Source organism: Argiope bruennichi, chromosome 5 (genome assembly GCF_947563725.1).
Source record: "Argiope bruennichi chromosome 5, qqArgBrue1.1, whole genome shotgun sequence".
Classification (NCBI taxonomy): domain Eukaryota; kingdom Metazoa; phylum Arthropoda; class Arachnida; order Araneae; family Araneidae; genus Argiope; species Argiope bruennichi.
Window position 1 is genome coordinate 24,698,416 of NC_079155.1, and position 1,049,544 is coordinate 25,747,959.

Consider the following 1,049,544-nt stretch of genomic DNA (forward strand, 5'->3'; position numbering starts at 1 on the left):
TCAATCTTAATTAGCTAAAATTATTTTTTCAGCAATCTTCTTCAAATGCCAATAATTCCAAACTTAATTAGTAATTTAAAGAATAATGCATTGGATAAATAATTATTCTTCGTAAAAAAATCGAAAAGTAATGACAAAATTCAAGCAATAATATTCTAACAGTTTAATTTATGATAACACGAGAAACAAATAGTACTTGGAAAATTACACTTTTTGATCTTTAATCGAGAATTCAAGATTATTCATGGAGGAAACAATATAGTAAACTCAAAGCTTCATCGTATTCATTGAAGTTAATCATTCAAACAAACCTTAACTAATTATGAAATATGAAAACCATCGAAAATTGGCGTGGCGTGGAATAAAAGGCCGCATATTCAAATCCTTTATATTTCCATCAATCAGTCCATGTCATTCGAAATGAGCGCTGTTAGTCCATGAATATAAAACACCGGTAGATGATAGGGAAAGGTTTTTCGTCTACTTCAGCTAGAAATTCACACAAATCATCAGATTTTCCTGATATTTGTCACAAGTATCTTTAAAATGGTCTTGATTTCCTTCTGGAGTTCCAGATGCATTCACCATTGAAAAGCTACTTTTAAAATTTAGGCTATAAGAAATTAGCACCTTTTTAATTAATTATTTATTTTTTCACTGGCACTATTAACTCTACTAATAATAAAAGTGTGAATATGTGATTTAACAAATTGCAAAAAAAAAAAAAAAAAAAAAAAAAAAATGACTTACAGCTATCAAATTTGCATTTAATTATATACCGGAAGAGATACATATGTGCCAAATGTGCACCTCGGAGCGATTCCTTTTTTTAAATTTAATTATTAAAAATTAAAATGGATTCTCACATTTTTCCGCGATAATTTCGAAAAACTGCAAAAAGAAGCATCTTTCATAAAAATTTTAAAAATTGTTTTTTTAATCATGCCAATTTAATAGTCGCGAAAATTAAATTGGTATGATTAAAATTACAGCAATTTTTAAAAAATGTTTTTGCATCATTTCCAACAATAGATTATATTGTTTTCCTGAAATTTAAATCGTTTTTCATTGCTTCATTAAATATTTAACCACGTGATCTTCTTTCATTGCTGAAAGCTAAGAAAGAAGAATTTTATTTAATAACTACGTAAGTGAAGTGAAGTTCCACTGTCATGAAAGTTAGAAGATAAATGAATCGGTCTATTACGTTTTAATAATGCTATGATGTCATGAGACTTGGTTTTATTAGAATGATTCATATGTACAATAAATAAAACATGCGTAAAGCTATTAAACTAACATGGCTTTACAAATTTGGTGAACAAAAGATTTTCTTGAGGGAATCATAAACATTAAGTTATACATAAGAAATTTAATTTAAAGTAAACACAACAAATATTCCCGGCGAACCAGCTTATAGTCAAATGTTGCTAATAACTCCATAAAATAACAAATATCATTTTTACTGTTTATGTCTAAAATGTTGTGTCAGTAACATTACTGAACGAGTCAACAAAAAGAAAAAAAAAATTATTAAATGATTATTCTTAGAACTATAATTTATAATGTATAATTTCATGAATTTCTCATTGTCTTTTCTATGAGATTTGTTTCACGTTTTCTCTCTAACTATTTCTAAACTATTTAGCATTTTTGTGAATTATTTACTCAGAGTTATAAATTTTTTTATGCATTTGTATTAAAATATAAATATGCCAAATTTTTTTTTAAAAAAAACTTTTTGAAACAAAATGCTATTTTTTTAAAATTAAACGATGTATAATTTTTGAAATTTCAAAATAATCTAGGCGACTTAATTTTAATTTATATTTGAGAATATAAATTTATTTGGAAAATAGTTGTGTATGATTTTGTAATTCCAATTAAATCCTAAATTTTTAGAAATATTTTTATCCACACTTTACAGAATTTTCATAAGAATTTTATGTTTTTCGCAAATATCTAAAAAAACTCGAAATATAAAATGCATACCCTATTTTCTTTTAATGTTTAACAGAAATCTTTATTATAAATTTTATCTAATGTCTTCAAAAATTAAGACACCTGGTACATTTCAAAGATATTTAAATCTAATTACAATATCATTTTGTGGAAAGTAATTAAAATGTGCTTTTTTATTCAAGGCCTTTGAAATATTTATTTTATTGAACAATATATCTTATAACACTATTTTAGTTGAATATAAGAATATATTTTGGTGAGGAAACGATAAAAATAAGATTTTATGTTTCTGTCCATTTTTTGCTTATTTCACAGTCCACTGTCCCCTTAAAGCCAATTAAAACATTTTGAAATAAAACACTCATTACGACTATTTTCTTTCAAAGAAAAAAAAAACTACAAAATGTAACAGATGTATTAATTCAATATCCATCAAATGAAAATTCACCTAAATTGCCCTATATTCTGGAAAATTTGATTGAATGATAAGCATTCATCATCATTTCCGCTTGAACTTCAAAAAAAAATTATGCCTCTATTTCATGGAAAACTAACTGCTGTACTGGCGCCTCCTCCTGCTTTTATTTGTTGAGGATCATGTAATAAAAAAAAATGCGAGGCGCCGCTCCGATCTGGCGACTCCTCTGAGAACACGCGGAGGAAATTCGTCGCCAAGGGGGAAAATGGGGCGATAGACAAAAAAGCAAATGGTTGGATAGAGAGGAGCCATGAAGCGAGGAAAATACTGTTTTGGTGTTATTCATGTATGCTCTATTGTGTTGTGATCCATTAACTAAATAATTCAATAAATAATCTTGGAACTAATATCATCCTTCTCCCAGCCACCAATTGCCAGAAGATTCTTTTATTTATCATATTTCTTTAATAAATGTATGAACTGTGATCGTTGAGAAGTAAGGCTGATATTAGTCCCAAAACTATTTATTTACACATACAGTAAATGGGGCACAATGCATTACTACACATAAGCATACAAATAACATTATAGCATCTTTTTCCGCTCCTTGCAGCTGCCTTCTCTTTGATCGACCACTCCCTTTTTTTTTTCACCTGCTCTCCTCTCTTGGCGAGTAATTTTCTCGCCAAGCTCTTAGAAGGATCACCAGATCACAGCAGCGCCTTACAATTTTGAGTCCCATGAATAGAAAAAAAAAAAAAAAAGATGTCGACGATAACGCCTTTTGAGTATGGAGGTCTGACAAAATCACCGAAGAATGTGGCTGAAAAGATGAATAAAAAAAACAACATCCAACAAGAAAATATTCCGGCACAAATAATATCCGATTCCAGAAGACGCAACTGCAAGGGACCGTGACCTTCGGAAGGGCAACCTGATGCACCGAACAACTCAAAATAAGACTTGCCCGTGCTATTTGAAGAGGTCTTCCGAAAAATGTTGACTTTAGTTCGAACACCCGGGGTGGGGGAAGTACTTAATACTGTATCATCCGAACTTGTTTAGAAAAATACTCTTCGAGTTTAAATTTTCTCTGTTTGCACAGAAGTAGCCATAACAAATCGTATGGAATTCTGCACAAATGTTAGGTTTCTTAGAATATAGAACTTATAACTATGATTATTAAATTATTGAATCACTTTTTTTAGATATTTAATTGTTTTTTATAATTCTGTTAATTAATATAACCCTATAATTTAGGAGTAAGTGAATAATTCAATGTTTATAGCTTTTAGTTTAACACAACTTTAATTAATTTACAACAATAATTGCTTTTATTAATTTTTCAATCAACGTAGACTGGAAAAAGTACACATGTCTATGAAACTGTAAAATGTCCGTTTCGTTCCCTAAGAATGGGTTCAATCCTTGAATTGAACCCATTTTGAAATGAAAAGATAACTATGATTATTCTGAAAATGATGTTGGAATGAATTCTGTTCCTCAGCTTTTCTAACACGGAATATAGCCAGCTGAATATGATAAAATGCATAAATGTGTCGGAAGAAAAAAAAATTATGAATTAAATTGTTAAATATATACATTCTTTTAATGTCTTCTTGGTTTTTGAAATTTTTAAATCGCTAGTTAAATTATGGATTCTAAATTTATTTTGGTTTTATTTATTTATTGGATTTTACCAATATTACTATCATTTGCTTAGACAGGATTTCGTACTGCACATCAGACTTCTGGAATAACCTAGACTGAAAATTCATCTCGGATTTGTAGTGATTTTTACTTAAATATAAAAAACAGTATTAAAATAATAAAAGGATTTATTAGATTTTTTTAAAGATAGTTTCTAAAAAATTCATTTTTCATATGTATAATATGGTCATTTATATTTAATAAAAAATAAGAATAAGCTGGCTGCAAACTTTTCTCTCTCTAACATTCAGAATAAGTCAGGGCAGTCCTGCATTTCTGAAGACTTATCACCTATTTTTATTTATGTATGTAGCAAAAAAAATTTTAAAAAAAGTCTACTGAATTTTAATTAAATAATTTTAAAAGAATGTTGCTTTAAAGAAAAATAGAGATTATGACTACCTCTATATAATCATGAATTGGAAGAAAAATAGTAATAAAACCGCATCTGCTTTCAAAGAAGCATACGTAATAATAATACAATATTGGTAAAAGCAGGTAAGAAAAATATATGCGGTTAAAAGGTGATGATGAAAATAGCCATTTATGCTTTATTCATTGCCTATGTGATTTCGAGCTTCAAATATTCATTGCCTACACGATTTCGAGGCTCAAAACCTAACCAAAACAACATCATGTTCTCACATGATAAATATTACACAGATGCTGACAGACACTTATAAAAAGATTCGAGATATCTTTGCCACAGACGGACTGACAGACTTGACTCCAAAAATGTGTTTTTGAAACTCAAGGAGGTCTTAAATGTGGAGATTCATAAAAATCTCGAGTTCAAATGTTTTTACAATACTTTCTCTACACTCGATATATGAGTAAGTAATAATATTCATATACTGAAAGATATAGAAATACCGACAGTTATATAAGCCTATTTACAAGATCATAAAAACACAATAACATATAAACAAAGTATTCTCAAAAAAAAAAAAAAAAAAACGCAAACAAAATAAAATGATATACTGAGCCTAAATATATATATATATATATATAAAAAAAAAAAAAGGAAGAAGACAGTATGGTGTTTGAAGTCTTTTAAAATAGAGAATGAATTTTACATTAATTATTTCTATTCAGATAGATTCGTAGATTGATTCTATCATACGTGTGATTATTTCAAAATGCTTGTGAAGATTATTTCATGCAATTAGTCAGTAACAATGAATACTACAAAAGAAATATCACGTTGAATAATTCACAGAAATTAAATGGAGTATTGAGATTCAGCATTTCTAAAAGGTATAGGAATTATCACTGTACAAGTCTCAAGACGAATGTAATTGCTGCATTTGACAAAATTGAGCGAAAAACTTGATACCTAAAATGTTATTCAGATCTAGAAATTTATTTAAAATCGAATTGCAAAAGAAAAATGTTTAATAACCGGCGGGAGCGGTTTCTCCAAACCTTTCTCACATAATCTCTAATAAACAGCATTACATGGTAATGGCGTACAATAGTTAAGAAAAATTAACTTTTGGCTTGAATTTAGCAATGTTACTGAATCCATTGTGTGATTCTTGGCGAGTTATTTGGCAATTAATCCCTGGCATGTGGTTAATAATATCCAAAAATCGAATTTGTGTTTTAGACACGTTTTTCTAAACAGATTGAAACAAAAATTTGTCACAAAATTGTACTTGTAGTCCCAAAATTCTTTACCAAATTTGGAAAATTTATGTCACTGCGTTTCTGAATAACCATGCATACATGTTTCTGAAAATACAGACAAACAAGCATCAACCCGTCCTTGAATTTGGCTCAAAATTTGACACAATAGATGATAAATCTGTGTACCGAATTTTATCTATCTAGTTCTCTTCATTTTGAAGTTATCGTGTTAATTTGCATTGGAACAGCAAGACTGAAGAACTTCCTCCGAACAAATTTTTATCCAAAATTTGATAGAAATCAGCAAATTTGGTTTGAAGTCCATATACCAAATTTTAACCGTCTAGCTCAAAGAATTTTTTAGTTATCTTTGTCACAGACAGTCAGACGGACATTTTCCAAAAATGTATTTTTCGAACTCAGGATAGTCTAAAGCGTGGAGATTTGTCAAAATCTCGAATTCGAATTTTTTGACGATTACTATATTACGTATACGTAAAAATGAAAAAGTTTTAATAAAAAAGAAAAAAAACATGAAAAACGTGAAGTGATAGAATGAATAACCATTTTTCATTTCTGTTTTCCCTGAAGCAGCTAATGCTAAGAACACAAATTTAAATGGAGAGAAATGAGAATAATTAATTGTTCGCCCTCGTTTTATATTTCAGTAGTTTCAGTGGAGCAACAGGCTATGCTGTTCCTGAGAAGATTCCGGTCGATCAAATACAACACGAATTCATCCCAGCGGCCGAAAAATACGTCAAAGATATCGATCGGATGACTCGCAAGGAAAGATGTCTGCTCTTGGAAATCAAAGAATTCCTTCAACGAGAAGTAACTATCGATCTTCCTTCAGTTCGTTTAGTACAGAATCGTTCTTTAAACAAATTTTATTCAGACAGATTTATGCCAATTAAACGTAAAATATATCGTTTGCTTCTCAACAAAGCTATTCTTTAAAATAAATAAATAAAATATTTTGTAGTCAGATCACTATAAATAATTGTCTTTTTGGATTTAGCAATAATGTTAATTTATGATGCGGAGACATGCATTCTTAAGGTATCCGACTAAGTTCGAAGGGTTAAAAAGAACAAATATTTTAATGTTTATATGATGATTTTTATTAATAAAAGATGAATAAAATTGAAATTGTTTAAATATATCTGTGTAGCTTTTGAAGAAAAGGCATATTTTGATGTAAATTCTAGCATTTATTTACAAAAGCTAGAATTGTTTTAGAGAAAAAAATTGATGCAGTCTTTCATTTTTCATTGTAAAATTACATGTACATGTCTTAGAGTGTAAAAAACTATTATCTAAGAATTATATTCAAAAATAAAATTTTTGTGTGTAATATATGAAATTATCCATGAAATTTTGGAAATTTTTTCAACAATATTTATATTAATCATAAATCCAATTCTAAAGCATTCAACATCAAATCTATAATTCCTTACATTCTGTATAATTTAACGAGCACTAATTATAAAGTTCATTAAGATATCTTGATTATTTTTTAAGATATGACGATACTCAAACAGTAATAAAAAAAACTCGTCGCATTAAAATGCATTCAAAGTTTTTAAATGCTTACAAATAAAAATGATTTACCAGTTTTCTGTAACTTGGCTTTTAATTGATTTAAAGACAAAATAAAGATATCACTAGAAACAGAAAACTTACCTATTTTTTGAAACTGCAAAATAAATTAAAAAAATAAAAAATGCGAATTTTCATCCAAATTCGTGTTTCCAACTTGTCGGATACCTTAACAAAACAAAGCATTAAAAACTTATGAAATGTGTTCAAATATTTATAAACTATAAAATATTTAAGTTGAAATTACACAAACTGTTATAATCTAGTCGAAATTCCACGAAAAGTATCAAATAGGTAAATAATTAAATTACAGAAATTTTATTTATTTAAATTTTTGAGTTGGTTATGCAAAACAGACATTCAAGATGGTACCTGGATATGTAACTAAATAAGAAGTGTTGTGTGGGGGGGGAGGGGGGTTAGTTGGGGTCGGAAGTTAAAGCTCTGGTTTTTCATGTTTAAAAATCAATCAAGGAAAAAAGTAATCTAAAAAAAAAGTTGTAGGTATTAAAATGCTTTCGCCTTTTAATACCTATAACTTTTGCAATTGAATGAAAATGACTTGCCGAATAAAATGACAAGTCACTTGAAATAAAATGACTTGTCAAATATGATAATAGTTTTATTAGGTAAAAAATAAATTTTTTAAAAGTGCAGGTGGAAAAAAGGATTTCTTTTGCAATTTGAACGAAATTTTTGGAATGTCACGAAAATAGACATTATATAAAAGAAATAACTAGTAAAAATTTCAGATCGATGTCTGATTTTTTTATTTATTTATTTGAAAAATCGACTTCGTTTAAAAGAGAGAGAGAGGGATGGTCATCAAAAAATGCTCAGTCACTATTCTAGGTAAATACATTTAATTTTTTTAGAACTAATATTCTCAAAAAAATATTACTCCCAAAATGTTATCCACGATTTCAAATGGTATCATAATGGTAAAAATTAAATTTGAAAAAAAAAAAAAAAAAAAGAGTTGCTTTGCATCGACTGATTCTCGAAAAACATTAAATAGCAGTATTGAAGACCGTAAAGATAATCGGGAATTGCATTCAGTTTAAGTAATTGAGACAAAATAACTTCAAATTTGATTTTCACTTCTTTTTTCTGAAAGTCATTATAATATCATCTGAATTATAGAGAAACATGTTTAGAATAGGAACTTTTTTTCTGTCCGCGAATTCTGATTGATAGAAAAGTACTTACAAGCATTTTATGAAACCGTCGTTTTATTTATTTTTTAATAAACTCGAATTTTTTAGAAAGTTATAAAGTTAATTATTACTTTTAATTATATACTTTCAATTATTTTCTTCTATAGAACAGTGCTTATGCATAACTCTAAAATTTTTGCTCAAATTTAAAAAAAAATTCAAAATATTTTTCTAATCTTCAATATCTTTGAAGTTTAATTAATTAATTTTTTAATTCAAACTTTTGTTCTTGGATTAATGACTTTTTATTCAAACAGGGAAAAAAAAAAAAAAAAGACAGTGTCTCAACTTCCACCTTACTCTCCGCTCCTTATCCGGTAACATATCTGGAACAAAACTTAGAACCCTGTTTTGCAGAGCCAATTCATCAACTGCTTTGGATTTTTTTCAAGTCAAATTATAATTCGATTGAATTGTTTCCTTGGATTATATTAAAGGATAATTTCTAAGGATAACTTTTTATAATTCTATTGAACTGTTGTCTTAGATTTATCAAGGGATAACTTCTAAGAAATACTTTTTATAATTCGATTGAATTGTTTTCTTAGCTTATATCAGAGGATAACTTCTAACGAATACTTTTTATAATTCGATTGAACTGTTTTCTTAGATTTATCAAGGGATAACTTCTAAAGATAACTTTTTATAATTCGATATAACTGTTTTCTTAGATTATATCAAAGGATAACTTTTTATAATTCGATTTACTTTTTCTATTTAACAAATTTGCACGAAAAGAATAGTTTTTAGTATTTTTTTTTTCATTTCTACTAATTACTTTTTATAATTAAAAATCTTGCACCAAAAGAATATTTTTTAATATTGCTTTTTTTTATTTCTATTAATTTCTATTTATATTTAAATATCTTGCACTAAAAGAATATTTTTATAAAGTTTTTTTTTTACATTTCTATTAATTACATTTCATAATTAAAAATTTTACACTAAAAGAATATTTTTAATATTTTTTTTCATTTCTATTAATTTTTATATTTAAAAAATTTTGCACTAAAGAATATTTTTTAATATTGTTCTTTTTTTTTTTCATTTCTGTTAATTACTTTTTATATTTAAAAAATATTGAACTAAAAGAATATTTTTAAAATATTTTTTTTCAAATAAAAATATTGAAAATTCTTTTTGTGTATCGTTGTAAACAATTCACTGAAAAATTTAATGACGAATTTTTTTAAAATTAAAATTTCTAATCATAATTTTTTCTGTCAAATAGAAATGATATTTCATATTTGTCTCCCTTTTTCTACTCGTAAAAGAAATTGTTTCTGCTATATAGCGCACAAATAGTCAAAACGATGACTCAATACATCTCAAAGAGCAAATTTTAATAAAGACAAATTTATATTAAATATTTTTTATTGATTTCGGTGAATTTTCGCTTGTATTTACCCGCACTGTTATTTTTAAACATCGTCGAAAACAAAATCACAACATCATTAGATGGAATAAACAATAGCCTTTCTAATGAAATTTATTTTGAATATCTAGCATCATTTACTGAATGCTGAGAAATTTTTAAAATCATAATCAGATTTCCAAAAAAAAACAACAAAAAAAATTAACGAAATACTGCATCCAACACTTTAATATCATTATATTTTCTTTTTTTTAGGTAATAACTTTTAAAGCGCCTTTTTTTAACTGTTATTATACAACGAATTCAAAACATTTTTTCGCAAATCTTTGGGATACATTTATTTTCGTTTTTAACAGACACTTCGATTTTAGAATTTGGAAAAGGAAATTTAATTTTTAAGTTTCATAAGTGAAATAAGTTTTTGATGTGTTTAAGTTATATTGATTAATAATTAAAACTATTTTGATAAATAAATTAAAAAATGTTTTGGAGAGAATAATGGCGGAAATTCTTCCTTCTTCCCAAGACCAACTCTCCTTCTCCGATTTGATGTGTCACGTGTCTTTTCAATCTTGGCAAAATGCCAAAAACTATAACTATTTTGTGCAATTCAAATTTAAAGATGGCTGCTGCAAATTTTCTCATTACATCTCCCTAAGGAAATTTAATTTTATGTTTCATAAGTGAAAAATATTTTTGATCAATTCGATTTGATGAGCTTAAGTTATTTTCATTAATAATTAAAACTTTTTTGATAAATAAATAAAACCATATTCGAGGGAATATGGCGGTAAATTTTCCTTCTCCCCAAGACCGGCTCTCATCCCGACTTAACATGTCACGTGTCTTTTCAATCTTGGCAAAATGCCAATAATTCTAACCATTTCATGTGATTTAAATTTTAAGATGGCTGCAGCAAACTTTCTACTTGCATTTCCCAATGTAACATTTTCTCACTTTTCCTTACACTATTATTTTTTTTTCCTTCTTTTTTTTTTTTTTTTTTTCCTTCCCTTCTTTTTTTTTTTCTTTTTTTTTTCCTTCCCTTCTTTTTTTTTTTTTTTTTTTTTGCTTTCTTTTATTCTTTTTCTCTCATTCTTTCATTTTCTTTGTGTCGATTTTTATCGTCTGTAGTTTCTCACATAATATCATAGTAAAGGAGAAAAAAAAAAAAAAAAAAACATGCAAATCAATATTATTTTTTTATATTGTTTGCGCAACTTCATTTTAATTCTGGCTTTTGATTTCGGTGACATTCAACGTCACAGACAACCATGTGATTATTTAAATATATACGTATGTGTGTTGTGTGTGTGTGCTATGGCGCTCTACAGATCAGACCGTTTGAGCTACAGCTACCAAATTTGGCACATATGTACACTGGAGAATGGGAATATGCACCTCTGAGTGATCTGTTTTAAAATGTTAATTAATCAAAACCAAATTTTAATGTTTTTTCCGATAATTTCAGAAAACATTATACCACAAAAATAATTTTTACGTCATCTTAAAATTCAAAAAATAAATGTATATCCTTTCAATGATGGCTATTATTTATCTATCGTATAAATTTATATGTTAGAAAATTTATCTATCGTATAAATTTTCAAGTTTTGATCAGTTTTTTTAAAAAATATTTTAAGAATATTTCTGACAATTTATTTCACTCAAAATAAAAATGAAATTGAACCTACACTTATATATTACACTTGCATAGAAAAGAAACCCTACTTTTATCAATGCATTACCATAAAGCTGATAAAAACTCAGATTGAAAGTTAACTTAGATTAGCAAACTAAACCTAGAAAAATGCAATTTTTAACGCAAGTCTGCATGAAATATGAAACTTGATATTTTCTAGAAATATAATTACAAAAAAAAAAAAGATTTCTGTGATTTTTTAATAGTAATTCCAAAGTTAAGCCGAAATAGCAATCTTGCAAAAGCCTGTGAAAGTATAGGAATAAAATGGATGCTTAGCATCCTGGAAAACAGGGGGTAAAAAGGTGTGTGTGTGTGTGTGTGTGTGTGTGCGTGCGTGTGTGTGTATGTTAGCGCTCTACAGGCCAGATCGTTCGACCTACAGCTACCAAATTTGGCACATGCATACCTTAGAGACGGGAATGTGCACCTGGGGTCCTTTTTTGAATTTTTAATTAGAATTTTAATTATTAATTAAAAACTAACTTTCCCGCCAAAAATCTTTTTATTTCCTCACCGGCAAATGAGTAAGACTTCAATTTTTTTCCCACGCTAACGAGGATAGGCTTAACATATTTTTGGCTGTTTATTTCAAACGATTCTGTTCATTTTCTTAATGTTTGAGGCATTTAAAACTAAGCATTGTTAATTAATCGATCTTTTCATTCTGAAGTACTTTTGAATTAAAATAAAACAGAATAAAGGAAATTAAAAATTTCTAATCTGCGTAGCGTTACCCCAACTGGCGTAGAAAATTCACGCATTTGCGTTACCATAATTGGCGTTGAAAATTCATGCATGCGCATTGTGTTCTGATTGTTGACAACTGTATTTTCAACGGATACGGACTTGGTTTTGAAAGCTTAACATGTTTCCGACCGATTATTTCAAACGATTCTGTTTATTTTCTTAGAGTTTCATGCATTTAAAACTAAACATTGTTAATTAATTGATCTGTTTATGATGAATCTGAGAAAATTTTGTGGAAAACTTCTTGAGATATTACATAAATTATGAAAGATATTTAGTGCCCATAAGGTTTAAATAATCAGCTCATATTTAAAAAAATGCTTCTTTTCAGTAAAAAATATTCTTATATTAATTACAATTTAACCATTTCTCCACTTTAATTTAAAGCATAAATTCTACGGGAGCTAACAGAAAATTAGAGAGATACATAATACGTTATGGCTGAGGGTCTTTATAATATGAATGAATTATATGATTATCAAAATTTGAAGCTTTAAAATATTTTGATGAAGAAGGTATTAAAATAGGTGTTACATAAAATATTTAATTATTAAAATTTTAACGACCATTGAGATTGGTGAACCGGTTGATCGCCAAAGGCGGCTAGTGTTATAATAAAATATCCAATTTTTAATCTTAATTGGGACGCTCTGACCCAGTGGCAAGGTATTGACCTCGGAGCTGGATGGCTCCAGGTTTGAAATACAATTCATATGCGGGCTTTTTGCATGCCAAATTTGACCAAACGTTTTCTCATTAGTGTGATATGGAAGTTTCGAAAAGGGGTGCCAATTCAGGTGTCGTCCTCGCCATCTAACGGGATTCAAACTTAGGCGGCCTGTCACAAAATATCCCTACTGTTGCTTTAAGTTTAGATCTGACGCATGAATAGTCACATTCTAGTTTATGTAGTTTTTAAGAATTAACAATTTTTTTACGGCTTATTCACACAATTACCGAACAATATTTACAATATTACAATTATTTGAACAATATTACATGCACGATATTTATCCATTTAATACGCGGAATTACTTGCCATTGAGGGCAATATCTTGCAATTAAACTTTTAGAAAATTAATTAGTTTTTAAAAAATTAGTGTGAGAAAAAAGGATTTACTCACTTCATCCTGACTCACTTCATCCTTAATAAATATTAAAAGTCGGCTAGTAGAAGTTAATAATTTGTTGCACAGTTATTACTGCAAATCTTCTAGTGAATTTTCATTATTCGATTCTTGCGTGGGTACAAATATGTTCTAAAACACATATTTTATTCATTTCCTGGTTTATACTCAATTTACTTTTAAATTATATATAATAATAAACAATGTATAAAGTAGTATAAAAGTTATAATTTTCTTTTTTTTCTCTTTTTTTTTGTGAATATTTTTTTTTATAAATTCAGATGCTGTTCTAATATTTTAAATAAATTTTATTTTTGTAAAAAAAATAAAAGCTGTCATTTTTATAACTAAAACAAATGTATAAGGAATTATGCTATATAAGCTTCTTTTCTATAATCTTAATAATTCAATCTTCCTCTTATTTTATATTTTTTTATAAGCAAAAGACGTCTTTTTCAATAATTTTATTTTCTACTATTTCGGGAGTTTTCAGATTTTGATGAAACGTTTTTCAAATAATGATCGTAAATTGCCCTCCATTTGATCAGTGAATTTTTATTCGTCAGATAGTAGTAGAATTTTCAAAACAAACATATCAAATTGAAAAGATATATTTCGTAATAATTTTTTTAAAAAAACAATTGAGATATTTTTTTTTTGAAAAAAAATTAGTATCATGGTTAGAAATATTTCCTTTATAGTCTATACTTTTGTAGATATAACCTTGTATTTGAAAAAATAATAAAATAAAAAAATCTTATTTTTTCCGATATACAAGTATGAAAAATTTTCTATTTTTAAAAATAACGAGTTTTAAAAATAACGACCTCCAGGTTATGCATGTGCCAAATAAAAGTTAAAAATATCTGTATACTTATTTTTGAAAAAAAAAATTCATCGCTGCTTTATATATTCTTTAAGAATAAAATTCAAAATGTTCGTATCATTGTATTTCTATTATATTACTAGAAAAAAGAAGAAAAAAAAGATAATTCCTTTGAAAAGAAAATTTTCATCCCTGTGTTACATATTTTTCAATAATAAAATTCAAAATGTTCAAATGATTGTGCTTTTATCATACAACTCGAAAAAAAAAAAAAAAAGATAGTACTTTTATTAGGAAAAAAATGGAGAGGAAATTCATTAGCAAAAATTTATTTTATGGAAGCGATCCATATTTGCAATACAAACATTTTTGTCTTTTTAAAAAATTTTTGAAATAATTTAATAATTAATTACAAAAATTATTTATTAACTACAACTTTTGGTATAGTTTATAAAAAAGTAGTTGATTGTATAGTTTTTAAAGAATTTTTAATTTATCAATATTTTCATTAGTTAAAAATCATTTAAATAATTAAGTTTAATATTAAATTTTTCACTGATATTTCCTGCATTCTTAAAACTTATTTATGAAGATTCACAGAATTTTTGTTGTAAAATTAAGAATTGGGCAATGCAGGTTTAAAAAATTGTTTGTATCCATTTTAATTATACTTTAGTCTCAAGTTGCTAGAAGAAGCATTAATTCTTTGTATTAAAAAAAAAACGAATAGGCGCATCATTATTAACGTAATATGTACCTCTTTCTCATGTTTTAACGGAAAATGAATCAAAAATGAACTCTTTCTTACAAAAAGCACTGCAAAAGAAATTGAAAATAGAGCCAATTATAGAAGAGACGATTTCTGAATTTAATGTGAAGAGACAAAGTGGCGAAAGATTATTTTCGGAATTTTCAGAAAGTATTAATCAGTATGTATACTATAAACTTTTATAAAATACTTACTTTTAATTTAATTGCTTAAAAATTATAATATAAAAGAAAGTATTTGAGATTAGGGAAAACAATAATAATATCAATGAATTGTTTTGACAACCTGTATGATATTCCTATCTAAACTGTTTCACAACCTATATAATGTTTTTAAAGCCAATAAACTCTTTAGCCATAATCTTTCTGGACATTTTTCTTTCTCTAGGTTCAGTGGTCAGAGCAAATAATTGACCGTTGTTTGCAGAAATCTGATATACAACGTAAGAAACTTCCAGATGCAAAAATGTCAGAACTTAAAACTGTAAGCTAAAGAAATTTGCTTAAATAAGATGCTCTTAATAAAGCACTTCTTTACCTTTGATGTCTTTTTTTCAATACAAAAGTAAGAATTTATATATTTTTAATCTTAGCTAATTTCCCTTTATTTTTTCAATGAAAATTCTAGCAAAAACTTATACATATTTTGATCCAAGAACAGTGTCCAGATTTTTCTATTTGTTGTAATTGGCTAATACAATATGTATCTAACATTTTCTAAATCCACAAATTATTTACAAAATAATATTTTTATTTCTATAAATATTTCCCATGCCTCTTTGATAAAATGTTAAAAACTAAATTAATACACCTGAGATATTTAATAAAAAAAAAGGATGCTTGCCAATATGTAGTCTTTATTCCGTATGGGTATATTTTTCAGAAGATCACTTTCAATACAAATAAAATGTTAAATGAAAAAACGTACTTTTTTCTGTGAATTATTCTATCAATTGTGTCTTAATTATATTTCGAAAATACTATTAATTTGAATAAATGGAATTGATAAGACACAACTGATAAGCATTTTCAGCTTTGAGGTTTTTTGATTCATATTATTCCAACTATTTTAACACAATAGACACAAATAAATTTGTATAATATGTACCATCAGATTTGTTAAAGCAAATCCGAACTATATCTAGAAACGTACAATCATCACATATTCTAAAATGGAAGATAATTGCATTTCTTGGCAGAAGAGACTGACCTTAAACTTCAAGCAGACAAGTGCATTTGCTGAGAGGCAGTAAGTACAGATCAGACCACAGGACAGGAAAAAAAATAATAGATTATTCAGATTTTTTCGCCATTTAGCAAATAGATGCTTAAAGCTAACCCAGTTAATTACTAAAGGGGATTTATGTGCGTCGTTTATTTGTAATATCTTGATTAAAATAGTATTCTCTGTTTACACTTAGTTATATACAGCAAGGATATTAAATAAACTATCATTATAGTTCTCGATAATCTTCTTCAGTAGCGTCCAGAGGTCTGCCATCTTCCTTTACTCCCATTTCCTTTCGTCCAATCCGCACACCCCATGTTCCTCTACCCCATGTTTTTCACTAAAAAGTCTCACACTGGGGGGGGGGAGAGAAAGTTCTTTGAACTCTGCTGCTGTCTGGGAACGTTACAAGGTCAAATAGCCTACGGGTGAAAGCAGGGGGATTCAGTAGACTTGTATACTACATACGCTTTGAGATATCAATACAAAACAACGTAATTTTTCACACTCGAAATGTTTTTCAACGAATCGACCTAAAAGTAAATTACAGCAATTTTATTAATATTTGAATCTGGGTAATGTTTTAAAAATTTAGAAACAGCTCATTTAAAAATTGATGTTTTTTTTTCTCTTCCAGTCGTGAGTTATTGAACATTTGAAACTTTCCTTATAAATGTAACCGGAAACTGTACCCCATCAAGACATTTAGCAAAGGTTGGTTCAGTGGTCTTGTTTTCGGATTCGGAATATCATAAGAATATCAACGGGTAGATCGCGAGGGAGAATATTCATTTCTATGAATGAAACCTAGCATACATAAAAGTAGTATAACTGTCAGCAAATAACTCACATGACAAAACAAAAGTAGGGGCTGCGCCAGAGGTTTGCCAACGAGAAGGCAAGTCAAATCCGACAAGGGGAGGGGCAAGTACAATTTCTCTAATCCAGCTTCAAAATAACTCATAATAATTAATTTTTACATTTAATTAAAAGAAATTAAGTATTATTTAGCTTCTTTTTTTTTTAATTCAGATATTGACCCTTTCTCTCATTGTTAAAATTTACAAAGATATTTATAAAAAATGAATGTTCTCAGTTTTTTTATAGACCATCAAAAGATTGTCAATATTTGAGTCTATTTTTTTATGAGATTTTTATGATTTACTTGATCTGAGATCTAATTTTGGAAAAAATGTATTTATATTTCATTCTAGATTGTAGTATGTAGATAGAAACACAGATGAAACCAGAATGACCTGCCATGCTAAACGGACAAATGCATACTCTGATCATAGAAGCTATATAAAATGAATGTAGAAATTAAATTCAAAAAGTTTTATAAAAGAATATTTTTAGAAATCCAAAATAATAAATTAAATACTATAACTATAATTAATCAACATGACTCTTAAAATTCACTGGATCAATTTGAAGAATCTCCCGTGGGTCATTTGGAGAAAGAGAAGTCAAATTATATTTTCCATACTTCACAGTCTGCAGTTTCAACTCAACAAGTCTTAACAGTCTGCAGTTTCAACTCAAATCCCAAATACCCTTTTGTCGGTGGAATTAAATTTAAATTTTCCTTTCCTCTATCAAATTATATATATATATATGTAATGATATTGTAACTCTAATTTCAATTTAATTAATTTTCATAGTAACTTCATCTTAATTTAGCCCATAGTAACTTCACTCTAAAATATTCTCTTATTTCGTGATCCAATTCCACTGTCTCAACTTAATTAATTCAAGAGAAGCTTTGTTAAATTGTTGAATCAGCTAAAATCTAACTTTCCCACACTAAGCGTGAAGAGATAACATACCGCTGATCAAGAAAATTCTTTTTTAAAATCTCCCTGTGTTTCCCCTACCTTGTCCACCCGTGTAATGAAAATCCCTATCGAAATCTCATAATATATTAGCACTGTAAAGAAATATTTTCCCTATCAAAATCATAGGTTATAAAAGACCAGGGATAAAATGTCAAAGAGCTTTTTCCTCATTCCTTTCTGTGTCGTTCTGTGTGCTCGTCGCTTGTACATATGCTTGCTTCTTCAAAATGAAATAAAACGACGTCACAAAATTAAAAGTATCTTCATGGTCTTCAAACGGGTGGACAAGGTAGGGGAAACACAGGGAGATTTTAAAAAAGAATTTGCTTGATCAGCGGTATGTTATCTCTTCACGCGTAGTGTGGGAAAGTTAGATTTTAGCTGATTCAACAATTTAACAAAGCTTCTCTTGAATTAATTAAGTAGAGACAGTGGAATTGGATCACGAAATAAGAGAATATTTTAGAATGAAGTTACTATGGGCTAAATTAAGATGAAGTTACTTTGAAAATTAATTAAATTGAAATTAGAGTTAAAATATCATTATATATATATATATATATATATATATATATATATATATATATATATATATATATAAATCTAATTTAAATCCTAATTAATTTCCTAATTTTTGTCTCAATTTAACCCCATTCTAAAATGGTCTCTTATTTCCTGATCCAATTCCACTTTTTATTGTATTACTTTTAAACGCACTATATGAAACTGCTCACTGCAGCATTTCCTCAAGCTTCGTGTGAAGGGATAAAATTCCATTAAGCCTCGCTCCGACGGCCTGTTGTCTTTACAGACATGGTTGTAAATCTACCAACTGACCCATTGTAGAACCTCCCCCCCCCGCCTATGGACGTCAGTTGAGAGCTTCCCTCAAATTATCTGTAAAAGGAACAGACATCAAAGAACCCCGGAAAATCACAGGAGGGGGGAGTAACGATAAATTGTGCCTGTCTGAAGATGTGCATAGGCCGTCGGAATTGGGTTTAATGCTTATCACATTATTTTAAAGATACTTAAATTTCCCTTTCCTAAAACAACAGGTATCAAATCAATTATTCTTATGAAAATCTCATTATAAAATCACTGAGGGAAAATTTTTTGTCTTTTTTTTGCTCTTCTTCACTTGTACCGCGATGTAAACGGACGTCAGTTTTATCATCGCTTCTTGTACATAAATTATGCCTTCCGTGCTAAAATAAATCGAGTATAAAATTCTTCTATTCGGGATGCTACTGCTAAAATATGGTTACACACACACGCATATACACATAGCCGGCAGCAAAAATCACGATTATTGAATTGTAGATATTCAACTGATATAAAAGATTTTACAGATTCGGAATTAAGATATGAAATAAAAATAAAGTAAAAAGGGTTAGAGTATAAAAAACATTTTATTGTCGTCATTATAGTTAAGTTCTTTCTAAGAGAGCCGTCTTCTCTTCGTCGTTCGTCGTCTTATATGGAGTCAGTATGGCATTCAACCCATAAATTCTGCTCGAATCCGTTAGTGACGCTGGTGAGCAAACTGTTCCAATCAGGGATGTTAGCCTGCCACCACAACTCGGCCTCCTCGTCTAGTCCTCCAGACGATATTACAAATATACAAAACAGCAAAAAAAAAAAAAAAAAAAAAAAAAATCGAAAAATTGCAGTTCTGAAAATGAAGTGTTAATGATATTAGAGCTTCGACGTCATGTTTCAGGTTTTCAGATGCTCAGCATATGTCGCCGTGAGAAGGGATCATTCGTGGCCTTCTTCTTTGATAAGGTCGTAGGTATTTCCACCTTTTACTCTAGAGATCCTGTAGGGTCCGAGATACCTAGGCTTTAGTTTTAAGTACGGTCCAAACTGGGGTGCTTTTAATGGCGACAAGATCTCCAACTTTAGAAGATTTTGGTTCCCGTCTTCTTAAGTTGTATGTCTTCGGTTTTCGTCTTGAATCTTGAAGATCTGTTGTTTCGCATGTTTTCTCAGTTTATCTCTTTGAACAAAATTAGCTTGAAATTCAGCTTCGACTATTTCTTTGAGCTTATTCAGGTTTCTAATATTCATCTTCGTACCAAAACGAAATTTGAAAAGTGTGGTGTCTATGCTTCGTTGACAGGTGGAAATTATTGTTTGCTGTAGTTCATTTGTGAATTTATACCATTTGCTTGGATTTTCCAATGATAATTTTGAAAGAATTAATATGATAATTTAGCTGATACGTTCAATTTGTCCATTAGCTCTTAGCAGGCCAGTAGTAATTAAATGATGTTTTGGCGCAATAATAGGCAAAGTCGCTAGAGGTAAAAGCCGTACCTTTGACGAAGATTATTTGGGAAAAGCTTCCAAACACAGTCTTTTGGATTTCCAACTTTGTAATTACTTCAATAGATGTTGTGCTTTTCGTAGGATAAATCCATACAAGCTTAAAAAAAGTGTCAATGATTGCTAAAACATGCTACAATTTTATGACTCTCCAAAGGTCCGCGATGATGTATGTGATATGTGTGTCTGTCTCCCTTATGTAACGAGTGCAACAGGCTTTCCTTCTTTCCTTTTCTATTATTTACGAGAACACAATGCACACAGTTTGATATGATATTCTTTACCTTCTGTCTAAGTTTAGGAATGAAATAATAGTTCTTGAAGGTGCAGTTATTTACTCCCAATACGCGTTTTCTCATGTGTATTTCTTATAATTTCGTTTTGAATACTGTCAGGAACAATTTCAAACTCTTGACGATCTCTATTGACGATAATTTTGCATAAAATTATCGTCAATAAATATATGCAAAATTCCATTTCGATTGCAACAGTTTTCAAAATTCGAAATTCTTACTAATTCCTTAATTGCTGTTATTTCATCATCATTATCTTGGGCTGATTTTAATCTTGGTAAGATGTTATGGAATGAGATACAAAATAATCAATGGGAGATCTACTTAAGGCGTCAACATGAACCATTCGTGTACCGGAACGATGCCCAATGACGTAATCGAATTCTTGTAGCAATAGAGCCCAACGTGCAATGTGAATTGACTACTACCTTTTCCCCATAGTTTTTCCGAGCGCGGCACAGCCTGTAACAATTTTGAATGGGATTCCTAATAAAGTATATACGGAATTTCTTTACATTTTCTATAATTAAATTCTTCATGAAGAGCTTCAAATTCATAACTAGAATACTTTTTTTAGGCACCTGTTGTTCTCGTACTCACAGAATAGGCAGGGTGAAAGTTTTGGCCATTAGACGATTTCTGCATTAAATAAATAGCTCTATATCCCTCTAAACAAGCGTTGGAAAGCACTTCAGTTTCATAACTAGGATTGTAAATTCTTATTACAGATTTTTCTGCTAACAGTGACTTCATTTGAATAAAAGAGTGTATTTCCTCTGCACCAAATTTATACTTTCGGTCTTTTTTCAAGAGGTTATTCAGTAGTAAAGCAATAATGGAGTATTTTGGATAAACCTTTGGAAGTATCTAGTTGGTCCTAAGAAACTGTTGTTTTAAATTAGTTGGTTTCGGAAAATTAAGGACAGCTTTAGTTTTTAGAGTAGATGGGAAGATTTTATCATCTTCTGTAACATGGCCTGAAAATTCGATTTCTTAAAGTTGATCTCTAGTTTGCGTTCGTTTATGAACTCGTTCAATTCCATCTTCAAACGAGGAAAACCAAATTTTAATATCGTCCATATAGGACAAAACAACACCATCATTAATCAAAGGTCGCAAAATAGAGTTTATGTACCTCTGAAACATGGCTGGAGACTTACACAGTCCAAAAGGAACTTTGAGAAATTGGTGCTGACCTTCATAGGTGATGAACGAGGTATATTTTTTACTACCTTTGTTTACATCAATATGGAAGAATACATTTTTGAGATCAATAATACTAAAGAAGAGCGATTCCTGCAAATATCTGTCTACTATATCCACGATTAGTGGAAGGGGAAATCTATCGTTTACAATGACTTCGTTTAGTCTCCGATAATCGATGCAAACACGAGGGATTTCATCTGTCTTTCTCATGATTACAACTGTGCAACAGTATTCTGAAGAATTGGTTCTACAATCCCTTGTTCTAACCATTTAGCTACTTGAGCTTCGACAGTTTCTGTTTCCGAAAATGGTAGTCTACGAGGCTGATGAAGTAATAATTCGTTACTTTTTACAAAAATGTTTAATTCAACACTTGTTGTTTTAGTTTTGTACGGTGGGTAACTTGAAATTGATTGTTGTACCTTAACTTTAAAAGTATTCGGAACATCATGTTCTATGTTAAGTTCATCTTCGTTAGGTAGGTGGATAATGTCTGAATTTCGATATCTGAATAATTTATTCCAATATTATGAATAACAAGGCTTCTATTAAGATTACTTCAATAATCATTGTCACATTGCACATCATAAATCTTATTCATAATCATATTACACAGCATGGAGAAAACATCTGTTTACACTTTCACATTGCATGGAAGAATAATTTTTGTTTTTCTTTCCTTTTTCAAAATCATGTTTAGTTGCCGAATTTTATTCCCTGCTGTCCGATTCAAACGCAACACCTGCACCAGAATTTTCAGCCAGCTGTTCAAGGTCGTAGAATAGAAACAGAATTCTGTATGCTACATCCGGTTTCGCGCCGTCAAAAAGGATATTTAGTATATTGCATATACAGTAATAAGTCCGTTGAACGAAAATGAATCATTAAGGTTTTTTAATTTCTTTTCAAATTCATGGCTTTCGGTTAGAAAACCAAGGACAGAAAAATTTCTTATTCGCTTTCAATTTGAGCGATCTTCATCAGAATTAAAAATAAAGTTATACATTATTCTTATTATTTCTACTCTACAATTTTCCAGTGCAATGTTAATGCGTTTTTACCATTTTGAGATGAACTACAAATCCAAACTGAACAAGAATTATTGAAAACTGTTCATTCTAATTTAATAGCAGATACAATATTTGTATAATAACGGACACAGATGCCAAGATAATCAATTTTAATGGCGTCAAAGTCACTGTTTTAAGCAAGTGCATCATCGTCATTAAAATTTTTTAAAAGCAACCAAGGAAGAACATATATATATATTAATAAGGGATAAAGCTTTTTTTTCACTATAAAAATCAATAATTTAGAGAAAAAATTTAACTCGGAAATTAGTTTAAGCTGTATTTAATTCTTTCTAAATTATCAAAGATAAATTAATGGTTTGGATCTAAAAAACATAAAACGAAACAACTACAATTTTCAGGATTTCAAATTCACTATAGGAAATTTTTCGTTAAGAGTATCTGATTTGTAATTTAAAATCAAATTAAAACTTTCTCGTTGAGTATATAGGTAATTCGTAATTCTATAATTATTTTTGGAAAATTGTGTGCTTGCTTTTGTCTAAACTTTCTGAAGTTAGTTCTCAATCACATAACTGTGCCTATCTTTCCTGCCATCTCGGAAAGATGAATGAACGTATTCACGAAAATCATCGGGCGTACTTACATAAAATGGCATCCAAGAAAAAATGCAAAGCTAAGTTTTACCATTTCCCCCTTACTCCGCTTAAAAATACACCAAGCATTTTTTTCCTGAAATCTTAAGCCGTGAGTCTGAATGTGTTTTGTATATTTATATTTCTTTATGTTAAACGCTATTATTTCTTATTGGTTTTCACTAAATTTTATATTTCTTATTATCATTAATATCTTAATTGGCAGCAAATTTCGCGTTCATTTTGTTTTACTATTAATGTTAATGACAATAGTATTGTTTTTCTATTTAAAAAAATAATTGGCCACAGAAAACTGGAGGCTTATGTTTATTCATAAAATAATTTATTTTTGCCAAAATAAAATTATATTTTTGTATAAATTGTTGTCTTTTAGTCCAAGTGGAATACGGTGGAATTCAAAAATTTAAACTGCAATTAAATTCAAATAATAATTTATACTATTTTCCAACTATTAAGAATTATATATTATAAATAATTTTTAAATGTTGTTGTTACACATCCTCCTGGAGAAGGAAAGCCTAGACCAGGCCCAGGAGGCCCCGTCGCGTCAGTTCCTCATAAATCTGCAGAAAGTCCCGTTCAACCAGCAGCTGCTTATAAGAAGCGCCAAAACAAATAGATATTTTATTATCTAGTTTAAAAATAGATATTTTATATGAGCAGCTTCTTCATTTAACCAGTGGGAGTAGTCTTTCCAAAACTTTCTTGCATATTTTCCAAGAAAGATGTTATCCAAGAGAACGACTTCCATGGTACTGGCGTACAATAGAGAATATTCACCTTTGGCGTGAATTCAGCATTTTTGCTGAATCTATCGTGTAATCATTGGCGAGTTTTTTGGCGATTAATTCCATGGAATACGGTCAATAGTAACTAAAAATTGAAATTGTTATTTAGATGCATTTTTTTCAAACGATCGGAAAGAAAGTTTGACATAAAATTATAATTATAGCCACAAAATCCCATACCAAATTTGATCTATATAAGTCATTGCTTTTTTCAGTAATAATGGTTGCATGTTTCTGAAAATACAGATCGACAGACGGTGAGCCTTTTATTCGGTTTGGTTCAAGATTTGATAAGTATCTATATGACAGATGTTAAATCTCTGAACCGAATTTTATTATTAATTTTATCTCTCTTTGTTTTGCAGTTGTCGTCTTAATTTATATTCGAACAGTCCGGCATACATCCTTTGAACGGATTTTGCACAAATTTGACAGTAATCTACAAATCCGGTGTAAAGACTGAACACTAAATTTCATCCATCTAGCAAAAAGCGTTTTTGAGTTAATTTTGTTACAGACGGACGGATGGACATTTCTCAAAATCATATTTCGAACTCAGAGAGGTTTAAAACGTGGAGGTGTGTCAAAATCTCAAGTTCGAATTTTTTGACAATCACAATATTTTCTCTATACTTCGTATAAGAGAAAGTAAAAAGTATCAAAAAGGATTTTATAAAAAATTTATGATGTCGTTTCGAAAGTTTTTAATGAAATTTTGTTACACCTGCACGGAAGTATTGAAACATTTCAACTTTAGCCACAAAAATAAATAAAGATATTCGAAACAGATATTTGTGAGTGAAAATTTTAATACATTAGAAAAATACGAAACTGTGATTAATCCAATTTATCTTATACGCAAAAAAAGTTGCAATAAAATATTTACAAATCACTTAAAATATCGAGGGAAAAGTCCAGAAAGAATAATAATAATCAGAAAATTATATACATTAGTGTTAATTAGGGTAATTGGAATGAAATTTATAGAATTTGTCTTTTTTTTATTTAAAATAAAGGTCCTAGGTGGCCTGGTGGTAAGATCTCAGCTTCGGAAACGTAAGGTTATGGGCTCGAGATCCAATTCCACCGAAGAACCGTCGTGCAAGAGGGTCTGGTGCACGTCAAATAGGTCGGGGCCAAACGCCCTCCTGTTGGTGGAGAGATGCGACAGTTTGGAGAGGAGGTGCCAACTCAGGTGCTGTCCAAGTTATCTGACCGCAATTCAGAATTACGAGGTTCGTCCCAAAACAGCTCTAGCGTTGCTTTAAAACGAGACGTTAATATAACTGATTTGAAATGAACTTATGAGATGGAAAAAGTGCTATAATTCATTGAGTACACAATTATGTTCTGGTTCATATTAAATAACAATTTTTTTTCTGAAATTAGTTAATTAATTAAATTACCCCAGTATGTTCTCAATTACCCCAAAGGTTATAGAGTAATTGAGAATACCTGTTTTCGCTAACAAACTGATAAAAAAGTATCATAAAAATAAACTGATCTGAAGAGCATATAATTCAAATAATAAGAAATTACTGCCTATTTGCCTAAGAATTTTATTTAACACCGGTTCCTAAATATTTAAAAATACTGCTTTTTTTATTGTCTTGTTAATAAATACATATTTTATTTCTTGAAATGCTGTAATCAAACAATCATGACTATTTAATACCTGAAATTTGGAGAAGTTTAATAATGTTTATTTCCCAATTTTAACGCAAAAATCCGGAAAACGAACCTTTATAAAAACAGAAATAATTGCATCTAAGATTTAAAAATGCGCTTTAACCCTTTATTTACCGAATTATTTTATCATCAATTTTTTCAAATTTATTTTTGAACCATTAATTAAATTTTGGTATAAAATAAACCCAGGAAGAAGAAAATAACTTTTTTAATCAATTAAAATAATTTAATTAATTAAATTAATAATAAAAGATTTTTAATGTTATTTTTAGTTGATATCTTCTGCTTTCTATTAGAAATACGATCTTCATGTTCTTTCAAATACAGTTAAAAAAATAGTCATATTGTAAAGATATGACCTGGATTTAAATGATACTTTAAAGTTCCATTAGTAAATCAAAGATTAAAACAAATAAAGACTAGCACTCAAATTCAGTAGCGGAAAGTACAGTTTTCTCTTCAAGTAGAGCGTCCCATCTCCTATTCAACTCATTTTTCTATGGTATGTACACTAATTGAAAAAGAATACTTGAGCTTTAAGATTTGACTCTCGGAAGTTACAAAATTATAATTAACCACCACTACCACGACACAGACAAAAAAAAAAAAAAAAAATATTTAGTTAAATTTGTGCTCTTCAAACCTATCACATTCAATGGAATGCCATCAACTTCATCCATCTCTTAGATTTACGAATAATACGTCTGCAGCGGCCAAACAGGCGATAAATGACTGTTTGTTTCGCCAGTTGGCGATAAGCGTCAATCATACCTTTGGAGATGAACTTTGCTCTCCAACGGATACGGAGTGACTCACTTCCTGCCTTCACCAGATGGCTTAGAACTTCTGCCTCGTGCTGGTAGATGGAATTACGGCCAATGTATCATGATATATATTTGTTAATTTAATTTCTAATTAAAATTTATTTTTGTTATTTAAATGGCTGGCAGTTTTTATTAAGTAAAAATGTTTAATACTTTAATTTAAAGTAAATTTGGCAATGCGTGTTAAACCACGCACCAAACGTCTTTATGTTGGTGCTTTCAACAAAAATGATATCTATATTTGTTGAAAAGTCAACCATGGATGATTAGAAATAAATTGTTTCTTCTATTTGCACAAATTCCATTTCTTATTTAAATGAGCCAAAACCATCAACAAATTATTTGTTTTTCACTTTGTTTCCTTTCATATTTGATGTTAAATAACTTCAAATCGATATTCCTTCATGAAAGATAACATGTACGAATAAAAAATGCAAAACATAATTAATATTTTTTTAATATGCAGATTACATGGTAGATTCTTTAAAAATGACAGATGTTAATTTATCATAAAATAATAAACATTACTGACGGATAGGGACGCTATCGTGTGATTATCATTTTCCATATCATAACACATTATTCCAAATAATAAAAAATACAGCATTTTATAACTAAAAATGTTTATTCCTAATTATTCCGAGATAAAAATTATCTTGAATAACTGAAAACATTATCCTATTGAAGAAGTCATTAAGGTGAAGTCACACAAAATATTTAACTGAAACTTTTATCAATTATTAATTCTGACAAACCAAAGATGGCTAAATATTTTAATGATTTGCTACTGCACAATCGTAAACAAAAACGGAAAAAAAAAAAAAGGAAAAGAAACACCTTTGTAACATCGTTATTTCGCATTTTCGCGAAATGGCTTGAAGGGTTAGGTTTCCCAATGGAAAATTTTTGGGATACTAATTAATTAACTATGTTAATTAATTCGGTTAATCATCTAATTTCAATAATTCGATCCATCATTCTTCTTTATGTATGAATATCAAATTTCGTTCCGAAATTCGTAATAGTTCTGCAGATATATTTAATTTTGTTTCCTGAAAATTTCGCCCCCCCCCCCCAAAAAAAAACAACGGAGACCATATATTAAACGAGACTCAGATTGTTGAAAGGGGGGGGGGGAGTTTTTATTTACAGGAATTTCGGAAGAATGAATGACATGATTCAAAATTTGTCCTTAGTATGAGTATGGTTTTTCAAGTTATAATTTTTTTTTTGGTTTTATTTAAATATTGAAGCATTTCCATTGCTTTTAAATCAATTCATCATTCAATCTTTTTAACTGATCCCGCCCTAAATAATTAACAGCTGTTTTAATTTTCATAACGAAGGAAATACGTTGTTTATTTTCACAGCAAATAAAATACGTTCTTTAACTATTTTTTCAAAATAGCTGATTGGTGAGATGCCTTTACCGTAAAGACGTTTCAAATCAATGAAATCATCAGTGTTTATTAAAAGGAGGTAATTTTATTTTCAGTGGAAAACGATTATTAATCAGATAGGAGTTTTATTAAGTTTCATAGGATTATTTTATTATTATAAGAATATTATGCATTTAGTTTTTACACAGAATTCAACAATATTTTAATTATTTCAATAATCTAAATCTAAAAATTTAAAGATTTATCAAACTACACTGTAATCACAAGACTTGTATTTCTATGTCAAATTTTGAAATTCAAGTTCTAGTAGAAGATCGTGCCTCTTCATCTGTTTTTTCCTAGGTATTGAAATGCGATTATTCATAAATAAAATATGTCAGAAACTTGAAATTCAGTTCGCAGTTTTGGCAACTCAACTGTACTTGATCGAATTTTAGATTCGAGTAGAACAGATGAGATTAAAAAAAGCATACGTGGAGTTTAGAATCGTGAGTAGGCTGAAAATTTTTGATAGACTACATAATACTTTAGTCCTTTTTTTTTTCTTTTTTTTTTTTTTTTGAACAATATTTGAAGCCTGAATGTGCTATCTATAAACAGCGTGATGAAGTGTCGAAGACCACTCATTGAAACAAAAGGGGAAATATTTGTACTGTAAAGAGCGCCGTAATAATGACAGAGTGATGGTCATTCTTTATGTTACGCAACGGCTGATGTAATCAAGACGAACAAATACAAACGAATAAAGACTGGCAACTATTTTTTGAACTAAGAGTTTAAAATTGTACTTTCAGTTGAGAAGAAGAGAATGCTTTATGATTCTGAGGGAATCATTTTAAGAATATTTAAAAATATCCTCAATCTAGTTAAAGAAATCTCTAATCGAAGAAATGAGTATTCAACATCAAGCCATTGAATGTATAATTAATTAATTTCATCATTTTAACGTTAATTAACTTACTGAATGATAAGAAATGGTGCGGATTCCTTTAGTTTTCTATTTCATTTACTTGAAAACGATAATTGCGGTAGAGATTAAAAATTGATTATACTTTCCTACAGTCAAATTTTAAATCGTTGAGCGTGAAAAAAAAAAATTAAAAGAAAGTAAAATTCATGTTAAATTAAAATAATCTTCCAATCTGAAAAAAAAAAATATTTTGCCAAAGCGATATTATAATGGTTGTTGAAGATCGTGTTTCACAATGCGTAGATTTATAAATTTCCTCAAAAAGTGGACGTTACAAATCGACTGTGGGAATTTAATATTTTTGCGAATATTTCGAAAACTATTTGAAGTATACTTACAATTTTTAGAATTCCTACATTTTAGTATGTCATCTTTTCTCCTGGGCTATAATTTTACTATGCACATATTTCCAACATTAAAAATTTATAAAATATTAAATTTGCATTATTTATGAATTTATAATTTTTTTTTAGATTTTAAGAAATAAAAGTTTTTTTTTTGTGAGTGATTTTTTTTTAATAATATATTATTGTTTCCGATATATCGCCGAAAGACTAATTTACATATAGTTACATATTTTGAAAGCTTCATTTTTCAAAGTCTCTCAAAATGATCATCAGATTTTTATAAAATTTTTTTAGGAGCTTCTTTTTTGAAAACAAATATATTCAAAAATAAACAAACAAACAAACAAAAAAAAAAAAAAAACCGCTAGCTGTAATGGAAGAATTTGGAGATAATAGTTAATTAACTATGTTTATGTTAATTAATTTGGTTAATGAGTTTATTGATTGGAACACGTTTCTCTTGAATTCATTTCCATCGACACCAATTTTGTGAAGATGCAATAATAAATAGAGACGTTAAGAAGTGTTTCTTTCTTTTTTGTTGTTGTTGTTGACGACTGTACTGTAATGCATTTTTTGCAATAAAATTTATTGATGACAATATTCTATGAAACTAAATGTGGAACATTAGTTCATGCATTATAACTTTTTTTTGCTAATAGCAATGCCAACTTACCATCATAAATTTTACTTACATATTTGCATTACCTTCTGAGAACTATTCTCTTACGCTGAATTTTTTTATAACGTGTTTGGTAGAATAACGATTTTTATTTTTTAAAAAATGAAACAAACGATTGTCGTATTTTTAGCATAAAAGTTAAGTTGATTTTATTGCTACAGTAGGACAATTACAAAACGAATATGAAGAAAGTTCATTCGAATATTTAATGACGATCAAATAAAAAAGAAAACTATTTTTCTTGTATTCTTCAAATAGGTTGTGTTTCTATAAGAAATCTATCAAGAAACAAGAACTAACAAATATTTGCCAAAAAGAATATATAAAAAAACTTTTCAATCAAGCAAGCAATTTTCTCTGCTTAAAATATTTGAGGAAAAATGGCGGAAAAAGCTTGAGCAATATCAATATATTCCGAAAATATCGAAACAGCGTAATTATTTAAAATTCATTATTAAAATAACAGTAAAAAAAAAAAATTCGAATCTACTTATTTGATGACTGATGTTAAAAAAAGTTTAAATAAATCAACTGTTTAGAATTCAACGCATCTTATTCAGAATTTAACCTTACAGTATTGATTTTTCTCAGTGAATTTTGTTCCTAAATAAAAATGCATTTGAAATAAAAGATATACATTAAAAAATATATGCTAACTTTTTTTCGTATTCTATCCGAAAGATTCAAATTCTAAATAAACATGGTATTATGAATCCAATTTTAGCGAATAATGCAATCAATAAATAATTATTATTAAACAACTGTTTTCGATAAAATTGTTTGCTTAACTATTTCAGAATAAATTAATTTTTGTTTTTGAGTCCTTTTTTTGAATTTCGCGTAATCGAGACGGCGTGGTTTATATGATCTCTATTTGAACCAGAAGCTACTCCTTGTACTATGGAAGTATCGATTGGCGCCATGAAGACGCCATCTTGATATCGATCGTTTTACTGCATGATGCCTCTCTCTCTCTCACTCCATGAAAATGCCCGTATTAAATATTGCGCAGTAAAGAGAAAATTAGAATTTACGTACTACTTTGGTAAATACTGAGAAGTTCGAAATTGTTTTTAAAAAAATTAAAAGTTTGTTATTTATTAATAAATGAAATAGAAATTTTAAAAAATTATTAATGAAAAATTTAAAATGTACTTATTGAACACAATTTATTAATTATTCATATATGATAAAAAGGATATCAGAGAAGTTAGATATAATTTGAAGAAAATAAATATGTAATGACATTTTCGAATGACATAAATTTCTAATTTTTAGCAAATTTCAAATAAATATAAAATTTTAAGGAGTAATAAAAACATTGCAAAACAATTTTGAAAAGATTTATCAAAGGTCAGTTAATATTTTTGATGGATATTAACTTTACAAATATTGATTGATAAGAAATTTTATAATTTTAATATTTTTATCTGGAAACATTTTTCATTCTTTTTTATCAAATTAAATTTAACATTTTAGAATATGTATAGAATAATAAATTTTTTTTGGCACACAAAATTATCCATGAATAATACTAATTTAACATTTTTAAGTGCATGGAAGACTCATAAAATTTCAATTTCAGGAAAATTAAAAAAGGAATTTGATACCTTTTGAAAGTTATAGATACTCTGATAAAATGTTTTGCTATAATTGCCTATTTAGAGCAAAGAATTGTAGAATATATTCAGAACATTGTATGCAAGTTAACCTTTTCTAACTTGAATGTATATTTACTTCATTGCATTGGTAATATTATTCTTTTAAACACCTATTTTAAATAGGGTTATAGTTAATAAGATTTAAGTAGGGTTAAAACACCTATTTAAAATGTCCTAATTTCATAAAATAAAATCTTATTTCTGAAATCATATAAGATTTGTTTGATATTAATATATACTTTAATACAAAAAAATATAATTTTTTTGAGTTAGTATAATATTTTATGCTCATAAGGATAATTCTTTATAAATACTTAGACAAGAGTTTTCCTATTGATTACTTGAATGCAATTTTATATCACTCTGGAATGCAATAACATACATAAGCATTATTTACTTAATAAACAGAAAATTATTGAACATATCTAGAAAATAAATAGCTAACAATTTTCTCCCCTTGGTACTAATCACTAATGGTTATATTCACTGCATTTGAACTCAACTACATTAATTACTAAATATTTTTAATATTCAATAAAAGTACTTGCATTAATAGTTTTGTATTAAATTAGTGAGAAGGGGAATTCATTTTTGTTTCCACAAAAAAACCAGATGAAAATAATAATTTAAATAAATATACATAAAAACCATATCTTGCATCTTTTATCATACTAATGGAAGTATAATTGCTTTCATAGAAAACACATATAAAGACAAAATTCAGTCACTAAAAAGCAGCTCCAGTTTGCATTAATATTTGGTGTTATAAGTTTTGTTTATTACTTAATTCTGAAGAGCTTGAAAATTTACATAATCTACTTTTTAACAGCTTATTTTTCAAAATTATGTGATTTAAAATATTGATCCACAAGCACATACTTCAATCTTTTGTGATAATCTTTGTACCAGCAATCTGTATATACTGAATCATAATACAAATTTTAATGTTATATACATTCTAATGCTAATATTTGCCAAATTAATTTCTTTTTTTTGATATTATATATACATTTAAATCAGTAAGGATGAAGTAATCACATGCCAAATATAAATTTATAAAAGGTTATTTAAATAATGAAATTTATATTTTTATTATACTTAAACTCTTCTAAAATAGTATAACCTGTTGACATTTCTAATCTGAATATATCTTATTCAGTATGTTTTTAAAAATGTGACCAACCATATTCATAAAATAAAAAAAGTATGTATCAAATTGTTCTTACAAGTTAATATTTTCCCACAGAATTCAAATGACAATATTAAAAATATATATATGAAATTGTGACTTATATTTGCTTTATTTTATGAAGTCAAAGAAACAAACATTACTAAAATTCTCAGAATAGAATGAAAGAGTTGAGAATGCAACTTCATTTTACACTTATTACTCAAAAGAAACAAACAACAACAACAAAATATATATATATATATCTTCAAATAATAAAATAATGAATGACAATTTTTCTTCATTATTTATTAAAATACTATTATTGTTAAAATAGTAATTTATCAAAAATACTCTTGAAGCAAACATGATCACTTTTAATGATTAGAAGTGCTAATAATAATTTCCCTCAACTATTTTATAGGTGAAAAACAAAATGAATGTAACTAAATAAAATGAATAAACAGCTATTTGATCAAAATAAATGTACTGACTGTTAAAATAAAAATAAAAATTACAAGATAAAATTAAAATATTCAGAAAGAGAAGTGGTAAACACAGATTTCATATATGGATGGAAAAATCATTTTTTCTAAAAAAGGTTAGTATTTAAAACATGAAAATGATTGATTACAAGTAATGCACATAACATATTGAATTCATTGACATAAAGCTTATTAATGTTGATATTCATTAGAAAAGAGTATATTTGTTTAGACATGAATAAGATTATATCCTTGCAATATGATAAGAATTAGATAATGATTTTTTTCAGATAACAATTATTTTTTAGGCATAAAAAAATCTGCAGTTGTTGCTATATTATTATCACTAAAACAAGCACATTTCTCTAAATAGTTGCCATTTAAATTATGAAGTATATCAAACATTACTTTATCATTTTTGTATTTGTAAAATAATAAACGCAAAAAATTTAATTCTGAGTAGACATATCTTAGAAACTAAAAATTCCTAAAACTAAGATGATATTAATGCATTGTTATTATAACGAATTTTTCTGAATGAGAAAAGTTTCCTCTTATTTAAGTATCGTTTATAAAAGACATCGATTTAATTAAAATTGAAAGATAAAGACTATTTATTCCACAATATTATGATAAAAATTTTAGCAACTAAGAGAAAAATAGAAAACAAAATTTTAACGGATCGATTCGAATAAAAATGTAACCGTTATGGATGATTTGGCGAATTATCGCCAAAAGTGGTCAAAACTGAAAATAATGAGTTTTTATAATTTCCTGATAATCTTCATCAAGGTATAGTATTTATTTTTTGATTTTATTGTTATCTTTATAATATCCTTTGCTGAAAAGAATATTTACATGAATAATTCTTAAAATGGCTTTTAGGTTTATTGAAACAAAGGAAAAGAGATACCATTTCACGCCACAATATGGTATGGTTATAACGTATAAAATATGATTCATTTGAACTGAGTGCATTTAGTTTTCAGAAATTAAAACTCAATATTTTTATGGAAAAAAATCTTTCCTTTTCCATTAGGAAATATATTTTTTTAATAAAAAGGCATTTATGGCAACCCAATTGATTGGAATCATTGTTTTCTTTGCTTCACTTCCTATCACATGAATGACGTCATCATTTTAAAAATGAGGTGAGAGGGAAACTTTTGAATCCAAAAATACAAAATAAGAATTAAAAAACTGCAGTATAAAAGATGAAAGTAAGTAAATTGAGTATAATAAGCACTAGTATACTTCATATGTTTTAAAAACTGAAATTTTAGACGGTTTGAACATCGCATAAGCTTTTGTGTAAGCCTCAAAACTCCGAAATTGCTTGCTTTGTATCTGGCAAGGAAAATACTGACTATAAATACAAATTTTTGGCGTCTCTGCGCCATTTCCCATTCAGACTCCGGCAGTCGCTCATTGATGTATATATTCGCTTATCGCTGTCGATAAAGGGCATCTCTTATCGTTTTTTTGTGTAAGTTTTAAATAATAGTAATTGCTAATTTTATTCTTAATTGTTATTTTGAAACTGATTATTGATTTATTATATTTGTTTTTTTCGTAATATTATTGATGGATTTAGATTGCTTTTGGAAATAGTAACTTATTCTATACTGTCACTATTGGAACTAATGTAGTTAACTATATTGAAATTTTTTCGAATCGTTAAATATGTCAGCTATTATTAAATCATTGGTAGTACTTTTTGTCGGAGGAGTTAAAAAAGATCAATTATTAATGGGTTTAGATTGCCTTTGGAAATTGTAATTTTTTTCAATATTCTCGCTTTCGAAACTGCTAATTGTAACTTTTTTAATGTTCTCGATTTCGGAACTGCTGTAGTATGACATTGAAAATTTTAGAATTGTCGATTTTGTCGTATTATCAAGTAAATAAATTTTGTCGTAAGGATAGAAAATTCTTATTTCAAGTACGTACTAGGTGTAGATATCTTGGGTACTGTTTGAAATGTTCTTTCCTTTCTTTCGGTTAACGTTTCATTCATCTTTAATAGCTGTAATTTAAATAACGCAGTTAAATTGAATACTGTAAAATGGAGAACTGAAAAGGTAAATGTTCGTACGACTGTTGCGGTCTTTCTTGCTAAACCGAAATCAAGATGGCGGCGTATGTAGATGTAGTTCGCAAAATGGCGCATTGCGTCTAATGCGGAGGATCGATTTGACATTTCCAGTAATCGTTGGTAGTCGTAGATGACTTGCTTTAAGCCATAGGTTACGAGTGTATTTACTTTTCAGGCATTTTTGGTATGTAGTAAAATTTAATGAGCGGACTTAAAAATTTTTCGCCGATTAAACTGTACGATAACATATGTTAGAAAATGGGGGGGGGCTACGAGGGAAGAATGTAATTTATTTTTGTTACATAGCTTTTTTATTATTTCAGGTTGCTAGTCATCTTCATCTGTGCTACCATGTCTCAACAATTTTGTCTAAAATGGAACAACCACATGAACAACATGATGGATGTGTTCAAGAATCTTTTATCTACAGAGTCAATGGTTGACGTGACACTTGCCTGTGATGGGCTGAGCTTAAAAGCGCACAAAATGGTTCTCTCTGCATGTAGTCCTTTCTTCCAGTCTTTGTTTCTAGAGAATCCATGCAAGCACCCTATTGTGATACTTAAAGACATGAAATATACAGAACTCAAGGCTATTATTGAGTTTATGTATCATGGTGAAGTGAATGTTGCTCAGGAGCAACTATCGGCCCTTATGAAAACAGCAGAGACGTTAAGAGTCAAAGGGCTAGCTGAAATGCCAAATGAAAAGAACTCATCTTCTAGTGCTCAGGATGAACCAAGTCACCGATCTGTACCTCGAACAGAAACACCGCCGCCAAGCAAACGTAGGAGAGGTAGAGTTAGAAAACGGTCTTTAAGCGACTCGAATCGCAGTGACGATTCGAATGATCACAAAATTAAACAACCTCATTCTCCAGATATTGAGGAGTTATCGGGTGATGTTACAATGGACAATACTAGTGGACAGTTTTCAAACTTACAATCTCAGGTGCCTATGCAATCGCTGCCATCCCATAGTAACTCTTACCAAAAAGCTACATCTGTGGTGTCTCAAGATCCTCAAATAGAGGAGCCTGCATCAGCAGATGAAAGTGAGTTTGGGGTGGAGCCTGCAAAATTACTAGAACAAACCTTAACAACAGACGATGTAAGTAAATGCATTATTTTATTTGTTGTATTTATTGCAAGTGAAGTTGTGCAATTGTCTTATAAAATGTGACGGTTCTAATATATATTAATATTTGTAGCTCCAAAATCGGAGAAGTAGAGCAGCAATGTCCTCTAGTATGGAAATGCAGAGGAGGCCTAGGAGTAGCACAGATCATTCCTCAAATTTAGTCCCTACATCAATGTCATCAGACACTTCTATGAGTGCGAATCAACAACCAGAAAGTCCACCAGGTGCGTTTCATTACCAATATTTTGGTGCTATTGAAAAATAAAATTTATAATTTACTTTTTAATTTGTAATACAATTTATAGATTAATTTTTTAATTTGTAGGCAATATCGGATTGTACATTGGTTTTGCATTGCTCTTTAATAGTAAATTCTGTACGAATCAATTGTGTGGTCAATTCTAAGTTGACCTGAAACTTTACTCGTTTAATCATAATTAAGCTCTAGCGATCAAGTTCTATTATTGAAAATCATAGATGTACTGCAATTAATTAAATCTTATGAATCGATCCTAATTTTAAATTTTTTTTGTTTAATTCTAGATATCAAACCTGAACTATTAGAATTAGACCCACCTATGTCACCAGTTGCGGGCCCATCTCATAGTACTGATAATTCTATGATGATGTATATGGACCAATCTAGTGTTTCTTCACATCCAGGTACTAGTTTCCAAGACAATTCTGCTCTTGTTCCACAGGATTCTCAACCTCAAGGTAAATATAATGTCGAGTTGGATTGTAATGTCTTTTTAAGAAAAAGCTACACCAATTTAATATTAATTGAAAATTGATAAAACAATTTGGTCGGAGACGACCCATGATTAGTTCAATTTTGCATATGTAAGTAATTTCTGCAAGTATTTAGCATTATGCTGGATTTCCTTAAAAATTAAATTAGTGTAGCTTTGATTAATCACTTAATGAGTCTAGGCAGTTTCATTACCTGGATTCATAGTATTGATTGTCTAAGCATTAAGTAATATTTACTTAATGGCTAGATGACTTAATAAATTTGTTGTAAAATATCACTAGCTTGAAGACTTCTAACTACACCAGCTGCTGAAATATAGACAATTTTAAATTTGACATTTTATTTTAATCTTAAATATTTTAAGCTAGTGGTATTTTAGTGTAAGTATATTGATATTAATTGTAGTTAAGTATATTGGTATTGGAAGTTTATTTCTTTTGTATAATTGCTATGATTAATTGTTTGCTCGCCGCCTGAGATTTTCAGTATTGCGTTTCGCGTTCCCGCTTTCGTTTCTGATGTGTTAATATTACCGCTCCTGCCGTTCTAAGAAGACATCTATGAAGAGGACCTCTATACTTAAATTTACGGTGAGTTAACTTTCATTCCTTCTATTTATATTGTATAGTTAAGTGTTTCTATATGTGTAGTCATTGGTAAGGTGACTAAAATGTGAAGGGTATACAAGGTTTCTCTTTCAGGTTCTATAGAATTGTATTTATTTGTAAATGTTGTAACTAATGTATGAATGTATGTACTCTTGGTGGTATTAAATCTCCATGAAGTGTTTGTACAGCATTTTATGCTCCTGGAGATTCGTCTGTAAAAACGATTGTAAATCTTATTCTCATTATTGTTAATAAACATTTTTTTGTGTATTAAGTCCTTGACCTTCTTTTAAAATAATTATATTCATTGCAAATCTTATGACACCTACCTTACTAAGGTTTTGGATAAAGCCTCTTGAATGAATTGTTTCATTTTGAGAATTTATAAGCTCCATTGTATAATGCTTAAATTCAGCTAGATGAATGGTAAATCGCAGCATTCAACTTCAAATGTTACTACGAATTGATTTTTTCAAAAAGTATTTTTTAAAAATTAACTGAATTAGAGATAAGTTATGAAACTAGAGGCAATTAAATGTAAATAAAAAGAAACTGGATTTCATTAAGTTTTACATATTTTAATATTGTAATTAAAACGTTATTTATACAATATAATTTAAAAAATGTTTTATATTAGCAAGGTTGCAATGTAGTCTTTAAATTGCTATAGCCTTTATACCTTCATAGGCAGCTTGAAATTTTAAGTTAAACTTATGAAATAATAAATGATGGGTAGATGAATAATTTTGGAACTGATTGTAAGTATTGGGATCAGAATATGCAATTTAGTTAACATTATATATATACACACAAAAGTATTAGAATCAAGTTAATAGGAAAAACAATATATATATATAGGCATGTTTTTAAAGGGAACTTAACGACTTGAACCATTTCCAAAAACTGAGCAATTGCATCCGATTTTTATTTGAATACAGCATTTTAAAGTGCTAACTAAACAGTGCTTTGGCAATTCAGAAATATGGACACTTCAGTATAGAATCAAAATAAAATTGAACCATTTTTAGTCTGCATGTGAATCGTGATTTTGGTTTAGTATAGTAAAAAAAAAAACTGCAATTAGCAGGAATTGGAAAAAAAAAATACGAGTTTTGTTGGCAGATGTTACAGAAATCTAGTATGCATTCGCATATGTCCTGCACAATCAAACCAGGGAAAATGGGACAGAAGATAACCAATCTTACATGACTTTGCACTTTCATTCAGACTTATCTACTGATAACTACTCTTGTAATAAAGTATATTGTAAATTATATAGTTTTCAAAATATTCTGACGTGAGATTTTGACATCGATAAAATTTGACCGAAACGGCTACCAACGCAATGCTATGGGACAATTGTAATTTTCTTTATACTTTTTATGCATAACATAGTTACCTTAAAATGAACTAAAGTCCTAAATATATAGATTGAAATGTAAAATTATATCAAAATAAAACATACATTCTACTTATTTTCTAATTATAAACCCTACAAATAAAGTATGTATATCAAATTCTTTAGTTCAATTTATGAAAGTAATGTACAAAACATTCCCTGAAAATTTTAATTATTGTTAGAGATATGTTAATAGTTGATAATTCATTATAAAATTAATATAGATTCTGTAAAAAAAAAAAGTATTTCCTCTTTAAAAAATGCAAATTCTGCACCCATGTTAAACCTTCTCTTTCTTGTATTGAACTTTGCTCGTATTTTATTTTTTAGGTGGTAATGAATATCTTTTTGAACTGCAAATACATTCTTAAACAAAATACTTTGGATCTCTAGGCAACTGTTTATTACACTCAACATAGTCCCACTGTTATTAAATTGAAAAATAGTACAACAAATTGTTTTGGATCTATTTCAGAGCAAAAAACGATTTTTTTTATTTATTTTCAAAAGAATATTGACATGAAGTCTAAATGAAAAATACGATGTGAACAAATATTTGGAAGAGTGAAGATATTGCCAATAAGAAATTAAGAAAATAGGTTCAAAAAGTTATGGGTGTGCATTAACAAAATTATAAAAATATTTGTGAATTAAAATTAAAAAAAAATGCTAACAAATAAGGTTCGTTGCATTGTACTGTTGTAGACTGAGAAGTGAACTTAATAGTAAGCAACAATTTTTTAATGAGATGTATCTCAGCTTTTAGATGAAATAAAATGAAAAGAAAGATTTTTTAAGATTTGGGCAGAAATTTTTTTTGCCTTACATAGTTAAAAAATGTTATCTTCAATGGTAGTCAGTCACCTTAAGTCAGTGAAATTCAGTATATTGTCTACAACTGTTTATGATAAATTTTCATTTTAAGTAATTTGGAGAAATTTTGAAAATACATACTCTTATAATAGATTCAGTAAAGATGGTATTTCTCCTCTATTGCTAATGGAAGATATGTTTGTAGCTATCCATATTAGGTAGGTTCCTTTTTAAAACATAATTTTTACAAAATTTGTCAAATATCTATATTAGGTAACGATTATTTCCCAATGCCAGGCAAAGGCATTCATGGTTTTACCCAAAGTCTGCAATTTTACTAGGTTTTATCTGCCATTCCATGTAAGTGGGAAATAAAGGGAGCTAGGGAGAGATCACTCTAATAGATTAAAAAAAAAAATTATATGCAATTCTTCAATATTGAATAAAGTTCATCTGGAGTATCTGATTTAAATTGTATCTTGTGATGCAGATGCTACATATAAAGAAAACTGTATGTTATGACTTAGTAAAAAACATTACTATCTATACATCTAACTTTAACTCCAATTATGTTATTCAGGGATGAAAAGAAATTCGAACCTTTAGTTTGAAATGATTTAGCATATGAATTTACAACTACTTTTGTTGGCCCAATATATTGAATGGTATTGATTTTTTGGTTATGAGCCATTCTGCCTAAAAGTGAGATGTTGTAGTACTTTTTACCTTTGGGAATAAACTTGCTCAGTAATACTTTTAAAATAGATTTCAGCTTTTAAAAGAAGTATACAAACACAAATCAGTCCAGACTATATTTTGAAGAATAATCTTTAAAAAAAAATTCTTTTATATTATAAAAATTATCTGGTCTTCAAAGAAATGATTAATATGTTCTAAGGATATATAAAGTATGCTTATAAGCTTTTTGATTAAGTGCTCATTTGTTTTTTCTCGAAGTATTCAAAACAGTAAGCATCTATATTAATTGCCTGTATTGAAAACCCAATAAAATAAAAACATAGCCATCATAAATTTTCATTTGCAAGTGTTTCTGATACTAAATACAGTGGTTTGAATGAAACTAAATCAACCATTGCAAATTTTTTTGAACCATTTAAGGTAATCCTAAGAAATTCAATTTTAAAAAACAATGATTAAATGAGATTATTTCTGTGTGTATTAATTTATCTATGATTTTACGTCTATCACAATGTAAAATCTGCTTTGCAATTTATATTTGAAGAAGCAATTTTTTAACATTGGAAAATGTGATAAAAAGATAATGCTACATGATAAATTATAATTATTTTATTATAGTAAAGAAAAATATGCTGTATGTTTAAATATGTAATCAAAATAGATTTTAACAATTTAAAATTGAGAAGAAAAAATCACATAACAAATACTCTGAATATTTTTTGTTTTTTAAAGTAATTTAAACATTATTTTTGTGTCACAATATTTAATGCCAAGAAATAGCCAACATGGTTACTTTCTAATTAATTAAAAAATTTACAGAAATTTCTTAAAGTCCCCTCTAAAGTATGTATGCCTGGAATTTAGTAGCTACAAGTCTAATGATATATCTGTAAAACACTACCTGATATACATATTAGTGTTTATTGTAAATTTTTGAACAAGTCTAACATAGTTAGAGTGTTAGAAATAATAAAAAAGAATTTAATAACCATGATATATAATTCATATAAAGAAAATGGGATAAAATTCTAAATAGTAATATTTTAATATTACGTGAAATTTGAGTACATCTTTTCTTAGAAGCAGTTTTTTGTTTACATAACCATAATGTTTTAATATATTTAATTTAATTCTTATTTTTTTTAGATTGCTTATGTAATAGAATATTTATCAAGATAATAAAATTAAATGAAATGTGATTGATTGACAAGTCACAAAAAATATGCGATTTATGTAAAATGCTTCAGAATCATCCTATATGCTGAAAAATATAAGCATACTAAAAGTAAATTATTTCCAATTTAAAATATTAACATTTATGGTTAACAAAACTGGTTATCTTTGATAACTAGTTGATTCATTTAGGATAGTGATTATCTTCAATTTCAGTGAAAAACCAGTGGGAGTGGTCTTCCCGGAATTTTTTTATCATACTCTAATAAATTTGTCATGCCTTACATGGAAAGAAAATGTCTTGCATATCACTGGCATACAATAGTTATGAAATATTAACTTATGGCATTAAATTAAGCATTCTTACCGAGTCTACTATTATGTGATGTTTGGCGATTAATCCTTGGCATGCGGTTAATAATATCCAAAAATCGAGTTAGTGTTTTAGACATGTTTTTTTTCAATTGATTGAAACAAAGATGTGACACAAAACTGCACTTGTAGCCACAAAGTCACATACCAAATTTCATATATTTGTGTTTTTGATGATCACATTTACTTATTTCTGACTGACAGAATCAACCCATAGTTAGATTTGGCTCAAAATTTAAAAGGTGTCTAATCCATGGATGTTAAATCTGTATGCTGAATCTTATTTTTCTAGCTCTCTTTGTTTTGTAGTTATGTTAACTTATATTCAAACAGTTGGACTTCCTCTGAACAGATTTTATTCAAAATTTGATAGAAATCTGCATATTTGGTGTGAAGACCGTCTAGCTCAAATTGTTTTTTAGTTATCTTTGTTACAGATGGATATTTTTTAAAAATGTTTTAACTCAGGAAGGTCTAAAATGTGGCGATTTGCCAAAATTTTGAGTTTGAATTTTTTGATGATTACTAAACTTTCTCTTTATTATGTATATGTGAAAGTAAATAAATATAACTTCATATCCATAACACCTTTAATATTACTAGACATTAAAGATGATAACTTTAATTGTCTAGCACATTGTGTTTGTAAAGCTTTCTAATGGAGACCAGCAGCATAATATCATAGCCTCATTAAATATATATATAAGGTTCATCTATCCTATAAATTTTGCAATATTGTGACGTCAGTTTATCTATCTGGTATACTATACACATATTAAACAAAATCCTTCCTTAAATTTCAACAATGGAAGAAAATGATCATGGATGATAGAAACAATGAAAATGTTTTATATGTCAAGGCAACAATGTAATCTTTTCTTGAAAATTAAGCAAATATATATATATATATATTCAAAAAAACTTTTTTTGCCAAATTAGTATCATCAAAAAGGCAATTTTTTAAATTTTAAAATCATGTAAAATGAAATTTTGTGCAATATTTTAACACATTATCATGGGAAAAATGCTGAAAGTCAGTTTAATTAAGATTAACTAATTAGAAATTAAACTATTTCTAATTAGTTAAAATTCTTAACTTGAACTTTTTCAAAAATCTTATTCCTATGTACACATTCTTACCTACCAAGGTATATACGTGCCAAAATTAGTAGCTGGAGATCAAGCATGTAGAGTTCCAATACATCTCTGCTAATAATAAAAATAAATATGTAAGTGCAGAATAATTTTAGATCTACATCTTGTAAATGAATATTTTCCCACTTTTAATGTTAATTATTATTACATATAATTATTACTATATAAGGATGTCTACCTATTAAGAGTTACTCAATGAGCAAAGGGATATTTAAGCTTTGTTCCTTGTATGATAGAGAACTATTTGACTTAAAGAAGCATATGAAGAGTTTTTAAGTTTAGATTAGAGCTTGATTGGTTAATTTTTTGATAGAAAATTGTAACTACATTTCAAAATTTTTGATAAACTTCCATGAAACAAAAATTTGACATTTCAAGTAATGCAAATATTAACATGGTAAGCATATACACCATAACATTATTTTCAAACCATTTCAGCAAAAAAGTTAATAAAATTAAGCACCAGCAGATTTTCTGAGATTATTGTTTGATGAAAATTTCATATTAAAACTTTTGTCTCACTAGATCCTCAATAAAGTATATCAAATTTTGAGAGGTACTTAACAACTAATATAACTTTAAAAATTGACTTTTTAAAAAAATTTTTTATCATCTCCCTTGAAGTAGCTAAATTTAAATTTGGAACCGAAAGAAATGAAATTAAACTAATCAAATAATTTGTTTCTTGAATTTGAATATTTTAATGCGAAGGATAGTAAATAGTATCATTTTCAGAATCAGCTTAAAATGTATTGAATATGTTTTGAAATTTTCATAATAGTTCAGTGGATTGTTGTTTATCAATTAAAAAAAAAAAAGCAGCACAATACGCAAACAAAATTTCAAGTGACAAGAAAGATTTATTTAAACATCTAATTACATTACAAGAAAGAACAGGAATGATTAAAAATGTACAAATAATAATAATAATAAAAAAAAACATCATTCCTTACTTCTAAAGTTACACGATATCTACAAAATTTTAAAGCACACATTTTTTATCAAAAGCATGTTTTTAAAAGAAACTTATATGGTAAAAGTAAGATATATCTTCATATCTTACATGAGTAATGGGAGAAAAACACCAGGATGAAATAATTTTAATAAGGAAAACAAATTAATTTCATTACAATAATAAAAAGTATTGTTATTAAATAAATTTACAAATATTTATTATTTTGAGAACAAATATGGCAATTGAATTAATGTTGCAGAAGTTACAGGTGAAAGTTTAATTTTTTTCAGATATAAATATATTTGTGCAATAATAATATTATATTATTGTGCTTATTTTTTTTAATTAAAAAAAGTTCTGAATTTCACTTTTTCAGTATATTTGGTATTCTAGTAAAGTATATTTGGTATTCTAGATCTAACAAATATTCTAAATCTAACAAGAAATACAGATAATATATACTATTTCTAAAGACAGAAATTACACATCATTTATTATCATCAAGTTATTTACCTTTCAATTATTGGGTTGGCAACTAAGTGATTGTGGCTTTGATCAATAGTTGGTCTTAGTAAATTTTTTTATTTTGTAAATCTGTTGAAAACACATAACCTATATTGTTTTGTTATTTGAACTTCCATTTTTTTTAATTTAGTAAAAAAATTATATCAGTTGCTTATTTTGTTTCAATTTTATCCTAATTTAAAAATGAAAGAACAAGACAGACATCTGAAGCATATTTTATTATATTATTTCCAAAAAGGTAGGATGCATTGTAAGCACACAAGAAGCTATGGAAACATGGGAATACAAGAAGGAAGGTAGTGTTAAAATTGGTGTGCCAAATTTCATTCTAGTGATTTTTTTTTACTGAAAAATTCACAACGATCTGGCCGTTCATTTGAAGTTGATGAAATCCATATCAAGGCCATTATCAATTTAGATCGTCATAGCACAATAAGTGAGATTGTAAAGAAACTCAACAAATCACATACCCGCATTCAAAAAAATTTAAACAGCTTGGATTTATGGATACCTCATCAGCTATTCGCTTCTGAAACGCAACAAAATTGATTCATTTCTAAAATGACTGATTACTAGTGACGAAAAGAGGATAGTTTATAATAACATTAATTGGAAAGGATCGTGAATGATGAACCAGCCCAGATGACACCAAAAGCTAAGATTTATCAAAAATGATTATGCTGTCAGTTTGGTGGGATTATAAAGGAATTCTGCTTTTTGAACTTTTACCAAATGATTAATTTAAACATGTATGTTCAGCCATTCACCAAACTGAGAGATGCAGTTCAAGAAAAGCGGCCAGAATTGGCAAATCGTATGGGTGTTGTTTTCCAGCATAACAATGCAAAGACCCACACATCTTTGGTCAGTTGCCAAAAATTATTGGAAGTAGGTTGGAATATATTGTCACATCCACCACATTTTTAATTCAGTTTATTGTTGACAAAAAGCAGAAGTTTTATGAACATGGAATTATGACACTGCTGAAAGACAGAAAAAGTCATTGACAAAAACAAACAATACTTAACTGATTAAAGTTATATTTTTAAGCAAAAATTTTTAATCTTCCTTCTCATTTAAAATCCACAGTTGCCAACCCAATAGTTTTTTTTTTTTTTTTTTTTAAATGATGACAAATAAACTTAAATGTAGAAAATAACTTCATTCTAGTTATTCAAAAATGATATTACAATCTTGAATATACATATTACATTAATAGGCATTGAAGATAAAGGAATTGACAATAGGGAAAAATTATTTATAGAACATAAAAAAAAGTTTGGTTAATTGTTCAGATCTCTGATAATAAGCCATTCAAGTATGAGATCAGATCTTGAAACATGGACTTTAAAAAGCTTTAAAAGTAAATAACAGCTAGCAGAAAAGAGAAAGGGATGTAAATAGTAGCAGATTCAGACATTTCGCATAATGGAGTTTTGGGATAGTGCATGCATAGGATTCTTCTTTCAATAAACTAATCTATCTAATTTCACATTATTAACTTAAAAATCATGCTAATAATTTGATTTGAGCCATTTTTTAAACCATTTTTATAAAGAAGAATATATTTTTATTTATTTTTTAAGATCCATCATTGTGTAGCATCCATAATATGCACTGTTATTTTAGAAGATATTTGTAGCTTATAAAACTGTCATAATAAAACATAATTAAATAGATAGAAACCTGACCAATTATACTATAAAAAAGATTAATATCCTAATATTTTATAGTTCATAAAAAATTTATTTGGCAACTAGAACTATTGCATCTGTTTTAATAAACTTACCCACACCTCTTTAGACCTCAGTGGCTCTATGAAGTAGCTTATTTAGAAATCTGTCAATGGATATAAAGAAAATTTGGTTAGCCATTTGATTTTTCAAAAATTTCACCTCAGAATCTTCCAACTGGAATTTTCTGTCCTAAAAATTTTACATGAGAACAAGCAATGAGGAATTTTATTTCAGGCTGGAATTAAATGTTTTAAATGTGTGTAATATCAGTTTTGATATATTTCTTCAGAAACAAAATTTAAAGATGAAGTGAGTAGCATTTCACAAATTCTTAAGTTTCAGAATCGAAAAGTAAAAACATTTGGTTCTATTTGAACCAGACATTCTATTCTAGTAAAGAAGAATGTCAATTACAGAAGTGATTCAAGGTAAACAATCTAAATATTCTTTTCAACTAAAATTTATACATAAGCCAGGATTACATTAAGTCAATTGAAGTTTCAAACAGTAATTTTACTGCTGAAAATAATTTGAATAATAACATATTAGGATTTTAGATATGATGTCAATTACTGGCATGCTAAATATTTTTAAATTTAAATATATGTATTACAGAAAAAGTTTTTATGGCACAGACTTTTACCACAAATTTGTTGGCCTTGGTACTAATAAAATATAGTTTATAAAGAAAAATTATAAATTTAAACAATGTAACTAACAAAATATACTTATTAATTTTCCTTATTTTTTCTCTCTCACTGAGAAAAGTTGAATGATATCTCAACATATTGAAAATATAAAAATGCAATAAAAAATGTCCTGAATTAAACACCAGAAATAAATCAATATTTAACAATGAATTCATTGATAATAAAAGAAAACAAAAAGAATCCTCTAAATTAAATACAAGAAAACATCCTCTTTTTAATTACATAATATTAGATAAAGTTGTGGTTTAATTTACAGATGAAAAAGAAAACATACGTGAAGTTTAACACTTGTGGTATTTAATTCATCATGGATCTGTCTCAGGCATAAAATCTGGATCATCATCATTTTCCTGTTGTCTCTCCGAATCAGAATTATTTTTTGACTTATTGAAATGTAGCCGAATGTGTCTAATCTGGTTACTCTTGTAACTGAAACACTTGTAGCATACTTTACAAGCATACGGCTTTTCTTTAGAGTGAACTCGCAGATGAGTTTTTAAGTCATACTGTCTTTTGTAACTCTTTTGGCATATGACACAAACATGACAATTTTCTATTGAATGCTGATTAATCAAATGGCCATTCAGTAGTTCTTTACTGTCAAATTGTTCATTACATACTTTACAAACCTGAACTATTCTTTCAGCAGAAGGATGACGTCTTTTATAATGTCGTCGATAATTACTTGAATTATTAAATTTCATTCCACAAATAGGACAAACATATGGTTTGATTCCTGAATGTGTTCGCATGTGTAATTGTAAATCATGCTGTCTTACGGCTGTTTTGCCACAAATGTGACAACTAAATGGCCTTTCTCCAGTGTGTGTACGCATATGAATGTCTAAATGGCCTCTTGATGCTACTAATAAGTTACATCTGTAGCACCTGTATTTCCATTTCTTCCTTGTTATGGGAACTCCACCATTTTTAGCTTCTTCATTGTCTGGCACAGTTTTTGAAAAACATATTGTCCTTATAACTGAAGTATTTCCTACAATGGCAGAAAACAAAATATATAGATATAATTGCTTCATAAATCTAAATAAATTAAACTTTGACACAATTTTTTCCTCATTAAAAACATAATTTTAGTTTATTAAATTTGGAAATGAATCATAATAACAGTATAATATATTACAAAACAACAAATTCAAAACAATTTTTTTAAAGAAACTGCATCAAAACTTGTGCAAGATCTTGGAAATTGATTACCATCAATACAGACATATAGTTAATGCTTTGTAACTCAATATATATTAGGTAAAGTGCTATTTATCAATAAAAATTTTGTGAGCTAGAGTTACAAAAATAAAAATTACATATTTTCTGATAATAGACTGCACATGGATTGATTTATAAGTGCGATATGGCAATAATTATTTGAATGTTAATTTTAAACTTATTATCTTGATAATGAAATAATATAATTTACATTTTAATTAATTATAGCACTAAAATTATTCTTTAGTTAACAAATATACTAATCTTATCTTTCTTTGGTGCTTAACTATCTATAGTCTATATTTTCTGTAGGTGGTTCAAGGTCACATTTTCTACCTCGTTATAGTTTGTCTGGTAAACGTAAAATGGTAGAAAATGTGACCTTGAACTGCCTACAGAAAATACACTGACTATAGTATAAAAAAAAACATTGGTTCAATTTTCTTAAGTACTCATTTGTTTTTCTCATTATTAAAAACAGTGTATTAAGCTTCTGCTTATTGCTCATTATGTTTATATATCGATTATTAATATGGGCCTTAAATGATCATAATTATATTTAAAATAATTATAAGGTACACAATACACAAACTAAATACTTTTATGAAATGACATATATAAGAAAGGTAATAATTTACAAATAATCACAGTGACATTGTGACTGTTTAAAAATCTTATTTCTTTTGCAGAAAATAAATTTACTATTTACAGATGGAGTGAGTTGTACTTTCATCCATTTTGCTTAATTAGATTTCAAAAGTCACTGTATTTTCAAAATAATGCAGTAAATCAACTACAGAGCAGCTGCCTCCCCCCCCCTCCAATTCCAAGATAGACAGGACTTTGCAGCAAGTATCATTTTTACAGATATAACGTTAAAATGCAAGTATGTTTGGATAGCTACTACTGGATACTAATTTTATTCAAACTACTATTGGGTGCTCACTTCACAAGCATATCTATAATCTCAAGGCAAAATAAAATTGCAAATTTTTTTCCTTCTCTTCCATAAGTAATGGATGTATATTTCAACAATTTTTTCAAAATTCTAAGGAAAATATATGCTCTTTTGAAGTTCAGAGTACAGCAAAATAAAAATTAAGAAATTTTCTAGTGGGAAGCTGGTTTTGAGGAACAAGTAAAATAATACTAATTAAAAAAAAATCCATACAGTTAAAATCTGCAATAATTTTCTTTAAGTACAATTTTAAGAACCAAGAGAAGTTTTTTAAACAATTATAAATGTTGAGAGTGCAAAGAGAACATAGATTGTGGCAAATTAAAATAGTATTAAGGTATCTTTATGTACCTGTCTTTTACTAATAAAAATAATGACAAAGAATTTATTACTAATTGAATTTGAATGATAATAATAAAACTCATCTAAATGTCATGTAACATTTGCTATTTAAAATTAACTATTGCTATAAATTGCTATTTAAATCTACATAAAGAGGATATTTATAATCATTCTGCTTATACATTAAATCCATCCTTAGTATACTATCAATCACAATAAAAAATTTTAATTAAAAGCATCATAAGTTCAGAAATTAAATATTTTTACATTATAGAATTAAAGCAAATAAAAAACAATAAAAAATCCTAAAAGTACATTCACTGATTTTTATTAATTCCACAGTTTCAATGAAAATATAACAAATTATTATACTTTTGTAAGCAATAGCTAAACATTTTCAAATGATATTAATAAAATTACCATTAGAGTATCTGAATATCTTTTCTTGTTGATAATTTATAAATTATTTGATTAGATGACAATTGTAAGCAACAAGTTATAACTACAATGGTTTGCACACAAATTTAATATGCATCATTTTAAAGAATAGCAATATTAAATTTTACTTATATAATGCAAATTTATATAACATTTTCAATGTACAGATAAATAAATATTATGCTTATAAATAAATATATATAATGCTTTTATTCAACTTAAGAGGTAACAAGCCAAGTTTCATTCACTTGGCCCACTGAAATTAAGTCATTGTACTAGCATACAGTATAGTAATATATTTCTAGATAACATTCTAGAAATGCATTTTTGGTACTTGGACAGTCTAAAGCAATAAAATTTAACAAAATCATGAAGTTGAATTTTTTATGACATAGTGTTTTCTCAGTGCATACTTTGTATATGAAAAACAAAGCAATAATACATGAAAGAAAGATTCTCTAAAAACAGCACTTCCTTCAAATGTTCGAAGAATTTTATTTTCTAAGTTTTCCCAAAAGAAAGCAAATACATACATCCAAAAGCACTGTTGTAGTATTTATAAGTATGTTCATTATTTGGAGATAGATTAATTTTAAATATTATTCTGAAATTTAATAGATGGGGACAGAAAAAATTACCATAAAACACATATTATTTTAAATTTAGTACATATTTAATATATATTATAGCTTTTGATAGACTATAAAACAGAAATCATTAATTAAAGATATTTGGTAAAAATTAAAAGGCTCATCTAGTAAAATTATACACATTTATATTCTATTACTTAATAAAATAGCAAATTCAAATATAGCACAAAATATTAATGAAAAAGATTGCAAAGAAACAGACCAGTAAGGAATTAAAAAAATTACTAAAAAGTTGAAAAAAAAAAAAAAATACAAATATTTATCTAGTATTATTTATAATTAATTTTTAATATCCTACACCAACCAAAACAGCGACTTTTATAAAAGCCTTAAATTTAATTATGAAACTACAGATAAAATTTAAGAAGGATACATAATAGATGTGATTGACATATAGGATCACATTCGTTTCTCTCAATTGGATATGGGGAGATAATAAGGAAGAGATGAGTGTCACTTTAGACACGGCAAATTAAGCAGAAGGAAGGAAGCCAATGGAAGACTGCCAACTTTTCAACCGATTTGTGAATAGGGTTCATTTATTTTAGCATATATTAATACTTTACGTGTACAGTGAACTTTTAAAGCTCTGGCAGCAGTTTTGCAAGCTGTCTGATAATTAAAGTTTCATAAATATTTGAATTTATGGTATAGATCTGAGAGTACTACAGAGTCATTTTTAAGTATATTTAATATTATTATTGATTTTATTTTAATTAAAAAAATTTTGATATCAGTTCAATAATGGTTGAAATTTGAAAAATAGGAAGTATTGGCACTATAAAATAGTACATGCTGCAATATTCATGATATCACAAAACTTGCAAAGGTAAGTTCTTGAAATACTCATAATATAAGTTAAAAAATCTCATAGAAATGATAGCCACTGTTGTATTTTAAAGAAAATTGCACATGCTAATTGAGAAAAATAAATAAAAATCTAACTTAATCAAAGTAGTGATTTGTTTTAATGTTCTGTTCATAAAATAAATATCTTTTTTTCTAATAATTAAATAAAATTACATATATAGCAGCAAAACGAACTTCATTACTTAAGTTTAAAAATATATTTTCTCTGATTTAGAAGTATTTATTAAATAAAGCATTAATAATATATATGAAAATAATACGTAAGTTAAAGCAACTTTAAGCTATAAAACTTCTGATTAATTACCTTGTGGCTGATAATCTATTGGTGCAAAGCTTGCATTGCTTTCCTCATATAGATCTGCATGAGAAGATATACTAGATTGGTCCATCATCATAGGATCTTCAATATCATGTGAGGGACCAGGAATTGGTGATATAGATGGATCTGATTCAATAAGTTCAGACTTAATATCTAAAAGTATTAAAAAAAAAAAATAATTTGAAATTATTATTTATGTAGCAAAAATTTCCAGTCTTAAAATTAATTAATTTTCATGAGCTTTTCCAAAAAGTTGTTTGCTCCAGCTGTAATAAACATAAAACAAGATTTGAATGCAATACAAAATAATGACAATATATTTGCTGAGAAAAAACATTTCATCATTTTTTAATTTCATCTATTTTTAACACATGACCTTCTGACTTATGGGTTCAATACCATCTAAGATTCCAAAAGTCTTAAATGCACAGTCTATATGGCACATTCTTCAAAATTATATAATTTTATGCCAGAATCATTTGTAAAATAATTTCATTCAAATTTCCAAATGCATATATTTAATTAAATTTTTATAAATGTATAACTAAATTATTATTTTATTTCATTTTCCTAGTTATATGCAAACTTGGAGTGTCAGAAACATAGATTGCAGAAATTGAAAAAAATCACAAAATGTTTCGTAGATAAATTACAGCTCAAGTATAACAAAATGTAATAAAAATCTACATAAAGAGGATATTTATAATCATTCTGCTTATACACTAAATCCACCCTTAGGTATACTATCAATCACAATAAGAAATTTTAATTAAAAGCATCCTAAGTTCAGATATTTGCACATAATTTTATTCTATTTTATATGAAAAAAAAAAAAAAAACCTGTACTTTTATTGTTCAAAAAATTTAAATCAAATTATTTAAAAAAAATTTTAATGTGGTTTTCGCTTCCCCCCCCCTTAATAAACTATTGCCTGTGGAAAGTTTACATTAAAAAATACATTCAGGTTCAAGGAATAATTTTAAATCAAAGTTTCTATTCCAGCTTATTTGGAACTCTTAACAATTCATTGGCAGATGCCTGTTGCAACACATTTCTTTGCAAAATTTTAAAGATGCATTCAAGAGCATCTTTTTTTTTACAATAAATTTAAATGTTTTAGCATGTAGATAGATTTTATGCTTAACAAATTCCATACATTCAAAAATATGAATATATAATTGTTTTAAGATGGGGAAAAAAACCAAGAAAGATGATTATAAATCAAATGCAAAAATCTATTTCCATATCTTTATAATAATTAGATAAATTAATAGTTAAAAAACTTATTGATACAAATGAAATTTTTTAAATTCAATTACACAATAAATGCAAAACTTTATAAAATAATGAAGGGGCTTTTTTCTGTTTCTTTTGTTATGTTAAATTAACATGAAGGAATTTGAAGCCACTTAGGATATTTGCAACAGATCTTTAAATTTTACACTATTGGCACTTTATTTAAAGACGGTACTTTATCTGGATCTCATCCTTTTGCAAACATCCACCCATTCCCATTTAGAAAGCATTTAATTCAAATAGATTTTTTTTATGGAACATGTATAAGACAAATATTTAGTCTAGTCGTGAATCTATGATGACACTAGTTCAAAGCGTCAAACCCCAATTATGAAAGGTCGAAATTTTTAAATAAATTAAAAAGACTAAGATATTTAGTAACTTTTTATAATTGCAAGCATCAATTTAACTTTATATTGGATCTTATAAATTAATATACAGCTATAATTGTACAGTCATGAAAGAAATGCTAAAAAAATACACATGGATTTAATGAGCTTCATTTTAGTCAATTTTAGGATATGTTTGTGAAGTATATTAAAAAGATTTCTTGTTGTTGCATAGTTTTTATAAAGGAAATTATACATAATAATAGACAGATAATATTAAAAAAAATTAATAAGCAAATTTTATATCCTTTAAGTCTCCAATAGAACTCTGATAAAATAACCGTAACCTCTAAGAAATAATCATTGAAGTCGGATAAGCACTTTTGACTAGAAATGGCATCATATTCAAGATTTTATTATGCATTTTTTAAAGAAAACATTATGAATGGAAAAACTGGTTTGGCTGTTTGGAAGTATAAATGGATAAATAAAGGGGGGGGGGGAGAAAGGGAAGGGACATATGTCAATTTACAAACAATTTATTAATGTGTTTTTTTAAAGTTACAAATGATGAATATATATATATATATATATATATATATATATATATATATATATATATACGACAAATTACAACTATATTTGGTATATTTTAAATATTGCATGAACAATTGAATAAAAGTTTTTCTTAGTTAACAAATGTTTCTAACAAGAAATCTGTAGCTTTCTGTACGAAATATAATCTCCAACAGAAGACTCGTGTATTATAAGCAACTTCCAACAGATATATTTAATGATAGGTTTGATAATATATAGTCGCAATAAAGAATAATTTCAAATGACATGGAGCATCACTGCTAGCAAAAAGTATTTTACAAAAATTTAAAACATTAAAAAAATAATTAAAATAGCATTATTTAATTAAAAGAATTATAAATGTAATTATTTCATAAACCATTAATTTTAATTTATATTTTGCTTTGAAATTAAAAAATGTTATGACTTTTCCCGTTTTCAATTCAAACACTAGCTTAGATTTAAATTTTTTTTCTAAATTATGAAATTATTATTAATTATGAAAGTGAAAAACAGTTTTAAAAATTTATATCTAAAATTGAAATAGACATAAGTAATAACCTTCTAGAGTTTCTGGTTGATCACTTGAGTCTATAGTTTCAAAAGGCATTGACATTTGACTTGCATCTGAAAAACAGTCAATGTTGCTTTCAGGATTCTTCTCTTGAGATTGTAGAGTAGTCAAATCGTTTGCAACATCTGAGAACTGTAAAAATTAAATATTGGTGTAATGAGTTTAAAAAGTAATACAACTACTTTCAAAGTAGATGACAAAATTCTTAATTCTTCTCCTACTTACATGATTAGGCATGGTGATTTGTTCTAGAGATTTTGATGATTCAATCTGAAAATGATCTATATCAGCTGATTCAGGTAGTACAGAATTCTGGAAAGAATCATTACTTTGGGACGCCTCATAATGGTTATTTGCATTTATTAAAATGTTGTTTGTTAATTCTTCAATATCTGATGACTGAGCTTTAGCTTTTTCTTCTTTGGAATTATCATTATAGTTAAAGCTACTCAGACACTGTTCAGGTACATTATCTCCTGGATATTCATTAGAAGATGAAACTTCCCCAGGTGGATTAAATGCAAGATCTGCTGCACCAGGTGATTCATTAATGAAAGTCTTTCCAAAGGATATTTCAGCAAGCCCTTTAATTCTTAATTGCTGTGCATGTTTTGTAAGAGTAGCTAATTGGTCACGAGTCACACTTACTTCACCTTCATACATAAATTCTACAAGTGGTTTCAGCTCACTATATTTCATATGAGGTATGATTATTATGGGATGTTTGCAGGGATTCTCTGAAAGCAATGTCTGGAAGAATGGACTACAAGCAGAAAGTATTACTTTGTGTGCTTTTATACTCATTCCATCACAGGCAAGGGTAACATCAACCAATGTTTCAGTTGAAAAAAGTTCCTTGACCATATCTACTACATTACTCATGTGATTACTCCATTTCAAACGGTATTGTTGAGCCATAGTAATGCAAATGATGGATAATCTTTACCTAAATAAAGAAGAGTATTATCATAAAACTATTTTTATGTTTTCAGAAGTAATACATTTCTTTAAAATTAACAAACTAATGTAGAAATTTCAAATGGTTAAATAATTTTTCAATAACATAAACAAGTATAGGTCCAGGATTTTAACCCTTTCTGCCACGGGCCAGTAAATTTTTTGAAATAAAATGAAAAAACACATGATCAATAAGTTGAATACACATGAATTTTGCTACTAAATTAAAAAACAAACAAACAACTTATCTCCTACTGCACGGATAGGAAATAAGTTGATGGGTGGTGCCCACAAACATGGACACCACCCATCTAGAGCAAGCTCTGCATAATCAGTGTGTTTCTCATAGTGAACTTGTGAAACACACTGCCATGTTTGCAGTCATATATCAAAATATTATTATAAATTTCAACTTAGTATAATAAATATTGAAATGTAACTATTAATTTTAAAATGTTTTAATATTACATGAATTTACTGAAAATGTAATTTTAATTAGCAGTCAAATCTTTAATAACTGTAAATATTAATAATATGACAGGTATAACTCTGAGAAAATAAAAATTATATAACACTGTTAATGAAATTTGTAGATTTTGGACTTCATTTGTACGTGCAATCGGAATTTAATTTTTTTTAATTTTGCATTAACCTCTGATAAAATAGTTTTATTAGAAAGTTTCAAATTGCTTTTCAAACAAGATGCTAAGTTCGAAACATATTTTAAGTTCTAAATGTATGTTCTGTATTATCATTGATTTAGATTTCTGTTATACCAGAATTAAAAACAATCACAAGATCTTTCTAAAATATATTTTATAAAATGCCTGTCTTCACGTTTTTTTTTTTATTATGTGCGTCAACTGAGAGATGCATAAAATTAAATGGAGGGCTGCATGCATCTTCTGCTCGCATAGACAGATTGTTTATACCTGTCTTTTAAAGTTATAGTAAAGTTTTTTTTTTTTTTTTTTTTTAACAAATGCTATTACATTAGTGATCTAGAAATTTCTAATATCAATTTGGCCCCTATTTTTTTTTAATGGAAGAAGTAAGAAATTTTTTTTTAAAGTGATGCAAAAAAAGGCATTCTGCTTGTTTGAGGTTTGAACTCATAACGTTAGGGTTCATAGACGAGCAACATAACCACTAGACAAAAGTGATCACTCGTGTCCGGAGGCTGTTATTTGTTTATCAAGTTACCACCACAATACTCCCCCATCAGTGAGTCGGTGGAGAAACAAACAATTTTATTGCACCAAGTACTATGACTAGCGGCGAAGGTTTTCGTCGAGTCGAGCGTGTGTGAGTGGTTGCTATTGCATCAAGTGAATCTGACAACTTTTTGCTGTGGATAAATGGCACCATGACAGCTGCACAGAGATTGCATTTGGTAGTTCAGAACCCGGGTCACCAATGTGCTTGTTTGAGGATCAAATTCGCAACGTTAGTTTTTTGTAGCCGCGTAATATAACCACTAGACAAAAGGGATAACTCGTGTCTGGAGGTTGTTACTGTTTATGAGGTTACCACCACAGCATAATTCAATAACTTTTTTCTGTATCATAATTCAATTGGTTTTAAAGATACAGTTATGAAGTTTTTCTAATGATATTGATGGACGGATAAGATAAACTTTCTAATTGACTGAATTTGTCTACAAGGGATGCATGAAAATTTAAAATGCATAACTTTTCAAAAATTAATAGGAAAATTTTTCATTCACGTGGTCTTATTTTGAAATAGTTTGCCAATTCATATTGTCTACTCATCTCTAATAGGTAAAGAATTAAACAGCATTTCAATCTTTTCGGACCTGTATATACAAGATATCTCTGAATTCATGGACCAAACTTCATGCATAAGTACACATAAAGAAACCCTTTTTTATATGGCATTGTTATTATTTTAAGGAAATCAAAAATATATGCTGAGAAATCGAGAAATGGTGAGGGTCCAGTGGCGGCCCATGTCCAGATATATGAAATGAACCACTCTCACAAAGTTAGCATGTAAAAGCAGAAATTTTTTTAAATCCTATTTTGTTCTCTTGGGAAAGTATTCATTGTACAACCTTAACACTTCTCTTTTGTTATAATTTGTAGCCAAGTACATAAGATGCATGTCTGTTATCTCAAAGAGTGGAAATTGCTGCATCTTGCACAAAATGTTCCCCCAAAACAAAGAATCATAATGACATATGAATGCAATAAAATTGTTTTACAGACCATTTAATAATGTAAACTAAATAAACCTCCAAAACTTCTCAATATTTTTCTGGAGAGTTTCATTTTTATTTATATATGTCACTAAACTTGTATATTGTTTGCTCTAAAAATATTATGTAAATAAAAAAACTGTTCCTGTTCCTTGGCATTTTTTTTGTTTTTTTCTGCTTACACTTTCACCTCCGACCCCATATTACTATAAAAAAATGCATCTTTGAATGCATTTTACTATCCTTAAAATTTGGCTCATGACACCTTGTATAGATATTTTATAATACAGTTGCCAAATTCATTAATTCATCATTATACATGGTTGATAAAGATGACTACATGCTAATGGTAAAGAATTCAATAAGTTATTCAGATTTTTAGATGTTATTTTATATACTAGTTTTTGAAGTTTTAACAATTTTCATGAATTTAGAACGAATTTACAGATGAAATATATTCATATTATATAGATAATTCATTGCAGTATAAAGCATTTTTAAATCTTGGCATTGGCAGATACCATGATATTAGTTCATAAAAACATGCTGTAACTAGTTTGAGAATAAAAAGTACACATTTTTTTGGTTATTAAAGATTCAACTAAACATAAAAAAAATGATTCTAAGTAGTGCTCATTTATGAGGCCATTTTTTAAAAAGTAATTTTGTGAAAATGCATATGCTTTACTATTGCTCATCTTCATAAATATATATTTATTTTTATATAAACATTTGGCATTTCTAACAAATTGTAAACAATAATAACAAATTGTATGTTATGAAACAGATAGGAACTTGACAATTACAATTGCCAGCGTAAATATTATCTTAATATTTAACAAAGTATAAATTTTTAAAATGCTTACAGAAAATGGCTCCAAATTCAAACAACGAAACTGCTCCTCTTAGATGTGCTTTCACTTTCTAAAAAAGTTTATGCCAGAAAGCTACAAATATATAAATTGGATTTCAATAATACAAGTTTTTTGCATTTTTGAAAAATTACAAAATAAATCAAAAGAATATTAAAGACATGCAAATACATCATTTTTACTAAAAGGAAATACCCTTAAATATTTTTAGAGACTGGCATAAAAACTAATAAGAAAAAAGTGGAAAATAGTTAAACAAAATATGTATTCAATGAAATATATTAAAAGAATACATAAATCAGAACAATATAATTTGTTAAACGACTATACTACAGTTTATATTTCAGCTATGAATTCCTAAAAGATGTGTAAAGAATACACATGTAATAATTTTCAGCTACTTATGATTTTTTTGATGAACTTAATCATTTAATCTTTTATTATTTTTTTACTATAATAGTTTATCACTGCTTACATCAGATATTTTAACTTTCTAAGTAATTTCTCTAAAACAAATGGTTATCGCTTAAGTTTGTCAGACGGATCCCTTTCGTTAAATTTTGAAAGTATTTTTTATTTCAGTTATAAAAATTTAAGAAGTAATGATGAAGTTGATTTATCAGTAACATTGCATTTCAAAACATTTTATTTAATCTGAATTATTTCATTCATTTTTCTAATGTAAGAAAATAAGCAAATGAACAGCAAAAAAAATATATATAAGCAAGATCTATATATCTTTTGTCTATACATATTATGTTGTGGTAATGCACTACATAATAACGTATACTTACAATCACATAAATACGCACGATATTCATAATTATTTCCCATCGCAGAATATAATCAACCACAATAGCAAAGAGGTAAGCATTTACGATTAAATCGAGAAAATTATCGACGCCATTATGCAGTTAATTTTTACAGTTAGGGAGCTGTTAAAGAGGACTTTAAAAACAAAAGATGAACAAAATAAAATTTTTTCCGAAAATTCCAGTTAAAAGAAGGGATTCCATTAAAAATTGAAATAAGATTATCTTACTGAAATATTAATTTACAATACACTCAGTTACCTTATTGCGTTGTTAAATAGTTAAAGAGAAAAGAGAAACCTTCAGCATATAATCAACTCAACCATTGAAAGTCGTCTGCTCTTTACTTGTTTGATTGCACGCTTACAACACAGCTCAAGTTAAAAACTTAGCAACAAAGTAGATTGTGTTAGTAATTCTTTTAATTGGAAATAAATGAATGAATAATTTCACTAAATTTTTTTATACAACAACTGGCTATACTTTTAATTGCAATTTTACTTCTAAATAAAATTAATTTGTCAACCGCTGCCGAATCATGAATTTTTAATAATTAAACAGTTACATTTAATTCTGTTATTTTTGTTGTAGTCTTCAGAGATATTTCGGAAAGTAAAAGAGGTTTGTTATGTATATATATGTATTTTCTTTTTCCATTTTCTCTATATTTTTAATAATTGGAATGAAGAATATAGTAAGGTAAAGCATGTTTAAGCAGCTAAAAAGATTCTACTCTTTTTGCTATAATACATACATTTAAATTGCCACAAATATGCTCTATGATTAATAAATTAAAAAAAAAATTATATGTTCTCTAATTTTTTTTATAATATCATTCTTATTGTTATATCGCTTATTTTTAATGTCTGGAGAAAAACGAAACTACAGTATTTGATGTAATATAGATAACAAAACTAGAGTAATATGTTTATGCTTATAATGTTTTTTTTTGCTTACTTTTTTTCTTATATTCATTTTTTTCTCCAGTAAAAGAAACTAAATTATATCGCATCCATTCTATCATTTTGTTTATTTTTTGAATTCTTTGTGAATGTTTTGATTTTTAAACTAAGATGTTGGATTAAAATTATAAATTATATAATTAATCTTATTTTTTATTTTGTAGTTATTTTATAATTAATTTTTGAATAATTCTTCAATATTTTTAATTTACTTTAACACATTTTAAAAATTTTTTTGCTTAAAAATTTGTCTTAAGTGTTTAAATAATTTAGGTTTTGTTTGAATTAAACAAGATATAGTAAAAATGCTACTCTAACATATGGACTGTTCATATTCTAGGGTAGTGTATGATAATTTCACTCATTTACATATGGTCTGATATAACTATAATTCCTCTACCTCAGCAGAATTTTCTCGGCCAGAAGAAATATCTGTATATCAAATTGTTAGAATTTTTCATTTTCACCTCATGTTTATAGGATAGAATTATGGATAATAGATTTTTCATATGAATGCTTAAATCATAATACTAATATTTTAATTTTGATTTATTTTGTTTTTGCAGGATCTAAATCATAAAATTAATGGATTCTTTAATGAAATGTCCCCAAAACTCTATCAACAGAATATTAAAAAAATATATTCCTATTTTGTCATGGCTTCCTGACTATAATTTAGAAGATTTCAAAGGAGATTTCATTGCTGGATTTACTGTAGGTTTAACGGTAGTGCCTCAAGGATTAGCTTTAGCTCAATTGGCTAATTTACCACCTCAGGTAAATAAAGTATCAGTATGTTTTTAAGGTTTCTCGATATTAATTAATGGTAAATGTTTTCTAGATACTTATTAATTAATGGTGATGTTTCCTAGGTACTTATTAATTAACAGTGAAAGAGCGAAAACTTACCAAATGTAGTACAAAAAACAAATTGGCATTGCAATCCTATGAGTGTGCTTCTAATTTATGAGATGAAAACAAGCATTTGTTCATGTTGTTTATATTAAAAGATGTCAAAATTATTGATGTTAAAGATTTAAAAAAATAAAGATGTCAAAATTATTGATGTTAAAGATTTAAAAAAATGAAGATGTCAAAATTATCGCCAATCCTTAGCTATTAAAGTTTAAGTACAGTTTGCTGACAAATTTTTTCTCTTCAGTGCAACTGCATCATTATATCAACCCAAATAAAGAAATTAAATAGGTTGGCGATGTAATCTTTTGCCTTGATTGTTGAGATGGCTACTAATAATTTTCTTTTTAATAGCAACATTTTTAAGTTCATGCATCTGAGTTAATAAATCTGTAGAATAACTTTAAAATTACAGAATGTACCTATAATTATTTAAGATTTAAACCAACTTGGCAGTTCTAGAAATGATACTAAAGATTGATCTAATGTATATTTTCATTAAAATTTTTGCTTAGCAAACAAAGCATGCAATCTTATGAATTTCATTAAAATGAATTTTTTCATATTAATAATATTTTTTATATTTTTTCATATCTATTTCATTCTTTATATTATTAATCATATTTTTGTGAAAAAAAATGCATTATTTGAATTTCAATCATTAATCTGAGTGCTAATTAAATTAATATTTTTAAATTCATAAATCTCTTTTTGTTTAAGATATTTTCTATTTGTAAAAATTTGATTTAATATTAAAGTACCTGCAAATTCTGATGAATGTGCCTATATATATATATATATATATATATATATATATATATATATATATATATATATTTTTTACAATTTTGGGACTATAACCTGTCTAAAAAAATACTAGAATTATTTATTTATTATTATTATTTTAATTCTGTAACTACCAGAGATTATACTTGAAAATATTTCATCTGTATATAAAATTTTATTTTTAAAAGAATGTTTTTTATTATGAAATATGTATTAATTATCAAAATTAAAAAGAACAGAAAATTATTTATTTTATAATAGTGACTAATAAAAAATATCTGATAATTATTCCTTAGAAATTTTTGTTACCTATTTTTATATAGTCTGTTTTTTAAAATTATATATTGATTTATTTATATGAAAAAATGTATTACTTAAAAAAAAGCAGATTAGGTGTATTTTTTCACATTTCATGACTAGAAAACGTTGATTTAAAAAATGATTTTAAGAAACTTTAAAATCCTTAAGTAATTAATTCTATGGAATGGAAAGTGAAGAATTTAATCAAGTTATTAATTTATAATTGAGCTATTATGCAAAATGAAGAGCTGCATATATCATTGAACTAGCTCGTATTATTTAGATTCATACTTATATTATATATAGACCATATCGAAAGATTATCTTATAATTTTTTTTCAGTATGGCTTATATACTGCATTTATGGGAAGTTTTATGTATGCAATTTTTGGAACTTGTAAAGATTTAGTGATAGGTCCAACATCTGTAATGGCTTTAATGACTGCTCAGTATGCTCAGATTGGAGGACCAGCTTATGCTGCTCTTTTAGCTTTTCTTAGTGGATGTTTTCAATTATTGCTTGGAATTTTTAATTTAGGTATGCCACTTTCATAGCTATCTTGCATTATTTTCTATTATGAGACATTTTGCCATTTAAACCTGCCCTTATGCTGTTATGTGTTTAATATTTATTTTTTAATGGCATATTGTTTAAATATAAATATCTGACATATATTTCTGAATAATTCTTTCCCTCAATTCTAATCTATGTTAATTCTTTTTTTTTAAAATCTCTGTATTTTATTTTAATATGGCTTATATGGAGGATGCATGTAGAGAATAAAGATAATTTTTCTATTTGCAGTTTTCTAAACCTTACAAACAGGATATTTGCTTATATTTTCATTTCTTAACAGTTTAAAGGATATAACATGAACTTTAGAAATATTTTAGTTAACTTGCTATCTCAAAATAAAAAAAAAAAGTTACTCTCTAAGTTAAAACAATTAATTAATTAAGATTGAAGTACTATTTAAAAACCTATAAATATAATAAATTGAGTAAAGATTTAAAATTTTTTTAAACATTAATATGTAAAAATAATCTTAGTTTCAAGAAAATAAATATTCTCTTGATCCTTTTAAAATATGCTTGAAAGAAAGCTTACAAAAAATTAGTCACAATTCTGTTTACAATATCTAACTAATTAGTATTGCTTCTCATCCGTTACAAAAAATACTGTCAGTTTTAATAATAAACAAAAATGGAAGCAGTATTTTATCTTTAAAAAAGAATTATTATAATTTTGACCAAATGTGCATTATTACTTCCACATAAACAAGAAAATGGCGATATAAGTTAGGCTACTTTATTTTACACACATTAAGATTTTGGTCATTTATATTGCTTTGATACAAGGAAAATATTCAGTTTAAGTTGATTTGCTATGCTTAACTTCTGTTATTTAGTTATACCTTAATATCATAATTCTTTCCATGGTTGTGATGTTGATTAACATCTCTGAAGAAACTTAAAATTGTTGTTCTCTGATTTCTTTTTTCGGTTTGTTCAAATGAGGTGTTGATGGTAACATGATTATTTAGATTTATATGATGAATACTCATAATTAAATAAGTTATTTATAACAAATGAAGATTTTTAAATATAAAAAATATCATTTTTATATTTTTGTTTTTTTATGAAGAAAAATGTGAATTACAAAGAATTCAAATAGAAACAAAAAGAAAAATTCCATCAATTCAAGCCTAAACTATTGAAAGATTTTGCTGTGCTGATATATTATTGAAGTATTAATCATTGTTCTTGTATCCATGAAAGAATTTAGACAACAAATGTCGATTTTATTAATATTTCAAAAAACAAAGAGCAAGTTGGTAAACTGAAATCCGCTGAAACCAAATGAAAAGATGCATGTGTAGTGAAGGTCACGAAACATGAAGCCTAGGGTTAATCCATTCGATTTAGTTGAAAATAGATTAAGAGTGACCGAAAGTCCATCTTTAGCGGTTTAACAGACCGCACTTCCCAGTTAAGGATTAGGTGATGGCTATTACAGTTTATGAGCATTCAGTTTTAAACAAAAGGAACTCTAATTTAGGAAGAAATTTTTTCGTATATACATACATATGACTCTCGTGAAAGCAATTATTTGAATATTTTTGAAAGTTGTACTAATGCTATTATGACATAAGAGAAACAAATTTGAAAACGTTTATCATAAAAATGATGCAAAATTTTTCAGAGTTCACTTTGTTCTGTAATGGAAGACAAAAATACTTGTTCATATTCTTTATCATCAAATTCATTGTATGCAAGAAGAAAAAAAAAATTAATCCCCTGTTCATATTATTCTCTCCTTTAATAGGAACTGAAAAAAATGTTCTAGGCCAACTATTGATGAATGTTAGGGATGGGAATCATAACATATAACTCAAGGCTCTGCATATGTACAAACTGCATATCAGCAAAATAATATAAACATTGGTTTCAAATGAATTGAGTATTTGATAAATTGATTTATATAAATGAGAAATTTATGAGTAGTTGCATTAACATAGTTTTTTCAACAAGTTTTCATTGTTTTTACCAGCGTTACTTCTCTGCTATATGAAGTTTCCATGCTTTGAATTTTCATCTTTTTATTAAATAATTAATAGTAGAAATGTTATCAAAATCAATTTGCAGTTACAGCCCTATTAGCATAAGATACTTTAAAATGTTAAATATTCTGAATACCAGACAATATGAGGTTATCATGACTATTTTGTTCAGCATTTTGTGCTAATAATGAGTGTAATCAGTTAATTTTTATTAGATACTCAGAAATTTTAGAAGTGAAACTGCTATTTTTTCTTATTGTTCAATTTTAATTTTAGGTATTTTGATGGATTTTATATCAGCACCTGTTCTAAGTGGTTTTACTTCTGCTGCAGCTATAATTACTGCAACTATGCAACTAAAAGTAAGATTCTATGATGAAATATTTTCTATAAAATATGTTGCTTTAGATTGCACAGTAAGTGTTCTTAAAATAAGATCAAGTTAAATAAAAAAAAATTTGATTTTTTAAAAAAATTGAAATTTTAATATTATTGCTTCTTTTTTAAAATAAAGTATTTAAAAAAATTTCTTTCAGTTTCAAAAAAAAAAACATATTAAGAATTTTAATTTTTTATTGTTTATCATTTTGTAACTTTGAAAGAAATCTTTTATAGCAAAGGTAAGCATTTTAAAGAAGAGTAAAAGTACTTTTCTCATAATATGTCTAAAGTTTGTGTCTTGCCTATTGTAGAATTTGAATTTAAGAAGGATTAATTTAAATTATCTTTTGTGATTTGATTATAATATTTCATAATAACCTTATAATATTTTGTTAATTAGTTACGCATTTGTATTTCTTTGTTCTTTTTTTTTATAGGGTATATTTGGGCTTAAATATGAATCAAGAGGTTTTATGAATACAGTTTATTACTTCTTTCAGAATATTCCTCGCACAAAGTAAGACATGCTATTTTTTTACTTCATTTTAAAATAGTTTTTAAAAATTCACAATGGGAAAAAATAATTCCACATGAAAAAAAAAAAATTTAAATTCAGACACATTTATTTTTATTATTTTAATAGTGAAATCAGTTCTATAAATTTAAGCAAATAGCAAACAGTTAATTCAGTTTTGTTTTTAAAATATGTTTTGTATTAAAAAATTATTATAAATGTAACTGTTTGCATTTCCCCCCTTCAGTTCATATTTTATAGACTATTCCCATTTCTAATGATTTTTATCTGGTCAGTCATAGGTTTAAAAAAAATTAGTTAAGTGTTTACTTTATAAAATAATGCTCAGGTAAATTTATACAGATATGTTAATATCTACATACATTTTTCATCTGGCTTTAAACTTGTGATTCAAAAAAATTTAAAAAAAAAATATGGCTTTAAATATTCTATTCTGCTATATGTAAGTTTCTGTGAATTATATGTAAAGCAATTGTTTTACTGCTTTTTAAAAAATTTCAAATATTCCACCTCAATTTTAAAATTGTCTTATGTAAAAGAATAGTTATCTCACATTAACTCTAAGATCTAAGCCTTTTAGCAGCTCTGTTAAAGAAAGTTGAATTCTTTGCACTAAGAGAATAATTCTAAAAATGGTTTATAATTTTTTTAAAGTTTTGTTTTATAACTTTTCATTAGGGCTTCTGACACTTTCCTTTTTCATCAATTGTTTGGCATTCTTATTATAATTTTAAATAGTTCATCATATTTTTATGTTTTGATTTTTGTTTTGTATTTTATTTTATGAGACTTTAAATTCTAACCAAAATCGAATATTCTTTTTAGCTTATACGATATGTGTATGGGGATTACATCTATTATTTTTCTCTTACTGCTAAGGGTAAGTTGTTTTCTTTAAGCATTTAACATTAGTCATTACCTTTTAACATCTTATTTTTAAAACAGACTTAAATTATTTTTAACTATATATGTAATAAATTGTTCATATTAACATTTTTTTTGTAGTACTAAATATTTAAATTCAAACATGAAACTTTTATTTTGAAGTCAGACCTGTGCAGCTTGTTTTTGTTTGTTCGTTTTCATGATGTTTAGTGACTGTTGAGATTTTGTTAATTATATTTTAACACCATTTAGTGAATCGGTATTAGTGAGTTATTGATATATTTTTACTTTAAAAATTTTTGTGCAAGACCATAGAACTTTTTAAAGATTATACTGGAAAATATTGAATTCACTGTGGACTTTCAAGCATGAGTATACTGAAGGATTCAAGGCTTCCAAACATAAAAGTGAAGCAAAATATTTGATGCTAGAAAGTTACTTGAAAATAATTTGTTATTCTTGCCAAAACATACTAAATCTAAATAAATGCTTAATTTTTTTTTAGTTTCTCGTATACGAATTGTTTAAAGAAAAAGAACTGTAATCACTAAAAAATCCTAGTTCAGGCTTTTGCCCACTCATTGTGTTTTAAACCTCTGGAAAACAAGTCTTTGGATTGTGTGTGAACTGAATAACTCAAAAAGCTTTGAGCTAGAATTTCTTAAAATTTAATTTCCAGATTTCTATCAAAGCTTGAACAAAATCAAAAATTTCTTTTTGTTTATTGCCTCAGTGCAAATGAATACGGTAATATCAAAACACAAAGAGTTACAATAGTAAAATTTTGCACACAGTTTTAGCACCTAAAGTATAGATCCATATCAGATTTTGAAGCAGATCCATCAACAAATTGACAACTACCAATTTGTATGTTCATGTTCAATATACATGTAAACACTTAATGCATAGGTTCCCAAAGTGGTCCAGGTGGACCCCCAGGGGTCCATAGGAGACCACACAGGGGTCCACGTAGATGTGAAAAGAAAACAGGGGTTCACAAGTTGTAAGTGGGGGTTCACGTAGACGTGAAAAGAAAACAGGGGTTCACAAGTTGTAAGTGGGGGTTCACGTAGACGTGAAAAGAAAACAGGGGTTCACAAGTTGTAAGTGGGGGTCCACGAAAAATTTTCTGGTTTTCATAATAAAGAACAAAAATTTTGGCTTGGATTTACCTATCAACGTAATTCAATGACGTTAACTTGCAGTTACAAGGAAACAGCCTTAATTTAATAAAAACAAAGGGTGTAATTTTGGCTTTTCTTGGTAAATTGAAATTAATGAAGCAATATATTAGTCAGGCATAAATTCTCCCAGTTTCCGCACTTGTCACAGATAGAATGCCTTGATGAGGATATTCAGACATACGCTCAACATTTAAATACCCTGCATGATGACTTCAAAAACAGATTTGAAGATATTTTGACGATGGAAATACCACCATGGATTATAACCCCATTTGATGAAACGGAAGAGGAGAATGTGGCATTACAAGAGGAGCTACTTGAGCTCAGCACCAATGAGGAACTGAAGGTGAAATTTAAAAAAGACTATCAAACATTTTGGCTGCAGGCAGAAATCTCCGAAAATTATCCTGGGCTGTGGGAAATTGCGAGAAAATTTTTGATAGCGTTTCCCTCGTCATATCTTGTCGAAAGAAGTTTTAGTGCCGTTACCAACCTGTTAACAAAAAAAAAGGAACAGATTGAACATCACAGAACGGGGAGATTTGAGATTACTTCTTACAAAACTGAAGCCAAATATTGATAATTTGCTGTCAATTCACCAAATACATCCGTCTCATTAAAAGTATGGCTATTTTTTTATTGTTGATTTACATTTCAGAGTTCATTGTTGGTTTTTTGTCAATTGTTGATTGTTTGTAATAATAAATGTTTATAATTTTGTATAACCACAAGTATTATTTTAATAAATAGGACAACAAGAAAATGTGCTACTTTTTTTTTTCTTTTTAACACCCCCAATTTAGGGAGATATTTTTTAGGAGTTTTGGGAATACAGTAGAAATGTAACAGCAGGGGTCTACCGAAAATAGTAAAACTTTGAAAGTGGTCCACGAGAAAAAAAAGTTTGGGAACCTCTGCTCTAATGGAAGGGGAAAAAAAACAACAACCAATAATAAATATTGCAATAACTTGTGTAAATGAAATTTGACAAAATATCTTTTTTCTAAAATTGTAAATCACAAATTTTGGATTCAATTGGTTGACTACAAAGCTTCCAAAATATTTTTTTTTATGATGTGGCAATGTACAAAATTCTTGTGTGGGATTAAAAAAACAGAAAAAGAGTACTCTTGGTTTTTACAGTCTTGTCTATGACACCTAATTTTTACCTGCTACTAATTCAACCTACCACCATGAACAAGAAATTTCTTTTCAAAAAATGAATTTCTGACATTGAATATGAAGCCGATTCACTTGTTCAACAAGTCAAAAACTTTTTGCCATCAACAACTATTAATTAAAAATTTGAATAAAATGAAAGAGTGCTGAAAAATCTTTAAAAAAGAACAAATTGTTATTTACACATTTAATAAAATGAGCATGATTTTTTTATATTCTAGTTTTTGTTTACTTATGTTCTTAATTTTTTTGCGAAATTAGAATGTCAATAAAATAACTGTAAAATTTTTTCCCTTCTCAATATTATTTCCTGTAGTGTAATTTTTTTGCAATGAAAGTTTATTAAGTTTTTTCAAAAGAAACTTCTGAAAAATGTATTTGGCATAACTTAGTCGCAATGTTGTGAAAAATATTCAACAATTTTTGTATTTTATGTTTGTATTTGTATAAAATAATAGATACTTAGTTAATGCTTAAAATAATTTATTTCAACGAATTTGAAGTTCTATAATGAAAAATATTACTGTAAAATTGGTTCTTAATTTTTCTCTAAAGATGCTTCAAAAGTATTTATTTTTTAAGATAAAATATGTATGCACCCTGAAGATGTATTTATATACGATTTGCTTTAAATGCTGAACAAAGCTTAGTTAAAATTGTGTTTTGTATATTTTAGTAATAAAAATGTTAATATCAAACAATAAACTCTTTATATTCTGCTTTTCAGAAATTCAAAGACCAAAAATGTACTTGCTGCACATATATGAAAGGGTGCAATACATTACATGGTCTCTGGTGGTCCTTAGCTACAGGTAAGGTATTTTTAGATAATATTTTTTATTTAATTGTTCATTTTATAAAATGAAATATGTAACCAATTGATTTTTATTTCAGCCCGCAATGCTTTGTTGGTGATCATTTGTTCTGGTTTTGCTTCTGCATGTTTGGCCTTTGAAAAGGATTTCTTTTCTCTCACTCAGCGTGTAGATGCTGGTATCCCACCATTTCAGATTCCACAATTTTCTTTTGAGCATTTTGATCCAGAATCTAATTCAACTGTTTATAAGAATTGTGGGGAAGTTTTGAAGGTACTTTTTGTTTATGGTTTCTTTAATGTCATAAAGATTTTAGTATCTTTTTAACTTCTTTTCAATCTCTAAGGCTGGTTTTTATTTTCATTATTTATTTATACTGTTTTTAGTGAAAACTTAAATATGCAGAAAATGCTCTTCATTTTTTCATAGCACTGCTTCATTTTTTAAAAAGTGTAACTGGTTGCTTTGGTATTTAAAATTCAGGACATGCAAGTGAATTTTCAGTTTTATTGTTAGAAAAAAATTCATAGGTATGAAATATTTCTTTCACTTGCATGATGTTTATCCTTATAAATTGAACATAAAAATCCAAGTTGTTTTGATAATTGAGAGAAATTTTATTTATAGTTATTTAGTCAAAATTTTATCATCAATTTTCTAAGTTGAAAAAATGTTCATAAAAGAGCTAAAATTTTATTGGTAGAGAAGGCTGAATTGATAAAAGATGTAAAATATGTTTATCAGTTGAAAAATTTTCTCTTCTAAGTTAAAGAGGGAAAATATTGCTAGTTTCTATATAGTTAAACATAAAAAAGTTCCTGACCTTTGGAAAAGTTGTAATTTTTATTTTGTCATGTTGTTATAAAGAATACAGTAGATAAAAACATGAATAATGTTTCTTTTGAAGCGTAATTCATAACCAATAAATTTTCAAAATGTTAAATTGCATATTTTTCTTTAAAGTTTAATATTTTTCTATTATTTAATTATCTATAAATGCCAACTTGAAATGTTAGTGCCTAGCTGAAAATTTTGTGTTCAACTACTTTTATTTTAGCAAACTTATTAAATTGTTAATAATATATCAAATCATAATCCAAGTTGCCTTAAAAATAGTGATAGTAACCTTTAAAAATATCCTTATAAAGGCCTTAAATTTTTATGCTGGAAAATAGTGGGAACCCTGATATAGAATAAAATGAAAACTTTCCCTGTAACATAAGGAGGGGGAAAAAATCAAAGCAATTTTTAAATAAATTTTAACCTTGAATTGAATTGAACTGAAGTTGAAGTTAGAGTACCTATTAAAAATACAGTTTTTAAATGTAAATAATATATTATTCAGCTAAAGTTTAAAAATAAAATTGATTTATGAAATTTATTTCTCCAAGAAAAAAAAGTATTGTTAATTTGTATTTTTATTCAAATAAAATTTGGGGACAGCTGTTCTATTGTCATCAAATTTGCATTTTATCATAAAGGATTTTTTTTTTTGCTAAAATTGCAGCAAAATAAATGGTTTAACAAAGTAAACTTGCAAATGCTAGTTTCTATCAATAAAAAGATAAATTTTTGAATTTTGTATGGTATAGCAATTATTAATTTTCCTATTTTCTTTTTGTCGAAAAAAAATCTGGAATTTTAAAATTTAAATTAAAAAAATTATAAGTATTGACTAAGATTGCTGCATTATCCATTCTAATATGAAATCTTTGGTTGCAATAGTCTTTGTGAATGATTCAAGCTTGCAACCAACATACATATGATTTCTTCTGAATGTGCTTATTATGCTTTCTATTATTTTAAAGGCTTGCAAAATTTCTCCACCATTCTGTATTTTCATGAAAACTCTTTTTGATTCATTTTATGGAGAAATTCATTATCTTATTTGAAAATTCTTTCCTTGTCTTTTTTTTCTCTTTCTAGATTTATAAATGAATTTGAGTTATTGCTTTTTTTTATATGAGTATGTTATTAATTGGAAATATATGCTTTAGGCAAATTAAAAAAATATTGCTTATTATCAAGAGCAGTATCATTTTGCTAAATCTTTCAAGTTTAGAGCCTAATTTATTGAAAAACTAAAAAAATTCTTTGTAAAAGAATGAAATTTTTGAAATTATACTACAATGCAAGCATAATCCATGAATATCTTCAGAAATATGCAACATAATTAATTATAAGGAAACTACATTATGAATAATGTACAGTATCATTTGAATACAATGGCTGATGCATATTTGATTTTTATAACTTTTATTAATTTATAGATTCTTAGAATTTTTATACTTTTATGATCTGCATAATGCATGTATTTAAACGAACAAATAAATTAAAATTTATTTTGTTCATAGTATCTGAATTTTAGAAAATAAATTGTTTCCTTGCCTTTTTGAATTCAGATTTTTACGTTTCGGATACATTAATAGAAAAAAAAAAAGTGACTTGCATAAAATTTAAAAAATTTATTTTGTTTGCTGTTAAAATTTTTTTTGTTTTTCACTATATTACTCTTTAATATTTTTCAATTTTAATTATCTTTTGAAACTTCTTTTTAAAAATTTCTGTAAGAGATGTTCAATTTTAATTGCTTGATAGAATTCATCAAAACTTATAATTTGAATATGATAATTTTCTTACATATGAAATGGTGTTGTTTTGTATACGGGTTTATTTAGAGATCCTTTTAAATTTTTCTAATTTTTTTTATACAGGATCTTGGTTCTGGAATTATTGTGATTCCATTTTTATCACTTTTAGAAGCTGTAGCAATTGCGAAAACATTCAGTAAGTGCTTTTAATTTCTAATAAAATAGTCTATTATTGCTAACCTGTTTTATGAGTTGATCTAACATTTTATGAAAACAGTTTCAGCTGCATGTGATTTGTTTTCTACATAATTTTGATAATCTATTAATTAAATTATTTCTAATTTGAACAAAGATTTTTAAGTGTAGCTCATGTATGTATATGAGTTGTTGATTATTTAACTTTTCATTGTGAATACTCTACCTATATTTTTGAAGTATTCTTATTTTTTACTTTTTTTAAAGTAATTTAAGCATTTTTTTATGTGACTGTTGAATACTTTGTCTCCTCATAAAGAATTATAATATATTTTTTGTCATTGCTATTTCCAGCCAAGGGAGAAAAGTTGCATGCTACTAGAGAAATGATTGCTTTAGGTAATAAAGTCCTTCATTTTTTTAAATTTTCCATTTACTTGTTTATGATTTTGAATATGTTACTCTTTATTATTTAAATAATGTAAAAAGTTAACTTTATTTCTGTACTGATAATTTTCAAATGTAAGATGCTGATTTCAAGTAAGACTTTTATTGATTTTAAAAAGACTTCTGTGTAAAAAAACAATTAAGGTTTCATCAAAAATTTTACATAAAAATATTTGTATTTGATTTTAATTTTTCAATTTTTTTATTGCAGAAATTTTGCTAAAATATAAAATTTAAAGTTGCAAGTATGTTTCTACTTGTGAAGTGAGCAAAATGTTTTAAGTATTGAATTGTTACCTTCCAGGAATGGGAAATTTGATGGGATCCTTTGTGTCTTCCTATCCTGTTACTGGAAGTTTTTCTAGGTATAAAATTTGAAATAATCTACTACAAAGTGTCTTATTTTTTGAGAAAATTAAAACAGCAATCGCATGCAAAGAAATTTAGTTCTCTGTTACTTTTGTGTGATGAATAAAAATTGTGCATCCTAAAATATTATTTCTTGCAGATCTGTGATAAATAATACTAGTGGGGTAAGAACTCCTTTAGGTGGAGTAGTCTCAGGTATTTATAATTTTTATTGCATATATATGTGTAAATTTGAACAATATTTAGAGCAAATATTGAAAATTTTGTTTCAATTTCCATTTATTTTATAGGGAGTTTTGTGTTACTTGCATTATGTGTGATTGCTCCTTTGTTCCATTACATTCCAAAATCTTGCCTCTCTGCGATAATTTTTTCTGCTGTGATATTTATGATCCATTTCGAAGATATACCTGAAATGTGGAAAACAAATAGTAAGGAAGCATTTTTTTCCTTTATTGCTATATTATTATGAAAGTCTGTTTTCCAAGGTGTTCCCCCCAAAAAATCTTAATACATTTTGAAGCGTTATCATGGGATAAATTTCTATCATATATCAAAATGTTACTTAACGGAATAATTGTCGATTTAGATTTAAATCAGTTATTAGAAATACTCATAATTGTGTTCTTTTATTATCCAGGGCATTGATTATAATGCTTATTATAGCAATTGTAATATTGCTGAACATATGACATTATTTTGCACATTTTCCTTCAATGAAAACCTAACATTTGTTGATTGCATTTGGTCTAGAGATAAAATCTGTTTGCTTTCATTTGAAAAGAAATCCACTGTGAGCAAATCAAGAGATTATATCCATTGTTCCTTTTTGGTTCCAACCAATATAATCTATCTTGATGCATTTTATAGAATTCCATCAAGATAGACTTGCAGCTAAAAATTGATGCATTTATTTGTTAGTGCTTAATATATGACTTTTTTACATTTTGTGAAACAATTTTAGATTATCTTCAGTAGTGTTATTAAGGTACATCAAACAGGGCAACTGCCCTGGGTGACATTAGCAAGAGAGACAAAATTGAAAAATTACTTCGTTGCATTTAAAAAGAAAAAACATTTAAAAGAAATGTTTTTTAGAAATTCAAATTCTTTAAAAACAGTGCTATCATGTGTTTGAAATCATATAGAATATGGTATTTTATATATGTGGAGCCTTCTTAAGTTAAACTTTCCAAAACAAACTAGCATGTAAGTTTCATGCTACAGAGATCTGATAATTAAAGCTTCATTAGTGAAAGTGAAAGTTCATTTAAATCTTTTTATTAAAGATTTTTATCTCAATGCGAAGGGAAAGGAATTGTGTTGAATTATACATATCTTTTTTTTTTTGAAGTGGAGATATTATATAAATTAACGACTCAGTGCTTCTTATGGTGCACCCAGAGATAAAATAATTCTATATTCATGCTGATTAAATATTGGTTTTATTTGATTCAGTGAAAGGTAATAAAAATAAAGTATTATTCATATTTTCAAAATGCATAGAGGAAAACACAAAATTAAAAAAAAAAGCTTTTTGATAGCTTAATAATGTGTAAAGATAGCACATGGTAAATTATCAATATTTAGAATTCGATAAATAAAAAAATTAATGTATATATATTTTTTCTGTTATTCTTATTTATATATTTTTTGTGGGTTATGTGATTTTTACTTCTTAAACTTTTAAAATATAATACTAATGAAATCTATATTTGTATTATATTTTTCTGATGAATCAAATTTCTATACAATAAGTGTCCAAATTTATTATTTTAGGCCTTTTTGAAATAAATGACATCAAATTTCTTAAGAAAGTAAATTTAAAAAAAAAAATTATTTTGTGTATTAACTGCATGTCATTGGTAAACTTTGGCTTAACCACATGTTCATAGTGAATATTATCAAATTTTTAGACATGAAAATAACATGACATCTTTGGTGAGTAATTGCTGCAATAAACAGGATGTCTTTGGCAAATTTGTTTTGACAATTTATTATTGGCATTGAAAAAGTTCACTGGATTACCGATATTCAAATTATTTTTTTATCACAGATGACATTTTTAACCAGTAATTTTAATTATTTTTTAATCAGCACCTTTATTTTTAAGCTATGACAAGTTAGTAAGTTTATCTTATGAATATTAGTTTCCCCCCGCCCTTTTCTGTAAGGTATTAAGCGTATAGCAATTGTTATTTAAGAATTAAATTTCTTACAAGATATTTATTAAATGTGTATGGGTTATTTTGGAGATTTTTATAATTTTTAAAGCTGTAAATATTTTTTAATTGTGCACCTGATATCATTTGAAAACAGCAATGCTCTTTATTTCAAGAGTTAAAGTAGTTAGTTAAGAGTTAAAGTTTGTAGCTATTAATTTACTATTCATTTATACAATATAACTAAGTTAAATATGACATTTCTATTTACTTGGTAAATTCAAGTATATTAAAAACCATTAGAATTATATACGAGTTTAATGGTCAAAGTGTCCACTCTAATCAAGTTGGAATAGCTTATTTCTACTTTTTGGTAATAGGCATTTACTTTCAGTTGTATAGAATGATCCTAGGAAATATATTTTATGTTGTTTGAATCAATAAATGTATTGTAAAAAATTATGAAGTGTAAGTTTTTATATAACTCGATTTTTTAGTCATATGTAGCAAAACATTCTTAGTGCACTAACATTTTAAACGAAAAGGAATCTACTTTTGTGACCAAAATTTTGACAGGTTGAAGAAATTTTGAATTTCATCATTTTAGGTCAATTCTGATCACCTCGAGGAAATTGAGTGCATTGATTGGTGATTCTTCTTTGTGTAAAAAGTTAAAATTACAAAATAGTTTACAATTATTGAAAGGAATTGTATTTAAAACTCCATAAATTAGTTTTAATTGCAGAAATTGGGAACTTTTTTGTTTTAAAGATTAACACATCAGAAATATTTTACTAAACTTAACTAATAAAACCAAAGGAATGTAAAAATTTTTAAGCATTGCAATTTTTGCAAATGTGCTTTTACACAAAGATGTAAAATGCCTTTAACCATTTAGAGGTGTATTTGTAATTGCAAACATATATCTTTTTCTACAAATTCCAAAATTAGTAGCAGTGGTCACTATAAGCTCACAAAGGCCTACTATATCATTATATAATGCAAAAAAGAAATAAGCGTCATTCTTTTTAATTAACAGGTTTTATTTATAATTAATCTGATAAAAAAATTTATAAATTAATGGCCTTAATCATGTGTTGTTTTTTTTTTACCTGACAGTTGTGTGGGAGTGATTATTATTATAACAATATAATAAAAAGAGCAAATAAGAAACTGTTTTTTTTTTTTTAAATTTTAATTATATTAATTTTTAGTGAGCGTTTTAAATTCCTGATTGATACCATATTTTCATGCCCTATATTGATATCTCTTCATTCCTCGGTAATGATTAAAATAGCATCTTATACAATAAGTGATATCATTTGAGGTAGCATTTTCATATATTATAGTAATTAAAATTTTTTTGTTTACAAAAGATTTCCTACAGTTTTTATTCAATAAGTGTTACATTTTCAATATTGAGATTTCTCAAAACAAGTAAATATATTGAAAATGTATAAAATTTATTTTAGGAATTTCTACCTGTTATAAATGTTTAAATAGTATATCTTATTATCATTGTGAAAATTCTTTTTTACTGTATTAATTTCTTTTGATATTTGATTATATTTTTAATTATCAATTAAATTTATTTTTCTTTGTTTGTTAGAGGTGGAGTTGATTCCATTTTTCACAACCTTTTTATTGTCTTTTATATTTGGATTGGAGGTAAATTAATGGCACTTTTGTAATTTTCTTTGAATTATTTGTGGAATATTAAATTTTGTAGTATGGTAAATATGTTTGAATACTAAGTTTTTCCTCCTTTTTCAGTATGGTCTTTTATTTGGTATTGCAGCTGCTTTAGGAATTTTACTGAAAAAGCAAAATGAAGTTGATATATCTGTGGCAACTAAAACGGTATAAATTATGTTTTCATATGCATGATCAGTTTTCAGCTAATTTAGAAGCAGTTTTCTTCATTTATGTAGCTTTAATAACTTCAGTAAATAAATTGACATTGAAGAAATTTAATAATTCACTTATTAAATTTTTTATCTGTATTATCTGAAAATATTTGTCTCAGGGAAAAAAAAAAATCAAAATTAATACAAAATTTTAATTCCAAAATATTATGTCTTTTAAATTCTTTATGCGAGAACTACTGTGTATGCATTTTTTATTTTTATTTCTTACAGAGTTTGGTTTGGTTGTTGTCAGTTTTAGGTTCAATAAGTTAAAAATTTTCTTAGTTGACAATTCATTAATTTTTAATAGCAGTATTTATCCTATTTGTTTGTTCTTTCTTTTTCTGCTTTATCTGTTGATTTATGTTTTTTAAATGTTCATTAATCTTTTATATTATTTAAATTTTGGATTAAATATCTATTATTGTATTGATTACTTTTGGTAGCCATTTGGTTTACTGAGATTAATAATTGCTGAAAATTTCAATAGCTATCTCAGCAAAACAATTTTAAATTTCAAATTTTGATAAACATGCAACTTGCAGATTGTTTCAAAAGCATTGAATTCTGTTCATTCATTCAATTTCCTAATTTTCTGTCTATGTTTTTATACAATCAGTCATATCCTAGAAAAGAGCAATAGTGTTTAAAAATAGTCATATTAAAAAAAAAAAAAAAAAACTTAATTTTAAGTGCAATAGATATCAAATCTTCACTGACAATGATTAATGTGTGTGTGTGTGTATGTATGCATGCATGTGTGTGTGTATGTATGCATGCGTGTGTGTGTGTATGTATGTATGTATGCATGCGTGTGTGTGTGTATGTATGCATGCGTGTGTGTGTGTATGTATGCATGCATGTGTGTGTGTGTATGTATGCATGCATGTGTGTGTATGCATATATGTATGTATGTGTGTATGCATGCATATATGTATGTGTGTGTGCACGCATGCATGTGTGTATGCACGCATGCATGTGTGTGTGTGTATCCATGTATGTATGTATGTATGTATGCAGGCATGTGTGCGTGCATCCATATATGTGTGGGCGTATGCATACATGTGAGTATGCATCCATCCATGCATGTATGTGTGTATGTATGCATGCATTTGTGTGTGTGTATGTATTTGTGTATATATGCATGCATGCTGGTGCTCTACAGGCTAAGCAATCTAAATTGTAACTACCAAATTTAGCACATGTATATTTTGGAGGATGGGAATGGGCACCTCCAAACAATTTGTTTTGTAATTTGAACAAATTAAAAATTAAGCTGAATTGTGACGTTTTTCTTGTGATAACTTCCAAAAATATTATTGCTCAAAAATAACTTCTGAAAATATTTTTGCACCAATATGATGTAATTTTGCTAATTCAAAATTTTAAAAATTGTCTTTTTAATAATACCAATTTAATAGGTGTTTGAATTTTTCTTAAATTTTAGCAATTTTTTTTTTTTTTTTGTCTAATTTTTACCAATATATTATATTTCTCACCTTGAAATTCAAACGTTCTCGCTTCATCCAGTATTTAATTGCATGACATTCTTCCATTGTTCAAAGTTAAAGTAGAAAGATTCCACTTATTATTTGTGTAGTTTGCAAGACAAATATAAAAAGTGATGTTACAATAACACAAAATTCAAAAGAGCAATGAACTGGACATTTACATTTTTCATAACACTGTGATAGTATGGGACTGGTCTCTGTTAGAAAAGTTCATGTACATAACGAACAGAAATGAAATGACAATTAAAATAGTTTGGCTTTAATGCCTGGCAATTTACAGAATCATGTATGTGAAGTTATATCTAAACAGTTTAAGTAACATTAAATATAACCAATATCACCGGTGAACCAATTGTTCGCCATCGATGACTAATAATTTAACAAAAGCAAGCTTTATATTGAAACTTACTTAGAAAAAAAAATAAGCTGGTATTACTAAAAATAATACTGGAAAAAATAAGTTGAATCTTCCAAAAAATACAAAAGCCAGTATTAAATATTAGTAGCAACAATGATAAGTTGATTGAGCTTCACATCAACAATGAAATATATTATTGTAAAATACAATGAAAATATTTTATTAAAATTAATCAAAAATATAAATGAGAATTAGATGTCAAAAGATTTGGCATCATAGAAAAGATAAATAAAATTTTATGATGCTGTAAAAATAATTTTTCTAGTATAATATTTTTTTGAAGTTGTTGCCGTAAAACACTAAAATTTTGCTTAATTTTTAATTAATTAAATTTCAGAGTTATAGTTCTGATGTGCATGTTCTCATTTTTCAAAATTTATATGTTTGGTAATTGTAAGTCACATGGCCTGGCCTGTAGAACATCTAAATGCACACACATTCATCTTTTTAACTTACAGTTTTTCCCTGGGAGATTTAATTTTATTCTATATTCTTTATTTTTCTCTCTGTTTTTAAAAAAAATATTAATCAGATATACTAGCATTCAAGCCTACTGAACTGTATTTTTATTGGAATTATTGATAAAAAGTATTTCAGTTTTGTAATTATTATGTATGATTACTTGTAATAAAAGTCAATATGTTATATTTTAGTTCCTTTTTTTCATAAGAATGCTACAAAGAAATAGGACATTTTACAACTATAATAAAATACACAATTTTTTTAAAAAGAAAATTACTGAAATATAATAATTAAACTATGCAAATGCCAAAATTAGTTTCTTTATCTTTGGGGAAGCTGCTTTTCATTATTTAAAATACTAGATGGCTAATTGAAGTTGATAGTTAACAGATGCTATAACCAAAATTGTGGCAAGTTATTTTTAAAGTTATTTGTATAAGTTTTAATTTTAAAATAATACTTACTAGACATATATATGTGTTTGTGCAGGTACATATTTTTTTGAGTGAAATTAACTGTTGTGGATTTTCCTATTTTAAACCAGTGTAATTTAATAAATTTGTTTTTTTTTATTGTTATTCAAATAATATTTTCAGAATCAAAATTACTTGTGTATGTAAATGTTTGATTCTGAACACTTTCAAAATGTATTCAAAATTTTGAAGAGCGAGAATTATTACTATTATGATTTAATGAATTTGAGAATCAAGACTTAATTATTATTATTGTGATTTAATGAATTTTTATTTTTGTAATATCTAAAGGGAATGTGCCCTTATGTTATATTAATTTTCTTTTATTGTTATTTAAAGACAGGAAATACCTGTGTTTAAAGAATAATGTGTATGCTGAAATTAATTTATTTATTTTACCATATTTTTATCCTTGTTATTTTTTAACTTTTTATAGACTGAAAAGTTTTTGAAAATATTTTCTAAAATATTATTATTTCAAACAGGATGAAAATGGGCTCACATATATCCATATTACACCTGAAAGCAGTATATATTTTCCATCTGCTGACAAGTTTAAAGGAGTTGTTTCAAAAGCCTTATACAGTAAGGAAAATGAATACTTTAAAAAAATTCTCAATGATTTTATTTACTATTCTTTAAACTATAAATTTTTTTAGGCCAATCTAACATTCCTAGCTGCACTGTGGTAATTCATGGGGACAATATGAAGGAAATTGATTACACTACAGCAATGGTAAGAATTTTATGTTTGCATTTATTATAATATACGCACACACACATAGGGCTGTTTCTGGGTTGTTCAGAGGTTTTCAATGCTATCAAATAAAAAGATGTATAAAAGTTATTAACACTATGTTCAAATTATATAAATTAAATTTAATATATCTTAAAAATTAAGGTATGTATCAATAACATACATATGTTAATTTTTCTTAAGAACGTAGAATTTTCCTTAACTATTAATTTAGTATTCTATATTTGGTATAAGTTTTTATGCCTATTAAATATTTTTTTTCATAAATTGCAGATGTGATTATTATTGGCACAAGTAATAATTATGCTAATAATAAATATGAATTCGCTTTGGAAAAACTAAGTTCTAAAGAGAATGAATATTATTAGAAAAATAATAGATACTAGAATGAGTGAAAATTAATAATTTGCTTTTTATTGATAGTTGTAAAGGAAGGAAATACTTTTTAATAATCATAATTTTACATATAATTGATGGCAAATGGCTTTCTAAGTTGAAAAAGAGACTTTTTGAATTACTACCTTAGATTGTAAATTCATTATTATTTATTTGATTGTTTTTAAGTGAATTGATATATTTTATTTTTGGTTTAGGGTGTCAAAAACATGGTCAAAGGGATACGAAAAGATAATGCTCAAGTTCTTTTCCAAGTAACAGAGGTAATACTTTTATTGTTTCTGAAGAATATATATATATATGCACACTAATTAAAATATTTTAACATTTCTTTTGAAACTTTTAGCCCTCAGCTGTAAAGGCACTGAACTGTCTAGAAGATTCTGTGCGATTATGTGCACAAGAAGATGAAATAAAACATTCTCTTCTTAATTCAGCTAGTAATACATGTAAGTATATGCAAGACAAACATGCATTTGAAATGGTGGATGTTACTGGAATTTCTGTATAATAGGTAAATAAAAAAACTCACATTTGTCAATACATATATTTATTTTAGTAATATTTTAGATTATAGTCTTATTAACAAAGAAATATGCACAAAATAAGATGTCATTATTTTTTATAATTTTCTATTGATAGAGTTTGATTTTCCTTTAACTATTAAACACTAATATAAAATAATTTATTGAATGTGTCTTTTCAGCAATTGAATCCTTCATATCCCCACATTTTATTTAGATTTTGATCATTTTTGTTATGCATAATATATTATGAATCCATTGCAAGCAATAATGAGATTGAAAAGTTTGAAATGAAACAGGCAATCATTACTTCTAATGGTAAAATGGTGTATATTTATATATATAAAAAGCAAAACATTTATAGAGTGCAATTGTTTGATTTTATATTAAAAATCAATAATTGCTTAGAAAAGTTTAGAAATTCTATATACATGCATATATATCATAATTAAAAGGCTTCTTTATTAAAAAATGTTCTTTTTAATTCCACCCTCTCTAAATTAATAATATTGATACTGCTGTGATGAATAAATGAAGGAATGATGGAGATGTCAATATTTCTTTTCATTATTCATATCTTACTATATACCATTTAAGAAAGAGAACATGCATGTCGTTTGATTTCTGGAAACTAATGAAAACATTTGATAAAATTTTTATATGAATACCTATCTGTATAAGAGAAAATAAATATATTCTATAATAGTTATGGTATTTATTTATGGTTGTTGTATCTTAGCATTGTTATTGTAGCTAGCTTAGGAATGTCAAAACTCATTCTACAAGGTATAAGATTAGGGTGCATCTACAAGATGTAAGACTGGGCATATTTTTTTATACTAGACTCATGTTGTCTAGTTATTTAAAAAGTAGATGTTGTCAAATTTCCAATCAAATCTATAAAAACCCTATGAGCATTTTCAAAGGGCATTTACAGCCTACCATTCTTCTTGAAATCTGAAAACTACATTGTGCAGAAGTGAAACTGATTGCCACAAGGAACACTCATCCATTGCCTCATTTTCAATGTTTAGAAGGGTTTCAAGATGCATATTAGAATAATTGTACGTTCATTTTCACTATGTGGCATTTGAATTTCTCATTTCTAAAAAAGCCGTCATTGCTGACAAGCTTGAATTGTCTAAATTTCATTAAAATTTATCCATTAATTAAAAAAAAAATGAGACATTTATGATAGGCTGACATAGTGCAAAGAAAATACATTATGTTTAAAGGAAAGAAATCTCAAACTGGCTTGCTCATGAGAGGGAAAAAGTGATAAAAATTGGAATTCTGCTGTAAAAATAGTATTGTTAAATTTTTTCAATGTACAGATAAAAATATAAAATTATATTGTTTTGTATGATGTTTCACTATTTTATGAAAATTAGTTATAAGATCTCAAATCTAAAATTAAGTTTTTAAATTTCTTTTTAGTTAATTAATTATAATTTTGGTAAGTATATTGCTGCACTATTTTTGAATCTTAATTTTGATAGCTATTATATTGTTAATTTTTTTAAAAAAATAATCCTTTTTTTATTTGGAGTTGTTGTAATACTCTGTCACAATTGTAATTTATCAGAAATTTATTTACAATGAATATTCAATTAAAGTTTTTATTATATAAAAAATTAGATTTTGTTTCAAATGTTATAATCTTTAATTTCATCGTACCAAAATCTAGAACTGAGAATTATTCTTATTGAGCAAATGATAAATCTAGTTTACTGATTATTTTGGAACTTGTTTACTGATTGGGATGATTCAGTATAAATATTCTTGCATAGTGTTTTTTTTTTTCTGAAAATATTTGTATATTACAAATATTTTCAGAGATTATGTTTGATTATACATAGTAACTTGTTTTATTACTGATGATAATATATATTCATTTAAAAAAAATGTAACATTTAGGAATTTACCGTCAGTTTTAATTCTTATCATAAACTTCATCAATTAGTTCTCTAAATTTCAATCAGATTTATAATTTAAGCATCACTTTTTAAAAATTTATTCCACAGATAAATTTTGCTTTGTCAGTTCGTTTCTTTTGCCCATATAGAATATTTTTGTGCATATGCTTAATTTGATTCAAAATCAACTTCTTTTCTACACATATTTGTAAAAAAAATAAATTCACTATTATGAATGATGAAAGTGGCTTTGAATCTTTGAGGGGTAGATATAAAATACACATTTCTGTGATCTTGCACGTATTTTGGATAAATGTATCTTTAATAATGTTGTTTTGAAATATGCTGGAATCAACTTCATCATTACATAAGTATAAATAACTGAATAATATATATTTCTATCATTGGCAATTATATAAAGTAAGTGCCACAGAAAGTGTCATACCTTGATGATAAATAAAGATTTCATTACTTTGTTTTCTTAATCAAATGTAAATTGTGTTTATTGTTTTTTTATTTAATGTTTAAAATTTTTTTTATTTCTGAAATTTGTTAAGTTTATTGTAGTATCAAAGATTTATTTTTTAATGAATTTTATTTTTTTAGGTACAGAAATTTTTTCTGATGGGAATGAAGTTCTAGAATGTGTTGATCCTCTATTAAATAAATATAATATGGATAAAGTAGTAGAACATTTAAATACCAAAGACAATCACACTCAAAAAGAATAATGCCTTAAATTTTTTTGATAAACTTGCACTTCTGTTCATTATTTGTGTTCAATGTTGTATTTTGTTTGGGTTTTGAACCTGTTTGTTATGAATTACTAATATTTTTTAAAAGAGTTAATTTCTGTAAAAATTAGCAAATTATGTATAAAATATTTATGGTGTTTTGTTAAGTTTAAATCAGTTGTATGTGATCTAGTAATATTTGTTCAAGTATCAAATTTTATTTGCAGTATTATTTATATCTTTGTGATCTGTTATATACTCTATGAGATATTTACATTTTCTTTATTTCATGCAAATGCACTCTGTTGGTGAAATATATTTTTTATTGCATTTATATTTTATATACATGAATTTTTATTGAATATAAATAAATTTTCCATTTTAAATATTCTGTGGCTTGTTATTTAGAAATTATTTTATAGTTTTACTTTCATAAAGTTACCATCATAAATACTGATTTCCTTAAAATTCTTTTCTTTATTATGAGTTATTTTTAGTTTTCTAAATTGATTTTCAATATATATAATTCATTTTAATATAAATGACCACTGATGTTTCCCTTTAAATTTACTCCCTGCTTTGGAGACCAAATTGTTTTTCTGGAATATTAGCATTTCTATGCAGTATACTATTAAAAATTCCACACTTATTGTTTAAGAAGATTAAAATATATAAATTTATTAAAAGTTGAAATTTTTTTCTAAGCCCCCCATTCCTTGTTTTTCACTACTAAAAGTTGGAGAAAGTTTGTTTATCAGATCTGCTGTTGAGGGAACATCACACGGGTGCAAAATAATTCAAGGAAGTAACTAGATTTCTTTTAAAAAGTATAAAAAAATATTTAAAAAGAGTTATCTATCAAAATTTTCCAAATCAATTTTTTGAAGAGTTAAAATTTTTCACTTGGTTTAAAAGAAAAGGAACCTGCATTATAATGAATGTCATGTTAAAAAGCAATTGTATCGATTTGTAGTATTGCAAGAAAATATTATACAACAAAACTGGAAATATGATTTTATTTCATTTGATACCAGCATAAATTAAGAAAGGTATTTAAAAAAAATATGGCATTATTTTTACCATGTAACTTTGTACTAGTAAATTTTTGTGTCAAAAAAAAAAAAATCTTTGTTGACCATAACTATAAAAATGGAATGTGTAACTTTTCATTGTTGTAAAAAATTAGCAGAAAACTTTACAACAATTGAATTATAAAATGACATGAGAATATAACAAAAATATGCTTGATTTATTTTTTTGTATTGAAAAGTGCATATGGTAAATTTCATCAAAATTGGACAAAAACTATAGATTTGCAATGTATTTTCTAATATTTGATCATAATGAAACATTCCTACCTACTTTTCTTCAAGAAAACCCCCATAATGAAATATTATTTATGCAAAAGTAGTGGATAATATAATTGTACATATAAAAAGAATCGAGAATTTTCTTATTTACTGAAGTTTAATATTTAGAAATCAGATAACAAATGCTGAAAATAAAATGAGCTTTTAATTCCAAGAAAAAATATACAAATAATTTACAAGTGTCCCATATACAATTTTACAAAAAAATTATTTTAAATTAGTTGCTCTTAATTGATCTCCAGGTCTTTAGGAAAACATTTTCACAACTAGCAATAGTTGATGACTTCATCAAAAAGTCTTCTAATTTTTCTTGATACAAACATTTTAGAGCTGGTAAAAACAGAGGCAATACAGGAAGATCATGCAATCGAACCTATTAAGAGAACAAATTTTACTACTTTAGATATATTCATTTAAAGTTAACTCAAATCTGTTAGTGAGATTTGATTAATATGATATCATCAAATAAGAATAAATTAAATTAGGATTACCTTCATAAAATCAAACGCACACCCTACATTCCTATGTTCACATTCTTTAAACATTGGTACTTCTAAATATCGTTTACTGAAGTGAGTCATTATTGTATTTTCAGCGTTCATCTTTTCTGCAATATCTATCACTTGAGATGGTGTGCTAAATAGTAATAATAAAAGAGATATGTAATTAGCATTAAAAAATTAGCACATTTTACAGAACTATTTAATTTTTCCATATATATATATATATATATATGATTAAGGCATTTATGAACCCATTATAGACAAAATTTCAAATTCCATTTGAATAATTATAAACAATAAAATATGAATTTTTTCTGATTAATTTGGAAAATGTTAATTTTTTCTTACCAAGAACAAATATTAAGGTAAAGAATGTTTAAAAATAATAAGAGAGCTTGGAAGACAGGCAAAAGAGCTTCCATGAAGTGATGTGTTAAAGAACTAATAAAAAATAATAAATTCAGATTTTATGAATTTTATGTTCTGGATAAATAGAACTTTACGATTAAATATTTGCCACAATAGCTCTAAGCAAAATTTTATATGTACTTATAGATAAATTTAAAAGATCTATCTCTACAATTATAGATATTAATTATATCCTAAACTTAAAATTTTTCTCATCCAGAATTAAATTCATTAAAGTTCTTTAGATGAAGTTAAGAAACAAAATTCTCTCAAATTTAATATATACTAAAAAAAATAAAAATAGATGTAAATAAAAAAGATAAAAAAAATTCCAAATTATTTACCTGTGCTTTTTCAGTATAGCTTCGCTTATAAGATTATCTTCAACAGATGCTTCATGAATTAGTAAAGTGCAATTTTTACCTGTAAAATTATCTTTTTAAAAAAAAATAAAACTCTAATTTATTAATTTTTCTTAAAAAAATTAAGTTAATAGTTTATATCTTTTTTTAAGCTACATAATTTTTTTTAAAAACTTTTCAATGCACAGTGAGTGATGATTGAGTCACCACTGGTTACGATTAAGATTTAATACAATTAGAACCACAATTTTTTAAAGTTGCAGTGATATGAAAATTTCAGGAATGGAATACTAATTCAGGCATTAATCACATCACAGTTCAGAATTATGAAGTTTATCTAAAAAAAGCTTTTGAAGAAAAATAGCTCATTAAGAATATACATCCAATAAATTAAATCTTAGATAATTTCTAAGGACGTTTATCAGAAAAATAAGAATTGAATCATATTGTTTGCAAGTAATGAATTATATTGTTTCAATCATAAAAAAAGTCTTTATATCAATTATATAAAAATACTCGGTAATAACAGTTTGTTAATTGAAAACTGAGCATAATCAATTAACTAATTGAGCATAACAACTAGTAGACATAGAAATATCTTCTCAAAAGTTACTAAGCAATCACATTATATATTTCTCAGTAATGCATATCTGATACCACTAAATTGTACAACATTGTTATTAGGCTTCGCTATATGTTAGTGTTCTTTCTGTTACTTCTGAAAGTTTGTAACGAAGTTTTGAGATATAAAGTATATGAGATAAATTTTGACAGCAGTTCCAAACGTTTTACAAAACAAAAACATATTTTTAAAAAATTACTGAAAAAACTTAGACAATTTTTATTTTACTTTTTTCAGATGCAGATTAAGTGTACTGAAATCCTATTCAGTTTTAAAACATATCAAATTTTAGAAAACATTGAAATTAATCTAGTTTCTTCATAATCTTAATTATCCACACTCTTAAGGTTTACATTTGATACTAAAACTGAAAGAAATTCTATAGTTATGTACCAGCTTCAACTAGTTTTTGACAGGGAAGAGTATCACCAGAATAAACAATCTTCCATTCAGAGCCCTGCTGGAGAACAATTCCATATGCATCATTGCAATGCTGAACAGGAACTGTTAAAAGCTAAAAAAGGGGAAAAATACCTTTATAGTAAAAATGTCCTTTCAACAAATAAAAATGATAATTTATTTGAAAATGCTTAGATAATTTTTAATGATCAAATGTCCAAATAAAAGTAAGGTGAATTTCTAAATTTTCGTTTAGAAAAAAATATTATGAATATCATATTAGAGTAAAAAATACACAAAACATTATAAACTAATAAAAAAATTCCCTATTTAAGAAAAAGAAGAGAGAAAAAAAAAAGCATTTTTTTCTATTAAACTTATTATGATACCAAGCTGAAAATAAAAAGTGCATCACACTTGATACAAAATGAAAAGACTACGTAATAATGACCATCATGTGAAATAGTTAATATTTATACTGTAAACTTTTCATGCTATAATTAAATATGCCATATACAACTGCATAAAAAAGCTCCAAACACTGATAAATAATATAGATGATAGTCAATATTATAAAGAAAATATAATGGCCAAGAAAAGATAATAGTCACCATAGACAATAAAAAAAACTATAAAGTTAAAATTTTTCTAAGAGAAAAAAAAAACATGATGAGATGATATATACCTTAACGTCTTTCAAAAACGTAGACAACTGTAGGTGATCGTCATTTTCCGAAACCAAATTTTTACAGGAAAATATTCTAACAGAAAAAAAAAAAAAAAAAAAGGATAACTTACAAATGTTAATTAGCAAACATTAAATTAATTTTTTAATACTTGCATTAACTGATTAGCATTACAGAAAGCAATTTTTCATATGACATTTTTAATTACCTGACTTTTGAACTAAGTGGCTCATACATTTCACAGAATCTGTTTAACATCACTCGTACTTTAGAAGGCAGAATTAAAGCCATGCGTTGATATGGAATACCAGAATTTTCAAATGCTTCTATTCTTGATTTAATTATTTCAAAGAGACCCTAAAAACAGGCAGTTTTCAAAAGTTAGTAACCAATATATCACTATACAGTAAAAAAATACTTTTATATAGTAAAAGTGTTTACCATGTAATGGTCTGTATGTTTATGCGTAATAAATATACAAGATATTTTTTGAAGCACTCTATTAACATCACATTTTCCAAAATATCGAACGAGTTGCCTGAATGTACCTTCGCCACAGTCCAATAAAATACTGTTACTGGAACTGAAAATAGAAAAAATCATGAATATTAAAATTTTATAACATTTTAAAATGTTGCAATAATTTTTATACAATTTACTTCTACAAATTTTAATGTGAATTAATAAATAAGAGAGAACTACCAGATTTGAAGCAGTATTACAATTTTATTTCTTTAAGTATAGAACAATTACAATTATAACTTTTTTCTCTTATGCTTCAAAATATTTTTTTTGGTATAATATAAGGTTTCATATAAGGTTGAATAACAGTGAAAAATCTAATTTAAGTAGCTTTTTAAAAATTCAAAATATATTATTACCCTATTTTTTTAGTGTAAAATGGAATAATATATATAAAATTTTAATTTTATATTATTTACCTAAGCTTTACTAGGATAGCAGAAACATTTCGACAGGCAGTTGAAGTTGCTGAACTTGTTCCAAGAAATATAACCTCGGGATATTCACTACCTAAAACGATAATTTTTATAGCAAATATTTTTAACTCAAAACAGAATTTTATCCAGAAAATTAGATTAAAAGTATCAGAAAAATTAATATATGTCCTTCACAATCTCTTTTGAAAGATATTTATTGTAGAATTCTTAGCAAATGAAAATCAATTCAATAACAATGTAAACTTTAGAACTGAGGGGGAGAAAAAAAATCATTAACTGATTCAATTAACATTTCTAAAGTATTAGCTGAAGCAACTTTCTATATAATAATAATTGTTTTGAAATATATAAAAATCACTTCAGAAAAAAGAAAAGGAATTTTTTTTTCAACCTTTGACAAGCTTTTTCATAGAAATAAGAGATTTTAGCTTCGATAATTCGTTATTGAAGTCAGGTAAATCTGTAAGTGCCTTAAGACTTTCTTCGGAGTCATTCTTTACAACATTATCCCTGAAATGAAGTATTGCAGAGGAAAAATATAATTATTGTTCATATACAGAATAGTAAATTAATAATGCATTTTTCAAATAATTAACGAACAAATTAGTTAACAACATTTTATTGGAAATACAAGATTTAGTAATTTTCAAAAATTTTACAGTCAATATGGCAAACTATATTATTTTTAGTATTTGATAAATCAAACAAATAAATGTAAGTAATAAACAATATTTGATAAATTTTTATATTGGTTAAAATGCTCCAATTGTTATTCATATAGAAATAATGATTAACAGTCTCACTTTATAAGTTAAAAGCTACATTATTATGGAAGAAAATTAATTTACAATGATTCAAAATTTTATTGATTATGCAGGTTTAATCAAATGACAATTTTATCACTATACACATCACTACACTGGCATATTGTGATCACAATTCTTTTTACAGAAGGTATATATGTGTATGCATTTTATAAACTTAAATATTCATGGAACCGTTCCATTGTTAATTATAATTTATAAAATTATGATTAGATAATTCTAAAAAAAGTAGTTTGGATAAAGTAATCATGCACTTTCAGAAAAACTCACAACATATATCTACACTAAATAATCTAATATAATCTGCAAGAAGGCAAAAGCGAATATTGAGTTCAAAAATTTATATATATATATGTAAAAAAAGTAAAGTAAAAAAGTAAAAAAAAAAAAAAAAGTAAGTAAAAAAAAGTAAAAGTGAAAAGTAATAAAAAAAAAAGTAAAAGTAATGCAAGTATATTTTGAATGTGATAAAAGAAAAATGTTAAATTTAAGCATATGTCATGGAATTCCAACATTTTAATTATAGATTTTGAAATCACAAAGGACATTTAAAACAAAAATAAAAGTACTCAGATTATAGCAAATAACCATGCAAACCGATATCAAGATTTCCTATAGTTCAGGAATTTAGAATGATATCACAGAAAAAAAATACACCTAAAAAATTTATAAATATATTTTAACTATCCTATATAATCACATTTTAAAATCTTCTCGAATACAAACAACTATCACAATTATTTTTATGTTCCATATAATGAAAAAAAAAAAAAGTTTTGACAAGTTAATGATAATATTACCAATAGTAAAAAAAAAAAAAAAAAAAAAAAAGTTGAAATATAACATTTTTCAATTCATACACCCATTTCCTTGTCCATATTCTATGCTGTATCATAAACTAAAGAATTTTATGAAGGAAAGAGGCAATAAAATTCTTTAAAAACATTCTTACCAACTCAATTTTCTTTCAGGTCGAAGATATATTTGTAACATAAGAGGAGGATATATAAGTTCTGAAGAAACTTCTGAAGGCAATGGCTTTATCTGAAATGTTATAGAATTACAAAAAGGAATTAATTTTATGAAAGTAGAAATTAATAAAGGAATTAATTTTATGAAAGTAGAAATTAATAAAGGAATTAATTTTATGAAAGTAGAAATTAATAAAGGAAATACAAATATATTCAAAAAGACATTTATATTAAACTAGTGAAATATAAAAAATTAAGCTGTTTAATATATTTATGCAGCTGGATCCACACCTATCTTATAATAAAATCAAATGAAGCATATTAAATATCTAAGACAATTTATTAAATCAACAGACATCTTGAAAAAAAAAAGGAATACAGTTAAGGTTAAAAAATTACAAATTTACAATTTTTTTACACACCACAATTTATAATTGTTGATTAATATCAGATATATCTTAAATTTTTTTCATGCAGAACAAAATATATTTTAGACTTATTTTCAGAAAGCAATAATAATATTTACCTTTTCTTCGGGCAATAATTTAAAAATTTCAGGATGAAAGAGATGTAACAAATTCTGAGTTTGATGAATAGCTTCACTGCTTGCTGAAGGGTTAGATGAATTTAAAATATAATGCTGTACATTTTTATGAAACCTTTAGTTTAAGAAAAAGGGAGAGAAAAAATATTATTACAGATACTTATTTTGCATAGTTAATAAAATCACAAGGCTTTTAATATTATTCAGATGATTAATAAAAAGCAAGAAAAATTATATTAAAAATAAAGTCAAATTTATATGAAGATAGATTATACTTTGAAACTATTTCAGTACTGGAAAAACCAGTAAATTTTTCCAAAAATCGTTGAAACTCCTTATTTTTGATTAATACTAATGAAAGATGAGGATCGATACAAATAGACATAATAGATTTAATGACAATAATAAACTATTTTTAAAATAAGCTTTTAACTTCTTTAACATTCAATAAAAATAATTGATGCAGAAGGTTAAAAACTAAATGGAAAATTTTAAATTCTGTAAGTATACAAATTTAGTACAACTGTTTATTTAACAAAATCATCATTCATTAAATTTTTTATGCCTTTTCCAGATAAAACATTATAAACATAAAGAATCTTTGAAAATTCATACTTCTGAATCCATGCTTGGTATTTTTTCGATCTGATAATATGAGGAGGTGAAAAATGGAAGACATAAGTGATTTCATCAGCAACATTTGATTGATGTAATCTAAACTGTTTTTCATTCACAAATGAATCCAAAAAATCTTCTGATGGGCAATCCACAACTAACAAATAAAAACCAAGTAATTTACTAATTAAATACAATATATATATATATATATATATATCTTGTTTTATAATACATATAGCTATTACAAACAAATAATGTGGATTCATCATATTTTAAATATAAACTTTTAATACTGATTACAGCAGATGGCTCTAAAATTTTGAGAGTTTTATTGAAGAAATGCTAGTGGGGGAAGACAACAATATTATATTCATATATAATCTTCATATAACAAAAGTACTTTCAAAGAAATTTACTGTGGAAGTAATCTCAATTTACAGTAAGGTGGTCTTATAAAATCTCTCATACGGATGAATCATAAATATCATGGATGTTTTGTATATACCTCTGTATCCAAAATCTGCATATTAATAACATGAAACGCATGAAGGAGTATGATATTTTAATATGAATGCATATTAATTAATAATATTCCATCATGATATTTGGAAAGCACAAAATATAAAGAAAGAAATGAAATAATGTTCATAAATAATTTCATGTCAATAACTACAATAATGTGAACTGAAATGCCCACAATTGATAGCAATATTAGCTCTTATTATAGAAAGAACACTTTTAAAATTGGAAAAGCATGTCCAAAATTGTTTAGTTATGTACAAAATAGGATATATAACACATACTGAATTCAGAAACATATATGAATCTTTAGACAGAACTTTAGTCATACGGTAATGTAAAAAAAATAAAAAAAGAAAGAAAAAAGAAGATACTATCTTACTTTTGATTAAAAATTATGAAGGAAATAAGTTTAATATTTAAAAATTTTCCATCAAGCCTAACTACATAATTTTATTTTATAATATTCAGTCAATCTATAATCTAATTTTATAGGCTTACTTATGAGTTTTATTTAAAAGGGTACCTCATATATATATGAATATATGAATTATGAAACAATTATATATTATCATATTAATGAATTATGAAACAATTTGAACAAAAGTACATAAAGGATGCAAGATTTGTAGAGATGGAAATTAATGGATATTATAACAATATCAAACAAGTATAAAAATGCAGCAACACATCTTTATAACTGAATAACAATGATTTTTAAATTGTATTGCTCAATACTAAGTCCCTTATGTTGATTAAAAAATCCCTAGTATTTTATGATTTCTGTAGCAAACTAACATAAAATTCTAATTAAATTCTTCATTTTTTTCATCATTTTATTACATATTTATTGTAACTTCCCACTTGAAATGCATTTAGATCTAAATAACTGACAATCATCAATAATGAAATTGCAACAAAATAGTCCTTTTACAGAGGATTTTTTTTTCCTATCAGCAATACATAATTGTAAATTTGGGATTAAAATTATTATAAAGAAGGAATTCATTCATCTTATTTGATAAAAATAATTTACTTTGCAATTAATTTGATTATTTAATAAATAACAAATCAATTCATTATAGTTTGAAATAAGAAATTAAGTCATTTACGCTCTGGTTTCAGATAAAAATTTGGAAAGAATTTATGATTGTTGTTTTTTCAGCACTAAAAATTGATACATTATTATTTTAAAATAACACTAATAAACTGATTATGAATTTGAATTTTATTTTACAGATCTATATCATGTGATTAAAATAGTTATACAATTTTTCCCCTCTTGAAAATGTATAAGTTTATATATTATAATTCATAACTGTAAGGCATACATGATTGTATGCACCACTATTTAAACACATGCTCAGTGTTTACAAATGCTATAGTGAACACAATGAAAATATAGGAATTTGATCAATTATACTTAACAACATATTAAAATGTTACAATTCATTGAGTTTGCACAAATTTATTTACTTGGAACTAGACTGATAACATTTTTTTTTTAATCAACCAATCTGTAGCTACTCTCAAACCAGTGGCCTTCAGTGGAAATGTTTCACTAAACAAAGGTGTAAAATAACTTACTACACATTGATCTTAGACAAAAGGCCAAAAAGCGATGATAAAATAGTTTATTGTGGATATTTTAAAAATGATTATTTTGAGGGTAAGTATGATTTTCACAGCCAGAGAAAAGATAATACAATAAAGAATCAGCAAGATATTCAACATAAACAAACTAGTGTAGTTGTATGCAAGTCAACAAACTACATTGTTTTGGTCTACAATTGCTCACTCAACTAAGTTGAAATGAAATTTAAAGAACTGAAAGAGACAAACCTAAGCCATCTTTCTGAAATATTTTATATGCTATCAGTTTCAGGACATGAAGAGTCGAATAAGTTATTTTGCTTGTCTTGGTATTTTATTTTACTGAGACAATAGAACATGTAAAAATAAATTAATAAAATGTGTGTTTGAATGTGTGAGAGGATTTTGATTTGCTTAAAAAACAAATACTTCAAATACATATGATTATATATTATTTTGCAATGAAAAGATTAATATAATGAATATTTTTTAAACACATTAAAATATTACATATTATATTTGAATGATGATTAATTAAATACATGATGATTAATTCTCATAGAATTGCAGTTGCATTTTATTTTTTAGGATAAATATTTAAATTAAAAAAAAATTTCTGCACTTTAAAATCACAATGAATTAAAAAAAACACTTACTTAAAACTGTCATGGCAGGACAAGAGGCATCAAGAACATCTGCAGAACGAATCTATAAAATGTACAGATGAAGACATTTATTAAAATTTGAAATTTACAAGTATTGATAATTTTATCCTCACAAACATATTTATAAATGTTAGTAGCATAAATCTCCCTAATTAATATTTATGTATATCACACATGTATTATTCTATACTTCAAAGACAAAATTTTAATTTACTTTAAACAAATTATAAGTAAAAAGGCATAATAAATATAATAAATAAGGCAGTCAAAATAGCATTAATTTTTTATGATAATTTGCTCTTAATTTACACATTAAAGAACTTTTTGTTCAATATCTAAGAACACTTTTAAATTTTAACACTTATTCTTTAAAAAAATGTACATACAACAGTAATCTGTATATAAAATTTTCTAGGAATAATCATAAAATAATAATAATCTCTACAACTAATAAAAGTGAATGCATGCATGTGGGCATTTTACAGGTTAGACTGTTTGACTTACAGCTACCAAATTTGGCACCTACATACTTACAGAATGGGAATGTGCATAGCAGATTGCTCTTTGTGTAATTTTAATTAGTTAAAACTTAAGCTTAAATTTGGTTCTTTTCAGCAATAGTTTACAAAAATAAATTTGACACCATTTCAAAAAAATTATCTTTTCAAGTATACTCATTTAATAGTTACACAAATTTTTTCCAAAATTTAACAATCTTTCAAAAATATTTTTTGATTAACTGTACATTGCAGATCATTCATTGGAATCTGATTTGTCATTCATTTTTGGATAAGAATTGATTGGGCAAAGATGGAAGTGTGAGGTAGGGAAAGCTCTGGCATTTTTATCTGCTTAAACATCAGTTCAACACTCAATATTTAATAAAACTACATTGAACTTATATCATTAGTTATTTATATGTGTTAAATATGCAATAAACTTTGTTAAAACAATATAGACTACTTGGAGATAAAGTAGCCTTTAAAAAAATTACAATTTCTTTATAAATATTTTCTGCAGCAATGTTGATTTCTGAGTTAATAAAAATCTACTGATTTTGAATTAGTTTCATTCTCATTTCTAAAGGTAAAAAATGAAAGAAAGTCATATAATTGTAAAATATCAAAATACTTTGCAAATAAAACTTGAATATTGTCAACAACAACAACAACAATGATGATGATGAACTTACTATAATAATAATAACAATGAACTTACCATTCTGCCTGATGGCAAAACAACATCCTCACCATTTTTTAACTGTAAAAGATGAGGACCACTGAAAAGAAAACAATTATGGTTGTAATATAAGTTATTAGGAATGTAAAATTTAAAAAATAAAACATATATTCTATAGCAAAAAGACTTACATAGGAACACCAAGTTCAACACATTTTTCTATATTGAGATCACCAACCTTTTCAAATATCTAAAATTATAAGATTGAGTTAAATACGAATTTAAAAGAAAAAAAAATACATAATTATAATTAAAAAAAAAGAGATAACAAAGTTAACTATTTCAATAAAAAATGTACTGAATAGGAAATTCACATAGTTTTAGAGATTTTTTTTTTTTTACTTTTATAGCACTGATAATTCTTTACACTCCTACAATATTACAAACATGATTTAAATTTCTCTCCCCAATTAAAGTTTTATTAAATAAGAATTTTATTATTCATTCCTATTTTACTTTAAAAATCCGCTACTATTTCAAAAGTTATGAAACTTAGCTGCCAAATTTGTATTATTAATTTAAATATCCCAATAATTTTTAATTTAAAAATTTACAATCAATAATTACAATGGGTGAACAAATATTCAAAAATTCAGCTTTCAAAGCATAAAATTGAAATACTCCAATGAGATGACTAAGATACACAAACTTAATAGCACCAAGTCTTCATGCAATAAATTAATTTCTACAATTTAATCTGTACTAATTAAATGCATCATTTTTGAATCATCAATTATTTTTGATGATTCAATTTAGTTAGTTTATCAGATGTAGACTCAATTAACATTTAATGGTTTTTACTTATCTTCAAAAATAAACAAGATTTTATGAAAATAATAATTTAAAATTTCCCAGAAAATCTAATTTTGATGGCAATTATATATCAGAAAAATATAAGAGAAAAACCCAGAGTATTCCAAAAATTGAATTTTTTTGGAATAGCTTACTTCAAACATTGAGAAAAAAATCATTAGCTTTTAAAGCAGAAGAGTTGTATAAAAAATTACATGCAAATTTAATTTCAAAATTTGATACTTACTTTGCATACATAAGAATAACAAATATCAGGATTACCTAAATAAAAAAAATAGAAAAAAATCATTTTGAATAAAATTATTAACCTAGTAAAATGAAAGAACAATAATATCAGTTATAATAGAAAACAAATAAGAAGTGATCTCCTTAATACTTTCTTGCACTCCCTCTAATAAAGATCATATTGGATCTTGGGTAAGGTTGTTAATGTTGTGCATGGTATTGATGAACAATAGTTATGAAATACAGGTCTTTGGCATGAATCTAACATTTTAATTCGATCTATTATGCCTTTTTTCTGATCAATGAAATCAAAGTCTGACATGGAACTACAGTTGTACAGTTGTGAAATCTGGTATGAGATAACATACCAGATTTCACTGATTAAAGCATTGTTTTAACGAATTATTTCATTTACATGCATGTAAAAGTGCAAAGTAATAGTACAAAGTACATGTAAAAGTACAAAGTGCATGCATGTAAAAAGTACAAAGATGGAAAACTTTCAAATAGATTTGGTTTGCAATTTGATAAGAAACTACAATTTAGATGCAAACTTGTATAGCTTGTATAGCAAGTTTTATCTACTTAGCTTTTTATGTTTTGTAGTCATCAAGTTTATTTGTAATCAGATAGTTAGACAGACAGACTTCCTCTGAATGGATTTTGTCCAAAATTTGATGAAAATTGCAAATTTAGTTTAATGTCCAAATACTACATTTCTTCCATTTGGCTCAAAGCGTTTTTGACTTAGCATGTTCACAGATAGATGGCCAGATCATAATGCCATTAAATTTTTTTTTTTTTTTAAATTCAGGGAGGTCTGAAATGTGGAGATTGACAAAATCTTGAGTTTAATTTTTTTGACACTTGCAAAACTTTCCTTATATTTCATATATCAAAAAGCAAAAAGAGTTTTAAAATGCATGTTAGTTTAAAAAGTAAATAAATTCCTATCTTCTTTTAAAACACAATATTTCAATTGATTTAAAATTTATATATCAAAATAATTTACCACTAGGTTTTATTGAATCTGATCAATTAAATTTGTAAAGATTATTTTATAGCCACAGTTTAACTTTATTTCAAGTTAAATATTTAAATTGAAGAATATGGTAGATACTCGGCATATTTTGAAATAGAAATATTTTTTTTTCTTTAATATACAAAGATAAATTGATATTTATAATTAGCATTTAAAAGTTATTAACATTATAATTACTTATTTGATGAATAAGGAAATGTCTAAAGATATATTTATTGTAAATCTAAAAAGCTATAAATAAAAATTTCAGAACATACCTTTAAAACGTGAATTCAAAATTTTAATTGGAATGGCTCTAATTTCCATGTTTTCATCAACATATTGTGATTTTTTACCTAAAATGTAATAAAATTTATTAGTAGCAATAAGATTCCAGCTATTCCCTATAAGCTAAAAAATTAATAATACTTACGTAATAAAGTTCTTTTATATGAAGTAATGACATCAATAAAGTATTCCTACATGAAAATGAAATACACAAATTTTGAAAGAGGAAATGACAAATGTGCAATAAAACAATCCTAAAAATGTCTATGCATTTGTATTAAACAAAAAATTATGTTTTAACATTTAAAATATGATTTGATAAAATTTTTAAAATACCATTTTAAAACAGAGATTCTAATAGATAAATAGAGAGTGCTTTTAACTTTCCAAATTACTAAAGTTTAAGGACTGAAATTTATTTTTGAACACCTATGAAGCTACCAATTCTAATCTCACATTGCCAATAATCCCAAATATAATATGAAGAAAATAAAAGTTTAGTTTAACCCTTATTGTGGCAAGATTGCTTTTTTGAAGAAAAGCAATTTTTATTTTTTAAATTATATTATATTATAATATTATATTTATTTTATATTATAGTATATTTTTATAAAGTTGTATGTATGGTATACTATACAAAATGAACATAAGAATTAATTCTTGTATAGAAATTAAAAAAAAAAAAAAGAAGCTAAGCTCCATGACCCACTAGTCACAATAAATGAGCAAAAATTAGCAACATGGCAATTGCAGAAAAAATCAGATTTGTTCCTTATTATAAGTGAAGTTTTCATAGTTTTATGGTATCAATATCAACTTGTTTTACAGATGGAAAAACTCAGCCAATATAGTAACTACATTGTTAAATGTGTCATTTTCTTTACTTTTCTCACTCTCTATCTCTTTATCTTCTCTTTCTTAAAGTGGGTAGGAGAACTGCATTTGTCAATTTTTAAATAATGATCGAGTGATTCAGAATTTTGCAAAATATTGATGATAAGTCATTTATTTAGCATAAAATTTGAGATATTATCAAGATATATTTTTGATTACAGATAATAAAAAAAAATGTTTTCTCTATTATCTATTTGTAGTTTCATAAATGTTGCTCTACCAGATTAAGATTATAAGTTTTAATAATTTAATACAAATACACCCAGATTGAAAGAAAAAATAATGGATCACTTAGCATAGTTGCAAAATGGTTTTATACTTACAACACCAGGAGGTCCATAAATTGTCATTTTAGGAACACCAAATGTATCATTTCCAAGATAAATATCTAAATAAAATTTTAAAAATTGCTAGTAAAAAATTCAATATTATAAGAAATTTAATACTGTAATAATAATATATAAGTACATAGTATTTATAAAAGTACACCTCAGAGTTTGTGATTTAACAACTATTTGAAAAAATGAAAACATGGCACTGAATAAAATAAATAATACTGAATAAAATAAAGCATTATGATTTCACTTCATAGATGAAGCAAAGGTGAGTTTGCAGGAGGGGGAAAAAAAAAATCACTTCAGTGAGTTTTTTCTTGAATTTTATATGATACCATTAAATTTACATATTTTTGAATTTCATTAAAAGTCTACAATTAAAAGTTAAGCATGAAATTTTAAAGTTGTTTTCTCTTTTCTGTTTTTATTGATGTATTATATATTAACAATAACATATAAACATATCATATTAAGTATAATTTATTCATTACTTTAAATTTTCCCCTATTATTTTACTATAGTTACAGCAGCTGTGATCACCATCCTACATTATTAATTTTCTAGTATATGAATAATTGCTTTCGTATATAAATATCCTATTTAGAAGCTATATGATGAAGTTTTGACATAGATATCAATATTTTAAGATATAGAAATCAATATCATCAGATTACAAGAATGGCACATGAGCCAAAATATTAATTTCCAGCCTTTTACTCAAAATTAATGTAAGATTGCAGGATAGATTTATGGTGGTTTTAAATTTACAATCCTCCTATCATGAAGTAAAAACTTTACCAACAGACCACTGTTGGCTTATTACAAGACTTACTTTAGTCTTTTTAATTACTTTAGTAAACAGAATGTAAATAATTTAGATCTAAATGAATTTTTATTATTTAAAAAGTAATAAATAATGTTCATGTAAACTAAAAGTAGTATCAATTGGATTTTGAAAAAAAAAAAAAAAAAAAACCTTTTATATAGCTTTACTTTTAAACAAAATAAAATAATTATCAATTCATATAGAAACTTACCAGGTAATCCACTTACGTTTCTCCAAATATTTTGAGTAATAAAAACATGTCTTATTTGTAGAGTGTTTACTCTAAAGAAAAAAAAAACTATAAATATGATAATAACCAACAGGAAAAAAACCCAGGTAGCAAAAAATTTTTTTTTTTTTTAAAAAAAAGCCTTTAAATTTTAAGAGACTTGTATAAAATGTATTTAAAAAGTTAAATAAAAGAATAGTATAATAATTCTGAATATTACTTCATAGTACAGAAATATAAAAAGGTATATCTCTGAACACAGGATACAGGATGATATTACAGGATAATGAAAAGCAATATACTTAAAATAATAATTAAATGCTATAGAATGAATAAAATTATGAAAAATTTACTTACTCATATTCTTGGCAGATCCTTCCAACACCTTCTCCACAATTAAATAGAAAACTAAAAAAATCATAGAGTAAAAAGAGATTATTTAACAATTTTATATGGAAGAGAATTAATTACACTGAATAAGGATTTTTATAAATTAAAACTCAAGAGATATTTATCACATTAATTAAGTTTTGAGTGGGAAAAAAGTTTTTCCTTAAACAGATAGGTATTTTTTTCTGATTACATTTTCTACGAAATATTTATTTCATTTAAAGATTTTATCAATAGTTCCTTTTTGCCCCAAAGCAATTTTATTTATGAAAAAAAAATCACTTCTTAAAAATAATGATTAAAAGATCATTACAAAAAAAACTTATGACTAGCAAGCAAAATAAAACCTTTTTAAAAACTCTTTAAAACTTTACTATCTTGGATGGCTTCAAAAAATGGGAACAAATGGTTTTTAGAATTGCAATAAAAAAATTGATAAAGGTATATTTGGCAGAAAAAAAAAGCCACAAAAATTGAACATTGTTTTTAAGTCAGGCCAAAAATAGTTCTTAATTGCATTATTTATTAGTTTATTAAAATACAAATATTTTCCCCACAGTTTTTTTTAGCCTATAATTTATAGAGTATTAGTGTGCTAACTACATTCCAGCAATTTATAGTAAAAAAAAAATGTTGATGATGTCATGTTTATCACAACAAGCAATTAATTGCCGAATATGTTAGTCTGTAAACCATATTTACAGTTCACCAATTTTACATCAACGCAGTGAAGTCAAAAACTGGTAATTGTATGCAGTTAATACATATTACCATTTATAATAATAAATAATATATAATTCAATCATCAAATTTTTCTCAAATTCAAACTATTTGCATGGAGTTAAAATTTCTTTAAATTAACTACTAAATTGAGTTTAGAAAATATTAAAGCAAGGCATTGCCATCGAGGAAATATAGGTGCATACAAAATTTTAGAACACTAGCCCATCATGAAGTAAGACTAAAACCGATAACAAAAGTTTATATTTATAAACATGGAATTAAGTCAAGTTAAGGAGAAATGTGTTGAAAGAAGAAAAAAGGGAAAAATATGATACTGACAAAGAATGATAAATTTTAATTTGTTTATTTGCGTATGATTAAAGCAGTATATTACAGTGTTCTATGCATTGCAAATTAGCATTCTTAGTACAGAAATATTTAATAGTAAATTAATTCATCAAGAAATAATCGTGGCGAAAATTACCCTTTAAATTCCGTAAATATTCCTATGCATTTGGGCTGACCAAATGCTCCATTTCCTAATATAGTGATGCATATTCGACTAGCAATTTTGGAATCATTTTCTAATTCATTTTTAAAGTATGATTTCTTTTTGAAAGGATTAAATTCCTTTTTATCATCACAGCGTACAACATCACTAATATATCTTATGTGGAATCGTGAATAACAGTATCTTAAGTTTTTATTTAAGAACGCTGCTTTCAAAACAGATGACATAGTTTTCGACATTTTATTATTTTTTTTCGTTTATGGAGAAGAGAACGTAAAATTCGAAACTTCAACACATGACTTTCACTCAATATTCGCGCTATGTTTGTAAACAAAGTAATATGTAACGTACTAGAAGTTGAAGTTTATAGTCTTGTGAGCAACTTCTATAGTTGCATCTCTAGCAATTGAAATCTTGAATATATTAAAAAAAAAAAATCTTTAGAATGCTTAAGAAAAATTGATGCCTTTTCTTTATTCAAAAAAATTCAAATATCGCTCTTTTATCATAATGAATTGTCTCATTCTGCATTTCATATGTAAAAAAAAAAAAAAAATGTAATGGTTGCTGCATTTTTGATTTAGAAGCCAGGGAACAACACATCACTATATTTTGATTTTACGGCACGCACGTGTTTAAATTTATTCCAAATCAAATTGAATAATGTGCTCTTTCTAAAAAATAAAATTGAAATAGTTTTGTTTTTAAATATCATACTTACATTTTAAATGAATGTAATTTTTATACTTTAATTAAACTTGTTTTCAACTTTTCATTTAAAGGTAAATGCTTATTATTTGTGATTGTTTATATTTGAATGTTAAATTATTTATATTTTCAAGAACGGACAGAAGTTTTACTTACCAAATAAATATATTTTTCTTTTACTAAAGTATAAATTTTTTTAATGTGAAAAATTAACGCCATTTTTTATGAATTTATTTAAGTAATTTTTAAAATTATAATTTAAACTATTAAAGAATATTGGGTCTTTTATATCCTAAAATCCAAGGCTCAAAAGCCTTGAGCAATTTTTTTATAAAATAATATTCCTGTATTTAGTTTAAAATTTTTTCTACAGTTGCATTTTACTCACTAAAAAAAAAATCTATTTATAAATTTTATTTTGTTGAAATAATTATATCCCAGAATTACAATTCATATCAGGATCAATAGGTTCAATTCAACCCACACACATACACATCAAATGCACCTAACCCTTTCAATTTTGAAATCAATTGCACATCAAACAAAAGAAAGGACATTACAAAATAATGCACAATTATTTGTGTGCAACTTCGGATGAAATCACTCTATTTGATAATATGGGGAAGTTGGTTATAGGAATTTTTATTTGGCAATTGTATCTAAATCTGCAATAATTTGTCAGTGTGGTGAAAAAAATAATAAGATTTTGAGTTATTAGTATTCCTTTTTGATAAAGTCTATTGCCTATGTGACATATTGAGATATTTAAAAATTAATCTAGCTTTTAATCTTCTCTCTACTAATCAAGTCATTCAACTTCTATACTAATTAGGCATTTTGAGACTTTTTTTTCCTTTTCTTTAAAGATGAAGAATTAAAAATGTAAAGCAAAGGCATCCTCTGTGATAATTTGCTTTAAATCCTGTGACCCTTGTTTTAAACAGAAATTGGTTCCAAAATGTATGTAAATATAGAACTTTCATGGCCAAGTTTGACCAGCTTAGTAATGAAAAGGTCTATATAATTATATTTGTGTAATATTTAATGTGCAGTCATCCTTGCTCATAAAATTATTTCATATAATTTAGACTACATTACTTCTTCTTTTGTTTAAAATGTTTTGAGTCGAGAGTGATCAAAAATATTATCTCTTAGATTCTAAGGTAAAAATTAAGATTATATGCTTGGATCTTTTTTAATTATATTGTCTGTGCTTGGCATGTATTATAAAAAAAATCAATTTAATTCTTGAATGGCATATTGAGATATATAAATCGATTTAAAATGCATGTCTTTTAATTTTATTTTCAGTTTAATTTTAAAATGTAAATAAATTTTGTTAAATATCTAAGACTGATTTTAAAAAAATATATAAATTTTCAATTTACTGTTTAATTTGTGATATTATTAAATTTAATAAAAGCCTTAGTTTTTTTCACATATTTGTTATTAAATGCTTAAATTGCTAAAATATTTAATTTCTACAATTTTTTTTTTTTTTTTTTTTTTAGCCTTTGCATTATGTCTGAATCCATAGTGAAAATGACATCTAATAAACTTGCTAATGATGAGAACAGAACCAAATTAATGAAAAAAGTTAAGGACATTTCAAATTTATTGGCTTATATGGATGATGATTCAAAGGTAATCTTTTTATCTATTGTATTGTGATTTTTAGTTTTTAATGTCAGTTTTTCCTCAAAGTTGTAATTATCAATTATAATTTTTATTGACTCTATCATTGTGTTTGTTTTTGGTATTGTCACCAGTCCTGCGCTTATTAACTTTTTTCTCAATTATTACTAACTTTCAATAATCCTACAAATCATTAACAGCTATAATCAGATGGCATAAAAATTTTACCATCGAATTATGTTACTTTTAATAATATTTCACATTGCATAGCCTATAATTACCCACAGTTTTGCTGAATCTGAAAATAGCTGCAAAAATAGTTTCTAAATGAAATAAAATTTTATAAATTATTCTTTGAAGTTTAAATATTTAATAAAATAGTTTATAAAATGACTAGGATTTGAAAAAAGAAGCGGAATCATGTGATTTTTTTCAAAGTGATGGAGACTTTCCTTCTTGTCAGTACACTGATGAATCAGGGATGTAGTTTTGATAATCAGTTTAGTATGACAATCTCATCTTTCTGACGCAATCAGTTTACTTTTTTTTTTGTAATTTTTAGGTATCATTATTGCTGGCATTTTTTAAAGTGCTTTAACATAAATTTCTGAGTGCTAATTTGTATTAATTGTTTTTTCTAATTATTAATTTTAATCATTTTTATCATTTAAATATGAGCAAGATTTTTTAGAATATGTTAATTTTTGTTATGATGCGATACATACTAATTATTTTTTTTCTTTCATAATTGCAGATACCTTTTATATCCAATTCTTTAACAGAAATAGCTACATTAGTTTATTTAGCTTCAAGTGATAAAGATTGCTCTGAACTAAGTGAAAAACTAATCATGCAAATTTGCTCCATAGTGTTCAAGTAAGATACTTTATTTTCTTATTTTTTTAGTATTAAGGTATTTATTTTTCCATTCAGATAATAAATCGCCTAAAGAATTATATTGGATTTCTTTCAGTATTATATATTTTTTTAATTCTATGATGAAAATCATTTTAATCATTAAAAAATTCAAATTTATGCTCTCTAATGATTTATTTAGATTACTTTGAATTTTGTGTATTTACATATTAACCATAAGCCTGAGATTAATTGCAAAAAAATGTATACTGATTAGTTCCTTTGTAATTAAAATTTGATTGTATTTATCAATAGCAAGCAGTTAATGTGCAAATGTTAGAATTTTGATCTGTATCCCGGTATCTAAAAACTTTCAACAATAACTGCAAAATAAACAATATTGTATAATTAATTTAAATAATATTTTTAATTAAAAAACTTGTCGTGTTTTTTAAATGCAAAAAAGATAGCTAGTTGTAAATTGATGACTGCACATGTAAATAAAGGTTGAAAGTGATTTGAATTGTTAGCCTGTTGATATTGCTCTGTGCATCAGAGAATTGACTTCTTCAAATGCAAACTTTAAATTAATGTATCAATTCCATTTAGAAATGAGATCATCTTTTGTAAATTAAAAATTTATATGCTTCACAAATTATGAAAGTGGATACCTTGTTTGAGATCAGATTCAATTTGCATAGTTCTGTATAAAAGTTCTTTTCTTTCTTTTTTATTCTTCACTGATTTCACTCATGTATTGTGAATATAAAATCAGTGAAGGTGATTTCCCCCCACTTTCTCATATGGTGCATTTTCTATTTCTTTATTCAGTAAAGAAAAGTAAATATGTATTTTGGATGTCTTTCTATTTATTGATTGGGTCTAAAATTGATATAAAATTTAGACATTAAAATTTTATTTAACATGCTGGATTTTTTATTACATTATTTGCAAATAAAAATAAACTAATAGATAATCAAACTGTTGATAGATTTTGTTCAAAATTTGATATTAATATAAAATTATAATGATAAAACTATTTACTCAATTTCATAAGGGAGGGATGATAGATGGGCTTGCAGATTTCATTCAAAATTTGATTGAAATCTGCAAGAATAAAAGCCACATACATGTTTGAATAGAAAAGCCACATACATGTTTGAATATAAAAGCCACATACATGTTTTATTAATCTAGGCTGTTTAGTTATTGAATTATTATCTTCATCGATTGATAACAAAAATACTTAAAAATTTTTTTTTGTCAGACTCGGGTGTATGTAAAATCCCAATTTTTTTTATTAATTCAATGTGCCCCTTCATATAGGAAAAGTAATTGTTAAAAGAGAATATGCATTTTGTTGAACAGAAAACAATCCCCATTAGTCTTGAGGGATTCATTTCTAAATTGCCATATATTCCCCAAAGCTCATTAAAGTTTGTTTCTGATTACTGAAATGGGACATTTTACTCAAACATTTTTTATTTCTGCAAACTGAAATGTATATGTATTTATACAAAAAATAATTTGATTATGTTTAATAGTTATTTTTTAATGTAGCTTTTTCCTTTCTCTTATTACAGTTTCAAAACAAAACCATATGATTCATTTCTGACTGTGAATGATGATGCTGAAAATTCTGAATTTCCTAATTGGGCATTGTTGGAATTTTTTCAAAAAATGCATGCACTTCTACAAACCTCAGTATGTACTTCAAGAAATTATGTGATCATCTCTCTGAGAACAGTTTTCCTATTAAAATCTTCTATGAATAAATTTTCTAAAAATAACATTTTCATCATTTCATAATTAAATCTTGTAATTAATTAACAAATTAATATTTACTTTAAACTAAATATTTACATTAGCTGGAAACATTTTTACACTTAGAAAATCTAATTTAAATTGTCAGAAATCAAAAATCCTTTTAGTGTACAATTGCTATCCATTCTTTTTATATTAAAAATAGCTCTTATCAGTCATACTTTTTTTTTATGAAATTGGTAATATATATTTATTTAATATTTTTCATATATGCAGGGTGTGTCCCCGAATTCATGGGTCAAACCTTAAAGGTTGGAAATGAAAAGTTTTGGTGGGAAAAAACAAAAAAGCTGAAGAAATGAAAAGAAATCTTTTTACTTACTTAATATGAAAGTAGGTGCATAAATGTGTCATCACCAATATCAATGCAGTCTTGGTAGTGTCTAACGTGATTGGTGTATTCTTGTGAAGATGCTTGGTGTTTTGTAAATAGTTGCAGCAGTAACTGAAATTTTACAATGAGATCCTCATCAGAGTCAATTGGAATCTGATAAATACTGCATATTTCTGTTTTCCTTGTACTTACACTTACTTGTTCTGCTTACACTTTTCATTTCCAACTCCATATGGCTATACATATATATACACATCTGTTTTATCTTTCCTGAAAGTTTGACCCATTTATTCTGGGACACCTTGTATATTTAATAATTATTTTCAATTTTAAATTAAAATTAATTTATTTATAAATAAAGTTTTAATACTTTTTAAATTGCCTTTTTAAAATTAAACTCTGGTTGGCTAACTATTGAATAGTTAAAAGAGATTTAATGTGTCCCTTTATATGTTTCCTGTGATGAGGTTTAAGTTGTTTGATGTATAGTAATAGTAACCATACTTATATGTAATTTGCAATAAGATTTAAACAGTCAGGATCTTTCTGAGTTGATGTTCTCATTTAGCTTATGATTTTAAATCCTCTTTTAATGATACTTCATAGATTTTAAGGCAGTTTTCACATTAGAATTACAATTGCAATATGCAATTTTTAAATGTTTTTATCTGTACTTGTTGATCTTGAACAGATAGGAAGGAAAAGTTAACAGTTTTGTGAAAATATACATATAAATTAAAATTCATGGTAATTAGGGGACACTGTAGCTTTGCAGACTCAGTGGACATGATGTCACTTTTGAGCTGCATTATTTTGGGCTTTTATAAAGTTCACACTGTAAGAAAAATGAAATTTTAAAATTTTGACTGATTAAAATAAATATCTAATAAGACTAAGTCATTTTCATTCCTAATAATCTCTTAATGATGATAAAGATATTATGCTTTGGCCTTCAAAATACTTGCCAAATATTCTTAATTTTCCAATTTAAATATCTGCAAGAAAACTGTATTAAATTGTCTTTATTCAAAGCATGTGGGGGTTATAGCAGGAGAAGGTCATAGTTTCATTAAATATATTTAGCATCAAATATACATTGAATCTTTATGAGATTTTTTATTCTTTTTATTAAAGATATCATTGTATAAGTAACTGAATGAAATTGTCTTATTTTAAAGCAAGTTGTATTTGTTAAATTATTCTAAAACTATTGTATTGGTCATATAAAGCTTTCTTTGATGTAGTAATGAATATAACTATTTCCTTTTTTATCAAGAAATTACAATTTTCTTATTTCTTGCATAGGATTATGTATTTGGAACTGTTCCAGGAACAAAAGCATGTGCTGCATTCATGAAAAGAATAATGTTTGAAATTTTTAAAGAAAAACGGTTTGTATGATATTTGTTTGTATATGACAGTGTTATGTTTATTTATATAATAAATGCTTTTTCAGTTAATCACTAATGACAGTTGATTATATTTTTGTAAATGCTAAAAAAAAGAAGAAGAAAAAACACCACTCATTGCTACTAATTTTGTTTACTTTATATTATATACTGCAACTAAAGTGTTGGTTTTGCAAGTAGTAAAGAAATAAAGCTGTTAGATTGGTTAGTGAACAGGAAATTTTATATTGACATTTACTTTAATATTCTTCTTCTCCTCTTTATATAATATGAATTAAATTTTGCATGAATATACAGTTTTGTGTAATCCTTTACTGAGAACAATTATTAAAAGTTTATGCATAATGTTTCATTTGATTTTCCTTTATCGTTTCTGCCCAATTTCAACACCTTGATTACCATCAGGGTCATCAGTAACCAGCAGGCCATACATTGTAAGAAATTCAGTGAGGCAATCGATGGATTAAACAAAGCGTCTGTGAATTAGCTCTTAGGTTAAAAATATCCTTCACCACACTTAGACAGTTTTTAGTTGTTAGATTATGAAATAATACAATAGAATTGAGTCCTCGCATCTTTCACATTTTGATGTGTTAAGTACTCCTTAAGACTCTTAGTTTTCTGCTTAGAAATCATTTGATGGCACCAGCTATCTACAAAATACTTCATCAGAAATTTTGTTAAGAATAAAAACTCCTCTTTTCTATTTTTATTTAGTAAAGCAGAAATAAACCCCCCCTCCCCCAAGCATGGATTAAGAAAGAAGATATAAACATATATCTTATTTAAGAAAATCTTTGAATTCTAAGTGATTTGCGTTAATAAAAAGATTGACTAAATTTTTAATTTCTCCCTCCATTTAATCATCACATGTACATATTCTAAACTAAAGAGGGTTCCAAAAAATTAGTTGAGGAAATGATGTATGTAATTTTTTTTATTAGAGCTTAAATTGTATAATTTCTCTATTAGCACTAAAATTTAGTGTTTTTAAATTCTCTTTCAAATATGTATATGAATATAATATACAGAAAGATTCAAAAGGGTTCCAACAAGCTTTAAAATTAGGTGAATCATATCAAAACAAAATTATGTGGAAGTATATAGGTGGAAATATTTTGTACATATCAATGAAAATAGAAATGTAATAGTGTAATTATATCTTGAACTATTTTTAACATGTGCTGCATCATACAGTATTGGCATTTGAATAATTAATGATAATCTTGAACATTGAGTGTAAAATGAAACTCTTTTCATTAATTTTCATGGTTTTATTTTACAAAACCAACACAAATGTTTAAGCAATTCATGATGACTCATTCATATGGCAATCTTTCCCTAGGTTTCTGTTAGTTTGTTTATATTAATTGTCCTATTCACTAGACTTATATCTGTTTTCAAAAGCAAAACTGTTTGACAGAACTATGAAAGCTTGAATTGCTTATTCACACTTTAAACCAAGCAAGAACCTCCATATCTGTTGTATATTTGTGTATAAAATGTGTTTATTTTTCTATTGCTGATATTTCCTTAAAATGTGTCTTTTGAACTCTTTTATATTATTTCTTATTGAAAACTGAAAATAATGAATTTAATCTCATTTTATATTTTATTGAAAAACATTTAGATTTTAATGATTTTTTATATTTTTTCACAGATCAGATATGGAACCTTTAAAAATTTTAAGTCTTTTTTGTGCTATGTCTGGTGTGGATATTCCTCTTTTGGTGACTGCAAATTCCTGCTGTGATAAAATCTTCAAGGTATTTTAAATTGATTTCCAGGATGTTGAAACATTCTATTATCAACTACAAATTTTTATAAAAGGAATAGACTTATTTCATTTATATGATACTCCAAAATGATTTTATGAGTTACAATTGTCTCTGATAAGATTTTATATTACTTATTTACTAACACATCAGAACATTTTTTGTTTAATGGCTTTTATGATATGTATCCTTCAATATTTGTGGTAGAGTGAAAGAAGAGTGAAGGAATCTGAGAGTTGATTGCACTTCATATGATGCTTGTTGTAACCTCATGCGAAATGCAATCATACTCATCTATGATCCATATCTTAATTAAGGGTTGATTGTTGCAATGCTTATTTCTTTTTTAGAAAAATAGAACTTTTATTTATTTATTTTTGTAATTTGTTTTTCCTTTTATTATATCCCTGATTTTATAATTCAACTTTTTTCCTCTGTTATGCATTTATTTTTTCAGTTATATGATTTTTGTCATATGTCGATTTAAATTATTTCAGTTTCATGTATATAAGTCCTGTATAATTGATCTTTTCTTCAAATTTTGTTAATTTTTTTACTTCTTATGATTGATTGTATTATGATAAATACTTGCTGATATACTGAAATATATAATTAATCTAAAAGTGTACTTTTTAATTAAATCATTATTTATCTGTGATGTTTGGAAGAAAATATATGTTTTTGTTCAGATAAACATCTGAAATTTCAATATTTGTGTTTCAAATAAAGGAAGCATTCATATAGATTTAACTTAGACAATAACTAAGATATTGATATACATAAATTTTATATTATGTAAACATTTTTTCTACAAATAGTAAGATGTTTTTAAAGAATGAAATTATGATTATAATTTGTAAGTAATTGAAATTCCTTGGAATTTATAAGGATTAAAGTTTTGATCAATGAATAAACCAGACAATTCTGTTTTCATATTTCTGATATTTACTAAAAACTTGATTAGTTAAATTTCAGTTTACTGGGATTCAAAAAAGAGTTGCTGCATTTAAAAAGTGTAACATTAATTTTAATTATTATTAAATTTGGAATTCATATTGTGTTTCTTGAATGATGTATGAAATTTTACAAACAACTTCATTAGTCATATAACAATGAATTATTACAACAAATTATATTACTTTTCTTTATAGGATGCTGGGAAAAAGCCAGACATTAACATTATGTCTTTGAATTACATTCTTGAAGGTTGTTGTGGTTGTTCACACTATTTTAATTTAACTACAGTGCCTGATGGACTTTTAGCACCAAGTGATTGGCTGGAAGGCTTGATGTTTGTATTGCTTGATGTGCATCATGAGAAAAATCAGAGTACATGGTTGAAATGTTTTCGTTCACTTTTAAAAATGTCTCTATCAGTGGTTGAAAAACATTTAACTACTATTATCAAGTCAACTCTGTTAAAAATTAATATGGTAAGTTAGCCATAACAAAAGAAATGTCTGAATTGTTTTATGGCCTTAAATTTTTACATTTGGTTTAGTTTACATAATTATTTAAATTTTTGAAACATTCCCACTTTAAAAAAAAATTTCATGTTGATGTAATTTGTTACAGCTTAGCATGAAAAATTGTTTTGTATTACAAATGTTTTGAACAAAAGCTAAGCAATGATTTTTTATTAAACTATCCCTTTTGTGATTAACTGGTTGACTAAGAATATTAATTATATTAATTAAATTGTATCAAATTGTGTTAGGCATAAAGGACTTACTATTTTAATAATTTGTATTTATTCTGTTTGTTATGTACATGAAGGGTAAAAATTATTTGTATTCTAATCTTTAAATTCAAAAACAACTGTTATCCATGATTCAAGTTTAAATTATGAAAACAGAATTTACATTTCTTTATGAATTCTAGAAGTAAATTGCATTGGAAAGCTGTCAAAACATGGTCATTCAAACATGCTTTACAACCGAAATAAATAATTTTAGAAAAATCAGTCTCTATTATATTTGCACAGAAATAGTGGTATTTACATCATTTTAAAAATAAAATTGAGAATATAAGAATACAAATTTTATTTTAGATCTTCATTAATGCCGAAATTAAAAATGATTTGAATTTGTCCTTTTTGCTTTTTATAAGTTGAAGCAATAAATTTGTCAGCCCAATGCTTTGATTAGTTACTTTGAGATTTTAATAATAGAGTTATCTGTTTCATAATTGCTGTGGTAGTGGATCTATAATCCCATTGTCTGCGATTCTACAAAGATTCACAAGTAAAAAATTCTTAATAAAGGGAAAATGTGGTGTGCAGTAGTGATCTTGGTACCAATTACAAAGGAAAAAGCACTAACCTAATTAAAGAAAGTTGTTGAACGACTTAGTTGAAAATTGTACTTGATTTTAAAAAAAATTGAAAACTTTCATAAGATTAAACATAACTCTTAATAATCAGACTCTTTTCTTAACCTTGATAGAATTTCTAACTGTTTAATATTTTGTATTTAACAGAATATATTGGCTAAAAAAATGTAGATCATGCTATTTGATTTTAAGCTAATAAATTATTCTGAAATTTCAAGGGGAAAACATAGATAGTAAAGACCATTTTCTAATTAATTATATATATATATATTAATAATTAATACAGACAAAAGTATAAGTTCTAAACGTCTTGATTATCTCAAATTTATTCTATAATATGATTTCAAAAGATAAAATGTTTTTGTTTCAACGAAATAATCAAATTTTGACAAGAATTGTAATTTATATAATCATAATTTTCATGAGTATATAAATGTCAATGAATTTTTTTTAACTGTTCTTATTTGTCCAGTTACAATTCCTTTATATACAATTATCAAAATGAGTTACACTAATAGAGAATCCTTTCCATTTTTACAAAACAGAAATGCTGTTAAATGCATTAATAAGTGTGATTTTGACATTCTGAGTTGAATATATTATAAAATAATTTCTTTTCATAGTATGGAAAGATAAAAATAATTATCAATATTATTGTTATGAATTTGTTGCAAGATCATTATCAAATTTGGTTTAATGTGTTTTGTTAGTGCATTTTATTATTTTGACATTTTTCATATTCTAGTTGTTTATTATTCAATCCAATTTTGAAATTGATAAAAATTGCATGCAAAATTTTTTATTTCAAAGTACATGTTTTCCAAATTCTTAATAATATCACTCATAAAATTTTTTTATAATGATTGTATATTATTTATTGTAGGATGATGCTGATTCCAAGAAAGATTACTGTGATCTCTTTATAGATTTGATATCTTTGTATTCTCGATTACACCAGCTGCCAAAATTTTTTGTGAAATTACTCTTGGCACTAACAGAATGCATTCAAGAAGGATCATTGGGGGAATACATTTGTAAAGGACAAATATTTCCTGTAGTTTTAAACTCAGTTGCCTTGCATTCCCAAGAACTGCCATTTGGACAGATTATGGAACAATGGAAAATATTTTCTGAAACTTATACAACTTTTGGAAACATGACTCAGGTGTTCACAAAAGGGAAAGGTAAGCCAAATTGTTTTTTTAATAAAGAAAAAAAAATCGTAGGAAGTAATCTTTATTTCACTCTTTTAATTACAATAAAAGTTCATGTTTTATATTCTAAAAGATGGCTTTCTCTTTAAATGGATGGTTTTTTTTCTTTTTCAGGTGCAGTCTTTTTTGTTTCTCAGCTTTTTGCTACATTTTTGATGCACTGCAAGTTATTTGATTTTACAGTTCCAGATGCTATCTATGAGAAATTTGGGGATTTAATTCTCCACACTAGAAAAGAATTAAAGAAAAATATTTCCATTTTATCTGATAGAAGCAAAGAGGTACTTTTTTTTCTTCTATGAGTTATTTGCTGAACTAATTATTAGTATACTTTCATAGAATATATGATCAATACTCTATGTAAAATAATGATGAAATTTGTTAAAAAAATATTTCAAAAATAATGCAAATCATAGGCAAATGGCAACTTAAACTTAAAGATTATAGTGCTGCTAGTAAATGAATCACTGGTGAATGATTTAATTATGCTTTCGCTTCCCTTGAGACTTTAAAAAAGTTCCGTGAAATCTTTCAATTTATGCTTCTAATATAGAATCTTATTGCACAATTATTGGTTTTCTGGTGTTAAATACTCAATGCTGTTGATGTGTATCAATTATTTTTAGATACAAAAAAGTAAAATTCAGGACTACTTCACAGGGATATTAATAAGCTTTGTTGTAATTTTCATGTTATGTACTTGAGTTGCTGCTGAATAATAATAACTTATTAGATGTACATGAAATATATTGTGATTTTATAATGTAATTAATACCAAAATAATTAGAATGAATGAAACAGATTAACAGATATAAGACAATTATTAATAGCTTCATTAAATCTGACGAGTTGATTATGCAGATTCAAAAGGTTTTTTATGTTTATATTTACTATTTAATAAAATCAAAATTGAACCTAGATAAACAAATTAGATTTGAAACCTTTTTTTGCTATTGACATATCTCACTACAGAAAATAGCTTAAATATATGATTAAAATAAAAAAGTTTGATTCATGCACGCACACGCACACACACACCTCCATTTACTAGCCTTCTTTCTCCCTGGCAGTTTAGATTTGTCAAATATTGAAGGCTACCCCTGCTTGTAAAATTTAATCTTCCTCTGACCAAAATTAACTTTATTTGATAATAACTTGATGCTTTAAATACATTTTAAATGATTTTATTTCATACTTTATAGCATATACTTTTATAGTCTACTTTTTTTAGTTTTTATTTATATAAAAGATTGTTATAAAATAACTTTCCCTTTGAACAAACTTCTAGCTGTCGAACAAATGTAAAATGAAATTTTAAAAATTGTATATTTTTAAATACATGCTGAAAAGTGAGAGGGAAAAATAGAGTTCAGTTATGATTACATTACAAAATTTCAGATATTCAAATAGCGCATCCTTTTCTTAAGGATTTTTAATTGATTGATATAATAAAAAAAATAACAAATAGTGTCAAAATGCTATGCTGTATGAGAATTGTAGGGGCAAGACATAGACAAAAAATATCAATTAGGACAGTTATTGAAATAAAGGTAAAACATTTAAACTATTTTTGTTAATCTTATACATACCAGCTTTCATACATGATGAACATTTTGCATGCTGGAGATGGTCAGTGGCAAAGAAGTACAGATTCTTGGATAGAAATCCAAGAATCTGTACTGCCAACTGTATCTGTTTTTAAAGATATCAGATTAGGGCTCAACATATTTTTCTAGCTGTGGTTCATTTCTTATTGTTCTTCCGTTATCTGCTGTGTATAAAAGTATTATTATGATTAAAAGCAGGCAGGTGAAATTAATTAAATTTACCACTTTTATTATATTTTGCTGTCATTATTTCCATATTCTTTTTTTTATCTACTTTAAAATTAATTTTCATGCTACAGAATTTGTTCTAATGGCCGCTATAATTATGTTGATAGGAGCCTGGATTACTTCTTACCTCTCTTAATCACATATTCTAAATTTCTGTATCTCAAATTTCATAAACAATTATTGTAGGGACTTGATATATCAGCAAAACCATTTTATGAATACTATATATTTTTTTGTTTATTTTTCATTAAGATATTTTCATTATTTATGAAATGAATAAAAAAATAAAATTCAGTTTTGTTTTAAAAAGGATATAAAAATATTAAATATAAAATTAATAAAAATCTTTAAAATCAATTGAAGATTGACTGACTTTATAATATGAAATATACTGTTCACAGGCTTGAATTTTTAATTTTATTACTAATCAAATAAATGTTGACATATTTGCATCTTTATAGATATTGTGTCATGTATATATAAATTGATGTGGATAAATGTTTCTGATTTTTTTTATGATGTGAAAATAACAATAGATGAAAACAATTAAATGATCATTTTAGGTGTTGCCTCTTCAACGCTCCTTGCTGCTTTTGTGTTTTGCTCTTGGAGAAGTGAAACTGACTTACAATGATTGCCATGAAGAACCGTTAAATGATGACTTAATTTTGAGATTTTCTGATCATGCTTGTGATTGCACTTTATTTTTGAAATTTCTAAGTGAAGAACACTGTGAAATTTTTGATTCATGGTTGAAAGGAGAAGATAAAGTTCTTAGTTTCCTTGTTGTAAGTCTCTTGTTAGATTTATTTTTTTTAATCGGTATATTTAAAAAAAATAAATTATTATGCACATATTTTGGAAAAAATCCTTCATTTTATTCATAAGTAGAAATTGTATTGTATAATATTTGTTCAGCAAGTTGAAGCATTTTTTAATATACCAAAAATTTAATTTTCAGATTAACTATCTAAAATCCTTTAAATATATTTCTTGATGCAAAAGTGCGATGTAAATTATTAATATAATTTGTGAATTACAAGGCTAGGGGCATTTCTAATGCTAAAGTCTTTATCTGTTATTTTATTAAGATATATTTATTTTTAATATGAGTTTATATTCTGCAATTAAAATATTCCTGGATAAATATCATAATATTTTATAATTTGTTTAATATTTTATAAATATGCTTATAATTTGATTTTATAAATAGTTTAATGTGTAATTAATTATTTGGGCCAACATATCCGTATCTGTCTCTATTGCAATAAAACCATAATACCTAGTTTTTCAATATTAAATTAAAATAAAGATAAAATTAACAACAATTTATTAACTAAACCTTATATTAATATGGTCAAAAAATGTGAGTTCTTTTTTTTATAATTTTTGCACTACTATAATTTTTTTAAAAAAAATTCTGAATGAAAAACTAATTTATTCTTATTCTTTTTATTGTTTCATTGAAATTTATATCAGATATTGGTATTATGGAATAAATATGCTGTTAATTACAATTAATTATAATTATTTAGTATGTTTTTTTTTCTCTATAAAAAACAGTATTATTTGCCTTTAGCTTTGCTGTTCTTATTTATTTTAGTTTACTGAGACAGACAAACAGATGATACTTTCAAAAATAGTATTTATATATCTTTGACTGCATCTAAAACCTTAACCTAAGTTATTATTGCAATGTAGCATAATCTTTATTATAATCTTGTAAAGACCACTGCCTTTAAAGCCATTTAAAAGAAAAATATCATAAGCTTACCTTACATAATTGTGCTGTAGAACACATTCTTAACAATTTTTTTTAAAAAATCCATTAAAATATATATTTATGATAAGCTTTTTTTTTTTTTTTTTGATATAATTTGTGTGTCTGCTTGGAGTGGTTGGAATCTTGGAAATAAAATACACTTTTGCCCCCATTTGTTCATATGGATATGAAACCGTATATTACCATGCTGATTTTCAAAAAAAGTTGTTAATATAATATGTTAAAAACCGATTATTTAACTTTTAATACATAAAGATGTATACATACTGTGGAGTTATGACATGAAGAATCATAAAGTTCCATCAGTTTCATTACTTTTATTAGTAAATATAAATGTAGAATCCTATCAGTTATCAGAAGTGGTGGAAGAAGACCCATTATTGCCATCAAGTGAATTACAAATATCAGTAACTCAATCAATCTTTGTTTGGGCACACTCTCTTTTTGTGATTTTAAATTGCATATTGATGAAGGGGAGGAGGCTCAATATTCCTCATTAGTACTAACTAGTTTTTATCAGAATTCAATAAAGGTAGGCTTGCATTTGAATCGTAGTACAAATACTTTAATTTACTTTACACTTTACTTTCAATACTTTAATTTTGAAGATAATTAATGTATTTATGACTTTGTGCTATTAAACTTTTATAATATTGTTTATGTAATAAATATATTAAAAATGCACATGTATATTTTTAGAAGCATATATAAGATAAGATATTTTTCTAATTATACTTTTCTTATAAATAGTTTCAATTATTGGTTCAAAAAGTTAGAGGATTATTACACAAGAAGGAATTATCCAATGAAGAAAATGCTCATTTGCATAAGACTTTGTCCTTCATCCTGGAACATGCAAAGGAAAATATTATTTATGGCGATACCTGGGATACTGATGTAAGTGAATTATATATGCTTTATGTGTGTAAATTTTTAATATGTATTTGTCTTTCCCATGTAATCATTTTTCTTCCTTTATCTAGTTGGGCACTTTGTATACTAATAATTATGGATGTGCCATATGGAGAATTCTTCTTAAATATTTTCCTTTGATTGTAAATTCTGTGGATATCAAAGAACTAATCAACATTTGTGGTTGTTTTCGTGATGTTATTTTGCAACAGCAATCTAGGTAAGTGGATGCTTATTCCTTTTTAAATAAACTGTGATTTAGTTTTAAATTGTGAATAGAAATCCCGAGTGTGCAAAAATATATGATCTCATGGAAAGATAATGTTATGAAGCTCTAATTTATTTTAAAAATTTAATTTCATTTCTATTTGATCAATTGTAACAATGTAATAATGGTAAATTTATTTTATATATTGAGCTTCGTGGATAGCCATTCTAACTAATAAAATTGCTGCAATATGAGATAAAATTGTTTTATTTAATGTATTTAATACATCTTCTCATGTATTAAGGTGAACTTTGCTTTCTTGTGTGTCAAGAAATCTTCATAAAACTTTTCCAAAACATGAATAAGATTCTTAGTGGAGTAAGATTAAACATATTGCTGTCAAATCAAAATGTTGTTTTTTGGAAATTACACTTAGTAATGTATGCAAAATTTAGAATGAAGCAGCCAGATCTTCTAGTGAGATATAATATTTTGTTACAATATACAATAATCCCATATCAAATACAACCATTTGAGAGTAGCTGTAGTTAACAAATGCAGTTACTTTACATCAATGAAATATTTTGGCAGATTTGAATTATGACATTTTGATATAAACAGTGACAATATTTAATCTTTCTTGGTTATGAGGTATTAAAATCTTATTTCTATTGTACTGGAAAATTGTGCAGACTCATTGCATTTACTTTTGAAATCTAAATTGCTTTTTGGAAAATCAAAAATGAAGATTCTATAGAATATTTTTTTGTTAGTTAAAAGTGCGAAGGGGATGTTTTTTTTATTATCATTCTTTCTATTATATGTGAAACTTTGTAAATTATAAATTCTTGCGTTGCATGAAAGTTTGTCTAATTTTATATATTAAATTAAATTTTGATATTTCTTTTTTATCTTCATAATTCCTTTTAATGTAAATAAGGTAACTGATAAGCACAGGCTTTCCCAAACATGTCCTATATAAGGCTATTATGATACTAACAATGTTCATGGAATTTATAAAAAAAATGTGTACTAAGAGATTTAAAGTTCAGATTTAAAGGATCCATTTCTTTTAATAATAGCATCAATGTAAAGTGAAAATGAATGCATTTATTTTTAACTTTTAAAATTTCTTGTAGTTCCTCTTCTTTATGCGAGATGGATCTGAAAGCAGTTATTTTATCTGAAGTGCAAAGTGTTTATTTTCAAGAGTCAAAGAATTTTCAAGCAGCTGTACTTGCATCTGTGTGGAAATTAGATGGTACATTTCTTCAGAAAAAAAGGTAATTTTTTTAATAAAATAATATTCTTTTTCTGTATATTGGTACATTTAAAATAAGTACCATTCAATGGATCTGCATAAGTTTACCCCATTCTGCTGCAGAATCATAAATATTGATTTAAAAATAGAAGTTAAATGAGTAGTGACAGTCGGAGCTTTTCTCTGTCACCATTATTTTTGTTATTTGGCTGAGCGAGCTGGATGTGAATTCATACTTTAGAGAGGTTAGTGAAAAAAATTATCCAAATGCTAAAATCATAAAAAAAGGAGATGTATTTTAGTAAATGGGTATTTGATTATTTTCAGATTGATTTTCTTTTTTAAGTGATTTTTCATGATCTGCTGAGAGTAAGCCTTCCAGTTACAAATAGACAGTATATTTTAATCCTTTTTCTCTGTAACTTATGCCATGTATAATCCTATTTCCATTTTTTTGCACATTTGGACAAAATAGTTTTTTTTTTTTTTTTTTCTGTTGGGATTATTGTTGCTCCGTGAAATTAAATAAGAAAAATAAATTATTTGATGTAGAATTATATATATATATAATAATTATTACAATCTAGAATATTTTACCTGCAGATTTTTTAAAATTCTACTACAAATGTGTTATTTTCTTTGTATTTGAAGATGGGGAAAAACAATAAATAAAATTGTTCTGATGCTTCAAGAATTAACCACATATAGTAATTGGTAATAATTAAAAACTGCTAATATGTATATAAAAACATTTATTATTTAATATTTTTTGCATGCATTTTACTTGTTAGAATTTGTTTTATATAAAAATTTTCATTCAAAATATTCAATTTTAGTTAGGTCATTTGATACAATATTGATTTGTAGTTTTAAGAAGCATTTATATTTTTGAAATGCAATGATTAAATATCACATACATTTTGCTATTGTATGGCTATGATGAAATACGTCATATTTATTGGTTATTTACTTCTGTTTCTTCTAAATCTATACTTTTAGGCAAAGTATTAGCTTAATTTTTAGTTTCTATTATTAGTTTCTATTTTTGAATATGTTTATTCTGATTAGCTCTGATGATTAAAAATAAATTCTTTATTAGAAATTTATATGTAAGCATTATTTTATGTGAAGCATAATGTAGTTTGGAAGACAGTGAAGAAACGTTCAATTTTGTGATGCCGTTTTATTTCATTTTGAAGAAGCAGGCATATGTACAAGCGATGAGCACACAGAAAGGAATGAGGAAAAAGCTCTTGAACATTTTATCCCTGGTCTTATATAATCAGAGAAATTGATAGGGAAAATATTTCTTCATTGTGCTAATATATTAAGATTTTGATAGGGATTTTCGCTACATGCGTTGATGAGGTATGGGAAACACAGGGAGGTTTTAAAAAAGAATTTATCTCGTCAGCGGTATTTTGTCCCTTCATGCGGAATGTGGGAAAGTTGAGCTTTTAGCCTATTCAGCAATTTTACAAAGCTACTCTTGAATTAATTAAGTAGAGAAAGTGTAATTGGATCACAAAATAAGAGAATATTTTGGAATGAAGTTACTATGGGTTGAATTAAGATAAAATCTTGGAAATTAATTAAATTGAAATTAAAGTTTAAAATATCATTACATATATATATGTATATATATTAAAAACATTAATGCATAATACCTTTTTTATATAACTAAATGAGTAGCCTAAAATCCTTAATATTCAACAATTTTAAATATTTTAAAGGTAAGTTAAAATATTTATTGGCTCTTTTTGCCCTAAAAATTATACATGAAGCTTTGAATTCTAACTGGAAAAAAAACACAAACATTTTTTCTAAAATCTTGCTTTTTTTTAGAATGTGAACAAAAGGTATATACAAATAAAATTTTCCTGTGTGAAATAAATATAACTTTTTATTTTCTGTCTTTACCATAGATCCCATGATGAAATTGATTCAGATGATAATCTTCTCAACATTCTATCACAATTGAATATTTTCCGAAATAAATGGACAAAATATGCTGAATCTAACCCTAAGAGTAATCAAGATGAAACTCTTAATTCTTTGTGGCATAACGTGAAAGATACTTGTACCCTTTTGAATCAAATATTACAATCGGAGTCAATAATAAAACCAAAGATGAAGGCTGAAGTTTATAATATATTGCAGGTAATCAGCATTTTTGTATTCTATTTTCATTAATGTTGCTTTGTTTATAATTACCCTTTATGACAAAATTAAATTTTATGAGTTACAACAGTAAAAGCATGAAACATGTCTTATGCATTTAATTTATATATTTAAGAAGATTTATATTATAATAATATTTTATATATAATATCTTCGAATTAACATATAAACTCAAAGTATTAGATAAACTGTTGTTAAAACTACCTATTAAATTTTATATATTGATTAAAAGATTTACTTCAAGGGAAAGACGTAAAACAATAAATAAATGAAAAGCTATATATTAGAAATTCTAATAAATGATTTTGATTGTCACAAATTTAAGGTTACAAGTACAAACTCATTTAAAATTAATATTTTTGAAGTTAACGCTTGCATATTACTAAATAATATTAAAAACATTAAGTTGTAAAATTAAATATTTATCATAAAGTGTGAAAAATCATATTTTTGTTGCCTATCTTGAATATAATTATATATTTTCTATATTTATGTACAAGAAGATGTTTAATAAGTAAATAAATCTTTTATCTTTTGATATGCTGATTGCCTTGCGTATTAAAGACAGCAATATGAATCAAATTAACTTCAATGAATGATTTTAACTAATGTTTTGATAAGTAAAATTAAGTTTGAAGCATTTTTAAATGTACTATAATATGTTCTTTAGAAGAAAATATAATAATTTTCTTATAATTGCTTAAATTGCCACAAGATAACTTGTCTACTATTAGTCCATCACTTGTGAATAATTTTGAAGTCATGATATTGGCATATACATCTGAGGTACATATATATCTTCACACATATATGTTTCTTTTTCTCAAAAGTGATATTCATATCATATATATTTCTCAAAAGTGATCTCAGCTCTTAGACATTTCAGCCTTCTTTCTCCATAATCACAGTTTCATCATCTCTTTCATTGATATGCATTTCAACAGTGATGTTTAGGTATATGTGTTGTTATCCAGAAAGTTTTTCTATCTTAACAGAGATATAAAAGTTTTGATTAGGACAGAAAGTGTTAGAATTTTAGAAAGAGGTAAAAGGGTATATAAAGTTTTGTATTGTATAACTGAGTATTTGATTATTATGATGATTGCAAAGAGTTGAAGTCCGTGATGAAATGACATACAAATGTGTAACCAGTGCTGTGCTCTATTTACATTTAACATATTCGCTGCTACTGACGCGCTGGCACGTCAGCATGGCGCTACCTCCCATGCTTGCGACGCTCTGGGACGATGATCGAGTATGATAAGTAAACTGCTTTATTTTTAGTTCGGATTTGTAGGTTGAAGGATGAGGTTTTTGAGGCACATTAGTGAAGCATTATTTTTATATTTTCAGTGCTTGGTTTTTAAATTTTGTGTTTAAATTTTTTTATGTGCATTTTTAAAAATATCGGACCTTACAAGTATTGCAGGACCTTCACAGCCTAAGAAAAGGAAAGTAAATAAAAAACTGACTGATACCAAAATATTAGAATTACTAGAAAAGAGTGATCTTTCTGATTATGCCAGCGTAGACGATGAAGATTACAGTTGGGATTCTACGAGCGAATCGGAAGGAGATAGTGATGTCGCTGTGGATAACTTAGAAATGTCGGCTTCTGAGGATGGATATATAAATTTTGGTGGCAGCGAATGTGTTGATTTTAATGTGTGATTTATATAAGGTTTTAGCTGTCTTAGATCTGCAGCATAATTTATTTGAACTAATTCAAAGAAGTACTGAGAAACAACATGGATTAAAAATATATTATCATATGTATATTCCTCACTTCTGTAAAACAAAAAATGAAATTTGATGAATAAATCATTGATATAAGGCTTAAAAAATGATTCATTGATTTTAAAGTTTGGCTTAAGAAATGAATGAGAAAAAAGATCCCCCCCCCTTCTTTTCTTCAAACTTCTGATACATTTAGTATATTATTAAATTGTCTGTGCTGAGAAAATTATTGATTTATACTTTCATATATCAGAACTGTTTTGACTAAACTGTTTTGACTAAACTGTTTTGACTACAGTTCCTTACTTTGAATTATTTTCCTATTAAGTGACATTCTATCACTTTTAATAAATTTCAAGTCTTTTAACATTGTAATGATACTCCTTGATACCCTATAATGTTAATAAAATATTTATTCAATTTTTAAAATTATAAAATTTTAAATAAAAATTTTAAACTATAGGCAAATGTTCTCCTGTTAAAACTATAAGAATTTTTTAAAAATTTTTTTAGAAATAAATGATGAATAATTGTTGATAATTATTGATGATTTTTTACTTTTCAAGGATGTTATAAATATGGTATTATATTAATTTGATAAGAATTAATTATGTTTATTTGTCAAAACCATTTTAAATTCAAACTTTAGTTTTATTTCTCTGCTGTTATTTAAGAAAGCATCCTTATTTTTACAGTATATGCATATATCTCCAGCTAACAGTATATACATATATCTCTTGAAATTGATTAATTTTATCTTAGGAATTAAGTCCTTGTTACAGATGCTTTTTCTCAGTTATCATCTGACATTATGTTAAAAATAAGAGATTCTACTAATGGTTAAATTACATTATAATTAAGTGATTAAATATGCTCTTAATGCACTTTTCCATTTGTTAAAATCAATTACAATAAATTTATATCGATTTGGCATTGTCTTTGATATTTACAATAAATTTATAATTAATTATGATTTTTTATACCATTATTTATTTATTTTTTATTTTTTCAGTTGATTGAATGTTTGCCTCTTGAATATCTGTTACCTGGAAATCAAGTAAAATGCATTGTTGGACTTTCAGTATTGTTTTTTCTTACTCCAGAAAGTTGTAACTCGCATGAAGCTCGTAATGTAGCAGAAAAAATTGCTAAACTTTTGATAGCCATTTTTGATGCAGTCAGGAGTATCTGGTTTTTTGATTTTGTTAATAGTGGCTTTTATTTGAGGGAAGTTGTGAATACTTTAGAAAGACTTATGACCATGGTATGTTAATTATTTGATCAATTTTATTCAGTTTAAAAATTCTGTATAGTGATTGTTTATTTATCAATTCATATTAAATGTTAAATCTTGTATTAAAAGTGTAATGAACTGAATTTATTCATCACTAAACATATTATTTTCTACAGAAAGCAATTGATGAGACTTCAGAGTGGCCAAAATTACTACTTCATAGTTTGGTACGGCTTATTTTAAAACGTAGAGAATCATTGATTGCTATGGAAAATTTCTTTTCAGAAGTAAGGAATATTATGCTAAATTTTTTAATTAAACAAAAATGGGGAAAAAAAAGGTCTTAATTATGTTGTTACGAATATGCTGTGCAAATATAAAAATATGTATCTGCTCCTGATAATTTAAGTTGATTGTGGATGGATTAAAATTAATATTGAGCTATGAAATTTCAAAAAATATTTGTAATTTTTAGTAGTTAATGTTTGTTCAGTGGTTGATAAGTGAATTCACGAGTTTTCAGAAGAGTGAACCTTAACTATGTATATATATATATAATATAAACATCTTAAGATGCTTTTTGATTTAGAAAAATTTTTAGTAATCACTTTACTAATATCAATATAAATTAAAAGTGGTTTAAATTTACAGCAGGTTGCTAACTTGCAAAATTTTTCTTCATTATTTGTAACACCTAGATATGAAACTATGACTATTTTTATGAGAAAACTATTCTTAGTATATTCTTTGATCAACTGATAATTTGCTTAGAGCCGTAAGTTCTACAATGCCATTAAATCTTTATCCTAAATCTGTATTTTATTTTCAAATGAATTGATACTTTTTTCATTTATTTAATCAATACCAAATATTTATTGGTATCCGTAAAAAATGATGTGCAGTTTGACAAAGAAAATAAGCATGGCCTTATTTTCATTCTTAAGCTGCACATCATTTTTTGCCACATTGCTCACATGTATGTGTGGTTTCCACAGATCTAAAATAATAAAATATGTGAACACAGCATTGCTCAAATGTAATATAAAATACTGATAGAACTAAAATAATTTATCCAAATCAAAGTCACATAACATATTTGATGACAAATGAATGCAAATTACGAAAAATATGCTTTGGCCCTCGGGAAAATATTAACCACTTGACTGTAGCATATAATGTGTTAAAAAAATGAAAATATGTGTATTGCATGACTTCTGACTGAGCTGTTTTTTAAAATTGGTTTTTTTATAACAATTTTGATTAATACTCCTGATCTTAGATTAATTGAACTAATTGGAATGAAAGACTATCTATTGTGAATTGAGTTATGAATGTTTTGTATGTCATTATTTTAATTTTCAGTATGTATTAGAAAACATTGCACTTGAAATTTTGTTGTATTATGCAAATGTACATATTAGTAGTAAAAAAAAAGACCAAAAGGGGGGATTGGAGGAAAGACCCTTCTTACAATTGCATAATATCAGTATGGGGGAAAAACTTCTAATTATTTTCTTATCCTTTCTCTTTGAATGCTTCAAATTCTGCCCATTAAATTTAAAATCCATTGATGCAAGGACAAATAAAATGAAAATTTTCATGTATTTATTCATTTCATGCAAATTGTTTGATGAAAATCTTAGCTGTCAATATTTATAACAAGATTTTATTTCTTGCTTCTTCATGGTATTTTATATTTTTTTTCTTAGCTTAATGTCGTTGAAGAAACTGCTGAATTCTCATGTTTGGTACTTCTTCTGACTTTAGAACAAGTTTCTCAGGTAATTACATTATTTTTGCTTAATAGTTGCTCTTTATTTGTATCCTCTATTTTTTAAGTAATTGTTCCCCTTTTTTCTTATCTAGATATTCAAAAAGGTACATTTACCTGATGACTATAAAGAATCTTGTGAGAATTTAGCATCTTCTCTGTGTTCTTCTTGCGTGAAGGCTGTTAAAAAAACTGAGGAAGGATATTCTGTTTCTGTGTACTGTACTTTGATTGAATGTTATGCTGAAGTTATAAAAATTCTTACTTCAACATCCTGCAATATTGATCAAAAGAAGAAAGAGAGATATTTAAAACCTTTACCTAAAATAATAACAATTGCCAAGGAAAATATATCCAATCCAAAGGTAATCAAATATTAAAAACATTTAAACTTGGTTTGTCATATAAAAAGTAAATGTATTATTTTTTGTTGTTCATCAATGACCCGGAACATTTCTTTATGGAAATTAAAAGCAATCAATTTTTAAGTTGAATATGACAGTTTTACAATAATTTAAAGCATTTTTTAAAAAGTTAAATAAGAAATATGGTGATTGCAACTAAATAAAAAAAAGCATTTATGCATAATTTTCGTAATTATAAATTGTAATAGTAAATTTAATGTATAAATATTTTTATTCATTTGCTTTGCTTTTCTTTTTTTCAGAATAACGCTTATTTTAAATTTTTTGCAAGTATCTGTGAACACAGTAAAGACATAGAAAGCTTTATACCTGATGATTTCCATCTTATTATATGGAGTAATGTACATATTCTTTTTCAACAACAATGCTTGAATCCAACTGCTTTGCAGCAAAGTCAAAACATCCTGCATCCTGTGACTTTACAAAATAATGAAATCAAATTATTAAATTCTTTATTTACTTTGATGTCTAAAGAAGATACAGATAAAATCCTTGAAGAACTTCTCAAACAAATGGTAAAGTTCTAGATAATTGTTTAAACATTTTGTATACTTATATGTTTTTATGTATTCCTCATCAAATATCATTTGTTTTTAAACAACATTAATTGAATAATTTTTTTCTTGTTTTGGTTCTTGTTTTCTGTAATTTAGAATAAAGTATTTATATATTGCACTCTTGGTAAATATCATCCTAAATCATAGAATTTGTATTAAAAAGTAAAGCTTTCATATCCATTTTTCAATTTTGATATATAAATTATTATTTTTACATGCTAGAATATTTAAGCTTTCTGCAGATCATATTTTTTATAAAAGCTAAATTATTTCTAAAATGAAAAATCTAATATCTGAGAGATTTTTTATTTAAAAAAAATCTCTCAGATTTTCTGAGTAGGACACATTTTTAAATTTGAAAAACTAATTTGGAGATTATTTTTAGAAACATATAACAATTACAACATTATTTATTCTTTTGAATATTTTTTAAAAATATTTTTCTTAATGTATGTTTTTGTAAAAAATAAAAATCAATTACGATTTTTTTTGCAATTGCCTTTTATCTTTCTCAATATTTCTGATGGATGATTTGTTTTATTCATTGATATTATTATTATTATTATTTTGCTATCTTTTGTATTATCTAGAAAATATTTTTATTATTTATGCATATTTGTATATTTGGTTTATTTTACTTATTAAATTTAATTATAGTAAATTTAATAAATTTACATTCAGTATTGTTAGTAACTTTTGTTAAGTATGCTATCATTGCTGTTACAATAATAAATGCATTTCATGTTACATTTCTTGAATTTTTAAAAATAGGTAATAAATATCATTAGTATATCATTTCTAATTATAGAATTTCGAAAATGTATCTGCTGGATTATACAATGTCAAATATGTTTTTTTAAAGTAATTTGTTTGGATTTAAAAGCAAGGATTGTAAAATTTGTATTTTTCCCCCTTTAATTGATTTTGATTTTCTTATGTTCTTTAGGAAAATATTGATCTTGTTTTCCTGAATGCATTTACTTTACAAATGAATCTAAATATCATTAAGCAAATCATTGATTCTGATTCAAAAAGGCCAGAATCTTCTCTGCCAACAACAATTCTTGTAAATGTAAGTAAATATGCTTATCTAAATAGTATAAGATGTCAGATAGTAAAATATATTCTTCTTTATATAACCTTTTTTTGATGTTTCTTTCAGATTTTATCTCAACTTTGCCGTATTTCTCTAAATAAATCAAGTGATACAGATTTTCATATACATATGATAAAAATTCCTATTTTACAATTTATCAATTTCTTATTAAAATTGAAAAAGGTATGTGTTATTATTTCTTTTATATTAGTTATCTTTTGTTTATATTAGTTTTTTTTCTTTTATATTAATTTTAGTCTGAATATAAGTTCTTATTATAATTTCATTTATAAGCTTTGGATTTCGAAAGCCTTTATTGTAAAAACTACTTGCATAATTTTTTAATCTTATATTATATTTTAAAGATCTATGTTTTTCTAAACTTTCCAGGTTTCTTAGAAAGAAATTATTCCATAGTAATATTACTAATGAATTATCCCTTTATTTTTATAGCTTCTCCTTTTGAAATAAAAACTACATAAAACATTTGTACATTTTTTGGTACTTAATTAAATTAATTAAAAGGAGTCAATAAACATGTATTGAAAGGTTATAACAGAACAAGTCTTCTTAAACATTCTCACATTCTCTATTCACAACCCTTAATTCAAATTAAAGCGCTGAAAATGTTTTTTTTTTAAATCTCCATAAAAAAAATTGTTATAAAATTAGGAGTATAAACATAAGTTGTCATTCTGCCCTGTTCAAATGAATTTTGATGAATCAAAACACTACAACTGCATATGTGGGAACTGTGGTTGAATCTTAAGACCATAATCGGCCACTATGCAACTCATCTCGTATGAAGAATGTCCTATGAGATGAAATGGGGGGATCCTATAGATGAATGTCTTGTCATCGTTAGAGTTCAAACAATTTCACACCATTTTTGCACCCAGCAGGGCAACAAGACCCAACCATTATATTAGAAGCTTGTCATTCTCATATCTTAAGTACCCTCGGAGGGTTAAGTTGGGAAAATAATTTAGAAAATAAAGTTTTAGATAATGGTAGTTGCATGGAAATTGAATTAAAATATAACTATTTAAATAACTTTAATGAAATACTTTTTTTCTTTACTAGCATATCTTGAAATATATGAAAGTTTTTCACAATTCTATTCAGGTTCAAAATTCACAATTTAAGAAGATTCTAATATAATTGTATAATATCATGTAATATGATTTATATGTAATTTTTATAACTGTCTAATTTATTTTAGCCTTTTTCCTTTATTTATCCATTTGAAATTTATATCAGCCAAATGCATTAAAAGATTTGTATTTTGTTGACTATCATTGTTTTAGACTTTATTGATTCTCCTGATTAATATTCAATTTCTCCCTAATTGATGAATTTTTTTTTCTAGAGCTGCATACCAAGACAGCATTTAGTACAGAGTTTAAGTGCCTGCAGAGTTTCAAAATTTCCAAAAGACTCAAATAGTTTTTCATTGTTTTTAAATGAATTTGATGCTGTATTTGATGTCTGTTATAGTTTATTAGTATATCATTCAGAAGTAGTGTTCAATGCAACATTCTCATTCCTGCAGACTGTTATATATATCCTTTTTAAGTTATGTTTTTATTTGCTATATTACATGTGAAATACTTTATTTGTATTTTAGTTTTTCAAAATTGCTATTTTCAGTGCATTTTTTAAAATATACAGCTAATAAAAAGTGGAGTGTCAGAAGAGTTTTATTTATAAAAGGAATTCTGGTTTGTTATTCATAAATATTTTTTTTACTGAATTTTAAGTAGGAATTTAATATAATTCTTAATTTAATGATATTTAATTTAAGTAATTAAGTATTTTATATTTTCCCATTAAGTGTAAGAAGCTTAAACAATGTTTAAGGCACTGACACTGCCATATCTATACTTTTATAAGACGTAGTTCATAAAGACTTTTTACTTAATAAAATAATATGATTTATATTATTTTATTCCTAAATTTTTTTTGCATTTATTTGTTTAATTTATAGGTATTATATAAACCTATTTCACCCATTTCTTGTAGAGAAAAATATTTTATTCTGTTCATATTAAAATATAGAAAGAAAAAATAAAAAGAGGAGGAGACATAAATGCTTTTTAAAAATTATCTGACTGCTTTGTAAATGTTATAAAACTTAACTGCTAATCACTGTTATTAAGATCTTTAATAGCTGCTGGATCTCAAGATCATATTGCCAAACAAGAAAAAACTGTCCATTTACAAATCATTCAGGCTGCTCAGAACATGGATAGGTAAGTGTTATCTTGATATATTTATACTAGTTTTTAATAAATTTTTTCTTTTAAATTATAAGTAAATGGAAAATTGAAAAGTTTACCTTATGCAATTTATATTTTCAGAATTCTTTTTTGTTCATACTTGGGCAATTATGAAAGAGTCTTTGTTCCTTTTCATTCCAATTTTATATAAGCAGTGTGTTACAAAATAAATATAGGAATTTCAATAGCATTTTTTTTTTCAAAATAAAATTTGGTGCTATATAGCTTTTTGTTTTCAGGGGGGGGGGATACAATTGAAAAAGTTTATGACTGGCTGGTATTTTAAATAATCATAAAATTTGCTAGTTTGTTCTATTTCCTTATTATTAGCAATGACCAAAAGAAATAGTTGTGCATTAATTTTTGAATAGAATACCTTACCATACTTGTATGAAACTAGCTTTTCTATCAGCTTAATTTGGATTTCTTTTCCTGTTGTGTTTGACAACTTTTGAGCTGTAAATTTTATGATTTGAGGCTCCCAGCTTAAAGGATATCAAAGTGCTTTCCAAAATAATATCCTCCACTCCATACCCACACCTTCCACACACCCTTTTATTTTCTACTTTCTAATATTGTTATAAAAAAAAAACATTCTTTTAATTTTTATTTTCAGAATAGTTTCGTGATGATTTTTATAGTGTTATTAATTTTTAATAAATTATTTAAAATTTAAAAGTTGTAATTTTAAAACACATTTATAATTTTTTTATCAATCAAAATATTAAATTTTATAAGCAGATGAATCCATTATATTGATTCAGTTTTTCTATAAACAGATATTTACTATATGTCATTGTCAAATATATCTTTCCTGGTTTTGGAAAATCATATCAATTCTGATAAAGCATATTTTGTGGAGGTTACTTTTCTAATGAACTTATGGGTATCAATTTCTTTAATATTGACTACTTGTAAAATATATTTTTGAGAATTAAATTTAAGAAATCTATCTTAAAAGTTTTGATAAGTTTACTCAGGAGATTTCTGTAAGTACCAGTACTGTTAAATTTGCCATAAGCTATTACATAATTTATATATTATTCCAGGATCATGGTGAAAATATTTTGTATTTGAGATCATCAAGTACAAACATGATTCCAACAAAGATATGCTTTGTATCTGAGTCTGGATCTCATCAATTCCCATTTTGAGGGTCAAATGCACCCTTAATGAAGTGGCCTAGAAGTTTGATAAATGAAATGTTAGCATTATTTAAAAATAATCCTTGTTTCATCAAAACAATATTAATATAGCTAAATTTCTTGTTGATCTTAACATTATGCTTGTTATTTTTTACTCATCAATATATATGTCATAATTTCTATTTGTGTATTCTTTCTGCATCCAGTTAACTCAAACAGTTATGATGTATTATGTATACCCTTTTAATTATTTCAATAGCTGTAATATTTTTGAATAACAGAGTAGATTTTGTATTGAAAAACTGAATTTCTTAACAAGTATTTAAGCTAGCTAAATCTTAGAGTCTTGATACCTATCATTATAATTCCTTTATTTTTAAATTTCCTAAATGAAAATTGAAGGTGCTAACAAATACATTTGTTTTAGTTTAACAATCAATATATTATAATTATCGTATTTACAGATGTTTAAGTCAAATTCAGGGTAAGTCAGTATAAATCGGAATTTCATTTTCATTCATTAGGAAATATAATTTTTACTTCATAATTATACTATTTCTTATCCAGCCAGCACTTTTCTTTTCAATACTAACTTCTATTTTAATTATGCTATTTTCTCCTTTTGTTTTTTATTTAAATATGAGATTGGAGAAGTGGGGAGAGGAGAGCCAAGTCTTTTTTTAACCTTGCATTCTAATTCCATTAATAATTTTTAGAAATATAGTTTTATTAAGAACTTTAAAGAAAAAGATTTTTTTGAAATTTGAATTATATCTGATTTTATTATCTATAATTCATTATTATAAATATTATGGAATTTAGTTACAAGTTTAAAAAAATTTACTACCTGGTGGCACTACTAGTATAAAATAAAATTAATTAATTTATTGATAAGTTCTAAAAATATTAAAATTGATAAGTTCTAAAAATATTAATTAAATATATTATCATTGAGTACACATGCATCACTGCTTCAGGAAGGGGGGGGAGAGAGAATTGATTTCAGAATCCTGTTTTCAAAAGCATGAAATAAGTGTAGTGAAATATTTAATGAAATACATGCAATTTTATGTTGATATTTTCTTTGTCTTCAAAATTCTTTTTTAATTTAGAAATTTTTTTCTAAGCCTAATACAGAACTTTTTTTGTGGAGAATTTATATTGTTATTTCTAATAAATATAATTTATTTTAGATTATTTACTGTAATGAGCAGACATAAAACAAACTTTGCAAAACTGGCGTCATATCTTATTGCCGAATATGTTGACTGTGTTCAGCATATTACATTAGATGGGAATGTTAAAGTAAGTAAATAAGCATCCATAAATAATGTTTCTTTAATTATAATACCTGAAGGAATTTACTATTTAATATTCACCTTTTTTTCTAGGACCACTTGTTGTTAGGCATGTATAGGTTACTTGATTTATGCAGTGAAGATACCCTGAAATCAGTTTCAGTTAATATTAATCACAGCTGTAGAGATATATTTATTAATGTGATGAAAAATTACAAACAGCTGAAATATCGTGGTGATGTGTAGATTGTTATTACATATTTGTATGTAAATATCTGTATCATATGTAATAAATTACATATTTATTTATATATATATTTTAGTTCCTTTGTTGGAGTTAATGTCTTTTTGCCTTGGAAGTGTTTTATAATGAGATATTAAGACAAAATGTTATGAAAATAATCATTAGTGAGGGTATTTCAACAAAGTGAATTGATTAAAACAATTTAAATACTTATTTTATTTACTAAAACTTTTTGTTTGATGTTTTAATAATGCTATTTAATACACAACGCCATTAGATTAGATGCTAATGACAACACTCTTTTATTTAGCTCTTAATCTAAAAAAATAATAATGAAAAATTTAGAATTGTACATTAACACTTTTATTGATTAAATATAGCACATTTGCAATATAAGATGCAGTATACATTATAATAGTGTTCTAAATAAATGCAGGAAACCCTTTAACTCAAATTGATAATTATAGTGTTATAAACTTTTTCTCAATATTAGATAGTTTATTACAATTTGTTCAAAATGCTGAGATTTCAGAAATATTCAAATTATGTTAAATGTAACAAATTCAAACAAAAAAAGCACAAAAATGATTTTGAAGGCGCTAAAGTAACATATTAACTTCTATTTCATTAACTGTAGTGTCAAATTGTAATTTAATGGATAAGTCAGCTTATACAGTCACAATTTTTTTTTTAATAGAAGAATTTCAGTTTCTACTTTTGGTAGTTTTTTTTTTTTTTTTTTTTTTTTTTTTGCTAAATTTGCTAGTTTCCAATGATAATTCAGATAACTTGCCATGAGGTTTGGCATACAAAATAATCTGATTTTAATAGCAATCTCGTAAAAAAAAAGCTTTTATAAGATTTAAATTCTTAAAATTGATTATTAATATATTTTCTAGGTGGAGTTTTTGAAACATTTCAAATAATGAAACTTTAAATAAGGTTAATTAATGTCTATGAATATACTTGAAGTACTAATTAAATTAATCAAAAATGTTAAGATAAATTAGTTCAGTTTAATTCTAACAGTTGGCAGCATTTCCAGAAATAACTGTTTTCATATTGGAAATTTCAAGCTAATTTAACATTCCAATATTAATTGAATGTCAATAATCATCATTGGGAAAGGCATTTCTTATTGAATGAGAAAGATGTTTAATGCATAGATTCAACAAGTAAATATCTTACATCTTTGAGTGTTTGCTTCAAAATATAAAATGATTTTGTTTGTGACTAATACACCTGATTTAAAGTGGTTTAATTATAAAATACAATAAGTTTGAATAATTAAGTATATAAGGTTTATTTTAAATTTTCTCAGACTGAACATGAAAAATTTTGAATGCAAGTTTCCATTTAATAATGTAATATATTATTGATGAAATTTTATTTTATATTAAAATAAATAACAAAATTATTGTAAATGTGAAATCGATGCTTTTCTAATCCCTACAGTAACTTTTTCTGCATAAAAGTTCCAAATTTTTCATGCAATTCATAACATAAAAGCTGGTTCCATATGAGAATATTTTTAAAACCTTGCTATTTAAATTTAAAATTGCATAAATTGAGATGAACTGCTTTATTTTAGTTTTTATTTAGTCATAAACAATAACATTCCATTATTCTAATTTTATATTCTGATGAAATTTTTGATTAATGTTGATAAGTCAAATTCTATTTATTAGTTCTTTATACTGTACACACCTTTTTCATTTCAAATTATTTATATTTACAGAAATAGAAACTTGTATGATACGTGTATAAATCAGTAACTTTTTCAGGTCCCTTTTTTTACTTGCTTAGAGTAATTCTTGTACTGCATGTTTAATTAACACACACACACAACAGGGCCCATTTGTAAATTGAAATGAACTTCTTAGGGGAGCTGTTATAAACTTTTTTGTCTTTTTAAAATCTATAGGCTTTTATTCCTTAATTTGAACCCACTATAATGGCTTCGTTATGACTTTTTGTAATTTATCACCATTTTACCAATGGTTATTTTTGTATCACTTTTATAGAAGCTATTTTTATTAAACTTTGAATTAGAAATAAACTTGTTTGGTGCAGTATAACCTTTATACTGGTTCTTGTGCCATAAAATCCAAAACCAACCAATCAGTGGTAATTTATGAAAATTTTTTGAAGATATTAACTTTCGTAAATTTGATGCTTAAAGTAATGCACTAATAAAATATTAGTAGTAATCAACATTACAAATTGTCTTCAATAATTGGCATTTATACAATGTTATCTAAACATACATTTCAGTTAATTATTGTTGATGTTCATGAAAAACAAATGAGTCTCTCATTAGCATTGTAAAATGATATAAAAATTTAATCTGAATATAAATTGGTTATAGACAAATAATCAGTATGTTTTCACATCAGTGATTGCTTGTATACTTTCCATTTGAATGTAATAATTTATCAACATTTTAAAATCAAATTTCAAAGCTGGAATACAATTCCCCATGTTTTGGTTATATGAGCAGATGAAGGAGAGAGAAGTTCAGTAGTCTATATTATTAAAATTCTGTTTCAAATTTTGAAGACAATTGGGGGGGGGGGGACATAAGATTATTATTTGCCAAAAATGAGTTTGGAATATTATAAACCATATTTTATTTATAGTTTGTTAAAACAGAGACAAAGGGATATTTGCAAATACCGGACTTTATTTGATAAAAGGGTTAAAACAATGTTGTAAGTAAATCATTGTTCCAAATTATATTTGTTTATAAGCCACTTCATTGATTCGCCCATGCATCATATAAATACATATTGTTAATTTTTTTAAAAACATAAAATAAAGTAAAATTTCAGATGAATACTTTTAACAATAAATGGCACATCAAAATGTTTAAATTTACATGCGCAACAATACAAAAAATTATCAGTTTTTAAAAAGTAAATCAGTAGGACTTAGTTTTTGATAAATTTTATTTACAAAATAATCATAAAATCTTCACAATAATGATTTTACATTAGAGTATTTGATATCAATACATAGATTTTCTGAGTATAAATATATTTTTATGTACATTATTCAAAAAGAATAAATTATCATGAATCATAAAACACTCTGGAGAGACCATATCTGATGCAAAATGCAACACAACTACAAAGGGCCTGGATTAAGGAAAAAAAAAAAGTATATCAGTATTGCAATTCGAAAACTAAATGGGAAAAATTTGCATCTATAAAAATACAATAATTTAATTGCTTTTTTATTAATATAATTCCCTCTATTCTATTCTTCTTATTAGTCACCTTTAGAGATCTGATGGTTCGCAGGGATATTGATCACATTTAATTTCAATTAAATTGTTCATAAATAATTTAAGGATTTCTCAAACTATCAGATATTAAAGTCATGTTTTGTTCATTTTAAACATGAACTTTTCTTTTTGAGAATAATCCCATAGCATCAAGCACTATTAAAATCATAAATGTATGGTTCATTTATTTTCTAAATTTCACATTATTGTAATTTCACTTTTTCATTTGTAAATTATACAGATATTAAATAGAATCTTTCAACAATGGAGGAAAATCATGTGGTTAAATATTTGATAAAACAATGAAAATGCTTTGAATTTCAGGGCAGCAATATAATGTATTGTTAAAAATTTGCACAGATATTAAATTGGTATCCTTAAAATTCTTTTTTTTTTTTTTTTTTTGCAAATTATCAAGAAAAACTGCTAACACAAAGCTTAAGGTTTAGTTTTCACAAATAAGAAAAAAAAGCTTTATAATGCACATTTTGACCTCCAAGGTATATATGTACTATAATTGGTTACTGTTGAATCTGTAGAAAGCCAAAATACATACATTCATCTATCTGATAGATATTGATTGATTTATTAATTTTTCTCAACTGCCTTGATGTTTTAAACAGTTTAATCAATTTTTAGAAGTTATTTTTCAGTTTTAAAAGAAAAAAAAAAGTGATAAATAATCAAAATCAGACATTACAGAGAAAAATGTGAATGTCTTATCAAGCAACAAGAATTCAATATACTAATTCATTTATTTTTTTCTTAAATGAAGTATCTGTATCTAAACAGTAAAAGAAAAAAAAAATCTAAATATCTATAAAAACAAAACAAAAGAATAGTTTTAATATCTGAAACATTGCAACTAGCCAATTATTAATCTTCAATTATCGGCAAAGTTTTACCAGTTAATAGTATTGGTAAACTGCATTCATTTTGATAAAAAATTTTTTATGTTACTTACACAGTAAAAATTATTTCATGTTAAATAATTTTATTCCAGCATTAATACACCTAATTTTTTTAAAGATTTTTTACAATTGCATAAATCCTTATAATTAAATAAAAACAATGTCTTTCCAACAACTATTAATGGAAGAAAATATACCTCAGATATGCATGTTTCAAAATAATATATTTTTATAATATAATTAATGGATATTTAGTATTTCTTTTGATAGCACTAATTATTAACATTTTTTTTCTTAAAATGTTAGTAATTAGTGCTTTCTTTGTTTGTAAAAAATGATTTTAAAATATATTGGATTGCAGAAAAGGAGGGTGGAGGGAACAAGAAAAAACATAGAAGACACTTTCAGGGATTTTTCTTAATGGTTGAGACAAAGACAACAATAAATTTTAATATAAAAATGTTAGTTACATTGGAACAATATGCAAATGTCTAAAGTTAATCATGAACACTTACCTGCATAGTCAATAAATAAATAGTAAGTGTTCTCTCATGAGTTGGACCCAAAACCTTCAACATGAAATTAATAAGTGTGAAATTTGTGCATTCAGAATACACTTCACCATCTCTAACATCTTCTTTAATATGAACAAGTCGAAATGTTCTTGCAACAAATAATGATAAACGACCAAGAGGAGATAAAGAAGCTTCCCTAAATATCACAGTGCTAGGCTCCAAGACATTTTGTGCCCTATTAAACCTGAAAAAGGAAAATTTTTACTTATAATTTTGTTAAATTAATAATTAAATACTGCTATATATATATATATATATATAGCAGTAAATATAGCATATAAATATATATATATATAGCAATATATATATATATATATATATATATATATATATATATATATATTAGTTTTTTTAAAGGCATCATACAATTACATGAAACAGTAGTACCTGCTGATATTTGTGCAAATAATAATTAAATGAAATAATGTGCAAATATTTTAGAAGGCCTCCAAAACATAAATGTATTTAAAATAAGCTTTATTTGAATTTTTAATCTAAAGCAATAATAAATTTATAAATCTGATGTATCATAATGTTATAAAATTATTGTAATTAATTTTTTTCAGTAACATAATTGTTTTAAGTTATCTCTCATGTAGGACTATATATCATGAATAATATGAAAAAAAAAATTAAATTTTTACATTAAATCTACTATTTTAAAATACCCCCCAAACTTGAATGTTCTTTAAATGCAAAGAAGTTTTCAAACAAAGGCTCAATAGGCCTCTAAGTTTAAATAGGCATATATACTGAAAGAATATTTTAAACTTTTGCAGATATTTCTCACTTAAATTTTTTTATAAATAAAACAAATTTGTTTTACTACATGCTAGTTAATTGACAAGAGAAAAACAATTTTTTCATCTATTACAATAGAAATCATTAAGTGGTAGTATAATGTATGTAATGTTTAAATTTTTTTTCAAATACCATAAAAGCTTTAAATGTCAAAAATTTGGGGCTACTATATGTTAATCTTTTAAATTTAAGAAAAATAAATGAAAGCTGCAGCCACATGCATTCTATGATTTCTTATGTGAATCTTAAAATGCAAAAAGATTTCACATGCTCCTAACTGTAGAGGAAGTTTAATTTGGGGAAGATAAAATTTGAAATACCATAACTTCTTTACGGTTCTGAAGCAGAAATTCATTATAGCATTATAGAAAAGAGGGAGATTTTAAATATTGAATAATAATATATTAATAATTTCTGCAACATTAAATCCATTTTCATTTTTACATTATATGCCTTACAAATTATTTAACTAAATCTGTCATAAAAAAATAGCAGAAATATACTTGTAGATTTAAATTTTGAAAATGAGAGAGAATTTTTTTACAAAAGAAACTTACCTTGGAAGTCGATGCCGTGGACAAGGTATGAAATGAAAAAGTTGTGGACAAGAAAACAGAAAATTTATAACTTGTGGCAAGAAAAATAACAACATTGTTTTGCTGAAATGGCCTAAAATACCAACCACAGCAAATGTCATTCCAGCAAAATAACAGAAAGTGTCTCCAACAAAAACAGCTGCTGGATACCTAAAAAAAATAAGCAAATATAATTAAATGTGCTTTCCTTCAGAAACCAACTTATTATTTCTTTGATATATTTAAGAAATTAAACTCTGCCGTACTTTTGAAATAAAATAATTTTTTTATACAATAAAAAGATTATGATTTACTATTTTCTATTTTAATACAAGGATAATAATATTGATGAATAGTCTTTTGTCTTCAAATTACTTTCTAATTTTGATTTCATGTTTTAACATCTCTTGTGATTTAAGAATAATAATTTTTTTTTAATATTCTGATCAATGAATATCAAAAATAGGTTTCATAATTCAGAGCACTATCCATTATAATTTGACTGTTAGCTTTAATAATTTTCCATATATTGAAAACATGTTCACAGGTTGAGTTATTCTTACATGAGTTAAAGTAAGTCACAAGTACTCAAGTTATTCTTAAAGGAAATGATTAAGAGAGCTTTGGATTATTTTATGATAATATAAATGCATTATACTTAAATTAATCAAATATTGAGCATATATATATGAACCTCAAATGGTCAAATGCACTTTCTATTTTTCAGATTCATATTAATTTATAGATTATTTTAAAACATTCACAGATTAAAGAAATATTAAAATAAGATTCAGTTGAGTGGCAAAAAGTCTGACTTATCCATTTTTTGCAAACTACTAAATGTTAATGGATCAAAATGATCATTGGAAAGTTAAAATGAGTGAGTTGAAGAAAGAGAAAATTGACATTGGTACATATTCATTTTTAAGATCTAAAATTTTCATAAGAAAAACAATTATAAATTCATGGTCATAAATAGGTAATAATTTCTAATAATTACATCCAGTTGTGCAACTAGCACAATCATAAAAAAATACTTCAGTAAAACTACATAGATATGATTAATGTGTCTAGATTCAATAAATATTTACAATTTTGTTTTCAATATCAGTAAAATCAAGTGTAGAGTTAACAGAAGATGATTTAAGAAAAACAGCACAGATAAAAATAAGGATTTAGATATAAGAATCTTTCAATGTTTGATTTTTAATAAAACTCAAGAGAATACTAATATCTACTGTTTAGAAAAATCATCATTATCATAAAAAAATTTAAGCAATAAAAACTCACAAATTTAATAAAAGTTTTTACTTTCTTTTTTCATGCTAAGCCCATTAAAACTGATTTTCAGCCCTAAGAATAAAATTAATAATTTTTAAATTGCAACAATATTTGAATTCTTTTTCTAATAGTTGTACAATCATTCTTCATTTTTTTTCCTGAATCAAATTTATAGTTATCTTATTTTTAATAACAGTAATTTCTAACTGAAATTAATGACACTTTAAAGTCTGGCTTATAGGTGGTACATACCAAATGAAATATGTTTAGTAGTTTGGGATTATGTATCGACTTCTTAAATAAAGCAAAAAAAAAGGGGGGGCAGAATGCATTTGATTCAGCAAAATGCATCCTGTAAATTTGATCTTTTGAATTCAAGGAAGCTTTTAAATAGAACACTAGCTGATAATAGGTTAAATAAGCAGCCAATTAAATATAAAGAATCAGGTAAATAAAACACTTTAAACTTTTTTCAAAATTAAATTTTATATCTATTATAAAAATATTTAAAATGCAGTAAAAATTAGTAATTATTATCATACCAATTGTAATAAAGTAAAGCAACAGTTGTGGAAAGAAATGGAGGCATAAAGTATAATGAGAAAAGATGAGCATTCCAACATTCTCCTAAAAATAAATTAACAATAGTTTAGATTAAAGTCTCACAATAAAGTGCCATATTATAATAAAATTTAAATAAAAAAATCATAGTACCAAAAAGCTCAATAATGTTGAAAATCACAATTGATGCACCAATTACAGCGGCTTGTCCAACTTCCAAACCATTTATGCCAGAATAAATGTTGATTGCATTAGTGCAAAAAACAGCCAACATGCCCATATACACATAATACAATGGACCTAGAAGAGAATTACAAAAAATGTTTCAAAATATTGCATATAAAAAATAGTATTTAAAGATAACTCTTATGTTAACTTATAAATAATAATAATTGTTTTTTAAAATTTAAAATATTGATAGCAAGTAAGAAAATAAATTACAATAGCTAATATGAGAGAATGTTTGATTAAATATATGTTTCATTTTGAAGTTATGCTAATGCTTTGATGATGAACTTTGTAATTTTGAACATAATAATATGATTAGGGCAACAATTCGTTTTTGCACCATACTAATGGGAAGCTGGTTGATTTTAGGCAGGTTTAATGCATATCAAGTCCACACATAATGCAGACCTTTAATGATATAATGTCTCAGATTTTTGACCCTCCAGTATTGAAGTCGAGATTTTACTAATAACCTATTATGGTTCTCTATCTGAGCCAACAACAACCAAGATAAAAAATAGAATTTGATAAATATTTGTATTCATGACAAGAAAAAAAATATCAAAGGACATGATTTCAATCAAATTTTTTTTAATGAGTTTAAATTAAATTTCCAGCACAAAAAGATAAATAAGAAGAGCATATGTTTATGCTTTTCTTCAGCAATATAAAAAAATGAATAAAAGCCTCAAGTACAAAATAATGATTAATGATGAAATTAATAATAATCATTGAGAGGAAAAGGTGAACACATAGGCTCAGAAACTCTGCTCAATAAAGTACAGTATACGTTTTTCTAAAACAAATGCAGAGCTCTTGCCTAATCTTGATAGAATTTGGCACATGTCTATCTGTCTACACTATCAACTTTTTAAAGTCCAAAAGTTAATTAAAATATCAGGTGATAAAAATTAAGAAATTTTTTAGCATGAGTGGCTCATAGTGATGAAATTTTCTATCCAAAACAAAATACTTTCTCCCAATCTTTTCTTCCTCCCTGTTTGGTACATTATGTCACATTCATCATAGCTTAGACAAAGAATCATGATAATAGACAAAAATTGGATCATTTCTTTAAAATTATGAAGAATAAAAATTGTTAAACAACTTCCATCTTGTTTCTTCAAATAATGCTTTATATATATATTCAAAAACTGAAGTTAATACAGAGTGATTTATTCAATTCATCTGCAATAATGATCTGAAAAATTTAGATTCGACAGATAAGATTTAGAACCATTTTCTACTTGGTCATACTTATTCCATTAATTTTCAACAGATGAAAAGAGCAGTTCCAAATTTTCATGTTTTATAGTTAAACTGTTATTTTAATCCATATGTATTATCTTTATACTGATATTAATTTACAAGAAACATTTGCTAAGAAAACTATAACTCATTTTAGTAGAGAAAAGATTTATCTTACTATTTATGTGGATAGGAAAGAAGGGGATAAAGATAAAAAAAAAAAAAATACCAATACAGAAGTATTTTTATAAATCCATAATTTAATAGTAGTCTGACATTTTTCAAAGGATAAGGGGGGGGAGAGGAAGACAAGTGAAAGTCGAAATGAATCCTTGTATGTGCATATTGAGATAACTCGGTAGAAAAAAAAGAAAAAAAAAAATAACAATTCAGATTCTACTAGCATTTTTTTTTTTTTTTTTGAGACCAGTCAATTTTTAGAGAAATTATCGCATGAAAAATATTTTAATGATATGATTTATTTGTAATTAGATCTTAATGGTTTCACCAGTGAATATGTTTTTAAATTTCAAAGCTTGATGAACGTCAACTTATACTACAAAAAACTTGCATTTATCCATCATTACTCAAAAAATTTCATTTTTTTAAAACTGGAAATGGGAAAAACTAATCCAGTAACTTATTTTTTAAATCAAAATTTGCTCATAAAATATAAAAGGTTAATTAATAAAATCATTCAGAAATGGACTTAATGTAATATGAAAGTACTTCTTAATTTTTTGCAACATCTTAAAGGAATACCTATTTGCAGATGGAAAACAGAATTAGAAAATACGAAAGTAACTACTATTTTCTTTAAAGAACAATAATATTTTTTTACATTCAATTACATTACAGAAAAGATCAGAAATGTTTAGAATTAAAGCAAATAAATAAATTTTTTTTATTATTGCGTGTTTTTGAAGTTAATCCTTATCTGTATTTACTATAAAACTGAAAGCAAATTAAAATTTGTATTAAAACCATGCTATAAGGAGAAAACAGCTCAATATGTGTGTGGGGGGGATGTGAGCCAAATCCTTACATCTTATTTATGCAATAATGGATAAAAATAAAATTTCAGAAAATTGGTATAAAATATTCACAGTGATAATAGAAATGATTTCAGTTTCATTATAACACTGAAAAATACTATTGTAAAATGCATAATCATTAATTAGAATTAAAGAAAAAATTGAAAGGCAACTGAATTGATATCATTAAAAATATAATTTTGTGAATTTTCAGACAGTGCAAAAATAAAAAATATATTAAAACACAAATAAATATTTGTGCTTTAATATCTTTGGAAGGCTAAATGTCACGGAAAAATATCAAAATTTAGACTCATTTATAATTAATTAAAATTTTTAAAAATGCATCTAAAGAGCACATTCCTAAACTTTAAAAATATTTACATAGAATACCACACTTCCAAGTCCTATGGTCTAACCTACAAAACATTAATATGTGTTATTAATAGAGATACATAGCATGATTTTCAGCATATTCTTTTGCAATAAATAAATTGCATTATTAAAATGCAGTTTAAATGAACCTTCATTAATCTGGCCCATTGTTAATATAGCAGATCCATGGTTTAATAGCTGAAGGAATATTGAAAAATTACTACATATCATACATAGCACAATTAAATTTATATCCTTTTTAAAAGAAAGTGAAAAGGAAGATCTTACCTAACCATACATCATTGCCTAGAAAGTATCTGAATGGCTTAGGTATTATAACAGTGGTTCCATTATATGTAACATAATACACCATAAGAAGTGGCAAAGAAGCCATTGTTGGAAGTAATAGTTTGTGACGCCATTTCAAATCTAAAACATCATCAGCAAACCCCAAGAACAACATGCAGCAGATGGATAACAATGCAGCAACTAATTCAACAAACTGAAAAACAAAAATTCTTTTTAATATGCTGTGCTAGATGTTTTAATAAATCATATTAAACATAAAAGCAAAAATTAGATTATCAAAATTGGCAATATATGATTAAATGGCATTAGTTTAACCCTTTCCACATAACATATGTATCTCCCACATAAAACATTAAAAGTGAGAAAACACAGTTTACATTAAAAATTAAGCATTTGATATGCATCAACCATAAACATGAATTGAATAACTGAATGTCTTTATTTGTAATTAAATTAATTCTACAAATTTAATGAATAGAGATTTCAATAAGTTAAAAAAAACATTCATAATGCACATGAATAAATAACAAGAATGTAATAAACATAATGAGTAAAATTTGTAAATATTCTTTGCAATAAAATTGCAAATTTGCTTCACATTTCGGGTTAAATATATCAACATAAAGAATGCTTGTTTATTAGTGTGAAAAAGAAGTATAGTGTGGCTCTGCTACGTTAGTAGTTGATCTTCAACCTCTAACAGATGAGTGCATTTGAGGGGAGAGAAAGTACAAATGGAAAACAAATTATTGAGGAGTAATAAGGTTGTAATAAATACAAATTTTTTGAACTCAACAAATTTTTTGTCCTACCTCTTATTGTTGCTATACCCCCATCATATTTGTTTGATGAATCTGATGTTATGAAGAAATGTTTGACAAATTGTAATATACACACTTCTTCTTTTATCAAAATATTCATACATTTTATGTGAACCCATCAACTCAGCACAATCAGGCTATAATAAGTTATGCAGATGAAAATTAACGAGTTGTCACTTTATTAAAATTGTAAATATAAATTAATATCATGGATCAAATTCATCAAATGGAAAAGAGATGTTCGAAATGGAATAATCCATTGTTATAATTATATCACATTCCTTTGTTACATAAACAAGTACTACTACATAAGAGCAATTGCAATTTCTAAAGCTTACACTAAAAATCATACAAGCATGGTAAGTTTTTCATTAATCTGAAATAGATATATTATTCAAGATGTATATTTATATAATGTTTAATGATATAATTGTTTATTTAGGAAAAAAATTATAAAAGAAACAGGAAATATATATATATATATAATGACCTGATGATGTGGGAAAGGTGCTCCAGAATTTGTTGTCCAATACTGAATAAAAGGAACTGGAATGAATAGGAACATTATAATCAAAAATACAGATCCACAAACAACTCCCATTGCTTCAGGTCTGTAAAAAATTATTTCAAATAAAAATCGCAGTTTAATACACAAAATAATCATGTGGTTAAAGAACAGATATTTTGTAAGAAAAATATAAAATTTAATTGCAGTCAACTAAAACTAATTTCTAAATATATAATTTTTTTTATTGTATATATAACAGAATAAAATACAAAAACAAAATTCAAAGAGAAACAAAAATGAATGCAAACTTTCTTTTATATAAAAGCAAAAATATATTTAAAAAAAAATTAAATTTTACAAAGATTTTGAAAATCTTATAAACAAAATTATGCTAAAAATACTTTACATTTAGCAGATAGATAATTTATCCTTCCTATTCCAACTAATAAATAAGAATTGAATTCTGAGTCAAAATACCAAATTTAATTTAAAAAAAAATTATTACAAATTATTACTTTGAATTATGATATAACTGTACTTATTTTTAGATAGGTAGAATCAGACAACATTTTGACCATTTTAAAAAATTGTTTCAATTGGAAGTTCTTTTAAATTCGGTGTCCATTTTCATAATTTACCAACAGGGTCAGTTTAATCCCTCTAAAGCCTTTAGCCAAAGCAAGAGTGACCCCTATTCCTCTCTCTAACTTCTACAATCAGAAATGTATTAATTGATTTTTAATTTCTGTATAAGCAGCTTTAATTAGCAAAATTTGACAAACTGAAATGATAAAACATTTAATTACAACTTCATTTTTAAAAGAATTAGCTTTAGTTCCTAACCTATAAAAAAATTCAGAATTTAAATGCCATTTTAAACAAAACAGTAAAAATAAATAAATGAAAATATCATTTTAACACAATTCAAATACTATTTAATAATAAGAACATGATTTTTTTAAATTTATAGCTACAAATCCATTAAAATTATAAAATATAAAACTAAGTTTGTAAAAGGCAATTTATTAGGAATGTTATTAAAACAATATTGCAAAATTAAAAACATATTTAAATATATATTGAACAAATGCATGAATCAAGTAAATTAAATGAAAGTACAAAATTATATCACTCTGAAAACACGCACACACACAAAAAAAATGTTGAGGTCTAGTGGTCTCTCTAGTGTTGCAAGACTCATAGGCAATTGTCTATTTATCAATACAGCATTGTTTACTGAAGAAAAGTGCCTTATTCATCTTGTTTTTGCTCTGCATAAAAAAACTTATTTAATAGCTCAAGGTATGAACATTTTTATTTTGAATTAATAATTTTGTATTTGTAAGTATCAAAAAATTAATTTCATTATACAAATTATATAGCAATTCTAACAATATCTTATTTATCTATCTTATATAATATATCAACAATATCTATCTTATATAAAATTTAATTATTTTATAAGTGTGTACTTAAAAAAAATACTGATATAGACAAAGCTGAAGTGTTGACTACTATTATGCTTAAATAAATAAAATTTTTCACATTATAACAATTTCTTACTAATCTAAATAATGTTTTTAAAACTTTAAAAACTAGTGTAATTTAAGATAATTTTAATCTACCATGCCTTGCAGTCTACTAAATAATACTGTGGGAATGATAAAACAATTTATCACTTATTAAAGTAACTCATTAATAATTATTAAAGTAGTTTATGAGTACTTTAATATGTAAATCCTACTTATTAAAGTAACTCATATAATAAAGAGTCTGAAAATTCTCATTAAAACCAAAATATTTTTTGTTTCAAAGCAAATATTTTTGATGATAATTTCATCATAATTATAAATTTTCAGCATTTAAGAATAATAATATATTGTTATATTTGATGATGACACGATGTATGCTATGCTCAATGTAATAGATTTAGGACATTAAAGATAGGTATGTATGAGAGTGAAAACATTTACATGAGTTAGATGGCCTCATAGAAATGAGTAAGCCACTATTTAAAAAATTCTGGGAATAAACATAGTGTAAAATTCTGACATAATTTTGAAAAGTTAAAACGTTCATGCATAGATACGAAATAAAACATCAGGATTTTTATTAATTTATTGAGAAAAAAGTCACTGAACTGAATCTGATATAATCTAATAGTTTCACATTTTAAAAATTTTACAATATATTCATTCCAATATAAAACTTGAGAAAAATAATAAATTTCTGAAAAAAAAATCTGAAAATTTTTAATTAAATGTAGTAAAAAAAAATCTAAAATTTCGGATAAAAGTCATTTTTGATCACAATTATTTAATTACTAATAGCATTTAGGTGAAAGCAGAGGGTTCGATGTCGATAGCAGTTTTTCAAGAAATATTTAGTTTCGAAGACCAGTTTTTAGTTGAACTATCATATTTTTTTAAAAATGCTATGATATTAATAGTTCTCATTATCTTTATAAAAATAAAAATGCTTGTTGATTTTCTTCAGTGATCTGATTCTCAGCTAATGTTAGTTTATATATATATATACACTGAGATGTTCTAATTAATAATAAAAAATTTACTGTTTGATTTCTAGTTTTTATTTATCGTTTAATGAATTTAAATTTATAATTTAAAATATTTTCAAACAATTTCACAATCAAATTTTAAAAAGAAAGCCTAAAAAATTCAGAGAAATTTTTTTTCCATAGTTTCAAGCATTTATTAGTGAGAGGAATTATTTTAAATTTTGTGAAAAGATAGAAATTTTAGTATGATTTTGAATTATATTAATTATTTTAGATCAATTAATAAATAATTTTTGCCAATAAGAATTTCTTCCAGGTTAACTTGCCATAAAAGAAGATATTAATGCATTAAAAAGAAAATATTTATTGTATTATTTTAATACTATCATATTTTAAAACTCTTCCCAATATAAATTTTCCTTTTTTTATAATTTATTTAAAACCCCCATCAAGTTAAAACTCCTTTTTTATACCACTTCTAGCCTTTGTGTTTGATACATCTGATTTAGAATATGATGATAAATCATGTTTAAATGCAACTACAACTATATAGCTTTTATCATAAGAAAATATATATGCTCTTAACTTAAATTAATATGCCGTATTACTAAATAAAGTCATAGTCAGAAAAACTCATGAATTGTTTGTTTCAAATGAGAACTGCAGCGACTTAAATATTAATTAACTAAAACTTATGAACACCAAAATTATAAAAATAAATCATTTTATAAAACTTCGTATAATTATAATTAAAAAAAACAATGAAGAGTGTATGAGTTGCATTATATTTGGGACAGTATATATCAAATAAACTTTATTAGTATCTCGAATACTTTTAATATACATCAAATAGACTCACATTTTAATACTATTCCTTTTCCCCATATCAATTCCGTAAAGATTAGCTTTCAAAAACATGTCTTTAAACCGGGGGATGACGCGGAAAGTTATCATACATCCTAATATGGACAACAAAACATTAACAATCAAAGTTAATTTGACATCCATTCTAAAGCTGTACTGTTTCAAGAAAACAGAAATATTCTGTTCTTTTGAAATGGACATCGATTATAGTTTTATGGTGCCAAATCACATTTTAACACGACTGTGTGTACAGATTTCAAAAGGGCCAAGTCCAAACGTAAACAATCGTAAAAGCGGTAATGCCATTCATTTTCAACTAAAATGTCAATAAATATAATTCTGTGGCTTTGTTTCCAGAACAAATCGAAACGCATGTCATGAACCACCGACAACTTTCAATAACCTGCTTCCCATTCGAAGTAAATGACAAAACTTTTTATTCCAAAAATATATAAAACAGAAGTATTTAAATCATTTTTACTTAAAATGAAATAATTTTATTGACGATAGCTAGCATAAAGGGAAAAGAAATAGTTGAAAGCAGCTCTATTGCAAAGAATGAGTACACTTTTAATAGATTAATATTCTCTTTCGAATAACTATTTTGGGATGAACCTTTTATTTTTAAGTCAGATGACGAGGATGACACCTGAATCGTCATCTCCTTATCCTCTCTTTCACATCAATGAAAGATACCAGCGAAGGATCTTTGATTCTGATAGATTTGGCATGCTGATCTTTTTGAGCTTATCACCAGGACCTCTTGTAAAAAAGTATTGCTCGTCCTTACTGATCGTCATTCTTACTGTTACGGACATTAAGTAATATATTTAAAATATGAAGTTGCATGAATCATTTTCTGTTTTCCACGTCAGTATGAATTGATTACCTTAGTATAATAATCCTATTTTTATTATGTTTATTAGAATCTGCGCAATAATTATCATCATACAATTGATTCTTCATAAAATTATCAAATAGGAGAAAGATTTAATTGAAAATATTCATACCAAAAGAAACCAAAGAAACATAAAAAACTAGCCTTATCAATATACCAAGTAAAAATCTTCTAGTATCACCAAATCATTGGCGTTGATATAATATAAATTCAATGATATAATTATTGCCATCAAGTCAGTATGTCTGTAAGTCTTCTTAGACGAAGCAATTTTACTCCCCTTTCTTACCCAACTTTCAAAGCCAGATATTTTCCATTGATTTTAATTTAATCTGTATTTTAGAAGCTTTTCAAAGACACCTCTTATGACCAATTGAACATTAGAAAACATTTGATTGCACGTCACCTTCATGCGATTGATTTTACTATTTCAAATATTAAAGAAAGCTTAAAATAATTTTGAGCAAGATGGTAAAAATTCTACAAGACTTTATTATTTTTTAACATAATCAAAAATTTTTAATGCAGTATTTGCCCTCTCCCTCCCCTAAAAAAAAGTAGTAGAATTCTAAAACTGATTTTTAGGAATTGAAAAATGTTTCAATTGGAGAAATTCATTTAAACTTCAAGATTGATTTATTTTTCATTTATTTATCTATTTGAAATTACAAAACCTAGTCCTCGCATGTATCTTATTCGAGAAAGACAGAATTCGTTATATTTTAAGATACAGATTTCATTATACTCATTATATAGCAATATTATAATTTTAAAAAAAATTAAAACCTTACTTTATAAGTATACTGATTTTTTGAACAATTATTTCCAAATTTTCAACTTATAATTCATTACTCTAAATATTCTGAAATTTTGATAAAATTTATTCTCAAATTGCTATCAGATGGTGTCACGTATTAAAATTTAATTAAATTAATCGATTAACTGATAATTAAGTTCTAGATATATTAAAATAGTACATTGCTACCGAAAACATATTAATATAAAAAAATTCAAAACACTTGCATATAAGGAAAGGAATGAAAAATCCATTAAAAATTTTATTTTTTCAAACATCAAATAAATTAAGCTAAATAAAAGTTTGCTCAAAATAGTTTTTGGAACATTATTTTGGAACTAATTTTTTTCTTTTAAGAAATTAACGTCCCTGAAAAATTATAAATTATTAAAAAGGGCAGAGATAGTGCATTGAAATGCAATTTTTTAAAAGAAAAAGACGAAAAACAGTAAATTCTGCTTCGATCTAATTGGTATGAATAAGTGCTTAAAAATTAATTAAATAAAAGAGTACAAAAGAAATTTTACGGATTCGGGAGCTCTAAAACATATAGATTAATTAGAAATTCAAGGTCAAGTTTTATTATTATTATTGGCAAATTTTTCTTTGTGTACTAACCTTGTCTTCGAATGCAAGAAAATAAAAGCAGTTTTATGTGCAAGGCTCGCTTTCTTGAAAGGAAAGTCTCATTACAATACTGCAGTTATCAACGGTTGTTAAATTAAGAACATCACGAAAGTAGGAACGTGATGAAGAGGATCACTTAACAGCCCCCCCCCCACTCCCTGCCTCTCTTCACAGAGTTTTCCCTTAGTCATCACTTTTATCATTTTTCGGCAAAATTTGAAGCAGCAATAAGACGTAATATTTTATTCTTTTTTTTTTCTTCTGCTGGCGTTTGGATTGATATGATTTCGAAGTAACTTATTTTTCGATAATGTATTTTGCGAATATTTACTTAAAGTATATAAAATAATTTATTAATCGAAAGAAAAATGTTGTTTGATTAAGCGAAATTGATGAAACTACGCAATTTCATGTAAATGCAATATTCGTATGCTTCGAAGTCGATTATTTACTAAGAGAATTAAAAAAAGGTCGCTGTTGAAATGTACATGACAAGTCGATATTAACATATATCAATGCGATTATTTGGCAAACGGTAATAATGCAAAGGGGGGAAAAATGTGAATAAATAAATTGCATGAAAATTCATAATCGTAATTAGAAAATATATGCAGTCTAAAAAAATACAGATGAGAAAGTTCTTTAAAAATATTACACATAACTTTGAATAAAGCAATTCAAATTTTTTTATCTACTGATTTTTATAATTTTTCGAATTATCTACGTATATTAAGCATGATACATTAAAATAAGAAATGCCCGGCGAATTTTCAGTTAACTTTATTGCGAAAATAACGGAAATAACTAAGCTTCTTAGAATTCAGCCGAGTTATAGTTACAATGAAGATGTTCATTTAGAACTAATTGAGAAATTTTGGGAAGAACACATTTTTTAAAAACCAGTTTAAGAAGGGAAATCAACGGGTAAAGGATTACTAATTACTTGAAGTCGCCAAGAAGAGAAAAGTTTATTTAATATCAGGCTGTATTGATTTACCGATTTAAAAAGCTACCGATTTTAAATCGATTTAAAATTGCTAGTCTACTGGTATATTCATTTATCGATTTAAAATTGCCATTGATAAATTAATGTATCGATTTAAAATTGCTATCGATATCATCTTTCAGTTAAAAATTATGCAGGTATTTTACAATATCATGAAATATCACCGAAATTAAAAACCAAAATAAAGCTGTGAAAGAAGTGAAACAATAATAATGATGTTAATCGTTTATTTTTCATGATAATGCCAACATTTAGGGAAATGCAAACAATAGAAATCGAAATAAAAAAAAATTGAAAATGAAGACGTTAAAAACAGAGAGATACACAGTGGTATTAGAAAGATTGCGGCAAATGAAATTATTAAAATTTAAAATATATAAAAACATTCTTCGCTGCTCTTGATTTTCAATTTGGTTCACTGAAAAATCTGAGAATAAGTAAAATTATTCCCACGGATCTGTGTTTCTACTTCAGATCAGGGTAGAGCATAATTGAAATCACGAGGAAAACAATTAATTAGAAATCAATGAAGAAAAGGTATGTTGAAGGTATGTATCATTCTATTTTTTTTAATTAGAGTGAAATATTTGATTAATTACTTTCGTCTAATTGGAAAAAGATTGTAGATTTAGAATGTTGCATGCAGTAAGTCTAGTTTTAATTTCTAAATTTTTTGAGAAAATCCTGAAATTACAGATTAATTAGAGTTGAAATACAAATTTTTTTAAGACGATAATTGTTTATTTTCTTTATCTGGTACTTATATTTGTTTCTTATACGGGTTAGATCGGTAATTAATTTTATAATCACAGCACAGCTCAATTAAACTATAATTTGGAAACAAAATATTTACACCAAACATTTTGAATTAAATTTTTTTACTATTATATTGGCTTTCTTATTGCACAAGGGCAGTAGTTTTCCTAATTTTTATTAATTTTCTTCTATAAAAATTACTTTTGATAGTTATCTTATTAATAAGACAATAGTGGAAGTTCGCATGTTAATCCATGAAATTTATCTTTAACTAGATGATATTAAGGGAAGATGATCAAAATAGCGATAGAATAATTAGAATACTTATTATTATTCGATTAAATTTATTATAGATTCAGAATGTTTACAGACGGTCATCCATCCGAAAGATTTAGTTTAGAAATTGAAAGATATTTACATCTTAAATGTTAAAACTGTATACCAAAATTTATTCAAAGTTGTTGCGGTTTTGACATTGCATTTGCGTGTAAGTGAAAAAACCGACCATCGGATGGGCAACCCTTTGATAAATTTCGTTTAAAATTTAGTAGCAACCTACTCTGTAGATGCTATGATTGCACCTCAAATTTAATTTAACTAAATCCATTTATGAGTTATTGCTTTTACATGGATGCGAAAGGGCAAAATGACAGTCTGTCAACTCATTAATGGATTTTGAAAATTTGATAAAGAATCTACATTTTTGATGCTACATCTGTGTACCAAATTTTATCTGTCTAGCTCTTTTTATTCATACTTGTACTCGAAAAGAAAGGCGTGGATTTCGTTCAAAATTTGCTTAAAATCTACAAATTTGATCTTAAGTTCATATACCAAATTTCATCATCCCAAAAAGTTTTTAAATTATCCTGTAATAGTTAGAGTATCTTCTCAAATTAAATCTTTTCTCCATGATCTACAATTTTTATATCTTTATTCTCATATATGAAGTATGCAAAGAGAAAAAATTGTAATCCTTAAAAAATTCGAGATTTTGATTTGTAAGACCCCTAGTCTGTATAATACATTTCTGAAAATTGTCTGTTAACGGGATAAATCAAAAATTCTTTGAGCTATATGGATGGAATTTGGTGTGCGGTCTTAACATTAAATTTAGACTGCTAAAAAAATTTGAACGAAATCTATTGAAAGGAAGTCGGTTTCTCCGGCTGCCCCAGTATAAATGAACATGGTAACTACAAAATGTAAAGAGATAAACATAAAAATTTTGCTCGCAGGTAAATTTGTATCAAATTCAGAACCAAATCTGTCGACCTTCTGTGAGTCTGTTTTTTTGCATGCAAATAAACGTGATATAAGAAAAAAACAACGCAATTACTTAAATACATTAAATTTGGTTTGTGATCTTGTGACCACAATTGTTTAGATAAAATGTTGGTTTCAGTTGGTTGGATAATAGGTGCCCAAAATACATATTCGATTCTCTGATACTTGTGCATTAAGATAGTGCCTATTTAAAAAAAATTCAAAAATCCAATTTTTAAAAATTATTAATAATGTTAGAGCAGTTTTCTTCATAAAATCATTTGAATTTTTTTCTATGATTATTTTTTGGGACTTATACTGATTTTTATAAATTTAGTATTAGTTTCTAAATATGTTCTGCAGCTCCTGAAGTAGAAAATAAGCAATTTATTCATTCAGAAATATTTTATAGTTGTTTTAATTCTTCACGATGTAAAAAATTGAAAATTTTGTGTTATTTATCAATCGAACTCCAACATTTAAAGAATGGATAGAAATACAACTTATTTTTTAGCTTAGGAATTAGATAAATATATTTCTTACGCTATCTGCAAAATTTCAGATAATAATTTGATAAATTTCAGAATTAAATATTTTTTGCTTTATTCCTCTTTTTAGTCAAAAAAGTCAATTTTTTTCAATTTTTAAAAAACTCTTACCATTTAACTGGTATATTTTGGTTTCATAAATATTTAATCAATCTTTTTATGCAAAAATTCAAAAAAAAAATAATTAAAGTTTTTTTTAAAAAAAATTAATAACGAATATAGTTACATATCTGAACCGTATACCAGCAATCAATTGCATAATAATAATAATAATAACTTTAAAGAATGCACGTTAGATTAAATACAAACAATAGATTAACACCAAAGTTCGACCTTTTATAATTAATGCTCACCAGTAACACATACTTACAATTCAAATACATATTTTCTTTATTAGACAGCGAATCACAAACTCGCATGTATGACACTATGAAAATAAAAAAGGGTAAGCACACGTGGTGTTCACAAGCTTGCTCAAGGCTTACAATTTTATCTGGAGGAGAAGGAAATGTTATCTTTAAAAGGGAACATATTCCCGAGGGTCTAAATATGTTGTTACTTGGAAATTGCACAGGTCAATAAAAGCGGATGCCATACAAAAAAGAATTGAGTATTTTTATATCAGAAGAAGAATTTAATTTAAGCTCTTTTGAGAATAATTCTTATAACTAGATTACTTATTGCAATGGCTAATATCACACGACTTTGGGAACACATGGCAGCAGTTGACGACACATTGTAAATAGATCGTAGTAATTTCGCAGGATTTTTAGATTAGTTATAAGAGTTTTGGAAGCAAAATTAAGTAGTTGTGTTTTTCCAGTGAGAATGCTTGAATAATCTTTCAAAATGATGCGGTAGCTGTATCCGTACTCCAAATCGGAAATAAGTGGAACTTGTGTTTTTTTTCACAGAAATATCCAGAAAATCCTCCTGAAATAGTTACTGTTTATACCATAAACATATTGTTACAAACTTGTAATTTTGGCTCCCAGCACGAATAGTGTAATCGTGGGAAAAACCGTTGTACGATCTGTTCTGTGCGTGCTGAGCGGATGCCGTATTAGTGACCTCAGAGCTTGGCAACCATTTGGCGACTTGGTGATGAATTTGGCGACTTTGGAGAGAAAATGCACAATACTGGAAAGTTCAAGAATTTTCACGATCCATCCAGTAGGAACCGAGATACACCCAGATACGCCCTGATTAGTCTGAAAGATTCTAGCGCCGCCTCCCGAAACTATAAAAGACAGGCACTCTCAAGCTGCAGTGAAGTCGTGTGTTGAGTAGTCGGAGTCACCGACAAGTAACAAATCTTGGAGAGGATAGCGAAGCAACGGCGGATTGCCAGCGTTGTGTGGGGCGAGTATTGAAGTGCTGTGTGCCAAATCCTGTCGTCTTCTGTGTTCGTCTCTGCTATACATATTTGTCGTCTGTGTGCTGTCCTGTCTTCGTGTAAATAAACGTGTCTATGTTTTTCTACTGCCGCCTGCTGATTGAGCGTTCTCCACACCATATCACTACCACTATCCAAACGAACCCGGAAATCCGTAACAATATGGCATACATGCAATACCGCAATCATAACCTATAATATCAAACTTGTGTGGCTAATTTGAAAATGGTTGCATGGATATCATTGATGATGATCGTTCAAAACGACTTGCGAATTCCATAAGTGCAGAAAATGTTGCCGTTGTGGAGCAAAATATTCGGAAACGTTGGCACATAAAACTTTAAGAACGCTCGCATATGCTGGACATTTCATATGAAAATGTGCATTCCATTATTTATAAACAGTTGCAATAAAAAAAAATCTATGTGTAAGATAAGTGCTTCGACTTCCGACTGTCACATTTAAGGAACAACGTCAGTGATCGTATTTCAATCTTCTGCAACGGTTCAATGCTGTTTAACGAATCAAACTCCTACGCCACATAATCATTTGGGGTGAACCATGATTTTACCACTTCTCCTCGACTACGAAGTGAATGGCTATACAAGACCTTTCCCACAAGAAAAAGCATAATTTCCAACCGGAAAAGTCATGGCTACTGTTATATTTTACACACTGATTCATGGCTAAAGAAACACCAAAAGCGGCCTTTCATATTATAAAACGTTACAGAATTTAAGAATGGTCTTTGAAGACCGTTGATGTAGCAAATTAAGTAATGACATCATACTGCTGCAAAATATTCGCAAACACTACACAAAACACAAGCTTTGTTAAAGAAATTTAATTGAGAAATTCGCCTACCCACTATACAGTCCGGACATTTAAAGTCGTGCGATTTTCATTTGTTTGGACAAATTGAAAACGATTTCTCCGGCCAACATTTTCGAACCAGTCGTGGAGTTAAATTGCACGATACCCTGCATTGAATTGGATGGAAAACGTTGAAGGACTATTCCATTTTTTAAAGTAGGAAATTTTAATGCATGGTACGATAAATGATGCAATTCATTTGAAGAATACATCGGACAATCACATATGCTGTTAAAAAATATTTATATATTTATCTTTTTTTTGGTATCCTCTTTACTCTAGTACGACTTACTTTTCGATCCATCTAGATTTTAACGAACATGGAATATGGTATAAGGAGTGTGAGTTCGTTAATGGATCATCAAGCTAAAAAAAGATTGAAATCTTGGGGTATTGGAATTTTTAGTTTCCCATAAGTTCTTTATGATTGAAAAGAAAAAAAATCAAATCTGACGAATTAGTGTCTTATTAAAATGAGAAAATGGTGATATTAAAAGTTTTTCGATAACTGCAATTTCTTTGAAATTAGGTGCTGAACGAAGTACTGATAAAATATTGAAATCGTCAAAAAAATTCAAACTCGAGATTTTGACGAATCTCTCCTTTAAAAGCCTTCCTGAGTTCGAAAAACACATTAAAAAATGTCCTCTCTGTCTGTCTATCTGTGACAAACTTAATTCAAAAATACTTTGGTAAAATGGATGAAATTTGGTATACAGTCTTTATACCAACTGTGCAGATTTCTATCAAATTTTGAGCAAAACCCTCTTAAAGAAAGTCTTTCCGTCCAACTGTTCGAATATCTGTAGTTATCTTTACGATAACTACAAAACGAAGAGAGCAAGAATGATAAAATTCGAGTCATCTATAGCGTACACACTTACAAAGTTCGATAAAATTCAACAGCGGTTGCTGTCTGTCGGTTTGTGCTTTCAGAAACAGATAGACGCGATAAATCAAAAACGCAATAACTTAAATATATTAAATTTGATATGAGATTTTATAACTACAAATGTCGTTTTGTGTCTCATTTTTGTTTCAATCTATCGAGAACAATGCTTTTAAAACCCAAATCCGATTTTAACCGCATGTCAGAGATTAATCGCTAAAAAAATTCGGCAAGGATCTCACGACACATTAAATAAAAATATTAAATTCACGACAAAGGTTAATATTTTGTGAATATTGTATTTGGAACGAACCTGGCAGCCTTGAATCATAGCCAGACGATGAGAGCGACATCTGAGCCAGAATCTCCCTTTCGAATTTACTCATTAACCTAGTGATATCTTTCCTTGTAAAATAATCTACAACAATGACCAATCTCGTACTGACAATTTCAAAAAAAGTTTCATTTAAATAAACTAAATCTTCCCGACGCCTGTTTCGGAATGTTTTGCCGATAACCGAATCGAAACAATTCTTCTAAAAATATTTCCGAATAAAATTATTTTTTTCTCCAAAGAATATGACACAAATTCTGGACTATTTATGAGGAGATGATTAGTACCTTCGAGTATGAAATTTTGTAATTTGGGGAAGCAAAATGAGACAAAAATCATCAAGTGCGAACGTGTTAGACCGTTCACGCTAGGAGAAATTTCTCTGACTGAAGAAAAATAATGGACCCCCCCCCCCACTTCTTGAAAACAGAAGTATTATTTCCGTCGAAAAATTTAATAATAATAACGCCACGGTATACAGAAACACGTATAAAGAAAATAGTCTTACACGAGTTACAAAAGGAAACACCAAACGAGGCTCGTTTTCCTTCGGTCTAGTCTGAAGAACTTTCTCTCCTTTCGATTAGACACTTTCTTCCCTCCTCCCAAATATTTTCCTCTCACTCTCTCTCTTTTTTTTTATTATTAGGTTGTAAGGGGCGGACACTCGAGACGCAGGTAAAAAGACGCAAAAGGCGAAGAAAAATTCATAAAGTGGCGTCCGAGGCGAAGCAAAATGATGACGTACGACGCCTTAAAACCCATTGTTCCATTACGGCCGCCACGTGCCCGCTACCGGACCCCATCATTCTTCATGACCCCCGTGGCAACTTTATTGCAAAACGCTGTTCGTCCACTGATAGGCACGTACCCGTCCCCCCGCGCATTTATCCTCCTTTGGAAAGTCCGGCCATCGATCTTGCGTAACTTCTCTTTTTGCCAGCTTTTTCCCGGGCAAAAATTTATTCCTTTTGCCTCCTTCGCGCCTCTTCGGTTTTGCATCTCTTTTTATGGGTGTCGATAAGAGCCAGAAAATCTGCCTATTACGACGATGTTATTCTTTTTATACTCCCGGCTCCGGCGTGAAAATGGCAATTATTTGCCAGCTTTTCCGGTCACTCCTCGGTCCGGGGAAAAGAAAATACCCTGGAAATGGGACTTCTGCCCGCGCTATCGGTGGGGCCCGATCCCCCCAGAAACAAATTCCGTCTTCGGGAATCGGGTCCTCCCTCTATCTATCTGGTTCCGAGTTGTTTCTGACTTATGGACTTAGATTTAATCCTGCTCGATAGAAGTTCTCTCGGCCTTTCGACTGAGGTGCCTTTCGAACGGAATAGAAAAGGAGCTTTGCAGATTCCAAAGGGCTGTGCAGAGAAAATAGAGGCACCTTTCGTGAACCGAGACGGTACTCGGAAGATGAATCTCTGGAGTTTCACAAACTTACATCAATGGAAATATAAAATTTGTTTGATCGATGGACCATTTCTTTAGATAGCCTAAATAAATGAAACTACTTTATTTGGATATTTAACTCATACATCGCAAGATAAACAGGTTAACATCTAAATGCTCGAATTTTCTATGCTCTCTTATAAAGTATTTTCTATTTAGGAATTGCTTTATTTAACTCAGTTAAGAGCTTCTAAAATAGTAAAGTAATTTTCTTTAGAGGTGTCTTTTTGCTTACTGCACAAGTTAATGAGAATGGTTCATTAACTTTTCCAATGATATCATTTGGTGCTCACATTATTTCATACAGCCGTGGTGGCCTGGTGAAAGAACCATGACCTTGGATAGTTGAAGTGAGGGGTTTCCGAAACAACCGAGATATACAATGATCTGGAGCACTTTAAATTCAAAGATTTCTTCCTACTAATGTGGAGTAAAAGTTTGAAACGATTCATGTCGGATCATATGCTGTCGTCTGGCCGTAGTATAAATTTGGAAGTCAGTCTCAAAATATGCCTCGTTTAGCTTCAAAATAAGACATTAATCTAAACTAAATTTTTAAAAAAACATTCACATATAATATGCCAAATGTGTCATTCCAATTTAATATCGGAATTAACTATCATATTTTACAAAAAGAAAATCTGTGATGTCATGGTAGTATTAGATAACTGGCGATTAAATACCTAATGGCATGTCCATTTGCTTTTGACAAGTATTTGTAACGTCATGTTCTATCTTGAATTATCTTCCTTTTCAAATTTGAAGCAAATGTGTAGTTTAAAAGATGTAGTTTAAATGGTATAACATAATAATATGCCAAACTTGTTTAATAAGGTGTTGAAAATGAAATTTTGGTTTCGCTGAAATAAATTGTGATTATTCAATATAAGCTTGCATACCCTCAACTAAAGATATTACCGCAGAGAACCCCTTACATGACACTGGCGTATAATAGTTACGGAATATTAACAGGTGTAAATTTCGTATTTTTACTGGAAGTATCATGTGATCCTTGGCGAGTGTTTTGGCGATTAAACCCTGCATGCGGTTAATAGCATCCGAAAATCGAATTTGTATTTTAGACGCGTTCTTCCCAACCAAATGAAGGCCGCGGTGGCCTGGTAGTAAGGTCTCGGCTTTGGAATCGGAGGGTTTCAGGTTCGTGACCCGATTCCGCCGAAGAACCGTCGTGTTTAAACTTACAAGTTTAAACCGGCATGACCAAACGTCCTCCCGCTGGTGTTGTGTGGAGAGGGGGGTGCCAGCTCAGATGTCGTCCTCGTCATCTGACCGCGGTTCAAAATGACGAGGTCCGTCCCAAAATAGCCCTAGTGTTGCTTCAAACGGGACGTTAATATAACCAAGCCAAATGAAATAAAAATTTCAAGCAAAAATACACTTGTAAGTACAAAATCCTATTTCAAATTTTATATATTTAAGTCATTGCGTTTTTGAGCTATTGAGTTTACATGTTTCTGAAAGTACAGACCGACAGACGGTCACCCCCTCATCCCTTGTTGAATTTGATTCAAGATTCGATAGGTATCTAAATTATGGATGGTAAATATATGCTTGGAATTATATCTATCTATCTCTCATCGGTTTGTAATTGTTATCGTGTTAATTTATATTCCAACAGCCGGACAGACGGGCCTCCTCTGAGTGGATTTTGTTAAAAATTTATAGAAATATACAAATTTAGTGCAAAGACAGTATATCCGATTTCATCTATCTAGCTCAAAGCCTTCTTGAGTTATCATTTTCACCGGTATATATTTTCCAAAAATGTGTTTTTTGAGTCCAGGGAAGTCTGAAATATTTATATTCGTCAAAATCTAGAGTTCGAATTTTTTGACGATTACTATACTTTATACTATGTAAACGAGAAAGTAAAAAAACACAAATACTACAGATTGTGTCGAAATTTCATCCATAAACTTGACATCATTACTACATGGAATTTCGAACATTTTTAAACATTCTTTTTGCATCTTTGACTGCCTTTGATTATGGAAAAGATCTTCAACCAATTCTACTGGTGTTTTATATTCTCTTCAACCAGATGGTTCGGCGATTGTGGAAAATTATGCCCTGCATCACGGTACTGCAACCTGTTCTTTCCATGTGTAACGTTTTGGTGTTGCCGGACTTCATTGGTGAAAGAACAGAGAGTTTCATTATGCTCGAACTATGTTAAGCTAGGCAGAGAAGGAAGAACACATTTTGCTACTGAAATTTTTGGCAAGATTTGCTTTAGAAAGATCTAATTTTCGATATCTACTGAACAAGAGGGTATGAAGTGACATTAAATAATGTCTATACCAACATTTATAGAATAAAGATTTAAAGCTGTAAGTAACTCAATACTCATATAATGTTCTCTACGACAAGAAAAAAGCATTTTATGCCCCGTAATGCCCTAAGTAGCGGATTTAAGCCTTCTACGGTGCCAGGCAATGAATTATGTTGGTTAATTTAATTTGATAGTTTTACACATTTTAAACTTAATTAACGTGCTAATGACTTATTTTAGTTAATTTTTCTATTCAATAACTTCGTGAAAATATATATGTTTTTTTAAAAATTATTTTTATATTATTTATTAAAAAATAAAATAATAAAAATTTCGAAAATTAATCACAAGTATTATTTTATGATTTCATTACTTTAAAAACATTTTATTATTACGAAAAATAAATAAACAATAAATCTAAAAAATGTAGCATTAAAAGTGATTATTTTACATAGCCTTCCAAGCGAAATATAATAAAACCAGCAAAGAATTAATATTCCAATATATATTTAAAAATATTTATCTATATATTGTTTAGTAATGATTTGAATAATTCAATGCAAATATACATTATAATCCTAATATTTTATAATTCATATGAAGTGGTTCCATATCTCTACTACTTTTTCTTTTGATACAACAGATGGCGTTACCTTATTAACATCAAGGTATACTTCCCATTATCCTTTTGGGGGGTTATTATTAGATTGTATTTTAGATAAGTGTCATGTTTTTTTTCGTGTTCGTGTTTGTTTTGTCTTCTAAAATGTGGAACTTAGAAAATAATTAAATAACTGCTCCCGAAACTCGTCTATTATTTTCATCTACCTCAAAATGAAGTTATAAAGAGTCTCGCCCCTCTGCGCATAGAATTTGTATTTTCTTTACAAATTTACATATATGGTAATTAGATTTTTTTTAAAAACATGTAATTGTCTTATCTGCGGAGGTTCCTTTGAGTTTAGTGCTCCTATGCAGCTGCTGCATAGACGGAAATCCCCCGAGGAAGGCCATACTATTCTAAATTATCTTTCTACTTTTTCTCTTAAATTTGCGTCACTGTTGCTAAATCATTTTGCATTCAAAGTTATTGAAATAAAGAAAGGTCACGACATTTTAATTTCTCATAATACTGTGTATGTGGAGAGAGGGACATTGTTCCTAAAGCTAATTTTTTTCAGTTTTCAGAAAAATATTATATTAATATTTCTTTATATTGATTTTTTTATTATGAATGTCGTGACCTTGATAGAAGATAGTAAATAATTCCAAAATTTTACCGGAGCGAATAATAGTTTCAGTTTAAATTTTATGGAGGCCTTTTTTTGAATACTGTTACACAGAATGAATAATCGAAATCAGTTTTAAAAGATCTGAAAGGCAAAAATATTCACAAATCAACAACTTATGTTCTTCAGTGCTAAGTGGTGAAAAAGAGATCGAAATTATGAGGCTATTTTCATAATATTGATGTTCAAAATTAAGAAAATCTTTAGAAAACCGTTATAAAATTAAAAAAATATATATATGGATATGTTTTAGTAAAATTTGATTCAGATATCAATTTATACATGAGAAAAGAATTAATCCGTTCAATAGTTAATGTAAATATATATCATTAGAAGAATATCCAAATTAAAGCAGGTGTATACAAAATACCTCTATAAATTTTCCGAACGTAAAATAATTTTATATTTTGGTATGGTTTCTCTTAGATTCATGTGATTCTCACAGTCCAACTTCATATTAGTTTCAGATTTTCACCTTTAAGAGGAATTACATGATCTTCTGTTACTCATCCAACAATAGTGACGGATTTCCAATTAGATAGACTAAGCGGTTGTCTAGAGTCGCTGGACTAAAACGCACTGTAGACAGGTTGATCAAAGAGAAGTTATAAGCCTGATTTATAAATAAATAAATTTGTAAAAACATACAAATTTTATAAATCTTAAATTGTTGTGATTATTTGAAAACTTTGTCAAGAAGAAAGGGATAGGTTTCTATTTGTTTCATTACTCTCATTTATATTATTTATAAATATTGGGTATCTGCTTAATAAATAATTATGCACAAACATGGATGCCGCAGTCATTAATCACAATAAATAAAACATGCATTTTCACAAAGGTACTAAAATAAGAGAGAAAATTATTAAGATATTGTTAATGCTACAGTAAGTTAAAAAGATGTTAAATGTAAAATTAAATTGATAAATTTATTAAAGAAAGGCTTCATAGTGTGCACTGCTTAGGACCGTAAAATGTCTAAATTCGCTCCTACCCAAGAAATTTATACTTTTAATACTGTTTAAGTAAAGATATCTATAGTTAGATTTAGGTATGGCCAATCTATCCTATGAATAACCTCACTTTACCGAAATTATCTGCCAGTTGGAGTCTTTATAAAGAAAAGGCATTGCTGTGCGAAAAAAAAACCCAAATAAACAAACAAACAAAATCAGAAATATGTCTAAGATTCAAAAGGTCGAACGTGGATTAGTGAGATTTCATACCTATATTTCTGAGCAATCAGGAAGCTTCCATGAATTATATGAAGGCATTTTAACATGGTTCAGACACCTTCAGCCTTCGACCAGACATCACTTCCATAGGCAAGCCGTATTCCAGTTTATACTCGAGGCACCTTCACTTGGAAAAAAACTAGGTACCTTCTATCTTTCTTGTACTGTTTGAGAAAAGAATCTGCATGGTAGAGGAATTATTATGGGCAAGGATCATATTCAACAGTCGCATATCCCTTCATATGTTTAAAACAGAGGCTCTTTGACTTTTTAGAATTATTGGGAAGAGATCTTGAAGTCCTAAATTCTATTTTTCAAAGCTTCAAGTGACTCTAAATTTATTTTTATTGAAGATGACATACGTCTACAGTAGATTCATGTGGTTTATGAGTCTCTTGAAAGTGACGATAAGTGTGAATGGACAGGTTAGATCTACAAACCTAAATTTTATTTAATTTAGCTCTGTTGTGTTGGAAGAGTAGATGCAGATTCTCATCCAGAATCTGAAAAATAGTTAGACTATGAATAGGACTGCTTGTTACAGATTTCGATCGATTCTCGAATTTCTAGTAAGGCGTTCAACTATGAAAGAAAACAATATTCTACATTCAACTATTTCATATTGCATTTGACAGCATAGGTTTTAAGAATTTCTGCTAGATGAATTTTATTGATCATTATTCTCTCTAAATAAAGATACCTGCAATGTGGATGCTTCTAAGTTTACAATGAAATTCTTAAATATGGAACGCCAAAATAATTGTTATTGTACCAGAATGACATGAGTACCGGTTAGCAACATTGGTTCATGTGTTTTGTTGTATAGAGAATCAGAGCTACTGATGTGTCACTCCAAAAACTCAAGTTGGGTAATAGTCTATGTATTTTTTTTTTACCAACTGCAAATGAAATTTTAATAACATAATTTTTTACTTGTAATAAAGATGAATGTATGTGTGTTCTGAGTCTTGGTGCACAACAGGCTAGGCCATTTGACCTACAGTTTCCAAATTTGTTCTTTTACTTTCAATAAATATTAATGTGTATTTGTCCGTGCGCTTATGTGAATCTATTTACTGGCGCTCAACAGGGCAGACTGATTGACCTGAATCTATTAAACTTGGTACATATATACTTTGAAAGTATAGGAATGTGTACCTTGGAACGTTTTTATTTTTGAAATTTTAATTAAAAATTAAGCAAAATATTGACGTTTTTTCCGCTATAACTTCAGAAACATTATGATTCAAAAAGAAAGTTTACTTCCTCTTAAAATTCAAAAAAAAAAAAAAAAAAAATCTTTTCAGTGATTCCAATTTTTTTGCAGTATAAATATTTTTTTTAGATTTTAAGCTTATTTTTCAGTAAGAATATAAAGATACGTACTAATTTTGAACAGATACTAAACTATCACGATCACAATACAAAAACGTAAGAATTCTGAAAAAACAAAAGTTATTGATGAAAATCGCTTTTAAAATTGCGGATACTTTTTCGTTTTTATTTCATAAATCGAATCACTTTTGATCGTAATATTTAAAAAAAAATCCATGCAAAATGGTGAAATTAGGCTTTTGACAACACAAACCATTATTAGCAAAGTAAATTTTAGAAAGGCAAGAGATATATTTGCAAAATTTAAAAAAAAATCTGTAAGAGATATAAATTTATATTTAAAATATTATTGACATGAAGCAAAATGCTGCATTTTATCATCGTTTTATTTAGGTTAGACTTTAGGTTTCATTGTTAAAAGGCTTTAAATAACGTGTATACCCATTTTTATAACGAATTTTAGAGGAGCAGACGGGAAATAAGAGAAACCCATAGCAAAATGAATAGAATGGCTGGAATCGAAGGGAAGCTTAAAGATATCTCGTTATATAAATATTGAAAGTTAAAAATATTTTACTGAAGAAACCATTAAGAAGCCATTTAATTATCACTACTTGCAGCGAACCAGCTGGTGCCGAAAAGAGGCAAGTCATAGATTAAACTGTAATCAAAGTAAGAGCCACTAAAAGTAATTTAAATTATTTTCAGTAATTTCCAACTTAAATTAGTTAGTAACCTAGCATAATGGGTATTCCGTAAAAGAAGATTTTGGTTCAAATTTTAATTACGAACTATTTACCATATTAGTAGGCATTCGTAGATTAATTTTTCTTAAAACTACAGAAATAAATAAATGAATAATATAATAATAACATGAAAAAAATAATGACGACCATTACGCCAATGATGAAAATCAATGTATTAAGGTTAAATAATTAATCTTTGGCGGCTTAGAAACCATTTTTATACTCAACCAAAGAAAGGAGAAAATATAATTTAAGCCTGTTTGTGACACATTTCTGTACTTACTTGAGTCATGCAAGACTTAAATGGAAGATATTGTAATCCAAGAAAATATTACATCAAGTATATTGCAAAAACAATCTTTCCATAAAATTATTTAACTGCATGAATTTACTCTTCTTGGAATAGCAGTTCTAAGTTTTAAAATAAGTGAAAAAAATGGGATTCGATTATTGACTAAAGTAGGTTGTCGGAATTTTTTTTTTTTATCACCGTTAATAAATTGGTAAAACGCTGCATTTTATTGCTACAGATTCATCGTTAAGAAGTAATAATGCATATAAAATTAACTTTTAGAAAAGGCAAGTGTGTGTTCAAATGCTACAGAAATGCGAATTCGTGGCAGAAATGCTTGGACGATTTCTGAAAGAATTTCACACTGATCCACCAGAAGTTACCATAAGATGAAATAGAGATAATTTTGGAACTGTTTATAATATTTAGAGATATCGTTCTGGAAAAAGAAAATCATCTAGTGATACAGAAAAAAGGATAATATAAATATTTGGTCTATGTCCAAGAACACAGGGTGATGTTGGATATTGAATTGATTTTGAAGGATAGTGACCGTCATTTGTTGGATATTTTGTGGAAACGTTGCAAATCGTTGTTAGCAAACGTTCTCGATGAAGATTTGAGTTTTGTGATTGGTATGTGACAAAATGTTAAGAAAAAGGGATTCAAAGGCGATTATATTGGAGCCATGAGGCTGACGTCACCGGCCTTTTATTATAGACTTTTCTTAAGAATAAATTTTATAGCACAAAATCTGCAACTACTGAATAAATTGAAAGTTACCTAAAAATTTCGAATAATGTATTTTTATATAACTCCGTGATGTCAGCGCTATATAGATTGGAAGTTTATCAGTTTGTGAAGGCAAAAAGTAGATTAAAGTAGTTTGTAATACTGAAAGTAAATTGTATCATTACTTATAAACGCTTTATAACACAAAAAGTTTTAAAAGTAAATTTTTTTTTTGCGATTTCCTGAAGTTAAAAAGAACCGAGACGTTATTATATTGGATAAATCGTTATTATATTGGAATAAATCAGAGCTACGACATTGAACTTTTATTTTTATTCTTAAAAAAATAAAAGCCATTTTCTGTAGTCAAATTGTCAGGTGATACTTACTTTTGAAACGGATTAATACTTTCACGGCACTGTGTCCGTTCAAGATTTCTTGCTAGATATCATTTGTCAAAACTCCTTAAGCATCTAAACTCGCTTAAATAAAATTGGTAAGGTAAACAAGATTTAACTCTTTAAGAAAGTTCGCCTGAAATTACAAATTGTTAAAATGCTTGGCATATTTGACTTACTACATTTGGTTATAACAGTGAGAAAAGGCTGTAAAATATATCACACAGAACAAATGGCACGCCACTCTTATGGTTAATCAGAGAGTTAAAAATTCGCACCATTCACACTACTCGCTTGTTGCTTAGGCTCAGAAATGAAGACTTTTCTTTACTTCAGATGCATGTTTCTGTGTTTTCTTTACTTCAGATGCATGTTTCTTCCTATCGTAAGACTTACCGGCAATTTCACATGCGCAGACTTTTCTAACTTATCCCGACCACACGGATCGTCGTTTGTCTTGAAATCGTTAACTGAAACATTTAAAGCATTTTCACTGCCGTGGTGAAGCGCTTGCAACAAAAGGCGTTTTACAGAAATTTTTCATCTTAGTATATGTAATGCAGTCCTTCCTATCGTAAGACTTACGGGCAATCAAGCATGCGCAGACTTTTCTAACTTATCACTATCATTAAACCACTCGGATTGTCGTTCGTGTTGAAACCGTTAACTAAAACCTTTAAAATATTTTCACTGCCGAGGTGAAGCGCTTGCAACAAAAGGTGTTTTACAGAAATTTTTCATCTTAGTATATGTAATGCAGTCCTTCCTATCGAAAGACTTACGGGCAATCAAGCATGCGCAGACTTTTCTAACTTATCCCTATCATTAAACCACTCGGATTGTCGTTCGTGTTGAAACCGTTAACTAAAACCTTTAAAATATTTTCACTGCCGAGGTGAAGCGCTTGCAACAAAAGGCGTTTTACAGAAATTTTTCATCTTAGTATATGTAATGCAGTTCTTCCTATCGTAAGACTTATGGGCAATCTAGCATACGCAGACTTTTCTAAAATTCTAAACTAAAACCTTTAAAGCATTTTCAATGCGGAGGTGAAGCATTTGCAACAGAGGTGTTTTACATAAATTTTTCACCTTTGTATATGTAATGCAGTCCTTCCTATCGCAAGACTTACCGGCAATCTAACATGCGCAGACTTTTCTAACTTATGCCGACCACACGGATCGTCATTATTCTGAAAATCGTTAACTAAAACCTTTAAAGTATTTTCACTGCCAAGGTGAAGCATTTGCAACAAAATCCGTTTTACAGAAATTTTTCATATTATATGTAATGCAGTCCTTCCTATCGAAAGACTTACGGGCAATCAAGCATGCGCAGACTTTTCTAACTTATCCCTATCATTAAACCACTCGGATCGTCCTTAGTCTGAAAATTGTTAACAAAAATCTTTAAAATATTTTCACTGTCGAAGTGAAGCGCTTGCAACAAAAGGCATTTTACAGAAATTTTTCTTCTTATTATATGTAATGCAGTCCTTCCTATCGTATGACTTACGGGCTATTTAGCATACGCAGACTTTTCTAACTTATCCCGATCATTAAACCACTCGGATCATCGTTTGTCTTGAAACCGCAAACTAAAATCTTTAAAATATTTTCACTGCTGAGGTGAAGCGCTTGCAATAAAAGGCATTTTACAGAAATTTTTCATCTTAGTATATGTAATGCAGTCCTTCCTATCGAAAGACTTACGGACAATCTCGCATAAGCAGACTTTTCTAACTTATTCCGACCACTCGGATCGTCGTTTGTCTTGAAATCGTTAACTAAAACCTTTAAAGCATTTTCAATGCGGAGGTGAAGCATTTGCAACAGAAGGCGTTTGACAGAAATTTTTCATCTTAGTATATGTAATGCAGTCCTTCCTATCGTAAGACTTACGGGCAATCTAGCATGCGCAGACTTTTCTAACTTATCCCGATCATTAAACCACTCGGATTGTCGTTTGTCTTGAAACCGTCAATTAAAATTTTAAAAATATTTTCACTGCCGTGGTGAAGCGCTTGCAGCAAAAGGCATTTTACAAAATTTTTCATCTTAACCTTTTCGTTGAAAATAACGCGTCTAGCGCGTTCAAGTGAAACTTCTGCAGGGCAGCCTTGACGCACTTTAGGCGTTCTTCTACATTTTAAAACTTTTAAATGTTTAAGACGCTTCGTAAATGTTTACTTGTTTGAGTTTTAATTTTTTATTCTAATGCGGCAAAAAATAGAGGGAAGACAGAAATTTTCGCTGAAAGCAGAGGACGGCGAAAGGGTTAATACACGTAATTCAGTCCCACCTATTCAAAGCCTTACGGTAATCTAGCATACACAGACTTTTGAAACTTATCCTAATTATTAATATACTCGGATCGTCGTTTGTCTTAAAGCAAATTTTCCTCAAGAACTCTCTTTGCGTTCTCCTGTAATTTCTTGCAACAAAGAATGTGGCTGTGTGCGTATCAGTGGCATACAGGGTAGATTGTTTGATCGAGAGTTACAAAATTTTGGAGAGAGATATTTTGGATTATAAAGATATGGATTTCAAAGCGATTTCTTTGAAATATTGATAGATTATAAAAGATTTTAGCAGTTTTCCCTGATTACACGCAAAAATATATTCGGACAAAACGATTTTTACATCAATTTAAAATTTAAAAATAATATTCTTAAAGTCATCAATTTAGTTTCCGTGCGATTTTTTTGCCTGAGTTTTTGAGTCTTTATTTATTTTTCTTAATTTTCCACAATAGTTTTCACTGCTACAATGAGATTCAAACCATTTTAATTGAACTTTGTTTAACAGATATTTGTCTTTGTTTATTATAATTCCAATCTGATTGGCATTCACATTTGTATGCAAATTTTTGAAGCGGAAGTTAAGTGTTTACAAATATTCCACTAATAAATGATAAAATATTTTTCTAATATTTTACCGTTTATCGAATTTAGATTTTTTATAAACTTATTTATTTGGCATTCAGAAAAGACTTTTACTGCCTTGCTTTCAAATTTCTCTCAGTGTAATGAGTACACAGCCGCATCATTTGCCTCATTCGCCACCATGGGTAAGTCATTGTTTCACTGTTTTCCAAATTTAATATATTATTAAAGGTATTATATTATTCAGAAACAAAAAAATTTGTAATATTATCTTTTATAATATCGAGAGACAGACGGACATTTTCCAAAAATTTGTTTTTCGAACTCAAGTGATCTAATCCGTGGAGATTCGTAAAAATCTAGAGTTCGAATTTTTTAACGATTACTATACTTTCTCTATATTATACGAGAAAGTTAAAAAAATGTATTAAAGGTATATTTTTTATTTTTCCCTACTAGAAGCTTTCACTTTTAAAAATAAATAATTTCATGTTGCACAAAGCCATTTTTTTTGTGTAATATTTATCTCACTTTTTAAAGTAAAAGTATGACAAATCTTAGTTTGACCTTTTAACTATTTTTGAGTTATGTATTTATATGACATAATGGTTATGTGCTATACAGGGTGATTCAAAACTTATCGTTCAAATTTCGTGGGGAGGTAGGGAATACATCAGGAAACCGATTTCACATAGGAAAGTATGCCCGCAAACTTCATCTGCATGGACAAAATGGGCAAGTGAAGTGAACACAAGGAAACAATACAGTTAAATGGTAAGGAATGTCACTTTAATTCCTATAAGATAAAGGATAGGATCACAGTAATTGCTCGAAATTACTACCATTAACATGACACACAGAATTACCAGCACCGTTGTATTGGCCTCCGGATATTTTCAAAAACGAATAGTATTCTTGCAAAAAAGTCCATTTCACTGCCGATGGGGTTGTCGTAAACATGGTTTTTCATGGCCCCCCAAAAAAATAAATCCATGGTTGATAAATCAGATGACCTGGGTGGTAAAGCGATCAATCCATTTCTGCCGATCCATGGAGCTCCAAATGCTCGGTTCAGGTAATCAAGCGCAACAATTGTGCTACGTGCTAGAGCCTCGTCATGTTTATACCAAAGAGCAGAAACTGCGCCCAGAAAAAAAGAAATTAGGCATTTCCGGTCGTCCAATCAAGGTGGTAGCAAGTAAGGTCCCAATAATCAGTCACCAATGATTCCAACCCACACATTTACGGTGAAACAATGTTGCCCTGCGTGACTTCTCTTGCCATGAGGGCTGTCGTAAGCCCACACATGTAAATTGTGAATATTGAACACAACTTCACAACTGAATGAAGCTTCATCTGTAAAAAGGACAGAAGCTGAAAAATTGAGATCCGCGGCACTTTTCTGCTTGAACCATTGTGCTAATTCCATTCGCTTCGGATAACCGTTAGGATGCAGTAACTGCACTTTTTGATGGTAAGGATGTACATGGTGCAGTATCTGCTATAATGCTCACTGAGAGACTCCAAGCTGCTCAGCCATAGCTCGTGTGCTGCTACTCAGATCATCTTCGATGAACTGTTGGATTTATCCTACGACGTTGATAGTTCGCTTCAGTCTCTTCTCCCCGTATCCTGCGAGTTGTTGCGCAGCGAACCACGTTTTCACAGATTGCGATGCACACTTGCAAACATTTACTGTTGCGGTACTCTTATGTTGGTGTATCGGTCTTCGTGAACTAGCGTAGTTCGGAAGCCACTTTCCCAGGTGTCCCATATAAGAGATGCATATCCGCTTGCTCTTGGTGCGTAAAACGATTCATCTTATCATTAATAAATTAATACATTGATGACAGCGGGAGTGATCGGGCAAGCTGTACGCTGTTTGGGTACACACAGAGCCCTCTACATACGCATACGTACATTTGATGATATACTTTCCTATGTGAAATCGGTTTCTTGATGTATTCCCTACCTTCCTACGAAATTTGAACGATAAGTTTTGAATCACCCTGCATTACTAATTTCATTACGAATCCAGTTAATTTTTGTATCAAACTTTGAATGATTTAATTTTTTCAGCTTTAAAATTTGAGAACCGATAGTTGGATGCCCGTGTGTTGTACGAGTATGACAAAGGGTTACATTCTAAGCATCAAAGAAATGGATGTAAAATTTTGATTATTTATTTTTTCAGAAACGAGATAGATGCATTTAATACTACATTTTGATTGACATTTTTTTGTATCATTTTGCTTTTTTAAATTACATTAACATTAATATACTACCATTTTGATTACAAGTACGAAATCAAAAGCTCAGAATTTACTTTTTAAAGTTAAATTTTTCTATTAAAAATTTTATAAAGAACGATAAAATAATCGTATTCTGTTCCGAAAATAATGGATTGTAATTTTTATTATGAAAAAAAATTAATGTTTCAGCCAAATTAAAAAAATGACTTTAATCGTATTAAAACTGTAGTAAGAAATAAATTCTAAAACGTAAAACATTTGTTTTAATTTCAAGATGGAAACCACATTCATCAATATATAATGAACTCGTCAATGAATTGTTTCGTGCCATTGAGTTAAAAACAATATGAATACTTAGAAAATTTACTTTATATTTCCTTAATGAAACAAATTATTAAAATATATAATATTTTTTTTAAATGTGAGTTTTACACATTTTTTGCTTTGAGTTCAGTGAAAGCAAAATTTCTTAAAACGTCTGATATTTCAATTGTTTATTTCCTTTTGAACTAAAGGAAAGAATATATTTGTAACTTATATTTGCATTTAAATGAACGTCATATGTCTCATAAAAAAAGCAAATTTTTAGTAACAAATTTCAGTTTTTTTGTCCCCTAATGTTGAGTCAAGTTTATTGTATGCCTAATACTGTAGTTTGAGAAAGATATTGATACTTCTCAAAGCCTTTAATATCTATCAATAATTCATGATAATTATGTTTCAGTCAATAAAAAAATAACTAAATTTTAAAATGAGTTATTTTATGAGTATTAGTTATTTTAGGATTGATCTCACTTTTAAATGAAAGCATTTTGTTATCATATATACAGCTCAGATATGTTGATGAAGTTGCGCATGATTTCAGTAAGTCAGATTTTTTGATTTCGGAAAGATTTCTAAAGAAAAAAATATATCAGCAAAATATTTGAGTTGAGAAAGCTCAGAGAAATCAAAATAACTGCTTTTAGAGAGGGGCAGTCAAAATAAGAGTTCCATCAAAATATTCTTGAAAAGTTAAGGATATCAGAATTGACAAAAGCCATGGCAGTGTAGATTCTACAATCCAGTCGAATCAAAAGCAGATTAAATCCCTATTTTGCAATCACCCAAGGCTGATTGTAGATAGACCTCATACATTTTAATTGCAATCAGATGTTTATGAAAATGTCCGAGGCGGTACACATTCTACAAATTTCCACGACATGCCATCGAGATGAAGTCTGATTAACGATATCAGATTTAATGTGAATCAGTTTCACAGACGAAGCTGGTGCTACACGATTTGTATTTAAACGTTGTATTCAATGTTTGAGTCAAAGGATTTATCAGTTGCAGAGTAAAGTACACGGAGTGGCGAATGTTTGATCCAATTAAACTTGAGTAAACGTTTTACCGTTTGAATGGATTAATGGCGGAAGGGAAAGTTTGCAGTTGCTTAGAAGTGGCATTGTTTAATTCCTATTCATTAACTCAACCAGAGAGAGTTGTTTTCCAAAAATTTTCTCTGTAATAAATGTCATGTCAGAGAATATATTACATCGCATTGGCTTACAATAGTTACGAAATATTAACTTTTGGCGTGAATTTAGCATTTTTATTAAATCTATCGTGCCATCCTTGGCGAGTTATGTGGTGATGAATCCCTGGTATGTTGATTATAGTATACAAAAAAAAAAAAAAAAAAAAAAAATTAAAAAAAAAATCCAATTTGTGTTTTAGACACGTTTTTCCCAAACGATTGAGACAAAAATTTGACACAAAACTACACTTGTAGTCAAAAAATTCCATACTAAATTTGATGTATTAAGTCATTGTGTTTTTGAATTATCGCATTAACATATTTCTGAAAGTACAGACTAATAGTCGGTAATACAGTATATAGTAAATAGTCGGTAATATAGTATCAATAGTCGGTAAACCTCTGGTTGGATTTGCCTCAAAATTTGCTAGATGTTTGTTATTTGATAGGTGTTTTGTATCGAATTTTATATATCTAGCTTTCTTCATTTGTAATCATCGTGTTAACTTATATTCGGGCAGCCGGACAGATGGACTTCCTCTGAACAGATTTTATTCAAAATTTGGCAGAAGTCTGCAAATGTGGTGTTAAGTCCGTGAACTAAATTTCAACAGTCTAGCTCAGAGCGATTTTGAGTTATCTTTGTAACAGACAGACAAACGTACATTTTACAAAAATGTTTTTCCCTGGGAAGTCTAAAACATGGAGATTCGTCAGAATCTTGAGTTCGAATTTTGTTACGATTGCTATATTTTCTCTATATTAAGTATATAAGAAAAAAAATGAGAATTAAAAACTAATATTATTTACCAGTTGCCGCACAAACATATGGCTTTTTCCGAATGTCCGAGAATTCTTTTGATCTTAGTATAAACAACAAACAACATCTTTCTATGTCCCCATGACATTGGAAGCTCGTACGTCACAGTTTCACCATATGATAAACAAACCATCGAACATCCAAATTTGAAATTGTTCTTAGCTGGGATTTGAACCCTATCCTTTGATCTCAAAGTGGAACTTCCTTTTTTGATCACTCAGTCTGTATGGCTATAAACAACGACAATATGCAAGATGGATAATTCTTTGCATTTGTATATAAGGTTTTCACTCATAGGGCTCTTATCTCTTGCATTTTTATTAAAGCAGCAATTTTAAAATCAATTATATAAATGTATTGTATTATAATAAAGAGTTTGATTTAAGATCGAAACAACAAAATGATCAAACGATAGACCTTTGTTTCAAGCTACAAATCGATAAAAGAGGATTCTAGGACCATGAGATTTCATTATTCTGTATTAGTTTGGTCATAAAATGGCAGTAAGAAAAATTCATATTTTTTGAGGGGATGGTAAAACACGGGCCCGTAGACAATGCATTCAAATTCAGACGAAAGCATTCGTTTGGTCTTTAATTCAAAAGTTAATTGTTAGGCTTCTATCAGGAATTTAATGTTTAATCTCTGAGCAAATATTCCGTCTTGAAGTTGAATGTGCTCGACTTAAATTGATTATATTAATAAACATATTAAAGGTTTGGTTTTATGTTCTTATTTTAATAAAGACTGAAGAATGTTATAGGACATGCATGTTCCTTAAATGTCATCTTCATAATGAAAGATTGGGACATATTTTTCAATTATTATAAATACTAGCAATTAAATATGAGATTTATATATCTAGTTATGCATTATCTAATGAAAACTTTGAGTAATTCTAATAGATAAAGAATTTATATCCCATATCTTTATAAAGACAAAAAATAATTAGCTGCTATGCATTCTTTGCGGATATTTTGGAGGTTTCACTCACTTTCATTAAACTTGATTCATTTTATGTTTTGATTAATGGAATTTTGCACTCAATATTTTTCTCACTTCCTCTGATAGACTAGGGTATTGAAATTCTGTGGATTTGTGCATTCTCGATCATGATATTCTATTTTAATATATTTTGAATTGAAGTATCAATTAATCAATTAAATGTTGATTCATTACAAGTGTCGCCACCTAGATATGATTTAAGAAACATTTAATTTTATGTTTACATGGTATTTTACAATAATGGATTATAAATAAAAACATTAAAAAGTGGAAATAATATTAATCAAAAACTATTTTTAACACATTTATAAATGAGTTTAAAAAAACTTGTTCTCATTTTTTTTTACTAAGAGATTTAAAAATAATCTCACTAGAGTAATTCTGCATATATGCAATTAGTTGTTTCATTTAGTTGAGAATTATTGTTATTTAATTTAGTTGAGAAAGTCATTTAAGTTCAATAAAACATCAAAATTTTGCAATGCAAAAAAAAAAAAAAAAAGGTTAAATAACATTCTTTTGCAAATAATCAGAGACTTGTCATTGTTTCGTACATATTTCAGCAAGTTATGTCATATTATTGTTAATATTCAGTGTTCTTTCGAAGATACGATTCGCTGTAAGATCATATATAAGCGTTTTTAATAAACTGTACTATTTATAAACAAAGACAAAAAAAAGAAAATATTAAAACTGTATAATTTTTGAACAAATACTTATCTCAACTTTCCAGATCTATCAGGTAGTAAATTATATATTTTCGACACTAAAAAGTAATAAATAAAAAAATTAATATCAATTAAAATTTATTTTTAAAAATTAACCTGTTGATCATAAAAAAAAAGAAAGATTCTTTCTTCTTTGTTTTATACTAGCATTCAGCTGCGGAATTTTAAAAACACTAGGTTAATAATCCTTAGATATCAGAATAATTATTTATGGCATAGCGGGACAACTGAGTGAAACTGAAACTGGCAGGTAGTAAAAAAAAAAAAAAAAAAAAAAAAAAAACATGCTTCGTAAATTATAGACGTGAAATTAGAAAAATCCACACAATAAGAATAAGTGGTGAGGATTTTGTGAAATTTCTGGATTTAAGTAGCGATGCTGCAGATTTCTAGAATTTTGCCGAATATGTCTGTCGAAAAAAAAAAGCAAATGAAATATACAATACTTATAATAAGCATAGGAGAATCTAGTTGTTGATATGACGGTAAAAATACGAAAGTGAGTTTTATCTAAATAACAAGTTGCGCATCTTATTATGCAGAAGTGTAAGAAATATTTTAAATAAGAAGGCATGAAGATTAAAAGATTAATGTTTTACGTTCCATGAGAGATAGAGCTCTTTTATATGACTGACAAGATATCACATTTCTTTAAACTTGTAACAGAATTAATCCTCCAGCTGTCCATCCCGTAGATTGGCGATCAGTCCATTTTCTATTGCATCCCGCGTTTTTCGCAGTTTAGTGTGTTTAATTTTGTGATTACAGATTTTTATTGTATCATATTATTATCGTGTGCCATATAGTATCAGTTCACTTTGTTTGAAAAATATTTGAACCTATTTTGCAAACATCACATCTCAATAGTGATTTTTTTTAAAAAATTACGCAGTCAGAGGGTTAATCCACTTTATAGTTTTCTTAATTATACAATTCTAAACGTGTTCAGAATATAAAATATTGCTAAAATAAAGAAAATTTAATTCTTTTGTGTTAAAGAAATTGATAAAACAATTGTTTTCTGGTTCACGTACAGAAGTACAGTGCAAGTACAGAAGTGCTAGTAGAGAAAAGAACAAACACCAACTTCTGACTTTTTGATTAACAAAAAGGAAGTGTTACTAAATTAATATTTCAAGAATTTTTTTTCAATGATTATTTGTACACTTTAGATTCGATACCAATATGTTCTGAATAGCTAAATTGTATATTCAAATACGAATAATTAAATTCGAATTGTTAATTAGATATTTTCATTTTCAATTAGCAATTTATTCTATGTTTTTTGTAATATATATATATATATGAAGTTCGATTTTTATCACACAGGCCCTAATCCTTGGCTATACTAGAATTAGGGCCCCGACTTTTTGTTTTACGAAATAAAAAAAATAAAATAAATTCAGAGTTTTTCTAGTATTTAAAATAAGTTTTGAGTAAATGTATCTTTTTTTTTTCATTGTATTAATAATGTCTGTTCATCTCAAAATAAATAAATATTTGAGCAAATCCGATATAATTCTTTTTGTTCTCTAAAATGTGTATCGAGTCAAGACACATGAAATATTAACAAAAGTTTTCTTTGAGAGTAGCTGAATATCGTTTTCTTTTTAAAGGTCAAATGATTTAATTTCAAGGCACAAACTGAATTTACTACCAGTAAAACTAAAATAAAGAAATCTGTTACAATGTTCACCACAAGATACTTGCTTTTTCGCATAATGTCTACATCATTTAAATTCTTAGAATGACTTGAATATTGTTAAATATGCTGCAAGGGTTTTTGAAGTCTTGAAGACAAGAGTTAATTTTAATAAAATAATTCCTAGTTAAACTGTTGCAGATAAACTAAATTAAAGTGCATCCAAGCCTAAACCAAATGCTGCAATTTCTTTCGTAAATTTAAAAGTGAAAATTATTTTACAAAAGTACTTAGTTGTGTATCGATTTTATTTGAATTATGGAATTGTTTTTAGTTGGAATATGTTATACACTTTATTTGCTTTGGCATAATGTTATATGAAAGTACAAAATTTAAAATCCTGTGAACCCATATTCATTTAATAGTTGCAATAATTAGTGATAAAAACTTTTTAGACCACTAGAATAGGCCAGCCTTCAACTATACTGCATCATTTTAACTAGAAAAATGTATATTTGAGATTCGCGCTTGCATTTTTATTTAAAACATTGCTGGCAAGGTAACTGCTGTTTACTTTTATGCTATTATACAAATTAACATTTAATTTTTGTAATGATTTGAGGCGGATTTCTGTTTCCTTTTACAGATTAGAGAATCTATAAATTTTATCTTGAATCCTGTAATTGATTTCAGAAAATGTATTAAGATTACAAATTTATTTTTTTAAATTAACGTTTTAATATCCTTTTCTAAACAGATTTCATTTGTCGTAACAACCCAGTACCCTCCCCCACTTTTTTTAAGCAACAATCAATATTAAATAAAAGCCTTTTTTAATGTTCTGTTTTTTTGTGTTGATCATATTATAATTTTACAAAGGTAAGACTGATTTTTTTAAGTACGCTTTTAACATTTCACAGTCAAGCTAGTGCAAATATTTATGCGAGTCAGTCTAATCATATATCTTTACCAAATATTATTAAAATTGTAATTCACATAATATGTTGATAACAAGATACGTAGGAAGTGTCTTAAATTTAAAGTTCTTTGGATTTCTTATATCCTTCAGCTACTAAGAATACAATAACATGTGTTGCTTTTTTTATCAATTGAGATGCTTTATTTCGTTTCATCCTTCAGTAACAATTAACCAATACAAAATTTTATTTCAACTAATCAAAGGCTTTTTATGCTTATATTTATGCTCGTATGTAAAATAATTTCATTTCTCATGTATGCATAAAATTTTTTTAACAATCTCAATGTTTGCACAAAGAAAAAAAATTTGGCTAATAAATAAATTAATGATAAATGAAGGATTTAAGAAAAAGTGTTTATTTTTAAAATTTTATTAAAATACTTCACATTATGATGTTTTCTCAGTTTTTTTTTATATCAAAGAATCTGATAGAAGCACCCATTTGCAAGATTACACAGGACTGTGCCCCAAATTTTTAGAAATCCTGACTAAGCTAATGAGATAATTCATAACAATTCCATGCAGAACTATCATTTTCAATGTAGCTATTTAGGTGGCATTTGGATTTTTTTGAACAATCAGTGGCAAAACAGAAGTTGAGATTTTATTATTCTTACACTAAAATATGTAACTATTTAAAGAATTAAAGTTACGAGTGTAATAGCTAAAAATCTGAAGCTTTTGATTAAACTTCACGTGTAAATTTTTCACAAATGCACAAATAAGATTTATTTATTTAAAGTTACATTTAGAATTTTTTTTAACAAACAGTGGAAAAACAAGAATTGAGCTTTTATTCGTGTTAAATTAATATATATATATATATATGTGTGTGTGTGTGTGTGTGTGTGTAACCTTAAAGAATTAAAATTACTAATGTAATGGATAAAAATGGAAAGTTTGATCCAATCTCATGTGTAAACTTTGTCATAAATGCACCAATGAGATTTATTTATTTAAAGTGTCATTTAGAATTTTTTTTAAACAATCAGTGGGAAAACACAAGTTGAGCTTTCAGTTATCATAAACTAAAATATGCAACTTTAAAGAATTAAAGTTACATATTAATTACTAACAAATTATTCCCTATTTCAATTAAATTATTAATATAATGGGTAAAAATGAGAAGCATCATGAAATCTCACGTGTAAATTGCAGATTTATTTATTTAAAGTTGAATTTAGGATTATTTTTTTTATATGAGTTGAGTTTGCTTTGTCTTAGACTAAGTAATTATTTAAGGAATTAAAGTTACTAATGTAATGAGTAAAAATGGAAAGGTTTCCATCAGATCTCACATGTAAATTGTTCCTAAATGCACAGATGAGACAGTGCAATTCCAGACTGATATTCTCTGTCACCTAAATGGAGTGTTGTTGGTGTTGAGTGCAAACGATGCAAGTGTGAGGAAAGAAACAGACAGCATACACATCGAACAGGAATCTGTGTCAATTTATTGCCCTCCTACTGACCTGCTCCCTGGTAACAAATCAGAAACCAACCAAACACAACACTCTGACAACCGAATGGGCTGACTAAGGGGGAGACCAGGGGGCGCATCCATCGCAGTGAAGGACCCAAGCTCCCCCCCGAAGAAGACTTAATTTTTTTAAAGGATGGGATGGGGGTGGGAAGGGAAGAGTGAGGACGATGGCAAAAATGTCCAAAAAAGTAGCCGTGCCTCACCAATAAAACTTATGTACAGGGTTAAAAACTATTCCGCTTTTTTTGTTTTTCTTTTTCATTAAAAATATGCACTATATGTCAAAAAACACAAATCAGTTGTTGTTCAGACATTAAATGGCAAGCATAAACACATGAGGTATATCAGTTCTGTTAACACTAAAATACAAAACACAAACTGCGTACAGGAATCTTTTTTTCTTTATAATTACAAGTAACATTTCATATTCTCAAATTCACTTTTAGCTTTAAACAACAAGAATACATAACTGCGAAAACAAAAACACGGTTATTTTATTTTGTTTTTTGTCCTATTTCTTAAGGGAAATATACTTTAATAACAAACGACAAAAAACATACATATAAAAAGGGAAGGAAAAAATAGAAACATGCACAATACTTGTATTTTTCTTTTAAAACATTACATTAATGAATTAACTTTAATTAACAATCTAAACGAGATCTATTGCTTCAAGAAAACTGCTTTGATTTGCAGGTACATTAAAAAATGAACAAAATATGTATATAAAATACTTAAAGCTTGCAAACAATTCATTACACACAGTCATAAGAGCATTGCATCAAACCACAGACTTTTGTTTCAGAAGTCTTGGGGTATACAAACATAACTTTTTAAAATTTTCCAGTAATAGCACAATAAGGAAAACATTTTACATCGAATTTTTTTTTTATCCCTCATTAATATATATATGGCGCCTACATTTAAATAAAAAATTGAGGCTAACTAACCTTTTGAAAGCAAAAAAAAAAAAAAAACTGCCCGGAATGGATTTAAATTGAAATTAAACAAAAAAAAAAATCGTGTAAAATATAATAATATAATAAACTAGCACCATAATATCGAAAAACGAAGCAAAGGACAGTGACTGACTAGGGACAGGAGCAGCATTACAAGTGGTATTTTAAATATTCAATAAAATTCCCATTTCAGTATTCGTCTTTGAGGTAGTGAGTATAAGCAAAAATGGATGATCAACGTAAAAAGCGAAATTCCTCCAATGATAGCCGACCATTGCTTTGTGCTTTTTTTGTTAGCTTTGCTGTTGAATATATGGCGTAAACCTTTGACAATGAAACGGTCCTCAAAATAGTCACTGATGATTACGGTACAATAGATATAATAATGGGAATGGAAAAACGTCCCTGATGTTAGCACAGTGCGGAGGGGTTCGCGATCTTCGTCTGGTGCCCGGGAACCGAGAGTATAAATATATTACACACCTACCCGCATGACCGCTCGGCCGGGCATCAGCCTCAAAACCACCGCGAACCCCCGCACCAAGACACAGAACGGAGAAAAATACACGAAACACAATTTTTTTTTCTTCTATGGCCTTATATAGTACGCTATACATGGATCTTGATTCTCATTTCTTAAATGCATGATATGAAAAATATATGGAGTTTGAAGTGACCCCCTAAGGGGGCGAAAGGAGTTTGCATCTAAGCAACGTTTCGGACCAGAGTTCACGAGAAAGGGGAGGGGGGGGGGCGGTGGATGCCGGGACCCTAGGGCAGGGGGACCTGGCACTTCAGTAAGGGTGTAGCTTGTTGTGGGCCCCTGCCCTGGGTCTCAGCTTTTTACAATGCTTTCTTTGTTTTAGATGGCGGAAGCGGGGGAAAAAGGAAGGGGACGTCATTGTAATACTTGGAAAGGATCCCTTTGGTCAGGTTGAAGAAGATAAATACATTCAAAGTAATCTCTAAAAGAAATTCATAAAAACGAGGTAGTTTAACACACAAATATCTAATACAAGCGTATTAAAATATAAAATATATACATAACTTACACATGATGTTAATTCATGAGCACTGCGTTTAGTTAACATAATGATGACTTTTTTTTTCATTTTTTTTTTCCTTCGAGAGATTGATTAAACATGAAATCTGGTTCGTCAGAAACCAGTCACTTGCATTGATCGATTGTTACAAAAAAAAAATATCTTTGGACTTTAACATCAATCGTCTAATTGAGAGGTGATACAATTCTTTGAATACTTACACGAGATCAAAATTATTAGGAAAGTGAGTAACAAATTGAGCAAAACAGAATTAAAAATAAAAATTGAATCAACTCATTATTATCTTAATAATAGCAACTCTCGAATGAAACAAAACAACTCATTTTTCTAAAGGCACTAAGAAAAGTATATAATCGAAAACTTATCTTTCAATTTTGGATAACAAATAATTTACAGAGATTTGTTTACATATAACAAAATCTACAAAACAATAACTTATTGCACTAAACCTTTTTTTTAATTAGCACAATAATTTTCTTAATGCACCTTCTCATAACACACCACTAAATATCAGAAAGTTTTAATCAATCTTTGAAAACTAAACCTGATCAAAGGGTTGGGTTTTCTTTTTTTTGATACACAATTATTTAACAAATGCATTAAATTTACTCAAAAGAAAAACAATAAAGATCAAATTCACAGTGCACTCCGATATACAATGTCGCAAACATATATACATATATATGAGGTCAGTTAAATACATTCATTCACCTACTGACCCAAACTTACTCTTATAACAATACAAAAATGTAACACTGACAGTAATAGTTTCTTTTGAGTGTATAAATACAATAGACGATAATAATTTTATTTATAGTCCACGAAGCAATTCAAGATAACAACACCGCATTTAAAATGGGCACTCTTTTTTTTTTTTTTTTTTTAAATTTAAGCTACAAAAAAAATTTAGATATATCGAATAGGATCGATATGAGTCATCCAAACCTAATAATATGTTACTATTTTGCGTCACAATTTAATTTTATGCAAAGAAGTCTTCTTTGATACTAAAATGTAAAATGGATTTAGAGCTAAAAATGCTATAAAAATGAACATACAGAACATGAGTGCCTATTTTAAATGTCTTTCACAAACCAAAAGTGCATTTTTAACAGAAGTTTAATAGAGTACTAAGCATTCAGTTTTAAAATATACATAAATAAAATAATGTAATGCTTAGCATCAACAGTAATATTTCGAGTACACCAAAGAAACGTAAATATTCAAATCAAGCTGAAAATGAAAACAAAACAGAGCTAATAAAAGTACAAAATAAGTCGATGATCAAACTGAGTCGAAAAATGTGCAGCAACAGTCAGATTTCTGCACTGAACTTAGCATTTCGGTAAATGAGTCTTCAAACAAATAGTTTACACATATCGATGCGTTAATTGGTATTCACCACACAACTGACAATATTTTTCATTGGTCTGGCTGCAATGCACAGCTGAATTGCGATATTTATCTTTGATTTTTCTTTTAGGTGGCCATTTTACACACACGATACGATAAAGGGAAAAAAATAAAACGACCGATCAAATAAAACGACCATGTGATCAAAACACCCAACTACAAAAATTTACTATTCATTTGAAACTGCTTATCATAATCAAGGAAACATTAGTCTTTCAGCTAACACAACAACATACATAAATAAATATTACTGTAGAATTCGCGCCATAATTTGCACGAAATTGAAAAATTAGTCCATTTCTCATTTATTAGAACATAATTAATAACAATAAAAAAGAATTCAAATTTTCCTTCATGTGCACATTAAATCGAATGAATCAAAATTTCTAAGCAGGGTGTTTTTTTTATTGTTTTTTAAATTTTTCCACATGATACATCGGACTCGTAGACAGCGGCAACAAGATTCTTATTACAACTACTTTATTATTTAGTATAGAAAGTCCCTGAAGTTTTATAAGCTGTATCAGCCCCTTTTTTTTTCTCGTAAGAAAAACTGCAGAAGCCAGAAAATGGTAGCGTTTCACTTATTTTTTTTCCCCCAGGAGTCTACATTTATCTCAAACAGGATATACTTGTATAATGCAGGGCTGTAGCAGGCACCTAGCATCGAGCCTTGCGGAGTGCACCACTATCTCCAAAATAGTATATAATCCTGTGGTTGCATTCGGGATAGACTCGAGGACAGGAGCCGCTACTGAATAGGAACCTTCACCAAAAGCACCAAATGGAAGGCTTCGAGCAGATTGCCTTTCTCTACATGTCAACAGAAAACAAGAATGCCCGTGAGTCGGCCGCAACCTTCTCACTAGAATCGGTTCACCTCCGCGACCGGAAGAACTCGTTCTCAGAGACAGGAGACAGTGGTTCAGGAACAAGCCAACCAGCATTCAGTTGACTACAGCATTTCGAGAATGCTTAATTTGTACAGCTGGAATTCGTTCACCTCAAATGCAGTTTATAGGAACTTATATACCAATCGGGTGAATGCAAGAAGAGTACATTCCAAAATACAAAATTTAAAGGATATAAAAAAATAGGAAGGATTATATCAGTTGGACGTATGCAGCTACTAAAGTTCTTTTGAGGAGTTAAATATATATATATATATATAATGGTACATAAAATTTTAAATGGTACATTGAGATCAAAAGCAATGAAAATATGTGGGGAAAAAAAAACTTCTTTTATTAATCTTTTTTCTTTTTTTTTTTTTTTTTTTAAGTTTTTGGATTTGTTCTTAAACTCACGGATTCAAATAGACGTTGGGTTTCTGTAACTAAAAGCATTAAAAAATCATTTTGAAAAAGCAGTGGTAATTAATAAAAAAAAAGTTCATTACTTAAAATATGAGCAAATTTCACATTAACTGATCTTTTAAAAATTCGGAAAACATTTAATTAAAATAGACTTGGACAAAGAAAGATTCAATATCAAACACAAAATTGCGACAATGATCAAATTAATATAAACACTGCGGGTTTGTAAGAATTATAGCAAATGCGTATATATCTTTTTCTTTTTTTTTTTTTGCTTTTACAAATAAGAGATACGTTAATGGTGCAACATAGTCTAAACTATAATTTTAAAAATTAAATTTATGAATTATAACCCAGCAAAAGAATTTAATTCTGAATATTTTTGATAAAGCAGTCTAGCATTACATAAACTGGATCGTATTTACCATAGTATAATACAAATGGTAATAAAATTAAATTTTTCATTACTCTTGTATAAGAAATTGACAGAAAATGAAGCCTAGAAAGATTTGCAAAAAAGAAATTGATAAATCTAAAAATATTGAAAGGATATGTGAAAATATAGATTTATAATTTTTTAAAATTAATTCTGATGAAAGAGATGAGATTTCTCCCATAAAATTGTTTATTTTATTAACAATCCAGACGAATTTTTCAGCTTAATTTTTTTTATGGCAGTCATGATTTGCAATATTCTGAATAGTGAACTGCCCTTTAATTACAATAAATCCAATCATTTACACTAATTAAATAATTCAACAGTAAAGTGATGAAATCATATCATTATATAAATATATATATATAATTTTAAAAAGAAATTTTAGCAAGTAATTTAGAACCACATCTTTTTTTAACTAACAATTTAATACAAAGCACAGTTAAATGAGATGGTGAATATTACGGAGAATGGAATGATTTTAAAGTGCTTTTCCATCTTACCATAAACCACTGTCTCCTCTCTAAATAAAATTATTACTTTTTTTTCGATAGATTTACATGATGCAAGTAAATATTACATCTTGAGGAACTTTTAACCTGCTGGGCGGACCGCAAGGAACTATCGTTGGTAGAATGTTTTCATGTGTATAATGTATTCTTAGACACAACAGAGCTAGTAATTAGTAAGTGAAATACCATTCACAATGAAAAAAGTCTTGGATTTTACTGTCATTAAAAAAAAAAAGCAACGAACTTTCTTTTCGCTTGGCCACTGGTCTGAAAATTATTGAAGTAATTAGCAGTACAAGGGAATAACTAAAATCTAATTAGAATGGGGGAAAAAAGGAAACATAATAAAAACAGAAAAGGGAGATGTTTAAAACGCAGACTTGAGCCTTTCCAGATCCACAACTACATTATGTTACAAGTTTGCCATTTCTCCACCGGGCTGAATTGATTTGGTATGTCAGATCCAGGTGCCAGCCAAACGAATAAGAAGAAGACCGATTTTTTTGGAAGCTCTATACGCAGTTTGATTAATTCCTTACTAATTTCAGAGAACTTAGCCGAGGGAGTAAATAAGTGTTAAATGCGGTGCGGGAATGAGGTAGGGAAGTCAGTGAACTTGGTCGATGCTGCTTAGTGCCTTTGTTCATAGTACTTCAAATAGTAACCACTAAGCCATACTAATTTTTGTTACACAATCCACCTGAGTGCATAACATTGCCTGAGCTGCTTTTTGATTTCGATTGCTTGCAATGATGAGAGAATGAGTGACGATGAGGTGAAGGACGCGTCGGGCCCGGGACCGGCTGCGAAAAGAAAAAGGACAGCCATGACGAGGGTGCGGCCGGCCCACAAGCAGCCCTCTAGGTGCACATCAAAAACGAGTGTTGGGAGAAAACGCTACAGTAGAAGAGACTATTATAATTCCTAAGCTAATAATGAGGTATATCTTTTTTTGGGGAAATGGGGACCTCGGCTGTAAAGCCCTGGTGAGAGAGGAGAGAGAGCGTGCAATAGTTGGTGTTCCATCTCTGTGTGGCGCTTACCTCATTGGATTCGAAACGCACACAGAATGCAGCTCTTTCTGATTCAGAAGCCCAGGACTTTACAAGTCTCAAGACTACTCGGTGCGCTTCAATTCTGAGTCGTCTCAACGAGTGCCAGAGCAGCATTGTTTAAGATGATTCCAGAAAAGAAGGCGATGAAGTCCCCACCTCCCACAAAGCTTCTGGCTTGCTTACCCTGAGATAGTAGAGCCCCATACGACGTTACAGGATTCGACATTGCAAGCGACGCGGTTGGTACTCTTTCCCTACATAAAAACTGCCACTTTTGTTCCATCTTTGGCGGCACATATCTGAAGGTCGGCACTGCACTGAGGGTACAATTCGTCCTCGTCCCACCAGATATGTGGCCGCCCTTTTAAAACGGGCTGCTTTTAAAGATGTTGGTATAAAAACACCAGACACTACAGACTACATTTCCCTGCTAATAAACAGAGCAGCAGTTTATTTACAGTACAACAACTGACAAAAATGAACTAATAAGAGCCATCTGGGAAGCGGCAAATAAGTTACTAGCGTTCTCTTGCCAAACACTGACTGGCGCTTGGATTTTAACTCTGGAATAATCACCATAGAACGCGCAGAACTGTAGCGGCTTCGGAACAAAAAAAGGATTGAAATGGCTAGGAAAATATTGCAGGAATACAGCGGGTGAAAAAAAAGTTTCCGTACGATTGGCGACGCCCTGTTAAATTTAACACATTTTGTCGCTAAATATGAATAAGAGAAAAAAAAAATAACGTTTTCAGGATACATTAATAAGACTGAAACTCAACAATATCATTTTTTTGGACCGAAATGATAATCAATTTGCCAAGCAAATAAATATGCACAAATTCGACAATACTCCGATGATGAACAGTAAAAGTTTAGATTCGCTTTTTGGCCTTTTAAAACTGATACGATAAAATATATAAAATTGGGCAATTTTTATCAAAAACATAGTTTCGTACAGAGGATACATAATTTTCGAAAGAGAGGATCCACGCTATAGTACAGAAACTTTTTTTAATCCACTATATAAATTCTTTGAATGTCTTTTTTTTTATTTTGATTTTTTTTAAATCATCTATATTTTAAAAAACTTTTCATTACTTATCACACGGAGTTAAGTAAAAACTACTAAATGAGTTTGGTTTCTTCGAGACGTCCGAGAGCTTTCAAAATTTATTTTACACAACGTTAAAAACATTATATGCTTTCATAAAGTTACAAATATACATTTTGTTTAGAAAGGTGACAAGTCATTAGAAACATGCTGCCTAAAAAAGAAGCGGCGTGTTCTACGGCGATTTACATGAGCAAACTGGATATCGCAAATGTGGTTCAATTTTGCCGACTTTTTCTCGCCACCAAGCGCCATTGATTATTTTTTGTTTGTTTTTCTTGCCAACGGCAATGAGAAATGGCCAACATGATGATTAACTCTAGACCTAAAAGGTGATACAAGGACACCGGAGCTCAGGCCACCGGACCTGCTGGATGAACACAGGGGACCAGTGGCCTGAGCGGGAAGAAGGAGAAGGAAAGATAAACAATACGAAAAAATGATGAGTTCCCTGAGACACTGCAGACGTAGAGAGTGTTGGTAGTAACACTGTACATCATAATCCCTGCCCTAGAAATATGGCCCATGTGCCATGCATGTTCAAAATATAAAGTTCCAATGAGGTATTATCATCTGCTTTGAAATCGCAGCCACAGTCGTAGTTAATTGTTCTTTCACTAGCGTTCATATAGAATATAAATCATCCTTGACACGGCGGTGTCGATGGGGAAGTCTATTTAGTAATCTTCATCTTTGTTTGAGAAACAGTTAACAGTGATATGAATTTCTTTGTGTTTTTATAGGAACTGTTGCAGTGTAGGAAGAACGGATTACTCGTTCTTGATCGTCGGCGAGACAATGGCAGAGGCTCTCGATACATTGGTCGTCACTGAGGTAGCTTGTTGAGCGGTGCCGGTGGGCAGCATGGATGTGATGGAGAGGTCTGTGGCGGTGACGGGCACACCGGGAGAGCGAGGAGGTGGTGGCGTGCCGACACCGAGAGAGGTAGCTGTTGTGGCTAGCGCTGACATGGACATCACCATGGCGGGTGGCGTGACTGGAGACACCAGCGATGGAGGACAGGACATGGAACAGCTGGTCGGAGGGTTGATCCGCTTCTCCTTCTGCCGCCGGTTGCAGAACCAGACCCTCACCACCTCCTTCTCCATGGTCAGCGATTCGGCCAGCATGGAGATCTCTTCGGAGGTTGGTTTTGGATTCTGAAGGAAGGACTTCTCCAGGGCTAACCGGACCGTCGTTTCGATGCTGGTGCGCTTTTTTCGCCTTCGCCCTATAGACTCTGGGGAGGTGTGCACGTTTGCGAGGGCAGCCGGGTTGTTCATGGAGGCATCGGTATCCTCCAGCCACCGCTGCAGCATCGGCTTTAGTTTGCACATGTTTTTGAAGCTGAGGTTGAGGGCCTCGAACCTGGAGATCGTGGTCTGGCTGAAGTCATTGTTGTACAGTTTACCCATCGCCAAACCCACATCTCCTTGGGTGAAGCCTGAAGAAAAAGACAATTAGTTTTACATACAAAATGCAAAGGACATGGCGTAATATGAACGGCTTTAGATTAAAAAAAATATATATAATTTCATGCTTCATGTCTGAATATGAGTTGTGAAGATTTAAATATAAAATAGTGAAAATTCAAACAAATCACTTGGTTTTCAAACAAAAAAAAATTTTATTGTAAGAATGCTTTTCTTAAAATTTTGGTGATGAAAAAACAAAAGATTTACAAAAAAAAAAAAAAAAAAAAAAAATCACAGTTTTTATTTATTATTATTAGAAATGATAAGATTTTTATATTATTTAAAAAATTGAACTTAATGTGGAATTAAAAAGGTCTTTTCATGGTAAATAAAGTTTCGACAAAAAATTTTCAACTTAAAGAAAATTTTAATGGTTCTTATCAGTGGCCATTCAGCATGTAGTTCAATCGATGTTTCGAAACTAACTAAAAAATGAGATTATCTAAATAAGTAAATGAAACACATATTGATAAAAATACTAACTTGCAGAAGGAGAAGAAAATAATTTTTAAAAATCACTTAATGAATAATGTTGAAGGACAAATGACCAAATTTGGAACATTTAAAAATAAGCCATGGGCAGAATGATATACAATCATTTCTTTGCTTTTTAATAATTAAATTAATAAATAAATGTCATTATAAATTTTAAAATTAAAAAAAAGATAAAACAGGTATTTCAAGTATTTAAACAAACCTCCCCCCCCCCCCAACTGTTTAAGTCAAGAGTTAAATTAAACGATAATAAAATTCGCTTATGTGATTCAAAAGTTTCTCTTCGAACATTTATATTCTTATACAAGCTAGAAAAAAATAATGAAGAAATTACAGTATCACAATATATGTGAACAAGTAAGTAAAAGCTTGTACAAATTAAAGAAACCGTCCAGTCTAATAATATTATAAGTTTTCTAAAATAATATTGCCGAAATAACAATAATAATATTGAATTTATACAAACAATGTATAAACAGCAAATAATTCATTTCAGTAACTTTTATTAGTTGTTAATTGGAAAATATTCAGATGAAATTCGACAATGGATTTTAACACAAATGAATATGATTATTCGTATTTGCTAGCGAAATAACAATTAATAATATTTAATTCATACAAATAATTTGAAAATATGTTTAAAAAAATTTCTATGCATTGTTGAATCTACTCTTAACATGCATTGTTTAAGAGAAGCAAATTGTTTTAGTGTATTTTTGCAGGATTTCATTATTTAAATTTAAAAGCCCCTTATTCGAGATTAAAAGTTTTGAATTCCATACAGAATATAAGATTTTTAATTCATGTATAGTTGGAGAAAACGATAGATAAGGCACCAAAGCTTTATTTTAAGAATCTATTAAATTTTTTTCTTTTTCTAGAAACTTATTCCAATAAAAAGGAATAATTAACAATATTTTATTAAATTTATTTTCAAACTGTTTATTATCCAAAGAGATATCTTGCTCAGGTTGTAAATAATCTTTTTATGAGGGGAAAAAATAAATAAACACTATAAAAAATAACCCCTAGAAAATAGGAGAAAAAATATAAAAACAGTTGGTTGACTCGTTAGCAGTTACTCATATATTGTTCTGATGATATTTATATAATAATACCATAAAATTATGCTAAGATAATTGTTTACAATTAAGTCATAATACGTCATTAACATTAACGGCAATACATAATAACATTAACACTGTTACTAATTTCAATGGTCTTTTACCTTTACATATATTTAATAACAGTGCATGGAAAATAATTTTTTTAAAAGATGGAGCTAAATGAAAAATATTCTTCATCAATACAAGTATGCTTTATTTAAAATAATATATATATATGTTTTCTTTTGTAACACATCAAATTAAAGAAAAAATATATAATTCAGAAATGAAATTTATATGTTTTTTTTAAATAACTTAATATATTAAAATATACTTAAGCAAATTATTTACGAATGAATTGAGCAAATTAATTATAAATTATTTTTAAGATTCCTTTGATTTCTTAAGGAAAAAAAAAAAGAAATAGAAATAACATATTCTGTTAATGAAAACTAAAAATATTTTTCAATTTTCTTTTTCTTTAAAAGTTTTATTACTAACGGTTTTGAACTATGCTAATTATAAAAACTGTCTGCAAAGATATTTCAAAAATTTTATTATGCATAAATTTTAAATTAATCCATTAAAATATGTGCTTCTATGTCAATGCGAAATTGCTTACAGAAAAAACTTTGCTACCGTATAAAATTTCATTCCTGATACTGACAAATTAAAAGAAAAAAAAATGTTTCTAATCATTTTTTAGAAGAGTTAAAAAAAATCTATTTCATTTAAAAAATAAAATTATATTTGAAAATATCTCAAAGCCATTTCAATCAAGTATATTGACATTTTCAATTTATGACAAAGAATAAAATATGATTATTCGTACAGCATCTAGAAACTCATTTGCATGAACAGAAAGAGAGAAGTTGTTACCTAGTTTGATTCTTTTTTGTTTGAAAGTTTTAGCAAATTGTTCAAGCTCCTCCAAATCCGTCATTTCTTCCGGACTTGGTTCAGTGGGTCGTGGTTTTGATTGGTGGACTGGACTCTGGGAGAAAGACATCTGAAGTTTAAAATTTAGCACATCAATACACAACAAGGAAAGAATCGTCTACTGCACATGAAAAGCAATTTCTGATCATTTATTAAAATAAAATACATTTCTAAACAAAACAAAATCGTATATTGGCGTTTTTATTACACTTTCATTACATGTTTCATTTTGAAAACTATAGAATAAATTTCAAAAATGTGTACTAGAACATTTATTTCGCCAAAAATGTATAAAGGAAAAAAATTAAGTATTTTTTAATTATTATTTCCTAGATATTTTTGGTTTATACAGTGAAGGAAATAAAAAATAATATATATATTTTTTTTCTTTCTTGAATAAACTAAAGATTGCAAGAGTGAAAAACTGATATTTCAAAATTCTAAAATCTCCTTATTTTAACTTTCCATTAAATTTTAAAATAATGTTTCGTATAAATATATAGAATTAGATATTTTATATACGAACAAACGGCCATTAAAATAATTTTTATTTCAAAACAAAATGAGCAAACTTCTGCTTATTTGAACAGTGATAGAATTCAATCCTTTCTGGAGTTACACCAAACATATTATTTTCTTACGCTTCTCTTTATTTCTATAAAGAACTGAAAGTTGAAATTTATAGTTGAGAAAGACTATAATAGGCCCAGGTGTTATAATTTAAAATAAATAATAATTTAAAAATATTTTCAAAACTCGTGAAATTTAAGAATTTAAAAGCGATTTCAACATTTCACTTTAGACGAGGAATCATTTGTTAATTTGAGTAAAAAGTAAACGTTTAAAAACGCTGTCAAATTAAAGAGAAAATGCTGAAAAATGACAAATATGCAGTTTTATTGCGAAACCAATGAACACTAAACGGTTCACTTATCATTAGTTTTGTTTAAAAGAATGATTGAAAGTTGTAATGGTAATACAAAATATTTTTGATAAGTTCTAATTTACAATAAATCTGCAGAATTATTATACCTAGGATAAATAATCTGACGTAATTATTATTTTAGAAGTACAAATATTCATTAAATTAATTCTTACAATAAATATTAAATAGAGTATAATGAAAAAAAAGAAGATAAATAAATGCTTTAAATAACTAAAATGAGACAAATTTCCTTCATACAGTTTCTATTTGCTAAAAAATTACAAATGGAAAATAATGGTACACAATGAGATTTCAGAGAATATTTTAAATTTTGCGAAAAACAGGTTTTTATTGCATTGAATTGTGAATAGTTCAATTTAATAAATTGACAATAATTAAAAAATGATAAGGAGAAAATGCTTTTTAAAATGTAATAAACTTAATATTTTTACCAATTAATAATATTGAAAAAACAGTGAAAAAATTGCCATTAAATATATAAATTATAATTTAGGATTTACAGTAAATATTATGAAAATATAGTATATGGAAAGTAGTAATAGTAAATGGAAAGAAAGAAAAAAAATTATGTTGATAGTTTGAATAAATATTACAAATAAAATTTATATTTGAAATTTCAACGATGATGATTTTATTTTTAATATGTATTTCACTGAGAACTAACTGAATTTAGGAATAATCCATTCATGCCTCTTTTAAACAGAATTACTACTTCTTTTTTTTTTTTTGATAGGAGAAAAACTTTTATTTTAAATCAAAAATCTGAAGAAAAAAACAACACCAATTCTTGAGATATTCTTATTTTAAAACTATATGATCAAAATTGAAATCAAAAATTTTAAATACTGCTGCAATATAAAGATATACCTTTGACAATTAAAATTGTCATTGCTTTTGTTATTTTGTATTTATTTAAGAAATTTTTTCATAATGAATGCTATTTAACAGAAACTGCTTACATTAATTTTTTTCCCCGTTTACCGTTAATCTCAAATTATTAAATAAAAAAAATGAGTTTTTTTTTTTTCATTTAAAGTGATCATTTTTAATAGAATGTACATCACTGTCCGTCATTAACAAACCCTTAAGTAATTTATTCAAGTACACATTATTTTACCTTTAAAAAAATTAAGAATATTATCAATAATTAATAATAATGAAAAATATATCATAGAAATTAAATTTACACGGTAGATTTTCAAAATAAATATTTTTATATATTTTTTTCCCTTAAAATTGTCTAGGTCGATATTTCTTTTAAACCATTAAAAAGATCTATCCTAAAATTATTGTTCTATTTAAAAATCGTTAAATTTTCCCCCCTGCCTTTGAGCAGTGATGGGTGGTACACAGAAAATGCCACCTTACCTTCTGTGCTGGTGGCATTTGTGCCTGATTAATGATGACCGGTTGTGATTGTTGTAGGGAAGAAGGAGGTAGAGGAGGCGGTGGCGGTTGTGGAGGCGCTTGCGGTCTCGGCTGCTGCTGCTGAGACTGTGTTTGTTGCTGGTGGTGCTGCTGCGATTGCTGCTGCATCTGCTGCTGGAATTGCTGTTGGGCTGCCGCAGCAGCAGCCACAGTTGCAGCTGCCTGAGAAGACAGCACTCCCTGAGGTAGAGAAACGGCCCCTTGATTGGCTTGCAGCTGAAGATTCTGCAGACTCTGCTGCATAAGACCTTGCTGAAGAAGTCCCTGCAAAAGGAAAGGGATATAAATGTAAGGAATACAGAATGCGTGAAAAGGCTCATATCGTAGACAGATATCAGCAGGCAGTTACCTGATTTTGTAGGAAAAGCTGGGCCTGCATGTTTGCAGATAACTGGCCAGGTTGCAGAAACACAAAAGGTTGCATACTCTGCAAACTGTGCTGCTGCAGTTGTTGCTGCAACTGCTGAAGGTCCTGAGGATTCAACTGCAAGCCAGCTAAAGCTGAATTTACAGGCAACTGGAAAAGGGATAAGCAGTATTAATGAGAAGTTTAAGAAATTTAATAAACAGATGGCTTTTTTTAAAAGTAGCTTTAAAATTTTCTAAGTACATACAATTTCTATCCATTCTATTTTCGAAATCCCATTCTATTGCACTTCTAAGAATAATTGAATTAAAGAAGACAAGCATTAAAAGTTCAAAAACTGCCGCATTCATTAATTCATTATATGCCAAGTTAGAAAACAGGATCTTCTAAGAATTCATTACTTTTATTTCATACTAAAAAAAAACAGCAACTTTTGCGTTGTCTGGAGAGGTTCATATATCTTTTCAACTGGATAGATTAACTTCTTCAGACATGTACATTTATTCAGAGACAAGTCTTGAATTTTTAAAAAATATAATTAGTTATGAGGAAACTTCTAAGAGACAACTAAAAAGTCTTCAACAGTGTATAAGTAGTTAAATTATTTTAATAGGCTATAGCTCACACAAGAATAAAGCATTTCCAAAAAAACAAAATGTGGATTAATTATGTTTAATGAGATTTATCTTATTCATATATCATCATTTTCTTCAGTTAAAAATGCATATAAAAATATTTTAAACAGAAATACGATATGAATAATAAGTTTGTCTGAGGTTTTGTCTAGACAGGTGCAGCAGAATGGAAAAAAAAAAAAAAAAAAAAAAAAAAAAAAAGAATGAGAGAAAAATTTTTTTTGTCAATCATTAAGTAACAGATAAGTCAATTCAAATTTAACATTAAAAAAAAGAAAGATAAACAATACAAAATTTATGAAGATGCAATCTTATTACCATCGTCAATTATGCAGAAATAAAAACAAAAGTCATTTATTATAAAGACTAACAGATACTCATTTGAAAAATAATGCTATTATCATCGAGACACAAATATTGTCTGCATACAAATAATGTGACATCATTAATAGAATAGCAAAAATGCATGTAAGAATAATCCTCACCTTGCCAACTTGCTGAAGTTGCTGAGCAAGTCCAGCTTGCATGAGCATCTGTTGCTGCCCTTGAGCTCCTGCTGCTAACAGCTAGGGAGAAACAAAATGCTCTTGATTAAAAAAATAAGCAAACTAGCTTCGTTTCCATTCATTTATAAGTTATATTTTTATGTTGCAAATTAGAATGATTTGAATTTAAGTTTTTTTCTATGCTTTTCGAGAAACATATGTAATTTTTTTCTATTCCAGAAAAGGAAAATTATTTTATTATTCTGATGTCACATTTAGTTTCTTTTCTTTCTTTTTTTTTTTTTCAACTTAAAAACTGAGCTAATTATTATTCTCGATCATTAAAATAAATAATAAAAAAAGACTGAAAAGTATTGAGTAATATCACGTTCAATAAAATTCACGAATAACTTAGGCAAAGTTCCAGTTTGAAATTATTTTTCGAGAAATAATAGCAAAGAATATGAATAATGACAAATGCGAATAAACTAATACGAAGAATGACAAATGACTTTAGGAAACACAAATCTATTTCAAGGTACCTGTAAACACGTCAATAAGTGAATAAAAGTACCCTTTTAAAATTTATTTCGATTCATTAAAAATCTTTTAGTCTTATTTCAGGCCACATTTAAAGTAAAACCGCCAATATAAGTCCAGTTTGAAGAGAAAGGATCATTTTAGTAAATAATATACATTTATCGTGGTTCCTTCCTATCGGAACAATTATGGACATGTGTAACTATAAAATAATAAAATTAAAGAATTACTACTTCATTAAGAAACATTAAATGATTATAACGTCTTTTTAAATTTGAATAGTTACGACTTAAAACTCAAGAATCCTAGTCCATGATTATTCATTCTGAGGTACAATTTCAACCTCAAAGTTTAAAAGTGATATATAGTAATCTGCTATTACTCATTACTCATTTCATATGAGAAAAACACAGTTAATAAGACTTTATACAAAAGAAATGAAATGAAAAGTAATTTTTTTATTATCATTTAAAATAACAGGAAAGTGAGTGAAGTTATAAAGTTACCTTTTATGAAAATACAGAAAAATTCAAATAAAAAAAAATGTTATTGCAACATATTTAAGTGAAATACATTATTGATTCAAGAATCCGATTTTTAGGGCGGCAATGAAAATATAATTCTTGAAAACTAAACATTTCATATAGCCTTATATTTGAAAATTAATGAACATTTCTTTTTTTTTTATTGCTTGTTCTAATGAAAAATGATTTTTTTTATTGTAATATAATTTTATTTCATCAGCAACAGAAGTTCGATAATTCTTGACTTGTCATTCAGCTAAGCAACAATAAAGAGTCCGTCATCTCAGGGAGAAAGTAATTAAGACCCGGGGCGAGAGAGGGCGGACCACGTGACAAATGAAGATCTCTAATTACTTGATTGAGTGAGAGCTGACCAGCCGCCGCGGCCGCAGCGAGCGCTGCCGCCGTGTTGTTGACCATGGCCGATGGCGAGGCAATGGAGCTGGTGGAGCTCGGATGGCAGTTGTTGTGCGAGGGTTGTCCGGAGGACCGGGGCACGGACTGACCGTTGGTGGTGGCCCGACTCGCCGCAGAGGGCATCGTGGCGTCGATGGGCTCATCATTGTCCTCGTCGTCCTCCTCATCCATTGCCTGCGGTTAAAAAAAATACACTTGATGCAACATAAGACCAAAAGTGAAATTTTTTCAAATAGAGAAAACATTAACATTTTTCTTATCCTACGATTAGTCATATCCTTTCATATTTTCTAAAAAAAAAAATTAGTAAATCACGTTGTAACAACTGAAACTGTTTCTCCTTCTGAATTCATCTGAATTGTCTCTCCAATGTAATGTGCAATCTATTTATTGGACATTACATTGGAAAATAATTATTGTATCATCTTTCTCTGCATTTGCTTACATTTCGTAACAAGCGGAAAATCGTGAAGTGCAAGCATTACCATTATAGTAAAATCAAGTGAAATTTAAGCAATAAAAATGTCCGGCATATGTCTTAGAAACCGTAAAATATAATCGTGCAATTGGCAATCAGGATTTTACAGCAGCACTTCTAAAACCTATTCACTTTCGAATTCACAATAAGCAAAGCAAAGTTTATGCAATCACCAAATTATTAAATGGGAAAATAGATCACAATTATCATTAAAGAAATTCTGACGAAATATTTTTTAAACAAGATTATTTTCCTTCTTCTTAGAAACGATTCCAGTTTTTAAAATTGAAAACGCCGAGGAAATATCCACAGTCCCAATTGTTCCCGCGATAGGCGATTACGAAGTTCCATGTGTTAGAGAACGCCATGATTGAACTTTTCAAACAGTAGATCGGCAAAATGACAATATCGCTGGATTAAGAGAATTCGAATGCGATGCTACACTAGCGAATGATTCAAGAAAACATTTTTCAAAGATAAAATGAATCATTGTACGGGGGGGGGATAGAATAGAATAATAAAGGAATGATAGTTTTCCCTCCTTCCAAAATAATGTAGAAGCGAATAATTATTTTTTAAAGTATATGAAATTCAAATTTTTTTTTGACACATTTCAACACAAATGATATCAATACGAAAATAAAGAATATTAGTCAGTGTCTAGTAAGATCATTAAGATGGAAGCAAAAGGTTTTATGATTTAATATTACTAATGTATTTTCCTATATATCATTGCTTTAATTGCCGAAAAGAGAATTACAACGTCATATCTAATTCAGTGATTATTTTGCTAATGTGTTTCTTACTAGGTGGTCAAATTTAATTACACTTAACATAAGAATTATATAGAAATAATCATACGGTTAGTTGAAAATAAATTAATGAGAAATAATTTCAAATGAATAAAAATAAAAAATAGATATATATTTCTTGTGATGAAATGAATAGTCTGTTTCCCCTTAAAACAAACGATGCAATTTAGAAATTACTTCCTGAGCTGATAATAGGCCTTCACATACATATTTTTTAGATGAAAATTAAATCTCAAATGTTAATTAATAAAAAAGAATGTTTTGGAAAATACGATTATAATATTTTAATTCTTTTGTAAACATGTCATCTGTCCCAAAGTAATATCTATTCCATCAGAATAATTGCAATCATTGCTTGTCAACCTAATTCTTTATGCACATCTCTAGATGCAAAATTATATCCAAAAACGTATTGAGCATAATATTAGTTCAGTTAATTACATTATAAACTTTACACTAGACCACACACACAAGGTACACAATAATCTCTTTATTCAGGCATTTTTCTTCCTCCCTTAGATAAAAGTACGTCGGACGCCAGCAGCCGTTGTCAAATCGAGGTGATAAAACCGAGTCGTCCGAACATCCCAATGACCCCTTCTTAATCCTCCCAGCGGAAATCCATATGCAGGGAAAAGAGAATGCACGGCGGGGAGGAAAGAGAAAGGCGTAAAAAGAGACCGGGATCTCAAAAGCCAATTTAACTGCCTGCTTGCTATCGATATCTTTTTTTTTTTCTTTTTCTTTCTTTCTTCTTTTGCTTCCCTGTATTGGGGGTGTAAGTAGAGCCTCGTCGCCCTCGGCATATCATCTCGCTCCGTAAGCACGCCGCCATCAAAATAGGGTTACTTCGATGTCCACTCTCGCGTCTATCGCCAACATCTCTCAAGGAGAATCTGTGGTCATCTTGGAGAGGGCTGGAGGTCAGTAAACGACGAGGGATGCAATGGACGATAGTACCTATTTCAAGAAGGTTTAGACTGAAACCTGATGAACTGGTTTTTAATTATTTTACAATTCAAATGGATGATGTTTCGATGTTATCCGAGTAGAATTTATTAACAGAAATAGAAAGAGAATTCAAATATACAGTTGGGAAAGCCATCAAACGATGTCTTTCCTAATTGACTAAATGTTTGAAATAATTTGGGATATTTTAGTAGGTTCTTTCTCTTTCCTGGATGACCCTGAACAAGATAAAATTCAAGAAAATTTTAAGTTTATTTTACTTAAAAAAATTTTCCTATATTAATTATACAAGCAAATTAAGAAAAGAAAAAAAAAGACATAGGCTTTATTCAAAAAATCTACCATCATTTGCAACCAAAATTGATAAAAATTATTATATTTTATATTAGAATTTCAGTACTCTTAGATTTACTTGCTTTAGAATTTTTATATGCGAGACCCTCAAGTAGAATGTTTCATGTGTATATTTATCTGATAATGCAAAGATAAATAATAACAAAAATAGAAAGTGGATGCATATGGACAATTTGTCTATAGTTCATTATATATAACAATTAAAATTCTTTAAAAGGAATAAGATATATTTGGGACAATCAGACACTCTGACAGAAATTTTATGAAATTATTATTTTTTTCAACTACTTACATTAATTTGTAACCATAAGAGCCATTAAAAATCCTCAATAATTTTTACAGAGGACATACATAATTTTTTTCTTTATGCACGAAATGATAATTTAAATGATTTAAAATAGACCACTCGCTTTTTAAAAGAGGAGAATTTGAAAAGATGAAATCAATATTAAATTCACATTTTAAATTGGTTAAGTCAAACATTTTATTTCTAATTTTATAAGAAATATCCATATTTACATATAGTACAACAGAAAATAACTGAAAGATTGGACAACTTTTTTTTAAAAAAAGTAAAATTCACGCAAGCAAACAACTTAATGGTTCTTTCAATATTGGTAATTACCACTTTGTTATAATATTTGTGTTCATTATATTATACTGATTTTTTTTATATTCTTGTGTTTTTCAGTGTCATTTAATGTTAGAATCCCCATTTCTGAACAAGGAAGTAGATATTTTTTCTTATTAATTTTAAATCTATTTAAATTTGTATTTTTTCTATATTATTAATTTAAATCTATATTTTTTTCAATCTGATCAAGGAAGTAGATATTTATCCTATTAATTCAACTTTTCTTTTTATTCTCTGACTGATGAATTACCATTTCTAATTGAGGAATAATAATGTCACCTAATCTCTAGTTTCTAAAATATCTAAATATTCAGAATTCATCATCTAAACATCAGCATTTTATTTATCAGTTCATGTACTTTACCTTGAGGCCTTAAAGCAGGAAATAACCACTAATATGTAGATTTGTACTCTCAAAAAAAAAAAAAAAAAAGAGAGAGAGAGAGAGAGAGAGAGACATTCACATGTAACCTAATTCGTTATATGCTGTCTGTATCCGAGGTTGACTACGTGATTTTCTTCACATCTGTGTAATATAATTGAAGCATGCTAAATTTAGGCAGGTGAACAAAACTTCAATAAAACTATTTTCAAGACATTATCTTAAAGATTGCAACTAAAAAAACCACTTCAAAGGAAATACTTTCAGATAAAAAAAAATCTTCAGAAAAGTGATAACAAGGAGATATTATAAAGATTCAATAACAAAATGTGATTTTATTTCTGATAATAGATACTTGCGATATGCTTTAACAATTCTTCGACAGTTTTGCAGTGATATATCAGCTGTAGGTATTGTTTTTGATTGCTATTAATTCTTTTTTATATTGCGAAAGAATTTTCATGTTATATCATTAAATTGTGAATGACGGTCAGGGAACTGAGATAGATACGAGAGGAATTTAGTAAGTTACGATTTTATTTATTTGTCGTGTGGAAATACAAATTTCTATATATACAAATTTCTTATAAGTAATTAAAATGAAATACTTTAACGCATCTAGTTTTTAAATTTAACAACGACACTAACTCAATACATTATTTTGAGTTTATAACTAACACACTGCATCTCTTTCTTCTATTCCTCTGACCACCATACTTAAGGCTGAAGGAAGAAGAAGAAGCGATCACGGCCAAACCGTGGCAACCTCCGAGCGGTCATTCTGCATACGCTGCGCCTCCGATGCAAATCGCCAGGGTGACGTTAGTCATCCGATGCCCCCCTAAATCCCCTCCCTCTCATTGGCCAACGTCGACCACGTGAGCAGTAAAAATGGCCCCTCAGGCATTTTCCCCCTCTACTGACCAGCCGATCTATTTTCGGAAATCAAGACGAAAAGCCTCTTTTGGTACGTAAATTCACCTCCCTTGCTTTGAATAAGAAAAGTAAGCAGACAGAAAAATAGATCCACTTGGTGTTATTTGCATAGCCGAGAAAATGGACCCCTTTCCACCACAAGATAAAAGACATTGCCAAACTGATGGAAGACCCTGGGTGCAACATCCCTTCGGCGTACACTCCAAATTTTTTTTCGGAAGACAGATTATTCAAGGAGAATCAATCTCTTTGTAAGAAGAGCTTGAATTCTAAAAGATGGATCATGGAAAATAGTATCATATTAAAGGGGAAAAATAAGAGAGAAATTAACTAATAATTAGAAAATGCATACCACAGTTTTATCATTAGGAGAATCTAAGGGATCACCTATGGACACAACAATAATGGGGCATTTGTGAATGTAACTGGACTTCCCCTCCACAAAATAATCACTGAAATTCAATATATTTTATACTAAAACTATAAATGTATTATTAAGTATTTTAATGAATTATTGATTTACAAAATACGAATCAATGAAGATTAATGCAATTTAGCTTTTCTCTTAACGTAATTTAAATAATTTTTTTAAAAACTGCATCAGATTTCTTTGATTATTTTAAATTTCGCTATGCATATGGATATGCAAGTACGAATTAGAAAGGAATGTATAAAATTTTCATAGATGAGGACGCAATCATTTCTTTTCCCCTAGAGTCGTTAGGCATGCTTGCACAGGCTCGGATAGCAATAAAACGATACACTTTTGAACTATGAGGAAGGTACAATGGCAAATGGAAACTAAATTCGCATCTGACAAAACAGAAAGATAGGGAAAGCTCCAAGACACTATAAAATTATTAGAACGTATTAACTACGAAATAACATTTAAATTATACGAAATACACTATACATAAATAAAGAAAAAGAAATAAAAAATCATGGATTAGGGAAAAATAGCGAGATGTATCAAATCGTATGATCCATATGATTTTCATACTTAGTACGGCAGAACACGTTAAAATGAAATTGAAAATATTTATTCTGATATTTTTTATGAGTAGATTAGTCGCTAATGTTTTATAAAAGAACAATTTTATATTTTTCTGTATGTATCAGTCAATATAGCAACTAGATCAAATGTGATTAATTAATTAAATCTAATTGTGTCATAATTATAGAAAAAATCTTAGCAATCATAAAAATAACAATTATACTTTACAATAACACTAAAATTAGCACACATTGGTAGAATGACTAGCACAAAAAATTAAAAAAAAAATATTTAAGACATACAGTGTAAAATATAATATTGGAAAAATATTAATTAAATTCAAACAATATTATATAATATTTATATAATTAGAATTAAATTAAAACTTGGTAATAACTGGTGGATTTAAAAATTAAAAAAAAAAACATATATCGCAAACGAAAATTATAAAACAAAACAGTGAAACATGGACGAAAGAATAAATGCATGAAAATGAGATAATCGAATATTTTTAATGTGATATAGACTCATATGCTCAGACAGAAATATTTTTAAAACTAAAAAAAAAAAAAAAAAAAAAAAAAAAAAAAAAAAAACTCAATTTCTGGATACTTAATAATAAAGAAAATAAAAGTGTGAATGAATTCATGACTCAGCGTTTATCCAGTCAGAACGTGACAAGAAAAGTTTCCTCCCATGGGCGTTGAACACGTTTGACAAGTTCGCATCACCGTGCAACCTCCCCATCCCCCCCCCAAAAAAACAATATTTTAGCTCAGAAGGAGATTAATTATTAAGAAATAAATTCTAACAAATTTTATAGAAAAGTGTAATATTTCCAATATCACAGACTGATAAATTGGATATGTGTCTAAATAATAGAAGTTAAAGATAAATAGGAACATAAGTTTTTATTAAATTAAAATTACTAACATCTTTATAAATTACAGCTCTGCCGATTAACTGATATCTATCAATAAAGTATTGAATCTTCATGCGCAAATTTAGAAATGAATATCTAAATGAATGTATACTTCCAAATGTGTAATAAATAGCTTCACCTTCGATGAATATCTTAGACAGTAAAAGCACATTTACAGGGTCTAAAGCATACAAAGGAGATAGTATCTAACGTGCAAAGCGCTTTTGCCTTCATGTTACACTCATGCAGTGAAATTCACATTTAAATGTGTTTCAGAAAATATAAAGAAACAAATTTTTTACAATGTCATAAATTTTTTTAAGGATATAAAATTTCCGCAGAAAAGAAATATAACATAGTTAAAAAAAAAATCGAAAAGGAAATCTCTATAGAGAGATCTCAGACAGATTTTATGCTGGGACAAAATTTAAAGAACCAATAGAAAACGGCCCAAAAATGAGTGAAAAAAAATAAATATTGAATTTAAATTATTTTTACACTGAAGCCGTTTCCAAATGGTATCCTTTAAGGAATAAAAATTTGTTTAAATTATAACGTACAATACAAACATAATTTTCAGATGTTTTACAAAAATTTACACATTATATATATAAAGAGCAAATGAAATCTAATTTTAGGGAGGGAAAAAAACCTGTTATTGAATGAAGGACAGATATTAACGTCAAACGTTGACTTTTTCGCAAATGAAAACTTCTTTTTTATCGTTAAAAAAATTATAATAATAGATTTTAAGATGGTGGCGGGCTATTGAAAGTATCAAAAAAAGGTTTATTGAATAGAATAGAAACAGCTATTAAGTTGTAAAATTTTGATTCAATTTAAGATTTTAAAGATACTTCACAGGCTAAATAAGAAAATTTTAGAAAACATTTTATTCTTTTCTGCAATCTCAAAGTTCACAATTCAAAGAATTCAATAATCGGTATTAGAAGATGATTTTAAATGAATATGTCTGTGATTTTAAAATGAATATGTCTGTGATTTTAAAATGAATAGCAAACAATTATTAAAAGTTCTCCAATGTAATTACCATGGAATATGTGAAATTATATTTAAAAAAGCTTTGAAATGGATGCAAACTGGTAGATGTAATTGAAATAAAATTAGCGTTAAATTTTTCATTAAATGCCTGATATTTATTCTAGTAAATTTCTTAAATGAATAAACATTGGTTTCCAGAAACCAACAGGCGTTGTCTTCCAGAAACTTTTCTGCATTCCCTTTAAAAAGGTATAATACATCTGAATAAAATTTTGAACTTTTTGAAAAAAGAGTGTTTACATTTTCATTTCCAATTTCATATGTAAGTGTTCTGTGTTTTGAATAAAACCAAGAATGTATTTTGGTCAGCATTTTTTCCCCATCGAACGGAAACAAAATTTGAAACTTAATTACATGTTAAAAAAATCACATAACAAATTTCATTAATCAAAGTCGTGTTTTCATGTTAATCGCATTTATATGGATGCAAAAGTATAGGCTGACAGATGATCCCCCCCCCTGTCGAATTTGGTTCAAAATTGACACGAGTCTATATTTTAGATGCAAACTGCACATACCAAATTTTGTTTAGTAGCTTTTTATGCTTTGTATTTATCATATTCACCTGTATTTGGACAAATAAATAACCTGAAAATAGATATCTTTCAAATTTTCATAGAAATCTACAAATTTGGAATTTAAAACCATATACAAAATTTCACTCGTCTAGCTGAAAAAGCTTTTAAGTTATCGTATCTACAAACACATATATATTATCTTGAAAATTTATTTCGCAGAGTCGGGAAGGTGCGGCTTAGACAAAATGTCAAGTTCAAATTTTTTGGCGTTTATAATACTTTCTCTTAGTATACTTCGCTTAAGAGAAAGTAAAAATCACTAACTTGAGTTGAATTTCAAATTAAAACATATAAAGACCACACTATTAATAAGTTTACTGCAAATGGCTCAAGATTAAAATTAGGTTTAAGAATTCTTATCCGTCGTAGAATAAGACTTCGATAAATTAATGATAGAGGTGTGGGTTTCTTCTGGTAGGGGAAAAACTTACGAGGTTGAGTGCTTTCTCGGAATCGACGCTGTCTTCATCATGTCTGAGGTCCGCCGTGTCATGACTAGTGCTGCTGTCTTGGGTGTCGTTCGAGAGATCGCCATTCATCCCGGAATCTGAAACGAAGAAGGGAAAATATTTAATAAGAATCACACATGAAAAGGTACAGTACAAAATGTAAGCCTATATAATTTCATAATGTTGGTTAAGTTTCAAACTAATGTTTCTTTAGTGAATTTGTTCCTTCCAGGAACATTTGTTCATTTTTTTATTTCATAGTTAACCTATAATTCAAACTATTTATGATAAAAATTATGCAAGAAGAAATTCCAAAAATTAAGCAATTTTATACTGCTTTTAAATAAATAATTTAAAAAGAAATCGCAGATTAAATTCTGATATATTGGTATTCTAGAGCAAACAAACTGATGTTTTAAATGCTTACATATGATAAAATATTCTTTCGCAATAAATAGCATTTGCTAATGCATAGTAAAATTTAGCATTGTAATATAGCAATTGTGTAAGATCATACATTATAAAAATAAACATTAGAAATGTTTACAAAAATGATATAGTTTCAAAGAATATGAGTATGAAGTAAATCAATGGGGTAATCTACTTTTCATAAGATTTCGATGTACATTATTTAAATAAAATCTTATATTTTTCAAATGTTGGAAAAAGCTTTGTTGATATTTATTGAAAGCGCATGTTTTATTAATGCTTTATTTTATTGATGCTTTATCATCCTTACAGGAACAGCAAAGAATATAACTTTCGCTAGGTTCATACAAAAATAACGAGAAACACTGTAATGAAATCTACGATTGAAAAAACTCCACAAGACTTATCCGGAAATTTTCAACATAAAAGAAATTGTTATACATCCCTAAGCAGAACGAGATGCCGTCCGCCACTGGACGACAGTTTCTTGCATCCTGTGCCCATGTCCAACCCGGAAGCCTGTCCCAATCCCACTTGGGAGTGGTCACTAAACGCGTTACTTTGAATGCCAGGGACAAACAGATTTCAAATAAAACAAAAACACACACACCAAGACAGAGACAACAAGAGAAACGCAAAGTTGCTGTGCTGAAAAAAAATATACGAAAAAAAAATCCTTCTCCTCCGCGTAGCGTTCTCATTGCCAATCTCGTTTGTGATTGCGCTGACCATTTCGAACTGGACAGGGAGAAAGAGAGGGAGAGAGAGAAAAAAAAGAGGTGTATCCCAAAATCTAATCGCGAGGCACGGAGAGGCTCTGGACGTGTTCTGGCGGAATATGAGATCAAAAGTTTCGCTCTCGCTTCATCATTTCAAAGAGGAGATTCGGATAGACAGGGCCGCCTCCAAATCTATCGATACAGGGCGAGAAATCTGCACATTGCAGTAAGCCCCCTGCCTCCTTCGCCTCCGGATTCACTTCTTCGCTCCTCCGCGGCACCTGAGACCGCTTTTCATAAATGTGTTGGAGGAGAAACAAAAATCCATCCGGGGAGACGTGTCACAAGTGAAGAAAGCGGTAAGGATCGGACGCGACGGAATATTCCGACTCAATTTTCTGCAGTGGACACCGAGATTCGATTTGCTTGCCCAATCCCTAAAAACTTGGACAAACTAGACGCGCTGAAATATTAAGCAATCCAAAGGACAAGCTGGCTCTTTTTTTTCTTCTTCCTTATCGATGAAAGAGCTTGCAGGAAAAGTGACAATACGATAAAACTTTTCCCACTTTGACGGCACGTTTAGACAAACTTCCAAGTAATGAATCAAAAGTATTCTATAGAAAGTATGAAGGGAAAAAAAAAGCTAAAAATGTATAAAAAATGATTTTTTATTATTTTTCCCAATTGTTTTCTATTTGGATAGAGTTTTTTAAAATAATATTATAAATATTATGACATGCACGAAAAAGATAAAAGAAGAGAAAATTCTACATATTTTGAGGTAGTAGCAAATTTATGACGATAAAAATGACATCAAAGAAAATAAGTGAAATGGCTGATTTAATAATAAAAAAATATATCAAAGTAGCATGTACAAAATGCAATATAAGTATACATTATAAGAGGAGGAAAAATAAAACAGAAATAATTAACGCAAATACTTAAAGTCTTTATATATGAAGATTCTTCATCTAATATTCTAAGCACGCTATGCTTAACATTCTAAGCATTAATAGCATGCTAAACCAGCATAATTTAAAAATATTGTGAGAATTCTCATTTGGAATAGAAATGTCTCTAATGTAGACAACACAAGGTTATATTAATATTTATTTAATTCAGGAATTTTATTATTTTTTTCTCAAATAAATGCGCAAAGTACAAACGAATCAAATATACTCACTAGCTGGATAACTGAATTTGAAACGGCACACTCGCATAACAGTAGAAAACATAAACATTCTTTTAACAATGGGCACATAGTTGTCTTTTCTCCTATTTCCATCGGCGACACCAAACTATCAGTATCAAAGAATCACGCTATTTTTACCACCTCCCAATAATTACTTTAAAATCTTTTCAGCGTAAAATTTAAAAATGCGACTCGGAAAACACCTTAATGTCCACATTGTCCCCCCTTTTCCACTGATTTCCGAACTAAGGACTCCGTAGCATCTGTGCCTGCAAAAGAAGATCTTATCCGAAGTGAGGGGGGGGGTAGAGGGAGAGAGAGAGGAAAGTACCTTTCACTCCATTAGACGTCAACCTAACAACGGAAGACTTAACCCCCGCACACACAACAACAACAACGGCACCCACACCCCCGATTGTCCGCTCTCGGCAAGTTATGACTAATGGACCAAGAAACTCGAACAACTTCTGACGTAGGTGGCCAGTCATCCCCCTCCCCTTCCTTCCGCCAACTCACAAATAGTGTATATATATATATCTACAAATGTGTACGTGTGCATGTATGTGTGTTGTTCGACAATTCTTAACTTCACTGGAGAAAAACGACTTGAGTCAAGAACTGGTGTCAAAGTGTCATAATGAGAGCCGTTTCGAGTAATTACTATGTTATGTCTTTATTTTTCCAGCAATTTTCCAGAGGGGTGGGGGAGTGAGGGATCGGAAGAAGAGCACAATGTGATGGGTAATTGTCAACTCTAGTTTCATTATCTTTTTTGAAAACGTTCGCTTTATTTTCTATTGTATTTTAAAGAAAAGAATGTGAAAAGAGGAGGAAGGATAGGGACGTGAAAAAGAAGTTTGCTGTTCACTGATAAGAACATCAGCTTTATTCTAGAATTTAAAAAGAAAAATGCAACAATGAATATTATATGATGCTATCTGAATAAACTTAAGAATGAATTTTGAGATAAATTGGATTTCACAGTATACGCGATAAAATACTTTTAAATTAATAGTTCTAAAAATGGATTTAAAACCTAAGATTTTTTATTTGATGTAAACAAAATATCAGAATTAATTAAATAAAGAACGAAATTTAATTTTTGTTGTTGTTTTAAATAAATTTGCTGGATTCGCCAATCTATAATACTCTGCAACTCAACAAGGAAGTGATGGAACATTATGGTCTTGCCCTCAATACAGAAATTTTATGTTTTTATGAAATTAATTTTATCATTTTGAAAACTCTACTCTCAAAATGAGACAGTGAACATTAGTATTATACGCTCACATTTCGGTCATCTGCACCAATATTCAAAATACAATTCGTTTATAAAATTTGCAAAATTATTTACAAATCGTTTATTACTTATTAATGATAGTCATAGATCAGTGAAATACAAACACTTTTTTGACTATTTTTTCAAGATGGCTAAACTCCCACAGTTGCTTAACAAAGAAATCAGCAAAACTTGCTAAAAAGACTTGAGATTCTCGTTAGATACCCACGACAGTATTGATAAAAAAAAAAATCCTCCCTGGGCGCAAATGCGTCGGCTAATTAGTCCAGCAATGACCAAAGCGAAGTCCAAGCTCATTCTCCCCAGGCTAAATAAGCAGACTCGTACCACTGTCGCTCGGCAGCGGCGGCGGAGGCGTAGGTTTATATACTCTCCCATCTCGATCTCCAAATCAGTCCAACAGATGTTCCTGATGGAGGGGAAATGTATTCCTGGTTCCCATTGTTGGTTCGTCCGGCAGCAACGAGTGACCTCTGTCCAGTGTTCCTCCCGACTGGACAAAAGCGCGGGCGGTCCAGGTGACCACACTCCTTTGTCCACGGCGCCGATTACGATGCTTCTCCATCCCTGGCAATGCACTTAAAGCTGTCCTAATATATAACGTCCTCGGGAGAGAGAAAAAACCCGGCTGGGTGTTTTTTTTTCTTTCCTTCCTTTGCCGGAGCACAGATACGCACACAAAAAGAGATTTATATGCGCTTTGGTCATTTTCCCACCATTATGCCGAGAAATATTTGCTTCTCGTTGTGTGGATGATCTGCAGCCGTTACGAATAATGCGCCTGGTCAGCTACTTATTGGACTCACTGACTGCATTATTAATCGATACTTTTTACACACTCCTGGTTCGGATGACAGTGCTTTTTTCTTCTTCTTCGTATTAATGAAGAGGTCAATAGTAATAAAGAGCGAGGTTCATGACTTCTGCAGAATATATTTTACTATAAATATATTTTTCTATAATTTATTTAAGTTTCTCTTAAGCTAATAAAAATGTTCCGCGTCCTTATTTGGCAAATATGCTATCCTTGTATTATTATCATTTTAAAAAGAATAAATAATATCCCAAGGAGAAAGCTGAATATTTAAAACAAAGAAGTTTCTTTTTGAAATATGAATGTGAACGGTAATATGTCAGCTGAGCGATCCCAATTAGTGGATTCCTAGTAAGATAGCTTTTGCAGGATAATTTATTTAAAGAATTTTTGGGCAAAGATCGAGCTTCGGAGCAGGATGGATAAATTTACCAGGAAGATGATCGAAGGATAATGAGCACAAAATCAGTCAGCGTTAATTATATATCAATGAACATTAGTCAGAAAATAGCGGGAATAGGAATTTGCTTAGACTTTATATAACTTCATATAAAACATTCATTTCATTCTTATGAATGGTTATATATGAGAGTGTTTTTCTCTTTTTAAAGATTAGGAAGATCAGATTTATGAATGGTCAACGTCCTGTTTTCTTATAATGGGGATAAACATAACCATCAAATAAGGTGTAATATAATAAAATAATTGGCGGCAAATATAACCAACCACAATATAATCAAAGAACAAAGATAATGATTTAGGAGACGAAGCACAATCGGAACTGTTAAATAATACAGCGTCTGTAGCAGTTCGTACAGGAAAAAAGAGAAGATAGTTGTTGCATTCTTAATGAAATGGCAACATAAGTTGTACGGAAACAACTTCATGTTGCTTAAAAACAGGAAAATGGAAGATGGGAAGCCAGTTGATACATCTCCCTTAGCTATATGAGAAAGTTACGACATTGATTTTCTATATTCAGTAAGGTAACTCAAATATGAGATGTGCTAATTCTATTAATTTAAAATCAATGATGTAAAAGTAGAAATATTTAGCAAATATTATTTGCAATTTTCTACCCTTTTGTATTCAAATGGGTAGAATAAAAAAAAAGAAAAAAAGAAAGGATCCTCATTTCATAATACATTTTTTGGCTCTTATTATTTAAATTATGGCGCCTTTTCATGGTATTAAAGAGATAATTCAGATTTTCTTTCAATAGTCCTACACCCAATCCCTATTGAGATAAATATAGGGTAAAGCCATTCGATATGACCGATGGAATGCCGCGATTTATTCACAAGAGATGCCAGCCCTAAAGTAGCCCCCCTCCCCTTCTCATTGTTAAACCGACCCTCCTCGAGCTGTCTGTGCAAGGAAAATCGAATCCTCCGTTGGTCAAACACGGCGGTGGTTCTCATTTCCATGTCCCTCCGAAATGAATTCGAATGGTCCAGTTCTGGTGTGAAATGGCAATAAAGTATGAGGGCAAACAAAAGTAATCTTTTATTTCTTTCCCCTCGGCAGTGCGGGAGACGAGGGAATGGAATGAATCCTCGTGGGTGGATGGGAGAGGAGGGAAGCTCCCCTATTCTGTTACTCTCCCCCTATTTCCATTTCCACTCGGTTCTTAATAAGAATGCACAGTAGCCAAGTCTTGCGGGAGAAGTGCAGCTTAATCATTTCCCTTTCGGACTGGGAGGGCGGAAAAGATTGCTAAGACAGTGTTACGCGCTGATCTAAATTATTCATTCGCCACAAACAGAGGAGCGAAGACATCTGCACAACAAGGAAGAGGATTCCGGATTCATGGTAGAGCTTCGAGCATCGTAATGGTGAATTAAAAAGAACCATGATTTTTGAAGAAAACTTTGTAAGAAAAAAAAAGTAGGCTACAGTTAAAAAAAGAAAAAAACTGCAGCTAAACAGAAATTCCCTTTTCCATTTGCTCACAATATTAAAGACATACAAACTAGTTCAGATCGCAAACACGAATCGAAAATCTTGAAATTAGAAGTCTGCGGAAATTATTTTTCAATAAGCTTTAAGAAATAAAGAGACATGAAAAGATTCGTTATAAGACATTCCATTTAGGTTGCAATGATCCATATCATGATGGTGACGTCAATTTCAATCTTTCAAGCTGAAATTTGCTATTACGATACTTATTGATAAATATGGGTATATTTTGCCTCATATTATAAAAATTGACTGATTATGGGTTTAAATCAAATGATTTTTCCAACTATATCAATAATATTCGATAAAATCCAGTTCTTTAAAAAAATGAATCAGGTAAGATAATGAAATAAGCACTTTATTCTTACCTAACATAAACAAGGCAGACGTTTAACATTTGCTAACAACGTGATTAATTTGTTCATTTCATATTTCTGATTATTCCCATTATATGCTTTGAATTATTTAAGTTAATATTTAGACAAATAGAGTAAAATGTGTACGCCAAATATCCAACCAAAAGGCATGAAGGATTGTTCTTTAAGCTAATTTATTCATATTTTTGTTAAGTTTCTTTTAGGAATAAAATTTCACTTAAAAACCTTAATTCATATTAAAGTAAATGCATTTAAATAAACAAAACTGCACCGTATTTCAATTCGATTGATTTTATTCTATTTTTACCATTAATATATATATATATAATATTTAATACTTTAAAAGAGTCAATAATTCTTGTGTATGTTGTTACTCAATGAATATCAATGATTAAAATATATATAAACTAAAGCCTTTTTAACACAACAATTACATTATCCTAGGTACTTCAAATTATTCTCAGTCTTTTAAATATTAGAAAATAATTCTTTTTCGGGGGGGGGGGTAGGGAGGAGAATTATTAAGATTATTCTCCCACGCAATATTTCCAACAGTCACTACATTTAGGCGACCCGGTTAAATCCAAAAAGTTAATTTCATGCACAACGGGAGCGATCGGGACAAAAACAAGGCAGACACGTGCAGAGAGAGAGAGAGAGCAAGAGTGCTAAATATGGAACTGGATCTCTATCATTTTCTTCTCCTGGCTCCGCGGGGGGGGGGAGAGGAGGGATGGTCGGGAGGCAGAGGCCACTTCTAATGCACGCCGCAGCGTCCGGCAGCAAATTAAATTTGGACATCCAGAGCGGGCTTGAATGGCCCCCTGGCCGGCGATGTCTTGTCCATGTCAGATCAATCATAGAGAATGAAAGTGCAAAACGCACTCTGGCCGAAATTGATTTTTAGATTTCTTGTGTCGACGGTGGGCCCCTCGGGGCCATTTGCTCCGCTCTGGCCAGATAGACAGAACGAACGAGGGGGAGGGGTGATTCGAAAGGGGGAGGGGGAAGAAGGACAGAAAAAAACTAAAACAAAATAAATAAATAAAAAAAAAGATGGAATCAGACAAGGGAAAGGGGGAAACGGAGGGAAAAAATACACTATAAGGAAACATTGTGTCAGGTAGGGTAGTTATAGAAACGCATTTCGAGTTCACATTAAACAGCGGTACTGGAAGAAGTTTATTTTTTGGCAGCACGGAGGGTGGAGGTGGGGAAGGAATTTTAGGCACTCCATGCCATAGCATAGACTGACCCATACTCAATGAGCAAGCAGCACAGGGAAAAGAGGAACGCGGAGATTTCTTTTTATCTCAGTGCAGGTTGATTGCGAGGGGGGAAAGGCAGCCCGAGATCACCGATGGGAGCCATTATATATCCAAGGGTGATTTGGAAGAAGAGAGGCCGGCGGCGTGGGAGTGGAGGCAATCGCACATTTTGGGTGCAAGTGCACATAAGACGGGAACGAGAGTTGATCAGGATGCACAGTTATAGCTTCCTGGGAGGGAAAGGCGATATCTGTCACGGGCCTAGAAGATTGCGCCGGCAGGAAAACAATAGAATACATTCCGCTTCGCCCGTGTACTAGTGACGCGACTATTCAAACAAGCAAACTGATCTACACTTTTAGAGGTGGCCCTTCGCGCATGCAGTTCCTTTTTTTTTTTTCCCCGTGGGGGGGGGGGGTCGTTGGAGAAGAACTTACGGCTATGGCATGGATGACCTTAAGGAAGAACAGATTGTTTGTGGGAAGTTTCGATAGCACTTCGGGGTGTATCGCATAAATCTGGGCTAGTTATTTTTACATGCAGGTACAAAGAACTTTCTTTGGAGAAGCCATAAAACTCGAGCTTTTACATGCCAATCTGGTGCTTCGGGATGCAAAAATTCGACCATGAAACTCGGAAATGCATTGAAGCATTGTTATCAAACAAATATAGACTCAAGTTTACATTGGAGTAAAACTTCTTAGAAGTAAGAATTCGGAAATTTCTAAAAGCCAAATGTGAATTATTATACGAAAGTTATTGAATTATTAATTTTCCCCCCCACAAATTCGATTTTATCTTACCAAAAAAAAAAAAAAAAAAAAAAAAACCTATAATTTTTAAACAGTTTTGAACAAATTTTTCTAACAATTAGTATACAATAAAAAAAAAGCTGTTTTATTGAGGATACCCCGATCCTGTTATTTAAAAATTCCAAAATAAATAAATAAATAAAAATAAAAAAATAATATAGGTACATAAAACAGAAGAGGATAATAAAACCCCTTTAATATTAAAAGCATATAAAATAATAACTAATCATACGATAACACTATTCAGCAAATAAGGTGATGTAACAATGAAAAAGAAATCGTTTTAAGTGATTTTAATTTTGTAATCATAAAGATATTGCACAAATATTCTGTTCAAACCTGTCATGAATTAATATTTTTATAAAAGATACATTTTATTTGTTTCACGATATCGTTTTTAAAACAACTGAATATTTAAAAGATGAATAAGGAGAATAATGGAAGCACAGGAGCTGTGAATAACAAGAACGATGTCTAGAATCTTCACGCTCACCTTACCTAACATTTAAGGAGATCTCGAAACTATAGAAATAGACAAAAAGTTTGATTTGCGGAATGACATGTCGATTTCAACTTCATTTAAGATTTACTTAAAACCAGAAAAAAATTATCTGGATGAAAAATAATGCATTCAAGAAGAAAAAAAAATATTGCAATGAAATCAAATTGAGAAATTAAGATGCATTAAAAAAAAATAGGCTTTTGAAGTTTACAGAAAATTATTCCAAAACAAATTCACTCTAAATACTTAAATGAGTATTCTTGATTGGCTCAATGCATATGAACCATAACGACGAACGATTGAACAACAGAGAACTGAAGTCACATAATCTACTATAGTACAACTCTTTGTCATTTCTATATCGAAGCAGGGGAGGGTGCAGGTAGGAAACGAAAAACTTTCACTTCACCACAAGAGGGAGAGGGTGTGATGCTTTTTATTCCCGGGGGGAGTAGGTCATACGCAAGAGGTGAGAGCAGAGAGAGGAGGCGGGAGAAGACACATGACGGATTATGATGCATCTCTCAGTCTGGGAAGAAGACTCAATCGGTTGACAACAAAGAACTCCGGTGAGGAGGAAGAGCACCGGACATGTCTTCACAGAAACGATTAGAAATTCACAGTAAAACTGAATCCTTTGATAATAGCAATGGAAATTTAATTTAGGCGTATAAGTTTATTATCTATTTGTTTTTAAATGCCGTTTCATGAACTAGAGGTAGATATCGAATGTCACTATAAATAGTAGTATATATGTTAGATCGATATCTAAGTATAAAATATCAATATTTCATCAATTCCTTTTTTGAAAAAAACATAGGATCAATAGCTTTAGTTTTAAGAAAATAATTTTATGCTTTAAACCAGTGAATAAAATTTTTGTATTATACTTTGACAAGTTAAAAAAGAAAAAAGAGAGAAGGGGGGGGATTAATATACACATTTTTAAAAATATTTTTTTCTGTTACAGTTTCTTATTGTTCGCCATAAAAAACAAGAAAACAAATGCATTTGCAGCTAAAATAAAGCAAAAAGGAATTAGTATGCAAATAAGGTTTCATAAATTTTCATATTATAACTTCTTATTTTTATGCGTAAGATGATTGGGAAATATAAAAAAAAAAATTCTCAGTTATATTAACAGACAATTAAACCATTATGTTTTTCAGTAAACTAAAGGTAAATTAAATTATGTAGAATACACGTTAACTAAATTCGGCAAGGGCACTTTGCTCTGAATACTTCATACAAACTTTAAAAAAAAAATATTTTGATTTTAATTTTTATCTACCTTACACAAAGTGGAATTAAAAACAAATTCAAAAGACAAAAAAAAAAAAAAAAAATCCGACCAAGCATTTAATAACAGAAAAATTCTGAAAAATTAGTCCACAATAAAAAAAATCTTTCTTTTAAATATAAACTAATTCAGAGATATATGCATTTAATAGAAAAAGAATAATTTTAATGCTATTATGAAACTTTTTATCAGAAAAAAATAAAAAATTCCTCTTGGCAAGCGCTGGAAGGCACCAGAGTTACAATTGGCAACATAAATTATTGATGTTAGAAACAGTCAAATTTAAGGCTTGAAAAACATTTTTGAGTCCCTAACTTCTAAGATATTGCAGGTATTGAAAAGCTTTAAATATAAAAGTTCGTCTTAATGAGGCACTAATTTGGTTAATTGCTTTTATATTTTTCTATCTTCAATATTAAGAAAGTTACAGCGAAATGAAAATTTCAAATCTCCGCCATTTCCACCTCCTTTGAGTTAATTGATTACATTTACGAACTAATTCGAGATTTTTACATTTCTAACAACATATTCCAAGCCAATTAAAATCCAAATAAAATTACTGTAGTTATCCAGTTTACGAGATAATACGAATAGAACGTTATACGCATATTATATATAACTTTTGAACGAAGAGTGGTTTTGGGTTCTAGGATCCATGATCGGTAAAGAACTGAAGAAATGTTCTCGAAATCTTTATCATGAGAACCATTGCAATACGCAGTCTTCCTATAGGAATCTGCCTTAGAGTGAGAACGTTCATCCGAATATGAAAAATACCATTTTAGTAAGATGAAAAATCTTTAGAAATCTAATTTTTATAAATAAGCAACGCACGAATCTCATAGCACAAACCAGAATTCAATAAAAGTTGAAAATTTTTTTCTTACTCCCACGCCTGATTGACACTGAAATAACACTGATGTGTTTTTCTAAGATAACAGTGCAAAAAATTAGAGAAAAAAATGAACTCAGAAAAAAAAAAAAATCGCGTAGAAACTTTTTTGCTGTTCTCCCACTCTTGTACATCAATTCTAGGAAATTGCACCGTAAGAACTAGAATGTAACCTTCAGATGAAAATTCTATTCCTAAAGCATGATATCCACAGCAATTTACAGACAAATTGTAATACCGAAGTAAGACATTTACATAAAAAAATTATGTAGACATGATCCGAGCATATATTACTAAATATCTTACAAAAACAGAGCTGTAACAGCTGTTCTTGAGAAAACTGAACATATATTCAAAACTGAGGAATAAAGAAAAAGAATAAAGAAATATATGGGTATGATGTAATATAAGTGGAAGAGTAGGAAAAGAAAAAAAAAAAAGGGGGGGGGGATTTATTCAGGTGGAAAGCAAACTTTTTCCGAAGTAAAATTTTAAGACACAATTAGTATAAGTATTGCTAAGATGAAAAAAAAAAAAAGAAAAAAAAAACAATTTATAAGAAATAGAAATGCAAGATTTAATTAATCAATTTTTGTTAAAGATGCAATGTGGATTATTGATATTAATCATAATTAAATCCATAATAATAAACAGCAAACATAGCAGAAAAATCGCTCATTATGTAATTTTAAATTAATTTGAATTAATTAAGCACATAGTTAAATATAAAATAATAGATAAAATTTTGAAGGAAAGATAAAGAGAAAAAAAAAAATCTAAAAAAACTGAAGTATTTTAAATTCAAAAATAGCGGCTAACTTTTGAAATGAACTTTTTTCCTCTCAATCATATATTTCCTGATATGATAATTCTAACAAAAACATCAAATGTAAACTAATTTTGATTTAAATGATATATTCTAAATATGAATAACAGATAATATTTTCTTTGGAATTTGAAAACATGTTTACAAAAGATTAAATTATCGCTCTAATTGAAATCAATAACTTTGTTTCACATTCTCAATCATAGATGGCACCACATACCCGTTAGTTTACTCACAAAAGATAAAATGTTCTTTATTTATCAGATAAAAGAAACTATGAATTTTGGGGGAAGAGGAAACCACATTTCCATTAAGAAATTTCGCAATGATTCCAGATTTATTTTTTTGAAAATGAAGAATGCAGAATGAATGTCGCGGAATTTAATTACATATATCAAAATGTTTGTTTATTGTTGAGTTGAAAAAATAAGTGCATATCATGTATGTGAACTCGTTTATGAAAGCAAAATTCATCATTAAATAGGAATTTATCATTAAGAGGCAATAAATATAGACATTTAAACAATTTTTACCGTTCCTTTTAACAAAATTCTAAGTTTTTTTCCTTCTTTTTTTAGGGCGAAATCACGATTCACTTGAAAATTATATGAATTAAAACAAATTGAGAACCAGACACTACTGCTAAAAAAAATATCGGAATAAATATGAGGATTCAAATCAAGAATAAAATAGTATGCATGCAATGGCGATTTTAATTAAAATGAATGAAAATATATCAGATATTGATTTTTAATTATCACATAAATAATAATAATACTTTCAAAAAGTCAGTTCATTTCGCCAGTAAGGGCATTACTTTTTAAAACTTTTTCCCACAGATTTCAAAAAATAAAAAACGACGCTGAGTCAGTTAGGGTAATTGGAAATTAATTTTGTATAAGTTGCCATTTCCTTAGATTTCAGAAGTTCTTATGAGAAGGAAAATCGGTGTATTATTTGCATGAATGCATAATCATGTTCTGGAGGTTCATTAAAGAATGCCTTTTCTCCAAAATTGATTTATTAATTAATCAGTCTTAGTTAAAGTAATCCTTAACCCAGAATTTTCCCAATTACACCAGAAGGTATAAGGTATAAGGTAATTGAAAGCATGTATTTTGACATCTAGCCATAGTAACAAACTGATCTGAAGATAATAAGGTACCATAACTTATAACTTCAGAATTTATTTTGCTGCCAGTTCTCAAGTACCCCAAAGCACCTTTTTTTTTTTTTTTTTTTTTTTTACTGTTTGTCGAAAGAATATATTCTGTTTCAAGGGATATCGCATAGAAACTATTATAACTATTGAATATCTTCAACTATCTGCCATTTCGTCAGGAAATAAGTTTTTATAAGAATAAAAATGCCTGAATATTTTGAGAAACAAGAAGAAAAATATATAAAATTCAGAAACTTGTAAGGACTATTAAAATTCAGAAACTTGTAAAATAAATAAGGACTATTAGTTCAAACTAATAGTAAAAAACTAGAGCAACTCATTGCAAGAGGAATGCTCAGTTTCATTTTAACTATTTTTTTCTGACATTTACGCTGCCTAAATAAATAAATAAAAAAAAATCGACTCTGTAACAATATATGATCTTTTATCTAACTATAGGCAATCAAACTATCATTAAGCACCAAAATAATTTTTGATTTAGTCAAACAAGTGACCTTCAAATCTGTCATATTCATCCGACCAGCATCAACTCCATCAATCCCTCACATGAACGAATAATAGCCATTCATTTTCTGGTATCTTCAAGTTATCTAATCAAAACTCAAATATGTGTTAAAAAATTCGACCATGGATTATTTGAGATCTCCACAATCTCCATTTCTAACGGAAACGAGTCAAAATGACCATTTTCGGATTTCTTACACTATATAAATTTTTTTCTTTTTCTGTGTTAGTTTTCTTGTTTACTTCTATATTTAACGTTATTAAATTTTTATTAATAAAGGTCTTTCATTCATGAAATAGATCACATGGTAAATTCTTTAAAAATGGCAGTTGTTCATTTAACATAAAATAATGAATATTATTGGCCAGATGGAACACTGCCACTTCCCTAGAGCTCATATCACTTTCCATCATAACACATATTATTCAAAATGCATGAAAAATATGGATTTTTTGTAACTGGAAATGGCATCTCCTAACCATCCCACGTTTAAAATTGCTAGGGGTAACAGAGAACACTATCCCGTTTCTCAAAAGTCAAAAAATAAAAAAAAACTGAACCTTACTCATAATTATTCTAATCTGCAAAAAATACATAGCTTTGCAACTCCCTTGAAAGTGATCAGCAATTAATTATTTGTCCTTTCAGTTTAATAAAAATATAATATTTGTTATTTACATAATATTATAATATTTTATCTGCTTAAATAAAAATTCAATTAAAAACAATAAAGAAAAGTTGATTTTGCAAGTAGGGGAGGATTGGAATTGAGACCTAAACTAACATGGCCTACAGGCCCCTGAAGAATTTAATCCAATACAATATAAATCCAGACTGTATTATATATTCATATTATATCAGTAGCGTTGACAGAGTATATTATATCCAAGCATAGTATGTATTTGTTGCCATCTGTCATCTCATTAGTCGACTAATGTCTTTGATGACGTATAATCTAAATGGAAGTTGTGTATTCTCAGCGAACTAGACCCCACAGCCTCGTCACATATCTAAATAGTACATATTAATGCTACATATAAGCCATTCACAAGCCAAATACAATTTTTGAAATTTTTTTTGTATTTTAGTGCCAAAGCATTTGAGATGCAGCAGTGTGTGTATGTGTGTGCATGTGAACATTGACAAGTATTTTGTAGATATGGTAAACATTTCAGTGTTATGTCACTACAACAAAAAATTAAACAACTTAGAAATGAGTCAACGCAGAAGTAAATACACTAATCGAATAATTATTTTCAGTTTAAAAATTGGGAAAAGTTATAAAAAGGAAGTAATTGCTTTTAGAAAAAAAAAAAAAAAAACCCATAAAGTTATTTATATGATAGGCTTATTGAAATGCATTCATCCTTTTAAACATGATTATCATAAAAATTTAAGATCAAATCGATATAATGGCACTTCAAACACAATTGCCGAAGGAAACATAATTTATGCTATGAATGATCAATTTAAACAAATTAATAATTATTCTAGTAAAAATCGTTAGTAAAAAGATAAATTGATTATTAATAGTAAATAAATTTCTCATCAGTAAACCAGCAGGAGTGATCATCGCGAAATTTCTCGCATCTCTTTAAAAAAGATGTCATATCCCCCTTTTCCCTAGCAAAAAAATTTGTGCCAAGATTGTGGCTCAGTATTTTACTTTTAGAGTTCGCACATGAGCCTTTTGTGTTTTATTGCACAGAAAAGAAAATCGAATTTAAGACACTTTTTTCAACCTATTAAAATCAAAATTTCATTTATTTTGGCCGTTGAGTTTCTGCGTTATTGCGTTTACACGCACGCGGAAGTACAGACCGACAGACGGTAAATCCTTTGAGGAATTTAAATCAAAATTTGATATGATTTACACTTTAAATGCTGAAAGTGTGCATTAAATTTCATGTATCTACATTGTTGTATTTTTGAATTATGTTTAATTGTATGTGAAAGTACAGCCAGGCAGTTTAACGACTTTCAGACAGATCGACAAACAGACAACTACTTGACGCATTTGGTTCGAAATTTGATGTTAATATGATGATGTCTTTAGAAGTTAATATGAATATGGAAAATCAGTAAAAATGAAAATAAATAAATAAATAAACGGTGGAAGGTTGAATTTGATATTACTTTTTTCTCTAGCCAAATCCATTAACTCCCTTAATCAAGCAAACATTTTAACAATAATTACTATAATTCTAAGGATAGTCCACGTTATATATTTTACAATCCATTAAGTAAAACTAATGCAATTCTGCAATGTTTATTTGAATCTATATTTTTAACTGGAATATCAAATATATATATATATATATATATATATATATATATATATATATTATTATCGCTTTTCTCCACTTTTTGTTTTAAGGAATTAATCTATTTGGCAAGTGAACAGCATACATATAGTGTGGGAATAAAAATTAAAGAGGCTCCCTCCCTTTTTTTTAACTAAGAAGAATACCCTTTTTTGATGTTTTTAAAAATGAATCCATCTTTATTAGATACTAATTTTTATTTCCTTACTGCAAAACAACATGCGACTTCAAATTTAACAATCCACTAAATAAAGGGAAGCCATCATTTGAATCAAAGAAATGTAATATAATTAAAAATATATCACTTAAATAGAGAGAAAAAGTTCCGATTTCGGGCAAGCAGCAAGTACAAAACCCATTAGAGAAAGAGCGGAGGCTCCTTCCCAAACAGATGCAGACGAGAAGACTGCTAATTCTTGTCCAGATCCGCATTATGATTTCCACACACGCCGCTATCTAATGTAGCAGAAAAAAATATATAAGGGGTGGTCCATCCCCCGAAACTAATCGCCGGACCTACCGCACATCCCCTTGTATTGCTTTTGGTTGCGACCCACTAGCTGATCGGCGGCCATCTTGAAGTCTAAGGCTTCAAAATGGTTTCATTACCATTTAAAAATGCAATTTTTAACAACCAATAGAAGAGGAGTAATTTAAAACTTTCACTGGAAATGGAATAATTTGGAAACTTGTGGAAACAGCGTTTTAGTATTCGCATACAAAGCGATTTAAATTTCAGAAAGAAACTGAACAATATTGAGAGAAATTTTATGAAAGAACAATAAATACATCAAATTATAAATACAGATTACCGACGATTTTTCATTCCAATTCAACTGATACGAATTTCTGCACACTAAACGAAACAATTTATTCTTATTACAAAACGAATTTTATAGTTGAGACTTCACTATTTTGTACAAGATGCAACGATTAAGAATCACAATAGCATATATTATATATATACATATAATGGTATCTCTAAATCTAATTTAAATCTTAATTTCTTAACTTTTAATCTTAGTCAAACATATATTAAAATGCTTTCTTATTTCCTGATTTCTTACTTCCACCTTTTTTATTTAATTAATGCTACACGAGCTCTGTAAAACTGCTTTAGTCAGCATTTTTACACACTCCAAGTGAAGAGATAAAAATCTGTCATCCTAAGCAAATTCTTTTAAATGATGCAGATATTTCCCTTTCCCAAGTCTACACGTGTAAAAGAATCTGTATCAGAATCTAAATAGAATAAAATCCTTCAGGAAAAAAATGTAGATCTCTTCGCGCTCTTTCGTCTTGCATTTGTATCAAGATATGAGCGGAAATTAGTTTCATCGTCGCTTCTTGCTTGTACATAAATTATGCCTTCCGGGATGGAATAAAAGCGAAGTTATAAACATTCAAAAGTGTATCTCTCTTATGCCACGAAACTGCTTAAAAATATGTGTTTACATTATATAAATAAATATTGTACATTATATGATATTAAACAATATCCTCATTATTATATAATATTGAATATTATAATATCACACAATATTGTGCAAACGGGTGAGCTACCAATTCAGTATATATTTCATATACATTTTAAGTATATATTTCATATTCATTTTAACTCTCCAAATGCAAAGTTTTAAGAATTCAGATCTAAGTGAAACTCAATAAAAATCGAGGAAATCTCTTTAAAAATATTTAAATTAATTTAATTAATATTTGTACAGCAACAACAACAAGAAAAGGAATGGGAATAGGAGCTGCGACGGTCATTTCTAAAGGGCAGGCAAGAGACTATCTCTTACCACAGGCAGGAAAAATCCTCTTAGGAAACTAGCAAACAACGGGAATGGTCTAAAATTTCTAAAGACGCTTCCTGGATATGAGGAAAGGAAACAAGGAAGAGGGGGATATACTATTATATATATAAAATCCTCTCCGGTTTTTTCGAGAGAGCATCTGTAGTTGACTATCCTGCCCCTGGGGTCAGGGAGTAGAGGCTCCGGCAAGGCGGCCAAAGACTGATGCCGGACACTGAGTTCCAGTGACAGAGATGAAACGTCCGTCACAACTGGCACCTCGGGGCGTTCCCATCTTACACCCCCCTACCGCGACTACCTCTCTCTCCTCGAGAGAGAGAGAAAGAGAGAGGGAGAAAGATACCAATTCTCCCAAAAAATGTGGCACAGTTCAACGATTTCGGTCGATGAACGGTCGGCTCTCTGTGCTGCCCAACATCTTCTCTCCTGTCACGATGAGAACTCCTCATCATTCGTATTGAAACTCTACATATTTTCTACTTTTTGGGGTATGAAGGACAAGCTCTTCTCTGCAATCGTGGTCCTCCCGCTCAGAAATTTTATCCATGGGGGGAAAAAAGGACGGGGGGGGCTAATATTGAAGTAAAGACATATCTGACTATGAATGATTCATCACTTCCAAACAGAAATAGTTTTAAAAACTTTATTAATATTCTTATTATTAGTCAAAAAAGCAGAGCAATTATTTTCAAGATGTGGGCTTGCAAATATCCAATCTAGTTTGGAGAAATTTCGGGCCTAAACCTGATCCTACTTCACTCAAGCTAATAGCTCGGGCTTCTAACAGAGAAGAGAACGCTAGCGAATATGAAAAGGAATAATGCCAGGAGTTAGATTTGAGGCATTATAGCTTTGTTCAGAGAAGTTAGATGAATGTCCCGCTTTCAATCGACAATAATAGGCAGATCTTATGATTTTGTAGTCAGATACGGAGCCTTCTCTCTCGCAAAAATTTAGATTTAAATTATATGGCTGTCTGGCACAATAGAGAGATAGGTAAAAGATAGTCACTATGATAACACAAAAGGGAGAGATATATAAAATTTTAGTCTGAAAAACATCGCAGCATGAAAATCTTTTAAACTTGATTCGTCTATTTTTTATTTTAAAAATTCGCTTTTCATTGTATAGCAGCCATAACTCGCACACACGTAACATATATATAAGGCGTGCGAGTTAAAATTCTAAAATATAATTTAAATATGCATTTTTTTAGATTATTAAAATAGAGAAAAATATTATTTAAAATGGAGAAAAACAATTGTAGGGAGATGAATTGTCACTGAAAATCGGTTTGTTTTTTCATTTTAAAATGCTGTAAAAACATTTTTTTCCCACAATGGTATGCTACAGAGTTATTGAGGAAAACCATTGAAAATTTGATGAATTTCAAATTAAAATCCAAATAAAGGAAAATTCTTCAAAATGAGAGAAGATATCTATTTGACTCTAGGGCATTTAAAATAAATCAGGACAACTTGACCAAATATAAGACAGCAATATATTGCACTTGAATATTAATTATTTGTTGTTTATATAAAGAATAGTTTACTAAAAACAAATTAACAAAATAACTGTTACAAAAAGAATAGAAAATATTTACAATAACGAATAAAAAGAATATGTTATGAATTTTTCGAACATAACTTGTTCGAATTGCAAATCATTAAAAAAAGAGAAAAAACATGGTTCAAATATGAACAGCTTGTAAATAATTTCATTATTATTAACCGCAATCATCTCATGTTCAAAACTAAATGAATAAATGCCAAAAATAAAATGTGTTCCTTACTATGTAGATTTTCTCTTCTTCCTCGGCAAAAAATAAATGAACACTCCAAATAACCAGGCACAAGTAACTGATAAGACTCATTTCCAGAGAATATTCAATTTGATATGAATTGGTCCAGAAAAGAAAATGAGATAAAAGTGATAAAACAAATAGAGAAACAGAAAACAACAAAATCATTTTAATGTCCAGAGGTCAGCCGTTATTAAGTCACAATAAGACATTGAGCTTCCGAGGTAGATTCTAATACAGGAATTTAAAAAAAATACTAGTTTTAATATAAATTTAAATGACATTTGTGCTACGATTAGGTAACTTTTATTTCTTATAAAAGTACAAAAATTCAAGATTAAAAAAAAAAAATGCGATGAACTTTAAATATTGTTGGGTGATTTTTAAAATAAAAGCGGTAATACGATTCATGCAAAAAATGCATTTAATTAGTTTATATCAAAGTTTTAAAAGTTTAAATAACGAAAATGTTAAAAACCGAATGCATGGATAAATGTAACTTGGATAAAAATTCCATACAAAGGAAAACAATGATTTTTTGAAATTATTAATCACTTGAAATGTTCTCTTAAAAAAAAAAAATTTAAGTAGAAATTCTTATTATATATATTTCAGAAATGAATATCCTGAAATATATATGATATTTGGTTTTAGGAAATCATGAGAAAAAATTGTCAAACTTCAAATTTTCAACAAAATGGTCTGACCAAAAATATATTTTGATTTACAAATGATTGGCAAATCTGATATACAACAAACCCGACCCAAATTACCTTTTTTTTTTTTTGGGGGGGGGGCAGGAAGGGTTTTTTTTTTTTTTTTTTTTTTTTAATGTTAAACATATGTTTGCTAACTCTTATGTAAAAGGTTACCGGAATAATTACTTAACACAACGATTTTCCTTTGATTCCTTAACCCTTTCACCGTCCTCTCCTGTCTGCGAAATTTTATGTTTTTTCTGTTTTTCGCCGCATTAGAACAAACAAAAATAAAAATTCAAACAAGTAAGCATTGGCAAAGTGTTTTAAACGTTTTAAAAATATAGAAGAACGTTTGAAGCGCGTTACGACCGCCCTGCAGAAGTTTCACTTGAACGCGTTAGACGCGTTAAGGATGACGAAGAGGTTAAAAGAGTAAATTTAAATAATTTTAAAGGATAAATTACACATTTTGAGTAATAAAGAATTTTCAATTATTTTGATGACTTAACAATATTTTTTACATTTTTACTATACTTTTATTATTTATATTATATTATTATTATTTATATTATTATGTGATATTCCTACTGGTTTTGATGATAAATAAGTCAAATATATATATATATATATATATATAATATAACGAACTCAATAAGTACTGATGTATTTTTCCTTTCAAGTAGACACTAGGAGAAAAGGGGGTGTCCAATAATATAAGAACGCTTTTAATTATTGCGTCTACATAGAAAGGTTTTGATATACCTTTTAAGTCGTCAGAATATCATGCAGATTACAAACATGAAATACATATTATATATATGTGTGGATGTGACTGGTATTTCCTTCAAAGAATTCTAATTCTTTTAATTCATCAAAAGATCATAAAAAAAATGCGAATGCTTAAACTTAATTGGCATATATATATAGATAGATAGACATGGGAACCATAATATATAGTCGGTATTGAAAGCATCACACAAATCAGCATTAAAAAAAAGTCACTCGCACAGCGTGGAGTCGGGGAAGGGGACCGATTGAAGGAAACGAGCGTTTCATCTGCAAGTAACAAGCAGAAATGTGAATACACAATGGGGCGCATCCCTGCTTCTCCGATAGTCGATAACCCTGGAACAGATTCGATCGATCCGTCCAAAGGGGTCACTCATCGAGGGGACACAAGGAATAAACTCGGACTCCGGTCGAGTGGAACGCAGAACGGTTGGTCACGGAAAAATGGACACAAGCAAAATGGTCGTTCGTCAAAAGAATTAAATTGGATGGAAAAAAATACGGGCAGTGGAGAGACGGAGAATTTTTATGCTCGTTCTAGCTCCCCCCCCCCTTCTCCAAACACAAAAATAAAGCGCCGTAAAGAAGTATAAAAAAAAAGCGGTTAAAATTCCTAATCGCTTCTGGCTTATTACTCGCGCCGTAATGATCCAGATGGATTAAAATGGAAATTCTCATTTCTCTTCCTCTAACAACGTGTCGCGGGTGGAAGTGGTGGTGGGGGGGACGACAATTACCTTAATAAGTTAACCGAAGAAATATTTTAGGATTATTTCTTATTTAGAGCCGTCCCAGACTTGAATCGGATGATTGATGACTTTCCAGTCAGAGTGATGGAACTTTTTTTTTCCTTCATCGGAATAGAACAGATGGCGCGCGAAGACGGGTTCTCGGGTTTGGACTAACAGGCTATTTCTGGAGAGCTCTTTAAAAAACGACTAATCTCTTTTTAAACGTCTTGAAAAAACGCCGAGGGAGATAATTGTTAGTCTGATTCTGATAGTTGAGAGCTACCAAAACTTCACAAAGAAGACGATAAAAATCTTACTAAGAATTTGAAAAGAATTTTCTTTCTTAATCTAACGGTTTTTTTAATATCTTTTAGTCAATTCATTAGTTCCAATTCATTTTATATATAGAGGAATAGGATTAAAAATAGAAAAAAAACCCCATGATAAACGCGGTCTGGTCATTTATCATTTATTGATAAAAATTAATGAAATGACTCAGGAAAAATGCTTCATGCAGGCATTTTATCTATTCAAAAAGCATTTAACCTACACGTCTGTAAATAAAATAATGAGTAAACAGTTTTACAGCAAATAAAAAAATAACAGAAATATAAAATGATTTTATTATCATCAATCGAACCTAATGAAATAGAATACAACAATTATTCACGAGCAGTTTAATATATTTTAAATATTTGCAGCACCCATAATAAAGGAGAGAACTCACCAAGTAAAACACGCCCGTTTAGTCCAAAACCATCACTTATTATCCCCTTCTTGCTCAATGCAACAATTTTTACGAGTTTTTTTCAGTTTGTTTTGTGGGATTAAATTCAAAACGTCATACAGACTTCCCATACTAAAACAGTTACAAAGTATTCAATAGTATTTAGGTGACCTATCTCGATAAATAATGTTTTTAAGTTTATCAATAACATGCGTGTGAGTTTACACACATGGTGTCGAGAATCTTAATAAGTCATAAATGTAAGTAAATATTTTTAATCCACGCTGTTTTTATGTTGCACTATTCTAGCAGTTCTTGCTTGAAATCGATTTAGACATATTTATTCAGTTATGTAAAGAAAAAATAAAAAGCAAATTGCAAGAAATATCTGTATTAACAGCTCTAGGTACTGTGGAATTCTTAATGGATCTTGGGAATAATTGGATTGAATCGTAATAGCCAAGAGTGACTGTATTGAAAACGGAAGCTAAATGTGGTTGGCCCGTGCTTCTCAAGTTGTAGCAGTATGAGATGATGCTATTTGAAGCAACATGAGAACGTAAAAGTAGCGCAACCCATCCCTTTATTTCTCACACCTACAATAATTTTAGGCAGCTTCCTATAGGAAGACTACTTATTGCAATGGTTCTCATAACTAGACTTCGGGAAAATTTCTTCAGTTCTTCACCAATCATGATTCCTAGAACTATAAACTACCCTTCGTTCAAAAGTTCATATTATATATGTACATATGCGTATAATGCGTTGCCCATGTTATCTCATTAAACAGGATAATTAGAGTAATTTTGTTTGGATCTTTAACTGGCTTGGAATGTGTTGTTAGAAATGTAAATATCTCCAACGAGTTCGTAAATGGCCCATTTAGCCCAAAGGGGTAGAAATGATGGGGGAGTTGGAAATTTTCATTTTGCTATAACTTTCTTAATATTAAAGATAGAAAAGTAAAACCAATTAGCCAATTTAGCGCCTCATTAAAACGAACAACTTATATATTTAAAGTTTTTCGATAAATGCAATATCTTAGAAGTAAAAGCCCTCATTCTGATTGTTTCTAACATCAAGAATTTATTTTGCCAGATAGTAATTTAGATACAAGACAATCAACTTTCCAGCTTGCCGAGAGGAGCTTTTTTTTTCATATAGAAGATTTGAACATCGAAATTTGCATTTTTATTAGGCAAGAGGTAAATAAAATGGGGAATGTTGCAGTAAACAATATTCAATTATATCAATTATTGTACTATTCAACACAAGAGATATTCTTCGATGGCAACTGCTCAACAGGACGAGCTGTTTCTTCTGACGCGCAATTTAAATGAGTAAATAAATAAATAAGCAAACGCGGAGCAATCTTCACCGAAAATAACACCGGAGCTTCCGAGTAAAAACAAGTACCTCTCGTGGATTCTAAAAATAACTCCCAAGTTTTGCATCCGAGGAATGAATGGGTGGAGGAACTCTAAGCAATAACCCGAACGAATCCATCCATACAAGTCCAATAATAAAAGCGGAGGCTCCCCTGGGAGTCCTGGCTATCCGAAGGAGCGATGTCCAGATTCAGCACCGCAGATAAATTCATTAAGTGACCGGGCATACCCGCCCGCTAACGCACACACAATCTCGGTAATTAACGCGGATCCCGAGAGGAACGACGTCAGCGATTATCGTGTGTACCTTCCAGCGCACTGTTCTGGATGCCACACAACAATAACACGAATTACAAATTAATTCTTCATAAGGGGTTGAGTCATCTCCAATAACATCCGTCTTCGGTTCTTGACACGAACGAGGTCGTAAGGCTTGTTTAGTACGATGCAATTCGAAGCTGGAAATTTGTAATTATCAGTGCCTGATATTTGCTGAACATATAAAATGGAAGCAGTTGTAACAATTCCAATTTCCGTTTATAACAGAAAAAAGTGAGGTGTAGGTCAAATTCAATAAATAAGGAATTAACTGCCAATAGAATGGGCGAACAACGACGGAAGATTTTTACTAGACGTAACGGTGGCTATTTGTTTTTGTTTAAAAAATGCATTCAATCCCTGTACCAATCAAATGTACCAATCAATTTCATATGCACACTGTGAAAGATGTTAGGAATCGAACCTCCCTTCAAATATATAAATATATATATCGAAAGTCGACATGCAATATTTGGAATAGACGGAAGATCAATACATTAAAAACTTTCCATGTGGGTCAAGAGTTCTAATGCTAATAAAATTATATAATAATATTTTTAGTGATTTTCACATTGCAAGTCATTCCTTTCTGCATGTGGCGTTTTTTTCACTTGAGCATGAATAAAATTTTGCATAATTCATTTTTTATTGAGTTCATGAAAATTATTTATTTTCCGACTTGAGAGAAAGTTCACGTAGTATTTAAAAATAAAGTTTTTCACCTATGGATATTGCAGTTGGATAGGGTAAGAACATGGCAATGAAATGATGTAATAAATAGTTGTGCATCAAGAGAATATTTGTAGTTTTAACTGTGCAAGTAATTATAATTTATTTAATAGGCAAGAAAAAAAATTGTAGTTATTGATGAGTTTTCGATGAACTGAGCCAAAATCTGTTCTATTGGCGATTTTAACTACTTTTTATTTACTAATTGTAGAATTTATCTCCCTCTAACTTTCACAATGTGCATATAAAATCTAATTTCATTATGTCTATTAGTTTTATTTGAAAGTGAATTAAAACAGGGAAAGTTATTTTATTATTCTAAAGTCGTATTAATTCTGAGAAGAGAATTAAAAACCTAAGTATGCATACTCTGATCTTGGACGAGTTTCCTTAAACAAATTACAAGGCTTAAAGTAAAAGTGAGAATAGACAGTTTCATTTCAGCTTCTTTAATTCTAATATGAAATTTCTTTTTTCGAAGCAAACTTTGTAAAATTAAACCAATCATTCAGTAAGCGCGCGATCTGGGACTTCATCTTTTAGCATTTAATATAACATAAAAATTTTGCAAAATGTGAATAAATATGAATTCTACATAAGCATTACAAACAGAAAACATTTGTAATATATATATATATATATATATATATATATATATATATATATATATATATATATATATTTTAAAGCATCATATTTTGTTAAAAATGTTCTTATTAACGATTTAATCGTAGAACAGCAAACTGAAGTGATTCTCTAATGAATGCAATGTAAACGAGAAAGAAATTTATTTTGATAGGCATTTTGATTTTCGCCTTTTTTAAAAAATTAACAATCCTTATAATGAATTTATTTTTAAATATTGCATTTAAATTACATCTATACTTACTTATTATATATTAAATAATGTATTTACTGACGGATATTTTGTAAGTTTAACGTCGCGAAATTAATATATTTTGTAGATGAAAAAAATATATTTGAAAAGCTTAAAGCAAAAAGCTTACTGAAAGAAGTTCACGCAATAAATCAATAAATCCAATTCAAAAAGTTTAACTTCCATAAGTAAAAGAAAAATAAGTTACGTAACAAATTTTCTAGCGTACAAAAAAGAAAAAGCTACAAAAAAAATCTTTAAAAAAGATCGTCTTGTCGGGAAAAGGATTCATTTTAATAGAAGATAGAAGGGCAAAGTTATTAGGAAACAGGTGGGTTTGACTTATACAGAAATTTGCAGGGGATTAGGTAATTTTTCGAAATTAGATCGCCATTTGACATTTTAAGACCTTTCCGCCATCTGAAAAGATTTCATTATTCTTTTTTTATTCTCGTAAAAGCATTACTACTCAGAAACAGAGCACATCAAGAATTATAAATAAGTATACAACGATTATTTTACTTATATTTGTGCCGATATCATACTTGCAAACGTTTTTCAAACAAAACATAAAAATATGAAAAGATTAACTAAAAATATGATTATTGACAAATAAATTCGTTCGAATTTTTATAAATTAGAGGAAACAAAATCATTTCTGTGATCATTTCTTTAAAATGTTTTCCCTTGTTTATGTGTTTTGTGTTCAAAACTTCTTTCTAAACTTTGTAAATTTAAAGTCTTTATCAATAAATATCAGCAGAAATAATTATGCATAAAATGTATCAGCAGATGTCTAAATTTGTGATTTTTAAAATCATTATTATGCAAATATTCATAGCAAAAAAAGTTAATAAAGATGGACAATAAATTTCGATACTAATAATTGCACTCAAAGATCAAACGAATTATACTATCGAAAATCACGAATAGTATGCATACATATTTTATATTCATTTATAATTGCTCAGAAATTAATAAAAAAAAACGAAAAATAAATAGAAAATTAAATTTCCATTTGAATTTTTAGAGGAAATAATTTCGATTAATTTATTCATAATCATAAATTAGCGAAATAATGGTTCTGTTTAAATAAAATTTTATGAATAAACTATTTATTATACTTTTAATAGGAGTTTAAAATAATTATTTAAAACTTTACTGATTATATAAGAAATTAATCCTGTTACTTCATTAAGCTTTGAATTGTATTAACAACTTTCTTCATAAAATGAACAATTTTTTTAAAGTAATCATGCGATCAACAAAGATTATTTTTTAAGTGTAAACTAAAAATGGAATTAAAAAAAACAGTTAACAGAACTATTCATAAACAAATATGTTACTGCAGAATTAGGCATTTTAAACGTGGCAACAAATACAGATTTAATAATTAAAAGTGAGATGAAATGTGTGAAGATATTGCTACTTTGAAAAGAAATTAAAAATTAAATGATTGAAGTGAAATTTAAATTATTATTTTTCCACCGAAACTTGAAAAATGAAATTTTCCATCATCTCTGACCAAAGGTTAAATTACTTTATTTACAGAGCATAAATAAGGGCTATTATAAAATGCAGAATTGGGATAACTTAAATAATTATGTTAAAGATTGATCAGCAAAATTACGCTAAAGCTACCCAGAATAAAATGTAATTTTGCCATTATAATGACTTGACGCGTAGCCCTTACTAACGTGGCAAAACAAAGAAAGGTCATATCTCGATTTCTGCACCTGGATCAGCTTAAATTGTGTACTATTATCAAGTGATTCAACAGTCATTTTGATGAATATACAAAAAAAACGTAACGCTTTTTTTTTTTTTTTTTTTTTTTTTTGCGAAGATAACAGTTTTATGTGCCTTGATAATAAGAGGGGCGATTTTTCCAGCAGTTTAACGGAATATAGTTTTTAAAATGTTAAAAGCAAATTGAATATCGTTAAATGAAAAACACTTGAAACTATAAAGCATAAAATATAACAATAAAAATTTTATAAAAATAAACTAGAATCAAATAAAACTGAAAATGTTTTTTTTGAAAAAAAAAAATAATAAAGAACAATTATTATCCTTATTATTAAAAGCATTTAATAAAATTTCAAGTACATAATAATTCAAAGTGCAAACTAATTTATTCAATATTTTCTACTATATTTCTAATTATCCAAGGAAATTAAATAAGAAATATGAATATTAATATTATTTCACAAATAATAAATTCAGTTTCAAAAATAATTATATCGGACGCATTTAAACAATAAATATAAGCAAGCAGACAGAAAATAATTAAACGAAAAGTTATCTTAAAATATTTCAAAAAAATTTTAAAAACAAATTAATCACCAGTAATAATCAGTCTTTTAAACTATCAGAAAAGAGGAAATGTTTGTTTTAAACATTATATTGTTTCTCCCAAATTAACTGCTACCAAATATATGTATACGTGCTAGGGTAAGAAAATAAAGAAAAAATAAAGAAGCTATCAGCCTTATGAAAAAGCAAAGAAATAAATAAAAATTCATAATAAAGAAATTGAAGTCAATCAAAATGATCATTTGAAAGGAGTATCATGAGGAAAGAATCCTTCACATTTTCGACATTTTTCTGAAAAAATTGTATTTATAATTTGTTATAAATAACAAAATTGAAATTATTTTGTACATTTAAGACAATAATTTAGAAACGAAATTCAATTAGAGTTACTCTGAATGCTCAACTAACATATTTTTTTTTATGTTTCATGATGTTTTGCAAACGGTGTTTAGATTTATAAAATGCAAATCATTTAGGGTTAGTAAATTCTTATAAAAATTTTTTTTAAAAAAATGAGGATTTCTTACACATAACTTTTTTTGACTTATGTTTAAATTTTATATTATTTTTAAATATTTTACTTATATAATAATGTAACATGTAATTATGTAATAATGTAAAATTATTATGTATATGTACTTATGTGAAACTTATTTTGCATTATATTTTACTCTGCACTTACTTTAAAAATGTGCTTTTTTCTATAATTTCTCTTTAATTAATTTTTCTTAGCACATTTAAATAATTTCAGCATTATGAATAAAATCAATTAAAAATTTCTAATGAAAAATTCTGAATATATATATGTATGAATAAAATTATGAGATTTTATAAAATTGGGAGAGGTACCAAAACCCCTCAACACAACCAAACATTCGGTTAAAATAGTTGAGACCTGAAAGTGTGAAAAAAATATTAAAAAATACAGTGAAGCTCCTTATGATACTGAAACTGAAGGTTTATCTACTGCAAGAATAAATATGGAAAAAGTATAAATTAAATGAAAAATTCATTTCATTCAAAACATAATGAAGACAAGAATTTAAAGAAATATTTGACATACGATGTCCTTCAATGTGCTTTTCACTTCGTTTCCAGCAAATAAAACAGAAGCAGGTATGTTTATCTGCTACCGAGTCATAAAATTTCCCGCGAAAGAAAGTAAAATCCTTGAATGGATTCATCATTCGGCGCTTGGTTCGTGCTTGGATTACAAGATCAGGGCAACAAGCAAAATAAATGAAGTGAGATAACCTTGTATAATGAGTGTTAGATTCATCCGCATTGATAGATACAGCAGTTCGCGAGTAGGAGGAAGTGAATCTCGTAAAATAACCCATTCCGACTTAAGAAGAATAAACAATTTTCATTTTTGTGCCTTTTTTTTTTCCTTCTGGGATGCATCGACACGTGTATCATCCAAGTGTACGCTAACCCTGACCTATATTCGCGAACGATAAGCATATCTGTTGATTTTTTAGGCTCAAAAAAACAAGTGGGAAATATGGCATTTTTTGCGAAAAGTCGAAATTAAATGTTTGTATTTATCAACAAACACTTTTGATATCGCTAGCGTTCTTTGCCACCAAACTCCAAGGACATCATCCCGTATCGATACGTGATGATTACTGCAAAAATTGAAGTCCATATATTGTTGCCAAGAGGTCACTCCACCGAAAAACAGCAACGGTAACATGATGCTTATCGAAACAATGACAGTGCAAAATGAAACATAAATATAAAAGGTTTTAATATACTTTATTAAATCAATTTCTTAACAAAATGGTAAATTAAAATTGCAAAATTTTTAAATTTCGACAAGAAAAAAATATTACTCGCGAATGAATATGACTTGCACAAATGATACATTTTTTTGTTATCTAAATTTCAAATGAAAACGTATAAAATCGAATAATTCGTTAAACCAATTTTAAAAAAATGAATTAGAAAAATCGTGCAATTAAAATATATGTGTATGAATGAAATAGATAAAGATCTATTTGAGAGATAAAAGTTTCGAAAGCAAGCAAAAATGGGATAGAATCTCACATTTCCTTTTCAAATACTATAGAATTAAATTTAAATTTTGAAAAATTTAATTATTTATTATAAACAAGAAAGAATAATGATCACGAAATGGAGATTCTCGTCAAATGTTGAAATCAAAGAATTAGAATGCTTTTTTAACTATTATAAAATCAAGTAAGTTTTAAAACTAACTTCAAATCAGTAAAGTGTGAATTAAGTTTTGATCAATGTTATAAACTGATGTTCTTTCTAACAGTTTTAATACTGATGCAGAAATACGTCTTAAAAAAAAAGCGTAAACAGAAAAAACTTATTATGCTTGCAAAGAGTGAGTAAACGGAATGAAAATAAGAGAATTTTTACAGTTTTTCAAAACTTTCAAATGCTAGTAATTTTCAATCAAAATATTTCAAAAAAATTATTAATTATTAAACGAAGACAGATATAGAAAAATAAAACACATTTTTCCCGAATATTTACGAGTCAAGACATCGAAACTACTGAATTTGATTGATATGCTCAAGCAGTCACACTTTAATACAATATGGAAGTGCACAAAAATCAAAACAGATATTATTTCTGTATTTATTAAAACTATATATTAAAAGCACGTTTCATTTCTTTTTTCTAAGTTATAACCTTTTGGCTATTAATTTACTTATCCGGATATTGGATTATTAGGATCGGATCTGGTGCCAATTAATTCGGATAGCTAAAATTCTGTTATATTATAAATATATTAAGAAAATAAGATACAAAGAATTGCATTGACTTTATAATAAATTCATAAGAAAATAGTTATATTTTATACATAACTACGAAAAAAATCCAAATAAGATAAAATGTTAATCAAAACAGTCAGCTCTCTAAACATCATCTAGCAATTTTTGTTTCCCTCCTTTTTTTTTCTTTTTTTTTTCCCTTCATTCGAAAAAGATTTTTCTTAGGAAAGAAAAACACAAGATAACCAAAATTAAAACAAACAGTCTTACATTTACATTTTCATAGAAATATCTAAAATATATTTCTATATTTAAAAAACAATTCAAAAAATGTGAGTGGTCTTAATACAATCTGAAACAGCGAAAGCGTGCTCACTGCACTAAAAATCGCGACTTAAGTATGTATTTATCTTATATCACAGTAGTTTGCGATTATAATGAATTATTTTACAATAGATAATAAATACCGCCTTTCAGCAATAGATAAAAAAAATTGCTTCCATAAAGGCTTTTCTTCTATCTTGAAAAACTTGAATCATCAAAAACTGCTGCTAAACTTATATTTTTTAACAGGATGCAAATAAGTCTCAAGTACTAGGACTCTTTATCTCATAAAAAACAATCATATGAAAAGATAAAATTTGGTAAAAATTGCTGAGGCATTAAAAAGCAATAATCAAATTGCAGTTATTATGTAAATATGTTACGATATCAGCAATCAAATTATGATTTGAAAAAAAGTTTTCCAAGAAATATCTTTTCCACAGATATCCCCCTATCTTTTTTTTTCTAGAAAGTTTTAATAAAGAAAAGATTCGAGCAATCTTCTGATCAAAACTTACACTTTTTTTTTCTTTTCTTTTTTCGTTCCTGACTACTGAAAAGAAGGTTTTTTTTTAAACTTTTTAAATTTTACTAATTTAATTTGAAACATAACATAAAATTGTAGATATAATTTTGTTTTAAAAACAAGGAGAGGAAAAGATATTGATTGATGGAAAAGAAGTTCCAAAGGTTGTTACATTATCATATAAAATAATAATATTTTGAATGAAATATTATAAAAATATTATACTGAAAATGAGACAAGATAACAAAAACACAGTAATCTATTAAAATAAATAATCGAACAACAACAAATTGAGTATGCATATAACTGCTAAGAATTTAATTTTCATTTGATAAAAAATTTCATGAACTTTAAATGAAATGAAACACACAAATTAAAAAAAAATTAAAATAAGTGCAACGTTGTTATTATTCTTTTAATACGCGTCATCATATAAAGCATAAAAAAAAAAAAAGAGTTTTAAAAATGGTAAAAATTAGAGTTTTTTTTTTTTTTTTTTTTTTAGTATGAGAATTTTTATTCAGAACAAAAGCCCAACAAAACTTACACACATAACAAATTAAAATGAAGAATATAATTGAAACATAACGCTGATAATAAGGCAAAAATCAAATTTTAAAAAGTAAAAAGAATCGTCCCATTTGAATCTATAAAATTGCTACAAACGGGTCAAACTTATTTATAATTCAAAATAAATAAAAGAATAAAGGATTAAAGTTTTTATTAACAAAACGACATTTTGACAATGTAAGAGGAATGTGCGATAAGATATTCATTTTGTTAAGAGCAAATTTTAAAAAAAATTAAAAAATTTTTTATTTTATGATAATTATTTAATATTTTATATATTTTAAATTTATTATTATTCTAACTTATAAAACAAATTATATCGAATGTATTTCAATAATCTCACCAAGTTTGGAAGATTTTACTTATGCAAACGAGGTTCCATAGTATTTGCTTTTTAAATGATTCATGATGTACCAGCTACAGAAATATCGTTTGAATAGATGCTTTTCTCATATTCGTCAGTAGGAAATTTCGATTATTATCTATTTAAAATTCATAGAAGAAATATTAAAAAGACGGTTAAAGAATTGCACAGTTAGATTAGCGTCAAACAGTTGAAAAATTCATTAAAATGCAATTTGTTGTTTTCTTTTGATGTTTGACGATTAAAGTTATAATTAATATTTGACAATAACACAGAATATTGTGTTATATTTTAAAATTAAGAAGACTACAATGGAAAGCAGATGCATTTTGAAATCAGCCTTTTTTTTTTAATTGCAACAAATGCGGAATTTTTTTTTTTTTTTTTACGGGTATAATTTTGATTCCTAATCCAGTTCATTTCAGTCTTTACAATAATGCTAAGTAAGCGTCTTTGTATCTATCGAACAGAACCAACGCCAATAAGATTTAAATTTGACTGTAGTAAAATATCATGTAGTTTCCTGTTGTTTTAATATGACTGAACTGAAATTCGCAACTGAAATTGAATGGGTAAAGAAAGCTAAAAGAACATTCGGAGATGAATTCTACATCAGGCATTCATTCAGTGAAATTTATGAATTCTACATTCAGTGAAATTTATGCTTGAATAAAACACTTCTAAATAGGAAAAACATTTTACCATGCAATAGAATATAATAATTGCATAGCTATTATTTCATGTCGTAAATATAGAAATTTAAGTAATAAGTCTAACGAATAAAATAAACACACATTTCAAACAGATCTGCATCTTAAGCTTTTTAAAATCTTAATGTATTATATATTAGGTGCTTGCAGTATTTTAATCATCGACATCTATTGATAAATATGGGAAGTATCTATATAAACGACAATCGTTTTGGGTTTTACCAATTTACTAATACTTTACTGTTATCATTTTGAAAGTTTTCCATTTAGTATTATTGAGTTATTCAGTGTATAAAGACCCCAGGCATGGAACGCTCCAAATTGCATTTTTGACATTCATTGCTCTTTTTTTGTTCCACTTGAAGAACTCTGCAGCCGAAGCCCATTAAACACTTTATTTTGATGCTGATCCCTCATATCCCAATTGTTGGTTTTGGTTTCAACGATTTAAAAGTGGTGATTTCGATGCCAATAGCAAAGAACGGCCTGGAGGACCAAAAAAATTCACCTGGTGATTAAGGGCCTAATATTTACCTAATATTAGATAGCCAATCATAGACCACATAAAAATTAGGTAGTTATTAATCAAATTCAATAAGTAACATTTATACATAATGTAAGGTTGCGAAGAATGATGGCAATAAACCTTCATGGAATGATGGCTTCAATCTACTTACTCAGTGTGAACGCACAACAAAATCAACCCAGAAAACTAAAAAAAAACGGGCATTACTTAAATGGAAATTGAAGCGAGGGATTATTTGAATCATCTTTCAGCCGCGCAGGAAGGAAGCTTAAGAGTCTCAAGTAGCTTAAAACGTGTAAACGAAACTGAACTCTGTTTGCAGCTAAAAGGGTGAGAAGCGATTTCTTCCGCTGTGTCACTGAATCTCATGCATTGGTAATGCAATTACTCGCCTCTGAAGACGAGAAACGTGATAACTTCAGTATATACAATTCCGGAGTTGATCTTACACGTAGTACAAAGCGAAGCTTGAAATGTTAATTAATTCAGCTCTCCAAACAACACTTCTTTGGGGATCTCTGGAGTATTAGTTAAAGTAAAGATTGCAGTGTACATGACTTCTTTTTGGGTGAGAGGGCAGACACATCGTGTAAGATACACAGAAGCTGTACAGAAGAACACGTTTTTTTTACTTCGTATGTATATAAATAAATAAAATATATCAATATTATTCAAAATAGCAGCCTAATTTCTTTTTAATACAACCCCTCAACTCTCCGACAATCTGCACTCAAGGACACAAAAACAAATGTCAAATTCCAAATTAAAACACAATTTGACACTATATTTTTGTATGCAGAGCGCAGAATATACGTAAATATAGCGTGCATTTTTCACATTATGTACAATAATTGAACATAGATTGAATTTTTATAACTCATTTGAATGAATAATAAAAATATAAACGACTTATCTCTCGAAATTCGATAAGACAAAGAAGATTTGTAACCAAAAAATTCGAAGTTTGTGAACATACCTACAGATATATAATGCTTTGAAATTAAGATTGACAAACTATGGACTATTTAGAGGTCCAGTTCACCACAGATTTTAAATAAATTAGTATAACAATTGCTAGTATAATTACTAGTATAACAATTTAAAAAATTACTCTAATCAGCGCATTTTGGTTCGAAATAGATTTTAATGAATTTTTAGAAATACAGTCGCAGCTTTATTCATCCCATTAGTATTAAAATATTGCTGATTTCTTACTGAGTTAAGTGACAAATTACGTTGGCTATTTAACTTTTTTTCTGACATTATTTTCCTTTTCAGGACTATTTTAAAAATGTTTTTGGAAATATTAAAATTTTTAGTAATAACTCAACAGCAAAGTATATATTTATCGCATTGTACATGAAAACCATTCGTTCGCAGATGGATAATTACAGTAAATAGATAAAATTTTTAGAATTAACTACTAAAATTCAAACCATATAAAATATATAGAAAAAAGAATGATAAAATAATTCTGTTTTTACATGGCACGAATCAATCATAACTTATACAATATTAGATGCTTTCTAACTATATTTTGATCTTTACAAACGAATCAGAAAACATAACTATTTCCGAAACAGAATTTCACTGTAAAACATAAACAACGAGTAGGCAAATCCATGATAATAAGCGATTAAAAAAATAATATATTTAATGGAGAATATCCGATATATATTACTATTATAGGTTTTACACTTGAGAATAAATGATTACATTTTTTTTAATAAAATTGCACATTACATTACTGAAAGCAATTAGAAAACGTGGGCGACTATATTAAAGTGGAAATAGTACACGGTATTTTACTACTTACAATGATCAAATATATCATTTACCAAAAATATTATCCTAAGAGTCACTGTTTCAAAAATTCTATCGAGACGCGACAAAACAATGCTATTTTATGACTGAAAATATAAAATATAATAAAACTAACATTTAAAAAATATCTAAAATCAGAATATTTTACAGATTTCTTAAATGTTTGTTTTTATTGAATGAAAACTTAGTTCTAAGAAAGGAAATAAAAGAGTTTCGATTGTAGAAAATCGCATTTCTTTAAGAAAATTATAGTTCAATAAGAACGGGAAACTCACAGTATGTTATATATATATATATATATATATATATATATATATATTGAAAAGGTGCTAAACAAAGCATAGAAGAACAGCGTAGAAATTATAGAAGTAAATTTTTTAGATCTATTATCAGCAAACCCTGAATTTAGTGATAGAAATAGTTTGAAATATTATTAAATAAAAAATATGGAATCTGACAACATAATCATAAAGCTAACCATTAGTTAAAAAATTACTCGTTTATCCATCCAAATACATACTTTATAATTCAATGTAATAACACATAAAAAATGTATGAGATGAACATTTATATCCAATGTATTGTACTATAAGGCTTAGTTTCATACTTTACAATTAAAAATTGAGTTAACTCAGCAAAAAAATAAATTTTTTTATCACTAAACATATTTTATGAAATGCAATATGCATCAGTATTTGACTCATCTATCGATTCAAAGGCGTGTAACAGAGCGAAACTCAGATAGAGAAAGATGGAAAAGAACTAGAATTTTATTTCAACTGCAAATTCAATGATTTCCCTTTCGAAGGAGTCAAAAGGTGCACATAAAACTGAATGGAAAAATTGAAACGCACATTATCCCTGGAGGGGTAAAAATTCCTGTTTAAAAATTTCCACCAAAATTATACAGGAGAGCTTCTCCCTCCCACAGAATATAATCTTCCTCCCTCATTTGAATTTCCATCATAAATACGGGTGGGGTCGATGCTCTGGAGAGAAGGGGAGAGGGCGATTTTTTTAATACAAAAGGGGGGGGGGTTCGAATATGAAAACAGGTACAAGTGGGGGAAGTAACAGTAGTGGGTGGAGCTTCCGGAGTAAAATATTCTACAGTCAGAATTCCACCCCCACATTGAACACATCCCTCCGCCACACGACGGGATTGGAGAGAGTCCCTCGCATCACTTCACAAAACCATTACCCCCCCCCCTTCAAAGAAAGAGAAGAGAATATTCAACAAAAGGACCGTTGAGCAGAAAGGTGCATACTATGGGTGCATGCAGGTTTATTAATTTTTTTTAAATATATTTTTAATATTCTTTTTTTTTAATTAAAAAAGTTTATATGCTGTGATCTTTCGTCAGTGGGTATTACAGTCCAAAAGAATAAAGTAATTTTTTGATAATATGAGAAAGATGCAATAGTCTTTGTGCTATGTTGGAATACTGAGAAAAATTCCAGTTTATAAAAGAAGAAAAAAATAAAAATGGTAAGCTGTAAATTTAAACGTTCATGAAAGTGCCATTCATTTTCGAATCAACTATTATATTATAAGATTCGAAAATAAATGGTACTCTCAAAAATTTATAACTAACAAAAAAGTTGAAAACAATCCATAATGGAATAGTATCGTAAAAATTAAAAACGATTTTAAAAATAAAAAGACCATGAAAGAGAAATAAAATTGTTGTTAAAAGAAAAAGTCATATTTTTAACTGAAATGACATTAGAAAATATTTTCAGGAATAAAATACTTAAAATAACAAAGATTGAAAAAAATAAGAAATTAATTGCCTCCAAAATACTATGAAGATGTGCATTTTCAGATATTCTTTAGTTCTAGAATATATATTCATTAGAAAATTAAAACATATTTTGTTGCATATTAAGGAATGTGTATTTGTACATTTAGCACCAAATTTAAACAAATATTGAACAAATTTTTTTTTGTTGTATTTTTACAAATGAATCTAACACAAATATATATCCAATATAAATATTGCAAAAGAAATACTTTTCCCGCATCAACACAGCGAGAAAAAAAAAAATTCATTTCTGAAAACTGTAATTAAATGAAATAATTCAAATCTGCTGAACAAAGTGTATAACGTTTACAATATGATTTCTAAACATATAACAGGCAAAAAGAATTTAAAAATAAACATATTTAGAGAATTAAAATCAATAAGAGAAAGAAATGAGATTCTATTCTGAATGTTTTCGAAGATTTTATTATCATATTATAAGATACAGTTACGGCTAAAGTTAAACAGATGAGCAATAAAAGAAACCTATTAATATACTTGTTTCTTGCAAGCAGTGGTTCCGGTGCACGTTTTTAGTGCTTTGATATTTGACACAGCTGAACGTTATTCTAGAAAACAATTTCTCTTTGCGTTTTACTTTAAAAAATTACAGTCGTAATCGTTTTATGCAATTCCAGAAGATTTTCAATTTAGCTGCGCTATGGGCGAGGAAATGACAAAGGAGCGTATTTATTATTGACAATTATATAAGTAGAAATGGTTATTCATGTATTTCGCCATCTGCCACCGAAGCTGGGCAGGTGTGTAAACCGATTTACGACTCGGCTAACAGCATCCGAACAGTGTTTACCAGGTCGTAAATCGATTTTAATTTGACTTCAGAGGAACAGAATTGCAATCAGACAACAGTTGTCTCTTTCTGTTAATCCAACCAGTCAAAAAAAAAAAAAAAAGTTGATCAGATGGGCTACCAGAAAATACATCTGAAAACCAATCGTTTCAAATTAAACCTAAATGACTCAAAACCCAGGGTAGTCTAAAAGTAATGCTCTCTTTTAAAGTATGCGACTACATTCGGGATAAATTTTTTAAAAACATTCGAAAATATTTATATTTTTCAATATTTGCATAAAAAAAGATTTAAAAAAAATAGCCTGATTTTGGCTAAAATGAGAGATAAAACAAACAACTTCTAGTTTAGAGGTTTATGAAATGATTTGCTTAAATTTTTGCAGATAACTTACGAAATTTCCTGAACTAAAAAAAATTGACTGTAATTATATCCATTCTTTAAATACTAAGATAAATAACATAAAATTTTTAATTTTCTTCATTTGTGAAACACTAAATCAATTATAAAATATTTCTAAATGAAAATTCCCTATATCTAAATGAATTTCTCTTCTAATTCTCCATTTAGGAGCTGCAGAACATACTGCGAAATTATTATACAAGACTTGAACAAAATATATGCATTAGGATTTTATTTAAAAGGTTTCTAGCAAGAAAATTCTATGAAAGATTAGAATTTGGGAAAACAGCATCTAGAGATATATAACAGCATTATAGCGCATATAAATGCAAATATAAAAATCAGTTTAACTTCCCAAAAAATAGACTTAGAAATAAAATTCTAATGATTTATTAACAAACCTGTTCAAACATTAAGAATTCCAAATTAAAAAAAATTCATAATTTCATAAAAAAAATCGACTTTCCAACGTAATCACCTACCTTAATAATCAAATTTGGGAGTAGAATATTTCAAGAAATGAAGAAGTAGAATAGATCACCAAAGGAATAAGGACATTTCATTCATATTATATAATTGGAATTCACTCTCTTATCTTCCAAAAAAGTATGAGTAAAGACGACGAAAGTATATAAAGAAAATCGATCGTTTTCTCTAAATTTTTTTTTCTACTACAACGATCAAAATGCGGTCAAACTATCCTAACTAATTACATTCAATACATCTGGTATTGGACATAAAAGTTCTATCTGCGCCAATTAGTTTTAAAGTGTTTAGTCTGAAAAAAAGATAGCTAAAATCTAATCAAACATTTAAAAGGATTACTTTTTACAAATAAAAAGCATATTAAGGGGAATAAAAGCCGTAATTTTAACTATTCCATCGAAAGTGGGTTTATTCCTTCATGAATTCTTTGTCATGCTACCATTTAGCTAACCTCTATTAATTCTTTTTTAATTTTAAATTTTGGAATAAAGTATAATTTTACAGATGGCTGAACTAAGATCAAATATTTAATTTTAGTTAATTATTTAAGTAATTAAATGCTATTCAATTTGATGTTGCAAAGTATAAAATATAATGATATTACATCTAAAATTCCTCTCTAATAATTCGATTGAAAATGTAAGTGATATTTTCAAAAACAAAGTTTCATTTTGTTAGATATAAATCGAAAGATTACACCATAAAAATCCCAGATTGATCTTTAAAAAAATTTTATTCGTTTATTTCTTCAAAGTATCTACTATTTTTTTTTTATAGCAGAGAAATCGTAGAAGCTATATACAACAAAATGCTATATATATATGTGTATATTCATAGTTGTAAATTCACATCTGAGACACAAATGTTTGTTTTTCCCTAATGCAATAAATTTTTGAAGAAAAAACAAAGAAATGAGGCACGTGTAGCTATTATACTTTTGTATATTTTTGTAATCTTACGGCTGCAGCTGCAACTTCAAAATATAAATACAATATACCAACATTTCACAATAAAGTGCCTAAAAAGCCTTTATAAGTCGAAAGGAACATTTCCCATTTATTTGATTTTTCTTTTGTCTTGAAAATTCAGATTTTAAAAAGTTCATTATATCAATAATATTTAATAAGAGAACAAAAATATACAAAAGAAAATTACAATTCTGAAATTCCATTTTAAATTCAAAAACTGCAAAGAACTTTTAATTCTTCGAAATATGCAAACTTTAGTCTTATATTTAAAGGTAGGTTAGTCTCACTCACAACATTCTCCAGAAGATACTGTATTTCAAAACATTAAATGCAGAATTTTTTTTTTTTTTTAACTTTCTCGTACACGAAATATGCAAAGTATAGAAATCATAAAAAAAATTCGAATACGAGATTTTAACGAATTTCCAGTCTTTGGATTTTCCTAAACCTGAAAAACACATTTTTATAATTATATATATCCGTCTGTCTCTGAACACGATAATTAAACAACGCTTTGATCTAGACGGATAAAATTTTGTACTTGATCTTTAAACCGAATTTGTGGATATCTATCTAATTTTGTATGAAATTCTCTTTGTCTGATTATAATATTACAAATGAACAAAACAGCTGCAAGATGTATCGGTAAAATTTTGTACAACTGATTTAACATCTAAAAGAAACTCATTACCATAATTCGAATCAAATGTGTCAGGGGGTTGGTTGATCCTTTATTATTCTGAATTTTCACTTGCATGTAAACCTGATAGCTCAAAAATGCAAAAAACTTTTGACAAATGAAATTTAGTATACAGTTTTAGTGTCTGAAGTGTCGACCATTATGAAATTTTGAATCAAATCTGCCAAAGGGTTGATTGTTTGTTGATATGTATTTTAACAAGCATGTAAACATAATACGTCAAAATGACTTAAAGAATGAAATTTGATACATGATCTCTATGTATATATAGCATGTAAACTACAATTGTGTGTCAAATATTGGTCCCAATCAGTCGAAAAAAGAAAGTCCAAAATGAAAATTTGGTTATATTTACTATACCAGGAAGTACAAAATATCCATGACAAATATAAAGGATGCACAGGACATTCGAACACTTGTGACATTCCGGCATTTACAAAATTCACAATCTTATAAGGGGGGGGGGGAGGTTAAGGGAATAACATCTTTCTTAGAGAATAAGTGAGAAAATGATGGGAAGATCCCTCCCATCGATTCTTAAAATGTTTTATACTGTCTTCAAGGAATAAAGTAAATTCGATTCACAAATCCTGCTGTTTCATTTAATATACTTAAAACCTTCATTTTCAACTTTCACAGCATTTGTCCATTTTAATAGACAGAATAATTAGGTTTTAGGTAAATTCTTTCATAATAGGAAGAATATTTATTGTAGTAGTTTTCATGACACGACTTCGGGAAAATTTCTACTTGTTTTAAAATATTTGAATGGTGGAAGAATATATAAGGAAGATGAACATCTCGGCCAATTTCATAGACGAATAGTGGTGTAGCAACCGAGGAGGGCTATGTATGCTCAACGTGCCAATCTTAGGGGCCGCCAAGAGGACGAATCATTAAACTCGCGATACCACTATAGATAAGTCACCCAATTCAAAAATGATAGAAATAATAGAATTTATATTCAAAATTTTATCATAACTTCTATGATTGAAATTAAAAATATAATTCATATCAAATGAATTATAGCTCATGATTAATATAAAACGAGGTTAAAATTCGCTTCATTTTATTTTTAAAATATTTTAGTAGTTCCAATTTCTTAGTGATTATGGATTGAAAAGTGATTTTCAATTCCTAACTTCAATAGTTTTCTAATTTAAGCAACACGATTGGAAGGTTGTCATCAGTTGCATTCTCATTTAGCCTCGTAAATCTTCACAATTCCAACTTTTATGGGTCACCCACTTTTCTTACTTTTACGATATTAGAAATGGAAAGGAGGAATTGACGTTTTCTTTTCTTTCTATATTCGGACAAAAGTGAGTTTACCTTCATCTTCAGTTTGGTCGGCAGGAATTTTTTTCTTAAATGTGAGAGTCAGATTCGATTACCCTGCATTATATTTTTTAAGAATTGCTCTCCTTGCAGCAGGTTTTCTGGTAAGATGATAGTTTTAGAGATATTCGAGTTAATAATATTCTGCTCTGGAGACAGATTTGATTATTTTTACAACAAAAATAAAGGACCTAGAATGTTCAAGAATTTTGGAAATAGCCCCATTAGGACATGAAGTTCGACGTTTGTTCTAGAGCATTCGATGAACTTATAAAAACAGAATCATTTGTTTGGAGATAGTAATCAATTGACTTGAACTCAAGGAAGTAGTCGGCAGCAGTTATCGAATGTAGTAACTGCTTGATGATGTTGTAATTGTTTATTTGTGATCTGCTGCTTGTGTCCTATTTTTATTGCAAGCCCTTCTGACATCTTCGGTTGTATTTTGCTACAGTGTATTTGAGCAATAAAGCGTCTGTATTTGTTTTTGAGCCAGATTGATTTTTCACAGTACATTCACCAGTCAAATTTTTAAATGTAAGTAGAAAGAACAGTAACATGCAAAAAGAAAGGAATATGATACTAATGAACTAATTAACTTATGATTATACACTTTTCAAAAAAAATATTAAAAGCTATTTTCCAAAAAAAAAAAAAAAAAGAAAGAAAGAAAAAAAACCCAGTGAGAGTCTTAAAAAAAAACTTGCTTTTAAAAGAATTGACATTATAAAACTTTCTCTACAAAAATAATAATAGATCTGATTGTATTTTAAAATCCACCTTTAGCGCCTACATGGTTTGAGACCATTTACAATATAATAACACCATATAACATATATATTATTAAATAATATTTGTGAAAAAAAAATAAGGCTGAAAAATTTCGTGACGATTTGTATTGTATTCATATGTTATTGTGGTAGAAAAGGATCAATGGAAGAATTTCTTAAAATTCTAGCCAGTATTTCACAGAGATTCTTCATATTGAGTGACCAAAGCAATTACTGATATTGAAATCGGAAGAATTATAATCGAATGGAACCTGCAGGGCAGAATTAAATGTGATGTAAACACCGAAAAGTGGCACAAATCTACAATTTAGATGCTAAATCAGCATACCATCTAGCCCTTTTTATTTAGTAGCTATCGTATTCATTTGCATTTAGACAGCCGAATAGATAATACTTCCTGCGAATAGATTTCATTCAAAATGCGATAACTATCTCAAAATTTAGTGTAAATACTATATAACAAATTTCTTCCGTCTACCTCAAAGCATTTTTTTCCAATTGACAGATATAATTCAAAAGATGCGATTTTTGGAAACAGGAATTTTTGAAACGTGGATTCGTCAAAATATCAAAAATCAAAAATTTGTGACGACGATTACAACAAATTATCGCATACTTCGCAAAAATCACGTACAAAAAATTTAATTTTTGGAAATTTTCAATTTTTATTTTTATTTTCTTGCATACAACATATACAAAGTCTTAAAAATCCTCAAAAAAAAAAAAAAATGAAAACGAGATTTTGGCGAATTTCCATGTTCCATACCTCTCTGAATCCGAAAAACCATATTTTGGGAATTACTTCTGTGAACACGATAACTCAAAAACCCTTTGATCTAGATGGAGGAAATTTAATATAAGGTTTTTACACCCATTATTCGTAATTTTTTTTATCAAATTTTAAAGGAAATTCATTCAGAGGAAGTCTGTTTGTTCGGCAGTTCATATACAAGTTAATACAATAACTACAAAATGAAGAGAGGTAGACGGATAAAAAGTGATATATAGTTTTACCATCTAATGTGTAGATCTTTATAAAATTTTGTGCCACATCTGCCAAAGGGTTGACAGTCTGTCAGTCTATATAAACTTGATAAAATAAACTCGGGCTTTTTCGTAAGCAGTGGCATGTGGTTAAGAATGCATGAGTATTTTTATCAGGTACTAGGAGAGAAAGTTTCGGGAGAACCAACTTCCATTGGTTTCACAAATGAATAAATCATTATAGTACGTAAATCGTATAGTAATAAGTTATTCATATATATTTTTATAAAATAAAATGATCACTATATTATAATCTGTTTTAGGAAAATTAAAACAATAGAGTATTCTTAAATCAGTCAACGTTTAAAAAAAAAATGCTCAAGTACCTAATAAAGACAAGTATCCGCTATTCCCATAACTTATTTCAGATTAGTTTTTGACTGAAGAAACAGAAATATTCGGATCTATCTTGTATTTATAAGAAAACTATGCTTATAATATTTTTTTGTAATTTTCATGTGCGCTTCCTCCTAGTTCAGCGGCCTTACCCAACTGCTTATTTGGAAACCTGCCCACGCTCTGGATAGAAAGTCGAGAAATATGACCATTTCAAATTATTGGATATTTCAATCCTCTTTACAGAAATATATACAAAAATTTCAATAATATATATAAGACTAAATTATAGTATGAAATGAGTTGATGATGAACTTGAGAAGAGTTCTCTACTGAGGAACTAATGAGCAGAAAATTACAAACATTTCCAAAGGCCTTGTTTTTTTTTTAAATTAAAAAAACATCTAAGCTCATCAACAAAATCCTCGTTTTCTTCGATACTAATATCTCTAAGATAATTGATAAATGTCTAAATTTAAAATTTTAATTTTAAAAAAATGAACAACGGAAAATTTTAAAAGGGACAGAATTTTTAAAACCTTATTATGAATGAATGTATCAGTTCTGATAAAACAAATACCCCTCCCCTTCAACTTGCTTCCACCTGCCCTTGATCCCGCAATTTTCAGAATCGTTTCGCTGATTTCTTTCTCGGGCATCAAAAATAGAACAGATTTACACACGGTAGCGTCTTCAGCCCCGGCTCTTTAGAGAAACGCCCCGAGCCCTCACAGAGCAAGAGAGCGGCGGCAAAGTGTAGCGGATCATAGATTTCGACGTTGAGACATAAATCTTTTAGCCTTTGCCCTCACGTGACCGGAATCCGGAGTCCCCCGAAACATTGTATTTCGTTCGCGCCGTTTCTCCATCTATATTTCTCTCTCAGGCAAGGAGGCGAAGGAGGAAAAAAATTATAGTGTCTTGTGTGAGAGAGAAATAAAGCGACACAACAGAAAATGTCCCACGCCGCTGGCTCCTGAGGGGCATGAAAAAGGAGGCGGATTTTTGCTCTTTCGTCCAGAACAGATGCCTGCAATCATTTCGAGACGGCCACTTCGATGGCCAGGGTCCTTGAATGCGTATAAGCTATTCATAAAATAAGTTGCTAAGCGAAGAATTAACATAATATAATGTGTCTAATAAAATCTCACAAGGATGATTGTTTTAATCTGAATAATGTCTAGCAAAATAAGTCAGTTCCGGAAGACTAGAAACTGAAACAAAACTACACACACACACACACACGAAAAAAAAAAAAAATTAAATGTGAAATTGATATATTTTACAAAGCAAGCTTTGTAGCTTAAAAATGTACGTTGTTCCGCCAAGGAATTTAATTTGAAACATTTCTTTTGTATATAAAGAAAACTGAATTGGAACGATAATGAAACTTCAAATTAAATAATTTAAAGAGTATGAAGGTTTTACTATTTAACAGTTTACCATCAGTGAATATCTGTTTAAAAGTATTCCATATAAATAACGAACACGAGAATGAAAAAAAAAAAAAAAAGTTAACGCATTTTTCTGGTGTTTAGTGAATTTTATACAAGAAATGCATTTGAGGACAAAGGAATTCCGCATTCGATTGTATGATACGAAAGAATAAGTAAAGAAAAAAATTGCAATTTCAGCATGATTTATTTTATCAAATGGAATATATTTTTTTCTACTTGTTACCATAGTTTTAAAATGTTATGAAATTTCTATCATTTTTAAAAAATGTAAGCATACTGGTCAATATTTACAGCAATAAATAAGAAATCGAATAATTTATGATATAACATATTATAAAATGAAAGTCTTTAATCGGAAACGCCGTTTATTATTGAAAAATCAAGCACAATTCTATCTGAATTTCAAAATTTACTATACTTTCTGTTAAAGAAGGAAAACAATTACTTTAAAATTTTATAAAAACACATTTATTTTTAGTTTTTTTAAAATTTGGCTAAATGGTGTAAAGCCAGAAAGACATTTTAGCATTTTAGCCAACATTTAGCCAGAATTTTAGCCAAAAATTAATAATTCCGATCTGTAAAAGTTAAATGGGTATCGACATTATATTCTTAATAATTTTTTAAATGATTAACTAATAAATTTTCATTTCAGTTAAACTGATCAAATTATCCAAATTTTCAAAATATCTTTCAAAAGTTTTACTTTTAATCCTTCAAAAATTTTAATAATGAAAGGAATGGATGTTATTAAGTCCCCAATATAAGCTACGATAATTACTACAAAAAATATTAGATTATGAGACTTAATAACGGAATTAAAAGTATGACTGGAAAGAATAACAAGTAATTACTCCCACGGATTACGACAGTCAGCGATATTTCAAAGTTTTTTATACAAGAAAATGAAATTACAGATCTCGTACATTTGAGGCAGTTTCTTTTCTGGATATAACAGAATCATCCAAAGTTTTTACTCAGGAAATTCAGAAGATAAAAAAACTAGGATTTCATCTATCAAGATGAAACTTGTGAAAACGCAATTAGAAGAAACTGAAAGATACAGAATAAAAGGGTACTTGTAATTACCGAAAGAAGTAACAAAACGCCCCCTTCAACAGAAAAAAAAGTGAAACTAAGCAGTCAAAGGAAAATAAATTCTCCACAGTTTTTCAGAGTTTATTGTTTGTGGATATCAGCTTTCGACAAGTCGAATCAGTACAAGAGGTGAAAATGAACCATCAAAGAAAATCTATCTATATATATCGGCTTGTAATTAGTTTTGAAGTGAAGAAAAGTTGAATTAAATTTCAGCTAAGAGTTGCAGACAACATTTTAACAAGTTTCAGCATTAAATTGATTAAAAATATGATCCCCAGAAATTCGATAGTTCGAACCAGTACCAATATTAATATAAGTCAGCTTTTCAATTTTGTTTATTCTTCTCATGTTTAATAAAAATTTTAACGTTTTTTTAAACTACTTAACAAAATGTAAAATTAATTGCAATACTAGAAAAGTACAGATAAAGAATATTAAGAAACATAGCCACAGAAAAATTTTAAAATGGACAATGATTCGAAATTCACTAAGAACAAGCTTTAATTTTATTAATCTAATTCTTAGTTTTATTTGTTTTTCTCCATGTGTAGTAAGAGTATACAGGAACCCATGAAACAAAATGCATCATAACATTTGAAAAGAGAAGTAATAGCCGTAACATAAATTACCAAACATACAACAATAAAATTCTCCTACGAAATCAAAAGTAAATAAAATAACGCCAACGGATTTACAAACCTACAGAGCAATTGTTGAGGATTTCATATGCAGGTACTTTTCTATATGATTGAAAAAAGTTAAATTCACAAATCCATATTAATATTTGCAATCTAATAATTGTATTTAAAAATAAAGCAATTTTATTTTAAATTTCAATGATATTTTGTGAAATCACGTTAAACGAGAAACTTTTTTTCCTGGGACATTCAATAATAAAAAGAATACTAACAAGGTTCTTAAAACTTTCAAGTGTTATATCACATACAAAATATATAAATAAATAAAACATTAATATGCAATTTAGATAGATAGTTTTAATAAAAAAATTTCTAACAATTATAATATTTTAAAGGTTATAAAAATAATAAAATATATCTACTCAGTTATTATCTTCAAAATATATCTATCATTATTATTTATTATGTAAATAAATAAAATTATAAGCAAATACGCATTAGAAGTTTGATTATTCATTTTAATCTTATAAAATTGTGGGAACAAAAAATGTTAATAGAATAAACATTTTCCGCTCCAATTTGGGCAGATATAAGATATGCAAATAAAAAAAGTATAGGATTAACAAATTGGATGACTTATTTATTGATGATACAATTTTTTTTACAGAAGTAGATTATTTAGTAAAACTTTATTCATTACTATTATGATTATTTGGAAGGTGAATACATTTCTTTTAAAATGGATTCAACATAAGTCATGATTATATTGTAATGTTAAAAAAAAATAGCAACGAATTTGATTTTTCTTCGCTCGTTAAGTCTTCTAATAAATCTTTAATAGCTAGCAGTGGGTTACTAGTCCATACTGACTTTTTTCTTTCGATAATCTGCTCTGAAATTATAGAGGAAAATTGTTAAGATTTTTGTTAATTTTTAATTTAAAAAAATCAGCTCTTTGCAAACTTTTTTAATTGAGGTAATCTACTGCCAAGAAATAACTACACTCTTGGTTCGAGCTCTAATAATTAGCAAGGTATACCGCTTTTATGACTTTTCATCCTGCACGTCATAAATTACAGATAGCATAAAAATGATCATATTAAAAGTTAGTTGTAACGAAAAGATTCCATAAGAGGCCATAAAGCAATAAAATAGATAAATCAACACACAACCTGCTTTATATAACATATAATTAAGCAAACTATTTCATTCTCTTTTACTAATTCGATGCATGACGGAAGTTTTGCAAAGTACAAAAAAATGAATGAACGCGGAAAAAAAAAATCACCTGGGATTGTCAACGTGCAATCCAAACATTTATCCTGCTTATGGTTCTAAGATATTCATCGATGCACAAGGAAAAGTTTATACCCCTAATGAGAAAGTAACGATTATCACATCAAGTTTGTTCATTAAGGCTAATTAAGAATCTGCGTCATGTTTATCCAATCAATTATGCAAGTAATGTGCACGAGGTTGAATAGTCGGAAACTCCCAATATATTTAAAAAGCATTGTAAAACTGGGCCCAATCTTTTTATCTAGGGGCAAATTTATGATAATATTTATATTAGTAACCAGAATATGAAAAATTGTTTTTAATATCAAATTTCAGCTATTCTTCGAAAACAAATTTTGGACTATTCGATGAAGAAAAATTAAATGGTAAAAACTGTATTTAAAGAAATTATCAAAAGAAAACCATTGGGAAATTTCAACTCTTAAAAATAATTAAAATATATTAAAAAAGTATTCAAATGAATTATAAAATCTCTGTTTTAGTAATTTTAACAAAATAAGATGAAAATTCTTTATCTTCAAATGAAACAATATAAATGATATAAAAACTACAAATTTTTTTTTAATAATTTCAGATGAAAAAATGGCTAAAATGAATGTCATTTACTGAAAACATCAAAAGTTTAAAGTCCTCTCTTGAGATACGAGTAAGAAAGAAACATCTTTTAAACAATTCATTAAAAAACAAAACAAATAATAAAACTTCTTGGTCAAAAATGATCGAAAGAAACTTGATTTAATAAAAGTGCAAGTTTTTTATTTTATAAGGACAGATTGCGTCCTTATATCTCGAGGGAATTAGAAAAAATAAATTACAAAGAGACATTTTATTTACTGAGTATATGTGCCAGCTAAATAAGTAAATATAATTTATAATCAACTCAATATATGATTTGATTTGTTTGCTGAACTATTGGTCACTATTTAATAACTTCATAAAAAATTTTGAAATAGGATTTCATGCTAGATAAAAGAATGAATTTAAAAGTTTTTGTACAAAATAACTTAAGAGATAAGTAGAAATATTCGTAAAATAAATAAAAGAAAATACTAGCAACTCATAAAAAAATTTTAAATAAAAAATATAATCAAAACATTAAAACTGTTTAGAATATGTCTTGCCTCATCATTTAAATACATCTATTTCTTAATGCCGATAAAGGATATTTTTATTTAACTAGATAAATAAACATAAACAACTTGAATATAAACTATTTTGGAATCGTTGTATTCGATAATTAAAAATACAAAGCACGCTTACTGGAATATATTGACAAATATTAGTATTAATACTAACGCAGAAATTGTAATTAATGAACTATTTCTGAATTTATTTCACAATAATGTATCTCCGATTTTTAGAGTTTGTAAAAAGACGCACTTCTTCATAAAAAGGTTCATCAATAAAAATGTGTCAAATGAAAGGGATATTCAAATTTCCTCTAAGTCAGGAATGATGACAGGATAAGGATTTTTGGTACTAACCACCGCTTGTAACTTATAACATTACTGCTCTTAAATTGTTTTAAGGACAAGACATTAATTTAAAACAAACCAGATTTACAATAAAATCAAAAAACATAATTTTGCAACAAGCATATTATTCTGATTAAAATCTACTTCAAACGCATCCAAAATAAAGCAGTCGATGGACGGCCGTCAAAATAACAGAATGGTCTTACCATTTCCATGCGACAGCATTAGAAAGCAACGAGCATAAAAGGGATTGCAGTTACAATAAATAAATAAAACAACCAAAACAAAGAATGATAGAAAGAAGGAAAAAAAAAAAAAAAAAAAGATATATCTAGAGGGAAGCTCGCCCTTCTACGAATGATTTTTTTTTTTTCTTTTTCCTTCCTCCACCCTGTTTCTCCGGTGAAGTTGGAATCTCTAATCCGGCGGCGACTTTTGCTTTGGAAAAGCAACGCTGCTTCGGCCGTTGTTTCAAATAAAAATAATAATAAAAAATAAATAAAAGAAAAAAGAAAAAAAAATAATACCACCCGTACACGAGGCTGGAGAAGAGCAAACCCCTGCACGGCCGTATTAGTGGCGACTGTCCATTAGAGGGCGGCCCGCGGGTCTAATGCCTCCTGCACAGCACCACCTAATCGAATTCATGATCTGCTTACAAAAAGAGACAGGAACGGAAGAAACAGACAGTCTCTCTCCTTCTTCTTCTTCTTCTGTTTTCTTCCCGCCTTTTTTTTTTTTTTTTCTAAAAGAAAAGGTATATAAGCTCGAGCACGAGGGGATGGAGGAGTTGCAGGGAGTAGGTGTGGGAGGGAAAGCATGTGTCCAAAATGATTCTGTCCAGAACGCCAGTAGGTGACCCTATAAAGATGTCCGGAATAAAAATGGAAGAAAGAAAGAAAAAAAAAAATACCAGGAAGACGGTAAGAGGAGTGCAAAAGGAAGAATAGATATCAAGAAAACACACAGCTGGCCGGCATGAATATATTTCCTGCTGGTCAACCAAATCATATGTAGGTTCCGATATAGATCAGATGCACATTCGCCGTCCCCATGTTCCCGAAATGATATTCAGCTGTTCCAATACGAAAGCAAAAATTGGATTTTATTTACCAGCCTGGACACGACATTAGCGAAAACAAAACAGAAGGCGAGTGAAGGGGAAAAAAAATCGACACCACGACCTTTTTTCGAGATTTGTTATGCATCTTGAAAACACTGTCCATGGATAAAAATAAAATCGAAGGACAAGAAGACGGGGAGAGAGATAGAGAAAAAAAGGAGGGAATAATAACAACCGCACACGAATACATTGGTAAAAAGGAAAAAAGAGAATCCTATTTTGTATTGAAAACACGTGGACATGTATATACATATGCTCCTATACATATGCGATGGTCATCACGGCCGAAGAGTCTTCTGAATTGCAAATACGACCAACGGAGGATGGAAAACTACAAGGAAAGCGAAACAGGGGAAGAAAAGAAGAAAAATCTAAGTCCCCCATTTTGTATTTTCTCATATTTGCTTTCCCCTCTTTCCTTCCTCCATATCATGTTAGTCAGAGTGCGGAAACGATATTATGCAAACCGACATACGCCGAGTGCTGATGGACAGTGTCAACAGGACAGAACGTCCGAGAAATTCAAACGGCAAGCACGCCTGCTTGACCTGATGGGATAGAATGGGTGTGTGGATGTATGCATAGGAAGATATATATATGCACTGAATTGGACATTGAGAATATTTTCAGCGTCGATATAAAAAAGTAAAAGGAAAAAGGCTAAGGAAAATATTTTCGGATCGCAGCTGGGAGCGTTTATTTTTGAATCATACACATTTGAAGACGAGGCTTTTATTTTCAGGAGATCCTATGAGCATTCGTTGAATAAATTGCATTTAATTGCTATTATAATTTAGCTATTTTTTCACCTATCATTCATAGAAATTTTAACTTTTAAAGAAATAATTCTAGTAAAAATTAAATTATTTTCATTAACATGTCTGGGGTAAATAAAAAATAAACATTATTTAGGTAGTTGTGAATCAGTAGTCAAAAGTTTAAACAAATCAGTATTAAAAGTTTATAACAATTAAATAAGAAGACAATTAAAATTATTTATACTAAAATTGTCTTCATATCTCACAATGATGAAAATTATATATACTTAATGCTCTAATTATCAATTATTCTTTATCGCAATTCATACTCAACTCTCGTAAACAGCCATACCTCTTTGTGAAGAAGCTTTTGTTATTTATATGCAATGGGACAATAGTGCAATAGATTTAAAATTTATTAGTACTATGGCATTTAAAAATATATTAAGACTATATTCAATCCGGATTATTATCCGAAAGCAAAAGTATTAAATGTTTAAAAAAATTAGAAATGCTTCATATTTAAATTTGTTCATTTTATCCGGATTTATTTATTATCTATTCGTTATTTATTTGTATCTAGATCCTCTAGAAATATTAAGAGCAATAACTGTCTAAATGATACGACATAAATGGCATCTGTTCATTATTAATAAAAACAAATAACTCCGATGATGCAAAGTGACAACACCGAGACGAAAAATGTTAAATTAATTTATAAAGCGTCGCAAGTGAGCTTACGTAAAGAATTTCGCGTAAAGAATATGTAAGAAAATAAATACATATAAGTAATAAATATATTACGTAAAGAATATTATATATATCATAACATATAGAATTTCTATAACAATCTATCAGGGGAAGTTTTACTTAATCATCAATGGTATTAGAGATTATTACATAGTAGCTATATAATTTCATATTATATAGCCATTTATGAAAGTGAACATACACTTTATACTTACGCATTAGTTTCTCTTTAAGTTGATGCAATGATCAACAAATGTTATCATTGTAAGTTATTCGCAATACGAATGACTTAATAATTATTCTTAATTTTGATTACAGTGATATTTAAAGCTATTAACTCATAAATATAAAATTTTACATAAATTAGATCATCAAAGCAATATCTGTAGAATATATATATATGGTTTTAATAAATCTGTGCGAGAAAACAAAATAAGAATAAAACAACTGCATGGGGAATGAAACAAAACTAATCAAAAATTTTTTAAAAACTTTTAGTGTTTTATAAAGTAGAATTTTTTAATTGTTCGTTTCTCTTTTTAATTTTTAATCCATTATTATAATTAAAAAGTAAACATTATTAATTAATTAATCCATTATTATAATTAAAAGTTGTTAATTAATTAATCCATTATTATAATTTTTCTCTTTTTAATTTTTAATCCATTATTATAAATAGTATGGAAGCTCACAAACTCACCGTTCGGTGGCGTTATTTATATGTAATCAAAATTTAATCAAATTTTGTTTAACTAAATTGAACATTAAATTTTGAAAAATGTAAAAAAGTGAGTTGTTATCGAGAAAAAAAAAATGTGCAGAAATTATTATGGAACTCTAGCATATCAATGAGTAAAACACTGATTATAAAATTCTGTCTTTGCAAACGTGCCATATTCATTAAACATTTATAAACATAAACATTGTATCATTTTTTTTTAATTCAAAGAAACGGTTAAATCTCCTTATCATTTCAAGACAAATTTAGAAGCTATGTCATAGTAAACATAATAAGATATTAAATTTCAGCAATGATATTGTATCATTACAGGGGGAAATATGATTTCCCACAATTACTTTTAATTTCAGCCATTAGAAGAATTTTTCAATGAGTCAGCAACGTAGTACTGACAACAGAAAAAAATCAGAAATAATCGCAAGTAAGGGATGCTTTTTATTTTCTAAGCTTTCCATGACTATGCGTTAAAATACCAATCCTGCTGAATGTTTATCAGAAACTATTTTTTTCCGTATCACTTTGATAAAGAATGGGGGGAAGTCATTAACAATAGTGAACAGTATATAATTCTTGAAGCGCAACTTTTACTACAACTCTCATTTTGCTACATACCTCATATAATAATGTATGAGGAAAATCATCTAAAAATACTGTGAAATGAAAACAGGAAGTTATATTTAATATATGTTGTACTGATAACAATACCAAAACAGAATCAGCAACTAATTTCTTCGGAAAGCAAATAAAGTAACGAAAAAGATTTCTAAAACTGATATTTGCTTATATTCGAAAGTTATCAGATAATCAACCTTCAGATTTCCAAGAATTCTTTAAAATAATAGTAGTTATGCAAAGAAATGGAAAGAAAATAATAGTAAAAGCATTTGTGATCAGAAAATTTTTTTTAAAGAAATATCATGAAATTCAATAAAAGAAAAAGAAATATCTAAAACAATTTACAGAAAATACGCATCTCAAGAAAACAAATGTTATCATTAATTCAATTTATTAAAATACGAAAGAAAACTTCCAAATTCGAAATGCTAGTTACACCATAACATGGTGTGCACACAGGTGGAAAATACAGCTTCAGAGTCAATGTCCGGAACAAAAAGTACGAAAGCAAAGCAATATGAAAAAAATAAGGCAACTGAAGAGAGTAATAGTTTTTATATACATAAATGGGTGGGGATAATAATCGGGCGTTAATAAAAAGTGGGGATGAGGGGAGGAAAAAAAAATCAGATACGCACACAAAAGGAAGGAATCCAGGAAGAGTTCGTGAGAACGCGTATGGCACGCGTTGAACGTCAGGTAAGAAGCACTTCCCGTGGGGTGCCTGCAACTTTTTTTTAATCCACACACCGGGCTATAAATAAGCCTAACTGTAGATTCACAATAGGAATGGTATAGGAAGAAGGGGCCTATAGTCAGCACGAGCCCGCACGTGGCAACAGTACGACAACCCCGTGCCCAGGTGCTGGCTTTCAGAAGCACTTTTTTTTATATATATATGTATGAATAAATCGAACTTTTTTAGTTTTGAACACAGGGGGTGAGGGGACCAGATGGCCCGGGGCCAACGCCCGCCGTCTCTGTCCTTCCGCATACACGGGGAGTGCGCTTCCGGGTTAGAGTGCATAAGGGGCGAAAAGTCATGATTTTCATCTTTAAATCCGACCTTGAACTTAAACTTTTAAGACTTCCCCCTAGGTAATAAAGAAAGGAAAAATAATCTTGGTACATAATGTTCCGAGTTTATAGACCAGGGGAGAGAACGGATATTTTAAAAAGCTGCTTTAGACAGATGTCGTCTGTGCATTTTACAGTTTTTAGCAAGAAAACTTATGCATTTTATTCCTTTTATTTCCCCCTCTTGCATATAAATTGATACAGAAAACAAAAATTTCATAAAAAATCGAATAAATTTTTTTATAAATCTAAGTTAAATCAAGAATTTTAAAACAGGGATATTAATGGCAAAATTAAAAGGCAATATAAAACAATTTTTATTATAATCATTAGATTAGCTTGCATTTCTGAAGTATCTTAATCTGAGATTCAGTTTATTTTCTCAAAACAATGCAACAAATAAAGAGTTTACCAAATAAAAAAATATTTTTTTTTTTTTGTTTTTTTTGTGCAATGTTAGAAAAGCTACGGATACAAGCAAACATCGGTGTACGTTGAATAAATGAATGAATACCGAAATTTACTAAATTTAAATTTCACAAATTAATTAAACACCACAAAACATAGAATTTTGTGATATATGACGTATTTCTACTCAAATGTATTTATAAAAGTAAGACATTTTACAATTATTTATTCTGAACGACTTTCATTATCTTTCCACATAAAGTAAATCATATTCGTGGACATAATTAATAACGGAAAAATATTATTAAAAAAAACAGAGAACGCTATTCCAAGCTGTACACGAATATGAATATTCATAATTTACATTTTAAAGAAATACTAAAATAAATAAATCAATCTGTAATCAAATTTTTTTTTTTTTTCGTCTTTTTCAATGTACGCGTTGAAGAAGCTCCCGCGACGCGCACAAACACTTTTGCAACAGAATAGCGCTTCGCACTCAATTGAAAGTAATTGCAACCTATTACTGGCTTCCGTTAACGCCGATTTTATTTTATTTCGATGTTTTTTCCTCCACTCATCTCTTGTAGTCGAGGGGAAAACCGGTTCACCCTCCCTCCTTTTCACAGCAAAGATGATGATCAAAGTGATTTTTTTTTTACCATTTTTTTTCCCCCGAGACCGATGCGAGTCCCCAACTTGCTACTTTCTCCTTCTTCCGGAAGAATCTTCTACTACTTCATTCCCCTTTCCTCTCAAGACTAGTGGAAAAAAAAATCTGAAAGAAAAATTTTCTTTTGAGTTTATTAGGACAAAACGAGGTGGACTAAAGGGTAAAAGGCAAGCGAAAAAACGAAAGAACAAAAAAACCACCGCAGAGGATTAAGAAAGGATTTCGGGAAGATTGACACAGCCGAAGTCCATGGAAAAACAAAGAGAATGAAACCTACAACGAGAAGTGATTGTTGAGAGCGTTGTCAGCCTCAGAGAAAAAAAATAAAAATAAACTAAAAAGGGAGTGTGAGTTAGGTGTTTTAACAGCCCCACGTCCGTCCGTATGGGGGTCAGTACGTGCGGTACGCCCTCGTTTACCGTCCATCAGGACGGTATTTAATGCCGGACGCAGCCGTAAACACAGCCACCTTTTATCAGGCTGAGTTCCGAAAAAACACGAGGGGGTCGTATAAATGTGGATCCGCCTGGATTTTCCACACGGAAAGGGGGCGCGAGAGAAAAGGCCAGGATCGAAAACCATAAAGTTTAATGATCCGGAGAAAAGAAGACTAAAAAGAAGAGCCAGAGGAGTGTAAACGGGGGAGGAAAAGATGAAGTATCCGTGTCGAAAAGATCAGAGCATGCAAAAAGTGCCGCCGCGCCGCTTTGTTTTCTCTTCTTCACACCGTCAGGCGAGAAAAGGATCGAGGGCAACAGTTGCTTGGACGTACAGAATACTTCCCAATCGATGCTGGAAGGAAAGATGCGTATGCCAATAGTTTGCAGACTCTTAAAATGTTTTCAAGATAGGTAAATGCTGAAACAGGAGTATGAAGGATGGCAGCTAGAAAAGCTTAGATGTACTTTACAGTTGGACAAATGACAGAAAGAGAGGAAGCAGAAAATTCCAGTGTAAAATGTCATAACTTGAGCCAGAATAAAGGACAAAGCTTAGTTCAGAATAAAATTTTTATTTAAAAAAAAATAGGTGACATTATGAAATTCAAGCACCGCATTTTCTACATATATATATATATATATTTTAAATGCAGGAATAATAATATTTAGAAAAATTTTCTGGAACTCATTTTTCAAACTTTAGCAAAAATTCACTTTTAAATTTAAATTATAATTTTAAAAAAAATATTTTTATTAGAAGTTGTTGAAAGCTAACAATTTCACAAGGGACTTATCAAAGAATATGAGTACACTGGAAAAAATAAAACAAATAAAAACTTTAAAAATATTTAAGCATTGCAAGAAGTTACTTTTAATGGTAAAATAATCAATAAAAGTGTAGATTTTAAAAAAAGTTTTAAAAAATTCCATAGTTTTGTAGAAAGATGCAAAAAATAAACAGTCCCAAGGGATAATTAACTTAGAACTAAAAGGAGGATTTGTTTTATAAACTAATGCAAAGTTAACAAATTTACAAATATTTTATACAATAATAACTAGAGACACATCAACATCCAGAGAAAAAAAAAGACGTATCACTTCTCATGACAACGTAAAAATAATATAAACCTTTTTTCCATATAACGGCATGCCTCCCTTCCTCCCCCCCAAAAAAAACAATGAACCTGGCATATTATATATATATATATATATATATATATACTTTGACAAACCTGAATTTGAGAAACTTTATACATATCATGTTAATCCAAAAATTCAAGAAAGTTTTCGCATCTAGCATAGTTCCCAATCTTTTCCTTTGCCCCTCTACAAAATTTTCATTCTAGGGACACAAGTATATGGGAAGGGGGAGGCTCTCAAGACCCAGATAAAAAAAAATCCGCAATGGCAGCGCTGCTCAGAAAACGTAAACAGGGCCTGAGAGAGAGAGAGAGAGAGGTAAGGAAAATTAGAAACCCCGAAGAGAAGCGCCTCTTCGTTATTTCCTTCACGAATTCCCTGAAATGGATTGGTGAAGGAAAATGTTATTCTGATTCGAGTCAATCGATCCATCATCACGGGTCCGTCAGAACAGATTTAACGTAATCGCGAAATTGGCCCAGGAAATGAGTTTGGAACCTTCATTCGCAATTCCCTCTCTAACTCCTTCGCCCGCCGTCTTTCCTCGGCGGGAGAAAAGGAGCGATTTAATCATAAGCTAATCCTCATATAAATTATTGGGGCTTTCCCATTTCCCATACTTTGCCTTGTTACGGCAGCGACGTTGCATTATTTATTAAAGGGGAAAGAGAGAAATAAAAGCGGGCCACAGAAGGCCGAATTCGGTCAGAAGCCTTTAACTAGATGGTTTCGGGATGATTTTTCACCGATTCATCAGCACAAGTTAAATATTGAAGAGCTGGCCGTCACACCGAGACGCATGTTCGCACAAATGTGACATCATGGCAATACGTCAGTGGAAGTGAATGTAAATCAAATGAACGGCAAAATGGGGGAATCTGAATATTTAAAAAGCAATGAATATCCTGATCTTAATCGTGCTCTTATGGTCTCATTTAGTTCTTGGCTTCATAAACACATATGAAACCAATATAAATTTATAAGAAAGAATTGAAAATTCCGAAATTATAAATAGAGTAGAAAATATAATGAAACAAAGAGTTTTATATGGCAATATTCTTATTATAGATATATTTTTATAACATTTGGGAAGTTTCCCATCAAATGTGAATCCATTTTACAACTTGGAAGTTTTAAAAATATATATGTATAGTTTTTTTTTTTAATTAAGAACTTCAATAAACTTATGAAGAACGCGTTTCAGAAAACAATGGATATTTTTACTTTTGATTAAAAGTTCCTTATTTTGTATCGTTTATATACTGATAATAAAAAAATAACAATAGATGAGCATTTAAAAATTTTGATACTCACAAATCTCGAAAAGTAGAAATTACAAGAAATAAATTTCATAGCTCGATTATGAGTGAAAATGACAACTTTCCCCTCATAACCGAACAGTCGGAAAGTCATACTTTGAACATTTAGATCTTTACGGGGATGCATTAAATAGTAACAAACAAAATCACATAATTTTAAATTAGTTTTTACCGTGAAAAAAATCTTTCAGAATAATATGCTATTCGTGCGAAATCACTCATATACTCAATCTTGAGAGTTCTTGCTGATTAATATAATAAGATTTTTGCTATCTTCCTTGTTTTGCAAAAGAACAATGCATACTTGAAAATGTATGTTACATCTAAACGTGATGAAAAAAGAAATTTGAAACAGAAACAAAAATTTAATTTGAACTTGAACAAAAGAAATATATTGCATCAAATAAATTACAAATATTTCTCGAATAGTGAAATTTATTAAACAGCTGAAAATTATTTTGTTATATTAATAAAATATTACAAATTATTTATTACTTTTGCTGCATTTTAAATAATTTAAAGAGTCATTTCGCATTACATTTTGAACACAATAATTAAATAATAATTAACTTTTTTTTTTCAAAATCATCTTCAAATTTTCTACTTTTGCTTTAAAGCTCGCTATAATAAATAAATAAAAATCTTCAGTGGCAGATTCGGTTAGATTAGTGGCCCTGGACAGTGCATGTTATGAATTGCTTTTATTAAGAAAAAAATGGACTATTCCGATTCAAGACTATCAATGGACTATTGCAATTCAAGATTGGATGCCGATTCAAGACTATCCGGCATCCAGGTTTATTCACAATATAACTGAAGCAGGCTTAGAGTATTTATAAACATTCTAATAACTAAGTGACCCTAAATCTGATTAACTATATATTTGATAAAATGCTAACATTATTCCAATATTTTATAAATTGTTAGTTTGCATTTTTTACAAACTTATTTAATCAACAACTAGAAAAATAAAATTTATTAAATGGTCATCTATGGCCCTTCTCAATTTATCAATCTTAGACAGTTGCTTAGCTTAAAATTTACCACTGAGAATCATGCGTAGTTCAATGCACCAAAAGTTGTTTGAAAATGCCAATTTATTCTTTACACTAAAGCTTCACATATTACACTAACAATCAAATATTCAACCGCCACTGCTTATCTGGAAGAGGAGGGATATCTTTATTTAATATTGTTACCAAGTTATTTTTCAAATAGTTTACCAAGTTATTTTCTAAATAGTTGGAAAGAGGTAAAAGATAGCACCATTTCAGATGTTTCACTGGTCATGACATCCAAATACGGCAACACTTGCAATTCTAATGTTTTTTTAAGGTACTCTCATTCGTTTTAAAATAAGAAGAAATAAAAGTACTAAAAGTAAAAGCACTCATTTCATACGTGCTGATAAGGCTTCAACCTTTACTAAAATTTTCAATACAAATGAAGAGAAGAAAAAAAAAAAAAAAAAACCTATCAGTGCCGTTTATACCATAGGAATGCTGCGTCATGCATACATGAATGCCAACAGAAGTCATCAGCAGATTTAAGCATTCATAAATGCAAGATGATTGCTCATGAATAAAATTCGAATACGTTATTTTTGGATGACTCTGCATCGAAGTATAATGGCATACTATTATAGGCTTAATAAATAGAAAATTTCTTAAATATCCAACGGAAAATGTCGCTTCCTTTTCTTTCTTCATTCCCATTTTCTTCTTTTTTACAAAATAAACCGTATTGATATATATATATATAAATTGATGGCTATCGATTTCAAACCCTACGCAAAAACGAATTGGTTGAGATAATATATGAAATAATCACGCAGGAACTATCTAAAATCTTTACTTATAACTACTCTTTAGAATCAACTATTCATTTTGAAATTACATGTGATATTTTGGAACTTGTCATTTCGAGGTGTGATCAGTATGATGATGAGGACACTTATAGCGTTCATTAATTTTCATAATTACGTACCGGTATAAAGTAAAAAATTTAGGATTTTTTGACTATATTTAAATGTATTGCAGGGGATCTGAATCTTTAAAATGGATCTTCAGCCGGATTTTCAGATTTCGAATTCATATTCGGCGATCCAGAAGTGGATGCTAGCGAACCTTTGGCCTCTCAGTTTATGACAAAAATCAAGTATAATAAGGTTCGATAAGTCGTTCTTTTTCAAATCACCTCATATTAGGTGTACAATATTTCGATGAAAATAAAATATTTAATTAAAATTTAGTTATGACCTGACTAAAGTGGGTCACTGATAACAGTGCAGACTTGCATGAAAAGACGTGTTTGGACATCATATATGACATAACTAAAGTGAGTCATTGATAAAAGTGTAGACTTGCAAGTGTAGGCATGTTTGGACATCTTATATGACAAGTGAATCATTGATAAAAGTGTAGATTTGAAAGAAAAGACGTGTTTGGACATCATGTATGATTTAATTGAAGTGAGTCATTGATAAAAGTGTAGACTTGCAAGTGTAGGCATGTTTGGACATCTTATATGACAAGTGAATCATTGATAAAAGTGTAGATTTGAAAGAAAAGACGTGTTTGGACATCATGTATGATTTAATTGAAGTGAGTCATTGATAAAAGTGTAGGCTTGCAAGGAAAGACGTGTTTGGACATCTTATATGACAAGTGAATCATTGATAAAAGTGTAGATTTGAAAGAAAAGACGTGTTTGGACATCATGTATGATTTAATTGAAGTGAGTCATTGATAAAAGTGTAGGCTTGCAAGAAAAGACGTGTTTGGACATCATACATGACATCACTAAAGTGGGTCACTGATAACAGTGCAGACTTGCATGAAAAGACGTGTTTGGACACCATATATGACATCACTAAAGTGAGTCATTGATAAAAGTGTAGACTTGCAAGGAAAGACGTGTTTGGACACCATATATGACATCACTAAAATGAGTCATTGATAAAAGTGTAGGCTTGCAAGAAAAGACGTGTTTGGACACCATATATGACCTAATTAAAATGAATCATTGATAACAGTGCAGAGTTGCAAGAAAAGACGTGTTTTTACACCCTATTCATAAAATTTGCATTAACATAACATAGTTTATCAAATTTGAGTTAACTGTCTATAACCATAACTGTCGACTGATGCGTTCTGAAGACGAAAGGAAAAGGAGGCTGAAGAGGAAAGGCCAGGTCGGATTAGAAGGTAGAGGGATGAATACTAGTAGGGGATAAGAGGTGGTACGAGCTACACGTGTAAGGGGGAGGGTACTTTCCCTGACGAAGGGAGAGAAAAGTCGTATTAAATGAGTCATGCGGCCTTTCACCGCTCGATCCCCCACTACCACCGCCTAGGGCTACGAGAATAGAAGACTGGGGTAAATTTCCTACGGATCGAATGCCAATTATTGGAGAGAAACTGAATATTAACAAAACTGTGACCCCCGATTCTAATTATTTCTGCAACTGCGAAATAGCCTATAGAGACAAAGAAGTTAGATTTGTTCTGTATTCCTAGTACATATATGCGATATCGTCGTATGATATGGAATACTCGAAAAACCAGCAGGAATCAATTATCAAAGAAACCTAAGGAAATAATTTGAAGCCAATTAAATAATTATTCTCCAGAATAAATATTGTACAAGGTACAATATTAAAAGTATTTCATTCATTTAGAATCGGCGATAAAGTAAATGTAAAGTATTAAAAGGTTCTTCATACTAAATTCATAATATAAATATATATGAGACTCCATATTTCCAATTCAATCGTTCTATCTATTTTACGTTACAATCAACTGCCATTGACTTTTCCATCACAACATGATAATGATTTATTTTCAAATAATTCTGTTTAAACTTTCATTTTGTTAAAAACACGCAATGTACTCAGCAGAAAAAAAAAATAAAAGTACTTTCAATCGAATGTAAGAAATGGATGTCAGCTGTGAATTCATCTTCAAATAGAAATGACAAAATTTAATGCAACGCTATTATTAGTTATAAACAGCATTTCTGTATATAAAAATCAAATGTTAAATCTTACACATTGTAGGCGTCAGATTTTCAAACTGAAAGGAAGCTAAAATTCGAAGTCAACTCCCACTTTTTAAAATTTTATTTTCAGGTGAATATTTTGCTAACATTTTTCGGGAATCTCAAAAAAATTGAAAGCAAAAAGTGACATCAGTCAGTAGGCGTTCCTCGTGGACCGAAAGAAAGCGGCAGGATAAAAGAGCTTTTGTGGCGTGCCATGCCTCCGCCTCCCTCCATCTATGCAAATGACATGGATGCAGTGGAGGGGAGGCGACAGAGCAGATCCTTCCAAAAGGGGTGAACAACAGGAAGAGACCCCCCACCCGATCAGAGCTCAAAGAGTTGCTTCGGCGATGGCTATTGGTCGAAGAGGGCGAGATCCCCTTTTGCATTATTCCGGGAGCAGAAGGGGTGGATGCTAAGAGGAGGACGGATGCATCAAATGGTGATGAAGCATTTTTAATGTGAGGAAAGTAGGGGGTGTCTTGTGCATGCGAAAGTGGAAACTCTTGCTGTTTCCTTCCTCGTGATTAGCGATTCCCTCCGGAATGCCAGGGGCAGAAAAGAAAAATGGGAGGCAGGAAAAGAGGGGTTGCTTTTCCTATCGACCGCCTCTCCTTTCTTTGACTTGTGGTTCCTTCTGGTCCAAACTCGCTCCTCAGAGCTCGCATCAAGAATATTAAAAGCTTCAAAGAGTACATTTCTCGTCTGCTTTATAGCATAGGCCAAAGAAATAATTAGTGTTTATCTTTTTCTAATCAGATTCTTTCTATCAAACACGCTGAGGAACATTTGATTATTAAAAGAATGTCATTATATCAATACTGCACAATAAAATAGTTTATCGTACTATAGTTTATCTAGTTGAGGAAAGTATTTAAACTTTATAAGAATCATTTAAAGCAGTTGAAATTTTAAACGTTTCGCAAAGAAAATGTTAGAAATTTATTGGCCTGTTACTTTATAAAAGATTTTTTTTTTTTTTACAAAATTGTATTTTATTGTTATATAATTTTGAATTTGAAAATGTAAAAGATATTTAGATATATTAATCATTTAAATACCTAATTGTTCACATTTAATTCATCCTTATTCCCAATACATGACTATATTTATCTATGATAAAATGTTTTAATTGTATCAATACTTATATATCACAAAGTGCAACAAAAAATTTATTTTTGAACATTTTTTAAATGAAAAAAGTATTATGAAATATAGTAAACTTAAAAAAAAGAAAGAAATATGTCTAAAGTTGACAATGACATTTTTTTTTTTTTTTTTTTGGCAAGAAACTGTTTGAAGTTAAAATATTTAAAATATATTTCAAATCAGCCATTCCGCCATAAATTACTTTAAGAATGATAGATTTGTAAGCAGAACATTATTAAGTATTCAAAAACCATCAACAGAAATCTTGCTTTATCTGTGCGGTAGTTTCACCGAGGAAGTTCTCATTGAGGTTCAATACTTATCGAGCAGATTTTGGAAAATGAAATTCGGAAATGGGGGTAAAGAAATATCGACCAAAATGATGAAGCAGGAAGTCAGCATAAAGTGAAACAGAAGGACAGACAAAAAAAAAAATCATCTGATAAAAAAAAGTGAGAATGCAATACTGAGAGAATCTTAAAAGAGAAAGAGATGCTGCAAAAAAAAGTAAAGAAGCAAAAGGGGGGAAAAACAGCCGAATCCTCAGGAAACGTCTTAATTGGGCCAACCACTTTGCGGCCAACGCGGGCTCTAACTGGAGACGAGTCCTCCGATGGCAAAATGTGCGGAAATTGATGGCAGAGCTTTTAATCCTCTTAAAGAGACGTTGAGAGAAGAGAAACATAAGACAAAATAGAAGGGGGGCTTTCTTTTTCTTGCAGAGCCCCTTTTTCTTCGGAGACGCGTGCGCCATGACTTACCCTGACATTCCCCGCCCTTCTGTCGAGTGAAGACAATGCGTTTTTTTTTATATTTTTATTCTTTTCTTCTAAGTTTTCAAAAATCTCGGCCATTGTTGATGTCATGTTAAAATCGACATCCACCACCAGCAGTTAGAAATACCCTCGTCTATTATTACGTCCCATGCATTCTGTTTCCAGATTTCGAGGGGAGGGGAGGAGGAGGTTGGACAAATAGAAATTGGAGGTGGAGGTGAAATTGGATGCATAAAAGCATTTTATACTTTTTTCCTCGCTGTGACAAGCTCGAGGAGAGGCAATGCAATATTGTTTTTTTTTTTTTTTCGTGAAAAGAGCTTAGATTGTTTTCGACTACGGAATAGAAAAAATTGAGAGGGGAAGGGGGAGGATCCAATGATAACGGAAAACATAAGTAATTGATTCATTCAAAGACTTATGACGATATAAACAAATTTATCATTACTTTGTAACAAGATATAAAGGAATGAATTCTTCTTGGAGTTTTTACAAAGTTTTACTTTAAAAGAAAGTCAAAATAATAAACGAAGGAGAAAATCAGAGAACAGATAAGCATTTCAATGTAATGAATAAATTTTTAAAAAAATCATTAAATGCTCACAGTTTCAAGGCTTTTTAAATTACACCATACAATAAATTCGTTATTTTCTTTTATAGTAATATTTAAAAACATTCATTGCCAATCAATAAGACTTTATTAAAAATTACAATAGAAATTTTTCGTTAAATACGTGCACAAAAGATAACAAAAATACACTTTCATTTCTGATCAGATTAAATTTATTCTTGATATAATTTCGTCTGATAGATTTCGCAACTTTAAACTGCTTCCCCCCCCCCCCCACAAAACCCATGTATCACAGTGAAAGAAATTTTAAGAAAGTTCACTATCATATCAGTGGCAGGTTGTTTTTTCCACAAATAGTGTGCGCATGCAGAGAAAAGAGTTTTAAGAGAGTAATTTAGATTGGGGAAAAAACCCATATATAACAATACTAATTTTGGAAAGCTCAAATTAAAGATAAGAAATAAGTTTATATATATGAGAATGAAACATTTGATTTTAGATCCATCTCCGAAATACTTTAATAAATTTGTTCATAAACTATATATCCTAAAATTAAATACTGTGGTTTTTTTTTTTTTAACTGAATTCATAAAATAAAAAGTAATATAAAGCAAATTAAATAATTGAGAAGATTCTAAATCTATTAGAAATTTTTAGTACATTATCTATTACATTAAACAGTTATTAAAATAAAATTTTACATTAAATAAACAGAAATTAAACATAAAATAAACTTTTTTATAAATAAAACCAGCAAATGATTTAGTATTTCCAATCAATCGAATAAAATCTTAAAAATAATACATTTTCAACAACGTTTCAACAAACTATTAATTCATTTAACCGGTGTAACATTATTCCATATATCGGAAATGAAATCAAAATTCAGAATGAACCGGGCTTGAGTAGCAGCAACTCATTAACTCAGTGACCAACGGGAGGAAGCAAAACTCAAGTGACCACCTCAAACGTTTTCGGGACAGTGAGTCGTCTCGCCCAATACTTAAATAGCTCCCCGTGCCATCAGCGATTCCGCTGTAAAAATAATAAGAGCCGGGGCTACTCAGAAGCTCGTAACGTTTCGTCATTATGAATATGAAAAATGATTTAAAGTAAGTAAATCGGCAGTCAGTAGTTTGCAAATGACCGGTTAGGGCACTAGTAATATTCAGAGAGGGGGGCACAGAGGTACTTGTAGAAATGCATTTATAAAGAGAGCGAAGAAGAAGAAAGGGAGCGGCGGGTGCTCCCACCATTGCATTTGTTTCAAGTTGATTAATGGGCCACTGGCATCAGTCCCAGCACAGCTATGTATCGATCGTTACGAAATACGCGGGATCAATTACACTAAGTGGTCCCGACTCGAATCTGTAATAACAATGTAACGCAATTGCAACGCTGAAGGCTATTTGTTTCCGGCGTCAAAAAGCTACTTATAGGGCTCGTGCCACCTTGAGAGGAAAAGCGCGCCCTTTTATTTCGCTCGCCGGGCAGGCTTTTTTTAAAGAAGGGAAGGAAACATTTCATTTGCCAATGGATGCGGGAAAGGGAATAAACAAATAAATAAATAAATAAAAACGAGAAAAAGAAGGATGTACAAAGATAATGGATGATTTTGAAGAGAGATGCACAAAATAAAATGAAATGAAAATTTGGTTTCTGAAAATTTTTATTTTTAGAAAATAACAAACGGATTCTGTTGACACAATAGCATCATTTATTTTATTAACATAACTGAAATATTACTTTATTTTTTTTGTCCAGCAAATGTACATTGAAGCTAATTTAGTATTATTAAACCTTTGCACTAGAATGGCGCCTGAGACACACTATTCAAGACGGTACATTATTTTTTAGCTTTATTTATTTTTCAATTTTGTTTGTTAAAAATAATATAAAGAATACCTACAGAATGGTAAAAAGGGATAGATTAATTTTTTTGGAAAATTCAAGTTAAAACTATTATATATACTTATTTTTGGAGCAATAAACAAACCCCTGTATTAAGTGAATAATTAGGCATCGGATTACTTTCTGAGAGCAAAGGTTTAGCGACTTCTTTTTGTCTTCTTTCCTTTCTTATTGAATATAAAGCAATATTTTGAAATTCCATTACTTTATTTAAGAGTACGGCTTAAGAGTTTTTCAAAAGATAGTCAGCCATGACCATCTTCTAAACTACAATTACATCACATTAAGAATTCATACACGTATATTACATAAAACTAACTTTTTCATGCAAGTTTCTACAATGTTATTGCATATAGGAAAATCATACTTAGAACTGTACAAGTAATTTAAAAAAGCGAGACAGAGAATAGAAAACTGATGAATTTACCTAAATGATTTACACCAATTTTTGTCTTGATTTTAACAATTTTATCAATTTGAAGTTTGATTAAACCACGATTATCACAACACTATTTTTGAAAATTTTTGCAATTAAGCAAAGGAATAATTCATCAAAACATTTCTATTTCCTTTATTTTATGCTGTTTTTTTTTTACCAAATAGGGAAAATACAATATATGCATTTCCCTTTAAATGTTAATATTTTATGAACTGCATAAATGGAAGAATTCGACGAGATAAAAACTCAAGTATTCCTTATTTAAACCAACCAAAAGTAGTAAAGGCTTTGATTCAACAAACAAGACGATATGAGATGAAGAATGTACGGAAATGTAGCAAAAGAGAGAAAAAAAAAATCATCGCCATTCACAAAAGAAGAATGATATTTAAATTTAAAAAGGGTCTCTCGCAAAGGAACGCAGGAGAGGAGTGCTTCTGCAAGTGACAAGGAACCAACCTCTGCGAACAGCTGTTCCGAGCCACTGGAAAGTGACCAATAGTGAAACCGAGCCACGTGAGAGCGGGGAGGACGGTTCTTAACGTGAGCGGAGCATTTAAGACATTTCCATTCTAAAATATATCCCGAGTCAGGCTGTTCCTCACTCTTTTTTAGCAGAGAGGAGCGAAGCACTCTCGTTTCCACCTTCGGAAGAGAGAGGGAGAAGAAACAAGTAACAGATGGAAAGAGAAACGCAGCTGGAGGCAACAACAACGGGCCGAAATATAAACGCGGTAAGGCGTTTTTCTAATCCCGAATTACTCATACTTTACTTACCACTCGACTCCCTGGCAGGGGAGAAAGAAGAGGGGAGGGGGGAGCTTAAAAAATGAAAGAGAGCGCTATTCTCTTTCCTTATATATATTTCTTTATTTTTAATATATTAAGCAGCCATCCTTGCTGCTTCGTTGATCAGGAGACAGCGTAAAATGAGTGAAACACTTTCGCGAAGGGGAGGGGAAAAAAAGAAGTCCCTCACCATTATTCCTATTCTCTTTACCAGGAGAGAAACATTTATACTTTTATTTTTTGACAAAACGTTAAAGAGAACTGCTGACGGCGAAATCGAATAAACGATGAAGAGGGTGAATCAGAATGGATGATGCATCTCTCACGAAACGACGTTCCGAGTGTGCAGAGAGGGAGGATGGAATGTACGAATACAAACGATTTGGATGCAAGAATATTCGACGGCTAACACCTCACATTCTCTTTTCGGGCGTCAACTGAAAAGGGACAGATAAACCACGAAGAATGAATAAATGTATCGAGATTAGTTTTGCGTGAAAGAGAGTAGACATCGTATTTAAATAAAAATATATCCATTTTTTGCTTTAACTTCTTCACGAACGCTGAATAAAGTGATTTATTTTTTAACTTTTTACTGAATAAAAGAATAAGTTGTGGCAGAGATGTATATATTTTTAATCTTTTCCTCAAATGCTCAAGAAAAGGTTTGAAATCAAGACAAAAATATCCATCTTTAAGAATACTTTAAACATACAAAATGACTTCAACTTATAAGGTTGCATCAGAATCGGTATAAATTATTTTCTTGTTACTTTTATACATCTATTAATAGTTTTGAGGTACATTTTGAATGAATTTTGCTTGCGTTACGGCATAAGAATCAAATTTAAAAAGCAATTTACAAAATATTTTGAAATATATCATATATGCAAATTTAAACATTTAAATTAATTCCTTAAAAATAATTATAGGAATTTCATTTTTGAAGATATTAAAATCGAACCGAAAAGGGGAATTAAAACTCGAAATGAATAATTATGTTTTCAATAAGATTCATTTAAAGAAAAAAAATCATAAAAATCTTTGATAGAATAACTGAAAATATACGAAGGATCATTTTTAAATAAAAATTATTTTTGTAATATAAAAAAGAGTAAAAAATACGAACAAATTCTTAAAAGTGGTAATGAAATTTTAAAATCTGATTAATTAGATGGTCTGATAAATTATAGTTTTCACTACACATATTAATATTTCTTGATCAAATTAGGTAAATTAAGTTAAAAACAAGCAAAACAAAACAATATTGGACTTGTACAAACACAAGATATAAAATGAAATAAAATAAAAACTAAAGATTTGAAATAGTTTTTATACTTCTGAAAATAGGCAAAACTTCAATAAATCTAGACACAAAAATTTAAATGATAAAAATTTTATCCTAATTTCCATTATTTTTTGAAGTTGATATTCATATGATTCATGCCAAATTGAAATGTCTTTTCTTTATCTTTTAATTTTAACCCTCATCCTCTATACCCCCCCCCCCAAAAAAAAAAGAAAAGACTAAGGCATTTTTTTAGACAGCACGAATTTTTCTGCCATTTTTTTTCCCTTATTTTGTCCTTTAAAAAACTGCCGGAAATAGTACTTCAGATATATTTACTGTCAGACTCAAGAAAAAAAAAATAATCCACCACTCTGTACTATATAAAAAAGAAAATATACGCACAAGTAATGCATACACACATCAAGCATCAACATCGCCAAATTTGTCAAACAAGCTGCAAAATATAAAACAAAAAACAAAATCGCAAAGGATTTCCATTTTCTCCAAGAAGTCCAGTTCCGAAAAAAATTCAAATCTATGACAAAAATAGCGGGGCTTAAAACATGTACCCATTTCTTTTCGCGGGAAGCAGGACATAGTGTTGTTTGTTTTTCCCTCCCTGTTTTGCTTTATGCCAAATAGTTTGAACATGCACAGAAAAGAATTTTACAAGAAAAAGGCATAAACTGTATTTTGCTTCCGCTCTGAAAGTTGCTGCAGTTCCACAAAAACAGAACTTCTACTTAGTGAAAGAAAATCACATTTTCGCAAACCGGAAGCTGATAGAAGGCACAAGTAGTAAAGAAAAAAAAAAGGCAACATCATAGTAAAATTTCCTGTTTCTTTTTTCGACATAGGGAAATTTTTGGAAAAGTAAGAGAATTTCCCCAGAGACTAACCCAACAAGAAACTCCAGAGAGTTCGTAGGGAAGGGAGGAATGAATGCGAGATCGGAAATAGAGATAGCTGGAAATATCCATTGTGGTCTCACCGAACAAATATTCTAAGCAGTGCTCGAGATGCCATAATACATTAAGAAGAAGCTGTTTTTCTAGGAATCAATATTTAATGCAACTGGCAGATCGAAATTGAATAGTTTATGTTAAAGACAAGGAAGAAGATACTAAATGATTGAAGCAAAATAAATTTCCGAGGTAAAAATATTTCCATAGTCATCTACATACAGTCATGATTCAATTGTCATTTTATTTTAAATTTAAGGTTTGGTTTGATGGAATTTATTAGTGCAAGAACCATTTATGATTAAACTGCGGCAAACATATGGTGAGAGTTAATTTTATTTTAAAATCTTGTTTCTAATTTACGCCATTTTCCAGGACCTGTCAACCTATAAAATCTGCTAAAAGTAGTTGCATGGTAAAATACAATCTAAAAGTTACTTAAGAGTGAAATTAAAAAGTAAAAGTCAATCATTTTTAAAAAGATAAAAAGATGCGGATGGGGAACTTTATGAAGAATGCCTTTTAATTTGATGAGGAAAGAATGAAAGCAGTTGATGCGTTGATTATTAAATTGAGAATATTCTACTAAAACTGTGTTGAACCATCATAAGACATTGACATAGCGTATATCGGGGTTCCTCCAGAAGCAAATGTTTATGTGTGAGCCGTTTATGACCAATTCTTAATCTGGTAAGAATTGCATCAAGTTTTCTATTAGGCAAACAAGGTCAACAGTCGATTATGTGTTTAATTATTTTAAGTTAACTTGTCTCTTTAAGGTTCCACTGGGTTTGCCATTTTTATATACAGACTGGATTTAACATGGTTTTTTTATATCGTTTAATGGAATAAGAGAATTTAATACAGTGGAAGCAAATTTCGCTAGATTGCCCACTCATTCATTTCCTGATATACCAGTGAGTAAGGGAACCCAACCCTGAATTAAGAATGAAACAAATTAAATATAACCCACTCATGACACAGCAAAAAATCAAATTTTAGTAGAGTTTAAAGAAGGAAATTTATCAATTTATGATCCTCGAATAACAAAATCATTAAGTCAATAATTAACTCAAAATCTAGAATACAAAATCAAACTTTTAATATGTCTTCAAAATTAATACAGCAGTATGAAATAAGCAGATAAAAACATTAGACACCAGATTATATTCAGATTAGACATCTGAATTATTTTCAAAGAATAATGAAAAGAGAGAAAGACATATTAATGATTATTGAGGTTGGAAGAAAAATTTGATAAGTGGTTATAGTAAATAAATATAATTATTTACAACAAAAGTTAAAACTAATTTAGTTGTACATCATACCTATTTTTGAATGCAGAATTATCAGACTAAATGAATATATATAAAAGAACAATGAAATTGGGAAAATAAAATTATTCTTTTAGCCCAAAAATATTTCCACTTTCTTTATACTTCTTATTATATATCATAATGTTAATATAATATCTATAAAATAATGGTTAGCAAGTAACTCTTGGAATTCCTATTTAAATATCAGAATGTCAAAAAAAATAATAATAGTGAAAGAAAATTTTGATATAGTATATAGCTATAGTAAAACAATTACTTACGACAAATATTAAATCTAATTTAATTGTAAATCATATCTATCTATGCGTAAAAAATTCTTAGAATAAAAGAAAAAATATAATAAAATATAAAACAGCGAAATCGGAAAAAGAAAATTATTCTTTTAGAACCAAAAATATTTCCGCTTTCTTTATACTTCTTATTATATATCACAAAGTTAATATAATATCTATATAATAATGGCAAATGAGTTAATCATGGAATTCATGTTTAAATATCAGAACTTCAAAAAAAAAAAATAATAATGGCGCATTCATTGATAAATCCAGCGTCCCCCGGCGATTCATTTGCCGGCAGTAATTAAACAGAAGGAGTATTTCTGACTTTTCCAGCCGAGCCAATGCGGCCCGGAATAAAAGTCCAGAAATAGGGTGATAAGTATAGCAGCAAAGCAAACACACAAAGCCGCGTAAAAGAAAAAGACGGACGATAAAAGGAAGCAGGGAGAAGCGAAAGAGAAGAAAAAGAAGAAGAAAAAAGAGCACCTTGTAAGGGCAAACGATCCGTTAATGGGCGAGCATGATGTCGGCATATAGCTCATCGCCCCAAACCATCGGCCACATTTTCCACGCGAGACATTTGCTCACAGCGACAATTTCCTGGTCGTTTGGTTTGATTTCCGGTACGCGATTTCGCCCGACCACCGCGCATTCAAATGATGGGAAATTTGAATGCTAAACCGGTCACAAGGACGATGCTAATCGCGAAAGACGTCATCCATTGTACTGAATGAAAAAATATCAAAACACGGCTTGTTACGGAATCGGGAACAAGCAGAAATAAAAACATTTATTCTTTCTTCGAAGAATTAGGGTAATCTCTTTGATCATGACAGATTGTTATCTATACAAATGCACCCGTTTTTTTCTTTCCTTTTTTTAAGCATTCTGTTAAACATGCGAGGTTTTTGGCGTTGAAAAAATGTCTGGTTGCCTAGTTGTTTTTTTTAAACAAAGTTTTTGTATTGCAATCTTAATATTACAAAAAAAATTATAACCGCACGTAGTCAATATTTATTTATCGTTATTAAATATGGGAAGTATGCATATATCAATATTTCGCATTAAAAATACTTCCAAGAGAAATATGAAGTCAGATAAGACACATTCATTATGACTTTAAAAAGAAAATAGCATCTTACTAAAAAAGAAAAATCTGCAGACACTAAATGGATGCATGGGATGAAAATACGTTTTGCATTTTTTTGTCCACAATTTAAATGTCATAGCATCCAGAATTTTCACGAGAAATGATTACTAAAAAAATACATAGGTACTTTTTATTAGATTTGAAAAACAGAAATATATTCTTGCATTATATCAGATGATACATTATCCGATATAATAATAATAAAACCTGCAGTCATTTAAATATCTAGCATCTAGAATTTTAAGGCATTATGGTACTTCATTTAGAAGCTATTTATATGTGACTTTATATCCAATACTTTCTTTTCCGGAAAGTTTCGGATCCGATACATTTTATTTCAAAACTCATAATAAAGAGAAGAAAAATATGTTCGTAAACGAAATGAACAAAAACTAATGCAAGATAAATTCTACATTTTTGAGTAAGAATAATCAAATGAAGTATGTAAACTACTTGTTCCATAAAACAAAACTGATTTTACTCATTTAAATTTTGATAATATACAACAATAAGAAAATAATTACAGAATTTGCAGATAAATGACAGCAAAACGGCAAACTTTAATATAATTTAAAGAATATATATATATCAACTTCGAGATAGATGCTAAAATTTACTGAAAAAAAAATACTAATCGATTGAAAATTTCTGACAAGTAGCTTTCTAAGCGAACCACTGAAAATAACTAGCGTAAAAAGGAATAGCTGCAGAACGATTGTGCAAATGTTTAAAAATGCAAATAATGGTTCGGAGCCCCACCGCTCGACGCGTTTCATTGCTGCGATATCTGATAGGACATTAGCAGTGGCTTTGCATGAGTCAGAGACCCACTCGCATCAATAGCTGATCAGGCGTGTAGAATAGTGCTCTCCTGAAATACGGGCACGGCATTGGTCGGGATTTTAGACCCCCGAAAGGATGTGGAGCTAATGGGATTTTCAAGAGCAGGTGCTTTCGGACATTTTAGGTGACTCGAAGGGAATAGTTCTATTTTTAGAGATACACGAATGATGATAAGAGGCAAAAAATTTGTACACATATTTCAAGATTGAAAATCAATAACTGTGCATAATTTTGGATTATAAATTGTACTTTAAAATGACGCGGAAATTATTTTGTGAGAAACTTCATACTGCTTAGTTGTGGTCAGATAAAGATGACGACGAAGTAATTACTCACTCTCCGAATTCCCATGCCACGCCAGCTTGATGCGTGATTTTGAAACTTGTAGTAATATAATTTAAATTTCTTAAGTTGTATTGTCTTCTGTGGAAAAGTATTTGTATAAAAGTTATAAAAATGTTTAAGAGTTTGCTACAAGAAAATGAATGCACAAATATAATTAATGTAAAAAAAATAAATTTCTAGTTTATTATTAATATTATTATTTTTAAAACTAGAACATAACAGAAGATGATTCAATTTTCGATAAAAATTTCTCATTAATCAATAGTAACTGTACTTTAAAAAATTACTTTAACATGAAATGAAACACTTCTTTTTAATATAATTGTTCCATTTTCATTTAATTGCTGAATGTTTTTTGTATCTATTTATAAGAAGAATATAAATCTTCAATTTTTTTTTTTCTCAAATCCAATAAATACGCAAAGTAATAAATTGTTTTCATGTACTTTATTATCCCCATTTAATTATCTCATAGGAAAATAACTTCCGATTTCAATGATTATGTACGAATGTGGAAATAGACCAGTAAATGTTTCAAATCTCTTAAAAGAAAAGAAGAACGATGTACAAATATAGAAGGCTTATACCTATATAAGAATGGAACAGACTGGAATGTATAATTTTATTATACATTTTTTAAAAACTCTGTAATGATTTAGAATTTTACCAGGTGTGATTGAAAACTAAACTTGATGTAAAAAGTATACTTCAATTGAATTGACTAGTTCGGAGTTAACACATAATGCTAAATAAAACATTTTTTATGGATAAATCTTTAAACAAGTTTCTGAAAATTATTTAGATTAGCTCAATTTATTTAATATACTACGAACGAAATACTTTTTAAACAGAGAAATTTATTTTATCCTTTAAAATTTACTCATCTAATTTATATAATATCATCTTTTAATCGTAAGTTTTATTCTTTATACAATACTTGAAAAGAAAACAAGTCAATTTTCTCTTCATAATATAGCAATCAAAAACCTTCAAAATTCATGCAAATACCGGCAGCGTGCGTTCCCGCTCTGGTACAAAAATCAATTTAATAACACTACAATACAGTTGGAAGATAAAAGAGACTCATTCATTTTTAAACGTAGACGAAAAGATTATTTTCCAGATTACGTAGGAATACAAAACAGCCATAGGCATTAACTCGTTTCCTCGGAATTATTTCAAAGAGCCCTGCTCATTATCGTAATTATATTCATAATGCCGGAAAAATATTCGATATATAAATAAGACTTTGCAAAGTAGCATTTCTCAATCACGAATTGGGCTCTCTAAGTGTTCCAATGCAAGAGCGGCGCAGGTGTGGGAAAAAAGAAAGGCGTTAGCGGTAGACGCATGCGCAGGAGGGGATTGGGCGAATTTCATTCAAATCCGATCATTAAAGGTCGAAGCGTGAAGAAACGAGACACCCAATCAAAATGCGTCAGCCTTTCGACTAATGACGGTTCGGTATGCATAGATGCTGGGAATAATGACTCGAATGAAACGGACACTGCTTTGGCAGAGGGTACTCATGTGAGCACAGAAAAAAAAAAATCCGAGGAGTAATCAGCCACACTGTTCTTATTTTGTACAACCTGTAGTTTTGAGTGCTCTAATGACCTCCAGCAGAGGAGAACATCATTTGGGGATCCACATCTCACGACTCGAAGAAAAAAAGACATTGGCAGAAGGATATTCGGAGAACAAAGTATTATAAATTGGAATGATCTGGCGACCTACCTGTCGATGGCTATCGAGTAACAAAGAAAGCATCTTCTGCTGAATGAATACCCGAAGAGGATAATAAATTTCATATTGCTAAGTATTCATCAATATGCTTGACTGCATCTCCGGAATCAAATGTTTCTAAGCGATAAGTGATAATGAAAGATAAAAATATAAGCAGTACCTTTAATGAAAACAGAATACTAGGAATATTTTATTGATAGAAAAAACTTTTCCTGATAGAATAATCATTTGTTTTTAACAACACGAGGGTTATTAGTGTGAACTCTGTAATTTTGAACCATAGTCAGATGATGAGGAGGCATGTGGGATGTGACCCAAACTTTCATGTTGAATGAGAAGAAAGAAGTTTCACGTCTTACAGATTTTAAGTGAATCAGGATTTCGCAAAAGGCAAATCCTAGGCTGAATGGTGTTCCGAATCTGAAATTTTGCAGTCTGCCGCAGTTCATTGACATAGCAGAAAGATTTTTGTCGGCAAATCACAAAAATATATTTATGCAGATTGAATGTGTTGTATTATTTTTAAAAACTATGGTTAATCTAAACCAAAATAAATAAATAAAATAGAAAAAGACAAATATGTTTCAGAAATTCGTGGCATCATTTTTCCTCTTAATATATATCAATACATATTGCACTTTTATTACAAAATGTAATATTTCTAAGACATAAGCTTCTCTTTCATAGATATAAATCATCTGATTAATTAGTACATAAGTGGTTGTATATGCCAATATATATAATTATATATACTATATGTAAATAATAATTAAGATAATTTATTTTTAATTTCCTGGGAGATGAAAATAGTTTTATTGGTGTTGTGAGTTTTGAATATTTAATTATCATAAACTCCATAGCGATTCTTCAAAAATATAAGAAATGTTACTGTATTATAATAATAAAATTTTTATTCAATACCTCAAATGAGGTTAATAAACTTTTTTCAACATAAGCAGTTTGCATCCTATATCTGAACTGAAAGATATAATTTATAGATTTGCCAATTATTCAGCCTAGAACATTAGATTTAGAATAAGAAACAATATCAAAACAAATGAAGCAAAAAAAAAAATCAACTTTCTGCAGTTTAATGTTTTATGCAGAAATAGAACTACATCAGCGAATCAAAATAGCCAAATTATTCCTGTGTTCTTTGCCAGCACGCGGTTCCCCAAAAAGCGGCAAAGATGCACTCTCTAGAATGGACAGAAAGATGAAATAAAAGACCACTGAATGGGACAGAAGATGGAAGAAGGGGGGTGGGGTGATGGCCAGAGAAAATACGAAGTGTTAGAAAGAGCAGATCGCGATGCCGAAAGTGTGATTACTTGGGTATGCAGAAGCGAGCGAAGGCGGCGGTCGAATGTATTATCTGAGAGCAGCATGAAAGGAAGAGATAGCCATAGAGTCTCCGGTGCTGTGATGTATAGATAGAGAGTGTGTTGGTCAGCTTTACATAAAAGACGTGTAAAGATCGATCCGCGCTTAATCCTCCTTGTCCTCCTCCTCTCTTATTCAGTGAGTCCCCTCCCTCCGATCGATGGAAGCGGCCTCTGCTGGAGACGCCTCTAAACAGCCCTTATAGAATCCCTCTCTATCGATGATAATAATATGCGTGCCCAGAATTTTTAAACGCCCAAGATACACTCGCCAGAATGGAAAATCCATCACCACTCGAGGAAGGTATGACAGTGTCTCTGGATACGGTAAAGAGTATTTTTTAATGAATGAAACAATAAGATTGTTTCGTTTATTTGTTAGACATTTTATTCTGACATTACAATTTTGACAATTAGATTATGTTTGCCATTAATGATTTTATAAAAGACTTAGTTTATATATTCGACATTGCCAGGGGTTATCATTTTTTTCATAGCCCATACATTTTATTAATAAAAATTTTTTCACTATTTCTTTAAGAAACACAGTTATTTATTTCTTGTTTTTTGGAATTGATCTTATGAAGAAAGCTTATTTATTACCTTATAATAATATGATTTTAATGAAAAAATGCAAAGAGTTATAAAAACCATGTTCTAACAAAAAAATAAAATCAAATGAAAACACACACACACACATATTGGATTTAGTAAATTCGAACTGTAGATATTTTCAACAGAAAGAACTGAACGAAAGCAATAAAATTCGTTTGAATTTTGAACATTGATGAATGTTAAATGTTGGATGCCAAACATTAAATTGGGATCACTGAAAAAAAGGTGTTTTTAGGGGGAGGGATTTTAAGATGATATCGAAATTTTTTGAACAATAATTTTTCCTGAATTTGATTTCATTTCTAATAAACTTTAAACTTTTGTAGAATTGGCAGCAATATTTCTTTTGCTGTGCCTAATAAGTATCCAAAATTCATTAAAATCAATACAGTTGTTTAAGAAGAGCAAACGTACATACTGAAACTCTTAATTATATTAAGGAAAAGAAATAAAAGAATATATTTTGAAGAAAAGAAAGAAATGAAAGAGAAAGTATATTTTGATTTATCCTATTATACACGCATTACTAATAACATTTTATTTAATCATTTAAAATCAGCTTTTTTTATTTCTTTATATTCTCTTAGGCATGAAATGAGTCGAATCAGGTTAACAAGTAACCGTCTTGTTGTTTGAATATAAGGATAAAATAATCCATTTAGTTCATTTGAGTTTTAGTATATCAATCATAGTATCAGAATACTATTTGAAAACAGAAACATATGCGCAATGAATGGAATAACTTCTAAAAATTAAAGCTATCGAATGCCTTCAATGCCTAAAATATTCACTCAACACTGTTTTAAAATTTTGTAGTTGGTCATCTATCATTAAATCCAGCAAAAGAAACATTTAATTTGAACAGTATAAATTTATGGATGAGAGTTCTGGAAAAGTACTGAAAACTTTTCATATAGCAAGTAAAAATTTCGTTTAATGGTCTAAAATGATTCATTTTGAATAATTACGTATGCAATAATTTTCACCACAATTTTTTTTAAATAAATTTCTCAGGCTGATATGATAAGGATACAAGTCAGAATTATTTTTAAGAGTATTATCTAAATTAAAATATAACAAAAAAAAATCATAAATAATAATATTTAAGCCTGATATTTTAAGAAAGAAAATTGTTATTCATTTCAAAAATTGCAATTTGCATGAAATATCGATAAGCTTTATTACATATTTCAATTCGCTATTGAATACTTGCACGGTAAACGGATAACTGAATATCGAGAGTAACATGAACTATTCATTACTCCAACGCTTTTTGGAAGAAAAAAAAATGAAAATATACCTGACTGTATAAAAAAAGAGAATTGTCATTCTATGCTAAATCGTATGACGCCAAAAAGTATATAAGAAATTAAATTTAAAAAATAAAACAATTTTTTTTTAATTTAAGAAAACAAAGATTAAAGCTTATAAGTAAGAAGCCGTAATAAAATCGCAATATTTATCTTATATAAAATACTAAAATAATTGAATTCCTAAAGGAAACTAATTGATTATATAATCTATTAATAAATCATTTGATTTAAAGCACGGAATTGAGAAATTGAGAAATTATATTCCAATGAAATAAAACGCATGATTATGGATTCAAATAGTGTAGAAACCAATACAGGTGAGAGACAATACGTTTTTTACACTTTTTATCAATCTAATCAGAGCATTCACGGAACAACCAGCTATAAATTAAACTTTTTTAACAGTTTGGATAAATGTAAATAACGGAACTATGTTTATATTTAGAATATATTAAGTCTTCCTTGTGTTATGTAAGAGAGTATGCTAAAATGGCGGAATCATGATAATGGCATAACAGACCCAAAAAAAGCCACTCAATGAAGTTCATTATACTCGCATACGAACTCCGTTCCGGAGGTTGAGTAAGACAGGAAGAGGCGGGAATGGCAACCACAATTCTTATTTCCTATTTAGCAGGCAAAGCAGGAAATTTTGAGTGATTAACCAGATCTTCAGTTCTAAAAGCAGAGAAGTCAACCACCACAAGATAAACAAAGTCTCATTCAAATTGAACTTCAATGCAACAAGCGGAAGGTAAGAACCCTCAAGAGATATCTCAATATTTCTACAAATACACGAACATAGTATTATTTCTATCGAAAAAAAGAATTGTACACGGAAAATAAAAACATGAAATATACAGACTTTTCTAGAGAAATTGAAAGAAAAAAAAAATGTTTCACAGGTATATATCAATGAAAATAATGATAGCAGATAGTTACAAAAACATCTGCTTTAGAATATCTTTGAAAAAAGGACAAGAAATTAAAAAAAAATTAACAATGATGCAATCAATCTATTTTCGAATAAAAGTCTTTGAAAAGACTAATAATATGTAGCTAACAATTTTCAAATAACTATTATGGTTACATTGCCAAAAATTTAATTTTAAGAAAGTTAGTATATTTATATAATTGAGAGAATTAAAAAACATAGACCAATGACAGTATAGATATCATCTTTTAAATCGTTAGTGAAAATATAATAGAATGACAGCTGATTAAAACGAAACCAACTAATTAATTTGCTGTTTTTCTAGTAAAATAGGATTTAATACATATATTTTGCCATTTAACAAGATCAAGTTTGATATTCTTCAATCGATGCTCTTTGAAAAAGTTCAAACTTTTTTTTTTTTGAAATACAATATTATAATTATTATTCGCGTCCTCACTAATAAATCAAAATAAGTTAAATTTAAATTGAATTTGAATTCTATATGAATATATTCTAATATAAGTATATTCGAATAAAATTTTTATAAGTAGTTTGAATTTGATATTCAGATTATTTAAACCATTTAGCTCTTTATTCCACAGCAATATTATTCAAAACAAACGATAATGTAGACAGAAACAATGAAGTTCTTAAAAGACAATATTTAATGCATGTTTTTGAAAAAAAAATGCTCATGAAATCTTTTGTTTTAAAATATAGAATAATTAGCAATATAATGTTACCATGCAATAATTCAACACATGAATCAACCGATTTGGATTTAATTCCTTATTCTTAAGTTACTACTAAGCTTCATGATTTCAAAGATGATTTTAAAGAATAACATTAAAATCTCAGCTAAGAGAAACTTGTTGAAAATTGTAACAAATGTTTTATCGGGGGGGGGGATATACAGTTTTAATTTTAGTTTTACCATTAAAAAAATTTAAAATAAATATAAAAATCAAATTTAATAGTATAAAGATAAATATTAATGTTAAAAAATCTAAGAAATGTCGCCATTTTTATATCCATTTTTCCTGCATATAAAAACCAATTGTATATTTTAATTATCCTTCCTCTTTTACACCGTATCAATAACTATGCATATTCCTACAAATCACACCCATAAAAAAAGAATGTTACTTTTTTACTTAAAAATACCAAAAAAATTAATATTTCATTTAACAATCGATAATATTTAACGCCGCATTGAGGATTTCAGACATTTAAGCAATGGGAATAATAAACAAACAGCACAATTTTTTTAAAGATTGAAGTTGTTGTTTTTTTTCAGTTAAACTTTTAAAGATTTATGGGATTATATGTACAAGTAAAAAAGAAATTAATTTGGAATAAAAGTTGAAAGTGCTAAACCCTTTCAATGCAATACACATTAAATAAATAAAGTAATAATCAAATATCGATTTGTTCATAATTTGTTTATGAAAACAAATAATGAATAAAACTAAATATAACACAAAATTTTATTGTTTTTACTTTTGGAAAAAAAAAGAAAAGAAAACGGCAACAATAACAATAATCATAACAACAAACCCATGTGATGTACCAAAGTATTATTTCAAAGCATATAAGCATTCAAGTTGAGAATACTCATTTTAAGTACTAACTTTCCTACACATTCCAGCAGAAAATTCTACTCATTTAATCATAACTATTAAAAAAATTTGTATATTAAAAATTATTAGACGAACCCATCATAAATCCTTTAATATACATTAATGAATCTGCATTTGCAATTTAATAATTCTATATATACTCCCAAAAAAATCATTCCATTTATTATAAATTTTTTGTCTGCTCACAAGACCCGAAATCTAAACTCATCCTCAACTCTCCTTCAAAGAAAAATGTGGACTGCCCAGTGGATAGACAACCATAAAATAAGAGAAGTCGGATATTGTAATTTCGACATGGCACGCGTATTCACATAAACGGCCGAAAAATAAACGAGCCCTTCGAATCGGGTTCAAACACCTGATGCAGACTGATGACAAATCGAATCGACATTAGCAGAGGAACAGGAGGAGTCCAAACAAATGGAACCCTTCGATACATTTGGCACCGGGGAAGATAAATTCTTCAGTTTCATCGCATTTTCAATCATAAGAATAGAACGGAAAGAGAAAATGGCGAGCAATGTTAAGGTCTTATTACTTTCATATATCTTATTTAAGGAATCCGCGCTCTTCCCGCCGCTTCGGGAGATAACTTAGGAAATGGAATTTCGAAAGGTTACCGAGTATGAATGATCCGTTCGAACGAAACTTGTCGCGCTGCACGAACACAGAGAAAAGAACCGCGTGCATTTCGAAGAAATATGCAAGGATTGTAGGAAGTTTTCTTTGATGTTTAGTAAATTAGTATTTCTGTCCCCTGTATTTTTCTCTAAGAAAAAAAATAATAATCCTAAAGTAACTGTGTACTCATATCAAGTTATTATAATGATCTTTATTTTTTTTTTATTTTTTATATATAGTTTCTGCCCTAGTTTTAAAGCTCTTTGAATGCTGATGATTTTTCAAGAAAGAAGTAAATATATCACAAATTTTCCATTCCTCAAAAGGAAATATAAAAATATATAGAGTTTGTTAAGATATGAAATAACAATCCAAAGACAAAATATATCAATTCAGACAAAAATATGTCAAATTCAAAATATCCAAAATTATCGTCCAATTTATATCTATATATAGAACATAAATTATCAGTTTTTTTTTTAAATATATGAAATAATTCAAAAATTCTGGAATAAAGATTTTAATTCAAAGAATTAGAAAAAAAAAACTTTCTCATTTATCATAATTCTGCTATATGAGGAATTTTGTTTCACGAATGTCAAAATTAAACTTAAAAAAATTTCTACAATTTTGGTACATTTAATACTTTTTCGCAAATAAAGAATGTCTTGTGCAATTAATAATCTTGATGATCTACACGTGGACATCTGACATGATATGACGAATGTATTTTTCTTCACTATATTTAAAATAGATGGTGAATAGAATCTATTTAATAACCCAGAATTTATATTTATTTAATTACGATACGAAAACAGAAACATTTATTTTGTATTAATGCATTACAACTAAAAGGATTGTAAAATTTCAATTATTTCACATCATTTCCAATTTAATTTAAATTAGAAACTTTACGGAAGCTGATAGAAAATTAGAGAGATACATAGTGCATTATGGCTTAAGGCCTTTATAACAGAATGAGTGAATAATATGACTATCAACATTTTAAGCTTATAAATATTTTGATGAAGAAGCTATTAAAAGACGTTACATAAAATATTTAATTGAAAATTTTCACGAGCATTACGGTTGGCGAACCGGCTGGTCGCCAAAGGCGGCTAGTTTAAAATAAAAGGAAAGACAAATCTGATACAATGAAATTTTCTATTAAAAAACTCGAATTAAAATTAGTTGTAGAATGAAATAATTAAAAATATTTTATTCAGTACTTTTTAATTATCCAGTCTTAATGCCCTGAAGTACAAGGGGAAAAAAATAACAATACACGGAAATATACTTTTCACAGATAACAACAAACAATCCGCGTGAGACGCTCTTCTAAACGGATTCCTATTAAAAGCGGCCGAATCGAGCGCAGCCATCACCTTCGTCCATTTAGGCCAACAATAGGCAAATAACAATAACCGTATAAAAACCATAAACTGCCAGATAGTCCGGAATAGCGGCGGAGGGGGTGAGGCGGCCAGAGAGATAAACAGCCAGCAAATGACGACGAGGGACCAGTGGCCGAAATGCGAGGCGACAAACTCAATCAGGGCCGCAAAAAATAATATATAACAAGTGCGGGCGCGGAAGAAGGAGACGGAGGGAACCGATTATTCACAAAAGAGACGAAGAAGAGTCGCGAATGAAAGAGGTCATCGCGGTGACGTCACAACGGGCCAATTAATGGAACTTGGCCGGTGATTGATAAGAGGGAGCGTTTCCTCAGGCCGACGTCATCAAAGTCCCCGGGCCGTGACGTCGGAAATGGCCGTTCCCCATATCGATCCGGTTCGGCCAGAGTGGTCAGCTGCTAACCAGTTCGGACCCTCTGGACGGATGGTGGACCACACGACAAATCCATCTAAGAGAAGCACCCCCCCCCCCGTTTCCCCACTTCCTCTTCATTCCATCCCGTTCCTCTCGCTCTCTACAGATGAATATATACAGAGAAAAGACCAATCCAATAAATGTCGTTCTTGGTATAGGGAACGGAATATTCGGACAGTGATGGTAAATATTCCCATTATCGGGATATTTCGCGAAAATAGGAGATAAATGCCTCAGATTAATTTATATTACGGAAGAAGACAAAACTTGACAAATCCTCAGAATCATAACGCATGCGAAACCGTATTTTATAACAGTAAACATAATTATTACAAATCTGACAAAATGCTTTTACAGAATATTTTAATTATATATACATTCCCAAAATAAGAAAAAAAAAAGTTTAATTTAGTTACATTAACATATCATTTTAAAGCATCACAAGAGCTTATTCTAAAATTGACTCATAAATTTGAACAGAGATCAGATGACGAGGACGTTAACTGAACAGACATTCCACTCACAGGTTTCCAAGCAACACCGATAGGAAGACGCCTTGATATATAAAGGAAGATTGAACATGTATCAAAGATTTATTTACGAAGAAAATCTCCGACGAAATCTGATTTGGAACCGGAAATCCTCTGGTGTACCAAAACCAAGATCTTACCACCAAGTCAAAGAACGTGCACAATAAACGAGTAATTTCAAAATGGCAATAAATGGAAATAAAATTCATTTTCCAATCATTAATCACAATATGTATTAAAATAGTGACTAGATATGATATTATATGCTTTGAACAAATGAAAAATAATTTGCAATAATTTTAAATTTCATTGATTATACATTTAATGTATAATTTATACAAGTTCTGAAAATCGTCAAAAAGTATTCGATAAAAGCTATTTTGATCATAAAATTCATAAAACTACGGTTTCCAATGCTTAAATACTTCATTTCGTATCGTATCAATGTATACTAAATAGTTTCATCATACGCTTATAATCAATTAAGAAGTTCATTGATATCTCAGAATTCTTTAGAAGAATGGAAAAATCAAAATTACATGCATAAAAATTATTAGTTCATTCATTTTATTCTTGATTCTCAAACGTTTCTGTAGTTTTCATAAAAGAAACTTCGTCTTTCAAAGATGGGCATTTTAATAAGTGACTTATTATCCAAGATAAAGAAATTTGATTAGTTTTAAGCGGATGAGTGGGATGTAAGTGACTTAGTATATGCGAACCACACATTTTCTGTGAAAGGAAATTGGATTTTGAAGAGGAAATAACAAAGAAATCATAAACAAAATATTGCCGTTTGCAATGCACATTTGCTGGTCCAAACTTTTAAAAGAACAAAATTATTTTATATCAAGAAGAAATAATAAAACCCTCCCATTCTTCAAACCTTTACAGCTAAATATCCATAAATTAAAACTTTGATATTGGCAAATACTTGTAAAAACACATTCATAACAGAGGAAGATCAGGTGAGGAAATATTTTCAGTTACATGCCATTTCATCAAATCAGTTCCACGAATTATTATTTCATGTTTGCTTCTTAAAAACATGAAATAATAATTCGATGATTCCATTAATTAAATGATTCCATTGAATAATTTAACAAATCTTCAAAATTTAAAAAAAAATCAAAATAATAAGATTGGTACAGTAACAGGTATATCATCTACCATTTCTGTCTTTGCAAAATTAAAGAGAAAAGAAGAACAAAAGTTAATTAATTTTATTTTCTACTTTGCATTTTCTTTAGAAATAAATAACAAAAATTATTTTCAACTTAGCACATTTATATTGTAAAAAAAGATTGCATTTTAAGATATACACGAACATTGTTCCTAAATATCCACAGTATATTTAAGAAGCTACGGAACAAGAAATTAAGAAATCCTCTGAATAACAGAAAAACATGGCAGATTAAAAACTTTATCAAGAATGAATGTCGACGAATCTAATATTAAGAGACAGGACCAGCTAGGTAAATATTTTTGGTAATAAAATTTCAGAAAAATAGATATTGTTTCTCAAAGCACATTTCATTTCTATAAGAATAATAGGTTCTTTTTCAATCAACTTCATTAGCCGAATCTAATTAAATCAGAAGGGAAAATATAAAATGTAAAAGCAATTTATATGCAGAATAAAAAGATATATGCACACTGACTCATTTAAATTTCTAAAATATTACAGGTTTTTAAAAAATTATTGAGCAACTTTTGACGTTATGGAATGAATTCACATGATGACAATGCAAGGAATCAAATTGTACATTTTCTTAAGGTAGAAAAAGTCTACTTTTTTTCAGTATTTTAGTTAAAATTTTAACTTTTTCCCTTAATAATTTCGATGTATATTATAGAACAAAATACCGCATTTGCTCCATTTTTTAGAATTCAAAAAATAAGCGCTTTTGTGATACTAGTTTTATTTTTGCTTCTAATTTTAATAAATTTTCATACATATTTTAATTATAATTTAGAACAACACATTTCATTGCTTTAGTACTGTGTTTATCTACAAGCGCATTTCAACGATTTTAAATACAATTTTTTATGCCCACCTTTACCGTAACTACATAATTAAAAGTAAATTTTAAAAATGCAGATAAAATAATAATCCAAAAATATTATCATGGTACGATGTCTCGGTATAGAGGTCCGAATATCCTTACACTTCTCCCCCCCCCCTCTTCAGGAAATATTCCAAATTCCAAACTTAACTGGACGCAGCGTCTTTGGCGCGTATCATGCAATCATAAAGAATTTTATTATAGTATTCTTTAAAAATACTTGATTTTTCTCAAAATAAGATATCGATATCATTATTAGCTTATTAAGTTTTTATTTTGAAATTAAGGAAAGTTAAATTCAGATCATGTTGCTCTAGTAACAAAAATCAAAATGGTGAAATTTTGTCAGAAAATCAGGCACATTATATTAATTTTAAAACAGGATTCTTTGCTAGTTGTCTGAACAACAAGTTTGAAAAACAAACAAAAGTGCCTTTTATAAATATACTAACGTTTGATTTTAGATTAGTTTGAGATCAGAAGCCCTTTAAGAAGCGATAAACCACAGCGTTATTCAATTACAAATAGAAATTAAGTTTTAATGATTTTTAACCAACGAAAAGTTACTCTTACAGAAAATTTACTATATTAGTAAGTCATCATTAGATTTTTTTTTTTTTTTGTTGCAGCACAAATATAAAGACACAATAACAATGTTTAAATAATGAAAGTATTTTGTTGGATAAATTTTTAAAACAGCGACAAATATAAAATATATGACTTAAACAGGGCCATACTGTTCAGAAACAATATTCATTACATAAAAAAAGTTCTTAGAAGGTTAGAGTTAATTCTGAAAAGTTTTTCGTTGACATCGCCGAACTGGGAAAAAAAATCCAATTTATTCTAAAATCATACAGATTTTAGAATAAATTGGATCGGTTGTTATTTAAAACTTTTGCAACTAATTAGTTCTAATCAAAACATGTGTGTTTACATTTTATGGCTGACATTTTTAAAGTCGACCTAGATATTCGGACATCATACACAGGTTGACTGCCGATGAACTGTTATCAAATCGAAGAACTTAACAAAGTACGGGTAAAGTTTGTTCAGATCGCTATTACTTTAATTTTTTATTAACCAATAAAACTATGCTATGTTTTTCATAACAAGTTGCGAGAACGATTCCTTCGCAAAACGCAGTTCATTCTTTCCTTTCGACATTCTGCTTCAACGAAGCAACATTTTTTGAATGGAGAGAACCTCGCATTGTTACGCAGCCACGTTATGGTTCATGGGTCAAATTGTTACCTTAAAGAATACCTTCCAACAATGGAAGAAGGGTAATGATAATTATTGTCTTATTTGGTGGGCAATTTTGTATCACGCTTTTCGGTTGAAAAGTTTAATGGCACTTGCTTTAAAAATATGATTAATCTGACACACATGCTGAAGGTGTCTGTGAATTGAAAAAGAGTAAATGTTTCATCCATAAGGAGAAGAATGCGGCTATCTAGTTTATGCACAACTTAAAAATGAAAGCGATTAAGTAAAAGGACTCGAAATTTTATTTTTCTATATCAATCTTTTATTTTCTTTAAAAGATTTGTATTAAAAGCAATAGAAATGGCAGAAAGTTTTTAAAAAAATGAAAACTGTCACTGTAATGAGATACAGTAAAAATAAAATTTAAGATGAATACTAAACGAAGACAGTCACTACAATAAGAAAATGCTGGATTTTGCATTTTGTAAAATATAAAAGATGTTAATATGAATTGAATCGTAAATAAATTTCACCTTTTATCAAAGAATATAATTTTATTTATTTGAAATTCTTTATTTAATCAATCGAAATATTTGAGTACTTTTCAGAATTAAGAATTTCAATGCAAAAACAATTCTATTTTGTAAATTTTGTTTCAAAACAATCTTCAAATCGACCGTTCATTTATGTAATTGTTTCACGAATAATTACATATTAACCGATTATCTAAACAGCTAAAGCTATTAAGTTAAACAGTAAAAACAAAATGCTACGCACTGACACAATATTAAATAACTTTTTCTCCAATTTATTTAACCAAGAAATTTATATCTTTCGTGATACAGAAGAGAATTTCTAACTTTTAAATGTGTAAAATTTTTTATTTTCAGCTTAAAATTGAATTGAAAGAAATTAAGAATTTGTAGTTTTGAATAAAATACTGAAAACTAATTTTGAAAAAGATGATTCTGATTTTAAGATACGATTTTCTTAAAGCAACAACTTTTATTTTCATTCTGTTCCAATTCAATGTCATAAAGCATTTCTTTCATATGGTTAATTTTTCTTTGCAGTTTTTAACTCAAAAGAGAGAAATTTTACAAATGAAAAATTCCATGGTTAATTTTAAATAAATTGTAGTTAAAAAATAATAGATACTTCTTATTTAACTTTAATTTTATAACTTCACATTTTTCCAACAAGATTATTTTATATTAAATTTTAAAAATCAAGTTTACATCGGGAGATAATTGACCTAATATAAATACATCAAATCATTACTATCATTACTAACCAAAAAAAATTACTCAATTTATGCAAAAATTTATTATTAATCTCTTTGTAATTTGCAACTATAAAACTTGACGAAATGAAAGCATCTTCTGAGAAGAAAAAAAGTTGAGAGAAAAAATGAAAGAAAAAAAAAATTCTTTATTATTATTATTATTAAATCTGAATTAAAGAGCAGCTGAATTTGATGTAAAAATGTGGAGAAAAACTAAAACCAAAAGAAAAAATAAGTAATATTTTACACAGTGTTAAAAAAAAAAAAGTTATAACAGATAAATAAGCTTTTTATAAAAAAAATAAAGAAATATTACCTTCCATCATCATTTTGAAAAACATTTGCAGACTTATAAATTATTAATTCATTTACAAATCAAAAATTATTTTATAAGTAATTAACCACCGTTGTAGCCAAATACAAATAAGCATTCCATTCGCAATTGTATCTCATACTAAATCTGCATTTAAACTAGATGCATAGTTGTCTTCCTTCACACCAAATGCTGTTGCATACACTCACACAAAGAATGATGAAAAATTCGTGCGAAATGACACATTTATAGAAAATATTATGATACACCAACGCAGAAAAATAAACATTCTGCAAATTGGATGTATATTCAGAGAAAAACTGTTATTTGATTTTGAAATGGAATTCCATCTCAGAATTCGAAAACAATATTTGCTGTTTCTTCACGTCACAAGACAACCGTTAAGTCGTTAAATGCAGAATAGCAATATCAGTGCCCTCAAGGATATTTGCTTGCATTTTATTATACCACATTCAAATGGTTTTATTCTTACTTTTCTGTTTAGTCAAAGCAATTAAGAAGGGCAGTATAAACATGATTACACAAATGTCTCAAGGAAATTGCATCCATTTCCTTCCAGAGGATTGAAATTGGAATTGAAAGCTAACTAAAAAAGGATATAAGTTATTCGATTCGTTTAACTATTTTGAAAGGCACAATAATATCAGCCACGTGAGCAAATATTATGGGTATTGGTTTTATGGTTATTTCGACATTTCGACGCAACTTGCATGAATGAAGAATTCATCATCATATATTCAAGATCGGAACGCAGATGCCAATCTTACAGTATGTTACATATTTGATCAAAATAAATGAAAACTACGAATTGAAGAAATTTAGATTCCAATTTTTCTCATCATATCTTTTTTTAATCACTACTCTCATAAATTAAAATCATTCATTTCCGTAAAAATTAAAAGTTTACGAAGGATTTCAAATTACTTATGAGAATGAGAATTAAAAGAGATTTCAATTGCCGATTTAGGTTCAAGTTTCAGAAAGTGTTTAAACACCAAAAATGATGAAAGACATGTTAATAAAAAAAATCAGATTAAAGTGTTGCAACTTAGAAGAATTCCAATTTCTTAAGAATGAAAACTGCTTTGTCAAGAACACGTTTGGATTGAGTAATAGTAAACGATGTGTTTGAAGTGGGTAATAACCTCACAGACCATTACGAAATGAAGGTCGAACAGCTTCTTCATCAAATAAATAAAAAAGCGATGTTCATAACGTCTCCTCGCTTCGGTCTTCTGGTAAAGTTTCCTTGTATATTCGCATTTAGAGATTGCATGTAAAAGTGAATGAAAAAGGTTTAAAAAAACTCACTTTACAGCTATTGATTGTAGTCAAAGTGATAAATTAAAGGCAAGAAAAAACTTTCGATGGATAAAAGTGAAATTTTTAAACAAACAGCAATTTTGTGTATTCAAAAATTTGATATTTTCGATAAAATTTGAAATTATTAAGTCGCTGATATTAAAGCTCATAAAAAAAATTGGAAATATTTATTACATTTAATTTTTAAAATCATTGCTTATTTCGTTAGTGCATTATTAGTGGAATTATTATTAGACAAAATATTGCTTTCTTTTTAAAAGAATCATATTCTCACAATTCCTCGAAACTGGTAGAATATATCGTAGGGTTTTTCAGTAAGTAGACTTCTGAAATAAGTACTTTATAAATAAAATGGTCTTCAAATGAAAGTCATGTACTGTAAGTAGTTTTCATCAAAAACTTCCAAATTCTAAATGTTATGTGGACAAAATGAATTTGAAACCATTGTGTTTGCACATTATTACTGTAACATAATTAGACTATGGGAGAAATCGTTAAACAAGAAATTTTCAGGGAATCATTTTATATTGATTCTCACAGGCTTCTTTATAAAATGTATAATAATCCGCCGACTCTCGCATTACACTTTATTCTTATATCTGTTCACTAAGTAAAGAGTTTGATAGTATGAGATATTGTTTTACCAAACATTTAACAATCTGTTAAAGCTGAAATTAACTTCAAAATCGAGTATGTATTCCATAATTTTAAGTTTGTTAGTAGTATTCTAATCATTTTTTTATAATTTAGTTTTTGTTTAAATTTTTTCCTTATGACTTCAGTTAAGTGTGAAACAGAATTCAGAGTAAGTCAAGAATTAAATTTTTTAATAATTAAAAAAATGGCTACAATTCGAAGTTATCTGCACGTAAGTCAAATTTCATGTTAGTAAATTATCTCAAGAAGAGCCACGAGGAAGGTTTGTCGCATTAATCGGTTACACCTCTTTGAATAACCTTGAGGAATGGGAATGAAATAAACGTGTTATGATAATTGAAGACGGGATTATACAAATATTATGGGTAGCCAATCAAAAATGGATTCATGCCATGCTCAAAAATGCAAAATGTTTAGAGATATTTGATTGAAGATAATAAGTTAAAGGAGTATAATATCAAACTGCAAACCGTTTGAAATGCAGAAGGTGATAAATATTGAGAGTTTTTAAAATAATAACAATAAAATAACAAAGCTGAAAGTTCACGGTTCTTAAGTTACAGATTAAGTGTATTCGTATTGTCTCATTTTCGTTGTTTGAAGAGAAACACAAAATGCTTTTTCAACCATTTTTTCTCGTCTTTTTTTCTTTCATTTAGAACTTGAATGATTTAATTTCAGTATATTAATCATTACGTAAAGAAATTCGCGGTTTCAAATCTTTATTTTACTGAAAATTCGCAGTGTATTAGATGATGATCAATACGATAAGATGCCACATGTTAAGAATTTCCCAGTTAAGCTACCGTTCTTGTCAAGTGACCACAATTCTGATTTAGAGACTTAATTTCAATAGATTTATTTCAAAATGGTTCGGTAATAAGACAAAAACATAAAGCGGAATACAGTCTAACTTCAATGGGGTTTAAATTTATCAAATAAAAAAATAAAATTGGTCATGCTTTTGAAATTTTAATCTACAATCTAAATTTTATTTTCTGGTATCGTTACTGAATTGAAAATAAGATCTAAAAAATTATTTATATAATATTTGAAAGTATTATTTTTTGTTGTTGTCGTCCTCTGATTTATAATTAATAGTTACAAAAGAAGTATTTTATAAAAAAAAGTTTATATTATGGAGATATATTATTGATTTATATATCTAAAGCAAAACTGCAACATCTAAAGATTTTTGCAAATCTTCTCTTCTCAATCTTGCGCTGTATACCTTGTTGTTCAATTTTTTTCACTTAGCTGTTTAAAGCATTTATTTCATTTTTAGATCGGAATTTGAATAACTTTCAGATATTTCATTTGTACTTTATTATTCAAATAAATAAAAGGTTTCAAAGTTGATTTTTAAAAAACTCAATTTTGTCAAATGGTAATATGCGCTACTGCTACAACATCTGCAATTTAATTTTGTAATTGTTTGATTCAGATAAACAGAGATTCATTTCTGAATCGAAAGTTTTATAATAGATCCATTTCACTTCTGATTTATTACTCGTAAATTCAGTATCATGAGTACGCATGCTATTATGATTTAAGTAGCTCATTTCATTCATGCTTATATTTTGCTTAAAAATTAATTACATATCCATGCAATGCGGGGTACGTTTACTTCATTTCAACTTCTAGTTTATTTAATGTCAGGTTTAATTTTGAATTCAGTGAGTCACTAAAAAGTTGTTATAATTTATATTGGAACTAAATTGAATAATTTTATTCAAAATTTATCTTAATTTTTTTAATATGAATTCATATGAGCATGTGAGTAAAAAAAAATACTAGTATTAGTTAGCATTTAATTATTATTTGAGATAGTTAATATTAATCCATAAAAAATACTGCGAACTAATAAGAGAAACCCATGATCCCTTACTCTATTTTCTTCAATGCCTAAGTGTGTCAGTAAATTAACAGCTTAAATATTTTGAATCATTGTTAAATATTTTTTTGTCATAACTGAAATGACACAAATAAAACATACATTTAATGAATCATTTTCGATTAATATACAAAAATAAGAAGCATATTTTGAAAGTGCTAATAATTATGATTTTATACTTTTAGTCATATGATAACCTAAACGAAGTTAACTCACCTTTATGTTAAACAATTATCAAATAAAATAGTATTAAATTTCAGCAGTGACACCTTATAAGAGTCGTTTATTTAATAGATAAATATCAACTCATTGCTTTTATTTCTTTTATCTTGCAAACTAGTTATATTAGACTTAGTTTTAGATATGAAATGAATCATGTAATGAGTTGCATCATTTACTCGGATTTTAATTAGAAGATAATTTATTATTAATTTCTATAGAGCATTTGCAAGTGAATCATTTCAAGAATGCTTTTATTTAGCGCAGCACACTGTTTACCATCACAGACAGTTTAAAATAATCAAAGATATTTAGAATCTTAGAGTGATAGCAGGTGTAAATAGTAAAGAAATTACGAAGGAGCAGTAATTGTGTATTCACTGATTTGAACAGCACACGAGGCCACTCGTTATTTTTATCCGACAAGTTGCTAACACAATCAACAGCTAGAGGCGGGATAAACAAAAGAGGGGAGGGTCACTCACCTGTGTGGTCGTGTTTTTCATCGCTGCTTGCCGTTCCGTTGGCGCCCCTGTTGCCGACCGGCCAGGGCAGTCGTGGTCCGAACTTGCTTGCCCACAGGAGCGGGAAAAAAGGGTGCACATTGACGGCATCCATCTCGGTTTGACCGCCGCCGTTCTTCAGTCAGCCGTGCGGCACTTCAGCGGCCGGCCAGCAATTGCCTAGCGGCATGGCAAGAAAAACAACGCACCGGAGGTAGAGAAAAAAAAATGATAGTCCGTCCAAGAAGAAAAAAGCAGTCCCGGAGGGGGAGTTGAAAAGTTCCTTTGCAAAACCGATGGAGCGAGGGAAAAACAATACCGAGGCAGAAAAATTCAGCCAGTCGTCAAAAAGCGCTTACTCTCTCTTTTCTTTTATTTCTGGCGACGTATGTTTAAGGCAACCGTTACTGAGGTAGGTTCGGAGGAGCGAAGTGGTTTTAAAAATAAAGTCCGCGTCAGTCTCACATCTCACCGCGTCATACACTGTTGTGGTGCCGGCGGTGGCATGACGTCGGTACGCGTGCGAACCGATTGAGCGCCACACGGCTTCTAGCTCGTGCCGCCACCCTCCTCTGGCAGTGGTGCCGACTGCAGCGCCCTCCGACCACTTGGGCAAGAAAACATTCCTTTTTTCCCACTCTTTTCTTTCCTTCCTTCCTTCTCCTCCTCCTCTCTCGCGGTGCGTCTCCATACATAAATAGATTCTCTCTCGCTCCATCCTGCCTTCAATCAATCAATCAGACACACAAAGCGAAAGATGCCTTCATTTTCTTGCCACCAGGAATACACGCTGCTTCGTTGAGGAGGGATTTGTATCAGAGGTGTGAACCGCTTTTTAACTTCAAATTTTATTAAACGCTTCATTAATTTTTTTTATCATAATAAAAAGCTGCAACCCAAAAGTAAACTGCACGCATTTTACGAATAAAATTATTTTACATCAGTCAATAATTTTTTTGTCGATACATGTATTTCAGTATGATTGGCAATGCATTTTTTCTCAAGCAGAATTTTTTTTTTAATTCTAAAAAAAGTTAAAATCCATTTTTATATATCAGCTCTCTTTCAGAAATAAATATCTAAACACTCTCTATTTCAATGTATTATAATTTTTTAATATCCAAAACATTTGTAACTGAAATTTATTCTTCTTTAAAGTATTTAATAAATGCTTTATAATGCACAAAATAGTTCATTTAAAAATATATCAATAACATAAAAATAGAAATTTGAGAACTACTTAATACGCCAATTTAAATGCTTAAGGAAAATTAAATCCAAAAAGGAAAAAAAAATTTTTAGTAGCATCAAAGATCACTTAACACAAGATGAATTAAAAAAAAAAAAATCTAGACCGCTGTAAACTTCGATAAAAGCGGAAGAAATTAGAATAAAATAAGAATTTCGCAGAGTCTATTCATTATATAAAAAAAAAGCAATAGCTTAAAAAAAATGTGCTTGCACCTTGAAACTACAAATTCATTTCTTAACCTTTATCAATATATATATTATATAAATAAATAAAACGAAATGTTTACCAGCAATGAAACGGAGACATTGTTAAAATTCAACATAAACATATTTTTTTAAAAAAATATTTTAAATCTATAAAATCTAAAGATTAAATATTTAATAAACTTTTATTCATCAAAAACGGTTAAACAAATAAATTTGCCAATTTTTGTCTAAATGAAAAAAAAAAATAATAATAATAATAATTAAATTTTTGCAACAATGAAATTACAGAAATTAAAACTTATGCTTATTGATTAATGTTCATATGTCAGCGTTTAATTACATTACATTCTGCTTACTCTATATGGTTACTCTACAGTAGCAAATTCTGTACGGCGCAAATCGATAGTGAAATATAAACGCTCGAAACGCCGTTACTTTGTTACAGGGCAGAGTTGTAGAGCAAGAACACAAATTAGGGTGCGTTTTGCGATCACCAGGGGACGCTGACTTCGCTACGAGGACAAGAAGGATGAAACCGGAGGGGAGGAAAAAAATACGCTAAAAGAATCGATCGCCGATCTGGTCAGTTCGGGATGAGAAGGGGGGGGGGGTAACAGAGGACGCAGGAAAAGCCTGTCGATATTCGTGAAATTTAAAGCTCGCCCATTCCGTGACTACAGTTACGGATGACAGCCACTGGTCTGTCTCTTTTTCTTTCGTCTCTTCTCTCCATCCTCCGGACACAAGAGATATTCTGTTACTCTTCACACCATCCCCTGGATGATGGAGGAGGAGGGATGGGGGGGGGAGGTCACAGAAACGCTCCCTGGGACCTTCGACAAGTGAAAGAGAGAGAAAAGAAACAATTTTAAGAAGAAAAAATGTAATAATAATAATAAAAAGAAATGGCATCAAAAAGAGAGGAATAAAAGATTTTCAGAAGGCGTATTTTACATCCATTGAGAATTCCAGTAAAAGAAAAATACATGCATATGAATACGCTGTATGGACTGAGACATACCAAGTTTTTGATTTTGAATGACAAATGGTGTTTTATTTTTTATTTAAAAAAATTTAAGCATGGAAGCAAAGGAAATGCATAATGAGATTTCACCGCCTTTTATTTTCACTTAGCATTTTATTTCTTCTGAATAATATTTTTAACAAATAAAAGGTTTCTCAAGAATTGGTATAAAAGTTGGTAAAAATGAGCGTCCATCACAAAAATTTTTTAAAATTATTAAATTAGCAATTTACAAAAAATTGTACGTTCATATTATGTTTCAAAAGACGTGCGATATTTTGAATTTCGTGAATAGAGAGAACAATTATATGCAGGATTGATGGGAAATTAATGAAAAAAATAGTTAATTGATAGAAAGTTTTGACAAACAAATGATACTACACATGCGCCAGAGGAATTCAGATATTTTGAAAAAATGCTTAGAATTGTTATAAATAGCGTAAAATAAAATGCTGGCAAATAATGAAATCAAATAGATATACAAACGAAAATAATGGTCAAGACTTGAATAATAGAAATTTTTTTTTAATAATTTAACAAAAGGTCGCAAATTATGAATCACTTTAATTTTATAACCCATCGGATATTTCAAAATTAGAAGATCATACATAAATTTTCAAACCGTTTCACAAGACAATTTATTGACATACTCATATATGAAACTCACTATTAAGCGAGTATGCAATTTCTCTTTAAAATTAAGTAAATATGTTATGATGCAACTTACAAAAAACACATTTAATATAAAATTACTTATTAATGAAAAGTTTTTTTCAATTAATGCACTTATATTAATTTTTTTTTTCAACTTCAATAGTATAAAGCTTTGTAAACAAGACAAATGAGTATGGGAAAAAATTTAGGAACTAATTTTGAAATTAAAAGAATAAAAATATAATTATTTAATTGGAATTTCTTCATTAAAACTTCCCTACAAATTACGAAAGCTTAAATATAATAAATAACTTTTCATTTATTAATTATTTAATTATTAAAAATGAGTTTTATAAAGTAAAAAAAAAAAAAAAAGATACAAAGTAAGCATCATTGTATCGATGTGGGAAAGGTTAATATGAAAAATAAATTATTTTAGTCAAACCCAACCCAAACTCTTGGAGTATCTGAAATGCATTTCTTAAACATATCCACTCATGAAGATATTCAGTTTAATTTATTTTATTGCATGGATAAAATAGAGACCATGGTGTTGTCACAGAAAAAAAAAAGCAATATCGTGTAGAAATAAAATTAGTTTAAAAAAACACTCATAGAAACACACAATCTTCATAACTATATTTTAATTTTTAACATGTTTTTTTTCTTTTAATATTAATTAATTTATATTCATAAAAAAAGGATAAGCACTTTCAAATTTATTTTAATTATAAAACAGTGAACATTTTAAACAGAAGTATATTTCGTACATTTTGTAAACTAACAATATCAATAAAGTCACAAACTTCCTTTTCCTCCACACCACCTCATTCTACAGAGTAAAGATAAAAACAAAGCTAAGCTAAGCCCAACAACTTAGTCTATTGCAACACTTCTTTCGATACTTCTACCTACGCATTTAAATTGCTTAAAGCAGATATAAGGATTGGGACTGAAGGCAAGAACACACTTTTCAGTTCAAGATCAGGGTCCACTGGATGACCAGAGATGGGGGAGCGAGGATAGCACCAGGGGAGGGATGGAAAGGAGAGAATTGCGAGAGAGAAACGGATGTAGCAATGACCTAGATTGAGGTTACAAAGAGGGTCAACGACACAGAAACACAAGCGGCCATCGTGGTGATGATGATGAGCGCGAGGGGCCCAGCAAACGATCACGGGTAGCTTCACAGCATAAATGGCGCTCGAGTCCACTGTATAGTAACGAACCTCCACCTCCCTGTGTGTGGGTCAGTTCCCTCGCCGGCATTCGCACATTTTTCTCAACGTCTCGTTAATTCCGAGTATTTGTTTCCTTTTGTTCAGATGTGTTGCAATCCAAGCGGCCATGTCCAAGTGAAGCGAAACGTCCCGTTTCTGTGTGCGCGTTCGCGTGCAAACTCAGATAAAGAGAGGGAGAAAAAGGGGCAGATGACAATTTCACACTCGATTCTCTTTAAGTGCTCACATTGGAAGATGTGATTTGAGAAAGTGTTAGTTTTCCCATACACACAGAGAGACTAGATACCCAAGTGCGTTTACCTTTTCAATCCCGATAAGAATCACCTGATGAGAACGCATTGTGCGACCAAGTTTAATTTCAATTCAATAACAAGAATAAACGAATTCCACACAATATCACATAAATCGATGGATAATTCGCGTGAAATCAAAATGACAAACTTGCACGAGCATGACCATCCGAAAGTTCAGGAAGGGCTGCGTTTCATGAGGATAAACAGGCAATTTTATATATCATCACTGTTATATCAAAAACTCAATCAGCAAAACAACAAAATTTTGAATGTAACAGCTACAAACAGTATTGACATACGGCCTTTTGGTGACAACATACAACAATCACCTTTATCATATAACAATTTGAGAACAGTAGCAATTAATCTATACGAGCATTTTGCATCAACCCAATGTTTTGGCAAATTTGACAAACAATATTCTCATACAATAATAAAGATATTTTAGGCCTAAAACATTAACAAAAATGAAATAGTTTCCCATAAAATAAAATTTTGCAATCTGAAATCAAACTGTTTGCATAGGCTCATGAATGAATTTCTCATTTACTCTAAAAACAAAGTAACTGAAGATAACCACTACTGATAGCATTTAATTTAAAATTAGAATGTTTAAACTGCTTACACAAAAATGGTACGATTTGATTCTTTTGTCAAAATGTGTAAACATACATTAATTCGAAACTCGTATCTTTATTGGATAAGAAAAGCCTCAAGAAACAAAAAAGGAAACGTATTCGACGATAAATGAATATAATTATTATCTGCTGTTAATATTAACAAAAGTATATTACTGTTTGTAAAGCAATTCCAATAGAAAAGTAAGATTAATTATATTTCTTTCATTTCAATGTATCATACAACGAATAATCATATTTGATATCAGAATAGAAAAAGAAATTGATAAAGTATCGCCTAATGTGGGAAAAGAGTTAGAATAATGAAAGATTATTTTATTGTAACGGACTCTAGTGAGGAATGTACAACTCAGTAATTACGATTACATTTTAGGTATCGGTCTTATCGTGTCATAAGCTTCTTGAACCTAGAGATTCCATGAAGTAAATAAGTACTCGTAGCTCCTGAATCGTCATCAAATCAGAAAACTCAGAGCGCGTCGAGTGTGCCGGTAAATTCAAAATTTTTCCAAAAAAACTATATTAAAAGGCGCAGTTTTATTTTGACGGTATTCGCTTTCTTCAACAAACTTTTAAACACTTTGACAATCATTTAAAATACTTGCAGCAAAAAAATTAAGCACAGTGTTCACACAGAAAAAATCATATCTACTACACTAAAACTGTTACTCCAAATCCTACATTTAAACTATTGATTTAGTTTTTATACCAGAAGAACAGTATGAGTCTGTTCAAGGAACCTCCATGCTAGTTCGAAGGACTAGATTTTTTTTAAAGGAGAAAAAAGTGTGACACATGGATCCCATGGAAGGTTGATTACAGGAGGGGCACGTAGCAGAAGAAAGAAGAAACAAAACTGGGAGATACATATATATATATAAGTAGGTAGAACAGTGACAGTCTCGGGTAAGGGGCAAAAGACAAAGCAGGGCCATTTGAGACATGTATTGGTCGAACAGGGGTATAAAAGGGGGGCTACGAGGACGCACGGTTGAAGGGGTGGGATACTCAAACCATATATCAAAATCCGGTCGTATTCGTTCCGGGCCAGAATGCTCGAAACCGGTAATTTGCGCCCGGATTACGATTAGTAAATGTCGGGACTCGAAAACCGATTTGCGCCGTCAAATATTTGTCATTCACGGCGAGACGACCCGTCGACGGCAGGGTTAAAAATACAGAGGAATGGACGGAGGGAGAGAGAGAGGAACGGATGGTCAAGCAGACAGGACATGGGAAAGGATATTTCGTCTGATTTGTGGCTGCAGAGGGTATAAATATTGCCTTCTTTCATTATTATCGCTCTAGATGGCGATGTACATATGCACTACGATTGGAAGTGAAAAAAAATTATCGATTTAGATTGCCATCTTTTGTCCAAGAACAAGAATGAGATGATTTGGCAGAACTAAATGAATAAAGAGAGAAAGAGAGCGAGGAATTTAATATTTTTAATTTTTCACAGAAAGTATTCATTTTTTTTTTTTTAATTTTAGGAATGTTCGAAACCATTCATGCTGTACTACGATAAGCTATTGAATTTCTGACTCAGATATGCAGTCTAATAAACTACAAAATGCAAACAAAATAAATAAATAAATAAAATACAATAAAAACTATCTAATGTAAATTTAAATATTATTTTAATACAACTCTCTGTAATTGACGGAAAAAATCTCAACGATCATTTTCATTTGCTAGGGAATGGAAAAAAAAAAAAAAAAAAAAAAAAAAGGGCATAAATTCTAGCTAGCGAATCACAAAAATTTTTTCGCAAAAATTAAAGTCGCTTAAAACATGCAAGATATATTTTTGTATAGAAATTAATAGAAGCAATTATTTTTTCGTATTTAAAAGATGATTGCTTTTAACAGCAAGTTCAAATAAATTTAAGTAATTCAAAGAAAAATTCGCATTCTGTGTCCTAAAATTTCTTTTAAAATATGATTCACAAATCAAAAACAGTTGAAAATTGAAATCATTATGCATGACAATGATACTTTTATGTTTTTCATTTTGTTCTCGTAAACGGCTTGCTTTTATCATCACCTGGATAATAAGGTATGCATGCTAATTTACGGCAGTTAACTGAGTTACCAGAGACGAGCAGGCTTAGAAGAAACAAGGGACAAGACAGAGGCAAAATCATGAAAATTTGAACAAATTCCGAAGCCTCCGGAGAAAATTGCAAAGCCAACAAACACCCAGCTCCGACGAATCGCTGATGAGGTCCTCCAGATTAAGACACGATGTCATTAAGTTGGATCTGACCCGACTGCTCTCTGTTCCAGTGGCCGAAGAAACTTCTCTTTTCCCCCGATAGCATTGCCCGAGTTGATTGAGTTACGATCCTCCTCTCTCGCCAGAAAACATGATCTGTTAATTAACTGGCATTGTTGAAACACAAATAACCCTTTTCTCTTTTCCTAACCCTGCCATCGCTTACGGTAGCGTCCGCCCAAGTGTACAAAATTAGTATTAAATCCCCCGAAAATGTACTAAAGGGGACATACTCAGTTTTTGGAAATATTTTTACATATTTCCCAGTAAACGGTTTTCGTGTTTATTTTTATATCTTCATTTTGAAAAGTATTATTAATCTTACAAAATTCTTAGTTTTATTTACACATATTTAATTCCGAAATTTTCGATTCAATTGGAATGATGTATTTTTATATTGAGAAAAAATTAAAAAACTTTAAAAATTTAATTCTTTTCTCGACTTTTCTTATATGGAGCTTTTTTTTTTTTTTTGTGATCAGATTTTTTTTATTTGAATCAGTAATGCAGATATAAATAGTAAACAAAAAAAGTGTCACAAAAATCCACATTTTCTCTCCTGACATTAAAGAAACTGTCTGATGTTCCAGAAAAAGTAAAGAAATATAATCACTTCAGCGATTTAGCTGATTATGGAAATAATCCAAAATTCACTCACTAACAAACAACAATCAGAATTGAACAATCTTAATGAACAAATATTCTAAGTACAAAATAATTAAAATAAGTTTTTAGAGTAGCAATTATGAATAAATTTTAATTTTCCTTTTACTCTAATTGCAACTAACTAACTATTAATGAAACTGAACAAAAAGCATTAGGAAATTACAAGTCTAATATAGAATTTTAAAGAAGATATCGGATAATCAAATGGATGAAATGTCAGTTTTGGATTTTTTTTTTTTAAATAGAAAGTCTGAAAACAAAGGAAACATGTTGAAAAGGAAATATAAATTAATTTTAGAGCAAAAATGCGAAAAAGGATTAATGAGAAAATAGAGAAGGAAATAAGCCATAAGTATGAATATAAAGCCAAATTTGCATTTGTATTCATTTAGTATTTGCAAATCATACTTTTTGAAATATCAAATTGACAGCAGATCATTTAAAATTCAGGAAAGACCATATTCTAAAAAATATTAGTAAAAACAAAAAATAGTCAGAATAATAAACCTCGCTTTTAACTATTAATATATTTGCTTTTTTTACATTAACGATTATTTTATTAAACGATTAACATTATGAATTTACAGCAAAAGAGGTTTCTTTACAGCAAAATCTGCAGTTCCCTTAGATTTAGAAACCACTGTAAGAAAAATAATAACAGAAATCAATATGTTTATGGATAGCACTAAATTTCCCTTTACTTCTTATTCTTTAAAATTTAGTTTGATTGAAAATTTTTTTAATGAATCTCAGCATTTAAAAATAGGTCTCAATATTTTTAAAAAGAAGATATTCAAATTTGAATTACTAAGGATATTTTACATGGAAATACAACAGCAAATGAAATTAATAATACGTTGAAAATTTAACAGAATATAAACAATTTAAGCTTTTGTCTAAAAATATAAATTTAAAAAAATACTTATTATATGAAGTAAAAATATAGTGAATTGGCATGTCTTATGAAATTAATTAAATTCAAATAAAAAATCAACTAAACAACGTAATAAAAATAAAGGATAATTCATAAGTTACATTTTGCATAGAAATTATTTTATACCATAAATACTACGTAGCATTAAAATATCGAGAAAACATATTCATAACGAAAACGCATACAAATCGATTTACAATTGCTACACTCTCAGATGGGCAGTTGCTTTCAACGTCAGCATAAAGGCCTAAAAACAATGCAAACCCAGAGGCCATCCATTCCATTCCTTCAGCTTTAACAAAGTCTCCTTTCAAATTCCGAGAAAGTTATAAAACTAGACAGTAGCGATGCTATTAAACATTCACACCGCATGAGCATAAGAAGAAAACCAAGAAAAAGAGCGAGGCAAAATGTATATTCTATTTGCGACCCAATCCCTGGCTGCCCATTTTGAAAGTAGCCATCCATCTTTGCCAAAACTCACGCGCCACCACTGTGGAAGCTCATGAACTCTTAAGCGCCATTTCACTGCAGATGTAAACCCGTTTTCAACAGAGTTCGTTATAAACTCCACATATTCCATCACTTTTTCCGGCCCTCGACAGGTTCAACGGAGCACGCCTGGCCAACCTGAATTTTATTCCGGGCCTTAAGAGGGTGCCATATTCTGGATGTTTTTACTTTTGACTTCCACACCCCACTCTCTTTCGAAAATCATTGGTCAGTCACTTTTTATGCACTCCACTCCCAACGCGTTTCTGAATTCTTTCCATAGAAATAAGCACCAATACTTCTCTATACTTCGGTTTTCTGTTGAAGTTTGCATCATTTTTTACATATTAATAAATAATAGATGCCACGCAAGAAGATCTGATGAAAAATTTTACATATCTCGAAGAAATCCTCACAAAATGTTACTAACGTTAAATAAACTCATTCGGTTCAATTAAAAGTAATTAAGATTTTGCTCGGCATTAAATATAGCAAGAAATGTCTTAGCAAATATATACAATACACAAATTAAGTTTTATTGTAATGCAATAAATGTCAGTTGTCTTGATGGATTAGGTAAGAGAAGATAAAATTATAGTAATTAAGCAATATTAGAGCAGAAGCATGTGTCTTGCTATGCTTCATTCATTTTGAAATTTCCAAATTAGATTTGCAAAATGAATGCGATTCACAGTCATGTTTTTCCATATAGCTAAATTTTTACTAATTGTTTGAAATAATTGTTAAATAGCATTTTTAATATAATATAAATGTATAATCTCCATATGATAATTTTATTTCAGCTGAATTATGAGCAAGTACATAATTTTTTTTTTTTTTTTTTTTTTTTTACTAATTCCACTTACTGAATAAAAAGTAAAAGAATATTTTTGTACTAAAAAACTGGAATCCTTTAAAATATAATTTGAATAATTTTCAATGATAAAAATCACATGAACTTTATTTTTAATGATCCCAATCACTGAAGCGTATAACGAGAATTGTGACTTCACAGAGAAATTACCTCCAACAAACCATTACAGTTGTTATACAGTATAGTTTTCAAATAAGAAATGTTAATATGATTTAGAAATGTTTCTTGCGGTAAAAATTATGTTCATTATTTTTATTGGATAAGTCTTTTATTTTCAAATATATATGAAAAATATCAGTATAATATCAGTATTAAAATAATCAGTAGATAATAGCAGTAGAAAAATATCAGTATTAATCAGTATTTAGTATTCAAATTTAAGAGCAAATCTTATCAATTTTAATCAAAAAACACGCAAAAATATTGCATTTCACTTAGTATCTGACAAAGTATCAATCATATTTCCACAATATAAAAAATACGTTGAATGAAGACACGATCATATCCAACAAATATCAATTTAAAACGTAAAATAATGGAAGCCAAATAAACTTGTAACTGTGACTAATTTTTTAAAGGATCTGCATTTTAAGTACATATCTCTCTTTTTTATAGATTATCTGAAATAGTTTTTAATTAAAAAAATATCAAAGCCTAATGCCCATTGAAAAATGCATTACCCCAGCTGAAAAATTTCCAGCCCCGACTAATCCCCATTGGTCAAACGCAAAATGTTATCGGCAGACGCAGAGGTCAATTCCTCATTTTGTCCCAATCCATATATACAGGGAAATAAATAACCCAACAGTTCGGAAATCTATTTTCTTGAAACTACTGCGCTCGATTGAAAAATGGAAGTCCCGTTACCACGTGAATTCGGGTGATACAAAGTTTCGAATAGTAAACACCATAAATTATGAACTTAGACCTCCAGTTTATATTTCAGATACCTTTACCTCGATATATATATCGGGATGTATATAAATATATTGCAGTGCGGCAGCAGCACATGCATTCAATCAATGGAAATGAAAGGCACGCTGACGTTGCAAATTCCTCTCCTCCGCAGAATTAATAGTGGACGAAGAATGACAAGGTTTATAAAATGGGACGAACGGGGAACAAATAGGAGGAAAAAATAGGGAGAGAAATAACCGAAATATTTTATTTATAAAAGAAAAAGGGGCTGAAATATTTTCGGTCCATACATATCCGAGTCTGCAGCCATTCTACCTGTTGGATAGAAATAAAATAATGTGTGAATGTCGCTGCTCCAGCTTACTTGAAGAAATAAATTGTAGAGAATGCGTGAGAGATAGGGTCCGATGATATTCTGTTTGTAATTTATTGGAGTAACTGAGTGAGCTTCCTAAATCCATTTTAATCATATGAATACACAGCTTGAAAATGAAATTACATCTGCAGCATAAATGAAATATTTTAAGTAAATATTGATTTCAGTGAATATTGCGCTCTATACAATTAATCTCTTAATAACAAAGAATGTATTTCATTTCACTTTATTTCTATTAACAGTAATGAAAAATCTGTGTCTATTGGCGCTCTGAAGACTAGACTGTTTCACCAGAGATACAAAATTCAATACAAATGTATTTTCGAGGGAGGGAATATACGCTTAGGAATGAAGCTTTCTGAAATTAGAATTTGTTAATAAAAAATGAAGGGAAATTTTAGCGCTTTTCGCGATAATTTCCAAAAAAATTTTACATGCTGTCATTTAAAGTTTTTTTAAAAGTATATCAATTTAATTGACGCACAATAAATTACGGCAATTTTTTAAAAATATTTTTGTCTAAATTTCAACAATACATTTCATTGTTTCAATGAAATTCAAAATTTTTCTCATTATTTCGACATATATTTACTCTTGTGCTTTTGTTCCATAGTTGCAAACTTAAAAGATTTTATTTATTATCTGAGTAGTTTATATGAAAAATCAGAAAGTGAAGTTATACCGCGCAATAAGAAGGTAAATTTCAAAGGCAGTCACGTGTTTAAGAGCATTGTGAAGCTATGGGATTTGACTCATTTGTATGGTTCAAGTATCAATAAGCACAACTGCAAGGCTATAAAATAAAACAACTTAAATGTTCATCACAATTTGATGCTTAAAAATACTTTGTTTAAAGAATCAGGAAAACGGAGTTATGCTTAAAAGATGCAAATATAATTAAACACAATCAATATTTTGTAAATATAATTAACATAATCGATGAACTACTGGCATATATATTTAATTTTGCATTCGAAATTTTAAAATTTAAATTTTTTTTTTTAAAAGCATGCGTTTGGTAAGAGAGGAGGAAAATTTACCCATATATTAGCATGAATAAAGAATTTTCTTTCTTTCACACTTCGAAAAGACACATATTTAAACAAAAAGAAACATCAAGGAATTTGACAAGTAGGCTGCACAGTTACAAAACACTTCTTCTTATCAAATATCAAAGAAAGTTTAACGGCAATCTGCGGTGTTTGTAAAAACATAAAATGAAAGTTTGTAAAAAAAATTTCGAAACATTGAAACAAATATATATGATAAAATTGCCCTTTTCAAAATATGATATTTAAATATCGCATAACTTAAAAAAAAAAATCCTAAACTAAAAACGTTTAAAATTGCTTTATTAAGAAGTCTAAATAAAATTCAATCTCATTAATTTAATTTTTTTTTCGGGATTAAATTTCATATATCGAAAACATTCACTTCTCTATTAGAAGAATTCAGAAAACTTTTAAAATAGAGACACACCATACTTTCAATGATTATTAAGATAAAGCTTTTATTTAAATAAATACAGAGTCTTAAAGAATTTTTCGCAAACAGACTCTTCATTTGGACCATGGCGCAACTATTAAAATGTAAAGTTTCTGGAAAATGCTGTTTGAAATAAACAGATTAACAAACTGGGATCACTTCAAATAAAAATAAAACCAGATAAAAATACAATGAACAAAACAGGGATAATTGCATCAGAATAAATAAATCTGCAATATTAACATTATTTTAATATTTAATTAAACGAGAAACAATAACATGACAGCAATTTGATTAAAATATACTTATTCAAGTTCTAAAGATACTTTTGTATTTGAATTATTTTCATTTATTTGAACATCTCTATAATAATAAGTACTTTGACATTTAAAAAAGGATAAGATCTGATAATTAAATAATCAGTATTGGAAAATTAATTTGGCACAACTATAAAAAGATACAAACATTTTTTTCAAATGAACGTGAGAACTATTTCATACCACAAATTTTTCTAAACCGAATACTAATATGAGAAACTACTATTAAGGTAAGTGACTACTTTGAAAAGTCGATTTTTTTCTTCTTTTTTTGCGAAATTATGAATCTTTTTATTTAATATTCTTAACGTTTGAATAGGATTCTTTATAAAACCGCTAGAATTTAGTTTCCCAGTCTATTTTTTGGGAAGCTACACTGATTTTTATACTTGCATCTACATGCGATTTAATTCTATTTTACATTTTTAGATGCTGTTTTCTCAAATATAGAATATGATAGAATGTTCTTACAAAAAACATCAGAAATTAAAATGTAATGCATTTTTTTTGTTCAAATTTTATACAATAATTTCTCAATATGTTATGCAGTTCCTGAACTAGAGAATAAGTAATCTATTCATTTAAAAATATTCCATAGTTGTTTTAGTGCTTCACAATGGGATTTTTTTTTAATTTCATGTTAATTGTCAGTCGAGCCCCAATATTTAAAGAATGGATAGAAATACAGTTTATTTTTTTAGTTCAGAAACGAGATAATATATTTCTTAAGATATCTGCAAAAATTTTAGCAAATCATTTGATAAACCTCTATATTAGAAGAATTTTGCTTTAAACTCATTTTGGCTATAAAAAGGGCCCTTTTCCAAATTTTTTAAAAATTTCTGTCATTTAAATGGTATATTTTAATTTCATACATGTTTTTTCAATCTTTTTATGCAAATAATAATAATAATAGAAAAAAAACTAATTTCGAACGTTTTTCAAAAAATTCCTCCCGAACGTAATTACATACATACTTTAATATATCACGTTATTATTTCATAAATTTAAAAGAATTCAGGTTTTTCTATTCAAATTTTATAAACAAATGAAATCTGCTTTTAGGCAACTGGTGTGAGTATCAGCAAAATAAATAAATAAATATATAAAAAAAAGGACGAGTTCAAAACGGTTGACAAACCGTGGCGGCACAGCTTTCAAAAAATACTTAAGTTAGCCCGATTGACGATAATAACCCGAATCTCTGCTGTCCCCTACAACTATTTTATTTTGTAGCGAGTGCCCCCACCGCCTCGGAAGACGGCTCTAAGTTTTACAACGGACAAACTTCACACGAAAACAAGATTTTTCGAAAACGTGCCTTTAATTTCAAAGTGTCGAGAGGGAGAGAGAGTGAACTCTCGTGGAGTCGAGTGATCGATAAAAGAGTTCATTCCCGAGGTACAAACGCGGTGACTCTCTCTCTCTCTTTCCGACCAATAAATCGTTTTAGAGCAACAAGAACTTACATTTTTAAAACAACGGAAACTTTCGCACCATGACTAAGCCGTGGCAGATCAAAAGAAACCCTCCGGGCTAAGGTTTTGATCGTCTTTTAAAAAGACCACAACCAGCGAATCCCAAAGTTTCGATTGCGGCCGCAAAAGCGAGAGAGAGAGGGAGAGAGACAGCAAAGAAAAGAATGAAAACACGCAGACGAGAAAGACGGAGGACTCCCTCGGGAAATAAAGGAGATGTCATCGAAAAGGATTTGTGGACAGCGATGATGTAATTCACTGGCGGATTCATTTGCATGCAATGGTTGCCTACAAGGACATTCCTCCACATGCTAATCAGAAGTCCAGACGTTCATTATGCCCGCGTCCAACATTTTCTTGTTTTTTTTTTATGAATACACGAAACGTGTCTGGGAATAGAGTGAGTTCAAATTAAGATTCGATATTTCAACCATGAATAAAGTGCTGCGCAAAAGGAAACGTATCGATGCGAAAAACAAAAAAGAAAGCAAGAAGAAGTCTAGACATTAATTGTCGTGTAGGCTCTACACTACAGTTATAATCTCTAGACATCTCAAGTTTTTTTTTTTTATTACTTGAGGAGGAAATTATGCATGCATTAAATATTTAGATTTTTACATCAGAGATGCAAATTACTTCACTGCAATAACAGGATTTTTCCAACTCGTGACTTTCTTTTCAGGGGGAATTTAAATTAACTCTTACATTCTTGATATTTTTGTTCATGATTATGCATTTCCATCAGGAGCCTGTAAAGTTTTGAGTATAATTAGATCTTGGAATAAATTGTTTTTAAAATAAAAATTTTTCATTAAATTTAATGAATTTCGTTTCAATTGCAAATTTTATGCGCATGTCTAGAATTTCTGTATGTATTATCCACCTTATCACACACACAAAAAAAATCCTTAAGAGTACAATAATTACAGTATTGTATAGTTCAGTAAAAGTTAATTACAGTAAAAATTCCCATGGAATAAATTGGCGTGCATTCTAAGCCTTTCAGTTGATTTGATGTATATAAAAGTTTCCTCTACAGTGCATATATACAGAAAATAAGCATATGACTTTAAATTTTTAATTGTAGTTTATTTCAATTTCTTACAGATATTTCAAGATCCATTCCCTTTTTTTTTTCTTTCTTCATTTTATGGGGATAAAATATGACATACAAACATAATTAATTGTTTGTCAACAAGCTGTCACAAAATCCATAGAATAATTAAAACTTAAATAATATTAGTCTGTACATGCAAAAATACTCGAGACATTTGCTTGCAATTCAGAAAGCTTCGCGCAATCTCCCATTTCTCAGAATATTTATTTCTTTATCGCTTTATAGATGTATTATACCTCTAAACATCCTTTTTAACATGAATGCAAGTCAATAGCAAATATGGCAGCAAAATTAATAGAATTATTTTTCAAAAATTACTTTTTGCATTTGATAAAAGGGGAAAAAATGGAGAACAAAATATTAAATAAATTTCAACATAACAAAGTGAAACACAGAGATACACTTTATTTCTCCATTCACACTTTATTTGATCAATCGACTCAGTACAAGCAACTCATGAATCAAAAGACGAACTGGAAAAGGAGAATTTGATTTATTAGGTATCTGCTTAAACACAGCGGCCAAAACAAATGCAACCTATCGATTCTACGTTCAGATTTCTTTAATCAGGAGTTTATCGCCATCCTAGCGTAAACTGCATACGGAGTGTCATTATTGGAAAGCAATCGTGCTGCGTCCGGTCGCATTGATGTCCATACGTTCTCGTTTATCACATTCCCCTCCACACCACAGCGGAACTTTAAACAACCAGGTATAAAGTCCGAAGAAGATACAGGGTGTGAGGAAAGAAATTTTTTTTTCTTTCTCTCTCTCTCTTCCTCTTCTCGCTTCTTCCAACCACCAGCATTGGCCACTTGTCCCGTGACATATGATAAGAGTGTCGCTGTCATTTCTTCGCGACGTAATGCCACCCAATACTGGCCTCGTCCGTCACCATCCTTGTCAACAGCGTCCAGATTTTCTGATGGATTTAATGTTCGATTGCTACCAGAGAGAGAGAGAGAAAAGGGAGAAAGAGAGAGGAACTAGTGTCCCCTTATCGACAACGATGGCTATCGAGCAGGGGGGCCCAGTGGGCCCTGCTAGAAATCCTAGCCATCAATCTACGCCTATTAACCCTGACAGGCTCCTGCCTCCTCACCTTTTGGCCCCGACTCCTTGGGCGAGAGGCAAAAGGTGTTATCGTCGGAGCAATGCCATCAATCAGGCCGACGACGGCCGCTCATTGGCCACGAGGGCGCGTGCCCCTAACTTTTTTTACTTCTCTTTCTCTCTCTCTCTTTCGCAGTCTCTGCTCCTGTCTCTCGCTTTCTCTTTAAGCTACCCCCCAAAGGCCGTGGCTCCGTCTTTTCCGCTCCCAGAGGTCCTCAAATTCCCGGCTCAGGAAAAGAAAACTGTAGAAGAGTCAAACACAACGCATGCGCCTCATTCTCTCTTGTGTTGGTCTGATGGATATTTATTTTATTTTCCAGAGTTCCTTCGATGCATTAAATAACGAAATGGCGATACGATGTGGGACTATCAAAGACTATGCGACTCTGAATTTTTCATTTTCAATACTTCGTTGAACCGGCGAGATCGAATGCAGAGATTAAATTCTGAACATTTAAGAAAGACTGAAATTGCAACCAATCTTAAATGTTTCATAATCACAAAAAGTAATTTTCACGTGCATATATTCCCATTTCAATTGTTTAAATTCAAAATATTAGGATCAATTAAAAAATGAAATTCAATCATAAAATTATAACGACATTTTCTTTAATTTAATAATCAATTAAAAGACGAGAAATATTCAAATAAGATAAAATTACATTACACGTAATATTATTAAAACGTAACGATATGTTATCAAGCAGTCGAAAAATTATAAAAGACACTAAATTAATTAATAATAAATTATTATTTTACACACATTTTTCTTCTTCATTCTCTGAGTTGCTCTTATATTGAAAAGAGGAGGGGGAGATACTTCCACGGTGAGACTTTAAAGTTTATAATCTTATAAAACCTTTTTAAATAATTTGAATAAAAAGAAAAAAGAAAATTGCCAATTATTTAAATGATTTTGAAAGTAATAAATAATATTTAGGTGAATTTAAAAGTTTTCACAATTTAAGGTTTTGCAAACTTTTCTAATGCTTCATTTCTTTTTTTAATATATAAAATTAACGATATTTCATTACCAAATTTTTATTCAGAATTCTAAAATATTGATCCTATAATATTAATCTCAAGAAGTTAGATTCCTAAGTCTTTTTCAAAGTTCTTCTTCCAAGACTTCTCTTCCATATTTACAATTCAGCTAGCTCCTTTCTGATAGTTACAATGAATTCTTATCTTATTTTTCAAACACAGCAGGACATCTGAGGTTTTGTGCACATGCTTATTATATAAAAAAAATTAAAAAGAGCAGATAATTTAAATAGCCATAAAATAATAATGCAATTTAGGTAAAATGTTGAAACGAATATAAATGAAATTTCAATAAAATCAAACAGAAAATAAAGTGTGTTCGAAAGTTTCCTCGATAAATTCTCCTTCAATGTCGAGCATTACATTTTTATTAATCTTAATTTCAAAAATGACAAATGATATTCAAAATTCAGTTTCGAAGATTGATTGAGCAAGCGTAAACAAATTAATAAAAAGTACAAAAGTGCATATAAATAAAAGTGCAATGGAAGTATAATTTATTCGATTCGGTCCAAAGATATTCCAGGTTTGAAATATTGATAAAATGACTGATAAATGAGATAAATTAAACAATTGACGAATAAATGAGAAAGATCAACAAAAATCCTTGCTAAAGGAAATGCATAATAATAAATAGTTCCTTTAACTTTAAAAAAGAAAGTATCATAACATAAGCATTTTTGTTCTTGTTTTTGAAGAAATGCACATGACAAGACGATATTATTGATCTGTCTCGAACCAATTGGAAGTCGAGTGAAAAATCATATCGTTTCAGAAACTTTGCAAAGACATCTTTGGTTGCAAAATCGCTGCAAGGGAAACGACTCAAAAATAAATAAAAATAACAAAAAATTAAATAAAAAAAGAAAGTAAAGAAGTGATTCCAGTGTTCTACAACCGCCTTCTTTTCTGACATTTTTGTACTTTTATATAGATTTCTTTCTCCTACCTTCTCCGGGAGCTTAATGGGCGCTGCTCTGGTTACTGCCATTAAGGGAACCTTTTTTTTTTCTTTCTCTTTTCTTACTTTCCACGGTTTTTCCTTTTATTATTTTTTATACTTCCATTTTTTCCCCCTTTCTTGCACATTATTTTTATTTCGCCTTTCGCTTCTCACTAACTAAAAATCTCCGATCCAAAAAAAAAAAAAAAAAAAAAAATGTGGGAATAAAAAGAAGCATTATGGTAAGGTAAAGGTAGAAAGAGAATTCATTCCAAGTTAAACGAATTTCATCAGCTGAACTTCAACCGTGATATACTCAGTATCAGGAACTACAACCTAAGGCGATTCATCTATTATACAATCAGTAATATCAATGCACCTCACCATCGTCCTTAGCGTTAAGCAAAGCATTGCCAAAAGAAACTGGAAAAGGTAGGGTGAGGAGATTTCTGAGCATTCATCCAGCCTCACATATAAGGAACCTACATACCAAGAACCGGGAAACGATTGCCCAGGGGCAGAGAGAAGAAAATCATGAGACTCTGATTAATTTGAAGTAGTATTATTTTAAAGGAACATTATCTGTAGGGCACTATTACATTTCCTCGGACTACTGTAATGAGCAGTGAAACTTAGGATTTAAGAGGTTCCTCTACAAATTCCGTATAAGTTATAAAGATTACGACCCGCCGTAGTATCAAATGAATAATGTATATTTTAGGTTGAGGGACATTGTCTCTTGAAGTGTTCAGAATTTGACGGAAAGAAGGTTAAAAAAGGACTAAATATCTCTACTATATTTGCACTCTGTAAATCAAATTAATTAAATTGGCAGGAATTACACAAAGGAATTATGAACGAACAGAAATAAAAGTTTCTTTTCAATACAACTTAACAGTATCAGAGAATAATTATATTGGATGATTTGATATTTCTTCCTGTATTTGAAATTAGTTTCCACTAAAATCACAGAAGCTTAATACGCATCTCAATAAGGTCTATGAATATCAACAAAAATTATGCTATAAAAAGAGCAAAATATCTCAGTGTGTCTTATTATAGTTTTTTTTTTTTTAATACCGCTTAAATACACATAGCATGCCTTTAGTTCAAATGACCTGATTAACTAAAATAAAAACATTTAAAAGACTTGAACAAAGAATTTCACAGTTATAGTCTACACATATACTTAAAATGCTAATTACATAAAAATAAAATATTTTGGAACATTTCCTGGATAGTTTTTTTTTTTTTAAATTTAAAACTTACTTTAGTTTTACGGTACATAAAGAATTTTTGCGATTCTTTAATTCCTTCAATACAAATTTTTTAAAACCCTCTGATAAGATGCCACATTTCATTTCTTTATAGCTACTTCCATCCATATAAGAAAGTAAAGAAACTCTGATACACTTAAACATGGCTTTCTTCCTTATAAATTAATTATTTAACTTCTGTTCAGATATAAATATCGAAAATTCTGTCATTAGATGCCGAAATTTGGCTGCTATTTCAATATAAGTGTTAAAAAGTCCTTCAACAAATTGCCAATCCTTGGTCCATACATTAGACAAATACACTAAAGTGAATGCAAATTTTAAAAAAAAAAAAATCTTATTTTAAACAATAAAAACTAAAACAATAGTGAATATCTAATTGATTTTAGAACTATAATAATTCTAAGAGTGAGAATAATAGATTGCATTTCCCTTCAAATATTATAATTCTGATATTAGTTAGACGCACGTGAAAAAAAGCAAATAAAAATATATTGAGAATTTAATGCCATTTTTTTTTATTTTATTTCGTATCTTTAGAGTAGAAAGTTAATTGCGACACTAAAAGAGAAAATTATCGTAAAGCCATAATAATTTGTCTCTGCTTTTAAAATATTTTACTTCATAAATGATATATGTGAGGAAAAGTACAGTGCAGAGAGAATGAATTTAAAGGTTTGTTACGAAATTCAAATAAGTCATTTGAATACAGATATTAAATTAAAACTGTCGGAAAATTAAGTTCAATATCATATTTCATATAAAAATAGTGGCATTATTTTTTAGCGAAAGCTGATGTTCTGCATAGAAATTCATTAATGGAAATCTTTGGGGAAAAAAGTTTTAGAAAGAGCATTTGGTGAATGTATTTTTATGGTAATAGTTACTGACACATAAGAATAAAACTTAATAGAAAAATAAGAAATCAACTAATTTATATAGCAATTTACTTTTTAATTAAACTCATCGTACCTCTTTCAATAAAAACTTCAAATCTTATAAACCAGTGTATTTTTTTTATCTAAAGAGAGGCGGGGGGGGGCAGACATTTAGAAGTGTTCAATGAGATATAAAATTTTCCATATCTTTATTTTCATTTTAATTAGCATTTAAATATATCTACTTCATTATAAAAGATGGCTATATTTTTTCCATATTTCTCTTTTTATGAATATTTTTTATGGCAGAAATATTTACTTAGCTATTTGAGATTGTAAAAGAAGCCTTTCAAATCACAAAAAAAATCATTATTTGCATTTTATGAAATTTCATATTTAATTTTTTTAATTCAAAAATTATTGTAAATTTCCCGCAAATAAAGATTGAAAGTAATGAAATATAAATATCAGAAATTTTCAACATTCAAACTATAGGAGGAAAAAAAAATCTCTTCTAAAAGAGGTAAGGAGAAAATAATCAAAAACTTAAAAATTGAAGCGAAAGATTTAAAAACATCGCTCAAAATATCCTCTTTCAAAATGCAAGCAAACTATCCGACGGGGGGGGGATAGAAAACATCGAATTCTCACATTTGACAATGAAATCGGCAGTGCATAGGAGAGGTGAAGAAAATAATAACAATAATAAATAGGTATAAAAAAAGAAAGAGACACCGGGAGAAATTCTTCATCGGGACCAAACAATTGGGCGCTCGGCGACCTGTCCACTAGATTTCTATAATAAAGAAGCAGCTTTATCCTTTGGTCTTCATTATATGAGGCTCTTTCGCAAAGCGTATACTTATCGAGTAGCCAATAACGGTCTGCCAAGTGCCGGAGCACCGTAGAAAAAGGTGTTACGGCTCCGGGACTCCCGAGCAAAAATAGAGAACCGAAAGGGGAGAAATAAAAGAAAAACACAGAAGGTGTAGGAGCGAAAAAGCAGTAAACCTTTAAAGACTGACCGGGCGACTCCAATCCCATTATCTGAGGATGGTGGATGGTGGGTCGGCCCTGGAGTCCAGCTGCTGCGACTGCCGAAATGAAATTTCTGGATGGACCAGCTCGGGGAAGTCCATACGCGGGATCATAATACGAAAATATAAAAATAAAAGGAACGGAGTGGCGAGCAGTAGTTATAGGGTGCCCAAATGCACCAAAAGAGGCAACAATGGCTTTTCCAGTGAGTGACTCGCGCGGACAATCACGTCTACGGGCGCGAGGAGACACGTGAAAAATATGGCTTTCATATCCGCCGACATAAGGGCCATAAATCTCGCGGGGATTTTTTCGGGAATGGACATCGAGGGACCGGTCCGATATTGCCCGGGACTCACCGACTGGACGTTGTAAATTAACGTTCCCCGCGCCCGCCCTGACAGCAAACGGATGGGCTTTGCCGAAGAATATTTATCGGCCTGTTCGCACCAAAGTCCGTGTCTTCGCGCGACCAGGAATGGGGCCGATTTAAGAGTCAGTCCCTAGCCGCCTCAGTCGTAAATTATAATGTACTATTCATTGGCTACCAGGCGCATATTTGATGTGCCGCGCTTCATTGAAGAAGAAAACTACTGAAGCCATAAAAGCAATCTTATTAAAAGAGTTTTATCGACACAGCACCGGACAAGTTTCTTTTGTTTCATTCTCAGACGGAAGGAACGAAACGCTGCAAATGAGTGCGTGGTAGGCCGTTTTCAGTGGACAGCAATCCATACCATTCATCTCAGGCATAAGTGTTTCTCAAAGAAGAAATATTATCATTTTACTGAAGAAAAAAATATTTGGTATTGCTTCAAAGCCCAACGAAAGAAATCAGATGTGAAGAATGCTTGTTTTCCTGAACGATTTTCAGGAAAGGTTTCTAACAATTAAGAAAATTATTAATGACGAAATGTGTCAAAGTTTTTATTTGAAGCAACTTCAAATATCCGTAATAACACACACCAGCCCTAAATTTGAATTTAAGTATGTACTTTATTTAGCAAATGACATTTTACTTAAAACATTTGATGACATATCATTGATAAGACATTTTGTTTAAGTATCCATTATAATATTTAAAATTGTTGAAAAGTAGTTATTATTTAGTTTGTTTATAAAAATGAAACAGCTTCCGGGATGATATTTTATTCTTTTCGGTCATATGACCTATTCTTTCAATATTCGTATGTTTTATCTCTTTTAATAAGATTTTTTTTGACGCATGTAAATAAAAAAAAAATCATTCTTACAAACTCAGGATTGCTAAAAGATAAGGGCAAAATTAAAAGCTAAAGAGAGGAATCAAATAAAAAAAAAATGTTCAAAGCTGAAAATAATTTAAGACTTACCCACGATGCAGAGTCGAAGCTCGTCATCAAATTCCCCTTCAGTACTACTTCCTCTACGAACCCTTTTTTCCCTGTGACCTGCAAGAAGAAAAAACACAAGTGTTAAAGTGACAAGATTACACACGATGCTCACGAGATTTTCCCATTTTACAAATAAAAAGGAACACATTAAAAGATTGAATATTTAAAATTCTCAATATGATCAATAAGGATAATGACTAATAAATACCCAATTACTTGATGATTATAATACTTTTTGGGCAATAATGGATATTCCTCAACTTTAAATGAAAAGGCGTGGTTCTAGCGACTTCAAAAAGACGATTATAAAACCCCATATATCCTCATTCATAGAAATAGAGGGCAGAGCAATAGTTGAGTCGAACACACACGCAACAGTAAAACAATAAGATCCGGATCCATGTTTGCTTTACAGGTCTCGTCGGACGAGCGCGATATCACGGGAGATGTCCGCTTCAAAGAGGAGAACGTTGGCAGTCAAATATTTGCCTTGAAGTGGCCTATCATTTCTATATTATTACATGTTCCTATCTAAATAGTCATTTTTCCAGATAACGACAAAGCGAGTCGGACAAATAAGATCCGAGGCGGATTTCTATCGCAGTCGGACACGGAGAACAACCTATGACCAATGATGATCGGCCTATCATTCTGTTCGGCCGTGGACAGCAAGCACATCATGAAGTTAATACGAGATAAGGATGCACGCGATTTGTATTTACGATCACATTTCCCAGTAAATCATTCACTTGCTTCCGTATTTTTTTCTTTTTTACTATAAGGGGGCCCGAAGCTAGAGACAGAAAACAGGGTAATGAAAGACTTATTCCCCTCATCCCCGTCTTTCATCTTAAGGACTCTCTCTCGCTTTCGTTTCTCCTTTCATATTCGTGATCGGGTCCATGATGGACTGCGACAAGACTTTCATTGTGTTTTCTTTGTGGGCGTCACAAAGGATAGTCCGATGATCGCCATTCCGAGTTATGAGAGGAGTAACAAATGAATGAATATGAGGACAAGGAGAAGCAAATTGCAATGATGGATGAAAGCAGCGAGACTGCCAAGCAACGCTTCGCAATTGGCTTGTTACTTACGCTCGACAGATATTAAGAGCCTCGTGAATAACAAATTGTGTGACATGCCAGAGATAACATCATTTAAATTATTATTATTTACTGTTCCGTTTAAGACTATTAAGTTCCTTCATTAAATAACTATTCATAGAATTTACGAAATAGAACATTCGAAATATAATATTTCCTTGTAGAAAAATTTTAAACGAATAATTATAATTTGGAAAAATCTAAATATTTTTCTTAACTAATATAAATCTCTAATGTTTTGAAATAACGTCATTAATTCAAATTCATCATCATATATCATCACCGTTGGAGGCATCTCAAATATGGGGATGAGAAGTTTTTGGTTTTGGTTAGTTCTCTTTTCCATAATGGGCATAAAAAAACGGTGTGGGAAGGAGTTATCTCCCATCGATGAGGGGATGAACTCTCTACGGATAGGATTGTACTGACACTAGTGATGGCCAATAGGATTCAATTATAGAATCTGCCTCACTACTATGGCGAGGTCCAGATCACTAAATTAAATCAATATCTTCAGGTAGGGTAGATGCGTTTTTAATGTGACTAAATAAACAATTATATTTTACTTTTTGGTACAGATATGAATAAGAAAAAAGACTATTTCAACCAACGAAATTTTAATTTGAATGAACTTGTGACTCATCTTGTAAAAACTTTTATCAATTTTTTAACATTCGAATATTTTTAATAATCGGTCGTCTTTGGCGATCAGCTAATTAACTGTGAATAAATATATTGGATGTTTTTACTTTCAATCAAATTTCTTATATATTACTTAATATTCATGATTTTAAGAATAAAATATTTATAAACGTTGAAATATCTTAACACTAGTTCTATCCATTAAGTATATGAACCAACCTAACAGTCAAGTTGAATCTAGAATTTTAAATCTCGAATTGGAAAATGAAAATCTGGAATTTTAAACATGCAAATTTTATGACAAAGAGAAGAAGAAGAAAAAAAAAAAAATACACACATATACATAACTTGCAGCTTAATGGGAAAATTAAAATAAATCTGATTTCTGACAAATAATTTAAAATAATATTTTCTCTCTCTTTATAAAACAGAGACTACGGTTCTCTTTTTTATAATTTTATAGGTAAGCTCCACTCAAAATTATTTTAACAAAGCAAATAAATCTTTCTTTAGAAGGCTTGTAAGACATTAATGTTTTCAAATAACTCAAATGATTAATTAAAAAATATACTTTGACCACCGCACCAAAATACCATTATACAGAGATGTTTGCAAATTCATTCGAATTTATTTTATTAATATGCAACTGATAACCTTAAACTTATTTAAATTAACTGTGAACTTGGACTGAGAAAGTTTTATAGGCGCACTATTTCATTTAGTCAATGCAATTAACGAAGAACAGTATTTGCTTTCAATAAATTCTCAGTTCCTGAAGAAGGTCGATATAAAATTTGATGTGGGAAACATCTAATAAATACAGTCGGATTTATTCGAAATTACTGTTGACATATAAGTTAAATTTATATTCTGGCTGTGATTGTCTAAAAAAAATAATCCTACATTCTGCTGCTTGCATGTCAGTCTTAAATTTTGCCTAGTGTTCGTATTTCTTACTAGTTTAGAAATTGAAAATGTGATTCAGATATCAAAAACTGTGCATAAAAAACTGTTTTGTGATTGATTACAGAGATGTCTACAATTATTAGCATTCAGTGTGATTATATGCTTAACAAGTTGCATAATTTCCATATAATAAGTATCTTTCAATAAGATACTAGAACGAAAACCCTATAGAATAGGCAGGGGACTACAAAATGAATCGGAATCACATAATGTTGTAAGGTCAAAAGTGCTTTTATTTTTGAGCTAATATAAATTAAAAAGTAAAAAAGCAAACAAAATGCATGCGTGAAACAGTGTTTTAATCACGACATCTCCATTCGTACATACGATGTTTTAAATTTCTACCAAATGCTCTATCATATACTTAATATCAAAACTGTAAAATACCTTTAACATATTACGAAAGATTCTCTCTACTCTTCGGACCTCCCTGATTTCTTCTAATTTACAAAGCGATATATTAAAAAATTGAATAAAATAAATGGAGGTTATTATTTGAAAATCGTAGGAAACAAGTGAGGTTTTCTATAAGCGATTGTCGTTTAGCGTGTTTCATCACATAATCAATTAACAATTTTGAATTTTTGGAACTACAGTAAGAGTTATGTGCATTATAAAAGCTATAAAATTGACACAGAAAATAAAGATATCTAACGCATACACATAAGCATTAAATTAAGGCCAATAAAATGTATTTCAAAGTAATGTGACTGAAGCTTATATTCTGGATAGATATATAAATGAATATATGTCTGTTTGCTTGAGCCTTATGTAACTCAACACTCCTTGAAGAAATTCGGTGCATATATTTTCTAGCAATCTGAAACATTTAACCCGTTTTTTAAAAGTTGCTACCCGTTCCAAAAAGGATGAATTGGAGGGCTAATACGTTTTTCAAATTTTTAAGTAATAACTTTGGATTATATCATCACGAGGAAATTATTTTTATACCAACTTAAAATTCAAAACACAAGTATTATTTTATGGACACCAATCTCATCTTTCTACAATTATTTCTCTACTTTTTTTAATCAATTTTTCGAAGTAAATTTAATCATAATTTCTAACAGTTCTTTTTCTTTTGAGGGGAGGAGGTCAATTTTTTTTAAAACTGATTTCACCATTTAATAATACCTGTCACTCGCATGGTTTTGTTCAAGTATAAATTACATTGCTTTCTCAGACATTTTCGACTGAACTTTCAGTGTGCAATATAAGTAGCTTTCAATATACTAGTGCAGTAATTTACATTTAAACCTTGTTTTTTTTTTTTTTTTTTTTTTTTTTTCACATTGCTCCAATTTCTCTTGTTGCTTGACTTATTTTTGTCTAATATTTCAGCTTTTTTGAATTTTTAAAGGGCTCAGTGACATACCATATACGTTTTTTTATTGTTTGCTTTCAGCTTCCATTCTTAGCAGAAGTGTAATATTCAGCATTCATTGTAAGTAGCATTTAATATTTTAATTTAATTATTCGATTTTGCAACATGCCTGTAAACAAATTATGGAATTTTATCTTACTATTTAGGTAATTATAACTTGTTTTGCTTAAAATATGAAAATAAATTGATATATAAAATATTTATTAAAATATATTAAAGATAATTTGTGCTATAAACAATTTTTGTTGCTTATAAAGAAGTAAATGATATGAGACAAAATAAAACGACATTAAGTTTATTTAATAAGATTTTATTTGCAGGTTTGTCAGTTTTTATTAGATTGTTATATATATTATCACACCGGCTAAAGTTAATTTTGAACACGTTAACGGAGAACTATCAAGCTTTTACGTAACAGATTTTTTGAATTGTTTGAATCCATTTGGAATGACACCACATAAATTAAATAAAACTTTCTTCGCTCATCTTATTATTCAGAAATTTAGATCCTGCAAATATTATAATGAAGCAAGACTAAACTTAGCAAGTTTATGTACAACCTAATTATTCAAACTTAGTTTAGTTTAGTTATATTAACGTTCCGTTTGAAGCAACACTAGGGCTATTTTGGGACGGACCTCGTAATTTTGAACCGTAGTCAGCTGACGAGGACGACACCTGAGCTGACACCCCCCTCTCCACACCACACCACACCAGAAGGAGGACGTTTGGTCATGACGGATTTAACGTGCAACAGACCCCCTTACACGACGGTTCTTCGGTGGAATCGGGTCACGAACCTGAAACCCTCCGATTCCGAAGCCGAGATCTTACCACCAGGCCACCGCAGCCCCCTTAATTATTCAAGCAAGTTATACTAAAATAGAAAGCATTCAAATCTTCTAAGGGAAATTTTTTACTATAAGTGATTCCTTATTCGACTACAAATGCCGACAGTATCCAGTACGTTTTGCTTTCATAATAACGATATTTAAAGGACATATACTTTGCATATATTTTAAAGAAAAATCCAAGCATTTTTTTATATTTATGGACCCGAACCATGAAATTTAAAAATTTCGTTTATCCTAATGTAATAGAATGATAATCGATTAGGTATTATTAATTGGAATAGATGGTTCTAAAGTCTTAAACTGAAAATTAGAATTCGAAAACTTTACTATATGTTTGTATGTTCTCCTTTCTTTCACACACAAAGAATTAATAAATGCAGACGAAGCAGAAGTTACAACAGCTAATAAAAATTAAGTTTGGAAAAAAATATTTTGGAAGCTTTTAAATTTAAAATATGAGTATAGTCAATATTATTTAAAAAAATACGGTCTTTAAAATGCTTTAAAATCTCTCATTATGTAATTCTCACAATCAACTTAGAAATGCATTGCTCACAGTAATAATATAAAAGTGAAATAAATTCATAAAATGAATATTATTTCATTACAAATCTTCAATAACACGTAGCATTGTGGAAAAGAATGATAAGATTTGTTATTACCCACATTTATAAAGGCATGTTTTAACACCACCGATTCAGGCATGAACAGTTTTTCTGATACGGATGACGCATGTTATTATTTTAAAAGGTATTACAAGAAAATTAACTAACATATATGAATCAAAACTACTCCAAAGTTTCATCCTTATCTCCAGGTAGAGAAAAATATTTATCCCAAGCAGATCATTTGTCTACTTTTCACCGAAAAGTATCCTCCTGTCAGAAGAAGAGAGAGAGAGAGAAACAGAAACGATCTCTCCTGGAGCAGCGGACACATCGCGTATGATGACACAAAAAGTGACCGTTTGCGATGACCCAGAGCTTCATCCTTCACACTCGTAAGGGTTTTCATTGCAGTCCATCCCTAAAGTGCGATCCGTCAGAACAATCATTTTGCTCGGGAGGGTGGAAGGGCAATTACCAACAGCCGCCGCGCAGCAACCATTACTTGGAAAGCACACCAGGCGGCAGAGATGTCTTTAGAGTTTTGTCACGGTTTCCCAGGCGGCCGATGGAGGTTTTTTACGACCAATAACATTTTATACAAGGATTTTTTGCTCGGACCCTCTTTTAAACCAGTGACCGAGAAAGAAAGGACCTAATAAAAATCGCATTCATGAGCAACGGCTGGCTACGGGATGGGGACGACAATTTTCCCGCCAGGTTCGCCCTCCTGCAGCGCCGATTGTCCAAAGGATATTGCCAACTTTATCGCGTCCGCCACGAACAAGTCGGCAGTTTGCAGGAAACAGGGAGGAAAGTTCACTCGAAAATCTTGTCAATGACTTATTCAATTTAAGAAATCTTGTTTTTAAATTTTTTAAAAAAAAACCCTAAAAATATACCAGCAATCATGAATATTCCGATATCTTTAGAAAATATTCAGAAAGATCATTTTAAAATTCATTGAAAAAAAACTCTGCAATGAGATATTTTTTAAAAAATGAAAAATTAATACAGAATATAAATCCCTACTGTCATTAAAGCTTCATTGGAATCAATACCAATATCCTAAGATATTTTAAAAAGTTCTATTTAAAATAATCCAAGCAAACTAAAATTTCCAATTACAAAATTTCCTAAACCCTGTTCAATTAACCAAAAGAGCAGGAAAAAAATGGATTTAGCAAATAAGGTGTAAACACTGGCAACAAGGCCATAAATTTGAATGCGAATCAGTAATAGATTTGACCTAACTTCTCAATTATGCATTGAAGAAATAAGGGCAGGCTCAGAGAAATGTGTGTTTCAGTGTTATGTTATGTTGAAAAATATAAATCTTCAGAGGTAAAAAAAAAGGCTGTTTCTATCTTAATCATCATAATTCCATAAAACTTTTATAATAAGATATAAGCCTGCAAGCGCAGCAGCCATTACACGCAATGAAGGTCGTCTCCGTTATTAGTCCTCCCACTAAAATGAGAAGTGGCCTGCATCGGTTGGAGACAAGAACTGTTGCGCCCGCCGTTAAGTTTTGATGCATGGAATGGGTTTCCTCTATAAGGGGTTATTTCCCTTCCAAGAGGAAAGTGTAAGTTAGAATAGAGAGAGGGAGCTCCTTCGCTGGGAGAGAATCCGATGAATAGTTAACGACTCAATCTTGCTTAATGAGGCCTGTGACTGACTCCCGAGCGCAGCAAATGGGCCTCACGTGCTCTGCGGCATAGATACTTAATACTATTAGCTCATCTGGCCCAAACTCCCTTAATTTATAAGGGCGCGTATGAAGCGGCTCCTTCACCTTCGAGCTCGTTTCCCAGATTCAGCAGGCAAGACAGTTACCGATGCAGGCCCTTTCTCGCTAATGGACACTCTCGCTCCTCTGATGGCCACATTAAGCAGAGGAGCCATACATTTTAATGCCCCCCGTGGTATAAATGAATTTTGAGAGAAGTTGCCAGGCCGTCGATACATGAAAAATGATCGCCATAAGCACACTTTTATGCCGACCCGACCGTTTAAGACCTCGCGCTGTGGTAAAAATGGCATGCTTTTACATGCCATAAATAAAGTTATTGTGAATAAAGATCCCAAGGACTCACAGTAGGCAATATTTCAAACTTGGGGATCGAAACAGCACAGCTACCTCTTTTCGTAAATCGTTCACGTTTCTAAATGCATAATCAATGCATCTAAAAATATAAATGATTAGTCGTTGAATAAATTTCAAATTTAGGTTGGTCATTTATATGTAGTATTTTAACTATAGCTTTGTTTCTTCTTTCATGCCTTTCTCCGTTCTTATATATGATAAATATTCAAACTAATATGGAAGTTATTTTAATTGTCTTACATAAGTCCTGTTCATTGTGCATATGAACTTTTCCAATGGAGGCCAGTACCATGACATGACAGCGCTATTAAAAACATAAATGCATACTTCATCTTCTACTGAATCTGTTCGCAGAATTATAACTTGACCTTTTTTTTCTCACTTTTTCATAGATATGTAACTATCTGCTAACTACACAGATATTAAATAAAAATATTAATCTTTGGCTTTTAACAATGGAAGAAAATCATGTGATAAAACGATTAAAGTAGTTGAAATTTAGACCAAAAATGTAATTATTTTTGGAAATTACACTGCATATAAACTGTCAAATTTCAGGAAAAATTTCCACACTATTAAACTGGCTTTACTAAGATGACAATTTTTTTAAACAAAATTTTAAAATGCTGTAAAATTTATTTTTGTGCAATAATGTTTTTGAAAGTATCGCAGAAAAATACTACAGTTGATTAAATTTCAACAAATTAAAATTGTCAAAAAAAAAAATCGCTTCGAGGCACACATTTTCAACATCCAAGGTATGTATGTGCCAAATTTGGTAATTTTAAGTCAAACGATCTGGTTGTAGAGGGCCAACACACACATCTATACGATGAAAGGATGTGTATTTCACAGGCCAAACCATTTGACCATCAGCTACCAAATTTGGCATATGCTCATTTTAAATGACGGGAATGCAAATCTCCGAACTATTTTTAAAAAGTTTTAATTAGAATTTTAATCAATTAAAAATTAAGCTGAATTTCGTTGTTTACCGCGATAACTTCCGAAAATATTACTGCAAAAAAAAAAAAAAACAATTACAGCGTTTCAAAATTTGAAAAATTGTTTTTTTAAGGATACCAGTTTTAAAATCGCAGGAATTTTTAAATGTTGTTCTTTTATCTAATTTCTAACAATAGATTGCATTGTTGTCCCGAAATTCAAATTGTCTTTATTGTTTCATTAGATACAAATCATGTTTGTATCTATTTGTTTACATGCTTTTATTATTATTATAATTATTATTATTGTTGTTGTTGAAAGCTAAAGAAAAAGTTTGTGTTTAATATCTGAATTTGAAAAGTGAAATGATATTATTGTGAAATTTAGAAAGTAGATGGACTGGGTATTTAAGCTCTCAACAAAATAATTATGACATGGGGCTGTCACCAATAGAAAAGTTCATGTAAACAGCAAATACAACTAAAATAAGGACACAAAAATAACACGGTTTCAAGATCAATCAATTAAGAGGAATCCTGGACATGAAGTTATATTCAAAAGATTTATCTGAAAACAAATATAACCAATATTCCTCGCAAATTAGTTGGTCGCCTGAAGCGACTAGTCTTCATTATAAGTAGAGATAATCACTGCACTTAGTATTAATAACAGTTAATTATACATACTAATCGGACTTTTAAATTGGTTACTATGAATAATTACTGAGATTCATATAATTATTAATTATTATTTATGAATTACAACTAGTTTCAGAATATTAATCAGTAATTATTCATACGAATTGAATTTATTTCTTTAATTGTATCATATACGCTACAGGGTGCAATTATATATATATATATATATATATATATATATATATATATAGAGAGAGAGAGAGAGAGAGATAAACTAAACAACAATTCTAACTATAATTATAAATGAAAAATATTATATTTATAATTAAAGTTATATAATTAATTAAATAGTTTCAAATCAAGTATAAGCCCAAAAATAATTCATAATATTCTAAACAATAAAAAAAAACATTTATTTCGTGGATAGAAGTACAGTGTGTGTGTGTGTGTGTGTGTGTGTGTGTGTGTGTGTGTGTGTGTGTGTGTGCGTGTGCCATGGATTTCTGCTTCGAAGAAAAACGATAAAAGAACTTAAAAGTATCTCCAAATTATGAAGCCTCAAAATAAGAAACATGTTATATTATATATATAAATATATATATATTGCATTCTTCTAAATTTTTTTTAATGTTCAACAGTTTTATGAAATAAAGTGTGTCCATCTTTAAAAATGTTGTGTTTTTCTTTAAACAGTATGCGCTATCGTTACTTTTGCACAGCAGATGCAATGTCTATATTCCACAGCAAGAAATTTCAAAAGAGCACTTCGGTCAATATCCTAATCTCATAGGATTCCGAACACATACTTTAATCGAAGGAATTAAATATTTTCTTTTCTATTCTATAACAAATAAGGAGAAAAAAAATGAACATTTGCAAAATTTTCGTGTAATCTCACCGCACAGATACATATATCATGGCAGTTTCCGTTCCTTGTAAATTTTCAATAATTTTTTCAATGAAATATAAATAATTCTTCACAAGAGTTAAATTCTCTGGATGATTTATGTGTCCGCGGCAAAAAAATACGAACTGGAAAGGTTGAAATTTTGATTTCAGAAAATACAAGTCACTAGATCAAGGCTATCATGTGGATTTACGTTAACTAATTCGTGAATTAATCATTCACCGTTTATTTTAAATCAAAATATCATAAAAAAGTCACTTCAGTATTTCAAGATTTTCAATTCTGATGTAAAAGACAGCACAATTAATTTGTATGAAATAGTTATTTTCACTTACTATAAAGAAGTCTTTCTCAATAAAAGTCATGCAAATTAGGATTAAAACATAGATCATAATAGCGCTGCTCATTATTGAGAGAGACAAATGAATGATTGAACTTCATTATAATGATACTATTTAGGGCTTATGTACTCGGGATTACTAACAAGAAAATGTTTATGGTACACTATGTATACCACACTTTACTGTACACTATTTATGAACTGCTTAATTCAAAGGATACTTTAGAAAAAAATGTGAAAAAAAAAAACTAGTTCTATAAAAAGTTGCTGTAAAACGCAGTTAGTCATACATACATATAATGTCAAAATACATCCACAGCACTTACAGCCTTTCGAGTTATCCATCAAACCAACTGAATGGGATATAAGGTTGGACAGACAAACATTTTTTTTTTGGTAAATTGGATAATGTAAAAATCATTATGCACAGTCTTTATGATTGAGAAATGGTTGATGCCGGAAAGCCTAAATCATTATCATGTTACGGTGTTTCCGACTAGAAGGTCAAAATTGTTTGCTGAAGAATTACATTAAACACAAAAAAAGAACCCAAGAATTTTTTTCCAGGGAAGAGAACTGCCTTTAATGCTAAGCCGAAGTAGACGATCTAATCGTTGATCCCTATCAGATTAATCACTTAGGCGACCCATTCATTAAGCGACTGATATGCTCGGAATTACAGTACAACACTTAGCAACCTGAAGCAAGGATTGAAGAAAAAAAAAAACAAGATTGTCCTTGGATTCCACTTCCTGTTTACATAATTGTCGCGTATGGCCAAATCGTAAAATATGTAGAAATAAAGACAATTTCACAAACTCGGTTTTTTTTTGGCGCAAGAGCTATTTTTGGTCATACTACGCCAAGTATACGGTTTCATCTCTGGCCAGATTAAAAGAAATCAATTAACAAATATATGGAAATATAAAATAAAGAAACATCGAAGACGTCGATGAATCAATAAATGTATTAAATTTTAAAATGTCAAGATTAAAAAATGAACAACGATTTTAAAACAGAAATCAGTTGATAGCATACAAAAAGTAAAAAGTGCAATAACAACAACAAATAAAGTATTAAATGCATGCAAAATACCTAACAGTTTTTAAAGAAATTAAAAATATTTGGCTGGTAATTCTCACCCATAAGTCCTCTAAAAGTAACTGAAAACAAGTTAAAACATGGGCATTCCATTACAGTATGTTTGACAGTAACATTAACATGAAACGTTGGGCACATTGGCTGTTTTTCTTCAAAAATGAAATATCTATAAGGTTTCGGGTCATTTTAATATCATTCTCTCGTATGAAGATAATAAGCTACATACAGATGTTAGGCTTCACAGAATGTAATTTTTAATTGATCTATTTTTGTAAATGTGACTACTGAAATACTTCTTGATATGACAATCCACGTATCTACCTTCCAAGAGCTAAGAAAGAAAATAGAAAGTAAAAAAAGGGAAGATAGTAGAAAAATCAGAAACAAGACCTGATCACTAAATGTCTTTGAATCAAGATGCCTCATATGAAACTATGAAAACACGAGTTTCCCACAGCTTGAAATCAAGTAGATAGATAATACAGATGTTAATGTAAAAAATTAAGAAATATATCGATATTAGCAGAAAACATTTGATAAATTTATATTGCGGAATATTTCAAGCAATCCAAGAAATATTTTCATTATTAAAAGAATTTGTATAAGAAATAAATAATATATACATAATATATTGTAAGTAAAATAAAAATATATACATAATATCGCATGACATCTATGTTTTCATTTCTGTACCATATTAGTTTAATATTAGAAAACTAGTAATAGATGAATTTTGATCCATAAATGTGGTGCCTCTATTAATATAATAACAGCATTGCATTTAAATGTATAGAGAAAAGTATTTTATATTTCACTGAGATATATTCAAAGAAACTCAAGATTAATTTTAAACAGAAGGAAAGCAAAAAAATAGAAAAAAAAGCGTTAAAAAATGCATCTATTTAAAAATGTGCATAAAATAAAAATTGAAACATCCATTCAATAGAAAATAGCAGTGAAAAAAGACAAATTATAATGCATTCAAAATGTCTAGTTTAATGGGGGAATTTCTAGTTTGAATTTACAGGGAAACATTAATTTAAAAATTAAGCATGTTTTTTTTTTTTTTTTTTAATTGTTTGAAAAAGCATTTGGTAACAAAAAAAGTTCTGGTCATTTTCTTTGAAGGAAGATTTGTCGGTGGGCGATCGATAGGTGACCATTAGAGGTTTGCATTATTTATGTAGCGCGGTCGAGCTGACACACCACATCACCTTCTTTAGGCGCAGGAGACTCGGTCCAACAAATAATCCTCTGCCTCATTTTCATTCCCTGCAATATTCCTCGAAGCAGACGGACCCGCAGTGTTCTGGGACAATGGAAAATCTAGGATACTAAGGTAGTGAGTCCCGAGGGAAAGAAAAACGATCGTTTCTCTCACTTTTTATTTCCAAACTTGCAGAGATAGTTTTCTTTGAGCTTTCTCGTTCCATTTCATTTTCATTTCCCTCTCCGCTTTTGTTCTTGGCGATACTTCCAGCTCTTCAGCCAACAGCTTATTTTTCAGTTAAAAAAAAAAAAAAGCCTTATTTAGAATACCTTTAGACGGCCAAATATTTTCGTACAAGTATAAAAATACTGCTTTCCAGGAAAGAAAAGAGTTTTCCATCTTTTCCATTAGTTATATCATAAATTATTTTATAATTTTCTTCACCTTAATTTATCTTCTTAAGTACAATGCACTTTGATAAGAGAATTCTCTAGAATCTATATATAAAAAACGCTTACGTGGGCGAAAAAAATCAGGCCGAATTTGTTAATCGGCCAAATGAGTAAGGCTTCGATTTTCCCCCACGCTAACGAGGTCAGGCTTAACATGTTTTTGACCGATTATTTCAAACGATTATGATTTTTTTCTTAGTGTTTGATGTATTTGAAATTAAACATGGTTAATTAATCGGTCTTTCAGAATGAATCCAAAGTACTTTTGAATTAAAATAAAACAAAATAAAGGATATTAAAAATTTCTAATCTGCACTGCGTTACTCCAACTGGCGTAGAAAATTCACGCCTGAGCAGTGTGTTCTGATTGTTGACAACTGTATTTTCATAAAACGCATACATATACGAAAAATCAGGCCGAATTTGTTAATCGCCGTTTGGCAACACTTCGACCTTGCCCGGGAACAACAAAAAGCGATTTTATAAGATTTCAAGCGAACACAATTCTTACATCGGTTTGAAATTTTTTTAAACCAACAATTAAAGGCCAAAAAACGGACAAATTATTTTTACGATGGGTTTAAGTCATGCCGTATCGATTTTAAAACGAAATCGTCGAAAAAGAGAAGACAGGTCGAATGAAAATGCTCAAGAATCATTCACAAGAAGATCCAGTCGTAATAAACGAGATAGGCTTAAACATTTATGTGTACGGAGCGAAGTTTCCGAACTACAGAAACATAATTGCGGGACCATGTCAGGTCTCTCTCTCTCTCTCTCTCTTTTTTTTTTTTTTTTTTTTGTTGTTGTTGTTGTTGCCAGATACGTTACTGGTGAAAAAGAAGCAAATTCAAGTGGCAAATATACAAAATGTTGTCATAATAAAATTTTAAAAAAATCGTTTTGGAATATCTGTTGAATCTACCAGAAATATTGAAAGACTTGCTAATCAGTGATTCAATCGAAGGAAGAAACTATCGGAAGCATATAAGCGAATATAATTCTGCTTTAGCTTTTGCTTCCACGGGAGCTTAAACCAAACCTTTTGCTGCAACAGGGCCATATTGATATAGGATTCATGGTCAGATACACCATATGGTTTCTCCTTTATACAATGGCCATAACAAACCACGTTATGGTCAGTTATATGTGTTTGATACCAGTGAAGCCACTGAAAAACGCATGCAGAGAAATGAAGGATATTTGCTCTCTGTGATGGAAAGATTGGATTCTATGTTGAGAGCAATCAATCTGTTCATCGATTGTTACTTGCAGATGCATTGTATAATTGAAGAAAATCCTGCTAAGAATATCAGGATGGTTTTCATGGAGACTAGAAATTTAGATGTACCTAGATATAACCAACCTATTACAAAAACAGAAATTGCAGCGATATTTATTGGAGATAATGGCGAGCCGCATGCCAATCGAGACATTTGTATTTATCCTGTAGGTGATAGCTGTACAAATATTTTTCCATTAAACCACTGTTGTGATTCCATGATCTATCCCTTGCTGTTCCCAAGAGAATTAGGTTCAATTTTCGAGTGCACTTTTTGCCTTACATTTTTTATTTCTTTATAAGAGAATTGTTTTGTCTTATTGTGGAATGGACTGAATTTGAATATAGCTGTTTTCAGAAAATTTATTTTTTTGTAAATATCAAATTCTTATTCTGTTTCTGTAGTATAGCTTCCAAATTTGAACAATTGTGAGAAAGGCATTAGAAAATACATCTAGTTAAAAAATGTCCATATGAAAAAAAATTGAAATATTCATCCAATGGAAGAGTACAGAGAGAAAGAAATTAAATCTAATTGTATTCACGAAAGATCTTAAAAATAATAAAAATAAGGAGCTCAGTCTATTCATTTTTCGATTTCAAACTGTCGCTGAAATCGTAACCATATTTTAACTTGTATTTTATAGATTATTAAAAGAGAAATTTTTAATGATTAAAACAAATACTAAAATGAGAAATTATGAATGAAATGACAAATTAAGGAGGGATTAAGAATCCATTTCCAAAGCGTAAGTTACATATCTTGATTAAGTAAGAAAATCCACTATAATTTGAAAATAATTTTAACTCGTAACTGGAGAAGGGAGTCAAAATGACTCTGCGTTGTTCATTAGCTCTGATTATCACGGGGTATTTTGTCCTTAAATAAAAATCCCCTCTCCAGTACCTTCAAATTGTTCTTTTAGCAGTATATTGGCAAAAGTCTAAGTATGAACATGCGCGTATAACGGAGTTATTCTTTTTTCAAAGTGTTCGTTGTTATTTATGGAGTCATTGACATCATAAATCAGTTTCATTAACTCCATGTCTCTGAAAATGCTTTTAATTTCAATAATGCAAAAAGAATAAAGAAATATTCTTTAAATAATATTTTAAAATATTGTATTCTTCGATTTTCTTTGTTAAATTCTAATAGTCGTTAACATTAGTGTAATTCCTTAATATCTAAATGAAGCAAATAATTATTAAAAGATTGTATAGGTACTTTTTTATATGTTTCCAACATTTAATAATATAACATTTAAAATTTTTAATATTGATATTTTAATATTTTTGGTAACTAAATGATTTCCAGAATATATTGTGTTTTCAAAATAAATTCCAATACTGTTTACAAAGACAAAAAAAGAAAATAACAATGGAGTCCTTTTTTGACTCCATGTCAAAAAGCTGCATGAGGAAATTCATGTCTCCAGTTACGGATTAAGACATTCATTCCAAAGATTCAAAATTTATCGAAACCAAATATCAGAAATTGCGTAACCCTCCTTAAGCCATTATGAATTAAAAAACGAGGATTCTTGTTATATTCTAAATTGAAAGACACTTTCTTCGGAAAGCAGAAATTTAAAAAATTCGAGATTAAAAACATGGAAAACTCAAATGAAAGAAATGTAACAGCCCTAAGAAATTTATCATACAGACCATATCACGGTAAGAGGTAAAAAGAGCTGCAAAGTCAGAGAGGTGATTCGTAAAAGGTAAATATTAAGCCAAAAATCTTGCCAGCTGTCACAGAAAATCGCTATTCAGAAACAGTATTTCTACTTCGATCTTGCAGCGCAACTTAAGAGATAAAAGAAAACTGAAGATAGTGATTTTCTCCTCTTTTGAAAGGCAATTCTATGCTGGCGACTGTCAAAAACGTCACACGAAGATATGTAAGGGTGCTTCAAAGCCTGAGTTCCAAACAATTTCGATAATAATGCGCGTGACACAAGTTCCGATCTTTGTCACGGAACAAGTTCAAAAATTACAGACTTCTTTAGCAAAAGCAAAGTATATTTGGACAGCCCCGCATGACCAAAGATGAGAAGTAAAAGAAAAATTCCGAGACTGAAATTTCCTCGAACCTACAGATTTGAAAATATTTGCAACTAAAAACAGAAAATTCTATTTGATCTATGTTTGCATAGAGGAGAATCTTGCGAGCTGAAACAAAAATGACATAAATAAGTAAACATAAAGTGAACTCTCTCTTTCGTAACGGTAAGTGACATTTCGAACCAAATTTTAAAAACTTAGACAAGCAAAGACTAACTCATAATTATTTAATCAAGTTCACCTTATTATTATAATTTAAGTTCATTTTTATTTTTTCCCTTAATAACAAAATTTCTTACAACAACTTCAAACTAGAATAATAATAATTTTCAAAACCAGTTTTTTTTGTTAAAAGGCAGAAAGTTTTTAAAAAATGATAATAAATATAAAATATGATGATTTATCAGTATTTTAAAATTGAAATAGCGATTTCTATGATATTATAAGCGAGACAGTTTGAGTGCACTTAACAAAAGACATATATAAATGGCTTCTTAAATACATTAAATGCTTGAGAAAGGAGAATTAAAGATAATAATAACTTATATTATAAAGGCAAAAACGTTTTTTGTTATTGCTGCTGCTTGCGACTGACTTTATTAATAGAAGATAGACTTAAATGATTGAAATAATTAAAAACAATTCTAAACGATGTTCAGAGATTTTAAAATGCTTAATTATGGGATATACTTTTAAAATGAAAGCAAATTTCAAGTATGAGGAAATGCGAACCTGGGCTTTTAATTCATATCATAGGAATCTTCATCTCTTTGTAAAAGTTACATGTTTTTAAAAATTATAACATAAAATTCGCTAAAGGAGTAAAGCCAACAAATTTTCGCTATTCTGTATTCAGTAAAAAATTATTATGCAAAGAACATCAAACACTGCTCTTGAAAAATAATGACTTTTTCAACTGTTTTTAAACATTAAAAAAAAAGCATGATTTGCCAATTATAAAGAAAATTAACAGGTATCGTAATTTAATGATAAATTAATAATGTAATTTATAATTTACATTATAAATTTAAATAAGTTATAACTGAGTCAGTAAAATTCATTCATTCAGTCCAAAAATTCATTTAAAAAAATCCAAAGTAATTCGATTGTATATCAGTCCGTGAGCGTCGTTAGAATGACACCACTAAAATATTTTGACAGAAGCGTGAAAATTTAGTTTCTTTTATGCTATTAAATGCGGAATCCAGGTGAGAGGGGAAGGTAAAACATATTGCGCAAGTCAAGGCAGGAGTGGTAGGGTCGCCGCAGGGGTTTTGTATAGCCACACGATATGCGCGTAATGGGATCTTTATAAATTGCAACACGCTGTCACGAATGGCGTAAAAAAGTACACAATGGGTTTATAGAGGAGTAGGGGTCGATTATCGCAGTCAGGAAGTTTCGCCCTTACTAAGGCCTCTTGCATCCACCACCAATGCAACAGGTGGAATACCTTCCCACAGGCAAGGTAATAAGAGGAAGCAATTCTTTTCCGGGCAGGGCAAATTTTCCCTTAAGAATTTTTTTCATTGTATTCTAATGCATTTTAGAGTAATTTATCAAGTTTTAGCAAAGAACTGAGGAAGTGAAACAAGCAGGTGTAGGAAATATTGCAAATAAGGTAAAGAATTGAAGTAAAATTCTGAGAAATGCATCAGAAAATAATTACTCGTTCAAATGAAGATGAATATTGAAGCCAGCAAGTAAAAAAAAAAAAGTAAAGAAATATATTTGTCTTTAATAATCGAGGCTATATTTAAACCTTATAATATATAAGAATAAGTTTAGTTTCCTTTTTTCTTGGCATTGATAAGATTTTTAAATTTTCAAATCGTTAATATATAAACGCAATTTTGTTCGCATTTTGCATACATTTTATAATTTTCAGCTAATTCCTTAAAAGTGTTCAAAGTTACAACAATATTCCTTATCAGTATCTTGAATGATTCATTAGCTACAAACAGCATTAAAGATTTGTAAATCTTGATTAAATCTTTGGTAATAGATATTTTATTACTAAATGACAGATTTTTTTTTTTTTAATTCGACAAATTTATTAGTTCATTACAAACTTATTTAAGATATAAATACTTGAAAAATTATTCAAATATTTATTAATGTTTTAGCTATATTAACTTATAACATTAATTTATAATAATTATATACTTATTTTAATTCATGTTAAATAAATTGTGAAGGTCATATATTTAAGAAAAAGTTTATACCTTTATGATTGGTATGGTGCAAGAGTTAAATGAGATTAAAAAAAAAAAAACTATATGCTACGTAACAGCATATTTGCAATATAAAACAATATTTTTGTATTTAAAATAACCAGATTGTACATTGCACATTGTAATACAACTTATATTCTTCAACAGGATCAAAGAGTTCAATCTGGTGTTCTAATATGAAGCAAGATATCAGAGTGCAAATTTACTTTATCATTGAGAACATGAATAATATTTAGAACAAACGTAGCTAAGTATTTTCTCATAGACTTCTCTGTATGAAGAGCGCTTGAATTAATATATAGTCCGGTCATATAATAGAATTATTGACTAGAAAGTTTCAAGCCCTCATATTTTTACTTTTGCTATATCTAAAACTACAATCAAATGATTTTTTTGTTTCTAAAATGAAATAGAATCAGAATAGTATAGTGAATCATTGACGCCCTTGCAAAGATCAGTTGTCCTCTGGATAAGATAGCACTACATAGGTAAATAAATCCCATTCTCGGTAGTAAGATATTCGATACCACTTTAATCACAGGAGAAAAAAATTGCAAAATAGGGGGAAAAAAATCAAATGTAAAAATGTATTATATAAAGCACAAATAAATTGTCAGTTTACAGCACTTACAAAAAAAAAAAAAAAAAAAAAAAAAAAATTCTTTGACTGATCTGTCCCGAATGGGAAAAAAATTGATTTTGGACGATTCATAATTGTCAGAAGAGTAACAGAAAAGCTTCCTTAGGAGACTTTCTCCTTCCATTTCAATTAGACATAAAGCAGTTCACAGATGGGTTTGTCACCTTATGTCCGACTAATGGTCGGGTAATTGTGTCCTCTGCCTATCCAGACGAAGGCAAAAGAAGCCTTTCGCCACTTGGACGAACAGGCCCTAGCATACCGTTCGTTCAATATCATAATGAGGCCTCGGGATAGAAGAAAAAGAAAAAAAAGGGCTACTATCGTTTACTGTCCACTGTCCACCCTCCATCCTACTTTTCCTAGAGCGAGTCCCGGTCAGCTGGTCGGAAGATGGCCATGACAGGCGGTCGGGGCTATCGCCGAAGCTAACTAATGACCGTCCCTATCTCAGCCTTAATAACTGGGGTGCCTATCGAAAGAGGGCCGTGTATGTAGGGAAATGGTGACCAAAAATTGGCTACATCAGCCGAGAAGGGTAGCGTCGTTATCGGACTGCCTCAGTCACCGTCACGCTCGCTTAATTACACCAGGGGTCCCTTCGGAATGGACTCTTTAGGTTGACCTTAATGCAAGGAAGTGAGATAAAGAAAAACGGTCCCAAGGAAATGCAAGTCAAAAATTCTTTCCAGGAAAACTTATTATTTATTTTTCCGAAGGCAAACAATGGGAATTTTTCTACAAGTTCGCAAAAAATGTGCCTTGAAAGTGAGAAAAGGAGAAAGCCAAGTTTGGAAGGCCTTCAAATAAAGTTGGAATGAATTGTGCGTTAAATGAATAATACTAGGAAAACATAATGGGAAAAGGAGATATAAAGAATCTCTCAGATATGCTTGGAATGGAGAAATAAAGTAGAAAAGAATTATATATTACAGCATTTGCAATCAAAAAGAAAATTTTGAAAAATTTCTTTAATGTTATAATTATTTCCCAAATATTTCATAATTTCACAAATTACGTTAAAATAAATCAAATAACGCCATGATTCGGAATAGATTTGTGTGTGACTCTTCAGAAAGTCAAAGACTATACTGTTCTTCGGTTTTTTTTTTTTTCAACAATAAGTATCTTTGGTCATTTAGTTGAAATGTGGAAGACAACAAAAATATTAAAAATTTTAAAGTCAAATACTAAAAAATAACATTGTTTTGTATTCTTGTCAGCGAGAAAGGTTTTTCACAAAAAGCAATGCAATGAACAACAAAATACAAGACGCACAATCTTTTATTAATTACCGCACTAAATCTGAACAGTAAAGACAAATGAGAAGGCAATTATGCAGATACTAATTCCTGAGTACGATTTTTCATTCATTGTATTTTGAAAAGAAATTGCTATTCTCAAGTATATGCAACATACTTTTACGCAAACAATCTTTTATGGAATCCTAGGAACCCAATCAGTGTCTCTTTGGATGAAAATTTAAAAGGCATCTTACTACACATAATTCAAAAATCTATAGAGTTTTAATTTATCTTCTTAATTCACAGAATCCAAATTATTCTGGGGATGAGTATAATTAAAAAATACTTTTATTTATAAATTGTTTTTAAAAAGGGGACACAATTTTTTTTCCACTGCTTTCACCAAACTGGAACGCTATGAAAGTAATTCTGCTTTATGTACATAAAACAGTTACATAACCCTAAATCCTTACTTAGAATTCAAAGGCCAACCAGCTCTTGTATGTTTACCAACCATGAAATGAGATTCAGTCACTCGATCGACGACGGCATATTTGAACAATATTCTGTAGATGAGCAGCACATTTAACTTGATTGACATCGATTTAGAAAGTCACATAGAGAAAAAAAAATGATTTAGGTACATAGAACGAGGGGTAGCGAGATGGCATGAAAAAAATGGAGAGAGAGAGAGAGAGAGGGGAAAAAATGTGAGCGGAATATAAAAAAAATCAACATACCACTACTACCGGTCAATTTTTTTTATTCCCTTTGGCTACTAAAGCGCATAAAATACACGAAATGTCACGGTAGGGAACGTAATGTTCAACGAGGCCAAAAAATTCTCATCACGGAGACCAATATTCATATCACTGTGACGCGAGGATAACTAATAGTTCTTGGGTCCGCCCACCGATCCAACATCACCACACACAGTAGCAGTTAACGAACGATACGTTTCGAAGCACATCTACATAAAAGAAATCACTATTTGACCATTCGGTAATACATACACTTTTTTTCTCTCTCCCGAAAAGTCATTTGTTCCCTCCCCGGGGAATGTTTCCGATCGGTGCAATTGGTTTGCTGGTCTCGCCTTTTTTTTTTTCCACTTTTTTTTTTTCTCTCGCTCTCTTGTTTTTGTATTATTAATATTACTGTGATTATCCTCGTCCGCTCGAGGCGAAAAAGGAATGGAACTATTCGTTTAAATCAAATTATGCTCGTTTTCGGGAACGGGAAATGAAAATGAGGACAATACCTATTTGCAATCAGATATGGCAAGCGCATATGGGCAAATGAGAAAAATACCTGGTTAAGAGAGTATGAAATTATTTTAAATTATATGGCAAACGCATATGGGCAAGTGAGAAAAATATCTGGTTAAGAGAATATAAAATTATTTTAAAAATGCTATTTAGAAAGCAATGTAATACATAGAGAACACGGGCTACGATCGATAATAAAGCTGAAACAATGTTAAAAACAAGCTTATTTCTTTCTGTTTTCGATCGATGAAATTCAAAGAATAGAGTCAATTATATGTAACATTACAAAAGCATGAAAAAATGAAATGCTTATTTCATCAAGGATCCCTTGGTATTTTTTTCTTACTTGATATAATATTAAGTTTTTTTCTTTCTTCTTTCTTCCAGTTATTAATTTTAAACTTGAATTTGAAGAGACGCGATTGATACTTACCATGTGAAATGACACCATTATACCTTCGTAATTTTATGTCAGAAATCTCACAACTAAAATTCTCCTTTTAAATCATTTCAATCCACTACTTCAAATATAAATACGTTTTAATTTTGGTTCTAAGAAGAAATTAGTCAATGTATACTGCTTATCCTAAAGCAATAGCAAGAATCTTTACAAAGAGATTATAAAACTCATTTAATCATATTCGTGTTATGAATTTATTCAAAAAAATAGGCGGAAAGTGATAAAAGAAAATAACAGATAGAATAACATAAATACATATTTAAATTCATGACTGAAGCTTTTAGAAAATTATATAAAGACTACTCATAAAAGATACCCCATAAAAATAAATTTTACAGCTGTTGTAATAAAGATATAAATCTGTAATAAAAATGATAGCAGTCAAAACGTATTTTTTTTAAATCGAAAATATGGAAGAAAGTTGTGTTCTCCTTTTACTTAATATAATATGCTACTATGATCAAAAAGTATTTTGAATTCTTCATTTAAAATACATGCAGAGAAAATACCGTCTGCAAAGTTTTATCAAGCAGTTTTACAATTTACTATTAGGAATATATTTCATTTTATCGTCTGAAAATAAATTTATTTTCAATGAGATACGAATTTTAACTGTGTCGATTTTCCAAAATGTCGAATATAGTTAAATAAAGAATATACACTTCAATTTGTTTGTATAAAGCAATTCTTGCGACAATAATATTTGAAAAGTAGCGAAAACTCTTTCAAGACAACTGCTTATCAAAAACAAGAATGTTGAATGTTTTATAATATTTAAAAAAGGTAGAGAATGCGTCGTAGTTGAATCACGCTTTGGAAAATCCTCCATTTTTTTTAATCATCAACATATCGATCAGATCAGAGAATTTGTGTTTAACTATCGCCATTTAACAACTAATGAACAAGTTCTTATAGAGAAAACGTTGAAAGTGTTAAAAATACGGAGGAATAATTTATATGCTTTGTATCATGATAATGCGTCTTATTTCAACGTCATTAATGTTCGTGAATTTTTGACAAAAAAAAAAAAAAAACAAAAAAAAAACATCAAATACGGTTCCACAAGCGCCATATTCACCTGATATGGTACCATGTGACTTTTACCTTACTTCTAGGCTTGAATATGGTACCTTCACCATTTTAAATCCATTAATTCGATAGCATAAGATTCATGACGAATTTTGAAAGGTTTTCACAAAAAAGATTTTTAAGGCTGTTTTGTTGTTTGGGAAAATTTTTGGCAAAAGTCCATTACATTGGAGAAGATTATTTGAAGGAAACGCAATGTTTGCAAATTTTGGCCAATAAATTGATGCTTATTTTGTTCTAAGCCACTATTCCGGATATATTTGGTCACAGTAATATAGAAACTTTCTTTCATTTTAAAGTAATTTCGAAATCAATTTAAAAGCACCTTAAAACATAACCCAGTCCATGAAAAGATCTACATATGTAGAAATCTGCTAGCGTTTCGTAAAAACAAAATGATATATAGGAAAATGGTTTTATTTTTTTTAAATCCAACCACAAAATTTAATAACTTTCTTACTTTAATAACTTTGTTCCACATTGTGGATTCTTATAGATAACAGTTTTTTTTTTTTTTTTTTTAAAAAAAAGACAAACACTTCTTTAGATTTACCAACGAGGAAGACAACAATAATAAAGGGCATAATGTCATTCATGTTTTTGCAGGCTTTCAAATTTCCATCCTATTTGTTATCAGATGTCGAATAATATAAATATCTCCCAAGTCTAAAATATCTCATATAAGCCATCGAGTCTTAAAGCATTATCTCTTTCTCCATATTCGAGAGATACTCTAACAATGTATTAACCCGATCGTTCTCTCTATGGATCAGGTGAAGGGGAAGAGAGGATGGGCTCTGGCGGACGGACAGGGGCCGACCAGCAGTTTGTAATCAAGACAGATGGGTCCTGGCCTTATCTCCTGGATGCACGGGGCCTTCTCGAGAAGAGCCGCAATGTTTCAAATCATCATCTGACGCGAGAAGGAGCGATGGCGACTAATGGCCCCTTGCTTCGCTTCTTCATTTTTTTTTTTCTATCGCATACTAGCCGTCCTATCCCCTTTCCCAAGATTTCTCTCCCGCCTTTCCACCCTCTCCAGTCTTTTAGCCAGGGCGTTAATTCGGCCAACCTGTTTTCGGGAAACTGCCGATAACGTTGGTCTTCCTGAGAGAGCCCGATAAAATATAAAAATACTCTTCTCCAGTAAGAAATGTGCGAGAGAGAACTAACACCGGCGCTTTTGAAATTATAGTTGACACCCCCAGCGGCTAATAGCCACGTCCTCCAAAATAGCATTTCTGTCTTAAGCCGACTTCCGACAGAATGATGCAGGATACCCTTCCCCTTTCCCGTCTTTAGCCCCTTTAATACGGATTTCCTGACACGACGGGGGTCCAAGAAAGAAAGCCAGCATCCACCAGAAGAACCCGTGCGGCTGCCGTAAACTCGAACACATTTATTTCTCATACACAAATCGTAAATCTGCAATTCGCCTTTTCCCTTCGACAGCAATTTAGATGCGGAAGAAATATAATTGTGAAATTAGATTTGAGGAAACAATATCCATTGAAGATTTTATGTTAAAGCAAAGTATTAAAGATCTTATATTCGTCCTTATGCTATAAAATTCATACATAATTTTTTATCTCATTTTTGAAATTATAAGGACTAATAGTAAGCATTCTTCGATGAGATGGCATAGAGATGCATCTATTAAATCCAACGCAATCGGATAAAATCGGAACATATAAAAATAACATACATAAGAATGACGCATTTTTTTTAATTAAAATTTATAAAAACAAACTACTTATTTGCTAGAGGAAAGATTTCTTTTCAAGCTAAAAAAAACAAAAAACAATAAAGCACTGACCAAATTTAGTCGAGCCAGGAATATAATATGATTATTTCAATGCCTTCAATTAAGAAAAGATAAATGGCAGGCGGAGTTAATTTTGCAATAATATTTATAGAAATATTTGTTCGCATCCTCATTGTATGTTTCTAAAAACGTACTATCGCTTTCCTCTCCACGGAAACCACCTGGAGTATATATACCCCTCCCTCCAACATATATCTTGCATCTTGATCGCTACAATACTGGCATAAAGTTGTAGTTAAATACATCGTCAATTCTAAAAGTTACATCCCATTCAGATAAAACATCTAAAATAAAGTTGAAGATGATATTTGAGAAGTAAAAAAATTGTAAATCATCCCCGAATATCTATTTTAAAATTGCATATAATGTGCATTTATTTTTATTTATTTAAATTAGAAGTACGAAATTCAGATTACATTTTTACTGGCACGTCAATTTTATTTAAATATATTTAAATAATGCAAGGAAAATGACAACGGCCTTTAAAACCACATTGAAAAATAAAGTAGTAACACATATCAATTAAAGTAGTAAAACATATCTTCATATTTTTTTAATCAAAAGTTCAAATATTGCACCATTCTATTTTGACTAAAAACATTATTATTTAATCAAAGATCTTTTTAGACATTTATTTTCATAAATTCAGCAATTGCATCAGGGGGAAAATAATATTTTAAAAACATGAAAATAAGATTTTAGATTCATTTCCATAAGATAAAGACGATCTGATTATTTTATAAAGGGGATTCAATGCAAATCTGTGCACGTTTCGCACTATACTTTAATAGGAATGACAAGACAGAAAGAAAAGACCGTGACCATCTATGTTTGATTTTTATTTCTTCTTGACCCTTTAGCACTGAGACTGAAATAGGCCCCTCGGGAACTAAGATGATGACGCGATGAACGGATTAACAAAATAATGGTGGCCTGCAAACGAGATTTGGGGGAAAGCAGAAGGTTTGCTTGCAGTAGGCATTAACAGCAAGGAAAGAAAAGAGAGGGAAAATCTTTCTTTCGGTATTTATTTCCTTTCTGCCTCTCGGATTCCGCTAATGGTTTCGAAAAACCCAACTGCCTCCACCAGAAAAAGAGGAAACATTTGGTCTTTACTCATAGGTACAGTGCAGAACATTCAAAATAGGAAGAGAGCCTTTAGAGAAAGCATCGTTTTTGCAGAGTTGCAAGAAGCCATTCAATGGATTCTATAACAGTTATGAATCATAAACTAAAGCTGGAAGCAAATTCAGATATAGATGATTATTTCTCTTATATATATTTGCCTTTCTTTTGACTAGATCGTGGTGCAGTAACCTCATATGAAAGTATTAATAAACTAATACTACATGAAAAGTTTCTCTAGGATCTTTAACAATCTGACTTTCATATTTTTAGTTACCGCCTTTGTGTATATTTAATATCGTCACATCACGAATATAATTTTTTTATCTGTGTGCATGTTATAATTACTGTATATGAAAAATAATTTTAAATATAAAGATAGACAAATCAAGACTAAAACAATATATATTTTTTTGTTATTAATAATTTTTTTTTTAAGTTTCAAAGAGTATCTAATTATACTCACGATTCTCAATTTTTTTAATATATTATATATATATATATATATATATATATATTATATATATATATATATATATATATATATATATATATATATATATATATATATATATATATATATATATATATATATATATAAAAGGCTTACTTAAAACATACACATGCGAAATAAATGAGTTTGAAAAGTTATCCACCTATAAATTTGTAAAATAATACACCTGAATGATGAAATAGCGTTATTTAAAAAACGAGAATATAGAAATGAAATATGTAAAATAGAGTAAGGTACAAAACTCACGGAAAATTGATTTTTATAAATGAACATAAAAAACACAAAAGTTAATATAACTAATAAGAAAAATTAGTGCTAGTAATTCCGTTAAAAAGACGAATTTTATAAGATAAAAAGTTAATAAAAGTAATTTCAATGAATGAGAATTATCAAATTTCATGAGACAAAAATAAACAGAAACTTGGCTGCTCTTTAGTTACGTTTCTGTTTTATGAACTAGATGTGCATTTTTAGTAAACAAATAAACAAATGTTGGTAAGAATTTTTTTATTTATTTATTGATTTAGAGTACCTGCACTCATGATAATTAAATCTTAAAATAGGGAAAAATCGCCACAAACAAGAAGGTAGTATAAAGCAATTTCGGAGACACGCATGTTGACAAGCAGTTTCCTGATGAAAAAATAAGAGCTATGCACTAAACAATTTAACGATATTAAATTCTTCATATAAAACGAAACAGTACGTCCCAAAGTATTGGACAGAGTTTCAGTGGAGCGAAAACGGCGGGGGACTAAGATGGGAAGACTGATAGAGGAAGAGAAGTAAAATAAAGAAGGAAGAAAAAAAGTGTAGCAGCTTGATCGGCATCCAAGAGGCAGTTGTTTTGGCCAGCGTACATCAATGTGGCCGTCGGGTTTGTGCAAGAGATTAGCCTGTAATATTGGAGCGTATCTGTTCGGGGCCAGGGCCCCCCACCCGCATTGTCTCTGTTTGTTCAGGTGGCTGATTATGAGTACATTGTTCTCCCTTTTTTGTTTCCTTCTTTTCCTTGGGCCCTCTATTATTTCTCATCGGCACACTGTACGAGATACAACAAGATGAAATGTTACACAGAAATCGAATTTTAAATTAATTTTTATTCGCTTCTTTTCGCAAAAAAGGCAAGAAATATGGATTATTTTTGGAGCCCAAGAGAATTATGGACTTTCCCTTACACGGATGCCTAAATGTTATACGCCGTTAAGTCCCAAATGCCATTTAATTTATTATATGGAGAGGAAATTACTTTTTGCGAATGTGCTTTCGAAAGCAAAAAGGAGAAAAGACTAAGCTTTTTCCCCTTTTTCATTTTTATGAAAGCTACGGAAAAGAACATAACACAGAGAAATAATCCAAATAAGAGGATACAATTAAAACAGTGAAATTGAAATGTAAGAGAAGCCATTCACTTAGAGGAAGAAAAAAAAAACTATTATCGAAACAAGATCACGATTAAGACTAAAAATACTGTATATGTCATAAAAAAATTAAAGTTAAATAGTTTGTCAAAACAATAGAAAAGTTAGTCTTTAACATTTCAACAAAATGGCTGAAATTCGAACCTGACTTTTTATTAAACAAAAACTTTTAATAGACAAAACTTTAAAAAAACTTTTTGTCATTTAAACTACTAAATGGAAAATAAAGTAAGATATCTTCGTTAGTTTATCTTTCTAAAAAAAAACAAAAAAAAAAAAAAAAAAACGATTGCTTGAAGGGGGAAAAAAAATGACCAAACTCCGTAACAATTTTAATTTTATTCAAAAAACTGTAACAAAAATCGTCTTCTACCATTAAACTTGAAGGGTTCTCAAAAATTTATCTCAAAATTTATTAATAATTTCAGATGCTTTATATGATTAAAATCTAAAGTCTGCTTACAAATAAATGCGTACAAAAATTAATTTGTCATTTTTTTTTTCGGGTCGAGCTTTTTAATACTGAACTTATTCATTTAACTCTTTTTGTTTTGTTTAAAAAAAATAATATTTCTAAAACAAAAAGTATCAAAAAAAGCAAGTTCAGATTCGTAAAACATCACCAAAAATGTAAAATTAAAAATACCCAATACTTTTTTTTATCAGAACATAACAAACTTGTAAACAAATAATTTATTCCTTAATAAGCTGTGAAGCTGCAATATGTAATTTCTCACCGAAAAAATTCTGAATTATTGCATTTTACTTTGCGAAACGAAAAAAAAAAAAAAAAAAAAAAAAAAAAAAAAACTATGTTAACGGTGCGTTAACAGCAATTTTTAGAAGATCTTTTTGTTTTGGCACTGTTTTTTGAATGAAGAATCATAATTCAGAAGAGACAATATAGTTTTCTAAAGAAATACCACTAAAATGTAATCCATCTGTCATAGAGAATTTACATTTGAATTAGTTCTTTTGCTCTAAAATTAAATAGAATGTTTTATTTAGTCATGTCTGGTACCGACTAAGAATGCAAAGATCTTTCATTTCAATAGTCATCTAGAATCACAATCTAAATCTAATACCTAATCCAATACCAATCTAAATCTAATACGACAATCTACACAAATCTAAAATCTAACATGAATGATCAGCAGTCAAATATATCACTTTAATTTAGCGCTATTTAAATTGGTATTAAATTTATATTCGTTTATATTAAATAAAAATAAACTGCTAAATATCATTGTAAATTGCTTAAAGATAAAGCCTTTTACTAAAAAGAAACGATTATTTTTCTAGTTTTGTAAAACGATATAGATTTTTTATATAAACTATTAAAACTGAATCGCCATAATTTATAAATTAGTATTTCATATAAAGAATTAAGTATCCTAAAATTAAGTATCCTATTTGTTATACGAATGGCTTATACTAGGTAATATTTTATGAAATACTAACAAGCTATGTCTATATGTTGTTGTTTTTAAATAGTAGCCGTTTATAGTAGTAAAATTTTATAGTAGACCTTTATTTAAGTTTTAAACGATATAAATAAATTTATAAATGATAGCAGTAGCATAACATTCCCTGTTTAAAAATTAAATGTAAACACACTTGCACAGTTAAAACTAACAGGCGGAATAATATCAAATGTCTCCTAAATCTCATATCATACCTACTGTGTATGATATGAGATGATGAATTTTGTGCAGTAGAAAAAAACAAAGAGTCACAGATGCAGTATTTTTGAACACAGAGAAGATCAGCATTTTGAAAATGTTGCGTGTGGGCCCGAGAATACAACTAATTTGGTTAATTAAAGGCTATTATCTGTTAGTTTCATAAGGCATGTGCATTTTTTATGACTCAAACATGAATGAAATTTTGCATAATCCACTTTCTGAACGTTCATTGTAATTATTGATCAGTTTCCAACTTCAAAAGATCAAAAATTTCTTCTCTATGCATCTTTAGTAATTTTTATTTATTTATTGAGAAATTCATCTTCCCATAGAACCTTCTATAGACCTGTATTTGAAAATTGGTCCATTCCAATAATAAATTTTAGCCGCAGATACCGGCAAACAAGGAAAATAATTTTTTTGGACATCTTGTATTGTACCCGAAATTGAAGATTGCTACCTTCAATTTTCTAACTAGTTGTTAGACACAAAATATAAAGCTAGAAACATATTTTAAAGTAAATGTAAACTTTTTATAATTTTTATTTCAGAAAATTGATTTATTTTGTTTATTTAAATAAACGGGAAAATAATTTTAAAAAAAACTGTAAATGATTTAAATTTTAAATTAAAATATCATCTACAAATAAACATTATTTAATTTTTAAAAAATACATATAATGTAAACATTTTTATTGCTTTATATTGAATATAATATTACAATAAATGCGCAAAATTATAAAAAAAATTATAGCGTGAAATAATAAACTTAATAATTGCTATGTTTCATCGCATCGATTGAAAAATTTCAGATTAAAAGAAAGAAGAAAAATTATGTTACTGAGTTTACTTTAAAATTTCCTATTTTGATTCGTATTGGTTTGCGAATGTTATACAATCCGAAACAACGTATAAATCGAATATCCTTGGATAAAAAATGAAATGGAGTTGAAATATTGCAGATAGAAAAATCCATTAAAGTCTTAACATACTGAAACCATTAAAAAAAATCGGATTCGCGCGCGAGGAAGCGGATAAAATGTAAAGAAATAAGAGATGGATGAGAAAACCAGGCCAAAATATACATTAAAAAATGGAAACTCTTTAATAAAAAAAATTCACAGCAAGTGGTTGAAAGAAGCCGGATAAGAAAGGTTCGGCTACACCAAACATGGAATCGATTTTCCAATCTGTTTTAAGTGATCCCAAATCGTCTTCGAGTAAGTTGGGGCTTTACTTTTCACATTCGGCACATATTCTTCCAATTTCTAATATTCATTGGGCTCGGAAGCGAAATATTTCCACTCCACCCTCATCTACCTCGAGAGGGGGGTGGGGGCTTTCTTCCCTGATAACTTAGCTTCTTATTGGACGGGCGCGTTATCCGCAATCCGACTATCGAAGCAAAAAGTTAGGCGGGAGAGGACGTTAAGACCTTTCACATAAAAGGTTGAGGTACCATTCTTAAGCATTTGCGAGCGACCAAAGCATCTTTAATGGAAAATTCGAGAGCGATAAGAAGCGGGATGTGTACTTCACATTTCTTAGTAAATCGCATTCAACTCCGCCTCAAATCCGAATGACTAACATTGGGAAAACTATTTAACATCCGTTAGTTAGTTGATAAAAGCCCTCCTTCAGTTCTTCACGCAATTGTGAGCGATTTCAAGAAATATAGTCTTTTATCTGGCTGCACATTTCAACGGTTATTTCGTGGAAATAAATCGAAGCTTTTTAATGTTTAGAATGATTTCTAATGCTCAGAATATTGTATGTGCGGAAATACAGCTCATTAGATTTTTTTTAATTGAGAAATAGTTAGAAATTCAAAAACAAATTCATATGAATTAATGTCAGTTTTATACATATTTTGTGTGTGTAAAATATTCACATCATTTTTTTTTTCATGAAATATGGAATATTCCTCTCAAATAGCCTATTTCTTTTAGTTATTTTTAATTTCTTAACGCTAGAACAAAATTATCCCTTATTTTTCCTATAATTTCCCATAACACACCTATATCTATAATTTCAGTCGATTCTTTTTAACTTTTAATGCTTACAAATCATTAAAATGACAAAATATCATTTTATCTTAGAAGGAAGAAAATTTTTCCGTATATCACTGCATTCGGAATATAGAGCTTGTGCCATTTCTGTGCCTTTTTGAGATTATATAATTTATAGAAGAACATATATTAACAAGTAGGGAATTTCCATTTAATTATATATAGTGCTTTTCTTAAGTTAAAGCTTAAATATTATATTTGAAAAATATTTGGGAAAGATATTCCTTTTCTCTCTCTCTCTCTCTCTCTCTCTCTCTCTCTGTCTTGAACATAAACTGTGATACAAATTGTTTAATTTGATTCCATTCCACAATAAATAATTTATATTCCTACCATTTCAACCATCATTTTAATAAAGTTACATTTGCAGAAAAGATTTATGGTTAACACATTTAAGAAAAGGTTTTTTTTTTTTTTTTTTTTTTAAATTCTAATAGGAATTTTTTTTCCCCCTTGAATAGCTGTAATTGTTTCAAGTGAACTTTTTTTTTTTCAAAATAAATAAATACCAAATAATCTACAAAAATTAACTTATCATTAGTCGCAATTTACTTGTGGAATCAGAGCAGTCCGCAAGTAAAAATATATCACCGCTCACTGGCGTTTGCTAAGCTAAATGTCGAACACTAGAATTACGATGGATGGTTGACACCCTTTGTTGTATTCCAGCGCGAAGACAGAGGAACATTTGCTCATAACTCAAGAGTCATAAAATAGGAATAATAATAATAAAGAGTCAGAGCTTCAAATAGTAGCTAATGTCCGAAGAATTAATGGAACCACCGTAATGGATTGCCTTTCCCATGAGTCCAGTGGTCAGTTGGCCGACACCCTGGACGTGCCAAGAGAGTCCGAAGGATAGAAGGAAAAGCAAGCCGGACGAAAAGAAAGAGAAGGTGAAAAAAAAAAAAAAAAAGGAGCTTGCTGTCGGAATGGGAAGACTGTGGCGGGTGGTAAGGTAGGCAGGGCGGCGCGGTGGATAGAACGAAACACTTAGACAAAACGCCGTTGTAGCGTCGACCTTTAATGGGAGTGGCGTTTAATGGCTAATTGTGCTGTAATTCTGGATGAGGCCAACAAACCCCGGGAGGCTTTTCTAACACGAGTCGATGACAGCAGTCGGCCTCTTAAAAAGAAAGAACAGATTGTGGGAAAGGGAAAAAATAATAAAATAAAATAACGGCGTGGGAAAAAACGCCAAGGTGCACGCCACGCGTACGCCAACTGTTCTTGGTCGCACGTTAAGTGATTCTGTTATTCCTCTAACTTATCCCATCTGCTCTTTTCCGATATAACGAGTAGGGAAAAGTACAAGAATGACACGATTTCATTCCTGCGCCCAAAATTATGCAATAATCGTTTCCTTTTCTTAATTAAGTGAATACGTTCATATAACAAAGAAGTAAGAAGTAAACAGGAAGTGAACATCATGAAATGTTCTTGCACTGAAGACGAACTGTGAAATATTATCTCAAATGCATGTATTACTTGATATTTAACAGAAAATACAAAAGCAAACATATAACTTAGCAATACAAGAATTACTTTAGGGACATCATTTCTACACCCAAAAGACAGAACACGATTTGAATAGATTTTAAATTGGAATTGGATCGATTTGAATTTTAAATTGGAACGATTTTAATAGATTTTGAATCGTTCCGTTTTAAAAAGTTTGGAACTAGATTTCTTAATTCAGTTTCATTTATTTTTTTAAATTATCGAATATGGGTTTCATTCGCAATATAATAAGATAAAGCAAAGCAAAAAATCTTTGATGACAACAATCAACAATCAGTTAACAACAAGAAAATTCAGAAAACAAAAAATCTTCATTCAATATTTAAATATAGCTCGGTTTTCTCTTGAATTTACTATTTTTATTATGAAATTAATCCTTATCACGAAGCGAATCATCAACTAACCAGCCAATTTAAAAAATATAAAAACAAAAATTAAGATGGAACAACCATTTTATACACAAATCTAAAAAGTAAGGAAGTTATCAAAATCGAAAATCTCTTCTAAGGAAATGATACATTCAATTAAGGAAAAAAGAGGATTCAAATTTTATAATACAATAGAAAGAATAAACGAAAAGAATAATCTTTTTTAAAAGTACAACTTTATTACATTGGAAAAAATGCACATCACATTTTTACATTTTTTTATTAATATTTTTAGTTCTTTGAAAAAGTAAAAAACTGTGAAAATAGATTTTTTTTATTTCTGACATTTGCTGAAAATTATATGAATTTATTTATTTTATGCATGACTATTTATCAATTATTATTATTTATTAGTATTAAACACCAAATGTTTTTTAAAAATTAGAACTCAGATAATTACGATACTACTTCTGTGTCAGAAAAAAATATTCTATATAAATAATTTAATGAACCAGTAAAAATTGTCAAGAAATACCAAAACGCTATATGAGTGTGAAGATTTGAATATGTTATAAAAATAGCATCTGCCCTTATTGATTCCAGTATCAGAAAACATTTGTAAACACTGAAAAAACGCCAGAAGTAACTTAAATAGAATTTCCTTTTCCTTTATATTGTGAAAGAACTAGAGATAATGGTCTCCCCAAAACTTTCTCGCATAACCTCAAATAAAAATGCTATACCCTCCCTATAAAATTATAGATCCTGAGCGAGACCGTAAAAAACACTAGGCGTAGAGACACTATAAAATTTAAGATTTTTATTTTCACACATGAGAGTTTCATAGTATAGAAAAAAAATCATTTATACATTAATTTAATTGTTATTGGCGGAAATAATTACGAAACATCGATCTTTGACGCAATCTCCAGACTCTTAACGTGCGATCATTGTCAATTCACCGCTGATACAAACATCAGAAAGTTGAATATTCATTTTTGATGTGTACTTAACCGACCATTTGAAATCAAAATTTAACATAGAACAACAATTATAGTCGCAAGATCACATATCAAATTTCATTAATTTAAATCATAATTTTAAGTTATTGCGTTAAAATGCATATGAAAGAGCTGATCAACAAATTGCCAATTCTTTGACCGAATTTAATTCAAAACTTGATACGAATCTACACTTTAGATGTTAAATATATGTACCAAATTTTATCTGTCTAGATCTTTACGTTTTGTAATAAAAGTAATTAATTTGGAAGAAAAGTACAATGAATGCTACAAACATTTATGAATTGGAAAACCAGATTATCATGATTCAATGAAGAATCGCTTCTGTTTCAGCAAAATGAAAAGTTTATTTAAATGAATAATGCCTTTTGAAATGCTTGACTAATACATCAAATATACATATAGACTGAATTTTCACATTTTTTTTCAAGTGTAGATAATTATAAAAAAATGTAAATAAGTAATATCATGCGAATTTTTCGGGAGGAATTTAATAATTCAAATTATTAAGTATTCTAAAATATTAAAGTGAATTTTGTTTGAAATTGTGTAGTAACAACAAAGAAAAAAAAATTCTTTTTATAGAAATTTGATTTTTTGATAAATACTACTGAACAGTTTCATAAGCATCGAATTCATATCTGTTATATTGAAAAAAATTATTACAATTGAAATTTTTATAAAAGCTCCAGTAATATATGATGACCGAATTTTTTTTTTTTTCTCCACCAATCTATATAAAGCAAAACCAAAACACGAAGTGTACCACAACGCATACAAACAAGCACTTATAATTTCTGTAACTCCAATTAACACTGCCCATTAAAAAAATTGGTACTAACTGTGATCCCAAAAACGAACGGTCATCACCGTTTGTAACACTTTTCACACCAAACAACAACAGCAGTCAGCAGTCCGAAGAGAAGTAGAAAGGATAAAAGATATAGAGGGAAAAAAAAAAAAAAGTCCATTCTGTTATAGGTGATGACGCTGGTTGATGGATGACTATTGACCTTTGACTATTTCCTTGCACATTACACTCGGGTTCATCTCCACGGTGACAGCATCAGTCCTGTAGGATGTTTAGACAGCCTAAGATAACCTCCGTGTCATTGCAGAGGATGCTTTTCCGACCACTTTCCAGGAGGGGAGAGTTAACCCTTTCGATGTGATCGCTGAACACGATAAGCTAAAAAAAATCATTTTGCTTTTCCAAAATCGGACAAATACAGTAGAGACTCTCACACTGAAGGTATTTTTAAGAATGTATCACCGTTTTAAAAAACTGAATTGTAATAGGACATTTTGATAACATTCCTTTTAACATCCCAAGCAGAGCATACATATTTAGTGACTGTATATTTTAATGGATTTGATACATTTCGATATCCATTCTTGTGATTTATTTGCAGCTTTAAAGAATATAAAATATGTAATATATTTACAGTTTCTATCGTTATACGTATTTCATTTAAAATAATTTATCGTGCATACTAACAAAAGAATGAATTCTGTATAAAAGAATGTACGGAATTCATACTTTTAACGAAGGCATAAACTATAAATGGATCAAAAATAATGCTGCAAGCTGGGCTCATTCATCTAAAATAATGCCATATTCTTTGAAATAATTTCATCCTCTATAGTCAGAAAAAGAGTCAGATGTTCAATTATTCACAGAATACAAAGAATTATTTTGTTGCTTTGAAAGAGAGGGAAATAAAATAAATGTATAAAAGGATTTTGTTTAGAAGACGATTCTGCCACTTAATGAATTCTTTAGATTTTATTTTAATGAATTCAAGAAACATCAAAACGACACACCTAATATGGCATCTGAGAGAGTGGGTAACCTTTACATTGCAAAATTTTTTATCTTTTCCTCCCAAAATAGCAGAGTCTGGTAGTCTAGGTGTCGACTTAGGGACACGAAAATTTCAACTTTCCAACATAATTCCTATTAAGTGCATACAGGTCTGGAGAAGATTAAATTTGATATCGTTGACTATACGCTCTTCCGTTGGTTTGGAGCGGCAGGGTGGTGACAGAGGATGACAGTCAACTGGTCAGAGTTCAATATTACAAAGTCCGTCTCAAAATAGGCATAATATTGCTTCCAAACGGAATATAACTGAACTAAATTGCCAAAAAGACAAATATTTCCGACCGTTTATCAGAAAATATTTTCATAAATAATCACATGAATCCAAATATTCACAACTTCTGATAATGATAATTTTTATTCACTCATTAGGAAAATGTCAACAGACAATCGTATCACATTTACAAGATAAGAAAACTTTAAAAGATATACAAATGAGTTTCAATCAATTTTAAACTAGTTATAATCAGGGGGAAAAAAAGAATACAAAACTATCGAGCCAATGTTCTTTCAGAAATTACATATCGTATTATATTATTATTATTAAAAAAGAGCCTTTTTCTTAACATTCCATTCTAATAAATTTGTTTTACCAATACAGAAACTTGTTATTCGGAAAATTTAACACAGATGACTTCCGTATCCACCTTCAATAAAGCTTCTTTTTTATCAATAATTCAACCGTTTTCCAAAGAAAAATAAAAATTATTTTTATATCATAATAAATATTATAATGAATATTTAGATCTTTTAATATCAGGCGACATTTAGATGCAATGCAAAAGTACTATTTAAGAGCGCTGATACAATAAATAAAGAAATAATAAAATAAAAATAAAGCCGATTTTTTAAAAAAAATGAAACATCTATCTCAGTCTGAAAAGCATATAATCATTGGTTGCGTTGTTATGTTTAAAAGGAACTGGAAATTCCGTAATAAACAGAAAGAAACTTTTTGATAAATTGTTTTAACTACTTATTTCATAAATTTCAATTCTAACAATATTCGGAAATTTCATCATATGAGATATTTAATATTTTGACAGAAATTAAAATAAAAAGAGTTTGTTCTCGTATTGTACCATATAATATTCTAAATAATTCTGACATTTTTCATTCTAATATTTAAAAAAAAATACACACACATCTTAAGAACAGGGAAGGAATCTCTTAATTTTTTTATTCACTTTAAATTTGAAAAATCCCAATTCATTGTTGCTTGTAATTTAACAATTTAAAAACGGACAGATGGCGGGAGAACAGTTGAAAGGCATGCAAAAATCTGATTGGTCTACTGTTGTGGAGAGGGAAGGGTTGCTGCGTGTCGTATTTTTGCGCAATCGAAAACTGTCTTCTTATTTGTTTTGAACTCGTATGTAACTCCCCCCACTCTTAACTCGGCCTACAACTTTTCGTTTTAAACCATTTCAAACGACGGAATAAAATTCTTTATTTTAAACAATGAAATATTTTTTTAATTAAAATTGTTTATTTTTTTAGATGAAGGAGGTCTACACATCATTTTATAATCATCATACATTTAAATAATGTTTTAATTGAGCTTATCGAGTTACAGCTGAAAGGCTTAGTTTAATTCATTTAGCATGCTGTTTTCGAAATACTTGAGATATGTATTAGCTTCAGAATATGAGCATTTTTAAATTTATAAGGAATTATTACAGCATAAAAATACATTATAACCTTCAATTAATTACTTACCAAACTCACTAGCATTTGCTGAAACGCAACGGGGAAAAAAACTAAAACTAACTAAAAAAGCGAAATGTAGCTTTCAACAATACTGCAATTTTCAACATTACTGCAGTTTTTAAATACTGTTGCCAAATTACATGGAATTTAAGTACAATAAACAATAAAATATATTTCTGTAAATCCATTCATTTATCTTTTAAGTCATTCTTAGATATATTTATTTATATTGTATTTATCTTTTTTTCAATTCCTACTATTAGTTCACACTCTCCCTAAATATATTTATATAACTTGTTCAAATTTTCAATCGTTAATAAAATACATCCACTATTCATCCAGTCAAGTTCAAATACATTTTTTAAATTTATAGTGGATGGCACTAATACAGTTTTTTTAAATATTAATTCATTAATTGAATTTAATTCACTTTTAATACTTTAAATAGTGTTTTAGCAGTTTGTAATGAAAACTGAAATCAACAGGCAGTAGCTCAGTCAGTAAAATGCAAGGATTTCAGTATTTTTTACGTGATGGTGAGGAATGCGAGTTCAAATCTTGCGAAAATCAATCATTTTTTGACACTTATTTTTTGACATACTTAATAACTTTTATGATAATTATTAAATAAAAAGTAACTAAAATAAAATTTTTCTTCGTTGACCTAAGTAGGAATTGAACTAATTTTTTTTTATATTACTTGTTAAGCCACTTGATTGCATTTTAAATATTTAATTTAGGAAATATTACCTACAATACAGAAATGAATCAGTCATCTGAATTTTTCAATGATAGCACCATTTTTTTTTCTGTGTAAAGATCTCAGTGGACAATATATAAGAGTATTTTGACGAAGGAGCAACATTCCTGAATTCGAAAAAAATTATTAGTCTTAATATCATTCAAATATTTCATCGGAAAATTGAATTAATTACAAGCCACCTTTCGTTCGCCGGCTATATTGGTTGCATCTAGTTTAAATTAACTTTCTTTTATATCACTTCATGTCCATCAACAAACTATTTTCAAGCATGAAATTGCTTTACATATACTTTGTTTTTTATACAGTACATAGATCTTCCTCGTAGAAACTGTCTCGTGTGATTATAAAGGTATTAAAAACGTAATTGATTGATTTATGTGTCTTTTATATATTCGGGATACTGCAACTTAATTTTTTTTTGTCAGGTAAACTACACATATACTAAACCGAATCCTTTTATATATAATTTTCAACGGATTGAATCTCAAGGCAACAATGTAATCTACAGTTGGAAATGACAAAATAATATATAAATAAATAAATTGTCAACATTCAAAAAAAATTCGCACGAATATTAAATTCATATAATTGAAAAATAATTTTCAAAATTTTATAATGGTGTAAAAATTGTTTTTGTACTGTAATATTTTTAGAAATTGTGATGGGGGAACTTTAAAATTTCGATTCATTTTTAATTCATTAAAATTAAAATAAATAAATAATTGCGCAGAGGAACACATTATCACCTTCCAAAGTATACACATGCCAAATTTGCTATCATTAGGTCAAACTGTGAAGCTTTAAAGCAGGCACCCACACATCTTTATAATCAGTTGAAATCAGAATAATTTAATTTCATATGTATTATCAGCGTACTGTCGATATTTTATAAAAAAAAAATCATCAAGTTGGAAGGGGAAAAAAAAAAAAAAAAACGAGTTGATGTAATCCTATTGTTTTAAAATATCGTTCTCTGTAACAGAGAAAAATGTGCACATTAATATATGTACAGCGTATATTGTAACTTGATTAAGGATTGGTATACGTGTTTTTTCTATTACAGTGATAACATTTCAAAACGATAAGAACACATTTGCTTAGTTGTATATTTGAATCACGATCTCACATTTTGCAATAAATTGACTATATATGTGGATTTAAATTGGATTTTTTTTTAATGAGCCATTTTTGGCCCATATGGATGGAACTATATATGCGATCATAGTTCTAAAGTCGATTTATTTAAGTAACTTCTTTATAAGTAATTAACTTCTAGTTTATGACCCTATTCATTTCTGCTGAAAAAAATCGGCTAATTTCGATAAGGGATTCGCAAGATGGCCAAAAGAGTGTAAAAGAAAAACGTCGAAGAATATGAATTAATTCACTCATTTTCAGAAAAAGACTGCCGTTTTATTTTAATGATCTTTTTGACATATATTTGGCTAATGACAGTAGAAAAAACAATCAAACAGTTTTCTGAAGAAATATTTTATAAATAATAATAATGGAAAAAAAAATCCTTTCAGAATGGAATGCATTTTTCCTAGCTAATATATGAGAAGATATTAAAGAAGCAGAATGCGAAGAATAAAAAAAATTCATCTATCTCGATGGCACATTTAATCGACAGAAAATTGAAAGCAGCACTTATAAAATTATTTCTTAATCTAAAAATGTTAATTTTGTATGAATTAAAGAGACCGATAAATATATTCGCAAAAAAAAACAACGAATTAAACTAAAAAATTCTAAACAATTTATTCTAATTAGTGTTATGAAAAGTACATATCTACGCTTCATTTCAGCAAAGGCGTAATCAAAATCACAATTTAACATAAAAGAAATTCTCGATAAGTTGAACGCTAACACACTTATTAGTCATCTTAGAGAATGAGATGATAATGATTATTTATCATCATCATTTCACATTATTTTTTAATGTGAATTATAATTTTAAGCATTGGTTTTCATTTCGTAGAAATTAAAAATAAATATTCAGAAGCATTTAAAAAAATTCTATCGAAGCAGACCCATTTTGGTGACAAATCACTATTCCTCCTGACAATTTCTAGAAATAAATGTCTATGATGACAAACTCGAATATGCTTGTGGACAGAAATCTTTCAAGCCATCCTTTCCTCTCGTTACCCGCATGTCTGGCAGTGAAATTGGAATAATACCCCCTTCTTCAAACTGACCCTTTAGATCTCCGAGAGGAGGTGACGCGTTCTCCGCATTTCAGAAAAATCAGAACCCTGGGAAAAGAAAAAAGAAGGGTGTGTGAAAAGAGCCTGAAAGAGGATGTGGAACCTGGGAGAGAGGTTCTCTCTCTGCGCTATCCAGATAGCGGAAGAGGGAGTTTTCTGATGTCCCTATTGAAACTCGCGGAAAAATTGAATGATAGGGACCTGCCTTCCTTTCGGTCAACACCGACAGCCGTGGGCTGAAAAACGTGCGGCTGAATTCGTGAAAGAGAAGAAGTGACCAATGAGAAGAGGAGAAGAATCTAGAGTCAATTTAAGATGGGTGGTGTAAGAAAAAAAAAAAAAAATTGTATGGGGGGGTTGATTTCGAGTAGGGACGTCCCCTCCCCTTGATTACACCGAATGACGCGGCCGCTACTTGGGAGGCTCGAATCAATAATTCGCGTTGCTAAGACGACGAGTTTTCCCACCTGATTCTCCTCCTCGTGCGTCAGAAATGCAAATGCGGGACGTGACACGCGCATTCAAAATCCAGCCCTCCCGAGCGAAGGATAGGGTTTAAAAAACTATCGGACGGTCCGTGGTTGGCTGATGCGGCGGAAGGAGGAGGGAACCCTTTTCACACAGCAAATCAAGACTTTGATCGCTCTTCGCTCCTCTTATTTTCGAAATGAAGAATGAAAAAGTGGATAAAACACAGGCGAGAGAACACTGCATCCCACTCGCTTTAGAGGATTGAAAGTTGTAAAGGTGTTGAAACCGCAAGGGCAGTTAAAAGATCATGTGGTTCAATTCTTTCCTTTCTTTCTTTTTTGTGATTTTAAAAGAAAAGAAATATCAGGAGAGAACCAATCTTTTTCCAGTTTATGACGTCTCACCCACTAGCTTACAACTTCCGTCGTTTAAAAAAATATATAAAAAGAGGTTTCTTTTCTTTTCTTCGTATTAAGAAAAGGGAAAGCGCAAGACAGTGCTGAGAAGCTAGAAATTTAAAAAGATTTTCAAGAAAGTAAAAAGTTATTTCAAATTGTCTATTCGTTGAAAAAAAAGTGAATAACATTTTACAACTAATTCGATTACTGCATTCTGATCTTCACCCTAGCCTCCAATTTTCTTCTCCCCGATTGCCTTTTTTTTTTTTTTTTTTTTTTTGAAGATTTAAATTATTGAAAGACTTATTTTCAGATTTTAAATAACTAATAATAAATAAATTGGCCCTCGAAGCATATTAAGCTCGTCTTCATTTTAACGAAAATTATGTCATGTAAGAATATTTTAAGAAATATTTGTTTTCAGAAAGATGAATGAAATCCTGCTACAATTGCATATATTCTAATTAGCATTTTTAAAAGCAAACTCAATGAAATTCAGATTAATTACCGTTAAAACTGAGTCGCTTATTACGACACTTCCAAATTAATAGAAAATTCATTACGAAACAGTAGGAAACAAACCTTTTATTTTAATCATTCGTGATAATTGTATTTATTTCTTTTATTCCATTGACTGATTAAATCATTATTTTGCATGAAATATGTAACGAGTATAAAAATATTTTCAGTATTTAAGATTACTATGTTAACATGGTTTCTCCATATCCGACTGCTTTTTATTTCTTTTAAGCGGCAATTCGAATAAAATCCATTTATAAATATCACAAAGTTAAAATATATATAAATATAATTATAAAGCATCGGCATTAAAGAAAATAGGAAAAGCATCTCCTTTTCTCCAAAAGATGCGGATGCTTACGGAAGGAAGCAAGGCCTGGTCTACGCGAAAGGGATGGAGGAAACTAAACGAAAAGGGGAGGGGGGGGGAGCCGTGTCCGCGCCCCTAATGATGATGTACCCCGGCGCTGACCACGGACTTAGTTGCTATGGAGACGGTCATTCCAATGCATGAGGAACGAGATGCATTCCGGGTGGCTGCTCTTGGCCATCTTGGACCTTCCCAGCGCACCCCCCCCCTTACCAAAAGCGTCCCCCTCAACCTTAAGGCCAGTCGTGGAAGGAACTCTCCAAAGCTGCCTCCCCCTCCTAACGCAGAATCTCCCAAAGCAAAATCCCCCCCCCCCTTCTGGTAAAAATCGATTGTATTGGGGGTATGGAAAAGAGTGGGGGGCATTCGATGGATAATGGCGCTGATAGTGGGGGCTAAACTAGTAGTCGACGGAGGTACGGGAACTGGGTAGGAGCAAGGTTGGATGCTAAACTGCCCTGGCAGAATAAAACACGCATCCTGATAAACTACAGAGTGAATCAATTGCAGTCGCTGACCATTTTCCTTAACTTCCCTTTTATATCGCTAGTTTGATTGTTATTCGTACTTCCCTGGCTTAAAAAAAACGCGGAATAAAAAAAAGGTAATAATAAAGGAAATAAAACAAACAGGAGATACACAGAGAAGATACCCATTTTTATTCTCTAAAACAAGAAAAGACCTAAAAGAAGCCGATTCTTAGTTTCGGTTTTTGTTATTCATTTCGATTCTTTTTCAGTAACGAAAAGGCGCATTTATGTTCGCTGCAAATTCGAGCCATAAGCAATAAGCCAAACATATATATATATATAAAAAAACTTTGCAATTGACATTACGTTAACGACATAAAAAAAAATCTAAAATAGTTCGAAAGAAAATGTTAAAAATAAGTAAGCGCTGCCTATAAAAAAGTTTCGGTTGAATAAAATATTAAGATGGATGAAATGGAAATAGACTTAACTACCATCGATTAAAAAATGATGAAGAAAAATTGCTTCTTTTATTGAAACTTAAAAAAGCTTTAGTGCTTTATTTTATCATGTATGCTTCAGAAATGCTGGTATTTAAACAAGAATCATAAAAATAAAACCGTTTCATGCCTTAACATGCATAACTAATCAGATAACGAACTTCTTTTTTTAAAAAAAAGCAGGTAAATAAATGAAATTGTTAACATATGAACAAAGAAAATTTCCTTTATGATGCTGAAAGGTCAAATTGAGCTTTTTAATATTGGTTAAAACTGTGTTGAAATATAAATAGAATTGAAAGACATTTTCTAAAAGATGTGACAGAGGATGCGAAAATGGCATTAAATAAACCTGTTAAAACTAGTTTTTAAAAATCGCCTCCTAATCATTTCATAAGAAAGATGGAGCGAGGAATAAATTCCTGTTACATCTACACCTAAAAAGAGTGTAAAATCACAATTCAACACTTTATAATAATTTGAAACAAGTAAGACATTCGATTTTGTTTCTGGTGAATTAACAAAAAATTTTCCAAGTTAGAAAATATGACAATAAAATTTCAATTTACATTTGAAGAATTAATGCAAGTTGCTTATGAAACTGATCCGAAAATTATTTTAAACGCTTCGTTAAATTTAGAAAAAAATTTAACATACATTCATAAAACTTCATTTAAATTTGATTTTCACTTAAGAAATCAAGCGAAATAATAAGTTGATAAAAAACTTGAAATAGTGTCAACCTTTGATCACAACAATTAATAACTAACAAATAAAAAATATCATTTCTCAGCTAACACAAAGGAAATAGATCCAGAAAAAAAATTTAAATATGAAGGGGAGGATGTGACTATTAAAACGCATCAACCATATTCCAAATTTTAATTTTTGGAAAAAATTCTAGTTTCATAAAAATATTGGAAAAACCCAATGGAGGAAACTTCAGCATCTGCTTAAAATATCTGAGAATGGAGATGCAAATATAAAACCATGTCCATCCCCCCCCCATGCCGGGTTGGTGAAAGTTCGAGGTAAAAGAAAAGGCGAACTTAAAATGCCATTGGATGCCTTTTCAGCCTCAGCCGGCATCCATGCAGATTGGACAGGAGGCGGTGCGCGGGCACATTCCGAACGGGAGTAACAGTTGTCGAGAAAAGAAACGGACCAATAAACAAACAAAAGAGGATAAGAAAATCCAAATCAACCCCTTTCTGTCAGCGACTGGGAGGAAAAGAGGAGCGAGAGCAGGAAAAGAGGAGAGTGGAAAGGATGCAGGAGAGAGAGAGGTAAAATAAAGCTCACGGGAAGAGAGGGGGGGGGGGATCGGATACTGCTAAGGATCTATCCAATCCCGACATGCCATGGGGCTCCATTGTGCGAGATAGCACGTGGTGGAGTTTACGGCCGGTTCGTTCGCCGACAGGTCACGTGCTTTATGGCCCATTCCGCGCCGGAATATGGCCACTCTGAAATATTGTGCTACGGAACGCATGTGTTGTTTTCTTCATCATCGGGGCCACTTTTAGAGATTACCATGTGCCGCGTCCGTTCTCTTTCGCTCCGCCCGACCCTTCGCAGCGCACTTCATCTTCGGATTTCTTCTTCGTTTTATCCCAGGTTTCGCTTCAAAATGAAATAATGCGAACTCATTTATTTTCTTACTCGTATTAATCGGACTGCATATTTTGAAGGAAAAAGAGTTAAAAGTACTTAGCGTTGATATTCTTTCGTTGCACACTTCTTCTAAAGAAGAAGTATGAACTACTTATTTTTTAAATTTAATTTTAAATGAATACAAGGTAATAAAATATCATTAATAATTACATTAAGCTGTTTGTCAAGACAAAGAATCATCTGATTAGAGGATGTAGCAATACAAATGCTGATTACAGTGGGATAAAAACTTAATATTTTCTCATTTACATTTAATGATCATAAAACAATGAAATGTTCACGATATAAGTTTTCTAGACTGCCAAACGTTTTTTTCTTCTTCCGAGAATTTCCAGTATTTGCTGATATAATACGTATAGAAAACATTTTTTGTTTTTGTTTAAAATACTACATTAAAATTTTCTAAATAGTTATAAATTTAATTCCTAAATATCTGAGTCAATATCTACTGCTTTAACCTTTAATGCAATTTTTTTATATTCGAACTGATGAGACTTATTTTTGGGTTATGAATTGAAAAGGCTTCAAACATCTGTTCTACGTAAGGAAAGGAAAATTCAACTAAACATTTTTATTCCACGCTTGTCTCAATACAATAGTATATTTATTTTTATGACCAATAAGTTTAAGCAAGAGAATGTTATTTTGAAGATATATTATTTTTATGACCATAAGTTTAAGCAAGAGAATGTTATTTTGAATTAAATGCAGGACGGATTTTGTTTCATTAAAGAACAATATTTTACATAAAAAAAATGGAAAATAAATAAATAAAAGATTTTCTTAATAGAAGCCATAGTGAAAAATATCTAATTAACATCATAATCAAGTCAGAAAACACAATTGCAGAATAAAGGATAATTAAACCAATTACTGATCATCAAAAAAGAAAAAAAAAAAAAAAAGACGAACTATGATGAAACAAGAAGAAAACTAGAAAGCTATCATTACTAATTTCATAAAAGATAGATAAATAATACTTAAAGTAATTATTATAATTAAATATGATTCAGACTCGAATTAAAGCTTGCAACCACAGCCGATTTACTTCAGAATAAATGGTTGTTTTATTATTATTCCAATCATATGAGTTCATGCTCAAATCACAAACGTTAAATGCATGGCACCTATTTAATTTCGAAACCTACTGCCCAACTGGAAGGAGAGAAATAAGACATCAAATACAGTAAGGCAACGTGCGTTTCTATATCAGATTACAATGAAGTCAGTCACATGTCTAATATCATGTGACCTGACTCTATTTTAGTCTAAAATATCTTATTTCAAGGTTAAAGACATCATTCAAAAGTTATTTCAAGGAAGATATATTTTTTTTTCTCTTATGTTTTTATTAAAAAGCAATAATAACTTTTACACGTGAAAGTGATTCTTACTATTCTGAAAACAAAAATTAATAGTAAGAGATAAGTAGCCGTTACAACGGAATACAGTGGGGGAAAAAACTAAAAATAAATAAAAAAAATTGTTTACAAAATTTTAAAATCAAAAAAATATTTATATTATCATAATAGAATCAAATGAAAATATAACATTTTTTTCTAATGACTTTTAAATGTCATTTCGCGTTCATTCTTTGTTTAAAAATAAATTCAAATAGTGTACAAATGCAGACGTAGCAACAGCAAGGAATAAGGGAAAGATCTAAACATTAAATACTATTATACGAACAGGCTATACAAAAATAATTCAAACTTCCATTGCAAATTTAACAAATATTATTGTAGAAAGTAAGTGATTTTTAAAAATATTTTTCCATCTTAGGGAATAAATCAATTCAGTTTTTAGAAATTCAAATGTTTTTTTTTTTTTTCCTACCTTCAACGCCTTTAAAGTATACGAAAATCAAATAGTTATAAGGTAAGACTGGAATATATTCTCAATATTAAAGTGCCCATACAGAAGAGAACTGTTGAATAGCAAAGAAAACACAGAAAACTGCCAGATGGGACATTCATATTGAAAGCAATTTTATATGAATTTGCGAAAACTTACTTCAATGTAGACCTTATAAGAAACGTCGCCTTCAAGGAAAATATGCGTTACTGAAACAGGCCATGGCCATATTCTTGTATAAACATACGGAGAAGAAAGGAACTTTAATAACGCCAGTAATATTTTACAAGTTCCAAAAGCATGAAAACATTTCGAAACGAATAAATCAGAAGAAAAATAAAAATCGACGTCTAGAAAGGCGTGGAAAGAGTGAAATACTTCAGCTCAAAACAGCCATGAAAAAGCAAGCCAAATTTCTGCAAGAAACTAAAAAGTATAAAAGACACAAATATCATTCTGAAACGGCAAATTTTCCGAATACATCTGCAAGTGGGAATGAGGAGGGGGTGGAGATGTACGTCTGAAAGGAGGAATTTTTCTGACCGTTTTTCAATAAAAGTTCAAGCAGCGCGAAAGAAAGAAAAGGCTTTTTGATTTGGAGAGCTCAATACCTCGCAAAATTGCACCAAGCAGGCGAAGGAAGAATGTTTTGACCCAAAACATATATATATAAGAGAAAAAGAGAGAGAGATCAACACTGAAGCACTGCACGGAAGGGAAAGAGGCATCCTTCAATTTTAAAGAGCAAGGAAGCCTTTAAAATACATTTCTCATTCCACTAAAAGAAATACAGGGGCTTGGAAATGAAATTTCTCAGAAAGAAACTTGGAAATAAGCAATATAAGACAAAAGAAATACCATTCCTTCACTCCGCACTAAATAGGAAAGGAAGTGATATCAGCAGGAAAAGAAATCATATCAAAAGTCTTCTATATATAATTTTTCAATCACCTGAATGACTAAAACATTCTTTTACGCAAATCGTATTGTCCAGAGAAAACGGCAACGGACATTTGCCCCCTCCTTCCTCCCTCCAAATGGGAAAGAGACAATGGGAAGGTGGAGGTCCTAGAAGTACCTGGCAGATTCACCTAAATTGACTTTGTTGTTCGGGAAATGTCCTGAAAATGACGTTCCTGGGCTAAACGACAGAAGAGATCCAAATCAAAAGAACTCGCTTAGGTCACCCCATGTCCATTTCTCCGCATAAGAGGCGAATAAACGGAGCTGGAATACAATTTTTGCAATCCACGACATCTCAAACAACCGGAACCGAGCAATTGTCCGCCCTAACTTAGTTTTGAATATGGAAGGAAAGGCTTTCCGGTATTTTCGGACACGCATCCAGTTTACTGAAAATAAAATACGTTTCACCTGAAAATGGACAGCAGTAAACAACTTCGAGAATGCAATGAAATTGCCAATTCGGACAGAAATTGCATTTAAACGTAAAATAGATTTTAAAATGGTTTTTCTTGTTTCTCCACATATTTCCCTGACCAGTCAGAAGAGGTATTTTGATAAAAGCGGAAATGGTAGAAAGGAGGCAAAAACACTTTCTCGCATACTCTCCAATAAAAATCTTATCCCCCCCCCCATGCATAAAATTGTGGACTTTGGGTAGCGGCCGCAAATGCCTTGCATAGCACTAACGTATAGTAGTTACGAAATATAAATCTTTGGTGGGAATCTAGTATTTTCACTGAATGTAAAATGCGAATATATATTTTGGACACTTTTTTTTTTCCCAACTGATTAAAATCAATGGAATTACAGTTTGATTCAGAAGATCAAATACCGAATTTTGTTAATTTAAGTCATTGATTTTATGAATTTGTGCGTTTACATGCAAGAGAAAATACAGTCCGATAGATGGTCAATTTTTTTCACAGATTTGGTTCAAAATTTGATAAGAATCTGCATTTTAGATGTTAAACTGTGTATCAAATTTTATCTGTCCAGCTTTTTATATTTTGTAGCTATCGATTCACTTGTACTCGAACAGTCAGACCGATAAACTTTCCTCTGAATGGATTTCGTTGAATATTTGATAGAATTTTTTTTTATTTGATCGTAATTCTATATACCAAATTTCAACCATCTAGCTCAAAGCAGTTTTAAGTTATCGTGTGGATATGGACGTTTTTGAGTTCATGGACAGATATAATGACAAAAATGCGTTATTCGGCCTCAAAGAGGTCTGAAAATGAAGATTAGTTAAAATCTCGAGTTCAAATACTTTGACGATTACAATACTTTTTCTACAGTTTGTGCACGAAAAGAGAGAGAAAAAAAAGTGTCAATTTTTCTTATGCCACAAATTTTGAACTTGTGAATGTGTTTCTAATTACTTGAAATAAGCAAAGAAACAGAGATAAACTTGCATTTTGCGCAGCTTAATGGTAAATTCGTATATACTTTTGCATTAAAATATGAATAATGTAAATTCATTAAATAACAGAGGAAGAGGTATCAATTATGATGAAATTACTTTCTTTTCTTGATATATATATTCCATTGTGTAGGATGATAAAAGACCAAACTGTTTTCAAATTCCGATTTCCCTTAACAGCAACCTAAATGGAGTTGTAAGGATTTAATTTTAAAATACCTACTTAAAAATAACGAAATTTACTATTTATATATAAAAATAGTACCGATGAGAATATTTTGGGCGTAAATTAGACAAGCAGTTTAATAAATTATAATAAAAGGTAAAACACTAAACCAAAATAAAATATTGAAACTTCTCAAATATAAATGAATAACTCAGTAGTTGGTCCTCTATGTTTCCTAATTGAATATCGATTTTCAACCAATCAAAGGAGAAACACTGATTAATAAATTATAAAAAACAGAGAAAGAATTTTGTGAAATAACAACATGCAGGCATTTTGATCGCGGACAGAAAATTGATTTATTTCTGATGTAAATGCAATTTTATTCGGATAAGAAATTCTTCATAAGAGTTCTACACATTCGTTCAGGGCAGATATCAATGATTCTTCTGATTTAATTCGATTTAAACGGTCGGTTACTCTAAAAAAGATTATAAATTTCCTTATTTACAAAAAGCAGCACTTGAGAGATTACTTTCGACCACCAGAAAGCTCGTATTGTTTCTTCGATGCTTAATAAAAAATGAGCAGGATCGTTTTATTTCCATAACGTTTAAAAGGGATGACCTTAGATAGAGGTGGATCGATAGATATATGAGAGCCTTAAATCAGTAACGAATGACAGTTTTACCGAAATCAGACAACCTGGTAAGAATGATTCGAATCGAGCCGTTAAGCAGATGCAGTTCCGACAAATACTGGTGTAAAACGTCATTTGCAGGCAAGGAGGTCGAAAAAGAACTGTGGACAAGAGACCCGGGGGACGCCTTGCGCGACAGAGGGAAGCAAAAGGTGAAGGGGGGAAAATGTGCCAGAGAGATGCGTTGTGTAAGGTCAGGATGACAGAGAGGATGGGGATTGAGAGAAAAAAAGAAATGAGAGGGAGGTGTGGGTGAGTGAGAGAACTTTACCCAGAGGCGATCTGCTGTCCACTGCAAAAGCGAAGAACGTCATCGTTTGTACCGGACACTGGGCGCTTGGAGGTCAATCAATAATTCTACAGCGAAGAACCTCGAAATAGATTGGTGGCGGTGATGAAGGAGGAAGCGGGGGTGAGGGGGCTGAAAACCGTGTGAGAACGGAGGACGCTAAACAGAATGAGAAAGAGAGGGGAAAAAATCGAGTAAGCAAGTATGTATAAGGGAAAAAGCGAAGAGATAATAATAATAAAAATAAAAAATTCTCGGATTCATAATGAGATAGCGTTTGTTTGAAAGCCGGGAGGCGATTGGATTTTTGCGTTTCTCCGTACTAGGCGCCACCATAGCCTGAAAAACAACAAATTTGGGCAGAAAACATGAAAGAATAGTAAAATATAAAAAGGAGAAAGAAAGAAAAAATATGAGAGGTTGCTGGAGTTGGAAAAGGGAAAATTTATTCTCTCCGGCAATCATTGTTATTCGGCATTAAAGCGACACGAAACAAATAATAGATGGATCTAATTGCTTAAGCAGTGATCTGACCATTTGTGCTCAGAAAGAAATAGATCTAACGGCTTCGGATGACGGGTATTCAGGTATAATGCCACTTGATTTATATCTATCATGCATTTTTCTCCCCTCAAGGGTCCGTTGTTGCACATATATCATGGAAAGTTAAGATCGTACAAAGCCTTCCTTTACTTGCTTTGTTCAACTGCTTTTGTAGATTAATCTGGAGATAATTGCGTAGTATTTTGTGAAATCTTTATTATTTAAGGTACAAGAGTTATTATATTTCACACATATTTAAAGAGAACCAACTGAGATAAAATAGCATTAGACTATTTACTATCAATTGGTAATTTAGGCTAACAGAATAAAATAATCATAAATTAATTTCACGTTATAAAGTTTTTGTAATATTATTCTAAACTCAAAAGAGCATTTCTGGAGAATATTTATTTTACAGAGCAAATCTAAAACACTAAAAAAAATGCACAATGCTGCCAAGATCTAGTAAAACATGTCAGATATTCGGGAAAAAAGTTTCATGTTACTGTACTTTTCGATAGTAAATTTCTTTGCCCACAATATTTATGCAGCCCTAAAACAAAACGAGATGTGAGGGTGGGTAGTGTGGGAAATAAATGTTCCTTTTGTTTTCCATAACTAAAATTTCCAAAGCAAAGCCAAAGGAAAAAAAATAATAATAAAAGAAACTTTCCTCATATCATCCCTTTCTTTCACGAGAGTACCATCGTAATATCTATTTTGTATTGCAAAAGAATAAAAAGAAGGGGAAAAAAAGGGGGAAGTAGAGTAAAGAAATAAATTCAGGCGCACTCAAAACTAAATACAAATATAGAGAAACCGCAGCAAGAAATAAACCAGTCGGAGAAACGAGCATAAAAATGAAATAAAATGGGAAGGAAAGGGAATTTTCGGAAGCAAACTGATTTTATTCCAAGGAATATATCAAAGTGAATGCACGTCCGGCTACATAATATAACAAGAATGAAAACACGCCGGTATTTTTCTAATGTATTATGGACGGGCAGCGAAGAAGAAGCAGCGGATCTACAAGATGCGGTAAATAAAATATTGGCCACCAGCTGCTCATCATAGTAAAAACGTAGTGTGCACAACATCTATAAAAAAGGAATACTGAACCACACAAAAATGCAACGCGGGCCTTTCGCATTTTAAAGCAAGGATCGATGAGAACGATAAAAAGTGCATTAAATGTATTATGTGGTCAGACTTTGGTCCACGAATATGGTTATAGGCTGCCCCCCCGAAAAACATCCGTTTGGGAATTCTCTTTTCAGATTTCACTTTTTGAGAAGAGAGTTTTCGTGAAAAAGAAATCTACTTTTACTTTTTTTTATATGAATTTAGATACATACATATAAAAGCAATACAAAAAAAAAAAAAAAAGACATTGAAACGCATGGGCCCAAGATCGCAGATACAATGTCATGGATAAACTAAATTTCTATATACCTAGGAGGCAGGATCTTGTTTTTTTTATGTATACATTCATAGTTACAAAAGCGAAAAAAAAAAAAGAAAAAAAAAAGGAAGAAAAGAAAATGCAGACATTGGATACTTCCTAGTTTTTCCTGGACCAGTGATTTCCCTTTTTTCGATGCTGCATTGAAAACATCCAACCGCCATACATATTCGGATACCGGTGCGGAGATTAGATACAAAACTTTTAAATTGAGATGGAGCATTTCCATTCAGATTCTTCGAGAAGAGTAACCAAAGAGTATATTTATTCTGAAGAGTGCATAAAGAACAGATATGTTTTTGTTTGAAAAAAAAAAAAAAAAAAGGAAAATATGTACCTCAAAACAGTTCTCGGCATTTTCAAAATGGATTTAGAATTCTAGGAAACGCGCTTGGAGAATAAAAGCGAATATGATATGTTTTCCATGAATCTGAGATCACATTGAAAAAAGCATATTTTTTTCGTTGCTTACAGTAAGTACTCAGAAGGAAACCATACATTAGAGGCTCTCAAGATCACAAGCATTGATTTAATTTTTTTTTTTTTATGTTGCTCTACGGCTAGGTACCGAATTTACTTCATGTATGCTAAAAACGTGATTTTTTTTTCAAACTTTAGCATTCCATTTTAGAGTTCTGATTCCACATAAAAAATTATTCTCGTGCTGAAGTACTTTATTTTATTATTGATTATCTTTTGGTCTGAACAAAATTTTAACTCATATGATCATTAAAAAGTACTGAAGTCCATTTCCTTCAGAATTTTTTTTTTTTTTTCTTTCTTTCTTTTAGCATAGGTGTTACGTAATCAATCTTCTTTTGTTTAAAATATTCTTCCTGTACACAAAGTTTAAAGAAACAAATAGAATAAAAAAAAGTATGTGCAGATCAATAATTTCCTTACGGAATCAGTGTATAATCATGTGTTATACGGTAAAATATCAAGAGAATAACAAAATCTTTTAAATTTGTCATTTAATTGCCTAACGCGCTAAAGCCTGGACTTCTATGCTTTTAGAGTAAAGAAGGATTGGGTTGTCTTTGTTTCTATCATAAGGCAGGAAATAAAGCTATCAACTGGATGCAAAACTACTAAGAACTCCTATTAATCTTTGCTTTTCCTTTCTTGTAAAGCAATGTATAATTAAGTTTATTCATCAAAAAGTACACATTTAAAGATTTTAACTTAAACATTTGGAGATTTTTTATAACGCATAAGATTCAAAAATTATTTAAATATATACAAAAACGAAGGAAAAATTATTAAAAAATGCAATAAATAACTATATAATTAGCTGCGGAATTTTATTCTTTTCGCCATTTTGGTTTTACAGATATTGAATTTTCTTTAAAATACGGAGGATGGATTTTTACACCAGCACATTTTAAAATAATTACAAAAGGAACAAAGGAACAAACAAAAGAAAGAATACGTTAAAAAAAATTGAAATTTTATATGGGATAAGTTTGACTAGCACAAGCTCATACTTGATAACTTTATTAATTAATAAAAGTAATGATATTTTAATGTGTAACATTCACAGCCTGAAAAACTTATTTTTTACAGAAATTTTATTCAAACCTATTAGAAAACTTCACGCTAAGCCTCAAATCATTTAATGCAATTGCGATGATATCTTATATTTGGTTAGAAACCACAGATAATGCTTACCTGTTAAAGTAAGAGAAGCAGGGCTTCCAGATAGACGACAACACGATTCATACGGCGTCACAAACTCGAAAAAGAACAGAATATACGAAAATACGATGGAATTAAATGACCGATTTTCTGACGGTAACATTCTCCTAAATAGGTCATTTCAGAAGACACTATTTTACACGAGCATGGAAACATTTTCGCCAAAAGCGAAATCAGTTCGGTGCACATTATTAATGCGATGATTTTCATGTCCTTTTCAAAAAAAAGAAAGAGGGAGGAAAGATCAATAAACGGCCAGCTTTATTCGCCTCTTTCAAAATTTGGCTGTGCTATTCTTCGCATTTCTTCTTATTTTCCCCCCTATTTCCTTTATACACTTACTAGCTCCCTTCCATTTCGTTACCGACAGCTAAAATCTATAACGATTCTATCAGGGATGAAAATAACACAAACAAAGCATCCCAGCCATCATTTTTCTGTTCTCTTCTTTCCATCAAAAATCGAAGGGAGGAAGTCATCTATTCGACTGAGACCAAGGAAACACGTACTGATTTCGGATACTAACTACATAATCAGCAATACACCATACAGCAAATTTGAACTCACATTCTTGATTAAGCTCATGTTTTGCTGCAGAAATTTCCATCGTCCCTTGACCATTCCTCTCTGCAAGTTCCAGCGTTCGAAAGTAGTTGCCATTTAATGAAGCGAAACATTTCTCATTTTTACAGTCTGCAATCAATGTATTGACTCAAATTGAACTGCCGATGGTAGATATACTTCTGCAAGTCGGGGAGTTACAATATATATTTCCCTCTCTTATTCGTTTTTTCTCCCCTCCTTCACTTTCAAGACAGCAGTCCTCCTTAACAAGGTACACAGAATTAATCGCATTTTAGTTCCAGCCCATATACTAATAATCATTGACTGGGGAAGAGAGAAAGTCCATTCTGGAAATTATAAAACAAAAAGTGTGTTCTCTAGATATCTGATGAGGAAGGTACAGACTCCAGGAGCAATCATTCATTGAAAATTGGCATGAATTTTTATATCTGCGTTTCTTTATTCTATTTATGAGAGCACTCAAAAGAATAGAGATTTATTAAACTGATCTAAAGAATTACAAAATTTTATGCTTATAATTTATAATATAATACTTAATGGACAGTATTATATTTGGCATAATAATTTGAAAATTATAAATAGCATTGTATTATAGAGCAAAGCGACTGATTTATTTTTTGCTTTCAGCATTCCCTAACATAAACAGATTTTTGTTAATTCCACTAAAGCAGAAAATTTTTGCAACATTGTTGAATAGTCTTAAAATGAATATTCTGTAAAATAATTAAATAAAAAACTCGCGATGTGACATTAAAGACATAAATATTAAGTAAAAAATTTTTAATTTCCAAAAAAAAAAAATCTAAATAAAAATTGCTTTTTAGCTTTATTAATTTTTCTCGGCTAATATTTAATGATGATGTATCATAAAAATTTCTTTCAGTTTAAACAAATTAACATTTTCACAATTAAATCCACAAGCCCAAATAATGTACCACTTTCTTTCATGATTCGGTCAGTCGAATGAACTAGGTTACGTTATCTTGACTACGGAAGTTAGATACAAGGAAATATCTCCTCGCTTGAACGGAAGGCCAAGTGTTTCTGGCAGCTACTCAGCGATTCTCAAAATTTAAGCGAAAACAACATCTTTAAATAGTCAGAGATTGAGAACACATAAAATATAACTTAGAATTTGTTCTGACTCATTACTTTGTATATATAATTGACAAAAACAAAATTTGGGGAACCCAAAGATAATTCCCCTTTCATGGTGTAGTATAACCAATGAACGCTGTTCAGGTCCTATATTCATGTCCGATAATTCAATTTATTTGTTTGTATTTATAAGAAGTAAATATTAATTCTTAATGCAGGTATAACTGAGACAAGTAAGATTCAATATAAATATGAAAATATGTTATTTTAATTACATATTATACTAAATTCTTGTTTAAGATTTAAAAGAAACAAATCAAGTAAAAATTAATAATAATATTTTTTTTCTAATCAAATAAAAAAAAGTAACAAATCTGAAAATGCACAGAAAAAATAACATTCCCCTCCCCCCGTTTCGAACATTAAAAAAATCATTACAAACAAATTGCGATACTGATTAAAACATGTTTGTTTTATTGCAACAAGCGAACTTCATTATAATTAACTTTCATTAGCGAGCTTTATATAGATTTTTCCCAGTGTTTTTCTAATTCCTAAGTGTAGGCCACACATGTCATACCGCCATGACAATTATGACAGGAGTGGTAAGTTTTTAAAAATTAAAAAGTACCAATTTATATCTGTTTGCCACAATGCATTCTTAATATGGATTTTGCAGCTTGTAAGTTAAAAATGAGTTTTCACAAATTCTTACCTCCGGATTTACCTTCATCTTTGCATTCCATATGAGGGAACATAAATATATTACCTAAAATATATAAAAAAAAAAAACGATAAGATATAAAAAAAACTTACAAAAAGGTTATTTTTTCACTTACAAAAAGGTCAAAATAAAAGAATTTTAAGAAAAAAAGGAAAATAATAACTATAATAATAACCCTTTCTTACACAAATGTTATTCTTTATATGTTTTATATTTCATTTTTTTTTTTTTGTTTCATTCCTTTATTCATTGCACCTTGAACAGAAACAGTACAACATAAATTCATTTAACTATGCTATTTTTTTAATATTTAATATTTTAATATTTAGATGAGGATATTTACTTTATAGGATAAATATAGAAAGCGCTTCTGTTTAATGTGAATGAGTGTAAAACATAAGAAAATTGTAATAAGTTCTCATATCGCACAATAAAAAGTCTCGTATTACAAGTAAGATATATTTAATATTTCCATGGTCATTTTTTTCCAGAACAGCAAATATATAATATTAATATTTGTTTGAACTTAAACAATGAAGCTGGTGGTTTCGAAATAAATAAATAAATTTATTTAAAATGGGAACATTTCAGCACGATAATGTTTTAGGACTGATTCGTTTATCTTTATTTTGCTCTTAAAATGTACTCTTAATTCATTATATAGCAAGTATAACATGCGCACAAGAAATGTATTTATTGCAAGAATGTGTTTAAAATATTTAAAAATTTTATTAAAATTAAAGAAAAAAATTGTGTGGATATAAAACTGGTATATATAAAAACTTTTTTTTTTGTTCAAAGTGGTACAAAAATGTATTTTGGAAGTGAGTATATGTGTCGTTACTTTAGAAGTTATTGATTTAAAAAAAGTAACATTTTTCATTAATTTTTTTTATGAAAAAATGTAATTAAAATTTTGAAAATCCTTTTTTAGAGACCATTAATCACTCAAGTAGTAATTACATACCAAATGTAGTAGTTCTATGTCCATTCTATTGTATGTAGTGTTTTCAACTATTTATGCATTAATCATCTAGCCTTACGGATGTCGAAACTTACAAAATAGTATGTCAGACTATAAATACCCATTATATGTTTTAAATATAATCCTTTAAAATTTTTTTTGAATAATCTGAAATAAGCATGAAGAATCTGAAGGTTGCAAATGCTATTTCATAGAGTAAAAAAAAAAAAAAAAAAAAAATTAGGTTTGTAGATATGAGCAATAGCTGATCAATTTAAATGAAACATTGATGAAGAAACATTCAGAATATGGCAAAAAGAAAGATAAAGTTGTTCTCCACATGAAAGTGTTCGCCTCCATGTTACATAATCAGCGAATTACTTCGTTGAGATGTGCTGCTCCATCCGCCGTATTCCCAAGATACCGTTCCTTCAGACTATTATCGGTTTCGATCTATACAGTGTCCTCTTTTCTAGAGAGAGATTTAATTCCCACGCAGATATCAAAAATTGGCTTAATAACTAGATTGCATCTAAACAATCATATTTTTTTTTTCGCGAAATTCATTTGCCGCCCAAAAGATGAACTATTGTAATTTCTGAGGAAATATATTTTGAATAAATTGATTCTCAGTTTTTATAATAAAGAAGTGTCGTTTTTAAACTATAAAGCACGGAGACATTATACATATATATAAGTAAAAAACATAATTTTTAAGCAGATTCGTGGCCGAGAAGAGAAGACATTTTGAAATTCTACAACTTCCGATTTATTCCATCCCGGAAGGCATAATTTATGTACAAGCAAGAAGCGACAAGATACGTCAGTTCACGGCAGAAGAGAAGATCAAAAGAGCGAAAGAGCCCGAAATATTTTTCTTCAGTGATTTTATACTATGAGATTCTGATAGGGATTCTTTGGAACGTGTCGATTTAGATAAGGGAAATATAAGTATCTTCAAAAAGAATTTGCTTAGCTTGACAGATTTTTATCCTTCACTTTTAGCATGTGAAAATGCTAACTAGGACGACTAGCATTAATTAAATAAAAAAGATGGAATTGAATCAGGAAATAAGAGAACATTTTAATATGGGCTAAATTAAGATAAAAAGTAGGAAATTAATTAATATTTAACATAGATTTATATTATATATATATATATATATATATATATATATATATATATATATATATATATATATATATATATATATATATATATATATATATATATATACGCCTAATAATTTCTTAATCTACGTATCTAATAAAAACAATTAGGAGGTCAAATATATTATTACTTGGTTAAGAATAAAACGCAAAATATATTCATTATTTTACTCTAATGCCATTGTTTCATTTGAGTCATCGGCTAATGCAATCGGTGAACAAAGATTCGGGAAGGTGAGAATCCGTGAAAGAAGGGACAAAGGGAGAATGGACGGAAGAGGAGAAAATAATTGCAGCCACTAAAGACGGCAAACAGAGCCAATTAGCCGTCGATTAGTTCGTCGCTCCGACAGCGATGGTGTTATCCATCACTGCGAGCGACAGATTTCTTTTGCTTGCCATTGATTTTATTCCTGGCGTCACACAACACACATTCTATTATGAATTCCTTTCCCACGCGGCAGGCACACTTCGCCGGTCCTTGTTGACACGGCTAACGATGCCCCAGGCTAAGTTATAACCTCAGAAATCTCGAACCTTAACTTCGAGAGCGATTGCTCTTTTTCGGTGGGAAGGAGTTCGCGAAGAGACGAGGAAATACAGAAAAGAGATTGATATATAAAATGGAAATGGATAAATATAGCAGAATACTTGGGTTCGTTTGGTTGGCAACAGATATATATGTTAAAAAGATACAAATTACAACATAATTTGAAAAAAATTAAATATTATATATATATATATATATATATATATATTTAAACAATAATAAACTTAACAAAGGTAGCACAAGGAAAAAGATTCAAACAGCGCAATTTTTAAAAAAAAAATCTGCTGATCATTTAACCTTTTACTGTAAGAGAACTTATTCTAATGTGAATAATCAAACTCTTAGAAATAAGCTTTATTTTGATGAGATACAATCTAAATGACAGAAATCCGAACGAATAAGGATATGATATGAACAAGAATTTCGATCCACAAAATCAATAATTATAAGGAACGAAATTGTTATGTAAAAATGTATCATTTTTACAATTAAAATGATAATGAATAAATGGGTAAAGAAATAGCAATAAACCATGATACATAATATAAAAAACGATAAAGAGGAGGCAAAAAACAAAACAAAATATAATTAACATATGTCTTTAACAGTTAAACATATTACGACTGCATTTTGGAATTCTTTTACATTAGAATGAATTATTTAAATTATCACTGTTATGCTAATATATGTAAGCTATAAAGTACAAAGCTTTTACATTAGAATTTTTAAATAGAATTAAAGTAAAATCAAAGTTGCAATTGTGAGCTAACTTGTTCAACTTAATAATAAAGTGCCTTCTCTAATTATGTCAAAGAGCTAATTTCCAAACCATTATAAATAGATATATAGTTCCAAAAAATTAAAATACTTTATATAATATTTAAAAAAAAAGTTACATTTTATTTGTTGGTGCCAATAAATAAACTCTTGAAATAATTAGGAAATCTAAATTTTTGAATCGTCAAATGTTCTTATTAGTCATATTTAGACTCACATTTTAAACAAAATCAAATTCCATTCTATTACGTCTAAAACCAGCTGAATTATGAAATTTTGAATCTTATGATTTTAGACCAATTGTTGGCCGCTACGAGGAAACAGAACCCATTGTTTGACCGATCTTCTTTAAGGGAGCCGTATAAATCATTCAATTTAGGTCAAAAACAGAAAAAAACATTTTTGTTTTTTCTGTTAGGTTAAAAAGGTTAGTGTTTAAAATATTTTACTTAATATGATTAATAAGACTGGCGAATTATGTAAAAATTTAAAAATCTCATATCATCCGCATTATATTTATTGACTGAACGTAATAAAATAAACTTCATTACATATTTTAAAACTTTTTTCCAACAGAAACTATACAATGTTTTGGAAATTCTAAGGGGCTACGATTAAAACGGACATTCTGTATCATTAAGGCAAACAAAAATAAATGGGGAAGAGGTGGGCGAGTGAGTTTTTACTACATTCATTCACAGCGTAATTATTCACACAAATATGCACAAAAATTTAAATAATTTCTAGTGAAATTCTATAATATAAAATTTAATTTTGAATCTTTATTATGTAATATTGAAAGAAATTCATTGATTCGAAAAACTAGTGGAGATAATTTTTCCACGCCAATTTTTAAAACCTGATTTTTTTTTTCTTTTCTTGAAAGTTAAAATATATTTCTAAATAAGTCGAATGTAAAATAAATCTAAATAACTCTGCGAGAAAATTCTAGAATTAAATCTCACAGAAACAGCTTTAAGCTTGCTTTTTTTTCTCGCTCTTTTTAAGTCTTGTAAACAATCTTAAATCTTAAAAACGTGATATTCCTTAAAGGATATTTATATGATATCTCAAAACTAGCAAAAACAGTAAAACATTAATCCTATCAAGCGGAATTTCCCCCGTTTGCAAGAAAATCAATCTGAGTTAGAAAATAATCCGATCTAAAGTTTTAGCATCACTGTCAGTAGCACTCGAAAACGAATTCCATTTTTTGATTCGCTAATAGATATTGGGGCAAACATTTCTCCAAATCATCAATTAACAGATTTCTTTCTTTTCCCCCTCCTCCCTTCCATCCCGATACGCGAAGGGAAATAGAAGTTTTGGGAGAAGACAACGAGTTTGGACGTCCCATACGTCTTGTGAGCATGGATACTGTACCGAAGGGATGGGAGGCATTAGGGAAACTCTCTCCTTCCCCTTTCCCCATCTCATCCGATCTATCCATTCTACAACAGATCAGCTTTCGTGATGTGCGCATATTTCTTCTTTCAGCATAAAGCGCGCTTCCAAACTTTCGGACATTGTTTTTAAGTGGACAAAAGAAGGGGGATTGAAAAAAAGAAAAAGAGGACAGCTATTTTTAAAGCTCTTGGGAGGGGAGAAAAACCAAGAGTGATCGCCAGTTACAATGTTACCCTCTCTCAGTCTTCCTCTCTTTCTCTCGTGTCTTTTTTTTTTTTCTCTCTTCTTTTCTCTCTCTCTCTACGTCGCCGACACCTACCGTGGCGACAAAAGGGGAGGGTGGTAGGAAAAGAAAAAAAAAGCTTCCAACAGAAAGCAAGGAGGGTAGGCGAAGGTGGTGGAGGGAAAATTGTACGGGGGCGGAAACTGGCTGCAAAGAAGAGCTCAAATGAAGACATACGACAGCGTTTTTTGGCCGATATCTAATGAAGGTAACAGAGGCAAGAAGAAGGTGGTGTCTCTCGAACAGGGGGGTGGAGGGTTGATGCGGAGCGATTTGCAGAAGAGGGAAAAGTTGGAAAGACGTTTCAATCAAAGGCCTCTGGCCCCACCCCGTCAAGAGACTAAGACAAATGCGGAACAGGGCGCTCCCGAAATGGACGCGTGAATATGCCAATCAGAAACTCACCAACGACCGAATAATGGTGGGGTACGAGAGCCCGCAGTGTATATCGGGCTTCTTTTCTTCGTTCCATCGCCGCAATCATTACTTTCCCCAGCTGAAGAGCGGAATGGATAGGAAATCTTTCGTTCGGAGAATCACAGACAGATGTGCGGGTCTATATCTATACGCGAGGGGGGGGGGGAGAGAAAGAACGGAGGTACAGAAGAGGATGTCATAAAGATATCTGGGTATGATTACATCTTCAGATGGTGATTGAAGGAACGTGCGACGATCGGAATGGTCATGGCCCATCTTCAATTTCCACTTGGCTCAAAGATCTGAAGTTGGTGAACTTCGATAACGGGTGTGGAGATAAGATCAATACACCTAAGTCCGTTCCTTCCGCCCTCCACAAACGAAGCTTGAAAAGGTTTTTTTCAACTAGTAGCTTTTAATAGTAAGAAAGAAAGAAATTGCCAGTAATGTGATCTTGAAGTTCGTTTTAAAAGGACAGGATCTGTATATACTATAAGTAAATTCATTAATTATCCACTGTAAATCAGATGAACTTATTTTAAACATATTCTGAAGAGATAGATTAAATATTAATTATATAAAATCAAACGAATTTAAAATGTTATATAAAAAATATCATTTTTCAATGTTCTTTAAATCAACATAATTTTGCTTTAACGACTTTTTTTTATTTAATATATTTTATAAAATGGAGAAATTATTCCATAGGAATATAAAATAATTTTGGTAGCATTTAATTCCTTTTTGATATCATAGTATTTAAAAACATTTTAATTTCTACCATATTTATTATTATTATATTAAACAATAATATCAAATAAAAACAGTAAGTACAGAAAAGAGGTCGACAACAAGATATGTGATTTTTAGAATAATTAGCTTAATTACGTATTTCATGATTTGTTAACACTGTAAAAAATGTATTGATAATATTGAAAAATATGTGATAAAGGATTTTTTTCTCCTATTAGCCTGCAAATGTTTGTTTATTCTTAATAATTTGACAATTAAGAACAAAGAGTTATAATTATGTGTTCGCCAATCAAGTTTCCTGAGTGAATCAATTAAATGATAGCTATATTTTGCAATAAGATCTTAAACAGCACAATCTTCATAGATTACGCTTTTATATTAGAATATTTAAAAAGAAAGGAAATGAAACAAACTTCATATGTCAATCATCTTATTTTACTTAGCAAGAATCGTATCAACCAAACTTTTCAGAAACCGAAGAGTTAAGAATAGAAAACAACTTTTTAAATCTCTTAACAGAACGGGATTAAATATACACAAAATTGTGCCACAGTTTTCACTATTTAGCAATTTTATTTTTTCAAGGCATATAACATAGTCTATACTTTAAAGGAGCATAAAATAAAGTGTTATAGAAGTGCAACTAAACAAAATTCAAACTTCCTGCGAAATAAAAAAGATTTAAATCACTCAAAAAGTTCTTTTATCAATCATATTTATGTCTTTAAAGGTAAACCATTCAAGAACAATAAATTTATAACGATCATTTTCACAACAATTTTCCTTAAGAAATTTCTTTATAAAAAATTATGTACTTTTAAAAATAATTAGTTTTGCTATTTTAAATGCGGTTATTATAGCAATGTACTAAAAGAAATGAATTTGGGATAAAAATTACTACTATTTATTTAGTATTTTAAAAAATTCAGCAAATAAATATAATTTTTTTTTTAATTTAAGAAGCTTATTCTATTTTTATATTTATACAATAAACTTTGAGGATTTAGTATAAATTTTTTACATTAAGACCTCAAGATTAAATTGCATTTTACAATAATATATTAAAAGGTATTTACTGATAACACTTTTATTGATGAGCACATAAATTATTTTTATTTACTCATTAGTAATTTATTAAACAATAAATGACTGAATAATAAATTATTCATTACTGAGTATTAAATTATTCATTGTAATTACATATAATAGTAGTTACACAAAATATTATTATTATACATCATCAATAATTGCTGAATTTAATATTACAGAAATTAGTATAATTTATTTTACGTTTTTTTTTTTTCAAAATTTAGTTATAATTTAATTTTGTAGAATATCTTCATAAATCAATAATCAATTCTTCCCTATCAATAACGCATTCTTTCTTTTAATTCTTCGAAAATAAGTTTAAAATGAAATTAATTTTTTTCTCATTTACTATCAATTTTTTTCTTGCTTCCAATTTTCAATTATAAATTTACCATGAAAATATTTTTAAAAAGTTTCAGAGCTTATTTGAAGAACTATTTTTCAAAACAAGGTCAATAAAATTTTAGAATCTCTTGCAGGAGTGATGCCATAGCGCGTTGTAAAATAATTTATAGTTAGATGTCAGATACGTATGCCATTACGTTTATTATGTGACTATAATATCACGTAAACTGATTCCATTCAACTTTAAAAGAAACAGATCAAAGCCTGGCACCTTGATCAAGTATTTCACAATTAATGTTCTAATTCAAATGCTAACTATACTGATTTTTAATGTTAAAAAAATACTTTTTCCATTCATACATGATAAAGGTAACAATTTTAATTATAATAATCTTTTTAAATTTCTGTTTGACTTCTGTTTTTAAAAGAAATTAATAACTTTTCTCTCTTTTAGGGTGTTAAAAAAAGGATATCGTGAAATTTTGAGAAATTTAGTTAAAGGCTAAATATTCGGAAAAAATATTTTAAAATTCACTTCTAATTCTATTTGAGGTTGTAGTAAAAAATTTTAAACAAAATATTTTCATTCAGTCAAATTACGGGGGAGTTCGACAAAGAGGTGAAGGACCATTTTGTAGTCACATATTTATAAGCAATAAGATAGCAATAACGCTTTAAACATAAATATCAACACAACAGATCCCTGCAGTTATTAAAAATTAAAAATTCTCTGTTACATTCTTAAGCCCGTTTTAAAGCTGCATAAAAGATATTTTGGGGCAGACCTTCTTAATTATTTAACTGTGGTTGTATAATGAGAATGATATTTAAACAGCCAATGCTATCTCCAGACTTCCATGTCACATTAACATGATCATATCTGAGATTCAATGGTTTATTTAACACGCATCAAACCCATGCACGGTGGATATTTGGTGTAACTGAGTCTTGAATTTTCAATTTTTCGATTCTGGGCTAAGAATTTACTCCAGATCACAACGGTTTTACAAAAACCGTAATATCGCTCTATCATGAAAGTGAATCAGATTTGAAACATGAATACAAAGATTTGATCATTTATAAAGGTTTATTATTATTATTATTATTCCTCAGTTACTACAGTCAGTTTCAGTTCAAAACTTTACCTCTTCCATGCAATGTATTTCATAATGATAGAAAGTGAATGATATAATTTTCATATTTAAAAATAATATTGGACAAGCTTAGATTTATCGTTTTAAGTAATGATTAAAAGATTACTTTCCAATACTCATTTAATGTGAATGTAGAGAAAGCACAGGAAATTTTATGGCATTCAACTTCTAAATTAATTTAAATACGCAGAAAATTTAATTAAATTGTATTGGAAACATTTCAGAAAATATTTTTATAATTCACTTTATCTTACTTATTAGGTAATAAGTAAAGGTAAATGCTTATTTGTTTCATTGAAAATTCCCAATACAATAATGTCCGGATTGAATATTTTTCACAGAATAAGGTATAAGAGTGGGGGGAAAAAAGACTCTAGAAAATAAAACTGGATAAAAAAAAATAAAAAAAAAAAAAGGAGAAGGAGGGCCTCAAGACTGAGCTGCCGTGATTACTCCTTGGGCGAAGGGAAGACAGGAGTGGGAGTCATTACAAGTTCATGGATGTTACAGTTACTCTAACGATCAATCGCGCACCGGCAGAAGAGAGAACTGCCTCTCAAAGATGAGTCCGCTGGAGTGGACGGGGGTCGTACAGACAGACTGCAGATGCCTGGAAGATGGGGCCGAGTCACCTCGTGCAGAAAACTTATTAATGCCTCGTGTAATGGAGATGTATCGCTGCCGGCCGAAGGGAGGGGGAATCAGGAGGATAAAAAAAAGGGTCCAGTCTCACCGTAATTAGAGTGATTCAGTGAACGGTAGCTGTTCTAATGAGATGACTGAGTTGGATGTTCATTATTCGATTGTTATTGTTTTTCTTCCCATCTCTCTCCCTCTCTCTTTCTTCGTTGTTTTTGTTTGCGGCCGTTACCAAATGCTTCTGTTAATGGGATGTGGAAGTATTAAGTTACGGAGCAGAAAGGCAGTTACGATTTTTCTCTTCTTGATCTTCCCCCTCAGACAGCTATGCAATTTTAATTTTTGTAGGCCTTTAGCTTTTGTGCGTGAGTTAAGTCAATTAACAGTTTTTCTGACCAAAACAATAATCTGCACCAGAATATTTTTGGATACTGATTTTATTCACTCGCGAGAGATGAGAGATCGTTAAGATTGATGTAAATATAGTGAAAAATACATTTACTATCTTTATATATGCACAGAAACATATAGTAAAACGAATTTACTTTATCAAATTTCAGACTATCAGAAAAAGAGAAACTTGCACGAAATTTATCAGAGATAAATATAGAATTTTTAATTAATTATGAAAATTAGTTTAAGGACCCAAATAATATAAATGCGGTATGCAAATAAACTCAAAACCCGGTTTTCAGACATCATTACATCGGGATGAAACAATCAAACGATAAGGTTTTTTTCAAACGTGCATAATTTCAATATCCAGTCGAATAAACGAAAAGAGTAAAAATCAGATAATATAAACGAAAAAATATTTATTTGGCATAGTTCATCAGATTCCTGTTTAAGTAAGTCTATTACGTAAATCAAAATTTTAATTGATTAAACAAAACTGGGTCAATATAATAATTGAAACCTTTCAAAATGTCTCTCTTCACATTTCTGGAAATATTTGATCCCACTGTTATGCAGAACAGCTCATATTGGAAGCACGGGAGTATGAAGAGCCTTGTCATTATTATTAGCGTCTCTTTCTTAGTCGATGAGTGATGGTAGTCACAGTTAATTGAAGGCATTCCAGACCATTTCGCCAAGAACAAAAGTGGCCAATGCAACAAAGCAGAGCAGTGATATAAGCCATCGCCATTGTCCACGTCGATCAAAGAAGAGAGGAGAAATCAATAATATAAATAAAGTGAAAAACAAACACCCTTGAGCAGAAGCGTTAAAAAGGTTCGAAGCATCACAAAAGAATCGTTTTCCGCAAATCCAATGGCTACGTCCAATTCCTTAGACGGGATAATGGCCTGCAAAAGCAAACGTGCATTGTTGCACGTCAGGCCATCTGTTCAATGGTTTCGCTGATTAATTCCTCTCCAATTGTGGTCCGGGATACGCTTAACTGAAGATCAGAAGGGAAAATCCGGTACCGAGGATCCCACTTTATTTGCACGATCAAATCTTTCAATTTTATGGCCCCTCGCATTTTCAAAAGCAATATACAAAATGAGTGACTTGAAAATATTGGAAAAAAGTTGTATAGTAAAGAAAAAATTATATGCTTTTGAATAAATAGATGTGCAATGTTTAATTGCGTATTTGAAGTTTTAAACTTGTAAATGAGATACTAAAATGAATTTTGGATAAATGAAAATAATATAAATGTGAAGGGAGTTGTTAGACATCACCAACAATGTTTATTACACAAAGTTTAATACTTTTTTTTAGTATAACGTATTCGTAAAATGGAAATCACCAGTTTTTCACTCTTACTTCCTTTCTTTGCTTGTTTTATAAGTTTTCACCCTTCTAGAAAATTAATCCAATCAACCCTCAGGAATTCTAAGTAGGTTTGCATTTTTCTTTCATATTAGGATGCATAATAATGGAAGGAGACACACACGCTCTTGCAATACAGAGCGCCAAAATAAATAAATATTAAATACCAATTGCTTATATAATGTATCCGTATTACTTAATTATTTTTTAAGATAAAATATAAATATGCCACTTGTTAAAACGAATTTTAGTCTCTTCAAACGAATTTTACTTAAAAGTGAGCGTTTAACTTATTATTAAGATTAACCAAACAGAAAAAAAAATCTAATTTGTGGAAGGACATACAAAAGAATTATTTAATTATTTTTTAATTCACTAAACTGTCGATAACAGAAAAAAAACGAATAAACTGTAAACAAATTATGAATTAAATTACAAGGTGAATTTTTAGAAAAAAAATGGACAATTTTATTGCCTATAAATCTCAAAAGATGAAAACGTTTACAATACATAAATCAACACTATATATTACAAATCTATAAATAGTTAATCTTAATGGACAGAAGAAAAAAAATGGCAAAGAAATCTTTCTTTAAATATTGTTAAACCTTGCAACTCTGTCAAAAATGATCCCCCATCCCAATAAATTCGACGAAAGGTAGAAAACTTCACAATGACTCAGTGGCTTTTTAATCAGTGTAATCATTTCTTAATATTTTTGTGGCAATGGAATAAAGGGAAATACAAGTAATAAAATTATGCCTGATAAGATATATAAATGGACAATCAATTTCATTTTTTTATTCTGCAAATTTTTATGAAATATCTGTAATTATGATGTTTTTTCTCATACGAATTGTTTACATAATCTAATCTCACGAGAACGCAGTTTAGGAATCATTATATCTTTAAATGAAGATTTTGATTGCAGTTTCTCTCTCTCTTTCTTCTTTTCCTTGCGGGGCAGAGAGGAAGTAAGAATCGCGCAAAAGATATAATACACAGTATTTATAGTGTATCAAGTTTATTGATAATGTTTCCTTATATTTAATTATAATAATTTTTAATTGCAACGTTCTAATAAAGATGTGTATCAAAGTTTTCTGAATCACATATTGCTTTTATTATTTTATTTTACACATAAAAAACATTATACATTTCATTATTTTATTTTTTATATAAAAAATTCTCAGTTTTTAATAATGAATACTGTAATATTTTTGATTAACCAATGACAAATTCTTTTTCAATCACCGTCACTTTACAATTGGGAGTGGTTTTTAACTAGTTTATTATACTTATCACTGAGGAAAATATTAAATCAACTTATAAGTGCTTTAACTGCGCTAAAAAATAAGCAACGACAATTAAATATTATTCATTTTCCCAATGCAATACAACTTTAATTGTCCTAAGATATTTTAAATAATTACATTTAAGACAAATTCTATTAAATAATGCATCAAAATTTCTATTATTTTTTAGATTAATCAAGCTATATTCAAAATGAGTATTTTTCTATAATAAGCTCGACTTTTTAATAAAATATGACCATATGAGGATATCTGAAACAAATTAAGTTTAGCATTTTAAATATTTATACTTCAAAAGTCACTACAATCAAGCTTTCCAATTAATACAATACATGAAGTTTTTAAAAAAAATCATGCAAAATAATTTCATGCTTTTCATATATATATATATATATATTTTTACTTTTTACAACCATTTAGAAAACAGCAATGTGAACTTTTCTTTCCCACAAATAACTAGAAAACAGTTTCCACCAAAATGTATCAATGTCTTTCGCGCCACTCTAATATTTCCCCCTTTTCTTCCCCCATCCCGAATCAAGAAAGTGTTGCGTGTGTGCGAGAAGAAAAATGGATGCTTGAAGAAAATAAAAATCATTTCATTGAGTCTTTCACAGTATAAACTCCTTGCAGGCTGAATTAAAGTCCTTGAAAACATCTGTAGAGGTCCCGAGTACTAAATCAGAGATAATATACGGAGAGCACTTTTGATATAATCAAAATCTTTGAACCCAGCAGGAAATCATACCCGATGACAGCACACGGCTTTCTTTTCGATTTCTACTGTAATTTTTTTCCCCTCCATTCATTTCGGCTCCCAACAGGAATGCGACGGGTTCATGGACCGCATTTTTTTTCGCCACTCAAATAATATTTCGAGTCAAAAAAGTCTCCCCTGAGCGGGGCCCCCTCATCAGCTCTGCACGATATACTAGAGGCGCACACAAACACACAGTAGCAACAGTGGTTGGTGGTGCCCCTTCACTCGACACGGGGCCTCTTTTCAGAGAACTCGGTGCAAGGGCGAAGAAAGGAAAGAGGGGGGACGGGGGGGGGCTCTATGAAAAGGAAAAGTGCATTCACATCCTGATATATCATCCTTTCACTTATTACAATTACCTTCTTGTTTGCACCAATGCCGTGACGCTTTCTTGTTCAGATTTATTTGATACAAAAGTGCTACACTCATTTGTGAATTTAAACAATAAATATTCGTTCAGCAAAATAGCAGTGAACCAATAAAAACCACTGATAAAGGTCTTAAAAAAATTCATTTTAAATTCAAGCATTCCGTAATAGATTGAAATTCTCTAAATGATACAAATTCACTTTATCAACGTGGAAATACAAGTACATAAATTGTTAATGAATTAAGAAACCCAATTATAGACAATAAGATATAATAATATATAGACAAGCTTTAAAGCAATTCTTGCATTTTACAAGTGACTTTTCTATGCAAACGCAAAAGGGCAAAATTAAACCAGAAAAGGGAAATGGTAAATTGCCATTAACATATCAAATATTTCTTTTTTTGTTGATAATATGAGGATGAAACTGTGGAGGATAAATTGGATCTAAAAATCTACACTATTACATATAAAGAGATTGATCGTAATTTAAATAGAATAAATACCTTTTTTAAAAGTAGAAGAAATTTTGAATTTTAAGTCTGGTGTTTTAATTTAAAATTTCCAAATGACAATTTTAACATAACAGTGATAAAAAAAATATTGTCTTTATATTTATCCTAGTTAAAAGCAAGGTTATTCGATCCCCAAATAAATAACTAGTACCAAAACACAGCAAAGCATCATTGATACGTCCCTCAGTTGACTGATATAAAGCGACATATAAATGAACAGACGTATAATCGAAATTTTATTAAACTTCTTTGATTATAACGAATTCGTAATATCATTTAAAAATGATAATCTAAAAACGATTCAGGTATTATTAAAATTTAAAGTGATTACTGTATTAAGAATAATAATTAAAAATAAAAATAAATATTTAGCCTAAAGATTTTAAAATGTATTGCATATATTTAATACGAGTACTACTCGCACTAATCATACATAATTTATTTCATATGATTTATGTAGTGAAGATAAGCCTTTCATTAAATTTAAATTTTATTTCAAAAATTTTTTTTTTGTTAGATGTGCTAATTTTTGTGAATATTAAGTATGGTAATATAAATCAAATTAAAGTCATTGAATGTTTTTGTTTATTTATGCTTTGGAAAACATGAAATTTTCCAACTCTTTAATAGAGCCCGTTTGATCTTTAAAAAAGATAGAATAACTTTTGATTCCTTTGGATCTATGCTTAAATTACCATTCAATCATTTATCTTCGGATAATTAATCGAAAGTAGAAGTAGTTCTCAAGTTACAGTATTGATTATTTCCCTTGATTAGAATGGAGAAGTAATCTAAAATTTTTTGCAAATTTAAAAAAAAAAGGGAGGGGGGGGGGACGATGCATAATCGAGATTTAGCATGCTATAAAATTTACCATCACAATTATCATGAATCAACAGAGATTATGATGAAATGATGTTAAATGAAAAGCGCTTTGCTACATTTATTAAATTAATTTTTAATTTTTTTTCAAATTTTAAAAGCTTTTGCGAATTATCAATTTTAACAAAGGGGGGGGGAGGCTCAAATTAGTATTTCTCAGTAAAAGAAAACCAAATATGACATTTAAAAATTTATACACTTAGGAAACTTACATTAATTTGGAAATTTACGTAATTCATTAAATAGTGGACATGAATACTTTGATTAAAATACTGTGATAATAATTTAAATATTATATTATTATATAAATTCTCTGCGCAAGATAATGTGCCGTTTCTGAACGAAAAAATAGATGGCAAGCGCAATAAGAATATTTTACAAATGATTTTTTTTAAAAAAAGGAATTAATAAAGTTCAACACATTAGAATAGATAATAAGTATTTTCATTAAAAGAAACTGCAAGTGTTAATTTAAAGTGTTTTAAAACGTGCGGGTAATGATGACATGCATGCGATATAAGATGCAATTTTATAATTCAGTATACTGTACATGATTTTGTCATAAAATTTTGAAAAAGACCTTCCTCCGAAATAGATGCGAGTCATTTTAAAATAATTTAAAACCCTCTTTCTTGAGAATAGGCGGGAAGGGATTTGAGGGGCAAAGGAATGGTATACCTTTGTAAATCCAGCAACCGGCGGAACAAGACGACATCGCCGTTGATCTCTTAATCACAGTGGCATTCAAATGTGCGGACTAGGAAACGAGACCTACAAGTGGTTTGCAGCACGTCTCATCAAACAAACATCGGTCGCCGGCGAGAGTCGCGGGACCTCTCATTGGTCGGGGGGATGCCCACCTCGACGGAACCACGTGACTTGAAAAGGGTTGAGAGCGAACGCAGATTCGAAGGGAGAGGCATGCGTGATGGCTCTCCCGCGCATTTTTATCCACCTTTCGTTCGCTTGCCTTATCCACCGCTGTCAGCGGAGCAGCCCCTTCAAAGCAGAGGGCTGAAAGGATTTGTTACAGACACACGCGCTCAGAATGGGTGTCGGCTCTTTATCTGCGGATCTCGAGCTTCCGCAAGTTTTGATGAGCGTACTTTTCCGCGGGATCCCGAAGTCACGATTCGCATTTTAGGATGATAAAACAGTCTCGTACAAATGAAACGTTGACAAGTATCACTTTAAAATCAAAGAAACAGAGCTATTAATATATGCAGAAATAAAAAAAAAATCTCAAGATATTTTCTATATTATAAAAATTCAAAAACAAATTTAATTATTAATTTTTAATGTGCATTTCTTGATTTGAAAACAAACTTACACGAGATGAAGCGCTTTTGCCACTATCATTTGAAAACAGAAAAACTTGCTATCCATAAATAAGACTGTACGGGAAAATTTTGTAGAAAAATGTAAATTACCGAATATCATTAAAAAGAAATTACTGAAAATTGATATAACACAGAACAGAAATGAGATTAACATGTCAAAAATAAATTATATGCATCCTGGACACTATACAATCATTCTAGCAACATTTTCAAAGAACTGACATAACAGCCATAAGACATCTATTCCAAATACAAAAAGATAATCGCATTTTACATCAGACGATGTAAATATTTATTTTCATTAAATATCTGCTATTCAAACATAAACTGGCTAGCCATAAAACTGTTTTAAGGTAGGGTGAAGGTACCCATTCTCGCATAAAGGTCTGTTTAAACAAAGACACCTAAGCCATACGGCATGCAAAGGAAACAGGTTTCCAATTATAAAAAAAAGAAAGAAAAATGTGGCCGATTTCAAAATGGCCGCAATGAGTCATTGAAAGAATCGCACGGACATTTATGCATGGAGACTCTTTTGAAAAGAAAACGGCAAATCAATTGTTAGAGGGTGGCAGTGCTGCCCCACGCATCGGTGGCTCGAACAAAGAAAACCCAGAACGGCGCGAGCGAAAATAAAAAGAAGCCAAGAAGAAAACCACCACCGGCAGCAGCAGCGTCGGCGAAAAATGAAAAACAGAAACTATAGAGGGAAAGAAAGAAAGGCGAAATAATCCGTCACTCGAAAAAGAGAGTCAAGAGGCTCGTTTCTGGCCGAATCCCAGTTCATCTATCATACATCTGTGAGGGGAAACAAAGCTGGCACGCTGCCCTCGCAACAAACACCACTGTCAAATATTCAAGACAAATAAATGCATCCGAATGCGAGAGGTCGCCCTTCGACAGATAGAGAGATCGCATTAAGGATTCCGGCGACGCGGCACAATGAAAGAGAATGACCCGACACCTCGTGAAGCAGACGCATTTCTTACACGAGGCCCCCAAAGCTGACCATTTTTCAATCGACACCACCCTTTTTGTTTATTTATGGGGGAGCGCGCGACATTGTTTCTCTTCGGGCGACAGAAAATAAATATGGAATGGGAATTTGGAGAGGCTTACCAAAGTCCGCCGATATATCTATACCTAGAATAAAAAGAACGCTTTAATAAATAACGCTAATCAGAAAAATGCTTCATCTGTAGCTTACTGTGCGAATAAAATGAAGGATATGGTCCGACTAGTCTTAACATTTATGAAAGAGAAATTAATTTTAGGCGTTTTAAATTAAAAGTGTGTTATACTATGTCAAATAAAAGCTCGAAGTGTAAAATATGTCAATAAAGTCTCGAAATAATGTTTTTCCAATTATATTTCTAATGAGAGTAAGATAAAAGTTTAAACTGTTTTAATGAATATGGACCTTTGTAAAAAAAAGAAACTAGAATGATAGGTAAAAATAGCAATTACAGTATATGAGATTATAAATATAGACCATATTTATCGATTTCCTTACAAAAAATTATTTAAAATAAATTTCCTATCACGTATAACTAATACAGACCAAAATCAGTGAATACATTTATCGTCATGTTGTGGGATTTTGTAAATGTATAAAAAAATAAGAGCATTCGTAAAAATCTTTAAATCCTAAAACATCACATAGTTTTCGATGAACAAATTATTCTATAAAATACAGACGTGCGTAAAAATAAATAATTATTTTTTTGGTCGCTCAATAAAAAACATTCCCTTTAATTCTATATTTCAAAAAATTGACAATTTCATTCAATATAATATAAACAAAAACATAAAAGTAAATTTTATTCAAATTAAAAGATACAATCTATGCAAAATATTTTTACAAAACATGGCAGGCAGGGCTAATATTTTCTGGTGTTTCAAAAAGACCATGATAAACTAAAAAAAAAAAAAAAAGGACCATGGAAAGAATAACAGAGCTGTATGAAATAAAAATTGCATTAATTATTCTGAATTCTAAATACTTTGTGCCTTCTACATAGTGTTTAAAATACTAGAAGTTAATATAGTTTATTGATACATAAGCAAAAGCAAAATTCATTCAAGTATTCAGTACACAATCCAGTTTAAATGAAATAAATACACAAGAAGGCTTAACCACGAGGCCAAATGAAATAAAACATTAAATATGCGGAGGGAAGACTTACGAGAAAATGAAGGATAACATCACGCAAACCCTTCTAAGGTATTCCATCGTTTTCCTTGCCTAATAATGAAGCAGAATCATATGTAATCTTGGGTGTGGTCATAGAATCAAAATTTCGGATATACCTAGGCGTTGCAGATACTATGAGGAACTTTATAGGTTGAAATATTTAACATGTCATTACAAAAGACGGTACCCGCTTCACATAATGCAAGCCCTGATACGTTTTTCTCGTGACAAATTTCCGGATTTAGGCAGGCAAGACAGTCCTCCAACCTCCAGGAAAGTCTAATATATACCCTCCCCATCTTTCAATAACACGACGCAGGTGCTGAAGCACCCCATTACGATGTGGAAAACAGCGAAGCGAATGCATTATAAACTTAACAGATTTACCATGCTAATAATACCGTAATTCAAAAATTATATTTTTCATCATATACTCAATTTTCTATATTCATTCAACCATGCAAATTTCAGTGAATAATATAAAATCAAATAATGAAATGGTCAACATTCATCAAATTTACCTTTTTAAGGAAATCGATCACCTTTAGCAGATACAGAAAAAAACTTCCACACATTGCAAAAAAGATAAAAAAAAAAAAATTATAGATACTGACAGCAAATTTTATCCTTATGAGTCCAAAAATTCCTAAAGATCGAAAAAATGAATAAAATTAGAGCTTTTTTTTTATTGCATTTCTTTAAGACAAATTACCATCGTGCGTAATTTAAATAAATGCACTTAAAATATTGGAAACCTAGACAATTTAAAAGTACTAAAATATCTGTAAGAAAAATAATGTTAAAAGTAAAAAAAAAAAAAAAAAAACGAAATATAAGCCTATTTTATAGGGAGGGATTTTTTTTTTAATGAAAATACGTAATTGAAGATCAGCATTTAAAATGCATTAAAGAACAAAGAAATTTCATCATTCAAACAGGAGAAAAAAAATGAAGTGACGACAAAAATTACGTTATTTTATTTATTGATTGATTTTTGCAAGGCCGAGATAAGTACCTGCGAATAATAACTCCATTTAAGGGAGGAAACCACCCCTAAAAATTACGAAGATCTCCATAGATTTGCAAAACAACTTATATGATGGGCAAAGAATACGTTGAGCTATAGGCGCAGCAGCAACGCCCCTTTGATAAAGATGCTGAAGGGAAGTTATTACCTGTTTCGACAGATTTAGCTGATTGATTCCGGCGATTACAAGAGCTATTTACAAAATACATTTACCGGGTCAACTTGTTTGTGAAACGAAAACTTTCCCAAAGGCAAATCGCAGAAAATTACCAAGCCAGGAAGGAGGAAGGTGAGCCAAAATGGAAATGGTATGCGTTTATGCTATTCAAAATTATAGCTAAAAGCAACACAGAACAATAAATGCTTGATAATTACTAATCTGACAGCAAAAAGCTATGTAAAATGTATTATTACACTGAATTAAAATCGATCATAAAACTAACTTCGATTGTCCTTACTGTATTTAAACTACCATAAATAAAGTAAGATTAATAATGGAATTTTTAGACGAATTTAATTGGAAATGAAATACATTATGTCCATTGAATTAATAAAAATAATTCAATAACTAGGACATAAAGGATAAAGTAAGATTTTAAAAGCGAATCCGATTTTTCTCAAATGCATTTTTAAATTTTTTTTTTTTTTTCTTTTTTTGTTTAGTATCCAGTTATGAAAAGCTGCAGTCTCATTTTGTCTCAAAAATCAACCTCTTTCCCCTCCCGTAGAACTGCTAAAGTTATTTTTTACTAATTATATACACTTCTAAAAAATTGCAAAATGGATATGTTCACTTACAATAAGAAATTCCACGAATATCATTTTAAACGAAATGATATATTTTCATAATTCCAAAACATTGCAATGATTTTATATCCTAAATGTTACTTATAAAATTCGAAGCGGCAGGAATGATTACAAATCAGAAAGGTGCACCCTCCAAATCACTTTATTAGAAGGGATCTATTAATTGTCTCCCAGGTAAGCAATTAATCGGGGAAAGAGCACATCTATCGGAAGTGACTCCCGAGGAGTTCAGCGACAGCAAACAATTCAATTCCCATCAGCAGAGCGGAAATAGCGAGAGCCGAGATATAGTGGGCGTAAACAAGACAGACAACGGGAAGCAAAAACAGGGGAAAAGAAAAAAAGGGTTAAAGAGTAGCAAGTGAAACTGGGTGAATAGGAACCTTGTCATGAGCCGGCGCAATCCTTTCGCTCTCTCTTTTTCTTTTCCTTCCTACCACAACAACCCTTTACGTTCGTTAACCCTTTGGGACCACGTGGTGTGACGTCATATCACAACCTTGGGAAATGTAGCACACGTTACGAAGGTCAAGGTCGTTTGGCAAAGGATATAACAGCTGATACTAAAAGGGTTAGATCATTTTTAGCAACTCCTTAATATTTGTCGTCCGTTTCTCAATGCTCGTTGATTTTGTTCTTTACACCAACTTTGCTGCCGCATTTCCGACGATGGAAGGATAACTTTACTTAAAGTTTATCGTTAGAATTTTTGATTCAGAGGCCATTTGACCACTATTTTTAAATTAAAAATATTTAAATTCGAGACAAATATAATGTATTGGATAATTTATGCAAACAAAATGAGTAAAAAAAGTAAATAATAAAAAGTATAGAAATGAAATTGCAAAAATAAAATTCTGCTCTATTAAAACGAATCAATGCATGCAAATAGTTATTTCTTCATAATATCAGTACTGAAGTGGACGTCATTAGAAAATATATATACCATCTGACAACGCACTGAAAGAAATTTAGGAACTAAGTTCTTTCGAAACAAACAAATAAAAAAAATCCTATAAAGGATAAAATAACTCTTTAATAAATAATTAATTAAAAGATTTGTGAATTTTATAGTCTTCTCCGTGCCCTTTTAATACTATTTATAGGTGAAGCAAAGATTATCTACATAATAATAGTTTCTAAATAGTTTCTAGCCATAAAACGGCAAAATCTTTTCAGTTTGTGATTTGCTAAACCGGAAAGACGGAAAAAAAAATGTATCCTTTGGAATAAACTGACACACACTAAAAAACTTTGGTTCAAACAAACACACCAAAACTAAAAATAGTTATTATTATATTCAGCCATAAGACAAGGATAACAAACAGAGAGCTTTGAAAATGAAAATTATCTATTAATATAATTAAAAATAATGCTAATATTGCAAAATAAAAATTCTACTTCGTAACTTATTTTTTCGATTTATGATATTCACTAACTAACTTGCGAATTTAATGAATATTAAAAAAAACTAATATTATTTATAAGCAGGCTCAAATTCATATAAAGACGACTAATCCACAAAGTCTTTCCAGAATTTCGTTTAATTTACCAATTTAGTGCTTCTTAAAAAAAATGCTATAAGCTACTAATGCCATTTTCTCAAAAATCCAACTGAATTAAAAGACATCCAAAAATAAAGTGATATTATAAAGAAATATGAAAACCACCGTAGAGAATGGCACTCTTTGATTATGAATAGCTTGCAACAGAAATGTAAATTTTTACCACTGTAATAATATTAAGAATATATCACAAAATCGAACAATTCCAACAACAACAAACTCGCCAAACCAAGCAAAATATCCTGAAACCTAACACTATAAAGAATATTTAATAAATATGTAAAATTTATTTTAATACATTTCAATTTTTATTATAATTTATATTAATAAAATTTTTACATAATAATCCAAAATAAATATTTTTATCAAAACAACATAGCATCTTCAGTCGAAATTCAGAAATGGAGCAAATTTTAAATTTCTATCACATTGTTATTGCAATATTTTTCAAAGAGCCATGGTATTAATTTAAATTTAAAATATAAAATATTTTATCAAGTTAACAAATTTAGGACTTTAACAGTTTTTTTAAAGCAGCAAAAAAAAAAAAAAAAAAAGTTTCGACATAAACTGAAATACACAACACATAATGAACGACTAATATTCCAAATTTTAGGTCATCCCTGCGGTAGCAGCCATTAAAAAATGTTTCAGTTCTCACCGATAGGTGGCGTAACAATTACGGCGAAATGAAGCATAAATAACATGGCTGCTCTCACTTCATAGCCTGACGGGGTTGCTACATGAATAAAGAAAGAAGCTTAATAGGGAAACAGTATGAACCAATTCCAAGCACACCATCCTAATGAAATATTACAAAAATTCATTTCTGACATTAACAGAACCAAAAATGTAATAATAAATAAACTACGCATTTATTAACTTAATCTTAATTCATCGATTACTCTTTAAATTTTCATTTACTATTTCTTAAATACAAAATGACTAATTTATCTATCAGTGATTAACTCGGTTTGAAATTTGATCGAAAACAGGTGTTATAATAAAACACCTGACTAAGTGTGTATTGATCTTTTTATTAATTAAAGTAAGAAATATGGCTTTTTTTTTTCTGAAGATTTGCACATAAGATCAAAATTGAAAAATTCCCTTTTTTTTTAAACCTGTATCTCCATTAGAAAACGACACACTTGCTTTCCTTTTAATTACCGACAAATAAGTTAATATTTAAAACCAGTTATAAATTTTGATGAAAATGCACAAAAGGTTTTTTCAGATATTTTTATTTTTTCAAATATTTGTTTTGTTTGACCCCTATTATTTATTTAGGTATATTTGTAAAAGACGATGATTTAAAATAAAGATAATTGAATAATGCATCGTTATTAAATATATTTTAATTTTTTTATAAATTTAGTTTATATATTTATTAATCTCTTCAGTTATTTCAGCACACGCAAGAATATGACAAAATAGAAAAAGATTCATTATTCAATCAACATTCTACTAACACTTAAAATTAAGTATTTGAACAAAAAAATGTAAGTGATGATTAAAATTAATTACACATATTGATCTAATTATTTTATTCATTTTTTGACGAAATAACCCAACTGGAAAAAAAAACAAAAAAAAAACAGCTTCTAAATAAGATACTACTATTATCTTTTTAACATCAGTAACTACTGGCCAATAAATTTTTATAAGAACTGCTTACTACTGAATTTATTATACATTAAAACGTTCATTCATTCGTAATGCAGACAAAAAATATTTTTGCACTCAGTACACTTAACAGATAAGGATTATGGCAGGTGCATTATCTTCTATTTGTTACGTTCAGGCAGAGAAAAAAAATATTTTATTTTATTTATTTATTTTTACAAAAGTAACTCGGGCCGCAAAAAATATGTAAAGAATAAAATAAAAATACAGGACAAATATCGATTACAATGCAGGTTAAGAATATTTGGTAAATACGTAACGGAAAAATTGAAGTGATAAGAACTCGAAAAAGTTAAGTTCTGAATGTTGGAAAAAGTGATGGAAATACGAAAAAGATAAGGACACCAAAGAATGTTTGTTGTCTGTGATAATTTGTCTTCCTTTTTCAACACTGAAAAACAATTCGAGGAAATAAAAAAAAAAGTATTTACGATACAAGTTGAATCTGGATTTTATTTTCCTGTCATGCGAAATTTATTAGACGGAGATACAAATTCGGATCTGCTTGTGGGTGTATTGAAACATAAATCCTATTTACCCAAGGGTGACATTTTCCTCGAGTATAACACCCATGAAATAAGAGGTTTTCTGCACCTATATCCATTAGAAAAGAACCGAATGCTTTGTAAAAAGATTCAATGCATTGCCATGTAAAAATCTGAGCGCATTTGCGCATGGGTGAAATTTTCAACGTCACCCAGAACGACCAACCTCTTTCCTTCGGAAGCACACGCGTATAAAAAGCACAAAATTTATTCGACAAGAGCATGCGCAAAATCTTCGCCATTTCACTTTCACTCCCTCTTGCCACGAATTTAATCTAGAGCGAGGTATAAAAGATGAAGGGGGAATAGGAAGATTAAAGAGAGGGGGGAAAAAACTGAATAAAGAAGTTTTTAACTATAATACTTATTTTCTCGTTATTTCAGAAATAGTTTCAGCTTTGATATCTTGCGGAATGCTGAGTTACGCCACTAATACATTGCGCACATAACAAAATCATGTTTCTCATGAGTAATTTTTAGGAGAAAAGTGTTGTTAGGTATTGTTCAAATTTAAAACAGCATGTGTAGTTTAAAAGCAAACATAAATATTGTAGCAACTAAAAAGTAAAATTGAAACAAAAGCTGTAAAAAAATGATGTAAAGCTGAAACAAAAATGATGTAAAGTTTTAATAATAGTTAATAAATAAATCTATAATGCGATTTTTTTTTTAAGGTAGGTTTTTTTTCTTGCTTGGGATAAAGACTAGAGCATCTATCCAAAAACTGCATTATAAGAATCAAAAAGTTTTTTAATGCCTCTTATAAAATATTCTCATTTTTTCTTTATCAATCAATCTCGATTGTAGCATCAGGTAGTCCCAATACCTTTTTAATTGTTAAGTTAAGTCTTGTTAAGTTAAACGGATTATTAAAATGGTTGGTGTCATCCTCTGACCCAACCATGGTCCAAAATTAGGATATTGGCACTAAAATAGTCCTCGTAAGCTTAAAAAAGGGTTTAAATATAGCTAAATTAATTTTTTTTTCAATGTAAAAAACGCTTTATCTTCTTCACTATTGCTGTTTTACTGCCGACTGACGTAACAAGACCATCCAATGTTTCATTTTTTATTTATCGATTAATTTTTTGACTTCTGAAAATCGGATTATTGTTTAGGTTTAAACTTTAATCGAGGAAAAGCCTTTAAAATTTTTTGGCAATTGTTACCGAGGCTCTGCAGCAACGTCGCGTATGAATGAAATTTTAACATTGGTCTAATTAAATAAAAACAATTAAGATAGCAAGTAGTTAGACATTTGAGAAGGTATTAAACAATTTTGTATTAAAATGACATGTCGGACTCGTGCACCAAATTGCAAAATGTTTGATATTTAAATCTGTGTTTAATTGATAATAACAGAAGAGAAAAATAAAATAAAATGGATACTACGCTTACGTATTTCAACTGAAATCAAAATGTGTCATCTAATAAAGATTTTAAATAAATTAAAAATTCAAGGGCCTAAATGCAGTTTGCACTTTTTATAAAAACCTCATTAAAATGAGTGATTTTTAGCATTTTATCACAAAACTGACTTTAATTTAGAAATTCATCGGGAAACTCCAAAATCGCGTTTTATACAAAAATTAAGATAACAAAATTATCCTGTGAAAACAAACAGTTTTAAAACTTATTTCAAATCTATACATTGTCACGAATCTTTGAGGTCACACACACCAAAAATAAATAAATAAATAAAAGATGGCCTCAAAAAATAAGAAAAACCGAACATCATTTGAGGAACAAGCATTTCCGGCATTAGAAAGTTAACATACCCTTCTTAGTTGTCAAGGCCACTAAATTGAGTTAGCCTTGAGAGGTGAAAAAAAAAAAAAAAAAAAAGAATGAGAGGGGGGGGGGAGGAAAAAAAAAGACGTTCGGAAAGAAATCTGGCTCCGACACACGTGTTTGGCGATCGCTTAAATTCAATGTGTGAAAATTGTGCAATCTTGCGACCCTCAGATTTGGAACAACCAATGGAATACCTTGAAAATGGATCGTTGAACCCGAGTTCAAATTTCACGCAACACAGTTCAGGTCGGTCGAATATCGAAACGAAGCACAGAAAAAAGAATTATTTTGGTTGCATTAATTAACAAATTAGACGTTGTCATTCAAGAAAACCGTTTTTTTTTTTGTTGTTGTTGTTATAGTCTTTCACACCATTCATACTTCATTCTACTCAAATTGTAATTGAAGCGAGAGGAAATTTTAGAGTGGCATAACTTGAAGATGTTCTATTAACATGATTTTAAAAATATGGTAATTTTTTTACAGTTCTCATGAAAACAAGAAAAAAAAAATGTCTCCTTGCTTTCAAATACTAAAATCAAGAATTTTTATCAAATAATTTCCCATTTTCAGTTCTGATCAATATACAAATATTCACACAAATTTAATTTCCAAATTTTAATTTTTAATTTAAAAAAAAACTTTTTCATTAATAGCCATGTCATCTTTTTACTAAAAAGAGTGCTTAAAAATAGCCTTAAAGAATAAATGAACTGGACAGGCAATGGCTGATTTAAGTCTAGTTTGAGCTTTCCTAAATTTGGTTGCACAGAAAACTGTTATTTTTCTCAGATCGCATCATATCAATTTCAAAATTAAAAATGGGGACTTTAAAAAAATACAAGAGAGGCATTTAAATCACGCGATACTTTCAGACACTTAATTTAGAAAATTAAGAAGCTGTATATCACACTCTTCTAAATTAAAATGTGCAATTTTTAAAAATTTGTTTATTTTCTTTGGTTATATATATTTTTAGTTAATTTAAGTTTTCAGTAGAAATGAAAGGCAAAAAATAAAAGAATGGCGATTTCTGGCTGATGTAATAAAACGTAAAAAGACTTCGGGATGGAGGGGAAAAAAAAACTTACATTAAGAGTAAGGAAAGGCTTCAGAAAACTAAATCATTCAAGGTACAGAACTATGCTTATTCTGTTTACCATTTCAGAATTGTTAAGGCAATGAGCATACAGAATGATATAACAGTGAAGTACATTGAGTTCCGCGAATACCAATGCTAATGATAACAAAGCATTCTTTCATTTTTTTTCCATATATAATGAAATACTATGTAATTGGAACAATACTATCCTTTAATCTACATCAGATTTATCTCAAATCGAATAATGACCATATATTGATATATATCAATTTAAAATCTTATCTGCTTATTTATCAGCCCAATGGTTTAATTTGAAATCCCTTGAAACTGGTTTCAGAGTGATTTTTTTTTTTTTAAATTTAGCTGACAATTCTAATCTTTACATTCAAAGGAATTTTCAGAACAAATTATATTTAGGAATATATTATCAAAATTATTTCTTCGTATTATTTCGACACCATTTTTGCATGCTATGAGAATATTAAATGAAAGATAAAATAATCTCGGGAATAAGTGCGATTGCAACGCAATATATATTCGAAAGCAATAAAAACGGGAGAGCTATTCCAACGGTGGCCAGGCGAGGCACATGGAAATTCTTGCTTTTAAATAAATATGAGTCGGGCTCCAACCCAGTTTCCGTATGCCTGTGAGCCCCTGCAACCAATTCCTTCTTACTTACGGCAACAGCAATAAAAAGATTCCAAGATACGAAAGACAAAATTGCGTTTATCCGTGGGGGGAGGGAGCTGCCATGGAAATAGCACACCCTTCGCCCTGCTTGAACTTTTCACTGCCCATATTACGACCAGCGTGGTCAGAACTGTCTGTCCAGCCCTCCATTTCCAATAGTTTCGGACGAACCAAGCGTTGGAATTTGTGGAATTTCTTTGCAAGCCGAATATTCTTCGGGTTCTTTCGTCCAACCTGCCCATCCCTCTCTCCCCATACACTTTTACCTTTTTCTCCTTCCCACTCTTTCTCCCCCCCCCCTACTGACCGCCTCTTTTAATATCTATTGTAGGTCTCTTTCTTGCTCACTTTTGACTCGCCATTGTTCTCATCTAGCAATTCCAATGTTAGCAATCCCTTTACGGTTTCTCGATTTTAAACATCCAATTTTGTATATCACACACACGTAAAGAAAAAAAAAATCCTCATCAGAATTTTAAAATGATAGCTTTTTAAAGAAAATAAAGTTGTCCAGTTGATAAATTCTTTTATTTAATACTTTAACAAGATTAAAAAGTTGCATCGCAACTTTTCACAAAAAGAAATAGTTTAAATAAAACATTTTATTGTTTATATTTCATCGCGGATAGTAACTCTAATAATGAATCAGAAAGTCCCTAGAACAAAAATGCAAAATATGTATTTCTTATGTACATTAGAAATGTATAATGAAACAACAAAAGTAGCATTTTAACTAATTAAAGCTCAGAATCAGGATATAATGTCGTTGAATTCTTTATAAAAGTGCTTTTGAAAGGAAGGGTAAAGATGACTAATTTGTTTCGAAAGGATATATATTTTTTTGACAGTATACATTTATTTATTTTTGACAATATACTTATATCATTTAAAAATTTTAACAGATAGAAATTCAATGCATAAATCAAAGTAAATCCAACATGCAATTATTATTCATTTCATTTATCACTAAAACCGGAAACAACAAAATTGAGATTAAAAAAACAAAATGCCCCATCTTTTGCGATAATATTTACTTAAAAAAGGCATAAAATGAATTTGAATCTTATAAAATTAACTAACTAAGATCTGATTTTGATCATTTGTATTACCTACAAAAACATGAATCATCACACATGTATGACAAAAAGGGAGAAAAAAATGATAAATAGTAAATGATTAACATGAATCATAAGCGAAAATAATTAAGACAACTAAGCGTTTAACAAAATACTAAAGAATTATCTGGATTTTAAGGGTAATTTTCGCAAAAACTTGACAAGTCATTATTTCTGAAGAAAAATGCTGTTTGAGCTATAGATTTACCCATTGTTTAATAACATTTACTCGACTAATTTTTTTTTTATAAAATTGTCTCTATCCAAATGATAAAGCGTGTTAATACGCTCCACTGAAACATACCAGTTGCGAAAGTTCTAGACTTCGAGAAAGATGCTTCAGAGCAAGAAGTGAGTGACCGGAGCCGGGTTAAGTGAGGGGCCCTAGAAAGGGTGCGACAAATAAAAATACAATAAATATAAATCCTTCTTTTGCAAACTACAGCTTCGCTTCCGCCTAAATTTTTGACCAATTAATACAAAGGATTTGATACGTGACTGTTTTGAAAAAAGAATTTGTAATTTAGGTCTATCGCAAGGATCATTGTCCTCTAGGAAATTTATTTACTAGTTACGGATTCCTTACTTTACGGGCATAAGCCGCCTAATATCTTTTGCACTGTAAGAAAAAATAATCACTTTCTAGAATTCTCTCTCTTTTATTTATTTTCTAATTCTTTTCCCTCTATAAGATAGTAGTTTTATACATAGTTTTAAAAAACATCGTGATGAATAACAAATGATTATATCAATTTTAAAGACAGCTTTGCTAAACAAAGTAAAGTAAAAGAAAATACAATTCTTCTTAAATGCAATTTTCTCTTCCGTTATCCAAATAATAATTTTTATAAAATTCATAAAACAGAAAAAAATTAATAATGAATGCATTTAATGTAGACATAAAACAATTAAATGGCTTAAGTTTTCAAAGCAATTAGGATACATTTTATAATACATTTGAGGTTATATGTTCATGAAAATTTAAAACTTAAAAGATTAAATAGACAAATATTCCTCTTCGCACAGAAATTAAATATATTAAACCATTCCTCAGATTTCAAACATTTTCATAACCGAACAATATAGTTTTATAATTTCATCACACATTTTTACAAGAAAACAGATTTCGGTAGCATTAATCCTCGCCAACAAATGATTTATTTTGGTGATTCAAATTTAAGTGACGAATAAGCTAGATTTATTGATTTCCTTAATATATTTACTGAAATACGTATATTTTACCAAATGATTTTATATAAGATCATTTGGTGCAATATATATTTAAAAAATATTAAGATAAATAGAAAATGATTATAATGATATACTGCCCTTTTAATTTTATAAAACTAGCCAGTTTTTAATGACATTATTTTTTATGACTCAAAATCAATTTAAAATGAATTAAAAAGTTGTTATATCTCATATTTTTTAATAAATGTGCTTTTTGAAATTATTTACATTTAATGTATATGCGGTAACAAATATATATTTGAATAATCATATTATCAAATATATCCGAGAAGCCAAATTATCTTAAAATAAATCCTAATAAAAAATAAAGTAAATTCAGAAAAAAATCCCTATACTATTTATTTATTATATCGCAATCGTAATTCATTTCTTCATTCGATAACTTATTTCTGATAGAGCTCTCCAATCACTTACTATGATACAATGGAAATTATTAAAAAAAATGTTAAGAAAAAATTATCTTTTAAAATAATTCAAATTCTTTTTAGAATAAGCATGCTCGAAAGATTGTTTTTGATAACAATTCATATTCGAAAGATGGCTTATAAATAAATTCTAGAATACGAATTCAAAGAACCTCTAATTCTTGATAACAGAATTTAATTATTTTTTAAAGCTTAGTATTTAAAGTGACCACAAGCAGTAAATTAATGAAATATCTTAATTATTTAAAAAATATTCGAATCTCTAGTCCGAAATATTAGCATGTTTTCGGCTTGATATGCTTTTGCTTTTTAAATTCATCTTCAGTTATACAAAGCGATAATATGCGCGCATACACACACACATTATACATAAGTCTTTTATATATCATCCCAAAAGAGCTTCAGTATATACCAGTAATTAGAGCGGTTAAAAAAATATTGTATGAAAGTATGTTTAAACATTTATTGACATTAGCGAAAGAATAGAACGGAAATAAAATTAATGTCATTGAAAAACTAATATCTTAAAATATAAATTGGTATCAAAATGGGCTTGCGGAGAAAATATGCTTCAAAGTTATTGAAACAAATATTTTGATATCTCGCTTTATTTTTAATTAAAAATAAAGCAAGTTTTTGAAGAACCTTGTGTCTTAGGTTACCTATTCCCCCCGAGCTCATTGAAGATATGCCACATGTTGTAGTTCTAGGCCATATTTCTGCCTGTAGAGCATTTTGAACAATTTTTTCATTATACCTTTAGCTATTATATTACTATAAACATCATCATGTTAACAATGATTCCTAAAAATCATTCATTGTACCTCAAATTGCAGTAACGTGTGCTAAGAGAAAGCACCACCCAAGCTCATTGACGATGATGAACTGCAGAAGAAAGTCATCAACCTTCTTCATTCCCTCCCGGAATCTGTTAATCTTAATAGTGACGTCACACGACAATTGTGAAGATGACGATAAAGCTAGGCAACAGAGAAGCCACGTATCAATAGCTATTCACGTGATGAGAAGAGGGAAAAAGGAGACCCGGCTCAAGTTTCTGAGGGGCCCGCGAAAGGGACTCGCAGATTATTAGGCGGATAAGGATCTTTCAAATTGGAAATGTTTGTGAGAATAATTACTCCACTATCATTCGGGAATATGATTGGAGAAAATTTGGTAAATAATACGCGTCATGAATTATGGAAGATGATGCAAAAGTTTTTTGGAACGGCAGTTTTACTATTGGACTACGATAGAAAAACAATGTGCAAATACTCGAAAAGAAAGATAACATCGTATCTGATATTCATCGTGAAGGCAGAGGACAAAGGTTCCATTTTTCTGAGGAAATCGATGCAAAAGTTAAAGATTTATCGTTGTGGAAAAGGAACATAATCACTTTTAAAATAGCTTTCTTTAAATCAGTGAAATAATTACATGAAGACGACCCAAGTGAAGGAAGGCTTTATTGACGATAAATATAGTGATGACAGGATGATAGATAGTTTTGAAATCTTCCTGTTATATAGTTTTCATCCTTTTCATTTATAGAATGTTATTCTGGTAAATAAGTTCCTATTTAAAAATTAGAAGGAAAAAAACTCAAATTATATAAAAATTCTGCGTCACATTCTATAAGAAAATACACGAATTAAAAGTTTAATGGCTAAGAAAATAAAAATCGCAAGTTCAACTTCACTACTTAAATATGTATATAAATTTTAACTTTTTGCAATAAGCATTTCGTATTTTAATTTTATAAACAATATAACAACGTATCAAGGTCCCATTGTATCAGTAAGGATTCGACTGTATCACTTTTTTCAGTTTCAACAAACAAGAGATTCCTCAAAAAATTCTGTACTTTTATTCACGCTCATAACTTAATGCCATTTTCTTTATTTATTACTTTTTCGCCTTAAATGGAATTAGTAAATATTCCTTAAACATTGTCAACAAGATTGTGTTTTTCTCAAAGCAAGCAATATTAAATAGCATTTAATTAGGCTCGAAAAATATTTTTGTTAATAATAATAACAGTATGAAATATAGTGACCAAATTTTTATATTGTAACAGCATATTAGTTTATCAGTAAAACGCAGTATTCTTAAAATAATAATCAAACACTTCTATTTCTCTATCATAATATTATAAAAGCGGTTGAAATGAAGTTGCTAAACAAAAAGAAACATTTTAAATTAATCACTTCTTCGAAATGACAATAAACCGTTCGTTCTGAGATAGTTAAATTTATTTTTTATAATCATTGTCTTCACAATAATAAGAATTAACAGATTTGTTTAAATGAAAATTCATAAATTTAATAAAATTTGGATAGAAATTAAGGATAGATATAAATTAAGTAACGTGAAAAAAAAATCAGTAGTAGCAATTTCTAAGCTATTATAGCATATAGTTTCAGTTGGAAAAATACTCTAAATAAAGAATCATTTTTATGTTCTTTGAGTGAATATATTGTGAGAAAAATTCTCAAAGAAAAGAGAAAAATTGTGAAGCATTAAGTTTTATACAGTCCCTAAAATCTATAATTAATGTTTAGTAAAATATTCTTCTCTAATATTTTAAACACACAAACAAATAAAAAGTTATACTCTTCAGATGCCAAAATTGACCGACTTATGATACTTTGAATTTTATAATTATAGACCGATCAATGGCGCCCTTAATGAAATTTACGAGTTGTTGGCCGATCTTCTTCAAAACGACCACTGAAATATTCTAAAACTGTGCAAAATAGTGCAAATTGCATTAGAATAGTCTTTGTCCACTCAAAACTTCAAAACCTATTCAATTTTAGTTGGAGATGAGTGTAATTTTTCTTCTTTTTTGTTAAACATGTTAATGTATCAAAAATATTTTACAAAGCATGATTAAAAGGACAGAGGAACTGTATAAAATTCACAATTTTTTTAGCAGCACATTTATTTACTGAAATAAAATATTATTCTTCATCAAATAAGATGTTTTAATAAGAAGTGTTTTAATAATAAGATGTTTTAAATAAAAAACAATTTATTTTTTCAATTAGAAATATAATTCACACCTAATAATTTAGAAATGAACTATTGAGTCACAATGGAGACTCTGTATGGATTAGAAAGCAAAACGTAAATTTCATTTTTGTTTTTAAAAGTATACTGCGTTCAAGGAATGAATAAGTAATCAAATTTATTAAAAGAGTTTTAAATGAAAATTAATTATGATCATATTACTTATGTTATAAATATTACTTACAATTCAAGTGCATATAAATTTATAGCTAATTTAAAACTATTCAGAGAGTTTTGATTTTTTAAATTCATATTAAAAGATTAAAAAATATGACAACCATTTCAGAAAATATCACAAATCGAGTACGGTAATCTTTTTCTTTTAAAAAAAGTAGGTACTCGTGAATATTTCATGTCCACTTCACACTTGACTTGGAAAATCGTTGGACTATTAACACCACCTGCAACTTTCCAAAATAGCGGACAATAAATCATCCAATTGACTATTCCGGTCTAATGCATATGCAAGAAGCTTCACTGGTGCTCATTATTCAGGGTGTTCCGGACATTATACATTTAGACATTACCGAAAAGAAATTGCGTCAAATATCAATTCCGTAATATGGTAGTTAAATATACTTGACTTAGGTAATTATGTAGATATTGCTTCTTCTTCTTTTATATATTTAATATATTCAACTCCGAATTCTGCTCGGCGAAAATTACTGCTTTCAACCATCAGTTAAAACAGGCATTAGATATCAATACTTCGGCATGTTAAATGTATAGATATTTCAAAGAATGTTTGAAATTAACACTTACGAAAGCTAAACATGTTAAGAAAAGGCAAACGAACCCTCTATCCAAAACTAGTAAAGCTGAATTATAAAAATGAAACACATATGAAAACATGATAAATATAAATATCATTGATATTTAAAATTAAAATACTTTTTGATAGTTGTTAGTTGTTATGTCGTTTGCGAAGTTTTAATAGCTACAAGGAAAAAAAAATACAAGCGGTTATAAATTTTCAAACATTTTAAGCATAATAGACAAATAATTTTTAATGAGAATATGTTATAAAAATAGATTTTGGATCAAAAACTTATAATCTTGTTTTGCAAAAATAATAATTCTTCGCCAACAAGTCATGACAAATATCACTGATGCTAAAAGCTCGAGAATAAAATTAAACAAAGGATAATTAAAATCTTACAAAACAATAAATTAGAAATTACTGTTAATGAAACTTCCGACTATATAAGAAGATAACTGTAATATGATTTTAACGTTATAATATCATAAATGCCAAATATTATAAAAGTTAGGGAATCGAAAACCTGGATTAAGTCGACATTTCGAAAACGCCTCACCCGATTAAATCAAGATATTATAACGTCGCAGAACATCTTTAAATACAGCAACACTTTATGAAATTAGGCAGCTGCTTAATTTTTATGATATAATTTATAAATCTACAACAAAGGTTGTTTGGACTGTAAAGGAATGAACATTCTCGTATTAAAACTGATTGATTTAAATTTAATTATAATTACACGAGGCTACACACATTTTGTTACTGGGGTTTTTTTTTAACTGATGCAAAATGTATTTAGATACTGAAAACAATCATGACGTTCTTTAGTGGATTTAGTTTACACGTTCATTTGCAGCAGATTTCAACAGCAATTTGCCATTATTTCTCATTTGACCAATCGCTTAATGCCTTGGTTAAACCTTTATCTACATTCGTTCACTAATATTGCCTATATTTTTAGAATAACAACCTAAATAGCTGTGACAGTAATGAATATCGTTATATACAGACGAACTTTCTGAAGCTGTTAACATTACTATTAACTAAATAAAAACAATATTCATCTTTATGATGCCAGAAAGTTCTAGAGAACGAGGACAAATTCACGCTTTTCATTCTGCCTCATTCGTGAAATCTACGAAATGAAAATAGTTTATAAATTCAAGGGTCATTTTTTATATTTATCCCACTTTTTTGTGTGTGTGAGTGCCTAAATAAGCAAAGCAAGGGCTATTTTGATTAAGCCCTTTCATAAAACTATTTTCTCAAGTACTCAGTTTCTCGCTAATAAGATTCCTTTTCTTTTACTTATGGGATAATAGAACTAAATAATACTATTAAGTAATAAAAACAAGAATTTTCATATTATTCGCCTTATCTGATTAAGGAGATAGTTAAGCATAATATATATTATTATAAGTTACTTTATAAAGTTTTAAACATTTTGTAATTCAGTTACACCAAATCTTAATAAGTAGAACTGATGGATAAAAACTGTTTCGTATTTAGAATCAACACATCAAATATAGTAAAAACCAGTCGAAAAATTCCACGTATCAAGCAAATAAATGAATAACAAAAACTTTATATTTATTAATCTATTTTGTTTTTATAAATAAGCAATTCCTTTCTTTGCAATCAAAATACAATAGAGAACAGATTGCAACCAAGGGAAGGAAAAACAGTTTTAAATGATAAGTATCATTACATTAGATAAATGATGTGATACCGAAGAAATAAACACTTCATTAAATCAGAGAATGCCATTAGCCGAAATTCTTATTCTTTGGCTCACAGAAGGTTACTATCTTCTAAACAGAACTCCGGAGAGCGTTTTGCGTGAGACCCTCTTTCATCAACAAAGATATTCAACTTTTAATTACCTGACTTCACATCCTGATGCGTTTACATCTCATAAGAGGTCAATTACCAAAATATTCATCTATAATGCATGCATGATGTAAATTCTATACCCCGCCGGAGGGAAGAGATAAAAAATTGTTTACTCGTAAACAAATCATTAGTATTCAGCTTGCGCACGCTTGAGTTCCTTTCTCCCTGCAAAATGATCGTTGGAGCTTGTTTACGGCATGAATGAAATGTCCTCGTCTTAACCCTTCGTTCCCGCCAAAAGAGTGGCGTACCCACCTTATGATTTTCCGTGACAGTGACACTCATCAATGCCCCGTACCGTAGCATGCAAGTTTTATTATTACTTTTCCTAACAGATTACCATACTGGAAAACACATTAAAACCAGGCATGCATACACGCAGCTGAAGTTTGCACCGTCCTCAGCAGAAGGGGTGGTGAAAGGAAGGAGGCTGGAACAGGGGAAGAATGAAGATAAAAGACACGCTCAGATGCACTTGGAAGTCATTGCTCGAAACAAAGTATGCATATGTATGTAGATGCGGTCAGTTTGTTGTGTGATGTATGTACATGCCAGGTCCTTAAAGGTGGTTTCCGGTGCATCTAAGTCTTTAAAAGTGAGCTTCAGCGGATTGAATTCCGCCCGTATTAAATATGCAGACATAGTTTATTTATTATTTTTATCTTTATGATTTGTGTGGTATTTACTTCTGCACGAAGAGGAATTTAAAATGCCGTTGGTCCAAAACATTTGGATGTTAGAGATATAGTATTTCTTCTAATGAATATAAACGACTTTATATAATATTCTTACATTTAATCATAAAACAGATTTCCAGAGGCTCCATATAGAATTAATATTCATCAATTTGTTATTTTTCGTAAAGAAAATTTTACCGTACAATAAAAAGTATGAAATGATATAAAAATGTGTCAATACTAAAATTTTCGTTTACAAGGATAATTAGGTTGATGTTAGGAATGATTTATTTGAATAGATTTAGCTAAGAAACGAAATAGGAAAGAAATAACAATAATACAAATTTGAGGGCAATAAGAATGAAAAAAAAAAAAGCGAATTTGAACGTAACGAAAGAAATTTTAATATAATTACAAGAAAATAATAATCAACTCAGAAGTTTACCCACCAAATATTCATGATATCAGAAAAAAAATTGTTCCATCAGTTACAAAAAAAATTGTACAGATTTTTTTTTCCAAAAATCGTAAAATTTTTATTTTATAATTCATATACAAATAAAAAAAATGCAGAATTATTTGGGTTATTATTTTTAGTATATAATAAATGCTTTATAGGGAAATTTATATCATATACAATGTTGCCAAAAACAGTATCAATAGAACTGCTCTACCTATGTTTTTGTTGACATCTTTTTAAAAGCCAGAAATCACATAAATAAAACGAAATTACAAAAAATTAAAAGGAGGAAGAAGAAGGAAAGATACTAGTTTCTAGTTTAAATTATATATATATATATATATTCTTTTCTCTTGAGCGGCCACGAACATGGGGTAGGTGAAGGAAGGGGGAATGGCAGAAGGATTCAAGGAATAGAGGGAGAGATCAATAATTTGTTTGTGGATTTAAGTGTGGCCAGTGTGGTTCTCGTTAAAACACAAGTTGCCGGTTTGAAGGTAGAAATCCGAACACGCGGGGACAGGAATTGAAGCTGGAGGCGGAGGCGAGGGGGGAAGGAACGGACGCAAAAAGAAGGACTCGTTTCTTCTCTACAGAGGTATAAAAAAGCAAAAAATCTGAAATCGAAAAATAAGTACATCTGAGAGAGGAAGTTGAGAAGCCAAGGGTACAGCAAGGTACCGAAAGAATAGGCGAGGTATCCATGGTAACAAAGGGGAAGAGAGGAGGTAAAGTTTTGTGTATATATATATTTCAGTCCATATAGGCTATGCGTCCTTTTCCTATCCCCCTCCCTCCAGTAGAAACTACAGAAACTCTAATCCAAGAGAAATGACCAGACGGTTTGTTTCCTTAGCTGCTTGGTGAATGGACAGGGGTGATTTAGTCACCGGGGCCTTCAAATCTACAGAGGTAGGTATCCATGGAAACGACACTCGCATCCTTCTCTTACATCCTATGCTTTTTAGAGAAAGAAGTGGTAGGGGGAGGATGCGACAGAACAACGTTTGCCTTCCCCACCCCTAGATGGCAGATGGGCGGGAAAAATACCACAGATTGGTATGTTGGGAATTAAAATCGCGCTTTCTCTACGTACACCTGCGCTTCTCCGGCGGATACGTCAAGTCAGATGGGGCACGGGAATGGCGAGATACAAGGTTATTAAAAAGCGCAATAGAAAGTTATTATTCAGGAATAAAATACCAAAGCAATAGGGAAGGGAAGAAAAAACAAGACATTTCTTTTCATAAATGAACATTCGTATGCCTTGAAATTTCTTATAATACTTTGATATTTTTTAGAGGCTGCCAACACAATTCTACGTGATAAAAAAAAGGGGAAAATTTATAAAATGAAGCAAGTATTAAGAGAAAATGCCAATAGCATTTTTTAAAAGAAAAAGAAAGGTTTTAATAAGTAATCTAATTTCATGATATATATTATATTAGAGAGATAAATTATCATTTATAAAAACGTTAAAGGTAAGATTCAAAGAATATACTTTCTATCTCTCTCTCATTTCTTTTAATTAAAATTATGGATTAATCGGTTTTAGATAAATTGTAAGTTTTATTAAAAATTAAATTTTAATTAAAACAATAAGAAACTAAATATAAATGCTTAAATACCAAAGAGTGGAGGTATTTTCAAAAAACTTTCAAATATAGTTACAGAGAAATATTCGCCATTAAAAAAAGTACAATGAGGAAACGAATTGCATTATCCTGCAGTCAAAAATTGCTATTTGACGTTATCCTCTTACAAGTAAATCCTACGTTATGTCCCTTCAAACGGAATCCAAAGATCCAAAAAGCGAGTGGGGGAAAAAAGAACTATTTCAATTTTTTCGCTTTTCTTTTTTTCCTTTTCTTTCTTATTACTACTATTATCGGCAGTCGAAATCTCCGTTCTTTTAAGCAATTTTTTTTTCCTCCGCATCCAGCATTGTTTCTCAATCCCCCCGGCACAGCTCCATCGGAGAAAAGAGAGGGGGTGGAGAGCGCTGCCCAGTGGGCGAAGGAAGGGGAGAGTGTATAGAATAAAAAATAATAATAAAATAAGAAAGGAAAAAAAAAGAGAGAGAGAGAATGAAAAAGTAAGGAAAGGTAGTAAGAGATTATAGAAGGGGAAAAGCAGGGGAAGTGTACCAGGTTGCCTAGCGAAAGGTATATCCGAAACACACCGGATTATACTTCGCTATCATCCCTATGTCCGCCCGGGCAGTATGCAGCCTTGAGAGCCGGCTTTTAGCAATGCACGAATGATCAAAAGCGCAACGGATGGCATAATATGGCAGAAGAGAGAAAGGAGCAGAAAAAAAAAAAAGAGAAAGAAATGGCCATTCGAGGACAAAAGTTTTAGATTATTCCTATCGGAATACAGAGAAGGAACAGTGAAGAATTGCATGCATTTCACCTGAAGGAAAGAGAAATGTTTGACTCGCAGAGCTGAAATAAAGGAAAGGGGAAAATCCAAATATTTGATCACAGAAACGGCTACTGGAGCATGAAACAGAGTTACGAAAAGAAATGGTGGCTTCATATCGAATGCACCGAATTTCATTCAAACCGATCAGTTGATAAAAACGCATTCGAAGAACAGCAACTCAGATTCCATCATTTGACTTCGGAATTACGGATGCGAAAAACTGCATGAACGGCTAGGCAAGAAATTTAAAACACACGTACAAATTCAGTGGAACAGAAAATGCACTTTCTAAAAGTAGAGGTAGAATCTCACGTGCCATTACAGTATATGAAGATTCTAATATGAATCGACATAAACTAAATTACTTGTTTTATTTATTGTTGACTTGAAATTGTAAATAAATTGTTATAATTTTGTCTAACTCTTTTCATATTACATGTTCCATGGTACACATACTAATTGTAAACCTTTAATATAGTTCAGAAAAAGTGTAAATGATTCAAATTGTCGAATACTTTCTTACAGTAGAATTCATTTAGAATATTTTCATTCAATAATCTGATAAAATTTACATGTTTTGTGGAAAATAGAAAACTAAAACAAAAAACTCAGCAGAAAGACTAAATTTTAAAAAATTTTAATTGCATCTCTGAATAGTTTCAATAAACGGCAAAACACGCTAAGACAAAAGCAATTAAATTCATGGCATTACTGCATAAACGCATAACATAATATGTTTGCTCAAACCAAAAAATTTACTTAATTTTAAAATTGCATTTCAGACAAAAAGTCATAAAATTTAGAGATGCTTTGAATAATATTTGTAAAAAGAAGGGAGGGGAGGACCTTTTCCATGAAAACGAATTTCAAAATTTTAAATTAGGTGTGGGAGTAGTCATTGTCATGAATGAAGCACATAATTTCTTTCTTTACGCCACATGACATGAAATGTCTTAATACTGTTATGGATATAGCTTCTTTCGTTTTTAATTTCTTATCACTATTAAAGACTTTTGAAACAAACAAAAGTACTATGTTCAGATAGAAAAAAAACAAAAAAACATGAAGATGGAATTACATTACACTTATGCACTTATAGAATTAATTTTTAACTTATACACTTCAAATTTTCTGGATGAATGAAACGCCACGGGCATTAAACAAACAAATAACAACAACAAAAAAGCAACTGAAAATCAGCTCCAAAATTAAGCAAAAACCTAATTGTAACTAATTAAGTTTTCAACATATCTTGGTATATAATTTTGTTTGAAAAAAAAAAGCATTTTAAAATCCCAACGAAATAATCATACATAAAACAAAATATTTAACATTAAAGAAACTTAAATAATGAAGAAAAAAAAAATGCTTTCCATCAAAAAAAATAATTTTCAAGGTGTTACTTATTTTATTTACTTTTTCGCTTGCAAAAATAATAACGTTTATTTAAAATATATTAATTACAATGACAACATTATTTCAGAAATGCGTCACTTCGAAATCAATTTTGTAAGAATAGAAATAATATTTCTGAAAGTTAATTCAAAAGAAGAAGGGGGGGGGGGGAATAAGACAGATGTATGGCATAGTAATCTGATGAACTCTCGAATATTCTAAATTAAAACGAAAGCGTTATCTCATGTTAGACAAGACAATTTATCGCCCTGCAAGAGAACCAGCTGTATTTTTTTTTTTTGCGAGTTATACGAATTTATGATAGCATTTTCACGAAAAGCCATCATATTAATTCAACAAATAGAATTATAGCAGAAGCAAATATCCCCCCCCCCAAAAAAAAGCCCAAGAAATAAAATTTGACTTAAAACATGAATAAATATAAGCATAAGGCTTTACACATAGGGATTGCAATACCGGTATACCGGGATACCGAATACCGGTATTTTGAGCCATTTGTACAATTTTGTAATACCGGTATTCACCAGTTTAAATACCGGTTTTTCGGCATTTACTAAAAAATTGTAAAATTTCTCCACTATATGTTCAGGAATCGCGAACATAGCAAAATAGTATGCGTTTTTGTTTTTATGTCTCTATAGCGGGGGAAATTAATTATCTAATTAACGGCTTAATTAATTGCTTAAATCTAAATTAGCAAAACATGGATTATCCCTGAAAGAAACCCTTAACGACTGATGGAGCAACAATTATGAAAAAAGTTGGAAAGTTGATTGGTGCAAATCAGCAGTTGTGCTATGCACATGGAATTCAATTAGGAGTAATAGATATATTATACCAAAAAAATAAAGAACTGAAGAATCCAAATACTGTGGATATAGAAATTTCGGATTCCAACTTTGAAAAGAGTAAGAGTGAGAATGATATTGAGAATGAAGATAGTGACAATGTAATTGTTGAAGAAGATACTGCTAATGAAGATGAAATATTAACCTATCAAGAATTGCTTCCTATAATTTATAAAGTTCGAAAAATTGTTAAGATATTTAAATGATCCCCTATAAAAAGGATATTTTACTAACATATATATTAACTGAAAATAAAACAGAATATATGTTAATATTAGATTCTAAAACACGTTGGAACAGTTTACTCCTAATGATGGAACGATTTTTGAAACTGAGAAATCCAATCCAAAAAGCAATAATCGACTTAAACCCGTAAATTAATTTTTCAGATAGTGAATTCGACTTAATATCCAGAACTATATCAGCTCTACTTCCAATAAAACTGACTATTGAGGCATTGTGTCGGACAGATTCTAATTTATTAACAGCTAATGCAACAATAAATTTCATGTTGCAGTCACTGAAAGAACAGCACACATCACTATCTGTAGAATTATATATTACATTGAAAAATCGCACAGAAGAAAGGCATACCGAAATAGAAGATGTCTTACAGTATTTACATAATTATAATGATTTTAAAAATGAAAATGAAAAAGAAGAAAAGAAAATAACCAATTCAAATCTGATCAAGTTTGCAGTAAATTTTCTTAAAATTTTTTACCCGAAACCCTATCCACATTCAGAAGAAATCGGTTCAATTATCGAAGATTATGATGTCACTACTGTCGATAGTGAAAAGGAATTGTCTCTTGAACAAAAATTAGAATTAGCGATAAATAAAAAAAAAATCAACAAACCAAAATACAATACGGAAATCAGCTATATCCAAAACCATCCGACGAGAAATCGATTTATTTGAAGATGAGGGATTTAGAGGTAAATACTTGGAAAAAGTATATCGCGCATTCTTAACAGTACCACCAACTAGCGTAGATGCCGAAAGAGCGTTTTCGACAGCTGGTCATTTTTACACAAAATTACTTTTCAGGCTTAATGACAGTACAATTGATGCATTATGTTTTTTAAGATCACATTTCAAAAAGTTGTAATAGTACCCCAGACTGAATAGTGATATTTACAATTTTTTGTGATTTAAATAAATAAAATGTTTCTTTACTTTTTTGTGATTATATACTGTTATAATTTATAAGTTACAAATTATTTTTTGTGATATTTACACCCTCTAACAAAACTGGGAAATAAAACAAAGAAACACCTGTGTTTTCTTTCTTTTTCTAAAATTTCTAATACCGGTATTAAAACCGGTATCCCGGTATTAAGATTTAAAAAATACCGAATACCGGTATTGAACTTTTGGTCCGGTATTGCAATCCCTATTTACACAGAATCTAAGTAGACATATATATATTTAAAGCATAAGATTAGCAGAATAAATGAAAGCAAATTTTTTAAAAAATTAATAACTAAAACCATTAATTAACATTTTAAATTAGGGGATATAATCATTCTACAAATCTAATCACACTGATTAGTCATAACGGTGGATATAATTAAATGAAATATCCCTTTAAAATCATTTATATTTACTTTCCTGATTTCTCTTCACCATGTTCTTTATTGACTGTACTTTGCAATTCGATATTGCAATGCAAAATTTTTATGTTACACACATATTTAGCAGAAAAAATAAACAATGAAATATACTAATTACATAATTTAAAAACTTAATAGATATTATCGGGAGTATGGTTTATGTAATATAACACTAGACTAATAATTCAAAGAGCAAACGACACATTAAACCTCATTTCAGCATACCAAGACAAAAAATTTTAAATAAGCAGTTACTGAACTAGTTAAAAAAAAATAACTTCATTTCAGTTAAAAGAAAAAAAAAAAAAAAAAAAAAAAAAGGAAAATTTCAAATTCCATTCTAAAAGTGAGCCCTCTCTTTATTGCCAAAACGGTCAGCTAAACACAGCACTTGAAATTTATGACAAAAATAGACTGGCGGGGTGGGTTGTAAATAACTATTTCTTCGAAACCATTTCCAAGTTGAAAGACCTTGACCCTTCGGAAAACGACTCCTCTCCCGAAAACATCCCCCGAAAAGTCATCATTAATCAAGGAGTCGAATTTGCCTTTCCCTCGCTCTGGCAGGTAAAATGCAAATGTAGGAGGGCTTCTTGGCTACCCTAATGGCCCGAGGGCAGTACCACGGTATTTCCTTTCCTATGACCAAACATTCTTTCAGTCAAGACCATTTACATGCACCCGCATAATTCAAACTTGTTTACGGTGTTATTATGCTGCGCTGGCACTCCTAGAATTTAACTGCGGACGTTTTCATGGTGCTGGGAAATTAAGAGATTTTTCAATAATTCATTGGTGTCATTAGAAGTAAGTGGAAGTTAAATACTATTAACAAGTTCTTGCAAGTAAAAAAAAAAAAAAATTTTTTTTTCCGATAACCTGATTTGCTTCTGTTCCAAGTAATTATCAATGCTATTCGCTTTCAAAATTGTTTAACAATAAATAATATACTTTCAATATAGCCAGCATATTAGTTCAAATTTTGAATTGCTAAGATGAAAGTAACCAAAGAGAAAAGGATAAGGAAACGGCAAAAAATAAAAGTGCTATGCGATGATGATTTTATGAAGTACGTTCAAGTTAAATAAACATAATCAGGGTATATGTTGTGCAACAGTGATTAACAAACGTGATGCATTAGATGATGCATCTTCTGAGTGAAAAGTTTGTAACTCAGTTTTTGTAGGTTTAATTTAAATTCTCAATCGAATAATCGTAATTTATAAAGAAGGCACAAGAAGCAATTCAGTAAATAAAAATAAATGCTGAAAAACATTTATTTAAAAACTGTAGAGTGTTCACCTTGAACAATAAAGTTGGATTTAAAATACTGAAGGAAAAAAAAAAAACTTGCTCTTTTATAAATATAAAAATTCAGAACGATTTGGAAGAGAATAATAATTTATTAAAACAATTTTTTGAGCTGATGAAATCGAAATTTCTAGAAGAAAAAAACACACTACGTATTCTCATTGAAATAATTTTCAATCATCAAAATACCTCATTTTTCAAATAAATAATATAAAAGTCGATGTTCACAAATCGAAATCAGAGAAGTTCCTCTGTTGAACTGATCTAAGAATAGAATTGAATTTAGTTATTTATTCAGTGAATTCGAAGGTTATTCAGCGATTTTACTCAATTGAGAATAGGGATGAAGAAAATTCTATCCAGTAATATAGTTCCAATCCAAGTAATGGATTTTAAGTCTTTGTGCGAGAGCATACTTTTCTCGAACTTCATTTTCAAAGAAAAAAAAAAATTAACTTTTGTTCCTACTTTTCAACGCTAAGGATAAAAAGGAAGAAAAATATGGATGAATTTCATCAACTTTTCTTCGAAATTCGAAAAGGTTGAAATGAAAAAAATGTTGCAAAATATTGTAAAGACAATTTCAGAAAGAAAAATACGCACTCCACTTTTAAACATACAACTCGGTTAGGAAATGACTTACATCTCTCGAAATAGAGATTCAGAAGTTCGTCCGCATCTCGGATTAATAAATATTTATTTCGCCAATAACGGTGAGCTATCTGTATAAGAAAGAAATTGAATAAGATTCTCATAAATGTGTAGAAAGCGAGAAAACATTCATCATACACATCAATTTCAGGTATTATGAGCAAGGACGTAAAATCAACTCGAAATTTATACTTCTATAACCAAGGCGAAGCCAGAAATTTTGCCCTCATTAGATTTTCAAATAGATAAGTAATAGAAGCGAATTTCAGTTTTGACAAAATATTTAACCCTACATTTTACATCAAGTAAAAAGTTTTCTTTAAAAAAAATGTTAACGTTATTTTATTTTTTAATTAAAAAAATTTAATGCAAAAAAAAAGAAAGAAAGAAAGAAAGAAGGGGGGGGGATGAAAATCCGAATATCACAGATTTGATAAGTCAGTCTAAATAAAGATTAAATATCGAAAAAAAATGCATTTAAATTAAATTTTTAAAAAATTAAATTGGGACAGAAAAAGTTAATTTTAGTATTACTTATAAAAGAAAGAAGTAAAGGAATAGTAATGATAAAAGTTAATTTATCACAACGAACTTGTCAATTGTACTTAAATCAGTATTCATAAATCTTATTTTCATGATGATAGAGAACTAAAATTAGACCATGTCTTTGGATGGATGGCATGACCATATGGATAAACATAAGTTGTTTATAAATGAAGCAAATCTCTTCTTTTCTCCTTACAATGAAATAAAGAAAAGATTTTTACTGTTGTTTTAATATAATTTATGGTATTGAATTATTTTTTTTAATTCTAAATAAAAGACCAGTGTATGTATTGTTCGAATTTAATAATTTAACTATTATTTAAAAAAAAGTAATACTCAATAATTTGATACATGCATTAGAAACAATTTATATGAGATTCCCGTATAAAATGGTTAAAATCATGTACTGTATAAATTCGCATTATTCGAAATCTCGTTAAATGGGAAATTTATTTATACATCAGTTTAATGTAAACACATTTGCTATACCACATGAAGTCTTTCAAACAACCCGTTTTTTCTTTTACCACATCATATTATGAGAGTCTACATTATTTCATAAAATAACTTAAATAAAAATAAATAATTTGGCTATATTGTAATTTTGTTAAAATCTATCAAAGAAGATTTTCAAACGCATTTCAAGAATGAAGGGTTTCAAATACATTTCTATTTGATTTAACATGAGCTTAATCATAAAAAAGAGGACAATACAATATTTAACTATTCATAAAGAGGCTAAAAAAATTAATTACCATATCGGAACTAATCCGGAAAGGGAACTGTATACCGTTTCATTCTGAAAGAAAGTCGGACGTCGAAAGAAAGCCGGTACCCATTAGGCGGCATTTTGACATTTTCAAGTTGCCGAGAAGATCTATCGACTCGGGATCAAAGGTTACTGATTTCCGAGCTCCTGAAATATCTTCCAGTTCAAACTACGATTTGTCCGGAAAGAAGAGAAAGATTGCAACACAAGAAGAAGAAACAGAAATGGAGAAGGCAAGGAAGGAATATTCACGAGGGACACGCTTTAAAATAAAGATAAGACTGGAAAAAGTTGTTTCTAAACGAGGTACCAAATGTAATCGAGCAAGCTCAACGTGGTCTTAACGAGCCGTCCATCCAGAGATAAGGAAGAACTCCATTCCCTTTACCGCTATTTCGTTTTATTTGGAATAAAAAAATATATTTAAAAAAAAACTAATAGAATCGTAAGATTTTTCGAAACCATTTGCATAATAGCAATAAATAAAATTGTAGAAGTACGTGGAATTGTAAAAAATTTGGAATTTATACAAAAAACTTTTAGATAAAAATTAAAATTTAATGAAATTGATGGACGTTTTAGAAATTTTTACCCATACCAGAATATGTTATATAAATTATGAATTTAATACTCATTTGGAAGTTCATTAAAACTACCAATAAATTAAGAGATGTGATCATAAAATCTAATTTTAAAATGGAAGCGCATTGCAGTTATTTTATGGGTACTTAACATGCACTTGTATTAAAAAAGATTTTTTTCCCTGGAATTTCTAATTTAAAACAAATATAAAAAAATCACTTTTTTAGCCTCCCCATATCTCTTTATTTATTTATTGAAATATTTTTTATGCTATACTGATCAGTTAAATTCGCAAGATAAAATTCTTTTGACATTTAAACTCATGTTTATTTAAATAATAAATTCTCGGAAAACACAGTAAAATAATTCTTTTAAGATTTTATAATTAACATACTCAATATTTTAAAATTTTAATAATTCCTAACCAAACTTCAGTATTACAATATACTAATTTTAATACAGAATTAAAAAAAAAATGCTTAAGAAATCAGGTATTTCCCCGATGAGGGTATAAAACCTCATAAATTTAATAAAGAATACAGAATAATTTGATCATTTCAGCACAGCGAAAGTTTAAATCTCTTTCAGCATAAAATTGCAACAAATAAAATTAACTCACAAAAATATTTGCCAAATTTTATGATAATCGCATTACATTTTTTTTTTAACTAGACCAGATTTTTCAAAAAAAAAAAAAAAAAAAAAATCTATATTTAGCGTAAAGCTACAACAAACAAAATTACTTCATAAATGTGTCAAATTTTATGACAGCCACTTTACATTTTTTTAAAACTAGACCAGATTTTTCAACATATCGCACTGTTATAATTTTGGTGGCACAATTTTTACGCAAAAGATTTAAATTGAATGTTTAATTCAATAGAAAATGGCATTCTTTAAAAAAATTTACTTTTATATTTATTCTTCACATACACTTTTTTGTCAGTTTTTGGTTAATCTCTTACAATGGCGCCTCTGGCAATCGGCTTAGTAATGAAACACACCGTATATATTATTAGATTATTACAAATACAATTAAATAAATTTAAAATATTTTATTCCTTGATAAAAAAAATGCTTCATTTAGGATGCACTTATTATTCAGAAAAAGGTTTAATGTTGGCACATACATTTTTAATCTAATTTATACAAAATTATATATATATATGATAACCTTTGCAAGATTGCTTATTAAAAAATCTTCATGTTGACGTTGTAATAACGTAAAAATGTATTGCAGTGAAGAGAAAAGATTAAATTTTAATTTTCAGAAATGGATAGTAATAAAGCAGAAGAGAAAAATTGTCTTTCCTGTAAGAAGTATATCACTGAACAAATTTTTTAACAGGGAAAAAAAAAAAAAAAAAAACAGCCCTATGATTGATATGAGGAAAAAAAAAATAACCCACGGAGTACAGGGGTAGTAAGAATAGCAGCAGATTAGTTTCGATTAAGGAAGTTTTCACAGAAATTAGTAAGAAAGGAGATTGGATGAACCTCACGGGAATACAGAAGCAGGCAACACAAATAGGAAGAGGGAAATAAAGAAAAAAAAAAAAAAAAATCAAAACCCCCCAACAACCCGGAAAAAAAAAGGCAAAGAAATCAACTCTTTCACAAGAATCAAGGGAAGGGCAAGAGAGAAGGGGAATCTTTATTGACAAGTTAGTCTGAATGGTTTCTAATTTTCTTCTTCCGGATAAATACCTAGGATATGTAAACCGAAAGAGATAAGAAAAAAAAAAGTCAAGAAACTGATAGAATAGTCTGAAATAACCAATCTGCAGTTCAATAAGCGAGGGTTCGCTGCTAGGGACCGGACGATGGTCCTCGACTCTGCAAGTGAGACACAATGACCAAATGAAAGGAGTACATACAAGAAAGGAAGGAGAGAAAAAAAAGAAACAAGAGACAGAAAGGGGAAAAAGTGTTAGTTGGGGGAAGGCAGAGGATTTTCGTTTCTCGCTCTGTTTTGTTTCATGAAATACGTTTCCGATCTTCCGTCGGGCCAGTGGCACAGAAAATTTCGCCGAGGTGATCGATACCAATTTTGAAGCTGCTGTACACCAACAATTGTCAGACTTCCTGAAAACCCACCTCTAACCGGTCTCTTCCCCCATTTCATTCTTGTCTCCTCTCCCCCCTACACAACAACCATTCTCCAAACAACTACTCAGAAGTAAAACATAAGAAAATAAAGAGAAGGTTAAGAGGGAAAAGAGAGAGATGGAGAGAGAAAGAAAAAAAGTTTTCTATCTTAGTTATAAGAAGCGGCTGCCTAACAGTTACAAGGCGTGTGACACGTGAAGTTTTCTCAGCAGCGGGCCGAGTATTGTCCATTAGGCACAATCATCGTGTTTCTGAAGAACATACAACAGGGCGCCGCCCAGAAGCGACTTGCAACCGCCTATTATTGGAATTACCTATTTGCCGAAAATAAACGGATAGGTAGAGATAAAATAATTCACTGGTGAGAAATGACTTCAAGAAAATGCTCTTAGCAAAAATAGTATTCCGAGGGCGTCAGTGTTTATTCTTTTTCGATATGTATTATTACTGCGTTCCTCCGCCTCTGAATGGAACACAGACGCATTTCATTCATTTAAAATGCCCCATGTGACGCGGAATTGTTTTATTTGATAGTTGAAAGACTGAAAGTCAAGAAAAAATTTAGTGAGCGAAATTACAAAAAATAATTTTATTCAGTCAGAAATCAAAATGGCAGTCAATCATCATGCACAAAAGTTTTTTAAATGAATATCAACATTCTTTATAAACATTTTAAAATTTTAATGTTTCATTCCTAAACCATCCAACCTTGAATCAATTTTGTGAATTGTCGGTAAGAATTTTATCATACTGCATAATAAAACCAATACTAACATATAATAACCCAGAACTGAATTTTTTAAAATTAATTTTTGTCATAAAAATAATAAATTCAAATTTTGTACGATATCATGAATTGTGATTCGGCCAATCAGTAAAGAATACAAGATTCCAGTAAGTTTTACCTGGAAAGTAACGCTAGTAAAAATACTGACTTCTCTATGTTTAATAACTTGTGATCTGAAGAATGAATAATAATAATATAGAAGAGCAAGAGCTTCGGATGATTATATTATTTTTCAGAATGATTAAATGAAGTAGAAGCTATAAATATTCACATCTTTAAAAATTTCTAACTCCAAAAAACTTTAAATATGTGTGATGTTACCTCATTAATTTAAAGAAAGAATAATGAATACTTTATACAAAGCTATATTTTTCGGTTTAAATAAGCTACAGTGAAATGGATTAAAAAAAAAACTTACATAGTGCAGGAATCGAATATAAGGCTCTGTATAATATAACAAAAGTACAACGAACTGCTTTAAATCTGCACCAAACACGCTAAGAATTTAATTTTAAAATGAATCATATTTCTGAAAATTTTATACCGATCATGTATTTACGGTTTTAAGATAAAATATTTTTATACTGATCATTAGTAATAACATCGTTTCAAACAAGAAATATTTAAATTGAATCGATTTTAAAATTATATTAAATCAACATTTAATTTAATTTGTTATAGGGTTAAAATAAATGTGATTTAGTCATTCTAAATAAAGTTTGTTTGTTTTTTCAAAAGAAACCTTATAAGTTTTTATATTATTCAGCATTTCCTGCCTTTTCCCTTTGAACAATATTTTAAAATTTGTTTGGTCACGTCTAAGGAAATTTCATTCCAGTAGGCACTTTTTACTTCGATAGCAACGAAGGAAAAACTTTTGAATGTTTACAATACTTTTTGATGACCAGCAGATGATTCTATAACGGAAATTCGAATTCAACAGGGAATCAAAAAGTACTGCATAAGTAGGCTTGCTTTTCAAAAATATTCAAGAGCGAAAGGAACATTATATATTGATAGAGTATGCTAAAAATTTGTATTTTTTTTATTCTTATTTTTCATTCTACGCTAGCACAAAAAAAAAAAAAAAAAAAAAAAAAAAAAACTGAATAAATATCAAATTTTCATAGCACTTCATTGAATGCAAGCTTTTTATTTAGGTATTCTGGATACCGTGTTTGCCAAATCAAATGTGCCGATGGTTATGCTATTCATCTGAGTGATCCGAGAAAATTGCTTTTGCCCGATTCTTATAAACGGATATATAAGTCTCTTTTTTTTTTCTTCCTTTCTTTCAGATGTTCCCGATTTGAACGTATAAATAAGAAGAATCGGAAGGCATTGCTATTCAGGCAACGTAGGCCAGAAAGAGGATTTTGAAATATATAAGAATATATTATATTTTCTGCTTTCAATTTGTTTACATTCAAAGGAGGTGGTAAATATATCGCGGGAGGCCAGAAAAAAGGCACGAAAACAAAATTTGCCATTCGAATATAATCTTTTATTCCAAACAAAATTTCGACTGAGAAAAAAAGGAAATGCTCATAGAAAATGTGAATGGGCAAAGAAATGGAGTGAGAATTCAGTTTTTCCCTTTCTAGCGATGATAAAACTTTTGTTGATATAACCAGATGCAAAACACAGAAAACAGAACGAAAAAGAAGATAATATTATTCTATGAAACAGAAAATGAAATGAACAAAAGTCCGCTAAAGTATTTCCAGTTTTTTTTTTTTTTTTTTTTTTTCCAGATCTGAATAAAATATTTCTGTAGTTCGAATAAAGCCTTCTTTACACAAAACAAAAAACGATTAGCACTTCATTCATGAAATTAAAAAGAAAGAGAGACGCATCAAATTTTTTTTCTTTATATGTATATAAGAAGAAGCGAATAATTCTTTTTAAGAGGAATTCCTTTTTCAATTAAATAAATAAATAATAAAACATGGGCTTGAAAATTTCAAATGAGTAACAAATTTCTTCAGAAACAGTATTTAGATAAACATAAATATTATACATATTTTCGAAATTAATATTAATGAAACTCTGGCAATCACTTTTTGAAGAAACTTCAATAGATCGCTCATGAAATCTCATGTTTATCTTCAAAACTACAGAATATCTAAAATAATAAATAATTGATAATTTTTAAATTTAATGAATTAGTTACTGTTCAAACTGGTGGAACTAAATGAGGGAAATTTAAATTAATTATTAATAAATTCAAATTAATGAAATTAAAATGAACTAAAATAGCAATCTAATTATTTCCACTGAAGATTATCAAATATAATCGCTCTCATAAATAGACTAAAATAATGTCACATTCATTAAAAAAAATCTTTCTATGATTTTATATTTTTTAAAAAACAAATACGTTAAATATTGAAATCTATATTGCAAAAACAAATTTTAAACTACACTAATAACAATAAAAGGAAGGGAACATTTCAATTCAAATGAATAGAGCATCGCCTTAATATGAATACACTGTATAAAATGTCCTATAATTTAATCTGTAAAAAATAAAATAATAAAAATAGCATATGTAAAATAATGTATATGGTGGCACACTTTACACTTAATACATGAAGTATTACACTAAGAAATCAGAAAGTGCATGCAGTTGCTGGAGTTATATAATTTTGCGGAAGACACATTAACATTAAGCAGCTATTCTTCCTAGTCAACAGAAAGAAAACTATTCAGAATTGCTTAAAAGAGAAAGAGGAGGGGAAAATATGGCAACCCGTATTTTAGAATTTTAAGCGGAATAATTTTAGGGTAAGAAGATTTCGGCTACTAGTATATGAATTGTAAAGAACCCAAAAATATGAGTTAAGAGAAAGATGGATGAAAGAGGAAAATAGGGCATAGGGAACTGAACTATGGACGGGAGCGTACACAATTTTCATTATGATGTGGGTTTCAGAATATTCAATAAGAACTGAAAGGTTAATATACTTCAGACCTTTCAAGCATACTAACGAATGGAACAGTATATTTAAAAGTTCATGTTTTAAAAACAGACTAATATTTTACAATACGACAATTTTAGGCAAATTTCCTCTTTATATATATCAATAATAATAATAATACTAATTTCGCTTGCTTTTAGCCCTTACTATAAAAAAAAATCAATCATCAAAATTTTAAGAGTCAAAATAATCAATATTTTATATCTTTTCATATATCAAGAGAAATGGTAAGAAAAGTTTAAAATTTTGGAGCGAAAATGCAGGGTACTGAAAAAACAAAAATATGTGCAAATAATATCTTTCTAAAGTGATGAAATATGTTACGAACCCAATCAGTGAAAACTTTTATTATTATAAATTTTAAATACCCATTCACAAAAAAAGACATATGAATTGAAATAATCTCAGAAACTTATGTTCTTTTTCAGAGGTTCAATATTACAAAATGAATACTTTTAATTAAAAATTTTAAAACTGAGATTCCTTCATCATATAATTAACAAAAGGTAATGCCAATAATCTTTTCTAGAAGATAAATTGTATAGTAGAAAGAAAAAGAAGAAAGAAGAAAAAAAAATCACCTTCTGGTCAATTTTCAATGTGATACTAAGCCTGTTTAAAACGCCCACTTTCAAACAGAAACAAATAAATAATACACGTCAAACATTTGCAAGGGGAAAAAAATATTCGAATGCTACATCGTTCTTATTTATTTATTTTATCTTAACGATGTGGAAGTCCGAGCAGAATGCCTGTCCACTCAGGATAAACCGCAGTTCAACAGGAAATGCCGATGCGAAGCTGTCGAGTGTTCTTTCGAGCCGACCCCTTAGGACAACATGGAAATGATAGATGTGAATAACGGCATGGAAAGAAGAAGGGAAAAAATATGGAAATTGCTCCTTTCCAAAGCAAGAATCCAGAAAACGGCTTCGAATAAAATAAGAAACCGGATAAAAATATATACAAAATCGCCTTTCTCGCGTGTCTCAGCGATACGGCCGAATGCAAAAAGAGGCACTGGATTCAACTATCTTCGTCCACAACGTGCAATTTCGAGATTTTTTTTCTTCCTTCAAACGGAGTTGAAAGAGGGTGTTTCTGAGCGTGAGTATTCATAGTTTATACATATATACACGAAACATTTTCCAGTAAGAGTTTTTGAAATTTGAGGGTGCTGAAAGAGGCATATTAGGCATCGTATGTATTTTGAGGTGTAAGGGAGTACAACCACGCATACCACTTTCGTTTTTCAATGCATGGAAGGAAGAAAAGAACACACATATTTCTTACATAAATCTTCCTGTATTTCTTTTCGCGAATTTGAATTATGAATGGTCTTTTCGTTTTTCGAAAGTATATATGGACGAATACCACGCGATAACTTCAAATAAAGTGAAAAGGTTTCAGTTAAAGAATTATAAGGATGCATAGTTGGCTAATTCTGTTACATTAATCCAAGCACGTACGAAGAACAATAAAACTGAAAATAAGCATGTAAATAAAAAGAAATCTAAAAGGAAAAATAGCAAATCTATTTTACTAAAACAAATTTAATCAGGAAATTTAGGAATTAAATTTAATGTAAATGTAATTTATTTTCATTTCACACTACATCTTTTTTAAGAATTTTTAAAATAAATCAGAACGCACCTCTAGCTAGTATATCTATGAATGGTGTTCTAAAATTTAAGGCAACCAACAAACGACACAGCAGTTGTTTTTCTCTCGCCACCATCACTGAACAAAAGAAGATGGGGGGAGGGGATGAAAACTATAGAGAAAAGATGAACGAACTCAGAGGACAAGACCAATTCTTTGAACAAAGATTTTCAATTAACAGACAAGATTTCATTTCACAGTAGCGGGTACAGCACATTTGTAACTGAAACGTGCTTAGTTGCCGTGATGTAAGTTGATCGTTATATCATAATGACTGCTATATTCGTCTCAAAGAATAAAAGTGAATTGCGCAAAAAGAAAAAATAATAATCATTTTATTAAGAATATCTTTTTACAGTGTATTTTTTTTTTCAATTAAGAAGAAAAAGCTAAAAAAGGCATACAAACTAAGAAAGTAGGATCATGCAAGAAAATAAGGAATTATGGCACAAATTTATCTAACTTCACCATAAAACACAGAAGTTTAAATACTGTTTGAAATATAAAAACACTTTTGAATTCTTAAATATCTTCGAAAATGAACGGTGAGAAAAATTCTAATTACATAAAATTCGAGTGTTTGAACTTGAGCTGATTAGAATAAATTTTAAATTATAACTATGCAAGTCTGTCTTCTCTGTTCACAGAAATAAAACACTGAAACTCAGTAGTGGATTTAAGAATTTTATTGCATTACGCAGTGCATACATTCATGATATCCCCTTCTTATCAAACCAGTCAAATTGATTTCCCATTTCCATACACGTTTAAATTAATCAGCATATAAATGATTTATATGAGATTTATCTTTTATTTTAGTAATTTTGTGAAAATGCATGTTTTTATTTATTTTGATTCATGGCAGGGCGGCACGTATGATGATACACAATCATAATCAAACACAAGCCTTGTGCTTAAAAATACTACTTATAATTAAGTATATATAAAAAAAGAAAGAAATCTGGTCCATCATACTTGCATAATCTTAACATTATTCTAACATTTTATAATCCATAAAATTTGTAATTTTTTACGATTTTTATTTTTATTTGGCAATTAGGAATTATTTATTTATTATTATTTATTAAGCAATTTGAATCGATCTGCATGAACCATCCCCACTCAGCCCTCGGCAATGGTTTAGTAGAAAATCCTTCATTGTTTATATTTAAGGTTCCAGCTTTCATTATTAATACAAATAATACTGATAAAAATTTATAACGATACATTAGTATGATTAGTCTTATCAAATGCAAGCTGCTGTACAGAGTTAACAAATTTTATTACTAGGAAGCAAAAATAAAGAAGACAAGAAATTTTTTTCCACATTTTGATTTTTCCCCCCTAGAGCATGTTAGAGCATGTTTTTTCCCCTAGAGCACCTTAAAATAAAATAATAATTATATATTTTTAGCACTTTTAGTTACATTTTTAGCTTTCTTAAGATTTCCCTATAAAGAAAATAATGTGGAATTAAGCGTTAGAAGAATAGAAAAGCAAAAGAATTCTCCTGGAAATGGAAGTTTGACTTTTGAGCCCAACAAAAGTTTCAAACAAATAACTAGATATCTATGCATTTTGGTCCACGCAAAGTTTGTCCATTTTTATATAAGTAGCCAGGGATGCTACTTTCCTCAAAATTGGCTGGCATTTTCCCCACCTTTTTTCCCTTCTTTATTTGCACAGTCACCTACTGCAAAATGCAACTTCTGCTAGTAACAGCCAGAGTTCCATATTTGGATTTTATGAATAAACGCGCCAAGTTGAAGCATACGAAGTGCGCATGAATACCAAGTCCGCGATCTGGAAACAGGCCTAAGAAGGCGACGGAGATTGAAGCAAGGGGGCAAAAAGAGGAACGAGGGGAGCACTATCCATGCATTACATAGTCATGGCTATGGCGAGAAACTTTGAGATGGGTTTATGCCTCCTACTTTATGGAGTTTCTTTTATTGGGTCTCGTTTCATATTCACGAAAAATGGCTGGTGTCCCCCCCCCCTTCTCTTCTTCTTCTTTGCCAGTCAAACTGCTCAGGTATCACCCTCCCCTACTTTCATAGACGGCAAATGGGAAAGGCCGCGAGAATTCTGATCCATAAATGCATGGCAGACAAGTGACCGTTTGGAAGCGTTTCGACTGAATCCCATCTTTTATGTATATAGATCCTTCTCACTCACTCGTCTCGATCCTGCTTATCTCGCCCGCCCATATCCATCTCTTCTTCCTCCATATTTATGCCCGCGCGTTATTTAGTGTGCGATGAGAAATCATACACCCATGCACACGAAACTAGAAGAATAATTCTGGAGATGGACACGGTCGTTTGTCCATTTCAGTCGGCTAAGTCATTGCAGGGGAAAGAAATAGTATATGTAACTGCTTTTGCTAGATGTAGACTTTTTTGTCATATGGAAGTTTTATCCATTTGTGTTAGAACCTTAAGAAAGACAAAGTTCGGAGCGATACATTTATGTAAAATGGAGTATTGTAAATGAACTTTTTTTTGGTGTCATTATTGGGACACAGATAGAAATACCTAAGGGCAATTTAATCTCTCCACAACCAAACAACAATATTCTTATTTATTTTATTGCTATTATTTTTCAATTTTACATTTTTGGGAGGATTCCAAAGGTTTGTTCATTTCGACCTATTTCGTCATTTTAAGAAACGAAATGACAGTGTATGGGACTTTTTTCTACATGAAGTTGACGTTTTGTCAAAACAAAATATTGCTGCAAATAAATCTTCAGAGCATAGAGGCTGAAAAGGAGCAGTGATTTTGAAAGATAGTAAATGTATCAATGAAAGTTAACGATGTGAATGAATTTGATTATTGATATATGAAAGAGTTACATTTAAATCTATAGATGATACTAACAGATCACAAATATAAATTACATTTTAATGAACTACTTAAATAACTATTCAATTTTTAATAATCATAATTAATAACACTTTTTTTAGTTCACTGAAATCAAAATATTACTTAAAATGAGAATTTAAAAATTTAAAAAATTATCATTGACTTAAAAATGCTCAAAAATTTAAGATGCCATGAATTTTCTTAAATAAATTTTAATATTTTTTTATAATATTGTTGTTTAAAATTTACTTCACCCACTGTTTGATCAAATTTCCACTTAGGGAAAAATTCTAGAGCATATATTTTTCTAGAGCATATATTTTTTTAAAAGTAATAACAATAACTAACTAAAAAAAATCATCTGAGTTCTAATATTTTAAAATTTTCAATTAATGCTCCGATAAAAATAGGAAACTGTGTAGGGTGATGAAAGATATTTATCTTTTGGTTGATCGAAATTGCGTAACATATTGCACAATAAAAACTCGTTTTAGGTTCTTAGATCATTTTGGACACAATGGGGGGAGAAAAAATCTATAAAGTCAATTATTTTTCCTTGAACATTGACTATCATATTCGGCGTTTTTTCAAATAAAATTTAAAAAAAAATCCAAACTGGTAATAGAAAACGAATAATAACAACCCGAGAACTTACCCTTCCCCGCAGAATGTATCAGGCTGAAAACTGGATGCAAATGGATGCTCACTCATCACACACAACTCGTACATTCCTCCTCGTCCTACATATTTTGGGGCCCCAACAGGGTAGCGGAATGACTGCTCTATGCCGATGACGCCATTATAAGGAGGCATTAGTTAAAACACAGGCGCCCAGCAACCAAAAGAAAGCATATGCCTAATGAGATGCTGTTTCCACGAATACGGTTCTCAGCGTTCTCTTGCATGGCTGCTCGGCAGATATAATTATTGTGCACACACAGAGTTTCTCATATTCACTGATATTTCTTTCAGAGGCTTTTTTCTAGTATAAGGATTGCAGGAAGGATCTTTTTTAAGGAAGTATAAGAGTTGTTTCTTTTCAGATTAAAATGGAAGAGGGTTGTCGATAACAAATGAAATGACAGAGCAATTCCAAAAAAGGGCAGTTATTTGATAAATAATTAAGAATTTCGGCAAATGTGTCCATATATGTTACAATCAATGTGATTAATCAATTATTTTTTATAATGAATGGCAAAAACGATTAATCGATCACATTGACTGATTATCAATAATAACCGATTAATCATGTCAAATATATAAGCTACATGTGAGCGAAATATAGATATTTAAGATTTATTAAAAAATGTTAACACTGTTTATAAAAAATAGACAGTTTTGGAAATTAGAACAAAATAAAAAAAAATTGATATTGGAAATAAAAAAATCGTCTTTTGAAAGAATAGATAACAATATTTTTTAAAAAAATCTACAGTTTTTTTCTAAATCAAATTATCACATTCTAATCAGATAAATAAAATATAAATCAAATTATATTCATGTGCAGCTATTTACATATTTCAGTTGGAGTGCTTTCAAAGAACAGCCTTAAAAATGTGCTTCTACATTTCGCAACCGAGAGTATGGAGAAGAGAAGAAAGTGAAGGATTATAATAGAAAATCATCCCCATTCAAATAAAAATAATCAAATTAGAAAACTTTATTCACAAATAAAAGAAGTCATTTCTAAAATCTACTGGAAAAAAAAAGATTAGAATAAGAAGGATAGAATAATTAAATTATTAAAAATTTCATTGACCAATTAAAAATATATAACATATCTAGATTATGAATAATTGTAAAAAATAATTTACTGTTATATTAATCTTAAAAGTGTCAAAGATAAGAATTTATTCCGATAAAGATGAAGATTCATACACAAAATGCTTGTTAAATCTTTGTATATTTCAGTGAGTGTTTTTTTTTTTTTTTTAATTACGCATCTGCTTAAAGCGCCAATTTAGCGCAGGGAAAGAACACACCGTTGAATAAAAATATCTTAATCAGTATTAAATACCAGCTGCCTTTGGCTATTATCTGGTCCGCTAGAATTAACGCTCGCTTAAATTTTCATCTAAACATTTTTTTATAACTTAGTCTCTAAATAGCTTCTTCAGCAAAATATTTAAGCTTCTAATTTTGACAGTCATATAACTCATACTATTATAGAAGCTTTATGCTATTCTATTCATTATATGTTTCTCTCATTTTCTGCCAATTCCCATAAAATTGAACACATAAAAGACATATTTTTTAAAATATAACTGCAGAAAACAGAATCGTTCAGCACTGATGTGCAATGCAGAATATTTTTTATAAATGAAATAACATTTGAAAAGTTATATTATTCATCATAGAATTTAGTCTTACTTTCGAAAGTATTTATAAAAATATTTTCGAAATAAATATTTCGAAAATATTTAATATTTACAGATATTAAATATTTTATTAAATTTATGTCCGCAAATGTACTTCTGAAAAAATTACGAAGTATAAATTTTACACAGTCCTTTGATTCTACCGAATCATATTTAGTGAAGTATTTCAGTCTCTGTCTTCTGCGGCGAAATCTGTCCCAGTTATGAAGCTTTGAATATGACTCTTAAAGGATAATCAACAATTTCATAATTTTAGGTTAATCAGTCTTGGGAAACTGCTGTGATAATGCGATAATGAAGCTGAAATTATAAGTGTTAATTTATCTTTTGTAATAGGAGGAAAAAGAGAGAAAGAAAACATCAAACTAGAAAAGTATTTACAAGCTAGTATTTGTGCATAATATAAATAATTTAACAATTAATCATGCAACTTGCTTGAATTTGAAGATATAAGAAATTATTATCAATACTTAATCCTGTATGATATTTCATTAATAATTTTTTCGAAGTCGCAGTCTCTTTTTCAAAATTTCTAAATGTGAACCCATCAATAGGTTTTGATTGGCTTGTGTTATGCAGACATCAACTAAAATATGTAGTTACATTAATTGATCATATTATATATAGTTCTTTCTAAACTGCAATAGAAACAAATCTACAAACACATCTTTTTTCCGATTCCGTAAACTAATGCATAGATAGATTCTTTTAATAAATTATACATATTCTTCAAATTTTGTTATACTAAATTATTATAAGGATAACAAAGCATTGTTATCAGTCAGGATATTAGTTTATTGATTCTTGTGATTATGATGAGAATGTATTACAATGAAATATAATTACTAGTATGATGTGATAAAATCATGTGCAAGAGACTTGCACATAACGAAGAAAATTTTGAATAATAATAATAATAAAGAGCATTAAACTGTCTTAATCTATTAAACATAGCAATTTGTTTCAAAAAAATAAAAAATAATTGTAATGCATTTAAATATATTATATGTTTTATATATTTACAGGCATAAAAGACAAATGAGTCAAGAAATAAATAAAATACTGATTAGACTTTTCTTGAATAATAATACACAGTAATTAATATTAATAAAGAAATTTATAATGTATTTACAACTTTTTATTTCCATACACGCTTTATCAATAAATTTATTTAATGTTATATTCAAAGACATGTTAAAAATTGTAGAGTTTACGAATTAACAGACAGAATAGAAAAGATTTTACAAACCAAGTTGCAAGTTAAATGCCTGATTATTAGTCTGTTAAAAACCTGCCATAAATATAATCTTGGTCTAAAAAACAGAGTTTTGACGCATTTCTTTTAACTTCGGAAAACGACAAATATTTTAATTTTGATGCTTATTTTAAAAACTGTGTTTATTTCTCAAACAAATTTTCATATTCATCTTTTCAGTGATAATCCAACCATTAATTTCGGACAGGTTTCGAATTTAAACATAAAAATTTATTTTGTTAAATTTTATGTTTATACAAATCAAGCCTTTTCACTTTGATACTAAACTTCAACAAATCTAAGGAAGACTTTCTTATACCTAATATATTTAAGTGTAATCATTTGGAAATTTTAAAAGAAAAATAATATTCTTATCACACACACACACACACACACACACACAAAACTACTTGATACATTTTCAAATATAAATACCCCCTTCCCGCTCAAAAAATCAGAATCCAAATTTATTTAAAATCTTTTGAATTTGTATGAAAATCATAAAACATACAAGTTCGGTTCGAAAGGGCTAGGCATAAAAGACAATCTTAAAAAAAATAATAAATAAAAGAACTCAAGAAAGGAAAAAAAGAAAGGGGGAAAAAGTTTCGATAAAAAAAGCAAATAAAAAAAATCACGACTGACATTTCGAAAATAAAATAAACGCCCCCAAGAGTTCAAGCTCCGTCATGATTGGTCCACGAGCGGCCATAAAAGCTTTTCTAATACCGGATACGTCAGGTTGGTCAGATTAGTACACATCTTTTCGCGGCAAACTCAAATGCGGGTCCATCTAACAGAGGAGATGTTCAGTTATAAACAAGTGAGCTTACCTTTCGCCGGCAGAGATCTATCCTTATATTTGTGCCAAGAAAAGGACCCTAGCACCTGTCCGGGACTGAACATCCACAGTCAAAGGGAAACTGAAAATTTTAACAAATAACACACGGAAGACATGGCATTCAGCAAACGCGAAAAGAATAAAAAAAAAAAACCCGAACTGACAAATTAGAGCAGGCACACACGAGCGAGACCGCTCATTCCAGCAGCGACTTTTCCAACGTGTTGAATGAAGTGGAAGTCAAAAGACGATCCACTCAGAATGCATGTATGTATGTATGCATGCAAGCCAAGCTGGGGAGGCCCAGCAATGGGGAGTTTGGTCAGCCAAACCTGTCCAATTAATCCACTGCCCCGGGACACAGAACCGACATGCAAAGTTTCTCAGCAACGTTTCTTTCTATCTTTTTTTTTTTTTTTCCTCGGGGGAGGAGGCGAGAGACGCTGGGGGTAAGGGATTTTTTCCCCAGTGTTTTTATCCCTTCTTTATTTTAGTATTTTATTTTTTTTGGTTCGGTTCTTTTACAGGGCGAAAACGTAGGGAAGAAAAAAGAAAAACAAATCAAACACAGGGAAAAAAACTGTCGTCTTGCACGACCGGTGGGGAAAGAAGAGGCAAGGAGAAAAAAATAGCATAAAAAAACAAAGGGGAAGTAAATGAAAAAAAAAAAAAAAAAAACACCCGACGCCTCAGAATAATTATTATTCTGCGTAGAAGAAAAGAGTGGCCCCGAATAGGGATGATTTCTCATTAAGCAGGTGGAAACAAAAACTTTAAACTAACAATGAATAAACGTCTTCCTCTATTCAAAAGCAAGGACGTAAAAGAAAGAGAGGGGGAAAAAAAAACAGTTTTAAAAATATCAGGGGTAGGAGAGGATAAAGGGGCCATTTAGAAAATAATCCACCGTCAATCAAAGAATACACATTGTACTATTTCCCAAATTAATCAATCTTATTACAATAGATGAATAAAAGGCAAAAAGAAAGAGAGGTGGGGAGGGCCGGGGGGAGATGGAAAGAAAAATCGAGACTCTTTATGTCTGGCCTTGCCCTACTATTTCGAATAGGATTTCAGAAAATTTGAGAAAATGGGAACTGAATAACCGTGGAAAAACGGAAATAAGATAAAAATGGAGATTTTTATATAATCGAAATTTACATTTTATACCTTGTCATACTATTGTGGAAATTAGACACAAGAACTAATATTTAACACAATTATATTCAAAAATAATAACTTAAAGTACAGGCTCAAAATTGTTTTAGTTTTTTTTTTAATGATACGTATATAAAAAGGCGCATAAAATAATATAAATAATTAAAAATTATAAAATATATTAAAGTATTATAATTTTTTTTATCAGTTAGCAAACTGAATATTGATTAAACTTCGAAGATACATAATTAAGAGTTTTGAATATATTGAACTAAACATACATTTCAAAAATCAAAAGAAACAAACTTGAAAATTAAAAAACTCGCCAACGGATGAGGAAAGAGAGAGAGAGAGAGAAGGAGAGAGAGAAAACAGAATATTTTTTTTATTGGATTAAAAAAAACTGGAAAACTACACATTTTTATCCTAAAAATGATAAAAAAATATCGATTTTTTAAAAAATTTCTTGACCCATTTGGTAGGGAAGCTCGAATTAGATATAACTTGAATTTAAATATGAAATTTCAGATTTCATATCTAAATGGTTTTAATGATATTTGAAGTTTTGTGTGGTCAATCCCAAAATTCGACAGCTAAAGGGATGAGGTTAATGACGCTCTCATCCTGAAGTATTCATGAATTAGATCCTCAATTCCATACTAAATTTCCTCGCCGATGAAACAAAAAATATAAATGAATCGAAATAACTTAAAAATACTTTAATTAAATACTTTATAAAAGTTTTAAAAACTTTCAATTTTAAAATAATAGTTTTTGCTAAATTCTTTTTTTTTCACACAATCAAATTAATAATATAACTGCAAATAATTCCATTAATTATTTTCATTAATATTATGTATCCTTAAAAATATATACATAACTGGCTATAAGCATTTCACAAGAAAATTTCAACCAACAGCTAAATATCTATACATTACATTAATACTTTAAAAAAGTTAGTATTTGATTTTTACTTTCCTTCGTCCTCTCATTTTATTAAAGAGAAATGCAATTATTTTAGCGAAAACGATGGCAAATTCTTTGTCTTATATTTCACCCTTACCTTTTTACTTTCTCGAACACGAATATGAATGCAACAGTGAGAGAATTCATATGTGAGATTTTGACGAATCACTATGTTTCAGATCTCTCTGGATCGGTTAAATATATTTTTGGAATTATGTCAGCCTGTCTATGAACACCATAATATTTCAGCTATACGGATGAAATTTGGTATGTAGAATTCCGATCATATTTGCAGATTTCTATGAAATATTGAACGAAATTCATTTATAGAAAGCGTGTCTGTCTGGCTATTCGAGTTGACTTAATTATTACAGAACGCATAGAGCTGGATAGACAAAATTTTGTACATAAGTTTAACATCTAAAATATAAATTTTTTATCTAATTTTAAACCAAATTCATCAAACAGTTCACCGTCTGTCATTCTACGTCTTCGCATGCATATAAATGCAATGATTTAAAACGATAAAATTCGGTAAGTCATCTGGCGACTACAACTATAGTTTGGTATCAAATTTAGGTTTCAACTGATTCGGAAAAAAAGTCGCTCAAAATACACACTCGCACTGCAAATTCAACAAAACTGCTCGATTCACTCCAGTGATTTGTATTTCGTAGTCAATATAGGCATGATAGTGCCTTTCGTCACTATCATGCAAGGCATCCGCGGCCACAATTTCATGTGGAGGGAGTGGGGATAAGTGGATACTATGCAAGAAAATTTCTGAGAAACAGTACCCATTGTTGTAGTTTTTTTAATAATCTTTTTGCAAAATTGTTAAAAAATATATATTTTTAAAAGTTTTAAATGTTTTTTTGTTTTTTTCCCCCTTTGATATTTAAAATAATTTAACCGTACAGTGGTGGCCAAAATTGTGGACACTTTTGAAAATCGTTATGTTTTCTAACTTTGTATGCTTATAGAAAATGTTACATTTCAGAAAGTGTAAACTCTTACATATCATTTTAAAGAGAATTCAATGCTGATTTCAATATAAATAAGCAAAATAAAAACATTTACAACACAAAAAAAGTTATTCTTACTTTAATCTGAATAACAAACACAGTGATGAAGTGGATTGTAATTTCTAACTTTCCTGACAAATCACTGTTCTTGTTCTAGGGACCAATCAAATATTAGTAACTGCTAGCAGAAGCTGACATGTTTAAAGTTAGAACAAGTCATTATTGTGCTTTTTCTGTAGAAGGAAGACTGTTTTTTATCTAATCAAATTACAAGTTAGAAATTTTGTTAAACTTTTTAGTATATAATTGGAATTTTTGTAAATATTTCTAATATTTAATCAAGAAGCAATGGCATCAAATAAAAAAATAGATTGGACACCTAGAAAGAGACTTAAGATTATTGGATTACATGAATGTGGTCTTTCTTATGCTCAAATTGCAAAACAAGTGGGTGGTTCAATGACTACATCTGGAATCCGAAAGTTTTATTTACGATATCAGGAGACAAATTCAATAAAAAAACAAAGCAGGAAATGACTGAAAAAGGTGCACCACATCGGTTGATGACAGAAAAATAAAAAGACTATGTCTCCAAGATGGAAGAATGCCATCAGCGGCCATCAGAAGTCAATTGATTGATGCTGGCATTTATGTCAGTTCAAGAACAATCGGGTGAAGATTATTAAATGTTAGACTAAGAGGTAGAATTCAATGAAAAAAATCCTTTATCTCAATTTACAGCAGTGTATAAAAAGATTACAGTGGATAAAGGAACGCATTAATTGGACAGATGATCAGAGGCCACAAGTTATACGAAGTGATGAAACAAATATATTGTTATTCGATAGTGATGGCGAAAATATGTAAGACATGGAATAGGCGAAGAGCTACATCCTGACTGCATACAGGCATCTATGTAAAAACTCAATTAGTACTATGATTTGGTCCTGCATGTCAGCAGACGGTATTAGTCTCCTTCATGTTATCGATGGGACATTAAATGCTAGAAAATACATTGACACTATTCTAGAGCCAAGACCTAACCTTTCATCAGTGATCTCTTTCCCAACAACGCATTATTTATTTTTCAGCTGGATTCAGCTATTTGCCACACAGCAAAAATATCGAATGAGTGGTTTAGTACAAAGAGCAATGAATTGTTATCATGGCCAGGAAACAGTCATGACCTCAAAATTACCGAGAATTTATGGCCATTTGAAAACTCTTGTACATATAAAGCGTTAATCAAATAAAAGAGAATTAATTGAGACTATAATCATTTCCTGGCAACATGCAGTAACGAAAATAGAGCTTACAATTCTCGTCAGCTCAATGAAACATCAATGTGAAGCTGTAATAAAAAGTAAACGCTATCCTACTAAGTACTGATAACTCACTGCAGTCATCAGCATCTAATGTATCTCAATAATTATTGCCGCTAAACCTTTTTTGTATTGAAAATATTTTAATTTTGCTTTTTGTATTGAAATCATCATTAAATTCTCTTTGAAATGATATGTAAGAGTTTGCATTTTGTGAAATGGTACATTTTCTATAAGCATACAAAGTTAGAAATAAAAATTTTCAAAAGTGTTCACAATTTTGGCCATCACTGTAAATTGAAAAGCAATACAGACACAATAATCTAACGCAACTCTTAATGCTATGCAAATATATTGATAGAAATTGTCTTATCGTTGATAGATTTAATCCCTTAAGAACGCGATGATATAATCTATATGTAACACGTTGATACTGTATAATCATTCAAATATTTCTAAGCATAATCATTTTTGCATTATGTTGAAAAGATAGCATATACATATTCGGTATGAACTTTTAAAACAATTACTCATTTTTCAGTTTATATTGTTAAAAAATACAAGAATAAATCATATTAATATTGCCAAAATAATACCGTATAGTAGGGATAGAAACTGAAACAGCAAATCGCACATTAAACCAATTTACATATACAGAAACATGTCTAAGTTTATTAAAATTTATAGAGAAAAATCAAAGTAAAATTGCAATTGCAAATCTCAAGGGATGAAAGCTTTACTAAGTTTAATAGTAAAATATATGCTCTCTAATGGTATAAGTAACTCGTATATTAACCTATAGATATTAGAGCACATGTCAGGTATTGTACATTCTTTGAGTACCTTTATTTTTTTTTTCCTTTCATATCTTCATTTGCAGACAATTTATCAAGTATTTGAAGGAAATCCTTTTAGTTCTTTGAAAACGTAGCATATTCTCTTAAGTGTGTATGCCCAGGGTAGAGACAGAGATCTATATATGTTGTTCATTAAAGAAGCAATAATTGTCGGCTTTAAGAAATTAAATTACATTAAAGATTAATTAAAAATGCATTAAAATAACGTAGTTATAAAAGAGTACTAAAGAACGAATAATTAAATATAAGAGCTACAGTTCGCCTGTTTTCACAAGGAATTGAAACTTTTCGACTATTTGATAAATTTATATATTTTTTAACAAATTTTCTTTACTAAAGATGTTAAGTTTAAGGTAAAAACATGCATCGAAAATTTTGCGGAAATAAATTCAAAAATTATTATAAGAAAGCAAACTGCGGTAAATACGAATTCAATAAACAAAGCAGCAAGAGGGAGAGAGAGAGAGAAAAAAAAAAAAAAAGGAAAATATTAGAAATATGGCGGAAAAGTAGGCCATCAAAAATAAATAGCCATTCCGAGAAAAAATACTGTATATTTCTGTATATAGCTTTGCAATTAATGCCGTAAGATGTTCCGTAAATTACCTCAAATGGCATTATGGAGCACATTTTTTGCTTTGTTATTTTGTTGATAAATCAGACAAAGTTTATTTGGAAATCTGAATGTCTCACTCAGTTTTACCTGATTTATTAATAAGGATATCATAGGTTATCATACGGATATCATATCATCAATGAAGTTCACATCAAATCATTCAAGATATATCATTCATATAGATGTGCATTTTTGCTCGAAATAAGAAATTATAAATACATTCGCTATTAAAAGTAAATTAATTCAAAAATTATTCAAATTCAGTACATTATTTCACATTGTATGAAATACTAATATTATTTTTTCATTAATTATAAAAACTAAATCATCTATTTCTAAAATTAGCACTTTCTGGTAATAAAGAGACTTATATGCAAATATTAGAAAGCAAAAATCTATAATTCTAAGATGTTAAAAAATCAAAATTGAATTTCTTTCTTTTTTCTTGTTTTGATAAGATGCATTTCATCACATGACAAAATTGTTAACGATATAATAAATTTAAAAAAATCGCCAAAAACGGGGAGCATTAAAAAAATACTTTAAGCATGCCAATCATCTTTTGATAAATACATCTTAAAACGAAAAGATATCGTGTCATTTTAAATTATAGAACATTCCGAGCAATAATGATAAAGCATTCTGAATGGTGAGCTATTCTTCAAAACTGACGAAACTTGACAATGTTTCTATTTCAGAAATTTCGCTTTCTAAATTGAAATAAATATACACACCTGTATTTCGTTCATTCCGAATCTGCCTTCTTATAAATGATTCTTTAACACGCTTATCTTTGACGATTTCGACATTTTATCAAAAATGCTCGATTTAAAATAATTTTATCGTACTATCAAAAAAAAGTGTTGTTTGAGCTTTTTCTTCTGGGGCAATCATGGAAATAATCCGAAAGAACGAATTACTAAATGATTATTACCAAATTCGGCCAGATTTTGCGACCGTAGTATGTATAGATTTTCAAACAACTTTAATAACACGAGACAGCAAAATAATGATATATAGTAGCATTAATTCTTAAGAATCAAACGCCGCACCAAAAATTCAGAAACTTTATCGAAATTGAAATATTATTTGATCAGAAATATGGATTGAGAATTCGCAGGTAGATTGCTGGCGTCATTTTCAGTGTATTAAAATCTGAAGTACTTCATTTAAAATCTTAAATTAATACTTTCAAATAAATACAGAGTAAAAGTATTTGTGCCGGATTTTATCTCTTTATATTCTAAATTAATAATTAATTTTAAGCATATTAATTTTTGCTATGTCAAACAAAGAAAGAGAAAGAGAAGTAGGGGGGGGCATTAAGTTCCAAAAATAAAAGGAGAAAAATTAATTAAGAAAAAATATCTTTATTAAAACAATTTTTTCCAAAAATATAGCATTATTATCTATAAAATTCTTAGATAAAAAAAAAAGACATTATACAATGTTTCACCATAAGAAGGTGCTTATATATTGGTATTTGAATCGCTTAAGAATTCTTTTCAGCATCATTTTGACTTATATTCTGCCATTTTCATTGAAAAAAAGTCACTCAAGCCTTTTTCTCGTAAATTTCTTCATAGGTTACAAACTTTATGAAGCTTTCTGTTAAACTTAACAAACTATGTCATTGTTTAAGAGCAAAAGAAACGTTTCTTCCTTTTGGCCCTAATTTCTGAAGCGGAATTTTTACTTTCATTAGGTTATATCTTGTTTGGGTAATTCTTCTATGCTCGAATCATATTGAAATGAACCATGTTCTAAAATGCTATGCTGGTCGAAGATATTCCTAATTACAGACTCTTATTTAGTAGAGAAACTGGTAATAGAAAAGTCATGTTATGCGATGTTACTTGATTATCTTTTAACAGAAGAAAATAATCACAAAGCAAGAGAAGTACAGATTCTGTGCAAAAACTATCAAGAATTCTCGCAGGAAAAGTAAGGAAATCTTACTGTTGAAATAATAAAAATAAAAATAGTATACCCCCCTCAATCCTCCGCTCTTTCCACCATTTTTATACTTTCTTCTTTTGATTTCGAAATAAAGCTGGAATTCCTTAGAATGTAAGAAAGGGTAGGAAATCTTTCTGGTGAATTTTTCTCCAGGCAACTTTGCCTTTCTTCACCTTAAAGGTTAACGAAGATCGAAATAGCTTTAGAGAGCATATGTAGTTTATTACGTCTACATTTACCATCCAGAACTTAGACTTCAGTTAAAATATCAAATACTCCGCTACTTTATTTTAATACATCTATATCTATATATATAACCAACATTTCTGATATAGTAAAAAATGCTTCAAATACTGACAAACTTAAATCTACCCCTAGTAAAAGGTTTATTTATACAGATCGAAGAACACCAAAATAAATCTAACTTATAAGAAACTGTAGAAAAGATTTAAAAAATGAAGTTTTTCAAATACAGATTTTTGTAATCTCCCGTAATTAAGAAGGCGTACTTTACATAAAAAAAGAACAAACTTATTTAAAAAAATTACAACGAATATTTATTAGTAATTCTCAAACAATATAATCTGTTTTTATAAGAAGCAGATAAAAAATAACGGATCATTATTTGTTTCCAGATATTTGGAATGTAAAATGCCATCATTTTAAAAACGAAAAAATACCACCAGACTTTAAATAGGATAGATAAAGTTTGACAATAGCTTTGACAGGGATAATCATCTCATAACTAAGACTAACAAATATGACCAGTTAATAGCCAGAAATCAAGTTTATACTATATATATATATATATATATAGAGAGAGAGAGAGAGAGAGAGAGAGAGAGAGAAAATAAATTTCGATTTTCTTCTTTAGTATTTTCTGTTTTTTTCTCTCTTTCCTTTTATAATTTTTGATGAATAAAAACGTAATGAACATTTGAACATAGTGAACATAAAATATAATGGATAAAATATAAATATTAGATGTCTATTCCATCGTCTTATTTTTATGAATACAATAAAAATAATTATCACCTTCAGCATATATCGAAATTCAAAGAAAGAAATGTTCCCTCCGATTTAAAACAAAAAGGTATGAATGTCTTTGTTCCTTAAAACGGGAATTATACTCAGTGTTTCAATCAATATTCATAATTACAAAATTTTAACTTTAATAAATATTTCAGTTCAGATCCTCGCACTTGTTTCTAAAGTTTAGATGAATAGATTATATTTTTAATGTCATATCCTCAGTCTTTCAGAATATTTGAAAGAGGTTTTTGCAATAAAATTTAAAAATTTGTTATAAAAATATCACATTTGTTCTTTTATTCCTAGAAGTTTTCTTCGATTCAACAGAATTTTTGATCTGATACAACAAATCTACACATTTTATTTATTTTAAGAAACAATTTTGAATACGAGAATTTAAAAGAAAAAAAAAGTAATCATATTTTTGTGCGTTCACGTATACATGTGAAAAGGTAAATCAATTACAGAGCAAATCAATAATAAGGTAAATCAATAATCAATAGCAGGAATGAACTAGGGATGAATGCAATGAGAGAGAGATGAAATTTTAAGTTTGGACTTTACACCCAAATTGTTGATGTACAACATAATATAAATAAAATCCATTAAAGGGGAGAGATACTCTTAGGTAAATTTATTTACAGGAAAACTACTTATTACGATGATTCTCATGGTATGCCCTTGGAAAATTTTCTGTATATTTCCTCTGATCAGGGTCCTGAGAACAAATAATCCCTAATTTAAAATTGGATATATATAAGTATTTATAATGTTTTCTCCATGTTGTCGTGTGAACAAAGTAATTTGTGTAGTTTTGAATGGATTTGAAAAGTCCAGAAATATAAGTACAGGATAAAATCTCAGCTGAGATCGAAAATCGGCTATGCAATTCGCAGAGGGTTAAAATGGCAAGAATTGTTAATATCAGTCACTTTTAACTTCCCTTACAACTGAAGCTTGAACGATAATTCAAATTAGGCGAGTTGTGGCTTCATCACAATGAACAATTTTTATACTGAGAGGTTTCGGCAGGTGCAATCAATCAGAAAAAGGGGGTTGAAGACAGATTTTCAACCTCTAACTTCGATTGTTTTTTAACCACAGCACGCGATACTTTATTAAAAAATTCTCATCAATTACATTCGCTTCGAACTTCTATCATCCTTTTAGTTTCTAGATCTTATAAAATTAGGGCTTGAAAAGAAGAAAATGAAATTTCATTTCCTTATATTTTTGGTAAAAAAAAATGATCTTCGTATTCTGACTCGTTATATTATATATATATATATATATATATATATATATATATATATATATATATTCGCAATCATTACGTTATAAGAAAGTAATTAAAAAACTGTTCCATATTCAAAAGTTTATTTCTTTGGGTGTAGTCATTCATGTCGAATGAAATTTTTTAAAATTTACATTTATTTAACAACCCGTTGACACTGACAAACAGGGGAGGGAGAGAATTGCACGCATTTTTATTTATATACTAGTCGCCTCAAGTGGCACGCTGATTCGACGGAAATATGGATTATATCTGATTTCAGACAAATAGTTTATTGTCCATGATCTGACAGATTGTCTGACATTAAAGCTGTGTTGACTGACATAACTTTTCTTATTATATAGATGAAACTTTTTAATCGATAATGTCTCATCATAACACTTAAATAGCATCATAGTACTATTAAAAATATAAAAATAGGCCCAACTATCTTCTAAATTTCACTTTCATATCTTGAAAACATTATTTGTCTTTACAAATTACACATAATATTGAGTAGAATCCTTCTTTCTTAGCTTTCAACAATGGAAGAAAATCACGCAATTAAGGCGACACGGTACCTCAATTTTTTTTTTTAAATTTGAACGTTTAAAATTATGTTTTACTTGCATTTTAGGTAAAATAGTACTCTGTAACTCGCCCCTAAATTTTTTTTTAAATAATTTAAAAAATTCTTTAAAAAATTTACATATTTTTACATATGAAGATTTTTCTCCTAATTTTTTTCCAAGTAGCTACATTAATATGCTACATAAAAATTACTATGGATTTTCTTCTACCAATAGTATTTAAATTTTTATAAATTTTTATTGTAAAAACACACAAAAAAAAATCTGAAAAACGCAAAAATTCTGACTTTGCACATTTTTTAAAAAAATTATTACACACTCTAAAGCTAATTCCATATTAGATTTTATAGAATATATATTTCTGAACATTCACAAAAAATTGCATACCCCTACCTCCATTTTTAAGAAAGCCTTAGGCTTTTGAAATGTACCATATAAGCAAAAACACATGGAGAAAAATGCATTTAAAGTTTTTATTCATCTAAATCATAATATAAAATCTAACCAATTTGCCTGTAACTTTTACAAAATATGATTCAAGTTATTCTAAATAATTTAAAGTTAAAAAAATGCAAACATTTATTGAAATAAAATATTATATTTGTATATTGAAGATATAAAGGAAAATTAGTAGAAGATCAAAACTTCACAAATCTTTATCATAACACCTTTAAAAAATTAATACACGTATCAAAATTGTTTAAATGTACATTTTTGCTCTTCTTGCTATTTCTGCTATTCTGCTTGATCGATGCAGTTGTAACGTTTGAGCATTTACTCCAAATGACACCGTGGAGAGTCAAATTGGAGTTTTGAGTCATGCACCGAATACATCGCTTTAATAGCTCATTTCATGCAAGGCTTTGGAAAGTTGGCAATATTTTTGCCAAAGGAGCTACTTTTAAAGGTGTTTTAATCTGAAAAGTGGGCGTGGTAACATTGTTTACTCTCCTTCGTGCATCAAAAATTCTTCAATAACTTAATAAAAAAAAATAAAGGTACAGCTCTAAAATTTTGCAGGCACATTTAGAAAGACTCAATTTATCATATGAGGCAATAAAAATTTTTCCGACTTTTTGATGATTTTTCGTGAATTGTGTCGCCTTAAATATTTGATGAAACAGTAAAGATGTCTTGAATTTCACGGCAGCAATCGATAGTAGAAAATTAGACAAAAAACATATTTTTAACAAACTGTCAAAATTTTGAAAAACTTGGTATGACTATTAAACTGCATTTAACAACATTTAAAACATTATCAAAATGATAATGTTTTAATGTTTTTCATTGATTAATCATTCCTGCTGGGGAATAGCAAATTTAGAGCACACACACAAAAACGTTTCTTTTTAACAAATATTTATAACAAGAATAAAATTATACAATTGAATAAATGATGAATCGGTATTTGAAATATTCAATGACTACTGACATTCTAAACTTCACTTTAAATACTAAATCAATAAATAAAAAGTTAATTCCATTTCTGATCAGATTTCATTTAGCAGAACAAAAGAGCATTTAGGAATTGTTAACCGGCAAGTAATGTGTTGCATATATAATCGGTATATAGGTAAAAAGGATTGTATTATGAATAACATCCGGGGAGGAGTATGAAATATATTTTAAGATAACCTACTTGCGTATCCATCGTATCTTTTAAATACAATCTCACAAAAACAGGCACAGTTTAAATAAAAGAATGGCGTGGCCATCATCCATAAGCAACATTGAGTGCTCTTTCTCAAATTGAAACTGATAAGCCTTACGAGCTGCCAGCTTAAGAACTCTTTACATTTTCTACGGAAGTATATTCATGAATAGGTAATAAAAGAACAATGGAAGGCATGCAAATTCCCAAACAAAAGAGCATGACATAGAATTTTTTAAAGTATTTTTTTTAATTATATCCTCTTTGCTTATCGTTATAATCGTTTTTTTATGTCTCCTCTTGCTCTCGCTTTGCTTGCTTTTTCACGTTACAATGTTCTACGTTGGAACGGAAGATAAAAGTCGTGCGTGATCGCGTGATGAGAATGAAAGCAATCATGATTTTCATATTCAAATCAACAGGCAAGGAAGGATACAAGTTGATAGTAGCATGAAAGGGAATATATATATATATGCACACACATGGAGTGAAAAAAAATCCAAGCTTTAAATAAAAAGGAATAAGAAACAGTCGTAAAAGTGACAGCTTATACAGGCGTTTCTTTTTTTTCTTCTTTGCTTCGTTGAATTTAAAAAAAAGGAAAAAGAAAGAAAATGCCAAGCAGAAAAAAGTGTAAAAAAAATTTCTAGTTCCAAACTAATTTTTTTTATGAAGCAATTAAATGCCATTATTGTTCTAATAGCATTTCAACTTTTTTATTTTTTTTTCTTGTCATATATAGAGCATAAAGGTTTTCAAATTCTTAAAAAAAAAAAAAAAAAAAAAAAAAAACTAATTTATTGGATTTATGAATGGGCTAGTGAAAAAAAATTAAAAAATTGATATAAAAATGAAATAGATTATCTAGATCAACCAAGTTTCTGACAATAATCTTCATTTCAACTTCAATTTCGAATTCCAAGTCATTTAAAAATCCATTTAGGCAATAAATACATAATTACTAGGCATTTATGCATATTGACACCCTGAAATATTGAGCTGAGTCATCAGTTTTTTTATTCACGTCTGACAAGAATGGTTATTGGTAGGTTTTCGATTTACAAAAGAGAGAATAAAAAGAAAAGGGGGGAGGGAAGCTTAAAAATAGCAAATATCAAAGAATCTTATCTAAATAAAACCATATATTTAAAAACGTTTTAATGAATTCATTTTAATTCAGGAATAAATACGCACATTTAAAAGTCTTGGAAGATACTATTTCAGGGATTCTTTACAAAATAAATAGTAAATATTATAATATTGGCATGATTAACGCTTACTTTAATTTCAAATTTTTTCTGTTACCTACTAATATTTTGATCATCTAAATAAATCGCAGGATTTTGCTTATAAATTCAGTATTCAGTATTGTAAAATTAAAGAAGACATTTAAATGTCTGTCATATCTATTATATTACCAATAAATATAAATTATAATACATTAAAATTATTTTTTTATAATTGTTCGGCTGAAATAGCTTCTATAGGTGTAAACTTAGTTTTGTCCATCGTTTATACTAAGTTAAAAATTTGCCAAACTGATAAACATGGAAACGTTTTTTCGAACAGTTTATGACTTTTAGAAGAAATCTAATCAATGGAATAGCTCGATAAGAATTACTTCTTTTCAAAAATAGGGCAATTACCAAATAACAAACGGGTTTTAAATCAATATATTTTAAAGGAAACAACTGTGAAAACGAACAATATTTCGAGACAGACGAAAGCGTTTCTATTTTTTTTTTAATCGCTTTGAAAGTTCTAAATGTATACATGTTCTTTCTTACTTAACGAAAGTAAGAAATTTACACATTTGTCTAATTCTGCACAAAACCAGTGGAGCATCGTTGCCTGTGTTTCAACATCCATTGTCTTTGGTCATAAAAATTTTGATAAAATGGTTATAAAAATGTCATCATAACTAATAATGGCAAATATGTAATGTTTTAATGTAAGCCCAAACAAAGAAATCACAGATAGCAAGATCTAGAGAATTTCGGAACTAAAAATGGTTAAGTTTTCAGCCTCATATCCTTTAGGCCACAAAAAATGCAGTTACGCCGTATCTTATGGCTCACGGGGGAAAGCGAAAGTATAGGAATTAAAATTTAATATCTATTTCTTTTCATGATTAACATTAAAAAGTGTGACAAATATTTTAAAAATTTATGTCATTTCAAAACCCATTGACTATTTTGAAAATTATTATTATTTATCTGGATATTTGGTATCGTCTAAAATACGAGAAAAAATGCTCTAAGATAAATATGTGTTTTAATGTTCAAATTCTTCAGTAGGACTGGACTTGCTGACACAGAGAGTAAAATACAAGCAATCCCATGAAATAAAAGTTTTTCCCATTTTTCTCCCCTGATGCTATTTCATATTTCAACTTCTTAAAGCATAAGCCATAGCACCGAAAGTTCACAGCAACAAATTACCAAGATCATAAAAGCTATGACATTTACTATTGTTACATTCCAAATTCCTTAAAATTTGTAAATAAAGAACGAATAACCAGAAAAAAGCCTCTTAATATAAAATATTTCGCGAAAATTTACTTACCATACATAAGTACCATTTACGTATTTTTAATTTCACACAGATAATTTTATTATTATTACAAGTGTTATATAATTATCTTTATGAGATAATTATAAATCATTTGACTTTCAGAAAAGAAATGAAATTTGTGCAAAAACCACAGCGGATTAAAACTGAAAATTGAAGCGGAATTATTTAAAGCGCATGCAAGCGGAAACGGACAATGCGCGTGCAAGGAATATCAACATGCTCATTGAAAAATTTGTTTTATACAGATTGTAAGCATATTTTATTAATTAGTTTCTATAAAAATACGCTGAAAATAACGATTTAACAGTACTGAGATTAATACAACAATGGAATAATTATGTTTTATTATCCGTTTCAATCACAGTGCCTAGTAAAAAAAAAACGAACAACAATAGGCTTTTTAATAATTAACATGCAACAAAGGAGTACGACTACTGTGAAGTAAGACAATTTAGATTCGGTTATTTTAAAGAAAAATTGCAGCAAATAAGAGTTTTTAATCAAGAAAACAAATTGAACCTACAAAATTTTAATTAGGCAGCAGTTTACAGAAATTTCTATTTAATATGGCAGATGAGGTAAGATATTATGTTCTAAATAAATAATCTTAATTTTAAATGATAAGCTAGTTTAATTTCGATAAATAATTAAAAAAATGTATCACTTTTTGAAAACATTTCATCATTCTTAATCATACGCATGTTATATTTAAGTTTTGATTAAAACTAAAAACTAGAAACATTTTTATTTAGGTTCAAAACTTGAATTATTGCAGGATGTTTCTTTTTATTGATTCAGGGACATTTATGTTAGTAAGGATTAGCATAAAATAATGTAACTTGTATGTGAATCTCGTATAAAAGAAATTAGCATTCGTTATTTCTAAGAAAATATAATGATAACTAAAAAGAGCCACTTTGCTTTCGTTGATACTAAATAAATTTTGCACATATCTAGCTAGCAGTTTTTCCAACACACTTTTTATTGACTATTTATTCAATAAATTGCTAAAAATAAAAAGTCATCTAATAAATAATTTAAGCAAAGTTTACCTAAAATATTGTAAAGTAAAAAATATTAAAACCTATTCTTATAATGCTAACCAACATGATAGATGCTAATGTAAACACGGAAGGATTTTACATAAAACTTCAAATGAAGATACAATTCTAATGCAAGAATTAAAATTATGATACCAAAGAAAGTATTAAAAAAAACACAGCTATTTCAAAAAGCAAAACAATCGTCCACCACAAGCAACAATTGCATAAAGCACCAAAGATTTCAAATTTGACTTGGCTCGGATTATTTTACTTTTGTCGTGAAATGCATAAATTTCAATATTTTCAATGTAAAAATCAGGCATTTTCTTAACGCATCATTCGTACAACTGAAGCTAAAATATTTACTAGCTGAACTGATTCAAAATTGTTATTGCCATTTTAATTTTTTTTATTATTAGACTGATGTTTAGTTGTTTATTTATCTGTCATCTCTTTCGCTACTTATTCTTCATAGTGAAAAAAAGGTGTTATCGATATGGTTTGAATGCAAATAATAATATATATGCATATACAGGGTGTTCACTTTCTTCGTGCTCCAATGCCTAATTTGCAAATCCTTAAAGATTGACATATACTAGCAGTTGGAAAAACTCTAAAGGAAGCACATAATTACATTATATGTTGTTCGAGTTAAGCGATATAAAAAGGAAAAGTTCAAGAAATTTAATTTTTTTATGCACTTTTCCTGTCGTATTTGTTATATTTAGTATAATATTATTGACTCAATAATATTTTCAACAAAAAAAAAAGTTCATTATTCCTGAGATTAAGATTAATCTTGTTACAAAACTTTGAATATCCGTATTTTCGATAATTTCAGATAATTTTGATGGCCGCCATCTGGAGAAAGATTCAACAGTCAAAACATGGCCCTTTCTCGAGGCGGCCGTTGATTAGCTTAAAATACTGAATTTCCAATCTACGAATCAATTTTGATTGCGGAAGAATATAATTTTTTTTCGCTTAGAATTTTATTGTATTAAGAATTTTTTACGCTATATAATTATTAGGACCAGTAATAGAATAAAAATTTTGATTTTGGAAGTTACCAATAGTATCAGATAAAAAAAAAATTATCCTGTACGCTATTTAGAGAATTTCTAAAACCAAAAGTTCGTTTATATCTAAAGATTTAGAAATTTATTATTAGGCCACGATTAGAATGGATACCTTGTATATTTCATTTGCTAGACGTAATTTTAAAAGAAGAAATTTTAGAAATTCTTTGAATATGGAAAGAAATTACGAACTATTTCATTTCAAGACATTAAAAAAAATCCATCTGCGATAAAGTTTTTATAAATTTAAAAAATTATTAATACATTTTCCGAATGTCTTTTGGACAAATGCAATAAATAAATAATAAAAAAATTCATCTTAACTCCAAAAATTTTACAAGAGCAAAGAATTTGCAAATATTTTGTAATTACTCAACTACTCAAAATTTCGAAATTTATTTATACAATTTTTTTTATTTTACTTTTTTACATGTAAAATCTTTTTTTTTTCTTTGTCAGATTCTTTACCAGAATTTAAAACAGCTGCGGTAATATATATATATATATATATAATGCAGCAATACGAAATTTATCGCGTTAATTGATTGTTTCTATTAACTTATTATTTGCTTTATTGGTTTTCTTTACTGATATTCAGAGCAATAGAAAACTGTTAGAAGCTGTTCATAACAGGCTGACATAGCAAAGCCCAGATTATAAAATTCGAGAGAAGGCGATATAAAAATCACAATTCCCTCTCTGTGATTATCCCTAGTTTATCCAAAATGGTATTCTTCAGAGGAACGAAGATAATACATAAAATCAATATGTCATATGTTATAGAACAGAAATAGTAAACACAGAACTATTTACTGCGAACAAACGTATGGTGTCTATCTAATATTTCTTTTATAGTAAATCAAGAATAATTTGGATAATCATTCATAATTATGACATATCGATATTCAGTAGTTGTAGCAATAAAATATTTCACGTTATTCTCAATTATTAGCATGTGACAGATTGTGACTCATCTTTTTGTAGGATGAAAACTACGAAGATGAAAAGGGATTTTATGAAGGAGAAAGAAAAAATGGTTTACGGCATGGGTATGGAACATACTATTTTTACTCAGGAGCCCGCTACAATGGTGAATGGAAGAAAGGATTAAAACACGGGAAAGGAATATTCATATATCCAGATGGAAGTGAATATGAAGGTAAGATATGCATGAGCATCATATTGTCAGATGCACATATGAATTTTGCAGAAAAATCCGAATTAGAAAAAATACTTTATTCATTAATTTAATTTCAATTCAAGCAACGCTGTTTAAAAGAATAAAACTTTTTTATTATTCTCTGTTTGAATTACAATAAGCGCAAGCAATGTATCCCTTTCTGACAGGATGTCAGATGACTAAATGGATTTAATAATTAAAAAGGTGTTATAATATGTTAGATAAAAATATAATACATCGATTTCTTATTACTTTATAAACAATGAGAATTATTTTTTAACCACCATATATAAATCTTCTGTGTGTATATTATCCCTGCTATTCTTATATTTATAAATCAAAAATTGTGATCGCAGATATTTCGAGTGATTTTATCAACTTAAAATGCAGGAAGTTTCTAGTAGTAAAACAGTTACATTTCTGAAGTTATTGCATATTAAAAGAAAAAAATGCTTTAACAATTTTGAATTTTTAAATATAAAAATAAAGATATTTTAAATGCCAAGAAGCCAGATTTCGATTATCTGTGAGTTTAATTAGCATTAAAAAAATTGCAGCTACAGGCAAGTTGTTTCAAAAATTGTCCCCCGCCCCCCAACATCGCAAGATGCGAAATCTTAAAAACGTCAAATTACATCTTTAATAAAGAAGAAGAGTTTCACAGAAGATTTGTAAGCGAAAGAAAATAAGAATATAGGACATTTGAAATGAATATATAAAATGGTAATGAATATAATAAATAAGTAAAATAGTTTTCGATGCTCGAAATTCCAAAATAAAGTTTTAATAAAAACAAAATTGATGTTTTGTGATATTAATTATAAAAATATTTTTTTCTAAACGTTAAAATGTTTATAATTTTTACATAGTCATTTAAAATAAATAGACGCCATAATTTATAAATTCAGTTATAGTACATCAGTGAATTTAAAAGTTTGAAATTTATTGGCCAGTAAAATAAAAAAAAATTATAAAACGTACTTTTTATGAATTCTCTTCAATACTTTCTTCATTAATTTACGCTCTCTGTTTAAAAGTGTGGATAATTTAAAATTAAACTGTAATATTTTAGTAAGTGATATACCCTAAAAACGATGCGATTTATTCACTTCTGGAGAAAAACATTCTTACAAAATGTGAAAAATAATTATGTGAAAAATTTCTTAGCAGAGATACAAAAATGGAGTCACTTTCTAGAATTAGGTATATAATCATTATACTTACAAACTAATTTTTTTAAAACTCAGTATGCCTTATCATAGTGAGATATATTTTTAATAGTTTATAAGGCAGATAATAGTTTAATAATTCAAACGGAATTTCTAGGTAGAGAATTTTTTAGCCATCCAGGGAAAATAATCAATGTTATATCATCTTTATCAAGTTATAAAAAAAAAATTGATCTTTTATGCTACTTTTTCATTTATATCAAAACGTAAAGTAAAGAATTTTCTGGGAATGGAATTTAAAACTTTTCATACCTCATAAAATTATTAAATATCACTTTAAAATGTTGTAAAAATGTAGAAAGCTTTCACAAACATTACGTTTCAGCAAAAATAAGAAAAAGAGAGAGAGAGATTTGTATTAAACGCATTAAGGAAAAGGATTATATGCAGGTTTTGAGCTGAAAACATACTTATCTTGTTACATGCATCTTACGTAATATATCTGAATCTTATGTAACGTGTAGTCAATGAATGTTAAAAATATTATGTAATATTAAATAAGATATATATATATATATATATACTAGCCGCCTTTGGCGACCAGCCGGTTCGCCAATCTTAATGTTCGTTAAAATTTTAATAATTCAATATTTTATGCAATTCCTACTTTAATAACTTCTTCATCAAAATATTTTAAAACTTCACATTTTGATAGTCATATAATTCTCTCATAATATTATAAACGCCTTCAGTCATAACGTGATATGTATCTCTCTCATTTTCTGTTAGTTCCCGTAGAATTTATACTATAAATTAAAGTGGAAAGGATTAATCTGCAATTAATATAATAATATATTTTAATGAAACAAAGTATTTTTTTGTAATATGATTACTGAAAACAGTCACTGAGCGTTTAAACTTTATGGGCACTAAAGAATATCTTTCCTAATTTAAGTAATATTTCAAGAATTTGTCAACAAAATATTCTCAGATTCATTATGAAAAGAACGATTCATTAACAATGTTTAATTTTAAATGCATCAAACACTAAGAAAATAAAACGAATCGTTTAAAATAATCGGTTGAAAACAGGTTAAAAAAAACTAAAAAATAAGCGTATACAAAAAATATATAACTAACATAAATACAATTTAATCACAAAAACATGCAACTAACCTAAAAATTATTTAAATCATCCGTTGATAATGGTTGTCATGTCAACAATCAGAACACAATGCGTATGCGTGAATTTTCAACGCCAGTTACGGTAACGCAAATGCGTGAGTTTTTCTACGCCAGTTAAGGTAATGCTATGCAGATTAGAAATTTTTAATTTCCTTTATTCTGTTTTATTTTAATTCAAAAGTACATAAGAATGAATTTGAAAGATCGATTAATTGACAATGTTTAATTTTAAATGCATCAAACATTAAGAAAATAAATAGAATCGTTTCAAATAATCAGCCGAAAAATCTTAAGCCTAGCCTGATGACTGTTGGGAAAAAAACTGAAGCCGTACTCATTTGGCGGTGGGGAAAATGAAAAGATTTTTTGGCGGGAAAGTTAGTTTTTAATTAATAATTCAAATGCTAATTAAAAATTCAAAAAAAGGGCTATCCTAACTTTTAAGTTAGATCAAACTGCACACGGTGTGCAAATTTGATTAAAATCGGTTATGTAGTTTAGGAGTCCATCGCGGAAAACAACGTGACGTGTAATTTATATTATATATTATATATATATATGAATACACCTGCTGAATATATATATATATATATATATATATATATATATATATTCAGCAGGTGTTTCGATAAATTTCATTGATAGGTGAGGTGGATCAAACATCTGTAGGTTCAGCAAAACATTTTAAAATAAGTATATAGCAAACGGAAATATCACACCTGTATGTACGCTCCAAACTTTTTGTGTGCATAGCCCAAAGCATTGTTTCTTAATTTAAGGATCACATAAATTAAGATATATTTTTACATATATGGTTGACCAACAACTAGAGCATTTTGGCATATTCAATAATATCTCTAAACGAAACGAATTACTATTTAGTAGAAATATTTCAGTTAAATTTACCATTCAGTAGTTTGAAAATTTAATTCCTTTTATTCTTCTTTAGGAAATATTTTATTTGTAATTAGTAATAATACTTATTGATATGCTAGATGGCAATTTAATTAATGAATAATAGAAAAATCAAAATTCATTATCAAATTATATTGTTTATATAATTTGATAACGAATTAAGTACACTTCGAACATAAAAGTACAAAAAGCAATGCTATGAACAATATAATATTATTTTGAAAAGGTTGATCAATTTTTAATTATGTCTTTGTGTCGCATTGTTCTTTTTCCTAAGCAACGTTAAAGGCAAATTTTTTAAAAAACTTTTTGTAATCTTTATTAGTAATAAAAATGAATGTGTGTGCACCTGGTGTTTGTGTCTATGTGTGTGTTGATACTCTGTAGGTCAGACCGTTAGATTTAGCACTCAAACGTATTACAGATATACTTTGGAAATAAAATTATGCAATGTTTTTATTTCCCGATATTATGTATTCAATTAATTAAAAATCAAGAAGAAATTTTGATGTATTACCACTATAATTTCAGAAATTAAAGCTAAATATAACAATTTAATTCCAATAGAATTTTCCAGTTTATTTTTAATTGGTTTTTAAAACATATTTTAAGCATGCGTTTCATTAATTTATTTCACTATTAAAGAAATTGAAATTGTTTTTATTTTTTGTACAAGTATTTCATACTGGAATTTTCTTCTATTATTGATGATGAAAGAATGAAATGCGGTTTATTCTTCCATAATACACGTATTTCTATTTTGAGTATGCTTTTAATACAGTTTTTGAAATTACTATAAAGGTTTAGTGTCCAAAAATTCGCAATGGTGAGAAAGTTTTCAAAGTGTATCCATTTTTTTAGTACAGCTACTTTTGAATATAATGTAATGCATAAAAACTCTGAATTTAAAGCGTTAAATTAAAGCAAGTTAGTGTCATTATGAAAGTTATTTTTAAAGAATGTTTATTTTATCATTATTGCAACTATTTTAAAATATAATTCCTTTTTATCTGACATTTGTTAATGCTCTATTTTATTTTCTCAGAAAAATTTATTTTCAAATTTCTGGGCGTTATTAATTTTTTCGAAAGAAACCGAGTCCAAGAAGAAAAAAAATTAAGCAACTTTGGCCAAAAATAAATATAATTCATCATTATTCTAGTCAAAGACTAATGAAAGTAAAATATAGTTGTAAAACATTGATGAAACGCCTGATGTGGCATTTAGTTTAATTAAAGCTAAAAAAATGTTAGTAGTATGAAAGATTCTCATTCATATACCGATTATAACATGAGCTTTCCCTATGTTTGTTGCATCAAAGGTTAAATAAAGATGAATCCCTTGTAATCGACATTTTCTAATTTCCGTATCGAACGTCATGTTCGTTTACAATAAAATGAAATGTCAAATTTTTCTATGAAAGCATAATTATCACACTTGTCAATACATAATCTCTCAACTGTGCTACAGATAAACCTCACACCAGAGTGTTGAGAACAAAGAGTTTTTACTCTTTATGAAATATTTTGAACGTGTTAATGCACTTTTAGTAATTAGCGTATTAGTAAAACGTATGACTACAGTATTACGTGTTTTACGAACGTATTAATGTATTTTTAATATTATTTATGTATTTTTAGTAATACATAAAAATATTTTTTACGCAATTCAAAAATTTTAAGACAGAGTGCAGGAGACCATTGTCAGCCAATAGATGTTGAACATTAGTTTTGTGTCCCCAAATTAGATTTCCGAATATATTTTCCGTCATTATCTCTATTAACAATACAGGAAAAAGTAGGAGTTTGTGTTGGCGACCCAGGGTAGATTTTTTCATTTACATTACCAGATTTGGAACAGGTACCTTTCGGTGGGGACAAATTTGGATCTAGAATCTTTCTTTTTATACAAATTTTAATTAATTAAAAATCAGGCTGAATTCTAAAGCTTTTTGCAATAATGTTTAAAAATATTAAGCTTAACGATACTTTTTACATTATTTTAAAACTGAAAAAATTCTTTTTAACGATATGAATTCAGTTTCCAAGCACCCCCCCCCCCCCACACACACACACACATTTTGTATAAAAATATTTTTTTTACGAACCTTTCATTAATATATGTAACTGTCGCAGTGAATTCAAACCATTTTGATTGTTTCAACATATATTTAATCCATCGTTTTTCTTTCAATATTGAAGAGTAAGGATCGAAGATTCTCTTAATTACAGAAGTACAGAAGTTTATAAGAAGAATAAGTTTATAAGTTCAGTTAACAGAAATTTTCAATCAGTTTTTAGTTAGAAATTGAAATTACATTTCCACAAATGGCAACATAAACTTTGAAACAGATTGCACAGACACTCAGGTTTTTTAATGTCACTAACGTTGTCATAAGACTCTACTCTACTTAGAAATCCAATGCATTCAATAAACAAAAACAAAAAAAAAAATGTGTAGCTATTTAAATAACACAGTTTTAACACAATTTGTTTGACAAAAATACTTTGATGAGATAATCAGGAATGTCAATTATAGTTATTAGTTTTTTTTTAAAACTGAAATTAAAAATAAATAGCTGGTCTCTAAAGACAAGTTGTTTACAATAAGTCTCTTTTATAAATATAATAGCAATTTTTTTTCCTTGCATCGATGATAGTTCTGAGCTGTATGCTTCGACAAAGAGTTGATTTGATTTTACATGTTTAGCCTATCTTTAAGGTTTATTGCAATCGTTTTGAATTATTTTAAATTTATTATTAATAAATCTTAAAAGTAGGTGAATAATGTTCAACATTCAGCAAGGCGAATATGTAATTTTTAATCAGGTTTGATTTTTAAATTCGATGATTGAACTTTCATGATACTTATAATCAAACTATGGAAATCAAGACTAACAACAATTTACATTCATTTATGCAGTTTTCAGCAAATGTGGTTTGGAAGCTTTAACAAAATCACGCATTTATCCATCTTAAGGAATGCACGAAATGACAATCAATACCGAAATTTCTAGTATCATTAGAGCAGAGTCAAAGCATAAAGAATATTTGAAGTCGTAAAATTTAACGAAATAAAGTAAAACAATATAAAATCCGACAGAACGATTCGTATTTCACAGCATATTTTATTTACAACACTAAACAATCTGGCTATCAAGCTTAAAAAGATGTAAAAACCCAATCAGAAACTAATAATAAAAAATATTTTTCTTTCAAATTAAAACTCACAGTAAAGTAATAACAGTCTACACTTACTAGACATAGAAATAAAAAAGTATTTAAATATGATCTGTGATTTAAAAATTCATTGAGCTTCTTAGTGCGCATATGAGCATTATTAAACATTTCATTAAATAATTTTTCATAAGTTGAGTTGTTCTTTATAAAAATTTTCAACAACTTTCAATATTTTTCAGAACATCATTGTCCAAATTCGAAGTTTGATATGTTATAGATTCATGAAATCTTTCTTCCATTTTCTTAAATCTAGGTGAATGGTGGGAAAATAAAAGGCACGGGCAAGGGCGATATATATATCCAAACGGAGATTCATATGACGGTATGTGGTCGTTAGATAAGAGGCAAGGATTTGGTCTATACTGTGACGAGGCACGCAAGTTTTATTACCGAGGTTATTTCCATAACGATCAGTTGAATGGGCCAACTTTTGTGCTCATGAACAATATTCAATACACTGGAAATTTTAGAGATGGAAAAGTAAGTATTACAGATTTACTACTTTCTCATATTAAGAATGTACAATACGTACAATTTCAATTGAATCTTTTTTAGGTAACTTAATCTTAATGGCTTCTTCAACAAAATATTTTTAATTTTTAAATTTCAGTAATCATTAAATTCGTACTATTTTAGGGGCTTTATAAAATTATATTCTATAACTTTCCACTAATTTTCTATTCATTTCACTTAAAATTTTATGTTTAGTTTTGAAAGAGAAGTTGAATGGAAGTATGTTCTCAGAAAACACAAAGAAACTTTCAGCACTGATGTTTTAATTCTTTGATTCAATTTTAAAAAAATTAGCGTACATCAATAAAAAAAGCAAAGTGTTAAGCTAAAAAAGTAATAATCTAAAAATATTTTTAAATGCGCGATTTTTCTTAAAAATTCATCATTACATACTTTTGAAGCTAAACATTAAATGTAATTGCCATGGTATTCAAAAGTTTTATTAAAAAACATGCTTCAGGCAGAAACTTATTCAATATAGAAAAATTAATCGAATCTTCTTAGTTTGATCATAAACAATAGAAAAAAAAATATTAATAACAACAATAGAAATGATTGCATTGAGATTCACTTTAGCAATAAAACAACGTTTTCTAAATTGTGCTTGAAATATATTTTTTTTAAATTTATTAAAAATAGAAACACATTTTGCCTAAAAGAAAAACAGTATAATTGAAAAGACAATTTCTGAAATTTGAGATGATGCAAAAATTATTTTTTGCTATAATATTTTTGGAAGTTATCGCCGAAAAACATCAAAATTTCGTATAATATTTCATTTATTAAAATGTTAATAAAAAGTTTTAAAAAATCCCCTAACATTTCTGCCCTCCTATGTATAAATGTGCCGAAATTGGTAGTACTAAATCAAACAGTCGGGTCTATAGAGAGCCTACACACACAGGCATTTTCTTTTTTTATTATTTAAGATAAGCAGCCATTAAAGAATGATTGCTTCGCTAAGGAAAGTTATGCATTTACAGTTCATAATATTAGGAAAGATAAAAAGATAAACTTCTATAGTTAAAATTGTTTATTAATAAAGATGAATAATTTCTCTAGAAACACAATAAATTATAAAAACTATACTATATAAATAAACAGATACCGCGACTATAAACTCTAAGAAGTTGAGGCACGCACTTTTCATCTGAAATATGCTACGTAAATTGTTGTAACATTTAAAATGATACTTTTTGATGCTTTCGAGATTTATAGCAAGTGTAAACTAAGCTTGGAATTTTCCTTTAATTTTTATTCAAAAAATTACCACAACATATATATCCTTGTAAAAAATTTGTAAAATAATTAAATCAAAAAAGTCAAAAAGGCCATTTCCTTGCAAAAAATATCTTAGATCCAGAAAAAAAAAGAGATGCTGCGATTTAAGAAATATTACGATTAAAATTACATAATACTTTTTTACAATATTAAATATAACAATGCAAGGTTTCAGACACCAGTGAAGTACTCATACAAGAAAAAAAAATCTCCCACCCCTTCCTTCTATGTTCTAAAGAACAAAAGCCTTGATATTTGATAAGTCCTTTTTTAGTTGGGGAGAAAAAAAAAAATTAAGAAAAATTGTTTTCCTAAAAACAGCCTGAAGGCACTGGAACGTTTATTCTACCCAATGGTCTGCAAGTGAAAGGAAAATTCAAGCTCAAAGGTGCGAAAAAAATTCCTCTCTGGACAACTACAAGTTTGGCACCTGCATACACTTTATATGGGAAGAAAGGTGAACGTAGTGGAATTTAAAAGCAATTTGTAATAGAAATGAAAAAATATCAAATAAAGGAGTTATATTCTTAGTTCACAATCTTATTGTTAGCACTTTTATTTAAATTTATCTACACCGACGTACCACTAACTTCTTCATTTGAGTTTATAAATAATTAATCTTTTAAAACATTTCACTGCATTATAATTTATTCTCTATGGTATTCCATGAAATGCGATCAAAGGATAGTGCAGTACACTTATCCTAAAAGAATTAAAGAAGACTACAAGTATTTTTCTTGAGCATTGCACAGAATATCTAAAAGATTATTTAGTAAAATATTTCTGTAAATAATTCTGAGGTTATAATAGATACATACCTATCTAAAAACAATGCACATTAAGAAATACAATTAATATGAATGCACCATAAAGCACTTACCGATAAAGACTTAAGATTTCATTTATGAAAATGCATATTCATTTAACTGAAATAGGGAAAAGCACATCAAAAGACATGAATTGCAATATAATCAGGAATCTCGTTTGATTACATTTTCTTTTAATTAATAATTACGTGTAAATTCAAGAACTAATTAGTATGAATGTGTGCCTACAAAATACAGAAGTCCAGCACATGCCTTTTCCACAATATTCCCCAGGCATGAATCCAAATGAGTCTTCATCAAAAACTGATCAAGAACAATTTTCTAGAACTTCCATCTACCCTCGAGCATTACCAGGTTAATATCACAGTAAGAATTTGATAAATACCTTTTAAACATGCTGCTTATGTTTCGACACTGCGAAGAAATGCCATAGAGATCCTTAATAAGAAATTATTATTTTTACCATAACCACCTTGTTAATTGTTTTAATGGTTAGAGAGTGATAATTCAAATACTTTTTTTAATATATCAAATAAACAATTATTTAGTATTTTTTTAATGTATGTCTATCATATATCATTTACAAATATTTTTTTCTGATATTCATTTACAAAATCGAATGCAAAAATAAGTTTCTATTAAAGAAACTACAAATTTAAAAGGCTTAAAAATATTTGTTAGTTAAGAATCCTGCGTAATAAAATAAGTAATAAAAATAAGTAATAGCATTGTTTATGTTCAATGTTGTTGGTATTTCAATCCAACAAAACTTAATTAAGGAATACAAAATGATGCACAGTAAAAAAACATTAAAATCAACTCATTTAGTCATTTTTACGAAAATAAAGAAGGGAAAAAAAAAGCGTTGATAGATTTTTTTAAAGAAGAATCACATAATAACGAAATTAAATGTTGCCTTTAATATTTTCATCTTTTAAAAATGTAAAAAATAATATGCTAAAAACACTTCTTCCAGATATTTAATATAGCCCTAGTGCTGCTTCAAACGGGACGTTAATATAACTAAACCAAACCAAACCAGATATTTAATGAATTTCATCTTCAAATGTATACATACATCTCACTAAAGAGAAATTATTTAATCAAAATTTAAACTTTAATAATGTATCATAAATGAAAAATAACTACGATATAATTTCGATGGCAGGAAATAAAAATATATCCAATAAAAGACATAGAATCTACCAGTTGTATCTATCTATTCATTTTTCGATAAAAAAAATAATAAAATGATTTATTTTAAGAATTTACTTTGAGCCTTCAAAATTAATTATGCAAATTCGTTTCAAAACAAAATTGGAATACAGATTGTAAAATGTATCTTTAGATTTTAAATTTAAGTTTTTCGAGATTAACTTTTAATGCAAAATAACAGAAATTTCAAAATAAGTAAAAAGCAAAACAAAAAATATTCTTTACTGAAAGCAATACATAAAAAAAGATGGCAACGCAAGAAATGCCGTATAATTTTTAACTTAACATTGTTTATGCTCAACCTGAAAAGAAAGGGGATGGAGGAGGAATATACAACAAAACATCACAAAGCAAATGACGGCACTGCCAACTATACAAACTTAAACAGATAAGGGGTGCTTGAGGGAGAGAGGCAGGGGAGAAAACAACGGCTAAAACGTCAAGATCGTTTTTCTTGTACTTCTTTTCCCTTCCTTTTTCCCACAGGGAAAACAAAACAAAACAGGCTGACGGACAACCGTCAGCAAATGTATACAGCACATCGTCGCTCAAGACAGCTGGGAAATATCATACATAAATACATACATCAATTCATGCCGAAGGATGGATGCATTTACATCATCCAAATGGAAATGGACTTCATCTATAATGGATGCCTGTTTACAACGGTGGCCCCAAAAAACAAACAAACCCCGTCAACCAACACCCCTTTTGTCCATGCGCCGAAGCCTTTTTACAGGGACATGGTGAGCCCCAGAGGGGGAAAGAACGCAAAAAACACAAGAGATTCAGATCGCTTGAGCGGATATATTCCCATGGACGCACCTGCATCTGGCATCATCTACATACGCCTATTGTCCGCCACTGGTCATCTATCAAGGGAGGGAACACGGGACTTAGCGTCCGTTTGCGCGCCAAGGCGAAAGCGAAGAACATCCATACACATGGCCACGGACCCTGGAGGAATACATGTATGAAAAAACAGCCACATTCGCTTACGACCTGACGAAAGCATAATATTTTAGAGAATTACCATCGCCGTGTGAACATCAGTTTTTATTCCCACGTGAATATTTTCAAGCCCTCCTTCTTCTGCAGACGAAAGAAAAGAGCATATCGAAGAAGAGGAAATCTTGGGCGTGTAGGGGGCATGGAAATCCACCAATAAATATTATTATTACAAACGAAAACGTTTGGTGGAGGCTTTTGGAACTATTCAAAAATTCCAGAGATTACGAAGGAAGCGCGTGCCAGATTTCCATTCGATCTTTGCCAAACTTCACCAAAGTTAGGCAAACATGAAAAGTTCCGAGTTTACTTCTTGCGCTACTTAAATATTCAACATTATTTGGGTACAAAATTTCAGAAAGATGCTTTGATAAAAAAGAATATTTTTCAGAAACATATGGAGTTTAACTTAACTAATCTCAAGGCCGAAATGTTATTCCGATTTATTTTGAGAAGAGCCTTTACAAATGTATGCAAAATCGTATGTAATCATGATAACATATACTTCAGCAATAACATGTGTGCAATGAGAACAATTTTAAAAGTTTTAGCCAGAAATATGCCCTTAAGAAATAGATAAAAAAGATGGCAAGCAGAGCATCTTTTAGAAAAGAATTTTTCTATGAAGATAAATAAGAGTTAGAAATTCTTTAGATGAAAAAAAAAATTAATAAAGCGAATTGCTTGATTACATTTTATATAGTTACAAAAGATCGGTGGAAAGTAATTTTATTGTTCCTTATTCTAGTTTTTAGAACAGTTGAAAAAAAAAAAAGAATTTTCAGCAAAAACAGACAAATATGGCAAAGTTACATTTCTAAACATTTAAGGCAACTAAGATTAAATATATAGTAATATCTGGATTTAGTACTTACATATTTAAAAGTAAACATCTTTTACAGAATTTTATTATAGATGGCAAAGGATCAATATCTGTAATTTCAGACCACGTGTAAAACTATTTAATTTTTATTTATAGATGAATAAATACGGATCATATGAATACTTAGAAAAATATTTTCTACCAATCTTATCCGAAGGATTTTTTAGAAAATAAAATAAATCATATACAAAAAAATTTTAAATAAAAAAAATAACAGTTGAAAAATAATTTATCAGCACTTTTCAAATACACCTTTAAATATTCAATATTACTTAATGAAAAAAATAAAAAAATATTCAGTAAAAAATAGTTGTTTTTCTCTTTATCCTTAATATACATATAATATTCAAAGTCGTTTCAAATTCATGCATATGCTGGCATTACTAGAATAATATAAATACAGAATAATTATAAAAAAGCATTGTAGAATAAATATAAAACATGTAAAAATAAAAAATTCCATAGTTTTGACAGTCCAGAAAGGCACACATATATAGACGAGTGCACAGTAAAAAAAAATGTCAAGAAATAATTTCAACTGATTTTAAGTAACATGCGCGAAAACTATAATTTTATAACAAAATTTCAGCATGTTCGAAAATAAGTTGTATTCGTGTAAATCAAATCTGCAGATAAACTTCGTGCATCATTTCAAGTTAATATTTTGACGAACATAAGTAAGTATATAATTTTATAATTTTTAAATATTTAAGCATATAAAATTTTGTGGCTATAAAAAAGTCATGCCAAAAACAACAAAATTATTTTTATATTATAAGTAATTAAAGATAAAAGATGAAAAATTCTTTATTCAGTACCATATAAATATTAAAATGTTTATAATAGTAAAAATACTACATTAAAAAAATCAATGATTATAGAATTGTCCTTAATGGAAAAGTAAAATCACTCCATACAAAAAGCATGAAAAATTTTCATGAGTCTCTGTTTAAGGCTTAAAAGAGTAAAATTCTACATAATAAATTTTTAATTCTGGAAAGGATTTAGAAATAAATGTTTGTAACGTACAAAAATGGAAATGATCTTCTGGAGTGTTTCGTAGTTGAGCTAATTTTTATTCACTCATGCCCCTAAAAAAAGCTAATATTCTATTATTATTTAATATAAAGAAATTAAATTACTTTCTAAAGTCAGAATATCAAGTTTTGATCCATTTCGGTTTAAAGGTATCTAACATGCCGATGCGTTCCACCTGCCTTAATTATTAAGCCGCGCAGGATTTCTTTTTACCTGTTTTTCATAACAACGAACTCCAAATACTTATCTCAGTTTACTATGCATTTCTGATAACAGCGTTGAAGAATGTTTCGTAATGAAGATGTAGAATTTTTATCATTCATATGCACGTGTTAATCTAGAAAAAGTGTTGTTTACGCGCGCAGTGTGAAAAGTTGCAGCTATTTTTGATACAGGAAATAAAGTGGCTCTTGAAGTTTTAAGCTCAAGAGCCAAAATAATTTTTTGGCGGGAAATACTCTGTTTCATTCAGTAGTCAATAAAAATACAATGATGTCCCTTTCAATAAAAAAATGCGACTAAGAAGTTATGAAGAGCTTTACAGTTCTTGAAAGAGAATTTATCAAAAAGTGAAGGTGAAAAATTATAAAAGATGACAATGACTTCATTAAAAAATTAGAATGCGCACTATTTCCTCATTGTATGTCCATACTTTGTTCAATATTGCATGCAGCAAGAGTGGTAAATAGCAGAAGCTTTGGAAGCCCAGAGCAGAAACGTTGGAAAAATTCAAAAAAATTACTCATATTATCTGTAGGAACAGTCACGCAAGTGACCTCTTTACACATTATTTTGAACTACTTGTCTAAAAGGCACATTTCATGCTTACCATTTCATAAAACATTGCTCATTTGATACTTCAACGTGAAAGACGTTTTTTCTTCTCGGAAATTATATTGTTTATCACTTTCTAAACTTGCTTTTCACAGGATAAAACTCGTTTATCTGCTTATACTGTTGCAAGTAATATAGCATTCAAAATAAATTCCGGATTTATATTTAGATGAAAGTAAAAGTTTCAACAAAGCATCGAAAATAGAGTAGTAACAGTAAATCGAGAAGTAGAGAATATCCATTTCGTATAAGTGAAATTTTTACAAAACCAACCCATCAATGAAGATCATCAATGGATTTAGCTTCGAACTTTTAATGCTCTCAAATGAAGCATAAGCTCTGTGATTAGATAAAATAAACAATTAGAATTATTTCCCGATGTAATTTTGAATTATTCCTTTTCATTAATCATAGGTATAGTATTACATTAATTATAAATTAAGCATGTTGTTTCTTAGAAGGTGGGAAATAATTGCAATATGCATTTACAAAGTGAAAAAGAAATCAATGAAATTAAAATGAAGAATCATTTAACTTACCAAGGAACAAAAATGGCATTACTAACAAACTAGTTAATAATCGCTGTGCTCCACACAAAATAACGCACTTACAAAAAAGAAGACGATAAATTCAAAAAACAAAGAAAAATCATTTTAAAACATAAACAAGCTCAGAAAAAAAAATCATGTTACAAGACGCGTGACTCAATGAATTGGATTTGCACAGCACCTGTACCAAAGAATAACCTCACTGGCATGACATGATTACAGGTTAGAATCGTTTTATCATCACTCTTTTAGATGGTTTAAAAAACCCTCCACCCCTGATCCCCGAAGTGTGCCCCTCATCTATGCCTTTCATATCACCTTTCCGATACGGTGCTGCCACCTGTTAATCATAAAGTTAAGAAGAGCCAAAGAAAGGGGGGAAGAAGAGCGGGAAAATTGGCAACACTCGAAGGAGGCGCGAGTGACGGATCGTTCGGGACACCCCTCAGCAATCCTCCGCGATGCATCATAGCACTCGACAGCTACATTGTATTTAAATAGTGAGAAGGAACAGAGAAAATTTTGCGCACTTCATTTCCAAGAATAGTTATTTTTTTTCCTCCCTTGCACTCAGCCCACAATGCTGCTAACGCTTATTTCTAGTTAACAATGGAAGTGAGCACGAGCCTTATCAATGGCGGTAGAAAAAAAATGGCGGTATTTTGAAAAGACCATATGGAGGGAAATGATGCATTAGTAAATATTTGAATTACTGAAATTAATGAAGAAATAAACTTAATTTAAGATAAAGGTAATTTTAAGATTTACAATATGTCTCAAAAAGAAATTCAGTCCTAAGAAGAATAAAATGAAAACCTCCCATTCAAATAAATTATAAATTATTATCAATAAAATAAAGCAAATCATTGCAAAAATTTATTGAAAAAAACTGTTCTCGTCAAAATCTATAATCAAAAATGATTGTAATAGATTTTTTATTGGTGTCAAAACGAACTTTAATGCTCAATAATTTCTCCTGCTAATGAGAATTTAGATAAGAAGGTAGAGCGTCTTAATAGCATAAAGTATTTTCTTAAGGAAAAAAAATCATATATATTACAACTATTTTTCAAATAAAAAAAAAGTCAAACATTTGAACAAAATTTTTATAAACAATATTTTAGAGGAAAATTTTTCTTTCTTTGTTTCAATGCCAGAGCCACTTATTGAATAAAATTTATTTAATAAAGAAGGAAAATCGAGGCATATTCTTCAAAATATTCAATTACAAATATACAATTACATCTTTAAAAAAATTTACGATCAGTTGTCAATACTAAACAGGACCTAATGGAATATATAAGTAACGAGTAAAAGAGTTAACAAATGAGGAAAATACTATAAATATCAAAAGGCAATAACAATTATAGGAAAGAAAAAAAACTGTAAAAATATTTGGAAATACACAAAAACGTTTTAAACTTGTTTTTCAAAAAAGCAAAAAGCATGTAGATAAAGTATCAAATATAAAATTATGCAATTTTAGAAAACAACACTGGAAATAAATTTAAAGAATAACCAATAGAATAGTATGATGCAATTATATGAAATTAAAACTATAGGAAAATGATTGTTATATCCTGACTCGAAAGTGGCGTGTTTATGTATATAGTGGCCATAATAAAATGAAAAAAAAAAAAAAAATCACGTAACTCATATTCTTGATAATTGATAATAAATCTAACACTGTCCTTGTCAAAATAAAATTTAGCAGAATTAATAAACTGAATAACTGCATTCCTTTTCTGAAGTATAAATGGTAGTTCCGAAGGTACACAAGTCAGTCAACATAGCTACAAAACATTGAAACATAGCTTGGGTTGACTATTCATGCTCGCAAGCAACACTTTTTCTCTAAGTTGATCTATTCAAAACAGATTTGACGAAAATTAAATATTCAAGCAGTAGTATATATCTGACTCTGTATTGACCAAACTAGATTTTTCAAAGGAGGTTTTCAAGAGAAATATAGCTATACTGAAACAGCTCCTGAAACTATAATATGCACAAATAAAATAAAATTTATATCAAGATTTTATAATTTAGTACATATTTTACTATATCATAAAATGCCAGGGAAATTCATTTTGTAATAAATGGCGATAAAAGATTACGATTTGCAATCAAATAAAAATATGTAGCAAAAAGATTAAAGAAAAATTTTAATTCTTGTACTTTTTCATTCAAGTTTCAGCTGCAGTTATTAATCGGATATCCAAAACAAATATTCCATTTACCTATAAGTGACTACAATGATTACTCCGAAATTAATCTAATGAAGTTTATTTAAATTTTACTTCTGTAATTGCTTTACTACCGTTATTTAAGAAATATGCTCCTATTTGAAAAAAATCATTATCTTGAAACACTTCTAAATGAAGATATCTCCAGTTTATTCCCTACGTCTGTTTGATATCGGAAGATTAAGCGAAAAGAAACTAAGATAAATAATTTTAAAATTTTATTTTTAAAGTCATATGAATACGATTCATATTAAATTTTAGTTTTCACCAGATTTATTCATTTTCTTTCATACATTTAAAAATATGCGTTTGTATTTTTAAAATTGCACATTTTTGGGAGAATATAAATGACAAAAGAGGATAAATCATAAAGCTTTTGGAAAAGAAATATTTTTGAGATTTTATGGCTTACGCTATTATTTTCCAGTCCTTTTTTTTTTTCCCCTTCTTGGAATAATAACGTGCTATATATCATTGGTAAAATAAATTAATCAAAAATGGACATCATACATGAAAAATATAATGTATACTTTCGTATAAGCATTATATGAAAGCAGTTTTAATATAATTCAGATGAAAACTGAAATATATAGAAAAATTAAAATTTACAAAATTTCCTGTTTTATCTGTTACTTGAGTAACCTTTATCGTCGCTACAACTTTTTTTAAAAAATTTAATTACTCTTTTTTACTTAGCAGACATTATTACATAAGACTTTTAGACATGATAATGTAAAAATTTAATATTTCGTTTGATCTCATTTTCTGCAGGTTATTTTGAGATTAAAAATCAAAAAATCAATTTCATCAATTGATTCCATAAATATTTGAAAGGTTAAGACTTGAATTCAGCGGAACCGTTCCAGTATTGAAATCTACCTAGCTTGAGGAAATTTTTTAACACATTTGCAACACAACATGAATTTTAATTCGACGGAAATATTGAAGCTTCATCATAGGAAAAAACTAAGTGTCATATTTTTCATCTCGGATGCTTGTATAGTTTAGGACATTTCAATTAGTCAAGCAAATTTGATCTACAGTTTTTGAGATTAACAACTCTAGATCATAAGACTAACTGAATATTATTTATCATCATCATTATTAAATACAAGAATGTGATTATATCACCTCAAATATTACTTTCAATAAGTTCGCAGCTACTTTAACATAAATTTCAGCACAGTTTAATCTTTTCATCTCAGTTTACGAAATAAAAATAGATATGTTCAAAAGTTATAAGTTTTTGCTGTTATTAAATGCTTGCAATCGGCACTAAAAAGCATTTAATCGACTTGTTCAATTTATTTATTACTTTCAAAATTTATTATATATCATTTATATACTTTCATATTATGCATTTATTTATATATTTCAAATTTATTTACATATTTTTATTTGTTCAAATTTTAATAAAGCGAAAGCTAAGATTTTTTTAAACAATTCTTCAAGCTATATTCACCTTTTCAAAGCTAAATTGTAATTTAAATTACAACCTGACTAAGCTAAGAACTGAACAATTTTTGAATATGAAACCGATTAAGTAAGGTAGGATCTTATTCGATCAAAATTTATAAAGAACAATTGATAAATAAAATAATATTAAAAGAAAAAAAGTTTGATTTATTCTAGACATACTATTAACAAAACTGCATTAGCCAATGATGTGAAATAAAAGAATTCAGTTACATTCATATAATCGTATGCTTTTTAGATGATTCAAATACTTTCATAAAACAATTCTGAAATTTCAATATTTTTGTTTAACAAATAATGCATTGTATTTCAGAAAAGATCATAATGCTGTACACAATTGACGCCGAGCAAAATTATATAACTAGGAATTCTAACTGAAGCGATAAACAATCATGAACATCAAATTTGTAATTTTTTTATAACAAGGAATATAAATAAGTTTGGATGAAATAAGAAAGAGTAATCTGAAATATTACAAATACATTTGATAATTATATAAATACAGGTTAAAAAAAATTTCACAATGCTTCGATTCAGTTTCAGTAAAACAAAAACAATTAAGCCTGAAATATATATAGATGAATAACTTGGAAGTATATATTAAAACTTTTTAGGCCCATATTTTAATGTTAACGTCATTAATGAAATATGAAACAACTTATTTGTAAAGAAACTGAATTAATATGTAATATTTTTCAATAAACATTAAAGTATTGAATTATTTCGAAGTAAAAAATTTTTTAAATATATGTAAAGATCATTTTGAGATCTCTATATCTAATTTATTTAAATGGATCCGCAGAATTGGAAACTTTTCACTCTCCTATCTAATCAACATCAGAATTTTCCAGAAAAATAAAACCGGTATGCTGACAACTTCCTTATCAATGCATTTTCTGTTTACTTTGCAATTCATAAACGGCACATGGATGATATTCTTTCTTTTTTTTATTATTTAGATAAGGAAATAATATTCCCATGTAGATTAAAAGATATCGAATTTAGCTTTCAAAACCAATCACAATTCCCTCATTTTTAAGAAAACATTTGTTTTCGTCGCAGAAAAACAATGAAGGGAAATCTGTAAGAATTCAATGTCTGTAATCTAATCATACAAATAAAAAGAAAAAATTATAAAGATATCACAAAGCTGAACTCAAAACAAAAACATGATTTTATACCATGTAGAGTTTAGTTAGAAAAGTTATAAAGGAATTCAAAATACTTTATCTAGTATTTTAGAATTCATATTTATGTATATTCAAATTTAATATGAAAAATCCTACAAACTATTACAACTACAATTACCATATAGATCTGCAGACTTAACTTGCTACATGAGTTCATCACCTATTTAAATGCTTAAAGCCACCTTAAGTCTAATTTAAAAAAAGTATAAAAGAATGCTAAAATACTGAATTTAGTATATATGTGATGTATTTTCAAATCTAACGTCAAAAAAAAACATCATTTAATAAATATAATGTACTCAATTTATTTTTTATTCAGATTTTAGCTGTTATTTACCCACTGCTAATTTCAAAATGTGCTGTAAAAGTCCAAGTAAAGACGACTAAGACTTAATTCAATTTTAATTTTATAAATTTATAATATGTATATAAAAATAAAAATTTTGGTTTGAATAATATAGATTCTAGAAAATATTCTGAATGTTTTAAAATCCAAACTATCAACAAAACCAACATTTTTTATATTAAAGTTTGATAAGGGCTATAAAAAAAGTTTCTCGTTTTTTGAGTTCTAACAACTTCAGATAAAGACAAGATAACTTACTTGTGACAAAACGAAACACAAAAACCTAATTTTCAGAAACAGAAAGACATGTAATATAGAGGCAAATAAATATATTGGTTATAAACTAACAGTTATTGGCGGAATTAATAATTGCTAAAATTTTCTGTAAGATATTTTATGTAGCTAGCCTCTTAATGATTCCGCAAAAAAGAATTTTTAAATCCCAATCTTAATACGCTTTTAACACGTATTATTTAAAAAACCTTATGCCATTTTCTTCAATATACAATGCATATTCAAAATTTCCTGTCATCGCATCTAAAATGTGAACTTTAATTTTGAAAAAGATGTATTTAAACTTCAACTAATACAAAAATCTAAATACTGAAATCAAACCTTTTCATTGAATTATAAAAATAGAAAATAGAATCTTTCAACGTTGATGCTTCATTTATATTACAGAATATATTTTTTATCATAACTCGGAGGGCTATTCAATAAAAATTTCTCTAATTCAACAACAAATATCATTGCGCTAAGATAAGAAAACCATTTTCAAGCAATATGAATGTTAATTTTATATATCTAAACATATTACATGAAACAGCAGTAGTGTTTAAAAATGAACACTTTGAAAACTTTCTTCATTGCTCACTTGTGAAGTATTCAAAAATATATTAAAAATATACTTTAAGTATAAATCTGAAATAATAAACTTCAACTTCCTATATCTGTCATCAACAATGAAAAAAAATTGTAGTAACAAAAAACATTTTTGTATTATTATTAACAATAATGAAATGCATTGCTGCAAATTTAAGCTGAAAATATTTTTTATTTAAATCTATTAAAAGTAAATTGAAAAATGTTGCTAAAAATATCCTAAAAAGTTGGTTCACTGAAAAGATAATTTTATAAATTTTAAAATGATGCATAAATTATCTATGCGTTTTAATAATTTTGGACACAAGGAAAAAAGAACGACAATTTCGATAAATTTTAAAATTAATTAAAGTTTCAAAAAAAATCGAGCCGAAATGCACATTTTTATATTATAAAATGCATCTGTGCTAAATTTGGTAGTTCTAGGTCTAATAGTTTGTCTTCAACAGCGCCAACATTGACACATATACATATATTCATCTTCATTAATCGCAGAGATTGGGACTTCAATTAATCTCTACTAATAGTAAAGGTGAATGTGAGTCTACGTTGGCGCTCTACAGGACTGGCCTTTAGAAGTACCAAACTGAAGTCAATCTCTACAATTAATGAAGAAGATTCTATGTTGGCTTTCCACAAAATCTATAGTTACTGAATTCAGCAAAAACATTTTTCTGAAAATTAGGAATTTGCCCTTTGTAACAACTTTTTTTTTGAAATTTTTATTAGAACTTTACATTATTAAAAATTTACCGAAGTTCCCCCACTATTGTCGAAAATAATACAGAACAAAAATAAGTTTTATGCCATTTTAAAATTGTCTTTTGAATGATGTCAATTTAATTGTCTTGCAAGTTTTTTCGAAATTTTGCATTTATTTTTTTTCTTTTCAACAATAATTTTTATTATTGCAAAGAAATTTAAAAGATTAATGGGGGAAAATATTTTTAATAAATTCAAAAATACAAGAAAAGATTTAACCAAGAAGTTAAATATTTACTTTTTATTATCTATAAAGTAATTAAATATTTTTCAAGATTCCATCAATTGTCTACGAAGTTTAGAAGAAAAATTAGAAAGGGAAATTGTATTAATGTAAAAGACTATGTGTAGTTTGAAATCGATTATCCAGATACTTAGGTTCTAAATAGCATTAAGATATAATGGGAGTTGACTTAATTAAGAAAACTCTTAGAGAATCATGAACATAAATTTTTTCCTAAAAGATTGAATTCAACTTAAATATAATCAATATTCGCTGATTGTCGAAGGCAGCTAATTATTTAAAAAGTCGATAAAGTATTTCAGAAAGATATTGCAATAAGCATAAAAATTTTCTTTTTCATATAAAATTTATCTCTTTAAAGCAGATGAAACTTTTTATTTCTGTATCCTTTATTAAGATTCCAAGTAGAAATTATTCAAAGTACATAAAATAAGTTTCTCGGAACGCAGTACTAAAATAATACGCATAGCTTTAACATAAATCACATATCACATCCTAAGCAAAAAAATGCCAAAAAAAATGATGATAATGCCAATACTTTAAACAATGTCAATGCCAAATGCTAATACAGTATAAAACTTTAAACAACCCTAACAACAATCAATTTTATTTGTATTAAAGGTCGCGTTAAACTGACTTTTAAAGGTTTTTTTATATTCAATTACAAAAGATATTTTAACATTAACGTTTTCTAGATTTTTTCTCTCTATCTCCCTTTTTTTTTCGAAATATAATAAATCAAAATAATATGTTTATATTATTGATATAAACATGTTAAAAGAATGTTAAATGAAAATAGTAGATTATAAGATCAACTACGAATAATGGATTCAGTAAAACGGTATAAAAACATGAAGTTAATTTTACATTTCAATATAGGCAGGTTTTGCTGTGTAAAAAATACGTATTTTATGCATACTTAGAAACTTCTATATTTACATTTCAATAATAATATTTCAAGTATTAAGGATATATATACAAAATTTAAAAAAATCGAACGCAATTAGTCAGAATGAAAATTTAAAAAGCATTAAAGACGTATAAAATTGAATACAAAATAGATTTGGAATTTAATTTTTCATTCCTGAAAACTACCGATTAAAAGACGGATAAACATGAAGAATTTCAAGGGGGAAAAAAATGTCTTCAGCTATCTGTTCTTTTGAAAATCCAAAAAAATAATTTACATTCTACGACAACAAAATAGCAGAAAGTGTTCACACTCGTGAAAGAGTTGGAAAGTGTTTATATTCAATTAACAAAAATACATACATACCGCAATTTGTAGGCTTGCGTTTTCTAATAACCCTCATAACTAATGTTGTTGATTCGCAGCATCACATGTTTTTCACATACTAATTAAAGTCTGCAGTGTTATCTCTCAGGATAGTCAATGAAAGCAGCACGCATTCCATTTACGAAGCAGCAAATAATATACATTGGACTGGATGTAGTTTAACGTAAAATATATCAAAACTACATATGAAATTGAAGATGGAAATTTCGACTGATTCTTCACCTTATACACCGAATTAAAGCAACACATGCATAATCTTCGTAGTCCAAATAAATATTCATTAGTTGGTTTTGTAATACGAGTGAAATAAACAAAATCTGACGTGTATGTTGAATAGATAGGGTTTATCATTAAGATCGCAGCTGCATCTTGCCATGCTTCCTACACCGAATGTATTTCCAAAAATTGTACCAGTTCTGCTCATATCTTATCTGCAATGCAAAACTGACCTTGAATACACATTCAGAAATTATCATGATTTCGTAAAGAATGATATGAAAGCGATTGTATGTGTACTATTTACAGAACACTCAGAAGGGTCACTAAACTGTAAAAGAAAATAGTCAAATAGCAGGCGAATTTTTTTTTTAAATTTTTAATTAAGGCAAAAAAAAAAAAATTAAAATAACGCATTGAAATAACAATATTAAATTGTGAATTATTTAACATTAATTTTAAAGTATAAGATATGAAATTATTAAAATATGCGGTAAGTAAGATAACTTTAATAAAACAAGCATTAATGGACGATTTCTACTTCATTGCTCTTGAAATTGCCTTATATGATCATGGAAATAATGAAAAGTTTAACAAGACTTATTAAGAATTTTTTAAAAAAAATTTGGATAGTTTCTTTTTTTTATAAATAAAGGATAAAAACTGAACAATTTAAATTATAATAATAATAAAAAAATTGCTTTATCTACAATTTATTTATTTTAAAGTGACCATCTAAAATAGATGCTACATAATAAGAAAATATCTATGAAACGTCAGAAATGCAAGATTAAGAAATAAATTTTAAAGTATAACAAACGAAAATTGAAATACACAATTGCTCATTTTTTTATTGTTGTTACTTTTTAATATCTTTTGTGTAAGATATTTTAAAAAAAAGAGAAAACCATATTTAAAATCGTAATTTATCTTCTCATCTCCATATTCGGAAGAAAAAAGAGAAAAATTGAATGAAACTTTTAAATTTCAATCTCACAAGTCAGAATCTAAAATATTTCATAGAAACGATTCAGTTTTAGCAATCTGATGCCAAGACGAAAGAAACAAGCTGTATTTTCATTGAATTTGGGTTTACTAAAGTTAAGTTTTAAATATGGAAATACAAACAATGAAATTCCAGGGCTATATTAAGAATACAGAGCTTTCATAGGGGAAAAAAATTGAGAAACTTTCGGAGATAAAAGCGTAATAGCTAAAAATTAATTTAATGAAGTCTATTCTTGCAATCGATTGCATATGCAGTTAAACAAAAAACGTAGATATTTAATCATGAAAATCGTATGAAATCAAAGTATCATAACGCAAAACTTAATTTTTAATTAATCTTTGGGAAAATTTAAAACTTGGAAATTTTCTTCTCATAATCGAATAAAATAAAATAGTTTAAAAATAGCATTCTAAAATTATAAAGTTTTCTAAATGGGTTTTTAAATTACGATAAGAAAAAATATGTGAGAAGCACTTTCCAAAAAAAAAAAATATTTAAAAATTAACCTCTTGAGAGATATATACAATATAAGTTACCCATAATAATAAACAATAGTTTTCCCTAGGCAACTAGATTTTTAAATATTATAAATATTACACTACATAAACCTTCTATATGATGTTTATAAAGGAAAGGTTTGTGACAGCAATTCATTTGTAAAGAAAACAGGGCAAAATAATATGCAAAATTATATCCGAAAATCTAAAATTAATTAAATGCAATTATAAAATCATAGATACAAGGACCAATTATTTATTTTAGATAATGCAAAATATAGTTAAGCTTTATATTTTATAAGCAATTTTCTTACAAAAAATAAATGTTATGAAAGCATTTCTATTTATTTATTCCATTGTTTCTTTGCTTCGGCTATCAATATTAAGAATGCATATAAAAAAATTTAATTCTTTTTTATATTTTCCTTTTTGAAAAACTACAAACACTCAAATTCTCCTGCTCTTTTCAAACATAAGTATGAATTAAATACCTTTCAAACACTTTTTGATCAAGTAAGTTTCTAAAGAAATATCAAATGTAAATACGCATAAAAATAATATTTATAAAGCGAACGCTGAATTAAATGAACAACATTTTTATTTTCAGTTACTACTGAAAAATAGGCAATACAGTGAAATTAACAATGTTGAATATATCGGAGAAGAAAAATTAAAATTAAGGATTTAATTCAATTAAATGTACTTACTTTTGATGTGCACATAGTGATATGGAAAAATTCGGAATAGATTATGATCAATCACAACACTTATAAATATTGCAACTTCTTACCTGGAAAAAAAATGAAAAAGCATTAACAAAAGCAAAACTTTATTCGAACAAATGCAAATATATAATTTATATATTTCGAAAACGAAAAAAAAAAAAAAAAAAATGCACTACGTAGAACTTTTATACATAATACAATTATTTATTTTCAACTGATATGATTTTCATTTTTAAATTGGATATTGATAATAAGTATACTTCGTTGCATAACAATTCATGTATTTTGTATATATTTTGTAACTGAAATCTGAACGTAACAAAAAATAGCCATCGAAATTCTCTATAACCCCACGAGAAAGGAGTGCATTATATAATTTCCATACAATTGATTTTTTTTGTAAATCCTCATATTCTCAACTATTTACAAAATCGTAAAGATGCTTATACCATCTAATTAGATTAATCTAATCTTATAAGATCGCATTATATATTAAATTATATATAAAAGAAATAATTATCCAACATTTCAACATACCACATTTAAATAGAAATTAATGCTTAATAATTATTTCGAATTTAGACAGAAAACTACAACAGCACAGGTATTTTCTAAGGTAAAAATGGAATAAATTATTTAAAAAATAATAAATAAGAAGCGTAAAAAATATAACACATGAATGATAGTTCATTTTCAAGGTAAAAGATTAACAGATAAGGCAGCATTTAAAAAAAAGCAATTTTCTACGAAAATTATGTATTTTCAAAAAAATTATACCAAATAAAACGCTGAAATAAAACACATTTTTATTATCTTTTTAAAATTATAATAGCAAATTCAGAATTCCAATAAAGCAAAAGAACAAGTAGAAGGAATTTTTGTTAAAAAAAAACTTTTTAATTAAATAGATATTTCTTGGAAACCTAATCCATTTAAAAGTCTAATAATAAATTTCCAAAGAAATTATATGAAATTAAATTTTGAATTATAATTAGACAGCTATTCGTGATATTTTCATTTTCTAAATTTAGCATTTATTTTAATATTTACTTTCAACTTTCACATATAAATTTAGACCATTCAATTTCGATTATAGACAGTTATAAATTCAAACAACTCGTACATCCGCCATTTACACGCATATACAACAAATAGATAAAATAAATAACGCATATACAATCTTCCGTTTAGATTTGTGACAGACGCTGTATTTCCGTTCAAGATAAAACCGAACCAAAACTGGTACTCGTATATATAAAAGATCATTGAATTGCGGCGAATTACAGCAGGATGCTGATCACTTCATGTTCACTTTTCCTTGTGACGCTTTCCTGTGCTACGGAAACTGAGTGAACTTAGCATTTCCTTGCCATACTTATTTGCATGTAAGCCTAAAATAAATTCTAAAAGAAACAAGCATTTCCGGAAGCGGAGAAAGTAAATACGTGTTTACTTCACAGTAGGAGAACACCTGGAATAAAAAATAAAAGTGATAGAAAAAAGGTGGAAGGAGAAAAAAAAATGTGTTCAGGGGTGCTTCTCAGTGAAAGCCCCCTCCCTAGATAACCTTGGAAAAATCCCAGGCGAAACAAACAGGAAACGGAAGCATAGCCCAGACCCACGCAACAATGAAAGTCAGGACGACGGAAAATACTGCCCACCGATTTTCCATCTGCAGTTAAGATTCCGCTTTCCAGATCACCGAGGAAATAACTTCAGTTCAGAGTTCAGGTAAAGTTATGACCCATGACGGAGAATTTTAGGGGAACCTCTATGATAAATAGCAATTCTACAATTGACAATTTTTACAATTGACATAGCCAATTCAATAAAATTTAAAAATAATTTCCAGAATAGAGTTTTAATTGAAATTATTTCTATAACAAGGATATTTTCTTTTACTGAAGTTAAAATTTACAGCTAAAAAAATGGACTGAATACTTTGGAAGAAGAAAAGAGGGAGGGGGGGGGAGAAAAAAGTTTATAATATTAAAAAAACACAAAAATGATTCTGGATATAAAAAAAATATGGTTCATTAATTTTAGAAAGCAAATAAAAAATATAGAGATATATATTTAAGGAATTCCTGTACTGAAGCAATGAATATTCACATTCGCTTAAACTTAAAATGTACCACCCTGCTTTCCTTTCTAATCGAAATCCCTTTGCTTCAATTAAAAAAAAAAAAAAAAGGCTGTTTTATACAGTATATACACCAGCAAAATAAAAAAAATAAAAAACGGCACATTTCTTGAATATATTTAATAAATAAATTAGAGAAATATCAAAATGACTTTAAACAAATCTATATATGCTATTACTTGGAAGTTGGTTAATAAAATATTTTAGTCAGAATGATAACATGGCTGTCATATAAAAAAAGATTTTTTTTCATAAATATCATAAATAATTATAGAAAACTTCTAAAATATTAACAATGGTGGATTAAACAATGCCGAAGAAAATATGATGTGCATAACAATCAAAATTACTGGAAAGCATTTATAGATAATTAACAATTAAAAGAAATGTAAAATAAGAAAAGTGCAGAAGAAGAAAAATATTAAATTTCGATATATTAATCTCAACAAAACTATTTTAATATATTTCGCCTTTAGATCATCTACACGACAAATCTAGCAGATACAAAGACAACTAATTCCCTAAAAAAAGTAAAATAAATAAATAAATAAAAGATTAAAAAAATCACAATAAAATTACCCACCACTGAGAAGCTGTATACTGAACAGAAAAAAAATTTAAGTAATTACCCTATTAGTTTCAGCTTACGTGCCCTTCTGTCTAATGGAAATAGAACAAATGAAAGGCAGCTCAAGCTGATAATCAAGCATCAGTGGCACTCACGCGAACACTTATTACAATCCTCTCTACAGCAGTATAAGAATGCGAATTGTGGAACGAAAATCCTAATTTTTCGACTAAAAAAGACATGCCACGTAATAGCTCCTAAATTTAATAACAGTAGGAGAAAAGAAAATAATAGTTTTCAGGTCATTACAAAAAGCAGTTAAGAGTTTCATTAGCGAGTGAAACGTATAATTTAGAGTTGTTTCTAAGATGATGGATTCTTTTATTTCAAATTTGGAAAACTATATAATACACCTGCTGTTAAAATGGCAAGTTGCTTGAAAATTTAACAACGATAACACGCTTTGCAAGAAAGAGTTTTGATAAGAATTTCAAAATAAAATTCTTAGATATTTTTTTTTTCACGTTTCGAGAAATAGATTTTTGAAAATAAATTTATTTTTCCCTCAAACTCGCATTTAAAATTCAAATCTGAAAATGTTAAAATCTGGTTAAATATTTAGAAAAACATGCAAAAGATTTTAAATAAGAATCTTCCAATTTATAAGTAATTTTATGAAAAACTGTAGAATAATAAATAACAATGTAAATAAAAATGAGTTTAACCGACATTTGTCGCTGAATCATTTTTAAAAAATCGGCCAATTTCAATTTAAAATTTTAATTTTATTTAAACTTATTGTCACTTTCTTGCGTTACAATTATTTCTACTGAATATATATATATATATTACCCACACTCATGCCTTAATTTAAATGCAATGTAAATGAAATCAATTTTTCATTATATTGAGTATAATCTTTTTCTTAGTGCAAAATTGTGTATCTTCATTTTTTGAAGAGTATTGAAAACAAGCACCTTTATACTCATAATGTAAAAAATATTTTCAATTCCTCTCCGGTATTTTGAAAAAGAATTAACTATAGAAAGAAAAGGCCAAGAAAAGAAATTAAAAACAAATAAAGAAGAATGATTCTCAATTACAAAATCGAAATCTCAGAAAAGGGTAACATCTCGAAATGTAACAACCGGAGTATCGGGAGGAGGAATAAAACGTGAAAACCTAACTTGGGAAATATATAGATAGATATATATATATCCCAATAAGGTTGATGTCCGATGGCGGCATTGACCGACTGACCGTTGGACAGACAAACAACAACATCACAGCATGTTGTGTCTGGAGCTACCAAAAGAAAAGAGTGTGCGGGGGTGTAGCAGGGAGGGAGTCAATTAACGGACCGTCTCGTAATCAGCAACAAAAGAAGAGCGAACGAGCGAGTGAGAGAGAGAGAGAAACACGTGCTTGGTCACGAGACTAGCTCAACCCTTCCGGTACTGCCTCTGCCGTTTGATGGCATTGTTTCTTCCCGACAATCTACTAACTACGAACGGGAAGTGAGCGAAGAAAAGAAAGCTTTTCCTTTATCTATTTCCGCGGCTGATTAATTTCTGTCTTTTATGAGAGTGTATAAAAAGAGACCACATATCCTGGATTCGCGCCGTCAGCGATTTCCGGATGCTCCACGTAGCCCTCCGATGCTCTCTTACGGAATGAAATGGATTGATATCGAGATTCTTATCGTCCACTCTTCTGAATAGACTTTTTATTCAATTAACAATCACAAGCTAATAAAACCCAACTAAAGCAATTTTTGACACAACCATCCAAAAATAAACTCGCATGTTATCTCATGAAGCAGATTCGCAAAATAAGCAAGAATGTGTACGCAGTATTGAAATATTTAAAGCTCCCAAAGGAGGGAGGAGGGTAGTATTATAAAAATCTGTTTCTAATATTTAACAATCAAAAACATTAAAAGAAATCACAAAAATAATGTTTTACTTGAAGTTTATAATAAACGCATTAAGTTTCATAAAATAATAATTAAATAAAATAATAAATTACTCCAACGATTTGAAATAAGTCTATATTATTATTTTTTTTAACTAGATATTAAATTAAAAAAATTATTTTACTTAAATATTTTTTAACCTTAATTATTGAATTATTTTTTTTATACAGAGGGTTCTTATTATATTTTGGGAAGTCACAAAGTATTCTTGCAAAATTTAACATATTTTTTACATCAAATTTGGAACATGGAAAAACTGAAACCATCTTAATTATTTATCTTCGTGTGAAAAAGTTTTTATAAAAATAAAGTTAAACAGTTAAACTAATGTTTTTTTTTTCTTCCACAGAATCTTAATTTAACAATTAAATAACGAAAAACAAAGTTTTGCAAATAACAGTATATTAATTAAGACAAGTAAATTTTAATACTTGCTATTAAATTTTGATAATGTATTTGATTTGATTTGATATATGTTTGATTAATTTCATGGAACATGATTTCATAACAATTTTATAAATTTTCGAGGTTATTTTTATAAATAAAATTGTTATTATTATAACAATTTTATAAATTTTCAGGCTTTATCGAGGGGGCACGAGCCATATCACTCATACTTTTGAAGCGATTCGGCACAACAATTTTTGTAAATTGCAAAATGTCTTTGCTTATCAAGTAATGGTTTCAGAACTGACCACACGGATACCTTACCCTATTCATATTCTACGGGACTTTTTGGATGAATGTTAACATAATTAAAATTAGTAGGGGCATTTTATGGTAAAAAATAACATTAATCCGTTCTGCATGTATGGTGTCATAGAAATATTTAATATCTTAATGACTTAGGGAAAAAATTGAGCATCTTGGTTTATAACTTTTATATGCAGAATGAAGGTTTATAATGTTTATATGCTAGGATATATACAATTATGCATTCTAGCAGAAAAGTTTTAAAATTCCAGCTTTAACATTTTTATCCCCTAGTATTTATATTTATATTTAATAATTCCATAAAAATTGTGTAATTTCAGATTGTAATTCTATTTTCTTTATCGAGACGAAAATGTGGAAAAGTCACTGCCAGGTAAAAAAATATGTTAGAAAGTTAAAAAAGAAAGTGAGAAATAATTAAACATGCAAACATTATAGTAAGGATGCACAAATTCTTCTGAAGATGGAAAAATTAAATATCGAAACAGCTGATTCATATGTGTAGTTCTATATAGAGCATGTGGCATGTTCTAACATGACAAAGACATTCAGCATGCAACATGAATTTTCATGGTGCAGCTTTTATCCAAATATCAAGAATGACTTCAATAATTAACATTCAAGTTACTTAATACGAGTTTGATACTGCAAAGTCTGGAATGAAGTCAACTCGCAACTCAAAAACAAAAATGCGAAGTAAACAAACATTGGAATTCAAGGCATAAAAATGTTGAATATAATTGCTTTAAAAGAATCCAAAATAAGAGAGGCATTGAAGGTCCAAAATAAAATCTGCCATGTAATTAAAAATCAAAAATTATATTCCTTCCGTCTGGAAATATAGTATATATTTAAAATAACTCCTGTCCTATATAATATAGAGTATACATTCAAAAGAAATTGTAATTTCAGTTAAGCAGATTAAGTTGAATAACAATATATATTCACAAAATTCAAAATTATTTTAATTGAAGTGAGATCTAGTCTTTTCTAAGGCGTTCAGGGAGCATGTTATATTTGCTTATTAACGTTTCTAGCGACCAAAAACACGTATCTTTAATTGCACCCAAATTTTCAGAGTATTCCTCGCGCATTTATATTTTTAAGCAGAGAACTTCTTATATATTCATAGACTCTTCCTTCGCTATGCTATTTTTTAGCTGCTTTCCAAATTCCAAGAACAATTAACAACCTACTTCAAATTCAGCTGTAACTTATTAATAGCACCTTTTCCAGGAATGATAACTTTTGCAATATACAATTTCGCTCACTGTCAGTTAATTATTTTAATTCGGAATTCCGTCTTTCAAACCAAAACTAATTTCATTGAAATCTTCTATTTTCTGATAATAGCGGATGTTACTTTCACACAAAATACGTTATTATATTTATTGCAATAAAATCTTTTTACTTATTCAAAAAAAAATGTCAACTAAATTGTTTTCTTTTTCAACGAATATCACAATATTTCTAGGTTCACAAGTTATTTGCTTGCTTCGATAATTTTCGACATTTTTTAAAATGCATACCACACATCCAGATAAAAGGAGTACGCATTTCTTGGTATAAAGAAATTTCTTTGAACTAGACTTTGAATAGTTGTGCACTCGATCTGCATTAAGATTTATTTATATGAATTTCCAGATTTTATTTATGCGAATGCAAACTGAGAAGATGTGCAATTAATAAAATGTAATATTTCAGCAATAACAGAATATGTGCAATTAATAGAATATCATAAGCTATTATATTGAAGCTTAAAAGCACTTACACTATATTAATTATGCAAGTATCAAAATGAAGACATAAAATACATTTTTTTACGAAATAATATTTTTATGCTGATTTTTGTTTTTAAAAAAATGGACGTATTCATGCACATGCATGCTGTCTCGTATCTAATTACAAATAAATCACACTATTCCATGAAGTTTAAGCATTTTTTTTTCTCATGCAAGATGTTTTAAAATTGATGATGAATTCATTATCAATTTTATAAGTTACTTTTTTTATAATTTGCATTATTTTGCTTCACTGTTTTCAAATAAAATAAATGATGACAACAACAGATTTAAATACAGGTCAAGACTTATGTTCTATTAAGTTTTAAAATAACTTATAAAATATTAACATAAATGAATTGAGTGCTATTATCCTACGATATATATAAATAAAACATAGATAAATATTATATATTAATAAAATGATCGAATTTTTTTATCATTTTTTTGGATTAGAAGACGAAGTCTTCGATAATTTCAAAACAGCAGTTACAATATAAAACTCAGCATGAATGATTTTTATATTCCTTTTATATTATTATAAAAAACAAAACTACAAATTATAATTTACAAAACATCTTATATAACTTCATAACCGAACTAAAAATTCGGCAACTTTAAAAATCTAAAACAATTCCTAAAACCATGAAATGAAAAGATTTCAGTTCAATCAAAATTTTCGTTGATAAAAAGGTAATTTACGAAGAGACTTTTTTTTTTTTTTTTGTAATATATGATAAAAAAAAACAAGAATATTTGTATGCTTAATATTCAATACGTGATAATATACGTTCATGCCTAGTTTAAAATTTTGCCTAGAAATAAAAATTTTATAAATTAAATGATATAAGAGACAAATGCATAAAAGAAATCAACATTAAAAATACAAGAAATATCTAAATGGTATGCTAAACAGTTGGCTCAGGAAAATATTAGTATTCAAAACTACAAAATAGCAATTTGTATGCTCAAAAATAAATTTTTAAAAAATGCAAAGATCGAGTATAGGAGATAATGCAATTTGACCAATAATGGAAGTTAAAATTTAATTTGATATGTTTTATTTGAAAGTGAAATAACACAGTAAAATATCATCTAAGATTTTCAAAAAGAAATTTTCTATATATCATGCTTTTAGATTCTTTACAAATTATTTCAATGAAATAATGAAAAAAATCCATCAGTTACTTGATATTTCGGAGATAAATAAATATTTATAAACAATCAAAATATTTTGTTTCCATGCGATAATATTTGGCGTACTTATGCTTATAAACATACATTATAGAATCTCACTTTATATCATTTACCAAATAAATATACATTATAGAATCTTTATATCATTTAACAAATAAATATACATTATAGAATCTTACTTTATATCATTTACCAAATAAATATACATTATAGAATCTTACTTTATATCATTTACCAAATAAATATATATTATAGAATCTTACTTCATATCATTTACCAAATAAATATACATTATAGAATCTTACTTTATATCATTTACCAAATCAAAGATAACGTTTGAACAATGATAGTCTATAGACTGAAATTCAAAATATTGTATTTGAGTTAAATTTCATATTAATGCTACTTTCAACAAATCTTAGGTGAAGTGAAAACAAATCTACTATAATAAATGGAGGCGGAAAAGAAAAAAAAAGAAAGAAACCCACCAAATGCTGTGTAAGTATGAATCTTTTTTTCGCAATGTCATACATACATACATACAATGATCACAAAAATCACAGAAAAAAAAACTTAAGAAAGATTATTAGAATTGCAGTCATTTCGTTCTTAAACTATTCGTTTTATTGCGAAATGCACTTCCCTGTCTAATAAATAGCGCTTATTTTAGAGAATTTATAAAATTAGTTTTTTTTAAAACCGTTTTCATAAATTTTATATTATTCTGTGTCATGGTATAACAAAATTATTTACCGTTTTTATAACCATTAAAAATTACATTTATAGAAAAGAAAAAAAAAGAGAATGGTTCATAGAATTCAAGAATAAGGTTCATAGAATTGAAGACAACCTTGAGATATTTCCATGCAGTCCTTGAGTAGCTTTCTTTTTTTATCAATCAATACATTCCATTCCATAAAGTCGAATTGGTAGATGAACGTGGCCCCATTTTTCGTCATTAACCCCTCAAATTGATGAATGCTCATGGTACTGATAAAAAAAGTGGAATGGCGCAAAAATAGCATCAGATAATGTTAATATTACGTATACATCCACATGCAAGCGCAGTTAATTCTTAATTATAGAAATTTTCCAAAAGGAAATAGAGCGCAATTCATTTTGTCAATCTTCTGGTAATATCAAAATGTACGCAAAGAAATATTATATATATATATATATATATATATATATATATATATATATATATATATATATATATATATATATATATATATATATAGAATAATAAAGATATAAGCCACACATATAAAAATTGCATAATATATTTATGTATTTATACAGAATAAAAAAGATATAAGCCATACGAATAAAAAGTTGCAAATATTGTTTTTATTCCTTATAAATCTTCTAGGTTTCAAAAAATAATTTTTTAAATCTTAAGTTCCCTCGCTAAGTTTAACAAACGCTTATCTAAGCAACGAACTAAATGCTTCTCTTCAAAAATTGTCCCAAAAATGTAATATATAAGCATAAATTTTGAATCAGAATCGTGGCCGAAGTCAGAGAAGATACTTTGAATTTTTAACTTCGTTTTATTTCCATCTCGGGAGGCATGATTTTTTTGTAAAAGCAGAAGCGACGAGCACGACACAGAACGCCATAAAACGAAATGAGGAAAAGATGATGAAAATTTTATCCCAGTGAATACATACTGTGAGATTTTAATACAGATTTTTTACACACATTGACCACAGATAAGAGAATCAGAGGGATCTTTTAGAAGAATTTGTTTAGGTCAGCAATATTTTATCCCTTCACTCGGAGTGTGGGAACTTGTCGGCTTTTAGCTGATTCAGTAATTTTAGAACTCGTGTTGAATTAATTAAATAGAAAAAGTGGAATGGGATCAGAAATAAGAGAATATTTTAGAATGAAGTTGATAAAGGCTAAATTAAATTGAATGTTAGGAAATTGATTAAGTTCAAGCTTAAATTAGATTTTAAAATATCATTACATATTATATATATATAGTCAGAATATATAGTGAGAGACAGAAATATATATATATATATAGAGAGAGATAGAAAGAGAGGTAAAAGCAAAATGAACTTCGAATGAAAATTTTACGTTGATTCTGATATGAAAGAAAGAGCATAGCGAATTAGGCATTGAATCCAAATTTGATATATAATTAAAACCAAAATGTTGTTTTTGGACTTATAAACAAATAGTCATGAATAAAAGAGGCTATTGTATGATTGTTCACGTTTGAAAACAGACCAACAAAAATTATTTGTTGCGCGAATTTTTAAAAATATATTTTGATATCTGATTGTTGGTTTCAAATATAAAAATGATTTTTCTCTATGAGTTCTGCCTTTGATATTCAGTATAGTTATATCATGAAACATCTGATTTTCTTTCTTTTCCTATAATTCAACTGATTATATGAAAAGAAAGAAAAGGAAATGGCAAAGAATATTAATATTTGTTTCAACACAAGAAGTCGGGTGATGATTGAAAAAAAAAAAAAAGACTGGTACCATCACTTTGTTCATGGAGAAAACTAAATTTCAACATGACTGAAGTCTTTTACCATTGGGTAACAGACTTAAAAGTGGTGAACTTTCCCACTCGTCAGTAAAGTGGCTACAAGAAATCGTCTTGCTTCTTGTGTCTATGGGATAGCAATAGCAAAAAATGTCACTGGAAAAGAAAAGAAAGGCTTATAGAGAAAACATAGCAGTTGAAGGAGAAAAAAAGTCTTTCGAACTCTTAAATTGGACAAAATAAGACTCATTTTGTCTCTGCTAAGGTAAATGAAATAATTCATAAAGGCTTTTGATTAAGATAGCCCTTTTTTCGTATACACATAATTAAAAAAAATCACTTTGGATAGATATAGAAAAGTTGAAATTTTTGCTGGTTCACAAATCAGACACAAAAAGTGACGGCTTAATTTGTCCTTGTTATCAAGTACTTTCTTGACAACCACATGGATGAAACAATGATGATTTAATTAACAGCGCATTTAAGAAGTTTCAGAGATAAGTAAGAGCATAAAAGTTCGTTATTTGTACTGCCATTTTGACCGTTTCAAAGCAATTCTTGACGATACTAACAGAACAAGTGAAAGGTTTGAACAGGATATAAAGGTAATGAAGATGAATATCAAAGAAAATGGATGCTCATATGATTGCAGGTTATTGTTTGAAACTGTTAAGGGACAGTGTAAGCAAAGTCTATCACAAATGCTTTTATTTCAATCTTCATATTCTTGATTTTATAACTAAGCTAATATCAGATTTATTAGCTATATTTTTTTCCTCTTTAAAAAGGTTCACAAAATTTATTAAGGAAAACGCTTCTAATTGAATGACTATAGACTTAGTCTAGATTAATATATTGTCTTATCTACCTTACAAACAAGATATTATGTACAAAAACTGTTAACATTTGTTTTTAGCAATAAAATATACACCAAATGAATTTTCAAAAAAATTCAACACCAAAATAATTGTTAGCTTGTGTAATTTGTTCACAAGCCAACATATCAGAAATTCAATAATTCTCTAAAATACCAACTTTATAAAAGATAAAAAAAAACATTCACTTAATGTTATATAAGTCGACTTAAGATATCTAAAGTAAATTTCTATCTTCAAAAATATCAAATTTTCAAATGCTTTCAACTTCTTAAAAATGCCGAAGCATTTGCTGAAAATTTTCAATTCTTTGTACAATCCGTTATGTAAAATAAAACACAAAAATGCAATCATTAATACCCAGAATAAATAAATTAAATAAATAAAAAATGTGTCGTTTAAATTTGTAGTATTGTAAATGAAGGCATTATTTAAACAGTAAAACATGATTTTCAGTTTCAGTGTTTAGAGTTACGAATATTAAAGTTTGACTTAAATCTGTCATTCACAAAACTTGACTTAAATCTGTCATTCACATTCGTTACTTATGCAGTGTGTGCGTGCGTGTGTGTGTGTGTGTGTGTTAATTACTATTGAATTAAAACTTATAAATGCTAATTTGTACAACTGATATTAACTTTTCATTAACATTCATTTAACTTTTTGAAAACATACGGATCTTTCTATTTACTATATATAATACTATTTTCTATAAAGTTCATATTCCAATCTTAGTATTAATTAAAATTTAATATCTGAGTTATTGTTTTTTTTTTTTTTTTTTTTTTTTTTTTAGTTTTATACGAATGGTAGTGATTTATCAACACAAAATCATGGAATTATTTGGAATTTAAAAAAACGTATTTTACAAGTTAGAAGTTATTAATTTTCAAGACGAACATGACTACTTAAGTTGAAATACAAGGAAAAGACAGGAAAAAATCTAAAAATACAAAAATTTAGAGGTTATGTAAATAACACAGTAATAAGTAACGGCGATGCACTCTTCGTTAGGCCCCGATTTCACATTTCATCTAAAACCGATGAAATTTTAAAACTGCGTTTGAGTCGAATTATTAGAATTCAGTGAATTCCTAATATAAGAAGTTTAGATTCTTTAGTAGTTGGGTAACATGTGTAGAATTATAAAATAAATTGGAAGAGAAAAGAAAATAAAGCTCTCATTTTAAACAGTTTCATACTTAGATTCTTAGAATAAAACTACGTTTTAAAAATTAAAATAATATTAAAACATCAGGGAAAAAAACCCTTAAAAATCTGTATCTAATTTTCAAGATCTCATTTAAAAATCGTAAATCCTCTACTTTTTATGCTACAATTACTGTTTCACATCGCATCCCAATTCTTAGAGCACATATCTATTATTTTAATATTAAATTATTACAAATGAGATAGAAAGTTCTATTAATATGGCGAGCCACAAAAATATATGATGAAAAAAATAATAATGGAAAACATTTCTTAAGCAAACTGGTTTATATAAATGAAATTCGAGATAATTCAAAAATTATTTTGCTAAAGCATAAGATAAAATAACATTATAAAGGTTTTTTTTTTTAAATTTTTATTTCTCACTTTTGAATTATTGAAAAAATGACGGCTAAGAGACGGCTTCCAAATAGAAATGACAATTTTTTCTAGTGTTATCGAACAAAACCAAAAACATATTTTCAGGACAAACGTAACTTTAATAGTAGAAGATACGTTATCTTATAATCTTATGACTGCTTTGTATAAGATAAATGGGTTGAATTCTTGTTCTGGCATGGAACAAAAATAATTGAAATAAGTTCGAAGCTTAGACAGTATATTAAAATAATGATTTCGTTAATGTCAAAAATAATTTTAAAAAAAAGTGGGGGGGGGGGGGAATGCATTAAACATCTCTTGAAACGTATGAATAGGAATGAATATGAATCGTACACTGATTGTTGGCCCATCTTATGTTTTATTGGTCTAATACATGTGCTTCATTTTTTATACAATAAGATTAAATTCTGCACAATAAATAATAAGAAGAATTTTAATAAGAATTTTTTAAAAATATTTGTACTGTAAATCTATATTTTTATTAAATCAAGCGAAACTATTCGGGTTTTCAAAACATAAATATAACAATCAGAGCAATATTACTTGTTAGATTTCAAACTTGGGCGTCTAATAGAAACTATATTTAGAAACTTGATTCACGGAAACGATTTTCGGCAGAAGTAAGAATTTATATTCCAGATGTATACAAAATCCCAATATATGAAATACTTTTTAATTTAGTATCCAAAATTAAAGATTGAAGAATGTGTAAATTCTCAAGTAAAATTGCATTAAATAAAAACTGCATTTCAAGCAAAAATAACTCAATATGAATGAATTGATTAACCGTATAAGTTGAGATGCAAATGAATGAAAATATTACAAGAAAGAAAAGTGTATAAGATACTTATTACAAACGCAAGGATAAAATCAAAAGGATTCGCTTAGCCTGAAAACATAAATAGAATAAGAAAACTCGCCTAAATGAATAAAGAAATTTCAATCAATTTCCGTAATACAATTGCATTGCAGAGACAACATCCACGATCTTCTTTAAGACTACTAGGCCGTTAAAATAAAGCGCACTTCCGAATATGGAACATTCCTCCTCTTGAAATGAAGCGCAAGCAGAGAGATTAGAATTCGCCAGAATCAACATCACGTAATGCCACTAAAAGCAAAAGGAGAATTCGGAATGAAAAAAAAAGTAGAAGTCTTAATGGTTGAATTTTCTGAAGCAGGGAAGGGAGGAAGGAGAGAAAAAAAATGGAATCATTATTTTTGCCTTAACTTCACCCCCAGCGGCCGAATCTAACGGCAGAAGCTAAATCGGCCATTAATATTTTGTCGGGCGAGCTCCTAATAGCGTCGGTAATCACGGCAAGCATTCATTTATGGCATTGGCGACGACATTTCGATGGGCCATTAACGGGCCGACGCGTTAATCGCGAGGCCCAACACCCCGTTACGCGATGCGGCAAACGTGATTCCGATGCCCAAAAACTCTCCAAACTAAATAAACCGAATAGTTTTGGGAGACATTAGCAATATTTTTTATATATTTATTTTGAATGATACACCGACGAACCATTATAGTTATGAATTTTAGCCACGTCGGAGGATATCAACATCATCGTCACCTAATTCCTGCCTTAGTAAGCTAAGTTCCGTTTTCTGAACAACATCCGTTTAGTTCAGAAAATATTCATATGCAAAAAGTAAATGCAGAGGAAACTGTCATACTCAGTTTCACAGCAAGACTTAAAGTCTAAAGGTTAGCACTATAGTCAAAGAAATTGAAGTGATTTTTGAATAAACACTATTACTAAATCTAAAGATTATGAACATATTGAACATTAAGTTTCATCTCCTCATCGGAGACTCATTTTGCTTCATAAGAGATCTTTTCATTCTTTTCTCTTGATTTTCCCTTATGTACTAAAATTTGTTTTCTTCCAAAAATAACGATATCGTAAACTCAGCATCAAAACATATTATGCTACCAGTATTTTGAATTAAAAATTATTTTCCCGTAATAAGCAAATTTTATACATATTTTTTATGCATAAAAGGCTAAATATAAATATGATTTAAAAAAAATTTTTGAAATTTTTACATGATTTTCCTGTTACAATCGTTTTAATATAATTTTTTGAAATCTCAATTGCCTAATATCATGAAATATGACTTTTCGCGCAGTCTTGACAAGACAGTTTTTCTACTCAGAATAAACCTTTGTCCCAGTTGTCGCTTCACACAAACTAAATGGACATTGCGTTTAAAACAGAATCATTCATTAGATGTTAAAGGAAAAGGGAACTTCTGGCGAGAAGGGTGAGATAAAGAGGTGAGGGAATGGCAAATGCCGATAAGAATCCTGTCGTGAGACACGCGAAGTTCTGGATGGGATGGTCAGGAGCGCATCTGTCGCCAATCCCATCGTTGATCACACGTGGACATTACGACCATGAGGGCGTTCTATCGTTTTGACCCATCCCCTATACCAGCGACACGCATTAATGCGAGATGTTACATCCACACCCCTTTCTCTTCAATCGAAAAACAGAATAAAGAAAAAGGAGAAGGAAATGTTCAGTTCCCTTTCCTTTTTCCATCAAGCAGAATGGCAATAAGAAAAATTCTCTTCGATACAGCATAGGCGACGCTATTTTATCAGGCACAATGAATAGGGGGAGTAAATGCATTGCAATAATAATTGATAATAAAGATAAGGGAAGAAGTTATCGATTTTTTTTTTCAAAAAGAAAGGAAAATAAAACGCCATGAAGAATACATAAAAATTTATTTTTAAAAGAATCAGAGTTCCATCACAAAATGGAAATTAGGGAAAATGAATGTAAGTTTACAATTTGAAGGGGATTCTTAATGAAAATATTGGAAGAAAAAAATCTTATTAATTTCATTCACAAATGATACACTATGTTGTTAAATTTAAAAGAATCATATATTTCATATCATTGATAGTATGCTGGTATGTCAAAGAAAAGTTCTGGTGTTGACCTCGTCATCTGACCACTGTTCATAATCAACATATTGTCCTAGAACAACTGTTATGTAAGTCGAAAATGAGATTTTAAATTCGTTAAACTAAATTTTAGATACAACATTGATTAAAATAATTTGCAAAAAGCGTATAAAAATCAAGCGCGCAAAATAAAAAAAAAGGGTATTTTTTCGAAGTTAATTAAAAAACAAATAATACTAAAATGCTTAAGACTCAAAGCATTACATTTGTAACAATGAATAAATAATTTGTCTTTGTTTCTTTTTAGCAAAGCACAGCAAAAATTGGAATGAAGAATTAAAAAAAAATGCGCTTAATAAAACTTTTACGTATATAAACCATTTTTATATGTAATCCCAAAGGTAATTAAAGTAAATATTTTTATGAATTCCCCGATTTCCAATTAAAGCTTTACACTTTCAACATTCAAAATTACAATATGTTCATCAAAGCGCTTTTGATCGGTTTACGGCATAAAGTGTCAAAACAGTATCAAAACACACAAAAGAAAGTATCGTATGGCATCCAGAAAACACAATTAAAAATATCAAAATAAAAATATATGTCCATACAGCTGTTTAAATAAGAAAAGTAGAGCAGTTATTGAATGGAATTGAAAAAAAAACACCGTTCATTGATACGGTTATGAAACAGTGCGAAAATACTTTCATTGATCACGCAGTACATAAAAAAACGATCTTCATGCTTCTTAAATTCTTTCAGCTTTCTTCTAGAAAACCATTGTTTCCGAGGAAATTATCTTTTATATTTTAACAAATAAAGATAAAATTTGTTTTATGTAGGTTGTAAAAACATTTATGTCATATAATAAATATTCGATTGAATCCATTTGTTTTAAAGACTCAAAAATAAGATAAATTCATAAACAATTGCAATCTAAGCCCTTTTGTGGTCTTAAAAATCCTTCAATAAGAGAATTTATAAGTAAATAATTTTAACTGACAAAGACTTTAATGATATTTTACAAAAAAAAATATTATTTATGAAGTTTAAATTTATTTGCCAGCTGATTTTAAATTATAGTCATATAATATTTGTGATTCATATGGAGAAAAAAAATAGGACAAATCTATCATGAAAAGCACATTAATCGAAGTAAAATTTAATATAGATTCAATTTCATCTCAGAAATTGAAATTTTCATGTTTTACTCAAGAAAATTGTGTTGTCAAGACTTAAACCGATAATGTCGCGCTGCTCTTTTAAAAGTATGAATATTAGAAATAATTAATTAAAATTAGAAATAATAGAATTACTGAAATTTTTACAAAACAATAAAAAGAAAATGTTACATTGAAACGGAGAATTAACGACAAGAAAGTATTTCTTTTTACGCTATAGCAAGATATAAATTGAAATTTAATTTATTAACATTTCAATTTACAAGAAAAGGATAAATGAAAAGAATGAAGATTTATGTACCTTTATACTATGAAATTGTCTTATTGAAGATTACATCGATATAAAACTATGTGTAGTAATAATAATAACAATACTAATAATAGTAATAAAATAACACAAGATAAAAAAATGTCCCTTTTTTATGAAGAAGGGCGAAAGGAAAACAATCCTAATTTATATAAATTTAAACTTTAAATCAATATAAAATGTAATAAATTAATTCTTGTACGTCTTAGAGATAGAACATTCAAGCAATAATTGAGATCGATCATTTGAATATTATTTTGGTGAAAACATTGCTTTTTTAAAAATTTCCTTTTCATACCAAGAAGACACGCATCTTATTGATATGAAACTATATTTGCAAAATTTTTTAACACTGTCAAGCAAGCTCTGCCATTTATACAAAGAAAACTAAAATAATGAACTTGAAGGATATATATATATAAAGGAAAATTTTCGCAATTATTTTCCAAATACTATGTACAGATTTAAACGTTTTTAGAAAATTTTGCCAAGTTTCTTATTTCTGAAATTTGAATTTAAATTTCTAATTATTGACAAGAAAATCTGCAAAATCAGCTATTTTATTAGTTAGAGAAGCAAATTTACTTAGATATAACTTTTTCCAGAGGAAAAAAAGTTGCAAACACACACACACAGAAAGAAAAAAGTTTTTAAATTATGCCATAAGGATAACTGTGCATCAAACACGCATTTGTCCCCCCCCTATTAATAAAAGTAAAATATTATATTTCGAAAAGGTTATGTCTGACATAAATGTTTACATATTAGCAGGCTATCAGCAAAGTATTTTTTTTTTTAATCTGATCATTTAGTGTCAATGTTCTAAAACCAAATTTTCAAAAGGGAAAAAAATCCACCAAATAAATGAGTTTTGATGAAAAATATTCTTAAAAAAGCCTTTTTCATTCGTACTAAATTTTCTTTTTAAAATGAATGCCTAAGAAACATATTTTTTGTACAAAATAGCCTACTGTCTTAACCACGCAACATACATGCACCATACTTAATTTTGTATGCATTAGGTATTCTGTATATAAAATATCGAACGAGGTTTTAACGAATGGATGGGTTTATTTATTTTTCTTTTATTATTAGTTTGTGGCAAATAATATTTGAGCTGAGAAATGGAAAATTTTATATTACTCTATACTGAAAAAAGTACAAGATTAAAATGAGAGACCAATTCCGCGGATTTCAGAATATATTTCCATTTTCTATTTATCACTGCTATTTAGTAATTTTTCTGAAATATTTTTTTGTTCTTTATCTAGGTATTTTTAATGTCATTTTAAAAATTAGAAAATGGAATAGTCACTTTAATTTTATAAATTAATTCAATTTTTTCTAATCAAATAAATTTATTAACAAAAATTAATATTTAAAAGAAGACAGGGCTATTCGGTTACTATTTTAGTATATTTTGATCAGTGTAACAAGTTTATCGGAAATTTATATCGCCTTATTTCATATCATTTTTCAGAAGCATATAGGTAAATATTGGAAAGGAGTAGCACAGGATGTCGAACATGGAAGAAGATGGACAGAAGCAATATATAAAATCTCAAGAAATTGAAGCAGGGAGTCAGCAAAGTAATGTACGTAGATATAGTTGGAAGAAAGAAAAGGAGAGGGAATTGCTCAGAAAATAGGAATCTTCCTTTTGCCTAAGTACATTGGACATTTTGAAAGGTGGATTCCAAATCTCCCCTCAATGTTACCGGAAAGCCCCCTAAATTCGAAGCCACTTCTTTGGGACCAAAGATAGAGATGTGCTTTCCATTAGGCTCCTTATGATGATAAAAACCCGAGTCGGCCGCCCTCCCTCCAATGAGAAATCAGAAAGGAGGAAGCAAACCCTAATGCCAGAGTGCGCGCTTTCTTCGCACGAAGTTATATCTCTCTACACACTTCACATAGCGGGTAACGGAATCCGCACTTGCTATTATTTTACTGGAGAAGCAGAAGAGAAAAAAAAATCTATATATATAAAGAGAGATATAGGAGAGCCAAGTGAAGACTCAATTTTGTTAAAACGTTGCGGACTTACGTTGTTTGAGTCGCTCTATATAAACAAGGAAGATCAAGTTTGCGAATAGAACATGCTTCTCAGAAATGAGGATCAATCATCGATATTTTGGTCGGGGTATCTAAGAATATGTCGAAAAAATTTCACAAAAAGAAAACACAGTCGAAGTAGAAACATCAAAAAATATATCGATAGGAAAGAAAAAAAATGAAATGACAACAAATTCATATGTTTTTATCTCAAAAAGAAAGCGGGGATTACTTGATTCAATTCAATTTATTTTAAACTAAAAATGCTAATGGATAGATTTATGATCAATTCATGCAAACAACGTAAAAACAAAAGCACTATCCAGTAAAATAAGTCAGCAAAGGAATCAATTAAACAAGATAATCTTTAGACCAAAAATATATACATAATTCTACAAATAATAAATTATTGTTCCGATAGAGCTAAGCAGCAAAAATGAACAGGAGATTGGAGTAAGAGCAAGAAATCTATACAGTGACTTAAAAAACGATATAGAGCATCATAAATGTTTCTGGTTATAATGATTTGATTTCGGTTTTTCCTCAGTAATGTCTCAATATTCCGTTTCATTTATCTTAACATCATTCCATTTCTTTGAAAATTACCAGATAAGAAATATTTTGTAATACTTGATATTATCAATAATTAACATTTTTCGCAGAAAAAAGTTTTAAAAATTTTATTGAATTTCTAACAATAAAAAGAAACGATTTTTTTACTACTAAATAAAAAGATTTGTTAAATTTTAAAATGAAAATAGAGCGAGCTCATTTAGAAAGGCATCAAATATAGATAAGAGAATGAAAAGATAGAAAACTACAAAGCATATTTCAAATTTCCTATATAACATCTATAAAACGAAAAGTAATAATAACATCTAGTAAGTAACTGGTTAAAAAACCGAAAGTGAAAGTTTTTACTTTATTTCAAAAAATCTTTAATGAATGCACTTCAGAACTCCAAAGCAATAGCAAGATGTAATTTCCTTCTAGAGATCTTCATTTAATCAATAGTATTTTAAAAGTAAAATTAATTTATAAAACTGGCAAAAATTTCTTTAGCATACACCAAAACAACATGTGTGCTAATTATATAGTCAATCTCTAATATTCTGAAAAAAAAATTAAAAATTAATCCAAAGTATGAGAGTAGATTTAAGAGCAATCTTGCTTTATAAGTCTTATCTTGATGCCAAATTTGCATTTTTTAATACTTTCCAAGCAATATGAAATTTTATATATAAAATTTCATAAAATTTTGTACCTGCTTCATATAATACCAAATATAAGAGTCTGACTCGTAGTTCTTGTTCAGTCACGCTCTCGAAGGTAACAGCCTTTTAATGTCACATTCTTCGATTCAGTGATATTTAGAGCATCAATAAATATGCTCATTTTACACATAAAAGTAATAAAATGCTTGCAAAGCATCTCTTTAAAATTTTACTTGCTGCCGAATCACATCTTGCAAGTAATAACAACAATAATGATAGATATTAGTAATTTTCTAGTCAGGTCCATCCACTAGCATCACCTAAGTGCACATCAAATCAATTCTTCCATTTCAATACGTCGGACATCTATGATTTGGAATCCTTGACTCCAGATTAACAGACCACACTAGAAAATATGTCACTCATGAAATAGATGGAGAAGAATTATGTAACATCAGTTGAAGTATCTAGGAAAAGAGATGATTCTCTTATTCTTCTTCTTTATCGAATATTATTAAATACTTCAATGTTGCATAATACTTTTAATTGCATTAAACATTCGGAATATTTTATCAAGATTTTTATTTCTTAAAACTCTCGTTGTTGGCGAGTTTTTAGAGTGAACTTCAGAGATCAGAAAAAGATTAAAAGTAGAAAGAGATAAACAATATTATCGTAGAATCGTTCATTAAAAAAAAAAAAAACCTATTAAAAACAAATATTGTGCGACAGAGAAAAAAAATGTTAATAAAGGTTTCATATCAATGCTTAATTAAGCATAAATTTGCGGAAATAAAAACATAATACCAGAACTTACTCTTACTTACTTAGTTAACAAGTAATAAGTACAAATTTTGACACACATTATATATGATTTTTTATCCCATTTTTCTAAAGCTAGATAACATTGTTTGCAAAAGATATTAAGAAAAAGATTGTAATTGTTTACTCAACTTAGAAGAACGCTATTTTTATTATCTACTATATCGGCCAATGAAAAAATTGTATTCCATTATAATTAAAGAAAGAAAACGTTAAAAATTATAATCAAACGTTATATTAGGATGAATTTTTAAAAATTTGTTTGAGAAAAATATCATTATAAGAAATTTAGCATCAGTTAAAAGATAACATGCTTTTAATTTAATATGCAAAAATTAAGAGTTTCTACATTATTTTTTAACAAGGAAAATAAAATTTGTGACATAAAAATTTGATAAGACATTATAGTAGGTTTGATTTTTATTCTTGATATTTACTCGAAAAATATTATTGAAAGTCATATAACATTACATTTTAAACATTTGATAAAATTATATAGAAATACAGTACATTGATTTAAATTGGTATCGTTGAAATTATATTTGATAATTTTTTTAAATGTTTAAAAAGCATTTCGAACGATAAATTTGTAGCGAGTAATAGATGGAAGATTTTGCTCAATATTTAATAAATTACAATTTTTTAAAAAAAATTCGAAAAATATCTCCAAGGTGCATATTCTCATATCAGCTAATGTATATATATTTCCATACATATAACTGTAGAGAAGCTTGCATATACAGGCAAATATTATCTTTTATTATTAGTAGAGATTATTATTAAATGGGAATATTTGATTGCAATGGTAGAATGGTTGCCTACAACTTATTCTATTAGGTATAAAGATGTAAATATTTGTTTAACAAAATGTTGCTTTTAACACTTTAAAAATTATATATCATTACTATCAGACAGAAGTAAAGATAAACTGTTTTATAATTATTTCACACGGAACTAGTCTTTATTATAAATGAACGAATATTATATTTCTTAACATCATTTATTTCCTTGAACTGAAACGATGAGCTGCACTCGACAGAAATCATTGAAAACTGATAGTTTCTATAAAAAGCTTTGTTTATGAAAAAGTATTTTAATGAAAAAGAGCTCATAAGTTTCTATATAAATCTATGCTTTTAAAACCAAGAAAAATGCCTGACTGAGCAACGCCGACTCAAAATAAATTACCGTTCAAAAATTTAATATTTATCTGGAAAGAAAAAATATTTTTTAATTTTTAATAAAATATATCAAAATCGATAATTTAAAAAAATTCCAACAAAAGAAAAAATTACTATACAAGTGCATTACGGATTAAGCAAACAAAAATATTCGACAAAATTTTCACACACACGTATTAGAGCCTTTAAAAATATTAATCATTCTCAGAACAATTACAAACGATTTTAATTAAATATCTGAAGTAAGGTTCATTTCTGTATAAATTTCATTATCGGTCCTTTACCTCATATGCAACGGACAAAAAAAAAAAAAAAGCATCAAAAAATTTTTACCTTTTTGATTCTACTCACTTATTTCTACAGTCATTACTAATACAACAAAATTGGGACATATTCTTTTAAATAATTCAACTGGAAAATTACCAAAAACATTTAGTAAACTACTTCACAGAAGTTGTCACAATATTTGCAAGACATTTTTTTTTCCTTCCTGTATAGAATGTCGGACAAAAATAAGAAACAAGCGTATAAATAAATATTTCAGAGATAAAACAGATAATTTTTAAGAAAGAATTTTGATTTTTTAAAAATATTTGCACAATTAAAAAAAACACACACACACAAACAAATTAAGCCACTTTAACCATTTATAGCGTCTTTTAACAATCGCTATCTTAAATACCATATGGAGAATTAAAAAAACTGGAAATGATATTTAAAATTAATTGTTAAATTAGATGTGTTATTTTCAAAGATCATTCAACCTATAATGGTAATTACAAGATTAATTCTTACTTTGATATTGTGGGCAGTTTATTTTGAAATTTAAGAAGAATCTTAACTTGGTTATATATGTACATATATTTGTGCATATTCTACCTATATATTTCTATATACAATATGTATTACATTTTTCGCATTTTATTTAAATGGTAAAATTAATTTAAAATCATTTTCCTAATTTTTAAGACACTGCATTTAACATTTTACAGCTATATAAGAATTTTACATATACAAAAATATAAGAACTTAATTCTAAATTACACAAAACTTCTTAAAATAACACAAATCAAAATCAGTATAACTTTTTCTTTTTTAATTATTTCTATAAATTTTCGAAGGAAGTTGACATTTCATAATAAATTATAAAGGATTTTAGAAATAATTTTTGAAAATATCTCATTAGGAGTCCACCATGCAATAATGTATTGATATTCACTTAAATCGTTCAAATTAAAACTTACATTTCGATATAAATAGATGCTATAATTATTACATTTAATATGCAGTAATTGTCAGTACTGCAAATGATCTGAATATACCATAGTGTAAGAAACAATTAACATTTTGTTGCAAGTTTACTGGCTATTTGAACTGCAAATGATTCAGAATTACCTACACAGATTTTAATAAAAAATTTTAGACAAATAAATTTTACGGAACAATTTTAAAAGACAAATTTGTTTTGGATAACTAATTAAGCATATTACATTTGGAATTTATGTTAAAAAGATAAATCATTTACAAAAACACCTCAGCATGAAATGCAATTAACATCATTAACAGAAATGCACATTATGTGATTGATTAATAAAATATCGTTGACATTTACAAAAAAATAAAAATATTTTTGAATTGTCTTTCACATACTATACATTTATAAATACTTCAACCTTTCTTATTAAACACTTGGTTCAATAATACCTAAATATATGCCGAATATTTCAATCAAAATATTATCTATTGTGGTATTCCTATTTTCTCCCTTAGACCTGAATCATTTTATAAATGTGCTAAGTGATGGAATATAATACTTTTTCATAAAAATACTTTTGATAAAGTGACATCACAGCAAAATAATAAAAAAGAACATAAAGAAAATACAAAAAAAAACTTACATTGAATTATTTTATTCACATAGAGAAAAGCTTCTTTCTTTTCAATCGAAAATATTTCTTTAATCTTTTCAATAATCATGGCGGACAAGAAGACGTTAAACAGATTAAAAATATTCTTCAGCCACTAATATTACTTATTAAAGAATATTATAAACATTGCCACATATAATATATAAATTCAAATTTAAAATAATCTTCTTTTATTTTTCGTGTCTGTTAAATATATTTAAAATTTGCATTCCTATTTTATAAGTTAAAATTAGGAATAAGAAATAATTTCACGAAAGAATAAAAAAAATTCATTAAATAATTTAATAAAAAATAATATTTCCGAAACGACGATTCACTTAAAATAATGCGAAATGCTGCTAAAAATTTATAAAAAAAATTGTCTGCATAATAGAGAAAATAAACAAGTATATATCATTAGTAATAAAAAAAATATTTCGTCTGCAGTATACGCTCGTTTTCTTTTACCTTCTTTTAAAAAAGAAAATTCTTTGTCATTTTGATACTTCATAGATTTTTAAACAAATTTAAAGGAATTCTAGAAATAATTTATAAAGTGAATCTTCATCATATGTTGCTGTTATATTTTTTGGTCTGTAAAAATCTATTTTATATGGCAATATTTGGACTTTATTACATCATGAAAGTATATAGAATTGATACAAAAACACTATTTCAGATAATACTTCTTTCTGCTACATATTGAAGGAGTTAGTTTATATCCATGCAAAATACATCAAACGTCTACAGTGCATAGTGCCTACGTCATTCCAATTTTGTTATCCATTACATATCAAGCAACACAACACAAGACAGTATAAAACAAAAGGCAGTTAGATGTTAAATATTTGCTAAAGGACTGTGATTCCACTAGATAAATATTACTTTGATTACACAGGCTATCTAACAAATATTCCGGTCACATGCTATTTAATTGCAACTTTTATTCTCAAAAAGCATTGTATTCAATTCATAGTATGAAATTATATTTTTTATTCATTTATTTATTTAGTGGGGAAAAAGTGAAATAAGATAAAATTAGTGTTCATCTTTGAGTTGCATAAATTATTATTTGATTATCCGATGCTGCACAGGAGTAAAATATTTTCCTGTCTAATAATTTTTTAAATGTAAAAACTAGTTTTGTGTAAAATATAATTTACAAAATTCTTTTATCGTCTGAGATCTTTAAATTAAAAATAAGCATATCAGCTGAACCAAACATTTTTTTAAAAAGATGCTGTTAGTTCATTTCTTTCATAAATTATTAATATTTGTTACAGAATTTTTTTTTCACAAATAGTGAAGAACAGAAGAGGTTTTAAAAAAAGTTTTGAGATAGTTAATTAAATATTCATTTTTCATTAATAAAAAAACATTAAAATAAATCAAATCAATAACATTTTCTTGAAATAAATTGTTGAACATTCTGTTTTTAAAATTTAGTTCTAATGTTCATTCAGAATTCCACTAATGCTTTCTTGCAACATTTCGTCTTACGTATTTATGTTCTTTAACAATTAAACAAAAAAATACTGTTACAAAATGCATACAAAATTAATTTTTAAAAATATATTTCAATGAAAGGCATAAATTGTAGAAAATGAAATTTATGAAACTGCTCAACTGAATTTTAATGCGGTGTAAAAATAATTTTTAATCAGATAATATTTTAGGAAGATACTCCGGAAAAAAGTAGAAATCTTACTTTTTTAACTAACCGTGATTTTAAGATGACAAGATATTTTGAAAGAGGTAATGTTTTAATTTACAGCCTTGTTTAATTTAGAGTTTATTGAAAATTAATAAAAAAAAACTTTGCCAAAATAGTTAAATACCAAAATCAAAATATTAATCAACAAAAGTAGATTAACTCCAAGTCTCTAATTAACTCCAAGTCTCATTATTGTCAGCAACCGAGTATCTATTATTTTCTTATTTGATGGAACAATAAATTGATTTGAATTTAATTGTTATAAGTTGTGTTTAAAACGAATTTCGAATTTTTTGTTGTTGTTGTTGTTGAAATTTGAGAAAAAATTGTACCGTAGTTTTATTTAAAAAGCTGCTTTTCAAAATGGTGTAAAAATAACTTATTGCGATAAATATTTCCAAAGTTCTGAGCAAAAATGAAAAAATGGATCTTTATTTTCCTTATTTAATATAATATTTTAAGAATTAATTAATTTGGAAGAAGAAAATAACACAGTAGACCTACACAATACACCAGAATCCTCTGTGAATTTAATATCGATATTGTTTGTTTTTTAAGAGAATACTTGGAACCTATAGACAATCATGCGTGTTTCCTGTTTTATATTTTATATTATTATTATTATTTAAAGAAAACAATTTATAGTGGAAGCAGGGGAAGCTTCATGACAAGCGTTTCAATCAAGAAATTGAATCTGCTATGTTGTTTTTGGATTTTATTTTCTTATAAGGATAAATTTAAACAAGGCAATTTAATAGTAGAAGAATAAGTACCGGTGGAAATTTTACTTTAAATGCTGAGTTATACCGATGAATTCATAATTCTTTTATGCAAAATAGTTTTCAGTTAAAAGCGGGGAAAACTTTAAAAAATTTTAACAAATTGAAAAAACGCTGAAAGAGCTTATGTAGTATAACTGTTCAACGTACATATATAAAAATAATACATAAAAGAACTATAGATATGACAAATTCCAAATTTAAATTGAAGGTTTCATTAATAAAAACCTATAGTAGTAATATATAATCAGCTGAAGTAGATAATATTTAACGATTTGCTAAATGAGAACCGTCTTATATTAAATTTTCCACATTAGTTATCTATCTCTCAAGTAATCAGATAACAGATTAATAAGCAAGTTCTTAAAATGCCTTAGTAGGAAGACAAAAAAAAATTATCAGTTTCATTTCCTTATAATATGAAAAACGAGTAAAACAAGTAATTAAAACAATTAAATAATTACGCATAATTTCTATACTCGACTGCTGAATATTGGCAATACACTGCGTATTGTTAAAGAATATGTATCTCAAGAGGTACCCAATAAGTTTACAAGCATTTTTTAAAATTTTCTGTTAAGAAAAAAACTTATATCTACAAAATGGAAATGAATGATAATACCTACCTAACAATTCTTTTGTATTGCTTTAAATTGCTACTTTTTGGGCATTTACTTTTTTTATTTTATTTAGTATATACTTAGAAAGCCTAATAATTAAATTAAATTAAAGATTAAAAACAGAAAAAAGATAATCAGGGCAATCCTATTAAAACCAGGTTGTTGTCCTTACCCACGTCCAATAAGTGGCAATAGAACACAGCCAGATTTAGAAATATTAATCGGATATAACTTAAAATGCCTATGTTTGTAATATTAAAATGGTGAAACTGGCTTTCCAGTCCTTATTCTAAGTCTGAAATTCAACAAAATTTCTGTCAAGCAAATGTAAATCTTCAAGAAGAGAAAATGATCTAGTGTAAGGCTGATAAATGTTTAATATATTAACTAGTATGGGCAATTTTTACATTTATATCAAACTGATCATCACTTGGATCCTAATTTTTTTTTTAAGTAATAAAGTTTTTTATTGATTTTTTTCTCCTACTGAGTATTTTTGTATGCATACTCAGACACAGCATTTGCATATATGCATTCAGGGTTCTTTTTTTTTTAAACTTTCAAATTCTTTACAATAAATAAAAAACACGCGAAAATAGCCTAGATTTCAAATTATTAAAATATAACATTTTGTTCACAAAATGCTGTATCTAAAGCTGAACGTCCTATGATTGAAATAACTAACAAAAAGAGTAACTAAAAATATTAAAACAAAACTGTGTGACAAAAAAAAATAGCCTTTAACCTTTAAACCTATTATTCAACGATGTGTGACTAAAAGAGAGCCCTTCAGAGGGAAAAAAAGGCAGTCTTTCTTTAAAGTTCTCAACCAGAAGGTAAGGATACAAAAAGAGCCTTCACAATCAAAAGGTGGGGAAATATGGAAGGGGGATGTATAAATTGTGTCGACTCGTGAAGCACACGCGGCTCCTTGGGAGAGGACCTCCACCTGTGCTCCACTCCAGTCTTAACCACACTTTCTCTGTCTTCCGCGTGCACCCTCCCTTTCGCTTCCCTTCTTTCTTTTTTTTACTACTTCACTCCACTATTCTCACGCGATCGGCACGCGGCCACCCTACCTAGGTTTACCCTCCAGGCAATCTTCACTAAACATGGTATTTAAGCGAACGATTTTGCTTCTGGGTGATAACTTCAGGTTCTTGTTATACGAAGATGAAATGATCAAACATTACGACTAAAAGTTAATTGAATTTGCCATGGCGAAAAATAATTGTTTTTCTGTTTTACACTATGATAGAAACTAAACTATTCAGGATAAGTTTTTATAAAATATTTCCAACATTCTGATTTCTAGTTAAATACTTTTTCTGCATAAAAATAAATAGAAAATCATGACATAGCAAGGTAAGCCGATATAAGTTGCTCACCAAATGCAAATGGCACCTAGAACAAGATTTTACGTTTTGGTAAATCATTATATTTGCTAATAAGAAGTGAAGTAAAAAGCCCTAGCATTTTGTCCTCATCATGCTCTTAAAATTAGTACCAGAGACAGCTATATCCTCTAACAATTCTAGTAGAATGGCAATAAAAAGCAAAATGATAAATATTTTGCAGCAGCCGTCTTAAGCGATTAGCTGATTCATGATGAATATGATTATGTTCATGTTTAATTTTAATGAAATATTTAAGGCATAATTTCATATCCTTGATTCCCACATCACAGCACTTTTAAGCAACAAATTTTGATGGACATTCAAACTAAACTTTTTCTGCTCATAATGTGCATGAAACATCCTATTGTAGGCAAATCTCATGACATTATAGTGACACTCAAAACAGCCCGGCTCATGTATCTACTTTCATCGTATAATAATTTCACTTTCTTAAACCTCATATAAACTGTGCAGATAATAATTTTAGTTTGTTTTTTTATATATAATGGTAGAAAGTCACGTTATTCAATATTTAATGGAACAATGAAAAATGGCTTGAATTTCAGTGAACAATGAAATGTTTTGTTACAAAACAGGCAGAAGAATATTTTTAAGAAACCGTCAAAGTTCATGAAAAAAATGGTATCCATAAAGACAAATTTTTCTGAATTTTAAATGTTGAAGAAAGCATTTTAGTAAAATAATAGTTATGGAAATTATCAAGGGAAAATGTCAAGATTTCACTTTATTTTGAATTAATTAAAATTCTAATAAAAAGTTTTAAAAACTCGAATTGAAGTGTATATGATCACTCTTCAAAGTTTAATTGTGCCGAATTTGATAATTCCAGAGTTCACAGCGTGGCCTGTAATGCGCTAGTAGATAGAGACATATACATTCTCCTTTATTACTTAACTGCTAGAAATATCAGACAGATACTTTTCAAACAACGAATGAGAGAACTCTCTATGCTAAAATAAATAAATAAATTAGTTAAAAGAATATTTTATTGATCACACATTTAATGAAAAAAGTTACGATTCAGAGATAAACTATAATGATATCTTGAAGAATTTTCATTATCTAGCAAAATAAAGGCATGCACATACTAAACTTAAATAACTGATGAAAATAATTTTACCCTAAAGACGGCAAATATTTTTAAATACATTCTTTATCAGTGATTACAGTATTTTCTAGCATTTTTTTAACTTTAAAAAGGAGTTACGATTATTAAAAAAATCATGTAAATGAAAGGCAATTTTTTTTAAAGAGACGAGCCTGAACTATTCAAACTGAACAGTATAGCTATCATTTATGTCGAAAAACAGGTAGAATTTATTACACTCCAGAAAATGGTGTAATGCAACTGTGAGATAATGTTACATTCGGCCATGAAAGAACAGCAAACCTGCTCAAAATTAATTGGTTTTGCGTAAACAATAGCACCTTTTTCACTATGCGTAGAAAATAAACATTTGAACATGCTTTCTAAGAATATTAAATTAATTTTTTCATGATAAAATGAAATGAATTTATATTTCATAAATAATCTTTTAAAAACATAAAATAATTTGTTTAAATTCTATTTATTTTGAAAATGTGAAGAGTAATTTCATTCAAACATATCACTTAGCTTAAATTTTAAAATAAATTATATTAATTCGCAATTTTTTGTTGATTTTTTAAATAGCTCGCACATACGGTGGCATCTTAAAGAAAAAAACGCACACATGCAAAGACCACTAAACATTCGATTATTGCCGAAGGATGCCATGGAATTAGTCATAATCCATTCGAATTTTATAAAGCGAAGTTTAAAAGAGAAAATCATTTTCCCCCATGTCTAAAAAGGATAAATATTTTTTTTAGCTTTTTTAAAATATTACTTCATCTTCCTTCTTAAAGTTTATATTATTATTAAAAATATTGAAGGTAATAATATCTATAACTCCTACAAATGATACAACAGGTTGGATTTAGATTACCACACAGTAACATTGTATCATAAACTTTAACTGAAATTCTCTATTATTTTTATTATTAAAAATATCTCATTAATAAGAACATCAAAAATTCCGAAAAAATACACTAAGCGAATATTTATCACAATATCGATAGTTAAACTTGACAGTCTAAGTGATTACTAAAAATTATAAGTCTAATAAATACATAAATTTCTTATTTTTTATATGCCAAGAAGCTTATAGGCAATTTAGAGATATTTATTTCCTTTGAAGTTAACTATAATACTTCTTATTACTTGAAAATTCAGATTTTTTTATCTATACAAAGTGTTTTCTACAGATAAGTGAAAGAAATTAAAAGTAACAAGATTCATTCAGCGTCAATATGATTTATATTGTTTCACTGTTTGTATTGTTTGAATGAATATTTCCCAATGAACACGTCTGAATTCCCAAATTTACATCTTATAAGAATGTTAATAAATTAAAAATTATTTTAACAATTAGATTTTTAACAAGATTAGCAGTTAATTATGTACTCAAAATAAGAATAATAAAATAAGAAAATAAAGATAAATACTCAAAATAAGAAAATAAATAACTTTTTTCTGTATGTTTGAAGTAGATTATAAGCTAAAGTAACTAGAACGTTAAATAGCAGAATTATATGATAAAAGATAAAAAATTTAAGTAATAATGAACATTCATTAAAAAAATATCTGAAATATCTCAATACTTATTTCAAACTTTTTGGATCTATAGTTTTAAAGTAAGTATCTATTTATCATTATTCAGTGGATGCTTATTATGTGAACAAAGACTATTACTATTATAATTTCATGTTTATAAAAACTTTGGTGCCTCACTTTATCTTAATGCTATATGGAAAGAACCTAATTAAAAAGAAGATAAATAGTCGTTTTTGACATTTCACCTTCCGTATATGCAAAGACATTCACAGAAATACCGAGATACACATGCAAGAATAATCGCAAAGCACCTTGATTATACCAGGTGTTGCGATATTACACAAAAGGGTGAAGAGAATCCTCCTTAATTGCCTTTGTTGCAGGTTCGGACAAGGATGTGAAAATTAAGGTTATCTCTACCAAAGCCGAGCCAAAATAACTTATACACCCTAATAATTGCTAAGGAAATATGGACGTATAAGGATATGGAGAGAAGCCTTTCGTGGCCGTAAAGAAATGTGTGGTAATCCAATTTAGTTATTCTAGGCCATTCTTTTCAATGCAGTGCACGCCTATCTTATCACCATGACCTCAAGTTTGGAAAAAACGTGCCCAAAGGTAAGCAGAAAAATTCATTTTACGCAAACCAAGCACAAAAGGACAAACCAACCCTTTTGAGTTGGTGAGGCCCCAACCAGCAACTCCTCCGGCACCAGCCAAAAGCCAACCACCTCCAAACTCCAATGGACCTTTAAGTGTATACAAAAAAATTCAAGTTTCGCAACAGCAAAACATGCGTGGTGAACCGTCGTAAAATATGCGACCGGATGGGCGCAATTCAAAAATAAGATAACCAAGAGGCCCTCATCTGGGGGCCCCCAGTGTTTCAGAATATCTCAGAAAGGAGTTTATGCAACGGTTGGAGCATAGTTTGGAAGGGGGTAACGAACTGATTACGCAGCCTCATCGAAGGTCATTAAATAAGGGCCTCGGCAGTAATAAAAATGTGAAAAAATGAATAGGCCCGAAGGAGGCCCCCTTCGTGGGCCCCAAGTGCAATGACTGGCTCGACCTGCTAATGATCGAATGGGTAAGGTAAGCAACGCAGGTGATGGCGAAAGAACTGCCCGAATAAGATTTCTTGGAAGTGAACAAACGTGCTCGAATTGCGGTCAAAGAGGGTAAAAAAAGGCTCTGCACAGGTGACGTAGAAGCCAGGTCATCTTTAAGAGCGATTTTTTGGGTCGGAAAGAGATGCACGAACGATGATGACGTCAAAAGGGGCCCCTCATGCTCTGAGAATGCAATGGACTCTGGTTTCACACGAACGGGCTACCACCATCGTATGATAATTCTTCGACAATCGCTTCAAAGTAAGATGTTTGTGACGAAACTAAGCTCTAGGATATGCTACACTTGACACTCATAGATATTTATGTATACTTAACAGATAACATTAATTTCCCTTACAATATGACAGAAAAATCGGCATACAGCTCAGCTACAAGTTCACATTCCATTGAAAAAATTTGTTCCACTTGTAAGATCATTTTTGTACAGTAAGAAAATACGAAAAATGCGGCTTTAGACTTAGGTGGTTGCTCGTTCATACTCAAATTTCGATATGCACTTTTTTCAAAAAAAAAAAAAAAAAAAAAAAAAAAACTTTTTGTAGTAGAACAAAAGTAATGAAACACACGATCAGGAACAGAGTTGAAGTAAAATTTTGTTAATATTTAGGATTAACAATGATAATTTTTAAACTTAAAACATAGAAATCTAAAATACTATAGCAATTCTTCATTTTCAGTTCTTAAAATTAAAAAAGTTTCATCGTAATTAATCAGAACTTAGCTCACATTTCAAACAACTATTAAATATTTAATGATTAAATATGATTTTTAAAAATTTATCTGATTTAAATATTTATGTAATCTTTATTTATTTATTCTAACAATAAATGTCTTCTTAATTCTGACCAACAGTGTTTTTGAAGAACTTTTTGAACATTTATTTTATTAATATTCCACATTTTAATGTAACGATGAAGTCATCATGATTGTATTGTTCATTGAAAGAACAAACTATCGTCTTCTAAAATCTCCCACACGAATTTAATAGTTCGAAATATCCTACGAGACTATTTACCCCCATCGATCCTTGGGGGGGGGGGAACTAAGAAAAGATACAAGGAATCAACAAATACGATTTATTTTAAACCCATATAATTTTCTAATATACAAGTGCCCGGGTAGTATAAAATAACAATAAATAACTTTTTTACCTCTGTCATTGAACTTTTAATATTTTATTGTCAATTCTATTGCTAAATGGAAATCTGGAATAAGGGAAACAAATCAGTTAAAGAAATAATCTAGTTATTACAGAAAGAATCTACATAGATAACAATAGGAAAAATCGCACCGAAAAGAGCACAATTTATGTCTCTAATCTTGATTGACGAATTAATTGCATTAAAATTTATACCAGTGGCTCTTAATATGCTAATTTATGAATTCATTCTGCTTCGATTAGATTTTACCTGATTAGAGGTACAGCAAACGTAAATAAAAGTATAAGACCTGTACTCAATCTTTGGTTGAATTAAAAGAAATATAAATTGCCGACAATGTCCCCATACTATAGAAGCAACAGCATCAAAATCCATTTCAATGCCAAGCCAAAGCCTGGCAACGGGCTTTTGTCACATTTTCCTTTCTAAAAGGTGAAAACGACGTAAGAAAATTAAACAATAAAAAAAAGGTAATAATAAAATAAAAGTCCTCGTCTCCAGACAATTGGAAGCTTAGCCATTCATTAAAACTTTTCTTCTTGTGAACAAAAAGTACGGCACAGATAACTAATTTACAGGAGGCCGGGGGAAACTTTCGAGGAACTAAAAGTTTTGCTCATCAGCTGAAGAAACCAAAGATTTAAAAGAGCCCGTACATCTTTTAAAAGGGAGGACAAAATAAAAGGATCAAGGCACAAAGGGCACAAGTAATAAGAGTCGCGGTCTTTAATAAAGGCAGGGAAAACGAGGAAGAAAATCGAAAAATCAGAATCTTTTATGCCGCCGAAGACAGACAACCCCGATCGAGTAATTACAATCCTTTTCGGGAGCGATAGAAATTAAGCGAGTCCTTCCATCCGATAGCCAATAAACTGGACGCTGCCGGCCACGGGCCATTGTTATGGATGGCAAATTGTCTTGGAATAGAGCAAGAAAGGAAGAGGAACACGGCAAATGGTTTTCGGTCCATCTTTTTCCGACGGCAACCAATTGATTATGGTAACAAACCTAATATCCTAATAACGCAGTTATGCTTTTTCCTCCTTTCCGCGTATTATTCTGAGAGCTGAAACAAATGGTGGTAGTCTTTCACGGACACCTGCCATCACAGATAAAAAAGCAACAACCTCCCCTTGGTAAATAACCAATGGTTAACGGGTTCGTTCCCGCGCAGATCTATCACGGGTCTTCTTTACTCCATTATCAGAATCAGGATCATAAACACTAACACTCGCCCAAACAACGGCAAATAAAAAAAAAAAGGGATAATGGAGGTAAACAAAGTTTGAACTTCAGACACAGCAGTTCGTTCCCAGATTCTAAAAAGAAAATAATTATTTTTCTTTATAAAGCTGATACGATTTAAAAAAATATCTAACAAATTGATATTGAAATCTATAATAAAAAAATTTCTTCTAAAATGATTTATTGAATTTTTTAATGTTAGAAGTAAAGTTAAAATAGCCATTTATACAAAAAAAAAAAAAAATCAATTTATAAATATTCGAAATTGCAAATGCATCCTTTATGAATGCATTGCATATATCCAACAACAACAGTTTGAATATACAGGGAGGGAAATATAATTTTAAAAATTATGTACGATTATTTTGATTCAAACAATTCTATAAATTCATTTTAACAGCTCTTTATTGTAAGAAAAGAAAAATATAGAAGAAAAACATATGAAAATAGTTTCTTAAACAATTTCTCAAAATACATTTTTTTTAAATACATAAGAAAACTCTGAAAATCCCTCAAATCTACTATCAAAAAAATTTTGTAAAAAAAATATATGGGAACGACAACTGATTTTAAAATGTTTTATTAACAATCGGTTGCATAATTTTGAAATTATAAGCTATAAATAAATTATTTTTAAAAAATAAGTTTAAAATTTCAATAATAAACACACACAATTTCAGGGATTATTCTGAGAGCAAGTCAAATAGATTCGAGATCTATTTCATTAGCATATTTGAGTTAAACTAATTTTAATTTCTTGAAAATAAAATTTTATTTGTTATAAAATAGTTAAGGGTTATTGTTTTTGTTTTTGCACTTTTTCAAAGGAATGTAAATAATAGTAAACTTTCATACAATTTGCTTATCAGCCGAAAAAAAAATCACTAAAAATATTCTATATCGACATATTTAACACATAAATGCACAAAATTATTTTGTTATAAAAATATTTCACAAAATTACACAGTAAAAAAGCATAAAGATATCCATATTTCAAGTTCACGACGATTGAATTTTATAAAATGGTTTTAGAAAAGTTCTTTGCTTTTGAAAATGTTGTAACAATAAGAAAAGTAAGCAACGATTATAAGAATATTAATTTGCGTTTCATTTAAAAAATGTTGCAAGAACTGTTTATTTCAATAAATATATAAAATATCAATAAATTTAAATGGGAATTTACATGTAGGAAGAAATATTATTTCATTATTAAAACTTAAAAGATTAAAGACATAATTTAAATGTCAGGCAAGTAAATTATTTTTAAATTATAAGCTATAACTAAATTATTTAAAAAATAAATAGGCTTTAAGCATGTTCGATTACTGAAATTGTAGTTATTTATCTTTATAGCAAAATAAATACTAAAAGGTGAAGAAAACGGAGAAAATTTATTAATAAAAAGAAAGATGAAATTAGCAACAATTAAGTAAATAACATTAAAATATTTACGAAACAAATAAAGAAAATTTCAAAAGAACCTTCGTAGAAAAAAAAAAGTTATTTATGAAAACAATTATGAATATATATTTCGTAGGCCATAATCGAATATCCGAAATGATCACTTATTTGCAATTTTTATTCACTTCTTATTCAGAATAATATTTGAATTAATACAAAATATAATATTCTTTTTAACTTCAATTTTCAGGAGAAAATAGATGAGTGCTTCACATGAATCATTGCGATCCAATTTGCTCTTCATTTCAACACCATTAGAACTTAAGTATGACTATCATAAATGATAATCGAAATTTAATTCAAATTATAGTTATTTAAAAACTCAAAATATGAAATGTTTATTTTTTATAAAATAAGAAAATATACAAAAATTAGATGGATTCACAGTGTTAAATAATAAATTATGTTTTGCAAAAAACATTAAATTTAGCGTTTTTTAAAGTACAACCTATTGAGATATTTTTAAAAGTCTGTGAGATCAGCTGTAAAATAAAAAAAAAATTACATCACAATCCTTATTATAAATAATTGATTGCATTTTAATTTTATTAAAGATATAACCATCTAAATAGATTTTTAAAACAAGTCCAAAACTCACATATGAAACATCTTTTTCATAATTAAATAGATAGTAGATAACAAGCGAGGTGGGTGAGCATATGTTTAAGGACAGGTTATACTACAAAAATATGGAATACTTTTAACTGAAAAAAATAAAGTCACTGATTTCAAAAGGCCTAAAATATAAGAACTTTAAATTACAAAAATAAACATTAAACTTATTTAACAACAAACTGAATTATTACATAATAAAATGCGCAAAATTTTCTTGTATTGTAGGTAAAAACTAAGATAAACAACAATGTAAAAAATAATTTATTCATTCATTTAAAAAAAAAGAGCAACTGATTTAAAAATTAATTTTATAACTCATTGAAATAGAAACAATTTATTGAAAATTTGTCATTGAAAGTTTATTAAACTAGAGGGTGGAGAACAAAAAATGTTCATGTTGTGGTTGATTTTATTGAATATTCTATATCAAATTGAAAATTAAAATGAAAAATTATTTCATTTCGAAAGTGATATCTTCAATCCTCAAAATGATTCAGTATAGTGAGAAGTAAAGGACATTCAATTGAAAAACAAGACACACAGAGAAAAGAACTAAACAAAATAGAAACGTAAACATTCCTACGAAAGAATAAATTAAAGTAATTTAATGCAGGGGGATGGCGCGGGGAGCAGAGGGAGGAAAAAATTACACCCAAACTCTCTAGACTCCTTTTAAATTATGAGGGAGAGGCTGCAGCATAAAATCAACATATCTGGGTTTTCAATCAGTACTAGATTATGGGGACAGGGAGAAAAAAAAAGAAAAACGAATATATATATATAAATAGAAAGAAGCGAAGAGAGGAAGAAAAAATCTATCACAGGAGAAGAAAAAAAAAGGAGGGAGACAAAAGATGAGGTAGGGAAGAAGCGCAAGAGCAAAGGATGAAGAATGCTGGGAGGATGGAGAGCGAGAGAGCCATCAACTAAGATGGCAGCAGGAGAGGGGGAAGAGGCAGACTTTAGAATAGAAAAAGCGATCGATGGGTGAATCGATTCGAAATAAAAAGAGCGGGAGAGAGTATCTCGAGAGGCGGGGGAGGGATGACTCAGTATAGTGTGCATATTCGAACGGGGGTGGAGGTGAGCCGCCAATGGAATGCGAGGATCGCGGCGCACACAACCACTGCGCACCCTCCCCATTGGCCGTGGGTGGGGAGGAGGGTCGATCTGAACTCAGAGAATGGCTGAAATCAAATCGTGCTAAATATATGGGATTTACAACTGTCCTCGGCCCTGGGCCTCAAAGCTGCTCTACACTCATTTCCAATTTCGAAAGGAAGGCGGTTCCAAACACTTTAAACTACGCCCTTTTCGAACGAGAAATTCCGGCGCGTCCACCCCCGCCTCATCTAGAATGCAGTTCCGGATTAATATAGATTTTTAGACCCTCCTTAAAAAAATTCCCTAATAGCTTTAAAATGGGAGCGCATTTACACATTCTTAATATGGACGTCACAAAATGGAATTCTTGAATAGGGGAACTGGCAAGAAGGTAATTAGGCTTCCATACATACATATTTAATTAATTTCATAATTAAATGCACTTTAAATAATCATCACGGTCAGTCCATCCAGCTTAAACCATAGTCACTGCATACAAGGGAGAAAGTAGTAAATTTGTAATAATATATTATATGAAATGATTAAATTGTATCTTTATGAACTAATAAAAAAATAATATTCTGAAGCAATCACATTTGCAAATAACATATTAAAAAGATATCATTTAAGAACGCATTAAAAATATATAAATAGATGGAAAATGGGTTGTTCTTCTAAAATGAGATGAAGAGAGAACTAATTATGCTTCTTATTACAAATATTCAAGAAATTTAAACCATTTATTTTTTAATGAATTCCAAAAATGGCTTGAGCCTTAAATTTGATTTTCCCCTGAGATATTCATAGGTAATATAAGTTAAAATTATTCAGCAACTTCACAGTTTTTCAAGAAAGCAAATTAAAATTTTATAAGCAATAATATTTAAATTTCAAAGATTTGAGATAAATATAATCAAACGAATGTAAGAAAAATGTTCACTGTTAAACAAGATGAAACAAATTCACAAGCATAAATAGAAAATCAGGACAAAAAAAATTTAAAATTTTGCAAGTATACGTATATAGACATAACGAATTAGTAAGCAATTTTCTCTCTTAATATATTAGGACTCATCACATTTCGGTGTATATGAGGTCGAATTGGATTTGACTAAAAGGATTAATAGTTTTTAATAAAAAATCTGTAGACTGGAAATTTTTTTTAAATAATAAATAATAAAAATAATAAAAATTTCAAAAAGTATTTACTAAAACAAAACATTAGTAGAGACTATACAACTATAATGTAATGTTTAAATTTTGAATTTCAGACTAATTCACCTAATTTGTTCTTAAAATTAACTGCACAGAAACTCCCATTGAAATAATAAAAATAATAGAAAGAAATTCATTAAAATCTTTGAATAAACGCCACAGTAGTATACTCTCTTCTCCTTTGAAACGAATCATTCCAACTGTATAAGAATTAAATACATATACTTTATCATGAACTTTTATATGAGTGCGTTATCAATGAGGCCTATGTTATATCCATTTAATGATAAGCCATAACAATGTACTTGAAGAGAATCAACACAATCAAAATAAACAATAATAAAACAAACTGTCACTTTAATTTCATGTAAGCGTTAAAGTTTTAAGCATAGCACTAAATAAAGAGCATTAAAGAAATTCATATGAACCATAAATTATACTAATTTTCAAAATTAATTATTATTTTAACTTGTATAACAATCCAATAATTTTACGGAGAGAAGTAAGAAAAAATGTCTATTTTAAATAGCAATAATATATTATTAAATATTTTTTGAAAAATTATAATATTCATCAGCCTGATTTCCAAGCGAAGAAATTGGTTCTTGAATAATTTATCTTTCCTTTTTCGTAAAATAATTGCTTTTGATAATGTAGCTTGAAATATTTTATGACCTAATTTGTTTCTTAGAACTATAGTAAATTCTTATTAAAAATATAAAAAACATATAAAAAGTGCATACTACTCAAAGAAATATGATATATTTAATATCAACAGATTTATTAAATAATTAAACGGTTTAAATTTTGATTTTTTTTAAAATTTAATTAATGGAAGCAAAGTAAAATAACAAAACATCTATAGTGAACTTATATCTTAGTTTTTTTCCTGCTTAAATTTACCTAAGATAAATATTTATTGCTTATGATCGGCAATAGGGAAATTTTTGAGAACAAAATGTAAGGACGGTTCAATGATCAATCACTCTTTTTTTCTTTTTAATTTATAGTTCTTTTATTACTCATCTCGCTTTATAATTTCCACCAGCAAAGACATCAGTTATTTTTTATTTTTATTTTTTTATCATGTTTGGATTTTTTCATTGACAACATTATTCTCTAATCTAGCATTATCAATATTATCGCTTATACCATCAGTGGTATCAAGTTCATTTTATAATTATTCACAATTATATATTATTATAATCTTTGGGAAAATTTGAAAAGAGGTATGAATAGCTAAGGAACATATAAATTCGTAATATGATAGTAAGCATTTGCTATATTAAAAATATATAACCATAAAATTACTTAATTAGCATTCAATAACATAAAAACACATATGATAGATAGAAGAATATACTTCCGTATATGTATTTGCACACACAGAAGGAACTATGCTGTGATAAACGCACCTTATTTGGTGCTTTTAATAAACAACGCTTGTAAAGTCAATTAGTAATTGAAAGCTGACTTTTAACAATAAGTTTATTCAAATTAGAAATTCGGATTCATTTCACGGTGTCTTTTCTTAATAATGAAATCGAAAGAGAATAAATTACATTTTAGGAAAGTAAATACTTCATCTCATAGCAGAAAATAACTCCTAATCATCACTAAATTTTTATTCAGTATTTTTAAAAAAATTTTGTAAAAAGAGAGAGAAAAAACTAAAAAATATTGCTTTTGCAGGAATTAAATGAAAAGATATGAATCTTGAGATAAAATTAAGGAAATGGTAACTCATTAGAATGGTTGTAAAAATAAATTAAATCTCTCAGACATACCTTAGTTACAGTATTTATTAATTTATTTTTTAGACAAGACTCTAATAAAACCTTTTAATAAATACAAACAAGTTTTATTACATATTCAGATAAATTAAAATTGACTTGTAACATTTAATATAGAATGATCTATGCAAATATCACAAAACATACTACAAGTGACTGAAGATGGCAGAAAAAAAAATTCAATAACCTTCAGCACATAGATTAAATTTGATAAAAATCTTACACATAAGAGGAGGAAAAAAAACCCTAAATTTCATAGTTACAAATTGATTCGAATAATAATATTTTTTTACGCCTGCATTTCTTGCTTCAACATTAATTTTTTTTATTGTTTTGAAAAGGAATAAAAGAATATTATAAATGCGATTTATTTGTTCATAACTAACGAAAAGAACAAAGGTAATAATAGTTTAGGCGCAATTTAATACGTTTGAGCCACATTATTACAAAAGTAAATAAACACAAAAGACTCATTCAATAATTTAAATATTTATTTCTCAGTTTGTAATCATAAAACTTAAAAACTTAATAAAGTAGTACCCCATTATACTAATATAAAATAATAGATAAGCACAGAATTTCTAATTAATCTCAGAAAAAAGACCAGAAATTTTTTTTCCTAATTTTATTAATATAAATATATTTAGAATCATTTATAAATTTGAAGCGGATATATTCAAAGTAGTATCTACAATCAAAATTTTTCATAAACTGCAAAATATGCTAAAATGTTTTTTTTTTTAAATATTTTGAAAAATCTAATCGAAATATGAAGAGATTAAATTATAAAAAGCATCGAAAAATTCATCCTTGCCTGGATTTTTTTAAAAGTAGTTTAAAATTGTACGTAAATTCAATTTTTTATAAAATATATTGGATTCTTAAAGTTACAGGCATTTTAAAGCAAATTTAATTTTAGTTCATATTTTAAAAAACATTATTTAGTAGGTAAATATAAAGATTTTATTCTGTTGCATATACAATATGCAACAAAAAAAAAAAAAAAAGAAAAACAAATTGTATATAACATCTATTTAAACTATTTGAGAAAAATCCTCAATTTTTATTAGCAATATTTTTTTTTAAGTTAAAACTTTAAATGTTACAATATTGCTTTTTTTTTTCTGCAATTTACTAAGAAAATCTTTTGCTAAATTATAAGATACAATTTTTAATTCTTGCAAAAAAACTTTCATATTAATAAAAAAATTTTGAACTACTTAGACTTTTAGTATAAAATTTGGCATAACATGTTATACTAAACATAACTCATAAATGATAAGCAGCAGAATTTTAATAAATAAAATTGAAAGAATACGTTTTTAAATATAATTAAAAGATATCATACAGAAATTACGAGGGATGAGAAGGCAGAAATAATTGCATGTACACTTAGATGTAAATTACTTTCCTGATTAGTTTTAAAACTTTTTCTTTTGTTTCTGACAAAATTACTTTTATTTCAATGTTGTCCAAATTAATCGAAGAAAATGTCATACTTTTTAAATACAAAAATTTTTCTGACTTTGTAGGGGTAGGAATCAAACTTTTTCAAAACAATCCTCAAGTTTTTCTAATAGTTGTACTTTCAGTATTTTTTTCAGATACTACTTTTTGATGCTAATAAAATGCTTCAGTACATTTTCAGATGCTAATAAAATTTCTACTTCTTATAAAAATATTTTTAAACATATTTTGCAAAATGTTATTGGTTTTAAAATCCTTATAATTAATTTATAATCATGTCAAACATATCAACAGTCTTTTTCAATCATTACAACTTGTTCCATTTGTTAAGAGCATAAATTAAAAAATAATACACAAATAAGGGTTTTAAATTATAAAATACACCTTAGAAAATTATTTTATTTCGAATGGCACATGAAAGATTCTACCAACACTATTTTAATGAAAATTCACAATACCAATATATTCGATGGATTGAATTATTTGATTAGGCGGGAAACTCATTTCACAGAAGACTGTTGAAAAAAATAAATTAATTAAAAGTGAAAAATATGTTGACAGTACAAAAATAGATAAGGGGAACAAGTAAAGAACTTTTAATTGTTAGATAATCTCAAACAATTATAGTGAAAAGTACCACCAAAGGAAAAAAATCGTCAATTTATTTCGCTCATGTTTGTCACTTTAAAGTTAATGCATATTGCTACCATGTTCCCAATACTAAAAATACCATAAATGATGATCAATAAAAGGAGAAAACAGATAACCACTGGTCACTAAAGTTTTCCTCTTTTTCATTTGAAAACATATAAGACAAATTTAGACCCAAGTAGGAAAAGATAAAATTTTGAAAATTGTACCTATATTGCTTTTTCCTATAAATCTCACCATCTTTAAATGAAAGAGTTCTATCCTAGATAAGACCGTTTATTATGATTTTTCATAATATAGAACTGCCTCTTTATTTCATTAGCAGGATAACTATTGAAAACCTGAATTTTTTCAACGACAAAAAGAATTAAAATATATTTTATGTGAATGAGCACAATTTGAAATGACTTTATCCCCATAAGTTAGCTTTCTATATGTATAATAATAATACACACTATGGCTTGTTAAACAATGGGAAGAGATCTTAAGGTCATGAAATCGTCTTCATTCAATACTTTGATTCGCTTATTCAACATTAGAGACAATTAAAAGTAAACTGATTTATTTAAGTGAACAATTTTCCTATACTGTTGTTTAAAGGAATATTTTGGACAGTGGAAAAATTCTTCGTTCCTGGATAAGGTTAAGTAACATCTTCACATTGGAAATTGGACAGGAAGTAGCGAATAAATCAATGATCTCAATTCTGATTAATATTTTGTTGACCAACTATTAGAGCAATTTGACCATTGGAAAATTATTTTCGAAAATCGCTACTCCCATTCTCTCATCATTAAAAACAAATGTTTCCTATCCTCTGCATTTTAAGGCTCGGTTGTTCTTGTTGTTGTTTTTATGCAGATAAATCACATGAGAGGGGTAGAGGGTATTACAGGAGAAAGGGTGAAAGCTATCTAGACCTATCCCCCTCAGCTCCCACCTGAAGAACTCTCCTTGTGATAGAATGTTTATGAGCCATCAATAACGGAGTATTATCTCTTTATACTCGAGTCACCAAATCACGACATATACCGCGCACGATCCAATCGTAAAAAGTTTAACGAGCCATCACTGCACTTCTAGTTCATCAACTGCTAGGCTGCATTGCATTCAGTCTTTACTAACACTCGCAAGAAATACTCCCACATCCATTTAGAAATGTCAGTAAAGTGAGACTGGTGAAGGTGACGTAATAAATAGGATCTAGCTGACAACCATTTAGCATTAAAAAAAAAATTTACATTATTTCAGAGCTTAATGCAAAAGAAATCCGCATACAAATAATACATATTTTTATACATATATTTTTTACGAAACCATAAAATAATGATTGCTGAAAAAATAAAATGAGTAAGGTGGTTTTTATTTTAGCACTACATCGTCAAATGTTGTCAACTAATAACAATCTTTATTCTTTCATATTTCCTAAACTAAAATCCAAGAATTGGTTTAAAAGCCTAATTAAATGCTGCCAGTTCAAGTGACTTAAGAATGTAATTTGGGATCAAAGGTCAATGTATGATTTTCGGAATTATATTGAATTCTAAAGTGTGTATGATATGCAATTCGAAATAGCATATAGCTTTATAGCAACCCATAGCTAGCAAATTACTTGTCACGAAATAATTATTATAAGACAAAATGCAGTATTAAAAACCTTCTCTACCTTGTTTAGCGAAAAAAAAAAGCGGTTATTGATTTTAAAAAACACTATTTTGATTCTTTATTGTGCAACTATTTTTAGTTTACATTGTTCTCCTGTTTGTTGTTTTATGAATAACTAAAGTCTTCTAATGGCCAGCTAATTCGCCAGAAAGACTGGTTATGTCTGATTGTTTTTAAATTTATTTACTATGCATAATTTGATTTTCACGATATTTTAAATCAAGTATTTTAAAGGTGAAATTGTGGTGGACACAGAAACTCTGTTGTTTTAATGCCCAAACTGCTGTTCTGTTTACTGTGTGCATAGACCTCTTAAATGGAATAAAATGTCACAATATTACAGTATCATAGGAAATACTTAGGTAATCTACCTTCTAACTGCATGTTGTCATATGCGGTATCTATTCCTTCTTATTTCGCATGTAAAACGCAGATATAAAAAAGAAGCTTTCCTCTTTAGATTTCAAAAATAAATAAAGAAAAAAAGAAAAAAATATTTGAATAAACCTTTTATGAAACAGTGAAAGCAATTTGAATCTCATTGAAACACTGACAAATATTTTTGAAAATTATGCAAAAGATATTTCAAAAATTGCCGAATTCAGGAGAAAAAACTGCATAACTAATACTATATATTATGTATATTTTAATATAGAAAAGAATCATGTATTTTAATGTTTAAGCTGTTCTGCAAAAGAAAGGATCATTTTAATTATTAGTTAATCTGACCAATAGTTTTTACTTAACTCCCCATCCGTACCCCCATCTAATCAAACAATAAGTTTCGTTCTGCAATATCATTGTGCATTATCGTTAAAAGTAATTTAAATTTCCTCGTGAATTAATAATTTGTGTAATGTATAGACATTCAACAAACAAATACTTTATGAAAATTAATAGCAGACAACTTGCAAACGATTTTGACGAACTCACTTTCTTTCATCAGTTAAAATGACTTACAACTAGAATCCACATACAGATTTTAATGACAAATGAATTTACTTCAAGACACAAAATTTCTAATGCAAAATCTCAGAAGATTCCTTTTCAATGAAATAAGAATTATTCATATTTTTATACGTTTCATTTTATTCATTATTCACTAATAGCTAATAGGAAAAAAAAGTTTAATTCTATTTCAATAAGATTTTTATTTAGTTTAAAAAGGAAATCAAATAATATTTCTAGAATCTAAAATAATCAAATAGCTAAATTTTAGAATGTACATAAAGATAAATTTTGTACTAATTTTACGCAATCAGAATAAAAATTCTACTTCACATTTATCAACAGATTAAACATATGCTGGATAAAAATGGCTTTATCCTTAAAAGGAATCAATATAATTGTTTAGAAATGTAATCGATATACTCACATTATAATCAAAGAAAGTCCCTCTCTTATAATGGATCGTAAAAGAGTAGCTCTGTAAACAGTCAAATTATTTGATATATAACTTCAACTTTTCTCCACATTTTATAAAATCTTTTTTTTATGTAAAAAAATAATAATTTATGATTTTTATAAGTGATTTGAAATGCTGTACTAGATCCAAATTCCAGAAAGAGATCTCATTTATAAAAAATATTTATATTATTATTTGTCATTAATTCATGTGTTTAGAAACAAACCAAAGGAAAAAATTACGAAAATAAAAACAAGAAAGTAGGCTTTAATCGTTTTTTGTTTTTTAAAACTATTTTACAAAATACATAAAACGACAAAAAAAATGTCTTGCTTCTTTTTCCCCCCTATAAAATATCGCTTGTTATAAATTAAAAAAAAAGAAATCTAATAAAAAAAGGGGTATAATTAATTTTAAATATGTTTTTATATTCACATTTAGGTTAAATCCGAAATATTAATTATCTGGGATTGTGTACTTTTAAGTTGAAACAAACAAACAAAAACCTTCACATTATATATTGTCTTATTTATTTCACTTCTCATTTATATTCTACGTGCTGCAATCGCATCTTAAAACTGTAACATTATTTTAAAAGAAAAGTGAAAAAAATTAATTTTACAGACTTTAATTTAGTTTTTTTTTTTTTTTTTTTTTCTATTTTGATTAATTTTTCCCTTCTAAAAAAATCTTTAATTACTTTTTGCTTGCGATTCATTTTCATTTGTCTCACATAGAATGTTGTTCATTTCGAAATTCTTTTAAAAATTGCATATCCATACATAAAATGTCCGAAATTATTTTAGCCATGCTCTTCAAAGTAAGTTTAATTCTACTCAAATTTTATTCTCTCTGCTGACAAATTTCTATTCAGAGCAAACCAAAAATTGTTATTCGTCATAAATTTTATTTTAATCCACGTATTTTTTCCTCCTCATATAAAACATTTTTTTCACGTTTAAAATGTAAATACAGTAGATCTTTGTCGCCCAATACAAAATTTCAAAAAAAATCACATCCATTTCATTACAAGCACTCTTTGCAAATATGAGAGACCAATCGGCACATTTATACTCTGTAGAACATCCAAGATAAAATTTAAATGTTCAAATCTACGTCAGACAATAATTTAAAATGACGTCACAATTTTAAATGCAATTATAATTTGTAGAAAATAAAGATGAAACGATTGTGAAAACATGCATCGTGATAAACTTCGTTTCAAAAAAAGAAGAATCATAAATCTTCCACATATTCAAATTAACAAGTTTTTAATTCGAATATAAAAAATTTCTTGATCAAACTATATCGTCTTTTAACTAAGCATTTCCCCCCCCCTTAAATTTATAGCAATCATTATTCCGCTGGAAAAAGCATGTCATGAATTGTTTTGTGCCACTCGGCGCAGTTAATGGCATGATATTTTGGTCTCATTATAAAATGAATTGCATGCCGATTAACCTACAAGGCAACAAAATATTTTGATAAGGAATCATAAATTTCTAGCATCTAACAAACTAAATTATTTAGAAAGAAGTTGCTCAGCATGTAGAGAAAGACTTTTCACTGCACCATGAAAATTGTATTAGTGAATTTAACAAGCCAATAACATTTTATTTATTGGCTACTTATAATTCTTATGAATTGCAGCTTATACTTCTTTTAAAGGAAAGAACTGATTAATGCTCTATGAATATCGAAAAATTCAATTCTACAGTAGAAAGCAAATATATGGGGGTAGGCAAATGAAATTATGAAAAAAAAAATCATTTAAAATAATTTATAATCATTTAAATCGTAAAAAAAATAATAATAATTTTTGAATAATGAAAAATATTATTTTCCTAAAATTTAACCTAGAATTAACCTTTCATATTCATTTAGAATTAGCTTGTGGAAAGTTAGAGACAATTGTATGAGGTATGCTGGTATGTGAAAATCTTGGTATTTCAGAAATTTTCCAATCCAAGCTATGTATGGGGAAAAAAATCCGAGAATATATTATATATATATATATATATATATATTGCGTTGAAAATTTGATTGACGTATAATCAAATTTTTTTATTTTAAACATAAATATGTTTCTTGAAGAATTTGCCATTTAAATTAAAAATTATACCAATTTTTGCACTTGCTCCTTCATTTTTCTTTAGCTTTTACGCCGGTGTATGGAAAACTGTACGGGAAAGAATTTGATTAAGTTCAGATTTGAATTTGAATTTTTACGACCTTATATTCAAATTAAAAATATTTCTGATCGAGTTCTCAAAGAAAAGAGAGTTTTCGAGTTTGAAGTAAGTAAGCTAAGTACTACATATTACGAACTAAGCACGTACAAAACTCACAATATATTAATATCTACCACTAGCTTTAAATATGACATAGAAAAAGTTAAGACGTAGAGAATTCTAATAAATGATAAAATGCGCAAATGTAATTGTAAATATTGCTCACTGTTTACATGTAAGATTTTTCTTTCCATGGATCGAAGTTTCATATGATGATGATGTGCTTAATTTCGGTTTATTATTGAAAAAAAAAAAAAAAAAACTGAAAAAAAGACGAAATAAACATTTTCATTAAATAAAGGAATATACTGATTATATATCATTTTCATTAAATAAAGGAATATACTGATTATATATTGTTAAGTCAAAACATATATAATCTATAATTATATTTATTTGAAGAAAAAATAAGAAAATTCATAAAGATTGTCAAATTAATAAAAACAGAGAAAATTCGCAAAATCGTTGGCAATATTTAAAATTTTTAAAACCTGTTTTCTAATAGATGAGGAAAAATAAAATTAATTACGAGATAATAAGCATTGTGAGTGATTATTCAAAGGATTTGATAGACAGCATAAGAAATCACAACAAATAGCTTTAAAGTAAACATTTTTTTTAATCATGCGTAGTAACAACCTTCACTGCTTAATCAATTTTTAGAGGAGAAATTCTATAATACAATATTCATTAATTCCGGCTACTAAAGCAGGAAAAATTTGTAGGCCCATAAAAATCAGGATCAAATAAACTTCAAAATGATAGTTTTTTACTGTCAAAATTTAATTATTTCGATAACAAATTTTATTATCATATATAGGCTTCTAAATTAAATACTTCAAGCCACCACTTTATATTTCATATAGTTACTACAACATATTTATATTTGAAACGGTTTAAATAATCACTACATGGTCAAAAAATTCCCATGACTGCTACCGTAAAGTTATCTTATCTCAAAAAGTTCCGCTTTTTTTTCTTTTTCTTTCTTTTTCCATGCAAAGGGTGAAAAAAGAATTTAAAAAGATACTTACTATAATTAGTACTCATTATTGGAGTCAATTATTCTAGCAATTATTAAAAATATACTTGTTTATTTATGTCAGATATATAAAACAAATAAAATATTGGAATGGAATTCCTGAATATACCATTGAAATGAGTTAACCAGTGATTTTACATCCAACGAAAATGAAAAATCACCTTTACAGTATAATTAAACCACCCAAAGTAAGTTATGCCAAGCTACAAAGTCTATAATTTAGCACGGACCAAGATCATCAATAAAACGGATATTATATTTGTTTACAATGTCACGGTTCCTTACTACTTGATTCAGTAAAGAAAAGGACAATTAACAGGTCTTCACGAACTGTTCCATGGGGCAGATAGTATCAGGAAGTGAGATAAGTTTCTGAAAGAGTGGAATGATTAACAACTTTTCCGCTAACATCTTGCCGATGAAAAAAAGGAATACATAAATAAATAAACCTGCTAATAGTATGCCTTAACATAAATAAGGAAGAATGCGCATACAAATTTAAAATAGACATACAAAAATATCTTGTAATACAATTGTTTTACTCATTTACTTATATTAATCGAAGACAATTTTGTAATTAACAGTTTTTTTACCATTGTTGCTTGGTAGAGACTCACATGAGAACATTTTTGTCTTTTTAAAATCGTATGGTTTCGTAGTGACTTTTTGTAATTTTTCATCGCTTTACCGATTGTTATTTTTGTGTCATTTTAATAGAAACTGTTTTTGTTAAACTTTGAACTAGAAATAAACTTGTTTGGCTCAGGACAAACTTCATACTGGTTCTTGTGCCATAAAACCTCAAACAAAACAAAACAAAATTAACAGTTTTTCCATTAAATATAATCATGTTTACTAATGTATTAAGAACTTGGAGTCTAAAATATTGAAATTAATAAAATTAGGAAATTATATCAATAATCATAAATTACGAAAGTGAGTCATTTTCATTTTCTAATTTAAAAAAAATATCAGCAATAAATCAAAATCGCTAACAAGGTTAGAACTTCGTGTCTATATTATTAGCAATTTTTATTTGAAGAATTCTTCCTATCCACGTTTAAATCAATAGCATTATTAATGATTAGGTTAATTTATCATTATGTTTATTGAATAACAACCTAGCATTATAGTTATTAAATTATCAATTGAAATCTAGCATTATGGTTAAGATATTCTATCGAATTTTTGATAAATTTAGGTAATTAATAAACTCCAAGCAGCAATCTTGAGAAACGTCGAATTCCTCTAATTGCTTCGTATTGATGTATGAGATTCGGTGCAATTGTTTATCTTTCATTAGGATTTTTAAAGCAATATTAATGTCAACTATTATTTGAATACTTTATCTTAAAAACAAAGCAAGTCTAAGTATAACATTTTCACAGCGCAACAGCTCATATTACAACAACGTATACATTGCGATTACATGATGAGGAACTTAGAGCTTTTAGCATACACAATGGAAATTTTTTCATTTACGAGTAATTTATCATTGTATTTAGGAGTTATAGCACCCTAAAAATTATTATCCTCTATCTTGATTTATTTATAACACGATAGCGTCGAAAAAACACAGAGATAATTCGTTTAAGAAAGCAGACATTACTTTCGCACCTTCAGTCAATATAATTAAAAACTAAAGAAATTTCATTTTCATATTTGAAGAATTTAAAAGAAAAACTACCCATTTTTAAAAAAATAATTTATTTTTTTAAAAAATGATGAGTATTTTTATCAATTCTAATATTTCTTTTATATAAGAAACCTAAAGTATAATTATACATCTTAAAGGAAAGCATGTTAGCACAGCACTGTTAAAAATATTCAGAAGCATGTTTTGGGAAGAAGGGGGAGGGTTGCTAAAGAAATATTTCGCTTCCGGTTTTCATTTTCTTAAAAAATTGTCAAAATAAAGATATATTTTCAAACTGTTTTAGATAGCAAACATGATTTTTAAAAAATGCTACAATAATGAATGTTTGTAAAGACTAAAATAAAAAAATATATAGTGATAGTCATCACATTTCAATGTATTTGATTCTATTTCTCCTTTAAACTACAATTAAAGTAAATTAACTCAATAGATCCTGAAAATTCTCAGTTAACTAATTACTAAACAGAAAAAAAAATGTTTTCCCGTTCAAAAAAACTCTAAAGCATTCAAATAAATTTGCAATTAAGACACTAAGTACCTTTTCAAAATGATTGCGAAAACAGATACACGAAAAAAAATCCATCACAAAATAAATAATAGCACTAATAATTGGAAGAATCGCAAGCAAATGCCAAAATTTTGCAAATAAATTAATGCGCTTTTGTTCCGATTTTTTCAAGCAAAGAAATGTTAGTAAAAAATATAATCGCTTAAAACTGAAACTTTAAAAGATAGCAAGCTCCACAAAATATTATTATAGTAAAAATATGCAGCAGTTTCCTTTTGAGTGAAAAATTAAGATTCAAACAAATAATAAAAATGATAATATGATAATAAATAATATATATTTTAAGGTGTTTCAGTTCCTTCTGTCATTTTAAAATTTTAGAGTCAAAATAAATGACAGTTCGGAAATTATAAAGTTGGCTAAATAACCATAAGAAATAAAATATTGCTTATGCATTATTTCAATGTAAAGTTTTTTTTAACCAGAATTTTAAGGGATACAGATGATCTGTTGTAAAAAGCATTTTCATAGAAAATTTAAAGAAAAATGTCTGTCTATGATTGTATGCTATTTAATAAATTTTCCGTCCATAAAGTCTGTAAATAATTCTTTGCAATTTTTTTAAAAATAAAAAAAATAACGAAAAGTACATGAAAAGATTTTGGCTAATTCCACGCAAACATTAATAAAAGAACAAAAAAAAAATGATGATAATCTACAAAAAGTATGACAATAATTTCATGTCGCAAATTTTTTCAAAGAGCTTAAAATGCATGAGTGTATTTAAATAAGAATTCATCTCATTTATTTGATTTTGCTGCTATTCCATTGATAAAAATGGCATAAATTTCAAACGATAGTAATTATATTCTAAATATTTTCCAAAATCAAAAGTAATGCCAATTTATCGAAAAACAGGAAAAAGTTGAAAATCCAAAACCTCTACAACTGTAGTAAAAACACAATTGCAGAGAAACGATTTTCCATACTTTGGAAATTTTTACAGCTGTCTAGTTCATTCATTAAAAGAAAGCATTAGATATTATTCCATCAGTTTTCAAGAAATTCACATTTAAAAAAAATATCGTAAAGGCTACCAATGGCTTAAATGTCGTGCTACCAAATTTTTACATTGGATTTGCTGAATTAAATTACACAAAAGTTTCTCGCAAAGTCAGACAAAAATCGATTATCCTAATTAAGCCGAATCTCTTAAGAGAAAGTTGCCATATATGAACCATCTAAGAATTTTGAATATACAGTGGTAGAAAAAAAAATTTAATACAAGAAATTATAATTTTTTGGCAATTTATTTATTTCTAAAAAATGCCTCAAGCGGTTTAATATACTTACACACTTTAAAATAGAAAATTACTTCTTTAAAATAGAAAAAAAAGTATCAAATTAAAAAAGTAACGGTGAAATCAAAAGTTTAATAGAAAGAAACTGGCGTTTTTTTTTTTACCTTGACATTTAATTCTTTAATATAATTAACGCAAAAGAATTTTTTTAATTTTAAATTTCACATCTGCTAACATTTCACGAACCAAAGTATGACATTTTATCATTGTATCATTTCTTCTTCTTCTTTGGTTTCTTTTCATAAAATATAAAACTACATAAACAATTTTTTTTTCCTCTCTCTCTCTTTTAACCAACATTTGACGTCTTTAATTCCTTTTACTACTTTTTTTCCTTTGACTTGTCACGATTTCAATTTATGATAATTAATAGTTATTATAATTGATTTCTGGGCTATTTCTTAAGATCAAAATAGTAATTACGTTAATTTAAAAAGTCCAGTTTAGATAAATGTTAATGTCGAATCTCAGCAATGCGGCTAACAACAACAACAAAAAAAAATCATCTAATCTCATCTTCAAATTATTTGAAACAACGAAATGATTTCACCTCTAAGGATATAACAATAAATTTTGATACTTACTTTAAAATAGTTATTAATTTGCTGTTAATCTTCTGTTAAAATATTTAACTGATGATATTCTAAATGTAAATATTTGTTTACAAACTGCTTTAAAAATGATTCCACAACTATATTATTGTTTAAATATAAGAAGCTTGGCTTATAGTCAAAACATTTCAAATAATTAAGTTTATGACAAAAGTCCAATCTAGCTAACGGTCCAAATTTGCGGCTCTCCTCCATCAAGATTACAATGTTCTACAGTTAAATAATTATTGTGAAGTGCCTGCTTAGAAATTCACATAATTTCATGCTATGAGTTACACACTAAAAGATGTATCAAAATGATAAATATATGAAAGAAGTATGAAAGTATTTGATAATTTTGAAGAAGAATACGTCGAAAATATTTGAATCCCCTAGAAGTACCTGCAACCGATACTGACTGTAAAATTCAAAAACAATTTAAAAGTTTCGATTACACAAATAGATTTATATGATAAAACACGCTAATTAGGAATACAAGGACGAAATAAAAAGGAATTTATCATAAAACCATATAAAATACACACACAATCACTGATAGATAATATAAAACTCACATCATTTATTATGTAGAGGAATCATAACCACAGCTATACAAAGAAGATAATCAATGTGCACTAAAAAAAGGCTATATTTCATAGTCGCAAGATATACGGATTCTTTAATCAATAAACGCTAAAAAAAGATAATACACATCCTTTAAAGGGCGGAAAACTCTCACTCTTTCTGCCTGATTAAGCAAGTACATTATTTCTGAATCCATTCAAATCGTGTTCTCGGTCGACGTGACTACTAATTATCCCATTGTTTTACTCCGTGAGTACGGGTAATAAAAAAGTAATAGTTGCAAGAAATATTGTTAAAAATAAATAAATAATGATGACGAGGTGTTTCGATGCAAACGGAAAACATGGTAACCCGCATTAAAATGTTAAACGGGCCTATTAGTCATTCATTTTTCAAACAAGAAAATGTATCTAAACAATCGGAAAAGGGGGAAAGTTCCGCCGTTTAAGTTTTAAGAGATATTGACCAATGCTATGCAAACTGACATCATCAATGTAGATATCAAAAAGGAATAATATATAGAGGAAAATTGCAATGCATTTAGTGCTTAACGTTCAAGTTCTTTTAGCCGGAGGGGTTGAAATCTTTCATGAGTTCTACACCTGCATTTAATATTATTTTCAAGACAAGAGTTAACGTATGTCAAGGATATATTTCCGTTTAAAAATAAGCAATTTAATGAGATGTCCAAGTTTTCTTTTAAAATGTATTCGAATAATAGATGCAAAGTTTCAAAAGTTTTTCATCTAACATTTTGGTAATTGAAAAAAATTAATGATGCTGCAAAGTTTCTAGAATACCTTTTTGCTTTTCTTTCCAATTACAAAAAATATTGACCGTTTCTTTATATAAAAGCTTTTAATTCAGACATTTTATACATTTAAAACTTATCCGAGTAATAAAACTAAAAGAAGTGAATTGAAATTGAAAATTCAGAATATGCGTACATTAAATTCGTAGTCTTTTTTTAAATCCAACATTGTGGTTCTTACTATTTTTTATTTAATTCCTTTTTCTAAATTTCTTAAATAAATTAATGCCTTTTAAGGTTTAATGGAAATTTTTTTTCAAGACTCTTACACAGATTTCATGACGCAAATGCGTCAAAAGTTGACGGGAAAAGACACTGTCCATTTTAACGTGAGAGTTATGCTAAATGACTAATAAATTATCAAAATTTTAAAAAAACTTGTAATTAAATGAAATTGTTTCAAAAATTGTATTTATAAACAAGCATAACTATCAAGATTTCAGCCACAAGAAATACAAAATATGCTTTTTAAGATTTGAATGTTAAATGAAAGGAAGAAAAAACAGCTTTGTAATACGAACTATAAAGAAAAATTACTCATCATAACTATATTTCTTATTATAATAACGAAAAGAAAATCATAAGTTTCCCCGAATTATGATTTTATACAGGAAAAAAATTAAAACTTAAATAATGACAAACTGCAATTTCAAAGCTACGAAATAAATTTTAGACAATCAGATTCGTACCAAACTTTCTTTTTATATATATATAAAAGATATATTTAAGTAAAAATGTAAATATCTACAATGTGATATACTATAGCATTCTTTAAAATTGGGTTTTCAATTAAAAAAATCCCAGTAATCCCAATACAAGTAAACGCAAGAAATTTATGCAAATAACTGCATATTTACAGACCAACATGTCTTTGCAATTGCATGTTGAAAAAATTGAAAATAAAACATTCTAATTTTCTTTTATGTAATTTAAAACTCTGCAGTATTTATCAATTAAACAAAAAAAAAGAAAAAGAAAGAAAGAAAGAAAACCTAACAAAGTAACAACATCATTTCATTATACAGAATTTTTTTTCAGTGATTTTGTTTTAAAATATAATTTGTCTGGTGGAACTCTTGATTTACATCAGGATATCTAGATATTGCATGCTGCATTTTTTCAAAACAATGTTATGCTTTATTAAAAAGTCGCTTTTGCAAATCACGTAATATAGCAAAAAGGCAAAAAACCGAAATTTTTCCATCTGAAAATTATTTCTGTTTGACTACAGTAATCATTAAAAGAATTTCAGATAATCATAATTGATTTTAAATAATTTATCATTCCGGAAATAAAAATATAAAAAAAAATTTGAGGAAATATAAAAATCAAAAGGCACATCTTTCAACACAGTTAAACAAATAAAATTTCGAAAAAGAGTGTCACTTAAAAAAAAATTTTTTTTCTAGGAAAACTCTCATTTTCTAGAATTTATAAAAGTTTGCATCATCTCAGAATACTAAAAACGGTTAATAATTTTGAAAGCAGTATATCTTAACTGATACCATGATGTCCAATTTCTTTCTTTCTTTCTTAAAAAAAAAACATTTTGGCATACAGATTTTGCAAGAATAGCCTAAAAGTTAAAGCAAATTCCATAATTTTTACCTTAAAGATTTTTTCATTATTAAATTCACTCAATATTTTCTGTAAGTCATGACTTTAATTCCATATATTCCAGATTAAAGCAACTTTACTAAAATTAATATTTCCGCTTTTCAGGAACAAATTTTCTAAAGGAAAGCAGAAATATAGTTTTATTGTTGTTGTTTAATTAATCATCTTATATAGGAAATAAATCAGTAAACAAATTTAACCGAATTCATTCCACAGAAATTTCATCCAACAGATTTTATTATTTTTCTGTTACAATGATTTTAGAATGTAGTAAAATTAAACGCACATACAACTGTTTTTGATCTTCTTGAAGACTGCCCTCCAACATTTCAAACCTATTCTGACTATTTTTCAATTGAGTGAACATGCAACCAGCTGTTAACTTAAGTACAAGTTAACACGATCTAACACCTTTTTGTCTGACTTTTTTTTTAAATTTGTATTTATATTCAACACGATAATAATATCTTTTAATATAACACAACGTAATTGATTTAAAGCAATGAATAGCAACGGAGCCTGTGAAAATGTATCCAAGGTCTGAGGAGTGATTTCTACGTTGCCCGACGCAAATGGGTCCACTAAAATGAACTTCTTTAACAGGGTAGACTATTTTTGACAGAAAATCTAATATTACATTATTGTATCATGATTTAAGACATTTTTTTTTTTAGAAATAAGTCATTTTGTACATCTTCATGAATTCGACAGAGAGGTTTCCAAATGAAAAAAAAAAAAGTAATAAACAATTTTAGTACTATTAATAATTATAGAAAATGAAAAGCTTGAAAAGCAGATAAAAAGAAGCTTATTATTTAAGTACGCGTGAAAACAACATACAGATTTTTTTAGAAGATACAGTAAAAATAGATTTCTTTAAATTAAAAAAAAAAAATTCTTTCGATTAAACTATCTTATTCCACATTACTTAAAGTAAAAAATGCATCACAAAATATTTAGTAAAATCACGATGCTTAAACGTAAGACACAAAATAAAATATAATTAAAAATTGAAGTGAACGAAAAAAAAAACTTTATGCAATTCCAGAATTTTTATAAATAAGATTTAATAGCACCCTAAACAGTCCAGAAGTCCCAGCTGAAATGAAGATGCTTCATATATCAAGAACAATGGATTAATACATTTTTTTTATGAAATTTAATAAATGAGCTCAATTATTTCATCCTTAAAAAATATCTTTAAGTTTCAGAATATTTTTTTTTCCCTCAGAGTCATTTTTAAAAAAACTATATTCTATCTAAGCTATATAAATCGTCTGGTTCAATTAATATTCTAATTTTAATTAAAAGCAAAACGATAAAGATTTTAGACCACAAAAGAATTTTGTATATCATAATAATTTATACAAAAATATTTTTCATCTTAAAGATAATATACTTAAAAGTATTTTAATCCTGAACAATTTCATATATATCAATTAGTGAAATATAAAATATTTACGCATTTAACAATTCTACATGTAAATTTTTCCCTTTTACTAGAAAATTCAAAAATTACATCAACGCATAATATTTCATAAAATGCATATTTTTTAAAACTGAAATCGTCCGAAAACGTTTCTAATGCTGAAATTTCGATGCCGTAACTTTATGTCTTTTAGTTCAAATATTTTGTCACTGCATTCGATTTCGAAATATTATTCAGCAGAAAATAGAAATTTGCACAGAATCTCCTGAGCAGAGATGCTGATGCTCAAAGAAGATTTTGACTAATTTTATATCCTTGCATAAAATGATTTATTATTTTCGTTACTGACAAACACAACGAATTAAAATGACGTAACTAATTAATACGAGAAAAAACTCTCCTTGTTTTTTTTAAAGAAATATTTGTGTTCTGATGTTTAAATTTGTTTTTCAATAAGTGTTTAATAATGATAATGTGTTTAATAATGAAAAAAAAAATGAAATTACAATTTTTTTTAACTAACATATATTTATTTTAATTCGAACTTCCTTGAAATATTCTGGATATTAGGATGCTTTCTGCAATGTTTAATTTTTTAACTAAACCTTTTTATTATTTTGAGAGAATGGAGCTATTCAATAATAATAATTAAAAAAAAACGTTCAATAAAAACCAACGTTATTAAGGAAAAAAATACTTTTGAATTAAATCAGTAAATTGTTGTGCAAGAAAAATTAAAATTTCCTATTTCTTTTAGGTTGTACAGCAAGTTGCTTTCAATCATGACAAAATTTGCTAAACGATATGCAAAAAGAGGAAAAGAAACTTTTAAAGTCCAATCTCATAACCACTTTTTGTTAAAATTAATCAAGACGAACAAAAAAAAAAATGATATTTTAATACTAAACACAAGCATATTTTTTAAATTTAAATTTCCTATGGATGGTTTGTTCGTTAAGTCACAAAGAAATACAAAAGTTTTTCATTTATATAACCTTATTTCATTTAAAGCACATGTTTTGGAAAGCAAAAACTCACACTAATTGTCATATTAGAAGCGCATATTTTGTTCACCAATATTGGAAAGATTGTCTTCGTTTAAGAAAACTAGTTAATAATTAATTGAATGACTAACTTAACTGAATCTTAATTTTAAATATGATTAAATCTCTATTTTCAAAACAACAATAGGATTATCAAAGTACTATGAAAAAATTAATTGTAAATTTTAAAAAATAATGGTAGAGTGGTTCAAAATGGTCCATAGAGCTACAGTGATTTTTATCTATATTAAAATTAAGTCTTATTATTACTATTATTTTTACGCTGCTTCTTTCATATTTCAAGAAAAACAATTGTATCTCAGAAGATCACTATTTTTTAGAGTAAATATTACTGATAATTTGTAATGTCTTCTAGCTTTAAATGTGACAGCACTCTGAAGTGAAATTTTTATTTACTGCCAACTTAACACTTAAATAAACCACTTTAAAATGCTTCGCAGCAAGCTACTCATCATATAATATTCATATATTTTTGCCGTTATAGTGTTATAACAAGAGAATCAAAACTCAGAATTTGAAATACAAAGTAACTGAAATTGAGAAAACAGGATACAATAGAATCGTGTTCTTTTTATATCATTAATGCATTTATGGTGCATTTTAAATTATTGAATATTCGATTTATTTTCCCGAAAGAGTTCATTTCGCTCATCAATTCACATCAAAGTTATTTAAAACTGTTCCATAGACAACTAATAGGGAACATAAAAATAAATATTAAATAACAATAATTATCATTTTAGCTAGCACCAAAGCAAATAATAACTTTAATTATGTAAGTGAATCAATTCACAAGGGGGAATTTTGTTCATTGGCTTTTATTAAATAAATTTTTTCAATCTGGAACTGACAGCATTAGTCAAAAATAAGATAAATTTCGCCAGTAAAAACTCAAGTTGTTAGCACATAGAAAACATGAGATCGCATCACTTATTCCAAGGCTCATAGTATTATTATATGGCAAAATACAATGATTCTGCTTGTCTGAGGAACTTGACTAATTCAAAATTGAAGGAATCAAAATAAAAAAATCCATTTATACAAAAATTTGACTTAAACATGGATCTAAAATTATGATCATCAAGACAGAAGGACCATTTTTAAATTAAAAAAAGCAGTAAAAAGATTCGTTTTACTATTAATATATAATAAGTAATGCATAACGAATTTAGTGCGGAATTTTAATAAATAAAGCGGTAACAATTAAGGACATTTAACTTTTTTTAAATTTATGAATGAGAAGTTCAAAAAATGCAATTACAAACAGTATAAAGAAGTTTAAATACAAGAAATATAAAATAAACAGTGGCAATTCACATCTAAAATGTTGAGAGTTTTATTTTTATTTTAAATGGGAATTTTTTTATTACCTTTTGATTGCATACATTAAACAGTGGAGCATTTTCCTCTACATTAAAAGGTAGTTATGAATTATTCACTGACAATTATTAAATGCCCAATATATTAATTCAGTAAAATTCAATTCAATAAAACAATTCAGAAATTTAAGAAGAATTTTTACATTGAGTTTTAATTAATTAAAGCAAATTCAAATAAAAGAGGTCATTATAACATTCTGCTTCAATGAAATTCAAGGGACTAAAGAAAAATTCGAATCACTGATAAATTCAAAAGGCTCGAATAAGTCTTCTACAATATGTCAAAAACTCCACAATATTAAATAACTTCCATTTTAATAACAGTGTGATCACACATAATTTTGCTTATTCAGAATTAAAATTAAATCTTGCTCCTATATAGGAAGTACTTTTAAATCCATTGCAGTCTTAGGGAAATAATTTAAGAATATAATGATACATTTCATAGCTTTCGACACAATGCTCATCTGATTTGTCACTGAGTGTAGATGCCAAAATCATTTAAATCAACTATTACTGTCTGATTTCATAGTAATAATTTTTTAAAGAAAAGGGTTCAATAGCCGATGCCCCCCACTTTTTCGTTATGTTTTATAGTTCTGATAATGAAAGTAATTCATACAGAAAAATCAAACATTTAGTCGACCGGAAAGAAAATTGAGCAATTCAGACTTTAAATGATGGTAACCTCTTCACAGAGGTTAGTCAAAAGCTTACTCAACATCATAGGCAAAAGCTAACTCAGCAGGGAATTTGAAAAGAAATGAGAAGTCCTATAACATACTTGATACGATTGGGAAATCAAAAAGAAATTTTTACTATTGTCCATAAAAGTAGATGTTACGAGACTCCGAGAAATAAATTCTTAGAATTCATTACATTTGTTTTTAATTAAGAATGGCAAAATAAATACTAGATGACAATTTTCAATAGTCTTAGAAGAATATATATCTTGGTAATTTTTTTTTTCTTCTTGTTTTGTTGTGATCAGATATAATTTATAGCATCCACTTTTTTTTAACCATGCTTATCTAAGACTTCAGTTTAGGATTCAAATTCGAATCCCAACAATTTAGATGAAATTCAAAAGCAATCAATGCACTTAGAGATATTTTAGCTCTGAATAATGAGTAGCGAAGTATTTTGTTAACGTTGAATATCAAATAGCTTATTTCAAAAGTTTTCAAACATCATAAAACTGATTAATACTATTTTCCAATAGATTAGATACACTGTTATATAATAATTATTTTGGCACAAATTCAACTTAAATAACTTTTTGCTAACGATAAAATATATTTAAAATTTAAATAGAACACAATAAATATGGAATTTCCCACAAAAAGCACATTTTCAACCTTAAATGTTAAAGACGAAGTTAATGTTTAAATATCCAGGCTGCGTTTTTTTAAGTGGATTATAATTTTAACACAACTTATTTTCATTTTTGCCACCACATTTCCTGTTTTCATTTTGCCATCCCAAATATTTCAATGTAGATGATAAAAACTTCTTGTAAGAAAATAATTATAAAAAAGTTCCTTAGTAAAATCTTTTAATTTTTTTTTAATTCTGCGCTGATCGAATGACTATTTTGAATTGAAAATCTATTTTTATTTTTTAAGAGAGAAAATAAAACATTTCCCTAGTTTTTTACAAAATGAAAACCATTCAGATATTTCAGACAGCTGAATTTTTTTTTTTTCTATCAAGAAAGCTCAAAAAGTCTGTTTACTGTACTTTTTATGAAGTGTTTTTACAAGTTGAATCAGCCTATTCACTAAATAGATATAAAGAAATGTAAGAGAAAGTAATTTATTGTCAAAAATCGTTTAAGATTTTGGTGAAAATTAAAAATTTCTTTGGCTGAAAAATTGAGATTCGTTACAAAATCTATAGCTGATAATATATTCAAAAAATTAATTCAAAATACACAATGATGAAATGAAAATCGAACCTTTATACCAATTTAACGTTGCTGAGTTACAATAGGGAAGAAAAGATAAGTCTTTTATTCAGACATTAATTTTAGAAACACACGCACACAACATATATCAATATTTGTTATTTTAATGATAGAAAAATATTGCTTTATAATCTGTTAGAAAAAATATTCTATTATGACTTGGACAATAACTTAAATGTGACTTCCTTTTATGTTTAATATTCAATCAAAATTTATTAACAATTAAGTTACAAGGTAAGAAGTTGCGACGAAATAAAATAAAATTTGGGTTCTTTATCAGATTAGGTAAAGTAGCAACGATTTATAAATTTCTTGTAAGCTATTTCACTCGTTTATCTTCAAAACTATTATTTTTTTTAACCGTTGATTCATTTAATTTTATGTCTGAACTAATACATACAGTATATATTTTACAAAACGAAAAGAATCATTGCTATTTAAAGGGAAAAAGCACATTTATAACATGAGTGAATATTTAAATTTGTCCACAAAAATTTAATCTGTGTTTTGAATAAGAGAAATAAAGAACAATAGTAATTTTTAAAAAATACTGAGGATTAACCCCCACAGACGATTTTCATTATCAAGATCATATTTCTAATTAAACTGGTACTCACCAATTCCAGACAAATTTCATTGCATTTAAAAAGACAAAGCATTTTTAAAACAATTTCAAATATAAAAGAAAAAAATTAAATTTTGCTTTCATTACTTATCATTACTTAAATAGCTGAACTATTTATTTTTAACCAAAGGTATTTTTTTAAACCAAATTACAATTACTCATATCATGATCATCTTTAATAAAAATAAATGAAGCATATACTAAAGTATTTATTTATCCTTATGCTGTTTTCTAAGTATTTCTTTTGTGTCATAACTTTATCATTTTCGCAATAATCATTTTTAGTAGTATATCGAGAAACACATTAAAATATATCATTTCAAAATTGCTTCGAATATTTAAAAGTTTATAACTATTTTTTCTGATGGATGAAGTTTTGAAAGACTATTTTTTCCACGCTTGTAAAAGAGGAATATACGCCGATTGTTTAAGTTTTCACAAGAATAAAATACCCCCCCCCCAAAAAAAAAATTAATTTTCTAAAAATATTTAAAATACGTACTTTTGGAGAAATTTTCCATCCCGTGTATACCTGATATAAAAAAAAAATACAAAATCTATCAAATCCATACTTACAGCAAAGGCAAAATTCTTCGAAATACACCAAAACCCAACCGGCAGCAACCAGCCAGGACAATGACCTCGGGCACCGACACCACCCCCAACCTGATGAATCATCCGACCATTTACGAACATTCCAATTCGACTAATTATCCACTAAATCCAAGAAAGAGGTTAATCCACAGAGAAAGGATGGTGGAGATAAGATGGATACTTTACTAAGATTTTCCCGCAAAAAGTCTCCAAGGACTTGGCCAAGGATTCTCCAGGCAAACACCCCCAGAGGAACACATGGCCCGCCAGACGTTCCCGACATTCGGAGAGACAGTGAACATGGGGGCCAGCTGGTCCGATATTTCCCGGGATGGGACAATAGGGGAGCAGGCCCGGGTCACGGTCAGGGTGCATTGGGAGGCAGAGAGAGTGGGATGAAAAAGTGAGGGGGTGGGTGGTTGGCCCGGTGGGTCTGGCAGGTGTTAAGGTTTTGCCGAAAAACGTAAACAAGCGTCCACAGAGTCCCTGAAGACTGGGATTAGAAAAAGCAAAAGTTGCAGGCGGCTGAAGTGGGCGAATGCTCTTTGGTAAGAGGAAAAAAAGGAAGGAAGGCTGACTGTGTTGCACAATAAAGCACGCGAGTGTTGGTCCTTCCGAAAAAAAGTAACGACCACAGCGTTTTCTAAATTTAGCATCAAAACGTAAATTTGTGCTTGAAAATGAACTGCAAGCGAAATGATATTGTGTGAAATTACAAATGATTCAGTGTCTGCAAAGAGAAGGTAACAACTATGAACGGTAAAATGACAAAAAGGGAATTAGGAACTGTACAAAAACGGCGTGGAGCTACTATTGTATCTTAAAAATTTCCTGATTCATTTTTCAAACAGTGTCTGCTCTTAATTCTAAAAATACAATTAAGAATTAAAAACGTTAAATGGAATCGTGAAGTTTCATATTATATATATATATATATATATTATTCATAATCAATATATAAATCTGTTGAATTCTGAAATTTTAGGATTTCACATATAAAATTAAACAAATATTATTAAATAAAAAAATAAAAATACCCATTTAAGTTTAAACAACAAAATTCATCTATTTAGATTAGTATAACTGTAAATTTTATTATTAACAATTTTAAATGCATGTTAAAATGTTAACTCGAATCATACAACTTAGAACTCATAATCAATATTATAATTTTGTAAAAAAAAAAATGAAAAAGATTTTAAAAAATGTGTATTAATGGCATTGCTTCTGTGCAAATAAATATAGCATAAAAATAAAAGTAAAAAAATGTCAATAATTTGAATTTACACAAAAACGCAGATGAAAAATAAATTTAAAAATAAAACAAAAGTAACCAAAGTTAACAGAAGAAAAAAAGAATTAGATATTAACACAAAATAAAATATTTATTAACAAATTATATTTATTTCAGAAATAGATATCATTAACTTATAAATGTTTTACAGAAAGAATCAGCAGATACGCATATAATAAAAAAATTATCGATAGTTAAATATTAAACATGTTTGTATGGTTGACAATTACTATTAATTTCTCTTATCCCCTTTCTTTTTTCTAATGTTTCCAAATTTTTCACATCGAATTCAATTTTTTTAAAAATGAATTAAATACAATCATTTAAATATGCTTATTTTAAAATGCAAAATCTATTTTAACTAAAGAAACGAAATGACTATGAACTGATATACCAATTAAAAGTTTAAAAACAATTTCAAGCACCATTAAACTAAATGAAAAATTAAAGTACATTATAATTCCAGTCCAAAAAATTCCTCAGGTTATATTTTTAACTCCATGAACCCCGAAGCTGCAGAAAACAAAAAACAAAGACACAGAAAAACACACACAGTCAAAGTTTCGAAAACCTAATTTGCAGAATAATGTGTTCCATGAGTGATGGGTACAAGATACCGAAATTTGACTCGAACCTAATGAAAGGTAAGGTATGGCAGAATGCCCAAATGCGTTTCTACAGAAATCTTATTTGGCGGGAAGGAGCAAAAAGAAAACGCAAATTAGATTCGTGCCTGCTGACCATGTCTCAGTCCGTCCACCCCTAGGAAGACTGAAAAAGATCTTAAAAAATTGACTAGTTTCAATTATGCTTTTCTGACGGGGGAATGTCTCGAATTCTAATGATGGATTATATACATGAAGAATCGGACCGAAGACGATCGAATTCTAATCAGTACGGTGCCAATCTTCCTGACGTTGAAATATTGATCAGCTGCAAAGATTAGGGAAATTTTTCTTGGCATAAGAAACCGACCGCGATAATATTCCGACACGGCATTGCATAACACATAATTATCGGTATTTTTAATTCCATTTTTAACTATTTTTAAAAAAGTCTAAATGCTGCTGTTAGAAGAGTTTCTTTGATATTGTTGAACACACAGCAAAACTTCCCAGTATTTTAACATTTATTTCCACTAAGTATTAAAGAAAAATGCATCATAAAAAAATCAAATAAGAATAAATATGTTTTAAATATAATGCTTGTAATACGAGAATTAATCATTTAAAACTTATATTCTTAATTAATACTTCATAATACAATATAAACTATATATCGTAGTGAGCAGTAAGTAATAAGACCAATATGGCCCCCCAACTAATAGGTTTATAGACATGAAGGTGCAAAAAATAGGTTCATAATAATATTATATATGTTACCGTTAAAGTATGAAATCCGTTATTTTATAGAATATCTAGTTATTCCATGAAATAACCGATCGTGTCCGTTAAAGTGTAAAATAATCAATATCATATATCTCGCACGACAAATACATTTACCTTCCACCCCTACTGCATTCATGTTTTTGTTTGTTTGTTTTAGAAATAAAAAATGTTTTTGTTTTAGAAATAATGTTCTTTGTAATTCCAAGTGTCATTTTAGTAATCCTTGTTGTAACAAATGATTTTATGGTACGTTTCCATAAATACCATTTATACGCTGCATAAATTAGAGAAATTACTTCTTTTTTCATTTTAATTGTCTATCATTAGTTTAATTTCATTTTAGATAAATTGTTTATTTTACACTTTAACTGTCTCTCAGTTAATTTATAGAATATCTAGTTATTTCATAGAATAACTAGTTAAAGTGTCAAATTAATAACATATTACGCACTTTAATGGACACGATCAGTTATTTTATGGAATAACTAGGTATTCTATGAAATAACTGCATTATATACTTTAACGGTAACATATATACAAAAAAAAAAAAAAACTGATACGCTAAAAGTAACGCTGTTTTATATTCAATTAGATTTTTTTTGCACCACGAAAATTAGAACATACCACTAGCGGTACATGCAACACAGATTGATAATTCTGAAAATACATTAAAAGCTCTACAGTATGCCCTCCAAGGAGTCGTTCCTAAACAATTTACTATTGAATTTTGGTTCAAATGCAATGAGCTGCTTATTTACAGAATATAATAGAAAAGAAATTTTGGTAGAATTTCGCATTTATTTCAATATATTATTATGCGTATTATCATACAATGCATTTTCAGATAACTGAATAAAATTTAAAATACTTTAAAATAAAAAAATCCAAAATATTTTTATCAATTGAACGACAAATAATGTCAAATACAATATTTTTATAGCATATAAAATAACAGAATCTATTTATAATAATAGAATTTTAATTAAAAATTTCTGTAAAACTCTTTCGATAGTCAATGACAGAAATTAAATACTCTAAATTAAACACAGTTGTAGGACAAGAAGGAGTTCAGTTATATTTAAATAAATTGTAAAGCATCACCTTCGTTTTCTTTTTAAAAAAATAAAAAAACTGTGACTTTTAATAGTTTTTTTAGTTTTAATAGTTTTTTTTTATTCTTTAAAAACAATACTAAATGTTAACAGCTAGCAATTCTAGCAATCATTTAAAAGATAACAGAAATCGGAACATTGGATTAAAAAGGAAACCTTGTACCTCTAATCTTGGCGTCTTTCAATGTAAAGATTTTTTTTTCTCATTATATCTTCAACTGATATTTCAGAAAGAGAAAGAAAAATTCACGAGCTTTCTTAAAGCATACAATGGCTCAAAATAGAAGCCGGTGAAATTCGGCTGTTGAATATTTACGCTTTTTATCACTATGGACTGATATTTAAAACGAAGCGCACTTTATTTTTGACTACCAACACCTAAAACAATATTTTTGAAGCGATAAATTGTTTATAAACCTTTTTGTTTTTAATTGAAGATATAAAACTATTTTCTAAAATGACTACAATATTATTTGCTTCGAAATTAACAGCTAAACCAAAAGTATATACTCCCAAACAGATAGAAATTTCTCACGAATTTTGAAGAACACAAAATAAAAGCATATAAGTAGAAACAGTGAAAAAGAACATATGGATTCATGTATTGGAAAAAAATTCATTTAATCTGCAAAACATTCAAATGAATCAGACGCAGACGCATTAAGAGCATAAATGCATTATTAAATTCATGTATTATGTATAGCCCATCGAACATCAATAGTAATAATGCATTTCAAATTCATTTAATTCGAATCTTAAATAGAATAAATAATGTATAAAGCATGCATAGCAAATATTCCAGATAATATTTTAATACATGAAACAAATCAAATAATGTAGGACAATAAAAGAAGATTAAGCAAGAGGGGGACTGATGAGGGGCGAGTTCCGGCATAATAACCGAAAGTATTGGAAGGAAGACGTCGTAAAAAACAATAATAAATTATTCTCTGAACCAAAATAATTTAATTCCAACACGATGTCTAAAAAAAAAATACTACTCAATAATCATAAAATCAGGAAAAAAACAAAAGAAAGAAAAAAACAGCCGAGTCAATTCTTGAGGCCCACTGAGTCGGCCGAAGACGGATCAAGCAGTTGTAAAATTGATTGTAAAGGAAAAAGCGCGCGAGTCAAAACGTAATATCCAAAATAAATATAAAAAAAAGGCCAGGAGAGATGTGAAACTGAAATTTTACGATCGCCCAGTACTTTACGATCGAATCTTTTCCTTTGAGGTTAGTACGAGGGCATGTTCTGACAAATGATTTCTAAATACGTTTTTCACGACGCCCGCTGTTTATCCACGAGGTCCTTCAATGATCCTTTGAGGTTATAGGACCGTGTACTAGAGTTCCCTGTTGGAGTGATTCCTCTCCAGCCAATGATGACCGGGATGATAAAACCCGAGGTTCGTGTCATTACTTAGTGGGCTCTTCTGCTGCTGCGTTATTTACGAGAAGATTTCTTGTCGGACAGCCACCGGAATTGGATTGCACCTTGTACCAAAGGTTTATTTCGACGCCTTTAAAATAAGCGCTCCAACTTCGAGTCGGGAGAGGGGGGGGGGAAGGTCAAGCCTTTGGCGGACGGGACGTGATATCCGAAGCAAACATGCAATTGCTTAATCACCCGTTTTGCATAAAAACTGATACTACACTAAACGTGATAGCACAGACATGCAGCTTATAAGGTCATCTTTATTCCTAGCATAAATGAATGCAGAAGCATATTATCTAATTTCTTAGGGGTAAAACAAAATTGTATAAACCAGAGAGTATTAATAAATCAGAGATAATTATTGATTATACCTTAAGAACTGACTAAAAATTTTAAAGCTCATAATAGCAATAACGAAAATAAAGACATATAAATTTGGAGTTATTAATAAGAACTTAAAAAAATCCTCTTCGGTATTCTAATTTTATGAGAAATATTCATATGTCGTTCACATGAATGTGATAAGATACGACCATAAAATATTCAGGTGTAAAACACATAAAGCGAAGGATCTCATGGAAAAAACTCATGCTGACATAACAATATGGAGTGCTTTCAGCAAATTTTACACTGAAGTCCACTGAAATGGAAGAAACAAGACGTGAAATCGCACAGAACGTAAGAAACATGAAATTAGAGGTAACGTGTCATCTGCAGTTACATTCATCACGCGACATTAAATACACATGTGTTGATTCTATTAGATTTAAAAGGCATTATAATAAGACCATGACTCTAAATCATAAAATGAATCGAAGTTTAAATGAAATTCACCCGAGATGAATTTTAAAGAAGAATTGAAACTAGAAAATCACAAATTCTTCGAAGATTTCGGCTTTCATCAAATAGCGAATGTGCTAAACTTAGATTTACTACATTTTAATAAAAAAATGAACAAAAGATGAAAATATTTAATATTCTAATATTTTTGTCAACTATCGAAACAAACTCAGATATTTAACAGAATTTTTTCTGCAACCCCGCTCTGTAAAAAACATTAACAAATCAAACCACAATAATATTAGATAATACACCAAAGTTAATAACACACTAATTAAAATACAAATCACCGTAAAGAATCAGGAATATATGGCAAGGGATCGTTTACAGAAAATGAATCTTGTCATAATTTTTCACCCATTCTGTGTAAGAGAAGTAGAAGTAATAAGTACACAAATAATCAATTGCATCTATGCCTGAAACTACAATTTTACGATTATATAAAAAAAGAAAAAGAAAAAGCTTTTTATGGAGATTTTTTAAAAAGGACAGAACAAATATAAAATTTTCAGAGGATCTCAATAAGACAAATATAAAACGAAGGATGAAATTTGATGATTCCGGATTTTAACCATTAAATATAAATACGGAATACTGATTTTTATAAGTTATCTCAAAAGAGAGTTCTCAAAATTTCTATATAGATGAATTTCTCCCAAAAAGCATACTAAGTTTTTGGAAGCATTAATTAGAGGAATTAACTTTAGATTTGTAACATAACAATGAATAAAAAAAGATATCATTTCTGAAACTTGAAAAAAATGCTTTCAATAACTTTTCGATATCTTCCTGTATTCTAAGCCAATAACAGAAAAGTGGCCAACAACGAACTTTATAAATAAGATATCAGGATAGCAGAGAAGAAAAAAAAAATTAGGATATAAAGAGATATTGTTTTTGAGAGTTATCTTTTGAATTTTTTTAAAGACACGTATAAAATGAAACAAAACAATCGTTACTTCATGGCAAAAAAGTATTTACCTATAATTAAAAATGAACCAAATTCATATATCTTATTTTCTGAGCGCTCAATTAGTCTGAAGCTTAAGATCTTCGATTAAGTCACAAAATCAGCATAAAAAGACATTAAAAGAAAATCTACTATGATTTTATTTAACAACAAAGAAACAAATAATTACGTTAATAGTAGCTAAATTCGCCATATTTAATTAACCAAATACAAAAAAAAACCCTTCAAATCAATTAATAAAATTAAGTGTATTTTATAAGCTAATAAAAAGTTAAAAGATTCTATTATCAGATTGCAAAAAAAGAACTAAAATAAACACACAATTTTTTTTTCTGAAAATGCAATACATTTTAAAAAATGATAAGTAAAAAAAGGCAAAAATTCAGTAATATATCCACAAATACATTAAATAAGAGAAGATATATTTCAGGTATAAAGATGGAAAATTGGAAGAAACTTTAACAATTCAATATTATACGTAATTAAAATCAATAATTATAAATATATACTAATATTCAGTTCACAATTCGTTAAATGTTTGATACTAAATATTATCAGCTATCCAATCTAAACAATTTTGATTGTCGCTGAATAGCATTAAATGCTTTATACAGAATTAAAATTGTTTAAATCAGATAATTTCAGATTTAAAAAAGTTTTTCCTTTTTTCAGAGGAAGCTTTAAATGCCGTATTTGAAAATAAAGGGTATTTAAAAGGGGCATTTTTAAAATTCAAATTTTAATTTTTTTAAATATGTGAAATGTTATACAAATAATTACTAAACATACAGATACGTATGCACGAAAAAAAAATCTATACATTTTTTATAAATCCTACCATTATTTCACTAAACCATTGTCGATTTTTCTTTACTAAATTTGTGTGAATCTATATAATTAATTATTAGGAATGCAGAAAGTAAAATTAAAAACATTTATTGTTTAACTGAAATTCATTCAATGAAGTATAATAAGCCAGCAACGCGGTAAAACATCATTGTAATAATCAATTACTATATAATTGAATATTAATAAAAAATACAAAAATAATGATGCAAAAATGTATCATTAAATAATGTATCCAGAAAGACAATTCCTGTGTAGCCTTGGCAACCGGGTTCTATGAAGTCAGATCAAATAAGAGGTCTCTAACGAGGTCACTGGAAGGACATGGTGATGATACTACCTCTTCAAAAGATCTCCAATCTCGGCGGATCTCATAGTCCACCAAAAAAAAAAAAACGCATCTGCTCCAACTTTATGTCCATGTTTCTGTTGCAATAAATGACCCAAAGGAAATAAGTTAATTAAATTGCCTAAAGCACTAAATATTCTATAAATATCTACAATCCTACAGCCGTCAGACAACATAATTTGAGTCATGTAAACAGGCTTCTAAAAGGTCTCGAATTAAAAAATTCCTTTTTGGCGTGATGATGAACTATCAGTAATGTATAGTTAATGTCTCTTCTCCTGCCTTTTTTTTTTTTTTTTAATTAATAACCAATTTCAAAAATTATTTGCACTGTAATATCTGTCAACATGAGAAAAGAAAGGCATGCATGAAAATAAAAAGAATATTTTGGAACGAAAAAACAGTTCTTGAAAGATCTAAAGTTATATATTTTCTGTAGAACGTTATAAATATATCGAATTAAAAAAAATGACGTGATGATGAACCATCAGTAATGTATAATTAATTTTTCTTCTCATGCTTTTTTTAAAAATTATTAATACACAAATTCATGAATTATTTGTACTGAAATACCTGACAACATATGGAAAAACATGGATAAAAATAAAAAGAGCATATTAGAACGAAAAAGCAATTTCTGAATATCTAATCGTATGTATTTTCTTTTTAACGTTATAAACTATGTTCGAATCGTAATTAGAAAGAAAAGGGGGAAATATTGCTGCTGAAAAAAAAAAAAAAAAAAAAAAAAAAAAAGAACAAAAATATTCAAGAAAAATGGTTCAAGAATGATGGATCTATTCTTTTTGCGGAAATGAATTAAAAATTGTTGCCATATCTTTATCGAAATAGCTGAACCAATAAGAAGCTCGAAACAGTGTATCTGCAAATTGAAACATCGTATCAGAGCTAAACAATCTCCCATATCTGAAACAACTAAACACTCTCCTTGTTAGGACAGCGATAACACAGCATACTCCTACTAACAGAATTGTGTTATTAAGTTTAGATAAGTCCGCAGCAGGTACTTTGCTTATCTGCGGTTACTAGTGGATAATTTATATAAGGACAGAAAATGCATACTTCTTAAAAGAGCCACCGATAGGGGATAATTTACGAGGCGAGTTATCCATGCAGACGAACAAGAACGATTTGCTAAAAGGTAAGAAGAGATAAAAGAGGAGATATTTATCTGTGTCCACTGACCTCTTCACGAAAGATTGTATTAAGGGGAAAAAATAAAGAAAGTCAAAATAGGTCGTTAAGTAAAGGTCTCCGGAGCATGCATATCACGTTTGTACACAAAATAATAAGAACAGTGCATTTTATGAAATTTCTACACTTTCATACGAATGGCGAAATTTTTTTCTCCTTTTCCGTCATTTCTAGCAGCGGCAGATTTATGGATCGGTACCTTACGGGAAGAAAAGTTCAAAAAACTAGAAATGTGTTTCAAAACAAACTAGTTACTTACGTTGGGAAATTTTTCCGAAACTGGTTATTATCTCTGTACGGTTCGACAAGGCAGGACTTTAAAATAGGAGATTTATGTGTGTTCATTTTCGGATGAAGATTTGTGTTTACACAAGATTAATGGTTGAATGTCTAGCAACACAAAACTCTAAAGAATGCTTTATGTGGTATAGGCTCTTTTATATATTAAGCACTGTATTATTAAATCTGATAAATATTTTCTTAATAAAATGATTCTAATTCACTTCTTTCCTAATTATTGACATTGTGAAAATAACTCCAAACTCAAGAAAAAATATCTGTGCTCAACAATTACAAATTATAGAAATAATAAAAAAAATCGAATCAAAGACAGAATAAAATGCATATCATGTCCACATTTTTATGAATCTTTAAATTTAGAATTGGGCAGAATTTAAATAAATTAAAAGAACGGAACTTGAGTACTACTTAAGAAGCTGGAGAAAAACTTAATTAAAAATAAATTTAAAATAGTATAATAAAAATTTAAAACTATTTTTGTGAAGAAAAAAAGAACAAGATAAAGATGAAAAACTGAAAATAATCTAATCTAAAACTCAGGACAATTGCACACTCAGATAATTCGACTAATCAATAATTTAACCAATTCTTTGTTTTAAAATTTATTTTGGCAAAAACCCCAAAGATAGAAAAAATATGAGAAAATGTATAATCCACAATTCTAAAAAATGTAAAAAATTAATTAAAATTAAAAGAGAAAAAAGTAAGACTAAAACAGGATTTCCAGCAACTTAAAATATTGAGATCCGAATAAGGACTGTAGCTCAGAATATAAAGAAATGTATTCACTATTTAAAGGCATAAGGCAGCACCACCTGTCCGAAGATATGTAATAAAAGGATTAATAATAAGAAAAATATAATAAATTAAACCATTATACAAAAAATATACCGAAATGCGTTTTAATAATATAATTTGCTAAATAATCTTGTTTGCTATTGAAAAATAATAGAGCAGAAAGTTATTTGCAAGTTTCCTCAATATCATTTCAATGAATCTATATCATATCATTCCGAACAATATAAAGTCGCAGTTATGAATATTAGAAAGCATCTTATCATCATATACATATATCTTACTGTCATATTTTGATTCATTAATTATCTTATAAAAAGAAAAATCAAAAATATTCGATTATTATCTTTCATGTCTTAAGAAGCATTAATATTTTTATTCACATTAAAATAATCAAAGAAAAAAAAATTCCAACCTCAAATTTTTTTCTTGCAAGAAACACCTTTCCAACTATATATTTTGTTGAATGAATTTTTAACTATGTTTTAAAATTTCACACAATAAAAGAAAAACATACCTGTATTATAAACAAATCAATGAAAAGTATATTCAGAAGATATCTACTTTAAATATTTATTTCACTAAAAAAAGTTAAATAAAAACTATAATTGCAAAAGATAAGAAAGAAAAATAATCAGGCAATCATATATATATATATTTTTTAATCGGTCCTCAACTTTTCAATTACTGTGCGTGCAACAATCAAGTTATGCCTGGTTAAAAATCAAAGGTTCAATGAGTAGCAAGAAGAGGAAAAAATCAGTTATTTACAATGTGGTTTTGAAACAAGTAATGGGTGTATTTTGAAGTTAAATCACTGGAAAAGAAAACACTAGAATTCATAGAAATTAACAGCTTGCTGAACTAGTTTTAAAAGCTGACATCCTGCCAGAGCCAATGGGTGGTAAAAAAAATACCTTAATTGCTTTCGCAATGTTTTTCTTCATCTATTTCAAAAAAAAAAAAAAAAAAAAAATCGAGTGTGTTCTTAAATTCCATATGAGACACATATAATATGAGGCCAGAAATGTTTTTGATTAAGCTTTATCGAATTTTAGTGTTCTCAATTTTCATCTATCAAAATACTTTAAAACATAAAAAATAAATAACACTTTTTTTTTTCTTCTTTCTTGATTTCATAATTTTAATCTGTTTCGATTTTTTGTAAGCGATGAAAAAAATTATTTTAACTCCAGTATAATGAGAAAAAAAAATATTTATTGATTTAAATTATTTGCTATTATGACAAGGCGTTTTACTGAAATGTTAGAGTTCGAAAGAAAGGTAATAATTATATTAGCTCCTATGTTCTTCTTTTGATAATGTGAAGTCCAAATAGGTCATCTCTTCAAAAAAAGATTTTTAAAACGTTAAAACTTAATTAAGTGCTATTAATAGTTATAGTTATCTACAATTATTGAAATTCATTCTTTATTTCCGGATACAAAACTATTGCAAATAACTAAAGATCAATCTATACTTATAATAAAGCTCAATGTGTGTGTGTGTGTGTGTGTGTGTGTGTGTGTGTGTGTGTGTGTGTGTGTGTGTGTGTGTGTGTGTGTGTGTGTGTGTGTGTGTGTGTGTGTGTGTGTGTGTGTGTGTGTTGGCGCTCTACAGGTCAGGTCATTTAACATACAGCTATCAAATTTGGTACATGTATACCTTAGAGGTCGGGAATGTGCACCTGGGGTCCCTTTTTTTGAAATTTTAATTATTAATTAAAAACTAACTTTCCCGCCAAGAAAAATCTTCCATTTTCCCCACCGCCAACTTTTCCGCCAAAAAAATCTTCCATTTTTCCCACAGCCTTTTTTTTCTCCCAACAGTAATGAGGCTAGGGTTAATATTTTTCGGCGGATTATTTCAAACGATTCTGTTTATTTTCTTAATGTTTTATGCATTTAAAATTAAACATTGTTAATTAATCCATGTTTCAGATTCATTCTGAAGTACTTTTGAATTAAAATAACACAGAATAAAGGAAATTAAAAATGCATAATCTGCATAGCGTTACCCCAACTGGCGTAGAAAAATTCACGCATTTGCGTTACCGGAGTGGCGAAGAAAATTCACGCATGCGCATTCTGATTGTTGCCATGACAACCGTTATCATCGGTTGATTTACATTATTTTTAGGTTAGTTGCATCTTTTGTAAGTAAATTGTATTTATGTTAGTTATATATTTTTTGTATATGCTTATAGTTTTAAGTACATCGTTTTTTAAGTAGATTTTTTTTTAACCTGTTTTCAATTATTTAATTTATTTTTAGGTTAGTTGCATGCTTTTGTAATTAAATTGTATTTATGTTAGTTATATATTTTTTGTATATGCTTATAGTTTTAAGTACATCGTTTTTTAAGTAGTTTTTTAAACCTGTTTTCGACCGATTATTTTAAACGATTCATGTTATTTTCTTAAAGTTTGATGCATTTAAAATTAAACATTGTTAATTAATCGATCTGTTCATGATGAATCTGAGAAAATTTTGTTGACAAATTCTTGAGATATTACATAACTTAAGAAAGATATTCTTTAGTGCCCATAAAGTTTAAACGCTCAGTGACTCTATTATCAGTAATCATATTATTAAAAAAATGCTTTGTTTCGGTAAAAAATATTATATTAATTGCAGTTTAGTCCTTTCCATTTTAATTTTAAGCATAAATTCTACCGGAACTAACAGAAAATTAGAGAGATACATATTATGTTATGGCTGAAGGACTTTATATTATTATGAGTGAATTACATGACTATCAAAATTTGAAGCTTTAAAATATTTTATGAAGAAGCTATTAAAGTAGGAATTACATAAAATATTTAATTATTAAAATTTTAACGAGCATTAAGATTGGGGAACTGGCTGGTCGCCAAAGGCGGCTAGTATTCTATAAATCTACACAGGATGATTTAAATAAATATGTTTAGGATGATTGTTTAAAAAGTTTTTTACATGCATTCCAAAATTGTTAGGCCATTTTCAAAGATTCGGCATAATATCATACCCATTAAAGGCTCAAATAATATCGGAAAATTTAAGTTAATAAGAGTAAGAATTGATTTCTGTATTACAAGTTGTTGATTTACTTCTAGACATTAAAAAAATGTTATTTGGTTTTTGATGTAAAGAAGCTTCTTTTATTTTATTACTGATTAAATTAATCAGCCATTAACCGGTTTTTTTTTTCTATAATCTAAAATAACGCCCTCTATTTTGGAGTTAATTCACTGTTTGGGTTCCAATAAGAATCCATAGAATAATAAATATATTTATGGACGCCACATAATTTTTGTATCAGAGGCATAAAATTGTTGCAATTAATTATAGATAATCGGGAATTTATCATATTACAGTCTCACTTAAGTCTAAACAGCAGTTCATTTAAAAGTCGAAAGCTATTTGGCATACTAAAAAATCTCAAGTGTCCTTTACGTTATTACACAGATAGAAGTAATAATAAATATTTCGAAATAGGATGCATCTCCTAATGGGAAGATTAAATAAATACATGGGTTGAAGGTATTGAAAATAGTCGTATATGATACATTGAAACATTTTTTTAGCTCTTTTATGCTGAAGATCGAGGGTGTCAGAATTTTGAAGTAGCAGAACTATAATACTACATCTGGGGGCCAGGCAGACGGCTGGCACAAGCGTCATCAGGATCCACACCAGTTAACCAGCTCTTCGTGTTGTATAGGCAACAAGCCAAATGACAACAAGGGCTCGAAAAAGCCGTTAGTTACCTAATCAACCAAGCACCAGACTGCACTCATTAGACCGTTGAACAACGCGTTGATGATCATCACCGAACCTCATTTTGGACTCCAGTTAACTGCCGGGGACAAGAACATTTGATAATGACGTGTTATTTTGAGTACATAAAGAACAGAGGACAGTTTTAAAGGGGACCACTGACTCCAAATGGGAAAGTCCGGCTGTAATGACAGCTGGTGAAAGCAGGTCCCTTTGATATAGTGTGGAAGAATGGGAGGTCAGCTAACAGATCTATGGCAGATGGTCAGTTGGTCAGAAAAGTGAGATAATGATAGAACAAGAAACCGGGGGGGGGGCTAGAATAAAATAAATGATCGAAATCTAAAATTACAACTAGTTTTGATGACTAATGAAGTGCTTAATATAGATGTGAAGTGAATTTAAGCATTCAAGAATCCGAGGAAGTAAAATAAAAATTGGCAAAGTTCTGCGTTTTTACGGTTATTTTATGTCTAGCATATTATTTAAATAGAAAATAATGGAAAAGCTTAAGTTGTAGGAGATATAATAAATGAATTTTCAATAAAAAAAAAAGGTGCATGCTACTTTAGTTTGCTGAATTAGAAATTTCTTGAGTGAAAGTCATAATTTTGATATTTTTCCTTTTGTTTCTGAACATTTTTAAATATAAAGGACAAATCTATACATGCCGATTATTAGTATTTATTTCTGTAGATAAAACGACTTTAAATCAATTTATGTGTCATACCGCTCTACAGAATTCTCTTACCTAAAATATTTTCTTTGCTCCATAGCTCCTTTATTAAAGATCTTTTACCTTTACATTGTTGTAAAACGTTGTTTTTTTATGAGCAACACTTAGTTATAATAAATCTCAAAAGGAGCTTGAATATCCGCTTGTGATACTGTACACTTTATTTCAATTCGAAACGCGAACGTAAGATGATGGCAATGCTCATTTGATGTTACAGTTTTTTCGCTTGTTTTAAAAATCAACACAAGAACAATCATTTCTATCAAAATCGGAAGAAAAAAAAAAGCCTGCGACAAATTTTTATATCTATGACAAAAATCATTTAAAATTGTCTATTAGATTAGCACGGAATATCATATTAAGTAATATCGCAGTTTAAACTTCTCATAAACGTATATTCTCATTATATAAACTCATTATTTCTGAGCATTAATATATTTTAAGAGCTTATTAATATAATCAAAATTATAAAGTAATTTCCACATCATTAAGCTACAAGGCATTTAATATTTTTACAAGATTTTTATTTTTAGAATATTAAAATAAAATAAGTTCACTGTTATCAATAAAGTATATTATCATATTAAATTCATTTTGCCCTGATTTTAAGATTTTTTTTTCTCTCTTCCTTAACGTATACCGATTTGTGAATGTGGATTTGAAAACTATTGTATCACAATAAATTTCCGATTTGCCATAAAAACAAGTACTTTAAGTACTTATTTTTATGTTGTTTTATTATGAAGCTGCCGTCATTCTCTTTATATATAATAAGTTTTAAATCAGATAAAATGTTTATTAGAGGGAAAAAAGATAGATAGATGAATCATGCTTACAACATTATCATACTATGATGTTTCAGACTACATGTCTCAGTCCCTTTTATTACTATTTTTTTAACGTTAGCTGTGAAAACTTTAGAATTTGGACGATAATTTGTAAAATAATAGGCGTCAAACATAATATCCACAAATCCAATTAAAATCAGCTGTAACTAACCTTCTTTGGAAAACAATTTGAATCAAGGGCATTTGAAGGCATAAAATTTACAAAAATCATTTTTAACCATACATTATAAGTGATATTCTAATGTGAAAGCTCAAAGGAAATCAGGGAAAGAAAAATCTTAATTCACCCCTCTACTTTAGTAGAGAATAAAAATAAGCAAAATCATCACACTAATTGAAACCAAACGGTTTTTCGTCAGCTAATCCAAATAGATGAAGTTGCTGAAATTTAGGTCCAAGTCTTTCATACAGGGACCTTCTTTGAGGGGGGTGGGAGTTAGGCAGTGCACACTGCAGATTAATTCCTCACAGCCTACTCCTCCGCAGCAGTTCAATGTCCTCCGAAAGAGTGTGCATCTGATTTTTTATTAGAGGGACGGGGTCCCAGTGACGAAACAAAGCCAGCACGGGTCCCCCCACGCACTGGGATCCCTCTTTTTTTCTCTCTCTCTCATACTCCCTCCCTCGCAGCGCGTGCCAGCTCCAGAGAGCATTCACCCCTCGGGGGTTTTTTAGCGACGTTAAAAAAAGCAAATTCGAACGTAAAATTTCGCCCAGCGCTCCGTAGATTCAACAGATGCAACTGCTGTTAAAAGAAAAAATCGTTCAGAAATGCTTTTTTAGTCATACAAAAAGAAGAAGAAAGAAATGAATGAATGCAAAAGCACTAGTCAACATTGCGTAAAATAAACTAGCATAATCGCAAAAGTGAAATGTGCTTTGTCAACAACTGCAATTTTTTAAAAATTCAGCTGCAATGTTTTTTCATTGTTGAGAGAATATTTTAATTACTTTTTTTAAATTATTCAATGTTTATATTAAAATTGGATGGTGCAAACTTCGCATATCATGAATATGTCGTCAAATAATGTATTTATTGCGCTGCAAATTCTTTTTTTCCTCCAACAAATCACCAATAGAATCGAAAATGAAAATGCAAGGCGAATTTATGTCAGTATGAATTGTTTCCATTATTATAATTTCTTTGAGTATTATTCAGACATTTTATTTTTAGTTTGTTATTTTAACTACGTAATGAGCTTTTATTAAGAATTAGAAAAAGTTAATGTTGAAATTACAAAATTCGCCAATCAAATTATTTAATTTTATACATCAAAGGTATAATCAGCGCACGATAGTTTGAATTAATATAATAAATGTTACAATTTAGTTTCAACTTGACTTTTAATAGCACATTATTTCCCTAAATTTATTTCACAAATTATAAATAAAAAATAAAATTCACAAATTATAAATATCTTAAATATGTAAATAATTGAATATTTACACACACACACACACACATATATATCTTCTCTCAAAATCTATTTATGAAGTTTAATAAGATGAAAAATATTAAGCCATGCCGCGAAAGTATTGGAAAATAGTTTAACGATTTCAACGGATTCTAAAAACAATTTTGTAAGACAGAAAATAAAGGATAATAACGTATTGACTGCCGCGCTGAATTTCTTACAATGTAATTTATTATATGGTTATCGGTGACCCCGATGAAATGAAGGTGTCATACTAAATTTTTTGAGAAAAAGAATGCATATTTTTGCAGTATTTGCTACTTTGAATTTTATGACACAAGCACAAAATCTGAGCATATGGCATTAACAATATGGAATTGGAATTGGAATTGGAGCATATGGCATTAAAAATACTGAATATTACTCAAAGATATACAATATGATACTCAATTTTATTTCTCAAAAGATTAGAAACAAGCATTTTTCAATATGCAAGAGTAAGAATAATACATATTATGTATTGAAATGAATACATATTATTACTTGAAATCATGTGATATACTACGTTCCTAGATGGTAATGATCTGTAATCACATCTGATAATGAAAAAAAAAAAATGTTAAATAACCTGGTTAAAACAAATTAATTAATTTAAATTACAATTTCATAAATGAATCAATTTCATGTTTTTTTTAAAAATATTTATCTATTTGTTTTATGAAGAAATAGTAATTTAATTTTGATAAGGACGCAAATAATTTATTACAACATTTTTTTTAAAAAAACACAATTTTATGCATGAGACTCAACAATGAAATAATTCATCTTGTATGATAATATATGACAAATTTCCGTTAAAAGTCACAACAATACCAAAGTGTATAAAATCGAGTTATAAAAAAAAGGTAAAAAGCTAGAAGGGGAAAGGGGGGGGCAACCCCTCACACGACTCTAAAACCTTTTTCCCTTTTCACGCAACGACAGGTAGTTGAGACTTTAAAAAAAATAATGCGGCGGTTTTTAAAACTGAAAAAAAAAGAAGAAAAAAAGAGAGAGAGAGAAAGGAAAGAAAAAATAAAAACGAAAGAAAAAGTTGAAATAAAATAAAAATCGGCTTAAAACTTTCTCCCCTCAACACTCCTTCGATGACGACCTGTGTGAGTAATATATCTATAATTTCTCAACGGGTTTTTTTTCATTCTTTGAAAAGTTCTTTGTGCGGTGGGCTTGTTGCGGTGGGTCAGGTCGCCGTGGAAGTCATAACAGAGGCGATCATGATGGATTGATTCGGGCTGCCTGTAGGACCCACTTTTGTCTCTTCCCCTCGCTTCCTGTCTGGGAGGAAAAGGGTTCCGCACTTTTTTCCCGGCCTTCACAAGGACGCCCGACGGAATTTAAAAAAATAACACCGGTGGCAATAAAGTGAAAAAGGGGGAGAGGTGGAAAAGAGTTGATCAAAAGGGGAGAAGAGGATAAAAACAGGGTGCGTACTATCACCTGCGGTAACTTCTTACGAAGCTAGATGCCAATATCCAGGTTTATTATTACTATTGTTGTTGCTGTTAAATATATCCTATAAAGTTTAAAATCGGTAAAATTGTTTTTAGAGTAACAAGTTTTATCGCAAATAGAACTTGTCACAGGAGATTAACTCGTGTTAAGTAAACAACAGTCAAATTGTAGGAGATTAATAAAATTATACGTAAGCTAGTAAAGTGAAAGAAAAATATATATTAAAAATAAGTACTGCCATTTGTGGTAACTCATTCCAAATTACATGGCAATACCAAATGTGTTTTTTTTTTTCTTTTTTCTTTTTAGTTTTTTTTATGATTACACTCTACATCAAACTTAGTAAAAAAAAAAAAAATCAGTTTCTATAACTTATGTTAAGATATAGAACTCCTGCTATGAATATTAGATTTATTTTCTTTTTTAACACTAATAAATGTGACATTCTTACTTAACTATATTTATTCTCTTTTTATCAATTTATACTAAATTCTACGTGTTCTAGTTAAATGAGAATGAAACGTTTGATTTTTGATTTTTTAAGCGTGAATGTGTGTTTGGCATCTGAAACATTCATCTTTAGTCTCCAGCTAGCATTCTTTCAGTTCCATTGTCTCCGAATCTTTTCCATGGTAGAGATTCTTAATGTACACCCCTTTCTTAATCGTCCCTGACGAAACCAAGATTTTTAGGGAAGGAATCCTGGAGAAAATTCAAGAAATGTGTCTTGTAGTACATACCAAACCAATATCTGTATGAACGCAACAATAGACACACAATCTTACAACAGTTTGATGTTTTAAACTTTCATAAAAAAATTTAAATAGCAATGATTTTTATACTAGTCATTATTTCACTTTAATAATAATAAAAATAATTCCCCAAATATTGTATCGAGAGGAATATACTTTCTGTGTGCATCTGGGGTAGAATTATCTAGAAGAATGTATATGGCACAAATATTGTGAATTTCATGAATGTATGCTCTTTTATACGGAGGTACTTTTCCTTCAGTAATTTAATCCGTCATTATTTTAATTCCTTAAAAAACCTTTTAAAAGTTCCAATTCTGTATGAAAAGGAGGTAAATTATCTAGTCAGATTAATGAAGGATATATAATATTTTTCTCTTCAAGTACAAATGATTTCAACTTTGATTATTCCTCTTTGATACAATGATTTTTTTTTTCTTGAAAAGTTTCTTGATAGTTTGACGAATGATTTCATGGTTCGCGCCACAGTATTGAATTGTGGAAGTTCAAACGTCGAGCTTTTAGCCCCTTCCATCAAACAGCTAACAAAATAAGAGCAACTTATAGGAGGGGCCACTTCTTGTCTTGGTCTCCTTTTAATTTATTTCATAACAATGAATGAATTTGCAAATATGCTCAACCAGTGGTCATTATTGCGCAATTGGTCTTATTCAATGGCGAATTGCCCAGTCTCCACCAGTATAACTAAAGTTTTCAAAATCATTTTCGCAATTCCTTCACATTTAAACACTATCTAAAACAAAACACTTGCACTTTAGATACAAAATATAATAAAAGGAGAGTATTAAGAATTATATCTAGGACAATAAAAGGAGAGTGTCAAGTATTATATTTTATATTGCCTGAGAAATACTGGCTTCTTTATAATGAATTGCACAGCATGGATTCAACATAGGCAGACGTCTGACGCCATATTCGACATAATGGTGAACATAAATCATTCGGCTCTTTGACAATTTTATTTTAGATATGCATAAGTTAATACTTTTTATAAATGCCAATTGTTTGTTCAAATTTAAAATTTTTTTCAGTTGCTTTGAAAATAAGATCCGATTCCGAGAAAGCAATATTAATAAAGAAATCCTCATACAAAAATTGCGGCAGATAAAGATATTTGATTGCATATTTGACTTCAGCATAAAAAGTTACATGAGAAACACAAGAATCTATCAATCCAAAAGCAATCATTATGAAATTCACTTAAAAAATATATTTCTTGAACCAAGCTGCTACCACTAAAACACGAATGAAAACCAAATAAAACCAAATAATAAGAAATAAATATTCAGTTTAATGAAAAAAGAACCCAAAAGAAAGATGATGAATTCAGCGTGGAGACTTTCTCAACGGTCACTCTAATAAACCTAGTTATGTACCAAAATGTTGCTAATAGTATATTGTTATTGTAATAGTAATGTTGCTAATAGTATATTGTTATTGTAATAGTAATGTTGCTAATAGTATGCAACACAATGTTGCTAATAGTACCAAAATGTTGCTACAGTATAACTGAAAATCAGTTTTCCCCAAATTCTTTACCAGATGACGTCATGTGTGTTTAATCATAATTTAATTAATTTAACCGATTAACTAATAATTAAGTCTTGAAAAATTTTAAATAGTGGCATTGTAAATACATGAAAAAAAACCAAATTTCGAAGCTTCAACTTATAAGATAGGGAGTGAAAAATGGGTAACAAAATTCCTTCCAACAAACATAAATCAAGTCAATTAAAGAAAAAAGCATAAAAATAATTTAAATCTTCAAAAAATGAAAACAAATAAATTCTGCTTATACTCATCGATTTGCACAGCATCCTCTCAGCAGATGAGAAGGAGTAACAGTTTAAATAAATATAAAAATTTCTGTTCACAACATTAAAAAAAAAACATTTCTGTTCTGGTTTTCTATATAAAAAGTTTTCTATAAAAGTGTTTAAAATTTTATGTTTTTCTAAACGCTATTATTTAACTACACTTGTCTCTACTACATTTTGAAATAAGAGTTTTTACTCACTTTTTGATGAGTCTGAAATTCAATAAAATCATGTGTTTCTGGTGAGAATAATTAATACGCTAAATAACAAGCTAAATTTTATTTATGTTTAATGTAATATGAAAGACAGCATCTGGTAACAAATTTGAGAAAAAGTGTTTTTACAAAATTCCAATATTGTAATAATATTTAATGAAATTTATGCAAGATTGAAAAGTAGGAAACAGCAAAGTTCACAAACAGCATGACCGTGATGAACTGAAAACTATATACCATAATAAACATTAAAAAAAAAAGAAATTTCCAAAATATTAATCAAATTATAATTATAAATACTATTAATAGTATTCGAGTTTTTAAGTCGGCACTTGACATTTTTGCGATTTTTGTTTATATTTCCAAATTGCAGACGCTCTTTTCTTCATTTTAATATTATTATTATTAAAAGGCACTTTTAAAAATATTTTTTATTTCTTCATTAATTTAATTTGTTGGTAAATATTAAAAATTTTGACTCCCTTATTCAATTTTTGTAAATGCTAATAAATATTGGAATTACGAATGGAGGAATAACTATATCTTTTTAAAGCCTCTGGTCATGGACATGTGCTATCCTATTAAAGAAAATCTCAACCGTAATGAAGAAGGTCATTCATAAAAAAAAAAAGTTGGCTTTCTCAATAAAATGTAATATCAGAGGAAGTTTCATATGATTTAGCTTATTTGGCATTTTAAAAAATAAGAGCCAAGAATAAATATGTTTGTTCGCTGAAAAACAGAAAATAATAGAGAAAGAAGAAAACACAATTTAATGTTTTCATGTAATGGCCTTTTGTTTTTAATTGTCTTCATGTCTTATGATCGTTGATTTCGATTTACAGTGAGTAAAATTACAGCTGCTTGTTATGGTTTTATTCTGGATATAACATTTTTCTTTTTCATATCGAAAAGTAGTTGTTTTGTAAAAAAATTTCAATATACAAGATTAGAAACTAGAAATCTTTTTTAACTTTATGATACATAAATGTGCCTACATTACAGAAACTAAAATTTGTATTTTATTTGAAAAAAAAACCCCATACCATATGATTCAATATTAGAATACAACTCAAATTTAGAAGAAATCATAAATTACTTCAAAAAATTTGGTAGTTAATAGATTTCTCATAGTTCCAAATAAAACATATAGTAAGTAGGAATCAAAATCTATGTTGTAGATAAATCTTTTTTTTTTTTTTTTTCTTCTTTTTTCCCCTGTCAAGGATGAAAAGCTAAAAACCAAAGCCATACAAAAAAGCAATAATATTATAAAAACTAACTTAAAATCGGAAAAAAATGCTTTTAATACTTTTTTTTATAAAAAATATCACAGACGGGCAGAATACATTAAACTCTTAGTATCAAATATTAAACTGAAATACTGAAATTAATTTCACTAAAAAGCCTAGAGAATAAATCTCATTTTACACTTTACGCTTTTTGTTGGTTTTTCAATAATATAATATCAAATCAGACAGTAAAAAGGATTAGTAAAGAATTTCATATTAGATTACTTGAATTCTAACATTCCGTGAATAACAGAGAGGGTCAGTATAATTTATTATAAAGTCCAGTAAGAACACATGAAACTTTAAATTAAAAATTCTTTCTAATACAATGAATAAAATTGCGACATTATTTCTAAACATTTGTCATAATCCAATTTGAACCGGAATGAAATTATTTTAAAATCTCATGCAAGCCGGACAGAGCTTCTAAGCATCTTCTTTGTGGACCGTATATTGTCCATTACTAACAAACGCACATATTATTCTGAGGTACAATAAATATTCCTTCTCAATTCCGAAAAAAAGCACAAGTATAAGCTTATAGGAGCACCCCCACCCAACTTTCTCGTATTCTTTCCAATGCAGATCTTATCCCCCTCCCACAAAAAATTATAGATCTTGGATAAGATCATGAATGCCTTGCATGGCATTGGCAAACGATATTTATGAAATATAGATCTTTAGTGCGAATCCAACAATTTTTACTGAATCTATTGTACAAATATAGGTTTTGGACGTCTTTTTTCCAACCAATTGAAATCAAAATGTGATACGGAACATCAGTTGTAGTCACAAAATCACATACTGAATTTCATTCAATTAAATCATTATGTCTATGAGTTAATGTCATTATATCTATGAGTCTATGAGTTATGTCTATATACATGCGAAAGTACGAACCGATAGATGATTTGACAGATTTGCTTCAAAATTTGGTAAGAATCTACATTTTAGTTACTACATTCATATGTATATATATAGTTTGACATAACCTATGTACCAAATTTTATCTATCTTGCTCTTTACATTTGTAATTATCCAATTCTTTTGTACTCGAAATGCCAGACTTCCTCTCAATGGATTTCGTTCAAAATTTGGAAGAAATATATTAATTTGGTTTTAAGTACATATACCAAATTTCATCCGTCTGTCTCAAAACGTTTTTGTATTATCGAGTTCATAGACATACGCACAAACGGACACACATAATGCTAAAAATGTGGTTTTCGAATTGGGTGGGAAGGGATCTGAAGCAAGTAGATTCATCAAATTTCGAGCTGGAATTTTTTTTTTTTTTTTTTTTTTTTTTTTTGACGGTTGCAATACTTTCTCTATACTTCATATAAAATAAAATTTAAAAAAAAACATTTACATTATTTTTAAAAGAGAAAAAATAAAAAAGGAATTTTAGATCTTAAAACGTATAAAACGTGATATAAAAATCTGTGTAATAAGTTAAAGTACATGAAACATTTTCTGTTATCGAAATTCCATATCAAGATATATTAAGATTCATCACTTTAAATAAGATGCATAAGATGTATTCTTCAAATAATAAATATCCGCGTCCAGATTTTAAGCCAATGGATTTCAGTTTAGTGTCAAAATATTAAATGGTATCAAAAGAATCATAGAAAATATGGACAGTTCCCACTGTCGAATTAACTTGAAATATATATCAAAAATATGATAGATATTATTAATCCTTTCACATAAACAAATCAATTCTGTTAACTAATGAGTCGACTGCTTTCAATGCTAATTTTACGGAGGGAATTAATTCGACACCTGTTCAGTAAGTCAATTAACTCGCTCAAGATTTTATTCATATATATAAACTTGAAAATAATTTTTAAATCTATATCCTGTTTTTTTTAATGTAATGGAATGTGCATTAAGTTGCTTTAGTCATAAGAAATTTGCATCTTGCATGACGAAATGCCTTATAAAACTCTCAAAGACACATGATTTGCGTACTTTTATTTTCAATTTTATCTACTTAATTGCTTGCATACAAAATATATATTTCAATGATATAACAAAACATTTCTATTGTACTGAAGAAAGATTTAAGAACAATTGTGCTAAATGAAATAAAAATGCACGGGGAAAAAATATTCTATACAGAAAATTTATACGCAAAAAATGTTTCCGACAAAGTTTTTTTACATAATACATGTTTCATTAAAATTAGATTAAAACCCTTTTTATACATAAAATCTCATTATGAAGCGCGACTATTAATCTTGACTAATTTTATTTAAAAATAGATAGGTAAGCAATAGTTGTAAATCAAGTGTAATGCTTCAGGTTTCGAAAACTGGTGTTCCATTTTATAAACCAAGAAGGGAGAGGATATTTTCCTCCTTAACGTATGACTTTTCAATGAAATAAATCATGATTCAATCACTAATTTCTCACCAAGCGATTACCGCACAATATGTAACTACCGCCGACACTTCTGCGCGAATCTGAAGGCATTACCAAAATGAAAGTTTTACAGCGTCCTCCTCACATCTTTCAAAATTTTTAATAGTGCGACATAAATTTACGTCCAACTACCATTTCGGACGGGAATCTCAATACATCATTTTAACAATCTTCCAGAAATGTCCTCATTTTCTGTCGCGTCCCCCACATCCAGTCCCGAAGCTTTTAGACTATCCTAATGCGAACTTGGGATTTATCTGTCATTTACGCTTATTTATTTATGGGTCGCTAAGTGATTTAAGGTACCTTTTGGACCTCATAAATATGTTGAGTCCTTTCTCGTACTATATATATAGATATATACTAACTTTTCTTTTATTTTTATGTATTATTCTTTTTCGCATTGACAGGCTAAGAGAATTGAGGCTGAAATCTCCAATGGCGCAGGCATCATACCCACTCGTAATGTCCCTCTATTCCGATATTCTGCTTTTATTTTATTTATGTATTGATGCCAGTAATAAAAGGAAACGCTTTTCTTATTTATACTTTTTTTTCTTTCAAAAATATGATTGTCATACACAAGGAACTTCTCGTTTTTTCGCAGTCCCTAACACCTACCCCGGCGGATACCTTGTTTATTGTAAAAATGACTTGTACTCAGGACGATTCATGACCCGATATTGGTCTTCGAGCAGCGTAAATGTATTTTACATGACGAAAACTGATGTAGAAATTCAGTGATTCAGTGAATTCAGCCATTCGCAGGTGACCGGCCACTAAACCAAATGAGGTATCCGCTTTTCAAAAAAGAACCATCGGCAACTCACTTTGGCGTTTTTAGTTGTTTCGTAAAGGAAGAATTGAAGAAGTGTTTTCAATGAAAAGCAATTTCTTATATGTGAAACGAAAACGAGGCGATTATTTTTCTTTGACCATATTGGTAAATTTACTTTTCTTTCCATCTATCGAAGTCACACTATTTTTAATTCCCATTTGGATGCAATGTAATAAGCTTGAAATACTTCAGCAACGAAGCGAATGGTTATAATATGCATTGCTATAACAACGTAACGTAATACTTTCAATTAATTTATAATAAAATAATCCGTAGAAATGTATGATCTAATTGAGCCTCCAATAACAGATATTTTTTAAATCAATAACTAGATACAACGTTTGCAAAAAGATATAAATATATCTAAACAAAACGTATAATATATAAAGTATTTGTAAAAAAAATATGTGGTAAACACATTCGCGTGGAAATCGCAAGATTCGGCAAAAAAAAAAAAAAAAAAAAAAAAAAAAAAAAATGACAGAATTCTAACCCTTGTAAATCATAGGATACTTAACTGATTATGATGGATTTCCACCTAATGTCAGAATAATTTACTTCTCCGGTTGTTATACTAATGTGCAGTATTTAAAAGATATTTCATGGTATTGATTTTTAAATATTATATAAATTCTTTCATATCGAATCAGATTAACGAAATTTAACTTCAACAATACATTCATTTAACAACAGATATAGCATTTGAGATAAGACAAACTAATTTCATATTCGATAGGCTGTAATTCTCAAATACAAATAATAGTTGCTTGAAAAAAATATGCGAGTCTTGAATTCTGTTGACTCAATTATAACAAAGAGAACTTACTTATAACAAAATTAATTTCTATCTTTATTATAAAGGACCGAATTAATTACGGCATCCTACATTTGTAATTAACATGAGGCGTCAAAATCATATGATCCTTTTAATAAATGGATTTGAATATTTAGATGCTAAGGTAAAACTTTTAATACAAATTAAAAACATATTTCTTAAGAAGTTTCTTTTATATACTTTAAGATAATTTATAATTCTTAAGACAATTATTAAAGAGAAATTTTTAGGTAAAAAAATTTGCTTTTTTTTAAAAAAAATTGATACTGTACTTTGAAAAAAACAAGGGGGAAAAGTGAACAAGATTTTTTTTAAATGGACACTTCAACTTTTCCTGCTTCCTTTGTTCTCCACAAATTCTTAAAAATTTTGTAACATATCAAAAACATGAAAACAATTGCAAACGAAACGGCATTTTAACTGATTTCTGAATAAATCTGGTCTTGAATATCAAGCACAATTAAAGGTATCACCTATTGAAATTTTACTGCTAAATTTAGAATAGTGAAAGGCAAGAAAAAAATATCCATTAAATGAATAACAGATAACACGTACATATTTATCGACAGCTGAAACTTATGTATAAGAAAAAAGGAACAACTAATATAAAACTGACAGCCATTCACGACTATTTTTTCCTACTAAGATAAAAAAAATAATGTTAGCGATCAAGTCAATTGTATTATAAACATATAATATGAATATAATATAAGAATATGAAAGAACTTTTTCAATATTTCACTATCCGAGAATAGCGAGGTCTTTTTAATTTTCTGGACTCTCAAGAACCAACTGGAATTATAGTATTCTAAATACAAACAAATTTTGCACCACGTACAACAGTTGCATATACACAATTATAAATGAAATTTTAAAACAGAAAAAGATGACGTATGAGATAATACCTATATATGCAAACAACTAACTTTTATTTAAACGAAGATGCAGTAAATTAATAATGAAATTTTGTATAATATATTGGTACTTTATTTGATTTCAAAATATAGCTTTGCAAATCCGATTTAAAATTAATCCCTTATCAATAGTATTTATCCGGTATTTATAAAGATAATTATCCAAAATAATTTTAAAATATAAATTTAAAATTACATAAAACAATACAAAAGAAATTGCAAGCTTGAATTGCTTAATGACTTTTATGCAGCCATTACACTTAAATAGAGACATCAAAAATGTAATCAGCGGATGTATGTCATATTGGAGCCGGAAGTTTCTCCTTTGTCCATCCTTAGGGCTGGTACCTTGTTGCAGGTCCATCTCTGGCGAGGAGCCCCATTTACAAGTGGCATTACTCGCCAAGGAGGTGCATGGGAGGCAGGGCTTCCTATAATGCTGTCTTCCTGCATCCCAATTGCAGCGGCCCCGGGAAGAAATATTGCCCGACCACTAAAGCACATCTGGGGTGAGAGAAACGGTGCCCGATTTACGTCATCCTGGATTTGCAGAGGCCTGGCCGCCTGGCAGGCCATAACTCACCGACCCGATAAGGAAACATTAGGCCCGCATTTCAATGATCCCCCTTTCTTTGACCTCTCTCATTTTGAAACAAAAGCCCCACCCCCGCTCCTTCAAAGGTGAGATCTTACTCTTCCACTTTCTCTCCAACGGCCAGAGTTTTATGATGGGGATTACGCTTTACTGGACATGCATTCCTCTTCCGCGATGCTCCACTTGATTGCCCGGTACTCTTCCTCTTGTTTTTCTTTACGCCATCCCTCTCCAGCAACGCCTGCTCCTCCCGGATGTGAAGGTTTTTCATTTTAATTTGAATAGACCCCTGTAATATTCCTTCGACACGTACAGCATGTCACTCAAGAACAATTCATCAAATGATCATAAGGAAACCCTTAAATTAACTACCACCTATATTTTTATTCGATTTTTTTTATGAATACATTTTAAGTAATCTGTATAGTTAGAAGGCATAAATGAAAATAGTAATCAATTTTCGGGCTGTTGGAGAAGTGGTAAGATGGAAACAAGATTTGGAATAAAGACTCTTCGGACATTAGTAGGAAAGTAAGGCACTATGATAAAATATTAAGACTGAATATTTCGGTTTTTAAAACCAAATATGACAGGAAGGCTATGAACACTAAACACTAAAGTATCGATGACATCGAAATACAGGCTTCGATGTCATTGATATTTCAAACGAAAGTGGCAGTGGACAAATTGGTTTCAATCGTTTCATTGAATAGGATCATAGTATCACTAATATTTTTGCTCATTAATGTATCAAAGGAATCAATACACAATATTTTATTTTGAATCAAGTGTATACAGAATCATTTAAAAGCAAAATAACCGCAGTTTTGTGCATCATATTACGTGAAACATTACTATTTATTTTTATTATTATAGCAGATATTTTATCAGAAAAGTATCATTTTTGCAATATATAGACAAGAGTGGGCACAGAATAGCATGTATTGACTTCTGAGCCATTACGACAACAGCGGATTATAAAAATCACTATTTTGCTATCGGCCTCAACATTTTTTTTTTTCGTGAAATATATGAATGTTTTAGGTAATTTAAGAAAAAGACGATAAATAATACTAATAGAAATATATTTAAAGGGATTTAGAATAACAATGAAATTTGTGGCGTGTCTTTTCAATATTCAAACTACTTGTTGTAAAACTAAAATTATCAAAGCAAAGAACAACTTTCATTTCATAAATATAAAAGTCAAATTTAATATAACACAACATTATATTCAACTTTCAAATTATCTAAATGAATAAAACCAAAACAACCAAATTCTTTGTTGTTGTCTTTATAACGATTAATGAAAGTTTTATACAATTAATTAAATAGATAATTTTTTATTAAATAAAAAGCTATATTAATACAGCTTTAAAATCCGCTAATTTAATATTAATTCTAAGAAAACAAACAAGATTTGAACTAAAATTTATTCTGGTAAACTGGACTTAAAATAGTTAAAATATAGGAAAGAAAGATATTTAAATAAGACGTTTTATTTCACAAAATTTAAAAGTGTTTAACTTGAAAATAATTTTAAATTTCTTGTTACTTAAAAATTGATTTAAAACTTTATTGCTTGCTTTGAGTGACAAAACGGAGATTGAAACTCACTTTTGAAAAATGGCTACATTCACACTCCAAGTTATAAACACATATTTAAATTGCCACTCAAAATATTTCACGAAATTTCAATCATTCTTTAAAAACTATTACTTAACAAAAAAAAAAAAAACAAAAAAAAAAGCCTTCAGTGATTCTTAAAAATTTTTTGGGACAGTCTATAAATTTCCCAGAAACTACAAGGTATTATAGTTTTTTTTTTTTTTTTATGCAAAAGATTTTTTTATTGTAATTATATAAATTTGTGTTTTTATTTCATATTTTCATAAAATAAACTTTCAGAAGAGAGAAAGATTTTGTATATTGTAATATTCTATACACATATAAAAATCTTTGCATTCAAACCATTATATATACCTATATGCTGATTTGATATATAAATGTTTAATTTTCGTTATAAATATTTGTCATATTGCGAGCATTTCAAATTTGATTCATAAATGTTAAAAAGTAAATATTTTAATAAAGGGTTTCAGGCAGTTAATTGCACAGATTATTTTTCATTAATAAAATGACTATAATTTTATTCCAAATAACCCTGGGTATATCATCTAATTTAATAACGAAACTAATGTTCTATTGTATTCGATTAAGTTTATTTCATTTATTTTACCCATTTACTATGACATGAATACATTTCTGAATCTAAAATATTATGGAGTTTTTTACCTTGTCATTTATTGCGAATTCACTCTCGATTATAACAATGTTATAATGACAGGTGCAGATTTTTATCTTCAGTGTGAAAAATATATGTGTGTCTTATAAACTGTCTATTTCAAAAAGATTTTTAAGATCTTAACATCACATGTTTTTTATCACAGTCTGAATTTTCCACGTATTTCTCGTTCTTATTGTATTCTGAAAATTCTGTCCCGATTCGTATAAGTCATAACTCGTTAAGATTTTTTTTTTTTTTTAAATGTAGTAGTTAAAACAAAAAATATTGATTAATAGCGAAATATAAAAAATGTATTCAAACAAATCACTTTCTGAGACGAAACACAGTCGTGATTATTGATATATATAAATTGCAAATAATGTACTAAAAGAAAGAAGTAATGTATCATTAAAATAAATATTTTTTAAAAAAAGTTCTTAAAATTATATTTTAAATAGAGCACTCAACAGCAGAAATTTTAGATTTTATTTATTTATTTATTTTCCTTAATCTTGAGATCAGTTGTTTCTCAAATCAGAAGACTCCATTGGTGCGGAATTAATTTTTGATTTAATTTATAATTAAATAATAAAAATATTTTTTTAAAAAGTGCATTATCTTCGAGAACACACAAGCGTAAACAATTTCAAAACTCAAGTAGTGAGGAAATGGGTGTAAAATCGATTGCAAAATTGAATCTTTGAAACACCAAACATCTCGACTTAAATAAAATTGTTAATATTTTTTTTCGAGGGCGGGGGTTAGGTGGTTGCATCTTTGCTGTTACGAATTGTCTCTTTACTTGCAAATTATCAAATAAATAAAGGTACCAGAAGGACAATTAAAATAGCAGATACCATTCAAAAAATTAGCCCACCAAAGGTGTAAAGGATTAAACGAGTGGAATGACTGTACAACGCAAATAGGAGAAGTTACGGGTATTATATTTAGGATGTGCTCTTAATAATCATTATTATTCAAAAACAGGTATAATAATTGCACGATGCTTATGGATTGGCTACTGCAGCTTTTCTTGTTTTGTCTCCAAGCGAAACACCAATAGGGACCAATCTTCCTTCAAAGTCTTTCAGGAAAGAAAAACAATCGCATATATTGAAGATATATCAGACTTCCATTTTAAATAATTTATTAATTTGATTTATGATTTTTAGCATAAATGAATAATATTATTTTCTTTCAGGAAATAATAATTTTAATAAAGAATAAGGATTTCAATCTAAAATATTCCTTCTTCAGCATAAAGATTTAACGTGCTGAAAAAATTATCCAGTTTACGAAATTACATTCATTATAAAAGCTAAATGAAATTTTAATTAATTATAAAAATGATAATTTTACGAATAGGAAAACAAGTGTGAAAATTTCAAAAATTACGATAAATATCTGCTAGAATGGAAGGCATTACATAAAAACATATCACATCTTGATAAAAAATAATATAAAAAATAATTTTTTTAAATAATATATATTAATAAAATTATTTTAAAAGTTCTACTTTTAAATATTAACCATATTTCTAATATTCATGATTGAATAAATAGTACATGATAAATTGATAATAGGAAAGCGATCCAAATCAACAAATTTGTTTCAAGTAAAATTTAAATCCTTTATTTTCGAAATATTTCTAATCACTAAAATCGCGTTTAAAAAGATTTTATTACAACAATCATATAAATCATCCAGATATGAAAGATTTAAAATATTTGTTTTCTAATCAAATTAATATATTTATTATTCAGTCAAAATTGGAATTCATGAACCAAAAATGAGCATCCATGATCTAAATTGATTCATAATTTGAAAATTTGACATCTTTCTAGTTCTGACCTACTTCCTATATTTGAAAAATTTTATATCTAAAATGCAAAATTTTCAAACTAAACATTCTTTAAGATAACAATGAGATTCAATTTGTGTTACTATCATTGCGACAGAGGATGATAAGTAGCCAAATTAAACCTTCTTGGGTTCATAAAATATATATTTAAATAGAATAAAATGACACAGCTATACAATGAGTACTTAAGCTTATTTTTTAAAAACAATTATAAAGAGAAAAAGGAAAAATGAGTTATTGTAATGTTTAATCTAAAACTAAAAATTGAAAAAAAAAATTAAGAATACTTGCGTATTTTTTTACGATTCCTCAAAAACTTATGTCTAATTTAAATAAGTTTCAATAATTACATGGAGTGGAACTTGGAAAATTCGAACAACTTTAAATAAAAAATTTTTATCTGATTCCTTGAATTTTTCAATTAATATAAAACTAAAATAACATATAAAGTTCGAAGTTTTCTCTGGTCACTTAAATTTCTTATTAATAAAAGTCTAAAATATACTATAATCTGTTATCAGAATTTTTTCTATGGTCCCTTGAATTTCTAAAATAAAGATAAAATATCATATATAGTTCATTTATTTTGCTTCATTTTTTTTTTGTCAAAAATAAAAAATGCAACATTTATTTTTAAACTGTTTTTCTACTTAAATAGTCCTTATGTCTTAGGTAATCATTGCTGAATTCAGTAATGCAATTAAAGTCAGTAATCTATTTGAAGGCTCCATTGCTGTACGACACAATCGACAAAAAAAAAAGGTTATTCTTCTTATAACTATCAAACTCCTTAGTTGTGAATAGTATTTTTATTCTAACGGTTTAATTGATAACCGTTGCATCCAAAATGTTGTGCTTTGTTATTTTATTTATTTTCATATTTACTTATTAATGAATTGAAATATTTTTTAATTCATTTAAATGTTTTAACCATATTATTATAACTTTATTTATTAAAATCATAGTTCTTTATTAAAATAAATACTTTTCGTAAATTTTAGCTTAAAAATAAATCTTTATTAAACCTTTTAAACAAGAATCGGAAAGGTAGGTATATAAGTTATAGTAAAATCTGGTGAAAAATATAATTTACTTTTAACTAAAAATATAATTTACTTTCTTGGATGGTGACAACATGATGATGCCAACTTAATTCAGGTAATCTTAATTTAATCAGACATTCTTAATTCATGGCACAATACTTCCAATTTTCAATATCACAAGAAGGTAATATTATAAATTAACATTTCATACAGTCTCCTTTTGCTAGCATTTTAAACATATAAGCCACAAACTAATCCGTCATGGAAAGGATTGTAATAAACACAGAGAATAATAAAATCTCTTATCGTAAGCAAACATAATTTCAACTATAACTATTTCTTTTCAATTCTCGTTACAATCTTTCCTTATATAAGTTAACGAATCTGAATAAGAATTTTTAGTTAGTTAAAGTATATTTTACTCCTCTACAAGAGTAATCATGCGATCGTGCTGTATTTATTTCTCATGAATTAAAAGATTTATTAATGGGCATAAAATAATAATAAATGCATTAATATAAATCGTTGAATTACACGCTGAGGATAAAAAAAAAACCTTGTGGTGAATAAAGAAAAGATTTATTGAATGTTACACTCAAATTAATGCAAATGACAACGCAGACCTTGATTTTTAAAAACAAAATAGTCAATGCGTGGGATAATAATTTGTGGCTTTATCTGGAATTAATTAAGATTTGACCCTTAGAGACCTTTCTATATGACCTTCTTCATGTTCGTTAATTACCAGGAAATGATAATGAATTATTTAGGTTTCAAAATAAACGAAGTAATATCAAAGATAAAAAAAGAAATTGAAATGAATTCAGTAAACAAACATTTCTCGAGCAGATAATCATTTCGTGCCAATTGTTTTTTCCGCTTCGTTCAAGTAAGCTAACTAATAATAAATTTTTAAAATATGGGAACCATTTTTAATTTTTCCCTTCAAAACTCGAATAAATTTGTCTTAACAAGATCAAAATATTAAAATTTATGTTCTAAATGTAGCTATCAGCATTGTAGGACCTGCCATCTTTCGAATACAAATTTCACATCAGAATACCAAGTAAGACATCAAAACAATAAAGAGATCTATAATTTGACTACGATACTCATATTCCTAAATATCCAACATACGAATACGATTCTATTACAAAACAAATAAATACTGATCTTGTTCTTTAAAATTCTATAGCAAATCTCAACAAATTTTTAACTTGTCAGTTTAAATTCTCAATTACAGTCTACCAATAAACAAACAAAAAAAAAAGTGAGCATTTTTCACATGACTTTATTTTCACATAAAGTTGTAGCTAACAAATTGTGGTAATTTTTTGAAACTATAAAATCAAAAAATTTTCGATTAACATCAATAAAAATATCCATTTCTCCTCTAAATGTGTCACTAATTTTTTTTCTTTAACTATGATTATTCTATCATTATTATTAAATGTCAGTAACTTTCATTATCCTATCAAATGGAAACTTTTCATCTACAGGAAATAATTTTATTATACGCCCACCGAAAAAAAATCATCTGTTCACTAATAATATTTTATAGCAGAATTATTTTTTCGTGATACTGTTAAAAATTGAATTTCAATTACAACTATAATTAAGTGCATAAAAGTAAACAGATTTAACTTTTTTACAAGACTGAATCGTAATGCCTATGTGTGTATAAAAACCTTCAATGAAATGCACCTAAATTTTGCTCATGACCGCGAGTGACAATAAAGAGAAAAATACAAATAATTAGAAACATTTTTTTTCACGATTTGAATGAAAATGTGCATGTTAATATATTCATAATAAATGAGATAGTTTTCAGTATATTTACATCACATTATGCAGATAATCCAAAACAGAAGAATGGTATGCGATAGTATCAAAATTTGGGATAAAAGCTACAATTTTGGTGAAAAAACCACAATCGAAATTTCAGTTATCTTGCGATGTGTTTTTTTTTTCAATTGTATTCCAGTAGCTATCTTATCCTTTGCAAGCGATCGTATTCTTGCACACATAAGCAAAATATTTTTTTTTTTTTAAATCTTTCATAATAAAAAAAAAAAAGTATTTTCTTCGTAGTCATAAACATCTAAAATGTGGAGATACATACAGATCTCGAGATCCAATATGTTGAGCAATAACAATGCTATATTTTGATGTGTTTCATGCGAGGTGAGGAGATTTTTAACATTCATTCTGAAACTGATATTAGAAAAAGAATTAAAAACTTAAGACGTATAAACATCAAACTCCGTTTCATACAATCACAAATGTTTTGCTATCTTAGTATATTTTTCCCATAAAAATTTAGAAATTATGCTTCAATTTATATTTTAATGGTATGATACATCAGAACAATGGAGAAATTTTAATTCATACTGAGTAATAAGCAATACTACACAAAATAATATAGTTTGTCATTCTAGCATTTTTTTAAAAAAATTCTTTATTATTTCACATGACTTAGCATAGGAACCATGGTCTAGTTAACGAAGACGTCACTGGAGGCTTTCATAACAACTCGTAAAACAACAATATTTTGATGAAGCAATCGATATTGCTCGACATGAAATATTATTATTTAAAATCACTTTAAGAAGAAAAAAATAGTTGATTACATTAAAGTAAAGTAAGACAAAAATTCTTTAAAAAAATCAATAGAAATAAATAAATAAAATGATATTTACAAATTATAAAAGCTAGAAATCTTAAAAAATAAGATATAAATAAATCACATCCTAATGAAAAAAAAGCATCTTGCTTATTAATCGTATTTTGCAGAAACAATTAAATCGTACTCTGCTTTTGTACAATTAAAAGTACACTTCCTAATGAATCAACTGCTGAATATATAAAGAAATGCTGCTCTCATAAATAAATAAATATCTGAGTCCACAGCAAATAAATGAAAAAAGAAACCCATAGATGAATAAAAAAAAACGCAAGGGAAAAAACTATAATTTGATAATTAGAACATGTAGTAATCCTGCCATGGGAATATACAAGGATATACTATAACTGAACAACACAAGAAAAGTAATCGTTTACAATCTAGTTAAAACAGATATAATTACAAAATCGATAAACTATTCAATATCAATTTATAGATAAATGGTTTTCGGTGAAAAATTTCCGTTTTTTTTAATTACTTCAATTTAAAAAATGGTCAGTTAAATTTTTCTTATACAAAATATACATTTTAAAAGTAAATATTCATATATTATGTTTTCCTTCCCGGTTGAAGACTTATTATCTTTCAAAATGTTTAATACCAGTTTTTAAAATAATTATACTTTTTGAAGAGAAAAAAAATCAGAAAAAAATTATTCAGCGACACGAAATTATCTTAAAATAAAATGCTAAGTCTCGCTGAAGTAATGTTTCAAAATAATGTCTCCTATTTTTAAATTGATCTAGATGGTAAAATATATATTAAAAAAAAAACTGGTTCTTACTTTTTTCAGAAAATAACTTCTTACCTTTTATTACAAGCGAAATCAATGCCACTATTTTTTTTAAAGAATTTTAGAAAAATTAAAACATAACAGCTTTAGGCCATATAAACCAAAAGCTTGTTATTAATTTCTTTCATCAAAATATTTGAATTAAGATCATATTTTCTATATGAAGACCAAATCATTGAGTTTAAATTCAGATCATTTAAGAAAGCTTTTTAAAAAATTCTTTTTTCCTCCATTTCTTTTCTATTAACATATAAAATGCCTTTCAATCGCGCTTGTAAACTTCGTAATAATCAATACAAAAGAAAAAAGAATTTTCTACACCCTTTAATTTTAACTGTATCTGAATACTAAAATATCTTCACCCAATTTAAGTAAAGCGAGCGCATTTTCTTAACATTTTTTTATTATCGGTATAGAGAAGCATTTTTAAAATAATAGAACTTTTATCAGAAAAATTTTTTTTAAAAATCTTTTAGAAATTAAATACTTAAAATTAAGATAGTGCTGACTTCATACACAAAACCTTAGTTTCATTTCTTTGCATATTCGAATAATAATAATCTTTTTTTAAGAGTCACGCAATTTAAATTAAAGTATATGAATGAATTCTTATATGCATTTGTTTTTTATGCATATATATATATATATATATATATATATATATATATATATATATATATATATATATATATATATATATATATATTTGCGAAAATTCACTGGAAAATAAGACATTAGAAGAAATATTAGATATCATTTTTTGCAGAAAACAAAATAACTCATCATAAGCATTTCAACGAAGCTGTTTCGTATATGTAAGAATTTGAAATGTAAGCAATTCGTCTAAAAAAAAAAAAAAAAAAAACATCTATTCCATTGTGAGCATATATCAGCATGTAATAATATAAATGCAGAAACAGAGTGATGTCTTCTAAAACCTTTGAAGGGCCTCTTCTTTTCTAATAATTATAAAATAAAGACATTTTGGGAACAATTATCGTTTTTTTAAAAAAATTCATTTAGATTATTAGCCGCAAGTAATTTAATTTTTATCAACCGTTTAAATAAATTATTAATTTGTTTAGTAATTTTTTTTTGTTGTTAAATAAGTTTTTAATAAAATAAGAAGTTAGTTTTTTTATGCTGTATAATTCTTACGTTTTTGTTCCCAAATGATTTGTCCTCGCGTACAAAAATGTTTGAATTAAAACGAATTTGAGATTTCCAGTGAAAGTTAGACACTAAAAATTGTCACCAAATAAGAACCTTGATTTTATTTTATTGCAATAAATATATATACTTATATGTTTGTAAATCCATTAACCACAAATATCGAATGAAAAAGAATAGACTAAATGAAGAATTCTGAGTAAGGAAAAAAAATCGCTTCTTAATGTTGTCTTCTCATATCTTATCCAAGGTCAACTTTTATTGTTGGAACAATATTACAGTACCAATTTTTTTATTAATTCGTATGCACGTGCGTGATTTCCGAATTATTAAAAAAAATAGCAGCTCAAAGATGGTAAAATCAGGCAGAACTGATATTTAAAGACTGATGAATTTGCTAGTAAGTATGCTTTCCATGGCTTTAGAAGAAGATAATTACAATTGATCAGCAATGTAAAAATGAGAGCTAAGATGAAATATTCAGCAAAATACTTTAGCGAGACAGGAAATTGTAATTAGTGAAATTGACTCCATTATTTAAATAATTTCGATATTACTAAAGTTTATGTTGCCAAGCGATTGACACAAATAAGTGAATTAATCGCAATATTTATATTTTTCATACAAAAAGCTACAGAATTATTCAGTTATAATATTCATTAAGAAAATCCATTCCTGAAAATTTCAAATCAATAGTCTTATAAAAAAAAAGTAAATCATTTAAAAACTTTAAAAACTTATTGATATCACTCTTTGAATTGAATTCAAGCTAAACTCATCATATGGTATCTTACATAAAATGGGATAATGGAAATGATATTTCATTTTATTAATCAATAGTTAAAGAATTAGCAAAATGCATCGGAGAATATTTGATTACGTAGCTACCAAAAGGTATTTTTAAAAAGTAATCAAATGCATATTAAATGGAATTTAAGAATATAAATTAAAACTATATAAACTTTTTGCTCTGATTCTGACAAATAAATGAAATTTTTGCAGCTTTCAAAAAGTATTTACATCAAAAAGAGGTATTAAGAGCAACAAATATCATTTTGTTTTTAAAGTATAAATAATTTATAACATTTTTTAATGCCTAATACTATTTGAAGTCTCCATGAAATATTTCACACAGTTGGGTTGACTATTAAAATTTCAATTAGTTATTTAGTAAGTGCAGAATTTACTGTAAATTCTTTGAAATTATTCGAATTTTACCTTTAATTGTTTCTTTCGTTCGAATTATCTCTTTTCATGCATTTTATCACCCTCCTCCAAAGCTTTTGAAATCAGAAATTCATCTTTTTTAGTGGACTTTTTAAAAATTATAAATTGTAATAAATATATGGCACAATGGGATTTTAAAATTCACTGGAAGAAATGCAGTCATAAAAATGTAAAAAGTAAAAAATAAAACTCTATAATTACTTTTAGTTTTCAGTAAATTAGTTGTGAATACTAGCAACATGCATTTTTTTTTCATTTGAAATAAATGCTTTAAAGGGGAAGAAAAAAAAATTGTATCTAAAATAAAATTTAAAAAAAAAATGACTTTCGGAACTTCAAAAAGAAACCAGTACCTCCATCTAGTGTTAGAATTTTATAACAAAGAATGATCTGAGTTTCCCGCTTCTTTTGACAAATATTTTAAACACAAGGAAAGAAAGACAGGAAATTTTTTCTTCTTATTCTTTATCTTTATGTTCTTTAATATTTATGTTCAACAGACGAGTACTTTTTTATAAGTTATTAATTAACACGCTTACGTATAAAATTTCCATGATTATTTTCGTACCATTTTGAAACAGAAATACAATCATTTTTGAGAAATATCATTTTACGACAACTACAATAACAACACAGCAAATCAATAGGATTTTTTTAATGTACTCTTAAGAAATTTTAATGCTTGTAGAATTAATATAATCAAAGTTGAAACGGCGAGATCACGTATATAAAAAAAGAACTTCATCAAAAAATAGACAATAACGGATAATATATATATTATTTTATTTCAATCATGTAAATTTTGCACAAATACAGCCTTTAAAAATATATTTTATTCTAAACTCAAAACAGCTAATCAAAAATGAATGGTATTAAGTGCAAAATAATTATTGCAGAGATCAATTTATTTAAGGATGAAAGGTTCAATCTATATTTTCATGCCATTATAAATCATCATTATTCACTTGCCAAATTTTATAATAAATATTTTGAAAGAAATGACTTTAAAATAAATTTCAAATTTTCCAACATATAACTTTAAATAAAATAAAACCACATAATTCTTTATCAATGAACATTAATTTTTGAATTTCGGGCATTCAAGGTTAAAGAAAGATTTTTTTTTTTTCAACTGAACTAAAACTGAGACGATGATTAAAAATAAAAAAGGTCATTGAACGAGGATAATGTAATTAGAATACAATTAATAAATGCTTGGATGTAATTGCTTAAGGATCGTCTTTCGATGAATTTCTCGATAATGTATTTACTACGGTGAAATAAAAAAAAAAAATAAAAAATACAATCTTCACAGAAGGGAATTTTTCATTTTCATTTTGTTTATTACTGGTAAACAGCTGGTTCGCCGGGGGTATTGGTTAACTTTAATTTTAGTTAAATCGTTTAGATATAACTCCATATCCACGATACTGTGAAATTCTCTTGCATACGTTCCTATTATTGTGTGCAAGAAACTTTCTAATGGAGACCAGTCCCGTGACATTCCAGATGCTATTAGAAATGTAAATATATGGTTAATCTATCTTATAAATTTCGTGATATTGTAACTTCAATTTATGTCTTTCTAAACTAAAGAGCAACTCCTTGAGCTTTCCACAATAGGGGGAGAAAAACAACCGCGATTATATATCATTTGATAGAATAATGAAATGGTTTCGACTTCTGGGCAACAATGTAATCTATTGTTGGCAATTTGATAAACAAATACTTTTAAAAATTTACCAAAATTCAGTAAAAATTTGCACGATTGTTAAATTGGTATCATTAGAAAGACAAGTTTTTAAATTTTAAAACGGTGTAAAACTTATTTTTGAACAATAAAATTTTCGGAAGTAATCGCAGAAATCGCCAAAATTTAGCTTAATATTTTATTAATTAAAATTCTTATTAACATTTTTTTAAATCATCCCAAGGTGCACATTTCCACCTTCCAAGATATATATGTGCCAAATTGGTAGTTGTGAATCAAACAGTCTGCTCTCTAGAGCGTCAAAACACATATTCATCTTTATTGGTTGTAGAGACTAGGCGCCTTTGGCGGTCAGCTTGCTTACTAGGAATAGTGATTGTGTTTAATGCCAATTAAATTTCTCAAGAAATACTTTTTTATGATTGATTCTCTCAACAAAACATTTTTAGGTATCAAATTATTATGAACATTAAAATACTGTTGTTTTAATGACCTTATACTTGTATTTACAACCTTTATTGCGCAAATGGATTTTCCAAGTAGAATTAGGTCCATTATATTCCATTCAAAGGCACAATAAATATATGCTAAAAATATGTATTAAATATATGCTGTAATATACATGTGATATTTTAAATCTCTACTAATAGTAAAGAAAAATTAGATTTTAGACGCTTCATGGGATAGATTAGATTACTTAGAGTTTATAAATTTGGCACAAATATAATTTAGAGGATGGAAATGCGGATCTCGGAGCAATTTTAATTTCAAATTTATATTATTTACAAATTAATGGAAATTTTGGGCAATGCTCCATGATAGCTTTCGATATTATTATTGAATAGAACTGAATTTTACCCATTTTAAAATTCAAAAATTGTCCTTTTAAGGATATCAATTTATTTATCACGTAATTTCTTTCTGAATTTATACAATTAAAAAAAAAATTCTTCACGCAAATTTCAGCAATATATTTCATTGCTGAAATAATATTCAAACCATTTTCATTATTTCATCAAATATTTTATTGTATGATTTTCTTCCATTATTGAGAATGATTTTCTATTGCATATGCTATTTACGTATTCCTCTCTTTATTTTATTTGTATGACAATGAAAATACATGAAAAAAAGGTAAAACGTTAAATTGTTTTAAGCAACTTTAAGGACATATAAAATTATACTATTAACCTAGAAAATTTAAATTTAAAAATAAAGAATAAGCATTTGGTCACTAAATGACACAAAATTAAAATATTATTCCGATTACCCTATTAAATTGCCCTTAATACTGTTTTCCAGTTAATTAATATATGGTGTAGTAAAAAAAATCGAAATCCTAAAAATCTTACATTATCAGGTTATTTATTATATACACGATTTTCTTCATTTTCAATGATCTCTAAAATATCAGTTTCCTGAATTAGAGACAATGTGGCTACTTTTTCTTGATGACTTTCTTACACGAGATGACCAGTTAATGTTTGGCGAATTGCATTTTCATTAGCCATGGTCTAGTGCAATTTTTTGGATTAGTGAGCGACTAATCCAGAAAATTAGGAAGCCACCTTGAAGAATAAAATTAATAAATAATCTTCAAGTCTCTTTATTATCTAAGAAAGCAAATCACCAACGAACCAAAAATGTTTATAAGCTATTAAAATCCGTTTTTAGACGCATTATCATAGATGCCAGTGTAATGCTCAGTTCTAATATTTTCATCTATGAAAATTAAGATCTGGGTGAGGAATTCATTGTAATAACGATGACTGAAGCATAGTTGTCGTCTTCAGGTCGTCTTCTTTCATATCTCGAAATGTCAACAAATCAGAAAGCCATTGTTTGAAGCTATTGTTGGGAAACTATTGTTTTAAGCTAAAATCGGAAAGCTATTGTTAAGCGAATTTCATTTAAAGCAATGAGGTGCCAGAGATTAATTATTCTGCTCTTACCTGATTCAGAGTTGTTGGCTGCTTGGCGAACAGATTTGGTGAGCATATGATGTTGAAGTTTGTTGGACTGTTGCAGTGAGATCTGCTGAGGTAGTCGTGGTTGCTGTATGTGAGGATGATTATGGTTACCTAGAAATAGAAAAGTGGTCCGATAACAGCCCATACAGAAAAAAAAAAAGAAGTTCGATGACGAATAAATAATTTGCTCTCGAAATGTATTACATGATGATGTTGTAAAAAAATAAAGTAAAACAAGAGAAAAAAAAATCAACGGAAGCATCTTTCTCTCGATTTTCTCACATACTAACATAAGACATGTTTTGTGTTTTACTCCGTAATAAAATATAGAAATCGAAAATGCGTTTTGGACTTTTTACTTTCGACTATTTTAGTTTAAAATTAGACACAGATCTACAATTTAACTTTAAAGATCATATACTAAAATTCATCCATCTAGCATACTGATGTTTCAGCGATTACGTTCTAATATACATGAATAGGGAAATCGATAGATAATCAGATATGTGACTTAATTAGTCCAAAATCTGATATACGTCAATTATTCTGAATATAAAATTACTGAAGGACAAACAGATGGATTTTCTGTTGCCATGTTTTACCTACATTTCGATACAGATTTCCAATGATAAAATTACATGTCAAATTTTATTCTTCCTATTCCTTATTTCCTAATTCACCGCAAAAGCAATCTGACGCGTTTAAGATTTTAAAATTATGCAATTGAAAAGGAAAAAGAAGATTACTTATTTATTAAAATTTCTTTCAAAAAATATCCACTCAATCGCAATACGTTCTAATCCAAATGCCCAAATTAGAGCTATACTACTTCTAATACTAGAATACTTCGAAGAGGCCTGAAAATTTTTCATTGCATATTTTATGTATAAATAAATTAAGTAAATTATGTATATGTAAATGATAAATTAAGTTCATAACCAGCTGTTCTGTGAAATGGCTGATCTACACACTTCCTGGAATGCCAACGTAGGTTCTCATCCAGAAAAGCTTATCGTCTTACATTATCAAACTTCAATTTATTTTATTAATGATCTCGAAATTAGGTCAATCACCCCTAAATGCCTTCTGTTGATGAATTCTGCAATTCTGAACCAGACTTGACATCTCGTATCTCGATTTTTAGATATGTGAAATGGGTGGAGGTACAGGCAAGAACATTTAAAACATCTTTAGAGGGCTTTTTTTTTTTTTTTTTTTTGTAAGACATGAGAAATTTTAATTCAAGTATTTTTCGAACATTGTAGAACAGCAAAATATGTTGCGTGATAAAGTCAACGCGAAGCAGGTATCGTGAAACAAGGCTCTCTCGGGGTTAGTATTACAGTTCATTTTGATCAAGTTTTAGTCTGCCATCGAATTATATATAATTTTTTAATTAAAATTTTCTGTAAGCACCAGAGTCTTGGGAGTATAATGAAATAAAATGTATGAAGCATGTCAATTTACTATCAAAATCCAAAGATAAAGGAGATAATTACAAATTTTTGAAGTTGCATTTTAATAATTTTTGTAAATCGGATTTATACAGAATCTAAGTAATTTTTCTCATTATTTTTTGCTTTATTTTTCTTTTTATTGATTTTTCGTATTTTTATATAAATATAAAAACCTATATAATATGGCTTAGTAACTACTCATGGAAAGCTTATGTTTTGAGTTTGAAAATAACTATATATAGTTTTAAAGAAAGTATTGGTTAAATTCTAAAAAAGTTCGCACCTACTAATTCTGCCATTCTTAGCCTGTTCCAACGGAATACAAACCACTCTACTCTATGAAATCATACATAAATGTGTCAATTTTAGATTAAAAACACAATATGCATTGCGAAAGTTTCGATGGATCACTTTTGAGAAAGTTTTGGTTTGTTTGCCGTTTTTCTGATTTCTTCAAGAATTTATACATTGCTTTTTGCAATTATCGCTATACCTTCTCCCTGAGATCTCTCTGTCCTTCGATAATCATAGATAGAACATTTCTAATTATTTCAGAAACATCGAAATTGTTTAAATTGGATTATTATTTATTTCCATTTTTGAATTTGCTTTTATTATCTCTAACTTATAACGATGCTGAATTTCTTCAAATCGAAAACTCCTAATCGGATCACCTTAACCCTTTACAGGGCCATTTTTTTCTAGTCATATTATGTTAAAATATTTTTAGGCTTGAAATTAGAATAAGAAAAGGGATTCATTTAGCTTATTAGATAAATTTAATTCGATTAATTAATTTGGTTAATTAATAATTATCAAATCAAGACATCAATTTGTGTAAAATAAAGAACTAAAGCATCTAAGTTTCTGTCTTTCTAAAAAAATTTGTCAGAACTGATGCCAACCTACATAAATTCATACAAAGATTGATAAATTTGGTGGGAAGCATACTTCCCACGGCCCTAGAAAGGGTTAAAATAAGACCAGAGCCCTTTTATCACTATTCACATATGTTTTTAATAGTTTACCACCTTTCAAACATGTCATTGCGTTTAATGAAATCTTCAAAGAAAGATCCCATTTGACTGCAATACTTTTTAAGGATCTTTTCGTGATAATCTATGAAGTAAGTTTTCACTGGGCAGACACATTCCAACCTTAAATTTTTTTATCAATGACATAAAAAAATAGCCCCTAACACAAAAACAAAACAAAAAAGTCTGAAATCCATGAAATAAATCTCAATGAATTAGGCAGAGATAAAAATCACTTCACCATAAGGTAAAAAGATGCACTAAAAATTTATACAAAATCCTAAAATAGCTTCAAAGCAATAAAAATAATGAAACAACATTAAAATTCCTTTAAAAATGCACGCTAAATCGAAATTACACAAAAAAATAGTCAAGCAGCAATAAATTTAAACTATCACTGACTTTTAAAAACGAAATAGTTAAAAAGATAATTTACATCTCAAAATCTTATAAGCGCACTCTAGGAAGACAAGAGATAAAAGGCTAAATATTCTTAAAACAAACACAGTATTAAGTTATAAATCAACACCAAACAATCATAAAAATTCTTTAAATCTTGCTAAAAATACACTAAATAAAATCTGACAAAGATCTCAAAGACTATTCCGAGTCACACAGGTAATTCTTTCAAATTACACGTCTGTCCAGTTATCCCTCAGGTACACTTTGAGCTTTGAGAGAGCATCCAAGACAGTGTAATCCAATTTAAAAGAACTGTAAAAGTCACAAAATTGTTCACAGTTGGTAAAATAAAATGCTAAAGAGTTTGCAAAGACATCAGTTCAACAAATGTAATCTTTTCAGATGCAAAAGTAAACATTCACCTTGAACTGAACGCGAATTATCCTTCGCATTGAATGTCCTCGATCCATGCTTCAAAAACAAGTACGAAAGGAGCTGCAAATAAACGATTGTTGAAGGTGATGGGCGTTCCCTGATAAGAAATCTCAGAAAAACTTCTCAAACTAATTCTCAATATAATCTATCATTTTTTTTTTAAATTTGGTACACTTGTAGCTTGAATGGACCCCTAATGAAATAGATACAAAAATTTATTTGATTATAAAATTTAACATTTCACTAAACTTCAATCTCAGAACAAGAACTTCCGTTGCCATAAACTTGCTCGTTGATATCAAATCCCTAGAATAACAATATTTTGCATCTAAGATAGGGCTGATATATAGACATTGACGTCATTCGGTTTTAATATTCAGAATTGTAACAATAGAATTACAAAAGCTTTTAGACATAATTAAAACTATTTTAAAATGCCATAATTAAAGCGCAGTTGTTTGATGTGAAATACCCCTTATTTTTTAAGAAAAGCAGAAATTTGCTAGTTGCAAAAGTTCAGACAGGATTATGAGTTTTTTTGAATCTACGTTAGCATACGCAAATTAAAAAGAGATGGCGTCAAAGATTTCGAATACTTAAGTTCTGCTAACGATGACACTTAATAGTTGAAGTACCGCGAGCGTAAAAAATTCAAATAATTGATATTTTGAAGATTTAGCAGTTGAAATTTGTTCGGAAATTTCGAGTATTATTAATCTATACAAAGATATATTAATTGAATTTTATCTAATAGATGTAGAAAGAAAACAAAATGGAAATCTGAGGGATCATGTGTGTCGAATAAATGCGTTGATTGTCAAATCCAAAGACTGGCAAGTATCCAACAAATGGCAATTCGTGAAGTTCAAAGGATGCGATTCGTAGATAAATTTATTGTAAAAGGGGCGGGAACCAATTATGAAACCACATCAAAAGTCAAAAAGAGTGTTATGAGCTTGAAATCGTATGCCATATGGATCAAAATGACGATAGATGGCATTTAGAGATGATGAAAAAAAAAATTGGAATCTGGATGAGTAGTTGGCTGAGCCTCAGATTGTCTTGATTTGCGAAAGAAAACTATTTTTTAATTACATTAAAGGTGACGGTTTGCGTAAATATATTGATAGAACATACAATTACCTGCATTTCACCAGTTGCCGCCAAAATATCTCAATATTACACTAAGACATTGGAAGATAACCTGCTATCCTCTGCCGAGCTTCTTAGTGATTCTCAGTAGGAATTTCAGAAAGGCAAAGCTTCGATTAACTGTGCAAATAGCACAAAATTCTGATTTAACTCGCGGCATATAAAAGTTCTCGGCTGGCCAGCATGTGAGCCAACTTAAATCAATGAAGAATCTTCGTGCCGTTTGTGGCAAAATTTACAGAAATGGTAGATAATACTGTAATGGTAGATAACATCACACATGAAAGTTCGTTTTTTGTAAACTAATCAACAAGAATGGATGAAGAGCCAGGTTTAAAACCCTTTTTTACTATAGTTTCCTTTTTATCTGCAGCTTTGGAGATGTTATTTTTGTTTTTAAATCGTTTAATAACTAAGAATGTTTAAGGTCAACTTTTATTATAATATTGTATGTACTTATGCAGTACATTATACTGAAACCGTAGTAGGGAAATAGATTAAATGTTTCGAAATCTATATGAATTGGTGGATTGTTAAAATTTTTGTGTCGCAGTGTACGTTTATCAAATAGGAAATAAAATCAATTTAATCAAAAGCTAGGTTTTATACCATTATTTGGCCGGAATTAATACATGGATCAAGCATTACTCTTTCTATTTTCAAAAAAATTAAAAATTAGATTACATATTCCAAATTCTGATATAAAGACGCAAGAATGAACATGTACACCTTTACATCAGAATGTGGCTAGCTGAAATAATACGTAGCATCCTTTACCGCAGAGTAGAGACCAATTTCATTGATTGGTGGTTGAATAGTTTTGATAGACATCATTTGACAAAACATATCGCAGCATTATGGTATTTTTCTTAATTCAATTTTATATGGTGTTGTGTCAATGAAGTATGAATTTACTTAATGAAATCTATGCAAATGAAGTAAATATCAACGTAAATCGTTGCTCGTAAGGAAAGATAAACAAAGATTTGCAAAAAAGTAATTCATTCTTTGTGCACAATATATTTATGTTAGCATAGATGAAATCATGTAGATATAAATCAATAACCTAACTGAACCAATGAGAAAGCACTCAGTCAAATGACTTGAATTAAGATAATCCTTGGCTACCTAAGGTATGATTTAATACGATGCAGTGATATTTATGAAATATTGAAATTGTTGACAAACTCAATTTAAAAGTATTTTTTTATTATATTTTATTCTTTTAACTAATACTTATCAGTCTAATACTTTAAACACATGCTTTGTGCATTCAGTATCTAAAATGAGTGTTGATTCGAAAAGAATATGAGTAATGAAAACTATTGCTACTTTTTCCAATTATAAATAAATGGAAATTTGTAATGATGCTAATATATAAAGTTTTCGGAATTGATTCACCATTTTAAATATAACATGAGTTTGCCATGAAGATATTGTATTTCGATTATCTAAATTTCAATTTAATAAATGCCATTCGTTTACTTAAAGCGACTGGAAGAAAAAAAGAGACTTGACTACTCTTAATGCGAAGCTTTTATTTACAAACAGATTTCTATTGACTTTATTGCTTATTAATCTTCTCATATTCTAAATTAACGCATTCGTAAGCAAATATAAATCGAAATATTTAAATTGCACTTTAAAAACACTAAATATAAGAGAGGTTATTGTAAAAACTGATGAAAAAAGTTGTAACTTGTAACGTAAGACCAGTTGTAATCAGTTCTCAATGTAACGGCTCTCGTAGACAGAGTCAGTTCTGTACACGTACACAGGGTTAATACTCAGATCTCGGTTTTCTTTCATTTAATTGCAGGTTGAATTTTATAGATGAACATCCAAATAGTACTTTCAACATTACATTTACTTTCAACTTTGAAGATAGCACAATCTGCCAAGCATAATCCTTTAACATGTCGACTGACATGTCACTCACATTCGTGTGACAGCAAAAGATCTCAAAATAGAATTTGATGTGAGTAGAACAAGTCTATGCTTCGTTTATATTTTTTTGTTTTAACACGTTGCTCTCCAAGTGAATCACCTGCGATTCACACATACTATTTAATTAGACATTTTCTTCTGTATACAATTAAGAGAGCAAATATGTAAGCATCTTATTAGATTGAAGTCTGAATCACAGGTATGTATAATGGCAGTTAACGTAAAGTTAGTCACAATATCTAATACATAGACATTTTAATACCCTCATCAATTTTTTTTTCAAGCGGAAGTTAGCAAATTTTGATAATTGAATTTTGCAATTTCAACTGCAATCTTATAAAACGAGAACTGAATATCTTCTCAAGAGAAACTTAGCTTTTTTTTCTTAACGTCCAAGATGGGGGCCATTTCGGTTGGTGACAAAGATTTTGGGAGCATGAGGGCGAAACCGTATAGTAATTTTTGTCGTTTTAATCATTGATTGCGACAAACGGAAGTTTAATACAATCATTAATCGAATTCTTAACAACATATACTTGATGCAGAAATATCCCGTCGAAATTGAAATTTCTACCTATAAGAAAAATTAAGACCCTAAAATCGAACCTAAAGACAAAACATAAAAACGTGAGCCTTGAAACCAACAAAAAAAATTGTACAATCTCGCATCTGTAATGCTGAGGCCGTTCACAAAAAGGGATTCAAATAATAAAATCCCATCATACGCTCTGTCTAACACAGCAGCTTCAAATTTGAATTGCAAGTATAAATACCTTAGGACTGTCTAACAGTTGTCAACAACATCCTCCGTCACAAATTCGTTTTCTATCATTACAGCTGAGTATCATATGATTCTAATTCTTCACTGCAGGCAATAAACGATGTAATAACATGCGAGCTCACCAATGCAATCTATTTCAATTCATAAATAAAACGAACTCTTCCAAGAATATCTTCTCATCTTCGACAATTTGAAAATTGAGAATCTTCTTTTACTTCACCTAACAGCAGTACAAAAGAGACAAGAAAAGACTCTTGAATCTGATTTGTTTACATTTTTGCGCAGATGATTCAAAATGGATATAAGGAATTTTCTAAATTTTAGAAAATGCAATAAAAACTCATGAATCATCAAATTCAGAATTTCAAGTTAATTACTTTATGCCCTTATCTGGGTGCAACAAGTAAAACTAATATGCTTATGAGAAAACAGCCAATCCTATGTTTATGTTTTCCAATTTTTTTCTTACTTGAAACATAAAAAAAAATATTCAAAGCTGCTTTGTATTCTCAGCCATATAAAAACTGGTGATGTAAGGAACGAGAAGCGGCAGGCTTGTGAAAATGTCATGGAGGTAAAGCCCTAGTTCGTTTAAGTCAATTCCTAAAATCAATTCTGATAAAGATGAAAAAATAAAACCATATTCCGGATGCCCTTAACATCTGCTAAAACCACTGATGATGAAAAGGGACGAAAAACCACATTATGCCCCAAGGGTCACTTACAATCGGTAAGCCATTAATAAACAGATAATCTTAATTGCGTCAAAGGATATTTAGAGAATACAAAGCTGCATACACTAACCAAGAAAACAATCCTTATGCAACTAAACAATCAAAACGAATTCTTTATCTTAGCCTTGAAAAAAAGAACTGGAAGAAATGAAAATTGTACGCCACATTCATGACATTGGCCATTTTCAATCTCATTTAGATCTATGAGCTGCAGCAGTAATGAAATTTTGTTCAATACTTATTATGGATAGAATGGTTTGCTCACTAACAATATCCTATTATTCACAACTCTAGTTATCACTATTCAAATAAACACTGATCTCCATTAAAGACCTCAAATCGTGCTTTTTATCCAAGGGAATAAGCATCAACAAGATTCCCATTATTGGCAATACCTTGGCTTAGCTAACGCGTTATACAATAGCAGAAGTAAAGTTTAACATACTGACTGGTCATAAGACTCGCCTGTGGTTCACATCTACGAATTGTACAGAATCATCTATCTTAATTAGATGATCTCTTTTCTACTATAGGTAAAGAAAGAGTCATCTAATTCAATAGATGATCCAAATACCAAGTGTTAGTAGTGGCAAAGAACTTATTAAATGTCTTGCTTGCTAGAAACACCTTACTTTCACATGGGTTCGTCATGAAAGTCGTTTTTCATTTGCTTTAAATGGGAATTTTGCTTAATAAATTAGAAGTACTAATTAGGATCTTATGTCTGTAAATATCGTATATAAATGTTCTTTCGCTTAAATGCATTTATCCTGTTTATACTACTCATAGTTTTTAATATGTATCAACTTTTACTACTGCATGTTTCCCTTCGTCGTGCGTCCAACAAATCCAAAGAAGAAGGGAGACAGGGAGGAAGCTATTATCCTACGAAGTTAGAAAAGTCTTTTTCGACTTACGAAATGTAGAAGATAGTGGTGTGAAAGAGCAAAGAAAAGAAAAAAACACAACTTTTTCGGAAAAGCCTGGGAACCATACTTATTTTCCAAGATGAGCATTAATGAGTTTTAGACAAAAAGCCAACATCTGACGTGGCAAATCGCAAATGGAGTTTATCACTGCATTGATATCTGTTGCCTCAATCAAATGGGTCGTTTGCCCCACTGCCTCATATCCTGCCTCAACTGTCTTTTAAAAAACACAACTCTTATCAGTCAAGCATCTTTAAAAGGTTAAAAGGTTATTATATAAAACCACTGCCTATTTTATCAATAGATGAAATTAGGAATTGTCTAAAGGGACCACAAGAAATCAGCGCATGCTTATTAAATCTGTGATCGAAATGAATTGTTTATCGAATGTCTGCCTTTCATAATAGTACTGAAATGCAATAATGTTTTAAACTACAGTTGTAAATGTATTTTTATATATATTAATAATAATTTGCTTAATAGACCAATTAATACAATAATGCTTAAAATACAAGTTAAAAAATATTACTAAATTTTTTCTTTCTATGCAAATAAAATAATATATCGTGCTTTAAAAAAATTAATACATTTTTTTTTCACTAATATCCCTCGCATAATCATCCTTAAGAAAAAAAAATCAATATATTTTTTAATGAAAATTTCGTTGAAACTTAGTTACGTTGTACTAGATCAGAGACGGCAAATCTTTATGGATCAACGTGCCATTTTTTCTTTAAAACAATGTTTCATGAGGTATAGACGTGCCGTCAAATAATTTTGACTTGCGATAATAGGGAAAATAATCAAACTAAATACTAACAACTCAAAACTCCTTTTTTCACTACGAAAAAAATACATTTTGCACTGTATAGTAGTAAAGGTTTTAGTTATAGGTGTCATTCAAATTAAAGTAACATTAGTGTGACTTCTTTTATTGCAGATTAGATGACAACTTATAATTTATATTAGGATTGCAAGTTGTTACTTTTGGCAGAATGCATGCTGAATTGGAGTCCTCTGCCAAACGGTTTCTAAGAGAGTCTTTAATGTTATTCATCTCTGAAAATAATGACTCGCAGGCATAGGTAGATGAAAATATGGTTAAAATAGCATGAGCCAGCTTTTCCAAACAGTTAAATGTGCCTGGAATCAAATTCCATGTTTCCAAAATTTCGTTCCTGGCATTTTTATTTATATTGCTTGTTAATCTTTCTGTTTCAATCAATTCTACCTTTTTCCTTGTTTCAGTAAATTTTTGAATCCATATTGAACTAGACTGGAAATTAATCAGTTGTATTTCAAACTCTGCAGTTTGCAACTAATGGAATTGGGACAAGTTCAGTTTATCAAATGAAATCGCATCAGGGTACATAATAAACTTTTTTTTAAGAGCGTTTCCGATCATTCTTTGAACTGAGAAAATCTGGCTGAAATTCCTTGATTGACAAATTAATTAGGGAAATAAATTCTTCAATAACTTTTCTTCGTATGGTTTCTCATGCACATCTAAATCTTTGATATATATTCCATCGTGACGATAATTGTTTTATTTGTGCCTAGAAGCTTTATGTTTAATTCACTGAAATATTGGCATATGTCTGTAAAAACATCAATTTTGAGAGCCACATAACATCCAACAACTGTGGATATTGTTCAATTCCCCCCACATTTTGCAAAAACACTCTGATTTCTTCCAAGCAGTCAACAAATCTTTGAAGTACGTTTCCGCGGCTCAACGAGCGAACATTTAATACATTAGTAAGCCATTATACACCGAGTTGACTTCATCCAGCAAAGCCTCAAACTTTCGCTTATTTAAAGCCTGCGACGATATGAGGTTGACTATTTTTGTGACTTACGCCATTACATTATCAAGAGATGTTAAACCACTCTTAGAACACAAGGCTTGTTGGTGAATAATGCAATGGAGTTCAAGAATCGAATGTCCTACGTCTGTTTGAAATAAATTAATGAAACCTTTTTTTCTGTTTTTTTTCCCATCAGATTTGGAGCACCATCAATTACTGAAACAATTCTTTTCAAATCAATTTCTTTCTCAGCAAGCGAATTTTTAACAGCTGCAAAAATATCAGGGCCCTTTTTATATAAATGGGAACACTCGCGTTTGTTCATAATACTTAGTAGTGAACTTTGTTATTTTGAACTAAAATGCAAACCGTTTTGATCGGTGGCATGCCCAAAATATTGTGTCGCCATCCCTGTACTAGATCATGCATGTGAGTATGTAAAAACATATTAATAAAAGGCGCGTAATTTCTCTCTCTCTCTCTCTTTAAATCTTTCGCCGGCATGGTTTTTGTAACAGAACGCGTCACGTTTTTGTCATATTTAATAACACAGCTGGCATTTCATTTTTTAAAAAATCCACCATAAGCTTTTGGATTGCAATATGAAGAATAATGTCTGTTGGAAGCGTTATAATAAAATATGGAATGTATTAAAAATTAATTCAATCATCTTGCCAGAATAGGAAGGATAAAATAGAAAAAAAATATGTTCAAATACCACCCAAACATTATTTATAAAAAAAATGCTCAATATATAACAATCTTACATTTATTTTCTTCAATATTGCCCTAATTTCTTTCAAAATAATCCTCTTAAATTGGTAGCTCTACACTGATCTCAATGGTATTGCCATTATCAAAAAAGTTACTAGAATCCCCCCCCCCCTGAATTGTATTGAACTCTGCATAAATCTGCTCATCTCTGTTGACAAAAATCTGGTCCCTTTCAGAAAAATTTTAAGTTTGGTGAAAATCCGGATATCACACTGAATCATATTACAAAAATACGGTATCAGATGAAGCACAGGTATGTTTTGTATCGCCAAGAAAATCATGTGAAGAATATGTCGATAAGTTTTCTTCATAGAGCTGCCGATTGCCCGCTGTCTAAAGTTCTGGTCGTTGGTATCATGAAGGTGATGCAGAACCTTTTGTTAAAACTTCTTGATGATTGCTGTTTCCTTATGATTCATACTCATGATGAACCACGCCATAGGAGTCAAAGAAGAAATCAGTAACACTTTGACATTTCTGAGAATCTGTCGGGAATCTGATCTTCTTTTGGTTTCCGAACGTTAGATATTTCCCTCCTGATGATATTAATTTGGCTTTTGAGTAGTGCCATAAACTCAGGACTCATCACCAGAGCTCATAGTATTGAGGAAGATAGAATTACTATTAAAAGTCTCCAACAAGTTCCATGCTATTAAAAAAAAAGTTGCTTCTGCTATTTAGCAGATCTGGTAAAAACTTATACGAGATTTTTCTGAAGACCAAATCCTCTATGAAAATGAAATGAATGATTATAGTACTAATGTACACCTCGCTTGAAAGTTCTATGACCATGATTCAACAATTCTGCATTAAGAAGATCCTCATTTGATCAATGACATTCATTTGACATAAATGGATGCTGAGTGTCTATCACGAAGTCATTTTTGAAGCAAATGTACTTACCTTCATATACGTGTTACCAACTACTTCATTCTCGAATGCCGTCAAAACTAGCGAATCATTTATATTTGTAATCACCAGTCTTACTACAAAATTTAACGCCAAAGCGTTGATCAAGTATTTTTTTTTTCTAAAATTAATATTAGATGGCACTCATTTAACTTCCTAAATTATCAGCGATCTGCAGGCGACAACAGCCACAGATACACAGAATTCAAGCATACGCATTGGGATTACCTTCCCACTTGCAACAAACCACGCCTTCCTAGGATCAATTGTTTATAAACAAACAAAAAATGATGATGGGATTCTGTTCTTGAACAAACTTCGCAAAATTAAAATAATTTTAAAGGATGAAGTTAGAGATTTAGAACTCACACACAGTCTCAAATAAAATATCAACTATTAAGAATCTTGAAGGTTTTTAATCTATAAAATGCAGCAAGAACTTCGATATCGAGGATGTCAAACTGAAATTACAAATTGGGTTCAAGGAGCACTACTCTAATTCTCTTTCAATGCTACGATGAGCTACTGCTATTGCATGCTTACCTGATTCAGAGTTGTTGGCTTCTTGGCGAACAGATTTGGTGAGCATATGATGTTGAAGTTTGTTGGACTGTTGCAGTGAGATCTGCTGAGGTAGTCGTGGTTGATGTATATGAGGATGATGGTGATGATTACCTGTAAAGAGAATTTGAATTAAAGTAATGAATTAAATGAAAAGAAAAGGAAAATTCTGACAAATTTTTCTTTTATATTAAATTTTATTAAAAGAAAAAAAACTGCATTTCTATAGGAATCACAATTTAATAAACAGAAAAAAAACATATCAGCTTCTTAAAAAAAATCATGATATAAAATACTTATTCTAAGATATTCCAAAATTCTATCATGCTGTTAGAACAAAGACGAATCATGTTACTATAACTTAACCTAAATATTTTCATATATTATCTTTCCAGATATTTCGAAAAAGAAATTTATGAACAGCTTTAATCCTTATCATTCTCTTTTTCGAAAAACATTACAAACATTTTTTTTTTCAGGTCAGGGGAAAATACAATTTATTTAAACAATTATTAAAAACTGAATTTTTATCAATCCGCACGTCTATTATATACCAGTTTATTAAATCACAATAGCATAAACCTTTTTAATTGCTCTTGAAAAAATAATTGAACTTCTAATTTTTAAAATCTACTCTTGCAAAATTTAATTTTGTATTTCGAAATACCTTGCAACTCTTAAGCCAGATCTATTCGGGAGTTTATTATACTTCATATTCTTTTGTATAATTTAAAATGCAGGATATTTAAAATAAAAAGATGCATCTTTTTATTCTCAGGGTTTATTTTTTCTTATAACTTGGCTAAATAATACTTTCATTCATAGATATTTTAATATTTCTGTTTTAATAATGTTGAGACAGGTGTTTCTACCTTTTTAGTACCTACGTTTGCTTCGTATTTACGATCTTGTGAATTGCATATCCCACCATTCTTCTAAATCACATACACTATTTTCTATGAATTTCAAATCCATGCATATTTAATGACAACGCCCTGCTGTGCCTAACTATTATTATCATTATTATTTTGCAAAAGATTTCAATTTATAATACCCTAAACGCTGTTGAGTAGAAAGTAATATTCTGCACCCAGTTAAAATATACATTAAATATTTAGAAACAAGATATGCCTAGACATGCTTTATTCTGTTCACAATATATCAAATATGATTGTCAGAGAGTAACAAACGAAGTGGCAAAAGAAAATATATCATAATAAACAAAATGCTTAAGAAATTAAAAAAAATCATTATTTGTAGTGCATTTTAGAGGTAAATTTCTAATAGCTTTAAATGCTACGTTTCCTTGAAGTGGTATATTTTCTCCATCCATAATGTTTATGAACACTCAAATTAAAACTAATTATTAAAATCCGTTGGAAACAAACAGTAATCCACTAACACACACACACACACACACACACACAAAAAAAAAATAAAAAATAAAAAAATAAAAAATCAAATACAAAAATAAAAATAATACTGAAAGAAAATATATTCAATAGTCTCTCCAAATGAAGTAAGAGAATTACGAATAAGGAGACCTCAGCTCACTATCCTTTGCTACAATCTAGCATTTAAAAAAATGTAAAGTTTCCATCCCATATGTAATTCTTCATCTCTTGACTTTGTCTCCATCATGCAATTCCCTCTCTCAGTATCTTTTATTCTTTATAATAGTATTTTCTCTATTCATAGTGTTTACAAGCGTTCAAATTAAAAATTAATTATAAAGATTGCACTAAAATAAATATTAATCTACTAACCAAAAAAATGCATTGCCAAATATAAAATTTAAAAAAATTTCTGGAAGAAAATAATAGCAATCACATTCAGCAATCTCGTGAAGTGAGAATATAATGAATCAGCATAATCCAAAATAATAAAAATGTAGATCTTCGCTGATTAATCTTTATTACAAGCCAGCAAAAAAAAAAAAAAAAAAAAAAAGTAAATAAAACGTGAAGTTTACGATCTCGTATCTACTTCTTATTCCCCTTTAGTTTTATTCGCAAACATTGCAAAAAAAAAAAAAAAAAAAAAAAGTTAAAAAAATTGGGATTGCATGTCAGCGAGGATATTTAAAACTTCACCTAGTGTTACAAATGCGTTGGATAATTATATATATACTGATTGTTTATATTTAATTGTTTAACATAAAGGCATAATTAACATGCCATAAGTAATAATTTTAATATTGGTACAGTAAAAATAAATATATATTTTAAGTCAGGTGAATTTATTGCGCAAATTTATATTGTACATATATATATATAACAACAAAAGGATGGTGGTGAGCCAGCTGTGCACTACACATATTTGCAAATCGTGGGATCGAACGGAACACAGATACTGTCATATTCTTTTCAAAAATATCCCGCGATACTTTGATTTCATGCGAGTAGCTGCCGAAACCCGACTCCAAATAACTAGTGGGCGTGGTCTCCCCAAAACGCTCTCGCATACTCTCTAATAAATGTGTTATCCAAGCACACTCCAAAAAAACTGTGAACCTTGGTAAGGCAGAAGATGGCATTGTTGTACAATAGTAACGAAATAACTTTTGGCGCGAATTAGCATTATTACTGAAACTATCGTGAGATCCTTGGCAATTAATTTCTGGCATGGTGTTAATAGTATCCATGAATCGAGCTTTAGACACGTTTTTCCCACACGACTGAAACCAAAAATTAACATAGAATTACAACTGTAGTCATTAAATCCCATACGAAATTTGATATATTTAAGTCATTGTGGGTTTTTTTTTTTTTTTTTTTTTTTTTTCCTTTTAATATCATGTTTACATGCTTCTGAAAATACGGATCGACAGATGGTCAACCGCTTACAGAATATGTCTCAACAGATTGGTGTCTATTCTGTAGATGCTAAATTAGTGTACCAAATTTTATCCATCTAGATTTTTTGTCTTGTAGTTATCGAGTTAGCTTATATTCGAACAGACAGACATACAGACTCCCTCTGAATGGATTTTGCAAAAGTTTTTATAGGAATCTTATACCAAATTTCATCCGTCTTAATACCAAATTATTATATACCAAATTTCATCCGTCTTAATACCAAATTATTATATACCAAATTTCATACGTCTAGTTCAAAACATTTTTGAATTATTTTTTATCGCATAGAGACATTTTTCCAAAAAGTATTTTTCTTTCTCAGAGAATTTTTCTTTATTAAATGTATGTAAATGTAATGTATTAAATGTATTTTTCTTTCTTTCTGTATCTTTCTTTCTTCTAAAACGTAGAAATTCGTCAAAATCTCGAGTTCGATTTTTCTTTCTTTTTTTGACGATTACATTATTTTCTTTATACTTCATATATGTGAAAATGAAAAGTAGCAAATGAATAATAATAATCTTAATTTATGCAAAAGGGAAAATTATACAACGTCATGAATTATAACAGATATATGATATATCTTTCTAGACGTGGTATCTTTTTAACCATGCACTACTCCCAGTCATGTACATTTTACTCCCTCTCTTAACTTTTCCTTAATATTCATCAAAGAACAGCCAAAATAGCTGGTTAAGAATCACCATAACTTTTGAAATAGTAACCTTATGCAAACAACAGATATTAAATTGAAAAAGTATCGTGGCATTGACAGAATGTCTTCAACTATTCAACAATTCAAAATCATTGAAAATCTAAAACTTTTTGCTAACTAAATTGAACTTTTGCCAATTTTTTTAAATTCACAGAAGTTTAACTTTACTTTCCTAAACGAATATTTCAGTGGGAAGCAGAGAAAAAAAAACCTAAAATGAAAACTTACTAAAACAAAAGCTATAAGCGTAAAATTCTTAAATATTTAAACAATATATTAGAAATCTGCAATAATTCCTTAACAAATAAAGATAATAGAACGTCTTGCAAAAATGGTTCACAACTCCCCTACAATTTCGATCACTATGTGCATGTGGGGAAAGAGGGAGGGTAGATTTTTTTCAGAGGGAGAAGATATAGTTTCAGTTCTGATCAACAGAGGGAGCTCGGCAGAGAAGTGTTCTTTCGTTTTCCTTTCCTTCATAAAAAGGTGTATTTATATAAGAAAACTTGGTGTATAAATATTCTTAAAAAACAAAATCACAATTTTATTTAAAACAATTTTGCATTTTTTTAAATGAATGATAAAGCAATTCTTTAAGCTATATGCCGCTCATATTACCATCGCTTATGTAGTTTTTCTTGAAAAAAAAAATCCAGATTAATAATTATGAACGTCTAAGATTAAAAATAAATCATTTTTGGAATTAGTTCCTTTTTAATGAAATATGGGTACAACGGAATGAAAAGCGGAAAAACGAAGTTAAATTGTAGATTATTCCAAATATATTACATTCTCAATATTCGAAAAAAAAAAAAAAAACACCGTTATTTTAAACAGAAAGATTAAAATAGATTTACAAATTTGCAAGAAAAACAAATTATGCTTTTACCCTGCATTTTAAATAATCTATAATTCAAACTGAAACATTCCTTTCAGTTAAAAGAAATAAATAAAATTGAGTTCCTTGCAAAATAGCAAAAGCAACGGTATTTTACTGTTTGATTATCAAAACAAATAGACATTTTAATACTCGCGTTGTGTGTTAAAGAGCAGTGAAATATCTCACGAGCATTTTTTTTTCCCCATACCGTTTAATAACAAGAATTTTTTCTCCCCGAAGAAACAGCGATAATCTTTCCTTTTTTTTTTTTTTTTTTTTTTTGTGTGTGTGTGTGTGTGTGAAGAGGAGAATAAATACACAAAATAATCATGTATTATTTACGTTCAATTGATTCTCAAAATTTTGATAGAAGTCTAGTGCGGAGTGCAAAAAGTGGTTTATATACGACTAATAATGCAATTAATAACAATTCAGGGGTGTTTGTGGGACCCCAAAAAATCCCCGGAAACTTTTACGGACTTACTACCGACATTTTGGAGTTTCGAGAAGGGGGGGGGGGGGAGAAATGAAAAATTACGATTATGAAGTATTGAATGACCTAATTATAAAAGTTCAATGAATTACTTTTTTTGCAAAATTAAGACCTTTGAACCCAGGTCACGTGATCGCACATCTGGTCGAACGAAGTCTCTCCCTTTTTTTTTTCTGCCGCGCCTACTTGCCGAAAAGAATCCAGAAGAGAATGTCCGAGAACAGGGGGAATGAGTCATAACTCGTAATAAGGAAAGAACAAAAAAGAAGTTTTTTCCCCCTTTTCACGCATTATCACTGCCTTTGGAGAAAGAAAGGAAAAGTTTTCACCACACACACTGACCTTGCGTTTTCTGCTTTCAAAGCAAACAAAATTACCCAGATCAAAATAAATAATTCATTATTATTCCTATTTCCTTTTGAACGACGATCCCCGGAATTTCCGGGTATCGAAGTTCAAAATCCCCGGAATTCCGGGGTTTCCCCGGAGCACAAACACCCCTGCAATTGCATAATGCAAATTCCTCTATAATTTCTACTTATGAAATTCTTGTTATTTCTGTTATGATCCTTGTTGAATATGTAAATGCACAGGAGGAAAATTAAAGATAGAAAAATCTACTATGATGGAATGATGATGATCTAAAATGTTATATGAATGTTGTTTAAATTTCCTCTTTGTGTTTTTTAATATATCCCCGCTTTTATTTATTTATTTCCATCTCTCAATCCATTCTTTATATATCTTTCTAAAATATATCTAGAAATTTTCTCTTGCTTCGAAGGTAACAGACACGAATTGATGAAAAATTGAACGTTTTTGAATGAAATAGAAGAGTAGGGTTTCTAGAGAGAAGATTTTATTCTATAGCCGATTGGAATTCGTTGGTTGAGCAAATACGATCCATCATTGATTCTGAAGTCATAATGCAGAGAGCTAAGAATCATATCTGCAATGTCTTGTGGCATGTTTATCACTAACTCCAAGGCAGTATAAAGCAGTATTCATGAAAGTGCTGACCAAAGTAACGAATGGGATGTTATTGTATTTCACTGATGAGAGCCATGTCTTTTTCGAAACAAGGAATGTTCAGATGAAAAGGCTTTGGCCTTGCACTTCCTGCCATAAATACAGCAGGCACCTTCAAACATTATGATTTAGGATAGAATTTCGTATAACATCTCAACCAGTCATTAACTTTAAGATTTTGAAAGCAGAATTATGTCGAAATTGGTATCCCAATTCATTTTAATGCCCCGAACAGAACTGTTAGATATATCAGTTCCAGCATCTAATGCTAATTGCAATAAGTCACATAAAATCCCAATAAAGTCATCAATATTCATTTGACTGACAAAATCATCTAACGTATCATAATTTAATCATATGTGGGTATTACTAGAAGCGTTGTTCCTTCTCTTACGCATCCTTACATAGGCTACTGCTTATCTTATTCAGCAAGCATAGAAAACATAGATAGCTAATTTGAAAAATGATCCAACGCATGTATGTATTTGTAACTACTTTCATCACAGATTATTGAGAAGCAGTTCTACAATCTTTACATGCCGCTATTCATATATTCTTTTATTTAAATTATAATCAGATTTACACTTCATTTTAATAAATGTGCTGCATTACTTTCATCGACTCGATGTCATTCCAATCTGCTATTGAGATAGCACTTTTCGACTGTACATTTTAAAAATATAATTAGAAAATTATTTTTAAATATATAGGCTTCGAAAAAATTTGATGAAAAGTATTTGATTCTAAATAATAATTTAAATACATTCAGAAATTAAATGAATTAATAATATTACAGGGAGCCTTTTGGGTAATCTATATATGAGTGTGTAAAATGAAACAAATCTAGTACCAGAAAAAGAAGAGCAAAATAGTAAATAGTAATAGTAATTGTTCTGAATGAAAAATAATAAAATACATCTGGCCTGAATGGAAATAATTTTAATCATATAAATTTTATAATTATACCATAACAGTTATAAATATATAGCAAAAAAAAAAAACATTCGCTTTTTAAATTTCAATGAAATATTCCAACACATACGAATTTTTCTGACAAATTGGAATTATTTGAAAATTCGGATAAATTATTTGTGATTTTTTTAGAGCTATTTGAGAAATATTTCAAAAAGAATACATTTCAGCCAGAGAAACAAAATAACTTTTTTTTTGCAAGTTTCTAAATTAGAGAAATGTCAACCACAGTAGTAAAACTCTTTTATCAACATCTATTTTTGCTTGTGCAACAAACTTGACATTGAAATAAAGTCGAATGTATTGCAGCGTAGTCTTGCAAGTGAGATTATGTAATATCAAACAATGAGGAAAGATTCATAATTGTTTAACAGCCATGAAAAATACTATTAAATAATTCATTCAAGGAAATATCAGTTTAAAACATTTAAAAATGTAAAGAAATTTCCACAAATTGAATTTCTTTCTTAATAAAAAAAAATGTGGAAAAAATAGTTTTCTCATACTTATTTTTTATTACATAAATATATATATTTCTTTCTTGAGAATAAACTATTTTAAATATTAAGAATTTGGCGGCAAAGAATGCAGTAACTACTATTAGTTTTTGATGCGAATAAATAGTTCGCTCCTATCTTTATTGCATTTTATTCGTTCTTTTTTTTTTTTTTTTTTGAAAATATTGATTTATTTGTTTATTTATAACTGAAAGCAAACGCCATCTAACTACCTTTTCTTTTCAATAACACATTTTTTGCAACAAAAATAAAGTGGAATATAAATTAGAAATTTATAATAAACAAGGAAGAAGGCCGAAATGTCGAAGTCCCGTCACAGAAGAGAAAGTTAATGACAAGAAGACTTCACAAAAGAAGAAGGTAAGAAAAAGAGAAAAAGCGAAGACAAAAGCCCCAATCGAACAATTCAATAGTTAAGAGAGAACAACCGCTCGGGATTAAATAAAATATCTTTCAGAGGCGACCGAAATGAAAAGAAGAGTCACAATTCCAAAATCCGATGTCGCCTTCGACGCTTACCAATTTCCCCGGGCCCTTACTTACACATCCATCTATTTGGCGGGCCCTGGAGGAGGGGGGAAGGGAGAATGGGAAGAAAAATAAAATCAATTTTACGCAAAGCAGAGCCCGTTTTCCATTTCAGCATAGCTACATACTCAGTGGGGGAGGGAAGAAAAAAAAAAGAGAGAAAGAAAAAAAAAAAGAAAGGAAAAAAAAAAAAGATTAGGGGAAAATATATAGGAGAGAAAGAATGGGAAGAAGAATTTTGTAGCGTCCAAATCAGACTGGGCAGACGATCTTTCAGCTCTCTCTGTCGGTCCACCCCCAAGCGACGGACAGACGGACCAAAGCGACAGAATGATGGGCGAGGTGACTGTAGAGCCAAAAAAAAGGGGGAGGGGGAGGGTAAAGGAATGAAAGAAAAAGCGAGAACCGAATTTCCATTTCTTACTTTTCAAACCACAAGACCTGACTTCCTCCTTCCGGGCTTTCGGCGTGGACGGTCCAGTTTACATGTAAATTCCGATAAAATTTCAGCATACCACAGAGGAACAGAACTTTTCACCCTCCTTCCACTCTGTATTTCATGCTTCCTTTTTTTTTTTTCACACCCTCCCTCCGACCGAAAGTAAGGAACTGCTGCAGAGTTTGATCATGGAACGCCCCCCCCCCCTCTTCTTGCCTGCCTTTCCCAATCCATGCAACTTGCATGAGATGCGGCCTTGGGGCCCTTTTCTGCATTTAATGAACGTTCGCCTTCTAACACCTATACGCACTTCTTAGCCAGAAGACAGTTTCCATCCAGGAGGGTCGGGGCAGGGGAGGAGGAATATTCAAGCAATTTTCATCAAAGAAGGGATTGCCGATATATATCCAAGGGAAGCGATGGCCCCCGTGGGAACACAACCATAATACTATCAGTTAGAAACATATTCCTATTTATCAGAAGAAGAAGAAAGCCAAACAAACGCTTAACACTTCTTTTGCAGGCTCTCGCGTCCAAAAAAAAAAGTTCCTGGAATTCTTCTTCCCACGTAAAATCTTCCAAAAGCCCAGGGAAATAATTCTGATTATTTTTTTAGTATTACTTTTTATTTATTTTTTTAGAAAAAGTGTGTTTCTCCGCACTTCATGCCCTCAGAAAGAGTAAGTCATGATCCGAAATCACGCATAGGGGAAGAAATGGTCTGCTCTCTCACACGTCGTTTACGCCGAAGCCAAGATCTTGCTAAAAACAAACACTTCGGGAAAATGATGAAGGATAACACAGTTTCACTTTATGATTTTTTTGCTGTGATGTCTGGGATACAATTTGTTACTTGTGTTAGAATATTTCAAACGAAAATAATATAAAAATTTGAAAGGCAAAGATTTTTAAAGAAATACTACTAGTCAAAATTATTGTTACTATTAATAATTTGGATTATTATTGCATTAAATCTAACTACTCCATATTTAAAATAAATGATAAACAAAACTGGGGGTTCCCCCCCAAAAAAAATCTTTTTAATAGGAAATATTTTTCGAATATTACAGGAAAGCTTAAAACTCTGCCAATTTATACATCCAATATGTTCACAAATTAAGTTAAATCTTAAGTCAATTAGTCTCAAATTAAGTCAGGGCATCGTGTGTTAGATGCCCTTATGTTTAAATAGCACAAAAATTTAGAAAGTGAACTTTAGGAACAAAAGTTATCCTCGTCATTTGATCACAATTTTAAACGAGAAATTCATCACCAAATAAATTTTTTAGCTGGAGAGTGATATTAATTAATTTAAATTTAATTCTTATTTATGCTTACACTTTGAGTCCCCCCCAAAAAAAACATTTTTTTTTATATTAATGGCTTTTAATTATAAAAACTCTTCATCTAGAATATTCTTAATATATAAAGATGAATGCTTAGTTGTATATACGTATACCTGGTCTTTAAGATAAAAACAGAACCACTATCAACTTTACGTGGTCCACAAGTAAATTAAAAATAAATTTAAGTGTTTGACGTTTTTCGTATATATCCTCCGAAAATATTATCTCGCAAAAATTACTTTAACACAATCTCAAAACTTAAAATATTTAACTTTTTATTGACACAAACATCATTTTCATACAACTTTGTTTTAAATTTTAGTAATTTTTTAAAACTTTAATTTAATACACAATCTGTAATAAATTATTTTAGTGAAATGATGACATTCAAATTAATTTAATTGTTCTAAAAAAACTTTTCAATCATGTGCTTTGCCAATGTTAAAATTCTTCAGATTTTCAAAAAATGTGCTTTCTTTGTACATTAAATTGAATGTAACCTTTTCGCTAATGTTTTTATTTAATAGTATATATACTTTTTAATTTGTCACGCAGTCTCTTGCGGGAGAATAATTATACTAAATTCAGATTTTTTAATCTTATCAAATAACAAAGTGCAATTTCAAATATATTATTCTATATCAAATTAGCAGCTACGAAAGACAATATTCCTGGCAAGCAAAATGGTTGCCGAAGGTGGCTAATTTAACATATTAGCTAATAATGAGTAAACTAGTAGCAGTGTGAAACGTCTGAAGCTGATGGAAATAGGATCATACATAATATGAAACCAGTAATATTCAAATGCATATAAATAAAACCGTTCTTATCGTTTTAACTATTCACATTTTGGTATCTATTTCGTCGTGAGGCCAGACCCAGAGTTATACAAGCAAACCTCCCACTTCGATTTGCCAACGCACGCAATCCAAGCTATATTAAGCTTTCCCGATACTCTATCACGAAAAAAAAAATTCTATTAGGACCAGGAGACAGTAATTACTTACAGGTAAAAAACATGTCATCTCCGCCCCAAAGCCCATATTATAAGATGCAAATGATACGTATTTTCGACTACTTCCTGTAATTGTCAATAAGTTGAGCAAAAGAGGGGTGGGGACTGAATGAGTTAGAGTCGGGGACTATAAAATATTCAAAAAGTAGTCGTTTAGGGCAGCCCAAAAAAATGATATAACCTATTTTCCCAGCAGCCGAAGATATAATCATTAAGTCCAAATGACTTGGCATAGCTATTTTGTTTATGCATGCAATACAGTATTCGAAGATGCATATTTTAAGGGATGTCATTTTAGGTCCGGAAGTAAGGAATTCGATCCAAAAGGAGCCTTCCAGCAAATCATTCCTATGCGAGTAACGTACTTGGATACAGATGTTGTGGTTAGGGTTGTCGAAAAAAAGTGTCTTGTCACTAAGGCGGGCAAAAACAGACGTGAATGTATTCTGCTTGATATTCCCGTGAATTCTGAGTCAAGAGGTTGTCACAAGGTGGTTGACTTTTAATAATAAAAACTAAAATCGGCCCAAAAGTTTATTCATCACCGGGTCCCACTCAATTCAGAAAAAATATACATTCTAGTCAACAAAGCGAACTTTCATTTGTTAAGAAGAATTACTGGGTTTCAGGAGTGAAGTCCTGCATCAAAAAAATTTATTCAAGATAGATAAAATTTACCTGCACTTTTTCTTAAAATTTAGAGCAACCCTTGATATAAACTCAATTAAAATTAATTATTAACTAATCTCTTATTTACAAAGTTTAATAAACAATAGATTATTAACGATAATGAAATTTTAATTAATGCTACTTAAATAATTTATAGGAAATTTGATACTCTGTTTTAAAATCTAGAGGCTGATAACACAAAATAATTCATACTAACAAAATGAGTAACTCTTAAAATTCAGATTTTTCTATAATATATAATTTTATTCTCTAAAATACTTCAGTTTCTCCTTTGATATCAAAGAAATATGGGATCGGGGAAGTGACTGACATAAAATAATATTGTGAAAGTTATATTTTCAGAATAGACTTAATAACATCAAGGCAATGGATTAACAGATCTTTTTGCAAAACATTGCCCTAAGTTTATAATTACAAAAAGCATTTAAAAATTCCTTTCAAATATTGAAATATGTTCATGAATTAAAAAAGGAAAACTTAACATGAAATTAGAACATCAATTGTAAAAAGTTGTATCTGTAAGCCAAAACAGTTAAAATGATATTTCAGTGGCAGTGAACATCAGAAAAATATTGAATTTCAATCTTTAATTATTTAGAAAAGAAATACAAATAAAACTAACCAATAAGTTGGTAAATTATTGATTTGCGATTGTTGCTATCACCATTTCTTAGTTATATTAATTATCCTAAAAAAATGGGAATATTTAAATGAGGGATGTCTGATAGCACAGCCTGTTTGTAAAATTATGTAAAATAACCACTCGACTCTACATAGAAATTTTGTGGTTGGAATGCTTTTCTCGTTAAATTTTAATTAGTTAGAAATATTTCACATTTTTTGGTACAGGAAAATAATAATAATTTGGTAGGTTCTCATACATGGTGGAAATAATTATTATTTTCACTAAAGAGCGGATATAATGTATACTGAACCGAAACGAAAAGGGCCATCGTGTTGATTGTAAAATCTTTTAAATTCTGAAATATTTTTTTCTAAAATTCATATTATTATAGGCCAGTGTGCACATCCGATCCGGACTTGCAATAAACGGTATAGTACATTGATGCCATTTGGATAGTGCAGATATACCACAAATCATTGCGGTATCGGATAAGCCATTACAGAGTGTTTCACTTACCATTTTCTTCACATTTCCGAAGATAATCGGAGCAAAATTGGGGCCGCAATAACAACGCCCGGTGCAAACATCCGATTTTTGTCACTAATTATTTTGCCGATCTCGCCGCGGCCTTTTGTAGCAAATTACTAACCGGATTTGATAATCGGGACTAAATATCTCATTGGTAATATTTACAGCCATCAAATGCCATCATTTCATCGAATCAGTATATAAGCAGAAAGGCAAAACAATTAAAATGCCGATATATCTTACTTAGCAAGCTAATAATTAACCCAGGACTAAATAAAGGCTTACACAAGGAAGTATATTTTTATTGGAAATACTTGTAGTTATTGAGTGAATATTTGGAAAACTTTTTATAGTTAGTACTAGTTCAAGGGACAGATCCAAACGATATGAGATCGAATTTTAATTAAAAATGCGACAAACTAGTTAGTTTAATAGCACAATATAAGAGTATATGTTTACTTTTTAATAATTTTAGTATATCATAATCCATACAATGACAATATTTAAAAGAAATTGAAAAAATTGAAAACTTTAAATAACTAGACAACACTTAGGTTACACTTAATTTATTTATTAACCTTATGACATAATTAATAATAATTTAAATAATTTGACACTTAGATTATATTTAATTTATTTATTAACCTTATGGTGTAATTAATATTAATTTAACTAATTAGAACAACACTTAGGTTACACTCATTTATTAACCTTATGACATAATTAATAGTAATTTTAGAGCAATAATCCTTCTTGGACAACCATGTGTATATTATATATATTCATTTTCTAGAACTTTTATCAAAAACATATAACAATAAAATGCAATTTTCATTGATATATGGCAAAATACAAAATCGATTGATAACAATCATTGCAATAATTAGAATTTATTGCATAAATACTTTCCTTTCCTTTTCCACAAAATATGCTTTTCAAGCCGAGATATTCCTCATCCTTCTCTTCTAAATGAACTATTAATTAATTTATACAAATAAGAGTCTCGAGTCGAATCCGTCTTTCGGCTAGTCCTATTGTCAAATTAAAAAAAAAAAAAAATAGAACCACCATTATTTTAGTTTTAAAAAATATAACGATCGATGCAATGGAAATTCAGAAATTATTAATTCTTCAACACCATAAGAATTTTTCAAAATATTGAAATGAATAGGAACCAATACAAAACAACACATTAATTAAAGAAATATTTAAAAAAGGTTTCATTATAATACCAAATAGATTATTCTAATTTGAGTTAATCCACAAGAAAATCACATTTAATTATATTATAAGTTCAGCAACAAAAAATGCACCCATAAGGATGAAATTCTTATTTATGATATTGGAATTATTGTACACTAATTTATAGGAAGTAAATAGAGCAAGAAAATTCTGAATCATATAAAACATCCTAATCCAAAGAAATGCATCACAAAAATGACATGCAAAAGGAGAAAAAATATTCCACCCAACAAATGTGAAAGTTTATTACAAACATCAAATGATAAAGCCAGACAATGCAAATTAGTTCGTAATGTATTCTAATCATGGAAAAATATCTTAACTGGCACATTAGCAACAATAAAACAGAATGAGGAAGGAAAAAAAACTATAAAGATATAAAAATAAATCGTCTCACTATAAAACATGGGAATTACAAATTAACCCAACACGATCTCTACATTCACCAGTTGCAACACAATGACGTTGCACACCTGCCCAGTGAAAGATGAGAACAACGTACATAACATTTTACACAGAGGTAAAGGAAGGCCGGTCGAATCAAGAAAAATCTTTTATTTATGAGCAACGGATGAGTTCATCCAGTTAACACATTATTCAAATAAAAAAAAAAGCACCTGAAGCTTATTATGCTGAAAAGCCCCCCGGTTCAGCAAAGAGTTGAAATTATACACGCGAGAGATGTAGAAAATAGAAAAATGGATTGCTAAGCATATTTTAATTTCAGAAGAAGCTGAATTTAAACTTCGAACCCCCAACGGGAAAATTATACATACAACGCCTCGCAGTTTAGGAATAGGAGGGGGAAATAGTAAAAAGAAAAGAAGTAAGGGGGAAAAAAAAAGCAAAATCTAACTCGAATTCAGACAAATATACAATTCGGACTCACGGGAAATAAACATTATTCTTAAACGAATTCTCCCGAACTTTTATGTTCGGTTGCTTTTAGCGAAATGGCTGTTCCTTACAAAATCCTACATTAGAAGTAAATGATTGTTTTATACATTAGCCTTGACTACTTAGTACGAAATAGATTGCTTAAAGCCAAAATGTTTTGCTTCTCGAATAAGGCAAGGTACATGGAAATAAATTCCACTAAAAAAAAAAGGACTCAAAACGATGCAATGCAATTCAAGAAACTGAATAAAATATAGAACGGGTGGGATGGGGTGGAATCCGCATCATAAATGAAAACCAATGACAACATCTTCATGTTGAGTTCCACTATCTTATATGTATATGTACAAATTTATAAATACTATTGCCTGTGTGTCACTCCATAACTTTAAATTTCTTGCTTATTTCTGAATTTATCATGTTTTTAGCGAATAAATTAAATTAAGAAAATATGGCCATTTCACAAAAATTGATACATTTTCAGAAATAGAACATGCAGTCAGAACAAAATATAAAGTCGGCGGAGAGCAGAGATTTAATTAATAGTAACTAATTTTTGAAATAAAATAGTCAGAGTTTATATTTAAAAAATATCTAATTACAAAAACTGTTTTAAAAATTAGAATATCATATTATATATGTTTAATCTTGGAAAATCCAGAGGAAAAAAAAGACTGTCAAAATTTAATAAACAGATTTTTGCTCTAAAGTTTTCCTGAATTATGATTTTTTTTAATTGCGGGTTCGCTTAATCAATTATTAAACGAATTTCTAACTTAATTCTTCAATTTAATGAGAATCTTATAAGAGATAAAATAATTAGCTACTATTATATTATGATCACTTAATCTAGTGGCACAGTTAAAAAATATCAAATATACCCTTAAAGCTTTATTTCTTAAAGTAGGTTGGGACAAGCTTTTTGTACATAACTTCACATACCTGATTTCAAGTTTATTCTTTATAATTTAAAACAAATTCCATCAATTTAAGGGTTTTTCTTTTTATTTTAAATAAAAACTTTACCCAAACTAAGTTCTACAGCTGAGATATAATATCATAAAGTGTTCATAAATATTTAGATTTTGAAATTAATTGAAAACAAAAAAAAATCAGAAAATTCGGAAACTTTCTTGGAAAAATTTAAGGAATTTAATTATTAAAAGAAACGAAAATGAAATACACGGAGGAACAAATGCGTGTTAAGTTACTAGACATTAATTTGCATATTGATTTTTCAAACGATATAAATATTTAAATGTCAGATTTTTTAGAGGAGGAAAAAAAAAATAAAGTTTTCTCATATACAGAATTATCTTTGGGAGAATGCTGCTTAAAAGAATTGAAAATTGCAACCGTAACTTTAATTGACGGGAAAAAGAAAAGAAAAAAAAAACTGCTTTCACAAGGGGAAAAAAATGAAATCCTGGTTTCAAAACATAATAGATTAAAATGTACCAAAACCTACATTATGGCGAATGTATTATTCCAGCATAAAATAAATTAGTCAAAATATTAAAATTACCTTCACAGCAAAATTTCATATTGATAGGCGTCCGGAAAATGACGTTAAAAACGTAATCAAATAACATCCACAAGAATAACCGCGTACTCCAGAAAATCTACACGAAGCAATCCGTTACAGTCGAAACGTTTCAGTCAGCATTCAAATATGCAAAACATCATCACGTGCCAAGCAATAGGGAACGAAAGTGAAGGTTACGCAAGAGAAAGAAATGGTGCATAAGAAAAGTAACAAAGAAATCACTGAATACCACTTCATTGTTCCGGACATTGCTCAAAGTTGCAATCATCACGGGCATCGTCAGATCATTTTATCGCCCCCCCCCGTTAGTCGAGTAATTACGAATGTAAAAAACACATCGGACAAGCAGAGAAACAGTTACATAAAGGGAACGGAACTTCCAGAAAATTGCACTTTTAATGGATGTGAAAACAGGTTCCTTCAGACGCAGCCATAAAACCATAACAGTCTTTTCGAATGCAAACGAGCCATCATCCCTCCCATGGCGCCAGATAAAAATAAACGCCTGAAACAGGATAATAAAGAGATCTATTTAAATCAGCAGAATTATTCTTTCCCCGGGAATACGAACAGCCTTGAACCTCCAGTGGAACACCATCTTCCCGCCTTTCCCATCAAATTACGCATGCAAAAAAGTATCGGGGAGAGGGAGAAGAATGAAATAACAGAACAAAAAAGAAAACGTCTTTTGGACAGGATGACCGACGAGCTTATACATCAAGGATTTTGAGGTTTCACAAAACCCAAGCTCTCCTCTGTCTCAGTTATTTAGCGCTTTTTCTTTCTCCTGTACCCCTACATTTCTTAGAGACCAGAACAAAAGCAGTTAACCGCAACCTTGAGCCAAAATTTAGAAAGGGAACAGTCACTAACGGAAACAGATATGGAACCAGGCATGCATCACAAGAAATTTGAATATCGGTGAATTTAAAGCAAACAGAGACGATGCTGGGTCGGCAGAATAAGCAGCTAGCTACCTAAGGGCAACCAATTTTGGAACCTCAGAAATATTTTTATTGTACTTTAAGGATAATCTAATTTTGCATTTTCCTTTTGTAATGGCCATGAAGTCGAATGTATTCAAAGCAAATTCAACTATCTTAGACAATTACGCTGAATAATTTCATTGCTGCCAAATTTGCTTGCAGATGGTTATGGGCTAATTTTCTTTAGTCGATAAAATGGAACTCAAGTTAACAGTATAATCAAATTTTAGATTCAGATAAAAAATATTCGATTTCTTTCTTCACTATTTTGCTCAAATTAAAAAAAAAAAAAATTATACTCAATATACTAAAATCAACTGAAGAAGGTCCCTTAAAGATTAGCAGCAATTAAATGTTTTGTTATTTCAGTTTGTTTCTAATATCTGTTACTTTGAAATTAATTATATGGATATTAAATTAAAATTAATAAAAAAATATCTAGTTTCGGGTGTGAAATGCTCCCGAAATTTTCGTTGTCTAAGTGCTGGCTCCCACAAAGCTTAATCCAGACCGCGGAAGACATTGATTTTCAGCAGTACATTTTACTTCCTTTCATTTCGAATTGGGAAACTAAAATCGGGATGTGTTCATTTTATCAATCAAAAATTCTAAATGCAAAAAACTAAAAATACACAAACAACAGGCAAATGTTCCAAGCGAGAATATAAAAAAAGCTATATGTTATGGCCTTTAAAGTGAGATTTAGATACGAATTTATGAAATTTAGTATTGAAACAATGAATATATGGTTAAATATAAACGTATGATTTAAGGATGAAACAAATATCAAAGAAGACGTAATTGCAAAAAGATAAGACTTTTAAAGGAAAATATATATATATATATATATATCGTTCTAGCTGTTGCCTAAATGGTGTACTTTTGATGGGTATAGCAAGCGTTTTCCTCAAGCTTCATTTTGAAATGTACCCATGTAGGCAATAAAATACGGCTCTACTAATAGTAGTATAAAATTAATCAACAGATTTCAAATTTATTTTAAATAAAGGAATAACTCAATATTATGTGGAAGCAACTGAACAATTGAAAAATATCTCAAGTATAGAAAATTACTTATTTAATTAAAAATTTGTAATGTACTAATTTTCAAAGTTAATTCGTACATTATAATCTCTCGTGGAAGATACTGAAATTAGCTCAAATTTACATAGAAAAGCATGTAATTGTTTATGATAATTTAATAAGTCACTGCTTATGATTTCTACGGCTAAAAAAAAACGCTTCATGGATATTTATCAAATCCGATTAAGTAAGTCAGTAAAAGGAACAGTATATGCATGTTTTTCTATATGAACTCTGAAACTATAAAATGTAATGTAAGAATATACCTTCCGAAAGTAGCATCAAAACTTGGAAATTACTAGTAAAAAACCATCTAAATCTTAATTGATCTCATGATCACGATTACGGTAGAAGAATTAAAACGGTCGGAAAATGCATTCCTGCTTGGATAATAAAACACAAAGCATTATCATAAAATACAAATCGACAGATGGTGTCTCCAGACAACCTTGGATAGAAATGCTGCAGCCAGGTGAAGTCAGCTAGATCCATGAAAAGAAGCCGGAACAAAAACCACAAACCGTAAATTGGTTCATTGAAACTAACATAGAATTTTACTGTTCGTCCAGACTGTAATCACGATGTGGGGTACATGCTTTCTCGCAGTTTTAACCGCAAAAAAAAAGGGAAGTTTTTCTAAAGAATTTATGAACACAGACTTCATTTATGTTACATTTATGCGCTTTAGTAAAAGTGGCGGCATGCCGTTATTTATAATTGGTAATAACAAGCATACCAGAGACAGACTGAAACCAAAATATTAAATGTCACAAATCAGTACTTGAAATAACTACAACATTTTTTTTTTTTTTTTTTTGGTCATCAGAAGTTTCTACTCATTGTTAGAATTTATTTATAATATGGAACAGATACAACAATTTTCATAAAAAAATAACAATTGACCTTATTTTTTTAAAAAATTCAGAATTCCTGCATTTTATGGAGTGTTTTTTATTCTGAATCATAAACTATTAAACTTTTGTGAAAAAAATTAAACCTTCCAAATAAAATAGTTACAAAAATCTCAATTAATGTCCTGTTTCAAAGCAATACGAGAACTGTTTGTGGATAGATGTTACCATTTTAAATTGTAATCAGATGGCGAGGACGATAGTACAAGTGGAAGCCTCTCATCGAATTCCCGCATCGCATCATCGGGAGTAATTTGGACACTCCAAGTTAAGATTAAATATGCATCAGTGCAATATAAGCGAAGATTCTGAAGTAGAATCTTGTTCCGAACCTGAAAGCCTTAAGACCCGTAATTATGAATATACTACAAAGCTACAGCGGTTCCTTAGATATCCAAACGTGATGGCTTTCTTTCTAATTAGGAGTTAGAAGTTGGGTTTTAATGGCCCAAGAGCCAACTCTTACCGTGCTATGCCAAGTAAATAGCCGTAATTATGCGCTCAAGAAAGGAACAATTAGTTTATGTATCGATTAGAAGTTCATTATTTATACAAAATTGAATCCATTCAATCAAAGATTAAATGTACTCTAAATTGTTTTAGAACAGAAAATTATAAAGTAAAGTTTTACTTCACAGCCAAACAGCATTTGAATTTTTACTGTAATGTTTAGTAAAAGCCCTCTGTATACATACGGCGTTAAGCAAAGAAGAAGAAAAATAAATATCAAATTAAAAAAAAAAAACTTACACAAAGTTTAAAAGAGAAAGGCTAAAATCATAAAATAGCAGTTGTGCCAAATTGCATACCTACATCCACTTAGAAAGCTGTCAAGAAATGCAGTTTTTCTGGGATAATAATTCGAGCTTTCAAAAGGATAAGTAAATATTTTTAAACAGGCAATTCGGTTTGCCCATTTCGCAAGTCCAGCTGTACATTAAGTACACATATTGAGAAACTGTCACTAAATCTCACAAATTTACCATTTATTTCAAAATCTTTTTCCATAAAAAAAAAAAAAAAGTCTAGGCAGGCAGAAAATACAGAAAGGGAAAAAACCATTTCAAAGGAGGCAACAAGGTTACACAAACAAAATTTGTGAAAAATAAATGTATATATTCATATAAATTTACACAAACATTTCCCCTCCGAAATTCAAGTGAAAATGGAAAAGACATCAAAAACATAACTTTTATATTTTACTTTTGCGGGCAGCATAAAAACGTCCGATCAGCAAATGTGTCTTCAGGTGGGGGAAATAAGTTTTGGAAAATCTCATTTTTAAGCACAGATGCACCACCGCACAGCATCTAAAAGAAAATCATTTCTGGAGGTGGGAAACTATTCTTCCGCAAAATAGAGTTTTCGAGCCACGAAAGACGGTGGCCTGTTCTATTTTATCCCTGACTCCGTGAGTGCAAAAGAAGGCATATAAATAAATGAATATGCCCACCGTTTCTCCTGAAGAGAGTAGCATTTGTTTCGGGGTTGTGACTTCGAATTTTGGATCGTATAAACACCGCGATGGAGGATCCAGAAAAAAGATGCAATGGGTGACACTAGCTAGAAAGTTCAGAATCAAGATTTTTCAAGTCAGGGTTAGTATGAAAAATAATTGTAATCTTTTCGTCTGATTTAATGAATTTCGTGTTTTGTCATTTTCTTCCAAATCAAGAAAAAGATAACGTCAAATTTGGAAAAAGTGGCTTTGAGAGTAGATAAAATATCTTTCAGCGTATACAAGCAACAAATTAATTTAATTCCATGTTGATGTTGCTTTCTTGTTCGCACAAATTTATTTACAAATAATTATTTTTACTGTATCTTGTGTAATCTTCTATTAAAACGGTATTTTTTATCTATTAAGGTGTCTCCGTTAAATTACGGTAGAAACAAATAAAATTAATGTTAAATGATTCGGAAAGTAAACCAGTCTATCTAAATGCTAACTGACTAAATCAGTTCCTCGAGAAAAAAAATTTGATAAAAAAAAAAAAAGACCAATCAGATGTCATAGACACAATGTACTACAAATATAATTAATTATTAAATTTAATATGCAATGTAAAACCAATGAGCTTCCAATTATGAATATTTTGTGTGTTTCCATAAAATCTGAAATAAATAAATAATAGATTCCTTGACTTTTTAAAAATTGTACTTCAAATTTAAGAAGAAGGGGGGGGGGCGTATAACAGAAGATGGACGGAAGGAATATTTTACGAGTGGGTCAGAAAGTGCCAAAAGTCTGTTCGCTCAAATTTAACTATAAGGTTTAAAATTCACCGAAATCAGTTGGTTCCAGAATGCAAATGGAATGAACAAAAATCTTCATAAATATTTCAACTATTTTGCCATGAAAAGAATATGATGTTTAGCATTAATGAATAGAAGCTATCAAATTTTAATTAAATTAATCAAAAACCGAACAGGTTAAAGCAAAATTTTTAAAACAAATCCAAGGCCAATTTGGGCAAGTTTTAAAGCATATATTAGCATTATGATATAAAAGATCTATCATCTAACACCCTTATTCGTTTACCTAGAAATGAAGTATAAAAAGAGAAAATTACCATATTTGGCAAAAAATTTCATATCCAAATTTTAATACATTCCCCATGTTTTAGGTCTCTTAATAAAAAATTTTATTTCGAGATAATATCTGAGGGCACACGGTAATTTTAAAACGCAGCATACCTGTATGGAAATAGCTGATATTAAAATAATAAAATTTTTGATTGTAACCAATTTTTGAATAAATACCGTTAACTCTAAGATTTTCTGCCCGTCCATATGTATGTAAACACACTAACGCAGGCATACCAGATTTGAAAAAAAAAAAAAAAAAAAAAACGATAGACATATGTTACTTTAAACTTGTAGATGTGTACTGAATTTTGAATCCAGTTAGCTAACAGATAATTTTTATAACCAGAAAGTACTTATTTATTCATAGTAATAATAAAAGAAAAATAAAGGAAGGGGCACTATCATGTTACTTTGTAAATATATACTACAAAACAAAATATCTAGGAAATTTCAAAAATATCGGAATTAAACTTGAAAATGGTTCTTATTAAAATTTATTTTTTATGAATACTAGCAGAAAAAATTATTAAATAAAACAATGATCATGCAAATAAATAAAGCTTAGATAAAATACTTATTTTCTTTGATTTTAGATATTTTCTGAATTAAAAGTTCTCATTAAAAAAAAAAACCTTGAAACTCAGTTTTCCATATAAGTTTTAATTAAGCTCTTTTTCCACTAACTTTTTGGAGTTTTAAATATATAAAAACCAATATCACATTTATTGCTCATACGCATATTTCATTTTTGCATCAACCGATTTTTTCCCCTTATTTTATATTGAATTTCTCGCAACGCCGATTCCCCTTTCTTGTTATTTCGAGCCTTCTAAAATGCTGTACTCTAGAACTCTCTCTGTTCTCTATGCTGTACTTAAGAACAATTAATCTAAATAATTTCTTTTGTAATTCTGAACTGCTTATAATGATACAGAATAGTAAGCCCAAAAATACAAATTATATATATAAACAGGGTGTCTCATAAACCTTGACCGCGGCTTTTATTCCTTAAATATTGATCATAAACATATATTGTAAATTACAAAGTTGTGCAAAAAAAGTGCAAAATGTTATGAAATCGATTAAAATTTTCAGGGGATTAAACTTAAAAAAATACAAAATTAAAATTTTTATACGGACTCCGCACAAAAAAAAATTCCCAAAGAGTAAAATGTAATCATGAAAATAAAAGTAAAATCATGAAAACTCTTAAAGATATATTAAAAAAATTTTTGTGAAGGGTCAATCACAAATTAAAATGCAAATGTTTACAACTTCAGTGCAAATGAGGCGACGCAGGAATGCATCCTAAGGAAATAAAATATGCTTCATGTCTTTAATTTTAAATACAAATTTCAAAATCTATGCTTTTTGAAAAATACTATAAAATTTTATATCATGAATGACAGAATATAACTTAAAAATAGCACAGTTAATGAACTTGTAAAAAAAAACTTATGTAATCTTTCCTTTAAGTAGCCTTTCCTTATGTAATATTTCCTTTAAGTTATTATTTCTATAAATTTTTAATACTTTTGAACCAATAAATAGCAAAATTATTATTTATTTATTCAATCATTACTTTCTTTGTTAATTTGTATACGACCCCTAAAACACGAATATCCGACAAGATTTTTCCTCTTTGAGAACTCATATCCAGACATCGAAAAGGGGTTTAAGTCAGCATTTAAGTAGTTTGATATCTTTGAGACTTTTTGTGATAAATTGCTGAAATTTTGTACATGACCTTATTAGAGGATGGGACACATTTTAGTCACAGGGAATAAATTTTGTATTTTTTAAAGTTTAATCCCCTGAAAATTTTAATCGGTTTCATAACATTTACACCTTTTTATATGTAACTGTAATTTACAGTATATGTCTGAGATCAATATTTAAGGATTAAAAGCCGCGGTCAAGGTTTTTGACACACCCTGTGTGTGTGTGTGTGTGTGTGTGTGTGTGTGTGTGTGTGTGTGTGTGTGTGTGTGTGTGTGTGTGTATTTATATGTATATATATTTTTAACTTACCAACATGTGTGTGTGAGAGAGTATCAATATTTATATTTATTACTTGACATTCTTTTTTAAAAATGTTGAAAAAACTTCAAGTTTTAATTTGCTAATAAAAATTTTTATTCTCTAGCCGTTTCTAATCATTATCATGCAATATTGGTAGTTCGTGGTATTTTAGCAACGAATTGCCCGCCGTCATCGTGCTGCCTGTTGACGGTTTTCAAAGTTTCCTTAAAAGCGAAAAACAAATCTGGTTCAATTTCCTGAAATTTTTCCAGGAGAGAAACTTACCCGCATTAATCATATTTCTATGTCAAGTGCTCCCTAAGTGCTTCAGAATCTTTTTAATTAAGATGAAATATTTGATGATTAGGAAATGGAAGATACTGAATTTTTTAAAGTGTTTTTTTATTCATCTTTTTAAAAATAGGAAAAAGTTTTTCCTCCCCTTCTTTCTTTTAAAAAAAATTACAAACATGTAAGGGAGGGAAGCGGTTACACAATGATATAAGAAAGTTAAGCCCAAATGAATATAAAAAAATTATAAAAAATTCCCAAATATTAATCGAATTTATTTAAATTTTATTTTATTTAAAATATATCTATCAGTGCCATATGCTTTTCACAATTTTGTTTTACGACCCATATTTTTTGGTAAAGATTTCTACTTTTTAGAAGAAAAATAAAATCGCAATTCAGAAATTTAATGTTTATCATCATTAACTAAATGCCCACATTTTACAAGGGTTGCTATTTTCCAGCGCTTAGAATATCAAGTAAATATATTTTTAACCCTCATGAAAAAATAAAAACTTACATACTATAGAAATACATTCCCAACCCAATTATAACACATCGAAATATACGAGCCCCTAATATATTTTACTTGAGAAACGAACCAGGCCGTCGTCGAGCGGAGCCATTCACTCCTCTAAATAAAATCCGGAATAAAAGTGCGGAAAACTGGACTGGTCAAATAAATCCCGGGCGATCGTCAACACTGTTGCATATCTATTTTTCCTCTTTCTGTCTCTCTGCATTTGTTTACCTACTTTTCTTCGGGTCGCCCCTCCAGGATCGATTTCTTCACTCCTTTGAAATGTAAACTCGCTGTACTTCCTTCCCCGCTCCTGTCAGCCCTCGCAGAAATGGATGTTGACGGGGAATAAAACATATTTTTTAACCTCTTCGCGGGCTGAGAGGGGGAAAAATTACTTCTCTCACCCCGCCAAGAAAATGCAGAGAAGTGCCGTTTTATTCGATTTATGTACTTATTCCGAGCGGTTGCCGAAATCTTTTGCCTGCAGGCCGGAATCTCTTGTGGAATATACATTTTATGAAAATGCCTGCCTTTATGCGCCCGTTTTTCTCTCTCTGTCGTACACTTGTATTTTTTCCTCGGCCACATTTTTTTTTCAAGCTTTTTTTCTTCACTTCTTCTTCTCCGTAAAGACTTGGGGGCATTGTTTTAGCCTGTTACTTTATGATGCGCTTCGAAATTGAATTATAATCTGTGAAATTTTCGCATATTCAGCGATTTATGATATCTCACTCATTTTTTAAATTTGAATTTTAAGCAAACAATACGGGCCGCGGTGGCCTGGTGGTAAGGTCTCGTCCTCGGAATCGGAGGGTTTCAGATTCGTAACCCGATTCCACCGAAGAACCGTCATGTAAGAGGGTCTGGTACATGTTAAAGCCGTCCAGGTTAAACGTCCACCAGCTGGTGTGGCGTGGTGCGGAGAGGGGGTTGCCAATTCAGGTGTCGTCCTCGTCATCTGACCACGATTCAAAATGACGAGGTTCGTCTCAAAATAGCCCTAGTGTTGCTTTAAAACGGGACGTTAATATAACTAAACTAAACTAAAAAAGCAACCAATATATTTCACCGTCAATTCAGTATTCTATCTCGGAAGTTGGTAAAAAATGAACCTTACCTTCAGTGAAACCTTATTCATCGCAATAGATTTTGCATTACTTTGAAAAACAAAATGTTGATACAGAAATACTGAGTATAATTGTGTACCTTTGATATAAATCTCATATTTTAAACACCAAAATGCCATTGCATAAATTTAATAGTATATTTTTAAAAAATAAATTTTAAGAACTATGATCTATTTTATTAATTCATTATTATATACACTATGTCTTAAATATTGCAATACCATGGTTTTTATTCAAATTCAGTGTCAAGTTATGCCATTTGTATGGCATCAAAATTTATTTAACTTAATTGATTAATTGATAATGTAGTTTTAAATTTATTAAAATAGTACAGAGGACTGGAAATACTTAAGTATACATAATTATTAAATTTAAATACATCAAGATGTGGGTATATAATCGACTGTAAAATTTCACCTTTACAAGTGTGAAACAAATAAAATTTAATTTTATTTCCTTTAAATTTAAAAACTTAATTAACTTAAAATTTAAAAAAAAACGATCATACAAAAATTTTTTAGCCTTCCTGAAATATTATTTTAACTTCCTTACAAGACAACTCATATTAGAACATTTATTCTTACTTAAATCACGTGTAAATGTAAAAGACACGTGAGACACTTCAGCGTGTCCCATCCATTTTTATCCTCTAAATTAATTTCTAATTTGATTTAAATGTAGATTCAGATACAGCGATTCTTTCAATTAGATACACCAGTTAGAAGTGTCACTGAATGGAAAGGTGCTAAATTTTGAATTAATCGGCAAAATTTTAAGATTGCAAAAACTTCCTAGCATATGATTTTATTTTATTGATTAAATGCTTTTAGTCTTAATTTTAGTTTCTTGTGTTTATCTGCTTTATTTAGCCATAAAATAACTTTTAACGTACTTTTCTTTAACAGAATCACGGATACATGGCATTAAAAGAACCTTTAGCTAGTTAAAGTCATTAAAAAATGATTAGTATTTTAAGTAATCATTTAATTTTTCTATAAATAATTAATTTGTTCTTTTTGAAACCGCTCAGGTACCACTATGAAATTCAACAAGTTAAAAAGGCCTGTCTTGAGAAAAACAAGAAAAATTTTTGGTCATTATTTTTTCCCTGTTATTTAATTTAAGAACGTTTTTATTTTTATTAATTAGAAACTTGTCGATTTATTTCATATTTTAAAACCTCCTTAATTATATTACGACAAATGCAACTATACAATTAATTAAACTAATAGAATAAGAAAAGAAATTTAATTCAATTCTTTCATCAACATAACAAATAAATTGTAACTTATTACTGAAAATTGTTATTTAAAATATAATTTAAACGTTTTCCAATGTTTTTAAAAAGGTAAATAAATGGTAGGTCGTTTCTATCTATCTACGCCTTTGAAAACATTCCTTTGGAAAAAAAAAATAGTACATAAACAAAAATGTCTTTCTAATAAGTTTATACAATCACATAACTTCAAAACGACTGAAAATTCTTACGAAGATAAAATCCTAAAATAATAAAATTACAACTCATTTGATTCTCAGCGCTAATTTTCACAACTAAAAAAAATATGTCGCACACGTCCAAGATCTCTAAGTGACTTGTTTACACAGTTTTACTTTCTATTGTTTCCTTCCTCCCAGCCCGGATGTAGAGGAAAAAGAACCCGTCCCTTTCTTCTGGTAACTATCTATCCATCCATCGTATGCGAACCAAGTTAATCTATGGCAAGAATGAAATACGACAATCAATTTGCGTGCAAGAAAATGATGGATGTTTATTTGTTACAAGCAGAAGATAGATGATTTCGGGAAGGGAATTTATATGCATATTTCCTTTGAGCAACACCGCACAGCTCAATTGCTTTTTCTAATGCACCTTCATTGTTCTGGCAGTTGTAATTGAGAGAGATCCCGATGTTTGTTTTTCCTCCCAAACAAATAAGTAAGCGCGCATATTGATAAGAAATCCATTGTATGCTAATGTGAGCTTATATATAATAACGTTATCGCAGCAGTTCTGGCAAACTCTATTTCATCATAGAGGAAACTGGTGACAATACCTTATCGAAATGATTTTATAAATGGACTGGCTCTCGATACCAGAGAGTATTGAGATAAGAGGCTTTAAAACATGAATTTAAATTTCATGTTTTTTTAATTCGGATATTTGTCAGTACAAATGGGGAACTAAACCAAAAGAGATGGTTGAATTGGATGGATTTGCATAAGCGTGACGAAAAGATATGAAGATGCGAAGACGAAGTGGACCATACAAATATTTACATATGTTAAAGATGACAGGAATGAGCTATTATTAACTCCTCAAAAATTCATATTTCGAAAAAATTGCCCACTATTATTCATTCATTTGCTTAATCAATAAAAGTCATTTACATTTTCCGGTAATTTTATTTACAATGATTCATGATTACGATTTGGTTGTAGGTTATTTGCATTGGGCTTTCTAGGAATATACTGCGCTAGATTAAAATAGTTTCTTTCAAAAATAGGTAAGTAAAAAATGGAAATACCATTAAATCTTCAATATTTTAATCAAAAATCTATATTGCAGAAACTTAAAATCCAAATATTGTGAGATAATAGTTCAGTCAAATTCACAGAATTGGATTTAAAATGCTGCTATGTCTTGATTCAGGATCTTGACATTCAATAAGAATGTGTTAAAGTAGCTGATAAAGCGGGAAGCTCTTCCATTGTTAGCAGAATATGAGGGTGGTATTGTATATCTGCAAACGGTGTAAAATGGCAATCGTGAAGAGTTTCAGTGTTGGTTTTAATCTTACATACTTTATTATGATCACGGATTCTTACTATTAATTGATTTCAAAGCCTTATAGAAAATAGAGGTTATTGAAATATCTCTCTGGTTAATATAAGCAGAAACAGCCATTAAACTTCAAAATGTTGCCCCAACCAGTCTGTTAGACTATCTTGAAATTCTGAAAACATCAAACAACTTCTGAACGATTCTTAGATATTTGAAGGGAAATATTGTTACGAAAATCATTCCAATTTAAAACAATCATTCCAATTTATCACCCAAAAGTACAGAATCCACTATTTTAAACTAAATGTCGTTCCGTCAATGAATCACAGCATCGGTCGAGGGTAAAGAAATGAGAGATAAATGGCAGCATTCACAAAATGAAGTCCATCCTTGAGATGAGAGGTACTCCGATAACAGGTATAAAGAACATAAGGATACATAAAAAAAGAAAGAAAGAAAGAAAGAAAAAAAAAAAAAGAAAAAAAACTGAAGATTTTTTTTAAACAGAAAAAGTAAGCAGAACACCACAGTTTTTAAAGCAATTGTTGTAGGAGAGAAATGGACATTAAGTCGATCGCGATTGACCAATGGACCATCAAGACATTTTGGGGTGACCGCTTTTACTAAGATCTAGGACACGCATACTAAAAGAAACATATTTATAGAACATCGATATAATTTAAATTATATATTCTCTTTAACTCTTGAAGAAAACAAAATTTTTCTCCTTCAAAACGACATAATTTCAAAAGCATGTAGTTCAGAACCTAAGAATAACTTTTGAAATCTAATGAAAGATGTAAAATATTTTAATTTTAAAAAACTTGTATGTGATTTAACATCATTCTTTGAGTTTACCTTCCTGCTTGAATCTGCATTTTCAACGATGAATACAATTAATACAAGATTAGCAGTTGGTAATTATATACCGAGATATTCACGATTGGCGGATAATATGCAAACTAAGTCTTCTATTAGTTATAACTACGAGAGCTAACTTTAGATGAAAATATCTTTTAATGTATTTCGAACTTATTGATATTAAATGCATCATTTGATATTATTAGATTTGCGACTATTATAATTATGCTTGTATCTTACTATTATTATTATGTTTGTAGTTATGTAGATAAGTACATATTCCATATTTATTATTAAATTACAATAAATATTGTAGACTCTTTTTTTTTAGCTCACCACATCTACATAGCTGGGTGGACAGCAACACCTTGAAAAAATTTGTAGAAGCCCGTACCCTGAAAAAGTCTACCCACCTCTGTTGTAGGGCATTAATGAATGAAGCCAGGGATGTTTCAGATTCTTTTATACTGTGAATGCCTTATGTCAGCAATAGGTGACACAATGATTTCAGAGGCAATCAGTTATTGGAAAACTGTTTGAAATCATTCGACTACTATTCTTCAAACAAAAACTTATCATGTGTTACTTCTTTATGTACATAAAAAAAAAAAAAAAAAAAAAAAAAAAAAAAAAAAAAACGTATTATATGTAATTCCCTTCTAGAATGCCATTGCTAGGGATAATGCAGGCTTTGAAAACACTTTTTTTTCTGATTTCCAATAGAAATTTAAAGATAAGTTCCTGAAGCTGAAATTTCAATAATCGGCAACATTTGGTTTTGTAATTTTTAGCCTAAAGGAAGAAGAGTGCTTTAACAAAACTTTTGATTTTTCCCATTAATATCTTGCAAATTTATCTTAAATGTATGTAATATTTTGCTTATTGGTCCATTTTAAAAACCGTCAATCCTGTTTTGGACAATCTGTACATAGGCCGAAAGTTTTTTTTTTTAGTAACAGCCTTTGGTTTTATGATATATTTACTTTTCATAGAAAAATTTTTGGATGGGATTTATAGTTTAAGAATAAACAATTTTTTTTTAATCGGCTAAAGGTCATCTTACTGATATTAAAATGTGAATTTTTCAGCGGTTTTCTTCAGTCATTAATAAATCGATGAAAATTATCTTTTACTTCCAAGTACTTTTAATATTAATAATACTTTATTCAATAATATCATTTTTTACAGTAATGAATTTCTTACAAATAAATTTTGAATTAACAGCAATTCTTCTTTAGTTTTTGTTTTAATATCAAATGTAATTAAGATGTATCGATCACTTAGTCATCAAAATTTAAAGCTCAATATATATCTGCACCCTATATTTTTAGAACTAAGAGATCAAAAATATTCATCAAAATCGAAATGAATCAAATATTTAGCAACTTTGGAAAAATATAATATGGACATCCTTTCTATATAGTACTTTAATAAACTTAAAATGAATTTCAGTATTCCTCTCTAAGGCGCCGCATGCAGTGTCCAATGTTTAAATCAATACATCAATCTATTCTTCAAATTGATTTCGAATAGCACACTTTTTCAATTCTAGGAACATTCATTCGATTCAAATGGCTTTCGATGTTAAAAACACTGGCAAACCATTAACTGCTGAAATAACAGTTTTCTGAAATAACTTATTCTAAAGAACTATCATAATAAGAAATGAAAGACGGTCGCTGCTATGCCATTAAATTAGAAATTCAACGACGCATCAAATTATCCACAAAAGCGAAGAAAGAACAATGCCGTTACCTGTTCCTCCTCAAGTCTCTCCCCAAAAAGTCCCAATGAGGTTCTAAACGGCGCCTCACGTGATCCAAGAACATTAGCTCCAAGAGAGCTATGGTGATATGCATGCAATGGCGTGATGCTCCTCTTTTTTTTCTGCAAAGGATGCAACAGCGATGACTTCTGAACATAATATCGCGACATCATAATCATGAATATACTATTGATTGACTGGATCTCTCTTGCCACGCAAACTTACAAGAACTTTTGGGCTAATGGAAGCCGATGAGAAAGCACTTTCGCCTTCTTCTTGCATCCTGAGTGTCCATTTACGATAGACGATGTCACGGCAAAAATGCACGCCAAGACAGGTCGGAAGAAAATTTTAATAGCCAAGTGCACTTTGCTCTCGAGTGGTTATTTTTACATAAAGAACTACGGAGTTGCTCGTAAATAAGAGTTGGCAATTGAAGTTAGTTCATCAGGAGTTGGAGGATAGCTAAGAAAGCAACCAAGAATACCGGAAATACCGCGTTTAATGCCAAAACAAACTTGGACAAAAAAGAAAGAAAGAAAGAAAGTGGTCAAGTTATGGAAAGAAAATTTTCAGCGTTCATTTCTTTTCATTGCTATAAACATAGAAAGAATTTTTAACTTACTAATAACAGTTTATTTTTATTTACTCGTATACGGAAAAAAAAAATTGTTGTAAATGTTTAAAAAATTTATTTTAATACATAGATGTTTGCCACAGATTGACTGTTTGTCTGTCCGTGTGTACATAAGCATAATAACTAAAAAACGCAAGAAAACCAGATAAATAGGATTTGATCTGAGATTTTAAAACCATAGATTTTTAAATCTACGATTTTAAAATTTTCAATCTAAATGACCAAACAGATTTGCTCTAAAATGTGATCTTATTTCTCTTCACTATATAACGATAATAAACACGGAACGCGCTTCCATGTTGTTTTTAAATACAGTCCAGTCGAAAGGTAATTTTTTTTTTCTTGAAAAAATAAATACATAATAGCAATTCTATTGGCTTTGGTTGTTGAATTGGCTAACCAAAACTGGTCTTTAAGTTTGTACCAAAAGATAGTTGATAAGAGGGGAGGGTTCTGGTAACAAACATTCTCATATCTGCATAGTTTTTGGAAAAATGTGACTTTGTCGGAAAATGCCTATAAATACTTTTTTTATCAATGCGAATTAAAGGAAAGAAAAAAATAACTCTATCCAAAAGTAGTTGTTCTGGGGTTTTTTATTTTATTATTATTTTTGTCTCTATTAACAAAATTGAATTCATTTTCCGAAGACCGTTACGCTCGCGAGTCAGTTTTCTTGCCTTGTTTTTCGAGAATCAATCGCCACAAAAAAAGACTTTTTTTTTTCTTTTTCCCCCAGGTTTAATTTTTACCACTTCCTTTATAAAAGAAGTAGTCACCATGATACACCATTTGGAATCACAGAGCAAACATTTTTAAAATAGGAATTGTTTTCGGTCCTCAAATTCTGGCAAATAAAAAAAGTACTTGTACGTATTTTTCCAACACTCCTGTTTATTTGAGGGGGTTTTTTTCTCGACAAAAGTGGAATTTCTTAAAAAATAATGCGGATATTTGAAAAAGAATCTTTGCTAATTATTCCTTTTTAATAGCACGTGCTTTAATACAATTTCAAAGATTTCGCCCAAACAAAAAAAAAGAAAAAGCAGAATTTTTTCTAAATTTTTACTTTTTTAAATTATTTTATTTTTATTTTTTTTAATTTTTTTAATTACTTTTTTTAAATTTTTACTTTTTTTATTACTTGTCCGATTAAATTATCATTAGGTGAGTAAAGAATCTTTATAAATATTTACAGTTTTTTAATTCGCATTTTCCCTCTAATATTAATAGTTATTTAAATGCGAAAAAACGATGTTAAAGCTCCCACTTCTCAGCTTTTAACCTATAACATATCCTAATACATATTTAGAGGCTAATTTTGGACAACCAAATCAACAACTTAAGCTAATAAAGTTGCTCTTATTTATTTTTCTATATTTTTCTGTTTTTTTCATGATTACTCAACTGGACCAATATATACATATGGGATAGACTAGGAAAAACAGATTTAAAAATAATATCGATGCATGCAATGCCGTATTAAAATTTTACTTATTTTTCACAGCTATATTAAAAATTTATAGAAGAATACTCACTGCCTAAGAAGATAATCACAATAGTTCATATATAAGTTTCTTATTAAGAGTTTTACTTTTACTTAACTTTTTTTTTCTAAATAAAACATTCAAATATTTATAATAATTATTAAATTTGGTAAATAATAAAAATATATTAAAAACTCATTTTGAAATAGCTTTTTTTTTTCTTCTACTTTTTTTGCTAAAGGATCGTATTGAATATTTAGTACATTAAAAAATAATCAAAGGAATTTTTTAAAGGAAGTAATTATTTCATTAAAAAAAAATCACTTTTACCGCATAAATCTTGTTGAACTTATCTGACATATTATTCGTTTAAAATACGCAATCAAAAATCTAGTTACCATCAGCAAAAAATAAATGAAATACGCGCAAGCATTTTAATTATTTCTTCACAAAAATATATAATTTACATAAAGATAATTATCTCAAAAATTATGTTCATAAAATAATTTCCAAACAAAAGTAATTTTTTCTGGAAAAATTTAATGAACATATTAAAATTCAAGCAATTTATCATAAGTAATAGAAAGTTAAATACTGTAAAAAAAAAAATTGTTTTCGTGATTGTTTCAAAAGAAATAAATTAACCAAGTAAAAAATTTAAACAGTCATAAAAACCGAGGTAATAAACAAGATTACTTTTCTTTCACGTTAAGAATGATAAATCGTCTCCCAACAATAATAACAAAGCAAATCTCTGGCTCGTAGCACAGAAGAAATATTAAACAATGTATCATTTCCCAAGATGGCCCCTTAACGCCTGAAAGACTTAGGGTCCAGGATATTAAGTTACATTTATTGCCTACATACGTTAAGCATAAAATATTAGCATTTAGTTCAATTAGACATGGATTCATGCTGCTTAGAAGCATCTCCTTCCGGACACCACATCACATGTCCGTAATATTAAATCGCGATATAATGGCAACAGGAGAACATCCGGTCATGGAACAGTTCCTGACACGCATGCAAATTTAATCTCGAGCTCGTCAATCAGCATCTTGCCGAACAGCTGCAAGCAGCGCACGCGTGCCGGTCCTAAATTACTTATGAATAACAAAATGCTAAAAAAGTTTCCAATTTCATGGGAGTCAAAAGTACCGTCTTGTGGTATAATTATGGTATTAAGAAAATGGTTATGAATTAATGATTATTTTCATAGCTTATTTTATATCTAACAAATTCTGTTCTTGTAGCTCTTTCAAATTAAGATCATTTGACAAGTTAAAAATTTATGGTTTGTAATATAAATGGAACTGTCCCCATCCTAAAGGGGGGGGGGAATGGATGGAAGACGACGTTTTTGCTCTTTCAGAAGGGAGTTATTTTTATTGTTATTCAAAGACGTTGTAACAGCCATGATCTCCCGATAAAGCCACAATGAGTAATATTATTAATAAGAAAGGGGGAAAAATTGCCAAAGTTTGGCTTCAAGCAAAAAAGTTGCTCTAATGTGTTTGCAGAAAAAAAAGGGAATATTGCAGAGTCGAGATCTTTAATGTAAAAGAACTAAATAAGTAAAAATCTTCCAAGTTAAACATTTGTTGCAAAATCAGTAAAATGCTCAGTACCAACTAAAAAAATATTAATACAGATTTAAATGTCACAATAATAAATCATTAATTACAATAATAAATAATTAATATAATTAATTATACAGAAAAAATACAATATATATATATCCTTTTTCTCCATCATATCACTGACGGCAAAATATGTTTCATAATTCTTTAAAAAAAAGTATTTATTCTGAGAAAAATTGGGAAATGAAGTAAAAATAGATAAATTTTCTTGAATATATATATATATATATATATATATATCAATTTATTATCATCAAAGACATAACATGACTCAGAGAAGCTAATGAAAAGAAGGAAGGAAGGAATTCATTATTTTCAGAAATTTATGATTTTTACTGGGTTTTTTTTATATAATAGAAAATAAAAATGCAGAAAGTGGCAGAAAATGATAAGATCAACACCACAAACTATCAGGAACATATTTTATTCCCAGTCTTCAAGAATATGAAACACCATCAATATGAAGAAGTTCATCAAGAGAAAGTAAGTAGACATATTACAATCCACTGTTCATTTCCTTGAAAAAATTATACACAAAAAATGTTAATAAAGACTTCTCTTTCCTTCACTGATATTCCTATTGAATTTTTTCTGAAACTTGAACATTGCACACATTGCTTGAAAACAGTAATTTAACATGACGATTGTTGAATTAGTTTTGAATAAGTCAGATCAGCGACTGTTTGTATTTATGAATATGTTGTTAAAATAAATATTACTCATAATACTACACTCTTGCATACAGGACCGGCCATCTGGGGAGTGTAGCACCGGGCCTCACCATTGAGGGGCTCCCAGCATGATCAAGAAGTAAAATAAAATTCTGAACAATAATAGCGGGTTGGTAAGAAGAGCGAAAGAAATTTAACAGGAAAAATCGATGGGCTTGTAAATATATGAAGTTTACAGATATATTATAGTTTATTAAAATTGTGCAACACAAGGTAAGTAGATGTATAGTCATTTACCTCGTCGAATAAATTAGGTTGCTATAAAATGTTTAACATTGTTATATCTAATCATGTCCATACCTAGGAAATATCCCTGTAGGTGCCAAAAAAAGAAAATTATTGAGAAAGAAAAAAGAAGAAAAGCTAAATTTAAAAAAAATCATGAGTAGGTCTGTCTTTTTGACTCTGAATAAAATTTTGACAATGAAGTTTCTTCGACTGTAGAAATTACAATTCAAGCTTCAACTGAACAAATGACTCAATTGTACAATAAAAATGCGGAAACTGAAATTCGTTGAAGAACTGTATGTTTATACAAATATGATAGAATCGGGAGAAAAAAAAAAACGACGAAAATGACAATAATAGATATGGTCAAGTGAATATAAGTGATCCAGGTTTATAAACAAATATTATAACCGATAAGTTTAGAATGTTTTGTGTTAAAACCGGACCTGTAAAACACAAAGGAATTTTTGCTAAGAATGTTGTAGGTAGACCCTTTTCCACTACATACCGCTTTTAAAAAAATGCCAAACGGTAAACCCAACTTCGCAACTCGTAAATTTATTCAAAAATACAAGACTTCATATTTTGTTTTGTTTTTGTAGTATACAATTTTACAAAAGAAGATGAAATGAATAATCTACACGATTTATAGGCGGGTAGAATAGCTGGAGAAAGTTGTTGACTGTAATTCGAGATCATGAGAGTTCTATTTGTCACTTTAATTCGTTTATTGCTTGAAAAGAATTATTAAAGCGACTAAATTAATGTTCGACTATTGATAAAACAAATCAAGTTACTATAAATAAGGAAATGGAACGACTTAAATTACTATTTCAAAAAACTATAGATGTAAGTCTATTTTTAGCATGTGATAATCTTCCACTTCTAGGAACCCATGAAATAATAGGTTAGTTTTTTGAATAGTTTTTTAGGTTTAATCGAATTTTAAGTAAATACGATTCTGCGCTAATAGAACATATAAACAGAATAAAGAATTCGAAAAATAGAATTATGCATGACTTAGCCGCATAGAGCACTAGAACAAATCATTTCTGCGTTAGGAAATGAAATCATTAACGAAATTAAAGACTATATGACAGCACTGTAGTACCCAGATATTTCTCATAAGGATCAAACTTCAGTCATTTTTAAGTATGCAAATTTTGAAGTGAAAAGATGAACTATAAATGAGTTATTTGTAGGGCTAATTGAAATAACCGATGTAACTGGAGAAAGAGTAGCAAAGACTCTATTGGAAAGATGAAAAGAATTTGATTTAGATATAGTAAAAAAAATGAATTTTAGAGGACATGCACACGTTTCTGATAGTAGCACGGAAGGGAAATATAAAGAATCTAGAATAATTGCTCTAAACCTTCAAGCAATTTATGTACCTTGCCTATCACATTCTTTTAATTTATTAATTTGTGATGCCACTTTCAGCAGAATATATTGCTATTTTTTGGGGTAATTTTTGTAATTTTTTTGGTTTATATCGCTTATCGTATCTACAAAAATGTGGAAAATTTTACAAAAATATTTAAATATTTCCCTTGAACCATTATGCGACACTCGTTGGGAAGTCAAAATAGATTCTATTAAAATAATGTACACACAGTTTGAACAAACCTGTAATACTCTAGAAGAATTTATTGCTGCAAATAACGATGATTCTATCAATTGGATTCAATATAAGAAATGCCATTTATCTTATGTTTACTAGTATGGTTTGCAATATTGTCCAAAATAAACACTATCAATAAACTATTTCAAGCAAAAGCAATTGTTATTGATTGATTTAATTTATAACTCATAATTTGAATATTTCAGAACGTTTTCCTGAAAAACGAATTCGAAAAATATTATATTCCGAAATAGCAGAAGATGAAGTTATAGAAACCCCGATAGAGGAATTTAGATGTTATTTTTTAATACTGTAATTAATACTGTTATTGTACAGACAGAAAATAGATTTAAAAGTATTTCAAATCGCTGATAAAAAAAAAAGAATTTTAGAAAAACAGGAATTAGAAAAATGTCCCAAAATCTTTGTAAAGTTTTATAACTACGATATAAATGAAAACCTAACCCAAGAAATTGGTTTGCTAGGGAATTAAATTTCGAATGAAAGGGATGTAAATAACGCACTAGACATATTGTAATACTCACGTGCTGAGCGGTCTTTTAGCAAATGAAAATCAACAAAGAAATGTCTTCGGTCAAGTGAAGTACAGAACGCTTAAATGCACTAGCTATATTAAAACCATTAACTCGGGACGTGCGGTCTGTGAGACCACTCGCGATGGATTTTCGGTCACCCCTATTCTATTTTTAGCTCAATTGAATGGATTGACCTTGTAGCTTCTTGTTTTGTCACCTTCAGTACACGTGCACTTTTTCAACCGATTTCAGCGGATGCTTTTTAAAATGATTCATTTATTTCTTTAAGCGCGGTCTCTAAGACCGCACCTCCCTGTTAGTGTCCCAGTGATAAACAAGGCTTAGCTGATGGTGCTAAAACTTCGGCCCCGAAATATCCAATTTACTGATCCTATTATGAAGCAGTGCTCCAGACACTTTTAAATGAAGCAGAAAGTGATTTTAGTGATAAGGATAATTGTACAGAAGAATTTTTCCATGGAAGTTCGCATTCAACTGATTCTGATATGTATGTTCAAACGTAATTAATTTTTCTAGTAATAATGCATTTTGAAAAATTTATAAAATATATTATTATATCAAGAGAGAGATATATAGAGAATTTATAGGTTAAGTTTTATACTATTTCTTAACCTGTATGTTTAAAATGCCCTAGAAAACCGTGCTATGAAAGTCACACAAGCCGATAAAAAAAGGAGCAATTTTACCCATTGACAATTTTTTTATTTTTCATATAATTGTTGAATTTTACATTATATTGTCTTCTATATACCTTCATATATTGTGAAAATAAATATGATTTTAAAAGTAAAAAGCAATATGCTTTTTCAAGAATATTATTTACTGTAATATGTAATTTGAGAAGAGAATGTATGTTCCAACGCATTTACTTTTTTCAATAATAATATATTTTGAAAAATTTCTAAAACATATCTATAGATCAAGAAAAATATCTGCAAAATATATTGGTAGTTTTTCATACAAATACATTCATTAGAAAATTTAATTTGAGTGTAAATGAAATGCGGTCTCGTAGACCTCACCTCCCCAGTTAAGTCCTAAAATTTCACCTCTCCAGTTACGGGTTAAGCACCGAAAAAGAAATTGCAAAAAATTGCAATTTTTTTAAAGTAATTAATAGAAAAACAAAATCCCGCATTAAATAAACATGCAATAGTAATTAATATATGTTCGTTTTTTATTTATTTGCTTTACCAAAAATTTAGGGCCCCAAATGGTTTCTTGCACCCAAGACCCTTTATAAAGACGGCTGGCTCTGCTTGCATAGTGGTTATTAATGATGATAACTGTTTAGAATAATCGCTTAGTGTGATTGATAGTCGATAGAAAATTCATATACAAAAGCAACAATATTTTAAGCAAACAAATAACTAATTCACGACGCCTTATACAACATCAATTTAAAAAAAACCAGAAAAGTTAAAGCATGTTAAATGCTACCTTTTATTGCTGAGTCAGCATATATTAAAAGACAACGATCATGGATCTTCTGCAAACTTTTTCTTGGGGAGAATTGGAGTCAACAGATGGAATTTCAATTTATAGCCAAGATTATTCAAAGAAAGAACTCAACGCATCAATCATAGCCAAATGAGAATAGATATATTTATCAACCGCGGTTGTTCCATGCTAATGGCAAAGTAACTCAGATGGGCCATATATCCAAAAGATATAATTAAATGCTTCATCTACATCCTAGACTAAAACGATGCTTAAGTTTAACGTATGCATGTTATTATAAAATTATTTCTGAAGTGCAATTGCAAGTAAATGCAATAGAAAAAAGAAATAATTCCTTTCTATCTACTGAAACACGTGTTCAGAGCATGCTCAAAAATTCCTCTAAGATCAAAAAGTGAATTTTCTAGAAGTTACATTACAGATATCATATATGCAGAAAAGATATAATTACAGATACATCATCCGTATTGTTTTTTTATTTATTATTGTTATTATTACAATTTGATTCATCAAGGAATTTTGAAATTTAAGTTCCAACACCAAAAGATCTAAAAATAAGAACCAGGGGAAAAAATGATTAGAAAATTTGTGTGGTAACTTTTATTGACAAACATAAAAGCAGCATATCAGAGATAATCATACAGAAAAACTTCATTGAATTTATGTTAAACATAAAAAAGACTTAAAGATATCTGAAATTATTTCTAAACTATGTTGATATTCATTATCATGAATAGTTAAAATAAATCCTTGAATAAAGTAATCATATTAAGTGGTAGGCATGACGAGAAATTATATGGAGTCAGATATACGATATCAGTAAATATACTCCAGCTAGACATGAAAATCGTATTTCATTTCAGTATTAGTTTAAACTTATAAACTCTATAAAAGAAATCGATTAATTGGGCGCTATGGGTGTATTTCGTAATATTTTTCTTATATTTATTTTGTTGGCAATAAAACAAATATTGCAAAGGAACTGCTTGACTGAAGATACAAGGTTAAAAAAAAAGACTGATTTTATTTAAAATGTGACATAAAATAACTATAACAATTACTTAAATTGTTTTTAACTTAGCGATCTATTTATTTTCCTACAGAAAGAAATTGCACGACTTAAGATCAGGTGAATTTGATGACTATTATATAGCCTTGCCGGTGGCGGCCAAATAGTTCAATAAAACAATTTAATAATTAAAAAATTCCTCCAAAAATCCGATGAGATTTTGTACAATCTGTATGAAGCAGGATGCACAAGATGTGTACACGATTTTTTTTTTTTTTTTAAAGTCATATGCAAAGTAAAGCAGCCAAGTTTCAACAATAAAAGCACATTCCTCTGCAAATGAATGTAGCAATATTACACCAAAAATTTAATTACCATATAGCTAAGATTTTCTAGACTTCAAGACAAGGGGTTTAATTATTAGAGGACGGTTGGAGAAGGAATATTATTTCGAGGGGAAATAAGGAATTGAATTATCAACATTCGAAAATATAATGAAATTAGTTTAGTTTTATTATTGTCCCGTTTTGAAACAAACGGATTTCGCAGTCTTGCACATCACTACCACAGTGTCAATTTTTCAATATGTAGTAAAAAGGTAATAATAAAAGTAATAAAAGGAGTCCTTCAGGAGCTAATCTTTTAATCAAATATATTAGATTTCTTATTACGAACAATACACATAAAAATAAAATTAGCACATTTTATTCAAATCCGGAACATTTTTTTTTTTGTTGGGCGAAAGCATTCAGGTCAGAATAATCATTCCGGAAAAGCCAGAATAACTGATCATATTACACACTGATCTAAAGATATTAGATATCTGGTAAAAATATTATTTCCAAGCAAACTGCTCAGAGAGATAAAAAAAAATCAATTTTTGTTAAGTTCACAAAATATTTAGTAATATTTGAATTAGTACAGAAAATATTGCCGGATCAAAATAAAGATCCGTAATTGTTAATTTATTTAGAAAATAATGTTAACAACAAAGATCAATTACGATAGAATTTGAAGACTGGGCAGAGTTTAATAGAGACATCCACTACTAAAAAAAGAATTTTGATTATTTAATAGTGAATGTTGTTATGATCAAAATCCTGGAGGAATATATGGAACATCCTAACACCTTTCAAACTTGATAGAATAAAATATTGTATTGAAATCATATAATTTTTTCGCTCGACATTGTATCTTAATTCTATAAGAATTATATTTTGTAACCCAACACTGTAGGCATTCAATTTTTTGCATCATATCAACTCACATATTCTGCACAACAAAAGTGGCGACTAATCTATTGGAATACAAAGTTGCAATTTTAAAAATTTCTAATTAATCTTTGTGTAATTTCTTTTTAATCTTACTTTTTACTTTTCAAGATTGAAAAAAAAATAAAGATAGAAACAAGGTAACAATATATAAAATAAATCAACAAGCAGGTTATATATAATTTTGGAACTGTACATCGAATAGCTCCAGAAAACCAAAGTCCCTCTTGAACTTAGTAGTTGATTTTGCAACTCAGATTTGGTACTCGGCTAACGTTCCTCCGCTTTTCTTTCTTTCTGTCTTTTTACCTCCTCTTTTTCATCCAGTTTCATTTAGTTTTAAGAATTTTAATTTCGCTTTCACATTTTTCGATGAAAACATACCATTTAGTACATATAGTTTCAATTTATTAGGAGTCATTCATTAATAAAAAAAAAAAAAAATGCCGTGACTTATGGATTTTCTAAAATACAATTAAGATATCAGCAATTAAAAATTTAAAATTTTAAGCTATTTAGAGGCAAAGTACTTTAAAAATTATATTGCAATGGTATTCTTTGGAAAAATGTTTTGGATATCCTATTCGAATCTGAGCTGATGATCCCCCCACATCCCAAATTATTCATGCTGCATATATTCTAATCTTTATTTTTTCATAACAATATTGCAAAATGTAGCAATTTCCATTTAAAATCCATGGCAAAAATCATCCTCGGCAGACACAAACACTAATTTAAAATTCTCAATACATAAATTATCTTCAAAGTGCAAAAAACTACATTAGTTTTAGTAGTATTAGATAATAAATTATGATATAGAAAGACAGACGTTCAGAAAAAATATATGCAAATTTTACATCAATTTATATCACCTTTCAATAATAATACATTTAAAACATTACTTATGAATATTAATGACGCAGATATATGTAATTTTCAAAATGAGAATTCAGATCATTAGCAAATTATGCACTTAAGAACATATAGAGAAGAAATTTTATAATTCAAAAATTACAATTCGCCGACTTCATTCCTATTTTCATAAAAAAAAACTTTAGTTTAATTTAGTTTTAAGCTTAATATGAAGGTTAGAAAGATAGATATGTGTCAGGAAATTCGACTTTAAGGCTTGTAATAAAAAAAAAAAGCTTATGTTATCATCACAAGTTAGATTACAATAACTTTATCAGCATATTTCGCAAATTACCGACACGTGTAAAGCTAAAAAGGAAACAAGCAAGAAAAACACGAAAAAGGAACTGTCACAACTAAATAATGACAGTTTCGTCCTGTTTGGATTTATTCAAGATAACCTTGTTCAAGCTAAGATTATCATCCAAAATTACTTCCAGATATAGAACACACTTTTTCCTCGAGTGGAAAAAAAAAAAATTTCTGCAAGTGCAAGAGAGTAATTAATAACTCAAAATTCGTATTTGTTTACAATGCAGAAAGTTTTTTCCCCTTTTACATAATGACATACACAAGGCTGCCAACAAAAAGATGACTTTCCGGTAAAAAAAAAAAGAAAAAAAGAAGAATATAAAGCCTCATGAATTCTAAACTAAGCAAGCATCCATAATAAATACGATGAATTTTTTTTTCTTTAAAAACTTCCTCTTCGCATACGAGATTCGTAAAAACCCAATTTCCTCAAATACACACCGATTTGGTAACAAAACACGAAGATGTCAAAAACCTCATTGCTTGAGTTCATGTAGTACGGAAAAACAAAAAGAAAGAAAGAAAATCTTATCTCACTTTCTTTCCTGAAAAAAGGAAAGAAAAAAACAAAATGCTCTTTCGACAACACTCGGTTGTTTACAATAACTGCTTTCAGTGCGATATGGAAATCCTTGAGCATGGCAATCTAAACAGGGCTGTTATCAAATGATGATTATGAGCAAGCAAGCATCATGATAGATACAGGCGAAGGTCTTTTCGTAATGCATGCCACATTTGTTATCAAATTAGATACAACTTATAGAGTGCATCTTCCTCTAGAACTCGCATGTAAGGTCGGACATCAACCTAAGCTTGGCATTCAAGGACACAGGAAAAAGGAAAGGAAAGGACAAAATATGGAGTGTGGCATTCAAGGAAAAAAAAAAATGGTATTCCCATGCATTATGATGAACGAGTTTCAACAACCGTTTAAGGAATATTTTATTTTTACATTTATAGGTCAATTAAGCAAAAAGATAAGAAATGAGTACATTCGTTGTTTTCTTTTAAAATTATGATCTTAGAATTTATTTTCCGTTAAAATGTTTGGAGATAAAATTACAAAGAGAACGAAAGAGAAAATTTGATTTACTAGTACGATTACATATATAGTTTCATAACTTTACAGGCTTCTCATTTAATTTTGTTCTTAAGTTTAAATTTTTATGCTAAACAGCTTGATTTCGAGGAAACATTTCAAATTTAATTTAATTTTTAAATTATACCAGTTATTTTTACAAAAACAGTACACACTTATATTTTTTAAAATATTACATTCAGGCCACTTTTTATGTCACTAACTCATGAAAAATATTTTTTTTTTTAACTTCAATTAACAATTTAACAATGTAGAAGAAATAAATTAAATTATTTTAAAATTGTGCTTAAATTCCTTCTCATGGTGTAATCATACACTTAATAAAGCTATATCATTTTTATATTTAAAAAATCCCATTTAAGTTTTATATACATATATTTGGAAAATTTAAGAAAATATTGATATTTAATTATTTTCAACTTATCATGGAACAAGATAAATCTGTAATTAAATAAAAAGTAGCAACACATTAAATAGACAAATGATCTGGATAAGTCAACTGTATGAGTACTTTATTTTCTTATATGGAACGAAATAATAATAATAAATAGCAAAAAACATGTCACTAAATTTGAATGTTAAATAAAGTAAACAGACAATAATATTAATCATTTGACTATTTTCATTTTCAATTTGTCATTAATGTAAAATACCCGCCTTTCTCAAATTATGCGGAGTGGCATCCTGGGAATTTTCAACTTAACAAAAATGTGGATTTTAAAAGCGCGCCGAAAATCGAAAAGATTTGAAAACCACGGTCTATTAAAATATTTCTGTATAAAATTAGTAATGAACTGAGCTAAAAATCTCTTTGAGTTTTAAGTCCAATGTTTCGAATGTTCATTCCATTTCTTATGAAAAATAAAGTCATTAAAAAGATGATTATAACATAACATTTTTAATCATTTCATTTCTAAATATAACAATTTACTTTCATTAATGGTATTTATGTGAACATAGTTTACAATGGATAGAACTTTGCTTACAAAAAATGTCGCAATGTAACAAATTGAAGTAAACTAAATTATATAACTGTAATTGTAAGAAAATTGAACTAAACTAAATTGCATAACTATAACTGTAAGAAAATTGAACTAAATTAAATTAAATAGCTGTAATTGCAAGAAAATTTAACTACAATAAAATATGAAAATAAATTTCCATGTGACTTTTTAATAATAACCAGTAAAATGTTACACACAAAAAATTAAAATATTAAATATAAAATAATTTTTCACCAACTTTTTAAATACACCGAAGAAAATAATGAAATTTTAACTTATATTATTTTGTAATTATGAAATAAAAGTCTTTTTGTCAATATGAAATTCATTGAAGTGTTTAAAAAAATTCTTTCTAGACTTTTTAAAAATAAGAAATTCGTAAGATAGGAAAATTTACTGAAAGACCATATTCATCACCTGCAAAAATTTTAAATTGGAAAAGTGTAAACAAATTTTCATGACACAAGATGGCGCCACAAACTATATAATAACAGAAATATACGGAAATAAGCTACATATAACAACATTCAGCGTCAAAATTTAAATCTAGTAGGATATCTTTTTATTAAAACTTTAGAAATTTTCGGGCAGTATTCAGCCGTTCCTTTAAATTTAAAAATGATTTTCAAAAGCTAAACAAATCCATTAGCCAAAAAAATTAAAAACAAAACTTCTGAGTATCAAATCTTAAAGACATCTTATTATTTGTATGTTATGCTGTGATTAAAGCAATTTATATAGAAGATATTTCTGCCTTTTTTTGATCAAATATATAATTTCCAAAATTTAATAACAAAATTACCACATTTACCCCGAAACAGTAATGGAAAATAATACAATGCTATCGAAAAAGAGCTTTTTAATACGACTAGATAAAAGAAATCATAATTATACTTCATATTTTCTTAGTTAAGTAATATTATATCAGTATTGTCTTTAAATGCAAATAATAATAATAATAATAATAATAATTTTTAATTTTTAAAAATTTAAATCTCAAATAGAGTAATTTTATCTTTAGAAAATTAAGTAACAAAATCAAAACTATTCATCAAAGACTATAAAAAAAAGTATGATAATTTTACTCTCGTTAAAATAAAATAAAATATAAAATAAAACTTTGCCAATCTACAATTATACTAGAAGGATTAGGAAAACTAGCATATTTTATTTGTGGTGCATGAAATTTAAAATTTAACTTTAAAAATGTAAGAAACATTTAGTTAAAAACTTTACGGACTTAAAGGAATCAGTAATTTGTAAAAAATTTTATCATTGCGAAACTTTTAAAAAATGACGAAGTACCAAAATCTGCATAGAAAATTCGCCATTTCAATAATACTATTCATTCTCAGTACTTCAAATTAAATAATATATTTCAGCCCTTGCTAATTCATACATTTATGTTTTTAAAAATGAAGCTATCAATTAATTTCATTTACAAAAATACATTAAATATCTCAGAAATCCAAATTTAAGACTGTATTGTATAAAATATAAAAACAGACTGTTTAAACAACAGCAAAATTTATTTCTTGCTTAACTGATCGTTGAATTCGACTTATTTTAGCACAGTTTTATTTATGATACATTTTTATATAAAGCAAGTATTAAGTTCACTTATAATATTTATATGATGTGAAAGTGCTGTCTTGCACAAGAGGGCGCCACGCACATGAGCCGACTTTACAGTGACTTTGGGATTACAAACAAAACAATATTTCATTTAATTAAAAAAAAAAAAAAAACTTAACTTTCGGGATTTTAGATTTAAAGCGCCTAATTTATCATACTTTACAATGAATTAAAAATTCTGACCTTATAAACTCAACTTTTCTACATAAACGAACCACTTTTTTAACCCTTATGTTCATTTTGTATGGTATACCATACATACAACTTTATAAAAATATACTACCAGCATAAAATAATTTTTAACTTCATTTTATTAAACACATGACATTTCTAGACGTTTATTTATACTTATATATACTTTTATAGCGTAAAAAAGCTACCTATATACATTTTTTTTTTTTTTTTTGCTTTTCTTCAAAAAAGCAATTATGCCACGATAAGGGTTAATTTCAGTCATAAATACGCGCTAAAATATAACATGCTATTTAAAGATATTTATAAGGCACATAAAAAAAAACTCCTATCGTATGTTTTGATTTTCAATGGAATAAAAACGTGACGCATGGTCTGATACAAACGCTCGCACTTAATTTAAATGAACATTCTTAGCTTTGTGACCTTAGAATGAATAAAGATGTCACATTTTTTCCTTCTTTTATTTTTTTCTTTATTTTTTGAATTTAAGAATTAAAATCAGATTTAATAATTAAATTGGATCAACACACTTGACTTATAATACATGCGCATAAATTAAATTCTGTCCCTTGCACTATAAGCATTAAAAAAAATTAATTTGGTTCAACAGCTATTTATTATACAGCATGTAAATAATGAATAAATCATTAAAGTGAACTTTAAATGATAGAATAAAGTAAAAATTTTAATATAATAAAATTTAATGAAATTAACAAATTATTGTGTATTTTTCTTCCAACGAATTTCTTAGATTAAAATTCTTACTTTAAAATAATTTATTTGTGATAAATGAACATTCATCAATTCAATTAAATATGAAAATCATTGAATTTTTTTTACACACAAAATATAACAACAAAGTATAATATATAATAAATATAAAAACAAGTAGCTTTTACTAAATTTGAAATTTTAAAATTTAAAATATTTTTAAGTTATTCAAATTAATTAATTCAAATATTATTACATCATTCAAATTATCTTTGAAATTCAAAATAGTTAGATACATTTGAAGCTCTGTAAAACACAAATTTAAAGGACATTCTAAAATAATTGTACTAAATACGAGATACAATATTTAAGCTAATTAAAAACAATTTTTGTCAATATAGATAATAATAACAAAATTATCACTATAAGCTAAGTGAATAATCTATTTTTTCCCTCTTCATTCTGGTATTATCGGACAAATGACGCGCTATGGAAAAGAAAATATATATATATATATATAATAAAGAAACAGAAAAAAAAAAAAAGTTCCGACTCTACCGCGATAGAGAGCGAAAAAAAAAGATTATTATGTGGTTTTTTAGATAATGAGAATACGATGACGCAGCGAAAATAATTTGGCTATCGATCTTCGGAACCAATGCCGGAATGGGAACATTCCCAAAGAATGAAAAAAAAAAAAAAAAAAAAAAAGAATCTGTTGGATAAAAATAACTTGAAAATTTTGGTTATCATAGACAATATCTTGATCGATTTCAAATTTTCACAAGAAAAGAAACGATAAAAAAAAAATGTCCTCAAAAATATTTCACAGAATATGATAGCAAATAGGATTTTCGAATTTTTCTTTAAAATATGTATCATGTTTAAAATATGTATGCAATAAAATTAATGAAGTTTATCCAACATAGAGATTTTATGATCCATTCGAATGACAAATAAAATATTCCATATAACGGATATTCAATTTAATCAAAGACACATGCAATTATTACTTTTCTCTATTGCAATCATAATTCATTATTCGCTCTTTAATTATACAGATCTGTAAAAATGCATACTATAAACCATCGAACTTTAATGAACATTAAATCTTCAAATTATTCTATATTAAAATATAAAAATGTTGGACGACCATTAAATTAGTCTTTTAAATCATAAAGTGCGTAATATAAATAAGAACATTATTTATAATAAAGAATTGCACTTTAAATTATGCTGTATAATGTTAAATATACGATATTTATTGCACATGTAGAATCAGTAAGAAGGAAAAAGAACTCATTACACGTTCGTATTAAAAGAGTGCACACAAATCTCAAGTTTGTAAGAAAATGTTGGTGATTAAGGTGATTAAAAATATTAATCCACTAAATTCGAAATTCGTTGATTCCAAAACTGTTAATTCAAGGGTTAACTAGATATTAATAAGTCAAAAAATTTTATCCTACGAAATTGTATAGAATATACTATCCGATTTAATAATAAATATTCTAATAACAAATTTTTAAAAATTTAATATTTTGTAACAATTTTTCTATTTCCAAATTTAAAATCACAATTTGATTAAAAGTTTCCTCCTTCTAGCAGCTTTAATGCTTATAGTTCGGTTAAAATTTAAAATTACATTCAATATTTGTAAAATATACGTATTTACATTTAATCAAAATAAATATGCCGTAGTAATTTTTCTTTCATTCTTTTAACTTCAAATCGATTCACACAATCAGTTGCTGAATTGAACATTAAAGCTCATCAAAATATAAAGTCGATTTTGAAAAGAAATATTTAGTAATCGCTCTATTTATCAAAAAGAACAAAAATATTCATATATTAAGGTATTCCATTTTTAACAGAAACTTGGCAAAAACACATATAAATTTAAATATTGAAAAATGTATTAAACGTCAGCAAAAAAATTTAATACTGAAATATCCCAACATCATTTTTCAAGTAGAAATTTTTCCAAGTAACATTTACCGTAAAAAAAAAAAAAAAAAAAAAAAAATTCTTCTCTGAGCAAGATTAAAAAAACATCCTATATAAGTCATTAGAAATATTTATTATATCACATGCAACTGCGAAAAGTAACTTTTCATTGCAAAAAGAAATTAGTATACAAAACTGATGAGAAGGAAATATGCAGCAAATTAAAAAAAAATCTATGGTTGGAGAAAAAATTATTCAATGATAACCAGAGAAAATTTATGTTGATAATAAGTAGAATGCTACAAGTAACCCCCACCACCGATAAATTTTCTAAACAGCTTACGACTTAAAAAGCAAATCCGTCAAATTAAAAAAACTAACTATAAATACAGTATGAGTGCTATATACAATAATTATGCCAAATGCTAATGTTTAAAATTACTGCTTTTCCCAATACATCAATCAGTAATTTTTAAATACATTAGAATCAAGTTCATTGCATGCAATGAATATCATAAGCATCATAATTATCGTGCTTAATTATACGCAAAGTACTGAAAAAGTTTTTGCGTTCCTTCTATTAAGTAGTGTTTGTCACTGATTGTAATCTCTAGAATTGAATTGCATGTACGTAAAAATCACAAAATTGATTTTGAAATAATACACAGCAATGGTAAATGCTTTATAAAATTATCTTTTTTCGACAAAGAATAAAGATGTAATTTTATTCCTTACTAATTGATATATTCAATGCACACTGGAATGAAAATATGTCCGTGCCTTTAATTCATCAAAAAAATTTAATTAACTGACTAATAATAACAAAATATTTTTTATACTTCTAAAAGTTGACAGAAAATTTTAAAATATTTATGAAAACAATTATTTATCTAAAGTCAGCAGTTAATAGCTATGTGGTGATAAAATCCAATAAGAGAAAGTGAAAATATAACTAATGTTGGACTAATTGAAATGGCGATATGCTTGAAAACTAGCACATTTTTAAAATATATATAGTACAAAGTGTGTGTGTGTGTTTGTATATATATATAATACAAAGTATATATTATGTAAAAAAAGTATTTTTAGATAAAAAAATATTGCATATAAAAACCTTTTAACGCATACATTATTTTTGATTAAAATGAAAATATTTTTAACGTATAAATATAAAAATTTAAATAAAAAGAAAGCAAAAACAATTTTTAACTATCCAAACAGTTTTAAATATCATGTACTTTTACCAAACGATTTTTAAAAACAGCAGAAAGTTATTTTATTCCATAAATTATTAATAATTATTGCAGAATAAAGAATTTAATTACTTTTGCGAGTGGCAGCATGAAGAGAACAAAACATTTATAATGTTTTCATTTAATAGAAGTGGCAACATAAAATAAAAAACTATCTTATTCCATATATGGAAACAACTTTTAAATAATAAAAATGGCTAATAAATTATTATGGAACTCAAATAAACTATGCTCGAAATTTGAAGATAAACTTTTCAGTAGTTAGGATTTCTAAAATAAACAAATTATTTACGAATTTTAATTTTTTTTTTACATAAGATATAACAAAAGTATAAATTTAAATTCCATTGAAAAAATTACTGAGATTATAGACATATAAGAATACACTAGATTTTAAGTTCATATTAAAATAGATAGCAGATTCACTTTATTATGATTCGTTGAAGACTCGTTTCTAAAATAAGAAATGTAATTATTTTATCTTTTATTCCAATAACAAAATAAATCAAATATTCGGATAACAAATGAATAAGAGCTTAAATTCCCAAATTCGTTTACATTTCAATTTTTATTTCTCTCTCATTAAATACTATTATATTCTAAAAGAATAATCAGTTCAATTACGAACATTACATCATATATTCTCTTTAAATAATAATGAATGATTTACAACTTCACAATAAATTATCTGCTGAAACAATAAAAATATTCTTAAAACATTCTTAAGAATTATTAGTAGATAAGTTTTAAATTACTCAAATCATCTTTATTATTATTTAAGAAACGAGACTATTCATAAATATATGATGACATTACCTCCATTACTTCTCCCTCATTGGTGTTTAGCTTGTTTCTTTTCAAAAATAATTACGGAATTTAAAAAACAATCGTTTTTTTCTGAGAACAGCATTCATTCAAATTTTTTTTCACATTGTGAAGCATTAAAATAACTAAAATATATCAAAATGAATATATTATTTATTCTCTAATCCAGGAACAACTGAACATACTGAAAAATTATTATACCAAATTTGAATAAAAACTATGTATTAACTTTTAGTTTATAAGGTTTTCCGTAAAAAAAATTCAATCAAAGATTAGAATTTGAGAAAACAGCATCTAATGATGTAAATAGCATTAAAACCAATGTAAATGCGAAAATAAAAATTAATGCATGTTTTCAAAAAATCGACTTAAAAACAAAATTCAAACGTTTTTATAAATGAACAAACCTGTTTAAACATTAAAAATATAAAATTTAAAAAATTCCACAATTTCGCCAAAAAAAAAAGAAAAAAAAAGACTGTTTTAATGTATTGTACCTTAAAAAAAATGGAAATGTTTCCAACTGCAAAATATTTGATGAATAAATATAGCTAAACAGCACATTTATCATTAATTCATAATTGACAACTTCATTTCACAATTAAATAATTAGTGTAACGATAAATATGTATTTAGAGCTAAAAGCATTTAAAGAATTCACTTAAAACTATTCAAGAGCAGCCGTATTTTCTTTCAGGAAAAATTTATATAAATTTCTTTTTACGAATTTGATTACATTTCGAAACTGAAACGATGAAAACTAATTTTATTTTTTGGTTTTTATATAGAAGAAAAAGGAAAGCTTTAAAATATTTGAAAACAAGACTTCTAAAATAAAACTAAAAACAACTTCAACTTTTATTACAAAACTTTTTAATTGCTGAAATCGCAACAATAGCTTCTCCATGCAACAACAGAAAACAAACTGAATCTAGTACAAAAGTATTTGAATAACAATTCGTAATTTATAGATAGATTTTGTGTTGTTTTTTTTCGCAATTACTAATTTTTTTTTTTTCCCATTATACGAAAGCTTATTTGCAATATGTCAGAATGTAGTACAATTTTTTAATTACAAGTATTTGAAATAATAGTAGAATTTTTTTTATTCAAAGGTCTTCGTGAAAAAAAAAACAAAAAAAAAACATAAACGTAATAAAAAATAAAAATTTAAAAACCGTTTAAAACCACATTTTGATCAGAATACAAAACGAAGTAATTTTTTTATTTAAATTAATTTCCATTTTTTAGTCTTTAATTATAAAATGAAATTTAATTTAGCTTTTTCCCGAATTTATTAATTGGTACCACTGGTACGAATTCAAAATGTAAATATATTAACCATTAACTCATATTTAAATCCTCAAATATTAAAATGACACACTGTTACCAATAACACAGATATGCAAATCAAACACACAGATATCACATTTTAAGCTCTGAACACATCAGGAAATGAATGAAAATATTCCATCATTTCAAAAACGAAAGAAGTCAAAAGAAATAAAAATGAAAAGCATTTAAATCATAAAAATTTGGAAAATAAAAAAAATTTGGAATCAATTTAAGGATTTTTTTCGAAATTTTTTTCGTAATATATATATATATATTTCTGAACTATTTGATATATCTCTGAATGGATTCCAAAACCAAATGGAAGGGGGGGGGCGATTCAGAAAGATGATGACCACTTCCAAAACATAAATAAATAAAATCCGGCAATTCGATTACCTTGTCACAAAGACCATCCAAAAAGAAAAAAAAGAGCTAAAGCAAAAAATATATGAGTGTATTTAAGGGAAAGCAGGGAGCATGAGAAAACTTCAACACCCTCGATTCAAAATACGATATATATTTATAGACGAGAGCAGAAGCAATGTCCAGGCCATGAGTGGAATGGCATTTGATAAAGCAACAGAACAATCCCCCCAACACCCGAGAAACATTATTTACCAACTTTTCTCAGGTAAGATCTGCCTGCCATAAACATGTTGGGGATTCGGACGATTCCAGTTGATCCCTCACTTCCTTTTATTTCCCGCATTCCTCTTTTGAGGCGGCCCTCCATCTTATTTGATCCCAGAAACCGGCCGATGATTGTTTCGCCTTGCATACACACCATTAGCACTTCGGACATACAATATCTGAGCAGGGAGGAGTCGATAAAAAATAAAGGGAGGGGATGGTGGAGGGGCTCTTGCTGTGCAGCAGATACATCTATATGAAAGCAGCGCTTGATAGAGAGAAGAAAAGAAAAACAACAACAACAACAACGGTGGCATCCATTTTGACTGAAATATTACCCGTTGGAAGGTGTTGCCAGTAAATGGCCAGTGCCGGTAATTTGTCTTCAGATTTCGCTGCTTCTTTAGCATTCCGTGAAGGTTTGGTGAAAGCACTTTACGACCGAACAGTTTCTCCAAACTCAATCATCCACAGTCTGCGAGTTCACACCGGGAGCGGGAAATGCCGTTCTTCAGGGGAAGGTCTGCATATTTAAAGCAATAAGCGGATGGTAATAATAAAAAGCAAATTTTTATACATGGAGCTCTAAATGAAGTGGTGTAAGTCAATCAAGTGGTAACAAGGGTCAAATAAAAAAAAAAAAGTCTAAATGTGAAGCAAATAAGTTAAATTTAATTTTTTCTTTATTTAAAGCAGAGATGGGCATTAAATCGATCGCGATCGACAGATCGACACCAAGACATTTTGAGGTGACCGCCTTTATTAAGACCTAAAAGACTAATTCCTGTAAAAGACTAAGACCTAAAGACTGTTACATTCATGTATTACCCATTTGGCAATGTTGATGTGGAAGAAATAATTAAAAATATAAATTATATATTTCTTTGCTCTTAAAAAAAAATGAAGTTCTCCTTTAAAATGATAATTTCCAAAGCACGTAGTTCTGAACCTAAAAACAACTTTTGGAATCTAATGGACCAGTAAATTAACCTAACTGTTAAGAAGTTGCACGTCATTTAACATCGTTCTTTGGCTCTACACCTATACCTCTTTATCTATGTGAATATGCATTTTCAACGATGAATACACTAACAACAACATATTGTTGTTATTATATGACGCCTGTGACATGGGAACAATAAGACAACATATCGTTACCATCTCACAGACTACCACTTAGAATCCAGTGCAAAATTAGCAGTTAATGATTATATACCAAGATATTCAAAATTGGCGGACAATATGCAGACTAAGTCTTCTATTAACTGTAACTACTAGAACTAATTTTAGATAAAAACGATTTATTTTTTAACGAATTCTGAATTGTTTCATATTGTTACAAAATTTTTTCTTCTACAAATACCGCTAATCAAACGCAACACATTTATTCACTAGTTCAGCAGCTTTCTTGCTGTCTAATCCGCCAGTTTCTTTTCTTGTCGGTGACTCCGACTCCTCTCACACACAACTTCTGACGATACACACAACTTCTTCACTACAGCTTCAGAGTGCTCGTCTTTTATAGTTCCGGAAGGCGGGGCTAGAATCTTCAGACCAATCAGGGGTGTACCGGGGTGTATCTCGGTTATTACTGGATGGATCGTGAAACTTCTCGAACTTTCTGGTATTATCCATTTTGTCGCCAAATGATCGCCAAGATCTCAGGTCATTGACGCACAAGACAGATCTTACAAAGGGTTTTAACGGTTTTTCCCAGGATGACACTACTCGTGCCGGGTAGCAAAATTACAAATTTGTAACAATATTATTACATTTGTGGCTATTTGTATGATGTATATAGTTATGTAGGTAAGTACATATACCATATTTATTATTAAGCTATAATAAATATTGTAGACCTTTTTTTAGCTCACCACACATACGCCACTGGGTGGATCGCAACACTTTGAAAAAATTAGAAGTAGCCCGTATCCTGGAAAAATCTGCCCACTTCTGACTTACAGTATCAAAAAAGAAATGGGACAATGTTAAATTTTTTATCGATATTTGGTATCTATTGTTTGCTATCATCATTCCTATTTCCGGACATATCTTATTTGTAGTGACTACTTTCGACACAGACCCAGTAAATGGCAGTAATCGTGGATCATACAAGAAATTTACTTCATTTCATTTCTTTTTTAGAAGTCAAAATAATTGCTCGCGTCAGCAAGTTCTATCAACATGATAATAATTCCATACAACAATTTTCAAATATTTTCAAATCTGGCAGGCAGATATTTGTAAAATTTAGATGTGCCAAAAATCTCTTGATTTTGCATCCAAATCTGAAAAGCACCGGATTTCGATTAGACATCTGCTTGTATATGATTGTATATTTTTTCTGCATAGGAGAAGGAAATCGAAATAAATAATTATAATAATAATAAAAAGAATTGTCGAATGTTGCTGTGGTAAACTATTTTGGAAAAAACAGGCGAATGTTGATGTGACTCGCTGTTAATAATTCTACATAAATATGAAATTTAAAAATTAAGTTATGAATTTTTTATTAAAAATTTGTGACTATTTCGGTTTTTGTGTCACAGATTATTTGATCTGGTTAAGAATTTTTATAAATATCACTGAAACAGGACAAAGAGTTGCATTGATTACTCAGAAGCTAACTTACACGTTAGTGTAAGTTAGTAACAGATAACTTTTATTGACTGATATTAGGATTGTTCCAGCGATTCAAAGCTTTTCTAGGGATTGTTATTAACATGCGAAATCGCATACACATATTTCTTTTCAATCGATTTACATATTTCCTTTTGATCGATAACTTTTATTAATTGATATCAGGATTATTCTAGCGATTCAGTGCTTTTCTAGGGATTGTTACTATATTAGGCTACATATATTTTCTTTGGATGATTATTTTTGATCGTAGTATTTTTACTAGAGAGATGAATAAACCAATAGCTAAAATGAACATCAGAAATGGAGTGTTTGACATAAAATTTCACTCACTAGTTTCAGCTCGTCGATTTAAAAAATCCGATAGAGATAAATATTTTCTAATTAATCCTTCGTGAAGTTAACACCACCAACTCTACTCCTTCAATGTATGCAGCGATTTCATTGTTTAATCCATAAAACAAATGGACCAATTGATAAGAAATTTGATTCAAAGGCTCCAATCAAACTAAAATTATGGTGAGATCAAATATTAATTAATGATTAAGATAAGGCACTTGGGAAAGTTTACTCATAATGGTTGGTGCAATTTTGACGAAACAGGGTTATTGTTTGTTTTTGGTATGTTTCTCATCATTCCATTAAAGTCAATGAAAAATGTAAAGAAATTCACCTTCTCCCATCCCTTTTTATAAGAGAAGCAGTGAAAAATATTTAATAAATGCGGCAAATATCAAATTTTTAAGCACAGAAGCGATTTTCAAAAATTTTTGAAAAACCGCTTCGATGTGCACATTTCAAAATTCCAAAACATATATGTGCCAAGTTTGCTAGTTCTAGATCAAACGGTCTAAACTGTAGAACGCCAACACACATTCATTTTTACTCTCTCGTATATGAAGTATAGAGAAAGTATAGTAAATGCAAAAAAAATTCGAATTCGAGATTTTGACGAATTTTCACGTTTCAGACTTTTTCGAGTTCGGAAAATAAATACATTTTTGGAAAATGTCTGTCTGTGACAAAGAAAATTCAAAAATTCTTTGAGCTAGACGGATGAAATCTGGTATACGGTCTTTACACAAAAATTGTAGATTTCTATCAAGTTTTGAGCAAAATTCGCTCACAGAAAATTTTGAAATGCAACAAACTTAATATCTGGATTTGAAACTAAAATTCTTAGACAACTTATGCGCAAAGTAGCCTTTTTAAAATTGCAATATCTTAATGGATATTTTTCGTAGCATTGGCAATTTCTAAGCTGATTAGCCAAAATTATTTTATTTATATAGCATTGTATTTACTTAAAATTACTCCCCCGCAAAGATTTAGTAATGGAGGGGGGGGGGGAGAACCCATCAACGGGAGTGGTCTCTTTGAAATTTTCTTGCACACTCTACAATAAATGTATTTGTATATTATTAACCGCATTAATAGGCGAATAATAATTATGAAAGAGCCTAACAGCTTGCGATCTTTAACTATTTTTATTTGTCAACTAATCGCTGGGGTGCGGCTAATACACAAATATCAGAAATTCGAATAGATACTTTGGATGCCTCTTTTCGAACTGCCTGAAACCAGAGCTTGACAAAGAACGACAATGGAAGAACAATGCCGAATTTCATTTATTTAAGTAATTGTGTTTTTGAATTATCGTGCTTACTAGCTCAAGAAAGTGCGGATCAACAGGCAGTCAACCCCTTGTTACATTTAGTTCCAAATTCGATAGAAATCTATACATTAAATGGTAAATCAGAATAACAAATTTTTATCTATCTAGCTCTCTTCATTCGGTCGTTGTCGTATTAGATTATATTTGAACAGCTGGACAGATATGGATTCCTTCAAAATCTGACAGATATCGACACATTTCTTGTAGAAACCAAATCTTGTCCGTCTAGTTCAAAGCATTTTCGAATTATTGTGTTCACAGACAAACAGACACTTCCGATTATCCGGCCTAATGTGGTGGAAAGGTAGACCGGATAATAAAAAAGTCGGATAGGCCGGAGTTCTATAAACTCATTTCTTTGCCCACCAATATCGGAATACAAAGTTTTTATGCCAAAACTCACTGCTATAATACGTATTTTCTCACTTCTTATTGAGTACTATGACTTCCATTTATCTCAAGCTACGTAGAATGTGAACGCTGCCAAGGCTCAATGAATCATAGACGCAGTTGTCTGTAAAGTGTCGAGTTAACCCTACCATTCTGTTCTGGTCTATATGACGCGAAACAAAATGTATACCTTCGTAAAAATATATAGTACAGAGATATTTTCATGAAGCTTCTTGACATCTTTGCTAATTAATATAAATATGTACTCCTAGAGGGTTTGGGTTTATACTTATTTCGAAGGAATATTTTTCAATTTATACCTAATGTATCATCGTTCGGGTCAATATGACCTAACGAAAAAAGATCATTTACTTTTACTCATACATGTTCACTTTTATTTGGGATAATTCAAAAGAAAATAATAACAATAGTTTCTGTAATTTATTCGTTTTCCAAAACTGTTTCGTTGATGCATGTGTTTGGTCACATGACAAGAGAGCACGTGCAAGGTCCAAAAGTTGATACGATTGGCAAGGGACCAATCTCCTTGCTATTATTGCAACGTTTCTTTTTTTTTCTGCTGTATTTTACTTTCTGATATACTGTAAAAGAGTTGTGCCTTCGAATGTGAGAGAAAAAATATCAAATTGCAGAAATTTGAGTCACGCTGATATAGCTAACTAATAGGAGCTTCTGACAGCGAAGAAGTATCGGAGTATGAAAATCATACAAGTGATGAAATTGAGAGTGAAAGTTCTGACAACGAATTTGATATATTCAACAAATGAACTATAAAGGGAGTATTCAGTCCAAGAATCGCGAAATAAAGTGGAAGTTGGATCCGCTGCCACTTTCTTCTCAATCAACCGTTGCTAAAATTATAAAAACTACTCCAGGGGTCACAAGATACTCAACGGTAAGGATATCAGGCGTAAAAAGTGCATTTGAGGTAGTACTCGATTCTACAATTGAAAACGAAATTATAAATATGACTAATATTGAAGGAGAAAAGTTTTACGGAAAAATATTGAAAGTAAAACATTTCAAGCATATATTCGATTATTATTGTTAGCCGGTGTTTATAAATCATATGAAGAATCATCAAAAAGCTTATGGGATGAAGAAACTGACAGAAATATATTTCGTGCGACAATGTCCCTCGAAACATTTTGCACCATATTGAGAATCATTCGTTTTGATAATACATCCACTCGTCAAGAAAGAAAAAAATTGGATAAATTAACTTCAGTGCGAGAGATCTGGGAAAAGTGGATAGAAATTCTACCAAAATTATATATCCAAATGAAAGTATCACTGTAGATGAACAATTAGTAGGATTTCGTGGCCGATGTCCTTTCAAACAGTATATGCCAAGTAAGCCATCTGAATATGGGAACAAAATATGGACTTTATGTGACAGTAAAACTTCGTATGTACTTAAAACACAAATTTACACTGGAAAAGAACAAGGGCCAAAGCCAGAGAAAAATCAGGGAATGCTAGTAGCGTGTGATCTTACTTATGGTTATTCGAGGCACAATATTACACGTGATAATTTTTTCACATCTTACAACTTAGGACAACTTCTTCTAAAACGGAAAATGACTATGCTTGGCACCATTAGAAAAAGTAAATCAGAACTTCCTGAACAAATGCCAAACAAGGAAGTTCAGAGCTTCTTATTTTATTTTACAGAAGACACAACAGTTGTAAACTACATCCCAAAATAGAACAAGAATGTTATTCTTATGAGCACTTTGCATCATGACAAAGAAGTTAGCAACAGACCTGACAAAAAAACCATAAATGATCTTAGATTATAATTCAACTAAAGGGCTTGTGGATACTTTTGATCAACTTTTAAATGCATAGACTTGTAAAAGAAAAACAAATCGTTGGTCCATGATAGTATTCTATAACATGCTTGATACTTCTGGGTACAATGCATTTGTTCTATGAACTTCAATAAACAGTGAATGGAGCGAAAACAAATTGACTATATGAAAGCTATTTTTGGAAGAACTGGGAAAATCAATCATTTTTCCACACATTGAAGCAAGGCCACACCTACCAAGAAGTGAGAACTCAATAAAAAATAGTGAAACGAATACAGAGAAAAAGAGGAAAAGTATCATCGTAATCTGCCGAGAATACTTCATTGTGTGTCAAACGTGCAAGGTGCAAGCTCCGTCCGTCAAGCAATGACAGCAAAACTAATATGCTATGCTACAAATGTAAGAACCGCATTTTCAAATCCCATGCAAGATATTGCTATTCAAATTGTAAATAAAGGTAAGTTTTAATTTCGAATATTTTTCTGTTTATATTATTGTGAGTTTCAATTTCAAATACTTTTTATTATTTTTATAGCTGCTTTATGTCATTAGATCTATTTTTAAACTGATATTACTATTGTTTCAATCATTTATTAAATGGCACCTGTCAATCACTGCAAGAAAGGTTAGTTTTCTGAGTCGGGTCATATTGACCCGAATGCTACATACATGAAGTAAATACGAACAGAACAGCAGAGTTAAAATAGAAGTCTCTGTACTCGTAGTTTAGATATGTTTATATACTGCACTGCATGTTTCAAGAATTTAAAAGAGAGAAAAATGAGTTAAAGGATATGAATTGTTCACATTTTAACAAATTCTTTAATCTACACTGTGGTATATTTAAAAAAGCATTACGCGCGCTCCTTGAACAATTGCCGAATATTGTACGTACTGATTGTATAGTTATAATCAGGAACAGCGGCAACAATTGGGGTCCGTTACACACTGACGAAACAATGAATAACTTGTATTTTGCACACGGCACGTAGGAGGATCGTAGCAGACGCCCACTTCCAATGCCTTGGCAGTGTTGCCAATGCAACGCCTCGCCTTCTTTATTTGATTACTACAAAAGAAAACTAGGCCAGATAGTACGGAAGCCGGATACTCAAGAGTGCACTGTAATTCTAAAAATATGTTTTCTAACTCAGGAAGGTCTAAAATAAGGAGATTAATCGAAATCAAGTTTGAATTTTTTTTAATGATTCTAAAACTTTTTCTTTCGAAATTACATATGCGAGAAAATAAAAATAAAAAACCCGATATTCCGCTAGTATTAAAAAAATACCGTTAAGGAACCTAACAATACTATTTGCAAAACGTTACGTGTACTTAATTTCCCTTTAGTGGATACTCAAACACAGATATACATCAATTATTTTTATATCAATAACAATTACCAGAAGAATTAACAAGGTTAATAAAACAGTGGATTTCCCCATGTGTCTTGGAGTGCACTGATCCGGTCATAATTTTTACATTATTGTATGTATGCATACGAATCCAGGAAGTACTCGCATTGCGGCTTTACTGTCAGGTATCACGCAAAGATATAAAACGTGAAACAAGCAGTTCTGCAGACAAAGGCTCCTTTTATACTTGCAAATGAAGGATGCTCACTCAGTGATAATCTCACTGTACCGTAAGAATGACAAACTTACCATAAAAAGAGGGAAAATGCAACAGGAGAACGACTTTTCGAGCGAAGGTGTTAAATATAATTTTTCGTCACTCTTTTACGAACGGAAATAATGTGCGATAGTCACAACTCACCTATGCACGCCATGCTAAAAGGAGCTTCTAAAAAGGAAATGCTATTCAATTTCGCACCTCTTCCAATCTTTCAAGAAGTGCAGTTTTCTTTCAAACTTTTAACTATTTATATACGTTACAGTTAATGTAATTAATTGGTCAATAATAATAACAATACCTAGTAAAATTATTAATCGATAGATCACATTATGATAAACTGATTATAACATTTTTACCGATTATCATATAATAACCGATTAATGTGATTAACTGGTAATTACAAGCCATGTTAAAGGAGCCTCTAAAATGTTATTAACACATTACAAGCCACGTTAAAGATGCCTTTACAAAGGGAATCTTTTCCAATTTCGCACTTCTTCCATCCTTTCAGAACAGACACTTTTCTTTTAAATTTCATATATGTTACGGTTAAAGCGAGTAATCGATTAATAATAACAATATTCAGTAAAAATCATTAATTAATTTATCACATTGGGATAAATTACGATAATTTTACCGATTATCATATAATAACTGATTAATGTGATTAATTGGTTATTAATAACACGTAAAAGTAAGTAATTTATCACATTTTCTCTCTCTCTCTCTCTGTGTGTGTGTATGCGTGTATGTGAGAGAGAGAGAGTGAGAGAGAAACACTTTCAAGGTAAAGGGGAAACAATATATTTAAGTAATACTTTTTTCTTCGTTTATGATTATTAGTCAATGGATCCACTCCATTCTGAAATAAAACATGCTTTCTATTAAAGAATGTTGACTACAGTAGATAAGCGATAATTTTGCTTAAACTACTCCTCGTCATTTTATATGAAACTCGTGCATTTTCGTTTAGGAAAATGTACATTCAAAAGCAGGATACGTTGTTATAGCGTACCAGTCTGACTATAGGATGCCAAAATTGCAAAAGCCCCCCCCCCTCTCCACACCACATGGAATAATATTTTGACATTTTCCCCATAAGCACTGTTTCGGTTCAACTTTAATATGATATAATTTTTCTGTCTAAGAAAACTTGAATGAGATAAGCCTTGCCGAAAATTAAGAAGGTATATAAGATGAACAAATGAACAGAGAAACTATTAAAAATGAATAAAAGGACTACAAAGAATTAAGCAATAATAATAAAAAACGAAAATGGCGATTATAAACTGAGTAAATAAAAAAAAATCAAGATTATTGAAAACGTCAATATCCTTCAAGTACATAAAGAGATTAAAAGTACATGAGACAAATCAATTATTGAAATCATATGAATGAGTAAGGAAATCTAATTTTATGCTTTTAAAAACTCTAATTTGTTGATTTTAAAAATAAAATATCCACATTTTGTAAACGACCATTATGTATAATTTGCTAAAAGTTTTCTATCAAATTTAATTTTTCCCCATATGATAAACTTTACGTTGACAGTATCTTTTCCATAAAGAATAGTTTTAAAAAGAAGTTTATAGAATTAAATTTCACATTCATCGTAATTCTGCAGTTTTTTTTTTCATGTATTTACGAAAATGAACTAATAAATAATTAAGGCTCTGAGAACTAGAGTGAATTATACAGACACTCTCTCTCTCTCAAAAAAAAAAAAAAAAAAAAAAAAAAAAAAAAAAATTGCTCTTTTAATAATTTTCATAACTTTTCATTCAAACCACTTCAACACCGACTGACAAAAAGACAGTTACAACTCGCATGTTTCACTTCGGTTATATTTTACATTTTAATAGGATGCTCAACTCAGCTTAGAGAACGTCTGATTTCACCAACGCTAGTTCAATTTGAAAAAAATAAAATGCAGTGGGGCACTGGAAATTCCTTGTTAATAGGCCCACAATAAAAATTATTCGAAAGAAAAAAGCGTGTCTAAGAATGCGCAATCCAACCGCATTTTAACCTCTATCTAAAACACTTTTTGATTTAGAACTTCCTGTATCATTCAATAAGCACAAAAGAAAAATAAATTTAAAAAGAAAAAGAAAAGAGAAGTTTTTCAGGGAGTGGGAACGAAGGTATCCCACTCCCAGCACCCAAAAAGCGACGGCAGAGAAAGAAATTCGACAACCCTTTGTTTCGGATGGGCGTCTGTCGGATTGGCGAATAATTAACGAAGAAGCTGCGTGTGGTGCGCCAATTTCGTGTCAATTATCCACTCACGCTGGCGTGTCCGCTCGCCATTATTTATTTAACCACCGCCATCAGATCACGCCGCTGAACAGGTCGCCGATGACCTGCTATCATTCAACCGAATGGTCAGCTCGATGGCCCTACAGATGAAACGGTAGACCAATAATAGATTTCACTTTACAATCACAGCGATATATTTCTAAAGTCACATTATTCGTTATATAATAAAAACTATTTTGAATAACGGTCTTTTTGAGTTTCCATTAAAATCTTGGACCTAGAAACAGAATAATTTCAATAAAATGCAAAGTTTTTTGAAAATCAAAATAAGTTAAGTACAATTCAATACAATCCAGATTTGTCATTTATTAATTTACTAGCCATTTTTGGCGACCATCTGGTTCGCTGGAGATGTTGGTGTATTTAATTTCAATTTAATCTTATTTCATGTCCACGAATCCGTCAACAAATTATTTTTAAGTGTCAAATTGTTAGACATGAAAGCCTTAGAATCCATATGGTAATGTAGCATAGGATTTGTTCATTGTGTACATGAACCTGTCTAATGGAGACCAATATCATAAAACCATTGCGCTATTAACAACGCAATTAAAATGCAAATCTAAATAACTCAAGTACAATTCAACACTTATTAATTTTCTAGCCGTCTTTGGAGACTATATGTTTAACTGGGGATGTTGGTTGTATTTAATTTTAATTAAATCTCTTACACAAACTTGATGTCATGATTGCATCAATAAACTACTTTTAAACATCAAATTTTTAGACATTAAAGCCGTAAAATTTATATAGTAATAATGAAATGTTACACATGTTCTGCTCATTGTGTACATGAACTTCTCTAATGGAGACCAGTCCCATGATATCATATTACTATTAACAACGCAAATATAAAAACCTCTCATGTAAACAGCCAATAGAGCGTTCTGATATGGAGTAAGCAGGTGTTATTTTCGGAGAACAAGTCAATTTCTGCTTCATTTTCAAAACATTTTTCATAATATTTGAGAATTGGTTGATTTTAGAAGAATTTGAAATAAGGTCTTCTATTGAAAATGCATATTGAAAATCTGTCATATCTGGAGAGAGAAGAAAAAAGTGCACGGATTTTTGAATTAAGCTAAGGTTATCATTGTATTTGGCAGAAGTTGACTAAAATATTATTATATTAATTACAGATTAATCCTTTCCACTTTAATTTAAGGCATAAATTCTACGGAGTTAACAGATTAAAATTTGAAGTTTTAAAATATTTTGATGAAGAAGTTATTAAAGTAGGAATTGCATAAAATATTTAATTACTAAAATTTTAACGAGCATTAAAATTGGCGAACCGGCTGGTCGCCAAAGGCGGCTAGTAAGAAATAAAATAGGACATTTTAGAAATTGTACAGCCGCTTTCGTCACATAAACCTGTATTTTAAATTACATTTCTTTTTGCGTTATGAATCCTAATTTTTATTTTAAAAAGTCATTTTACTGCAGCGCACTAAATGCTTATAATTGAGCTTGGTTTTATTTTATTCTGTCAAGCAATTAAAGTTAATGAAAAGAAAGTTTTTGTAAAAAGATGCAACATGCAATTCAGTTCCGTCTGATTATATATTTAAAAAAATATTTTAAATTTACTGCTTCGCTTTTTTAATGAAGTGCAAATGATTAATCTATGTAACAGTATATATTATAAATATATAATTTTTATATAATAGAGTTCATTTCCTTTTCCATCGCTGCATTTTTTTATCAATGCGTCTCCAAGGATTCTGGTTTTCCCTTTCGCAAAACATTTATGGTCTGCTGATTTTAGACCGGAATTGTTAATAAGAGCTTTACAAATGTTTTTCACAGTAAGGAATGCGTCGATCATTCGTTATGTTTTGATAACCTCGCTTTAAAAGAATAAAAATTCAGATGAAGCTCAGAGATTTGGAAGGAAAACTTTATGAAGCATATTACTTTTAATAGTTGCGATAATGCTCGCAATTCTTTAATTTATATTTCACAGAGAATAAATATTTGTGAAAGATTAAAATCCACATGCTTATTTGATATTGTTCCTTCCAGACACGTACTTAAATAAATTGGTGACCAGGACAAATACCGAAACAACGCCTCTCTACCTTTTTTTTATATTTTTTTTAATCTTCATATTTTTAAACCTCCCCAAAAATTACACATAAAATTACAATAATTACACATAAAATTTTCCTATATTAATACAGTATGGCATCTGTTCAGTACGTTTAAATTATTCAAACCGTAATTAAGCTGTTTATTAAAAAGATATTATAGCTATTATAAAGAGAATTATTCAGGAAAATAAGCTAAAAATGTGTAAAAGCAATTGAAATTATATTTTTAGAATGTAACGACTGACAAATCGATATATACATTATATGCGATTACTTTAGAGGACCACCAAGAAGAGACAGGAAACTTATTCCGTTTCTAACGTGATCAGTGGAATGTATATTCTTTTCATCTTTTTCTATCTATTTATAATAAAATATAAATAAATTTCATATCAGCTTTACACTGAATTTGCTTTATGATTGGTAGATAGTGAGTCACATGATCCATGACATTTAAGGCTTGTTTCACCAGTACTATTTTAAATAGTTAATGAAAATGATTACTTCATAATAAGCATTTATATCGCACTTAAAGTTGAAATGGTGATAAAACAAAGGAAAAGTAAAGTTTTTATTAACACCAAATGAGTTTAAAACAATATAATTAACTAATGCTACTTTTAGACATACAGTCTGTTACAACATTAATAAATAACTTTCCGGTTTATCTTTTTCAAGTAACGGAAATTCGTCATGTCTTGGCTGGCAATCATTTGAATAACTAACCATTATGTGTAAACCCTGAATTGTTTTTTTAAAAAATAATAATGGAATATCTAGCGGTATCAGATGAAGAAAAAAATGCGAAGAAAGACCGCGCGAGATTCTGTCCATCTGAAGAGAAAAGCTGATCGTGAAACAACTAAGTTGGTGGTAAAATGTGAAAAATTGATTCAATATTTAGATAATGGAAATATAAGCAAAGAATGTTCTCATTAAGGGGTTTTGAGTTTTGAATCAGAAGTAGTCCGGTCGATAAATGTATGTTCTCATCATGGAAAGATGCAACATTAAATGAATGGTCAATGGAGTTCAAAAGCTTCATAACTGAAACAGAAAACATCGCATAAAATATCAACCAATATAGGAGTTGGCGAGAAAAAAAATTCCACACTTTTACTCCCCCTAATACTGGCGCACAGAACTGCCTCCACCATGCTAATTAAGCTACTGAACCCCCTATATGCTTTTAATTAATATAAAGTTCATAGACATGGACTTTTTTTACTGTTTTTTTCTTGAGCATATTAACCGCTTAACTGTTTTGTCCGAGTGCCATACGTGCATCGATTTATCGAATTTTGATAGTTGTAAGCAAAAAATAAACCATTCATAATGATTGTAATTCAATATTAAAATAACTTCGAATACATAGATAAGTCAAGTATTCAATGGATTTCCATTTGAAACAAAATAAGAAAATATTCCCAAAATAGAAGGTGCCATCTTATTAGATAGAAAAGAAAATGAAACAGTTAAGCGGGTAACACACACATTGATATTTTTATTGCATAACGCTTCGGTCAACTTAACCTAACTCAGGTTGGTTCACAACAATAACCAATTATTTGCTCAACAGATTTGACAATAACCAATTATTTGCTCAACAGATTTGACAATAACCAATTATTTGCTCAACAGATTTGACAATAACCAATTATTTGCTCAACAGATTTGAGTAAGTGCAAAATGTCGTCTAATCTTATGCAATATTTCTATCATCAAGTACACTTAACATCTGAAATTATGCCGAGAAAAAAGATTTTAAAAAGAGTGAGTAAGAGATATTATCCCTAACGAATTTTAATTTACAAAACTTCTTAAATGAAGAGTAGCTAGATCTAACAACAATTTTGTATGAGTTATCCAGTAGGACCAACAAACAATTCAAGAATATTGCATTTTGCCAACTTTTACGATTACGCATGAGCTATTCCTCAATACGTGAGCTGGAGCTCCTCATTTTCAAGGTTAAGAAAGCAAATTATTAAAAAAAAAAAAAAAAAAAAAAAAAAAAAAAAAAAAAGGAAAAGCTAATAGTGCTTAAAATTTCAAACAGCTTAGGCCCTACTTCATTAAATATAAATCCGGCACTGAGTGTAAAAATAATATTTTGCAAGTTAAATCTCATTAAAATTACAATTTTTTTTGTATAATTATAAGAAATAAATAAGCATAACATATAAAAAGATAATATTCTAATCATTTATTTATTCAGAATGATAAATAAATGATAAATGATAAAATACACATAAGAGAAAAGTTTCAGAGTTGAAATGAAGAACAGGAGGAGTGTTATATGGAGTGTTTTAAAATATGGTAACACCATGAAATTTTTTTCTTTGGAAATGCTGATATAATATTTAAAATGTCCAATAGTTCCCAATATTAATTAAAAAAAATTATATTGAGAAAACAAATAAGAAATAAATTTATATTGAGAAAACAAATAAGAAATAAATTTATATTGAGAAAACAAATAAGAAATAAATTTATATTGAGTAAACAAATAAAGATATCAAAAATGATGAACAATGATTGTAGATACACTTCAAAATTTAAAGCAGATTTAAGCCTCTAGTAAAAAAAAAAACATCGTAATATGATAATGTAGACTTAAATCGCTGGTCTTTATCTTATTTTTAAAATTTATTCTTAATAATAAAATATCGATAATGCCATTTCAAAAAATGCAATTAATATTTTCAGAACGCGTATGATTATGAATCAAATGGTTAAAACAACGAAAAGTGCTGTGATAAAGTGCATTTAAAAATTATCATAATTAAAGAAAAAAATTACGGAGCTTATTATTTTTTTATTATTATTTTCTCGTATACGAAGCGTAGAGAAAGAATTGTAATCGTCAAAAACTCGAGACTTTTACGAATTTTCACGTTTCAAACTTCACCAAGTTCGAAAAACGCATTTTTGGCATGCCGTCTGTCAATTAGCGAACACGATAGCTCAAAACCGATTTGATCTAGAAAAATGTTTGTTTGTTTTGTTTGTTTCTTATGGCACTTGCCACTGACAAGCCCACTGTTACGAAGACAGCGATTTAAGCCTGAGGGGAACGTCTCTTATTTTTTATAGCAGCGCCAACTAGGGCCAAGAGTACGACTTTGCCACTCACGCATCACTCATTCGCTTGCACAACCCCTTTTTACAGGAGGGCACATTCACACATCTCACAGAAAGAACAACAGAAGAACAACCATGCCCAAACCGGGACTCGAACCCGGGACGCCCAGATCATGGGGAAGACGCGCTACCCCTATGCCAGGACGCCGGCGCTAGAAAAATGAAATTCGGTATATGAACTTAGAACCAAATTCGTAGATTTTTATCAAATTTTGAACAAAATACATTCACACACACACACAAAAAAAAATCTGTCTGTCTGGCTGTTTGTTTACAAGTGCACTCGATAACTCCGAAAGGCAAAACATTAAGTACATAAAATTATTTTACCATGTAAAACATAGATTTCGATCGAATTTTAAACCCAATCTATTAAAGTATTGCCCCGTCTGTTTAAACGTTTGTATGCACGTGAATTCAATTATTCATAAACTCGATGACTTAAATCAATGAAATTCATTATGTTATTCCGTGACTACAAATCTACTTCCATATCAAATTTTGGTTTAAATCTATCGGTAAAAAGGCGTTCAAAATACAAATTTGCATGACATTTTTAATGAAAAGGCCACATTTTAAAAAAGTAAAATTCACGCCAAAGATATATTTCGTAACTACTGTTCCTTAATGATATGCAAGGCATTCGTTGTCTTACTCACAATCCACAATTCTCTGCTGGGGATAAGATCTTAATTGGAGAGTATAAAGAAACTTTCGGGGAGAAAACTCCAGCTGGTTTAAATTTAAAACGATTTTTAAAAAAATTATATGTACTGGTGTTATAATATAACAAGAATCACACTTTCCACCGAAAACCCTCTATTCTGAAGTTAATGAAGAAAACTTTTATATTTTGATTAATTTTAAAATAGGTTAAAGTCTTATAAAAGCTTTAAAACCTTTTTCACAGTAAATACCTACTCCTCAAGTTAATAACTGTAAGCTAAATTTTGATTCTCTAGTACATTGGTCTGGCTTGTAGAGAATTTCAAACATTTTTTATCATGCATGACTTAATTTACAGCAATTAAGCCATCCTATAAACAATATCAGGTTAAAATTCTTATTTCCTGCCGATAATCCTCTTTAAGGCACATGATTTTAAAGAAAATAAAAACCTTAGCTGCACAGAAATTCTATTATTAAAAAATGAAAAAAAAAAAAAAAAAATTCCAATTATTCAATTATTTAACATAAACATTTCAATAAATTCTTTTTTTTACAGGATAGGGCATACATAATACCACCACTTCACAGCTTCTAAATTAATATAAAACATCAAATAACCTGTTTTTTAAAATTATAAAACAATTTATCTAGATAAAACGCACACCGCTATGAAAAACACATACCGTTATATAGTACAAAAATTCACTACATCACACAATGCGTCAACCTTAATCGCAATAGCATACACAAGTTACTGATGCGTTTATATTATATATATATATATATATATATATATATATATATATATATATATATATATATATATGAACGCAAATGTTAAACTGTATGACTATGTATATCTCCATTTTTTTCCAAGTGGGTTAAAATATATCCCGCCATGCATAAAAAAAACAACTAAGAAGCTAAAAGGTTGGGGCAATTTTTAACCCACCTAGCCCCAAAGAATTAATAAGAAAATCCCAATTTCGATCGATTTTTATTTATTTATTATTTTTTTACATTTTCAAGGTTTATTATAATTTTAATACGAATATTTCAATCAATGCAGAATATTTCCCCACTCATTATACATAAATATACTACATATATTAAATATCTGAAATTTAAATGAAAAATGTATTAACTATATGAAAATAAAGTTAAGCATTATAAAATGACTTACCAAAGCGTTTGCTGTAATCCATAAAATGGAAATAAAAAATTCTTCTACAAGAGAAGCCAAACAGAATGTATGAAAATTGGAAATTTTATGTACTGGTACAATTTATTATCAAATATAATTTCAATTAATAATATATGCATTAATTTATGAACAGCTAAAGACAACAGAGGACAAAAGAGCAAGGTTAAAAAAAAGACATATACAAAACGGGAACAAATGTGTATAAATATATTCCTGCGTTCCAAATTCGTAACATTTCTTTTAGTTTTCTGGAAGCTTAAAAATAGAAACACCCCGTGAGATGGGGTTGGTGCATATGCCAGGGGAAGGAGAAAAAAACTGTCGAGAGAGAGAGAGTAAAAAAAAGGAAGGTTTTTCTTTTATTTTCAAGCGAAAAAAAAATCGGCAAGAACACAACAAGATATTGGACTGAAGCAAAACGACAATAACGCGTCACAGTTAAAGAGACAGTGAAAATACAATGAAAGGTCTCATTCAAACTCCACAAGAGCTGCATTTTGGGCTTGAAGTTGAAAAAGTGTTTCCATTCACTCCATTTCACGATAATGAAGGTCTTTTTCTCAGTATGCTTTTTATTTTCTTGTATATCAAGTATACAAAAAGAAAGTAATGTAACTGGCAATAAAAAGTCGACCTCGAGATTTTGGCGATTCTTCACATTTTAGAAATACCCGAGTTCGAAAAAAAAAACATTATTTGAATCATGCCCATCTTTCTGACTGTAAATATAATAATTAAAAAACGCAATAATTAGAGAGAAATTTGGTAAGAGACCTGTACATCGAATTCATTGATGTTTGTCAACTTTTGGACAAAATCAGTCAACAAGTCTACCTACCTGTTAAAAAGAATAAGATAATTCAAAAATATAAACAACGAGATTGATAGAACTTAGAAATTGGTTTTATCAGAATTAAAGATCTGTATCCCATACTGCACTAAATCCACCTAAGGATTGTCTATCTGCCAGTCTGTACATTTTTAAACCTTAGAAATTGGTTTTATCAGAATTAAAGATCTGTATCCCATACTGCACTAAATCCACCTAAGGATTGTCTGTCTGCCAGTCTGTACATTTTTAAACCTTAGAAATTGGTTTTACCAGAATTAAAGATCTGTATCCCATACTGCACTAAATCCACCTAAGGGTTGACTGTCTGCCAGTCTGTACATTTTTAAACCTTAGAAATTGGTTTTATCAGAATTAAAGATCTGTATCCCATACTGCACTAAATCCACCTAAGGGTTGTCTGTCTGCCAGTCTGTACATTTTTAAACCTTAGAAATTGGTTTTATCAGAATTAAAGATCTGTATCCCATACTGCACTAAATCCACCTAAGGGTTGTCTGTCTGCCAGTCTGTACATTTTTAAACCTTAGAAATTGGTTTTATCAGAATTAAAGATCTGTATCCCATACTGCACTAAATCCACCTAAGGGTTGTCTGTCTGCCAGTCTGTACATTTTTAAACCTTAGAAATTGGTTTTATCAGAATTAAAGATCTGTATCCCATACTGCACTAAATCCACCTAAGGATTGTCTGTCTGCCAGTCTGTACATTTTTAAACCTTAGAAATTGGTTTTATCAGAATTAAAGATCTGTATCCCATACTGCACTAAATCCACCTAAGGATTGTCTGTATGCCAGTCTGTACATTTTTAAACCTTAGAAATTGGTTTTATCAGAATTAAAGATCTGTATCCCATACTGCACTAAATCCACCTAAGGGTTGACTGTCTGTCAGTCTGTACATTCGAGTATATACAAATGGCTGACCAATATTGTGGATGACTTAGATAAATGAAATTTGGAATATGGTTTTGTGGCCAGAACTTCTATCTGTATCAAATTTCTGATCCAAGTGGACTAAGAAAAGTCTTACATATACAGTAGCTCAAAACACATATATAGTCTTCTTTATTGTACTCCGAAGCACAAAATATGCTGTGCTGCATCATTATACGCGAATGATGGTGGTGGAAGCATGAGGAAACTCTCATTTGTGTTCATAAACTGTTTTTCGCATCATTGCACTTCCCTTCAACGCTTCGGAATTGTAACCATTTATAAGGTACTATACTGCTAAGTATACGTGAAAGTAGAGGGGAGAATTCTCACCTTGTTTCTAAAGAGAAATTGGAAATATAGTCATATCACATCTCAAAACGTTTTTAAAAGTGCGAAATAACTACACCAAACTCCATGGCTAATGTAGGTTCAGAGTTCAAGCGGACGGGCCCGAAAAAAAAAATACTTAACCCTTTCTAGGGCCGTGGGAAGTATACTTCCCCCAAATTTAGCAATCTTTGTATGAAATTATGTAGGTTGGCATAAGTTCTGACAAATTTTTTTAGAAAGACAGAAACTTAGATGCTTCATTTCTTTATCTCAGACAAAATGATGTGTCTTGATTTGTTACTTCATTATTAATTAACCAAATTAATTAATTCATCAAATTAAATTTATCTAATAAGCTAAATGAATCTCTTTTCTTATTCTAATTTCAAGCCTAAAAATATTTTAACATAATATGACTAGAAAAAAATGGCCCTTTAAAGGGTTAAAGCAAACTAACTGTTACACCTGGTGTTACACGGAACTAATTTTAAATTAATTAAAAACTAATTTTGTCTAATAATAATCCAATAATTTTGTATAAACACTCAATCCTTTTATTTGACTATCCCTTATGCCTCTTATTTATAATCTAACTATTAGATTTTAATAAGTCAGCAAATATTTAAATAATTTCTTCTCAGTGGGGAGGGTTACTGTTTTTTATTTTCCCGTATACGTAGTATAGAGAAATTATAGTAATCGTTAAACATTTAGAACTCAAGATTTTGACGAATCTTCGAATTTTAGACCACCCTGAGTTCAAAAAACCCATTTTTAGAAAATGTCCATCTGGCTGTCTGTGACAAAGATAACTCGGAAACGCTTTGACCTGGGTATACACCAAATTTACAGATTTCTATTAATTTTGAGTAACATCTATTCAGAGGAAGTCCACCTGTCCTGCTGTTCGAATATAAGTTAACACGATAATTATAAACAAAGAGAGCCAGATAGATAAAATTCGGTATGCACATTTAATATCTGTAGGTTGGTAGGGCATTGGATTCGCGTCCCTTGGGTTGCGATTTTGAACCCCGCCGGCCGAAGACTCCTCGTGTGTGTGATGGCTGGCGCACGTATAAATCTGTCGTGGTCATAAAGTCCTCCAAGTCGAGAGTAATACCACTGGGGGAATTGGATCAGAGCTGATCGTTCTGTGGATGAGTGAATGAAATGCATATATGAAAAAGGGTTGTGACATGTGTGTAGCTAAGTCGTACTTATTGTCCCAAGATGGCGCAACTGAAAAAACAAGAGACGCACTCTTGGCTTTAAATCGCTGACTTCTAAAGTCAGTGGGCTTGTCTATGACAAGTGCCATTAGAAACAACAACGTATCTGTAGTGTAAACACCTATCAAATTTGGAGCCATATCCAACAGCATATTGACTGTCTGTCAGTCTGTACTTTCAGAAACTTGCATACTCAGTAATCCAAAAATACAATGACTTAAACATATCAAATTTGGTATGGGATTTTGTGACTATACGCGCAGTTTTGCGTCAAATTTTTGTTTCGATCGGTTGAGAAATATGTGTCTAAAACACAAATTCGGTTGTTGGATATTATTACCGCATGCCAGGGATTAAATGCCAAATAACTAGCCAAAGATCGCACGATAAATTCAGTAAAACAGCTAAATTCTCGCCAAATTATTAATATTTCGTAACTATTGTGTGCCATTGCTATGAAGGGGTTCTCTGGCATGACAAGTTTATTAGAGAGTATGTGAGACAGTTTTGGGAAGACTACTCCAGCTGGTCTATTATATTTTAATAATGATATAATTGGTATTTCATTTTGATAACATTACCACCAAAATTTCCTATATGTAAAAAGACTTTTATGGTTCTAATTTTTTTTTTTTTTAATTTGTTGTGTGGGACATTTGTTTCAGTTCAAGAATCTGCGGATTCCTATAAAAGACTTCAATTACATTCGCTGGGAACAGCACACTCTATTAAAAGTACGCCAAAGTCCGTAGAACCTGGTTTTCTACGAATCGATTTATGCAACACTTTCTGCTCAGTATCTATCACGCGATCCTCGCTCTGCATTGCCTACCAAGCAATCTCAATAAAACATTCAGAGTTCAACTAACGCTTCCGATTACATTTCCTCTCCTTTCGCTAAATTTAATTCAGGGCATTTCACGCTTTTGTGGCTCATACAGCCTCGGCCTTTGACAAAAAAAAAATGAAAAAGCAAAGAAAGGAGACAGTTGTAATTGAAACAAAGGAACATAGTCACGCCAACTGTACTGTTACGAATTTGTAAAGAAACTAGAATTCTTCTAGGATATGGTTTTTTTTTTTTTTTTTTTTTTTTTTTTAGAAATAAAAGTTAATTAGCCGCTTTCGGCGACTAACTGTTCGCCGTCATATTAATTATATTAATTTATTTTAACATTGACGAATTTTCTCATTCATTAAAGATGGTACGCTCGGTCATATTTTGACATTTCACTCGAAAACGAAAGTAGCACGAGCAGGCGACTATTGATGGCATATCTAGGATTCATGAGCTTTCATGTAAAATAAAAATTGGCAAAAACAGTATAATGGTTGAGGCTGGGAACTCTAACATCCCTCCCGCCCCATGTTCAGAAATAGTGGTATTTGAGATTTCTCTCGAAAATGGAGAATAGTAAAAGCGAAGGCAAACGTTCACTAATGATAATTATAAGAATCATAAACTTTAAAATGAAAATAAAATTTGGCTTTAAAATGAAAATTGGCGAAATCGATGCAGTGGTTGGGAATGAGGAATTCATTCTTATATTTAGCCAATTATTTTTAATATAAATTTATAATTGATTCATTCATATGACTAAAACAATATGGATTGTTTTAGAAATTATTTTTTAAAAATACATGGTGGTATTTCGAATAAAGCAATTTAAAATATTCATCTAAATATTTATAATTTTAGGCATATTATATACAAGAAGCGGTGATAAATCTGATGTCCATTTGCATCACAATACAGGTGCAAAAAAGTCAGAAATTTTTCCCTTCGATCATATCACTATGAGATTTTGATTGAGATTTTTTTTGACATGGGTAGAGTTAGGAACGGGAATCTTAGGTATCTTTAAAAGAATGTGGAAAGCATTAGGGATTTTTATCCCTTCACTCGGAGTGTGAGAAAATATTAAGTCCAGCAATGTTATAGAGGGCACACGGAATTAATTAAATAAAAAGTGGAATTGGATCAGGAAATAAGAGAACATTTTAGAATGAAATTAACATGGACTGATTTAAAATAAAAATTAGGAAATTAATTAAGACTTAAATTACATTAAGAGATATCATTACATACATATATGTATATCATACATATAATACTGCCACATAATCCAAAACTATTCTTCATGTTTGTATGGAATTGGAATATTTAATGTCTATTTTTGAATCGATTCAAATAAAAAGAATTTACAATACACCAGCAAGATGCGACGTGAAACAAGGGTAGAAATTAATTCAAGTTCGTCTGTTAAAATAAAAATAATCCTACTTTGCTCATCGTATAATTTACATATTTAATATTCCGCATACAAAAAGATAATGTTCAGATCTTCAGAACTTTATAACTAGAGATTTAGAGGAATCTTGACATTTCTAATTTCACTTAATAAAAAAAAAAAATATTAAAAAAAATAATGTCTCAAAAGTGGAATCAGCAAGGCTTTCCAAAGAAAATCTGGTATATATTTCCAAAAAACCTTCAGATATGTATCAAATATTGAATGAAGTATATCAACGAAAAGTTTGTCTGTCTGTCCATCAAAAGTATACGAAGAAACAAACGCAAGAATACAACAATTCAAAAATCGATGGGTTATCTCGATGAAATTTAGCAGATAATTTAATCACGAGTTGTTGATCTGAATTCAATTTTACAACAAATTTGTCGGTTGATTGACTGTTTTTTGATTTATCTAATCCAATAAATCTGAGCTCGATAATACAAAAATATAATAAGTACAAAATCGGTATTTAAAATTTTTTTTAAAAAAAAACTTTAAAATATATTTTATAAATATTTTTAATGCATTAAAATTCGAGAAAAAAACTGTACAGAAATAAATTGTTTTCACTGAAAAATTCAATACTTTTTAATGTTTAATCGGTGTAAAAATAACTTTTGTAAAATAATAGGTTCCAAAGTTATGCTGTAAAAAAACTTGATAAATTTTAATTAAAAAAATCGAATAAAATTTTGAAACTCCATTTTTTAATGAATACCATTATCCAAGAAATAATTACAAGCGAATTTTTTTAGTTTTAAGTTCAAATGCTTTCTTCGCAGAACGGGTTTTTTTTTTTTTTTTTTCCCGACATGCATAGCACAATTTACACACAGTATGGCAATCTATAAAAGTTATCATTCTAAAATGTTACACAAAATGAACCACTTCGGCCGTTATATAGCCAACATATTTATACAGTTGCACCGATCTCAGCAAGGTTTTTTTTATGTTATGATGACAAAATTGCACGATATAAAAACAGAAAAACATGCCATAAGAAATTATTTTATTCCAAAATACAACAACACTGAAGTTTTTTGCAAAGAGATTGTTAGATTATTATTTTTTACAACTTAAATGTAACAATATTGGTTTATTTAAATACAATTGTACCTAGCCGTAGTAAAAACCCTGAAAAGTTTTTGGAGAAAAAAATGGCTAAAATCTATGATTTTACAGTAAATATTGCCGCACGTGTAACAGCGGCATAAATGCAGAGGTTGAACTGTTTTGATCATAAAATTTGATTGCAAAAGCAAAGAGGGGAAAAAAATGTCTGTTAGTCACGTATTTTGTGTATATATAGCTTAGTTTTTGAAGACTACATTTTTTTCTTCCTTTACAACGGTACTAAATGATACTAGAGTATAATATCATCAAATCTGCCATTCTATAGAAGGCGAAGGGAAAATACTGTTTTTAATTATCAAGCTAGCCATCTTTGGCGATTAGCTAATTTCCCGGGTATGTTAAATTTGAAATAAATCATTTATACATAGGATGACACCTATGATTCTCTCAATGAAGCACTGTTTAGAATTAAATTGTCATAAGCATTAAAGTCGCGTTATTTTAATAGCACTTACACATGTTCTGTTTATTGTGTACATGAAGATTTTTAATGGAGTTGACTCATATGGTATCACGGTCTCATTAAAACAGAATTGTCACATTAATCTGTCCTCTAATTATACGCTATAGTTTTGAAATACGTTAATTTTCATTTTCTTATTCTACATGTAAATTGCCTAAATAATAAACAGAATCTTTTTTGACTTTCAATAATGGAAAAAAAAATCAATTCGATGAAATGATGGAAAAAAAAATGGTTTTAATCTCATTCTAAAACAGGAAAATATTATTTAAAAATTGATAAACATTTTTAAAAATACTGCTAAATTTCAGATTTAAAAAAAAAACTGTATGATAACAAAATTGATATCATTAAGAAGTAAAAATTGAGATTTAAAAAGATGTAAAAATAATTTTTGTTCAATAATACTTTCAGAAATTAGCGCAGAAAAGCAGCAAAACCTTTGACAAGCTAAATTTTTAGTGAATTAAAATTTTTAAAAATTGCCCTGAGGCGCTGATTTTAACTCACCAAAGTATAATTTGCATCATGTTTGGCAGCTATAGGTAAAACTTGTTCAGCGTCAAATGGCACGCATTTTTAATTAAAACAGTTAACAAAGCCACAGAGGACGTAATAAAAAAAAAAATCTCAACTAATAATAAAGATGAATGTGTGCGTATGTATGTGCCATCGCCCTACAGGCAAGACCGTTTCGCCTACCTAATTTGGCACTTTTGGATCATGAATAAGAGAAAGTGACTCTCAAAGCGTTTTTTTTTTGAAATTTTAGTTAGAATTTTAATTAATTAATAATTAAGAAGAATTTTAGCGTTTTTCCAAAAATATTATTGCACAGGAATATATTTTACACCGTTTCTAAAAAACAAAAAAATTTAATGATACCAATTTAATAATCGTGTGAATTTTTCCCAAATTTTGACAAATTTTTTTTTGTCTAATTTCTAACAATAAATTATATTGTTGATTTGAAATTAAAACCGTTTCCATTGCTTCATCGAATGTATGATAGCGTAATTTACTTTCATTGTCGCAAGCTAAAAAAGACTTCTGTTTAATCTCTATGTAAATACAAAAGTGAAATTATAGTACTGCGAAAATGAGAAGATTGATGAATTGGGAATTTACGTTTTTAATAGTTCCATTTTATCACCGGACCGATATCTTTTAGAAAAGTTCAGATACACAATAAACAGAACTTAATTGGCTTTACTACGGCTTTAATTTCAGACAATTTTGCGAAATTATGGACTTGAAATTATATCTAAACGATTTATCTAAAGTCAAATGTAATCAATATGGTATACTTTATGTTTTGACCATTTGTATTCTTGCAGCCAGTAGAAATTCACATTAAAAAAAAAAGAAATGTAAGTAAAACAGTACAGCTTTACAGCATAATTCATAAACAAATATTTATGTTACAATATTTAATAAAAAGAAAATAATAAAAAGAAGAAAAAAAAACATTACAAAAAATAATATAAATAAAATAAAATAAATTTCAATCATGGATAGCATAAATAGAGAGAGAAGAAAAGGGAGGGGGCGGGGGGGTCACGCGGGAATAAAGGAATAAAAATTGTTACTCACAATGCCAATCTTATACTTTAATTTAACATTAAAGTAAAAACAGGACAAATCTAAATAATACAGAAAATAATGAAGACTACGTAAAATAAAGATGAAAAAATTCATCTAAAAATTTTTCTTTTAAAAGCAAATCTGTTAAATTTTTGTCTTTTTATTTGATCCTATATATATATATATATATATATATATATATATATATATATATATATATAAATGTAGTGACGAGCGCCTGTTGGCGAGCGCCATCTGCTGGTTGTTAGACGGAGTTGACGCTGGTTAGACGGAGAGCAGATCAGACGGATCTGGACGAGCGTAAAGACGTGGCAGATCAGACGGATCTGGACCAGAGAAAAGACGTGGCAGATCAGACGGATCTGGACGAGCGTAAAGACGTGGCAGATCAGACGGATCTGGACGAGAGTGAAGACGTGTTGGATCAGACGGATCTGGACGAGCGTAAAGACGTGTCAGATCAGACGGATCTGGACGAGAGTAAAGACGTGTCAGATCAGACGGATCTGGACGAAGTAAAGACGAGACTAGACGAGACGAGACGCGACGTATTCGACGAAATCTACTGAATGTTCAATTCTTTTATGTTAATGTATATATATCCTAAATGTCCTAAATGTAATTAAATGTGCGTTCTAAAATAGTAGTGATTTCTGAGTCCTACATATATATATATATATATATATATATATATATATATATATTTTCAAAGTCGGACTTTCCCCCATTCGGAGCAAAGTGTCAAAACCCAGGAAAGTTGCTGGTTTATCAGGAGCATCTTATCTTTCTCTAATAGACCTCATATTCGCATTCCAATTCCCAAATTCTCAATGTCAAACTCAGAAGCGGTTATGTTCTAATAAAATCCGGGAAGATGTGATTATGTATAAAAACATCTTTATCAAAAAAACATCGACTTCCTTAAGACACAATATTTTGAGCAGCGGCCGAACTTGACTTCTATTTTCATGGCCAAACATCGTTGGCCGGAAATAAACCAACTATTTTTTCACGCACAAACATCATTACGGAAATGGAAAAAGGATTAATTGTAACAAGGTTGTCAATTCTTCTGCTTCAGATATTTCTTCGAATGAAATATAAAAGCTGAGGAACAAACTTCTGTTTAATTTCAAAAACATACCTTTCTATCACTAAACATAAAATTTTCAAAATATTTCATTAGATTCGGAAATTTCAAAAATTTTAATAAAAGCATGCCTTATATAAAAAAAAAAACTATTAATGGAAAAAAATGAGCAACACATCTTGATAATCAACAACGGTAAAAACAATCATTGAAGGTGAAACTTTAGTTAAAATAAAACAAAAAAAATATTTGAATTTCACTTGAACAATGAAATACTGGTATAATAATGTGAACTTCAATGATATACTTCAAATAATTTTTTTTAAATGAATCAAAAACAGAAAAAATTATACGATAAAAAGAATGGGTATCATTGGAAATATATATATTTGAATTTTAAGATGACATAAAAATCATTTTTGAGTTGTAATATTTTCGATACTTAGGGCGAAAAAACATCACATTTTCGATGTTTAATTAAAATATTAAAAAAATCGCTCCCAAGTGAATATTCCTACTCTACAAGTAAATATATGCTAAATTTAATAACTCTAGGCCAAGCGGACTGACTCCAAAGAGCCACCACAAACATCCATCTTTATTATTAATAGAGATAGAGACGCAGATTCAAAAATGCAATAATTTTTTATGGTAGCCTCATTAGAATATGACAATTCAACAGGAAAAAACAAAAGTCAATTTTTCAAAAATAAATAAATAAATAAAATCTCAACAATAAAAATTTCAATGATCATAATCTCGTCTGTCCTGATCTGTCCCTAGCGTGCGGGGACACAATTACTTATTTATGCAGAGTGCCTTATCTACGTATGCACGAGCATCGATGCCGAAACACAGGAAAATGAAAATGAAGAAATCTCAGGAGAGCCAATCAGAGAGATGAGGAAAGAGATTGGACAAGACACTTAACTTCTAAAAATTATGTCCCAGGTACACAATGCAGCGAGCATTACGTTCTCAGGTATTTTTTACGGTTGGAATTTATGGCTCGTAAATCACGGCATTGACACCTTTATCCTGTCTTATAATCTATTCCCAATATGCAGGCCCAGTATGCGAAAATTTATTTATGCTACGAGATAATAAAATATTCTCGAGAATTCCGGTTTATTGCTCGTATATAACTAAGATTTTCGAATGCCGTCCATTGTTTTTGATAATGCCACGTCGATACGCACTTTTAATTCGTGGGGGAAAACAAATCATGCGACCGGAGAGCGTGTACATAAAGGAACCCCATTTACATCTACCAGCATATTCTAAACAGTTACCTTTGAATTTAACTGGCACATTAAATTTTTTCAACATCCAAATCGTGTGCAAACTTTCGTGAGCACAACAATATGAAGGTGACTTTTTCAATGGTTTGACTTTGAAAGGGACCGTAAATCTATCATATTAAATGTCTCAATATTTATGAGCCAAATTCTTTTTTTTTTTTTTTCCAGTTTTTAATGAAAATAGCATACGCGACTGATGTTTGTTTTCGGACTCGAATGCGAGGCAAAATATTCCGCAACAGTAAAAATTCTAAAAAATATTTTAAAAGCATGCTGTTATCGAGGTAATAAAGCAAAATAACGTTTTTATAACGAAAATCTGGAATTCAAAAAAATAATCATAAAAGCATGAAGGTCTAAAATAAATATTCTTTGTAAAACTTAATTTTAATCACATTTATAATGTATATTTTTATAATTTTTGATGTATGTTCAGGCATGATATTCATTGCGGTCCGAATTTCTTTTTATATTGTTTAACACTTTTACGATTTTTGCTTTGACCACCAGATTCCTAGTAAGAAAAATAGTAAAAATATTCAAAAAAAAAAAAAAAAATCAATAATCATCATCAAAAAAAAAAAAAAAATTCGAACTTCAGATTTTGTAATCTTTATTTCATACTTCCCTTAATAAGAAAAACACATTTTTGGAATTATGTCTGCCTTCTTGTGAAACGCTTTGAGCTAGACGGATCAGATTTGGTATATAGTTTTCTACACCAAATTTGTAGATTTCTATCAAATAAAACTTTCAACAAACTTCCTTTCAGAGGAAGTGTGTCTGCCTGTATAACCACAACGAATAGAGCTAGATGGATAAAATTTGACGCACAGATTCAACATCTAAAATGAATATATGTATCAAATTTGGAGCCAAATCCGTCAAAGGGGTTAACTGTTTGTCCGTCGATACTTTCACAAGCATCTAAACGTGGTAACTAAAAAAATGGAATGACTTAAACAAATGAAATATGGTACATGATTTTGTGATTACAATTGTAATTTTGTGTCAAATTTAAGTTTCAACCAGTCCAAAATACATTTCAGTATTCTGATACTTGTGTATTAACCATCCGAGAGAATCAATACCAAAAAAATCGTCAAGTATAGCATTTTAATAAGTTCTTTCGCAACTATTGTTCGCCAATGGCATGCGGTCAATAACATACAAGTACATTTATTAGAAAGTATACGAGAAAGTTTGAAGGAGACCATTTCGGCTGGTTATTCTACAACATATTTAACAATTTCACCACCTGTTTGTTTCCTTCGGTGTTCTGTTCATATTATCAGATTTCAGATATTGAGGTAATTTCCTCATAAAAGAAAGGATTCTATTACAACTGAGATGCCAAGCAAAATAAGTTTCAAAAATGCACATTCCATGCAACGCCATCTTTCTGCTTTAAGTGTTTTATAATTACATGATTTATAATGATTTTAAAAATAAATAGTCAGTTTTTTTTCTCCATAACTTGCTGGGGACAAGTAATGTGCTCAATATCTATTTAAAAAGGAATAAAAAGTACAGAAAAAATTAAAATACACATGCTTAAGTAAAATAAATTTAATAAAAACAATTAAAAACACTTTTATTGCTGAACAAAACATTAGAATCATAATATTTTTATTTTAACATATATTTATAATCATTTTTATTTTAATCAAATTTTATATTTAGTTCTTTAATTCATAATTTTTAAAATCTACTTTTGCTCAAATTCATTACAATGTAGCTCCACTAACACGCAATAAAAATTAAATTAAATTAGTAAATACGCCTATAGTAATTAGTAAACAAGAATTCAGTAAATAATTCTGAAAGTATCACCAACAGTCTTGAGAAAGATCTACCGATACAAAACTTCATTTGCATTTCAGTTTAAAGACAACAAGTAATATATAAATATAAAAAATTAAGTCAATTCCTACTTAGGTCAGCAAAAAAAAGTTTTATTTTAGTTACTTTCTATTAAATAATTACAATTAATATGTATATAGATATGACAGAATTACAATATTAAGTGGCAAATAGAGCTTGGCGACAAACTTAGCGACATGGCGACGGATTTGGCAACTTTGGCGACCAAAATAGAAATGACTGGACAAATTTAATTAATTTTTATTTGAAACAAATCAGTATTAACATCAGGTGTCATCCACTACAAGTTTAAAAAAAATGTATTTGAACTTGAGTGGGCGAATAAAAAGTATTTTATTAACGATTGACAATTTGAACAAGATATATATAGAGAGAGTGTGAGCTAATACTAGGAATTGAAATAAATAATATATCACGTTTTGTTCAGCATCTAGATTATCGATCCCAAATATTCTCTGCGGTTTTGTTACAACATCAACCATATTAAACATATCATTACACATCATTAGAATAACTTGCTTTTAATAATCAACAGATATCATCACTTGAATTTACTCAGCATTTACATTTTCTACATTTCAATTAAATAATTTTTATTTATTAATCTTAATGATATGGAAACATGAAATATTTGTAATTTTTCTTTTCAGTATTCAATTTTTTTTATCAATAAATAGCTAATTGGGTTCGTGAAGGTTAAAAAAAAATGTCTACATACTATATTTTTTTACAAAATCACAACTTCAAAAAGTGTGTGTATTTATACATTCACAAACTAATTTAAATGCAAAAATTCTAATTAAAAATTCCAAAAAAAATCGCTCCGAGGTGCACATTTCAGACCTCCAAGGTATACACGTGCCAAATGGTCTGCCCTGTAGAGCACCACACACACACACACACACATTGAGATTTATTATAGACAGTTCATTAGGCATCCAAGTTTTAAGTTATATTTAATAACTTAAAAAATAAGCTTTACATTATAATCTTAAAGCTTAATAAATGTAACTAACTGGGATCACCAAGATTTTAAAAAAATAAATTTGAATGCTTGATTATGCAATAACTCGCCAAAACTTGCATCGACCTTAAACAGAAAAAAAAAAAAAAAAAAAGGTTGATTCGGCATTATACGAACGGCGGCAGTCAGAACAATAAGGTTCGATCGCTGATGCGTTTTTCTGGTAGCAAGTTCACTAACCAGTGTTATGTCCTTGAATATAAAGAAGTGGTGCAGGAAAGAAAGAAGAATATATACTAGTAAACAAATTAAAAGCAATGTGCGAAGCTCATTCATTACAGAAAAAGCCATTATATATTTAAAAATTGATTCTATTTAGGATAAATTGTTAGGTGGAAGTTTTATTTAAAAAATTATAGAGATGAATCGAGAGATGAATATCATGCCATAGTTAAACGATGAATGCCATACCCGAAATGGCGCTGAATTCTCCACATCCCGTAACACGCAAGTATCACGAGACAGGGAGACAGAACGGAAAAGATAAGAGGCTCATCCCAATTACACTGTCTTTAATTATTTAAAAATGTATTTGGATGTATTTTTTAACAAAATTTAATTTCAAATATTAGTAATCGAAATTCAGGATGGAAAACTATAATTAAAAGAAAATTTGTTTAAGTCCATAGAATGATCAGTATGTACTGCAATATCCACCAGGTGATGCAGTTGCTTGTGCGCGCAGTTGTTGATGCTACGGGGTGTCATTGGTTGGGCTCAGAGATATGACAACCACCAGATGCTTCCTCGTACGTAGAAGTTTCCACATTCCTAGATTTAATATCAATTCCTATCACATAAATCAGTCGAAATGCATGAACAATACAGATTTTTATTCTAGAAAAGCCTTCTCCTAATTATCCCACGATAAAACTGTCAGGAGTCATTTCTTGTTACACAGACGAAAGTCTGTAAATGAAGAATCTTATTCGTAACCGTTATATTCTACAGATCAAAGAATTATATTACTTCGTCATTTACTTTGCAAATAAAGCATGAATACTGATACTTAGGAAAGACCCAGTTTCATTTTTTTAACACAAATGCCATAAAAGTAAGAAAGAATAAAAGTAAAAGTAAAAGAAAATAAAACTGAAAAAAGGCGAGAAAATGTCGTTACCCTCCCTCTAGAAGGCCTAAAAGGCGTACGCTTCCTAGTTCGTGAAGATTCAGTCTCTCCTAAATGTAATCGCCGTTTCCAATTATCTTTTCTGGCCCTATATTATTAAGATAGTCCAATTTGTCGGTAGGAAAATATACAGGACTCAACGTATATTGCTTAGTGTTAATTTTAACTATTCATCCTCCAAATGGTCCATAAACTATCCCAGACATTACTGATAAGTCAAGATGGTCGAGTCATACTATCGAGTCAATATGGTCTTCATGCTGACAAAGGAAATGATATAATAACTTTTCTGTTTCAAAGATGGCCCGAAAAAATACTGTCGTTTAAATGTTTAGTGACGTCATACATCAATCGGTAATTAACTACTTTAGGCAAGACTAAGAAGACCCCAAAAGATAAATATGATGACTCTCGACAGGCCACACTATTTAGCCGAAAGCTACAAAAATGACACATAAATACTTAGGAGGGCGGAAATAAGCACCTCGGAGCGATTTTTTTTAAAATTTTAATTAGGATTTTAACATACTTAAAATTTAGACGAAATTCTGATGTTTTTCTGTGAAATCTTTCGAAAATATTATTGCACAAGAATGGTTTTTAACAATTTCAGAATTTAGAAAAATTGTCCTTTTAATGACAACGATCGCGATTTATTTCTGAATTTTGGTAATTTTTTCTTAAAAATATTTTTTTTCTTCTTAATTTTCAACAATAGATTAGATTGTTACCTTGAAATTCAAATCATTTTTATTGTATCAACTACTGAATCACGTAATTTTCTTCTAATGTTGAAAGCTCTGGTGAAGGATTTTTTTTTTTTTAATGTAGCTTACAAGACACATAAGAAAGTGAAATTAACAATATGGCGAAATTTTAAAGATAGATGAACAAGATAGTAACGTTTTTAAAAGCGCTACGATGCTATGGAATTGCCTTCGTTAATAAGGCTAATAAGGTTCATGTACACAATAAACATAGTAAGGCAATTAAAACAACAAGGCTTTAATGTCAGTTCGACAAAATCACGGATATAAAGTTTAAACAATTTTTTTTGGGGGGGGGGGATTTAAATATAACCAATATTGATAAAGAACAAGCTGGTCGCCTGAGGCGATTAGTCACCTAATATAAGTACCTGCACTTTGGTTTATTCTATTACACGGAGGTGAGGAGCACACGCCTTCATTTAAGCTAAAAAAAAGGAAGATTGATGCAATGGAAATTCATATTACGCGAATCACTATCCATAATTGCAACATACTTTTTTAAATATTGAAATAAAAAGACATATATTAGGACAAAGACAAATCGACATGCTAACGAACGACGCACTAAAATGCAATCTCACAATCAAACTTTCCACGAAAAACCGCTGATTGCTCAGCATTTTCCCTGAAGACGAATTTAAAATGCTAACAAAAACATCCACAAAAAAGCAGCAGACTCGAAAACAAATGAAAGGTCAAATAATATACATTGTTCTACGCACCTCCGTAACTCAGACGGAGCATAGACGATGGCAAAGACAGACAGACGGCAACAACAACAGCAAAAAAAGAGCTTTTCGCATCGAGCATGGAAATGAAGGCATTTGCATAAAAATGGCTCTCATTGGACACGCGTCGCCACCGGCCGCTTACTTTATATGCACGCATTTCGCTCTTTTTCCAGGAAGAAAGAAAACGGAAAGCGAATCGGGCGATAATGAATTGAAATGGTTCTTCAGCAGACTATTTTGCGAGTTCTCGCCTTCCTGCCTTTATTGTTATCTTGACTATACTGTATCAGTCTTGTATAACAGCTTCACACGCCGGCAGCGGTGCGAGCGACACTGGGATGAGGGATGTTCACCTTCTTTCTGGTGTAAATTAACGCGATAAAAGTCAGGTTAGCCGGAAAAATAAGATTGTAAGAGTTAATCGTGACAGTGGCCATGCGTGCATTTCAATTTAGTAGTCTATTCTACAGCACCAATGTCGATTATTTAAAGAGTTTTCATTTTAATAGTTAACAAAACCAAGGGGAGTAATACCCTTAAAACTTCCTCGCATATTGTTTAATAAAGGTGAAATCCTCCTCCCTATAATATAAAATTGTGAACCGTGAACGTCACGAGTGCTCAGATTTTTATTTTCACACATGGGATTAGTAGTAGACTGGTGTCTGGATATTAACTATAAACCATTGGAGAACAAGTGTTGGATGGATCATTGATATGAATATAGTGATTTACTGAATCTAGATAGCTCTATCACACATGTCAGCGATTAGTCGCTGACATGTGTTTAACACACAAGACCAGAGGATTGAATAGATCTTGGAGATTGAATATATATCTTGTCTTTATTTCCCCCTACTGACTGAAACCAAAATTGGACATAAAACTACAATTGTAGTCATAAGTTCACATACCAAATTTTATTTTCCTTTGTTACGTTGCGCTTACATGCTTGCAGAAGTAGAGACAGACAGACGGTCAACCCCTTGATAGATTTGGTTTCAAATTTATTAAGGTCAACATACCTTAATAACCTATCATTAATAACATAACCTTAATAAAATGTTAACCTTATATGTTAAATGTTAACCTTATATGTTAAATGTCAACCTTATGTGTTAAATGTTAACCTTATGCGTTAAATGTCATTCTTATGTGTTAAATGTCAATCTTATGTGTTAAATGTTAATTTTATGTGTTAAATGCCAATCTTATGTGTTAAATGTTAACCTTATGTGTCAATTTTTATTTACCCAGTTCGTTAAATTTTGTAGTTATCGTATTCACTTTACTCAAACTGTTGGACTCCTCAGACAGACAGCCTCAGAATGAATTTCGTTCAAAATTTGATAGAAATCTACGAATTTAGTGGGAAGGCCATATACCAAATTTCATCCGTCTAGATTAAAGCATTTCTGGACTATCATGTTCACACACATAACAAAAATACGTTTTACGGATTCAGGAAGGTCTGAAATGCGAAGATTTGTCGAAATTCCGAGATGGAATCTTTTGACAATTACAAGAGTTCTCCTTATATACTTCATATATTAGAAAGTAATAATCTACAAATAATTTTCAAATGCTGGTGAATAAAATCACACTTTTTGATGGAAGCACATGGGACATTAATGTTAAAACATTTAAATTTAAGAAAAGATGATAGTTTTTATAAATTTAAATCGCTGTAATCACAATTCATCGTTTTATAATAAATTTGGAACTGCTTTATAAAATTCAATGCCATTTTTATTCAAATGAGTTGATTCAGTCGATATAGAGATCTATATGCGTTTGCTTTTTCAAGGACATCCAAATTAGAATATTTTACATTACAAATTGACCTGATCCAAAATATAAAAATAGTATCCACATTCGACCCTATTTAAAAATAAAAATCGTAATAATCTTCAATAAAATGATTTGAAAACCTATGAAATTTCCCAATAATTTTGCATTTCACAATAATATAATAACCTATGAGAATTCAAAAATTTTTACTAAGTAAAAATATTTTACTTCTCTCAGCACGACCCAAGTGAAGAATTTTAACAAGTTCTGGCCCAACATGTCCCAAATTGATTATATTAAGTTCTAAAACAGCCAATGCAAATCTCTACTCTTTTATTTCTAAAATTTTATTCTAATATAATTTTATCGAAGCATAATATCATCATTAGACAATTTTTATATTCAATTTCAAATAAATTGATATTAAATTCACAATAACTTAAATAATAATAAAAATAATTTTTAACAACTGACAATTCATAAAGCTACGAAAATCTGAAAATTCATGGAATTCCTGATGTTTGAAGATCTCTTGGATTAATGGCAAAATATCCATGAACTGATTAGGCAATATCGTTGCAATAAAAACTGCCAACGCACAATTCAAAAAAATTCATAAATTAGATATAATTCAAATCAAGCAAGCCATGTGACGAATTACTGAAAGAAAGAAAAGTGCACAGAACAAATTAAACTTAAAGGAACTCAAAGCAGCTTCCGATTCTAAGAAAATTTTGTAATAGTATATAACGAATTAAATTTAATTAATACATTTTTCACATCTGCTTTCACTTACAGATTACGAAGACGTTCTGTTACATGATCGACTCAAAATGTGTTAACATTTAAATGGAAATTAAACGCAAAACGGGATATAATAAAAAGGCATAATACTTTCTAAAAATCAAACTTACTTTCATTATTTTTATACTCATATCAAAAGTAGTCTCAAAAAATATATTAAACTGATAAATGCATTGTTAAAATGATTTAAAACACTGGAAGATCTGGAATACGGAAATTCGACAAACTCTCTGGTTTGAATTTTTTGGTGATTGCAATACTTCCTTTCTACTTCGTAAATGTGAAAGTAAAAAAGGAAACTATTGAATACTTGAAATGTTGATTTCAAGCAATTTTTGTACTGAATCTATATGTGAAATCTAATTTTAAGACGCAATAAGGCTATTTTGACGTCCTGGCATTTTGAACTGTGGTCAGATGACGAGAGTGATACTTGAGTCGACACTTCCTCTCTAGATCTCTGCGCCAAATAAGAAGGGCATTTGATCTCAGAAGTCAAATTTACAATATAGATGACGGATCTTCGGTATAATAAGATGTCGAAGCGGATTATTGGAGTGACATTTTTTTAATTAATTTATAACAAGCCTTCTTCGGCGACCAGCTGATCGCCCATGATATTAATCGCATTAATTTAGCAATGCAAACAATTTTGATGTACTGCCTTTTATCACACCACATGAAAGTACTATTTTAAATTATATTTCAATAGTAAAAGTAGAGCATTGTGATTGATTATCTACGCTTGCAAAGAGGAGAAATTAATTCGCAAAATCGGCCCAGTTTCTGATGTTGTAAAAATTTTATTTTGCAATATCTCTCGAAAATGGTTTCCGAAATGGAGCAGAGGAGCAATGATGATATATTCTGGCATTATGAGCTTTCAAATGAAATAAAATTTGATCGTGGTTTTGTCACTGTAGAGAATGTACAGTTGTACAGTGAAGTAATATTTTTCAGATTTCTTCCAAAAATGAGGGATGGACCGGAAACCATTGATGATATATTTAAATGTCATGAGCTTGCATTCGAAATTAAATTATTCACGGACATTTATATATTTAAGATAATTAGGAAGTTCAAAGAATCCATTTTAGATTAGAAATTTAAAATAACATTAATTCGGTGCACATGCAGTACAAAGGCATAATGATTAAAAATGTAACTTTCATTGGTAATTGCCACAGAACTCTATGTCTCATTAGAGAACTTTACATCGTGATTTTTAATACTATTTCCGTATTAAAAAAAATGGGATTCAATTTTTATTGCTTCGTTATTTTGCTTAGTAAAACAATGACAAATGTAACTCTGTGCAGTACATAATAAATGAATTGCAAGGTATCAGACTTCAAAGCATCATTTGAAAACTTCATTTTGTTAAATGGTAATCAATAACAATTTTTAACCCAACATCAAAAGCAACCTTAGAAAGCATTACTTAACCTTAGACCAGACAACTGATGAAGAGCCTTACCAGACAACTTAATACTGCCACATATATTAGCAGAGCAAAAAACACCGCATCGAAATAAATAATTACGAATTTCTTCCTCTCAAATTATCTCTCGTTGACCATTTCTACGTCGTAACGGTATTCGACGCGCAGGAGGAAGAAAAGGCTTCTTAATCATCTGACCGCATCCGTTCTTCACCCTCTACCTGCAGGTCGCCGAAGGTAATGATGTGTAATCACACGAACTTCAAAATGATGGATCGCTTTCTGGCGCAAGGTAAAATTCTGCTGCGGTCTTACGAGACAGCTATACATTGTATCAGACTTCTCCACAAAATGTACTTCTAGGAAGCCGGCGCTGTAAGGCAGACGAAAAGACTGGACATGCTTTACTTGGAAACTCATTTGCATGCAAATAGAAAACGTCGGCGAATAGACGCAGCAACTACACCGACATTTGCATGTGTCTACATGACCTTAGGATGTAAAAAGATGGTTTAACGTTTTCTCTCGTACTAAAGTTAAGGTACCGTTTTCCAAAATTAACCAGCGGGGATGTTTGTCCTTTGATTTTCTCGTACATTTGCAATATATGGCACATTTTAACCAGCAGAAATATTTGTCTTTTGATTTTCTCGTACGTTTACAATATATGGCACATTTTAACCAGCAGGGATATTTCTTCTTTGATTTTTTTCGTATATTTACAATATATGGCGCATTTTAACCAGCAGGGATATTTCTTCTTTGATTTTTTTCGTATATTTACAATATATGGCACATTTTAACCAGCAGGGATGTTTGACCTTTGATTTTCTCGTACATTTACAATATATGGCACATTTTAACCAGCAGGGATATTTGTCTTTTGATTTTCTCGTATATTTACAATATATGGCACATTTTAACCAGCAGAAATATTTGTCTTTTGATTTTCTCGTACATTTACAATATATGGCACATTTTAACCAGCGGGGATGTTTGTCCTTTGATTTTCTCGTACATTTACAATATATGGCACATTTTAACCAGCGGGGATGTTTGTCCTTTGATTTTCTCGTACATTTACAATATATGGCACATTTTAACCAGCGGGGATGTTTGTCCTTTGATTTTCTCGTACATTTACAATATATGGCACATTTTAACCAGCAGGTATGTTTATTTTCTCGTATATTTGCAATTTTTCCCCCCTTCGTTTGTGAATTATTTTAATATTCGGGGGGGGGATCTAAAATGTATAGAATCACCAAAATTACAAATGCAATACTTTCTTTTTGCAAATTTCATTAACAAAGAAGTAAGACATAATTAAAGTCGACAGTAGAAATCGTTATACTATGTATGATACAGCAGAATTTCTGAAAACTCTTCCCATATAAAATAGTTTTCCAGACTCCCTATCTGACTTTAACTTATTGCAAGTGCTTCAAAAGAATATTAAATAAATGAAACAAGCATTTATTTCTATATATTAAAAATAAAACCAATTTAAAACAATTATTCCATGAATTTTAAAGACATTGCTTCAACCTTATATGAGAAAGTAAAAGTCATGGAAATGCTTGAAATGTTTATAGATTTCAACAAATTTTTCATCAAATTTGTTTTTAACGTCTCCTTTTAAGGCCCACTAAGGCTATTCTGAGGCTTCGAAATTTTGAATTTTGATCAGATGACAGTGATACTTAGGTCGACATTCCCTATTTTTAATCTATTTAATCAAAATTTTTAAATCTATTTTTTTTTCCAATCTGAAATTATCAGGCTCTAAGTAAATTTTCTCTGCTCATTAATAATATATGCAATTTCACTTAATATGTTGTCCAATGCTTTTAAAAACAAATTATGTTCAGTAAAATGCCAGACAAATCAGGGTTCTTCTTTTCATTATGTCAGTTATAAATACTTTAAGAACATCTTATAAGAAAATTCATTATTTTATACATCGATGGCCGCCTTTGGTGACTAGTTGGTTCACTGAGATTAATTGTTACTAAAATATTCAATTAAATAATTTGTGTAACTATATCTTAATGGCTTCGAGGAGAATATTTTTAAACTTCAATTTTTTTATAAACATATAGCTTGTACTATTTTAGAAGTTCCGTTCATTGCGCTGTGCATTTTCCTAATTTTTTGTCTATATCAATATGCACCTAATTACATCACAGGAAAGAACAACTGTATTTAAAAATGAGTGCACCTTAAATTTCTTTTACATTCAGAAGCTAAGCCTTAATTAGAAGTACAGCAAAATTTCAGTAATCAAGTATACCATATACTAAAACCTACTCAACATGAAAAAATAAGAAGAATCTTCAAATCTTGATCATCAACAATGGAATAAAGAACAATACGAGATATTAGTGGCAACAAATAAAGACAATACTAGTTTCACTTCAACTATGAAATAAATTACAGTGAAAAACAAATTTAAAAAAAATAATTAAAAATAAAAGAAATATATTTGTAGCATTTAAAACATGACTTTTTGAATTGCTGCAATATTTCAGGAAATTATTACGAAGAAACGCCAGCATTTCGTTTAATTAATTAAACAAAACTAAGCAAAATTTATAAAAAACAAAATCGCTCTGATTTGCGCATTCCCACCCTCTATAGTATATATGTGCCAAATTTGGCAGTTCTAAAGGAAGCGACCTGTTTGTAGAGCGCCAACACTCACATTCATATTTATTAGTTATAGAGATAGATATAAGATAAACAAATATTTATTTCAAGTGCACTTAAATTATCACAAACATCATAAACCTATACCAGCAATGTAAAAACACACACAAAAAAATCAACATGTTTCCTGATTCAAAAAATCTATAATCGTAAAAGATAATTGATTCTGAAATAATTTATAAGCCTTTCTTAATTATTTATAATCCTAAACAATCTTTCTACCATTAATAAAAATTGTTACAGCAGAAAATTGCGCAGATCGCAGATTAATGCATTATACATAGACAAAACATAATATATAATGTTTTATTCCATAGCACAGCACGGTCTACTCTCATGCCCACCGCACAGCATGTCAAGGTATAATTGCATTATTATATAGCACGCATAGTTAGGTTTGTCATATGATTGTGGCGAGCGAGAATCCATTCCAACTTACTAAAAATTTTAAAAGAAATCAAGCATTCAATTGTTAATTTATGTTAAATTAACATCCCTAAATTTTGGATCAAATTATTGATTAGGGTCAAATTAAAAAAGCGAAATTACAATGAAATTTTAGAAAGTAAAATATTTTTTGTCAAGAAATTACTCAATAAAAAGGGTGATAAAATAAATAAATATAATAAAAATATTCAATAAAAACGTGAAATTACTTTAATGACAGTCTATTTGACATTATAATTCCGGAACAAGCGTAATTAAGTAAGTTATTTAACATTTTACAATCATGAATTCAAGACGCGTCATAAAAACGCGAGCTGCGTCAATGATTCAAAATTAAATAATTGCGGTGCGTTGACTGTGATGTGTATTTAGTGAAATTCCATTCATTTCCACAGATATTTTCAAGATAAATTATAGCATAATAAATTAATAATACGATATCATGAGCAAGTGTTACCTTTGAAATTCAAAATGTGTCCAAACACAAACAGCTCCAGAATATATAATTATCAATTTAGAAAGTAAAATAATTGAAAAAAAAAGCAATAAAAAAATAAGAGAACAGATTTTTTTTAGAGAAATACCTTTCAAATTATTATACATTTTTTTTTAATAACTGCACAAATTTTTTAATAGTTGCTCAAAAATCAAAGAAGAAACTTTCAAGAAGATTTTTAAAAAAACAACTGAATATGCGAAATTTTTAAAATAAATTTTTTTCTACTACTGAAAAAATGGTAAAAAACATAAAAATAAAAAATTCAGGAATGCTAAAAAATTATTCTACCAAATTTTCTATCGCTGGAAATAGTAAGAATATATTACCATACTATTCCGCTTTCAGACACCACTTGTATATTAATATTTATTATTTTTAAGAATTTCCTTTTATTAAACAAGGCACTTCCGTGTACAGTTCTTCCTCAGACTTTAAACAAGCAATGCGAATTAGCAACAGCCTGCATTTAAAATTGATGTTATTATTAGAATCTTATAACAATCCCTACATATTAAATAAAAACTGGCTAAAGAAAATTATTTCTGAAATTCGAGTAGCCCTACAACGATTCCTTAATAAAGCACTAGCAAATAAATATTAGTATATTCCATTCAATTAATAAACAGCATATAATATATTATATAAATTATTATTTGTTAGGACCAATTAAATAACCAATGGGAACAAGCTTTTACGTATACTCTCTTGTGTACTGTTAACCTTACGCCACTGGCAAACAATAAATATGAAACAACCTATTAAAAAGTAATCTTTGGCGATTAATATCTGGGATTTATTAATACACAAGTATCAGAAAACAGATTACGTATTATGGACACCTTTTTATCCCATTGATTGGAAAAAAAAATTAACACAATAGTAACCGCCAAAATCACATACCAAATTTCACAGACTTAAGTCACAGCATTTTTGAGCTATTGCATTTATTTTCCTGCTTACAGACTGGCAGATAGTCAACCCTTCCAAGGTTTTCGTTCCACATTTGACAGCTATCTATACTTTTGATGGCAAATCTGTGTACCAAATTTTATATATCTAGCTTTCTTTGTTTTTGTTGTCATAGTATTATCTTATATTCGGACAGCTGAACAGATTTCCTCAAAAAAAAAAAATTGTTCAAAATTTCATAGAAATTTGGAGTCAAGACCATATAACAAATTTGATCCGTCAAGATCAGAGCGTTTTGGTTCATGTACAAACAGACATAATTCTAAAAATGTATTTTTCGTACTCAGTGAAGTTTGAAACATGGAGATTTGTCAAATTCCTAAGGTTGAATTTTTTGACGATTACAATATTTTTTCTTTGTATACTTCAGATAAGAGAAAGTTAATATGCCACAAAAATTGCTAGATGAAAAAAAAAGATGGGAAAAAAAAAGAAAAGAAAGAAAAACGAGGAGGGGAGGAAATATTATATACAACCGAAATGTAGAAAATTAATATATAAATTATATTAGTTTAATAATTAATTTAAAAATAACCAACAATGATCGAGATTGTATCCTTACAAATCATAGTTAACCCTTTCTAGGGCCGTGGGAAGTATGCTTCCCACCAAATTTATCAATCACTGTATGAAATTATGTAGGTTGGCATAAGTTCTGACAAATTTTTTTAGAAAGACAGAAACTTAGATGCTTCAGTTCTTTATCTCACACAAAATGATGCGTCTTGGTTTGTTACTTAATTATTAATTAACCAAATTAATTAATTTATCAAATTAAATTTATCTAATAAGCCAAATGAATCCCTTTTCTTATTCTAATTTCAAGCCTAAAAATATTTTAACATAATACGACTAGAAAAAAATGGCCCTTTAAAGGGTTAAATTATATGAAATTAAGATGGCAATAATACTATCAAATACCAACCACAATATTATGGATATCTAATTCACGATTGCAAACCGTATCTCAATGTGAGAAATGTGAAAAAATTGAATTGATTGCAATCTGTTGCACAATAAAATTAAATATAATATAATACAATTAATTTTGGAACAATGCAGTAATAGAGCTTTGGGAAGTGGGAAATGAAATTTTTTGTGAAAACTGCTACATTTTAAAATTTCTATTTTCGAATTAATTTCTAAATGTATAAACATATATAATTATAAACAAAACAAATTACTGTAACTTTTTAATAAAATATTTTTTTCATCTCATAAATTATATTATATATATAAGAAAATTATTACCGATTTTGTTTATTACACGTAATACATATGCGTGCCTATGAGCGTGTTAAAAGTTTCGTGTACAAATCAAATTTTTCAAGAGAAAGAAAAAAAAAAAAAAAAATGGAAAGAAAGAAAGAAAAAAAGAAAAGAAAAAATACCCCCCAAAAAATTGTCTTATGGTCAAGATAATAAAAAAAGAATTTTGATTTCCTGGCAACATGTCTGCAAATAAGTCGTTATTTATAATTAGATAAGAAACATTTGGCGATTCAATAAATATTTATTTAAGAAAGTAACTTGATATTATTTTATGAAACAAATAAGGCACTTTGGTAAGAAAAAATGTCTTAAAATCTTCCAAAAGAGATAAAAACAAGGAATACAACACATTTATCTAACCACAAATTACAATTGGTTAAAGCAAAAATAACATTGAAAATGTTGAAATATATATAAAAAAAATGGTGCCAACTTTTATTTCATTTTCGAGAAACTTCATTGTAAACAGAAGTTAACTAAAATAACATTTTGATTTCGATTTTCAATTTCGTTTAAAGAAAACTAAAAGCAACATCCAAGACATAAAATATTGAAATTTTATTGCCCCAAAACCATTTTCCATACATGGAGAAGTCAATACAATTTTGAATGATTCGCTTAGAGTACAGTTTGGCAAAAAGAAAAACATGCTTTAAAACTGTTAAGAAGTGTGCAAAACAATCTGAGCAGGGAAATAAAATATAAACTTTCTAAACATATTTATAGCGATGTTTTGAATTAACTCGCAAACGATTTTATTTGTTTTTAGTTCTCTAACCTCCAACGCAGATGATGACACAAGTTCGTTGGCTAACATATACTATGTTCCAAAATTTATAAAAAGACTAAATTGATCTTTTTGTTTTAATTTCGCCGTATTTTTAATATTTTAGAAAAATTTCAACAGAAATTTCATGGAAATAATACATTAAATAAAATCGAATTATCTCATTATATAAAGCAATATTTAAAAGTATAAATTAACATATTCTTTAGTTCATTTTGATATGCATTTCAGAAAGAATAGAGACATTTGCAAATTAAAATCGTTTATGAATAGCTGCTATATTCAGAATTAGTCGGTATGAAAATGTTTTCCTATCAAAGATTGTTAATGTAAAAAAAACATAATACATTTATTAAAGCTTTCCTTATATTTTATTTGCCTTTGTAAGCAACTTGATAAAAATTTATTCAATAGGCAAAATATTATAAAAACCTAACTTCGATTTATTTAGCGTAAAATTATTTATGAATTTCGCCTTTTATATAAAGAAAGACAAATATTGCTTTAATTTTAATTGATTAAGATTTCACAAAAACAACAATAAAAACAAAATTAAAGTCGGACTCAGGATAATTTGTTAGAGATAAACTGCTGCATAAAAATTTCGAATTTCTAAATGAATATATAATATTATTTATTTAAAAGAGAAAATAAACTGAAATGAATTAAAAATAAAATGATAAGCAACAATTTTTCTGCGTTTAGTCAATTAAATCTATAATCAAATTTTATAATGTCTATCGAATTTTGAGAAATTCTCATGAGAGAATTCTGATGCCAAATTTACGCTACAAATATATAGTTTTACATAAAGAATGACCATAAAAAAAATCTTTCCAAATGGAGGCTTAGAAAATAATTAACCATTTTATGCTTGCTTGATTAAAATGATTATGGCCTCTTTTTAATGCCTTTTTTATAAAATGAAATGTCTTCATCCAATTTTTTACTTAATTCCTTCAATAATAAAAAGTAACATTCGATTTTATATTACATTTGTTATAACCGAATTCTTAAGTACATGGATACTATAGCAAATTAAAGTACATAGACAATTCTGGCATAGTAAAAAAAGTTATAGTTCATCCTGTTTTCAATTTTAATAGGGTTTCATTAAAATATTTTGAAAATTTTCCTCTTTCTTTTCTTATATTACTTTTGAAGAAAGTAAACATTCAATACTTTAGAGAAAAACCACGACATATCGTAATTTGAATTGGTCCATATTTTTTAAAATTGCAAAAAAAAAAAAAAAAAAAAGGAAAAAAATTGTTTACAATCTGAATTTTCAATTGAAAAAGTTTTTAGATTTTAAATTCCTTACTCTTAAAAGTCATTTTTTTTACACCAAAAATTACAATTTATAAAATTCCAAATGCAAGTTACTCGAAACTTAATTTATTTTATCGAAACTCATAACGCAAAGCATTTTAATATTTTTAAGTAATTTTCATATATATTCAATTTCTAATAATAGAAATAAAATCAGTTATTTTTTTTGTTATATTCCAAAGAAACTATACCTGACAAACTTAGCATATTTTTACTTAAAGAAAACTTATAATGACAGCAAATTTGGTATAATTTTTTACTTAAACCAGAATGATTAATAACACAAATTCCGTCAAAGCACATTAAAAAATATATCGGTACAAGCTATTATAATGTCTTTAATACACTCATAACAAAAACATGGTATACATGGAATACAGTACTACTTCACATTAGTGAATATCATTTGTAGCTATAATATATGTGCAAGGAAGGGGGGAAGGGACCATTCGAACCCTTCTTTCAAGGCAACATAACATGAAAATGTTGTAGGATTAATTCCCAATCTTTATAATATTTTTTTTTACATTTTTTTTTTTCTTAATTTTATATCAACTATCACGTGCACACAAAAAATGTATCTTATATTTAGGAAAAGATAATATATAAATAAAATACTAAAACAAAATGAAAAATATTGTAAAATATATTAAAAGTTTATTAGAATAAATTTTTCAACGAAATAAAATTAGAAATCACTAAATTATGAAGTGATACAAGAATGCACTAATTATAAGGTGAGATTAAACAATTTAAAATTGTTGACGGAAAAAAAAATTAAATTTTGATCAATTTTTAATTAAAAAAAATCAAATACAAATGTTGAAAAATTCTTTCTTAGTGACCATCTATTATTCCAAAAATCTAATTATCTGTCAAAATGTGGTAATAGTAAATTTAACGATTCGTCCTATAGAATATTTTAGATGATTTTCGCATCATATATGTTGCGACGCGCAGTTTACTAATATCATTATAAATATTATCAACTTAAAATTTTCGATACTGATTTTGATTTTTGTTTAATGAAAACTTTATCGTGAAAAGTTTTATATTTCATTGATAATGATTACTCAAAAGAATGTCGTAATTACAACTCTTTAGCTATATTATAAGTTAATTTGGTGAATTTAATGAAATGACCAGTATATTGGGTATCGTTACGAAAAAAAAAAAAACATTTATATCACTTTTGAGCAGTGAATTTAAGATTGATCTTATTTTACTGATTAATAATTGCGAAAAAAGTAATGTACAAAAGGTTTCTAAATGAAAATTTTTTCCTCTTAAATATTCGAATATTGCTTGCCTCAAGACTTTTTATTCCATCTAAGCCCTTTTTAATATTTTTTTCCATTCACACTCTCTCTCTCTCTTCCTTTCTCTCTGTTGTTTTTTTCTTTCTCTTTCCCTCTATTTTGCCTCTCTTTCTCTCTGTTTTCTTTTCTTTCTCTTTCCCTCTATTTTTCTTCTCTCTCTCTCTCTCTCACACACACACACACATAAATATATTTTAGGGAATACTTCATCATTTTTCTTAATTTGTCATCACACTTCTGAATCAGTTACAGAGCAATATTGTGGTGATTCGTTACATAGGCATAGAATCATATTACTAAAGACGGTACATTGGTTTTATAATGTCTTAGATATTTCCATAAGCTCTCTGACACAAAGATATAAAGCAAAATTAGAACTTACCAAGACTTCGCTCTCAGCAAAGGATCCCTCAAAAGGAGGTGGGATATTTATATTAAAATGACACCAAAGTCAAACTGCGACCACCAGAGATCCACTAAAAGCAACAAAAAGCCACTCGCGTCAATTCTGCCACCGTTTGAATATTTTCTTAACGTCCGAAAGGCCGCTGGATGCACCGACATCAATTCACGTGTGCAAATGTGATTATGGCAAGGAACGAATCGCGTTTTCCGCAATTATTTACATGAAAGATGAGCCAAAAGAAATAAATTACGCCGGAGAGAAATAATAGAAGTCGTAAAATCACCCAACAAAACCAGGCACGGATGGAATACCATAAAAAAACGGGGAGGAATAGCACAGGAGGCGGATACGAGCGCCGAGCGCAGGTGAGAGCGAATGTCCGTGCTTTCCCCACCCCTTTTTTCCAGCGAAACGCATGTATAAAATTATATTAAACGAACCGGTCACTCTCAAGAAGTTAGGCATTCATAACACTCCGATGCACAGCTCTGAATTTTTATTTGTGGACTATGGAAGCTGCCATTGGATACGCTTCGTTAATGGCTGGAAGAGGGAGGATCGGGGAAACAGGTATTCAGTTCGGATGTGTGAGGCCGATTCTTTAACGAACTTGTTAAAGAAATGGTTAGCATGCAACGATCACGCACCGCTCGACTGTTAAGACTACGGTAAAAAAAAGATAATTTGACTTTTTAAGATAGAATTAAATAAAGAATACAATAACATAATATTTAATGATTTAAAGGAAACAAATAGTGCAATTAAATATATATATTACAGTAATATATATAATATTAAATATAATAATTATGAAATATAGTTATGCAATTAAATAGTAATAATATTATTACTACACAATCAGTAATATTAATAATAATATATTACTAATTATATGGTGATAATATAACTATTAAAATACTAATTATACTATTAGTTAAATATTATTAATATCATTATATAGTAATATTAATTTATATAATAATCCTATATATATATATATATAATATTGTTATATAATCAAATATTAATAATATTATTACTATAGAATCAGTTATAATAATAATAATATATTACTAATTATATGGTGATAATATAGCTATTAAAATACTAATTATACTATTAGTTAAATATTATTACTACCATTATATCATGATATTATTCTATGCAGCAATACTATTAGATACAGTAATATATAATATAATATTAAGCTCAATAATAATAAATAAAATACAATAAATATAGTAATAGTATAGATAAATAACAGAATCATAAAGTGATAGTTTGAAACTTGGAATTTTTACTTTTTTAGTAAATACTGAATAAAAAAAATTATGGAACCCAATATCTGATGATCTAAAGAAACCAAATAACAATATAATTAAACTCAAAATAGTAAAAATATTTAATTATTGATTCAATTATTAATTAACCACTCATAAATTATCTTTAATTTTGGAAATTTAGATTTCTTTTAATACGAACTGACTTTCTGCTAACAGCTAGCAGAACTGCTAGCTGTTTTGCACATCATATTATTACTATTAATTTAGTCATGTCAACCAGATTTGATAAGTTATTATTTGAAATTAAACTTCCATAATAAACATACAACATTCAGAAAGATTAGGTAACGCTTACAAAGTGATGAAATCGGTCCACTTGCCGAAATTGGGGTGGAGTGTGTGTGTGGCTTAACCAAGATTTGAAATATTTCCCGAAAATAGAAAAAATATCTAGGGGGCATAAAGTTTCATACAGAATAAAAAGTGTTTAAATTGGTACAGTGTTTTGGGATTCGGGCACTTTGTCATTATTTTTCCTATTAAAAATGTGCAATGAAATATTGAGATTTCTCTCAAACGTGATTAGGCCTTGGAGACTGGTTCTTCTTTTTTTTTTTTTCCCCTAATAGTTTAAATTCACAAATGTCTAATTTTGAAACTATACAAGTTATTTTGGAAAATCTTTTTGAATAATGGTCAGATGACAGAGGCAACTGAATCAGCAGAGGCAGCTCTTTCAGCAATTAACAAAAAGCGTATGGATATATGGAACGCCAATTCAGAGGGATAACACGAACTTTATTTTTTGCATGTACAAGTTGTAAATTGAGTTAATTAATAGGAATCAGATTAAAAACAATATTTTAACTTAAAAAATTTTTAAGTCATTACTCAAAACACAAAATTTTAGTGTAAATACTCAAATGTAAATATTGTATATACTATTAAAATTACATAATATATAATCAAATGCACATACTGTAAAAACATTCCATCTTGTTTTGAAATATGAAATTTATACTTTGTGGTCACAAGCGTAGATGATCGTAAATCGAAATGAACATATTTTACTCTTTTAAAGGGTAGAAGACGACAAAAGAGACGGATGCAGATAAAAAAATAAATTTTATTGTCTAAGCACTATGCACTTCAGCGGCACCTAGTGGCGGATTTCTTTCTAGGCAGGCTAGACAGCTGCTTAGGGTCCTTAGGCTGAGAAAGGACCGCATGCAGGTCAATTAAAATTTTTTTATTTTTTCTACTTTCCAAATAAAAAAGTTTACAGAAAATAAGAATTCAATTAATTATAAAAGAATAACATTTTTTTCCCAAGTATAACTGACCAGGTTCTTACATATTTCATTGCGTTCATTTTGTCATTAGAAAATTTATAAACATCGAAAGTTTATTCCAATAATATTTATGCACAAACATGTATGCCAGTCTAGAGTCACAATAGATAAAATATCTATATCTGTTTATCTATATTTAGCACACTCCCTAAAGCACATTCTCACCGTCGAATATGAATGTGCCATATTTGATAACTTCAGATCAAACAGTCTGGTCTGTAGTGCATCAATAAACATGCAAGGAAAGTGTAATTCATCTTTATTATAAATATAGATTCCTTATTTCATATAGTATTTATTTTCATACAGTATTATTAGTATTATTGGAAATTGTTTATGAAATAAGAATGCAAAAGTTTGAATAGCAATGAAGCAAATAGAAAATGAACTCGTGATCGCTCATAAAACATTACATCAATATAAAGCACATACGCTCGATTTTTTTTTACTTTAAAAACATCATCGCCTTTTTACTTTTAAAAAGGTTTTATCGTGAAAGAATTTGAAACTGGCTATTTTACTCCCGCCATTAAAAAAAAAAAAAAAAAAAAAAAAGGAAAGAAAGAAAGAAAGAAAGATCATTTATATACTTTATGAAAATTTTCCTGATTTGCAGATTTAATATTCTTCTGTTAAGAAGTTTTTTTTTTTTTTTTTTGTACTAAACAACGTAATATCTATGATTTGCAACAACTCATAATGAATACCATCTATTTATGTAAATCTTATAAAGCCTTAATAAATTTAAAATCAGATACTATTATGATCTTCTTATCGATAGAAAATATCTAAATTAATAGAATTCTCGAATTGCTGCAAAATTATATTGTAGAGGGACGGAACTCTTTATAACTTCATTATGAGGTAGATGAAAATAACAGACGAATTTCAGGAACAGTTATTTAATTATATTCTAAGTCCCACATTTCACAAGACAAAACAAACACGAACATGAAAACACACGTCATTCCTAGAAAACAATCTAATAATGACCCCCAAGAAGGATCATAGGAAATATACCTTGATGTTAATAAGGTAACGCCATCTGTTGTATCAAAAGAGAAGGTAGTAGAGTTATGTAACCGCTACAATATTTAATATTATTCTTTGGATAGATATTGTAAAAATAAGACACAAATGATGTTTGTTGTTGGAAAAGAAAATTAATAAAAAATATATCTAGATTTCATAATTCTTACAAGATACTCAATTTTCAGCACATTCTGACAGATCATGTTAACTCGTGTTTTCTTTTCGTCGTCATTAGATGCCACCTGCTGTAATCTATCGTAACTAATTTATTTATTTAGGAATTTAAATCAGTAATAATCTAAATTTAATATTTCAAAATACTTAACTTTAATGATATACATTAGTGAAGTACTGTTTCATAATATCTGTTAAAATTGTTAAAAAAAGGTCGGCTGGGGAAAGAACCATGACTGCTCAATTAAATTGGAAAAAGAAATCTTTGGCCATTAATGTACAAATGTTAGCACATTTTAGATCCTCTCTTCTACTTCAGAAAGATGCGCATAAACCATTTTTTTTTAATTTATTTCTATGAACCAGGGTTTAATCATTTTTTTAAAGAAAAGTTACTGATTCGTCTTTTTAATATTTATCTTTAATGTAAACTATCTTATATTTAATATCTTAATTAACTTAATGCGCAAATTAAAATAATTGTAACAAATACACAATTTGTTATCACAGCAAAATGTGTAGAGATTTTTGTCCAATTATTTTTTCCAAGCTAATTTGTTTAGTTAAATATTCAAACATAAACGTCAGAAAAATTAATACAAAGCAAAATTTCAATACGAAAAATACTTCCCCAAAACAACATTCGATAATGTTGTGTAATTACTTTTTAACTAAGAAAATGTTTTTATATCCTTTCCTTTAAAATTAGAAAATGGTTTTTCGGGGCATTAATTATACAAATATTAAACAGTATGAAACGGGGGGGGAGACAGGTATAATACCTGTATTACGGAGTATACACGACCGTTTCGATAAATCTACTCCCACTGTTTCTCTCTCCCTCATTTAATGACGAAAACCAAAGGAGCGAGGTAATTTGAGGTATTGCTTTCTTCTCCATACAAGCTTCGCTGTCTAAATAACTGCTTAGATCAAAAGAGTAAATATTGCCCCCCCCCCAAAAAAAAAAACTCTTCAGTTTCGGTCTTTTGAAATTTAATTTTAATTATCTGAAAAAAAATCTATAATCGTCGGTAACGGCAACGCCGTGATGTTTCAGAGTTCCGAGGGGTGACAAAGTGGTCACGAGCACTTTCATATCATAATTTGGAGTAGAAATTATAATTTGTAAGTTTAAGGGAAAGAATAGAATTAATTGAAATTAATTTAGACGAGCGCATAAAATTCTAACGTCATGAAATTTAATAGAATTATTTAATTAATTGTTATGGTATAATTATGAAGAAAAATAATATTTTGATTATTTATGGGAGAAGAGAGAACTTTAATGGATTTACGTTGCACATGCCTTACTATGGAGACTGACTTAATTAACTATTTTAATTAGTTATTTTTGAAAAAATCCAGAAAACTTCATGCGTTTACTCATTATAGCTATCTGAGGCCGAAACAGAAATAAATTAGAAAAACTTTAATCCACCAGATTGACAACATAGTTAGAAATTCTCTGTCTTTTTAGAGACGGAGAATTAATATAAATATTGTCGATTACAGCCCTAGATCTTTTCCTAGAGCTGGTCACAGTAGGATCCTATGCTGGTAGTTGCATGCGAAGCAAGCGCTCTACCACTAAGCTATAATTGTTTAAAAACAACATTATCTTATTGAACATTATATTCTCTTTCAAATAATATGAAATACTCTCCAAATATAATTAAATTCTCACAATATTTTTTAAATTAAAAAAATAAAGTCGCTCATTACTCAATGAAAACAATATTAAATCGAAGAAGAAAATCAGTCAACATTTAAGCAGTAATATCATCTAATCCGTCGCATCTTTGTTAGATATTTTATATTAAACTAATAAGGATAAATCCGTCAAGGACTACAATACACAGAGATTTTTCCACTGCAATCTCTCAAATAAAGAACAGAAGAATAGTAACAGATCATTCTAACCGATCCCCCCCCCTCTTCGGCTATAAATCACATGCAAACCAACAAAGGAGTTTTTTCGAACTTCTATACCAATTACAAGTACCTGTGTCGCAAACGTGCTTTCGGAAAGGCCTTCAGTTGGACAATGTCAACGTATTCTCTAACGGTCCCACTAAGATTATATGATATATAGAAATAATTTTCTAAATAGTGTAAAATTGGATTTACAAATTGTAGGAAACAAAATCACAAATTAGAATTAACCCAATATCAAAATCTGAATATGTTTCATGTACTTGTTGCCGGTCCTCAAAAAATAATCTAAATATATTTTTTATTTTTTAAAAAAATTTCCTCGATTCGGCTAAAGGACGATAAAATGCGCCACAACCTGTGGGTAACTAGCTTCCTCTTTTTTTCATGATAATTAGAGTAAATAATGAAACAGATTAATATAGTATTAGTTTATGATGATAAATATGCGCATATAATAAAACTTTGGACAGAATGTAGAAGAAATAAATTATACCACAGCAAAATGTGTATAATTTTTTTTCAATCTTTATTTTTATATAAACATCAGAAGAATTGGAATGCAAAATAAAACAGTTTCATATATTCCAAAGAAGCAGCATTGGATCACTGTTGATATTGCTTAAGCAATTATGTTGTGTGCAAATTTAAAATAACCTACGCGAGACTGTTGCCATCTCTAGCTAATTAATAAATAATAAATGGATGCCGAAGAAAATGCACCATTGAAACGCCTATTCTTATAATTCTATTTCCCTACACCGACATTAAAAAAAAGATTCAATAAAGCAATGATAAAAAAAATTTTAATGAAATCTACGATCACAAATTTCAAGTTATCATGTGAGAACATTATTATTTTGAAGTCATTATTTGTCTTAATTAATTTAAGTCATTAACCAGTTTAAACCGTTTTGAAACAATCACGAGACTTCTCTATCGGTCTCTCTCTCTATTATATTATATATATATATATATATGGGTATATAAAATTTTTTTAAGCTTCCATTTTCAATTTTTCTAGCTGGCAAACAAAATTTTGAAGCTCGACCGATTTTGAGATGAAATAACAGCTATGATGTCATAGTTCTACGTCAACCTTTTCAAAACACATCTGCTGTCTCTTTAGAAACATAAGTAATAGTAAAGCAATACTGGTAAAAGCAGGTCAACCTTTTTTAAAAACGCATCTGCTTTCAAAGAAGCATACAGAATAATAATGCAATACTGGTAAAAGCAGGTAAAAAAATGTATGCAATTGATGAAAATTACCATTTATGCTTTATTCATTGCCTACGCAATTTCGAGCTTCAAAACCCCCTAACCAAAACAACATCATGTTCTCACAGGATAGTAACACATTTACGTGAATATGCATTAAAAAAAATTGATGATAAAGCTAAAAATGAAAGTGGCTTTATTCATCACTTTTACTACGAAGTATACAAAAAGAAAGTATTGTAATCGTCAAAAAATTCAAATTCGAGATTAATTTGAAACCACATTTCAGAACTCCTTGTGTCTGTTTTTGACTTATCTTTGGAATTATATCTGACTGGTTATGAGCACGATACTCAAAAACGCTTTGAGTCAGTTTGATGCGATTTTTATACTCATTTTACAGATTTCTGTCACATTTTAAACGAAATCTGTTCATATAAAGTCTGTTTGGCTGTCTGAGCAGGGATGAACACGATAGTTACATGACGCAAAGAGCTAGTTAGGTAAAATTTTAATACATAAAAAAATATATTTTCGTCAACATTTAAACCAAATCTCTGAAGAAGTCATGAATCTGAAGAAGTCATGAATCTGAAGAAGTCAATTTAAAAATTAAAAATAAAACATTAAAATCTTTTTGACGCAGTTCATTCAAAAAAAATTTCTGAAAGATAATTCCACAGAGTTGTTTAGAAGAATTTGGCAGTTTATTGTTGTTTTTCAGAAACTGCCAAACTAATTGATTCGGCGGTGTGAAGAAGAGGATAAATCTAAAAACTGTTTTTTCGGGGGAACGAAAATAAAAATTTCCCATTTTCTTTCAGTGTTTTTGTCTCTTACTCGTTTAAATCCGACAATGAGCATTTATGCCATATCATAAGTTTTGTGTACGCTATGTGCTTTTTTTTTCTTTCTCGTATAGATAGAACAGAGAAAGTATAGTAATCGTCAAAAAATTCGAACTCGAGATTTTGAAGAATTTATACGTTTTAAAAAACCTTGAGTTCGAAAAACATATATTTGGAAAATGTCCGTCCGTCTATCTGTGACAAAGAAAACTCAGAAATGCGTTGAACTAAAACGGATGAAATTTTATATAGACATTTACACAAAATGTGTAGCTTTTTTTTAATGAACTTTTGAGCAAAATCAGTTCAGAGAAAGTCTGTCTGTCCAGTTATTCGAATATAAGTTAACACGATAATTAAAACAACAAGACCATTCAATGAATAATTTTGATATATGGATCTAATATATAAACTGTAAACACCTATCAAATTTTGAGCCAAATCCAATGAGGAGTTGGCCGTCTGTCGGTCTGTACTTTAAGAAACATATAAACGCTATAACTCAGTGAAGCAATAACTTACATATATCAAATTTGGCATGTGATTTTGTGAATACAAAAGCAGATTTGTGTCAAATTTTCAATGGATTGGAAAAAACACATCTAAAACACAGATTCGATTTTCGGATGCTAATAACCGCATGCTGGGGCTTAATCGCCAAATAAAATGCCTAGTGTGACATGATAGATTCAGTTAAGATGGTAAATTCACGCCAAAGTTTAATATTTCGTGACTATTGTTCGCCAATACCATGTAAAGTGTCTTTGTTACAACATCTTTACAAGAGAGTGTATGAGAAAGTTCTAGAGAGATGTTTTATTCCCACTGTTTTATTTATTTATTTTCGTGATGCTCGCTCTGTCTCCTCCAGACTGCTGCTTCAAATCGATTTCAGAAATTATATAACGAATGAATTGACTATGAACGAAATATAATTTTATAAATGGCAAAACGTATTCAAATTATGAAATTACTAGCAGTGCTCCAAGCATTCACTTTGGCGATTATTATAATTGAAAGCACGAGTATCTTTACATTAATTGGGCGTTTTTTTTTTTAAATAAATCTATTTACATACGTTGCTTTAAAAAGAATATGAGATTAATTGTGTCAACTGACGATTCTGTACAACGATTTTTATGTCTTCTGTGCAACAGCAAACATTTTCTATAATTTTTAAGAAGAAAAAGTAGTATCCAAGTCTAATTTGAAAACAGCATTTATATATTAATCGAGACATTAACACTGTTCACGTTAAAAAACATATTGAACGACTTTTATGAGCTGGGAACCATTATCTAAAATTATCTTCCAAACTCTTTTCCGTTCGCTTTTTCCTTTGTGATTGTTTTTTTTTTTTTTAATCCATGGTCGACTAGCTACAAAAAAAAAAAAAAAATCAAAGAAAGAAAGAAAAGAAAAAAGTAAGAAAAGATAGGAAAATTCTATAGTGGAGTTTTTTATGAAATGGTTTATAAAATGAAAATGACTTTAAAATTAGACTGCTTTTATTACTAAACTGAATAACTTAAACTGAGAACTTTAGCTTAAGAATGAGCATTTTTAATTCAGTGATTAATTTATACAAAACCATATCAATATAATTTATACATTTTATTATTATTTAAACATTTACTAGCCTTATTTCATTTTCTTCGGTGCAACCAACAGATTGAATCAAAATAAACACGGGAAATAAATAATGAAAAGGAAAAAGACGTACGAACCAATGAAGAATAATTTTCTCTTCGTATCTTTTATTTATAGTTACACCAACGGCTATTTTGAAACCATACCAGAGCTACTTTGGGATGAAACCTCATATTTTGAATCATGTTCAGATGACATGGGGGGCAAGTGAGCCGGCAACTCACACCAGAATTCCACGCCATATCTGCGGGAAGACAAGTGAGCTTCAACGCATTTAACATGCGCTATGCCTGTATATAAGGTGGATCTTTCATAGAAGCGAGTTTTGAACTTGCAATCTTTCAATCATCAAATCGAGACTGCCACCGTGATACCACCGTGGCAGTGAAATTAACAGTAAAATTAATTACAACGACACATTTAAGATAAATGTTTCGGACAACATTTGTACATTTCTAATATTTTAATACTCACAATTGATAAAAATATCTTGTACAAGTCCACAGCAACAAATTTTATTTAAAAGTAGGAAATAATTATTTAATTTTAATTATTTCCTACTTTTTAATCTTGAAAACTACGGGTTATTAAACTCATTTCCAACTAGTGCAATTGGTACGAAATCAAAATTTATTTAATAATTAACACACAATTAAGTATTAAAAATATAAAAATAATGTACTGTCATCTAAAACACATATGTGTAGATCATTTCAACGATCTAACATATCAAGAAGCGACTGAAAAAGCGATTAAAATTTCCATCCCAAAGTACATGAAACAAATCAAGTTAAATGTAAGTGTTTAAAAATGAGAAACCACAAGAAGTAGTTAAAATTTACGAACAAAAACTATTTAATTGATTTACTTTGTTTCCAAATGCCCCGCAACAAAATAAAGAAAAGGCATTCGACCGTACAACATTGTGGAAAGATGTTTTACATGTTAAAGATTTGATATGTTTTATAGAACATGATGTTGTTTCTTTTTAAGGCTAAACAATTTTAAAGTGAAACGCAAACAGCACAAGTCTTTTTAAAAACATGACATCCGGCTTATCAGTATCGGATAAATCTCAAGTGAAATATTTAAATTCCTGACTATGACAAATATTCATTCATGAAAATTCGACCAGTGATCTCCGAGATGAGTGTTTATTTACTTAAGAAACTGTATCAAGCGCTGTTAATGTTATTTCAAATAAAATTATTGAAAATAGCATTAAAAAAGCTGGATAAAAAAGTTATTTTGTCTGGGTGTTGTGTTGCTAAATGTTTTCTTGAATAGCACTAATAAATATTCTCAGTAAGTTCCAAAGTTACTGGAACGATTAACAATCTAGTATTATTGACTTTTGATTACATATATTTGGAGCTTCGTGGCGTGAATATTATCTCCATGTTAAGCAATTTGGGCGGTACTCTGCTGTTCATTTGACAAGAGAAATCCGCACATGATGTTGGAATCATATGACATAAATTGCTGCACATGATGTTGGAGTCATATGACATAAATTGATGCACATGATGTCAGAGTCATATAGCATACATTACTGCGCAAGTCATTTAACTGCATGTTGTCGTCTGCTAAATTGCAAGAACGCTTCACTTTTTTGCCTTCTCTTATACGTAGTATAGAGAAAGTATTGAAATCGCCAAAAAACTCGAACTCGAGATTTTGATGATTCTCTATGTTGTAACCTTCTTGAGTTCCAAAAATGTGTTTTGAATTCGAATGTCCGTCTGTCTGTGCCAAAGATAACTCAAAAATGATTTCAGACAGACGGCTGAAATTTGGTGCACGGTCTTTACACAAAATTTGTGGATTTCTATCAAATTTTGAGTAAAATCTGTTCTGAGGAAGTCTATCTGTCCGGCAGTTCGAATATAAACTAACACGATAACAACAAAACGAAGCGAGCTAGAGGGATAAAATTCGATGCATAGTTTTAACTTCAATTGAGTAGACATCTATCAAATTTTGACCTAAATCCAAAGAGGGACTGACCGACTATCGGTCTGTACTTTCAGAAAAATATAAACGCAATGATTCAAAAACACAGGGGCTTAAATATATCAAATTTTGTATGGGATTTTATGACAGTAAGTACAGTTTTGTGTCAAATCTTTGTTCCAATCCGTTAAGAAAAAGTGAAACGCACAATTTGGGTTTTCGGATACAATTAATGGCATGCCAGGGAATAATCGTTCCCCTCTCTCACCCTAAAAAAAACACGCCAAGGATGACAAGGTAAATTCAGTAAAAATGCTTCAAGCCAAAAGTTAATATTTCTTAACAATTGTACGCCAGTACCATGCAAGACTTTCTCTCGCATGACAAATTTTTCAGAAAGTATGCCAGTTTGGAGGAGACCACCCCCACCGATTTATTATCAGCAAGATGAGCGATGGATTCAAACATAATGATGATGATGTGCATTTGATTATGTATTATGAATCGAGATTAAATTTATTCTCTCTTGGTTTCCATTATCCAAATTATCATTTATTTTCATTTAATAAATCCATTGTCAAAAACAAAAGCAATTTTTCTATCAATGTTTGCATCTCAATGCATACAATTTGCATTGTTTTGATATTAAGCATTGTTTATACGCATTCATATTCACTGTTTTCGATAAGCAGAAATCAGAACATCGCAACTTTCGAATCATTTCGTGAAAGCTAAAACTGATTTGCTGAAAACCCCAAAATAGAATTATCGAAGAGAATGAATGGTTGGTTATCAATTAAAACGAATTTTCGAATCTTGTAACAAATTCACTATCTATGTTTTAGCAAAATAAAACAAAAATATGAGATAAGCCCAATAGGTAAAATTGTTTAGAACTCTTTCACTGAACACCGTTTTCCTTCGTTTCGTCTCACGAAAATCTAAAAAATATACTTCATTTATTTCACAGATATAAAGCAATAAAAATACACTCTCGAGTATCCGGCCTAATGTGGCGGAAGGACTGGCCGGATAGGCTGGAGTTGTATGAATTCATTTCTCTGCCCAAAATACAAAGTTTTTATCAAAAACTCACTGTCATAATATGTATTTTCTCACTTCTTATTGAGTGCTAAGCCCTCCATTCATCTTAATGTGAATGCAGCCGCAGATCGGTGAACCATAGAAGCAGTTGCTTATAACGTGTCCAGTTAAAACAGAAGACTCTGTACTGGTAATTTATATAAGTTTATATACCGCACTGTACGTTTCAAGAATGTATTAGAGGAAAAGTAAGTTACAGGATATAAATTGCTCCCATTTTAACATAAATTTCCCAACTTAATGCAGAAAACACAAACAAATTATTAACGTAAATCGTAGGTCTAATTCTTAAGAAAATTGGCTCAAACTGATTTTATTTTTCACTGATAAATAATTACACAGATATGAAAAGGTAACCCTAAGATAAGAGTCAACACTTACAATGCTTAGGTTTTCAAAAAGTTTTTAATAGATGATTTAATAGACGCCTTGACTTCTCTATTTAATTAAGATAAAATAAAACTAGGCCGGATAGTCACGAATCGGTTACTCGGGAGTGTACTATAGTTTGAAAAAAAAATTCAGTTTTTATTTAAAGCATCAAGTGAATATAATATAAGATAACATTGTGAAGCATATAATACTCACTCCAACCTGGCCCTATAGACATAACCGTTAGGCATATATTCAAATTGGAAAAATGCTTTAAATGATATTTAAACAACAACAAAAAAAAATTGAATTTCAGTATATTATACAAACGGATGCCTCATACCATAGCGTTAATTAACTTATATCTCACTAAGGCCCATCAATCTATACTTATAATAAAGCTCAATGTGTGTGTGTGTGTGTGTGTGTGTGTGTGTGTGTGTGTGTTGGCGCTCTACAGGCCAGGTCATTTGACATACAGCTATCAAATTTGGTACATGTATACCTTAGAGGTCGGGAATGTGCACCTGGGGTCCCTTTTTTTGAAATTTTAATTAGAATTTTAATTATTAATTAAAAACTAACTTTCCTGCCAAAAAACCTTCCATTTTCCTCACCGCCAACTTTTCCGCCAAAAAAATCTTCCATTTTCCCCACCGCCAAATGAATAAGGCTTCAGTTGTTTTTGTTTTTTTCTCCCAACAGTAATGAGGCTAGGGTTAACATTTTTCGGCTGATTATTTCAAACGATTCTGTTTATTTTCTTAATGTTTTATGCATTTAAAATTAAACATTGTTAATTAATCCGTGTTTCAGATTCATTCTGTAGTACTTTTGAATTAAAATAACACAGAATAAAGGAAATTAAAAATGTATAATCTGCATAGCGTTACCGCAACTGGCGTAGAAAAATTCACGCATTTGCCTTAACGTAACTGGCGAAGAAAATTCACGCATGCGCATTGTTTTCTGAATGTTGTCATGACAACCAACGGATGATTTAAATTATTTTTAGGTTAGTTGCATGCTTTTGTAAGTAAATTGTATTTATGTTAGTTATATATTTTTTGTATATGCTTATAGTTTTAAGTACAACGTTTTTTAAGTAGTTTTTTTAAACCAGTTTTTGACCGATTATTTTAAACGATTCATTTTATTTTCTTAGTGCTTGATGCATTTAAATTTAAACATTGTTAATGAATCGATCTGTTCATGATGAATCTGAGAAATTTTTGTTGACAAATTCTTGAGATATTACATAAATTAAGAAAGATATTCTTTAGGGACCATAAAGTTTCAACGCTCAGTGACTCTGTTATCAGTAATCATATTATAAAAAAAAAAATGCTTTGTTTCAGTAAAAAATATTATGATATTAATTGCAGATTAATTCTTTCCACTTTAATTTAAAGCATAAATTCTACGGGAGCTAACAGAAAATTAGAGAGATAATATTACGTTATGACTGAAGGCCTTTATAATATTATGAGTGAATTATATGACTATCAAAATTAGAAGTTTTTAAATATTTTGATGAAGAATCTATTAAAGTAGCGTAAAATATTTAATTATTAAAATTTAAACGAACATTAAGATTGGCGAACAGGCTGGTCGCCAAAGGCGGCTAGTGTTACATAAAATGACGATATTAAATGAATTACAGGAAAAAAAAATCTTCCTCGAGGAAGATTCGCCAATCAAAGGATTCCAGGAGAAAACGGCGCAAATGATTGGCCTAAAATACTAATACAAAACTTCCTAAGTCATTTGGTATTAATCGAAGAAAAGTGGAACTTTTTTCCCAGTTTAAAATGTTTGTGTGCCAAGAATATTTAACTACATGTGACTAATAAGATCAAGATACATAAAAAGTATAAAGTTTCCAAAGTACAGTTACTGACTCAAATAATAGAATTATTTACGTCATTTACAGCATTTTCCTAATTGGGCTGTAATTGTTTAGAAATTAGATACTGAAACACGATTTAAGTGGACATTTTATAAAACTCAAAAACAAAGATGATGACATAAAAATTATGTATAAAAAAGAATTGAATATTGTAATAATTTCATGACAAAACAACGTATAGAATCTAATTAGACATAGCAAAATCTAAAACTCGTCCTCTTAAACTTTTTAAATAGCTATTATTCGTCAAACTATTCTTCACTAAGGGGGGGAAAAAATCGCGGCCCTCATTTTTGTTTGAAAAATTTTGCTGCCATTTAAAAATTAGAAAATGAATACACAAATAAAGCAAATCCTATTAATAAATTTGAAGAAATTCTGCAAATTAATGTACAACGTTTTAAGGTGATTTTATTACATTTTTCATGGTAAGACGATTTGAAAGAAAGAGTCCTTATGATAAATTTTCACTTAATTGTAAACAAATCCACGTGGAATGTCGATCCAAAATTCAGGCAGTATAGGTACAAACAATAGCGATTCCTTTCGAATTTCAATGGCAATACATTTATCTATATACTTTCCTTGCAGCACTATTACAATCAAGTAAAAGATAAATTTTATGCACGATATATTTTACAAAGGGTTCCTTAGCGACCGTTTCGCAAAATTAAAATTTCTTCTAAGATGGCAATTTCAGATTTTTAGCGTTTAAACTCAAATTATTTCCTGTTATCAATGCGAGAATTATTTTGTATTTCCAATAAGAAAAATTAGAGCATCTTTGTCACTTCACAATATCATGCATTGCATATCTTCATAAAATGGGCATATTTTCTAAACTCATATATGACCAGGAAAAAATAAATGGGAGATTAAGTCGAAACAAAGAATCATAATTCACTTAATAATTAGTGTCTACAACATCACCATTAAGAAGCAAAAACCTTCAAATAATAAACTTTATTAACTTTCAAATTAATAAAATAACCGTTGCAATATTCTGTGCAAAGTCAAAGTTAGAAAAGTGATTTTTCGAGGGTTGATACACTAAAATAAAACGAAGTCTTTTTTTAAAAATTATTTAATGAAATATTATTTTAGAAATTATCGTCAGCACTATTCTCAATTTGTTACAAAAAACTTTGACATTACAATTTAAATCAGAGCCAAATTGCTTTAATCATGACTCAATCTATATTTGCGAGAAAAAGTTCCTCTACCATGTATAAACATAAAAACAGGAAAGACACAGGAAATTGAAGTATTGATTATAAAACAAAAACTGTTTCATGTAAACTAAATATGTGATTTTTGGAATGAAAGGTTAAAACAGTTTGAGCTCTTTCACTAGAAGTAGGAAAACGATATTCCTTACATTTGCAACTTGGAAATCACTTTTATTTATTTTTTTAATATTATTTTATTTTAATATTTTATTCTTTTTCTTTTCTTTTTCTTTTTTTCCCCCTTTTTTTATAATTTGAATTTTAATCTCATTTTTTTGTTAAGTTTAATTATCGTCTGCTTTTAGTAGGAAAAAGGATTGTTTAGTATTATATTTATTAAGTCTCTTGTTGGCAACAGTCAAATGTAGTTTTATTCCTTAATGTTTCTATTCTATTTCGTAAGAAGTTCTAATCTAACAAATAATTTCTAAAATTGATGCAAATATTTGTACAATTTGAGGCAAAACATTGGAATGAAGACATACCTCGAAATACTTTTCAAAAAATGAAATCAAACAAATTAATCTAACAATGTGAGATTGAATGTCTGAAGCAAATTGAATTCTTTGTTATTCTACTAGTAAAAGATAATTTTTCAAGCTCATGACAAAGGACTGATTATTCTACTAATGTGTATTATTTTTAAGAAAATAGAAGACTGTTTTGTTTTGGTACTTCTATGCAAATTCATACTGTTGACAAGATTTAAAAGATTCATGATTTGATTTTTAAGAAGGTAAGTGTTTTCTTCTTTATTTGCGAGATACTTTAAATTCGATTCAAAATGCTATTTTGATTTACGATTATTTTTTAAATTTATTTTCGAACAATAATTAATATTGAAATTGGTTGATTAATATTCAAATGTTCACGACATAGTAATAAATTTGGAATCTCAAAATTTATGTACCATTTAGGGCCTTGGGATTTAGAGCCCCGTTCAAAATTATTGAGATGTTTAAGTAGCAAATGAACCGAGAAGTGAAGTGCTCATCAAATCGTTTTAAAAACGATACATGTATCGATGTCAGATTACTGTAATCACGACAGGAAATGAAACGCAGCATATTACGAAGAGGGAGAAAAAGGTTTTCAGTTTACAGAGTGGCTCTACGAAAATGACATTTCTAACGCCAAGCATATCTTGGCAGTATAATCAAGCACCCATATCTCCCTCCTTCGTGTTTTCAATGCAAACAAAATGCACAGGATCATAATCGATATCACCTGCACTCTTTACAAATATAGGATCAGCTTTTAAAAATGATTGAAGACTTATTTAAGTAAGAACCGCAAAAAATCGCCAGAAAATGGCGAGAAACATTTTTAAAAACATGTGTAGCATAGAATCAATCAAGTGGGAATGATCAATATTGATTATATGTTTTGTTTCGTTTTGAATTAAAATGAGTGAAAAAAAGTGTGAAAAATTATCTTATTTGTTATGAGTAGCCTTTATTTATATTGAAATGTTGTTTTAATGGTTAGGTCCTTTTAGTCAATATATTAAATGTTTCAATTACATTTCTCAAAATAAAGAAGACATAAAGCAAACAATGCCTTTTACACGGTAGTTCCGGGACCCTAAATATAAGCGCGAAATTTCTCATATGTCTCTTTTGCCTGGACTTTGCAACCATAGTAAACAAAAAATAACCAAAAATGCTTCAAATAAAAATACCGAAAATAGCCAATTAAGATAAGAACAGACGAGTTTGAACTTTTCTCTAAACTCAGCATTCGCACTGTGTGTATTAAAAACTTTGGTTACATGAGAATTATAATCCTGGTTTAAATTGTGTATAACACACCCAGCATTTATCTAACGCCAAATTCGACAAAATTGAGAAATAGGCATTAATTAATGATAACTAAAAATAAGTCCAAATAAATAATTACTTAAAAGAATTTTGCAAAATCTTTTCAGTTACGACTTTATTTATTAGTATTTCTCATTAGAAATGCTGAAGGTTTTGAAATAATAATAATAAAAAAAAGACATATGAGAAATTCTGCAATCCTACTATTCTAAGGAAATTATTACATAAAAAATTATGCATATTTATTGCAATCGAAAGTGACCGATGATTTCATACGTAAGATTGAATATAAATTAAAAATGAAAATCAAATCTGTTTCATCTTATCTTACGTAAGCAGAAATTCTCGGCAGACTGGAAATCATTTAAGAAAAGGCAGTCTATCGGCGACTCATATGTAAATCTCTTCTCTTCTACGAATCTCTTTCGTAGCGAGATTTTCTCTTTCAATTAACATTAGATTTGTTATACTGAATTCGAGTCCCACATAGAAGTCTTTAAACGCAAAAAAGAAGTTCAACTAGAGGAAAAAATCTTAAAAACATAGTTAAATGTTTTTTTAGAGTTAATAAAAATGTAGAGAAATTAACTGTCAAATCTAGAATTTTGTTTTAAAAAAATACACAAATAACAACGACTTTATTTTTAGAAATTGCTGAAACCGCATTTTTGTAATTTTATATATTTTTGCTGTGGCTTTTTATTTTTTTATACGCTACCATTCATAATGCCGGTTTATTTTTGTTTTTTCCTTCTTTTTATATCAGACTTGTAGACAATAAAACGCTAGAATTTATTAAAGTATCGAGTATTTTTTAAAAAATATTTTTTTTGCATAGACTTCAAATATAAAAGAAGTAATTATAGATAGGAAAGCAAAGGCAACAAAAATTCATTAAAAAATATAGATGAGAAAAATAAGAAGGTTTATACTTATTGTTATAAAAATTCTCCCAAGTCCATAAATGAAATAAGACCAACCTATTCAGATTAAAAGTGTTTTGCTTCTAAATGATCTAACAAATGCGACAAACTTTCACTTTTTGTATTTAAGTCTGTATTGCAAGCAACTTTTACAGGTATCACGACCAGTTTGACAGCATTCAGTTCTCGATTTCCTAATTGTTTCTATGAACTGCCACTTTTGCCCATAAATAGTATGAATAACGGCTTGAATGCTCCTCCTACAGAAACAGGCGGGTACCAAAAGGGAAATTTTCGTAAATCTATACCAAAAAAAATAGACCGGAGAGCAATATTATTTATTTAGGTTATCAGTGATTTTTTTATGCAAAATAATTTTTAAAAAACATTAAACTTACAGAGAATTATCATCACATTTATTATCAATAACATCTTTTATTCATTTAAAAAATATTAAAATGCTAGAATTTGGAAAATTAGAGCGTATCAATAGATCTATTTATAATATTTTCATGGAGAATAAGAATTAGCATTTTTATTAATAAAGCTCTTAATTTAAGACCATGATAACTTAAACAGTTTTTAAACGTTAAAAAAGCATTTTTAAGTTAGTGCCGCATAATGTGACTTTTTTATGCAATATAGAATAGTTTTTTATACATCCATAAAGTAAGCAGCAGATGAATTCAAATAATATTTCTTGTTTAGACAACCATTTTTTTTCCCCAAATTGATTAAATCTAACTTTAACTTTCAAATTAATATAAAGAATGACATACGAATCACTGATATGTATTTTTTTTTTTTTTTTTTTTTTAGTATCATACGTATTTCTGATTGAAAATGCTTACAATGACAGAATAATTAGTAACAAATATTCAAGTTGAAATTTTGGCTCTTACAGCTAAATAGAAGGGGGGGGGGGAGAAATCGGGTTCCTGGAATTGAAGAAAATAAATAATTAACATATAAGCAAATATTCTGGCACTTTACCGCATTAACATTTATTTATTTATTGCAAATTAAACTCGTGTAAATTTTGGAAATCATAAATAATCATTGATTTCTTTTAAATGCTGTGAGTAAACTAAAACATATTTTAGTGATAGCTAAAATTTTTTAGGCTAAATAAGAAATATACGTCAGAAAAATTTTAAATAATTTCAAAAATTTAGAGCATTATAATGCCAAATGCAATATAGAATATGCTATCTTTATGCCTGATTTAAATTCCCCATATCATCCCATATAAGTTAACGTCAGAAAATAATTTATAAGATCAAAAAGTAACACAAAACGATCTCATTACGCTAAAACATTTCAATACTGAACTTTTCGGAACCGAAGCAATGAACCCATAAAAAAAATAGGTTCATTGAATATTCAGAATGAAAGGCTATCTCATGAATAGGAAGTTTTAGAAAATTATATATTTAAATGGACGCCACGAATTCCACTTAGTACCTGGAATATTTTAATCATTTTCTAGCCTTTATCTGCATGATAATGACTAATATCGCTAATATAATTGTGAAGAGTGCCTTCACGCTTGAGCTGCCAACCTTACAGAGAAAAATTATTTGGGGGAAAACAGGTTCACATACGCACATGTACTTATCTATTCTGTACGGCTCGTTCGATATTTTGTTCGGGTTTTATCGCGAAAGACGACAGCTTTCAACAATATGATATTTTTGAAAGAAGCATGAGAATCGAAGTAAAATTACTTGGAGAAGAGATAAATGCGAGCAATAACAAAACGATTTCTTCTTCAGTGAACACAAGTATTATCAATCAGTCGTCAATATTTTGATTTCTTATGCAAGATTAAGGTCCGGTTTGGTTTGTTGGCGTTTTATGGAAGAACGGCCAGATTTGGCTCTTTCTCTATAAAACGTAAACTCTTATGATGTATAGAAACAAGATTTTAAATGAGTGAAAAGACATCTAAAGTCACTCTTAATGTTTCTGATGTTCCAAACTGGAATTAAAAACAATGGATTGTCTCTTTTTTTTAAAGTTATCAATAAATTTATACAAATAAAATTGGAATAGTTATTTTGTTCCCTATAGATATCCAAATTATTGAATAGAATTCCTTCAAATTCTTCTTACAATTACTGTGTAACATAAGGAACACATAAGCATACAGTTTTATAAAAACAAACAAATATGGCGGCGGCCATGATTTGTTTAGTAAACGGAATTCAAAGAAGCTCACACATGAGAAAGAGATATTTCAATAAATGGTGAAAAAATGAATGGCGAGAAAATGTTTCTTTAACTAAAAAAAAAAAAAAAAATTACCAGTTATTAAAAAATAATTCAAAATTTGATTAATTCATTTAAACAATTGATTCATATAAATAAAACGGAAATGGTAATAATTTTGATCCGTATAGATTTCCAAATTATAGAATAGAAATCCTTTAGATTTTTCTTACAATTACTGTGCAAAAAAGGAAAGTTTTAGAACTAGTTTCGTGATTATTAATTAAGCAATTTTTTCATTAATAAAAAAAAACAAATATCATTTGCGCGTGCGCAGTTTTATACACGTCAACAAACATGGCAGCACCAAAGATTTGTTTAGTTAAAGGAATTCAAACAAACTCAATAAATAAATGATGAAAGAGGTATTTCAATAAATAAATTGATGCTGAAAAAAAAAACGTTTCTTTAATTTGAATTTGTTTGGGAGCTTCTTGTTACTTAAAAAATGATTCAAAATTTGATTATTTTCTTTTACCGGTTGATGCAGACTGAAAATGACTATCTTAATATTCTATATTGTAAACACATAATTAAATTGTCATTCGCAAGACTTAATTAAATTTTATATATTCGTTTTAAAATTGTTAATAACTTATTCGGAACTTTTCTGTGGTTTTTAAAAATCGTTTGGGACAATCTATAACATTTCGAAAAATTATGAGATATTAAAACTCTTTAGCGAAATAGATTTTTTTTTCATTCCAATTAAAAATAAAATTTAAAAAAACAGAAGTATTCTGTATTGGGATTCAGTCCAGTGCTAGTATTAAATATATTTTTACTTTCTATCATACGATGTTTTACGCTACATAGTTTTTAATAGCTGAACTGATATTTGATAGCTTTGAGTTTTGCTATAAATATTTATTACGTAAAAAGCATTTAAATTTTTCTTACAAATAGTGAAATGTAAGAAAGGGTTTAATATAAATCTTGCAACAGTTCATTAAATATACAATTTTTCATTAGTTGGATATATCATATAGTTGTTAATATATCGCAAAAAATGAGATAAACTGGGTTTAATTTTTTAAAGTTAGCATCTATAGAGTACTTCTTCCCGATTTCTAGTATATTTGGAAGATGGTGAATTCGTTTAAAGAAAAAGAAGGTAGTAAAAATAAATAATTATATATATTATTTATATTTCACTTCGTCTTCCTCTAAAAAAATATTTCCTTGTCTCCGATTTTTAAAAATGTTCTTGATTTATTTATTGAATTCATTATTCTCTTTTCTTAGCTGGCGTCAGGGTTTGCATGCTTCATTGCGTTCCGAAGTTCAGAAAAATCATTTTATTCAGTTTATTTTAAACATAATCACATTTATTATGGAAACCCCTGAAAAAACTGACAATGCGCAGCTCATTTCAAAGCAATGCGTTTCTATAAATACTAAATTGATAAAAACATGCACTTGATATATTTTAATAATCTATAAAGCGAAATTGAATTTCTTAACTTTAAAAAAAATAATAACCTCATTTTAAGAAACAGAAAAAAAAAATTGTGACCCAAAAGTTTGAGATTATATGAAAATCAGCGATAATTAAAGGTAAATAAAACAGGTGTGGATTCGAATTTAAAATTTGAATTAACAAATCTTTGTTAAAATTTTGGGGATCACAATATCGTTCGTTTGATACACAATTTAAAAAAATGAATAAGACAAATGCTTCTTTAAATTTTTTGGCAAAAGAACGCAATGAGGTTTGGCTAACTCCCAGCATGCATTTCAGAATGATAATATTATTTAACGTTAAAGAACATTGAATGCCGCTGAAAATGGAAATAAAATTGTTATTTATTCACTCTTCCTACACAAAACTAAATTTTACAATTAAACTACGACATGATTTTGCAGTTTTTGGAGCGATGTGCTTTATAAAAAAAAATGACAACGATTTAAAAACCTTTTTACAAAATTCTATTGCCCAATCAACAATTAAAATATTTATCAAAAATTGAATGATCAAAAATGTTGAACAAGCAAAAAGGCACGAATTCAGAAATGGAATTGAAAACTTTGATAATAAAATTGAAAACTCTTGGAAAATTAGATACATACCATAGCAACACTTTCAAGATAATAATGAGGAAAGTAACTGTATTTATATTGACGGTGCGAAGATGGAAATCTAAGTGGGCTGCATATTGGTGTTCTTCAAGAATTGAACAGAAATTGAAAAAAGGCAAAATCGACTCAGTAACAGAAGCACGGTGTTTATGGCGTGGAATTACTTAGAAAAGAAATAACCTGGATTAAAGAAATGAATTTTAAAAAGTTTCAATTATTTCTACTCACGATCAGCACTTGAAATCTTAAATTCAGTAAATGAGAGAAAAACACGATTCATAAATTGAATAAACGCATTAAGAAAGAAAGAATGATTTGAAACTAATGTGGATATGGGTTCACTGAGGGTACTATGAAAAATGAAAGTAGATAAAATTGGTCAAATCAGCTCTTCGATCATATGAAATTGACATTCATTATAATAGATCTATTTTCCAATTAGAAATGAAGGCAAAAGCGTAATTAAAGAGGAAAGGTAACACTTTTGAAATAATGGCCAAACTGAATCAAAAATAAAAGACTTGAAAACGTTGATATCAATCGAATAAAAGGTGCTTTTTTTTTTTTTCTCAACAAAATCTTTACAGAACTCAGGACAAATGAAATTTTTTTGTAAAGATAACAAGTTTCACTGTGGAGAGACTTTACGAACTGTTGTTCACCTCTTTAAAGAAAAAATAAATGACAAAATAAATGGCCACTTAATTGTGAAATCAACCGATTAAAATATTACTACAAATTGGAATTTTTATTTCTTCGGTGAAAAAAAAAACTATCTTTTCGATTATCTCCATGAAACTGATTAGGCAACACTTATCAATCTAATCTGAAAAAAAAAAAGCTATTTACCTACTATAAAATATAAAGAAATTTTTACTTTAAACTTTTGGCAGCGGAGCTGACGAAATACTGACGAACGATTGGGTCAAGGTAGATCTTCCTGAGGGGTTGTTCTATTGTGTGACTATCTGGATTTGATTGGATTGTTAAATTTAATGGCGAATGAATTATATTTGACTATATTGCGCCAGACATACGGTTGAAGTGATGAAGGAAAGATTTAAAATGAGAGTTGACTAATAGTCACCCGAAGGTCTTTTTGATTTGTGCAGTATTGTTGCACCGGGGTGAGGTTGCTTCGCAGCAGCCTACGTTGATTCCCGCATGGATGGAATAAGGATAGAATAAGATTCTGCGTACTTTACAAATGTTCAATGTGATATCCTTCATTTTAGCGAACAACTATAAAACAAAAGAAAAAAACTCACACTTTTCATAGCATTAAGCGCCATTTCTGATAATATGACAAAGCACGAAAGAAAAATATTGACAAAAATTGAGAAGACTGAACATGAGTTAACCTTTATAGGAAGTGTAGTTTTTGAACTTTCAGCTTTTCTGTAATTCTTTTAAATCATTCAACTAAATTGTGATTAGGACCATTGATGTGAATGCCTCCGACAAGAAATTAAGATTTTTTAAAAAGAATCCTAAACTCTACTAATTCTTCCACCAGAATGAAAGATGAAAATTTCATTAATTTGTGAAAGGAAATTTACATTGCTCCTCCTTTGGAAACCCTTTTGTTGGTCATAAGTGCGATTTCTTATAGAAATCAGATTAGCTGGATAGTACCAAACGTTGACTTTGTACCAGATAAAAAAAAAAAAAATCTTATATTTGTCCTAAATTCGAATTAAATATCCTTGGTAAATCCATTTTTTCTATTTTGGGAAATAGTTCTTTCTCCCAAAAATTAATTAGTATTAATTTTTAAAAAAAAGATAAGTTTCGGAAAAAAAAACCCTATTCCCTTATTTTTAAGAGCATAAACGTAATCAGTCTAATGTAACCAATGCGCATTAATCGAGCAGAAAAGAAATTATTCAAATAGATGGTGAATCTATCTATATTGATCCTGGTCTTTTAAAGCTTCATTAAATTTTTAAATGAATCATGACCTTCACAATTATATTTATCATCTTTTATTTTGTCCAATTTCTTAATTTATGTCCCAAATTGCGCACTCTGATTTTGGAGTGTCTCTATAACGAAATTTCAAAAAAAAGGGGGAGGGAACAGCGAATTTTCGTTTCGCAACCATTTTGAAGCAGAACCTGAATAGATAGTGGGGGCAATAATATTTTTTTTACTTGTGATTTTTAACTAAAACGAAAAATAAATCTAAAAAGAGTAAATTTTAAATTGAAGTTTATTTGGAGTATCTATTTACTGTCAGATATAGCCTATTAATTTTTAAAAATCATAATTTTAAAATCCAAAACATTAGAAATAATAAAGTATTATTCCAGAATTAAAAACCACACTTAAGAATAAAAATGCACTCTACTATTCAACTTTAATTTATTATTTCATGCATTTTAATTCAAAGTCTTTACCATAGGTGTAAAATACTAATTGCAACAGTCAGGCAACATGTTTACATCAACCGTTCTTTACACCCAAATGGATGAGTATAAAATGTTCAAAGGTTGAGGTTTCAAAGATCAATATAGCAACTGTTTTTCACATCATCTATTACATCACCGCAGGGGTCGAACAGTTTTATGATAAATGGCAGTTTGATAACAAATGAAAGTCTCCCAAAAGCAAATAGAAAGACGACCTTAGACCTCATGTTTTGCAAAGCATTTCATTCATAACTGTGATTTCTTTTTTTTTTTTCAATTATTTTCTCGTTTTATATGTAATGTTACTATTCTAATTCAAACGCTTTTAATTTAAAATCGTCGATCATGAGAATTTTATTCTCGAGTTCTCTAATTACATTACATTATAAATAATTTGAAGTAATTTTGATTAATTCAAAGTCAAAATTAAAAATCGTAAGATGCTCATTTATTTCTGAAGGTTTTAGTTAGCCAAATAAATACGTAGCTTGTGCCCTTTGAATCTGTTCCATTATGCTTTATGGCGTATGCAAGAGAAAAGAATAATAAAATAATAACTATCGCTCCTTCAAAATGCTTTGAACACGTTAAATATGAATTACACTGCTTATGTGAAAGCTTGATTGAGAAATCATTGCATTCAAATTCTTATTTACTATTTATTTCTATAACTAAGTTTTTTTATTATTAAAACTATTTATTAACTGATTTTATATTCTTAATTTAAATATATAATTTTTTTAAAAATATTTACCTTTATTTGAAAAATCGTTATTTTCTAATTGTATATTAATTTTAAGTTCCAATTTTCCTTAATTCGAATTCTTAGATAAATCTGATTTTCCTAGAAGTTTCTTCACATTTGAATTAACTAAGTTTCACTGTTGTAATAATATCTGCGTTACAGATTCAATTATTATTATTATTATTATGGTTGTAACATCTGTTTCACAATTTTGTGTTAGTAGTTACCGTTTTTGTAGGATAAAAGTTAAAGTCTGAAAGAGATAAATTCTATCTCGCCCTATTTTTTTTAATTGGATAAAAAAAAACTAGTTAATATTTGTGCTTAAAAACAGAAATTATTCCGAATTCAATAGATCAGATGCAGAAAACTAAGCATTCTCCGTTGTTTGTTGAACAAGGGAAAAAAAATCAAATTTATCGCAAACTAGAATTTTTTTTAGTATGTGCCCTTGTATTTAAAAAAATGATTAGCAAATTTAGATGATGATTTGTCCATAATAAATTTTAACTATGGATCCTTCTTGAAACTATGTTTATGAAATCTCTCCCTCTCTCTCTCTCATTATATATATGTAAACATTGCGTTTTATTTCATTATGATTGATAAATAGCGAATCACCGATGACATTTGAGGTTTATTTTGTCAGTGTTGTTCGAAATATTTAATTAAAATTTTTATAACATCGTAGTAAGTATTAATATTGCACTTGACGATGATATGGTGGCAAATAAAGAAAAGTAAAGCTTTAATTAACATCAAATTGAAAAACAAATCAGCTTAAAACAATATTATTTGTTAATTCTACTTTTAGACACACCATTTGTGACGACACTAATGTATAGCTTTCCGATTTCTTTACCGTTTTCCAGCAAGAGAAATTTTTCGTCTCTCGGCTAGCAATCATCTGAATCCTTAGGCAATACACGTATTAAACCAGCATTGTATCTTAAATAGTAATGGGACGTCGAGCGATATCAGATGAAAAGGGAGGGGGAGATGAAAAAAAAAAAACACTTTATGATTTTAAGAAAATTTTTATTTAATCTTTCTAACATAGCAAGCGAACAGGACGGCCACAATGGCCGTTTACGGTAATGTCGATATTAAATAGCAAACTGATCAAGAAAATCAACCGATTTATAAAATATTTTATTTAAATTAATTAAAATTAAAAGAATTTTTTTTAAATTCCAATATAAAATTTGAGAAAACAATGACTAACATGTAATAGGTTTCCAGATACCCCAAATATTTCAAAGTTTCATCATTCTTCATAGCATGATAGCCACCTGACAAAAGTAACTGCAGAGGCCATCTAACAACATGCTACTTTATGCTTTGTCTCTAACCAAATGTAAGTGAATTTCAAAATTAAATTCGCTCAGCATGTGTCGCGAGAACAAGAATTGATTTCACCGTTTGAGTTAAGAGGTACAATGTGCAGCAAGAATTAAAATGCATGAAAGAAAGATTTCTTGATCTTTTCTTCTTTTGAACGGATTACAAAATTATCTACCAACACACCAAAAATTCATAATTTTAAAATTTATTGAGCAGATTTATGGTCTTTAAAAAATGTAAATAAAGCTATTAATTACTACTGCATTCTTTGGCAGATAACATGACAATTGTTAGAAAATACATCAGCCAAATGTGATATTTTTAATTTGTATTTTTTCATTGCACTTTAAAAATAACTATAAATGCAAAAGAAGATTAAATGGAAATGACTCAGAAATTAATACTAGTGAAGACAGAAACTTCCGAGTCCCTTAGGTTTTACAACTCAAACATTCAGACGCTAATTGGTGAGAGGGAAATCACGTACTCTAAATTCAAAATTATTTATTTGTTTAAGATTTAGAGTTTGTCAACACATTTCTTGCATACCGAATTTTAATTATAGCAAAGTGAAACTTATGCAAATCAAATCTTGAGTGAAGAATATAAAAAGCTTCATAAATTAGCAAAAATTCTTACTATAAACTGAAGAATAAATGATATTATGCAAATTATTTCCAAATAATGTAAGATAATCTCGGTTTCTTTTCTTCTTTAATGCTCAGATCTTTTCAATAAAATCAAAAGATATTTCCAACCTTTTATCCAATATTTATGTATTTCTTGTATCTTAATTCACAGTATAGGGAATAAAAAAATGAAAATAAAAACCCACCTAATATCCAACTTATTTCAAAATTGATCCTGCATTCTTTGAGATACATACACACAAAATGAAACAAAGAGTTGAAATTTGTGTTATTAAAACTAGAATTTTGGAATTTGCATAAAAACTTTTTGTGCAGCTAAATAAAATATTTTTGTGAAATGTGCTTCAATTCTCAAAATCGATTTCAAATGAAATATGAATAGACGATCAGCCAAATAACGCATTTCTAACTGAAAATTTGCACAACGGATATCAGAACTTTTATGAAGCTCCTCGATACAAGTAGATGACCTTGATTTGGAAATACTAAGTCCAAGATGAGCTGCGTTATATTAACAGAGAAATGTATTTTCCTAATGCTCATTTGCTAAAAAGTGTAAACAACATCCAAACCTCTCAAATGTCAGGTAACAATGTACAAATTTTGATATCCCTAAATCAAAAATATTGTGACATTAACAAAAAATTTGTGAACAGCCCCTCGATCGAAGAAAATGACCATGATTTCTTCCAAATGCAAGGAATAAATAGATTTACAGTAACTGCAAATTGTCTTTTCTTCAGTACCTTCCTGTAATGTCAAACATTCTCGAAATATTTTTATGTTAAGTCAAAGCCCGAGGAAACAATATACTAACGTTGGAATTTTTAAATTCAAATTTTAAAGTTGGAAAGGAAGAAAACTCTTAATAAATACTCCACGATCTATGTACGACCTTTCCTATTTTATGTTTTACGTTAAATAGGAAAGATCGTGGAGAGGGTCGTTAGAGCACTTCATATAAACATTGTTTTAATCCATTTCAAACATTGATTTGTCACGAGATGAATTAAGAAATAAAAAACAAGCATGTACAGCTATTGATTCAAAAAGGCAGCAATACAAAAAAAGGTTTATGAAATAGTTATATCAAGATTCAATATTGTTTTGATGCCCACTTTATAATTAAATTGCAATATATCAACGAAAAAGTGAAATTACAACATATAAATTGGGTTTGAAGTAGTTTTGATTTGCATTCGTAAAAAAATCCCTCTTAAAATGCATTGTCAACAAAAATAACACTGCCAACAACTAATTGTTAAAAAAAATTATTCCGTTTTTTAAATGGAACTCAGTAATCATCTTTAATATAACATTTTGAGATTAAGTAAAGAAAATCTGAATGGTACCTATCTTCCAAATTTAATTAATGAATTATAAGTAGTGTGTAACTGGATTGTGATTAATTTCATTTTGGATCACAATTTAGATGTGCATAAAATTTTGCAATCAATAGTAAATTCTATAAAAAATACATAAAATGTTAATTAGATTCTATTTGCATGACAACATCCAATTATAAATTTTTTCCCTTTGTGCGCTGTCCTTTTTTTTAAAAAAGTTTTTTACAAAAGTTTATTCTAAATTTCTAAAGAAAGTGAATATTATTAGAAACATTTAAGTGTCATCAAAAATTTTGACTTTGAAGACGGAAAAAAAAATTAATTCCTTTTTTAAAGACCTATGCAAAAGTTAAAAATGTAAAGATGCACTAAAATTTCATAACAATCACAAACCAGTTATTGCACCAATTATATCATCCTCTAAGAAATCCACGAAAAAAAAAAGATTCACAAATCCAAACAAAATGACAATAGAAAAGCACCAAAATACATAATTCACTCTTCAGATAAACAACAGGCTAAAATGATAACATCCATCCATCTATCGTAAGCACAAATTCAATCATGTAAGGCAAAGAAATTAAAACAAAAATTACCAAACAATATCTTCTCAAATCCGGATTGCCGGTAGCAAACCTCGCGCAAAAACCACGAGGGGGTAAAAATAACCTACGGTTGTATTACTTAGTATTCCGAGTCTACTCTGACGCAATGCCAGTATTTACATGTCGTCGTCATCAAGCCGGCGTTTCTTTCTCTCTCTCTCTCTTTTTTATTTTTTCTTGGAAACAGATGCGAGAGGCCTCGTTTGGGGTAGCAAAAAGCCGAAAACAAGTTCAATTTTTATCACGAGAGCTGTCTTATCAGCTCCGCATTGTTTACATCCACCTCTTCGCAATCAAGAATGAAATAATAATAAAAAAAGACAGCGTACAATAAAGCTGTGGATATCGAATTAGCATATCTATGCATGAGTAGCTGTCCAATCATAGGAGGGCTCGTTCATCCGGATGTGTGCCTTTCGCACCGCCTACGCCGTAGCAGAAAACAGCGGGGAGAGTGAGACGGGAACAATAAAAATCAAAAATAATAAAAAGGGAGGGTTTCAGATAATTGATAACGGAGAGCGGCTGCAAGATGTGCGGTAGGAAATCGTTTGCTACAAATTTCGCGCTTTGTAATAAATTTGAATTTGTAGTTTTTTTTGTGTGTGTGTTTATATTTTAATATATTTATAAACGTCTGGAATAATTAATATATATATATATTACTTTTCATGCATGAATGATTTTGGTTAGGATATGAAATACAAATTTATAAATATTTTCATGAAATTTTAGCATTTTAGTATCGAGAGGTAAAGTGATATTGTCTAGAGTACGGTGGGGTGCGGGTGGGGTTCTAATAAGGCTCTTTGCAAGTATGATAGCAGTAATCTAAAACATAAGGAAGGCATTTTCTTGTTGATGTATCCATCATCCTAATGCGTCACTAGTAATAAAATTAAATGACAAATTATTATTTTTATTTAATAAAATTTTATATTCTGTTTTTAGATTCATGCATGAATATTAGGAAATATTTTGAAAAAATCCATGCCTTACCAGAAGCAGCCCCTAAACAGAATTCATTTGAATGGATCAGAACTGTCTTAATGTATTACTGTAAAGTTTATCATTTTTTTTATGTGATATCTTCTGAATTCATTTAAATAGGTCCCATTATATACATAGAGAGAGACAAATACTATTTAAAAATTATTTCTATAGTTTAAAAAAAATTCGAAGCGCATGGCAAACACAACTTTTTAATTTGAAAAACGATCAACAAAACACGCCACACAACATAGCATAATTTCAAATATGTTACATAAAAAATTTAAATGTACGTATTATTTTATAATTTATATATTTATATGATTTACGTTACATATTTATACGTGATATAAAAAAAATGGGGCATAGAACTATATTTGAGGATAAAAAAGAGGGGAGGGGGCTATTAGTAATAGTAAAAATTCATTATTAATTAAAAATTCCCTACGCAGTATTTAAATTTAAATAGGAGAAACAAATGCCTTGTTATCACTTTTATTTGGAAAATCAACATTAGAGACTACAACTACGCATAGGCATCTATGATGGGTAAAAAATCTTTAAAAAGCAAGTTCATTGTGTTGTACAAATAATCAGTTATGTTACCGAAACGTTTTGCAGCGTATTTTTTCACCTTTTTATTCCATAGCTTCAATTTACCTCACTGATAAGCCACAAACAAAACACTTCATCAACAAAAACGGTCGTTTCATTTATAGGCAGCTGATGCTCTGTCGGAATTCCCATAGGAAATTTGCTAGACGACTGCATGTTATTTAATACTCCGACAACATTGCATAATCGTATGTAAAACGAATAACTTTTTTTAAATATAAAATAATTTTTGTTCTCTACGAGGGGGAAAAAAACTGGTGAAAATTTTTACGAAATTGCGAGCGAACTCATCTGACTTCCTTTAGCAATTTCGGATTACAAACGCTGAACAGCTGGATTTTTCATGCCTTTCAATTATTCATGCAGGGAAAACTCGAATGCCAATTCACACGATAAATGATTATTACTCCTCAATTGTAAAGGTGCCAAATGTCATATCAAATAAATTCGAAAAAGGAAATCAAAAGAGAGGAAGAGAGGACTTGACAAAGCAGAAAACGTTATCGGATGTTTTTAATAGAAATTTGATGGAAGCTAACCTAGTTAAAGTCGAAACATAGTCGAGACAAGTTAATAATCGTGATAGTACAGGATGGCTATAAAATAACTTTCGCTGTTTGGAAACATCTGCAGCTAAAAGGAATGAACGAAATGAAACCACATTTCATATATAGATTGTGGAAGGCATGGGAAGATAAATTCCACAGAAAAAAAAAATTAGTACCCAAAGTTGCAGATAAGGGAAATACTGGCGCTATGGGATATGAATAAATTCTTGAAACTCATAGAAAATAAATAATCTTTTATTCATCAATATTAAGGTCCCTTAGGCGCCGCGCAACATTTTCAATATTCTGACCTTCCCTGTGTTCAACCTATTGCATACGATGTATAACGTTCTCCACTCCTGCGAGTAAAATGTGAGTTTCGATGTTCTTAACAGCCCGTCTTATGTTCTGTTTCAAGACATGCAAATTTGCTTCAGAGCAGCCACGGCATTAAAGTGTCTAGTGTAGAACAGTTTTACCAGTAAAGCACGCTGAGGTAAGGTAGGGCCCATATTAAGCACACATCAACATACAATCATGGACAACAGTCAAGAAAACATCAATAGTCAAGAATGAACTGCTAACAGGTTGTTTGCTCTTTCCTTTTTACAAGGAATGCATGGTGCTGCTGTCACGCTGCTCACTAGGGATTTTACATAATCCATTTCGATATGCAAATGTCCTCGTTCGTACATGGCAGTAGAGCCAATATTTATCCTATCGGGAGCACTTAGTACTACCCCCCCCCCTCGCGCTGAATTCATCTTCCCATGCCTTTCACAGTCTATATACGAAATGTGGTTTCATTTGGTTCATTCGTTTTAGCTGCAGATGTTTCCAAACAGGGAAAGTTATTTTATGCCCGGCCTGTTAAAAATACTGTACAATATTATTACGATATTTTCACAATATTATACGACATTCAGAATATCGAACATTATAAATAAAATATACAATACCTTAGGCTAACAGGAAAGTTTTAATAATTATATTATTAAGCCATTATATATCACTACATCACCATTACAATATGCTATGTATCTTATGGTTTAGGATTAACCTTCTTAAATTGTATATTTTTATTTAAAAGTGCCGAGACCATGATATTCATGCAAAATAAAAGCAAAGACACACGCCAAAAATGAGTTTAATATGTATGAATATTTATTTAATGCATTTTAAACTGGAACCGTCATTGCATTCTAAATTCTGATAAGAAAAATTTATATTTCTAAACGAGCAACAAGTAAGATACATTCCAGGGTCGAGCAGAAACATGATGATAAACATGTATTGTTATATTTGTAAATAATATAATGAAATCACAAAAATATGATCCACTTTAAAAGTCAAACAAATTCAAAACAAGCTATTAAACACGTGGAGACAAAAAAAAAAAAAAAAAAAAACTGAAGCGAAATGAAGGCGATTTCTAGGCATTTCGATGTATTATTAATTAGGTGAGTCCGAATAAATAACTGCTTTCAAAAGAAATAAAAAAAATTTATCTCCCTTTAATCTAAAATTTCGCAGTTTAGTACAATATGCTTTGACTGATAATGAATTTAATCTATTTTTAACAAAATAGGATGTACCTTAACTGATATCTTCTGTTTACATATCATATCATAAAAATTGTCTTACAATCAATCATGCATACCATATATAATTTCTTATGTTCATGCATAAGTAACTTCGGAAATCCAAGTAAACAAACAGCTACTGGAATACTAAAAATTAATTAATTTTATACAATAAAAATGTATTAAATCATGTCGTAAACAAAATATTTCACGTATATTAGAAATAATAGGAAAATCACTTTCTTCTGACACGATTTTTTTTCAATAAAAAAATATCAAATTTTCTTTATTTGTTTATATTACAGAAATTTTAAGTAGACAAGAATTCGGCAAGAGAGAGAGAAAAAAAAAACTTTCCTGAATTTTTATTTTATAGTTATTTATTGCTTCGTTCTGGTTTAAAAAACAACAAAACGCTCATATCTATCCCGTTCAAAACATTTTAAAAAATAATAAAATTCCATATAAAATTAACAGTGGTTTATTATTTTTAACCAGTTATATCATTATATCGTTAAATTCATTACTACGATGTTGACGTTTTTAAAAAGTTTTAATCAATTTTTAATTAATTGATTAAACCAAGTAAACACAATAAATGACCATAAGTGATTCCATTTGAATCTTTTTATAATGAATATTAATCTCTATGGTACGGCAACTTCTAGTTCAGTGATATCAGATACCTGGCACAACTGTATTGACACTACTGCACTGATTAGATTATCATATAATCAGCACAGTAGTGTCAGTATTCTGATATTGCTAAACAACGAATCACGTAACAAAAATATGGAAAAGTTTTCCATTACGAGTACTAATTTCACTTCCGAAAGCAAAATTTTAAAGAAAAGTTTATATTTATACATTTACTTGGGGCATTGTAATGAATTTCTGCATTTAACACAACTTTTAAAATACAATTAAAATGTTGAAAGCTGATATATGTAATATATGTAAGCTATATATGAATATATAGCTTACTATGTAATACTATACTATAAAGCTATATATAGTATAGAGCTATACATAGCTTTATACTATATATACTATAAAGCTATATATGTAACATTTTAAACTATTTATTTCATCCAATCTGCACAATATACCCCTTACCATCAAATATTACAACAACGATTTACTTACGATTGTATCTTAGCTTTATTTACACTGTTTTCATTCACGATGATTTGTTACAACTCAAAGAACCGGATGTTTTCTCTCATTTAGCAGAACCGTGGCGAATATGCCTTGTTAAGTGTCGGAAAGTACTCGGAGGCATTCGTCCTTCCACAAAACCGCGAAACGCATCGCGCGGATTCTTTTGTTGAAAATGCGATCCGCATCACAATACCGGTAGAGAATGGGAAAAACCTTTGCTCTCTATGCACGCTCAATTAACGTCGTAAGCCACTCACCCTAACTCGACTTTACGTAGGCCTAAACAAAATATAATCAGGACCGGAGATCTCAAAGAAAACAAGATTCACCCACTTTGCAACTGGTAAACAAAAACGCTTGGATGAACCGCCTTTCCTCACACAGGAAAAAAAGTCGCTTATTAAACTTTGGAACAGAAAGAAAGATTTCTTTTTTTTTCTTTTTCTTTTTTATAGTAAATTAGGTAAGGATAAATGGAGTGGACATACAAACGTCATGATTTTAAAGTAACTTTATATTATATTGGAGCTTTACTGAATATAACCATTGAGAGTGCTTTCCCCTCAACTTTACATCATAGCAGAATGATACAGTCAATTTTGTGTTTAACTTCATAATATAATGAGTAAAAGAATATGCGTCTGTGCTTTGAATGATAAGGATTAAAAAATTAACAGAAATACAACACTTAAGTATCAAAATTTTATACCAAATTTCATTTATTGTTTGCTAACGAACTCTAAAACCCTCCGCGCTTTTGCGCATGCGTTAGGATGGGTTTAATTCAACAAAATAGGGGTGAGAGAAAGGATGAAAGGAGGAGATGTTTACATTTAACAATAAAGTAAATTTCGGAAAGTGTACATAGTGAAACGAACAGTAAGGTGCTTGTTGTGTTTTTGAATCATCCTGTACTCATTTAAACGATACACAAGCAAACAGTTACTCTACTCGTTGATAGCCCAAAATTACATGAAGAATAATATATATATATATATATATATATATATATATATATATATATATATATATATATATATTTATTTAAAGACAATATATTATAGATTTCTCCAACTATCTTGTGTTTTTAAGTTATTAATCTGCATAAACCCGAATAGATAGAGAGCAAGATAACGGATTTCTACAATAATTTCATACAGATCCAGAATTCTGTCAGTAAAATCAAAGACCAGGTTTTATCTGTCTAACTCGCTGAATTTTTGAATTACTGTGTTCACATTCACTCGACAGACAAACAAAATTCACTAAATAATTTTGGTAAAGGAGAATAGATAAAGAATTTATCAATAAAGATAAATAAATCTAATTCATATTACGATCATCAAATGAATTTCTATGTATCGTTAAATTATTTAAATAAGTCATTTGCGTTTACCACCTTATCAATAATTCAGTGGCGGAAGTAATGCAAATAAATTCCGTCACACCTTTAGTGTAGCATTTTTAGTCCCCTCCAAAATATCTATAATCACATCATGTTAAAGAAAGGGGAGATATGGTATTTCTTCCTATGTATAACAAGCGTAAATTAAATTACCCCAATAACTACTTACACTGTCCCACATGCCCCCACCCCCATCTGTGAAATTAATAAAAAGACAAGATAAAATTGGAAAAAATCGATTTGGAGAGCTAGGACACGAATCTTAGTATAAGCACACGCAACTACCATGTTTCCTGATTGAAAACAGTATTTTAAATCACTATATTCGGGTTTTGTTCCCTTCTCCATTTCGAACACCCGTTTTAGAGGTCGAAAAGTTTTAGCCTGTATAAATATTAGAAAATATAGGAAATTCAATAAACGAAAACTGAACAAAATATTCATTAGCGTTTAACTCCCATTTGGCAAAATGTTTAGAAAGTTTAGTTTTTAATGCCAACTCCTTTCATCAATGTTTTGTAATTTCGATTTGTCATTAAAGAGTACAACGTACCAGCGGTATAGTCAATTATATACAATATAAAACAATGTGGTTAAATTTATTTGTTCATATTGCAATATAATAAATAAAAAAAGAAGTCATTCTAATTTCAGACAAGAAAACAAATAGCATATCGGAAAAATGATCGGTCTTTAACGTAGAGAGTTAATGTAACAGTTTATTCCATCTTACATCATTATAATTACACTCTTTCGTGATTTGCAGGTTAATGTCCTCACATTTTTGCGCATATTAAGAGAACTGAACCAGCTCATGAGTTTCTTACAGTTTTGGAAAAGAATTTGCTGAAGGATCTCTGCTTTGTTCGGAAGTTCGGCCACCTCGCATAAGCAAATGTCAGAAGTTCCAAGAAACCATTCAACCATAGACAGGCTTTTCCACAGCAGAGAAAGTGAGGCTTCACGAGTCATTAACACAAAACAAAAGATATCGGTTGCAAATTAATAACCCCAGCTATGATGCCAGATTTATTTCAAAATATGAATTAGCAGTACATTTTCCAAAGTGGGAATCATAAATAGGTGAGAATATCAATATGTGTCAATACATTCTCACGTAAACCACGTCAAACTCGCCTTGAGAATTTTATTTTGTCATCCACCACGAATTTTCAGAAGAAAAAGCTTAAGACAACTAGTACTTAGAATGCATGGTCACTTGTTTTTATCTGACGCCACATGAATTGAGTCCACTACTGCAATTCAAACTTAAATTCCAAAAAAAATTAATTTATGATTTTTTGAGTAATTTTCGACATACTATTTAATGATTAAAATCGAAATTACTATTATTTAAAAATGCCGTTCCGCTTACGCTTTCACTTTAACTTTCGAATGCTTACTACCAAAGAGTTTATTTATTTTGCCCCTTAGAAAATGAAAATCTTATAACTTTAAACGAGCAATTCTTGCATATATATATAAACTTATTTCGTTTTCTCAGAAGCGTCAGATTTGGATCAAATTTTATATTTAAATAAAGTTTTGCTTTTTAAGTTTTATAGACGTTTTTCTTGAAAAAACGGGATTTTACACACAATTTTTTTTATAACGAACTATTAGAGTCTTTTTCTATTTGCCCTCATGCTGACAATATCATACAGCGCCATCTCGTAAATTTTTGTGATACTTGTATTTTTGCCATAGGATGATAACCTACTGGTACCTCAAAATTTTGTAAGATGGCGCTATATGACATTATCCACGAATACGTTCGGCTCAAATCTAATAGCAACAATACAATTACTGTGTTAACCAATTCGAATAACATGTTAAACTAAGTGCATTCACGATTTTTTTTATTATTATTTAAATGACCAACTCATATGTAGGCAAGGTTGAAAAATATTTATATGTAATCAGTATATGATTCGTATCTAAATATTTTCTCTGAAAAAGCAAGATAAAAAAAACCTACCGAGTTAAGCTTGGTCTTCCGGATACTTAATTTAAAAGACGAAAAACTGATAAAATTTAGAAAATAATGAATTAATAATTCATATTAATTCATTATTAACAAAATGGTTGCAATTTGTTACTTTCGCAAATAAAAAATAGTACAATATTTTATATCCTCCCGATTACTATAATACCGTTTTGAAATATCATTTCATGATTACATTTTTATACTTGAAATAAATAGCTTTTAATTTAGTTGCTTTGTATATACGGCAGGGTGAAGAGAGAACAATGTTCAACCATGTGCATTCAATCCCAGTGGAGTTCTTTTTACTGGATACACCTGAAACATTATGCTTATATCAGATACAGTTGATCATTTGACAGCGATTTTCGAAAAAAAAAAAAAAAAAAATATCAACTGAATATTCTTAGCAATGCTGAGAATTTCATCGGTCAATGTTTCAATTGTACCTGAACAGGCATAGACTTGCATATTTCCAAAGCTGACAAGATTTTAAATTTGCATTCATTAAATTGAATTGTAAAATTTAGATGCATATTATTAGGTCAAATTAAAAATCTTATAGAGATTTATAACTTCATTCAAATTGTCCAGAAAATCTGTGATTGTAAATTTTTAAAATTAAAAATCATACATTTTCTGGGCAATCTTATGGAATTATAAATCTATATGGGGCTAGAAGAAATTATCCTAAACTTTTTGTTCTATTTTAAAAACATAGCATATTAAAAAAAATATTTAAATAAGTCATGCCATTAATGAAATCTTTCAATCGATTTCAAAATTTGTAACGGACAGACAAGAAGCGAATAACTATTGCATTGTAATCCAGTTTTGAACTATGTTTTAAATAGCTCATAAGGAAGTTAGTTCAAAATCGATTTTTTTCAAAATATGCACTGAATGGACAAACAGGGCAGAATCATAATTTTTTAAAAAAATGTATTAATAAAAAATAAGAAGTAGGTGTTTTTAAAAGGCTATTGCTTCCAAACGCACACATTTCTAAATTTAACAACCAATCATAAAATGCATTTAATTCGCTTATTTATTTCATAAAAGAAGAGAAAAAACTCCATTTCCCATTGAAAGTTTTTGAAAGAGAAATTCCATTTTGAAGTTTACATCCTGCAGATACATCCTTACAGAACAGCAGATCAAGTTTCCTCCTCATTTTTTATTATTAAGTAAATGCTCTGAAACGAAAACACTTCTAAATTCTACAGAGAAAAAATTTACAGGTGCAAGTGAAAACACAACAATCATCATGGAATGATACAAAAGGACACTTTCCCTCACGAAGATCAAAATAAGGAGAAATTAGGAGAAAGTCCAATTCGTGTCTGAAAAAAAAATACATCCGAAATTATTATCAAAAAAAAAAAAAACACTGAGAAGTAAATCGGAAATCGGTATTTGTTTTAATCGAAATGACACTTCAACATTAATAAAAAACAAGAGTTCGAAAGAGTTGCGAGGGGGAAAAAAAATGCAGATGGATAAAACTCAAAATAACTGCAGATGCTCATTTTTTTTTTTTTTTTTGTGCTAACATTCAGCGCACGAGCCGGAAAAGAAAAAGAAAGGGGGGAAAAATGATCGGTACTTAAAAGACCCGCCAGGTGATGGATAAAAAGTGGAAAAACGTTTCCTTTCCGCTCTGTAATGTTAAAACTAAACACCTTTTCAGAAACACAGCAAAATTTCAAATCTTAACGAATTTTCAGCAATAATTATTTCCGGAAATTCTTCAATGCGTAATATAACAAAGACATCCCTTTACTCTTCCATAAAAAATAGCAGCCATGGACCTGAACAAAAGAAAAACGAATATTCGAATTTCATTTCATCTGCTGTTCTGCGGTTTCCAAAATTCGTGAACTTTTTACTGAAAATAGCTATCTTTAAATTTGGTTCGAAATATGAGAAGTATACAAAAATTTGAGCTATCATTCAAGATACAGCCGCAACAGAAAATTAATAATTATTAGAAAGGAATCAATTCATGTCACCTGTTACATGCCAAATACTCCGAAGCCATTTTATTTTACAGTTTATTGCACATAACAAAGCATGAAAAGATCGGGAGTGTTTTCTTTCCTCAAACATCTAATATACTTTTACAATGACGAAAGGTTTTACAATGTCTGTGAGGTTTTTTTATGTTTTGCTTCGTTATGTAGAGAAGAGAATAGATTATTCATTTCGGAACATTGTGTCTTCTCGTACACAATTTGGTACAAAATTTTCTCTCTACAATTTTGAGCCTAATGTCAAACTTCAATCGTTGCATTTTAAAGCAACTGTGTTAACATACACAGAGACTACCTTTTCATGAAAAGTGTCCAATATTTGATAACAATCTATTAATATTATATAAAAATCGCATATCAAGCTTCATTTACCAAAAATGTAGTATTTTTGATTTAGTTAGTTTATATATGTTCGGACAATTTTCTTTTAGAATTGAATTGAAGTGTTTTGAATTAAAGTGTTTTCACATGAGCATAAACATAATTCTAAAATTCTGTTTTTCATACATATCAGAGAGATTCACAAAAATTTCAAACGGATCATTTTGGACAATAAAATATTTTTTGCTTGTATACTTTTAACTGTAGCGTGCTCCATTTATGAATCGACATATTCGAAGTGTTGTAAGTAAGTTGTAAGTTCGAAGTCAAGGGGAACTAAAATTGCAATAGAACATGGTGTCTGAAAGCGTAAAAATCGCTCAAAATGTACACAGGTTCAATTGCAAAAATGAAGCTGTATTCAGAAAATGCATTGTCAACACAAAAAATGCACACATGTGAGATATTGATCATTCTCATGCAAATGTACGATGGAAATCTCAATAGAAATTTAGTATCAACATATGGGCATGAATTCTTTGTGTATTATATCTTGGGGCCATTGTTCAAAAATCAGAATGGTCCTTGGAAAGACGCCGTTAGCAGAACGTCACTTGCTATTTTTCAGCAACATGTCCTCTCGGAAATGTTGCAAAGTGTGCCTGCCACCATGTAACAAGGGATGTAATTCATGTATGATAGTATTCCTGAAAATTTTCCCCGCCAAGTGCGTAATCACCTCGATGTTGCCTACCTAAGAAGGTGGAATCTAATGTTACTTGCATGTTACCTAATGTTACATACCTAAGGTACTGTAGGCACAGGACCCATTACTTAGAATCCATCTTCGTTAGATCACAATCCGCGTGGCTTTTTCCTAAGGGATCAGCTTAAATCACTCGTTTATACAATACTTATTGACACAACAGAAGATCTCATAAATAGATTATGATCGATAAGGCAAACATGAAATGGTATCTTCGAGAGCTTTCGAAAATAGTTTTTACTTCGTTGTAGATTGTGCAATGACATTTATGGTGGCCACTTACAATAACTCTTGTAATAATTAATCAAATAAACATTTTTTGTAGTTATTATTGTACTGTTTTTCTTTTTAGTGTGACATTGAAAGCAATATGCCCTTTTGTGATTTTCGGCCTATCACCGTGGTTTGCACGCCAGATTCTAACGCAAGTCTTATTCCTCTGGATGTTTGCAAATAATTCTCTGATTCTGTCGGTAAATTAAAAGAGAATCCTGTATACGAGAAGTACAAATAATTGTGCAGTTATACATGCCATGGGACGTCATAATCGCATGACTAATTTCAATTAAAATTCCAAAATACAGACATCGGGGAGAGGGCGTGTGATTTTTAAAATAATTTTAACCTGAAAAAGAAATATCCTTTTCAATACAGCTTGGGAAAAAGTGCTTGATCGCAGTGAGTAAATATGAGACTTAAAATAAGTTTGCATTAAAATTGTGAACTTCTTTTAAAAAATACTTTTGGTTCACAGCAGAAAAATATGTATCAGAATAGCTGTTAACTTCTTCAGTCAGCAAAAAATTGAATTTGAAATTTTAAAACATTCAAAAAGTATGCATTAACTAAAAAAAATAAAAAAAATTATTTCTGATAAGAAAGCTACAGATTTTAAAAATCAAGCATCCAACTGCTAATAAAAAACTCAAAATAAATGCTTTTAACATTTATCACTGAAAATGCAATGCATCAAAAACTTTGCTTTGTAAAACCAAATAAGATTTCAGAAATTTGATTTCTTGAATAACCTTTTTTAAAATTTGGAATTTAGATAGAAATAAATGATTTGGATGATGATGATTATTTACTTAGATTACTAAATAAGAGATTTTAAAGATTCTAAATAAGATATTGGCAACTATGAAGGGAAATTTGATTCTAAGCCAGTAATGCTAGATATGTTTGAATTAAATTTTTCTCGATTTTTAGTCATAAGCGTTTTATACAAAATCTGCAAGTTTAAGGTTTAGTGATTAATCTCAAATCAAAGTGAGTAATTAATAATTGGACATTATTTCCACATCATTATTTTCCAATCGAGCAATAATTTCGCTGTAGAAAGATACAACCACAAGTCACTAATATACATGCAAACTAACACATTTGAAAAGTCGTTTTTTCCAGCTCAACTCACGAGGATTTCTACAGAAAGGGCACGTGTGGTGGTACTGATTTAAGCCTGAATTACTCTTTCAGACTAAAGGAAAATAGCAATTTCAATGTATCGAATAAATTTCATGCATTCCGCAGTTTATTTTTGTAGAAACGATATGAAACAAGTAAGCGATGAATGAAAACACATAAACTGGACACCAATTATAATTCACTGATACAAATGCAAAATAACAAATTTGACAAGTCACGTTTTTCTTCAACTCAACTCACGAGGATTTCTTCAGAAAGGACGCGTGTGGTGGTAATGACTTAACCCTGAATTACCTTTTCAAAGAAAAATAGCAATTTCAATGTATCGAATAAATTTCATGCATTCCGCAGTTTATTTTTGTTGAAACGATATGAAATGAATGAAAACAAGTAATCGATGAATGAAAACACATAAACTGGACACCTGTTACAAGATTTAATACACTGATACAAATGCAAAATAACAAATTTGAAAAGTCACGTTTTTCTTTAACTCAATTCACGAGGATTTCTTCAGAAAGGACGCGTGTGATCAGAGCCGGCCTTCTTTATGAAATGGCCCGGGGGGCAAAAAAACCATTCGGGGCCTTAAATTTTTTAAAGGTAAAAAAAAAAAAACCCACGAAAGTATATATTACTATTGCATGTTTATTTAATGTATGATTTTGTTTTTGTGCTCAATTACTTCAGGAAAATTACAATTTTTTGCAATTTCTTTTTCGATGCTTAGTACAGCAAGTGCATTTAAGCGCTATGCACACATGTTCGACCGAAGACAATTCTTTATTAATTTTAATTTGCTGAAAGAGCGCTCAGCATTTATTACACTAACTGGCAATGTAAAGAAAAATTTTAACACAGTTAAAACATTTAGAAATAAATCATTATAATTATTAAGTAGCATATATTGCAACATATGTTGCGCGTAATTTACATGCCTTTCCTTCAAAATCAAATCCCGTAGCATAATAATTATTTGATTAGGTTTTCATTTACATCTTTATTATAAAACGTTACGAAGTTTTTGGAACATTTTTCCAATTCATGTTTATTTCACCAAAGTTTTTATATTAGTGATTAATTTGAAATATTTTTAAATCTATCTTTTACCTGTACAATAGCAATATCAGTTACAGAGTTAAAAAAATAACATCTAAATTCCTCAAGCGGATTTTTTATAACTTCATCGTCTGATATTTCGCATCATATTTTTTTCTATTTTTTTCGAATTCGTTTTTCAGGAAAATGTTCTGAAAGCCGACGTCCTAGCACAGGGATAGCGCGTCTTCCCCGTGATGTGGGCGTCCTGTGTTCGAGTCCCGGTTCGGGCATGGTTGTTCTTCATCTGTTCTATCTGTGAGATGTGTGAATGTGCCACCCTATAAAAAGGGTCTGTGCTTGCGAATGTGATGTGTGGGTAGCTAAGACGTACTCTTGGCCCTAGTTGGCGCTATTAAAAACAAGAGGCGCACCCTCGGCGTAAAATCGCTGACTTCGTCAGCGAGCTTGTTCATGGCAAGTGCTATTAGAAATCACAACAACAACAATGTTCTGAAAGCCTCAAATTACGTGCTATCGCTTTTGCTTCGTCTAAGAATGAGTTAAATCTTGTTCTTAAATTTTGGATTTAATTTTTAATTTTATTGACTTAATTAAACGCTAGGCGATAACAATTGGTTTTACTCAAAATAATTTATTGATATTGATTATCTAAATCGTATACATTTTTTATTTCCCTTTCATATTGCTATCGTTGTCGTATGCCTGTCCACTACAATCCATAATATCTAAATCAAGCTGACTTAATATTTCCAATAGAGCTTTTGCCAGTCCTTTTCCAGACACATCAGTTATTTCAATAAACCCTAACTCATTTACACTTAATCTTTCCTCTTCAAACTTTACATACCTAATAAAGACTGACGTTTGGTTTTTATGGGGAATATCAGAAGTACAATCCAGTAGAATACAGTATCCATTTGGATACTGTAATACGTGGCTACTCTTGTATCGTCTTTAATTTTGTCAAGAATATTTCTTAACGCTGAAATAATTTGCTCTTGTGAAAAATATACTAAATCATGCACATTTTTTTTTTTATTTTTTTATTCTGTTTATATGATCTATAAGAATAGAGTCGTATTTACTTAATAATTCGATTGAATTTAAAAGATTTCTATTATTAGGCTTTTTTTTATTATTCCAAGGCTTCCTCGAAGTGGAAGATTATTACATGCTAAAAATAGAATCAGACCTACAATTCTCTGAAACAGAATTTAAGTCTTTCCATTTCTTTATTTATATTAACTTGATTTGTTTTATCAATAGTCGAACATAAATTTAGTCGTTTTAGTAATCCTTTCCAAATAATAAATGAATTAAGTGACAAACAGTAGCTCATGATCTCAAATTACTATTGACAACTTTCTCCAATTATTATAGATACCAATAAATAGAGTAGATTTTTTTATTTACTCTGGAAAATAATGCACAGCAAAAACAAAATATTGAATTTTGAGTTTTTGAATAAATTAATCAGTTGCAAAGCTGCATTTCACGATATATCACTTTAAAAAAAAATAGTAAATAGTGGAAAATGATCTGCCTTCAGCATTTTTAGTAAAAACTCTTTTGTGTTGCACAGATCTGTTTATAACATAAAATATTATTAACTTATCAGTTATAATGCTTGGTCATAAACTTGAATCTCTTATATGCACTTGATCATATTTGTTATTGTCATTTTCATCGTTATTTCTTGATTTATTCATAGTTGTATAAACATGGTTCTTCAAAGATTTTTAGTTTCTATACTTTCATTGCAAGACTGTATAGTTTGCGCGAAACTTTCTCCACCAGTTCAAGCTTGAATTTTTATTTCTGAAGTCAAAACAATTTCATTGCCAGAATTACTTCGTAGACAAGGAAGCAGATATACTCATGACTTTTTTAAATTTAGCTTTTCTTCTTTTTTTCTTTTCTACTTTCTCTTTTGAAACCGAGTTTTGACACCCAGAGAAATACTTCCTTGGCATGTACAAGATTAGATTTAACAATATTAAACATTTTATAATATGAATTATCAAAGTAATATCTGTAAATTAACTAGAAATGTGGTAAATCACCGTACTTTATGTTTATAATATGCTGCACACTCTTACACTAAACTATAATATATCTGTACACTTTCTACATTTCAAAACCCATCGATTGTTAAAGTTAAATTTCTTCCTATCTTCTTTCGAAACGATTTCTGTGCGTAGAAACGATATGAAATGAATGAAAACAAGTAAGCGATGAATGAAAATACATAAACTGGACACCAGTTATAATTCGCTGATACACAAATGCAAAATAACAAATTTGAAAAGTCACGTTTTTCTTCAACTCAGCTCACGAGGATTTCTTCAGAAAGGACGCGTGTGGTGGTAATGACTTAAGCCTGAATTACCTTTTTAAAGAAAAATAGCAATTTCAACGTATGGAATAAATTTCATGCATTCCGTAGTTTATTTTTGTAGAAACGATATGAAATGAATGAAAACAAGTAAGCGATGAATGAAAATACATAAACTGGACACCAGTTATAATTCGCTGATACACAAATGCAAAATAACAAATTTGAAAAGTCACGTTTTTCTTCAACTCAACTCACGAGGATTTCTTCAGAAAGGACGCGTGTGGTGGTAATGACTTAACCCTGAATTACCTTTATAAAAAAAAATAGCAATTTCAACGTATGGAATAAATTTCATGCATTCCGTAGTTTATTTTTGTAGAAACGATATGAAATGAATGAAAACAAGTAAGCGATGAATGAAAATACATAAACTGGACACCAGTTATAATTCGCTGATACACAAATGCAAAATAACAAATTTGAAAAGTCACGTTTTTCTTCAACTCAACTCACGAGGATTTCTTCAGAAAGGACGCGTGTGGTGGTAATGACTTAACCCTGAATTACCTTTTTAAAGAAAAATAGCAATTTCAATGTATCGAATAAATTTCATGCATTCCGTAGTTTATTTTTGTAGAAACGATATAAAATGAATGAAAACAAGTAAGCGATGAATGAAAACACATAAACTGGACACCAGTTACAAGATTTAATAAAATATATGCACAATATTGATCCTTTTATTCAAACAGAAAACAGGATTCTTTTATGACTGTTTGCGTAGCTTTTGAAAAAGGACAAAATTGCTTTCATCGGTATCTTTCTACAGCTGGATAAATCACAACTTTTCGAAGGAAAAAAACAATATTCGATTCACGTAATATATTATATACTGTATTAGAGTATATTATACAACATCATTATTATATATTCGAAATTACACATGCCAATTCTGTGCGTAAACAACAAAAATAATAACGATACCTGAAATTGAATGGAGCAAAAACGAAAACACTTTAAGTTGACGACAAGAGAAACAACTTACACATACATTGATGATTTAAATAAAAGAAAACAAGTAAAATGTTTCCGCACGATATAGTAAACATAAAATTTCGCATATTCTAAGAATTTGTCAAAACACGAAATAAAGTTGTAATATATTTGCATGAATATAGAATGTTACATTTCCTTTATACTTTGCAAAATACAAATAGGATGAAAACGGTAAGAAATCTAAGACACATATAAAAGTTCTGAAAATTTGAAGGAACTAATAAAAAGTGTTGTAAACGACAAAAAAAATGCTAAATACAGATTAATACTGTATTTTTATATATTAATTTTAAAACATTAAGAAAATATACTTAATAAAAACTGGATTTATTATTATCAATGGCAACTCACCCATTTAAAAACTAGAAATATATACCGATATTTTTTTAAAAATCGGTATTATTAATAAACTGAAATTCTTAAATTTAATTACAGATGTTTAGTATTCAACATATTAACAATAGTAAGCAAGCAATTTTAGTTTGTTTAATTTATCCTTATAACATATTTTAATGCAGGAACGCTGATCTATCAGGTTTTGGCGATATGGTTTTCTAAAAGCACATGGGAAGTGTATAAAATATATGTAATAATGGAAATTTAAAAAAAAAACACTTAAGTAAAAGGTAGTAGACAGCAGGTGTTTGATTCAATCGAATTAAAAAACGATTAAAAAAATAAATCCAAAAATATCACTTCAGAAACAAAAAATCGGAAGAAATTGATAGATTCCCATATTTTAATTTTTCGATACAAAAAGGAATGGGCCACAAAGAAATGTAGATGCACCATTTTAGCTATTTTTATGTCATTTTTGCCATGCATATCAAGCAATTTTCCACACCGATTGTAGCAATAGTAATAAGCTGAGCCCAAGTTAATTTTCGACGTGATTTCAGCATTCGCAGAAAGAACAGCAGATTTTTTTTACAACCAACAGCAGAATATGATTTTAAGATCGAATCAAAGGAATAGTTTTATCTTTAATTTAGTAAGATTATGAAAATATCAAAAAGAAAAAAAATCAGTAAATATTATTAACCCTTTCTAAGGCCTTGGTAAGTATGCTTCCCACCAAATTTATCAATCTTTGTAAGAATTTATGTAGATTGGCATAAGTTCTGACACATTTTTTTAGAAAGACAGAAACTTAGATGCTTCAGTTCTTTATCTCACATAAAATGATGTGTCTTGATTTGTTATTTAATTATTAATTAACCAAATTAATTAATGAATCAAATTAAATTTATCTAATAAGCTAAATGAATCCCTTTTCTTATTCTAATTTTAAACCTTAAAAATATTTTAACATAATATGACTAGAAAAAAATGGCCCTTTAAAGGGTTAAAAAAAATTAAATATTTTTTAGAAACAACTCCTGGGGGCGCCGCAATATAGGTATATTAAAAAAAATGCCGAACATATTTGGTAAATTATTCTGAAACTACTCTATCATTTTATCAGGTATTATTCTATGTGAAAATAATTGACATAATTCGTAATTCAAATTTACAATGAAATCGTAACATTATGTAGATCTTAAGAAAATTCAAAAACTGATTTTAAAATTTCAATTGATTCATCGTCTTACTTTTTAAGCATCTATCAAAAATTATGAAGCTATAAAATATTAAGTAAAGCGTGTTTTTTCTCTATCAATGACGATTTCATAAGAAATGATTCCGATTCAAAAATCGGCATTTACTATTAATTTTGAAGCACACTGTAACACATTTTTTGCTTCATTTAATTATATTAGTGTTCTCTTAACATGATATGTTTGCCATTGTTACCTGCTATTTATTGTAGTTTTGAAGTTTTATAAAAGTTATTCAGATAAGATTGGTTGCGATAATTTGAATTTATTAGTTAGAAAAGAGCATTATAAAATTCTTAATCATTGTTTATTTGGCAAATTAACATCCCATTATGAAACTTTGAGAACTTCGTCTTGTTGAACTACAATCAGAAACAGATGATTACAATATTAGATCTGACGCTTCATACTTCGAATTCCCATGCCATTCCATTTAAGAATACTTGACCTCCAACAAATTTAATGCACATGGAGTTCAAATATAAGATGAATCTTCGGTAGAACTGGGGTTCGAATTTGCAATTCACCAACCCAGATTCTCAGTTCTGATGCCGCTCTCAAGTTCTGAAAGAAACGAATTCATCCCAAAACTGATGACTTTTTTTTAACCCTGTGATGACGTTTTGGATGGTTTCGGGCAATCAGATGCTCATGATTTAACTTTAAAGAAAGCCCATTCTAGTCAAAAGTTAAATTCATATTGAAAATTTTGAAATACAGTGGATTTCCCCTAAAACGAGGAAGGTTATATTCCATTTCATGTAATAGGAAATCGCGTTAAGCAAAACATGCAATATCGAAGAAATGTATGTAAATTCAAACATAATAGTAAATGTGCATATTATCATGAAATGGAAGCAAGTCTAATATTTATTTTATTAAAGACTATTAGTGTCAATTACTTTATTTTAACTATACACAAAACTATATGTAATGAAAAGTTAATAAAAATATTTTCCTTTTGCTTCTTTAAACAATTCCTTCCAGAAGCATGGCAAGTACGTGGATGCGGTCACCAGATAAATAAGCAAGTTGCTCTATCTTGCAGGGTATAGAAATGGTTAGAAGTTGAGTTTATTTCCAATGATGACGGGATGTACTCCCTGAGGAAGAGACTTAAGTATACCCGGTGATGGCCTCTGAATTCATATTACTCCTGATGCTTTGGCCGACTAGGGGTAATCCTTTATGGTTGCTTTTAGCATAAATATAATTGTGCATTATTATTTTTCAAAAACAATCACATACACTTTTCTTATACAAGCAAATGACTTTATTTTTCTAAACAAAAATAAAATTAATAAATAATTTATCGTAAGCTTATCAAACTGCATAAGAAATAGTAATAATTTTTTCATCCCATTATGCGAATTCACGTTACAAGGGGGTTGAATGTACAACATTACTATTTCATGTTTTTCATGTTTAAGCCTTTGGTAAATTAATAGTATTGCCACCATGAACCATATTGACAGTATTAATCTAGCCATGTAAATAAATTTTGATATCTAATATTCTAACAATACTAATTTAAATTAAACTTGATTAAAGCATTCTGATTGATTAGCAATATCTGCAAGATAATAAAAACTTAATAATTAGTAATCTTTAATATAATAATAATTCAGCTTTCAAATTTTATTTTGTGATCTTTCGAAACATTAGACGGGGGTGAGCAGCTGTCCTTTGATGACGCTTAATAGGAGTGCTTAATTAAGTGCTTTCATATTCAATAACAGCAGCAATCGGTGCAGTGATTACAGTTGCAGAATTCTGTCATGGTTTTTTTTTTTTTTTTTTTTTTTTTTTCCCATAGGGAAGACACAGTGGAATCGAATTTTTGGAATTTCTCCCTTCCTGTGCTTAACATCATCTCGAAAATGTAAGATGATGTAGGGAAGACAACCACTGATGACATATTTTGGGAGCCATAAGCATTCATATGAAAAAGAAAAAAAAAAAAAAAAAAATCGGCACAGTGGTTGGGGCGGGGAATTCTATCGCGGTTTTTTTTTTTTTTTTTTTTTTTTTTTTTTTTTTTCATACAGAATGTACAGTGAAGTAGCGTCTTTGAGAATTCTCTCAAAATGGAGTGTACAGAACAGGCGAATACTAATCACACATTCTAAAGATCATGAGTTTTTATATGGAAAAAAAAAAAAAAAAAATTAGGGCGGGGGGAAAAAAAGACAGATGGTAATGACTGTTCATCAATGACTCGCTCTTTGATTGAATGATTCAATGACTCGTTCTTTGATTTTCCTTATTTTAAAAATGTAGAATACAGTTTGTTATCCTTTTAAATTGTTGTATGCTTTTGAAAATTCATGTTTTCTGTAGTTACTTTGTAAACTTTTTTTAATAGTAAATAAGTAAAAAGGCGAATGAAAAAAAAATGCATGTACAGTTTAACAGTTATTTATATTTTTATTTTTATTTCTCCAAATCTTTTGAATGCCTTTTTTTATATCCTCCAAATTTAATTATTAAAAAATATTCAATTTTCTGCCATTGCTTTATTTTATTCGGATTTATGAAATAAAAATCTGCCAAGAAATGTTTTCATATTAATTAATAGTTTTCACTTTTTTTAAACTGAATTGTGAAATTTTTTCCCAACTTTTTTCTCTTTTACGTCAAATGCAGAAAATTTTTTTCATTTCTTTTGCTAAAGTATTTTTATGTTGTAAATTATCACAAAATAATAATAAAAAATATCAAATAAAGATATATTCAAGTAAAAGAATAATAAATTGTTATAAAAAATGTTTTCATAAACAAGAGCAACAAAAAAGAAAAAAAACTGTCAGATGGCAGATACATTCTCTGACAATTGATAGCGTCAACCTAGGTTGTTATCACCTAAAAATAGTGGTCTTGAAGAACAACCAATAGAAAGAATGGAGTCACGTTTTCATGTTGTATACGTACTCTATTAAACCAGATCGTGAAAACCGAGTTAGAGACTGAAAACAAATGACGTAGTAATTACGTCATAGTAAAGATACATGGAAAGAATATAAATAAATTCCCGCAATGCAGAAATTAAATTAATTGTTTTCTTTCACACAAAAATACAAGATTCCACATAATATTTCAATTAATTTTAACTGAACTAAGCTTAAAAAAAAAAAAAAATCTTCCTTTTTTAAGAAGCTAATAATGCTTCGAAGAAGCTGCTTTCAAGAAATTAACAACTTAATAGCGGAATTTATTTTTTAAAGTCTGTCAAATCTCTCTTTTTAAATTCAAGAGATGACGCATATACACGTCGAAGGCAATACAAATTATTGTATATTAAGTTTTGCAAAAAATGATAATGAAGGAAATAAGATCTTTAGAAGATAAAAAAAAAAAAAAAATTACACATCGACCACGCCAAATTGCAAATTTGGACTGAAGTGTATACACATTGAATGCATTTGAGTGGTTCATAGTAATATTCAATCGAAAATAAACTGTGCTAATATCTAAATATTTATGCCATTTCATTCACTGTTGCATACTTCGCATAACAAAGTTATTTTCCATATAAAAAGTTTCATTTTAATGAGATTTTTTTTCTACTCTTGTACATAAAAGAGTTAATTTTAGTATTATTGCATAAAGCCAAAATCACAAATTAACAAAAAAGGTTTGAAAAAAATTATATTACAGTGTTTAAGGGCTAAGAGAACTAAAAAAAAAATTTCAATATCTAACTCGATACACAGTAATATGACAATGTTTTAGGTTTATTCGCTTCTTCAAACTATTTTTAAAAATTTCTTCTGGCTTGCTACAACGGTAATGTAATTACAAAAACTATATTAAATATCATCGCAAACGCGAATATGTACGAATGCAGTAATTAACACAATGAACAATATTATTGCAAAATACATTTCAATCTTTTAAAAAATATACTTAAAACATGAAAAGAAATTGCACAGAAATCATTAAAAATTTAGGTATGAATGTTTTTTTAAAAAATGGTTTCAAAATTGTTTTTGTGCAATAATCTGCTGTGATGTTATTGAACATATATGGAGCATATTTCAATCATTTTTTAATTAAAACTTTGAAAAAAGTAAAACTTTTCTTTATGAGCATTTATTACCCAAGTAATAACCAAGGCCAAAATTGGCAATTCTAAATTCAACGGCCAGCTCTTCAAATATTTTCTAGTACACAAATTATAGATCGTATTCAGATTACAAACATTACCATCTTAAAATTTCACATTTGTCAAATACTCTGTTTTTTATAACTTTTTAAAGTGTAATCAAATAAATTCATTACTTCTTTTTTTCATTACAACCAACCAAACATTATTTAATTTAAAAGATATCATTTTTTAACGAGAAATATAATGGCATATTTTTCGAAGTATTATTAATCTTTGTCATAGTGTATGTAGCTTTAAAGAGAACTGTATTTTTGAATTGTGCCTAATATATGCAATGCATATTGATGAGTTATTTTTAAAAGAAAATTTATGGCAATTTATTTAATTCGCTGTATTCTTAAAGAGAATCAAGTTTCGAGAAATTAAATCACAAAGCAATTAATTTAAATAAATAAATAAGATAAATTAAAAAGGCATTTTTAATTAATTAATTGTATTGTTATTTATTAATTCCTCATTTAGAGCATATTTTATCATAAAGAATATTAAATGAAATATACATTTAATTTATAGATCATCTATCGTGATAACTATTGGGGACTAAAGAATGCCTTTAAACTGTAGAAAAATACATATCATATTACTTCATATAGGTGAGCTAATACGGAAAAATTATTTTTATGTAATTTATTAATAATTTTAAAAATCTTTTATTTCGTGGTGTATTTTTTACATTATTTCAACGGATCTTCCAGATAAACAACTTTATCTGCAGAAAGAAATTGCATTTTTTGTGCATAGCCAACTCATTATTATCTTTTTGTTTGTTTCAACAAATCAAGATTTTATCTTTTCTTTATTTATTTATCATAAAACCATTAAGTGCATAAAAAAAAGTTTTCGGAAATATTATTTTCTGTTCCTTAAATTAGATATATCACACATAAATAAAATGTTTATAGTGAAAATACGGGAAAAAATGTAAGATAGTATCTAGTTAAATATTAAAAAGACTTGAGAATTTTTGGAAGTCAAATTTATAGGAGAAACATAAAGAACACAAATCAAACGATTTTCCTTTTATTTAAAGCGAAATTTGCAGCATATTATTGTACTATGTACATTTTCCAATAAATCTATGAGAAAAGGACGCTTTAGCACTATTTTAATATCGTTCTATCAACTTTTTTCGATGCAAAGCTGGAACTAAAAGTGCAAGTGTTATCAGAAGAAGAAAAAAAGAAGAAAAGACACGAAACAACGAAAAATATATTCCAAGAAAGGTTTAAGATCCATTGTATTTTTTAATCTATTGTAAATAAATAATTCTCAACTTTCAAGTTATCAAGTTAAATTAAATTTAATAAATAATTTGTAGCTCATTTTAAATGTCGAAATTTTCTGAATTTCAAACCAGGGAAATATATAGTAGGGGATATAGATAGAAGAGCGGTAAGATATAGGGATATAGGTAGCGGAGTGTTAAAAATATAAAAATAAGAAGAAACTGAAAGGTAAAAAAAAAAAACCAAATTGATTAAAAAGGTAATTACTAAAAATAATGGGGAAAAAGCTAATGAAAGAAGAAACGAGATGTAAGATTAATAATAATACGTTGGACTTTTAACTTTTTTTATAGTTAATATAATGATGACCATATTCTATGCATTAATTATTGTGTCTGTTAAAAAGCAGGATGCTTCAATAACTAAATTTTTTTAATTAAATATCGCTCTTTTTTTTTCATTATAATATTTATCTCCTTTCCATGACATTTTTTTCCAAACTGGAGCAAAAATCAAGACCGACCAGGTCTAATCCAACATATCTGCCCGCTTCGGCTCATAACTATACAACAAACCCTCATTCAAAATTAAAAATTCTTTAAGATTTCAAAAAAAAAAAAAAATCAGTTGAAACATAAAAAGTGAAAGTTTAGAAAAAGAAGAAAGGATTTTAAACCACATTACCTTCCAGGTAAGTTTATCTGAAATCTGTCAAATTCCACCTGCCAGATAAATTTACTATTAAAGCTGATGTTTCGGTAGCTATAGAATTCAAATAGACATTAGGCTCGGAAAACGACACGGGCCGACAATCGCTCGTCTTTTCTGTTATCGTAATGAAACGGGAATCCACGCCTCCCACTAGGTCAACGTCCCGACACGTGGAATTGGAGGAAGGCAGCAATAAATAATGTAAATGATAAAAAGTTTTAAGTAAATATACAGGGAGAAAGCAGCCTAAATTGGATCAAGGTCAACAGATAATCAGCGAAAAGGAGAAGTGTGCCCCCAAATGGGGCCCCTTCGTTATTCATCCTTCGCACCAACTGACTGAATTACAGCTTTTGTTCTTGCAGGAAGGATGGTACGTACTCACTCACTGCTTTCACCAGTAAGACTGCAGCTTTCATGGGAGAATTACAATATAGAACTGCACCGGGAAGAATATTTTTAGAATCAGCAGCGGCAACCTCTCGAGATTGCATTTATTCTGTAAAACGAATAATGGATGCTCTCTTTATAAAAAACAATAGCCATGTTCTGACTAGAATTATAACAACTGAGATTTCATATTCCATAATGTATTGGTAAATAAAATTTAAGTTATAAATAACAGCAAAAATTTAAACATTGACAAAATGAATGAACTATTTTTTTGTAATTAAAAAAATGAAACAGTCCATAAATTACACAGCTTAATTCAGTTCTTATTTACAATTTATAAAGAAATCGAATCAAAATAATAACTGAAATAAGTGAAGAAAGAGAGGAAAAATTCTGCAATTTCGCATATATTTATCCGTTTAACGATGACGTTTAGCAATTTATTGAATTACTTACAGCGAAACATAGTTCAATTTCTGACTCTCATTCAATTGCTAATACAAATACTCATCACCATCAACTATTGACACCAAGTCTGACATAAGAAAAATAAGCATGTTTTTCACTGACTTTGTCTTGAAAAGCTACACAGGAACTGACGAAAAGCTTGAAAGATTGAGCCGTAGATAAATATTCGTGCTCCGTAATTTCTTAATGGAACTTTACTTTCAGCATTTATTAACAAAAAGTAAATAAGAATTAAATCTTAATTTTATTTTTAAAATGTCGCCAAAATGTTAAAAACAATTATTTTTAATCGAATTTCCTTTTAGTTATCACTAGTCACCTTTGAAGACTAGTTGGTTCGCAAGAATTATTGATTATGTAAAATTTCAACTGAATCTTTTATTGGTAACTTAGTCTTAATGATTGTTCAACAAAGTAATTTAAAATTTTAGTACTAAGAAACTCAAATTATTTTAGAAATTTTATTTAATTATGTGCATTGAGCTCTGCGCCTTTCTAATTTTCTATTCTTTTAAATTAAAATTTGAAGAAGTTCAATTTAATCCAATAATATATAGGCTAATTCGAAGCACGTTCATAAAAAAATATAAAAGTTGGAGAAAAAAAAAGAATCATTTAAAATTCACGCATTACAGAGTATATTTCATAGTTTAAGAAGTATATCATAGGATTATTCAATTAAAATTTCTCTGATTCAATGAAAGAAAATGAACGCACTTCAGAAAAATCATCATATTATTTGTAATAATATTATAATTTGTCATAATATTATTATATAATTTGTCATTATATTATTCATATTCATATTATTATTATTCATATTATATTATTCATATTATTTGTCATAATATTTTTTTAAAAGCATATTTTAAACACAAACTTATTCAATACTAACCGCCTTTGGTGAGCATATGGTTCACCGGAAAAATGAGTCATAATTAATTTTAAATGAATCATTTAGATTAAAATTCATGATTTCTATTGGAGATCAATTCATGACATCAGAGCGCTATTATTGATTTATCTACCTTTTAAATTTAATGGTAACTTCACTTTTTTTTATTCCTTTCTCGAACATGAAAAAAAAGAAAAAGGTATTGCAACTGTCAAAAAATTCGGACTTCAGATTTTGACGGATCTCCATGGTTTAGACCTCTCAGAGTATGAGAAAGACGTTTTTTTGGAAAATATCAGTTTGTCTGTAACAAAGATAACTCAAAAAGCTCTGAACTAGGCGGATGAAATTCCATGTATGGTTTTTACACCAAATTTATAGATTTCAGTCAATAATAAATCCTTCCAGAGGAAGTTTGTCTGTCCGGTTGTTCGAATATAAGTTAACTCTATAACTACAAAACTAAAAGATATAGATGTGTAAAATTCAGTACACAGATTTAACATCTACAGAGTAGACATCATCCAAATTTGAGCCAAATTCAACAAGCGGTTGATCGTTCATCGGTTTGTATTTTCAGAAGTATGTAAAAAAGATAACTCAAAATCGTAATAATTTAAATATATCACATTTGGTAGATGAATTTGAGACTGCAATTGCAGTACTATGTTAAATTTTGATTTCAATCAAAAGGGAAAAACGTATGAAAAACACAAATTTGATTTTCGGATACTATTGACCGCATGCCAGTTATTTATCGCCAAAAAAACTCGCCAAGAATTACACGATAGATTCAGTAAAAATACTAAATTCGTGTCAAAATCTAATATTTCTTTACTACTGTACGCCAAGGCGTTTTCTGCTTCACCCAAAGTCCAGAATTTTTTGCGAAGATGAGGATAACTTCTTTATTAGGGAATATGCGAAAAAGTTTTGAGTAGACCAATCTCGATGGTTCGTCCTCTAAACTACACAGATATCATATAGAAACCTTTTTTAGCTTTCAACAATAGAAGAAAACCACTCAATCAAATACATGATGAAACAATGGAAACGATTTCGATTTCATTTACAGTAATAAAATTACTGTTAAGAAATATACTTAAAAATATGTTTAAAGTTAAATCTAGATAAAAGAATCTTAAGCAAACGATAAATTTTTGAATCACGGAAACGATAATTTCTTGGATAGTTTAGTAAAATATCAAGAAAAAAAACACGAAAATCTCATTTAATTTTTAATTAATTAAAATTCTATAAAAAATCACTCCGTTGTGCACATTTCTACTTTCCAAAGTACCTATGTGTAAAATTTAGTATATCTGGATCAAACAATTTGGCCTGTAGGGAGTCAACACACACATATTCTTGTTTATAAGAAGTAGAGTTTAAGTTCTTCATTAGACAAAAGCTACATAAAACTTTTACACACAACATTCCCTTTCATTTGAAAAAAATTCGGAACGCCTCTTTACATACAAAATATACTTGTAAGAAAATAAATAAAGCATTAATTAATGATTTAAAAACTCCAGTTGCAAGAAAAAACTTTTAATAAGTTGTCTAAATTTAAATATTCAATACAATAATTATTTTCAATTAGTAATATTGTAGAAAATGGAAGAAACTCAGATTATCAGTGTCTTTGTAATTTAGAATATAAACACTTAACTCCGTTACGTCTATGCATCTATAATTTGATAGCTTTAACAATCTATATTACAATTATCATCTGTTTTGATACTGTTACTCGATTAATCTTCTCCGGCTATTTGTTAATGTATATTGCATTAAAATCTCGTTATTTAATTGAAAAATACCTATTAAAGATATATTTCATAAGTTTGAGCCTTTACATGTGGAATCTTCTGCAATCGTTTAATCTGGACCTGAAGCTCCACAAGCAGACCAACGATGTTTTTCATTGAATCAATTGATCTGAAGCAATTGTGGCAGTTTAAACCTAATGCACTGACCCTATTTGACGGAAATGTATTTGTGTCCTCGAACAATTTTAATTGGCATCTTGAAGTATCCAAGCTAGAAACATTATAAGCTGTTGATTCCGCTTTATAATTTCAGTGGCAATAAGGCAAACAATGTTTCGTTAAAAAAATATATCTATCAAAAACTTCGTATTATTTTATTAGTTCTACAAGTTGTATTATTTGGATCGTATTTTAATTAGATTGATTTTAAGCTAATGACGCTCAAGTTTACAATATGGAGAAATCTAGAAGATGTATTTATTCAACCCATATAAAAAATCTTGGATGTGATCTAAAATAAATTTTCATGTAACTGAAATGTAGTTGAATTGGATTTAAAAACAGTAATTGTAAAAGAAAACAGTTATCTTTTAAAGCCGAAACTAGAAAGCAAAGTGTAGTGATTACCGTGTATATAAAGATTCGGAAATGGTAAATGAATTTGTATAAGAATTATTTCATTATTATGGGCAGTTACAATGTGTGTGCATCCGAAATTTGCAGGAGTTAAACCCAAAGTTTGCAGTTAAAGTCAAAAATATGTATACAGGTTTTCGATGTTCTTTTTAGGTAAGAATTTTGAATCTTTAATGTAAATGCCTTTATCATTCAAAGCCAAAAATAATTAGCGTAGTTAAAAGTCATAAATTACAACGCTGATTTAAAATACACGATTCAAAAAAGTAAAGATTTTTTTGGTTTCGTTAGTTAAAATAGAAGTTATCAACAGCCATTTAAAGCTAAATCCGCGAATGATATTCTGCACTGTATGTTGACAAAATAAAAGTTTTTTTAAAAAATGAAAATTCATGTTCAGAATAATTATTCGAAAAGTAAATGAACTTGAAAAGAAAATATTACGGTTCGATAACAGAAAGCTGAAAAAAGCGCTTTTCTCTTTCCCAAATACAAATAAAAAGAAATCTTGCTAGCAATTTCACATTATTTTTAATATTTACGGTACCATATATAAAACGGAAAATTTAAATACAAATGCAAAAATTGACAAGCAATAAATTGAAAATTTTCGTTAACATAAAAGATCAAACAAACAAACTCGTAATATTCTACATCTCCGATTTTTTTTCAGATGAGATTTAAACCGGAAAAACATTTTTAAGCTATCATTTTAAAAATAATGGTAATATTATTTCAATAAAAGCATATCTTCGTTAGCAGCCAAAACAGGCGAAAATATTCAAGATTGATCTTGGAAATCAGATTTTTCGCCAACTGCATTGCTAATATCGCTGTATTTAAAGCACTTTCACATATTTAACAGCTACTGTGAGACAAGAAGAATGCACGCATTCCAATGTAAACTTAGCGAAAATTGCTGTCGAGATAATGATTCATGGGCATTGGTTATATATTTTATGAAAATAAATATTTGGCCGCCGAATTTCTTTTAATTTCTCACAATTTACTTATCGGAACTACTTAAAGAAAATCATTTAGAGTATTTATTTAATTTTATCAAAATCAGTGGTCGAAAGTATAAACACAAAATGCATGAATCTTTATAGAATTTACAAATTAAATAATATTTTTAAAAGGAGTATTTCAAATACTCAGAAAGCCAGTTAATCTTCATGTCCCCCCCCCTCTTTTTTATAATGCTGTATTCAAATTACAATTAGGCAATAAAAAAAATACGACAAATTTTATTTATTCTTAAAACACTTTTTCTGCTTTCATTTCTGGACGGTGAAAGTGTTTATTTGATAACAGCTAATTATATTTAATTAAATCTTTTTACAGCATTTATTTCATCAAATCTTAACAACCATTCCACTTCAATTATGAAATTTAGAAAATATTTATATTAGTTTTAGATCATTATAACTGGGATCATTTGTGAAATCATACAAATGAATACTTTTAAAAATAAAATATTATTCAACATTTTATTGAATGAAAATTTACAAGAAGGTTTTTGTATTTTTCATATCTGAATGTAATTTTTTTTTAATATTATTTTTTTAAGTAAACATGGACACAATCCATAGCAATCTTTTTTTTTTTTTTTTTTTTTTGGCTCCCAATAAAATAGAATGTGCAAGGTTCTGAATCTTTTTTCAAATAAAAAGTAATATATAGTTTAAAGGACAAATACTGAACAAAAATGTGTTTTAATTTTTAACTTCTGAAAAGTACTTGAAAATTTGACTAAAAACAAGCTGATAAGACTTAATGAAAAAAAAAAAAAAAACATATTTACAAAAGTTAATATTAAAAACATTTTGTAGATGAAAAATAATACAATTTTATAAAAAATAGAACTATTTAGCCAAAATTATTGCTGATTAGAATTGAAATCAGATCTATCAAATTTTAAAATATATAACAAACTTCATTTTGCATTTTGTATATAGAATCATTATTTTAAAAGCAAACAATCATTAATTTTGGTTTAAAAGAAAAGAAAAAAAAATTCCCTAGGAGGTATAATAAATGGAATCCCCTTGACAACATGAAAGGAAAACAAACTATGTTTTAAAAAAAAGTATTTCGCAGTCAATGCAAATTCATTAATACATAACTACTGCAGGTTTCTCAATGAAGTCTTGTGTTGTTTCACTTAATAAGAAATTTGTGCAAAAAGTTTTTTTTTTTTTTAATCATTTACAAACAAAATACTTTTCTTTAATATCTTAAATTTATATAAATTTGGAATAAATTACTAAGCACAGAAATTCAGATATTAGAATGAAATGGAATTATATAATAGTCTTTAATGATATATAAGCAATGAAATTAAAAAGTATATGGAAAAAATTGTTTTATTTTATAATATGCAGGACTAACTTTTTAATAGGTAATTCATAAATATGAATTGCAATATATATATATTATTTAAATTTATATTTATTTATAATAAGTACAAAAAATGCCTATTACTTTCCAAAATGCAGCATCATCATTAATTTAGATGTTACTTTCAACCAAGTTTCATAAAAAAAATAATAAAAATAAATTACATAATTTTTTTTGCTCATTTATTCAAAGTATAGCATTATAGCACTAAAATCAAAACTATTCTCTGTCAGCATATTTATTGCTATTTTTAATAAGTAATTATTATTTTGCTAAAAGTATAATTTTTATCAACTAAAAAGCATTAATGATTTAAGATGTTTGCAGCAGTTATTTAGAAGTTTATGAATGACACATCTTAAGAAATTAAAACTGTATTTTTATGGTGAATACTCTAAGTTTTATTTATACTTTCTGTATCTCTTTTTCATTTCCCCCAGTTAGGCAAGAAGCAGTAAGAGAAAAAAAATTTATTCTGTGGCTGAAGTCCTGGTTAAACAGTAGCATAACACAAAGATCCGATTTATGAATACTCATGATAGCTGCACATATCTCTCATTGATGGGACTTTTATGAAGATCATTTCATAATTTAGTTCTTTTTTATGGTCATTTATCGTATATTTTGAGAAAGATAACAATGCTTTCATATTTTGTCTATTTGGATTGAATTTTCCATTATATATATGGATCAATTCACTGAAGTCAGATCGTTTAGTTTTAATTAACTGGACTTTATAGAAATGCTTAATTCTGCTTCATGAACATAATGAATGCAATCAGACCTGAAGAAGTCATCATTTTACACTAATTCTTCCGATATAATCACTAAAAACTTAAAGTAAGAATAAGTAAAAATAAATTGGCAAATAATAAAGATTCTGGGACTTAACATCTCAAAGTCAGCTTGAATTTGACAACTTGATATATATAATGTAGGCGTATATATAAAATACTTTCCCATTTGCAGGAACTCTTACAAAATATACTAAATCTTAGCCATTAATCTTTTAAAGTGAATGTTGATGGATTAGTGTCAACATTCAAGCTATGGAACTCTTCTAAAAGTCTAAAAGTACCACATAAAGATATTAATCAATGTGAAGGAAGGGGAGAGAAATTAAGAAAGCTGCACAGTAGTAATTAACATGGGACGAAACTGAATCAATAACAGCAACTCTCGTTTTCATATAGTATATTTCATTGATGTCAATTTGCATTATATATAATATAAGTCAATATCATTATATATAATATATACAATAATTGCAATAATATATATTTCTACAGATACTCTTTAAATATTCTAATTTTATAACTGAGCAAAAAATTTCAAGCCAGTAGTTTAGAAATAATAAGTCGATTCATATTTATTTCTAGTATATGCAATGAAACCTATTATAAGATTGGTAATGAAAATATTATGTCTTTAGAAATGGTAAATAATAAAAAAATTGAATAAGTAAAAATAAATTTTACATGAAAAGAATCAAAGTAAAATTTTCAATTTATCACAATTTAAAAAGCAATTTTTTTAATACAATAAAATAACAAAATAATTAAGTATTTTACAACATCAATATTTAGATTGGAAAAACAAAGATAACTATGACAAGAAGGTACTTGTGTTATAGCCATTCAGCATTAGTAGGAAAAATGATAATCTCTGAAAGCGAATATATTATAACTATGAGACAGTACATTAAGAATATGATCACTGCAAGTCAACATATCATAACATTTTAAAAAAGAAAGGCCATTTTTGGATCCCATATTAAAAGAAAGCATTCAACTTTTAGATGGGAACGAATCAGATAAAAATAATAAGCCATAATGTTATTTTATAATATTTTTCCAGTATTTTTTGTATACACAATCATCTATGTTTCCTTTTTAAATATAATATCAAAAAGAAATAACACTTCTAACCTTTATCTAAAAGTCATAAATTGAATGAATTGCTTATAATTTCTATAAATATGCAAAGAATTGTGCCCTATGATTTACTACAAAAATAAATGAAATTTAAATTTACTTAGCTAAAATCAATTAAAGTATGGCAAATATTCTACAATTGGTTTTTGTTGTTTTTTTAATGCTGCAGAAATCATTGCCATCTCATAACAAGCATCAGAAATATATTGGATCATTACAGTATGCTAAACTCCTATCTGCAATGTCTACATGACTACTAACTATACACAATATATCAAGATAAAAGCTAGAGATATGATTAAATTATTTGTTTTGTAAATAGATGGCAAAAGCTGATTTATAAAAATTTCCAAAGAAACAAGCATGCATTTACATAAACCAAAATGATTTAGACCCACAACAATTATGAATAATGGAAATTCACCAATAAGAAGCAGCAATATCAGAAAATTGAAGGAAAAAAAATAATCAATCTACCTAGCTATTTTAATTGCAATTCAAAAATATATAGTTTTCATTTTATATATATGAGTTATTAAAAGAATTTTAAAACATTTTTAAACTGTGAAATATAATCATAACTAAATGTTTTAATAATAGCTAAAAGTTGTCTTTAAAAGGGCAATATATCCAAATGTAAATAATTAGTTGAAAGAAATCTAAAGTATCGAAACAGAATGAACAAATGAATGAAAATTGCATTAAGTATCAGAATATAATCAGTGTAAAGATGAAAATATTTATAACTTTAATTAAGGTATCTAACAAAATGACATCAATAATAAAAAGTTCAACTTATAAATAATGAGATCAACAAGGTTGTTTTTATTTAAAAAAGGCAAAAATTTTTTAAGTATAAAAATCTACTCTTTTTGTTTTAAATGAAAATATATAACATGCTTAATTATCTTATCAAAGTAAATAATAAAATAAAATCCAAAAACTATTTTATTCAATTCTTTTTAATAAATTATTCATCACATTATAGAAGTTGAATAAATTCATTATCATTAAAAAACTGAAGTCCTTATAAAAATATAAAATAATTCTTCAAATTTCATACTATGTAAAAAGAAATTAAATTAAAAAAAATATTTTATGTTTTTAGTAAAGTTTTCCCAATTCTTAACAAAATATTCCCTTCCCGCGGGAAAAAAATGAATAAAAGGAGAAAAAAATCTTCTGATCAATAAATTCAAATGTCAGAATGCCTTTAGAGTAAGAAGAAAAAGCATCCTCAATTTTGTTTTTATTATCAATAAAAATGAATGGGGAAAAAAAAAAAGAAAAAAAAAACCGTTTCACACATTCAACACTTCTGTCCAATCAGAATCTAGTAGTATTTAGAAACTGACCACGTGAGTGGAATATGTAGAAAATGTAAATATACTACAAGTAAATACTATTTAAATAACACAAAAATTGAAAGAAAAACGCAAAATTTACAAATATACATCTAATACCACTTTTATAAATAAATATCTACAATAACCGATTATTTTCACACATGACTACCAGCCGCACGGCGCGCGTGTAAACATAAATACACATGTCATGACCGAGAGAAAAAAAAAGCATGGTTTCCTACTCATCTAGATTCGCCGATACTAAAGGCAATGGAAATTACTATAGCTCGCATACTTTTATTTATTAAAAAAAAATTCATACATTTACAGGAGAACGGAAGTCACGTGTATTTTAAAAAAACTAGTGCTTTGGAGAAAAATGAATAAATTATGTTAAGCGAGCTATAAATATGCAAAAACATGCAACTTACCTGTCCGTGAATCAGGCACAGACTTATTGTCCGCCATCTTGAATAATCATACTGAATTCGACGGCCGGAAGTTGACGGAAATACCAAATTGATTAGCATCTATAATCGAAATTTTGTGTTTTAAAATATTAACCCTTCATTCTTTTTTTCCCGCTCTTTCATGACAAAACAGGATGTTTATTGGTTGGATAAGAAACCGAATAATCGATTTCAAAACTTTTTAAAAGTTTAAAATTTAAAAGATTTTAAATTGGTTTTTAAACATTTTTAAATTAATAATTTAGAGGACCTTAAGTAATGAAATGGTTAAAAATATTTTTAATTGAATTTTTTCAATCTTTTTATGCATTTATATGTCATATTTTCTCAATTAAAGCAAAATTTAATCTGAAAGTGCGCTACCAGTCAAGTATTCCTTCACCAATCGTAGAAATGCGTAAAATTAAGTGCGGTCCTGTTTTACATACAAGATCAATATGGCGGACACCAAGTCGATATCAAAGCTTTCTAAAAATCCAAGTACTCGATATGAATCGACTATGTTTAAAATGTGTGATCGTGTTGGAAGTCATCTAACTTATAGAGATGTATCTTTATTGACTATTTTATCTGGTACGGTAATCGATGCCTCTCTGAAACGCAGAATTAAAAATGGCAAGGACTTGCTCCTCGCTCTGTCAAAATCAGGGTATTGTGATGAATCTAATTTATCAAGCATTATCGAGTTGCTGAAAACTATAAAACGCCATGATTTATTGCACATGATTCATATGAGACAAAAAACGAAAGGTAATATGATTCTTTGTAGTAAACATTCATAATATCTCACTCATTCTTCATAATATGTTGCATGTAAACATGGAGGCTGTCGAATGTAAACAATAGTAAGCTAGCTGAATTAAGTATGCTTGCATGTATTTTTTAAAACTTATACTTTATGATTTGTATAATTATCTTTTAAGCATTGTAATGAATCATTCATTATCAGTTTAAAGTTTGAATAAAAATGATATAATATGCTAACTAATAAATACACATAATTTCTTGCCCGATCGATATCAGAAAAATTGTTATTGGAGATTTTCGAGCACATTTATTGGAATTAAATGTAATCTTCGGCAAGGTATTAAATGTAAGAGTGGCACATTTCTTCTAACTACTTTAAAATTTCAGGTCTTAAAATTTTTTTATCAGTTCAGAATTCGTTGGGGGGGGGGGGGGGTTGTTGGGTTCATTTTTTAAATATAATTTGTGGTAAAGCGAGTAATAAATCTTGAATAATATAGTCAAATCAAAACTTTATGGCGTCGTTTTAATTTGAGTTATGTTTAGTTGAAAAGGTATGGTGATTACTGTTGATGCACCTGGAAGTGACCAGATGTGAAATCCTGATATCTATATATATATATATATATATATATATATCAGGTCGATTTTTGAATCTGACTTGCTGTTTTAAAATTTATATCGGTTTTTGATATATTTAAATTCTAATATAAAATTTCTGAATTTCGCAGTTAACTTGTAGTTTAAAAGTACTGCCATTCTTTCATTTTTTAAATATAATTTGTGGTAAAGCGAGTAATAAATCTTGAATAATATAGTCAAATCAAAACTTTATGGCGTCGTTTTAATTTGAGTTATGTTTAGTTGAAAAGGTATGGTGATTACTGTTGATGCACCTGGAAGTGACCAGATGTGAAATCCTGATATCTATATATATATATATATATATATATATATATCAGGTCGATTTTTGAATCTGACTTGCTGTTTTAAAATTTATATCGGTTTTTGATATATTTAAATTCTAATATAAAATTTCTGAATTTCGTAGTTAACTTGTAGTTTAAAAGTACTGCCATTCTTCGTAGGGTTTTATATATATATATATATATATATATATAAATTCTTAAAGAATGTGTTAAATATAATCAAGAACTTAGTGAGAGAACTTTACTATAAGGTTAGTGAGCACTTTCTTGCATGATAAAAATGTAAAACTGAATTATTGAAAATATGTTGTGATTTTTCTCATTTTCAAATTGTAAAATTATATCATGATTTAGGAAATTTCATTACTTCAGGTGAAAAGGTGATATTAGTTGAATTTAAGCAATTAAACATTGGCTGGGACATTAATAAACTTTAATTTTAGCTTAATTTTTTGTTGGTAGATTTTTTATACATAAAAAGTTAATTGGATATAAGTTTTAAAAAGCTAGCTTTTCAAAACTCCTCTTTAAAATTACTTTCTGTTGATATAGTCGAAATGAAAGAATCGGTATTTCCTTTCCATTAAACACAAATCATTGCTCAATATGGTTAAATTTTTGTTGTGAAAGAACCTATTAATGTGAAGTCTGTAGTCATTAATTGCTGAGATGCAAATACCAAATCAGCTTGGAGAAAAAATTTGCTGTGCATTAATGCTGCTTCAGCCTCCAATTTTCTCTCCAAAAATGTTTAATTATTTTTTTGGATTTTGCACTCCCTGTATCCTGTAATCAGTGTTCTAGAATACTGTAGTTCAGAATTTAGGAATTCTGGTAATCTTAATCCCTTATCCATCAGCACATGCCTAAGATCTGTTTGATAACATCATTTCTCTTATATTTAGAAATTCTAAGAATTTTTAAAAGTTCACATCTGTAACTTTCAATATCTTTATGAGGGAACTAGAAGAAGATTAGAATTGCAGAAATCACTGAAACAATGCATTTGATATTTACTAGAGGGTTGGGTTCTGACTGACTTCTGCATATGCTAGTATTTTGAATTTTCTTAATGTTATGGCTATGGCAGAGTATGAATGAACAGAAGAAATTGAGAGATCTTGAATATATTTTACTGATAGTAAAAATTATGATAGTTCAGATTCATCAGATATGGATGCAATTTTTAAATACGATCATGCTTTAAATTGTCTTGAAATATTACATTCCTTTTTATTCTGTATGAGGAATGATAAAAGTGCATTTTGAGTATGTAAAAATAAAAGTTATGAATTTTCAAAGTTGTATGTTTAGGCTTCTTCTCTCCTCCCCCCTTCCCCCCCAAAAAATCAGATGTATACTTTGTTAAAAGAATAAGAAAATCTATATTTTACATTTTTTTTTTTGTAGGAAAAAAACTGTTTATTTTCATATAAATGAGTTTTATGTTAATGGAATGGGGGGGGGGATACAGATAAAAGGTCAGTTTTGGTTCTTCTTATTAAAAATTTCATTTTTGTCTTAAATAGAACATATTTGCTTGAAAAATATTCATATTCTCTGACCTTATTTTATTTTTATACAATTAGCCAATAAGATAAGAAGTAAGTGCTTGACAATTTGAAGTCAAAATGACCCTACGCATGTGAAAAATTGAATGCATGTGCTGAAGGGTTAAAACCAAAACTACAGAACAGATTTGATTCATTATGTACTTTTAAATTGTAAATGATTAGAAAGTGTTTATTTATATATAATTTTAAACTATGAAAATGTTACAAATAAAGTGGTAACAGCATAGTCATGAAAGTAAGACTTGTCTGAACAGGGATATAGAAATAGTGAGTAGATAACCTTAGTGATTTGTTGAGATCAGGAAACTGTCGATTCAGTCAGAAGTTTAAGTGTTGTGCATGCAAGATATATAATGTTATTTATGCTGCTTTAAAATATGTATACAAAGAACAATCAATGACAATGAATTAAAATTAAAATAGCACATATGGGAATGCTATTACTGATTAAAATTATTATAAAAATGCATTATTGTGCAAGACAGAATATTTTGGAGGATCATTTTATGATGCTGCATTTTTATCTAAAGAGCAGAGTTCTCCATTATTGTAATCTATGAACATGTCCTTACCAATGATTTCCTGTCACTTTGTAAGAATTACAGGATTTTGTTAATGATAGTATTGGAACGATATAATGCTATAAACATTTTTAAATAATAATGTTGCCATTACAATATTTAAAATCCTTATAAATAAAAGATGAAAAAGTAACTCATGGTAATGGAATTTTCTATGAATTTTCTTTTTACCCAAGAACATTTACTTAATAATATCATGCATGTGTTAAGTTGAAAGTTATGTGCCTTAAAAAACTAGTTTGTTTTATTCTAAATGAAGTGCTTAGTAACTACAGATATTCTGACTGTTGTGCTACAGTTTTCACATCTCCAGATCATTGTAGAAAAAAAGAAACACTAAAAAGCCTAAGAATTTAATCAACTCTACTAGATAATAAAGAAAGGGGGAGGGTGGAAAGTGTTTACTTGTTTTTATTTAGAATGATTATCTTATTGTAGAAAAAAAATTTACTAATGTTTGTTACTTTGTTTAACTTGTGAACCTAAGAAAGTCAGTTCTATTTTATTTCATTAACTCTTGTTAATGAAACTTATTCATTAGATATTGATCTACTTAATTAGATTCACCTCTTTGAATACAAGAAAATGTGAGTGATAACACATTAGTAATTTCTGCCATGTTTAAAAGAATTGAACACTGAAAATAAAATTTAAAAAAAAAAAAAAAACGTAACTAATGCTGAATATGGCATATCATGTATTTAAAAAAAAAAAAAAAAAATCTTATTCCATTGGCCTTTTAATTGTTCAAAATATTTATTGTTTGTAGTTTTCCTTCTTTAAAAAGCTGATGATTGGATCAAATTTCAATACTGGTTGTATATCCTTATGAATTCTTTTCATAATTTCGAGAATATTCACATTTGACGTATTTGCTGAGAGAGTGAGACTTCTTTTGTACTAATTGGCATCTTAAACTATAGATTGTAATTCATAGGGGGGAGGGGATGTTATAAGACTTCTCTTGCTAGTTTAAAAAAAAAAGGGGGCTTTTTTAAATTGAACAGTTTTTTTTTTTCTTATTATATATTGCTTTATTTTAAATATTATTGTTATTTTTTTTTGAGTTCAGCACAATACTTCTGGAATCAAAACTGTCTCAAGTGTCTCTTTTTACAAAAGAAAGCAGAAGTGCCAGAACTCAAAGTAAATCTTAATTTACATGAAATTTACATTGTTAACTTTTTGCTTATGGATGGTACAACTGTTGTACCATAGCAAATTGGGATTTCTTTCTTCTGGTTAAGTATTCAGGTTATATCCCAATTGTCCCACATAATCCCTTCTTTATTATGTTGTACATCTTGGGATCAGGAGAATTTGGCAGCAGATTTTAAAAGGTGTTGGAACTGTGAGACATGTTTTAACAGCATCCCCCCCCCCCTCCCTCCAAAAAAAGAGTCCATTTTATGATATGTGAGAATAAGGAAGCTTAATTTCATTCATGAATTATGCTCAACTGAATTGAATTGCTTTTATATTAAATTCAGTTGAGTATAATTCATGAATGAATCATTCCTCAAATTTGTTATCAATTTTCCGATATCAGTAATACTTATCTTCAGTTGCTTATTTAGAGAGTTTCATAAGAGAGAAAGCTAAATGATGATATTTTTAGAAATAGAGCAAATTACTTTCATCATGATATCGACGTAAATGTAATATCACTATGAAAAGTAATAGTTATTAACAGACTGGATTATACCAACTTATAAAAAAAAACTTAAGCGGTAATTAATACCTGTTTATCAAATTGCAAATTAATCATAATCAGTTTTACTTTGTTTTATTACAGTTTTTTAAACCTGATAATTATTTACATTCTTTGAAAATTTTTCTTTATAATTCTGTTACTGATTATGTACAAAACTGGAAATGTATTTTTGAAAAATGCCATGCATGTAATGAATAATTGAAATTCACAGATATGAATTGTGCTGTCAACATGTATATTGAAAAATGCTATTATTTAAGTGTATTATAAAAGTTTGAATTACTTTAATTAAAAAAGATGTAATCAATTTTGTGTTCATTATATTATTATTCAAACATTCAGTTATGCTATTAATCTGTGGAATATGGGCAGTATAACCTGTGTGAAACGTGAAAGAAAATGTGTTAGAAATTGAAAATACAAACCATTAGCATCTTAAAATATTATAAATTAACTGCCATCTTGTTTATAAAAAAAAAATTGATTTGTTAGAAATACAAAAGTAAAATAAAGTTTGCATAGCAATATCTAGGATTTAAAAGAACTAAATTCATAGTTTCAGCAGTTTTTAAGAAATTTATTAAATTTCAATTTTTTGCATTCCAAATTAGTTGCAGTGCAAATTTTTATTTGTATTACCAATGTAAATGATTATAAAACTGTTGAACTTTAATAAAAGCTATACAGCAGAAAATTTCATATAATTTATACAGTGTCATATTTAATATTTTTTTTTTCCTACAAAATCAATGAATTATCATTTGGGAGGAGGATGAAAGAAAATTGCGATACAAAGCTGTTTTTAGGTTTTAAACAAGAACCAAACCATAACAGAGCAACTTGTTTACAATATTGGGGAGAGATAATCTACTAATGCTACTGATGGTTGAAATCAATAAGGTCATTTTCAACAGGTGTAGTTAAAGGAAAGGAAAGGCATTTTCAAACTTTTCTCATTTAAGACCTGCATTAAAAAAAGATTTTTCATAGGTTACTGAAACCTAAAAATTAAACTAACTGTAATGACATTTAAATTAAAATTATTCATATTTTGACTTTTTTTTAAACGTGTATATCAGAAATCTTTAAATTTTGAAATTTAAATTGTGACCTGCAAACAGGTTATATCTTAATTTCCTGATCAACTATAAAAAAAGTTTCTATGATGTATATGATAATTCAGAAAATTATTATTCCTTTCTAGTTTAATTATTTTCTGTTTGACTTATTTGTATAAGCACTAGAAAACACAGAATTGATATTGCACGCTTCAGATATTTAAAAAAAAAAAAAAAAAACTGTGTGAAATGTATAGTAATCTTTTTATTTTTTAAAAAATTTCATATTACAAATACTAAATACTATTTGATCATTTTATTTTTCTTTTATTTCCTTTTTTCAAGAAAACTATTTTTAAAAAAAACAATGATATGTATATTTTTCCAGTATTAAATGTTCCTAATAATATCGATTTCAATTGCTCTTTATTATGAAAAACTATCATATTTCAATAGTTGCGGTGGCAGTCTATTTAGATTTATTATAAATTTTCAAGACAAATTAAAAAGTAATAAATTATACATTTTTACAGTATTGAGTAATGCATGTTTTAAACAGTGTAAAAAAAACTAAATTAACTGTTTTGATAATTATGAGGTTAAATTCAATGTTATGTTTTTGAAATAAAGAACAAAACATTTATGTTTCTTGACATGGATGCAAAAGCATTTCCCCCCCCCCTCCCGAATTATAATAATATATAAAAGATATTTGTTAATTATTTCAATTCTTTTTTGAAATTCAAATCTTTTGATAAGCAATTATAAGACCTTTGAAAAAGTGCATTAAAAATCTTAATGAAACAACCTTTGAAAAATAAATTACAATATCTCTATATTTTTGCTTTTTTAATTTTTTTACTGAAAATCTTTCTATTTTTTTTACAACAATTTTTATTTAGAAAAAAAAAAAAAAAAAAAAAACAGGAATTGAATCTTTAAAAGCAAACTTATAGTCAGTTATTTAAAATGTTGGTATTTTTCTATCTATAGAACCCCTAACAGAATATTTGTTCTTATGAGAGGTGAATGATGGTGCTAACTAAAAGCTCCAATATTCAAATATGACAATGATTGTACAGTAAAGAAGAATATTGTTGTCTCATTGTAGACAAATATTAACATATTTATTTGGATAATATGTTGTACGAATTTATATTAATGTTGTATAACACTCTTGATTATTAAAATTCAAAACTTTCTTACCCCAGTTATTTGTTTTCCTTTTTCATGTTATTGATTTTTAAAAAATGATGGAATTTATGGATTGGAATGATGGAAGATTATGGAATAATGAAGGATTACTCTTAAGTAGTAGAATTTTAATAATGATTGATGATTTACTTTATGGTTAGAACTTGGGACATTTTGTATAAAAGAATATTATTCTCTTTTAGGAAAGGATGATACATATCTAATTGCCATGCATGAATAATCATGATGATTACTTTTTTTAATTTATTAATTTGATTAGTTTTGCTATTTGGAGCTACAATAGTAGAATATAACTTCTTTTTAAAAAAATAACTGTTGAGCCTTGAAAGGCTGTCATTATTATCATTAGTATATTATTTATACATGGAAAAAAATGTTTTTTTTAATTTCATGTCTATTAATGAACAAAACTTTTACTAACCAAAATTCATTTGTATTGAAAATATTTCTTTTTACATTTAATTAAGAAGTCAACTTCAGATAGTTCTTATAATGAAGAATTCATTTCAGTTGTTAAATATCAAGATAAAATATATATATATATATATATATATTTTTCATTCAGTTACTCTTGATCCTGTTGAAGAATACCTCAAAAATATCAGCCAAGTACCTCAAAATGTTGAACCAGTTGCGGGATGTGCAGAGTCAGATCACGAACTCAGGATAACAGGAGGGGATAAAGCTCCCGAATCAGGCCCTTCATCTTCATCCAATGACAGAATTAGCTTTCCAGAAAATGGACCACCCCCAAGTAAAAGGTTACGTCGTAGTCAGCGACTTTCTAAAAGATCTCTTTTGAAAAATGAATCGGACGAAGGAAGCTCAGCCTTGGTTGGTCTTCGGAAAAAATATACTTGTGGTAAAGTATTTTTTTTTTTTTTTTTTTTATCCCCTGTGTGTTTGAAATTACATTCCAGCTTTTGTTTTTATCTTTTATTTAACTGGCAGTATTTATAAGTAGATAATTTCAATTAAAGCATTTTTCTTTTGAAATATATTTAAATTCTATTGTGAAACTTATCCTCTTAGTCATTTATTTATATAATGGTTATAGAGCTTCTTGCTGATGAATCTGGTAATTTGATGCAGTAAGATATCAACAGATAATTACTGCTTTATTATAAAATGAGAATATATATATATATTATATATAGGAATAAATTTATGGAGTACTTTATTATATTTACCTAAAGAAATTTATAAAACTTTATATTAGATGGTCTATTTAAATAATTACAGATTGTTATTTTGCTGATTAATCTATTATGTTTCTTTCTATTTATATTTGATTCATAACAAATATGAATGGTTTAGGAAATTTTACTTCTGGAAATTTTGTTTTATTAATTATTTTAATGTAAGATTTTACCTCTGAAAGTAATTGCATTTTATTTAACTTTCTGAGTAAAATGTCTATTGAATGATGCTTTAAAAGTGTATTCTTCACATGTAAAGTATATTTAACCAGTGGTGCTGTAGATAAAAAAAAAATATGTAGCATGGTATAGGAGTAAAGCTATGTTATCTCATTATTAACCTTTTGGGTGCCAATTTATTTTGGAGAAAACAAATGCATATACATGGAGCAATTTTAGTTTGCTATTTCAGGGAGCATTATATGAAAGCAGTAGACATTTTCTCAATTTGAGGGGGGGGGGAATTATATTGAAAAAATTGTGAATGACAATCACTGATTTCAAATTTATTTGGGATCAGTACTTAAAATTAGAAATAAACGAAATATTTTTAGTTTAAGCATAATTAATAAAAATGCATCATTTTACTTTAATTAAGAATGCTAATCTTGTTTATATAGAAGTAGTTTTGAATTTCCATAATTATAATAGCATTAATTACTTTAGTTACAAGCATGAATGATTTTAAAAATGAAAAGGTTTCTTACTTTTTAAGCCTTTTTAGCCGATTCTGATATTGCAATCAATTATCATATAAGTTGCTTTTTTTTTTTTTTTTTTTTTTTTTTTTGACAGAAATTTCAAATAGAATAAGTTCTTCATATTTTAACTCTTATTTGTGTATATAGTTGTATGTTTGTTACTTTTAAAATATTTAAATGAGCATGATAACCATTTATTACTTTAAAATTACTTTTAGATTAGTGATGAGAATTTTTTTTCCATCTCTTTGGAGCTTCCCTAAATATTAAATATTTTCAGTCTTTTTAATAATATTTGCATTTGATTAAGGCAAGTTGAAATCCACTTTCACTTATGCAATTGTGAAAAAAGGAAGATAAAAAGAATAATTACAGAATTTGATGCCTTAAATATAAAGTTGTTTAAAACAATGATCTTTAATTTGTGATTAATAAATGCAAAATTTATTATCTTGGAAAATAATTCAAGTGTGTATTGACTCATTAATTATATTGAATATTTTTTTTTATTATTTAAGTGAAAGAATTGCTGAAAACATGAACAATAAAAAGAAATTATTAAAATAAGATTTTCCTGGGTTGGGAAATTGTTTTCTGACTTTTACTTTATAAGTAAGTAAATTACCATCTAATAAGTACGATTTCAAAAAATAAGTATTTATTATATTTCTATAAACATTAAAATTATATCCTATATAAACAATTTATTTTATATAGGATAAACAATTTATTTTATATAGAGTAAACAATTTATTTACTCTGAATTTTATTTTATGCCTTTGAATTTTATCTTATTACTTTTGTATTAAATTTCATAATTTGACTTCCCTCGCATAAAAATTTAAAGCTTATATTATGGTGATTGAAATATGCTCCCTTTGTAAAAGTTATTTTTAATGTTAATGTCTTTAAGAGCATTATATTTCTTGTGTTATTTTATATTTATATAACTATAGTTTTTACTGTAATTATAAAATGTAGTGTATAGTCTTTCTCCATATTTCAATAGATGTTTTTTACATCTAGAAATTTTTAATTCATTTTCTTCTAAAGGTGGTGTTTGCAATATCTTCAACAATGACAACTAATCAATAAGCTTTTTTACCCAAGGATGTATTTATTTTCCCAAATTATGATTATTTGGCCTACCTTAGAGGAATGTTAAAAATACTGAGTTCTAATACTTTTTTGGCATAAATATTTTAAATTTGTACTTTTATATATATATATTGTTATATAGCATTAGTTTTTATTGTAGTTGTATAATGTTGTGTATAGACATCTATACTTATAATAAAGCTCAATGTGTGTGTGTGTGTGTTGGCGCTCTACAGGCCAGGTCATTTGACATATAGCTATCAAATTTCGTACATGTATACCTTAGAGGTCGGGAATGTGCACCTGGGGTCCCTTTTCTTTTGAAATTTTAATTATTAATTAAAAACTAACTTTCCCGCCAAAAAAATCTTCCATTTTCCCCACCGCCAACTTTTCCACCAAAAAAATCTTCCATTTTCCCCACCGCCAACTTTTCCGCCAAAAAAATCTTCCATTTTCCAGTAAGGCATCAGTTGTTTTTTTCTCCCAACAGTACTGAGGCTAGGGTTAACATTTTTCGACGGATTATTTCAAACGATTCTGTTTATTTTCTTAATGTTTTATGCATTCAAAATTAAACATTGTTAATTAATCCATGTTTCAGATTCATTCTGAAGTACTTTTGAATTAAAATAACACAGAATAAAGGAAATTAAAAATGTATAATCTGCATAGCGTTACCCCAACTGGCGTAGAAAAATTTACGCATATGCATTAACGTAACTGGCGAAGAAAATCCACGCATGCGCATTGTTCTGATTGTTGGTATGACAACCAACGGACGATTTAAATTATTTTTAGGTTAGTTGCATGCTTTTGTAAGTAAAATGTATTTATGTTAGTTATATATTTTTTGTATATGCTTATAGTTTTAAGTACATCGTTTTTTAAGTAGTTTTTTTTAAACCTGTTTTCGACCGATTATTTTAAACGATTCATTTTATTTTCTTAGTGTTTAATGCATTTAAAATTAAACATTGTTAATGAATTGATCTGTTCATGATGAATCTGAGAAATTTTTGTTGACAAATTCTTGAGATATTACATAAATTAAGAAAGATATTCTTTAGTGACCATAAAGTTTAAACGCTCAGTGGCTCTATTATCAGTAATCATATTATTAAAAAAATGCTTTGTTTCAGTAAAAAATATTATTATATTAATTGCAGATTAATCATTTACACTTTAATTTAAAGCATAATTTCTACGAGGGGTAACAGAAAATTAGAGAGATACATATCACGCTATAACTGAAGGCCTGTATAATATTATGAGTGAATTATATGACTATCAAAATTTGAAGTTTTAAAATATTTTGCTGAAGAATCTATTAAAGTTGGAATTGCGTAAAATATTTAATGGTACGACCGGAATTTTATCCCCTGCTTGGCGAAATTTTTAAAAATCGCAAACAACGGCCTTGCGAAATGTTCAAAAGCAAAGAAGCAGATGTTCAATTATAGTGCATAATAAAGATTGCCAGCTTTGGTGCATTATCGCAACTTGGCGAAGAAGGGGGTTAAACTCCGGTTCAACCTATTTCATTATTAAAATTTAAACGAACATTAAGATTGGCGAACTGGCTGGTCGCCAAAGGCGGCTAGTTCTCCATATTTAAATAGCATACAATTCTCCCATCCCTTTTCTCCTATACTAGATTTTGGGAAATTTCTGTGTTTCAGACCTCTCAGAGTTTAAAAAATACATTGTTGGAAAATGTCCGTCTGTCTGTGACAAAGATAATTTATAAACTCTGAGATAGGTGAATGAAATTTAATGTACAGGCTTAGACCCAAATTATAGATTTCTATCAAAATTCGTACAGAGGAAGTCTTTCTGATCAAATATAAGTTAGCATGGTAATTTTAAAAAATGAAGATAACTTAATTGATAAAATTCAATACATAGACTTATCGCCTTTAGTGTAGGCACCTATCAAAATTTGAGCCAAATCCAAAAAGGGACTGGACATTATCTATATCTTCAGAAATGTGTAGAGAACCATGTTCAGTGTTATGAACTAGATTTACACCTTAGAAGACAAATGCTTTCTTTACATTATTATTTTAGAATTCAGTCTCATCTTAGCCATCCATATTACAATTTTAAACTTCGACTTTTTCTGCTTCATTTGCAAGAAGTTAGAAAGAATTTTGAACCTATATTTTTTATCAGGGTGTGCACTATCTTATTAGAACTAAATATGAACCATCTAAAATTATGCTCATATCCATTTAACAGTACTCCTCTATGGAGAATCCAAACCTTTTATTTTCTTAATCATTTTGAAAACACACCAGATATTGTTTATCAACTATTATTCCTTGAACACAGATATCAATATCTCAATTCTGTTTACGCTGACGGATCTAAGACTTCTACGCATGTTGCATTTGCTAGGGGTTTTCCAAATAAAATTTCATGTTTTTAACTTCCTTCGTGTTGTTTCATTTTTACTGCTGAGACTAATGTAATTTTGTATGCTTTATTAGAAACTTTAAATAGATGTAGTGGAAGCTATACTGCTAGCTACACTGATTCTTTAATTGTTTTGCAGTCTTTAAAATCACTTCAAAACTATACTTATCCAATTATTTTAAGGATTTTAAACATTTTATAAGATTATGTTTCGAGGCTTTACAGTTTTATTCTGCTGGATACCATCCCATGTAGGAAAATGTGGTAATGAGCAGGCTAATAAAAGTGCTAAATCCACAACTCGTTTTCTGGAAACACCCATACCTGCAAGAAATTTGAAGAAACAAGTAAAATGCTGCCTTCGCATCAACTGGCAAACTCAGTGGGATTCGGAAACTCTGAACATACTTGCAAGCCTACCATAGAAAATTGGCCTTCTTTAAATTATCGAAAACATGACACAGTTTTAACTCGTCTGAGAATAGGTCACACTAGAATCGCACATAGACATCTGTTATTAAATTATCAATTACCGATATGTCCACATTGTGACTGTGAAATAACAGTTAATCATATCCTTATTGAATGCCCATATTTTAATGCTCAGCGCTTGTTTTGAAGTAAAATAGCAGTAACTTTGCTATTGTTACTTGGCAGGGACACGCATGAGAACCTTTTGTCTTTTTATAATCTATAGGTTTTTATTCCTTAATTTGAACTCACTATTATGGTTTCATTATAGCTTTTTGTAATTTATCATCGTTTTACCTATGATTATTTTTGTATCACTTTTATAGAAACTGTTCTTATTAAACTTTGAATTAGAAATAAACTGGTTTAGTGTAATATAACCTTCATATTGGTTCTTGTACCTTAAAACCTCAAACCAAACCAAATCAGAAACATGATAACTGAAAAATTCAATAACAAATATATCAAATCTGGTTTAAGATTTTGTAACTACAAATGTAGTTTTGTTTCATTCGAGTAACAACATGTTTAAAACCCAAGTTTGATTTTTGGATACTTTTAATCCATACACAGATTAATCGCCAAAAATACTGACCAAGGATATCTCAATAGATTTAGTAGAATGCTAAATTTTTTGACAAGAGTTAGTATTTTGTAACTGTTGTACAACAATGCCACACTTACTGGAATAGCATCTTTATTAGAGAGTATGCAAGAAAGTTTTAGGAAAACCACTTGTGCTAGTCTTAAATCTGAAAATTTTTAATTAATTTTTTAATAAAGGTGATGTTAGTTATATCTGCAACAATGCCAAATGGATTGTAAGCTTTTTTACATAAAGAGTATATTAGGTTCTCCAGTTATGATTTCTCGGCCAACCTTAAAGGAAATGTTAATAATACACATTTCTAATTATTACAATTTGTTTGGCATCATTATTATAAATTTAAGTGTATATAATATAATTTAAATGAAAATTCACATGGTTGATGAAAGATTAAATACTTTTTTAAAATTTTGTTTTAATTGTTCGTTGAAATATTTGTGTTGTGCATGAATATGATATATATTGCCAAAAATTAAAGATGTTTCAAGAATTCTGATTAAAGAAAAGTTTTTTAAATTTCAGAAATATCTTAAATTTAAAAAATGGAAATAAAATAACAGCTTGAATCTTATCAAATAATTTATCAAGCTTTTTATATTTTGTAATGGAGTTTTTAAGAAATATTCAGATATGTAGTTCCTGAAAATCATGATTTATGATCATTTGAACTCAAATGAATGTAATAATATTTAATATGTATTTTATTCTTTTTATACACCAGTTTTTGCATTGATCTTGCAGTAATACAAGATACAGTCTGCCTTAAAATTTGACGAAGCTTATGCACTTATGTGAAGCTACTTGATTTTCAAATTTCTGATCACTTTATGATTTAGATAAATATATAATACTAATTAATTTTATCATATTGAAATGATTGCTATTTAAATGTTATAATGTATATTTTTTTCAACGTGTTTCTCCTCCCTTTCCCCCACCAATTCTTTGGAATTATTTTGAGGTAGTTGATTTTGATTAGACTTATAAGTAAAAAGAGTTAATTTTAAATACACTTCTAGATCACCCTTGTTAATGTATTAAGATAATTTAGCATGTATAGATTGGATTATTCATATTCAACACAGCAATATGGCTATACACTTAATGTGTTCTGTATTAACACAATATTAATGTCATATTAAAATAGGCTGCAAGACTGAACATGTGTTTTTCTAGTAATATATTATAGTAATTCTAAGCTGGAACACATAGAGAAATGCAATCCAATTTGAATAACCTAATTTTTTTCAATGATTATTTTATTGTTCCATTATTGATCAGAATAATCAAATGTTATTTTAATTCTTATTGTGGATGTTATTTTATTTGTATGAGTTCAATTTTCACTTATTAGGTAAAGAAATTGGAGTTTGTTCTTAATATTCAATTTAATTAATAATTAAATATTGCATATATTTGTATAGTCCAGTTCTTTAAAAGGCTTAATTGTGTTTTGATAAAATTTATCTATATATATTAGAGATTTTCATATAGATTACGTATTAGAGGTATCGTATAGATAATTTTTATTGTATCTTTCCTCAGATGTCCGCCTCCGTGTCCGTGCAGAGTATTGCAATTATCAGTCCGTTCTTCAAGGTAATGTTTCATCAGTCAAACCTGATCCTGTGGAACGACGGCTTGAATGTTTTTCGCAAGCTAGTGCCATTTTAAGAGCTCGGGACTTGGGCTACATTGTCTGCGACATTAAATTTTCCGAAATAACTTATCTTGATGCTTTTTGGAGAGATTACTTAAATGGATCCTTATTGGAAGCACTGAAAGGTAAGATCCACAGAAGGGTAATTACATATTAACGATATTTTTGTTGTTGGAGAAAGGAATATGTTTCAAAACTGTTTTTAAAAAATAATTGTTAATATTGATTCTGACCCATTGTATTGTGAATTGTAATTTAGATTAAAATTAGATTAAATATACATTTAATATTAAAGATTATATATTTTTCATTCCACAGTTGTTTATTATTGATGGGCATTTTTAAATATGTAAAGAAGTAATTAAATATTTAGAAATGCAATTGTAAAATAGAGAAACATTAAAATTTAAACGCAAAAAAAAAATGCTTAAAAACACTTTTAATTAAAAAAATAGAGTTAATTATCATTTATTTAAAATTTGTGTAGGGTAAATTCAACAAAAGATTTTATCAAAAAATTTATTTATTAAACACTAATTTCTCTCATTAGTGTTTTCTTTTTTATAATATATTATTTTCAGTAAAGAAAGTATGAAATGGGAAACTGGGGTTTTTTTCACCCTTGTTATCAAGTGAAACTGTTCTTATAATTATTAAGAAATGTCTTGTATGATGCCCAATATTGCATAATATATAGAAATGTTTTGATCCTAAGATGTTTTCCAATAAACCTCGAATATTTGGTAGTTGTAATTGGAAATATAATTTAAGAGTTAAAAATGCACGCATGCTGAATTGATATATCATATAAGAATAAATATATCTTAGAAATTACTAGGGCTGAGTTTTTATGGGGGATTTATTCTATATTATATTTGAAATAATCATATTAAAAGGCAATTTTATCCTTAATTATTTTTAAACAGCTTTTAATTTTACTTGTATAAAACTTAACTGCCAACTTATTAATCAAGATGAAGTGTTACTAGTACAAAAACTATCTAGAAAATGGGAAGTATTAAAGTTATTTTAATTTGTTCAGTTATCATCCAATTTTTTTTTTTTTTTTTTTTTTTTCATTCTTTTTGATATTTCAGAATAAAATGTTATCATTTATGTCTTGTATGTTAATATTAATTCTGTTTGCATCTGAGCAATTTCTGCAGCTTCATAGCATTATCAAACAATATTGTTTATTTATTCATACTATTATACAATATGTCATTTTATGATTTCTGAAGCACTCCTTCTCTTAATTGTTAAAATAAAGCAGTTTGGTCATTAAATTTTACAGAGTGTTCGAAAAATCTTTATTTAAAGTTTTGCTTACTTAAAAAAAACATTAGAAATTTGAGGTTTCGACCTTTATTTTAAATACATTGTGATTTGTTACTTCTAATAACTTTTATATTAGTAAATTATTTTTACTTGGTATTAACTAATGATTAAACTTTTTACTGTCTTAGTTCCTTTTACTGTCAGTTTTCCTATATCATTTTCTTTTAATTGGAAATATTTTATCTCAAATAATTTCATGAATAAATTTATTATCTTAAAAAAAATGGTGTAAACATGCAATTTTATTTCTGGATTTCTAATTAATTCATTGTTAGTTAACAGACAGTGAAGTTTTGATAAATGTCTGCAGGTGGAAAGTATTGTTAATGCAGTCATATTGCATTAACTAAATGCATTTTGTTAAAATTTATTTCATTTCAAAGCAACATTAAAACTTTAAAAAAAATTGTAAAGCATGCTTACATTCCATTTCTTAATCTTTATTCTTGAATTATCTCTTATTTTGATATTTTTTTCAAAATTCCTAATACCTAATTACCTAATTTTTAAATTATAAATTAATTTACCAAGGTGATCATGGTGTGATTATGTGGTATAATAAGGGAAATTTATATTAAGAGTCTCTTTTCTATTTGAATATCTTAATAGAAAGACAAATGTTATATTTGAGATTCAGTTTTGTCACAGTTTTACTAAAAAAAGTTGATAAAAAAATTAAGTGTATTAAAATAATAACATACATGAAAGTATATGTTTAAATTTACTTGAGCAATAAGTGTTTTCTATTTATTTAATAAAAATCATATACAAATAGTTTTAAATTAGTTATAGTTTTTCTTCCAATGCATCAGTTTATTATTCATGAATTAATTAGATGTTCAAATTATTAATAATAATAGAACATGAAAAAATTGTCTTTTATTAGACGGTCTTAGATTGAAATATGCTTAAAAGAAATATTTTTATTCATCCTACTTTTAAGAGTCAAAGCTGTAATTCATAAAAAAATGGGGGGAGGGGGGATTTTACTCCAGAATCCCTAAGTGCCATTCAGTACCGTACCTTTTCAAACTGAATTGGAAATCCCTCTGATTCCATTATATTATAAGAACAAAGATCAAATGGGATGGCATTAATAATAACCAGTTGCCTTGCAAGTTTAGAAAATCATGTGGAATCAAGTCTCTTGACTTTCGTTTAAAGAACCTGAAAATTCTTATTTTTTGCATTAAATATTCTTTGCTAATTCAGTTTTTGGAAAATAGAACATAAAAAAAGTTAAAAATGAGATGTGATACATTTCTCAGAATAATTAATAACATATTTGTTGCTTGTTGCTTCTGATTTTATAAAATCGAATCATTAATTTACTGTAAAAATTAGAGATTTGATTAATTCTTTCAAGAGATTAAAAAATAAATATTTCTTTCTGTGTTCATTTACATGAAACAACAATAATTTTCTGCCTTATTTCTTGTGATGAGCACAATTTATGAAATTTTACTTTTTTTAGATGTTAAATTATGAGTAGTTAAGAAAAAGTTTTAAATGAAAAGCAGTTAGAAAAAAACTTCATGCAACAGAAATCACATTTGGCATTAAAAAAAAATTGTGTGTACAGTTATCACAATCTCATTAAACAATTTTAGATGTCACTTGATCAATTTGTAACTAGCAATCCTTATAGGTATCTTATTTTCTGTTCATTATTCCAACCAAATTAAATAGAATTCTGTATTGTGCTTCTGGTACCAATGCTTCATTCATTGTTCTGTAAAATGTTTGTCTGAACTTTGTAATTGTAATATAATGTATATTTAATATAGTTATACAATGTAAATTAATGTATATAGTAATATAATGTAAATTTCTCAAGATTTCTTATTAAAAAGCAGGGCATAAATTATTTTTGTTAAATGAAATATCAAGAGGTAATTATAGTAAAAATTTCTATATTATAGTATATAATATTTCATTGATCCTTACTTATTGGTCTTAGATTTAAATAATTTTTGTAGTGTGACAGATATTGAAGGTTTCCCACAACTCTGAACTTCCAACATATCAACCTTTCTCGTTTGTGCTCTAATAAAAATAGTTATTTAATCAAAAGGCAGATTCTTATATTAATTATGCTGGTTGAAAATGATGTACTATTTAAAAATATATTAATTTTGGTTACAGTTTAAGTTTAATTACATTTAACTTGTACTAGGCTAAAAATTTGACTGTATATATTTTGCCTGACCAAAATGAAAGGGGGGGGGGCAAAGAAAATTATTCTACCATCTATCCATAATCCTTAATGAACAAATATTGATCCCCCACCCCTTGAACATCATAAGAAATAAAAGCTTTGAATTATATAAATTCCATTCAGAAAGTCATTAGAATCCTGAAACCGTGGAAGAGAGAGAGTAATGATAGTGCTTTGCTTTCTATTATAAATTTCTCGGTTATAGAAAGAAGTGTGCTTTTTGTTATGCAAGAAGATTTTATTGCATTGAAAATCTTTTAATTATCAATAAATGCTCTTGTGTTCACGGCTTATTGTTTTATTATTTTTATGTATTGTTGTTGGGGGAGGGACTTTAATTTATAATCTTTTTTTTTTCCCCTCTTCTTTTGTTGACTATTTTGAAAATAAATGTTTGCTGTTTTGAGTTATTTAAACCACGTCAGATTTTATTATCGGGATTTTTTTTTTTTTTTTTAATCTTGCTTTTATTTCTTATCAGAACTTTTTATTATTTTTTTTTCAGGTGTGTTCATTACCGAATCTTTAAAGCAGGCAGTTGGTAATGAAGCCATAAAATTGCTTGTGAATGTGGAAGAAAGTGATTATGAAAAAGGACGTGCTCTTCTTATGAAGAATCTACGTGACATTGAGTAATTTGAATATATACAGATATCGAAGTACAATAATCTGCAGATTTTAAGTACAATTAAATATTTATTTCTAAAACTTCTTCTAGTTTTCGGTTTAAGCCTTTTCTTCATTTCCTTATTTTTCCCAATGATTAATTAAATATGTAATTGAAAATTTCTTTCTTGGCGTATTTAATGTTTATTTGTTTTATCATAAATTTTTTAATAAAACCTTTTTTTAAATTTTCATGTTTTAATGCATTTTTCAGGAGTAACTTGAGCATGTCATTGTGCTGTAAAGCATCTGTATATTGGTTGTATAATGTACTGGATTTTACTTACTAGAAAGAGATGTCTTTCATCCAACTGTTGCTTTTGTACAGTTAATTCCTTTGCATAGTATAGTGTATTTGTTAAGAAACATATTTTTTAAAAAATTTCAGCTATTGGTTCATCTTCTGGAGAGTATTCTTTATGGCAGGGCTCCTTGAACTTCACCTACTCATAAAACTATTACTTTGAAATGACAGATATGTAATAGTCTCATTTTTGTTTGGAAATTCTCTATTAGATCACCCCCTCCCATCCCCTTTTTTAATATTCTTGTTATTCTACAATTGAAAAATAAATAAGAATTATAATTAATCATTTAAAAAAATTGGTTTCAAATAGTTATAAAATTTCAGTATGTTGTTTTATGTTAACACTATTTTTTTTCCTTAACTATTTTGATTACAATTTAAGAATTGTGATGGTGTTTTGAAAACTTCAATCCTCTTCCATCATTATTTTTGGCTCCAAACGGAATTTTACCTTCAGTTTAAGAAGCCCTGCTTAATAATATATGTTAAGTGTGAAAAAAAAGTACCTAGATGCTTTTCTATTGAAAATAATTTTCTTTTTTTATTCTGCTTGGCACCACTGGCAGATCTTTTAAGGAATTATCTTTTAGAAGCATCTATCCATTAACATAGTCTACCTCATAAAAATAAAAATTTACTTACATTTCTGTATCTGATTTCATAATAGCAAACCTCATTTAACTTTTCTAATTGCTTGATGTAAAATTAATAATGCAAAATACCTCTAACATGATTAGCCAAATAAAATAACTTCCATCTACCTCAACTTGATTTCTTGCCATTTGTTACATAATGAATGTATTGCCCTATTAATGGTTGTCTTCAAATCTATTGCTTAATATGGAAGAATAAAAAAAAACTTTACATTGCATTTTCATTTCCTGAAAAAACGATGTATAAAAAAGTAAATTTTCTGTGATAATTAATCTCAAAATATAGAAAGAATTATCTGTAAGAAGTGCTCTCCTTGTAAAAAATTCAAATAAATTTACACACAAAAAAAAAAAAAAATTATAAACTGAAGCGATTTTATGTTTCTTGATTACTACTGATACATTGGTTATCAAAATAAACATCACAGTATACTTTTCATTTTTAAAAAAATTTATTTTCATTTCACTTGAAGCATTCAAGTAGATACTGCACTTATAGGTTTTTGGTTCTCAAGATTAAACTTGTTATAAAATGTAAATAGGATATACTCTGGTCACTGATTCCATTTTCCTCATTGTGACCTTAATCTGTGTACAGAGTATAAAACTTCAGCTTTTGTGATACAGTTTTGTTTTGCGAAAATTCAAATATATGCTTTTTATTTGTTTTGTAAGTTTATAAGTATTGCTCTTTTTTTTTCCTTGAAATTTAATTTTTATTAAACTTAGATTTTCAAAAGTTTGCACATCAATGAATGGATTTGATTCCATTTCATTGTAATTATGTAGATATTCATAGATTATTGCCAGGTAGGCCTTTGTTAGATACTTTTTCAGTTTTCATGCACTTAATGTTTTGCTGTAATTAACTGAGATTCAAAATGTATGTTTTCTACTCGTATAAAAAAAAATATATGTATGTTGCCATTTTTGTTGGCACATATTGAATTTCCTTTCTTTCTTTTTTTTTTTTTTTTTTTTTTTTTTTAAATACAAGCAGTATATAAATAATAGCTACAAGGGGGAAAAAAGGTGGGATGAATTTACTAGTTTGAAGTTGCCCAAATATTTTTAGTGTTACGTACCATTTATTGAATTTTCAAAAATATTGTGCGATTTCTGTTTGATTAACTGTAAAAAAGAAGTATTTAGCTAGAAGGTTGTCTAATGATTATTGATCATTTTTATATTTTTATAGTATTTTAATTTTGTGTTATTTCCTTCTTTAAGTAGAGGTTTCAAGTGTTGATTGTAAAATAATCTTTGATATTTTATGCAGTGATATAATTAACTCATTATATTTTTAATTCCTCTTTAGTCATTTGGAGGGTTTAAGTTATTTGCTTTTTACCATTTTGGAAATTATTTCCCTGTGAATTAATGTTTTTGATAGAATTATAAAAACTGTTTTTTAATGTCAACAAATTTTAACAAATTTCTGTAGCTCTCATTATTTTGTATGGTTTAAAAAAAATAAAATGAAAAATAGGAATCTTTGGCATTCCAAATGTTTTATTAAAATATAATAAATATAAATCTACCACAAAATGTGGTATCTAAAAATGAATCGTCTGTATGACACACAATATACCTCAGAATTGTTTCCCTCTAAATAATATATAAGCCTTACACATAATTTGGCGATCATGTTATATTCGGCAGGAATACAATATGCAGGAATTTTATTCATGTGTACGACTCTTGTCTTGTGCTACCTCATGCACATAAAACAATCAGATCTGCAATGATAACACCTCCCATTTTTTTCACTCACAACATCGTGTGAAGCTTGAAATTATTTTGTAAAATGGATATTTTTGTGGTGATGTTGTTACCAATATTTTTGCAGGATTTCTGTGCCAATAAAGAATTTGAAAGAAAAATTGGCGTAAGTTTACAACTCGTGGAAGTTTTCTTTTTATGAAATGTTGTTGTTATTCAAAACATAGTTATTGTTTTAGTATTCAGCTGTGTATTTTTTTATTTATTTTTTTTCATTGCAAATCTTGATGTTTCCCAAAAATTATTGCCAAAGCCTGCAAAAATATTGGATGATTTCAAATGTAATGTTACTTATCGTAGTCTTGTATTTCTTAAATAAATAGATTACAGCTTTTATTACAATTTGAAATGGTTGCTTGACATTTAACAACAATTGTATTGCTAACGGCATTTATCAAGTAGTTGGAAATGGTAGGGCATACACATGTACAGAATTTGTACTTGTTTCTTTTGTTTTATTTTCAAAATTATGTGCATTTATCTTTTGGAAAGGACATCATATAGAAGTCTTAAAAAAATTTTAGTGTATCAATTTATTGATTGTTGCTTTTGTTCAAAAAATTTAGTTTGCTTATTACTATGTCCATTTTTGAAATTATTCATCTTAAGACTTTCCTTGTTATGTCTTATTTACTTGAAACTGAAATTTTCAATAAAACATGAAAAAAATTGCGATTTTCTATTTGCTTGTTTTGTCTCATTTAGCTTGTGGGTGATATCATTACAAAACACATTAAATGCTTTACTAGTAATATCACTAAAGTTAACAAGATGCCTGTGGCAGTTAATTTGATGAACATATTCATGTTTTAAAAAAAGCCCACATAGGTAACAGAGCTTCAGTCACACAATACATCCTTTAAAACCTTGCTTGACCATGTGATCAAGTTTTGATTTTGAAACTGACTCAATTCCATCAAAGATTTATTATGTGCGAGAGAGACTGTTACATTTTACATTGGATCAGACAACCTTCTGCTTGTTCGGTATGGAAAATTACAGAGGTGCCATTTAAGCCTTGTTCTCGTCATCTAATTACATAGAACTTCCCCAAATGGTCATAATGTTGTCCCCTCCCCCTCCCTCCAAATTGGAGCATTAATATGTCTGAATTAAAGACCTCATTGTCAATTCCAGCACTTAGGAGAAAAATGGTTATTAGCATGTAGTTATTATTTCATTTCAAAGAACCACCGATTCATAGCAGACAGTTAATAATTTTGTATTCTATCGAAATACCATTATTATCATTTATTTACCAATTCTGTTATTAAACATTTTCTTGAATTTGGAACTTGCATCTTGATAATTCGTTTAAAAAATTTTTTACACTTGAAGCCAGGTAAAAGATTCTCCTTTTTTTAATAGTTTAATATATTTGTTTTTGTAGTTGGAGTTTAAGCATTCATTAAAACTTCCTGTATATTTATCTAAATCTAAAAAGTATTTTTAATAATTTCTAACTGAAATTTCATTGCATGCTTAAAAATTTTAAATTTGTGATTAAAAAAAATAATTTGACTGCTGTTAGCCCATTTAATTATTTTTGTTTTGTCTGTATGTAAGATGAGTGATATAATGTTATTTAAATTGGGACTATCAGTCTTGTTTGGTATTAGTTACAACAGAAGTAACGGTTCCAATATTTCAATGAATCTTGCACATGATAACCTGTTCTTAAGTTATTAATAAGTTATTTTGAATAATCTGAAAAATGATTTCCAAGATACTACATGAAGGTAATGATATCAAGATCTTAAAGATGTTTATCAAATAGTGGTGGTAACTTTTCACTGATCAGTGGATTTAGGAATAAAAAGGAGAATCCAGCTTACAAAAACAATTTTCTGAAATACATGGAATCGTTCTTTGTACTTGCGTATGTTTAGTTTCTGGCGGTACTAAAGATTTAAATTTATGCTAGGCAGACCCTTTTTCCTTAATTAGTGATTTTGTGTTAAAATAAAATGTTTCAAATGAAAAAACTATATATAAAAATCTGTGGGTCAAAAAAATATACTTATTACAACTGTATATAAAATTGCAGATTTTGCAAATGCTGTGCCACACTGAATATGGTTTTGATGTTTCAAATTTCTTGCATTTTACAGATAATGGAAAAGAAATTAAAAGGAGGAGTAAAAATATTGTGATTTATGTAAATAATAAATTTTATTATTTTAATATTCCAGAGAGTGAAACATCTTGCTATAAATTCCTAGTTAAAAATTGAAATATATTCAGTTTAATATTTCTTAACCGGGTGCATTTTGACATAACATTTTGTAAACAAATGCTAATCATCATCAAATTGCCTGGCATGATTTGATTGGCTTTACTTTTTTTTTAAACTTGGATTTTAATAAAACTACATTTTAAAATGATTTAAATATTGTTTCAAACCTGTAATGTTGCTTCCCAGTACGGTTAGTTGAATCACTGGAAAGACCGTTTTACGATCAGCTCTGTTGGATGCCGCGTCAGTGATCTCGGAGCTTGGCGACGAAACAGATATTACTGGAAACTTCGAGAATTTTAGCGATTCAGCCAATAGTAACCAAAATACGCCTGATTGATCCAGAACCTACTCTGCCCACTTCCCGGGAACTATAAAAGGGTGGAAGTCTCAAATCAGTCGGTGAGTCGTGTATCGAGTCGTCGTGATGTTTATTGTGGAAGCAGCATCGAATCGTGTGTGAAGTAACCAGTCATGTAGCAGTTGGATACAGCTAAAGCGAAGAGACAATGGAGAATTGCAGACGTTTGGAGAGACCCTAGGATTAAGCTATGTAGATTCCATTTTTCTGCTGATTCTGTCTGGCCGTTTTGTGTGCTGTGGTTGTTACTACTTGTGGGCTTCTGTTTGTTGTAGTATACTGCTGTGTTCATCTCGGCTGCATATTTACTGTCTGTGTCCTTTGCGTTAATAAAAGTCGTTGTTCGTTATTGAGGCTTGCTGATTGTTTTCACACCATACACCCACTCCAAGCGAACCGGTGATTTTACGGACGTAGTGGAATCGAAGTTCCGTAACAATATACTATGCAAGAAGTTTTGGTTCCTTATTCATTGCTGAAGGCTTTATATTAATTGAGAAAAAGGATTGTTGACAACAGAAATAATATATAGAGTTCATATACTGACAATTTAAAAGAGAAAGTGAAGTATTATATTTTCTGAAGCTTTGGTTAATACTAGGTAGCTTTGCATGCGAAATAAAATGCATAAAGAAGAAATCAATAATTATTTATTTTTATAAGACAACTTCAACTTTGCAAGTTATTAGCTAATCTCAAGGTTCACTAGAGAATGCTAATGATGAAAAGAAAGACATTTTGCCTTAGATGCAATAATTTCTAAACACCATGAATAAAAGATGATTTTAAAAAAAAAATCATGAAGCTCCTTAATGCTCATTAATTACCTTTGGCTACCAGCTGGTTGTTCGCGCACTTTTCTTCATCCCACCTAATTACGTGACTCAATGTGTTGATGTATATGTTTTTCTCTTCTGTATTGTGTTGTAATAAAAGTGTGTGTTGGACATGGCGTGGTTATTTTGAGGAGTAATATTATAGAGATAATTAATAAAAGGAATGTGTTGTGTGAAGAGTAAACATTTTGGTCCATATGACTAGCCTGGAGAAAGATTTGCGACCTTTAGAATTTTTGAATAGCTAGTTTAGTTTTCGTTGGGATCTAAAGGACTGAGATGTGTGATAGAATTTATTACGGTGATATCCAAAAATATTTTTTGAAGTAGTAGTGAGTTATGGAATTTCGGATAAAGCGATTAAGTTGAGATATTCATAATTAGTGTGATTTAATTGTGAATTATTTTTTGTTTATGTGAAATTGGAGTTAATTTTGAATTTGAGATTTTATTATGCAAGAAATAGCTTTGGTTTGTTAGTATTTGTTATGAGAATTTACTTGCTTTCGGATTAGAGTTAGTAATTCATTGTCAGTGTATTTTGTTGTTCAAATTGTTATTTATATTTGAAAGTAGCATTTCTGATAAAGTTGATTTCGGTTTCGATCTTGGAATTCATAGTGCAATTATTATTTTGCACTATGTTTATTATTATGCTATTATTATTTAGCAATTAAGTTTTCCCTATGATTGCAGTACAAAAAGATATAATTTGTGAGAGGTTGTATGTAAGTATTATTATCATGTATATCAACCATGCCGTTGAGTACTAAGTTACGGAAAGAGGACCTGCGGATTATTGCGGAAGAGTTAGGGCTTACCGTTCCTAATAACGTTAAACTAATTCAGTTAACCCTTTCTAGGGCCGTGTAAGTATGCTTCCCACCAAATTTATCAATCCTTGTATGAAATTATGTAAGTTGGCATAAGTTCTGACAAATTTTTTTTAGCAAGTCGGAAACTTAGATGCTTCAGTTCTTTATCTCAGACAAAATGATGTGTCTTGATTTGTTACTTAATTATTAATTAACAAAATTAATTAATTAATGAAATTAAATTTATCTAATAAGCTAAATGAATCCCTTTTCTTATTCTAATTTTAAGCCTAAAAATATTTTAACATCTGACTAGAAAAAAATGGCCCTTTAAAGGGTTAAGGGAGATAATTGAGAAAAATGAAGTGTTTAAAACACAAACTGAAGTATTCCGGGGCCTGGTAGATCAAGTAATAGCCGATACTCAGGCAAAGCTACTGCAAGAAAAATAAAAAATGAATTGAAGTTAGAAGTAGAAAAGTTAAAATTGAGTCCAATAGAGAAAGAAATAGTTAGATAATGCTAAAAAAGAATCATTAAATAATATGTAAAGTACTGAAATTATGGATTTGAGTTCATCAACTGTTGAATTAGAAAGCTTAATAAAAAGTATTAAAACTAACCATCCCCGTACCATGTAAATCGGAATCATTTATTTTTCAGCTCTTTGGAAAAAGCATTTTCCAAAACAAAAATGTTTCAAAAAATTTGAAAGCAGAAATTCTGTTGAATATTTTGGGTGAAAAAGTCAGTAATTTGCTAATTTATATTAATCAAGAAGATATTATTATAAGAAAATTAAAACTTTAGTTTTAAAAGAATTTGAAACCACCCCTCAAGAATGTTTAAATAACTTTTAAAAAGCTCAAAAATCCCCATCGGAGAATTTTGGTTAATTTGCATCCAGATTAAGTGCATCTTTTGACTACTATTGTCAGTTGCGCTAAGTGAAGAATTTCCAATCTCTATACAAGCTTATAGCTTCAGGTAAAATTTTCGAAACTCCTGATAGAGAACTAATTACTCAAATTGCGGTAAAACAAGGTGAAAATTATTTTAAACCTCATGAGCTCGGTCAAGAGTGTGACATTTTCTTATCATCGATAAGTAAATGCAAAAGTGAGATAAACAATAAGATCGTAGCAGGGGAAACAAAAGATTTATGGGAAATAAATCGCTAAAATTTCTAAATTGGTGTTCTGATAAAACCTTTTCTAAAGTATTTGTATCAGAAATAAAGAATTCAAGGTGTGTTATGTGTAAGAATAGTGCCAATCATCCTCTTTATAATTGCCCCCAGTTTAAAAAAACTTTCTGTATGGGAAAGAATGATGTAGTGAAACGAAATGATTTGTGTTTCCGTTACTTTTTATTCCACATAAAATTCGTGATTGTCGCTTTGATAGAAATTGTTTTTATTGCAAATCTCATAATCGAATGCTACATTTTCCGTGCGAGAGAAATAGTAATTCGAGTTCACCGTCTGAAAGTATTACGATTCGTGAACCAGTCCATAACGAGGAGGTACTGCAGAGCCAAACGGTAAAAGAAATAGCGGCTAATACCCAATCTAAGATAGTTGCGACGAGTTTTCAAAAGAGTCAATGTAAAAATGTCCTTCTAAGTACTGTTCGTGCATTAGTTAAAAATAAATATTCAGCGTTTGTGGAAGTTCGATGTTTATTGGACGTAGGAAGTCAATCTTTTTTGTGTACGAAAGCTTGCGCAGAAGACTTCAGTTAAGATTGGAAGGAATCAATACTGTTGTTTCTTGCATTAATGACGCTGCTATGGTGATTAATAATTGTGTGAGAACAACTGTTTCAAACAAGAATAGGAACTTTGAACGAGAATTGTCGATGTTAGTCGTAAAAAAAATCAGCTATATTACCCCCAACAAGGTAACTGATGTAAGTATGGAGGTATTAAGGTTTCCATCCCTGACTGCTCGTAGTTTTAATATCCCAGGAAAGATAGACTTACTTTTAGGAGATGAAGTATTTTATGAATTGTGGAGACTTGGACAGTTCCGTGATTTCAATTCATCATTGTTGTTACAGAATACAGTTTTTGGTAATGTGGTCAGTGGTAGTGTAGATGAGGCGAAAGAGAACAAAGTTCATTGTGGATTGATTTTAGATGTTGATTTGAATCGTACTTTGATAAAATTCTGGGAAGTTGAAAATGTAGATAATGAAGCCTCTAAGAGTCAGGAGACATTGCTGTGCGAGGAGCATTTTGCGAAAACCCATAGGAAGAATGATAAGAGTCGTTATGTGCTTACAATGCGTTTGAAAGAAGATCCCTCTTGCTTGGACCTTCAAAGGACATTGCGATAAAAAGACTTAATTCGCTGTGGAATCGCCTGTCGAAGGATTCAGATTACTTGTCGTTATATTTAGATTTTATGAGAGAATACGAGGAGTTAGATCACATGGAGAAGGTTGATGAGAACACTGAACCATCTTCATCTCATTATATACCACACCATGGAATCTTTCGTCCAGAAAAGTCGACCACTAAAATTCTTGTAGTTTTTAATGCATCGTCTCCTACAACTAACGGCATTAGCTTAAATTACATTCTGCTGAAAGGAGAAGTTATTGAGGACGTATTCACGACCATTACCGGTTTTTTGGCGACACAAATTTGCCTTTACCGCCGATATAGAAAAGATGTATTGGCAAATATTCATCGAATCAGATCAATGCAATCTTCTGAGAATTCTATGGAAAACAAATTTTGACGATGAACCTACCACATATAAGGTGAAAACTATAACTTATGGAACGTCTTGCGCTCTCTTTCTTGCCATAAGAACTCTTAAACAATTGGCCATAGAGGAGAATTCCAGATTTTCCTTGATGTCTGAAATTCTACTGCATGACAGTTACAAGAATGACATAGTCAGTGGCTCTTCAACGCTAGAGGGTGCCAAGGAGTTACAACTTCAACTTATTTTAGTTATGCAGTCAGCGGGACTGAAATTACATAAGTGACATACCAATTTTGGAGAAAGAATCAAGGCCATCAGAAGAAAATTATAAATTTTATAAAGAGGAAGAAACCAAATCATTGGTATTTCTATGGAATTCTCATGAAGATTGCTTTGCTTTTCAAGTAGAAGTCAAGCCTGATCCTTTGTATACTAAAAGATAAATATTGACAACTATTGCCAGAATTTTTGACCCACTTGACCTTCTGGGTCCGGTAATATCTAAAGCCAAAATGATCATGAAAGACCTATGGTATATAAACATAGATTGGAATAATGTTCTGTCTGAATCAGAATATCGAGAACGGCGTCGTTTTCATCATCTCAAAGCCTTAAATGAAACTTTGACTAACAGAAGAGTAGTTCTTGACCAGCTAACCAGTGTCGAGATTCATGGCTTTGCAGACGCGTCAGAACATTGCTATGGTGCAGTTGTGTACTGAAAATCAGGTGATGCACAAGGAAATAAAATGATTAAATTAGTTGTGAATAAATCTCGAGTAACACCGATTAAAAGTTTGACGATTCCAGGCTAGAATTGAACGCCGCAGTCTTGTTGTCAAAATTTATGAAAAAAGTTGTTGTTTTTGATGGCATTTGCCATTGACAAGCCCGCTGATTTCGAATTCAACGATTTTAAGACGGGGGAGAGCGTTTCTTGTTTTTAGTAGCACCAACTAGAGCCAAGACTATGATTTTGCTACTGACGCATCACATTCGCTTTCACGGTCCCTTTTTACAGGGGGTCACATTCACACATCTCACAGATAGAACAGATGAAGAACAACCATGCACGAACCGGACTCGAACCCAGGACGCCCAGATCACGTGGAAGACGCGCTACCTCTATGCCAGGACGCCGGCATGAAAAAAGTGAGGGCAGCAATCAAATCTACAGTGACTGATGTTTGCTATTGGTCGGATTCGACTATTGTGCTTTCGTTGCTCCAGAAACAACCAATAGACTTAAAACATTTCGTCCAAAGCAGATGTCGTTGCTCCAGAAACAACCAATAGACTTAAAATATTTCGTCCAAAGCAGAGTAGCGACGATTCAAGAAAATGCTAGTACTAAACAGTGGCATCATGTATCTTCAGAGCAAAATCCGGCTGACATCTTATCTCAAAGTATAGACCCCAAGAAACTTGTGACTTATGATGGAATGGACCTGATTTCTTGCTGACAATAACTACCCGAATCAGCCGGTTCTTATATCAGAAGCTAATAAAAAGTTAAATGTCAAAATTAAGAACAATTCTAAAAACTTTAAAATTTTTAATATTACGGAAGGACATTTAATATATGAATTAATTAAGCTTAGTAATAATTATATGGCTATTTTGCGTATTCTTAGTTACATTTTTAAGTTTAGTAACAATGCCCAAAATCCACTCGGGCGTACTTCAGGTCTTTTCGGCAGCAGTGAGTTGAAAAAAGTTGAGAATTTCTTTGTTAAAACGATGCAGCATCAAGAATTTGCTGCAGATATTCAAAACCTGCAACTCAAAGGATTCGTTTCTCCAAACAGTAAGTAAAAGGCCTCAACCCAATTTTGGATGATGATGGTATTTTAAGGGTTTGGATGCCGACTAGAAAATTCAAATTTAAGTTTGGATCAAAACACTCGACAATTTTGCCAAAAGGTAATAAATTTACTATGATTATTTTAGAGTATTATTATAAAAACCATTTGTATGTTGGTGATGATTCGAATTTATTATGTATTGTTCGAGAAAAGTTTTGGCGACTAAGTGGTCGTACAATTTGTCGTAAGGTAATTCATAAGGGTATTCCGTATTTCAAATCAAAACCCATTGTGTCTAGTCAATGAATGAGCAGTCTACCTAAAGACAGAGTTTCAGCTGATTTTCCTTTTAATTGAAACCGGTGTAGACATTTGTGGTCCATTCATGATTAAATATAATAATCAACGAAAGAGTACATTACATAAAGTGTATGTATGTGCATTTGTGTGTTACATAACAAAGTCCACTCATTTCGAGATTTTGTCTGACTTGACATCTGAGTGTTTTATAGTCCCTTTAAAAAGATTCATTGCGCGGAGAGGCACGTATGAAAAGTTATACTCCTACAATGCAACACATTTTGAGGGTGCCAATAAGATAATTAAAAAGTTTCTTCAGTTAGTGAAAAATCCCGAAATGAAATTCTGGCTAATTATTTGTCTGAAGAAGGAATAGATTGGAAGTTCAGATCTCCCAGGTCACCTCATTTTGGTGGCCTTTGGGAGGCTGCTGTCAAATAGTTCAAATTTCATTTCATAAGAGTTTCAAGGGGAACGAATTTAACTTTTGACGAATTTCTAACATTAACAATCCAAATAGACAATCTTGAATTCGCGCCCACTCTATCCATTATCAGCCAATGCAGATGATTTTAGAGTTTTGACACCTGCTCATTTCCTGATCAATAGACTAATGAATTCGATTATCGAACTCGATTTAACCAGGTTTAAAGAACATCATCTTAAAAAAAAATAGCAAAGAATTACTAAATTAGTGCAACAAATTTGGAAAAAAGGGCACCGAAGTTACCTGAACAAATTTCAATAAAGAAATAAATGAGTATTCGAGAAAGAAAATGTTCATGTGGGAGATCTCGTGTTGCTAGTAGAAGACAATTTGCCTATTCACAAATGGGTTCTGAATAGAATTAAAGAAATCTATAATGGGGAAGACAAAAAAAAAAAAAAAAAATCTGAGTGGTTGCCCATGCAAAAGTGACATTCATGTAAAAATATTTGAGCATAATATGTGAATTTGTAGAATTATTATTGTTGTTGTTGAAAATAACCATATTGAATTATTACTATATATTACTTGTCATATTAAGTGCTTAGTTGAATGCTTAAAACATGTAAACGGGGGAGAACGTCCACGCGCTTTTCACCACCCCGCCTGATCACGTGACTCAATGTGTTGATGCATATTTTTTCTGTTCTCTGTTGTGTTGTAATAAAAGTATGTGTTGGATATGGCGTGGTTATTTTGAGGTGTAATATTGTAGAGATAAATAACAAAATGAATATGTTGTTTGAAGTGTTAACAATATGTCCGTCGATGTGTTGCGTTAGGAGTAAACACTGGTTTTTCAGGATGGAATTTAATTTGAAGTAAATCTTATACATAACTTGATGGGGGTCCCACCTTCTATAAAATACTTTTTAAGCATCAAATTGTGATGGTCATCAAATCCATGTTTTTAATAGCCATATGCGTGTGCTATTTATTGTATAAATGAACCTTGTTATATTCAGACCGCGGTGGCCTGGTGGTAAGGTCTCGGCTTCGGAACCGGAGGTTTCAGGTTCGTGACCCGATTCCACCGAAGAACCGTCGTGTAAGGGGGTCTGTTGCACGTTAAATCCGTCATGACCAAACGTCCTCCCGCTGGTGTGGTGGGGTGTGGAGAGGGGGGTGCCAGCTCAGGTGTCGTCCTCGTCATCTGACCTCGGTTCAAAATTACAAGGTCCGTCCCAAAATAGCCCTAGTGTTGCTTTAAACGGGACGTTAATATAACTAAACTAAACTAAAAATCTTGTTGGATTCAAGTTCTCTGGTATCGTAATGTATTTAAAAACCTAATTGCCTGGGCTATGGAAATTCTAATTATACATTGCCTTCCTGGATACTTTTTTTTAAATTCATCATCCCAATTGAAGTTTGCTACAGTTAATTGGCCTCTGACTGGGACTTCAACTGCTTTGCTTGCAGAGAATCAAGCATGTTGTGACTATATCAATCTGTGGTTTAATTTGCGCATATAATAAACCGAAATTTCTTTAGCTTTGAATGATGGAAGAAAATCCAATGAAAGTTTTATCATAGCAATAATAAAATTTATTGTTGAAAATTATGCAAAAAACGTTACTAACTAACCTAATATTTTTTTAAAGAGCAACTTTTTGAATTTCAAAATAATATAAATTTTCGTTCAATAGTATTTTCGAAAACAATCGCGGAGAAACACAAATATTTCTTAATGTTTATTAATTATAATTTTTCATGATTTTATTTTTTTAAGAATAGGCACGGTACACATTTCTATCCTCCAAAGTATATTTGTGCCAAATTTGGTAGCTCGAGGTCAAACAATCGTTTTTGTAGAGCTTCAACACACATGAACTTATCTTTTATTATTAGAAGATAAATAATACGTCCTTGTATTGCGGATTCTTATTTGGAAGTCCCCTCTCTTATTTCTTAGTTTTAATGTCGTACCACACATTGTCTTCGATGAGTAAGTATGTGCCCAGACATTGCAACCTTTTTTCTTTTTCTTGTACAATAAGAAAGTATCATAATAGTCAAAAAATTCAAACTAGAGATTTTGACGCATCTCCAGATTTCCTGAGACTTCTCTGTGACCGAAAAGCAAGTTTTTGAAATAATGCCTATCTGTCTGCAACAATGACAACTTAAAGACGCTTTGAAATTTGATGTTTACACTAAATTCGTAGATTTCTATCAAATTCAGGATTGGTGAGGACCGAACTCGCAACGTTGGGGTTTGTAGCCGAGTAACAAGATCACTAGACAAAAGTATACACTCGTATCCCGAGGTTGTTATCTGACTTATAAGCTTCATCACAAAATTTTGGAGGAAATCCATTCAAAAGTCTGGGTGATCATAAGTGAATAACTACAAAATGTAAAAAGCAGGATAAATTACATTTGGTACTCAGTTTGCGAATCTAAAATTTGGATCTGTATCAAATTTGGAACCAGATTCTTTAAGGTATTAACCGTGTGCCGATCTGTACTTTTGCATGCAAGTAAGAGCAATAACTGAACAAAATGACAAATAAAGGAAATATGGTATGTTATCTAGTGACTACAATTGTTTTAGGCAAACTTTTGGTTCCAATCGGTTAGAAAAAAGGTCTAAAATACATATTCGAATTTCTCTTTCTTGCGTATGCCAGTAATTTATATATATATAAAAAAAAAAAATACCAACAATCGATATTTTGTAACTATTGTTCACCAATGTCATGCATTTAATGCATAGATAGCACTTTTCTTTACTATACTGCGAAGCACATAATTCTCATGTCTGGGTCTCTGTAAATAAAAATCTGAGCACCCGTAATATCCACAGCCTCAGTGAATATCCATAATTTTATTCGCAGAAGACGGGGTGAGGCATAACATCTTTATTAGAGAATATACGCGAAAAGTGTGAAAAAAACACACTTTCCCGAGGTTACTTTCTCGTATTTGAAGTAAACAAAAAGAAAATATCGCTAAAAAGATTCAAAAGCGAGATTTTTACAAGTCTCAATATTTCAAACAACCTATGAGGCCGGAAAATACATCTTGGGGGTTATGTCTATCAATATGATAACTCAAAAACGCTTTGAGCTAGATGGATGAAATTTGGTACGTTGTCTTTATCAAAATCTACAGAGTACACAAATTCTATAGGTTTCTACCAACTTTTGAACGAAATCTATTTACAAGAAGTCTGTCTGGCTGACTGTTCGAGTACATTTAACATGATAACTGTAAAACTTATAGAGCTAAAAGAATGAAATGTAATACAAAAATTTACTATCAAAATATAGACTTGAACTATATTCGGTCAAAGACTTGACCATCTGTATCTATAATTTCGATACCATGTTAATGCAATATGGAAACAATTAATTCAAGAATGGAGCCACTTTGGTGAATGAAATTTTGTACTGATCTTTAAAAATAAATAAAATGTTGTTCTGTATTATAGTTTAATTTTAGTCGGTCAGCATAATAATAATAATAATAATAATAAATAAATAAGGCGCCGAAAAGTATATTCAGTTTTTCAGTATCAAGTATATTCAGTATATTCATTTTCACACAAAATGCTATGTGTGAATATAAAAATCTGAGTAGTCGTGACGTTCACGGAATTGCTAAAGGTTCGCAATTTTATGCAGAGGGACCTTAATGAGAGAGATTAATACCTTTATCATAGGATGCGAAAAAGTTTTTTGGTAATCGTCCTCACTTTTTTTTAATGCGCATAAAATAAGGAATCAAATCGGCATACATTTAATTAGTATGAGTTAACCATCGGCTGTCACTCTATAGCCTCCAGTCTTTAAAATCGTGTGCGTATAAAAAACTTATATTTTGGAGGGAATTAAAAAAAATTGGCGAATAACAGAGAAATTGATTATATTTGGAATCCTAAATTTCAGTGTCATTATTTTTAATTCATATACAATTACTAAATTTTCATAAGTTGTTTATATTTCAATTGATTCCAAAATTGTTCTTATATAAATCTTGAATCATAAAGCTAATTTTAAAACAGTATTAAATTTATGTGAATTTTGTCTTTCAGATTTCACTAAAATCATAGTTATTCTACATGAAACAAGTAGAAATACGAAAGATAGAAGCTAAATTTCAATGTGGAAGATCTTTACACCCAAATAACGTAAGATATTCTAAACATTCTACATTATTTTCATGATATTATATAGCGTTTAAAATATCAAATAACATTATAACTCACGAGGGTAATTTAGAAAATAAGTTCCGTTTAGCAACACAAAAGCAAAGACAATGTCATTTGGAACTAATTCTTATGAAATAACAAACTACAATGATTAGACTATTTTTTGACATAGTTACCACCACTGTTTAGGCATTTATCGTATCGGGGTACAAGTATTTGGGTATTCTCAGGAAAGAAAGAGAACCACTGATTAACAACGGATCTGACCTCGTCGTGATCCTGGAACTTCAGCAAGAAAGGACTTCAGGTGCTTGAAAAGATGTAAGATCTGGGATGTAAGGGGGGGGGTCAAAATCTTCCCATCTGTTAGGCATTGTTATATGTCATGTATGATATGTGGGGGCGCCTTTTCATGAATGAGCAAAATTTTGCCTCGAAGCATGCGATACTTAATTTGTATTGAGCGATGTAGTTTTCTGAGCGTCTAGAAATTACGTGCTGACTGAAATCCACGAACAAAACGCCATGCAAGACCCAAAACACCTCACGCCCTTCATTGAAAGCCGCACTTATCTTCTGACAATGGAATCGCTCATTGCATTGGGTCCAAAAAATATGTCTATAAATTTCACACGCTTTAATGTTGCTCGCATTAAGAAATGGGACCATATGTCGCATGCGGTGGGATGCTCGATTGTTTTAAACATTTTTAACTTCCACTAAACAAGCGTCGAAATTGCTTCTCCCTGCTTGCCAGTGACTCAACAGAAAGAATTCGTTATTCTTGAACTAACGAACACAGCTATTCCGAGTCGAAAATTGAAAAAGGGATTTACTTTCTGGATTACCTAAATATAATATTTAAAAAAAAAGAAGAAAAAAAAAATGATACTGAATGGTGTTTTAATGCTTTTATATAATTTCAGATGTTTCATATTGGAAAAGAAAGAATTTTTCAATCGATTCTTTCATCTTATACTGTTAATTCCAGAATTTTGTGCATTTATTGAATTTTGAACATGACAGTTCTTATATGTTAATATATTTATTTAATCTAAAAATTGATTTTACGGGAGCGACGTTATCTAGAACTCAAATAAGTACAATAATTTTCAGATTCCAAAATATTTATAATAATTAAATACATTGAAGATTTAAAATGTAGAAAGCAATAAAAATGTTTTGAACATCGTTTTAACACAAAGTAGGGAATCTAAAAATTGATTTTACAGAAACAGCATTTTCTAGAACTCAAATACAATAATTTTCAGATTCCAAGATATTTGTAATTGTAAAATATACTCAAGATTTAAATTGTAGAAAGCAATAAAAATGTTTTGAACATCGTTTTAACAAAAATAGGAAATATTCTTTTTTAATCTAAAATTAATCACTTTTATAAAGAAATTGAGGCACAATGTAATCACAAAGTGTTTAGACATTGTTAAAAGTTAAAATATATTATAAATATTATTGAAATTCCAATTTAGAATATTTCTATAAGAGTTCCACGCTCTTACAGTTTCATTTAGGCATTCATATTTCGGATTTTTTAAAAATGTATAAAGGTAAAAATTAAAACCTTAAAATAGAGATATTACTAATGAGAAATAAAATATTTACTATGCTAGTAGACTATTAATAATATAAATGTGTGCAAATTAAAATATTAATTCTTTGAAATTTAGTATATTATTAGATAATTTCTTAATGATGAAATCTTATGACTATTTAAAGTATGGATGTATATTTAAAGAAAGGGGACTGATTTTGTTTAGTGGGTTGCATCCTCAACATGGTCGCATGTTCTTCTCAGAAAAGATTTAGATGTTTTAATTTTTTTTTATCAAATTAAATAATGACTAAAAATTAGAAGATGTATAAAAAATTTTAAATATCATTTTACTCTTGTATTAAAAATGAAAATTAATTTTAAATTACAATCTCATAGCCAAAACAGAAATCAAAATTTGTAATGCGAAAAAAGTAAAGGATTACAATGCCATAATAAATATTATAAGAAACCCCGGACCTCCATTTTATGAATATTGAATCGAATTGTAAATCTGAATATAATTCCAATTTAATTGAAACTTTATTTAACTTTTAAGAGTTTGCTTTGGCTTTCAGCTTTTTGATGACACAAATTCTTTTCCTCGCCAGTATCCTGATAAAATGCTTAAAAAAAATGTTTTTAAATCAATTACTTTTGCCGTTATTTAAATAAGGTTTTTGTAGTCTGTTATTTGTCATCTGTGAACTCATAGTAGAATATATAAATAGACTAGACCTATTCCTATATAATTAACATTATTTGCTTGAACTTTGATATTAATCACTAAGTAATATGCACTTAGGAATTAATTTCGATATCATACGATCCGAATTCGTAATAAATCAGTTATAAAGCAAACATCTTGCTAGAAGCCATTTAAAATCAGTTTTTTTTTTCTTTCGATAGTCTTCAAAGGTCTTTGAAATGTTGATACAATACTTTTTGGCTGAGAAATGTCAAACATAAATAATACTAAAGTAATAATACATACATAACTATTAAAGACTGCGGTTCAGTAGTTTGACTTTTACAGACGTCTGAAGAAAATAGAATAATGAATATTATTATAGAATATGAATATTATATCAACAATAGTATCCAGATATTGTTACAATGTACACATTTATGAAATAAAAAATTGAAAATGAACAAATTTTGTATTTGTAATTAGTTTAATAGAAGTGACCCCGAACCAAACCTAAAGTTTACTTACAGATTCAGAATTCAGAAACCTTAAAAAAATATATGCCCTTTCCTTTTAATGCCTCAGAATTTATGATTCATACTTTAGGGAAGGGTGGAATCGTGACCTCCGAGAGACAAGGCCTGCTGGTTCTATCACTTGCTCCTGCATGAGTCATCATTGCTAGGCGATCGAGAAGCAGGTTAACAATAGTCACTCTGCACATTTTCTGAGCGAAGTGAACGACGGCTGGCGTTTATAAGCCTTCATTTTTTTTTATATTTTTATATTTATTTCTTGATCCAAGATGGTGTTATATTGAATTGTGAATATTTACGTGAATATTGATGGTGTTATATTGGATGAGATGCAAAACAAGTTTAGGATACAAATTATTGAAGGTAAGTGTATTTCTTTTATAATCCTCAATATAAACTTAAAGTGTTATTGAATCTGTTACTATTAAGCCTATTTGTTCATCAAGTTCTGCTTTAAAAAAAATTATGATTGCGATTTAGTTTTTCAATATTATTTGTTCTCCCAATGATGTAGCGTTGATTAAGAATGAACTTAATGAAATAAGAATAAATAGTTGTAATCTATTCATACAAATTCTCTATTTCTTTATGTCAAAAATCGAAACGATTTTTAGACTATCATTTGTATATCTATGACAGTCCTGTCAGGGTTCTTACTTATTCGATTCTAATTCTTAATTTTGGCATAAAAATTATGTTTAAATAAGCTCTTTATTAAATTTTTTCACCAATTAATCTCAAGCTTATCTTTTATTTACTATTTAATTACATACAATTTATAAAGTTGCATCCATTATCTCTTGGGTATTTTTAATCATGACAGTGAGTTTTATTTTTAAAGTTACAATGTAGATTAATAACACAATGAATATCTATAAACAAAGAAATTTATATTACTTTATTTGAACTTTTATTTTAATTGAATCATTTATTTTTTGGTAAATAAAGTTTACCTTTTCTTTTTTTTTAAAAAAAAAAAAAAGATGCCATATAAATGCTCAGTTCTAGCTTGCCGTGGAAATTATGATGAAGAAAATAAAGTCGCTGTTTTTGGATATCCCAGTGATGAGGCTTTAAAAGAGAAATGGCAGCATGCAATTCCAAGAGAAAATTTTACCATTAAAAAAATTCTAAAGTTAGCAAAAATTAGCATTGATAATTTAATACGTTTTAATGTTTTGAAATAATTTCAATTATTTTTAGGTGTAAAATATTATAATTTGTGTTAGTTACAGTCTTAATTTTTGTAAAAAAATTTAATGTCATTCTGATTAATTAAAATTTATTTAAGATGCATTAATTTTAGTTCAATCCTAGCTTCACAATTTTGTTAATGTAAAATATAAGCCACTCAGATTTTTTTTTTTTAAATAAAGCATGAAAATAACTGATTTTTAAGCATTTTTAGAATAAAATGCTTAAAAATCATTTCATAAAAACATTTTTAGAACTTAAAAAAAAATCCTCTGGATTTGTAGGTTTATAAATATAAAAAGTTATTCTACATAATAGCGAATTTTTTCTGCGGTTTTTTTTTTCTCTCTTTTTCTTTCAGGTATGTGAAAGACATTTTAAAGATGGTGAAGTTCTTTACCTTGTTGGTGACTTTAATAAACCTTTTTTATATAGTACTTATTTTATATAGTAATGAACCTTTTTTATATAGTACATAAAAATAATTGTTTATTAATCACATTTTAATAATATTTCTATTTTGTATATGTATGAGTTCTGAATAATTGTATTTTTTTCTTGCTATTATGTTGGAATAAATAAATGTTTACTAATATATTTCTATTTTGTATATATGTATTCTAAATAATTGTATTTTTTGTATAGTACATAAAAATAATTGTTTATTAATCACATTTTAATAGTATTTCTATTTTGTATATGTACGAGTTCTGAATAATTGTATTTTTTTTCTTGGTATTATGTTGAAATAAATAAATGTTTACTAATATGTGTCTTCATCTGGTTCATATTTTATAATTTCTTAATTTATTCATATTGATTAACTTAAATATGTTATTTCTTTATACAAGAACAGCTCATAGATTTGCTATGTATTTTTAAACAAACATTTCTAGTAAAAAATTTTTAATCCAATATTTATATAAAGCATAAAAAAATGAATGAATAATCTCATTATGTTACTAATCAAATTTTTTGTTTACAGCAATTTTTATTTTCTACATGTAAATCTTTTACTATTAATTAGCTTCCTTTTTTTAAAAAAAATAAAATTCCTGAGAACTAAAAAGTTTCCATTTCAAAGAAAATTTAATGTAAACATCTATTTTACACAAACAGATAATAAATAATTCGTAAATTAGCTTTATTATGCACCTATTTAATAATTCGGTGATTGTGTTTTTAATAACGAAAGTTGTCAAGAAATTGTGATATTCAATATCGGAAATTCTCAAACCACGATTATAATTATTTAAATGTTAATTTTTTAAAATACAAAGTAATATTTTTTTAATTAGTATCTATGCAATTATTTGATAATTTAGAGAATTGATGAGGAAGCATAACGCTATACATCGCAAATTACGCGTCCTCCGTCCTTCTCGGAGCGTCCGCCTAGCCGTGATGACTCATTACAACAGCCAGGAGGCCTTATCTCTCGGAGGTCACGGTGGAATACGTTGAATCTAACATTAAGTAGCATGCGCCTAAGAATTTGATAACATGCAGCATTCTGTTCTTTTCAAATATCTTGTAATACTCTGAATCATGGATTCTTGGAAACTTGCGAACTCGAAAGTTGCAATGCCATTGTAAAATCAACCATTATATAATATTTGATTTGGTTTTTTTTTTAAAGAAAAATTTTGTTTTTCCAAAAAAAAAAAAGAAAAGAAAACTAGGGAAATTCGCAATTTTATCTTGACTTTTATTTATCTCAAAAGAAATAAATATCATAAAATTGCAGTCTAAACAAGGAAGACTGCATGGTCTGCAATAGTTAATGTTATAGAAATTCCTAATTGAAATTTACTTTGTTATCATCATAAAGAAGTTCATGGGAGAAAAAAATTAGGCGTCTAATTTCTTATTTATGAATGAGTTCTGGCTAAAATTAAGATAATTGTCTGATTTTTATCGTCCGATAATGTTTTTAATTCCTTTTTTTTATGTATTGTATCTTGAACAACCTTGAAGCAGTGGTATCTCAAAATTCAATTTAATTATAGTTTGGAATAAGTAGTGTTGTGAAACGATTCCTAGTGTGACAGTAATCAAATAAAAAATACTGAGAAGCACATGTTAAAGCCTCAAAATCTTATGTTGGTTAGGTAACGAGTTTGGAGAGTTATATTTGGCATTGGTCGTGCTGCTTTTGGAATGTAGGCAAACTGGCAGACGAATTTCTGTGGTGGTTTTTTAATTTTCTCAATGCCCGGCAGCGGCTCACCGGGAGCGTTTCAATGTTGAATTAGTCATGTGTAGCATCTCCCCATGCTTATTTATCCAATTAGTTATGTGCAGCTATATTTGCTGTTTATTTATAGATACTTAGCATAGTTATTTTTAAATTATTTCTCTTTCATTTCGTCATTCACTTCATTACTACTTATTCAAGATGCTTGCTAGAGCTACGTTTTATCCAACACTTCTATACAATATTGTTATGGAAAAATTAACATCAAGGACTTGGTACGACCGTATTGATGAAATTGTTATATTGGGAGCCTTGCCATTCCGAAATATCACTGATAAGGTATGTATTTATAATGATAAGGTAATTAAGTATAAACATTTTAAATAGATCAATGTATCCAAGATACATTTGTTTACTTTTCTGTAAATTTTTATCCATATGTTTGTATATATTTTATTGAAATAAACTTCTTTTGATCTACAATTTTAATTTTTATGAAACATTTCAACTTTTCTTATATAATGTTATTTGTTATGAAGTATTTTGGTGTAACTTGTGATAAAAGCTTAGCATTTAGGAAATAAATCATATATAAAATTTCTTTTCAAAATCTGTGCCTTGTTTATTTTCTTCCTTGCCAAATTGAATTTTTTAAAATTTGTTTTTTGCATTCTATATGAACAGGTATTTATTGTAACTTGTCATAAAAGCTTAGAATTTAGGAAATAAATCATATATAAAATTACTTTTCAAAATCTGTGCCTTGTTTATTTTCTTCCTTGCCAAATTGAATTTTTAAAAATTTGTTTTTTGCATTCTATATGAACAGGTATTTATTGTTTTTCAATTTAGTTTTAGACATAGGTTTTTTTCTTTTGGGAAGAAGTTGTTTTAGTGATGTTTTTATCTAAAAAAGTTCTGATTAAAAGTAAATAATAATGCAATTTATTTAATTTATTTAAAGTGTGTTTCATTAAAATTTATTAATTTTGCACTTTTCCAAAATACATTGTTTTTGATAAGATGGTGTATATTTAATCAAGATTTTTGTTGTATGATTATATTTGTTGGTAAAATTACAGTAATTTATTTATATTTTTTATTCAAGTTGCTTGATAGTAATTGCCATTTTTCTGTTATTTGCCTTTCTATTTTATTTAAATATTTTCTCTTAATATATCTTATTTTTAATGGACATCTTTGAGAAAAAGTAACAGAAAGAAATTATATCGCATCTGCTTCTTTTCAACAGACAAAAAAAATTTGAATATAAATGTCATATTACCTTAAGGAGATGGGAGCTCCAGCTGTTTAAAAGAATTTATTAACTGACAATACAATAGAAAACCAGATACTCTTTTTACTATCTTATGCTATAGTAAGAGATGTTCTTAAAAGTAAAATGATTGACAGATATTATTTACATCAAATAAATAATTTAGAAAATCATTTTTTGAAATGTTTTAGCTAAGTCTGTATTACAATAATATTTGATATTGCATTACGATTGATTCTAACAAAAGATGTTAGAAATTCTTAATCTTGGGCTTCTTTATTATGCATAAAAAACTATATTTCGTATTGAAACTTTTTATGTTTTAGAAGGAATATAAAGTGCCCAATAGTTTAAAGAATAATAGATTTATTCTGTTATATGTTGTCTTTATAAAAAATATTAAATTATATATATATTATATTTCCTCTTTAAAGAAAATCCAGGTAATTTGCTTCATAAGATAAGAATCATTTATTACAAAGTGGTGTAATGTTTGATTATAGGCTATATGCTATTATATTTTATATTAGATATTTCCTCTTATTTTATAATATTAGCTTTCATTTCAGTTTTCATTTGTCAAATAAAACAAAGCAGTAGAATTTTATTGCTATTTTTCGTAGTTTACTCATGATTGGCAACTTTGTTTAATTTTTTTAAGTACTTATTATGAAAAAAGAAATGTATATATCCTATTTTATTTCTGTAATTTTAAAATCTTTGAATTGTATCATAATCACAAAGGAGAAATTAAATAACCTTTAAAAATTGATCCTATTTCAAGTATGTAACTGACCTCATGATACAGCAGAACATAATTTTTAAGACTGAATCAATGGTTTAATGGGTAATATAGTCGAAAATAATGGTTTCAATTTTGAGGCTATCATTTACAATAATTATAGAAGGATCAAAATGCTCTTAAAAAGTTATTATATTGTGATGAGGTTTTCAAGAAAAATGTGTATAGTTTTTTTTTTTTCTAGTAAAATCAATCTGTGATCAGATAATTCTTGATCTTTTTGTAAAATCTGATTTCAAGTAGAATCTTAATAGAAGCTGATTTTTGTTGAAATTCCTTTCACTAATGTGTGGAAGTTTCTGTTATATGACTTTCATTATTTTAGACCATAACTCAAAATTACAAGAATTATTCCTAAATGGCTGTAGTATTTTGGTTTTATAAAATCAGGAATTAAAAAAAAAAAAACACTAATCACTTTTTTTACTTTTAGCCTTAAAGTATAAATTAAAGAAAAATATTATATAACATTCTCAATTTAATAGGATTGCAGCATTTGACATTTTATAATTTCTAAATATTTTGCTAAATTGTCTCCTCATTTTCAATGTACGAGGTATATTTCTCTGTGTGTATTTTTGAAAATATCTTTGGAAGCCCAAGATATAGCCAGCCCAAGTTGAATTTCTAATATTTTGACTTTATTATAGAAGTGAAATTTATAATGCACTACAAAAGTTAATCTTGAAATCCAGTATATAAACTTTATAGTATTCATTGAAGTCTCTCTGTAACTGTGATTATTGATTTAAAAAAATATAAGGAAAAAGGAAGATTGCAACAATGTCAAATAAAAAAGAGTGAATGCCATCACACAATTATAATATAGGAATAGGAATTTTCTTTTATATTGTAATGCAATAATAGAAATGGTAAGAAATCATTGACATAGTGCCATAGTTAATGGTCTTTCAGCACTGTAACTGCTTTTGGATTTTAAAGGGGAACCCAAACAAAGGGAAACCCAAAATGAGAAAAAAAAAAAAAAAAAGATAAATTTCGGAAAAAATTTTAGGAGGATCCTAAGTCTCTAGTCCAATAAATGCTTTCAAAGCCATTAGGTATATTTTTAAGTAAAAAAAAAGGCTGCAAGTAATACAAGGAATTATATGTTGAGCTAATAAAAGTGCTTCTAAAAAATTACAATTTTTAAATTTTTATTCTCTTTCAGTCCTCTTATAGTTATATTTAATGAAAGATTTGACAAACTAATATTTTAAAGGGAAAATAAAAATTATACTTCTGACTAAGATTAAATGAAGCTTTGGAATGCACTATTTTGGATCAATTGATGCCCATTTTTATTGAGCAATAAAATATTAGTTTTATTGCTCATTACATCCTCCTTACATCTTCTGAAGTATTCTAAAAAGAATAAAAAAGAGTTAATTTGGTCAGTTGGATATTTGGTCTTTTTTAATTGAAAATGTATGAATGTACCAAATATGTTTAATAAGCCTGAATGACTATATAAAAATTTAGTAATTTTTTTTTTTTGTCTCAAACAATATAAAATATAATTTTGTGTTAAGAATATCTTTTTTAATTGTAAGTATGTGCTATCTTGAATGTCTTGGGACACTATTAAAGTGGATACTCTGTAGAACTATTAGTAAAGATTTTTCAGTGTAATTTTATTTTCATTACATAGTGGAGAAATGACATATTAGAATTCATATATATATATATATATATAATATATTTTATTCTTTACATGTATGTGCATAGCTAATAGAAGAAGAGAATGTTAGAGGTGTAGTGTCAATGAATGAAGATTTTGAATTGCAAAGATGGGTCACTACAGAAGCGGTATGTTAAAGAACTATTTTTTACATTGTTCTATTTTGCTTTTTTATGTTTAAATTAATTTACAAATGTAGTTTTTCTGGATTTGTCTGTATCTCATTTATAAGTAATTTAATTATGAAAATAAACTGTATTCACTAAATTATAAAAACTCATATATATAGTTGAAATGTTATTGGCTGTTATTTATTTTGCTAATTTGGATTAAAAATTAGTAATCTTTCATTATAAATTTTGCTGAATATATTGTCAGATAGATTATGATAGACAGAAAAGGCAAATGAACTAGTTTATATCAACTTAAGGCTTTATTTTCAAATAAAGATTAAAACTCTTCATGTACATTAAGAATTTTCTAGTATATTTCTAGAGATCAAGTAGTAGAAAACAAAACTTTCAAAAGAAATTGGAATATTAGCATCAAAGAATTTTTTTTTTATAATTAACATTTTTATTTGGATTCAAACTTAAAATATTTTATTTTGTCGGCATATTCTTAACCATTACAGAAGTGGCAAATTAATTCAAAATGGCAACTAAATTAATTCATTGTGATAATTAAATTCATATTAATTAAATTTTTATATTAACTCAAAGTAATTAGAATATTATTCCCTTGTCTATTTTTAATATGTTAAGTTTGTAATTATGTATATCCATATATTACTTTAGGGAAGAGAAAATGTTTTTTTAGGACTAGTATTCCCTTCTTTTTAATGATAAAAATCCTACATTATTAATTTCTTTTTCCCTTAATTTTTTTTTATATTTATCTTGAATTTGAGTTATTTGAAATTAGGTTCAAAATTCAAAAATATGTAATATTACTTGGCTATTTAAGATGGAAGTTACATTTAAAGATATAATAGTACTATTTTAATTTAGCCAAATGAATATTTAAATACTGACGGAAGTTATATATATTAAAAATATCTTCAAAAACTATTATATAATTTTAAAACTATCATCCTAAGAAACGTTTTTTTTCTTCTTTCTTTCAGGAGTGGAAAAACAAAGGTGTTAAGTTTCTACAGCTTCATACTCAAGACATTTTCCATGCACCAAGTCAAGAGAAACTTCACAGAGGTGTGCAATTCATAAATGATTTTATTGGTACTGGGAAAAGTGTGTACGTTCATTGTAAAGCTGGAAGGACACGAAGTGCTACACTAGTTGGATGCTACTTAATGAAAGTATGACTGAAAACTTTATCTGAATGATGTAATAAGATTATGTAGAAAGAATTATAATTATATATTTTTTAATAATTTGTCCACTTTTATGAATTTATAGTAAAATTTTTTTTTTAAATTAAAGTTTAAAAGTATTGGTTTGTTTGAATCTCTACTAATTTTCATATGCCATTTTAATCGATGAATAATCTGTTTTGTCAAAATAGTGAGTCAAAATTGCTTTGCAGTTTCAAATAACATTGAGTGATTATATTGCAATACTTTATAATTACTATTTAGAATATCGAATATAGAAACAAAAGGTACATATTATCTTTAAAAAAAAAAAAATCTTTCTACATTTTTATAAGTTGTTTATATTTCATTATACATGATTATTTTTGTATTCATTCCATGTATTTTTTGAGAATGTGTGTCTCTTATTATGAGATTTTGTGATATATATATTATTGTCTTGTACTCAAACAATGTTAAATTAAAACAAGTATATTAATATTTAATAGCTGAAATAATCTTTGAATTATCTGTCACCTGATAATCAAAAGACTTTAAAAATTAGCATGACATAAAGATAGTTATCCCTGAAAGTAATATTTGCTTCTTTTAAGTGCAAAATTTGTAAACATGATTAATGTACTCAGCATGATTAACCTTTATTTTTTATGCTTGTTGAGTGTATTTTGTTACATCTTTATTCTTATTGGTTGAATTCAAGACAGTAGTTTTATTCAAATCAGTTGAATTCAATCTGTTCGTAATTTGCATTTTGTTTCATTTAGGAAAGATGTTTGCTGCATTAATCCTTTTTTTTTTTTTTTATAAATGAAATTTCTCAGTTCTATATTTTAACTTGTGTAGTTTTTCAGTATGATTTAACATTTTTTAATTGTTTTATTTGTAAATATAGAACAACATAATAGAATTTAATAATAATAATTGAATAAAACGATTTTTAAAACTAATTCATAATTTTAGAACAGAAATTTTTTAAATAGAGATACGGTTATGAATCTTTAATACCATTTTTTGCTAGTTTAAGACTTTTTGTTCAAAAAAAGATGTGTCAAAAATTCTTAATAGATATTTGCTCAATAACCTTAGTCTTAGCAATGAAAATGAAGACTCTGGAAAATGCAATAATTATGGCAGCATATCTGTTAGCACTTGGAGAATTTTATACTGCATCACACATTGCCAATAGACTATAAAAGGTGAAGTGCACACTTGAGGATGGGATTCTCTGGAATGTTGATCGCAGACCCATCTCTCTGCTTGCTTACATGAGTGCTGTTACTATTTTCTATTTAGCGATTTGATGTCTGCTTGTATTAAGTACCTACTAATGCTGTTCTTTGTGTATATCTTGAGTCTATTTTTACTACCTGAGTTTTCTATTTTTGTAAGAATAAATTTTCATTTCTGGTCATCAACATATTGAACTTCCACCATACAAATGAATTCTGTAACAATAGTTGTAGCCAGCAATATATTTTCATAGTACATAATATTTTCTTCATTAATTGATTTTCATACTATATAAAAATCATTTACTAAATTTTTAACTATTCTTTGCATTTATTTATATAGTTGTGATTGAATTTTAAAAATCTGACTGAACAGAGTATCTTGTATAGTTAATTTTCATTTTTCTATTTTTAGGAACAGAATTTCTTAAATGATGTTATTTTATAAATAATAGTTATATAATATAACATCATTTATGATACAAAAAAAATGAATTTTATCAAGTTAGGAATTATGTTATGTAGTAGGAATTGAAGTAAATTTTAATATTTATTTTGAACTCATATATTAATTAAATATTATTTTCATTTCTAGCGTCATAACTGGACTCCTAAAGAGGCTGTTGATTTGATGCGTAATCGTCGACCACATATACTGTTGGGAAGGAAACAGTTGGATGCATTAGATATTTATCATAGAAATCATGTTTTAAAATAGTCAATATTATCTGTGATTTAAAGTGCCCATTCAAAATTTGTTTTATTATGTACAAAAAGGGATTGTATTAACTGGTATTATAAAATAGTAACTGTATTTATTTCATTTGACAGAATTTAAAAGCATAATGCATTTCATGCAATAATTTCAAAGTGACATTTTAAATATGTTATGTAATTATTTTTCTATATGGGATATGTGTATTAATTGCAGGCTGAGGCTTGATTTTATATTCTTGTACAAACATTGTTTACTTGAAGTTTATCGAAGCACTTATTGTGAATGTGCTTTTATATTGCACTTATCTGTAGTGTTCAGTGCATTATAAATAATTATAAAGATATTTATGACTCTTAAGTTTAATTTAGCTATTAATTTCTCTACTCCAGTTAAAATAGATTGACATAGTTATCAGTTACTGAGAGATGGTAGCTGGAAGTTTTAATAAACAATTTTCTGGAATAATAATGAGATTTTAAAATCACTTGTAAATTCTTCTGCAGTATATTTACTAGCATTAATTTTCTTTTCTGATTAATCAATGCAGACTTTAAATTCTGCATAATTTTTCTATAACAAATATATTAGTCTTATCATTACTCTTCAAGGATAATAAGATTCATAGTTAAACGAAAAAGTTTGTTTAAGCTATGAAATATTTTGTTCTAATTTTTTTATTTACAACTTTAAGAATATATCTAAGATATATAAAAGGAAATATTTAGAGTATTTCATATTATTTTGAATTGGTAAGAAATAATATTGTGCATTATAAAATTTCATTTACATTTCTAAATTGAATAGAATTACTTGAATTTATGATTCTCCATCTCATTGACTACTTGACATAGTCTTCATGGTGCATTTCATATTTCTTCTTCTTTTTTTTTTTAGTACAATAATTGAGCATCTGTACTCTTATATGTCATGATATCTTTAAAAAAATATTTTTGGGGGAAAATAAGAATGAAATTTCTTAGAATTTTTGTTGGGTTTTATTTCAGAATTTTATTAAACAGTTTCTTTAATTATAAAAGTGGCCAAATTAAGTTAAATAATTAATTAGGCCAAATTAAGTGCCAATGAGAAATTATCTTTCTATAATATGTGTATTTTTATTGACATGTTGAAAAGATTTGTTTTTAACATATCTGTCAAATGCAATTTCTCACTCAAAAAATGTGTAAAGATAAACATAATGGAGAGAAAAAAAAATATTTTAATATATAATTGCTTTTTTGATGCATAATTAAACTAATTTGGAAATATCATTATATAAATTCCAAGATTCTTGATTTAGAATTTATTAGTATATTGTAGTTTTGAAAGAATATACAAGCTGTTCTTTCTTTAATTATATTAATTAAATTCAGAAGAAAAAAAAATATTACTTATTTCCTTCCTTTTTATTTTATTTTATTTAAATCTGAAAATAAAGTATAAAATGTTTTGAAAGTTTTGTGAATACTTTTTGTTGGATAATATAATTGTATATGCAAGTTGTTAATTTTTAGATATATTATTTATAGATTGATTTTTACTATGCACAATTAACTCTATTTTACTTAGAAGTTTTAATGCTGTTACATAATTTTATTTTAAACTGGATGGATATTACTACATTCCTCCAGTATTTATAGTACATAAGGTAAATTTAAATTATTTTTATTATATACGTTTAAGTTTACTTTTAAAAAGAGACATTTTTATATTTTTTTCTTTTCTTTTAGTGATCAATATTTATTATTATAAATTTTTCATATATACTTCAAGCCCAATTCTCAACATTTATAAATTTGTAATATAGTAATTGCCACTGATCATAAAATGTAGTGAACAATATTATAGCATGTTATATTGAAATTTAAATTTAGAATGAGTTCATTATAACATATTTCTTGTAATATATGTCCTGAATTTGAAATGGCCCAAGGACCTGTTATGGGATGTACTTCATAATTTTGATCTATGGTCAGATGACAAAGATAACTACTCTTGAGATGGTATTTCCTCTGCAACTTTATAGACTACACCAGCAGTTAATAATAATAATAAAAAGATACTAGTCAATTAAAAATTTATTTTAATTATTATATTAGAAATTTTAATGAAAAGTATACACATTTTAAGAAATGTTGGCATTATAAATGTGAATATTATTTATTCCCTGTGTGGGAATGTTGAAGCACCTTATTAAAATAGTAGTGTTTTTGTTATATATATATACACACATATTAAAAGCTTCTTTAATCCGATTTTGATACAAATGTTTATTTTATATTTACTTACCATTTTTAAGATGGGTTGAAAATGCATATCTGAGTTGTATTTTCATTTGCAAGTAAATCTTTTCACATTTTAGTGATAATGAGGCCTGCTGGACATCATTATGCTATTCTGCATTTTGTGAACAAGTTCCATATCACTTTAATATAAGGCATATTATTGTTAGCAGATATGTCTGCAATTAGAGTAATAATTATCTTTGGTTATTGGTCATTGCTAATAGAATTTTATTAAATTAATATCACTTAGTTCCACATTTTGTGACTTGTGCTAAATTACATATTTTTCAATCCATATAATTTGAATTTAAATCAAGATTTCCTGTCCTCATTTTTTGATAAAATGGGATTTTTTAAAATAATATTCACTGCTCATTTAAAAAAAAAAAAAAAAAAAAACTGTTGTACATTTAATTGAACTATGGTGCATACACAATACATAATTATTATTTTTTACACACAATGTGCTATAATTATTTTTTTTGCAGTGGTGATGTGTATTTGGTTGACATGCATGGAAACAATTTAGTTCCTTCATAATTGAAGTACTTCATTGATTTTTCTTGAAGTTTAGACTTACAAACTGTAATTCTTATATATACATTTATATATTAATATTATATTTGTGGCAATTACTATGCATTACAGTATATTACTTCATAGTCTTCCATATTATAAATATAACCGAAAGACATATTTGGATTTTTGTCTTGGGAACATAAACTGAATAGTTAAAGTGACAATCAGTTGAAAACAAGTTATTGCACATTAATTTTTATGACTCTGGAGCTTATAAATACATGCATTTGATTTCATGTTTAGCATTTAATGATTTATTTTAGTCATGTTTGCTTCTAGAATAGTAGGTTTTATGAAGATGTTTTGTATTGCACTTTAAGATTTCAATGTGCACCTAACTGCCACAATAGTGTCATGTACAATAAACCAAAGTAACACTAATAAGCAAAAGAGAGTTTTATGAGCTTTTAAGTCTGTCTTGAATTGTATGGATATTTTTCATTTTATTTGTATGAGAATAACCTTTCTTCATTTCGTTTAATAATTAAGAAGAACTTTGACAATATTTTATACTCAATTCAACAGTTGGATTTGATTAAATACTTTTTGATTTTTTTCCCTTAGCTGTATTTCATTTGAAATAGCATAATCAAAAATACATACTTGCATAATTAAACTCCTAAAACTAATCTTAAAACTTTTAATATAAAATTGCAAGATTTTTTTGATATTAATATAGTTTGTTACTTACATATTATTTTAGTTTGTTAGTCTGGTGGGAGCCCAATGAGTATGTGGATGATATTGCCATATAAGGAAGTTTACTGCTTCTTTTGTAAATATAGTAATGGTATGAAATTAAATTGCCTCCAGTCTTAAAATAAAATCATCTGCTGCACGATGGGATGGGTCAATGGCTATTAAATCTCCAAATTCAATTTCTAAATGCTGATCTGGAAATGATTATTTCCAAATGCTTTAGCAAGGTGTTGGCAATTCTTTTATTTTTACTAATATGGAACGTACATTACATATTTTACATTCACTTTATATAGTACAATTTCACGAACAATATCTTATTTTAAATATTGTTCATCATACAATTCTTGATTTACTAAACTTAAATTTTGAACAGTCTGCTAAATTGGAGGTTTACTGTATGTACTTTATGGGTTACAACTTTTAAGAAAAATATTTGGCTACAAATTACAGAAAAGTAGCAATAAAATTTAAAAAGTATCAAAAATGTGCATCTTTCCAAACAAAATGCATATCTTAAGCTACTAATACTGAGTAAAGTATTATTTTAAGTCACTGTATATATTAAAGCTTTCACTTTAAAAAATAGAAAAAATGCAGCTTGGCATATTATTTAATAATTTTTTTAATTAAATTATAAGGGAAAAAAATATTCAATACTTCATGAATAATTATAACCACCAACATATATTTTGTAGTAGTCACATTTAATACTTATATTTGGTAGATGTAATATTTGATTTTTTTCAATGTTTTTTTTTTATTTCATTAATTTGTTTGTAAATTTGAATTGTTTTATAAAAATTTTTCTTGGAAATTTGATTTCCTGTTCATTCAAACCTTTTTCTCACCTACTGGAAAAAAATATAGAATCTCAGTGAGAAGAATTTCAAAAACTGCTAATTTCATTAATATCTTGGCAGATAATTTTTTAAACTGGCCTCATTTATTGAATAATAGATTAAAAGTACAAATTATTGGTTAAGAAGCTGTTAAATCTAAAAATATTGTGCTAGGTTATATTAAAAGAACATTTAAATGAAAGTTGTCAATGTTTAGTTTTGTATTTCTTACAATATGAACATGACATTATTAAAATCATAATCGTGTAAGGTGATATATTCGTAATACATAGAAAGAAACTCTTTATACAAGCACAAGATGTTTTGAGCACATACTGCACTGTGTTAATGTTTAACAAAGTATATTGAGCTTAAAATGTGTTTCATCTTGTTAGTTTGTATATTACATGCTTTAAAATAAAGTTTTTTTTCTTTTTCTTACTTCACTCTTGCACTAGTGTTTAATATATTATTGTGTTATTTATTTTTCCCGATATTTATTACATATATACATTTATATAGAAAATAATGCACCTGTGTTAATTTCTTTCATGCAGATTTACATTTGTTTTAAATAGTCACTTGAATGAAAATGAATATTTTGATTAATCTGATTATATATTAATGAGAACTAAGTGTGATCATCTATATTTGAAATTGAATTAAAATTTTTTTGATATTATAACATTGATTCACTTTATATTATAATTTTTGTGAAAGGCCATTAGTGTGTACTGTACTAGAAAAGAACTAAACATTCTTGATTTGAAAATTATAAATGTTGCAATAATATATTTAATACTACACATAAATTTACATGGAAACTTCATTCGTGCATATACTGATGAAGAGCACTTTAATAATTATGTTGAATATCTACTGCCAATTATCAAATGTGAAGGTTTTTTTTCTTCCTTTTTTCTAACAATTACATGGTAAATAATTATTTAAATTTTCAATTGTATTTTTACCACAAGCAATCATGTTGATGATATTGGACCAATATGCATTGTATATTTGTATCAAATATATTTCAATGTTACTTAAAATATTATGCAATATGAAAATAATTGTAAAATGTACACTAAATAAATTATGTGTAGTAGTAATAAAATTTCTTTCACACCAATTTGGTTGTATTATTATTGCTTATAATCTACATTTTATTAATTATATTTATTTAGAGGAGTCTTTTTCATACCTGTTAAGAATTTTACACTGTATTGTGAAACTTGTTCATACAGAGTGAAAATTGAGTTATTTTTCTTTAAAAAAATGCCATGTCTTAATAATAAATGAATTTTTAAGGCCTTTCCTGCTGAATTTAATAGCAAACTTCTTTTTATAAAAAGAACTTTTGAACATATATTAATTGTTTACATTTGTTTTATTGAAATATTAATTGATACATTTGGCATTAGTCGGGATTAAAATTCTTTTAAGTGTAATATTAACATTAAAACAACTTTTATATAAAATATATTATAAAAGACAATAATAGGATTTTTATATCTGCTTATAACTATAATTAGAATATTAATTGAACTGGACAATTTTTAAAATCATCAATAGTAATTTTCACCTTAAATTATTAGTATTTGTTATATTAATACTACAAATTTTGTTCACAAATAAGAAAAGTTGCCTTTCTTTGAACAATCGATTTAAGATCTTACTACTAACTACTGATCATTACTTTAAAATTATTGTATTAAAAGAAAAAAATTAAAATAATGGTAAAGTAATTCAAAGTTAAAAAAGACAGTTTTCACTTTCCTTGAACTCAAATGGTCTACATCATCATATATTTTCATGAGCAAACTATTAATAAGCTGCACTTGCTAGAAATAGAGAGTTGATGTTTTTTTAAAAAAAGTTTTATTAAAAAAAAAAACTCGAGTTTCTATATCAATTTCTCCTCTTAAAACTAAAAAAATTAAATTGTCTGTCTAAGCAGAGTGAACCGTAAATAAATTGTAGTTCAAGGAGTTAATTTCTAAATAAATATTTAAGTATCTTTTGTACTTTGAAAAGTTGAAAGCATTTTTTCTTGTGTATTATATAAGTATAGAAAATTTGCTTAAATTCAGCACAGTTGTTTAGATGTGAAACAGCATATTCATAGTGGCTGTGTATGTAAGCATGTTTCTTATTTATGATACTCCTTTACTGAAATAAAAAAAAAATATGTATTAACATTTTTAATTTTAGAATTATTTTCTCTTGTAATAATTTCAGGATCCAAATTTTTATATGTTTTATCAGATTTGAATTAACTAAGTTTTACTGTATATAGTATTTAATAACAGTGATTAAAAACATGAAAATTTGTTGTTAGATAATGTTGCAATTTTTTTTTTTTTTTTGACTTAAAGATTTTTTTTTTTTTTTTTTTTTTTTGTAGATGGATACTTTAAAATTTCTTGATGGTTAGACATTGCACAACATATCCTTTCCTACCATACTGTTCCATGATAGTTGCTATTAGTGTTAATAAGCGAAGATGAGAGACACAGATAAGACTAACATCATGAATGAACAGTAAATATTTTGATGAAATAAATGATTTTGACTATTTTTTTTAAAACATATGATTATCACTTTATAGATTTATTTTTAGTGATAAATTATATATATTAATAACCTTATGATAAAGACATATATCATTGCAAATTTTTGTACATTTCATATATAAAACTTACCAAAATGACATTTTTAAATATTAAGTGTTTCAATCAAGAGGCTTATTTTTTTTATTTGACCTCATGAAGTATTAAATTTAGGAATTTTCAAAATTTAATAAATAAATAATTTTAATGAGCAGCTGTAAGCATTTCTTAAAACTTTTTCTAAATGTTTTGGAGTAAAAAAACAGAACAAAATGTATTTCTAGATGCCATTTAAATATAAGGATTCAGTTGGACCCTTGAATTAGAAATTCTGATCAGAAAAATACATGGTAAGCAAACAGGTAAATATTTTATGCGAGTTTCTATACTAACGAAATACATTTACTTAATGAGGTCATTTTGTATTGAAAATTTTTCTAATTCTTCAAGATGGGATAATGTATTAAAAAAAAAATCTGAAAAGATTTCCTAACATCTGATTTTAAAAGCTATATTGTTGGAATTTGTGAATTTCAGTTGGGAAGGAGTATGAAATTTGGATGCTGTTAGAAATATTGTTGCAGATTAAGTTAAAGAAAATAAATAAAAAGTCAGTTCTTAAAATTATCTAAACATATATATTTACTTCTATATATATGATTATAGTAGCTTAAAATTTTTGAGGTATCAGTGGTATATTTATCTGTTCAAAAACTTGTAGTGGAATCAATGTAGATGAACTTTCAAAATATGCAATAAACATGTAACATTATATTTAAATTTAATAATAAAAATGTTTATATGCAGACACAGTGGAAGATTTTAAAAGGAAAACATTTAATCACTTTAAAATATCAATATGATTTTTTTTATTTGCCAGTATTTTTACAGAAATTATAAAAATATCTACTCCTTAACTGTAAAAGTAATACAATTAATTCTTGCTAAATAAATAAGAAAAAGATTATTTTTACAAAAGAACATCCATTCAAAACTAACCTTATTTTATTATCTATGATAAATGCTCACACCATACATTCTTAACCTTAAAATAAAAAACATCACCAATTTCATTAAAAAAAAAAATCTAAAAAAATTCAACTCACATATTCTTTTTAACCTACAAAAAAATTCAACTGAAAAATAAAGTAGTAATAAATAGTAAACAATTGTACAGACAAAATACAGACTCTTGTGTTACAAAATCTTATTGCTTTTGGCAAAGTGATGAACTGCTTGTAACCAATTTCTAAAAAGTGCTTTCTTTTTGCTGATGGAAATTTAGACAATATTGTTGTTAGATACCTAAATGAGATTTCTTGAGAAATCGTATAAAAAATTATAGCTTCCACAACATCCTAATAGCCTGACCTAGACCCACATCAGTATAATTAAAATAAAATAATCCTCCTAATGTGAAGACTGATAAGGCATATACAGCACCTACAGCTGCTTTAGATAATGCAGCTCCCACAACACTAGGACGAGCATAATCAACAGCAATAGCTTCTATTCCCCTGTAAGAAACAAACAATATGAACCAGAATCTAGCAGTCAAAGTAAAATCTTTAACAAGGCAAGTTACAATCAAAATTCCATTTTCACCTTTTAAAAACCAATTAAATAACTGTTTTATGTAAATAGATAAAAACAATTAAATAATTTTAAAATATATTTTAATAATGTTGCTTCTAAATTAAAATTGATAAATGATAATTTATATGTAAATTTAAACAACTGCTTATAATGTACTTAATTAAAATAATTTTGCTAAACCTGAAATATATATTTTTTAATCTTGATTTTGAAAAACAAAGTAAAAACAGTAGTTATTGCTTAATGTGATAAATTTGCAACTTAAGAATTTTGATAACAACAGAGTAATAAAACTCACTGCATATTGTAAAATCTTTCTATATCATTATATCAAAGTAAAAGAAAAAGCATTTATTGCAGACAAAGTCTATCAATAAATTTAATCAAAAATAACAATTAAAACATTCTATAGTTTTGTTTAACGATAATTACTTCTTAACAATTCACTTGTATATATTAATTGTGCTTAGTTCTTTCTGGAATTCCTTGGAGGATTTACTTTGACATATTCACTCCTGTCAGAATTATCAATATCTATTATTTGATCTAACTTACAAAAATGTTGCAATATTTCAAAATTTTACAAAGAGTAGCACACACACACAATGTAATTTTCAACTTCACTACATTGTTGTATTGATTCAATTTAATTAAATTTTTATATCTTTCAAGAATTTCAATTTTATCTTTAAATCAGTCTTCAGTTCATTTTAGAATCAGTTATTTTTTTCAAAATTTATTTGTAAATTGTAATTTAGTCCCATGCAACAGTGGTTCATGGTTGTTCAAAAGATTTTAACAGTCTGTTTAAATCAATATAAACTGTTCTAGTACAGACAAAAGCATGTAAAATCCACTACATGAAAAAGATGATTCCATATATTTCCTTACAAAAGAGATAAGTAATTCCATTAATGTCATTATCATTGTTTGAAAATGACAAATCTGTTAATTATCTACTTCAAAACTGATAACATTAAACGATGCAGAGATTGCACTAAATGAATATTTTTGTGTGCATTGAATAAATAAGTTGGTTAGGGACCAGAGATTTTTGATAATCTGAATTAAATTATAACATTAACCATAATCACATTAAAACATGTCCATTGTATATAAGGAGGAAAATGGAAGAATGACTTCTACCTTCCATTTCATGATGAATAACAAATCAATCAATGGCTACATTTTTATGAAGGAAAGAAATTTAATAATTTATCAATAGATTGACAAAACTATTAAAATTGAGGGAAACAGAATACTCTTAACTGAAAAATTACAATGAACAATCTAGTAGTACATAGTGAGAAATGTTTAACAGATTTTATTAAGGAAGAAAATTTGTTTCTCTAAGCAGTTAAAGAACATTTTGTACTAATTACTTACCAATGTACATGAACTGTTAACGAAAGAGCAAGAGCATAATCCAGGGCGGGGTTAGGAAAAGCTACAGCTGCAGGTAAAATTCCAAGTAATGCAGCAGACAAAAAGCGTTCAGCAGTCCATATCTTAGAATGACTGTGATCTAAAAACAACAAATCAAAGTAATCAATTTTTTCAAATAAATTAGTTACACTATATAATTGTACAGTTTAGAGTGCTTGAAGATAAAGTAAGAAGAATTTTGCATAATGATGGATTTCAATTAACTGTAATGAAAATTGGTCATTTCCACTAAATTAATTTTCCGACATGATATGTGATTAAAAGGTTTAATACTTGATTTTAGCAATTTCATAAAGATTCCACTGAATAACTTAAATGGTTATAATACAGTTGCTACAAAAGCATTTGTAACAAGATATAAATAACAAAAATAAATTCAATCATGGAATATTATTATATCATTATTTTACTGACCAGGTACATAACATGCAAATGAAATATTCATTTAAATAAAACAAATAAAAATATTTATATTCAATAAGCACAAGGAATATTTAATTAAAATAACATTCAACAGTCATTATGATGGGAAAAATAAGTGATTTACTAGCTGAAATGTTTATTCTACAGTTTTTTTAAATCAATCCTAATTTGATAAATCAATTACTTACACATATTTATCAATAAATTACATTTCATATCATCTGAATAAATTAAATAAATTTAATTTTGCCACCTTCTGCATAAAAATAATTCAATTGTAATGTAAAATTAAAATAGTTTTTAATTATCTTTTGAATTAATCACTAGAAGTTAAAAGAAATAATTTTATAAATATACGATCCAGAAATCTTCAGATACACTATATATTTATTATTATTAAACTAATATAAGTAATTACTTTTTTAAATAATCAACACAGCCTATAAAAATATTATCAAAATAATTTAACTACATGATTTAATTTTTATAGATGCAACTCATAATAAAATTTTTGATACACTTCCTTTAATCATAAGAACAGTTTCAAGAATGTCAACAGCCTATAAAATTAAATAATTTCTACATAAATGAAAATTTAAAAAAAATAATGGAAATTAAAAAAAATCAAGCAAACCATGTGCTTGTGCAGCTGCATTAATATTCTGTGTTGTACTGAAATAAACTGCCGGTCTGTGTTTTAACAAGGGAACTTCCTTTTGGATAACAGAAAAATGATTTCCAAGTATTTGAGGTCTAGTCTGCAAAGTTTTCCACAAGACTCCTGAAATATAGAATAATATTACATCTATATATGCAATAAAAATAATTTTAACTGCTAAATATGCTCCATGTTCCCTCATAGTATGCAAATTAAAGCATTTACATTGATTTCTTTAATCTGTTTACATTTATAAATCTAATTACAAATGATAAATGGAAAAACATTATAAAAAGGAATATAAGAATCAAACTATGATACTTTTCAACTATCCCAGAAGCAGCTGAAATGTATGAAATACAGCAGATGTAAACAGCAAGCTGAGTATTCACCTTCATTGTAGCATAGAGTTACTTACAATTTAACAAATATGTTTAATTATTAACATGGCAGTAATTAAAATATTGAAACAGATTTCTGCAAGAAATCTGGTATAAAGCTGCACATTTCTGTGCTATACATTTATTGTACTTTGTGCATATGTTTCTGTATGTTTACAGAAAAATCTTAAAAGTTCTTTATTTAATGGTGCAGCAGAAAGACAGAGAGAGCTTAATATTGAATATTTTGACAAAACATTATTAATTTATTTGACCATATTTCTCTACAATTTAATTTTAACAATTCATTTCTTATTTTGAACATTTATCACTTTGTCAAGTATTGTACTGGCTGTCATACTACATGCAAAAATAAAGAAATATGGATTTAAAAAAAAAAATAAGGGGGGGGGGATAAAAAAAAAGCTGACAATATGAAGCAGTCAAACACAGTTAAAAGTAAACGAAAATGTCAGATTATAAATGAAAATTTGAAGAACTAAGATGGCCTGCAATCTCATATGAATGTTGACATCAGGCCTGACACACGACACATTTGGATAGTGAGAAATTTTTATTAAGACAGTATTTGCAAATGCTTAGTAAATTAATTTAACATTTGAAAAGTAGCAAGCAATACAACAATCAGTTGGATTAACTTGGTGGTTTAATTTTTATTCATTTAATTCTTTTTCAAATAAGTTCAATTATTATTTTAGATTGGCACAGTTTTACAGCTTCAATAACCATTTTGCACTAATCAATGCATGTTTTAAAAATTAAAAGATAATAATTTTAGTGAATAAATATACAATCATAAATCTGAAGAATTTTTGTTTCCATAAAATTTAAATATTTACAAAAGTAATAAAGAACTATCCAATCATTTAAGGTGTATTTGAGATTGAACAGAAAATAATATAATAGGTTAATATTCTATTTCTTTAATAGCTAAAAAACAAAAATCATTAAAAAAAACATTTCTGGGAGATTTGTTAAAATTAAAACCATAATATAGAAAAATCCCCCAAAATTTTCTATTACTATTTAAGTTTTAAAAGCAAGCAAATAAATAATAACAAAAATCTATAAAGTATTTTGCCATTTATAGCAGTAATTAATCATTCACATTTTTTAAAAAGTTCATTTATTATACTGACATTAGAAGCAATTCTTTGCGCCAACATAAATAAGAAATCATCACAGAGTACGTACAGATACAAGTGGAGTCATTTTTCAATATGTCTAGAATCTTATGCAATCTTATCCGAAATTGAGCAATTAATAAACTTCCGCAATGGAAGAAAATTCCAATCAATTGAATGAAAATATTTGTGTACATGAAATGCAATAATTAATTTGAATTTGTTCTATTTTTTAATTATACGACTCTTTAATTTCGCACAGCCTTATTTTCAATATTTAAAATAATGGGAATCAAAATCTAATAAAACTACATCGCAAAAAAGAAATTTCATTTAATGTTACGAATAAAAAATAAAAGACAATTTTCTGTACTATAATCATATTAATAAAATGCATATTCTAGCAAAATCCAAAGTAAAATTCATTACCTCTGCAGCTATTTCTTGCCACGTTGAAAGCAGTAATCATTTTTTAGCAGAATTCTTTCACTACACTATAATGTTATATTTTTTGGAATTTTAGTAATAACTCACGTTTTCGAATAAATAAACACTCGGCTCGATTCTCCGTGTCCTTCCAAAGATTTGAATACTTTATTCACTTCATTTGAGTTGAAGCGAATAAAGTAAACAATAGCATAATTTTTATAAAATGTCCCTACGAGAGAGATAGTAACTATTGCTATATATTAATGACCATCAAATTTCCTGAAAAGATTTCTTTAAAGTTATGTTTTTAGTGTAAAGATGCATTTTATAAAATTTTCAATCTAATTATTTCTTCATTATTTTGCACATTGCTGGCGAAATATGGCAACTCATTTTCATGTAAAGCGCTGTTTTGCGTCAGCTGTTGGTGCGTTTTGTTTGTGTTTTGATTGAGAAGAAATTTTGTGAAAACAGCAATATCTTTATTGTTATCGTATTGCTTACTTCGAATAACTTTGAATGCAGATTTCTGTACTTAAAAATTAAGAGTACCTTTATCGTGGTAAAGACCTTAGGTTTCTATTCAATATCATAATTAATTTGTAATGTAGTCATATGTCTGCATTTCATTAAATATCTATTATAAGTTCTTTTTTAACATTTCATTCATTAATTTAATATATTGTATTTTGTAAAGTAATTACCATTTTTTCGGTATTTTATTTAACAAGTAGAGCACATTTTGTATTGTTTTTTCATGCAAAAAAATGAGTAATTGTTAAATAAAGTTTAAGATATATATATATATATATATATATATATATATATATATATATATATATATATATATATATATATGTATGTATTATATAAATAAGAATTAATTAAGTATAAGTGAGGAATCGAATCGACGCATTTATTAATTTCTGTGATTTTAACTAAATACTTTAGTATGAATTAATTTATGTTAAGAGGCCTTTATGTCCAGATTCTCATGTTTTGAACGAGGCATAAAATTAAATTCACTTTATACAGTATTTCTGAGAATAATGCTACCAATTAATAAAATTTTAAAATTAGATTTGTGTTTTGTATTTCAGAGTCTCAAGTCGACTTTCATTGATAAAAAAAATCATGATATGTTGATCATGTATGTCATAGCTTCAATATTTGGAGGGTATATTGCCTCTTCATTAATACTTTTCAAATTTCCAAATCTCATTCACAAGCGGAAAAAACTCAAGTTTTTTTGTCAGCACATAAGTCATAGAGGTGGTAAGTATTCTTTGCTTTATTGTTGTGTTGAATATATTTTTACATACAATTTTATTTATTATAAAAACTTTTTTTCATATAAGTTCTCTTATTTTTTTTTGTATGAATTAATTTTTTTTCTAGAAAAAAAAGGAAATCTGAATATACAGAATGTTATTATTCACATTAATTTTTAAAAAGTTAAAATAATTGAAAATTTTCCAATGCCTTTGCCCTTGCAGTGATTTTACTCAGAAATTTTGATATAGATTTCTATTACACATGCTGATTTAGAAAAGGGAATCTTAGGTGTCTTTTAAAAAAATGTTGCAAGTGTGAGAAATTTTTATCCTTTCACTTGGAGCATGAGAAAATGCTTAAATCATCATTTTCTCATACTATATTAATTAAGTAAAATAAGGTAATTGGATCAGGAAATAAGGAGACATTTTAGAATGAAGTTTATATGGACTAATTTCAAATAAAAATGTAGAAATTAATTAAATTTTAAATTAGATTTTAAAATATCATTACATATATAGTATACCGAGTATCTCGTCTAATGTAGCGGAGTGGCAGACTGGATAACTAAAAAGGCGGATAGGCTGGAGTTCTATGAACTCATTTCTTTGCCCACCAATACCAGAAGACAAAGTTTTCGTACTGAAAATATTACATAATATGTATTTTCTCACTTTGTATTAAGTACTAAGCATTCCATTTATCTCAAGCCATGTAGAATGTGAACCTAGCCACGGCGCAATGAATCATAGAAACATTTGCTTGTAACTTGTCAAGTTAAAATAGAAGACTCTGTATTAATACTTTATATTCTGCACAGCATATTCCAAGGATTTATTAGAGAAAAAGTAAGTTGAAGGATATAAACTGTTCTCATTTTAATATAAATTTTGCATTGCCTAACACGGGAAACATAAACAAAACATTAAAGTAACTCGTAGGCTTATTCTTAAGAAAATTGGTTCAAACTGATTTTATTTTCCACTGATAAATGATTACACAGATATGAAAATGTAACTCTAAGATAAGAGTCAAAACTTACAGTTTTTAGTTTGTAAAAAAAATCTTTAATAGATGACTGCTTCGGCAATGCCATGCCTTCATCATGTAATTACGATAAAAGAAGACTAGGCCAGATATTATGGAAGCCAGATAATCGCAAACTAGATAGATACTCAGGAGTGTACTATATATATATATATATAATGATAATTTTGAAGCTATTTGGTCAAACAGAAGAAGTAAAATTATAACTTCAGTTTATTTTAATATGAGGAAGAAGTGATGATCAGAAGATGTCTGTTCACATTGAAATACAAGAGTAAAGTGACCAACATTTTCCCCTTCAGTGTTTTTAGGTGAGATTCTGACAGAGATTTCTTTGCTAAGTGTTGATTAGACAAAAATATGTGCAATTGTTAAGGATTTTTATTCCTTCATTCCTGGTGTAGGAATGACAGAATCAGCAATTTTGTTAAGTGCATGTTGGAAATAATGAAATAAAAAAGTGAGAATTGAATCAGGAAATAAGAGAACATTTTAGATTGAAGTTAACATGGACTAATTTAAGATAAAAGTTAGGATTTAAATTAAGAGATATTATTACATACAGATATATATAAATACACCCACACACACAAGGTGATCGGTAAAGTGCCTTTAAATCATTTAAATTCTAGGCAGTATTGTAGTGATATAGTTGGGGAAATAAAATGTACTTATAGTAAAGTGATTATTCTGAATTTATTATGACAGTTTACAATATCTCTAGCTGCAAAATAACTAAGTAAAAGAGATCAGCCAGGAAAGTCCAATGGGAAAAATATGTACTGTATGGTAATAAAAAGACAGGGTAAAGTTCAATGGAATTATCAATAAAATTGGCAGGGTTATTTGTGATTAAAACTTTATGCGAGTTCAAAAGGGTTCATCCTGAAATTGAAAAATGTAATCTTTGACTGTTTGATACAGTTTTTCTGGGTTAAGTAGTGGCAAAGTGAAATTTAAGCAATGAAGAAAGTAAAAAATAATAATTTAAAAAAATCTGAAAAATGCACTTGGGGTGGTTGATCTGAGGATACATTTTTCAATTTTAGGACAAACCCTTTAACAAGTCACATAAAGTTTATAATTTTAAATGCAAATATCTTGACCAATTTTACAAATAACTCCATAAAATTTTCTTCCATGTTTTCATTATGATATAGCATTTTTTTTTTTTTTTTTTGCTAGGTGTAGTGTAACTTATGTCTATAAATTCAGTATAATCCCTTTTATACAGGTATACATTACAGTAGACTCCCGATTATCCGCGGGCGGGTTATCCGCGGAGCGGATTATCCGCGCCTGCCGGACTTAAGTTTTTTTTTTTTTTTTTTTTTCTTATAAGCAAAGAGAAAATGTTTCCAAAGCAAGAAGCAAACACAAATGACTAATTTCTTCAAAAAGGTGTAGTTTTACAGTTATGCTTTTGTAATTACATAATACATTACAGTATTAAAACAGTACATATGTATTCATTTTTCTGTGTATCCTTGACGCATCTCGTAAGTACAAAGCACTTTTCTGTTTCCATTAACAAAATGCATTTTAGGTTCGTTTTGAGTGATATACTAAAATATTAAGCGTTAGTTAAACATTTCCTGCTGTTTATTTTACGTTTTATTGTACATAAAACGATTTTTCAAAGTTGGAATGACTTTTTTCTCTTTTGCTATACCCGTTTTTAGCTTTTTTCGGATTATCCGCGATTTTTGTTATCCGCGGCGGCCGCGCCACCCAATTCCGCGGATAATCGGGAGTGTACTGTACTTTCATGACTGTACTTGATGCTGTTTTTAATTTAAAGGCTTAAATAGATCATTCTATGTGTACACACACATGTATATCTATATAGTGAAAAAAGATTTATTAATTAAGATGTGGCTAATTGTATCTGAAGGTAATTTTATCCTATTGTACTATATATTTTTTTCACGGATTTGTTTATTAAAACAGAAGAACATTTTCAGTTGCACGGGAAATAGAATCATAGTGGAATATTTGACACTGCAATGTATATATCGTTTTATTAGTATCTTTATTTTAATGTATTCAAGTCTATTATTAATTGAGTCATTCTTATATGCTTTCATCAGTATTTAAATTATATGGAAGCTATATTTTAAAATTTAGAGCTCCTGAGACAATTTTTAATTTTTCATTCTTTATGTGATATTTTTGAAAAATAGATCTTTGTATACAACAAAATAATTAAATTAGAATCTTTTAAAATAGAGAGTGAAAAAAATTAAATAGAGCATGAAAGTCAGTATTCTTTAAATATAAGAGGAAATAATCCAATAATTTATTTTAAACTGCTAAGGTGGATTTTTTAAAAGTAGTAACTTATGTAAGAGATTTCTATGTTTTCAGAGTATTAATAGTTATTTTAATTGGAATCTAGATGTCTACAGGTTGGCATACAGTTAATACATTAGTATAGTAGAATCTATTTAATCAGAATGCTTTAAAATATTTTTGTCAAAATTTTTCAGGGGCTCTTAAAATTATGCCTGTTTTCTTTCTAAATATAACTTATAGTTTAAGAAATGTGCTTATTGATATGTCTTCATATTTCATTTGTGGACAACAAATACTTTTATGACATATTTGATCATTCCAAACAAAAAAACAATTCAAATGTTTGTTTGTTTTGTTTGTTATTTTTTATCCAGGCACTTTTAAAAGAATTGTTATTTTTTTAATTGAATGCTTTTCTGTGTTAGAAACAAAACATTGTATTTAATATACATTCTATCTCTTAGGAGCTGGTGAATATACTGAAAATACAATTTCTGCATTTGAAAAGTGAGTTCTAAGCTTTAAACTTTTCTGATTTTGTATTCATTCCCAATAACAATAAATAAATAAATATATAGTGTGGAAAAAGTAAAACATTTTAAAATAAAAAAATTATTTATTTTTCGTTTAAAAGTAAAAGATGTGAATTGTTATATGTTTATTGAGATCATTCTTTGTTCTCTTTAACGTGTTATGACCAAAAACATGCTGTCCCCTTCCTTGTGAACTTCTGTAAATGTTCTTAAATTAATTAAATGATTTTTCATTTTTTAATACCCTTTCATTTCTATTTACTTAAACTAGAATGGATGTCAAAAAACTATTATTGAAAAAATATCTTTAATTATAGTAGTGTATTAAAATTGTCTTTACCAATTTTAAATGTAATTATTTCTTTTTAAAAATAAGATTGATTGAAGAAAATTTTAATATTTTCTTCAGTCTGGTTTCTTAAATTTAAGAGTGTTGTTAAAAAAATAATTATTACAATTATGAACAAATTATATGAAAATTGTTCCCATTTTCAGTGCAGTGAAACAAGGAACAGATATGTTAGAAATTGATTTGCATTTAACTAAGGATGAGAAAGTTGTTGTTTCACATGATAATAATCTGTTTCGAGTAACTGGTATAGATGTTAACATATCAGATTCAAATTATAAGGTAATTACTTAGTAATATTTTTTTAATTAAACATTATTTGTTATTTTTTGAAATTTAGTACAATTTTTTATTAATGTATTTTATTTCAACCAGGATTTGCCTCTTTTGAAATGCCATATGAATAAGGATCTCTGCAAAGGTACTTTGTCATATATGTTTTTGAAAGCAATATTCAAAACATATAATTTATAGTTGGAATTAAATTAATCTTATTTAGTGCCCTGCAGAATAAAAACTATTTCGTAAAAAAATTCCAAATCTTGATTATATGTTTTCAGAGGGTGGAGAAATAAGCAGTAGCTATTCTTATTTAGATACTGCAGAAATGTAACATTTCAAGGAACAAATTTCTAGCTAGGAAATTGTTTAAGACAATGAGTAATTCAATTAAAAATGTTATAAATCTTTTTGCCAAATAAATAAATCCAAATACAAAGAAAAAGAGAAATTGCAAAATATTAAAATTGCAATGTATTCTTATATTAAATTATTAAAATAGTTATGAAATAAATTAAATATTTACATATTTATAATTTAAAATTAAATATGAAATAAATTAGATATTAAAAATAAATTAATTATTTACTCATATTGTAAGAATAATTATTTAATGGACTATTGTATATTCCAAATGACAAGTCTGCAAAATAATAATTTTTAATGTTATGTTGATTTTAAATTTACTACCTTAATGATTAAATTCTTTTATTTGTAAGGAAAGTATTACTATTGATATAGGTTAAATTTTCTAGATTAATTTACTTTTTATTATCAATAAGTTGTATGATCTAATATATATATATATCATGAGGTTACTGAAATAAAAAAAAAATTAATCCCCTCCATTAAAAAAAAACATTAACATTTTGTTTAAGTGAAAAAAGTGTTGAAGTTGAACTGTGAAATTAAATTGATCAGTTATTAAAAGAAGGACTTCATAATGTACAGAACTTGGGACCATCATTGAACTTGTCTACCTTTTTTGATTTTTTAATATATTTAACTTTATTGATTCGTTGTTCATTCTATAAATGAAAAATCTTTTTAAAACCTATAACAATTATTTAAAATGTATGGTTCAACTTTTAAAAAGGCATTAACTACTTATTATTCAAAAAAACACATATTTTAAGCTTTTGATTGTAATTAAATATTCAGACTTTAGAATAAACAGATTTGCTTCCGAATATTTGCTAAATCAAAAAAAAAAAAAAAAAAAAAAAAATCAAAATAATATACTAATGCAAAAAATAATAAATTAATGCTTAAAAACATGATCTATCATCTTTTACAACAATAATTATGTCATTTTATTATTTCAATTTGTGCAACATAAATAAATTGAAGTATAAAATTTCTTCAGTTCTATTTATCCATAGATTTAGAAATCCTTAGAATAACCTGACAGTGATATTTATCCATCATTAGAAATCTTGACTTAACTTGACAGTAATAGAAACTTTTCGTGAGGTTTTCCTTTAATTAGTTTTTTTTTTTTTCCCCTTGACATTCTAGTCTTTATTCTAAAAAACATTTGTTATTCTTATTACTTCGTTGCCTCCTCTCTGTAATATTTTGGATTCTCTCCATTAACTCTAACAATATGTTACTTCAAATAATCGAATTTACTGTTAAAGTCTTCTCTAATTTGATAATTTTTAGTATATCAACTATTCAGCTTCTTTAATAAATGTGATAAATCTAATGATATCAAAATTTAAAATGTATTCCATTTCAGTTATTTTTATCTTTTGATATTTTTAGGTGATTCTGGTAAAGAAAAGAAAATACCTTTACTAAGAGATGTTTTTGAAAAATTCCCACGAATAGCAATAAATATTGATATCAAAGTGAATAATGATATTTTGATATCAAAAGTAAGTATTATAAATTTACCTTTATTTTAGTTAAATACATTTAGATTTTTAATGAGAAGTTTCAAAGCAGTAGATTCAAATACTGGAAGAGACATTAATTATGATTTATTTTAACTTTTTATTGTCCATAAATAAATTGTTGTGAAGTATGAATCTAAATGATGCAGTTATAAAGGAAAGGATCGTGCAAAATGCATTGTCTGTGACTATAAAATAAGTGAATCCAACACTGGTTATATTATTTAAATTATGTTTACAAAGATTTTAATTTATCCATATCAGATATGAAAATAAAGGAATTGAACAAATTACTTTTTTGATTCTTGATCAACAAAACAATATATATATATATATATATATATATATATATATATTCAGGGTAATTTCATTTTGTACTTTTATTGAATTTACTGAGATGTGCACTTGAACTTATATTGAACAAATATTGCTTAAATTCTGAAGCGTTATTCTAGTAACATTGATTATTAATTATTTTTTATAAATTTTATATAACATTGCTCTATGATTCTTTAAAAACATAATATTTTAAAATTTAAAAAAAATACACAAAATTCTGTTATTACAAAATAGAACAGAATTTTGATTTAAACAGAATTTTGATTGTGTTAAAAAAAACTTTGTCATTTTTTTTATTTGTTTTAAATAAAAATGGCTTTTAAATTTAAATTTTTAATTGGATGCATGATTTAATCTTTTACTAATTCAGTTTGTTAAAATTTTCTGCTTAAAATTTCTTATATAGAGATTATAAATTTTTTAGGTTAATGACCTTATTAAAGAATACAATCGTGAAAATATCACTGTGTGGGGGAACTTCAGCAATGATGTTACTAAAAAGTGTTACAATCTGGTAATTTTTTATTGTTTCTATATTCCTCTATTATTTTTGTGAAATATTAATATAATAATATAAATTATCTCTAATATTTATTAAATCTTTATATGAATTATCTTTAAATTTTTTAAATTTTCTTTACTGTACTTAATTCTTAATGGCTGTGAGTCACCTCTCAGATGATAAAGTGCTTTATCAGTTATGTATAAAAAATTCTAGCATTTAATAAGGATTAAAAAGTAGAATAAAAAACATTTATTATTTTTTATTAATGGAACATTAATTTTAAAATTGCCTCTCTGTTTTCAGAATCCTCAGATTCCTATTTATTTTTCTGCTAAAAGAGTTTTGTTTCTTGTATTTCTAACCTATAATGGATTACTGCCTTTTGTACCTTTGAGAGAATCATGCTTGGAGTTGCTTATGCCATCCGTCATTCTTAAGTAAGATATTAAGTTATATATTTTAGAATTATTTTTGATATTTATTGTTATACTTTTACTCTACTAATAATAAAAATGAGTGTATGTGTCTGTTTATCTCTCTCTCTCTGTGTATATTGGCTCTCTACAGCCAGACTATTTGACCTACAGCTACCATGTTTGGCACATATATAATCACAAATGAATACTCCTACTCTCTTAGAGGCTTACAGAAAAATCTGAATGATCAGACTGCTGCCACAATATTAGTGACAGCAGTTCGACAACAAATGGAGTTGTAAGAGCCGTTAATAGTAAAAAAAATTCCAACTTAATTGCTGCAAAATTCTTTGGTCTAAATTTAATTTACTCTTAAATATATTTTTAAGTATATTTCACAACAATATTTTCATTGTTCCAAATGAGATCAAAATTGTTTTCATTGTTTTATCAAATATTTGATTGCACAATATTCTTTCACTGTTGAAAGCTAAAAGGGCAATAATATTTATGTATTTTAAAGAACAAATTTAAAAAATGAAGTTTTTACTATACTGTTCAGTTGAGAAGGTGAATGAACTGGAAATAATAGTACAATAATGCAATTAATTGGTCCCCATTCGAAAGTTCATATACTTCATGAACAGAACATAAGTAAAATATTATACTAATGAGATTTTAATGTCTTACAGTTTTGCAGTATCATGAACATGAAGTTTTTTCTAAATATTTAAATAAGAATAAATATAATCACTATCTATGAAAAGCCAGCTGGTCGCCAAAGTCGATTAATACTAATAATAAAGATTAATGTATGCTCTCACTTGTAAGCATGGATGCTTTACAGGCCACACCATTTGATCTAAAAACACAAAATATGACATATGCATATTTGGGAAGATGAGAATATGCTTTTCAGAGTGAATTCTTAATTAGAATTTTAATTAATTAAAAATTAATTTTGAGTGTTTATTCAGCAATAACCTGCTTTTGAATTATTATTGCAAAAAGAGAGGGGGGAAAAAACGGATTTTACCGCATTTCACAATTTTGAAAAATTATATTTTTAGTAATATTAATTTAATAATCATGCAAATTTTTCCTAATGTTGGTAGTGCTTTAGAAATATGTGTTTTGCCTAATTTTCAACAATATAATGAATTACTACCCTGAAATTTAAACCATTGTCATTGTACCATCAAATATTTATTAGTTTGATTTTCTTTAATTGTTGAAAGCTAAAGAAGAACGATTCTGTATAATTCACAATATAAAAAAAAAAAAAAAAAAAAAAAAAAACTATAATGAAAGTCAGAAGAGAGATTAAATGGACAATTTTTTTAAAATATCGCTATGATGTCATGGAACTGGGCTTTATTAGAAAGATTCATGTACATATTGAACAGAAAATGTGAAAGATTGTTAAAATATATTCACTTTAATGTCTGACAGTTTGATGGAATCATGGATATGAAATTATATCTAAGCAGTTTAACTGAAATTAAATATAGCCATAATTCCCTGTGAACCAGCTGGTCTCCAAAGTTGAATCATTTCATTTTGTTTTAACAACTATTAATTTGAGAATTATATTAAATTTTCCAGCTTTTATTTATCTTAAAAGGTTAAACTTCTCCTTTCTTACAAAATATTTGTAATTTTTTCCTTATGTGTTGGAAGTTTTTAAATAGTTCAGTTGAATCTTTATAAAAGAAATATATCTTATCTTTATTTTTTATTTATTTATTTATTTATTCATTTTAGAAATCCAAGTATGATGATTTCACGTGATAAATTTTGGAGTCCTTACCTTGTATGGTTAATAGATAAGTGAGTACAATATTTTAAAAATTTGCAGATTTTTATTTTTCTGTATATATATATATATATTATAATTCAGTATTTTGTATAATGCAAAATGTGTGTGTGAAAAGTCTATTTTATTAATGACTTACAAGTTATAAATATTATGTTTCCCATGTTTTAAGACAAGATTTTTTTTAATATTTTTTACTGATATAATCTGATTAGATTAAAATTTAATGTCATGTCCTTTCTGTGTTTTCAGTTGGAATTGAATAATATAATTAGAAAATATTGGCTACATATCTTTAAGTTCATCTATAGACTACTAAAATAAATGCACTTCATTGATAATAATTTTTTTAACAAATTCATTTGGATAAAATTTAATACATTTTTTAAAAATAAAAATCATTAACATGATTACAAAACTTCAGATTTTTATGAAAATACAATTTGTTATGAATTCTAACAGAATTTAAATGGAGAAATATTTTATTACCTTCATAAGTCAGTTCATCAAATTAGTGCTCCTAATGAACATTTTAAAAATTATTAGTGCCTCCTGGAAAATTTCCATTTTTTGAAATCAAGCTGATTAAATGCTTAGTAATAAAACTGGGAATCTAAATCAATTGTTCTAATTGTTAAGCAACAAATAAATTTGATCCTTGCTTCTTTTTCTGCATTTAGTTGCTATGAACTCAAAATTTTAAATTGCTTGAAATTTTATGAATGATTCACTACTGAACCTACTAATCTGTTGATAGTTCAGTAGTGAGATCAACTACGGAAGCTGGGAACATCGATTTTAAAATTTTGATGTGTATGATATTTTTTATTGGCATCAAAAAGGCAGTTTCTAAGACATGAAGTCTGCTTTTCTTTTCTTTTACTGTTTGAATTAAGATAAAAACTATCTTCTTTATTTGAAATTGCCTTTTGTATAATTTCTAAAAGTCAATGCTTAAAAAAAAAAGCAAATTAAACAGTTACAACTTCTCTTTGGCTTTAATAGAAAACATTGTGAAAAGAAAAGAATTCCATTGTTATAAAAAATTAATTTATTATTTTCTTTTATGTGCAAGATTGTTACCAAAACTGAAATATTTAAAATGAAGTATTCTGAATAAATATTTCTTTATAGGTTACTAATGAGGAAGGCTTTATTTGATCACCTTTCTAAACGAGGGATACAGGTAAATTAACTTTACTTACCTATGAATTTGCTATGCATGCAAAATTTATTTCTTATTATAAAATTTGATATATTGAATTTTTAATAGAACATTTTTTTTTTAATGTTTAATTTTGTAGTTCAGAAACTTAAGTTTCTGTTATTAGTTCATATTTAATTGAATTTGTGAATTGTTTAAAATAAACAAATATATATTTATGCATCTATATATTTGTATGATTTATATTTTTTCTTTAAAACAATTCTTATAAAAGTTGCATTGGTAATTTTTTCCAAAATATGATACCTTTTAATTTTTGTGTAGAAGAAAAGCATCCACATCAAAGGTGATATTTTATCTTTTCAGTTAATATTATAATTTATTGTTGTATAACATTTGCTTGAAATTAGACGATTAAAAAAATTATTAAATATTCTCCATTTTTTCATCATAGTCAGTAATAGATCAAATCAATAATGCAAATAAAACTTACCAAAATCTGTTAGTGTTTTTTACATTTAAAGATTTGAATATTATTCTACTGCATATAACCTTACTATATTTCAATCCAGTTTTAAACTTATAATATTACTGAATTTTCATATATTGAACTACCATATAATAAATCACTATTTACTAAAATTTTTCAAAAACTTAGATATTGAATTCAAAACACTATTTATGTCTATGAAATATAATTTCTATATATTGAACAAAAATTTTATTTAATATGATGGTATAAATTATATGGTCATAATAAACAATAATTCAATGACAGTAATATATGACACTATTGAATTCAAGCAATTTCTTTGCACATGGATGAGAATTTGACTGTGGCTGATTATATTGCTATCAGAACTTGTTAGATGACTTGAGTTGAGAATGAGTCTAAAGATGATGATAACACTTAAAATCAAATAATTGAAACACACACACATAGAAAACAAAAAATGAGAGTATTCGAAATTGACTGACACAGTTTAAAATTTATTCGTAACATTCTTGAAGAAATTTTTACATCTCTTATTAAAGGTGAAAATTATTTTGAAAAGGATACAGCAAAAGATTATATTCAAAAGAAGTATTAAGGACTTCATTGTCCAAATATATATATATATATATATATATATATATATAATTTTGTCTTTTTTTAATACAAACATACATTTTACAGTTAGCAAGTACGTCATGAGCAATTTCTCAAATTGCATACATATTTGTATATTTTTTAAAATAAATTTCTATATCAGTGTATTGTGTTAAGTCATCATTAACCTCCCTCCTCCACAAAAAAAATTAATTGTGTATAATTGTTTTTAATAAGAAAATGATAAATTTGCAGTATATATTTCTGAGTATCAAAATTTCTCTATATAAAACTTTCCAACAGGAGCATTCATATTCAATATACAAAGTATCAGATTTACATTTTATGTATTTTAATTCTATGTTTAAAGTTGTTTGATGTTGTGGATTTTTTTTTTTTTTTTTTTTTTCTGTAGACATAAAATGTGTAGATTTTTTTAAGTGAAACTCAGTCATTGCCAATGTTGGATTTCTGACTATACAGATATTATTAGTTTAACTATGAAATAATAAATATTTCAAGCTTCATCCAACCTATAAAATAAACAAGTTTGTAAAAGATGCAAATTGTATGAAATATCGAATATTAGAAACTTGATCAATTATGCTTGACAAAGTTTTAATTCTATCTTGGTTTTTTTTTTTTTTAATTATTTAGATTTGGCAATATTTGTTAGTTCTAAATAGCTGCTTAAATAATAATGTGTACAAAATTGGATACCATTTTGCTAAAGGCTCATAACAACAACAATAAAAAAACATTTTTAAAGAAATTTACATAAAATAAATCATTGGTATGATCTGAAATTAAGAATGTTTTGAATTATAAACTAAATTGAAGTTCTTTATCAGGATGACAAAATGTCTAAATCTGCCACTGTTCACTGGTAACTTCAACATATTGTTGATTTAGATTATCATTGACTGTAGAAGATTTCTTCTTTTGAATAGTGTTTTCAAAATTATTGTAATTGAATATTATTTTTTCAATGAGGTTTTGGTGAATATTATTTAACTAATAAATCTAATTATTTAATTTCTAGACTTATCTTTGGGTTCTGAATGATGAAGAGGATTTTGAACGGGCCCTGGAACTTGGAGCAACAGGTATAATGACTGATTATCCAACCAAATTGAGAAAGTTTTTAGATAAGAAGGCTATGAATAATAAGTCAAAGTGAATAACAATCCTTAAAAATGTATATCTTTATGCAAAATTAATGCAATGCTGTGCTTTGTTAAACACGTTTTTATAAAGTTGCTTTGTTAAAACTTTTAAAAACTGTCAGTGAGAATGTAGTGGACAAATTAGAAAGACTATGCAATCAAGCTCAATTCAAAAACTTTTTTGTTTTGTTTTTTATGCATCACAGTAATTGTGATAAAAAATTTTAGTAGCCAATTTTTATTTTATTTTTAACGAAGGTAATTTTTGCTTTTAATTTGTAAAGGTATTTTTTCCTTGCAAATACAATTTTATTTTGATAAGTCTAGATCAGGCATGTCAAGTTGTTGTTTAATTTTTTAATCTTCCTTAATATTTTAATTCATTAATAGTAACTTATTTTCTAAAGAAAAATTTCATTTTTTTTAAACCATAGCTGAAGAACCAGGACAATGTGAAATTTAATCACAATTAACTATTTTTTTAACCATTCTTAATTATTTATATTATTGTTAATTTTTAATAATTTTGTTAAGTTGTATTGTAATTCTTATTGTTTTTGTTAAATAATTAAATTTGTTTTGATAATTTTGTTACTTTCAAAGGTTAGCTTAATTAATTTTATTTGTACAGCATAGGACTAAAAGGCAAAAACTTGAAATATTATCTAAAAGTTGGAGATAAAATCATAATGATAATCCATAATTTTATCATTGTACGTACTAAGACTGTTAAATTATCGTTTTCTAGTTGCAGTTTCAATTATACATTTAAAGTAAAATACACGCATCTGAGTCCAGATTAATTGCAAAATAAATTTGAATTTATTATGATATATGGTATTGTTACAGACTGTATTTCTTCAATTATTTTCATTTTTAATATATTTTCTTTCTTTCTCTTATTTGACATGCTTCATCTAGATTTTTTTCCCTCTAATAATCCTTTGGGATGAAATAATTACTTTCCTGACTTCTAATTTCTCTCTATGTAATTATATTTGAAATGTGATATTTGAATTATATTTCACTGCAAAATTGTGTTAAACATAGAATTTAGATGAAGAAAAAAAGGAATTTGATCATATACAAAATCCTACAGATTTAATCAATATATATACCACTTGCATTACTTAGAACTGCACAAACATGGCAACACATGCAGAATAAAATTGTGATATCTTTTATGAAAATCTCACATATTACATTATTCTCATTCGTAGTATAAATCAATGAATTTTAAAACAAAATGCCTTTTAATGTAGTTTTATTTATGGTTCAGTACTATGGAATATTGTTTGATTTAGAATAGACATTATAAAATTAGGCTGGACAAATCAATCACATTTACCAATTTTCGAACAAATTTATTTAGTTAGCGAACAATTTTTAAAAAAATTATGAAGCCTATTAATTTTTTATTGTACTGTCAATCTGAGGAGAAAAAAAAAATGCTCAAAATATTATATATTTTTATTTTGTGAGACATTATTTAAATTTGAGCTTTTGAATTAGTGAAATATTTTTATTGCATTGTTGTCATATTCATAAACTGTGTTAGTGAAATTATTATTGATAAATTGTGAAATGTATGATGATATATTGTGTAAATCTACACAAATACATGTAATCAATGCAGGAAAATATAATTTTAAAATATTTTTTTTTTTACTATATATATATATGTATGTATAATAATATATTTATAGTATATAATTCATGATTTTGAAAAGGAAATATTTTTATATTTTTATTTTCATAAATTGCTCCTTGAATTAAACCTTTCTCAAACTTTCAAATTCTTTTTCACCTCCCCCCCCCAAAAAAAAAATCAGTAAATTTACATAAATAAATTAAAAGAATGTAGGAAAATTAATTACAAATTTTAATAGTTTTTCAAAAAACTTTTTATTAAAATTTTTCCCTTCTTTAAATAAAAATATTGTAAGAAAATAATTTTACTTGACAGTTATTGCTTCATTTGAAATTAATTTAATTGAAAAAAGTAAAAATGGCAGAGTACAGCATTTGTGTGAGAAAGGTATTGGTATGAGTTTACAGTTCATATTAATAGAAAGAATTAAAAAAAAAAATCAATACAGATTATTTCAGAATTTTGTAAATATTGTGCAGTTTAATTTAATTAATGATATAATGATCTTCCACTAACATGTTTGTAATAACTATTTTGATGTGGTTACACTTTTACCTGAACATAACACTTAAATTTCTGCACAGAAGTGACTAATATAATAACATTTCCTAATGTCAATGCAGCTTACTTTCTTTGTGTATGTATGCATGTGTATTTTATGTCATAAATCCTTTTATTGCTTTATTTTCAACTGTGTCTGAAATTTTGCTTTGTTGTCAAAGATTTTTAAAAGTGTTGTTTCTTGATTTCTTGTAATATTATTTAACTCTAAACAAACTCCATTGTATTCCATTGACCTTCATTTTTCTAATTTATTTTTATTCACCATATTTATTGTGAAATAGCATGGATTGTATTATTCTCTTGTTATCTTGACCATTTTGAATATACTTAATAAGCTTTTTGAATGTATTATAGTGTTTTGTGGGTATTCACAGCTTAAGACTTGTTATATTTGATATGGTTAAAATGAACGAACTGTATGTAATTTATTTATGTAATTGATGTTAATGGATGTTATCAAATGTAAAAGTCATGCTATATATATATATATGAATAGTTATTTAATTGTTTTGTCATATTACCATGAAAGTTGATACAGTTACTTAATTTTCTTAATGCCCAGTGTGAAAAATGCAAATTGTCCCCAAAATATGAACACATGAATAACTATCTTAAGCAGTTATTAAATGCATCATAATTTTATAGTTTAGATTGATAAATACTTTAATTATCATCTGAATTAATTTATTTATGGCTATTTGTCATGAAAATAAGTATTGATGGAAGGTGAACATGTAGATAGAAGTAAGAAGTGGTAATCATCTGTCACCCACCAACTTCTTCAGAGTCTTAACCCATATTAATTTCATAATGTGTTAACAGTTGAAGTAAAATGTTCAGTGTTACATTTGGTTAATATACCCTATTATTATTAGATAAATGGAGCAATTGGAGTTATAAGCAGCACCTATTTTGACAACCTCTGATAACTGATAAGATTTTACACTTTTTAAATTAAACTATGAAAGTTAAATTAATTTTATATTAATTTTCCATATGATTGTTATTCAAGATGTGCAAAAAATTTTGGGGGCCACTCAGTGATATAGTGAGGTAAGAGACGCTTGGGGCATAATATAATTTTTTGCCCCAGCCATCCTCATTGGCTTAATAAATATAGATATTTCTCAGCACTGGACATTATTTTTCCTTTTATTTCATTTAAAACAATAACTAATGCTTTGTCTCAATGGCACACCCCGTTATACCGGTGGTCCGGGTGTATCCCCTGACCCCTTTTCCCCTACTTCCTATATCACTGGGGTATCATGTGCATTTATTTTGTTTTATTTAAATTATTATTACTATTTTTTTCTTTAAATATATTAACTTAGTTTATGAAATATAATTATGTATCCCCGTTTATTGTTTGATGTAATAACTATTATTTATTTTTTCCTTCTTGTTTATTTAAAAATTAGCTGATGCATAATATTTCAATGGATCATTCCAGAACTGTTCAGGATATATTGCTTTATCAAGCATGTGTGTACAGGAAACTTTGTAGTTATAGTGAGTTTATGTATATGTTTATGAATGTGCAATCATTCAAACCAAGCTTCCAATGCAGGTTTCTGGTTATCTATCTTTTTAATGGATACTTCAATCATTTTTGATCTTTTATTAATGTTTTTAAAAAAACGCTTGCAACATTAATTTTTATTATGAATTTTCTTTTTATTTAATGTAGATCTTTGTATCGTCTGATAAGTGCATATATTGTAAGATATACTTATCTTCATACCTTATTTTTATTATATTTTATTTACTTATTTTTTTATTTTTTGCTTTTTTTTCATTATTTAATAACTAATTGATATAATTCAACAAATCAAAGCAAAATACATGCTTTAATTTATTATTATATTAATATTTTTTTACAATGTATGTTTTCTTAATAATTATTTTATGTGTTTTCAATGAAGTGAGAGAAATTAACTTTGCAATTGAAAGGAAAAGAAATAGTTTGAAACTTACTATTTTGATTTTGATTGAAAGAAGTACTGTGTAACTTGTGTTTTATGGATTTTTATCTGTAACATTTGTGAAGAAATTTGTTTTAATATCTTCATTTTTTTATGAACTTCAAACTTCAATACTTTAAAATCTTAATGCTTCTTTATTGTATTATAATTTTTGAACATTTTTTTAACAGTCAAGCTTGAGAGAAGTTGTCTTTACTGCAATTATTGAGCTACTTTAATGGTAATTGTATCATAATATTTTAATAATAACTCTTTTATAATTAACAGCAATATATTAGTTAATTGCATATTGTCTCTAAAACCACTAAGCTAGTGTAGATTCGCTTAATCAAAGTCATATATCAACAACTATTTATGCATGTTAAATTTATTTTTAACTTTTATATTTAAGAAATATTTTGTTTTATTAATATGTTAATTGATATTCCATTGCTTAAATGTATTCTATTAGGTATATTCTTGTATTATATTTCTTTTAAACTCTTTAGTTGCTTTTAATTTTAATTGACATTATTTCTATTAAAATACTTATAGAATAGTTTTTAAGTAATTTAAATGATTTTCCATAAATTTTCATTCAAAGTAATATATAGCATATTATATACAGAAAACCAAAAATCTCTTCTTAAGACTAAAGATTGATTGTATTATAATCTTGATTAATCCGTCCTTGAAAAAAACTCCTGAAGAAATGCATTCTTTGTAAATAAAGCTTTGTAGATATGAAATCAATCAGTTGCAAAAACTATACACTGCTGCAAAATATCGTTAAATGCTCCAGATAAAATTTCCCTGCTGCCAAAGCAATAATTATTCTTCTAAGTGTGTTAGAATAGTTTTCTGTATTGTAAATATAGAATGCTTTATAGATATAAAATAAATCAGTTGCAAAAACTAATACACTGCTGCAAAATATCATTATATGCTCCAGATAAAATTTTCTGCTGCCAAAGCAATAATTATTCTTCTAAGTGTGTTAGAATAGTTTTCTATATTGTGAAATTTGTTTTAATCATTGTGATAATTTATAATCTGATGAAAATCATCTTTATCATTTTGTTCTACTTCACAGGATCATCTTTTAATCATTCTTTATTGATAGAAATCTAGAAATTTTTGAGAATGACATTAATAAATTTAAAAACTATTTAATATTGTAACATATTTTATTCAGAGGAAAAAAATCTGAAAATATGTAGCTTTAGTTATACATAATAATCTAAATTAAATTTTTATTAAAAATTTGCTTAAGAAATATTTAAAATGGATTTTTACCTTTACAAAAGATAGAAATATTAAGAATTTATTTAGCAAAACTTTCCATACTTTAAAAATCTTCTCACAAGTTTGTATATTCTATTAAAAATACCAAAATAAGAAGAAAAATCTTTCAAATGTATATGTATAAAAATATCATATTTCTGCATTTGATAAGAGAATGTTTAATTCACAAATGTTATAGAAATATTCTTAACTTCCTGATTCACAAAACATTATCTTTTAGGAGAATCTTTATGTATAAATTGAATTGAGGTTTAATTAAAATTGCCGAATTGATAATTTTTAATGTATCAAAAATTTTGGCTGCCATTTTTAAGATTATCCAATTTATTTTTGAAAATAGTTTATATATTTCTTATAAATTAATGCTGATATGATGTAACTAACAAATTTATTAATTTCTTTTCTTTGAAGATTTTATCATGAAATTTTTTCATGAATAACCTGTTCAATACTGGTGAAATGAGACAAATTGGCTGCTTTCAATTCCTTATCTGTCAATTTCATTAACATCTCATGCATCATTAGAAATCATATATGTTGATTGATAATGAAATCATATTGCTTCCATTAATAATATAGCAAATACTTTATTATTAAAATTTTTATTGTTACATTTCTTAAAAAGACTGTGGAAATTTATATTTTCACTGTTGAGCAAAGTACTGATATTAGAATTGTGATATATTTTCACAGAAATTAATGCATTCCTATCAGAACTGTAACTAGGTTTAATTATAACTTAAAAATACTACAAATGCTATTGTATTAAAAATTATAGTTAATTAAATAATATAAAAACATTGCTTTTATGTTGCTAGTATTTTTTTTTTTTTCATATTCATATTTTAGATGAAATTTTTCTTCTTTTTTTTCCTTACAAAATTTGTGTAAATGTTTAATAGATTTTTTGAAATTGCCATGTTAATTTGCAGTTCCATATTTTAGAGTTTTTATCAATAAGACATCTCTATAGTGGTTAATTTAAATCAATTAAAGAATCTTGAAAAAAAAATTTGAAATATTTAAAATTATAATCACAACTTATGATGCTTTATTGGATTATATTTCCATTTGCTAATCTGGCATACTTACTGCTTATGGTTGATGTTATATATAGAGAGAGGTTGAATTTAGTGATGCATAAAACAATTTCTAGTCATTTAACCAAAAGTTGAAGGTGGATTATTTGGAGATATCAGGAATATAAACTTGAAAACTATTGCAGCTATTGAAAAGCTTTCAGTACAAAAATTGTTCATTATAATGACCCTTCCTTCTCTCCTCATTTTCTATTCCTTTTGAACTTAAAAGTCAATATGCGAACTCAGCGAGTTTTTAACCTCCCTTCCAGCACCAGCACCAACAACAACATACTTCTTACCCATTTAAAGCCAGTCTGCTATTCGAATTATCTTATTCACAAGTCAACACGGGCGAAATACTATATATTACGCTCAATGTGATTAACCGGTTATTATTGATAGCCGTCTTTGGTGATCAGTTGTCTTGTCAGGAATATTGATTGCATTTGATTACTATATATTCTCTTATACATGATGGCCATAATTCCCTCAATATGCATTAAATTGTAACAGATATTAAAGTTGTGTTGTTTTAATTGTCTTATACCTATTCTGTTTATTGTGCAAATGAACTTTTGTAATGAAGCCTAATCCTATGATATTACAGTGTCATTAGGAACATAATTGTCCTGTAATCTAGCATCTAATTGTACATTACTTTTTTCAGTACCTAGATTTCACTTTCTTTTTCCTCAGGTGCTGTACCTGTAAGCTATATAGTTAATTATAATAATAAATTCTTCTATATCTTTCAACATTGGAGGAAAATGATGCAATAAAAACGGGTGAATTTTAAAATGTTTTAAAAATAATAATTGTGCTATCATATTTCCAGAAGTCATTGTGGAAAATATCAAAATCTTCATAATTAATTAAAAAAATTTAAAAACTCTCCAATGTGTACATTTCTATTCTCTAAATTATATTTGCATCAAATTTGATAGTGGCAGATCCATTAGTCTAGTCTTTAAAATGCCAACATTCAAACACATACATTTTCCATTATTATTAATAGACATAATTATCCTTAGTACACACAGTAACTAACTAATCATATTGACCTTAATGCACTCACAGACATATGAGTGAGGGATGGTTTGGGTCTGTAGGAAACCATGATCAATGAAAATTTGTAAAAATTTTCTCAGAATCATGTCGTAAGAACCATTGCAATAGATAGTATTTCTGATCATATTAATGCTGAAAAGTAACAAAATTTTACATTTTGAAGTGGAATAATAGTAATCCCAGTGGCACCACCCATTTCAAACTTTGTTAAACAAATTAATACTGCCAACCATCAGTCATTTATTTTTTGTTTAAAAGACCTATTATATTGTGAAATTAAGAATTCTGCCATATGATGAATATAAATATGTGATATAATACAAAATATGCAGTCTTCAGATCACAATTTTAGTGATACCAAGCAATATCTTCTAATGTAATAAATATTGCACAAGTATGTGAAAGTACTTTTCTCACATTTTGTAATAAAAGGCTCCAGTGCCTTTTCTTCGTTTCACTTTCTCCGTGTTAAAATGGTGTGTCGTGTAATGTGACAAATGTCATTCATGTGATTTCTGTTACTTTTCAATACCAAGTAGAAAATATTGTGATAATTTTTCCCTGTTGTTCAATGTATAATCATTATCTGTTTCACTTATATTTATATATCCATTCATTAATGTTACTGATTATTTGCTGTTTTATTTATTAATAAATTTTATTGTTTTCGTTAATAATTTTATTTGTTTTTGTGCATCGATAGAATCTACTTACACTTGTTAATCTATTTTTATTCATAGATATATCTACGTTCTTTGCTCAGAGATTCATTTTTTTAAATCATTATTATTGTATAATATGTATGATTTCTTTTGTTTGAATTCACATTTGAAAGTTGTGAATGAAATGTGATAATTTGTCTTAAGACAATAAAATTTTATTTAAAAAACGCTTCAGTTGTAAATTATTTTGATTCATTTTATGTTTTCTCAAAATTAAAAGCTTTTTCTGACTTAAGGATGCAAATTTAAAAAGACAACTTATTATTTTCACTATTTGAATGGATTCTTAGAGCTCTGAAAATTTTTGTCAAATAATTGTAACTGAAGCGGAAGCCTTTATTATAGCTTTCTCGTATACGTAGTACAAAGAAAGTATAGTAGTCGTCAAAAAATTCGCACTCGAAATTTTCACGAATCTCCACATTTTAGACCCCTCTAAATCTGAAAAATGCATTTTTAGAAAATGTCCATCTGTCAGTCTATGACTAAGATAACTCGAAACCGCTCGGAGCTAGAGGGTTGAAATTTGATATACGTTCGTTGCACCAAATTTGTAAATTTCTGTCAAATTTTTAGTAAAACCTGTAAAAGGAGGTCTGGATGTTCTAATATCAATTAACACGATAACTACAAAAGAAAAAGAGCTACATTGGTGAAATTTGGTACTCATATTAGTATAGATACTCATACAGCTAAAATACAAATTCGGGTTTTGGATATTATTGGCGCATGCTAGGGATTAATCGCTGAGGATGTCCTGATAAATTCTATAAAAATGCTAAATTCACGCCAAAATTTAATATTTTGTAACTCTTATACTCGGCTTATTAAATGAAATGGCCCAAACTATTATAATAAACTTGGCCTACAAAAGTGGCTTGGGCTTTTTATAATAATATTAAACAATGAAGGTAATAAGATTGCTGTTTATAATTCCTCTTCATAGATGGCGACACGACTGTTTTTTACTAACTGGTTTATACATTTCGAGATTTTCAACATTTTACAATTCTCTCGTTTGGTGAATCCTGATTGTCCCCAAGGTACTCTAAATAATATATCCAACAAATATTTTTTTTATATAAATTGGTTGGAAGTAAGCAACATTTTATATAAAAAAATTATAGTGTAACTATTAATAGTTATGATAATTTGTGAGATGTTGACCGTTGCACATTTTCTTAAATTATAGATTTAAACTAGAAGCTATGTCTTTGACAACAGTTCTTAAAACACACCTTCTCACAAACAATAAATAGGATTAAAATTCTCTACACTTCAATATTTATGATGGGGCATTTATCTTTTGCTGACATAAGATTGCCAAGAAATTTGGGAAAATATCGTTACTTATGAAATTGAATTGAAAATTTAATTAAAATTAAATGATTCAAAATTAAATTAAGATTAAAAATTATACAATATCTCGTAGCTTCTACGTTAAAAAATAGACATAACCTCAGGGCGACGAACATGCCAATATAAACTGCATCTCCTTCAGCAGTAGTTTATTTTATCTAAATAATTTTACCGACAGATGGCGCTTTTATCTATGTTGGGAAAGTGTATCCACAATTCAATCTTTGTTAAAAAGAAGTACTATATCTGATTTAAATTATTTAACGCATAAATTAAATTTCTATATTGAATAGATTTCAAAAAATATTTTGGAAATATTTCCCAACAATTATTTTATAAAAAAATAAATTAAATTAACCTGCCCGAGTGCTCATGGGAAAAATTAGCTTTTAGCAACATGTTACCCTCATATTGAGAAAAGCTCAAATGAAAAGATTAAGCTAACTCTTATTTCAAACGAAACCTTGAACAGTGCAATTTTTAATGAGTGGCTGCAAAAAAATGTAATAAATATGAAATGTGATAAATTTTAGAAATATAAGTGCAAGAAAAATGTTTCTGTGGACTTTTAAAATATCTAATTATTAATTCAATAATTCTGTAGTATTTAAGGCAAACATGTTTTCTGTATGTTAAGATTTATACAGGTTGTCAACTCGAATCTGTTCTAATACCTAATTTTTAGACACTTAGCATTAGGCAGATGCATCTAGTAGTAAATGAGTCAATAAATACTTTAATGAATAATGAATTTTATACGTTCGTTCAGAACCTCGGCCTCATCAGTCGTATATAGTAAAATATTCTTGAGGCACCAGCAGTTTAAAATAAAAGGAAAAGTTCACTTTATTACGACTAAAGTAGCACTATGGAAATTTGAATATTAATACAGGGTGTTTATAAAGTCCTGGGCCCATTTTGATGTTTAATAACTCATAAAATAATAAAGATAGATTTAAATTAATAACATAAATGGTTAAATTGACTCAAAAAGTTTCACGACCCTTGTCAATGAACTTCCACGTGTGCCCACTTCGTCGCACGGAGAATATCAAGTCGATAGTCAATTTCACGCCAGGTAGCGACAAGCATGTCGGCATCCACAGAGCCATTTGCGCACATTACGGCGATTAACAATGCCAGAAACATGAAAGGATGCTTCATCGGAGAACATTATGCTCTTCAGAAAATCAGCAGCATCTTCTATCCTCCTTAGCATATCTGTTGCGAAGGCCATCCTCCTAGGCCTATCGTTCGGTTCCAAAACTTGAACAGTTTGAACTTTGTATGCATGCAGTCTTAATTTTTTCTTAATAACCTTGTACACCGTCGAAATTGGCATATCCAATTCTGTTGCCGCTGATCTCACAGATATTCTAGGATTGTGTAAAAATGTCTCTCTGACACGCTCAACATCAAAATCACTTGTGCAAGGACGTCTGGAACGTTTCTTATCTTGGATACTTCCAATTTCTAGAAAAAAATTTTTCCACCGCAAGGTGCTGTTTTTGGATGGAGGATCTTTTTGGTAAATTCTTCTGAAATTTCTCTGTGCTTGCACTATCGATTTCATTTCTATGAACCACCATAAAATCTGTGCTTTCTCTTGTGGTGTACGCATTCTCCTTAATATCCGTTCGAATAAAACATCACATACAAAAGTACTACATAGAACAAACACATCAAAAGTAAACATAACATTGCAATAGTTGCCAAAAACAAAAGAGAGAAAAATGCAATTAATAAGCAGACAATATTTAGAAAAGTACAGATAGACTGGAAAATGAAATTATCTGAAATTAACCACATGCGCAGACGATATTTACAAAAGTAAAAATATTCAAACCTGAAAAGGAAAATATATGAGTTATTCCATCAATAAATGCCATAAGTTTGTTTATATCTTTATTATTTTATGAGTTATTAAACATCAAAATGGGTCCGGGACTTTATAAACACCCTGTATTTTATAAAAACTAGTGATTTTAGACCACTCCATTGGCAGTCTCAAAGAAGGTATGCTAATCAGCTTCCGGAGTTTCCCCACCGCTGATTAACTTAAAATTATGAGATTATTGATTGACTTAAAATTGTGATGTTCAGAAGTGGGTCAGATTTGGCAGCAGAAAATAGAAGCATTTTTTTTTTTTTTTTTTTTTTTTAATTTAAAAGTTGGAGTAGCAAAAATATTTTTTCTGAATATGATTCCTTAGAAACTATTGACTGAATAAAATTTACACTTCATAATTTGTTCAAAAGTACATTTCATTGATAGAAACAAAATAAAAGTTACTGTTTGTTAAAATAGTATTTGTTAATTTTGTATTTGTATTTGTTAATAAAAGTTACTATTAAAGTTATTCAAAAGGACTTGTTTATGACGTGCCATTAAAAACAACAACTGGATTCTCTTTTCTGTACTAGTATTTTTAACAAATTTGTTTGGTTTCAGAAAAAAAGCTTTTATGTTATCGAAGTTTAATCACTGCCGCTACAATTTAAAATTCAAATTTTATGGACAAAAAAATGGAGATATATATGCATAGTACAATGAACAGAATGGCATAAAGCTTTTATATTAATATGAGTTATATAACAATCAAAATTTGAAGCTTAAAAATATTTTGCTGAAGAAGCTGTTTAGAGATCACTCACATCAAATGTTTAATTGAAAATTTTAGTGCACATTATTCCTGGCGAACTAGCAGGTGGACAAAGGCGGCTAGTAAAATAATAAAGAAAAGATATTTCTACAATATTATGAGGAGAATTTAAAATGCAGTAAATAAGACTGACACATATTTGGATATATGCCATTGTTATATGACACATCATGTGATGTCATTTACCTTATGAAAAAAATTGTTTAAAAAGTCTGCGGGCAAGATCGTTGATCTTAAAGTGACCCAATTTGTCATGTAGTTACTTCTGTAGTAGATGCTTAGTTAAAAAAAATGTTTTAATTGTTATTAGATATACAAAAACCATTTTTATACAGTTTTAAAATTCCATTAATTAACTTTCCAATAAAATCAATTTTTCCCATAAAATTTTTTATATATTTTTAAAACAATTTTTAAGTATATCTTATTATGCTGCTTTTCATTCTTTTGGTTACTTCGTTTCCCTCATACATCTTTGTGCGTGCGTACGCAAGTTGCTCTGCTATATAATTACGAGTAAAATGCAAATTTCAAATAAAGGCAGACGAATTAAGTCTAAGGAAGCTTCGGATTAGAAGTTTAGATTTTTATTAAGTTTTCAATATTGCTGATAAAATAACAGATTCGACTGGAAGATATAAAGTCACTTTTCAAAAATTGTGGGTGTAATTTCAAATTTAATTTAGAAGAGAAAAATCAACTCTTCTCATATTTTTTGTATACTTACACAATCCAGCTCATTTTGTGAAAATTGTAACATACACGAGCCAATTTAAACAACTCAACACGTCGATTTCTACAAGAATGCAAATAATAATTTAAATTAACGAGAGTGGTTCTCGAAACTTTCTCGCATATTCTCTAATAAAAGTGTTATCCGCCTTCACACCCTTGCGTAAAATTATGAAGATTTGTTAAGACCATGGCCATAAGTGCTCAGATTTTTATTTTCTGACTACTATAAATGAGGCTTTGGACAAATAATAGTTACGAAAAAGCCTACTAACGTGCAATCGTTGGCGAATTTTTATAGTGATTAATCACTAAAATACGATTAAAACTCAAGTACCAGAATGAACATTTTTGGATGAACTTTTTATTCAAGAGATTGAAATGGCAATTTGACACATAACTACAACCACGTTTTACTCTTTCCTGCATCCGAAAAATACATTTGTGGTGTTATGTCTATCTGTTCATTTGTGAGTTGATAACTGAAAAATACTTTGAGCTATATAGATGAAATTTAGTATACGGATTTTACTCCAAATAGTTGACTCCTGCTAAATTTTAAACGAAATCCATTGAAGAAAATCTGTCTGTTTGACTGTCCTATTTTAGGTGAATAAATAACTATGAAAACGAAAAGTCTAGAAAAGTAATATTTATCACGCGGATTTAATACCTAAAGTATAGCTTTGCATCAAATTTAGAATCAAATCCAATTGTCTGTCTACCTGTATTTTCACATGCATATAAATGAGAGAAAAAAAAAAACTCGCAACAATTTAAATTAATGAAATTTAGTTTGCAATCTATTAATTAAAATTGTTGTGCGTTTCAAATTTTGGTTGCAATGAATCTAAAAAAAAAAATGTGTTTAAAAGTAATTAATATATTTAGAATTCTTCATTATACACTACAAAGCACAAAAGGCTCTGAAAATAAAAATCTGGGCAGGATCAACAATTTTATGAAGTAGAGAGGAGAAATCATATTCTTAATGGAGTGCTAGTCGTCTCAGTCGACCAGCTGTTTCACAAGAAATAATAGCCATATTTGATTTCAGATTAATCGTTTAGATATAACTTCATGATTCCACTAAATTGTTTGACTTTAATGCCAAGTTATTTTAATCATCGTACTTAAGTTTTATTTATTATGCACATAAATGGAGACAGTCCCATAATATCCCAGCTCTATTAAATACGTAAACATCCGGTTCATCTATTAGAAGTCCAGATATTTTAACTTTACTAAAAAACTTTAGTAAACTTTACTTTAGTACTTTACTTACAAACTAGGCAGATATTAAACAGAATCTTTCTTTAGCTTTAGATAATGGAAGAAAATTACGCGATTCATTAATGAAACAATGGGAGCGGTTTAAATTTCAGAGCAACAATGTAATCTATTGTTCGAAATTTTAAAAAAAATTCTAAAAAATTGCCAAAAATTCAGGAAATATTTGCATGATTATTAAATCAGCATCATTAAAAAGACAATTTTTTAGAATTTTGAAATGGTGTAAAATTTACTTTTTGCAATAATATTTTCGGAAGATATCGAGGAAAAACGCTCAATTCAACTTAATTTTTAATTAGTTGACATTCTAATTAAAACTTCAAAAGAATCGCTGCAAATTGCACATTTTTACTTTCCAAAATATATAAGTGTCAAATTTCGTTGCTATAGGCCAAAAGTATACACATTCATTTTTCATTAGTATTAGAAATAACATAATTGTCAGATTTTGAAATAATTCATTTTAAAAAAATATTACTCGTGATTTTCAATATTAGTCGATGATAAAGGAGACAGTCCATTTTCTTTTTCTCCCGTGATCACCAGATGGCGCGCAGACTCGCTTAAGCTTAAATCCCGAGTTTATTTTCTCTATAGGGCACATATTTCAAAATGGTAAAGCGGTAAATTTATTATTGTTTATTGAGGCATATTCTGTACAGCACAACTCACTATTTTATACATAGAAAAGTATAAAATTTTTAGTATAATGGATGCCTGATAATGACGATATGTACAAAATTGTAAATTTTAGGACCTGACTAATTATTAAATAAAAGAAAATTTCTGCATTAGAAAAAAAGTTTGTTTTTGTATTTCTTGTATTGAAAAAATTATTTTAGATTAAAAAAAAACAATTTTTAATAACGTTGTGAAAATCTGCAGAACTTTTTAAAATGAATTAAAAATTTTCAAATACAAAGTTTATTTGAGCTTGTGACTTATAAATCAATCAATTAACTATAAAAAAAAGCACTGAGCTGCATACGAACTTTAAAAAACAAGCAGTAATATTAATTCCTAGAAATAATATTCTAAAAGATGGAAGAGAATTGATTTTAGTCTCAATTTATTCTACATGGCCTTGTAAAACAAATAAAAGCATTCATTAAATGAATCTGAAAATAGCATAAACAAATCTAGAAGTGATGGAGTCCCTCAAAATTTCTTGGCTCCTAGGAGCTATCAGTAGGCAAGGCCTGCTCTACCTATTTAATAATTCACCTCTGGGGCCTAGGAACTTTGGAAACTTTGCAACTTTAGAAAAGAGCGCAATGTTTCGAGATCCCCCCCCCCCTTTTTTTTTTTTTTTTTTTTTTTTGCTGCATTGACAACGTTATATATCTTTATTTGGCTTAAAAGAGAGATATATTCATATTTAGTCAGAAGGTAAATACTTATTAGCTTAAGCAAATACGTTTTAAGTTCCAGAACATTTATTTTAAAATTTCTTCAATTTTTTTAAAGTCTACAATTAATTATAGCCCATTAGTTATTAGTCAACAGCTGTTGCAAATTTTGTATTAACTTGCCTAAATTTTGTTAATGTTCTGTAACTTCGTTTACCATTGCATTTAATTACGCACACAGACACGCGCGTGTGAGATATTAAAGGCAATTTTTTAGAAGATTACTTATAACTAAATGCTTTGTATTTTTCAATATCTCATAATATTTATTATTTAAAAATTGCTTATATAGAAACTAAATTAAAATCAATAATAAAAACAAAACAGCTGGTTTTGGAATTTGGAGAAGGAAAGGAAGATTTCAAAGCTTTCATTCCTCAAGGACCATAAAGAGTTTAAGCTGGTTCTTATATAGAGTGATTAATACAGTCAAAATAGAATGGAATTTCAAATGGAATTATAGAAATCTTCAAAGGTTTATGCTTCTCAAATTTAATAATTTTTTTAAGCACTACTTTTGTGAATCTGATGGGAGCAAAGCATTATTTTTTTGGGGGAAAAAATTATTACATGCTTAATATAATGTGCATATGTGTATGTGTGTGCGTGAGTGTAGGAATTGTATCGCGTTTTTTTAAAATTTCCTTAAGTATTTAAATGACAATCGTAATGTCATTGAAAATTATTTTTTTACAGCTCATTGCAATATATATCGCAATTCAATTAAGCTCAAAGCATTTAATTTTACATATAGTATTTTTAAAAATATTAATGTGTAAAGGGCAGTAAGCCTTAAATAGTTCAGAGTCGAGATGAAAAAATTTCAAGTGTTTAATATTTCTTTCTTTTTTTTCTTCTCTCTCTCTCTCTCTCTCTCTCTTTTGAGTTTTTAAGAATTTTGGGATTTAGAGTTAAAGGAAGGGGGGAGAGTTGATGAGAACGCTGTCTTTTCAATTTTTCTAATATAAGAACGCAATATGGTGTGTTATGAGGTTTATAATAAAAGAAGCATCCAAGAAAGCGGTTTAGAGTCTTTATTTCTTCAGTTGGATGCCAAATACGGTAGATATAAAAAATTTGAATGGCAAAGCCCAATAACAAATTTCATCTCTCTGAATACTCGCGTTTTTCAATGTCGTATACCCGCGAACAGACTGTCCAGTGGACCAAAGGACAGTCTATCTTTGATTGATTTAATTTTACTATTATACATATCTGCAATCTGATATATATTAACATACATATTACATTCTTAATCCTTCCAATTGTCATCAGAATTTGATGGGCGGTAGAATTTGGAAATAATGGCAGAAAACCAAATTTCACCCATGTGAATCGCTTCGTTTTAATTATCGTGTTTGTAAATAGGCTGCCCGACGTAGTGACAAAATTTTATTTCCGAGTAAAATTTCCACAAAACATAAAATTAAAATTATTTTATAATTATAATACGTTTCCATTGTATATATGAGATACAAGGAAAAAAACTTTTAAAATTTTAAAATAAATTTGCTCCCTTGAGATGTTATCTCTGACTGTTCAATGCTAATTACTCCACTGAACTAAGCTGAAAGTAGTTGAATTCGGGTGAGGGGGCCAGTACATTCGATTAGAGTTGGCCCGATTGACTAAAAGCCTGGCCTGAGTGTAAATATATTCTGTAAAATAACCTTCGAAACTTTCCATTCTTTCCATTCTACAAACACTTATATTTGTATCCAATCAATTTTCATGCAGCTGTCGCTTACCTTGGGAAAAGTTTTCTTATCATTTAAAACAGCAGTTTTTTTTGTTGTTGTGAACTTTTGTTTAGATGCACCCTTTATCTATTACGTAAAATGGAGATAAAAAAACAGTCACTGCTCTTATTTCACAAATATTCTGATAACGATGTATTTAACAAGATATTTGGAATGATTTGAGATCGAGAAAAACTAAAGAGAAATAAACATATGTATTTCTTTTCTGAATTTTTTTAAAAAATTTTTATTATTATTTATTACTTATAGTCTCCTTTGGCGACCAGCTGATTCTTTGGTTCTGATTCTTTGAGATATTGGTTATACTTAATTTCAGTTAAATTGTTTAGACTTAAGTTTATGCCCATGATTCAGTTAAATTATCAGACAATAAGTTTATTTTTGTTGTCTCACATCTGCTCTGTTTATTGTGTACATTGTCTGGGATAACACCGTTATTAAAGAATATGCGAAAAAAAGTTCGGGAGACAATTCCCGTTGGTTTACTTATTTCATTGACGTGCGTACAAAAGTATAGATTCACAAAAAGTCAACAACTCGATGTATTTGATTTCCAAACTTATGTACCAAATTTCATTTCTCTAGTTCTTTATGTTTTGTGATTATTGTGTTCACTTGTACTTGTTCAATCGGATAGGAAAATCCTAAAGAAAGTTTGGTCAAAATTTAATAGGATTCTATAACTCTTACCCTAAGTCCACGTACCAAATTTCATCCGTCTAGCTCAAAGCGTTTCTCAGTTATCGGGTTAATAAATATGATCCCCAAAATGTGTTTTCAAATTCATAGAGGTCTGAGATTTCTTTGAATTTTAGAGGTCTGTGCATTTTTGTTATTGACTGCGATTCGTTCATTAAAAAAATATTAGTAGTAATTAGCTACTTCTAAATTATTAATTAAAAATGATATTTTGAAAGCGTCTTTTGAATTTTTGTACTTAATGTTATTATTTATTATACTTGTAAAAAATTTATGAATTTCTGTTGTAAAAGAAAATAAAATCTAAATATATAAGGCATGCAAATTTTATTTTTCCTCTTAAAAAAATAATTTAATTTTTTCTTCAATTAATTATTTTGTCTTTCTGATACTTTCCTTTTTCATTGACAACATTTTTTTGAAATCTATAGTGCCAAAGTAAAAACTATTTTTCTTTCGTTAGGGAAATATCGTGAAGTCCACCAATGCGCGGATTTAATTTTTTTGTTTCTCGTATACGAAATATAGAAGAAACATTGCAATGGACCAAAATAAATAATCTAACTCGAGATTTTGACAAAATTCCACTTTTCAAACCTCGTTGAGTTCGAAAAACATTTTTTTAGAAGTATGTCTGTCTGTTTGTCAGTGAATATGATAACTCAAAAACACTTCGAGCTAGACAAATGAAATTTGGCATGAGGAATTACGATCAAATTTGTAGATTTCTCTCATATTTTGAGCGCAATCTATTCTGTCTGTTTGCCATTTCGAATACAAGTGAATTTGATGACTACAAATCCAAAGACATAAGTAGATTGGCATCTGAAACGTCGTTTCATATCAAATTTTGAACCACACGATTGACCGCCTGTAGATCTGTGTTTTCGTATGCATTTAAGCTATGCAACTCATAATCGCAATGAATTAAATCAATGAAACTCGGTGTTTGTGATTATAACTATAGTTCCATGACAAATTTTTGTTATAATAGATCTGCAAAAAAGCATCAAAAGTAGATATTCACTCCATAGATTCAGTAAAAAGGCTATATTTGTGCCAAATATCTACATTTTAATGTTAATGTTCGCCAATGCTACGCAAAGCATTAAGGACTTAACGCGAAGTCCACACCTTTATGTAGGACAAAGTGAAGATAAAACTTTTATTGGTGAATAGGCGAGAAAGTTTCGGGGAGATTATTCCATCTGATTCTATTTTTCAATTCAACAAAGTAATGATATTCCAGACATATGAATCAGATTATTCTGTTCGTTTAACTAACGTAGTTACAAAAAATATTTGGGAAATTTCTAATTTTTTTTATTACATTTGTAGGTTTCCTGATTTTTAGACCACGAATACATGACTCAAATTTCTATGTGTTTCGATATTTCGTTCCATGTTCCTATTTTTGTTCCGTTTTAATTCTTATTAAATATCCGCTGGGAAATATGCAATGATTTGGAGTCAGTTTGGTGGAATTTGCGCCAACTTTTCTGGTCGAAGGGATTTTACACATGTATCAATGCACTTTAAAGAATTGATTATTATTGTGACATTTCTCAATTAAAATGTTTTGGAATAATTCGTTATCATCATATTAAGTCTATTCCTCTTGGAATCAATCATAACGTAGACCAAACATCATGGGATGACAACTCCAAGCTATACAGCCTTTTCTTTTCCTAATATCAAAATTTCAATGACCTTGGAAAACAAATCCCATCTTTTTACCTTCTGTACCCATCTGGTCCCTCTCTTTAAGATACAATTCTTCCATCTTTGCAATTGATTTTGACAGAAGTTATCAGTTTGGTTACAAAAGAAAGCTGCATACAACAGGTGTTTTTCAAAGGCAAAGAATTTCTCAGAAAATACCAGGCCTATTTACCCCAAGGCGTTGTAGAAAGAATTTACTTTCAAAAGAGAACTATTCTTCGGGCCCTTTCCCATCGCAGATGGCAACTTTCCAACACATTTCCCACTTCTAACTGCTGTTCCTTTCTTCTATCTGCATTCTATGACCTTACGCTGCTTCCCATCTGTACCATATCTTTACCTCTTGTCTTTGACTGTCACATTATGATATGCTTGTTTCATTTCCACTAAAAGCATGTGTAACTAATTTTGACACTTCTTATCAGTGATTTAACAAAAGAATGTTATACACAACAAGCGCCTGAAAGGGAAGAAAACTTCAAGGCAAATTCCTTTCAGATAACACCACCGTTCCGCTTGCCCCAAGGCGTTGTGCTTTTGCTTACAAAAGAGAAGAAGTATTGTCTAAGTTCCCCCTCTATCATTGGCAACTTTTTTTGCAAATTCCCATTTTTAACTGCTGTTCTAAATAACACAGGATCCAATTCTAAGCTTCGAAGACGTACAGGTTATTGATAAAGTTAAAAGCTTCTTATCCTGTAGATTCCCAAGTTTAAAATATCAATCAAACTTATTGACGAGTCAAAACGATTCTTGTTCTGTAGATTCTTAAACTTAAAATATCAATCAAACATATTGACGAGTAAAAACGATTCTTGTTCTGTAGATTCTTAAACTTAAAATATCGATCAAACATATTGACGAGTAAAAACGATTCTTGTTCTATAGATTCTTAAACTTAAAATATCAATCAATCATATTGACGAGTCAAAACGATTCTTGTTCTGTAGATTCTTAAATTTAAAATATCAATCAAACATATTGACGAGTAAAAACGATTCTTGTTCTGTAGATTCTTAAACTTAAAATATCGATCAAACATATTGACGAGTAAAAACGATTCTTGTTCTATAGATTCTTAAACTTAAAATATCAATCAAACATATTGACGAGTCAAAACGATTCTTGTTCTGTAGATTCTTAAATTTAAAATAGCAATCAAACATATTGACGAGTCAAAACGATTCTTGTTCTGTAGATTCTTTAACTTAAAATATCAGTCAAACTTATTGATGAAGTAGAAAATATTCTTGTTCTGTAAATTCCCAAGTTAAAAATATAAATTAAACTTATTGCTGAAGTAAAACGATTCTTGTCCTGCAGAATCCAAAGTTTAAAATATCAATCAAATTTAAGAAAAATTATTGCTCTAGACAAAGCTTTGTTAACATCATATAGTGGAATGGCAGTATAGAATCCTTTTTCTTAAATTGGTATTAGAAGTATTTGATATTCACAGTAGAATCTGGCTAAATCAAAGCTCAGGAGATTGTCATGAAAATTTGATATATCCAAAAATTTTATGAAGAAAAATATGGCTCCAAAATGGATGATAAGGAGAAAGAATGATATTTTAAAGCTAAAAACGGCATGAAATTATTATTTTGAATAACCGAGAAATTAATTAAATAATATGCATTTAAAAAATAAAAAAATATTTATGATTAAAAATTTGTACAAATAATTTCGACAGTTAAATTATTTTATAAACGAATTGTGCACATCGTTTGTAAAATAAAAGATTCAACATCAAATTATTCACATCATCCGGGGTTTAAAAAAAATTTAAACACTTTTTTATTGTTTTTTTTATTGAATACATTGTATAGTAGTCCACTTTTCGAGGGAATTTAAGCTTATTAAATGCATTCGCTAATGACCATTGAAGGCGCATGGAATGAGTGTACATAATTAGCAAAAACAATCCAGAAATGAAAGAACTTTTCAAGCAAATGTTTATGGTTACGAATTTATCAAAATCGAATTAAAGAGGATATGAAATTTCAATTGACAAAGGAAAAATCCAAATTAAAACGTTCAAATTTATCATATTCGAATATATCTCTAAATAAATCATGACTAATATAAAAAGTATTACTTTATATCTATAATTACTAATGACAATGACATCCCTATCTCCCTTCCGCCAAAAAACAAAAATAAATAAATTAGTAAATAAAAATAAAAATTCTCTCAGAATCTTAAATGTGGAAAATAAATAAGGAATTGAAAAGCTACAATTCAGAAAGATCGAATTATAGCACTCAAGAAATTTAGTTAAAACAACTTGAATAAGTTTATTAGATTTTTAGCCATTTTTGTTTAAAAATGAAGAAGAAATAAAAATGCTGCTTGGGTTTTTCGCGACCTCTATACTTTTAAGATTGATGGCATTGAATTGACCTTGCCCCAAATGATAGATAAAATAAAGAAAAGTGAAACAAATTATTTCTGACTAATTTTTCATTCAAATTGTTTCATATTATGAAATTTCTAGCATAATAAAACAAACTTTTGTATTTAGTGCCCTAGAGAAACAGACAAAAGGACCAAGGACATCCAAATTTGGTCAAACATACTTTGGAGGGTTGGAATATGGACCTCGGAGCGATTTGGTTTGAGATATGTCTGATATCTACATTTTAAAGTCTAAATTTTATCCATCTAGCATTCTTTGCTTTACAGTTATCTTATCACTCTCAGACAGCCAGCCAGACAGACAATGCATTATCATTATTATGCAAAGATAATTTAATAATTGCTTTTACTTGTATAATTGTAATTGTATTTTTTGTGACATTATGCCGGCATTAAGTTGATTGACATGGCTAAATTAATGTTATTAATTGCAGCCGTCATCGGTGACCTTATTAATGTCAGTAAATAATTATAGTAATGGCTATTAATTTTATAATGAGAGTGAATTTTGATGAAGTGCATCTTATCAAAACAAAAGAAAGCACTACTTTAAATTATGATTGCATAATAATGCTAGAGCATTTTGATTGAAAGTTCTATTCTTGCAAAGTAGCGAAATTAATTGGCGGAATAGATCCAGTTGATGAGATTAAGAACTTTGTCTGCGATTTATTTTGTAACATCTATAGGATATAGAGGTGGGGAAACAGACGCCCATTGCTTGTGTATCTAAGATTTAGCGATTTTCATATGAAATAAAAATTAGCGAAATCGGTGCATTAAATATTTTATTTATTATGCATTCTGGTGAACCCCACAGACAATGTGAAGTAGCGTTTTCGATATTCTTCCTGGAAACGTATGGTAGTGGAGAGTAGGAGACTACTGATGACCTATCTAAACGTCATGACTTTAACATGAATTAAAAATTGGCGAAATCGGTACAGTTCTGTAAAGATTGATTCGTTGGTATAGCCAATTGTTTTAAATATATGAGAAGTGGGGAACAGTGATTGAGAAAAATGCAAACAAAACAAGCAATAATCGTAAACATCTTATCCTGTATCTAAAGTCCTTTCAGATACAGAAATGAGAATCATCGGTATGGTGATTGGTTCTCGCTTCCCTGGTGGCTGCAAATATGATGGTGTTGCCCTCTGGCTCCATTGCCAATGCTGCTCGTAATAGAGTCTATTATGCAGCGGCCGTAATAAAGTATTATATCTATTGTTACGCCAGATGACATTTGGGTAATTTATTTCACCCCGGATGGTGAGGCAGGAGAGGGGTAATTTTTTAGGGCTGTTGATGATTTATTTTTTGAGTTCGTTAAATTGTTATTGATTGGTAGTATTTCAAAATTTAGTTTTTATAATTTCAAATAAAAATTTTTTGTCGAAAGGAAAGAAGTTACGATTAAAAATTTAGCCGCTATTAACCGAGTTTTCGATTATCCGAAATAATGCCAGCTCAGGTGTCGTTTACGTCATCTGACCGCGGCTCAAAATTACAAGGTCGGTCCTAAAATAGCCTTAGTGTTGCTTTAAGACGGGACGCTAATATAAAAAAAACTAAACTTAAATTTAATAAATGTATTTATGTATTATTAACAATATGTCACTGGCGAGCATTTCATATGTCACTGGCATGATATTTTAAAATCTAATTTAAATCTTAATTATTTCCTAATTTTTATCTGAATTTAACTCATATTAACTTAATTCTAAAACGAATTCTTATTTCTTGATCTCATTCCACCTTTTTTACTTAATTAATGAGCCACGAACTCTGTGAAATCGGCAAATCCCCACACTTCGAGTGAAGGGAAAAAAATCTGTAGAGGTAAGCAAATTCTTTTAAAAGATATCTATATTCCCCTTACCTAAATCGAATTATAAACAAATCCCTATTAGAATCTCATAATATAAATTCATGGGGATAAATATTTCGTTCTCTTTCGCTGTTGTGTCATGCTTAGATTGATGTACCTCGTCGCTTCTTGCTTGCACATAAATTATGCCTCCTGGGATGGAATAAAATCAAAGTTTAAAAATTAAAAAAGTGTCTTCTCTCTTCGGCCACGAAACTGCTTCAAAAAATTGTGTTTTACATTATATATATATAAAGCAACTTTTTTTCTGATACCAATTATTTTGCAGATATTCTATAGTCTAATATTCTACCTTTATAATTTTACAAAGTTTGCATTTTTTTACCATAATTTTTGGCCCATATAATCGCACCTGTACCTTCCCCTCAAAAAAAAAATCCACCTCTAATTTTAAATTAATTTAAAATATTTTTAAAAAAAGTAGGTTTTTTTTTGTGATACAATTTTATAATCATACATTCTATTTTTTTGAAATTCTATATTTATATTTTTTACAAACATTTTACGATATTTTCATTATTTTAATTACTGCGGTAATACACACGCATGTTGAACCTATTTTTTTTTGTTAGCAGTTATCGCAGCTATATTATTAAGAGCAAATAAATATATATAAAAATAATAGTGAGAATCAAGCTCAAATATTATCAGTCTATGATGTTATTGACTAGAGGTTCGAATCTCCGCTTAAAGTCTCTCATTTATTAATCCTACCAAAAGATACCTCTACGCACACTTGGAAGGATTAAAAAATCTAATAATTTATAATAATATTTAATTTATTTATTAAAATAATTCAATTGATAATAATCCAACGACTTCCTGTAATATAGATTCTCATATTTCACCTTTTCTGTTTCTACATTAAGATAATACCAGTGAGTCGTGTCGCATTGTTATGAAATATATTTCACAATATGTGAAAATCTTGCTTCCTCGTGAAAAAGTTGATATTTTCATTGCAGTTTTTATTTTAAGTGCAGATACTTTCATTACAACTACACTGCAGTGGAAGAAAAATAAAACGCTTATTATGGTTTTTATGCGTCATGCATTCTATTGCACATCGTGGCGAGTTAATGGGTAACGACCTCTCCTTGAATAAGATTGCGCAACGTGAACAAAATGATGTGACTCATAAAAGCGTTTGTTGTGCGCCCTCTTGTACCTGAATACGATTGCACAACGTGACAACATGTATCGATTAGTTTAATTTTGATTAAAGTTTGGATTGTCTCAGTCTTCAACCAATCCAAGATCATTTATTTTCTGCTCCGTTCTTCTACGAATCGATCTTCGTTCTTCTTCGTTTCTTCTGAAATATGGAACATTTTTTTAAAAAATTTTTGTTAACAATTAAAACTTTTCATGAATGTTAATCACCACAAAGTTAAAGGGAGTAACTATTTCCTTTTTTTATTTTTATTTATTATTATTTTTATTTTTTCGCGTAAAAAGAATGCAAAGAGAAAGTATTGTAAAAAGTAAAAAAATCCGAACTCGAGATTTTGAGGAAATTTAACGTTTTTGAACTCCTTCAAATCCTAAAAACAATTTTTTAAAATTATGTATGTTGTTTGTGAACAAGATATTACAAAATCCCTTTGAGCTAGACGGATGAAATTTAGAATGTTATCTTTACTCAAAATTGTAGATTTTCCAAATTTTGAATGAAATGATGCAAAGGACGTCTGTCTATCCGGTTATCCGAATATAAATTAACATGATAAGGAGAAAACGAAGAGAGCTTAACTAAGAGAAATATATATAAAATTTGTCAGAGTTTACATCTAAAAATGTATTTTTTTTTTAAGTCAATTCCGTCAATGATTTAAGTCATCGTCTGTCAAACTATAGTTTCACAAACAATGCGAAAATTAAAAAAAAAAAAAAAATATTTAAATGTATGAAATTTTGCTAGTGATTTTGTGACTACAATTGCAGTTCTGAGCCAAATTTTGGTTTTTATTGATAAGGAAAAAAAAAGACCTCCAAAAAATTCATTCGATGCTTTTTGGTAAATTTCAAAATTTAATCGTAAAAAAAGAAATTGAAATCTGCGATCGCAAATTTCAAGTTAACACCTGATAACATTATTATTTATTAAGTCAATTAAGTCATTATTTATCTTAATTAATTTAAGTCATTAACCAGCTTAAACCGGTTTGAAACCATCACGAGACTTCTCTAACGGTCTTTATATATATATATATATATATAAATTTTTTTAAACTTTCATTTTCAATTTTTCTAGCTGGCAAACAGAGTTCAGGATGATGTCATAGTTCTACGTCAACCTTTTAAAACTCATTCGCTGTCAAAGAAGCATACGTAATAATAAAGCAATACTGGTAAAAGCAGGTCAGCCTTTTAAAAACGCATCTGCTTTCAAGGAAGCATACATAATAATAATGCAATACTAGTAAAAGCAGGTGAAAGAAATATATGCGATTAAAAGATGATGATTAAAATTGCCTTTTATGCTTTATTTGTTGCCTACGCTATTTCGAGCTTCAAAACCCACTACCTAAAAGAACATCATGTTCTCAATGGAAAAAAAAAATCCACTTTAATAAGTTTGTTTGTAACTATTGTTTGAGAATGGCATGCGATTATAACACAAGAGTACATTTGATGTCCTGGTGCTTGTACATTTCAGAGTTTAATCGTAAAAAAAAATCGCCAAAGATCGCTCTCTAATAAGCTCATTTGTAGCTATTTCGCGGATGGCATATGGTTATATTACAAGAGTACATTTTGTAGAGGGTATACGAGAACGTTTCTGGGAGACCATCCCTGCTGATTTCATTCAACAACACAATGATCCTGAAACTTAACTAAAGCTTATCATGAATGGCAACTCATTAACTATTACCTTTATAATCATTATAATTAATATCATTAACAGTTAATTAATAATTACAATGAACTTAATTATCATTAGCAAAGGGACCTAAATTCAAGGTTAGCGAGATAATCTCAGTTGCAGATTTTATCAATAAGAAAAATGTCCCAGATTTATTCCTGTTTTGAATTAAAAATCTGCTTTATACTTGTAAGTAAATAGTTGAATCTAATTATACTAACGTCCCATTTTTAAAGCAACACTAGGTTTATTTTGGAATGGACCTCGTCATTTTGAACCACGATCAGATGACGAGGACGATACCTAAGCTGGAACTCCTTCACTAAACTTCCGCACTACACTAGCGGGAGGACGCTTGGCCCTCGGCGGATTTAATGTTCACCAGACCCGTTTACACGACGGTTCTTCGGTAGAATTGGTGTAAGCAAATAGCCTTTTGTGGATGGCTACAATATATATGTTATATGGAATATAATAACCTTATACGTATATATATAGAATATAATAACTTTACTTTAGAGAATAATTCATTTCCGTAGCATCAGAATTCGTTTGAAAGTTATTGATTTCTAGATTTCCCATTAGGATATTTTTTATTTTTGAATTACTATCTCATTTCTACATCCCACCTTAAGCAATATCTAAAAAGAAAGAAAAAAAACACCTTAGGGTGAGTAGTCTCCGCAAAACTGTCTTGCATACTCCCCAATGAAGATGCTAACTCTCGACTCCAGCATTATGAAGCTTGGACAAAGCCATGAATGACACGAGAGCTTAGATTTTTATTTTTAGAGTCCCACACGTGAGAATTGCGTTTTTCGTAGTACTGTAAAGAAAATCTGTATTTATATCGATAGTATAGTATTGAGGAACAACAGATAGAAAGTATCGATTTTTGGTGCTAATTCAACATTTTTACTGAATGTAGCGCATGAGTTTTGACTTTTAATATCTGACAAGCAGTTAAAACCCAAGACCAGAAAATCAAATACTCATTTTGTATGCAATTTAACCGAACGATGGATGCCAAAAATAAAAACTAAATTAATTAAATACCAGGAAAGTGGTCTTCCCAAAATTCTCTCGCCTACCCTCTAATAAAAGAGTTATCCCCCTCCTCCATATAAAATTGTGGACTTTGGGTAATAATGTGAATGCCTTGCAAGGCATTGACGACAAATAGTTAAAAATATTGCCTTTCGGCGTGAATTTAGTATTTTTTACTAAGCATATCGTGTGATTCTTGACGATATTTTTGGCCTCTAGTCCGTACCATGCGGTTAATAGTACCTGAAAATAAAATTTGTATTTGTGTTTTTATTAATTTAAATTTGTATTATTAAAATTTTTTTTATTTGTATTTGTATTATTAAAATTTTTTTTATTTGTATTTGTATTTATTAAATTTGTATATTGTATTTATTAAATTTGTATTTGTATATTATTTGTATTTAGAAAGTAAAATTTGTAGTTTTGTATTTATGTGTATTTGTATTTAAATTTGTATTATTTGTATTTTAAAGTTTGTATTTTTGTATTAAATTTGTATTATTTGTATTTTAAAGTTTGTATTTTTGTATTAAATTTGTATTATTTGTATTTTAAAGTTTGTATTTTTGTATTAAATTTGTATTATTTGTATTTTAAAGTTTGTATTTTTGTATTAAATTTGTATTATTTGTATTTTAAAGTTTGTATTTTTGTATTAAATTTGTATTATTTGCATTTTTGTATTTTATTATTTGTATTTTTGTAAATTTGTATTTTTGGATTTGTTCTTTCAAATCTATTGAAAACAAAGTTTTATCCACAATTACAATTGTACTCACAAAATCGCATATCAAATTTTACATATGTAACTAATTATGTTTTTGAGTTTCACGTTTACATGCTTATGAAAATATAGAGCGACAGGTGGTCAACCCTTTGACGGATTTGGTTTGAGATATGTCTGATATCTACATTTTAAAGTCTAAATTTTATCCATCTAGCATTCTTTGCTTTACAGTTATCTTATCACTCTCAGACAGCCAGCCAGACAGACAATGCATTATCATTATTATGCAAAGATAATTTAATAATTGCTTTTACTTGTATAATTGTAATTGTATTTTTTGTGACATTATGCCGGCATTAAGTTGATTGACATGGCTAAATTAATGTTATTAATTGCAGCCGTCATCGGTGACCTTATTAATGTCAGTAAATAATTATAGTAATGGCTATTAATTTTATAATGAGAGTGAATTTTGATGAAGTGCATCTTATCAAAACAAAAGAAAGCACTACTTTAAATTATGATTGCATAATAATGCTAGAGCATTTTGATTGAAAGTTCTATTCTTGCAAAGTAGCGAAATTAATTGGCGAAATAGATCCAGTTGATGAGATTAAGAACTTTGTCTGCGATTTATTTTGTAACATCTATAGGATATAGAGGTGGGGAAACAGACGCCCATTGCTTGTGTATCTAAGATTTAGCGATTTTCATATGAAATAAAAATTAGCGAAATCGGTGCATTAAATATTTTATTTATTATGCATTCTGGTGAACCCCACAGACAATGTGAAGTAGCGTTTTCGATATTCTTCCTGGAAACGTATGGTAGTGGAGAGTAGGAGACTACTGATGACCTATCTAAACGTCATGACTTTAACATGAATTAAAAATTGGCGAAATCGGTACAGTTCTGTAAAGATTGATTCGTTGGTATAGCCAATTGTTTTAAATATATGAGAAGTGGGGAACAGTGATTGAGAAAAATGCAAACAAAACAAGCAATAATCGTAAACATCTTATCCTGTATCTAAAGTCCTTTCAGATACAGAAATGAGAATCATCGGTATGGTGATTGGTTCTCGCTTCCCTGGTGGCTGCAAATATGATGGTGTTGCCCTCTGGCTCCATTGCCAATGCTGCTCGTAATAGAGTCTATTATGCAGCGGCCGTAATAAAGTATTATATCTATTGTTACGCCAGATGACATTTGGGTAATTTATTTCACCCCGGATGGTGAGGCAGGAGAGGGGTAATTTTTTAGGGCTGTTGATGATTTATTTTTTGAGTTCGTTAAATTGTTATTGATTGGTAGTATTTCAAAATTTAGTTTTTATAATTTCAAATAAAAATTTTTTGTCGAAAGGAAAGAAGTTACGATTAAAAATTTAGCCGCTATTAACCGAGTTTTCGATTATCCGAAATAATAATGTTTCTAAATCATTCAGGTAATCGAAGTTTTACTGTACTTATTTTTCAATTCCTTCCTAATTATTTTCGTTCTAATTTCGTTTTATTGGATAAAACAAAGTTTTTCAGTTTTTGAGTTGTTTTATTTTAAATTTACATCACAATTTTATTTAATCATTCTTTATGCTGCAATTCTGATGCCCATTGGTAAATTTTTGTTCTTTAGGGATGAGGTGGGGGTGATTGTATAGAATAAACAAAGTGAATAAGTTGGAAATAAATAATGCATAAAAATTGTTGAAAAATTTCAAATTGTTCAACTTATACTAAAACAGAATGGGATGCTGTTTTAACTTTTTTAAATAAATATTTGATATTTTATTTCTAGACAATATTTTGGATATTTATAGTATTATATAGGATAAAAGTTTCAGAATTTTTGTTGAAAGGGTGTGTACTTTATAAATACTAAGCGTATGGAATATTTTAAAATGTAGAAAACGTAAATGTAAATATAGATGATTAGAGAATGCAATTACAGATATAGAAAATATGCAACATAGTTGGAGCTATTGATAAACAGATATAAATATAAATATAGATAAATAGCTAATGTTATATAAAGAAGATAAAGATAACAGCAAAGGAGCTACCTACGCCCTGCTGAAGCATCCGGGTAAACTGAATGGCAGATCTCATGGGAGGCTGAGACGAGAACTATGGTTGAATCCTAATGGGTATTATCGCCACGATGCAACCAACTTGCTTCCATCTCGTTGGAAGTAAGTTCCATCAACGGAGTGTAAGTAACTCGAACACAAGCCATTACTTTACCAAGAGATAATCAATTATCATACCGGAACTTCTCATTCCTGTATTTGGTTGCCTCCAAGACGGCACGAATGTAGATAAAATATGTATCGTAAATCTAGAATCTTTTAAATTGTAGAAATCATCATTTTGATAAAGTGCTAAAGTATATTTAAGATGTCTATATAGCACTCAAGAATATCACTTAAAACGTACGAATAAAGATGCCGAAACAATTCTTTTCTAGGTAATTGCTGGTAATCCATAACACAGTGCAAAAGAGTATATATAGCAATATACCGTCGAGAGCAATATTCTAGTATTTGTTTAATTATTTAAAAGTCAACAAATAAGACTGTAGGAACAAAAATACATGTTATGACCGGGGCGCTATCTTGTATTTCTTGCTATAGGAACACAATGCACATATACATATAGACATACAGACTGCAGACAATAGCTCAATGATAGGTTTGGTCTAAATTTTGACACACATTCACAGATAAAACGACAAAAACGCATATCTTAATTGGTGCATCTATTTTTTTTTAAAAGCTGTGATATTTACAGGCAGATAAGACAGACTGAATTCATCATCTTTCCCCTGATTCGTGGAGGTGTAAAACGTGGAGATCCTTTGAAATCTCGAGGTCGAATTTCTTGACGATTACTTACTTCTCTTTCTTGCCGTAAGCAATAAAGCGAAAAAGAAAGAAAAATTGTTATAATAAAATTTACATTTTTTTTCTGGTATTTATTTTCATTCTTTTCCACTCCGTACTTCAGGAGACGGAAGGGGACTCTCCAGGTGATTGCTTTCGAAACAGGTTGTCAGTAAAGGTTAGTTATACTACGTCTACAGCAGACAAATTTCCATATCACGGGAATTACTTCGTCAATGGATTTCTAGTTGTTTCCATAACTGTCGGACAATTGTTTTTGAAATTCAGACTTCCTAGCGAAACTAAACGCTCGCTTCAAATAGAAATCATACAGGATTTCAATGCTTCCATTTATTTTTTATTTTTTTCAAAAGAAACTACGAAAATAAGGTTAAAAATCTGGACATCTTTTTTGAATTTCAATCTTATAGTTTAAAATATTTCCTCGTATTTTTACTTTTTCGCATATGAAGTGTATGAAGAATCAGCAGGAGTTGTCTCTCTAAAACTTTCTCGCATGTTCTCTAATAAGGGTATTATCTTCCATACCCCCAAAAAACTATGGATCTTGGATAAGATAGAAAAAATCTTGCATGACATATGCGTACCATAGTTAGGAAATATTACACCTCAGTGAGAATTTAGCATTTTTACCAACTTTATCATGTATCCTTGGCAAGAATTTTGGTGATTAATCACTGGCATGTGGTTAAAAGTATCCGAACATTAAATTTGTGTTTTAGATACGTTTTTTACAACTGATTGAATCCAAAATGTGACGTAGAAATACAATTGCAGTCACAAAACAACTTTCCAAATTTCATAAATTTAAGTCAATTTTTTTTAATTGTCGCGTTTACATGAAGTGACAGTACGTTGTAAAACTGCAGACCCACAGGGGATGAACTCCTAGCTTTATTTCGCTCAAAATGTGTTAGATGTCTACCCAATAAATATTAAATCTGTATATCTAATTTCATTTATCTAGCTCTCTTCATTTCGTAGTTATCGTGTTAACTTATACTCGAACAGCCGGACAGACAGACTTCTGCTGAATGGAATTTGCTTAAAATATGATAAAAATCTGTTTAGACCTTATACAAAATTTCATTCGTCTAACGCAACGCGTTTTAGAATATTTTTGTCCAGATAGACAGACGGACAGACAGACATTAGGCCAAAACTGTATTTTTCGTACTTAAGGGGGTCTGAAACGCGGGTTTATATCCGAAATTGGAGTTCGAATTTTTTTGGCGGTTACAATACTTTCTCTGCATTTTTTATATCGAAAAGCATATATATATATATATATATATATATATATATATATATATATATATATATATATATATATATTTCGAATGTTTAAAAATTCTAACTCGAAATTTTGAATAAAATCCATTTGAATAAATATCCACATAAATATCCATTAGACTTCCTGTGTAACAAAAAAAAAAAAAGTCTTTCATTCTTTTTTTAATTATATTCATCTGCCAAAAACAGAACAAACTAGAGAAAATTCAAAAACCGAACAAACTAGACAAATGAAATTTGCTTTTGTTTAATCTTTTCATTACATTTGCTGATCTGCATCAATTTTTTATAAACTTCACCAAAAAGAATTAAAGTTCGTCCGTCTTTCAATCCGTTCAGCACTGGAGCATACAATACAGCAAACAATCAACAAATCTGTCCTGATGTTGATTATTTATCGTCGAGTGTGCTCAGATGAGATCATTCAAAAGCGTAACAAGTTAGATAAATGAAATATCCACTTTGTGCGATTTTAACACCAAATTTCAGACCTGTTTCAAGGATTTGTTCACATAAAACTAAGCACAAAGCGCGACATATTGTGGAAGTATATGAAAAATTGAAAGAAGTACGTTGGCGTTGATTACAGAGAAGGATTATCTTATTTGGATTGTCATGTAATGTAATGTAACGTACTCGTTCAGGTTGATTGTAAATGAATCTCCCAACTTTACAAGTTTGTTAAAATTTCCGTCTGTTAAACAAAACAAATAAATCCTTCAAATAGATAAATAAATAGATTAAATAACTTAGATTCTTATCAGTTATAGTTGTGCCTAGACGCCAATACCTGAGACTGATTCGGGATAGAGATACGGTGCCCAGACGGATTTTCAATGCTTACTTAGCTTCAATATCTTCTGTGTAATCAAGTCCATAAATACGATGAGCCCGCACTTGATAACTGCAAATAACATCTCTATATTAAATGTAAATAGCTCGATTCATTAGCTCGTTGGCTTCCACGTTAGTTGAGAATGCTACTTTATATTAAACCTTTATAATATGCTATAAAACATTAGAATAGAAATGATTTACTTAAGTTGAGACGATTCAAATATGGGCAATAAAATCATTGTCTAGCGAAAGCTACTGTGAGAGAACAAGTATTTAAATTAAAATATTATCAATTAAATATTTTAAGGAAAGATTATTGATCCATCTCCTATTTTAAAGTATAAAATTTTTCCTGTTTTAAAGTATACTTGAGTAAGTATAATCGCATACTCTCAGGGACGATTTTTTTTTTTTTTTTTTTGCATAATTTACTAAAACAGTTTATTAAACCAGTGGGGGTGGTCTTCCCAAAACTTTCTCGCATATTCTCTAATAAACTTGTTATGCAAGCAAACGCCTTACTTCGAACGGCGTACAATAGTTACGAAATAATAACTTTTGGCATGAACATAGCACTTTTATTAAATTTATCGTGTCATCATTGGCTAGTTATTTGGCGATGAATCCCTGGAATGCTGTTGATAGTATCCGAAAATCTAATTTGTGTTTTAGACACCTTTTTTTTCGACCAATTGAAACAAAATTTGGCACAAATCTGCACTTATAGTCACAAAATCCCCGAAACCAAATTTTGTATATTTATGTCTTAAGCTTTTGATTATTATCTCATATACATGTTTCTGAAATTACAGACCGTCAAGCAATCAACCTTTTGTTAGATTTGGCTTAAAATTTGACACGCGTCTGTTGTATATATGTTAAATCTGTATACCGAATTTTATCTATCTAGCTCTTTTCGTTTTGTAATTATCGTGTTAATTTATATTAGAAAAGCCGGATAGACAGACTTCCGCTGAACATATTTTATTCAAAATTTTCATAGAAATCTGCAAATTTGGTTTAAAGACCGTTACCAAATTTCAGCCCTCTAGCTCAAAACGTTTCTGAGTTATCTTTGTCACAGATAGACAGACAGGCATAATGCTAAAATGTATGTTTCGAACTCAGGGAAGTCTAAAACGTGTAGATTAGTCAGAATTTCGAGTTTGAATTTTTTGACGATTATTGTACTTTCTCTGTATTGCTTATACGAGAAAGTAAAAACAGGTGAAAGATACTCAAACAAGTGAAGAACTCTTTTTTTTTTTAAATTCAAAGGTAGGTCAAGCTTGATTGCATGCGGTTGCCTTAACTGACTGCACTGGGGCCGCGGTGGCTTAATAGTAAGTTCTGGGCCTCGGAACTGAAGGGTCTCAGGTTCATGACCCGATACCACTGAAGAGCCGTCGTGTAAGCGAGCCTTGTACAGGTTGAAACCGTTCCGGCCAAACGTTCTCTCGCTGGTGTGGCGTGGTGTGCAGAGAGGGGCGCCAGCTCAGATATCGTCCTCGTCATCTGCCCCCGGTTCAGAATGACGAGATCCGTCCCAAACTACCCTTAGCGTTGCTTTAAAATGGAACATTAATATAACTAAGCTAATCTAATTGATCTAAACTAACTAACTGTGCTGGTCAAATTTCCAAGAAAAATTCAAACAACAGTATAATCACTAGCAATTTTAAACAATCCAATTAATCAATTGGAAGTGGAATAAGCCAAAACAGAAAGGAAATCCCTAATAAAAGGATATTAAATGTCTCAAATGTGAATTTAAAAAGAGCAAGAATTAAAGCTGAGTTATTTGTATAATTTAAGAAGAAACAGATGAAGAAGAAACAATACAATGCATAAAATCTCGCACTATGATTCATACATTCTGTGGAAGTGTGAATATGAGAATGAAAAAATGCCTTTTTTTTAATTATAATTAAAAAATATAATAATAATAAATATAATAAAAATTAAATAATTATTAATTAATTAAAATTAAAATTAAATTGAATATAATTAAAAAAATTCAGTTTCAAAATTCATTTTTTTATTTATTATTATTATTGTAATTCTTTTTTTTTTTTTTTTACTACTTAAAATGGTTGTTGTTAAAAAAAAATTCAATACTTTGAGAATAAATATACAAGAAAAAAAATTACAAGTTTTATTTTCTAGTGTGCAAAGTGTCGAGAATGTATTGTTATCGTTTAAAAATTGGAACTCGAGATTTTGACGAATCTCCACGTTTCAGACCTACTTCATTTCGAAAAACACATTTTTGGAACTATGCCGGTCTGTTTATGACAAGGGTAACTAAAAAAAAACGCTTTGAGCTAGACGGATGAAATTTGGTATACTGTGTTTGCGCCAAATTTGTAGATTTCTATTTTCAAATTTCGAGCAAAATTCTTTCAGAGGAAATCTGTCTGTACTGCTGCTTGAATGTAAATGAACACGATAATTACAAAATGAAGAGAATTAGATGGATAAAATTCGGTACACTGATTTAACATTTATAGTTAGATGTTAAATCTAATTAAATTGGACACCTATCAAATTTTGAGTCAAATCCAACAAGAGGTTGACCATCTGTCCGTCTGTGCTTTCAGAAGCAAGTAAAAGTTATAATTTAAAAACTCAAAGACTTAAATTTATCAAATTTAATGTGTGATTTTTTGATTGCAAATGAGGTTTTGTATCAAATTTTTGTTTCAATCTGCCGGGAAAAAACATCTAAAACACAAATTTGATTTTCTGATATAATTAACCGCTTACTAAGAACTGATTTCCGAAAAACTTGCCCAGGATCACGCTATAGATTCAGTAAAAATCCTAAATTCACGCAAAAGTTAACATTTCGTAACTACATTTCGTAAGAAGTTTTCTGGAATAACATGTTTATTAGAGAAAAACACGAGAAAAATCTTTTTGGAGAACCCTCTTGCTGGTTTTATTATCATTAATATTTTTCACTATTACTAAAATGGTTTTCATTAAAAATTTATTACATTATTTTAAAAATGTATAACCTACAAAATAATTCTACAGTTTTTTAAAATTAAATTGTAGGATTTTTTTCTTAGAAAGTTAAAAAAGAATTGTTTGGATTATCCAAGTTAGGCAGCTTTCACCGATATTTAGAAATTTATTATGTAAAAATGTTTAAAAACATCGCATAAAACAACTGATAAATTTTACAGACAGCTTGCATCAATTGTTTGGTCTAAATAGTCAAAACAGGCAGTCGCTTTTGTTTGTTTAGTATAAATGAACTGCATGACGTCATTAATGAAACAATCATGTGAATCTGACGTAGAAAAAAAATACTCCTTTTGTAACGTAATTCGTGGCATTCAACAGATAAGACTTTCATTTTTCAAAATAAAATCCGATTAAGTGTAATCGATGAATAGAAAAATCAACAATGTTAGTACACTTCACTGAAGTTGATAATTTACTTTTTGATCAAATGTATCAGGGAACTTTGGAAAACCTGATAAATCCGATGAATGACACACATTTTTTTGGCGCCGAAATTTTATTTGTTTCTATTCGGAAACAGGTGTTTTTTCACCTACTACATAAATAATATTATAATGTTTTCAGCGTGAATCGTGCCCTAATCTGTTGCACGTTTTGTAACTAATCATCTCAACTACATTGTTATCATTTGATACAGCTGCGAAATTTATCATTCAGAAGAGGTCTGCGGTTGATTTTCTGGTGTAATTCGTAAATGTTGCAACTTATAATGGAATGTTACAAATTATTGCGCCCACATTTTATGCAAATAACCGTGCTCTAGTGTAAATTCTCTTAAATTATCCGGATATTTTTTCTACGGATAGTTGCTCACCCTTTATTTTTATTTTTTTCATTCGCTTTATCTTATCTCTTTCACATTTATAATGGCGGGACATAGTAGTATATGGAGAAAAGATTGCCTGTTCAGGTGCTGTCCTCGTTAGCTGAGCAAGGTTCAAAAATACGTTCGCGGGACTAGAAAAAAAAATCGACGAATTTTAAATAGCCATATAAAGCTGAATATAAAGATTTCTACACTAATTTTATTAAAATTAGATTGTGATTTATTTTATTGTAAGTAATTATGCAATGAAAAAAATTATATGATGTGCATATCCGGTTTTACATTACTTTCCATCACATCATTATTGGTGCCAATTTCGTTCAATAGCTAGCAATTTGCCAAATTCAACTTTTTTAAAACTTTTTAAAATTTTTGATGCAATTTTATTCTCTTTTATCTGTGTTCATGTATCATTGAAATCAATATTCTCAGCATTACAATCGTGGTAGATTTAGGCACTTTGAATTCTAGGCATATTGAATGTTATGAAATTTCCCTTTTTAAAAAATCTACTCTTCTAATCAATATAATTTCGCATTTCATCACATCTCTAACATAAACAACACGCTGATGATTTATTTTAGATCAATTTCTTATTTTCGTAACTATGTGAAAATAATTGTGTTTATATTTATTAGTTATTATGATTCATAATTATTTATTACATCTCTTGGGTGGATCCTAGCATTGCCCACCTCTTGACGTCTTTTTGAATTCTCACCAAACGAGTGGCGATAACGTCGCCAATGTGGCAACCTACACGGATATTTTAAAATTTATTTTTATTTATTTAATTTTATTTTTTATTATATTTATTTTATTTATTATTTTATTATTATTATTTTTTTATTATTTTATTTTATTATTTATTTATTTTATTATTATTATTATTTATTTATTTATTATGTTTATTATATTTATTTTATTTTATTTATTATTATTTCTGGCCTTCAAGTATCGTTTTTTAATTGAAAAATAATAATAATAACCAATATTCAATTAGTAGTCAACTTGGCGAGATTTCAAATAAGTCGCCAAGAGGTGGGCCCATCTAGGTTTTTACCCATCTCTTCTCTGTGGTTAAACCATCACGCTTACCAGAGTTTCTATCATTTTTTAAAATATAATTAAATAAGCTTTATTTATTTTACCGTACTCCGCAAATGAAAAAAAAAACACACCAGTAAATAAGTAAGGAAAAAAAATTGAGATTTGGGAGAGGAAGAAGTCTGGGTCCGTGCGTAATATTGCATTAAACTTTAAGAAAAAAAAATTAATTAATTATATGCATATTCTAATTTTTGCGAATTATGAAAACAAATGTATGTTTGTTTCCGCTTTACAGGACAGACAATAAACTTAGAATTCCCAGAAAAAAAACGAAAAAAAAAACGTATCTAAATTAGATTTAAAAAAAAAACGAAATGAAACTTTAAAAATTAATGATCGAACCGCCACTGATGGCAGTGTGTAATAAAATTTTAATAAAAGTTTCATTTCATAAAAAAAGTTTTGTTTTCTTCGCATTTCGAGATAAATATGAAATAAATATCTAAAGATGTGCAAATAGAGATAATCAATCAAGATTCCATTTCTTTTTCGTGTTTGTAAGTAAAATTCAATAAAGTTCGGATGCTTCATTTTTACAAATAGGTTGTCAATAAGAACGAAGTCAACCAAGTATCAAAACATTTTGAAAATCGGCATATGAAACTATTTTCATGTCTGGTAATCGAAGCGAACTTTTTATTTATAAGAAAAATAAATGCCCTTTGAAGATATTTATCTTTGATCATTTTGAAAATAGTCACCGCAAACAGGTAACCCCCCCCCCCACACACAGATAAGAAACATGATTGTATTGAAAAGCCAATGCCATTGTCTTTAATTATGTATGCATATATGTGTATGTATTAGAAGATACGCATGTCTAGACAGGCTGTTATCCAATTATCAGTGTTTCAGATCGGATGGTCACAGGTCAACCAACGACAGTTGTAGTAGAAATGTCCATTGATAGAGTGCTTGAGGAAAAAAATATATACCCTTTGTAGAACACTTGAGATGTAAATGTGAAGTAATATTATAAGTGAGGACCTGAGATTGTACATACCAAAAAATTTCATTGTGAAAAACATTTTTCTTCACTATCCATTAGCGTCCATTCTCACTGAAACAACAACAAAAAAAAATTACTAAAATTGCATTGAAATAAATAACGATCCTCCACCAGAAAAAAATGTAATGTCGAATCTAAAATTTAAAAAAATTACTGAAAGAATATAATAATAACTTCTAAATGGCCATGAAATGGGAATTAACTCCAATAACCCAGTATGAATGAATGGAACGTAAATCAAATGTAAAAATCACGATTTTGTAACTAATTTTTATTCATGCCGAGATCTATGTACACTCTGAAAATCAGTCACATTAAACATGAAAAAAATCATAAATTGCTTAACCCCTTGCCTGCCGTGGGCGTATAGATACGTCTCCCTAAGTCAATGTGTTAACTGCCCCTGGCGTATATATACGTCTCACAACTATATACGTATATATACGTGGCGCTAGGAACCGAATCTCGCAAGTTATCCTCGGCAGGTAAGGGGTCAAAGGCGTTACACTAATTGGGAATTTTTGTATCGATAATGACGCGGGTCAGTTAAGTATATTGGAACTAAATTTTAAAAAAATTCGCATAATTTATTGAATTAGTAGAGGAATTTTCTGGGGGAGGAGCTGAAATTTTCTTTTCTTTATATTACCGGACAAATGGAATCTACTGGCAGAAATTCTTTTAAAACAAAATTGAATTGTAAATCTGAATAAGTAATTACTTTATTCGAAATAGATAAATACTTATAAAATTCACTAACTAAAATAAATCAGTCGATTTATTTTATTTAATGAATTAATCACGAATTTAATGTTTTAATTACTATGCTTATACTCCGTATTACATTTATATACATTCAAATAACTGGGTTTAAATGAAAAAACATTCGTTTAGTGTAGATTTGAAAGAAATATACTTGGTATCTTTTCTTAATCAGCAAAAGAAAAATAAATCAATGGCAGTGGTTAACACAAAACTTTTTAGTAAGCTTTACTATAAATGTTATTCCGTTCTTCACTCCCACGTAAACTTGTGAATCTTTGGACCGCGAATGCTTTGTATGACATGGGCGAACTTTAGTTACGAAATATTGATTCGTGGCGCGAATTTAGTATTTTTGCTGAACATATCGTATGATCCCTCGTGATTTTCTTTCTGTTGATTAAACCCTGGCATGGCGTTAATTGTACTAAAAAATCGATATTGTATTTTAAACGCGTTTTTTCCAACCAATTAAAACCTCTTTTTTTTTTGTCGCCAAAATTTATTTTAAGCCAAATTTTGCGCAGTAGCTTCTGAGGGTAAAGACCTCTGAGCACCCGAAGGCAGAAGTCTGACTTCTAGCTCAAATGAAGATAGCACGCACACACTCGCTTGCGCAACCCCTTTTTACAGGGAGGGGGGGGGGGCTCATTCACGCACCTCACAGAGAGAACACAAGGAAGAAAACAACCATGCCTGAACCCGGAACGCCTAGATCATGGGGAAGACGCGCTATCCCTAGGCCAGGACCAACATTTAATTAAAACCAATATTTGAGACAAATATACAATTGTAGTCGCAAAACTACTTATCAGATTTCACACACACACACACACACACACATATCCTTCATATATTATCTTGTTTTTGAATTATCATGTTTACATGCTGATGATATATTGACAAACAAATGGCCAATCCATTGAGACCAATTTGGTTCCAAATTTGATGGATATTTAAACTTTGAATGCGAAAAATGCGTGCCAAATTTTATTAATCTAGTTCTCTTTGTTTTGTAGTTATCGTATTAACTTATATTTGAACAGTCAGACAAACTGACTTCCTCTGATTGGATTTCGTCCACGATTAGACAAAAATCTGCAAATTTGGTTCAAAGACCATATGCCAAATTTCATTCATCTAGCTTAAGGCGTCTTTGATTTATCGTGTTCATAGACAGATATAACGCCTTAAATTTGTTTTTCGAATTCAGGAGTTCTTGAAACATGGAGATTCGCCAAAATCTTTTTTTTTTTTTTTTCCTTTCTTAAAAATTCTTTTATTTATATTTTATTTTTATTTTTCTGTTTTCTGAGTTTAAGCTGCCTATTTTTGGTAAATTTTATTATTTACTAATTATGTTTCAGTGATACTATTACTGTGGAATATTGTGCAGGCTCTTCTGCTAGAGCCATTTAGACCTTCTCCATTTTTTCTTTTTATATCCGCTTTTTTATTTTCTTTAGCTTTTTCTACATCTAATACACATATATATGAAAGATTTTTTTTGAATAGCTAGTCCTTTGACAGCTATTTCAATTCGATTTATTTATTTTAATTACGAGCTTTTTACCGGTGTAACGTCACTTTCGGCACTTACCTAATCATCATCAGAATAGTCCTCTAACAGGGAAAAAAATCTAAAAAAATCGCAATTCCTCCTTACCTTTGTCTTGCAGATTAAGAAAGAAAAAAAAACTTAAAGTAAAATTTTGATAGACTATTTATGAAAGAAAATATTAATAGCACAGAAGTAAATAAAATGGTGATGAAATTTAGGCACAGAAGAAATGTTATGGTTGCTGCAATCTTGCAATTCCTATTCATCAGCCACCTTATTTAGACACAGTTATAAAATAGGAAACCAAATGCAGTTTTATTAACTTTCAAGTTCATTATTGAAAACTGTATAGTAAATCCATCGGGACGAGATAACTGTAAAGTTAGCATCAGATGATATTAGACAAGTCTATTTTGATAAATGAATATAATACTAGCCGCCTTTGGTGATCTGCTTGTTCATCGAGATAGTTGATTTTTTAGAATATTAAACGATTAATATAGAATGCATTATTTAAAATCTCAATTAATTTAACACCATTTAAAAATAGGACTTTAACTATATCATTCTGCAACAATTATTGTGGGCTCAAATTAAAAGTATACATATTATGAAATATAAGCTGACATGAAAATCCTATTCCGGAATTAATGATAAAAAAAGTAATTTTCTTATTTCAATTGTAATATTAGCAAAAGCAAGCGATTGAATATTTTGATGGACGAGTTTGAATTTCACAACATTAAAAAAGCAACTGTAGAAAATATTACTCTTCAAAAGCTTTTTTCAAACCAAACTAAAGCAAATCTAACATTAAAAGCATCGTAACACAGTAAATTAAACGTGAAAAATTTATTAAAAGGAAAAAAAAAAAAAACTATATAGAAATGAAATAGGTATCATTAAAAAGGTAATTTATTTAAGTTTAAGACAATATAAAACCGTTTTTGGGAAATTAATACTGTTGAAATTCATCTATTCGCAGTAGATAAGTCATAGTGTGTATCCATAGTGATGATTAAGCCTCGTTTCCATCTCGATTATTAAACTTCCCGAATAAAGTTTATTTCTTAATTTCTTTTACATCTTCTGACTGAATGAAGTTTTGACACGGCGAACAGCATTTATAATATAATAATTTCATTTAATTAGCGAAATGTTGAATTAAGTACAGCTGCAAAAACGCTGAATAAAGCAGTCTGCTGAAATTTTCGTACATTGATGTGTTTACATTTCATTGCTGCCGTTCCTTAATAAGAAATAAGAGCGATTTCTGTACCACGTACGTTAGCGTTTTATGCTTATAGATACGCCAACGAATAAAAATAGTCTGGAGATTATTGCAGGAAAATATAACTCTGATATTTCTCCTCTCATTTCTCTATTTCCGCTTCGTACTTTTCTCTCAATCCACGAATGCATTCATTTGCTTGAGGTCGAAGCTTAGCTGTCTTCTCATGATGAGCCCATTATACTTAATTGTGTGAGGTTCACCAGAAAATATTGAGTCGACTCTGATCTGCTTTCAAAATAAACTATTTATAAAATAACAATTAATTTCAGAAAAAATCTAATAAAGTACTGGCTTTGTTTCAAAATTTTCACTGAGATGTTAGTTAATTTTTGTAAAATCATCAAGTTGCTGCGAAGATCAGCCTATAATCCAGCAGTACCCCGTTCTAGGAAAAGGCCTAGAGGTACAATCGATAATATCTATATTAATTTCCCATTTTTAAAAAGATCGAGAATGAATAGCACCGTTGCCAGTCTGGAGGATTAAAGTTTATTCATAATTATTCCTGTTTAAAATTTAGATTGTAAAGTTTGCTATATGCGTACGTTTTCTGGCAAATTTAAACCAATAAATACATAAAAAAGTTAGCAAAATCATAGGAAGTTCAGATAAAAAGGATAATAGGAACGCATGAGGAACGTACTTTTATTAAACCCATCCTTCTCTCATAAATAGTCTTTATATTATTTCAACATTAAATTTGATCAAAATAATTCTTCGGATCCCGATATTAGATATGTACTCGTCTAAACGAGTTCAATTAAATTTAACTCTTTTTTGAATGATTTTTTTTGTGAAATAAATCAGGGTGATATAATTCACGCTCTAGATTAAAGGAAAAGTGTTAAAAAAAAAATCCTAGTATAAATATATTTAATGCTACGTTCAGTGGTTGCGGTGTGGTCGGCTGTACGCAAGAAGAAGAAGAAGTATCAATATATAATATAAAATAATTTAAAAAAACCCAGTATGATGAAAATATTCAACATTATGCAAATTTACATGTTAAGCTCTGAACAAAGTCTCTCTCTTCTAAATTTCTCCGCTCGTTATCGCTTTTATTAGTTATAAAATAATCTTGTTCTATAGTATAAAATAATCTTTTAATCTCAAATTAGTTATAAAATAATATTCAAGAAATCGCCCGTTTCTTCCAATCACATCAAACAGCGGGATGACAAGTTCAAACCCACTATAATGATTGTGGCATTTAATTTTTTTTGACAGCTACGTTCCTTTTTACTCAATAGTCGTGAAAAAAGTTGCCACCAATTGTACCTATTTTGAGTGCAATTTTTTATTCACTAAATGTTATGAGGGAAATATTCATCATCATGAAAAGAAGGGTTAATATTTCCCCCAAATCCATAAATTATAAGTTATTATTCTGAATTATGATATGGAGATGCATATGACCATTTTTTCACACCGCGGAACTCCAAAACATCACGCCGTTGCTGTTGCCAAATGACGAACAACTATCAGAATGAACATACTCAAAACAGTACTAAAAGACTCAACTTCAGATAAAAAAAAGCTCCACGACTTCTGAAATATAAAAAAGTTCAAGAAAAATAACTTATTATTAGATGCACGATACGGTATGTAGATAGATAATACCATGGATCGAAAGCGTTAGCCACTATTCTTGCTGCTCGGCTGAGTAAACAAAAACAGGGAATGCTTCCTTTTTATTGGCTGACTACGCGAAGCGAGAAGATTTGAGTTTATATATCTTAATATAATTGAAAGATTAATTTTTAGATGTATAAATACAAAATATACATCTTTTTTAATCTATATCTAGTCATTTTCTATTTTCTATCAAAAAGTTATAATTTATTATATTAATGAAATGCATTTACTCAAACTCGGACGATAGATGGAAACCGTATATATGTTGCCATCGGATTTTTTTCCCCTGCACTATTTTTACTTCTTTACATCATGCACTACACTTCTAGAACTGCTTTTGCCAAGTCGATCAACTTAGTTTTACACTTTTAAAATTACTTTTTTAGATGTCGATTGTTGCGTATTTTTAACAGGTACGTAATTTCCACTTTTCTTTATTTAAAATATTTTTCCACATTTATATTTAATTAATATATAATTACATTTAAAAAAAATAATTAAATTTAAATATGGAAAATAAATCATTTTAACTTCTTAACATATGAAAATAAATTTTTAAAAATAGTTAATTGCGAATAATTAAATTTTTATCAAGCAGTTTTTGCTCGAATGCTAAATTAAAAAAATAATCTGCAAATGGAAATTGACGGCTAAGTACTCATTTTAAAACGAAAGCTTTTTTCTCAAAAAATTAGGAGAGAAATTCTTGCACTGAATTTTCCGAAAATTAATTAATGTCTTTTTTGGAAAGGTTTTCTATTTTTCTTAGGAGAATAAGGACAGTAAAACATTAAATAGTTTCAATAATAATTTTTTTCAGGAAAATTATTTTACAAGCAAATGTAAAGCAATAAATAATATAATTAATTATACGCAATTATGAAATCGTTTTCACAGCGCACAATTTACAAATATAATTTTCATATATTTTTAGAAAATATTATATAAATAGATGGTTTGTAAATTTTTCAGCAGACAATTTCAATTAATTTATTATCATTATAGAGTAGGAAAACACTGATGATATAATGCTGAATTATTATTTGTTACATTAAATAAAAATTATGTTTCTAAAAATATAATAAACTATAAATAAGCTAATCTATATCAAAATGTCCAACCATAATAAGAATTAACATGCTTAAAAATATATATGAGTTTAAGGAAAAAAAAAAAAAACTTTTATTTACAGTATAGCAATTTTCTATTTAGCTGAATTTACATATGGTTAGAAATTCACATTCTACGATTATTTTTTTTCATGGATTTATGAACCAATATATTAAACTTTTCATCCATTACTATACTACAAGAATATTTTTGGTATTTTATATTCATTTTGACTCAGAATTATTAAGATTAATTGATTTATATTGGAATACGAAGTAATAACATTTGATATGAATTTTATAAAAATATCCAGAAACCGGCTTTACATTAATACAAAGTAAAATTTAAAAAATATCTCATATAAAAACAGAAAGCTCTAAAGCAAGCATTTCTGCTAATAAAAAACTCCAACCTATTCCACTAATTAACTTATACATATTAAGTGGACATCATAAGATATGTATTGCATTACTAATAAACATTTCAGTTATGTTCAGCATATATTCAGCAAATAATGTACTAGAAGATTTCATTAGTTATTGGTTATATTGTTTATGGCTTTCTTTTTGTTTAACAAAATAAAAAATAATATTTTTTTCATATCAGAAGATTCTAGCGCAGTAGTGTCACTATATTGACTCTTACATAAAAAAAAATAACTAATCATGCAAAAAATAATCATAATCCTTTATCAAGTTGAACATTTTTTTTAACCTTAGAAAGTTGGTTCATAAATTTTTACGAGGTGCAATTTTCTTTTCTTTTATTTACCTAAATTAGTTATATTTTTGTTATGAATGGTTGTTCATTTGTGTACAAAAATAGAAGAAATATCTGCAAGTACCCATATATATATATGCAATAATTTTTGTTTTTGGACATCTATCAATGAAGATTTCTAATTTATCATTAGTCAAATTTGTGATGCTTTCTTTTGATTTCGCTTTAAGATTTTTAGATTTTAAAGGATGAATTCATTTTTAATTTCATTATTACAGTGCAAATACATATCCTTATTAAAATAAACATAATAATAAAAATGTTCCATTAATTGTAAAACTACGCAGTGATTGTCAATTAATTTCAATTCATTTTTCATTATCAGTAAAATTATATTCTCACAGCTACTTAAGAAGAGAAAATTTTAATTAAATAATGACGCTCAGATCTAACATTTATTCTGCGTTGTAGTTTGCACTTCTTGAATTTTTGTTCAATAATAAAAGTAAAATAGTGTGAATTCAAGGAATGTTGAAATTGTGCTTCAGTGCATTTTTATTTCTTTAATGAATTGGTGTTTTTAAAAAACATCTTCTTTATTATATATCATAATATTTATTCTTATATAAACCATATTATCTATTCTTAAGGGTATAATGGATTTTGGAAAGAAAGTTTATACATTTCTAAGACGTATTCTGAAAATTCCGCATTTCTGAAGATTAAAATGTTATAAGATTTCGAATTGGCCCATATTATAGGCAATGGCGTATCGAAAAAATCCATTTTTTCCAATTTTTTTAGATGAATATTTTTAGCTCTAAGCAATATTTTGCATGTTTAACATCACTGAAATTAAAATTTTGCCTCACGTTCAGAAATACACTTGATTTAAGAAAATACTCACAGAAAAAAAAATCATAGGAATTATAAGCTAATCTATTTTTTGTATATTGCAACACGCTTGCTGAAAAATCGTCCTATATTCCTTACAGAATAAATAAGTTCTCAAAAAAAAAAAAATCGAATTTCTTGTTTCCAGCTTCTAAACATAATGCTTCATGCTTGGTTATTTTATTTTTAGAAAATTATGTAGTAGCAATAAAGTTAGTACAAAAAAAGTTATAACGCCCATAATTATAAATCCTATAAACAAACAATAGCGCTAATGAATTTACACCAATATAGTTAAAAAATGCGTCAAACAAACAAACAAAAAAAAAGGCCAAACGTCTTGCTGATGCACTTTTTTTTTTTTTTTTTGTACCTTAGAATTAATAGTATATTAGAATTAAACCTGAGAAATATTGCTGTAAAAATACTTCCTTTAAAATAAAAAAAATTTTTAAAAAAACCTAAGAATCGTTTAGTTAATAAGGAAATAAATGTTTTTTCTCATTTTCAAAATCCATTATGCTTTTAACACCTATTAATGACTTACTGATTTTACTAATTTTTTTGTTTTATTTCATGCATAACACTCCTTTTTTTTTCCTTCCAGAATCTTCTCGAATTTGAATTATTTTGTTCTCTCTTTTTTTTTTTTTCACTTTTTTGTGCTATTACCAATTGAGTACAATGTTTATGATCTGATTCTAATAAAGTGATTTTTTTTCAAAGCAATGATATTGTTGTATTTTCTTCAACTTATTTATTTTCTAATAAATGACTGTAGAAAACACATATTTTATCCTTTACACAAGAATTTCTTCAAAAAAAAAATTCTTTTCTTTATGAGAGATAAATGCATATTTTATATTAATCATCTTTAAAATCTTTAAATCGGATAACATCTAACAACTTATTAACCACTTGAATAAGCATTTATTATCCTGTCGAGAATTGAATAGGGGCGTCAAGAGAGTTGGACAAGGAGGGGAGGGGGGGTATATGGATGCCTGTCCTTCATGGCACCTCTTGGACAATATATATTTTTGTTTTTATTTTTTTTAACTATAAGTTGTAATTGAAATTAAGAGCGAAGGAAAAAAAAAAAAACGAATATTAAAATGTGGATGGTATTTATTCTAGATATGCCACTGGATTTGAGATGATATAAAATTTGCAGACCACTTTAACGGTAATGTGCTTCTTTTTTTTTTTTAAATCTTCATAAACGCATTATTATTATATGAACTATTGAAAAGCTTAAACTCCACATATTTAAAGTTCGAACTGTTCGGCAATTTTTTTAATTTTATTTTTATTAAATATTAGAAAAACAGAAATCTAAAAATACATCGAATAAAAAGAAATTATAACTGTATTTATAAAATCTTCATTGTGAGATGAAATTTAACAGATGATCGAATTTACGTTCATAAAAAATCGTGTATGAAATAGACAAATCTAATGATACATAATTTCATTTCAATAATTTTCAATTTGGTTATCAAGAATTTTTACCAAGTGCTTGTTAATTCACCAGCACAAGCACGGGATTTTTTTTTTAACCCTTACTTTCTCTTTTGTTTAGAATTCTGCACTTTTTTCTTCTTTTACCTTAATGGGGAAGCTAGAAGATTAGAACAGCAGAAATTAATTAAACAATATGTCCCTTTTTACCACAGAGTTTGGGTCAAATAGATTCCTTCATGTGCTAGGATTTCAGATTCTTCTAATGTTATGACCATGACAGTGTATAAACGTAGGCAACAAAGTTTCAGATTTTTTTCTGGTAAATATTCCTGCAGATAATTTGCTAACTCATATTGATGATACAGAATCAGAACAAAATGCAAATTTTGGATATTTTACAAAATATGATCGAGAATCTTTTTCTATTCGTGAAGAAAGTGGCAAAAGCTTATAAAAAATTCTTTCCCTTATTATATGAAGAAATTAGATTGAAATTTGTTTTATTTCAAAAGAGAAATGATAAAAGTGTTTTTTGAGTATGTATATAAAAATAAAAGGAAAAAGTAATTAATTTTCAAAGTTATATGTTTAAGCGTTTATTTTTTTTTTCTCCAAAAAATTTCAAATATAAACAATATGTAAAATATAGATTTCCTTATGCTTTCAATATCTTTAAACAGAAAAAGCTACTTATTTTGAAAAGTTTTAAATGAATGGAAAGTGGGAAAAGGAAATGAATGCAGAAAAGGTATCGAAAAAAGAGACTAGGTTAAATTTTGGTTTTTCTTATCAAAAATCGCATTTGTGTTTTAAATAGAACCTATTTGCATTAAAAAATGTTCATATATTCTGACTATATTTTATTTTTATACAAATAGCGAATAAAATAAGATTAAGTGCATGACAACTGAGAGTCAATTTCATCTCGCGCGTGTGCGAATGGGTTAAATTTCTCCACAATAGATAAGTCTATAAAATGTATACTATTTCTTTCCAAAGTTTTCTTTATCAATAAAAAATCTAGATGATAATTACGATGATTGATTGCTCTTACAAAGATTTTCTTTATCAATCAGAAAATCGGACACTAATAACTAACAAACCGGAAACTGATTGTTAATTAACTGTAAGCGAGTTATTTACTGTTTTATCAACCGGCTTTCATTCAAGCGCACTTATAATAAATGATTTGCGACTATTTGCAATATTTTATCGTTCTGAACAATTTATTTGGGAAAACTGATTTAGGGTACAATATTTATTTGTGACTTAAAAAGAAATTCAAATTTATTAGCAGATAATTAAGAAAGTTTAACGAGTAAACAATTTTGCTGATTATTTTCAGATTCTGTTTCTGAAGATACGACAAAAAATGCAAGAATAAAGATATATTCAATTTTGTTTTCCAAAGGATATTTTATGCCGCTTTTAACTCAATAATATAATTAAATAAAAATTTAATTACTCAACACTTTTTTTACAATTTTCAGCAATATTTAATAGAAATATGTCCAAAGAAGTCATTGCTATAAACATATATTTGCATGCAATGATTTGTGCAATGCAATCGGAGCAAATTTCCTATTAAACTGCTCCCTAGTACAACTATTTTGAAGGGGGAGGGGATCTCAGGTAGGTGGATTAAATAATGCCATTAACATTGTTGTCAAATAAATAAATTATAAAAAAATATATATTCCATGCATTACAGAATATTAGAATTGCAATGTATGGTTATATTTAATTATTAGAAATCATTATTTCAGAATTAAAATTTTTATTAATTATAATTATTTTTTCCATGATACACATATTTAAAAAAAGACGGATAAAAATATTAAATTAATAATAAATAATTAATAAAAATAAATAATTTAAACTTAAAGTAACAATAAATTAATAAATTTGCAAAAAAATATATTTCATACATTACAAAAAAATTACGACTGTAATGTGCGGTTACATTTAAATATTAAAAATCCTTATTAAATAAATAAAATTTTTATTAATTATTTATTGATATTTGAATAATGTTTATTCATTTAATGAGTTATACGATAATCCACTCGACAAGTACAGTAAAATAATATTTTTTTAAAATTTCCCATAATTTTTAATTGTATGTAAGGATATAAATAACTAATAGTTATAGTTCATTTTCCTAGAATTTATTACTTAAATCATTTTTTTCTATGATACATTCAGCAAGGAAGGAAATAAGTTTTTAAAAATTCGTTACGAAATTAAAAACTTTTAACTAAAAGTAGTCATTAACATGTTAATTAAGTTTGAAATGACAGAAAAAATTAACCATTTATTAAAGGAAAGGTCTCAACATGACATCACTTAGTGCCGCAGAATATTTAAATCCATAATTGACTGAAACACTGGCGCAACAGAAAATGAAATTCTAAAATAAAGTATTTAACGAATTCAATTAGTTTTAAAATCAATTATATCCATCATTTGGAGTTTAATCAATTGATGAATTAAGGAATAAGCAATAAGAAATTAAAACATTTACCAATACTGTTATGCCAAAGATGATTTAAAATGATGGGAGAGATCGTAAGTCGAAATTCATATTTTCCGAGTTATATCAGAATTGCAACTCACGATATATATTCTAACACAAATCCATCTGAAAATAATAATTGATTTTTATCCCGCCGTCTAGACTCTCCCTCATTGAATTACAGTATCTCTATGATCATATAGATTGATCAATCTCTTTGATCTGACAATAAATACTTTTCCCTGATCTTAATAATTTATGTAAGTAGTTTCATGCAGAAAATTCTGATAATCTGGTGGAGCATTTAATTGCGTTATCCTTCCGAGAGTTGATTTCAGTATTTTCAATACACATAAAAAAAAAAAAAAAATTGACATTCAAATTTAAAACAATTTTAACCAAAATAGTAATAAAAAAACTTTTGAGTGCATTCTATATATTTTTTGATGACAGAATCATATTTTTGAAAAATACAAAGCAATATACGCATATATTTTAATTATTATAGATAATATTTTACAATTTAATCTATATTTGAATGGAATTTTAACCAACTCGAGTGCGTAGCCCTTGTAAATAAATTGAAAGGCTAAAATTAATATAATCAGAAAATATCGCAAAAGAATATATCAAATATCTGAGAAACCCTAGCCCTTCTTTGATTATTTGATAATCCAACCCTATGTCCATTGAATAGGAGCCTTATAAGACGGGACAGATTTCTGAGTCCCTAATTTAATGAATAATTTTTGGCTTTCTCATCATAGTTTTTTTTTATTTTTGTTGCTGTTGTTTTCACGCCTTTTCATAGCAATCTTCCCTAATCTAATGAGTGATTTTTAAGTTTATCATCATTTTTTTGTTTTTTTGTTTTTGTTCTTGCTATTGTTTCCATGCCTTTTCAGAGGAATTTTCAAAATTATTTAAAAATCCATCAGGAGACTTCCCCCTCTTGGACGAAGGATCGAAAATAGGACGTTAGTAACAAGTAATAAGTACTTCTTCCCTCTCCTGGGCAATGCTGGATATAAATCATCACCACAAAAGGGGTTTAAGGCGGTCATGCTCTTTTCAAATAAACCACAGCCACCTGGTCTGGATATGTCTATAAGCTTCCTGCCAACTAACCCCCCCCCCCTCTTCTAAGAATTTAAGTGGGGCGAATAAGTTCCTCCTAATGAGAAATCCTTTTCTGGTGGGGAAATTCAGAATTCCTTCGGACCTGTACAGTGATAGCGGGGTTTCTATAGTTCTAAGGTGTGTTTCCAAGAATTTCTATATGCGCTCACTACCGCATTTCCTTTGGATTTTGAAGGTCAGATTCATGATAATTGAAGGTCATTGCTAAGGTGTCAAAAGAAACGTCATGCTTTTCAAAGCTTTTCAAACAATTTATTTCTCTCCCCTTCGCAAACTGGGATCACTGGAATAGAATACAATTCATATTTTCTTGGAACTTCCAAGCAAATCCGAATTTCACTTACGGGGACGGTGGATTCCATTAGGCACTTTTAACGAATTATTCACTTAGGATTACGAAATACAGTACACTCCCGATTATCAGCGGAATTAGGTGGCGCGGCCGTCGCTGATAACAAAAATCGCGGATAATCCGAAAACGGGTATAGCAAAAGAGAAAACAGTCATTCCAACTTTGAAAAATCATTTTATGTACAATAAAACGTAAAATAAACAGCAGGAAATGTTTCACTAACGCTTAATATTTTAGTATATCACTCAAAACTAACCTAAAATGCATTTTGTTAATGAAAACAGAAAAGTGCTTTGTACTTACGAGAGGCGTCAAGGATACACAGAAAAATGAATACATATGTACTGTTTTAATACTGTAATGTATTATGTAATTACAAAAGCATAGCTGTAAAACTACACCTTTTTGAAGAAATCAGTCATTTGTGTTTGTTTCTTGCTTTGGAAGCACTTTCTCTTTGCTTGAAAGCAAAAAAAAAAAAAAAAAGCTTAAGTGCGGCAGGCGCAGATAATCGGGAGTCTACTGTATACGTCAAATATCTAACAAAAGAAAAACCTCTTTAAACGAAATACATTACTTCAAAAAAATTAAATGCTTTGTAATTTTTAACTTTTCCTTACTATTCAATATAAATTTATATCGAAGAAAACTGTGTATAATTCTGTAATACCAATAGAATGTTGATTTTGTAAAATTATTTTTATGCACACAATGAATTTTCACATGAATTTTATTCTTTCATGTACTAAAATTTATTTTTAAATATCTAAAACAACTCTGAATATAAAATGCATGACCCTTTTTTCTTTTAATATTTAACCGAAATCTTCATTATCAAATTTGTTTAATTTCCACAAAAAGTAAGACACCTAATTCATTCGAAAAATATTGAAATCTAATTAGAATATCATTATGTGAAAATTCATTAATATGCGCTGCTTTTTCTCTAGGTTCCTGCGGGCCGCGGTGGCCAGGTGGTAAGGTCTCGGCTCGGAGCCGGAGGGCTGCAGGTTCGAGACCCGATTCCACCGAAGAACCGTCGTGTAAGGGGGTCTGTTGCACGTTAAATCCGTCATGACCAAACGTCCTTCCGCTGGTGTGGTGTGGAGAGGGGGTTGTCAGCTCAGGTGTCGTCCTCGTCAGCTGACCGCGGTTCAAAATGACGAGGTCCGTCCCAAAATAGCCCTTGTGTTGCTTCAAACGGGACGTTAATATAAATAAACTAAACTAAACTTCTCTAGGTTCTTAAAGTCTGCCTTTTATTGAATAATATATTTTATAAAGCTATTTTAATTTAGTATAAACATTTGTTTTGATAACGAAATAGAAGCAAAATTTCATATTTCCTTTCTTTTATTTTTACTTATCAACCTGCCACTTCAAAAAATTTTTTTAAATCGGAAATACATTTAGAAATTGCATTTTATTCTAAGATAAAGTGATCAAATATTTCAAATTAACCGTAATAATTCAGGTCTTCAAGCCTTTATCTCAAGCTTAAATTAAATGACCTATTTTTTAAATTTATTTATTTATTTATTAAATGTATTTATTACATTTTTTTTTTCATATAGCGTTTTACTTGAATTCAAAAAGAATCATAAAATTACTTATTAAGTTTTGTTCTTTTATAAAGTTAGCATTGGATAAATTTTCCTTTCAAAATTTTAAAACACATAAAGCATAGATACAGTAATTTTATATAAGATTTTTAAAAATCATTTTCTTTTTTTGCTCCGAACGTATTTTTTGTTAGAGTGGATTCCCAAATATAATTCCAAATAGTGGATTCCCAAAATAATACAACCGGAAAAAAAGTCAGTGTAGAACATATAAGCAGGACTGGATTAACAAATAGTCAATTGCTTAGGCGTCCCGAGTCTTATTTGTCATATTTTGATTTTAGCCGATAATAGTAATGACTGATATTTTATTTTGAAATTTTATTTAATTATTAAAGCCATATAACTCAATCTTATTTAAATTAATTCAAATATTTTTATATTAATTTTGAAAAATTATTTTAGTAACATTTCTAATTAATTACTATTTATAAGTTTGAAATAACATTATTAGGAAATTCTAAAAGAAACTGTTACTTTATATTCTTTTCTTTAAAAAATTGAACTATTTCATTATAAAATGTTATCTACATTGTATTGAAAAAATTTAATTATTTAAAAATTATTTTTAAATATATCAGTTATGTTTCAAATACCAAGTATTTTTTTTATTGATTTTACAAGAAATTTTTTGACCAACTGAATTAACGATACATTTTATTTTGGATCACTTTCAAATAATTTGGTTTCAATATCTAGAGTAAAAATAAAATAAGATAATAACAATAAAATTTTAGAGTAATTTTAAATAAAATGTGAGAAAAGTAATTACATTTTTAGCAGGACATATACTGCTTAATTATAAGAGCATAATTTTTCTTTCTTATATAAAGCAGTGTAGCATAAAACATTCAAAAGCAAATTAATTTGGAATGTTATAAGATTAATCTTCCAAAATTCAAACGTCATTTGATTTTAATTTGAATAAGTTCGAACGCCCGTTTCTTGTAACTTAAATGAAAGGCTCTAAATTAAAATACTCAAAAAATAGCGTAAAAAAAAGAGTGAGACTTCGGGACATCTAAATGTTGCAAGGTCCTAAGAATTTGTTAATTTGGGTCTGTTACATTTATATATACTTCAAGCAAAGAGCAAAAAATTTCGCTCATTAATGAATTCACCGATTATTTTTACAGCTCAAATTTTATCGATTCGATCTCAGAAAATATTTTAAGAATTCAAGCTTAAGAAGGATTGGTCTGGCACTTTCGTAGTCATAAGTGTGATGGATGGCCACAAATGTCCAGCTGTTCTAGATAGCTCGAAGGAAAAATATTTAAAATACCAGTCTATTATCTGAAATCTGAGACCTAGGGATGTATTTGAAGTTTGTGAGGAACATTTGCTTTCATTCACCCCTCTTGAAATAATTGTTCGAGAACTCTCAGGAACGTGGGAAATCATGGGAATTTTCGTGGAAAGTGTGACCGGTAAGTGGAAACCGGACATCACTGACTCATTTTGTTCAAGGTCATACTTAGCAGTGATAAGCTTCATTCTCAACATCTGCTCATCCCACCTAGGGACAGACATCTTAGAACCATGCTTTTCAAGAAACATGTGTCCATTCAATGATTTTTGAACACAATGTAATCAAGAATGTGTTTTCTGACATGGTTTATGAGGTGGGTTGGTCAGTTGGACATTTGTGGTCATCCATCACATTAATGATTGTCTGGCTTTATATCAAAAGGCTCAGATTAGTAATGGAATGCTTTTAGATTCGATTTAAAATTCTGCTTTCTTGTGTGGTCTAAGTTCTATCTACCATTCTGTCTTGGAACAGAAAATGGCGCCTTCGTCAAATCTTTCTTCTATTTTTCACCGTAGCGGCAAATTTAGGGACACACATTTTTTTTTTTTTTTTTTTTTCTTTTTTGCAGTAACTTTGTTTCTGTGTGCGTATTTTTTTTTATGATTCCGAATAAACATCGATCGGACATAGAAAAATAAAACATTTAAAAGAATAATAATTGAAGTTAAATACAAAAAGAAAAATTCATTTCATATCGTTATTTATTAAATCTGAATGAAATATTTTAAAAATTAAAGATTCGCTGGGCTGGATTCAGCTCTCTAAGGACCCTTAGACAATGCAAGCATTAGGGTCTTTCTTCCCCCTCTGATTTCCTGCACTAGATTTTTTTTTTATTGATTATAATTCTCTATATAAACAGTTTTATGCAACAAATTCTAATAAATTGAAGAAACAATGATGAGTCTCTTTAGAAAGTGATAATTTCAACATTTCGCATATAATAAAAAAAGTATTTAAAAAATCGGGAATCAATTTTTAAAACAATTAGTAAAAAAAAAAAAGTTGAACACAGTCTGAATTCTATGTAATTATAAAACCGAACATTTTTAAAATTGTAAAGCAACATATTTTTTCTTAATATTTTAAATAATATTATATAAAACTTGTAAAAGATAATTGATTAAGAATATTAGAATCATACTCAAACATTTTAAAGACACTTGATTTTAATCTGAATCAGCTGGAGTTCAAGTGCCTTCTAAATTAAATGAAAGCATAAAATTATTATATTCATGAAATATCGCAAATAATATATCGAAATTTCGAGGTCCCCAAGTTGTGGGGCCCTTAGGTAACTGCTTTTTTTTTGTTGTCTACTTGATAATCTGGCTCTGATTATCGAATTACTTTTTAATATTAATGATGGAAAAAAATTTAAAAAATAACTTTTAGAACCACATTTTAATTAATGTATTAAAATATTTATATTTACGATAATTCATTTTGTAATTTATATATTCAGTATTATAAATATTATAGAATCTTTAAATGTATATTTTTTCATATTTTTTTTTATCAAGGGATGCTATTTGTAGAAACTTAAAACCCGCGAGCACTCGCACCGGGTATGACATGCCCGATCCATTTTCATTCAGCGTTTTTGTTACTTCCTGTTTTTCGGATTAGGCCAGAATTTCATGCAGCTGCATCCAAGGCCACATTCTTTCAGTAGGGGGAAAAACCAGTTCTGTTCTAAAAATAGATTTTGAGAAAGAGGGGTTGGGGGCATGTAATACCCGTGCGAGTCCTCGTGTTCGTCAAACGTTTCCATTTATGTCTCTTAGTTTAGTGCAGTATGACGCGCTATATGAATTACGAGGAAGAAAGTGAATAGTTACGACACCTTATAGAAACTGTTTCTAGTGACGATGAACCGTTATCTGACGATAGTGTTGCCTCTGAGGATGAAGAATATTGCAGCGATCACGATTCTTCTACTGAAATTGAGACAGAAATAGAAGATGAATGTTCACTGTCAACAACAGATTGTTATATAGGTAAAGATAAAGTAACAAAATGGGAAAAGACAAAATATCGGCAAAATGTTAGGAAGCCTCCAAGGAATATAATTAGCAAGCTTCCAGGAAAGAAATGTCGCTTCTCCCGTAGATGCAAGGAGTATTCTCTTCGGCAGCAATATGCTAAATATGATGGTGCAGTGCACAAACATTTATATCGAATCCATTCAAGAACGTTTTACTCGAGAGCGAGATGCAAAGAAGACAGATGAAATAGAAATAAAAGCATTTCTTGGACTACTATACTTATGTGGAACTCACAAATCATCACACACTAATTTGAAAGATTTATATGCCACTGATGGAACCGGGATCGACTTATTTCCTAGAACCATGAGTCGCAATCGATTCCTCTTTTTGATGAGATGTTTACGCTTTGACAATATCAATGATCGTCAAAGTAGAAGAGAGATAGATAAATTGGCTCCCATCAGGAATTTTTTTGAAACATTTGTAACAAATTGTAAAAATGCGTATTCTGTTGGAGAATTTGCCACTATTGATGAAAAACTTGAACCTTTTCGGGGGCGATGTGGATTCAGGCAGTATATGCCCAAAAAACCTGCTAAGTACGGCATCAAGATATTTGCATTGGTAGATTCTAGTGTTTTTTTATACCTGTAATATGGAGATCTATGCTGGTAAGCAACCAAAAGGACCCTTCAAAATAGACTGTAGTTCGAAAGCCATTGTGATGCGGTTGATGAAACCGCTTTTCAATTCTGGACGTAACGTGACAACTGATAACTGGTATACGGGTTATGAGCAAGCACAAGAACTTTTGAAAAGCAAAATTACAATTGTTGGAACACTTAGACAAAATAAAAGAGAAATACCGCCTGAATTTTTGGTTAAAAAGGAGTTGTACTCCTCAGTCTTTGGGTTTCAAAAAGAAACTACAATTGTTTCGTATTCTGCCAAAAAGAACAAGAATGTAGTTATGTTGTCCACAATGCATACTGATGATAAAATAGACGAAACTACCATGGAATTGAAGAAACCAGATATAATCACATTTTATAATCTTACGAAAGGTGTTGTGGATGTTGTCGATGAAATGGCTGCAGTATACACAATTGCAAGAGTATCAAATCGCTGGCCAATGGTTATTCTGTTTTCAATTTCGAATGTGGCCGGTATTAATTCTAGGATTTTGTTGATGTCCACGAAAAATCCTCCCACACAGTTCAGAAACAGACATTTATTTTTGAAAACACTGGGACTCGCTCTTTCAGAACAACACCAGAAACCGTAAGCCTCAAGGAATAATAACAAATCCAAGCACTTCTAAGGAATTGGGATTTACTAATAGTGAACCACCTGCAAAAAAGCTCAAAGGAAACTATAAACGATGTGCATTTTGTCCATGTAATAAAGACAGAAAATCAAGGTTTATGTGCCAAAAATGTGAAAGGAGTCTCTGTGTAGAGCATCAGTATGTAATTTGTAAAAATTGTCTCTAAACATGTAAGTAATTATTATTAAATTCACTTAAATTCTTAAATGCATTGTTTTGTAATTTTTAACTACCTAAGGTTTGCTTATAAACAGTATTAATTAATATTTAAATAGTAGAAATGAATTAGGGTATGAGATACCCGGCGCGAGTTCTCGTGTTCGAAAATGGGTGCGAGTGCTCGCGGGTTAATTAGCACGGTCTAGAAAAGATTATTATTTCGTTTTGAAAATGTTAAAATAGTGTATTGTTATTGAGAATACACAAGTGAAAAATTTTAAATCTTTTACGTGACGATATAAGTGAAAAATCAATTACACCTAAATAATAATAATAAAAAAAAAACCGCAAACAAAGAAAAATAAATAAATGTGTCCGAAAATTGGACAAAAGTTTTCAACGCATTTGCAACTTAAATACTTAGAAACCCTATTTAGGCTCAGTGTTTCAGAAGATTTGCGCAAATGAAAATATTACAATTATATTCTTCCACATGAATTAAGATATTCTATTTCCACACCAGCAAAATTCGTTTTTAATTTATTTAAATTTTGCTTTAAACTATCATCTAAAATAAATTCGTCTTTATTTTAATTCCTTTTAAACTGACATATGAATCAACTCGACTCGAATAAAATTCCTAGTTTGAAGTTTTAAAGACAAGTTTAATTCGAATCAGTTGTTCGAAATTAAGTTTAAAATTCGAAGTTAATAGATATAAACTCCCAATGGCGTGGCAACCGAGAAACACGTGGAGTAAGAGGGTTATAAATATCTATGTCGTCATGGAAATTAAACATTAGGGCGTTTATTCCATTTTTACTTTCACTTTAACGAAATACACAGAGAAAATATCGTAATCGTCAAAAATTCGAACTCAAGTTCTTGATAAATCTTCAAATATCACGCGAAAAAACACTTTTTTTTTTTTTTTTTTTTTTGTGGAAGTATATATGTCTCTCAGTTTGTTGCAAAGTTGATTCAAAATCGCCTTGATAGGATGAAATTTAGCTGTAGTCTTGGAAATCAAATTTATAGAATTTCATCTAATTTTCAACCAAATCCATGCTGAGGAATCTGTCAATCAAAATAATAGTGAATACGATCTTTACAAAACTAGAAGAACTCATTAACTAAAATTTGCTACATTGTCTTAGAATCTAAAGTGCAGTACTGCTACAAACTTTGAGAAAAATCCATAAAAAGGGGTTTATCGTCTTTACTTCCGTACGCATGTAAACTAGATATTAAAAAGCACAAGGACATAGATAAAGGAAGTGTACTAGCATCTAAAAGTGTAGATACTTATCAAATTTTGAATCAAATATGTCTTCAAAGAAACGCAATGACATAGATAAAGGAGATGTAATACGCAATTTGGGCATCTAAAGTATAGATACTTATCAAAATTTGAATCAAATCCGTCTTCAAAAAAACGCAACGACATAGATAAAGGAGATGTAATATGCAGTTTTATCATCTAAAGTGTAGATACTTATCAAATTTTGAATCAAATATGTCTTCAAAGAAACGCAATGACATAGATAAAGGAGATGTAATACGCAATTTGGGCATCTAAAGTATAGATACTTATCAAAATTTGAATCAAATCCGTCTTCAAAAAAACGCAACGACATAGATAAAGGAGATGTAATATGCAGTTTTATCATCTAAAGTGTAGATACTTATCAAAATTTGAATCAAATCCGTCTAAGCGATAGCTGTCTGCCTGTACGTACTTTCACACGCATGCAAATGCGATAATTCAGTGACCTAAATGAATGGAACTTGGTATACGAATTTGTACTGAGCTTGTAAGACATCCAAAATACATATTTGTGTTTTTTCTTCAATATACTGCGAAGCATAAAGCGCTCATGTACGAGACTCTGAAAATAAAAATCTGTGGAATCGTAGTCGATTATAAAAGTGAGACATCCAAAATGCATATTTGGTTTTTTTTTCTCCCTACGAAGCAGAAAACGCTCATGTGCGAGACTCTGAAAATAAAAATCTGAGAAATCATGACGTTCGCGGTTTCACTCAAAATCACTTATCACTCTTCCTATCACTTTCTATTATTTTTTTTTACTAGAAAAGAGATAGCATCTTTATTAGGAGGTAAACGAGGCAATTATGATAATTTCAGTGTATTACACCAGTGGCGTAACGATTGGAGGGGGTCCCTGGCATTAGTCTTAAGGGAAAACATAGAAACAGAACTTCAGTGCGCATATACTTCTTTTTAAAATCAAATGCGAAAAAAAAAATCATGCTTCAAGTGTTTTTCCATCTTTATAAAACCGTTAGGGTAAAATAATTATATATCAATCCTAGCTGAATGGCACTTGTAATAATACCAAAATCTCCTATTATTATGTGCTGTATTGAGGAGGTGCCGTTCATACATTCGTTATGTCATTGAATTTTATGAAAAGTATAAAATATTTCCGTAAAATTAAAAAAAAAAAGTTACAGCATGGTTAAAAATTAAAATGCAAGAAAATAAGGGTAATGAATTTAAAGCTTACGTATTTTATTCATTCCCTTTTTTTCTAACTGAAGACCTATGATAAAAAAAAGACAAGTTCAAAACAACAATTCAGTAGCTGTTTCGTTACCATTGCTTCTTCTATGTATAAAGATGATACATTGGAGGGTGGAAATAATATATCCCGGAATAATATTTTTGAATTATAAAAGGAATTTTAATTAATTAAAAATTTAGCTGAATTTTGACGTGTTACCGCGATAAATTAAAATATATATATTGCACAAATATTAAACTTTGTGCAATATATATATTTTAAATTATTGTGCAATATATATATATACTAGCCGCCTTTGGCGACCAGCCAGTTCGCCAATCTTAATATTCGTTTAAATTTTAATAATTAAATATTTATGCAATTTCTACTTTAATAGCTTCTTCATCAAAATATTTTAAAACTTCAAATTTTGATTATCATATAATTCATTCATAATATTATAAAGGCCTTCAGTCATAACGTGATATGTATCTCTCTAATTTTCTGTTAGCACCCGTAGAATTTATGCTTTTAATTAAAATGGAAAGAATTTATCTTCAATTAATATAATAATATTTTTTACTGAAACAAAGCATTTTTTTATAATCTGATTACTGAAAATAGAGTCACTCAGCGTTTAAACTTTATGGGCACTAAAGAATATCTTTTTAAATTTATGTAATATCTCAAGAGTTGGTCAACAAAATTTTCTTAGATTCATTATGAGCAGATCGATTCATCAACAATGTTTAAATTTAAATGCATCAAACACTAAGAAAATAAAACGAATCGTTGAAAATAAACGGTTGAAAACAGGTTTTAAAAAAACTACTTAAAAAACGATGTACTTAAAACTATAAGCATATACAAAAAATATATAACTAACATAAATACAATTTACTTACAAAAGCATGCAACTAACCCAAAAATAATTTAAATCATCCAATGATAACGTTGTCATGGCAACAATCAGAACAGAATGCGCATGCGTGAATTTTCTTCGCCGGTTACGTAACGCAAATACGTGATTTTTTCTACGCCAGTTGGGGTAACGCTATGCGGATTAGAAATTTTTAATTTCCTTTATTCTGTTTTATTTTAATTCAAAAGTACTTCAGAATGAATCTGAAAGATTGGTTCATTAACAATGTTTAATTTTAAATGCATCAAACATTAAGAAAATAAACAGAACCGATTGAAATAATCCGCCGAAAAATTTTAACCCTAGCCTCATTACTGTTGGGAGAAAAAAAAAACTGAAGCCTTTCTCGTTTGGCGCTGGGGATAATGGAAGATTTTTTTGGCGGAAAAGTTGGCGGTGGGGAAAATGGAAGATTTTTTTGGCGGGAAAGTTAGTTTTTAATTAATAATTAAAATTCTAATTAAAAATTCGAAAAAAGAAACCCCAGGTGCACATTCCCAACCTCCAAGGTATACATGTACCAAATTTGGTAGCTGTATGTCAAACGGTCTGGCCTGTAGAGCGCCAAGAGACACACACACACACACACACACACACATTGAGCTTTATTATAAGTATAGATTAAACTTTGCATCATTTCAAAATTTAAAAAAAAGTTCTTAATGATACCAATTTATTAGATCAGCAAATTTTTTCCCCGATGTTTGGCACTTTTTACTTTTTTGTTTACGGAGAATAGAGAAAGTATAGTAATTGTCAAAAAATTCGATTTTAAGATTATGACAAATCCCCACGTTTTATACCTCCTTAAGTTCGAAAAACACATTTTTGAAAAAATATCCGTCTGTCTGTGACAGAGATAACTCAAAAACGATTTGAGCTGGATAGTTGAAATTTGGTGTACTGTCTTCACGTCAAATTTGCAGATTTCTGCCAAATTTTGAGTAAAATATGTATAGAGTGCAAAACAAACAGAGCTAGATGGATGAGATTCGGTGCAAAGATTTAGCACCTATTGTGTAAACAGGTTTACTGTCTGTGGACTTGTACTTTCAGAAATAAGTAAACGCAATGATTTAAATATATCAAATTTGGTATGAGAATCTGTGACTACAAGTGCAGTTTTGTGTCAAATTTTTGTTTCAATCAATTGAGAAAAACATGCCAAAAACACAAATTAGAGTTTTAGAAATTATTAACACATGTCAGGGATTCATCGCCAAATAATTCACCAAATAGCCCACGATAGATTCAATAAAAATGCTAAATTCGCGACAAAAGTTAATATTTCATAACTATAATGTACGCCAATGCCATTCAAGGCGTTCTCTGGCATGACAAGTTTATTAGAAAGTTTTGGGCGAACCACTCCTGCTAATTTTTAAATACAGTACACTCCCGATTATCCGCGGAATTGGGTGGCGCGGCCGCCGCGGATAACAAAAATCGCGGATAATCCGAAAAAAAAGCTAAAAACGGGTATTGCAAAAGAGAAAACAGTCATTCCAACTTTGAAAAATCGTTTTGTGTACAATAAAACGTAAAATAAACAGCAGGAAATGTTTAACTAACGCTTAATATTTTAGTATATCACTCAAAACTAACCTAAAATGCATTTTGTTAATGACAAAAGAAAAGTGCTTAGTATTTACGAGAGGCGTCAAGGATACACAGAAAAATTAATACATATGTACTGTTTTAATACTGTAATGTATTATGTAATTACAAAAGCATAACTGTAAAACTGCACCTTTTTGAAACAATCAGTCAAAAAAAAAAAAAAAAAAAACTTTGTGCGGCAGGCGCGGATAATCGGGAGTCTACTGTATATATATATTGTTGCTTTAAAATTCCGACCACTTTCAATGTTTCATCAAATATTTAATGGCATGATTTTTTTCACCAATTTTGAAAGTTAAAGAAGAAGGATTTTATTTAATATATGCGTAATTTACAAGATGAATAATAACGTGGAGTTGCAACATAGCGAATTTTAGGAGGAAAATTTTTACTTTTGCACTTTTAATAGCACTATAATGTTATGGGACTGTCTTCATTGGAATGGTCCATGTATATAATAATAAGAACTTAAATGAGACAATTCAAACAACAAGGGTTAACGTCTCATTTGATGGAATCATGGATATGAAGTTATATCTAAACGATTTATCTGAAATCAAATAGAACTATTATTCTTGGCGAACCAGCTGGTCACCTGAGGTCATTAGTCGGATTAAAAAAAAAAAATCTGTCGTCATTTACTTTTGTAAAGGCAACTGATGACGTTTAGTTGGCGAAAAAAAAAATCATATTTTGCCCTGGGCGCCGCCTTGTTCTCGCCACGCTACTGTAAACATAATGCATAAGAAGCAGAAGAAACTGTCTGTCAAAAGTATGATCAAGATTGTTTAATAGAAAATTTTTAACAACAATAGCATAAGGTTTTTATTTATCTCTACTAATAATAAAGAAGAATGTGTACATTTTGGCGTACTTTGGCGTACATTTTGGCAACTTAACATACGTTTAGTAAATTTGGATAGAAATACACATAGGAGAATGGAAATGTCCACTTCGAAGCTATTTTTTTGCTAAATTTTAATTATATTTTTTATTAAGTAAAGATTAAGCAAAATCCCAGGATCTTTTCCTCAATAATTCCTAAAAATATTATTGCACTGATATATTTTACAAAAGATGTCATTATTTTGCTGAGTATCAAATCGCTTTCACTGTTTCGTCAAATATTTATTCGTGTGAGCATCTTCTGTCGTCGAGAACTAAGGAAAAAGGATATTAAACAGTATCTATGTGGATTACATAAAAAAAATAAGAAAGTAAAGGTGCAAAATTATTTGATAAATTAATTAAAAATTAACCTGAATTTTGCTATTTTCTCGCTATAACTTTGGAAAAAAATTATTGCACAAAAATAAATTCATATCGTCTCAAATTTCCACCAGCGGGACTGGTTTCCCCATAACGTTCTCGCATTTGTTTAATAAACTTGTCAGACAGAGAATGCCTTATATGGCATTGGTGTACGATAGTTACGAATATTAACTTTTGTCGTGAATTTAGCGTTTTTACTGAATCTATCGTCTGATACTTGGCGAGTTATTTGATGATTTATTCCCGACATGAATGAATAGTATCCAAAAATCAAATATGTGTTTTAGACAGGTTTTTCTCAACCGATTGAAACAAAAATTTGACACAAAACTATAATTGTAGTCACAAAATCACATACTAAATTTGATATATTTAAGCGCCATTGTGTTTTCGAGTAATCGCGTTTATTTATTTCTGAAAGTACGGACAGACAGACAGACACCCCGTAGTTGAATTTAGTTAAAAATTTGATAGGTTTCTACTCTATAGATCTTAAATCATTGTATCCAGTTTCATCTATCTAGCTCTCTTCGTTTTGTAATTATCGTGTTAACTTATATTCGGACAGACGGACTTCCTCTGAACAAACGAATATTTTCTGTGTGTGTTTTTCGATCTCAGTGAGGTATAAAACGTGAAGATTTGTCAAAATCTCGAGTTCGAATTTTTTGGCGAATATTATACTTTTCCCGTACTGGGTATACAAGAAAGTAAAAAAACCCTTTTCATAGATAATATATATCCCTTTTAATGCAATAATTGTACAATAAAACTTTAAATGAATGTACCAACTTGCATCTAACGACGCACTTTTTTTAATTGAAATATTTTTTTTTTTTCTTTTTTATTTCATTGGAATTGTTCAGTAATCAAGTCTACGAGTAAATGTAGGACCTTACATCTAATTGAGTAATGATATCTCGGAATACAAGATGAGGACAATTTTATTTAATAAACGGACAATATTTAGAATTAGAAACAATGTTTTAATTTGACTTCGAATTATTCAAAATAAAACCGAAAGAAAGATGATATGTCAACATAGTATATGAAGTGCCTGGGAGACAAAGCTTTGCTAGACAGTTCTTTTTAATAAAATTGTATCCTATGTAAGGTATTGTATTGTAAGCTATAATATAATTAAGGTATAATTGTATTGTAAGCTATACATAAGCGTATAAGCGAAATCAAATGGAATTGCAAACGCGGGATTGAACATAAAAAAAAATGTATGAAAGTTTGAAGCCTTGATCGTTACTTCATCTCATGCAGATCATGTATAGGCATACGTCAATATTTGGTTATAATTTTTTGTTTGTTTTTTAACTCACGTTTTTTTCAGGAAACACACCTTTATAGATAAACTTAGAGAGAAAAACTTTCTAAATATAAAATTGGATTCAAATCGTAAGTGCCTTTTCCGAGACACACGAAATATATATATATATATATACAAGAAAAACTCTTTTAAAGTTACAAGATATTGACCGGAGAAAAGTTCGAATTATTTCAAAATTCGAATAACATTAATTCGAGTTAGCCAAGTTCAATCGTATCAAAAAGCCCTCAAAAATGTCACAGAGCATGAATATCATGATCAGATTAACATGCAAATTGTTTTGCATCCTCAATGCAAATAGTGAATTGGAAATGTTTCGTTTGACGTTCGCCGCTGATTTATATTACAGAAATATAACCTTAATCTATATCTTCCCTTCAAGCTGCGAAATACCGTTCTCCATGAATAGTTCCAAACCCACATTTAGCTGTATATCCTTAAAAAATAACCGAGGGGGAAAAATATTTCGGATTGCAAAGATTCGATAACGTGCGAAAAAAAAGGTACGTTTTATCTACTTGTAAAGCTCACTGTTAAAAACGACACGCAGTTGTATGAAGACAATTAAGTTCTCTGTGAGATTAATATCGTATAACTTTAATATTTTAACAATGCAGAAGAAATTGGCTCATTCGAAGCTTATGGGTCAATAATAAAAGTTCGATTTCTCCAAAAATGTAATGTCTAAAATGAAGGTTCTAAGAGAAAATGGCGATATTTAAAAGTTTTTTTAGGCGCAACTGTTATATGCTCCATAATAGTTTTATGTTTTTTTTTTAATTTATAAATTCTTAACCCTTAACTTTTATAATTAAATACATAAGAAATATTTTTTCAGCGTATATTATACATAAAAAAATGGCAACATCTCGCCAAAAAAAAAAAAATCTTTTTGCAAGCTGGAAGACAAAGGTAGATTCTTTTACATCTAAATTACTATCTGGCGGCACAAATTGTTGGTGTTAGAAACAATCAATATTACGGCTTACTTTTCAGTCTCTAACTTCTAAGTTAGATTGTTCTAAGATATTGCAGTATCAAAAATTTTTAAATCCAAAAGTTGTTTATCATAATGAGGCGCTAATTTGACTAATCGGATTTATTTTTCTATCTTCAATATTAAGAAAGTTATCGCGAAGGAAGAATTTCAACCCCTTCTTTGAGATAGATGGGCCATTTACGAACTCGTCCGAGATTTTTATATTTCTAACAACATGTTCCAAGACAGTTAAAATTCAAACGAAATTATTGCAGCTAAATTGTTCACAAAATAACATGGGTTTTAGTTTAGTTTAGTTATATTAACGTCCCGTTTGAAGCAACACTAGGGCTATTTTGGGACGGACCTCGTAATTTTGAACCGCGGTCAGATGACGAGGACGACAACTGAGCTGGCACCCCTCTCTCCACACCACACCACACCAGCGGGCAAAATAACATGGAAGAAGCATTATATATGTGTGGGGGGGATTGATTTAGCCCCAAATGATGGCAACACGAATGGTATTTTAAGTGTTGTGCTCGTCCTAAATGCTGTGCCAGTCCCTTTAATTTTTAATTAAAAACGATCAAATTCTCATCATTATTGGTTCTGAGATGAAAACTCAAACCCACACACACACACCCATATATATATATGCATGCAGAAATTTTCCCGAAGTTTCGTCATGAGAACCATTGCAATAGGTAGTCTTCCAATAGCAATGGTTCTCCTGACAAGACTATGTACCTAATATTATATAAATAAATCAGAATTAAGGTAGATATTACAATGTTATTAAAACTATTTATTACAATGTTATATTTTAATTTTACAATGTTATTAAAATTTCAGATTTAACACAGATTATTAAAGTAATCTCAAATCAGTAGCAATTGATTTTGGTTATTAAAAAGTAGATTATGTATAAGTTCAAGTATTATAAACTATGATTAAGAATAAAATAATAAGTATCAAATATATATATATCCTTAACTTAAGTGCATCGTTTTTGTAAGTGAATGTGTTCTGACAATATTTTGTATTTTATATTACTTTGCCCTAAATTTAAATAAGCACTATTGATTTAACATGGAAACTTCTGTTCATGGTGCTTTGATAGAAATATACGGCATATCTTTTGAGAGAATCTATACTCATGAGTTTTTTGTAAAGATATTTTCATGTTCGTGGAGACAAAAAAACGACAATCCAATATTCTTAATTAGGAATCTTTGTCAGTAATCTTGCAAAATTTAATTAGTTAACTTACCAAGAAAATTTCCACGATTTTTTGTTCTATTTTTATTGCTAACTAGTCGTGCTTGGCAACCAGCCAGTTTTTTTTATGGACTTTGGTTATATATTTATTTCAGATAAATAATTTAGATAGAACTTCATATCCGTGTTTTCATCAAATTGTTAGATATTAAAGACGTGTAATTTTAAATGTCCTTTATATATTTATTCTGTACAAGGACCTTTCCAATGGAAACCAGTTCCATGAAACCATAGAAATATTAAAAATGTAAATGTGCGGTTCATCTAAGTTTTGTACTTAATACATTTTTTATTTGTTTTATTCATTTAAATTACACAAATTTAGACAGAACACTTCTTTAGCTTTCAACAATATAAGGCGCAATTTAATATTTGATGAAACAAATGAAAATAGCTTGAATTTCCGGTAACAATGTAATCTAATATTGGAAATGACACAAAAAAATATTTTAAAAATTACCAAAACTCAGGAAAAATTTGCACGACTACAAAATCGTTATAATTAAATAGTAATTTTTTTAATTTTAAAATTTATTTTTGTGTAATGATATTTTGGAAAGTATCGCTGAAAGACACCAAAACATCGCTTGATTTTTAATTAATTAAATTTCAAGAAAATCACTTCGAAATGCACATTCTCATCCTTATAAGTATATATGTGCTAAATTTGGTGGTTGTGGCTAAATGGTATCGCCTTGCAAAACCGCCGCCTCATATTGCAACACACACAAATTTATCTTTATTATTATAAAAGATAAATATAATTTTGATATTTATTGCAGCATTGTATAAGAAATCAACTTCACCTTTTTTTAAATCCCAATAGGATACATATATATCGATAGGATACATACACATACTTAATCGATTCAATCGATTCTTGTTTTGATCATATTGCAAAATTAAATTGTTTCTTACTTTCGGAGTCCGGTATTATGATACCAGTCGTCCATTTTGTTCAATCATTTCCCATTCCTAGAAAAAACGAACAATACTTCCAAGTCAAATAAATTTTGCATTTAATAAATTTCGATATATTATAAAATATGTACATAAAAGTAAAATAAAATAAACGAAAAAACCAAGGGCAGTGACCTCCCCTAAACTTTCTCGCATACTCTCAAATAACGGTGTTATCCCAGAGAACGCCTTGCATAGTATTGGCATACAATAGTTACGAAGTATTAACATTTGTGGAGGATTTAGCCCTTTTACTCTAACTCTCGTGTCATCTTAGACTAGTTATTTGACAATTAATTCCTGGTATGTAATTAATAGTATCCGAAAATTGAATTTGTCTTTCAGATACTTTTTTTTTCAAAAGACCGAAACAAAGATTTGTCACTGAACTACACTTGCAGTCACAAAATCACGTTCTAAATTTGATATATTCAAGTCATTGCGTTTTTGAATGATCGCATTTATATGTTTCTGAAAGTACGGACTGACAGACGGTCAGCCGCTATAGATGTCTAGACTATCGATGTTAATTTTGTGATTCGAATTTTATCTAACTAGTTTTCTTCGTTTTGTAGTTATCGTGCACTAAATTATATTCGAACCCCTGGACAGACAGACTTCCTATGGGGAGATTTTGCTTTGGTAGAAATCTGCACATTTGGTTTAAATCTCGTATACCAAATTTCATCCGTCTAGCTCAATGAATTTTTGAGTTATCTTTGTCATAGAGATTACGGATATTTTCCGAAATTGTGTTTCTCGAATTCATGGAGGTCTAAAACCTGTAACTTCGTCAAAAATCTCGACTACTATACTCATACTATACAATTACTAAATTTGTGTATTACATACTATACAATTACTATACTCATTCTATACTAAATATACGAGAAAATAAAAAAGCTGAGGTTTCAGGTGCGGTCATCTATGAGATTACAGTTGCAGTTTCAGGTTCTTAACTCTTCTTCAGGTGCTGCTATTTTATGCCTTATATTAGCTATAATAATTTATCAGTTAGCATGTTCGTTTATTATTATTATTATTATTATCTATAAGGTTTTCATCGCTTAATTTTTGAAATAAAATAGCCAAGCTATATTGATCTGTCTCTATTATTCATAGTATAGCAAAATTTGCTAACATATTAATAGTTAAATCAATTAGAAATCAATGGGTATAGTCTCCGTAAATTTTTCACAAAATGTCTAATATAGATGCTATCTACCCCTTTAAAAATTGTGGAATTTGGGCAAATCCGTGAACAGCTCAAATGCTCGTATATTTATTTTCAGAGTTTCGCTTATAAAAATGTTGTGTTTCGCAGCAGTGGGGAATAACTGAATATAAGTTTTGGACATTTTTTTTCCCAATAAACTGAAATCAAAATTTGTGAGAGAATAACAATTTTAGCAAAAAAAGATAGTATGCCAAATTTCATTTATTTAGATCTTTACGTTTTTCAATTATGGCGTTTATATGCGCACTCAAGTACAGAGAGACAAAAAGTTAAATCCTTCATGACAGACCGACAGACGGTCTACACTTACATCGATTTGATTCAAAACTTGATGCAGATTTACTATTCAGATGCGAAATGCGAACGTTTACGTTCTGTAATTATCGCGTAACTTGTATTAACAAGTAGACTTCCTCTGAATGGATTTCGTCTATTTCATAGAAATTACAAAGTTTGACATAAAGACCATATACTAAATTTCATCCATTTAGTCAAAGCTTTTTTAAGTTATCTTGTTTTAAAATGTAAGTTAAAATGTTTTTTTGGACCTAGGGTTTTCAGAAATGTGGAAATTCGACAAAATTACGGCTCCAATATCAAATTTTTTAAAGTTTGGAATATTTTCACTTTTTAGAATTCCTGTGCGAGAAAAGTTATCACTAAATAAAAGGGAAATAAAGCAATTTTAAAAGGAAATAATTTAACAGAAATTAAGCAATTTTTATTATGAATGCTTTTAAAATTCCAGATTATCACAGTTTGTTAAAATAATATTAAATGAATAGATATTGGTCCTTATAAAATAAACTTAGATATAGGTTCAAATATTAAAAAAATAAAATCAGATGTATCAGAACAATCTGAAATTAGTCATGAAAAAAAAAAAATGCTACTCAAATTTATCATTTTCACAAATGAATGTGTTCTAACTACCAATTTGCATTTTATTTTATTGTGTTTCAAACTTAAATAATTCCATTCATGTAACATAAAAAATTTCCTTGTTTTTGTGCTTTGACAGGGGCGGTATGCCTTTTGATGGAATATGTTCTCATGAGAAAGTAGACAGTTACTTTCAGCTCGAAAAGCTGGAAACAGTTAAACAACTTTGTCGGTATCCTATTAGCATTGAATTAACCAATTGCGAAGAAAAGCTTGGAGGTCTCTTATTCTGTTTTCCTTACCAATAAATAAAATTTTGATAGTTTTCTAATGGAATTTAGTATTCCGTTAAAATAAATCACACCTGGCAATTGCGTTTTACTTTTAAAATATTGCTGTATGCATACATTTTGCCCATAAAATTCATACTCCCTATTCTTGATATTCTAAAATTATTTTTTTGTCTACAGTCACTAATTATGTTATATTATATTATATCAACTAGTACCCGGCTCGTTGCTTCCGCAGAAGAAATAATCTTGGAAATATCGTTTGAAATTTGAATTAGCTATCTTGTTTCATTAGGAATGATCGAAAGAATGATCTTTATTTTCTTGTCGACGAAGAATGCATTCATTGAAGTTAAATCCTATATAAAGGAGAAGTATAAATACTATTTATTCTATTTCTTTGACTTTATTATTCAAGTGCTTTAGAGTAGACGATATTTTTTGTTTTTCCGTTTTCAGCAAAAACAAATAAATGTCTTGGCTGTCCAACACGTCAGCATCTTACATACAACTGGCCATGTGGAAAACATGGATTTTCTAAGTTCAAAGCAATAAGTTCGCAAAGTTTAATAGCAATCGGATGAACGGTACGACAGAGCATAAAAAAAAGAACAAACAAAAATTAATTTACATATATTATATTTTTTAGCATTATTATCGCTTATATCAGTCGCTACGGATTTAAAAATATCATATATAAGAGAGAGGAAAAATGTATTCTTAAACGAAATAAATGTTATATTGTATCTCGTTGTAACCATTTAACACAAAAAAGTATAAATAAAATAAAAAGAAAATGAATTAAGGTAGCGACCTTAGGCGCGGCAATCTGTCAGATAGCAAATCCTTTACAGACATTCAAGAGGCAGTCTGTGAAATTCATTTCTTCCAACTCTTTAAAGCTACATGAAGACAGCTAAAAACGCTAAAAATAATCTGGAATTGGTTTCAAGAAAGACTACAGATTATACCCAAGCGATCTGACAGATGACCCGAGCCTGATGGAGGGTTAAAGGTTGACAACTAGTCAGGAAAAGTCCATTTATCTCCCACTCCTCAAAGGTTCATGAAGATTGCTGAAAGGGTTAAATGCAAGCAACAGTTGATTTCATGATAGAGCACAAAATGTATCGAAATGATCTGAAAAAAATGGAGGTTAAACTAAAATGCCAATGAAGATTTGTTTTAAATATGTAACAATTTAGTTTTAATAAATAATCTGAAATTAATAAAAACAGTTAATAATTCTTTAGAAATATTATGAATTAATTTTTTTATAATTTAGTATTTTTAAGTTAAATTAGGAAGAAATACTTTAATAAACAGAGAGTGCGGCAGTATTTTGTATAATTTAATTCAAAATTAGTGTACCCATAATTTCTTTAAAAAAATTTTAATGTAATTTAATTAATTTATTTATTTTATTTCTTTTTTTTTAATTTATTTATTGCGTTTTGCTTTCTAGTATACATATAGAAAGTATATTAATATTCAAAAATCTTGAATTCAAGATAACTCAAACACGCTTTGAGCTAGGTGGATGAAATTTGTCATACAGTCTTTATACCATATTTGTAGAATTCTATCAAATTGTGAGCAAAATACGCTCAGAAGAAGTCCGTCTGTCCAGCTGTTCGAATACAGGTGAACATGATCACTACAAAACTAAGAGAGCTAGATAGATAAAATTCGGTATATAGAATTAACATCTATAGTCTAAATATACGTCAAATTTTGAGCCAAATTGACTGTCTTTTGGTTTGTATATTTAGAAATATATAAAAGCGATAACTCAAAGATGCAATGGCTGCAACTGTTGTTTATGTCAAATTTTTGCTTCAATCGATTGGGTAAAACACATCTAAAACACAAATTCGATTTTTGGATGCTATTAACAGCAGGCCAAGAGATCAATAGCCAAATAACTCGCCAAAACTGACATTATAGATTCAGTAAGAATTTTAAATTTATGCCAAAGGTTAATATTTCGTAACTGTTATTCGCCAATGTTATGTAAGGCGTTCTAGAGAATAACATCTTTATTAGAGTATATGTGAGAAACTTCAAAAGCGAATTTTATTTTATAATATTGCCACGAATGAAATAAGTATTAGTGTCTTAAGGTATAAGTATAAGGTTCTTGAGAGCAGAAGACACAAAAATATTCAGTCAGCAGAGACAGTTCTACCAATTTTTTAAAGCAATTTTTAGTACGACTTTGATTTAGATAGCGAATTTGGGAATTCAATATATCAACACTGCAATAATGAGAATTCAAAATACGAAATCTTTTAAATTGAATTTTTTTTTAAAAAGGTTCAAAAACTTTCAATTTCGGTTTGCAATGAACTAAAATAAATTTAAATTATAAATGATATTTAAAATTATTTAATTGGCACAGAAAATAATTGAAAATCCGACAAAATTCGTAATAAAAACGTTTCTATCAACCAGAGACCACTGCTTTAAAACAATTATTAGTAATTGTGATAGTTTGGGTTGCATAAAAGTGGTCGAATCACTGTGGTGGAATGAGTGGATCACTGTGGTGGAAAAGTTTGAATCAGTAAATAAATATTTTTCTGAAATTTTAAAATTTTGTGTAAAAATTTTTTATGTTATGATAGTTGTATATAAATTTCGAATTAAGAAACGAAGTCAGTGAACCAATCAGTCACAAATGAAATTTATTCTTTGGATAATATTGATGCATTATCTTTTTCTTTGTGCTAATGTTTAGATTCATACAATGTTAAACAAATAATATTATACTTATTTTAAGTTATAAAATAAATGATTGTACCTTTTATTCCCAAAAATACAAACTATTCACTAAGTATTTGAAAAATAAACGTTTTTGATGCATATTACATAATGAGGAATGAGAGGTATAAAAATTAAGCCAGAAAAGGCTATAACCGTAAGCTAACTAAATTATAATTTTAGAATAGGCGTGAATTGGCTGGGATACGGATATGAAAAAATAAATAATACTAATAATTATTATAACAACTTTATTTGTTGATATATTCTACTTAAAAAGAAACTCTTTGCAAAAATATAGTTCTTTCATCCTATTTAAAAGTGTCATTTCAATAAAGCAAAGTATTGCGATAAAACTAACATTTTACTTTCAAGAGTCGTTTGAAATTTTAAGCAACAACAACAACAACAAAATATATTGAAGAGATATTCTTTTAAGAGAAGAAGAAAAATCTTAGGAAAAAAGTATCTGGAACCTCGTTTTCTTAATTGGATAAATTAATTTATTTTTCACGTTTTTAGATAAATTAGTATAATAAAATCAGACAACATAATTAATTTGTTAAATTTTAGACTTAATAGTTCAGTAAAATCAATTAACTGAATACGTTCATTTTTTTTATGAAATTAGCTGTACTAAAATAGCTTTTCTTAAAAATTTCAACTGAAAAATGTAACGTGCAATAATTTTTAATATTAGCTTAGCGAAACCTATGAAATGATTGTTTCGAATTTTAAATCAATTGTAATCCTAGGGACTTCAATTTGAATAGAACAACTTCGGCCAAAGCGGGGGGGGGGGGGGGTAATTGCTATTGTACTGTTCTAGGGATTTTTAAAGTGATGGGTCATTCCATCCAAATACCGGGGTGTAATTTCCCCTCCACCTCCTTCCAGTATAAAATTGTAGGCTTTGGACCTGGCCACGAAGCCACAAATATTCAGCACAAAATACTTAAGAAGATACTAATTTTCACATGAGAGTTCTATGCTTCGTATAGTGTAAAAAAAAAATGTTTGAGGATTGAAACTAAAATTTAGTTCACAACCCTAATTTTAGTTACAATATGACACACCAAATTTCATTGACCCAAATCTTGATGCTTTTATTATTGCGTTTTCATATACGTGAAAGTACAGATAGACTGACGGTCAACTCTTTGAAGGTTGGCTCAAAATTATAGTCTGTGTATTTTCTGTAGGCGGTTCAAGATCACATTTTCTACCTAGTAATCGGTTGTCTGCCTCGGAACGCTGAGGCAGATAACAGTGTCACTTTTTTTTTTTTTTCCCCTTTCTTCACAGCATTTAAGGTATTCCGAAGGTAAGGTATTCCTGAGACGTACTGGTGTGGGAAAAAAGCAAGATTTGTCGAAACCATGGCAAAGGAGAAGGAGAAAGAGTGAAGAGTAGGGAAAACGAATGTCCTTGAAACGCCTACAGAAATTACACAGACTATAGATAAGAATTTGTACTTTAGGTGTTAAAACTAAAGTGTAGATTAAATGCTTAAGATAAAATACCTTTTTAAGTGTATAACAGCGTTTTAGAAGCTAAATCTGTCTACCATATTTTATCCATCTAGTTCTTTATGTTTTGTGCTTATCGTCTTTACTTGTATTTGGAGAGTCGGAGTGACAGACTTCCACTAAATGCATTCCATTCAAAATTTGATAGAATCTTTACATTTGGTGTCAACACCACGGAAAAAATTTCATCCTTCAAGCTCAAAACATTTTTTATTTATATTGTTCACAGACGGACAGACAGGCGATTGCTCTGTCCATATGCTCTCTTTGTATATTTCAAGCGCGAGGAAAAAAAAAAAAAAAACTCATTTCATTTTCCGACCGAGAAGAGAGGACGATGTTTCTAAAATCCTTTCTTTGCGATGAATCAGTCAGTCAGCTGCAGTTGACTTTATTGATGTGAAAATGTTCAGCATCTATCAAAAAGTGCAATTACTTTTTCTATCGCCCAATTTCTATAAAATCTCCCCAAATAAAAAAAAAATTAATGAGGGGTGAATTTTCCAGCTCTCTTTTCTTTGAGCACTCGGGAACCTAAACTTCAGTTGCAGTTTTGGACTTCCTAGTAATTCTCTCAAATATCCATATATTTAAAAAATAGAAGTTTTATCTCAAAAGAGCAGCGTTAACTTTCTGAAATTCTTTCTATGAAGGAATATATCCTTTTCTAACGGTAATTTGATTTATATGTGAAAAAAAAAGTGTATCAACTAAAGATTCTATTTATTTTTAGTGAAATATTCTTAAATTGAAATTTTAGGCATGATAAATATCATTATAATGAAAAATCAAAGTAGTCATGACAAAGGTCATGATAGCAATGTGAAAAATAGTTATGAAATGTATCATTGCATCTAATTGAATAATTTTTAATGTGATAAATTCATAATCAGAGCCTTCCTATCCAATCAGCTAATTGAGCTGTTGCCACATGCGTCTCTGATCCTAAAAAAATTATTTGTTTTAATTTTTAATTCAAAAAATTATAATTTTAGATATATTAAAAGTAAATTGATTTGAGTTAGGTTACAGAAAGGTCAATAATAACAAGGATAATTTCAGAGCGTCATTAGAACAATCTATGTTAGAAGATTTAAATGTGTTATCGATAAAATATGGCCCTTTAGAAAATATTGATCAAGCCAAAATTATCGATGCACTGGCCATAAATGAATGCTGTATAATATTTAGATAAACATATTCATATCATTCAAATAAATTATTTTAAATATGTTGTATTAATTTGTATTTTATGTTATCTGAATATATAAATTTCATTTTCTTGAATAATACTCGTCTTATATTATAAATTAAAATTCACATTTTTTATAATAAATAAAGAATTTTTAAATAAAATAAAATGTTTATATATGTGTTCAAACTTAAATTTAAATATTAATTATATTACTCTATTTTTGTATTAAATCATTATGGAGAAAAGAAGCAGAAAATCAACGGGAGCGGTCTCACCAAAACTTTCTCGCATCTCTCTAATAAAGGTGTTATCCCAGATAGCATTGGCGTACAATAATTACGAATTGTTAACCTTTGATCTGAATCTAGCATTTTTATTAAATCTGTTATATCACCCTTGGCGATATTTTTGGCGATTAATCCGTGGCATGCGGTAAATAGTATCCAAAAACCGAACCTGTGTTTTAGACGCGTTTTTCCCAATCAATTAAAACAAAAATTGAAAGAGAACTTTAGTTATAATCACAGAATCACATACCAAATTTGATATATTTAAGTCATTGTGTCTTTCATTTATCACGTTTACGTGTTTCTAAAAGTACAAACCGACAGATGGTTAATCCCTAGCCAAATTTCGCTCGATATTTTATATGTGTCTATACTATATATGTTAATTCTGAATATCATATTTTATGCATCTGTCTTCGTTTTGTAGTCATCATGTTAAATTATATTCAATTAGACAAACCTCTCCTGAGCGAATTTAGCTCAAAACTTGATAGAAATATACAAATTTGGTATAAATACCATATACCAGATTTCATCCATCTAGATCAAAACGTTTTTGGATTATCACGTACCAAATTCATTATATTTAAGTCATTGCGTCTTCCAATTATCAAGTTTACGTGTTTCTAAAAATACAGACCGACAGACAGTCAATCCCTTGTTGGATTTGATTCAAAATTTATTAGATGTCTAGACTACAGACGTTAATTCTGCGTATCGAATTTTACCTATCTACTTCCCTTCGTTTTGTAGTCATCGTGTAAAATTATATTTGAACAGACAGACTTCTTCTGAGAGAATTTAGCTCAAAACTTGATAGAAATCTACAAATTCGGTATAAACGCTGTATTTCGGCCGTTAGTTGAGTGTTTAGATAGATTAAATGTTTGGTGTTTAGATAGCTAGTGTCAGACTAGATTGAATCGTTTTTGAGTTATCTTGGTCACAGATAGAACAATATCCTCCCCCCCCCCCTTGTCGAACTCAGGAAGATCTAAAGCGTGTAGATTCCTCAAAACCTGGTGTTCGAATTTTTTTTGACGATACTATACTTTCTTTATACTACGTGTACTAGAAAGTAAAAGGCGACATTTAGTAATGTAATCATAAAAATATATCGTGACGCAATTAGATTTAAAAAAAGTTGGTATATATACATATTTGCTTCTCAGTTATTTTATTAATAGGCAGTATTTTCATGAGACTAAAGGTGTTTGAATTCGTGAAAATTGATTATAAACTCTAGCAACTAAAGTATTTGATAAAACCTTATTTTAAACTCTGATATTTAAAATTATCTGTTGTAAAACTTTATTTCTACTATGCACCTGATTTGATAAAAGTCGGCTTATTCTTATTCCCGGCTTAACCCTCTGCACAATTCTCAGTCCAAATCTAGTTTCTTCTGCCCCCCCCCTTTCACCTGATTCCTCCCCAGCTCTTGACCAACACTCATTTTCCTATCCTTCCCTTTCCCACTCCTCAACGAAGCAGGGAATTGTTAGAAGGCACAATGTGGGAAATCATTATCTTTTCACTTTTGTGCTAACAGTCCGCCCAACCTTTGTCCAAGCATTGAATACAAGATGTATGACCTCTTTTTGACATTTTACTGTCACAGAACATACAAGGGCGAGAAAGGGGAATTGAAACTTCAGGGACATGTATATGTTACCATTAAAGTAGATAACGCAGTTATTTCATAGAATACCTAGTTATTCCATGAAATAACTGATCGTGTCCGTTAAAGTGTGTAATATGTTATTCATTTGACACTTTAACTAGTTATTCTATGAAATAACTAGGTATTCTATAAATTAACTAATGGGAGACAGTTAAAGTGTAAAATAAACAATTTATCTAAAATGAAATTAAACTAATGATAGACAATTAAAATGAAAAAGAAGCAATTTATCTAATTTATGCAGCGTATAAGTGTTATTTATGGAAACGTACCATAAAATCATTTGTTACAACAAGGATTACTAAAATGACACTTGGAATGACAAAGAACATTATTTCTAAAACAAAAACATTTTTTGTTGACACACTGGGTTTTACACGAACATTTTTTAAATCCCTGACCAGTACCTAAACTTTGAGCTGTAGCAACCGACCGGAGCGATATTTCTACATCCGGTACTTCTTCGATTTTAATTAATTTTTGTTCGCAGAAACTAAACTGGGATCGGGAATATAATTGTTTTATGCAGTAGGGGTGGAAGGTAAATGTATTTGTCGTGCGAGATATATGATATACATTATTTTGCACTTTAACGGGCTGCAGATCGTTATTCTATGAAATAACTAGTAAAATCATGAAATACAAGAGAGTTTTACACTTTAACGGACACGATCAGTTATTTCATGGAATAACTAGGTATTGTATAAAATAACGGATTTCATACTTTAACGGTAACATATATGCTAAAGCTTTCTTCAGGAATCTTGTACTCTTAACTTAGCACTAACTCTAGTCGATGATACATTAGATATTTCGGGCATTTGTATTTATTTACTTTACATGCACATTGGAGCGCTTCATTTTAGTCTTCTTTCCCAGTTGTTCGAAAATGAGACTATCATTTACGATTATCACAACTTTTGAATTGTTAATTACTTCGCTGTTAATTATTTTGGGGTTTTCTTTCATCAACAATTACTACAGAATTTTTATTTACCATTCATATAATTACTTTGGAATTTTCATTGGCAATTCATATAATTATTTTGGGAATTTCATCTATTATTTCTATAATTATTTTAGGCCTATATTTACCATTTTTACAATTCTGCATCTCAGAAATAAACTATTATATTGCCAATTTTGGCTTTTCTATTGTATTTATATTATCCAGTTCAAATTTTCCAGGACCATTTTCGTAGTTGTAGTAGAAAAAAAAAAAAAAAATAATGAAATAAAATAACTCTTGTTAAAAATAAAACAGCTATTCCTTGTGCTTTGGAACTTTTTTTTTTTTTTTTACTCTCCTGTAAAAAGTTAAAATCTTTACTTATAAAAGTTTACTATAAAAAAAATACGCCACAAAATTATTTTATCGTTTTTCTTTATTATTGAAACACGGGAATGTATAACTGAATTTTTTTTTTTACTATATGATAAAATATTTATTTTGGAAATCGTTTGCCCTTATGAATAATTCTTGAAAAGCACATTAAACTAAACTCAGCGGGACGAGAGCTCCTGCCTACAGTGCCCATATCTGCTTTCATGACCGAGGGTCCTGGTGTGCAAGGCATATGTGGCCCCCCCCCCAGTGTTTAGGCCCCCAGTAGACATGAAAGGCTGAGTCGCCTTGCCTAGCCCAAGATCGAACCTCGGACTTGTGCGTTGGGAGCGCGAAGCACTATTACAACGCCACCGGGCTTCACATATGGCACATTAAATATTTTTTATTTCATTTTATTTATATGTAGAATTATAATGCCTATCAAGGAATTATTTGAACTTTTAATGCTATATAATTGTTATAATCCGATAAAAATAATAAAGTTTACTTTATTGGCTGTTCTAAATATTTAAAATGTTAATGATTCATTGCTAAGCAATTATCAATTATTTTAATAATATCTATCAAATGTCATATAAAACGTGTTATTTATTTTTTAGATTTCAGATAGCTCTTTGTTTTCCGACAATTCTGTCTAAACTAAAACGACCTATTTTTGATTGCTAAATGTTTAATTTGACATTTTTTAAACAATTTTATTTTAATAAATATCCCTTCGGATCAGAAAACAAAATAATTTTGCTTTACTGCTAATAAAGATGAATTTGTGCATGTCTATGTTGGTGGGCTACAGGCTAAATTGTTTGACCTATATTTATTAAATATGGCACATATATACATATTATAGAAATTGAACTTATTGAATCATAGAAATGTCTCCTTAGAGCAATTTTTTAAAAATTTAACTAATCTCTTCGCATACAATGACGAGTCTGAGTCGCATATCAAATGACTGAATTTTTAATTCTAAATCAGCAATAACGTGAAAGTATTAAGTAATTTAAAATGCAAAAATCAATAAAAAAAACACCGCAATATCTCAAATACCCTTATATTATTAAAAAAAAATCAAAATAATAATAAATTTCCCAAATAGGATATGTCATCTGATTAGGAAATTAAATAAATTCGTTTGTCAAGGGGTTAAAAATGAAGCAAAATTTTGATATTTTCTCTCTATTATTCAAAAAAAAAGCATTATAATACAAAGCTAGTTTTAGAATCGTTTCGAAAACTTAATTTTTTTTAATGATACGATTTTAATGAATCATTTAAATTTTTCCTAATTTTTGGCTATTTTTATTTACTTATTTGCCTGCTTTCGGATTAGAAAATACATTGCGATTCATATACGTTCAAATTCAAACCTTTTTCATTGTGCAATCAAATATTTAATCGCATGATTTTCTTCCATTGTTGAAAGCTAAGGAAAGATAATTAAATACACAGATATTGAATATATTTGGAAATATATTTTAATATCCTTGTAGTTTACAAAATGAATAAAAAAGTGAATTTGCAATACCACGGAAATTGCGAGATAGATGAACCGAACAATTGCTATGATATCATGGGACTGGTCTTCATTATCAAACTTCATCTGCTCAATGAGCAAAATATAAGTAAGACAATTACAAATAACATGGTTTTAATGCTTGATATTTTGACAGATAAGCATGATATGACGTCTAAGAGATTTAAATGTAATGGCCCCTATCAAACCAGCTGGTCGCTAAAGGCGATTAGCCTCTCATTACTTCCGCTGCAGAATTCACAGATTCACAAATGTGTGAGCCAAAACAGTCCACTGTAATCCGCAGCAAGGTCACACAAAGTAACAGATACCTTATTATAATCGGGAAAATATTTATGTCTACTAAGTGAATGAATTTTTCCGAAATTTTGTTCCGGCGAATAATCTCAATAGATAGGTCGCGAATATCATTTTTATTACTGAGGTAATTGCCTGCCGACGTGTGTAGCACGTCGTAGGCGATTTTGTGACAAAAGTATTTTGACGTACGTGGTACGTTTTTCCATCTCAAGTGGTTAATATTATTGTATTATTCGAAAGAAAAATATAATATTATGCAACATAGAGCATTGTCTTTTTCACAATATTCTTTCTAATTTCTTTCTTTCAATTGCTAAATTATGTGATCTTTTTTCTAAAAAGATAGTTCTGTGTCGCATTTACATTTCAATACATAAATAATAATAATAATAATTTAAAAAAAACCCGTATTCAACCCCCCCCCCCCTCTATGCTACAAGTCACAAAATTCTGAAATTTTATGGGATTCCGAAATACATGGGGGAAAAAAAATGCTCAGTACTTGTGATGTTTACGGTTTTGATCAAGATTCACGATTTTAGGGCCCCGGGGGGGGGTAAATCTCTTATTCGAGTGTATGCAAGAAAGTTAGTATTAAAATAATAAAGTAAGTTACTATTCAAAATACAATTAACAGAATAACCAACGATAAAAAAGATATGTTTTTTTTTTTCTCTTCTTATTTTTCTCAATTTTTTTCTTTCTTTTAAATTTCGGAAAGCATACACTAATTCTTTTACATTGCATTTATATAAAACTTTTTTTATTTTCGCATTCAAAAGCATTATGCAACTTTTTAGTCTATTTTTATTTATTTCTCAGTTCTAAAATATTTTTAAGATCTTATTTATAATGAAAAAATATCATTATTTTCCAGAATTTCGAAAAGTAATGGCATTCAATTTTTTCTCAATACTTAAGTATATTACAATGAAAATAAATTCTCTATAATTTTTGAACTCATATCCACTTATATGCTTATTTTAGATTCATTTTATGCAAAGATCTTTTTTTCTGAATATACTGAATTGCGATTATGATTGTCGGATCACATACTATTTTAGAAAATATTTTAAAAAACAAATATTTTTAAGTTGTTTTATTATAAAAGCAATTTATTTTCTATCTCCAACTAGATATTTTATATCAAATAAAATATCTAGTTGGGAAAAAAAATTCCTCTTTACTTGCAATTCTAATTGTAAGGCTTTTTGTAGCAGAGAAAGTCAAATTTCTTTAAATATGTTTTTTTAAACAACTTATGCTCACAATAATAGCTAATTTTTCAACAATATAAATAAAATAATACGCTAAGCATATTTTTTCAAAAAAAAAAAAAAAAAAAAAAAGAAAGAAAGAAAGAAAGAAAAGAGAGAGAGAGAAAGAAAAAGAGATTTTTTTTTTTTTAATGAAAAATAGTAGAATTCGATTTCAGTCAAGAAAGTCATTGAACCAGGAATTCTACTTGAATATTTTCCGTGGGCGTTGCCCCATTCAGGATCATTTTGAGCCTGCAGAACCACAAGAAAGTTTCCCTTATTAATATTGTTTTTTAATAGGGTGAGGTCGAAAACTTTGAATCAAGTTTGAAGGTCTTCAAGCATACATTGGAAGCAGTGGGGATTTTTTGTTGTATTTTAAATAGTTTCTCATAGGTATGCTGCGGTCGGACTGGAAAATACTCCATAGATTGTCAACCTAGGTTAAATAAAAAAATAAAATTGTGTAAGTCTTAATTTTCGATTGTAACTGGATTAAGGTAAATAGTGTGGAACCAACTCTAAAAGCAACCATTTTGGGATACAGATATTTTTGCAAAATATTGAGGACAGAATTCAATTGCAACAATCTTACAATATTAATTATTGCATAATATAGTAGTTATGAAATCGAATTGAATTAGTTTAATATTCTGTAGCCAACCGCACTTTAATAAACAGTAAAGGTTAAAAAAAAAACCTGTAAAATTCATACATGTCTCTAAATTTACTATTCAAAAAAATTCAGAAACAAGACCTGATTTTAATAAAAGCAGATTTCGTCTCATTTTTAATAAATTTTTTAATAGCTTCAAAATGTAAATTTTCTTTACTGCATGAAAAGGGTGGAGAACAAACTTGAAAGAATTATTATAATCAGAATGATTTCCATTTCTAATTATGTATGCTTTTCTTTATTATATATATATTTTTCTTTTTTCCAATTGACCTACAGCGTATTTTTTATTAATAATTTTTTAAAAATAATCTACATATTCATTTAAATCACTTTTGTAATATTTTTTTAATGAAATATTATAAAAGTTATTAAAAGATTATGTAGAATGCTTTAAAAAACAAATCAAATATCAATTAGTTATATAGAATATTTTTAAAAAGTAGTCCAAACATCAATAGGTGAAACTATGTAACACAGGTACCAAACGATGGCGGTTTGTTTTCTCAGAAATTAGCAACGCTGAAGAAATATTCACCCAAAGATTATATTTATTTTAAAACTGTTTTATTCATTAATAACCTAAGTTTTCAAACTTCAAAACATATTTCAGATTTGTTGTTATCATACATATCGGTATCTATTATATAAATATCTATATTATTATCTAAATAACGGACTTTTTCATATTTATTTAGCTTTGATTTAATTAACAGACCTACTTATATTTCATTCTTTGTATCCTAACTATATTTTATCTCTCAATTGTATTTCAAATTCTCTGTCATGCCTACAATTTTGTTTCATTATTTTTTTTCTTTCAGGATTTTCAACTTTTGGTTACAACGGATCGACAAAGACTTGGACTGATCAACTTGGGACGATTAAATAAATAAATAAATAAAAAATACTTTTCCTTAAAAAAAATTGAAATAATTTTTTTAAACATAACTGTATAAAATATAACTATGAATAAACATTTTTAAATGTTTTTTGACGTACTATCAGGTATTAAATTCCTGATTCTTTTCCTTCAAACTCCTTTCGTTTGCATTTTTTATGCGATTTATTATTTGTTAGTTTGCAATTTGTATATTATATCACGATATGATACTTTTGTTTGAATTACTGTATTTAGTGGACAGCAGCTAATATACTACTATATTTTTTAATTGTTAATATTTTCCGTTGGAGTTTTTTTTTAAATGTTAAAGAAATCTGTAGAATGTTTAACTGAAAATTGATAAATAATAGTATGCTATTACAGCAACCAAAAAACTTTCGCAGCTTCAGTCATAAAAATTCTTAGAATTAATTTTAAACAATTTATTAGTTAAAAAAGTTTATTAGTTTAACTTAATTAAAAAAAAGTCTATACTTTTTTTATTTCCAATAATATATATAGTGCTTGTATACTGTAACTTGTATAACAAATTTTCTGACTAAAAATAGATTATATTGATTTCAATTTATTGATGGTTTTTTTTATATATATTTACTTATTAGAGCAGATATATCCGATGCTAAACGGGATAAAAATGTCTTCCTATTTTGTATTTATAAAAAAGTTAATTAGAAATTCTGAAGGAATAATTACTTAAACTTTCTTTATTCTCCTCATAATCAAGCAAAACTTTAAGAACAAATAACATGATAAAAAACTACAATTATCACTTTAGAGCCGTTTCTGGTGTGTATGTAGTGTAAACATAATTTGGAAATAGTAAAAATATATGAAAAAATAGCACACCATAGAATATCAATGTGCTGGTTTTTATCTACATAAAATATTACATATTTTTTAAAAAAAATATGTAATATTTTATGTGAAAATTACTGATATGCACAAAAGCAGTAATTTAATATTATCGAATTTTAATATTATAAAAATAAGAAAAATGATATTTAATATTACTATAGATGTACAGCTTAATGTACATGTATAAATGTACATGTTTTAATTCTTATTATAGATGTGCAGCTTAATGTACATGTATAAATGTACATGTTTTAATTCTTATTATAGATGTGCAGCTTAATGTACATGTATAGATGTACATGTTTTAATTCTTATTATAGATGTGCAGCTTAATGTACATGCATAGATGTACATGTTTTAATTCTTATTATAGATGTGCAGCTTAATGTACATGCATAGATGTACATGTTTTAATTCTTATTATAGATGTGCAGCTTAATGTACATGCATAGATGTACATGTTTTAATTCTTATTATAGATGTGCAGCTTAATGTACATGTATAGATGTACATGTTTTAATTCTTATTATAGATGTGCAGCTTAATGTACATGTTTTAATTCTTATTATAGATGTGCAGCTTAATGTACATGCATAGATGTACATGTTTTAATTCTTATTATAGATGTGCAGCTTAATGTACATGTATAGATGCACATGTTTTAATTCATGCATTTTTGAAAATTCTGTCTATTTATTAGGAAAACTGAATGATAACATTATAGATATGAATGAACTACTAATGCTAAATAATATCCAGGCCCAGTCCGTCATTGATTGTAATAGAGAAAGATTTGAAGATTGAAGAAATTGGATGGCATCACAAACGAACTTATGAAGAAAGAAAATTAATACGCGCTGAAGGTAATCAGTTTTTTACAAGACAGCGAGGATATGAAGTCAGAACGAAATAATATTGTACGAGAGAGTGGGGTAAAAATAAAAATCACATAGTTGGCCAGGAGCCAAATCTGAGCTGCGCCTTGAGAAGCCAAGTCACCACCTAATGGAATGGAAGAAAAAGTCGATTACCGCTTTCATTGTAATAAACACAAGCATTATTTTGGTAATAACACAATGATTTTTGTTTTATTGTGTACGAAAGAGGGTAGGCACAACACTTCCTAAAAAAATACATATAGGATGATGAATGAATGTGAATATGAGTTATATTAACTGATAACTAATACATTCCCTTTCAACATATCCTCAGTTTAAGTAAATAACTATTAATATCCATGACCATAAGATTAAATCAATAGCAGCAAATTTTAATTAATTAACATCGGGGATTCTAATCAGCTAAGTTCGGATACTCCTTCAAAATCCTCATTTCTGATGTAATTACTGATACATTTTTAGGCCATTCAGTGTGTAGTCACGACCTTTATCAGCTTCTTACTGACCCATTTCTGTCTTCCATCTTTTTTTTTAATTATTATAATTATTTTCAGTTTGGTTATTCATAATGGTTTGTTCAGTTTCGAAACATAATCAAATAAGATCAGAAATGAGAGAGAAAAAATTATTAATAATTTTTTTTTGAGGTGCAAGATCTGTGCAACTCTATTTTGGTTCCGCTGGTGTGGTATGGGAATCTGAGGGGGGAGGATCCCAGCTCAGATATTGTTCTCATCAACCGAGTGTGGAACAAAATGATGAGATCCCTTTCAAAATAGCTCTAATGTTGCTTTAAAACAGGACTATAATATCATTGAAACTAAAACTGAAACCGCTACTATTTTAGACGCAATCGGCTAACGCAAAGAAGCACAAAATGCCTTATCAATTATCATCACATTACTACGAAGCTAAACACAAAACGCGGCACAAGGCAAGCAATCCGAGGTGCTTTTGTTTATAAGTTTATATGTATGTATATTTTGTATATGTGTGCAAAACAGAGAGAGAAAGTTTACATTCTATAAATAGCCTTTCAGTTATGAAAAATAGATTTATAATTATCAACTGAAATATCTTTCCAGAGTAGACACATTCTTTGGAAAGAGAGAGAGAGAGGAAAAAAAAAAGTCTGATTTTTGTTAAAATGGCTTCTATTTACTGAATATATTCATACAATATTGAGCTATTCACGACGAAATAAGACGTATTTAGCTTAACACAATGACTAAATACTTCCTAATTCTGATATTCGTCACGATTTAAACGAAGAAAAAGCGAACGGAATTAAACGTGAATATTAAGCGCAAGGTTCGTGCTTGTTGCTGAAACATTTAATAATCTGACTTAGATCAAAACTTCTGCTTTAAGCGTTTGAATTTTTTTTTTTTTTTTTCCTTTTCCTGTTTTAAATAAAAGATAACTTTCTTCGCCCAAGGAAAAATGTAAATCGTGGGAAAGCCGACTTTTAATCGCAAAAATATCCTTATTATAGAATTTTGAGAAATGAAGTGAATATAGCAAAAGACAATAGATATGTCTTTTACTTTCAGCAGCATATGCACTCTCACATTCTTTTAAAATATATATATAATTAGCTTTTTGCCAAAAAATACTTGTTTATAAGAAGAAATAGCGGGAATTATTTCCCCAAAGCTTTCTCGTCCTTACATTGCACTGGCGTACAATAGTTACGAAATATTAACTTTTGGTATGAATTTAACACTTTTACTGAATCGTGTCGTTTCCCTGGCATGCTGTTAATTCTACCCAAAAATCGAATTTGTGTTTAGACACGTCAACTCAACCGATTAAAATAAAAATTTGACACAAATTTGCACTTGTAGCCACAAAATCATATACAAAAATTTATATATTTAAGTGACTGCGTTTTTGAATTATCGCCGAAAGTACAGACCGACAGATAGTCAACCCGTTGTTGGATTTGGTTCAAAATTAGACAAGTGTCAACACTATAGATGTTAAATCTGTACACCGAATTTTATCCATCTAGCTCTCTTCCTTTTGTAATTATCGTGTTAACTTGTATTCGAACAGCCAGGCAGATTGACTTCCTCTGAATAGATTTTGCTCAAAATTTGAAGGTAATCTGTAAATTTTTTGATAAGGGCATATGCCAAATTTCAACTGTCTAACTTAATTTTTTTTTTTTTTTTTTTCAGTTTAGGGTGGTCTAAGACGTGTAGATTCATTAAAATCTACAGTTTGGATTTTTTTGGCGATTGTTATACTTATATGAGAAAGTATTAAAGGAGGAAAATATATACTGAATATTTTTTCATCTTAAAAGTTAATTAATTTTCGTGTTACAGAATCTTAATTCGTTAAATAGGATGTTGAGGGAAGAAAAGAAGACAAATTAAGAGTAAAAGACTTAAGAAAAGACTTTAGGAGAAAAATAAAAAGTAAAAGACTTTAGAAAAGTTTTGTTATATAAAAAAAACTTTATTTAAAACTAAACTATTAGAAAAGAAGAAAAATTAAGAGTAAAAGACTTTAGAAAAGACTTTAGAAGAAAAATAAAAAGTAAAAGACATTAGAAAAGACTTTAGAAGAAAAATAAAAAGTAAAAGACTTTAGAAAAGTTTTGTTATATAAAAAAAACTTTATTTAAAACTAAACTATTAGAAAAGAAGAAAAATTAAGAGTAAAAGACTTTAGAAGAAAAATAAAAAGTAAAAGACATTAGAAAAGACTTTAGAAGAAAAATAAAAAGTAAAAGACTTTAGAAAAGTTTTGTTATATAAAAAAAACTTTATTTAAAACTAAACTATTAGAAAAGAAGAAAAATTAAGAGTAAAAGACTTTAGATGAAAAATAAAAAGTAAAAGACATTAGAAAAGACTTTAGATGAAAAATAAAAAGTAAAAGACTTTAGAAAAGTTTTGTTACATAAAAAAAACTTTATTTAAAACTAAACTATTAGAAAAGAAGAAAAATTAAGAGTAAAAGACTTTAGATGAAAAATAAAAAGTAAAAGACATTAGAAAAGACTTTAGATGAAAAATAAAAAGTAAAAGACATTAGAAAAGACTTTAGATGAAAAATAAAAAGTAAAAGACTTTAGAAAAGTTTTGTTATATAAAAAAAAACTTTATTTAAAACTAAACTATTAGAAAAGAAGAAAAATTAAGAGTAAAAGACTTTAGATGAAAAATAAAAAGTAAAAGACATTAGTAAAGACTTTAGAAGAAAAATAAAAAGTAAAAGACTTTAGAAAAGTTTTGTTATATAAAAAAAAAACTATATTTAAAACCTTTTTATCACTAACCAGTTAGCTTCTACGATCCCAAAGTCAATACTGTGTATAGTAGAAAGTGTGTATTCTGTGGTTCAGTTCTTTACAACAAGCGAACATATTTAAAATTCGCCTGTAAGTTTAAAGGAATAGGATTTTCATATTTGAAGCATTATATTTTTCTTTTGATTTTTATATTATTATGTAATTTAGAAGTTATAGTGTAGTTTTTTTTTTTATTATTTTTTATTTCTTTACAACAAGCGAACATATTTAAAATTCGCCTGTAAGTTTAAAGGAATGGAATTTTCATATTTGAAGTATTATATTTTTCTTTTGATTTTTATATTATTATGTAATTTAGAAGTTATAGTGTATTTCTTTTTTTTTTATTATTTCTTTACAACAAGCGAACATATTTAAAATTCGCCTGTAAATTTAAAGGAATAGAATTTTCATATTTGAAGCATTATATTTTTCTTTTGATTTTTATATTATTATGTAGTTTAGAAGCTATACTATAGTTTTTAAATTTTTTATTATTGAAAGGATTTTATTGGAGATTTTATAATCCTTTTTCGAAAATATTAAATAATTTCAAAACTGAACATAATTTGAATTCAATAAAACCGCTACATAACTTATGTGCATATATATGAATTATCAGGCCAAAAGTTTAAAAAAAAATGACAGTTAATTTGTAAAAATTAAAGAAACTTTTTGAGAAACATAAAATTGATATAATTGAAAAGCAAATTAAATTTTTTTAAGTAACATAAAAATGCTTTTAGATCAAAAATATACCGAAAAATTGAAGAAAAACATTAAAATTTTACTTAATTAAAATTTTGGAAGGCTCTTTCTTAGTAAGCATTAATTTGTCATCTATCTTTAACTAAACTCTATAGAAACTTCTGCAAGACTATCAATATCCTAGTTATAAACTTTTAAAAATTTTCAAACAATTAAATAAAAAGTCTGATTTATTAGCTGTTTCTGAAAATAACAAATCCAATACAATTCTTGCAAAATGATAGTCAACATCACTTAAGACCTCAAATTTTGTAGGATCCAAAACTATATAAACTATGAGTTCTCAGGCAAACCTGCCTCAAATGTTTTCAACTTTATTCCTTTAACTTCCAACAAATAATCTCACAAATTTTGGAAATATATAGGCCTTAATTATTTAAATATAGTGAAAATTTATTAGGATAAGTAATTAAGAAAGAATTTGATAAGAAACAAAAATTAGACTAGAGGATTCTTTAAATTTCAATTTAATTGAAACTTCAAATTCCCTTAAATTTCAATTTATGTTGTCAAACGATACATTATGGAGTTTATCGTTTTCTTTGATTATGGTGCTATATGAACAACATCTATTTTGAAACATAGTTTTAAAAATATTTTTTTCTCTTGGAGCATGGTTAAATTTTTTCGCCCATTTGCTTTTAAAAATGGCGTAGACACACTAATGTTTTCTCCTAAAGCCCCTCCCCACCCTCCTGCGAAAAAAGTGGTGGGGGGGGGGAGGGAAATGGCGCTCGAGTCCTTGTCTCCTCTTATATCACTGAACTGAAAGTCAAAAATTGTAGTCATAAAATGTCCTATGACAGTTCAACATATTTTAAAAGAATGTCCACAATTTAAAACAACACATCAGCTGTTTTCATTCTCCCCTCATCAAATTAAAAGGAATTATTCATATAATTATTCCCTATCCCCACCTTTTTAAAAAAATGATTTACTTTTACTTATAAAAATGATTACTTTTTATTTTACTGATTCTTAAATAACTTTTAGATTGCATTTTACCATATGACTACTTTTAGCAGATTTTATAGGTTGACAGGTCCTGGAAATTTGGCGTAATTTAGAAACAAGATTTAAAATAAGATTAACTCTCACCATAGGTTTGGCACAGTTTAATCATAAATCTGTGCGCCAATAAATTCATATGTATCAAAAATCATAAGCGCCAATAAACTCCATCAAACCAAACCAAATAATAAACTGTACAGCTTGTTTCTCAGATATATATTGAATTATTCGCTTGAGAGCATATATGCAGTTTTAAAGCAATCCCTTTAATAGCAGAGTTGCGGGGGAAAAAAATGGCGGTAGTAACAGTTTTTGAAAGAGGCATACTCTTAAAGTAAGAAATTTGAGCTGTGGCAGAATACAAGCAAGTACAACCGTGTTCAAGACACCAAGAGCAGAATGTTGCTTTTGAGAGTAGAATGGTTCTTTGACATTCGTTCTCTCCGTTCTCCTTCCTTTCGTCCCCTTTAACTGCCTCGTCCCTTTGTTTGGCCTTATCCTTTCCCACCCCTTTAATTTTAACTGCCCATCTACTGCTTTCTCAATGTCGGTCTCACAGCTTGAAAATGTTCTTTCACCCCCCAACCCCCTGGAATACTTTGTTGAATACACGAAGAGAGAACAAATTCTCATGATGCCTCAGAGAATACTTTTTGGGTCTTACAACTAAGCCAGAAATTCCAGACACACCTGATATTCGTTTTATTTTAGGATTTTAGCCATTTTGGAGTGAAGTCTTTGGAGTGCCAGTTTAAGAAAAAATCATTTTCTTGCATAATGGAAAATAATAATAACAATAATAAATAATTTTCTACTTTGCAGTCAAATATAGAAAAATTTTGATGTATTTCAGGTATACTATTAAAAGTTTCGAAAGGATGTGAGCAAATAAGTTGTACACTTATTAAAGCTAAATTTTTTCGAAAGTAAATATTACATAGAAAATTGGAAAAAAATAAGCATGAAAGGGAATGAAATAAAGATGATAATTCCATAGTATTCAACGCAGGTAGCCTTTTCTGCAGAGATAGAGGGGAAAAAATAACGCTATACTATAAATATTATGCGATACTTTAAACATACAGGTTAAGAACTGGTATAAAAATCAACCTATAAATTCTGTATTATATCTCTTGGTATATAAATATATTTTATAATTTTTTCAAAATGCATTATCACTAGAAAAATTAATTATGTTTGAACATACATATCAGAATCAGTTGAATGCGAACTTTCATCGAAAAACTCTTTTGTACAATCATCCTTATCACTAAAATCACTTTCTGCTTCATTTAAAAGTGTCTGGAACACTGCTTCATTATAGGATCAGTAAATTGGATGATATTTCGGGGCCCAAGTTTTAGCGCCATCTGCTCAGCCTTGTTTATTACTGGTACACTTACAGGGAGGTGCGGTCTTAGAGACCGCGCTGAAAGAAATAACTGAATTATTTTAAAAAGCATCCCCTGAAATCGGTTGAAAAAGTGCACTTGTATTGAAGGTCACAAAACAGGAAGCTACAGGGTCAATCCATTTAACTGAACTTAAAATAGAATAGGGGTGACCGAAAATCCATCGCTAGTGGTCTCAGAGACCGCACGTCCCCAGTTAAGGGTTACATGGTGAAGGCAAGGCGTCTATTAAGCTATCTATTAAAGGCTTTTTCAAAACCTAAAAACTGTAAATTTTGTCTCTTATCTGAGGATTATCTTTTCATATCTGTATACTCGTTTACAACAGCGAAAAATAAAATCAATTTGAACCAATTTTCTTAAGAAATGTCTACGATTTGCGTTAACGTTAATGATTCCTGCATCTAAGTTGGGTATTGCAGAATTTATTTTAAAATGTGAACAGTTTATATCCTTTAACTTACTTTTTCTCAAATAAATTCTTGAAACATTATATAAATGGAGGGCTTAGCACTCAGTAAGAAGTGAGAAATTACATATTACGCAATATGTTCAGTATGAAAACTTTGTCTTCTTGTATTGGTGGACAAAGAAATTAATTCATAGAACTCTGGCTTTTCTGGCCTATCTTTCCGCCACATTAGGCAGGCTACTCTGGAGTGTACTGTATATAATTAAAATTTACGAAATAAATATGCTGTGCAATTTTACTCCCCCATAGCTATTAGGACTACAATAAAAATTCAATTTATCTATTAAAAAAAACTTTTAAAAGGGTAGAATAAGACAAAAATGGCAATTTTTAAATTGGAAATGGCAGCAAAAATTTATTTTTAATATTTTATAATAGTTTAATGAACGACACATAATTAATAAATGCGGGTATGATTAATCCAAAAATATCAGGAAATCGAATTTGTATTTTGGCATACTTTTTTTTCTGACCTATTAAAATCAAAATTTGGCACAGAACTCTAATTGTTATCACAAGATCTTTTTGATTTTACGCATTTGTTATTTTTTTAGCTAAAGTTCTTACAAAGGACACACCGATAGACGGTCAATCTCTTGATGGACGTGGTTTCAAATTTAATATAAATCTTTAGATATTAAATCTTTAATGCAACTCATTAGATACTAAATCTTTAATGCAAATCTTTAGATATTAAATGCTTTAGATGTTAAATCTGAGATCCAAATTTTATCCATCTCGCTCTCTGCGCTTTGTAGTTATATCGATAACTTCTATTCATATAACCAAACATGCAGACCCCTGAAGGATTTCGTTCAAAATTTGATAAAAGTCTACAAATTTGGGATAAAAATCGTATACCAAATTTCATCTGTCTAGCTCAAAGCATTTTTGAGTTATTTTTTTGTCACAGACAGACGGAAGTATTATTTATCAATTGATTGGTATAACTCAATGATTAAAAATTCCTTACAGCAAGAAATTTGCAAGGAGAATATTAGTTATTATGGGAACAAAAATTTTTATTCTCTGATGAAGTTTGATCAATTTAGGTATCATAATGGCTGATATTCTTGCTATAAGATTAAACAACCACTGCTGAAAAGAAAGTCAAAACGGAAGCGAAGAAGTAACAAGAATTCTGCAACCAGTTCACAGCTTAGAAAAAGACCACCCTCGAAACACAATCCGTGGAACTTACCTGACCGCTCAGTTGAGAAATCTGAACTGCGAGGTCACTTCAATTCAAGTACAGATCAGGTCGACCAGCAAGTCAAAATATTAATTAAAATGAAAATATTTAAAATAATTTTAAACTATTTAAAAACTTGTTTTTATTAGGCCATATTTTTGTTCGTTTGCTCGCATTTAAAATTGAAACAGCTTTTCACACTTTACTTTTTTTAAATTTTACTGACATTTAATATGATATCTTTATTTTTTTGGTTAGATATATTTCGAATTCCTTTTCTTCTTTCTTTTTTTAAAATTTTAAATAAATGCATGTTTTAATGCATTATTCATTAAAATAAAATTCATAAAATTTAAAGCAGAAAACAGGATTTCTAAACGAAAAATTCGGCAATTTTAAACTTAATAAGTCGATATTTCAATAAGGAAAGGGCAGTTTTATTTATTATTTATTAAATTTCTGTTTAAAAATCAGAATAATTTTAAAACCTTTTATCTTTAACTTAACAATTTTGGAGAAAACGCAGAAAAATGTGATGACTCAAAAGTATAAGTTGCTTGATAAATTTGCTCCGCTCTGTCATCAAATATGTGAAAACTAATAAATAACTCATTGTAAGTCTTAAAATATATTTTGTTTAATTTCAAAACTAATTCGGAATTCTTATTCTTTTGAAGAGCTTTTTTCACTTTATCGGTAAGGGTGTATATATAATATAATATTAATATATTATATTATATTGTATTATGTTCTGCTGTGTTTTATGTTATACTAGCCGCCTTTGGCGAAAAGCCGGTTCGCCAATCTTAATGTTCGTTTAAATTTTAATAATTAAATAGATTGAACCGGAGTTTAACCCCCTTCTTCGCCAAGTTGCGATAACGCTCCAAAGCTGGCAGTCTTTATTATGCACTATAATTGAACATCTGCTCCTTTGCTTTTGAACATTTCGCAAGGTCGTTGTTGGCGATTTTTAAAAATTGCTCCAAGCAGGAGGTTAAACTCCGGTCGTACCATTAAATATTTTACGCAATTCCAACTTTAATAGATTCTTCGGCAAAATATTTTAAAACTTCAAATTTTGATAGTCATATAATTCACTCATAATATTATAAGGGCCTTCAGTCATAGCCTGATATGTATCCCTCTAATTTTCTGTTACCCCTCGTAGAAATTATGCTTTAAATTAAAGTGTAAATGATTAATCTGCAATTAATATAATAATATTGTTTACTGAAACAAAGCATTTTTTTAATACTATGATTACTGATAATAGAGTCACTGAGCGTTTAGACTTTATGGGCACTAAAGAATATCTTTCTTAATTTATGTAATATCTCAAGAATTTGTCAACAAAAATTTCTCAGATTCGTCATGAACAGATCGATTCATTAACAATGTTTAATTTTAAATGCATCAAACACTAAAAAATAAAATGAATCGTTTAAAATAATCGGTCGAAAACAGGTTAAAAAAAATACTTAAAAAACGATGTACTTAAAACTATAAGCATATACAAAAAAGTATATAACTAACATAAATACAATTTAATTACAAAAGCATCCAATTAATCTAAAAATAATTTAAATCATTGAAAATAGGTTAAAAGAAACTACTTAAAAAACAATGTACTTAAAACTATAAGCATATACAAAAAATATATAACTAACATAAATACAATTTACTTAAAAAAGCATGCAACTAACCTAAAAATAATTTAAATCATCCGTTGGTTGCCATGTCAACAGTCAGAAAACAATGCGCATGCGTGAATTTTCTTCGCCAGTTACGTTAACGCAAGTGCGTGAATTTTTCTACGCCAGTTGGGGTAACGCTATGCAGATTATACATTTTTAATTTCCTTTATTCTGTTTTATTTTAATTCAAAAGTACTTCAGAATGAATGTGAAACATGGATTAATTAACAATGTTTAATTTTAAATGCATCAAACATTAAGAAAATAAACAGAATCGTTTGAAATAATCCGCCGAAAAATGTTAACCCTGGCCTCAATTCTGTTGGGAGAAAAAAATAACTGAAAGTTGGCGGTGGGGAAAATGGAAGATTTTTTTGGCGGGAAAGTTAGTTTTTAACTAATAATTAAAATTCTCATTAAAATTTCAAAAAAAGGGACCCCAGGTGCACATTCCCGACCTCTAAGGTATACATGTACCGAATTTGATAGCTGTATGTCAAATGACCTGACCTGTAGAGCGCCAACACACACACACACACACACATTGAGCTTTATTATAAGTATAGATATAGATTATATTATTTCAAATTTAGTTATATTTACGCCCTTTTTAAAGCAACACTAGGGCTATTTTGGGATGGACTTTGTAATTTTGATCCACGGTTAGATGGTGAGAACGACACCTGAGTTGGCACCCCCTTCACCGAGCTTCCACACCTCATCAGAGGGATATTATTTCCAGAAACAAACGTGGAATTGTTTTACTAATTTTATTCTTCATAATTTTCAGAAAATAGTTCAATTTTTATCTATTATCAAGATTCTTTGCCAAAACAGAAAGTAGGAGAAAGGAAGCAATTGAGAAAAAGTATTTTAAATTTATATAGATTTAGAAAAGAACACAGCGTTTTGATTCTGTAGGAAAATATTAAATTGTGCAATTAAAAAATTAAAGGCACAATTAATCTAGAGTTCAAGTCATTAATTCTTTATAGAGCAAAGATTAATAAGAAATTATTACATACATGCCTTCTGTTAAATCAAGAAATTTGACTTCGAGATTTCGACAAATCTGCGTTTTTTTACCGCTCTTGCTGAGAAAAAAACAACCAGAAATTAATATGATAACAGTAACTCAGAAATATAACCAGTTCGACAAATGAAATCTTATATGAAGCTTGCAAAATCGTAGATTTTCATCAAATTTTTAACGAAATATGTTGTCTGAAAGACTGTCTGTCTGTCCGTGCTTGTATGCGAGAATTGAATAATTAAAAAATGCAAAGAACTAAAGGATGAAATCAAGAATTTCATTTTATCGCATCAGAATCGTAAATTTTGAATCGAATCCATCTGTGAGTTAAGTATCTTTTGGCCTGTATATTCGAGTGCTTAAACCGGAACGACATAGATAAATGAAATTTGGTGAGTGGTTTTGGAATCAAAATTGAAACTTTGTATCAAATTATAGTTCAAATTGAATTAAAGGAGGACATCTATTCGATATTCTTAATCTACTAAGAAGCACAAAGCGTGCTTTACCATATACATACCATACAAGAAAGTCGAAGAAATATACAGAAATATTATAGAAGCTTCGAATTAACAGAAAATAATACAAAAAGCAAAGAAAAATGGCATCGGAAAAGAATAGCACATCTAATAAAGATCAAGTCTTTAGGACTTAGTCGCTGCACATTATCCGTCTGCGGATGAAATCCAAAAACGAGTGGCTTGAAATTCTGAAACGAAAGAGTAGCTGATGGTAATCCGATTACCGTCTATACCGGATTAGGATATTCTCTTCAAATATACCGAACCGGTTTGGCTATTCATACTGTGGAACACGATCGATTCGAAGCTGATAAGACCACACACAGATAAACGACTTATCCGTAAACTGGAATTAAGGGAAACTGAAATTTGAAAATAGCATTTTATAATGTAAAAAAATGGCTGTAAAAATTCCTATTAAAATTTAATAGGTGAATTAATTGCACATCTATATAATTTTCCAACAATTTATTCTGCATAAAATAAAATTAAAATTTAATTTGTGCAGGCACATTACGCGTGAATGAGAAAAAGTGGCTTTTATTAACGTGTTGCCATCATGTTGACAAAAGCTCAAATTAAAATATTAAATTAACTCTTTCTGCAAACTAAATCTAGAAAACTACAATTTTCAGCATATATTTGTCTGAAAAGAAATACTTTTTTAAAATTTAGACCTCATGATTTTTTCAGAAGTATTTTACTGACTGAAACAAAATAAAGTATTATTATTTATGCCATTCAAATCCTTTTGAAAATAAAACTGAATTTGATGATGAACCGGAGGAATTTTTTATTGAATAATCCTTTGAGATATTGTATAAATTATGAAAATTTATTCTTTAAGGTTTCATAAGGCTAAGGCTTCATTGTTGAACGATTCTATTTTTAGTATCGGTATTTTTATAAAATATATTTGGTTTTCAACAACAAATGTTTTGCATTAATTTGTTTAATCACTTCCGCGTCAATCTGAAATTTAAATTTAATGGAAGCTGACACAAAATTAAAGATACATAATACAATGAACAGAATGGCATAAGGCTTCTACAATATGAGTTATATGATTATCAAAATTTGGAACTTAAAAATATTTTGCTGAAGAACTTCTTAAGATGAAGCTACATAAAAAATTTCTAATAGAAAATTTTAATAATCATTATTCCCGTGAACCAGCGGGTCGCCAAAGGCGGCTAATAATAAATAAATAAGTAGGGAACAATTTAAACTAAGAAATAATAATCATAATATTGAATAATTAAATTTTTTAAATAATTTTAAAAATGTCTTCGGTTGAATTAGGGCCTTTAGAAACTTTTAATTTACAGTCATTCATGATTCAACTTCAGTGCCTATTATGCAATGAAAGTAATTAAAAGTAATTTTTTAACTAACGCTGCTTTGATGTTTTATTAAATACTTTAAATTTAAATAAGACAATTAGCATTATTTGCAATACGTTGCGCATGACATATTAAATAGCAGCAAAATCCATATCACACTATCATAATTTAAAGGAAAGAAGACAAAAATTAGTTTCGATATTTATTCTTTATTTTTTTTTTTTCAACGATGATAACGCGTGCTTCAGACAATAAAAATCAAAACAAATAACCAAAAATGAATTTATACTAAGGGGAACACACACACACACACAGATAGGGAGATAAACTTACATATTTAAAAGTGCTTTTTTTTATGCAATTAGAATTTAAATCGCGCAAAAATAATTCTATGTTTTTTGGAACATTCATTCCCATTCCTATTTGGTTTCTTGCCAAGTAAAAATTGGAAAGATGTTTGATACTCAAAACGAAGAAAGGTCATTCCCCCTTTCATTACCACGAATCTGAGAAAATTTATCTCTATCCAATAGGAAAACAATGAATTAAAATTCTTGTACTTTATTCATTTCCCTGAATATAAGAATCTACATATGTTATTTCACTTTTACTTACAGCTTTACATTTATTTATCCAAAATCCAACAGAGTGAAATATTTTTTTGCCATACATGTTTTAAATTTCGTAGAAATGTTCCACTTGGAAAAAATTTGAAGGGAGAAAAAATGATATTTAAATGCAGGAATTGTAGTTTGATTTTTGAAGTTTATTTTTGTTAAATTCACTGTTTTGTAGAAAGTTATCGGACTCATGTAAATTATGTTAGAAAATCGAAACAAATTTCATTTGAACGATAATTATTAGTTATGCACTAATGGTGCACTGATTTTAAAATCTTTAATTTCTTTTATTAAAATTCTTTATCTCATCGATTCTCAAAAAGAGTCTTCGAGAATAAATGTCCGAAAAATTATCCAAAATATCACTAAATATGAAATTAAAATCTGTGATTATCAAATGTTAAAATTCGAATTTCGAGGCGTATTGAATCATTATTATGACTATCTACTTACCAAATTTCATGACTGCGACTAGATAGATTCGTCTGAATAATCCTGATACTTGCACGCAAATGCGCCCTTTTGTCATAACGATTTTTGCATTTAAAAGAAATACAATGAATCTTACAAAAATTCGAATTAAAATTGTAGAAATGACTCAGATTCAACTAAATCATAATTTTATATTATTTTGTTCACTGAAAACAGCAATTTGATCGGTGGAAATTTATTAGATGGATTCAAATTTTGATTTGGCTTTGGAAATGTAGCATGTTTTAAAAAGGTGTAGAAAATTCATAACACATTTGTAAAAATAAAATTAAAAATTCCTATCGGCAAGCTGAAAGGCAAAAAAGGCATTCCTTTACTTCTAAGTTACTATCTGGCAACATAAATTATTGATGTTAAAAACAATCAAAGTTAGGACGTGGAAATCAATTTTCAGCCTCTGACTTCCAAGATATTGCAGTTATCGAAACACTTTAAATGCAAAAGTTGTTAGTCTTAATGAGGCGCTAATTTGGTTAATTAGATTTATTTTTCTATCTTCAATATTAAGAAAGTTATAGAGAAATAAAAAATTTCTACCCCTCACCTCCAATTCCATCACCTTTCAGCTAAAGGGACCATTTATGAACTTTTCCAAGATTTTTACATTTATAACAATATATTCCTAATTAGTTAAAATCCAAACAAAATTACTCTAGTTATTCTGTTGACAAGATAACATGGGCAAAACGTTATATGTATATATATTTATATTTATTTATCATTAGTTCATATCATCCACAACCATTTGTGAAATATGTCACTTAGGCACAAAGCTTTCTTAACAGTGATTTTTTAACCTTTTCTGTAAATTCAGGTCAATTTAATCATCATATGCTATTGCTTCACTAATTCAAATAGCCATTCCTTTTATTATTTTCATTTATAAATAGAGAGAAAGGTAATTAAATATTTTATGAAATATTCTTTATTATATTTAAATGCATAGTAATTATAAAAAAGAAAAGAAATAAGAAATAATTCTGATTCCTTTAATACCAGTAACAAAAGAACACGAAAAAAAAAATTGTCGAAAGGGAATAGTGAGTCATGAAGGTTGAACCTTGAATTATTCTTGCAACATTAAGAACCGATTATTACACGTGACCACTAACTACAAATGCCAATTAACACTCGTGGGACAAATTACTTACATTTAGCAAATAAAAAATCGTGTTAATTGACTCAAGAATTAGATTAATTCAATTAAAATATGTCATCTACCATATGGCACATTTAAGTCATTTAGTATATTTATCTTTGCGGTTTTAGATGTTGATCATATTTTTTACATCAATTATTACTTGAGGTATTTATTTTTCTATACATTTTATGCTAATTGTGATATCTTAATTAATGCAACTATGTCTGATTGTAGACGGCCTCTAAAAATGGCATGATTCTTTTTCTTAACTTTCATTTTTATATTGAAGAAAGGTTTTATATGCTGTTGCATTAGCATTCTGCGAAATCAATTCTCTATAATTATTTAAACTCTCTATAATTTTTTTCGAATATTTATATTACTTCACCTCTTCCAATAATTACTAACAGACAGACCGCCAAATAATTGATCCGTTAAAAATATGGTTTAAAATTTGCTTAGAGATTTCTATTCCTGTTGATTAAACAATATGCCAAATTTCATCCATACATCCTTTTGCTGTTAGGCTATCGTGCTTACATAAACAGTAGCAGGTAAATAGAACAAGCTGCTTTTACATGGACTTCTTTCAAAATTTGATGTATATATCTACAATTTTTATATTGAAATCATATACTAAATTTTGTTCTTATTTTGGATTAGTGGGCTCACAGGCAGACAAGCATTACCAATTTAAAAATAAAAAAGATTTTCTTCCAGGTTTGGGGAGTTAAATAATAAAATTCATAAAAATTTCCAAGTTCGAATTTTTTTAGAATTTTAGATTTTGAATTCAATTAATTTGGTATTTGGAATTTTTTTTTATGGTTTAAATGAGATGTACTATATATACCCTTCGAATTTTCTAAAATTTTTCAATTTAACCATTTAACTGCGACATTTATTTTTTAAAAACCCTCAAATCCCTTTTTTGTAAAAAAAAAAAAAAGTCAAACGATGACGCATATACACGTCGAATTCAATACAAATATTTGCACAGTAAATTTTGCAAGATAATAATAACGATAGTAATAATAAAGCAAATAAGAATCCATTTTTATTAAATAAAAAATTACACATATCTGGCAACAAATGAAGATTCGAATTGACGTTTAGAACTCATGTAACTGGTTAAAATTCAAAATATTCGCTGAACATTCTAAGATTACTGAAATGATTTTTTTTTCTAATTTTATTTGCAATTTCTAAATTTAACTAGTCATTGAATGGTATAAATTTTTTTTCAAAAGAATTTGGAACATTACTGATGATTTTAGATTCACAATTAAATTTTATTTTAAATAAAAATCACTCTTTTTTTTATAAATGAGCTGATATAGAAAAAAAAAAGCAATGAAGATATTGTGAAAACTTATAAATATTTTCAATATCAATTCATTTTATTTTTGTATTTATATTAAAAAAAAGAATTAATCTTCCACATTATGCTATAATCCATTGTATGGTTTTGAGATTTTTAGTATCTGGAATCCTAATTTCCCTATCAGTTTTGATCGTACAGTTCCCAACGAATTTTTTAAAGTTAAATAATTAATATCAAAATATCTTTTGCAATAGTAATAAATATTTATTTATTTTTGACTTCATTATTTTATTCTTATATCAGCATAATTCGGTTCTTTCTTTCTTTCTTTTTTTTTTATTTCAAAAACAAATCTTTCCGCTTTTGTTTTTTTGCACCTCTACGAGACCTTTATATTTTGTTTTTTTGTTTGTGCGAAACACAGATTCGGAATCAGAGGGCTAAAGCATTTTGGCTCAACCTGTAACACCTGGCTTAGAACATATCGCCTAAAGCAGTAGCGCAGCTGTTTTTGAGGTAGTAATGCTGGTTCCAAGTTCGTACTCTTTATACTTTCGCCTTTGTTCACTTCCCGCCAAGAATTCTTACGATAAATGTTCTAAGAATTCTAATTTCCGAAAGCGAATGCCGTTCGATACTTTTGCGATTTTCGTAACATTGTGAATTAGAATTGGATATAGTGGTAAATAAATAAATAAAATAATAAAAATGAAAAAAAAAAGAGTAGATACAGTTAAGAAATAAAGAACGAATATCTTGCTATACAATCTATATACATAAAAGGATGTATTTTTGTTCTTGTGTGTGTGTCGTGTCGATATAAATCCATTAAGTCACGAAATGGCATGCTAAAAGTCTGAATGCTAACTCGACGATCTCAAATGCAGCATTTTAAATTTAAATAAAAGAATGCTAATTTAATATTTTGTGTTGTTTTGGATACATGTGCTCGTACTATCATTTCTAAGAATGGTACCCCCCCCCCTAAAAAAAATACCTGTTTACCTTTGAATAAAGGAAATAATTGCCGTTCCATTAAAATTTATTTTGAAAGTCCAAATAATTTATTCATTTTTGAGAAATTTTTAAAACATAATCAGTTTTCTCAAAACACTTCAGGAATTAAAATTAAAATTCCTGGATCTGTAATTTTAGCTTTATTATTATGTTTTTTCAAATTTGAGATTTAAAAATAAAAAAACAACTTCCGTGATCTTTTTTTTTTTCAATGATTTTGAATAACAGAAACATTTATTCCTAATTGAAAACAAGAATTCTGGAATATCTTCTTTTTGAAACAAATATTTTTAATTGATTATTTCCCTCATTAGGTCAAAGATTTTTTTTTTCTCATTAACTTGTTAAAACAGGGGGTGGGGTGGACGAGATACTTTTTTGGTAGCACTTTGCTAGATTAGCATTTGATATTCTTTTCAATTTTAACTTACCAAGAAGCAAAATGAGAATTAATGTTTCAAAAATCATGTCAGGGACAACACCGTGCAGGTGTTACTAGTTTAAGGTAAATTTCGTTTCGCTTAGAATGGCATAATAAAAATATAAATAATGCTACAAGCCCCTAGATCATGATATCAGTTCCGGGGAATGATTGGGACAAAATTTGGTACAGACTTTTCCTTTTGTTGCGATACCATGTATCATTTAACCAAATTTTTTCCGTTTCGGAGTTATATTTATTTGCCTGTGTATATTAAGACTGATAGATGATGAATTTTTTTTTCGAATGTGATTCAAAATTATAAAAACATCTACAACTGTAATTATAAACTCACGTACGGTAAAGCATCGTCCATACGTCTTTCAAGGAACGAAAATCGACGCAGACACGAAGAGGCACATAATCGATATTTTAATAAACAACTGGTTCAAATTTATTTAAAGGTCAGAGAGTGTGGCCCCTTCAAAACTTTCTTATTTACCCTCTAATAAAGATATTATCACCTCCTCCACACATAGAATTGTGGACTCTATGCAAAGTTGTGAATGCCGCAAGTGCTCAGATTTTTATTTTCAAAGTCTCACACTTGAAAACAGTGTGCTTCGTAGTATAGTTAAGAAAGACAACACTTGTATATCAATTGCATGGCAATGGCGAATATACGTTATGAAATACCGATCTTTAATGACCATTTAGTATGCGATCTTTCGCGTAATACACTATTCCAGAAAATCAAATGTGTATTTTGAACGCCTTTTTTTTCGAATGATTGAAACCAATATGTGACATAAAACTAAAATAATAATCACACAGTCACATACCACATTTCCTTTATCGGTGATATTGCGTTTTTGAATATTGCGATTACATAATGCGAAAGTACAGATCGTCAGACGGTCAGCCCATTGACATACTCAGTTCAAAATCTGATAAGAATCTGCACATTCAGATGCTGAAAACTGTGAACCAAGTTTCATTTATATAGGTTTTTATTTGTTTGAAGTAACCACTCTTGGATATATACAAAAATACCGATCAACAGACAGTCTATCCCTTAAAGGGTTTGGTTCTATATTTGGCACTTATCTTCACTTTAGATGATAAATCTATGCATTCGATTTTTTTTCCATTTTGAACTTTCCGATTTGTAGTTATTATGTTAACTTGCAATTTGAGAGAACGACAGACAGACTTTTTCTCAATGAATTCTGAATTAAATTTAGTTGAAATCTAATAATTTGGTGTAAAATCCATATAGATTTCATAAGTCAAGCTCAAGGCTTTTCTGTGCTCTTATATTCGTAGACAGGCGTATTTCCAAAAATGGGTTTTTCGGATCCTGGAAGATATGAAAATTGGGAAGTGGCCAATATCTTGTGTTCGAATTCATTGCAGACTGCAAAATTTTCCCTTTATATTCTTCGAATATAAGAAAAAAAAATAATAATATAAAAAAATTCAATCTAAAATTTCAAAATTTTTATGCAGTATTTTACTACATAAAAACTTTGCAGCATCTAACTGCAATTTTTCATGCAGTATCTTATTGCAATTTTTGAAAACAATATTTTCTACAAAAACAACTGACGTAAGTTTTTTTTTTTTTTTTTGCTAAATTAATATTTCAGCTGCATTATTATTTAAAAATTTAAAAATGAATATTGAATATGATTGTAACTTGAAAATGTTTTATACTTTAAAGGAATGAAAATAGAAAACGATATATCGAAATTAACTACAACAAAATAGGCTTATTATATGCCTTAATCCTTAGCGATAATAAAAATACATCAATTATTAGGTATTATTAACTGTTATTTACAAGAAATTTACTATTCCATTATTTATTGCACTAATTAAGTTCCATAAAATGTATTCATTGAAGAATATAATTAAGTTAAAAATGTTTTATTCTTTGAATACAGATATTTCATTTGTGATTATTGATTTTTAAATGAAAAATCCTTTTTTATGGTGCATATATTCCCGCTTTTTAACTGCATGATATAAAATATGAATAGACTGAGAACCGTTGCTCTAAAGAGAAGACGCTGATATTAAATAACTCAACTATGGCTTCGCCTAAATTGCACAACGATGGTTTGCATAATAAAATAAAAAGGATAAAAAGCAAAAGCCGAAAAAGTTTTCACTCTCAAGCAAAATCAATGTTGAAAGGCTTCAGTTTCATACTTTTTTTCCCTTCTCACATTCAATGATATGAAAAGGAAAGAGAAAAAAAGAATGAAATAAAAATAACAAAACATCAGATTTGCTCGGTTTTATCTCTCTTAACACATGGATGGCTTCACTACTTTCACAAAGTGCTGTTAATATGGTTTTAAAACTGACAATGTAAAGGGAAAAAAAGCTATAAAAATATAAGATCCAAGTTTGTTTCAGAATTCCGAACATGAGGACACACTGAATTTTTTTCAAAAAATTGAATGACTGTTAAAATTGAATGAATAATAGCTATTCAGAGAAATAATATAATGTATAAAAATTTTGTTTCAATGCAACGATAATTGAATTTTAATTAGTTTATAACATGATAAGAACTACACTAGTTATCAGTTTAATGGTACTTTGAACTAGTGACAGATTAAACTTTGTAATGGTTTTTAGGCAATGGAAGATTCACACTTTTCTCTCATTTCCTCGACCAGATTTTAGAAATCATATAGTTTTTGTTTAATGATTTTAATTTTAACTCTAAGAAAGCATATTTTTTGTAAAGAAACACATATTGCGATAGATTAAAATAACAACATATTTTATTGAGGGTGATTTCCAGGAAGTTGGATTCAATATTTCGGGCATAAAAGAATTTATTAATTTTTCTTAGTTTAATTTAAATTTCTTTTATTCAAAACTGCAACAAATATATATAAGTTCTTCAGCGCTTTCTAAATAATACTTAAGCGAACGCTTGCCAGTGCTAGTACTTGTGAGTCAATCAATAAACTACAGAAAACATTGATCTGCAAGCAACGTTGAAAATATAAGGGAAAGAAAAGAAATCCTAAGAATTATATCCTAAAATTCAAATAATATTTTATTTTAATTTGAAAACGCTTAAGCGTATGGCAACAATAAATCAAATGAAAGTATAAAATTAGAAAAGCAGAAAATATATCAAAAATCTTGGAGCCCTCCAAAGTGCCGGGCCTATAGACAATCGTCTATTTACCTTATTTGATAATCCAATCTTGCATCTGCTTCTAAGGAGAATCAGTTTTAAATGCAGCATTTGGAATTAATTAATTGTTATTAATTAATTAAAATTATTAAGTTCAATTATTAAGTTCACATAAATTAGATTAATTAAATTCACATAATATTTTTCACTCATATTTTCGCAAACAACTTTTTCACTAAAGTTCATTACATATTTAAATGTTTTTTTTTCCCTTCACTTTTCTTTATTGGTTAGATTAATTAAATGGAGTGAGAAAAATAACATCCCGTCCCTTACTTTCTAGGAAAAATTTTCACCTTTATAGGAAAGGAGAAACAGTTAAAGTTGCAGAAATTTTCGAGTTTAAGATGGAGGAAAATGTCATATAACTGCTCTTCGTCTTGTATAAACGAGATGTCTTAAAGGCTATGTTTAATATAGTTATACTAACGTTCCGTTTTAAAGCAACACTAAGACTCTTTCAGGACGGACCTCGTCATTTTGAACCATGGCTAGATGACAAGAACGACACCTGAGCTCGCAGCCCTTTCCAAACTTCCACACCACACCAGCGGGAGGATGTTTGGTCCCAAAGGAATTAAAATGCGCCAGGCCCGCTTACACGACGCTTCGTCGGTGGAATCGAGTCTCGAACCTGAAACCTCAGGTTGGTAATTGGTGCTAAGCCGGGATCTTACCACCAGGACACCACGACCGTTCGAAAGCTCTGAATGAATCGTAACTTTGATGAAATGATGTATAAGCAAGCGATGCGTTTATTATTTATCTATTTCTTCTGGGTTTTTAATTTTGGTGTTAGTATGTATACTTAAGGGCAATCAGTCGGGCACCCTGTTGCCAGATTCAGTTCTAAACTTGATAGAAGAACCATAAACCTAATCTCCTTTGTCTGGTTCAGAGGTTCCCAACCTTTTAAAGGACCGCAGTGGCCTGGTATTGATTCTGGAACCGGAAGGTTGCAAGTTCGAGACCCAATTCCACCGAAGAACAGTCGTGTAAGCGGGTCTGGTGCAAGCTAAATCCGTCGAGACCAAACGTCCTCTCTCTTGTGGGTCGCGGAAGTTTGGAGAGGGAAGCGCAACTCAGGTGTCGGTCTCGTCATCTGACAGCGGTTCAAAATTACGAAGTCCGTTTCAAAACAGCGCTAGTGTTGTTTTAAAAAGTGATTCATTTTCATATTAAAAATCATTTTAATTATGTAAATACCATAAGACATTTTCTATTTCGGTATGCCTTTCTTCTGTGCGATTTTTCACTGTAATATATAATTCTTCAGATAGTGATGTGTACTGTTCTTTCAGTGACTGCAACATGAAATGTATTGTCGCATTAGCTGTTAATAAATTAGAATCTCTCCGACATAATGCCTCAACAACCAGGTTTATTGGAAGTAGAGTTGATACAGTTCTGGATATTAAGTCAAATTCACTATCTGAAAAATAAATTTGCAGGTTTAAGTCGATTATTGCTTTTTGGATTGGATTTCTCAGTTTCAAAAATCGTTCCATCTTTAGGAGTAAACTATTCCAACGTATTTTAGAATCTAATATTAACATATATTCTGTTTTATTTTCAGTTAGTATATATTTTTGTATTATGGCATTTTTTGTAGGGGAATGTTTAAATATCTTAACAATAATTTGGAACTTTATAAATTATAGGAAGTAATTCTTGATGAGTTAATATTTCAGACTCATTAACAATATCTTCTTCAACAATTACATTGTCATTATGTTCATTGTCAATATCACTCTCACATATAGTGAGAGTGATATTGACTCTCACATTTCTAGTAAATATCGAAATAACGGTATTTAAACTTATGAATACCGGTATTACAAAATTGTACAAATGGCTCAATATACCGGCATTCGGTATCCAGGTGTTGCAATCCCTACTCGCAATCCACAGAATGGGCAACACAATTCTAATTTATTGCATTTTTGGAATATCTTCACAGACACGCCAATGTATAGATATTATTCGATTGTTGTATTTTCCCCCCTAGAATCCTAAAGAAGATCTCTAATATGGGGATTTCTCGAAATCTGTAGGTCATATATTTTTGCGATCGAAATACTTTCTCTGCATTTAGTTTATCTCTTTCAACGGAAATGACTCATAGCAACGGATATAATCATATTAAAAATAGAAAATTGGAATGCTGCGTTTGAATTAGAAACAATTTATTACATATATTTTAGATAGGCATTTTATTTTTGTTTCAAAAACAGATTCCTTCAAATTTCTACCCATAATTATCTTCTAATCAGAATCAATAAGGAAAGTTGTTTTTTTTCTCTTCATTTTATAATAGCAATCAAAACAGAAGATTCAGACCTAGATTATCAAATAGGCTAAGTAGACGATTGTCTATATCATTTAAATGTCTATAAAGACATTTAAGTAAAACTATTTATTTAAATGTCTTTGCGTATCTTAATTTAAATACTTAGCCAAAAGAAATATCGACAGATATGCCGTAAAAGTGCAAACGATTTTTTATACAAAACGGTAAAACAATCAAGAATTCCTTTTGCTAAGACTTGGCCATAATTCAATAAATTAAAATTGTACAAACAGCGTTTTTTTAAATTCTTTTAGTTCATCATATAAAATCAATTACCATGCCATCACATTATAAAGCATAACGACATCGCATAACATCTTTTTTTAAAAAAAATCTTTTGTTTAATTTCATAAACTTTTTCTGATGGGCAGTGAGTGTCAAAATTAGATCTAAATCATGCATTGATACGTATATATTAACTGACTATATATTGATTATATTGAAAAAAAATCTTGCATTAACAGATTAAAATAATTGTAAAAATTCTTTCAAGGATCTTTTTTAATCTTATTTTTTATTATTTAGTTCTCGGTATTGAAGGAGGAAAATACATTTAACAACAAAAACTATTAAATGTTACTAAAAAATAAGAAATAAATGAGTAAAGTAAATATTATTTACAAAAAGTTGTTCATTGCCTAATATTTATTAAATTTAAACTATTGTATCAGCTGGAGGTAGCAATTTATTACAGTATAATTTATGAAATTAAATTGAAAATTTGAACAAAATGTCTAATTTTTATATCTAGCATATCTCATCCGTTAAAACGCACATTTATAATTTTTAAAAATCGCTTACATGGCATTAATATGTTAGACACTTGTTTTGCGACAGTAAAATTTATTAAAACAGCACGATATAAAAAAAGAGTAATTGTTCAATATAGATTTAATTAAATGTAGTTTTCAGAATTATTCTTAATTTTCTGTCTCTCTTTTTCTTATTGCCATTGTTCTGCTACAAGAAAAATTCGTAATGCAATAAGAAAAGGCAGTTCATTGCGTTATCGCGTCAGTAGATAGATGTCTTTTGAGTTAATAATTTCAGTTGCACTACAACTAAGGCTATAGGAGCAGATATATTGATATATCACCTTTGTGTTCTATTTAAAAACATGAATTTTTGTGTCATTGTATTTAAAAGAAAAAAGAGGTGGAAAAATCATATCAGGTAAGATATATTATTATTTAAATCAGAATAACAATTACCATTATTTCATTAATATCATGTGTAATGTTAATGTGTCTATTATGTGTTAATCAGTATAATTGTGTGTTAATTTGTGTGTTAATCAGTATAATTACTTTTCATACTTTCAATTGATAGAGTTTTAATAATTTGAAATAAGCTTATATTTATTTATTATCGTATCAAGATTATCAAATGATTATCAAATATTTTTTGTGTTTTTTTTCCAAAACATTGTGATTTATCTTCTGTTTAAGATAAGTTGATATTCGCGGATAAAAATCAACCAAAACTGCATTAAGCAAGCATCGTTTAGTTGTTTAATTAACGAAATGTAATAATAATAGTTGTAAGCTCAATTATGCAGTCAGAACTCAAGTGCCATTTAATGGATTTCGTGTTCACTTTACTTAGCAATTGAATTATGAAAAATTGTTTTAAATCGAATATACTGTACAATAGGTAATTCATAGATAACTTTTTCCGGTAATCATATGTATCTTTCTAAATCATGCATACGAATATTCGCATATATATATTATACGAATATATTTGAGATGCTATTTATTTGCATAATTGGGTTAGATGCATATTTCAATTTTTCCATACTTTAAAAAAATCTAAATTGTAATAAAAATGACAAACCAAAATGAAAAAGAAAATATCATAAATACAAATGTTCTCGCTCAATCTTATCACTTTTCTTGCCCAACTTTTGGAAGTTCCGAAGGTCACAAATTAGCAAAGAGGTGCAAAAGAAAAAATAAGTTATTTATGTCTAAATTTAAATTATTGGATTTCTACACTAGTGGAAACCATTTATAAAATAAAAGCAATATTTTATCTACAAATGGCATAAAATAACAGTTTATTTATATTTTTTAAATTTCTTTTCAATATAACTCAAAAGGCAAGGCTGTAAACGTATTTTGTTTTTACTCGATTTATAATACAATCAATATGCATGAATTTCCTACTTAGATACGAAAATTTTAACTTTTAACATAAGTGGATTAATCAAAGGTATATAAATGGAATTAGAGTAAATAAAGTGAAATTTCTAATGCTAATCTAAAACTATGCTAATATGATGATAAAAAAAAACCCTATTGTTTTTTAAATTATTCTTATATAAATTTCTTTTTTTTTTTTTACCCATTATCAATTGTATATAAATTAAATGCAAATTTAAGGGGGGGGGAATAACTATTATGCTGGCAGTTAAATAAATCGATTATTTTAAATGTGCAACTAAAAACATATCAGTTATCTATTTATGTGCTGTATCGTTTTCCAAACCAGTTTGTAAACCCTATTTTACAAAACAATTATAGATTTTGGATAGTTTAAAAATATTCGCATTTTGCTTCTTTTAAGGGAAAAATATCAGCATCAAATGTTTGGAAATTGTTTTAATTTGAAAAATTTTCACTTCGAATTCAAGTATACAAATTATGTATGTTTAAATAAAATTAACAAAATGCAGACGAAAAAAAGAAATTCAAAGAAAAAAGTGTCGAATTGTAATTACAGTTATATTGTGTTACAGTTATATTTTAAATTACAAATTTCCCGCGTCCCTCATCAGTTAGTTATTGTTTTAACTAGATAAACTACATTAAAAAAATATAATACTACTTCATTTAAAAGTACATTTTAAAAAATATTACAGCACTCAGTGAATTTTCACAGCCAGCAAAATTCATTTTTTTTTTTTTTTTTTTTTTTTTACATTATTGGATAAAATGTAGCCTGTCAAAAGCATTGCATTTGTTCCTCTGTCTTTCTGCCTTCACGTTTTTTCACTGAATCCATAATTTTGGAATGTAACAAAGTTAGAACTAACAATAAGTGCATTTCCTTATAAGTTTCTTTATGGATAAGACATTTTGAATGAAGTACAAAATACTGTCCTATTAAACGGAGATAATAAGTTTGAATGTATTTCTTAAAATACAAGCATCTTTAATGAGAAAATATAAAGAATGTTCAGCAAAAGTATATAATACTAATTAAGGCTCCAATAGGGATTAGGAGGCTCCAATACGTTAGGATTATCCCGTCGCCCATTTTCGCCAAACCCGATATTATCGCCAAAAGATAGCGAAAGGATTGGCGCATTTCCGCGAACGTTGAAAGGTCGACGGGATTATCCCAAAGTACCTATTAATGTTAGAATTAAAATTCTGATATTATTGAAATCGTTATTCTTTCAAAAGATACGCCAATCAATTTAAGTAACTTATTCATTGTATTCTGCTTCGTTCTTCTTTATGGATATTTTTAAAAATTATTTTAAACTAGCTGATACCCGGCTCGTTGCTGTTGCAGAAGAAATAATTTTGGGAATATCGTTTGAAATTTGAAATAAATATTTTGTTTAATTAGGAATGATATGAAGAATGATTTTCTTGTCGTCAATGAATGAATGCATTGAAATTGAATGTTATATGAATGAGAAGTATAAATAATATTTATTCTATTTTTTTTTTTGTTTAGATATAATCGTTGTACTATACTTGTAACTTTAGCGCAAGCGCAAGTAATAAGTTGGCAAAGTTTTGTCGCATTGCATGAACGGTAAGGCAAAGCATAAAATAAGGACAAACAAAAGTTCATTTTTATATATTGAATTAATTATTGTACTATGTCTGTAACCTTCTCGCAAGTGCAAGCAATAAGTTGGCAAAGTTTTATAGCAGTAAGATGAACGGTACGGAACGCATAAAATACGAACAACCAAAAATTCTTTTTTATCTATTAGATTAATTCACCTATTTTATGTATAGTAGAGAAGATATATTTTAAAATATAATGATATTTGAATGGGAAATGCTCTCTAACCGCTGGTTTACTCGAAATGACAGTATGGGATATACAGAAATTATGAGTTTTAAGCCGACATTTGTGCCATTGGTCTCATTTCTCTGTAGGGAGCAATTTCTTATAATTGTGATCTGAAATTAAGAAGTGGAATACTTTCCTCTTTTAAATAAATTTTAACATTTTTATACATCATATCATGTTTCGAAAACTTCTATACCGTGGCATAGTGAGAGAGGTGGGAGAAGGGATACATGTAATACAAGCCCTCAAAATTGAGAAACAGTCATGGAGGCAAAACATTACTCGAATAAACTTTTTAAAAGCCAAATATATTGCAGGGATGGCAAAAGAATATTTTGATTCTGGTACCAATTATCTTCGGGTGGGAGGGAAAATATATCTTCATAAAACCTCGGCAGCACCATTTATAAGTTTTGTTCTTGCTGTATTTAAGTGTCGAATTGTTTTGCTTGTGGTACAAATGTCTACAAAATGTCTATTTTATAGATATCTATGAAGGTCCATTTCTTAAAATATGTTTAATTATACTAGTTGTATGAATTCAGTTTTCATATATTTAGGAACATTATAACTCTTCTATTTCAAGCTTTGCATGCACTACTGTTTCCAATTCTTCTCTAACAACGTTTTTAATTCATTAAATTATTTTCCAAATTAAGATATAAATATAATTAATAAATTAAGTATAAACGTGGTTCTAAACAGGAGATGAGATTAAACTGAAACAGCTCAACTCCGCTTCATTGATGAAAATTGTTTTTTTGTCGGCGTTTTGTATCGACAACATTTCTACGAGCCGCTCATGGAGATTTATCCAGCCACGTGGGATAAAGCGTTTAAATGTTGCGCGGAATTAAAAAGTTAGTTTGTTGTTGTTGTTAAAAATAATTTTAAATTTGTGAGGCCCCTGGATATTAGAATTAATCTGCATTGAAGGTAAGGCTTTACATTTATTTTATACTTCATAAAATTCATGTGTTCTTATTAACCATATTGGAAATTTAAAGTGCGACACGTTATTTCAATAGGTTACATGTGCTGACCGGTTTAGTTTAATTTAAGTGTTTTGCATAATTGTTTGATAAATGAAGGAAAAAATAATTGAAAACATATTTGAAGGAAATCGTACAGTATATTTTAACTAAACTTTATGATGTTATTGCATCCACGTTGCAAATAAATCTAGAAATTTCCAGCCTATTGCTTTTAGTTAAATGTATTTAAATTATTTTTGCTGTCTGGAATAATTGTATATAATGTTTAATAAAAAATATTTAAGAATAAAAATTGGAAAATTAAATTTTAATTACTGTTGACGGTATTTCAGTCGAAAGGGATTTCTTTTTTAAAGCATAAAATTCAAGGCATCAGTATTATTCTAATGCTACTACTACTTAAAATATCTTCTAAATTGTTGCAATCATTGTCATTGCATTCTTTTGAGACATTCATCGCTTCATGTTGAAAAGGTGAATATGAAAATATTACCCTAAAGTTTTTTTATGCATCGCTATACCCCGAACTTTTAAGAAGTAAAAATTAATATTTACCAATTCATTAATTGTGCTTGCATTTTATTATATTTCTTATTATTTGGCATCAAATTAATATATATTTCAATCATTTAAAAGTTTGGCTTAAAAGTATGCTGCTTTTTTAATTATTTCAAAAACAAGATGCACATAATACATTTTTAGAATTTTTATTACAGCTTAAAATTTAATGGCATGAAGAATTCATTCTAGAATGTCATTCTAGAATAGGTTTGACAAAGTTTAATTTTTATTATTTTTATATCGTAGGTTTTACATTTTTTGAAATTTTATGAAGTGAATCTACTTGGGAGTATTTTGTTTTACAGAAGTATTTATTTTCATCAAATATTATAAAATTTTAACACTGCTATATCAAAAAATATAAATTTATATATTTTTCTACTATATAAAATCATAGATTTTGATTTAATATTTCTTTAGTAGAAATTGAATTTTTAAAATATTTTTATAAAGCAGAATTACTTAAATTATTCTATATCCTCTAGAAAGGTTATACTGAATACTTAAAAGTTGCTTTAACTTTTTATCATTAATAATGTTCTGTTTTCATATTCTCCAATTCGGAGAAAATCTCATCTAAAGAAGCAGACTTTAGGTGATATTTTTAATAATTTGTAGTATTTTGTAAGCCTGGTAACACATTTGCATTGTAATTTTAAGTGCTATCAAAAATTAAGTCTTAATATAGAGAATATTTGGCTTTGAAATTTATAACAGTGGTGATTATTTTAGGCTAAGATGTTTTGTTCTAAATATTTTGATTTAATGATGATCTTGTGATAGTAATGTTATTGAACCAATAAAATCTTGATTTATGCAATCAAGCTGTTATAACTACTGCGTTAAAATATAATTGGATTTCTTTTTCTTTTTCTTTTTTTTTTTTTTTGCTAATCTGTCGTACTTCACTTACTATTTCATTGTCAAGTTTCATTAAAACATTCCTTTCCCTCAAACTGCAAACAAATCAAATTTTAAAATTATTTGAAATGCTCCAATAGAACACAAGTTTTATTCAAGTAATTGTCATTCTTATTGGCATTGATGAAATTTGACCCTAATCAAACTAAACTAATATTCAATGACTTTTCAATTAGAGACAAAATAGCAAGTTACAGGTGTTTTGCGTTTCAAACATATTTGCTTACTAGGTTTAGAAATGTGCATAAAATTTTCCTATTAAGTTATTATCATAATTAGAGAATTTCTTCAACTCTTATTTAAATAAGTAATCATTTCAAGTAATACCACTTTAAATAAAAAGGATTGTAAGCTTTGTAGAATATCAAGCAATTTAAAGAAATTCTATTGCATGATATTTTTTGAAATAATCCATCATGTTTTAAGTTTATTTTATGGCCAATATAAATTTAATATGGTGTGTTCAGCCTTTGGTATAAAGTAAAAATATTATTTTGAAGTATGAATTCAGTAGAAAATAGGTGTGACTGCTAAGTATTAAACTCTTGATAACTTTGCTATAAAATCTTTATATTTATTAAAAATAACAATGTGCAAATATTACCTAACGATTCAATATCTTTTATAACTTACAAATGAGATGAAAGCAGAAGGTTTAGGGATTGAGCAAGCTATAATTTTTCTCAGCATTAAAGATTTTAACTTATTTAGATAAATTGGCATGAATTAGAAATTGTATTTAAAAGTGAATGGAGTGTTTTATATTCATTTTCAAACCTAATTTATAGGATCTAAAAATAATAAATAATTGAAATACAAAAGTAATTAAAATCTTATTTCCACATCTATAATAAGAAAACGGAGATAGAGTAATGATTTTCACAGACTTTTAATTATTTTATTATTCAGTATGTAATTTATATTTTTTTATTCATAGAATTCTTGAATTTTTCCATTTTCATATGCAATTTAATGTATGGATATATTAGATGGTTAGTAAATTCTTTCTTCAACTTCACACATTGACTATAGAGAAACAATCTGTAAAATTTAGAGGACTAATTTTTTTCATCATATTAAAAAAATAGTTCTAGTGAACTGAGTAAAACATTCATATGAATTTTTTATTTAGAATCAATTTTTGGTAAATATTTTAATTGAGTAATTATCGTTTTTTTTTTTTTTTTTTTTTGCTATCTTTTACCTTGTATTTCTTTCTAAGTGTTTTTTTTTCCCATCTTTACCATATGAAAAAAATATTATATTATAAAATATTACATATACATTAAAATATACATATACATTAAAAAAATATTACATTGACCCTTTCCCAGGTTTCTTGCTATAGATTGCTTGAAATAAAAAATAATAATAAAAAAAAACTTTGAAAAAGTTTATAAATATTGATTTTTATGTACCATTTAATTTTCCCTTTTGATTTTAAAAACTTTTTTTTGACTTCCTGTATTAATTTTTTTAATTATCATCTTTCTTATTTAGTTAGGAATTTTATTACCAGTTAGTAATTATTTATATTACTGATAGAGAATAAATATTAATTCTTTAAAACCTTATAGGACTTTCAGAATCTTTTATAATTAAGAAAAACAAATTTGCTCAGATGAAATCTCCAAGTATGGAGAAAATATTTGATCATGCCTGTACATGTCTTTCAATCAATATCAAGTGGATCCAGTAAATTTTTCTTAATTAGAAGAAATAAAAATCTTTGCTGACAAATAAATAATTGCTTACTCATAAGACAGATTTTCATATCTACTTTATATATATATTTTTAACCTTTTGTTGTTAAAAGTGTTGTTTATTAAGATTTAAGTACTGTAATAATAGTTGCTTTTCTTGAAACAAATGAGATACATCTCAAAGTAATTAATATTTAGTGACAAAATTCATTAAAATCTTTTCGTCAGTTATTTCCTAGATTAAAAATAAATGTTTTACTTTAAATGATTTCTTTATCAGGAAATGCCTGATATTAGATTATTCATGTACCAGGATTATGTGTTTACAAAAATAAGTTATGATTTTATAATATTATGTTAGAAGAAATATTGATGTTTTTAAACGAGACTATTGGTCATGTCCTTTTTTGCTTTGTTTTAAGACATGATTTTCTACATTTTTTAAAGTATGTCGCAGGTAAATCCTTTTTGCATATTGTCGTGTCTATTGCACAACTGTAATCAGTTGTGTCCTGTTTGCAAAACATTGAAGTTCTTTGATCTTATTATAAGTCTCTGTATGATTTTTTTAGCTTACAAAAATTGTTAAAGAGGAAATGATTTGTAAGTTTAAAATTAAAAATAAAAAAATATAACAAATCGAATCAATGAAATAAATTCTAAAATTAAAAAAATTATATTTGTCTAGCTCTTTATAATTTTAAATAATGTTACATTAAAAAAATTTCTTAAAATTAAAAAAAATTCTGATCTTAGATATGAATTAAATTTTACCAAAATTGTTCGCTTACAATCTATGAGATGCAACAAATAACATGTTGCTGATTATTAGACTTGCGAGTCATAACAGTATATTTTTAATACCAATAAGCTTCAAATGATCCCATGAAGAATCAGGTTTGTCTTAAATTTCTTGCTTTGTTTCCTTGTGATGTCTTAAAGAACAAACCATCCTCTTTGCTCTCAGCACTGTGACATTTGCATTAGTTATAAATTGGTTATAAAAAGTAATAGAGTTGGAGAAACATTTATGGTACAGTTAAGTGATTTAATGGAGAATGCTAAAAGTGGATGGATGGCTATTAAACTACAGATTATGATTAAGCGAAAGCAAAATATTCTTTTAGCAGGAAAATAAAAATGTGCTCAATCCTTCTTTCAAGCCATTTTGTTGGTATTGTTTATTTTTATAATTCAAGTGAGAGAATGACTGAATAAGGTTTTGAATAAGTTTGTAGCTATTAAATATTATCTTGAGAAATTAATAGCTTCTTTTCTAGGTCCAATTTTATTTTAATTATTGCTCTGTCTTGGAAGTTAAAAGTATTTCATTCTAGCTCTAGCAGGCACCAGCATAACTTATTTACATACTTAGAATCATTGGGTTTACTTACCCCCACCCCCCACATCCCTCCACCCCTTTCTACCCTTGTAGAACCATCAACTACAAAAGAAGGGAGGGGAAGTAAATTTCCTAGTTCATTGATTGGAACCTGTAAAAATTTCTCCCCTTTTGCCCCCTCTGTAGTTGCAGTCTATTGGTTACCAGTTCTCAGATGTCTATTGGTCACAGAATTTGAAGGGCTATATAATCTGGACTTGGAGGGTTTATAAGATCATTATCTATATTTTCTAGGCTGTCCTAGTAGACTTCTTGTAGTGCTCCAGCATTTTATTTTTTAGGATATTACAAAATTTTATTTTAAGTGAGTATTTTGTTAAGTCTTTTTTCCTCCCTTGAATGCTGTATAGATTTTTCATCATTTTAAAAATTACTTTAGCTCCTTCAGACCTGTTTGGCATTATTTTCAACTGCTAATATTTAATAACTGTTGAAATCTTATTATTTTTTTTTAGTTGACTCCCTATTTCCATATATTTATTATTTTTGCAAAAATTTCTTTCAAATATCCTTGTGGTGTTTTTTTTAAAATCTGTATGACCAAATGTTGATTTTTGAAATTCTTGAATATATATTTTTTGAGTCAAGAGATAAAACTGCCATATATCTGAAATACCAAATGTGCTTTGATCTAAAAAAAATCATAAATTATGCAAGTGTAAGAATTATACATTGTATTTTACATACTTTCTTTGCAGTGATTATTTGAATTTTCCTGGTATTTAAACAAATTTTTCAAATTATATTGTTTTTATCTAGCTTTCCAAATTTATTGAATATTAAATTTACTAAATTGAAAAAAAATCTAAAAATTCCAATTTATTCATTTATTCTTCACAAGCTAATTTAGTTTATTTAAAGCTAATAAAATATTCTTCTTAAAATTCAAACTTTAGTGGAATTTAAAGGAGGCGAAGAATTTGTTCTATTTATGCCTGATAAATTTGCCTTTAACTTTTTTTTGTGTTAAAGAAAATATGCAAATTGGAATAGAATGAATTTAATGTGCAAAATAGATATATTGAACATGCTCTAAGAGTGAAGCCTATTTCATTCGTTACCCATTCGATTAATGTTCTCGTCAATCTATTATTTGGGAACTATCTCTTTAATAACTTATATAGAGGAATTTTACTGTTCTATATTGAATTGCAACTCATTGCTGTGTATAATTACATTAGTTGTTTGCGCAAGATCTAGTATGATGAAATTTTAATTTGAAGTCATGTTTTTTCAATCATCGTAACTTCTTTAACTTTTTTTTAATGTCGCCATCCATTTGTAAATTATTTGTTGAAACCAATCTTGACAAATTTTAAGTTTTTATGTGTATAAAAAAATCTAGCTGGATCTTGTACTAAAAATTTTTAAAGAAAAAAAATTTTTCATAGCTTTTTGTTTTGATTGTATCATTTTTATCATATTTTGGATTTTTTTTTTTGTAACCCTTACAAACTTTTATATCCTACTAAAATCTTTTTACCTATAGTGGTTTGTTCTGGTTGATAGAGCAACATATAGTACAAACCACTGAAGTTAGAGACATGAAATTTGACAGAAAGTTATCTCTTGGGTATTAGAGGTGTACTAAGAACATGTTTTCCCAATTTTGAATTAGAAATTTAAAAATTAAAAACAGAATTTATCATTTCATGCATTTATCATATTAAAGCTTATTGTTGCAAAAAATTTTTCATTTTATTTTTAAAATGTGATTTCTCAATGAAATTTTTAAAAAATTTTAATTTTTAGAAAATTAGTCTTGGACACAATTTGTATTAATGATTTTTATTGTAATGAAATTTAAAATATTGTCTTTACTTCAAATAGTTTTACATTTATGTTGTGATAAAAGAGGCTTTCTTTGCTGTAATTTAAAATTCTAAATTTTTATGAGTGGTGAATATCATTCTTGAGTGTTAAATTTTAAGACAATGAGATGTATTATTTCGTGCTAGGTTTAAAAAATGCTTTAAAAAAAAAAAAAAACATTTTCTATTTTTATTTTACTTCTGATTACAAAGCTACCGTCCTTTTAACTAATGTAACAAATATTTATATTTGCATATAGATCAAAAAGCAGGTTTTTATTAAATTTTTGAAAAGCGTTTAAAAATGGCCTTTGCTAGACTTCAGAAGTACAAAACAATTTTTTTATAGGCTGAACAATTCTAAATGCTAATATTCTTTGTTAAAAAAAATTATCTAAAAAACTCAATCTAGAACATGGCTCTGTTCTATCATCAATTTCTGTCTGTTGATTTCAATTTTCATTACAAATAGCTAAACTCTATTTAAAGTATTTAAATTTCATTAATGAATTAATATTTGAAAAAACTGTATTAACATGAAGTGTCATCCACTACAAGTTTAAAAAAATGTATTTGAACTTGAGTGGATGAATAAGAACTATTTTATTAATGATTGAAAATTTGAACAATATATATAAATATATATAGGGAGAGGGTAAACTAATAGTACGAATTGAACAACATGCAATCACTTTACAGAATTATTACTGTTTATCCTCACGTGATTGACTTAATTTTTTGGTAATGATAGTCCAATACTCAGTATACTGGACCGGCTGTAACTTTTTTTAATTTATCATCCACAGACTTGAAATTTGTTTATGAGATGCTTTAAGCAGTAATATGTGGTATGCTGAATAAAAAATGCTTCAATATTACATAATTCTGAATGAAGGATTTTGTTCTGCTTAAGAACTTTTTATTGGATGTTTTGATTTTAATGAAGAACATACTTTTTTTAGTTAAACAGGTTGATTTTTAAAAGTGTCTGATTATAATTATTTCATATACAATATTTTCATTTAATGTAGATGTTTATATTTTAAAACTCGTATTATATAAAGTTTAATATAACTAAAAAATATTTCATATATTACAAAATTTCTATTGTTATTTGCTTCATTTACTGTTTTAACTAAGCTATGTCTAATTTTTCTTTTTAGGTTAACACCAGGAATACGGAAGAGAATTTTTTTGTTGGTGGTTCTATTTATGCCATTTTGCATTTAGTGACTTTATAAAGTTTCAAAATCTTATAGTCAGTTTTAATTTTACTGCTTTTGCTTTTTAAAAGCATTTAAAAGTATTTTTCTCTGGTTAATCTTTAAAAAAAAAATGGTTAATCTCCAATTTTGTAATGAATCAGCAAAAGTACATTCAACTAAGTTAAGTGCTGCATCGTGTTCAGATGAAGTTTCACAAGCGTCAATCAAGAGCAATGGTAGCTCTCATCATTCTTCGAAAGTTCCCGTAGTAAATGGTGATTGTAAGGTGTCACTTGAAGACACTCCATTAGTTAATGGAAGTTGTAGCAAGATGCCTGCAAATGGATTTCCAACTATGGTTGGATATTGTAATAAATTGACGGCTGTTAAAAATGGTCCTATAGTTAATGGAAAGTGCTGTAATGTGCCAATAAATGATCTTGAAATGGATAACCGGAATCATGATAAAATTGCAGTTGAACTCCCAATGGTGAACAGAAATCATCATGATAAAGCTGCACCTGAAGAATTCCCGCTAGTGAATGGAAATCATCATGATAAAGTTCCAGTTGAAGAATTTCCGACAGTGAACGGAAATCATCAAGATAAAGTTGCAGTTGAAGAATTTCCGACAGTGAACGGAAATCATCAAGATAAAGTTGCAGTTGAAGAATTTCCGACAGTGAACGGAAATCATCGAGATAAAGTTGCAGTTGTAGAATTCCCCATGGTGAATGGAAATCATGGTAAAGCTGCAGTTGAAGAGTTTCCCACGGTTAACGGAAATCATGGTAAAGCTGCAGTTGAAGAGTTTCCCACGGTTAACGGAAATCATGGTAAAGCTGCATTTGAAGAGTTCCCCACGATGAACGAAAATCGCGGTAAAGCTGCAGTTGAAGAACTATCTGCGTGTGGACCATATAATAAAGACATAAATGATTCAAGTATCCCAACAGAAAATGGTACTGTTCAAAATGATTCTAATGAAAACTCAAATGGCTTCGTCACTGTTGTTAATAAAAAGAAGCTTAATAGAAATAAGAATCGGAATAAGCCAATTTCTAATCTTCCACCTATCAAAAAAACTGAGAATATCCGTCGTGATAATGGGATTGATAAAAACCATAATGTGAAATCGTCTCCCTCACATTTAGCACAGAAACCTCCAAGTAGAACTGTTTTTCCTGTTAGGAGCTCAGAAAAATCTTATTCATCAGCATTGGCCAGTGGACAGCCCGTGATGTCTCAGATGAAAAACGCCTCTTTGATTTTTTTGGATTCTCCAAACAAAGCCTTCTCGGATGTAACAAAAGGTTCTAAAGTAAATAAGTCTTCAAATAATAATCATGATTTATCAAAAGCTTGCAAAGCTATTGCAAAACAATTATCTGCTGTTACCAATGACACATTAACTATTTCATATCAACCAAATTCAGCTACAAAAGTTGAAAAGACAGATTTTTCAGGGCAAACAGACATTTGTCCTGAAAATGAACTATCACGCAGCCAAACAAAGTGCCTCCCTTCCCAAGAAGACACGTTTGAAGAGTCAGTAAAAGCTAGTTCTCCAATTTACTGCATAGATGTTGATTATGTTAAAGAAATAACGGACGAGTCTAATATTGCATATTGTGATAGTGTGGTAAGTTTGTCTTTTGGCTATTAAATTAGTTTAATTATGAAGATTGTATGTTTTATTTGTGTATGGATCTTTCAAGAGTGACTATTTATCCACTCGTGATTATTTTTCAGGTAGTCAGTTTTATAATTTTTTATTAGAAATCTTCAATTAATCTTTGGACTGCAAATTGCATAGTCCAAAGATCATCTCAGTTTTAAAAGTAGTATATATGTTTTTAATATTTTCCAATTAATATTAATGGATGTTAATATTTCACAAACATTGCATATTTATGACATGGTTCTATATTAATTCTTAAAAATTAATAGGTGAGATAGCTCTCAAATGTCGCATTGAGTTTGATATTTATCATATTCCCATCCTTTAGTGGTCTCTTAGCATCTTCTATTTTTTTTAATTCTTCCTGACTTGTACATAGAGATTTAAATTTTAGTTACATTGACTGAATTTGTTTTTATTTATTTTTTTTAGACTGCATTTTTTTTTTTTTTTTTGCAGTATGAATGTTTGAATTAATGGATCATCCCCCTCACACTATTTTAAGATTTTTTTAGTTTAAACTTTTGTATATTTATATAGCTAGAAATATATGATTAAGCTAAATGCAGTACAGCAGTTATTGGTAATAGTTATATACTTAATTAAACTTTGTATTTTACTTAATTGTAATATAATGTTTCATAATATATTGTGATTATGTAATTTTTCTAAATATTTTATGAACTGTTTATTGAGTTAAATTCATGTCTCATCCTCCCAAAAGATATTTGTTAAAGTGGGAAAATATCTTCAGTTCAGCTCCGAAATTATTTTAATGGCTTTTTTTTTTAAATATGGAAATCATTATGTTTCAACTTCCCTTCCTGTATTAAAGGGGTATATTTAACATGTAATATCTCCTATCTTCATATGATTTCTCGTACTCTTCTTGAAGATTTCTGTATTTTAAATGTAATTAAACTTTAATGATATTTAATGATAGTTTTTAAAAATAGCACAGTAATAAAAATAAAATTTATATTGTATTTGTATATTTTATAGTATCAGATTTTTTTTCTTTCACATTTAAGGTATAGAAAATGTATTTGAATTTGAAGTATTTAATAAGCTTAATTGTCAAAAATAGTAAAAGGAAAGTAAATTAAATATTCTGTGTTAAAGAGCAACACTATTTGATTTCTATTTATCTTAGGATGCTTTAAAATTCATATTTATCCCAAATTGTAAAATATGCCAGATTGTTCCTGTATGATCTTTGAAAAATGAGTTTTAAAAAGCAGCAAGGATTTATATAATTCTTTTTATATGCTTATGGGGTCATCGTGCATTTGTCTAAAAGGAAAATATGAAACAAAATATATTATTTGTTCTTTTCTTGATTAATTTTATAAATATTTTTATTCTTTTGACATTATCTATTTGGATTTTATCTGAATTTTGTCCAATATCTCAATCTCTTTTCTTTCTGCAATTAGCTATCTGTTTTGAATTTTCATTTCTAAAGCATTTTTTTTATAGTTTAAAAAATCAGCTCTCTTATCCATTGTTTCTTTTTTTACTTTGTTCTAATAAATCAATAATTTTTAAAAGCGGGTTCTCAATATCATTCCTCAGTGTTACTTTCATTTTATTTTTTATTTCATTAAATTCTGAAAATCATTTTTATATTAAAAAAAACTTTTGAAATGTTTTTTTATTTCTTTAATTTTTTTAGGAATGCAATTTTAATTTACTGTTTTTTTAAGGTTTTGGCATAATTTAAAAAATAGTATAATGATTTGTATTTTAAGTTAATTTAGCATAAGTTAATTTTCAGCATTAATGAATTAAAATGCATTTAGATTCATTGTTAGAAATAGAATTATTTATTAATTTTGAAGTAAAAAATTTAATATTTTAACGAGAATTCTGTTTAATGTTCAGTTATTTCTTCGAGTAAGAATTTCTTTAGGGTTAAATTCCTAGTTTATTAGCTATTTTTATCAACCAACTGATTCACTGAAGCTATTGATTATCTTTTAATTTCAGTTAAAGTATGTTGATATAACTTCATACGCATAATTTTATGAACATATTTCATTTTAATTGTCTTGTGTTATGTTTTGCTGATTGATTCATGAATCTTTTTAATGGAGACTAGTCCTATGACATTATACTATTAAAACCACACATATATGCGGTTCATCTATCTTATAAATTTTGTAACTTTTGCGGTTATATATCTTATCAGTTTTGTAACTTCACTTTTTTATATGCATCTTAAACTATAAGGGCATTAAACAAAATCCTTCCTCCTGGAGTGGGGCTGTTTTCTGATAACAGATGGTAGTTTTCTAATAACTGCTGTTAATAGAAATCCTGGTGAAAATATAATTGCGTCAGAGTTAAGGATATTCTTTATAGATATGGGTTTTTAAGTTATACTGGGAAAAGTTCTAGGTACAAGAGATTAGGTGACAAGCCCTTTTGGAAAATACCTCTAGAAGGTTCTAGACTTCCATTATCTATATATACTTAAAAATTTGTTGCAAGTTAAAAATTTTTTATTAAAACCTGAAGATTTATTACTCCCAACAAATTCTTAATTTTCTATTAATTATTTGATATGTAGAATGTAAAAATAGATGATGGAGAGAGTTCAAATATTGAAAATTATGTAAGAAATGTAAGGCTTTTTAATTTATTGATCCAGCATTAATCATTGTTTTTACAGAACCTTAAAACATTCTTTAAATTTTTACCTTTTAATTAAAATGCAAAAGGCCAAAATATTTCAGCAGTGTTAATTGTGATTGAATTTATTTAAACATGAACTCTTCTATTTTTATAAAACTTATTTTAATATTTCAGCTTTTCTTCTCGCATGATTTAAGTACTAAAATTTTTCCTTTAAAAAAAATAGTAATTTAATGTAAAGAACTGAAATAGCTCTCTAGCCAAATCCACTGTCAATTTTTTTTCAAACCAATTTAAACATTTTATATATTTTAACACAGCTTATTATTTCATATTCATTAGTTTCCTTTTGCTTAATTGAATGTAATTTGAAATTTCTTAGCATCCAGTACATTTTATAATTCAGTATGTTTTATTCAACTATTCTATTTTTACAAATTAGTTGGTTTTAAAGCTTTTTATTTTTAGTTGCATGTAAAAAAAAAAAAAAAAAAAAAACGTAGCAGCTATTTAATTTTGAATTATTTTATTTTAAACATTGGTGTTTAATTTTACTAAATATGTATGTATATAATATTATGAAGTTGGTGATTTTTTTTTTGCATTAGTATTAAATTATAGTTAGAAAATTTTGATATATAGGCTGAACCTTATTATGCTGGGGATCCAGAAGTAATATTATATAATGTAAGAAAAATATTTTATTAAACTTCTCTTAAATTAAATATCTTATAAACTTTAAACTATCATCTTTTTCTCTTTTAAAGCCAAGGGTCAAAACACCTTAGCTCATTCTCTCATTATATTCTCTCTTCATCGTATTTTTGTCCGATACTGTTAATTTATTTTTTAAAAATATTTTTTACATTATTAAATTTTTTCATATTATAAATTATTTTTATTTTATATTAGTATATTTTTTATATATTGCAATTTTTCATATTTTATATTTTTATAAATTAGCATTTTTTTACATTAGTATTAAATTATAGTTTGAAAATTTTGATATATAGGTGGATCTTCAAGGTGCTGGTGGCCCAAGTGTAGTCTTAGATAATGTAAGAATATTATGAATTTTTTAAAGCTATTATCTTTTACTTTATCATAAGCTATTATTTTTCAAAGCCAAAGGTCAAAGCACCTTAGTATGAAATTAATCCTATTCTCTCTTCATCATACTTTAACCTCTGATTGTTAATTTAATTATATTTCAAAGTTAAAATGTTTTACATTAATATTGTCTTTTATTATCTTTTTTGTTATCATAAGCTATTATCTTTCAAAGCCAAGGACTAAAACACCTTAGCATAAATTTAACTATATTCTCTCATCATATTTTAATCTGAGATTAATTTATGTTTTAAAGATAATATTGTTTGCATTAGTATTAAGATTTTCATATTATAAATTATATTTTATATTAGTATTGTAACAGTTGCATTACTCTTACCTTCCCTTTTGGATACTAGATGGCGATGCCTGTTTAGGCCATCCCATATGTCATCCCATAGTGCATTGCGATTGTAATTAGAATGAGATGTGACGCTGAACTGTAAAGTCGCGCGCGTGAATGTTTTGTGTTTGTGCTTGTTTTAAGTGTGTGAATGTGATTATTAAAAGAAATGTTTCCAACAACATTCGTCCTGTTGCTTCCTGCACAGATCATAATAATCTACATACCACCACATTGGCGCCCAACGTAAAAGAATTTCTGATGAAACGGAAGTGAAGTCGTCCCGACGATCACAAGAAAATTTTCCCGACACCACATTGGCGGCCAACGGAAAAGAAATTCTGATGAAATGAAAGTAAAGTCGTCCCGACACAAGTTATAATTTTTCTCATCCCGATAACGTGTCGTCCCGACACAAAATAATTTTTCCCATCCCGGGAACAGTTCATTATTGTGTTCCAGTGAAATGATGAAACGAAAATGAAGTCGTCCCGACGATCGCAAGAAAATTTTTCCGCGCGCAGCAAATTATAAAACGTGTCGTCCCGACACAAGTTTTTCTCATCCCGAGAACGTGTCATCCTGACACATGTGATTATTCTCATCCCGAGAACTGTCTATCATTGTGTTACAGACATCAGTCCTAAAAGATGAACCAGCGTCTGCCATCTTCGCTTCCTTGATGTCCTAAGGAGTATTCCAGTATTCAGTTTTAAATCCTAACTCGTACGGGACGTCGACCCCTGTACCGAGTATAATTTATTATTTGCGCCTCTCCAGCAAAAATCTGCATTTAAATCCAGTGAAGAAAGTGTGTTTCTGTTTTTCAAATTTACAGCACGGAAAAGTGCATCAGTTTTGTTTTGGTGGTTCCTGTCCGTATCTGTTCTCAGATAAGTATCATAATACTTGTACATTTTTTTTTTTGTTGTTGTTGTTTAAATTCAATAGCATCCAGCATTTGTTTCGTTGAAATATATTCTAACAACATTCTTTCATGTTTGAATACACCAAAGTGCTTCGTCTTCTGTGAAATGTTTTCATACTATTTAATAATTTCTAAGTTACTTCTGTTTTTATAGCCTATTCATCGTTTCTAGTTTGCATATTGAAATATCTGTATGGTTTTGTTATTTGATCTCAATCATTGAAAGTGCGTAATAATATATCTTGAAAATATTAAGATATTCTATATAGTGAATTTCAAGTAGTTGTTGTATTTCTGTATTTTAATTAAGCACGAAGTAATTTATCGTACTTGATACATTTCTTGGTCCGTAAATTTGCGAACCGAAACCAAAGCTGTTCTCGTTTACTGATACCACTGTATGTGCCCTTGAGTGACGCGCCAAGTCTCATTAAGTATTCATAAGCTCAGTCGCTCTCAAAGTGATTAATCTAAACAAGTATTGAATATGTTTTCTTTTTTCAGTTGCATGGTGTTTTGGTATGAAAAACTGTTCTGATAGATTTATTATTTTTTTTCAGAGTAATGATTCAGCATTTAATCGTATAAAATGTGCAATTTTATTTCTGATTCTCAGAATGTTATTTTTATGGTTAAGAATGCTTCTTAATTTAAATTTTACTTGGCATTATTCTGAAAATCTTATTTTCTGTTTTGTTTTAATGATAATGTTTACGTTTTTTTTTTATTCTTTTGAAATTTGAGTATATGATTATGATATGAATATATGATTTGATATATTGTTATTTTGAGAAATTCCATAATATATCTCAAACATAATTTTGCTTTACAAATGTTAATTGTGAATTTTTTATACATATTTTTGCATATTGAAAAGTGAATTAGAAATTGTGTATCAGTAAAATGTTAATATTGATTATTTCATTTTTTAATTAATTGCAACTTTTATTGTTAGTATTTTGAATTTAAAGTGAACTTTTGAGGAACGTTGACTTTTATTTGAATATTTTTTTTTCAACTGACTGTGCTTAGAGGAAAAATAACTTTTTATTTGGTTTGCGTAAAGATAAACGTTCAATATGGCATTTATGTCTAAAGGCAGGAAACAAGATTTAATAAAACTTGCCACAGAACTTGGTGAGGAGGTGGAAGGTGATCTTAAAGTGATTGAATTACGCGAATTAATATTGAAAACGTCGATTTACAAAGAAGATTTAGACTTTGTGAAAGATACCCTAGAAAACATTATAACTGAAAGATTAGAACGTGAGGAACGAGAACGTGTCGCTGATGAAAAAGAAAGAATAGAACGGGACAGAGCTTACGAGTTGGAGAAACTCCGTCTGCAAGTGGAATCTCAGAAATTGGAGCAGACTCCTGTTCTTGAACTTTTGCCTGCAGACCAACAAGTTACATTTAACTTGAAAAAGTTGCTCCCTGACTTTGACCCGCAGGATGGAGACATGACCCTATTCTTAAATCTATTCGAACGTCAAATGAAAATTCTAAAAATAGGTAAACAGAACTGGGTTGCTCATCTTCTAGGGCTACTACCTAATAGTGTGGCACAGCTCATCGCAAGAGAACCAGAACAGGAAGCACATAACTTTGATTATATTAGATCCATGTTACTTCAACGGTTTAAATTAAGCGCTGAGAGGATGCGACAACTCTTTGTAACTCACAAGAAAAAACCTGAAAGCACATGGAAAGACTTCCATTTTGAACTGCGTAGCTATTTTGAAGCATGGCTTGCAGAATTGAACATAACGAAAATTGAAGAATTGAAAGATCTAATGATCCTGGATCAAATGAAGAAACGAGTTCTTCCCGAAGTCAAGAACCATTTTATTGATGTATGGAGTGAATGGGTTACCCCAAATGATCTAGTGGAGAAACTGGACAGTTATGACAACTTACGCTCTGTAAACCTAAAGTTTGCCTCAAAACCACATGAAACAAAAGCTATTTACCCAAAAAGAAATCAATATAAATCAACCCGATTTGAACAGAGAGATGATAGACAGGGTCTGCCATGGATTCCCAGTCAAAGTAGGCGGAATCCCGGGGTCCCCAGTCAAAGTAGGCGGGATCCCAGCTACAAAGACAGACCCCCTCTGTCATGCTATGGTTGTGGAGAGCCAGGAGTTGTAAAGACAAAATGTGCGAAATGTAATCCTATGGTTCAAGGAGACCGCACTCAACCTCCAACCCTTAATCACATGAACTTTTATAGTATCTTAATGGAAAGCCAGCCATCAAGCATTATTGAAATTACGATTTGTGGTTCCCAAGCAGCTGTGTGTGCCGACACTGGAGCTACACATTCGGTTGCCGGAGAAAAACTTTACCATTTCCTCAAGAATAAAGGACTAAGATTCGAAAATAGTACTGTTGACATGGCCCTAGCCGACGGGCATGTACAAAAAACAGATATACTCACAACGACGGTAGATATTGGTGTGGCAGGAAAAGTTATCCCCACGAAACTTATAGTCCTGAAGAATTCCAAGGGAAACCGAACTCTTCTGGGTACAGATTTTCTGAGAGCCGCAGGTATCGTCCTGGATCTCCAGAAAGGACTTTGGTATTTCTCAGAGGCTCCTCACCAATCGTTTAACTTTATTGAACCTCCGGCTGATATTAAGTCTCTCCTGGCTGTGCCTGTTGCATCCCATCCCTGTCAACTTCGAGAAAAGGAGGGTACCCATCTCTCGGGCGAACAACGGACGAAATTCAATTCCCTGCTCAAAAGGTACGATAAATGTTTCCAACCAGGGGGAGAACCAACTCCTTTCATCGAGCATCGAATCAACACTGGTGATCATCTCCCAGTCGCCGTACCACCGTATAGAATGTCTCCAACTAAAAAAGAAACATTGAAACAAGAAATTGATCGACTCCTTGCTGAAGGAATTATTGAAGAGTGCGAGTCACCATATGCCTCTCCAGTGGTCCTAATTCCAAAAGCCAATGGTACCATGAGACTTTGTATAGACTACAGAAAACTGAATTCCATCACTATTCCAGACTCTTATCCATTGCCACGAATGGACGATCTTCTACATGAGGCAAAGCCAACCCCTTTCATGTCAGCAATTGATCTGAAAGCCGGTTATCATCAAGTAAAGGTCCATCCAGATGATCAAGACAAAACAGCGTTTGTTTGCCCTTTTGGAACATACCGCTTCAAAAGGATGCCATTTGGACTCAGAAATGCACCGGCAACATTTCAAAGATTAATAGACCGCTTCCGCAATGGTCTGGAAGATATCTTTACTCTAGCTTACCTAGATGACATTATCATTTTGTCAGAGACATTTGAAAAACACCTCTCAGATTTGCAGTGTGTCTTTGAAAGACTGATCCTCTTCAAACTTCAAGCCAACCGCGAGAAATGCTGCTTTGCATCCCGCAAAGTGAAATATTTGGGTTTTTGGATAACTCAGAAAGGAATAGAAGTTGATCCTGAAAAAATTGCCTCTATCCAGAGCATCCCACCTCCGCAGAATGTTAAACAGGTCCAATCATTTCTACAGACATGTTCCTGGTTCAGAAGATACATACAAAATTTTGCCGAGATTTCACGACCCCTCAGTGACCTCACAAAAAAGAAATCTCCTTGGAATTGGGGATTTCCCCAGCAGACCGCATTCGAAACCCTTAAAAAGTGCCTTACAACACCCCCAGTGTTGAAGCAAGCTAATGGCACCAAGCCATACATTATCCGGACTGACGCAAGCCACTATGCACTTGGAGCTGTTTTACTTCAAGGTACCGGTTCAGAAGAACATCCAATCGAATATGCAAGTCGATTGCTCACTCAAGCAGAACGCAATTATTCAACAACAGAACGGGAAGCACTGGCTGTTGTTTGGGCTTTAAAGAAATTTCGTGGGTATTTAGAAGGTTCTGAAATCACTGTGGCATCCGACCACCAACCTTTACGATGGCTCTTAACTTTAAAGTCTCCGACGGGTCGACTTGCTCGATGGGCTTTAGAAATTCAAGCTTTCAACCTGAAAGTTTTGTATGTTGCTGGAAAAGCCAATGTAGTTGCAGACATGCTCAGTAGACCTATATGTGATGAGAAAGAAACTCCTTATGAAGTGTGTAACATAGCCATTGCTGACCTGCCTGTCAGAAGTGCTAAAGATATGCGTGAAGCTCAACTTGCTGATGAAAATCTGAAAAAGATTATTGACAGTTTCGAATCTACTCAGAAAACAGAAGATTATGCCAACTGGACAGAACGTGGGTTCTTAATGAATCAAGGTGTCCTTTACAGATATTTGCCAGATGCTGATTCCGAAGAGGCACAACTGGTAATTCCTTCTTCAGAACGTGATTCTATAATGGAAAAACACCATGATGATCCGATGGCTGGTCATTATGGAGAAGAAGGTACTTTTCAAAGAATTGCTAAGCGTTACTATTGGACTGGTATGAGAAAATACATAAATGATTATGTAAAAAATTGTCCAGAATGCAACAGATATAAAGCAAACAACCAGAAGCCAGCTGGTTTACTGCGAACCCCAGTCTATTCTCAAAGATTTGAGATAATCTCGATCGATCTTTTTGGTCCATTGCCAAAGACTGAAAATGGTAAGCAATGGATATTTATTATTGAGGATTGTGCAACCCGATGGGTTGAACTATTTCCACTATCTAAAGCAACTGCTAGTGAGTGCGCCATTACACTCATTGAGGAGATATTCCTGAGATATGGAATTCCCAGACGAATCATTAGCGACAATGGGTCTCAATTCGTCAGTGCCGTTCTTCAACAGGTGTGTTGCACCCTCAACATTAGCCAAAATCTCATTCCTGTTTATTTTCCTCAATCAAATCCTGTAGAGCGAAAGAATAGAGATTTAAAGCCTCGACTGGCCATATTGGTTGGAGATGATCACGGAAACTGGCATTCGAAGTTACCAATGATTCGTTTCGCCATGAACACCGCAGTTTGTGATACCACTGGCCATACACCTGCATTCCTCCAATTTGGAAGAGAATTAAGGACTGTTGATGATGTTGTACGAGATTTCAAAGCAGTTGTCGAGAATGACAATTTTGTACCTGAGATAACGCCTTATCTTAAAAGGTTTGCAAACATCATGAACGAATTAAGGGAACGAATAGAAATGAAACAAGACAGAAGGAAGATATATTACGACAAAAACAGAAAGCAAGTATTTTATTCTCCGGGTGATAAGGTTTGGGTAACATCACATCCCATTAGTAACAAATTTAAACGTAAAACGTCGAAATTTGCACCACGTCGAGATGGTCCATACATCATATTAACGCAACGTTCTCCAACTACCTATGAAATTGCTAGCCCAAGTGATCCATCCACCTCCTTAGGAACATATCATACCTCAGCTTTACGTTCGTACAGTCGAAACATGGAAGCGGATACACCACTGCATCCGATTCGCAAAAGAGGCCGACCACCAAAACTTAATTCCCTTTCCTCAGGAACCAATAGACTTCCAGACAATTCAAATTCTGTCTCCTTGCCGAGACGTCGTCGGAGCCAGAGGGGGAGGATGTAACAGTTGCATTACTCTTACCTTCCCTTTTGGATACTAGATGGCGATGCCTGTTTAGGCCATCCCATATGTCATCCCATAGTGCATTGCGATTGTAATTAGAATGAGATGTGACGCTGAACTGTAAAGTCGCGCGCGTGAATGTTTTGTGTTTGTGCTTGTTTTAAGTGTGTGAATGTGATTATTAAAAGAAATGTTTCCAACAACATTCGTCCTGTTGCTTCCTGCACAGATCATAATAATCTACATACCACCACAGTATTATATTCTTTGTATATTGCAATTTTTGATATTTTATATTTTTATAAATAAATATTTTTTTACATTAGTATTAAATTATAGTTTGAAAATTTTGATATATAGGTGGATACTCAAGGTGCTGTTGGACCACTTGTAATCTTAGATAATGTAAGAAAATTACTCAATTTTTGAAGCTATTATCTCTTTCTCTTTATCATAAGTTATCTTTCAAAGCCAAGGATTAAAACACTTTAGCATAAATTTAACTATATTCTCTCATCATATTTTAACCTCTGATTGTTAGTTTAGTTATTTTTAAAATAAATATTTTTTACATTAGTATTAAATTGGTATTTTAATAATTTTGATGTATAGGTGGAGTGGTATGGAGCGGTTGGTTCAGATGTATTCTTACCTAATGTAAGCTATTTTTAGAACTTTTTCTCTCTTTGAAAGTCAAGATACTTTAATGTCTATTTAATTATATGCTCTTTTCATTATGATTTAAGCTATTTTTTAATATATTTTATGAAATAAAACTATCGTTTTTTATTTGGTTGTAAAGTATTGGACATTTTGGTTTATCAAAAGATAACATATTTAGATTTCCTCTCTATCTTCAGAGCTGTGAGATTTCTAAATTTTTGTGGATCATTATTTTTTCTTGCATTATTTTTAAACTAATTTAATCTGATTACAAAGATTGATTGTGCAGTTTAAATCAAAATCAAGAAATAACTTAATTGTAGTTTAATGTAGTTTTTAGGAATCTTTCATGTATCCAAATTCTTATAATCATTCATTTAAAAAATTTAGTTTACATGTTCATTCATTCATCAATTTTTTTCTTGTAAATTTTCTTACTAACACACGTTTTTTCTTTGTTATCTAGATTGATTTATTTTGCTTTATCAATTTTTAAACATTTATTTTCGTTTCCTGCATAAAAAAATATTTGAATTTGTAGTTTGATGCAACTAATATATTTATAAGCTTTAGGTGCGGAGGTTTCTTATAAATAATTAGAACCCCCATTTATTTTATTTTTGCCTTAAAAAATTTATCCTAAGGCATTTTGGCATTTTTTAAGTAATTCTAATAATAGGTGCTATATATCATATCTTTCTAAAGCTCCTAAAATATTCACTTCCATTCAATGATTTTTTATGCTATTTTTCAGCAGTTTTAAGTTTTTGCCATTTGAAAGCATTTATTGGCAAATTTTATTGTCATATCGAATTTTTATTATGTTGAATTACTCTCATAAGAAGATTCTGAAAATTTTTTCTCATGCTGGAATAGTTTTTATTGTTCGGATAGTTTTTATATTATCTGTTGCAATATATTTTAAATAAATGAAGGATTGAGCTGCTATCCTCCAATAGAAATATAATTATACAATTATTTCTAAACTTAGGACTACACAAGGATATTTCGCTGACCGTGTGCTACTTAATTTGAAAATGTTTGTTAGCAGGTGGCAGCTTTACATATCATACGGAGCCTGTGCTAATAAAGCATAATTTTTCAGCATTCTACAAGATAACTTATTCATGACGATTTCGGTACCACGTTGGCACTTAAATGATAACGTGCAAGTTTATATCTCCACTGATGCATGATGGGATTGCTTTCTCAACGCATTGAATGATGGTTGAATGTTTTTTGAGATGCTTCTATGTAGAACATTTGTTTAGTGAAGGCTGCAAATGTTTTTGATTCTGTAACTGAATAACCGTGTTTGCAAAAGAATAATATTTGGTTTCTTTTTCTTTGTTACGTTATTTTTACTCATTTGACGGCGGCAATTTTTCTTTCCGTGTTTTCATTTACTTTCTTGTGTTTTAATCTTGTTTAGTTTAATTACTGATGCAACTGGTAATGTATATTCTAACTTGTAGCAAATGAAAGTTTTTTTTTTTTTTTTACTCTCCTTGTTTTATGATTTCCAAATAATTAATATTCCGTTTTGTCTTGGCCACGATAATTTCTTTCCATTAAGAAAAATCAGAAAATAGAAATATTTAATTCTTTAAGAAGAGTTTTTGTTTTTTAAAAAGGAAAGGAATTTTAAAGAAGTGTTATAGGCGAAATCCAAAATTCTCTCATTAAAATTTTATAAAAATCGCTCAGTGATCCCTTTCCTTTCCCAAATATACGAGAAAAATATATTTTCAGACTTCGTGATACTCATCTCTGTAAAAGTTTTTGTCGTATTTCAGCCAACAGCTTTCTCTTTATGTAAGGCACTCATGCGATGAAACCAGTTAAGCTTATTTTCACCCAAAACGGGATGAGAAATATGAATTTTGTTCTTTAGATAGCATTAGAAGTTCGAATAAATGTTTTTCTTGTTTCTAATATCGTTTGGAAGTGGGAAAAAAACAGTTTCTTCACCAGGAAGTTGTGTTACTTTCAGAATTACCGAATGAAAGCTCTTCAATCCGTTTTTTTAAAAAATTAGTTTTTATTGTTATTTTCCCTGCATAAATCGCAATTTTTGAAAATGAATTTTTATATTCTGCAATGCATTCATGTATTACCGGCTTTTAAGTTTAAAAATATGAAAACTTTTGAATTAGAAATGGGTGTTTTAATTTTTTCTGTTCGGCTAATTTGAAAATTGTGATAGTGGTACAAAATGGATAAATTTTCTTTTTCTATGATGCTTTTAACAAATGTTTTTACCCTAGGTTTTTTAGAGAATCAAGAGATTTAAAGATTGTTTTAGTTTTATACTTTCTCAGAAAAAGGTTTGATCTTCATTTCGTTTTTTTTTTTTTTTTCCTTTTTAAATAAAAGTTGGTCTAGAAATAAATTTTTCAACTGTTTTTAGCTCTCTTTGAATATTTGATTCCGTTACCAAGGTATAGATTATTCCGTATTGCTACAGATTGTAGTGAATGCTTCTACCGTAATAATTGCTTGGCGTTGAGCTATTTTTCCGGTCCATTGCAAGTTTTGAGCTTCATGAGGGAACAAGTATTCAAAATAAGAGTGTAACGGTTTCTTGTCAATTGTAACAATGTGGTCATGTCTGCTTACTTTTAAGTAGTGGCTTCCTAGTAATGCTTTCCTACTATTTTTTATTTTACACACGCTATTTTTCTGATTCAGTATATAAATGAAGGATTATATTTGGCGTGTAACTCGAGGTTGTATATTTTGGCTGCCGATACCGTTTAAGTATGTGATTCATTTTCTTTTATAGATAGTATAGGGATAATCTAAATAGATAAGGTTTGAACTACAGGTAATGTTAAAGGTGCTCGTTTTAGCTGCTGCTTAAAAAAAAAAAAAGCTGAAAAACAATCTCTATATCCGAGTTTAATAGCATTCATTATACAGGGTTATGCATTTGCATATTTCAGTTCCTTATCGCACCAGTTTTTGTTTTAATTCTCAGTGTGCAAATATCTGTCTTAATTGACCTGAAGTGAGTTTGCCGTCTAGAGTAGTGGGCATAACGGAAGAATATTTAATTCATTTGACCACACTGTGCTTTGAACTTATTATTTGCTTTAGAACAACTTGTCCGACTCGTTCCCAGGTTGTTGATTTGGCTTCCCTATACAATTTAGCGTTTTTAATCCTGTTTTCTAATCTGAAATTCTCGCGTGAGTTGTTTGACGAGCCAACCTTTTTTTCTTTAGATCATCGCCGTTTTACCTTCAAGGTCCGAATTTTGAACTTGTGTTAGGTTTTTTTTTTTTTTTTTCCTCCCTTTCATTGTCAATATGGATTACATTTTTTGATCAGATTCCTTATTCCTGTTCCATATTATGCTCAATTTATTCAAGTATAAATTATATATTTAATTGCGCTTTTTGGCTACTTTATTTCTTTAAGTGAATGACTTTTTTGTTTGTTTTGTGATTTTTTTTATTGCATTGTAGTCGGCAGTTTAATGAACTCGAAAAAATTCTTTTATATTTCTAATGCCAGTTTGATTTTTTTTTTTTTTTAAAGTTCAAGTTTGCTTCCTTAATAGTGAAACTTGACCTTCTCAATTTTTTTCATTAGTTTTTTGTTGACTAAGTATTCATTAACTTTTTTATTGAAATTACTAAAAAATATATTCTTAAACACTTCTTCTAATTCTCCATGTGTTAATGTAGAATATAAGTTATAGTTAATATAATGTATAATTTTTATTAGAGCTTCCGTAGGTATTAAACGATGCAGAATTTAAAGACACGACAATGAGACACATTAGATCCTCCCTTCTAGTAGTTTTAAATTTAGTTATTAGATTCAAATTTAGGAACCCAAATTCGCAAACTCAAATTCTTCAAGTAATTTTTTCTCTTTTGAATTTATATTGTCCTTTTCCAATAATGATATGGGTGCTTGGTATTCCTCCACCCCCCTCTAATGCCGTGGAACTCGGCTATTGAAACATCGTTGCTAAAATTTATATTTGTTTAATGCAAAATACCAAACTTCGGGTTTGAAACTAGTATAATGTGGCTAATTTTGTGTTAAACATTTTACAGAAGATACTACCGAAAAACGCTTCAGTTAAATATAACTTTAATATGATGTGAGATGGATATTTTTCGTGTTATTATTTGCTTTAAAAAATATCGATGGATGCTACTTATATTATTTATTCTTGGTCATAATTCCCCAAATTTTCTTTTAATAATTTTAATTTTAAATATCATGTATCCGGTGTTTAACTTTATCGTCTTGATTTTAGAAGTTTTTTTTTGGCTGTCCAGACATCTGGAATATCTATTCTTCGAGTGTCATTTTTCACAAGTTATTGAAATCAACTTTTTCAAGTATCGAATTCTTCAATATCGCGGTTAAATCGCTAAGTTATGTGAAAAATATCGATCGTTGAAAGCATATTTGATGATTATCATTAGAATATGATAATCATCAAATATGCTTTATATGATCTTTTTGTTAGTATTTACGTAGATGTTCCGAACGTTCCAGCTGTTTTGGCAGCTGGAAATGTGTTTCAGTTTTTATCTACCTTATCGGTTATTTTGTAGGAAATTTGTCGCGTATGTGGCAGTTTTACGGGCGAGCATTTTTACATAGCTTTTTTTTAACTGCTTCTTTAAAAGATTTCTTATCTGTTTTGATGAAATCTTGTATTGCCCAGCTGCTGTTTCCTTAACATTAAGTTCCAGTCGCTTTATTTTCCATATTTTATCAGTGAATTATATTGTCTTCATAAAAATTGAGATATATCTGAAAAAAGGTGATTTATTTTTTCTAAGCAGTGAAGAATTGGGAAAAAATGCTAATTTATATGCAGCTTTAAATAAGTGGCTAAACGAGATGCTAATCTTGGAATAAAGTTTTTTTATCCCTATGTGTTTTATATGGAATTTGGATTAAAGGTATTAAATATAGAATGTTTCATTAGATATCTAAGGAAAATTTTGAAATAGATATTTGATTCAAGATTCTTCATTATATAAAAGTTTAAATTCCATTTTATTTCGTCAGGAATTAAGCGATTTTAAAAGAATTTCAATTCATTTCTTTTTAAATATGGATACAGAATTATGACATTGCATTTAAAATATTTCTGAGAAAAACATCAGTACAGCAAGTGGATATTAAGTGCTTTTAAAACAGCAAGAATTACAGTACAGCAAGAATTTTAAGTGCTTTTAAAAATAATGTAGATTCAACTATGCTTTACTTCAAAAAGTATACGTTCGTGAAACTTATAATCTAGCAAAATTCGTGAAACTAGCTAACTTCTAGTTATATTGGCAATTCTTATCGTTTGTTAATTTTGTTCATGTTGACCTCTAATAAAATAAAAACAGAAATAAAATCCCAATCCATATGACATTGTGTACCGGATGTTCACATGTGGCTCACCATGAGGATACAAATAATAGCCCCTTATCTTTTCCGTCCATCAATTCTTCTTAAATGTTTATCACTGTTCGCTTGTTTAGACGTTAGAGATTAAGAAATCTTCCGGGACACCGTCACACCCCGATTGTCACTTAACCGGAAACCGTACCAAATGCATTTATTTCTATCCTAAATTGCTTCGGCTGCCGCCAGATGAGAAAGGTCATGTTAACATGATAGATGATGGTGTCATGTTATGATGAATGGTTAGCCGTTTACTTGTTTCATTGTGTTTTAGTTCACCTGCCTATGATTTATCAGTGTATCATTTGCATTTTGCTATTTCACATATTACTGCCAAGTTTCTCTTGTGGTCTTTACGTATATTGTTGTTGACTTAAATATTCATTACTTATTTTTTTTTTTCTCAATTGAATTGGTAAAATGGCATCTTATAAAAACACGTGAAATTTATCTACAGATCATTATAAATTTGACTACGAAAGCCGCTTAAAATTATCGAGTTATATTAAAAAAAAAATATTTTTCATAATTTGCAGTTTTGATAGGATTTCGAATAAAATTTCATTTAATAATCAATTATAATAAAATTAAATATGTAATTTAACGGCTTGAATAATTTTTATAGTTTGCTACTTCCTAACTGAAGGTAAAATAATTCGTTCATAATTTAACTGTGTTAGTTCTATTGTGGGCATCCACGGTTTGCTGACATTGTCTCATTTTCGAAGTCCGATTCCAGTAGATATCCATCAGAAATCGTGTTTGTTCAATTATTCATAGGCTACCCTCCCCCTCAGAGATTCATTTTCTTTAAATGGGTACGTAAGTCCCATTCCGAGGTATCCGAGATATTTACTCTTTTCAAGGTCATTCTCTTCTACACTTTCTATTGTTTTCTTCTAATCATCGGTTTTCCCCCCCTTTTCTATAAGATTAATGTGTTCCACATGTCTTGTTGATTTTAATATGTATCATTTTTAGCCGAATACCCTTTTTTAATTTCCTCGTTTTCACTTTATTCAACTGCTTAATACAGAATTTGGTTGGAGAGAAATACCATTCTGCTGTTTTAAATATTTTCCGTGGTATTCATGTTTTCGCATTCTTCTGTTTTAAAACCAATTATTTCACTTTTAGATACAGAGTTTCTCTACTTAATGTAATTTTAACTAAGATGAGGTTAGCTATCAGCAATGCTACCATTTAGCTCACTATTTTTGGGATATTCTTGTCTCAAAATAAATTTCTAGGAAATAGACCATTGCTTCGTGTTAGGAAGCTACGAAAAGACAGTTCCGTGCCTCTTCATTCATATGAGTATCTTGACAAAAGCTTTAAGGGGCAGTGGCCTGCAAGAAAGCTCCTTAAAGGCAGGGTGGAGCTCTTGTGTCACGTACTCTGAACCGGTTAAAGTAGTAGAGTTAATGCATTCAACTTTTTGATTATATCTTTAACCCAGATTCGTGTCTATTGTGTGAAGTCGAGAACATAGGTATCATGTTAATTTTTACTGACTTCTGTTTAAAATATTTAAGATTCTAATTTGTTCCAGAAAATTGTTGACGAAAGTTGAATTTACTGGTGGCTTTCATCTTTTGCGTTATTCCTCGTTTTCAGTTTCATACATTAGAATAATACATTTAATCTAGAACGCATTTGTTTGGATTGCTGGATATTGAATATCGGTTTTCCTGTTGACGCTGAATACTTTTAGTGACCTTATTATGATTTCCTTTTTTTTTTTTTCATTCTTCGTTCATAATAAATGTAATCAGTATTGATTACATTTATTATGAGCAACTTTTTGATTCGTAAACACCTTGAAATTAACTTTTGTTACATTTCTTAAGGATCATTGCTGTAGAATGTGTAATTAATAATAGGTCTCTTGACATGGTGCGACTTCATCTTTCATAACCAAAGAAGCCTACTATTATTATTTCATAACCAAAGAAGCCTACTATCTTAAAATATTTTTCATTGTGTTCAGCTTTATGTGACCTTAGAGGGCAGACGAGAAAAACTGACCAGACCGGGGGATGAGGGAGGAGAGTTGGAGAGCATACTGAAACGTGATGTTCTTTAAAGGTTTTCAATTCTTTTTCCTTGATGGAAGATCCGACTTGATACCAGCTTTCTTACCGAGGTCAATAACATCCAGAATGTGGTCTTGGTGCCTTTTTTTTCTTTTCTTTGAATGACATTTAAACTTATATTCATCAGTTGCCATATTTACCAAGTTCGATTCGGAAGTTAAGAGTGTTAGATTCGTCTTGCCTCTTTTAAAGAATCTTTCAATAATAAGAATGGAACTCGAATGGTATCTTTGGTATTCTTAGCTTCTTGTGAATTAAGATTTTCATTCAAATTTCGAATATACTTTTAAAAAAATTACTTAAGCCGCAATAAGTAAGTTTAGTAAGGTTTTAGTTTCAGGAAGTGCGGTGTTCTGGGTTAGAATCCCGAGGTCCTGGAAGATTTGCTGCATATAAGCAAGGTTTTGATGTATTCTAAATTTGAAGACGATTCGGTTGTTCTTTCGTTTTTGTTTTTTGTTTGAAGGAAAGTTTGTTGCCACTTCAATTGTGTTAAATGAAAAGGAGAAAAAAAAAAGTAATTCTACATAAGTAATTTTTGCTTCCTAAATATATAAATATAATGGGGTTGTAGAATTTTTTTAGAGGTATAGTTAAGAGGTCTATAAAGTTACGGTAAGAGTTGATAGTTCTGAGATAGTTTTTACTTCTATTCCATTTTGACTGCAACTTCACTCGAGTCTTCATGGGTTATCCATTAGACGAGGCTGATTATTCTTTCAACCATGAGAGCGCGAAATGTTCGGGAGTCGATTCCTTTGGCTGTTGGAACAAAATGCATCTGAGGGAACCTGCAATGAGGATTTTGGTTCCGCATAATTTACTTCACTGAGGACCGGGTGAAGCACATTGACGCGCTACAATTGATAAGCGAGCTATTTTGAAATTGCTTTGTTTTGGAGTGGTTTTTCCGTCTCAGAAATGGCATCACACTTACTGCAATTGTCCTTGGACGTTCTATATCTGGAGATTCGATTATGATTCTTTGGTTATTCCATTTAAATTTTAAAAGCATTTAACATGAAGGGCATTGTGTGACATGAACTTCAGATTCTAAGATATTTTTATATTAAAGAAGTTCTAAAGTTTTGAGACCTCCGAAATTTTTACTGCATTTTTTTTTTTTTTACGTTCTCGCAAATTTCTTGTTGCCAAAAATTTATGAGGAAAATAACTAATGTGAAATTTTCAGATATGGGGTATTTCATATTTTTTTCATTTAATTTGCAAGCACTTATTTAACTTGATTCATATTTCTGAGAAGGAAATTTTATAATCGATCGAGTTTTTAATTTTTGTTCATTTGCATATTTATTTTGGCAATATGTAATTTTATTATTTTCAGAGCATTATCATGAGTCATTCTTTAATTTTATTCTGTAAATTGGTGTTGTCTAGTAATGAATTTCAGGAAAATTGAATCTCAAGATTCTATATCTATAATAAATTCTTATTTAATGATTAAAAATAGAAAATAAATAAAATAGAATACTCCGTCTACTTCTTTTTAGTACACTAATTAAAATGTCACAAAAAATTCTTTTATTAAATTTATTTGTATTTGTTTTAGCGAGAGCAGGAAACTTATTTTAACCACTCCACTTTTTTTTTATCAATTGTCTGGTTGTCTTGCTTTGGGAGCGAATTTTAATTTAGTCACTTTAGACTGAACATAAAATTTCTTTACATAAAATTTAATAGAATTTTTTTAAATTTAGAGTTGCGATGTTTTAATTTATAAATTTAATAATTGGAGTCACCATTGCCGTAATGTCAATCAATGGTTAAAAGAAGAATGTCAGTTTCTCTATGTGAGTTATGCGAAAATTTTTTGCTAAAATTGTATTTTATAATTTGTAGGTGATGGAAGTAATATAAAAATTAAACCAATCGCTTTACAGGAGGGGAAAAAAAAACTTATTCGAACTATTTCAAAAAAAGAAAGCCGCGCTTAAATTTCTTATGAACTTTTAGAACTTGATTAAACTCACTTGAAGCTGAATAACCTTAACAAATTTGGTCCCATTATGGAAGGGCGTTGGGCATCGCGCGTCTGTTTAAAGCCTGGCACTAAAACATAATAAAACTATTACTGAAGGACTTTAATATGAATTAAAACGCTTGCATACCTAATTTTCATTGAAGTCATTTCACTTTCTTTCGTTGAAATATTTTATTTTGACCTAATTTCTGCTTTAATTTGCCGTGGAGGAATGGCCCGGAGCTTCATGCGTTTTTCAGTTGCAGAAATAACTTGGAAATAATCGTACCGGAATCTCTTCCGACTTCTTGTTTCTCTTAGCACAATTCCTGATATCACATGTGCTATTTCAATGAACTTGCCAAAATCTTTTATCTTTCTTCTCATAACTCTTAAGGCGCAAAACAGGCTTTTTTCTTTTGCCTTATACCCTAGTCGTGTCACGTTTTTCTGCATGCATTTTTTTTTTTTCTTCTTTCCCCTCCGATCATTCTTGTAGAACGCGAAAAGCGTGCATCTATTAATAAATTTGGTTCTTCTCGTACATTAGTCACGTGCAAGTATTTATTTTCTTTTTCGTTCGAAATGTTTGATTATTTTTCATTTTTTGAATTTTAACCATTTGACTGCTAATTTTTTAAACTTGCCAATTTTCTAATTTTTATTTTATTCACTTTTTCCCTCCTTTTCTTTATTTCTTTTAAGCAAATAGGTTATAAATCAGATTTGTTCGATCTCCCCCCCCCAAATGATTTTCAAGTCAATAAGTGGGACATAGCAAGTATCCTCTAAAAATTCCTAATTTTGCTAAGAACTACTCAAACTAATTTCAAAAAGTTAATGAAATGTATATGTGGTATTAATAGTCGAAGGATTAAATCAACTTGTACAGAAAGCCTGATAGCCCAAGTAGACATCTTTTAAGAGGCCTAAAGTTCTCCCCCCCCCCACAGTATTTAAAAAGAAAATTTTATTATGGGCATTCGAATCAATTCAAATATAAGTAAATATCGTTCCAAATTTTGGAACACAATTTTAACAGCATTCCTAATTATTGTTTTCAGATTTTGTTGCAAACTTTTAATATTAATTCGAACGAGATATATTGCTTTATAAATTAAAGGCTGTTCGATTGATTATATAATTAAAGTTTAAATTGCATTAAAAATAGATTTTTTTTAAAAGTATTTTGTTTAGGTTTATTTCAATTTTTTGGAGTATGAAAACAAACTTTCTTAAAATTAAATGTTCCTTTTTTTTCATTTTGTCAAATTTTCGCTTAAAACTGTTCGCAGTTTCGAATGAAACGATGAATACTGCTCATTGCAATCAAAAACCGATCAATTAAAATCAATTGTTCATTGATCGAAAAACATCCAGAAAAGGCTGCAAGACAGAGATAAATGATTTTGCAACAAAAGCAGTTAGAAGCGCCATTTCTGCTCATTGATGGGGACAATTTCCTTACCGCCGTATTTACCAGACTTAGCCTCTTCGGACTACCACTCATTTTCTTGGATGTCTCGCACTTTCCCAGCAACATATTAACAATTATGAAGTTTATGAAGAACTTGCAGACGGGATATCTCAAAATAAGAACTTTTTGTTCTAGGAGTATGTTTAATATTTGAAGGGCAGATGACAAAATATATAGCTACCAATAAAATGCAAGTTTGTTCCTTGAATTTTATAAGAAAAAAAGGTTGTAAAATCTTAGAAAATTTCCCTTCAAAAGCGGAAATCTTTGTATGGGAAATAAAAACAACTTAGAGGAAGCCTTCAAAATTGTATGTTTATAAGTGTAATTCTGTGAAATTATTTTGATCATGGTTGGTGTGATGTTGATAAGGCAATTCAGCTGTTTAAAGTATATTCAACTTAAGGTTTTTGCAGAAACCCTTCATTTATCAGGAGACTTGTAATTTTCAACTTATACAGTTTTATATACATATTATGCCTTACATTGCCTTGTTTTTTACAGATTTCTGATGATAGTGGGAGAGGAGATAGTGTTTATTGTGATGGGACTTTTAGGTGTCAGTTTCCCAAAGTAAAAGTGCCACTCTTGATTGGACGACACGGCAATTATAAGAAAGAAGTTGAAGGAAGGTCTGGTGCCAAAATTAGAGTTATTAACCTTTATAATAAAGATGCAGATTTTGCTATAGTTGAAATTAAAGGTAAGTTTTTATTTAAGTTTAATAATGGCATTTGGTTTTGCTTTTCTAAAATTAAATCTAAAGATTTTAATTATTAAGAAAAAAAGTGATTGGATTTATATGCAAGTTTGATTAATATTAACTCATTTTAATGCTATAATTGAAATAAAGTTCTTACTATCATTAATAAAAATTCATGCAAATGTAAGTAAACAATAAAAAGAAAATTTAAATGTAAGGTTAAAATATGTATTTAGAGGGTTTCATATTTGTTTATGTATACACATATGTGTTTATGTAAATTGAAATAATTTGTTTAATATTAATTACCTTTTTAAGTTTTTTTTTTTTTTTCACTTGAGCTCAAAAAAGATTTATTTAAAAAATATAAAATTCCTGCCTTGGATACCTATAATACTGCATTCTTATCACAATAGTCTTCCTCGTCACAAATTGTGTGGAAGAAGCATGTACGATTTATTGCAGCATATGTACAATACAGGAAAATGTACTTGTGGTATACCAAGTTAAAAGATAGTACTTTGGGAAGTTTTGAAGCAGGGATACATATTTCTTCTTGCATTTCCCCAGTTTTTTAATTCTAAAAGGAAATATGTATACAAGTGAGATTTAAATTTTATATGCCAACATAATTTATATGTTGAAATAAGTTGTAAGTGTTCCATTATAGTTATGCATGCTGTGCTCTTGATTAATGGCAGTGTATTAATAGTTTTATTGTTTTGTCTACAGGACAATTGCCCCAAATAGAGAAGGCAAAAGAGATAATTCAAGAACGCTTTCCTGATGTACTTTTGCAATATTATTTTGGTGTTGCTGGATCCGAATCGATTTCCCCATATTATATTGTAAGTTGTTTCAGATTTTTCCTTTATGTACTTAATGAGAAATATTCTTTAAAAAGAATATAAGTTGACTATTTTCATGTATGACTTACAATAGTTACTATAATGCAAATACTTTAATTACAGAAAGCTGATTTTTAATCAAGTTCGTTGATTTCCAGAACATTTCCTGTGCAATTTTAAGTTGCATTTCTTTGTGCCTTTTGGTTTATTTAGGAGTCTTCCTTTTCCATTAAACTAAAATGCTGCTTTCAATATGTGGAACTTTGAAATATGTGGATGGATCTATAATTTAGGTATGTCCTATTGGACATAGAAGCAGGAATGCATTATGTGCCATTTTGGTGTAAGATCTGGAGAGTACAGAGGATATGGTAGAATATCTTTATGAAACTGTAATGGCTGTTTTGTTACAGCCAATATAAGATGTGGTTTTGCATTGTCATGATTGAAAATTTGTACATTTTGATGCAAAATCTTAAGTTTCATCTGTAGTGATGATTTTATCTCCTCCATATATATAGAAAAATTGTATAAGAGATTTAGATTATAAGGCCAACCTTTATAAATAGTGTGGAACTTAAATTTCTCATCAATTGATCTGCTATCTTGTGTGCATATTTTTGTGAAGGAGCATGTTCATGATAAAGTACTTTTTCATTGTTGCTGCTGTTTTCAAATCAAAATGGATAATTTAAAATCTATTATACTAAATGTTTTAGCTGTTCATGATTTTCACATTACTCTTTTAATATTGTTTCAGGCAACATTACCAGAAGGTACTAATTTTCCTGGAGTAGTGTCCAGCATGTATAGTCCTAGTCGATTCTGGGTACAGCAATATGGCCATCCTCTGTTCTATCATTTGGAAGATTTGGAAAGAAGAATGTCTATGCATTTCAATGCTATTCCTAATGCTCCAATAGTTGAATATCCAGTGCCAGGTTTGTTAATTTTCAATTCTTGTTCTATTGTTTATGCTTCTTCTGACATCCTTATTTTCTTTCTCTTCAAAAAAAGCAATGCTAGCTTGAATAAATTACATAGTATTAAGTTTTTATTGTCTCTCATACAAACATTATAACATTTTTTCAAGTCCTTTACTGTGAGATCAAAATCTGACTTCCAGGGATATGCAGACTTAAATTCTTTATTTAACACAATAAATGTCCATTTTAAGCAAGTGCCATCTATGACGTGTCTATTGTGGTAAAATAGTGATATTTGGAGCTTTAATTTATAATAATATAGTCATTTTTATTGAAGATGTACTGCAACTTTTTTTAATACTTGTCTAGGGGATGTATAAAGGTTTCCATTTTTCAGTTATCTGTTTATTAATCCAAACAATATAAAATAATTCTCTGCCCCATTTTGAAAGGTTAATATTATTCTGTTGCCGTTTACATCATCTTTCCGAATGCAAGTCAATACAGTTATATTTGAACAAAAATAAAATGCTATACTTGTGCAGAAGAGCCTTACTAAATAGAATTATGTCTATGTGCGATTTATAACTTGCAATAAAAGGTATTGGGGATAAAATCAATTTTTTTTTTTTTTTGCAATTTGTAGACTAAATATATTCTGTTGCTTATTTGTTTATGAAATACTAGTCTAAATAATTAATTAGCATTATAAATCCATGTATGTGTAAGAGTAATTGTATGAGGATTTTTACTTCAATTTGGATGTATATTTTTATGCATATTGAAATAAGTTTTAACTTTTATAAATTTTTCTTTTATAGGCCAGATAGTTGCTGTAGCAGGTAGTACAAATAGTAACAATGAAGCAAAATGGTTGCGGGGCATGATAACGAACATTTTCCCAGATGAGGGGAATGTCGTGATTAATTATTTGGATCATGGAGGTGAATATCTAATACCAGTGACTGCGATTCGACAAATGAGGCATGAATTTTTCACCATGCCATTTTTTGCTGCAGAATGCAGTTTATATGGTGTCCAACCTGTAGGTACGGTAAATTTTATTTTCTTTTAGGATTTTTAATTTTTTTTTTTTTGCTACTCAGATATTGCATATTTTCTCATGATTCTAATGACATTCATGGATAGTATAACTTAATGTTTTGCCACTTGTCAGATATGGGACTTCTCTGTTCTTTTATGCATGCATCATAAGGTGTTATTTTGCCAAAATGGAGGTGGCAGTGGAAATTGATGATTGAGATGTAATGGGGTTATTTGCTGAATTAGGAGGCATATAAGTTATTGATAATCCTTAAAATTGTGGAAAAAAAGGCTCAAATTTATGATAAAATACTTAATACTTTTATTAGAAAATTGTCAATTTCTGAAATTCCCTCTTCAGTGGTAATGCTTAATTGTGCATTATCACCAATTTCATTTATTCTTGTTTTATGGATCATTTAGTGAAGCATACTTAATGGCTTTTCAAAATTTCTCAGTTGTACAAAATTGCCATTTATTTAATCTGATTTGACCTTTTGTATAATGGTAGAAGGTTAAATGTAATCAGGAAGTTGTTACAAGATATGATAAAAATTATTTTTAATTGCTTGACATTATTGAAATCTTGTCAGAAAATGCTACAAGGAAGGATGTTTTGAACAGCCCTCTATAGGTGAACTTAATAAGTATTTTAAGTATAGAATAGTACATCAAAGTTCTTATTGCAGAATTATTTACTATTACAGAATTTGTTAACATATTACTGTTTCTTGCCCAAAGTAATATTTAAAATAACAGAATGCTTTCTTCTGTAAATTTCTTATTATTTGTTAAAGTATCAGAGCTATAGAAATAGTTTGTGCTCTTAAATTATATTCTTTTTTGTGTCTATTACTATGTTTCATCAATCACTGTTTAGACTAAAAAGGTTATTTTAATTGAATTATTTCATCCTTTTAGGTGAGGATTGGTCACCAGAAGCATTTCAAGAATTTGCAAGATTATGTTATGTCAGTCGTCATCCTACATTGAAAGTTGTTGAGAAAACGCCCTACTGTTACTTAGTTTCCATGGAAACATATGATTGTTCAATAAGTACCGTAAGTTTTCTTTTTCCATCTTTTGAAAGCAAAGTTTGTAGAAATAATTATGCATAATAATATTAAAATTTGTATTTATTAATTTTTAGTTGTAATTATTAGTTAGAAACTGAAATTAGTGAAATGAATCATTGGGAGATTAGTGATAAATTGAGACATTTTTAAAGAAAAATAAAAATTTTCTAAGAATTCATGCTTTGTTATAATTTTTTATAAGAATTAATTTGTATCTCTTCCAGTGGTATCAGTTGGCATTGCTATGGGGCTTATATATAATTATAAACTTAAAACATTTGTAATACAGTTTTTAAATCAAACAATATTATAGGTTGTGCAATATAGGCCGATATTTATTGAGATCACAACTATCAACTTTGATTGCTAATCAAAGTAATTGTTCTGCTTTTAAGGAAATTAACCAGTGAATGTTTCATAAGTATCTTTTTATTTCTTTGGTGACAAAGAAAAACATTCAAAATACCAAAGATTAACATACAAATTACCAAACCTATGCAGAAATGAAGAAAAAGGGAAAGATTATGAATAAAATATGGAATATTGCTTGTCAAGATAGAAAATTTTGTAGATGTTAAAACAAATCTCTGTATATAGGATTCTAAGGTCAGTAAATTGTAAAATATAAAAATAAAAATTATGCAGATATCAAATAAGGTAATATGATGGAATATTACAATTTCTTATTTTATCAGACATACACCCTATTTTATTTTTTAGTAAAAGTAGCATGCCTAATTCTTAAAGGTTATAAATTATAAAGGGCATTTTTTTTTCAAGTTGGTGTTCTTGGAAAATTAGGAGGTATTGTATAGCTAATTTATGACTTAACTTTAGATGTAAGTTTTGCTCTCTTGGGAATCAGATTATTTCAGAACTGTGTGGTGGCAAGAATGATTTTGCTTGTCAAAACTACAATGTCAATTTCAAAATAGCTATTGTTTCAAAGCAAAGTATTTGTCTTACTAAAATGAAAGCCTCAGTAATTTTGTGGCAGAATTGCAATGTCTCTTCTAACAGGTGCGCTCATCTGTTTAAAGTCGCGTAAAAGCTAGAAGCTCGTCAAATCCTTGCTTTTCTAGGCTACTTTTTTAAGTCAGATTATTTCTCATGAAATTAAAAAAAAAAAATATGCACATAAATGATATATTATTCTTTATGTATAGATGTTCCAATTGTTTCTCTTGCAGATAGTGGATTTTGCTACTGTTTTGATAGAAAAAGGCTTTGCTGTCCCTTATACAGACTGCAGAATGTATCAGCTCCCAGATGCTCTTGAACAGTGATTCAGCATGTATTTATTCATTACAAACATAATGAACTATACCATTTGGTAACATTTTTGTAAATGAACATCTTTTAAAGAAGTTTTTTTTTTTTTTGTAATGTATTTTTTTTTTTTTAAATTGACAATTTGCATTGTATTTAATTCAGAGCAATTGAATTGTATTCAAAGTACTAAAAAATGTTTTTTTTTTTTTTTCATTTTTTTTTTCCACAGAACATTTTATCAATTGCAATCTTAATTTCATGACAAACAAGAAAGTTTGCTTTTTCTTTTCTTTTTTTCCTTTTCTTTCTTTTCTTTTTTTTTTTTTTAAGTTTATTGCAAAATAAAATGTTTGCAACATAGTTTGTGGATGAAAACGCCCTTTTTTTTTTTTTTTTTTTTTCCCCTTCTTTTCTTTTTGTATGATAATGTAAAAAAAAAAAAAAGTATCTGGAGTGCTTGCATGTTTTCTAAATTGTTTAAAAAATATTTTATAACATACTTAGATGTTTAAACTAACATGCTCTTGCTGATTATATCCAGTACAAAAATCTGAATGAATAGATTTTTCTTTTGTAAATATGTTGTATTTTATACTTTTTCTATTATGTAGAATGTTTTCTAAATCCATTATGATTGTGTATTTAATTTCACTTATTTAGACATTCTTTTGAGAGTAATCAAAATATTTTGTTTTATTTATGTAACAGAAAACTTCTAACTGAAGGATTACTTTTGAAATTTTAATTTGATTTATGGTATTAAAATCTTATTTTAAAAGGTAGGAAAAGTTCCCACCTTCAAATTTCTCTGTGTTATTGACTTCATATCATGAAAATCATTAGTATTTTCCTTTGTGTGATGGATATTTTTGAATGTTTTCCTATTAATTTTACAATCATTTGGGTTTTAAACAATTTTTAAATTTGTTTGCTGAAAAGAATTATTTAGCATTTCATCAAAGTTGATGTGTTAGATGTATCATTACGAATCATAATCAATTGTCTTGTCTTGTTCGTGTTACAATCATTTAGGATGGGTATGATTTGTATAACTGCATGATTTGTGTGAATTTTGTTGAAGGGCTAATTTTTTTAAAAGTTACTACCTGAATATATTTGATATGTTAATGTAATGGTTTTTTAAATTTGTATTTCAATAAAGATTTTGTAATGTATCTTATGGTTCATTTTTTTCTTTAGTGTGATTCATTAAAAAAAATTTTTAGTAAATCTTTAGAATTTTATAATCATTTATGTATTTCTTCATTAGTAGTGCTCTTTTGTCTCTCCATAGAGAGGAAACTGAAATTTTTTTATTTTTTATTTATTTATTTAAAAATTTAACCCTTTGCACTTGGGAAAGTAATTTTATGCATAGTTATTCTTCTAAATACCTATCTTGTTTAGTGCTCCAAAAAAAAAAAAAATAATAATAATTCTTTTAAGTTGAATTGTTCCCAAAAAGTAATATGTATCTTCTTACAACTCTGTAGGTATTTTTAACAATAAGAATTAAAAAAAAAATAAGTAAAACGTTCAAAATGACGCACTATATTGAATGGTGAGTGAGGGTCACTATTCGAGTGCAAAGGTTTGCTATTTGCTTAAAATTAATTTACATCGTTTCCTTCTTAATGAACTGTCTGTAGCAAATGACCGGTGGCTATTCTGAGAACCTTTCTTTAGTTTGATACAAATTCATTACACATTCCACTGATAATTGTAACAGCAAAGCTTGTAACCAATCTTGATATTCAGAGCTATTTAGTGGCTAAAATATTGCAAATAAGTTTTGTTTAAAATAGGCTATTGACCATTCATAAGCTATGTATGGAACTGTTATAAAGAAGTGTATATCTTCTTATCTTTGCTAATTTTACCTCTATCCCTGATGTATAATATTAAGAATAATTCAAAACAGATTAATAACCAATACCTGTTTATGAAACTTTAGCAAGGAAATATATTTTTGGTAATTAATGGTGCTTTTATCTACTGAAATATTATGAATAACATTGCTATCTTAACTAATAATGTGCATGTGTTCGAATTCTGCAAGCTGGACTATTTGACCAATTATTAAGCTACCAATAGTGCATAAATATTTTGGAGGAAGGAAATGCAAATCTTGAATTGATTTTTTTGAATTGAAATTTCAATTAGGATTTTGAATAAAATTAAAGAAATATTGGCATTTTTCTATGTTAAATTCTGAAAATTTTACAAAATAAAATTTTTTAACGACATTATAAAACATATTGTTTCAGTAATGCCAGCTTTTTGGCCATATAAATTTTCTTTTTATTTTAAATTTAGTGAAACATTTTAGCTTATTTTACTATCATATTTCATTATTAAACTGAAACCATTTACATTGTTACTAATATTTCATCCTAGTATTTTTTTTCCCATTGTTGTGATCAAGATAATGAAGGTCGACTTGGTTTTCACATTGAGTCGGCTTTAGTATAAAGCATGCTTTTATTTTTATTTTTTTTTTACTTTGGATTTATCTTCAGAATATCAAAGGGTTTAAGTTTTAAAGTTTGCTCTTTTTTAAATGCTGTTATTCTTTCCTGTGATATAATTGTTTTTATCATAGAGCACAATGAAGAGAACAAAATAAGGCTTTTGAAATCGTGCGAATTATATTGCTATCAAAATCTGAAATTTAAAGATATTTTGTTGAGAAAAGTTAAATTTTTACCAATCGTTAATTTTGCCTATTCAGCTGATTACAAAAAGCGTCTAGTTAAGAACAATTCAAAACAGACTTGCACGGAATTGACATAAGGAAGCATATTTTGCCCTTGAACATAACCTTATCCATTCAAACCATTAATATGTTATCAGAAAAATAAAGAACTGCCATATTTGGTTCTGTACTTTTGTTGGAAGTAGCTTCCCTACTCCAAATGTATAAATTTATTGATAACTACCCGCATTTTTCGACCAGCCGGTTCGCCAATGTTAATGTTCTTTAAAATTTTAATAATTAAATATTTTATGCAATTCCTACTTTAATAGCTTCTTCATCAAAATATTTTAAAACTTCAAATTTTGATAATCATATAATTCACTCATAATATTATAAAGGCCTTCAGTCATAACATAATATGTATCTATCTCTCTAATTTTCTGTTAGCTCCCGTAGAATTTATACTTTAAATTAAAGTGGAAAGGATTAATCTGCAATTAATATAATTATATTTTTTACTGAAACTAAGTATTGTTTTGGAATATGATTATTGAAAACAGTCACTGAGCGTTTAAACTTTATGGGCACTAAAGAATATCTTTCTTAATTTATGTAATATTTCAAAAATTTGTCAATTTTCTCTGATTCATCATGACCAGATCGATTCATTAACAATGTTTAATTTTAAATGTAACAAACACTAAGAAAATAAACAGAATAGTTTAAAATAATCGGTCGAAAACAGATTAAAATAAACTACTTAAAAAACGATATACTTAAAACTATAAGCATATACAAAAAATATATATAATTAACATAAATACAATTTAATTACAAAAGCTCACAATACAATGTTGTTGAAAGTATTAATATGCATGTAGGAAAGTATTAATATGCATAGAATGAATTGTATTTAGAATCAAAAGATTTGCTATATTATATATGCTCTGCTAAATTTTACATGAAGTATCCCTGCATACAAGCAAGTAATCTTAGAGTTCTGGCTAGAAATGATATGACAAAACATTTTTGTAAGTCATAAAGGATACTTTTTCTGTACAAGTTCAAACTGTTCCAGAAAGAGTGGGAAGTATCAACAAAGCATTTGTGATGATGTGTGAGTGTATATATATATATATATATAATATAATGTGTGTATGTATATATACACACACATATATATACATGTATGTGTAAAATGAGCCACTCAGAAGCCAATGTGGTTAAGTCCAAAACACAAAAATTGAGAAAATTAATGTTTTTTGATACATTAGTTTTTAAAATTCTTGGTTTATTAATTTAATTAGAAAAGTGTATAAAGTCTTTTTCCGAGGTGTAAACTCTGCAAAAAAACAAGATATGCACAGGATGTGTAAATAAAAACGTAAGTATTTATTGAAATAATGACAGCATCTTAAAAATTTTAGGACTTATACCTTTTGGCAGCTGAAAAAGATTAGAAATTTATGTAAAAATAATAAAATAACATTTATTGTCATAAGTTTTATGTGTATATCAAATAATTCTAATTAGAAGTAACGGTTACAGTTACTATGAATTTCTTGTTTTTCAGTGTTACCAACAAATATCGAAAGAAGAATAATTTAATTTTTATTTCAAAGTTTATGTAAAAAAAAAATATTGATAAAAGGTGGACTTATTCACAATGGCTTCTGAAATTATTAAACAATGTATTCAGAAGCTATTAAAAAAAGGGCTGTCTAACCTAGAAAAAAGTAACCAACGAGTAAATCCTTTAATAACTAAGAAGATTATTATTTATTTCATCAAACTTTTCCAAAATCAGAAAATATCAAAAAATGGACTTAACCGCATTGGCTTCTGAGAGGCTCATATGTATGTGTACTGTTCGGCAACGGATTGTACGGTCGTCTCAGAATCCGTTGACGAACAGCATATATATGTGTGTATGTGTATATATATTTGTGTATGTGTGTATATATATGTATGTATGTGTGTGTGTGTGTGTGTGTGTGTGTGTTATTATTGTTTATAGTTATATAACTGTAAACGAGGATTCAACAACAAAATTATTAGGGGATATGAATTTGGAAAATGAACTTCAGAAGTACATAGAATGACTGAAAACATTAAACTATGAATACTATTTGATTCTTACTCTTGTCAAACTAGCAAAGCAATTAAACATTGTTAGAAATCTCCGGTCGCAATAGACAATCTTAATAATAATAAAAAAAAGAATGGATACTAGAGTTTACTGAGCAAAAGTTGAAAATTTGATTAGTAGTTTCCATATTTTTATTCTTTCCTAAAAAGAAACACTATTTATGAAGCAGAAACACATGGATCCTGTACAGTATTTTCCGCAAGTTTGTTCAATGCATATAAGGTATAACCTTTAAATATTTTCGAAATATACTTTTATTAAATTTCAGGACTTGCTTCTGTGTTTCTACTTTAATGGAAATATAGAAATCAAATATAACGCAAGTATTTCGTATTATATTGATATAATTTACTGAATTTGTAAACTTGATTTAAAAATTACACATTGAAATAGCAATATAAAAATGTTGATAATAAAATAAATGCTTTAAGAATGGCACTCATTCATACCAACGGGAGTGATTCCAAACTCCCAACTTTCTCGCATTCCCAAATAGACGTGTCATGCCAGAGAACTCCTTACAGACAGGGCCCGACATAGCCTAATTGGGGCCCGGGGCAAAAACTTCTTTGCCCTCCCCCCCTCCAACTCTGCTTCACTACTATATTAATAAAGAACCGTGCATAGAATTTGCCTATGGTATTTTTTGTTAATTAATTCAAAATGTTCAAAACTCTCTTAGTTTTAACTGATTTAACCATTGAATTAAAAATGCAATCTGACAAAATGCTTAGGCAAGCTTTGCATTAGAATGCTTTCTACAACTATCTTAAGCATCTGTCTATAAGAGAAACTCTTAAATCTACAAACTGAATATTAGTACATTTTTAAATGAAAAATATGCAAATTTCTCAACAATTATTTTCACATGTAGGAGTATTTAATTATTTCTTGCATTTATTGAATACAAAGAAAACAAACTTAGAAAGGTAATTATTTTATCAGTCTCATTTTATCACGATAAATATTGGGATATTAAAGATCGAATATTTGTTCTCGCAGAATGGAAAATATCTAGACCGATTCATAATTCGAATTCCAGTAAAAAGATAATTTTAATATACATGCATTAAAGATAAATTTTACATCCAAGGTGGATATATATTTATATTCAATTAATTATTTACGAAATATAGATTTTTTTGTGTTCATACGATAGATTAATGAAGCTGACATAAAACTGACGGATTTTACACTGTACTGATATTTTGTTTCAAAAAAGTTCATTAAAGAAGGAATGGTAAAATAAACTTTATTCGATTTGAGGGCCCGGGGCAACTGCCCTGTATGCCCCTGCCTTAGTCAGGCTCTGCCTACATTGGTTACATTGCATAACCGTGGCGTATTATAGTCATGAAATATTAACTTTTGCCTTGAAAGTAGCATTATTATTGAATCTGTCGTGTAATGCGTGGCGAATAATCCTTGGTAGGCGAGTATCCAAAAAATGGAATTTATATTTTAGATATGTTTTTCTCAATCAATTGAAGCAAAAATTTGACGCAAAATTGTACTTGAGATACTGGTAAGTTTTCAAGTGATTTTTGCATTTTAAATTAATTAATTACTTTATTACAGATTTAAAATTATAAAAATCCAGTAATTTGATGCGCGAGTCAGATTCGTCAGTGCATACGAAGGGGTTAAAGACTGATTACTTATCTCTGGAATGAAGTGATAATTTCTTGCATGGATATAAAATCTTCATTTGTATTTTTTCTTGTAAATTCGAAACTAAAATTTAAAAATTTTAATTGTGGTTGGTTCAGAGCATTAATAATTATTTACTTAAGAATTTAAAGAAGCGCACAGGACGATACCTGAGCTGGCATCCCTTTCTCCATACTTCCACACCACACCAGTGGGAGGACGTTTACCCCCGACGGCTTTAGAGTGCGCCAGACCCGCTTACAAGACGGTTCATCGGTGGAATCGGTCCCGAACCTGAAGCCCTCCGTTTCCGAGGACGAGATCTAACCACCCGGCCCGCTTATTCGCTAATAAACTTGTCATGCCAGAGACCGCCTCACATGGCATTGGCATACAATAGTCACGAAATATTAACTTTTAGCATTTTTACTGAATCTATTGTGCGATTCTTGGCGTTTTTTGGCGATTAATTTGGCATGTAGTTAATAGTATTCGAAAATCGAATTTGTGATTTAGAAAAACTTTTTCTCAACCCATGGAAACAAAAATTGACACAAAACCGCACTTGTAGTCACAAAAGCCCATACAAAATTTAGTTTATTTAAGTCTCTGTGTCTCTGAATTATCGTGTTTAAACTTTTCTGAAATTACAGACCTGCCAGGCTGTCAACCCATTGTTAGATTTGGCTCAGAATTTGACAGGTTCTATTCTATAGGTGTTAAATCTGTGTATCAAATTTTTTTTATCTCTAACTCTCTTCGTCTTGTAATTATTGTGTTCACTTATATTCAAATAGCTGGCCAGATGGACTTCTTTTGAACAGATTTACTCAAAATTTGATAGAAATCTTCAAATTTGATGTAAAGACCGTATACCAAATTTCATCTATCTAGTTTAAAGCGTTTTTATCTTTGTCACAGACAGACATACAGACTTTTCCCAAATGTTGGTTTTCGAACTGAGGGTGGTCTAAACCATGAAGATTCATCAAAATCTCAGATTTTTTTTTTGGCATTTATTATATTTTTTTATATTACCTATACTAGAAAGTAATTATTGAAGTGTAATAAAATTTTGAATTAATTCATGAAGTTCAAAAATATGCATACAAACTAAACCCAATACTCGTCATTTTGTGGAAATATATGATAAAGTCTAGAAGGTTCCGTGTGTTTCTGGAGGTTGCTCGACATATTTTTCGATTACGTTTATATCTTAATAAATACATTGATCCAAAACATTACGCATATTTATTGATTTATTTATCTAGCTTCTGTTCAAATCCGACCGACATTTGTTCTTCCTGGTTTACCTGACCTATTATATGACGGCATATCAGCTGCTTCATAAAACAGCTGTTTTGTAAAATAAGCACTAAAACATTCTTTGAAAATAACTTTTGGTTTACTCACACTTACGAAACACGCGTTTCGTTCGTTGCTGCCATTATTTGTAATGTCACTTTTTGAGAGACAGTTGATAATAAACTCGCTAAAAAACTTATACGGATAAATTATTGTTATTTTTATTACATATTTTTATTAATATATTAAATTTGGTAAGTAATATTGCGCCTACAAGTGTAGTTTGATGTCAAATTACTGTTTTAATCGGTAGGCAAAGATGTGGCTAAAATACTAATTCGTTTTCTGTATATTGCACTGTAGGATGAATTGATAGATTCAGTAAAAGAGCAAAAATCTCGCCAAAGGTCAATATTTCGTAGCTATTGTACGCCAGTGCCATGTAAGGCATTCTTTGGGATAACACATTTAGTAGAGAGTATGGGAGAAAATGTTCAGGAAACCATTCCTACTGATTTTGGATATACATTTTATTAAGTCAAAGAACATAAAATATAAATTTTCCCGCCATTTAAAGCATTTTTACTTTCTCGTATGCGTAGTATAGGGAAAGTAGAGTAATCGTCAAAAACTTCGAATTCGAGATTTTGGTGATTTTCTGTCTGTCTGTCTTCTGTGACAAAGATAACTTAAAAAAAAAAAAAACTTTTAGAAAAACGGATGAAATTTGGTATTCGGTCTTTATAATAAATTTTGAACGAATTCCATTTCGGAGAAGTCTGTTTGTCCGGCTGTTCGAATATAAATTAATATGATAACTACAAAACGAAGAGAGTTAGATAAATAAAATTCAATACACACATTTAACATTTATAGTGTAGATATTATCAAATTTTGAAGCAAATCGAATAAAGGATGGATCATTTGTCGGTCTGTACTTTTAGAACTATATAAGCCGGCGTCCTGGCATAGGGGTAGCGCGTCTTTCCCGTGACCTGGGCGTCCTGGGTTCGAGTCCCGGTTCGGGCATGGTTGTTCTATCTGTGAGATGTGTGAATGTGCCCCCCTGTAAAAAGGGGTTGTGCAAGCGAATGTGATGCGTGAGTAGCTAAGACGTACTCTTGGCCCTAGTTGGCGCTACTAAAACAAGAGACGCTCCCTTGGCTTAAAATCATTGACTTTGTCAGCGTGCTTGTCCAAGTGCCATTATAAACAACAACAACAACAGAACTATATAAACTCGATAATTCAAAAAGACGCAGTGACTTAAATATATAAAACTAGATATGGGATTCTGTGACCAATAGTGTAGTTAAGTATCAAATTTTTGTATCACTCGGTGAGGAGAAAGAGTGTGGAATACAAATTCGATTTTCGGATACTATTCACTGCATGCCAGAGATTAATCGCAATAAACTCGCCAAGGACCACACGGTAGATTCGGTAAATATGCCAAATTCACGCCAAAGATTAATTTAGGAATTTCATTAACAATGGTACACCAATACCGTGCAAGGCGTTCTCTGGGATAACACTTTTATTGGGGAGAGTGCGAGAAAGTTTTGTGGAGACTACTCCCGTCGGTTTAAATGATTTTTAATCTCATATGAAGTATTGGAATATAGTCAAAACCAGCGAGTGTCATCTCCCAGAAACTGTTTTGCGTACTCTCCAATAAAGGTGTTATCCCCTTCCTTCGCTTAGTTTAGTTATAATAACGTCCCGTTGTAAAGCAACACTAGGGCTATTTTGGCACGGACCTCGTCATTTTGAACCACGGTCAGATGACGAGGACGACACCTGAGATGGCACCCCCCTATCCACACCATACCACACCAGCGGGAGGACGTTTGGCATGACGGATTTAACGTGCAACAGACCCCCTTACAAAAAGGTTCTTCGGTGGAATCGGGTCTCGAACCTGAAACCCTACTTCTCACAAACAGAGACCTTACCACCAGGCCACCGCGGCCTGCCCCCCTTCCTTCGCATAAAATTGTGAACCTTGGGTAAGATCAAGAAAACCTTGTATGGCATTGGTGAATAATATTTACAAAATATAGATCTCTGATGTGAATACAACATTTTTACCGAATCTATCACGAGAATATGTGTTTTGGACACTTTTTTTGCCGGTATTTTGACACCGAAGTTTGAAATGAAACTACACGTGTCACTAGAAAACACACCGAATCTATTGATATAAGCAGAATGCTTTATTGCATGCAGAATTACAGAACGATAGGCCATTCGTTTGACGGGTGGTGTTTTTCGGTTCAAAATTTGATATATAGTATATATTAGATATTAAACCTGCATACCAAATTTCATCAACCTAGTTCTGCATTTTGTAATTATCGAGTTTATTTGACTTTCTAGGAATAGATTTCATTCAAAATTTGATAGAAATTGACGAATTTATGTGTTTCAATGCGTTTTCATCTGAGACACAATTAGACTGGTTGACAAGTAAACATAATGCCAAATATGAGTTTTACTGACCCAGGGTGGTCTGAAACACAGAGATTCATTAAAAAATCTTGTTCGAATTTTTTGAAGATTACAATATTTCCTCTATACGAATAAGCAAACACCCACTACGAAATTTTGATAAAACCCTACATTTTATATATCTTTGAATCCAAAATACACATTTGTATTTTCTCGTATATGAGGTATACAAAGAGAAAATATTGTAATCGTCTAAAAATTCGATGAAAGATTATTTGATCCAAACTTTGATAAACTTCCGCCTTTCAAACTTCCACGACTTCGGGAAATACATTTTTGAACACAATAATTCAAAATCGAATTTTGGAGACAAAATTGTAGTTAGACGAATGAAATTTAATACGTGCTCTTTCAAACAAATTTGTAACGAAATTCATAGGAAGTCTCTTTATCTGTTTTTCCGTGTACAAGTGAACACGGTAATTTCAATACGTAAAAAATTGATGGGTGAAATTTGGTACATAGTTTCATCATCTGAAATGTTGGATTGGGGTCGCGGTGGCCTGGTGGTAAGGTCTCGGCTTAGGACCCCTTCCCGATGGTAAAGTTCGAGGCCTGATTCCACCGAAGAACCGTCATGTAAGCGGGTCTGATACCCATTAAATCCGTCGGGGCCGAACGTTCTCCCGCTGGTGTGGTGTGACAGTTTAGAGACAGGGGTGCCATCTGAGGTGTCGTCCTCTTCATCTGACCATGATTTAAAATTACATCCCAAAATAGCCCTAGTGTTGCTTTAAAGCGGGACGTTAATATATCTAAACTAAAAAACTAAAACTGAACTGCAGATTGTTTTCAAATTTGGTACCAAATTTAACTACCTGTTAATATGCTCTTTCACATGAATGTAAACAGACTTAAGATGGCAAAGATTTAAATATGGAAATCAGTGTGTGATCTTCTGACTAGTTGAACTAGTGTGTGATCTTCTGACTATTTGGGTTTCGCTTGGTCAACGAAAGGTATACAAAATGAATATTCGTTTTTTCTCCCCATTGGCTCATGTGCGGGAATCAGAAAATAAAAATCTGAACACTTGTGATGTTCACCATCTTGTCCAAGACTCACAATTTTTAAACGAAGAGGAGGGGAAAGCAGAGGCAAAATCTTTATCCGGTAGCATGATAAAAAGTTTCAGGAAAATCAGTCCCACTGGTTGAAATGATGTCTCTCTATTTTTGAGCAGGATAACTTAAAAGTATAATATCAAGATGAATGTAACTTTGTGGACTTTATACCAAAATAATAGTTGTGTAAGAAAATCGCCTGATAAAAAGTTGCGGGAAAATCAGTCCCACTGGTTGAAATTATTTCTGTTTATTCTTGAGTAGGATAACATAAAAGTATAATGACCTAGATGAATGTAATTTGTGTATTTTATACCAAAATAATAGATGTGTAAGAAATTCGCCTGATGAAAAGTTCTGCGAAAATCACACTCAATGGTTGAAATTAAATCTATCTATTCTTAAGCAGGATGACTTAAATGTATAAAGATCTAGGTGAATGTAACTTGTGGACCTTATACTAAAATAACAGATGTGTAAGAAATTCGCCTATGAAGTTTGTTTGACCGCTATTACATATGTGACTTTTATAACTAAAAAAATTCAAATCTAGGTGAATAATGTTTAAAAATTAAAATAACTAAATTCATAAATAGCTATCAAAATTTGGACCAAATTCCTTCAGAAACTTCTATTTGCTTATATATTAATTCGATAATTTAAAAACGGAGCATGCTATTTTAGCGAATATAAGTATGCGACTATGTATTTGATTAATGTCATATGTGTTTATTTAATGTGCTTGATGGCTACCTCGTGATATTTAATTCAACCACTCCATTGTTTTAACTTCTATGGTGACAGCACTGCCAGAATATCATCCATGAAAAGTAGACAACTGCCTAAGCATCCTTCTCCCTTTCAAAATTGTGGGGACTTAAGATCTCGATATCTTTAATGATATTAACGGGATATATTATACAAGGGCCATGCATTCGAGCCTATTCAAATAAAAATGCGTAATCTTTTTGCAACTTTTAACTTTGCATGCTTATAAAAAATTAAATTATCTCATTAAATGCAAATATTTATATACTTTAAAAAATAATTTTGAATCCATTAAAATCTTTAAAAAGAAAATTAAATCAAAGTTTCTTTTACAATCCTAATCAGAGCATCGTTACATAGGAAAAGTTTTGGGCTTGATTCGAACAAACCCAAAACAGGAATAAAACATTTAGAACAAAGTTATTTCTATTTTAATCTAATGCACAATCACAAGTTTGATTAAACCAGAACAATAATAATCTTTGATAGCTAATCGCAGTTCTTGTTTTGAAAACCAATTACAGATAATTTTCTCTTTTTATCAAATTTCATTTTAGAATCATTTTTTTCCCAGTTGGGTATTATTTCAAGTTTCATTTTCTTTGTTTCAAGAGAAAGATAAATTCGTATTGAATTATGAGTTTTATGAATATTTTTACTATGCAAACGATTTTAAATGAAAAATAAGCGAATAAAAGAAGAGATGAATTTCATGCAAATATTATGGATTGTTATATTGTGTTATTCTAGGATTTCATATACAGGAACTGCAAGGTAAGTAGCCAGAAATGTGATTCATTTAAGAGTAAGATAATCTTTTTGTATTTTGTAGAGTCTGCATTAACTCTACTACCTTCTTTTTTTGATATAATCGATGGCGTTACCTTGTTAAAATCAAGGCTTATTTCCCATGATCCTCTTAGGGGTCACTATTAGATTTATTCTCAGTGAATATCGTGTATTTTTGTGTTTGTATTGTGAAAAGTGAAACTTAGAAATAATTAAATAACTGTTCCTGAAATTCTTCTTTGTTCACTAACTGTTCTGTTCACTAAATTGTTCTTTATTCACTAAACAAAATAAGAAAAATTTCACTTAACCAGTTGAAGAAAAACAAATAAACAAAAAAAAATAATAATAATAAAAATAGTTTTTAAAAATACACTTTCATAAATGTTTCTAAAAAGTAGAATTTTTAATTTTTTTTTTTTTACTTTTTATTTTAAAGCTTTTTAATATTTTTATAAATAATTTTAAATCTTGAAATCAGTTTTAGTGTATTGGTGTCAACACCGGTAGGAATAGGATAGGATTGGTATCAACACTGAATTTAATTATATTAATTGATTAAATAACTAAGCAATGAAAATATTTTAAAAAGTATAGATTTATAGAAAACACAAATACAGCCGATTTCAAAACTCTAGCTAATTAAGGATATTTCTACCTTTAGAATACATAAAATATCATCGCACTAATTTGGCAGAGTAAGCAAAACACGCTTTCTAACCAAATTATAGAGAAAATAGAATAGTTAAAACTTTAGTCAAGATGCTAGGCCATTGGCACCAATCCAATTGGCTGTAATGTAATTGGCATCAGTACCAGTCACTATAATGGATTTAGATGGCTCAACATCAAGTTTTGAAATTAGACGAAATTATTTTCGAGTGGCGTTCGTAATAGTAATTTTTGGGCAGATAACGAAGACGATACCCTTTTTTTCATTCAATATCAATATGAGGATATTTGATCAACAATGATAAATTTCTGCGTACCAAACAAGTTGCAAATTATGGTGGAATCAGATTCCGAACCTATGACATTGCAATTCCGAAGCACAGACTTTACCACCAAACCATCAGGGTTCTGCTATGATATTCGATGAATAGATGCAAGCTGAATATTGGAAGTTATTAACTAAGGAATCGAAAAATATTTTTGATTAAATAAGAATTGGACGTTATGCAACTGATTGATAGAAATTTCAGATTTTGGATGCACTCCAGAATAGTGACAAATCCAGATGTAATGCCTAGTTTGTACCAACCAACTCACATATTCGCGAGTTCTTATTACAGATTATTTTTAATTTTCTGAGATTAGTTATGGCATTGAACTCCCAATTGGAGCAGTATAATTTGATTTTAGATCAATTATCTAAACCTCCTATTTATGAAGTAACTCAATGGCGTTTTTGTTACATTATCTTCATTTTGTATAGCTGCCAAAGGATGAGACCAACACTTGAATCAACACCTTGTCTCCCAAATTTCCGCGCCAAAACCAGTGAGAAAATATATAACTTTCAACATTATATTTAAACATACACCAGACCATATATACAGCAGATATTCGATCGAATCAAGTTTTGAACCTAGAGGTTTTCAATTCAGAAACTGAAAACTTAACAGCGAACACTCTCTGTAGAAGTAGGATACAAAATTGATTAATGAATAATTTATTTACTCTGGCATGGATGGTCGCATTATAGAATTTCATTAATGCTTCAATACCCTTTCTGTGAAGCTCTTATGCCTCATTCAAAATTTCTTACAATCAATTGCAAACTGCGGAACTTTCTGAAGTTCCAGACTGACGTTATTTAAGCAAAATAAGTTTTAAAATCCTGCACATCCTTTATTTAAATAATTGGCAACAATAGTTGGTTCGTTTTCTATGACATGACTGAATTGAAGAAAACCTTAGTTGGCATGTAAAGAAAAAAAAATTATTATTTTGAATTTGATTGAATTGATTTTAGAAATAATAACAACTTTAGTTAATTGAGATTTTCTCATTACAGTTAGCCAAGCATGTAGTAAAACTTAAATGTCCATACTGCAGTTCTATCTGCTGGCATTAGCGCTGCAATTCATCATGTGTGGTAAGTAAATATGATTTCAACCTTTTGTTTTAATCAAATAGTTTTTTTTTTACTTTGACCATAATTTCCGAACGATGCAGCCAGTTAGTATTATATTACAGAATAAATTTAAATGCTATTTTTATAACAATAATCAAATTATTTTTTAAATTGTTGTCTTCCGAGGTGTATCAATTCTATGACACTTAGATGTACTATATATTTTCATTGATATTGTATGCAGCGATTTTCTATGAATAGTTTTTGTGAAATGTAGATTAACTTTTTAATATATATTATAATAATCTCACGTACGAAATGTGCAACGAAAAAATATTCCAATCGTTAAAAAATTCGATCTCAAAGTCTTGACAAATCTCCACATTATAGTCCAGCTTGAATTTAGAGAACAAACGTTTTGGAATTTTCCTCTAAGAACATGATGATTCAAAAACCAACAAAAATTGTGTCACCAAAACTTTCTAGTATACTTTATAATAAATTTGTCATGCTAGAAACTGCCTTATATGACATTGGCTTACATTAATTACAAAATATTGACTTTTTGCGTGAAGTTAGCATTTTTACAGAATCTATCGTGCCATCCTTGGTAATTAATTCCTCGCATAAGTTAATAGTATTTAAAAATCGAATTTGTGTTTTAGACATATTTATCTCAACCAATTGAAGATTTGAAAAACCGAAAAAAAAAATTGATATAAAACTGTACTTGTTGTCACAAAATCCCTTACCAAATTTGATGCATTTAAGTCACGGTTTTCTTGAATTATTGTGTCTACTTATTTCTGAAAGTACAAATTGACAGTCAATCCTTTGTTGGATTTGGCCTAAAATGTGGCAGATGTCTACACTATACATGTTAAATTTTTGTACCGAAATTTATCTATCCAGCTGTCTTTGTTTTGTAATTATCCTGTTAACTTATATTCGGACAGACGGACTTCCTCTGATCAGATTTTACTCAAAATTGGAAGGCAACCAGCAAATGTGTTGCAAAGACGGTATATCAAATTTCAATAGTCTAGATCTTAGCGTTTTTTATTTATCTATTTCACATAGAGACAGACGGACATTTTCCAAAAATGTGTTTTTCGATCTCAGGGTGGTCTAAACGAGGAGATTCGTCAAAATCTCGAGTCACGATTTCTATACTCTCTCTATACTACTTATACAAGAATGTAACAAGCAAAGCTGATGAAATTCGATGCATGATATTTGCCTGAAAACAATACGTGACTTATCCAATTTTGGACAAAATCTGCTTTGTGGAAGTTTGTCGTTGTGATTGTGAACACGAGAACCGCAGAAATGCATCAAGTTAGATCAATTAAATTTAGCAAATGGTTTATTTACCAGATATTTATCCAATTATTGCACAAATCTATAAAAGAAGTTGAATTTTTGTTTCTCTGTATATCCAAGTGTGTCTACAATAAATCGCAATAAGCTGGATGCATTGACTTTAGCATAAAACATTTAGACCAAAATTTAAGTCATTGCCATATATCGCAAATTCAAATCATTCAATGAGAAGATTGACTTCTCTCAAATGGTCACACAATTTCCTTTGCTTTACTACAAAGCTGATTACTGAACTCTCGCCACACCAAACAACGATGGATAATGTGAAAAAGAAGATCGTAAGCGTATATTTGCATTAGCTAATCCGATGCTTTTTTTTCCGGAAAAATATAAAATTTGTTTCAGTCCAGGATAGGATTTCTTGACTCAGATCCTTTTGCTGGGAAAGTTTTGGAAATATCCTGGTTTTATACCAAAAACTAAGTTTTTAAGGAAAAGCCCCCGTTTGGGCATGGTTGTTCTTCCGTTGTTCTTCCGTTGTTCTATCTGTGAGATGTGTGAGTGTGCCCTCCTGTAAAAAGGGGTTGTGCAAGCGAATGAGTGATGCGTGATGAATGAGTGACGCAAAGTCATACTCTTGGCCCTAGTTGGGGCTACTATATAAACAAGAGACGCTCCCCCACCGACTTAAATCGCTGTCTTCGTAACAGCGGGCTTGTCCATGGCAAGTGCCATAAGAAACAACAACAACAGAAGTATAGAGGACGCATAGAAATCATAAAAAAAAAAAAAAAAAAAAAAAAAAGTCGAACTCCAGATTATGTCGAATTTTGGAAAGTTTCGAGTAGATCACTCCAGTGGGTTCGATAAAAAAAGATTTTCCTATACCGATCCATAATCTTTCGCCTTTTAAAATTATTAAAAGCTTGTATTCCAGATTAACCTTCGATTAAATTATTTATGATTGCTGTATCTACATTCACAATTTTTTGCTGATAGCTAAATTGCATACCATTGCCAAGCTATTGCATTTTTCTAAATTTGCCAGTTTCTTACTAGGCGATTTAAAAAAAATACTTTTAAACACATCTGAGTAAAGGAGGAATACAAAGAAATTTCAGGTATGAGAATATTCGATCCAACATTAATATAATAAGAACAGTCTAAATATTTCAGTTCCACTGAAATTAGAAGATGCTATATTGGTACTAAACAAGTAAACTAGGTAGTTTAGTGAGCCCCTTATTTCGTTAAGGATGCCAAAAGTCGCCAATCAAGATGGCTGACTATATAAACAATACTGTACCATTTTTAACAAAATTATGAGATTTATTTATTCCGATTGCTTTTTTTAAGAACATTTGTTTTTGAATCTCTATCTTTGACTTTCCTTTGAATTTAGAATAACGAACTTTTGTAAACCGGCTGAGCCAGTCTAAACTTTAGACAATAAAATTCGAACAAGAAATGCCTTCGGTATCTGAAGACAGCAACGGGATGAATTTTTTTCATTAGGAAAAAAAAAAAAAAAAAAAAACCTTACTGCTTCGCTAGCAGCGGGAGCTGGAATCGAATAGCTTCGCTAGCTAATTAAACTTAAGGATTCTGGGAATAACAATAACAGCACAACGAAAAATGAAAACATGCGTTCCTAATAGCTTCTCTACTATAGGTTGATGCTTTTCTTAAGAAGAAATTTGAAGGAATAAATACACTTACTCGATGCAGCCAATTCTTCATTTGAACTGGAAAAGATTTCGAGAGAGAGAGAAGCAAGCAGAATTTTTTAGTGATGTAAACGTTATTCTGTTGTAGCCATATATATTTCGAAATGTAGACATCGGATTCACAAATATAAAATCCTTTCATAATATTTCTGATTATTCCAATAATCAAACAAAGGATTATTGAACATTCACACATATCAGATAAATGCGGGAAATCCACGAAAAAACAAGCAATCGCAAAGAATGGTAAAATAATATTAAAATGAAAAACTCAAAGACAAATGCTTCAAAAAGCTCAAGTAGATGTTTTTAGTTTTTTTTTTCTTTTTTTTTTTCTTCTGTTCTGACAAAATTTGTAAACACGATTTTAATGAGAATAACACAATTCGAAAAGAATTGCAAAAGGATAAATATTATCTTTTCACAGTTCACTTTAAAAATAACACTGAATGTTTTATTAGCAGTAATAATACTTTCAATTATAAAACCTAATTTAATGAAATTCTTTAATGGATGTTTATTTGCCGATTTTTTTTAAATTCTCGTTTTTTAGAAAATTACTCTTGTAGATGTACAATTCAACAAGCGAAAAAAAAAAAGTGTAAACAAGTTAGGATTAGGGTTACTAGGAAAATTATTTCACTTGCTTTTTTGGGTTACCATATTGGCGACAGAATTAGGGGCACATTAAACTAGAATTCAACCCATGTATCAATTCAAGAACTTTTTTACTGATTATTTTTTTAGAAACTTACTCTTTTTGGAATATTGGCTTTCTTGATCATTGAACTATCAATATGGAATGCATTTACTTGAAATTTCATCGTATTATTTAATAAAACTGAAAAATGCGAATTTAATAATGTAGTTTGCCTTTTAGTAATTGCTGAGCCTGCACTTTAAAAAGTGTATATACTGCGAAATAAAAGCGGACGTTAAAATCCTGTTTCAGAATTTCTGCCTATGAAAAAATCTTTTTATTCCTAATACTTGCAAAAGCTCGCAACGGAATGATTTGATGGAATAATTAAATTAGTCTGAATTTCATCATAACAGTAAAAACACTGCTACAGATTAAGTTTACAATACATTTCAAAAAGTTATTAAAATAAATGAGAAATTATACATAAATAACTGATACCATTAAGGAAGTAGCTTTATTACGTTTTAAGATAACGTAAAAATATTTTCTGGGATATTTTTTTGGAAGATACAGCTGTGAAACACAAAAAATCTGCTTACTTTTTTAAGTACCCATTTTCAATAAACATTTGAGCTTTGAAAAATTGAAAGTGACTTCTGTGATTTTTGGCCGCCATTGGCGACGTCTGAGGAAACGATTGGCGAAATTCGCCGCTGCCGTTGAGGGTGAATGTTTTTTTTATATGATATTGTGAATGTTTGAGATTCGAACTCGCAACGTTAGAGTTCATAGCCGAGTAACAAAGCCACAAGACAAAAGTGTACACTCTTCTCCAGAAGTTATCTGGCTTATGATGTTACCACCACAATATGATGAGAAGAGCCTGTGTAGTGGAAGGAAGGTGGGTGGGTATGCTTGGCTTTGATTTTTTTAATAGATTTTCTTGAGAAGTCTGGGTGGTGCGTTTTATTTGAGATATGTGTTTTTTTAGGAAGCAGAACACGCTCATGTCATTTCAACTTCCTTCTTATATTGAAATTCAAGTGTATCAAATTTCATCAAGATCTAACAAAAAGCTGCAGATGTGCATAAAGGACATATTAAAAACATTCACCCTTATATAACTAGGTTGATCGGTAAAGTGCTTTTAAGCCCTTTAAATTCAAAACGGCATCTCATATATGAGGGCAGGTAACTTGTATCTATAGTAAAGCGACTATGTGTAATTTAGTGAGACAGTTACAATACCCTTATCGACTAAATAAGGAAATTATAAAAAAATTAAAGGAGATCGTCTCAAAAGTCCAATTAATAAAATATATGCTCTACTATGATAAAAACACACACAAAAAAAAGTTTTATGGAGTTAGTTATCTGTAAAACTGGTGGTGGTGATTGTGATTAAAATTATGAATTTCCCGTGACTTGGGAAGGGATTCGCCCTAAAATGAAAAATGTAGCTGCAAATCCCCCCCCCTCCCTCTGCGTTTTTCAAATATTTTAATGCATTTGTTTATTTTCATTATTATTTAAATTTCATCTTGTCATTGCTTAAGTTGGAAAAATTATATGATAATACCGGAGAATACATTTTTCAATTTCAAGGTTAAATCCTTTTTTCAAAACTCGAAAAAAAATATAATAATTTTAATCGCAAATATCTCCTCCAGTTTCACAGAAAACTCCACGAAACGTATTCCTACGTTTTTATTATAGTATGGTATATATTTTTCTAACTAGATCTTTCGATCGATCTCCTTTATTTTTTCATTTGTTTTTACTTCCTTATTTTGTCGCTGGGGGTGCTGTAATCTGTCACAAATTCAGTATAGCCATTTTTATTATAAGTACATGTTACTTGCCTGGCTATACGTCATACGAAACACTATTTTGAATATAAATAGACTTATTTTCTTTATATAATATATTGCATTTACAAAATATATTCCACAACGTATTTTGACCAAAAAAAAGAAAGCAATTTTAATAATTTCAGACTGTTTTTCCGCAAAGATTATCAAATCTTTTGCTTTGTAGTACCTTCAACTCTCCAAAGACCCAATATAATAATAATAATAAATCGTTATTCTTGGCCTTCTTCAAACTGAAGTAGTTATTTACTTTGAAGAAACACATGAGTAACGAAATGTTTTAAATTCTTCCTGACTAATGTATTCAATAAGAATCTATCAGATTGTATGTAAAAGCAATTATCAACTTTTGAACCTTAGAATATTAAAAATTGAATTTATTTCTTAAGAGAAATTTTATTTTTATCGAAATAAATGATGATGAATTAAGCAATTACAACCACCTTTGTCTATTTTACAAAGTAAATTATTTGCAACTTATGAACTAACTTTGATAAAATAAATTTTATCTCTTTAGAAGTCGGATATTTAACAGCTAATGGTAGAAATTTGTAAATTAAAAAACAATTATTGTAAAGAAAATCGATTTTCACTTCTAGTTGAGATTTTAAAGCCATGAAATAAATATATAACATGATTGATTGAATTTATTAGTTTTTTTCTTATTATATTTCACAACATTTTCGGGGGTATAGTGGTAAAATAAATTTTTATTTCATTTCTTTCATCCCCTCCAGACCTACTTTAAATTCTATTAGATTTACTCGATTTTTACCAACAGATGGCAGCACGTCGTGGAATCACCTGAATGATGAGACTTGAAGTTTGTTTTGCCAGTATTGTTCGAAATATTCGATGAAAATTTTCATTACGTCATAGAAAGTATTTATATTGCACTTGATGATGGAAGGAAAAGAAAAGTTTTAATTAACTTCAAATGTTTTTAAAATAATATTATTTGTTAATTCTACTTTCAGACATAACATTTGTGGAAACTCTAATGAATAGCTTCCAGGTTTGTTTTCCTTTTTCAAGTAACAGAAATTACTATTCATCTCTCGGTTAGCTGATCGCCTGGAATACCTACACATTTCGCGTGTTAACCCTGCACTATTTTTTTAAAATAATAATGGAGCGTCAAGTGATATCTGATGGGGGGAAAATGAAAAGAAAGACTTAACGGTTTTAAGAAAGGTTTTATTTAATTTAAGGCTTTTTTAATTTCATGTTTTAATTTTTCATTCCTGCCGTAAAATTAAAATTATGAAACGAATTCTTCTGAATCTTAGCTAATGCTAAAATATTTATTTATTTTTTAAATTTGGAAGTAAGTTTCCTCTTGTTCATGATATTTTGGAAACCATTTATCTCCATTTACTTTTGTCGTCTGGAGGGTGGGAATCAACCCCCCAGGAAACCCCATTTATTTGAGGATATGCTTGATTCTAGGATAGCATCGGGGATGGAGAGCGAAGTTGAAGAGTGGCGAGTAATTACTTTAAATTTTTTCATTGCTTTAATAATTTCTTTTTATTAGTGTTCACTCCCATTTTCATTGTCAGGATTTATATAAAATACTAGAAAGTGATTACTGATCTTTTTAATATATTCAATATGTAATAATTCATATCATTAATTTACTATTTTATCTCTTCAAATTTATTGAACTCAATTGGGAATTACATAATAAGCATACATTTCATTATGTTTATTTAAATTATAAATTTTAGAAGAAAATTTCATGAATTCATCCATAAAAATGATTTAATTAAGTTTCAAAAATTCGATTGAAGGAGTTGCGCTTTTTATGTAATAAATAAAGGGTTAAATGCTCTGTATTTCAAATATATATTTGAAACACAGAGAATATATATTGGAAACACACACACACACACACACACACACACACACACACACACACACACACACACACACACACACATTATATATTACGACGATACACCAGGTTCAAGTATATGCTTCGTTATCGGATTGAGATTCAGAAATAGCAAGCCAGTTCTGAAAGCATGTTCCAAAAATTATGCATACCGTTTATTCCTTTAAATTCTCATAAAAGCGAGAATTTTTGAGATTTCTATTTGGCGTAATCAGATTGAATTTTGAATCGGATATCACATATACCCTGTATCTGAAATGTTATCGGCTGAACATAGATTGTTGGGGTAGGGTTTTTGAAATTATTAAAATTTTTCCAAAATAGCTTGTTTAAAAAAAACATTTTTTTTTTCAAATTGGGTACAGCGTTTTTGGTTTTCTACTTTTTAGATCAATTTACTTGTTTTTGGGAGCTTCTGTGCGTTCTTCTGTGGGATTTTGAGTTCTTAATAATTCGACCTCAATGCATAGAAACTCGAAATGGTAGTGTGTTATAATGCTAATTTATTCTAGGCTAATTAATGAATGCTTTAATAATATGACTAAAGTGGGGCCTAGGCCATTTATTTTTCCAGCTTCGTCCATGCTTACGTTTTACTAGATCTTTCAATGGCTCTGCGTTCGCTTTACCTCTGTTGAAATGCTTTAGTTTGCAGCCCTACTCCCCCCTTCATTTGGAACTCTAAATGTAAGAAACATAATTGTATCTATTTGAGTGTAAAAATTCCTTTTAGTGCTGAAGAATTATTGGTTTTATATATATTAGGAATTATATATTATTAGGAATTATTGGTTTTCTATAATTCTTAATAACGGCGAAATTTTGGTCCCGCCAAAATTTCTTACACATTCTGATAAAGGTGTTATCCCCGAGAATCCTTCAAAGGTGTTATCCCCGAGAATCCTTCAAAGGTGTTATCCCCGAGAATCCTTCAAAGGTGTTATCCCCGAGAATCCTTCAAAGGTGTTATCCCCGAGAATCCTTCAAAGGTGTTATCCCCGAGAATCCTTCAAAGGTGTTATCCCCGAGAATCCTTCAAAGGTGTTATCCCCGAGAATCCTTCAAAGGTGTTATCCCCGAGAATCCTTTAAAGGTGTTATCGCACAGAATGCTTTGTATGGCACTGGTGTATAATAGTTACAAAATGTTAATCTTTGGCGTGACCACTTTAATCTTTGGCGTGAATTTTGACATTTTTTCTGAATTTATCTTGTGATCCTTGGCGAGATTTTTGACGATCAATCCTTGGCATGTTGTTAATAGTATCTAAAAATCGAATTTGTGTTTTAGGTGTGTTTTCCCAATTGATTAAAGAAAAAAATTATGGCACTTGTATTCCCAAAATCACATACCAGATTTGATATATTTGAGTGAGTGCACTTTAGAATATTGCGTTTACATGTTTTTGATAGTACAAATCGACAAATGGTCAACTTTTTGTTGGATTTGGTTCAAAATTTGATAGGTGTTTACCTTATAGATATTAAATCTGTTTACTGTATTTTATTCGGCTAGCTCTTTTTGTTTTGTAGTAATACAGTTAACTTATATTCAAGCAACCGAACAGACGGCCTTCCTCTAAATGGAATTGGGCCACGGTGGCCTCGGCTTGGGGCAGTAGGGTTTCAGGTTCGAGACCCGATCCCACCGAAGAACCGTCGTGTAAGAGGGTCTGTTGCACGTTAAATCCGTCAGGGCCAAACGTCATCTCGCTGGCGTTGTGTGTTGCGGAGAGGAGGGTGCCAGCTCAGGTGTTGTTCTCGTCATCTGATCGTGGTTCAAAATTACGAGGTCAGTCCCAAAATAGTCCTAGTCTTGCTTTATAACGGGACGTTAATATAACTGATCTAAACTAAATCTGAATGGAATTGTGCAAAGCTCAATTGTGCTTCGATTTGTATCAAATTTATAAATTTGGTATAAGAATATAGCCAACTTTCATCCGTCCTGCTCACAGTGTTTGAGTTATCTTTGGCACAGACAGACTTTCCCAAAAATGTTTCTCGAACTCATGGAGGTTTGAATTTTTTGACCATTACTCTAGTTTCTCTATACTACGTATACGAGAAAGTAATTAATGTGAGCACTTTTCTGTTATGTGACTTTTATAACAAGTGTTACCTGACAAGAATGTGAAAATGATGCATTGCTCAGAATTTTGATCTAGATTTGCTATAGGAGCGTAAAGATTTAATGCTACTTTTTTTCCTTTTACTCATTCAGATATTTCGTTGACTTCTGAAGACCTTCTTTCCAAGCACTTATTAGATGTCCTTCAAGAGAACATGTTTCTTAAAAAAAAGACGATGAAAATCCTATTTATGATGTAGAAAGCGTTAGGCGCACAAAAGCATTGCATATAAAATATAAAGGAATAATTTTCAGCTAAAATCATTTTTAAAATTGCACATTTAAAAAATAGTTTAAGCAAAACGTCTTTATAAAAGAATTTCAAAGATTATTGAACAATAAAAATCCAAAAATAAAAGATTGACATTCAGATTACTATTTATTGATAACAAAATATTTTATATTACTAAACTCCAAATAAAACTTGCTTGTGAACCTCTTCGATGCAATCCAAAGCTAAAAAGAGGGAGCATACATGAGCTACTAGAGCGTAGCGTGAAGCCTAGACATTTTTATGTTCTCATATACGAAGTATATAGAGGAAATAGTGTAATCGTCAAACAATTCGAGTTCATGATTTTGACATATCTCCACGTGTCATACTTATCTCAGTTCGAAAGACGCATTTTTTTCATTATGCCTATCTGAAGGTGAACTACAAAGCTGAAAAATGTTTTGAGCTAGATAGGCGAAATCTGGTATATGGTCTACATCAATTTTTTAGATTTCTATTAAATATTTTTGTATCAAAATCTTTTCACATGAAGTCTATTTGCCTAGCTGTTCGAATACAAGTAAACTCAATTACTGTTAAATAATAAAAACTAGATGTTAAACCTGCGCACGAAATTTTATTCATCTAAAGTATAGAATTTTAGAGGCCCAGATATCTTTTTTTCTGAATTAGAAAAATGGAGATATTCCTGAAATGCGTGTGATCAGTTTCCAAATGATCTTGAATAAAGCTACTAGAAATTTGTCCACTGAAAAATCATTTGATGTGTTTTTTTAAAGTCCTCGGGTTTCTGAAGCCCAATCCGTCCTCCTTGGTTAAAAATTTTTAATATATCGGTATTTGTTGCTTTATATCTGGAAACTACCTATATTAGTTTGTCATAAGAATCGTCCTTTTACGAGATTCGGGACTAAATTTTGAAGATCTTTAGTGTGGATTTATTTCAAATTAAGCCATTTACCACGGTTCGAATACCTTCTAGATAAGAAATATTGTGTCAATTAAGAAAGATCGAAATATAAATATCCAAATTTTATACATCGAAACAATGAAATGAGTGATCAAAGTGCCGAATTTGAATATCAATACCCCTGAAAATCTAATTCATGAGTAGATATGGTATATATGCTTATGGTAGTATTAAGTAGATAGAAGCCAAATATGATTTTGTTTAGGTGAGCAGAAGTTTGTAGAAATGATTATGAATCATCCTCAATATTTGATAACGTTTTAAAAATTAAAAAAAAAACAACTCTAAACTATTTATTTAATAAATGCTTTACGGAATGATAATTTTACAGATAAAAGCTTATGATTTCTCAGAAAACCAAAAGTCATCTTCATATCCATACCGGAATCCAAAATTCACAAGCAATTGCTGTTATAGTTTGATTCTTCAATCTGATTTTACTTTCTCGAAAACGAAGTATTGAAAGAAAAAGTACGGCAATCTGCAAAAAAATCCGAAATCTCCATGTTTCAGATATTTGAGTTCGAAAAATACATTGTTTGTCTGTGAGCACACTTTCACAAAGAGAAGTGATTTCGAAGTTATAGACTAAACTTCAAGAAACAAGGAAAACCAGCGGGAGTGGTCTTTCCTAAACTTTCTCGCATACTCACCTTACATAGTATTGGCGTACAATAGTTATGAAATATTTACATTTGGCGTGAATTCAACATTTCTACTAAATCTATAACATCTTTGGTGAATTTTTTGGCGATGAACCCCTGACATACATTAATAGTATCCGAAAACCGAATTTGTGTTTTAGAAATGTTGTTCTTAACCGATTGAAACAAAGATTCACATCAAAGTGCATTTGTAGTTGTAAAATCACATACAAAATTTAAATCATTGCATTTTTGAGATATTGTATTTACATGTTTCTGAAAATACAAACCGCCAGCCAGTCAATCTGTGGTCGGATTTGGCTCAAAATTTGGCAAGTGTCTATACTATAGATGTTAAATTTGTGAACTGAATTTTTTATATCTAGCTGTCTTTGTCATGTAATGTTTGTGTTAGCTTATATTTGAACAGATGAACTTCCCCGAACAGATTTTATTGAAAATTTTTAATCTGAAAAAATGACTATATATCAAATTTCAACCGTCTAGCTCAAATTGTTTTTGAGTTATCTTTGTCACAGACAGACAGACGGACATTTTCCAAAAATACGTTTTTCTGATACAGGGAAGTCTGAAACTTGTAGATTCGCCAAAATCTCGAGTTCGAATTTTTTGACGATTCTCTATACTACGTATACGAGAAAATAAAAATGTCTGACATGACTGAAAAACATTTTGAACTTGACAGATGAAATTTGGTATGTGACCTTCATAAAATATTTGTAGATTTCTATCAAATTTTGAACGAAATCTATTCGCAGGAAATTTGACTGGCTGGCTTTAGAGCACAACTTATACGGAATCCAGAAATAACTGAAGTGATTATCTATTTCTAATTTTTAATTAAATCAATAAAATATCAATAATATAAAACAGAATATATCATTTAATAAGATATCAAGCAAGGGATTAAGCTAAGGGCTATTCAGTAATAATATTCGATTTACGTCATTTGGCTAACAGTATATTTTTAGCGCCAGAATTCGATTACTGTCACTTGCAAGTTTTGTAAACTAGTGTACCAATATTCAATTTACGTTATTTGCTTGAATGCATATTCAACCATCTTCTGATTAGAGGTACTCACACAATAATTCTTTTTTCAAAGCATTCGCTTTATTCCATTTGATAGTATATGTATTTTGCAAACTTTTGATTTAACAAATTTAATCGGAGTAAGATTATACTATAATTAACTCCATTTCTTTATTTATAATTAAAGTGCAACAATTTGGATAGTTTGCTTAATATATATTCATTGTATAGTTGTAAAGGGTGTTGCAAAAGTTCGCTTACAAGCTTTGAAGATTGGTTATGCATACAAAAACCAAGTCATATTTTGCAATATAAGCGAGCAAATGGAGAGCACTATAGACTCTGTCAGTGAAGTAGAAAAAAAAATTAAATAAAAATTCAGGTTTAACGTAACAGAAAATTACAAAAACAAATCATTTGTAACATGCGAAACCTGTATTGCTTTAGATGACAAACACTTTGACCACATATTTTAAGTAACACTGAAGTCTTTTGTGCTGGTTTCCATTTGCTATTCCGCCTACCATGCAGCGTACGGCTAGTGATTTTGTTATTGACGCAGTTGTGTATTACTCTACAGTGGCGTAGCGGTCTGAAAGCAAGGAATCGAGCTTAGTTGCTTAGAGTGCCTAACATGTCACTCTTTTTAACAACACTTTTGTGTCACTTTCTAAAGAAGAATGTCATAAGGGAGCAGAAAATAATATGTTCGAAGTACCACTTATTATATTGCATTAATGACTTATTTCAGTATCTATAATTAACACTGAAATTTTATAAACGACTTTTCAGAAATTCTGTATTTTGTGCCTAACTATTTGATTTAAGCCATCTGCTCAATTATATGTTTTTTTGTACCATTATTTGATTCAAGCCAGTGCTTTTATATGGTATTTAATAATATTATTATTGGATCTAAGTCATTTAGTCAATAATATATTTATTGTAGAAGCATTCCATTTTAACCACTTCCTATACGAGTATAGAAAATGTATTGTAATCGTCAAAAAATTCGAATTCAAGATTTTGGTGTATCCCCACTCTTTAGACTTCTCTGAGTTCAAAAAATACATTTTTTTGGGGGGTGTTGCGTTTATCTGTCTGTTTCTGAATACAACTTCTCAGAAATGCATCGAGCTAGACAGGTTAAATTTGGCAAATATTTCCATCAAATGAGTCGATTTCTATGAAATCTTGAGTGAGATTCATAGAGAGGAAATCTAACTGTCCGAATGTAAACTAGCACGACAACTACAAAATAATGAGAATTAGATAGATAAAATCTAAAGCGTAGATTTAATATCGGGAGTATAGACATTTATCATATTTGGGACCCTATCGCTCAAAGGTTTGACCATTTGTCGGTCTGCACTTTCAATGATGTAAATGTGATATCTCAGAAACGTAACGATTTAAATATATGGAATTTAGACATTTGTGTCTAAGTTAATAGTCGGTAGAAAAAATCGCATCTAAATCACATATTTGATTTTTGGGTTCTATTCACCGCATATAGATTCATTAAAAAACTGTAAATTCCCGATTAAGAGCAATATTTCATGGTTGTTGTTCGTTAATGTCTTGCAGAGCATTCGCGACCTGACCATAATTTTACGAGGGAAGTGAAGATCCATAATTTTATGCGGGGGGAGGGAAATGTCTTTATTAGAATGTATTTTAATGTCTTGATCTAGACATTAAAATACATTAACTCGTTATTAGATCAAATAACGAAGCAGAATTTCCAGACAATTCTTTATTTTACAGCCCTATATATACACAAGAACAACTTCTTCTAATCTTGGTTAAATAAATAGTTATTTACACCTGTAGTAGGAGACTCAACAGTCGAAGATTTATCTTGAAACTCACTCCGCACTTCATTTCGGCGACGATCTCCGCCTCTTAATTTACATTGTTATTTGAGCTCTCTTTCGGCTAATCGGGGTTCAAGAATATGCTCCCTCAGCGGCATAAGTGGGTCGTGGGAAGTGTTTCATAACTGACTATTCTGGAACACGGAGTTATCGTAGCCCTTTCACAATGAGAAACATTTAGCATCCAGATGCTTGGACACCCCTTTCTCTTTGAAGGTACTTTCAATATCTCTTGGACGAGAAATTCCCACATGTGATCTTTCACTGTAGTCGCTAATGAACAAATGCGAGACCACCCAGGTGAAAAGATCCAACATCTGGCTATCTCGAGGAGTTCAGTAAGTCACAGCGACGATACAGCTGGCTGTAAATGTTTTATCAGTACTGGGAAACGGGGACTGTTTCAGTATGTTAGAAAGTTTTGAGGAGATTACTCTCGCTGGGTTTTTTTTAAGTATTTAGGGTTTAAACATTTGACTGAATCACTTTTATAGAGGTACAATTTTTTTTTCTTTCAACCTTGTCACTGAAACACGTAATTTCTTATTTTTAATGTCGGTTTTATATGGCTAAGTATACTCGTTGTGCATGAAAAAGTTAGTTTATTTTTGTATTGCAGGTAAAAATCTCTGCATAGACGTGTTTCTGTACAGTTACGGAATGGTCAGTCTCATCCTGGGTATTGCATTCATGATAGCGTCCATCGACCCAAGGCCTTTTCCAATCATAAGCAGGTGGTATTTTATTGGAATAGGAGTTTTTCTTCTTTTGAATGGTTGCTGTCCATTAGTTTGTCTTCTCAAAATACCACAGTATCCAAGAAGTAGGTTTGTTATCGGCCCTCAGAATGAGACTGGGATAAGTGTAACAGAACTATTAGATGACTCGCAGTTTGTGGGACGTACAGATTCGCCGATCGTCGAACTCAGAGAGGCCAAGTTCGGCATCGAAGAACAGAGTGATACAGAAAAACAGAGTTCGACAACATTATCTTCCGTATCGACGGCCAACAGCGGAATCTTTTTCTATAAGGAAACGTTTGTGTGACACAATTTCTCAATTTTGCGTTTGTTGATGGGAAATCTTTTCTCTGTGGTTGTCTGGTTCTGAATTCTTTTTAAGTTCAGATTATTTATTTTTTATGATCGTTTTTTTTTCTGATATTTTTATTTAAATTCTTCCTTTTTTGCCACATTTTTTATTGGAATTTTTTAATATTGAAATTTTAAGGAGGATGAATGTATTTTTCGAATGTGTATTACATAGAATTTTTAGTTTTTCAATATTTTTAAAAAAATAAAGTTTTACTTTATTCATGTTCATTTCTTTCTTTTCGCGTTTCACTGAAACGTGCATTTTTCTTTTTAATAAAATACTCTATGTTGTCTATGTTACATTTCGAAGACACACACACACACACACACACACACACACACACACACACACACACACACACACACACACACACACACACACACACACACACACACACACACACATTCTCGGAATTTAATTATTTTATCAGAAAATCATATGAAAGGCGCCATCTATTAGTGCGATTCGGAAAGATTGATCACAAGATTCAATTATTATTATTTATATAATAAATTATGAACTATATTAAAAGCAAGAAAGTATAAAATAATACAATATAAAGCTTTTTAAAAATTTGTTATTAATAAATTGAAAAGTAATATATTTTTTTTATTTTTATCAAGAATATTCAGATTAATAAAAGTGTAACAGCGAGAGAAGATAATATTGAGATACGATGACAACCGCGAGAAAGAAACTTCCAAATTAAAAATTAAAATATATGAAAGATTTCGAATAAATTCCACTAGTTCACAACAAAATTGCAGGAGTGGAAATATTTTATTTCTATCACCGCCTCATTCTATTTTGACTTTTTTGCTTTTTAATTTAATATTAAAAGTGAATTAATTTTTAAATATTTCTGGTTTATTTAAATCGTGCATTTTCCAAACATTGTCATTGTCATGCATAGAAAAAAAACAAAAACGAACCAGTTGGAATGGTTCCAGCTGGTTCTTTCCTAAACTCTCTCGCATGTTGTCATAAAAGTGAATTTGCATTTTAGACACGTTTTTTCTCAACCGATTGAAAATCAAAATTTGATATAAAACTGCACTTGTAATCGCAAAATTACATTCCAAATGTGATATATTTATTTAAATATACACAATAACTTCAAATTTATAGGTTAAAATATTTTCTCTTAAACTGTTTAACTTTCATTTTTTTATAAGAAAATCCATATTTTAATTTCTTCACATATTTGAATGGCATTGATTTTTTTTTATCAAGACATTCAGCCTCATTTGCAATTATTTACCTTTGCCTTTTAGCTGATTAGTGGAAGATATTGGTTCCATTTAATTTCAGTGAAATCTCTTAGACGTGATCTCATCATCCACGATTCTGTTAAATTGTCAGATATTAAAATCTCTTTTTTAATTGTTAAACCTATCCTAACCTAAAACCTAAATTCCGTTCATTATTGGCATGAATCTTATCAATGGAAACCAATCCTTTAACATCAGGGTGCTATTGGAAGCGCAATTGTCCTTTTCATCTTTTAACTTTAGTGGTCTTGTAACTTCGTTATCTTGCGCGTCATATAAATTACAGATATATTGAAAATTTTTTTTTCTTCCTTAGCTTTCAAAATTGGAAGAAAATCCTGCAATAAAATATTTGATAAAAGAAACAACCTGTTTGAATTTCAGGTGAACAATGTAGATAAAAAAAAATTAAACAAAGTATTAAAAAAAAATTGCAGAAATTTCAGTCAAATTTTGCACGATTATAAAATCATCATTAAAAAGGCAATTTTTAAAATTTCGACACAGTGTGAAAGTAATGTTTTTGCTATAATATTTCGGAAAGTTATTGTGCAAAACTTCCACAACTCCTCTTAAATTTTAATTAGTAAAAATTAAATTATAATTAAAAGTTTTTATGAAATCGTTTAAGGTGCATATTTCTATCCCCCAATCTATATATATATGCATCCCCCCCCACCAAATTTGGTAGCTATAGATCAAACGATCTGACTTGCAGAACACACACACACACACACACACTTAGACTTAATTATTAGTGGAGATAGAAATGGTTTTTTACAAATTCGTATTTTATGAATAGTGTTGATTTATTTTTCTTACTGCTGTTATCGAGTTTCAACTATTAGCGCATTCGAGAATCTTATACCAGAAAAGTAAATAACGATAAGAATTGAAATATTTATCATTAGAAAGGAATATTAATGCGAATTAAAATATTTACTATTCCAGTAGGGTATTAAAATATTTATAATCATGTATAAATTAAAATATTTCATCTTCGAAATCAAGGATATTAATAGAAAATAATTTTTCTTAAGATGAAAATGTATGGAACTTTTTAAAATATGAATATAAAAGTAAAAATCGCAGGTCGCTCTTTGGCGTATTGATTTCGCATGTCACTGCATTCTTGGGTCATTATATTCATTTCCTGGATAAAGCGTTGGTGTTCTGCGTGTTTTTTTACAGTCACAACGAACATCGAAAGAATTAAAAACTAGAAAATGAAAAACTTTTAAGTTTTTATCAATGCATTTAAAGGGGAAAATAATATTTTTAATAAAAATATGTAGTAAAATTACAAATGATAAATGCGTGAGGCACAGAAAATAATAGCAGGAAGCCGCAATTAAGAGCTAATTTCTAAACCTTCTCTGCACAAAAAGAGAGGGTTGGAGGTGCGGGGGATCGAACCCCGGGCCTTTCACATGCAAAGCGAACGCTCTACCACTGAGCTACACCCCCTGACAGAATAGGAAGTTATGAATAAGAAGAAATCAGGTTACCAGTAAGGAAAAATGAGCGGCCTTCTGCGACTCCAAGGCTACTGCAGGTATGAAAGGCAGCTGAATATTATTTTCCTATGATGTGTCGCATTGTGTTATTTTATGTTATCCTTCAACGCTTTGCTGCGTAACGAATGAATAAGTAAGTATTCTTTAAATAAAAAGATTGTTCAGAAAATATTTAGTCATTTTTTACTTGCTGGTAGACGAAATAATAATAATAATAAAACAAAAGAAAAGACGAAACGAAAAAAGAAGAAAATGAAAAAAAGACGAAAGAAAAAATCATGCTTTATCAAAATGATATTACTAGCATTTTACCATTTTTTTTTTGGGGGGGGGACGGATATAGGAAAACGCCACTATCGATAATAATCAATATTGCCGATTTAAAACAGAAATATTTTGATGGTATTTAATTTACAAATGTGCTCTCATACAGTAAGATATGGTATCACCTTTGATTGACTACAGTTTTAAGTAAAAGTTGGGAGATTATATTGAGTACGAAATCTATTGCTATGCTATATACCTATACGAAGAGCTTACGGAGACCATACGGGAGTGGTCTCCTTAAAATTTTCTCGCAGAATCTCTAATAAGGATGTTACCCCATAGAATATTCTGCATAGCATTGCCGTACAATAGTTACGAAATATTAACCTTTGGCGTGAATTTAGCGTTTTTACTGAATCGATCGCGCGATCCTTGGGAGTTTTTTGGCGATTAATACTTGGCGTTCGATTAAAGGTATTTAAAAATCGAAATTAGGGTTTAGACGGTTTTTCCTGACCGTTTGAAACAAAAATGTGACGCAAAACTATACTTGTAAGCACATAGACTTGTAAGTACATATTATAGTTATCTACTTGTCGACGACAGGCAGACTAAAATATTATGTCCGATTTTCTTAATATATAAAATGTCGGATTGGGGGAAAAAAATCTGGTGGTAACAAGCAGGTGTCATTCCCGATCCCCAATTCTCCTCCAATTCGTCATGAATGTAACTGTTAAAAAAAAATGATTTCTAAATTATAATGAATCTACTCGCTTCACATTTCCTAGAATCTGGAAACACACACACGCGTTTTTTTTAAAATTATGTCTTAGTGTCACAAATCATCTACAATGTTGTTTCCCAGTGCAGTTAACTTCTACGTAAGAAAGACAATTTTACGGAGAATTCTGTCTAATGCTAATGCCTGATCTATAACCTCCCGGACGTGACGACAAACTTAGAGACCATTTGTCTATTTGGCAGCGAGGTTGGAGACGTTGGTAACAAAATGGAAAATACTAGAATCTTAAGGAATTTTAATGATAGCACCAATAAGAGGCGAATTATTCTGGCTCTTCGAGTACTTTCTGTTTTTTGCCTCGGGAGTTATAAAATGCCGACAGACCAAGCTGGAGTGGACCTTGTAGTTACTCAGTTGGATCAGTCCAGCGAAGCACAATCTCCAAGTGAAGCTCAAGCGAATAGCGATTTGAGGATTGAGCCGTGCGTCGAATCTTGGAATCAAGTATAGAAGAAGCATTGAGTCGTGTGCTGAGTAGCCAGTCATATAGTAGTGAGTTGGCAGTTGAAAACAATTAAAGAGAGGAAACAGTGGAGAATAGGTAGATCAATAATAGGCTTCAATGAAATGTTGTTAGAGGTCTGTACACCAATATCCTAAATCAGTTAATTGCAGAATTTATTTTTTAAAGTCCTTCAAATCCCTCTTTTTAAAGTCAAGCGATGGCACATATACACGTCGAACGCAATACAAATGGTTGGATAGTAAATGTTCCAAAAAATCACAAGAAAGCGAATAAAATTTCATTTTTATTAGATAAAAAATTATGCATCGACAGTGCCAAAAATAAGATTTGGATTGTCGCATATACACATTTAACTAGTTAAAGTCTTGAACCAAATCTACCTTCGTGTAGACGAATGGAATAGAAGTGCCCTTAACCTTACTTTTTTTTGTCCTACCAGCTCTTCAACTATCGTCATTTGTGGTTTAGCAAACGTTAACAGTATCCAGGACATGATATAACTTTTTCTTATTTCTATACCGCATAAGCATAACGTTTGGAGCATTTATTACCCGTTGTTTTTGTGTCAGAACGTCATTGGGGTAAATTGTCTGCGTCGATTTTCAAATCATATTAATTGACAGAAAGATGTATTATTATACGTTACGGTTAAAACAAAACTCATTTCATTTTGTATGTGCTGAGAATGCTGAAAGGAGAAATTCTTTTACTTTACTACAACTGTGAACAGTTACTGCTACCATGAATAGATTTTTGTTATTTGAATAATGAAAAATAGATTAACTTGATCTAATTTTTCTTGTTTATTTAAGAGTATAAGCAAATAGAATTTGCAAAAAAATGATGTAAGCGGGGTCTATTTTTATTTATAAAATACAATCACTAGTTGAGAATAATTACAGCTATTGATATGGATATTTGACGTCTAAGTACAATAGTAGAGTAACTTGCATTGTTACTTTACTATACTTAGAAATCGAGTTTGTGGAAATAGTTAGAAACACCAATTAGGTATCAAAATAATGTTGGATAGAAGGTAGTGGATATTTTGTATTTAA

The 1,049,544-nt window shown here is 28.8% G+C and overlaps 13 protein-coding genes, 1 long non-coding RNA gene and 1 other non-coding gene across 37 annotated transcripts; 9 read left to right on the forward strand and 6 right to left on the reverse strand.

The window, feature by feature from the left end:
* The first annotated feature begins 35,064 nt into the window (after positions 1-35,064).
* Positions 35,065-38,551, forward strand: LOC129968802 (longitudinals lacking protein, isoforms H/M/V-like). The gene is made up of 4 exons (XM_056083059.1): positions 35,065-35,166; positions 36,099-36,885; positions 36,986-37,139; positions 37,459-38,551. Exons 2-4 carry the CDS (start codon positions 36,127-36,129, stop codon positions 37,707-37,709), a joined length of 1,164 nt encoding a protein of 387 aa, XP_055939034.1. The 5' UTR covers positions 35,065-35,166; positions 36,099-36,126; the 3' UTR covers positions 37,710-38,551.
* A 6,318-nt stretch (positions 38,552-44,869) lies between these two features.
* LOC129969041 (zinc finger protein 182-like) lies at positions 44,870-60,345 on the reverse strand. The gene is made up of 6 exons (XM_056083446.1): positions 60,233-60,345; positions 59,433-59,513; positions 55,617-56,337; positions 55,379-55,523; positions 52,601-52,768; positions 44,870-48,808 (listed from the first exon to the last, which is right to left on the reverse strand). Exons 3-6 carry the CDS (start codon positions 56,307-56,309, stop codon positions 48,120-48,122), a joined length of 1,695 nt encoding a protein of 564 aa, XP_055939421.1. The 5' UTR covers positions 56,310-56,337; positions 59,433-59,513; positions 60,233-60,345; the 3' UTR covers positions 44,870-48,119.
* A 268-nt stretch (positions 60,346-60,613) lies between these two features.
* Positions 60,614-85,918, forward strand: LOC129969308 (sodium-independent sulfate anion transporter-like). Of its 4 annotated transcripts, none has more exons than XM_056083821.1 (20): positions 60,614-60,871; positions 61,779-61,989; positions 63,556-63,751; positions 66,051-66,136; positions 66,593-66,672; positions 67,516-67,570; positions 70,666-70,750; positions 70,833-71,026; positions 73,468-73,540; positions 73,894-73,938; positions 74,291-74,351; positions 74,495-74,550; positions 74,646-74,786; positions 78,127-78,185; positions 78,291-78,377; positions 81,774-81,873; positions 81,948-82,024; positions 82,639-82,704; positions 82,788-82,890; positions 85,488-85,918. In XM_056083821.1, the coding sequence occupies exons 2-20, from the start codon at positions 61,798-61,800 to the stop codon at positions 85,610-85,612; spliced, it is 1,881 nt and encodes a 626-aa protein (XP_055939796.1). In that variant the 5' UTR covers positions 60,614-60,871; positions 61,779-61,797; the 3' UTR covers positions 85,613-85,918. The 4 variants fall into 4 exon arrangements, with proteins under 4 accessions (XP_055939796.1, XP_055939799.1, XP_055939798.1 ...); XM_056083824.1 differs by having other exon boundaries at positions 82,788-82,955; positions 85,488-85,615; XM_056083823.1 differs by having other exon boundaries at positions 60,632-60,649.
* Positions 85,919-87,133: 1,215 nt separating this feature from the next.
* On the reverse strand, positions 87,134-104,493 carry LOC129968900 (zinc phosphodiesterase ELAC protein 2-like). The gene is made up of 22 exons (XM_056083235.1): positions 104,126-104,493; positions 102,886-102,936; positions 102,511-102,581; positions 101,462-101,526; positions 100,390-100,435; positions 100,235-100,312; positions 98,937-98,971; positions 98,029-98,087; positions 97,877-97,937; positions 96,650-96,701; positions 93,879-94,035; positions 93,246-93,378; positions 92,701-92,792; positions 91,316-91,434; positions 90,907-90,997; positions 90,407-90,548; positions 90,174-90,322; positions 89,965-90,040; positions 89,274-89,394; positions 88,241-88,319; positions 87,477-87,621; positions 87,134-87,358 (listed from the first exon to the last, which is right to left on the reverse strand). Exons 1-22 carry the CDS (start codon positions 104,389-104,391, stop codon positions 87,203-87,205), a joined length of 2,244 nt encoding a protein of 747 aa, XP_055939210.1. The 5' UTR covers positions 104,392-104,493; the 3' UTR covers positions 87,134-87,202.
* Positions 104,494-104,769: 276 nt separating this feature from the next.
* Positions 104,770-136,272, forward strand: LOC129969411 (uncharacterized). The gene is made up of 25 exons (XM_056083975.1): positions 104,770-104,934; positions 106,372-106,504; positions 107,250-107,371; positions 108,934-109,054; positions 110,814-110,899; positions 112,578-112,683; positions 113,844-114,125; positions 115,907-116,207; positions 116,352-116,518; positions 118,636-118,860; positions 120,606-120,752; positions 120,839-120,987; positions 122,115-122,258; positions 124,162-124,396; positions 127,167-127,418; positions 127,565-127,675; positions 129,098-129,169; positions 129,255-129,524; positions 129,827-130,099; positions 131,088-131,213; positions 131,304-131,420; positions 132,607-132,799; positions 133,387-133,489; positions 135,855-135,966; positions 136,053-136,272. Exons 2-25 carry the CDS (start codon positions 106,382-106,384, stop codon positions 136,203-136,205), a joined length of 3,990 nt encoding a protein of 1,329 aa, XP_055939950.1. The 5' UTR covers positions 104,770-104,934; positions 106,372-106,381; the 3' UTR covers positions 136,206-136,272.
* A 2,911-nt stretch (positions 136,273-139,183) lies between these two features.
* LOC129968810 (UDP-N-acetylglucosamine--dolichyl-phosphate N-acetylglucosaminephosphotransferase-like) lies at positions 139,184-152,374 on the reverse strand. The gene is made up of 8 exons (XM_056083075.1): positions 152,094-152,374; positions 148,699-148,819; positions 147,367-147,580; positions 144,347-144,493; positions 144,175-144,259; positions 142,334-142,522; positions 140,916-141,159; positions 139,184-139,340 (listed from the first exon to the last, which is right to left on the reverse strand). The coding sequence occupies exons 1-8, from the start codon at positions 152,297-152,299 to the stop codon at positions 139,275-139,277; spliced, it is 1,272 nt and encodes a 423-aa protein (XP_055939050.1). The 5' UTR covers positions 152,300-152,374; the 3' UTR covers positions 139,184-139,274.
* A 32,148-nt stretch (positions 152,375-184,522) lies between these two features.
* On the reverse strand, positions 184,523-782,686 carry LOC129969690 (POU domain, class 2, transcription factor 3-like). Of its 14 annotated transcripts, none has more exons than XM_056084363.1 (12): positions 782,415-782,686; positions 614,952-615,083; positions 602,029-602,157; positions 387,711-387,764; positions 330,133-330,210; positions 210,350-210,465; positions 201,735-201,971; positions 200,317-200,397; positions 199,179-199,346; positions 198,770-199,093; positions 196,396-196,510; positions 184,523-193,884 (listed from the first exon to the last, which is right to left on the reverse strand). In XM_056084363.1, the coding sequence occupies exons 1-12, from the start codon at positions 782,449-782,451 to the stop codon at positions 193,211-193,213; spliced, it is 2,145 nt and encodes a 714-aa protein (XP_055940338.1). In that variant the 5' UTR covers positions 782,452-782,686; the 3' UTR covers positions 184,523-193,210. The 14 variants fall into 14 exon arrangements, with proteins under 14 accessions (XP_055940338.1, XP_055940337.1, XP_055940341.1 ...); XM_056084362.1 differs by having other exon boundaries at positions 196,396-196,525; positions 782,415-782,684; XM_056084366.1 differs by lacking the exon at positions 782,415-782,686 and adding an exon at positions 772,116-772,164 and having other exon boundaries at positions 196,396-196,525.
* A 176-nt stretch (positions 782,687-782,862) lies between these two features.
* LOC129969154 (death effector domain-containing protein-like) lies at positions 782,863-806,071 on the forward strand. The gene is made up of 4 exons (XM_056083585.1): positions 782,863-783,203; positions 790,837-791,133; positions 798,311-798,550; positions 802,487-806,071. Exons 1-4 carry the CDS (start codon positions 782,891-782,893, stop codon positions 802,615-802,617), a joined length of 981 nt encoding a protein of 326 aa, XP_055939560.1. The 5' UTR covers positions 782,863-782,890; the 3' UTR covers positions 802,618-806,071.
* A 19,039-nt stretch (positions 806,072-825,110) lies between these two features.
* LOC129968925 (phosphatidylglycerophosphatase and protein-tyrosine phosphatase 1-like) lies at positions 825,111-832,921 on the forward strand. Its single transcript, XM_056083272.1, has 4 exons — positions 825,111-825,607; positions 829,075-829,155; positions 830,154-830,345; positions 832,185-832,921. The coding sequence occupies exons 1-4, from the start codon at positions 825,470-825,472 to the stop codon at positions 832,305-832,307; spliced, it is 534 nt and encodes a 177-aa protein (XP_055939247.1). The 5' UTR covers positions 825,111-825,469; the 3' UTR covers positions 832,308-832,921.
* A 7,387-nt stretch (positions 832,922-840,308) lies between these two features.
* On the reverse strand, positions 840,309-845,553 carry LOC129968129 (succinate dehydrogenase [ubiquinone] cytochrome b small subunit A, mitochondrial-like). Its single transcript, XM_056081948.1, has 4 exons — positions 845,399-845,553; positions 843,421-843,567; positions 842,304-842,442; positions 840,309-840,838 (listed from the first exon to the last, which is right to left on the reverse strand). Exons 1-4 carry the CDS (start codon positions 845,436-845,438, stop codon positions 840,661-840,663), a joined length of 504 nt encoding a protein of 167 aa, XP_055937923.1. The 5' UTR covers positions 845,439-845,553; the 3' UTR covers positions 840,309-840,660.
* Positions 845,554-845,827: 274 nt separating this feature from the next.
* LOC129968123 (lysophospholipase D GDPD1-like) lies at positions 845,828-863,513 on the forward strand. 2 transcript variants are annotated; one of them, XM_056081944.1, is made up of 12 exons: positions 845,828-845,960; positions 846,499-846,673; positions 850,480-850,522; positions 851,044-851,179; positions 851,273-851,318; positions 852,944-853,056; positions 853,838-853,927; positions 854,222-854,355; positions 856,099-856,164; positions 857,285-857,336; positions 859,448-859,511; positions 863,208-863,513. In XM_056081944.1, the coding sequence occupies exons 2-12, from the start codon at positions 846,538-846,540 to the stop codon at positions 863,216-863,218; spliced, it is 891 nt and encodes a 296-aa protein (XP_055937919.1). In that variant the 5' UTR covers positions 845,828-845,960; positions 846,499-846,537; the 3' UTR covers positions 863,219-863,513. The 2 variants fall into 2 exon arrangements, with proteins under 2 accessions (XP_055937919.1, XP_055937918.1); XM_056081943.1 differs by lacking the exon at positions 863,208-863,513 and having other exon boundaries at positions 859,448-859,803.
* Positions 863,514-905,077: 41,564 nt separating this feature from the next.
* Positions 905,078-946,211, forward strand: LOC129969711 (uncharacterized). Its single transcript, XR_008784552.1, has 3 exons — positions 905,078-905,192; positions 908,641-908,689; positions 946,098-946,211. It is a non-coding gene; the product is annotated as an uncharacterized LOC129969711 (long non-coding RNA).
* Positions 946,212-976,089: 29,878 nt separating this feature from the next.
* Positions 976,090-1,014,859, forward strand: LOC129968539 (A-kinase anchor protein 1, mitochondrial-like). Of its 5 annotated transcripts, XM_056082525.1 has the most exons (11): positions 976,090-976,246; positions 983,867-985,550; positions 989,240-989,284; positions 996,529-996,573; positions 996,781-996,825; positions 1,008,320-1,008,518; positions 1,009,251-1,009,366; positions 1,010,127-1,010,307; positions 1,011,114-1,011,341; positions 1,012,258-1,012,397; positions 1,013,603-1,014,859. In XM_056082525.1, exons 2-11 carry the CDS (start codon positions 984,039-984,041, stop codon positions 1,013,696-1,013,698), a joined length of 2,607 nt encoding a protein of 868 aa, XP_055938500.1. In that variant the 5' UTR covers positions 976,090-976,246; positions 983,867-984,038; the 3' UTR covers positions 1,013,699-1,014,859. The 5 variants fall into 5 exon arrangements, with proteins under 5 accessions (XP_055938500.1, XP_055938503.1, XP_055938502.1 ...); XM_056082528.1 differs by lacking the exon at positions 996,781-996,825; XM_056082527.1 differs by lacking the exon at positions 989,240-989,284.
* An 11,576-nt stretch (positions 1,014,860-1,026,435) lies between these two features.
* LOC129969351 (uncharacterized) lies at positions 1,026,436-1,044,381 on the forward strand. 2 transcript variants are annotated; one of them, XM_056083891.1, is made up of 3 exons: positions 1,026,436-1,026,603; positions 1,028,636-1,028,716; positions 1,043,685-1,044,381. In XM_056083891.1, exons 2-3 carry the CDS (start codon positions 1,028,662-1,028,664, stop codon positions 1,044,110-1,044,112), a joined length of 483 nt encoding a protein of 160 aa, XP_055939866.1. In that variant the 5' UTR covers positions 1,026,436-1,026,603; positions 1,028,636-1,028,661; the 3' UTR covers positions 1,044,113-1,044,381. The 2 variants fall into 2 exon arrangements, with proteins under 2 accessions (XP_055939866.1, XP_055939868.1); XM_056083893.1 differs by lacking the exon at positions 1,026,436-1,026,603 and adding an exon at positions 1,028,480-1,028,545.
* Positions 1,044,382-1,046,826: 2,445 nt separating this feature from the next.
* Trnaa-ugc (transfer RNA alanine (anticodon UGC)) lies at positions 1,046,827-1,046,898 on the reverse strand. The gene has a single exon. It is a non-coding gene; the product is annotated as a tRNA-Ala (tRNA).
* Positions 1,046,899-1,049,544: the final 2,646 nt, after the last annotated feature.

What these genes read in the sequence shown, in the direction of transcription:
- LOC129968129 (XM_056081948.1), bottom strand. Translation starts at nt 845,438, where the DNA reads ATGATTACTGCTTTCAACGTGGCAAGAAATAGCTGCAGAG. An exon ending in GGCAAGAAATAGCTGCAGAG is followed by an intron (nt 843,568 to 845,398) that starts GTAATGAATTTT and finishes TCTATATTTCAG; the next exon opens with GAGTCTTGTGGAAAACTTTG. An exon ending in TTAACAGTTCATGTACATTG is followed by an intron (nt 840,839 to 842,303) that starts GTAAGTAATTAG and finishes TGTTTCTTACAG; the next exon opens with GGGAATAGAAGCTATTGCTG.
- LOC129969351 (XM_056083891.1), top strand. Translation starts at nt 1,028,662, where the DNA reads ATGTCCATACTGCAGTTCTATCTGCTGGCATTAGCGCTGCAATTCATC. An exon ending in GCTGCAATTCATCATGTGTG is followed by an intron (nt 1,028,717 to 1,043,684) that starts GTAAGTAAATAT and finishes TTTGTATTGCAG; the next exon opens with GTAAAAATCTCTGCATAGAC.
- LOC129969411 (XM_056083975.1), top strand. Translation starts at nt 106,382, where the DNA reads ATGTCTGAATCCATAGTGAAAATGACATCTAATAAACTTGCTAATGAT. An exon ending in ACATTTCTTCAGAAAAAAAG is followed by an intron (nt 122,259 to 124,161) that starts GTAATTTTTTTA and finishes TCTTTACCATAG; the next exon opens with ATCCCATGATGAAATTGATT. An exon ending in AAGAACTTCTCAAACAAATG is followed by an intron (nt 130,100 to 131,087) that starts GTAAAGTTCTAG and finishes TATGTTCTTTAG; the next exon opens with GAAAATATTGATCTTGTTTT.
- LOC129968539 (XM_056082525.1), top strand. Translation starts at nt 984,039, where the DNA reads ATGGTTAATCTCCAATTTTGTAATGAATCAGCAAAAGTACATTCAACT. An exon ending in TTGCATATTGTGATAGTGTG is followed by an intron (nt 985,551 to 989,239) that starts GTAAGTTTGTCT and finishes TTTGATATATAG; the next exon opens with GTGGATCTTCAAGGTGCTGG. An exon ending in CGATTTCCCCATATTATATT is followed by an intron (nt 1,009,367 to 1,010,126) that starts GTAAGTTGTTTC and finishes ATATTGTTTCAG; the next exon opens with GCAACATTACCAGAAGGTAC.
- LOC129969690 (XM_056084362.1), bottom strand. Translation starts at nt 782,451, where the DNA reads ATGGCGGACAATAAGTCTGTGCCTGATTCACGGACAG. An exon ending in TGTGCCTGATTCACGGACAG is followed by an intron (nt 615,084 to 782,414) that starts GTAAGTTGCATG and finishes TTCTCTTTACAG; the next exon opens with GTAATCATCACCATCATCCT. An exon ending in AGATGAAGGTAAATCCGGAG is followed by an intron (nt 330,211 to 387,710) that starts GTAAGAATTTGT and finishes TTCTTCTTGCAG; the next exon opens with GTCACAGGGAAAAAAGGGTT.
- LOC129968925 (XM_056083272.1), top strand. Translation starts at nt 825,470, where the DNA reads ATGCTTGCTAGAGCTACGTTTTATCCAACACTTCTATACAATATTGTT. An exon ending in TCCGAAATATCACTGATAAG is followed by an intron (nt 825,608 to 829,074) that starts GTATGTATTTAT and finishes GTATGTGCATAG; the next exon opens with CTAATAGAAGAAGAGAATGT. An exon ending in TTGGATGCTACTTAATGAAA is followed by an intron (nt 830,346 to 832,184) that starts GTATGACTGAAA and finishes TTTCATTTCTAG; the next exon opens with CGTCATAACTGGACTCCTAA.
- LOC129969154 (XM_056083585.1), top strand. Translation starts at nt 782,891, where the DNA reads ATGGCGGACACCAAGTCGATATCAAAGCTTTCTAAAAATCCAAGTACT. An exon ending in TATGAGACAAAAAACGAAAG is followed by an intron (nt 783,204 to 790,836) that starts GTAATATGATTC and finishes TTTTTCATTCAG; the next exon opens with TTACTCTTGATCCTGTTGAA. An exon ending in TCGGAAAAAATATACTTGTG is followed by an intron (nt 791,134 to 798,310) that starts GTAAAGTATTTT and finishes ATCTTTCCTCAG; the next exon opens with ATGTCCGCCTCCGTGTCCGT.
- LOC129969041 (XM_056083446.1), bottom strand. Translation starts at nt 56,309, where the DNA reads ATGGCTCAACAATACCGTTTGAAATGGAGTAATCACATGAGTAATGTA. An exon ending in AAATCACCATGCCTAATCAT is followed by an intron (nt 55,524 to 55,616) that starts GTAAGTAGGAGA and finishes TAATTTTTACAG; the next exon opens with TTCTCAGATGTTGCAAACGA. An exon ending in TCAACCAGAAACTCTAGAAG is followed by an intron (nt 52,769 to 55,378) that starts GTTATTACTTAT and finishes TAATACTTTTAG; the next exon opens with ATATTAAGTCTGAACTTATT.
- LOC129968123 (XM_056081943.1), top strand. Translation starts at nt 846,538, where the DNA reads ATGTTGATCATGTATGTCATAGCTTCAATATTTGGAGGGTATATTGCC. An exon ending in CTAAAAAGTGTTACAATCTG is followed by an intron (nt 853,928 to 854,221) that starts GTAATTTTTTAT and finishes CTCTGTTTTCAG; the next exon opens with AATCCTCAGATTCCTATTTA. An exon ending in ATGCCATCCGTCATTCTTAA is followed by an intron (nt 854,356 to 856,098) that starts GTAAGATATTAA and finishes TATTCATTTTAG; the next exon opens with AAATCCAAGTATGATGATTT.
- LOC129968802 (XM_056083059.1), top strand. Translation starts at nt 36,127, where the DNA reads ATGTCTCAACAATTTTGTCTAAAATGGAACAACCACATGAACAACATG. An exon ending in AAACCTTAACAACAGACGAT is followed by an intron (nt 36,886 to 36,985) that starts GTAAGTAAATGC and finishes TAATATTTGTAG; the next exon opens with CTCCAAAATCGGAGAAGTAG. An exon ending in ACAACCAGAAAGTCCACCAG is followed by an intron (nt 37,140 to 37,458) that starts GTGCGTTTCATT and finishes GTTTAATTCTAG; the next exon opens with ATATCAAACCTGAACTATTA.
- LOC129968900 (XM_056083235.1), bottom strand. Translation starts at nt 104,391, where the DNA reads ATGTCGAAAACTATGTCATCTGTTTTGAAAGCAGCGTTCTTAAATAAA. An exon ending in GTTGAACTTGGTGTTCCTAT is followed by an intron (nt 97,938 to 98,028) that starts GTAAGTCTTTTT and finishes TTTTCTTTTCAG; the next exon opens with TGGTCCTCATCTTTTACAGT. An exon ending in AATTATTGCCCGAAGAAAAG is followed by an intron (nt 92,793 to 93,245) that starts GTAAATATTATT and finishes ATAACATTTCAG; the next exon opens with ATAAAGCCATTGCCTTCAGA.
- LOC129968810 (XM_056083075.1), bottom strand. Translation starts at nt 152,299, where the DNA reads ATGTCCATTTCAAAAGAACAGAATATTTCTGTTTTCTTGAAACAGTAC. An exon ending in AAAAGGAATAGTATTAAAAT is followed by an intron (nt 148,820 to 152,093) that starts GTGAGTCTATTT and finishes AATTTTTTACAG; the next exon opens with ACCTGAAGCAATGGGAGTTG. An exon ending in AGGCAATGATGTATGGTTAG is followed by an intron (nt 144,494 to 147,366) that starts GTAAGATCTTCC and finishes ATTCTCTTCTAG; the next exon opens with GTCCATTGTATTATGTGTAT.
- LOC129969308 (XM_056083821.1), top strand. Translation starts at nt 61,798, where the DNA reads ATGGATTCTTTAATGAAATGTCCCCAAAACTCTATCAACAGAATATTA. An exon ending in GCTTGGAATTTTTAATTTAG is followed by an intron (nt 63,752 to 66,050) that starts GTATGCCACTTT and finishes TTTTAATTTTAG; the next exon opens with GTATTTTGATGGATTTTATA. An exon ending in CTTTTATATTTGGATTGGAG is followed by an intron (nt 78,186 to 78,290) that starts GTAAATTAATGG and finishes CTCCTTTTTCAG; the next exon opens with TATGGTCTTTTATTTGGTAT.